The sequence below is a fragment of the Notechis scutatus genome, chromosome 3 (assembly GCF_049901735.1).
Source record: "Notechis scutatus isolate UNSWTSFEM ecotype Mainland chromosome 3, rNotScu1.2, whole genome shotgun sequence".
In the NCBI taxonomy this organism is placed as follows: domain Eukaryota; kingdom Metazoa; phylum Chordata; class Lepidosauria; order Squamata; family Elapidae; genus Notechis; species Notechis scutatus.
The window spans coordinates 13,085,461-14,238,893 of NC_142011.1; the positions used below are offsets into that span (position 1 = coordinate 13,085,461).

At 39.8% G+C, this 1,153,433-nt stretch overlaps 1 long non-coding RNA gene across 1 annotated transcript; it reads right to left on the bottom strand.

Moving 5' to 3' along the window:
- Positions 1 to 19,708: 19,708 nt before the first annotated feature.
- On the bottom strand, positions 19,709 to 598,276 carry LOC148131083 (uncharacterized). Its single transcript, XR_015748425.1, has 3 exons — positions 598,233 to 598,276; positions 276,983 to 277,053; positions 19,709 to 19,751 (listed from the first exon to the last, which is right to left on the bottom strand). It is a non-coding gene; the product is annotated as an uncharacterized LOC148131083 (long non-coding RNA).
- Between the last annotated feature and the right edge of the window lie 555,157 nt (positions 598,277 to 1,153,433).

The window sequence follows — 1,153,433 nt, forward strand, 5'->3', positions numbered from 1 at the left end:
CTCTCCCTCTCCCCCTCTCTCTCTCCCTCCTCTCTCCTCTCTCCCTCCCTCTCCTCTCCTCCCTCCCTCTCTCCTCTCTCCTCTCTCTCTCTCTCTCCCCATCTCCCCCTCTCTGTGTCCCTCCCTTCCTCTTCCTCCCTTTCTCTCTCCCTCCCCCCTCTCTCTCTCACACACACACACAAACGCTGAGTTGTTCTGCTTCTGTACATGTGAATTCGGTCTTGCAGAGAGAGCATATAAATGGAAGATGGGCTACTTGTACACATTGCTGAGAGCTGATGGGTTTTTCCCACTGTTTTTCTCCGGAAGGAGGCCCTTGGACCGTTATTTGCTTCCAAGTAAACACGCATCTGAAGTGGGGCAGTGTGACTGTGTAGAATACCCTGGTAGCCTGGGATGTACAGAGCTAGAAAGGGGGGAAAAAACCATTCCTTTAGATGGCAATAGCAAACCCACTTGTGTACTGTTGGCAAGAAGACTGTAGGATTAGTAGAGTGGTGTAGGGGTGAAAGCGCCAGGAGAAGGTGAGTTCCAGTCCTGCCTTAGACATGACAGCCAGCTGATGATTTTGGCCCATCACCAGGAGACTGTGAGTTCCAATCCCACCTTAGGCATGAAAACCAACAGACGATGGTGAGTTCTAGAGATCATAGGCATGCAAAGAGGCTGGTTGACTTTGATCCAGTCACAATTCTCTCAGCCCAACCCACCTCACAGGGTTGTTGTTGGACAAATAGGAGGGGGAGGAAGTATTGTGTGTGTGTTTACTGCCTTGGGTTATTTATAAAAACTATAAAACCGAGTTTTTTAAAAAAAAATCTGTATTGTTATAGATAGTATTGTTGGCAAGATGACTCTAGGTGTGGACTATGGAAGTCAGCGAGAGTCAGCTCCTCTTATGATGGTGAACCTATGGCATGCATGCCGGAAGTGACACGTAGAGCCACTTCTGCCAACATGCGAGAGGTCACCTGGAAGACCCCCACTGCGCATGCCTGCATCCTCCCCGCCAGCCAGCTGATTGTCAGGTATCTGCCACGCATGCACATGGGAGACACGCGCAGAGGCCTGCAGCGTGTATGGGGGTCACACATTCATGCATAGAGGTACACGCAGGGAATCATGCGCACATGCACAGAGGGTGGGGGAGTTGCGTGCACATTGCATCATGGATGCAGGCATGCGAGTGCATGCGAGCGCACTTTTGACATGCAACGTGTTAAAGGTTAGCCATCACTGACTTAGTAGATCTTTGTAGACTTAGCTTATCTTGGAGCTCATCTACACTAACTTCTTTCCCATGAAGGGATCCTCCACTAATTGTGCTTCAACATAGGGCCTTCTGCCCCTGCTGAAACATCTCCAGCCAGTGATGTCATCCATTAAGAAAGCTCTATAAAATCACAGCTACCGTGTTGCAGTTGAGGCCTCAGGCTTTTATAGGTAAGGTGGTTATGATGATGATGATCATCATCATCATCGTGGGACTTTTACCCATCCAAATTCCCACTGAGAAGGTCCTCTACAAAGGAGGATCTACTGCTCCACTGTTCATCATGTCTTACCATCAGGAGATGTTTCTTCATGTCCGGTTTAAGTTTATACAACCAAGGTTTGTTGCCCTGACTTCTGGAACAATTTTGAACAATTCTGCATTTTCTTCAGAAACTTGATGTCAACTATCATGTCTTCAGAACTATAATTCTTCAGAAACTTGAGATAGTCGATCTTCTTCAGATAGTTGATGTCAACTATCAGGTCTAAAGAACTATAATTCTTCAGAAACTTGAGATAGTCGATCTTCTTCAGATAGTTGATGTCAACTATCAGGTCTAAAGAACTGTAATTCTTCAGAAACTTGAGATAGTCGATCTTCTTCAGATAGTTGATGTCAACTATCAGGTCTAAAGAACTGTAATTCTTCAGAAACTTGAGATAGTTGATCTTCAGATAGTTGATGTCAACTATCAGGTCTAAAGAACTGTAATTCTTCAGAAACTTGAGATAGTTGATCTTCTTCAGATAGTTGATGTCAACTATCAGGTCTAAAGAACTATAATTCTTCAGAAACTTGAGATAGTCGATCTTCTTCAGATAGTTGATGTCAACTATCAGGTCTAAAGAACTATAATTCTTCAGAAACTTGAGATAGTTGATCTTCTTCAGATAGTTGATGTCAACTATCAGGTCTAAAGAACTGTAATTCTTCAGAAACTTGATGTCAACTATCAGGTCTCCCACAGTATTCTCCAGGCTAAAAAAAAGTAGTGGAAGTTCTCTCTTCCAAACTCCTTATTCTTGGATTGCTGTCTTCTAGCCATGGCGTGGTTGATTAATATCCATCCTAAAATATGCCCAGATCAGGTTCAACAACCTCAGTGTCAATCTGACAGAATAAATATAATGGTGCTTTCAGGTGAGTCTTAATTTCGAGCCACTGCCTGGACAGCTCCCTGTAGTTTTCTTGACATATAAATGTAATTTTATTTTTTAAAAAATCAGAAGTGGTTTTTCCATTGCCTTCTTCCTAGGGCTGGGAAAGAATGGCTGGCTCAAGATCACCCAGCTGCCTTTGTGCCTAAGGCGGGACTAGAACTCTCAGTCTCCCAGTGCCTCACCTTTAACCCCTGCATCAAAGTGGATATGCAGGATACTAAGCCATAATAATCTCTCACTCCTGCACCCCACTGTTATCTCATTTCAAACTGCAGTTCACCCGGAATTCTAGATGGTGCTTTGCCAAGTCAACTGTCTTGTATGCTGCCTCCATTCACTCTTCTTGGGGTTTCTGTGGCATATTTATTTCTTCCTTTCCATCCATGCATTCCATTCATAAGGAACCTGGGTTTTTCAGCAATGCCATCAAAATCAAAGCCCTTCTACATTCAGACTTTTCTTCCCCCTATTTATCACCTGTTATGCAGCCCTCCCACCTTAAAACCTCTAGCTTTTCCTATATATTATCCACTAGGTGTTTGTATAGAGGTCCTAGAATCCTTGAATTACATTATATCAGGCGCGAAAAGAACCACCCAAAGGTCCAGTTAAACTGATTTATTGCTACTCATTCCTCTGCACAGGAATAGTTTCTGCTAACAGCCCCTGCTTGGTATTAGATAAGGGTCAAGGTCCCAAAGGTGCTTTTAAAAAAGACAACTGAAGAAGCTGCTCGAATGAGAAGGGAAACATCTTCAAGGAAGTCCAGCTGCCTTTTGAGAAAGCACCTTTGGGACAACCATGACCTGGATGACTGAGAAACTCCATAGACATAAGGACCAATGAAAGTCAAGGGAGGTTGGGCTTAGTTCACTCATGGCTATGTAGTGATTCTAGGCCCATGATGGCAAACCTTTGGCATACATGCCGGAAGTAGCGCGCAGGACCATTTCTGCAGGCACACACAAATGCATGCATGCTGTTCCCCAGCCAGCTGATTGTTGGGGATCTGCTGTGCATGTGCAGTGCAGTGGGGGGGGTTGCACGCACAGGGGATGGAGGGATGAGTGGGGGTCGCATGCACATTGCATTATGGGTACAGGCACATGCGCATGCAACAGCAAAAAGGTTAGCCATCACGGCTCTAGGCTGATCCCTCTTCTAATGCCACCCCCAGGTTTTGTCATTCCTTCCTCTAGACATCACTAGATAGTATTCCTTTCTGCATTCCCATGATCATTGAGTGCTTCTCCATCCTGGTAATATCACTTCTGCAAACTAAGTATGCATCCACAGACCCATTTTCTGGACTCTGTTTTTTTCTCACCCATGATTCACCTTAAAAAAAAAACACCACATCAGGTTTGTTTGTTCCAGATTCATTCTTCTCACTTATGAAGTGCTGCCCCTTTTTTGCCAAAAGACCTTCATCTTGGAAATGTGTCCTATTATCAAAGAACCCAAACCATTCCTGTTGATTATCTTTGCATAGCCAGTTCAATTCCAGTATTTCCCCACCACCACCACTTCCTAGGTCACATCCTTCAGCAGGAAGGAATGAAGAAGACTTCATCTGTGTCCCTAGGTCCTTCAAACTGCCCAATTCTTCCTAGGTTCTTCCATTTTCTTCCAAAGCCTGAGGCATTTGCTTCCATGTGAGTTAGTTCAGTGCAGCAGCTTAACGTGGGAGGTCATCATTAAATCCAAGGCTGTGGATAACGGGGGAAATGAAAGCATGACCAGAGCATTGCCAAGAAAAACTACACAGAAATATCTGTTGTGTTTTAAAATGTCAACTTTCAACCATAGGAAGACATTATTTTTGTGACTACAGTACAAACTTTCTTAGAAAGAAAATTATTGCCCTTGTGTAACCTAAGAATTAACAGACCCGTCAGCAACGAACTTGGTTGATGAATAAGTGAACTGGGCACGTATTACTGAAATGAGCTTGAGCAATGATGATGAAGTTTCCTTTTTAGAGATCCACAGCCACTCCTCTGTATTTCAGATCCTCCATCATCCCTTAACTCCTGGGATACGAGGTAGCAGTAAATATTAGGAAAAACTTGGCTGCTGTGGCTGGAGTGATAGAAATGAATGTATGAGAAATTGGACAGAATTTGGATATCCCTTGTCCACCAGCTCCTCTGCTATCCAGCAGGATCCCTTCCTCAGTTCCCCAATCTTGCTTATGGGTTGAAATAGAATTAGAAATCAAGTTTATTACAGTCAAAGACCAGGGACCAGAAGCCTATGGGTTGATTTGGCGTTCCACCAGCTATTGAGGACCTCAATCTCCATGTTCTTCGGGCCAAGTTTGGGGAAGACTCCAGAATCAGTAGCCTCCATTTCAACTATGGGCTGGTCTTAGATAATGTCACTGTTATGGTTCCACGTAATGCAGAGGTGGTATTCAGCAGGTTCTGACCAGTTCTGGGGAACCGGTTGAGTAGTTCAGAGAACCGGCAAATACCACCTCTGACTGGACCCACGCCCATCTCTTCTCTGCCTCCTGAGTCCCAGCTGATTGGCTGGGTCATCTTTTGTTGCCCTGCAAGGAGAATGGAGCTGGAAAGCAGGTTAGTGGGGTGGTGCATGAATCAGCTGTGCTCTCACCAAAGGGAATAAAGGACAGGAAAGAGCAGGCTCGTCGTAGCGAACCAGTTTGCTGCCAGCTGATCTTTGGAGAAAGAGGTTCACCCTAACCGGTCCAAACTGCTAGAATCCCACCCCTGGACCCCACTCTCCTTAATGAGTGATGCTCCTGAGGCCTTGAAGCTTCCAGAAATGAAGAGTCCTTGGTGCTCTCTGAGCTTGTTTGTTTTCTTGCAGACGTTTCATTACCCAAACTAGGTAACCTCATCGGTGCTAGTAAGGAGTGCAACTACATCTGCAGGAAAACAAGCAAGCTCAGAGAGCACCAAGGACCCCTCATGTCAACCCTGAGCTACAGATATTCTCCTTTCTTAGCTTCCTGAAATGCAAGAAAAAGCCAAAAAAAAGCCCTTACACCAGGGGTGTCAAACTCAATTTCATTGAGGGCCGCATCAGGGCTGTGGTTGACCTCAGGGGACTGGGTGGGGCGTGGCTGACTTGGTGGGCATGGCCAGTTTGATGCCACTCCCCAAATATGCTGGCATATTTCCTCTTTTCATTGGGTAGACTGGGCCAAAGCCACGCTGGCCCAGTGTTTCTTCTTCGCATTGGGTAGACTGGGCCGAAGCGATGCAGGTTGACAGGCTGAAGTGATGCAGGCTGATCCCTTACATTTTCCAGGATGGCCCCAAGGGCTGAATCCGTTCACATCGCTGGCCAGATACGGCCTGTGGGCCTTGAGTTTGACACCCCTGTCTCGCACTGTAAGCCGCTCAGAGTACTTGGATACAAGATTGGATGACAAATAAAACAAACAAACAAACAAACAAACAAAGGCAGAGAAGCAAAGGGAGCCAGTCGACTGTTGTGCCTGGAAAAGCCCTAAGAGTTTGTGGTTGCTTGCAAACCTGGGCTTGCCTTGACCCTATTCTGCATTTATACAGTGGCAACATCTAGCAATCCATCAGCTCTCATTTCCCCATCAAAGAGGAAAACATCGGGGAGGAAGAAATATGTATGTAGGTATGTATGTATGTACATATGTACATATGTTTATGTGTGTGTGTGTGTGTGTGTGTATGTATGTATGTATGTATGTATGTATGTATGTATGGTATTCAGCTTTGCTCTCTTTGCCCCAGACAAACACAATACAGAAGCCTGATGATGGCAGATGAGATTCTGCCGAAACGTTGCTACAACTTTAAAAGCACAACTATAATGACATGGGAAAATACCAGAACAAAGCTGAATACCATACATGTAAGTACCCGCGAAAACTTAAGAAAACATATATGTATGTATGTATGTATGTATATGCATATGTATATGTATATGTATATATGTATGTATGTATATATATATGGAACTTTGGTTATTCGGGTTTTCTCCCATGTAAAATTGGAAGTATTTTGGCGACATTTCGACGAAATCTCATTCGTCATCTTCAGGCTTGTGTCTTCGGCTTTGTGCTTCTTGGAGTAATGTGAGCTTGCAGCTGTTTTTTCTTTTAACTGCCAGTGGGAGTGCGGCTTGACTGGGTGGGGGCTGGGCTGTGTTCTGATTGGGTGGGAGTGTGTTCTCATTGGTTGGGGGCCTGGCTGTGATCTGATTGGTTGGGGGCTTGGCTGTGTTCAGGTTAGTCTTAGTTGTCGGGGGATTTGAGCTGGTGAGCTGTGATCCTGTTGTTTGGCTTCGTGGTCGTGCCACATCTTCATGTTGGGCGTCAGTTCGCTTCATGTATGGGTCGGAGGAGTTTGAAGTGGGTAGTGATGCAGCTGCGGTACGGCTTCTGGTCCGTGGTCGTGTCTCATCATCTGTGTGGGTGTGAATCTGCTTTCTACGTGGAAGTGTGGTACTAGCATCTTATGAGACACATCTTGTGAGATATATATATATATATATATATATATATATATATATATATATATATATATATATATATATATATATATATATACACACACACACACACACACACACATACATATACATATACACATACACATACATACATACATACATACATACATACATACATATATATATATATATATATATATATATATATATATATATATATATATATATATATATGGTATTCAGCTTTGTTCGGGTATTTTCCCCAAACAAAGCTGAATACCATACATGTAAGTACCCGCGAAAACTTAAGAAAACATGTGTGTGTGTGTGTGTATAAACAGATCTCTGTCCTTCTTTAAAAATGCAGCAGCTGCAGCTTCTGTGTGTATTTCTAGTTGGGCTTAGAAGAGCAATACTTATCAGAATCTGTGTTAGCATCTTTCCTCCCCCATCCTCTCTCTCTCTCTCTCAGTTCAAAACATTTCAAATTCAGCAAAAACGATTGACTTCCCTGCCTTGCCATCAGCAAGTAGCTTTTCTTTAAGGAAGCTGTTCCAAGCTTGGGCTCACACTGTGCTTTCTCCTAGCGATCTTGGGGTTTGTTTCCTCTAAGACCAGCCCCCTCCCGACACCCCTTATTCCTTGTAAAGAACATTACCCCACGGTGCATAAATAAGAACTAAAATGGGCTAACCTAATCATTTCTGAGATGAAAACCTCGCTTCCCCAAGCACAACAGTGTTTGGCTTTGCTTTGCACAGTTAGATGTCGCTAAATTGTCTTTCTCCGTGACACGCAGGGCTACTCCGGAAATCTGGACTAACTTAATTTGAGCCTTTTAAAATGCTCGTAATGTGAAGGTATTATAAAAACCCCAACGTACAATGAAGTCAAGAACAAAACGGACAATAAGAAAAGACCCCCGTGTATCCCACCCTCATTAGGAGACATTTAATGTTCTTGGGCCCATTCATTTTAAGCTTCAGTTCCCATGAATGGAAAAAGCAGAAACAAAGACACTTGAAATATTGGGTGTTGAGTTTGACGCTCCTGTTCTAAGTGGCAACAAACCTTTCGATCAAGAAGCAGTCTGGATGTAATCAAGGATTCAACTGATTTCCTTCAAATGTAGACCACGCAGCCATGCTCCAAAGGACAAGACCGGTCATGATTAGGTCTGCAGAAGATGAATTGTCGACACTCAAAACGACTTTAGCTCTGAAGCCATATTCTTTTTACTCCGTTTCTTAATTGCCATACATATGGAGGGGAAGGGGAACTACGGGTGTGAGATAATTTCCTTCCAGGGCCCAGACATAACAGCAGTAAGGGCCATGAGAATGAAGGTCATGTCCTCCTTAATTAGTTTTTCATCAGAATTCAACAGTATCTTATCAAAAGGCGTTTGTCCCTTATAAAAACCACTTTTTCGTATCTACATTATATCTAGGTTATATCTGCAATTGAGGCCACCATGATAGCATAATGTCCTGCTCTTCAAGCTCTTGCTTTGTTTTTAATTTCCCTTCAGTGAATTTCCCTACCAGTGTCAAAGGTATCTTTATATGTCCCATTTTTTTTCAAACTACACCAGATTTGGAGTATGTGAAGGCTTCCATCGTTGAGTGAAGGTCATCTCAATAAGAGCTTGTAATGGCCAGAGGGAGTAACTGAGTAGCCTGCCATCTACCTGGTTGGTCAACATGATCAGTGACGCTGGGGGGGAGGGTTTGATATCTATTTCTTTTATTATACTGAAAACGTGGAAAATATTTAGAGTTGGATTCAGTATGAATATGCCGATATGATGTACTCAATAAAATGGATTTTTGAAAAAAGCTACAGCCTCAGAATCCTGAATTGCTTAGGACCATTATGCCAGTGGTGGGATTCAATTTTTTTTACTACCGGTTCTATGGGTGCGGTGTGGCTTGGTGGATGTGGCAGCGGAAGGATACTGTAAAATCTCCATTCCCACCCCACTCCAGGGAAAGGATACTACAAAATCTCCATTCTCACCCCACTCCTGGGGCAAGATCCCATTCCCTCCCCAGCCCACTAACCTGCTTTCCAGCTCCGTTCTCCTGTGCAGGGCAACAAAAGAAGAACCAGCCGAACAGCTGGGATTCAGGAGGCAGAGAATAGATGGGGATGGGGCCAGTCAGAGGTGGTATTTGCCGGTTCTCTGAACTATGCAGAATTTCTGCTACCGGTTCTCCAGAACTGGTCAGAACCTGCTGAAGGCCACCTCTGCCAGACTTGTGTTGCTATTTTGTCCTATTGCTTAGCTTGTTGTGTGATCCCAACCAGTTGTAGCTTATCCAATAAACCAGGGCTTAGCATTAGGATTCACAACTTGGTGTTCTGAATGCTCCATACTACTACCTTAGCCCTTGTTATTTTCTTTTCCCTTGGGCAGGAGAAGATCCATCTGAATAAGACCCTGGTCTATAGTTATTGATCAGTTTTTATTTTCTAAGCATGCTTGAGGATCTTCAAAACATTCCCTTCTTGATTTTAAAGATTGTGCGTAGTTCTTTCCTCCTTTTTATTAATAAAAAAATCATTAAAAAATTAGGGTCGAGAAGAACAAGGGCCCTGGGAAAGTGACCATCTGCCCAGAAAACAAGATGAAAGTTTATAATGTGAGGAAGTCTAAGTTTTATACGAGTCCCTGTAACTCAAACATTTCAGCAGAGTGGTTTGCCGTGCCTCAGCTGTTTTCTTCACAGGGACTACAGAAGAAGATAAATATAGAACCTTTTTGAAATGCAGAGCAGCGTGCACGCGATCACCAAACTGGTTGTTACACCAGTTGAATCCCGCCCCTGGGTGGGTCTGGTTCATATGACTGCTCAGTGAAAGGGTTTCAGGAGGATGGTACTGCAGCTGCCCTCTGGAGGTAGTGCCAAGAAACAGCCAGATCTGGAGTAAGCCAAAAAGGCCAAAACACCTCCCTGCCAGCAGTCAGTACCCAGATGAGCGTAGACCCAAGATCAAACTCCACCAACTATCAACAGACTACCACAATCACGTGGAATCAGCGTTCCAGCCAAACTTTCATCTCAAATTCAGCAGTCAGAGACAAAATCCATCCAAGTAAGACTTTATTAGAGAAGTCATATTGGCACATCTGGGGAAAATCCGAATCTGAATTCCCATGTTTTCCCCCCTCTACACTAGAACTCACCCCTTTATTTCCCCTTACTGAAGACTCTTCAATCCACCTGCGTTCTGAATTCCCAACAAGTCCGGTCGCTCCTCTCCAAACTTCAGCGAGTCGACTTGGAGCTCTGGCGAAAGGATGTTGTGGCTATCCTCCCTTCTCACTACTCTCCCGTTCTCACAGCATGCCCATTCCCTGCTGTGGCAGCCTTAAATCTGAATCAAGATGGATCCGGGGCTCACATCTAGCACACAAGCCGATTCAAGCCCCACAAAGCATCCTAAGTAAACCAAAAGACCTAGCAGCCCCAGAAGAAGAAGAAAAAAACAGGAATCATCTACAATAGGGGTGTCAAACTCACAATGACACATCATCATATGACTTATTGCAACTTCCCCCCTCTTTGCTAAGCGCGTGATACATCCAGCCCACAGGCCATGAGTTTGACACCCCTGATCTACAACATACAGTGTAACGCAGGGGTCTCCAACCTTGGCAACTTTAAGACTTGTGGACTTCAACTCCCAGAGTTCCTCAGCCAGCAAAGCTGGCTGAGGAACTCTGGGAGTTGAAGTCCACAAGTCTTAAAGTTGCCAAGGTTGGAGACCCCTGGTGTAATGCCTGTAACAACCACTACATAGGACAAATAGGCCAAAGATTGGCAGAATGCATCCATGAACACCAACTCTCAGTCGGAAGACATGATGAAAATGCTTTAAGTTCACAAACTCCAAGATTAACATCAATCAAGAAGTAAATAATAACCCAATCTAGAAACTGCCAAAGGAGCCAGCAGTAAACACTCCAACCAAAGAATCTCTTAAGACCAACCTCATCAACACTGACGGGAAGCCACTAGATAGAATATAAATTGAGAGTGAACACTGATGATGTTACCTAGTTTGGGTAATGAAATGTCTGCAAAAAAACAAAGCAAGCTCAGAGAGCACCAAGATCCCTCAGATCTGGAGTAGCTTTGGCAATCTTTCCACTTTGCCTATGCAAAGCTGGTTTGTTTTAAGCAGATGTCATTCTTGTCATTCCATAAGTTACTGGTGAATCTCCTGGGGTGTCCTGATTCACAGTGTAAGTCCTCCTGCACCAAGTAATAAAATGGCTACTTGTTTGTGGCTCAGCGTATTAAGGGAACCTCTTTGGGGGTTGGTAAACCATGATCTGCAGAATCCACATTATTTTTACCCCCAGAATCATTCCAGAGCATCATGCCTAAATGAATCACAATCATTTATCTCCAGCCATATGGTGGTTCCTTTTTTTTTTCCCCTGCCTCTTAAAATCTTCCCATTCCTCTACCAAGGAAACTTCATCAGAACATTGTCCAATCTGGAGGTGTCATTACTATTTCTTGCTGCTGTCTTCAGATTCAGCGCAATATGCCTCCTCCTGGTTTGTGATTTAGTGCCTTGTATAAACTCGGCCAACCATGGCTTAGCTCTTTGCATGAAGTCCTCTGAGCTTCTTCAGGAGGAAAAACTATTTGCAAATCATTGAATATCCATACAACCTGGTAGAAAACCATGATATCCACTACCAATCTATGTGAACCCAGCCAGTTGTGGCTTAGCCCACAAACTAACACTAAGCAACTCAAGGCATAAAATAATGTCGGTACCATGGGAGGAGCTTCTGTAAACCCACTAAAACCATGTGGTGAAATGGTAGAAGGGAGAGATTTAAGAACCATGGTGGTGCAATGGTTAGAATGTAGTCATCATCTCATTTCAATTACCCCTTGTGGGGTGGTGTCTGGGCAACTGAATGAAGCTAGCAGAGTGTTGTCTAGAACAGTGATCCCCAACCTTTTTTACGCTGCGGCCCGGTACCGGCATCAGCTGGGCGCCGCGGCCCGGTACCAGCATCAGCTGGGCGCCGCGGCCCGGTACCAGCATCAGCTGGGCGCCGCCATCTTTTTGATGAAAAGTGCTTCCGGTGACCTCACCGAAGCACTTTTCATCAAAAAGATGGCGGCGCTATGCTCGTGAGCTTTTCCGGGTAGAAATGGCTTTCTACCCGAAAAGCTCACGAGCGCTAAGCGCCGCCATCTTTTGATGAAAACGTGCTTCCAGTGAGCTTTCTACCCGGAAAAGCTCACCGGAAGCACTTTTTCATCAAAAAGATGGCGGCGCCAGCAAGCCAGCGGCCCGGTAGGACTTGTTCCGCGGACCGGTGCACCGGTCCGCGGACCGGTGGTTGGGGACCCCTGGTCTAGAATACTCTACCTGACTCTGTGGTTTCTTCCCCAAACCCCAAAAACTTTAACCTTAGGCTGTCTTCTATTGACCTCACTTCTTTCCTAAGAGGTCTGTAGGGGGCGTGCATAAGCGCAACAATGTGCCTGCCATCCCTGTCCTATTGTTTCTTTTATTTTTCTTATATGTACCCATTTCATGTATTCATAACTATGTTTTTACTTATACCTATTATCTTGTAAGCGATTGACAAATCCAAATAAATAAATAAATAAAATAAATAAATAATAAATAAATAATAAATAAATAATAAAATAAATAAGCAAATAAACAAATAAGTAAATAAATAAATAAATAAATAAATAAAACCAGCGTAGAACTAAGGAGAAATTTCCTAACAGTGAGAACAATTAATCAATGGAATAGCTTGCCTACAGAAGTTGTGGGTGCTCCAACACTGGAAATTTTAAAGAAGAGATTGGATAACCATTCATCTGAAGTGGTGTAGGGTTTCCTGCCTGAGTAGCGGGGTTGGACTAGAAGACTTCCAAGGTCCCTTTCCAACACTATTCTGTGTTCTAACTCACAAAGTTTGCTAAACCATCAAATAGAGTTTATCTGTCTGGATTGTCTGGATTAAAAACAACAACACTTGAATTCAGAATTGGAACAAACCCCACTGTGGCTGAAAATAACATGGGAATGCTCCAACCAATTGCTCCTTATTCAGAAAACCACGATTAAACCAATGGATGAACTAAGTTATTGGGGGATGGAGTTTAGGGTTATTGAGTTGAAGAAGCAGATGTACTATTAGTCTGAGTCTTCTTGCATCCACGGATTTCTAATCTGGCATCAGAGTTGTAGTTAGAAAGGTAAAATCTCTTCCAAGTTGAGCTTTGCTCATGCTAATGACCTCCAGGAAGATATGTGGACAGTGTTACAGAAGTGGCTTGCCCTTCTAAAAGCTTACCAATCCTTTATCACAGGGGTGTCAAACTCGCAGCCTGTGGGCTGGATGCGTCACACGCTGCCCAGACCTACCCTGGTTTAGTGAGGTAGTCGCAATATGTCATGCGACAACAACATGACGCAGTCTGCTTTATCATATGAAGATGTCTTCCATAGAACTGCCATACTTTAGAGATGCAAAGCCAGGGGTGGGATTCAACCAGTGTTACTACCAGTTCAGTGACTACGTTTTGTGTAGTAAAATGGGGAATGACTCACTTAACAACCATCTTGCTTAGCAATGGAAATTCTGATCGCAATGGTGGTTCTTAGAATTCTTAAAATTTTGTACAGGTAGTCCTCGACTTACAACAGTTCATTTAGTGACTGTTCAGAGTTACAGCACTGAAAAAGTCAGTTGTGACCATTTTTCACGCTTATGGCCATTGCAGCACCCCCATGGTCAACGTGATTGACATTTGGGTGCTTGACAACTGATTCATATTTATGACAGTTGCAATGTCCCCGGGGGACAATATGACCAGTTTTGGCAATCTTCTGACAAGCAAAGTCAATGGGGGAAGCCTGGTTCACTTAACAGCGTGTTACTAACTGCAGCGATTCATCTAACAGAGCGGTGCAGTGGCCTGGAGGTGCAGCTCTCGCCTCACAATCAGGAGGATGTGAATTCGATCCTAGATATTTCTCTCTCTGGGTGCATTGAGATTATATCTGCTAAATCAGGGGTCCCCAACCACCGGGCCCCAGACTGGTACCGGTCCGTGGATCATTTTCTACTGGGCCGCCGTTTTGCTGGGCGCCGCCATCTTGTTTCGACGAGAAACTGCTTCTGGGTGAGCTTTTCCTGTTGGAAAGCGGCATTTGGGTCCTGAAGGAATCCTCGCGCCTTAGTTTCATTGAAGGGGGGGGCGGCTTCTAACGAAGAGCAGTCCCGATGGCAGAGGAGATTAAGAAAACACAAAAAAACATAAAAAAGGTACAAAGGAGGAGTTGAAGGTGGCGGGGAGAAGCGGGGGACGGCTGGCTGGCCGGTCGCTCGGCTCGCCTTGCCTTGCTGATGCCGGTACCGTGCTGATGCCGGTACCGGGCCGCGGATCATTTTGTGATGCCGGTACCGGGCCGTGGCACAAAAAAGGTTGGGGGCCACTGTGCTAAATACTGTATAACTCCGCATTGGCAACAGGAAGGGCATCCGGCCAGTAAACACTCATCTCCATTCAGTTGCCCAGACTCCACCCCATAAGGGATTATGGGGGTCATTAAAAGACAATGATGAGTGATTCGCCTGAGAAATGTGGCAAGAAAAGTGGTCAAATGGGACAAAACTCACTTAACACACTTCTCGCTTCGCAACATCAATTCTGGCCTCGATTGTGGTCTTACGTTGAAGTCTACCTATAATCCCCTCCTTAAAGACCCACGTGTTGTGGATGATCTCCATCCACTTTGCTACAACTGCGAAAGGTGTTCCGTATCCAGTAAATTGCTCCTAGGGTGACGCTGTTTCAGAATTGTTATTTGCTTTTCAAGGCATGCTGATTCGTGTGAGCAGAGCGCGAGTCTTTTCCCATGAACTCTTATGAATTGTTGACTCTGGCTGGACTGCAGCTGTCGCTTTCTGTGAATTTGTTCTCAAATGACTATTAGCATGACAAGTTTCACTGGTATTGTCAAAATAAGACTGGCACCACAAACTACCATTAAAGAAAGAGGCAGAGCTGGGAAGAGGAATACGTTTTTTGTTGTTTTTTTTACTCAGCAGAGTTAAAAGTTGCTTTCTGATCTGACAGCAGCACTGAAATTCCAAAGCTGGTTGTCAGTGTGTTTCTTTTGAATGTTTATCACTCTATGTAGCCAAGGTTTTTGTTTTGTTTTTTAAAGCTTTTTCCAGCTTCTGTTTTCACACATTCCTTTCCACCTTCCTTAACTTGGAAAGCTCTTCCTTTCCAAATCTTTCTGTTATGGTCAACCTCTCTTTGCCCTTCTTTGGAGCATCCCTTGACTTATATCCTTGACTTATGTCCAGTTGCTTAGCAACTGTTCAAAATTAACAATGCCTCCCCCCCCAAAGTAGTTATGACCTGGTCCCAAATTTCTGATGGCTGCCCCCACCCGGTCCCATGATAGAATAGAATAGAATAGAATAGAATAGAATAGAATAGAATAGAATAGAATAGAATAGAATAGAATAGAATAGAATAGAATTCTTTATTGGTCAAGTGTGATTGGACACACAAGGAATTTGTCTTCGTGCAAATGCTCTCAGTGTACATAAAAGAAAAGATACATTCGTCAAGAGTCAAGAGTCAAGAATCATAAGGTACAACACTTAATGATAGTCATCGGGTACAGTAAGCAATCAAATCATACTAGGAAACAATCAATAAAAATAGCTAGGATACAAGCAACAAGGTTACAGTCATACAGTCACAAGTGGGAGGGGATGGGTGATAGGAGTGATGAGAAGATTAATAGTAATAGTAGTGCAGACTGTAAATAGTTGGATGATGTTGAGGGAATTATTTGTTTAGCAGAGTGATGGCATTTGGGAAAAAACTGTCCTTGTGTCTAGTTGTTCTCATGTGCAATGCTCTATTGCATCGTTTTGCGGGAAGAAGTTGAAACAGTTTATGTCCGGGGTGTGAGGGGCCTGTAAATATTTTCACAGCCCTCTTTGTGACTCCTGCAGTATACAGGTCCTCGATGGAAGGCAGGTTGGCAGTATTTTTTTTTTTCTACATGATTGAAATAATCACTTTTCAGTCATGTGATTTATGACAATTTTGCAGAAAACTGGTATTTATTTCTGGTTTTTTTTTTTTTTTAGGAAAATGCCCCATAGCAAACAATGGGTTTGTTTAACAATTGCAGTCCTGCTTTTGGAGTCTTTTAATGAGCCCAAAGTTTTCTCTGCATTAAGGAAATTGCAAAATTTCATCAGATGCCTTCTGAAGCCATAGCGAGATGCTTTGCTGGCTAGCTGACAACTTTTTAAAGGCATGTACATGTGAGCATTAAATTAATTTGCTTAAACATTTGAAGAACAAGGTTGCTTCTCCAGACAGCCAACTTGACACCGCACTCAAGAGGATAGATCGCTGGGAAAAGATGAGAAATTCAGGGAAGAGACGGTGCCAAGATAATGGATGGAAAGTGGCAGGATGGAAGGAACTTTCTCCCCTTGCTGAGCACAGGCATTTCTCGCTGACAGCAGCGGCAGCTCTGTGTGTGCGTGTCGAGGGGATAATAGAACCATTAAACACCAAGAAGTGTAGCGTCAGACTTCAGGTTTCAGGCGCTCAAAACAGAAAAGGTGTGTAAAGGTGGAAGCCAGCTGCACCAGGCTGAGAACTGTGAAGGGTAAAGGAACAGGAGGTTATATCCAGAGGAAATGAGACCTTTGAAATTCTTTTCAAGCATCCTTCTTTAAAGCCACATAGTAAGATTTCATCCTACCCTAGGTGTAACTACAGAACCATAGCTAAGTGTCTGAGCATATGCTTGGTAGGCAAAGAGAAAGGGGAGAAGGAAGGAACATTTTCCGAGTCAGACATGGGAGCCCTTATTTCAAGATATGATTTCTCAGACAGATGCTTGGTTGTTTCCCTTTGAAAAATTCCCCTTCTGCTTTTGTTTGCTTGTTTATTCAGGAGCTTGAAATAATAGTGAGTGTAACACTGCTGTGCCCACAGATGAAGGCAAATGTTCGTGTTCCAGGATAATGATGCAGGATCCAATCTGGGTCGGTCTACACATCCTGACGAAGAGAACCCAAAGGTGCTTTTTCAACAGGCAACGGGGCTTTTCTTTGTTTTCCTCGAAGATGTTTTGCTTCTGTTCCAAGAAACTTCTTCAGTTCTGAGAAGAACTAAAGAAGTTTCTTGGATGTGAAGTGACATGTCTTCAAGCAAAACAAAGAAAGTCCAGGTGCCTTTTGAAAAAGCACCTTTGGAACAACCGTGACCTAAATGAACATTTTGTTATTATTATTATTAGTAGTAGTATTAGTATTATTAGCATTATTTTAATCTTTAGTGAGATTCACAGCCTTTGGGGCTGGTTGGTTTCTCAACAGCTTGAGTCCTAACCAAGGACGTAGGAACTGTTCAGGTAGCATCGGAGGATATAAGCTGTTCCAAGTAGGGTGATTTTTTTTGTAGAATCAGGTTATTCAAGTCTAATAAATTCAGAATTTCCAAATAGCGAGGCAGCCCTTTAGGTATTGCTCCAAGGGCTCCAATTACAATTGGGATAACACACGATTTCTTTTTCCAAAGCCGCACAAATTATTATTATTATTATTATTATTATTATTATTATTATTATTATTATTATTAGTAGTAGTAGTAGTAGTAGTAGTAGTAGTAGTAGTAGTAGTAGTAGTGGTAGTAATAGATAGTATACTCAATTTTGGATGGGAAGTTAAACAATTTACTTTTTTTTTTTAACATTCTGCTTGCAATAGTGACATCCTAGCAGGCAATTAATATCGATCAAATGTTTACTTTTGTCTTCTTATTTACAGTAGTTAAGCTTTCTAAATAATAGAATGTTTGCCATTTTCAATCCCAGGACTTAAATATTACTGCATTCAAATTGACAATGAAATGATGCAACATATCCAGAATTATAATATTATAATATACAGGGTGGGGGGAGACTGTGAAGCAAAATTTATGAAGCACCCTAGTTTCAAGAAAGTCATGAAATAACAATAAACTGTGCAAACTTGTTACAGGTCTTAAGAAATTATTATGACCACATGGCAGAAACTGATGAGGACAGTTGTATAGCAATATGACTAGAATTATGCCAAACAATAATGTGAATTATATATGGGTCTCATTGGAGTAAATCATAGAAGTGAAATAGAAATATGAATTGTATTTTTTAAAGTTTTGCCTTTTACACCAATTTGTTGATCATAAAGTATCAAGGTCTGAATACTGGAGTTGAAAAATTATGGTTTAAATTGGCTGTGGTGATTGTTGAGATAATTCCCCGTTAGGAGAATGAATGCATACAGGGAGACGTATAGAGAGTAGTGTTGGAATAATACACACAGAGCACCCAGATACACTGTACAGTAAATGTAAGTTTTTACTTCCAGAAAGGTTTAAGCAAAGTCCAAAATAAGCAATACAAAGTCATTCACAAGTTAAATCAGTCAGTTTCCAATCCCAGGGATAATCCAAATATCAAAATCCAATGTCAAAAAACAGTTCAGTAAGACTTACATTAAATCCAGTAATACCAGTCAATTAGAAGAAATGGAGGAACAGCAATACTTTCCAACAGAAGGAAACAGAGATACCCTCAAATTCTCTTCTGAGATTCAGACTAAGACAACCCAGGTTTCTGGCTCCATCTTATGGCCGTTTGAGAAACCACACCCAACTACAGTTTTGCATTTTCTTAAAGATACAGTTTTAAAATGTTTATCCTGGTTTATATATTTCTAACCCAAATAGCTGTTAGGTGACTCATATTCCTAACAGTGATCCCATTGGTTATTAGCCACATGGGTGCCATATCAAAAAGCCTTGGATGACATTTAGAAAATCTTCACAGTAACAAAATTTCCACCTGTCAATTACAAAATACAACACTGCTTCGGTCCGCACATACAGTACACTGAAGCGTTACACAATTCTAGATTTGAGGGGAAAGCTCAGTGCAAATGAAAGCCAACACCAGCTAAAGAACAACATCTACCTATCACAGGTCCTTGGGAACCACTTTAGAGGTGGACCAAAATGCCAGATCCAGTCTGAACATCTGACTGACTGTGTGACCAATATAATTTAATATTTTAAAAGGGCAAGATGGCTGCTACAACCTTGTGATCGAAGCCCCATCTTTTTTTATATGTGCTGTGACATGATGTACATAAAAAGGGTGGAGCTTTGATTTTTATGGTTGTGGTTTCTCTCTTGACTTTTTTTGACCCTCTTCCCGTGGACCCCCTTATCCATCACATAGGTTGGCTAAGAAACAATACTGATCCAACGTCCCCCCACTTGTGATTGTTCATGCCATAGACATACTGAACATTGGTATTCCCAGTCCTAGGCCACTTGCTAATGGGACAGAAAAGAGAAGTTATTGAAAACATAGTGTTAGGAATATGAGTCACCTAACAGCTATTTGGGTTAGAAATATATAAACCAGGATAAAAATTTTAAAACTGTATCTTTAAGAAAATGCAAAACTGTAGTTGGGTGTGGTTTCTCAAACGGCCATAAGATGGAGCCAGAAACCTGGGTTGTCTTAGTCTTAGTCTCAGAAGAGAGTGTGTCTGAGTGAGTATCTCTGTTTCCTTCTGTTGGAAAGTATTGCCGTTGCTCCATTTCTTCTAATTGACTGATATTACTGGATTTAATGTAATGTCTATTACTGAACTGTTTTTGACACTGGACTTTGTTACTGGATTATCCCTGGATTGAAAAACTGACTGATTAACCTGTGAATGACTTTGGACTGCTTATTTTGGACTTTGCTTAAACCTTTCTGGAAGTAAAAACCTACATTTACTGTACAATGTTTCTGTGTACTCTGTGTGTATTATTCAAACACTACTCTCTATACGTCTCCCTGTATGCACTCATTCTCCTAACGGGGAATTACCTCAACACATAGGGAATACCATATTCAAGTGTTGCGGTGGCCTAGAGGTGGTGCTCTCACCTCACAATCAGGAGGCTGTGAGTTCGATCCTAGATAGAGGCAGATATTTCTTTCTCTGGCCACCCTGGAAATATATCTGCTGAACAAAACTCTGCATTGGCAACAGGAAGGGCATCCAGCCAGTTGAACACTTGGCTCTATTCAGTTGCCCAGACTCCACCCTGCAAGGGATTATGGGGTCGTTAAAAGAGGGTGATGATAGGAAATACCATATTCATTATGTGTAATTTATTTGCCATTCGATTTGATGTAACTGTTAAACTTAACTTTTTAATGGACCCATCCATTTCTTGGTACTGGTCAACTCACTTGATGGAATAGCCATGATGCAAAGCCCAGGTGTGCTCCTTGAAAAAGGTTCTGTGTCCTTGTGTTTGAGATGGATCACACATTTTGCCAAAGCTGCCTCCTCACATTTTAGTACCAACAGAAAAGAATATATGTGGCTTAGAGGTGAACTATAAGGTCCTTGGTGATCTTTGAGCTTGGTGCTTTTACTTCAGGGGTGTCAAACTCGATCCCATTGTTCTGACCAAGCCTTACTGAGACACTAACAAACACACATTAGTCCCCAAATCCTTTTTTCTTTATTTCAACAGCTGTGAATTTTAGCCATTCACAGTCGGTAATGAGTCTCCAACAGTTTGTAAATAGTCCCACAGAAGTCTGCCAAAATCCTTCAGGATAAGTCTGATAAGCACGCACCTTTATCTTCCTTGAAATACTGCCAACGACTAAATTTCCAATTAGTTATACAAGGCCAAATGGAGCACAAATTCAACACAGAGCTTCAGGTTTCCAACCAACCAGTATGAACAAAGTTGCTTCCTGCAAAGGTTCCTGTCCCTTTGCTCCTCCTTTATGTCTTATGTCTTACTCCCGAGTTGTCCCTTTTGTCTTAACTGTTCTTGCCTTCTAGCAGCTCTGCGCATGCATGCACTGGGAACAGACTCTCCTTGTTCCTCTGTCTCACTGCTGTCAGATTCTGGAAGCTCCGGAGTCAACACATAACTCCCAGATGGTCCTAGCTCCATCTCTGTACACAGGGTCCTCATCTGAGTCCTCCTCATCTGAGTCCTCCTCAGGCTTTTGGACTGGCCCATGTTCTTCCCCACTGTCCGACTCTGCTGCCATCTCTGCAGGTTGCCGGCAAACCACAACACCCATTGTGGGCCGTATCAGGATTTTATTTGCCTTTGGGGGGGCGGGGTGAGCATGGCTGGTCATCACAGCTGACTGGGTAAGTGTGGCCAGAGTGGATCGGGGCAGGGGTGGCATGGTCTGGTCCTTGCCATTTCCATGATGGCCCGTGGGACAACTCTGGGCCTATTGCAGGCTGGATCTGGCCTGCAGGCTGCATGTTTGACACATCTGTTTTACTTGCAGATGTTTCCTTACTCAACTAGGTAACATCATCACTGATGGTTCTAGTGTTCTATTTCACTTTGAAAAACGTCATGGAAATTTAGAGACAACCCAAATCATGAGCCTGGGGTATGCACTTTCCAGTTTGGATGAATTAAACCATATTACAGTGCCTACCCTCTGGAGCAGCATTTGCTTCAAGGTATGCATTCAGCTGTCCATCAAGAAAGTCTTGAAGAATTGTTTTTCCCCCCTCAGGTTTTGAGCTAGGATGGTGTGCCCTTGCTATGAAGGAGATGCTCAGTTATTTCAATTTTTGTTCACACTGATATGTCTGTCTTTTATTTGTGTTTTTTTAATATACTGTATTGATTCTCTGTTGTAATCCTTATACACAGCCCTGAGTCATGGACAACTGGGCAGCCTTGCGAATTAACATTATAAATAAATTAGAATAAATAAATAAACTGGAGCTCTCTAATCTTTTATTAGTCCTTTTGCCCCTTGCAATGCTGCCCTGCAGTTTTATTACAGTTTGCAGGTCAGCTTAATATTGGCTGTTTTGAGATGCCAAATGAAGAGCTGAGATTTTTATCGAATCTCATTTGTTATTCAAATTATGGTACATTGAAGAAAGAGGAGTAGCCTCTAAAATCCTCCAACTGGTTCACAATGGGCTGAGTGTTTATCCCCCCCTTAAAAATGAGACCACTTGGTAGTTCGTATTCATGTGCTTGCAAATGTGCCTGGCCTAAGTCAGCCAATATAATTCACAGCCCTCGTTTACACACATCCCATGAAGACAAAACATAGTTTGTTTATACTGCTGAGTTTTAGAATGCATGGTGGTGTGCAAAAAATAATTCAGAAACTAAGTCTAATTAAACCATAAGGGAAAAAATAACCCTACAAAGTAATTATACATAAAATAATAGACACTGTAATAACCACAGGTACCCATCCAGTTATGTCTGACCTCAGCCCTCAAAACCCAGGGAAAATAATTCAGTCTTTATTGCTTTATGTAAAAGGTTGGTAAATCATCTATGGAGATTCTCAATCATCTAGGTCAGAGGTCTCCAAACTTGGCAACTTTAAGACTTGTGGACTTCAACTCCCAGAATTCCTGAGCTAACATGACTGGAAGAGGAATTCTGGGAGTTGAAGTCCACAAGTCTTAAAGTTGCCAAGTTTGGGGACCCCTGATCTAGGTTATGGTTATCCCCCCTGCAGTATTTTCCAAAAGGCATCTGGACTTACTTTGGGTTTTTTTCTTTGAAAAATTTTCACTTCTCATCCAGAACTGAAGAATCTCCTTGGATGAGGAGCAAAATGTTTTCAAAGAAAACAACAACAAGAAGAAAAGTCCCATGCTTTTTGGATAAAAGCGCCTTTTGGTAAAAGGTTGGCAAATCTAATTTCTAGGGAAAGGGTGTCAAACTCAAGTTAAGGCCTGTGGGCCAGATCCAGCTATAGGGTGCTTAAATCTGGCCCACGGGGCCAGCCTGGAAATAGCAAAGGACCAGGCTGTGGTGCTTCTGGCAGCCAAATCGAGGCACAGCCTCCTGCAACATTCTGCTGGCCAAAATGGGGCATGTGGTCGCCGTGCCCCATTTTGGCCAGCAGAGTGTTGTAGGAAGCCATCCAGGTCAAAAATGGGGGGCATGGGGGTCACGCACAGCTCTCCATGCTCCATTTTGGCCAGCAGGGTGCTGCAGGAGGTGTCCGTACCATCCCCCTCCCCCCACTTGGCTGGCCCACAGAGGAGAACTACAATGCTGACCCGACCCTCGAATAAATCCACTTCTAGGGGGAGGCTAATCCAAAAGGTGGGAGTCAAAGAAGCAATCCCTCCAATCTGCCACCAATCTCATTTTTCATGTCTGGAGACACTTAACGTCAGGAGTGGGATTCTACCAGTTCGCACCTATTCACTAGAACCGGTTGTTAACATTCTAAGCACTTTGGAGAACCGGTTGTTAGAAGAAATTACTGGCCTAATCCTGTAAGGAAGGCAGGAAGGAAACATTCTGGTGTTGCTTACAGAAACTGCCTCTCCATTAACCCTTATTACATTCTTGACAGGACTAGACTTCCTGTCTCAGGAACTTCTCTGGAGGTTTTTTCCCCTCCTTTGCTGGTACTTTGCTTATGTGGAATGACCATTCAAAGTTACAATGGCACTGAAAAAAAGTGACTTATGACCATTTTTCACACTTACGACTATTGCAGCATCCCCATCGTCATGAGAGGCCAGATGAGGAGATGCATGCCTCGATGTGAGTGATATTGAGTTGGCCACACCCAGACAATAACATGACCACCAAGCCATGTCCACCCAGTCACATGACCACCAAGCCACACTTACCACCTAAGCCACGCCCACAGAACCGGTTGTTAAAAATTTGAATCCTACCCCTGCTTAACCTCATCACTTAGAGTCAGTCTACTGCGTGGGTTAGTTCTTGGTTCTACCTCAAGAAGGCAGTCCTTGTGATTAAGAGTCAACCACAGAAGACATTAAAAATGAATACCAACCCTTTGTGTTCAGGAACGAATTGGAAGTGAAGCTAATTGGAAATGAAGGCAGCCTGTTGTGCTAAACCAAGAAAGTATAGCTTAATTAACAAATTATGGTTAAATACATCATGGATTAGTGCAGCATGAACCCTGATGAATCCATACAAATGTACAACAAGTAGAGCTGGAATTAAAAGAGGTTAAGTTTAAGGTTTGCAAAGTTATCTTTTCTTGCTTGCTTTTTATGTTGTACATAAAGCCCTGTATTACTAGTGGTTTGGATTTGTTGGACTGACTTTTCTTAGGAACTCCAGAAATTCAGCAGTCAAACAAGAACATGGATGAAATGTTTCATGATAGCCCATACTAAATAAGGGTCGAGATAAATTTGGCATCCTGTGAAAAGGATTTCCTTTTGGATTCTCTGCCGAGGAACTGGAGATGGCATAGCTGGTGATATTGTGATATCATCAGAATGGGCACCCATTCATGATCACTCCCTCCTCTTTGGTAGGGAGGCTGTGGGATTTAAAAGGCAATTTATTTATTTTTGCCTTAAGTATTTGCAAGTCCTTTACAGTTCTACAAGTACAAACATTTCTTGCATTTTCTTCCATTCTATCAGAATGGAGACAATAGAAGTGAACTGTGTACTTTGTACAACTTTCCTTTCTTCTCTTGCTTGGAGACACCTTCAGGAATCTGATAATTTGATTCTTTATTGAAGAGCCTAAATCTCCTATACTGAGACACAATTGTTCAGCAACCAACTTTGACTTTTGAATCTCTTCCTAGCAGTCCTATTGTGATTTGTTACGAAGGTTTATATACTGTAGCTCCTAGATATAATGGACTAGGTGAACCCACTTTCAGTATGAAAGTGAAGAAGATAAGTTTCACCTATCTACCATAGTCTATAAAAATGAATTTAGATGAGGGAGGGAAGGAGGGAGGGAGGGAGGAAGGAAGGAAGGAAAAATCTTCACACAATTTTTATGGAGTCATATACTGATGATACATCATTTTATAAAAAAATATACTTTATAGCATAATGTAAATTTCAATCCTTTTAACCACATTTTCCCAGTATTCTATCAGTATATTACATCCAAAGTTCTTAGCCCACTTTATCATACATTCTTTCACTTGTTTTTCTATTTCAAGTTTAAAGAAAAGTTTATACATTATAGCAATTACATGTTCATCATTTGTACATAGTTCAAATTCTGTCTTCTACTTCTGAATGCCAAATGTCCTATTATTTATTTTAAATCTTTCTCTTAACTATGCATACAGAACCCATTGAAAATGAAATTCCTTCATTTCTTCTTTGTCCTATCACATAAAGTTTTTCAAGGCTTTTAAAAGCCTCTTTTGTAAATCCAATAGAGGAAAAAATCCAGATTATTCTTTTGGTTCATCATTTGTATTTCCCTCTTAAATTTTAAAGCCTTGGACAGATTTTTTTGTAAATTCAGTTAAACAAGTCATTCTCTTCACTGGTCAGTTGTAAATCACTTTCAGTGCCATTTCTATCTTGTCAGGTGAAATTTGTTCTACGTGTTACTTCTTCAACAACGTATTTTGGACACAGTCTAATCCATTACTGACATTATTGATATTATAGCTATTATGTTCTGATTCCACTCTTCAAAAGTCTCCTACAATATTTTTATTGTCGTGTTATTTTGCATAATCTTAAAGACCATTTTTTTTTCTATCTAAAGTTCTTAGTTCCCGCTAGTGTCCATTTTTTAAATGATGAAATTTCTTATCTATGTTGTGCCTTGTAAAAACCAAAACAGGATCTGTTTCCTACAAGAAGTTGTTAATCTTTATAATACATTCCAAAATTGTGTTGTAAAAGTTTTGACATTGCAATTTTACCTAGAATGCTAATCCATGTATAATTTTATTCCAAAGGCCTCTAATAGTTTAGAATTAGTTAAGAAGTAGCCATTTCTGAAGGTGAATAGAGAGGTTTGCAAATTTAGGGTCTTTTAAAAGTCTGCATTATAATTGCAAGCTAATTCCATCATCTTCCATCAAACTCATGGAAAATTCCATCATCTTCCATCAAACATCAAAATTCTTGTCCTGCAGTCTCCTGCTGAGGAACAGTTTTCCAGAGCACATGTGAGTGATTGTCTCTCACCAATTCTTTGGTCTTTGCTGTAAATGTTGGCTCCACTTTTGCAAAACCATCTTTAGTTTGCCCATACTTCCCCCAGAAATAAAATCCTAGGACAATATTTAAATGAACTAAAGATTAAGACTGTTATTAATTAAAGGGAAGAAACATAATGTTGGCTTACCTGATCAAGGTTGAAAGAATAAGTTGATGTTTTTATGGGTCTATTTATAGATAAGAGATAGGATTTTGGATGAAGAGACAAGTGTTTGTAACTTTAGAGAGGGTCAAGAGTTACTATATTTCTTTATATTTGTTGTGATGAAGGTTGGAAGTCATTTCTTTATATATAGTATTTTCTCTTTATTATATTCTTTTTGTCTTCCTTTTCTCTCTTTTTCCTTGCACTTTTTTACACTCCTCTATTCTTTTTCTTTCTTTAAGTTTTGTTCATAATAGATTTTACTATTATAATAAAGTTATTAATTAAAATTATATAAAGACTAAATCCCTCTGCAGCCAATTTGTCTTTTTATTTCATCTTATATTCTCTATGTGCCTGTGCTAAAAATTTTTTATAAGTTAACCATTTTTCTTTACCTACTTTTTCTTTCTTGTAAAATGCTTCTTCCGCTGAGACCAATAAAGGCATTTTTGGGCACAGGGTTTATATCTGTTCTATAATCCCAACACAGCACTTCTAATATAATGATTCCTAAAATCTGCATTAATCTTTATTGTACAATAAAAATTCATGCCATCCAAACTTCAGATTATGCCCTTCAGATAAATTCCCCTCCCAAGTTTTAACAAATAACTTAAATGTTATGGCAACAAACTGATATTTGCATGCAGTATGGAAACTTTTGGGAAGTGTAAATGTATATATTTACATTGCCCAAAATCCAATACATTTAATCATCAGGAAAGATGAAAACCTATAATTAGCTGGATCTTGACATACCTAAATAAATATTTTTAACACTTTTCATTCCTATGCTTATCACCATTGGAGCCAGGGAAAATTCTTTGTTCCAAAGCTGGAACTTACTTTAAGGCAGAAGTACACAGGGTTTTATGGCATTCTAGGGGACAAAGCTATTCTGAAAGGTAAAAACTGCCAGGTGCAAAGAATCAGGATCATACTCTAAGTTCCAGTTAAGCTAAGTTATTGCACATGCCTATTCACAGATATCTTAGTTAACTAACAGCCAGTATTTAATAAGAATTAATGGAAATCAAGAGAGGTTGAGCTTAGATTGCTTGTGGGAATGTAACGATTCCAGGCTGATTCCACACTTGACTCTACCCCCAGGCTCTGCCTGTCCTCTTACAAAAACTGAACAAAAAAAATGTTTGGACTAAGGCAAATTCAATTGCGATGAAATCAATTACATATTGTGGTTGTTCTCACTGGATTTGATGTCTCCTTCTTGTTAATTTGCTTACTACTATACAACTATGAGTTTGTAGTAGGAAAGAATTTATCTCCCCTTCTTTGCTCTGTGTGAGATAACCAATGTCTTACTGAAGTTGGACCATCACAGAAAAGTATTACATGGGATAACAATCTAAATTTATTTCCATGGTACTCTCTACCACCTCCCCCACCCACAAATATTTTTTTTCTTCCTACCAGTGACCAAATCTTTTTTTAAAAAAAATTTTTTTTATTGGTTTTTAAAAACAAACATAAACAAACAAAACATAAAAACATCAAGCTGTCTTCCAAAAGTGTACATGCAGTGTGCCGGTTGGTTTACAAATTGTTTTGTGCTTCCATTTCGTAGTCTTCAATTACATTACATATAATCTCATATTTTCAATCAAAAACTAAATACCTTAGTATCATTATTAATCAATCAGTACCAGTGACCAAATCTTTCATGCAGGATCTTTAACCAAATTGATTTCTCTTCTCTTCCAGAAAAACAAGTTGTAAATTTATCCATGTTTTATGACTGGGTTTTCCTTTAGCTTTACCAAAATGGGAACCTCTCGGCATGGCAGCCACTTGGCTCACCTCAGGACACTTCTTGTACTGTATATTTTAATGAAACATGCAGAGACTATGTATATGAGAAGATGGTTCATCTTGACAACCCCCCCATTTGTAGATTCTGAGGAAAAACAGATTCTGTGTAATGGAAAGAAAAAATTATGAATTCTGTATACAGACATTAAGCTAATTAATTCTGTATTATGGCTGAATAAAGTGTGTTAGTTTAAACTATGTTTAACTTCCCCAAAGGTGAAAAATGAGTTTGAAAGAGGGTTTTTTAATTAACTGTAATGTGGCTATTATTGGATATGTTCCAGGCAGTGCTTGAAACAGTTCGTTGAAGGTATCATAATGTCTTTTCTTACTCATGTGAGGTCATGCATAAGGAATGAGTTGAGCTTTCTTGATTTAAAACATTTAAAGAAAAAAAGGTTTTGGCATAAGATTGTTTCTATCTACTTCTCAAAACCTGTTCAAATTTTTCTTCTGCAGTCAGGCGCAGCATTGGAAGGGACTGTACATATAATTTATGTTTATCTGTTAATAAACTTCTTGAAGCAACTTATTATTCATTTTAAAACAGTTCAGAACAGACTAGAGTTATAAAAGAAGGAGAAAGGCATGTACAGATGTCCCCCAGGTCTTCAGAAGTTCTGTTTGATATTCTTCTAAATCTCTTGAGTTATGATTGACTTCTGAAGAAATGAAACCATAGTGCTTTTTTTTTTTAACCATCTGTATTCCTATAAGCTGAAAAAAAGAATTTATCACCACCAGTATTATCATTACCAGCCACAGTAACAACAATATTTTTTAGTGTGCTTAGAAACTACAAATCAAGTTTAAATGCATCCTTCACCAATCTTCCAAGACTACTGTGGATAGAAAATAAACAATTGTCTAAGCTAAATTTAGCTCAGAAGATTAGAATGAAGAGGAAACAAACGGTAATGAAACTGTGGATTATTCAAAGCAAAATGGGTAAGGATCAGCATTCTGTTGGTTTAATTTGAATCTCTTTCCTTCCTTTGTTGATAGAAATAATTCTTTGAAAGTGACATTCTGCCACTAAGTGGTGCTATTTACAGCAGAGCGTCTTTACAATGTTTATAATTCAGAAGAGAAGAAGAGATAGACAGGACGATTGGACTAATACAGCTTCTCAGGTACAGTCTAGTTCAGGAGTGTCAAACTTGCGGCCGGCGGACCGGATGCATCATGTGCTGGCCACTCCCACCCCTAGTTTAGTGAAGGGGGGAAAGTCACAATAGGTCATGTGGCGACAATGTGACGCCACGAGTTTGACACCCCTGGTCTCGTTGAATGTTAGTCAACTTTTGCCCAATGAGATCCATCAGGAAGAGTAATCAAATGGGGGAAAAATAGAAACCATTCCGAGAAGGAAACTTCAAGTTCCAGTTCCCACTTGGATTAATCTCCCCAAACCAGGAGCCATCCTAATATTCATGTCTTTCAGAATACCCAGTTAGCATCGGAGCTATAGTTCAATATATCTGGTTAGCTAAGATAGATTTCTTTTTTTAAAAAAAATGCTGCATGGCTAATTGTAAAATAGTTTTCCAAGAATACTGAAAGATTATTTCAGATTTTAGTGATGAAATAGTCTACTTGGCTTCATTTTTAAAGATAGGATTATATGATTTTAGGGATATGATATATATGTGTGCGTGTGTGTGTGTAGTCATATCATTAACACACACACACACACTTTTTGTTATATATAACAAAAAGTAGAGGATCTGGAATTTGAATGTCTGTGAAAAGGCTCTTTGGAATTGGCATTTGACACTGCATTCTTATCAGCACTGCATTATCAACAATAATATGAACATTTGATGCAGAACTGAATGTGAAATCCCATTCACAAGTAGCATAGCTACATGTACCAGCCTTCACTATAAAACATAATAATGTATTTGAAAAACTGCTCCTAGCTACTTGCATGGCTTTCTCTAAGAATTAGAATCAGCTGAATTAAGATAATATCTTACATCTGCACATTCCAGCCTGAAGGTGGTTGTCATTGTTGCCATCATCATCATCATGATGTCTCCATAGCTTCCCTTGCCATTTTGGAATAAAACAATTTGGTTCTAAGTCTTTAAGAGATGCAGGACAGATCGAAAGACATGGATTTATTGTTTTTATCTGACCTCACTCCTTTCCCCAATTACCTTCTTGGAATTTGGCTCACCACAGAGCTTGTTAGGAGTTATCCTTGGTGCTGATTCATCTTCTGCTGCTCCTTCTGTGACTTTTTTTTATCATAATTTATTTCAGCCTAACTCTGCCTTGGTAGATTTGATTGCAGTTGACTGATTTCAACCTCTACCCATCTGACATGGGCTTCCCTTTTTTTCCTTTAATTAAAGCTCTTCATTAAATTGATATTTTTTTGCGAGATGAGTGTAAGGTGAACAATCTTATTTGTTTATTTATTTATGCAATTAGGAGAGCTTGAGGTTTTTTGCAATAATAACACAAGAAGAGACAAAAGTTCATTCTAAGCTAACTAATTAGGCAATCCAGGTGCAACATCAATCCAGCTCTGAGAGAACAAAACTATTTTTATGGCCTCCTTGCCAGCCAAGAGGTTGGAGGTATTTCTTATCTTAGGAACTGAATGACAGGGACAGTTACTGTTGAGGTGCATAATATTGCCCCAGCCTCCTTTCATTTGGTAGGGTGGAGACCCTCATAATATCTTCTCTTAAACATTGAATAGGGTGGTTTTTACCATCAATGCCTGCAGATATCTAGGGTGCTCACCTATCCTGGAATATATCCTTTGGAAACACTTGGTTGAAATCATTTTGAACACCAGATAACAGGGTTAACAGGATGATCAACTACCACAAGATCCACATACATCACATTATTTGTTATGGCTTAGATCAGGGGTGTCAAACTCAATTTCATCAGGGCTGCATCAGGGTTGTCTTTGACCTTGGGTGTTGGGGGGAAACCGGTGTGGCGTGGCCAGGGTGAGCGTAGCTAGCTCGACATTGCTTGTGTCGGGGTGCCTGTGGTGGCCTGGGCAGGGCTGGGGGGAATCCATTATCTCCAGTGGAGGAAGGTGAGACCAGGGAGAGCACCAAACCCTCACCCTCCAGAGGAGCCTCACTGGTCCTCTCAGGCTCCGTTTGTGGCTGTGACGGCCTGCTCCAGCACTCTCCCAATGAAAATGGAGCTCGGAAGGACAGCACGCGGCCCTCCTGAGTTCCATTTGCAGCTGTGACGGCCTCCTGCAGCATTATGTCAGTGAAAATGGAGCTCAGGAGGACCGTGCAAGGCACTGCAGGCTGGTCCTTTGCTCTTTTCAGGATGGCCCCATAGGTCACATCTAAGCATCCCATGGGCTGCATTCTAGCCTGTGGGCCTTGAGTTTGACACCCCTGGCTTAGATTATTTTGTGAATATTGCATGAAATCCACTCATTATGGAGATCTTTTTTTTCCTCCACCAGAAAACATGGGAGGACAACATGTTAATACTTCTGAATGGTTTATTCCTGAGATTTGATGGCAGGATTCGTCTAGATATTTTTTTTTTTAGAGAGAAGCCTTCTAAAGTAGCATGATCCAACAGCCTATTTGGGCACCTATTTAGACATAGCCCTGGTGAGAAATATGCTTCTTTTTCAGCATAGGAAGAAAAGAATGCTGATATTTTTTCATATTGTGATGGAATTCACTCACTGAAATACCAGCAGAGGTAGCTTGGTTACTACCGGTTCTGTGGGCATGGCTTGGTGGGCATAGCATGGCTTGGTGTGCATGGCTTGGTGGGCATGGCAGGGGAAGATTACTGCAAAATCCCCATTCCCTCCCCACCCCACTAACCTGCTTTCCAGCTCCATCCTCCTGTGTAGGACAACAAAAGAAGACCCAGCTGATCAGCTGGGCCTTGGAAGGCAAAGAATAGATGGGGGCAGGGCCAGTCAGCGGTGGGATTTTCCGGTTTTCCAAACTACTCAAAATTTTTGCTACTGGAATACCACCTCTATATGGGAGGTAAACAACCATCTGCCTTGTTGCACTGTATGGCACTGAATGCTGGGCAGCAACAACAGGGACCGAAAGCTATCTCCATGCCTTGAAAATGCAAATGCTCCGTTGTATATCGGGCATCTCCCTTCTTGACCACATCACAAATGACACCATTTGACAGCATTTTGGTGTGGCACCAATTACAGACGAGATGAGAGAAGGCCGACTCCACTGCTTTGGACATGTCCGGAGAGCAGCACCTTCCAGCATGACCAAGACTACCTACAAACTAGAAGTCAATGACTGGTGACCTCGCAGGCATCCAAAACAGAGATGGCAAGACACCATCAACAAAGACATGCAAGCTGTGGGCCTGTGCCCTAGACATGCAGCTGACTATGCAAAGTCGCATTCAATGATCCAAAAGGTGGGCTCTGCACTGGGTAAGCTAGGAAGAAGAATAATCTATGGGAGGTAAATCAATTTGGTTTAGTGATTAAGGCACCAGGCTAGAGAGGAGAAGACCATGAGTTCAGGTCCCCCCCTTAGGCATGAAATCCAGCTGGGAAACATTGGATCAGTCACTGTCTCAGACCAACCCACCTCGCAGGGTTATTGCTGTGGGGAAAATAGGAGGAAGAAAGTGTGTTAGATATGTCCACCCCCTTGAATTATTTCTAAAAATAATAAAGGTGGGATATAAGCAAACAAACAGGGACCAATGACAATTTTCAATGCTTGCAGCTCACCAAATTAATACCTTGAACATCTGCTGGCATCAAATATTTAATGTACCTAATCTATCTAAAGCTCCCAGATGTGGGCGGCCCGCAATTAAAATATTTTTATTGATAAAATAAAACAAATAAAAGGGATAACATCAGTTGAGATAGCAAGTACAAATATTTCCAGGTCTGATTTTAAGAAAAGCTTTCATCTATAATTAGGGCCCAGGTGTGTCAGAAGCATTCCACAGTTAATAACCTGAGGCAGAAGTGTGAATCTTCGAAATAGGAGGGAATACATATAAATTCAGAGGTGTAGCTCAGTATTTTCCTGTAATTTAAAGCCATATTAGAGATAATTTCCACAGTAAATTCTACCAAAATGACTCTTGCCCAATTGTTTGGCCGTTGTTCATCAAGGCTTTAGGGAACAAGTTGCCAAGTCACTAAATTAACTTGTCTCTATTTTGCATTTCTAACCCCCTGAGTCCTGTGAATTATTTTTTTAGCCCGAGTAGTTTAGTTCGTTTTTGAAATTATATTGATAGAGGTTCAGCTTTTCCTGGCAAATAAAGAATGATTTATTAACCAAAATAGGCTGGTTTAAAAGGGGAAAAAATCCCCTCTACAGAATTAATGTTTCCTTCAGTATTTGCAAACAAAAATAGGGACAGAAGCCAGAAACTGGCATGAATTTCCCAAGGGAAAAAGAGATATCAGAGTTAAATCAGGTTTATGCCAGAGATGCTTATTTTAAAAACGTACGTGAGAGAGAATCTGAAAAAGAAATAAGATATTCTATCCACAAATAAAAAATTCAAAACATTTCATAGGACTGATAATGTAATGTCACAATATGAGTAGGATTTGATTTATTCATGAGTGAGGATCCAATCTTGGCATGGTTGGCTAGGGAATTCTGGGAGTTGAAGTTCATAAGTCCTAAAGTTGCCAAAATTGGACAGCATGCTTTACGTGAACATGTCTGGAGAACACTGCTATGCTTGAGAAGGGATTAATAAAGTTTAACAACTCTTTTCCATCTTGTTTAAGTTTATTCTTCTAATGATTGGTCAGCCATGTGTTTAGATTGGCTTTATTTATTTATTTGATGTTATCCCAGATTTATTATTTTGTAAGTAATCCAAGATGGTGAACAAACCTAATATTCCTTCCTCCTCTTATTTTCCCCACAACAACAATCCTATGAGGTAAGTTAGGCTGAGACAGAGTGATTGGCTTAAAGTGGGAGGACTAGAACCCATTGTCTCCTGATTCCTAGGCCGGCATCTTCACCACTACACCAAACTGGCTTGCCATGTTTGTCTATCCATTGAGTCTAAGGACCTGAGATAGTCAGATGTTATTGTTTAATTATATCAGGAGTTTGTTTCAGGATGTAAGTTGTCCCAAGGAAAGCTGCCTTTGGCAATTGACCAATGGTGATTTTGTCAGTGCCGATGGTGTTTTAAAATGATGCTACCTATGCTTTGGAATTGCATTCAAGGCACCTATTTTTATTGGCACTATCTTTGCCACAGTCATTCTACTTCTAGTTGCAGGTCTTGATATTTTGCAATTTTCTCCAGTTTTTTCTCTTCTCTTTTGCTGTCTCCAGGTACTGCAATGTTCATCATCTTAGCTGTTTTGTCTTTTTTTTAAATCAACAATTGTTAAGTATGGAATGTTGTCTGTTGGATGCTTATCTGTCTGAATTCTGAAGTCCCAGATCAATTTAGCTTCTTCATGTATTATCTAAGAGATAGTTCTGTCTGGGTATGATACTTTTGACTGTTAGAGCCTTTCCAAGGATAGCTAAAAAAATACCATCACAATATGCATGCTATTTCAAATAGTGTGGCTTTTTTGTAACCAATATGTTTTGTCCATTCCTACTGGGTCCAAACAGTTTTCCAAATCTTTGGATAGGGCACCCAACCTGTGCAGTCATTGCCATGACTTTCCTCTTCCATATTTGTTTGATCTCTGTTTGCAAATATAAATATAAATAACTTTGCAAAGATATTTATATTTTCCTATTGTTTCCAGTTCTTTTTCCTTATTGCTCCTTTGATATCTAGTTACAATCATTTACGTTATCCATTCTTGTTCTCACTTAAAGTGAAGCTAGCCAGAACCAGTGCTGTCATATTGTGCATTGGAAGTAAGGGAACCTCTTTTTTATATACAAACTAAGCAATATTAGTTTGAGCGTGAACGGAAACGTCCAAACGCCATCTTATTTGGTCTAGAGGACATCAATGACAATGATGACATCACAACTGTCCGAAACATCATCAGTGATTATCAAGCATCAACCATCTCCGCTGATGAAATACTTGACATTTCCGCATTGGCCGAGAGCTCAAAAACAGAGCGGCTCTGTGGCCCCACGCTTGTGCAGGGTCATTTGCAAAAATGAATCAAGCAAACGTAAATTCATTCCTGGATGCCGTAAAAGAAAGAATATCCAACCTTGAAAAAAAGACACAACGCAAAAACCTGAACATCCAATAGCTACAAACCACATCTCTACCAAACAACCACAATCCAATCCAAACCCAATCCACAAATAAACACAACCCAGACAAATATTGATATCCCAATCCTCATCAGAGAAGCCGTTGAGCGTGAACGGAAACGTCCAAACGCCATCTTATTTGGTCTAGAAGACATCAATGTCAATGATGACATCACAACTGTCCGAAACATCATCAGAAATTATCAAGCATCAACCATCTCCGCTGATGAAATACTTGACATTTCCCGCATCGACCGAGAGCTCAAAAATAGAGCGGCTCTGTGGCCCCACGCTTGTGCAGGGTCATTTGCAAAAATGAATCAAGCAAACGTAAATTCATTTATACTATAAACTCACTCGCCAAAACCAACACCAACCATAAGAATCTCCGTTGCCGCCCTGACCTAACCATACAGCAACGTGCCCGCTCCCGTACTCCGCACCGAACTCAAAAAACATCTAGACAATGGAGAGAAGGACCTGTACATTGACTACCATGCTGACTGTATCAAAAGTAAGCCACAAAACCCACAACTCAGCTTTAACCCTCAACCACAACCCTACCTCAACCGATCCACCATCACCCAAGACTAGGCATGCACGCCCCTAACTACCTCAATTCCAACTACTGCTGGCCTTAAATGCAAACTACTCAATGCAAGAAGCCTCGTGAATAAAATACCTGAATTTTTCCTCCTACTAAATATGGCTAAATTCGACATTATATTTGTCTGTGAAACATGGCTCAATGCATCTCTCCCTGACTCTATTACCACAGTAAGAGACTATCATGTTTACCGATCAGATCGTGAAATTCGTAGAGGAGGTGGTGTTGCTATCTTCTATAAAAAGTCCTTACATCTAAAAAATATCCAAGTTACCCAGGAGCTTGCTCTTCCTGAGACCATCATCTGTGAACTATCCTTAAATATCACAATTCGATTCTTACTATGTTACAGAGCACCTGATTATGACATCGAACATGTAAACAAGCTAAATACATTACTAACATGGGCTGCATCCTGCCCATACCCTTTTATCTTTCTTGGCGATTTCAATCTACCTCATATTGACTGGACCCTAAATGATTGTACAACTGAAATCATACACACAACCTTCTACAATGCTATTACAAATCTGGGACTGGAACAACTAGTAACCAACAACACTAGACTAAACAACTGCCTCGATCTCATCTTCTGCAATAGTTTGAATTTAATTTACGGAATACAAACTAAAGAACCCTTTCCAGCAGTGACCACAATATGATTGACTTTTGTCTCAACATACGCCCACACAAAAATCACCACAATGATGTAATCCCCAATTGTAACTTCAAAAAGGCAACTATGATCTTATAGACAACGATCTCTCATCCCTTGATTGGCAATCTCTATTCACTGGATGCAATACTGTTGAAGACCATTACAACATATTTTTACTTGAAGTCAAAAGAGTCATCAAACTATATGTACCAACAACAACTCCCAAAACAAAACAAAAAGCAGATTACCCATAACAATAAGGAAACTTCAATCCAAAAGAGATCACTCTGGCGGAAAAACAAATCTGGTCACGTTGCCAATTTCAAAAGCCGATACAAAAACTTATGCCACCAGATAAAGACCGAATGCATCAATTATCACATTAAACAAGAGGAAAACCTTCTAAGCACCAATTCCACCTGTCGTTTTATAAAATAAATAAATATTAAGATAATTCCTTAATACAAACAAAAGTATTAAAACAACTGTCTCTTAGGACAGTCATGGCCTTCTGACTTAAACAAGTATCAGCTTTCAATGCTGAAAATCCCATATTTGGGTTCCAGGAAAAACTACCATATTTTTCGGAGTATAAGACACTCCGAAGTATAAGACGTACCTAGCTTTTGAAGAGAAAAACAAGGGGGGGGGGGAGTCTGCCTTTACCTCCCAGCAATTTGTCTCCTTGCATCCATCAGCAAACAGCTGGTCAGCTTCAGCACAGCCTGATTAGCACAAGCAGCTGGTTGTCGGTTGGATTGGCCTCCCGCTGATCAGCTGTTTCAGGCTGCAGGGATTTCTATTGCCTATTGCGCGCCCTATTTTCAGCCTCTGCATCCCGTTTTCAGCTTCTGTGTGCCCTGTGGAGACACAATGCTAAAGACTTCCCCAAGTTGAACTTACCTCCCACATGGTATTACCTCTGTAGTACTGAGTACCTGAATGGGTGCAAGAGATATCTGACTCTTCAGGATATCTAAGATGAGTTCCACAAGACTTTTTTTTTTTGCAGCCTCAGGATAGCAATAGCAATAGCAGCTAAACTTATATACCACTTCACAGTGCTTTCCGGACCTCTCTAAGCGGTTTCCAGAATCAGCCTATTTCCCCCAACAATCATTTTACTCACCTCAGAAGGATGGAAGGCTGAGTCGACCTTAAGCCTGGTGAGATTCGAACTGCCAAATTACAGGCAGCCAACAGTCAAAAGAATTAGCCTGCAATACTGCGTTCTAACCACTGTGCCACCACGGCTCAGGATCAGTATCCAGAGCTTAAACATGCTTCTTCTTCTTCTTCTTTTTTAATTTTTATTGGTTTTTAAAACAAACAAAACATAAAAACATCAAATCATCTTCCATATATGTACCTAGAGTGTGCCGGTTGGTTTACAAATTGTTTTGTGCTTCCATTTCATAGTCTTCAATTATAATTACATTGTATATAATCTCGTATTTTCGATCAATATATTAAATACATTAATATCATTATTAATCAATCATTTGACTATACTTTTATTCATTCATGTTTTCCAAAATGATCATATTTTACTTAATTTGTTTTATGACAATTTGTATTATCATCCTAGATCTATCCTAGAATCATTTTGTAGATATAATAAGAAAAGAATACATCTTTATATATTTATTATTTTCTAAAAGTCTACATATTTCATTACTATATTTTATTGTCTAACCATTGATAGAATAGATCCCAAATTTTATAAAATTATTTATCATTTTGTTCTCTAATTTCAAATGTCAATCTACTCATTTCAGCACATTCCAATATTTTCTTAATGATTTCCTCCTGTGATGGTATTTTCTCATTTTTCCAGTTTTTAGCAAATACAATCCTAGCCGCTGTTGATACATTTACAATCAGGTATTTCAAGTCTTCAGGTAAAATTCCCAATAAAAATATTTCTGGTTTCAAATCTATATGCTTTTTTTGTCATTTTTTCCAACCACGTGTGGATTTTAATCCAGTATTTTTTAGCATCCGCACAAGTCCATCACATATGATAATATGAGCCAGGTATCTGATGACATTTCCAACATTTTTCAGATTTATTCTTGAACATTCTTGCTATTCTTGTCTGGGGAAAGTGCCACCTTAAACATGCTTCTTATCCACTGGAGCAGCTGGTTTAGACTTGACTCTTTTTCCTGTGTGATTGTGTATTTTAATTGCAGTCAGATAAAGCAATCCATAAAATCTTCAAAAGTTTAATCATTGGGCTGCAAGATAATTTAAACTCTGGATTTATTGGTCTTATAGCTCTCTCCTTCCCATCCCATGCATACTTATCAAGGACTTATATATTGCATTTTGTTACAGGGGAGAATAATATATTTGTAATGAGAAAATAATAAAACAAGCAACTGTGATTATCTCCGTGTCTATCCAGACCTTCAAGATAGGAAGGAAGGAAGGAAGGGAGATATGCTTCATTAAGCAAAATCAGCTCTGTTGGTCCCCAGCATATATTGATGTTAACTATTTTTTTCTGTGTCTCATATAGTATAGCCCACTTTTTTTGATAGTTACCTAGAAATGTCCTGGATTTGAAGGCTTACAACTTGACATCATTATATTATTGTACCTATTTTGGCGTGGGGGAAAATGACATTCACAAAGATCAATTACAATGGTTCTGAAAATCAGTGAAATTGATTTTTTTCTTTAATAAGTATTAACCTATGTATGATAGCAATATTTTCTCAGTCACATCCAAACAGTTTTGTTTAGATTTCATCATTCTCCAAATTGTAGAGTATCTACTAAAAAAAATCCATGAACAATTTACTACTTTTTAGGAAAAATCAACGTTACTCCAAATTTGTATTCTGAAATGGGGAATTGGATACCTCCAAGCATATAATAAATGTGAGGAACATATATATTACCCTTCCCACCTTAAACATATGGTTCATTTATAGATGGTAAGAAAAAAATATCAAAAACTCAGCAAGTATTTTGCTGCAGATATTTCTTCTTAAATACCAACTCTGTTCCATATGTGTTTTTCACTCTTTTTTCAGTTCAGGCAATGGGTAAGTACAGGTGTCAAGAAGCAGGTATTTATATATTTTTCAGCTATAACTTACAATATCACAAAAGTAAAATAAAAACAATTATATTATGGAAGAACCAAGGCACCAGATTGTTACTGTTTATTGGTAGACATCTTTGTTTAGAATTTAATAGATAACCTGCCAGTATGATAGAAAAACACCTGTCAAGTCACTTCAGAGGCTGTGAAAAATCAGTTGAAGTTAACCCTGATGTTGTTTCTGATCTCCGCAACCTTTTGCTTTAACAATTGCAACAGCAGGCTGTGTGATAATCCCCACAGGTGTATCTCCAGGAGAAAAAACAATTCTGCAAAGGAGCTTCCTTCTCTTTCTCTTTTCCTTCAGTTGAGAAAGATCCTTGTATTCTTCTGAATGTGAGAGGGAATGGTTGCATCTCCTGAAAATTCTCTTTTATATGAATTAATTAACAAGATTGATACCTGAAAACTTTTACATGAGTCAGTGAACACTTAGCTGACCTTGGTTCATCCAACCAAGGTCAGTTCTGATTAGTATTTGCCTTAGTATAGCTCTAAACTAGACTAGGAAGTTAAAAAAAAAAAAAAAAGAACCCATCCCAAAGTGAATGGCAAACCATTTCTGTATTATTGCCAAGAAAGTACCATGGACTACTCCATAAATTCAACAAGAATTTCATTCGACTTGAGGGAGACGTTATATTTTTACTGGAATCAATAGACACCATTCTATTAAGTTGTGCTTTTCTGAAGTTACATGTGGCCACCAAAGAATGGGGACACCACTTTCATATTTCATCAACAAAGCAAATGAATTGGAACACTGGGGCTTGATAAAACAGAATGCAGTACCAATTATTTCCTATTGGTACCAAGAACTGAACTCTGTCTCTTTGGCCAGATCTAAAGTTAGAAAAATAGTGATTTCAGGTGTTGCAAATGAATGAATGAATGAATTGGGATAGAGCTGGAAGGGACCTTGGAGGTCTTCTAGCCCAACCCCCTGCTCAGGCAGGAGACCCCATGCCATTTCAGACAAGTGACTATCCAGACTGTTCTTAAAAGCCTCTAGTGATGAAGCACCCCCACCTTCAAAAAACTCTGTTCGCTGGTTTTTTTTTCCCCCCCTTATAAAATTTCCCCCCCCCCCCCCCCCCCCCCCCCCCCCCCCCCCCCCCCCCCCCCCCCCCCCCCCCCCCCCCCCCCCCCCCCCACCAAAACCCCCCCCCCCTCCCCCCCCCCCCCCCCCCCCCCCCCCCCCCCCCCCCCCCCCCCCCCCCCCCCCCCCCCCCCCCCCCCCCCCCCCCCCCCCCCCCCCCCCCCCCCCCCCCCCCCCCCCCCCCCTTATTGATGAAGCCCTAAGTCATCATGTCCCCCCATCCTTCTTTTTCTAGAAGCCAAAGCTGTTCCGATGTTTGGTCCCCTTTTTTTTTTTTTTTTTTTTTTTTTTTTTTTTTTTTTTTTTTTTTTTTTTTTTTTTTTTTTTTATTTATTCAAGTGATTATTAGAAAGGATAGATAAACGTTAGATACTAAGGAAAAGAATTTATTTTTATTTTATTTATTTGATTTGCCAATTGTTTACAAGATAATAAGTATAAGTGTATACATAGTTGTGAATACATGAAATGGGTACATATAAGAAAAATAAAAGAAATAAGAGAAACAATAGGACAGGGACGGTAGGCACGTTGGTGCGCTTATGCACGCCCCCTACAGACCTCTTAGGAAAGGGGTGAGGTCAATAGTAGACAGTCTAAGGTTAAAGTTTTTGGGGTTTGGGGAAGAGACTACAGAGTCGAGTAGAGTATTCCAGACATTGACCACTCTATTGCTGAAGTCGTATTTCCTGCAATCAAGTTTGGTGCGGTTAACTTTGAGTTTGTATCTATTGTGTGCTCTTGTGTTGTTATGGTTGAAGCTGAAGTATTCATTGACAGGTAGGACATTGCAATGTATGATTTTATATACCATGCTTAAGTCAGACCGAAGACGGCGTAATTCAAGGTTTTCTAGTTCTAGAATTTCAAGTCTGGTGGCATAAGGTATTCTACAACGAGTAGAGGAGTGGAGAACTCTTCTTGTGAAATATTTCTGGACTTTCTCAATTATGCTAATATCAGATACGTAATGTGGGTTCCAGACTGATGAACTGTATTCGAGTATTGGTCTAGCAAATGTTTTGTATGCTCTGGTTAGTAGTGTGATATTACCAGAGAAAAAGCTACGTAGGATTAGGTTAACAACTCTTAATGCCTTTTTGGCTATGTAGTTGCAGTGGGCTCTAGCACTTAGATCATTAGAGGTGAGTATTCCAAGGTCCTTTACAGAGCTTGGGTCATCAACAAGTTCTTGACTATTCAGCTTGTATTTTATTTTCTGATTTTTTTGCCAATATGTAAGACAGAGCATTTATTTGTTGAGATTTGAAGTTGCCATTTGTTTGACCATTCAGATACATAGTCGAGATCTTTTTGTAGGGTAGCAGTATTGTCTGTGGCATTGAACAGCTTTACATCATCAGCGAAAAGAACGCAATTGCTCTTAATATGATCACAGAGGTCATTTATGTAGAGTATGAAGAGAGTTGGTCCTAGAACACTGCCTTGGGGGACACCACTATTGACAGGTACTGGATTTGATAGGACGCTCCCGATTTTGACCATTTGTTGTCTGTTTGACAGGAATGCTTCTATCCAGTTATTCAGTTGTCCAGAGATACCATAGGATTTTATTTTTAGGAGTAGTTTGTCGTGTACCACTGAATCAAAGGCTTTACAGAAGTCTATGTAGATTGCGTCTATTGCTTTGCCCTGGTCGAGTTGTGTCGTCCATATGTTTTTGCAGTGTAAGAGTTGCAGATTACAGGATAGTTTTTTCTGAAACCAAATTGTTTATTGGAGAGTAGGTTGTTTGTCTCTAAGTGGAGGATAATGGATTGGTTAATAATTGATTCCATGACTTTACAGGTGACGCAGCATAAGGAGATTGGCCTGTAATTTTCAACTAGGCTTAGGTCTCCCTTTTTGAAAATGGGGGTGACTGTGGCTTGTGACCATAGGTTAGGCAAGGAGCTGGTTCTGAAAGATTTTTCAAAGATTATGCTTAGAGGTTTGGCTATGGCAGTGGATAGCTTTCTTAAGAAGTAGGCACATATTCCATCCGGTCCAATAGGTAGAGATGGTTTTAGATTGCGTAGTGATTTTTCAACATTGTCTTCTGTAAAATCGATATGTATTAGATCATTGTTGTTATCTGTGGTACGGCTAGGAAATACTGGGCATGATCCATTGCTGTTTACAAATACTGAGCCGAAGAATGTGTTAAAGAGGTTGGCTTTAATGGTGTCGTCGTTGCAGTCTTTACCATCAGGTCCTATCAAGGGTGGGATGGAGCTTGAGTCTTTTAGTTTGTTGTTTACAAAATTGTAAAAAGCACGGGTGGAATTGGTGCTTAGAAGGTTTTCCTCATGTTTAATGTGATAATTGGTGCATTCGGTCTTTATCTGGTGGCATAAATTTTTGTATCGGCTTTTGAAATTGGCAACGTGACCAGATTTGTTTTTCCGCCAGAGTGATCTCTTTTGGATTGAAGTTTCCTTATTGTTATGGGTAATCTGCTTTTTGTTTTGTTTTGGGAGTTGTTGTTGGTACATATAGTTTGATGACTCTTTTGACTTCAAGTAAAAATATGTTGTAATGGTCTTCAACAGTATTGCATCCAGTTAATAGAGATTGCCAATCAAGGGATGAGAGATCGTTGTCTATAAGATCATTGTTGCCTTTTTGAAGTTACAATTGGGGATTACATCATTGTGGTGATTTTTTGTGGACGTATGTTGAGACAAAAGTCAATCATATTGTGGTCACTACTGGAAAAGGGTTCTTTAGTTTGTATTCCGTAAATTAAATTCAAACTATTGCAGAAGATGAGATCGAGGCAGTTGTTTAGTCTAGTGTTGTTGGTTACTAGTTGTTCCAGTCCCAGATTTGTAATAGCATTATAGAAGGTTGTGTGTATGATTTCAGTTGTACAGTCATTTAGGGTCCAATAGGACAGGGACGGGGACAATAGGACAATAGGACAATAGGACAGGGACGGTAGGCACGTTGGTGTGCTTATGCACTACCCCTACAGACCTCTTAGGAAAGGGGTGAAATCAATAGTAGACAGTCTAAGGTTAAAGTTTTTGGGGTTTGGGGAAGAAACCACAGAGTCAGGTAGAGTATTCCAGACATTGACCACTCTGTTGCTGAAGTTGTATTTCCTGCAATCAAGTTTGGTGCAGTTTACCTTGTGTTTGTATCTATTGTGTGCTCTTGTATTGTTTTGGTTGAAGCTGCAGTATTCATTGACAGGTAGGACATTGCAATATATAATTTTATGTACTATACTTAGATCGGACCGAAGGCGGCGTAGTTCTAGGTTGTCTAGGTCTAAAATTTCAAGTCTGGTGGCATAAGGTATTCTGCTAAGAATGGAGGAGTGGAGGACTCTTCTCGTAAAATACTTCTGGACTTTCTCAATTGTATTAATATCAGATATGTAATGCGGGTTCCAGACTGGTGAGCTGTATTCAAGTATTGGTCTAGCAAATGTTTGTATGCTCTAGTTAGTAGAGTGATATTACTGGAGAAAAAGCTACGCAGGATTAGGTTAACAACTCTTAATGCCTTTTTGGCTATGTAGTTACAGTGAGCTCTAGCACTTAGATCATTTGAGATGAGTACTCCAAGATCCTTGACAGAGTTTGGATCATCAACAAGGTCTTGACTATTCAGCTTGTATTTTATTTTCTGATTTTTTTTTGCCAATATGTAAGACAGAACATTTATTTGTTGAGATTTGAGGTTGCCATTTGTTTGACCATTCTGACGCATAGTTGAGGTCTTTTTGAAGGGTAGAAGTATCATCAGTGGTGTTGAATAGCTTTACATCATCAGCGAAAAGAACACAGTTGCTCTTAATATGTTCACAGAGGTCATTTATGTAGAGTATGAAGAGAATTGGTCCTAGAATGCTGCCTTGGGGGACACCACTGTTGACAGGTACAGGATTTGATAGGACACTCCCAATTTTGACCATTTGTTGCCTATTTGACAGGAATGCTTCTATCCTGTTATGCAGGTGTTGATTCAGAACCTGTATTCAGCAGGTTCTGACCAGGTTCTGGAGAACCGGTAGTGGAAATTTTGAGTAGTTTGGAGAACCGGCAAATACCACCTCTGACTGGCCTTGCCCCCATCTATTCTCTGCCTCCTGAGTCCCAGCTGATCAACTGGGTCTTCTTTTGTTGCCCTGCACAGGAGAATGGAGCTGGAAAGCAGGTTAGTGGGATGGGGAGGGAATGGGGATTTTGCAGTATCCTTCCCCTGCCATGCCTGCCAAGCCATGCCCACAGAACTGGTAGTAATTTTTTTTGAATTCCACCACTGCTCCAGCCCTTTAATCATCTTAGTTGCTCTTCTGTGCACTTTTTCCAGAGTCTCAACATCTTTTTTTGCAATGTGGTGACCAAAACTGGATGCAGTATTCCTGAACAACAACTTCCAACCAAACTCAGTCAGTAACGACAAGAGCTCCTTGAAGTTGTATCTGAGCAATAAATGAGAGTTACAAACACCCATTCCCTGATTAAATTAGACTTACATGTGTTAAGTCACTTTTGCTGCTTTGAAACCACACTATGTTTAGATTGATAGCTATGCTAAAACTTTACATTATCTTTTATTTTTTGTTCTGAGATATTTTTCATGCTTTGGAAGAAAAATAATGCAGCAGACTTTTTTTATACTTATAGGTATAGGGCTGGATCCTGGCTGTGTGTACACAACCAAGCATCTAGTGATATGTTTGAGCAAGAAGTAATTATTTCCCATTTCTAGCTCCAAATAAAGATGATGTTAAACATTTGTATCAATTATGAGGAGAGAAGACAACTTTTCTCACCAGAAACACCTGGAAATTAGGCCTGTGCACATTTTGGAAATCATTTTGAGGTGTTTGAAAATTTGCATGCACTTGTTCAGCATTTCTCTACTATGATTAATATGCACACATATTTTTGTTTAGGTTTTTTCCCCATGAGCCTGAAAAAAAAAGATGAAGCTGCTTTAATGAGCCTAATTATCAAAGCAAGACATCTTGGATGGGACTCTTAACCAGCTGATGGTCAGCATGTGGGGCTTCTCATCTGGGGTATCAGCAGCAAAACAATACTTCAAACACAACCTAAATTCATGAAATAAATATTTCAAAAGATCATATTCTGATCTATGAACATAATGAAGATTGATTGGAATGAATAGCTCAACATTATTCTTGTGCCTGTGAAGTCCTGTGAGAATTTAGTGCTGTGGATGTCGAGATCTCACACCAGAATGCTCTAAGCTTATGAAGTCCTACAATTGTATTTATGACTTGTTGTATTGCAATGCTTTTTTTTTTGTTTCTTTTTTTGTTAATTGTTGATTTTTTTGGCAAATGATTCTATTTAAAAAAAAAACATTGTTCAAATGGTGTGTAAATTGTAGAAAATAAAAAGTCTCTTTCAACTCAGAATCAGTGGCAAGTGGCTTTATGGACAAAATTTCAATTCTCTTTGTAACTACTGTATATACTCGAGTATAAGCCGAGTTTTTCAGCCCATTTTTTGTGCTGAAAAAACCCCCCTCGGCTTATACTCGAGTCAATTCCCTCTGAAAAAAAATGGTGTGGAGCTCCGGAGCTGGGCAGCCGCTTCCCTGCTTCCGTGTTTCCTTTGCAACTTTTAAGCATGGGGGTAATCGGAAGCAGAAAAGTTCTTGCATGAGGATATGTTTTTCTTTTTTTTAACTGTTTTTAGGGGAGAAAGACCCACCGCCATGTGAGAATGCTCAGACATGAAATCTATCCGCCCGAAAATAAGTGTGTGTGTGTGTGGGGGGGATTTTTAACAGAGGGAAGATGTAGGGAGAAGGCAAAAGCTACGGAAGATCCTTCAGGGAAACTGAGGGGAGACTCACCCTTGGTCCAGATGAGCCCCTTCCCGCCCTAAGGAAGCAGAGGCAGCCAGCAAGGGCAGGCAAGCCCCACTTCACAGACTCCGTCCGTCCTCGCTCCCACCCACCCACCCACCCAAAGCCACGAAGTCCCCCAATCTCGCAGCCCAATGAATCGCCCTCCTCGGGGCAGCAACGCGCCCGGTGTTTCCCGAGACAAGAAGCTTCGCCGTGCAATGAAAGCGCCCTGGCTCTAGGCTCATAAAACAATGCGAGCCGAGGTCGCTCGGCTCCGCTCAGCTTCGTTTCCTCAGCCCCAGCTGCTTTCAGTCCGCTCGGGAGGAGGGGAGGAGGTGGTGGCGGCTGCTCGCGTTGTTTTCTGAGCTCTAGGCTCATAAAACAATGCGAGCCGAGGTCGCTCGGCTCCGCTCAGCTTCGTTTCCTCAGCCCCAGCTGCTTTCAGTCCGCTCGGGAGGAGGGGAGGAGGTGGTGGCGGCTGCTCGCGTTGTTTTCTGAGCTCTAGGCTCATAAAACAATGCGAGCCGAGGTCGCCGGCTCCGCTCAGCTTCGTTTCCTCAGCCCCAGCTGCTTTCAGTCCGCTCGGGAGGAGGGGAGGAGGTGGTGGTGGCTGCTCGCGTTGTTTTCTGAGCTCTAGGCTCAGAAAACAACGCGAGCGAGGTCGCTCGGCTCCGCTCAGCTTCGTTTCCTCAGTCCCAGCTGCTTCCAGTCCGCTCGGGAGGAGGGGAGGAGGTGGTGGCGGCTGCTCGCGTTGTTTTCTGAGCTCTAGGCTCATAAAACAACGCGAGCCAGTCGGCTCCGCTCAGCTTCATTTCCTCAGCCCCAGCTGCTTTCAGTCCGCTCGGGAGGAGGGGAGGAGGTGGTGGCGGCTGCTCGCATTGTTTTCTGAGCTCTAGGTTCATAAAACAACGCGAGCCGAATCGCTCGGCTCCGCTCAGCTTCGTTTCCTCCTCCTCCTCCCGAGCGGACTGAAAGCAGCTGGGGCTGAGGAAGCGAAGTTGAGCAGAGCCGAGTGACCTCGGCTCGCGTTGTTTCTGAGCCTAGAGCCTAAACAGGGGTGGGCAAACTTTTTGGCTCGGGGCCTCATTGACTTTTAAAATTTGACAGACGGGCCGGGTCAGCACAAGATACGATACATATAAAAAACTGCAAAATCTCCACAAAATCAAGTCACTGCGCCTAATGCGCTACCTGGTGTCAAAATGCCTGTCATTACAAGTCAAAATCAAATGAATGCAATCATTCAATCATTCACATCAAACCTTAATTCTGTACCAATCTTGGCGGGCGATTAAAAAGACCAACGGGCCGGATGTGGCCAGCGGGCCGTGGTTGCCCACCCCTGGCCTAGAGCCAGGGCGCTTTCATTGCACAGCGGAGCTTCTTGTCTCGGGAAACACCGGACGTCATTGCTGCCCGAGGGAAGGCGATTCTGGGCTGCGCAATTGGGGGACTTCGTGGCTTTGGGTGGGTGGGTGGGTGGGAGCCAGGACATTGACTTTAAGTGCTGCCGACCAAGTGTTTCACAAATACCAGTGGGACCTCCGTCCACCACCACCCCTCCCTCTTTTGCCTCCTTCCTTCTGATCAATCAGGTTTTCCCAGTATTTGCTCACAGCTGCGTGCTAGGCGTTGAATGCGGGGATTTCTGATTCCCCTTACACGCGCGTGGATATGCTGCGGGCGTTTTCTTCAAATGCCCCACGGGCAGAGAACACTGACTTTCATGATAGTGAGATCATTTCCCAAATTAATTGATTCACTAACCCAAAGAAGAAGATGTTGATGACAGTGGGAGGCAGGGGTCACTCTCCCTTGCACGAAAAAAGCAAGAGCCGTTCTTGCTCTCTCTCCGACGTCGCCCTTTCCAGCCGCGAGCCGCGCCCTTCAATGCCCCAGGTTCTTGCGGGGCGCTGAAGCGAGAGGGAGAGGAGAGAGAGACGAGGCTGCTGGGGCCCTGCCTCCCCGCCCCTTGGTTAGTGTCACCTTCATGAAGGAACGTTTCCCATTTCCCTTAACGGAGAAATCCAAAACCTTTGGACTGAAAAAGGCTGTTCCTACGGCCTTTTTGTTCCTGCTGTGTGAAGTGTGAAACACCTTTTTCTTCACTTCTTGTTCCCTTTCTGGTCTCTTTCAAGGAATTGAACACAACTTATTCTCAACTGTCCTAGTGAGTTTTTGGTACTTTTTTTTTGAAATTTCTACTCTTTCCTCGTCAAGTTTTCCCAGTTTTGTGGTATGGTGCCTGGCTTTTGGTCCGTATTTGGAAAAAAATGTTTGGAAATTGTTCATCACTGTCTTTTTTCTCCTGCATACTCTAGTTTACATCTCTCAGATTTCCTGGGGATTTTCCATCCAAGGGCTAACTAGATTTGATCCTGATTAGCTTTCCTGAGATCAGGTAAGTTCTATCCTCTGAGCTAAATGCAATTTCTATACCTTCTACTAATTCCATCAGAACAGCAACATTTCTTTCATATTGCATGAATAAGGTCTTAGTTCTAAGAAAGGTAGTCCTCAAATTACAACTGCCATTGGGCCCAAAACTTCTGTTACTAAGTGAGACAGTGGTGAAGTGGCTTTCCCCCCTCCCCCATTTTACAACCTTTCTTGCCATAGCTGCTAAGTGAATCACTGCAGATATTAAGTTAGCAACATGGCTGTTGAGTGAATCTGGCTTCCCTATTGACTTTGCTTGCCATGAGGTCACCAAAAGGGTGTCCCTGGGGCACTGCAATCATCATAAATATGACTCAGTTGCTGTGATAATAATCACAAAATACAGCCAGAGACACGTGAACAATAAGGAAGAGCTTTATTATTAAGCTTTGGCAAAAGGGAATTCTGCTCAAGGCAGAAGACATTTTCCCCAGGAGGGCTGGGGTTTATACACAGGTTCAAATATACAGCCTCTGCCCCTTTCCTGGGTTCACAATCTATCCAGCTACGTATCTCCCTACGCCACACCCAGAGTGTAACACCTGTTTCCTTATCTTTGGAAACTACCCTTGTTCTTATGGCATCTTCCTGTTATGTTGTTCTCATGGCTTCTAAGCACAATGGATCATTAACCAGTTCCGTTCAGGTAAGAATGACCCTAGCATCTCTTACATTAATCTTTAAGCCAAGATATACAACCCCCGTGTTCCAGCCAAAAACATGATATTTACTTTCACATCTCGAACAAAGATGGAATCCCTTCTGTTCTTCATTTTTTCAGGTGTAACTCACAATATATAATTTCCACACATAACAGTTGCCAAGCCTCTGAATTTTGATCATGTTACCATGAGGATGCCACAACAGTGATAACTGTGAAAAAGTCATGTGTTGCTTTTTTTCAGGGTTGTTGTAACTTCAAACAGTCACTAAACTATTGGTTGTAAGTTGAGGACTGCTTGTAATGGGAATGAATAGAACAGAGTTCCCCAACCTTTCCAGGTTGGTGGCCCAGAGTGGGGGGAGGAGAGAAAAAGAAGATGGTTTGTGGGAGGGGCAGTCACATGCGTGCAAATGCCCATTGGTTACATGAGTGGGACTTTGACAAGGCTCACATGAGTGAGGCCAAGAGCACCCTAAACAACGGTTGCGTGAGTGGGGCTGCAAGCACCCATGACGCTTGTGCAAGTGGGGCTGTGTTGTGGCCCACCAGCGGCCAGCGAGGAGGTTGGGGAAGAGCATGGGCAGTCCTGGAGTCTAGGGAAGGCTCTGACAAGTGCTCTGCATCAGAGGCAGAGAGAAGGCCAGGGCCATCTGACAGTTATCAACTGCCTTTGGAGTCAGACAACAGTGAGGAAGAAGAACAGCCGGAGCCTGTTCCCAGTGTGCACATGTGCAGAGCTGCCAAAAGAAGGGAACAGCTAAGGAACAAGGGTCAACTTGGGAGTAAAGCCACAGGTGGACGGTGAATGGTCCCTTCCAGAGGGAATAAAAGAGGAGGGAAAGGGGAGGGATGTTTGCAAGAGACAATTAGTTCATTCCTGTATTCTTGTCAAGTATTGCGGCATCTGAAAGATATCGGCCTGGCCACTCTCCAAGCCTGATAAAGATCTGCAACTGGGAACTGTCTTGAAAAACTGTTGGCTGGAATTTTGCTGGAGAGGAATTCATTGTAAATTAAATAAAAGGGGTTTATTGGGATGAGGGCTTCATGCTATTGGGGAACCCTAGATCAGAACAGGTTGTGCAACACGCACACACATAAACACCAGCCAACTACTCATGTGGTACGGTGGCCAATAGATTGTGGCCCAGTAGGTTGGCGAGCCCTGGAATACAAGATATGCACCCAGAATAATTTTATTGCAGAATAATGACAATTAACCATGTCCCTCAAAGAAATAGTTCTTCAGTGTCAATCACCTTCCGACTACACAACCATGGAAGATGAGCTGACAGTTTTTATTGTTTTTATTCTTCACTTCATCTCGGATGCCAAACTGAACAAGTTAAAGCATTTCTGAATGTGCAGGCATCCGAGTGCACACAATTCCCACCCAGCCCCCATGTTTGTAAAGAATACATTAGCTTCTGTTTAGAAATAGCTGAAGCAGAACCTGCCACCCTCACCAAAAATTACTATGTTTATCTTGAAAATAATGCCTTCTATATAAATTCCGCAGAACTAGAAATGAAAGCTGCAGTAAAACGAAGCGTACAAATATGCATAGCACCGTCCAAAGAGCAGCTTCAAAAGTCCGTAGACTACGGAGCAGAGAAGGAGTGAGTTCATCATGGAGAAGCAGCCAGGAGAAGAATGGGTTGGCTTGGGAACCCAATACAGATAAAAGCTTGGTCTGAGAGGATATTGGCCCTACCAGATGATCCCAAGAGAGTCTCTTACACAAGCATATGGTTATTCACTCACCTACTCACAGCAGGGGTGGGATGCAAATATTTTTACTACCAGTTCTGTGGGCTCCATTTTTTTGGTCTCCTGGGCCTCAGGGAACCCTCCTGGGAGGCATTTTTGCTCCCAGGAGGCTTCCCTGAGGCCTAGGGAGGAACAAAACAGAGCATGGGGGGGTGGGCGCAGCTCCCCCCCCCCACGCTCCATTTTTTGGCCTCCGGGAAGCCTCCTGGGTGAAGCAGTAAGACCGCAAGGGGGATCACACCATAGCTGATCATTGGAACAGCTCATCATCAGGAGGGAAAAAAAAAAAAAGAAATATCGGTTCAGCCGAACTGGGCTGAACTGGTAGAATCCCACCACTGACTCACAGCCCTGGAAAATTGCTACACTCACATCATTTTCAACTGAACCCTGAGGCACAAAAGGGATCTTTAAAATACACTGAGACCCAGTGAATTTAAAGTAACAGCAAATGTTTACTGATTTTAAAGTTGCTATTTGCTCTACACATACACTTTGTCTCTCATCCACACTTACCCAATGTCCACACTAGGCTGGCACTAGCCAGAGGAAGAGAAGCTGTAGGTATAGGGTTTCCTATCTGAGCAGGGGTTTGAACTAGATGCTCACCTAGAATTCTGGAAAACGAAGTCAACAAGTCAACAAGTTAAAATTGCCAAGGATGGACATCCCTACTTTAACACCTGTACACTCACAAGATATATGGGTCACTGATAGACTTCTGGAAGCAGCCTTGATTCAATGTATATTGGCAATTAGAAGAGGGCATGAACTGAAAGGTGTTTACAGGCAAGCCAATTTCAGCCAGCTCAAGATCTGGAAACTACATGTTTGTGCACAAACTGGGATGAGGAGGCATCAAGATGCCTGCAGTTCTTTTTCAGCCATCTGGGATGAATATATCAGAGATGGAAGATCATTTAGAAAACAATTAACCAGTGGAATGGCTTGCCTCCAGAAGTTGTGAATGCTCCAACACTGGAAGTTTTTAAGAATAGATTGGACAACCATTTGTCCAGAATTGGTATATGGTCTTGGAGGTTGACCTAGAAGACTTCCAAGGTCCCTTCCTATTCTTTTATTCTGTTAAGCCTCCAAGTCTGGGATCCCAAAACAACTATAACAGTGGGTAGGCTTTAGGACCTCTTTTATCCTCAAAGTACTTGCTTTTTTGGTGTAGAGTGGCTTACCATGTGCACAGGCCCAACTCCTTTGTTAGTTAGCTCTTGGTGAGGCTTGGGTAGCAGCTTGCCATAAGCTCAGGCCCAACTTTTGTCCTTTTGTTTCCTTAATGACTTTTCCTGGCTTTTGTGTACTCTGCTTAACTGCCTTCACTACTTTTAGGTGTTGAGAGGGTGGGATGGCTGTCAACCCTGAAGCTGACCTGACTGAAAACACCTTGACAGCTTCAGTGTTGCCACACTGGAGCTGAGGGATAGGGAGGAGAGATTTCAGATAGCTGTAGCCAAAACAAAATACTTTCTCTTGGGAACCAAGGACATTCTCACATGTGGGAAGAGGAAGGCAGAGTGATGTCATTAGGCAACCAGACAGCACTGTGATTGGACCATGTGACTGATTGTTTTGAGAAAGTGATGAACATTTACTTTTAATTAAGTGAAAACTGCAGGAATCTTCAGAGTCGGTTTTCACCACATCTGGGCCAATATGATATGTCCAATAAAGCTATTCTTTGAGGAATTCATCTGCCTCGGAGTTTTAATTGCTATGGGTCTATTACTTGGAACCTTGACATTAGATATGGTGACTTTGACCCAGTCTCACACCTCCCTGATGTTTATACCCCTAGGTAAAGATTTCTCTCTCTCATACGTGCTAATCGTTTCCGGCTCTAGGTGGCGGTGCTCATCTCCATTACAAAGCCAAAGAGCCAGCGCTGTCTGAAGACATCTCTATGGTCATGTGGCCAACATGATTAAATGCCGAAGGTGCCTGGAACGCTTTATCTTTATATCTCTAGGGCTTAGCAATTTAGCACTTACAGTAGCAGTGTTTGGTAACGTTACTCCTTCATACTAGTTACCATTTGTTCTCCATAATTACTCTTAAGACATTAAGTGGGGGAGGGGTGTGTGTGCTAGATGCCGTACAAATTGCAATGTCAATATTGTTGCTCAGAAAAATGCATACTCTTATGAAAGGGCTTGTCAGCTGGGTTTGTCTGAAATGAATTGTGACTAGAAAAGAAAGTTTCTTGCCATTTCCTTGCCACTTTATCCCACTTAAGACTGTATAGATCTGTACTTTGGATAGCTAATACTAACACTAACCTTAGCATGCAATGAGGCACCTAAAGTACTTTTTAAAGCTGATGGATATGGGAAGAGTATCCTGCTAAGCTTGATTTATCCTTATAATACAGGCATATAGGTCCATCTCTCTTTGTCACCAATGTGTCTACAATGCTGGTTCTCAATATGGCCCAAGCCCAAGCCCCTTTCAGGTGATCCATAAAGTCAAATAAATATTTTTTTAAATATTTCTCAGTTTTAATTTCTAATACATATCTTTAACAGTAATAGCAATAGCAATTAGGCTTACATATCACCCCATAACATTTTACAGGGCTCTCTGAATGGTTTATATAGTAGAAACATTATTTGCATATTTCCCCCAACAATCTGGGTTCTCATTTTACTGACCTTGGAAGGATGGAAGGCTGAGTCAAACTTGAGTTGGCCAAGATCGAACTCTAGTCTGTGGGCAGAGTTCTCCTGCAATACTGCAATCTATACACTGGGCACCAGGGTTCTTAACCCACATATACCAAATTTTATGAGATCATTTTCTAAGAGTGTAAAGGCATCCTGAGATCAAAATGTTGGAGAAACTCTGGTCTATAGCATCTCCATGTTGGGCATGTTCCAGATAAATCTCTTGCACAGCACAGCACAAGGTACATCTTCCCATGATTGACTGGTAGATCTACAAACCAATATAAACCAATTGGCTGAAACTCCTGTATCAGGATGGAAAACAGATTTTCATTGTGCTAAAGTTCCAGAAGCTATTTTGGTCAATTCAAAAAGTATAGAGACCTTTGGGTGTGGTAAAAGTTGATGTTCAAATATAGAACATATGTAACTCAGGGCTGAACAGTTGGGTTCTAGTTGTTTTCTGAGGTTGATGTTTTCCTGAAGATGTTTCATTACCAGGCTAGGTAACACTATCAGTTCAAAGGGGAGTAGAGTTCACAAGTGGTTATATACTGTATATTTAACAGTCTTGGTTGGGATGTGGTTTTCTTATTATTGACTCTCAAGCAAGCAACTAAGCTTATCAAACACCAAGAACCCAAAAACTGAGGTTCACTTGAGAGCAGTTATTTCTTCTCTACTCAGGTTTCCTTTATTCTTTTAAAACTTTTTTTCCCAGCTATTTTTTTTAACATGTAGCAATATTACCTTTGAGGGTTCTCATCTAAAGCCTAGTCTATAAACAAAGCTGAAAAACAAATTGCACCAGTTCAAATTTGGAGATGCCAATTTTTGAAAAATCCCCCTTGTGTTGTTTGGTTGATTAAAAGTTCTTGCAATAAAATGGCAGCTATCACAAGTGGTGGGGGGGGGGATGTGCTTGGTTCCAGCCAAGTCCTTGCTCTGATAATTTTCTCACTGTGCCCCAAGGCTGTTTGCTGTTTTGACTATATAATGTGCTTGTTTTTTGCAGGAGTACATTCAGAGATGTGATTCCCCACCAGCAGTCCTAGTTAATGAGGTACAAGCTATTCTTTTAGCTCATTTCCCCATCACTCTCCTATGTGTGTTGATCACTGACTAATGTCTCAGTGAAATTCAAGATATTTTTTTTTCAAGGCCAACTAAAGCATCTATAGCAACTTAAGAGTTATCGAAATATTTGTCAGATAAATCCTGAGCATTTTGGTTTTAGGGCTATCATCATTGCTGCCTGTTCTTTGGGTGCATAATAGGTACTTCAGCAATATAATTACATCATTGCTTGAGTTTCATTTTTTTTTAAAAGAATCCTCAGCTTTTTTTAGTAGAGTAGATAAAAACATCCATTAGGGCAGGAAGACTTTGAAGTTTAAATTACGGAGGCTGATTGTGGGGAACTTTCCTTTGGAGTGTTTTGAGAAAAACAAACTGGGATGGGGTTAATCTATTCTGCCCTGGTGGCGCAATGTTTAGAATGAAATTTTGCAGGCTAACTCTGCCCACAGTCTGGAGTTCAGTCTTGACTGGCTTAAAGTTGACTCAGCCTTCTCTCCTTCCGAGGTTGGTAAAATAAGGGCCAGATGGTTGTGGACAATATGCGGACTCTGTAAACTGCTTAGAGAGTGCTGTAAAATACTATGAAGTGGTACATAAGTCTAAATGATATTGCTGTTGCCATGCTCAGCCAGGGTTTATCTGAACATGGTGCATGAATAAACCATATTTGGCTGGGTTCATGCAGTATTCTACAATGGCCAGTATAGCAGGATATTTTAGAGGTACATTTGAACTGGGGAGTAAGACATATTACACTGAAGCACAAATTGGTTTATTGACATCATTGGGAGCAAAATAGAGAAGTTACTGTCTCACTTATAGACTTATGCAAATTAGAATATGCAGATGAATGGACATAGCAACTGATATTTCATTGAATATAATGCATCATCTCGTTAGTGAGACCATTAGGGTGTATCTATGAGAGATGGGGCAGACACACACACACACACACACCCAAAATACAGGTATACTTCAAATTACAGATAGCTAGAGAACATGATTCTCTTGAGAAATCTAAAATGCTGGAAAAGGTGGAAGGTAAGAAGAAGAGGATGACCAAGAGTACAGTGGATGAACTCAATTACAGCCACAATGAGTAAATCATTAGGAGACTTGAAAGACCAGGTTATGGATAGATCATCCTGGATAGATTCTGTCTACTGGATGGCACATAATCAATCAAACTGCACATCCTGGCTGTAATCGTCTACTCAGAGTACTGCTGAGTTAGATATATGTACAGAATTGAATTGATCCAAAGGCTTGTAGATCATATTAGCTAGGATCCAGGAACTACTGATAAATATGAACCAAAACTTTATACTAATACTATTAATAACTACGAAACAATAATAAAAATAAAGTTCACACCTTATGTTTATACACACATTTTTATCCATAGTGTTTATATGCATACTGGATTTATATACACATTTCCTAATCTGGTCTTTGTTCAGGGCAGGAGAGCATACATATAAGCCAGGCATGGCATTGCAGTCACCTAGCTTAAGCTCAAAGACTTTTTGTTACAAATAAAAGTGAGGTCAGAAGCTGAACTACTCAAATTTTCTGCTGGTGGTTCTCCAGAACTGGTCAGAACTTCTTGAATACCACCTCTGGAATGTATGTACAAGTTCTGTGTGACAAAAAATAGCACTATAACAGGAAAAGGCAATCCATTTTGTAGCCCAACACCATACTTTTTCCTTTAATTATTTTTAGCATCCATATGGGCTGAATATCATGCACTACAATAAGGAAACACAGAGATCTAATTGATTTTCTACTTCTCTCTCTCTCTCTCCTCTCTATTTTCATTTTGAGTGCCTTGGGTTCCTTGTTTAAAGCCATTTGCTTTCTTGCAATTTCTGTTGTTGTAGAAGAACAATTGGTTAACGCATAGATCCTACAATGGTTAAAACAGGCCATACTCATGCAAAGTATATGCACGACTGAAGCAGTTCATTTACTGCTTACGCCAGTGAGGCGCAGTGGCTCAGTGGCTCAATGACGCTGGAGATGGTCTTGACCTGGATTTGAATTCTAGCATTGTGTGGCACAGTGGGCTTTGGTCAGTTGCCTCAGGTTCTTGTCTACCTAGCACAGGGGCGTCAAACTCGATTTCACTGAGGGATGCACCAGGGTTGTGTTTGACCTTGGGGGCCCAATGGGGCCAAGGTTGGGCATGACCAGCTTGATGTCACTCATGTCAGGGCGCCTGTAGTGGCCTGAACGCTCTGCCAGTGAAAACAGGCTCCCAAGCCCTGTTTTTGGCTGCCGTGGCCTCCTGCAACCCTCTGCCAGCAAAAATGGAGCTCTGGAGGGCTGTGTGCGACCCTCCCAAGCTCTGTTTTCACTGGCAGAAACACTGTGGGCTGGTGCTTTGCTGTTTCAAGGGCGGCCCCATGGGCTAGATCTAAGCACCCCGTGAGCACCCCATCTGGGCCTTGGGCCTTGAGTTTGACACCCCTGACCTAACAGTTCAAAAGCATGTTCCATGCATGCCAGTAGATAGATAGGTTTCATGTCAGACGGGAGAAGGACTGGTGCTCTAAGAAGGCAGTCAGATTCCTGATGGCTCTGAACTTTCCTGATTGCATTCTTTTTTTATTTTTAAGAATATAAAGAACCAGCTGTCTGCAAGGAATATAAATCCTTCCATTCCCTGCTGTCCAGTCAGAGCTGAAGAAACTTCTTGGATGAGAAGTGAAACGTCTTGAAAGAAAAACAGTTTGAAATGTTTTCAGATAACAGATAATCAGAGTTGGAAGGGACCTTATAGGTCATCTAGTCCAGCCCCCCTGCCCAAGTGGGAGACCCTACACTATTTCTGACAAATGGGAGTCCAATCTCTTCTTGAACGTCTCAAGTGATGGCGCTCCCACAACTTCTGAGGGCAGCTGTTCCACTGGTTGATTATTCTCACTGTCAGAAAGTTTCTCCTTATTTCCAGGTTAAATCTCTCCTTGTTCAGTTTCCATCCATTATTCCTTGTCTGGCCTTTGGGTGCCTTGAATAACAGCTTGACCCCTTCCTCTCTGTGGCAGCCCCTCAAATATTGGGTCACTGCTATCCTGTCTACCCTGGTCCTTCTCTTCACTAGACTAGCCATGCCCAGTTCCTGCAACCGTTCTTCATATGCCTTAGTCTCCAGTCCCCTAATCATCCTGGTTGCTCTTCTCTGCACTTTTTCTAAAGTCTCAACATCTTTATTGTAGTGTGGTGATCAAAACTGGATGCAGTACTCTAGGTGTGGTCTTACTAAGGATTTATAAAGTGGTATTAGTACCTCACTTTTCAAAGAAAGTCCAGTTGCGTCTTGAAAAAGCACCTTTAGCATAAACTGAATAAGCAATAGAAGAGACCATTTGTAGCTCAGAGTTGAATTGTGGGGTCCTTGATGCTCTCTGAGCTTGGTTGTTTTGTTGCAAACATTTCATTAACATCATGAGTGTTAGAAACCCCACTCCCTTCTAGCACTGATAAGGTTACCTAGCTGGGTAACGAAATGTCTGCCAGAAAACAATCAAACTCAGACAGCACCAAGGATCCCACACTGTAGAACCAATCAAACCAACCTCAGATAGCGACAACTTTTCAAATGGGCGATGATATAATTTCAGTCTCCCTGACAAACATGCAAAGACCGATTTTGTGTGTCTGAAAAACACAGGTTTGTCTAACCTCTTCTTCTTGCATGGGTTAGGTAATTTCACTGTACTTATTGGATGCTTTTGCTTAAACTGGCTTGAAACTGGTTGCATGGCAATTTTGCCTTTCAAATTCTTTACTCAGTAAGAGATTTCTGACTCCTGCCAGGTGCAGTGATATAATTCGGCTGCACAATTTTGTAGGAAGGCTGTAAATGTGACAGAAGTCAGAGATCATAGTGGAAACAATAAGCACATAATTTAATTAGGCTGAGTTTCTTTCCTTCCTGACAATCTCAGCACCACCCACAGATAGCATATTTGTTCTTTTGCTTTCAGGCTTTTAAAATTATTGGTTATTTCTCTGTCATTTTTTCTAATAAAGAAAAATTGTTAAAGAAAATAAGAGGTTTCAATAAGGAGCTGGTTTAAGACAAAACCTGAAGGTACAGTGCCACTCAGGGCTAACACAAATAATTCATCATCAAATTTTATCAAACCCTAGAAAAGATAAGGGGGTTGAAAAATGATGTGTACTGTGTATTTCTGTTCCTCCCATTTTTTTATTTTTAAAAAATCCCTTCTTCCCATTGTCAGAAACGTTGTGGGTAGTAAAAAAAAAAAATGCTCATTCGTTTTTGGAACAATGCCAGTTCTGCTCCCCTTTTCTGAAGTGTAAAGCTGCAAAGCTCAAGCATTTTCTAAGCAGGAATTTGTAAGTCCTCAATATATGTCTTGATTTTAAAAATACATAGTGAAAAAAAAAAATCCCACCAACCAAATGGGTAGATGAGAATTACACAAACACATGAATTATCCCAAAATGTTTTCTGAGCTTTCTCTACTTTTAATGAACCAGATAATTTTATGGTCTGTTTGCAGACTAGCTTCTTTCCATGTCCAGGTTATTGCAGAATATATTCAAGATGGAAAAAAAACAACCTGCTGTTCAAGAAACTACGTGACTTAATGAAAGCTAGAAGAACTTTCTTCCCTCCCTCCCTCCCTCTCTCCCACCTGTCATGCCCCTTTTGGAATCTGATTCTGAGGGGGAGGTTGAGCAGCTGACGGGGAGTAGGAGTGTGGCTCTGGTGGCTGTGGAAGAAACTGGCGAAGGGCACAGTCCGGTTGGGCATTCAGAGGAAGACCAGGGCCATCCCCTCTCCATCCTAGGGCACTCAGGGAGGAATGGAGAAGGGAACAACATGAGTTACATGGCTTATGGGGGAGGAAAGGGCCCTGATACCCTTCATCAGCTGCAGCTGGGAAAACTGTTTAAAAAGGCAAACTATGCACAGCAAAGTTGCTGGAAGCAAAGCCTGCATTATCTCTGTTTGTCAAGGCTTATCTGGGTTCTGTGTGTGTTTTGTTATCATTTGGAAGTCTGCAACTCCTTCTCCTGCCCTGTCTTGTTAATTGCTGCAGTGTGGTTTATGTTGGTTTTTATTTATAATTTTACCATTTTTTCTGTTTTATTCCATAAAATACAACAAAGAAAAGACAATAGGAAATTAAGGGAGAGAAAGGGAATGGGGGAAAGGGGGTGTGACATACAAGGGGGAAGACAAAAGAAAAGAAAAGAAAAGAAAAGAAAATAAAATGGGGCATTGACTTCCATCTTTTCCTAGCACAGTATAAGATTAAACACATTCCAACCTCAACTTTTTGCTTTTTACACATTAATATATAACTAGCCATTCATATAACATCAATTTTTTCTAATCAGCAAAACGAAGATCAAAATTTCAATTTTTTTTCTTCCCAAGCACAAATTCCAGAAGTGATATCCAAATAAGAGCATATTTTCCTCTTTAAATAAAGTAATCAATGTAACCATTCCTGCTTTATCTTCCTTGCTATGGAAATAATGTGTATTTTTATTTGCACCCGATGCCCTGTCACTTTATGTGTGTCTCACAAATGCCTATTAAAAAGGGGGGCAGAGCTTTGGTTGCGCAGTCACGCCCACTGTCTTGACTTTTTTGACCTTGTGCCTGCTCCTTCTTAACCTCTTTCTGAGGGATGCTGCTGTTCTGACTACAATTCTTACTGAACACTTGGAAAAGGAAAGATGGATGAGACTCTCTGCCAAGTCTGTTCCAACAACAAACTTGAATGCTGCATTAGAAAACCACCAGCTGGAAAGACCAGGTGAAGACCCTCTAGGGAGAGTAAAGAGACATTCCAGTTTAGACTCCATTCGGGAAGGAAACATCTCAGGCCTTGATCTTCTTCTTTCCCAAGGGAAGGCAGACAGTCTGGTGAGATTCTTGTAACAAAGGCAATCAGCAATAAAATATCTATTTGAGTTTACCCTCCGGTGATCCTGCTTGCACCTGACAAGATCACATATAATTAACAGGGCCGACAATGCAAATATCATACATGGCACCAACTTCTTTGAAACCTCTTTCTAGACATACAAATTGATTGGAAAGAAAAGGAAAGGAAGGGAAGGAAAGTGAAGGAAAAGGAAAAGGAAAGGTAAGGAAAATAAAGAAACGAAAAGAGAAACAAAAGAAAAGAAAGGAAAGGAAAAGAAAAGGCTTATTTGCTCTACAAAGACTTGGCACATTTAAATAACTATTATCCATTAAATAAATTTTCATGGTGCTGGAGTCATTAATTCTAGCAGATAGAATGGGCATTAAATCCACAGGGGAGTCGTTAGAAGATGGCTATTTTTCTCTGTTTGACCAAAGCAGCAGTTATAATGTATTTATTCAGGATTTAGTAAATGGATTCATTTAGAACTGAAATGATGTTAAATTGAGTAATTCTTATTGTGTTTGCATGACAGGCAGGCGTGGCACGACCTGGAAACTTATATGGAGTCAGATTCAGGGGATTGCTGACACTAAATGCTTCTCTATCCTGCTTAACTCCTTAATCACCCACTTAATTCCCCTGGTAAAACTAAAGGCCACCACAGCATATTGATATTAGGTGATCTATTCATGCCTTTGTACAATTAATCCCCTTTATTTGCGATGGCTTGAAATCAGCTTAGCCACTTCCATCTTAATGTCATGTCAGACTCAGGTGCACTGTTCACTATTATATTTTTTGCATAAGAAAAATGAATGAAAATGAAAACGGTGATGGCTGTGAGAATTGTACTTGCCAAACACTGGAAAGAAAAAAGGATGTCGACTGTTGAAGAATGGATTTGGAAATTGACTGAATTAGCAGAGATGGCAACATTAACTGCTTTGATTAGAGATAATGGACTAGAATACAATAACAGATGGCTAACAGGGAGATTTGAAGATTAGTGTAATAATTAGTTCAGCCTGTTGACTGCTTTTCTTCTTTCATCTATCTATCTATCTATCTATCTATCTATCTATCTATCTATCTATCTATCTATCTATCTATCTATCTCTCATCTCTCATCTATCTTTTATCTATCTTTGTAAAAGGGGAGGAAAATTTACTGCTTTTTCTTTTCTTTCAGCATCCAGGCAGGATGGATCTTACATGTAAAATTTAATTGATCACTTTTTTCTCTTTTTTTGCACAGTATTTTTTTTCTTTTTTGTTGTTGTTAGGTTGAATGTATGCTTTTGTCTTGTTTTACTTTGTCGTTTTGTTTTACTGTTTTGTACTTTATTTTTATGATAAAATAATAAACAATGTTTTTTTTAAAAGGTGGGGAGTAGCCCCATGTAGAGTGAATTGCAATAATCCAAACACAAGATGACCAGGATATGAGTGACTGGGCCCAGGACCTCATGATCAAGAAACGGGCGCAATTGGTGCATATCACGAAGTTGTGCAAAGGCTCTTCTAAGCATGACTGCCACCTATTCCTTGAGTAGGAATCAATCAAGGCCAAAGTCTCAATCTTAAATTATTGCTGAACTCCAACAGATAGTAGCCAATTCCCATTACCAAAACAGAGGGACCAAGGGAGCTGTAGTCCTATACTCTTCTAAAGATCTCACACTATCTAGCCCTGGTTTAACTGGTAGATTACAGCTAGTAAATGATTCACAAGTGACAGAAACAGTTTTAATTCCCAAGCTTATGAGTAAGACTTTGGATGTTGATGAGCAGATGAATGGATTTTAAGAACAATTTAATACAGCATGTGTTGGAATTCATTGTTGGAATGTATTTTCATGCAACAACTGCAGTATTCAGCCAGTGGATGGCAATGTTTACAAGTTTGGATCTATGGTATATACTCTATGGTCTTTTGTTCTAAGTAGTGTTTTCTGTTTCCTGTTACAGTTAAATAGTTAAGCAGCAAAGCACATGGTGACTGTACTTGTTGTTTGCTCTGCAGTGCTATAGATAAACATAATTTCTAACAGAATAGAATTAAGAAAAAAACCCTTCTCTTCGTTCTTTGCTATCTCAAAAGAGGTGGCAACCACCTTGTCTTGCAGTTTAGTATGCATGTATTAAAAATAATTGTACCCTTAATAATTTTGCTAGCTAAAGGTAGTGGGATCATTGAATTGCTCACTGGGCTTTTAGGAGGCTAAGCTTTCTACTCATAAGACATAGGAAATAGAACCTAGAATAATGGAGTTGTAAGGGACCTTAGAGGTGTCTTCTTGTTCCCCTGCTCAACAAATGGTTGTCCAGTCTCTTTTTGAAAGCCTCTGGTGATGGAGCACCCACAACTTCTAAAGGTAAGCCATTGGTAGATTGCTCTAACCATTAGTCATTTTCTCCTTAGTTCCAGGTTGCTTCTCTCCTTGGTTAGTTTCATTGGTGGCATTCAATTTTTTTTTACTACCAGTTCTGTGGGTGTGGCTTGGTGGGCAGGGGAAGGATACTATAAAATCTTCAATCAGAGGTGGTATTTGCTGGTTCTCCAAACTACTCAAATTTTTTGCTACCGGTTCTCCAGAACCGGTCAGAACCTGCTGAATACCATTTCTGGTTAGTTTCCATCCATTCTTTTTTGTCTTGCTTTTTTATGCTTTGCAAAATAGTTTGACCCCTTGTGTTTGTGGCAGCCCCTCAAATATTGGAACACTGTTATCATGTCCTTTTTTTTCACTAAAGATACCCCATTCCTGCAACTGTTTTTCCTGTGTGTTAGCCTCCAGCCCCCTTATCATTCTTGTTGCTCTTCTCTGCACTCTTCCCAGAGGATCAACATCTTTTTTATATTGTGGGGATTAATATGGTTTACATTAAGCAAGTGTATTTTTCTCTATCACAACTATTGTTTTTTTAAAAAAAAAAAAAAATAGGAAAAGGCCACACAGTTCTTTAACTCTCTGATTGGGAACTGCCCAGAATTGGTTAGATGATAGGCAGCTATATAAACATTTTAAATACATAAATATTTGTTCAGGTAGTAAAAGATGTAGTTACATCAATAGGGTGCTCTTCCCTTTAAATATATTGTTGTCTCATTTTTCAAGGAGATCTATTTTCAGGGAGTCTTTTTATCCCATTCCTCCTTTTGCAAAACAGGGAGGTTAACCCATGGCTGTCAAACTCACTGCATCACATTGCCGTCACATGATGTATCACAACCAGAGGTGGTATTCAGCAGGTTCTCACCAGTTGTGGAGAACCGGTAGCAGAAATTTTGAGTAGTTTGGAGAACCGGCAAATACCACCTCTGACTGGCCCCACCCCCATCTATTCTCTGCCTCCCAAGTCCCAGCGGATCAGCTGGGTTTTCTTTTGTTGCCCTGCACAAGAGAACAGAGCTGGAAAGCAGGTTAGTGGGGTGGGGAGGGGAGGGAATGGGGATTTTGCTTCCCCTGCCACACCCACAAAGGGGGAGGGAATGGGGATTTTTCCTTCCCTTGCCGCGCCCACAAAGCCACACCCAGAAAGCCACACCACGCCTACCAAGCCACGCCAACAGAGCCAGTAGTAAAAAATTTTGAATCCCACCACTGATCACAACATTCTTTCCTTCCGCGGACCTGGGGTGATTGTGGTCTACGTGGGCTGCCAGTTTGACACCCCTGAGTTAACCTGTTGGAGGTTTAACACCCATATTTTACTGCTTTCTTTAAAGTGAAAAATTGAAGTGTCATAAATTGGCAGTCTGCTGCTATATTTTTGTAGAAGGATCTTAGGCTGCGGGGGGAGGATTTTGGATCTCCACAGCCTGGGGGGGGGGGGGGGAAACAGTGTCTGCTGCTGGTTCACACACAGTCAGATTTCACACTCTGATTCTGCCTGAACGGAACCTGATACAATCAACTGTGTGCTCCTCCCTGTGTTGCAACAGCTACTTAAGTGCCAGTGTGCATGGATGCTTTTCTTTAATAACTTGTGAAAATATCCACCCACTCCTCAGACGCAAGATGTCACTATTAATTTGCCAGATTGCCTCCAGAAGGGCATTTACCTTGCTGTGGACAGAATGTTTAATTTACAATCAAATTTAGAGATGATGACTTGGCTTGATGGCAAAAATGTGGAAAAGCAAAATAAGAATTCTGGGCCATCAGAGAAAATAAATGTTCGGGTAGATTTATGAGCGCTATTAACACTACAACCAGCTACACTCTCCGATACCTTATAATCATTGCTGTAGTAGTTCTGCAATAAAATAATGCATTAAGGAAATAATTATAGCTGCAGACTACATACAATGGGGATATAAATAGCATTTTAAAACAGCAGCAAGTCAGAGTCCTTATTTAATGCCTCTGGAGCATAGTCATACAATTTACTCTAGGCAGCCTTGGTTAAATTGAAAGAATATGTTTTCAATTTCCTTACAAGCAATTCAGCTGCTCTCTATGGTCCTTATCCTGCAATTAGTTAAACACATACATAACTCTGCCCATGTTAAGGTTTCCATTCATCTCCATACACTATTCAGCTAAGCAGGCATGACTTTTAATAGGAATACAAGCCAGGATGAAGCATTACAGGTGAGCTGTGAGCATTTTTATTCCATTTTGTACTGAAACAGAGAAAAATTGATGGTGTGTGCTGAATTCAGTTGTAAAAATGGGGCGGTTTGGGGCAGATGGAGAGAATGCCCATAGTTATTGTCAGTGGGGTGCTGCCAGATTGGACTGGTGCTAGTGAACCTGTAGTTCCGATGATCAGCTGTCTCTGTCCACCTACCCCCGCCACATCCTGTCCTATATTTCCACATATTTCAGCTCAGCTGCTTTGCACAGCACAGTAGATTTCCACACCTTAGCTGTTTTACTTACCACGGCTTCCCTAGAAGGTAAGCTGTAGACTTTGAAATGGGTGTATTTTGAATGCTGTGCGCACACTCACAAAACCAGTTGTTAAACCAGTTGCAGCCCACCACTGACAACAACTGTGGGCGTTCTCACCCCAAACCACGCCATTTTTAGAACTGAATTCAACGCACACCATCCATTCTTCTCCCTTTCAGTACAAAGAGTTGCTGAATGATTGGTCATTTAGTGAAGATTTTCTGTAGCTATGGAGTCACCAGGACTTGAACTTGACTCAGGAGTACAAGTATTTTTATGCTCCAATAGCACGAAAATTAATGTGTTTGAACAATTTGCAGCAACCACATCTTAATTCCTCAATGCAGTAAGGAGATCCCGTGTGAAAGGTCTTTCTATAGAGACCCTCCTTAAAAAAGATGGGCAGTCTAGAAATAATATGTATGTATGTATGTATGTATGTATGTATGTATGTATGTATGTATGTATGTAAATCAATAATGCTCCAGCAATGCTTATGAAACAAATTGTAATCTTCGAAAGATTTTGAAAATCCAGTTGCAAAAAAAATGTTGAGGTTGCAATTAGTTCACTCATTCCTCTCCCCAATCCATAAAACCAGGGGTCCCCAACCGCCAGTCCGGACCGATACTGGTCCCGGAACAACTCTTACCGGGCCGCTGGTTGCTGGGCGCCATCATCTTTTTGGTAAAAGTGCTTCCGGTGAGCTTTTCCGGGTAGAAAGCTCACCGGAAGCACTTTTCATCAAAAAGATGGCGACCTCGCTTCCTGTGAGCTTTTCCGGGTAGAAAGCCATTTCTACCCAAAAGCCATCGACGGCGCTGGCGCCACTTTTGATGAAAAAGTGCTTCCAGTGAGGTCACGGAAGCACTTTTTCGTCAAAAAGATGGCGGCGTCAGCTGATGCCACCGGGCAGGCCGAAAAGGTTGGGGATCCCTGCATAAAACACACCCCAGAATTAAGAGGTGTTTTGCCTATCTCAGGGGTGGCTTAGTAGAAATAAAGACAGATTCCAGGTATATGCCTCGATAAGCTATATGCATTTATTCAGCTGCCTAAAGATATTGAAGTTTTTGACTCAAAGGAAGAAGAAACCCTGAACATACTCATATTTATATGCTTGCTAAGTCATTTACTTCAATATACAGAGAAGGACAGCAGGGGGTACCTCAGGGACATTGGGTGTTTCCAATGTCCCTGACAACTTTCCAAGGCTGTCATTAGAATTGTTGGGTTCCTGATCAGCAGAGGTTCAGTGGTTTAACAATGCTGGATATGGTCTCAGCTCCAGCGGTTCGAGCCCATGCACTGTGTGACAGGGTGAGTTCCCATCACTTGCCACAGCTTCTGTCCACTTAACAGTTTGAAAACATGTTCTATGCCAGTAGATAGATTAAGTACCGCTTCAGTGGAGATACAAGCTGGTTGCCCTGTGCAGGCAGTCAGATTACTAATGGCTCCAAACTTTCCTGGTTGTGGCACCCACTTGTGAGGCAGCTCCAGGAAGAGAGGGGGGCTTGTGTGATGCAGCAGGAAGAGTCACTTATCCTTCTCTCTGGTGCAAAGCCAGCTCACCCCTGGAAAGCATGCAAGCATATCCTATAACAGAGTGGGTAGCTTGGCAAGCCAAACTATTAATCTGCAATAGCATTGTTGTCTCCTGGCTAGTGTAACAACCCCATATGTTAATATTAACAACCCCATAACTTTCAGGAAACCACGTAACTTTTTATTCATCTTTGGGATGCATCTTTCTATCTCAACCCTTTGACATAAAACATGAATAACAGTATACCAAGCAGCTTTGGACAAATGCCAGATAGATTGCAAAGCATGCAATACGGCTTTTTAAAAAAATATTTCGCACAGGAGAGATGTCAGCGGAGTGGATGCTATTAAACATGTTAAAAAGAAGGAAGCCAAAAACAAAACCAGTCCAAAGTCATTGTTAGAATTGACTGGGAACATCTACAATCACTGCTGACATGAAATAATGCCATGGGAAAACATAACATCTCTTGAAAGGTTCCCACTTAATTCCACAGTGCTTACAGTGGCAGCTTCCTGATAGATTGTGTTCCATATTAAAATAGACATGTTTCTGGACCAATACTGGCAGGTTTGGCTCCTCCCTAAACCCTTCGATTTTGTTAAAGGAGGTAAACATATGACAAAAATTGTACTGGATTTAGGAAATTTCTATTGTAGTGTAGGGAACCAGATAGTTTTCTTCTGTAATAATTAACATGCAAAAATTGCTTTCTGCCCCCTTCCACATGAGATCTGTTGTTGTTGTTCAGCTGCTAAATAGTGCCTGAGTCTTTGTGACCTCATGGACCATAGCACGCCAGGTTCTCCTGTCCTCCACTGTCTTCCGGGAGTTTGTCCAAATTCATGTTCTTTGCATCGATGACACTATATAACTATCTCATCCTCTACCGTCCCTTTCTCCTTTTTCCTTCCATCTTTCCCAACATCAGGGTCTTCTCCAACGAGTCTTCTCTTCTCATTAGATGGCCAAAGTATTTGAGCTTCAGCTTCAGTATCTGCCTGTCCAACAACAGTCAGGGTTGATTTCCTTTAGGATCCACTGATTGGATCTCCTTGCAGTCCAGGGGACTCTCAACAGTCTTTTCCAGCAGCACAATTCGAAAGCATCCATTTTTCAGTGCTCAGCCTTCCTCAAGGTCCAACTCTCACAGCCATCTATGTGGCTTATCCCCCCCCAAAAAAAAAAAATATGTGTAACCAGCAAGTTCAGACAATACAGGATTGTATTTGGAAAGAAATATTGAGCATTGGGCAGGGTTAACTTCTTCGAAAGAACATCTGGGAGAGAAATAATGTTGACCTTCAATTGAAATAAGGAAACAATTTGCCTTCAGAAGTAACAATTTACCTCCAGAAGTTGCAAATCCTCCAAGTTTTGATGCTCTAAGTTTTAAAGAAGAGATTGGACAAGAAGCAATGGTTTGAAGCTAATGCAGGAGAGAAGCAACCTAGAACTAACGAGAAATTTCCTGACAGTTAGAACAATTAATTAGTGGAATGACTTGCCTTCAAAAGTTGTGAGTGCTCCAACACTGGAAGTTTTTAAGAAGAGATTGGACAATCATTCATCTGAAATGGTAGAGGGCTTCCTGACTGAGCAGCGGGTTGGATTAGAAGACCTCCAAGGTCCCTTCCAACTGTGTTGTTCTATTCTGTTCTGTTCTGTATCTTTTCCCATCCAACCTAAGTCCTGATAATGAAGGGTATGACTGGTGGATGGGCAGGGAAAATACTAACCTTATTTGTATGAGTATAAAGGGATGAAAAATACCATGCAAGACAAATAATGTTGAAGCATTAAGAGAGTGAGGCTCAGTAGATCTGAAGGACGTTAATTGGCATTTCTTCCTTGTCAAGCAGGTTAATTGCACTCTGGAAATGCAACAAAAAACTGCTGAACACTTCTGATTACCATCCTGAGCTTTGTTCCAGAAAAAAATGGGTCACGCACCATTTAGAGTTAGAAAAGTAAGAGAATTAGCACTGCACTTGACATATAGAAGGGGTCAAAATGGTGCATCCTGAATCTCCATTGTTTCATTTCAGAGTAAGTTTGGTGCATAGTCTCTTTCCAAATGGGCATTTTGTCCTGGAGGACTCACAATTGTGAGGCTTCGGAGAGTCAAACGATATAACTTGAATTTAAAAGAGGAGTAACTAAAAAAGGAATCAGACAACATTTTTACTGCATTTATTAGAAAATGCACTGCTAAGGGAACAGTTGGATTTTACGATTCTAGACCAGCAATTTGCTGATGTCTTCATTTCAGCACATGGACAGACCACACGCAAACAAAGGAAGAGCAGGAACAATTGTTTTGTTTGGACATTGCTCTGATCCTTACATCCCTCTTCTGCTATTTCTTAATAACGCACAACCTCTGATATTCATGCATTCTTTTTATGGAAGCTAAAAAAAATTATGCGCTGCCTCTGCGAGCAATTATGGCTACTTTAGAATGATAATTATAAGAGCCGTGGAGGTGCAGTGGTTAGAATGCAATTTTGTAGGCTAACTCTGCCAACTGGCAGCAATTCGATCCTGACCGGCCCAAGGTTGACTCAGCCTTCCATCCCTCTGTCGGTAAAATGAGGACCCAGATTGTTGGGGGCAAGAGGCTGACTCTGTAAAACTGCTTAGAGAGGACTGTAAAACACTATGAAGTGGCATATAAGTCTAAATGCTATTGCTATTGTTGCTGCTGAAATGACTCACCTATAGAAACTAAAATCCACCCACCTATAGGAACTAAAGTTAATAATAAGAGACCCATGAGACCCAGTAAAAAGACTATTTGGTTCAGTTGTATATTACCATAAGTGTGTAAGAATCAAGACCCTTTTGTCCATGTTCACAAGCAATTGCTATTGAGGGCTGTTATTGTTATTTATTTGATTTGTATGGCCACCAATCTTATCTTCAACTTACAGCCACAGTTGGAACCAAAACTGATGTTGCTAAGTGATGCAGTTGTTAAGTGAGACACCAGTCACAATCATTAAATGAATCCAGGTTCCCCCATTGACTTTGCTTGTCAGCTGCTGTCTTAGAAAATGGCAATCACTTGTCTCTGGGATGGACAACCATCATAAATAACATGCTGATTGCCAGATGCCTGAACTGGTATCACATAACCATAGAGACAGGGGTGCGCTTCAAATTTTTTAGCAAGGGGCTCTCTGCCCTATGGGTGTGGCTGGGTGGGCATGACCCGAACACACCAAGACCTGCATACCTGTACCCGTGAAAATCTGTGTGTGCTTTCTGAGGTTTTCGCAGGTATTTGTATGTGGATCTTTGGTTATTCGGGTTTTCTCCCGCATAAAATTGGAAGTCTCATTCATCATCTTCAGGCTTGTGTCTCCGGCTTTGTGCAGATGAGATTCTGCTGAAACGTTGCTACAACTTTAAAAGCACAACTATAATGACATGGGAAAATACCCGAACAAAACTGAATAACATACATACATACATACATACATACATATATACATATATGTATATATACATACATATATACACACATATATACATACACATACATACACACACACACACACACACACACACACATATATATATATATATATATACACACACACACACACATACATACATACACATACACATACACATACACATACACATACATACATACATATATATATACACACATACATACATACATACATACATATACATACATACATACATACATACGTACGTATGTATGTATGTATGGCATTCAGCTTTGTTCGGGTATTTTCCCACGTCATTATAGTTGTGCTTTTAAAGTTGTAGCAACGTTTCGGCAGAATCTCATCTGCCATCATCAGGCTTCTGTATTGTGTTCCTCTCTGGGTCAGACTTTTACATTTGTTTCAGTTTTAAATTTGGGTCAGCCTATTGCTGTGCCAGAATGGTTTTTTCTTCATCCTGATTGGTTGGGAGTCTTGGTCCGTGTTTATTGGTCTTGGAATTTGCTGTGTTCTGCTTAATTGGTGTTTCTAATATCTTCTGTCTGTTTTGTGGCTCTTTTTGTGTCTTGATTGGCTGGCAACATTGTGTTCCTGTATTGGAGGCCTTTAGTGCAGCTTGGCTCCGAGTAAATGGACAGCTATCATTTATTAGGAAGCTAGGTTTCATCTGGGTGCCTGGTTGGGGTGTGTTTGAGCTGGAGGTATCAGGGGGGATCTGTTTGTGCCCAGGTGTTTGCCTGGCTAGTGGTGTGGAGATTTTTTTGTTGGTGAGTGCAGGCTTCCAAATAATTGACAGTCTGGTGGAATCATCTCTTCTATTCATTCTTTCAGGTCTTTTTTCAATCTCTATGGCTTCTCTGATGATTCTGTGGCTGGGTTTTTCTATAGTGGCTAGGGTTTTGGTGCCATTGAAGTTGATGCTATGACCTGTGGCTTTCATGTGTTGGACTAGTGAGGAAGTGTGTTCCAGCTTTTTTACTGCATTTTTGTGTTCATCCAAGCGGGTACAAATTCTTCTATTGGTCTGTCCAATGTATGTGGCCGGGCATGATGCACAGGGGACTTCGTATATGCCTTGGTTTTCCAGGTCAATTTTATCTTTGGAGTTTCTAAGGATGGCTGCTATTTTTCTGTCTGTTTTGAAGGCAGTCTTGATGTGATGCCTGTGTAGTATCTTACTGATTTTGTCTGTAGTACCTCTTATGTAGGGCAGGACAGCTGTTCCAAAGGTCTGTTCATCTTCTAGGTTTCCATTATGTCTCAGTGTGTTTTTGTGGATCAAGCCGGTGATTTTGCTTTTGTGGAAGCTGTTGGCTGTCAGTACTTTAGTCAGGGTGCATAGTTCAGTCTTTATATGTGTGTGTGTGTGTGTGTGTGTGTGTGTGTGTGTGTGTGTGTGTATGTGTGTGTAGTGGGCATTCAGCTTTGTTCGGGTATTTTCCCACGTCATAGTAGTTGTGCTTTTAAAGTTGTAGCGACGTTTCGTATTCAGCTTTGCTCTCTTTGCCCCAGACAAACACAATACAGAAGCCTGATGATGGCAGATGAGATTCTGCCAAATCGTCGCTACAACTTTAAAAGCACAACTACTATGACGTGGGAAAATACCTGAACAAAGCTGAATGCCATATATATAAGTACCTATGAAAACTTAAGAATATATATATATATGTATGTATGTATGTATGTATGTATGTATGTATGTATGTATATGTATATGTATATGTATATGTATATGTATATGTATATATATATATATATATATATATATATATATATATATATATATATATATATATATATATATATATGTGGATCTTTGGTTATTCGGGTTTTCTCCCGCGTATAATTGGAAGTATCTAGGCAACGTTTCGATGAAGTCTCATTCATCATCTTCAGGCTTCTGTCTTCAGCTCTGTGCTTCTCAGAGTGAGAATATATGGATATGAATATATGGATCTTTGGTTATTCGGGTTTTCTCCCACGTAAAATTGGAAGTATTTTGGCAACGTTTCGATGAAATCTCATTTGTCATCTTCAGGCTTGTGTCTTCGGCTTTGTGCTTCTTGGAGTAATGTGAGCTTGCAGCTGTTTTTTCTTTTAACTGCCAGTGGGAGTGCGACTTGACTGGGTGGGGGCTTGGCTGTGTTCTTATTGGGTGGGGGTGTGTTCTCATTGGTTGGGGGAGAAAACCCGAATAACCAACGATCCACATACAAATACCCGCGAAAACCTCAGAAAACAAATATATATATATATGTAGTTCTTTAAAAGAACTACAATGACGTGGGAAAATACCCGAACCAAGCCGAACACCATACATGTAAGTACCGGAAAACTTAAGAAAACATATATATATATATATATATATATATATATATATATATATATATATATATATATATATATATATATATATACACACACACACACACACACACACACACACATACATATATACATACATACACATACAAACCGCTATCTACATGCACTCTCACACCACCACCCAGCACAGATCAATTCCGTAGCTGAGACACTCATCTCCAGAACAAAATGCTTAGCTGATGAACAACACCTAAAAACCTAACTAAACACTCTCACCAACGTACTAACAGCCAATGGATTCCAAAGAAAGAAGATTACCCACCTAATCCAAAAAGAAACCCCAACCAAAATCCAAGACAGAGAACAAGAGAACGGCAAAGCCCTCCTCCCATATATAAAAGGCACTACAGACAAAATCAGCAAGATCCTCCAAAAACACAACATTAAAACAGCATTCTGCACAAACAGAAAAATATCCACCATCCTAAGAAACCCTAAAGACAACATCGAGTTAGAAAACCAAGGAGTATACGAAATCCCTTGCACCGCCTGTTCCACCACATACATTGGACAAACTAACAGAAGAATAAGTGCACGCGTTGAAGAACATAAGAACTCAATCAAAAAAGAAGAACCGACCTCTTCCCTGGTCCAACACCTCAAAGCCACAGGACATGAGATTGACTTTAAAAATACCAGAACTATCACCAAAACCGAACACTTCAACAACAGAATAATCAGAGAAGCCATAGAGATAGAAAAACGCCCACACAGCATGAATAAAAGAGATGACACCTCCCGCTTACCAGCCATTTGGAAACCCGCCCTCATGAACAGACGAGTACCTAACATGATGAATGACACCAGACCCACACCCACGAGGGCCACACAAGATGCCACCACCACACTTCCACGTAAAAAGCAGAACCCCACCCACACAGAAGATGAGACACGACCACAGACCAGAAGCCGCACTGCAGCTGCATCACTACCCACTTCAAACCCCTCTGAGCCATACATGAAGCGAACTGACCCCCACCATGAAGATGCAGCACGACCACGAACTCGAAGCCAAACAGCAAGATCACAGCTCACCAGCTCAAATCCCCCAGTAACTAAGACCAACCTGAGCACAACCAAACCCCCACCTGAACAGAACACACCTCCAGCCAATCAGAACATGGCCAACCCCCCAACCAATCAGAACACAGCCAAGCCCCCACCCAATCAATTCACACCCCACTAGCAGTTAAAAGGAAGAAGCAGCTGCAAGCTCACATCACTCTGAGAAGCACAGAGCTGAAGACAGAAGCCTGAAGATGATGAATGAGACTTCATCGAAACGTTGCCTAAATACTTCCATTCTTACACGGGAGAAAACCCGAATAACCAAAGATCCATATATATATATATACCAAAAAGTTGTTTATTATTTCGTGCATTTAATACTTAAATAGAAGACTGGGTGAAACCAAGCTTAATAGCAGTGACTGGGAGAGGGATCTTGGAGTCTTAATGGAGTTTCTGGTGAGTTATATGATTCTTATTATTTGGGAATTAATCCACTCGGAGGCTATGTTATCTGATTTTCTCAATGGCTCTCCCTTGCAAGTGCTGAGTGGATTGTTTATCTAGCTTGCAACACTTTTATGAGGTGTGAAATGCTCTTGGCTGAATGCCTAGAAGTTCAATTAAGCCTATTAAGAGCTTTCCCTTGTTACTTGTCTTTCTGAGGTAACTGGGGGCTCTCCGAGTCCCACAGAATCTTCGCTTGCGGTCTCCCATAAAATTGTAAGTTACATTTATCAGTACAGTCATAACTTGAAAGGTTGCTAAAGAAATGGTCCTAATTGAGGATTACCTGTACATGACTCAGGGAGGATTACAACAATACAATGAAAAAAGTTTTTAAATATGATATACAAATACATTTAAAAACTCCATAACCAATTTAAAACAGGAAATTTGTGTTCAGCTGCAGAATTCATTCTACATCGGCCCAACACAGCCATTGTAAGTGCTCCCTACCATTGGGGAATTCTTATGTTATTCATGTTATATTGAAAGTAACATACAATAGTGTTGCTCAATTTTTTTTCATCTCCAGGGAAAAAAAATTGTTTGCTAAAAAAAAAATAATCACAATGACTTATGTCTATTTTATTTTATTTAAATAGGGGAACAAAAGGAGTATTGGAATAAACAATGTTTTGTTTAAATTTGTTTCCCCATACATTTCATCCATCAAGTATAAATCTGCATTCATGAGCTCAAATATGTAAACAGGCTTTTTTTCCTCCAATTTTGGATTTGTTAAAGGAGGTTTTTCAGCTTCTTTCATTATTTGGTATGAATTGTAGCGAGAACCTTTTACAATGATAAAATGAAAGAAATTGTGGTTAGGTTTTCTCTGCCATTCTCATTGAAACCTTTCAAATTGTTTGAAGGACCCTGGCATCCCATGAAATATAATTTAATATATGTTGCAATATTGCTCTACTGGTTCAATTTCCTTTTAAAAGCAACACAGCTAATGCTTATTGCTTCAAGTTTATTCTTACTGATTGCATATCCTAAATTGTATTAACAGAGGGATATAATCAAGATCAAGGGGGATACTAATACCACTCTATAAATCCTTAGTAAGACCACACCTAGAGTACTGCATCCAGTTTTGGTCACCACATTATAAAAAAGATGTTGAGACTCTAGAAAAAGTGCAGAGAAGAGCAACCAGGATGACTAGGGGACTGGAGACTAAGGCATATGAAGAACGGTTACAGGAACTGGGAATGGCTAGTCTAGTAAAGGGAAGGACCAGGGGAGACATGATAGCGGTCTTCCAATATTTGAGGGACTGCCACAGGGATGAAGGGGCCAAGCTATTTTCTAAAGCACCTGAAGGCCAGACAAGGAATAATGGATGGAAACTGAGCAAGGAGAGATTCAACCTGGAAATAAGGAGAAATTTTCTGACAGTGAGAACAATCAACCCATGGAACAGAAGTTGCCCTCAGAAATTGTGGGAGCGCCATCACTTGAGACTTTCAAGAAGAGTTTGGACTGCCATTTGTCAGAAATGGTGTAGGGTCTCCCGCTTGGGTGGGGGGTTGGACTAGATAACCTACAAGATCCCTGATTATCTGTTATCTGTTATCTGCATATGTGTGTGGAGATTCTCAGTCAACCAGGTCATGGTTGTCCCAAAGGTACTTTTAAAAGGGCAACTGGATTTGTTTTTTTTTCTCTTGAAGACATTTCATTTCCCATCTAAGAAGTTTCTTCAGTTCTGACTGAATGGTGGATGATGGAAGGATTTATATTCCATGCAATCATCTGGTCACTAGCAATCTTTCTGAGAGTCATTGAGGCCACTTGGAGGTTTTGCCTTCTGAAAAAGCATCTTAGGGAATACTGATTTCATAGTTTAGCTATGCCCTGTGTGATGGATGAAGTTTTGACTTCTATCCATCCTAAGTATTCGACCAATATTGGATGACCTCAAGTCAGCATGTCACGTTGAGTTTAAGTTCTGCTAATTCTATCCATGCAGTTTTCTTGGCAGTAATTATGGAAGTTGCTTGCTAGTTCTTTATTCTTAGATATTTTTTTTTCAAATTCCCTCTCCTAGATGCTTGTCCATCCAGTATAAACCTCTGCTTAGCTTTAGATTGTTTACAGGTAAATATAGTCAGGAGCCCCCAAAAAGAAAACCAGGTATGTTCTGCACATCATACATAACTTTATACAGTTTCTTGGGTCTTATATTTTTTTAAGCCAAAGGGTCCCCAACATCTTGAATATCATTGCTGCCAATGCATAAACTCCAAGTGGCAAATATATACTCTAGGTAGCCTTCGACTTATGACCACAACTGAGCCCAAAATTTCTGTTGCTAAGCGAGACCTTTGTCAAGTGAGTTTTATTAAGTGGATCACTGCAGTTGTTAAGTAAGTAACATGGTTGTTAAGTGAATCTGGATTCCTCATTGACTTTGCTCGTCAGAAGGTCACAAAAAGTGATCACATGACCCAGGGACACCAAAACGATCATAAATATGAACCAGTTGCCAAGCTTCTGAATTTTGATCATGTGACCCTGGGGATGCTGTAACAATCATGAATGTGAAAAATGGTCATAAGCAGGGGTGGGATGCTGGGGTTTTGCAGGGGTTCGGGAGAGCCCCTGGCTAAGATTCTGTGCAATTTGGAGAACCCCTAAATCCCACTCCTGGCTGGCCCCACCCACTCCGCCCCATCCCTCCCAAAAGTCCCCATGTGGCCCATTTTGGATGCAGGTAAGCGCAGGGCGCTTGTGGAGGCTCATGGAGGGTGAAAAATGAGCGTCCCAGAAGTTCGGGAAGGCCAGAAATGGGACTGTTTGTGGCGTCCAGAGAGCCTCCGGAGCTTGAGGAGGCTGTTTTCACCCTCCCGGAGGCTCAACAAAAACCGCTGGAGCTCAGGGAGGGCAAAAACGCCCCCCCCCTGACATGCTGCAGGAGGCCAACCAGTGGTGGGATTCATTTTTTTTTTTTACTAACGGTTCTATGGCCGTGACTTGGTGGGCATGACAGGGGAAGGATACTGTAAAATCTCCATTCCCCCCCCCCTTGCCGGAGAAGGTTACTGCAAAATCCCACTCCCTCCCCACCCGACTAACCTGCTTTCCAGCTCTGTTCTCCTGTGCAGGGCAACAAAAGAAAACCCAGCCAATCAGCTGGGACTCGGGAGGCAGAGAATAGATGGGGGCGGGGCCAGTCAGAGGTGGTATTTGCCGATTTTCTGAACTACTCAAAATTTCCACTACTGGTTCTGCAGAACTGGTCAGAACCTGTTGAATTACCACCTCTGAGGCCGACTAGGCCATGCCCACCATGGCCACACCCATCCAGCAACCGGGCAGAGAACCCCTTGCTAAAATTTTTGAAGCCCACCCCTGGTCATAAATCACCTTTTTCAATGCCATTGAAATTTTGAACCTGTTGCTAAATGAACTGCATTGTAAGTTGAGGACTCCCTGTACCACATACGAATCTACACCTAGCTGAAGCTTTGGATTAGCAAGGGACAGTATAACATCAGGTAAAAAAATCATTGAAATGCTTTGTGCATCTGTAACTTTATTAATTTTGGAAGCAGACAAGATTCAGCAAAAAGGGGGGGAAAAGTAGTTTCAAGTGTCAGCTTTTCTGCAACAGAATTTAAACCATCTGTGCTTGGTTTAGCTTCCTGTTATCCCCTTTTGAAAGTTCAGTATCCTTTCAAAGTTGAAGAATAAGAAAGTAGATGGCTCTTTTCTACTGCTTTTCTTTCCTTATACACACTCAAACTTAAAGATAATTTTGTTTACGAGGTACCTGTAATATTCCCTCATTCCACAGGAATGAAAAATTGATTTCTCCTCTTAGATGCCATTGTTAACATCAATTCCTATAATCTTCATACAATTACCATGATATTAGAAGGGTCACTGTATTATATAAAATTGTTAAAACCATAATGTTTCTTTTGGAAGGACTTTCAGTGATGCTGCCCCGGAGAATTGACAGTGCTATCTGGCAGCTTCACTAATATATAGGTGGAAAAACCAGCCTATTTTATGCATTTCTATTTTTTTACTTGCCTTTGTGACAACCTAAAATGATTATATTTGCTCTCCTGTACTATCTCAAAAGCAGCATTTCCCAAATTGCTGATAGCTGGCACTTTTTATATATCAGAAACCAAGCCCGGTACCTGCATTATATTGAAAACTGGGGCACCAATTCTTTTCTCTCATTCCAATTTTAATCCAAGAATAATAATAATAATTCTGGATCTGTAAAACTGCCCTTGCTTTCAGGGAAGATTTTAAAGAAATTTTTACACACACACACACACACACACACACAATTTTTTTAAAAAAATTCTTATTTCCCCCCTGTTTTATTTATTTGTTGTTGTTTAGAATGAGGTGCTATTTGGAAAAAAATAGATTGCTTAGTTCTGAGGGTTTTGCTACTGTGGCTTTCAAGTTCTTTGGCCGGGTGATTTTTTGAATGTCTAACAAACATAAATAGTACTTGGAAGTCCTTTGTTCATCCTGTTTGAATTAGATTCTGCAGTTTATTAATTGTCTGTATAAAACAGAGAAGGGTCACTCTATAAGGGAGATAGCCATAGTACTTAGACTTATATATTGCTTCACAATGCTTTACAGCTCTCTCTAAGCGGTTTACAGAGTTTTTCCCCTAACAATCTGGGTCCTCATTTTCACCCACCATGGAAGAATGGAAGGCTGAGTCAACCTTGAACCCGGTGAGATTTGAACTGCTAAACTGCAGCAGTAAGCAGAAGTAGCCTGCAGTACCGCATTCTAACCACTGCACCATGAAAGGAAGGGAAGGAAGAAAGGAATAGCAATAGCATTTAGACTTATATATTGCTTCACAGTGCTTTACAGTCCTCTATAAGCAGTTTACAGAGTCAGCATATTGTCCCCAACAATCTGGATCTTCATTTTACAGACCTCGGAAGGATGGTGGGATGACTTAATCTTGAGCCTGATGAGATTTGAACTGTCAAATTACAGGCAGCCAGTAGTCAACAGAAGTAACTTGCAGTACTCCATTCTAACCACTGCACCACCACAGCTCTGATGGGTGGTCTCTACATTTGATCAATCAATACATTGATTAAAAACATCTCCTGTGTGACCATTGAGACCTATGGATCAGCTTCCTCCTCTTCTGGTCTTCAACTCTGCATATTGATAAACAAGAAGTAAGTCCATTTGAACTCACTTACTTTCCTTTTTTTTTTTTAAAAAAAGGTATCATTTTTGTTCATTTGGGTTTTTTTGACAAAGATTGTCAATTTGCTGCTAATAGGGCTTGATGCCTCTTTTAATTGATCATTTGGAGGAACAATTGTTGCTTTCAAATGCTACCGTAAATGCCATTTGTTTTCTTTTAACAGTTCCCAGTTTATTAATGATAACAACCCAACAAGATAATGTTTCATTTTTGTAGAAGCTGATCAGAAAAAGATAAAGATGCCTTTGAGCCAAGCTTGACTACTCACAACTGCGTGGGCATTTCTATGTGTTTCTTCTGGCAATAGTATTAAACTATTTTGCCGTGGTAAATACATTGGTAAGTTAGAACAATTGCTCAGTAGAATGGCTTACCTTCAGATGTTGTGGGTGCTCCTTCACTGGAGGTTCTTAAGCAGAGATTGGACAATCATTTGTCTGAAATAGTATATCCTGTTTGAGCATGGGGTTGGACTAGAAGGTCCAGTTTTGGTCACCACACTATAAAAAAGATGTTGAGACTTTAGAAAGAGTGCAGAGAAGAGTAACCAAGATGATTAGGGGACTGGAGGCTAAAACATACAATGAACAGTTGCAGGAACTGGGCATGGCTAGTCTAGTGAAGAGAAGGACCAGTGGAGACATGATAACAGTTTTCCAATATTTACGGGCTACCACAGAGAGAAGAGGGTCAAGCTATTTTCCAAGGCACCCAAAGGCCAGACAAGGAATAATGGATGGAGACTAAACAATGAGAGATTCAACCTAGAAATAAGGTGAACAATCAATCAATAGAACAACTTGCCTTCAGAAGCTGTGGGAGCTTCATCACTGGAGGATTTCAAGAAGAGATTGGACTGCCATCTGGTCAGAAATGGTGTAGGGACTCCTGCTTGGGTGGGGGGTTGGATTAGATGATCTACAAGGTAACTCTGTTTGAACCTGAAACTCCAAGTACCTTCCAATTCTGCTATTAAGTGGATGTGGATGAGAGCCAGTTTGATGTAGTGATTAAGGCAACAGGATAGAATTTAGGAAAATGTGCATTCTAGTTCTGGTTTAGGCTTAAAGCCAGCTGGGTAAACTGAGGCCAGTTTTTCTCTCTCTCAATGCTAGAAAGAAAGCAGTAGCAAACCATTTCCAGAATCTCACCAAGAAAACCACAGGGATTTGTCCAGCTGGTTGCCATGAGTCAACACCGATTTGAAGACACATGTGGCATGAGTTATAAAATATAAATCGAATTCATTCATACTGCTGAAGAACTGTGAATCATAAAAGGCTAATTAGTTCAACTACTTGCTTCTGGTGGAAATATTCTAATAACAGATAGCTAGGGCTTGAATACATCCTGTAAAAATGAGTTCAATTACCCTTCTGGGTAATTGGTTCCCTTATTGAACTGTTTGTATCGTTAGCCTGTTTTTCTTAAGATTGAATTAGAATTTACTTTCCTTTATGAAGACCATCTGTGGAATGTAGATGTCTCATCTAGGTTTTCCAAGAAGAAATCTGATGGGTGTAGCTAGAAGACCCATTGTAGGGTGGTGGCTAAATAAAATCCTGCAATGCCAGGTTTGAGCATCAAACATGTCCTCTGTTATTTTAAGGTTAAAAAGAGAATCAGTCTTATGATCCCATAACCAGCATGCTAAGAATTATGGTGTCAGCTTTGGAAGCCATCTTTTACTTGGAAGCTTCGAGGCTGCTATATTCAGTGCCTGGGAATTTGGGAGGGGGGGATTTCATAGTGAGATAGAAGATTAGACATAACAACATTCTTTTTCAGAGAATCAAGGATGTCAGAGTTTATTGCAGAAATCAAATCCAGAAAGCACACACAGAGATGACCGATTCAGTAGGATTCATTAACTTCTTTATATACATAATAATATATAAGTAAATGTACAATACCAATAGTAGATTCTTCCAGTGTAACACAAGCAGAGAAGAGAACAGTTTCAGTTTCAACAGACAAGCCCAGAAGAGACTTGTTTTCAGCTTCAGAGCTCAGAGCAGACTAGTTTCAATTCTCAGCACAGCACTCAGAGCTGCAGGGCCATGCCCAGGCTCCTTCAGTTTCAATTTAGCTCTCATTGGCTGACCTTGTTATCATGTCTTTGCCAGTTCATGAATATTCTGGCAAAGGACAACTTGCCCTGCACCTGGGGGTGGGTGGGGGGAAGTGACAGGAGGGATGTCTCCAGATGGAATGAAGATTTGATTGGGCCATGCGATGGACTGATGGGAGCAGGGGATGGATCTTTGATTTTCTTTTGGGAAGGGAAAACCCGGAACTCTCAGATTTGGGTTCTCCCAGATGTACCAATATGTCAACTCTAATAAAATGGAACTTTGAGGAAATGTTTGTCTTGGAGTTTATTGGTTTGGAGTTGGTTAGTTGGAATGCTGACATATGGCCTAAGACCGTGAATTATTCTACACTGAAGGGCTCTATTCTGCCTGTTTTGTTCAGTTATAATAGGTTTTTTAATTGATTGAAAAGCCAAAAGTGTGAGGTTTCTTCCTGCTAAATAGATGCCAGAAAAGAGAAGTGCAAAACTCTTATACATCAGTAGTCCTTTTGTTTCTTGACATCTACAGAATGGATGGAAGGCTCTAGTCTGTACCCTTTGTGGTGCACCAGAACTGAGACATAGGCCCTTTCATGCATGGGCAGCAGAGGGGAGATGTGTTTACCACTGGCAACTTCTCTTAGCCAGGTGTTAACAATGCATTTCAAAAAATGGAAAAAATAAAGACCTATTAAGTCCAATTATTTATGGAAGAGGAACCAGAACATAGTGGCAATTAGAAAACAAAGGGATGAAGACAAGGGTCATTTTCAGATGGTCCTTTTTTTAAGCTTAAAGAATATCTTCATATTCTCTTCCCTCCCCACCCTTCCCTTCCCCTCCCCTCCTTCTCTCTCCTCTCCCCCTTTCCCTCCCCTCCCTTCCCTTTTCCTTCTCTCCTTTTCTCTCCTCTCCTCTCTCTCCTCTCCCCCTTTCCCTCCCCTCCCTTCCCTTTCCCTTCTCTCCTTTTTCCTTTCCTTCCCCAAATAAACTTAGTTTCTGGCACTTGGGGCCATACAACATACCATTTCCCCATCTTAATTAAATATTTCAGTGGAGGGAAATATAACAGCCCCTCTACAAATTCAACAAGATGAGCAAGAACTGTTTTAATGCTGTTCCTGGCAGTGCAACGTAACACAGCGAAATCTCATCTATTCTGGGCCTGCAAAGTAGAATATTCACCCATCCTTAGATATGAACTCGTAACCTTCCTTATATATTACTTATTAGCAATTCTGGAGAAATATTGTTTGTTTTTTCCAACTACAATAACACAACCGTTTTCTCTATAAAGTAGTCAACTATTTGGGAGAAGCAGTTGGTGCTCTTATCAAGTTTATTGTCTGAACCACAGAGAGAGAGAGAGAGAGGGGGGGGGGGGAGATAGATGTCCATATATATGGATGTCCATGGAGGTCAACAGAGGAGTAAATGAAACCAGAGTGTGATAACAATCATGTGATTGTGTACTTGTATCAGATATCAGGATGCAAGTGGGAGTCAGGATCCAAAAATGTGCCAGCATTTTTGCATCGTCTTGGCCGGCTGGTGATGCTGGTAAATACATATCTAGAATGATCCCATCTAGTGGGCTGAATCAATTTTAAATAGCAAGCAATTCCAAATTATGCAACAGGAAGAATTTTAGCTCTGGGAACAAAAAGTTCCCACTGCTATTGATATGTTGTAAATGAAAAGTAAACTACTACGCTTGGCAAATGTTTCATCCTCAACTAATTTTATGACAGTGGTTGCATAACACAATTAATCTGCGAAGTCTTTCTTTTTTCTCTTCTAAATAGGTGAGTGGAGTCCTCTGTGGGCCATTCAGTTCATCATGTCACATGCTTAGGTTATGTTTTAACGATGCATCATTGATTTTTTTGGTTAATATTTAATTTTTGTTGTACATCACCCAGAGTCACATTGATCAAACTGGGCATCCATGTACAGTAAATGCTTGAAATAAATGTATGCATGTACATATTAGTATGGGTTTTTCTAAAGTTTCACTTCAGAAAACTGTCATTTTGGCCTAGAATTTTCTATGGCATGATCTTGGGAGTTAGAGAGGTGCCAGTCTCTGGTTACATGATTCATGTCACAAACTGAATTTATCCTACAGTCATACAGCCATTGATCTGGAAGAGGCTGTGTTGATGCAGTTGAACCCATTTATTCAGTGCAAGAATCCAAAGTCACTGCTACTAATGACATCCAAGGTGTATTTTCTAACATAATTGAGAGTCATCATTCCACTCCTGTTTCCTTTTTGTCTTTTGCTGGAACATTTTTGACAACCCAATCTAGCCTGCAGCTCTGGCAATTCCTGGTAGTTAGATTTTTTTTTTAAAAAAAAATGTAATATTTAGCCAGTTTTCCCTACTCTGAACCTTCCATCTGGTATCCTGCATTTTGCAATGATGGATAATAGGTCTTTCCTTCCCTTGTGCATTTGGAGAGCATTTGGGATTTAAGAGTGGGGCAAGATAGTAATTGCAAGAATATGATCAAGGTCCTGACGTTTGTATATACAGCTGTCATTGTCCTGTCCCAAAGATGATTTTTCAAAAGGCAGCTGAACTTTTTTTTTGTTTCTTTCTGGAAGACATTTTGCTTCTCATCCAAGAAGCTTCAAGTCAGAACTAAATGACCAAAAGAATGCAAATGACCATTTTCCTCCAAGGAATATAAATCCTTCCATTCCCCATCGTCCAGTCAGAGCTGAAGAAACTTCTTGGATGAGAAGTAAAATGTCTTCAAAGAAAAACCAGGAAGTCCAGTTGCCACTTGAAAAAGCACCTTTGGGAGAACCATGACCTGGATGACCGAGAATCTCCATAAACAGTCAGAAGAAAAGAAACTTCTTGGATGAGAAGCAAAACATCTTCAAGGAAAAGCAAAGAAAGTCCAGTTGCCTCTTGAAAAAACACCTTTGGGACAACCATGAAAATTTCCATAGACAATCATTGACGTGTGTAGAAAAGGGTGGACCTTTGTGTTGTTGGACTACCATCTTGAATGTTACACACACACACACACACACTGAATGCCACTGAGACACTGAGACACTTCAGTCTTCTCTTCTTATGACTAACTTTCCCAATGCATTTGTTTTCTCTTTGTAGTGGTAGAATCCTTGGGGCAGGCAGAGGAGAGAAAAGGAAATCAGATTGACAAAAATGGCATTGGGGTGTGTACTGCAAGCCCTGTCATTTTTGCTGCACACTCCTAGCCTACAGCTTTGAGATTTTCAGGTTCTTCCATTCAAATATATCCAGGTCTGTTCCTGCTTAGATTTGCAAGATCAGCCAAATCAGCTAGGTATAATTATCTAACTAAACAATGGCCTTCCCTTCTCTTCCCTCCTTCTCCTTCTCGTCTTCCTTCTGTAAGAAAAATAAGGACTCTTCACTGAGCAACAAATGCAGCCAAGAAGGAGCTACAATGCCATGAGGATGAACAAGTAGTATCCAGGGCAACTGTTTTCTTAGCCAGACAGAAGATGAGAAGCCATCTCAACATGCTGTTTTGGAGACAAATCACTACTGCAGGCAATTGGAGTCTGTCTGCCCATTATACTGCTTTAAGTGGTTAATGTATGGTTTCGGGCTGGATCATTCAGCTTTTAAAAAACAAAATCATCATGATAGAGATTGATTTATGAAGACAAGGAGCCAGCACATGACAATTTCATGGAGAGGATCCTGGATTTTGCCACAATGTATGAGGCAATTAGTATGTGTTCCTGGATAGAAGATAACAAAGGCATTTCCTCCAGAATCTTAGACAGATTATAAGCTTTTGCAGTGTATATGGGTGTGCAACAGTGTGTGTGTGTGTGTCTGCATGTCTTATTAGCTGAGGTTCAAGCCTACTGCCTGCCCTGCTTTAATGACCCATGTCATTAATCTGCACAGCTGACTTCCAACTCTGCACTCGCTTCTCTGACAGCCTCCCCACACATAAATATCTCCACTTGCGCTGCCACTGAACAGAAGTGTGTAAATCATTTGCTTCTTCTGCCCACCCTGAAATCCAGCACTAAGGATCCGAAGGACAAACAAGAGATGCACAGAAGTGGAATAACTGAGAAATGGTGGCATCTGGAAGAGGACTCTCCCTTTCCAAACCCCGAGCCACCTCCCCCCATGGCCCACCCTAAGTAGCAAAGTGGTATGCTGGGAGAGGGGGGAGAAGAGGCATTCAGCTTTGAAGTGTCACCACCAACAAATCACCTTTAGATGCTCTTTCCTAGCTTCAGCTCCTTGCTGGGAGCCAAAGAAATCACACTTGGAAAAGCTGGCATTGATATAGCTTCATTTATTCACTATCATGCTCGGTTTTATAAGGGGAGGGATCAGAACTTAGTAGCAAAACATCTGATTCTCATGCTGAAGAACCTGACAAGAAATGTATTTAAACATCTGATTCTCATCCCAAAGGTGCTTTTTTCAGGAGGCAACTGGACTTTTGTGTTTTTTTCTTTGAAGATGCTTCACTTCTCATCCGAGTAACACAGGTTGAATCCCACCCGTGTGTGTGAACTCAGACAAACTATGAATGTGGGGTAAACACCATTTTGTAATCAAACCTGCTTCATGGAACTCTGTGAAGATAAAATGAGCTTCAATGGGAGAAATGCAAGCTACCTTGAGCTCCTGGAATGAAGGTGAAATATAAATACAATACATAAATAATTTTCATCACCGCTATTATCAGTCTAAAGCAAGGGTCTTCAAACTTGGCAAGTTTATGACTTGTGGACTTCAACTCCCAGAATTCCTGAGCTAACATGACTGGAGGAGGAATTCTGGGAGTTGAAGTCCACAAGTCGTAAAGCTGTCAAGTTTGAAGACCCCTGCTTTAAAACATTCAGATGCTCCAGGTAATTCCAATAATCTAATCTTCCACCAGCTATCTCATTCAAACCTCGTGAACCTGTTGCCTTCTTCCAGCTTGGTTGTGGGAACGGTGATTATGATTACCCTCATAATGAATTTGATGGCTGCCCTCCAACTCAGCTGGAACCACAGCTTCCAAAATCCCCAGCCCAACAGCTCACTGGAAATTGTGGAATTTGTGATTGCAACAAACATGGAAAGCATTAGCTGCTTAAAGCTGTACCTTTATATATCCATATATATTTAAGTAGCATGCTGAGAGCAACATATGATGAATACTGTTGCACTTTCTTGACAATTTGAATTGAAACCCATTTCTGCATTTCTGCTGTCACCAACAGTGAAGGCTGACTCATTGTTTATGAAATATCTCCTGTCAAAGAAGTTGGTTGGTTTTGAAGGGCTGGTTTGAATATGAGGGAGACAAGAAAAACAGGGGTGGGGGTGTCCTCACTTGTCAGTTAAGATACACACCTACAGATTTCAGGTGAACAGCAAGATTGGCTGCTGAAAAACCAGAAGAGTCAGCAGTTGCAGTTTCTCTATTACCCACTGGGATTACTCTGGAACAATGGCTGGCCTACGTAGGCGGCAGAGTGTAGTGACGGATTTGAAGAGTGACAAAGAATGAAACACCTCCTTTGAAACTAAAGATGCTCTCTCTCTTCTTCTTCTTCCCTCCTTCTCTCTCTCTCTCTCTCTCCCTCTCTCTCTCCCTCCCTCCCTTCACCTGTCAGGCTCCTCATATCTCAAACCTTCTCCTGGTGAAGTGATAGCTGATGAAGAATTAAGCTTCTCATTTCTAATATCTATATGTTCAGACAAGAGGGTTAAATTTAACAAGCAGATATGGGCTATAAGTGACGGAATCTATGGAATTTCCCCCACCCCAAATGTTATTTATTTTTAATAGAAATTGAATAAATAAACAATAAATAAATAAATACAGAAAGGCATGTGTGCGTGTGTAAAAATCAAGATGGCAGCCGTGACAGCAGAGTTTAAACCCTTTTTTTACATGCACTGGTTTATTAAATATAAATTTAATAATTTGATATTGAATTGAATTATTTAAATTATTTCATTATTTCATTTAATAAAAATAAATACATTATTATTATTTTTATAAATTTTTATTGGTTTTTAAAACAAACATAAACAAACAAAACATAAAAACATCAAATCATCTTCCATATATGTACATACAGTATGCCGGTTAGTTTACAAATTGTTTTGTGCTTCCATTTCATAGTCTTCAATTATAATTACATAATCTCGTATTTTCAATCAATATATTAAAATACATTAATATCATTATTAATCAATCATTTGACTATACTTTTATTCATTCATGTTTTCCAAAATGATCATATTTTACTTAATTTGTTTTATGACAATTCATATTATCATCCCAGATCTATCCTAGAATCATTTTGTAGATTTTTTAAGAAAAGAATACATCTTTATATATTTATTATTTTCTAAAAGTCTACATATTTCATTACCATGTTTTATTGTCTAACCATTGATAGAATAGATCCCAAATTTTATAAAATTGTTTACCGTCTTGTCTAATTTCAAATGTCAATCTACTCATTTCAGCACATTCCAATATTTTCTTAATGATTTCCTCCTGTGATGGTATTTTCTCATTTTTCCAGTTTTTAGCAAATACAATCCTAGCCGCTGTTAATACATTTACAATCAGGTATTTCAAGTCTTTACTATATATTTCAGGTAAAATTCCCAATAAAAATATTTCTGGTTTCAAGTCTATATGCTTTTTTGTCATTTTTTTCCAACCACGTGTGGATTTTAGTCCAGTATTTTTTAGCATCCGCACAAGTCCACCACATATGGTAATATGAGCCAGGTATCTGATGACATTTCCAACATTTTTCGGGTTTATTCTTGAACATTCTTGCTATTCTTGTCGGGGGAAAGTGCCACCTGTAAAACTTCTTATACAAATTTTCTTTATATGCTGTTGACATTGTCATTTTATAATTTTGAGACCACAATTTTTGCCATTTCTCTAGAACAGGGGTCCCCAACCACCGGGCCGCGGACCGGTACCGGGCCGTGGAGCACTCTCTACCGGGCCGCAAATAATTTTTTTAAAAAATGGCGGCTTTCTTCACCTTCGGTGAATGCTGCTGGGACGGGGATCAAGGACACAAATGAAAGAAGGGGAGGGAGGAAGCAACCGAAGCCTGTCCTTCTCTCTGGGTCAGCTCTCTCAGTCGCTTTCGCTCCTCCACCAGCCCAGGAAGAAACTGCTTCAAAGAAGCCGGGGTGGGGGTGGGGGCTTTCCTGTCGCCACAGCTTCCCCGAAGCGCCCGTTTCTCCCCACCTCCACCCCGTCCGCCCGCCCGCCCGCCCGCAGTGCTCCGTTCTGCCTGCCTGCCTGCCTTCGTTAATGGTTGAATCGGAACAGCTTCGGCTGAGTAAAAGAGGCGAATAGTTATTATTCTCAGCCGAAGCTGCTCCCAAACAACCAGAAACTAAGGCAGGCAGGCAGGCAGGCAGAACGGGACACTGTGGATTGAAGCGCTGCGGCGGGCGGGCGGGGTGGGGGGTGAAACGGGCACTCGGAATAGCTGCGACGACAGGAAAAGCCCCCTCCTTCTCTTCTCTCCCCCGGTCCTTGGAAAAATTTTCTGCTTGAAACCGGTCCCTGGTACAAAAAGGTTGGGGACCACTGCTCTAGATCAATCCCATATCCAAAATTCTTTCCCCAAGCAATCATAGTTTCTTTAACTTGTTCTTCTTCTAGTTTAATTTCTAATAAATATCCATACAATTTTTTAATCACCTTTTCATCAGTACCTGTAAAAATCTTATCTAAGTCAGTCAATTTATCATAGAAACCTTCTGTTTTAGAATCTTTATCATACCTTGAATGTATTTGTGCATATGAAAACCAATTCATCTTTATACCTTGTTCCTCTAGTTTTTGTATAGATTGAAGTTCACCCTTTTCATTCAATATTTCACCATATCTAACTGTTTGTTCCTTTTTGTATATTATAGGATAAGAAAATGCTTCAATAGTCAATAGCCAGACTGGAATTTTCAAATAACATTGTTTTTTAATCTTCTCCCAATTTAACCACAGAGACTCCCATATATAATGTCTTCTAAAGTACCCCTGTGTTTTAGTTCCTTTATACCATTAAAAAGCATGCCACCCCAACAACAGATCTTGTCCTTCTAATGGCAACAATCTAGTATTTGTTAATGTTATCCATTCCTTAACCCACATCAAATTTGTAGCTTGGTAATACAACTCCCAAATAGGCAAACCAAATCCTCCTCTTATTCTAGCATCTTGCAAAAGTTTTAACTTTATTCTCGCTTTCTTACCTTGCCATATATATTTCAACACAATTTTATTTAAATCTTCAAAGTAGTCTTTTCCAAGCCTAATTGGAATTATTTGAAACAAATATAAAATTCTGGGTAATATATTTATCTTGATTGTTGATATTCTCCCTATTAATGACAGTTGTAAATTTTCCCATTTCGCCAGATCTAGTGCTATCTGCTGTTTAAGTTTGATATAATTATTCTCTTTTAGTGTACTGCATCTTGCTGTCAAGTATAACCCCAAGTACTTGATCTTATTCGTGACCTGAATTTTCAATAGGTCTGCCAATTCTCCCTTTTGTCTTGATAGCATATTCTTTGTCAAGATCTTTGTCTTATCTTTATTTATTTTCAAACCAGCCACCTTTCCATATGTCTCTATCTTTTCTATCAATTTTGGTGCTGTTTCTAGAGGGTCTTCTAAGATGAAAACCAGATCATCTGCCAATGCTTGCAACTTAAATTCTTCCTTTTTGATTTTCATTCTTTTTATATTCTTTTCATCTCTAAAATTTCTGTTTAGCACTTCCAAAGTTAACACAAACAACAGAGGTGATAGTGGACACCCTTGTCTTGTTCCTTTTCTTATATCGATAGATTCTGTCAGTTCCCCCTCTATCATTACCTTTGCTGCCTGCTTATGATATATAGCTTCTATTGCTTGAATAAATTTTCTAGCAAAGCTCATCTGTTCCAGCAATAATAACATGAATCACCAATTCACATTATCAAATGCCTTTGTTTTTCGGGATGTGCCTCGTAGTATTTCAAAGTGTCCAAGATTACTCTCGTATTGTCTTTGATTTGTCTCTTTGGCAGAAATCCATTTTGGTCAGGATGGATAAAATTATTTAAATATTTTTTTAAGTCTTTTTGCCAATATTGAAGAAAAGATTTTATAATCTACGTTTAGTAGGGAGATAGGTCTATAGTTCTTGATTTGTAATGGATCGGTCTCCTCTTTTGGAACAAGTGTGATATAAGCTTCTGACCATGATTTAGGTATCCTCTTCTTTAACATAACTTCATTCATAACTTCTAGCAGTGGAAAATTCAATGATTCTTGTAATGTTTTGTAAAATTCTGCCGGAAGTCCATCTGGGCCTGGTGCCTTTCCATTATTTTGTTTCTTAAGTGCTTCAGTTAACTCCACCATTGTTATATTGCTTTCTAACATTGTTTCAATCTCTTTAGGTATCTGGGGTAAATTAGCATTCTGTAAATACAGTTTAACTCTTTCCTCATCAATATTCTCTTGTGTGTATAGTTTCCTGTAATAATCTCATATAATTTCCTTCTTCTCTTTACTACCATAGCAAACTTGGCCTTGGTCATTTATTAATTGCGATATTTTCCTTGATTCTTTCTCCTTTCTCAATTTATATGCTAACCATCTACCTGGTTTATTTGCATCTTCAAAATAGTTCTGTTTGGCACCTCTAATTTTTTGTGCTAATTCTTCTTTTTCTATTAGACCCATTTTATGTTTGGTTATATCCATTTTTAACTTAATGTCCTTTCTCTGTGGCATTTTCTGTAGCTCTTTTTCGAGTCCTTTATACTCATCTTCTAATGCCTTGGAGGCTAATCTTTTCATGGTATTTCTTTTCCTTGTATAGTCTATTACCAAGCCTCTGGCATATGCCTTCATAAAAATAAATACATTATTAAATAAATACAGTTCCCCTCCTGATGCTTTCATGATCACTCCCATCTCCCTAACCAAATCCCCATCATTTTCAACAGAAGTGGCCCTTGCCACATTTTTGGGAGGTGCCTCCTTTTTCTCCATGAAACTAAATAAGATCTTATCATACTATTTAATTAAATAAGACAATGTAAACCAGGGTGTTTTGGCACTTGTTCAATATCACCCTGGTCCATTTGCTGCTTTTCTTATAGAAAACACACACACACACACACACACACACACACACACACAGGAGATTGCCCATCTCCTTCACAGAGGAAGCAAGGCAGAGGTAGTATCCAGCAGGTTCTGACCAGTTTTGGAGAACCGGTAGTGGAAATTTTGAATAGTTCAGAGAACCGGCAAATACCTCCTCTGACTGAGCCCGCCCCCATCTAATCTCTGCCTCCCAAGTCCCAGCTGATTGGCTGGATCTTCTTTTGTTGCCCTGCACAGGAGAACAGAGCTGGAAAGCAGGTTAATGGGGTGGAAATGGAGATTTTGCAGTCTCCTTCCCCTGCCACGCTCACCAAGCCACACCCACAGAACCGATAGTAAAAAAATTTGAATCCCACCACTAGAGTAAGGGCTACACTTAAATATTAAGTAGAATGGTAGGAGATCACATTTCAAGAAGAGTCAGGACTAATCCCTCCCCCTGCACCAGATTTGATTTAATCTAGTTTACATTCCCATGTAATTAAAACATAATTAACTGCAATTAATGTGATGGCCAGGGCTGTTTGAAGATCAAGTCATCTTCTCTTCGAAAATGAATTGAGTGGAACAAAACCTTTGAACTGAATCTTTAAATCAAATTGACAGATCAAATCGGAGGCCTTGAAGTGAATTTGATGTTTGATGAAGTTACGTGAAGTAGGTATGTACACTCAACATAAAAGTATCTGAAGATGGGATAAAATAGGTCAAGATGTAGGCAATTACTTTTTATTTATTTATGGTTTGTTCATTCATTCATTCATTCATTCATTCATTCATTCATTCATTCATTCATTCCTTTGAATTTTTCCCCTCTTTTAAAGGTAAAGGTAAAGGATTTCCCTGTCCAGTTGTGTCTGTCTCTAGCGGGTAGTGTTAATCTCTGTTACTTAGCTGAGGAAGTCAGTGTTGTCCGAAGATGCTTCCATGGTCATGTGGCCAGCATGGCTATACACTGAAAGCACCCAGAACATTGTTACCTTCTCACTGAAGTGGTACCTATTTATCTATTCATATTTGCATGCTTTTGAACTGCTACTTGGGGAGGAACTGGGGCAAGTAATGGGAGCTCACCCTAGTATGCAGCGTTCAGGTCTTGAACCCCTATTATTTTACAAAGAACTCAAGGCAGTGAACATATCCAACTCAAGGTAGTGAATACATCTTCCTCTTCCTCTTTTGCCCACAACAACAACCCTGTGAGGTCAATTGGGCAGAGAGAGAGAGAATGATAGGCCCAGAGTCATTCCTTGGCTTTCATGACTAAGGCAGGACATGGGACTGGGCGTGGCTAGTCTAGTAAAGAGAAGGACCAGGGGAGACATGAGAGCAGTCTTCCAATATTTGAGGGGCTGCCACAGAGAGGAGGAAGGGGTCAAGCTATTCTCCAAAGCACCCAAAGGCCAGACAAGGAACAATGGATGGAAAATGAACAAGGAGAAGTTCAATAAGGAGAAACTTTCTGACAATGAGAACAATCAGCCAAAGGAACAGCTTGCCTTCAGAAGTTGTGGGAGCTTCATCACTGGATGCTTTCAAGAAGAGACTGGACTGCCATCTGTCAGAAATGGTGTAGGGTCTGCTTGGGCAAGGGGTTGGCCTAGATGACTTACAAGGTCCCTTCCAACTCTATTTATCTGTATCATGGTCCCCTGTTTTCTAGCCTGGTGCCTTAACCAATAAGACCAAACTTCTCTTTTTATTGTGCATTGTGCAATACATGCAATACAACACTCATCATGACTGCTTGGGATTATCTGAGCAGATGATTCAATACCTAAAACTAGAAAACCTCGAATTACGCCGTCTTCGGTCCGACTTAAGCATGGTATATAAAATCATACATTGCAATGTCCTACCTGTCAATGAATACTTCAGCTTTAACCATAACAACACAAGAGCACACAACAGATACAAACTCAGAGTAAACCGCACCAAACTTGATTGCAGGAAATACGACTTCAGCAATAGAGTGGTCAATGTCTGGAATACTCTACCCGACTCTGTAGTCTCTTCCCCAAACCCCAAAAACTTTAACCTTAGACTGTCTACTATTGACCTCACCCCTTTCCTAAGAGGTCTGTAGGGGCGTGCATAAGCGCACCAACGTGCCTACCGTCCCTGTCCTATTGTTTCTCTTATTCTTTTATTTTTCTTATATGTACCCATTTCATATATTCACAACTATGTATACACTTGTACTTATTATCTTGTAAACAATTGACAAATCAAATAAATATAAATATAAATATAAAATCATCCAATGAGTTTCCATATTTCTGCAAATCATGCAGACCCAAACTGGATCTGTCTGAAAGAGTTGATACCATCGAAACCATTGAAACATCCCCTACCATCGAAACCATTAAAACATCCCTCAACATCATAGTAGCATCCCTGGATGCCGTAAAAGAAAGAATATCCAACCTTGAAAAAAAGACACAACGCAAAAACCTGAACATCCAATAGCTACAAACCACATCTCTACCAAACAACCACAATCCAATCCAAACCCAATCCACAAATAAACACAACCCAGACAAATATTGATATCCCAATCCTCATCAGAGAAGCCGTTGAGCGTGAACGGAAACGTCCAAACGCCATCTTATTTGGTCTAGAAGACATCAATGTCAATGATGACATCACAACTGTCCGAAACATCATCAGAAATTATCAAGCATCAACCATCTCCGCTGATGAAATACTTGACATTTCCTGCATCGACCGAGAGCTCAAAAATAGAGACGGCTCTGTGGCCCCATCGCTTGTGCAGGGTCATTTGCAAAAATGAATCAAGCAAACGTAAATTCATTTATACTATAAACTCACTCGCCAAAACCAACACCAACCATAGAATCTCCGTTGCCGCCCTGACCTAACCATACAGCAACGTGCCCGCTCCGTGTACTCTGCATCGAACTCAAAAACCGTCTAGACAATGGAGAGAAGGACCTGTACATTGACTACCATGCTGACTGTATCAAAAGTAAGCCACGCAACCCAATACTCAGCTTTTACCCTCAACCACAACCCTACCTCAACCCATCCACCATCACCCAAGACTAGGCACGCACGCCCCCAACTACCTCAATTCCAACTACTGCTGGCCTTAAATGCAAACTACTCAATGCAAGAAGCCTCGTGAATAAAATACCTGAATTTCTCTTCCTCCTAAATATGGCTAACTTCGATATTATATTTGTCTGTGAAACATGGCTCAATGCATCTCTCCCGACTCCATTACCACAGTAAGAGACTATCATGTTTACAGATCAGATCGTGAAAATCGTCGAGGAGGTGGTGTTGCTATATTCTATAAAAATCCTTACATCTAAAAAATATCCAAGTTACCCAGGAGCTTGCCCTTCCTGAAACCATCATCTGTGAACTATCCTCAAATATCACAATTCGATTCTTACTATGTTACAGAGCACCTGATTATGACATCGAACATGTAAACAAGCTAAATACATTACTAACATGGGCTGCATCCTGCCCATACCCTTTTATCCTTCTTGGTGATTTCAATCTACCTCATATTGACTGGACCCTAAATGATTGTACAACTGAAATCATACACACAACCTTCTACAATGCTATTACAAATCTGGGACTGGAACAACTAGTAATCAACAACACTAGACTAAACAACTGCCTCGATCTCATCTTCTGCAACAGTTTGAACCTAATTTACGGAATACAAACTAAAGAACCCTTTTCAGTAGTGACCACAATATGATTGACTTTTGTCTCAACATACATCCACACAAAAATCACCACAATGATGTAATCCCTATTGTAACTTCAAAAAGGCAACTATGATCTTATAGACAGCGATCTCTCATCCCTTGATTGGCAATCTCTATTCACTGGATGCAATACCGTTGAAGACCATTATAACATATTTTTACTTGAAGTCAAAAGAGTCATCAAACTATATGTTCCAACAACAACTCCCAAAACAAAACAAAAAAGCAGATTACCCATATCAATAAGGAAACTTCAATCCAAAAGAGATCACTCTGGCGGAAAAACAAATCTGGTCACGTTGCCAATTTCAAAACCGATACAAAAATTTATGCCACCAGATAAAGACTGAATGCACCAATTATCACATTAAACAAGAGGAAAACCTTCTAAGCACCAATTCCACCCAAGCTTTTTACAATTTTGTAAACAACAAACTAAAAGACTCAAGGTCCATCCCTCCCTTGATAGGACCTGATGGTAAAGACTGCAACGACGACACCATTAAAGCCAACATCTTTAACACATTCTTCGGCTCAGTATTTGTAAACAGCAATGGATCATGCCCAGTATTTCCTAGCCGTACCACAGATAACAACAATGATCTAATACATATCGATTTCACAGAAGACAATGTCGAAAAATCACTACGCAATCTAAAACCATCTCTATCTATTGGACCGGATGGAATATGTGCCTACTTCTTAAGAAAGCTATCCACTGCCATAGCCAAACCTCTAAGCATAATCTTTGAAAAATCTTTCAGGACCAGCTCCTTGCCTAACCTATGGTCACAAGCCACAGTCATCCCCATCTTCAAAAAGGGAGACCCAAGCCTAGTTGAAAATTACAGGCCAATCTCCTTATGCTGCGTCACCTGTAAAGTCATGGAATCAATTATTAACCAATCCATCATCCTCCACTTAGAGACAAACAACCTACTCTCCAATAAACAATTTGGTTTCAGAAAAAACTATCCTGTAATCTGCAACTCTTACACTGCAAAAACATATGGACGACACAACTCGACCAGGGCAAAGCAATTGACGCAATCTACATAGACTTCTGTAAAGCCTTTGATTCAGTGGTACACGACAAACTACTCCTAAAAATAAAATCCTATGGTATCTCTGGACAACTGAATAACTGGATAGAAGCATTCCTGTCAAACAGACAACAAATGGTCAAAATCGGGAGCGTTCTATCAAATCCAGTACCTGTCAATAGTGGTGTCCCCAGGGCAGTGTTCTAGGACCAACTCTCTTCATACTCTACATAAACGACCTCTGTGATCATATTAAGAGCAATTGCGTTCTCTTCGCTGATGATGTAAAGCTGTCCAATACCACAGACAATACTGCTACCCTACAAAAAGATCTTGACTATGTATCTGAATGGTCAAACAAATGGCAACTTCAAATCTCAACAAATAAATGCTCTGTCTTACATATTGGCAAAAAAATCAGAAAATAAAATACAAGCTGAATAGTCAAGATCTTGTTGATGACCCAAGCTCTGTAAAGGACCTTGGAATACTCACCTCTAATGATCTAAGTGCTAGAGCCCACTGCAACTACATAGCCAAAAAGGCATTAAGAGTTGTTAACCTAATCCTACGTAGTTTTTTCTCTGGTAATATCACACTACTAACCAGAGCATACAAAACATTTGCTAGACCAATACTCGAATACAGTTCATCAGTCTGGAACCCTCATTACGTATCTGATATTAGCACAATTGAGAAAGTCCAGAAATATTTCACAAGAAGAGTTCTCCACTCTTCTACTCGTTGTAGAATACCTTATGCCACCAGACTTGAAATTCTAAAACTAGAAAACCTTGAATTACGCGTCTTCGGTCTGACTTAAGCATGGTATATAAAATCATACATTGCAATGTCCTACCTGTCAATGAATACTTCAGCTTCAACCATAACAACACAAGAGCACACAATAGATACAAACTCAAAGTAAACCGCACCAAACTTGATTGCAGGAAATACGACTTCAGCAATAGAGTGGTCAATGTCTGGAATACTCTACCCGACTCTATAGTCTCTTCCCCAAACCCCAAAAACTTTAACCTTAGACTCTCTACTATTGACCTCACCCTTTCCTAAGAGGTCTGTAGGGGCGTGCATAAGCGCACCATCGTGCCTACCGTCCCTGTCCTATTGTTTCTCTTATTCTTTTATTTTTCTTATATGTACCCATTTCATGTATTCACAACTATGTATACACTTATACTTATTATCTTGTAAACAATTGGCAAATCAAATAAATAAATAAAATAAATAAATAAATAAAACATGTAGAAAATGGCGGGGGGGCAGAGGTTCAGTTGCACAGCTATAATAACTATCTTGACTTTTTTGGAAACTCTCTAAAAAGAATCAATGTAATCTCAGCTCACTGAATGCCTAATCTTCAAGCATATCCTACATGATTTGTTTTCAATGCATTGAATTGTCAGCTGGTGCTCCATTCAAAATCCAAGAAAGAAATACTTAGACTCTTTTAATTAGAGAAAAGATATCTTTTACTGGAAATCAAGTGGTAGCAACAAAAGAATTCTGAATCTGAGAAAATAGGCGCGTAAATCACATATACAAAGTAATGGCAACGTTCCCACCCCCAATAGTTCAATTGGTTCCTCCAATTAAAAGTTGTGTATACCATCATGTGGGCATCTCCAGGTGGTGATGAAGCTTCTGTCCGTTGACCTTGGCATAGTTTGATAAAGAGTTGCAGCTGCACATAGCATAGAATAGAAACCTAAGCATAGAATAGAAACCTAAGCAAGAATGTACTCCCCCCAGTTTATACAGTTCTGGTTTGTAACACCTCCAGCTCACTTCCCATAATTATTCTCCCCCTCCTCCCCCCGTTACTTATGACAGCCGAAAGATGCAAAGCAAAGAGAGAAAATCTTGAAGGCTGACATGAATGTTTTTAGACTCCTGTCATATTAAAGTATACAATATTTTGAAGGGGCTCTAGAAGCCAAGTCAAATCCTGTTGTGGATTATATGTGGCCATGGGGCACTCAGGTTGTGCTATCTTAGTTTCATCCTTATTATAATTCCTGAATATGTTTTTTTTTTCCTGCGCTAATCTAAACTTGTAGAGGTAGTTTTGAAGACATAATTAAATTGCTGATGTTGGATGTGGTTCTAGGGCATGAGTTAAAATTGCATTGTAAATATATCCATCAATGCAATCTTGAAAACTCAGGGATCAGCTGCATCATTTTGTTAGATATTAAAAAACTAGAATAATTGGAAGATATTATTTATCATCCTTGGAAATCTCCTTGAGTCATAAAATAGAGTTGCAAAGGTCTGTGAATGACATTGAATTCAAGCCCTATTCAGTGCAGATATCCATATTAAAGCATTTCCATAAGATGTCTGACTGGTCTCCATTTTAGCTCATCTTATTAAAGAAAATATGCTGAGTTTCACTCAACTCCTTAAACCAATCTGATGAACCTGAATCTATGGTGAGATATTACATTTTACTCAATTTGAAATTGAAAGAAGAATTGGAGTTAAAAGGATGTATTTGTCATTGGTTCATATATTTACAGTTAAAAGGATGATTTAACCTAGATAAGAAAAGCCATGATTTTGAATTCTCAAAAACTGAGTTTGAAATTGCATTGTGTGTCAGTGATCAACATGCTATTGCTAAGTTTTAGAAATTGATATTGAAACTGAATTTGGAAAATGAATATGTTAGATTGTATGACCCGAGGGGCAAAGCTTTTTGGAGATACTATAATAATTAATGGGAAATATGTAGACTAAAGAATTGAAATTTTCATTAATATCTTGTAAGGATATTAAATTTAGTAGCTGGAACAGTAAAGTATACACTAAACCAGAACCCACAGTTGTAGTTGACTAGTTAGAGAGTGCTGACTCACACATGAGGAAATCTATGCTATGATTGGTTGCTGTGAGTATAAAGGGGGAGTTTTCCTTTTTGCCCCGCCTTTTTCTTCAGTGTATTCTGTATACTATTTTAGATTTACCTCATGAGATTTACCTCATGAGCCATGGTGGAGCAGTGGTTAGAATGCAGTACTGCAGGTTACTTCTGCCGACTGCCGACTGCCTGCAATTTGGCAGTTCAAATCCCACCAGGCTCAAGGTTGACTCAGCCTTCCATCCTTCCAAGGTGGGTAAAATGAGGACCCAGATTGTTGGGGGCAATATGCTCACTCTGTAAACTACTTAGAGAGGGCTGTAAAGCACTGTAAAGTGGTATATAAGTCTAAGTGCTATTGCTATTGCTATGATGTTGCTGTATTCCTGGCTATCTTATGCTCTTCTTTTTTTCTGGTTGAGTGTCAACTATATTTAAACAGATAGACCTTGACAACAGTTCATTTAGTGACCATTCAAAGTTACATCACTGAAAAAAGTGACTTATGACCACTTTTCACACTTACGACCATTGCAGCATCCCCATGGTCATGTCATCAAAATTCAGACAATTGGCAACTGACTCACATTTATGAAGGTTGCAGTGTCCTGGATTCATGTGATCTCCTTTTGTGACCTTCTGACAAGCAAAGTCAAAGGGTAAACCAAATTCACTTCCAACTGCAATGATTGCTGTGGTTTGCCGGCAGCCGGTGCAGACGGCAATGGAATCCGACAGTGAGAAAGAAAGGGAACCAGTCAGGGAGTCTGGAGAGGACTTGGACGAGGGTCCTGCATCCGATGCAGGGATGGGGCCAGGACCATCTGGAAGTGGGGTGCTGCTTTTGGAGCCTTGGGAGTCTGGCAGCAGCGAAGCAGAGGACCCAGGGGAGCCTGTTCCCAGTGCGTGTGTGCGCAGAGGTGCTAAATGGCAAGAGCAGCTGAAGCAGAAGGGGTGACTCGGGAGTAAGGCTGGGAGGTGACTGCCCCTCCTATAAGGGATAAAAGTCAGACTTCAATGACAAAAGCTCTGCAGGAAGCAAAGTAGTTCAATTAGATTCCGAGTCTTTCTTGAAGCTCTGCGTACTCTAGTCAGTTTTTTCTGATACTTTGGGCGGGGTGTGTGTGTGTTCTGTTATCATTACTTGGAGACTTCTGTTTTTGGCAGCATTCCCCAGCACTGACAAGCATGGGCTTATCTTGGGGAACTGTGTATAATTAGTTCTGGCTGGAAATGAAAGTAATTCCCAGTGTTGCATTAAAATAGGTTTTGCTTTTCAAATAAGTTTGTGTTTCAGTACGTTTGATGAAGCCTGGGTCAGAACAATGATTCACATAACAGCTGTGGCAAGAAAGGTCGTAAAATGGGGCAAAACTCACTTAATAAATGTCTCATTTAGTGGCATAAATTTTGGGCTCAATTGTGGTCATAAGTCAAGAACACCTGTATTTATATAAAAACTACAAGCTTGTGTCAGTATCTCCTACTTCATCTGGACAGCCACTGTGCAATTCCACAACATCTCTAAATCTGACTTTTAACTTACCTCTGAGTTGTGGAGTCTTGCCTCTGAGTTTTATTAATATGGACAGGAGAAGGCAGGTCATGAGTTCAAATACTGCAATAAAATTCCAAACAAAGATGTAAGTTTGCCTGCATGACTTCCAGAAGCCAAGGTTCAAAGCAATGAGTAAGAGCATTTGGTCAAAGCCCGAGGTCAAAGCCCGAGATCTAAGAATCCAAAAATGAATCATTAGGTTTCAAAAAGCAGAGATTTCTCAGGCAACAGGTTCAAAAGGCAAATGCACAACCTTCTGAAAAATAGAGCATTTGTTTTCAGGGATGATTTGCTGTGCAGTAATGGCTCTTAAACGGAGTCCATATTGAATACATACTGAGCCAGTTTGGTCTAGTGCGGGACAGGGGTGGGATGCTACCGGTTCTGCTTGGCTCTATAGAACCAGTAGCTCTGGAGAGCAGCAGACACAGAACTAGTTCTGTGTCTGCTGCTGTTTGGCCCACCTGCCTGCTTGGGCTCTTACCTGACCTTTATTTCCTGCTTTTTCAACCTCAGCTGCTTTGCGTGGCACAGCTGAGGTTGAAAAAAGTGGTTTTTCAAATGCTGCGTACCTGTGCGCAGTGCTTATCAGTTGTCCGGGAGGCACAGCTTTCAATGTATTATATGCGTGCACAAAACGTAAGTACTGAACCGGTAGTAACACCGGTTGAATCCTACCCTTGATGCAAGGGTGTCAAACTCGATTTCATTGAGGGCCACATTGATCTTGGGGGGCTCGGGTGGGCATGGCCAACTCAACATCATTCATGTCGGGGGTGGCCTGAGTGGTGGCCTGAGTGCTCTGCCAGTGAAAACAGGCTCACGAGCTCCGTTTCAGCTGTGACAACCTCCTGCAGTCCTCTGTCAGCCAAAATGGAGTTTGGGAGTGCCACCCGTGGCCATGAGCTTCGTTTTGGCTGTGATGGCCTCCTGCAACCCTCTGCCAGCAAAAATGGAGCTCAGGAGGGCCACACGCAGCCCTCCCCAGCTCCGTTTTTACTGGCAGAAGCACTGTGGTCCAGTCCTTCCCTGTTTTCAGGGCAGCCCTGTGGGCCAGGGCTAAGTGCCCCATGGGCCAGATCCCCCGGGCCTTGAGTTTGACATGCCTGGTCTAGTGATTAAGGCACCAGGCTAGAAACCGGGAGACAGTGAGTTCTAGTCCCACTTCAGCCATGAAAGCAAGCTGAGTGACCTTAGATCTGTCACCGTCTCTCAGTCCAACTCATCTCACAGGATTGTTATTGTGGGGAAAATTGAGAAGGATATGACAGGTTTGTTGGATAGGGTCACTGTCTTAAGTTATTTGTAAAATAAGAAAGGCAAGAAATAAACAAACAAACTAGAAATAAATGAGAAAGTAGAATTCCGGCAATCAATGGTAGAAACTCTCTTGCCATGCGTGGAGCCATGAAGAATTCCTCTGTTCTGCTCTGTGTGTCAACTGGTAAAGCATTCCCTGTTCTACAGTTGCCATAAACAAGGGTGGGGGGAAGAAATCTGAAAGAGCAGGGCAGCAGTTTAAAACCAGAAGCACATTCCACACTTATCTTACAAAGTGTCAGGATTCCTAATTAAATCATGAGCCTCAAGCCAAGCTTCAAAAGAATCCAGAAGATTTATTAGAAGCAACATGTCCCATTAGCCTGTATATACGTAATTTACAGTCACCTGTGACCCTGTTTCCCCCCTCCCTCCTGGGTGTATCATAAATCAGATTCTCCAATGAAGCACATTCAGGGAGGGGGTGGGTGTCATCAATCACGTTCTCCAATTAGGACAAAAGATCCAGTAGCTTAATTACAATCTTTGTAAGATAAGTGTGGAATGTACTTCTGGTTTTAAACTGCCACCCTGCTCCTTCAGATTTCCTCCTCGCCTATTTATGGCAACTCTAAAAGAGGCATAGGAATGCTTTACGAGTTGACACTGTGTTTGGCTCTGTGTCTTCTAGGGCTGATAGGAAGGTCCCAAACTGAACATGACTTCATCTTCTGACCCCCATCTTCTGCTGTCTATAGCTATACTGAAAGTCCACTGGTCATTTCAGCCTCAGGTGCTACTAGACTCTTCCTAAGGCTGGTATTCATCTTTGATCAGCTTCCTTCATATCAAATTCTCTCTGTCTAAACTGGCCTTCACAGCATTCCCTGTTTTTTAGCCATAGATTTTCTAAAGTTTAATTGGAATTTGCCTCTCTGTAACTTTGTTCCATAGTTTTGAGTCCTGTATTCTGTACTTTGGGGAACGGTTATTGGTTTTCTTTTACTTGACATTATTTCCTACAGGAAAAAAATCCAGAAGAATACTACTGTAGTCCTTTCCAATCTTACTTCTCAAGATTCCTAGTTCCTTCTATCTATGTTTATAGGACTTAATTGTGAATCCCTCAAATCAACCTTGTTTTATTTCTCTGAATGTGTTCCAGTTTCTCCAAATCCTTCTTACAACCTTGCATCAATACTTAAAATGTGACATACTGTTTGGAGAATAATGCTGAATGATTACTTCTCATGAATTGGAAATTAAACTTCTGTTGATGCACCCTGAATTGGATTTATCTGGTTTGCAGCCACATCATATTGCTGACTCATTTCACTTTACAGTCAACTATTGCTTCAAGATTTCTCCTGATAGAAGTCTGTAGAAATTCTCAGTCATCCAGGCCATGGTTGTCCCAAAGGTGCTTTTTCAAGAGGCAAATGGACTTTCTTATTTTTTCTTTTGAACACATTTCACTTCTCATCCAAGAAGCTTCTTCAGCTCTGACTGGATGATGGGGAATGGAAGAATTTATATTTCTTGCAGACAGCTGGTAATTTGCATCCTTTTAGAGGGTTGTTGAGGCCACTTGGAGGTTTATCTGATTTCCTCAGGGTCACCTGAGTTGGTGCTCCTGGTTCCCGTAGTCTGCAATTTTTGCTCTGGAAATCCATTCCTACTCTCCTACACCATTCAAAGGGTGTTCATCCCAAATTGTATAGCTAAAACTCTGTAGAGATTCTCAGTTTCCAGGTCATGGTTGTCCCGAAAGTGCTTTTTCAGGAGGCAACTGGACTTTCTTGTTTTTGATTTTGAAAACATTTCACTTCTCATCCAAGAAGCTTCCTCAGCTCAGTCAGGATAGTGGGGAATGGAACTGCTCCAAGAGCTTCAATGATTTTCTAAAACAAGGCTGTCAAACTTACAACCTGTGGGCTGGATGTGTCACAGGCTGGCCATGCCCAGTTTAGGGATGGGGAAAAAGTCCCAATACATCATGTGACACTGCTGTGACAACACGAGTTTGACAATCCTGCTCTAAACTCTAATTTCTATTCACTGGATGCAATACTGTTGAAGACCATTACAACATATTCTTACTAGAAATCAAAAGAGCCATCAAACTATATGTACAAATAACAACTCCCAAAACAAAACAAAAAACAGATTACCCATAACAATAAGGAAGCTTCAATCCAACAAGAGATTACTTTGGCAAAAAAACAAATCTGGTCACGTTGCCAACTTCAAAAGCCAATACAAAAAACTATGCCACCAGATAAAAACTGAATGCACTAATTATCACATTAAACAAGAGGAAAATCTTCTACGCACAAATTCCATCTGTGCTTTCTACAATTTTGTAAACAACAAACTAAAAGACTCAAGGTCCATCCCACCCCTGAAAGGACCTAATAACAAAGACTGCAACGACGACACCATCAAAGCAAACCTCTTTAACACATTCTTTGTATTTGTAAACAGCAATGGATCAAGCCCAGTACTTCCTAGTCGAACCACAGACAACTACAATGATCTAATACAATTCAATTTTACAGAAGACATTGTTGAAAAAGCACTGCGCAATCTAAAACCATCTAAAACCATTGGACCGGATAGAATATGTGCCTACTTCTTAAAAAAGCTGTCCACCGCCATAGCTGAACCTCTAAGCATAATCTTTGAAAAATCTTTCAGGACCGGTTCCTTGTCAAAACTATGGTCACAAGTCATCCCCATTTCAAAAAGGGAGACCCCAGCCTATTGAAAATTACAGACCAATCTCCTTATGCTGCGTCACCTGTAAAGTCATGGAATCAATTATTAACCAATCCATTATCCTCCACTTAGAGACAAACAACCTACTCTCTAATAAACAATTTGATTTCAGAAAAAAACTATCCTGTAATCTGCAACTCTTACACTGCAAAAACATATGGATGACACAACTCGATCAGGGAAAAGCAATAGACGCAATCTACATAGACTTCTGTAAAGCCTTTGATTCAGTGGTACACGACAAACTACTCCTAAAAATAAAATCTTATGGTATCTCTGGACACCTACATAACTGGATAGAAGCATTCCTGTCAAACAGACAACAAATGATGATTAGGGGACTGGAGGCTAAAACATACAATGAATGATTGCAGGAACTGGGCTTGGCTAGTCTAGTAAAGAGAAGGACCAGGGGAGACATGATAGCAGTCTTCCAATATTTGAGGGGCTGCCACAGGGAGGAAGGGGTCAAGCTATTTTCTAAAGCTCCTGTCGGCCCGACAAGGAATAATGGATGGAAACTGAACAAGGAGAGATTTAACCTGGAAACAAGGAGAAACTTTCCGACAGTGAGAACAATCAACCAATGGAACAGCTTGCCCTCGGAAGTTGTGGGAGCGCCATCACTTGAGACTTTCAAGAAGAGATTGGACTGCCATTTGTCAGAAATGGTGTAGGGTCTCCCGCTTGGGCAGGGGGTTGGACTAGATGACCTCCAAGGTCCCTTCCAACTCTGATTATCTGTATCTGTAAATGGTCAAAATTGGGAGCGTCCTGTCAAATTCTGTACCTGTCAACAGTGGTGTCCCCCAAGGCAGTGTTTTAGGACCAACTTTCTTCATACTCTACATAAATGACCTCTGTGATCATAATAAGAGCAACTGTGTCCTCTTTGCTGATGATGTAAAGCTATTCAACACCACAGACAATACTACTACCCTCCAAAAAGACCCTGACTATGTATCAGAATGGTCAATCAAATGGCAACTTCAAATCTCAACAAATAAATGCTCTGTCTTACATATTGTCAGAAAAAATCAGAAAATAAAATACAGGCTGAATAGTCAAGACCTTGTTGAGGATCCAAACTTTGTCAAGGACCTTGGAATACTCACCTCTAATGATCTAAGTGCTAGAGCCCACTGCAACTACATAGCCAAAAAGGCATTAATTGGTAATATCACACTACTAACTAGAGCATACAAAACATTTGCTAGACCTATACTTGAATACAACTCATCAGTCTGGAACCCGTATCATGTATCCGATATTAACACAATTGAAAAAGTCCAGAAATATTTCACAAGAAGAATTTCTCCACTCCTCTGCTCATTGAAGAATACCTTATGCCTCCAGACTTGAAACTCTAGACCTAGAAAACCTAGAACTATGCTGCCTCTGGTCCAATCTAAATATAGTATATTAAATCATACATTGCAATGTCCTACCTGCAAATGAATACTTCAGCTTCAATCTTAACAATACAAGAGCACACAATAGATACAAACTCAAGGTTAACTGCACCAAACTTGACTAGAGAAAATACGACTTCAGCAACAGAGTGGTCTATGTTTGGAATACTCTACCTGACTCTGTGGTTTCTTCCCTAAACCTCAAAAACTTTAACCTTAGACTGTCTACTATTGACCTCACCCCCTTTCTAAGAGGCCTGTAGGGGGTGTGCATAAGCCCACCAATCGTGCCTACTGTCCCTGTCCTATTGTTTTTTTTTTTTTTCTTATAAGTATCTATCTCATGTATTCAAAACTATATTTATTCTTATACCTGTATCTTGTAAGCGATTGACAAATCAAATAAATACTAAATACTAAAAGGATGTAGATTTCCATCTGTATGCAAGGAATATAAATCCTTCCATTCCCCACTATCCTGTCAGAGCTGAAGAAGCTTCTTAGATGAGAAGTTAAATATCTTCAAAAGAAAAAAAACAAGTAAGTCCAGTTGCCTCCAGAAAAAGCACCTTTGGGATTTCTCTTGATTTCTCCTGATAAACCATAGCAATGAACAGGAGGAAAAATTAGATGGGCTTTTGGTCAAACCTAACATTATCCCCTTAGGTTCTACTTTCTGATTGGGCATGTGAACTCTCTGCATGAAAGAGTGAAGAACAGCATATGTAGAACAGCATAAGAAATTCTGAACCATATGCAAAGCAGCTCACGAAATTGCAAGAGTGAATGTGTTAATTGAGCTCCTGCCAGAGGAAACTATTTTTTGGTGGGAACCACACCTCCTACCTAACATATGATATGCATACTAGTTACTGGTTTTAACTTCTAATGGGGAAGGGAAATGCTTGAAGGGCTCCATAGTTTAATCATTAGAGTGAACAACAAAAGCTTTGCTTGATGAACCAAGGGGAATTAAATTTAAAATGAGGAATCTTTTCTTGATCTTTGATGCTTCTTAGTGTAAGTGAGAATAAAATATTAATTTCTTCCCTTCTAATGAAGAACACTCATTTTAATTTATTAAATGATGTACACACACATTAAGTATTTGTTTATTTGCATTTTTTTGATAGATATAGGAAGTTTTCTTTAGAAATGGAAATTCTTTTAAGATCAAATCAATGATTATAAGTTGACTGAAGGACAGCAAAAACATCTTTAAGTGGGTAATTATGATAAATGAATCTAATTTTTAATTTTTTCAGGAAGTTGTTTGGCAAAATGCTGGGTACAAGAGGTGCAAATGTAGAAGAGGTAACCATAAAATGTGATTTATCAGCAGCCCATTTGGGAGTGTATGAATGTGAGAAACATTATTATAAGTTTGTTGATTTAGAGAAAGCATATGATGAAATGAATCCACTTATATTATCGAACATGCTATGTGAATCTGGAGTTGATATTTCATTATTGAATGTAATAAGAATGGTATATGATGAAAATAAAATATGAGAGTGAATGTGATGCTTTGTGCATGATTTAGTACCAGGGAGTTAGATAAGGAGTTATAATGTTTTCTTGATTAAGTATTGATGGAAAAATATTTAAAGAATGCATATCCTATTGGCTGAAATTGTGAATATCTCTGCAATTTTGAATGCACACATTGACTGATAATCCAAATAATTTTCAGTCAACATTAATATAGTGTATGATGCAATAAGAACATGATTCTGAAATTGAATATATTAAAGGCCAACATATTTGTCAGGAAAAATGCAGTGAATAATTGCAAATAATATTAAACATGTTGAAAAATTAAAGCAAATAGATTATTCTGGGAATTTTTGCCAATGTCTGCAACTGGCAGCAAAGTTTATGAAAGAAGAAGAATGGATGGATAATTATTAAGATGTGCACAATCTGCAGAAAATGAGTGAGGAATATTTGGCCTATTGTGAATAGTGAATGTTAAAAGTAACAAAAAGCCATGTAAAACTGTGTAAAAGTGAATATCTGAAGCTCAGGTTTGAAGTGTGGAATCCTTGGTGGTTGTTAGGAATTGCTAGTCACCTAACAGTTGGGTTGGAAATATATAAACCAGGATAGATATGTAATACTGTCTCTTTAAGGGAATGCTAAAATTGTAATTGGGTGTGGTTCCTCAAATAGCCATAAGATGGAGCCAGAAACCTGGGTTGTTCTGTTCTGTTGTTGCTAGATGTTCTGATGTTAGCTGTTTTTGGTTCCTGCATTTTTCCCTATTGACTGTTGCTGATTGTCGTTCTTCTTGGATTGCTGTGAGTCTATTTACTGAACTGTTTATGATTCTGGACTTTGTTATTTGGATTATCCCTGGACTGAAAACTGACTGCTTTAACTGTGAATGACTTGGACTGTTTGTTGGACTTTGCTTAACCGTTTACTGGAAGTAAAACCTACATTTTACTATTCAGTGTATCTGTGTGCTGGTCCTGTGTTATTCAACACCACTCTCACTACGTCTCCCTGTGTGCACTCATTCTCCTAATGGGGAATTACCTCAACAGTGGTCTCTGAGCTTGGTTGTTGCTTGCAGATGTTTCATTACCCAGCTAGGTAACATCATCAGTAAAAGTGTATTTCCATTTAATTATTACATGAAAGTGAGATTCAGCAATTTGGAAATAACTTCAAAGCAAGTTAAAAGCAATGGGAAGGAGATGTTAAGAAATCTGTGATAAAGTGAAAAGAGACAAGGTCAAGAATGAATGATGAAGGAATGTGGATTGAATGCAAAAATAAATGATCAGTATTAAAGAAGGAACTTGAAATAGTCTGGTTATATAAAGAGGATTTGGTCAATAAAAAGACTGATTGATTGATTATGTGCCATAAAGCCAATGTCAACTCTTAACAATTTAGAGAAAGATATTTAGAGATAGATGTTTACAGAGTAACAGAACTTAAGGTATTATGCCCTCAGTTACCAGAAATTAAAAAAAATGTCTTTAAAAAAAACTATTTCTTCTCACCTTTCTCATATCTTGACTGTATTTGATTGGATATTATTAGCGTCAGATGAAAAATTAATAAAGAAAATATATAGTTTACTAAGCCTTAAAATGGAAGATGAACAAGTGAAAGATACAATGATAGTATGGGCAATTTTTTTTGGAGAAAACATTGGACAACTCCTTGTCTGAAATGGTTTAGGGTTTCCAGCTTAGGCAAGGGGTTGGACTGGAACACCTCTAAGGTCCCTTTCAACTCTGTTATTATCCTATCATACCCTTTCTTCTCTGCATGCTTTTCATTTCATGGATACACTACTTACTCTTTATCTGTGTTTTGTATAATACTGCGGACTAGAAAGGGAATACAGTGTAACAGATGCCTCTGTATGTAACTGAGTAGGAATTTGAAAACAGAAGCACAATTTATCTTACTCTTTACTACATTTTAGAATAGAGGGGGGGGGAGAGAAAAAAAATCAAAATCATGTTGCTATGATGATCATGATCCATTTTTTGGTACTGATCATTTCGTAGAAGTTCAGGAAGAGAAGTGAATAGTACTAAGAATTTTTCATGAGGATTTTCAAACTATGGAAAGAACTGGTTCAGACTGTCAGTAATATTACAAAATGTGAATAAAAGAGAACATGAAATATAGGTACTTGGTTTGCTTTCCAGGTCTTATCCATTTTTATTTTTATTTTGCAAGGGGAAGGAAACCTATCTATGTATCTCTGGGAACTTTTCAGAAATCTAATCATGGAAGACAAGTTATTTCTTTTACTGGCAGCTTCCTAATAATGAACTGGAGGTTATGGGGGAAAAAGTCATTCTGCTGAATATGTTCTTGCATGCAATAAAGAATCAAGATTGGATTGGATTCCTAAACATTTACTGGAATGTATCTCTATCCACTTGAACACAATTGCAATTTTCTTTTAAATATTCCAACTCAACGTGGGAATATTATAGCTGGCACTAGTTGACATTCTGAGTGCTCAGGCTGAACATATAAGGAGTAATGAAAATTTGTTTTGTTTGACAAGGATTAAGATTCTCCTGATCAAACAGGATTGTCATTTGTTGTCTTCTTAAATTGGGTGAGACCAAGAAAGGATCGAAAGGAGAAATAAGGAATGGAGAGGGAGGGACCCATTCTGAAATATGGTTAAACTTCACTTTCCAAGCTTCCTTTTTCTAGATACCTACAGTATTTGTACCGTAATTCTTTCAAATTGGATATATCCATATAGGGACCTTTGTGGAATGGAGGATGAGTTAAAAAAATATGGAAGAGGGGTTTCCTTGTGGTTCAGACTTCACTGTTGCATCAGATAAATATTCCTCTTAGTTTTATGAACATGTCACTTACTTATTTTGGACATTGTCTCAGTTTCAGCCAGGGCTGCCAAGACTCCCTGATCAAAACTTACAATGTCCATCCTAGATAGGTTAAGAAAAAAAAGTAAGGCTGCTTTTGCACTACTTTCATTCCATGTAATTCATACATCTGCCACATATAGGTAATCCTCAACTTATGACCACAACTGAGCCCAACATTTCTGTTGCCAGTGAAACATTTGTTAAGTGAGTTTTGACCCATTTTATGACTTGTCTTGTTAAGTGCAATTGTTAAGTTAGTAACATGGTTGTTAATTGAATCTAGTTTCCCCATTGACTTTGCTTGGCAGAAGGTCACAAGAGTTGACCACATGACCTTGAGACATGTTGTGGTTAGCTGGCAGCAGGTGCGGATGGCTGAGGAGACCGAGGGCTCAGATGAGGGGTCAGGACCATTAGGGAGTGGACTGCTGCCTTCAGAGATTGTGGTGGCTAGCAGTAGTGATGAGGAGGTTCCCAAGGAGCCTGTGCCAAGTGCCTGTGCTCGTAGGATTGCTCATAGGAAAGAGCAGTTACAACAGCACGGGCAACTCAGGAGTAAGGTTGCAAGGTAATGGCCCCTCCTTCAAGAAGATAAAAGCTAGCTGTGAAACTATCTTTCTTTGCAGAAGGCAAAGATGTTTTGAAACTCCAGCCTCGTGGACATTCCAGTATCCTGAGTTTGTATTTGAAGATTCTTTTTTAAAAATTTTTATTGTTTTTTTTAAGACAAACATAAACAAACACAACATAAAAACATCAAACCATCTTTCATATATATACATACAGTGTGTCGGTTGGTTTACAAATTGTTTTGTGCTTCCACTTCGTAATCTTCAATTAAAATTACATTGTATATGTTCTCATATTGTCAATCAAATATTCCTAAATACATTAATATCATTGTTAATCAATCATTTGACTATACTATTATTCATTCATGTTTTACAAAATAATCCATATTTTACTTAATTTATTTTATGACAGTTCATATTTCCATCTCAAATCTATCCTATAATCATTTTGAAGATATAATAAAAAAAATACATCTTTATATATTCATTATGTTATAAAAATCTACATATTTCATTACCATGTTTTATTGTCTAACCATTGATAGAATAGATCCCAAATTTTATAAAATTGTTTATCTTCTTGTTCTCTGATTTCAAATGTCAATCTACTCATTTCAGCACATTCCAATATTTTCTTAATAACTTCCTCCTGTGTTGGTATTTTCTCATTTTTCCAGTTTTTAGCAAATATAATCCTAGCCACTGTTAATACATTTACAATCAAATATTTCAATTCCTTACTATATATTTCAGGTAAAATTCTCAATAAAAATATCTCTGGTTTCAAGTCTATATGCTTTTTTGTCATTTTTTCCAACCATGTGTGGATTTTAGTCCAATATTTTTTGGCATCCGGGCACGTCCACGACATGTGGTAATATGAGCCAGGTATCTGATGACATTTCCAACATTTTTCAGATTTGTTCTTGAACATTCTTGCTATTCTTGTTGGGGGAAAATGCCACCTGTAAAACATCTTATACAAATTTTCTTTATATGCTGTTGACATTGTTATTTTATAATTTTGAGACCACAATTTTTGCCATTTCTCTAGATCAATCCCATATCCAAAATTCTTCCCCCAAGCAATCATAGTTTCTTTAACTTGTTCTTCTTCTAGTTTAGTTTCTAATAAATATCCATACAGTTTTTAAATCACCTTTTCATCAGTACCTGTCAAAATCTTATCTAAATCAGTCAATTTATCATAGAAACCTTCTGTTTTAGAATCTTTATCATACCTTGAATGTATTTGCGCATATGAAAACCAATTCATCTTTATACCTTGTTCCTCTAGTTTTTGCATAGATTTAAGTTCACCCTTTTCATTCAATATTTCACCATATCTAACTGTTTGTTCCTTTTTGTATATTATAGGATAAGAAAATGCTTCATATTTGAAGATTCTTATTTTGCAAATTATTTTTTGTCTGTTATCTTTTGGCAAGTCCCGCACAGTTTGGCAAGGCTTGTGCTTACCACTGCTAATTATTTTGTAAAACCATTACAAGGTTTCTGTTCTTTTTGAATTGTGTTTGATTTGTCGGAAAAGGGCGTGGGTCAGAACAAGACATTGTGTCTGTCATAAATATGAGTCATTTGCCGAATGTCTGAATTTTGATCATGTGACCATGGGCATGCTGCAACGGTCGTGAAGTGTGAAAAATGGTCCTAAGTCACTTCTTTTCAGTGCCATCGTCACTTTGAACGGTCACTAAATGAACTCTTTTAAGTGTAGGACTCCCTGTATTTTCCCAGCATGGGGGGTGCACACTGCTTGTGTTATTTGTTTTCAGAGGGATGTCATATAGCTAGTACTAGGGAGTAGTGATCATTTTTTAATCATGTATCTATCTCTATCCACCGTAAGGCCTATAGGAGATTACATGATGCAGTCTAAGTAATCAGCTCAACTGTGGATCTTTTCCCCTGATGTAAGGATGTTTTGCTGGATGAACCTCACCTAGGGAGCCAGTGAGAGCTAAATGTGTGGATTCCATTCCTGTTCATGTTGGAAGCACAGTGTTGTGGTTCGCAGGCAGCCTGTGCAGACAGCAGCAGAATCAGACAGTGGGGAAGAACATGGACCAGTCCGGGAGTCTGGGGAGGACTCGGATGAGGGTCCTGTGTCAATACAGAGATGGGGCCAGGACCATCTGGGAGTTATGTGGTGACTCTGGAGCCTCCTGAATCTGGCAGCAGTGAGGCAGAGGAACAAGGGGAGCCTGTTCCCAGTACATGTGTGTGCAGAGCTGCTAGAAGCCAAGAGAAGCTGAGACGAAAGGGGCAACTCAGGAGTAAGGCTCGGAGATGATTGCCCCTCTCATAAGGTATAAAGGAAGTGCAAAGGTAGGAAAACCTTTGCAGGAAGCAACATTGTTCGTTTTATTTATAACTGATTGAAACTCATTCCAGGCTGTGAATGACAATAATTCACAGCCATTGAACTAAAATAAAAGAGGTTTGGATTTTACGTGTGTTTGTTGGTGTCTTAGGAAACCTTGGTCAGAACACACCATGCCTCCAGATTGAAAGGATTAGCTGGTGACATCACCATTGCCCAGGGGATGCAAGTGGGGGTTCCTTTCATGTCCCTGCAAGGAGTTGGAGCAAGTACTGGGAGCTCACTCTGACACATAGCAGCTCTCAGGTTTCAAACGTGGGCTTGCTAACCTCCAATCTAACCAGGGGTGGGATTCAAATTTTTTAACAACCGGTTCTGTAGGCGTGGCTTAGTTGGTGGGCATGGCTTAGGTGGTGGGTGTGGCTTGGTGGTCATGTGACTGTCTGGGTGTGGTCAACTCAACATCACTCACATCGAGGCATGCATCTCCTCGCCTGGCCTCTCATGACTGTGGGGATGGTGCAACAGTCGTAAGTGTGAAAAACGGTCCTAAGTCACTTTTTTCAGTGCCATTGTAACTTTGAATGGTCACTCCACACAAGCAAAGTACTAGCAAAGGAAGTGAAAAAAACCAGAGACGTTCCTGAGACAGGAAGTCTAGTCCTGCCAAGAATGTAATAAGGGTTAACGGAGAGGCAGTTTCTGTAAGCAACACCAGAATGTTTCCTTCCTGCCTTCCTTACAGGATTAGGCCAGTAATTTCTTCTAATAACTGGTTCTTGAACTGCTTAGAATGTTAACAACTGGTTCTAACGAATAGTTGCGAACCTGTAGAATCCCACCCCTGAACCTAACCCAGTGACCCACCGTGCTCCATTGTAACTCCATCGTGCACATAATCCTGTAAGAGGTAGAGACTTATGAAGCTAGTACATTCCCTAGTTCCTCTACATCTGATTGCAGAATAGCAGCTCTTAAGACTGGACTGTTAATTTGCTTTTGCTACATCTACATTTGGAACTCTGAATCTTGATGATTAAAACATAAAGCAATGTATAGGTTTCATTTGCACAGGATGTGGCAGGGGAAAAAAAGTGCTGAGATGCATTCCTTCCCTGAAAGTTTCATTAGAATAAATATACTGCAAGATCTTTCTTTATTTTTAGTAATAGTTAATTTCTGTTTCAATTGTAATACCTGGTTCTCTCTCTTTTCCTACAGAAATAATTATTTCTCACATGGTACATTGTTTATAGGTATGTAACTCTATTTGTGTTCATATGCTCCTAATTACTTTTCCCATGGCTCCATGTTGATTTTAATAAGTTCTTTGGGTCTCTAAAGCTCTTATTTGCTTACACTTTATAAACTCATGGCTTAAATTTCAGAGATTTGGGTGGATGCAAAACTAGGAACGTCAGCTATTGATCAATCAACCAGACATCACGGTAAAAGTCAAGGACTAAAAGACATTGGTGATAGATGTAGCAGAGCCAAATGACCCCAATATCAAGAAGAAAAAAGTATGAGAATCTGGACAAGTACCAGGGCCTGAAACAGGAACTGAAAAGGATGTGGAAAGTCAAAACCAAATGGCCCCAGTAATGCTAGGAGCACAGAAACAGCAATAGAGTTCTCTGTCCAGACCCAGTGCAGAGGCAGTATTCAGCAGGTTCTGACCAGTTCTGGAGAACTGGTAGTGGAAATTTTGAGTAGTTCAGAGAACCGACCACTGCCCCCACCCCCATCTATTCTCTGCCTCCTGAGTCCCAGCTGATCGTCTGAGTCTTCTTTTGTTGCCCTGCACAGGAGAACAGTGCTGGAAAGCAGATACAGATAATCAGAGTTGGAAGGGACCTTGTAGGTCATCTAGTCCAACCCCCTGCCCAAGCGAGAGACCCTACACCATTTCTGACAAATCTCTTCTTGAAAGTCTCAACTGATGGTGCTCCCACAACTTCCGAGGGCAAGCTGTTCCATTGGTTGATTGTTCTCACTGTCAGAAAGTTTCTCCTTATTTCCAGGTTAAATCTCTCCTCTCTTTCCATCCATTATTCCTTGTCTGGCCTACAGGTGTTTTAGAAAATTTCAAATATTGGAAGACCACTATCATGTCTCCCCTGGTCCTTCTCTTCACTAGACTAGCCAAGCCCATTTTCTGCAACCGTTCGTTGTATGTTTTAGCCTCCAGTCCCCTAATCATCCTGGTTGCTCTTCTCTGTACTTTTTCTAGAGCCTCAACATCTTTTTTATTATGTGGTGACCAAAACTGGATGCAGTACTCTAGGTGTGGTCTTACTAAGGCTTTATAGGTGGCAGTGGGGCCTATTGACTTTAAAATTTGACAGCGGCCACCTTGAAATGCTGTATCCAAAATCTGTTAACCTCACAATTTAGGATTGCATTAGCTTTTTGGCTGCTGCTGCTGACTGTTCCCTCTGTTAATACAACTTAGGATTGCATTAGGCTCTATTTATTTGGTTGTCCACTAAGACTCCAAGATCCCTCTCACAGTCACTGCTATTGAGCCTGGTTTCACCCAGTCTATATGTGTACTTTTGGTTTTTCTTTCCTAAGTGTAGGACTTTACTTTTCTCTATATTGAATTTCATTTTATTAGATATGGCCCAGTGTTCTCTAGTCTGTCAAGATCCATCTGGATCTTGAGCCTATCTTCTTGGGTGTTAGCTATTCCTGCCAGCTTAGTATCATCTGCAAATTTGGTAAGTTCCCCTTCTATTCCCTCATCTATGTCATTAATGAAGATATTGAAGAGTACTGGGCCTAAGACGGAACCTTGTGGCACCCCACTGCTTACTTACCTCCATGTAGACTTAGACCCATTAAGGACTACTCGTTGAGTATGGTTTGCCAGCCAGTTGCGTGTCCATCTAGGGGTGGTGCTATCTATTCCACTTTTTTCTAGCTTACTAAGAAGTAGGTTGTGGTCTACTTTATCGAATGCCTTGCTGAAATCTAAATATGTTATGTCCACGGTATTTTGCTGGTCTACTAATTTAGTCACTGTGTTGAAGAATAAAATAAGATTGGTTTGGCATGATCTGTTTTTAACAAACCCGTGCTGACTGCTAGTTATCACTTTACTTGTTTCTAGATGTTGGCAGATCTGTTTTTTTTTAATTATCTTTTCCAGTATCTTCCCGGGTATTGATGTTAGGCTGATTGGTCTATAGTTTCCTGGGTCTGGTTTTTTTTTTTCCTTTTTTGAAGATGGGAACCACATCAGCTCTTTTCCAGTCCTCTGGTAGTTCTCCAGTGTTCCAGGATTTTTGAAACATATGGTGCAGTGGTTCTGAGATGACCTCTGCCAGCTCCTTTAAAACTCTGGCATGTAATCCAGGTTAGTGGGGTGGGGAGGGAATGGGATTTTGCAGTAACCTTCCCCCAGGAGTGGGGTGGGAATGGAGATTCTGCAGTATCCCGCCCCTGAATGGGGTGGGAATGGAGATTTTACACTATCCTTCCCCTGCCACGCCCACCAAGCCACGCCCACCAAGCCATGCCACGACCACCAAGCCACGCCCACAGAACTGGTAGTAAAACATTTTGAATCCCACCACTGGTCCAGTGGTAGGAACAGCTAAAATATGTGCAGAATTCTCAAACTCCCTGGCCTCTGGTAGAGGACTTGAGATTGAGGAAGACACATGCCATGCATAGGTATGAGAAGGGTATGTATGTATGTATGTATGTATGTATGTATGTATGTATGCATGTATGCCTGTATGTAGTTTAGGTCCTTATTCATGAATCACAAAGTTATCTTCCAAAGATGCAATACTCCCCTCCCCCATTTTTTTAAGTAGAAATGTACACGTTAGCAGCAATTTAATCAAGGTTGCAGAGCTTTTAATTTGCTAATAAAATAAGATTATCGTAAATGCATGATTTATTCAGTGACCTATATCACTGATTGCAATGTTTCAACTGAGTTCCCAAATTGTATTTATTCATCATAACATGATAAGCATCAAGGAAAATAACTTTCTTTTTTTCCTTTTTCTATTTAATAATTCACATTTTCAGCTGGAGTTAGAAAATTCCAGTTAGCTCCCTGGAGGAGGAGGGAGGAGGAGGAGGAGGAGGAGGAGGAGGAGGAGTTGTGTTCCACTCGCTATCTCAAAGATAATAATAGGGACATTGTAGCAGTAATATAAAATGAGATCTTAAAATATATGAGTGTGTGCTTTGGAGAAAGAGTATCAAATATAGGAACTTATTTCTGAGGAGTAGGTTTCGTAAATGAGGTGCTATTAAAAAAACTTTTACACATGAGAGATGACTGGTCTAGTGTAAGGGACAGAAGGATAAACATTAACTGGAGAAGCATCCTGGGAAATGTTTCTTCTCCTGGACTTCCAGTGGGAGTGGAACACTGAAATTTACTCCCAAGAGATCCATAGCAGAATAGCACAGTTTGTGAACATGTTTTGTGGTATTCTGAATACACTGGCAAACCTTTTAATTCGAGGATGGACAACTTATGAACCTCTGGAGGTTTTAATAATTCAATCCTCAGCTTCTCTGGTAAACATAACTGTTTGATAATGGATGCAGGATGCCTTTCTTGGGTGGCATCAAATAACTGCTTTAATGTGCACAAGCCTTATAGGAACCAAAGATAAGCTTTCGGAAACAGTAGATGCTTTTAGGAAGCCTACAAGGAGAACATTATGGAAATGATGCTGCAAGACTGCAACTTCACCCTACCTTTGAGGCTTGAGAGCTGGGTCCCTGTACTGTGTACTGTACTGTATTGTTGGAAAACAACAGTATTATAGGCTGCATTCATGTTGTGTTAGTAGATGAAATGAGAAGTCCTGCTGTGCAGCATCTGGTCAATGGCCTGGAAGTTCTCCACTATTTAATAGCTTCCACAGAGCACCCCGGTTAAAAGTAAGTGAATTATTCTACTTATTGTAAGAGTAAGTGTACACTGCTTTGTTAGTGTGTTAGAACAGTTCATAATGATCCTACTCAAACTCATTTGTTTCTGGGTGCAGGAAAACCAACCAGAAATGGTTTGGGCATGGGTCCAGGCTACTTAAAGAACCATCTCATTCTGATGGGACTGGCCCACCCTATCCCATGCCAACAGAGGGGGTACACTGCAGAGGTAGTAATTCAGCAGGTTCTGACCAGTTCTGGAGAACCGGTAACAGAAATTTTGAGTAGTTCAGAGAACTGGCAAATACTACCTCTGCCCCCATTTATTCTCTGCCTCCTGAGTCCCAGCTGATTGGCTGGGTCTTCTTTTCTTGGCTTGCACAGGAGAACGGATTTGGAAAGCAGGTTAGTGGGGTGGGGAGGGAATGGGGATTTTCCAGTAACCTTCCCTCAGGAGTGGGGTGGGAATGGAGATTTTGCAGAATCCTTCCCCTGCCACCCCCACCAAGCCACCCCCACCAAGCCACGCCCACAGAACCAGTGTTTTAAAAAAAATGAATTCCCCCACTGGCACACTGCAGATCCCATCAACTAAGGAATTTTTCTGGCGATATCCAGAAGAACTATAGATCCTGCCCTCAGTCTAGAACATCTTACCTCCTGAGGTGGGATTGGCTCCTACCTTTCTGGGGTTTCATAAGAGCCTTAAGAGCTGCCTCTATTGGATGGCTTGGGGACCCAATGGGGGAGCTTCATACTGGAAGTGGTTGACTAATTAAAACTTAACCCCACCTCCTCCCCCGTCCCCATGTGTCTAGTTCATCCTTTGCCATCTGGTGTTAATGATTTTATCTGCTAATGATTTTACCTGGGGAACCTTGAAGCTCTCTGAGCTTGCTCATTTTCTTGTAGAAATTTCATTACCCAAATTGGGTAACATCATCAGAGCTATTGATGATTTTTTTTTTATCTACGGTGTTTTTATCATTGATGATTTTAATGGTTTCTTAGTACTTTTATGTTGTAAGCCACCCAGAGTCATTGGATATGAGACGGGCGCCAAATACATTTCATAAAAAAAGACAGAAACTTGGGCAGAAGCAAATGGGCTAGCCACCATCTCCCTCCAAAAAGACACAAGAAAGGAGAAGGGAGTCAAGGAATCCAAGTAGGATACCCCCCCTCATCATATATTTTAAATGTCTGAAGTCTAAACATGCAGACAAAATATACTCAAAAAAAGGAGATGCAGATAGCTAGAGCCATGATGACACAGTGGTTAGAATGCAGTATTGCAGGCTAATTCTGCCAACTGCCGGCAGTTCAATTCTCACCGGCTCAAGGTTGACTCAGCCTTCCATCCTTCCAAGGTCAGTAAAATGTGGACCCAGATTCTTGGGGACAATGTGCTGACTCTATAAACTGTGTAGAGAAGGCTGTGAAGCACCATGAAGCGGTATATAAGTCTAAAGTGCTATTGTTATTGCTAGTTTTGCAATGCTTCAGGAAACTGTATAATCCATGAGTATGGTCTCCACTAGGATCAAAGACCCCACCATACAGGTCTTAATTGATCCAGGGAGCCACATGTCCCTGAGAAGAGAGTCCTTAGGGGAATGTTTGTCCTTTAGGAAAAACAACAACAACCGTTAGAAACATCTTTGGGATCAGAAGGAACATTCCTGTAGTAGAACCTGTGAATGGAGGGCAAGAAAACCATTGTTATGCTTGGGAGGGTCAAGGGATTCCTACATGGTTCGGTGAGTTCTGGATGACATACAAGCTGCCTCTCGGGGTGGCTCAGGCAAGCCCCCACCCCAATCCTAATGTTATTGTCGGGGTTCCAAGTAATACACACAAACAGATTCCTCAAATAACAAGTTTAGTGGATATTTCATATTGGCACAGACTGCTGAAAACTGACTCTAAAGGTTCCCATGGTTTTCACCTAATTAAAAGTAAACATTTCCCCCCCTTTCCCAAATAATCAGTCACATGGTCCAATCAAGGTGATGTCCAGTTGCTTGGAAACTTCACTCCTCCTCTTTTCAGCCACCTGGGAATGTCCTTGGTTCTCATGGGAAATTATTTTGTTGTGGCTACAAAACCCCAGCTATCACTATTCTCCCCCTCCCTATCCCTCAGCATCATTGTGGCAACACTGAAGCCTCCAAGATGGCCTCCCTCAGGCCAGCTTCAGAGTTACTTTAGCTGGTCACAAGGAGAAAAAAAGGCAGTGGAGGAAGACTCACAAACCTGAGGGTGAATGGACTCTTGAGTGGTTTTTTTTTAATTAATATTTTTATTTTAAATACAAATAATACAAACATAGTACATATACATCTAAATAGAAAAAAGAAAAAGAAAAATACAAATATTATGGTGTACCCTACTCCCAGAAACCAATTTTTTCTTATAATTCTTCTTCTATAACAATTAAAAGATTTACTATATATTTCAATTGTGCCCTTATCCCTTCCAGAATGACATATATTCTTGAATCAGTTTATTCCCTTTGCCTTCCACCAACACTGTTTTTATAAAAAATACCCTCATATTTTATTAAAATTATTTGCTTCAATCACCCCTTTTTTAAAATTTAATTTCTGTTGTTAATTTATCATTTGTTGCCATACTCTAAATTTCATTACACCACTCATTTCTTTGAATATCCCAATTTTGTCCCCAATATTTAGCCATCACTAATCTAGCAGCCATTATCAAATTTACAATCAATTCCTTTTTTGTTTCATTTATATCCTGTTTTTCCACCAGTAACAGTAATGCAATTCTTGGTGACATATCTAAATTTACATTCAAAGGGACTCTTGAGTGTTGAGGATAGGATAGGATAGGATAGGATAGGATAGGATAGGATAGAATAGAATAGAATAGAATAGAATAGAATAGAATAGAATAGAATAACAGAGTAGGAAGGGACCTTGGAGGTCTTCTAATCCAACCCCCTGCTTAGGCAGGAAACCCTACACCACTTCAGACAAATGGTTATCCAATCTCTTCTTTAAAACTTCCAGTGTTGGAGCATTCACAACTTTTGGAGGCAAGTTGTTCCACTGATTAATTATTCTAACTGTCAGGAAATTTCTCCTTAGTTCTAAGTTGCTTCTCTCCTTGATTAGCTTCTACCCATTGCTTCTTGTCCTACCTCAGGTGCTTTGAAGAATAGCTTGACTCCCTCTTCTTTGTGGCAGCCCCTGAGATATTGGAAAACATATCTGCTCAAGGAGCTGATCAGAAAGACTTGGATTGTTCCTCCCTTATTAATGCAGTTCACAGAAAAAAATATATATCTGTGATTTTATTTTTCAAAAAATTAACTCAACAAGGTGATTTCAAGGGATGTAATTAGCATCACATGTGATTAACACTTTCCTGATGTCTACTTCCCACTCTGCATATTGCAGCTCTCCAAAATGACCAATTAATTCCATCATCACAGTGACCAAATTACAAATCCTTTGCAAATCTGATTTGACGTGTATTTTATTTTCATATGATTATCAATAATTGCAATTTTCCAAAAAAGCCCTTGAAAAATGTTTCTCCCATGTAATGCAATAAGCCCTTTGTGTGAGTAAAAGTGGTAGAGTAGAACCCAGAGACCAGTTGACCAAATGCCTTTGGTATATTTTCTCTGCTATAAATTTCTAAACGATTTCCAGTTATGATTTTTTTTATTGCCAAGGGATACATATAACTTTCAGATTTGATTTTACTGCAGTAACAGATGCAAAAAAAAATAAATGGGAAATTGCTGCAGGATCATGGCTCAAAACCATTTGGATTTGCGATACAATCTTTGGTAAAATAATCTAAATTTATTAAAACTATCGTGGGGCAAATACAGACCAGACAAAGTGGTGGTTTTATGGCCATTTCTCTTTATTCAGTACTTTTACTCAGTATACTTGGCCAGTAAATGGACCACTAGCAGCAGTCTTTCCAGTAAATCAGAAACCAAAATTAGATGCCACCATGATGTACCTGCATCTTAGTATCTAATGCAAATATGCAACTCGTGGCATTGCATTTGAATGATGAAGTGATTGTGTTTCGTCATTCCACACACATACACATACACATCCCAGCTGTCAGCCAGTCTCCAGCATGGGATTCTACTTTGATGCATGCTTGCTATCGGCTGCCATAGTAATGGGGAGGGTAGGGACATGGCATTTGGGTTGGGGAAGTGGGCTGGTGAGGTGAAGTCCCATGTGAACTAAAAGGGAGGTTTGCTCTCAAGAATTACTGCACCGCTGAGTGGAGTTGTTTATACCATGTCAAGGCCAACCATCCTAGGACTCCAAATGGGCGAAATACCTGAATGTTGGTTGGACACTCAGCAAGGGACCCTGGGGGGAGGGGTTTGGGGAGACTTTCAATCTGTAACTTTTGTGCGGTTTGACTCAGATCTTGCCTTGCTTTTGCTGCTATCATTTCAAACTCAGTAAAAGTATCTCGCCTCTACCTCAATGGAGTTGAGGGTTTTCTTTCTTGGGTTTTGAATGGAGGCAGGCCTGACACCAGCACTGCCATTGGATGCCAATATCTGACATGGTTATTATATAGGGTATTTGCATTGTTTCTTAAACAGATGTGCCTGAGGCTGAGGGATTCAGACTAAATGGACAATCTGTTTTTTTTGCTAAGGATCTTGAATATCTGCAAGAAAAGGAATTTGTATCATCTGAGAATCAACATAATTTGAGAAATGGATTGGTATGAAACAGTTTGGTGTTATTCGATTGCAAAGAAGGACCTCTGAGGGTCAAGTATATGTACCAGCTATACCAGATGAATCCTTCCTCTTCTATCCTCTCCCCTTCCCCTTCCCCTATAGACATCCATATAGGCACCTTTTTGAGTGCATGTGAAGATCCAAGGAAAGACTCTGGGTAAAAGTGGTCTCACATAGGAGAAGGAGAGGCACAGCCTGAAGGTGGAGTCAAGAGTGGAATCAGCCTGGAATTGTTACTTTTCCACAAATGATCCAAGTCTAATCTCCCTTGAATTCTGTTCATTCTTATCTAACCTCACTCTAGTGCTGACCCTTAGTTGACTAGATTTTGGTCTATAGGCATGAGCAATAAATCAGCTTAAGTAGAATTTAACATGTAGTCCTGACTCTTCATGCCTGACAATTCATCACAGTGACTGATTATCTTTCATTGGTAAACTATGTGTCTGACTTTGCAGATGGTCTTTTCCCTCTCCATCTCATCTACCTCTTTTGACCCGTGAATCACTATTTTCTTCCTATTTTAGTGTCATCTGTACATGAAGGCTGGCAGCTATCAATGCTTTTGTTCTTTAGATATTCCTGCATGAAACTAGATTGCAGTGTTTTTTGTGACACTGTGCATGCAGAGGTTTTTCAGCCAGGGTGTGCCTTATCTGCCAGCATTAGCTATTACTATGCTCTGATGAAATTTCATTGTACAGGAATAACCTAACTGTCTGGATGGGACCAAATCATGTTAGGCTGTTGTTGCTTGACCGTAATGCAACATGCTAAATTAATTGACTCCTGCTTCAAGCAAATATATCTAATTTGCTAATTGCATTAATTATATCAATGGTAGGTTGTTTTAATTAATAGGAGAAAACTTGGGGTATCCTGGGAATAGCTAGGAAGCTTTGGAATGGGTGGATCTGAGGCCACTGCTTCTCATCCTTGGAATAATAAATTTGGGGGCTGGCTGCTATCTATGATGGTTTCCATGGTGGACTAGATGAAGGAGTAGAATAGAATAGAATAGAATAGAATAGAATAGAATAGAATAGAATAGAATAGAATAGAATAGAATAGAATAGAATAGAATAGAATAGAATAGAATACTTTATTGGCCAAGTGTGATTGGACACAAAAGGAATTTGTCTTGGTGTAAATACTCTCAGTATACACAAAAGAAAAGATAAAAGTCAATATGAATCGTAAGTATACAAGCAACAAAGTTACAGTCATACAGTCACAAGTGGGAGGGGATGGGTGATAAGGAGTGATGACAAGATTAACAGTAGTGCAGACTTTGTAATAGTTGAACAGGGTTGCAGGGAATTATTTGTTTAGCAGAGGGATGGCTTTTGGGAAAAAACTGTTCTTGTGTCTAGTTGTTCTAAAATAGCAGGTGAGACATGTGTCAAGAAAAAAACATTGCCGTGCTATTATAACAATCTACCATTAGGATTGCTCTACAAGTGTCAAGTGCAAAAGACCAGGTCCACATGTGAAAGTTCAATTAAATCACTTTATTTCTAAAAGTCTATGCATGGGAATGTTCTCAACTAATGGGAATGTTTTCAACTAAGTAGTTGGTACCTACTTAGAGTAAGACAAGGGTCAATGGCACTCATGGTGGGGTTGGATTTAGTTCTATGTAACTATTTAGGGATTCTAAGTTGATCTCCCTTTTCACTCCACTCCCAGGTTCTGCCATCCCTTCTCCTCAGTAAGTCACTTACATTTTGTTTTCTTGTTCAGCAGGGGCTCCTGTCAATATTTAACATTTCATGTGTTACTTCATATAACATTTCGTTCCTCTGGCTTTGTTTTCTTTCTTGTCCAGAGGCTACAAGTTTCACCAAGGAGCTACAGGACTCAATTTTATTAACTCCCGATTGATATACATACAAGATGACATTATAAATGCCACTGCTATGCAGTCATTGTGGAAATACTGTTGCTATGAACAGTTGAAAAAATAAAAGCAACTAATAAGTGAAGAACAGTAAAAGGTCTTGGCTAAACTCATCTCAAAGGTGGATAAAGGAGGAAAAAATAGGAAACAAAAAGAACCCAACAATTCTGCTTTTAATAAAGAAGATGCAAATCAGGACTCAACTCATTTTCCCCACAAAGGTGTGATTTTTAAAGAATCTATTACAATAATTCCTAAATTTCTGCTAGCTAAGTCTCAGTTCCCCCACTGTTCTTTCTTCTCAAAGAAATTCCCAAAATATCTTAAATAACTACTCCAAAAATACACAGATAAGCCACAGGAATAAATGTACGCCTAGATACTTAAGATGTGCAGTACAAATTGTCTGGTTTCACACCTGGGCTAGGCAGTAAATCATCAGTCTCCTGATACTTAACCCTTAATTCAGTTCCTCTCTAAGAGTTGGCAAAAGGTTTCCAAGACATAATTTGTCTAGATTAGAATCTTTATTGCCAACAAAAAGGAAGCCTTAAACATCACAGTTGATTGACCGAAGAAGTCAAAGTTTAAACTCTAGTTTTGTTTTTGTTTTTCCCTCTCTTCTACCTTTTCAAATTAAGGAACAGTTGGCAAATCACTGGTGGTCAAGATATATTTACATAAAGACCTTCTCAAGCCTGAGAAATCAGCTCCTTCCTTGCCAGTCTCAATTCCCATACCTACAACAAAGCAGAGTTGTTGTGATACTACTATGTACTTTGTAAGACTTCAGTGATGCCAACATGAATTCTGGCGAAATTGCATTGAACATTAAATTGTGTGATTCTTTACTGGAGAGAATGTCAAAACTCATGAGATTTGGCTATCTTGTGAGAACTGGCCATTTTGTTTCATGGAATGTAATAGTTGACTGTCTCCCAGGATAATCTATTTCATTGTGGAATAGTTTTTACTATTAGGCTTTCTTTCCCCCAAGATTATAGAATTATCAAATGGAAGAACTGGAGAGACCGCTGAGACTCTCTAGTCAAAACCTCTTGCCTTGTCCAGGAACTCTCTACTATAATATTCCTGACAAATGGCTATCTGTCAGGGATATCAGATGGCTGATTAGGTGCCTGGAGTGTAAAACATATGATGAATGGTTGCCAGAATTGGGTATGGATAGTCTAGTGAAAAGAAGGACCAGGGGTGACATGATAGCAGTTTTCCAATATTTGAAGGGCTGCTACTGCTACAAAGAAGAGGGAGTCAACCTATTTTCCAAAGCACCAGAGAGTAAGGCAATGAATGAATGAATGAATGAATGAATGAATGAATGAATGAATGAATGAATGAATGAATGAATTCTTTATTGGCAAAGTGTGATTAGACACACAGGGAATTTGTCGTGGTGCATATGCTCTCAGTATACATAAAAGAAAAGATACATTCATCAAGAATCAAGAATCGTAAGGTACAGCACTTAATAAGAGTCATAAGCAATCAAATCATACTAGGAAACAATAAAAATCGTTAGGATACAAGCAACAAGGTTACAGTCATACAGTCATGAGTGGGAGGAGATGGGTGGAAAGGATGGGAGGATTAATAGTAATAGTAGTGCAGACTTTGTAAATAGTTGGACAGTGTTGAGGGAATTATTTGTTTAGCAGAGTGATGGCGTTTGGGAAAAACTGTTCTTGTGTCTAGTTGTTCTGGTGTGCAGTGCTCTTTAGTGTTGTTTTGAGGGTAGGAGTTGAAATAGTTTATGTCCAGCATGTGAGGGATCTGTAAATATTTTCACAGCCCTCTTTTTGACTCGTGCAGTGTACAGGTCCTTGATTGAAGGCAGGTTGGTAGTAATTGTTTTTTTCTGCAGTCCTAATTATCCTCTGAAGTCTGTGTCTGTCCTGTTGGGTTGCAGAACCAAACCAGACAGTTATAAAGGTGCAGATAATAAATAATGGATGAAAGCTAAGCAAAGAGAGATCCAAGAATTAAAGAGAAATTACCTGATAGTGAGAACAATAAACAAGTGGAATGATTTGCCTTCAGAAGTTGTGGATGCTCTACCACTGCAGTCTTTTAAGAAGAGACTGGACCTGGTATTTCTTCCTGCTTGAGCAGGAGGTTGGATTAGAAGACCTCCAAGGTCCCTTCCAACCCTGATATTCTATATCCACCCACCTCAAGGCAGTCTCTGCTAACTGGTCTTTCTGTTAGGTTTTTTTCTTTTTTTTCCCCTTGAAAACATTACTTCCTTGTAATTTAAATCCACGGTAATTTTTTCAATCTTCTGGACAAACTGCCTCATCTTCTAAATTGAATTTTTTATTACTATTTTTGATACCTGAGCCAGACAAATCTTTTTCATTTTTCTTTTTAAAAAGTTCATAAGAAATTCTGCTCTTAAAAAATTCCACTTTAGTGTAACCCTGTTCTAAAAGCAGATCATTCTGGCTTGGCTGGTTACTTATAGGAACTTGTAGACATTGGTTTTATTTGGGGTCTGTTACATGTTGCGAGTGGTTGAATCTCATCTCAATGCCCTTTATATTCATCCATTCAACTGGTTTCTTTGTTGTTAATCACTGAACAATGCAATAAGAATCACCGAGGCTATTGCTAACCAGACCCAGATATTTATTGCTATCCCCAGCACGCTTCATTGATTCTAGTGGTTTAGTTGATATGATCATTTCCTCCTTTTGTGCAGCTTTCATCCCAGTATGAATAGCCACACTTGCTTTTTTCATTGTTTAGTACAATAGCCATTCATATAACAAAAGTAGGTAGGTCATTGGAATTTGCCCAAAACTTTTGATTGAAGAGGTTGAGTTATGGTAGTGGTAGAAAAATGTACTCCAGATTCCATCTAATTTATCTTCAAAAGGTCACCTGTAGCCTTTGGAAGACATGTGCTAAACTCCATTATGGGCTTTCTTTGCATGACTCCTTTACTTCATAAGTTAAGCACTGACCAACTTGGTAGGTTGTCCATGGGCACACTGGCTCCTGTACACTTTGAACCAAGATCTGTGCAGGAAAGAACGCAACAGGAGTAGGCCTATAAATTGAGTAAGAAAAGGGCAATGGATGATGGATGATGGTACAAATTGCCATTTAGGTTATTCCTCCTGAACTCCCCTAATAATCTTCTCCACTGGAAAGAGAATAATCAACGCATAGCGGTCTATTTTAAACCCCACCCTATCAACCATCAGTCTCATCATAACACCTTTGGCCTCAGGTAGCCCAGCATCTTAGAGGAAGTACCTGTAATGCAAAGAATTATAGAAGGCTCCAACACTGGATGTTCTCCTCAAAATGGTTTCACTTTGCTCCCATTATGCACCAAGTTGAGACTAGTATTGGAAGAAATATCCATCCAGTTCAGTTCCAAGCTGGGAGGAAGACACTAGAAACATGGAGGCTGATTGGAAAAATGGTTTCATGATAAAACAGAACCACATGGGTGATTCTGGGCACCTGACCACATGGAGTTGAGAGTGAGGGGTTTTTGTACCTTCTCTTGGGCTTTGGACTTGAGCTTCCTGTTCCTGTGCAAGGAACATGTATTCTATTGGTTGCTGTCAGACTCCCATAGTGCCATGTACAAATCTTAGGAGTTTGTCTGAGCTCCCAGTTTTGGTTGAAGCTTGACTGATGCAATGTCCTTAGGAGATTGTGCAATGTAGTGAGTTCTGCTGCTAGTGGGTTAATCCTATTATGTCCTGGAGGGTCATGTCTTAATTCCATCATCCTCGAGCTGAAGGCCTTTTGTTTTGTAGATAGGATGGCTTAGTCTTTCTTAATGGGCAAAAATATCTGCTGGGACTATTAAGGAAGGTGGGGGCTGCTTTCCAAGATCATGTTTCTCCATTTCTCATTCAGGGAAATATAATATTCAGCGTTTTAAACATTCATTCTTCTAGGAGAGGGGGCATTCATTGGCAATGTTCTGATGAACCAAGGTCATCCTTGACATGCTGGGGTTGCCCATTGGAAGCAGTGTTGGGGAAAGAGGTGACATAAGATTCTACAGAGCCAGGATTTTCTAATATTTTTTCCCCCATGAGATTTGGGTGGTATTGGGAGAGCATGCCTTGGAAGTTATACTAGGACCTATTTCCAGGTTTATACTCAGGCAAAACAAGTCTGGCAATTTGTGGCAGTTGTGTAGCCAATATAGGGTTGAGGGATTCCGTTTCAGCCACTAAGTGTTAGATGTCCAGAAGGTTGCTTTGTTTCTCAAGTTCTTTTGAACTAGATCCAGATGACGATCATTAAAATATCCATAGTAAAAGTCAAATTAATGTCTGTAAATGCAGGTAAGAATGCCAAATCTTATCTTCTGATGAATACCTCTTTGGTTAACTGTCTTTTCAACCCTCACAGGATAAGTAAGACTCACTATGCCCTGGAACATCCATGAAGCCAAATATAGACCTAACAACATGTGTTGTAAGTGTTGTATTTGTGTGTCTGTCTTTTACACACAGATGTACAGGGACACAAGTTCCCATTTCCAGAAAGGGGTCATTATTTTAAAATAGATAATTTCCACCCCCCAGTCTTTCTAGTCCAACAGAGCCACAGATTGTCCCAATACAGGGAAAGTTGTGCAGCTTAGTACTTCTTAAGTGCAAGGATAATTGCCTGAAAATATAATATGCTACAGGGAGAAAAAGAAAAACACTAAAAGAAAAAACCACATATGCTGCAGAAAAAGGGACTGTCAGTATATTGTCTCTATAGAAACAGGTCTTGAGGTCTTTTGAATTCCAGCTACAAAGATTGTTAAGCCAGATTTCTTTTCAATGTCCGCACAAGAAACACTTCTGTTTGAAGTAGAACCCAGAGATCCTTGCACTGTACCAAGGTTGGCACATGGAAACCTTTTGCTGGACCTTAAATTCTTTTAGGGCAAGCAAATAGCTTAGTTTTACCGCACAGCAACCTTGCCTTGCCACATTTTTGCATGCACAGGCTTCACACACTGGACATGGCACGACCTCACGGGATTAAAATCAGTTTAACTCAGATCTTTCTTCTTTTCATAGCGCAGTGATAAGCTTCTGGAGCAACTCCATTTATTCCAGCTTTATTTCTTTCCATGCTTTGAAAAGCAGCAAGCATGGTGATTATGCAGGATCAGCAATATGCCTGATGAAGTGCTAAGAAAATAATGTCACAAGCACACTCTGGGTACCAGAATTTCAAACCTTTCTTTTATTCCTTAATTAAAAAGGAAGCCATCATTTTCAATATCCAAGGCAGTTTACAAAATCGCCAAACTGTCAATTGGAGAAGAAGCATGAGGATCTACTGAAGTTCATCCCGGGTTCATGTACCCTATGCTGAACTTTACTTCTCATCCCAAGCAGTCAGTTTTGTATCTCACCTAAATGACATCATTTTGTTCAGGAACTTTAGTGAGAACAAATAGGACTCAGGACCAGTGATGGGATTCAAATAAGTTAACAACCGGTTCGCCAGGGCCAGGATGGCTGTTATGGGAGGTGTGGCCCATTCCCACCTTCCAGCTTTGCTACATGGCCAACCTGACCCTGGGTGAACCGGTTGTTAAATTACACCTCCCCCCCCTTGCTATCAAAGTGGATCCTGGGTGCTGTACTGCAATGGAGAAATGGGCCATGGAGTGGCCAGCGCAAGGGAAGGATGAGGCCGCTTTCCCTCTTTCTTCTCCCTGCTCCTCCTCCTTCCCTTGTGCCGGCCACTCTGTTTCCTTGGATTCAGGGTGCTGCGCTATGCTGCAGTGGAGAAATGGGCAATGGAGTGGCCAGCACAAAAGAAGGAGGAGGAGCAGGGAGAAGAAAGAGGGAAGCAGCCTCCTCCTTCCCTCGCACCAGCCACTCCATTGCCCATTCCTCCATTGCAGCACAGTGCAGCACCCAGGATCCACTTTTATAGTAGGGGGAGGTAATTTAACAACCAGTTCCCATAAACCGGTGTGAACTAGGTGAACCCTACTGCTGTTTATGACCATAATTGAGCCCAAAATTTCTGTCACTAAGTGAGACATTTGTTAAGTGAGTTTTGCCCCATTTTACGACCTTTCTGACTTCAGTTACTAAGTGAATTACTGCAGTTGTTAAGTTAGCAACACAGTTGTTAAGGGAATCTAGCTTCCCCATTGACTTTGCTGGTCAAAAGGTCGCAAAAGGGGGATCACATAACTCTGGGATGCTGCAACCATCATAAATAGGAATCAGTTGCCAAGCAACTGAATTTTGATCACATGACCATGGGGATGCTGCATGGATCATACGTCACTTTTTTTCAGTGCCATTGTAACTTCAAATGGTCACTAAATGAACTGTTGTAAGTTCAGGACTACCTGGAAAGTGACATTTTACTGTGCTTACCTGTAATATTCTCTCTTCAGACAATGTTTGAAATTTGGAAGAGGAGTCGTGTTGCTAATCAGAGATACCAATGGAAAACCCAATGAAGCTATCAATTGGAAGAATTAAGCCAAGCCAAAGGAGAGAGATTGTATTAAATAGATGGTTGCATGGAAGTGAAGAGTTGTAGCTCAGGGTTGAACTGCGGGATCCTTGGTTGCTCTTTGAGCTTGGTTCCTTTCTTGCAGATGTTTCATTAACCAAACTAGATGTTTGGAAATGGTAGATTTGGAACATTGGTCCTCTCTTCTTTCTACCCCATTAACCACTAAAAGCATTAGCAACAGAGATAGTTCCTTTAGTTCAGGGGTGTTAAATTTTATTTCATTGAGGGCTGCATCGGGGATGTGTTTGACCTCAGGTGGCTGGGTGGGCGTGGCCAGGGTGGGCGTGGCCAGCTCGATGTCCCTCACGTTGGGGGCACCTGTGGATGCCGGAGCACTCTGCCAATGAAAATGGAGCTCGGGAGGGCAGCCCTCCCAATTTCTGTTTTTGCTGGCAGAGGCCTGAAGGAGGCTATTGTAGCCAAAAACAGAGCTCAGGAGGGGTGTGTGGTCCTCCTGAGCTCCATTTTTGCTGGCAGGGGCATCATGGGCCAGTTCTTCACTGTTTCCAGGGCAGCCCTGCAGGCCAGATCTAAGCCCATCATGGGCCGGACATTCCTGCTTTAGTTCTTCTTCTTGATTAAGCTGTGCTTTGTCCTTACTGGAAAACCAACAATTACAGACTTTCCCCTTCCTTCTGTTTTCAGGAGGAAGAAGAGAATGTCACAACAAGGGCGAAGAGCTCAGAGATGCAAGCTTTCTCTAGATGCGTGTTGCTCCATAAAAACTTTACTTGTCCTTCTGGATGTTAAGCACAGGTACCGTTACTGGCTTGATACGATTCACAAAAACAAAGAGTGTGGATGTGTTTCAAGACATTGCAGGAAATACGACTTCAGCAACAGAGTGGTCAATGTCTAGAATACTCTACCTGACTCTGTGGTTTCTTCCCCAAACCCCAAAAACTTTAACCTTACTATTGTCTACTATTGACCTCACCCCTTTCCTAAGAGGTCTGTAGGGGGCGTGCATAAGCGCACCAACATGCCTACCGCCCCTGTCCTATTGTTTCTTTTATCTTTCTTATATGTACCCATTTTATGTATTCATAACTATGTATATACTTATACCTATTATCTTTTAAGCGATTGACAAATCAAAATAAATCAAAATAAAATAAAAATATATATAAATCAATCAATCAATCAATTAAAACAAACAAACAGTCATGAGTCCATTGACTAGTTGGAGATGTCTCTGAAGTTTTCTTGACATTTTTTAGGTGGTTTAACTTCTTTTAGGGCTGGGAGCAAAAAGAACTGACCCAAATCACCCAGTTGCTTTTGTGCCTAAAGCAAGACTGGAACTCATCATCTCCCAGGATGGGCAAAAGGTGAGGTTTTCACAACCTTTTGAAAGGTCAACAAGATAAAGTCTGTCTCATGGACAGAAATGTTCATGCTCATCTTTTTTTCTTATATTTCTACTTTGCCCTTCCACCAGGAAATCCTACCTCTATTTTTTTTTTTATCATCACAACAACAACTGCAGCACCAGTTTGGTGTAGTGGTTGAGATCTCAGGCTAAAATCTAGGAGTTTATGAATTCTAGTTCTGCTTTAGTTATGAAAGCTGGCTGGGTGACTTTTGGCCAGTCACCAGAAAATTGTGAATGCTAGCCCTGCCTTAGGCATGAAAAACAGCTGGATGACTTGGGCCAATCACCAGGAGGTTGTGAGTTTTAGTCCTGCTTTAGACATTAAAAACCAGCAGGCAATTTTGGGCTACTTCACTCTCTCAGTTCAACCCATTCCACAGGGTTGTTGTTATGGGTGGGGGAAATAGGAAGAGGAAAGAGAGGGGCATTAGGCATGTTTGGCTCCTTGAATTGTTTATAAAAAGAATAAAGACAGTATTTAAACAAACAAACAAACAAACAAACTCTGTGAGGTAGTCTGAACTCAAAGCATCTTTGTGATGATAGGGTTCGTCATGCCTCATTCCAACTCCTTAGCCATTACTCTGTGCCCAGTTATGGAAGGAAGAAAAAAAAACCCAAGATTAATTTTATCACCTGGACCTTTGATAGACGAGATAGAGAAAATGGGGTTTCTGAGAACGTTTGTCTATGTTGTTCTCTCTACTTATTAACACCTTCCTGTTTGCCTTTCCTTTGGGGAGCAAGCTTTGCATTAAATGCAGGGCAATTGTCGTTTTGGACAAATAACACTTTTTTTTTTTTAACAAATGCCTTAACTTTATTTCTCCTTCCTTGCTTTCTCTCTTCCCCAGCATTTTAATTTGTTTCCTTGGACCTTCCGTTCCAGTTTGTTTTGTGAGAAAAACAACTACTACCGTGTCCTAATTTATCATTATCGAAAACAGTTCTTTCTCTCTCTCTCTCTCTCTCTGTCTGTCTCCAAACACACACACACACACACACACACACACACACACACACACACACACACACATATTTAAAGCTGTAATGGGGTAATTAAACATTCTCTTCAGGAGACGTATTCAGCACACCGGACTAAATTAAGCTGCTCTAGCGCTTACTAAACAGGTGGCTGATTTTTATTTCACCCTCTATTACCTGTTGCTTCAGTGAGAAAAAGTTATAGCAAAGGAACCGTTGTAACAGGCAAAGGGATATCATTCTACATCTTGGCGTAATAAGCCATCTTGGCACTCATGCTGGGTATTCAGCTTTCATTACAGCAATTCAGTAAACATTAATTATGCAACCACCAAAATGTTTCCTCTGCATGATGCTGACCTCATTCACTAGAGGGCAACCAAACCTTAGCTTTAAAAGCCTCCCAATTCTCCTTTGGACTTCTCCATATAGTGACAAAGCACATTTAATCAGACTCTGCCCGAAAGTTATAATGAATAATGCCCTATTAATTTCGCATCAGCGCAAAGTTACTTCTCCAAAAGCCAGTTAGGCTGTTGAATATACATGATCTTGGCTCCAACAGGTACCAAGGAGACAATTATTCCAGTCTGATCCCCCTCTGTGCCCTAGGCAAATGGTGAACGCATTTGTGTGTCTGAAGCTGCACAGGCTGAATGGAAGCTCACTTTTCAATGCTTTGTTCCAAATGTTAAACTGTTCTCCTAGCTCAAGGGGTGGATTCATCTGCTAGGATGCAAAGCAGGAATTTTTGTTGTTATTGTCGTTAAGCTTTTTCAGTTACCCTGGAAGAGAAAAACAGATTTTTAGGAAGAGAAATGATATTAATTTATTTTCATTTTTTATTGATTTATTTTATTTTGTCAAACAATTATAAGATAACAGGTATAAGTATAAACATAGTTATGAATACATGAAATGGATACATATAAGAAAAATAAAAGAAATAATAGGACAGGGGTGGTAGGCACATTGGTGCGCTTATGCATGCCCCCTACAGACCTCTTAGGAAAGGGGTGAGGTCAATAGTAGACAGTCTAAGGTTAAAGTTTTGGGGGTTTGGAGAAGAAACCACAGAGCCAGGTAGAGTATTCCAGACATTTACCACTCTGTTGCTGAAGTTGCATTTCCTGCAACTCAAATTTGGTGTGGTTTACCTTGAGTTTGTATCTATAGTGTGGTCTTGTGTTGTTATGGTTGAAGCTGAAGTATTCATTGACAGGTAGGCCATTGCAATATATAATTAGACATGATGAACTGGATATGTCTGATGCAGGGGTCTGCAACCTTAAACACTCAAAGAGCCATTTGGACCCATTTCCCACAGAAAAGAAAACCCCGGGAGCCAATAATTTAACAACCGGTGTGACTGGGTGGGCGTGGCCAACTCAACATCACTCACTCCCACCCAGACACCTCCTGCTTTGGAATATGAAGTGAGTCTCCATCCCCCGCCATCCCCCTTACCTTCGCAGGCCAGGTGAGGAGTGACAAGGAGGAGAGGAGCGGGGCCAGCCAGTGGTGGGATCAGCCGACAGAGTCACAGCAGAGGGCCAAAAGAACCGCATATGGCTCCAGAGTCACAGGTTGCAGACTCCAGGTGTGGTATAATGAAGAGAAAGTCTAGGGCTGACACGATAGCAGTCTTCCAATATTTGAGGGGCTTTTATGGAGAAGAGAGAGACAACCTATTCTCCAAAGCAGCTGAAGGCAGGATAAGAAGCAATGGATGGAAACTAATCTAGAAATCCAATCTAGGAGAAATTTCCTGAAAGTGAGAACAATTAATCAGTGGAACAACTTGTCTTCAGAAGTCATGGGTGCTCCAACACTGGAGGTTTTCAAGAAGAGATTGGTCAGCCATTTGTCCAAAATGATATCCTTCTTGTGTAGGGGGTTGGACTAGAAGACCTTCAAGATCCCTTCCAACCATATTATTCTGTATTCTAACTCTTGATTCTACTAGTACTTCATTACATTGGGTGAAAACCATACTATAAAAAAGATGTTGAGACTCTAGAAAAAGTGGAGAGAAGAGCAACCAGGATGATTAGGGGACTGGAGACTAAAGCATATGAAGAACGGTTACAGGAACTGGGCTTGGCTAGTCTAGTGAAGAGAAGGACCAGGGGAGACATGACAGCAGTGCTCCAATATTTGAGGGACTGCCACAGAGAGGAAGGGGTCAAGCTATTTTCTAAAGCACCCGAAGGCCAGACAAGGAACAATGGATGGAAACTGAACAAAGAGAGATTCAACCAAGAAGTAAAGAGAAATTTTCTGACAGTGAGAGCAATCAACCCATGGAACAGAAGTTGCCTTTGGAAGTTGTGGGAGCTTCATCACTGGAGGCTTTCAAGAAGAGATTGAACTGCCATTTGTCAGAGATGATATAGGGTCTCCTTCTTGGGTGGGGGGTTGGACTAGATGGCCTACAAGGTCCCTTCCAACTCTGTTAATCTGTTAAAAATAAAAAAAGGAACTTTTGATCGCTTAGATAACATTTTTCCCCTTCTAAACATCTCTTAACTATCTCTCTGTTTTCTTATCTGTTTTTTCCAGGGCTAGTGAATGGGTTGCATGGAGTGACACTTTATCTTTCCCCCAAATTCTCACAATCACTTTTCTCCAAAATTCCTTTCACTTTTCTCCAAAATTCTCTACCTTACAACAAGACAAGACAGGCTCTTGCCAACAGCTTGACAAGAGTAATTAGTTTACATCCAACCACTGTGATCAGTGCTGTTCGATTTTTTTTTAAAGTTTATCGTGTAACATAAAAATATTTTAAAAAACCTAAACCAAAAGATTGCTGGAACTTCACTGAGCAGTAAATATGAAGGCGCTATTAACTGCAATGTTATATTGAAAAAGGACTCTCTGTGATGTGACAGGGAAGAAATGATTACACAGGCATAAGCCAAACCAACTGGAAAATAATTACAGGAATTTATCTTTTGGTCTTAGATGCAATAATGGCCAATACAAATATACGGTGAATTAGTTTACCTTGCTAGTCATCGCCTAGTTCTATATTTTTCTTGCCTTTTTAAAGAAAATCAAGATACCATCTCTCCCTTTTTTGCCAACCTTTATTTCTTCAGAAAGGGAAATCATTAAGAACTGTTGAAAAATGCTACGGGGTGAAGGAATTCTGTTGGTGCAAATTGTTGGCACTTTTCAAAAGTTTCCTTCCTAAGAGTCAACTTCACTTTTTTATTTCCTTAACTTACCCCCATAATTGAGCCCCAAATTTTCATTGCTAAGCAAGACAGTTTTACCCCCATTTTATGACCTTTCTTTGCCACAGTGGTTAAATGAATCACTGCAGTTATTAAATTAGTGACTCAGTTAAGCGAATCTGGCTTCCCCATTGACTTTGCTTGTCAGAAGGTCGCAAAAGGGGATCACTTGACCCTGGGACACTGAAACCATCATAAATATGAGCTAGTTGTTAATTATTGTTGTGGCCCGCTAGTGGCCAGTGCAGCTCATGGCAGATTCAGACAGTGAGGAGGTTGGGGAGGAACATGCGCTAGTCCTGAAGTCTGGGGAAGGCTCTGATGAGTGCTCTGCATCAGAGGCAGAGATGGGGCCAGGGCCGTTTGACAGTTATCAGCTGCCTTCAGAGTCAGAGATCAGTGGGGCAGAAGAACAGCTGGAGCCTGTTCCCAGTGTGCACATGCGCAGAGCTGCCAGGAGAAGGGAACAGTTAAGGATGCTGTCTGGATGCTTGACACAAGGGTTGACTCGGGATGGTGAATGGCCCCTCCCAAAGGGAATAAACAGGAGCAAAAGGGGAGTGGTGTTTGCAGGAGACAATTCATTAGGCTGAAGATCTGTTCCTGACTTCTTGCCAAGTAATTGCTGCTACAGCATGGCATTTGGAGGATATTGGTCTGGCAACTCTCCAAGCCTGATAAAGGTCTGTAGTTGTGAAATCTCATGAAAGACTGTTTGCCAGGACTTTGCTGGAGATGAATTCACTTTAACCTAAATAAAAGGGGTTTTATTGGGACGAGGAGTCTGCTTCCTGATCTTGGGAAGCCTAGGTCAGAACAATCATCCAAATTTTGATCACATGATCATGCAATTGCTGCAACAGTTGTAAGTGTGAAAAATAGTCATAAGTCACTTTTTTCAGTGCCCTTATAACTTAGAATGGTCACTAAGTAAATGGTTGCAAGTTTAAGAAAGAATGAAACTCTGTAACAGGGGAATGTGGAATACGAGAGGTCTGGAAGAAGGGGATGTGCAAATAAATTGATGAGATGAGTGGCACATATATTTAATAAATATTAAATTTTCCTGTAGGCAGTTGATCATGCCTCGGGAAAAGCAGCCTAAGGAAGCTGCAACTTTGAAAGTTATATATGTGCTGCCACGAATATGGATGCCTGCACTTTTAGATTCAATATTCTAAATTTTCCAAGTTTCTTCTAGTGTTTTTTTAACAAGCGGTGAACATCTGACAGCATCTTATGAGGCAGTGTTCAGTAATTTCATAGTAGCCAATAGCAGTTAGCAATTGACCATATCTGTCTTGAAAGAGCATTTCATAAAAGATGATTCAGCCTCTTTGATTATTTTAATAATATTCCTCTCTTATCAAATAGCATTCACGGCATTCCAATATTATTTCAAGTAAATGTCTAATCTCTATCTTGTATTTCTGAAATGCACCATGTGCTGGAGTACCAGGGACACGTTGCCACTAATCATTTGTATTGAAGATTTTGGAATTCAAGAGTATTGTTATTGAGTGATCATAAATATATTAACCACAACAAAAAAAGCAGACTTCCAAAAATCTCAGCCAGAGGTTTTCTTTCTATTCATGCATTACACTATTCTGTTGTAACATCTACCATTCTGATTGTAGGTCAGTACACAGCATGTTGAGAACCAATGCGTTTCCCTGTGGTAGTCTATAGTAGTGAAAGCAGGACAGAAAGAGTATCGATATTTTTTTTTGGAAATCTGGTGTTGGAGAAAACTCTTGGGATTATCGTGGACAGCTAAGAAAAGAAATACATAGATCACTGAATAAATCAAGCCAGACTTTTTATTCAAGCCACACAGGATCAAATAATCATAGAACATAGAATAACAGAGTTGGAAGGGACCTTACAGGTTTTCTAGTCCAACACCCTGCTGAAGCAAGAAGCACTATACCATTTCAGACAAATGGTTGTCCAATCTCTTCTTAAAAACTCTAGTGTTGGGAGTATCCACAACTTCTGAAGGAAAGTTGTTTTCACTAATTTGTTTTAATTGTCAGGAAATTTCTTCTTAATTCTAGATTGGTTTTCTCCTTGATTAGTTTCCATCTTCCTTCCTTCTGAGTAGCCACCTCACAACCTGAGATTCAAAAGTAAAGAAACTCCTGGTAAACATGATGCCAACCCTGAAGCTGACCTGGCAGAAGCCATTTTGAGGCTTCAGTGTTGCCACACTGGAGCTGAGGGATAGGGAGGGGGGGGGGATTGAGATAGCTGGGGTTTTGTAGCCAAACCAAAATACTTTCTCCTGAGAACCAAGGCCATATCTACAGGTGGCCGGATGGAGGAGGAGTGAAGTTACCAGCAGGCAACCAGATGAGACCATGTGACTGTTTGGGAAAGCGGGGAAAACATTTGCTATTAATTAGGTAAAAACTGCAGGAACATTCAGAGTTGGTTTTCACCAGATCATGCCAATATGATATGTCCAATAAAACTATTCTTTGATGAACTCAGAGTTCTGTTTGCTATGGGCATATTACTTGGAACCCTGACACATAAGCTTGCCAGGAACAACTATAATGGAAGAGGAGTTGCAGTAAATGTTGGTTGAGCTCACGGCATGAAAACAACAAATCATAAATCTAGTTCCTGCCCTTGTGTTAGCTTGATTCCTTTGGCTCTTTGAATTTTTGACTGTTTTGCAATGCTCCATTATTGTTTTGCCCCTTCAAGCTTGAACAGCTGCCTTGATTTATGTCTTTGGCTCTTGAGTTTCACCTGCCTTGTTCATAAGACCTTTTCATCAGTGAGGGATCATAGGTCACCATGTGTGCTCTGCAAACTTCAGCAGTCACTCTGGGCCTCCAAGAGGCAAAACCCCACCTCTGCTTCATTCTCTTCAGATTTAGTCTAATGCTTCACTTTCTGCCACAGCACAAGAGTGACTGAATCTTGTTAATATTGCCTTCTGTCTCTTTATATTTTGTCTCTTCTCTGGTAAACAGAAGATCATCTGCAGTTATCTTCACAGGGAATAATATCTAACCACTTGTCTTCATTTGCTCTAAAATACGGGTGTCAAACTTGCGTCATCATGGCAATGTCACGTGATGTAAAGTGACTTTTCCCCCCTTTGCTAAACTGGGTGTGGGGGCATGGCCAGTGCATGATACATCTGGCCCGGGGCCAGCAAATTTGACAGCCCTGCTCTAAAACATTTCAGAAGCCATCACCACGTCAGTAGGGATATGAAGCTACAGGAGCTACTTTCCTATACAATGCTGTGTGGGAAGAATTTATAATTTTATATAACTGTTAGATATATTATATAGAGAATTCCATGTTCGCTAATCCAGTTATTGATCGACGTCCCTTCTGAAATCCTGTAGAGTTACACAAACATCAGTATTAATTAAATGCTTGTTTCAAATTGTCAACACACAAAAGCAAACCCAAAACTCAATTAACACAATATAAACATGATTATAATGCTGAAAATTCAAACAAAGAGACTCAATCCACATAACTTGATTTAATCAACTCCTTCTCTCTGGGGTCAATGTACAGCCCACGACATCCCTCAAGTGTCACCCTAGAATCAGTACATACAATTCCACATTCAGGACAAGCTCCCCTATAAAACAATCTCTTTGTACCCCATTTCTCTGTGGCTGGTCCACCTAGGTAAGCCTCTTTGTTTTTGGGAATAAATAACTCTCCTTTCCCCACACCTGTCTGGATTTCATTTTTATTTATTCTTGTGCAAATCTCAGCACAGGTTAGAACCCCAAATTATTATTCTGACAACTGTCTATCATGTGTTTGTATCCAAATCTTGTAGCCTTCCTTTAGATTCCACAAACTGTACTAAATGGGATTGATTAGCTTGATTCTTTGTTGAGTTTTGCATGTTAGAAGGCATGCTGATATCGCTCCCCCCCCACACACAAAGTGGTCTCCAGAAATATCAAGCAGGATAAAATGGCAACAGCACTTAGACTTACATACCGTTTTACAGTTCTTTACAGCTCTGTCTAAGCAGTTTACAGAGTCAGCATATTGCACCCAACAATTTTGGGTCCTCATTTTACCCACCTCCGAAGGATGGAAGGCTGAGTCAACCTTGAGCCTGGTGAGATTCAAACTGCCAAATTGCAGAAGCTGGCAGTCAGCAGAAGTAGCCTGCAGTACTGCACTCTAACCACTGTGCCACCAGAGCTCATACAAAGGAAATATACAAATACAAAGGAACGTTGATGGAATTAGGATCTTTGCAGATTTTTAATTGACTTGGTGATTTCTTTTCAGTAGACCTGTGAAATTGTTTGTCAGTATATAAGTAATTATGAACTGGAATAGACATGGCAACAGGTCAGCCAATGGGGACTGTTGAATAGACATGGCAACAGGTTGAGAAGCAATAATGGTTGCAACAGCATAAACACACTTCAAACTTGACACAGATAGTGTAATGCTAAATCTTTGCAATAGTGGCAAATATCTGTTCAGTCAATACTCAGTCTGGCAAGATTGCATCTAACAATAAAGAACTCAGGAGTCTTGGGTGCTCTCTGAGTTTGATTGTGGTCTTAAAGCTGTTTCATTACCCAAATTAGGGTAATAAATCATCGTAATAACTGTTCTGACCCAAACCATTTTCCAATAAGACAAACAATAATCAAAGGGAACAGAAACCTTTTAATGAGTCTTACAAATCCCCAGTTAAAAGGCTGCTGCAAACAAATTAACTTTGATAAGCACAAACCTTGCCAAAACTGTACGAGACTGCCAAGAATCACCGATAAGAAATATTTCACAACACAAGAGTCCAACTTAAGATACTGTAATATCCACAAGGCTGAGTTTCAAAACGTCTTTGCTTCCTGCAAAGAACATTCACTTCACAGCTGGTTTTTATCTTCTTGAAGGAGGGGCCATTACCTTGCAGCCTTACTCCCCAGTCACCTGTGCTGTTGTAGCTGCTCTTTCCTGCGAGCAATCCTGTACGCACATACATTTGGCACAGGCTCCTTGGTAACCTCCTCATTACTGCTGCCAACCCCTACAATCTCTGAAGGCAGCAGTCCACTCCCTAATGATCCTGGCCCCTCATCTGAGTCCTCACTTTCTTCAGCTGTCTGCACCTGCTGCCGGCTAACCACAACAATAACTCAGCTTGAAAGAATCACCACAATAATATCATTCTTGGTTCTGTGGGCTTGATAGAAATCTGAATATTCTTACTTATAGTATTGGTTAGAATCAGTTGCATTTCTCCATTGCGTGCACCATATTCTTAGTGCCATATTCTTATTAGAAGGAAGCTACACTGCTTAATAATCCTAGTGCAATCTAATTCATGCTGAATCAGAAACCCCATAAAATGCTAATGCAATAATGCGCTTGTAAAGAATACTGATGCATGTGATATGTCCAGATACAGACCATTGTAGCTTCCTTGGCAAATTCCTGGGCATGCATTTTCATTTTTCTCCAATGCACACCATAGAAGTGGTTTAATTCATTATTGCATGCCAATGCAGCAACTTTGCCCATCTTTATCGATGCATCAATATGCAGCTCATAGGGGAGGCAGGACTCTGAACCATTTTTACTTAGTTCCCTGGAATAATCTTTCATATCTATCTGTTCATGAAGGAATGCTTCACTGCTGCTTTCACTTTGATTTTTGAAACCTTGATTATCAGAAATACCACCAAGCACTTGTCTAATTGCATTCTTGCACTTGAAGATCCAAAATTTCACCAACACTTTGAACCTTCTCAGGGAATCTTCAGACTCCCCAAACTTTATGTGCTAAAGTTTGCATTGCTGTGATGCAGTAATCTAATATTTTTCCTTCCTGCAGATTTCTTTTAAAGAATTTATATCACGATACTGTCTGATTGCACTGTGGGGAACACTAGACTGCTAACGTTGCTGGTACATCTGACAGCCTTGAAGAACTGTTAAGCTTTAGGCTAGTGCATGTCTTTCTACACTATTTCCCAATAAGGTCAAATGAAAGTTATATATTATTCTGGATTTTTTTCCTCTCTTCCTCCACCTCTTCTTCCTCCTCCTCCCCCTGGCTCCACTCACACAGGTTTCCCTTCTGCTTCTAATAGGCCTATTCCCAAGTCCGTCTTGTAAAATTCTATTATTATGGCCAATCTCAATAATAGAAGTGCAAAGCTTCCTTTGGAGTTTATTTTCTTCTCTGGTCTGGTCTACATGATGGGGCTGATATTGATCTTCCAAGCTTGATTGTGTTGTATATCCTCCTGCTTCTTACACTGCTGTGAACTAAAGAGGTGTATGCCTGAGCTGTATTATCTCACTCTTCTGAACTTAAATGTTTCAGCCCCTTTTGTTATAAGGTGGTTCCTGCATATTTCCATCAAGATCATCTTCCTTAATCCCTACATTTTATTTTTATTTATTTATTTATTTTTGTCAATTGCTTACAAGATAATAGGTAGAAGTAAAAACATAGTTATGACTACATGGATACATATAAGAAAAATAAAAGAAACAATAGGACAGGGACGGTAGGCACGTTGCTGCGCTTATGCACGCCCCCTACAGACCTCTTAGGACAGGGGTGAGGTCAATAGTAGAAAGTCTAAGGTTAAAGTTTTTTGGGGTTTGGGGAAGAAACCACAGAGTCAGGTAGAGTATTCCAGACATTGACCACTCTGTTGCTGAAGTCGTATTTCCTGCAATCAAGTTTGGTGCGGTTAACCTTGAGTTTGTATCTATTGTGTGCTCTTGTGTTCTTATGGTTGAAGCTGAAGTATTCATTGACAGGTAGGTCATTGCAATGTATGATTTTATATACTATATTTAGATCGGACCGAAGTCAGCGTAGTTCTAGGTTTTCTAGGTCTAGAATTTCGAGTCTGATGGCATAAGGTATTCTGCAATGAGGAGTGGAGAACTCTTCTTCTGAAATATTCTTGTGAAAAACATGGCCCACCTTGCCCATCGATGGATTACAGAAAATGTCTCTTTTTTCCCATCGAGTTCCTTTATTTATTTATTAGCACCTTCCTTTATTACTTTGTAAATAATTCAAGATGGCAAAAATACCTAATATTTCTTCCTTCTCCCATTTTCCCCACAACAAAAACCATGGGAGGTATGTTGAGCTGAGATTGGCCCAAAGACACCCAGACAGATTTCATGCCAAGGCAGGACTAGAACTCCCAGTCTCCTGTTGATTGGTGCAAAGTCACCCAGCTGGCTCTCATGCCTAAAGCAGAACTCACTAGTTCCAGCTCCTCCTAGGCTAGCACTTCACCAGTACAAATGTATCACTATAATATTATTCTCCATGCTAGCATTGTATTATTCTTTTATTTTTTTGATTATGACCTGTGGTGTATTCCTCCTTTCACCCAAGTAGTTACAATTTCCTTTGCAACGCAAGTCTATATACTCAGAACCAGTTTTAAAAAAAATACTCAGAGAGGGGGCCGATTGTTAGATATAGATTAGATGTTCAGTTCAATCCTTCATAAGCATTAAATATTTAAAGTGATCACCACACAGATGACAATAAGATGTTGGCATTTTTTAATTAGACTTAATTAAAAATAAACAAGTAATATTTATTCAGGTCTAGTTTCTGATTTTATTTTGTTTTTTTGTTTTTTTTTGTAAAGGAGAAAATCTCTTCCCCCATACCTTTATTGAGAACTATATGAAATACGTACCTTCAGCTCCTGTCGAAAAGCTTTGCATTCAAGATCATACAAAGAAGAGAGTCTTTCATATTAAAATGAAGCAAAATAAGAATTCTGCACATGAAGTTAAGTATCTTAACAATGAAGTTCGGTGTCATTACTTCAAGTATGTTTATTGTACACTGACCAGCGTCCCTTTGTTTCTACATGTGATAAATAAAATGAAAAATGAATGTCCACTCCTATACTTTTGATGGCATAATTTCCAATTTCACTGTGTTTGGCACCTGTCTTCTACATATTTCTTTTTGGACAATTCATAGCGTTTCACTAATACCAGGTAGAATTTAATTTTATGATAGATAAAAATGACATTCACAACTTTTTTTCTTTGGTCAGATGAGAACACATACAGGGGTGGGCTGCTGGGGGTTCGCAGGGGTTCAGGAGAGACCCTAGCTAAGATTCTGTGCAGTTTGGAGAAACCCCAAATCCCACTCCTGGCTGGCCCCGCCCAGGTGCAGGCAGAATGTTTTCGTAAATGTCAGTCCCAAGCACAGGATGGTATGCAGCTGGTATGTTGACTGACATTGAAGCAGTGTCTGAAAGAGATACAGCACTTACTTTCATTTCCCCCTCTTGCCTTCCCCTCCTCCCCACCATCCAACACCGCAAAACAGTTGAAGCACAAGAAAGCATAACATGGTAGCTGACATTCTGCCTGTTATGAACTAACAAAAACCATTTTAATAAACTTATTAACAATATGTTAAGCAGGCTTGAAATCCTGCACTTTGGATTGGCCCTTGGATAGCGAACTGGGATTGGTCCTCATGGAGCAACCTGATTGGCTATTAGTTTAACATCTTTCATTGGCCAAAAGTTAAGCATGTGGACACAGGTCATTGGTTAACAGGTCAGCAGCTAGCTCTATAAAAGGGCTACTGCTGCCCAAGGGTTTTTCTCTCTCTTGTTCTGATTCTTAATAAAGAGTTGAAGTTCACTAAGTCACTGACTCGTCTCAATTACTTTCACCCATGCCCAGAATATAACACTGGCGACGAGGATGGGATTCAAGAGACGATAGAGCTGACTGAACACTAAAGAGCGCCAAGCAGAGCACGTGGCTGAACACGCACCAACGACAGCAACATGGCCAGCGGTGCTATACCACCCGCTCCATTCGACCCGGCAAATGAAGACTGGGACTCATATATGGATCGGTTCCAAATGTTTTTGGAGACCAATAACTTAAAGGACGCGACAACCGGCAAGAAACGAGCAATATTCCTGACCCATTGCGGGCCGGCCGTATTTAAAATGGCAAAATCACTCGCAAAACCGGCTGAAGTGAAATCAATGGACTGGGACGCCCTCGCTCCCCTCCTAAAGGCCCACTATGCACCCGCGGTGCCCACACTTGTTCGAAGACATGAATTTTACCAGAGGGACCAACGGAAAAGCAAAAGTCTCGCAGACTACATCGCTGACCTCCGGAATTTGGGAGGCCTCTGTGGGTTTTCCAACCTCAAAGAAGCTTTGCGAGACCGCATAGTTCTGGGATTAGATGACCAGATGGTGCAAAGTAAGATCATGGCAAAAGGGGACATCGATCTTGCCGATGCCATTGCAGACGCTACTGCAGCAGAAGCAACCAGGAAGTCGGCTGGTCGAATGCGCCGCAACAACGCACCGCTCCGTCAACTCGCGAATGACACCTCGCCTCGCCCCGAGAGGCACTCAACAACGGCGCATCATGAAGACCTGGAATCCCCATCAGAAAGTGATGAGGAAGAGGTCAACCGACTCCGGTCCGAACGAGACCAACAAACCCAACGATTCCCGCGACAATGCACGGGTTGTGGGGCAAACCACCCACGATCCAATTGCAAATTCCTCGACGCACTCTGCCGTTCCTGTGGAAAAAGAGGCCACATTGCAAAGGTCTGCAGAAGCAAGCGAGGGTCCAGTCCCAAGCGCAGGAAGAATAACTGCATCCAGTCTTCAGGATTCAAACCCACGAATCAGAACCACCTGAACCACCAATGGAACAACCACTCCTACAGAAATAAAGCACCTGCCTCTTCCACGAGACGGGAAGAAGCACACCAAACCATTACCATCGGCCACGCTACATCCTTAGACGCAAGGAAGATCCAAGTGAAGGTCGCCATTGAGAACCAACCTTGCGTGATGGAAGTCGACTCGGGGTCGTCCCTCTCAATGGTTTCCTGGAAAACTTTCAAGCAACTAATCCCGGCCATCCATCGACAGGATTTCAGCTCCCAGAGGATCATACTCAAGGATTACCAGGGCAACAGAATTCCGGTCGTCGGTTCCAGCCAAGTCCAAGTCTCCTTCAAGAACCGTATCGCATCACTACCACTGACTGTCGTCGATCATGATCGGCCTAGCTTATTAGGCCTACAATGGTTCGCCCTGCTCGGGATCGTGGTAGCCGGCGTCCACCGAGCTGAGAGCAACGACTGGGAGGAGTCTCTCGTCCAAGAATTCCAGGACGTTTTTTCAGACGGACTAGGCAAGTACAAGGGGACCCCAATATCGTTTAACCTCAACCCTGAGATAGCTCCCATCCGCCTTAAGCCGCATCGGGTGCCTTTTGCACTAAAACCAAAGATCGATGAGCAACTCGATAAATTAATAGCCCAGGGCGTTTTAAAACCAACCGACCACGCCCGTTGGGAAACCCCAATTGTAACACCCATTAAACCAGATGGATCGTTAAGAATTTGTGGGGATTATCGGGCCACTTTGAACCACGCACTTCAGCAAAGTGCTTACCCGGTACCGATGGTTCAACACCTTCTCCACTCCCTGGGTGGTGGGAAGATATTTGCTAAATTGGATTTGGCACAAGCGTACCAACAGTTGCCCATTGATGCGGAAACTGCGGAAGCACAAACTATCATTACGCGTAGAGGCGCTTTTAAGTGCAATAGACTCCAATTCGGAGTGAGCGTAGCTCCGGGAATTTTTCAAAGTTTAATGGAGAGACTCTTACAAGGCATAAAAGGGGTCGTACCATACTTTGATGATGTATTAATCGCTGCCCCTAATAGAGACATCTTAGAAAAGCGTCTCAGAATGCTTCTAAGAAAATTTAAAGACGCCGGCCTGAAGGTTAAAAAAAATAAATGTCAACTGTGTACCGAGAGGGTGGAGTTCCTAGGATACCTTCTCGATAGTCAAGGAATCCACCCCACTGATAACAAGCTAAAAGCGATTAAAAATGCCCCAACGCCCAAGAATAGAACAGACCTCCAAGCCTTTCTGGGGCTCATTAACTTCTACAACATTTTCTTGCCCCAGAAGGCGACTGTAGCGGAGCCCTTACACAGACTTCTTGATAAAAGAGCTACCTGGGTTTGGGGACGTCGAGAGGAACGCTCCTTCCAACAAGTGAAAGACTTGCTAACCTCCGACGCTGTTTTGATGCAGTACAACGAAACTTTACCTTTAACTATTACTTGCGACGCTTCACCGTTTGGAGTGGGAGCGATCTTAAGCCATGTAGGAAACGAAGCACCTATTGCATTTTTCTCACGAACATTATCAAAGGCCGAAAGGAACTATAGCCAACTCGATAAGGAGACCCTTGCTGTTGTGTCTGCTGTGAAGCATTTTCACGAGTACGTATATGGGCGAGCATTTACGATAGTTACAGATCACAAACCATTGCTTGGTATTATAGCGGGAGACAAGCCAACCCCCTACATATTATCGCCAAGAATGACTCGATGGTCTGAGTTCCTAGCTGCCTACAATTACGTGTTGCAACATCGCCCAGGGAAAGCCATTCCCCACGCTGATGCATTGAGTCATTCTCCACTTCCGGAAGCCATCAACGACCCAGCTCCAACCCTCACGACGCTCCAAATCGAAACGCTGCACTTGCCACCACTAACAGCAAGAGACATCGTGATCGAGACAAAAAGGGACCCTATCCTGGCACGAGTCCTCAGCTGGGTCGAAAGAGGATGGCCAGTCGACCAGATCCACGACGATTTCGCACCATTCAAGAATCGGCAGACAGAGCTTTTCTCCCAGAGAGGTTGCGTTCTCTGGGGGGATAGAGTAGTCGTTCCAGAGAGGCTACAACAGACTGTTTTAAAAGTATTACACGAGGGACATCTGGGCATCGTGCGCATGAAAGCACTCGCACGAAGCTACGCATGGTGGCCGGGTATTGATAAACAAATTGCAGCCTGGGTAACCACGTGCCAGAAGTGCCAAGACGTAAGCAACGCTCCACCTAGAGCGATGCCAACCAAGTGGGAAACCCCTCGGGGTCCGTGGTCCCGTATCCACGTTGATTTTGCGGGACCCACCAAAAGACACACGTTTTTATTAACAGTTGATGCCTATTCAAACTGGCTAGAAATCCAAAAGATGAAGACAACCACAACAGAGTCAGTCATTAATAAACTGAATAAATTATTCGCAACGCATGGGTTACCGGACGTTTTAGTTTCTGATAACGGGCCCCAGTTTACGGCCCTAGCTTTTGAACAGTATCTAGCGGACCGGGGCATCCACCACGCGCTCACCTCGCCAGCGCACCCTGCGGCCAACGGAAGGGCGGAGCGAATGGTTCAGTTCGTCAAGAAAACCCTACATAAAATGGACTATGGGGACATCGAAGACAAGCTCAACCGAATACTCCTGCTCCAACACATCACCCCACACAGCATCACGAATAAGACGCCTGCCGAACTACTAATGGGGCGGAGACTTCGCTCTCACCTCGACCGCCTCCATCCCTCGTATTCACCAGAAAAACCCTGTGGATCTAGCGGGAAGTGCCGCGAATTCAAGGTAGGCGACTTGGTGTTTGCTAAAAACTTTTCAGGCGACCCATTATGGGTCCCTGCAACTATTACCCAACCCACCGCCCCAGATCCTACCACCTACAGACTAATGACGGGAGACTTTGGAAACGCCATATAGATCAACTTCGATCCAGAATGGCACCCACCTCCCGTGACTTCCATAATTCACAAACTAAGGGGGAGGAGATATCGAGGAGGCCAAAACGGGCTAGATGATGACATAATCATGGGGACCCAGCAACCTAACCGAAGAAACGCGCAACCTGAAGAAGAATCTGGGAGCGGGGTGATATCTCCGCCCAGAAATAGCACAAGGGAGGCAAGCCCACAGGACCCGGAAGCAAGCCTAGGAGACTGGGATAACAACAACGAGAGCCGCACCGAGTCCTCCCGCGCGGAAACGGAACTAGCCGCACCAGAACCCCTTGATAGCGTTCCACCGGAATCGGACTGCAGACAAAAACCGGTGGAACTGCGAAAATCAAACAGGCAGGTGAAACGACCTGCATATCTACGCGAATATGTTACCGCACCCCCCAAACGGAACCTAGGGGGGAGGGGTGTTATGAACTAACAAAAACCATTTTAATAAACTTATTAACAATATGTTAAGCAGGCTTGAAATCCTGCACTTTGGATTGGCCCTTGGATAGCGAACTGGGATTGGTCCTCATGGAGCAACCTGATTGGCTATTAGTTTAACATCTTTCATTGGCCAAAAGTTAAGCATGTGGACACAGGTCATTGGTTAACAGGTCAGCAGCTAGCTCTATAAAAGGGCTACTGCTGCCCAAGGGTTTTGCTCTCTCATGTTCTGATTCTTAATAAAGAGTTGAAGTTCACTAAGTCACTGACTCGTCTCAATTACTTGCACCCATGCCCAGAATATAACACTGCCCTTCCTGGGAAAAAGGCTTTAGCCCTGGAAATGAAAAGAGAAAAAGAAAGGTTAATGCATCAGTGCGGTTTATCAGGATATCTATCATGGAATGTATGTAAAAGTCTCAAAGGATCAAAATGATGGGAAGATTGTAGTAGAACTATCAGGAAAGAACTAAAAACTTCTAAGAGCTGTCAATCAATGGAGCAGATCATTGCATGAAGTGGTTTCTTCCTTTCACTGGAGGTTTTCAAAGAGAGGCTGGATATTATTCTATCAGAGATGATGTAGTGCAGTGTTTTTCAACCTTGGTCACTTTAACATGGGTGGACTTCAACTCCCAGAATTCCTATTCTGAGAGTTGAAGTCCATCCATCTTAAAGTTGAGAAACAGTAGCATAGTAAATCCTGTAATGTGCAGGATGTTGGGCCTGATGACTGTTTAGATCCCTTCCAACTCTATGATATTGGGAATCTTTACCACTTCTAATAAGAAACACCAACAAGCGAAATAGGAGGAAGGGAATTCTCTAAACCCTTGTGAGTATTGTACTAAATGGAAGCCTCTTTGGGGGAATAAATCTTATGAGACAGATTTCAACATGCATTAATGTCAGTGTTGTGAATGGTATCCTAGAAGCATGAGTAATGTCTTTGAAGAGTTCCCTGAGTCTGCTGGGGTTATGATCAACAGTATAATACCCACATGCCCATAACCGTAAATATTTTTACTTAATATTTTGGGAATTCTCACTTCTTGCAAACTTAGAGCAGGAAATGTCTATGGAGATTCTCAATCACGGTTGTCCCAAAGGTGTTTTTTTCAAGAGGCAACTGGACGGTCTGGGTTGTTGTTTTTTTTAAAGACATTTCGCTTCTCACCCAAGAAATATATCATTATATATATTTATTTAATAATGTATATTAATTTTATTAATATATTTTATTAATATATTATTATTTTTCTTAATGTACAGTAAAATACAAATAGAAATACAGGCAATCCTCAACTGACAACCACAACTGAGCCAAAATTTCTGTTGCTAAGCAAGACATTTGGTAAGTGAGTTTTGCTCCATTTTATGAACTTTCTTGCCACAGTTGTTAAGTGAATTGGTGCAGTGGTTAAGTTAGATGACTGAATAGATGACTGAAGCTTCTGCCGTGCAGAAATCTAATTGGAGAGCATGATTGATGACTCTTGGCTATGGATGTGTTTCGTTGGATGATACACCCAGAGGGGGGGGGGGAGAAGGATCAAGGGTGACAGTGAATTATGTATCTCAGAGTAGTCTACACCCAGGCAAATACCGGTATGTTAACTTCTAATAAATCCAAAGAAGTTTTGGTAGTGTGGCTCGAGGCTCATGATTTAATAGGAGTAACTGCTGGAATCCTGACACTATCTATGTGGTTTGCTAGGAGCTGAAAACAACTTGATGGCATATAATCAATCATCAATCAATCAATCAACCAACCAATCAACTTCTTTAGTACATGGTATCAATGCAGACATAATAATATAATTTGAATTCTTCATAGCATTTGATACTGTGCTCCGTGGCATTTTGATTAGCAATCTAGTTAAGTAGTTTCTAAATGGGTATGGCAACAAAACGCATACCTAGCTGGATTGAAAAACACGTTCAAGAATTCCTCATTAAAATAGATGCATTCATTAAACGAGCTGCTACAAGGAGGAGACCATTGTTCTGTACTCTTCAACATTTTATTAATACTCACATACAGGAGTGAATGCTTATCGTACTTGCAGATGACATACATCAGAGTGGGATAGCTAGCACTTTAGAAGGCAGTCATAAAATTAAAAATTACCTTGAGCGATTAAAGAGATGGATAAAAATCACATAGTGAAATTTAGCATGAACAAATGGAAAGTTCTTCATTCAGGAAACAGAAATCAAACACAATGTAAAGGTTGAAAGGTGCTTGGCTTGGCAATAATAGCTATGTAAAAGAAACCCGGGATAACAATAGCACTTAGACTTATATACCTCTTCATACAGTGGTGGGATTCATTTTTTTTTACTACCGGTTCTGTGGGTGTGGCTTGGTGGGCATGACAGGGGAAGGATACTGTAAAATCTCCAGTGGTATTTGCCGGTTCTCTGAACTACTCAAAATTTCCACTACCGGTTCTCCAGAACTGGTCAGAACCTGCTGAATAACACCTTTGGCTTCATAGTGCTTTACAGCCTTCTCAAAATTATTTACAGAACCAGCATATCACCCTCAACCATCTCAGCCCTCATTTTACTGGCCTCAGAAGGTTGGAAAGCTGAGTTAACCTTAAGCTGGAATCAAACTCCAGCTTTGGGCAGAGTTAGCCTGCAATGCTGCACTTTAACCACTGGGCCACCACAGCTCCTAATATATATGGGTGAGTAATATGATGCGGTTGCAAAAAAGGCAAATGGGATTTTAAGTTGCAGAAACAGGAATATAATTTTCAATACCCAGAAACGGTTTACAAACTCTAGTTTATTTTGCAATGGTCTGGTCACAAGAGCTCTGTTTAATTTGGGACACTATGCATTAAGAGACACCTTGTGGGTGAATTGCATTTTGCAGGATCCATTTTGGGTCGGTCACCAGAAACAAGTTCCAAGCTTTTGGAATCCTGCTGAAGCCCATCTTTAGGGAAGTTCTCTCTGTTAGAAGATGGGCTCTAGCATTAGTTTGAAAGCTTGGAAGACAAAATATCTGCTCCTGGTGACTGACCCAGATTGGATCCTGCAATGTTATCCCGGGAAATGTATACTTGCTTTCATTTGTGAATTGCATTTTGTAACATTTTTCATACTTGTTCCCTTCTCCTACTTTTTTAAAAAAATAAAGTTGATTCTTTTGATAATTATCCTATCACTTCAGATATATTTGCACAGGAAAGCTATAATTTCCCCGTATGGTATTTTATATTTGCAGTGTTTACAAGAAAATGAAACATTCAGTAATGAAATAGATCTAATCTCCTATAAGAATCAATTGCAATTAAGCCATTGACACTAGAATTCTGTCCACAGTTCATGCTAATACTGCAAGTTGGAGTAAAAAAGAATCAATGTTAAAAAGCTGGTATCCAGAGTTATGAGTCATTTACTGATAGCATTCTGACATCTCTCTCTGAAAAGTTATATATTAGGACTTGATCAAAGTGCAGATAGCATATTTTCCAGTGTTGAGTTTTACAGAAACTTTCAGCAGTTAATGCTTATCCTGTAATAATTCTCATATTTAAGGTCAGTAATTGGAAAAGCTAGCATTATCTAATGAATTAACTGATAGCTTGGAAAGAAAAGCTTCTTTAGACCAGGGAGCTATTTAGACACAACACAGTCGGGCAGTATCTCAGTTAGCAAACAAGGGTATAGAACCACCATTATTTTATAGGTAGTCTTTGACTTGACTTGGGACCAGCATTTCTGTTGCTAAGGTTGTTAAAGTGAGTTGCACCTGATTTTACAACTTTTTTGCAATTCACTGTAATTGCTAAGTGAATCACACAATTGTTAAGTAAATCCAATTCCCCCCATTGTCAGAAGCCAACTGGGAAAGTCACAAATGGCAATCACATGACCCCAGGATGCTGCAGCCATTTGTAAATATGTGCCGGGTTGCTAAGCAACTGAATTTTGATCATGTGACTAATGGGATGCTGTGACGGTCCGGATATAAGTCACATTTTTTCCCAGTGCTGTTGTAACTTCAAACAGTCATTAATGGAATGATGGTAAGTCTACCTGTATCCCTACCACCAATGTCCTTTAATTGAAATTGCAAGCCTGCAACATCACTCAAATTCAAATTTTACCATTCTAGTTAAAATGATTTAAAATATTAAGTATTTGGGATTTAAACAACACAATAAACTTGAAATCTGAAGAACAGAAGATTAGAATAAGATGGTGCAGATTGGGAGTGCTCTGCAGACAAAGACCTGATGCTCATCCTCAAGCTAGCTTTTGAGATGGAGGAGTGTTTCTTAACTCAGCACTAGTAAGTTATATGGACTTCAACTCTCGGAATCCCCAGTCAACACAGTAAGCAACATGTAATTTATTACAAGGTGCAAAATAACCAGGAGCATTTTTTGAGTTCAAAACACAGAGCAGTTTATGATTGCTATCTATTCACAAGAATCTAGTCAACTAGTGGTCGCAGCTAAATTGGTGCTAGATAAGGGTCAATGGGATTCACAGAGAGGTCTCTTGTGGAAATGCAATGACTCCAAACTGATGACACATTTAACTCCACCTTCCAGCTCAGCCTGCTGTTCTCCGACATCTGTTAGAGATTTCCTGACCATGAGAGCTATTATGCAATAGAACAGCTTGCTTTCTGGAGCCGTGGATGGTCTATCTCTGACAGTTTTCAAGCCAACATTGGGCAGCTATTTGATTTTAGAATGGTTTCTGTATTCCTGCTCTTAAGAGGGGGTTGGACTGGAGGACCTCAAGAATTCTCTGATTCTATTTCAGTGCGCCCATATCCAACATCTATAGTTGCCAGGAACACATCTACACATCTATCAAAATCTACTGGTGAACTCTTGATGTATGGTGGTATAATCTTTTTCGTCTTTCTTCTTTTTGATGAATTAAGCTGTCAGTTAAATGTGTTAACTTCTGGAAAACCTGACACACTTATTTTATATAAACCTCTTCAACCTCCCACCTCAGATGGGGGGGAGGGAGGACAAAATCCAGGCCTGTCCAGATCAGTGATATTAATACATCACCATCATTCTTCCAGCAACTTTCAATGGCTGAAAATGATAGATAACAGCCATACATAAATGCTTATCATGGCATTTCCTTTGAGAATTAAACAACATTAGGAAAGCACAGATAAAGAGTAAGAAGTAGTAAAGCAAGGAAAGGCAAGAATGAAGGAAAAGAAAAGCAACTACAAACTAATCTAATTCATAGCAGCCCCAATTTGTAGATTGTCTATGCTTTTTAATCTTTTCAAACCATTTTTGCTTTTATTATGTCCAGTTATATTATAATTTCTGTTCATTAAGAGAAGCTGTTACATCTCTTGAGTAGTTTCTTTAGCAACATTAGCTCTTATTACCACTAGCAGGAGCTCCTTAAAAAACAACTGGAAAATTTTTCCTTCCCCTGGAAAAAGTGACTCAAGTTGGCCATCTAATTTTTTACTGCCCTGGAAATTCACTGAATTTTTTTCAGGAGGAATCTTCTCTTTGCCTTTAATCCCATATCAGGCTTATACATGTTGCAAAAACAGCAAAATAACTTTTTATTGGGAGGTGGGGTGGGAAATGAACAAAAAGAGCAAAAAATGAACAAAAGGTTAAAACATGTAAAGAAATAATACAGGAATTGGGTATGTCTAGTGTAATGGGGGGGGGGGAAAGGACTAGAAATGACGTGACAGCAGTATTCCAATATTTGAAGGGCTACCACAAAGAAGTGGGGGACTATCCAAATCCCCCTGAAGGGAGGGCAACAAGCAATGGATGGAAACTAATGAAGGAGAGAAGCAACCTAGAACTAAGGATAAATTTCCTGACAGTGTAGAACAATTAATTAGTGGAATGATTTGCCTTCACAAGTTGTGGGTGCTTCAACATTGGAAGTTTTTAAGAAGACATTGGGTAACCATTTGTCTGAAATGGTATAGGGCAGGGGTTGGCAACCCACAGCTCTGGAGCTGCATGTACTCTTTCATCAAGGAAAAAGGATATTGCGCTAGGAGGAAACTCTATGGTGGGGGAACTGGGCTTCCAATCAGCAGAGGAAAAAAGGATGCTGTGCTAGGAGGAAACTCTATGGTAGGTGTTAGATCTGGGAGAGTGGGTGCAAGGAATGGAGACGAGGCATCGAATAGTGACTCCAAACTCTTTATTAGTGACTTCAGAACAGAGCGAAAATACTCGGGCAGCAGCAGCTCCTTTTATAGAGCTGGCTGCTGTATCAACCAATGATTTGAGTTTGCCGCACTTTGGAGTGTCCAATCACGGCGGCCCGCTATTAGCCAATCGGATTAGCCCAAAATGACCAATCACGATCCGCTATTCACGGACCAATCAAAAGTGCAGGATTACGATCCTGCCGTGGAAAGAAAACTATTAGAGTTGCAGGCTTACGAGTCTGCTTAGTTCGGAACAGTGGGGGAACCGGACTTCTGGTCAGCTCCAGAATTGAACCGGTGGCTTCTGGTTAGGACTTTTGTGGCTCTCTGAGTGTTTAAGGTTGCCGACCACTGATAGAGTTTCCTGCTTAAGCAGGAGGTTGGTCCAAGGTCCCTTCCAGCTCTGTTATTGTGTTATTCTCAGCCAAGTTTAGTATAATGAAGAGGGAGCATTTAATAGAGTGTTCTCCTAGAACAGTGTTTCTGAAACTTGGCAATTTTAAAATGGGTGGACTTCAACTCCCAATATTCTACATAACTTTTCCCTGAGTCACTCCAGAAAGGGAGAATGGTGGCATATAAATTTAGATGGATGGATGGGTGGGTGGGTGGATGGGTGGATGGGTGGGGATGGATGGGGATGGATGGATGGATAGATGATAGATAGATAGATAGATAGATTAGATAGATAGATAGATAGATAGATAGATAGATAGATAGATAGATTAGATAGATAGATAGATAGATAGATAGATAGATAGATAGATAGATAGATAGATAGATAGATGTATTCCCCTCCTGTTCCCCTTTAGGTACTGGGTAGAATTTAAAATGTTCCAGCCTTAAAGCCATTTGGGTCAGGGGACAGGGGTCTGCACTATGGTTTCTGTAGATGACCAACTTAAATACAAATTCTATTTATTTCTATCTGGAGCCAGATAGAAAGGAAATCAGGCAAAGCTTTGAAAAGAAGCCTCAAAATAATGGGACTAGACAATCATTGATTTATTGATATTCAGCACAATATTCCTGACTGTCAATGCAAAATAAGGAGCTGGAATGGCATTTCTTCCTAATTGGGCACCAGATTGTGGCTTAGAACTTGTGAACCTGCCCAATGGAGCAATCCTATCATTTCTCCCAGAGCTAAAGCTGAGGCAGAAAATCATTATTTCTGAAACCCAGTCTGGAAAGGAGTGAGGGAAGAGTGGTCTTATTTCCATGGATTGATTGTTTTTCTCCCTTAACACCTTCCTATTGAAACCAACTAGGGAGAATCGATCAATGCAACTGGCAGAGAACGTCTGCAACTGTCTGGTGGACGTGTCTTCTTTTCTCGTCTCTTTGATGTCAAAGCTAGGCCACCCAGAAAGACAGATGAGATCTGACACCCTCCATGACACCAAGTAATTTTTAAAAAAAATATGCAATAAACTTACTAATTTTGGAAAGCAAGTAGACCATAAGAGCCAAGTATTCTTAGTTTATTTGAAGTTCTAAATCCAGATACAGGAGTTCCAGATCCAGATCCAGACACACAAACACAGATATACACACAGACACCAGAGGTGGTATTCAGCAGGTTCTTACCAGCAAATACCACCTCCGACTGGAGATTTTACAGTATCCTTCCCCTGCCATGCCCACCAAGCCATGCCCACAGAACTGGTAGTAAAAAGTTTTGAATCCCACTAACTGACAGACACACATATGCACAGAGAGAGAGAGAGGGAGGGAGGGAGTGAGGGAGAGAGAGGAGAGAAGTGACAAAGTTCATTGGAGGCCTGAAGGCTGAAACATGAAGAACAGTTATTGGAATTGAGCATGACTACTCTAGTGAAAAGAAAAACTAGTGATCACATTGTTCCAATATCTAAGAGGCTGACCTAAAGAAGAGGGGGGTCAACTTATTTTCCAAAGCACCAGAACGCAAGGCAAGAAATAACAGATGGAAACTAATCAAGGAGAGAAGCAGCCTAGAACTAAGGAGAAATTTCTTGACAGTAAGAACAGTCAGCCAGTGGAACAGTTTTGCCTTCAGAAATTGTGGGTGCTCCACCAGCTAGATTTTTTTAAGCAGGGACTGGACAATCGTTTATCTGGAATGGTATAAGGTCTCCTACTTGAGCAGGGGTTGGACTAGAAGACCTCCAAGGTCCCTTACAACTCTGTTATTCTGTGATTCTGCAACACACACATACAGATACACACATGCACACACACAGAGAGAAACACACAAGCCACACATTCACACACACTTATACATGCATATCTATATATCTTATCTATATCTACAATATATCTATATGTGTATCTATAACTAGAGCTGTAGATGTAGTTATAGCTATATCTTATTTACATCTATATCTTATCTATAGCTGGAGCTGTAGATATAGACATATAGAAATAATCTTTTATCTTGTACATGCATGATACGTTGCTGAAGCCCATCATCTCCAGATAGACAGGTAGGAACAGCTAGACATCATGGTAGAAGACAAAGACCAGAAGTCAGCAGTGGTGACAGAAGTACCACTTCCAGGAGTCAGCAACAGAAGTACCATGGCCTGAAGATGTAGATGATAAGGATGTGGAAAGTCAAAGTGGTCCCAGCAGCAGTTGAAGTACTTGGCGTTGGACTTCCAGTGGCGTTCTTGTCGACAATGGACCAGAGACCGTAATTGTGCGTGCTTACCCTGTTGGAGTGGTCCTTAAAGGACCGGATTCATCTGACCCACCTCGTAGGGGGAGACCACCAGCTGGGTCAAGGGGAACCGCATTTCCCCTCCATGACTTGGTAAACTCCCCTAGAAGATAGGGAGAAGCGGCAGTCTTTAATGGCTGCCCTGAAGACGGGAAGCTGCTGGGACACAAGTTTGTCCTGGAGAGTGAAAGTGGTGAGCATCATATAACTGGATAAAAGACGTTGAACATTCTTTTTGATAACCCCAAAAAGCGGAAAGAAAGAACCCTCGTTTGAAAGATTGGTAGCGGCGAAAGAAAAATAAGAGGAAAATATAAGGTAAAGAAAAAAACAGAAATTAAAGAATTATATGTAATTAGAGACTAAATCTGGAATAACATACAGAATTGGACATTAATCAACCATTAGATAAAATGCTGGACTTATTTGGAATTGATAAAATTTAATATTAATACTACAGAAAAGTAATTAAAAATAAAAGAATACTAAGAAGAAAGTGATATGAGCACCATCTAAGGGTCAAAGATTTCCTTCTTTTATGTTTCTATGGAAAATTACTGGTCGTATAAATATTTGAAAGAGTGAAGAAATGGAATAAAATATTACTAATATAACAAGACCCCCAGAAGCTTTATAAAAAAAAGAGGGGGGGATTGCAGTAAAATATAAAGGAATGCAATACTTTGGGACTGTTGGAGGTTGACCGTGACAAGAAAACAGAAGAAAGAGAAAGTGAGATAAATGGAGACTTTTGACGAGGACTATAACAGAAAAACCTGACCTTTAATAAAATAAAGAATAACTTAATAGACCAAAGAAATGGAAGAAATAAGCAAAGAATTTAAGTTGGAGCTCCAAACGGTGAGAGAGATGTTTAAAGAAAGAATGAGACTGGTGGAGATAATGCTGAGTAAAGTAATGGCGTCACAGCTCACAGAAGAACAAAGGAAGTTCAGAAAGGACAAATTAAAAGAGGAAAATAACAGCCTTGATGAGTATGAAGAACAAGGACCATTGCCAAAGGACATAAAAAGACTTAAAACAGAGACATCGACAACAGAGACAACAAATAAAAGAGATAAGACACAGAAGAAGAAGAAGAAGAAGAAGAAGAAGAAGAAGAAGAAGAAGAAGAAGAAGAAGAAGAAGAAGAAGAAGAAGAAGAAGAAGAAGAAGAAGAAGAAGAAGAAGAAGAAGAAGAAGAAGAAGAAGAAGAAGAAGAAGAAATCCCCAAAAAGAGAACTGAAAAGGGGGGAATATGGCTGACAGGCAGAGGAAAATAAAAATAAAACTAGAAGGAAAAAAGAAGGAAGACTGGGAAAACTTAGAAAAGGGAAACCTAGCCAAAATTAAAAGAAATGATAAAATTACGAGATTTAGAGATAAGGGTTAGGGATTGTATAAGGGGGATACCACATAGGAATGTATATTGGTATTTAGTTTAAAATTTGCTGGAAATTATTTTATGATTATATAATTATATAATTATATAATCATATATAATCATATATATATATATATATATATATATATATATATATATATATATATATATATATATATATATATATATATATATATATATATATATATATGTTTTCTGAGGTTCTCTGGGTATTTGTATGTGGATCTTTGGTTATTCGGGTTTTCTCCCGCGTAAGATTCAAAGTGTCTAGGCAACGTTTGGCGAGGTCCCACTCGCCATCTTCAGGCTGGTGCTTTCGGCTTAGTGCCAGTGCAAGCAGTGTGTGACCGGAGCTGCCATCACAAGGTCATCACACAACCCATTACCCAAGCTGTTACTACACAGGAGGCTAATGGAAAAGAGATCAAAACACAAACGACCCAGGAGATTACAACGCAAGACCCAGGATACCACAACAAAAGAACTCACAAGCCCATCACACAACCCATTACCCAAGCCGTTAAAACACAAGAGGCTAACGACCCAGGAGATGACAGCACAAGATCCAGGATATCTCTACAACAAAAGGCCATTACACAGCCCATTATACCAACATCAACTCCATCAACCAATCAAGAGGCTGCAGCACAGCCAACCAGCCCAGCACACCATCCCCCACCACTTGTATATATAGAGAGATGGCAGCTCCGGTCACACACTGCTTGCACTGGCACTAAGCCGAAAGCACCAGCCTGAAGATGGCGAGTGGGACCTCGCAACGTTGCCTAGACACTTTGAATCTTACGCGGGAGAAACCCGAATAACCAAAGATCCATATATATATATATATATATATATATATATATATATATATATATATATATATATATATATATATATATATATATATATATATATATATATATATATATATGTTTTCTGAGGTTCTCAGGGTATTTGTATGTGGATCTTTGGTTATTCGGGTTTTCTCCGCGTAAGATTCAAAGTATCTAGGCAACGTTTCGATGAAGTCTCATTCATCATCTTCAGGCTTGCTTCTTCGGCTTTGTGCTTCTCAGAGAATATATATTCTGAGGTTCTCGGGTATTTGTATGTGGATCTTTGGTTATTCGGGTTTTCTCCCGAATATATGGCATTCGGCTTTGTTCGGGTATTTTCCCACGTCATTGTAGTTGTTCTTTTAAAGTTGTAGCAACGTTTCGGCAGAATCTCATCTGCCATCATCAGGCTTCTGTATTGTGTTCGTCTGTGAGTCAGACTTTTACAGTTGTTTCAGTTTTAAATTTGGGGCTAGCCTACTGCTGTGCCAGAATGGTTTTTTCTTCATCCTGATTGGTTGGGAGTCTTGGTCCGTGTTTATTGGTCTTGGAGTTTGCTGTGTTCTGCTTGATTGGTGTTTCTAATATCTTCTGTCTGTTTTGTGGCTTTTTTTGTCTTGATTGGCTGGCAACATTGTTTTCCTGTATTGGAGGCTTTTAGTGCAGCTTGGCTCTGAGTAAATGGACGGCCATCATTTATTAGGAAGCTAGGTTTCATCTGGGTGCCTGGTTGGGGTGTGTTTGAGCTGGAGGTATCAGGGGGGATCTGTTTGTGCCCAGGTGTTTGCCTGGCTTGTGGTGTGGAGATTTTTTTTGTTTGACTCACAGACGAACACAATACAGAAGCCTGATGATGGCAGATGAGATTTAAAGTTGCTACAACTTTAAAAGCACAACCATAATGATGTGGGAAAATACCCGAACATACATACATACACACATACATACATACATACATACATACATACATACATACATACATATATTCGTAGATTTTCACGGGTACAGGCATGTAGGTCTAGGTGTGTTCGGGTCTTTTCCCATGTAAGATTATGAGTATCTTGGTGACGTTTCGGCAAGGTCCCACTCGCCATCCTCAGGCTGATGCTTTTGGCTTCATGCTAGTGTAAGCAGTGTGTGATCGGAGCTGCCATCTCTCTATAATACTGGTGGGGGGGACTGGTGTGCTGGGCTGGTTGGCTGCGCTTCTGCCTCTTGATTGGTTGATGGAGTTGATGTTGGTATAATGGGCCTTGTGAGTTTTGTTGTGGAGATATCCTGGATCTTGTGCTGTAATCTCCTTGGTCGTTTGCTTTGTAGTGATCTTTTTTCCATTAGCCTCTCATGTTTTAATGGCTTGGGTAATGGGTTGTGTGATGGGCTTGCGAGTTCTTTTGTTGTGGTATCCTGGGTACTGCATTGTAATCTCCTGGGTCGTTTGTGTTTTGATCTCTTTTCCATTAGCCTCCTGTGCAGTAACGGCTTGGGTAATGGGTTGTGTGATGACCTTGTGAGACTTATTGCTGTGGTATCTTTGGTCTTGTGCTGTGATATCCTGGGTCATTTGCTGTGTTGCAACTTATTGAGTTCTTGTGGTGTAATTTCCTGAGTTTTCTGATGTGATATCCTGAGCGGGTGGCTGTGATGTAGCATTCTGGGTTTTAGTCTGGCTTCGAGTTTGGGGTCTGGCTCTATGTGTGTCAGCTTGTTTGGTTTTGGGGTCCTGGGTGCGACAGCTGGCGAGGCAGCTGTGGTCTGTTTTCTGGATGGTGGTTGTCCTTCCTTTATAGGATGGGCTTGGGCCTGGGTCTGATGAGGGGGATTGGCGGTGGTGTCCTGTGTTGTTTCGGGTCTGGTGTTGGTTTTCGTGGCTGGGACTCGTTTGTTGGTGAGGGCTAGCTTCCAGATGTCTGGTAGGCGGGAGGTATCGTCCTGTCTATTCATGTTATGGGGGTGTTTTTCTATCTTGATGGCTTCCCTGATTATTCTCTTGCTGGAGTGTTCAGTGTTGGATATTAATTTGGTTCCTTCAAGATTAATTTCATGTCTTGTGGCTTTAAGGTGCTGGAAGAATAAAAAATTCTCCACAAACACAATATCAGGACAGCCTTCGGCACTGATCAAAAAATAGCCAACATCCTAAGAAACCCCAAAGACAAGATCCAGCTAGAAAACCAAGGAGTTTATGAAATACCATGCAACAATTGCCCAGCCAAATACATTGGAGAGAACAACAGGAGAATAAATGCACGCATCGCAGAACACAAAAATGCAGTCAGAAGAGAAGAAAATACTTCCTCCCTCTTCCAGCACTTTAAAGCCACAGGACATGAAATACAAAAGTAAATATTAGGGAAGGAAAAAGGGAAGTGGATAGTGGGGGAAAGCAAGGCAAAAAGAAAAAAAAGGCACTGACTTCCGACTTCTTTGGTGCAGCAAAATAAGGCATTAACATCTATCCTCAACTTTTTACTTTTTGATAATGATAGAAACGAGCCATTTCTCTAACAACAAATCTATCTACTCGGTAAAACCTAAAATCAAAGTTTCATTTTTCCCCCACCTCAAGTCCAGAAGTGGCTTCCAGGTAGAAATGAAAGTATTTATATATTTTTTCTTTGATCAGAGCAGTCAATTTAGCCATCTCTACTAACTCCATCAGGTTTTGCAGCCATTCATCCATTGTGGGGATTGAGGTGACCTTCCATTACTGTGTGTACAGTAGTCTTGCTGCCATCAACATATATAACATCAAAGTTCCACATTTTTTCCCAAGTCTTGTGCCATTAAACCCAAAAGAAAAGTCTTTGGTTTTCTTTCTACAGTATATTCACTTTAAGCATTTTCTGTATTAAGATATGAATCCTACTCCAATATTTCTTTGCTTTATCTCACGTCCACCATAGATGATAAAAAGTGCCTTCTTTACATTTACATTTCCAACATTCATTTGAGGTAGCTTTATTCTTGATAATTTATCTGGAGTTAAATACTAACAATACATGATCTGATAGAAAAATTCTTTTAAATTATAGTTTAGTCATCTTGATCTCCAATCTTCAGGTGCTTTTAGAACAGGGGTGTCAAACTCAATTTTATTGAGGGCCGCATCTGGGCTGTGGTTGACCTTGGGGGCGGGGTGGGTGTGGCCAACTGGGTGGGCGTGGCCAGCTCTCCAAACTGCTGGCATGTTTCCTCTTTGCATTCGGTAGACCAGGATGGCCTCGTGGGCTGGATCTGACCATATTGCGGGCCAGATTCGAGCCTTGAGTTTGACACCCCTGTTTTAGAGGGATTTGAACTGCCACACAGAGACACCATTTGCAAATTTTGTTTGTTTCAGCAGGGCTTTTCCTCTTGGCAGAATCTGCTTAAGCTCCTTTTGCATGGAGAAAAAGTGTGTTGACATCAGCATTTCTTTTTATTGTCTAACGTAGGATATTGATTTAGTGCACAGTCAATTCCTTCTGTAAGATGCAGTGGTGGATGTGTGTGCGTGCATGTGTGTGTGTATCGGTGGGTGGGGGGGAAATGAAATTCACTCCTATGCACAAGAGTCATTTCCTTCCCAAAAGGGAAAAAAAAGCATAAAAGTGAGGCTGGCAACTATATAGAATGGAGTGACTTTTCTGACCCAGTTTTCTACAGCAAACTTTAAGGGCAGAATGAACTTGTAATACGAAGTGCTGGAAAGCACAGAGTGTTCTTAAACACATTCACACTACGAACAAAGATCTTTCCTTTCCAGACATCAAGATTACACATTTCAAGAACACTGAAGCTGGTACACATAACAACCGTTTGCCAAAAGAAAGAAAGAAAGAAAGAAAGAAAGAAAGAAAGGAAGGAAGGAAGGAAGGAAGGAAGGAAGGAAGGAAGGAAGGAAGGAAGGAAGGAAGAAAGAAAGAAAGAAAGAAAGAAAGAAAGAAAGAAAGAAAGAAAGAAAGAAAGAAAGAAAGAAAGAAAGAAAGAAAGAAAGAAAGAAAGAAAAGGCTACACACGATTGTTTTCCAGACATTTAGGGTTATTTTTTTCTTTTCTCTGCTGTCTCCTTTGTTTGTTTTGAGTATGAAATCTGGATGAAACCTGACATCTTTCTCTGGCAGAAGAAGAAATTTATTCTGGTTGACAATAGATTTTGGCTGAGATAGCAATACCAATAGCACTTAGACTTATATACTGCTTCACAGTGCTTTACAGTCCTCTCTAAGCAGTTTACAGAGTCACCATCTTGCACCCAACAATTTGGGTTCTCATTTTACCCACCTTGAAAGGATGGAAGGCTGAGTCAACCTTTAGCCTGGTGAGATTTGAACTGCCAAATTGCAGGCAACTAGCAGGCAGCAGAAGTAGCCTGAAGTACTACATTCTAACCACTGCTCCACCGATTCTGCTCCATGCCATGTCTAAAAACATCTCTGAAATGGTGGCACATTCTTGAAAGATGTCACTGATAGATAAGAATATTTGTAGCTCTAAGTTAAATTGTGGTGTCCTTGTCTGTGCTTGGCAGTTTTCTTGTAGATGTTTCATTAACAAACTAGGCACCTAGATCATCATCATGATCACCATCATCATTGTCATCATCATCATCATTATCTCCTCTTCTCTCCCTTCTTCTACTTTCCTTCTTTTCTCTTCTCTCCCTCTCCTTTCTCCTCCCAGGTGCATGTTTGGTTACCAAATTAGGTAACATCAGCAATACCACTGAGGATGTTACCTAGTTTGGTGTGCAAGAAAAGCGCCAAGCTCAGAGAGTACCAAGAACTCCATAGCTGAAAAGTTATTGGAGTTACTTTGAGGTAGCATTTCATGTTTTCCATCCCTGATCTCTACATGGGGCTGCCCCTGAAAGGTTCCTGAAGCTTCAGCTGGTTCAGAATGCAGCAGCCCAAACACTTTTGTGCAAGCCTAGACGTAATCCATCCTATTCTTGCAGGAGCTACCAATACTGGCTACCAGTCTGCTTCTAGATACAATTCAAAGTGCTGTCTATTTGAAGCACTGCTTCTCCCCTATTAGTTCTGTTAGGAATGTAAGTCACCTAACAGTTATTTGGGTTGGAAATATATAAACCAGGATATACATTTTAATACTATATCTTTAAGAGCATACTAAATCTGTAATTGGGTGTGGTTCTGCAAATGGTCATAAGATGGAGCCAGAAACCTGGGTTGTTAGTCTCAGAAGAGAATGTGAGTGAGTCTCTGTTTCCTTCTGTTGGAGAGTATTGCCGTTTCTCCTAATTGACTGTTATTCTTGGATTTGATGTAAGTCTGTTACTGAACTGTTTTTGATACTGGACTTTTTTATTGGATTGTCCCTGGACTGAAAACTGACTAATTTAACTGTGAATGACTTGGACTGTGTTTGAACTTTGCTTAAACGTTTATTGGAAGTAAAAACCTACATTTACTGTACAGTGTATCTGTGTGCTGCGTGTGTATTATTCAACATTACTCTCACTACGTCTCCCTGTATGCGCTCATTCTCCTAACGGGGAATTACCTCAACAAGTTCTACAGAGGAATTATTGAGTCTGTCATCTGCACCTCTATAATTGTCTGGTTTGGTTCTGCAACCCAACAGAACAGACACAGACTTCAGAACTGCAGAAAAAACAATTACTACCAGCCTGCCTTCCATCGAGGACCTTTATACTGCATGAGTCAAAAAGAAGGCTGTGAAAATATCTACAGACCCTTCACATAAATGGTTTCAACTTCTACCCTCAATACGATGCTATAGGGCACTGCACACCAGAACAACTAGACACAAGGACTGTTTCTTCCTGAACACCATCACTCTGATAAACAAATTATTCCCTCAACACTGTCCAACTATTTACAAAGTCTGCACTACTATTACTATTAATCTTCTCATCGCTCCTATCACCCATCCCCTCCCATTTGTGACTGTAGGACTGTAACTTTGTCACTTGTATCATTGCGATTTATATTGACTGTTTCCTAGTATAATTTGATTGCTTATTGTACCGTATGACTTATTATTAAGTGTTGTACCTTATGATTCTTGACTCTTGATGAATGTATTTATTTTATGTATACTGAGAGCATTTGCACCAAGACAAATTCCTTGTGTGTCTAATCACACTTGGCCAATAATTAATTAATTAATTAATTAATTCCATCCATCTGGCCCCACAGGGCTGTTGAGGGTCCCATTATCAATGATGTACATTTGGTGGAACCACAAAAAAGGGGCCCTTCTTTATGAACCATAATTCCTCCTTTAAAATGTATTACTCTGGTTCTCTCAGGGCAGATCTCATTCAAGGCATTCAGCTTACATTGCATGGAAAAATTAGGACAGTCTGCCTATATGGAAAAGGTCTGCCCTGTATAAATTAATTGTATGTCACACATTCATATTGTACCAAGTCCATGCAGGGCTTCAAGGATTCCTTTTTAAAACTATTTTCATGCCAACTATTAATCTGAGTAGTGATCACTAACATTCAGCCATCACTTTCTCTCAACCCTATGAAGGAAGCAATCAATGGCACACCATTTCTGAAAAACCTTGCCTAGAAAATTACAGGAATTCACCCAGGCAGCCTCCAGGAATTGGACACAATTAAATGAAAGAGAGAGAGAGAAAGAGAGATGACAAGGGCACAATCACTTCAGTATTTTGTGGTCTAGGAAGAGGTGAATCGATCAGGATTTGGAAGACCAACATTGAAATAGCAGATTGAATAAAGACATAATTTATCCCTTCTTGAACTAGGAGGTATTGTAGATACTTATGCCTTTGTCATTTGTTATTTAAGTTCACTGCTTGCACCTAGTTCAGGAACAGAGAATCCTTTAAACCCCTTTATTGTAGTTTCTAGACCTCAATGTTGGAATTCATTGTTGAGTGTATTTTATGCAACAACTACAGTAGTATGAAGTCAGTAGAGGGCAGTGTTTGCAAGTTTGGATCTATAGTATATATTCTATGCTCTTTTGTTCTAAGCAGAGCTTCCTATTTCTGGTTACAGTTAATATAGTTGATCAGTAAAGTACATGGTGACTGTACTCTTTGCTCTGTGTGGTGCTATATATCAACAGAATTTCTAAACTCAGCATAAAGACAATTGCAAAACCCCCACAACATATTTTCTCATCATTTTGAGCTAAAAATCCACAAAATAAGCCTTAAAATAGACTCTGCATAACAGAATAACAGGCTTGAAGGGACTTTGGAGGTTTTCCAGTCCAAGTCCCTCTCTGAGAAGGAAACCCTGTTCCATTCTAGACAAATGGTTGTTCAATCACTTCTTAAAAACCTCCAGTTTGTAACTGGAGCACCCACAACTTCTGAAGGCAAGTCATTCCACTGATTGTTATGTCCTTGATCCATTTCTTCTTGCCCTGTCTTCAGGTGCTTTGGAGAATGGGTTGACCCTCTCTTCTTTGCGGCAGCCCCTTAGATATTGGAACACTACTATTATGTCACACCTAGTCCTTCTTTTTGTTGGAGTAAACAAACCCAATTCCTGCAACAATTCTTCATATGTTTTAGCCTCCAGTCCCCTTATTAATCTTTTCAGAGGAAAAAGAAATTACTCTGGTAACTATGTGATGGGCCTCATTAACACCACTCTATTGCCTTACCCTATGTCATTTGCTTTTCCACAACATATGAACATGACCCACAGCCATTGATCCTATTCTAATACTCTGACCTTTGGCATCCCTATCTGAACTTGTTGTTGGTTTTATTGTTTACAGGGCTAATTTCCTTCTGACATTTATTTTTCTCAGATGCATACTAGTTCTAATTATAAATGCAGAGACAAACGACTAAGTTGAACATCTCGCATTTTGAGATTGAATGTCAGGTTGTCACGTTGTGGTAGTGACAATGGTGGAGGGAATGACCTCAATTACTAATCCAGAAAAAAGAAATAGATGGAAGCTTTCATCTGCTTTCAGGTTAAACCCCTAGATCTTCAAATTTAACCCAGTAACATTTATTTCCATGGCTTAATCAATGTGAAGGATTTTTGTATTTCTCTCTCTCTCTCTGTATATATGTGTGCATGAGTGGGTATGCCTACCAGAATATAAATAGAAAGCAGCTGAAATATCCATGGTAGATTTTTTTAAATAAAAGCCTTGATGTTTTTCCAAGTAATTAATGAACCTGGTTACTCAAGAAAAGAAAACAGAATAATGACTGTAATTAGAAGTATTCAGTGACTTTGCTTCTCACTATTTAGATGTAGTTACAGTAGGGTATCTAATTAAAACCCTTTTGATATTTAGGTACGTCTCTGTTCGGTTCTCATTAAAACAGAGGAATTTCCCCCTAGCATTGATAGAATTGCTCAATACTAGAAGTGATTTATCATTAAACTATTTATGCCACTTGCAGTGAAAAGGAATAGGCAACAGGTGAGAAGATGTGCTACAGCATCTAATACCCAATTTGTTGGTTTTAATGATGTTTTTTTCCTTGGCAAAAAGCTGTGATCTTAGGATGTTTGAATAACACAGCAGCAATTCCAAGATGAGGATTAGTATCTCAAAGGTTCAAAATTAGGTTTCAATAAGTAAAGATTTTATTTTTTCCCCAAACCACTTACTTCTTTTTAGGAAGTTAAAAAATAATAATTGGGGTGTAGGAAGGAAGAGAAATATGTGTTCTAGATGAAATAAATTTAAACACAGACAAAAGCAATGAAGAACTATCTTGTATTGTTATATTTAGTGGCTCCCTACAATTCAATATATTCATAGGATGGTTCCCTGCTGTAGGCTCAAACACTCCAAATTTGAAAGAAAGAAATCTAACTTTAATTTCCCCTATTCCCTGATTGCTATCCTCCATGCATGTTGTGGCTTTCCAAGTTTGGACATGATGGCAGAGTTGAAAGTTGGAATTTTGATAATCCTTAATTTCTCCATTGTGTGTAAACAGGGGGGAATAATACAGGCACCCATAAGAATGTTGATCATCTTCTTGTAATGACCCCATAATCCCTCGTGGGGTGGAGTCTGGGCAACTGAATGGAACTAGCAAAGTGTTTTAATGGCTGGATGCCCTTCCTGTTGCCAAAGCAGAGTTTTGTTCAGCAGATATATTCTCAGTGTGCTCAGAGAGAGAAATATCTGCCTCCATCTAGGATCGAACTCACAGCCTCCAGATTGTGAGGTGAGAGCTCCACCTCTAAGTCACAGCACCACTCCTACCCATAAGAATGTTGATCAGGATGAAAAATTACAACTTGTGGGAAAAGAAACCAAGCACAGGGTTTTGCCAGTTCAGATCCTGAATCACATTGAAATAAATGAAGTTTGGAAGAGCTGTATGCATTTATGGAAAAATGGATTATATTTTTATACTTCTGTAACCCATTATGTTCTTGCCACCTTTCTTTTCCTAGCCATCTCACCATCTCTCACATGTTTAAGTGATCAGAAAGTGTATTCTCTGCATTTGCCTGCTGTGAGCAGTGGGCGGTCTACAAAATGGCCAGCACCTGTTGTGTTGTTGTCCTGTCTCTTTAAGTCCTCTCAATTGTAGAGAGGAAGGTGGTGGTGGGGGTGTTGGTAGATAGACCTGTGTGCATTTGTGTGTCTCTGTGTTTGGGAAACAGCCTAAAGCAGGGGTGTCCAACCTTGACAACTTTAAGACTTGTAGACTTCAACTCCGTCCACAAGTCTTAAAGTTGCCAAGGTTGGACACCTCTGGCCTAAAGCAAGGAGAAAGAGAAACTGTTCTCCACTGGTAGGACTCATAAGAAGTAGTAATTGGAGAAGAAGAAGGAGGAAGTATAGTAGAAGTGGGAAAGAGTGGGGTGGTGAGCAGTGACCATTAGCCTTTGAATACTTGTGTACCTGTTTTGTAGGGACCTGTGTGGTTGTGTTGGTTGGCTGTCTTGAGTTTTGGAGGCCATTGACTTTGGTATATATAACAGAACCTGTAACACCTGCCATACACCTAGCGGAAATACAGATAAATTGGTTTATCCAAAGGCTCAAGATACAGATAATCTTCAACTTACTACCAGTCACCAATTGAAAATATTATGGACTCAGAAAAGTTACTTATGACCTGTCCTCAAAGTTCCAACTTCTACACCACTGTCAGTTTTGCAAGCCATATTAGCACCAGATTCTTCCACACTGCCACATTCTTGAGCCTGGGAAAACGGGAGGGGGGAATTTCTTGAAGCGTATGTGGTTAGACATAATAGCATTCTTCTAAGTCAAGGTCATGTAATTTCTGCACCTGGCTGAGGAGTGGTTGAGGGGATGTCTCAAGGTGGGATGGATGGTGATTGGGGCATGTGATGCAATGAGGGGTGCAGGGGGTGGATTTTTAATTTTTTACTTATTGGAGGGAAAAAAAATACAGCACTGATAAGCGACTACCTATCAGCTCAAAATCAAATCCCAACCCAACAACCACTACCACAACTACTACCTCAACTACAATCATAACTACAACCAAAAATAACTACCAAACCACAACCACAAATGATTACTATCCCATCCAATAATTCCACAAATGATATCTCCTTACTCATCAGAGACACCATGGAATGTGATCAGAAACGTCCAATTGCCATCTTATTTGGTCTTGAAGACACCAACAAATCAGATGACATCACCAAAGTTTGTAATATCATAAGCAAATACAAATACAACAAACATCTCTCCTGAAGATATCATTGAAATAACCAGAGATGGCCTTGGGTACAAATAAAATGGGGGCCCTGTGGCCCCAAAATTTTGTAGAGTTGTTTGCAAAAATGAGACCAGCAAATGCATATTCATTCATACAATAAACACCATTGCAAAAACCAATCCCAACCACAAAAAACTTCGCTCAAGACCAGACTTATTCATACTGCAAAGAATCCGCTCCCGTGAACTCTGCAATGAACTCAAAAGACGTCTAGACTCTAGACAATGGAGAGAAGGATCTCTACATTGACTACCGTGCAGATTGTATCAAAAGTAAGTCACACAACCCACAACTCCACATCCATCCCTACTTCATCCAACCCACCATCACTCAAAACTAGGCACGCACACCCCTAATTACCTCAATTCTAACTACAACTGTCCTTAAATGCAAGCTACTCAATGCAAGAAGCCTTGTGAATAAAAAACTTGAATTTCTCCTCTTACTAAATATGACTAAATTCGACATCATATTTGTCTGTGCAACATGGCTCAATGCATCTCTCCCTGACTCCATTACCACAGTAAGAGACTATCATGTTTACCAATTAGATTGTGAAATCCGTAGAGGAGGTGGTGTTGCTATCTTCTATAAAAAGTCCTTACATCTAAAAACATCCAAGTTACTCAAGAGCTTGTTCTTCCTGAGACCATCATCTGTGAACTGTCCTTAAATATCACATTTCGATTCTTACTACGTTACAGAGCCCCTGATTATGACATCGAACATGTAAACAAGCTAATACACTACTAACTTGGGCAACATCCTGCCCAAACACTTTTATCGTTCTTGGTGACTTCAATCTTCCTCACATTAACTGGACCCTAAATAAATGTAAAACTGAATCCATACATGGGACCTTCTACAATGGTGCAACAAACCTGGGACTGGAACAACTAGTAACCAACAATACTAGACTTAACAACTGCCTCAATTTCATCTTCTGCATAGTTTGAATTCAATTTATGGAATACAAATTAAAGAACCCTTTTCCAACAGCGACCACAGCATGATTGACTTTTGTCTCAACATACGTCCACACAATAATCAACACAACGATGTGATCCCCAATTATAACTTCAAAAAAGGCAACTATGATCTTATAAACAATGATCTCTCATCCCTTGATTGGCAATTTCTATTCACTGGATGCAATACCGTTGAAGACCATTACAACATATTTTTACTTGAAGTGAAAAGAGTCATCAAACTGTATGTACCAATAATAACTCCAAATACCAGAAAAAAACAGATTACCCATAACAATAAGGAAGCTTCCATCCAAAAAGAAATCACTTTGGTGGTAAAACAAATCTGGTCACGTTGCCAACTTCAAAAGCCGATACAAAAATTTATGCCACCAGATAAAGACTGAGTGCACCAATTATCACATTAAACAAGAGGAAAACCTTCTATGCACCAATTCCATCCGCGCTTTCTACAATTTTGTAAACAACAAACTAAAAGACTCAAGGTCCATCCCACCCCTGAAAGGACCTAATCGTAAAGACTGCAACGATGACACTATTAAAGTTAACCTCTTTAACACATTCTCTGGCTCAGTATTTTTAAACAGCAATAGATCATGCCCAGTATTTCCTAGTAAAACCACAGACAACTACAATGATCTAATACATATCGATTTTACAGTAGACAATGTTGAAAAAGCACTATGCAATCTAAAACCATCTCTATCTATTGGACCAGACGGAATATGTGCCTACTTCTTAAAAAAGTTATCCACTGCCATAACCGAACCTCTAAGCATAATCTTTGAACAATCTTTCAGGACCAGCTCCTTGCCAAAACTATGGTCACAAGCCACAGTCATCCCCATCTTCAAAAAGGGAGAACCCAGCCTAGTTGGAAATTACAGACCAATCTCTTTATGCTGCATCACCTGTAAAGTCATGGAATCAATTATTAACCAATCCATTATCCTCCACTTAGAGACAAATAACCTACTCTCTAATAAACAATTTGGTTTCAGAAAAAAACTATCCTGCAATCTGCAATTCTTACATTGCAAAAACATATGGACTACACAACTCGATCAGGGCAAAGCAATAGACGCAATCTACATAGACTTCTGTAAAACCTTTGAGTCAGTGGTACATGACAAACTACTCCTAAAACTAAAATCTTATGGTTCCTTTGGACACCTGCATAACTGGATAGAAGCATTCCTGTCAAACAGACAACAAATGGTCAAAATTGGAAGTGTCCTATCAAATTCTATACCTGTCAACAGTGGTGTCCCCCAAGGCAGTGTTCTAGGACCAGCTCTCTTCATACTCTACATAAATGACCTCTGTGATCATATTAAGAGCAACTGCGTTCTCTTTGCTGACGATGTAAAGCTATTCAACACTACAGACAATACTGCTACCCTTCAAAAAGACCTCGACTATGTATCAGAATGGTCAAACAAATGGCAACTTCAAATCTCAACAAATAAATGCTCTGTCTTACATATTGGCAAAAAAAAAAGTCAGAAAATAAAATACAGGCTGAATAGTCAAAACCTTGTTGATGATCCAAACTCTGTCAAGGATCTTGGAGTACTTATCTCTAATGATCTAAGTGTTAGAGCTACAAAGCCAAAAAGGCATTAAGAGTTGTTAACCTAATCCTACGTAGCTTTTTCTTTGGTAATATTACACTAATAACTAGAGCATACAAAACATTTGCTGGACCAATACTCGAATACAGCTCATCACTCTGGAACACACATTACATATCTGATATTAGCACAGTTGAGAAAGTGCAGAAATATTTCACAAGAAGAGTTCTCCACTCCTCTACTTGTTGTAGAATACCTTATGCCACCAGACTTGAAATTCTAGTCCTAGAAAACCTAGAACTACGCTGCCTTTGGTCCGATCTAAGTATAGTATATAAAATCATACATTGCAATGTCCTACCTGTCAATGTATACTTCAGCTTCAACCATAACAATACAAGAGCAAACAATAGATACAAACTCAAGGTTAATCGCACCAAACTTGATTGCAGGAAATAAAACTTCAGCAACAGAGTGGTCAATGTCTGGAATACTCTACCTGACTCTGTGGTTTCTTCCCGAAACCCCAAAAACTTTAACCTTAGACTGTCTACTATTGACCTCACCCCTTTCTTAAGAGGTCTGTAGGGGGCGTGCATAAGGGCACCAACGTGCCTACCGTCCCTGTCCTCTTGTTTCTTTTATTTTTCTTATATGTATCCATGTATTCATAACTATGTTTTTACTTATACCTATTATCTTGTAAGCAATTGACAAATCAAATTTAAAAAAAAACTTTGAGATTCAGGATTTCCCAGATGTGCCAGTTTACTACTCTAATAAAAGATGTCCATCTCGGAGTTATTGATTGGAGTTGAGGTTTTCTGGAACACTGACACCACGACCCACAGTTATACGATTGTTCTTAAAGGTCCAAGCTTCGGACCTAAAGAAAAGCAGAAGCTACTCACTCTGGAAACAAAAAACAATTTATTTAGGCTGGATTCTTGTCACACAATGAGTCCTTTGGCGAAAGTCTCTGGTTAAATCAGTGCTGGGAGCATCTGCCTCCCAGCGCTCTTGGTAGGCTGAGATCTGTGCCCTTCCACACGCTGGAGCAAGCCTCCATCCAGCTGTCACCATAGGCCGCCTTCAGCCAATCGCTGGGACATCAGGGCACCCAGTTGGCTCAGCTGCTTGGCTCTCGATGAGCAGTCCTTGATCAGCTATGCAGTGGCTTCAATCAGCCGTGCAGAGATTCTCAGCTCGGCTTCCGGCATGCAAGCCCCAATCAGCTGTGCGGTGTCCCCATTGCCTCTTTTAGCAATCAGCTAGTCATCGGACTCTCCTCTCACCACCATGGCTGCAACCGTCAGTGATCAGGGGTGGGATTCAACCGGTGTTACTACTGATTCAGTGACTACGGTTTGCATACACGCACAATGACTACATTTTCTACACACGCACGTGTAGAAAAACCTTAAGCTGTGCTGCCTGGAGAGCTGAAAAGCACTGAATGCAGGTGCACAGCATTTGAAAAGCCTCTTTTCCCTGCTTTTTCAACCACAGCTGTGCCGCGCAAAGCAGCTGATGTTGAAAAAGCAGGAAATAAAGGACAGGTAAGAGCCCGGGTGGGCGGGTGGGCCAAACAGCATCAGACACTGAACTGGTTCGGTGTCTGCTGCTCTTCAGAGCTACTGGTTTTATAGAGCTGGGCAGAACCGGTAGCATCCCACTCCTGTCAGTGATGCTCCCCACCACCCATCTCCCCCCCAGGTATGCCAAACACCTGTATTATGGGTGCTTTGGCAACCTGCACACATAAATGATTGGCAAAAAAAATATCCATTAGATAAGCTGGAGTTGGACTGATAATAATACACTGTGATTTGCTTAACAGCCATGATGGTTTGCTTATACATAAAAATAATTGTGAAATAGAGTGGTCACATGATGATTCAACTTATGACTGCAATGATTAATGACCAAAATTTTGAGCTCAGCAGTATTATAATAGATGCTTCGTGATCATTTGAAGTTACAGTGAACCCCTGGGGGTACATAGGAGCCAGGGGATAGATGGGGAACTCATTAAATTTGCAGGTGACATCAAGCTGTCAGGATGTTGAACTCTAGAAAGAGGGCAAAGAAGAGCAACATTTTACCAACCTCAGAAGGATGGAAGGCTGAGTCAACCTAGAGCTGGTCAGGATTGAACTCATGGCAGTGAGCAGATTCAGCCTGCAATACTGCATTCTAACAACTGTGACACCATGGCTCTTTAAATAATTTAAGTTCAAATGTGAGTCCAATTATTTTGATGTGTGTCTTCCTTTGTTCTCATCTAATAATTGTGAACAAAGGCAGTGCCTTTTGCTTAGAATGCTTCAGAATATGGGGACTTTGATTTTATAAACACTTCAATGTTTTTCTAGTAGTGACAACTGAAAACATATGATCTTCAAGCTGACAAGCTGTAAAGACAAGTGTGGTTGATGTCTCTAGGCTGTCCCCATGCCAGCAACAAATGGGATCTAATGATTAGTATAGACATGAATCTATCTTGGCTATTGTTGGCTATTAAGAACATTTCAGCATGCTTAAGAAATCTATATGATTCATACAATGTAATCCTCCCTCAGAAGAAAAATGATTTCAAAGGAAAGTCTTTGATTTAAATGGGTTTATAAAGTATCTGAATTCTCAAATCAAACCAGTTTTGAAGAATAGTGGATTAATGAACAGGAAGTGAGGGATGGAGGGAGGGAGGGAGGGAGGAAAGAAAGAAAGAAAGAAAGAAAGAAAGAAAGAAAGAAAGAAAGAAAGAAAGAAAGAAAGAAAGAAAGAAAGAAAGAAAGAAAGAAAGAAAGAAAGAAAGAAAGAAAGAAATGCTTTTTTTCAAATCTCTTAACCGGTAAAACTGGCTTGAAAATGTTATGTGCCATTTTTGGTTTTGGGATGCTGGATTGGAGACAGGGCTAAATGTTTCTGAGTTTAATTAACTCCTTCTTCCATTACAGATTAGCTTACATCTCAATTATTAGTGTAGACATGAATCTACCTTGTTGGCTGTTAAGAACATTTCAGCATGCTTAAGAAATCTATATGATTTACACAATTTAATCCTTCCTCAGATGAAAAATGGTTTCAAAGGAAAGTCTCTGATTTAAATGGTTTATAAAGTATCTGTATTCCCAAATCAAACCAGTTCTGAAGAATAATAGATTAATAAACAGAAAGAAAGAAAGAAAGAAAGAAAGAAAGAAAGAAAGAAAGAAAGAAAGAAAGAAAGAAAGAAAGAAAGAAAGAAAGAAAGAAAGAAAGAAAGAAAGAAAATGCTTTTTTTCAAATCTCTTAACCAGTAAAACTGGCTTGAAAATGTTATGTGCCATTTTTGGTTTTGGGATGCTGGGTTGGAGGCAGGGCTAAATGTTTCTGAGTTTAATGAGCTCCTTCTTCTATTACAGATTAATCTACATCTCAATATACTGTTTAATCCTTCATCATTCCTTTAAATACTACAGGTTCTCTTTCTTTTTGGTGAGTCTAAGCAGCTCTCCATATGTCCAGTCAATGATGCCCAATGTTCCTGCACTTCTTATTCTGTAAAACCGAATTGTGAAGGTTCTTGTGGGACAATTAAACTTTTTATGAGCTGCGTGCCTTGGTTCCTGTAATGCTCAGTTTTGATTAATAGAATATAAAAACAGAGTTGGAAAGGACCTTCTAGTGCAACCTTCTGCCTAGGCTGGAAATACTATACCATTTCAGACAAGTGGTTATCCAAACTTCCAGTTCACAACTTCTGGTGGTAATTCGTTCCACTGATTAATTGTTCTCACTGTCAGGAAATTTCTGCTTTGTTCTAGGCTGCTTTGTTTATTTTCCATCCATTGCTTCTTGTCCTGCCCTCATTATCATATTTGAGATTTCTCTTCCTTGTAGCAACCCCTGAGATATTGGAACACTGCTTTCATTTCACCCCTGGTCCTTTTTTCATCAAACTAGACATACTCAATTCCAGCAACCATTCTCTATATCCTTTTTTATCCTGTCTTAGTTACATAAAAATATATTCAGATCTCTCTGTACAGTATATGTTGTGACTGGGAGGTTTGAGCCTGCTGTGCGCTTTGAGTCTGATGTGTCAGAAGACACAGGTTCGAGTGATGAGGAGGGTTTGGTATTGGAATTTGAACCTGCTTTAATGAGAGATGCAGACGTGAGCCAGGAGGATGAGGAAGTGTCAGAATCACCTTCCTCTCCAGAACCTTCCACATCCATTATGCCTCAGGTGTCAGCAGCTGATCCACAGAACGTGCCAGAGTCTTTGAGTGATGATCAAAATGACGAATGTTGGGTTGATGCAAGAACTAGACGTAGGCTGAGGCGTCAAGCACAATTTGAAAGGAAACGTCAAATCAGAGACTAATTAGAGAGACTGACACGCCCCTTCAAGGAATATAAGGAGGCATGTTAGCTAACGATCCTTGTTCGGGTCAAACTTCGTTAATTACGTTCGTAGTCTGGGAGAAGCCTTCTGTTTGCCTTTCGGCTCTGAATTATCGTGTGGCTCCTTATCTGGGTTTGAAGACAGCTTCTGGGAAAGCTGCCAACAACAACTACAGAGAAAAGTTAACTCTGTTGTTCCTGATTTTGTTTGTTCGTGTTTATTCCTTTGGGACATTTGGACTCTCATCTTGTGGCTACAGGTGAGACAGAACAAGTATATATACACATCTCTCTGTATCTAGACAGCAATGTGTCTATCAAGCACATTTATCTAATCAATCAATCAATCAATCTAGCCCTTCTGGTAGTCTCTTTTCCTTTGTCTTTGTGCAGCCAAATGAGAAGTAACTCCACTGCCTTCTAGTACTGAGAGTGTTACCTAGTTTGGTAATGAAACATCTGCAAGAAAACGATCATGGTCAGAAACCACTAAGGACCTCGAAGGGCCTCCTTCTGCTCCTTGCAAGCCCCACACCCTTCTATCACTGATGATGTTACCTAGCTTGATAATGAAACATCTGCAAAAAAACAACCAAGGTCAGACAGCATCGGTGCAACCAATTCAAAGGTCTTCAGCCTCTGTTGGATTATGTGTTTTTATTGCTCTTTCTTCCCTTTCTGTTTTTTTTTTAATTTAAAGGAGAGGGTTTTTAAAATATGATTTCAATTGTACAACCATTGCTGTATTTTTCTTTTTCTGATCGAATAAAAGATATTAGAATTAGGAGCACTTTTCTCACGGGTTCCTTGCTTTGCTGAAACCTTCAGAATTAACTCCAGAAAGCCTGCTAGAATTTACTGTACCTATCGACAGCTCAAGATAACCGAGTAACAATATAAGGCTGAAACCATATATAATTGAGCAATAATGGAAATAATCCAATATGCCACAGTTTATAAAAAGGAAAACATACACACACACATACCAAAAAAAAAAAAAAAACCCCACACATTTTTTTTTAAATAACAACCTTGCCATTGTATTTTTTCCCTTGCCATTGTATTTTTTTTTTTAATTGTCTAATATGGCTTCCATATTAAAAACTGCTTTGCGGGCTATTAAGCCAATATTTTTAACCATGCAATGAATCACAATAGAATCCCTTATGCCACCAGGCTTGAAATTTGGGGCTTGGACAATCTGGAACTGCGCCTCCTGTGGTCCGATCTAAGCATAGTACACAAAATTGTCTGCTACAACATCTTACCTGTCAATTACTTCTTTAGCTTAAACCACAATAATACACAGGCAAACAATTGATACAAACTCAAGGTAAACTGCTTCAAACTTGATTGCAGAAAATATGACTTCAGCAGCAGAGTGGTCAACACCTGGAATGCTCTACCTGACTCCGTTGTTACAGCCTCAACCCCTCACAGCTTCAACCTCAAACTGTCTACTGTGGACCTCACCCCCATTCTTAAGAGGTCCTTAAAGGGGGCATGAATAAGTGCACCAGCATGCCTATCATCCCTGTCTTACTATCCCCATTAATCTGCGTTTACTTCCTTGTTCATGTTTATGTTCATACTTATACTTGTTATCTTGTACATGTTTGATAAACAAGCATAACCAATTTTCTCAGGAAATGCACAAATAAGGCCTGACATATCCATTATTATCTTATTTCTGTCAAAGGGAAACTAGAAAGCCAGTCAAAAATATTAAAAAGGCTTCAACCATCCCATTTGGATGTGCCACATGCAGATAGCCTCAACTTACAACCATGTGTTTAGCAGCTGTTATAGCTGGTCCTCACACTTATGACTACTGTAACATTCCTTCAGTCACATGGTTGTGATCTGGGCACTTGGCAACCAGCCTGTATTTATGAAGTTTGTATTATCCTAGGGTCATGTGATCTCCATTTATCATGGTTAGGAACTGTGCTGGCACAGTGATTACTATGCAGTATTCAGAGGTGGTATTCAGAAGGTTCTGACCAGTTCTAGAGAAGCGGTAGCGAAAATTTTGAGTAGTTCAGAGAACTAGCAAATCCAACCTCTGACTGGAGATTTTTTAGTATCCTTCTCCTGCCATGCCCACCAAGCCATGCCCACAGAACCGGTAGTAAAAAAATTTGAATCCCACCACTGGCAGTATTGCAGGCTAACTCACTGCCCACAGCCAGGAGTTTGATTCTGACCAGCTCAAGGTTGACTCAGCCTCCCATCCTTCCAAGGTCAGTAAAATGAGGACCCAGATTGTTGGGGGGCAACAAACTGACTCTGTAAACTATTTAGAGTCACTGTAAAAGTACTATGAAGTGGTCTAAGTGCTATGGCTATTGCTATTGGTGACATTCCCAGTGGGTTTCCAACAAGCAAAGACAAGGAAGGAAGCCATATTAATTTAAAAACCACATGATTTGCTTAACAATCAGGACAAAAAGATTGTGAAATCAGGACTCATTTAATAATTGCATCACTTAGTGATGGAAGTGCCAGTCCCAACTGTGATCATAAGTCAAGGACTTCCTCTAATTCTCTAGCTACAATTATGAATGGGTAAAATGCCTGTCGTGACTACAACCCAAACACATTTTAAGCTAGAGATCAGTATCGCTCAGTGCTTCAGTGAGTCTGAAAATTAATGAGGTGCCTTGTAAAAATAAAAGTATTTTCTCCAATGCCCAATTTTACTGTTTGACTCTGACCTACAGTATTACAAAAGTGGAGAAAAATGATTTGAATAGCTCTCTCCATTATTTACAATTTATTTCATAGGAAGTAAAACCTGTGCATTAAAAGAGAGAGAGTGTGGCCTGCCCACCCTCACCTGGTCATTGTTGAGGTTCTAATTTTGGATTTTTGGAGAACCAGGATTTTGATCCAGGAAAGCAGGATTTTTCAAACTGCTGCCTTGAAACCTGGAGCAGATTTCCACAGACATTCCATGGTAAATCACTGTGGACTTTGATAAGCAATTGACCATAAATTAAACAACCCATTTTTAATCAGCACTCCTGTTCTTTTCAGTGATTGGGAGAAAATGCTGCACTAACACATCAAGGCTGGATCAACTACACGAATTGCTTTGCTCTTCAATCAGCTGCTCTGTAATTTATTACATGACCTTATAAGTAAATATACCTTTTATCTTATAATTATATTGTTAGCAATCCAATTTGGGGAGATGAAGATGAAAGGTTGCTCTCAGCTCATTTTAAAAATCTCAGGAAGTTTGTCTATATATTTTTTACAATCTGCAGAAGTGTAACTTGATCTAACTTCAAAAAAACTCTGTGTAAAATGTTAAGCATATTTAACATGGAATTTTTCATGATCTCTACAATCAGTTGTTTTCTTGTAGACATTACATTACCCTACTCAGTAGCATCATCAGTTTGAGACACTGGAGAGTTTGCTCCGGGGTGGGATTCAAATTTTTTAACAACTGGTTCTGTGGGTGTGGCTTAGTTGGTGGGCGTGGCTTGGTGGTCATGTTATTGGCTGGGCATGGCCAACTCAATATTACTCACATCGAGGCACGCATCTCCTCGCTTGGCCTCTCATGATTGTGGGGATGCTGAAACAGTTGTAAGTGTGAAAAATGGTCATAAGTCACTTTTTTCAGTGCCGTTGTAACTTTGAATGGTCACTCCACACAAGCAAAGTACCAGCAAAGGAAGGGGAAAAAAACTCCAGAGAAGTTCTTGAGACAGGAAGTCTAGTCATGCCAAGAATGTAATAAGGGTTAATGGAGAGGCAGTTTCTGTAAGCAACACCAGAATGTTTCCTTCCTGCCTTCCTTACAGGATTAGGCCAGTAATTTCTTCTAACAACCGGTTCTCCAAACTGCTTAGAATGTTAACAACCGGTTCTAGTGAATAGGTGCAAACTGGTAGAATCCCACCCCTGCTCCCTGTTTATATAGTGTCTTATTCTGACAGTGTTTGTGGGCATGTGGAGTTTTTTTCTTGCTTTTCCTTGATTAGGGTATTGTTTTCTGCTTACTTGTTTTTCTGGTGTTAATCTCTGCTTATCTAAGTGTTGGTTTCTGGAGAGAATCTGTTCTGCTCTTTTTGTTTCCTTCTTAGTTTTTTTCCCTGGTGGATAGAATGGCCCTAAAATGGGGCAAAATTCACTTAACAAATGTTTCACTTAGCAACAGAACTTTTGGGCCCAGCTGTGGTTCTAAGTTGAGAATGATCTGTATCCATTTAGTTGGAAGATGTTGTACAGATGTTTTTTCTCTCCTTTTTCTGGTGTTCCAGGTTGCTTCAGTGCATATTTGGTATATAATAACAGAGTCGGAAGGGACCTTGGAGGTCTTCTAGTCCAACCCCTTGCTTAGGCAGGAAACCCTATACCATTTCAGACAAATGATTATCTAATCTCTTCTTAAAAACTTCCAGTGTTGGAGCATTCAGACCTTCTAGAGGCAAGTCAATCCACTAGTTGATTGTTCTTACTGTTAGGAAATTCCTCCTTAGTTCTAAGTTGCTTCTCTCCTTGATTAATTTCCACCCATTGCTTCTTGTCCTACCCTCAGGTGTTTGGAGAATAGCTGGACTCCCTCTTTTTGTGGCAGCCCCTGAATAAATTGTCTGAATAAGGTTCTTACACAGGTTGTCTGAGGGGAGGATGAGTTATTGTTACTTTGTCAATGAAGCACATGGTTAGCCTGGGTTCCTGATAGACCGCCATGTTTAATTTGTTGTTGTTCGTGCTGCCTTTCCTTGATTTCATGTTGATTCCACCAAGGTCATCATCTTCCAATAAATTTCCTTTAAAAAAAAAACTTTCCTCCTAGTTAGGAAATATCCTCCTAACCAAATTTTCTAGTCCTACAAGGTATATCCAGTAGCGGTATGCCCAGTTTCAAAGACAAAGCTTCTCTCCTTTCATACTGTGATCATCTCTTCCATAAGCTATTAAACTCCAGGAGGCTTACAAACACCTGCTCCCGAGATTTTGTATGGTGCATTCAAAGGCATACCACTTATTTGGAGTGCCTTTTAAGTATCTCTCATGATAATATCAAATCTCTCTCCCTCTCTCTCTCTCTGTCTCTAGTTCATAAATTATTAACATTAAGCAACACGTCCGAAAACACTTCTCTGTAAGTAGATTTAAAAATAAAAATTCTACAAACAGAGAAGGCAGCAGAGTTTGTCTGGGGAAGGCATGTTCTTGATTGTGTTTCATAGAAGGAAGGGCAGAACAATTGATTTTTTACCTGGGATACCTTCTGTCTTTTCTTCCTTCCTCCTCCTTCCATGTATGCTCCTTAAACATTACTGGTACAGGTAGGCCTCAACTTACAAACTGTCAACTTCTAAACAGATTGGAAGCCATTGCCTCTGTTTCTCAACTTTTGGGAGGGGGAGCTCTGGAATGTCAGATCAGACATTAACAACTTACCATCTCGTGGGAACCAAGGTCATCCCAACAGGGTGCTAGCCAGGGACTTGAAGAGGTTACTAAGGAGATGCCAAAACACCTAATTGGACAATATGATGTGTGACATGGAGGGAAGAAACTGTCCGCTTTGTTGGAAGAAATATCCATCTGGTTCACTTCCAAGTGGGAAGAAAGACACTGGAAACATGGCAGCTGATTGGAAAGATGGTTTATTGGTGGACAGGATTACATGGGTTTGAGATCCTGGGCAGCTGACCACATGGAGTTGAGAGAGGGAGGTATTTATATCCTCTCTTGGGCTTTGCACTTGAGCTTCCTGTTTCTGTGCAAGAATATGTATTCTATTGGTTTTTGTCGGGGCTTGGTTGAAGTTTGCTCAATGATGCAATGCCTCCAGTGAACTCTGCTGCTAGTGGGTTAATCCTATTATGTCTTGGAGGACCATGTCTTAATCCCATCACCCTGGAGCTGGAGGTCCTTTGTCTTGTAGATAGGCTGGCCCAGTCCTTCTTAATGGGCACCAAATATCTGCTGAGGGCAGGGAGCTGGTTTTTGTCTTTAGAAACATGTTTCTCCTTTAGGGGAAATATTTTATCCTGCCTTTTTAAAATATTTCTCAATGTTAAGGAGAGGGATGTGTGCTAACTTTGTACAGTTCTTTAATTATACTGAAAGCACAGGAAATAGCCAGAGCTGGTTTTGCATTTCAAACGTGCCAAAATGATGTACTCAATAAAGCAATTCTTTGAGAAAGCTGAAAGTCTCAGAGTTGCTGAATTGGTTGGGTTCACTACTCGGAACCTTGACACAATCATTTGTTTTAATGTCCGTTCAAAGTTGCAATGGCACGAAGTGACTTACAATCAGTCCTCACACTAACAACCTCTGCAGCAACTTCAGAGTCACACGATCAAAATTGAGGCACGTGGCAACTTTCATGTGTTTACAGTGTTCTAGGGTTGCGTGATTGCCATTGGTGATCTTCCTAGCAACCTTCCAATCAGCAAAGCCAATGTGGGTTAATTGCTTAATGACCACACAATTCCCTTAAACTACTGCAATGGTTTGCCTGACAACCATGGTGAGAAGTTACCAAAATTGGCCGCCACTCACTTAACTGCTTTGCTTAGCAACAGAAATTCTGGTCCCAGTTATGGTCATAACCTAAGGACTAACCTGTAGACCTTTGAATTTTTTCTCTCCTCCTCCCTCCCTACCTAAGTCAGACAATTATCTACTTATCCTTTAATCCTTCTTGAAGCATTGGAAACTTTCTTGGGGACCTTCAACAAAATAATCAAAGCATCATTGTACCACAATTCCACTTTCCATTTTCTCTTTTTGTCTCTTTCTCAGACATCATAATGCAGGCACAAAATATGTTACAACAATGTGATATTTTTTGTCCTTTGCTCCTCCACCAGCTGCCTCTCCTGTCAATCTCTTCACAGTTACCATGACACAAAAAAGATGTTGAGCCTCTAGAAAGAGTGCAGAGAAGAGCAACAAAGATGATTTAAGGAACTGAAAGCTAAAGTGTAGGATGAACGATTGCAGGAACAGGTTATGTCTAATCTAACAAAGAGAAGAACTAGGGCTCACATGATAGCATGTCATAGAGAAGAGAGGATTGACCTATTTTCCATGGCTTGTGGGCAACACAAGAAGTAACAGGTGGAAGTTTATCAAAGAGAGATCAAAACTAGAATTAAGGAGAAATTTCCTGTCAATGATAATGATCAGTGGAACAACCTACCTCCAGAAGCTGTGGGTGCACCATCACTGGAAGCTTTTAAGAAGAGATTGACCAGGCATTTACCCTTTATGACAGGGGTCCCCAAACGTGGCAACTTTAAGACTTGGGGACTTCAACTTTCAGAATTAGACTAGGTGAAACCAGGCTCAATAGCAGTAACTGTGAGAGGGATCTTGGAGTCATAGTGGATAACCAGCTAAATATGAGCCAGCAGTGTGCAGTGACAGTCAAAAAAGCTAATGCATTAACAGAGGGATATAATCGAGATCAAGGAGGGTACTAATACCACTCTATAAAGCCTTAGTAAGACCACACTTAGAGTACTGTGTTCAGTTTTGGTCACACTATAAAAAAGATGTTGAGACTCTAGAAAAAGTACAGAGAAGAGCAACCAGGATGATTAGGGGCAGGGGTGGGATTCTACCAGTTCACACCTATTCGCTAGAACTGGTTGTTAACATTCTAAGCAGTTTGGAGAACCGGTTGCTAGAAGAAATTACTGGCCTAATCCTGTAAGGAAGGCAGGAAGGAAACATTCTGGTGTTGCTTACAGAAACTGCCTCTCCGTTAACCCTTATTACATTCTTGACAGGACTAGACTTCTTGTCCCAGGAACTTCTCTGGAGTTTTTTCTCCCTCCTTTGCTAGTACTTTGCTTGTGTGGAGTGACAATTCAAAGTTACAATGGCACTGAAAAAAGTGACTTATGATCATTTTTCACACTTATGACTGTTGCAGCATCCCCACAGTCATGAGAGGCCAGGCGAGGAGATGCGTGCCTTGATGATATTGAGTTGGCCATGCACAGCCAATAACATGACCAGCAAGCCACATCCACCCAGTCACATGACCACCAAGCCATGCCCACCAACTAAGCCATGCCCACAGAACTGGTTGTTAAAAAAATTGAATCCCACCCCTGATTAGGGGACTGGAGACTAAATCATATGAAGAATGGTTACAGGAACTACATGGCTAGTCTAGTGAAGAGAAGGACCATGGGGGAGACAGGATAGCAGTCTTCCAATATTTGAGGGGCTGCCACAGAGAGGAAGGGGTCAATCTATTTTCTGAAGCACCTGTAGGCCAGACAAGGAATAAGGGATGGAAACTGAACAAGGAGAGATTCAACCTGGAAATAAGGAGAAACTTTCTGACAGTGAGAACAATCAACCAATGGAACAGCTTGCCGTTGGAAGTTGTGGAAGCTTCATCACTTGAGACTTTCAAGAAGAGATTGGACTGGCATTTGTCAGAAATGGTGTAGGGCCTCCTGCTTGGGTGGGGGGTTGGAATAGATGACCTACAAGGTCCCTTCCAACTCTGATTATGTGTTGTCTGTTATCTGTTAATTTCTGACCTAATATGGCTAGAGGAGGAATCCTGGGAATTGAAATCCACAAGTCTTAAAGTTGCCAAGTTTGGAGACCTCTGGTATAGAGTCTCTTGACTGGATTGGACAAGAAGACCTCCAAGATTCCTTCCCACTCTATTATTCTGTATTCAGTTCTCCCTTTTCACTAACTCACACTAAGTTAAATCTTACTGATTTCAACTAGCCTAATCTAACACAAGTGGTTCTCAATCTAGCACAAGAAAATTTACTTCCAAACAACCATGAGTAGAGAGGTAGGCTGAGATTATAGAGAATGGGAAATGTAAATGTTAAATGGATATGAGGTTAAAATCTTTTAGAATTATAATTCTAAAAGCATGAAACCAGAGGCCAATTAGAAGCTGGAAGAGAATGAAATAAGGAGGTTTGGGGATTGGAACCTAGAGAAAAAGTAATATTTGAATAATGAAATCGCACCTTTCAAAAGGAAATATGCATATTGGAGTTTATATATCTTTTCACAGAAGTGGTTAAGCAATTTATAATTTGGACATTAAACATGCTGAAAATTAGCAGCGAAATTAGTAAAAGTTGTCTTCTTTACTGGCCCAATTGGTATCTTTAACAGCAGCCCCTAAACCATAAAAGTTCAACAAGTAAACCTCTCAGTGAAATGGGGATAAAGAACAAAGGACAGTTTTGTTTCTTAGCTCCTATTGATGCTGCAAAGAATCATAATGCATTTGGTCTGTTTTTAGCATTGCTTTTAATGTACAGGATGAGCCAACTCTGGTTGCAAAAGTATGAATGATCACTAGATATTACCAAAGAGTGACATCTGAATTAGGAGTCTATGGAGATTCTCAGTCCTCCAGGTCATAGTTGTCCCAAAGTTGATTTTTCAAAAGGCAACTGGACTTTCTATTTTTTCTTTGAAGATGTTTTGCTTCTCATCCAAGAAGCTTCTTCAGCTTCCTTCACTCTTCAGCAAAACCCCACCTTCCAGTCTCCCTTTCCCGAAGGCGGTTGCAGCGGTGGTCAGAAATGGCCACCTCAAAGAAGAACTCAACTGGAAAAGAATGTGCAGGAGGAAGATAAGAAGAGAAAGTTTTTGGCTGACCGGGTCGAACTAGAAAAACAACAATACAAGGTACCTTGGAATTTGAATTATAAAGAACAACATTGTTCTCAAAGAAGACTTTGAAGCTGCGAATGAGAGAGGGGAGGGAAAGGATTTGGGTTTTTTTCTTTTCTTCCCTCCTATATTGACAACTAAGAGATTTAAGCAAGAAATCGGCAAAAATCCACTTTGACATTAACAGGTATTTAAGCTGAAAATAAAATGTCAAAGGGATAATAAAGATTTCTGGATTCTCAAAAACTTTTAAAAGAAGGAAAAAAACAAAAGGGTGGGATCTGGAAAAAGGGAGGAGACCACCTGGAAGTGAAAGGAATTAACAGTGAAACTTTAGCAAGATTCCTAAAAGATACATTTTAACTGAAACTTTGTAACAAGATAAGAGAACCCCAGGAAGAGAAAGTGGAAAAAAGAAGCAAGAAGAAACAGCTTTGGATTATTTGGATTACTTGGTGATTTTTGGATTTTTGGGTATTGGATCTAAAGGACTAAAATTAATTGGGTGGTTGTTTAAAAGTTTTTAAAATGGTATCACTCTTGGAAGAATTGAGAATGGAACTTAAAAATCAGAAAGAAGATGCACAAGAAGGAAGAGGTTCTTTTGGCTTCGTATTTCAATTTTTAGAAATGGAAATTCTGAATTATAAGAAACAACAAGAAATACCTGTAGAACAAGAAGGGCAGGACAAAGAAGAAGCCATTTTCAATGACCAAGTATTTCTGTGTGGGGAAAAGAAATTCAGTGCAGACTCACGGCAAGCAAATTTGAGAGACTGAGCTAGCCGATGGCAGATAGATAGATCACTGAATGATTCTGTGAGCAACTCAATCTGCCTGCCTGCTTTGCCTGATTTTGGGTAAAAGTTGCTCTTTTTATATAAAAAAATTCAATATTTATATAAATATTTATAATATTTACATACAAGCCATGCCCAGTCAGTCACATGACCACCAAGCCACACCCACAAATTAGGCCATGCCCACAGAACCGGTTAGTGGTCCCTGGGATCTAAAATTATGAGTTTGGTGGTCCCTGAGGTCCAAAAGGTTGGCGACCCCTGATCTAGAAACTACCAACTATTAATAAGTCATATGTTCAGCAAATAGCTGTGCCAACTGATATTCTTTGAAAACTAGCAAAAAGTTTTTTTTTTTTAAAAATGAGATGATGGAGATGGGTTAACCACATTTATATGTAAGTCCCTAAAGAAGACATCTGTTCAATGAAGAGGAGAAGGAGGAGGGGGAAACCTTCTCAAAGTAGTTCATCTCAAATTTATGAGCTGTTAAATTGCATCTGTACAATGTGGAGAAAAAATGAAACAAAACAACAGAATAGAAATCACAGGGGAGGTGGTTATGGGAAGGATGCTGTGTTACTAGAGAGCAAACAGCTGTTGTACAAGCTTTCTGTGACAGTGTCTTCTGGCAGGGAAGATGCAAAATAGGTGGCTTCATATTTTTCTGGCATCAGTGAAGAACCTGTGCAAATCAATTCCACAAATACAGATTAAAAGTTGGAAGATAATCTAGTCCAACCCACCACCCCCAAGCAGGAGACCCTACATCATTTCTGACAGATGGCAGTCCAGTCTCTTCTTGAAAGCCTCCAGTGATGAAGCTCCCACATCTGAAGACAAGCTGTTCCACTGGTTGATTGTTCTTACTGTCAAAAAATTTCTCCTTATTTCTAGGTTGAATCTCTCCTTGTTCAGTTTCCATTCATTATTCCTTGTCTGGCCTTCAGGTGCTTTGGAAAAGAGCTTGACCCCTTCCTCTCTCTGGCAGCCCCTCAAATATTGGAAAATGGAGAAGACTGAGATGGCATGCAAGTCCTTTTAGCATAGGATTCATCCTATTGGCAGGTACAAATTATATAGACAAGCTTAAAAGAAATACAAAAACTACATATGGGTAATAATATTTACTGAAGGAATTAGAAAGCTGTTAGAATCTCTGCTGTGATTCAGGAATGAAGCTTATTTTATAGAAACAACATTAAAACTTTGTCATCTGCAAAGGATCAGGACCACATGTTAAATTGCATCGCACATTTATTGAAGCGTATACACAAGAATCTAGTCAGCCAAAGTTCAATATTAAAATGGTGCCAGAGAAGGCTCAATGGAATTCAAGAGGTGTTGGACGTGGCAATGTACAAACTCTATACTGATGCTGCATTTAACTCCACCCCCAACTCAGCTTGCTCTTCTCCTACAAACTTTTTTTTGCTTGTCTCCTCTTTTGAAGAGTGGGATGGCCTTCACAGGGGCAGATGTACAGCTGTAGAATTAATCCTTTTGTTTAGCCCAGCAGTCGCCAACTGGTGAGCCATGGCCCACTGGTGGGCCGTAAGAAAATTTTGGTGAGCCGCAGAGAAATCTCACCCCCAGAACACCCCCCGCCAAAGCAATTAATCCAGGCTGCGCAGAAACACAAGGCTGCGCAGCCCACATGGCCCGCGGGAACCCTCCCTGCCCACTCACTCCTTACCTGGTAGACTTGCCTGCTAAATTGCTATTTTTCCTTTTTCCGACCATCATCTGTTCTGCTGTGCCTGGAGATTTAGATTAGCTAGGAAGCAGGGAATGGTTGGATTTCTTGCTTTCTAGCTAATCTTTAGATCTTCGGCTCAGCACAGCCGAACCTCCCTTAGGACTGAAGGTTTGCTTGCAAGCAAATTCAGTGCAGACTCACAGCAAGCAAATTTGAGAGACTGAGCTAGCCGATGGCAGATAGATAGATCACTGAATGATTCTGTGAGCAACTCAATCTGCCTGCTTTGTCTGATTTTGGGTAAAAGTTGCTCTTTTTTAAAATAAAAAATTCAATATCTACATGCATGGTGTGTTGTGAGTTAATTTTATGAGTTTGCTTGTAAGCAAATTGTATGTAACAGACTGAGCTAGCCAATGGCAGATAGATAGATCTCTGAATGAATCTGTGATTCTGTGAGCAACTTAATCCACCTGCTTTGCCTGATTTTGGGTAAAAGTTGCTCTTTTTTATATAAAAAATTCAATATTTATATAAATATTTATAATATTTACATACAAGCCATGCCCAGTCAGTCACATGACCACCAAGCCACACCCACAAATTAGGCCATGCCCACAGAACTGGTTAGTGGTCCCTGGGATCTAAAATTATGGTCCCTGAGGTCCAAAAGGTTGGCGACCCCTGGTTTAACCTATCAATGGAGTTTTTGGGAGATCTTTTTCTATGGATTATAAATGACCAATGACATGTCTTTGAAATGCTGTTGTGTAGTTTCTTCCAAACAAATATAACTAAGATGCATTTTTCTTTCTAGACATCTTCCTGATGGCATTATGTCATGCAGTTTTCCTCAGAAGTAATAAGGGAGTGTTTTGCCCTTGCCTTTATTTCAGGATTCTATTTTTCTATTCTATATTTCAGGATTTCTATTTTCTGCTCAGTTCATTCTGCAACTCTAAGATTTGGTAGTTTATCTGGTGTCCTTAGCTTCTGAGCTTTGTGTGCTGTGGAAACCACCTGCTGTATCTGGTATATGTGAGAGATCCTTCTTCTGTATGACTTTGGACTAGGGGTGACATGAAAGCCGTGTTCCAATAGATCATAAAGGGCTGCCACAAAGAAGAGCGGGTCAACCTATTCTCCAAAGCATTTGAAGGAAGAACAAGAAGCAATGGATGGAAACTAATCAAGGAGAGAGCCAACCTAGAAATAAGGAGAAATTTCCAGACGGTTGAACCATTAACCAGTGGAATGGCTTGCTTTCAGAAGTTGTGGGTGCTCCAATACTGGAGGTTTTTAAGAAGAAATTGGACAATCATTTGTGTGAAATGGTATAGGTTTCCTGCTTAAGTAAGGGGTTGGACGAGAAGGCTTCCAAGGTCCCTTCAAATTCTGTTATTCTGAGATGTTTGTGGCCTCCATATTCAGGATAATCACAACAAATAAATAAGTTAAAAATGCTCTACCAACTTTTTTCCACTATTAAACACATTTCTTTTATCGATAGCAATTTTCATGGCATTGTTTTTAATATGCTCTGTAATTTTTAAAAAGTGTAAGGTGCCTTGAGTGCCACTTAGGTAGAAGGTATGACATACATGTATTTACATTAAATACAAAGAGGAATACATTAAGAGGAAAAAAGGTAAGAGTCTTACTGAGCTGCAATTTATTCCTCGTGACTGACAGGATTGCAGGCAGAGAAAAAAAAAATCTGAATTTTCATAGGTTATGCAATTTGTATCTCATGAATACTATTTGGAACTGCACTGGTTTTTCGCGTTCAAATGTGGAGTTGCTATCTGTTGTAATGTGGTTTCAAATTCAAAAAGGGCATGCTTTATATGTTAAGGAAAAATGAATGAAATGAAAACGCACTTATGAGAGACAAATTCTTCGCCCAAAAGTGTGCTACTCTCAGGAAAATACAGGAACATTTGCATACGATAAGAACATTTTGTGCAGACTTTCCTGTGCTGAAATTTTAAACAGATGGGCAAGCAGATATGAAGGAGACATCCACTTGGGAAAAAGAAAAATGGAAACAGAAGTCGATCCAGCCATCTTTGTAAAAGATTCATGATTTTCTTTTTCCATAGGGGATTTCTCCTAACCTTTTGGGATGTTTTTTCTTAAAAAAAAAAAACCTCTGATAACTAGAGATACCAACAACCATCAATATTGATATGTGTGTTGTTGAGATTAAATAAATAGCTATACTTTTATATTCATTTACCCATGTTTTGCAGATTGATCTTTTCCCCAACAGGAAGAAAAATCCATTTTACCCCCTATTAAAAAAGGTGAAAATTTCCCCTGCCAGTCATGTCCGACTCTAGGGGGCAGTGTTCATTTATGTTTCCTAGATGAGAGAGCCAGCATTGTCAAAAGACAATGTTTATGTGACCAGATAACAGATAATCAGAGTTGGAAGGGACCTTGTAGGTCATCTAGTCCAATATCCCTGCCCAAGCAGGAGGCCCTACATCATTTCTGACAGATGGCAGTCCAATCTTTTCTTGAAGGTCTCAAGTGTTGGCGCTCCCACAACTTCCGAGGGCAAAGCTGTTCCATGGGTTGATTGTTCTCACTGTCAGAAAGTTTCTCCTTATTTCCAGGTTGAATCTCTCCTTGTTCAGTTTCCATCCATTATTCCTTGTCTCGCCTACAGGCACTTTAGAAAATAGATTGACCCCTTCCTCCCTGTGGCAGCCCCTCAAATATTGGAAGACCGCTATCATGTCTCCCCTGGTCCTTCTGTTCTCGAACTGCCATTTTGTTGTCAATAAGCTCAGCTTGGTTACCACACCCTCTATTATCCTATTAAGCAGTTGAAATAACAGAGGAAAAAAGCTTTCTCTTATTTATTTATTTATTTATTTATTTATTTATTTATTTATTTATTTATTTATTTATTTATTTATTTATTTATTTATTTATTTATTTATTTAGCATATGGCAAATACATGGACTTATAGTGTTCAAATGTTGTTTTTTTTAAATAAACTTTATTAATTTTACAATTAAAACAGACAAACAACACATACATAAATGTGAAAGAGAAAAAAGAAATAAAGAAGAAAAAGTGAAAAAGAAAATTCAGGAGACAATTAAAAACTGTTTCGTCCTCGACAGTTAATGTCCAGTCCACCCAGCCATTCAAAGACAGGGTGGCCTATGTTGAAAAAAAATCAGACATTGGGATGGTGTAAACTCTTGATGGACATTCGGACACAATGTGGTGGATATTTTGTCAAGGAGCACCACAGTCACACTGAGGGGGTAGAGACAAGACTCCACTTAAACAATGAGTCCTGGCAGACTCCAAGTTGGGTATGGATCCTGTTCAGAGTTGACCAATGCTGGTGAGGAAGGCAGCAAACCCCACTCTCACTTGCACTGATGGTGTTACCTAGTTGGGTAATGAAACATCTGCAAGCAAACAACGAAGGTCGAAAAGCAGCAAGGATTCCATACTTCAACATTATGCTATGCATATTCTCTTCTGTTGAAAAGAGTTATCCTCCCTTTTCCTTTTTCTGCACTTTTGATTGGTTTATCTCATGGAGGATGTGTGTGTGGGAGTCATATTTGACATCATGTAGCAGTCTCTTTCTATAACATCAAATAAGATAATATTGCTGTTTTTCCTCTTAACACAACTGAACTCCTCCCAAAGTCCAGGATGTATTGCGATTTAGCATAGTTGTGATGAGTGCAGAAGTTCCAGAGGGCCAGAGTATTCTGCATAATAAAGGCCTCTGCCCATCTCACCACCTGGCCTGGGAAGATTGCATCAGCCAGCACTCAGTGAAGCCATGTGGTCCAGACCAGTGATCCCCAACCTTTTTTACGCCGCGGCCCGGTACCGGCATCAGCTGGGCGCCGCGGCCCGGTACCGGCATCAGCTGGGCGCCGCCATCTTTTTATGAAAAAGTGCTTCCGGTGACCTCACGGAAGCACTTTTCATCAAAGATGGCGGCGCCAGCGCTTCCAGTGAGCTTTTCCGGGTAGAAATGGCTTTCTACCGGAAAAGCTCACGGCGCTGGCGCCGCCATCTTTTGATGAAAATGTGCTTCGGTGAGCTTTCTACCCGGAAAAGCTCACCGGAAGCGCTGGCGCCACCATCTTTTTTGATGAAAACGTGCTTCGGTGAGCTTTCTACCTGGAAAAGCTCACGAGCTTTCTTTTTGATGAAACGTGCTTCGGTGAGCTTTCTCAGAAAGCTCACCGGAAGCACTTTTCATCAAAAAGATGGCGGCGCCAACAAGCTCAGCGGCCCGGTAGGACCTGTTCCGCGGACCGGTACCGGTCCACGGACCGGTGGTTGGGGGCCCCTGGTCCAGACAAAGCCTACAAAATTAGCTAAGACCCCCACCCCTGGGAGTCTGGCAGCCAATGGGATACCTTTTGTTGGAAGAAAAATCCTTCTGGCTTCGGTTCCAAGTGGGGAAAAAGACACTGGAAACATGGAGGCTGTTTGGAAGGTCTAATGGTGGACAGGACCACGTGGCCTGGAGCCCCAGAGTGAAAGGGAAGGATGATCACATGCTTCAAGGTGAAGGAAGAGATCAAGAAAAAAGGGCTGAGGTGCTGAGAATGCCTGGGTTTTATAACCTTTGTTGGGATTTGAATTGGAGCTTGTATTCTGATTGGTTGTCAGACTCCCATGGGGCCATGCAGGGGCAACTCTGTAGGCTGTCCTGAGTTCCAGGCTTGGTTGAGCCTTGCTGGATGATGATGCACTGAAAAGGGTTTTTGGCAATTGCTATAGCTTTGCCTGGAGATCTTTGTTATGTAAAGTATTCTGGCCCAGGCCTTAATGGCCCACCCATTAACAAAGGTAGGGGTGAGCTTCTGCTTCTGAGTTTCTACTCTTTTTAGGGGAACTATTCTGCCTTTTTAATATTTTCCAGGATATTTCATTTTTCTAGGAGGGTGGGTGGGTGCTAACTTCCTACACTTTATTGCACAGAAAGAGGAAACACTAAGATGGGGCCCAAGAGAGGTTATATAACTAAGGGACTCTCAGCATCTCTTCCTTTTTCCCTTCTTTCTTCACCCAGTGGTGATCCTGTCCATCATTAAACCATCTTTCCAAGCAGTCACCATGTTTCCAGTGTCTTTCTTCCCCACTTGGAACTGAACCCAGAAGGATATTTCTTCTAACAAGACTAATTGAATGTCATCTGCTGCTTTTCTGAAGACCAGAGCAGATCACAAAAGTTGTGTGCCACTTGATTTATTTTCTAAATGATTCACATGTAAATATATGTGGCTGTACTTTGAAGAAGATCTCCTACTCCCACTTCATAAAAGAGTTTACTTTTGAAACAAATGCAGGGACTAGAAACAAAAACCCCATCTAGGTAATTACTTCGAATGGCAGCCCATTATGTCCTGTTTTAGTTCATTAATTGGATGTCTTCTCAGTGATGGATGAAATTCAAATAAATGGGCATGTAAGGAAAACTTCCACAAAGGTGCATTTGGGGAAATAAATAAATAAATCCAAGAACTGGGAGGTAATTTTCAGCTAAAGCTACTGTTTATAACAACAACACACCTAACTGCATTTTTTGCTATATAAATCATTCCTCTCCTGTTATGGAGAGGTGAGGCAGATAGCTTGGAGAGCCTCATGATAATCAGGATAGGAAGAAGATGCTTTCAAATGAAAGTAAATACATATGTCCTTAGGTTAATGTTGCAGGATCAAATCTGAGTTGGTCACAGGGACCAAAGGTTTATTCTTCCAAGCCCATTAACTTCTCTCTGTCCAAAATATGTGCACTGGGCTGTTATACACTTACAGTTTCTGGTTGTGTGTGCAGCTTTTAGATGTTAATTAGGGTGTCAATGGCTGGCTATTAAGCCCTTACTTGTTGCTTAAGTCTTTATTTGTTGCTTCCTGGGCCCTCGGCTCCTAAGTATCTGATGCTGTTCCAGAATACCTCTTGCCATTTCTTTCCAAGGTTCGTCCTGCAGAAAATTCTTGGTTCCTTTCCCGCTTTAGGATGCTTCAGACTTTCGTTCAAATTTGATGTTTTTTGAGAATATTTAATTGGTTGAGATGCTAGAAGGTGCCCTTGACAGTTAAGAGGGTATAAAGAATAGGTGAATCTGTGCAGTCCTTGGTGCTTTCTGAGCTTGGTTGTTTTCTTACAGCTGTTTCATTTTGATCTAGTGGTTAAGACACTGGGCTAGAGAGCAAGAGACACGAATTCAAGTCCCACATTGGCTATGAATGCCAGCTGGGTGATCTTGAGCTAATCATTCTCTCTCAGTCCAACGCATCTCACAGGGTTCTTGTTGGGTGATCTTGAGCTAATCATTCTCTCTCAGTCCAACGCATCTCACAGGGTTCTTGTTGGATGGAAAATAGAAGGAAGGTGTGTGGAGATATGCACAAGAATAATAAAGGTGCAATAAATAATAATAAAATAAATAAACTAACAATAATTAACAAGCTATGTAACATCAACAGAGCGAGCAGCCAAGCTCAGAGAATATCAAGGACCCCACAGAAATGTTCCTGAATGCCTTAATGCATTAATTACTATACCAAACCAGCTCTACATAATATCTGTTTACCAGAACTAACAACATTGTTTTACACAGTGATCTACAGTCTTCTAAGATGCTTTCCTCTGATTTTTTTTTTCCTGAGAAAGCTAGGACTTTTTCTAAACAAAGCAATGGGTTGCAACATCTTTCTTTTTTTTTTTTTATCTTCTAAGAATACCATATGTTATTTGTGGAACCTAAACCTATACATAATTTTTGGAAATTTTTTCTAAACAAAGCAATGGGTTGCAACATTTTTCTTTTTTTTTATCTTCTAAGAATACCATGTGTTATTTGTGGAACCTAAACCTATACATCATTTTTGGAAATTTTTTCTAAACAAAGCAATGGGTTGCAACATCTTTCTTTTTTTTATCTTCTAAGAATACCATGTGTTATTTGTGGAACCTAAACCTATACATCATTTTTGGAAACTAATTTTATATCTGTGAATAGCACTTCCATTTTGTGGCATGACAAAATGATCCTTTGTTTTTAAATTTAAAGCTTAATAAAATTGGATGGATCATGGAAGTTTCAAATACTCCACTGGTCACAAAGAGCTCTATCAACAGACAGCCCTGACATCAGAAATAGTGAATAGCTTTCTTTGGTATGGAAAAGGCACAGCACATAAATACTTTCAGAAACACTATATAAGACAGGCACTATTAACGGTATGGAATAAAATTAAACACTAAAACTATATGGAAACCCCCTATTTGGCTCTCTATGTTAGAAGCATTAATATACCCAAATTTGATAAATAAGGAGAAAATTGTTGTATATAAAGATATATTAAATGAGAAAGGAGAATTGAAAACCAGACTAGAACCGATAGCACAAGGGATAAAACTGGAGCAGTGGTTCTATTTACAAATTCAGATGAAATATACACAGGATGTGAAAACATGGGGCATTAATAAAGAACTAACAACATTAGATAAATTGTTGATAGGGACTGGTGACAAATTGATTAAGGTGCTATATAGATTAGAATATAAACTATTAGAATATTCTAATATAATTCTAATATTCTAATATAATCTATTAGAATATAAACTGGAGGAAGAGTATGTCAAAGAGACAACGGTGGTATGGGCCAAAGATTTTGGAGATAATATTGAATTGGCTAAATGGCAGAATCTTTGGGAGAATAATAGGAAATTAACAATGGCCACAGCACACAAGGAAAATCTGTACAAAATGTTTTACAGGTGGCATCTTTCCCCAGCAAGGCTTGCCAAAATGTTCAAAAACTTATCGTCAAAATGCTGGAAGTGTAAGGATTTGCCAGGTACATTCTACCACATGTGGTGGACATGTAACCACACAAGGAAATATTGATGACTGATACAGACATGGGTTGAGCAAATGGTGGGAGACCATATTCAATTTAAGCCAGAACTATTTTTCTTAGGAATAATGACAGAAAGCTACAGCAAAGGTATAGCATATCTAATAATACATGTATTGCCAGCAATACATGTATTATAGCAGAGAATGGTCTATGCACAATACTGGAAAAATGAAAATATGCCACCAGAAAGAGAAATAATAAGAAAAATAATGGCTTGTGCAGAATCTGATAGATTAACTTTAGAATTGAAAAATAAGGGGGAATCAGAATATTATGATACTTGGAGTAAGTTTTATCAATGGTTGCAAAAAAGAGGGGACGGCAGGGGTGGGATTCAATTTTTTTAACAACCGGTTCTGTGGGCATGGCTTAATTTGTGGGTGTGGCTTGGTGGTCATGCGACTGGGTAGGTGTGGCTTGCTGGCTGGGCGTGGTCTGGTGGTCATGTGACCAGGTGGGCATAGTTTAGTGGTCACGTGACCGGGTGGGCAGCCCACATTCAGCCAAAGCGTGCAGGCCAGTGGGCAGCAGGAGGAAGGGGCCTCAGGCAAAGGGGCGATGCAGGCAGCATAGCATTATGCTCCCTGTTCACCTCACCCCACCCCTGCCCCAGTAGGCAAGGCCCAGCAGTTGCGGAGAATCCAGTCAGGGGGTGAGATGCAGGCTGATGGGGACCTGAGCGGTGATGGGTCAGCCCTGGCTCACCTTCCTCTCTGCCGGGGACAGTGAGGGGAGAAGCTTGCTAGGCCATGAGTGCCATATGGGATGGAGCTGCTGCCCTGGTGGCTAAACAAGCCAGACAGGGACGGTTGGGGGGGAAGCTTGCTAGGCCACAAGTGCCACATGGGATGGAACTGCAGCACTGGTGGCTAAACAAGCACTGAGGGCGGCAGTGGCATGGCGGTGGCAGCCTAGGCTGGCCCAGGAGTCAGAACTCAACCAGGGATTGTGGCAGCGGTGATGGTAAGAGCGAGGGTGACAGCAGTAGCATGGTGGTGGCAGCCTAGGCTGACCCAGGAGTCAGGACTCAACTGGAGCTAGTGGCAGCAGAGGCATGTAGGTGACCAGGACTTGCAGAGCCTCACTCACCTAGGGGGATCATGGTGGAAGGCAGGCAGCGATGGCAGGCGGGTGGACGGAGGCAGACTGCAGGCAATGATGGTGCATAGCCGAGATAAAGAGGGATGGGAAGGGTGGGCACGGAAAGTATGCAGTCAGCGATTGTCACTCATGCATGCAATGTCATGCATGCATGATAAGCACTGACTGGGCAGGGAGCAGAGAAGTGGGCGGAGAGGAGCGGGGCCACCCAGGGGCCCAATTTACTGGTTCTCCAAACTACCAAGAATCATAACAACCAGTTCTACAAAACCAGTAGAATCCTACCCCTGGTGGAAGGTCGGAACAAAAATAGCTAGTATGAATAGACCTAGAATGAAAATACTGTATCAATAATATGAATGTTTGAATGTTATTGGTTTAGTAATATTTTTGTATACATGGCAGAGTAATGCCAAAATGATTGAACTGTGTTTGATACTTATGGTTGAAAACAAAACAAAAAAAATATTTTAAAAAAGAAATAGTGAATAGCGAGCCCACATGATGAAACAGTTAGCAGTTTGATTATTCTGCATTGAAAGTGAGGGAAAAACATTCAAACAATTCTTTTTTCAATAATAGTCCAGCAGTAAAGATTTATATATAAACTGTTTGATCAAAAGGTAAGCACAGGTTCAGTGCAAGAGCTGCAATTATAGTTCTGTCAGCTAATTTATATGTAATAATAATATTAGTTAGTTATTTTTATTAGCTTTGGGAATATTTTTGCTGGTCAGATTCCAATGTATTGCATTTATTTCTGGACACCACAATCAGGAACCTGTAGATGACTAGGCTGAACATGAGGGAGGGGTCAAACATGTCATCAGTCAAGAGTCTCTTCACACCACAAGAGATCTAAGTCCAGCCCACCTTGAATTCTGTTGACTCTTATCTATTGCTAATTCTTTTTTAAAAAAACAATTTTATTGATTTTCAAAGACAATACACAAACAAACAAAACATAAAATATAAAAACATAGAACATCTTTTCTGAAAGCTGCTTGATCCCGGGTTACAACTCTTCGTACAGACACAAATTCAAATTCATATTCATTTTATATACCATTCCATATCTTATTACCATTTTCAATTTTTTATATAACTTCTCACCTCTTTTAACTTTCTTAGTTTTATTTTATTTATCTCATCTCAGTTCAAATCATAATATTTATTATTCTTTGTCTGTTCTGTTTCCAGCTATCCATTTATCTTTTCTCTTTAAACAAAACTTCTCCTGTACACTGATTGGAGTATGACGCCTTTAGCTCTTTCCCCTAAATTTATAATACTTAATATAATACATAACTTGCATTGGGATTCTGTTTAGTACATTCTAAAATTACACAATGTTTTTTATAGAAAAAAATTATAGGTATATGATGTAATTAAAACAACTATCAATGCCAATACAAATCTAATCATGAATATTAATATTCATTTATATCTTAAACACTTTACACGTTACTTTTCAATTAAATATCATACTTTTATGGGAACACTTATACTTTCCATAGTTATTTCCCCCCCACATCACATATTTTAAATCATTATTTCATTAAAATGTTCCCATTTCTCCTACTTCAATTCTCTCATTTATTTCATTGCCTTCTTTTTCTTCACAAAAATTTCACTAAATTACACTAAATATTTTATCCCATTTTTGATTACATGTTGTTTCCAATTTTCTAACATTATTTCTGAATACAAATATAAGAATACAATCTTATATCCTTACAATCCTTTGCAGAATCCCTTTTTCAATTAAGTTTACCCATTGTCTCTAAAAGAATTTTGTTTCTTTACATCTTGCTCCCCACCATTGAGGCTTCTCAAACCTTCCTTTCTCCCTTGCTTATTCTTCTCCTTGCCCTTTTTACCCCCTTGTCTCTCCACCTCCCTTTTCTTCTTCTGCTTTCCCCCTTTCTGTTGTTTTCTAACATTGTATCCACTTTTCACCTTATTTTTCTCTTTTTTGGTTGTTTTTTCAAATCTTAAAGTCCCCTTTTTCTTTTTCTTTTCCTCTTTCTCCTTTCCTTCCCCAAATAGAGTCACTTGTTTATCAAAGATGGCTTCTTCTTTATCCCAGTCATCCTGTTGCGCAGTCAGTTTTTCATAAGTGCAAACCGCCATTTCTAAAAATTGAAAAAGAGTGCCAAGAGAATCTTTCCCTTCTTGTTCTTCTTTTTTGTATTTTTTGTATTCAATTTTCAATTCATCCACAAGTGATGCCATTGTAGAGAGAAAAAGGTTTTCCAAAACAACCACCCAAGTGCTTTTAATCAAAGAATGTTCCCAAAAGTTCCAAAATCACCAAACAATCCAAATAAGCTGTTTCTTTTAGTACTTTCTTCTTTCTTCCCTTTCTCTTTCTGGGGTTACTGTTTAGTCACAAAGTTCCAGTTAAAATGTATCTTTTAGAAGTCTTGTTAATATTTAATAGCTCTTTAAAATTCTAAGCAATCTCCTCCTTACTTTCAAATTCTGCTCCAATTTTTCCCCCTCTCCCTTCCCACTTACAGCAAAAAAGGTTTTTTTTTTTTTAAATGTTCAGAAATCCTTATCCCTTTAGCATTTAATTACCTCCAATGTGGGTTTTCCTATTTCTCTTGCGGTTCTATTCGCTGTCACGTTAGGAAGGAGAGTGAAAAGAAAGAAAAACTTTCCCTTTTAAACTTCCATTCGCCGCTTGTAAATCTCTGGAAATGATGTATCTTTGGCAAATTTTAAGTTTCAGGGTACTTTCGCTGTTGCTTTATCCCGGTCAGCAAAAAACACTTTCACTTCTCCTGCACTTTCTTTTTCCGGCTGAGCGCTTCTATGTGGCGGCCATTTCTGATCGCCGCTCAGCTGCCTTCGGAAAAGGGGATTTAGCCGGCTAGGGAAGAGAGGTGCGATATCTCTCGACCCTGCCAGATCCCCCCTGTCTTCACCACCTTCTACGGAGGTGGCTAGCCCTGAAGCCGAGTGGCTCAGGGCACTTGGGCAGCGAGCACAGGCAGAAACCGCGCACAGTCGCGGATTCCTGCCTGCCCCGAAGTGCTGCAGACTGGATGTCCCCCTATCTATTGCTAATTCTTGTGGAGAGCTTTAGGATACACTAAACCTACATATTAATCTGAACCGCCTGAGCTCTTGATTTCCTGAGCTTCATAGTTTCTATATGTGAACAAAACATTAAAATGAAATGGGTGGTGTAAGTCTTACCTGAATTTGGCTAATAACTCGCATAAAAATATTAGGAATACACTTGGAGGGATCAACATCATGTCTGTAACATTTGGATATTAAAGTACAAGTGCAACATTCTTTTTAGTATCTCAGGTAGTAAAAGTGTGATGAGTAATTTTAGAAAATGCATTGCTTGCTGAAGTTCAAAACTGATGCTGCAAACATTTTCATTTCTTTTGGTGAAAGCTCAAAGCTTCATGACTTGGTGAAAGCTCAAAGCATTCAAATGATTCCCTAGCCTGCTTCACATAATTATGTCTAACACAGTACACAAACATCTTTTACTAAGTAGAAAGTTACCAGGATCCCCGCACATAGAACAGTTAGTAACAATGCAGGTATCTATAGTAACAGCATGCACTATTCTAATGTCAGTGTGTTTTCTGATAATGGGCTTGATAATGAAATAGTGTTTGAAGCTCAGTCACACATAATGATAGCTTTTTCCTCAATAAATGACCCAGCCTTACAGCTGGGTGCAGACAACCTATTCCTCCCAAAATATGACAAACTACAGATGCTATGATTATAGATCAGAAATTATTATCCTTTGCAATATTTGGCGTATAATTAAAATATTTTGAAGATATATCCCTGGTCTACAGATGAGTGGTGAGATTCAATTTTTTTTAACTACCAGTTCTGTGGGCGTGGCTTGGTGGGCATGGCAGGGGAAGGATACTGCAAAATCTCCATTCTCACGCCACTCCAGGGGAAGGTTACTGCAAAATCCCATTCCCTCCCTGCCCCACTAACCTGCTTTCCAGGTCCGTTCTCCTGTGCAGGGCAACAGAAGAAGACCCAGCCGATCAGCTGGGAATCAGGAGGCACAGAATAGATGGGGGTGTGGCCAGTCAGAGGTGGTATTCTGAACTACTCAAAATTTCCACTGCCAGTTCTCCAGAACTGGTCAGAACCTGCTGAATACCACCTCTGCTATAGGTGATATCCTGTAGAAGGTCAGTGGATCTGTTAAGGGTTGACATTGACTTGATGGTATATAATCAACCAATGGTCTAGAAGATGATTGATGAAGTTGGTGGTAGTGATGGTCATGATGGTTTGAAATCAATTATGTAGTGTTTTGATGTCTTCATACATAGGAATAGTCATTGCTTGATGATGTATATGTGGGGAAATGCTTATCCAGTATATTTTGTGTTGGTCAGATTTCAACACAAGTATTGTGTCTGTTTCTCAGCACTCCAGTTAAGGAAGCTTACATTATTCAGGAAAATAAACAGGTTTAGAAAACAGCAGTGATGAAGTACACCTAAAAGGAGAAACTAATGGAACAAAGCAAGTGTATACCCCTGAGAAAACATGGCTGAGAAAAGAGATGATAACTTTGGGTTGTTGTTTTTCTCCAGATACTTGAAAGGATGGTCACAGAAAACAGTCAGGAGCTGCTCAGTTTTATTCCAGAGTGCAAAATACATAAAATAATGATCTCAAGACACTGAATATCCCCAAAATAAAACTTGTTTGACAATGGAATCAGGGAAATATAGAAAATCATTTTCTGGTTGTTGTGAAATTTTACCTAGATCAATACTAGCATTTGCACTCCTCTGAACAGAGAGCTCTGATGTCATTCCTAGGATTGTTCGAGTCAGTCTCCCAGCTTAGGTATTACCGCCCCAAGTGCTCCTACCATCATTAGGAATACTTTACTTTCCACATTTTCCTCTAGTTTAGATTAGATTAGATTAACAGAGTTGGAAGGGACCTTGTAGGTCTTCTAGTCCAACTCCCTGTCCTAGCTGGAGACTCTACACCATTTCTGACAAATGGCAGTTCAATCTCTTCTTGAAAGTCTCAAGTGATGAAGCTTCCACAACTTCCAACGGCAAGCTATTCCATTGGTTGATTGTTCTCACTGTCAGAAAGTTTCTCCTTATTTCCAGGTTGAATCTCTCTCTGATCAGTTTCCATCCATTGTTCCATGTCTAGTCTTCAGGTGCTTTGGAAAATAGCTTGACCCCCTCCTCTCTGTGGCAGCCCCTCAAATATTAGAAGACTGCTATCCTATTTCCACTGGTCCTTCTCTTCACTAGACTAGCCATGCCCAGTTCCTGCAACTGTTCATCGTTTGTTTTAGACGCCAGTCCCCTAACCATCCTGGTTGCTCTACTCTACACTCTTTCTAGAATCTCAACATCTTTTTTATAGTGTGGCGATTAGATGCAGGTGTGGTCTTAGTAAGGCTTTATAGAGTGGTATTAGTACCCCACTTGATCTTGATTGTATACCTCTGTTAATGCAACTTAGAATTGCATTGGCTTTTTTGGCTGCCGTTGCACACTGCTGGCTCATATTTATCTGGTTGTTCACTAAGACTCCAAGATCTCTCTCACAGTTACTGCCTGGTTTCATCCAGTCTATATGTGTACTTTTGTTTTTTCTTGCCTAAGTGTAGGACTTTACTTTTCTCTAGTTCTTCCTTTAGGCCCTAGCATTTCTCCAGTTTTCATACTCCTGTGAGTGTAAGTGTGTGTGTGTGTCTGTATCTGTGTATTTATTTATTTATATTCCTGTTATCTCAGCAAACTGTAAGACCATATCTATCTAGCCGCAGTGGCACAGTGGTTAGGATGCAGTACTGCAGGCTACTTCTGCTGATCACTGGCTACCAGCAGTTTGGCAGTTCGGGCCTCACTGGTTCAAGGTTGACTCAGCCTTCCAGCCTTCCAAGGTCGGTAAAATGAGGACCCAGATTGTTGGAGGCAATAGGCTGACTCTGTAAACCGCTTAGAGAGGGCTGTAAAACACTGTGAAGCAGTATATAAGTCTAAGTGTAATTGCTATTGCTATCTCTACCTGTCTGTATATCTAATGTAATCTATCTATCTATCTATCTATCTATCTATCTATCTATCTATCTATCTATCTATCTATCTATCTATCTTCTATCTAATCTATTCTCTCTCACACACACGCACATGTATATGTCTGTCTGTCTGTCTGTCTGTCTGTCTGTCTGTCTGCCTTCATCTGTCTATGTCACAGGGGTGTACAATCAATTTCCCCAAAGGGTCACATGAGAAACTGGACTGTTGTGGAGGTCCAAACCAACAGGGCTGTGAAAGTGGGTAGGCACGCACACACGTAAATACATAAAATGAAAAAAAAAAAGCAGTCACTTCCGAAATAAAGCAATCCATGCAGACTGGACAGGGACAACCAAATGACCAGATGTGGCCTGAGGCCAGAAAATGCCCAGGTCTGATCTTTCAACTATTTCTCTGTTTTTCATCTTCCTCTCCTTTTTTTTCTCTTTTCTCTCAGCATAACACATTAGGAGGTATTCATTTTTGGCTGCGAGTAGCAATTGACATCCATGACTTATTACTGTAATGAATCGGCGTGGTTTTAGGCCCTTTGCTCCTGACCTTTCTAGACACCACAGATGTGTTCAATCAGACAGCCATCTGTTGGGGATATTCTAATCTTGATTCCTGTACTGAGCAGAAGGTTAGACTCAATGATCTAAATATTCCCTGACAGCTTTTTATTCAATGATTCAATCAATATATAGAAGAGAAGAGAATATACACATTTCAAGGTTGAACTGGGGAGTCCTTGGTGTTCTCTGCACTTGATTATTTATTTGAAGATGTTTCATTACCCAACTAGGTAACATTATCAGTGCTAGTGAATGTGGGGTTTGCTACAGGGGTGGGATTCAAATTTTTTAACAACCAGTTCTGTGGGCATGGCTTAGTTGGTGGACGTGGCTTGGTGGTCATGTTATTGGCTGGGTGTGGCCAATTCAATATCACTCACATCGAGGCACGCATCTCCTCTCCTGGCCTCTCATGACTGTGGGGATGCTGCAACAGTAATAAGTCTGAAAAGGGGTCATAAATCACTTTTTTCAGTGCCATTGTAACTTTGAATGGTCACTCCACATAAGCAAAGTACCAGCAAAGGAGGGGGAAAAAAACTCCAGAGTAGTTCATGAGACAGGAAGTCTAATCCTGCCAAGAATGTAATAAGGGTTAACGGAGAGGCAATTTCTGTAAGCAACACCAGAATGTTTCCTTCCTGCCTTTCTTACAGGATTAGGCCAGTAATTTCTTCTAACAACCGGTTCTCTGAACTGCTTAGAATGTTAACAACTGGTTCTGGTGAATAGGTGCAAACTGGTAGACTCCCACCCCTGGTTTGCTGCCTGTTTATATATAGTATATTGCCCCACCAGTGTTAGTGGAAGTATGGTCATCTCCTTGGTAGTTTCTTGATTAGAGTATTGCTTTCTGCTTGTTTGTTTGGTTTTAATCCATGCTTATTTAGGTGTTTGTTGCTGGAGAGGATGTTTTTGTTTTTGAGCTTCTGAGGTTTCTTTAGTCTCTCTTTAGAATTATTTTGTCAGTGTAGTTTATCTCTATCTGTCTATTAATGGCTGATTTGTTTGAAGGACAAGTTTCTGAGAAATTTTCGGATTTAGCTTGGTCTAGGATGCTCACAGTTTCCCAGTTGGAAACTATAGATGAATCTTTCCATATGTTGTGACCAGTGGTGGGATTCAATTTTTTTTACTACCGGTTCTGTGGGCATGGTTTGGTGGGTATGGTGTGGCTTGGTGCGTGTGGCAGGGGAAGGATACTGTAAAAATCTCCATTCCCTCTCCACTCCTGGGGGAAGGTTACTGCAAAATCCCACTCCCTCCCCATCTTACTAACCTGCTTTCCAGCTCCGTTCTTCTGTGCAGGGCAACAAAAGAAGACCCAGCCGATCAGCTGGGACTCAGGAGGCAGAGAATAGATGGGGGTGGGGCCAGTCAGAGGTGGTTTTTGCCGATTCTCCAAACTACTCAAAATTTCCATTACTGGTTCTCCAGAACTGGTCAGAATCTGCTGATTATCACCTCTGATTGTGACATTAAGGAATTTTCATTGTGTCTTCTGACTGCTAGTAGGTGTTCACAGATATGCTCTGCTAGTCTTCAATCAATATATAGATACTCTGCAAAACACAAAGAATATTCAGGTAATTAGAAAACAAGAAAGTTGTGCACAGATTCAAAACAACAGATCTGTGAATGAATTAAATAAACATGAGCCATGCAAAGATAAATAAAATAAAATATTTATTACAGCCATAGACAAGCTTAGATAAAATCAAATTTACTCACACTTATGATATCTTGTCTCTGCCCCACAGATACCACATATTCCTCCAAACAATCCCTAATAATCTTACTAAACAGCAAATAAAAATGCTTTTTCAATGTATATATATATATAAAAAAATCATTCAAGGGACAAAACATTAGCCGTTCAATCGGCTTTCCTATTTTTGTGTTGAAAGTTAGCACCCACCCCTCTCCTAGAAGAATTAAATATTTTGGGAAATGTTGTAAAAAGGCAGAATATTATATTTCCCTAAAGGAGAAACATGCTCTTGGAAAGCAGCCCCCACCTTTCTTAATAACCCCAGCAGGACTGGGCCAGCCAATCTACAAGACAAAAGACCTTCAGCTCCAGGGTATTGGGATTAAGACCTGGCACTCCAGGACATAATAGGATTAGCCCTCTACCATCTAGAAGCAGAGCTCACTACATGGCACAACAAGCCCCTTCATTGCATCACCCAGCAAGCTTCAACCAAGCCTGAGACTCAGACAGCCCACAAAGTTAGCAGTGACCTCCTACAGCAACCAATAGAATTACATGCTCTTGCCACAGCAACAGGAGGCTAAAGGGCAAGGCCCAAGAGAGAGTATAAATAACCCTCATTCTCCACTCCGTATCTTCAGCTGCCCAGGACTTCAAACCCATGTGGTCCTGTCCATCAATAAACTATCTTTCCAAACAGCCTCCATGTTTCCAGTGTCTTTCTCCAGACTTGGAACTGAACCAGATGGATATTTCTTCCAACAATTACAATATAGTTTATATGTTTTTCTCTATTGTAAAGTGGATGTCATTAAAAAAAATAGCATTATGTCTTTTCCAGTGTTTGAGCCACAAAGCCCCAAATGCTCAAAAGAAGGCTTCCTATAGTACTTTACCTTCCAACAGCACCAATGGCATTAGTTTTGAGAATGAAATGACATGGGACACTGGATAATTGCATGAAGAAGCCTGCAGGATCTTTGGTTAGGAATCCTGTTCTCGTTAGGGTATGATTTGGATCAAGATGGTGATGTTGAGGGAGGGCTGTCTTGCCCCTCACCAGTTTTATCAGCTTACTTGCTTCCTTAAGCTATGAGTCACACAGAGAGAAAAACCAATGCAATAATGTAAGGCACAGTGGACAAACATTATTTTTTACAGCTGAGATGCAGTTCAATTATTTTTAGATAGATGAGAGACAGGGAGCGTTGAAGGGAGATGATGATAATAAAAGAACGTTGGAATGTTTAGCTCTTTTTTTTTCTTCTCTTTCCCTCCTTCCTTCCTTCCTTCCTTCCTTCCTTCCTTCCTTCCTTCCTTCCTTCCTTCCTTCCTTCCTTCCTTCCTTCCTTTCTCTCTCTCTCTCTCTCTCTCTCTCTCTCTTTCTTTCTTCTTTCTTTCTTTCTTTCTTTCTTTCTTTCTTTCTACTTCCCCCCTCCTTCTTTCTTTCTTTCTTTCTTTCTTTCTTTCTTTCTTTCTTTCTTTCTTTCTTTCTTTCTTTCTTTCTTTCTTTCTTTCTTTCTACTTCCCTCCCCTCCTTCTTCCTTTCTTCCTCCCTTCTTCCTCCCTCCCTCCCTCCCTCCCTCCCTCCCTCCTCCCTCCCTCCCTCCCTCCCTCCCTTCTTTCTTTCTTTCTTTCTTTCTTTCTTTCTTTCTTTCTTTCTTTCTTTCTTTCTTTCTTTCTTTCTTTCTTTTCCAATTGAGAATGTGTGTGTGTGTGTGTGTGTGTGTGTGTGTGTGTGTGTGTGACTTCACAGAGAACATTAACAGTGATGTTTAAAAGTGGGGGGGGAAGGGTCAATTACATTTCTCTTCTTTCATACGTAATATTTTTTCTTGTTGATGGAATGTAATATGACATGCTTTCTTGTCTTATGAGATGGTACAAATTAAACAAAGGTTATAAACTGTTCTCTCTTTGGATCACCAAAAATGCTTTACTAAAGAGTGAAAGAATAGAAAAAAAAGAATACCTACCTGAATTTTGTCTATGTTAATTTGGTACATACACATTTGGAAAAAAATGTTATCACTAGGAATTACAGCACCTACCTCACCATATGGGAGAGACTGATGATTAAATGATGTATGGATCTGCTAAACTTGCTAACTACAGATGTTTGTCTCAGAAGAATGACTTCATTTCCTCCTCTCAGGTCTCTGTTTTTCTTAATTTTTTTAACATGGGCTGGCTAGAACAGCATTCTAAATTAGACCATAAATTAGGACACAGGATCATTCTATTTTGGTATTATGGATTAAAAAACGTGTCCAATAACATTTTTGCTGTTTTATCATTTTTTTCCCAGTGTCAATTAACTGTATCTACATTAATTTGATATTTTTAAGTGCAGTTTTCTATGTTTATCTCCTAAGGTTTAAATGTAAAGCATGATTCTTTTTCTATTTTTAGGAGCGGGGGAAAAGTGTACATGTCTTGATGATATAGAAATTTCCATAGAAAATTGTAATCTTGAGGGTATATTTTGTTGAAGTGTGTGGGTATATGTGTGTGTGTGTGTGTGTGATTGCAGAACTGCATCACAGAGTTCTGAAAAATAGGATAGTCATATGTTGATTTGTGCCGATTTTGAAAAGTCATAGTCACAATGTGAGTGGAATAAAAGTGTCACTTTCTGTACTATGAACACAGATATTTTTACTGTCAATCTCATGAGTCAACAAACACATCAGCATTGTTATGAAATGGCTTTATTTCTGTTTCTCTATTCTGTTCCAAGAAGCTGTTTAATTCTTCAAAAAGTGTTCAACCTCTCTAGAATGGTCCCTAAGCCTTTGAGGTGGCTCCTGGTTTTCGCCAAAAGTTGTTACTAAATTATAAGTGCAAGTGGGCAAAATAGAAAATGATTAGATAATGACAAGGGTGTAATTGCATCGGCTGGACTTTTTAAGATTATATTTGCATAAGATGAAAAAAAAACATGCAGCTTTGTCACCCACTAATTTTTGAAGTATGACTTCTGATCATCTCTAAGGTAAGGACTTGGAGGCAGAATTAAAAGAGGAATCAGCCTAGAATCTCTACATAGCCACAACCAAGCGGAGTCCAACTTTCCTTGAATTCCATTGATCCTTATCTAGCTTTTAGCAAGTGTTAATCATTATTTGAGAATATTCCTGTGTTTAGGTGAGAGTAGCAATAGAAGTAGCGCATTCTTCATATGTTTTAGCCTCCAGTCCCCTAATCATCTTGGTTGCTATTCTCTGCACTTTTTCTAGAGTCTCAACATCTTTTTTATAGTGCGGTGACCAAAACTGGATGCAGTACTCTAGGTATACTCTTAGAGGCTGGGCTCATTTGTACATCCTTACTTTGACACTTATTCAATGCTTGCATCCCCCTCCCCAATTGTGGACTATTTTCGTAAGACTAAAGACCAAGAAACAAACAAACAAACAAACAATGTATATACCCACATGTCCACATATATATCACATGCCACAAGGACAAGGAATCATTATGGGAAGTTTTATATCAAAATATATTTTATGCCTTATACTGTATCTATCTATCAAATGAGAAGGTCTGTAAACACAAACAGACTTAATTAAACTGGTCTCCCAGTGGACCTGCATGTTCGGTAGAATAAACATCACACACCCACATCTCTCAAGGGTCCGCCTAGAATTAGCACGTCCACACTTCCACACCCAGGACAAGCTCCCCTATAATCAATGCCTCTGTAACCTATTTCTCTGCAATTTCTCTCCAAAGCAGGGGTGGGCTTCAAAAAATTTAGCAACCGTTTCTCTGCCTGGCTGCTGGGTGGCTGTGGCCATGGTGAGCATGGCCTAGCCGGCCTCCTGCACCACCCTGGCCTGTGTTTTTGCCCTCCCCATGCTCCAGAGGTTTTCCCCCAGCCTCTCAAAGGGCAAAAACAGCCTGCCTGGGCTTTGGAGGGTCTCTGGAGACCAGAAACAGGCCAATTCTGGAACTTCCAGGAGACCCATTTTTCGCCCTCTCCGACCCTCCAAACGGGCCCTGCACTTACCTGTGATCCAAAATGTGTGGGGACTCCTGGGATGGGGCTGGGAGGGGTATGAGGGGCCAGCCAGAGGTGGGATTTGCCGGTTTGCCAAACTGGCCATAAAATTAACAACCAGTTCGCCTGAACCTGTGCGAACCGGTAGCAGCCCACACCTGCCCCAAAGCAAATCTCTTTGCTTTTAGGAATAAATATTTCTCCTTTTCTCACAGCTCTCTGGATTTCATTTTTATTTATGATTGCATAAATCCAGATCAAGTTGGAACCCCAAATTATTCTTTTGATATCATTCTAATTCCTCTGGGCTATTCTAATTTTTCCCCGAGAGTTTGCTTTGGGGGCAATGCTCAAGTCTAAATTAGGGCATATATCCCAAAGCCCATCGAGAAATGCACAAGGAAGAGGCCAAACTTGTGCAGTAAACCAAGCTTTGCCAGCACACATGCTTTCATACATTAATTTTTCAAGATGAGTCTGGGAGTATATCTGAACCTCAAAGATTTTTTAAGGCCTATTTCATGCATTTTAAAAGAGGAGAAGAGGGGGAGAGAGAACATATAGGATGGGAAATAATGTGTGCCTGCAACACAGAAGCACTAAAGGGAGCCAAATGTTCTGAAATGTGAAGGATTTGTTTGGAAACAAAATAAAGTGGTTATTTTGCGGCAACACAAAAAAAGATTAGATTGGATCTAAGTTTAACTCAGCCTATTCAAAATAGAAAGGGACCTTGGAGGTTTTCTAGTCTAGCCCCTGATCAAGCTATACCATTTCACATAGGTAGCTGTCCAGACTTTTCTTAAAAACCTCCAGTGATGGAGAGCCCACAATTTCTGGAGGCAAGCTATTCCACTGGTTAATGGTCCTCATTGTTAGGAAGTTTCTTCTTAATTCCAGGTTGCTTCTTTGATGAATTTCCATCCATTGTTTCTTGTCCTGTCATCTGCTGCTTTGGAAAATGAGTTGACCCCCTCTTCTTTGTGGCAGCCTCTCAAATACTGGAATGTTGCAATTAATAATAATAATAATAATAATAATAATAATAATAATAATAATAATAATAATAATAATAATAATAATAATAATAATAATAATAATACTTTATTGTCATTCTACGTATATACACAGTATACACATACAGTGAAATTAACTTAACACCCAGAGACCAGACTCAACATGCACACACACATGACAATCCCCAAACACACCCCAACCCGCCAAACTTCCCCACAGCCTATCTTCCTGGGAATTGAGCCCTGGAGCCATCTGGTTTGCCTCATCTCTGGAAAACTTCACCGGCTACCAAGGTCGAGGCATCTGAGAAATATTTGTTTTCACCTTCTCAGCTTGGAGTTCTCACAACACCTTTGCACCACTGGATTGGCTTCTGATGGACCGGGCATTTGGGAGGGGTCTAGGCAATGAGATTTAGCTTAACATTTTCACAAGGGAACTTTACATCCTGCCTGTTTTCTCTGCAATCACTTTCTCTCAATAAAATATCCTTTTGAAATGATGCCTGTTTCAAGGGTCGTGCATTCTTGAGGGAATAGCTGAGGCAAGACCTTACAATATTCATCTACCACCTCTCTCTCTCTCTTTCCCTCTCTCTTCCCCGCTCTCTCATCCCCCCTCTCTTCCCCACTCTCTCTCATTCTCTCTGTCTGTCTCTCTGTCTCTGTCTCTGTCTCTGTCTCTGTCTCTGTCTCTGTCTCTGTCTCTCTCTCTCTCTCTCTCTCTCTCTCAACAACCTATGTTTTATCTCTCTGAAACTATGAGAAAGAGGATACAGTGGAATGCTTCTGACCATAACCAAATCGGATGACAACCAAAAATTTCACAATCTTTTTGCATCTGATCATGAACAAATACTCAGGTGGCGAGGAAACACAGCCACACCAATTTCCCCTTCTGTGCTTGTGCAGAATTGTAGGCACAATCGCAGTCAGTTTTGTTTCCGATCATGACCAAATTGGGTTGTGACTGAAGTTACAGAACAGATAACAGATAATCAGAGTTGGAAGGTACCTTGTAGGTCATCTAGTCCACCACCACCACCCCGCTCAAGCAGGAGTGGCAGTCCAATCTCTTCTTGAAAGTCTCAAGTGATGGCGCTCCCATAACTTCCGAGGGCAACTTCTGTTCCATTGGTTGATTGTTCTCAGTGTCGGAAAGTTTCTTCTTATTTTCCAGGTTAAATATCTCCTTGTTCAGTTTCCATCCATTATTCCTTGTCTGGCCTACAGGTGCTTTAGAAAATAGCTTGACCCCTTCCTCTCTGTGACAGCCCCACAAATATTGGAAGACTGCTATCATGTCTCCCCTGGTCCTTCTCTTCCCTAGACTCGCCAAGCCCAGTTCCTGTAACCGTTCATTGTATGTTTTAGCCTCCAGTCCCCTAATCATCCTGGTTGCTCTTCTCTGTACTTTTTCTAGAGTTTCAACATCTTTTTTATAATGTGCTGACCAAAACTGGATGCAGTACTCTAGGTGTGGTCTTACTAAGGCTTTATAGAGTGGTATTAGTACTTCCCTTGATCTTGATTGTATCCCTTTGTTAATACAATTTAAGATCGTGTTAGCTTTTTTGCCTGCTGCTGCACACTGTGGGCTCATATTTAGCTGGTTGTCCACTAAGACTCCAAGATCCCTCTCACAACAGATTAACAGATTACGGTTGAGACTGGAGGTTCCACTGTATAGAGCAAATTGGTCTAGTCATTGGTCCAGGCTGGAAACTGTGAGTTCAAATCCCATTTTAGGCATGAAACCCTGCTGGGTAACTTTGGGCCAATCACTCTCCCTTATTTCAATCCACCTCACAGGGCTTGTCGTGGGGAAAATAGGAGGAGGAGTAAGGAATATTAGGTATATTTGCTGCCTTGAGTTACTTATCAAGTAATAAATGCAGATTTTAAAAATCTGATAAATAAATAATGAAATGTATCATACATCTGAACAATGTTGGATCTAATCTCGAACTTGCAGGGAATTAAAGGTGTAGATTGAAAGATGGACACAGTGAGAGCAGCAATGACTACCCCACTGGAAGACCTGAAAAACCGGGTTAAGAGACAGATTATCATGCAGGAAAATCCATCTATGTTGTCATTAAGAGTAGACAGAAACTTCATTGCCTATAATGAAAGGTTTGTCAGGAAGGAGGCACATCAGTGAAAACCTTTAAGGCAAGTGTCACCTCCTTGAAATGGATTAAACTGCTGAAGAGTCTTTACAGCTATCAGTTTACCCCAGTCAATCCTACTCATAACTCATTATTGCTGGGGAATGTAAAAGAGGAGAGAGAGAGACAAGGAAGCCTGCTCTAGGCGGAAAAACAGATGGGATTGTTTTCTTGAATGGCTACTGATTCTATCTCCTCAGCATTGTTTTCTCCTTCTCAGGCTGTGTTGTAGCAAGATGTCAGGGAATAAAATGGTCTATTTATTCATAATTACTCCTATTGCTATAGAAACTGAACCAAAACAAATATAAATTATCTATAATTTCCCATTGCTGAATTTCACAAACATGATTACACTGTTGAAGTAAATTTCCAGGACTACTTGAGAAATTATATAATTGCCTCCAAACTGCGCTAATGCACTGATGCAAATCTCTTCTTAGCCCCGTGGCTTCCACGGTGACCTCCTCAGCTCAATAGCTCTGGGGGGGAGATGATTGGACCCAATTTAAGAGATAATGGATTAGAGTAAACTTCCCTTTGATTTGTGGTCAGGGATAGCCCACCTAGACCATTCATCCTTCAGTGCAGAAACCAAGAACAAACCTTGGGAATTGTTGGCCTCTCAAAATGCACGGGAAAGCAAGTACAAATATTCTAAGGAGTTCACAGTAGGTTTTCAAATAGAGGTATCCATGGGGAGGAAGGGCCTCATTCTTAAACTCAAGACATTGGCCAAGACTGGGCCATTGATCTCCTGCCCACTTATGAAGTGCATCCACAGGCACCCCATGTAGAGGGAACATTGTTCCCCCTACAGATACCCATTTGAAGAGATGGGTAGAAAATTAATGTGAGCTGAAATGAGCCCTGAGAGAAAACTTGGTTAAGGCATCAGCAGGGGTGGGATTCAGCCAATTCGAGCTGGTTTGAGTGAACCGGAAGTTAAATTTACATCTAGTTTGCTGAACCGGTAGTTGAACCAACTGGCTGTCCCTGCCCACCCCATCCCTCCCAGGAGTCTCCATGTGGCCCATTTTGGATGCAGGTAAGTGCCAGAGGCTCTGGGGAAGGCAAAACATGGCCCTTCCAGAAATGGGCCTGTTTCCAGCTTCTGGAGGGTCTCCGGAGCCCAGGGACACCATTTTTGCTCTCCCAGAGGCCCAAAGGAAGCCTCTGGACTCTGGGGAAGGTGAAAAATGGCCCTCCCGGAAGTTATGGTAGGCCATGCCCACCCTGGCCACACCCACCTAGCAACCAGGCAGAGAACCGATTTCTGGGATTTTTGAATCCCACCCCTGGGCATAGAAACTGGGCTTAGAAACTGGGAGACTGTGAGTTCTAGTTCTGCCTTAGGTAAAAGCCAGCTGGGTGACCTTGGGCCAGTCACTCTCTCAGCCTTAGGAAGGAGGGAATGGCAATCTACTTATAAATTTTTGCCAAGAATATTGCAGTGACTTATCCACGCAGTCACCAGAAATGAACACTGACTCAAAAAGAAAGAAAGAAAGAGAGAGGGGGGGGGAGGGAGGGAGGAAAGAAGGAAGGAAGGAAGGAAGGAAGGAAGGAAGGAAGGAAGGAAGGAAGGAAGGAAGGAAGGAAGGAAGGAAGGAAGGAAGGAAAGGAAAGGAAAGGAAGGAAAGGAAGGGAGGAATGAAGGGAAGGAGGGAGGGAGCAAAGAAATTAGCTGGATGTGACACGAGACAATTTGAATGTATTTTTTCCCATTAAAAGTTGCATCTCACCAAAAATGGCTGCAATTTTCTTCCTTATGCTTCCTTCTTCTCTGTTGAATAAGAGTGGGGTCATGTCCATTAACACATGTGATGAGCTATGGCAATACACCCTTGGACTAAAGGATCATTATTTTCAGTTTACTGACCTTTGAGCAAATAAAAGTCAGAACACCGGGCATCTTATTTTCAAGAGGTGATAGAGGGTCAAAGACTACAACTAAGGATCCAGTTCAGAAAACTGTTGCTTGTTTTGTACAACCTGACACTGAATGTGAACCTGAGGCTTAAGAAATGGTAAGAGAGGGGAACAGAAGAAGGAGAGAATTGAAGGCAAAGTCTAAATGGTGTGGAAGCAGTGGTAGGATTCAACTGGTGTAACAAACAGTTCGGTGAGCACGTGCTTTGTGTGCTGCGTGCTCGCGTTGCATTTGGAAATAGCAAGAAAATGTACCTACCACTTTTGCTGCAGCCCCGGTGAGTAAAAACAGCGGAGGCGTGGCAATCCGTGCTGCCGCGCCAATCAGCTGGGCTTCAAACAAAGGAAATATAGCACCTGGGCGGGTGGGCGGGGCCAAACAATCGCCGGAACCACCAGTTCATCTGAGCCGGTTCATACCAGCTGAATCTCACCCCTGTGTGGAACCTAATATGAATTGCTTTCATTTCCCATTATACTACCACTTTCACTTACAAACATCTCCACCAAGGCTACACTTCTGAGGTTTCTATCTTTAATAAAAGAGAAACAAGCAGGCAGAAAAAAGGGACTATTATGCTTGATTCTTCCTGTATGTCAGTGCCTCTCAACACTGGCATCTTTAAGATATGTAGATTTCAATACCCAGAATCCCCCAGCCTGCTGGCTATGGAATTCTGGGAGTTGAAGTCCATATATCTTAGAGTTGCCAAGATTGAGAAACACTACTGTAGGGTGTAGAAGACCAGTGGTGGGCTGCTGGTGCGAATGACAATCAGTTGGCCCCACCCGTGCTCTATCCTGTCTTACATTTCCTTCTTTTGCAGCTAAGCTGATTTGTGTGGCAAAATGGTTTACCGTGCCTCAGCTGTTCTACTTACTGGGGGAGGATATAAGGTGAGCTGAAGAGGTTCAAATCTCCTGGGTCATTTGTATTTTGATCTCTTTTCCATTAGCCTCCTGTGTTGTAATGGCTTGGGTAACTCATCACAGCCCATTATACCAACATCAACTCCATCAACCAATCAAGAGGCAACAGCACAGCCAACCAGCCGAGCACACCAGCCCCCACTCCCACCAGTATTTATAGAGGGACGGCAGCTCCGATCACACACTGCTTGCACTGGCACAAATCAGAAAGCACCAGCCTGAGGATGGCGAGTGGGACCTCACTGAAACATCGCCAAGATACTCTTAATCTTACACAGGAAAAGACCGGAACGCACCTAGACCTACATATAATCATTTGGCTAGAAGGAGAGAGTGGCAGAATACTTTCATCTAATTTAAAGAAGAAAGCAAAGAGAGGTCATAGATCCATCGTTCCCTTTTTAATTATTCTTTCTTTCCCCGCCAGTTCCATCCACCATACTGCTGGTTATCCTTTTTTCTTTCCTTCCACTTTATTCAGGATCAATAGACTTTTCTAAAGAGCTGATATCACCAAAATATGGTAATCTGAGCCTGGTCACTTGATTTGCTCTTTCACCTGTTGGAAGAAATATCCATCTGGTTCAGTTCCAAGCTTGGAGAAAGATACTGGAAACATGGGGGCTGGTTGGAAAGATAGTTCATTGATGAAGCAGAACCATCAAGCATATGGTCATGGTACAGCTGACCACATGGAGTGGAGAGTGATGGTTATATATACTCTCTCTTAGGCCTTGCTCTTGAGTTTCCTGTTCCTCTGGCAAGGGGATGTATTCTATTGGTTGCTGTCAGACTCCCATGGGACTATGCAGGGGTCATAGCTGATTTTGTAGGTTATCCGAGTCAAGCTTGGTTGAAGCTTGCTGGGTGAGGCAATGAAGGGGCTTTATTGTGCAGTTTCTATTGTGTCCGAATGGCTTTACCCTGAAGGATAATCCCATCATCCTGGAGCTGAAGCTCTTTTGTTTTGTAGATTGGCTGGCCCAGTCCTTCTCAATAGGCACCAAATATCTGCTGGGGACAGAGAGCTGAACTTTTGAGCTTCTGTCTTTAGAAACATGTTTCTCCTTTAGGGAAAATATAATATTCTGCCTTTTTAATATTTCCTAAAATATTTCATTCTCCTAAGAGTGGTGGGTGCTAACTTTCTACAGTGCACATCCTCACCCACTGCTTGTGTGGCCAAATGGGCCATAGCCCAGTAGTTGGCTGCAGCCTGAGGGTTGTGCAGTGGTTGGGTTCATTTTTTTTTTTACTACCGGTTCTGTGGGCGTGGCTTGATGGGCATGGCTTGGTGGGCGTGGCAGGGGAAGGATACTGTAAAATCTCCATTCCCTCCTCACCTCACTAACCTGCTTTCCAGCTCTGTTCTCCTGTGTAGGGCAACAAAAGAAGACCCAGCCGATCAGCTGGGACTCAATGGGAGGCAGAGAATAGATGGGAGCGGGGCCAGTCAGAGGTGGTATTTGCTGGTTCTCCGAACTACTCAAAATTTCCACTATCGGTTCTCCGGAACTGTCAGAACCTGCTGAATACCACCTCTGCAGTTGTGGACCCTTGCTGATACCAACTTTGCAAAGGTTTTTCCTTTTATTCCAATTACAATTTTTAAAACTCATCCTACACATATTAGCTTTTTGTTCTGTTTACCAGGCTATTGCTATTTTAGTTCTTGCATCAATTTTCATATTTTATAGCTGAGAATGCCTATCTGGGTTTTAATTATTTGACCCTGTTACTATTGATTAATTAACAGTACTAGCAACTCCATAGCAGATATACATTTCGTGTAACTAAATAGGAAAGGAAGAGAGAAGTGCAGTTAAAACATCAGATCAGGACTATGAAAACTTAAAAGTCGAATCTTCACTCTCCCAGGAAGCTCAGTGAGGGATTAAAATACAAAGAAATGATGAAGAAAAGGAAGAAGAAAGGTAGATCACACTGTTGTATTATTTAATCATGAGATAACATTGCACTTAATTGTACTTAAGACCACTATGATTTCCTATGATCATCAGCAAAAATATTTTGTCCATTTAATTACAGATCATTCTCAACTTATCACAATTTATTTAGTGCCCGTTTGAAGCCATAATGGCATTGAAAAAAGTGACTTTTTCCCACTTTTGCAGCATTCCGGGAGTAATGTGATCAAAATTCAGATGCTTGGCAACTGACTCGTACTTATGACATTTGCAGTATCCCTGAGTCATGTAATCCCTTTTTGCAACCTTCTGACAAGCAAAGGCAATGGGGAAGCTGGATTTACATAACAACTGTGTTACTCTCTTAACAACTGCAGTGGTTCACTTAACAACTGTGGCAAGAAAGGTTGTAAAATGGGGCAAAATTCACTTGTCTCACTTAGGAACAGAAATTTTGGACTCAACTGTGGTCATAAGTGGAGGACTACCCCAATAAGTTTTCTAAGTCTTCAGTGATGTCTGTTTTGAACTATTTCTATCCAACCCGACCACTTAATACATATCTAACCTTACTCCTCCCCACCCAATATGGTTACTTATTCAGAGTAAGCCTTGGAAGGTATGAGAACCAAACAAACAGAAATTATCTTTATTTTTTTTCAGCTCTTTCTCCTTGTCTTTTCTTACAAACAAGCTGTGAGATAAGAGAAAGGGGCATTTTGCTGTTATTGTAAACTGAGATAAACACAGAATTACCCTCCATTTTAAAAATCTGCTCCTTCAAATCTAGGCGGAAGAATGCAGAGAACAAGGGGAGAGAGAAGAAAACAATTTAAATTGTAATGAAATGGTAACCAACCAGAAAGATTCATTTGTATATTGGTTTCTCTGACTCAGTACATTGCCTTGGCTGTAATGGGTGTAAGCTTTTAAAGCTGCCACCAGTAAGATTTGAAGTGCTCAGAACTGCATTAACCTAATTATATTACACTAGATTCTTTAGGTACATCCATGAATTAATGGGATTATGTTTGAAGAAAAGAAATGACAATAAAAGAAAAGAAAAAAGAGAAAAAAGGAAAGAAGAAAAAAGAAAAAAGAAAAAAGAAAAGAAAAGAAGGAAGGGGAAGGGGAAGGAGGAAGGAAGGAAGAAGAAAAGAAAGAGTGGGAGGGAAGGAAGGAAGGAAGGAAGGAAGGAAGGAAGGAAGGAAGGAAAGAAAGAAAGAAAGAAAGAAAGAAAGAAAGAAAGAAAGAAAGAAAGAAAGAAAGAAAGAAAGAAAGAAAGAAAGAAAGAAAGAAAGAAAGAAAGAAAGAAAGAAAGAAAGAGGAAGAGAGGATGGGACAAGAAGGAAAGGGAAAGGAATAGAGAAAAAGGGAACGTGAAGAGGGATGGATGGTTCTAACTGGCCCTGTTCCTAATTTTGTAAAGTTCTGCTTTTGATGTGAAATCCAGAAATTTTGCTGGATTCCAAAAAAGCAAAAACAATAACAACACCAGAAACACAAAACCAAGCGAACATCTCTTGACTTTTTTTTTTGTTACTTGCTCTCATAAAATGGAGAACATTCCTCCATTGTATTTTTAGTCCATCAATAAAATAAGCAAATCATGAGCACTTTTGATAAGTACAGTGAGGATTTAAAGGAGTATAGGAAGTTATCACCCACCCCTCTCCTAGAAAAATGAAATATCCTAGGAAATATTAATTCTTCCAACAGGAGCATACTTTGAAGCAGGGGTGGGATTCTACCTGGTTGGTCTGGTTCTATAGAACCGGTTGTTATGATTCTGCCCAGTTCAGAGAACTGGCAAATCATGCCACTGTGATTCTGCCTACCTGCTTTGCCTGATTTTGGGAAAAAAGTTGCTCTTTTTTTAATAAAAAAATCAATATGTACAAACATGGTATTTTGTGAGTTAATTTTGTGAGTTTGCTTGCTAGCAAATTTTATTAGTTTTCTTGCAAGCAAATTTTATGTGACAGACTCAGGTAACAGATTGCAGAATCATAGATCTCTAAATGAATCTGTGATTCTGTGAGCAACTCAATCTGCCTGCCTGCTTTGCCTGATTTTGGGTAAAAGTTGCTCTTTCTTAATAAAAATTCAATATTTATATAAATATTTATAATATTTACATACAAGCTATGCCCAGTCAGTCACATCACCACCAAGCCATGCCCAGTCAGCCAGCCATGCCCACCCAGTCACATGACCACCAAACCACACCCACAAATTAGGCCACATCCACAAAATTGGTTGTTAAGAAATTTGAATCCCACCCCTGCTTTAAGCTCCTTGAATTGATTTCTAGGAAAATTAGCACATTTCCTTTTTTTTTTTTTTTTACAGCAGTCTTCCCTTCTTGTAGTTTTTGTCAGGTTCTGGTGAAAAAGGAGAGAAAAGATATAGCACTTTAAAGTGCAGATTTTAAAGGCATATCATTCAAAGATCTTTGTAATAATTGCTATGAAAGTTCTATGCTTCATCCAGTTTAATCTTTTAACTTTACTGGAAATTTCATCCCATTGGCTCTAACAAGGAAGTTATAGATGTTGGGTGGCTATGTTTTTTTTCTGTGCCAGATGTCACGAATCTGTTTTTTTCCCTCTCAGATAATGTTCCTGAATCAGGAGAAGCTACTTCTCAAATTCACACAAAGTTACTTCTAGCATTAACGAGCTGGCTGCAAAGTGGATTTTACAGTTCCTGCACAGTCCAAGTAGATATTAATAGCACCGCCTTCTATTAATTTATCTAATCCTCTTTAAAATAATCCAGGGTGTTAGCCCTCCACATATCATTGTTCATACACCTTTTGAGGGAAAGTCTTTTCTGACTTTTGACTACCCCCAGTCTTTGGATTAATTTAATAACTTTTGCATCAAACAACTCTCACTCCAGTCTGTTTCCTTGATGCAATTCCTCTTTTGCTTAGCTTACCTATCTGAATTTTTTAAAAAACCACTCTGGATTTGATAGTTCTTAGCTTCCTTTGGTGCCCTTGAGTGAAATGATGAATTACAAAATGTTACAAGTTGCAAGCAATCAAATGCCAAGGAAATAATTTCTCCCCTGATACCCTCTTCAGGATGCCTGGAGTCCATGCTCTTGAGAACAGGTGAAGAAGAAAATGTTTCATTTCTGCCTGAATGGGGAAGCAATTTGAACTCATCATCCCCAGCAGAAAGTTTTATCTTATTGTAAGAACAGCACACATTGTATGCATGAATGGGTTTTGGAACAACAACAATTAGAACACTGAACATGTTAAAATGGAGAATCCATATTTCTGTGCAGTCAACCTTGAGAGAGACTTACAAAAAGTACTGTTGGATCTAAAATACCAAGGTTATATTCCTAAAATCAGTCTCCACTCGAAGAGATTGGGCTGTAACACCATGGAGTGAACATGACATTCTTGTTAAACATGAATAAAGTGATGTTCTTGGAGTAATGTTCATAAAATGAACATCCTCTGCATCCAGCATACAAGCTCAGAACAAATGGAAAATTCAGCCACAGTCAGATTGTTAATTTTTTTGCCAACAAGAAATATTGTGGACCAACTATGATGCTTGGAATTAATAATAGCTGAAAGAATGTTTGTTGCTTAAATTCAGCCTGGAATTATTTCTAATACAGTGGTACCTTGCTATCATCATTAATTGGTTCTGAGATGTGTGATGAGTACAAAAAATGATGAGACCTAAACATTTTTTTCCCATAAGGAATAATGTATTGAGGTTTCCTTGGTGCTATCTGAGCTTTCTTTCTTTCTCCCAGATGTTTCAATACCCAAACTAGGTAATGTCATCAATGCTAGTCCTAGCCAATAACCAGGCATTGCCCAGGTATTTATTCATCCCAATCCTGTATTAGGCAGGGAAATCCTGTAGTCGGGACTCATACTGTTGTATTGTCTCTCACGCAGCATCGCAAGTCTTCTATTCTTCTCCTCGGGAGTTTCTTGTCTACACTGGTGTTTCATTTTTTTGCACTTGGCCAATCGCCTGAGGTTTCCTTGGAGGGCCGAGAGAGAACTCCCTTGTGAAGTACTGGAGTACTCTGAAGCCATTACCATGGCAAATCCACTGTGCAGTAGAAGCCATTTTAAGGCACACACACACCTCAAGGGGTGTTAGGGATGTCTTACCCCCACAGTATTTTTTTCCAGAGAGTAAGTCATTTGTGTACCAGGTTTGGTTGAAATTGCTCAAGGCGTTCCGGAGTTATGCTGGAACACACACACACATACACACACACACACACACACACACACACACACACTTTTATATAGAGAGATCTAGTGACTCACAAGGCAACCAACACCAAGAAGTTCTAGCTTGTGTGTTGAGTACCAAACAAATGACCAATACTGGACCAACTATTTCGTGTCAAAATGCATTGACTACCAAATTCAATGAGTTTCAAAGCAGTTGAGTATCAAAGTATAACACTGCAATCAGAACTAGTTTCTAACTGGGATACAAGCTTCATTTGCTAAAAAAAAGTTCACACATTCCAGTAGAGAGAAGTTTCCTGAAGATGACCTTCAGCGTGAATTCCAAATCTCACAAGAATGAACCTTTGGTCCTAATGACTGACCCAGACTGGACAACATTATTTATTTTTATTTATTTTTATTTTATTTATTTATTTATTTATTTGATTTGCCAATTGTTTACAAGATAATAAGTATAAGTGTATACATAGTTGTGAATACATGAAATGGGTACATATAAGAAAAATAAAAGAATAAGAGAAACAATAGGACAGGGACGGTAGGCACGATGGTGCGCTTATGCACGCCCCCTACAGACCTCTTAGGAAAGGGGTGAGGTCAATAGTAGACAGTCTAAGGTTAAAGTTTTTGGGGTTTGGGAAGAAACTACAGAGTCGGGTAGAGTATTCCAGACATTGACCACTCTATTGCTGAAGTCGTATTTCCTGCAATCAAGATCTTGGGAAATGTATATTTGCCTTCATTCATCAGAGTTCCTGTAATACCTATTGAATGACACTTTATATTGTTGACATACCATTAGCACTTAGCTATTTTAAGCCATCACATCATGCCATGTAATGTCAGAAAGAGTCAAGGTGATACACACACACACACACACAAACATACACGCACAAACACACAAACTTCTGTACAAATTCAAAAGGCTTCATTTTCTCCACCCTCAATTCTTCTATTTTTACAAATTCCAGTCAGGATCAACTCAAGTCATCCCCATTATTGAGATAAATTATATGACAAGACCAACAATTCAGAGAAGGCGCTTTATGAAAACTTGTCAAGTATTTAAATTATGCCTCAATTGAGCAGCTTCTAAGAATTTTGGAAGGAGGAGGGTAAGAAAGGAAATCTCGTATTTATCACGTGCTGAAGAAATCTTTCACAATTTTCTATTCTTATTCATTAGGATGAAAAAGAAATTGTGGTGGGTTTTTTTTCTAAACTAAATAATTGTAATGGCCCGCAGAGTACAAGATTGTTACAAGTTCCTTAGTTATGGCATAGCTGAGAACAGTGTGTAAAGGTAAAATTCCCCTCGCACATATGTGCTGGTCATTTCCAGCTCTAGGGGGCGGTGCTCATCTCTGTTACAAAGCTGAAGAGCCAGCACTGTCCGAAGACGTCTCCGTGGTAATGTGGTTGGCATGACTCAACGCTGAAGGTGCACAGAATGCTGTTACCTTCCCACCAAAATGGTCCCTATTTTTCTACTTGCATTTTTTACGTGCTTTTGAACTTCTAGGTTGGCAGAAGCTGGGACAAGTAATGGGAGCTCACTCTGTTACACAGCGCTAGGGATTCAAACCACCAAACTGCCAACCTTTCTGATCGACAAGCTCAGCGTCTTAGCCACTGAGCCACCACGTCACCTCGAACAGTGTGTAATTAATGCTAAAGGTAAAGTTTTCCCCTGGTCCTATTGTATCTGACTCTAGGTGTGTGGTGCTAATCTCCGTTTCTTAGCTGAGTGAGCCAGCGTGGTCCAAAGACATTTCTGCGGCCATGTCTCTTTGCTGAGAAAACACAGAATGCAGTTATCTTCCCACCAAACTGGTATCCATTTATCTAGTGCATTCTTTCAGACTGCTAGGTGGACTGGAGTTGAGGCAAGTAACAGGAACTCACCCCATCATGCAGGGCTTGGGTGTTGAACCTGAGTTGACAGCTTTCCCATTGACAAGCTCAGCATCTTTGACTATTGAGCAATCATATTCCTGTAAGTGTTTGATTATTCTGCTTTATTCTCTCATCCAAGTGCTGGTTTCTAATCCTGCTCAGTTTACAAGTAGATCTTATATACTGGATTCATCCATGCAGTTTCTTAGCACTAAGCATTGATTTTGCTGATGTCTTCATTTATGATTTTTTTTTTCAATTTCTAGCCTAGTCTACGGTCCTGGAATTCCATGATAGACTCTCATTTAAGAACCAAATGGGACTGGCCCTGCTTAGCTTCCAAGTAGGAATAGAATAAATAGGATAGGATAGGATAGGATAGGATAGGATAGGACAGGACAGGACAGGACAGGACAGGACAGGACAGGACAGGATAGGATAGGATAGGATAGGATAGAATCTGGATAGGGATAGGGATAGGGATTGGGATAGGGGTAGGGATAGGGATAGGGATAGGGATAAGGATAAGGATAAAGATAAGGAATAGGATAAGGAATAGGAATAGGAATAGGAATAGGAATAGAGTAGTGTAGAATAGAATAGAATAGAATAGAATAGAATAGAATAGAATAGAATAGAATAGAATAGAATAGAATAGAATAGAATAGAATAGAATTATTTAAGTGTGATTAGACAAGAAATTTGTCTCTGGTGCATAAGCTTTCAGTGTACATACAAACAACAAAGTGACAAATCATAGATCATAAATCATAAGGTGCAATAATAAATCATAAGATACAACACCAATTGATAAATCATAATCTACCAATAGCTGAAGGTAGTAGGAAAGATGAGAGGTGAGAAAGATGAGAAGGCTGAGAAGATGACAAGGATAATAGCAATACATGGGTAAATACATTTAGGCATAAGGCAATGCTGTGGCAGTTTGGTGTTTAGCAGAGTGGTGGCATGGAGGAAACAACTATCTTTGTGTCTAGTTAGAGTAGAATAATAACTGTATTGTCACTTTGAATGTACACTAATTGGCATACGTGAAAATGAAATTTCATTGCATACAGCCCTCAAAGGGTCACCACCTCCATTATACCTGACATGAACATGACAAAATAAATAAATACAAAATTATGCATATACCCACATATATGACTCAGAGAAACAACACAGTCTAGTTTGGATGTATACATGTACATGGCGAGAAAAATGAATCAGACGGATGGCATAGGGAACAAAGCTGGTACAGAATCTGGTAGTCCTGCTAGGAATACTTCGAAACCTTCTCCCAGAAGGAAGCAACAGAAACAGACTGTGAAGTGGGTGTGTGGGGTCTCTAACAATGCTTCAGGCTCTAAGCACATAGCGCTAATAAGCAGTATTCTCCATAACAGGAAGCAAGTTTCCTCTAATCTTCTCTGCTGTTGTTAGTGGTTTGTACTGGCATGCAATGGTCTATAGTGGTGTCTTGAGGAGAGAAGTTGAAACAGCTTATGTCCAGGATATGAGGGGGTTTGCAGATATTTTTTCAACCCTCTTTCTGGTTCATGCAGTATACATGAAGGAAGGAAGGCTGGTTGCAATTATTTTTTTTCTGCATTCCTAACTCTCTGTTGAAGTCTGTACCGCTCCTGCTTGATTGCTGTGCCAAACCAGATAATTCTAGAAGTACAAATGACAAGACTCAATAATTCCTGTGTATCAGTGGATAGTTGGGCAATCTGAGCTTTCTGAGTTGACATAGAAAGAACATTCTTAGTTGTGGCTTTTTAATGAAGGTTCTGATATTAGGTTTACATTTCAAGTATAATGCCACCCAACCCATCTACAAGAGTAAGCAATGTAGCACACAGAATTAAAAACAAACATATAGAGCAACAAGCACAAATAAAAAAGAAAATCATCGTGGTGGAAAAACATCTTCTAAAATCCTATAAAACGTTTCACTTAAATCTCATATCTCACCCTAGCCCAGAGTCTGGGAAATCTCTCTCTTTCCCTCTCTCATTTGCCAGCCTGCTATGCATAACTAAATAAAGTCCAGACATAGAAATATTAATAATAAAATGTGTGAATTTCCATTCTATTACTGGATCTTATACAACACCTGTCTGGGATGCTTGTAAAACAGCACTAAATAAATGCTACACCTCTCAAGTGAGATGACTAAGTTAAAACAAAAAAGAAAACTGCAAGGAAGTTGGCTGTTTAACATTGGTGCTCTCTGCGTTTGGTTGTTTGCTTGCAATCATTTGATTACCCATCATTACCAAAGGAAATAATAAAAAGCTAAGAAGGAAACAAACAAACAAACAAAAAGAGAACACATCCTCTCCAGCAACCAACACCCAGATAAGCAAGGATGAATACCGGACAAACAATAAAATAGAAACTAATCCCTTAATCAAGGAACTACTGCATTCTCTCCCACTCTCATATCGGCAAAGCAAGATACTGTATAAATAGGGAGTAAACCCACATTCACTAGTGTTGATGATGTTACCTAGTTGAGTAATGAAATGTCTGCAAGCAAATAATAAACAAAAGTTGTGAATGCTCCAACACTGGAAGTTTTAAAGAAGAGATTGGACAACCATTTGTCTGAAATGGTATAGAGTTTCCTGCCTAAGCAGGGGGTTGGACTAGAAGACCTCCAAGGTCCCTTACAACTCTTCTCTTCTCTTCTCTTCTCTTCTCTTCTCTTCTCTTCTCTTCTCTTCTCTTCTCTTCTCTTCTCTTTCTACTCTACTCTACTCTACTCTACTCTACTCTACTCTACTCTACTCTACTCTACCCTATTCTTTATACTCTTTTACTGGAGCTCTTTAACATACCACAAAAAGTAGCATTATCTAAGCTCAAGCAAGGTCCAGTACCATATTATCACCAGCTCTTGCATAGACTCCCATCTAAATACCAACTAGTGAAATCCTCCTAAACATTTGAGAATGAACAAGCACAGCAACATGCTGCCACTTTGGGAAAAGTTATTTATTTATTTATTTTATTTATTTGATTTGTCAATTGTTTACAGGATAATAAGTATAAGTGTATACATAGTTGTGAATACATGAGATGGGTACATATAAGAAAAATAAAAGAATAGAGAAACAATAGGACAGGGACGGTAGGCACGTTGGTGCGCTTATGCACGCCCCTACAGACCTCTTAGGAAGGGGTGAGGTCAATGGTAGACAGTCTAAGGTTAAAGTTTTTGGGGTTTGGGGAAGAGACTACAGAGTCGGGTAGAGTATTCCAGACATTGACTACTCTATTGCTGAAGTCGTATTTCCTGCAATCAAGTTTGGTGCGGTTTACTTTGAGTTTGTATCTATAGTGTGCTCTTGTGTTGTTATGGTTGAAGCTGAAGTATTCATTGACAGGTAGGACATTGCAATGTATGATTTTATATACCATGCTTAAGTCAGACCGAAGGCGGCGTAATTCAAGGTTTTCTAGTTCTAGAATTTCAAGTCTGGTGGCATAAGGTATTCTACAACGAGTAGAAGAGTGGAGAACTCTTCTTGTGAAATATTTCTGGACTTTCTCAATTGTGCTAATATCAGATACGTAATGAGGGTTCCAGACTGATGAACTGTATTCGAGTATTGGTCTAGCAAATGTTTTGTATGCTCTGGTTAGTAGTGTGATATTGCCAGAGAAAAAGCTACGTAGGATTAGGTTAACAACTCTTAATGCCTTTTTGGCTATGTAGTTGCAGTGGGCTCTAGCACTCAGATCATTAGAGGTGAGTATTCCAAGGTCCTTTACAGAGCTTGGGTCATCAACAAGGTCTTGACTATTCAGCTTGTATTTTATTTTCTGATTTTTTTGCCAATATGTAAGACAGAGCATTTATTTGTTGAGATTTGAAGTTGCCATTTGTTTGACCATTCGGATACATAGTCAAGATCTTTTTGTAGGGTAGCAGTATTGTCTGTAGTATTGAACAGCTTTACATCATCAGCGAAGAGAACGCAATTGCTCTTAATATGATCACAGAGGTCGTTTATGTAGAGTATGAAGAGAGTTGGTCCTAGAACACTGCCCTGAGGGACACCACTATTGACAGGTACTGGATTTGATAGGACTCTCCCGATTTTGACCATTTGTTGTCTGTTTGATAGGAATGCTTCTATCCAGTTATTCAGTTGTCCAGATATACCATAGGATTTTATTTTTAGGAGTAGTTTGTCGTGTACCACTGAATCACAGGCTTTACAGAAGTCTATGTAGATTACGTCTATTGCTTTGCCCTGGTCGAGTTGTGTCGTCCATATGTTTTTGCAGTGTAAGAGTTGCAGATTACAGGATAGTTTTTTTCTGAAACCAAATTGTTTATTGGAGAGTAGGTTGTTTGTCTCTAAGTGGAGGATGATGGATTGGTTAATAATTGATTCCATGACTTTGCAGGTGACGCAGCATAAGGAGATTGGTCTGTAATTTTCAACTAGGCTTGGGTCTCCCTTTTTGAAGATGGGGATGACTGTGGCTTGTGACCATAGGTTAGGCAAGGAGCTGGTCCTGAAAGATTTTTCAAAGATTATGCTTAGAGGTTTGGCTATGGCAGTGGATAGCTTTCTTAAGAAATAGGCACATATTCCATCCGGTCCAATAGATAGGGATGGTTTTAGATTGCGTAGTGATTTTTCAACATTGTCTTCTGTGAAATCGATATGTATTAGGTCATTGTTGTTATCTGTGGTATGGTTAGGAAATACTGGGCAAGATCCATTGCTGTTTACAAATACTGAGCGAAGAATGTGTTAAAGATGTTGGCTTTAATGGTGTCGTCGTTGCAGTCTTTACCATCAGGTCCTATCAAGGGAGGGATGGACCTTGAGTCTTTTAGTTTGTTGTTTACAAAATTGTAAAAAGCACGGGTGGAATTGGTGCTTAGAAGGTTTTCTTCTTGTTTAATGTGATAATTGGTGCATTCGGTCTTTATCTGGTGGCATAAGTTTTTGTATCGGTTTTTGAAATTGGCAACGTGACCAGATTTGTTTTTCCGCCAGAGTGATCTCTTTTTGGATTGAAGTTTCTTTATTGATATGGGTAATCTTCTTTTTGTTTTGTTTTGGGAGTTGTTGTTGGAACATATAGTATGATGACTCTTTTGATTTCAAGTAAGAATATGTTGTAATGGTCTTCAATGGTATTGCATCCAGAGAATAGAGATTGCCAATCAAGGGATGAGAGGTCGTTGTCTATAAGATCATAGTTGCCTTTTTGAAGTTATAATTGGGGATTACATCATTGAGGTGATTTTTGTGTGGGCGTATGTTGAGACAAAAGTCAATCATATTGTGGTCACTGCTGGAAAAGGGTTCTTTAGTTTGTATTCCGTAAATTAAATTCAAACTATTGCAGAAGATGAGATCGAGGCAGTTGTTTAGTCTAGTGTTGTTGGTTACTAGTTGTTCCAGTCCCAGATTTGTAATAGCATTGTAGAAGGTTGTGTGTATGATTTCAGTTGTACAATTATTTAGGGTCCAGTCGATGTGAGGTAGATTGAAATCTCCAAGAAAGATAAAAGGGTATGGGCAGGATGTAGCCCATGTTAGTAATGTATTTAGCTTGTTTACATGTTCGATGTCATAATCAGGTGCTCTGTAACATAGTAAGAATCGGTGTGATATTTAAGGATAGTTCACAGATGATGGTTTCAGGAAGGGCAAGCTCCTGGGTAACTTGGATATTTTTAGATGTAAGGATTTTTATAGAATATAGCAACACCACCTCCTCGACGATTTTCACGATCTGATCAGTAAACATGATAGTCTCTTACTGTGGTAATGGAGTCGGGAGAGATGCATTGAGCCATGTTTCACAGACAAATATAATGTCGAAGTTAGCCGTATTAAGGAAGATGAGAAATTCAGGTATTTTATTCACGAGGCTTCTTGTATTGAGTAGTTTGCATTTAAGTCCGGCAGTAGTTAGAATTGAGGTAGTTGGGGCGTGCGTGCCTAGTCTTGGGTGATTGTGGATGGGTTGAGGTAGGGTTGTGATTGAGGGTAAAAGTTGAGAATTGGGTTGCGTGGCTTACTTTTGATACAGTCAGCATGGTACAGGTCCTTCTCTCCATTGTCTAGGCGGTTTTTGAGTTCGATGCAGAGTACGGGAGTGGGCACGTTGCTGTATGGTTAGGTCAGGCGGCAACGGAGGTTCTTGTGGTTGGTGTTGGTTTTGGCGAGTGAGTTTATAGTATAAATGAATTTACGTTTGCTTGATTCGTTTTTGCAAATGACCCTGCACAAGCGTGGGGCCACAGAGCCGTCTCTATTTTTGAGCTCTCGGTCGATCAGGAAATGTCAAGTATTTCATCAGCGGAGATGGTTGATGCTTGATAATCTCTGATGATGTTTCGGACAGTTGTGATGTCATCATTGACATTGATGTCTTCTAGTCCAAATAAGATGGCATTTGGACGTTTCCGTTCACGCTCAACAGCTTCTCTGATGAGGATTGGGATATCAATATTTGTCTGGGTTGTGTTTATTTGTGGATTGGGTTTTGGATTGGATTGTGGTTGATGGGTGGAGATGTGGTTTGTAGCTATTTTATGTTCAGGTTTTTGCGTTGTGTCTTTTTTTCAAGGTTGGTTATTCTTTCTTTTACGGCGTCCAGGGATGCTACTATGGTGTTGAGGATGTTTTAATGGTTTCGATGATTGGGGATGTTTCAATGGTTTCGATGGTATCATCTCTTTCAGACAGATCCAGTTTGGGTATGCATGATTTGCAGAAATATGGATACTCATTGGATGATTCTAGGTATTTAATCATTTGCTCAGGTAATCCCAAGCAGTCATGATGAGTGTATTTTTACACAGAGAACATATGATGGAGTATTTATTATCCTTTAGATTTTTGTAGCATTTAAGGCATGTGCAGGAGTCTTGTGGTTCATTGGTGGGGATTATCTTCTCTTTAGGTTGTGGTTTGGCGTAGGATTTACTTTTTGGCATGGTAGGATTGGTAAAATAGTACGTTGATTGAATTAATTAAAGGAACAATTTTGGGTAATCTATATAGCCAATATTACATCAAACAATATCAAACAATCAATTGTAGTAATCTCTCAAGTCAGATAATATTCCTGAGCAACAATCAGCCTGATCAATTAATTACTCTAATCACTAATCAATTAATTACACTAATTATTAATCACACTGTTCATTTAAATTCACTAAATCAATGATTTTGCTATTCAATTAAATTACATGAATTTTGATATTTTAATCTAGTCAGTAATCACACTGTTTGCACTAAACACTCTAATCACACTAATCAATTAAAAACAATAAATTAATAAAACCATTAATAAAATATTTTATAGAAATTGATTATCTAATCGTTGATATAGGTGATGAGGTAGAAAAGTTGTAAGTTTTGAGGTAATGAGGTAGTATTAGGAGTCTGCAAGGAACGGGTTGATTGTTTTACTAGCAGCTGATGAGAGGAATTTATCGCTTTTTGAATAGCAGATCGCTATTACTCTGTAAACAGGAAGTTGTAACACAGTGTTCTCACTCAGCAGTTGAGGGAAACTCTCAAAGTTGGGGAAAAGCCACGTTTGGAGCGTTCTCGCTCAGGAGCGATTCACCCGGCCGGCGCTCCTCGGGCTTTCCTCCTTCTGGCACTCCTCGGGCTTTCCTCCTTCTCTCTCCGGGCGAAGCGGTAGCAGTGGTAGCGGCAGCGGTGTCTCCTCAATTTTTCCCTCCCTCACTGCCCGTCGTCTCCCCAACCAACTTCGGGACAGAAAATTCTAACTTGGATTTACAGCGGATCCCTTGCAAGAACGAGGCCTTGCTTTTACGCGGATCCGCCGCTTGGATTCTTCTTTGTCTGCGAGGCTCGTCCCGGTTAAAATGCTCATGTGTGTAGACTTCTCAGTAAAATGTATTTCACCCAGACAACTTTGCACTCATCAGCTAAGAACCGCTCGACTGTAGTCTGACCTTGTGAAATGTGAATAGTCACGACAGATTCATCCAAGCTTGACACTTTGCACTTACCCAGATCTGTTGTATCAAGAACTTTCTAGCTCCAGCACAACTGGAGCTAGATTTAAAATGGATTTAAAAACTCAAAGGTGCTATTTTTAAGAAAGCAGGTAGGGATGGGGGATAAACAATTATACAAGCAGAAACAAGAAGTAACGCTTTGATTGACTGATCAGGCATATTTCAAATGCTTGCTTTCCGTCACATTGACATATGGCTCTCCTTTATGTGTGTAAATATTTCAATACATTAACTTGCTTGTATAAAAGGAGAACAGGTTTCAATAAAACTCATTTAATTCTAGATAATGTAGTTTTCCAGAATTCTGGAGCCTTCATAGGTTTCCATATAACTCATACATGGTAGCAATTGTGAAAATGCTGTGGCTTACATACTTTCTACAGATGTTGCAATGGGATTAAGTAATTAGTAGTATCTGTATGATGATATCACCACAGGAAAGTTATTAATTTTGGGGATCATTTTGGGTTATTATTTTGAACATTAGTTGGCACAGGTACCATTGCCTCTCGTATGAAGTTTCTCTGCAACTCGTGGTCAAGCCCAGATACATACATGGAGCAAGAATTTGTACATGTAGTGCTCAATTTATGACTGAAATTGGGACCAACACGTCCATTACTAAACAAAGTGGTTCTTAAGTGAGTCATACTTAAATTTGTGATCTTTTTGCCATGGTTGTTAAGCAAATCACTGCACTTGTTAAGTAAATCAGTTCTGCAATGTCTAAGGAGAGATTAGAACTCACAGTCTCCCGGTGAATGGTCCAAAGTCACCCAGTTGGCTTTCAGGTCTAAGATGGGATTAGAACTCACAGTCAATCAATCTGTCAATGTTCCAAGTAACACACCCATAGCAAACAGAACTCCAAGGCGGGTAGATTCCTCAAAGAACAGTTTTATTTGGAGATATCATATCAGCACAGACTGAGAGTTCCTGCAGTTTTCACCTAATTAAAAAATGAAAGTTTCCCTTTCCCCCAAACAATAAGTCACATTGTCCAATCTAGGTGCTAGCTGGTTGCCTGATTACTTCCCTCCTCTTCCTTTTTTCAGCCAGCTGTTAGAATGTCCTTGGTTCACAGGAGAAACTATTTTGTTTTGGCTACAAAAGCCCAGCTATCTCCATTCCCCCCTCACTATCCCTCAGGTCCAGTGTGGCAACACTGAAGCTTGAAAAATGGCCTCAATGAGACCAACTTCAGGGTTGACACAACCAACCAACCAACCAATCAGAATAGAGGTGGAAGGGACCTTGGAGGTCTTCTAATCCAACCTCCTATACCAGGGGTAGGGAAACTTGGCTCTTTTATCACTTATGGATTTCAACTCCCAGAATTCTTGAGTGAGCCATAAAAGGTTCCCCATCCCTGGCCTACTGGTTTTTCAGTTGTGGGGGAAATCAAGTTTTGACTTGAATGGGACTGTTTAATATACAAATGTAGGAATTAACAAATGTGGTATTCTTTGTCCTCTTTTATAACGTCCCATTCTCAACTTTTTCCCACAGAGGCCAGCTCACTCGGGTCTGGATCCATAGTAAGCTTTCCCCCTAAGGGGTGTCTCAACGATTTCATTGGGGCTGCATCAGGGTTGTTTTGACCTTGGGGGGCTGGGGTGGGCAGGTCGCTTATGTACTTGTGTTGGGGTGCGATGGTGGCCTGACTAGTGAAACAGCTCTGGCTCCATTTTCGGCTGTGGGTGTCCTGCAACTTGCCCAAAACATCGGGGGCCGTGGCCCTGAGCTCCAATTTCACTGGCAGAGGCACCACAGGCCAGTCCTTTACTGTTTCCAGGGTGGCCCAGCGGGCCAGCTCTAAGCACCCTGCGGGGCCGCATCCAGCCCCCGGGCTTTGAGTTTGACACTCCTGCCCTATACCATTCCAGACAATTGGTTGTCCAGTCTCTTCTTAAAAACCTCCAGTGATGGAGCCCCCACATCTTCTGCAGGCAACGAGCAAGTTAACACTGGAAATTAGAGAACAAGAAGAAAAGGAGTATTACAAGATTCGGGATTTATTTTATAGATGGTTGGAAAATAAAGTGAGACATTAAATGACACTGTCACAATATCATATTATGATATATAAGGCTGGATAGGTTATAATATGAATGTAAACTTAGCAAGAAATGTATACAAATATTAATATATGCACAAGTTATATGTACCCAGATGACACACTGTATAACTGAAAGATGGTTTTATTTGTAGTTTTTGTTATAAAAATAAAATATTCACACACACACACAAAAAAAAAAACTTCTGAAGGCAAGTTGGTTAATTGTTCTCACTGTTAGGAAATTTCTCCCTAGTTCTAGGTTACTTCTCTCCTTGGTTAGTTCCCATCCATTGGAAACTAATGGCCCAGTGCCTGAATCACTAGATCATAAAGCCCCATGGATTAAACAGTAGCATTAGGGGTGCATGAAAGTCTGTAATATATGAAAGGCATAATGTGGGGGAGGCTGGCAGTAGACATTTGCAGGATGTGGTGTCAGTGATGCTCAGTGAGCATCGGGCACCAGGGATGCTAGATGTGCAGCACTGTGATTAATGCATTTGATATAAGTGGATGGGGAAAATGAAGAGACTTCTTCAGAAAGGAAGGAAATGTTACTATTAAAGTCAGAAAGGTGGAATTGGGGAGTGGTGGGGGGGAACAGACCTCATCAGAATGCAGTAAAGAAAAGACGGCATAAGCGAGCAAAATAAAATGCAATGAAACAAGATGAAACCCATATAAATTATAGCTAGGAAACATTATAAATGGATTTTAATAAAGAGCTTTACTTGACCTGTAAAGCAGGAAATGGGGAAAGTGTTATTTATTTATGAAAAGGGGAAAAAAGATGAACCTTTTCTTTCCACTTCTGTTAATAAGTCTAAAATTGAACATTGTTATTTATCTCCCCCACCCCCAAAAAAAGTCTGCAGTAAAAGCTCTACAAAATTTCTCTCTTGAAGAATGATACTAATAAACCCAAGAGAGTGAAAAGATCTCACCTTGTATTATTAGAACTGTATTATTGAAAGGCCATAGGGGATAATTCTATGATAATTCTAAACTAGATACCTTACTAAAGATAATTCTTCAATTTGAGCTTGTTTGTTATGTACATAGTTTTCTTGCTGATGATATGGAATTAATTTCCCTCGTGTCTTTTTTCTAGAATTTTTCAGAAAACCTTCCTAATTCTATCTGTACTCCTGGGGAATCACTTGGTGGTCTCCCTTCCAATCTAATCATGAGTGGTTTCCAAACCCCTGGAACGTCAACTAAAATCCGTTACCTTCTGAGATTTGCTTGCTTGCTAATGAGCACTATTTACCTGTCAATCCATAAAAGGCAATAAATACCGGTTGTGTCTCATTTTCTGCACCTTCCTTGTTCCAATTTCCAGTTTCTGAATTTGAAGACTGGAAGTAGGGCTTAATAAGTCCGCCTGGGAATAAAATATTGCGGGAAAATAGAAACGTTTTCATCATGCCATCCTGCCATTTTCTCTTCCAGATATTTCCTTTCATTAATCTGTTTGGGGGAATGGTGTGATGCCCTACATTCAGCCATGACTGTCTGCTGACTGTTCATTCACGCAGAAACCCAAAGTTAAGCTTTGTGCTATTTTTTTTTGGTAATCAAGAAAAACTGGAATTAGAACATAATTTATTATTTCTCATAGGATGTGTTTCTATAAAAGGGAGAAGGAGGGTTAACGTATGCTGGACTGGATTTGGAGTTGGACTCTTAAAACAGGGCAAGTGAAGAAGTAAAACAGAAGTAAGTGGCGGACAACTAAGGTAGACCTCAATTCTTGCAGTTGAAGGTTTTAATGAACAACGTATAGAGTCTTGGAAAATTTCATTAGTTTGGGCAGTTTCAGGATGCTGAAGCCTTTCAGTTGGAGAATGGTCCACAGAATGGAAAAGGGCACAGTCCTGATGGAGGAGGGGGGGGAGGAGGAGGAGGAGGAGGAAGTGGTGATGGTGATGGAGGAGGAGGAGGAGGAGGAGGAGGAGGAGGAGGAGGAGGAAGTGGTGGTAGTGATGGAGGAGGAGAAGGAGAAGGAGGAGGAAGTGGTGGTGGTGATGGTGATGGAGGAGGAGGAAGTGGTGGTTGTGGTGGTGATGGAGGAGGAGGAGGAAGTGGTGGTGGTGATGGTGATGGAGGAGGAGGAAGTGGTGGTTGTGGTGGTGATGGAGGAGGAGGAGGAAGAGGAGGAGGAGGAGAGGGAGGAGGAGGAGGTGGTTGTGGTGGTGATGGAGGAGGAGGAGGAAGAGGAGGAGGAGGAGAGGGGAGGAGGAGGAGGAAGTGGTGGTTGTGGTGGTGATGGAGGAGGAGGAGGAAGAGGAGGAGGAGGGAGAGGGAGGAGGAGGAAGTGATGGTTGTGGTGGTGATGGAGGAGGAGGAGGAAGAGGAGGAAGTGGTGATAGTGATGGAGGAGGAGAAGGAGGGGGAGAGGGAAGAGGAGAGGGAGGAGGAGGAGGAGGAAGTGGTGGTGGTGATGGTGATGGAGGAGGAGGAAGTGGTGGTTGTGGTGGTGATGAAGGAGGAGGAAGAGGAGGAAGTGGTGGTGGTGATGGTGATGGAGGAGGAGGAAGTGGTGGTTGTGGTGGTGATGGAGGAGGAGGAAGAGGAAGAGGAGGAAGTGGTGTGGTGATGATGATGGAGGAGGAGGAGGAAGAAGAGAGGAGGAGGAAGTGGTGGTTGTGGTGGTGATGGAGGAGGAGGAGTGTAAGCCCTTCTTTAACTCTATATTAGAAGGTGCATATCATTTAGAAACAGACCTATGCACGTATTTATTAAATCACCATTACAGCTATTTAATAAAGAGGAAAATTATGAAATTATGAATTGGTGCTTTTCACTGAGTCTCTATTAAATCCTGAAAATTCACAGAAAACTTCTAACTGCAGGTCGAGTTGCCCTTTCTCCCTATTTCACAAAACTTGTTACTATGCCAACCTCTGTTAGTCTGTTACATAGAGACATGCCTCCCTTTTTTCTCTCTGTTTCAGGCACAATATTAGTGATCCTTCGCTGAATTCAGTATCAGAAACCACAACTTATTTATATTCCATGAATTTGTTTTTAATTTACCTCCAGTAACTAAGAGGCTGTCATTATCACTCTATACATAAACGAAACATACACACAATGGGTTTCTTTTGGCAAAAAACTTTCAGCTTGAAACTCAGATTAACCAATACATTTTACTTAGTGATCCTGAGTTTTACTATCATAAAGAGAAGGAAAAACAATATTTCTAATATGAACAGGGATAAATGAGGAAAGCAATGTTGTGGTATCACCACAGAAACCCTGCCCTTTTTGCATGTACATCATGCAGCCCCATGCCCCAAAAGGACAGATGTCCAGCTGCATGGCTGCATTGTTGTGCTGCTGTGTTCAATATTTTGGTGGAAGAGTCAACTTCTGCAAATGCCTTTGGGAAGACTTGACATTATGTGATTTTTATGACAGCTCCACAGCAGTTGGAAACTGCTAATTGGAGGGGTTAAGGTTAGGACTTGGGTGACTTATTACAACTACTAGATTCCACCAGCATTTCTTTTGTTCTATTCTACAGATGGACAGAGGCATGCCCAATTATTCTGTGTTACAACAACACACATTTGTTCATAAGTTTTTTTTCCTGCTTACTTATCGGTAAATTATTCAGTACTCACTGATACATTTTTAGGTGTGCTTCCACCTTGGAAAAAGAAGAAAAAGCGGAGGTGGGTGTGTGCTGAAGCCAAAATAAAATTATTTTCTATTGTTGGCCTATATCACGTTATACTCACACTTTTCTTCTTTGAGCGAGATCTGGAGTCATTCTCCTGGTGATTCAGATGACACACATCCATGGAGTTTTCTTGGTTATAATGTCAAAGTGATTTGCTCAACTGTTGACTTTGTGATGGGTCCTCCTCTCCACCCAACTTGTCAGTCTCACTTATTGTCTTGGGATTTTTGGTAGAGTCCCATCCAAGGACAAAACAGGCCTGGCCCTGCTTAGCTTCTGAACCCAACAAGATCAGCCACCATCTGAGGAGACATTAAACCATTAATTACTGGTAGTCAATGTTATATATATATATAAAACTGGACATTTCTTTGGAGTTGTAAAATAGTTTTGTCTTTGTACAATCAGAGTTTTGAGTGACTGACTTGGCTCTGCTGTTTAGAGAACATGACATGCTGATTACTTGGTCATTCAGCCTAGATTCTATTTTACTTATTTGTCAATCAAATGAATAAAGCCACCCATCTCATTAAAAGCAACTCTGGGCAGGGCACATGATTAGATTAAACAACAAATGTAAAAAATATAAAACTCCCTATTAAAAATATCATAAAAAAAACCAAAAATAGAAACCATATCCGGAAAGAGGATAAGAATGGCCATCTCAACAACCTAATCAAGCCAGTCTCCAGTTCCAGACCTGATAAGATAACTAGGTCTTGTAAACTTTTGGGAGTATCAACAGACATGGAGCTAGTCTAATTTCAGGGGGAAAGGAAAGGATGTTCCATAAGGCAGGCACCATGTCAGAGAAAACTTATTTCCTGAGACCCACCAAATAATGTCCCTAGCAATGATACTCACAACTTGCTTTCTCTGCCATGTCTAACTAGGGAGAGTCTGCCTTTCAGGCATGACACAAAGGGCTTTAAAGATTAAAAGCAGCACCTTGAACTGGATCTCTATCAATCATACTTGAAATACAGTTTGGGTTCTCCAAATATGTTTTCAGCATGGGCATGATCAAAAGGACAGGAGAAGAATGTAATTAGGCATAGAAAGAACACAGTGCTGTGGTTTTTTAAAGAATTATTCTTCTCCAAGTATAGCTGTTCTGGCTCAGAGCGTACTAATGAGAAAAGCTGCACTCTTCATCAAATAAAAAATGATGAATGGAAGGTGCTGGGGATATTTACCAAAGTGATCCATATTTCTGAGTATTACAGAATGTAGGACAGAGTTGGAAGGAACCTTGGAGATCTTCTAGTCCAAACTGCCTGTTCAAGGAGACTTTATACAATTCCAGGGAAATGGCTGTCCAATCTCTTCTTGAAAACCTCCAGTGATGGAGCACCCACAACTTCTGGAGGTAAGCCGTTCCACTGATTAATTGTTCTCACCATCAGGAAATTTCTCCTTAGTTCTAGATTGGATCTCTCCTTGATAAGCTTCCATCTGTTCCTTCTTAACCTGCCTTTGGAGAATAAGTTGACCCCCTCTTCTCTGCGACAGCCCCTCAAATATTGGAAGACTGATATCATCCTGTGATGACCCAGGGTGTGGCACAAAGGTAACACAGTCAGATAATCAGTAGGAGTCCCTTTATTAGCTCCAACTTTGTCCCCAATGTCCTGGTTACCTTCCGGCTGGAGAAAAAGTCTCCCAGGAACAGTCTTTGGCTGCAGAGAATCAAGTCCAAAACGTGGTCAACAAAAACTGTAACTATAAGTCCAATCAAGGCAAAATGAGGTAATTAGTCCGGCAGGGCAGGAGCAAGAATTCCAGACGTAAAGGCACGGCAATAACTCAACATGGTTGGGAGGATGCCAAAAACACAGATAACCAAAGTCAACACAAGATAAACTCATGTTTGCTCCCAGCAGCTGCCTCACTCAGCATGCATCTCTTTTAAACTCTCTTCCCAGCTGTGGCTAATGAAGGGAATTAGGGCCCTTTCCTCCCCTTTAAGCCATACAACCCATGTTGCTCTCTTCTCCATTTCTCTCTGCATGCCCTCGGATGAAGAGGGGTGTGTGTCTGGGTCTTCCACTGAACTTCCTCTCCCTTGTTATACATCTTCCCTGCTCTGCTCAGCTGGACTTTGCCCTTCCCCGGTTTCATCCACAGCCAATGGAGCCACACTCCCACTCCCTGTCAGCTGTTCATCTTCCTCCTTGGCTTCAGACTCCGACAGGGGCATGACACATCTCTTGTCCTTGTCTTCATTAGACAAAGATTGGGAGGTGGGAAGGTCTGTTAAACACTGCTGTAGGAGAAAGATGTGAAAATATCGTATTTCCTCATTTTGATAGCTACTTAATATACATTGATTGGTCATGACTCCCCCCATATACGTGGCTTCTCAGTTTATCAGCAGCCTGAGCAATCCTACGTGCTGTTCAGACAGACTCCCAATATGGATAATATCAGGCGAGAACAAAAAAAAGAAAAAAAGAAAAACACCAGCTCCATCTTTCAATGCTGACTGCCATCTTAGGAAATCAATACCTGTCATAATATCCTTATCATTCTGGGAGCTAAAAATCCTACTTGGGCAATAAAGCTTTCCTAGTTTACTTGTTGATTTAGATCAGCTCTGACAGGCCACTGAAAGGCAGGGAGGGGTTGTGCAATGTGTACTGAATGCCCATTATACACGAAGGTGCAGTTATATTTTTTGTTATGCTAACAACTCCTCATAATGAATTGCAGATTGGACAGGCATCAACTTCGAATGTGTTGACAGGGGTCAATCAATTTGGAGAGAAAGCAAATCTTGCCGGGCTGATGAACACTAAGGAGATTATCATAGTAATCTGTCGACAGAACTAAGGTTTACCTGGAGCCCTGTGTGTTGCTGGACCAAGGTACAAAATCTTCAGTAGTACAGAAGCACACAGAGGTGTGTGTGTGTGTGTGTGTGTGTGTGTGTGTGTAGAACAGCACCAATTTCCTTCAGATTGTAAATGGAATTCTGATCATCAAATGAATTCTGGTTGAATCATTGATTTTAAGTTGGAAAATGGAGTCCACTAAATGTGATGTTTGATGCCCCCTTCCCCCCAAAAAGCCAACACAATCCTAGGTTGCATTAACAGAGGGATAGAATCAAGGCTTTATAAAGCCTTAGTTAAGACCACACTTAGATACTGCATCCAGTTTTGGTCACCACGTTACAAAAAAGATGTTGAGACTTTGAAAAAAAATGCCAAAAAGAGCTACTAAGACGATTAAAGGCCTGGAGGCTAAAACATATGAAGAACGGCCACAGCATTTGGGTTTGGCTAGTCTAGAGAAAAGAAAGACTATGGAGGACATGAGAGCAGCATTCCAGTATTTGAGAGGCTACCACAAAGAGGAGGGGATCAATTTATTTTCCAAAGCATCAGAGGGCAGGACAAGAAACAGTGGATAAAAACTAATCAAAGAGAGAAGCAACCTTGAATTAAGGAGAAACTTCCTCAGTGAGGACAATTAACCAGCTTGCTTTCAGAAGTTGTGAGTGCTTCATCACTGGGATTTTTTAAGAAGACCCTGGGCAGTCTGTATAGGGTCTCCTGCTTGAGCAGGGGGCTGGACTAGAAAACCTCCAAGGTCCCTTTCAGCTCTATTCTGATTCCTGTAGCCATACGATTGCAATTGGCAACTGGCTCCCCTTTAAGATGCCTCTTAAGGTCACGTGATTGCAATTTGCAAGCTTCCCAGCCTGCTTCCAACAAACAAAATAAATTGGGGAAGTTGGATTCATTTAACAACCATGTGATTTACCTAACGACCATGTGATTTGCTTCACAACTATGTGAGTCATTTAAAGACAGTGGCACAAAAGATTGTAAAATAGGGTGTGGTCATGTGATGATGAGCTTGTTGATGTGGAAATTCTGGTCCCAAATTTCATTAATTAAGGTCATAATTGTAATAATAAATGAAGGACTACCTATAGAGTAGGGTTGTCAAACTCCCAGCCTGTGGACTGGATGCATCACACACTGGCCACGCCCATGCCCCGTTTAGTGAGGGGGGCGGGAAATCCCGGTATGTCACATGACACCAACATGATGCCATGAGTTTGACAGCTCTGCTATAGAGCCTAACAGGGCACTATATCTCATTTAATGCTCTGACATTCCTCTGAAGTAAATGTTATAACAGTTGAAAAGTTTATTGTGGCTCTCAAAAATCAACTGATCACAGCTATAGATCAACTGATCTATTGTAGGGAGGGGTTAAAATTCAAGATGGCAGTCACAGCTGCACAAATCTGACATCTTTTAATTTTGTTTTAATCTCCTACTGCAGACAGCCTGAATCACAGTTTCCTTCACCTGGTTGAAATGTGTCCTTTTCCTTTCTAAAATGCAGGAGGGGTAGAGATGAACTGGGGTCCAGCTAAAATGTGTGGGGCTCCAATGCAATCTTCTCACCAAGAGTGGAAAACTTATTGTGAGCCACAAAACATATTTCTTGTACTTGAACAATGAAGAATTATTAATATTTCCCCACAAAGACACTTTTGTCCTGCATGTATGCTGTGATCCACCTACTGAGTGCCATGGTGGCTCTGATGCTGAAGATACTCTCAGCCCTGGAGGTTTGAGTCCATGCATGGCATGCCAGGGTGAGCTCCTGTCACTTGCCTCAGCTTCTCATCCACCTAACAGTTCGAAAACAAGTAAATACCACTTCGATGGGGAGACGATCTGATGCTCTGTGCAGGCAGTCAGATTCCCAATAGTTCTGAACCTTCCTGGTTGCACAGCTTGTTGGTGAGGCAGCTCTGGGAAGGGAGTGGGCCTTCGGTGACACTGCAGGAAGAGCCAGTTGACTTTATTTCTGGTGTGAAGCAATGGTGGGATTCATTTTTATTTTTTTTACTACTGGTTCTGTGGGTGTGGCATGATGGGCGTGGCAGGGGAAGGATACTGTAAAATCTCCAGTCAGAGGTGGGATTTGCTGGTTCTCCAAACTACTCAAAATTTCTGCTACTGGTTCTCCAGAACTGGTCAGAACCTGCTGAATCCCACCTTTGGTGTGAATCCAGATTTCCCTCCTTTGGCATACTTTGGGAAGTGCACAAGCATGTCCTATAACAGGACTGGCACTTTGACAAGCCAAACTACTACTCTGCAATAACATGTCAGTCTCCTGGCTACTGTAACAACATCATACGCTAATCATCATCATCATAATAACTCATCCAGAAGTTGTGATCTTCAACTTCTCTCTAAAAGGTTAAATGGTCACCCAAATTGCCCTCCTGTGGTCTAAAGGAAATTATACTATTTTTGAAATGTACAACTCTCTGTAAAGAACCGTATGTACTCCCCCCCCACCCGCCTTTTGGAGTGATTTACTTCCTCTTTGATGGTAATACACAATGGACATCCAGGGCTGTATTTCTCACCTCTTTTCATCCCTTCCACATCTTGGCTTTTGTTCTCCGTTCCGCTGAACTACTCAGAGGAAAAAAGTGGATTTTCAGTAATGCTGCAGAGGTCCATAACTGCAGCGAGAAGGACATCGTTTGTTATTTTTCCTGACACTTTTTCTAATTGACAAAAGGGAGACGGTGTATCTGCTTTGGTACTCATTATGGTTATAACTCTTCTCCATTTGCTGCAGATAATGAAAGAACCTTAATAAACCATTGAAATGAAATTGATAACAAGAAATAACAACAAGCAATTTTAACTTATATGGACAGAAGTCCAGTTTCCAAACGGCAGGAATTAATCGTTCTACTTTTGTTTGTTTGTTTTATTTTTATTTTTGTTTTGTTTTGCATTGATCCTACCCACTCTCAGGTAGCATCTCCAATTTGGGACATCACATTGCAAAAAGAATTCAAATTAATAGCACCACAGATGGGCTGGGAAGGTGATCAAAGACAGGAAACTAAATATTTTGAAGAGGAACTGAATTATCCTTGAAAATAAGAGAAGGAATACAACAATATGCTTATTCTCTATCAAGCTGGATTCAGACACCCATCACTATTTTCTAGACTATTTTATTTCTTCTAAATAAAAGATCTCCCTTAGATTACCTAGGTTATGTGTATAACTATTTTTTCTATGATTTAGTCTTATGCTAAACAGATACTGTAGGAATCACCTGGAACAGAAGTGGTATTCAGCAGGTTCTGACCAGTTCTGGAGAACCAGTAACAAAACTTTTGAGTAGTTCAGAGAACCAGCAAATACCATCTCTGACTGGCCCCACTCCCATCTATTCTCTGCCTCCTGAGTCCCAGTTGATTGGCTGGGTCTTCTTTGGTTGCCCTGTGCAGGAGAAGGGAGCTGGAAAGCAGGTTAGTGGGTTGGGGAGGGAATGGGAATTTTGCAGTAACCTTCCTCCAGGAGTGGGGAGGAATTGAGATTTTTCTTCCCCTGCCACACCCACCAAGCAACACCATGCCCACCAAGCCACGCCTACAGAACCGGTAGTAAAAAAAATTTGAATCCCACCACTGACCTGGAGGATAGCTGAACAAGTAATCGAATTTTCCCTTCTTGTAAGTTATTCACCTCTAGAAAAAGCAACTGGATGGAAGTACTTTAGATACAAACTAAACTCTACTGTAGAATCCCTGAGAATTGATTAGGGATAAGCCCAGATTAAAATTTGTAATACATTTAGGTAACTAAGCCTGATAGGTTTTACATAGCAAAGTCCACGCTTTATAATATTACCAATTCAGACTGTCATTTCTTTAAGCTTGGAATCACATATAATTGCATTGAATTGGGAACTGGAATTAATTTAGGTTATTTTGCCTATCCCAGGGTGCATTTTTTTACTTTTGCTGTGTATAGACATTTAGCTGGTTCTTAAGGAAAGAAAGTGGGCATCCATGTAAATTAGATAGATTAGATAGATTATGATAGATAGATAGATAGATAGATAGATAGATAGATAGATAGATAGAAGAGAGAAATGATAGATAGGAGATATGAGATATGATAGATATATGATAGATAGATAGATAGATAGATAGATAGATAGATAGATAGATAGATAGATAGATAGATAGATAGATAGATATGGTAGAAAAACTTTGGAAAAGGGGGCACTTTTTCTCTAAAGACACAAGGATCCTTAGGTGTTCAAGTTGTGGTTTGTTAATGTTGCAATGGCACAAGTGATGGCCTCAGAAAGATTATACAGCCTGCTATTCTGCTGTAGTCTTTGTCCCATATTGTCTCAAAAGTAATAAAGTTATAGGAGTTAGTTAGATACTTCTGAGTCAGGGGAGGGTATGAACAAATTTGCTTTGTCTTCTGTCTTCAATGATGTAATTTTTCCAATGACTTCCCAGTGATCCACCCTCCTTATCAATTGTCTTTCTTTTCTTCTATTTTTTGCAAGAACAACCATTTTTAAAGTGTATATTCTGCTTGCAGCATATGACCAACTTAAATAAGTTTCTGTTCACTGATGGTTGTCTCACATCAATGTAGTCCAGGACTTGTTGGTTGTTCTTTTTGTTCATGGTAGTCTTAATAACTATAGTTTGAAGGCTATATCTTCAAACTATATAACTTGATAACGGTGTTGAGAAAAGTCCCAAAATGAGGCAAAATTCGCTTAACAACTGTCTCACTGAGCAATATAAATTTTGGGCTCAATTGTGGTCACAAGTCAAGGATACTTATAGAACAATCTTCCAATTTGACCATTCTTACAATATATTCATTGTAAAAGTTAAACAAGCATAGGAACATTGTAGATTTTAGTTGAACATTAGGAAAAAAAATCCTATCAATAATCTACCAGTTGTCCAGATACATAGTAGGATCCTTTTAAACAGATGTGATGAGTTAGTGCTGGAAGTTTGTAAACTTACCACCAACTGAAATTATCAGGTGAGGAGTTCTGTTCCATGGAAATGAGAATGCTCCATTGGATATTGGGCATCTCCCTTCTTGACCACATCACAAATGACACCATTCGACAAAATTTTGGTGTGGCACCATTTATAGAGAAGATGAGAAAAGGCCGACTGCACTGGTATGGACATGTCCAGAGAGCAGCACCTTCCACTGTGGCCAAGATTGCCTATCAACTATGCAGTTGATTGTGCAAAGTGGTGTTCAATGATCCAAAAAGCAGATCCTGCACCTGTGGTAATACGCTAGGAAGAAGAAGTAGAAGAAGGAGGAGGGGGAGGAGGAGGAGGAGGAGGAGGAGGAGGAGGAGGAGGAGGAGGAGGAGGAGGAGGAGGAGGAGGAGGAGGCGAAGAAGAAGGCGAAGGAGAAGGAGGAGAAGGAGAGTTCTGTCCCATGGATCTTATATAATTTGCCCAATTGTGGCTCTACTAACTTATAAAAAGGACAACAATTAGAGAAGTGTATGAGTTAGTCTAAATTGGGATTGCTTTCCCCAAGCTGGTATTTTCTAGTTTCTGGGATGTGACTTGTGTCAAAGAATCAGAAGGAATTCTGGTCTCTACCTGAAAAGTTCCTGTCCACGTTTGAAAGTGACAAGAAGATGAGAAATCAAAGACATATTTCTATTCTTCTGAATGCCCATCCTTGTGAAACAAGAGCAGCATATGTCTATGGAGATTCTCAGTCATCCAGGTCATGGTTGTCCCAAAGGTGCTTTTTCAAAAGGCAACTGGACTTTCTTGGTTTTTTTGCCTTGAAAACATTTCGCTTCTTATCCAAGAGGACTGAAGAAGCTTCTTGAATGAGAAGCGAAATGTTTTCTAGGAAAGCCAAAGAAAGTCCCGTTGCCTTTTGAAAAAAAGCACCTTTGGGAACAGCACATATTTTTCTTGCATACAAAATTTTCCAATAACAATGGCTGAAAAAAAAAGGAATGCAAAGATACTGATATGATTTCAGCTGGGGGTGGGGAAATGTCTTCCTTTTCTGTTTGTTCGTTTCTCCTTTGCTTTTTTGTTTAGACTTTTTGATGATCTGGAAACAGAGACCTTAGATTGCATTAGTACCCAGCATGAACCAAAGCGAAGAAACATGTCTTTAAAAGATATTCTTATTTTAGTATAACGGTTTGCTTTAGTTCTGAACTTAAACCCACCCACTGCTGTTTGCGTTCAAAGACAATACGAGCCTGCTTGGTAAGCTCCTCTAACTCAGCCTGCACAGAGAAAAATCAGTGAAAGGGAAATAAGAAGTTGTTTCAATTGACAAGTTATCTGACATAAAATAGCGGATTACGAAAGAGAGGGCAATGCCGACAAATGTCTAAAAAAGATATCTTCTAATGGGGTAAGGGGGAGACATCCTTTTACAGTATCCCTGGAGAATCAGACAAAGAAATGGATTTACATACGGATCAGCACTTACTGCTTTGGGAGATCGTGGTCTGCATTGTTGATTCAGATATTTATTCCTTTTGAGAACTGAGCACGGAGAAAATGTTCTCACTGGATGTTTTATTGGATGACTGGATTTCTAATATTATGGAAAAAAGCCAGAAAGAAACAACTCTTTTTCTGTGGGTTTTTCCCCCCCCCCTCCTAGTTGTGCGTAACAATTTTAGACTCATTTTTAACATACTCTTGCTTATATTTGTCTTCTGGTGAAGCTACACTCCCAGGCACTAAAAGCATTTCTTTGCCAGAAGCCAGCTGTTCTTCTTGATAATTTACGTTCCCTTTCCTGCTTTAGCTTCAGCATTGTAGAGGTAGTCCTCGACTTATAGCGGAGCCCAAAATGTCCGTTGCTAAGCGAGATAGTTGTTAAGTGAGTTACACCCCATTTTACGACCTTTCTTGACACAGTTGTTAACTGTATTTGGAGGAGAGGATCAGGATGAGCCCGAGGGGAGGGGTCAAATGCATCATAAGTCACGAGTCCCTGCGTGCCCACAAGAGATCTCAGTCCAGCCCACCTTGAACGTCTTTCTTATTTCCCACTAATTTTCCTTTGACCATTAGTAGCTCAGATTCTTGAGTGGCCTAGAGGTGGAGCTCTCCCTTCACAATCAGGTGGCTGTGAATTCAATCCTAGGCAGAGGCAGATATTTCTCTCTCTGGGCACACTGAGAATATATCTGCTGAAAAAACTCCGCATTGGTGACAGGAAAGGCATCCGGCCAGTAAACACTCTGGTCTATTTAGTTGCCCAGATTCCACCCCAAAAGGGATTATGGAGTTGTTAAAAGAGGATGATCAGTAGCTCAGATTCTTGTGGAGAGCTCATGCTTGCAGTAAACCTTTATACTCATTTGAACTGCCTGGATCTCCTGATTTCCCGGGCGCTTGACAGAATCACTGCAGTGGTTAACTTAGTAACATGGCTGTAAAATGAATCTGGCTTCCGCACTGACTTCACCGGTCAGAAGGTCACAAAATGGGACCACCTGATCCCAGGATGCTGCAACCATCATAAACATGAGTTAGTTGCCACACATCTGAATTTTGATCATGTGACAATGGGGATGATGCAAAGGTTGCAAGTGTCACTTTTCTCTGTACCATTGTAATTTTAAATGGTCACTAAATGAATAGTTGTAAGTTGAGAACTAACTATACTATTCTTTTGGAAGAGTAGAGAATTGCAGCACTCAGCCCAAATCCTTCAGTTCGAGGTCTGCTACGTTCAGTGGCTGGAGCCGTTATCAGTAGAAGGAACTGAGCAAGAAGTGAAGGAAGCAAAGGCTTTGGGCAATTGAACAGACCACAAAGGAAGTCAAGGAAAGCTCAGAAGCTAATGCTTACTATCATTTGGGACATTCCATGGGCCTACAGCTCATTTTGATGGATGAGCTCAGCTACCTTCTATTGCCCCTTTGGTCCAGTTTTATTTGATGATGTGTGATAGGGATTTTAAACCTGAGATGGCTACATGATTTCTTCAGTACTGTAAAAACTCAACAGACCATGGCTTTTTAAAGCTTAACAGCAGTGCTAGATAACAACGGGCAGATGTTTCTTCTTTGACGTTTCTGGGCTTGACAATAGCTAGTATGGAAAGGATCTTGAAATTGTAGTGCATAATAAGTTCATTCAGTCTGAAGGACAGAGCTGTTGAAAAGTCAAAGGCAATTTTAACTACCTGGATAAAAAACATGCTTTCCAAATAATAGAAAGTGATATTTCTGCATTATTCTGCTTTGTTCGAGCATCACCTTAATTACAATCTCCAGAAGAATTCAGACAAATTGAATTAGGTAGCCAAAATGATGAGGACCCTCAAAACCTAATCCTGTATCTTGTGTAAGTCAGTGTGTGTTTGTGGGGGAACTTCCCAAGCACTCAATTTAGTTAGGCTCCTTGATTCAAACTTGACTGAAGTCAACTTACAATACATAGATAAGAACCTTTACTGCATGCTAGGATTACAACAATGCTTGCTAGGATTACAACATTACAACAGTGGATTGTCCTGTGCCAAAACAGCTCATCTTATACCCACTGAAGTTCAATTCTGAGACTTTATTTATTTTTTCCTAGCATCTCCTTGAGTTGATGGACTTGGTTTTTTCCCACCTTTGCCTTGAGTTTTGTGTTTGCAGGCTTGAATCCGAGCAACTGTTGGTTATTAGTGTGATAGCTCAGTCCTTAAGCTTGCAATTAAAACTTTCTTTCATTAAGGCTTGAAGAAAAACTTGCCTGATGTTTCCAAACTTGCCAACCCATAGGTTTTTAATGGCTGAAAAAGTAATTAACAAGCTCTTTCCAAAAGTGATTAGAAACGGAGGTAGATGAACTTTCAAAGGTGCTGACCATGCTTTGAGAAGGATGGTTATTCCTTCATCCCCTGGTGCCCAAAATCCATCAGAAACTGCTGTCTTGCAGTCTCCTCAAGAGGAGTGATTGTCTGGAGAACTTGTGAGTGATCTCTAAATCCTCTCCTTTGTCTGGAGAGGTTCAAGGAGTTGGTTTATTTGCCGGCTCTTTGTTGTTCACCATAGTCATCTTCAATCCACCATTTTTTTCCTCCAGAAATGAAAGTAATCACCTGTAAGAATGGTTTGGGAAACCAGCAAAACTTTCATGAGAAGTTACTTTATACAACATTAGAGTGAACTCAAAAAAAAAAAGGGGGGGGTGGGTGGCCAAGAGAAAATGCCAGCTATTTTGAATTAAGATAAAACAAAAGAGGGATTAAAGAAGTTTTCAGAGAAGGTAAATATTTCTCAACAAATTAAGTTTCTACAGCAGCAATTATTTATGTTAACACTAAGAGAAATTGAAATAAAAAAAAATGAATTATGCAAAGCAACATTTTAGTTTTGATTTGCAAATAAACTAGGGAAGTGGTTGGCATAGAAATTGCAAAAAGAAAAAAAATGATATTGAAATTACAAGCAGGAGATAGTATAATAACTTTTACAAGCTATACAAAATATGATGAATTATATTTTGAAGAGGGGAAAGATATCAGAGGTTTATGAAAAGAGGTTAATGTAGCATTAATGCGTAAGAAGAGACAAGGTTTGACTTTAGCAAGAAACTATTAGCCAATATTATTACTGAATGATTATTAAGTTGTTTACAGTGATTTTGGCTGAAAGACTGAACATAAATTTGCAAGACATTATTCATGAGGATCAATGTGGGTTTTCTTTAATCTAAAAGACAGTCATAGGAAAAAAATATAAGAAATGTTTTAATATTTTGGAATATTTGGGGTTCTGAAAAATTCTTACTCTCAAATTCTCTCCAATGGTATGTTGAGCAGAGAAGACTAAGGTGGAAAATAATGGCACTTTTTTCCTGGACTCCATCCTCTTCTACTGTTATCTTGGTAGTGGCTCTTCCTCTTGGCCATTCCCTCCAGATTCCACTCGCTTTTAATTTTATTTTAGAACTTTTCAAGATTGTTTTAATGATAAATGGCCCAAACCCATTGATCTTTACAGTAGCAATAGCAATAGCACTTAGACTTATATACCGCTTTACAGTGCTTTACAGTCAGAGGTGGGCTGTACTTTTGTTGAGAAGGGGCTTGTTGGTCACGCATGCACACTCGCTTCGCTTGCTCGTGCCACTTTGGGGCTGAAACATAGCTTCAAACAGGCAGCTAATTGACTCAGGCAGTTCCGGTGAGTCACAGAAGGGTGATGCAGAACTCATCCGGGCAGCCTAGGTGGGGGGAAAGTTAGTTATTTAGGGAAAGCATAGAACAAGAGGCGGGTGGGCGGGCCCAGCCAGAGATCACAGCTAGGGGCTTGCCGTATCTCGTCAACCATTGGGCAGCCCACCACTGTTTACAGTCCTCTCTAAGTAGTTTTAGAGTCAGCCTTTTGCCCCCAACAATCTAGGTCCTCATTTTACCAGCCTCGGAAGTATGGAAGGCTGAGTCAATTTTGAGCTTGGTGGGAATTGAACTGCCAAATTCCAGGCAGCTGGCAGTCAGCAGAAGTAGCCTGCAGTACTGCATTCTAACCACTACTCCACTGAGGCTAAATATTAGTAAATATTAAAAGTAAATATTAAAAGACATTCCACTTTCCTTTGAGGATGAATAGGCAATGGTAGAAGTAAGATTCAGGGGAAAATATGAAACACCACTAGACCCAATTTAGCCTGTGGTTTATTTTTAATCTCTTAAATGTTTAATCGGGGTCCTTGTGTTCTCTGACCTTGATTGTTTTCTTGAAGATGTTTCATTACCCAAACTAGTAAATCATCAGTGCTGGTAGTACTGATCACTAGCACTGATGATGTTATCTAGTTTGGGTATCGAAACATCTGCAAGAAAACAACTGAGGTCAGAGAACACCAAGAACCCCTCACATAAGCTGTGGTTCTCCTTTCTCTCAAGGCTGATCAGTAACTTGCCAAGGTTTGCTGGGAGCCCACCATACACTTTCTGTGTTTGCATGCTTACTAAATTTTTGTTGTATTTTGAAAGTGAGTTAGTTGCTTTAGGTGAGCCAAGTTTTGGGCACAATTTCTGGCAGTATTAGAAAACAAAAGCATAAGAGGTTCCTTTCTGGATGGAAACTCTTGCCCTTCTAGTCCAATAGTCTGTTCTCCCTGTGGCCAACCAATGCTGTCTTTCAGAAGATGGCCTTCAAATGTAGTCCTACTGCATTAAGGCTAACTTCCATTGATCCCTGTTGACCCCATTAGTCATTCTTTCCTCTCAAACATCTTGGTTCCAGAAAGACAACAGGAAGGAGAACTCAAGAGTTTTCAAAGAACATGAACAATGGTGGGAAAGGATCTTGGAGTCCCTTGCATTAGAGCAAAAGATTGAACGTCTTGGTTTTATTTTTGGTTCAACCCCCTGTTCAAACAGGAGACCCTATACCATTCCATTAAACGGTTTCAGTCTCTTTTTGAAGGCCTCCAGTGATGAAACATCAACAGCTTCTGAAGACAAGCTGTCCCATTGGTTGATTGCTCTCACCATTAGAACATTTCTCCTTTATTCTAGATTGCTTCTCTTCTTGTTTAGTTTTCACTCATTGTTTCTTGTCTTGCCTCTTGGTGCTTTAGAAAATAGTTTGATTTGGTGCTTTAGAAAATAGCTACATCTTTGTAGGAGCCCGTTAAATATTGGAACATGCTATCATGTCTCCCCTAGTCCTTATATTAGATTAGACATACCCAATTCCTATAACCGTTCTTTGCATGTATTGGCCTCCAGCCCCTAATCATTCTTGTTCTTCTCTGCACTCTTTTCAGCGTCACAACATCTTTTGAATATTGTGCTGACCAGAACTGGATGCAGTATTCCAAGCGTGGTCTTACTAAGGCTTTGTAAAACAGAACTAGTACTTCATGTGATTCTATCCCTCTATTAATGCAGCCTAGGATTGTGTTGGCCTTTTTTGGCAGCTGCTGCACACTGTTACTCATATTTAAGTGATTGTCCACTAGGACTCCAAGATCCCTCCCACAGTTACTGGATTTAAGCCAAGTTTCACCTAGTCTGTACCTATACAGTTGTTTTTTCTCCACAATATATTATCTGTCTCTGGGGAACCATAACCTACTGGCAGCACAGCGTTGCTTCTTTTCATCTTCTAGCCATGTCTGAACTAAAAGCTGATTATAAAAAGAATGACAGGAAAGTACTCCCCCTTTTAGTCATATTTTTATGAACTTCAGGAATTGTATGAAATACTCATCTATTCATGGGGCTGCCTTACCTTCTTAGATGCATTAGAGCAAAAGATTGAACGTCTTGGTTTTATTTTTAATTGCTGCTATTTCTAGTTGGGGGTAAAAAGCTAAGAATCAGTAGCAATCTGTCTAATTAAGCTACATCATGATATAACATCATCCGCATTTCTTTGGTTGAATTATTGCCTTGTCTTCTCTTTCAGAGAAATTCTCTTTCTTAACTGAATTAATCTTTTTCCCAACTCTGGTGCTAAAAACGTGGCAAAGAAAAAAAAAAGGAAGGAAATTGTTCAGCATGTTGGGTTTGTACCTTACTGAGCATGCACATATATTTTCTATGCATTTCCCCCCCTCAGACTGTGTCTACTGGCAGGTCATTTCAGCAAGTTTTTTTTCTTTTGCTGTAATTGAAAGCTTATTTCTTTTGCTGTAATTGAAAGCTTATTTCCCATATTTAAGGTGAAAATTGCCCCCAACATTCTGAATATTGGGTTTATCAATGGGCACATGCATTTTCTTTTGTTCTTGCATATTTGAGGAACTCAGAATCAATGTATTCACACCAAATAAAATGTATTTCTCATTCTATTGCTACAGCTTTTTTTTTCTTTCCAGTTTCAGCTTTCACGGCAAACTGTTGGAACTTATGTGTGAATTTTTATTTTAATCCGTCTTTCAAGAAACATTTTCCCAACTTTCCCAGAATTGTGTGAACTGTCTTGGGGAGAAAATGTACATATATTTCTCAGTGCAGCATGACTTCAGATAGTGTTGGAGAAGGAATGGCAGAAGACTGGTTTCAAGGTTTCATCCTAGAATCCTTATGTAGCCACAAGCGAACTAAGTGCAACCCCCCTTTGAGTGTCATTGACCTTTATCTAACTCTCAGCAGATCCTAAATGTTCGTTAAGAAGATCCATATGCATAGATTTTTAGCAATAAATCAGTTTCATGTGTTGACCTGGTCTTTTGCCCCGGACAGAACAAACTGTTCCAATTTGTTTTCTCAGATTGTCTGCAAATTTCCAAGATCATCAAATCTCACAAGAATTTAGTATTCTTGGGCAAAATGCCATGAATTTTCACTGCTTTATTATATTATCTCAAAATGGTGGGGGAGTTTATCTAAATTTTCAAGAACAGATGACCTCCTAAGACTTTAATGATTTTATTAGCAAAACATTATTATTTCAAATGTTAACTTAATCTAAGAAATGATCATGTATTGTCATAGAGTACTGGAGACATCCTGGCGTCAGCTCTACAGTCCTTGTGCTGGAGTTGTGTCTTTAGATGTTGCTGGTTGGGAAACTGTTTGTGTGTCTCCTTTTCCCCCAATACACAATTAGTACTTGTCTGGATCAAGAGGCATTTTACAATAACTCTGCTTTATGCTGCTGGCTGTGGTACCTTTACATGATTTGAAAGGACATGAATACTTTTAGGTCTGCTTGAAAGAAGTGAGATGAGAAGATTAACCAATACATTCCAATGCTAATACTGTATATCAGGGTTCTTTAAAAGCACCCTCATAATGAAAACCACTGTGTATTATTATTATATATTTTTTTACTAGATGGAGCTGTTAAAGTTCAGCAGACTCCCACATCTTGAGGGCTTTCTGAAATTGCTGCAGGGGAGACCCTCACATATTTTTTATTATTATTAAATCTGTTATTAAATCACCTTTCTGCTATTTGGTTTCCTATTGCATAGGCGAAGAGAACTGCAACCGACACACATTTCCAATTTCCTACTCTTTTTGTTGATGCTTCAATGCATGAAGTTAAATTTATCACTTCCTTTTAGCAACAATTAACTCTTACAGCCAGAGTAAGTTTAGGAGAACTGTTTATGTAGTAATAGTAGTGTCAGAGTTCAATGTCTTCAACCAATGAATTTTCTTTTATTTTCTCCCTTTTTAGATAAAATATAGGCTTAATATCTTAAATGTCTTATATTCCCCCAAAGCTGAATCTCAGTTTTGTCTGTGGTTATAATCCACCTTGAGAACACAGTTTGTCTTGGTTGCCCAGTGGTACAGAAAGTTCTTTACCAGCTTTGTTGGTTCATTACAATATGTTCTAGACCATGACTACAGGTAGTGTTCAACTTACAACTGTTAGTAACTGTTAAAAGTTACAACTGCACTGAAAAAAGTGATTTATGACCTTGTCACAATGATATATTGCGACATCCCCATGATAATGTGATCAAAATTCAGACCAGTGGTGGGATTCAAATTTTTTTACTACCAATTCTGTGGGTGTGGCTTGGTGGATGTGGCTTGGTGGATGTGGCTTGGTGGGTGTGGCTTGTTGGGTGTGGCAGGAGAAGGTTACTGCAAAATCCCATTCCCTCCCCACCCCACTAACCTGCTTTCCAGCTCCATTCGCCTGTGCAGGGCATCAAAAGAAGACCCAGCCAATCAGCTGGGACTCGGGAGGCAGAGAATAGAGGAGGACAGGGCCAGTCAGAGGTGAAATTTGCTGGTTCTCCGAACTACTCAAAATTTCCGCTACCAGTTCTCCAGAACTGGTCAGAACCTGCTGAATACCACCTCGGATTCAGATGTTTGGCAACTGACTCATATTTATGATACTTGCAGTATCTTGGGCTCCTGTGATCACCTTCTGCCAATTTCTGACCAGCAAAGTCAAAGGGAAAGCTAAATTCACTTAACAACCGTGTTACTAACTGCAGTGAGTCACTCAACAATTTGGCAAGAAATGTCATAAACTGGGACAAACTTTGCTTAACAAATGTCTCACTTAGCAATAGAAATTTGGGCTCAATTGTGGTCATAAGTTGAGCACTACCTGTAATGTAAGTTTGGCTTTTGCATCAGTTCAATGATGGTGTTACCTAGTTTGGTTAATAGCAACAGCAATAGTAAAAGCACTTAGACTTATATACAGCTTCACATCCCACTCTAGCCCCCAACAATTCTTATTTTACCAACCTTGGAAGGATGGAAGTCTGAGTCAACCTTGAGCCAGTGAGAATCGAACTACCAAACTACTGGCAGCTGGCAGTCAGCATAAGTAGCCTGCAGTACTCCATTCTAACCACTGCACCATTAATGAATGAAATGTCTGCAAGAAAACAACCAAGCTCAGAGAGTGTAGGGACTCCTCATTTCAACCTTGAGCTACAAATATTCTCCTTTGTTGAAACCTATATTAGACTCATGTTATGATTTTATATAATTGCTTACTCAAGATACGAAAAACCAAAATTCATGGCTTGTGCTGACCCAGAGTGTAACACAAACGTAACAAAATCCAAAACATAAATAAACGTCCTTTAATGCCTCCAACTTGACCCCACTGTTCAATAATTCTCAGTTGGAGATAAACTTATTCAAAAATAGTCTTCAAAAGAAAGCAATACAGTCCCAACTTAATGAGCAGATAGAAGTGAAATAAAAAACCAAAACAAACTACAATGAAGGAATTTCTACAACTGACCAGGATAAGTAATTACCAACTTCAAGGAGATAACAAGGCACAGTCTGTTAGAAGGATGCCAATCAAGATAACTTCAGCCCAAAATAACACATGCTTTGCTTCTGGCAATGCTGTGTTTTAACCGTCTCTCTTATATACTATTCTCCCCAGCTGCAACCAGAGGGGGATCATGGCCGCTTCCTCTCTCATAAGCCAAGTTGTTTCCTTCTCCGTTCCTCCCTGCATGTCCTAGGATGAAGAGGGGATGGGCCTGGTTCTTCCTCTGACTCCCCAGTTGGCCTCTGCCCTTCCCCAGCTTCCTCCACAGCCTCCGGAGCCACACCTCCACTCCCTGTCAGCTGTTCCTCCTCTCCTTCAGAGTCCGACTCTAACAAGGGCATGATATGGCTACATGTAGAAGGCACTTGGAGTCCTAGATTTGTAGCAGTTATAGTTTGTCCTTAAAATGATTGTTTAGGAATGATGATCTACCTCAGGTCCATGTTACCTTTTTACAGTCCATTCCACCCTGTTTCAGTGTTTAAAAAAGATCTGCTGTATTAAAAACCATATTTAAATATGCTTTTGAAATGCATTTTTATTCTGAACCAAATGAAAAGTAAGTTGGTAAGATTTACGTGAGCCAGAGACTGTCAGAATCTTGAAGAAGGATGAACACTGGCAGATCAGTAAATTTAGATCAGGTCTTCTTAGAATATGAATAATTAATTTCTTGAGAATCTCTATTTTCAGGGAGGGGAAAATCTGCTACAGTTGCTTCCTTTCCACATGACATGTCCCTCTCTTCTTCGCTGTCACCATCACTCTTTTTCTCCTCTGACACAATAAAAGGAACAACTCTTCCTCCTTCTCCTATTTATATGAACAGTATATGAGTAATTAATGCAGCAGTTTTACATGAATAAAAAGATTTTCATGACAAATCTGTCCAAGCAAGAGGCCTCCTCAGAAAGCAGATGCAGGGGGAAGAACAAAGTGTTGTGATGAGTAAAATGAGAACCGGTTTGGTCTAATGGTTAAAATGGTGACCTAGAAACCAGGATACAGTAAGTTCTAGTTCCACCTTAGTCATGAAATAAATACATCTGGCTGGCTTTGGGCCAATCATCAGGAGACACTGAGTTCTAATCCCACCATAAGCATGAAAAGCAGCTTGGTGACTTTGGGCCAGTCACCCTCTCTCTCAGCCCAACTTACCTCACAGGTTGTTGTTGTGGGAGGAAATAGGAGGAGAAAGATGCATAAGGTAGGGTCACTCGCTTGAGTTATTAAAAAAAATAAAGATGGGATAAAAATGTAATAAATAGGCAAACAAAAAATTCTGAGGGATTCACAATTTACTTTATGGAAAGACCAAACAAAAGGGCAGATGAAAAAACACAATGATCCTCGGGAATTCTGAGAAAATACTTAAATCTGCTTGAATCTGCTTACAGCTTACAGGTAAGACCAGCCAAGTCCTGCTATGTGCCACTGCTTAACAACCTTGATTTATTATTAAATTGTTTAAAAGAAATAGGAAAGGAGAAAAACATTACAAAAAACATAAGAAAGAACAAGAGATGTATGGACTTTCTTCTTCCTGGACATACATACATAACCTACATTTATTTATTTAGAAAATTCAACTCAATCATGGTTACTCTGGGAGACTTACAAAAATAAAATCCCAATAGAAAACTCAATATACTCCCATCTCCAACAATAAGCAAACCAAGAATTGATGGGTTCCCCAAGTCCACTGACAAAACCATGTCTTCAGGGCCTTTTGAAAGAGTATCAAAGTGGACTGAAATCTTATTTCTGCATTGATGATGCTCACAGGAAAAGAGTCACAATGGAGAAGGCCTTTCTTCTCGGTCCTACCAGATGGGCTTCCAGACCTGTGACATACCCTGCCTCCCCATTCTGATGGGTTGAGTAGATAGATATGGTAGTAGAATCTCCTTGGAGTTGCAGCCAGTGATGGGATTCTACTGATTTAACGACTGTTTCAGTGAGCACACGCTTTGCATGCAGCGCTTGAAAACCACCAATTTACAGCTCTAAAACTTACCTTCTACTGCAGCAATGCCAGTGAGTAAAACAGTTGAGGTGTGGCAATCCTCTGTGCCACACCTCAGCTGAGCTGCAAAAAGCGGAACTATAGGACAGACTAGAGCAGGGGTGGGTGGGTGAGGCCAACTAATCATCATTCGTACTGGTTTGCTTGAACCAGTGCGAACCGGTAGCAGCCCACCTCTGGTTGCAGCTCTTACTTGAAAAGTAGATGAAGTAGAAAAGTAGGTGAACTAAGACCAGCAAGGTATTTTCACAACTGCAACTGATGCAGCAGTTGTCTCCATTCCTAGATTGAGGAACACTTTAAACAGTCACTCATACCATGGTCACATCAGCTGAGCAACATGCTGTACTTGGGGCTGTCCTTAGAAGACCACTTGGATGCCTCAACTGGTCCACAGTGTGCAAGCAGTGATGGACATACTTTGATATGCTCATGTAACGCCTCTATTTTGCTAGCTGCACTAGTTGTCAATTTCTTTCCAGGGCCGATTCGACCGTTTTTGAAAGCCTCCTTTCCAACGCATCAATGTGAATGCTTTGTGCCTGTTTGGCAATTAGAGGATGTGGCATTCCTGGATGCTGCAAGAACAGAGTATTAGAAGGGCCCCTTATCCTGTATTCTCCCTTCTCCAGGGATAAGAACAGGCAAAGCAGCTGCTGCCACTGAGATTCCATTTTATCTCTGACCATCCTTGAAGAGCTGTTCTCATCTTTTATTTCGGCAGCCATGCTCTGCCTATTCGAGTGAAATTAGCTTTGCTGTTAGAGAAGGTGATGACAATGTCCCTTTAAGAAAGAATAGGAAGGCTCTGCTATTTTCAGTCTCTCAATGAGATTCGGTTCTTTCAGATTGAGACAAAACACACATGGGCATACTGACAACATACACTAGAACCTCTGCCCTGCTTTGGCAGGTGTATTGTGGTAACAGTGGCAGAGGAGATGGTTGAATCTGCTTTTCATCATTTATGCTGTTTCTAAAGGGAAATCTCCCATTCTCTCTCTGCTATGCAAAAAAAAAAAAAATTCCTGGAGGTTTTTTTCCCCCCTGTGGTAGAATACCCAGGGGGACAGACAGGCCAAATATGAATTGGTGACTGTAATAATAAGCATAATGGCTATTTTAATTTTTTACTCAATGAAACAATTTGCTTTAGACATGTATTTCCCTTTAAAGGAGAAGAACTGTCAGGCATGAAAGACCAGGTCCACACGTGAAGGTCCAATTAAACTGATGTATTGCAAGAGCCATGGTGGCAAAGTGGGTCTTTGGAGGCTTTTAAGTAGAGATTGGATAACCATTTGTCTGAAGTGGTATAGGGTCACCTGCCTGAGTAGAGAGTTGGACTGGAAGACCTCTAAGATCCCTTCCAATGCTCTTATTCTGTTAAATTCTATTTATTCTATTTCCAATGATAAAAGGAACATGCTTAGAATTCCAGAGCATGGGTGTATAATACACTTGGAGGAAGATTGCAGTATGAGAAAGAATTAAGGAAGAATTAGCAGCTGGGGGAATGGAGCAACTGTCAATTCAAGAACAGCTGATGGGAAAGGAAGAACAGACTTGGACTTCAGTGGACCACAAGGAGGCAAGCTGAAAGGTCAAGGAGAGACCAGAAGTCTCACCAGCCCAACAGATGCTGAGAATCTATAGCCAGCCAGCAGCTGATTAAAGTACCATTCTTTTTCCACTGTAACACAGCCTGAAAAAGCTAATGCTTCAGCAGCAGTTCAGAACAGCAAGTGACAGCAGTAAAAGCCAACTAACTTGAAAGTGGCTCAGTACTGTTTTATAAACTCAGGCAACAAACAGAATTATACATAGGACAAACACACAGACATTACATATAATCAGGGGTGGGGTTCAACCGGTGTAACCGCTTCGCCCGAACCAGTAGAATCCCACCCCTGTGTATAATATAATATAGCATTGGCTTAATTATAAGCCTAGAGGTTAGCTAGAAGTGTTAAGCTAGATGTTAGGAAATTGTTCGTTGAACTTTATAAATTAAAAGTCTGAAATGAACAAGGAAGATAAGTCCCCTGGCAGTCTGTTCCATTTCTCAGAAGAACCCCTCACGACACCTGACTTTAAAGGGATGCAAACATATTTTCCCCTTAAACAACATCCATAATGGGAACTTCTTGAAACATGAAAATACAGGTGAAACTCGAAAAATTAGAATATCGTGCAAAAGTTCATTTATTTCAGTAATGCAACTTAAAAGGTGAAACTAATATATGAGATTACATGCAAAGCAAGATAGGTCAAGCCGTGATTTGTCATAATTGTGATGATTATGGCTTACAACTCATCAAAACCCCAAATCCACAATCTCAGAAAATTAGAATGTTGTGAAAAGGTTTGATAGTCTAGGTTCAAAGTGTCCCACTCTAATCAGCTAATTAAGCCATAACACCTGCAAAGGGTTCCTGAGTCTTTAAATGGTCTCTCAGTCTGGTTCAGTAGGAAGCACAATTATGGGAAAGACTGCTGTCCTGACAGTTGTGCAGAAAATCATCATTGACACCCTCCATAAGGAGGGAAAGCCTCAAAAGGTAATTGCAAAAGAAGTTGGATGTTCCCAAAGTGCTGCATCAAAGCACATTAATAGAAAGTTATGTGGAAGAGAACAGTGTGGAAGAAAATGGTGCACAATCAGCAGGGATGACCGCAGCCTGGAGAGGATTGTCAGGAAATGGCCATTCAAAAGCATTGGGGACTTTCACAGGGAGTGGACTGAGGCTGGAGTCAGTGCATCAGGAGCCACCACACACAGACAGATCCTGGACTTGGGCTTCAAATGTCATATTCCTCTTGTCAAGCCGCTCCTGAACAACAAACAGAAGACGTCAGAAGCGTCTTACCTGGGCTAAAGAAAAACAGAACTGGTCTGTTGCTCAGTGGTCCAAAGTCCTCTTTTCTGATGAGAGCAACTTTGGCATCTCATTTGGAAACCAAGGACCCAGAGTCTGGAGGAAGAATGGAGAGGCACACACTGCAAGATGCTTGAAGTCCAGTGTGAAGTTTCCACAGTCTGTGTTGATTTGGGGAGCCATGTCATCTGCTGATGTTGGTCCACTGTGCTTCATTAAATCCAGGGTCAACGCAGCCATCTACCAGGAGATTTTGGAGCACTTCATGCTTCCTTCCACAGACGAGCTTTATGGGGATGCTGACTTCATTTTCCAGCAGGACTTGGCACCTGCCCACACTGCCAAAAGCACCAAAGCCTGGTTCAATGCCTGTGGGATTATTATGCTTCATTGGCCAGCAAACGTGCCTGACCTGAACCCCATAGAGAATCTATGGGGCATTGCCAAGAGAAAGATGAGAGACATGAGACCGAACAATGCAGAAGAGCTGAAGGCCGCTATTGAAGCATCCTGGTCTTCCATACCACCTCAGCAATGCCACAAGCTGATAGCTTCCATGCCACGCCACATTGAGGCATTAATTGCTGCAAAAGGGGCCCAAACCAAGTACTGAGTACATATGCATGCTTATACTTTTCAGTGGTCCGATAGTGTTCTATGTACAATCCTTGTTTTATTGATTGCATGTAATATTCTAATTTTCTGAGGTTGTGGATTTGGGGTTTTCATGAGCTGTAAGCCATAATCATCTCAATTATGACAAATCACGGCTTGACCTATCTTGCTTTGCATGTAATGAGTCTATCTCATATATTAGTTTCACCTTTTAAGTTGCATTACTGAAATAAATGAACTTTTGCACGATATCCTAATTTTTTGAGTTTCACCTGTATGCAACATTTTTTTAATTAACTCAGTTGGTGTAGAGAGTATTGAACATGATCTTAAAAGGGAGGGCTTGGATCGGTCACCAAAATGACATGAGGAAAATATGACTTATGTCCCAAAACAAGGAGAAAGCATTCATGAAAAGTTCAAGCAGACACCTCCCTAATTCATATGGGTATACACCACAGTCAGACCTGCATGATTTGGTTACTACAGTATAGTCAATGTTAGTAAAAGTAGTTTTAGGTTTCATATCAAGTGGATTGATCGATTGATTGATTGATTTGTTAAGCATGTACAAGACAAAAAGTATAAGTATGAACATAAACAAGGGAGTAAATACAGATAAATGGGGACAGTAAGACAGGGACAGTAGGCACGCTGGTGTGCCTATGCACACCCCTTTAAGGACCTCTTAGGAATGGGGTGAGCTCCATAGTAGACAGTTTGAGGTTGAAGCTGTGAGGGGTTGAGGCTGTAACAATGGAGTTGGGTAGGGCATTCCAGGCATTGACCACTCTGTTGCTGAAGTCTTATTTCCTGCAATCGAGTTTGGAGCAATTTACCTTGAGTTTGTATCGATTCTTTGCCCATGTATTATTGTTATTGAGACTGATGAAAGCATTGACAGGCAAGATGTTATAGCAGACAATTTTGTGAACTATAGTTAGATCAGACCATAGGTGGTGTAGTTCTAGATTGTCCAAGCCCAAAATTTCAAGCCTGGAGGCATAGGGAATTCTATTGTGAGTGGAGTACTTTTCTCAAGAAATACCTCTGTACTCACTCAATTGTGTTAATGTCCGATATACAGTGCGGGTTCCAGGTGGATGAGCTGTATTCAAGAATTGGTCTGGCAAAGGTTTTCTATGCCCTAGTTAACAATTCAATGTTGCCAGAGAAGAAGCTGCTCAAAATAAGGTTAACAACTCTTAAAGCCTTTTTGGCAATGCTATTACAGTGAGCTCTGGGACTTAGATTATTTGAGATAAGTACTCCTAGGTCCTTGACAGAGTGAGGGTCGTCTATGAGATTTCCTGGCTTGATTTGTATAGTTGGGTTGGCACACTGTGTCAACAAAAAACAATATCTAAAGAAAAACTTTCTCCAAATACCTGATGGCATATCATGCAGAAATATGTGTGAAGTGGTTTTCTATAACCCTAGAAGTCTAACCAATACATTAAAAATGCACAGAAGTAGGTTCAGATTTGACAGCAGGAGTAACTTCTGGATTTTATGAGCTGTTAATCAATGGAACTGCTTCCTAAATGAGGTGGTGAGTTCCCTTTCACTAGAAATCTTCAACCCGAGGTTGGATGGTTTTTGTCAGAAATGCTCCATGGATCCCGCATGGAGCAAGATATTGGGATAGATCAGTATTTTTTTTTAAACTTGGCAACTTTAATTTGCTTGCTGGGGAATTCTGGATGTTGAAGACCACATATCTTAAAGTTGCAATTTGAAAAAAAAAAACAATTGGAACAAATAAATTCTAAAGTCTTGTCCCAGCTCTTATGAGTCAATACATTGGATTTTAAAAAAATAAGATACAGGTCTGCTTATTTTTAGGAGGTAAGTATTGACATTCTTGCCTTTTCTTTCAATTTTTCATACATTCAAGTGAGGGGAGAGTCCTGTTGGTGTTTTCATATTTATTTATTTTTAAATGACTAAATAAAATGCTAATCCGTTATCAACCATACAATATATTTGAAGCATTAAAATATGGTCTGGGACAGAGATATTCCACATGGCTTTTTTCATGCTCACCCAGTCAATGGCATTTTAAGCGAAAAAGAAGAGTGCAAGCAATAACCACATTGCTGATTAAAGAAAGGGAGAAAAATACAGTGCTGTTATCCACAACTAAGCTGTTCAATTGAACTGATTCCCTTGGGATATCAGTCAGTGGAGTCCAGAATGCTATTAGCTTTAATTTTGCACAAGAAGTGCAAAAACACAAAAAACAACAGCAACAATAACAAAACAAAAAAACCTTTGCCTCTTTAAATTACCAAATATCTCTTGGGATTGAAAGGCATAAAGCTAGATATTTTTTTTGGAAAAAAAGAAAGAAAGAATACAAGTCTATCATGTCTATTACCCATAATAGAGGCAGGTTCAGTTTCTTTTTCAGATGAAATGGCATTTTGAAGACATATTGAAGAAAACTCTAGGGGAATAGTGATGATGATAAGTTATTGTTGAAGAAGAGGGCCATGTTGAGCAGAGGTTTGACCTAATATACTAGATAGTTGCTATCCAGATATACTCGGACTTGAACATGCATATTAGAGAGGATGGCTTTACTGGTCACAATCCAAAATTCACCTATCCTGATCTATGGGCTTCCCAAACCATTCTTTTCTGGTGAAGGGATTAGATGAAACACCAGGCCCCATGGTGCTAGTTTATTACAAGTTATGCATAGAAGAGACATGGTGGCTCAGTGGCTAAGATGCTGAGCTTGTTGATCAGAAAGGTCAGCAGTTCAGCAGTTTGAATCCCTAGCACCGCATAACAGAGTGAGCTCCCATTACTTGTCCCAGCTTCTGCCAACCTAGCAGCTTGAAAGCATGTAAAAATGCAAGTAGAAAAATAGGAACCACTTTGGTGGGAAGGTAACAGCATTCAGTGTGCCTTCAGCATTTAGTCATGCTGGCCACATGATCACAGAGACGTCTTCGGACAGTGCTGGCTCTTCGGTTTTGTAACAGAGTTGAGCAGTAGAGTCAGAAACGACTAGCACGTATGTGGAAGGGAAACCTTTACCTTTTCCTTATGCACAGATACCTTGGAGACAGAACATTCCAGGAATGCATGGGAAGTATCTGACTTGATGGTAATATGTGTGGGAAGGATTTAGACATTCTGGTAGACCACACATGAAGCATTTGAACAACCCAGGAGAGAGTAAAAATGACACTTCTTTACAAATTTTTGGAAGGAGAGATTTGTTTGTCTATGGTGGCAAAAAAACAAACAAAAAAAACAGGAGTTATGAAGGGAAGTGTAATTCATGACACCTAATGCCTTTTATCCCAAAGGTGCTTTTTCAAGAGGCAACTAGGCTTGTTTTTCTTTGAAGATGTTTTGCTTTTCATCCAAGAAGCTTCTTCAGCTCTGATTGGATGGTGAGGAATGGAAGGATTTATACTCCTTGAAGACAGCTAGTCTTTTTGCATTCTTTTTTAGAGCATGGGTATCAAACTTCTGGTGTCACATTGCCATCATGTGACATTTCACCATGTTTTCCCTATTCGTGGAGCTGGGGTGGGCATGGCCTACATGTGGTGCATCTGGCACATGGCCTGCCAGTTTGACACCCTTGTTTTAGACAGTCTTGGCCTCCACACCCATTTGCACTACCCAGGTGACCCTGAAAACACAGATAAACTGCCATGTGGACTCAATGACTCTATAAAAGAATGCAAATGACTGTCTGCAAGGAGTATAAATCCTTCCATTCCCCACCAACCTGTCAGAGCTGAAGAAGCTTCTTGGATGAGAAGGGAAATATCTTCAAAGAAAAACAAGAAAGTCCTGTTTCCTCTTGAAAATGCACCTTTGGGACAACCCTGACCTGGATGAGTGAGAATCTCCACAGACAAATGTTTTTTTTAAAAAATAAACTTTGTTAGTTGTAAAAGATGCTAGCCAACTCCTGGTATTTTCCCCCTATGATCCTGTTACTATATATTTGTCATTGCAGTGTAATCTTGGGTTGTATCAACAGAGGTACAGTTATGAGATGATAGAGAGACAGTTCTGCTCCATGCTGTACTGGTCAAGCCAACCTAAATAATGTCTTCACTTCTGGTCACCACAAATACAAAAAGACATCAAGAAACTAGAATGAGTGCAGAAAAGATCAGTAAAGATGGTGAAGGCCTCGGAGGCTAAATCCTATTAAGAACCATTAAAAGAATTTAGAAATGTTTTAGCCTAAGGAAAAAGCTAAGGAGAGACATATGGCCATCTGGCAATGCTTGAAGGACTATCACAGGGAAGAAGTCAGTTTTGTTCTGGATAGTTTCTGAGACTAGGATAAGAACCAATGGGTGAAGGGAGAGCGGGGAGGGAGGGAGGGAGAGAGAGAAGGAGAGGGAGAGAAAGAGAGAGATCCAAATTTGAGATAAGGAGGAATTTCCTGTCTGGGACAGTTATTAAATAATGGAACAGCTTGCCTGTTGGAATTACGGATGCTCTATTAATGGAGGTTCAAAAGCAAAGGTTGAATAATCATTTGTTTTAGATAATCTGAGGATCCGTGCCTGGGCAAGGGGTTGGATTAAGAGAGTTCCAATGTTCCTTCTACCCCTATGAGCCTATGAAGTTCTGGTGGTCTTCACAAGTTTGTTATTTCTCCCAGGACTTATCAATTCATCCTTTCCAGGGGTCATTTGTAATTTTCTGAAAATTAATCTTCCAGAACAGATTGCTTTGTTTGAGACATGAGACTTACACAGCTGTAAGTGGTCCCAATGGGCATAGCGAGTTGCCTTTTGAGAGAAGCATTCATTTCACTATTGTAATTTTTTAAAGACGTTGTTTTCCCTTCCACGGCCTGTGTTACAATATTATTAGATTTTTTAAAAATATTTATTTTCTGTTTCTCTCTGTGTGTCTGTCTGTCTCTCTCTCTGTCTGCCTCTGCCTCTGCCTCTCTCTTAAAATCTGTTGTTAATGCTGTAAGTTGCACTGATTGGTGCAAAGGCATGAGATCAGCAAGATGTGTCTAGTGGTGGGATTCAATTTTTTTTACTACAGGTTCTGTGGGTGTGGCTTCGTGGGCGTGGCAGGGGGAGGATACTGTAATATCTCCAGTCAGAGGTGGTATTTGCCGGTTCTCCAGACTACTCAAAATTTCCACTGCTGGTTCTCCAGAATTGGTCAGAACCTGCTGAATTACCACCTTTGGATGTTTCCCTATGGAATATCACCCTACTGAAATTTGGGAGGTATTGCTTATTGTACCCTATGACTATTATTAAGTGTTGTACCTTAATTCAATTCTTAACAAATGTATCTTTTCTTTTATGTACACTGAGAGCATACGCACCAAGACAAATTCCTTGTGTGTCCAATCACACTTGGCCAATAAAGAATTCTATTCTATTCTATTCTATTCTATTCTATTCTATTCTATTCTATTCTATTCTACATTCTATAGGTGAAACTAATAAAAATAGAATATCATGCAAAAGTTCATTTATTTCAGTAATGCAACTTAAAAGGTGAAACTAATATACGAGATAGACTCATTACATTGAAAGCAAGATAGGTCAAGCCATGATTTGTCATAATTGAGATGATTATGGCTTACAGCTCATAAAACCCCCAAATCCACAATCTCAGAAAATTAGAATATTGTGAAAAGGTTCAAAGTTCTAGGTTCAAAGTGTCCCACTCTAATCAGCTAATGAAGCCATAACACTTGCAAAGGGTTCCCGAGCCTTTAAATGGTCTCTCAGTCTGGTTCAGTAGGAATCACAATCATGGAAAAGACTGCTGACCTGACAATTGTGCAGAAAACCATCATTGACATCCTCCATAAGGAGGGAAAGCCTCAAAAGGTAATTGCAAATGAAGTTGAATGTTCCCAAAGTGCTGCATCAAAGCACATTAATAGAAGGTTATGTGGAAGGGAAAAGTGTGGAAGGAAATGGTGCACAAGCAGCAGGGATGATCGGAGCCTGGAGAGGATTGTCAGGAAAAGGCCATTCAAAAGTGTTGGGAACTTTCACAAGGAGTGGACTGAGGCTGGAGTCAGTGCATCAGGAGCCACCACACACAGACGGATCCTGGACATGGGCTTCAAATATCATATTCCTCTTGTCAAGCCGCTCCTGAACAACAAACAACGTCAGAAGCGTCTTACCTGGGCTAAAGAAAAACAGAACTGGTCTGTTGCTCAGTGGTCCAAAGTCCTCTTTTCTGATGAGAGCAACTTTGGCATCTCATTTGGAAACCAAGGACCCAGAGTCTGGAGGAAGAATGGAGAGGCACACGCTGCAAGATGCTTGAAGTCCAGTGTGAAGTTTCCACAGTCTGTGTTGATTTGGGGAGCCATGTCATCTGCTGATGTTGGTCCACTGTGCTTCATTAAATCCAGGGTCAATGCAGCCATCTACCAGGAGATTTTGGAGCACTTCATGCTTCCTTCCACAGACGAGCTTTATGGGGATGCTGACTTCATTTTCCAGCAGGACTTGGCACCTGCCCACACGGCCAAAAGCACCAAAACCTGGTTCAATGCCCGTGGGATTATTATGCTTCATTGGCCAGCAAACGTGCCTGACCTGAACCCCATAGAGAATCTATGGGGCATTGCCAAGAGAAAGATGAGAGACATGAGACCGAACAATGCAGAAGAGCTGAAGGCCGCTATTGAAGCATCCTGGTCTTCCATACCACCTCAGCAATGCCACAAGCTGATAGCTTCCATGCCACGCCACATTGAGGCATTAATTGCTGCAAAAGGGGCCCAAACCAAGTACTGAGTACATATGCATGCTTATACTTTTCAGTGGTCCGATAGTGTTCTATGTACAATCCTTGTTTTATTGATTGCATGTAATATTCTAATTTTCTGAGGTTGTGGATTTGGGGTTTTCATGAGCTGTAAGCCATAATCATCTCAATTATGACAAATCACGGCTTGACCTATCTTGCTTTGCATGTAATGAGTCTATCTCATATATTAGTTTCACCTTTTAAGTTGCATTACTGAAATAAATGAACTTTTGCACGATATTCTAATTTTTCAAGTTTCACCTGTATGATGCCATATTTTCAAAATAACAGTCTCCTGCAATAAGTTGAACTTTAATCAGTTCCTCCACTTCTACTGGATTGCATTCATTCCTCACAAAAATGATTCTAAAATGAAATGGCCTTAGTAAATAGTTTGTGAATACTAGAGCTTAACATATTGAAATGGTATAGGGTCTCCTGCTTAATCAATGGAACAGGTTGCCTTCAGAATTATGGGTGACACATCACTGGAGACTTTTAAAAAGAGAATGGACAACCATTTGTCTCGAATGGTATAGGATCTCCTGCTTAAGCAAGGGGTTGGACTAGAAGATCTCCAAGGTCCCTTTTAATTCTGTTATACTGTTAAGCCTAGACTCTGTGATGGGTGGGATAACATATTGAGATCATCTACGAGTTAGTTACCTCTTGAATGGCTTCTGAAGTATAAAGGCTAACATTGACATGCTGCAGCAAAATTTTCTTCCTTGCTTTCAAACTCTACTTAAACATTATTTATTTAGTATAAGGCATGAAATGCATGGATAGCAGCAGTAAAATGTATGAAAAGAACACATACTAATATGATACACGTAAGATGAAAATGTGCGGTCAATTTTCTAAGATATAAAAAATTCAAGAAGTTATATATTAAGTTACAAGTTACATTTTAAAATACATTTGTTCATAAAATAAGTGTTCTATATATTAATATATATTAAATATTGTTCTAAGGCCTTGAGAGTTGCCTTATATATAATATAATAATCTGAGTTATAGAGGAAATGTGAATTGCCCTGCCTGAATTGGGGTTTGGATTTTTCTCCACTGCAGATGAAGCTTTATGATGAAATTCTATGGACTGAGCTGGGTCATAAAGATAAGCACATGTTTTGCTGGCTGTCACAGAACAGAATAACAGAGTTGGAAGGGACTTTAGAGGTCTTCTAGTCCAAACCCCTGCTCAAGCAAGAGACTCTATAACATTCTGGACAATTGGCTGTCCAGTTTCTTCTTAAAAGCCTCCCATGATAGATCACCTACAACTTCTGAAGGTAACCCATTCCATTGTTCTCACTATTAGAAAAAATCTATTTCTAGGTTGCTTCTCTACTTGATTAGTTTCCATCCATTGCTTCTTGTCCTGCCTCCTGGTGTTTTGGAGAATAGTTTGACTCCCTCTTCTTTGTAGCAGCCCTTGAAATATTGGAACACTGCTATCATGTCTTCCCTAGTCCTTCTTTTCAGTAAACAAGACATACCCAATTCCTGTGACCGTTCTTCATATGTTTTAATGTCTGGCCCTCTAACCTTCACTCTTTCCAGTCTCGGAGTTTCAACATCTGTTTTATAATATGGTGACCAAAACTGGATGCAATATTCAAACTGTGTTCTTACTACAACATGGTGAGAGAATTATTCACCTTCATTCTCATAACTTGACAACAATTGTTGACCAATTCCAACTTTTAAAGCTTTTATCTCTGCTCTGCTCTTAACATTTGAGAAAACAATCTTGCATTTTCCAATACTTCCAATACTAAAGAACAGTAATGGAATCATATCTTCCTGTGAAATCCCAAATATGACAACAATTTCCCTTTGAGCAATCTGTCAATTGCCATTAATTAGTTCATTGATCTTACACTTTGTTCTAATATAAATCAATTATTCCAGTTTACTTTTTCACATTTTTGGCCTAGTGATAAACAATACTCACATCAGCATAGTCATTGTCTTAAACAGGCTGAATTTCAGGGTAAATTTCAATCAGAGGAACTAAAAATTCAATTGTGGCACATCACTTAAATCATAGTAAACATGAATAAAGTATGCAATAAACATGAGTTCCCCCTAAAGTTGAAATGAATGCTTTTTAATTGAGAAGACCTTGATTGAACATAGGGGTTGAATTCATAAATGTATCAATGCAACCACAGTATTATATCTCATTTCCTTTTGCTTAAACAAGAGTTGATAAACAAGTCTACTCACCTTCCCATATGTAAGCTGGGTTCAACAATATCATAGACTAGGCTAAAATGGGGCCAGGTATGTTATGATTTGACCGGAGGGGTCTTTGGTGCTTTCTGAGTTTGGTTGTTTTGTTGCAGATGTTTCAATAACAAATTAGATAACATCCTAAGTGCTAGGATGATGATGAAGAAGAAGGAGGAGGAGGAGGAGGAGGAGGAGGAGGGAGGAGGGAGGAGGAGGAGGAGGAGGAGGAGGAGGGAGGAGGAGGAGAAGAGAAGGAGAAGGGAGAAGGGAGAAGGAGGAGGAGGAGGAGGAGAGGAGAAGGAGAAGGAGAAGGAGAAGGAGAAGGAGAAGGAGAAGGAGAAGGAGAAGGAGAAGGAGAAGGAGAAGAAGAAGAAGAAGAAGAAGAAGAAGAAGAAGAAGAAGAAGAAGAAGAAGAAGAAGAAGAAGAAGAAGAAGAAGAAGAAGAAGAAAGCACTGATAGTACTAACACTGATGATGTTGTCTAGTTTGCTACTGAAACACCTGCAAGAAAACAACGAAGCTCAGAAAGCATCAAGGACCTCTCATTTCAACCCTACAAATATTCTCCTTTATTGGGTATTATTTTGTCTATTCTTTTAGCATGCTGAATGAACCAGTCATCACATTAAGGCATGAAATGGTTTATCTGAACACAACATATTCACAACAATTGTGTTTGATTAACCTAAATGTAGAATTAGCATATTATGTGAACATATCCACATTGTAGTTATGTTTTTCCCCCAAAAACCACATAGGTTTAACTTGGAAGGCCACCAATTCTTGGACAGAATTAATCTTTTGTGACACTAAACATTTAAATTCCAGTGACCATACAATGGAGGTGGGAGTTCAAACTTTTATGTGATGTTTATAAAAGGATAAAAACTAGACCACACTAAGCAGTATTTAATGCAACATACACAAGAAGAAACGGGAATAAGATTAGAAGCTGTATGTATTCCAATAAGCCATCTCAGGGCATGGCAGATGCATGAGTATAAGATTAATAGATTTGATATTTCTTTCTCTGCCTCAAGAACTAAAAGGAGTCCTCATCCTAGCAAGGTTAACTCTAATCTCATTTTAATATTTTCTGCCTGCGCATTTGTTCCTATTTTTCTTCTCTCTCCTTTTTTAAAAGAAAAAGAGAAAAAGGTTTTGCCAAATTATGTAGCTTCTTTGTCCCCAGCAACCTTGTAGGTTGTAGAACTTTGAGAAAGTATTTGGGAATAATGAGGAGTTAGCCACCCCCGTTGATGTTAGAGTGAGATGGATTTTTTTAAATTGGACTATGAAGAGTTTTCTTTTTAATTTTGTAATTGCTTGATGTAAGTGGCTCACAATTTTGGAATTGAGTGACAAAGAAGCTAGAGTGAATAACTGAATAAATAGTCAGGAAAAGAAAACTATATTCTTTTTTTATACCCCCACCAATGAATCTTTGCAAAAACTTGCCCTAAGTCAATCTTTTCAACAGCTCTTGAAATTGTTTAAAGCTTACAAAATATAATGCAATCATATTGCATTGAGTCGGTTCTTGACCAATATGCTACAAAGGTATTGCTATCATTTCCCTTGGCATTTTCAATGAGTGCTTTAAATATTGTTTTGTTTAGTCTATTTACTAAGCTGTTTCTTGGTTGGTTGGTTGAAGCAGACAAAGACATACTGGTGTTTACTATTCACATTATCCCGGTCTTGTGCTCTTGCTGACTTAACTCTAAAATGACTTAAGACTTGAAGAAAGTTAGCACCCACCCCTCCTAGAAGAATGACATATTTTAAGGAAATGTTAAAAAGAAAGAATCTCAGCCAGTCTTCTGAAAGCTTGCAGATTTGCACACAAACCACTTAACAACAGCAGAAAGCAGATGTTTCAAGGTGTTTAATGTCAAACAACAAACTTCCCATCTGGCAAGAACGGCATACAATCCGGTCTAGGTTAGCACTGGAAACTTCTGCCTTCCAATGCTATTTAAAGGTATAAACACACCCACCTAAATGCTCCTATCTCCTGTACTCATCCCTAATTAGACCCTTAATTACCCTCTAGGTCACCTGTTAGGAATATAAGTCACCTAACAGGTATTTGGGTTAGAAATATATAAACCAGGATAAACATTTTAGTACTATGTCTTTAAGAGATTGCAAAAAATGCAGGTGGGTGTGGTTTCTCAAACGGCCATAAGATGGAGCCAGAAACCTGGTTTGTTTAGTCTGAGTCTCAGAAGAGAGTGTAAGTGTATCTCTGTTTCCTTCTGTTGGAAAGTATTGCCGTTGCTCCATTTCTTCTAATTGACTGATATTACTGGATTTTATGTAAGTCTGATACTGAACTGTTTTTGACACTGGAATTTGATATTTGGATTATCCCTGGATTGAAAAACTGACTGATTTTACCTGTGAATGACTTTTGGACTGCTTATTTTGGACTTTGCTTAAACTTTCTGGAAGTAAAAACCTACATTTAATGTACAGTGTATCTGTGTACTGTGTGTGTATTATTCAAACACTTCTCTCAAATACGTCTCCCTGTATGCACGCATTCTCCTAATGGGGAATTACCTCAACATCACCATCCGGTTATACCTAATATGTCCATTGTTTCCTATCACTGCAATCTATCTTTTGCCTATGAACCCTATCTACTCGTGAGTAAACTATATACCCAGATTTCCCCCCCATCATCCATTGCAAAATTGATTCCAAAATCCACAAAAGACAGGGGGTTTCCTGGATTCCGCCTCTCATCACCGTCGACCATCCCGCTCCGCCGATGATGCATCTGATGCAGCTAAACAATCCCGGAAGTATATAGTTTCAGGCTTCAGCGGCTCTTGCAAACGTGCCGATGGGCTCCATTTATCTATCAGCACTAACAGAGCCCGACAATTTCCCCTAAAAGAGAAATGGAAACCTTAAGGGAGACAGAAACTCAGCTCCCTGCAGCTCCCTGCCCCCAGCAGGTATTTGGTGCCAATTGAGAAAGATTGGGCCAGCCTATCTATAAGACAAAAGACCTCCAGCTCCAGCGTGATGGGATTAAGACATGGTCCTCCAAGACATAATAGGTTTATCTATCAGCAGAGCTCACCCCATGGCACAACCAAGCCCCTTCATTGCATCAGCCCAGGTTCAACCAACCTTAATTCAGACAACCTCAGCTGTGACTCCTGCATAGCCCCCTGTGAGTCTGACAGCCAATAGAATACATACCCTTGCCACAGGAACAGGAAGCCTAAATTCAAAGCAGTGGTGGGATTCAATTTTTTTGCTATTGGTTCTGTGGGCATGGCTTGGTGGGCGTGGCTTGGTGGGCATGGCAGGGGAAGGATACTGTAAAAAATCTCCATTCCCACTCCACTCCTGGGGGAAGGGTAGTGCAAAATCCCATTCCCTCCCCACCCCACTAATCTGCTTTCCAGCTCCATTGTCCTGTGCAGGGCAACCAAAGAAGACCCAGCCGATCAGCTGGGACTCAGGGGGCAGAGAATAGATGGGGGCGGGGCCAGTCAGAGGGGGCATTTGCTGGTTCTCCAAACTACTCAAAATTTCCACTACCAGTTCTCCAGAACTGGTCGGAACCTGCTGAATACCACCTCTGATTTCATCCCTTCCTTGGGCCACCACCCAGAAAGCTAATAAATTTCAGCAGAAGCCATTTTCAGTACGGAAGTAAGGACAAGCTATTTGGAACTCTTGAATTTCTGGAACGGTTTGGCGGAGGAGAATTTTCATAGCGTTGCTCCTTATGGCTAGAAAAAATAATTTATTTTTGGTTCACGTTTCCTCTCATTCCCGCTGCCTTTCCATTTTGTATTTCCATCTGACACTTTGCATTTTAAAATTTATCCTGCGGCAGATTATTAGGGTTGAATTCAGTCTAAATCCTAGAAAAAAGAGATGGGGGTACAGCGGAGAGGGAGATTAATATGTGAAGTGAGAAAAGGGAAGGGAAGGAAAAAAAAAATCCCGACTGATCCATGACTACATCTGATGCAAATAAGAGCTACATTCTATCAAAATGTAGAAATTATAATGCAATTCAATGGCTTAAAGACTTTTTAAAAGGGTGAAAATGTGTGCTGTATTTTGACAGAGCCAAGATGTCTGTGCTGAGTGCTGGGGCTGGAGCTCAGTCTAGCTCAATATGTCTTGGAGATGATTTGACAAGAACAATTTCAATGCTCAGTTTAATGCACTTATGACAAATTTAAGTGATGAATTGAGGCCCAGGAGGCCATGTGACTAGAATTAGAAGGCACAGATTTCCTTTTTATATATATATAGGAGCAGCTACAGGGCAGTTCAGTGCTGACAAGCATACTCAAAGTCAGGTAAAGGAAATGTACAAAGAACATTATGTCAATGGCAGAGACAATGGAAAGCTATATATTTATCAAACCGTAATTTCACCAGGTGAAACTTTGCAGCCCCGGAAAGACAGAGATGTCAGTGGCTCCCTTGATACACAAGAAGAACAGAATTAACTTGGCAGAAAGTTAGCTCCCTGAGAAGAGCAGACAATAGAGCACAGTTTTAAAAGTCACTTTCCCAGCTTCTCATTTGCAATTTACTTGGCTTCTTCTGCCACTGATGATATGATCTGCCTGGATTCTGACTGCAGTTTCTGAAGCCATAAGACAAGCACAGAAGAACCTACACTTCCAACCAAATTACACCCTGTTTCCCATAGAGGCTTGTTTGATGATGATGATGATGATGATGATGATGATGATGATGATAATCATAGAATCATAGGACTGGAAGAGACTTTGGAGGTCTTCTAGGCCAACCCTCTGCCCAAAGCAGGAATCCTTACACCATCTCAAACAGATGTTTGTCCAATATTTTCTGTTGTGTTGATTAATCAGTGTCACTGTCAGAAAATTCCTCCTTATTTTGAGTTGGATCTCTCTCTGATGAGCTTCTATTCCAGTGTTGGGATTAATTTTTATTTTACTACCGGTTCTGTGGGCGTGGCTTGGTGGGCGTGGCAGGGGAAGGATACTGTGAAATCTCCATTCCCTCCCCTCCCCACTAACCTGCTTTCCAGCTCAATTCTCCTGTGCAGGGCAACAAAAGAAGACCCAGCCGATCAGCTGGGACTCGGGAGGCAGAGAATAGATGGGGGCGGGGCCAGTCAGAGGTGGTATTTGCCGGTTCTCCGAACTACTCAAAATGTCCGCTACTGGTTCTCCACAACTGGTCAGAACTTGCTGATTACCACCTCTGTTCTATTCATTGCTCCTTGTCTTGCCCTCAGTGCTATGGACATCCTCTTCTCCATGGCAGCACTTCAAGCATTGGAAGACAGCTACCACACCTTTCCTGAGCCTTCTCTTCATTAGGTTAAACGTGCCTAGTTCCCTTAGCCATGCATGGTATTAAGGTTTACCTTCCAGACCCCTCATCATCTTTGTTGCTTTGTCTGCACACTTTCTAGGGTCTTAGCTACTATTTTGTATTGTGGTGATCAAAACTGGATGCAGAAGTCCAAGTGTGGTCTTACCAAGCAGTTGTGGGAAGCCCACCTCCACCCCCTGGTACAATGAAAAGTTTTGTGGAATATTAAAAGAAGGCAAAATATTATATTTCCCTAAAGGAAGAAATGGAGAAACTTGCTTCTGGAGACAGAAAGCAGCCCCCACTTTCCTTAATAGCCCACAGAAGATGTCAGCACTTAAGAGATAAAGAGCTTATTGTAAGAAACCAAGTATCTAGGTAGCCCTATTCATAGGCAGAGCAAATACTGCAGGCAGAAATCCATACAAGGCAGGATATTTTGAAATTCCCTGCAGCAATGTCTGAACAAAGGTAGGATTAGCCCTCAACCACAACAGGAATTGTCCAGCACCCTTTCAGTTGTACCACTGCCAGCAAACTTCAACCAAACCCGGGAGCTCAGACAACCTATAGAGCCAGCTATGACCCCTACATAACCCATACATAGCCCCATGGGAGTCTGATAACAGCCAATAAAAACATGCTCTTGCACAGGAACAGGAAGTTCAAGTGTAAAGCCCAAATAAGGTATAAAACCCCTCACTCTCAACTCCATTTTGTCAGCTGCACCAAACCTATATTACTATATAAACCTATATATTATATATATAGTATATTACTAGCATTATTGTCATTTCTAGTACGATGGATTCAGCATTATTCAGATATTATAGTAGACCTGGACACTTTTTGGAATTAACTCCAGACTATTTGCCTCTGGTTGATTTACATGATTGTATGTTCTAGGGTGCAGTTAAATTGAGACATAGAACTCTTTTCTCAATAATTGATTTTACACATTACTGTATTTTTGTTTTTTGGGATAATTTCATGCTTGGTGTCAAAGGTAACTCAAAAATCAGTATTGCACTGGGAAATAGAATAACGTTTGTTGAAATATTACATTCTTCTATTCTGACATAACTAAGAAAGGTAAAGGAGTCCCTGCAAATTTTATTCTGCTACTCATTGCCGATTATAGAGGATGGTGCTCATCTCTGTTTCAAGGCCATTGAGCCAGCACTGTCCAAAGATATTTCTGTGGTCATATGGCCAGCATGACATCATGGAGCACTCTTACTTTCTCACCGAAGTGGTACCTATTTATCTACTTGCATTTGCATGCTTTTGACCTGCTAGGTTGGCAGGAGCTGGGGCAAGGACAGGAACTCACCCTGTTCCATAGAGCTCAGGTCTTGAACCTGGGCTTCTGGCTTTCCAGACAGCATCTTAACCACTGAGCCACCGCACCACCCTAATCTGACATAAATATAAATAATAAATACTATGATTGCTAAATTAACCATGTACATAATCATATATCTAAACTTCATCATACAAGCCTCAAACTTTCCCTAAAATTGGCAAGGCTATTCAGTTTCTGTGCTCCCAAACTCCTGAAACAACCTCTGTTTTGTGTCATGGAATTAAGGGACCACATAATAATGAGGTTAATAAAAGAACTTGTAAACAATGTGACACATTTTTGAAAGGACACTCAATATCACATTTAATTTTGAAGGCTGCTTCTGATAGCATAGCAATAAAATTGAAAAAAAAAAATGTTTTGAACCAGCTATTCCCAGAATGGGCATTTCTCAGGACACGACTTTGAATCTAAATATTATGTTGCTACTTTCTCCATTTCACAATGTGCTTCATAGGTCATCCAAATTCAGCAGGACTGGAGGCTGCTTTCCGAATGATAAAGATCAAGTAGAACAAATGCAGACTTATTTTTCTTCCTGTTACAGAAACTGCAAACTGCCCGATTAATAGCCTAATTTGGGGTGATTTAAGGCAGGGTGGAAAAAGTGTACACACGGTGATGGATCAGATTGAACTGCCACTGCTCTAAACTTGTCCCCTGTGAAATTAAAATAGATGGCTCCGTAAAGAATATTGCAATTATATAAAGATGGGGATCTCTGCTGCCAATCAGCTCAGGAACTGGGCTCGCTTGCAGTCACCTCGGGTTTAATGACCAATATTTCGCTGTCTGGGTCACGGAACAGAGTCACGTACATTTCAAGGCTGCTAAGATCGCCAATGTTGAATTTTGCTTGTATGGCCTTTGTCAGGAGCTGGTTAGCCACGAGTCTTGCTATTAGGATAATCTGTAAACCCATAGTGAACTGAGAGAGCAAATTGTCTGACTCAGCTGATATTTTAATGGGATGGAGGGTTTCAGAGCTGTCCCTCTATCGGGTTTTAAATACTGAGCTGCTACAGCCATTTTGTCAGAGACAAAGGAAATCAGTTCTCAAGGATGCTAACATTGAGAAGAGCAATAGGAATAACACTTAGACTTATATACCGCTTCACAGTGCTTTACAGCCGTTTCTAAGTGGTTTACAGAGTCAGCATATTCCCCCCCATCAATCTGGGTCCTCATTTTATCAACCTCAGAAGGATGGAAGGCTGAGTCAACCTTGGGCATGGTGAGATTTGAACTGCCAGATTGCAGGCAGCTGGCAGGCAACAGAAGTAGCTTGCAGTACTGCATTCTAACCACTGTGCCACCGTGGCTCTTAAGGCATAATGTTCTGGACTGGGAAAAGGACAATATGTCATGCCCCTGGTGGAGACTGACTCTGAGGGAGAGGAGGAACAGCCGACAGGGAGTGGAAGTGTGGCTCCGGAGGTTGTGGAGGAGGCTGGGGAAGGGCAGAGGCCGGCTGAGCAGTCAGAGGAGGATCCAGGCCCATCCCCTCCTCCATCCTAGGGCATGCAGGGAGGAGAGGATAAGGGAGAGACATGGTCTACTCAGGAGGAGAGGGCCTTGATCCTCTTCATGGGCTGCAGGTGCGAGAACTGCATAAGAGTTTGAACCTGTGTTCTGGCAAACGCTGGAGACAAAGCGTATTTTATTTTGGTTTGAGGTTATCTTGGTTGGCATCCTTCCAACAGACTGTGCCTTGTTATCTCCTTGAATTTGGTAAATGCTTCTCCTGTTCCATTGTGGAAATTTCATCATTGTAGTTTGTTTGGTTTTTTATTTTTCACCTCGATCTGCTCATTAAATTTGGACTGTATTGCTTTCTTTTGAAGACTATTTTTGAGTACGTTTTATCTCCAACTGAGAATTATTGAACAGTGGGGCCAAGTTGGAGGCATTAAAGGACGTTTATTTAAGTTTTGAATTTTGTTACATTTGTGTTACACTCTGGGTCATCACACAATATCAAATATCTAGAAAGCAGATATTTATTTATTTGTTTGTTTGTTTGTTTGTTTATTTAAAACATTTATACAGCCACTTAACTTCTTACCATCTCTGGGTCGCTCCCAATCAAAAGTTAAAGCAGCATTTAAAATCGTATTAAAATTACAAAACAGCAAAGACTGGCACTAAGTCAAACTTCTAATGTGTAATCCAATTATCCAATATTATCCCAGTGCTTAGGGGAAGTCCAGGTTTTCAATGCTTAACAAAAGTCTAGGAGGGTGGAGCCCTGCCAAACTTCAGGAGGCAGACAGTACATAGGGCAAGGGCTATCACAGAAAAGACACTTCTTCCTAGCTCCCATCAGATGGCAATATTTAAGGGAAGGGACTCGGAATGTCTGTGAGGCATTCAGTGGCTTAAAAGATACTGGAGAAGGTTTATACTCTGGCCATCCAAGTCCTACCACTATGTGATGGGGTGAGATCCCATCATTTGCCTCAGCTTCTGCCAACCTAGCAGTTAAAACCTTTGCCAGACCAATTCTTGAATACAGCTCATCTGCCTGGAGCCTACACTGTATATCGGACATTAACACGATTGAGCAGATTCAGAGGTATCTCTTGAGAAGAGTACTCCACTCCTCTACTCACAATAGAATTTCCTATGCCTCCAGCCTCAAAATTTTGGGCTTGGACAATCTGGAACTGTGCCTCCTGCAGTCCGATCTAAGCATAGTACACAAAATTGTCTGCTACGATGTCTTGCCTGTCAATGACTTCTTCAGCTTCAACCACAATAATACACAGGCAAACAATCGATACAAACTCAAGGTAAACCGCTCCAAACTTGATTGCAGAATACAACTTCAGCAACAAAGTGGTGAATGCCTGGAATGCTCTACCTGACTCAGTTGTTACAGCCTACAAACCCTCTCAGCTTCAACCTCAAACTGTCTACCGTGGACCTCACCCCATTCCTAAGAGGTCCGTAAAGGGGGTGTGCACAAGTGTACCAGTGTGCCTATTCTCCCTGTCTTATTGTCCCCATTTATCTGTATTTACTTCCTTTGTTTATGTTTATACCTAGACTTATTATCTTGTACATGTTTGACAAACAAAATAAATAAAATAAAAAAGCATGCAAGTGTGAGTAGATAAATAGGTACCATTTCGCTGGGAAGATAACAGTGTTCCATGATTCATCATATGTTTTGCACTGTGGCATGATGTCATACTGGCCTTCAGACAGTGCAGGCACAATGGCTTAAAGAAACAAAAATAAGCACTTTCTCCTAAAGTCGGCTAAAATTAGCAGAGTAAAATCCACAGGGACTCCTTTACTTACCTTACTAAGAAGGTCCATACTTGTTTCAGGTGTTATGACAACACTCTACCTGACCTGGTACAATGGGCAGATTCATTCATCCATTCATTCAATTTCTGTAGCCACTCAACTCAACCAGGTGATAATGGGTGGCTATAGAAATAGAGGTCCTTTCGCGAAGAAATATTGGACCAAAATCCACACATGGTTGGAAAAAATGATAAAACATATAGACTTTAAACCAGAGATCTTTTTATTGGGAGTCATACTGGACATATACAATAAAGAACTGAAATATTTGATTGTGAATGTTTTAACAGCGGCTAGAATTGTATTTGTGAAAAACTGGAAAAATGACAAAATACCTATGCAGGAGGAAGTTATCAAAAAAATTATGGACTGTGCTGAAATGAGTAAACTGACATTTGAAATTAGAGAACAAGAAGACAAACAATTTTATATGATATGGGATTTGTTTTATCAATGGTTGGATAAGAAGGCATGGTAATATAATAGACTAGATAATTTTGTGATAGAAATTTAATAGACTGATATAAAACATAATATAGATATATATAACCACTGGTTGAAAGTATAACACAAATTTTAAGATAAAACTTGGAACACCTCGTATAAAATGATGGAATAAATAGTTTAGTCATGGATGATTAATAACTGATAAATATATGAGCATATGTTAGTTCGACAATGTGAAGACTGATATAAATTGTGAGTAAATGACTACAAAAGGATAGCACAAAAGATATGTAACCAACTGACACACTGTATGTATATAAAATGGAAGATGGTTTTATGTTTTTACGTTTTGTATGTGTATGTTTGTTTTTAAAAATAAAAAATTTAAAAGAGAAAAAAAAAGAAATAGAGGTCCTTAGACTTTGCAGGTTTCACAGATAACCTGGACCTGGATCATATAGAGCTTTGAAGGTGATGACCAGCACCTTGAATTGCACCTGGAAAAAAAAACTGGAAGCCAATGTAATTTGTGCAACAGAGGTGTCACATAGGGAAAGCTAGGGTTACCCATTGCTGCTTTCTGGACCAGTTGAAGTTTCTGGTGATCTTTATTGCAGTAATCAAAATGTGAGTTGATCAAGGCATGAGTGACTGTTAGGGATATACACCCTAGCAGAACCTGCACAGCAGTCAGGCAGGCAGGCAAATATGTGAGATAAACGTTTTTGTAGCTTACACTCAGTAAAACAGATACACAGTGCTAGTTAAATAGTTTATTCCAGTAAGATTTATAGCATATGTCAAACAGTCCATATATCATTCACTATTTCAGTCCGTCCGGGGATTAATCAGTTGCAAAGTCCAGTGTCGAAAAAGAGGTCATTAAACTTACAAATATCAGTCCTGTAATATATCTCTTTGCAGTTAGAGATATGAAGAAGTCAAACCTCTTTTCTTACTTCAGCAACAGCAGGGAAACATGCAGTTATCAAACCATCAATCTATCATCGTCTGCAAGCAATCCAGTAAGCCAGCAATCAATCAAGTTCTCTTGCTCCCTCTTATGGCGATTTACAGCCGCACCCAAAATTACATGCTTTGCAGTCTAAAGTGACACACACTTAAATTCACTATCATAGTCTATATATATTATTTTACCCAAACTACATTAGGTAACCTATGTTATTCCTAACAGTGACCATGAGCAAGGCCTCCCAATCCAGGAAAGGGTGTTGTTGTTGAATCACAATGCCCAGCATGGGGATGGGTGGAATTTGAAACGGTAATTTAACCCAGTGCAGAAGCTTGCAGAGAGTTCAACTTCCTATAGATACTGCTTCAATTTCAGAAGAGCCAGCTCATTTAGTAAAGTCCTGGCTATAAGAACAGAATGGTGTAACAAAAAAGGAAAATAAAAGTTATGAACTAGCCTCTGACATAGAATTTGTTGATAATTTCCAAACAAAACAAAACTGTTATTGGAAAGAGGAGAAAAAAATATACATCCCTTTCAATGTATTTGTCTGAAAAGATATCACTACTAGTCAAATCTGATTTTTATATATAGCACCATGACATCATCCCACTTTTTATAATACTTCATTGGCTAGATAGTTTCCATGGCAATCTAATACAGAAGGAAAAATGTGGCTGCAAGTAAAAAAGATGGTAGATAGGAAGGCTAATTGGCCAAGCTACCAAGGCTTTTAAAAATATAGCTAAAGGAGAAAAAAAAACTTTTAATCACCATATAGCAAAAATAAGGTAAGGATAAACAAACTGCCACTAGATTTTTTTTTAAATGTTCCCACTCATTCAGTGGACAGAAACTCTTTTCATTTCAAGAAGGGAAAAACAGTGGAGACAGAACTTCAAATCTAGTGCTTCATAAAAGAAATGTTTCCATCCACCACCCACTCCAAGGCTTTGTTCACTTGCAAAAGAGAAATAGGGAAAGTATTTTGCAGAGAACTATAATTTTATTTCTTTAATCACGGTCTTCTTTGCAGTGGCCAAGATTAGGGATGTGCAGAAGCTTGGGCTGAATCTCAAAGTTGGAATTAGATAGATGACTTTCAATTGGCATTATAGGGACACAAGTGGGTCACTTTTTGTTCCTTCATGTCAGAGTTGAGTTCTGGTGGCTACTTGGGCTAATCCCTGAAGTTTTCTTGGCAAGTGGTTTGCCACTGCTTTCTTCTAGTTCTGAGAAAAGGTGACTGGCACAAGGACACTAAGCTGGCTTTATGCCTGAGGTGGAACTAGAACTCGCTAGCCTGATGCCTTTAACCACAACACCAACTGGGTCTCTGTCATGCCCCCATCGGAGCCTGAATTGGTGGAGGAAGATGAGCTGGAACTGGAGTAGATGGAGATCTAGGGGGTGGCTTCATTTGGCTTGGGAGGAAAATGGGGAGAAGCAGGCCCAGTCAGGCCAGGGCCTTTTAGGATTGGGGCAGCTTGTAGGCAGGGAGGAAGTGGGGCAGGATGACCAGGAGAGGCTAAGCAGTGAACATGAGATACAGAGCTCAGGTGATGAGCAAGGACCACCCTCTTCTGATCCTTGAGCACGGAGAGTGGAGAGAAGGCGAGAACAGTGCAGACTGACTTGACTACTCTGGAGGAGAGCACCACACCCCTCTTCACAAGGCACACCTGTGGGGAGGGGCATTGGTTGGGAACAAATGCTGGATTCCTGGAGTGTTGAGTGCCGACATTTGAACTTTCCTGGATTCCTTTCATTCTTTTGCTTTGCAGCCATGGTGCTCACAGTATGGGGCTGGACTATTTGCAGCCAGAGGCTGTTTGAGGTGTGTGTGTGTGTGTGTGTGTGTGAGAGAGAGAGAGAGAGAGAGAGAGAGAGAGAGAGAGACAGAGACAGAGACAGAGACAGAGACAGAGACACAGAGAGACACACACACACAGAGAGATCCACTTTGCTCTGGGACTTGCCAGAAATGTGGGAGCGTTTATCTCTGTGCTGTGCCAAGATCATCACAGTCTCTCACAAGTAGATCTAGGAGGATCCCTTCAAAATGAAGTTAGAAATTGTTCCCTGTGTTTGTGGGCAAAGAAATGGAAACAACCTCTCTTTCTGCTCTCCACTGTCTTCCAGGGAAGGATAAAGATTTCTCAAGGAGAAGACTTCTTCTTGGGAAGGAAATTGCACAAGGATGGGAAAACCATCAAAATAGGACTTTGGTCCTGTGGTCCATCCTTGGGATTTGATGAAAATGTCGGAAGCTAGGGAGACTGCAGCCTGTTGCAGAGACGATTGCAGAATCCCACTTACTTTTGCAATGGAATTTGAGAATGGCCTTGAAAGACGAGGGAAAGAGATGCAGATTGGTAGAATAGACTTGCAAGATTATTTAAAAGTAGCCTTACAATAAATAAAGTAGAATTAGTTCATCATTTTGCTTTTCCTGTCTAGTCCACTAGGGATGCTGACAACAATCTTGCAAGTCTGAAACTACAAATCTACTACCATCATTTTTTATCATCTGATAAGGTAATCTTCTTTCTCTGACCATTACTCAGTTCTGGGCTCCTACCCCTTTTATTTGATTGTTCCTTAAGCCAGAATCTTTTCCTGCCCTCCTTCCTTCTTCCAAGGCCATTCTCACATTGCATTACACCTTCAACCATCTTGTAGTAAAATATGTCTTTTTCTTCACCTTTGAAATATTTCCTTGAACATTTTTTGGGGTTCATCTGAGCAAATAAGAAGAGTTAAAGGAATAATACCGAACAATTTCTCTGCCTGAGATACCTTCAGTTGGTCTGCAAATAGATTAAGAGAATCATGAGAAGGTTTGAGTGATTTGGTCCTTCTGAATGCTGCATAAAACAGGAACTCTAGAGAGGGAGAAAGAGAAAAACAAACCACTCTTTTAAAATTCAATTTCTCCAGGTCAGGGAGAGAGAGAAAAAGTAAAACCAAATGACTCCTTCTAAGAAATGGGTCACCAGAGAGGCTTTAAATACGGTATCTAGCAGGAAGAATGTTGATTCATGGAATTAAGTTAAATGTAAAATGCTGATATATGTTGTGTGTCTTTGTGTTGAATAGAGTTTGGTCCTGCATTTTAGCACTAGGCAGAGCTTCAAAAAATGCTTTGCTTTAATGAAGGTACATATTATCCTCGACTTACAACAGTTCATTTAGTGACCAATTTTTACAATGGCACTGAAAATGGTCATGTAATCCAAATTAAGATGTTTGGGAACTGGTTTATATTTATGATGGCTGCAGTCGTCCTGGGGTTATGTGATCCTCTTTTGTGACCTTCTGATAAGCAAAAAGTCAATGGGAAGGACAGATTCATTTTAACAACTGTGTTAATAACTTAATAACTGCAAGTCATTTACTTAACAATTGTTGTTTCACTTCGCAACATCAATTTTGGGCTCAATTGTGGTCATAAGTTGAGGACTACCTGTACAACAACAAAAATTTATGATGAAGTGTCTGGATGAAGAGGGGTCTCCTCTCTCACCTCCAAGTAGTAGTATAGAGTCTCTCTACACTATATCAGTCAAGCTACCACCTGCCATGCTTGTGAGTTCATTGAACTCCACAAGCAATTCCAACAAAAGACACATGGACCTACAACCAGCTTATGAACCCCTCAGAATCCAAACCAACCCATACAGCTAACCAGAGCTCAACCAACCCATGCAAGCCACCCACCCAGCACTTCACCTCCCAATGACCCTCACCTGATGTAACCTCCTTACTAGAAGCAAGGAGAAATTTTCTGGCAGTGAGAACAATCAACCAAAGGAACAGCTTGCATTTGAAAGTTGTGGGAGCTTCATTACTGGAGACTTTCAAGAAGAGATTGGACTGCCGTTTGTCAGAAATGGTGTGGGGTTTGCTGCTTGGGCAGGGGGGGTTGGTTTAGATGACCTACAAGGTCTTTTCCAATTATGTTAATCTGTTAAACCTACCCATCACAAGACCCATCACAAGACTCCCATTGATGGCTCCCACCAGACCCATTTGTTCTTACCCGGGCCTTTGTAGAAGCAAGAAACAGTTTATTTGCAAAGAAAAACCCCTGTTTATTTACACATTGGAAATTAACTGCATTCACCAACAGAAAGTCCAGGCAAGAGTCCTGCAAGAAGTTAACTGAAACAGTAGTCATTATCAGCTTGTTATGATAAATGCAAAGCTGTGAGCTCCCAGCCAGGAGGCTGAAAATTTATTTTATTTATTTATTTATTTATTTATTTGATTTGCCAATTGTTTACAAGATAGTAAGTATAAGTGTATACATAGTTGTGGATACATGAAATGGGTACATATAAGAAAAATAAAAGAATAAGTCAGTTCAAACAGAGAAATAGACAAACCTCAGTTCTGGCAAGACAGTTTTTATCGCACGAAACACACAAGGAGCAAACTTTCCAGAAATGCAGAATGGTTGTCTGAGGCAACCAAACCACTCCCCTTTCCTCCTATTTATTCCCAGCCAGGGAAGGGCCGGTCAGCCTCCACATTTGTTTTACTTCCCGAGCCAGCTCATTGTCCTCCATTGTTCACCTCTCCTATCTGCTCTGTGCATACGTGCATCTGGAACAGGCCCCAGATGCTCCTCCTCCTCACTCATCTCTTACTTCAAAGGTAGCTGCCTCTCTGGTGACTGGGAAATGCCAGACGGCCTTGGCTCTATCTCTGTGTCCAATGCTGAGCATCCATCAAAGCCTTCCCCAGGCTCCAGAACGGGCCCAAATTCTTCCCCAATCTCTTCATTGTCCGAATCTGCCGCCAGTTCCACTAGAAGCTGGTGGGCCATAACACCATCACAATACCTATCACAATACCTATACCCTCACTTGACACACCCACATCTGAAGCCCTTATAAATAGAAGAACACTGAGATCCCCTAAACTCTGAAGATGTTACCTAGCATGGTAATGAAACATTTGGAAAACAACTCATTAAGCTCAAAGAACGAAACTTCACCCACTGTATCTACTCTTTTCTCAGTAAAGACCATCATGGATAGAGCCACATTTTTGCAAGCAGACTTTTGCAAAAGCTGCAGAGCTATTTGTCTGGAGCCTGGCTGGTGTCTGCCGTTTTTATAGACATTATCCATTTAAAAACAGCAACCCTTTTATTTCCTCCCCAAGTCTCTAATGGCTCCTTTAGCACAAAACAATTGCATGTATCAGTTGGAAAATGAGTAGGTTTAAACCCCCAGAGGAGGGGCAGCTCTGTCTGAAAAGCTCCTCTACTTTTGTCCCAAATAAAAAAAAAAATCTATATTCTTTTAAGAAACAAAGACAGAATTTAAAGAAGCAGAGTTCCTAAATTTCGACACCAATTTCTCTCTGCTTTAGCTGCTCAAGCTTGCTAACAGAATAACGGAAGAGTTGGAAGGGACCTTGGAGGTCTTCCAGTCCAACCCCCTACTCAAGCAGGAAACCCTATATACCATTTCAGACAAATGGTTGTCCAATCTCTTCTTTAAAACTTCCAGTGTTGGAGCATTCACAACCTCTGGAGGCAAGTTGTTTCACTGATCGATTGTTTTAACTGTCAGGAAATTTATCCTCAGTTCTAGGCTGCTTCTCTCCTTGATTAGTTTCCACCCATTGCTTCTTGTTCTACCCTCAGGTGCTTTGGAGAATAGCTTAACTCCCTCTTCTTTGTGGCAGCCCCTGAGATATTGGAAGACTGCTATCATGTCTCCCCTAGTCCTTTTTTCATTAAACTAGACATACCACCACATTTTTAAAGGTTTTAAGGAAATTTTTAAGTTGCTAGATAGTTACATCTGCCCAACCTCTGCTGATCTCCCAAAACGAAGCCAATGTTGTCCTGTTTAGTACTGGGGGTGGGTGGTGGGTGGGAGATCTCTAGGATATCCCAGGAGGCAAAATACACTGCAAACTAAATAATATTTAACAACAACATATTGGAAAAAGACAGTGAGGAACCCTTTCATTATTGGTGCCAAGAAGATGACAAGAGAGCATTTATAAACGTTATCAGGAATTAAACTCAAATTTGGAGACTTTATAGGTAATCCTTGAATTACACAATATTTTTAATGCAGCGGTGTCAAACTCGATTGTGTTGTGGGCCAGATTGTGACATTTTGTAATGGTTTTGCCTTTGCAGAGCTGGGGTAGGTATAGCCTGCTGTGTGTGCCATATCCAGCCCATAGGCCGCCAGTTTGACAGGCCTGGTTTAATTACTGTTCAAAGTTACAATGGCACTGAAAAAGTGACTTATGACCGTTTTTCACACTTCGGACCATTGCAGCATCCCCAAGGTCATGCGATCAAAATTCAGATGCATGGCAACTGACTCACATTTATGGCAAATTGCAATATCCCAGGGTCATGTGATACCCTTTTGCGATCTTCTGACAAGCAAAGGCAATGGGAAAGCCACAACCGCGCTCATTCCTTAACAATTGCGGTGATTCACTTATAAAATGGGACAAAATTCACTTAATGACTGTCTCACTTAACAACAGAAATTTTGGTATCAATTGTGGTCGTAAGTAGAGGACTACCTGTATTTTATCCACTCAGGAACATTGGTGACGTTGACAAATAGCTCCCTTTTTATAGGAGTTACAGTCATCTCCTGGTTTCCAATGTTGGTCAATGAGAGACAGACCACATCAGTTTTCTGCTTCTGTTTTTGGGTTGGGTGCAAAGCAAAGTGGTCCATCTTGGATTTGGTCCATCTTTTCTGGACACTTTCCAGGTGCCAAACTGCGCTTGAACTGAATGTTGCTCTGGTTTGTATTACTGGTTATAATCCATGTACTGAATGCAGTGGTGGGATTCAATTTTTTTTTTACTACCGGTTCTGTGGGCATGGCTTGGTGGACATAGCAGGGGAAGGATACTGAATCCAACTACAGACGTCTCAAAGGTTAGATGATAGATGATCATTCTGAAATGTAATCTCCATTCCCTCCCCACCCCACTAACCTGCTTTCCAGCTCCGTTCTTCTGTGCAGGGCAACAAAAGGAGACCCATCAGATCAGCTGGGACTCGGGAGGCAGAGAATAGATGGGCCAGTCAGAGGTGGGATTTGCCAGTTCTCTGATCTACTCAAAATGTCCGCTACCGGTTCTCCAGAACTGGTCAGAACCTGCTGAATTACCACCTCTGACTGAATGCATTATTAGAACCTAATGTAGTTTAATGCCAATGGTGCCGGAGCAACATTGAAGCAAAAGTTCTCAAATCTAGAAAAGAAGGAATGCTTCGTTCACTTGTTCATCAAGTTCTCAAAGGTTGGCCAAGATGTAATGTACTGTACAGTGTTTAGCTCTCTCGTTTCATCAGATCCACACCCGCTTCTTCCAGGATGACACGTCAGCTGAAAAAGCTTAACTTCAGCAAGGAGAAAGCCTCCCTGTAACTCTCCCTGTCTCCCCGTCCTCCACTTGAACCTGCAGAAGAAGAGAAAGAAAAGAGGAGATGAAGCTTTGCTGTCTCTGAACAGTCTGCCTTGTAAGGACAACCTTGTTTCAAAGACAACCACAGTCTCCTAATTTGAAGGCAAGGGAACTCTTTCAGAACACATTTTTGGAGATTGCAGTTGAAGAGATTGAAATGGAAGAAATGGCTTTTCTGCCATCTGCTCTTCAAGCAGGAGTTTTGACTCCAAGAAGACCCCCAAACTCTTCCCCAATCCAAAGAGGTGAAGTACAACCAGTAGCATATCTAATGGATTTGACACTTAGTTTCCTCCTCCTGTGCTACTCTGCCCATAACCTGACTGGTGCAATGCCAGCAGAGACTTGGCTCCATCCCCACCACCAACCCACTGCATTGCCTTCTTATCATCCCCAAGTTACAGAGGCAGGGTGGCTCAGTGGCTTAATGACTCTGGAGATTGTCTTTGCTCCAGAGGTTTTGAGTTCTAGCATTGTGTGGGCAGGACGAACTCCTGTCACCCACCTCTGTTTCCGCTCACCTAGCAGTTCAAAGGCATGTTGTGAGTAGATAAATAGGTACCATTTTGATGAGGAGATGCGTCAGTGTTTCATGCTGGCATTGGATCTTCCCAGTTGTGGCCCCCATTTGAGAGGTGGCTTCATTGGAAGGAGAGGGCCCCTGATGCTGCTGCAGAATGCTGCTCTTTTTTCTTTCTGGTGTGGTGCTAACTCGCCCCTTAATGTAACCTGACTGAGGACCAAAGGTAGAACATCTCCAGACCTGAGTGGTTACTCAGTGTCATCAAGACTGAGCTTGAACCTGTCCCTATCCAGACCCCAACAGCCTGTAGACTTTAGGACAAGATTTTGACAGCATCGGACATTTGTTTTCAGACTGTTTGGTAATTGGATGGAAATACAACTTATTTTTTTCCCAGCTGACATTTTAAATAAGATCTATTCTGTGCATAGTTTTCTTTGATTTGCTCAAAACACAGAATGTTTTAAAATGTAAGGCAGCTGGAAGATGTCTAAAGATATTAAGGATATATTGTAAAAAAAGATGACCAAGGTATTAAATCCAGCTCTAAACTGAAGCTTGGATGTCAACTCTCACATATGCAAACAGAAGCCAGACCTTTAAAAATATCGCTATTTTTAACACCAAGAGGTCATTAATGACACCCACCAGGTATTGTTAGAAATAGATCATATACTGAATCCAACTACAGACGTCTCAAAGGTTAGATGATAGATGATCATTCTGAAATGTAAACTTTCAGAAATACAGAATATCAGAAAACAATATAGAATACAGAATAACAAAGTTGGAAAGAACTTTGGAGATCTTGATTTTATTTATTTATTTATTTGTTTGTCAGACATGTACAAGATAACAAATATAAATATGAATATAAATATAATATAAATTTATGAATATAAAAAGGAAATAAATACAGATAAACGGGGACAGTAAGACAGGGACAGTAGGCATGCTGGTGCACTTATGCACGCCCCCTTTAAGAACCTCTTAGGAATGGGGAGAGGTCCACGGTAGACAGTTTGAGGTTGAAGCTGCAAGGGTTTGAGGCTGTCACAACAGAGTCGGGTAGGGCATTCCAGGCGTTGACCACTCTGTTGCTGAAGTCGTATTTTCTGCAATCGAATTTGGAGCGGTTTACCTTGAGTTTGTATCAGTTGTCTGCCCATGTATTATTGTGGTTGAAGCTGAAGAAGTAATTGACAGATAAGATGTTGTAGCAGACAATTTTGTGAACTCTGTTTAGATGGTACCGTAGGAGGCGCAGTTCCAGATTGTCCAGGCCCAAATTTATGTAGTGAAAAGACAAAAGAACAATAATAGAAAGTACAGCCCAGTAAGGGATCCATAATGCTCACTGTCAACCCTGAAGCGAATCTGGCTGAGGCCATGTTTGAGGCTTCCTGGTTGCAACAAAGTGGAGGGGGAGAAAGGGAAGGGGAAAATTTAGAGAGCTCAGCTTTGCATCAAAATAAAAAGTTTTCTTGAGGGAACCAAGGTCATTCCAACAGGTGGCTGAGAAGAGGAAGAGTGAAGTAACCAGGCAACCTTCCATCACCACTATTGGACAATGCGACCGATGACCTGGGGGGAAGAGGGAACAATCACTTTTTAATTAGGTGAAAACCATGGGAACTTTCAGAGTCAGTTTTCACCAGTTGTGCCAATTGTTCTTTGAGGAATCTACCTGCCTTGGAGTTCTGCTTTCAATGGGTTCATTACTTGGAATGCTGACACCCTCTGAATTTGCTTGTTTTATTTATTTTATTTTATTTTATTTTTATTTATTTGATTTGCCAATTGTTTACAAGATAATAAGTATAAGTGTATACATAGTTGTGAATACATGAAATGGGTACATATAAGAAAAATAAAAGAAGAATAAGAGAAACAATAGGACAGGGACGGTAGGCACGTTGGTGCGCTTATGCACGCCCCCTACAGACCTCTTAGGAAAGGGGTGAGGTCAATAGTAGACAGTCTAAGGTTAAAGTTTTTGGGGTTTGGGGAAGAAACTACAGAGTCGGGTAGAGTATTCCAGACATTGACCACTCTATTGCTGAAGTCGTATTTCCTGCAATCAAGTTTGGTGCGGTTAACTTTGAGTTTGTATCTACTGTGTGCTCTTGTGTTGTTATGGTTGAAGCTGAAGTATTCATTGACAGGTAGGACATTGCAATGTATGATTTTATATACCATGCTTAAATCAGACCAAAGACGGCGTAATTCAAGGTTTTCTAGTTCTAGAATTTCAAGTCTGGTGGCATAAGGTATTCTACAACGAGTAGAGGAGTGGAGAACTCTTCTTGTGAAATATTTCTGGACTTTCTCAATTGTGCTAATATCAGATACGTAATGTGGGTTCCAGACTGATGAACTGTATTCGAGTATTGGTCTAGCAAATTTATTTGTTGAGATTTGAAGTTGCCATTTGTTTGACCATTCTGATACATAGTCAAGATCTTTTTGTAGGGTAGTAGTATTGTCTGTGGTATTGAACAGCTTTACATCATCAGCGAAAAGAATGCAGGTCATTTATGTAGAGTATGAAGAGAGTTGGTACTAGAACACTGCCTTGGGGGACACCACTATTGACAGGTACAGAATTTGATAGGACGCTCATTATACTATTATTATTATTATTATTATTATTATTATTATTATTATTATTATTATTATTATTATTATTATTATTATTATTCATTTGCAGACGTTTCATTACCCTAACTAGGTAACATTATCAGTGTTAGGGAATATCATCACTAGCACTGTTTATGTTACCTAGTTAAAGAAAATGAAACATCTGTAAGAAAACAAGCACACTCAGAGAGTACCAAGGGCCTCTCACTTCAACCCAGAGCTACAAATATTCTCCTTTATTGCTAGAACCCAATTTTAGAGCAGATGCAAAGAAAGGAATGCATTCTAGATTTTCCACATGCTGGAAGACAGAGTAGTGGGAAATGGAACATTTGGCTTTCAGGGAGAAAATAATAGAAAGGAGGTGACCAGCCAGAAATACTGTATGTTCAAGGAAAAGATGCAGCCACTTTCTATCAAAATGGTCATTTACTCCAGTATTAGTTGACATGTGACTGGAGAACATAATCTGGACACCAAGGGCCTCAGGAAGTTCTTGCCAGGTGGGAAAAAGAATTATTAACAAAGAAAAGATCATCATTAAAAAAAAGAAGGGGAAAACCAACAAAAAACATTTTTTTTTGCAGGTAGAAAGCCACAGATTTGATGTAAATGCTCATAAGGACATCAACTGAAGAAACTTCCTTTTCTTTTCAGAATTGTCCACATGTCAGCTAGGGAGTGTCAGTGATTTCCCAATTGCCCCCAATAAAAGTGGATTCAATATTCCAGGTGTATAGCAGACAGAGGAATTACCACTCCTGGGATGTTAGCATTACACTTTATTTTATTTATTTATTTATTTTTGTCAATTGCTTACAAGATAATAGGCATAAGTAAAAACATAGTTATGAATACATGGATACCTATAAGAAAAAAAAAAAGAAACAGTAGGACAGGGACGATAGGCACGTTGGTGCGCTTATGCATGCCCCTTACAGACCTCTTAGGAAAGGGGTGAGGTCAATAGTAGACAGTCTAAGGTTAAAGTTTTTGGGGTTTGGGGAAGAAACCACAGAGTCAGGTAGAGTATTCCAGACATTGATCTCTCTGTTGCTGAAGTCGTATTTCCTGCAAACAAGTTTGGTGCGATTAACCTTGAGTTTGTATCCATTGTTTGCTCTTGTGTTGTTATGGTTGAAGCTGAAGTATTCATTGACAGGTAGGACATTGCAATGTATGATTTTATATACTATACTTCTGTCAAAGCAGGCCAATCACAGGAATTTATAGACCAACGATTAAATAGGGCCCAGCAGTATGCAGAAGCTGTGAAAATAGTGCAATCCTAGATTGCATTAATAAGAAATATAGCATTGAGAAGACAGAAAGTGATAGGTTCAATCTAGGCTGCATTGGTCAGGCCCCACCTGAATAATGTGTCCAGTTCTGGTTACCCCAAATACAAAATAGCAATAGCAATACCACTTGGACTTATATAGGATTCAAACTGCCGAACTGACGACCTTTCTGATGGACAAGCTCAGCGTCTTAGCCACTGAGCCACCATATCCCTTTAGGCTTATATACCGCTTCATAATGCTTTACCTCTCTAAGCAGTTTAGAGTCAGCATATTGCCCCCAACAATCTGGGTACCCATTTTACTGACTTCAGAAAGATGAAAGGCTGAGTCAATCTTGAGCTGGTCAGAATCGAACTCCTGGCGGTGGGCAAAATCAGCCTGTAATATTGCATTTTAACCACCATGCCACCATGGCTCCCTGGGGGAGGGGGGGTAGAGACACTGAGGAACTGGAATGAGTTAGAGAAGAGTAACAAAGAGTAACAAAGATGGTGAGCAGCTTCAAGATTAAATCCTATGAAGAACATTAAAATAGTTAGACATTTTAGCCTAAAGGAGAAGTGGCTAAGAAGAGACTTGATAGACGTTTTCCAATACTTGTACAGGAAAGTGGGTAGATTTGTTTTTCATAGCTCCTGAGAGCAAGACACAAACCAATGGCTATAGTTTACACAGAGAGACCCAAAGTCAAAATGAGGAGGAATTTTCTGCCCGTGAGAGCTGTTATATGAACTCATCCGACTCCTAGATAACATTGGAGGTTTGTCTAAGATATACGGTGACACATTGGTTAGAATGCAGTATTGCAGCCTGACTCTGCCCACTGCCGGCAGTTCGATTCAGACCAGCTCAAGGTTGATTCAGCCTTCCATCCTTCCGAGGTTGTTAAAATGAGGAGCCAGATTGTTGGGGGCGATATGCTGACTCTGTAAACCACTTAGAGGGGGCTGTAAAGCACTATGAAGCAGTACATAAGTCTAAGTGCTATTGCTATTTCAAGCAAAGGATGACAGCTCTTTATCTGAGATGGTCTGAAGATTTCTAACCTTATGATTCAAGATACTTCTCTCTGAAGTTGGCTTGTTTTATTTACCATAGCATCTACCAGTAATTCTGGATGGCTGGGGGAAGAGGAATCCATGTGTTGCATTAAAATTTTAAAAGGCTAAAAGGAAGGAAATTGAAAACCCTTTCCCGTCTTCTCCCCTGGGTGGCACAAAGTGGCATAACTTAGGACAGAAGTAGCAACATTTTCATGACCTTGGCAGATAGGGCAATGGTGCAAAGAGATGTATCACACATGTAGAGGGAACATGATCCTCTGGGGTTCCTAGGTATCAAACACTTTTTTATTTCTGGATAGATGGGAAGTTGCAGTGAAGAGAACAAAAAGAGACACAAACTTTGTTAGAAGAAATACAAGGAGGCTTTAAGGCAGCAGGGAAAAACCACAAAGAGCAAAATTCTTACAACGTGCTAAAATCCACTAAAAACCCTGATCAACAAAGACCTCACTTTTAAAGGGATCCAGGAAAGTATAGCTCATCATGTTAATGTCTATTTGATTGGTAAAAACGGGAGGGGGGTATAAGTTTGAAAATAAGAATATCCCTTTTTATAAAGAAGGATGAACTTATTTTGCGAAGCTTCTTCTCCGGCAACATTTAATTGTTAACTAGGGCATACAAAACCTTTGCCAGACCAATTCTTGAATACAGCTCGTCCATCTGGAATCCACACTGTATATTGGACATTAACACAATTGAGCATGTTTAGAGGTATTTTTCCAGAAAAGCACTCCACTCCTCCACTCCCAATAGAATTCCCTATGCCTCCAGGCTCGAAATTTTGGGCCTGGACAATCTTGAACTGCGCCACCTGCAGTCCAATCTAAGCATAGTTCACAAAATTGTCTGTTGCAAGGTCTTACCTGTCAATGACTTCTTCAGCCTCAATCACAGGCAAACAACCCATACAAACTTAAGGTAAATCGCTCCAAACTCGATTGCAGAAAATACGACTTTAGCAACAGAGTGGTCAGTGCCTGGAATGCCCTACCAGACTCTGTTGTTACAGCCACAAACCCTGACAGCTTCAACCTCAAACTGTCTACTGTGGACCCCATTCCCAAGAGGTCCATAAAGGGGGCGTGCATAAGTGTACCAGCGTGCCTAGTGTCCCTGTCTTACTGTCCTCATTTATCTGTATTTACTTCCTTTGTTCCTGTTTATGTTCATACTTATACTTGTTATCCTGTACATGTTTGGCAAACAAACAAACAAATAAATAAAATAAAGATCTCCAAGCTCCCTTCCAACTGTTATTCTGTATTCTGTATTGTTTTCTTATATTCTGTATTCCTGAAAGTTTACATTTCAGAACAATAGTCTATCATCTAACCTTTAATAAAGTCACTTTTAATCTACGTTATGCTCATCATCATCATCATCATCGCCATCATGTATAAAGGATAGGGCTTCAATTGCATGGCTGTATTGCCATTTTGAGTCTTTTGACCCAACTCTCCAAAATGGTCTTCATTCTATGTATTTTGGCTTTTCCAAAAATGTTTTTAAAAAATGTCCCTCTTGAAAATAATGCTAAGAGAAAAAGGAGAAGGGACTGATTTCCTGATGAGAAACAAAAAGCAGAGAATGGGATTAATTTGGTAGTTTTCCAATGAAGAGAGGAAAGATCTGCAGATTTCCAAAAATTTTCACCTTGAGGTTTCTGACCTCTTCCTTAATGATCTGGAATTAGAAGTCAGCAGGACATGGAGGTTTTTTAATTTGAGTGCAATTGACATGAATAATTGCATACTGTTTTTATAAGCATGGCAGTTGAAAAAAAAAGGTATTTCTAAAGTGCTTCTAAATGAATTAGAATTTTCTTCTCTCTCTCTCTCTCCTTATTTATTCATTGGCAGGAGGACCTCATGGTATGGTCCACAAAGTCAGGGTGGTAATCATGATCAAAGCTCCCATTTTTTGTGCCCCATTGCAGATGTGATACACAAAAACATCAGGACTAGTTTCAATTGCAGCATTGCTGCTGCCACCTAGGTTTTATTCAGTCCCCACACAGCCCATTTTGGATGCAGATAAATGCAGGGTGCACATGGAGGCTCAGAGAGGGCAAAAAACAGGCCTCCCAGGAGTTCGGGAATGTCAGAAATGGGCCCATTTCTGGCTTCCAGAGAGCCTCTGGAGCCCAAGGAGGCCATTTTCACCCACCTGGAGGCCTGAGGAAAACCTCCAGAGTCCCAGTAGGGCAAAAATGCCCCTCCCCCAATGTGGTGCAGGAGGCTGACTAGGCCACACCCACCCAGCAACCAGGCAGATAACCCATTGCTAAAATTTTTGAAGCCCACCCCTGGTTTTATTGGCCACATCCTGTAGACCACATCCTGTCTTCATCTTCTGCTTCATCTCCTGCTTACCTGATCTCTGAAACAAACAAAAAAAAGGGAACACGATCTAAAATAAGGCAGGAATGTCAAACTCGCATCATCATGGCAGCAGTGATGTATTATGACTTTCCCCCACTTTGTTATACCGGGTGTGGGTGTGGCCAGCTTATGATGCATCTGGCTCATGGCCCATGAATTTGACACCCCTGATCTAAGGACTTAAATTCCTAAGGGCAAAAAGTAATTACACACTTAATTCTAACATTAAAAAAACCAGGAGGGCTTAGGGGAGCTCAATGAACTGAATTGTACCCATAGTCTTGTTACTCTTATTATAGTTATCCTAATTTTTTTTTAAAAGCCAGTTGTATCACTGCTTTACAAGTCTCTTTTTCTTTCAAATGAGTGTTATTACTTTCAGTATCTAATACTTTTTTGGGTTGTATTCATATTTAAATTAGGTTCCCTTGAGATGGGAGAAAAGCAAAGACATTTTCATCATAAGAGACTAATAATACGCCCTGCAAAGCTGCAGAGACTGTTGGTATTGAATCTATAAATCATATAAACAGTAACCAAGAATGCTTAAATAATAGAGTCAAGCAATAATATTCTTATTAGTTTAAGTAATTTGGATGCTCTTGTTCACGTGTCAAATCAGTCATAGAAAAAATTCCCAGCTAATCATTAGATAACTGAAGCCAAGTGATATTCATATTACTAAGTCCCTAATTTTCTAGCATTAAAGAACTATTATGGGTCTTTGCATTATGTGCTGGTCAGTAAACACTTATTTAGGATATATGGTTCCTATTTTATCCATGCTTATATCTATAATTTATGAAAGTACTACTTATAAGAATTCAACAGAGAAAAGGGCAAAAATAATAATTAATGGCTTCAAGTATAATGCTAATGATACTCATAATAAATCTTAATTATAGAAATATTAGAAAACCAATGCTATTTTTGCATTAGCTATTTTGTACCACCATGTCAAATTTGCATGGCAATTGGACTTACTTTTTTTAAAAAAAATATATGCCTGAATCAAGCAGACTTCTACTATTCAAGAACCAAAAAAAGGATGACAGGAGGCTAAAACATAAGAAGAACGATTGCAGAAATTGCTAAGTCTAGTTAATGAAAAAAAGATCTAGGGTGACATGATAGCAATCTTTCAGTATTTGAGGGGCTGCCACAAAGAAGAGGGAGTCAATCTGTTCTCCAAAACATCTGAAGATTGACAAGAAGCAATGGATGGAAATTAATCCAGGAGAGAACCAACCTAGAAATAAGGGTAAAATTCCTGACAGTTGGAACAATTACTCAATGGAAAACCTTCCTGCAGAGATTATGGGTGCTCCATCACTGGAGATTGAACAACCACTTGTCTGAAATGGTATAGGATCTCCATGAGAAAAGGGTTGGATTAGAAGACCTCCAATGTTCCTTCCAAATCTATTATTCTGTTCTGCTTTCTATATTGTTGTCAAGAAACTAACATGAATTTGAGCTGGACTCAAAGGAGACTATCTTTATCTCCCTATTCAAGGCACATTGAAGAAGCTAATGGAAATGTCTTCACAGGTTCTGCTGGTGAGCTGTAGAGAAGACAGCATGAGAGAAGCTTATAACTTTTCTGGCATGTTCTACTGAGAAAATCAAGTTACACTGTTCATGAAACAATCGTGTTGGCAGGCTGGAAAAAGGAAAACCATTGCTCCTTCCAGAAAAAAAAGTGTTTTATTGTAAACTGCTTGCTAATTAGCAAGAAGGCTTCATGTATAATACTAATGATACTACTAATACATCTTAATTATTTAGATTTTTAGGAAGAGATTGGAGAACCATTTGTCTGAAATGGTATTGGGTTTCCTGCAGGGGTGGGATTCTACCAGTTCATACCTATTCACTAGAACTGGTTGTTAACATTCTAAGCAGTTGGGAGAACTGGTTGTTAGAAGAAATGACTGGCCTAATCCTGTAAGGAAGGCAGGAAGGAAACATTCTGGTGTTGCTTACAGAAACTGCTTCTCTGTTAACCCTTATTATATTCTTGGCAGGACTAGACTTCCTGTCTCAGGAACTTCTCTGGAGTTTTTTTCCCCTCCTTTGCTGGTACTTTGATTGTGTGGAGTGACCATTCAAAGTTACAATGGCACTGAAAAAAATGACTTATGATCCTTTTTCACACTTACAACTGTTGTCATGAGAGGCCAGGCAAGGAGATGCGTGCCTTGATGTGAGTGATATTGAGTTGGCCACACCCAGCCAATAACATGACCACCAAGCCATGTCCATCCAGTCACATGACCGCCACGCCTACCACCTAAGCCACACCCACAGAACCGGTTGTTAAAAATTTGAATCCCACCCCCGGTTTCCTGCCTGAGTAGGGGGTTGGACTAGAAGACCTCCAAGGTCCCTTCCAACTCTGTTATTCTATTATTCTGAAGAATAAAACACCAACAATCTGGTGAAATGTATGCAGAAATGGTAGCTCCAGAATACCCAGACAATGAGGGGAAATAAATTGCTACTTGGTGAAAGGGTGAAACCTGTATTGTTCTATTCCTTTGCAATTTGTTCCCTACCCCCTTTCTCCTTGGCTGAGCTAGCAGCAAATAAATACCTCTTACACAGCAATTGATCTAAGGCACTTAAGGCTGGATGAAGACATGAAATACTGGTGTAAAGCTTTTGTTGTGGAAGGCAACCGAAGGATAAGGAAGGGAAAGTTAAGGAGAAAAATGCCAGAGAAGAAAAGATGTCGAAAAGAACCTGCAATAAATACTGCCAAGATGGCCAGAAGTAAGCAAGGTAGAATTATTCCAGGCTTGTCACAGAGATTTTTTTTTATCCTTCTGGGCAGAACTGAAAGGTTGACACATAGCATCAAGAATCTACGAAGAAGCAGTGTTGAAGCTTGCATTATCTTCATGCACAGATATGTGTAGCCATTGGAGTATGCTCTTGCTCAGAGGTTTTTCCATAAGTACAGTAGTTGCTTGTTCTGTTACTCAGAACAAAGGCATTGTCAGAGGGATTATAGAATATAGAATAACACAATTGGAAGGTCTTGGAGGTCATCTAGTCCAATCCCCTGCTTGAGCAAGAGACCTCATTATACCCTTCTGGGCAAATGGTTATCCAAGCTTCTATTGAAAGCCTTCAGTGACCCACAATTTCTGAAGGCAAGCTGTTCCACTAATTAATTGTTCTCACTGATAAGACATTTCTCCTTATTTCTAGGTTGGATCTCTCTTTGATAAGCTTCCATCTCTTACTTCTTGTCATCGTCACAGATGCTTTGGAGAATAGGTCAACACTTTCTTGTTACCATTGTTTGTTAGACAGGACTGTTGGGTTTAACAGGATTATTAACTAGGAGAAGAACTCTTTAGAAGACTTCTGCCGTGTATGCCTTGAAGTTTCCAGTTTTCTGCCATCGCTGGAAGGACAAGAGGCAAGTGACTATTAATCCCAAATGAGCAATGTGCCCAACCTTATATGCTAGCAGGGAGACTGAAAGTCATTATATTTCAATATATTTGTTAGGAAAGAACATGGATTCATTGCATTCAGTTTCTTGAATCAAAGGACTCAAGGAACCACACACAGAATTCTGAAATAATTTTCTATCAATAATTTATAACTAATTTCTTTCTCTTCTGCCACCACCTCCTCTTCATCTTCTTATTTTATTTTTAATTTTACTCCAATAATATTACAGGTTAATAACTTTTGAAGTATTTATTACCACAACATTTTTGCACATTATTAATGTATAGTATATACTCATGTATTTTTCCCAACTATAGCTATAGATAATACTTTTGAACATCTCAACTGATAAATTGTTTGTAAGTTGCATTGTTGATGTATAGATTTGAGAGCTATTTTTGTCTAGTGATTAAGGCACCTGACTAGAAACTGTTAGCCGACCATGAGTTCTAGTCCTGACTCTTATCCTTACGCCTCAGTCCTGCAAGACTGAGTGACTTTGGGCCAATCCCCCACTGTCAGCCAAACCCACCCCATTAAGTTGTTGTGAGGAAAATAGGAAGAGAAATGAGTATTAGATTTCTTTGCCTCCTTGAAATATTTATAGAATTAATAAAGGTGGAAATGAATGAACGAATGAATGAATGAATGAATGAATGAATGAATAAGGCAGCTAAGAGAAAGAGTGTAATAGGTTACTTATTAATGACCTTTAAATTCTCTCCCCTCAATATATATAATAATCCAAACTGATTTTACACATTATTCTGTTGTTTGTTGCAGTATAGATCTTAGTTCCTATAAGATTCTCTGCCTTAATGATGGAACATTGACATCTCTGTCAACATTTTATGGAGTAATTGCTAGATATTTGCATTGTTTGTATCATGGATAAATGCCATCTATACATTACCTTCAGCTGAAATTTTTAATCAAAGGCTGATCGTTATCCTACAATTTCCATAGGTTCTGCCAGTCCCCATCTTCCATTTACCCCCACATCCTACAATGCAATGGCAGCATGATCTATCTCTATCTCCATTTTGTTTTCTCTGTTCAGTTGCTCCAGTTCTTGGAGGCTACCTTAGGCAAGTCCCTGCAGTTTTCTTAACAATTTTGTTTTCCTTAGAAGTGGTTGGCTATTGCCTCCTTCCTAGGGATGAGGAAAGTGACTGGCCCTAGGTCAGCTAACTGGCTCTGTATGTAAGGGAGGACCAGAAGTCATAATCTTCCCATTTGTAGCCTGATGCCTTAACCCAGGCCTGTCAAACTTGCAGCCTGTGGACCAGATGCATCACATGCTGGCCACGCCCCCACCCGGTTTAGCAAAGGGGGAAAATGTCCCAATCCATCACGTGAGGTGCCAGTTTGACACCTTGCCTTAACCACTTCCTCAAACTGAATCTCCTTTCTCCAACAGCATCTTGAATTTCTAGAAACTGTTCCTTTTTATGTGTGTGGTATTTAATTATTTATTTTTTAAGGTTGGTCAAAGGATGAATTACTATTTTCCTGACCATTTTATCCTTCAAAAAAAGATTTAAATTCATTGTAACCAAGATATTTGGTGGTCTTCTTCTTCTTCTTCTTCTTCTTCTTCTTCTTCTTCTTCTTCTTCTTCTTCTTCTTCTTCTTCTTCTTCTTCTTCTTCTTCTTCTTCTTCTTCTTCTTCTTCTTCTTCTTCTTCTTGGATAACAAATTGTTGTTATAAGAAATTTCTTATTCTGGATGAATTGTATTATCTCTATAGCTAGAATGGAATTGTTCTAAATGTATTATATAAATCAAAGTCCCAATCTTCCTCAAACAGAGTTGGTCTTCCATGCAACCAGCCTTGAAAAATAGGTTTTTTTTTTTTAAATGATTCAGAGAAATGAAATTGTTCAGACACCTGGGATGTCTCTCAGAAATAAATATAGGGAATTATTGGCAAAAAAGTAGTATTTCTTATAAACAGTGCCCTTTAAGAGAATATTCTGAAATAACCTGTAAACTACCGGGCTCCTTTGCTTTACAGAACTGTTGATTTTAATACAATGGATAATTTATTAGACTTAACAGGTAGTCCTAAAAACATTCAGTAGGACCGATTTCTGAGTACATATTAAATAAAAGTTTGTTAATAAAATAGAAGTTGAAAACAGGCTGTTTCTCTTTTCCCCTTATGTTTCTAATTGAGTACTTTAATTACTGAAATTCACATGTTATTCACAAGTATGTAATGACTAGGAAGTCTTGCTGTCAGGGTTCCGACCAATGCCCTAATAAAAGCAGGTGCCTCAAACAAAGTTTCAAGAAAAATCTAGTTGTTTATTAGGAGCATCATGTCGGCACAGATCAAGTGAAGCCAGCTCTGACCCCACTCAGTTGACCCCACTTGCCACTGACCCTGTTTCCCTCTCCCCCCAAGGTGTGTCATCAGTCACATTCCCCATCGAAGCAATTTTGTGCGTTGTAGAAGTCACTCCCTCCAGCCATTGCTGCTTTCTGTGGAGATGGCCTTGACTTTGGCCAGCTAGGATGTGCGTTGTTTTGACTGAGGTGCAAATTCTTTGATGCAGCTGTGAGGCTCGGTTCCCACATCCCCCTGCCTATCACAACTTGGGAGCAAGTTAGAGAAGCTTCACGAGTTGATATTTACATTAGTCCGCTTTTGAAAATGCATATAATTTTTAAAATGTACAATGTATAATTTTGATGAAAGCAGACGTACAATGCAATATAGTAGTAATTATCAGAAGTATATCAGAAAAAAATAATAATTAGATTTATAATAGAAGGTGATTGTAATTTGGTATTGGATATATCTACATGGGATATATCCATTTACTTTGAGATAATTGATAGGTATAGTATATAGAGAGGGCTGTAAAGCACTATAAAGTGGTATATAAGTCTAAGTGCTATTGTTATTGCTATTTTAATGATAATATTAGAGAGATAACATTAGTGATAAGTAAATTTTAATGACGACATTAGTAGAGCTTTCCTCCCTCCTTTCTTCCTTTCCTTCCTCTCTCCCTCCATTCCTCCATCCCACCCTTCGCCCTCCCTTCCTTCTTTCCTTCTTTCCTTTCTTCCTATTTAGATAGTTAGAATAGATAGAATTATTTATTGGCCAATTGTGGTTAGACACACAAGGAATTTGTCTTGGTGCAAATACTCTCAGTATACATAAAAGGAAAGATACATTCATCAAGAATCATAAGGTACAACACTTAATGATAGTCATAGGATACAATAAGCAATCAAATCATACTACGAAACAATCAATATAAATCATAAGGATACAAGCGACAAAGTTACAGTCATACAGTCACAAGTGAGAGGCAATGGGTGATAAGGAGTGATGAGAAGATTAACAATAATAGTAGAGCAGACTTTGTAAATAGCTGTTGAGGGAATTATTTGTTTAGCAGAGTGATGGCTTTCAGGAAAAAAACTGTTCTTGTGTCTAGTTGTTCTGGTGTGCAATGCTCCATAGCGTCATTTTGAGGGAATTTATATTTATGTTTAATTGGTTCTAAGATTTGCTTTTGTTGTTTTGTCTTACTTTATGCTATCCAGACTCAACCTTTTAAAATTGGCAGCTTATATAATTTCTATAAATAAATTTCTAAAAAATCAGTCTGACAATATGTCTCTCTCTCTCTCTCTCTCTCTCTCTCTCTCTGTGTGTGTGTGTGTGTGTGTGTATGTATGTATGTGTACATAGTATATGTGTGGGTGCATATAGTATATATACTGTATGTATATATCTCTGAGTATGTTTATAGACTCAGATTATATAGAATAAATGACCTGGACAAGATGGTTTGCTGCAAAGAAGATAATTTATTTAGAAGTGTTTACCATATGTATATATATTTTTATTTACATGAAATGGATGATATATAGGTTACAGGTACAAAAATAATTATATCAGAACAACCCTATCAGTTCTAAAAACTGTATGGCTATTTCTTTGTTAGTTTGAAAATACCAGCTCCCATGAACTGTAAGTCAATCAGCCAACTTATTTTAAACAAAGTTTGAGCATAGACTTTTAATGATAATTGTGGCTGACAGTTCTATTATGGATTGTTATCAGTCTATTCTGTACACTTTGCTCTTTATCTACATTTGTTTTTTTAAAAAGAAAGAAAAACTCCCTTTGGGACATGGGCAGCGTGATGGGCATACAACAATCTTTCATATAGTCTATAGAACAGAATCTCACCATTCTGTTCCATCTTTGCGGGAACATAAAATTCTAGAAACAAAAATGTTATGTACTTGCTTACACCTTCCACATATCTTTCTTTCTAGTACCTCTAATGCCCTTCTCTGCTTTCAGGGCTCCTGATGAACCTGAAATGTCAGTTTGATCTTCAGGATAAGATGTTGGACAAGGAGCAGATTATTTTCCAGGGGTCTTTTTAAGCCTGTCACTCTACTCAACTTGACCCATATATATATAAAGGTTCTATTATCTTCATTATGTTTTCACTTCAGACATAATAATATTTTGTGTATATCATTAGTATAATTACTTTGACATTATGACATTAGCTGCTCCTTGCTGAAGGAGTGATTTGAGTATGAGCTTGAAATATGCTTCTTTTAGAAGTACACAAGAGTTCTTTTCTTAATTAGTTATCCTTTCCAATTAAACCTGAAAATAAAGGAGGTACCTGACTCAGCAAAACAAAAAACAAAAAACAAAAACAACTACAAGAAATATTGAATTATTAAATTAACGTTCAGGTGACAATTTTAACTGTTCCAATTAAGTAATGTGGAAGGCTCCCAGACTAAACAAGGAATCACAAATAAAGCAAGACAAGGCTTTACCATCCCTGCCATTTTAGCAGTATTTAACGACAACAGAACATTAATTGTTGAGTTGGCCTTCTTATTGCCCCCCCCCCCCAAATGAGTATCACTTTATGTTTGCGTGTGTTTTTGTTTAGTCAATATTTGCAACTGTCACTTCTTATTTGTGCCACCTACTTGATAATAAGAAAAAGAGTCCTTATAATGCTTTGCCGGTGACTTTATTTTTCGTTTAATATTTTAGATTTTAATCTAGATGGACAGCTGCAAAACACCTGTGAATGAAGGCAACAGGAAATGTGAAAAACAACAGGAAACTGTTGTGAAGATCTGAACAGGTAGGGGACTTAATAGATAACAGATAATCAGAGTTGGAAGGGACCTTGTAGTTCATCTAGTCCAACCCCCTGCCAAGTCTCAGGCTCCAGGACTATGGAGGTTTTCAGTCACCCAGGTCAGAGGTGTTTTTGTTTCTTCAAAAGTCAACAGGACTGTTTTTTCCTTGAGGAGGAATAAGAAAATGTTTCATTTCTCATCCAAGATGCTTCATCAGTTGTAACTGGGAAGACCGCGTGGGGATGGTGGTGGTGGAAATTGAAGGATTGTATTTCTTTGCAGTCATCCGGTCGTTTGCACTCTCTCTGAGAGCTGTTGAGGCCACTTGGGGGTTTATGTGTGCCCTCAGGGTCACCTAAATCAGGTGTTGAGGTGGGTTGTGGAATCTTCTTGGAATTGATTGAAAGGGCTGTGTTGTACACCTACCCTTCCATCCCCCCACCATCCAGTCTCAAGCATCAGTACCTATCCTTCCTCCCACCCACTTACCCACCCTGCCATCAGAACTGATGAAGCTTCTTGGATGAGAAGCGAAATGTCTTCTTCTTCCTCCTCAGGAAAAAAAAACAAAACACAGTCCAGTTGCCTTTTGAAAAAAACATCTTTGAAACAAGTGGTAGTTGCCTAAAACTGAAAGTGATTCTTTCAACATCTAAGGAGATTCTTATTCCTCCAGGTCATGGTTGTCCCAAAGGTGCTTTTTCAAGAGGCAACTAGACTTTCTGGTTTTTCTTTGAAGACGTTTCGCTTCTCATCCAAGAAGCTTCTTCAGCTCTGATGGCAGGGTGGGTGGGTGGAAGGGCAGGCACTGACGGTTGAGACTGGATGGTGAGGGGCTGGAAGGATAAGTTTCAGCTCAGAGCTGAAGAAGCTTCTTGGTTGAGAAGTAAAATGTCTTCAAAGAAAACCAAAAAGTCTAGTTGCCTCTTGAAAAAGCAATTTTGGGATGGTTCTTTCAATGCACAGATTTTTCTTCAGCAAGATTTATTGATGAGAACAGGGTAGGTTTGCAAGAATTTTAGCAACATAATTATTTTCCATTTGGAACTAATTGTCCTTTGCACCTTATGGTGTAGACCATATGATTTCCTTTTTAATAATCTTCTAACAAACTAGTGGGAAAGTGGATATCTTCAGTGATAATTGGGACACTTGCTGCTGGCACTTTTCATAATGGTTTCTTGAAACTTTATTCGGCTGCCTAACAAGTATTGAATGAGCCTTCCAATAAACAGGTTTTCTAGCCTCCAACCTGGACTGTAGGATATTAATACATCACATTTAAGGTATAACAATTTAATATTTCTGAATTTTCCCCCCTGTACAACTTAAGTTGTGGCAAAGCAGAGATGATGACCATGGAAACTGTTCAAATTAAAATGCTATTAATGTGGAGCATTGGGCATCTGGATTAAAAGTGTTCCCTTTGGATTTCTGTGGTCTTGGTTGTTTACTTGCAGACGTTTCATTACCCACCTAAGGTAATATTATCAATGCAAACTCATCACACTGATGATGTTACCTAGTTGTGTAATGAAATGTCTGCAAGCAAACAACCAAGATCAGAGAGTACCAAGGAGTCTCATAGTTCAACTTTGAGCTACATCTATTCTTTTGTATTTTCTCGTGTTCGCTATTTTAAGATAATTAAAAAGTTAAAGAATTATGATTTTTATCAATTCAGATTGTCCATAAACTCTTCCTATTTATTACAAGCACCTCTTTTGTGCATATAGAACATAAGATGGTTTCAGAAACTATTTCATCTCTTTCTTATTGTCTTCAAAGATTTTATATGGGCCTTAGTGATTCAAATGTTAGACTAAGATCTGAATACTCCCTTGACCATTATGTGAAGCCACTTACTATCACTATACTTAAACAATACCTAATTTGTTCCTAAGCAGCCACCCTAATCCTCAAATTTCTCCCCCACCCTCCCCAATTTCTACATGAAAATAATAATACACTGAAGATGGTATTTAATTTTGTTGTATGAGGTGGAATGACAATAAAGTAAAGTAAACTAAAACTAATAGCAATTGCACATAGACTTATATCCTGCTTCACAGTGCTTTTACAGCCCTCTCTAACGATTTACAGAGCCAGCAATTTGTCCCCAACAACCTGGGTCCTCATTTTACCCACCTCGGAAGGATGGGAAGCTGATCAACCTTGAGCCGGTGAGAATCGAACTGCTACATTGCAGGCAAGCTGGCAGTCAGCAGAAGTATCATGCAGTACTGCATTCTAACCACTGTGCCACTGCGTCACTTAACTTAAAATAACAAACTTTCAATGGTTTTTCTATTCCAGAATAATGGTAAAAATGGGAAGGACTTTGTCCAGGTTTTGAAAATAGCTTTCCATGGTTTATGGATTTTTTCTAAAGAGACCCATTTTCCAACTTTACTTGGAAACTGTATCCAAGGAGAATTACTGATTGACTATGGATAAAATATTTTATAGTTCTGGAGTGCAAGGCTCCAGCAGTAGGACCTGTCTGCTTGACTTAGCACTTGCATTAACAGGAGCTTCAGGTGAAGTTTATCAAATCAGTTTGAAATTTAGCCATGAGTTGCTTTCTGCTGGCTTCTTCATAATCAACAACACACTCTTGAAGATTTCTGGCAGCCTCACCAGGTTGCACCAATAAATCTAAAGTGAATAGCTGGCTTGATTTGTTATTGATTTTCCAGAGGATATATTTGAAGCTGCAACTTATTGATGGGGCTTCAGTGAGGCAATACAGGGCAAAGGAGAACACACTAACCGTAAAGAATGACTTTGGCGGTCCAGTTCTAATACTGTTAGAAGATTCATGGCCAATAATGTACTCAGTTTAGCCAGCCTTTCTTAAAAGTGAAGCAAGGGGCGGAAGACAGAGTCTAAGATGACATCCAAAGGTAGACTCACGGTTACAGACAATTGTTCAAGATTATCAACAGCTGCATCTTCAGAACAGGTTGCTTGAATGACTACAGACTTCAACCGCAAGGCCTGTAATTCCCAAATTGTACGCTGTCAATTTTGTTCTTTCTGCCAAATGAGTACATTTCAAAGAACACAGAGCAGCCTGACTAAAGAGTAATGTAGGACTAAAGGCACATGTTAGAATATGCAGTTGTAGAAGACTCCTTCTGTCAACTGATCCCTCCTGGACTCGTAGCTTCTACAGCTGTCAGCCCCCAAACCAAGAATGACACATGGTAATTGTTCCAAGCTGAGTTCTTTATTGTTTCACACTGATAGACAAAATGCTGCCAGACTGAAGACTCTGCTATTTTCATCTACCATATACTCTAGTGATTAAGGCACTAGGCCAGAAAGCAGGAGCGTGTGAGTTCATGTCCTGCCTTAGCCATGACAGCTGGCTGAACCAGTCACTAATTCAGTCCAGGGTTGTTGTTGTAGGGAAAATAGGAGGGGGAAGGTCAGACGTGGCATTCAGCAGGTTCTGACCAGTTCTGGAGAACCAGTAGTGGAAATTTTAAGTAGTTCAGAGAACCGGCAAACACCACCTCTGACTGCCCCTGCCCCCATCTATTCTCTGCCTCCCAAGTCCTAGCTGATCGGCTGGGTCTTCTTTTGTTGCCCTGCACAGGAGAACGGATCTGGAAAGCAGGTTAGTGAGGTGGGGAGGGAATGGGGATTTTGCAGTATCCTTCCCCTGCCACGCCCACCAAGCCATGCACACAGAACCAGTAGTAAAAGTGTTTGAATCCCACCACTGAGGAAGGTGTGTTGAATATGTTTGCTGTCTTGAATTATTTGTAAAATTGATAAAGGCAGGATTAAACAAAGAAACAAATAAATAAATGTGGCGGCAAACAGAGTGTATGTAATAAGTTCTTTTATTCATGATTTTATTAATGATATCTGAATTATCTCCCTCCAATATAAGTAATAATCCCAACTCATTTTATATATTGTATTTTTTTTTTTTTTTGCATTGTAGATCTTACTTCCTGTAAGATTGTCTGCCTTAATGAGGGAACATGTCAATCACATACCTACAAACACACATATAAAACATGTATAGCACCCCTCTAACACTGCCTGTGCAGAATAGCCATTAAGCAATGTTTAAGTAACCATAGGAGACAGAGGGGTTGCAAAATGTTCTACTGGAAGTAGCTCCTCCTCTTCCTCTTTTTCTTCTTCTTTCTCTTCTTCCTCCTCCCCTCTCTTTCTTTTTCTCTTTCTCTCTCTTTCTCTTTCCTTTCTTCTCATATTGCTATGCAATGCACATGTTCAAACAACTTTCTGAATATGGAATTTAGGTCAGTAAGAGATAACCCTGTACACATCATATAATGGCATAAAGTATGGTCTGAATTTGCACACCGTGCTAAAACAAGTTTTCATAGCAAACTTAATCCCAAACTATACACCCCATTTCAGCCTCATCCAATTTGTTGTATACATACAGTTAGTGAATGTGATTTATTTTTAGAGTTCCAAGCGGAAATTTCTAGCTTCTTATACATCTTAATGCAGGGGTGGGCAAACTACGGCCCGCGGGCCACATCCGGCCCGTTGGTCTGTCCAACTGGCCCGCCCCTGAAAAAATATAGCTGGGCGTGGCGTATTGCCCTGTGTCGCGTGGCCAAAGCTGCAAAACAGTGTGGAGTGCTCTCGGGTAGGAAAGAAAAGAACTTTGCAAAGGCCTCGGCTGGGAGTTTGAAATCACCTTCGAGTGCGACCTCTCCGAAGGTGAGTCCCCGCCGATCCCCCTTTTTCCGGGGCTTCCAGGCTTAAACTTTGCAAAGGCAAAGTTTGCAGGCTGGAGCGTCTTCCCGCCGAGGAGTGGAAGGGTTCCGCCCGGTGGGCGGGCGGGCTGCTTAAACTTTGCTCGGGTGGCACTTTAAAAGCCTGCTCCCAGCACCCGAGCAACTTCCCAGCAACTTTCGGCTTCCTTTAACTCGCGGGCGCCGCGCTTGCCCGAGCCGCACAGCGGAGAGGAAGCCTGGCGGGCGGGCGGGCTGCTTGGAGGAGGCGACCCGGCGGTGCTCCGGCAGCAGCAACAGGCAGTTCCGCCCGGGCTCCGCTCAGGTGTCGGCTGGGGCTGTCAGGAGTTGCTACCGCCGGCGCAGCTCCGCGCGGCTCCAGTCCTGCGTTGCCTTGGGAAGGAAAAGGCAAAACCAGGAGCCGCTGAGCCTGAGCCTCCGGTGCCGCTGCTCCCGTTGCAAAGCACCGCGCGGCTCTTCCTTTTTGCCTTTCCCTTCCCGAGGCAGCGGACTGGAGCCGCGCAGAGCCACGCTAGCGGTAGCAACTCCTGACTCGGGCCTCCGAGGGAGGGGAAGGAGAAGGGTGGGGGGAGATTCCCAAAAATCTTGTGCTGACCCGGCCCGTATGTCAAATTTTAAAAGTCAATGGGGCCCCCAAGCCAAAAGTTTGCCCACCCCTGTCTTAATGGGTAGTAAGAAAGAAATTGTAGGAAAAGAGCAAGCAGAGCTGGAAGGTGGAGTTAAATGTATCATAGGTTTAGAGTCCTTACATTGCCACACAATTTCCAAATCCAGCCCACCTTGAATTCTGTGGACCCTTATCTAGTGCCAATTTAGTGCTGATTGTTAGTTGACTAGATTCTTATGGATAGGCTTGAGTAACACATCCTTGTGAACTGCAACTTAACCTATGGTCCTGATTCAGAAATTCATGAATTGCTGTGTAAGACTAAGAACCCAGTGAAACATATAAAGTAATTTTAGTGTATATTAAGTATCTGTAAAAACAAAGTCTTCTTCAGGAGCAGTGGCTTAAATCACATGTATTAAAAGAGGGAGAACTTTCATTGTATGACTGCATCTTGATCACTTTTGATATTCCCCAACCTACCTATAGATTAACAGAGTTGGAAGGGACCTTGTAGGTCTTCTAGTCCAACCCCCTGCCCAAGACCCTACACCATTTCTGACAAATGACAGTCCAATCTCTTCTTGAAAGTCTCCGATGATGAAGCTCCCACAACTTCTGAAGGCAAGCTGTTCTACCTCAGCCCCTGCATGTAAATTTTAGTTTAGTGGCCATTCTTACCATTTATTTAAGGACCGCAACAGCATTTTTCATGGAAAGATCCAAAATATTAAAAGAACATTTTGTGCTGAGCAAGACCTGCGGCTGTTATAATAACGATGATAATTCCTCGTGTAAATTCCCAACCATAAAATTTGCAAGTTCCTGCCAATACATTTTTTAAATTGCATTTTTCTTTCCAGGTCAAAACCACATTCTCAATGCGAGAGAAGAAATAAACATTGGAAGAAGTCCCTTGGGCAAGGATGATGGGATTTGGCAAAATGCTCTGATGACGCATCAGGCTTTGGGCTGCAGGTCAGCAGCAACCAACTGTCATAAATGTGGGTGTTTTTGCACTAAAAAGAAACTATGAAAAAGAAAAAAAGGAAAAGACTCGCTAGTCAAGCATATTGGCAATACTCAAAGGGGATTTGACCCTTTTAAATCCTTCTCCCAATTACAATAAAGGCAATGAAATTATACCAATCTATTCTGCACAGCAGCTGCCGATGAATTGAGCTACTTCATATAAAGAATTCCCCTATGTATGTACCGTACAGTGAAAAAAAATATCATAAAAGGATTTTATTATATAAAGCACAGAATGTATTGGGATTGGGTTAGAGGCCTACTTTCTTGGTAACCTTCTAATAACATAATTTGATCATTCTGCTTCCAGAGAAACACAATTTCCCACAACTGGATTGGAGCTGAGTATCCTCTGACCAGGTTCCATTTATTCAATGCAATGAAAGAGAATGGATATTTGGATATTTCATTTAAAGGGAGGCAAGCTTGGATGGAATTCTTGTGCATGAAATGCTTATGTGCTCATGATCGGCATTTCTATACTGCTGGACTTCAAAATGGCTCAGAGTCTCTTGTCCTTGATACCTGATAAAATAGCCGAGGTAAAGGTATGTCACAGGGAGGAGTGGGTTCACCTTATTTTCCAAAGCACCAGAAAGCAAGACAATAAACAATGAAAGGAAACTAATCAAGGAGAGAAGCAACCTAGAACTAAAGAGTTCCTGACAGAACAATTAATCAGTGGAATGACTTGCCTTAAGAGGTTGCAGGCGCTCCATCACTGGAGGCTTTTACGAAGAGACTGTACAGCCACTTGTCTGGAATGGTATAGGGCCTCCTGCTTGATCAGGGGTTGAACTAGAAGACCTCCAAGGTCCCTTCAAACTGTGTTATTCTGAATATTCTAATTTTTATTTTATAATCTACTTCCAAGTAATCTACTGCTATCTTTCTTTCCATCTTTTCAATTTCATTCAAAGAAAATCACTGTTGGGGAAACTTCTATGATATTTTTTTTTAAGATTGAGAAGTTTGGGCTTTCAGGAAATCTTCAAAGTGAAGGAAGGTAGAACCCTGAGATTTCTATGACTGAAATGCTGTTATTTTTTTGACATTAAGAGGAATTAACGCTACATCTCATCAAGCAATAAGTACAGGTGAAACTCGAAAAATTAGAATATCGTGCAAAAGTTCATTTATTTCAGTAATGCAACTTAAAAGGTGAAACTAATATATGAGATAGACTCATTACATGCAAAGCAAGATAGGTCAAGCCGTGATTTGTCATAATTGTGATGATTATGGCTTACAGCTCATGAAAACCCCAAATCCACAATCTCAGAAAATTAGAATATTGTGAAAAGGTTCAATATTCTAGGCTCAAAGTGTCCCACTCTAATCAGCTAATGAAGCCATAACACCTGTAAAGGGTTCCTGGGCTTTTAAATGGTCTCTCAGTCTGGTTCAGTAGGAATCACAATCATGGGAAAGACTGCTGACCTGACAGTTGTGCAGAAAACCATCATCGACACCCTCCATTAGGAGGGAAAGCCTCAAAAGGCAAAAGAAGTTGGATGTTCCCAAAGAGCTGTATCAAAGAAAGTTATGTGGAAGGGAAAAGTGTGGAAGAAAAAGGTGCACAAGCAGCAGGGATGACCGCAGCCTGGAGAGGATTGTCAGGAAAAGGCCATTCAAAAGTGTTGGGAACTTTCACAAGGAGGGGACTGAGGCTGGAGTCAGTGCATCAGGAGCCACCACACACAGACGGATCCTGGACATGGGCTTCAAATATCATATTCCTCTTGTAAAGCCGCTCCTGAACAACAAACAACATCAGAAGCGTCTTACCTGAGCTAAAGAAAAACAGAACTGGTCTTTTGCTCAGTGGTCCAAAGTCCTCTTTTCTGATGAGAGCAACTTTGGCATCGCATTTGGAAACCAAGGACCCAGAGTCTGGAGGAAGAATGGAGAGACACACACTGCAAGATGCTTGAAGTCCAGTGTGAAGTTTCCACAGTCTGTGTTGATTTGGGGAGCCATGTCATCTGCTGGTGTTGGTCCACTGTGCTTCATTAAGTCAGGGGTCAACGCAGCTGTCTACCAGGAGATTTTGGAGCACTTCATGCTTCCTTCCGCAGACGAGCTTTATGGAGATGCTGACTTCATTTTCCAGCAGGACTTGGCACCTGCCCACACTGCCAAAAGCACCAAAACCTGGTTCAATGCCCGTGGGATTACTGTGCTTGAATGGCCAGCAAACTCACCTGACCTGAACCCCATAGAGAAACTATGGGGCATTGCCAAGAGAAAGATGAGAGACATAAGACCGAACAATGCAGAAGAGCTGAAGGCTGCTATTGAAGCATCCTGGTCTTCCATAAAACCTCAGCAGTGCCACAGGCTGATAGCTTCCATGCCATGCCACATTGAGGCATTAATTGCAGCAAAAGGGGTCCAAACCAAGTACTGAGTACATATGCATGCTTATACTTTTCAGAGGTCTGATATTGTACAATCCTTGTTTTATTGATTGCATGTAATATTCCAATTTTCTGAGATTGTGGATTTCATGAGCTGTAAGCCATAATCATCACAATTATGACAAATCATGGCTTGAACTATCTTGCTTTGCATGTAATGAGTCTATCTCATATATTAGTTTCACCTTTTAAGTTGCATTACTGAAATAAATGAACTTTTGCACGATATTCTAATTTTTCGAGTTTCTCCTGTAAACTCTAATTTTTCAATCTGTATGGCTTCTCTGATAATTCTGTGGCTGGGGTTTTCTGTAGTGGCTAGGGTTTTGGTGCCATTGAAATTGATGCTATGACCTGTGGCTTTCATGTGTTGGACTAGTGAGGAAGTGTGTTCCAGCTTTTTTACTGCATTTTTGTGTTCATCTAGGTGGGTACTTATTGATTGAAAAAAGACCAGAAAGCATGAACAGAAGAGATGACTCCACCAGACTGCCAATTATTTGGAAGCCTGCACTTACAAACAAAAAAATCTCCACACCACTAGCCAGGCAAACACCTGGGCACAAACAGATCCCCCCTGATACCTCCAGCTCAAACACACCCAACCAGGCACCCAGATGAAACCTAGCTTCCGAATAAATGATAGCCGTCCGTTTACCCGGAGCCAAGCCGCACTAAAAGCCTCCAATACAGGAAACACAATGGTTGCCAGCCAATCAAGACAAAATAAAAAAACATTACAATACAGACAGAAGATATTAGAAACACCAATCAAGCAGAACACAGCAAACTCCAAGACCAATAAACACAGTCCAAGACTCCCAACCAATCAGGATGAAGAAAAAACCATTCTGGCACAGCAATAGGCTAGCACCAAATTTAAAATGGCTGTGAAAGCCTGACTCACAGACGAACACTATACAGAAGCCTGATGATGGCAGATGAGATTCTGCCGAAACGTTGCTACAACTTTAAAAGCACAACTATAACGACGTGGGAAAATACCCGAACAAAGCTGAATACCATACATATAAACACACACACACACACACACACACACACAGAGAGAGAGAGAGAGAGAGAGAGAGAGAGCCAAATTTCATCACAAGTATAAATAAATTTAGTGAGTCTTTGCCCCTATAAGGTTACAAACAGATATTTCTTCATCCCATCCCATCCTTTATCTAAAAGTAAATCCATGAAACATAAAATTTTCAATCCTGGTGTCAGCAAAATGTTCATAAGGGTTGTCAGAATTTTGCCAAAAAAAAAAAAAAAAGTATTCTTTAAATCTTGATCAAATAAACTATTTATATAAATTCCTCTTCTAACAGATTTAACCTTTAATTTCATATCTGATTTATAGTATTGTCATAGGATTTGGTTTCTCATCTATTCTTCCTTAGCCCATTGCACAGTTTCCTCAAAACTTTAACAAGCCTGTTTTATAGATCCAATAAGAAAACATTTCCCAGGTTATTCTCTTGGTGTATCATTTGTATTTCCCTTTTAATTTTTTAAGTTTGGTCAGTTTCTCTTGTACATTCAGTAAAACCATTTTCCAAATAATTTTTGGCCTCTCATTTGTAGTTTTAATTTCAGTACTTTCTCTGCCTTATCAGATAAAATTTGCTCCACTTCTATCATTCCTTCATTGATATCTTTTGGGCATCACATATATCGTTAGTGACGGTTTTGATAGTGTACTTACTAATTTCTTCCTCCATTCCTCCAAGATCTCCTTTAATGTTTCTGATATTGTAACATTTTGTGTTATTCTATAAGTCCCAGCATTAATGCACATCAGGGATTAGTTTATATTCTTTTCTCTTCTGTTTAGAATCCTTATTCCCGCTAATGTCTCTAAAACCATAAAGCAACTTTGTTATGACTACAATAGCCAGGAATGCCAAAATAAGTTTGGTTCCCATAAGAAGCTATTTATTTCTATAGATAATTTGTAGATAATTCCAAAATCTTATAAATCAGTATTCCTAATTTATCTGGACACTTAGCCAGTCTACTGTATAACTTTCTAAAATCAAAATGTTAATTTGTTGCTGTTTATTTTAAAACTTTTAAATTCTTAAGTTTGTAATTATTTTTTGTGGTTTTTCAGAGCTGAAGAGTCATGTGATGACTTTTCAAACTTATCATTCTGAGGGTCTTCAATAGCTTTAAGACAGTTAATAGGCAACTTCTGAAAGTCATTAAAAAGTGTCAAGCCTTTTGGATGTCAAAAAAAAAAAAAAATACACACAACAGATTTCATGACAGGAGATGTACTTATTCATGGGTCTTCCACCCTCTAATGAGTTATATAAGCTTCAGTCCTAAGCCCTCTACTCTTTTATTAATGACAATGAAGTTTTAGATCAAATGTTTACCAAACTGCAACACAACACAAAACAGATCAGAATGGTGCAAGCTATGTTATTCCTTCAGTGGAAGTGGACTTTGAAGAAGCAGCATAGGAAGTGTATTGACACCATTGAACTTTGATGTTGGAGAAGATTTCAGAGAGCATCATAGATAGCCAAAAGTACCAAACAATGGATCAGTGAACAAATTAATCCCGAGTTGATACACAAATAACCAGGCTCAAGTTATCCACTTTGTACACCTAAATCTAGCTCTCTGGTGAAGACTGTAATATAGGGAAAGATGGAAAAAAAGAGAGCAAGAGAGCAACCAGCAGCAAGTTGGCAAAATGGGACAACTCATTGTGTCTGTCATTTCCTCAAAGTTCCATTTTATTAGAGTTGTCATATTGACGCATCTGGGAAACCCAAATCTGAGAATTCCAGGTTTTTCCTCTGCAAAACAAAATAAAAGATTCATCCCCTGCACTCACCAGTCCATAACATGGTCCAATCAAATCGTCGTCCCAATGGGAAACATTCCTCCAGACACTCCTTTCCAGGTGCAGGACAACATGTCCTTCACTCTCTGGGAAAGAATGTTGTTGAGTCTCATCTTCCACGTCTCTATGAAATCCCCCCTCCCAAATTCCCAGGCACTAAATGTGGCAGCCTCGAAGCTTCCAAGTAAAGCATGGCTTCCAAGGCTGTCTTGTTGAGGCTGTCTCTCTGCAGCCAGCTCACTGTGGCCAACTCACCATGGCCAACTCAACAAGGGATAATATCAAATAAATGGTGGAATTGAATCATTAAAGAAAGGATGCTAAAGAAGGGACAAAATGAAATCTCAATGACAAAATTTAAAATAATGTCAAAGAAACAGTGGCAGATAATAGTACAATTATCTCACATTGAGTTATCCAACATTGAATTGTCCCTCTGTGATGTGTCCTATGACAAGTTGTCCTGCATTGAGTTGGCTGGAGTGAGCCAGCCGTTGCAAGAAAGCAATGGTAAGATGACCATGGCGAGTTGTCATAGACTTGCAAATTGGATAGACTCAATTATTATCAGGCTCCAAGATCCCAAGAATGACACATGGTGATTCTTCCAAGCTGAGTTCTCTTATTGTTTCCATTCCTATAGACTAGGGATCACCAATACCCATGCTATAGATTGGCACCAGTCTGCAATGTGCCAGAAACTGGTCCGCGCAAACCAACAAAACTTGGGATGCAGGCAGCCCCCCAAATCATGCCCCCTCCAGTCCATGGAAAAACCTCTCTCCATGGAACCAGTCCCTGGTCCCCCAACAGTTGGGGGCCACTGCTATAGACAGAATCTTACTAAACTAAGCATTATACTTTCTGCATCTATCTCTCTTTAAATATCTTCCACCTGTTACTTCTTTTCCCTCTCATCCTTTGGAGGTCAACCTCTTGTTCAAATTGGCTTTGACCACAAAGCTGGAACTTCCAGACTAATTTTTGAATTTCTGTTTCCCCTATCGTCAGCGTGCAATCCAGCCCTGTAATGATTTCTATTCATTCCCTGCACTATTTTGTTACATTCTAATAAAAGTACTGCTAATGGTTTGGTTGTCCCTGTTCCCACTGCTCCCATACTAACAACCAGAGCAATCTATTTCTTTTTTTAAAAAAAATATTTAATCAGGTATTGATCTGCTCTTTGCAGTTGGCCATGGAAGATGCTGAGCAAGAAACCGACGCTGTGTTATTTATAGTATCCCTGAGAGTTGGTGCTGATGGCATTTCGCATAAAACAATGGATTTGAAATGCACGGAGGTAATGCAATCCACTTTTATATCTAGGTTATTTCTAGAGAAGAAGTAGGCAAACTTTATCTGGAAGGCCAATAGAAATATGCTGTAAGAATAGCTTCATTGTACTTGAAGGCTAGACAAATATGGCTAGACAAATATTATCTTGGCAGGTGTGTATAGGTAGTCCTTGACTTATGACCACAATTGACCCCAAAATTTATGTAGCTAAGCGAGACTGTTATTGAGTTTTGCCCCATTTTATGACCTTTCTTGCTGTTGTTGTTAAGTGAATCACCGCAATTGTTAAGTTAGTAACACGGCTGTTAAGTGAATCTTGTGTCAGCTTTGGAAGCCATATTAGCACCAGACACTTCCACACTGCTACATTCTTGAACCTGGGAAAATGAGAGGGGGGAATTTCTTGGAGTGTATGTGGTTAGATATGATAGCATTCTTCTTCTAAACCAAGGTCATGTTATTTTTTCCACCAGGTTGAGAGGACGTCTCAAGTTGGGATGGATGGTGATTGGGGCAAGTGATGCAATGATGGGTGCAGGACAGAGGTGGTATTCAGCAGGTTCTGACCAGTTCTGGAGAACCAGTAGCGGAAATTTTGAGTAGTTTGGAGAACTGGCTAATCCCACCTTTGACTGGAGATTTTACAGTATCCTTCCCCTGCCACGCCTACCAAGCCATACCCACAGAACCGCTAGTAAAAATTTTTGAATCCCATCACCGGTGCAGGGGGTAGAATTGTATTTTTTTATTTATTGCAAGGAAACCCGGAACTTTCAGATTCGGGATTTCCCAGATGTGCTAGTTTACTACTCTAATAAAAAGGACTTTGGTGAGGATGTCTGTCTTGGAATTATTTGTTGGAGTGGAGGTTTTCTGGAACACTGACATTTGGCTTCCCCATTGACTTTGCTTGTCAGAAAATCACAAAAAGTGGTCAAATGACCCCGGGACACTGCAACAGTCACAAATATGAGTCAGGTGCCAAGTGTCTGAATTTTGATTCTTTGACCACGGGGATGCTGTAACGATTGTAAGTGTGAAAAATGGTCATAAGTCCTTTTTTTTTCAGTGCTGTTGTAACTTTGAACGGTCCCAAAACAGATGGATGTAAAGACCTGGATGAGGAAATGGTGAGAAAGTCACTGGTAAAGCTATTATTAAATTTTTATTTTGAGACGGTGTGAAATTCCATAACTCCTTCCTTCCTTCCTTCAGGAGCCTGACATTTTTATATGGTAAAATAAAGTCAAATTAATTACTTCTTTCTCCACTGATAATAAGATATCGTACAAAACAAAAAGCTTATTTATGTAATAAAGCCTCATTAAAGTCACGAGAATTTGCTTCTCTGAAGATCTATTTATTTATGCATTATTTACTCTCTCACTGCAAGAGGGTCAACTCTTTGAAAGAGCGATCTTTCAGAATTGGTCCAGACCTAGCTTGCTTTTTCAAAATGAACTTGATTTCAATTGCTTTATTATTATTTTAAGTGTTTGTTTTTATCAATTGGGTTGTATTATATTATATAACATGTAAAGTATCCATAATGAAGTCTGCTTTAAAAATGATGCCTTCTTCTGCCTTTTCTAAGTACTTTGTGATTACGATACGTGGTTTAAAACAACTGGTTATTTTTTTGGGGGGGAAGGGTGACTCCTTTGAAAAGAAGAACAAAATAAAATAATGCAACTAACAGAGAACTAACAGTGGAACAGTATGCTGCATCCAGGGATGGGCTGCTGGGGGTTAGGGTCCGCAGGGGTTCGGGACCCCCCAAATCTCACTCCTGGCTGGCCCCATCCACCCCACCCCGCCTCTCCTAGGAGTCTTCACACAGCCGGTTTTGGATGCAGGTAAGTGCAGGGCACGCGCAGAGGCTCATGGAAGATGAAAAACGGGCCTCCTGGAAGTTCAGGAAGGCCATAAATAGGCCCATTTCCAGCTTCCAGAGAGCCTCCATAGGCCGGGGAGGCCATTTTCGCCCTCCCAGAGGCTTGAGGAAAGCCTCTGGAACCCGGGGAGGGCAAAAACACCCCCCCTTGCTGTGGTGCAGGAGGCTGACTAGGCCACACCCTCCATGGCCACACCCACCCAGCAACCAGGCAGACAACCCGTTGCTAAAAATTTTTGAAGCCCACCCTTGGCTCCATCTCATAATTGGGTAGACCAGGTTGCCCTGATAAAAAGAACAATCATTCCCCTGGTATAAGCCCCCAAAGTGAGGGGAGCCCGTAGCTTAGAAGTTAATATAGCTACCTAATATACAAGTAGCCTGGGTATGGCTAGCTGATGAGAGCTAAATAGTCTAGTCTCCCTTTATTTATTTGTCAGTAAAACATAAATTCAACACAACTAATACTGCTACTGCTAATTTAGTTGGGTTCATTTTATTTACAAAGGTACTGAAAATTAGTCAAGAATATGGTAATCCCCATAATTTTATTCTTCTATCAGGGAAACACTCGTGTCGGGGTGTCTGTGGTGGCCTGAGCTCTCTGCCAGCGAAAACGGGATTCTGATCTCCATTCTCGGATACAGTGGCCACCTGCCCCCCATCTGCAGTGCCCCCCCCCAAGCTCCATTTTTGCTGGCAGAGAATTGCAGGAGGCCGTTGCAACTGAAAATGGAGCTCCTACACTCTCCCGAGCTCTGTTTTCACTGTCAGAGGCACCACAGGCCGGTCCTTTGCTGTTTCCAGGGCAACCCTGCAGGCCAGATCTGAGCATCCCCTGGGCCGGGTCCAGGCTGAGGACCTTGAGTTTGACACCCCTGCTCTAGTCAGAGTAGAACAAAGGAGAAATTGATATTTATAATATCCGTAGTTTTTCATAATATGTCAAAACATGTTTTGACAATCAGGCTAGAGATTCAAATCCTTTCTGATACGGTTAATGTGCTTTGTTTTTATGGTTAATTTCCCCTGAAATACTGAGCACTAATGGTATTATTCTGGTCATTCCTTTGTCCACTTACTGATATTATATTTCTGTATTATTATTATTGTTTCTCCTTTCACTTATTCATTCACTTTTTCTTTTAAAATTATTGGTGATTTAAAAACAGATTTCCAGCATTCTAAAATCAAAAAAATCTGATAATAATGAAAGAATATAGTAAAAAACTATTTACTTTCAAAACAATGAAATAATTAAATAAATTAAAAAATAGTTTCTGAATAGCTACATTTTTTAACACATTGATTTAACTGATTAAATTAATTGAGCGATTACGTTATTAAAATGCTTGGGAAACTAAAACTATAGCAGAATAACAGAGTTGGAAGGGACCGTGGAGGTCTTCTAGTCCAACCCCCTGTGCAAGCAGGATATCCTATACCATTTCAGACAAGTGGCTGTCTAATCTCTTCTTAAAAACCTCCAGTGTTGGAGACACACAACTTCTGGAGGCAAGCCATTCCATTGATTAATTGTTGTAACTGACAAGAAATTTCTGCTTAGTTCTAGGTTGCTTTTCTTCTTGGTTAGTTTGCATCTAAAACATTGTACAAGAAAACATTGTGGGAATCAGGCCATTTCTTTGGATGGAGAATGGGAATAATGAAGTAAGTTGTAAGTTTGACCAAAGTCAGAACATTTTGTAGATCTGCTATTAGGTTGTAATGGGATATTTTAGGTTGGAAGTTGTGATCTGAAAAACATTTTACATTCTTCAGAGACAAATTTCTGATCTTTGGGGGGTTTAGGTTTTTTTTTTTTTTGTAGAGGTTTCATTATCCAACAAGGTAATATTGTAAATGCTAAAAGCAAGTGAGGTTTCCTACACCTACCACCCTTCCTCCTTCTAGCACTGATGATGTTACTTAGTTTGGTAATGAAATGGCTGCAAGAAAAGAACCAAGCTCAGAGAGCACCAAGGACTCCACAGTTCAACCCTGAGTTACAAATACTCTTTTCTGTTGAGATCCCAAATCAATTACCTCCATCTTCCTTAGGAACAAGGTTTCTGTTGTATTGGTCTGGACGGACACACCAGGCAGACACAGGAGCTGAAGAATAACGTTTCTTTATTTGAAGCAGTAACAGATTAACGTGGCTGCCCAGCTGGGCTGGCAGCCGGCTGGCTGGAGCCGGAGCCCCAAAAAGCCCCCAGCTGATGCCGTTTGACAGCTCCTTATATAGTCTGCTGTCAAACGGCACCAACCAATGGGAACAGTAAGATGGTCCCGCTCAAAATGCGGACCAGGTTGAAGACTTAGCTAGTCAGGGACACAACACCCCTTTCCCCTAGCTAAGGACATGCGCTGCCCAGCCTTTTGGGAATACAATGGTATAACCAGGAAATTGAACTAGTGAGGAAATTGAACTAGTGGCCAGGGAAGAGCACTTGGCCTGGGAAGGAGACCCTGACAAACGTGGCAAGCAACCCTGCCCAGGTGACCTCCGCCTGTGGCGGAGTAGGGCCCCACATCCCAAGGGTTGTGGGTCAAATACTGACAGCTGCCTGCCTTGGAACCAACGCTGTAGAGATGGCAGGTCTAGCTGTGGCTTGCACAAAAATGGCACCCCACCTGTCACAAGGCAGGAGCCTGAGAAGGGGAACCAGGTAAGATGGTGAATAAACCTGTCTGGTGACTGCCTGCATGGGGTAGGGCAGAGGTGCCTGAACCCTAAGGCTGGAGGCTCGTTGTGCTCTCCTGGCCCCCTTGGGACATGAACCCTAAGGCTGGAGGCTCGTTGTGCTCTCCTGGCCCCCTTGGGACAAGAACATCCAACCTCCCACCTACCTAGCTTTCGCCCCCTGGGGGTGTAGTGCTAATGACAAGGAGACAAGCCAAGGTGGGAGAGACCCTGGAGGTGGGTGCATGGAACTTCCTTGTTCAACGCCTGACACCCCCTCCCCTAAATACCGGATCCATCCCCCAGAGCCATTGGAAGGGGGGGCAGAGAGAATTTTATTATCTGCATCTCTGCAGAGCCAATGGCTGCACCCATGTCCACAATGGTGAAAAGCCTGAAATGGAGAAAGGCCTGGAGCTGAGCAGCAGGCCCACGAAGAGCTGCACCCGCAGTAGGGCCCATCGCTCGGCAGCCGGTGGAAGTCGAGGAGCGCTCGGGCTGTCGGCGGCCACGGCGGAGGCGGCAGCGCCGCGATGGCGGGACGGGAGGCGACTGCAGCGGAGGAGTCGCGCGGCGGCTGCGGAGAGAGACGACGCTCGCGGATGCTGCGCGGCGGGCGGCGGCAGAACGGAGGCACGCGGCGGCGGCAGGAGAGGGCGGCGGGCGGCGCGGCGGAGCGAGCGGCAGCTGTGGAGGCCCCGCGGACGGGCGGCGGCAGAAGAAACGGAGGCCGCGGCGGCGGCAGCGAAGGCCGCAGCGGCGGCAGAAACGGAGGCCACGGCGGCGGCTGAAGAAGCGGAGGCATGTGAGCGCTGAAGAGCGGAGGCGCGGCGGCGGCTGAAGAACGGCGCGCAGGCGCGGCAGCGGCGGGCGGCGGCGAGCGGAGGCGCAGCGGCGGCTGAAGCGGATGAGCCGCGGCGGCGGCGTAGCGGAGGCAGCAGCGGCGCTGAGCGCGGATGAGCGCATGCGGCTGAAGAGCGGAGGCGCGCGGCGGCGCAGCGGCGGCGCAGCGGCGGCGGAAGAGCGGAAGCGCGCGCGGGCAGAAGAGCGGAGGCGCGCGGGGCGGCGGCAGCGGAGGCGCAGCGCGGCTGAAGAGCGGATAGCGCGCGGCGGGCGGCAGCGGAGGCGCGGCGGCGTAGCAGCGGCGTGGCCAGAGGGCGCGGGCGGAAGAGCCGGATGGCGCGGCGGCGGCTGAAGAGCGGAGGCCGTGGCAGCGGCGGCAGCAGCGGATGGCCGCGGCGGCGGCTGGAGCGGAGGCCGCGCGGCGCTGAAGAGCGGAGGCCGCAGTGGCGGCTGAAGAGCGGAGGCCGCAGCGGCGGCAGCGGAAGCAGCGGAAGGCGGATGAAGCGGGCGGCGGCGGCTGAAGAGCCCAGGCCGCGGCGGCTGAAGCGGAGGCGCGCGGCGGCCGGAGCTGGGCGGCTGAAGAGCGGATGGCGCAGCGGAGGCGCAGCGGAAGATAGCGGAGGCGCCGCAGCGGAGGCGAGCGGCTGAAGCGGAGAGGCGCAGCGGCGGCTGAAAGCGGATGGCAGCGGCGGCAGCGAGCCGCGGCGCGGCGGCTGAAGAGCGGATAGCGCCGGCGGCGGAGGCGGCTGAAGAGCGGAGGCCGTGGCGGCCGGCGAAGCCGCGAGCGGCAGCGGCGGCAGCGCGGCGGAAGCGGAAGGCCGCAGGCGGCTGAGCGGATGCCGCGGCGGCTGAAGAGCCCGGAGGCATGCGCGGCGGCGCGGCGAAGAGCGGAGGCAGCGCGGCTGAAGCGGCGCTGAAGGCTGAAGCGAGAGGCGGCGGGGCGAGCGTCCTCGCGGGACGGCGGCTGGAGCGGAGGCGCTGCGGCGTCCCATGGGAGCGGGCTGGCAACAGAGGCGCTCGGCGGGCGGAGCTGCTGTCGGCGGCCAGGCGGCGGCCGAGTAACAGCGGCGGATCGGTGGGGGTGGAAGTGTAGTCTCGCCGGCCTTCACGGCCTTGAGGCGAAATCTGGACCTCTGCTAGAGGCTGTAGGCTTTGCGCTCTTGTAGCGCCCACGGGTGGGGTTTTTCGCCAGCCTTCACGGGCCTTGAGGCGACGTCTGTTCCTCGACTGGGAGGCTTTTCAGACTTCTGCGCTTTTGGTAGCGCCAACGGGGTGCCTTTCGCACGGAGGCTAGAGTGCCTGTCAGGCAGTAACTTTCTCCTCAGCTCAGGGAGACTTCTTTTCCTCAGCTCAGGAGACTTTCTTCTCAGCTCAGGGAGACTTCTTTTCCTCAGCTGAGGAGGCTCTTTAAATTTGGCGCACGCAGAGACTGTCTGCGGCTCCAGACATTCTGTGGCTTCAGCTCTTTCTTCAGTGACTTAGCTTCTTGCCTGGGTGTCTCTTCTGACATCCCATCCTCGTCGCCAGTGTTGTATTGGTCTGGACGGACACCAGGCAGACACAGGAGCTGAAGAATAACGTTTCTTTATTTGAAGCAGTAACAGATTAACGTGGCTGCCCAGCTGGGCTGGCAGCCGGCTGGCTGGAGCCGGAGCCCCAAAAAGCCCCAGCTGATGCCGTTTGACAGCTCCTTATATAGTCTGCTGTCAAACGGCACCAACCAATGGGAACAATAAGATGGTCCCGCTCAAAATGCGGACCAGGTTGAAGACTTAGCTAGTCAGGGACACAACAGTTTCATTATTGAATTCAGAAAGGATGCAATAAAAGGGGACATTAAAAACCCATTTTGCCCATTCTCTTTGCATCTCCCCACCCTTTTCACCCTGTTATTCTCACATGTATTAAACCATGACTACTTTTTGATTTGTTTGGGCTGGAATGAACCACAGTCTATATTTCCAGTTACAAGTGAATAAAAAAAAATCTGTTGGGAATTCCCTGTAGAAATGATCAAAGCAGTTTTTTTATGGTATTCTGGCTTTCTGCAATATTATAAAAGAAAAGACACACACACAGAGGCCATTTCTAAAACTTTTCTTTCTTTAAAATGAAACCGTAGATTTATTTGTTTTATATTTTTACTGTTCAGTGTTTCTAAGATTGCAGAAAGATAGCCATGTAAATTGCTAACAAAAAGCATGCTTTCCTCCACTGTAATCAATAACTTTCTCTGGTTTTAATCTCTCTCTCTCTCATCTGTCTGTCATCTATCTATCTATCTATCTATCTATCTATCTATCTATCTATCTATCTATCTATCATCTATCTATCTATCTATAATATTCTGAGCATGGGTGCAAGGAACGGAGATGAGGCAGTGAACGGTGAACTTCAACTCTTTATTATTATCAGGAACAGAGCAAAAGCCTTGGACAGCAGCAGCTCTTTTATAGAGCTGGCTGCTGTCCCATTAACCAATGAATTGTGTTGGAGCGTTTAAACTGTGCCCAATGGGAGACGACCCGCTATTAGCCAATCAGATTGCCCAGAAGAGACCAATCATGATTCGCTATTTGTGGGCCAATCAGAAGTGCAGGATTACGAGCCTGCTTTTCTAGTAAGGTTGTCAAGCTTTATTAAATGCATTTACTTAGTTCATAACACCCCTCCCACCTAGGTTTCGTTTGAGGGGTGTGGTGATGTAATCACGTAGATACGCAGGTCGTTTCACCTGCCTGTTCGATTTGCGCTGTTCCACCGGTTTCTGTCTGCAGTCCGGTTCCGGTGGAACGTTTTCTGAGTTGTCTGGCACAAATGGCTCCGTTTCTCCGAGGAAAGACTCGGCGCGGTTATTCCTGTTTTCGCTACTGTTGTCATCCGGGTCTCTTGGGATTGTTTCCGGGTTCCGTGGGCTTGCCTCCATCGTGGTATTTCTCCGTGGTGAGGCAAACCCCCTTCCTGATTCTTCTTCAGTCGGCGCGTTTGGCGGTTGTTTTTCCCTGATTATGTCATCAGCTATTTCGTTTTCGGCTCCCTCGATATCCCCTCCCCCCCAGTTTGAGAATCAGGGGAGTCGCGGGAAATGGGTTGCAATCTGGATCGAAGCTGATCTATATGGCGTTTCCATACTTTGCCGTCCGTGGTTTGTAGGCGGTGGGATCTAGGGCCAGTGAGTTGGGTTATGGTTGCTGGGACCCACAATGGTTCACCGGAAAAGTTTTTAGCAAACACCAAGTCGCCTACCTTGAACTCGCGACACTTTCCACTAGATCCGAAAGGTTTCTCTGGCGAGTAGGAAGGGTGTAAGCGGTCGAGGTGGGAGCGAAGTCTCCGTCCCATCAACAGTTCGGCTGGAGTCTTATTCGTGATGCTGTGTGGGGTGATGTGTTGGAGAAGAAGTATTCTGTTTAGCTTGTCATCAATGTCCCCCTGCTCCATCTTGTGTAGAGTCTTTTTGATGAATTGGACCATCCGCTCAGCCCTTCCGTTGGCCGCAGGGTGCGCCAGCGAAGTAAGCGCATGGCAGATGCCCCAGTCCGCTAGGTACTGTTCAAATGCCAGGGCAGTGAACTGGGGACCGTTATCAGAAACTAAAACGTCTGGTAACCCATGCGTTGTGAATAGTTTATTTAGTTTGTTAATGACTGAGTCGGTTGTAGTAGTCTTCATTTTTTGGATTTCGAGCCAGTTGGAATAGGCATCCACTGTAAGGAGAAAAGTGTGTCCTTTGGTGGGTCCCGCAAAATCAATGTGGATGCGGGACCACGGACCCCGAGGGGTTTCCCACTCGGTTGGCGTTGCTCTTGGTGGGGCACTGCTGACTTCTTGGCACTTTCGACAAGTAGTTACCCAGGCTTCAATCTGCTTATCGATGCCCGGCCACCACACGTAGCTTCGTGCGAGCGCCTTCATGCGCACAATGCCTGGATGTCCCTCGTGCAATACTTTTAATACTGCCTGTTGTAGCCTCTCTGGGACGACGACTCTGTCTCCCCATAGAATGCAGCCCTTCTGAGAAAAAAGTTCAGTCTGCCGGCTTTTGAACGGCGCGAAGTTGTCATGGGGTTCGTCGACTGGCCACCCTCGTTCGACCCAGCTGAGAACTCGTGCCAGGACAGGATCTCGTTTCGTTTCGATGGCGATGTCTCTCGCCATTAGCGGCGGCGAGTGCAGCGTTTCAATTTGGAGTGTCTTGATGGTTGGAGCTGGGTCGTCGACGGCTTCCGGAAGTGGGGAACGGCTTAAAGCGTCAGCGTGGGGAATGGCTTTCCCCGGGCGATGTTGCAGTAGATAATTGTAGGCAGCTAGGAACTCTGACCAGCGAGTCATTCTTGGTGACAATATATAGGGGGTTGGCTTGTCTCCCACTATAATACCGAGCAACGGCTTGTGATCCATAATTATAGTAAATGCTCGTCCATACATGTATTCATGAAAACGCTTTACAGCCGATACAACAGCAAGAGCCTCTTTATCGAGTTGGCTATAGTTCCTTTCAGCCCTTGATAATGTTCTTGAAAAAAACGCAATAGGTGCCTCATTTCCGTTTGGTAACACATGACTTAAAATGGCTCCTACTCCAAACGGTGATGCGTCGCATGTAATGGTTAAAGGCAATGTCTCATTATACTGCATTAATACAGCGTCGGAGGTCAATAAATCTTTCACTTGTCAGAATGCGTGTTCTTCTCGGTGTCCCCAGACCCAGGTAGCTCTTTTGTCGAGAAGTCTATGTAGGGGCTCAGCTACGGTCGCCTTCTGGGGTAAGAAGATGTTGTAAAAGTTAATGAGTCCCAGGAAGGCTTGGAGGTCCATCTTATTCTTAGGTCTTGGGGCGTTTTTGATTGCTTTTAGCTTGTTATCCGTGGGGTGGATTCCTTGTCTATCGAGAAGGTATCCAAGGAATTCTACTCTCTCAGTACACAGTTGACATTTTTTTTTTTTTTAACCTTCAGGCTGGCGTCTTTGAATTTTTGGAGAGCCATTCTGAGACGCCTTTCTAATACTTCTTTGTTAGGGGCAGCAATTAAAACGTCATCTTAAAAATGGCAGGCCCACAATGGGTTAGAAATACTGCTCGCTTCTTGCCGGTCGTAGCGTCCTTTAAGTTGTTGGTCTCCAGAAACATCTGGAACCGATCCATATATGAGTCCCAGTCTTCGTGTGCCGGGTCAAATGGAGCGGGTGGTATGGCGCCGCTGGCCATGTTGCCGTTGTAGATGCGCCTTCAGCCACGTGCTCTGTTTGGTGCTCCTTAAATGTTCAGTCAGCTCTGATGTTTCCGCATCCCACCCTCGTCGCCAGTATTATATTCTGAGCATGGATGCAAGGAACGGAGACGAGGCAGTGAACGGTGAACTTCAACTCTTTATTATTATCAGGAACAGAGCAAAAGCCTTGGACAGCAGCAGCTCTTTTATAGAGCTGGCTGCTGTCCCATTAACCAATGAATTGTGTTGGAGTGTTTAAACTGTGCCCAATGGGAGACAACCCGCTATTAGCCAATCAGATTGCCCAGGAGAGACCAATCATGATTCGCTATTTGTGGGCCAATCAGAAGTGCAGGATTACGAGCCTGCTTTTCTAGTAAGGTTGTCAAGCTTTATTAAATGCATTTACTTAGTTCATAACACTATCTATCATATATCTATATCTATCATATATCTAACTATCTAAATACATCTAACTATCATCTATCCATTCTCCACATGAATAAGATACTTCAAGAATTCCTCAAACAATTCAGCAAGTAAGCTGATATAAAAGATAATGAATGTAAATGACTTTTTTGTGAGATGTGACATGAGCCAACTGAAATCATTCAGATACTGACTTTATACACCATTCTGCATGGCAAAGTACCTGGGAGATTTATTGAATATACATCCTCCTACATTTGTCATGTTTTTGGATGCTATTGCTTCCAAGCTGTGGCAAAAATGACAGAAATAGTATTCAAACCCCAGTGGCATTTCTCCTGTTCAAATACTAACTCCAAATGTTGCCTAACCAGATAGATGTAGACTTTTGTAATCAATTGCATTTGTTGCCAATTGCTGAACTGTGTTCTTCTTTTAAAAATAAAGTAAAATAAAATCCTGCAGTGGGAATGTTCTGAAAACTAATAAACCTGTGGCTCCAGGGTCTAACCAGTCTGCATGTTCCCAGATGAATAAATGTTTTATTTTAAATAATAAGCCTGCAAAAGTTGAGCTACAAAGGTGGAAAAATATAACTCCAAGAATGTCATTATTCTTTGGAAAGGTTTGTAGACGACTCCTAAAATCACATTCTCCAAAGTGGTAAAAAGCTGAGGAATAACTACTCCTTAAAATAGTAGATCCCCTTATCATGATACTAGAAACACATGAAAAAGATCAAGATCACAAGATTCCCTGAGGAATTTTCACATATCCAAAAGCTCAGCTATCAAAACCTCTGGTCCCAGTGACCAACCCAAATTGGATCTTGCAACATTATCCAGGGACACATTATATTCACTTTCTGTTGTGGCCATAGCTGGTGGCAGACTCAGACAGTGAGGAGGTTGGAGAGGAACATGGGCCAGTCCTGGAGTCTGGGGAAGGCTCTGATGTATGCTCTGTGTCAGAGGCAGAGATGGGGCCAGGGCCATCTGATAGTTATCAGCTGCTTTTGGAGTCAGAAATCAGTGGGAAGAACAGCTGGAGCCTGTTTCCAATGTGCACATGTGCAGAGTTGCCAGGAGAAGGGAACAGTTAAGGAGCAAGGGTCAACTCGGGAGTAAAGGCACAGGTGGATGGTGAATGGCCCTTCCCATAGGGAATAAAGAGGAGCAAAAAGGGGAATGGTGTTTGCAGGAGACAATTAGTTCATTTAATTAGGGTGAAGATTTGTTCCTGACTCCTTGCCAAGTATTTTCTGCTACAGTGTTGCTCTTGGAAGCTATAGGCCTGGCAACTCTCCAAGCCTGATAAGGTCTGTGATTGTAAATCACTCTTGAAAGACTGTTTTCCAGGACTTTGCTGGATGTGAATGAGAGGAATTCACATTAGCCTAAATAAAAGGAATTTTGACAGGACGAGGAGTCTGCTTCGGGATTTTGTGAAGCCTAGGTCAGAACACTTTCATTCATGAGTATATGTCATGTTCAATGTATTTGTGGTATGGAAGAGTCATGAACAGAATCACAAGTTATAACCAGATACTACAAAGTTCATCTTCAAAGTTCTATTTTGATTCTTATGTTAAAAAAAAAAAAAAGTCCTGTTATATGTATGCAGTGCCCCGGCTTACACATCCCTTTTGTCTGTCTTTTATATCTATAACTTGTCATCCTTCCCTGTGGCATTCCAAAGACTGCTATCAGATTTTCTTCAATTTTCTGGTCTCAATGAAAGAGCAATGGTCAAGTCTTTATCCACCACAAGACTCATTGGCTCACTTTGAACCAGTCATATTTTGTTTCAACCCAACCTACTTCAACAGCTTGTTATCATGAATGAAGGATATATTAGTCCCCATATGTGTGACTTCTTTGCCAAAAGGTCACATATAAACACAATCAATCATAAATAAATAAATAAATAAATAAATAAAGCTAGATAACTCTTTCAAAATGAAAGCCAGGTAAGCCATTAGAAAAGGACAGGGGGAGGGAGGGAGAGAAGAGGAAACGAAGGAATAAGTTATGTTTCTTCCTCACTTTCCTTGTAACTGAAGAATTAGAGGCACACTGGGATGTTTCTCTCTTTTTTTTCCAGATAAATTTCAAAGTTTTAACAATGACATTCAAGGCCCCTTGAACACAGCATCTTTCTTGTTCTGTCCCTGCCAGATTTTGCTTGCACTAACCAGGTTTGGAAATGGTGAATCCCAAGGAAGTCTTTCAGAGCTGAAATGAGTATGATTTATTAGGAAGAAGGCTAAAGTTAAAGGAAGAAGGTTAAACACTTGTTCTTGGAGGGTCTTGTAGCCTACCAGGAAATATGAGAAAAGGTAGTCTGAAAATGGATATTCTATGTAGCAACCCTCACCTTATGACATAGCTTATCTTTTAAAGTATGGTTCTCTTTGCTTTTATGGATTCACTCAGAATTATCGGGACTTTGTTGTAGGGAATAATAACAGATTGTTGAAAACCTAACAGTTTCTTCTGGTTTTTGTATACCAAGGAGAATTAAGGAAAAGTTATCATGAGTTTCTTTCTCACCCCTTCTGCTTTTCCAGGCCTATGATGATGTTTGTTTGTTTGTTTATTTATTTATTTATTTATTTGATTTGTCAATCGCTTACAAGATAATAGGTATAAGTATATACATAGTTATGAATACATGAAATGGGTACATGTAAGAAAAATAAAAGAAACAATAGGACAGGGACGGTAGGCACGTTGGTGCGCTTATGCACGCCCCCTTCAGACCTCTTAGGAAAAGGGTGAGGTCAATAGTAGACAGTCTAAGGTTAAAGTTTTTGGGGTTTGGGGAAGAAACTACAGAGTCGGGTAGAGTATTCCAGACATTGACCACACTGTTGCTGAAATCGTATTTCCAGCAATCAAGTTTGCTGCAGTTAACCTTGAGTTAGTATCTATTGTGTGCTCTTGTGTTGTTATGGTTGAAGCTGAAGTATTCATTGACAGGTAAGTCATTGCAATGTATGATTTTATATACCATACTTAGATCAGACCGAAGACGGCATAATTCAAGGTTTTCTAGGTCTAGAATTTCAAGTCTGGTGGCATAAGGTATTCTACAATGAGTAGAGGAGTGGAGAACTCTTCTTGTGAAATATTTCTGAACTTTCTCAACTATGCTAATATCAGATACGTAATGTGGGTTCCAGACTGATGAGCTGTATTCGAGTATTGGTCTAGCAAATGTTTTGTATGCTCTAGTTAGTAGTGTGATATTACCAGAGAAAAAGCTACGTAAGATTAGGTTAACAACTCTTAATGCCTTTTTGGCTATGTAGTTACAGTGGGCTCTAGCATTTAGATTATTAGAGATGAGTATTCGAAGGTCCTTTACAGAGCTTGGATCATCAACAATCATGTTCACTTAATTATTATTTCATTCTGTATTCTAATCCCCCGCCCCCATTCTCCTCTACAAGACCTGAACATGATGGTGAAAAGGACATCATTCAAGAAAAATACATGATCTTCTAGTCTTTTTGCTCTGGGCCATCAAACTAAAGAAATACACTGGCCAGTATCTCCACATGGTGATGAAAAATGACAGGGTATGACTCTGATCCCATATTTCCTAGTTTGTTATCTAATAGTGCAATGTCCTACCTGTCAATGAATACTTCAGCTTCAACCATAACAACACAAGAGCACACAATAGATACAAACTCAAAGTTAACCGCACCAAACTTGATTGCAGGAAATACGACTTCAGCAATAGAGTGGTCAATGTCTGGAATACTCTACCCGACTCTGTAGTTTCTTCCCCAAACCCCAAAAACTTTAACTTTAGACTGTCTACTATGGACCTCACCCCTTTCCTAAGAGGTCTGTAGGGGCGTGCATAAGCGCACCAACGTGCCTACCGTCCCTGTCCTATTGTTTCTCTTATTCTTCTTTTATTTTTCTTATATGTATCCATTTCATGTATTCACAACTATGTATACATTTATACTTATTATCTTGTAAACAATTGGCAAATCAAATAAATAAAAATAAATAAAAAAAATAGATCTAGACTGTATTCCTGGGTACTTTGGACTAGGAAGCGCTTAGTTTCTTAGCTGCAAAATTATATTTGTTATTTTTAAATAGGGAAGAATAAGAGTGCTGATGTGGCATATGTTTTTGAAAGCTCACAATTTTCCTCTCTAATAATATTCATGAAATAATTTGTGCATTTCAGGACAACTTGGCTTGACATGAAATCCTGTTTTGCTCCATCATAGCAATTTTAATAGCATTACGCAGGCTAGATATTTTATCAAGCTGTCTACTGTCTCTGATTTTCATATTAAAGCCTATTTTGTAGAACAAAGAAATATTAGTGCGTGTCTATTTTAGCACAACTGGATGAGTTGTTTGAGATTCGTTTGCTGAGGGAAATGTTTGAAACTCTATGTAAAATGGAAGTATGTTCAGACTTGATTTCTTTCTGCCTCCCCCACACTTCCTATTTACTTATTTATAAATAAATCTTATAAATAAATAACTTTTATAAATAAATAGGAAGAGAAAGGTAAGCAGAAATAAATAAATACATACATGCTAAAATGATGCTGTCCTGATTCTTATTTGTGCCATAATTAAAGTCATATGTATTCTAACCATAATGGGGCATAGAGCCTTGTTTTGGGAGGCTCCAGTTAGAATTTATTACAATTTTGACTTCAGGACTATAAGGCACCCCATTGCAATAATTCAAAGTTATAAAGTAATAATAATTATAATAAGCTGAAGAAACAATGGACCACCTGGTTACCTGCTGCAAGAAGACCATTCAGATTGACTACAAACAATTGCATGACAAAAGAGCAGCAATGGTGCATCAGAGGATCTGCAAGAAAAACCATTTGCTTGCAAGCAAGAACTAGTTAGACCATAAAATGGAGAAAGTCATAGACAATGAAGAAGCTAAAATGCTCTGGGACTTCAAAATTCATACAGACCTGGCACTTGCTACATAACACCCCAGAGCCAGAGTGAATAATTATTGATAGGAAAGACAAAAATGATTGGATAGTGGACATGACAGTACCTTGCAACAGCAGAATAGAAGAGAGATACCTGGAGAAGATAACAAAATACAAAATCATGCAAATAGAAATAAAATGACTGTGACAAAAGAAAGCAAAGGTAGTAGAAATAGGTCCATTGGGTACAATCGTAAAACAACTGGAGCACCATTTAAATACCATCAACATTGACAAATTTACCATCAATCAATTGCAAAAGGCAGTTTTACTTAAACAGCTTGCATCCTGTGATGATATCTTTAACATCATCAAACTTCAACATCTTCCTATCCCAGGTTCTTGGGAAGGACTTGATAGGTAGATAAAAATGCCAAATCCAGTAGGAACATCTAGCTGATTATTATCATGAAATAATGACAGTGATGAATCAATTGTAGAATGCTGGTAAAGAAAAGCATTATATGGTCAATTCCTACAAAAGATCAAGGGGTAAGTGGATAAAGATAAAACCAGGCAATGGCTCACAACTGGAACATTGAAAAAAAGAAAATAATGGCTTGATTTTGGCTTCTTAAGAGCAAACTATTTGAAGTAATGCAATTAATCCCAGAACTGAAAAAAAAACTATATCAAATAATTCAAACTGCTGATTGTGCAAAGAGGCATAGGATTGTACAAACTTATTATAAAAAATAAAACTGTTTCCAAAATGATCCACTGGAACATCTGGATAAATATATTTGTGTCAGCAATAAAAAAAATTGTTCAAAAATAGTTGAAATGAGCAAATTAAAATATTGTGGGATTTCTGAGCACAGTCTGATAAAGTATTGGGTCATAACACACCAGATATAAATGTGGCTGAAAAGAAGAAAAAGTAAATAATTGATGTGACAATACCAGACAATAGTAGTATAGAAGACAAGGAATTGGAGAAGGCCACAAAGATCAAAATCTGAAAATCAAAGTTGAAAGATTACAACACAGAATGGTAGTTCCTGCAGTTATTAGCATACGAGTTGCCATAACAAAAAAAAAATCTGGCATGGCACTTAGAAAATCTACACATTGCCTAAATTTCCATCTGTCAATTACAAAAGGCCTCACTGCTTGGATCTAGATATATACTACACAGATACATTATGACATCCTAGGTTCTTGGGAAGAACTTGATATGTATAAAGACCAACACTAGCTGAAGAATTGGCAGTTATGACTGACCAAATAATACTATTATACTAACAATGATGAAACCGTGGATCATTTAATTAGTGGCTGCAGCACAATTTCTCAAACTGACAAGCAACATCATGCCCAAGCTGCCAGAATTATCCATTGGCAACTTTGCCAGAGGTTTGGATTTGAATATAAATAAAAACTATTGGAACCATCAAGTTGAAAAGGTTCTGGAAAATGAGCAGATTAAAATCTTAAAATCCTAATTGCAGGCTACTTCTGCTTATTGCCAGCTTTTAGCAGTTTGATTCTCACCAGCTCAAGGTTGACTCATCCTTCCATCCTTCTGAGATCTGTAAAATGAGAACACAGATTGTTGGGGGCAATATGCTGACTCTGTAAAACATTTAGAGAGGGCTGTAAAGCACTGTGAAGCCGTATATAAGTCTAAGTGCTATTGCTATAGTCAGATCACTTCTGAGGCCAAGTCATTCAACAGAGTTTAGGTTCCAGGAATCTTAAACAACATTGTGGGAAGAGAACAAAGGATTTTGGAGTTTCTTGTTTCATGGATCAAAAAGTGTCAGAGATTTTAAAAGAAAAAAAGTGTATGTCATGTAAACTAGAATTCAGCTCATTTAATCAGGATATACATATTTAATGATGATCGGTCAAGGATCAGCCACTTCCACAAATAACCATTTTAGCTCATATATTTTTGAGAAAGCAAATTAACCTTTTTCTTTAGCTGACAAATCCTAGGCTAGCAGATGATGTCAGCCTGTATCAGTTATGCTATGCTACAGGACACAGTTGAGGCAGTGTGACACAATCTGAAGTGACATTCCTCAACATGGAATGTCAGTGCAGAGAAGAAAGGAAAGAAAGAAATAGAAAAACCCACTGACTCTAAAACATGTCTATCTCAATGCCCCAGCTCAGTCAAAATAGCTATAACTGTGATAATTCTTTTTTTTTAAAAAAATCAAAAGATGAAAAACATTTGTAAGTATCCATATGCTTTCAATGTGAATGGCTCTCAAGTTAATGCAGAATTATGAAAATTGTGCAAAGTAATGCAAAATATTCAGAAATTGGCCAGGAAGGCCATTTGTACAATGGCCTTTGTGTTGTGTGACAGTAGTGCTTGTTCCTTGCTTATGAAGCTCTGCTCACAGTTACTGACATTCTGTATGGATTATTGTAAGGCACTCTGCATGGGGCTGCCTTTGAAGAGTATTTTTACAGTGAAAATGAAGTGGTATATGTAAGAGTGTACCATTTCAGACAACCATTTGCCTGAAATTGTATAGGGTCTCCTGCTTGAGCAAGGGGTTGGACTAGAAGACCTCCAAGTCCCTTGCAACTCTATTATTCTATGTTCTAGCATCCAGAAATGAAAGACAGTAGCATGGGCAGTTATGTATGCCCCTAAGAGAAAACTCCATTTCACAGAACAGGCATCTAGCAGTCACAACAATGCCAGTTGAGCTTGGCATAGGGTTGCCTTGTAAATTTTGTTTTCAACCCATAGCAGTTCCACAATATTAGATTTGCATGCAGATCACACTTTCCCTTTCAGTAGATAATGTCAAGGCACAGGAAAGGCATTAAGAGTTGTTAACCTAATCCTACGTAGCTTTTTCTCTGGTAATATCACACTACTAACTAGAGCATACAAAACATTTGCTAGACCAATACTCGAATACAGTTCATCAGTCTGGAACCCACATTACGTATCTGATATTAGCACAATTGAGAAAGTCCAGAAATATTTCACAAGAAGAGTTCTCCACTCCTCTACTCGTTGTAGAATACCTTATGCCACCAGACTTGAAATTCTAGAACTAGAAAACCTTGAATTACGCCGTCTTCAGTCTGATTTAAGCATGGTATATAAAATCATACATTGCAATGTCCTACCTGTCAATGAATACTGCAGCTTCAACCATAACAACACAAGAGCACACAATAGATACAAACTCAAAGTTAATCGCACCAAACTTGATTGCAGGAAATACGACTTCAGCAATAGAATGGTCAATGTCTGGAATACTCTACCCGACTCTGTAGTTTCTTCCCCAAACCCCAAAAACTTTAACCTTAGACTGTCTACTATTGACCTCACCCCTTTCCTAAGAGGTCTGTAGGGGCGTGCATAAGCGCACCAACGTGCCTACCGTCCCTGTCCTATTGTTTCTCTTATTCTTGTTTTATTTTTCTTATATGTACCCATTTCATGTATTCACAACTATGTATACACTTATACTTATTATCTTGTAAACAATTGGCAAATCAAACAAATAAAAAAAATAAATAAATAAATCAAGAGCCAGGATAGAGTTTAAAAATAGTATGTTACATGCAATCTATTCACAAGAATCTGTTCTACTAAGGGTCAAGGCAAATTGATGCCAGATAAAACTCAATGGTCTTCAAGGGAGGCTGGACCTAGATCTCTTACAGGGGCGTAGTGACTCCAAACTGATGATGCGTTTAACCCCACCCTCAGGCTCAGCCTGGGTCAACTTTTGAGAAGGATGGCTATCAGAAGCACATATACATAAATATCAGAGCAAATTGTTAGAACTAACAAAATTGGGAGATTTATATGTATCTTTAGCTCAAAAGGGGGAGGGGAATAGCAATATATATTAGAAAACACAAGCAAAACAAGTTTATGCAGACGACGAGGATATAATTTTAATGTTAGAAGTATATGTAAATTTTAAAAAATGTTAATTGTCATATATGCACCAAATGAGAAACAGGAAAAATTCTATAACAAATTATATTAAAAAATTAATAGAACTGGTATATGAGAATATATGTTTGGTAGGTGACTTTAATGTGATAGTGAATCAAGAAAAAGACTATAAGAGTATGGATAATAATAATAATAATAAAAAGGAAAACATTACCAAAAATATTCTATCAAATGACAAATGAATTAGGATTACAATTAGGTAAAGAATAAAAAATTATATAAATACTTATATCTATATTCATATCTATCTATATTTTTTAAAAAAGAAATTACATGCATGCATGCATGCATTTACATACATGCATGCATGCATACATACATACATACATACCGTGTTTTCCGGAAAATAAGACCCAGTCTTATTTTCTTTTGGGCTCCAAAATAAGCACTAGGGGATGTCTTATCCACCCCCATGTACTTTAAGAGTACATGGGAGGCCCACTTGCTCACAGTGGGACAGGAGGCCCTGGCACAAGCAACCGGATGGAATAGTCAGCTGGCCAGCTGAACAGGCATTTAAGTAGGGCTTATTTTGGGGGGTAGGGCTTATGTTGGGCACATGCAAAAAACATTTTTCACATTTAGGTGTCATACCCACATTTAGGTGTCCTGCATCCACCCCCATTCAAATCATGAGTCTCTAGCCGCATCTCTACCCAGTATGTTCACTCCTAATAAATCTTGCTTGTTTTTTTTAAAAAACTCTGAGAGATGCGGCTAGAGACTCATTATTTGAATGGGGGTGGACGCTGGAGCCCTGACAGCCAGATGGCTCTGAGACACATCATTCATTTCATACTTGACCCTGGTCTTCCCGCCATCCCCTGGATGTATATTCTCCAATGGGACACATCCATAGCCAAGAGTCATCAATCATGCGCTCCAGTAATAATCTTGTGCACCAGAAGCTTTGACCTTCTAGTCATTATCTATGAAAGCATTTAAGGAATGCACTACTTCCCCCACTCCCTTTCTGCTGTCAACTCTAAAAGACCAGAAAAATATTTTGAGTAGACATTAGGATTGTTTCATGGTGAAATGATCAAAATTCAGATGCTCAGCAACTGGCCTGTATTTATGATGATTGCCATGTCCTGGGATCATGTGATCTGATCCCCTTTTGCGACATTCTGGCAAGCAAAGTCAATAGCCACTTAACAACTGCGTTATTAACTTAACAACTGCAGTGATTCATTTAATGACCGTGGCAAGAAAATGGGGCAAAACTCATTTAACAAATGTCTTACTTAGCAACAGAAATGTTGGCCTCAATTGTGTTTGTAAGTCGAGGACTATCTGTACATCTCCCAAAAAGATTTCAGAAATTTTCCTTGGGCTGGTTTGCTTCTTAATGTTACAATAGTTGCACTAGTAGGGGAAAAAAATCTTAATATCTTTTTTTTTAACTTAACAGAAGTGCAAGAAGTTTAAGATTTACTGATGAAGTAGACAAGAAGTATGTGTGTGTATTGCATTTTACCATCCAATACTATTCTCTCTCCAGCAGTGGTGGGATTCAATTTTTTTTACTACCAGTTCTGTGGGCGTGGCTTGGTGGGCGTGGCAAGGGAAGGATACTGTCAAATCTCCAGTCAGAGATGGTATTTGCTGGTTCTCTGAATTTCCACTACTCAAAATCTCCAGAACTGGTCAGAACCTGCTGAATACCACCTCTGTTCTCCAGGTATGTGGACATAATTCTTGGCTTCCTCATTACTAAGTGTAGACACATATATACACTTAGTAATGATTCACCCTTGAGGATTTCATTGAAATTTTCTTGTTCTCCAAAATAAACTTCTATGCCAATTTTTCAGAAAGTTGGTAAAACAAACTGAAGAAGAATTTCCCTGCTCTGTGGCCAAGGCTGTTCTCTGGCCCAGTTAATTTCAAGAGATTTTGTAAAAAGTAAAAAATAAATTAAAAAAATAACAATATGGAAGACAAATAGAAGCTTCTGTAAGAATTTTGTCTTGTTATTTTCTAATCAGCGAGGCCTCAGCTTATCAAAACATTTCTCTTAAACAGACAGTTTTTAAGGTCTTTGAGTGCTCAAGGTTGAATATATATGATTTTCATTGTATTAAGCATTTTAAAAAGAAGTAACTGGCAAAGATGGGAAGTCTAAGGCTTACAAATCATGATTAAACTAAAAAAATCTACGATATGTTTTTCCTTTCCTTTCCTTTCCTTTCCTTTCCTTTCCTTTCCTTTCCTTTCCTTTCCTTTCCTTCCTCCTTTCCTTTCCTTTCCTTCCTTCCTTCCTTCCTTCCTTCCTTCCTTCCTTCCTTCCTTCCTTCCTTCCTTCCTTCCTTCCTTCCTTCCTTCCTTCCTCAAATTACCTGATTTGATTCCAGCAATGGTGAGGTTTTTTCCACAGGTGTTAAAAAGCAATAACAACAATTTTCTCAGATGCCATAGCAACTAAATGTTCTGATAGGAATCTAATTCCCCCCACCCTGAATGAGACATGAAATGTATGTTTTTCCACCAAAGTTGTTTTAAGGTGTAAGTTGGAAACAAGCTGAAGATAAACCTTTTCCAACTATGTGATATATTTTGTTCTCTCTAGATGTGAATAATCCATAGGTTTTTTGTTTTTTTTTAACAGAACGACTCACAAACTTCCTCTGGAGTTCCATAGAATGTAAGAAGCTCAGGAGGGCATAGATAGCTGGAAAGAGATGATGGTTACAGAAAAAAATAGACTTTCATACATAGTCTTTGGCTTGTCAACATAAACAGAAGGTGGTTGTTACTCAGATCTCAGCAAGATGCAGCCCTTGGCTGATCTTGTCTGGGCTAGGAAGGTAAGCAAGGATGGCCTGGTTAGTAGTTGAAATGAGAAACTTATAGGTAAAGCAGAAATGTGGGCTAGACTGGGAATTTAGCAGCTGTCTTGAAAGAAAGCAATGACAAACCACTTCTGCGTTGTTGCCCAGAAAACGATATGGCTGCCTCTTTGTAATCACCAGGAGTTGAGTTCAAGATAAAAGAAACTACCTTTATCTCCGGGATTCAGAAATGAAAGTCAGAAGCGTTGCAATAGTGGTCATTTTATCTTACAGATAAGTCTAGCAAAATACATTCACTTCCTGCAGGTTCTGTCAGATTTGTTTTTACTTAGCAAGAAGTCCTACGTTGTACAACATTTGGAAACTGTTGTCTTTTTTAGAAGAACCTTTTCAAAATCCCCCACAAAGCTTTATCACAAGTGAAATAGGAATTTGCTATACTATCTTTTGAAGGCTGTAAGGCTTTTATAAACAGCTTTAAGATAAATAAGGTTTTAAGACCTAATTGGACTTTCATTTATGGCAATTAGATGGTCCAATCCTCCCTCCCACCCCAGTATAATCTTATAGATCTTGTGTTGGACAGGGCACTTGAAGTCAAGGAGATAAGACTGTAAAAAGACCATTATTGCCTTTTGAAATGGATTGATTTATTAGTGTAGACTCCTGTTGCAGCATGTGTGTCAGGGAATAGCTTGTCATTATTGGCATACCTCTTTCTTCAAGAATTAAATAAGTGTGTGCATTCTGTGAGTCAGTCTCGATTCAGTTTCCTTGGTGAGATTTTCATAAGTGCTTTACCATGTATTTTTTCCTAGGGTTGAGCAAGAGTATTTGACCTAAAGTTATCCAGCCAGCTCTGCAGATAAGACGGGACTAGAATTTATAGGCTCCTGACTTCTAGGCTGGTGCCTGCACCATTATATTAAACTTCTTCTCAATGCAAGTACAATCAACAGAGGGATAATCAAGATTACATTAAATGTTAGTAACACTTTATAATGTTTTGATAAGACCACGCTTGGAATATTGCATCCACTTTTGGTTGCCATGCTATAAAAAAATATTTTGAGACTCTAGAAAGAGTGCAGGGAAGAGCAACAAAGATGATTAGGGGGCTGGAGGATAAAACATATGAAGAATGGTGCAATAGCAGTCTTCCAATATTTGAGGGGTTTCCAAAAAGAAGAGAGGTCAAAGTATTCTCCAAAGCACCTGAAAGCATGACAAGAAGCAATGGGTGGAAACTAATCAAGGAGAAAACCAACCTAGGACTAACTAAGGAGGAATTTCCTGTCAATTAGAACAATTAATCAGTGGAACAACTTGCCTCCAGAAGTTGTGGGTGCCTCTTTACTGCATGTTTTAAAGAAAAGATTGGACAGTCATTTGTCTGAAATGATACAGGGTCTCCTGCTTGAGCAAGGAGCTGGACTACAAGACTTTCAAGATCCTTCCAAATCTGTTATTCTATTTTAAAAATGCACATATTCCAAAAAGTTGCAGCCAAAACTCCATTTATTAGGTAAAGACACATGTAACAACATATTACTATTGGCCAAATGTTTGTTTTGTATGTAAAGAATATATATTCCTTGCTATTGTTTGAAGAAAGTTTGTTAGAATGGGATATTAAGTGTAAATATTCAGTTAATTCTTATAACCCCAAAGTAGGGAAGGAACTTATGTGGTTTCATTGCTTGTTGCCATTTTGTTGTTGTTGTTATTGTTTTGCTGTTATGTAGCAATAACTTTGTCACTTAGATTCTTTGTGGACTGAGTTTCCCATAATCAGCTTATTGTTTATTAGAAGATATGGAATTACATTCCTAAAATTGCTGAAGTTCAGGAAACAAACAACAATTGGCAAGACAACGTTTTAGAGTCAGAGGAAAAAATCAGGACAAGTTATTTAAGCATTCTCTCTCTATGCGTGAATATCTATGTGCCAAGATTTAGGTCAAAAAGCAAGTGCAAATTAGCTTAAATAAATGTGAAGCAGAGAAATGCTTTTGCTTCTGCAAATTCACTGTTTAGCAATGATAGAACAAGGAATAGCAGATAAAGTAAGAATGGCTCTGAAGACAGGAAATACATCATGAAAAAGAGGAGAGGAAAAAAAGATGCAGTTTGATCTACTGTAAAATGTGTCTGAATTTATTTACATGTCCAAGTTCAATCTAAGAAGTAATTTTTAGAATTCAAAACTGAAGGTAGTCTGCAATGGATCCTGTCATTACGATCTTATGTCCTGATGGTTGTAAAATGAGTCGGTCATGAGGCCGACCCAATTTTACACCCTTTTTTGTGGTGGTCGTTAATCAAGCACAGTGGTTGTAAAACCCATTGCTTGCTATGTTTGGCAAAACTATTGTAAAATAGGACAAGATGAGCAGTGCGGTGGCCTAGAAAGTGAAAAATCTCGCCTCCCACTTGGAAGGTTGAGTGCTCAATCCTAGGCAGTGACAGATATTTCTCCATTGGGGTGGAAAGAGAAAATATCTGCTGTGAACTTTGCATAGGCGTCAGGAAGGGCATCAGGCCAGTAAATGCTTAGCTCCATTCAGTTGCCCCCCAACTCCACCCCGAGGAAGGGTCATTAAAAAAAAAAAAGTAAAATAGGACAACACATACACCTGATAGATCAATACAGAAAATGTGTCAACATGATTGTAGTATGCTGTAAATGGCCATAAGTGCACCCAATTTTCCAAGCACTCAAAATGTGACCATGTGACTGCAGAGGGGCTTCACTGTCAGAACTTCAGAAACAGTTCTTAACTCCCCTTTTAAAAATGGGTGTAACTTCAAACTGTTATGAAGTGACTGGTTGTAAGTTGAGAACTACCTGTGGTACACCTTGTGTCACAGTGGCAAAAATGGAGCTCAGGTAATCTGCTATCTTCAGGTTCTCCTCTTCCTCCTCCATTTTGCATTTACAGCCCTTCAAACCAGAGACCACTTTAACCCATAATGCTATTTTCAGCAATCTTTGTAGGTCAAATCAGCTCAGCAATAACAAGGATCTTCTGGCTTAGCATCATTCTGTAGTGGTCATTATAGTTGAAATAGCCCTCAATTCATTTCAAATGATTCATTTATTGACCATTTATTGACCAAGTTACAACAGCACTGAAAAAAGTGCCTTATGACTATTTCTCATACTTAGTATCATTGCAACATCCCCGTGATCACGTGGTCAAAATTCAGATGCTTGACAAAGGTTTCACATTTATGATGGTTGCAGTGTCCTGGGGTTATCTGATCACCTTTGGTGAACTTCTGACAAGCAAAGTCAGACTAGATTAACAGATCAACAGAGTTGGAATGGACCTTTTAGGTCATCTAGTCCAACCCCCTGCCCAAGCAGTAGACCCTACACCATTTCTGACAGATGGCAGTCCAGTCTCTTCTCGAAAGCCTCCAGTGATGAAGCTCCCACAACTTCTGAAAGCGAGCTTTTTCCGTTCGTTGAGTGTTCTTACTGTCAGAAAATTTCTCCTTATTTCTAGGTTGAATCCCTCCTTGATCGGTTTCCATTATTCCTTGTCTGGCCTTCAAGTCAATGGGCCAGCCAGATTCATTTAACAACCGTGTTATTGATTTAAGAACTGCAATGATTCGCTTAACAAATATGGCAAGAATGGTCATAAAACGGGGCAAAACTTGCTGAACAAGTGTCTTACTTAGCAACAGAATTTTGGGGCTCAGCTGTGGTCATAAGCCAAGGACTGCTTCTACCTGCAGCAAGGACCAACAGGCATACCAGAATGATTCTATATATTTTGGGGTTTGATATATAAACAATTGAGATTGGTTGATTGATTGATATAGTTGCCGATCTGATACAAGAGAGTCTCTGGGTGGGTTTACAAGATTAAAAATAAACAAGCCCCTGAACCTCCCTGGTGCCCAAGGACAAATGATGCAGTGCTAAACATCCATAGTAGCAAAGCTCCCCTCCTTCCTGACCCAATTCCCTGAGAGACTCAGCCAGTTCTGTAGATTCAGCAAAAGCTTTTAGGATTTTCTGACTGTAACTGGCTGGGAAGCAGACATTTCCTCCTCCAGGATGAGCTGACATTCCAAAGTGATCTTCTGTCCCAAATCAGAATGAGATGCCAGAACATCTCGTGTTTGCCTAGCATGACATATTTAAGAATAAAAATCAGTTAAGCCTTCTCAGGCACGTTACTCAAATGACCCCACTATCTTCTGAGCCACAGTAAAAGGCACTGCTGTTGCAACATCTGATGAACCCAATAACCTGGATGTATCATATTCTTTTATGATGGATGGATGGGTAGACAGAACCATAAAATTCTATCTCTTTCCTTCCTTCCTTCCTTCCTTCCTTCCTTCCTTCCTTCCTTCCTTCCTTCCTTCCTTCCTTCCTTTGTTCCTCCCTCCATTCTTCCTTCTCTGCCTCCCTTCTTCCCCCTCTCTCTCCCTTCTTCCTTCCTTCATTTCCTCCCTCCCTCCCTTCCCTCCTCCCTTCCCTCCCTTCCTCCCCCTCTCTCCCTCCCTTCTTTCTTCCTTCCTTCATTTCCTCCCTCCTTTCTTCCTTCCCTCCCTCTGTCCTTTCCTCCCTCCCTCCTTCCTTTCTTTCCTCCCTTCCTCCCCCTCCCCCTCCCTTCTTCCTTCCTTCCTTCCTTTGTTTCCTCCCTCCTCCCTTCCTCCCTTCCTCCCTCTCCCTCCCTCCTTCCTTCCCTCCCTCCATTCTTCCTTCTCCCCCTCCCTTCCTCCCACACTCTCCCTCCCTCCTTCCTTTGTTTCCTCCCTCCCTCTCCCTCCCTCCCTCCCTCCCTCCCTCCCTTCCTTCCTTCCTTCCTTCCTTCCTTCTTTCCCAAAACTGCATTTCTTTTTTTTTTCTTTACCATTTTGGGGGAAGAAACAATGAAGGTTGCGAATAAAATAAGAGTGTGGTAAGCTATGTACAGTATTTAAGACAGTGGTAATCAATCTTTTCTTCACCACAGACTCCCTTTAAATATCTTTTGTGATCAGAATGGAATAGAACAGAACAGAATAGAATAGAATTCCTGTTTAGAACTGGTTGCAATGGCATATTCAGCTGCACATTTAAATACACATTGGAAGAAGTGTAAGGCCACTCCTCGGTGGATAATATATCAGGACAGCCTCATTAACTGAGCGAGGGGATATATTCCCTCTTCCCAATTATACTGAGAGAGTTCCTTTTCTCTGCCCAATTGTCACATAATCAAATTTGATTGGATACATGACAGTAAATGATATCATTGCATTCACTGTGTGATCTCTGACTGTGATCATGCAGCGTTGGTATATTTCTGTAAAAAAAGGATTGTTTAAGTAACAGCAGATTGAGGAAATTAATGCTTGGGAGGAAATGTAAAAATGTAGGCAGTATTTTTGTAAATTTTCTCCCTTTCCCATATGGCAACATCTGCACTGAAATTTAAACCTCACAAACAGTTGGTGTGGTATTGCTATTGAAAATTCTTTTGTTGTGTCATGTGAGAAGAAGCTATATATTTCAAGCCTGCTATGAGAAAAAAACAACAACTCAAGAATGCTTCTAAATTCCATGCCCTAAACCAGGATTGTGTAACCTGGTGCCTCTTAGAAGTTTTGAATTTTCGTTCTATCAATCCATCCACCTTGGATAATCTAGCCTATTCTAAACTAAAATTGATTGATTACTTTTCCCACTGCTCTTTTCTTTTCTCCCATTTTATTTCAAGTAGCCACATCCTCATTTTTACTTGGCCAAAAGTTGGGAACTCACACCAATGCGGGGTCCCCCTCCTAAGGTGGTCTATCTGGTGCAGGGGTGTCAAACTCAAGGTGTGAGGATTGAATCTGGCCCACCGGGTGCTTAGATCTGGCCCACAGGGCCTCCCTGGAAACAGCAAAGAACCAGCCTGTGGTGCCTCTACCGGCAAAAATGGACTTTGGGAGGGCCATGCACAGCCTTTCTGAGCTCCGTTTTCTGCTGTGATGGCCTCCTGTAACTCTCTGGCAGTGAAAACAGAGTTCGGTTTTTGCTGGCAGAACAACTAGACATAGAGACAGGTTTTTTTCCTTGTGCCAATATACTCTGCTGAACACCTAATTCCCACTGAACTGTCTTATGTCTAAGGATATTTACCCATGCAGTATAGCTATATTACTATTCTCATCTTTTCTACTACCTTCTCTTATTCATATCATTATTATGATTATATTACTTTGTTGTTTGTATGTATACTGAGAGTTTGATAGAACAATGGATCAGCTTTGCACTCGGAAGTTGTGGGAGCGTCATCACTTGAGACGTTCAAGGAGAGAGTGGACTGCAAATGGTGTAGGGTCTCCCGCTTGGGAAGATGGACTAGATGACCTACAAAGTCCCTTCCAACTCTGATTATCTGTTATCTGTTAAACTTATGTACCAGAGACAAATTCCTTGTGGCTCCAGTTACACTTGACCAATAAAGCTATTCTATTCTATTCTATTCTATTCTATTCTATTCTATTCTATTCTATTCTATTCTATTCTATTCTATTCTATTCTATTCTATTCTATTCTATTCTATTCCATTCTATTCCAATTCCTTGTTCTATTCTATTCTATTCTATTCTATTCTATTCTATTCTATTCTATTCTATTCTATTCTATTCCATTCCATTCTATTCCAATTCCTTGTTCTATTCTATTCTACTCAATTCTATTCTATTCTATTCTATTCTATTCCATTCTATTCCAATTCCTTGTTCTATTCTATTCTACTCAATTCTACTCAATTCTACTCAATTCTATTCTATTCTATTCTATTCTATTCTATTCTATTCTATTCTATTCTATTCTATTCCATTCTATTCCAATTCCTTGTTCTATTCTATTCTATTCTATTCTATTCTATTCTATTCTATTCTATTCTATTCTATTCTATTCCATTCCATTCCATTCCATTCTATTCTATTCCATTCCATTCCATTCCAACCCCGAGCTACAAATATTCTCCTTTACTGGTACCACATATGGATCTCAAATGCTTCAGAAAGCATGCAAATGGGAAAAATTGATTGTAAGCACATTTCCACCCAGAAACCACTTTTCTTCCTGCATGAATATCTAAATGGCACGTGCAACCTACCTACCTACCTACCTACCAGTGTCAGATACAAAGTCATGTTTTAACCACTTTTGGGAAGGCCAGGAGAATGGGGCTTTCTTCGCCTTCTTTCATACAGCTACACAGGCTCAGTGGCTTAATGAGCTAGAGATGGTCTTGACTCTGGCGGTTAGTGTCTTAGCACTGTGTGGCAGGGTGAGCTCCTGTCATTTGCCTCAGCTTCTGTCCATATAACAGTTTGAAAGCATGTTCTATGCAAAAACCACTTTGCTGGGGTGACGCGTTGGTGCTCCACGCCTGCAGTCAGATTCCTGATGACTCCGAACCTTCCCAGTTGCAGTTACTGACTGTAAGGCACCTCTTCCAGTGGGGGGCTTGAGTGACATTGCAGGGAAAACCACGCATCTTTAGCTTTGGTGTGAAGCCAGCTCGCCCTCCTGTGGCACACCTTGGGAAGTGTGCAAGCATGTCCGACAACAGGGCTGGTACCTTGGCAAGCCAAACTGCTACTCTGGACTTGCATTGTGGGCTCCTGGCTACTGTAACAATCCCATATGCTAATAATAATAATTCATACAGCTGTAAAAATTCTGCCTTTTTCTCCTGGTGCTTGCTTATGAGCATGAGCTTCTGGAATTCCTACTTATTATTTTAGTCCCTGGTTTATTGCTTTCCGTTTTCACACATATATTGTATTGAATGGCTTTTTAATTGCATGTCACCCAGAGTAATTTTTAGTTGGGCGGCCTATAAATGTGAACTATAAATAAATGAAACAATTGCAAATCACATTGCTTCCTGTGGGAAGGTGTACACTGCACACACACACACACACACACACACACACACACACACACACATATATATTATTCAGCTTTGTTTGGGTATTTTCCCACGTCATTATAGTTGTGCTTTTAAAGTTGTAGCAACATTTTGGCAGAATCTCATCTGCCATCATCAGGCTTCTGTAGACCAACACTATACAGACGAACACAATACAGAAGCCTGATGATGGCAGATGAGATTCTGCTGAAACATTGCTACAACTTTAAAAGCACAACTATACATATGCTTTTGAATATGTATTTATAGTTTATATGCTTTTTCATGAGAAGATCTACCTATGTGGTTACTAAGAGTTGAAAATTCCTTGATGGCACCTAATAAATAAATCACAGTTTATATAAACATTAAGTTAAATTTATATATCCAGAGTCAGATCATCAAAATAAACTTAGATGCAGGCAAAACAACCACTTTCAAAATATGTGTGTGTGTGTGAGTGAGAGAGAGAGTGTGTGTGTCTCTCTGTGTGTGTGCGTGCGTGTGTATCTATCTATCTATCTATCTATCTATCTATCTATCTATCTATCTATCTATCTATCTATCTATCTATCTATCTGAAAAAGGAAGGAACAAAAAAGGAGAAAGAAACAAAGGAAGGAAAGAGAAGGAAAAAGAAGGAAAGAAGGAAGAAGTAAGTAAGTAAGTAAGTAAGTAAGTAAGTCACTATTTTTCTTTCTTCTAGCTGTCTAGTTTTCCTGAGTTTCTTTATAAAAAGTAAATCAAGGTGTGCACTGTTTCATATTTTTTTCTATTCACTTGAGGAAAAAAGTTTCTTTGTGAAACCTTTTTAACTCAAGTAATTAGAAAATGATGAAAAGTATACCACTGGGCTTAATTAAAGAAAGAAAATAGGCAGGTCAAGGAAATCACCATCATTTCAAACTGGGGATGTTTAAAAAATATTCACTGACATAACATTGCAGCAGAGGCAGCAAAAACCTTCCTGAAGAAACACTTGAAAATGAGATTATTTTCTGTGATCTAGTTATGAACGTAGGGTTTAGCTTTTAAGAAAGGATGTAGAAAGCCCCCAGGAATATGGACAAGCCTGCTCAAAGTGACAGGAGGAGGAAACAGTACTTTAAAACCTCAGCAGAAAAAATATGCTCAGGAAAAAAATGCTTAGAATGGTTATGTGGGAGGACCTTTATTCAATGAACCTAAGCAGACATGGGAGTCTGTATAGATATGTAGAATATACAGATTATATTCACTCTGGAGTTCACAAACAAGCCATGTAATGGGTACCTGGTTCCTAGGGCAGTTACAGGCTTCAGGTTAAGACCCTAACAGATCAATTACTTTGAGTGGATTCAACATGAGATAGAAAATAATGATTTGCTTGGCTATGGGTCATATAAAGAAATACATCTTGGATTCTTGGCTACCTGAAAGATGGTAAGAAAAAAATGTTCTCAGCCTGTGGTAATATAACCTATTGATCATTTTATCATTTTCTGTAAGGCCTTTGTATAACTAGCAGTAAGTCTATTCTGCCAGTTTAGAAGGAATAGGAAAATGGGTGAAAGTTCAAGGTACAAGATACACAGTTGTGCTTTCTCATGGGACTTTCCAAACTTTCCCATGAGACCTTCCGTGGCTGTATGATCTCATCCTAGCAAGGTAACATCTGGGACTTTCCAAGATTGTGTGTTCTCATGCTGGTGAAGTAATCTCCTGTTGAGGTCATTGTTTTCTGAATATGCATACTGTATTTTTGCTTGTGTTTTTTCTCAATAAATACTGCTACCTGAGTTCTCTCAGGGTTGGCATTTTTCTCAGAGACAGTTCCCTGTGTCTCATTTCAATGTCAAACCACCATACAGCCCAAAAGGATGTAAAGACATGGCTATGCCAACTAGCCTGCAGCCCCAATGGGGATGTAACATGATGGAGGTGGCTAATGGCTAGAGAACACCTGATCTACTTCCTGTGTGCACTTCGCTCCCTCCCTCTCCCTCTTGTTTGGTTTTATTTTAACTGAATTTTTAAATTTAAGATCTTTATTTATTGTTTTAATGTTTTACATTACATTTTATTCAAAATCTGTAAGCTGCCTAGAGTTACCTTTGGCAAGACAGGCAGCATACAAATTTGATGATAGATAGACAGATAGACAGATAGACAGATAGACAGATAGACAGATAGACAGATAGACAGACTTAGACTTATATACCACATCACAGTGCTTTACAACCCTCTCTAAGCAGTTTACAGAGTCAGCATATTTCCCCCCAGCAATCTGGGTTTTCATTTTACTGACCTTGGAAGGATGGAAGGCTGAGTCAACCTTGAGTCTGGTGAAATTTGAACTGCAAAAACTGCAAATAATCAGCAAAAATAGCCTTATACATTCTAACCACTGTTAGGTAAATTGTTCTATTGATTAATTGTTGTAATTGTCAGGAAATTTCCTCTTAGTTCTAGGTTGGTTCTCTCCTTGATTAGCTTCCATCCATTGCTTCTTGTTCTGCCTTCAGGTGGTTTGGAGAACAGATTGATTGCTTCTTCTTTGTGGCAGCCTCTGAGTTATTGGAACAGTGCTATAATTTGAGTTTCTTTTATGTTTCTCACTCCCAGACTTCCAACTCCAGATTTCCTATGTATGTGTGCATTTTAACAATGAGATTTGGGGAAATCATAGGCAGGGCTGCCACAAGTCATATGTCATGTATTTCTCCTCCTCCTTTAGATATATATTGTTCAGCTATAACAGCAGTTTATATTGTACTTCATCACTAGATGTACATCTCTACATTTACAAGCAATAATATTTGTTATAGAATTGTGCACAGTAAATCTGTACTCAAGTTCCAAATCTGGACAGACACTTGACTTCTGGCATGCTATGACTAAACAATATTGAATTGTTACTGACTTCCCAGATGGTCACTCTCTAAATGTTTGGAGAAGCACAATTAATCTGGCAATCAGTTTTCATTTCACTCGAGTCAGCAGAACATCTCTCTTTTTTTCTACCTTAAACTTATCCATGCAAAGTAGCTGCTGCTGTAATATTCTTTGGAGCATGGAACAAATAAAGATCGCTTGATTTCTCTTTTTAGTCTGCTTTTTCTACAAGAAGAGTTTCAATCTATCGAGGTTGGCTCGGATCTCGACTAATCAATGGTACATTGGTCTATAAAAGCATAAAAGATGGCTCTTTCCAACACTGCAACCTTTCTTATTTTCGTTAAATTACTATGGAGTTAACTGCTCTATTCTACTTTGGAGCACATACTTTGCAAAAAGTTCCTAATCATGAAGATTTCATTATGGGAGTTGAAGCCTAGCATATCCGGACGGCATCAGATTTCGGCAACATGATGCCCTCCAGATGTGTTGGCCTTTAGCTTCCATGGTTTTTGAGGTCTTTTGAGGTTTTTGTGGATCAAATGGTTCTTGCAGGCTTTGGAACTATTGTCAAAACCTTCAAAACTTGTATAATACAGATGGTCAGTTCCAGGGATGGTATTCAGCAGGTTCTGACCAGTTCTGGAGAACCAGTAGTGGAAATTTTGAGAACCGGCATGTTCTACCTCTGACTGGAGATTTTACAGTATCCTTCCCCAGCCATGACCACCAAGCCATGCCCACAGAACCGGTAGTAAAAAAATTGAATCCCATCAGTTCTCTAAGATAGAAAACTATGATCAGTTCTTGGTATCCTCCTGCCCCACCAAAATTCATAATAGAAAAAAGAAGGCTACTGTTAGATAATTGCATAAAAATATTACCATGATGTCCCAACTATTTTTCCTCATGAAACATGAAGGGTACATCCTACTCGATCCAATGTTCTCACAAGTTAGTCTGTGATTGCCTTCACTACATGGTCTTTAGCTTGATTACATTATTAAATTGGGCTGTATTTCTGTTTGGACGATTAAAAAATTGACAAATGGTTTTTTTCTTTTTCTAATATCCTTTCTGATTACAGAATGCTGACTCCATTACAAATTGATTGTAGAGTATCTTCTTCATTTCACTAAGCCAATTGGAACTGGGAGATGAGACAAATTAGTGAGAATATTTCTTCCTCTTGAACATCGTGTTTAATTAATTTGATCTGTAGCATACTTTCGGTGATCAAAGGAGTATTAAAAAGAGTATTTGTTGCTCCGTTTCCTCAGTGATCATCTGACACCTTGTGATAGGTAATAAGCAGTGGTGGGATTCAATTTTTTTTACTACCGGTTCTGTGGCTTGGTGGGCATGGCAGGGGAAGGATACTGTAAAATCTCCATTTCCACCCCACTCCTGGGGGAAGGTTACTGCAAAATCCCATTCCCTCCCCACCCCACTAACCTGCTTTCCAGCTCTGTCCTCCTGTGCAGGGCAACAAAAGAAGATCCAGCCGATCAGCTGGAACTTGAGAGGCAGAGAATAGATGGGGATGGGGCCAGTCAGAGGTGGTATTTGCTACTCAAAATTTCTGCTACTGGTTCTCCAGAACTGGTCAGAACCTGCTGAATACCACCTCTAGTAATAATCCAACCTGTGAGAGAAAGTGGCCCCAGTGCCTTCTTTTAAGATTCATACTTCTGCACCTTTAGAGGATTTAGCAAAATAATTCTCTCTTGCTATCTATATATTTTTTTTATGAAGGACAAAAAAAAAAATGCTTGTACCTTTGTATCACAAAATGTAGTCTCCTTAAACATTTAGGTTGTTTCATAAAATCTCCCACTAGATTTTATTGTTTTACCCATTCCTTATAGCAAAAGAATTTATTTGACATACAATATATTGTCATAATATCTTTTCACTTTCAAACATGTTACACATTCATCACTATTCAGCAATGCAGGAAGTACTGTCCTTTTTAAGGAACAGCATGTACATTTTACCCATGTGGTAATTTTTTTTAAGTCTCATATATTGTGATATGCATGACATTTCATTTCCCCCCAACTTTCAGGGCTTAGATAATGGTATTTCTCCTCAGCTATAAAACATTACTTTTTGCATCTTAAGGAATGGAGATGCTATTAAAAATTATAATGGGATTAATGACAGAAAAAAGGAACTAAAAATTCATTTTTGGAAGCCCCATATTCTGACAGATATTCTGTCTGTAAGGCACTCTGTGCTTTGTATAGAGAAAACCCAAAAATTTATTTTGGCTTACAGTTTTATAATATGAAATGTGCATAAATGCCATTTCATTTACACAAAGCAAAGAATCTAAATTCCATGCATCTGCTTTTCCATGATTTTCTGATTTGTCCCTTCATGGTTGCCCATAATTTTAATAGACAAGTACAAAAATGATGATTGATGGAACTTATCCAGAATCTCAAAACTACGTGCTGGTCATTTGGAAAGCGAGTTATAATTATTATTACACACTGATTAACACCCCCTCTCTGCTTAAAAATTATGTATCTCAATCACTAAAATTAATTAATCCTACTAAGTACCTATCATTAAATTCAACTATTCAATGCCCTTTGTATTGCAATTCCAAAGAGATCTGTTCAGAAGAATGTACTAATTAATATTCATTGTACTTATTCAAGATAACTTGGAATAAAACGGAATAGAACTTTGCTATTCCAATAATGCTTTGCTGATTATAGAGAATAATTAGACTATTCATAATCTGCTAGTTTTTTTAAAAAAACAATCTTTGATTTATGAACATTTTGTATAAGGGGCGGGGGGGGATTCTAGGCAGTTGCAATTTACTTCTGTCCATTCTCAATCTATTTTTGCTAAATACCAAAGACTCTTTAATAATCCTTGAAACAAATTTCACAATTGCCACATGAGACTTCAGGAATTGCGTACTGAATCTATCCCAGTCCATTTCTCTGGTTCTGAATTAGCTAAATGCTGAAAGGAAACTCACAAACAAGATACACATATATGAGTCTTAGCAGCTGATTACAAGGACAGCAAATGCATTGTCACTGTGACCTTTAGATATTCAAAGCTTCATCTTCTATGACTTTATCTAATTCTCTTTTATGGCCCTATAAATTGGTAGATCTCAGTAAATAAGCCTATTTTAGTTTTAATCTGTTCTATATCTTTTCCACTTCTGGGCCACTTCATCTCAGTTAAATTGTCAAATTGTTTCCTCCCCACTTACAGAATGATATATGAATTTGAGTTGTTCAGTCATGGTCATCCTTTCTCCTTTATTTGTCTTTAATGATATGATTGTTTAGCCTTGTCTATGGATATTCTCAATCATCCAGGTCATGGTTATCCCAAAGATGCTTTTTCAAAAGGCAACTGGACTTTGTTTTTCCTAGAAGATGTTTAGCTTCTCATCCAAGAAGCTTCTTCAGTTCTGTTCAGTTCAATTCAGTTCCATTCCATTCTCCAATCAGAATTGAAGAAGCTTCTTGGATGAGAAATGAAATGTCTTCAAGGAAAAACAAAGTCGAGTTGCCTTTTGAAAAAGCACTTTGAGGATTGTTTAGCACTGTTGTCATGCTCTTGTTAGAGTCGGACTCTGACGGAGGGGAGGAACAGCTGACAGGGAGTGGAGGTGTGGCTCTGGAGGTTGTGGAGGAGGCTGGGGAAGGGCAGAGGCCTGCTGGGCAGTCAGAGGAAGAACCAGGCCCATCTCCTCTTCATCCTAGGACACGCAGGGAGGAACGGAGAAGGCAACAACTTTTTTTTTTTTTTAAAAAACAAGTTTTATTAAAAGTTTCAACAACAAACAAATCATTACATATTAAATCTTTCCCTGTCTTTCTACAATAATTTCCCCAATATTCTCATAAAACACAAACAAACACAAACAAACATAAAAAAATCTTTTAGTAAAGTACCTTGGCCCCAGTTACCTCTCTTTGCATGGGCTAAAATAATAGCACATATCACTCTTCACATTTCTATCTTATTTAATCCATCTTAATTAAATCATTAAATTTGTATCTTTTGCCCATTCATTATCCCTCTATCTCTTCTTATAATAAAAAGAATTTCTCCTGAAATCACTAATCAGAGTATGATGCCTTTCTATCCTCCCCTAAGTTAGTAAAATTAACATTCAGCATAACAAATACCCAATTTGGTTCTGCTTGGTACATTCTATCCACCAAAAATGTTTAAATACATTGTATCCTCCTTTCCTTCGATATTTTATTACATTTTAAAAATCAATCATTCTTAAAAACTTCAACATTTTAATTTCTTATTAAATCTTAAACCATTCTAATTTACTATTTCAAATATAAATGTTACAATACCATCTTCTGTACCTTAGCAGAATCTTTCTTACAGAAATTTATATTTCATCCTTTGTCTCTAAAAAAAAATCCCTCTTCTCCCATCCAATTTTAAAGCTTTGAGGCTTTTCTCCCGCCTTTCCCTTTCTTTTCTTCCCCCACCAAATCTTCCTACCCCCTTCTTCTTCTAACCTCTGCCTTGCTGGGATCCCTTCTCTGTTGTGTTCCCTTTTTCTCTTGTTTGTTATCATTATATTTACTTTGCATCATATTTTCTCTTTCTCAAATGTTTTTAAATCTTAAGTCCTTCATTTTCCTTGCTCTCTTCCTTCCTTCTTCCTTAGATAAGTTTTGGGATTCAATGAAGATGGCGTCTTCGTCTCTTCCTTGTTGTTCTTCTTCCGTTTCCATCTGTTCCATTGTCTGTTGGTAATTGACCAGCGCCATTTCTAGAAATAGAAAAGCTTTTTCCATGCCATCTTTGCAGGCTGCTTTTGTTTGCTCATATTCATCCCTCAGGTCTTCAAAAAGGAAAGCCATTGTAAATAAATCTTTTCTTTTCTTTATTCCTCTTTCTTCTTACACCAACCAAATATTCCGAGAGAAAGGCAAAACAATCCCAAAATCCACAATCCTCAATAAATCCAAGCAAGCCAAAATTCCCCCTTCCTCTTCCAGGGTGGTATCAAACAAATAAAAAAAAAGAATCCAAATCTATATTTTAAAGCCTTATTAAGATTATATTTCTGTCCTCAAGTCTTCAAGGCATCTCCTCCAACAAGATCCAAATTTATATATTTTCTTTATCCTCTCCCTTCCGGCTTAATTCCGTCGGGAGGGAGAGTAAACTTTCCCTTCAGCACCTCAAAATAGCCGCTTTTTTTTTCTCTTGTGGAAGAAATCATCAGAAAACCATCTTTTCCAGGAATTAAATTAGATAAATCTCAAAGCCCTGGGTCGACCAAGAAGAACTTTCACTTTCAATAACTTTCTCTTCTTCCTCCTGCGCATACTTGCCCGGCTGTCAACTTCTTTGTGGCAGCCATTGCGGTTCCGCCGCTGCACCGTCCTGGTAACAGGGGTTCTGCCGGCCAGGGAGGGGTCTGCAACACCCCAAACCCTTCCTCCGGATCCCCTTACCTTCAGCTACCCTGCAGGGCAGCCTTGCTCCGCACCCGTCCGGGTCGGAGCCCCAAAACGGCTAGCGCGGCGGGGATCGCGCAGCCGCGAATCCCTACCGCTCGCGAAGCCGACAAACCGGAAACTCCCAGAAGGCAACAACTTAGCTTATGAGAGAGGAAGTGGCCATGATCCTCCTCATTGGTTGCAGCTGGGGAGAATAGTATATAAGAGAGACGATTACAACACAGCATTGCCAGAAGCAAAGCGTGTTTTATTTTGGGCTGAAGTTATCTTGGTTGGCGTCCCTCCAACAGACTGTGCCTTTTTATCTCCTTGAATTGGTAATTACTTATCCTGGTCCATTGTGGAAATTTCATCATTGTAGTTTGTTTGGTTTTTTATTTCACCTCTATCTGCTCATTAAGTTGGGACTGTATTGCTTTCTTTTGAAGACTATTTTTGAGTACGTTTTATCTCCAATAGAATTATTGAACATTGGAGCCAAGTTGGAGGCATTAAAGGATATTTATTTATGTTTTGGATTTTGTTACGTTTGTGTTACACTTTGGTCATCACAACTGTTTTCTTTTTATTTCTTTTTTCTTCATATGCCACCCAGAATCACACTGTTTGATTTGAGCAACCAAGGAAATCCTTAAATTAACCAACAAACGTTTCGCACATTCTTTATATAGGATTATTTAATGTTGCCTTTTATGTGCATTTTCCAACCATTTTCTCTCATAGAAGAAACAGTGTGATCTCTGAAACATTGTACATTTCTTCTGCTTTAAAAATAAAATATCTGCCACTTTGAAGTTCAACAGTCAATTACTTTCCACTTTCTTGGCACAAAGTTGATAAAACTGTAGTGTATCCAACACCTTTGCAAAGCAGACTGCTGCATCCATTTATATACATGTGATGTTGCGAAGGAAGGAAATGTCATAATAGTATGTACAGGTAGTCCTCAACTTATAACAGTTCATTCAGTGACAGTTCAAAGTTACAACAGCACTGATGATTTTTCACACTTACGACTGCTTCAGCATCCCCATGATCACGTGATCAAAATTCAGCTTAGCAACTGGCTCATAGTTTGATGTGATCACTTTTTGTGACCTTCTAACAAGCAAAATCAACAGGGAGGTCATATTCATTTAACAACGGTGTTACTAACTTACTAACTTAACAACTGCAGTGATTCACTTGACAACCGTGGCAAGAAAGGTTGTAAAATGGGTCAAAACTCATTTAATAACTGTCTTGCTTAGCAAGAGAAATTTTGAACTCAATTGTGGTTGTAAGCCGAGGACTACCTCTACTGTTATTACTATTAATGTTATATTTATTTCTCTTGTGTCACATTCTCATCATATGAATAGATTAGACTAGACTAGACTAGACTAGAGTAGAATAAAATAGAATAGAAAATGTGGAGTGGAGTGGAATGGAATGAAATGAAATGGAACAGAACAGAACAAGAGAGGAGAGGAGAGGAGAGGAGAGGAGAGGAGAGGGGAGGGGAGAGGAGAGGAGAGATTTATTTGGCCAAGTGTGATTGGACATATAAAGAATTTGTTTCTGGTGCATAAGTTCTTAGTGCACATATAAACAGCAAAGTAATATAATTATAAGATATCAAAAGAAGAAGGTAGGAGAAAAGATGAGAAGTACAGTATAACAGTAATACAGTCATACAACATGTTGGCATGTAGGAAGAAACAGAATGTTGATGATGATGAAGAAGATGATGATTGGATTCAAAGTTCATTTCTGGGCCATCAGGCAGAAGTGTCCATATAGTTCAAGCCACAGACATAAAAATTGGCTTCATTTGCAGTTTCAGACACTGGCTTTCTTGACAATACCCCACTCCAACTCCACTCCCACTCCACTCCAACTCCACTCCAACCACTCCATCTCATCTCACCTCACTTCACTTCACTTTCAGATACTGGCTTTCTTGACAATACCCCACTCCAACTCCACTCCACCTCACTTCACTTCACTTCATCCCCACCTCCACTCCATCCCTGGTATCAGGTGCAGGAAGGACACATTTATGTAAAAGCATTTCATTAGTCAAGCCAATGAACCTGAAAAGCTCACTAGCAACAGTTAAGTTTAAATCCCACCCTCCCTGGCCAGGAGGATCAAAGCCAAAGAAGACTCAACAATCTGATTTAATTAACTAGTTAAAAAAGATAATGCTTTTTTTTTTCCTATGCAGATTCATTTTGAAATGAATCTGGGCTCCAATACTTCAAAGGAAGTTGAATGTGATGGAAGGGTAAAGGTTTAATTTGGAATGTAGCCATTGTCTACAGTGAAAAATGGATTATCCATCTTGCTTTTGTAAGGTTTTAAAATAGGTGAGAATAAATTTTCAGACATGTTGGAAAATAATAGTGAAGTTAATATATACAGACTCAGAAATCAATCCTATTAAGTGTAATAGGATCACATTCTAAGATGTTCATACTCAAAGAATATAGATCCATGGCTGTCTGTTTTCTCTGATTGCAAGGTGGTTTAGAAAAAAACTTCAGCAGTACATTCATATTTGATTGATAAAGTTGCTTCATTCTTTTAGACTTTTAATTAGATCTTTTCGACCTGATTTTTTTAAAAAAGACATCTACAACCTACAATAATTTTATACTTGCATGCATAGTTATTTGGTGTTGTGATTCTGTTTTTCTTATTAATTAGAATAGACCTGGAAGGGACTTGGAGGTCTTCTAGTCCAGCCCCCACTAAAGCAGGAGATTCTATACCATTTCAGTTTAAATTAAATTAAACTAAATTATCTTTAAATTAAAACTCCCAGTGATGAAGCAACCACAACCTATGATGAAGATATCATCTTTGTAACAGCAAATAGCTGCCCCTTCAATGCTAAGAACCTCTGGTGGTAAGCTTTCCAGAATGTCATCAGATATTTGATTAGAGATTTTTCTCTTGGCCTCTTCATGGTCTAGAGGATAGCTTCTAGGACAACACAAAGCGGTGTGGTAAAAGTTGCTGTTCCCCACAACCATTTGGAAGCAGCAATAGTTATCAAGGAGTGGCAGAGACTCACAATCTCGCCACTGTTATGTGTCTGCATCATAGAGAATAATGACAGACCTTAAGCCATCTTCATTATCTCCATCATCTGGTGTGCGAGCTGCCATGTAAACAAATCTGTTATCTATTGTAACCACTTTAACATCCCAGAGTATCTTTGGGGCAGACTCCAAGTTGTGCCACTTATCTTGATCAGGGTTGTAGACAGCCACTTCTGTAAACCAGGGATGAAATAACCCTGCCCACCAATGCTATACAGGTTTCCCTTTACCTCGGTAAGTCCAAAATAATGTTTCCTGGTTATCAGATTGGAAACCTACTCCCAAACATTTCTACCTGGGTTATACCTTTCCATGGTCTTGGCAAAGCCAGGCTCCATGGAACCTGCCACATAAAGATAAGACTCAGTTACTACCACAGCACGCCCAGCAAGATGATTGTGTGTGTGCGGTAAATTCACCCATCTTCTTCATCAATAAAGTACCCCACACACTCACTCAAGTAATCATCTCCCTCAGACACACCATTAATGACCATGATAACATCCATGTTTTGGCCAAAGTGAGGCTGAGATGAGATGGAGGAATTAACTTGTGTACCCAACTGAATATTCTCACCCGTGAGAGCATGGCTTTCCACTGCTTCCAACACAAGTTTGTGGCATGCTTCATTGCTTGACACCAGCTTTTCAGATTTAACATGCCGATTTAACAACTTGTGAAGGCAAGCTATCTTACTAGTTAATTGTCCTCACTGTTAGGAAGTTTCTCCTTAATTCCAGATTGCTTCTTTCCTTGATTCGTTTCCATCCATTGTTTCTTGTCCTGCCTTCAGGTGCTTTGGAAAATAAGTTAACCCCCCTCTTCTTTGTGGCAGCCCCTCAAATACTGCTATCATGCCACCCCAGTCCTTTTTTTTGTGTTTTTTTTTGTGTTAGTTTTTCATACTAAATTCATTTGCTAGGAAAGAATTAAAGTATGTTGCAGTGGTTGACCAGGTAAAATTACTTTGGGGCATTCAATTCTAACATTAAGTAATTAATGTAATTAAGTAATGTCAAAGTGAATCATTGAACAGCTGAAATGATCTATCGTAACGTTCTTCATCCCAAACAGAAATGAATGTTTCATCAGAAAAAACATATATGCTTGAAAACTAGTCAGTATTAATATGAAATTGAAATTAGCTCCCCACTGGGAAAGAAACTATTTTTAGAGGTTGTATGTCTATATGTGTTGTTTCTCTGTGTCATATATGTGGGTGTATGAATACTTTCGTACTTATTTATTTATTTAATCATGTTTATGTGGTGTATTTTGGAAGTGATGATCCTTTGAAAGCTGTATGCAATGAAATTTAATTTTAATGTATGCTGATTAGCGTACATTAAAAGTGACAATAAAGTTATTCTAAGTTCTATAGAAATATTATTTCAATTTTAGGAATTAAATTTAGTACATGAAATTCAGAAGATCTACAGTAGGTAGGTAAGCCATATGTCAAAAGGTTTGATGTATTTATCTTTCATAGAATGTGAAATTGCACACATAAACCACTTCTGCACATATCTTTTTCTTAGGTGAAAAAATATCCTGACAATCCAGTTCCAGATATCCAGTCAAAACAACAACAAAAACACAACAACAACAACAACAACAAAACAGTAGGTAATACTCTTCCAGACTTTAACAATAGCTTGTAATGTCCCAAAGGTGCTTTTTTTCAAAAGGCAGCAGGACTTTTGAAAGATGTTGAGACTTTGCAAAAAGTTCAGAGAAGCTCAACTAAGATGATCAAAAGCTTGGAGACTAAAACGTATGAAGAATGGCTGCAGGATTTGGGTTTGGCTAGTCTAAAGAAAAGAAGAATTAGAAGTGACATGATAGCAGTGTTTCAGTATTTGAGGGGCTGCCACAAAGAAGAGGGGGGCAACTTATTCCCCAAAGCACCAGAGGGCAGGACAAGAAACAATGGTTGGAAACTAATCAAGGAGAGAAGCAACCTGGAATTAAGGAGAAACTTCCTAATTGTGAGGACAATCAACCAATGGAACAGATCGCCTTCAGAAATCATGGGCATTTCATTACTGGAGGTTTTTAAGAAAAGACTAGACAGTCACTTATCTGAAATGGTAGAAGACCTCCATTGTTTCTTCCAGCTCATTCTATTCTTGAAATGGTATAGGTCTCCTGCTTGAGCAGGGGGCTAGGCTAGAAGACTTCCAAGGTCCTTTCCACCTCATTCTATTCTATTCTATATGGTTAAATTTATGTTTTACCAACAAATAAATAAAGGGAGACCAGTATAGATCTATTTCAAGCTATTTAGCTCTCATCAGCTAGCCATACCTTTCTGGGATTTGAACCTGGGCTGCTTACATATTACATAGATGTGTTAACTTCTAAGCCATGGGTTCTCCTCACTTTGTCAGCTATACCAGGGCAGAGATTAAATGGTTGTTGTTGGGTTCTTGTTTTTTGTGTTTTTTTGGTTATGGCTAGCTGATGAAAGCTAAATAGCTTGAAATAGACCTGTACTAGTCTCCCTTTATTTCTTTGTTGGTAAAAGATAAATTTAACCCAAAAATAGTTTGTTGCGAAAGCGACTGCCTGCAAAGGCTCCTGGATTGGGGCTGAAAGGTAAAAATTGAAGCAGCATGGTTTGTCCCATAGACAGACCAAGTTGCCCTGATAGACCGGTCCCACCTGTGATGACCTGGGAAGCAGCCAATAAGGGGGATCATGGCTGCTTCCTCTCCCATAAGCCACATGGTTCCCTTCTCCGTTCCTCCCTGCATGCCCTAGCATGCAGAGGGGATGGGCCTAGGTCTTCTTCTGACTTCCCAGCCAGCCTCTGCCCTTCTTCAGTTCCTCCACAACCTCCAGAGCCACACTTCCACTCCCTGTCGACTGTTCCTCCTCTTCCTCGGAGTCAGTCTCTATATTTTCTTTATTTTTCCTTGAAGATGTTTTGCTTCTCATCGAAGAAGCTTTTTCCAGCTTCTGCTTGGATGAGAAGTAGAATGTCTTCAAGAAAAATTATATCCAGTAGCCTTTTGGAAAATGCACTTTTGGGACAACCAGGACCTGGATGACTGAGAATTTCCAGAGAAAGTAATATGTAATGTGATTTGGCAAAGAACTTGTGCAAAAGTCAACATTTCTAGGATTGCAGGCAACCCCCCCACCCAAAGAGAGGGTCACAAAAACATACTTCCTGCTCTCTTTTTACCTGCATTCAGAAAAGGAATGGGGTTCAAACATAGAAATGTAGCTACTACAGTATTTTGACATGTTTTATATCTTCTTCAACTGGGAATTTCAATTTTGTAAGAAGCAATTACAAAATTGGGTCCAAAAAATCCTCATTAACTCAAACGTGCTCATCTAGTTTTATTTTGTTTTCTTTTTCTGAGATTTGGTGGCTTAAAAAAAGTAATAAAGCTAATTGTAGCACTGAGAAATGAGTGTGTGTGTGATTGGTGAAATATCATCTTCAATTTTCTGGACAGAATTAACTTGTATCAAATAGAATGAAGATCCTAATATTTTTTTAAAAAAATCTGTTTCAGTATTGGGGCTTTACCAATTTTCTGCATGGTTAATCTTGTCCCAATTTGTTGCTTTCTCATTAACTTCCATTTTCAGTTGTCAATTTATAACACAACTTGGCAGCAAGTGAAAGGATTGCAAAAAGGGTGGGTTTACTCAAATTTAGGAAACCCACTCTGTGCATTTCAGATTTCCAGCTGAAAATAATTTCCAAAGTGCCTTAAATAAAGGGCTTATTGACATTCATACTTTTTCTAGCCTAAGTCTGCAACAAGTACATTAGGCATTACAAATTTTACATCTTCCAGGCTTTGAAAAAATGTGACTAAGTGTCTTTCCAAATGATCAGAGTGCTTTGAAAAAAGCCAGTCCAAATGTTTTTTATATGAAGCTTTTTTTGTAATTTGAATAATATTCTTCTTATCTCAAGGACTTGACTATCTGAATAAATCTAATTCACAATTAGGAAAGACCAAAGAGAAGAAGACAAAAAAAAATCAGTTAATGAAAGAATCAGAATCAGAATAACCCTAGCAAGAGTGCAGAAAAGAACAACAAAGATGATGAAAAGAAAGACTAGGGGTGACATGATAATGGTGTTCCAACATCTCAGGGGCTGCCACAAAGAAGAGGGAGTCAACCTATTCTCCAAACCAGGGGTGTCAAACAATTTCATTGAGGGCCACATCAGGGCTGTGCTTGACCTCAGACATCAGGGGAGGGGGTGGCCATGGTGGGGGTGGCCAGCTCCACATCACTCATGTTGGGGACAATGGTGGGATTCATTTTCTTTTGTACTACCAGTTCTGTGAACATGGTTAGGCGGGCGTGGCTAGGTGATCATGGCCATGCGACTTGGTGGGCATGGCTCTTTTTTTTTTTGGCAGCAACTCCCCCATTTTTTGGGCCTTCTGGGCCTCAAGCAAGCCTGGGGGGGGGGGGCGTTTTTGCTCCCAGAAGGCTTCCCAGGTGCTCAGGAAGGAAAAAAAATTGAGCATGGGGGGAGGGCTTGCAGCACCCCACCCCGTGCTCCATTTTGGGGCCTTCTGGGCCTCAGGAAAGCACCCCACCCCATGCTCCATTTTGGGGCCTTCTGGGCCTCAGGAAAGCACCCCACCCGCTCCATTTTGGGGCCTTCTGGGCCTCAGGAAAGCCTTCTGAGGGGGTTGCTCCCAGAAGGCTTTGCTGTGGCTCAGGAGGAAGAAAAAAAAAACCTGAGCATAAGGGGGGCATGCAGCATCCCCCTGCACTCCATTTTTTGCCTTCCTGGGCCTCAGGGAAGCCTCCTGGGTGAAGCAGTAAGACAGCGAGGGGAATCTCAGCACAGCTGATCATAGGAACAGCTGATCGTCGGGAGGGGAAAAAAAAGAAATACCTTAAGGAGTGACTGGGCAGGGAAGAATGCAATCAGCAATGTCAGGCATGCACGTGATGTTGCGCATGTGCGATAAGGACTGACCTGGCAGGGAGGGGAGGGGCGACCGGGTCGGGGGCATGGCCAGCCAGAAGTCACTACCGGTTCAGCAATGCACATCAAATCCTTGCTACTGGTTCTGTCAGCCTTCAAGATCTTCTACCTTTGCTTTGCATCTTTCGGCTGCCATAAGTAACGGGGGGGAAATATGGGAAATGAGCTGGAGGTGGTACAAACTAGTATTGTATAAACTGAGGGGGGGGGGGAGAGTACATTCGTGCTTAGGTTTCTATTTCTTGCTTAGCTTTCTCTTCTCTGCGCAGCTGCAAACCTTTATCAAAGTATGTCAAGGTCAACGGACAGAAACTTCATCACCACCTGAAGATGTCCACATGATGATATTCACAACTTTTAAATTGGAAGAGCCATTTGAACTATTGGGGGAACATTTCCATCACTTTGTATATGTGATTTGCGCGCCTATTTCCTCAGATTCAGAATTCTCTTGTTGCTACTACTTCATTTCCAGTAAAAGATATCTTTTCTTGATTTGATGGCTAATACCACCACTGGTTGGGGGCCACCTGTGGCGGTCAAATGCTAACCCAGAGCTTCATTTTTGCTGGCAGAGGCACCATGGGCCAGTCTTTGCTATTTCCAGGCCGTTCCCAGGAGCGAGATCTAAGCACTAAGGGCCTTGAGTTTGACACCCCTGCTCCAAATCATCCAGCAATGGATGGAAACTAATCAGTCTAGAACTAAGGATAAATTTCCTGACAGGGAGAACAATTAATCAGTAGAACAACTTGCCTCCAGAAGTTGTAAATGCTCCAACATTGGAAGTTTTTAAGAAGAGATTGGACAACTATTTGTCTGAAATGGCATAGAGGTTCCTGCCTGAGCAGGGGTTGGTCTATAAGACCCCTAAGGTCTCTTCCAACTCTCATTAGTCTGTTATTCTGTTTATATTCCAAAACAGTTGTTGATAGACTAGAATCATAATGATCATTAGATTCCATAGTATGTAAATATTAATCTGAATTCACAGTGTCTTGATGAGTGCATTGCAACACTTTAGCCTTCAAATTTCCAATTCATGAGCTACCAAGCCAGTTGTTTTTCTTACAGAGAGGATGGGAATCATGTTATTTATCAGCTTCAGCTAATAAAAGGCCATCTTTTTTTATGGCTGTCTAAATATGATGGAGTTTCTTCAATTGCATTACCAGCATCCACAAAACATTTTTTCCCCTGTTTTAAAAATATTGCATTTTGATTGCTGTTGGGAATAGTTCAAGTCAGAGTCATCACTTTAAGAGAAAAGAAAACATTTTCACACAGTCCTTTCTCCACAGCTTGCTGCTGTAAATTTTTTGTCACAACTGCCAAAAAGAAAAAGAAAAGAAAAAGATTTCTGAACGTTTTCCTATTTTTGAATGGAAAAGAGAATAACATTTTTGCAGGACATTAACTTAATGTATGAGGTACAAAACAAAACAGATCTTTCTAAGGCCCAGAAAGAAGATTCAACAATTTTACATGGACAATGGAAAACACTTTCTTTGCTCATTCTATAGTTTAACTAAATATATTGTGATTTCAGCATCTTGAAATTAAACTCTTTATGGCTTTATTTATTTATTTATTATTTATTTATTTTTGTCAATTGCTTACAAGATAATAGGTAGAAGTAAAAACATAGTAATGAATACATGGATACATATAAGAAAAATAAAAAAAGAAAAGAAACAATAGGACAGGGACGTTAGACACGTTGGTGCGCTTATGCATGCCCCCTACAGACCTCTTAGGAAAGGGGTGAGGTCAATAGTAGACAGACTAAGGTTAAAGTTTTTGGGGTTTGGGGAAGAAACCACAGAGTCAGGTAGAGTAATCCAGACATTGACCACTCTGTTGCTGAAGTTGTATTTCCTGCAATCAAGTTTGGTGCAATTAACCTTGAGTTTGTATTTATTGTTTGCTCTTGTGTTGTTATGGTTGAAGTTGAAGTATTCATTGACGGGTAGCACATTGCAATGTATGATTTTATATACTATACTTAGATCGGACTGAAAGCGGCATAGTTCTAGATTTTCTAGGTCTAGAATGTCAAGTCTGGTGGCATAAGGTATTTTGCAACGAGTAGAGGAGTGGAGAACTCTTCTTGTGAAAAATGTCTGGACTTTCTCAACTGTGTTAATATAAGATACGTAATGTGGGTTACAGACTGATGAGCTGTATTCGAGTATTGGTCTAGCAAATGTTTTGTATGTTCTAGTTAGTAGTGTAATATTATCAGAGAAAAAGCTACGTAAGATTAGGTTAACAACTTTCAACGCCTTTTTGGCTATGTAGTTACAGTGGGCTCTAGCACTTAGATCATTAGAGACGAGTACTCCAAGATCCTTGACAGAGTTTGGATCATGAACAAGGTCTTGACTATTCAGCCTGTATTTTATTTTCTGATTTTTTTTGCCACTATGTCGGACAGAGCATTTATTTGTTGAGATTTGAAGTTGCCATTTGTTTGACCATTCTGATACATAGTCACCTTACCCCACAGAAAACATTTATTCTGATTCCTGGTCATATAGCAGCATTTAGCATTTAGACTTATATACTGCCCCAAAGTGCTTTATAGCATTCTTTGGGTTGTATATAATGTCAGCCTATTGCCCCCAGCAATCTGGGTCCTCATTTTACCAATCTCGGAAGGATGGTAGGTTGATTCAAAATCTTCCGTGGGACATAAAATTCTTGTTTTTATGCTACATTTACTCCATCCTGTACTTCAGTGTGTGGCTTGTAGCATCATTACTTGGACAGAATTATTAGAAAAAGTAGAAATATAGAATAATGTTCTGTCTTACCTGTGACCACGAGGTGAGAGTCCAAGTTTTCAAAGGAATACAAACAAACAGACAGGACCAGGAACGACAGAGTTAAATTCCTTTGACTGGAGGAATCCTTGGCAGTCTTCCAGAAGCTGCCTGCCAAGTCCGATAACAAACAAGACCATAAATCAAAAAGCAAATGCCGCACGGAGAGAGTTTGTCCAAGCTGCTATCACGAATAAACAAATTGTCCCGAACAGAGATTCAGAGCTAACACACCCTCTTTTATGTCCTGAGGGGTGTGTCCGTCTCTCAAATCAGTTCCTGATTTGACATTTCCTTTTAAGTTGAATTTCACGCTTCTGTCTGCGTCTTTGCCTTGCATCCAACCAGCATTCCTTGGCTTGATCCTCAGCCAAGGACTCCTGCACGCTCTCCTGATTATCTGCCGACACCTGAGGCACAACCAGGGAGGAAGGTCCCCGGGGAGGGAGATGATGATTCCGAAACTTCCAGCAAGGCAGGTTCAAAACTCAAGGCCAAATCCTCCTCTTCCTCATTACTCGAATCTGTGTCTTCTAACAAAGCAGGCTCAACCCTCCGAGTCACAACAGAATAATATCAGGAGTATGCATAGCATGGTTATATTTATAAGGTGTGTGAATGTGGTACTTGTTTTAATTTGGCACTGCTTTCCATTTAAAAGGCTTAGACCTCCTACTACTATAAAGAATGATTGCTGGAACTGGTATGTCTAGTTTAATGAAAAGAAAGACTAGGGGTGATATGATAGCAGTGTTCCAAAATGTAAGGAACTGCCACAAAGAGGAGGGGGGGACAACCTATTCTCAAAGCACCTGAAGGGAGGGCAAGAAGCAATGGGTGGAAACTAATCAAGGACAGAACCAATGTAGAACTAAGGAGGAATTTCTGACAGAACACTTAATCAGTGGAATGACCTGCCTCCAGAAGTTGTGGGTGATCCATCGTGACAGGTTTCCAAGAAGAGACTGGACAACCATTTGTGTGAAATGCTATAGGGTTTCCTACCTGAGTAGGGGGTTGGACTGAACCTCCAAGATCCCTTCCAACTCTGTTATTTTGATATTCTTTCATATTGAGATGGTAGATCTGCTACACCCATTTGCTTGCCTCCAACAGTAACCAATGAGTAATCATCAAAATCAAGAAAGTAATGGTCATATGCTATTAGTCTTGCCTTAAATCCATGAGAGAGAAAAGAACTGACTTTAATAGGGCTGCTCTTAAGATTTCAGATTTTTGCAGAGGTCTAGGTAAAAAATACATATGCATAACTGTATATACATAGAGGTATGAAGTTCTTCATAAAAGGAATTTTTTAAAAAAACCATGTGATTTAACATTCAGATTCACTCTTCTCAATAAAAGCTTTCTGTAAGTCTTAAAAATGGTTTGATTTGCCCAGTCAACCCATGTTGTGAATGTTGGGTCAACCTGAACATTGTCAGTGCATCTCTTTCTCTGTGTATGTCTCTCTCTCCCCACCTCCCACTCTTTTAGAATAGCACATCACAGAGTAGAGAAACTATTATCTCCAATGTATCTAATTTGCTTCATTTTATCTCTCATATGAAAATATCCCCCGGTTTCTTCATAAATAGGATGGAAATACATTGTAAAAACCGGAGGGAAAAAAATCTTTACATTCATTCAATGCCAAGGTTGCTACTATAGCTTTCTGTTTCTTCAGCTATCTCTCATTTGAATGTGGATAGAGATGATGAATAGCTTGGGCTATTTTTAGGCTCTATCAGATTCAAATGTTATTTATATATCTTTTGCTCTTGCTTTCCATATTAATCTCATGTTTTAGGGGAAAATATCAGTCTAAAAGTCCTTAGGTAAATGAATGTAATAATAAAATAACTCTGAACATCTAGTAGCATCTAATTGATCAGTGGGTTAAATCTACTCCTGGTATCCTCATGGACAAGCCTTATATTATTTTGGCAACAATATAAAAGTTGCTTCTATTTCCGTGTGTGTGTGTGTGTGTGTGTGTGTGTGTGTGTGTGTGTGTGTGTTCGTGCACGTGTGCATTTATATATGTGTATATATACACATATATATTTTCCTAGCCTAGTGCATAGGTTTGGCATTCCCATTCAAATACTAATTGTGGCAGTGAACTAACCCTGATAAAAAAACTAGTTGCATAAGGCTCTTCTCTATCTGATCTGTATTCATGTAGTAATTGGACCTAAACCTGATTAGTTTTTTTTTTTTTCAAAATCAGATATGATCGAAAGATAAGATCACAATCTAGCTGTTGTGGTTAAGATGTTGAACAGATTTTCAAAATACCCAACTTGAAATCCATCCACGGGCAAAGAAACCTCTTTTACAAGGTTGTTGATGCAAAAAAATAATAATGAAGAGTGATCTCCAAGTAACAAAATAACAGTTGGAAGGGATCTTGGAGGTCTTCTAGTCCAACCCACTGTTTAAGCAGGAGACTCTATACCATTCTGGATAGATAAAAGAGACTGGCTTTCCAATCTCTTTTTGGAAGCCTCCAGTGTTTGAGCATCCACAATTTCCAAAGGCAAGCCGTTCCACAGACAAATTGTTCTAACAGTCAGGAAATTCCTCCTTAGTTCTAAGTTGCTTTTCTCCTTGATTAGTTTCCACCCGTTTCTTCTTGTCCTGCCCTCAGGTGCTTTGGAGAATAGCTTGACCCTCTTGTCTTTGTGTCAGCCCCTTTGAAAATGGGACACTGCTATCATGTCACCCCTAGTCCTTCTTTTCATTATACTTTCATTAAAAAGGTAAGCCATCATAAACTGTTGGAGAAAAGGCAGGAAATAATAATAATAATAATAATAATAATAATAATAATAATAATAATAATAATAATAATAATAATAATAATAATAATCTGGAGAAGATAACAAAATACAAAGACATAGAAATAGAATGACTATGGCAAAGGCAAGCAAGGGTAGTACCAATAGTAATAGGCATCTTGGGTGCAGTCCCAAAACAACTGGAGCACCACTTGAACACCATAGGCATTGACAAATTCTCCATCAGTCCATTGCACAAGGTGGCTTTACTTGGTACAGTTTCCTTCCTGAGGCGATTTCTGTAACACCATCAAACATCCAGATTTGCCTATCCCAGGTCCTTGGTAAGGACTCGATGGGTAGACAAAATGCCAAATCCAGTCTGAACATCTGGCTGACTGTGCGAATAATAATAATAATAATAATAATAATAATAATAATAATAATAATAATAATAATAATAATAATAATAATAATAATAATAATAATAATAATAATGTCACTCTCCTTCAGCCAGGAAAGAGGCAATGGTGAAACCACTTCTGAAAAACCTAGCCAAGAAAACAGCAGAAATTTATCTAGGCAGTCTCTGAGAATCAAAAAAGATTGATTGGGAAAAAATGAAATAGAATAAGCTTTTCCCCAGAACCAAAAGAACAATTCTATTTCTGCAAACCATGAGAATTTCAACATCCAAAGGCACTGTTATATTTAATGCCCCTGAAGAAATTGTGATGTACGTTACAGTCTGGAGCATATTAAGCTGCCATATGTATCCAAGCCTGTTTACAGAAAGTGGGCTGTAATTAAGCAGGCTGAAATTAGTCGTGATTAAATTAAATTCCAGCAATTTCAAAAAGTCTACTTTAATTATGGCTAAGTCTGCATCCAACCCATGATGATCATGGAAAAAGGTGATTAATATTCAAGTGCAGGGACTGAAGGAATCTACCCAGTGGTGCAATTCAACCGGTGTAACATTCACACATGTGCTCCGCAATTTTAAAAGCCCATTTTCAGCTCTAATACTTACATTCTACTACAGCCCCTGTGAAGAAAACAGCTAACCACTCTGCTGCACAAATCAGCTGTGCTCTAAAACAATGAAACAGAGTACAGGAAAGAACAGGGGCGGCTAGGCGAGGCCAAATTCTCAACAAACTACCGGTTCACCCAAACCAGTCCAATTCAGTAGAATCCCACCCCTGAATCTACCATGGCTGTACATGGCTGTTGAAGGTTTCATTCCTAACACATTATTGAATTGACAATTGTTAGAGCACAATTTTTCACCAATTTTTTTTAACAAACATAAACAAACATAAACACAAAACATAAAACCATCTTTCCATTGTACAGTGTGTAGGTTGGTACATATCTTCTTGTGCACAATATCAACAGTCTTTCCCTTCTAGATACATTATTAAAATTCATATTATATATATATATATATATATATATATATATATATATATATATATATATATATATATATATATATATATATATATATATATTTTATTTGTATTATTGTCGTTGTGTTTTCGCATATTATATGAGATCTGCTGACGTAAGACTACAATGAGATAAATATATATATATATATATATATATATATATATATATATATATATATATATATATATATATATATATATGATACTATTATTAACTCCTTATTAGACTTTAATTATAAATTACATCATCTTTTTTGAGCAAATCTCATTTTTTTACATATCCCAGTTCATAATATCATTCATTTCATTGTAATCAATTATAACATATTACATTGTCTTATCTTTACTCTATCATTATATTTATATTATATTATATTTTATTTCCCTATTTTCTTATTTAACCATTGTTAAAATAAATCCCAAATTTTATAGCATTCTTTATCTTCTTGCTCTCGAATTGCTAATGTCAATTTACTCATTTCTGCACATTCCATTATTTTCTTAATCACCTCCTCTTCTATTGGAATTTTTTTCACTTTTCCAATTTTTGGCAAATACAATTCTAGCTGCTGTCAAAACATTTATAATCAAGTATGTCAATTCTTTACTGTATCCTTCAGGTAAGATACCCAATAAGAATATCTCTGGTTACAAGTCTATATGCTGCTTCGTCATTTTTTCAGCCATGTATGAATTTTAGTCCAGTATCTCTTGGCTTCCACACACGTCCACCACATGTAATAGTATGATCCAGGTATCTGATGACACTTCCAACATTTCTTCTATTTATTCTTAAACACTTAAACCACATTTTTTTTGAGTAAGTCATTCTCGGTTTTATTTGGCCAGTATACTAAGCCATCAAGCATGGAATAAAACCCACAATCTTTGGGTCAGGGTTAAGAAATCAGGAACCAGGGTTGTTCAAATGAGTACAATGTCTATGGAGATTCCCAGTCATCCAGGTCACGGTTGTCCCAAAGGTGCTTTTTTAAGAGGCAACTAGACTTTATGGTTTTTCTTTGAAGGTGTTTCACTTCTCATCCAAGAAGCTTCTTCAGCTCTGAAGCACCTTTGGGACAAGTGAGTACAAGTTTATTCCATGGTACCTGTAAACAAGAATCTGAAGTTCAGGTAGTCCTTGAATTATAACAGTTTGTTTGGTGACTGTTTGAAGTTACAACAGCACTGAAAAAACTGACATGACCATTTTTCACACTTATGACCATTGCGGCATACTCATGGTCACGTGATGGTCATTCGGATGCTTGACCACTGGTTCGTATTTATGACAGTTGCAGTGTCCCAAGTCCTGTGACCATCTTTTGCAACCTTCTGACCAGCAAATTCAAGGGGGAAGCCAGAATCACTTAACAATTATGTTACTAATTTAACAACCGTGGTGATTCACTTAACAACTATGACAAGAAAAGTCATAAAAGCCCCCACACACTTAACAAATTTATCACTTAGCAACATAAATCCTGGACTGAATTGTGGTCATAAGTCAAGGGCTACCTGCACCAATGATGAAGGCAAATTGGTGGTAGGTAAGAGAAGAAAATTCAAGAAAGATTGGACTTCGATCTCTTGTGGATGCAAAGGGACTCCAAACTGATGACACGCTTCATCCCCCACTCCCTCGGGCTCAGCCTAGTCATTTTGCATAACTATTGTGGCTGACATTTAAACAAATTTCAGTATGTGAAACCTCACTAGTGATGACAACGCTGGGGAAAAACAATAACTTGAGGTGAAGTGAAGCCCTTTTGCTAGTATCAACATTTTTTAATAAAAGTCCACAACTGACTTGTCCCTGTTGGAGTCTGAATCTGAGGAGGAAGCTGGACATCTGACAGGGAATGGCTCTGTTGGCTGTAGAGGAGGCTGGGGAAGGGCAAAGTCCGGCTGGGCAGAGCAGGGAAGAGGTAGGACAAGGGAGAGGGAATTCAGAGGAAGAATCAGGCCCATCCCCTTTTCATCCTAGGGCACACAGGGAGGAATGGAGAAGGGAGCAAAGTGGGTTGCGTGGCTTACAGGGGAGGAAAGGGCCCTGATTCCCTTCATTAGCCACATCTGGGAAGACAGTTGATAAGAAAGGCAGGCTGCGTGTGGCAGACTGATGGGAGCAAATGTGACTTTATCCTGTGTTGTCGTGGCTTATCTGTGTTCCTGGCATGTTCCCAACTGTGTGAGTTTTGCCATGCCTTCAAGTCTGAAATTCTTGCTCCTGCCCTGCCAAACTAGTTACTTTAGTTTGGCTTGTTTGGACTTTAAGTTACAGTTTGTGTTGCTCACGTTTTGGACTTAATTTTCTGCAATCAAAGGCTGTTCCTAGGTAACCTGGACATTGGGGGCAAAGTTGGAGATAATAAAGGGACTCTTATTGCTTATAAAGACTGTGTTGCCTTTGTGCCATGCCCCGGGTCATCACAACAACTTTGTTCCTGAAAAAACACACACAAGTAGTCCTTGACTTACAACAGACCATTTGAAGTTATTATGGTACTGAAAAATGTGACTTATGACTATTTTTCACACTTAAGACCTTTGCGACATCTCCATAATCACGTGATCAAAATTCAGATGCTTGGCAACTGGTTCATATTTATGACCGCTGCTGTGTCCCAGGGTCACGCGATCCCCTCTTTGTTGACATGCAAAGTCAATGGGGAAGCCAGAACAATGGGGAAGCCAGACCCGGGGCATGGCACAAAGGCTGGGTTACTCACTTATCAACTGCAGTGATTCACTTAACAAAAATGGCCAGGAAGGTCATCAAATGGGGCCAAAACTCACTTAACAAATGGCTCACTTAACAACAGAGAAAATTTGTGCTCAATGGTGGTCGTAAGTCAAGGACTATCTGTATACAACATTATTAACACTGAGTGTCACTCTTAAAATCTGTCAGGATCTAAAAGCAGTTCTTCCTACAGGCAATCCTTGACTTATAACCATCCCTTTAGCTACCATTTGAAGTGTCAAGAACACTGAAGAAAGGAACTTACAACTGTTCCTTGCACTTATGAGTATGGTAGCATCCCCACACTCACGTGATCAAAATTCAGGCACTTGGCAACTGGCATATGTTTACGATGGTTGCAAAGTTTCATGTCCCTTGTGATTTTGTCATTTGTGACCTTCTCAGTTGGTTTTCAACAGTCAAAATCAATGGGGCGAAACTGGATTTGCTTAATAACCATGTGATTCACTTAACAACTGCAGTGAGATTCACTTAACAATCTTGGCAAAAAGGTCATAAAATTGGGTGTGGCTCACTTAACAACTGTCTTGCTCAGCGATAGAAATTCTGATCCCAATTGTTGTCATAAGTCAAGGATTACCTGTATGTTGGACGATATCTCCCTGTTTTAGCTTATAGCTAGCTTCATGTATTTATTTATAAAGAGGGAAGTCTTGGTTGCTGGAAAATCAAGTGCCTCATTTTCCCCCAATAAATCACAAGCACGCTGACATTCAGACAAGCTTGGATTAAAAACAAATGCAACCCAATGACAAGAGTATTGCACAGAGCTATAAACTATGGTAGAGGTCTCAATTATATAGCAGTTCTGGGGTAATAACCATCAAATAATCAATACTTAGTGAAATCACTGAGCATTAAATATTCTGCAGAGGCTACAAAAATCCTGAAATTTATCTAAACATTGTTTCTTGAGTTTAAACAACTGAGGCATTAGCATAAAGAATGTTAGTCATGGCTTCCAGCTAATAGATGTGTGTGTTTATGTTTGTGCCTGTGTATATATATCTGTCTGTGTATATATTGTGTGCACGTATGCATTCTCTCACACTATCATCTATCTACCATCTCTATCAATAATCTCTTTTATCATCTCTCTCTCTCCTCTCTCTCTCTCTTTCTGTCTCATCTGTCTCTCTCTCTCTCTCTTTCTGTCTCATCTGTCTCTCTCTGTCTCTCTCTCTCTGTCTCTCTCTGTCTCTCTCTCCATCCAATAATCAATCTATCTATCTATCTATCTATCTATCTATCTATCTATCTATCTATCTATCTATCTATCTATCTATCATCTACTTATCTATCCACATACATATTGACATATAAAATATACAAGGTATACCCTATTCAGGCCCTATTTGTTACATAACTTACATTAAATATAATTAATGTAGAAAGCATATTATACATTGCCTTTGGGGCCTGATTTTAGCTATGCCATACAATCTATGTTGTTAAATACCAGGACAAGTGTGACAAACAATGACTCTTTGAAATTATTTGCTAGAGTTCCTATTCTGGTTGAAGGGAAGCTCAACAGGCAGATTTTAGGATTCCATCTTCCTCCAGCCCGGCAGCCGAATGTGCTACTATTTCCTGGATAAGTAGATCTTTGATCTTTAAGATAAAACTATATGTATCAACTTGTTTGATTCCTACATAACATACATCTGGATGAAAGGAGTCTGGCATTTCCCCCCTTTCATTATGTATCTTTTGAGATCTTAAAAGTATTAAATTTATAATAACAGCAACGTCTTAAAATGGATGGAATAAAATTTCACATTGTACTGATCTTTTTCTCAATGATTAGCACTGATTTTAACAGAAAAAAAATATGGGCTGGATATATTTTATATGTTAACTGAACTAAAGTAGTTCGGGGTTCAGTTCATAAGAAACAAACTTAAGTTTGGCTGTCCACCTATTCATTTATTTCATAATAGCTTTATTATATATTTTAAACAAGAAAGAAAGAAAGTAATACTGAGGATGAAAAAAATATATAGAAAGAGAGAACATAGTCAAAACTCCATGGAATAAATAAATAAATAAAAATGATTTTGAGCTTTTTTTTTTTTAACCACAGTGATAAGTATAAATTTAAATTGACCTCTTCCTCTAAAATGCAGTATAATTTCATTTTTTAAAATTAGCTACATTTTTCCTGGTCATCAAATTCATATATCATAATTTCATTTTTCTGTTTCATGCAAAAAGTCCAAAAGATATTAAAATTAATCATCTTGCCTATTTATGAAGGCTATCATAACTGGACTACAAACATCCAGACAAAGAGTTATTTTTCTGAATTAACACTTATGAGCAGATGTTTGTGCTGTAGGTAATATGAACTTTTTATGCATGAAAAGTTCCTCTGGAACAATGGAAAATGAAATCCTTCAGTAACGGAACATTCTTTCAAAAGTGTGGAGACATAGAAATTGCTTTTCAGTTTGAGATTGGAATCTGGAAAACTGCCTGATGGGTGTTTGGTCCCACAGAAAACAGAAAATTCCAGAATTTTCTGGAATCTTCTATTTGTTGAATATATGGTTTTGCTCATTCCTGTTTTCTGCCTTAAAATGATATAGCACTGTCAAACAGTTCAATGCCCAAAATGTATGGAATTGTGATGGAAGACTGATATTGATATCTTATTATTTCTTCCATATTGTCATAATTTAATGGCAAGGCTATGCTCTGGACATTTTTATCATGAAATTAGATATATCTAAGACTACATCTGTTGTTAGAAGCTATTAACCCAGTATTTCCATTTGATCTCAATCTTGGGTATGATATAGCAAGATTACGAGAAGCAATTTTCTTTTACAGCTTCCCAATTCCAGAATATTCTCACCATGTTTTCCCTCTAAGATATCTACTAGGTTACAACTTCTAATATTTATAGCCAGAAAGGACTACGTTGAGGAACATTGCTCCAGAGGGAATCTGGTCAATATTAAATACAAACTTATTTCACTCATCCAGGTTTTTTTTTTTTTAGTGGCTAGTTCAACCACTTTTTCTCTTCTCAGTTTTGAAGATGTTTCTATTCTACTTATTTATCTATTCTGATGGTTTTGTTTTTCAGTTTCTATGGTGCCTTAGGCAGAGTTTCTATTAAAGAAAAAACATTCAAGAAGTGCATAAAATCGATATGTAAGGATTTAGAACAAAAGAAATATGTCAGAATACTGTGTATTCAATGTTGGCAAAAGCAAGATTGAGTAATGCACTGGAGCTCTGAGGTAAAAGCAGATTTAAAACATCAGAAATACCTGTTCATTGTATAGTAAAAGGTGAGAAAATGAAAGTACAAAGATAATATCCTTTAAGCACCTCATCTGCTCTTGTTGCATTCACTTATGCCTCCAATTTAGATTCTTTTGGAGCCCTCATAGTCTCTTTGTTAATTATCCACCCCAACACAGCTTTGCCTTTTCATTTAATTTGAGAGAAAGCAATGTTTTTAAAGATCTCTTATGCCCACAAGGCAGCCATTTTTCTATTTCTGTAATAACACTTTAACTCTTCTCGAGTCACAGATTGTTTCTTGCATATTTTTTCTTCTCAAATATGTATTTTGTCACCGAAGATCCGTACTTTTCATTGGTTCCTTTACAATGATTAATCTAGTGCATGAGGTAAAAGAAAAATATAATTTGTCCATAGTAAAGCTAGATATTTTCACACAAATTAAGATGTTTTGAAAACAAGATTTGTGATTAAGTATTCAGTTAGGTTACTATAAGAGTTTCAATAAGCACAATTAAAATAATAAGTCATGACCTACTGTAATGTCTGAACCCAATTATTCAAAGATTGAGTGAGGAGCCCTTAGTGCTACCTGAGCTTGCCTATTTTCTTGTAGTCTAGCATTGATGATGCTATCTAGTGAGGGTAATGAAACATCTGCAAGAAAACAAGCAAGCTCAGAGAGCACCAAGGACCCCCCATTTCAACCCTGAGCTACAAATATTCTGTTTTATTGGTATTAAAGACCAAGATCAACAAACCTCAACCTAGGATCCAGATATTGGTGAACAGGAAAAATAGGTTGAGAACTTTTGTTTTAGATGTGGAACTGATTTGAATGCAAATTTGGCATGAACAATGAACAGGCAAGACATTTAGAGTAGAATTGAAGGTAGTTGGTGCTCTTTGAACCTGGCTGTTTTCTTACAGATATTTCATTACAAAACTAGGTAACCTCATCAGTGCAATATAGTTTGGTAATGAAACATCTCCAAGAAAACAGTCAAGCTCAGAGAGCACCAAGTTCACCACAGTTCAAGCCTGAGTTACCAATATTTTCTTCAATTGGTACTATAGAATTTATTTTGTATTTCTTTTCCTGTGGTATATCATTATATATTTGTGATAAAGATATAGACTGTAGAATTGCACTATGCTGAAAATTCTTCTGCATTATTTTTTACTATTCTTAAATTTGATGGAAAAGATAACATTTCTTCCTCCTAAACCAATGATGAAAAATTCACTGCATTTTATGGATGAACTGTGGAAACATTATTGATGAAGTGTACAGTGATATACAGTGTCTTTCTTTTTACAATCATTTCTTCCAGAGAATTCAGAAGTCAAGATAGGAACTGTGCAAGACATGACTTTTTTTTTAAAGGAGGGCTTTGATTGTGTGATCAAGGCTGCCTTCTTGGTTATGATTTGTCCTGTGGTTTACAGCCTCTTTGGCTTCCAGAGGTTTTAGAAAACTTCAAGAAAAAAATCAACTGCATTTTTTTTCCACCAGAGTTCTTTCAAATTGGAAATTGTGAGCATCTAAGGAGGTTCCAGAGTGATTGAGAGAGGCATAAAAGAAAATAGAATAACAATGGCAGTCTATATCTTTATCACAAATACAAAGAGTTACATCACAAGAAAAGAAATATAAAATAAATTATCTATTACTGATAGAAGATAATATTTATAGCTCAGGGTTGAACTATTGCATCCTTGATGCTCTCTGAATTTGGTTGTTTTCTTGGAGACATTTCATTACCAAACTATACCCTGCTGATGGTGTTGCCTAAGTTTGGTAATGAAACATCTGCAAGAAAACAACCAAGCTCAAAGCACACCAAGGACCTTAAATTCTGTAGTGCTATAGGAATGAGGTAGATGACCTCATGATTTCCATTTACCTTCCATGCATTATAACAATCCAATCCATTCCACTAAAAAAAGCTTGAAAATGAATACATATATTTAGGACAATAACAGACAATGTCAGGAAGTTTTTAAACTTTGCATGTGGGGGAGGGGAATGGTTGAGAACATGTGCCAAGGAAGGAGAGCTCATATAAAATAAATTGATGTGATGTATTTAAATGATGGAAAATGCAAGTTTTATATCAAGCCCTATTAACACAATCTAGAATCATGAGAACAGATTCATTATTTATATTGCACACTAAAAGTTGTCTGTAAAAGTAATTGTGCAAGATGTAGTAAATTAGACCCAAACTGAATTACAAATTGGGATTAAGCTATATACTGGCATGAATACTTAATAAGCCATCACAATTTATAATTTTACTTTCGATTCTTCAAAGTTCACAAGGAAGTTCAGAAGCCTCCCAGAAAGATTGAGCCCCACTTGTAGAATTGTCCTTTCATGGATTTGTGTGGGGATGTTCTTGGGATCAAAAAGAAAAGAAAGAAAAAATTGTTCTAAACATGGCAGATAAAAAACAGGTGGACATTTCAGCCTTACCATTCTCAGAAAGTCTTGAGGAAGAGGAGGAGGAGGAAAAGGAGGAGGAAAAGGAGAAGGAGGAGGAACTAGGTTCCTCTTTTTGGAGGAAACAGACTGAAAGGGAGACACCTAAGACCAACAGTCTTCAAGACAAAAGGAATTAGAACTAAAAGACTCCCTTCCTTGCTATTTCTACTAGGTCATTAAGATAAAAGACAAAATTTAGAGTGAATGCTTCTGGTAGAATGACTTACAATGGACTTGATGCCATATCTCTTGCTAAGGAAGTGGTCTAGATCAGGGGTCCCCAACCACCGGTCCGTGGACCAGTAGCGGTCCATGGAACAAATCCTACCGGGCCGCTGGTTTGCTGGGCACCGCCATCTTGTTTTGATGAAAAAGTGCTTCCGGTGAGCTTTTTTTTTTTAGTAGAAAGCTCACCGGAAGCACTTTTTCATCAAAACAAGATGGCGGCGCCCAGCTGATGCCGTTACCGGGCTGCGGCATAAAAAAGGTTGGGGACCACTGGTCTAGATGATACTTCTTGCCAAATGGCCTTTTTTTTACCACTGAATCCTCAGGCTGTTCTCCATTACTGAACTAGTTCTGCGTTCTCCTTGGATTCAGTATTCTAATAAATTGGCTTCTATTGAAGCCCATTTCCTTGATTGGTTGCTACCTGGAGATAAGACAATTACTGCCCCCACTGCTGTTGTTTTTAATAATCATTCATCAAGCTGTAACACAGTACTAAGAACAAGCAAAAAGAATCAAATCTTGTTTGCTCTTTGTACTGTGTCATTCTTTGATGAAGCAATAACGGTAACAATAGCAATGAAATAAGATCATCTTATCTGAAGACTTCAAAAAGTCAAGGTCAAGCAGGACGATGAGGATTGTGATTGTTGTTGCATTTCTCTTTCCACGGACATATAGACTCATCCTAAGATTTAATAAGTTTATCTGAAAACACAATTCTGAGATTACTTGTTATTGTTTCTGTTTCAAGGGTCGTGTGGTATTGTTTGAATAAAACTGCTTCTGATTAAATGAAGAATACACTTCCTTGGTGGCCAGAAGCCACAATGCATTTGAACATCTGATAATGTGGGAATAGAACTTCCAGTTTAGTAGAAACAGTGTTAAGTATGGTCGGTGGGTCCCATTGAAAGACGAGGCTCAAGTAGTGAACAACAGCTCTTTATTTAGTAAGCAGATTCTGAGACAACAACCGTAGCCGCGGCAGCTCTTTTTATAGAGCTGGCCGCGGCTAGGCAGCCTATGACAGATGTTTGAGCTTGCCGCGCTTGGTTTTACCCAATCGCGGCAAACCCCATACGAACCAATCACGAGTGCTTTATAACGTCCAATCACGGCCCGGCTCTTCCGGACCAATAGGAATGCAGGTCTACAAGCCTGCTAGTATGGAACAAACAGTTTCCAGTTCGGGCACTGAATAATGATCTACAAATAGAAATACATCTTCAGCAGGGGTGTCAAACCCAATTTCATTGAGGGCCACTTCAGGGTTGTGTTTGACTTTGGCGGGGCTGGAGGGGAGTGGCTACGGTGGGCATGGCCAGCTCAATGTCACTCATGATGGGGGTGCCTGTGGTGGCCCAAGCACTTTTGCAGAGAAAATGGAGCTCAGGAGGGCCGCATGTGGCCCTCCCGAGCTCTGTTTTCACTGGCAGGGGGTTGTAGGAGGCCATCACAGCCAAGAGCAGAGCTTGGGAGGGCCATGCACAGCCCTCCAGAGCTCTGTTTTTGCTGGCAGAGGCACCGCAGACCGGTCCTTCACTGTTTCCAGGGTGGCTCCGTGGCCGGATCTAAGCACCCCATGGGCAAGTTCCAGTCCCTGGCCTTTGAGTTTGACTGCCCCTGGTCTTCAGGGTCCATCTACCAACATATTATAGTGCTGTTCATTTCCTACAGGAATATTTCTACAGGAACTTTTTTTACAGAGATATCTTCCCATTCCTACAGGAATACAAGAATATCCCCACAGAAATAGTGTGTGCTGCAGCTGCCAAAAAAGCCAACACAGTCCTAGGCTGCATTAACAGAGGGATACCGTAGAATCAAGATCACGTGAAGTGTTAATACCACTTTATATTGATAAGACCACACTTGGAACATGGCATCCAGTTTTGGTCACCATGATATAAAAAAAAGATGTTGACACTCTAGAAAGAGTGCAGAGAAGAGCAACAAAGATGATTAGGGGACTGAAGCAAAGGTGGTATTCAGCAGGTTCCGACCAATTCTGGAGAACCAGTAGCGGAAATTTTGAGTAGTTTGGGGAAGCAATAGCGGAAATTTTGAGTAATTTGGAATACCACCTCTGACTGGCCCCGCCCCCATCTATTCCCTGCCTCCCAAATCCCACCTGATCGAATGGGTCTTCTTTTGTTGCCCTATACAGGAGAACAGAGCTGGAAAGCAGATTAGTGGGGTGAGAGAGAATGGAGATTTTACAGTATCCTTCCCCTGCTACACCCACCAAGCCACACTATGCCCACAGAACTGGTGGTAAAATTTTTTGAATCCCACCACTGGACTGAAGGCTAAAATATATGAAGTACAGTTGTAGGAATTGGGTATGTTTAGTTTAATGAAAACAAGGAGTATGGGTGATATGGCAGCAGTGTTCCATTATCTAAGGGGCTACAACAACAAAAAAAGGGGGGGTCAGTCTTTTCTCTAAAGCACCTGAAGGCAGGACAACAAAAAAAGGATGGAAACTAATCAAGGAAAGAAGCAACCTAGAACTAAGGAAAAAAATCCTAACAGTTAGGACAATTAACCTATCAACCCTGAAGCTGACCTGACCGAAGCCACTTTGAGCTGAGGGATAGGGAGGGGGGATTTGATATAGAGGGGATTCTGTAGCCAAAACAAAATACTTTCTCTTGGGAACCAAGGACATTCTCACACCTGGTCAGAGGACAATGGAGTGATGCTGACCACAAGGTGATTGGACCATGTGACTGATCGTTTTGAGAAAGTATAAAATCTTTAACTTCTAATTAGGTGAAAACTGTGGGAGTCTTTGGAGTTGGTTTTCACCAGATATGTGCCAATATGATATTTCCAATAAAAGTATTCTTTGAGGAATTTAATTGCCTCAGAGTCTTGCTTGCCATGGATTTATTACTTGGAACCTTGACATAATCAGTGGAACAACTTGCCTCCAGAAGATGTGGATGCTCCAACACTGGAGGTTTTTGGACAACAATTTCTCTGAAATGATATAGGGTTTCCTGCTTGAGCAAGGGGTTGGACTAGAAGACCTCCAAAGTCCCTTCCAACTCCGTTGTTCTATTATTTATAGAAACAACTCACCTCAGTATTGTGGATATGAGGAACACAAACATAAAAAAAATCTGGGAAGAGAACCTGGTCAGCATTCAGATGCTTCAGAATATTTCTCTGAATTCTGAAAGCTTGCATAATTTTTTCCCTTGCATGGAATTACCTCCATACATTATACATCCACCCTATCTAACTAATTTGACACTTACTTCTTTATCTGTAATTGCTGATGGTGTTAGACATCAGGAAAAGGTCTTTTTCCTTCAATGTGAACTTTCAAAGTGCTGAGCTCAGCAAAGGAGCTCAAATTCTCTTTCAAGTGCAAAGCAAAATTGGCCTGAATATCAGTATTCTATCTCTCTGCCTCTGTGGATCACCTGACTCCAGCAGAGGGAGAGACCAAGAGGTTCTGCTGAATATTAGTTTTGTTCTTTCTTTTTTTGCACAGGGCAACTGCCCCCTTCAACCACCTTAAGAGGCAAAAAATTGGCTTTGGTGGAAACGATAAATTCCAATGCTTTTCCAAGCCATATTTAGGAACTTAATTCAAAAAAAAATTCCAAGAATGGTATAGAATTGCTGCATGCATAATTATCATTATTTATCTGCCATTTGCAGTGACTGATCAAATCAAAGAGTTTATATTCAAACAGTGGGGAAATGTAAGCTGTGAGTAAAATCAACAAGATGTATTTGGAACAGGCAGAGAAATTAAGTAGTAATTTTAGTGGTGATATTTCCACACCTCTCTAAAAAACAGAACAAGGGCTTCCATAATTGGGCTGTAAACAGCCAGGCAATCATCAAATAGCAGCAAAGAGTTAGGAATTATTTTACACACTTCTTACACGTAAGCCTTACAAAATTATAAGAGGATTGAAAAATAAAAATCATGGCCAGCCTTGAACAAAACCTCTATAACACATTTGTTCATTTGAAAATGGTATTTCCAACCAATTCATGAAATTATTTTTGTTTTTGTTTTATAGTAAATAAATAGACTAATGTAATAGTATTTTAGAGTGTTGGAAGAAATATCTATCTGCTTCAGTTCCAAGTGGGGAGAAAGACACTGGAAACAAGGAGGCTAATTGGAAAGGTGGTTTATTGATGAACCACATGGGTTTGAGGTCTGAGCAGCTGAGCACATGGAGTGGAGAGTGTGGGTTACTTATACTCTCCCTGGGCTTTGAACTTGAGCTTCCTGTTCCTGTGGTAAGGGCATGTATTCTATTGGTTACTGTCAGATTCTCATGAGGCTATGCAGGGGTCATAGCTGATTTTGTAGGTTATCTGTCAAGCTTGGTTGAAGCTTCGGCTGATGCAATGAAGGGGCTTTATTGTGCAGTTTCTATTGTGGGTCTTTGCCCTGAAGGATAATCCCATCATCCTGGAGCTGAAGGTCTTTTGTTTTGTGGATAGGCTGGCCTAGTCTTGCTAGGGCTATTAACAAATGTGGGAGCTGCTTTCCAAGAGCATGTTTCTCCTTTAGGGAAAATATAATATTCTGCTCTAGATTGGGAAGTTGAAAACAAAATCTAGAAACAGGAAGAAGCTATCCAGTTCTGTATTGTTGCTAAGAAAAATTACACACACATGTCCATCACCTCACTAGAAGCTGAACTCAGAGGAGATTTTACTAAAGACAGGTGTACGTTTCTGCGATGTTCAGCTTTGAGATGTCATTACTGTAACTGTCTGGAGTTAGTAGAATCTTGAATATGACAAGATCAGCTTCTTGGTTTACGTTGACCTTTGAAAGTGTCAGTCGTTTCACAAAAAGTGTTGCTTTCATAGTGGAGGCAGGTGATTGAGTGGCATTCAGGTATACTGTTTTATGACATACTACTTGTAGGTTTCTGCCTTCTAAGGCAACAAAATCAACATTTTGAAATATCTTTTAAGTCTGTCACATAAGCCAGGTTCTTGTTACTTCTGACACCATTTAAAGCAGGTTAGTTGAAAAAAATAAAAGCTTTTTAGGTGAAATTTAGTGAAGATACTGACTGTATAAGAGTGGACTCATGTCCATTTTAAATTTAATAATAACTTTCAAGATGTTGAGATGTTAAAACCAAAGAAAAGCAAAAGGGTTTCCATGTCTGATGGCTTCCAATTACTAACGTCAGATAACCATGACCGAAACAGTTTGTTGAACATTATTTGAAGGAGAGATGGATTTTTCTTTCCAGCTTTCAATTAAAGCATTTCTCAGTTTAATAAAATTATATATTATAGCATTTTTATCCTACTCTTCAGCCAAAAATGCTCTCAGATTAGCAAGTTAAAAGCCATAACATGGAAAGAAAATGAGATAGAGAGAAAAAGAGATAAAAGCAAATGTCAGTCTCTGCTCTTAAAGCTAAATACAGTTTTTTAATTACAGTGAATGATGAGTAATGATAATGATCAATTTGATACAGATCAGAGATAACCCAAAGGAACTGATTTTCAGCAGGGCTAATGCAATGAACTCATTCATATTTAATGGGTGAGTGCAAGATGATGCCATGCTATGTATTAAATGAAGATGTCCAGAAGACAGTGGCAACAATGTTGGTACCACTGTCAAAAGAACCTACATGGACCTGTCCATGTAGCTGACAGAGTCTAACTCAAAATGAGCTTCACCATTTAATGTATCGATGTAGTTGCTCTTGTATCATGTAGACTTTGGAAAAAGTGCAGAGAAGAGCAACTAAGATGATTAAAGACCTGAAGACAAAAACATATGAAGAATGGTTGCAGGAACTGGGTGTGGCTAGTCTAGAGAAAAGAAGGACTAGGAGTGACATCAGTGGTGAGATTCAAATTTTTTTATTACCGGTTCTGTGGGCGTGACTTGGTGGGCATGACATGGCTTGGTGGGCGTGGCTTGGTGGGCGTGGCTTGGTGGGCATGGCAGCGGAAGGATACTGCAAAATCTCCATTCCCTCCCCACTCCTGGGGGAAGGTTACTGCAAAATCCCATTCCTTCCCCACCAGGGATGGGATGCTACCAGTTCTGCCCGGCTCTATAGAACTGGTAGCTCTGAAGAGCAGCAGACACCAAACCGGTTCTGTGTTTGCTGCTGTTTGGCCCACCCGCCGGCCCAGGCTCTTACCTGTCCTTTATTTTCTGCTTTTTCAACCTCAGCTGCTTTGAGCAAAACATAGTCACCAAACTGGTAGTAACACCAGTTGAATCCTACCCCTGTTCCCCACCCCACTAACCTGCTTTCCAGCTCCATTCTCCTGTGCAGGGCAACAAAAGAAGACCCAGCCAATCAGCTGGGACTCAGGAGGCAGAGAATATATGTTCAGCGGGGCCAGTCAGAGGTGGTATTTGCTGGCTCTCTGAACTACTCAAAATTTCTGCTACCGGTTCTCCAGAACTGGTCAGAACCTGCTGAATACCACCTCTGGGTGACATGATAGCGATATTCCAGTATTTGAAGGGTTGCTGCAAACAAGAGGGAATGAAGCTTTTCTCCAAAACACCCGAGGGCAGGACAAGAAGCAATGGATGGAAACTAATCAGCCTAGAACTAAGAAGAAACAGCTCAATTAGCCTCAACGTAGTGATTGGGGTGATCTTTCATTCCTTCGTGGCCTTTTCCTAGTATCCTGAACAAATGATGGTTTGTCTAACTTCTTAACATCTTCAGTGAAGGAAAGGCTAGCATTTTGGGGGCGGGGGAATGTAACTGATTTCTCTTTTGAATTGGAATCCATTCTTTCATGACCTGTACTCTAGATAGGCCATGTCTATGTCATACCCTTTCATGTATTTAAAGAGGGACCATATCACTCCTCAATCTTATCAAGGCTAAACCTGCCAGCAACATCCATGTCTCTTCATAGAACTAGGTTTCTTATTCTCAGAATTGCAAAATGTTCGCACTTCTCCCCAAAACCTTTCCCCTCTTTTAATACAGCTTATTTGAGCAATTTCATTTCTTCATTTAACAATTACCAGGTGGGCCAAATGTACCAACAGAAAGTCTTCTAAAGTAAGTGCAACATCTAACAGGGGAACAAAAGAAATAAGAAGGAGAATTCAACAGTACAATCATCTGCTTGTCGTTGCTATGGACCTCAATTTATAATGCACCATAATTCAATGCTTGGAAATCTATACGATCTGACATCATAGAAATCCAATAAATAAATAAGGAAACATTCTAATAAACTCCATATAAATTACAAGCCAATGAACAGACTTCAGACAATAAATAATTTGACCCAATAGAGAAAGTGTCCTTTTGAATATCTTATCAATTTCACTGCTGCTGTTTTGTGACTTATCTGATACAGCACCTAGGAAACTAAGATTTATTGTGTTTCCCTGTGTTTCTTAATGAGTTATTGTCTTTTTTGCTTATTAAAGTCATGGGGATCTGAAAGTGACAGCAAATTTTAATGAGGAGGTCAAACATTTGCTCATAATTTCACTTTTAATAGGCTCATTCTAGCTGCTACATCAAAGCATAACTGTACTTCTGGGAAGAATTGTGCTGTTTGGAAAGTGCTCTTAGTTTCAAAACTGATTTTCAATTTTAATCTGAAATAAAGAGGACTCTTTGGATGCTGTAGGTTCTACAGCCATAGCTGTAAAGCCATTTATGGATCAGTACCTATGATCTAAGTGCTAGAGCCCACTGTAACTACATAGCCAAAAAGCATTAAGAGTTGTTAACCTAATCCTACATAGCTTTTTCTCTGGTAATATCACACTACTAACTAGAGCATACAAAACATTTGCTAGACCAATACTCGAATACAGCTCATCAGTCTGGAACCCACATTACGTATCTGATATTAGCATAGTTGAGAAAGTCCAGAAATATTTCACAAGAAGAGTTCTCCACTCTTCTACTCGTTGCAGAATACCTTATGCCACCAGACTTGAAATTCTAGACCTAGAAAACCTAGAACTATGTCTCCTTCGGTCCGATTTAAGTATAGTATATAAAATCATACATTGCAATGTCCTGCCTGTCAATGAATACTTCAGCTTCAACCATAACAATACAAGAGAAAACAATAGATACAAACTCAAGGTTGACCACACCAAACTCGATTGCAGGAAATACGACTTCAGCAACAGAGTGGTCAATGTCTGGAATACTCTACCTGACTCTGTGGTTTCTTCCCCAAACCCCAAAAACTTTATCCTTAGACTTTCTACTATTGACCTCACCCCTTTCCTAAGAGGTCTGTAGGGGGCATGCATAAGCGCACCAACGTGCCTACCATCCCTGTCCTATTGTTTCTTTTATTTTTTTTTATTTTTCTTATATGTATCCATGTATTCATAACTATGTTTTTACTTATACCTATTATCTCGTAAGCAATTGACAAACCAAATAAAATAAAAAATAAATAAAATGTTAATAGTTTCAACGTAATACTGGGACCCTTCTGAGAAGGGTCTCTCACATGTGGCAAGATATGATTTGTGAAGATTGGGATCCAGTTTGGAAAAGTTGGTGGTGAGAAATGCATTCTGGGAGTTGGTCCACTAATCTTAAAGTTGCCAAGGTTGGACACCTCTGCTTTAAACAAAAACATCCGTTCATCTCCATGGCCTGAAATGCTTCATCAGAGCAAACCTAGATTAGATCTCCCACAACTGGTAACAAATGATCTCTATGAGTCATGAAATAGTATTTGCCTTTTCCCTTCAGCATACCCAGTTTTGACTATTTAGCATTTGCAAATCTATCCACATAGCAAGCCCAAGCAATTCCAATTTGGTTCAGTCACTGGTTTTTTCCTATATCAAAAAGACAAAAAACCATGACTTTGCAATGAGTTGATTGTATCTTGCCTGAGTCAAATAGTCATTCCAATCAAGAAAGTCCTGATCAGGTTTGATAGGAATTTCAGGGCTGAGTTCAAATAGCATCTGTTCACACCTTAAATACAGATATTTCAGTCCATTCATCCTAATGCAATGATTTTCAAATGAGAAATTCATGCCATATGAATTTTCCTCAAAAAGAACTAGTCCACATTAGCTTCAGGGTCTCTCAGCATTTCTAAAAATAAAAAAAGGGACCAGGGGTAAAATTAAATTCATTTGAGACAATATTCGTGAGTACTATTTCTTCTAACCCCAGAGAACCTCACTTTAAGGACAACCAAATCTGTTCATTTGAAATGCTTCCAATGAACACATTTCTCTAATCATATATGGCTCTGTTTGCAATTTTGCCTAATATTAGATTTCTTGCAATCAAAAATAATATTAATATTAATGTAATACAATACAATACAATACAATACAATACAATATATGGCAATAGCACTTAGACTTATATACCACTTTTCAGTGCTTTACAGCCTTCCCAAACAGTTTATAGAGCCAGCGTATTTCCCCCAACAATCTGGGTCCTCATTTTACCCACCTCAGAAGGATGGAAGGCTGAGTCAACCTTGAGCCTGGTGAGATTCGAACTGCCAAATTGCAGGTCAGCAAAGTAGTCTGCTTCTAACCACTGCACCACCAGAGCTCAATATGGTATGGTATGGTATGGTATGGTATGGTATGGTATGGTATGGTATGGTATGGTATGGTATGGTATGGTATGGTATAGTATAGTATAGTATAGTATAGTATAGTATAGTATAGTATAGTATAGTATAGTATAGTATAGTATAGTATAGTATAGTACAGTATAATTAATATAATATATAATAATTCATTGCAACACAGTACTGTACTATACTATACTATACTAATACAACACAACACAATACAATACATGTTTTGGGACATTGCTATTAATAAACTTGGCCAGTTCCTTAATATATATATATATATATTCTCATGGGTATTGGTTATTCGGGTTTTCTCCGCGTAAGATAAGTATCTAGGCAACGTTTCCATTCATCATCTTCAGGCTTCTGTCTTCAGCTCTGTGCTTCTCAGAGTGATGTGAGCTTAGCTGCTTCTTCCTTTTAACTGAGTGGGGGTGTGACTTATTGGGTGAAAATTGGTTGGGGGTTGGCCATATATGTGTTCTGTTCAGGTGGGGGCTATATATAGTTACTGGGGGATTTGAGTTGGTGAGCTGTGATATTGCTGTTTGGCTTCGAGTATATATATATTGGTGGGGGCAGTTCGCTTCATGTATGGCTCAGAGGGGTTTGAAGTGGGTAGTGATGCAGCTGCAGTGCGGCTTCTGGTCTGTGGTTGTGTCTCATCTTCTGTGTGGGTGTGAGTCTGCTTTTTACGTGGAAGTGTGGTGGTGGCATCTCGTGGCTCTCGTGGGTGTGGGTCTGGTGTCATTCATCATGTTAGGTACTGCCTGTTCATGAGGGCGGTTTTCCAAATGGCTGGTAAGCGGGAAGTGTCATCTCTTTTATTCATGCTGTGTGGGCGTTTTTCTATCTCTATGGCTTCTCTGATTATTCTGTTGTTGAAGTGTTCGGTTTTGGCGATAGTTCTGGTATTTTTAAAGTCAATCTCGTGTCCTGTGGCTTTGAGGTGTGGGACCAGGGAAGAGGTCAGTTCTTCTTTTTTGATTGAGTTCTTATGTTCTTCAACGCGTGCACTTATTCTTCTGTTAGTTTGTCCAATGTATGTGGTGGGGCAGGCAGTGCAAGGGATTTCGTATACTCCTTGGCTTTCTAACTCGATTTTGTCTTTAGGGTTTCTTAGGATGGTGGATATTTTTCTGTTTGTGCAGAATGCTGTTTTAATGTTGTGTTTTTGGAGGATCTTGCTGATTTTGTCTGTAGTGCCTTTTATATATGGGAGGAGGGCTTTGCCGTTCTCTTGTTCTCTGTCTTGGATTTTGGTTGGGGTTTCTTTTTGGATTAGGTGGGTAATCTTCTTTCTTTGGAATCCATTGGCTGTTAGTACGTTGGTGAGAGTGTTTAGTTCGGTTTTTAGGTGTTGTTCATCAGCTAAGCATTTTGTTCTGGAGATGGGTGTCTCAGCTACGGAATTGATCTGTGCTGGGTGGTGGTGTGAGAGTGCATGTAGATAGCGGTTTGTATGTGTTTTCTTCTGGTAGATGGTGTGTCCTAGGAGCCATTGGGTTTTTGTATACCAAGACATCTAGGAAGGAAGTTGATTGTTAGCTTCTGTTTCCATGGTGAATTGTATTTTGGGGTGTAGGCTGTTGAGGTGTGTGAGGAAGTTGTTCAGTTTTTCTTTCCCGTGTGGCCAGATTATGAAGGTGTCATCTACGTATCTGAGCCAGAGTTTGGGTTTGTGATCATATTTTTCTAGAGCTTGTGTTTCAAAGTGTTCCATGTAGAGGTTTGCGATGACAGGTGAGAGGGGTGATCCCATGGGTGCTCCTTCTATTTGTTTGTATTTTTGTCCGTTGTAGGTGAAGTATGTATTGATAGACAGTGGTTGGTCAGATCTCGGATGTGCTGGGGGGTTGTATTTGTTTTCGATGGCTGTCAAGGCTTCTTTTATTGGCACTTGGGTGAAGAGGGATATGACATAGAAGCTCACTAGTAGGTCGCTGGGTTGTAAGTTTTGTTTCTTTATAATCTCGATGAACTGGAATGAGTTTCTTACATGTGAGTTGATGGATTCTGCATAGGGCTGTAGTTGTTGTGGCGAGAAATTTGGCTAGGTTTTGTAGAGGTGAGCCTATGGAGCTGACTATTGGTCTAAGTGGAGTTCCTTCTTTGTGTATCTTGGGGAGACCATAAAGCTTGGGGCATCTGGATGATTTCTCTCTGGGTATGATTCTTTGCTGGATTTCTTCACTGATGGGGGAGGCTTTTATTTTGGATCTGGTGGTTTTTTCTAGGTAGGTGGTGGGATCTGTCTTTAGGGGTTTGTATGTGGGGTCTAGGAGTAGGTTGGTTAACTTGGTTTGGTAGTCAGATGTGTTCATAACCACTGTCGCGTTGCCCTTGTCTGCTGGTAGGATTATTATGCTGGTGTCTTCTTTCAGGTTACGTAGTGCAGTTTGTTCTTCTTTGGATAAGTTGTTTTGGGTGGTTTGCTAGTGCAGAGGATGTTGGTGATTTCAAGTCTGATTCTATTAGCATCATCAGGGTTGGTTTTGGTCAGGCTGGTTTCAACTCCGCATATGATGGTTTCTGTGGGGATGTGTTTGGGAGCGACAGCAAAGTTGAATCCTTTTGAAAGGACCTTGGTTTCGGCTCGTGAGGATCTTGTCTGAGATGTTGTGCACTGTTTGTTTCATGTGTGGCTGTGAGGGGGAGGAGTTGGTTTCTGGCGTTGTTGTAGTTTTCTGAGTTTGTTGGTGTGTGTGTCTGTCTTGAGGGTGGTCTGTGTTTCGGCTCTCCAGACAGCGAGTTGTTTGGATTTGTCCCAAAGTAAGGGGTGAATCTTGTTGCTGAGTCTGAGGTGAAGTGTGAGGAGATCTTTATTGATTTGGTCTAGGAGAAATCTTTTTGTGTGAAGTTCATTTCTAATTAGGGCCAATTCTGTTCTTTTTAGGATGCGTTTGGTGGCTGCTGTGTTGGTGTGGAATTTCAATTGGAAGCTTGTGGAATTAAATTTTGATCTCGGCAGTTGCATAGGAATGCGAGGTCACATAAAATGGAAGCTCTTTGGACTTCAAGTTTTTCATAAGTCCTGGTCAGATGGTGGGTTTCCTCCCCGTAGAGGTGCAATATTTGTTTTCTGAGGTTCTCGCGGATATTTGTATGTGGATCTTTGGTTATTCGGGTTTATATATATATTTGTTTTCTTAAGTTTTCGCGGGTACTTACATGTATGGCCTTCGGCTTTGTTCGGGTATTTTCCCACGTCATTGTAGTTGTTCTTTTAAAGTTGTAGCAACGTTTCAGCAGAATCTCATCTGCCATCATCAGGCTTCTGTATTGTGTCCGTCTGTGGGTCAGACTTTTACAGTGGTTTCAGATTTAAATTTGGGGCAGCCTATTGCTGTGCCAGAATGGTTTTTTCTTCATCCTGATTGGTTGGGAGTCTTGGTCTGTGTTTATTGGTCTCGGAGTTTGCTGTGTTCTGCTTGATTGGTGTCTCTAATATCTTCTGTCTGTTTTTTGGCTCTTTTTGTATCTTGATTGGCTGGCAGCATTGTGTTACTTTATTGGAGGCCTTTAGTGACACAATACAGAAGCCTGATGATGGCAGATGAGATTCTGCTGAAACGTTGCTACAACTTTAAAAGAACAACTACAATGACGTGGGAAAATACCCGAACAAAGCCAAGGCCATACATACATACATACATACATACATACATACATACATACATACATACATACATATATATATATATATATATATATATATATATATATATATATATATATATATATGTATGGTGTTAGCTTGTTCGGAGTATTTTCCACGTCATTGTAGTTGTTCTTTTAAAGTTGACCCACAGACGGACACAATACAGAAGCCTGATGATGGCAGATGAGATTCTGCTGAAACGTTGCTACAACTTTAAAAGAACTACAATGACGTGGGAAAATACCCGAACCAAGCCGAACACCATACATGTAAGTACCGCGAAAACTTAAGAAATATAATATATATATATATATATATATATATATATATATATATATATATATATATATATATATTGGTGAACTGCATTGCAAATTTAGAAAAAAAATGTAAACATGGAACAATGACTTAAGTTTTTATTGGAACATTGATTCGAAAATTCAAAGGATAAGAGTTTACATTCAAACACTACTGAAATCAATTCCTTCCCTGTGCCTACTTTACATCCCCCTTGGCAATGCAATGCAAAAAAGATCATCAGTGCCAACCATTAAGGCAAACTGGCAAGCATCTGGGTGAAGATTTCTTAGCTCCATTTTCTTCTCAGCATGATTAGCCTGGTACATTTGTTATTTATGTTTCTCTTTCAATTGTTCTCCCTACACTGCCATCAGATTTCCACCCCCAAATGTAGTTTTGAATTTACATTCAACACTGAATATCTGATTTTCCCCTTTGTAAAAGGAATCAAAGAGAAATATGCTCTCATCAAAAAAGAATAACTGGATTTTGGATGATGAATAGCAGATGTCTGAGATGTTATTCTTCACCATAACCCTTGCTTCTAGATTTAACCTGTTTCTCTGTCCACTGATGATCTGGAAAAGCTAATCTCACAAATTTAACTCGTAAACTTTTCGAACATATCTTCTTCCCACAATTGAAAGTAAATAAAGGAAAATTGGGAATGCAAAGTGTGAAAAAGGTAAAATATTTAGGCATTTGGTTAACAGCAAGATCCTCTTCAATCAAAAAAGATAACTATGACAAATTAATAATGCAAATCAAAAAAGAATTGGAAACGTGGGGGAAATTACAGCTATCACTACTGGGGAAAATTGCGGCAATTAAAATGTCTACCCTACCAAAAATACTATATCTTTTTCAAACTGTACCAATAAGATTGGATAAAACCTTTTTTAGAGAATTAGATCTAATAATAAGTAAATTTGTTTGGGATGGGAAAAAAAGCTAGGATAAAAAATGAAATTGTTACAGGACAAAAGAGAAAGGGGTGGCTTTGGACTCCCTGACTGGGAAATGTATTATCAGGCTGCAGCTATGGTATGGATTAAAGATTGGATCAACCTGGAAAATAGAAGAGTATTGTTGATAGAGGGTCACGACTTGCAGAGAGGGTGGCATAGTTTCCTATGGGATGGGAAATGTAAACAGCATGCATATTTTCAGAGACACATGATTAGATATTCATTAATTTGGACATGGAAAAAGATAAAAAAGAACCATTATACTAAAATACCGAACTGGTTGTCAACTATGGAAGCACAAATATACCCAAATGCAATGGATCTGGGGAAAAAGAGGAGTTACAAAGACCTATTGGACACACAAGGAAGATTAAAAATGAGACAAGAATTATAGCAACAAAATATAAAGATAGATTTGTGGCCATACATGCAAATCCAGGCGAGATATCAGAAGGACAAAGAGCAATTTGGTTTCTGCATGGAAAAGCATCAATTAGATAAAATTCTACAAGAAATGGAAAAGAAAATGATTTCAAGAATATATAACTTTCTATTAGATTTTAAAATGGAAGAGGAGGTGGTCAAAGAGACAATGGTGGTATGTGCAAAAAATATTGGCCATAATATAGACCTGGAAAATTGGGAGACAATGTGGGGATCAAATTATATACTAATTACATCCACAGCATACAAGGAAAATCAATACAAAATGTTCTACAGATGGCACCTTCCTTCCGCTAGATTGGCAAAAATGTTTAACTCAGACCCAAATTGTTGGAAATGTGGAAAAGAAAAAGGCACTTATTTTCATACTTGATAGACATGCCAGGAAGTGAAAAAATATTGGAATACAATTCGACAATGGATAGAAGAAATCACGAATCAGAAAATTGAATTTAATCCGGAAACTTCTTTATTAGGTATAATAACACAAAAATGCAATAAAATCCTTGCAGCTGTTAATATATGTAACATAATATATCTATCTGATATATTATGTTACATATATTAACAGCTGCAAGGATTTCGTACGCACAACTCTGGAAGGAAAAAAGGGTTCCACCGGAAGGCATGGTTGTTAAAAAAAATAATAGATTGTATAGAGATGGACAGGCTAACAATGAAAATAAAAGACAGAGAAGATTCAATTTATTATAGGGTCTGGGTTGCCTGGTATGAGTGGTTTAGAAATAAAAATAAAATAAAATGGCAATTAGGAAAAGAATGAGGGAATATGTAAATATGCAAATATACCATGGAGAAGATTGAGATGTAAGGATAAAAGATATTGATTTATAGTAAGAGCAAGATGCAATGGTAAAGGAATAAATAAATACATATACTGAAAAATGTGAGGAAATGCAAAAGATGTCTTGATGTTGATAATAATGTATAAAGTTTAGTTTATGTTTTTTTATGTTTAGTTTATGTTTTTTTAAATTTGGAAACTTAATAAAATTTATTTTTAAAAAAAGAAAGGAAATAAACTTCAATTTCACAAGAAGAAGAACAAGCAGAGAAAAATCTTACGGAAGGAAATAATCATGTTATCAAAGCCAAGGATAAATAGTTATCAAAACTGGATGAAGGCAATGGCACATCAGTTCTATATTGCTGTCATCGAATCTCTGTGATCTCTATGAAGTCACCAGTCTTGCTTGAGGATATTAAGTTAGCCTACCCTGACCCCAAAAAACTGTTTTGGTGAGTTATCACAAAGGTGCTTTTTGAAGAAGCAACTGGAGTTTTTATTTTTCACTGAAGACATTTCACTTCTCATCCAAGAAGCTTCTTCTGCGCTGTCTAAATGGTGGAGGATGGATGTCAGCTTGGATATACTGTATTAGCTCCCTTTCTGAGAGGCCACTTGGAGGCTGATATGTGTTCTCTGTCAGGTTTCCAAGTGATGAAATCCATTTAAAAAGAAAAGAACCAAGTCCATCTCCCAAAACAAATTCTTTTATTTAGGAAAGCATCAAATTGGCAAAGTCCATGGTAATTCCGGATCTAACACAACCTGGAATTACCCCACAATATTACACGTTAGAAACAGCCCCCAAAAGACACATTCTCCAATAGAAGTAATTCAACGTTGTTTGATGTCATAAATCTCCACCTCAAGGGGCCCAAGCACAGACAGGTCATTTCCCTCTGGAAGAAAGATCACCTAGGCAAAACACTCTCTTTATCTCCACTCCTAACCCCTTAGGAACGTGGCGAGCCCGAAACCCTTCCCCCTATGACTGCCACAGAGAAAGCAAGAAAAAGAATATATACTAAGTCTAACTAAAATGGCTACACATATGTCAATTTCGGGCTTGACATTCTCAAAATCACCTGAATAATGCAACTGGGTATGGTTGAGTGGCTTCGATAATTCTCAGAGAGAGAGAGAGAGTGCTAATGATGAGATGACCGCAAGGAATATCATCCTCAAGGAAGCATAACCCAGTGAGTTCCCTGGAGTTGGGCAGCCAATAAATGTAAATAACTATTTGGCAAGAAATTTGCTGTCCCTATAGCTGATCACTATCCAATCTATCTATCAAAGGCTTTACGGAAGTCTATGTAGATTGCGTCTATTGCTTTGCCCTGATTGAGTTGTGTAGTCCATATGTTTTTGCAGTCTAAGAGTTGCAGATTACATGATAGTTTTTTCCTAAAACCGAATTGTTTATTAGAGAGTAGGTTGTTCGTTTCTAAGTGGAGGATGATGGATTGGTTAATAATTGATTCCATGACTTTACAGGTGATGCAGCATAAAGAGATTGGTCTGTAATTTTCAACTAGGCTGGGGTCTCCCTTTTTGAAGATGGGGATGACCGTGGCTTGTGATCATAGTTGGCAAGGAGCTGGTCCTGAAAGATTTTTCAAAGATTATGCTTAGAGGTTCGGCTATGGCAGTGGATAGCTTTTTAAAGAACTATATATATAAATATAAATATATATATTTCTATTTTCCCCAATGGCCTATTCTGATGCACATTATTTTCAGGGTTGGGGTCAGGGTTAGGTAACTGTGAGAGATTATATCCATTTATAGCAGCTCTCATCTCCTCTAAAATGCTCCTTTGAAAGAGACATTGTGGGAAATAAAAACACAAAACAAATGGCACCGTGATGAGCCCTTAAAGAGTTTTAGCAATCCTCATTTCATAAAATAATAATAATAACATTTCATTTTATATTGGCAAGAATCTTCCAGAAGGAAACACAAAGGCTACTAGGAAGAAAAAACTATAAGTACAGCCTATAGGAAAAAATAGTACAACTAGAACTATATTCAGTGTAAAAGAAGTTAAGTATTTTGACAAAGATTAGAAACAAAGGTAATTTTTCTCAGTGTTGGGCAGGAGGTTTTTCAAAGCTAATTTCTTTTAAGAATCTATGCTTTCTATTCACTCCAAAGGTAGCAACATTACAGGTAGTCCTTGACTTATAGACACAATTGAGCCCAAAATTTATGTCACTAAGTAAGACATTTGTTGTGTGAGTTTGGCCCCACTTGATGACCTTTCTTGCCACAGTTGTTAAGTGAATCACTGCCAGTTATTAAGTTAGAAACAAGATTGTTAAGTGAATCTGTCTTCCCCATTCACTTTGCTTGTCAGAAGGTCACAGAAGGTGATCATGTGAACCCGGGACACTACAATTACCATAATGAACCAGTTGTCAAGTATCCAAATTTTGATCTTGTAACCCTGAGTGGGAAAAATGGACATTGGTCATTTTTTTAGTTGCTATTGTAACTTGGAATACCACAAGATTTCAGCAAGACATTCGACAAAGTAGACCACAACCTACTTTTTGGTAAGCTAGAAAAAAGTGGAACAGATAGCAGCACCAGATGGATTCGTAACTGTCTGACATATTGTACTCAACGAGTAGTCCTTAATGGGTCTAAGTCTACATTGAGGGAAGTAAGCAATGGGGTGCCACAAGGTTCCATCCTAGGCCCAGTACTCTTCAATATCTTCATTAACAACTTAGATAAGGGAATAGAAGGGGAACTTACCAAATTTGCAGATGATACTAAGGTACTAAGATACAGAAATAGCTAACACCCAAGAAGATAGGCTCAAGATCCAGATGGATCTTGACAGACTAGAACACTGGGCCATATTTAACAAAATAAAATTCAATGTAAAGTCCTACACTTAGGCAAGAAAAACCAAAAGTACACATATAGACTGGGTGAAACCAGGCTCAATAGCAGTAACTGTGAGAGGGATCTTGGAGTCTTAGTGGACAACCAGCTAAATAGGAGCCAGCAGTGTGCAGCAGCAGCCAAAAAAGCTAATCAATCTTAAGTTGCATTAACAGAGGAATACAATCAAGATCAAGGGAAGTTCTAATACCACTCTATAAAGCCTTAGTAAGACCACACCTTGAGTACTGCATCCAGTTTTGGTCACCACAGTATAAAAAAGATGTTGAGACTCTAGAAAAAGTACCGAGAAGAACAACCAGGATGATTAGGGACTAAAACATATGAAGACCAGTTACAGGAACTGGGCGTGGCTAGTCTAGTGAAGAGAAGGACCAGGGGAGACATGATAGTGGTCTTCCAATATTTGAGGGGCTGCCACAGAAAGGTATTTTCTAAAGCTATTTTCTAAAGCTCCTGTAGGCCAGACAAAGAATAATGGATGGAAACTGAACAAGGAGAGATTCAGCCTGGAAATAAGGATAAACTTTCTGACAGTGAGAACAATCAACCAATGGAACAGCTTGCCCTTGGAAGTTGGGGGGGAGCATCAACACTTGAGACTTTCAACAAGAGATTGGACTGCCATTTGTCAGAAATGGTGTAGGGTCTCCCGCTTGGGAAGGAGATTGGACTAGATGACCTACAAGGTCGCTTCCGACTCTGATTATCTGTTATCTGTTATAAGATGATGGATGGATGGATAAATAGATAGATGATAGATAGATACTATAAAGGGTTGACAGATAGATAGATAGATAGATAGATAGATAGATAGATAGATAGATAGATAGATAGATAGATAGATAGATAGATAATAAGTAGATGATAGCTGACAGATGATGGATGGATGGCAGATGAATGATAGCTAGATAATAGATAGTTTAGATTGATAGACAGACAGATACCACATGTGTAAAAGGATGGAGAAATATGGATACTTAAACCCAAAGGATTTTTTTTTTAATCAGCTACTCTCAGACACTTTATAACCATTGATTTTAAAGGGTCAGCAAATTTAGAATTCTATTCTCACCAGAAACACTCCTGTCCTCATATCCATCCCAAGAAGCAGAGGTGGTATTCAGCAGGTTCTGACCAGTTCTAGAGAACCGGTAGTGGAAATTTTGAGTAGTTTGGAGAACTGGCAAATACTACCTCTGATTGGCCCTGCTATTCTCTGCCTCCCGAATCCCAGTTGATTGCCTGGGTCTTCTTTTGTTGCTCTCTGCACAGGAGAACGGAGCTGGAAAGCAGGTTAGTGTGGTGGGGAGGGAATGGGATTTTGCAGTAACCTTCCCTTACCACGCCCACCAAGCCACGCCCACAGAGCCAGTAGTCAAAAATATTGAATCTGACCACTGCCAAAAACCAGGAAGAACAGTTTGTATTTCTCAACAAACCTGTTACGGCTGTTAAAAATAAGGCTGAAATAACTCAGAAAATGGCAGCATCTGGCAGAACCTGGCCAGTTTTGGAGGATAAACAGATTCAGGTCTAAGGAAGACTACCATAAAATCCAAAGGTTGCAGGCCAGAATGGAAAGTCAAAAACGAAGAACAAATAAAAAATTAATGGCAAAAGAAATCCATATTGCTGCCAGAACAATTATATCGACTTAGCCTTCATTACTTAAAATGGAGACGCTGCAACGGTCATAAGTGTGAAAAACTGTCACAGAGCACTTTTTTCAGTGGCCATTGCAACTTTGAACTGTCACTAAATCAGGGGTGGAATGCTACCGGTTCTGCCCAGTTCTAAAGAACTGGTAGCTCTGAAGAGCAGCAGACACCAGTTCTGTGTTTGCTGCTGTTTGGCCCATCCACCCACCCAGGCTCTTACCTGTCCTTTATTTCCTGCTTTTTCAAACTCAGTTGCTTTGCGCGGCACAGCTGAGGTTGAAAAAGCAGGTCAAAAGAGGCTTTTCAAACGCTGCACACCTGCGTGCAGCGCTTTTCAGCTGTCCGGGCAGCACAGCTTAAGGTTTGTTACACACGCGCACGCAAAACGTAGTCACCGAACCAGTAGTAACACCGGTTGAATCCCACCCCTGCACTAAATGAACAGTTGTGAGTTACCTGTAGCTAAAGGGCTGCCACAAAGATGAAGGGGTCAACCTATTCTCCAAAGCACCTGAAGGCAGGATAAGAAGCAATGGATGGAAACTAATCAAGGAGAGAGTCAACCTAGAACTAAGGATAAATTTCCTGACAGTGAGAACAATTAATAATATAATCAATAGTACAGCTTGCTTTGTCTGAAATGGTACAGGGTTTCCTGTCTGAACACGGGGTTGGAGTAGAAGATCTCCCAGGTCCTTTCCAACTCTGTTATTCTATGATTCTGACTGCCCAGTCCACCTCAGATGAGCTATTTCTACCAGATGTTCACCATACATTACAATAAAGTTTCATGAAAAGTCTAAAGGACACACTCCTGTCTACATGTGTAAGTAGAACTAACCAAGAACTGCATTTGTCACCAGCGTCAGATGCCTTCACATTTCAAAGCTCTTTGGTAATTTCTTGTTATATGTGATTTGAAGTACTCTTGATGAGACTAACTGTATGCCAACTATGAGCCCGATTGCTCTGTTATGGAAATTGATGTAAAATGTGCAGAGACTATGGCTCTACTGAGGGTTAATTTAGAGGAAGAGGAAAATGATTGCTGTTGCAAAGCTCCAAGGATTTCTGTGTATAATGCAAATACAGCCGAATAGCTCGAGAAGACCAACAATTAGCTAGTGACCTAAGAAAGCCGATGAAGAAAACCATGAATACTTATTGAAGGAAGTGCCTTGCTCATTAGAGCTTTATCCGGAGTGTTTTGGTTGATCCTCCAGTCATTAAGCATACTGTAGAATAAAACATAGAATAGACCAGGGGTGTCAAACTCAAATTCATCGGGGGCCGCATCAGCAGTTTGGTCCCCATCAAAGGGCCGGTTGTATCTGTAGGTCTATGTGTCCACTCAGTAATAACTAGCTCTGAAAGCAGAAACATAGTTAGACAATCTATCAAGGCAAGATCTTCTTCACCTTTGCAACCAGGAATTGACAGCAGATTCTTGCCTGTTGTTTCTGCTGCTGAATCCAGCCTTGATCTGCTTCCCTCGAATCAATAGCTTCCTTTGTGCACAAGGCACCAATTTAGCTTCTATTGGTATAGTGGTTAAGGCATCAGGCTGGAGACCATGAGTCCTAGTTTCCACTTTAGGTATGAAGCCACATGGGTGACTTTGGGTCAGTCACTTTCTTTCAGTGTTAGGAAGGAACCTATTACAGAATAACAGAGGTGGAGGAGACCATTTCTGACAAATGGCAGTCCAATCTCATCTTGAAAGCTTCCAGTGATGAGGCTCCCACAACTTCCAAAGGCAACTTCTGTTCCATTGATTGATTGTTCTCACTGTCAAAAAGTTTCTCCTTATTTGTAGGTTGAATCTCTCCTTGATCAGTTTCCATCCATTGTTCCTTGTCTGGCCTTTGGATGCTTTAGAAAATAGCTTGACCCCTTCCTCCTCTCTGTGGCAGCCTCTCAAATATTGGAATACTGTTATCATGTCTCCCCTGGTCCTTCTTTTCACTAGACTAGCCATGCCCAGTTCCTGCAACCGTTCTTCTTATGTTTTAGCCTCCAGGCTAAATCATCCTGGTTGCTCTTCTCTGCACTTTTTCTAGAGTCTCAACCTCTTTTTTATAGTATGGTGACCAAAACTGGATGCAGTATTCTAAGTATGGTCTTACTAAGACTTTATAGAGTGATATTAGTACTTCACTTGGTCTTGATTGTATCCCTCTGTTAATGCAGTTTATGATTGCACACAGGTGTTCCAGTCCAACCAACTTCTCAGACAGGAAACCCTGTACCATTTCACACATATGATGGTCCACTCTCTTCCTAAAAACCTCCAGTGTTGGAGCATCCACAACTTTTGGAGGCCAGTCGTTCCACTGATTAATTGTTCCAAATGTAAGGAAATTTCTCCTTAGTTCTAGGTTGCTTCTCTCCTTGATTAGTTTCCATCTGTTGCTTCTTGTCTTCATGTGCTTTGGAAAATAGGTTGACCCCCCCCCGCTCTTCTTTGTGGCAGTACATGCTACCATGTCACCCCTAGTCTTTCTTTTCACTAAACTAGCAATGGGAAAGAACTTCTGAAAAATGTTGTCAAGAAAATAGCAGAATATTGTCCAGGCCATCTCTGAGAATCAAAAATAATTGAATGGATTGAAAACAAAATCCTTAGGAAGAATTGTTGTCATTCTCTTATCAACAGGACTTTATCAACCATTAAAAGAAGAATTGCACAAGAACTGTTTCAGAAAAGAAGGCTTCTCTTTTCACCCATGTTTCCTTACTTGTAATACATGACTTTTTATCTATCCTGCTTTTTACTTATATTGATTGACTAACTCTAAACCCATGCTTCACTACGAAACTATGTGATCAGGCTTAATTTTGGGGGAGGAAAATAAGGGGGAAAATGTGCCTCTGCCTACCAGCATCCATCGGTATTCATCTGGCTAGCGTCCTTTCAGTGTGTGAAAGAGTTGAGGGCTGTTTGGAAACTGAAACAGTATTTGCTGTGTGAGCAAAAGAAGGAGACAGCAAGGAGCCTGGGCATGGCTTAGCTCAACTGTTCTGTGCTAAAGCTGCTTGGTGCTGTGAAACTAAAACTGAAACTGAAACTCCTCTCCTCTGCTTGTGTTTTGCATTTGGAACAGATATCTTTTCAGGTGGGGAGGAGGAGTAGAACTCCTTAGCATCAGAGTGTGTTAATAATAATATAGGAAATACTAATGCTCTGGTGGTCATTTCAAAAAACCCTTTCTTAATTAGCACCTAGAAGCCAAGAGGAACACACATGCCAAATTTCAAATTTGTAGGCTTTATAGTTCTGGAGATTTTGTGATGATGCGTGACTGGTATTTTGCTTTTATATATATAGATTATTATCTGACATCAAGTCTTTGTTGACTCTTAGTGACCACAAAGATAGATTTTCTCCATAACTATTTAAAACCCGGTCAATAATACAGACTTTCTTGGGTAGGGAAATAGATAGGTGAAGTTCACATAATACATATAATGGTTAAAGAAAACAGTGGCTGTGTCCATACAATACATTGAGCTCAAATAAAGCCTTTTAGGCAGGCCAGTTCTTACAACTTGCTAAGACAATGATTTTCATGACATTCTGTACCACAATCTTATCCTATTTTATTCTAACGTGTGTGTTAATGTAATTAATCGTTCAGTCAGAATGTAATGATTAATTATGGCAGAAGAAAAACTGAATTGCAAGCTAAGCAGTGTGTGCAGTGTGTATGTGTGAGAAGGAAGGGAGGAAGGAGCCAATGCAACAATTCTATGCCTCCTAGAACATTTATTTTCCTTAACACACTGAAAGCTATTCTGTTTTCAAATGTATAAAATATATTTCCCAGTTCTGGGTAGTGTTCAGTGACCTTCCTCCCATTTATTTACATATGGGTTATATCCATACCAGAGGTGGTATTCAGCAGGTTCTGACCAATTCTGGAGAACCAGTAGTGGAAATTTTGCGTAGTTTAGAGAACCCCAAAACACCACCTCTGACTGGCCCCGTCCCTATCTATCCTCTGCCTCCCAAGTCCCAGCTGATTGGCTGGGTCTTCTTTTGTTGTCCTGCACAGGAGAATGGAGCTGAAAAGCAGGTTAGTGGGGTGGGGAGGGAATGGGATTTTTCAGTAACCTTCCCCCTGGAGTGGGGAGGTAATGGAAATTTTTCAATATCCTTCCTTTGCTACACCTACCAAGCCACGCCCACCAAGCCACACCCACAGAACCTGTAGTAAAAAAAATTAAATCCCACCACTGATCCATATATTGAAACAATATACACCAAAGACATCTATAGAATGCAATCGCGCTAACAAAACCATCATCACAATGCAAGTTCTGGCCCTTTCATGTGTTCATGTGACATAATAACTCATGTTCAAAATATTTGGTGTTTGGAAGGATGGAAGTTATGATGGTTGGAGATGAGTGGAATATTTGGGATATTTGGATAGAACATGAATATTAACAAAATAACAGAATTGGAAGGGAGATCTTCTAATTTAACCCCCTGCTCAATCTGTACAAATGGCTGTCCAACGTCTTCTTAAAAACCTCCAATGATGTAGCATTCTGAAGACAAACCATTCCACTTATTTATTTTTGCACTGTTGGGAAATTCTCCTTAATTCTAGGTTGCTTCTCTCTTTGATTAGTTTCCATCCATTGCTTCTTGTGTTTTGGAGAATAGGTTGATCCCTGCCTTCTTTGTGGCAGCCCCTTAGATAATGGAACACTGCTATCGTGTCACCCCAGCCCTTCTTTTCACTAGACATACCCAATTCCAGCAACTGTTCTTCATATGTTTTATCATCCAATCCCCTAATCATCTTTATTGCTTTTCTCTGCACTCTTTCTAGAGTCTCACCATCTTTTTTCATATCACGCTGAACAAAACAGGATGCGGTATTTCAAATAGAGTCTTACCAAGGCATCATAAGATGGTAAAGTTGTTGGCATAGAGGAGATAGTTGGAACGGAGTATTACTATGCCTTTGTCATTTGCACCCCCTTGATCCTTGGGGACACCTCTGCATCATACATGGGTTTTCCTAAAACAATAACATGAGATATGATGGAGAGAGTGAGAGAGTGTGTGGAGAGAGAGAGAGAGAGAGAGAGAGAGAGAGAGAGAGAGAGAGAGAGAGAGAGAGAGAGAGAGACTGGAAAAAGAGAGACAGGCTGGAGAGAGGGACTGGAGAAAGATAGAGAGAGACTTAAGAGAACGATTGGAGATAGAGAAATAGAGAGACTAGAGAGAGAGACTGGAGACAGGGACTGGAGAAAGAGAGAGAGTGTGTGGAGAGAGAGACTGGAGAAATAGAGAGAAACTTAAGAGAGTGACTGGAGAAAGAGAGAGAGAGACTAGAGAGAAACTGGAAAAAGAGAGACAGACTGGAGGGAGGGACTGGAGAAAGAGAGAGAGAGAGAGACTAGAGAGAGAGAGGCTGGAGAGAGAGGCTGGAGAAATAGAGAGAAACTTAAGAGAAAAAGAGAGAGACTGGATAGAGAGACTGGAGAAAGAGAGAGACACTAGAGAGAGAAAGAGAAAGAAAGCTTGGAGGTCAAGTGAGGGCTTCAAGCCGAGTCTCCTTAGTCCAAGTTCAATCTCAAACATTCCATTCCATTGCTTCTCATCTTTCTTGCATGACAACCCTTCTGAATGATTTCCATATAAACATGAGGACCAGACACTATTAATTTTTTTTAAAAAAATAAAATGGTTCTCATGATGCCACATTCTGCCTCAGACTGAGAAACCTGTCCTTGTGTGCGAGGGCTTCAAATCCTGGATGGAGACAGAGTTACTTCTGGGTTTCAGATGCATTTTTCCACGCAGTTCTGTCATTTGTTTCATGGGCAAATGAGTAGAAATGAAAGCAGTGTGTTTTCCCTTGAATTTCAAATGAGGTGAAAATGGTCTCTAGCTAGAGGACAGATCATTTTTATGCTTGATGTATCCTTACAATATTGAGAGCTCTGGAATTGTGAGCGCAAGTCCCAATCATTAGCTGCTGGCACTCTTCTCCAATAGAGAATAGAGCAATTCTAACAGCATCTAACGTTTATCAAGTATCACAGAAACCAGTTGATGTTTTAAGTGAATAATTACTCTCCTTGTGAACATTTCTGGTGTAATTGCAACAAATGAGCACCAGGCAGGGCAGAGCAAAAGAAAGCCTTCGTGTAGGTGGGGGAAAAGGGGAATATAAAAGTTAGATGATGAAGCTCTTTGAAAAATGAGAAGCCAATTTTACTTTCCGTATCAGTTCATTGTTATGTTCTTCACAGAAAGAGAGACAGACACACAGAGATAAATGCTTCTTGGAATCATTTCAGGACGGTGTTAGGAATATCAGGCATAAAGAGCTGTCTCTGAAAATGGCAATCCCGCTTTGATTTCCCTTGTTTTGTAGAACTGAAATTAAAATGTTCCTCATTTCATTAGGATGGTTTATCCCATCACTCCACCATGGGATAAGAAAGTACAATGTATAAACAGTTCATTTAGTGGCTGTTTGAAGTCACAACAGCATTGAAAAAAAAGTGACCTCGGACCATTTTTCACTCTTACAAACATTGCAGCATCCCTGTGGTCATGTGAACAAAATTTGGACGCTTGGCAATGGATTCATATTTAGGACGGTTGCAACTATCTGACAAGCAAAGTCAATCAACATCAGCCAAGTTGTTGTAACAGCCAAGTTACTAGCTGAACAACGGCAGTAATTCACTTAATAGCTGTGGCAAGAAAAGTCTTAAAATGAGGCAAAACTCACCTAAGAAATGTCTTTCACTTAGCAACAGAAATGTTGGGCTTAATTGTTTTCATAAGTCAAGGACTATCTGTATTATGGGAATAAATAAATACCTATTCTTCCTTGATGTTTTTGGTGTTCTTACAACCTTTTTCTTTACCCCAGACTTCCACTGATGTGAAATCTTTCCCTTGCTGGAATTTATTTATTGATAGATGAGATTTTTCTCCCACCTTTATTTCTTTATACTCAGGGAGGCAAGCATACATAATACTCCTTCCTCCTCCTTTTCTTCCCCTCAACAACAACCACTTTGTGAAGTGAGTTGGGCTCAGGGGTGGGATTCCACCAATATCCACCACCACATGCAAGTCGCAGTGAAGTGGTTTGGAGCCAGCTGATTGTTGGAACAAGGGGTTCACCTGTTCTGGTAGAATCCCACTCCTGGTTGGGCTGAGACAGAGACAGAGAGACCAGTCCAAAGTTACCCAGTTGACTTTCTTGGCTAAGGCAGGACTAGAATTCACAGTGTCCTGCTGATTGGCCAAAGTCACTCAGCTGGCTTTCATGCCTCAGGCAGGACTAGAATTTACAATATCCTGGTTTCTTTCTTATGATTATGACTATATTGAAAAGAAGGACCAGGGGTGACATGATAGCAATCTTCCAATATGTAAGGGGCTACCACAAAGAAGAGGGAGTCAACCTATTCTCCAAAGCACCTGAAGGCAAGACAAAAAGCAATGGATGGAAACTAATCAAGGAGAGAATCAACCTAGATCTAATGAGAAATTTCCTGACAGCAGAACGATTAATCAGTGGAATGACTTGCCTCTAGAAATGATGGGTGCTCCAACACTGGAGATTTTTTAAAAAAAGATTGGACAACCATTTTTCTGAAATGGTGTAGGGTTGCCTGCTTCAGCAGTGGGTTGAACTAGATATCCTCCAATGTCCCTTCCAATGGTGTTATACCTTGTTTTTTTGTTTTATCCATGTCCATATGAAATCTTCCATCTACTATGAATTTTTTTAAATCTGTTTCTTCTTTCTTTCTTTCTTTCTTTCTTTCTTTCTTTCTTTCTTTCTTTCTTTCCTTCTTTCTTTCTTTCTTTCTTTCTTCCTTCCTTCCTTCCTTCCTTCCTTCCTTCCTTCCTTCCTTCCTTCCTTCCTTCCTTCCTTCCTTCCTTCCTTCCTTGGAACTCAAGCTACAAATTCAACTATTCCAACATTGCACTTTCCTCCTGTATTTCTCTGCTACTTCTATGTCCTTGACTTTCCTCTTGCAACTTGTTGTGTTCTCTGAAGGAGAAAGTTGTAAACAAATCAAGAATTTCTTGGCAGAATCTTGTTTGATAGAGTTGGCCTCTTAAAAAAAACCTGGTTTCTTGCTTCCAGTTCTTTTTCATTGGAATTAGAGAGTCACTTAGTGAAATTACCAGGTAGAACAAAAGAGATTTAGAAGAAATTATATAAAAGTGCTTCCAAGGTTCATATTTTTAGCAATTCATTGGCATGAGAGGAGGGCTTTTTATATGTAACAAATGGTTGACTACACTGAGAAAGGAACTATGTTGCTCAAAGTGGAAACAAACAACAAAAAAAGAGTTCTTGGCTTCATAATTACAGTGTGGACTTCACAACATCATCTGCTTGACCATGACAATAAACACTACAATAAATAAATGAAGTTAGTGGTACCCCAACAATTTCTCAAAAATTCTCCACCAAAACTGTGAGCAGAAAAGACAAAGGCAACTGGACTTTGTTTTTCCTTGAAGATGTTTCACTTTTTCTCCAAGAAGCTTCTTCAGTTCTGACTTCAGAACTGAAAAACAAAGTCCAGTTGCCCTTTGAAAAAGCAGCTTTGGGACAAACATGACCTGGATGATGGAGAATCTCCGTAGGCACTGTGAGCAGAAAAATGCTTTGACTGTTTTCTTTCAATTTCTTCAAAGGAAGAAGAAATTATCAAGGGCAGGACTTTCACTTTGTGGTGACAATAGCATCTCTTCTTAAAGGGAGGCAGGGTGTTTCATGACTTAGCATCTTCTTTTAGGATTTTTGAAAACTAGGGACCTAGATGATAGACTGGATGATTAGGGGACTGGAGACTAAAACATATAAAGAACGGTTGCAGGAACTGGGCATGGCTAGTCTAGTGAAGAGAAGGACCAGGGGAGACAGGATAGAAGTGCCCCAATATTTGAAAGGCTGCCACAGAGAGGAAGGGGTCAAGCTATTTTCTAAAGCACCTGTAGGCCAGACAAGGAATAATAGATGGAAACTGAACAAGGAGAGATTTAACCTGAAAATAAGGAGAAACTTCCTGACAGTGAGAACAATCAACCAATGGAACAGAAATTGCCCTCGAAAGTTGTGGGAGCGCCATCACTTGAGACTTTCAAGAAGAAATTGGACTGCCATCTGTCAGAAATGGTGTAGGGTCTCCCGCTTGGGCGGGGGGTTGGACTAGATGACCTACAAGATTCCTTCCAACTCTGATTATCTGTTATCTGTTACCTCGGGTCATTTTCATATACATCTTTTGGTCATCTTATCACTGTATAATTACAACTGCAAAATCCATCCCTCTTTGCATTTATTTCTTAAGTTTAGGAAGTAGGGGTTTCAGGATTGGCCACCAGGAATATTTATATCACATTAATACACATATACAAATGCATGTATGGGCATACAGAGCTCTGTACCAAAAGATCCTGAGGGAAAATATTTTTCTGGGGGAGGCATAACCAACCAAAAATGTCTTTGTGAGAGTAGACAACTATGGCAAAGTCTGAAAAAACTGATAAGTAGAGCCATACTTTGGAACCTCTCTGGACAAGGAGAAGGCTGGAAATCACCCACAGGTGCCCCAGGCACCTGCTTTTCCAAAGGAGACCACAGAGCAGCAGTCGTCTGCAGGTTTGAATGCTGAGAGACAAAGGAATTAGTCATCTTGCTTGCCACTATAGTGAGGCCTTTTAAGACATTAAGTTCCCAGGTCTCTATTTCTAATCACTTTTTGAAATTGCCTATTAATCATCTTAAAGCTATTAGAGACTTTTGGGACAGCAAATGTGAAAACAGCAGGTGAGTTTAACTTTTAACTCTGAAAAAAAGAAAAAATAATTATGTTTAATTACTTTTTTTTTTAAAGAAACAGCAAAAAGCTGAATAACATTTTGAACTTAACTGAATTAAGGTCTAGTTAAATTTGGAATATTTACTTTTATTATAATATTTTAGAATTAACTATAAAAAATTAATAGCTAATTATGCAAACCAGATTTATTAATGCTTTAAATAAATAAAATTTGGCTATCTTAAGTTATTGTCACTCATAACAAAGACAAGCAACTTTATGATTTTACAAACTGAAGACTAAAGGGGATTGAAGATTTTAAGTAGAAGATAAAAAGACATGCCTGCTTTTGTTGTTGGTTAGCACTGGGATGTATAAAATGACACAAAGCATTATAACATTGGAAATATTAAAGGACATCTTTTAAGAATGGAGCCAAAAATTAGTAGCTACATATCAACAGGGTCAGTAATGATGTCTGATTGTATGGATAGACCATGACAAAATATGTTAATGAGAGAATGACAAATGTAGAATACATTTTGTCTAAGAAGACAGAGAAAGTATTGACAGTGGAATTACAGTGAAAAGTCAAGAGAATGATTTGTAAAAAGGATGCTTTATGATGGGACCTTGAAGGATAGAAGAGAAACCATATCCTACAACAATATTTGAATGAACTAAATATTATGAATGTTAGAAAGAAAAAGAGGAATATAAAATTGGTTATTTTATCAAGGTTGAAATAACCTCCTTCTCCAACTCCGCCTCTCTCCTCCTCTCTCCTCCTTTTCCTCCTTTTCCTCCTCCTCCTCCTCCTCCTCAATGTTTTATGGATTTGCTTACGGGATGGGATATGAGATATAAATATATTTATCTATAACCTTATGGGTGTGAAGAATTATTAACTTTGTTTATACTTGTGATGAAGATTGGAAGTAATCTCTTTATAAGTTTCTTTTCTTTTTCTTTATTATATTCTTTATTTTCTCTTTTCTTTTTTCTTGCACTTTTTATTCTTTCTATTCTCCGTTCTTTAAGTTTAGTTTTATGAGCTTTTATAGTACCAATCAAAATCCTTAATAAAAAACTTACATACAAGGATCTAAGAGAAAATATTTGCTCCAGAGGAATTTTAGAAAACCATGGTCCAAAACCTTATTAATATTAACCTTATTAATGTCCATATTACTTATTTGTTGTTTATACCAGTGGTATTGGTAATAATTATTTCAGTGCTTTTAATAACTGAATGTTTACTATGTAATTCTGTTTTATAAAGATAAAAGGGGCATTGTGCTCTAAGTTCAGGGGGTAAGGAGAACTGTGTAGAGATAACCATAAAGAGTTTGCATATATTGAACTGGTCAAAAATTGGACATTTTTATACTTGGAAATTACTTTTTGACTTCGCGTTCGTGACAGACAAAAAAAAAGGAAATCCTGACTTTGGGACCTACAGAGTGGATTAGATTTGTTCTTATAGTATAGTATATATTAAATATGTAACAGTAAAAAGGTGAGGCTGTACTTTATAACTTTTATTCAACTGTGCTGAAAAAAGTTGGAAGTTATACTGTCCTTCTCCCATTTCCCTCTAACCTTTGTTTATATTTGTATTTTATATTATGATAACATTTTTTTAAAAAAAATGGAGGCATTTTCTAATTGAAAATAGCTATAACAAAGTTCTACCTAAACAGAAATGAACAGGGAAAGGCAAAAAATAGTAACAGATAGGTGAATTAGAGTGATAAATATGCACATGCAAATATGTATTCTTCAAAACTAATACTAATGATCTTAATAAAATTCATTTTTAAATCCTAAAGGTGCTTTTTTCAAAAGGCAACTGGACTTTGTTTTTCCCTTGAAGATGTTTCACTTTTCATCCAAGAAAGCACCTTTGGTACAACCTGGATGACTGAGGGTCTTCGTAGACATTCATTTTTGAATGATTGTGGTATTTCATGGGGTTCTGCCATCCTTTCCAAAATATTGGGAAAGAACCCATCATTATTCCAGTTTACTGATTTGAGACTATGTCTAAACCATGTTGGCTTATGAAGTCCATCAGTAAGTATAGTCCATGTTGCATTGATTTTACATGGCTAGAATAGAGCAGAAAGACTGTAGTCACTTTCAGTCTTAAATAGCAATAGCACTTAGACTTATATACCATTTTATTGTGCTTTACAGTCCTCTCTAAGCAGTTTTACAGAGTCAGCCTATTGGCCCCAACAATATGGATCCTCATTTTACCCATCTTGGAAGGATGGAACCTTGAGCCTGATGGGATTTGAACTGCCAAATTGCAGGCTGCTGGTAGTCAGCAGAAATGGCCTGCGGTACTGCACTCTAACCACTGCACCACTGAGGCTCTTTAAAGGAAGGAGGGGCAGAAAGACTGTAGTATCTTTCAGTCTTGAAGGAAGAGAATATCTAATAATTCAATTTCAGGAAGAGAGATGAATCGCACAAAGATGCTCATGTCTCTACTCCTTGAGAATTAAAAATGTTCATGGGTACCAGTCATTTATGATCAGGCAAAGAAGTTCAGCCATGAACCATGCTTATCCTAAAGTGACCCTCAAGAAGAAGGTTTTGATGCTCTAACTAGATCTTGCCCACATCGTGAAAAGTATCACAGCCAAGGATGTTTCTCATTTTTGTGATCCTAGATTAAGCCTAGATGCTATTTTTAGTCAGTCTGTGCTTGAAACCTAGAAAGTTCTTTGCAATCTAAATTTTATCCTACAGCCTATTTGATATTCTTCTCAGCCACACAGGAAGGATCAAAAGAACTACAGTAACAACTCTTTTAAAAGATTGGGATAACTGTTGGAGTTAACTAAAAAGCTTCCTTATTCTAGGGAAGTGTGTAAAAGATTGGTTAGTGTGTTGCATCCAAGACCCATAGCAAATGGTGATTTCACTGTTATTGCACACATGCAGATATTACAATTTTTAGTGCTCTGTAGCAGTATATTAAGGCAATATGGAGAAAGAAGGTAATTCAGCTATTTTCTGTGGTGATCTAATCCAAACCAAGAAATTGTCATACATACATACTGTGGTGTATTCTGTTATATTCAACCTCGTATTTACTATATGCATGTGATGTCTCCCTTGGACAACTCCCCAGATTTGTCTTCAGATGTCAGTCGGGAGGATGAACCTATTCATGGCATGTCAGGAACTGAGCTGATTGATAGCTCTAAACGAACATCTGGAAGAGATTTGGAGGAGGCTTCAGCTGGGGAAAGCATGCAGTGGCAGACAGCCAGTGAAGAGAAGAAGGAACTGCCTTCTGTACCTGATCCAATAATACCTAGGGCAGAGAAAAGGCAGAGGAGTGGGGGTCTGCCAGATTACTCGAGAAGAGAAAGCCCCACCTGTCTTGATGAGCTACACCAGCAGGCAGATGGAACAATGTGTATTTTTTCTAGCTGTGTGTTTTTGGTCATCGTGTTTCCTGCTTCACTCTGGATTTACACCATGGTTGGAATAGATTTGTGCCTTGGAGACTCTGAACTTTTTTCTGCCTTGTGAGCTTTCTTGTGTGTGGATTTAAGTTTGTTTGGTGGAGTTATTTTGTTTGAGCAAGTTTCAATTGCTTTATGAACTATTGGGCCATTTCTCCGTGGACTAATTTTGGCCTGCTCATGGGACTCAGACTTAATTGGGACTGTTCTGAGTTTTGGTGAAGGGAATTGTTGGGGAATATTAATAAACTCACTAAACCACAGTTATGTGTGTGTGTGAGTGAGCAGGGCAGCACAATGTATAAGGTACTGCATATCTCCTTCCAACTGAGTCTCACTGCTGGTTAATTCATGGTCATGTAGTTTTCTCAGCAAAAATATAGATGTTATTTGCCATCTTTAAAAGATTATTTCAGCTTCCCAGTCTAAACCCCACCCTGGATATTACATGTGATGTCTCCTCTAAATCCTAACCATATCCAGCCCTGTTTCACTTATTTCAGGATCAGCCAAGGTTAGTTAGATGCTGCCACCTAGCTGGATATATACTGCATATTGTTAGGTATAACATTGATACCAAATATGGTTTGGGTGAATAAATATATAAAACTTAGATATCATGGTTTATGTGCTTATCACTTTAAGCACAATGCAGCAGGCAATTAGCCGATTAAGGGTGCGGTTAGAAGTTACAATATAAGGAAGCATTAGAAGCTGGAAACCCTCAGTGATATTCTTCTCAGCCACACAGGAAGGATCAAAAGAACTACAGTAACAACTCTATTAAAAGATTGGGATAACTGTTGGAGTTAACTAAAAAGCTTCCTTATTCTAGGGAAGTGTGTAAAAGATTGGGTAGTGTGTTGCATCCAAGACCCATAGCAAATGGTGATTTCACTGTTATTGCACACATGCAGATATTACAATTTTTAGTGCTCTGTAGCAGTATATTAAGGCAATATGGAGAAAGAAGGTAATTCAGCTATTTTCTGTGGTGATCTAATCCAAACCAAGAAATTGTCATACATACATACTGTGGTGTATTCTGTTATATTCAACCTCGTATTTACTATATGCATGTGATGTCTCCCTTGGACAACTCCCCAGATTTGTCTTCAGATGTCAGTCGGGAGGATGAACCTATTCATGGCATGTCAGGAACTGAGCTGATTGATAGCTCTAAACGAACATCTGGAAGAGATTTGGAGGAGGCTTCAGCTGGGGAAAGCATGCAGTGGCAGACAGCCAGTGAAGAGAAGAAGGAACTGCCTTCTGTACCTGATCCAATAATACCTAGGGCAGAGAAAAGGCAGAGGAGTGGGGGTCTGCCAGATTACTCGAGAAGAGAAAGCCCCACCTGTCTTGATGAGCTACACCAGCAGGCAGATGGAACAATGTGTATTTTTCTAGCTGTGTGTTTTTGGTCGTCGTGTTTCCTGCTTCACTCTGGATTTACACCATGGTTGGAATGGATTGTGCCTTGGAGACTCTGAACTTTTTCTGCCTTGTGAGCTTTCTTGTGTGTGGATTTAAGTTTGTTTGGTGGAGTTATTTTGTTTGAGCAAGTTTCAATTGCTTTATGAACTATTGGGCCATTTCTCTGTGGACTAATTTTGGCCTGCTCATGGGACTCAGACTTAATTGGGACTGTTCTGAGTTTTGGTGAAGGGAATTGTTGGGGAATATTAATAAACTCACTAAACCACAGTTATGTGTGTGTGTGAGTGAGCAGGGCAGCACAATGTATAAGGTACTGCATATCTCCTTCCAACTGAGTCTCACTGCTGGTTAATTCATGGTCATGTAGTTTTCTCAGCAAAAATATAGATGTTATTTGCCATCTTTAAAAGATTCTTTCAGCCTCCCAGTCTAAACCCCACCCTGGATATTACATGTGATGTCTCCTCTAAATCCTAACCATATCCAGCCCTGTTTCACTTATTTCAGGATCAGCCAAGGTTAGTTAGATGCTGCCACCTAGCTGGATATATACTGCATATTGTTAGGTATAACATTGATACCAAATATGGTTTGGGTGAATAAATATATAAAACTTAGATATCATGGTTTATGTGCTTATCACTTTAAGCACAATGCAGCAGGCAATTAGCCGATTAAGGGTGCGGTTAGAAGTTACAATATAAGGAAGCATTAGAAGCTGGAAAGCTTACTGTCTGTTACTGTCTGGCTGTAACTGTGTGCTACTGTAACTGTGTGCTGCTGCGACTAACCGAGATTACTGACTGTGAGTGCCTGTGACTGAACTGTTATTGTTTGCTACTGTTTGCTGATTTACTGCGTAATTCTACTGAATATCCAGCGTTTGTTTCTCTGGAGAGTGAAACCGGAGGAGGAGAAGATATCTTTATCGGCTGATAAAGATATTGCAAGGACTCTTAACTTGGACTATACTAGTGAGTCTTACTGGATGGAAATACTGTGAATGACTTAATGGACTGAATGACAATGCTTAAACTCTAACTGGATTAAAAACTATTTAAACTACAAACAGTGTTTGTGTTCAGTGTGTGTATACTCTGGGGCCCTTCCGCTCTCCTTTGGTTGCCTGGCTTGACTACTGCTGCAATACTCTGCTAGGGGTTAATCCTCAAACCCTAACATTGGTTATGGGCCCAGCAGCATAGTTTAACTAACCAGGATATAGCAGAGAGAGTTGGTGTGAGTTGCACATTACTGTAAAAACAAACTGTTTTAATTAGTTTAAAATAGTCAAAATATCTGAAGAGCAATGGCACAAGTAAATTTGTCACAACTGTCCATGATATCCAGGCTGGATGGAACAAACTATGTTTCATGGTCAATGAAATGTAGTTTACTTCTACGCAGAGAAGGTTTGTGGGACATTATAGCAAACCCACCAGATGTGAGTAGCTGGGATCCTGCTAATGATGATGATAAAGAAAAGTTACAAGACTTTAAACTGAAGAATGAGCAGGCTTTATGCATCATAGGACTGACTCTCTGTGATCAGCAGCTTGTCCATATTCGTGGAGAAGAAAATGCTGCAAACTGCTGGGAGAACCTCAGGAAGATTTATGTTCGGGACAGTGTAGGAGCACATATAAATCTTACACGGAAGCTTTTTCGAACGCATCTTCAGAGGAATGGAGATATGTTAGTTCATTTAAACTGTATGAAGAGCATTTTTCAAGAATTGCAAGAAAAAGAGCTTATATTTAATGAACTGCAACAAGTCTACATAATATTATCTTCATTAGATCAAAGCTATGATGACTATGTGACTTCGTTGGAAGTATTGCCAAAAGAAAGCCTCTCATTAACCGAGATTACAGGCAGGCTACTAGAAGAAGCCAGAAGAAGGCGTGAGCGTGACGAGCTGAGAGAAGATAAGAAAGAAGAGAAATTATCTTCAAAGCTTGAAAGAAACCAGCAAAGCAAAGTAAAGCACCTGGAAGAAGAGAATTTATCTTCAACGGCATACACAATTAAAAGTGTTTTAATTGTGGAGGTAGAGGACATTTGGCAAGGTTCTGCAAAAAGAGAAAAAGCCAGAAGATAAAAAAGCCAAAGAAAGCATTTGAACTAGCCACGTTTAGCAACTCTGATGTGAAGAATAATTTATGGGTGGTTGACAGTGGCGCATCCCACTGCATCACAAGAGATAAGACAAAATTTATAAAAATGTCTAAAAGCTCTCAACATATATCTCTTGCAAACGGCTGGAAACTGAAAGCTAAAGGTCAAGGTTTTGCACGTTGTCCGTACATAAACCAGGATATAAAAATGTTGTATGTACCGCAACTAAAGTTTAATTTGCTTTCAGTAAGGGTATTAGATAAATTAGGTTATGTAATTACTTTTAAGGATAATAATTGCATAATTGAAAAAAGATAACAAAAGGATAACTGCAGCTTTAAATGGAACATTATATGTCTTAGATAATAGTAAGAAAGGGGAGGCACAAACTGTATTTAATAATATAAAGCCTCATGATGAATGTATCCATTTATTGCATAGGCGTTTGGGGCATGTAAATTTTAAAATGCTAAAACGTTACAGTTGAGTTATCTGAAGGAATAAGGTTAAAATCTTGTGATAAATATTTGCGTTGTAATGTTTGCTGTGAAGATAAGAGCAAGGTATTGCCTGCAAATAGGCTAAATGGTTTCAAAACAAAAGAACCTTTAGAAGTAGTATTTGCAGACATAATAGGTCCAAAGAAACCCAGTATGGGAGGTGCTAAATATATACTGAGCATTATGGACCATTATTCTAGATATGGGTTTTGCTATTTAATGAAAAGCAAAACTGAAACATATCAACATTTTTTCAATTGGCTTAGGTTTGCTGAAAGAAAGTCTAAACGTCAACTGATAACCCTGGTGACAGATAATGGCACGAATTTGTTAATAACAAATTCCAGAACAGACTTAAGGTAGCTGGAATAGAGCATAAGAAGTCTGCTCCATACAGGCCAGAACATAACGCTTTTATTGAAAGAAGAGGCCAAACACTACAGGCAATGGTTAGAACAATGTTAAATGATTCTGGGTTACCTGATTCTTTGTGGGGGAGGCTACAATGTGTGCTAATAACATATTGAACAACGTTGTTAATACAACAACAGGTGAAATTCCATTCACCAGATGGCATGGCAGGAAACCTGATCTAAGTTACCTGCACACATTTGGTGCACCAGCATGGGTGCATATTCCTGCACAACTCAGAAAAAAGGGCAACATAGAGCTAAAGATTTTCTTCGTTGGTTATCAGGCAAACCATAGGGCATATAGATTTTGGGAGAAAGGCACATCTAAAGTGTTATGTAGTGCTAGTGCCCAATTTCTAGAACATGAAGGATGGGAGAAATTAGAACAGGATGCCAATAAAGATGTAGTTATTGAATCCTATAGAAATCCCATTAGTTATCCCTGTAACTTTAAAAATAAAGTAAAGAGACAAATACAGGATGAAATAGTGCCCATAAAGGAAGAAACAGATTCAATAGCTGAACAGGATGAGGAAGATGAACAGGTAGTAGTTCAACAAAGTCCTCCTGTAAGCCCTGTAATTCCCAGAAGAACTACACGAATATCTAGACCGCCTGATAGGTACCAGGCTAACACAGTGTGCCAGATTAATGAAGTTCCTAATTCTGTTGAAGAAATTAAAAAGTATCCTAATAAGGAAAAAGAAAAATGGTATGCAGCAATGAATAAGGAACTGAATTCATTAAGAGATATGAAGGTGTATGAAAATGCCAAATTACCTGTAGGAAAGAAATCCATTGGCTGCAAATGGATATTTAAGGTAAAAATAGATAAGGATGGTAATTTAATCCATAAGGCAAGGTTAGTAGCCCAAGGTTTTAGGCAGAATGCTAATGACTATGATGAGGTGTTTGCACCTAGTCTTAAGGCAGCAACCTTGAGGGCAGCTTTAGTGTGGGCAGCTAGTAAAAACTATATAGTTAACCATTTAGATGTGGAAACTGCTTACTTGCACGCCCCATTAAAACATATTATTTATATGAAAAAACCTGATGGTATTAAAAGTGAAAATAAGGATAATAATGATTGTTGGTTGTTAAAGAAAAGTCTCTATGGTCTTAAACAATCAGGCTATGAATGGAACCAGTATATTGTAAAGGTACTAGAAAATATAGGATTTAAAGCTGGTTTAGCCGATCCATGTCTGTTTAAGAGGGAGACAAATGGGAAAGTATCATTATTATTACTATTCACAGATGATATTGCTTTGATAACTGAAACTAATGATGAAGCAAATAAAATAATAGCATCATTAGGAAAGAGAATAAAGATCAAGCAATTAGGGAGATAAAGAAGTATCTCGGTTTGAATATAAAGAAAACACGGAAAGGTTTTAAGATATCTCAGGAAGATAAGATAAGCAAATTACTAAAAGATTACAAGATGGAGCTTTGTAAGCCAGCTAAGACTCCAATGAGTCAGGAGTTTAGCAACACTGATGTACAAAGTCCTGAGTTTGATAAGGTGATTTATCAATCTTTAATTGGTAGTTTGAGTTATATTAGTAATTGGTCTAGACCAGATATATCGTACTGCGTGAATCAGTTGGCTAGATTCAATTCTGCACCATGTGAAAGACACTGGAATGCAGCTAAGAGGATATTAAGATATCTTAAAAAGACAATGAATTATTCATTGTATTTAGAACCAAAGGGTGATTTAATTCTAAGTGCATATGCAGATGCTAGCTTTGCATCAGAAAGAGACACTAGAAAGTCGACTTCAGGAACAGCCATAATGCTGGGTAATACATTAATAGGCTGGAAGTCAATAAGACAACAGCATATAAGTTTGTCTACTATGGAGGCAGAATTCTCCTGTTTATCATTGTTATGTACAGAATTAATAATGTATAAACAAATGTTAATTGATATAGGTATAACTGTAGATTATCCTATAATTATTCATGAAGATAATCAGGCAGCAATTCAAATGGCCACAAATATTGGAGTAAAAACAAGGAGCAAGCATACAGATCTAAGATACCTAAACGTGAGACAATCTGTAAGAAGTAAGATGATTCAGCTAGAGTACTGTATGTCGGAGGACAATTTAGCTGATAATTTTACTAAAGCCCAAGGTGCCAGTAAGCACCAGGAGTGTTGTGAAAAATATGGGATAAGATTGTAAGGTATTATATATTTATTTCACCCAAAAGGGGAGTATGTTAGGTATAACATTGATACCAAATATGGTTTGGGTGAATAAATATATAAAACTTAGATATCATGGTTTATGTGCTTATCACTTTAAGCACAATGCAGCAGGCAATTAGCCGATTAAGGTGCGGTTAGAAGTTACAATATAAGGAAGCATTAGAAGCTGGAAAGCTTACTGTCTGTTACTGTCTGGCTGTAACTGTGTGCTACTGTAACTGTGTGCTGCTGCGACTAACCGAGATTACTGACTGTGAGTGCCTGTGACTGAACTGTTATTGTTTGCTACTGTTTGCTGATTTACTGCGTAATTCTACTGAATATCCAGCGTTTGTTTCTCTGGAGAGTGAAACCGGAGGAGGAGAAGATATCTTTATCGGCTGATAAAGATATTGCAAGACTCTTAACTTGGACTATACTAGTGAGTCTTACTGGATGGAAATACTGTGAATGACTTAATGGACTGAATGACAATGCTTAAACTCTAACTGGATTAAAAACTATTTAAACTACAAACAGTGTTTGTGTTCAGTGTGTGTATACTCTGGGGCCCTTCCGCTCTCCTTTGGTTGCCTGGCTTGACTACTGCTGCAATACTCTGCTAGGGGTTAATCCTCAAACCCTAACACATATATTTAAATAACCTTAGAGTACAGCAATGCCCTAGAGCAGGGGTGTCAAACTTTCATAGTCACAGCAGTGTCATGTGATGTATTGGAACTTTTTTTCCCTTTGCTAAATTGGGCGTGGCCATGACCTGCATGTGACACATCCAGCCTGTGGGCCACGAGTTTGACAACAAAGCCCTAGAGTACCCAATGACCTCTTTCAAAAGGATCCAAAATATTGTTAGCATGAATTCTCCTGAACCTTCTTATCACTCAGATGCGATACATGCCTGAAAAAATATTTTACTTCAACTTTGAATAATTACTATTATTGACAAGCAATGAGACCAATGACCTAACTCTTTATTTTGCACACTTAGTGGTGCTTGCTTCTGCCTCTTGCAATTATAATTATTTGTTTAATCAATTGAGAGGGCTGCTCATCCTGTAACAGTGATGTGGGTAAATAACATAGCATTAAAAATTCATCCAACCAAATTCAAATGCAGCTAAACAATAATAAGTATGCCTAATGGCAGCAGAAGGCAACAAGAATTGTCAGCAAATAGAACATCAATTTCATAGGCAGGTTAATCTCCTGACCACCAAGTCTGTGAAAGCAGCCATATTTTTAAGACATTTTGAAATGTCAGTAGGGTTGGGTCAATCAGACTTTGATGTACGAGGGTGGGACACACAGTATTCCAGAAAGTAGATCCTGAAACAAAACAAAAACACACACACACTTCCTAGGACTGATCAGATGATATCCTCTGACAGGCAGGATCCCAGGCATATCCTTTCTGTTGGACCTAATGAGAGGGTTAAGAACAGTTAAGAGCCAGTTTGGTGTAGTGATTAATGTATCAGGCTAGAAACTGGGGGAACTGTGAATTCTAGTCCCACCTTAGGCATGAAAGTCAGCTGGATGAGTTTGAGTCAATCGGCAGGAGACTGGGACTTCTAGTCCTGCCTTACTCATGAAAGCTGGCTGGTGACTTCGGGCCAATCACAAGGAAACTGGGAGTTCTGGTCCTGCCTTAGGCATGAAAGGCAGCTGGGTAACTTTGGGCCAATCACCAAGAGATTGGGAGTTCTGATACTGCCTTAGGCACAAAGAAATCTGGTTGAACTTGAGCCAGTCCCTTTTTCTAATCTGTGGGAAAAACATTTTGTCAAGAAAACTGCAGGGACTAACCCAAGCAGTTGCTCCAGAGTCAACCCTGACTCCAAGGCACTGTCTCAGGAAAAAGAAAAAAAAACTATTGGGTACTGTCACAAATAGCCTGATGCCATGAATTATCCAAAACCATCTCTCAATCAGTGGAACAACTTGTCTCCAGAAGTTGTGAATGCTCCAACACTGGAAGTTTTAAAAAGATATTGGATAACCATTTGTCTGAAGTGGTGTAGGGCTTCCTGCCTGAGCAGAGGGTTGGACTAGAAGACCTCCAAGGTCCCTTCCACCTCTGTTATTCTATTCTATTCTATTCTATTCTATTCTATTCTATTCTATTCTATTCTATTCTATTCTATTCTATTCTATTCTATTCCATTCCATTCTATTCTATTCTATTCTATTCCATTCCATTCCATTCTTCCTTTATCCTAATTTCTCTCTGAAAGAAAAGAGCTAAGAAAAACATCACCACCATCATATAAATAGTTTGCTACAAACTGAACTTCCTCTGGAAGTAGGAAAGCCAGTGAAAAATTATATTTGTCAATGTGCTTCTCTGTCTTTCCCCCGTTATGACTCTGGAGGGAACACTGAACAGCGGTAGTTGCTCTTACTACCTCAGCAAATGAGATGTTGGGAAATTAAATAGCAGATTCTATCCACATTCCACATCAGTTCCAGGACGAGATACTTGCTGTACTGAAGCAGTTTTTTGCAAACAGCTTGCCCTAACAGGCAGGAAATTTGATCAATTAGTCCCAGTTAATATTCCAATTAATGTTCCCCTAATTTATTTATTTTTACTTGCTTTGGCCTGGAAAGCAGCCTTGCTAGCAGTTTTATAAAAACAAAATATGCAAACAAACAAGTAAGGAAACCACAGAAACACATTTAAATGAATGAACACACACAGTAATAACCAGTGAAATCCAGCAGTGACCACCAAAGAGATAAACAGCAGGCACAAAACCAATATATGGTCACTGTGCAGCTAAAATGCAACCACAAGGAACAGGTGTGGAGGGATCAGGTTATAAAGTGAAAAGTAATTATAAAGGCAGGAGGTTGAAGAAAACCCAGTGGAAGTAAACAATACTTGGGATATAAGTACTTGCAGGTCCAAGTCAAGATGTTGGTTGTCACCTTTAAGAAACTACATGGTTTGAGGCCACATTAAATGAATATGGAGGATAGATAGATAGATAGATAGATAGATAGATAGATAGATAGATAGATAGATAGATAGATAGATAGATAGATAGATAGATAGATAGATAGATAGATAGATAGATAGATAGAATTAGATGGATGGATGGATGGATGGATGGATGGATGGATGGATGGATGGATGGATAGATAGATAGATAGATAGATAGATAGATAGATAGATAGATAGATAGATAGATTGATATTGATATTGATATTGATATATAGAGATATATAGAGATATATAGAGATAGTAATGGCTTTCCAGAGGAAAAATTGTAGACAACAGGAAGCAGGAGCACCACTCAGGTGACCCTGAGGACACAGATAAATCTCCCAAGTGCTTCGAGGACCCTCTCGAAGGATACAAATGACCAGCTGTCTGCAAGGAATATATTGTCCACCATCTAGTCAGAACTGAAGAAGTTTCATGGAGGAGAAGTGAAACATCTTCAAAGAAAAAACCAGAAAGTCCAATTGCCTCCTGAAAAATCACTTTTGGGACAACCATGACCTGGATGACTGAGAATCTCTGTAGACTTTTATTATTTGTTCAGCACTGTTGTAACATTGCATGCCCACTGAATGGTCGTTAAGTGAGCCGTACCTGTATCAGGTAGGTTAATTGATAGCTTCAAATTACCAAAAACTACCTGGAGTTTTGTAGGTGAGGGGTCCTTGGTGTTCTCTGGGTTTGCTTGTTTTCTTGCAGATGTTGCAGTGACTAGCACTGATGATACCTAGTTTGGGTAATGAAACAACTGCAAGAAAACAAGCAAACTCAGAGAACACCAAGGACTCCTCCTGTCAATCCTGAGCTACAAATATTCTCTTTTATAAGTTTTTTGGGTCTTTATTCTGTATTTGACTTTTGTTCAGCTAATAATTTATACTTCTGACAAAGAGAGAGAGAGAGAGAGGGAGGGAGGGAGGGAGGGAGGGAGGGAGGGAGGGAGGGAGGGAGAGAGAGAGAGAGAGAGAGAGAGAGAGAGAGAGAGAGAGAGAGTAAGGGAGAGTGAGCAAGCACCGAGATTTTAATATAATTGAGAATAAATTGAAGACTCAACACTGAATGGAATAGTAATTAAAATTCTGATCACACTATGCCTACAATCACAGCAATAACACTATACATGCACTCATTAAGGAGACATTCAGTTAGTCACTTTGCAATCAGGTTTAAAATTATTTTACTCTCTCTTTGTTGGATTCCCTATAAGCATCTATTAATGTAACAAATATTTGTGTGTGAGAGAGAGACAGACACAGAGAGAAGGAAGAAAGGAAGGAAAGAGAGAGAGAGAGAAAGAAAGAAAGAAAGAAAGAAAGAAAGAAAGAAAGAAAGAAAGAAAGAAAGAAAGAAAGAAAGAAAGAAAGAAAGAAAGAAAGAAAGAAAGAAAGAAAGAAAGAAAGAAGAGAAGAGAAGGAGGGAGAAAGAAAGAAAGAAAGAAAGAAAGAAAGAAAGAAAGAAAGAAAGAAAGAAAGAAAGAAAGAAAGAAGGAAAGAAGGAAAGTAAAAAAGAAAAAGAAAGAAGGAAGGAAAGGTTTTTGAAAATATTTGGCTTTTTTTAAAAAAAAAAACAAATTTTATTTTCAAGACAAACAATACATAAATGCACATAAACACAAAACATAAAAGCATAAAAAATCTCTTTTCTGAAAGTTGCTTAGTCCCGGGTTAAAACTCTTGGTACAGACACAAATTCAAATTCATATTCATTTTACATACCATTTCATATCTTATTAACATTTTCAATTTTCTATATGACTTCTCCTCTCCTTTAAATTTTCTCAATTTTATTTTATTTTATTTATCTCCTCTCAATTCGTATCATAATATTTATTATTCTTTGTCTGTTCTATTCCAGCCAACCATTTATTTTTCTTCTTTAAAAAAAGAAGAAAGACTTCTCCTGTACACTATATAAATATTCCCCTATATTTATAATACTTAATATAAAACACATGACATACATTGGGATTCTGTCTGGTACATTCTAAAATTATACTATATTATCAAAAATAATACAAATCTATTCATTAGTATTGATATCCATTCATATCTTAAACGTTTAACTCATTGCTTTTCAATTAAATCACATACTTTTATGGGAGCTATTTTCCATAATTATTCCCCCCCCCCACATCACATATTATAGCTCAATATTTCATTAAAATGTTCCTCCTTCTTCTACTTCAAATCTCATTTCACAAAAAATTTCACTAATATACCATATTCTAATCATTAATATTAACAATCATTTATATCTTAAACATTTTATCCATTTCAATTAAATATCATGCCTTTGTGGGAACACTTATGCTTTCCAAAGATTATTACCCCCCCACATCACAATCTTGAATCATATTTCATTACAGTACTCCCTTTTTCTTAACCAAAAATTTCACTAATTTATGTTAAATATTTTATCACATTTTAAGTTACATATTATTTCTAATTTTCTATGATTACTTCTAAATACAGGTATAAAAATGCAGTCTATGTACCTTTCTAGAATCCCTTTAACAATAAGATTTATCCATTATCTCTAAAAAAAATTTGCTTCTTAACATCTTGCTCCCCACCATTAGGGCTTCTCATCCCTTCCTTTCTCTCTTGCTTCTTCTTCTCCTTGTCCTCTTTAACCCCTTGTCTCTCCACCTCCCTTTTATTGCTTTCCCCCTTTCTGTTGTTTCTTAACATAATGTCCCCCTTTCACCTTATTCTTCTCTTTTTGGGCTGTTTTTCCAGATCTTAAAGACCTTTTTTTCCTTTTTCTCTTGCTTTTTCCCTTCTCCAATCAAAGTCATTTGTTCATCAAAGATGGCTTCTTCTTCTTCTTTGTCCCCATCATCCTCATTCTGCTTCACATAAGTATAAACCGCCATTTCTAAGTATTGAAAAATAGTGCCAAGACCATCTTTCCCTCCTTGTTTTTCTCTTTCATATTTTTGATATATAAGTTTCAATCCATCCACAGATGATGCCATTGTGTAGAGAAAAAGTTTTTCCAAACAACCACCCAGATGTTTTAATCAGAAGTAATTTCCAAAGGTTCCAAAATCACTAAACAATCCAAACAGACTATTTCTTTTAGATACCTTCTTCTTCTTCACTTTCTCTTTCTGGGGTTAAAGTCCTTTTCAAATATATTTTTTGGAAGTTTTTTAATGTTTAACAACTCTTTGCAATTCTAGGCAATCTTCTCCTTATTTTCAAATTTTGCTCTAATTTTTTTCACTCTCCCTTCCCACTCACAGCCAAAAAGATTTTTTTTTTTCCACTGTCACTTTAGGAAGGAGAGTAGAACAAAAAAAAAAGTTTCCCCTTTAGAGTATTTGCAGCTTGTAACTCTCACAAGGAACAATATATACTTAGCAGCCTTCAAGGTTCCAGGTCACTTTTTCCCGTCTTGTCCTGGTTAGAAGCAACTTTCACTTTTCTTCCAGCTTTCTCCCTCCTGCACCTGCTTGTCCGGCTGCAGCTTTCTTCGTGGCGGCCATTGCTGACCGCCGTTCCTTCGCCTCGGGAAAAGGGGGTTTAGCCGGCTGGGGAGGGGGTTTGCGGCACCCTCAAACCCCTTGCCGGATCCCCCCTGTCTTCAGCTGCCTCTACGGGGCAGCTATATCCCCCAGATCCAAATGGATCGGGGGAACCTTGGCGGCGAACGCAGCAGGGATCGCGCGGTCGCGAATCCCTGCCACCGCCGAAAGCTTGCAAACCGGAAGTCAAAAATATTTGGCTTTTAACTCAGTCCAATGTTTAATTATATATATTTCAGTATAACATTTTTTTTAAAAAAGAATGAGATAAATACATTGTTTTTCAAACAATCTCTTACCTGCAATTCTCACAACCCACTACCCCCACATTCCCAGCAGGTGAATTACACCTGCAGTATCTTCTGACACTGAAAATGAAATGAACTTATGATCCTAAGAACTGTTATTGAGAAATAAGTGCCAATGAAGCTAATGAGACCTACTATTAAGCAAAATATCGGAGGATTGTATTCTCACTGGAAATTTAAATGAGAAGCAAAAAAAAAATCACTACAGAGAGATTTGGCTTAGAGATCAAGCACATGCTTTGCATTAGGGAAAAATGTCAGATTCATTTCCCAATATTTTCAGTGACCAAGGATCTAAAGATTAGAGAAGCACAAGATGATGGATCTTAGTGAATTGATATACAGAAGAACTCCCTCCATATCACTGGGATTACTGTGCAAATCAGAATTTAGCTGCCTATCATATTTCTTACTACGTTGAATATTATAATGTTAAGTCTCAGTGGATATATATATGAAAAAATTGTATTTATCTGATTGAATAACTGTTAAATAATTAAAAAGAATGCATATTTAAATATGCATTTTGCAGCAATCCTCTCTTAAAATATTGGTAGCACTTAAAGCAAAGCTATACCTGTATTTTCAGAAGTTGTGATGGTCACTGCATTTGGAAATACTAGGCAATTGTGAAACTGTTGTACTTATGTGCATATCCATCACGCTATTTGCTTCTCATCCAAGCAATGATATGCAAAAGACATAATTCATGGAAGACAGGCAGACAGGCAGAAATATGAGAAAACAAAAGGAAACATAATTAAACCTCATTTACATCAACAACATTCACTACAACTCCAGATCTTTCTATACTTGCATACCATTCTTGCTCCCTTCATTTATTGATTTATTTCTATTTATTTAGATATTATATTTATATAGCTGCCCATCTCATAGATTCATGACTCTGGGTGGTGTACTTTAAAAAACAATCATTAAAGATATATTTTTTTAAAAAAATAAACAATTAAATCATCAGTCAAAATAACTAATAATGGAGTAGCAGAGAGAGTTATTGCTAAGAGCAATAAAACCATCTCACTAATTCACCTCTCTCTCTCCCCCCTCTCTTATATATAGATGAGAGAGAGACAGAGAGAGACAGAAACAGAAACAGATACAGACAGACAGTGGTGGCACAGTGGTTAGAATGCAGTATTGCAGGCTAACTCTATTCAATGCCAGAAGTTTCATCCTGACTGCCTCAGGGTTGACTCAGCCTTCCATCCTTCTGAGGTTAGTAAAATGATGACCCTGATTGGCAAGGATAATATGCTGACTCTGTAAATGCTTTGAGAGTGCAGTAAAGCACTATGAATCAGTATATAAATGTAAGTGCTCTCTCTCTCTCTCTCTCTCTCTCTCTCTCTCTCTTCATCTATCAAACTTCTAAACTGCCCATTTTCCTCACTTCCTTGAGATCCCCAATCTTCTTGGCACAACTCTATTTTTAGGACTTCCTGAAGGATAGCCTTAGTAGGGGGGGGGTTGATTATCCATGGGGGTGCGATGACAGAAAATGCACCTGAATCCCCCGAACAAGATCCCCGCTTTTTTGTAGCATTTTTTTTCCCCTCCCTCCCAACTTGGGATCCACAGAATGCTTTTTCTGCTGAATTTAATGGAATAGGCAAGTGTAATTGAGTAGAGACAGTCCTTAGATATCATGACTATATAGTCCTTTATCCATTATTTTCCTTACAGATCTCACTATTTTATTTTTGTAACTTTTAGCTGCTCCTTCTAATCACAATTTTTCTATCTTCCTTTTCCTCTTACCCAGAGATGGTATTCAGCAGGTTCTGACCAGTTCTGGAGAACCGGTAGTGGAAATTTTGAGTAGTTTGGAGAACCGGCAAATACCACCACTGACTGGAGATTTTACAGTATCCTTCCCCTGCCACGCTCGCCAAGCCATGCCCACAGAACCGATAGTAAAAAAATAATAGAATCCCACCTTACCTCACTCATGCCAAAACAGAATAGGGCAAATAATGGAAAGATCCTAAACATCTGAGGCCCTCTGTTTCTATTTCGTTGATGTGTCATATCTCTTATATCCCCAACTTCATTCTCTCGAGAATAGATACTGGCAACAGTTTGTGCTATGTATGTAAGAGAAGCAAATTTGAACTCATCTTTGTTTTGACATTTTTAGCAAATAAAGACTCCTGGGACATTTTTATTACCAAGAGTATAATTTACTGAGCCAACATGGATATGGAAGTAGCAAAGCCAATTCTAATGTTTACGTGCACAAGCAGCATAGTTAGATGTTCCTCTATTCCCCTGGCCCTCCCATTGTTACTTTGTTCCATCCAATCAGTATGGTCAGTTCAGATCAGTTTGGTTAACAGATTCTCAGCCTAGCAGGCTTTCTCAGCAGGTGAACTTGGTTCTCGGGCTCTGAGTTGGTGCTCTTTGCATTCCTCCCTCCACTTATGCCTCCCCTGAATTCCAATCTATTCTTTCCCCCCTGTTGCTTCTTGTCTGGCTGTGAGCGGTGTTCGCAAAGCAAGCCAAGCCTCAGCCATGACAGCTGCCTTCATAACTTAATGTAGATTTTCAATATGAACTAAAGGTTTTCCTCATTTTTTCACTGATGAACTTCAGTAGAGTACAGAAGCCCAAATGAGAAATGATGTAAATAAGTATTTTCTCCAGCATGTATTAAAATGTATATCGCCCTGTTGTAATGAATATTACCAGAAGATAGATATAATTTCAGTGATTAAAATCCAGGATAATAAAATAACTCTGAGGCCTAAGACAACATCAGTTGCCAAATAAAAAACTCACTTGAATGACTTTTGATGACTTCAGCAAAGTTTCTTGGGAGCAGTACGGAAGTGGGATTGTCTTACCTCTAGAAGTTGTCAGCCCTCCGTCGTTGGAGGTTTTTAAGAAGAGATTGGATAACCATTTTGTCTGAAATGGTATAAAGTGTCTTGCTTAAGCAAGGGGTTGGACTAGAAGACCTCCAAGGTTCCTTCTAGCTCTGTTATTCTGTTTCTGTTTCTTGCTTTCTGAACTGGTTTTTCAATTTCCCATCTAAGCTATGGTCTTGTGGCTTCCCTGTGTTGGCAGCCATTTCTTCCTGGAAGAATGAAATATCTTGAGGAATATTAAAAAGGCAGAATATTATATTTCCCTAAATGAGAAATGTAGAAACATTTTTTTAGGGGAAGGAAGCAGACTCACTCTTAATAGCCCTCCCCAGTAGATATTTTGTTAGAATGGGTCAGCCTATCTACAAAACAAAAGACCTTCGGCTCCAGGATGATGGAATTATCCTTCAGGACATAATAGGATTAACCCATTACCATTTAGCAGAAGACACAGAGCTCACTACATTGCACAATCTCCTAAGGGTACTTCAGACATTGCATCACCTTCAGAGCAGACCAAATTTCAACCGAACCTAGCTCAGACAAACACCTAGGATTGTACTTTGCCTATAGAGCCAGCTATGACCCAGGATAAAACAATTCTATAAAATTTGGGACCTATTCTATCAATGGTTGGATGATAAAATACAATAATAGAATATTTAGAATTTTAGATAATAATGAATATATAAAGAGATATTTTTTTCTTTTTTATTTGATATCACATCTATAAAATGTTTTCAGGATAGATTTGGTATGATTATATGATTTGTTATAAAATAAATTAAGTAAATTATAGTTATCTCAAAGTATGAATGAATAAAATCATAGTCAAATGATTGTTTAATAGTGATACTAGGGTATATAATTTCTGATTGATAATATGAGTTATTATGTAATGTAACTGTAATTGAGACTACGAAATGAATGCACAAAAACTGGTAAACCAACCGACACACTGTTTGTATATCTATGGAAGAAAGCTGGATGTTTTTATGTTTTGTTTGTCTTTAAAACTAATAAAATTGTTTTTTTTTTAAAAAAAAAAAAGAATACATGTTCTGCACAGGAACAGGAAGCTCAAGTGCAAAGCCCAAGAGAAGTATAAAAAAACCCTACTCTTAACTCTATGTGGTCAGCTGCACCAGAACTCATGCGGTTCTGCTTCATCATTAAACCATCTTTCCAATCAGCCTCCATGTTTCCAGTGTCTTTCTCCTCACTTGGAACTGAACCAGATGGATTTTTCTTCCAACACCTAGTAGTCTCTTAAATGGTCTAATATCTTTAGCCCTTTTATTGTTGTGAGCCACAATTGTCTATAACCTACTGTAGCTTTTTTTTTTTTACACCAATAACTGTATCCACAAAGAGCCTTGCTTAAATCATGTGGTTTGTACATAATCATGGTTTCCTCTTCCTCCCATTCACTTCTTAATAAGCAAATTATTCACCTATCTATGGCTCATTTAGATATCACTCCTGAGATTTTCCAGTTGACTTGAAGAATCTTTGAATCTATCAAGCATTACAAATTTCATCTTTCAAAACTCAAGTATGACCAGAACTATATATAGAAGATCTTCAGCAAGATCATGAAACAATCTGAAGGTAGCACTACTAATAATTTTTTGCATTGAAGGGTGAACTTCATGTGCCACATCAGCTGAAACAATCCAAAGCTTCATATGATGTTTATTTCCAATTTAGGAGCTGAAGAAAAAAATTGCTAGTTGCCTCAAATATAGGTTTCAAAATTTGGATTTAAATCAAGCCAAAATGTCTCAGATCCAGTTTGTGCACCTTTCCTGTACCTGACTTATAGTATGAGCATAGTAGACTGCATTAATTTTTTGATAAACCATTTATTCTTACTTAGTTTATGAACTCAATATCCTTCCTTCCTTCCTTCCTTCCTTCCTTCCTTCCTTCCTTCCTTCCTTCCTTCCTTCCTTCCTTCCTTCCTCCCTCCCTCCCTCCCTCCCTCCCTCCCTCCCTCCTTCCTTCCTTCCTTCCTTCCTTCCTTCCTTCCTTCCAAAATTATCAAGTTGCCCAATTAATTCACAGCAACTCCAAGTTGCTCGCAGAAGTAAAATCCCAAATACAAAACCCAATAAACCCCCTGTCAGCTTTGGAAGCCATATTCCACACTGCCACATAACTTGAGAGAGTGGGACGGGGTGATTTTAATTAAGTATCTCTAAGTAGACAGAATTCTTTTGTTAGTTCAAGGTCATTTAGTATGGCGCAGGATGAAATAAGGATCTTACTTTTGGACAGATCGTGATTGGGCCATGTGATGTGATGACGACCAAGCGGGGGGATGGATTTGTAGTTTGAGATATTGTGGAAAACCGAAAAAACTTTTAGATTCGGGTTTCCACAGATGTGCCAGGTGCTATTCTAATAAAAGGTACTTTGAGATATGTTTGTCTTGGAGTTACTGATTGGAATGCTGGAATGCTGACACCCCACCCTCCTAGCAACAACAGTCGAACAAACTATAGGTAGACCTCAACTTATGAACACAACTGAGCCCAACATTTACGTTGCTGAGTGAGAAATTTGTTCAGTGAGTTCTGCCCCATTTTACCACTTTTCTTGCCACATTTGTTAAATGAATCACCGCAGTTGTTAAATTAGTAACCCGGTTGTTAGGTGAATCCAGTTTCCCCATATCCCTTGCTTGTCAGAAGGTTGCAAAAGAGGATCATGTGACCCTGGGATTCGGCAAACATCAAAAATGTGACTCTAGTTGTCAAGCATCCGAATGTAAATCACCTGGCTATGGGGATGCTGCAATGGTCTTAAGTGTGAAAAATGGTGATAAGTCACTTTTTTCAGTGCCATTGTAGCTTCAAATGGTTACTAAGTGCATTGTTGTAAGTTGAGGACTACCTGTACTTCATGAGCTCCGTGTCACCCTGAGATCCCCAAACCTGCTGGCAAAACCATGTTTTGGAAAAGTATCAAGATGTTAGTTAATCTTACGTATCTCAATCAACTTAGCCAGAATAAAAACACTTCCCAGTGTTTGAGGACCGGTTGGTCCTCAGCTGAATACCCATAGCCCGTTGCAATAGTCAGTTCCTCATAGGCTTTCTAAACAGCAAAAGTTCTATTTATTTTTAGCTTGTAATTTCTCCCATTCAGATAGCCTTTCAGAATCCATTTCACTTTTTTATTTCTTTCTTTCTTTTCAGTAACAGATATTGCATATAATTGAGGTGGTCTGCAGAGGAGTTCTGTTTGCTTTACCTACATGGCCATACATCAATTTCTTTTTTAGTCTGCACTCAGATTTCCTTAAAAGTCTTTCCTTTATCCTCCTGCCTTTCACACTAAATATAATTTTATCGCTTGTCATAGTGCCAGTTACAGAATCAAATTTGCAGCTGCTGGCTTCAAGCTGGAGTTCTGTAACAAACTATACAATGATATCTCCCCGAGTGTGCCATCTTCTTCTTATTAAAAAAACTAACACTCAGATGCTGTTTTCCAACATGTGGCGCTGCATATATCAAACTTCAAAAGACACTTTTCAATATCATTTAGACCAAAAGTATTTGCAAAAAAAGGGGGAAAATCAAATATGTTATTAAGTACAACAGCTTCCTCCCTCCCTGTAGATACTTACCATTCTTACAAATGTCCTTCTACTAGTTGCAACCAAATACAGTACAAAAGAAAATCCTCTTCCCAACACTTCCAAGCCTGAGATAAATTTTCTCATAATGTAAGCAGAAGAAGAGGAAGCAAAATACTACTGTAGTGCTCCATCCCATCACAATAAGATGAAAGTAAAGGAATCCCTGTTGATCTTCCTCTGCTAGTTGTTGCTGACTATAGGGGGCAGTGCTCATCTCCGTTTCAAGGCCATTGAGCCAGTGATGTCCAATGTAATTTCTGCAGTCATGTGACCAACATAACATCATGGAACAGTCTTACCTTCCCACCAAAATGGTACCTACTTATCTACTCACATTTGCATGCTTTCAAACTGTTAGGTTGGCGAGAATGGGAGCTCACCCCATCATGTAGCATTTGGGTCTTGAACCCAGGCTGCCAATTTTCCAGTCAACAAACCCAGCATCTTAATCATTAAGCTACTGTGCCACCCCATCACAATAAAAGCCAAAACAAGCCGAAATAAAAGCACTACACAAAATGGTTAGTAATCAAGAAGGTCGCCTATCGGAAAGTCCACAAATTCAATTTCTGACAAATCAGGTTTTCACCTCTATAATTGTGGTGGTTCAGTGGTTAAAATGCAGTATTGCAGGCAAACTCTGCTCACAGCCAGGAGTTCAATCCTGAAAGGCTCAAGGTCGACTTCCATCCTTCTGAGATCAGTAAAATGAGGACCCTGATTCCTGGGGTAAGTACTGGGGTAAATAGTCTAAGTACTACTGCTATTGCTAAGAACCATGATGGCACGATGGTTATAATGTAGTATTGCAGGCTAATTCTGCTGACTGCCAACTGCCAGCAGTTTGGCAGTAGGCATCTCACCAGCCCAAGGTTGACTCAGCCTTCCATACTTCTGAGGTTGGTAAAATGAGGACCCAGATTGTTGGGGAAAATATGCTGACTCTGTAAACCGCTTAAAGAGGGCTGTAATGCACTGTGAAGCAGTATATATTGCTATAATTCTATGATCGATGGGGCTCATCTTTCATATTTAAATGATGGCTGTCTTGGGGTACAAGAGTCAGAGGTTGATAGAATGTAAGGTGATGGTTTCTTTGAGGAAAGAAACACAGAAACAGCAAGTATAACAATAACATCATACCCATATTTGATTGCTTAATCTGTCCTCAACTGTTCAAAAGCCCTGGTAAGCAATTTAATTTTCCTTTACTTCTGCATAAATTCTAGCTCTCATTGTTAGCTCCAGAGTGCAGTTGAGATAGTAAATCATTTATAACTAGAATACTTTTATCAAAACATCCTTTATTTGTCAGCGTGTGTAGAAACAATCTGCATAGAATGGCAGGATTTTACCATGGGAATTTTTTTTGTCTAGCAAGCCCTTTTGCCAGAATAGTGACTGATTACTATGTTGCCTTCTCAGGCTTAAATATTTTGGCTAATTAAATAAAATACAAAAATGCCTCTGAGCGTCCTGTCTAGATTTATAATTTATCATTGAAAAATAAATTTAACATGAAATGGAGGAAATGAAGAATACTTAGTTATATCCATAATACTGTGAAATATCTCGTGTGTCAACTCATAAAACATTCCTATGCTTGTTTTAGTAGTTGCCATAAGAAAAAGGAGGGGGGAGGAAGTAAATCTGGAAGAGCAGTGCAGCAAAGCAAAAGTACATCCCATCTCTTATCTTTAAAAGATTGTAACTAAAATACCAGAGTTTTTGCCCGTGAATATAAAGTATTTAATTGGAGAACATGAATGATGACACCCAGTCCATGAACTTGCTCAATTGGAGAATCTGGTTTATGAGACACCCAGATGGGAGGGGGGAAACAAGGTCACAGGTGACTGTAAATTACGTATGCCAGAGTTGGCTTTATACAGGGCAGTGCCAGTACCCTGTTTCTCCAACAATACGGCCTCCCCAATAGGGAAGTCCCAGCATGTTTTATAGGCATGAAATGAAATTAAGCCCCTCCCCAAATTAAGGCCTATATTAAAACATGCGAAATGGGGGAATGCCATTAGGAAGTACTTTTGTTGCACACCGGATATGGTGCTGCCTGCATTGACCCCGATACAAAGTGCCCCACCAACGCCGAGGTCAACATCCAAGCCGCTACACCCGCCACACAAAGATGCAAGGGGGGAATTAAGTCACCCCAAAAAGACAGCCTAGCCATTTTTTCGGGCTCAAAAAAATAAGACCCGGCCTTTATATGAGAAACATGGTATGTTGCCTCTAATGATTCCTTTGAAGTTTGGCTCAAGAATCATGATTTAATTTGAGTGATTGCTGGAATCCTGACATCATGCTTATTTAGGTACTATTTCTGGAAGAGAGTTAAACCAAAATCATTGAACAAGATTATTTTCATGTAAATTGCTAATGATAGGATCCATTCTTTCCATTGCATGCATGGTAATTTTGTCGGAGGTATGACTTCAATACCACTCACTCTTTAACATCTTGTGACCCACTAAACCAAAGGGATGAAGATATTTGTTTATTTACCGACCTTTGTTACTTTATTGGTAACTCAAGGTAGCGAACATCCTTAATACTCTTTCCTCCTCCTATTTTCTCCAGAACAACAAACCTGTGATGTGGATTGGACTGAAAGAGATGGAGTGATACAATGTTACCTACCTGGCTTTCATTCCTAAGGCTGGACTAGAACTCACAGTCTCCTGGTGATTGGCCCAATGTCATCCCATCATTTTTGGTGTCTAAAGTGGGAGTCACAGTCTAATTAATATGTTTATCCTTCTGCCTTCTCTTTGTATAAAAGGTTGTTAATCTGAGGTCATATCCTTTTGCTCTTCTTCTTAGGGACAAATGTGCAGTACTCTTCATTTCTTCTGATAGCAGTGTTCCAATATTTGAGGGGCTGCCACAAAGAAGAGAGGGTCAACCTATTCTCAAACTCATCTGAAGCCAGGACAAGAAACAATGGATGGAAACTAACCAAGGAACCAGCATCTTCAAAAGAAAAAAGAAAAAACTAGAAAGTCCAGTTGCCTCCTGAAAAAGCACCTTTGGGACAACCATAACCTGGACGACTGAGAATCTCTACAGACTTTAAGCTATACAATTTGGGATGAACACCCTTGGAATGGTGTGGGAGTAGGAATAGATTTCCAGAGGAACAATTGCAGACTACAGGAACCAGGAGCACCACTCAGGTGACCCTGAGAACACAGGTAAATCTCCCAAATGCTTCAAGGACCCTCTAGAAGGATGCAAATGACCAGTTGTCTGCAAGGAATATAAATCCTTCAATTCCCCACCATCCTGTCAGAGTTGAAGAAGCTTCTTGGATGAGAAACGAAACATCTTCAAAAGACAAAACAAGAAAATCCAGTTGCCTCTTGAAAAAGCACCTTTGGGACAACCATGACTTGGATGAACTGAGAATCTCTACAGAATTTTGACCACTGAGAGAAACAACCTAGAACTAAGGAGAAATTTCCTAACAGTAAAAACAATTGACCAGTGGAATGGTTTGCCTTCAGATGCTGTGGGCATCCCAAAGCTCTAACACTGGAGGTTTCTAAGAAGTGATTGTACAACCATTTGTCTGAAATGTCATAGGGTTTCTTGCTTGAGCAGGGGGGTGGAATAGAAGACCTCCAGGTCTCTTCCAACTCTGTTATTCTGTTAGATAAGTCCTAATGTTCATTCAATAAACTCCAAGCAGGTAGATCATTGGGCAGCATTTTCTAGAGAAAAAAATAATATTCTAAATAGCCTGTCACAAATAACCCAGCAAAACAAGATGAACAACTAAAGCTTGCTATATCTCAAACATGATTTAGAAATGCCATCGTGCCATGGATTCATTAGAGATGATGACACTTTCTAGAACTGTTCTCATTTCATTAGACCTGAAGGTATTTGGATGTTTCTACCATGCCTATTTCTTTTTTATACTTTGATGGTCTTCTATTATAAGTGTGTGTGTGTGTTAGGAATGCCCACATAGAGACAGATTTGGTACTTGCTAATCTGGTACTGAGTGATTTTCTCAGAAAAGTGTAAGGTTAACTTCAAACAAGTGTTGGGTTTTTGCCTTAAACAATCCGAAGTAGGGATAGACAGATATTTCAATTTCAGTTTTTCTTATGTTTCAATTTTGTGAGATGAAAAGAAATGGGAAGCAAGGAAAATAATAGATTTTATACTGGAGTACATTCTTTTCCTTTTAACTAAGCAGACAAATTTTTCTTCCTTCGCCATCAACCAAATATATTAGCTACAGCTTTTTCCGGAATGGACAGCATCATAATGTAATTACTTCCTTTCTAAGTCTTGAATACAAATGCTTAGAGTGCAAATAATGTAAAAAAAAAAAAAAGCCCTCCACTCTCCTTGGATATTATTTTTTCATTCACCAACATTAATTGAACCAACATTCTTTAAAAAGCAAGCCATCAAATCACAGATCCTTCCTCTCCTATTCTTGGAAGAAAAAGGCAGTTTTGGAAAATTCTTATTTATTGTTTAGAAAAACAGCATTTGAAATTTCCAACCAACAAAAAAACCTTTATAACATATAATATAACCTTCATAGCATATAATCCTGCAAGCCAATTCTTGTTTTGCTATGTCTATTTTTTTTCCATCATAGAACAAATCAATGCAGAATTCATTCTCATTTGAGGCACAAATGTAATGTATGTCTGTTTGTGTTTATTATAAATCATACAATAACCATAATATGTGATCTATTAATAGAACATAGAAACATTGGTATAATTGTTAATATGATAAAATATTTATTAATTATTATTATTCATTGTATTATTCATATGATTATTATTAAATAAATATTAACAGGATGGTCAGCCCCACAATTTCTTTTCAATTTGAATTTATTTTTATATCTCTATATAAAAATTAGAGTTGAAGTGAAATACTCAGAGATCCTCTAAAACCCACATAATCCAAACCCCACATAATAGTCACACAGAAGATTTTAGAATAGAATGGAATGGAATGGAATAGGATAGGATAGGATAGGATAGGATAGGATAGCATAGGATAGGATAGGATAGGATAACAGAGTTGGAAGGGACCTTGGAGATCTTCTAGTCCAGCCCCCTGTTTAGGCAGGAAACCCTACACCACTTCAGACAAATGGTTATCTAATCTGTTCTTAAAAACTTACAACTTCTGAAGGCAAGAAATAGTTCCACTGATTAATTGTTCTAACTGTCAGGAAATTTCTCCTTAGTTCTAAGTTGCTTCTCTCCTTGATTAGTTTCCACCCATTGCTTCTTGTTCTACCCTCAGGTGCTTTGGAGAATAAGTTGATTCCCTCTTCTTTGTGGCAGCCCCTAAGATATCACAACACTGCTATCATGTCACCCCTAGTCCTTCTTTTCATAAGACTAGACATTTTTTTGTTGACTAGACAATGATTAGACATTATTTTGTGGAGTTTTATTCTACATCTTTTTTTTTTGTCTGGGACATTTAAACTATCAAATCAAAAAGTATCAATAAGTACTGGTCCCACAGACTGGTCAGTATGAGACCACTACTTATTCTTTAAATCTTCAAATTGTAAGGTCTAAATGAAATAAAGCTGGCGCTTAACTGAATTTAACAATTACTGCTACATGTTCTATTTTCCATTAGGAGTTTTTCAACTTCATCTCAATTTTCTATAACTTTTAAGCCATGCTGGTGTTGAAGGAAGGAAGGAAGGATTAAATAGTCTCCTGTGAAACTATTTCTCCTGTACTTTGAATTAATATCAACATTTAAAAAGGGCATAGAGTGTTAATATGGCTAATGTGTTGATAGAGTAGGACTTGGGAAAACTAGGATGTAGGAACTATGAATTGCTTCTGAAGGAAGGCAAACTTATTTATTGTGCTTTGGTAAGGAGGCATCAACTTCCCTTTAGGAAATAATGCTTTTCATTCAATTTACAGCTGCAACTTGACTTATTAATGAAAGTTCATATCGTTTTGATTCTCTAGCTTAGTCCCGATGATGACCCTTTGAAACAATTGATTCTTGGCTCCTGTTTCAAATTAACCATGGTTTTGCAAATGCAAACCTCAGCACGTGACAGCACTAGTTAATTAATTGTCTGTGGAGATTCTCAGTCATCCAGGTCATAGTTGTTTCAATGGTTTTTTTTTTTTTTATCTAAAGGCAACTGGAACGTTTCTTTCTCCCTTTGGGAAGAAGAAAAAAATGTTTCACTTCTCAGCCAAGAAGCTTCATCAGTTCTGACAATGTTGGGGTGGGGAGGGGTGGAAGAATAAGTAGTGACGGTTGAGACTGGGGGATGGGGGGGATGGAAGGATAGGTTCTGCTAGGTTGGCAGGTGGGGAAATGGAAGGATTGTATTTCTTTGAGGTCATCTGGTCATTAACACTCTCTGAGAATGTTGAGTTAGGGCATAGTGAGCCCAAGTAGCCTCAACAGCTCTCAGAGAAGTTGTGGGTGCTCCATCACTGGAGGCTTTTAAGAAGAGACTGGAGAGCCACTTGTCTGAAATTGCATAGGGTCTCCTGCTTGATTGGGGGGGGGGTGGACTAGAAGATCTTCAAGGTCCCTTCCATCTGTGTTGTTCTATTATTCTGAATTTATGATGAATCGTCACATTTAAATTTGTTTATTTGTTTGTTTATTGCTTGTTTTGGATTCTGATCCATTAAATAAATGCTTCAGCACATCTTAAAGTTGCCAAGGTTGAGAAACACAGTTCTAGTTAAAGATGATGATTCCTTTAGTAAACAAACACTTATTTGAAGGCCCATTCCCAATGTAGACTGTTTGTGAAGACTTGATTTGCTCTTGCTTAGCTGAACAGAGAGTACAGCACAGAAAGTGGTAGCTTTGCTCTACTCCTCAGCTAATGGCTCATGCATGGAATTTCATAAAAAAGCTAATTTGCTGATAAGCTGCTGTTTCCAGCCCAAATGAACAGCAATCTTGAAAAATTTGAAATATGACTTTCCTTTTGCTACTTAACATTCATTTGACTGGAGAGAAGCTGTAACATAAAATATGTAACCAACAATAATCCGATCCCCAAATCAGTGGCTTTTATTTATTTAATGTAGAGTTGGAAATAGGATGGCATGTCCCACTGCAATTGTATAAAACATATCTGTATGGTAAATTTGCCCAAAGGAGAAGGTCACTTTAGAATCTTTCAGGCTGTCCATCTTGAAGAATTTTTGTCATAAGAAATCAATTTATAGGCATATGGACTTGGCTGAAATGATAGGTCCCGTAAGACTGTCTGGATAGTGAAAAATGAACTTTGTCAGCCTTCTGAGTGCGCCTGAGTGATTTACATTTTCCTGAATAATTGAGGGTAGTTGCTGTATTTTTACATTCAGTGGATGTGACTTCTTTTCATCTCTTGGAAGCAAGAAGTAAGATGGACCATGTATGGGTGCCACTGAAATGTGGAATCTATATGTCAAGTTTCCAAGTGATGAAATCCATTCAAAAAGAAAAGAGCAAAGTTCATCTTCTATAATAATTTCTTTTATTTAGAATAACATCAAATTGGCAAAGTCTGTTGTAATTCTGGATCTGACACAACCCAGAATTACACCACATAATATTGGAAGTTAGAAACAACCCCTAAAAGTCACATTCTCCAGTAAAAGTAAATCAACATTGCCTGGTGTCAACAATCTCCACCTCAGCAAGATCAGCTTTTGTTCCCACAGGAAGAAATACCACCTCGCCTAAACAACTCTCTCTATCTCGACTCCTCCCACTTTTGTAATGTGGCAAGCCCGAAACCCTTCCCCCCCATAACCAGCAAAGAGAAAGAAAGAAAGGGAATATATAAAAAAGCTAAATAAAAAAGCTACAAGTTTGTCAATTTAGGAGTTGATACTGTAATTTACAATAATAATAATTTCTCCCCAAAATCTTTCATTCATGACTCATCTTAAGGTGTGTTTGCCTGAAATAATGAAAAGTTATGGCTAATTGTATTAAAAAAGAATGACATTTGCATTTGTCGGTATTATAAAGAAGTAAGGGACTTGCTGGACTAGACCACTGAATTGAAGTGGATGGATTTTTTTCTATTATTGCTTTCTAGTTATGTTGTGTCACCACAAAGATCCCCAAAATATCATAACTTCATTCAAGAATTGACTAATTTGTTCCTTTGACCAACAGTACAAGAGTTTCTTTGGAGAACCATTTATCTGAAATGGCACAGTGTCTCCTGCTTGAGCAGGAGATTGGATTAGAAGATATCTGAAGTCTTTTTCAACTCTAGTATTCTATGTTCCAGTATCACTTTATGTATCAGTATAATGGGCAGTTGGAATAAACTTGAGGAACAAGAGAAAGATCCATAACCAAAGAAATGGTCAGATAAAAGACATTTGAATCCAGGGCAGATATGATATTTGAGTAAGCAACTCAGACATGACCTAACTTAGCTTTCATGAACACAGAGGGAGGGAAAAGAGAATATATTCAGACATGCAAGATTCTGTTACTCCAACCTTATAATGGGGACGCGGTGGCTCAGTGGCTAAGACACTGAGCTTGTCAATCAGAAAGGTTGGCATTTTTGTGGTTCAAATCCCTAGCAACACGTAATGGTGTGAGCTCCCGTTCCTTGTCCCAGCTTCTGCTAACCTACAAGTTCGAAAGCATGTAAAAATGCAAGTAGAAAAATAGGGACCCCTTTGGTGGGAAGGTAACAGTGTTCTGTGTGCCTTTGGCATTTAGTCATGCCAGCCACATGACCATGAAGACATCTTCGGACAGCACTGGCTGTTAGGAATATAAGTCACCTAACAGCTGTTTGGGTTGCAAATATATAAACCAGGAGAAACATTTTAATACTGTATCTTTAAGAAAATGCAAAAAAGTGTAATTGGGTGTGGTTTCTCAAACAGCCATAAGATGGAGCCAGAAACCTGGGTTGTCTTAGTCTTAGTCTCAGAAGAGAGTGTATCTTAGTGAGTCTCTGTTTCCTTCTGTTGGAGAGTTTTGCCGTTCCTTCTAATTGACTGATATTCCTGGATTTGATGTAAGTCTGATACTGAACAGCCTCTCCCAGCCCAACTGCACATCACAGGTGTGTTGTGGGGAAAGTAAGAGAAGGAAGGAATCTTAGATATGTTCTCCACCTTGAGTTGTTTATAAAGTAATAAAGGAGGAATATAAATAAATTAATTAATTATGGGGCTGTGTATTGCACAGGGTTCATGGGATACCCACTCCTGTCAAAACAAGATGTTATGAATCCCCATGACGTGGCCATGCTCCTACTCTTATTAAGTCCTATTTTTCTTCCATTGTATCAGGTTATGTTTTCACAACCCTGCACTCAGGCATCTCCTAATTCATCCAAACAATAGAGAGAGAGAGAGAGAGAGAGAGCACTTCATTTTAGTCTGTGAATCAGTGAAGCTTTGATGAATGAGATCAGGGGCCAGATAGGTAAATGGAGAAAAAGGTTGAATAAAATAAGTTCCCAATGGATAATTTATGACAAGCCCCACAAAATACCAATGTTGAAAGAAAACAAATTATTGGACTTTGCGTCAATGACCATAAGAACATGATAAATATTGCATTACTTGTGAGTCATCAGACATTTAAAGAGCTCATCTGTCCTATTTATGCCAGCCAGAATGAATTCAACCTATCAGCAGCAAATGCATTTTTAATGTTTCTGTTGACTTTCAGTGGCAATAGCTGCTCAGAAAAAAAAGTTTATCTTCCAGAGGGATTGCATTATTCATTCCACTACAAATTGTAAACTTGGTGTTCCTATAGGTGTCAACATCCCAAGTAATGCGCCCATTGAAAGCAGAACTCAGAGGCAGGTGGATTCCTCAAAGAACAATTTATTGGGTACATCATATTGGCACAACTGGTGGAAAACTGACTCTGAAAGTTCCTACGGTTTTCACCTAATTAAAAAAATAAAAGTTCCCCTTCCCCCCACCCAGTCATCAGTCACATTGTCCAATAGAGGTGCAGGCTGGTTGCCCGGTTACTCTACTCCGCCTCTTTATTTATTTATTTATTATTTATTTATTTATTTGATTTGCCAATTGTTTACAAGATAATAAGTATAAGTGTATACATAGTTGTGAATACATGAAATGGGTACATATAAGAAAAATAAAAGAATAAGAGAAACAATAGGACAGGGACGGTAGGCACGTTGGTGCGCTTATGCACGCCCCCTACAGACCTCTTAGGAAAGGGGTGAGGTCAATAGTAGACAGTCTAAGGTTAAAGTTTTTGGGGTTTGGGGAAGAGACTACAGAGTCGGGTAGAGTATTCCAGATGCTGACCACTCTGTTGCTGAAGTCGTATTTCCTGCAATCAAGTTTGGTGCGGTTTACTTTGAGTTTGTATCTATTGTGTGCTCTTGTGTTGTTATGGTTGAAGCTGAAGTATTCATTGACAGGTAGGACATTGCAATGTATGATTTTATATACCATGCTTAAGTCAGACCGAAGACGGCGTAATTCAAGGTTTTCTAGTTTTAGAATTTCGAGTCTGGTGGCATAAGGTATTCTACAACGAGTAGAAGAGTGGAGAACTCTTCTTGTGAAATTCTTCCCCACATTGGTTTCCTGTGGGGACCAAATGTCCTTAGTTCCCAAAGGAAAACTTTTTGTTTTGACTACAAGATTGCCAATAAGATTTCCTATTGAAATCAAGCTCTCTACATCTGACTTGGGAGTGAGAAGGAAAAGAAAAGTTATATCCACAGGAATAGCCTTCCTTTTCCTTGAAAACTGTATTCCTGCTTATTGCTTTTCTTTTTAAAGATCTCAAAGCTTGTATATTCTGGTACAAGAGGGAAGAAGTGATGTAAAAGACTTTTATTTTCAGGCAGAAAGAATCAGGACCATATGCTAAATTGTAGTTCAGAAGATTTATTGTTCAAGCCTATGCAAAGGAATCTAATCAGTTGAAGTTCAGCACTAAATTGGCATCAAATAAGGATCAATGGAATTCAAGAGGTGGTTGAACTTAGACCATTTGTGGAAATGCAATAACTTGAAGCTGATAATTGTTGTCCAGCTCTGCCTGCTCTTCTCCTACAATTTCGGAACTCAGATTCTAAACATTTCAAGGAAACTACAGAGCAGGATTTGACCAGAAAAGGGGAATTCAGAGGGTCATTGTCATTAGAATTAAACTTTAAAACAATACCTGTTAGGTGACTTATATTCCTAACAGTCATCCAGCTGGCTTTCATGCCTAAGGTAGGTCTAGAATTCACAGTTTCTGGTTTCTAGTTTGGTACTTAAACACTACACCAAATTGCTTTATTAATATTATTGTTCAATGTTCAGTAACTACTTCTTATGGTATGCCTACAACTGTTCATCTCTGTAAGTCTTTATTTTAATTTTAAGTGTCCCCCCCATTCTTAATTTAAAAATAAAAATCTCCTAAATTCTACTCATGTTTTAAACTTTTCCCCAATGTACTCAAATATAGATCAGTTCTGATTGGATTCAAATTGTTGCTTCAATTGTCATTTAATTCTCAATTTGATTATTCAAATTGATTCAGAAAATTGGGTTGAAATCAGTTCCATTTTTATAAATGACATTTGTATGCTTTCTTTCTGAATGATCAAACCCTCTGATCCAATGCAATGACCCAGTTCAACTTTATGATTCAATTTGGAAGATTAAATCTGTGATACATTTTTGTAAATCATTATCCTGAATTATGAATGTTTGAACTTCAGCTGTATTGAATTTTGTTAGATCAGTATGTTCTAATTTGGACAGGCTTTTTACAGCGAAGTAAATTGGATAAATTTACACTGAAATGCTATTTAATTTCTTACCCATCTCAATCCAAAATAATTTTGAGGACAGAAGCAAAAGGTATGGTCCAGAACGCAGACCTGTATTGGAAAGCTTTCCTTCCCTGAACTTTGCTTGATGGACAAAATGAGAACCAGCACTTTCTCTGGAATAAAAATGAAAAGTTCTTCAACTGAGTTCAATTTTTAATTTAAAGTACTTTGATATACAACAATATAGTTCAAGGTTAGGACAATATAGTTCAATGTTAGGATGTCAGGGTTCTAAAAGTTTGGTCTTTCATCTGCAGATGTTTCATTTCCTGACTAGGTCACATCTTTGGTGCTACAGTTTTGGAGAAATTGGGTTTTGTTGGTTAGTTGTAGAATAAACAGTTGCATGTCCTACCTACCTTGGAAACCCAGCCAACTTTTTTAAAGCTTTATGAAAAGCCAACAAAGTTGGGGCCATTCTAATGTGTGAAGGGAGGATATTCTACAGAGTTGGTGCCACTGCAGAAAAGGTCCATCTTCTAATTCCCATCATTTGAAGCTCTTTGGTTGACAGGGTCTGCAACATGCCCAATCTGCTGCATCACACTGAACAGGTAGAGACTCTTGGAAAAAGGTGATCCTTCAGGTAATCTAGTCCCAAGCCATGTAGGGCTTTAAAAGTGACAACCAGCATCTTGGATTGCACCTGGAAACATACCGGTAACCAGTGCAGCTCACACAGAAGTGGTGTTATGTTTGCTTTATATTTGGCACTTTTTACTATTTGCACAGCTGCATTCTGCACTAGTTGATGTTTCTGAATGCTCTTCCGGGCCAACCTCACATAGAGAGCATTGCAGCAGCTTATATGAGATATTATAAGGGCACATGTGACAGTGAGCAGGGCTTCCCAGTACAGGAATGGGCACAAATGGCACACCACCCAAAGGTGTGCAAAGGATCTCTTAGTCATGTCTGCCACCTGCTCTTTGATGCTGGCAATCATAAGTTCTTATCTTCAAAGAGAGTCAGAGGTTTCCAACCTTGGCAACTTTAAGACGTATGTCCCAAAGGTGCTTTTCCCAAAGGCAACTGGATTTTCTTTGTTTTTTCTTGAAGAAGTTTCACTCCTCATCCAAGAAACGTATTTTGTTCTGACTGAAGAAGTTTCTTGGATGAGGAGTAAAACATCTTCAAGGAAAAACACAGAAAGTCCAGTTGCCTTTGGAAAAAGCATTGGGACAACAAATGACCTGGATGACTGAAAATCTCCATAGACATTTAAGATTTGTGGGTTTCAACTCCCAGAATTCTGGCGGGGAGGAAAGCTTTTTTTTACTTGTTTTTCTGGCTTGATTTTAATTGTATGATGCCAGCACTGGCTTGAAGCTAAGTAGTTGTTAATTTTTTTTTATTTATTGAAAAGAAAATGCAGACTATTCATTACAGGTAAACAGCACATAATGTCTAACATTTTTTATAAAGTAAAATTTAAGGAACTGGAGGGCTCTTTTAAAACGTTTTATTTTAAACACCACATCTTTTCAGGCTGAGTTCCTATTGTTTTGCATTTATTGGCAAATGATTTATGGAAAAAAGCAGTTGAGTCTTACAACTTTTCTATTTTTATAGTACAGTTTTTCCCCCTGCAATTCTTTCTCCTCAGTTTTCTTTATTATAAATTCCAAGCCCTGCATTCAGTAATCATTCTTTATGACAACTTAAATATGTGCTGCATTATTTGCGAATTAGAGAGCAATTTATTTAGGGATCTCTGAAATTACTTTTCTTGTAGGTAGCCTTCTTCCTTCCTCCCTCCCTCCCCCCTTTCTTTTTTCTCTGCTTCCTTGCTTCCTGTACAATTAGGATACTATCCTGTGTCCTTCTTTCACTGTAGCTGTAAGAAGAAGAAAAATTAATGCAATATGAAAAGTATCAAAAACTTTAAGCAAAAATTGATTTTAAAAAAGGGAATAAGGCTTTATCATATCATTACATATCCTGAATTATCCAGGGTCAGTCATAATGGGGTCAAGTACGCTCCCCAGAAAATAAGGCTGATCTGATTAATTAATCATTCAAGATTCTCAGAATCAAAGTTTTCTGGGGTTTTCAAAAAAAAAAATTATGATATAATATTCATCACCATGTATGAACCGTTGCCATGTACCAACAATTAGAAATAATATTATGAATAATCCAGTATTTGAATATTGCATTTAAAAGGCAGTTTATTGGGGAAATGAGACTCATGGACTTATTTATTGCAGTGAGCAAAAGTATAATTCCATATAATTTCAAAAAGCTAAGCAGCCCTAATTAATGCCTGGAGATACCCAAGAAATCCCTGAGAAATTAAAAAAAAAAACATTTGAGAAGAATGTATGGGAAAACCATATCCATACAGCAGAAAAGCAACCACCCTTTCTGGAAATGTCCAGAAGATTATCAAACAGCCCTTGACGCTGTCTGAGGTTAGTTGGATGATTTTTTTTAGGGGGGGACAGGTGATGTTTCATTGCCCAATCAGGTAATGTCTTCATAAATACAGAGAGAGCAATTCCCATTCCCTTCCACCGTTGAAGATATTGTCTAGTTGGGAAATGAAACATCTGAAAGAAAACAGCCAAGCTCAGAAAGCACGGAGGACTCCACAGTTAAATTCTGAGCTGCACATATTCTCTTTAATTGGTCACCAAAATATCCAGCTCAATGCGGAAAGAGTTCTAACACTGAGATCAAGAAAGAAACAGAGTTGGTCAGAATGCAAAACACTTCTTGAGCAGTTGCAGAACGTCTTGTAGGAGAAGAGAAGGCAAAGCTGGTGGTGGAGTTAAACTTGTCATCAGTTTAGAGTTGTTGCCTTCCAACAAGGGGTCCAAGTCAAACTCCTCCTGAATTCCATTGATCTTTATCTGATGCCAGTTTAGTGTTGAACTTTTGTTGTCCAGATTGTTGTGTATAGACTTGAATAAATTTTCTATCATCATCATCATCATTTTTTAATGACCCCATAATCCCTTGTGGGGTGGAGTCTGGGCAACTGAATAGAGCTAGTAGACTGTTTTAATGACCAGATGCCCTTCCAGTTGCCAATGCGGAGTTTAACTAAATTTTCTACGCCACCACTTAAAAAAAACAGTCCTGATTCTTTGTGCTGACAATTCTTACCAAATTCACCTAGTTTTCTATATGCCTTTTGCTGAGACTGTTGTGGGGTCCTTGGTGCCTGCTGAGCTTGGACCAAGTTCCCTGAGCACCAAGGACCCCACAATTCAGCTCTGAGCAACAAATGTTCTCTTTTATCAGAGTTTTGTTTCATTTAATTTATTCGGTAGCTAAAGCTGTATTTTAAGCAGCCCCCAGGAAAGTTTAAAATGCCAAATGAAAATAGATAATTTAGTTCTTATACAGGTAAGAATTAGCTTGGAGAGAAATAAGAATATGGTGCCACAGAAAAAAATATATACAAGACTTAAAGAGATATTTAAAAGGGGAGGAAAGGTGATTTCAATAAAAGGAGAAGCATATGGTTCCATCCACGACTTGACTGAATCCTTTCTTCTATTGGCATGAACTCTCTACAAATATATAATTGGGGGAATGAACTTTGCAACAACAGCAGCAACAACAAAAAAGATTTCCCACATCTGATTTAGATCCTTCATTTGTGTGTGTATGTGTGTGTGTGCACGCGTGCAAAGCAAAACAAATAGTGCAGAAATATCAGAGTTACATTCCACAAGGGTCCAAACAATAAATAAAACAGTTCAAAATGGTCCCCAATTTATGACAGTAAATAAAGGCGGACCAATAAAACATTGCAAAAACATAAAATTGGCATTTAAATTCCAAAATACTACATCTGAGCAACTATTCCAATGATCTATCATGACAATAAATGGAGTACACTTCAGGCAACACCAACAACAAAGGACATTTTGCCATTGAGGTAGTGTGGAGGAATTGAGAAAGCGTGAGATTAAAATTTTAAACACCTCTCTTCCTTCCAGGTATTGTTCACATTGCACCTTTTTCAAACAGTCTGTATTTACTTATTTAGCAAGATTCTATAGCTGCCCATATCGCAAAAAGTAACTCTGGGCAACTTACAAATAAAATAGCAATCAAAACTGTATCAGAATATAAACATACATATACTGAATATAAACAGCATACATATATTGTACACACATATACACACATCTCAGACATAAATAACCACAAAAATAAAAGCATAAAAACATGAAGGAATAAAAGATTAAAAAAAACCCAAGATAATAGGAAGAAAACCATCCTTTAGTCTCATTCAGCTACTTTGCAGGTTTACCATGGGTTGATGGAAGAACCACAGAGAGAGTCAAACAGGGAATTATTCTGGAATCCTTACATAGACACAAGAGGACAATGTCTGATGCTCCCCTCCCCCCCATATGCCATTGTATCTAATCTACTTTGGTCCAGGTGAATACTGCCAGTCTGGCAAGATTGCTGTGAAATAAGCATTAAGTAATAAAATAACTAATTTGAACGCTTCATGTGTGGATCTAGTTGTTCATATCTGATAGCCAGATTTTTTTTCAAGGCTTTCTGGAAAGTGAACTTGTTTGATGTTGTTTACCTTCAGCTTTATTTCAGACATCTCTTCTTCCCATTTCTGCCTTAGCTCTTCTGTGAACCATGGGGAGTGACATAATACATGTCATCTCTCTGCCCCTTCTGGGTTATTGTAATATTTGGAAGAGATGAAGAAACAAAGAAAAAATTTGCTTTATGTAAAATATAAGGCCTGATATGAACAGACTTGAAAAGAATCCAGCAAGGATTCTTTTCTTGATGATGCAGGCAAAATGTCACAAAAAATCATTACATATGACAGTACCAAGATGTTTTAGTTCTAATGTTGTGTGGACCTAGACTACATTACAGAATCATAGATATGTCAAGCACATATAGCAATAGTCAAAGCAATAGCACTTAAGACTTACAGTATATACCGCTTCACAGTGCTTTATAGCCCTCTCCAAACAGTTTACAGAGTCAGCATATTGCACCCAATAATTTGGGTCGTTATTTTAATGACCTCGGAAGGATGGAAGGCTGAGTCAACCTTGAGCTGGTGAGAATCGAACTGCTGGCAGTTGGCAGAATTAGCCTGCAATACTGCATTCTAACCACTGTACCACTGTGGCTCATATACAGCTTAACAAAGATGCTTTGTCTGCTGTTTTACTAACCCATATTTCAATCCATTTTCTCATTTCTACTCTATCCTAGCAATGCCATAACACAGTCTCAATCTAATCTTATATATAATCACACACACACACACACACACACACACACACACACACACACACACATATATATATATATATATATATATATATATATATATATATATATATATATATATATATATATATAATATAGCTTTACTTCATTTTCCCAGTCATTGTTATTGGCTTTAAAGTTGTTGCAAGCGTTTGGCAGAGTCTCATCTGCCATCATCAGGCTTCTGTATTGTGTCCGTCTGTACGGACACAATACAGAAGCCTGATGAAGGCAAATGAGATTCTGCCAAACGCTGCTTAACTTTAAAAGCACAACTACAATGACGTGGGAAAATACTCAACAAAGCTGAATACCATACATGTAAGTACCCGAAAACTTAAGAAAACACACATACACACACACACATATATATACTGTCTACTATTGACCTCACCCCTTTCCTAAGAGGTCTGTAGGGGCGTGCATAAAGCGCACCAACGTGCCTACCGTCCCTGTCCTATTGTTTCTCTTATTCTTCTTTTTATTTTTCTTATATGTACCCATTTCATATATTCACAACTATGTATACACTTATACTTATTATCTTGTAAACAATTGGCAAATCAAATAAATAAATAAATAAATAAATAGATAGATATAGATATAGATATAGATATAGATATAGATATAGATATAGATATAGATATAGATATAGATATAGATATAGATATAGAGATATAGAGATATATAGATATATAACTATAATGTAAGCTTTAGTAACATTGTGTGAAGAAAATGTGAACTGAAGTTCCCAGTTAACCACAGGTTCCAAATGCAGAGTTGATTTTAATTATACTTTGAACTTGAAATCAGAAAGGATAGGCTATAAAGACTAAGGTCAAAACAGAAGAAATATATTTATTTTAGTAAGTTGTTTCACTGACAGCAATTGCAATTTTGGGGCAAGCCTGGGAGTGAGTGATATGACTACAATCTATTGCAATAGGTACATGGCATTTTATAGAACTGGGCAAGGATTTTAATCAAAGTATTTTCACATCAATAAAATAAACAGTTCATTTTGGGAGAAATTTACCTGAGAACCTTCAAGGATTCTCACATGAGACAAACAAGGAGGACAAGATTAATTAATGAATCAACCAGCAAGATTAAATTTAAGGTGAGCAGATAATATTCCCCAGACTGAATTGTTTAGGTATTGTGGGTACAGGTGGTATTCAGCAGGTCCTGACCAGTTCTGGAGAACCGGTAGCAGAAATTTTGAGTAGTTTGGAGAACCGGCAAATACCACCTCTGACTGGCCTCGCCCCCATCTATTCTCTGCCTCCCGAGTCCCAGCTGATTGGCTGGGTCTTCTTTTGTTGCTCTGCACAGGAGAACAGAGCTGGAAAGCAGGTTAGTGGGGTGGAGAGGGAATGGGGATTTGCAGTATCCTTCCCTTGCCACGCCCACCAAGCCATTCCCACAGAACCTGTAGTAAAAAAAATTGAATCCCACCACTGATCGTGGGGTCTGTTCCTATATTACTGCAAACTCTGAAGCTTTATTATTCTAGATGTGGCTATGTCATATTTGTATTTTAGTAATTACAACACATGTACATGCCAGCCTTTTAGAAAATTAGAAATTTTTCCAAACTGCTCTAAGAAGTTCTGGTTGTTTTACTTATGTGGAAGCCACTGATGTCAATTCTAAATTTGCTTCAGACAACACATAATGAGAAGGTGCAGATGTTCAAAAGATTTCTGATTAGCCTACTTTTTTAGTTTTTACCTCTGTTAAAACCAAAGCTGAAACTTAAAAGTCTTTTTGATTTTCCCAGCATGATGAGGTTCTTCTGCTAAAATAAACCCACTGGATCTTGTAAGCTAGCTGGATAACCTTGCCAACTAGTCATGATTTGATAGATTATACTAATTCCATAAGCTGGATCCTTAAGGAAGAGAATGAATCACAAAGTTTGCTCTTGTAATGTGTAAAAATTGGTAGGCAAGTGCACCAATCTCAAATATTCTGGGAAGACTTGTGACTTATTTGTTCAAAACAGCAAGTCTGTGTAGTGAGCTATCTGATAGAAGCTTAAATGGTCTTCTTAACCATAGTCTCATGTTCTTCTTTATTCAATCAACTGTTCAACCTGCCAGCATGGAACGTGGTTTTCTTTTAAGGTTCATCCTGATCTAAACCACAGATTGTTAGGTGAATCATGAGTGGAAAATCACCTTTGAATTGTTCTCCAGATAACTTTGTGAATGTAGGAGCTGAACCCAGCTCCAATGAGACATACTTAAAGCCACTTTGTTTTTCTAGATTTTATCTGAATTTAATTTCCCATTGAATCTTAAAATACTGGAATGTATTTCTTCAATGTTGTGAACCCCTGGCAACTTCTTAGTGAAGAGGCATCATGAAGTTATCTTGCCTTCACAGCCTAGCTTTCAGTAATCTTAACATGGGTTTTCAAATTCAAATACAGTTTTACTGAATCTACAGGTTCTTCATTAGACATGATGATGTTTCTCAACATGCAGAAAATTCTGATCAGAATGAAAGTCCATCTCTTTGTTTGCTTCAGGAAAGAGCAGTTCAGAACCCCTGATATAGAGCCACTACCAGTACCACCTCAAACTTGTTCATCTTAGAAAGTTTTCCTTGACATCCCTTCAAGTTCAGTGATTCTCAATAGGGCAGTCAGAATATTTGCACTCATCTCTAAGTTGCTCAATTTTGGAAGGGAGGAAGGGAGGAAGGAAGGAAGGAAGGGAGGGAGGGAGGGAGGGAGGGAGGAAGGAAGGAAGGAAGGAAGGAAGGAAGGAAGGAAGGAAGGAAGGAAGGAAGGAAGGAAATATATGCATAGCATTTTACATCCAATTCTGTTTTGGTAGCTTGCATTTAAAAAAAACCCACATACACATAAAATAAAATTAACTACAACACTGAATCACAAAAGCATAAAATCAAGACCCAGAAAAAAATACAAATTTATAACAATGGTTGTAGCCTCTAAACATAGATTTTATAAGTGGAGAGGTCCAGACTACATGAGTTATTAAAAAGTAAATTTTAAATAGCAAAGACCCTTACAGCACATTATTACCTCTGCTGCACATTCTATTCATTAGCAAAACAGTAGCAAGTGTTTTTTCATCTGTTTTTTTTTTCCCTTTCCCTTCTCTTTGCAATAAAGAGTGGCGTGTCTGGAGCGAGTCAGTGTGCATATTCTTAGATTTTCAATAATACCCATCAGTCCAGGCACATAATCCTCCTCAGCTTTATAAATGTAAAACATTTAGGAAACTATGTTATTATTATTCTAAACAATGATGTGCTTGGATTACCTTCTCGGCATGGCCGGAAAGATGTGAGGCTCTGAAATTGTTAATTGCAAGCATTCCTGCTCTTTTTTAAAAAAGTTTTTTTATTTATTTTAACAACAAACATTAACAAATACAAACATAAAACATCAAATAACATCTTTCCATTGTACAATGTGTCAGTTGGTACATATCTTTTGTGCACAATATCAACACTTTCCCTTCTAAATGCATTATTAAAATTCATATTATATAAATCAACTATGCATATTATATTATATTATTGTTAACTCCTTATTAGACTTTAATTATAAATTCATGTCATCCTTTTCAAGCAAATCTCAACTTTTACAAAACCTAGTTCATAATATCATTCATTTCATTGTAATCAGTTATAACATATCATTACATTGTCATATCTTTACTATAATATTATATTTATATTATATTTTATTTCCCTATTTTCTTATCTAGCCATTGATAAAATAAATCCCAAATTTTATAATATACTTTATCTTCTTGCTCTCTAATTGCTAATGTTAATTTACTCATTTCTGCACATTCCATTATTTTCTTAATCACCTCCTCTTCTATCAGAATTTTTTCACTTTTCCAAATTTTGGCAAATACAATTCTAGCTGCTGTTAATATATTTATAATCAGATATATCAATTCTTTACTATATTCTTCAGGTAAGATACCCAATAAAAATATATCTGGTTTCAAGTCTATATGCTGTTTTGTCATTTTTTCCAGCCATGTATGAATTTTAGTCCAGTATTTCTTGGCTTCCACACATGTCCACCACATGTGATAGTATGATCCAGGTATCTGATGACACTTCCAACATTTCTCCGATTTGTTCTTAAACATCCTTGCTATTCTTGCTGGGGGTAGATGCCACCTATAAAACATCTTATACAAGTTATCTTTATATGCTGTTGACATTGTTATTTTATAGTTTTGAGACCATAATTTCTGCCATCTTTCTAAATCTATCCCATATCCAAAAATTTTCCCCAAAACAATCATTGTTTCTTTTACTTGTTCTTCTAATTTTACTCCAAGTAAATATCCATATAATTTTTTAATCACCTTCTTATCAGTACCTGTCAAAATTCCATCTAATTCAGTAAGTTCCTTATAAAACCCTTCTGTCCTATGATCTTTATAATATCTAGAATGTATTTACACATATGAATACCAATTCATCTCTATTTGTTGTTCCTCTAGTTCTTGCATAGATTTGAGTTCACCCTCTTCATTTAATATTTCACCATATCTTACTGTTTGTTCCATTTTATAAACAATTGAATATGCAAATGCCTCTATAGTTGACAACTAAATTGGTATTTTCATGTAATGTTGTTTCCTTATTTTCTCCCATATTAATAATAAAGCATCACAAATATAGTGTCTCCTAAAATACCCATTACTTTCTTTATACTATAAAAAAGTGTACCATCCCAATAATAGGTCATGACCTTCTAATGTTAACAATCTAGTATTCCTTAAGACTATCCATTCTTTCACCCACATCAGTGTTGCCGCCTGGTAATATAATTCCCAATTGAGTAAACCAAAACCTCCTCTTATTCTGGCATCTTATAATAATTTTAGTTTAATTCTTGCCTTCTTTCCCTGCCATATATACTTCAGTATTATTTTATGTAAATCCTCAAAATATTCTTTCCCTAGTTTAATTGGAATTGTCTGAAACAAATATAAAGTCCTTGGTAATATATTCATCTTGATTGTAGATATCCTCCATATTAGAGATAGTTGTAGGTTTTCCCATTTTTTTCAAATCTGTTGCAGTCTGTTGTTTGAGTCTGTAATAATTATCTTCTTTGAGTGTTCTACATCTTGCTGTTAATTATATTCCTAAATATTTAACTTTATTGATCTGGATATTCAGTCTCTCTTTTAATTCTTCCCTTTGTTTTTTCACCATATTCTTGACCAAAAGCTTAATTTTGTCTTTATTTATTTTCAAACCTGCGACCTGTCCATATTCTTCAATCTTTTCTATCAATTTAGTCGCTGTTTTTAATGGTTCCTCTAATACAAAAAAACAGATCATCTGCAAATGCTTGTAACTTGTATTCTTTTTTTAATTTTCATTCCCTTTATTTCACTATCATCTCTAATATTTCTATTTAAGACCTTCAAAGTCAAAACAAACAGCAGAGGCGATAGCAGGCATCCTTGCCTAGTTCCTTTTTTAATATTAATATTATCTGTTAAGTCTCCATTTATCATTACTTTGGAAGATTGCTTATAGTACTGTATATTGCCTCTATAGCTTTAGTAAATTTTTCACCAAAGCCCATTTGTTCCATTTGTGATATCATAAACTGCCAATTTACATTATCAAAGGCTTTTTGCACATCTAAATATACCAAGGCCATTTGCTTCTCATGATGTGTTTCATAATATTCCAAAGTATTCAAAATTATTCTCATATTGTCTTTGATTTGCCTCTTTGGCAGAAATCCATTTTGATCAGTATGTATAAAGTTGTTCAAATATCTCTTAAGTCTTTCTGCAATTATTGAGGCAAATATTTTATAATCTGAGTTCAGCAGGGAGATAAGTCTATAGTTTTTAATTTGTTTTAGGTCAGTGTCCTCTTTTGGTATGAGAGTAATATAAGCCTCTGTCCATGAGTTGGGTATTTTAGTTTTTGACAAGACTTCATTCATCACTTCAAACATTAGGATACTTAGAGATTCCTGTAGAGTCTTGTAAAATTCCACTGGTAACCCATCTGGGCCCTGTGTCTTTCTGGTATTTTGTATCTTTAAAGCCTCAATTAATTCCATCATTGTTATTTTCCCTTCTAACATTATTTTAATGTCCTCGGGTATTTGGGGTAGCTCCGCTCTTTGCAAATATTGTTTAACTTTCTCTTTATCAATATTCTCTTGATTGTATAGTTTTTCATAATACTTCTGTACTATCTTTTTCTTTTCATCATTTCCATTACAGATCATTCCTTGATCATCTATTAATTGCATTATCTTTTTCATTTCTCTCTCTTTTTTCAATTTATACACCAACCATCTGCCTGGTTTATTTGCATTTTCAAGGGAGGGAGGAAAGAAGGGAGGGAGGGAGGGAGGGAGGGAGGGAGGGAGGGAGGGAGGGAGGGAGGAAGGAAGGAAGGAAGGAAGGAAGGAAGGAAGGAAGGAAGGAAGGAAGAAGGAAATATATTCATAGCATTTTACAACCAATTCTGTTTTGGTAGCTTGCATTTTAAAAAAACCCCACACATACATATAAAATAAAATTAACTACAACATAAAAGCATAAAATCAAGACCCAGAAAAAATACACATTTATAACAATAGTTATATCCTCTAAACATAGATTTTATAAGTGGAGAGGTCCAGACTACATGAGTTATTAAAAAGTAATTTTTAAATAACAAAGACCTTTACAGCACATTATTATCTCTGCTGCACATTCTATTCATTAGCAAAACAGTAGCAAGTGTTTTTTCATCTGTTTTTTTTTCCTTTCCCCTTTCCCTTCTCTTTGCAATAAAGAGTGGCGTGTCTGGAGCGAGTCGGTGTGCATATTCTTAGATTTTCAATAATACCTAGCAGTCCAGGCACATAATCCTCTTCAGCTTTATAAATGTAAAACATTTAGGAAACTATATTATTATTATTCTAAACGATGATGTGCTTGGATTACTTTCTCGCTATGGTCGGAAAGATGTGAGGCTCTGAAATTGTTAATCGCGAGCATTCCTGCTTATGAGATTAGATAAAATTTGGAACATAATTGTCCCCAGCAGAAAGATTTGTCATTTAAAACTTTGCTGGAGGGGCCACAATATTTGATGAGTTAGTCTACAGGCTACTAAACCAATAGATTAGGATGTCTGTGATCTCCTTAATTAAAGACATCTGTTAGCACTGGGAACATGATGTGTGGTATGGTATTTCGTAGGTTGAAACTGTAATGGAGAGTAATACTGTAGTAATAAGAGGGCTGGGGTTTTTCCTTCTCTCAGCTAATATTCTTTTCGCCTTAGCTTTCCAGACATTTCAATCCAGAATAGCTGACACAGATATAGAGGTGGGCTTCACATAATGTTGTGGTTTTCTGGCAGCCGGCAGTGGAATCGGACAGCGGAGAAGAATGGGGACCAGTCAGGGAGTCTCGGGAGGACTCGGACGAGGGTCCTGCGTCTGATGCTGAGATGGGGCCAGGACCATCTGGGAGTGGGGTGCTGCCTTTGGAGCCTTCGGAGTCTGGCAGCAGCAAGGCAGAAGAAAAAGGGGAGCCTGTTCCCAGTGCACATGCACGCAGAGCTGCTAGAAGGGTAGAGCAGTTGAAACAAAAGGGGCAACTCGGGAGAAAGGCTGAGAATGATTGCCCCTCCCATAAGGGATAAAAGTCAGGCCAAGATGATGAAACCTTTGCAGGAAGCAAAGTAGTTTGATCGGTTCTGAGTCATCCTTGAAACTCTTTGTACTTCAGTTGGTTTTTCTTGTGCTTTGGTTGGTTTCTTTCTAGTTAATTTGATACTTCTGTTTTGACAGCACTGAAAGGTGTGTGCTTATCTTGGGGGACTGTTTGAGCTTAATTCTGGCTGGGAATGAAAACAATACACAGTGTTGCAATAAAATAGGTTTTGTTTTTAAAACAAGTTTGTGAATAATTACGGTTTACAAAGCTTGGGTCAGAACACATAATTTAACAATTGGTTTGCCTAGTGCAGAACTGAAAATGTGAGCGTGCACACCTTCCGCACTTGCATGTGGCTTCAAACACATGGCCATTTTCAGCACACCGTCTCAGGCAGCCATGGTGAATAGAGCAGGAAAGGCATGGAAATCAGCTGGGCTGCATGAATGTGGCAATCGAGTCAGAGAGTGAGATATATAGGATAGGATAGCATCAGGGCAGATGGGTGGGCCCAGCCGGTGGTCAGAACTACTGGTACGGGTGAACCGGTCTGAACCGGCACCAGCCCACCAGTGCACAGATATTAACAGGTTTTGACACACAAATAGAAATATGTTCATCTTAGCATGAGGTTCCCTATCAAATGATGGCTGCTTCACAATTTCTGGAGTGCATTCTTCCCTTGCAACATTTTCTCTTTTTGTGCCTTACTCTCAGGCTGCCTGAATTTTTCTTCTCAAATTCTCTCTCTCTCTCTCTCTCTCTCTCTCTCTCTCTCTCTCTCTCTCTCCCTCCCTCCCTCCCTCCCTCCCTCCCTCCCCCTCCCCCTCCCTCTCCCTCTCTCTCTCCCTCTCCCTCTCTCTTTCTGTCTCTCTTTTTGAGCCAACCTTATTGTTTGAAGTTGTTAGGAATATAAGTCACCTAACAGGTATTTGGGTTAGAAATATAAAAACCAGGATAAACATTTTCGTACTATGTCTTTAAGAGATTACAAAAACTGCAATTGGGTGTGGTTTTTCAAAGGGCCATAAGATGGAGCCAGAAACCTGGATTGTTTTAGTCTTAGTCTCAGAAGAGTGTGTCTGAGTGAGTATCTCTGTTTCCTTCTGTTGGAAAGTGTTGCCTTTCCTCCATTTTTCCTAACTGACTGATATTTTCTGGTTTTAATGTAAGTCTTACTGAACTGTTTTTTGACACTGGACTTTGATATTTGGATTATCCCTGGATTGAAAACTGACTGATTTAACTTGTGAATGACTTTGGATTGCTTATTTTGGACTTTGCTTAAACCTTTCTGAAAGTAAAACCCTACATTTACTGTACAGTGTATCTATGTGCTGTGTGTGTATTATTCAAACACTACTCTCAAATACGTTTCCCTGTATGCGCTCATTCTCCTAACGGGAAATTACCTCAACAGAAGTAGCAGATGATACTGTTGTTAGTGCTGTTTTGTGTTGTAACTTTTCTCATGTTTCTCGAACCTTCCTGGATGCCTCAGCTGCCTCACCTGGAAAAACCCAGATGAGAGGGAATCTCTCATGAGATCTTCCCTTGGGGCTTATTGGAAGTATCAGGGGCCAGGAAAGCTAGTGCAAATTCCTGGAGAGGTGATTGTAAAACTAAAGGCAGGATATCACATATAGGTAGAGTTATGACCATAACTGAGCCCAAAATGTTCATTGTGAAATACAGAATACAGAATAGCAGAGTTAGAAGGGACCTTGGAAGTCTGTTACTCCAACAGTCTCAAGCAGGAAACCCTATATCATTTCAACAAGATAGCATGTTAAGTGAGTTTTGTCCAATTTTATGACCCTTCCTTCCTTTCTTCCTTCTTTCCTTCCTTCCTTCCTTTTTTTCCTTCCTCCTCTTTCTTTCTTTCTTTCTTTCTTTCTTTCTTTCTTTCTTTCTTTCTTTCTTTCTTTCTTTCTTTCTTTCTTTCTTTCTTTCTTTCTTTCTTTCTTTCTTTCTTTCTTTCTTTCCTTTCTACCTTCTTTCTTTCTTTCTTTCTTTCTTTTTTCTTTCTTTCTTTCTTAATATTGTTGTTAAGTAAATCTGGCTTCCCCGTTGACTTTGCTTGTCAGAAAGTTGCAAAAAGTGATCACATGACCTTCAGATACTGGAACCCTCATAAAGACATGCTAATTGCCAAAGCATCTGAATTTTGATCATGTGACTGCAGGGATATTGCGAAGGTTGTAACTATGAAAAATGATAATAGGTCATGTTTTCATGTTTTTCAGTGCCCTTGTAACTCTGAACAGTGACTAAATCCATGGTTGTAAGTCGAGGTTTATGTGTATCTGTGGATACCTCACTTAACTAAGCAAGTTTGGAATACTGTGAATTATCTGTGATTTCAGTATTTTGTTCTCCTTTGAAGGAAATGTTGAAGGCACATTCTGTTTTGTGAAATTGAATGAGAGCGATAGGAAAAAGAGTGACATCAGGGTTGCAACCGTCTTTTTCTTCTTTTTTAATTGCACTGTACTGAACGTTATTCAAGAAAGCCTCCCAAGTAGAATATAGAATACAGAATAATAGAGTTGGAAGGGACTTTGGAGGGCTTCTAACCCAACCCCCTGTTCAAACAGGAGACCCAATATCATTTCAGACAAATGGCTGCCTAGTTTCTTTTTGAAAGCATCCAGTGATGGAGCACCCACAACTTCTGAAGGCAAGCTATTCCATTAATTGATTGCTCTCACTGTTAGGAAATTTCTCCTTAGTTCTAGGTACTTAAGTAATAGGTTAAGGAAACTGTTGACCTAACCAAACAATTCCATCATGTTTCCTGGAAAATAAATCTTACTAAACAACACTGGTATATTTTGCATAGCATTGTATCCTCAGATTTGTTGAAATCTTCAAGTGTTTGACCCTTGAAATTTACCTAACTTTCTGTGATGGATATCTCATGGTCTATATGTTTATCATCCTGAACTTCAAAAACTTTCTCAGGACTATCCTTTTCAAGATTAGCTCAGTCTTGAAAACTTGCACCATTTTGTACTTTGTTCTGGGACTAAAATTCAGATTCCCGGACGTGTGCAGAAGCTAAAAGATATTGGACTAAAATCCACACATGGTTGGAAAAAATGACAAAAAAACACATAGACTTGAAATCAGAGATATTTTTATTGGGAATTCTACCTGAAATATACTGTAGGGAATTGAAATATTTGATTGTAAATGTATTAACAGCGGCTAGGATTGTATTTGCTAAAAATTGGAAAAATGAGAAAATACCAATGCAGGAGGAAGTTATTAAGAAAATAATGGAATGTGCTGAAATGAGCAAATTGACATTTGAAATTAGAGAACAAGAAGGTAAACAATTTTATAAGATTTGGGATCTATTTTAATCAATGGTTAGAAAATAAAATATGGTAATGAAATATGTAGAATTTTACAATATAAGGAGAATAGAATTATATAGAATATAATATAAAGATGTATTATTACTGGATGGATTTAGGATGATAATATGAATTGTTATAATATAAACCAATTTAAAAATATGGAACATCTCGCATAACATGAAGGAATAATAGTATAGTCAAATGAATGATTAACAATGATAATAATGTATTCAGAAATATTTGATTGATAATATGAGAATATATACAAACAATTGTAAGTGAGGACTATGGAGAAGATGCACAAAAATTTTGTAACCAACCGACACACTGAATGTATGTAATTGGAAGATGGTTTTATGTTTTTATGTTTTGTTTGTGTATGTTTGTCTAAAAAAAATTCTTTTTAAAAAAATCAGATTCCCTATATACCTTGCTACCTGCCCCATATATCTTGCTACATTCAGATTCAGATTCATTGAAGAAGCTTGTTTTGGTAAGGTTCAAGAAGATGGAAACCTCTGATAATGGAGTCCCTGATGGTTAATGAGCACCATTGTTTGCTTGCAGACATTTTATTACCCAGCTAAGTTACATCAGTGCATGTAGACATTAAGGAGAGAAATTCTACGATGATTAGTGCTGTCCAGTGAAAGCAGTGCCTTAATGACTTTATTCAAAATTTCCAGAATCATAATTATAATTATAACCTGCCTGCAATTGTAGCCGAATTCCAGATCAGAGTTTTAAACTGGAATACTTCCTACTTGGTGATAAAGTACAGCCCAGGTATTTCCCCAAAGACAGTGTATGGTACTGCCAGGGCTGGGTGGTATTCTTGTAAAGCAAAATCTGCAGTAAATAGATTTAAACAATAATTATGGAATATTACTATGGTTTACATTTGGAACATTTGGAATGTGTAAGAAATGGATATGTAAGAATGGAGAAGCATTTTAGAATAGCAATATATAGAAGGGGAGAGGAAGATAATATGACAAAGAAAGAGAAAATGATTTAATTCTTTAATATTCACTGAATAAAAGGTAAATATAAAGGTTCCCCCACACATGCGTGATAGTTGATTCCAGCTCCAGGGGACAGTGCTCATCTCCGTTTCTAAGTGGAAGAGCCAGCGCTGTCCGAAGACGTCTCCATGGTCACGTGGCCAGCATGACTAAACGCCGAAGTGCATGGAGCGCTGTTACCTTCCTACCAAAGTGGTCCCTAATTTTCTACTTGCATTTTTTACGTGCTGTACAGTCCTCAACTTACGAAAATTCATTGAATGACTGTTCAAAATTACAACAGCACTGAAAAAAAGTGACTTATAACTGTTTTTCACAGTGTGACCTACATCCTCCTGATCACGTAATCAACATCCAGATCCTTGACAACGGTTCGTACTTATGACCGTTGCAGTGTCCCAAGGTCATGTGATCACCTTTTACAACCTTTTGATAAGCAAAGTCAATGGGGAAGCCAGATTCACTTAGCAGCCATGTTACTAACTTAACAGCTGCAGTGATTCACTGAACAACTGTGTCAAGAAAGGTATTAAAAGGGGGCAAAATTTACTTAACAAATGCGTTAACAAGTAACAACATAAATTTTGGGCTCCACTGTGGTCGTAGATTGAGGACTACCTGTATAATACTGGTGGTGGTGCAGTGATTAGTATGTAGTATTGTGGGCTAACGGTGCCCACTGCCAGCAGTTCGATCCTGACTGGCACAAAGTTGACTCATTATTCCATCCTTCCGAGGTCGGTAAAACGAGAATCCAGATTACTGGGGACAATATGTTGATTCTGTAAACTGCTCAGAGAGTGTTGTAAAGCACTATGAAGTGGGTACGTAAGTGTTTTTGCTATTGCTACTCATCCAAAGGTGTGTTGAATTGTATTGTCATTAACTAATTCAGTGTATTTTATTCCCACTTTTTTTCAGAGAGCCAAAGTATTTATTTATTTATTTATTTATTTGATTTGTCAATCGCTTACAAGATAATAGGTATAAGTATAAACATAGTTATGAATACATGAAATGGATACATATAAAAATAAATAAAAAGAAACAATAGGAGGGATGGTAGGCATGTTGGTGCGCTTATGCACGCCCCCTTCAGACCTCTTAGGAAAAGGGTGAGGTCAATAGTAGACAGTCTAAGGTTAAAGTTTTTGGGGTTTGGGGAAGAAACCACAGAGTCAGGTAGAGTATTCCAGACATTGACCACTCTGTTGCTGAAGTTGTATTTCCTGCAATCAAGTTTGGTGCCATTTACCTTGAGTTTGTATCTATTCTGTGCTCTTGTATTGTTATGGTTGAAGCTGAAGTATTCATTGACAGGTAGGACATTGCAATGTATGATTTTATATACTATACTTAGATCAGACCGGAGGTGGCGTAGTTCTAGGTTTTCTAGGTCTAGAATTTCAACTCTGGTGGCATAAAGTATTCTGCAATGAGAAGTGGAAAACTCTTCTTGTGAAATATTTCTGGACTTTCTCAACTGTGTTAATATCAGATACGTAATGTGAGTTCCAGACTGATGAGCTGTATTCAAGTATTGGTCTAGCAAATGTTTTATATGCTCTCGTTAGTAGTGTGATGTTACTAGAGAAAAAACTACGTAGGGTTAGGTTAACAACTCTTAATGCCTTTTTGTCTATGTGGTTACAGTGGGCTCTAGCACTTAGATCATTAGAGATGAGTACTCCAAAGTCCTTGACAGAGTTTGGATCATCAACAAGGTCTTGACTATTCAGCTAGTATTTTATTTTCTGATTTTTTTTCCAATATGCAAGAGAGAGCATTTATTTGTTGAGATTTGAAGTTGCTATTTGTTTGACCATTCTGATACATAGTCGAGATCTTTTTGAAGGGTAGCAGTCTGTGGTGTTGAATAGCTTTACATCATCAGCGAAGAGAACACAGTTGCTCTTAATATGCTCTCTTGTCCAGTAAGTTGAGTTGAGAGAAAGTGATTGATTCAAAGCCTCCCTCTTAGCTCTGTGGTTGAACTTGGCTGCTCCTGAACTAAGTCAATATAGTTATAGTACCCAGTAAGATACAAGTCAACTTCTCTTCTGCCTGCAATCTTTCCAGACTTTCCATCACTCTACCTCTAGACTAGATAGGTGGACAGAGTTTTTCTTTGATTGTTATGACCATCCGTGAAATCCATGAGAGTCTCCTGGAGCAACTGAAGTGAAGATAAGGCCCACTGTGTTGTAGCAATTCTGCCCATACCTGGAAGGTTAGTTCTAAAAGGTGCTGTTGGCAACACACAATGAAAGCTTATCTGTGATGTTCCACAAGGCTCCCTTTTGTTCTCCATGCAATAGAACATCTACATGAGACTCTTCTAACCACTGCTTTATGAAAAGGATTAATTAGTATGGAATGCTGCTTAACATGAAAATGAGCAGGAAATAAGGACCTGCTCAAAGAGTTTGGCTTATATACAACAAAGCAGGGGCAAATCTATGCAGACAGATATCCACTCCTTTCAAACCAGAAGGACTGCAATAAAGATCAGAATCCTTTATACTGCTGAGTGTTGATTCAGGAGTTAAAAATAACTCCTATTCCACTATCTTTTTCAAAAACAATAATGGCAGGCTTCCTTCAACCCAGCCATCTCTAATGATTGCATTAATAAGTTGATCCACATGATAAATTATCTATATTCACATGAAGCGCTAACTCAGGGACTGAGTTAATTATGTAATGTCCAGATTTCACTAGAATCTCCTTGTTTTATTCCAACCAAGAATAATCAGGGTACAGGGGGGGAAAAGTTGGGATTTGTACCTCTTTCTTTGTACCCTTTACATATTTTTAAAGAATCATTTTGAAGGCATTCAATTAATTGCAAGAAAGAGTGAGCAGACCTGATCAATCTTAGATGAACTGCAAAGAATAAAAAGTTAATATTCTCTTAAAAATTGACATTTCTAAATTTGATTAATGTTTATTGCCAGTTTATAGAGAAGAGATTGGATAACTAACCTGGAATGGTATAGAAGATCTCCTGTTCAAGCAGGGGGTTGGACTAGAAGACCTCCAAGGTCCCTTCCAACTCATCTAAGTTCTATAAATGGGTGTTTGTAGGAGATGATCAGGGAGGAGTAAGATATGAGTCTGAGGGAGGAGTAAGATATGTCATAAGTCACAAGTCTCTCTACAATTGTTGGAAGAATTATCCTTCTGGGTTCAGTTCCAAGTGGGGGAAAAGACACTGGAAACATGGAGGCTGTTTGGAAAAGATGGTTTAACGGTGGCAGGACCACATGGCTTGAAGCTCCAAGGTGAAAAGGATGATCACATGCTTCAAAGTGAAGGAAAAGAGAGAAGAAGGGCTGACATGCTGAGAGTGCCTGGGTTTTATAACATTTGTTGGGATTTGAATTGGAGCTTGTATTCTGATTGGCTGTCAGACTCCCATGGGGCCATGCAAGGGCAGCTCTGTAGGCTGTCCTGAGTTCCTGGCTTGGTTGAGCCTTGCTGGATGATGATGCACTGAAAGGACTCTTGGGCAATTGCTCTACCTTTATACCGGGAGATCTTTGTTATGTAAAGTATTCTGGCCCAGGCCTTAACGGCCCACCCATTAACAAAGGGGGGGTTGAGCTCCTGCTTCTGAGGTGAGTTTCTGCTTCTGAGTTTCTACTCTTTTTAGGGGAAATATTCTGCCTTTTTAATATGTCCTAGGATATTTCATTTTTCTAGGAGAGGGGTGGGTTTTAACCTCCTACACGCCCATAAAAGATCTAAATCCAGTCCCCTTTGAATGCCTTCTTATTCTCATTCATTTCCCTTGACTGTTAGTAGGTCAGGCTCTTGTAGAGACCTTAAGCTTGCAATAAATCTTTATACTCATTTGAACTGCCTGAATCTCCTGATTTCCCTGGTGCTTGACAGTGTTCTGTCTGTTGAACACTGTGTAGTTGTTTACAGAAAAAATCCTCTTCTTCAAAAGTTAGAAACATAGTGAGCCATAAAGTTGCCACAAAAAAAAGAGGGAGTCAATCTATTCTCCAAAGCATCTGACAAGAAGCAACTGATGGAAACTAATCAAGGAGAGAAGCAACCTAGAACTAAGGAGAAATTTCCTGTCAATTAGAACAATTAATCAGTGGAACAACTTGCCTCCAGAAGCTGTAAATGCTCCAATGCTGGAGGTTTTTGAGAAGAGATTGGACATTATGGACAACCATTTGTTTGAAGTGGTATAGGGCAGTGTTGGCAAATCTTTTCAGCACCAAGTGCTGAAACAGGAGCACGTGCATGCGCATGAGAACACCAGAAACCAGAAAAGCAGCTCCCTGGCGTGGGAGTGCTGGAGTGCCGGAAACCGGAAGCTCAACTTCCCAGCGTGCACATGTGCACTGGGGAGCTGCTCTTCCAGTTTCTAGGCCTCATGCACAAAGACCAGCTGGCTGGCGCACATGTGCGCACCGGAATCCAGAAGAGCAATGGGTGAAAGCTGGCATGCCAGGAGCAATGGCTCAGCATGCCACTTCCAGCATGTGTGCCATAGGTTCACCATCACTGGTATAGGGCTTCTTGACTGAGCAGGGGTTCGACTAGAAGACCTCCAAGGTCCCTTCCAACTCTGTTATCCTGTTATAAACCAACCCAAAGGGTTGGAGTTGCAAACCAAATAAGCAACATAATAAACATAATAAACGGGTGCAAAGTGCAGCAGCTAAGTTTGAAATGACCGGTTTGGGTGAGTTGTGCAAACTCAGCTCTTTAGCGGAATCACCAAAAGGGTTTATTTCCTTCCCCAAAAGCCTTTTGTCCTTTGATTTATCTGCAAGTACAATTGGATTTAGAGTGTGCTGCCAGTAAGATAATAAAACATAAGAGGCAATTTAAATTTGATGCTATGGGACTTAAAAGAATGTGACTCTTTCGCTTTGGACCACTTTGGCTTCCTTTGAAACCGCAAAGTTAGAGGCCCATTTGAAGAATCCTGGGCAGGAAGAAGAGTTTATTATGCTTACGCATTTTATTTGCTTCATTTCCATTTTCCCATTTTCTCTGCCCAACCTGCTTTCCTTGCTTTGTTTGAAAACCTGTCCAATTTGCCTGTGAATGCACTGATGCTTCCCGACTCAAAAAAACCAGGCCTGACTGCTAAATTATTCCCAAGTAATTTTGTGTCTTCTTGCATGAAATAAGTCCCATTCGCAACTCTGAGGATTCCTGCTTTATCAATGTCTGCATATGTGTGGGTGGGTGTTCAAACACACGCACACAACACAACCCCCCCCACAAGACCATTAGGAGGCCTTACGATTCATACTGATAAAAAGTCCAATGCAGGATTCTCTGACCCTGGTTCCAGAAATTGGAATCCAACTCGAAGTTAAAGTTTCAGCCCAGAACTTTCCCATTTTCTTACAACTCTTAAATGGTTTGGGTCAACTTATTTTGCAAAGCACCAAAAGGCAAGGTGAGAAACAATGGATGGAACTTGATCAAGGAAAGTGTCTATGGAGATTCTCAGTCATCCAGGTCATGGTGGTCCCAAAGGTGCTTTTTCAAGAGGCAATTGGACTTTTGTTTTTTTTCCCTTGAAGACATTTTGCTTCTCCTCTAAGAAGCTTCTTGGATGAGAAGTGAAATGTCTCCAAAGGAAAAACCAGAAAGTCTAGCTGCCTCTTGAAAAAGCACCTTTGGGGGCAGTGGTGGGATTAAAAATAAATTACTACCGGTTCTGTGGGCGTGGCTTGGTGGGCGTAGCGTGGTATGGTGGGTGTGGCAGGGGAAGGATACTGTAAAATCCCCATTCTCCTCCCCACTCCTGGGGGGGAAGGTTACTGCAAAATCCCCATTCCCTCCCCACCCCACTAACCTGCTTTCCAGCTCCGTTCTCCTGTGCAGGGCAACAAAAGAAGAGCCAGCCAATCAGCTGGGACTCAGGAGGCAGAGAATATATGTGGCAGCAGGGCCAGTCAGAGGTGGTATTTGCTGGTTCTCCCAATTACTCAAAATTTCTGCTACCGGTTCTCCAGAACTGGTCCGAACCTGCTGAATGTCACCTCTGCTTTGGGACAATGATGACCAAGGAAAGAAGCAACCTAGAACTAAAGAGAAACTTCCTAACAGTGGGAACAATTAACTAGCGGAACAGTTTGCCTTCAGAAGTTGTGGGTGCTTCATCCCTGGAGGTTTTTAAGAAGAGACTGGACAGCCACCTGTCTGAAATGGTATAGGGATTCCTACTTGAGCAGAGGGTTGGACTAGAAGACCTCCAAGGTCCCTTCCAGCTCTATTCCAATTGAATGAATTTCAACAACTTACAACTGCCTCAAAAACTAGCAACTACTGTTTAAAGGATAAGCTCTCCACTTGTGGGTTTGGTATGCTGATTTATTTATTGACCTATAAAATTTATTGGCCACCCTTCTTACCATGGGGTCACTCTGGAAGGCTTACAATCATTAAAATAGGTCTACCCATATACATTAAGACATAAATTAAATTCAAGCATTACAATTTATGTATGTGGAGGGCATGGGCATATTCGGGTGGGAGGTACGATTTGTTGTTACTTGATCAACCACCTCCACTACACTGATCCAGGGGTGGGATTCTACCAGTTCTGTCCACCTCTGTAGAACCGGTAGTTCTGAAGAGCAGCAGACAGAGAGCTTCCATAGAACTGGTTCTATGTCTGCTGCTGTTTTGGACCCCCCTGCCCACCCGGGCTCTTACCTGACCTTTATTTCCTGCTTTTTCAACCGCAGCTGCTTTGCACGACACAGCTGCGGTTGAAAAAAGCAGGAAAAAAGGGCTTTTCCAACTGCTGCACACTTGCACGCAGCACTGTTCAGCTGTCTGGGAAGCTCAGCAGGTTGTAAATTACACTCACGCAACCCACGCGATGCAGAGTGACAGAACCGGTAGTTATACTGGTCGGATCCCATCCCTGCACTGATCCCCACTTGGGGCTCCAAGCCAACTGGAAGGGCCAGATCTTTAAGCCTTAAAAAAAAGGATAGGAGGGTTGGGGCCAACTTCACATTAGGTACAAGAAGTTCCAGAGGGCAGAAGCAACAGCAGAGAAGGCTGTTCTCCTGGATACTGCCACCCAGAATAATTGAGCTGACAGGACCTCTAGGATGCCTCCTCTGCCAGTAATGAGTAGGATGAGATGGTCCCTCAGGTAACCTGGGTCCCATGGTATGAAAGGCTTTAAAGTGATCACCAAGTCCTTGAATGAAAGAATGAATTGAATGAATTATTTATTGGCCAAGTGTGATTAGACACACAAGGAATTTTTTCTTGGTGCAAATGCTCTCGGTGTACCTGAAAAGATCCATTCATCAAGAATCATAAGCTACAACACTTAATATGGTCAAAGGGTACAAATAGGCAATCAAATCATACTAGGAAACAGTCAATATAGATCGTAAGGATACAAGCGACAAAGTTACAGTCATACAGTCACAAGTGGGAGGGGATGGGTGATAAGGAGTGATGAGAAGGTTAATAGTAATAGTAATGCAGACTTAGTAAATAGTTAGACAGTGTTGAGGGAATTACTTGTTTAGCAGAATGATGGCATTCAGGGAAAAAAAAAACCTGTCCTTGTGTCTAGTTGTTCTGGTGTGCAGTGCTCTATCTATAGCATCGTTTTGAGGGTAAGAGTTGAAACAGTTTATGTCCAAGATGTGAGGGGTCTATAAATATTTTCACAGCCCTCTTTTTGAATTGTGTAGTATACAGCTCCTTGATTGAAGGCAGGTTGGTAGCAATTGTTTTTTCTGCAGTCCTAATTATTCTTTGAAGACTATGTCTGTCTTGTTGGGTTGCAGAACCAAACCAGACAGTTATAGAGGTGCAGATAACAGACTCAATAATTCCTCTGTAGAACTGTATCAGCAGCTCCTTGGGCAGTTTGAGCTTTTTGAATTGACACAGAAAGAACATTCTTTGTTGTGCTTTTTTGATGACGTTTTTGATGTTAGTAAGGCAGACTGCAGCTGACCAATGGTGATTTTGTCAGCGCTAATTGTTTTTAAGTGCTTGCCTAGGTCTTTAGGCACAGTACCCAGTGTGCCGAGTACCACTGGAACCACCTGCACTGGTTTATGCCAGAGTCTCTGCAGTTCGATTCTCAAGTCCTGATATCTGGTGATTTTTTTCAAGTTGTTTCTTGTCGATTCTGCTGTCACCAGGAATGGCAATGTCAACGATCCACACTTTTTCCTTCTCCATAATCGTGATATCCGGGGTGTTGTGTTCCAAAACTTTATCAGTCTGTATTTGGAAGTCCCACAGTAGTTTTGCATGCTCATTTTCGACCATTTTTTCATGCTTATGATCCCACCAGTTCTTTGCTACAGGTAGATGGTAGTTGTGACACAAATTCCAGTGGACCATCTGGGCGACTGTGTTGTGACATTGTTTGTAGTCAGTCTGAGCAATTGTCTTACAACAGCTCAGTATGTGATTGATGGTTTCATCCGCTTCTTTGCAGAGTCTGCATTTGGGGTCATCAGCAGATTTTTCTATTCTGGCTTTGATTGCATTCGTTCTGATGGCTTGTTCTTGGGCTGCAAGAATCAGGCCTTCTGTCTCTTTCTTCAGTGTTCCGTTGGTCAGCCATAATCAGGTCTTTTCCTTATCTACTTTTCCTTGGATCTTTTCAAGGAACTGCCCATGCAGTGCTTTATTACACCAGCTGTCAGCCCCAGTTGTTGTTGTTGTTGTTGTTGTTGTTGTTGTTGTTGTTGTTGTTGTTGTTATTATTATTATTATTATTATTATTATTATTATTATTATTATTATTATCCTCTGCAAATCTACATTTTTCCTCCGGTTTAAATTAGTTTCATCTGTTCCTCCTCACTCTTTCTTGTAACACTGTGATCTTAGTCATTGCATATTTTACTTTCCCCAGGGCAGTGATAGGAAGAGAATTGGAAAGTTACCTAGACTGCAAGTAAGATTTCCAGCCAATGTTTTAGCTTTTTTTTTTTTAAGAAAAAAACAGCTTCCTCTATTTTGGTTTATATTTGTATGCAGTCAAAACAGCAGCAAATAAACAGCCAAGTGCTGCTCACAGAAAGAAAATGTCTTGGTTTAATAAACAAGGCTATCCTACATTGATAATGGAAGGCATCTTCAAGCATCAGTCAAGTCTTATAGGTAACATTGCAGAGCGATATTGTGTACAGGCAAAAGAAGAGAGAGATCCATAAACTAGGAGTTCCTGGCTCATAGTCTACATTTATTGCAAACATGTCCCCACTTTGCTATGTCCCAGCTTCTGTAACAAAAGAATAATAACTTTTATTGTAATACAAGCAATGACCCATTGCACAGAAAACATTTATTCCCCTCAACAAGAGGAAAATGCTTTCAATGAAAACTAGAAAAAGAAAGAGAACATAACATTATTCCACCTAAAGTAAAACAGAGTAGTATCGTAGTTCTTTGTGATGGAGAAAGACTTGGGAGATCCAAGTTTAAGTGAGACTGAAATCCTTGGTTTCTGAATGTATGCTTTATTTATTTATTTACTAATGTCCCGCCTTTATTATTTTTTATGAACGACTCAAGGTGATGAACATATCTAATATTCCTTTTCCTTCTCCTATGTCCCCCTCAAAAACAAACCTGTGAGGTGAATTGAGCCGAGGGAGAGGTCCAGGTTCATCCAGTAGAGATTAAAAACAAAGGCAAATCTATATATATATAAAAGCGAAATACCACTCAAGCATCATCACAAAATATTCAGAACCATAAAGCCTGTGAACTTGAAATTTGGCACATATGTTCCTCTTGGCTTCTAGGTGCTCTTTAAGAAAGGGTTTTTCGAAATGACCATCAGAGCATTAGTATTTCATACATTATTATTAATACACTCTGATGCTAAGGAGTTCTACTTCCCCTGAAGAAATCCCTCCTGAAAGAAATCTGTTCCAAATGCAAAACACAAGCAGAGGAGAGGAGTTTCAGATTCACTTTTAGTTTCACAGCAACAAGCAGCTTTAGTACAGAACAGTTGTGCTAAGCCACACCCAGACTCCTTGCTGTCTCACACAGCAAATACTGTTTCAGTTTCCAAACAGCCCTCAACTCTCTCACACATTGACAGGACACTAGCCAGATGAATGGTGGATGCTGGTATGGAGAGGCAGAATTCCTCCTCCCCTTATTTTCCTCCCAAAAACTAAGCTTGACCACATAGTTTCATAGCGAAGCACAGGTATCGAGCTAGTTTATCAATAAATAACATAGGTTAATGAACCGCAAAATAAACTCAAATACCTATTGGAAAGCGATCTTTAACCAATGAAGCTGGGCTTATTTAAAGAGTTTTGGCTTCTGTCAGAATTTAACAGAAACCATATCTAATTTAAGCTTGATCTAAAAAAGAATTTAGATAGACTTGGATTCCAGTCATTTTTAGTTCATCTATACCAATCACCGACTTGGGGTTAGGAAGTTACTACTGATGTAGTAAATGACTAATTTTTCCTTGTTATTGCTAATCTCATTTGTTATTCACAAAAATCTCAAGGAGACATTAAATTTTCTCATTATTTGGGTATATAGACGTGTGTGTGTGCGTGTTTGTGCATATCATTGTGACAAGGAGGGTGAGACCTTTCGTGGTTCATTGAGTTTTGCATCCACCTGGAGGCTTCCAAGGGGAATAAAAAAGGAAACCATTTTCAGCCAGCCGTAGGGCAATATCTAATTTCAACAATCTCATTTCTGCATGAATCGCTCTGTTCCTGTCAGAGAATGTTCACACTGTCACCTGTAAAAAGAGGGCAATATGAGATAGTTGTTTCTTAGAAGATTCAAATTGATGCTGAGCATTGGTGGAAATTTTTAAAGATATTAGAAACCCTTGGGATTTTTCTAAACTTTTCTATGTAAATTCAATCTCTTTGAACCAAAACCAGCTGATGACCAACCAGGAGGCGTAAATCTTTGAACCATTGCTTGACAACACTTCTACCTGCTGTTTTGGACTCTGTCAGCTTGAAATTCATTGCAGGCAAGCTCTCAGTTTAGGACTTGGGAATTTTCTAAACTAACCATGCATTTACACACACACACACTATGCCTGCTACTGCCTGTAATTGTTCAGTTCTAAGTAAAGCTTTCTGCAACCTAACTCTTTTTTGTACATGTTCATATCCAGCCTGGGATAGTGCGCTGCATTTTACACATATGGATATGTGTTCCACTGCATTGATAAAATGCCGCTTGAAAAAGAACTTAATACCACGGAAAGGCTATCACAGTGAAATGGAAGAATTGTTTTCCCTCCTCAGTTCTATCAATATGCACGTGGTTAAAGATGGTAAACTTGCCAGAAGCTGACAAACTGTACACCCCTAGCAAGCATTGACAAAATTGACCACCCCTAATAAATCTTGGGAATGAAAAAGGCATTATGAAAGCGAGCTTTTGTAAATCAGGCTACCCAAAACGGTCAAAGATGTTTGGATGGGAAAAAAGGTAGTAGGAAGGAAATTGTTTCTTCGTAATTCTGCTAATTTGGAGGTAAGCGTGTGAACTAGTTTCAGAACAGCATGCTTTATGGTAGTGTTTCTCAGCCTCCCTATCAGGTGTGAAAAACCAGATTCTCATGCAGAAGTGTCAGATCACTGATTTATTGTTAAAGTCTATGCATAGGAATCTTCTGACTAATGGTTAGAAACTGGGAAAACCTAGATAAAAGTCGATAACATTCAAGGAGGATTGGACTTAGTTCTCTTGTGGCTACTTAATGATTTTAAACTGATACCTCTTTTAATTCCCACCCTAGTTCTTCCAGTCCCTCTCCTGTGTTCATCAACTTTGTGTAGACTTCATCTCCAAGAATTTCCCAGTCAGCATCCTGGCTGGGGAATTTTGGGATTTGAAGACCATTCATCTTAAAGTTGCCATGGTTCAAAAACATTGAATTAGGGGAATGATAGTATTGGAGGGGGGGAAATCACACTTTTTTATACTTTTGTAAACTGTAGCAGATTGGTTCATTTGGGTCCAATATTTTAAAAATTAATTTCCTTCAAAGGTGACAGTCGTATAGAAATAAGGAAAAAATTTCTGACAGTGAGAACAATCAACCAAAGAAACAAGCTTTCTTTCAGAACTTGTGGGAGCTTCATCACTGGAAGCTTTCAAGAAGAGACTGTATTGCCATCTGTCAGAAATGGTCTCCTGCTTGGGTGGGGGGTTGGAATAGATGATCTTCAAGATTAAATCTATAGGGGGGAGGCTTTTGAAGAGGGCAGTGCTATGATAGAGAAGGGCAACCTTATGAATACTGCTAGGTTGATGGGACCAGAATAAAAAACGTCAGTGATAATGAAGTAAATGTTTACCTTAACCGGACTAGTCAAATCAGAATGCAACTCTGAGGAAACTTAAGCAACCTTTTCCACCGAGACTCTAGAACAAGCCTGTAAAATTGGCAGTCCGTGGGCCAGATGTGTCACCTGCAGGCCACACCCACTCTGGCTCCACAAAGGCAAAAAATGTCATGATACAGCACATGATCCAATTGACTTTGACACCTAGAATATTCTATGTCATATTCTTTGACGTCTAGAATATTCCTCACAGTGACTCAACAGATGGTCTTGGAGCTTGTTCTTTCCCAGCAAGGAACAAGTAACCCCCATATTGTATCATTACCTTATTACCACAATATCCATATTTTTAATATGGGCTCTTACATGTTGTCTTTGTCCTCTTCCAATGGTGCACTAGCCATCTCATCTGCTAATTAATTTCTTGGAGAAAACTAAGGCTCACTTTAGGAGCAACTAGAAATAAGAACAATAGGACCAATATGATTCAAGACCTCCATCATCTGCTCTTCCAGTTGACAAATAAGACTTCAGAAAATGCCTATCAGGTCCTCAGGAACTTCCCAACCACCCTTTGAAACTCATTTGGCTCATCAACAGATGAATCAATCTTAATAGGTTTATCTACCTTTGGAGAAAGTTGGCCCCAGCAAACCAGAAAGCTTTGGATGTTCTTGAGCTTGGTTGTTTTCTTGCACTGATGATGTTACCTAGTTTGGGTAATGAAACATCTTCAAGAAAATGTTTCCGGAGAGTACCAGGAATCCCTCATTTCAACCTACAAATATACTCCTTTGTTGGCAACCAGAAAACAATCAAGGAGCGAATTGACTATGACAAAAGACAGGTGTTTAACGTTTTATATCATGTTGCAATTGCTCTGAAATAAAAAAAAAACTCATCAAACATGCCTGCTCTGACATGCATTGGGCTCTTGGTTTAGGTTCAATGTTCAATGCCAGGAACTCCTGAACTGCTCCCAATTCAATGCTGTCCAAAGAGAGGTTGAAATCCTCAAACACTATCATCCTCACCAAATAAGCAAAGGGTTCCTGTTTTGGTACTTAATAATTATCTAGTTGATATTAGTTTATATTTTGTGACCTATATTTTAGCCCTTTCATTCATAATTATATCTACACATTCACTTCACTGCATGTATTCATTAGCTTCACTCTATAAGGTCATATTGTATTCATTAAGATCTATTACAACCTTCCCTTTCACTTAATTTCATGGATCCTTCCTCCCTACAATGCAAAACACTAGAAAACACCATCCTTTCTCCCTACAATGCAAAACACTACAATCCTGAAACATATTCACTGCACTTTTTCCTTCCTTCCTTCCTTCCTTCCTTCCTTCCTTCCTTCCTTCCTTCCTTCCTTCCTTCCTTCCTTCCTTCCTTCCTCCCTCCCTCCCTCCCTCCCTCCCTTCCTTCCTTCTTTCTTTTGCCATTCAATTCACATTTTTTTGGTAATTTATTCCTTGTTTTTCTCACATCATATTTTTTCACACCACATGGTCAACACCAAATTGGTTTGTAGGTTAGATTAGATTAATAGCCTCCATCATATACATGTCACATATTACATTCCCTAGTAAGGATAATAGCATTACATTCAATTCTGGTAGATCTTGACTAAAATGCTGCAATTGCAACAAACACTCAATTATACCCCAAGCATATTTGTGCTGTTCTTTGCAAGCTAGGATCTATAAACTAGAGATGTTCAATTTCTCTTGCCTGTACCCATTAACTAGGAGTTCTCTGTGGTTTATTGGCATTCTAATGATATTGAAACTGGATTAATTTTCTAATAGTTTCAAATCAATCAACTTGCTGATCAAGATAAAATCCATATCAGACTCAACTTGCTCCCAGTAATATAATGTGTACATGATAGTTATTTGCACACTATCATGTGTTTCTGAATTGTTCTCTGTATTAATTTAATGATATATGTATATAAGTCATGAATTCATTTAGTTTAATGGGGTAAGCATAAATATATCCCAGAAATGTAGAACCCAGCGGTGACATATTAAAGAGATTGAAATCTGATGGAAGGAAAGTTATTGATTGACCCAGTTGCTACATTCATTGCATCAAAAAGACAGAAATCAGGTGGTTGCTTAGGCAATTTTAAAAGAAAATTTGAAATAGTATTTTAAAGTAATTGAGTGGTATCGCAGTGTAAGCAGTGTTTTTTCTTTCTTCATCCACTCCAGAGTCATGCATAAGCATGATGCACTGACTATGTCTTAAAAGATTTTGCCACTAGCTATAACAAAGGAATCATCAATAGAGGTAGTTTATTAAAGGGTCAGTTAATGAATAGAAAGTGTGGCCAGATATGTGGGTCATACTATTAAAGAATTTGCTGAAGTGGCCGATCAGCTACCCAATGCATTAAATATTAACTCATTTTATAGGAAAATAATAGTTGGTTCATGAATAAAGGGAAATTCAGAATGCATCTGAACATCTTACAGAAAAGCTTGCATTCCTTCTCTTTCCACAGAAGGGTACCATCAGGCACAAAGACTCAGGATCGCATAAGTTCTAGTTCAGCTGATTTTATTGTTCATGCCTATATACAAGAATCTAGTCAACTTACAGTCAACACTAAATAGGAGCTAGATAAAAAGAGGGGTTAGTCTTAGATTGCTTGTGGGAACATAATGACTCCAGGATGATTCCTCTCTTGACTCCACCTTCAGGCTCTGCCTGTCCTTCTACAGGTACATGCTTTCTGTACTTCTGAACATCGAACAACTATCCAAAATAATTGAGCCACTTCAAATCAGCCTGAAAAGAGATCAATTTCAGAACCAGAGTTTGGCCCATTGATGGCATCATTTATACTTTCTTCTTGTATGGAATTCAGAAACTAATCAAGGTAGTTAATACCTAATCATGGTAGACTAAATTGCTTATCTCCCATGCTGCTTCCAGCTGTTTCTTAAGGTGTCTTTACAAAAATCAGCATATGTTGTAGTGTTTGATAATCAAGACCAGGATGGTATTGAGGCCAGATTATGGCCTTTCTAGAACCCGAGTGCCCATTCCCTTGATTGGATGCCTTCCCACATTATTTCCTTTGTCACTAAAGCAGTCCTTCCTTCCTTCCTTCCTTCCTTCCTTCCTTCCTTCCTTCCTTCCTTCCTTCCTTCCTTCCTCCCTCCCTCCCTCCCTCCCTCCCTCCCTTCCTTGTATCATTGTTGTTTTAATGTTCCTTGCAATGGAGCAAGCAGAAAATGCACATCTGACCTAAACTGCACTGGTATCTATTTGTCCATCTATCTCTCTCATCTGCTGTATCTATTTTCTTCAGAAGTACAATAAAAAACATACTTTTCCTTCCCTCTGGAGTGAGATTGAATTAAGAAGGACTAAATGCTTCAGAATGCTTCAGATTGATTAAGAGAAACAGAATGAAAGACACAGAGAAAAAATAGGGAGAAAAAGGTGGATCTTATTGATGAGATATACAACTTTTTTTCCTTCAGGCACTCATGATGTTACCTCAGGCATTTTCTTCACTTATCTCCACAACCCCAAGGAGCAGAGGTGGTATTCAGCAGGTTCTGATCAATTCTGGAGAACCGGTAGCGGAAATTTTGAGTAGTTCAGAGAACTGTCAAGCACAACCTCTGACTGGAGATTTTGCAAGCCATGCCCACCAAGCCACGCCCACAGAGCCGGTAGGAAAAAATTTGAAACCCACCACTGCCACAGAGGGTGGACAAGATCCAATCTCTCCTTAGTCCAAAGCTTTGATCTCTTAACCTCATAGTGGCTCTTTGTGTTTGAGAAACCTAATGTCAAAATTCCCTTGAAAATAGAAGAATATGTTGATTAAATTTTCAACTTCCTTCATAAAGGGCTAATCTACTTCCCCTCTGGATCATAACTACTGAGTCACAGATGAACACAATACAGAAGCCTGATGATGGCAGATGAGATTCTGCCAAAACGTTGCTACAACTTTAAAAGCACAACTGTAATTCTCCAACAAAGCTGAATACCATACGAAGCCTCCCCAACTAAGAAATAAAAAAAAAAAAAAAAAAAAATATAGCATCTTTTATAGGCGTAATTGGAAGTATGAAATGAAGCCCTCACCCTCTTCACTTTCCACCCCCCCCCCCCCAAACCCCCCCCCAACTGCTGAAATGAAATTAAGCCCCTCCTCCCAAATTAAGGCCTATATTAAAACATGCGAAATGGGGGGAATGGTGGGAATGGTGGGGGGGCTTGCCGTTAGGAAGTACTTTGGTTGCACACCCGGATATGGTGCTGCCTGCGTTGACCCCGATACGAAGTGCCCCACCAATGCCGAGGTCAACATCCAAGCTGTCGCCACCCGCCCGAAGATGCAAGGGGGGGGAATTAAGTCACCCCAAAAAAGACGGCCTAGCCATTTTTTCGGGGCTCAAAAAAAAAAAAAAAAAGACCCGGCCTTATTATATGAGAAATAGAGATAGAGAGATAGAGATATATTTGAGTCAGAAGCACTGACGTACTTCCAGGTTGATAGGATTAGCCCTGGGAATGCCCAGTTGTGGGCTCCTTTTATGTCCCTGGCAGGAGCTGGAGTAAAGGACAAGAGTTCAACCCCACCCCACAGCAGCTCTAGGGTTCGAACACGGGCTTGTTAACCTCCTGCCCAACATTCCAGCCATGCTCCTGTTAATATTAATCATGCATAGGAATTTCCTAAGTGCATACTGCACAAATCTCAAAATCATATTAACAACAGATATGCAAAACACAACTGGAAAGTCACCTGCTATATGGAAACGGAACTGAGAAGTCAGCCATCACCCACTGAGAAACTAACAGATTCAACAGCCGAATGTACACTGAATCAAGTTAATCAGTCAATCGTGCCACTCAATTTTCTTTTACACAGCAGACTTGTTTTTAGTTTAGTATGCAATTGTCCCATTTTCAACAATGTGACTGTAACATTTAATTTTCCATTTGCCTTTTCCCAAGATTTAGAAACAACACTATTTTATGTATTTTTTGTCTTCTCATATATTATGTCAATAATCCTCATAATTAATGCCAGAAAGTAACCTACTGTTATTATTTCCATATTGCCAGGGAAATAGATTGAGTCTATGACAATAACAAGGGAGAGGGGGTGAAGGGGTAAATTAGCCACTATTTTCTGCTCATAATTGGTGCAACGTGATATACTGCATATTATCTGCTTACCAATTCTTACCAATCAAGAATAAAGTTATACTTGGGCTGCATTATTTCAGACTGAGGAGGGGAGCTTACATGTTTTAATATAACTCTATCCCCCACAATGTTTATGATATAACTCTTTAATACAACTTTATCTCCTAATATGTTTTAATATATCTCCCAATATAAACATCCTCCCATTATGTTTATCATCCTAGTTTTCTAAGCAGACGATGCTTTTTCTTAACAGAGCATCCAAGTGTGAACATGTATAAAAAGCTGCAATCCCAAAACATATTCACTGCAGCTTTTTCCTTCCTTCCTTCCTTCCTTCCTTCTTCCCTCCCTCCTTCCCTTCTTCTTACTTTTCTTTTCTTTCTTCTTTCTTTCCTGTGAACTGATGAAAATTCAGGAAAATTGTTATGTATCGCAATCCTCCACCTTGTCAGGAACTGCTAATTCTGATGTTTTGTAGAGATTAACATAATTGCAGATTTTCTGAATTTGAACACTGGGCTGACATTCCCACCCAGTCTAGTTTTTCATGTTGAAATATTGCTGTCTCGTTATTTTACTTCTCTAACAATTTTCTGGCATGTCTTTGGTGCTATTTTAATTCTCCTTCATTGCTTTGAGTTCTGTGTTTGGTTTTCCTGGTTTCCAGATCCTTTTGGTCTTGACATTGATGCATGTATGCATCTAAGCATGTATTGTATTTATAAACTGCCTCAATCTGTTACAACCAGTTGTGGGATTCAAATAATTTAACAACTGGTTCTCTGCCCTAATGATTTCTTCCAACAACCAGTTCACCAAACTGCTCAGAAAGTTAACAACTGGTTCTCCTGAAGAAGCGCAAACTGGCTGAATCCCACCACTGGTTACAACCCTGAATAGCTTTGCAGAGCACATGAATAACCCATCATTACTATTCTTCCATCTACTCAAGAGCAAGTGAACATGCTTCAGATCCTGTCAGCCAAAGTTTGTTGATAGACTGAAAAGCAGATCTTCTCTGTAGTCCCCACTTTGTGGAATATTCTCTCTTTGGAGATTAGAATGGCCCCAATCCCTCTTGGCCTGTTTCAAGGCTTTACAAATTTGGGCTATGTATATGGGCCTGGGATCATAATGTGTTAAGGATCCTATTTCTTGGCTTTACTATTATCCAATTAACTATCTTGGGTGTATGTATTTTCTGGATGTTTTTACTATTTTATTCTTTATAATTATACCATGGACTTCACCCGATTCCTAAGAGGTCCTTAAAGGGGGCGTGCATAAGCGCACAGTGTGCCTACGGTCCCTGTCTTACTGTCCCCATTTATCTGTATTGACTTCCTTTGTTCTTGTTTATGTTCATACTTATACTTGTTATCTTGTACATGTTTGACAAACAAATAAATAAAATAATAAAAATAAAATTGTTTAAACTGCTGTGCAATTTTAAAATTGTAAGCTGCCCAGATTCATTTGATTGAGATGGGCAGTTACAGAAATTGAATACAAACATGCATGCATGCATGCATACATACATACATGCATACACTGCCTAGAGTTTCATGCAATGATATTTTTGCTTTATCTATTAAGAAATTGCCAGCCAGGCTGGAAGGAAGGGTCAAGTGAGGAATTAGCCTTGAGTCCATGTATAACCACAAAAGACACAAACCTGAATCTCCTTCCTCCTCACATGATCCATCAAATCTTATCGACTTGTTCCCAGGGATTGACAAATAGTTTGCGGAGATTCTTGTAATATAGGTAGACGTCAATAAAGATGCTCACTTAGGTTATTCATGAGTGGCTCTGTTTGCTTGAACCTGACATTCTATGGAGATTCCAGGAGATGAACTCTGCCACTGAATTACAGTTTATTGTTGATCAAAGTTTACAGTTTACTAATATACTGCACCATTAGTTAGAACTGTACTGTTTTATCCAGTGAAACCTGGTCTTTCATACAGACCAATTTTAATATATGCTGAAAAACCAGTCCATCCTTTCCAATGAATGGTAATGAAAGAAAAAAAGAAAAGAAAGTAAGGACAGATAATTTTGGAGATTTATGTTAAATTACTGCAACGACAATGTATCACAGCTCTATAATTGCCAGTAAAAGTTCAGCATGACATTTTGCTGATGTGCCAAAAATACACTGCCAGGGTTCCATTTGAACTTGATTTCAGAGTCGTTAAGGTATAAAGGACCAATGATCCAGACAAGTGCCTGTCTCAGATATTTTGATAAGTGAATTGCCCACACAGAAACTCCTTAATTGCTCTTGTCTCTCTCAATTGTTCCTGTTAGCAGGGTCTGTGCAAAGAAGGTCATTAATCAATCATAAACTATCTGAAGGTTTTATGTTTTGCTTGCTTAACAAAACACATCTTTAAGGAGATATGGCCTCCTTGATTTTTTTCTATTAACTAACTATGTTACTCCCTTCTTGCCCAACAAAATGTTCAATATGAATCATCAGATGTCTTTGCTAATGATGAGATACAGGGAGGTAATCCATTTGCCTAGAAAAAAAAAAAGCTCTTGAATGGCCAATCATCTACTTAACTGATATCCTTATTTAGATGGCTTAGAACAGGGGTCCCCAACCGCCGGTCCGCACCGGTCCGCGGAACAAGTCTTAACGGGCCGCTGGTTGCTGGGCGCCACCATCTTTTTTTGGTAAAAAAGTGCTTCCGGTGAGCTTTTCCAGGTAGAAAGCTCACCGGAAGCACTTTTTCATCAAAAAAAGATGGCGGCGCCAGCGCTTCCGGTGAGCTTTTCCGGGTAGAAAGCCATTTCTACTCGAAAAAGCTCACCGGAAGCGCTGGCGGCGCCATCTTTTTTGACGAAAAAGTGCTTCCGGTGAGGTCACCGGAAGCACTTTTTCGTCAAAAAGATGGCGGCGCCCAGTTGATGCCGGTACCGGGCCGCGGCGTCCAGCTGATGCCGGTACCGGGCCGCGTCGTCAAAAAGGTTGGGGATCACTGGCTTAGAATAGTGTTTCTCAACCTTGGCAACTTGAAGACATGCGGACTTCAACTCCCAGAATTCTTGATATGAAAGATAAGGGTGAAAATGTGTTGTGCTGAAAGTCTATGGACTCACAAATGCATGGTACAACACAACAATTTCATCAAGACAGGATTCAGCAGTCCATCTGTATTTGAAAGAAAAACTTACTCTTTTGAAGACAGCAAAGTCCACATTCTGGACAGAGATGACCACTGATTTGAAAAAAGGTCATCTATATACAATTGAACAGCCCTCTCTCAACAGATCTTCTTTGATCCATGACTACTATGTTAAAAAAATCTTTCCTCTCAGGAAAAGTCATAGGATCCTAGTGTATCTCAGAAGCAATCTCTCTTTTTTTTTTTTAATATCTCATGAATAAGAGTGAGAAACTCTTAAAGAGGAATGATAGAGGACAGAATTTAGGCTCTATGAAGGGGTGTCAAACTTGCAGCCTGTGGGCCAGATGCATCACACACTGCCCACACCCACCCATGATTTAGCAAAAGGAAAAAAAGTTGCAATACATCATGTGATGACAACATGACAATACAAGTTTCACACCCCAGCTCTAGTGGATCCTAGATCTTTCCTAGCTTTCAATCAGTTTGTCATATGGTGACAATTACATTGCAATGTCCTACCTGTCAATGAAAACTTCAGCTTCAATCATAACAACACAAGAGCACACAATAGATACAAACTCAAGGTTAACCGCACCAAACTTGATTGCAGGAAATACGACTTCAGCAACAGAGTGGTCAATGTCTGGAATACTCTACCTGACTCTGTAGTTTCTTCCCCAAACCCCAAAAACTTTAACCTTAGACTGTCTACTATTGACCTCACCCCTTTCCTAAGAGGTCTCTAGGGGGCGTGCATAAGTGCACAAACGTGCCTACCGTCCCTGTCCTATTGTTTCTTTTATTTCTCTTTTATTTTTCTTATATGTACCCATTCATGTATTCATAACTATGTATACACTTATACTTATTATCTTGTAAACAATCGACAAATCAAATCAAATAAATAAATAAATAAATAAATAAACAATTTCAAGGTAGTTGACATTTGTTCATCCTACAACATTCCCATTGATGTTAGGAAGGCGTTAAAAATGTCCTGGCCTAACCTATAGTTCATAATAGCTTGACTGACTTGGGGAGAAGATTCCCAAAGGATGATGTTGATTGGAGATCTGTAAGCTTTTGATCTGTATCTTCAGACATACAGAACTGTTCTTCCTAAACTGGTTGAGATGATGACTGAACACCTACGCTGGAAAAGAATCAGCAATGGAACACAGCTCCAGAAGAATGTGAATGTTTTACAATAGCCGAAGCAAACTGGTCACAGATTCCAAACTAGTACAGATGTAAGAAAACCTTTCCAACTGATAAAAGCTCTACTGGATGACCCATTAAGGATGCGAACAAGATTGAGAAGTTTGGTTATAATAATGCATTCTTATTGTTGTAATTGCTACAAGGATTCTGTGACTTCTATCTAATCGCTGCCTGCTTGTTTCAAATGCTTTGTTCCCTTATCTAATATCCAGAAATCCAAATGCTATGTAATGATCAACCACCTTGGGGAGCTCTCAAGCAAGCAAGAATCCAGCAGCCCCTTGCACTTTCTCCCTTGTCTGAATTCCTGTGTATCAGCTCTAACCACTGCTGGTTAGTTAATCTATGATTATTTATTTTTCTTTAACAAAATACTCCAAGGCATCTGTGCAGTTGGGCAGAAGGCCAGCAAATCAGTCATTCTAGCTGCTTCAGCTTTGTTTTATTTACTCCAGCAATTCTCTTTCATTCATCACACCAACTTTGACTCAATGTGCTGTGAAAACAAGTGAAATTAAAGCAGATGTTTTATTTTCAGTGTTTAGGCAAATGTGACATCTAATCAACCAGCAAAAGTTACACAACCGAGTTACATAGCATGAAATGAATAAATGGTACCTAATAGCAAATTAGTAATTTGCCAACAATGCAGCAACCTTCAACACTTAAAATTTGAATGCAAAGATCCTATGCAAATTTTAATTCCCACCACTTTCAATCTAGGAGAACTCATTCACAGATAAGTACTACATTAAGGGAGAGAAGGGGATGTCATAAGGTGTTCATGTATTCAAGAAAGAAATCCATGCTTTTTTAAATCTCATTTTAAAGAGAATTCACCATGGGTCTTGTTATAAACACAAGGATCAAATATTTTTGCCTGAACATAGAATAATGGAGATGGAAGGGATCTCAGAAGTCTTCTAGTCCAATCCTCTGCCAGAGCATGAGATCCTATACCATTTCAAAAAAATGTTTATCTGGTCTCTTTTTGAAAGCCTCTAGCAATGGAGCACTCACAACTTCCAAAGGCAAACTATTCCATTGGTTAATTGTTCTCACTGTTAGGAAACTTCTCCTTAGTTTCTGGTTGTTTCTCTCCTTGGTTAGTTTCCATCCATTGTTTCTTCTATGCCTTTTGGTGCTTTGGAAAATTGTTTGCCCCCCCCCCCTTATCTTCGTAGCTCCCACATTATTGGAATATATGGCAATTCCTGAACTATGGGCCATCAAGCCAGTGTCAATTCTTAGTGACCACAGAGACAGATTTTCTCCTTGATGGACTTTATTTGATCTGGTCCTGCATGTCTTCCAATAATGCATGCATTTCCACTGTAATTGAATGCATCCTGTTTGCTGCTGGTCACCTCTTCATTTCTTTCCTTCTATCTTTTCCAGCATTAGAGGCTTCTCCTGAGAGCTTCAAATACCATCTGAAATAGGATAACTAACCATGTAGTAGGGCTGTATTGCTATCATCCTTCTCATCTTCGCTATTACCTACTTGTCAGGCCTCCGACAAATCCACCCCCATTCAAATTATAAGTTTCTAGCCGCATTTCTCAGAGTAAAATATATATATATTAGGAGTGGCCATATCGGCATTACCTGGGTGCAGCCGACACTAAATTACATCATTCATTTCCCCCTTGATCCTGGTCTTCCCCACACTCCCTGGATGTATATTCTCCAATGGGACACATCCATAGCCAAGAGTCATCAATCATGCTCTCCAATAATCTTGTGTGCCAACCAACTTTGGCTGCCTAATGATTATCTGAAGCATTTCAGGAATGCACTATACCCTCCCACTCCCTTTCTGCAGGCAACTAAAAAGACCAAAAAAGATTCTTTTAGTTGACACTACTCTTATTTGGTATGATGTAACTGTCACTTGGTTAGTTGTACCTTATGATTTATGATTGTATCTGTTAGGAATCTGTACACCAATTAGTTGGGTTGGCAATATATAAACCAACAATGTATGTTTGTAGCTTTAAGACAAAATCATTGTATTGATTTATACTATATTCCAATTGGTTTATTATATTGCAAATTACCATAAGAGGGAGCTAGAGATCATAGCTTGCTCTCTCTGACATTCTGTCTCTCTGACATTCTGTTGCTATCTAAGGTTCTGTGTCTAATCATTCTTGGCTAATAAAGAATATTCTGTTCTGTTCTTTTGTATCTTAAGACAAGACTCAGTTGATTTGTTCAGTGACCCATGGTTTGTTTCTTGGCTGTCTATGGTAATATTAGGAGTCTTCTCCAACATCAAATGCTTCAGTAATCTTTTTATCCTGCTTCTTCAAAGCCCAAGGGAGATTTTTTTTTCCCTTCCATCCCATTTTTTTCGTGACAAGTTCCTTCAGCTTTCTTGGCAAGGTTTTTAGAAGTGTTTTGCCATTTTGTCCTTCTTAGGGTTGAGAGAAAGTGACTGGCTCAAGGTCACCCAGATGCCTTGGTGCCTAAAGCAGGCCTAGAGTTCATAGTCTCCTATTTTTTATCCTGATGCTTTTCTTTTCTCGTTGTTTTCAATTCTTTTGTAGAAAGTTCAGAGCAGGTGGGCAGAAGAAAAGTAATTTGATTTACCATTTCATAATAGACTATAATAATGAAAATTAAAATATGACAAGTTAGAAAAATTAAGTCTCAGTTGCTAAAGGCTAAGGGCTGAGAGGGGCAAGCCTGACTAATAGTTGGGTGATTGACAGGCAGGGCTGTAGGCTAGAAATGGAAGTTAAAAAAAAAATCTCACCAAAGAAGTCAATTTCAAATCACTTCTGCAGTGTTACCAAGAAAACAGCATGGATATATCTAGGGAGTTGCCAGAAGTTGAGTTCAAAATAAATAAAATGGAATGATGGATTCAAAGCAGAGAATAAAGAATGATAGGAAATAATGAGGGCAGAGGATTACCAGCATTTTAAAAAGGAAGTAAGTCACATATAAATATTGTATATTACTGATGTCTTGGTATGAATCTACTTTATGGCCTAAAGCAAGTAAGACATGGATAAAACATGGCTGAATCAGCTTAGCAGGGTCCACAGCAACCTAGAATTATGTTAAACCAATGCTACATCTGCAGTGATGCCAGAATATTAACATTGCCCTTATATACTTGTGTCCTAATGTTTGATGAATTTGAAATAAAGACATAGTTTTTCCCCATCAAAATTTAAATTGTACTGCAGTCTTTTCATCTACCATCAGTCAAGAGCAAAGCTATTGTTTTGTCAGTTTGGGGTAAGAATCAAGCTTTCTAAAGAGATCTTCAAGGGATGAACAGACAATGTGGTCAACGCTTGTACATGCCTTTTCTTACTTCAGACTCTAGACCTCATTTTGTGGGTTGGAATGGACAACAGAACATAGTCAACATCTTCAAGAGATGGAGAGAGTGGACCTTCTAAATCTTCTCTATTAAAGACTCATCTTCTTCCTCAGCTGAAAATGATAAATAGATCAGAACTTACTAAACTATGCTAAAAATATTTTGGAAATGCCCTTGACCTGATGTAACTTCCCCATCACAAGACTCTCACTGATGACTCACACTCATTAGAAGGCCCCAGGGGTGGGATTCTACCAGTTCTGTCTGGCTCTGTAGAACCGGTAGTTCTGAAGGGTTCTGTTTTGGCCCATTCATCCGCTCGGGCTCTTACGTGACCTTTATTTCCTGCTTTTTCAACCTCAGCTGCCGTGCGAGGCACACCTGCAGTTGAAAAAGCAGGAAAAAGGTGCTTTTTCAAACGCTGCTCCCCTGCACACAGTGCTGCTCAGCTGTCCAGGCAGCAAGCTGATGAAGATTTACACATGTGCAGCGTGCAGAGAAGCCCATCATGAATCACCAAACCGGTAGTTAACCCTGTCGGATCCCACCCCTGGAAGGCCCTCACTTGACACACCCACACCTGAAGCCCTTATAAACAGAAGAACACTGACATCTCCTAAACTCTGCTAAAGATCTAGCCTGGTAATGAAACTTTTGGAAACCAACACACAAGCTCAGAGAACGACCCTTCACCCCTTTTTTGGAAATCATCTACACTACATAGCAATAGCACTTAGACTTATATACCACTTCATGGTGCTTTACAGCCCTCTCTAAGTGGTTTACAGAGTCAGCCCTATTGCCCCCGACAATCTGGCTCCTAATTTTACTGACCTCGGAAGGATGGAAGGATAAGTCAACTTTGAGCCTGCTGAGATCTCAACTGCCAAACTGCTGGCAATCGGCAGTCAGCAGAAGTAGCCTGTAGTACTGCACTCTAACCACTGCACCACCATGGCCACATAGTTTAGAGCTCATATAACTTGTCCCCTAAAATTTTTAGAGATCTTGTTCTTACTTTATTTAGGGTAGGAAATCTTCCTAGATTTCTGTTGCACCCACTGTCTCTTGTCTTCACCTAGAGACATGTCTCCTTTTCTGAGATTTTAACTTTTTAAAATATATAATTAAAATAGATGGAGGAAGCAAAATACGGTAAAATTGAGAAGAAATGAAATTGGTGATTCAAAGGATAGCAGTGTCCCCAAGATATTTTAAAAATTCTTCCTACTTACTACTTAATCCCACTTTGTGACATTTTAAATTACGTTCATGTCAGCAAGCAGGTTACCATATCTAATGTTTATTTCCATTTTCTATCATTTTCCCCCCTCCCTGCACCTTCTCGAAGTCCTATAGTCCAATATTCTTCAATTTTGAACCAATCTTAACCCAATTCCAAGGCTTTGCGTTATGTTTTGATTGTCAGCCTGTTCCTTATGGTGGACTGACATTCGAAAATGAGACACAGGGAAATGTCTTGAGAAAATGCCAGCCCTGAGTGAACTCAGGTAGCAGTATTTATTGAGAAAAAACACAAGCAAATATACAGTATGCATATTCAGAAAACAATGACCTCAACAGGAGATTACTTCACCAGCATGAGAACACACAATCTTGGAAAGTCCCAGATGTTACCTTGCTAGGATGAGATCATACAGCCACGGAAAGTCTCATGGGAAAGTTTGGAAAGTCCCATGAGAAAGCACAACTGTGTACCTTGAACTTTCACCCATTTTCCTATTCCTTCTAAACTTGCAGAATCAAAACAGGATGAGACACTCATGAGCAAAGGTACTCCTACCCCCACCAAGAATGCCCACATCTCCCTAGACTTACTGCTAGTATTCAAAGGCCTTACAGAAAATGATAAAATGATTAATAAAATATATTACCACATTCCCTCCTTTTTTATTTATTCAAAGATAGGGGGTGTTTTAGTGGCATAGAACACAGTTCCCTCATGACCTGATCCCACACGCCGGAAAACTGAGGTACACATTTGTAATAGATTAGGAATACATTGAATAAAACAACATAATAAGATACATATAGCAATAATAATAACAACCCCTTGCAATAAGGAGCGAAACCATGACCCATCAGGAAGCCAGGACCACAGACTGTCCCAGAATGATGCATTAAACCCATCGGCTCCAGATTGATGCTGAGCAATACGATCTTCCATGTCCTGAACAGTTTTTGTAATGTTTGGCTCATAATTATGTATAAAAACACAGCAATGCGAATGAATTAAAGCACAAACTCCTCCTTGGGCAGCTAACATAATATCTAAAGCATATCGATTTTGCAAAGTAACTGTACGAATTTCAGACATTTCTACATTAATCATCTTAATATTCTTTATAGTATCATTAAACATAGCAACAGTAAAATTATTTAAAATATGAATATCCCTATAGTTCATAGCAATTCCCAAAGGCGGGATAAGACCTCGAGAAATTTGTGTCCATAGATTACCTCCCATGGTTAGACCCGAATCCAATTCCCGACGATTTCGGATCCGAACATCAGGAGGTAATGTATCTAACTTATAGATAACCGGAATGACAAACCCCAAAGTACATGTCCCTGACCAATTTGCAGGGATTTGTCGATATGCCCACAGTCCGCATAAAAACCAAAACCCTTCCAGCTGTACATAACCTTGTTGACTTGCCGCTTGCATCAGCTGTTTCATGTCTAGATATTGATACTGGCCAAATGCGTCAGACTCATTTTTCCCATTTATCCAAGTTATGTTGTTCTCTGAACCATTTGTCCACTTAATAGTGTAATTGCAGACACTATGATTCCCCAAGAATTGTGAGTTTGTAATGTGTTGGAAACATAAATGTGCTGGAGACTGCAGTGCAGTCTTCACCTTGACCGTGAAGTTCATGGCATATGAAATGTTATGCTTTCCGGTCTGCAAAGTAGACCGATTAAATGGAACTCCATGTAGAGTCAGTCCTTCTCCCACTTTCCCAGGAAGGTGCATACACAACCAACAATTGGTGATGTTCAAGTTTTTGGCAGTTGTGCGCAAATCTTTAATGTAATTATTATCTGTCCACAAATCATCGCCCAAATCTCCAGCACGCTGAACATGCTGTCGCTGCTCTCTCCGCACCCGAGCAGCCCAGGACAGATTAGGCAGAATCAGCAGGATCAGGAACCACAGATGCGCCATCCTGCTCCTCCGAAACTTCCTTCACAGGTGCCTGCGAATGATCAGGTCGAACACACCGACCAGGAACCCAACGAATTTGACCAAGATGTTCAACTGCTGCATAACCACGTCCCCACGTTATCAGCTCAGCAGGAACCCATGCCGGATCCGGAAGGAACCGCACCAACACCCGAGGTCTCACCGCATCTGTAGAAGGAGAAGAAAAATGCCTGCTGGCCGCGCTCGCAGGGGGGTTACCAGACAAATTTAAAAAATTTAAAGTATATAAAGCTAGATTTAATTGATCTTGAATCGCCGGAAGCCCCAGGAGCTTCCCTCCTTTTTATTTAATTTAGTCAACATGGTCTTGAGCGTGGCATTATGACGTTCTACAATAGCTTGCCCAGTAGAATTGTATGGAATCCCAAATTTATGTTCCACGGACCATTGTTTGCAAAACTGATCAAAAACGGTGCTCCGATAAGCCGCACCATTATCAGTTTTTAAAGTTTTAGGTGTACCAGCAACTGAAAAAGTCTTAATGCAATGATTAATGACATGTTTAACCATCTCACCTCTTTGAGGGGTAGCCATTAAAAATCCTGAGTAAGTATCCACAGTCACATGTATATATTTCCAGGGCGCAAATGGTGGATATTGAGTAACATCCATTTGCCAAATCATTGAAGGTTTCAACCCTCTGGGGTTAACTCCCATAGGGATATTCGTGCCCTGCTTTGAACAAGTTGGACATTGTTGAATTATGGCAGCAGCTTCTGCAGTAGTAAGTTTGAATTGCTGTGCCAATGCTTTAGCGTTTTGATGAAAATAACTATGACTGTCCCATGGCTGGACAGTGAGGACTGAAGTTACAGCACTGTCAGCTTTGGCATTACCTTGTGATAAAATTCCAGGCAAATTACTATGACTACGAATGTGAGCAACAAAACACACATTCACACGCTGCTCCAAACATCCTTGTAACAGCAAAAGCAATCTTAAAATATCAGGTGATATTCCAGGAGACAAATAAGAACCTGCTACAAAGGGTAACAAATTATACACATACAATGAATCCACTATTAAATTAAAATCCTGATTGTGAAAATTTTGAAAAGCCAAAACTACAGCAGCAAGTTCTGCCTGCTGGGCAGACTTCTGCTCTGAAGTCACTTTTGTATGCCAAATTCCAGATTTATCTTTCCAAACACAAGCACCAAAAACTTTCCCTCCATCAGTAAAAACTGTAGGAGCATCTGATATAGGCTGAGTTACAAAAAGACTTGCTAAATTAATTCTGACTGATTTATACAAAGATAGCCTAGGATCGGCTGGAGGATGACAAGAAAACTTCCCTGGCCAGGAATGTACCAAAACCTGCAAAAACTCACTATTGCAAATCATCTGTTCCCAGGTAGCTAAAGCAAAAGGAACATAACATGTTACTGGTTCCATACCAGCAATAGCCTTGCAGCGCTGACGAGCACGATTAAAAATATCAGCAAGCTGTTCTGTGATACAATTTATGGATTTCGATGGTGTATGAGACAAATGAATCCATTCCAGAATCCTTAAAGCAGTTTTTTTCTTTTACCTGAACTATCAATGCAGTAGCCCTACGTTCTGAGATTAAAATCACTGATAATGGACAATCTAGCAAGCATCTATCTGTCCATCTATGGCTTAAAACTTGTTCAATCAATGACAATATCCCTTTTTGTTCTTCATTTAAGGTTATTATGTCAGATGCTTGTTTAGCACTAGCCAAAGCTTGAAACAAAGGACTTAATTGAAGAGTAGTTAAACCCAAATACAGCCTGATCCAATTTATATGACCCAAAAATTGTTGTAAACCCACTAAGGTTAAAGGGTTATGAAGAACAAATTCCAATTTCAGGGGTGTAATGTGACTCAGGAATAATTTATGACCTAAATAGGCAAAAGGATATTCTTTTTGCAATTTTTCAGGACTAACTATTAGGCCTTTCTCCTTTAGTATAGCAGTTAAAAGAATGACAGCAGAATTCATGGCATCATCAGAAATATTAGCAGCTATCAAAATATCATCCATATAATGATAAACCTTCCAATCCGGGAATTTACTCCGAAAAGGTTGTAAAGCCCAATCCACAAACATTTGACACATTGTAGGACTATTTAACATTCCCTGCGGAAGGACAGTCCATGCGTATCGCTTAGCGGGCTGCCCCTGATTTATACTCAAAATAGTAAAAGCAAACAAATCTACATCTTCAGGGTGCAAAGGAATGGAGAAGAAAGCATCTTGCAAATCTAACACTCTTATATTCCATCCATCAGGTATTAAATTAGGATTAGGCGTTCCACACTGAAGTGGACCCATTGGCTTTAATATAGAATTTATGCTCCTCAGATCATGTAAAAATCTGTATTTTCCAGATTTCTTTTTGATAACAAAAACTGGAGAATTATAAGGACTAGTGGTAGGCACTATATGTCCTTTTTCTAATTGTTGTTGAACCAATTCATGTAAATGAACTAATTTCTCACTAGTCAAAGGCCATTGGTCTATCCACACTGGCTCCTGTTGGAGTAATTGTAATTTTAATAACTCCACAGGTGGGTGTTCAGTCATCATGAATGACAACCCTTGTATCAAACTGTTGCATCAAATCTCTGCCCCACAAGTTAACGTGAAGGCGCAAAACAATCGGTTGGACAAATGCAACAGCCCCTCCCTGCTGTGTTTTAACTCTAAGAATCTTCCTACTAACCCGTGCGTCTTGAAGTCCTCCGACTCCTCGAACAGACGGTGTAGGATCTGTCGGCCACTCCCTAGGCCACTCACTTTCACTGATCACAGAGACATCTGCTCCAGTGTCCAGCACTCCAGTAAACTTTCTGCCTTCAACCAAAAGAGTTAATTTTGGTTTGTCATTTTGCCTAATACCTTGCATAATAGAAAACACACTAGACTCCTTTACCCTATCCATAGATCCAAATCCACCCTGACGAATTCCATCTGACTCTCCCAAAGACATAGATGGCAAAACTATAAGCTGTGCAAAACAATCCCCTTTTTTCAAAAATTGAGGGACAGGTGAGTGAACCTGAATTTTGATCTGACCCTCATAATCCGAATCAATAACCCCAGGAACCACAAACAATTGACGCCTATGAGCCGATGATCTAGGAAGAAGAAGACCCACAGAAGCCGGAGGCAACGGTCCATAGAAATCCGTTGACCCCAAACAAACCACATGTGGAAACCCCAATTCCAAATCCTCGGCTAATGGAAGATCAATTCCTGCTGAACCTTTAGTAGCTGTACCTCTCTCTGGTGGCTCCAACCCTTCGGACATTACTTCACTCTTTAGAGTAGGGAGAATGCCCTGATCCCTGCTTCCTAGTTTTTTCCCTCAGAATGAAGTCTGCACTGATTTGCCCAATGGTAGCCTTTCTTACATTTCGGACATACTGATTTAGGACGAACACCCTGTCCCATTGATCTCTTATTCTGCTGACTTTGACCTCCTCCAGGAGCCCGACATTGCGCTTTAAAATGTCCAGACTTCCCACAATTGAAACAATTCCCCTTTTGAGCATGTCCTGTTTGTAAAGCCAGAGCTAAAGTCTCCATGTTAAAAGACTGACTCCCTACCTTCCTACATGCATTAATCAAATCCGCGATTTCTCGCTCTCCACTTGCTACAAGTGGATTTAAAATCTTTTTGCAATCTGTGTTAGCTTGTTCTACTGCTAACTTAAAAAGCAACTCTTTCTGGGCGAATTGATTATCAATTTGTCTTTCAATAGCCAATTTCAGTCTGCTAATGAAATTTTCATAGGGTTCATTGTTCCCTTGTTTGATGTTAGTAAAGGTCTTCTCACCACCTTCGCCGTCAGGGAGAGCCCCTACGGCTTGAAAAATTAATTGTGGGAGAAGAACGAACCCTTCCTCAGGCATACCATCTCTCTGTTGTTCTACTGTTGTAAAATTACCAGCTCCGTAAAGCTGATCTGGGGTAACATTTGCTGTTCCCCTCTGGACTGCCAGCTGTCTCCATTTCTGATCTAACACCAAATATTGAGCTGGAGTTAAAATCATATTCAACAGAGCTTTCCAGTCAGCCGGAATCATTTTATTTCCATAACCAACTGCTTCTAACAATGCCTGAGTATATGGCGATCTAACACCATATTCTTTTGCTGCTTGCTTAACTTCCCTCAAAATCCTGAGAGGTAAAGGCTTCCACTCCCGCTGCGGATTCAATGCAGCATCCATGACAATTTCTACTGGATTAAGTTGAACTTCTACTCCAAACTCCACCAAATCATCTCCTGATAATTCCCCTCTATTCTTTGCTTCTTGAATAGCTGCAGTAACTGCATCCACCTGAACCCTTAAAGGTAAACTCTTATCCTCTGACAGAGTATTTCTAGCGCCGGACAGTCCCCCAGATTTATCTGGAGGTGCCGTCGGCGGCAACAAACGTACCGCATGGTAAAGCGGCAAACCTTCTTCGGGGGGTGCTAGGAGCGGTTGTTCATAAGTAGCTAACGCATCCATAATCACCCTCCAGGTTAACAAAATTGAAGAAGGGGCACGAGGTTCCTCGTGCAAAAATTTCCCTATCTTTTTCCAGGACTCTACTTTAATACTACCTCCCTCTGGATATGACTTAATATTTTTCCAAACATACTGTAGTAAGTCCTCAATTTCTTTCTTTCCTACAGCACAACCCCTACTGCCAATTCCAGACCCAAAACTATTCCCAATGATCCCTCTCAATTCCCTGATGTGCTCTTTCTGAGCCTTCGAGAGATCTCCCCCCATACTCACGAAAAGAATCTATCTTCGTCCAGCGAAGAAGATGAGGGCCCAGTCGACGTCCGCGACGATGAGTATAGGATGCGGGAAACGTATAGCCTTCCAAGCTATCACGTCGGGGTCACCATTTATGGTGGACTGACATTCGAAAATGAGACACAGGGAAATGTCTTGAGAAAATGCCAGGCCTGAGTGAACTCAGGTAGCAGTATTTATTGAGAAAAAACACAAGCAAATATACAGTATGCATATTCAGAAAACAATGACCTCAACAGGAGATTACTTCACCAGCATGAGAACACACAATCTTGGAAAGTCCCAGATGTTACCTTGCTAGGATGAGATCATACAGCCACGGAAAGTCTCATGGGAAAGTTTGGAAAGTCCCATGAGAAAGCACAACTGTGTACCTTGAACTTTCACCCATTTTCCTATTCCTTCTAAACTTGCAGAATCAAAACAGGATGAGACACTCATGAGCAAAGGTACTCCTACCCCCACCAAGAATGCCCACATCTCCCTAGACTTACTGCTAGTATTCAAAGGCCTTACAGAAAATGATAAAATGATTAATAAAATATATTACCACAGTTCCTTCTTTGATACTCTCTAGGTCGGGTACTGATTATAGGTTCACTCTTCTTTTAATGCTGACATCCTCAACTTATAGTTATGATGTTATAAAAAATGGGAAGTCTTGATCAGAGCCAATAATTTGACATCCTTTTCCATTCTGAGTCTCCAGCATTCCTCTTATGTCAGTTATAAATATCAGGATGCTGAACATCGATTGTTGGGTGTCTCTTGGGATTTAAACAATAAACAAATATCTGAGTAATAATATAAAGTAGGTTCTTAATTTTTTCATGCCAAAGTGTTTTCTTTCTGTTTAACTCTCCCTTGCACTTACATAATGTCAGCCCTTTAAAGTAGATCACACCAGGAAACCAAGTTATGAATGCTAATACTACTTTTATTATAAAGTTATTATACTTTATACTATAAAATATTTTTATTGTAAAGCCCGAGTGTGTTTCTTCTTCTACACCCAGGGTGGGATTTAGCTGGTTTGGGCCAGTTTGGGTGAACTGGATGTTAATTTTACATCCAGCTTGACGAACTGGTAGTTCCAAAGACCAACTGACCCCGACCACAATCCCTGGCACTAGAAACAGCTTCAGATGATGTTTTGAAGCAGCACAGCAATCTAGGGCTGGACGGGACCATGGAGGTCATCTAGTCCCACCCCCTTCTCCAAGAGAATTGTTAAAGTGAGTTTTTCTCTTTTGACCCATCCAGTCACATGACCACATAGCCACACCCACCAAGCCATGCCCACAGAACCAGTAGTAAAAAAAAATTGAATCCCACCTCTGCCTACACCCCTTTATCTTTAGGAGGACTAAGGAAGATCTTGTTTGAGTTGATTTCTGAAATTACATTTCTATCCTGGACTCAGATTTCATTCATCAGATTGGTTGTCTTGGCTGTGGCTTTTGCTCCTGTTAATCAAGGTTATTATTCCTTCTTCCTGATACCCATGTAAACATAGCTGCCATTTGTCCATTGGGGAAAATTTTGTGGGAAGAGTATATTTTCTCACAAGGATACAAATGGAAGGCAAATTATTTCTGCCCAATAAAATAACAGAATAATTGAGTTGATGGGGACCTCAGAAATGTCTAGTCCAACCTCTATTCAAGCAGGAAACCTTATTCCATTCAGGACAAAGAGTTGCCCAACCTTAAAAGCCTCCAGTGATGGAGCATCCACAGCTTCTGAAGGCAAGCTGTTCCACTGGTTAATTGTTCTAACTCTCAGGAAATTCCAGGCGTTGTTTACAATAATTTGTAAAGTCTTATGGGGTTAGGGCAAACTTTGTTTCTGTTTCTTCATCCAATTTGAAGCTATTGTACATCCTTTAGTTTGGACCTGCCTGTCCAGTCTCTTCTTAAAAATCTCCAGTGATGAGTCACCCACAACTTCTGAAGGCAAGCTGTTCCACTGGTTAATTGTCCTCACTGTTTGGACGTTTCTCCTTAATTCTAGTTTGCTTCTCTCCTTGATTGGTTTCCATTTTTTTAAATCTGGCCTTTTTGAAGGTGTCTGTCTTTTTGCTGTTCCTCTTTCATAGTTCCAGGCTTCACCCTTATCATTACCATTGGAAAGAGCATTGCTTTAACTATTCTAATATTTGTTGTCATTGATACATTATTTTCCTTTATTAACTTATCCACCTTCAATGTTTACTTAAGACATTTCAAGCTGAAAAAATCTTGTTATGAATTACACTGTGTCCATATCCTTTGTGATTTGCCTTTTTATATTTTGTTAATTTCCAGGCATTGAATGCACCATAAGAGCAGGTTGTTTTTGATAACATTATATGTGTATCTGTCATAAAGTTGGCATTTCTTGGCCAGGAAATAAACATCTTTTAATAAGGAGGAAATATGAAATGCACAGAAGTTTTCTGTGTCCTCCAATTTATGGAAATGAGATTGGTTATATTTACTTATTTCATTTTCTTCCATGCCTATAGCAGTGACACAAAGTTGTTTAATTAGATGACACTCTTGATCAGCCAAGAGGCAAAGTGCTACACATTTGTACTGAGGATAACAGGTTTTTTAAAGGCTCTTGAAAATGTAATTCTTTATTTGCAGAAGTGAAAATAAATAAATAAGGCCCTCTGCAAACTGCAAACCCCAGGCTAAGAGTGAGCCATACAGAAAAAAAAATTATCAGACAAAAGAAGAAAATAACCTTTTAATGAAACCTTTCATGCAAATATCTTTCAATTTGTGAGACAGCTTTTCTTTTAATCCTCATTATTTAAAAAAAAAGCAAAAAGAAAAGAAATCAAGATTTCAGCGAGGATGTAGGGGAACCAACGTCCAGAGAAGTTTTAGATTTCCTTGAATTTCAATTTTTATATCATTAGCATTACAATCTAACTTGCACAAAATTGCTGCCTGATAAATGTTTATGGAGATTCTCAGTCATCCAGGTCATAGTTGTCTCAAATGTTGTTTTTTTCTTCTTCAAAAGGCAACTGGATGTCTTTTTTTTTTCTCCTTGAGGAAGAAGAAGAAAAGGTTTAGCTTCTCATCCAAAAAAGTTCATCAGTTCTTAAATATGTTCTTAAATACGAGCCAGCAGTGTGCTACAGCTGCCAAAAAAGCCAACACAGTTTCTAGGCTGCTTTAATAGAGGGTTAGAATCAAGATTGCATGACGTGTTCATACCACTTTATAATGCCTTGGTAAGGCTACACTTGGGATACTGCGTGTAGCTTTAGTCACCACAATCTAAAAAAGGGATTTTGAGACTCTAGAAAGTAGAGACAAGTATTTAAGATGATTAAAGGACTGGAGGCTAAAACATATAAAGAATGGTTGCTGGAATTGGGCATGTCTAGTTTAATAAAAAGAAGGACTAGGGGTGACATGATAGCAGTGTTCTGATATCTTAGGGGCTACCACAAAGAAGAGGAAGGGGTCAAGCTATTCTCCAAAGCACCTGAAGGCAGGACAAGAAGCAATGGGTGGAAACTAATCCAGGAGAGAAGCAACTTAGAACTAAGGAGAAATTTCCTGACAGTTAGAACAATTAATCAGTGGAACAACTTGCCTCCAGAAGTTGTAAATGCTCCAACACTGGAAGTTTTTAAAAAGATGTTGAATAACCATTTGTCTGAAGTCATGTAGGGTTTCCTGCCTAGGCAGGGGGTTGGACTAGAAGACCTCCAAGATCCCTTCCTCCTCTTCTCTTCTCTTCTCTTCTCTTCTCTTCTCTTCTCTTCTCTTCTCTTCTCTTCTCTTCTCTTCTCTTCTCTTGGCAAGGGGGATGAAAGGGGAGGTACTGAAGTTGAGACTAGATGACTGCAAAGAAATACTATTCTTCCATTCCCTGCCCCCTCTTCCACCATCTTATCAGAACCTATCCTTCCATTCCCTCACCATCCAGTCTCAACTGTCAATACCTATTGTTCTGTCCCCCGACCATCAGAACTGATGAAGCTTCTTGAATCAGAAGCAAAATGTTTTCTTCTTCTTCCTCAAGGAAAAAAAGAACACCTTTGAATGTCCTGATAAAAGCATTTCCATATTCAAGATCCACGGGGGAAGGGGAGAAGACCTGGCGTTTGGCATCTCCCTGGCTTTAGATTTAATTAATAATCACAGATGGATTCAAATAATATGGATTAAAATAGTCAACTGAAGCAAAAGAGATCCTTGGTGCTCTTTGAACTTGGTTGTTTTCTTGAGGACATTTCATTACTTAACAGGATCCGTGCAAAAGGTTGTAAGTGCAGGACCACCAGTATAGAGAGACAAAACCCTAGAATATAGAGAATTGTATTCTACCAATTCTTTAAAGAATTTCTGTACTTCTACCCTCATAACATAATATTGAAGGCTTTTTCATCAACTTTTTATTAACTGGAGTCATCAGAGGCTCAATCCTGGGATGCCACATGCAAAATGTATGCCATATCATTGCCTTTGCAATATGGGGTCCTTGGTGGTCTCTGATACCATAAATTTTAAATTCATTCTCTCCAACTTTTGAAATATTATTATCTGGTATTATGAATGCTTGAAATTGATTCTTTGATTATTCAACCTTCACGTGGCTAGAAATCTTATTTTGTAATTAGGAAACCTTGTTCTGCCTATTAATCTATCATACCTCTACCATTTATTAAACTCATTAGCTACATAGAAACTGGGTTTTTGCTAAATCTTAGCAGATTACTGAAGTTTTAGTTCCAGGGCTAAATAACATAGGTGTACTAAAAAAGAAAGCATGAAGAATCATAGCTCTTAAAAGATTAATTAATGGTCCATGAAGTACATGTGGTTCCTAATCTCGGTTTTTGTATCACAAAGCCATTTAATTTCATGGTAAAATAATGAGTAGGAATATAGTGGTTTCCTCCTACTTTTACAAGGAAATCAAATCAGCTGAAAACATTCAATTCTTGCTGCACTTAATAGACCAATGGAAATAAGAATATTCCTTAAGATCTTCCAACTTGAAGAATGAAAAGGAAAGCTTTTCTCTTATGCCTTGGTATTAAATTATATCTCTTTATAAATCCCTCTAGCCTTTGGTTACCAATAATATTTTATTTTAATGAAAGAATGGATTTTTATTGATTAAACATGAACCATTTCTTCCTTAAAAACATAACAGACATAGTTCAGTTTAAGCCGGTGGATTTCAGAGAAGTTTGTGGCTCAAATTTTTCTTTTGGGTTCAATGAAATCTAAAAATGGTGTTCTTTTGCCCAAAGTGTTAGTTCGGAAAGGGGAAATGATAAGTTAAAAGATTTTTTAAAATGCCAATTGTGCGTAACTTCTTCAATGAAAACAAATTCTTGAAATTATATAAAGAAATCTGACCTTTTCAATTTCTCTCATTTTTACATTTTTAAAAATGTATAAATAGATTCATTCCATTTATATATATCTTAACCAGTCCAATTTAAATCAGGTATCACTCATTGTCAGATTGATTTGTGCTTTCCTTACCACTTCCAAATCATATGGAGCTTTCCAGATATGATATTACTAGTTTCAAACTATATTTCATTGCTCTCAGCCACATCATAAATTTCACTGAAGTTCAACATGCACATCAGATTTATTTTTTTCATCTTTGATTTTTTTTTTATAAAAAAAGTTAAAAATAAATATAGAACTTGAGCTGAGCGGGCAGAAGACAGTATACTGGCTCAGCTAATGGATAATTAAGGCTGTGGAAATCTAATTATTATTTTAGCACACAGATAGTCCTCAACTTACGAACACAATTGAGCCCAAAATTTATATTGCCAAGGGAGAAATTTGTTAAGTGAGTTTTGCCCCATTTTACGACTTTTCTTGCCATGTTTGTTAAGGGAGTCATTGCAGTTGTTAAATTAGTAACATGGTTGTTAAGTGAATCTGGCTTCCCCACAGAAGGTCGCAAAAGGGGATCACGTGACACACCCCCCGCCCCCCCAGGATGCTGCAACCATCATAAATGTGAGTCAGTAAACCATGTGGCCATGGGGGATGCTGCAATGTTCGTAAGTGTGAAAAAATGCTCATAAGTCACTTCTTTCGGTGTTGTCGTAACTTCAAATGGTCACTAAGCAAACTATTATAAGTCAAGGACTACCTGTACAGGTTCTCCTTGACTTGCAACCATTCCTTTAGTGAACTTTCAAAGTTACAACGGCACTGAAAAAAGCAACTTACAAAGAGTCCTCTCACTTAGAGCCATCCCAGCATTTCCATGTGGTCACATGATCAAAATCCAGATGTTTGGGGACTTGCATGTACATATGACAAACTGCAACATCCTGGATCTTATGATTGCCATTGGTGGCCATCCCAGCTGTCTTCCGATAAGCAAAGTCAATGGGGCAAGAGCGCTCCACTTAATGAGTATCTGGTTCACTTAACAATTGCAGTGAGCCACTTAATAACCATGGCAAAAGGTCATAAAATCAGGCACGACTCACTCAATAACTATCTGGCTTAGCCAGAGGTGGTTGTTGTGGTCCTCCAGCAGCCTGCAGAGATGACAGCAGAGTTGGACAGTGGGGAGGAACATGAGCCTGTCCTGGAGTCTGGGGAGGACTCGGACAAAGGATCTGCATCCAACATAGTGATGGGGCCAGGGCCATCTGGGAGTTATGTGCTGACTCCAGAGCCTCCAGAATCTGGCAGCAGCGAGGCAGAGGAACAAGAGGAGCCTGTTCCCAGTGCTCACATGCGCAGAGCTGTCAGAGGGCAAGAACAGTTAAGACAATAGGGGCTACCTGGGAGTAAGACTTGGAGGTGATTGGCCCCTCCCATAAGACATAAAGGAGGAGCAAAGGGACAGGAACCTTTTCAGGAAGCAACTTTGTTCATACTGGTCAGTTTGAAACTTGAAACTCTGTGTTGAATTTGTGCTCCGTTTGACCTTGTATAATTAATTGGAAATTTAGTCCTTGACAGCATTTCAAGGGAGATAAAGGTGCATGCTTATCAGACTTATCCTGAAGGACTTTGGCAGACTTCCATGGGACTATTTACAAACTGTTGGAGACTCATTACGGACTGTGAATGACTAAAATTCACAGCCGTTTGAAATAAAGAAAAAAGGGTTTTGGGACTAATGTGTGTTTGTTAATGTCTCAATAAGCCTTGGTCAGAACAGTGGTATTCAGCAGGTTCTGACCAGTTCTGGAGAACTGGTAGTGGAAATTTTGAGTAATTCGGATAACCGGCAAATACCACCTCTGACTGGCCCTGCCCCCATCTATTCTCTGCCTCCCAAGTCCCAGCTGATCAGCTGGGTCTTCTTTTGTTGCCCTGCACAGGAGAACGGAGCTGAAAAGCAGATTAGTGGGGCGGAGAGGGAATGGGGATTTTGCAGTATCCTTCCACTGCCACGCCCACAAAGCCACGCCCACAGAACCGGTAGTAAAAACAAATTGAATCCCACCACTGGGCTTAGCCATGGAAGTTCTGAGCTCAATTGCGGTCATAACTCAAGGACTTGCCTGTATTGTCTGAATCAGGTCATCTTATTGGACCATAATATGGTTCTATGAGTTACTTGAGCACAAGAATGAATGATGTTTGTTTTTTAAAACTGAAGTCTATATATAGTATGCCATGTGGTCCTGTACAGTATGTAAATTTATTTTTCTGTCAATAGAGTGAACGATAGGGTTTGCCCCTTCTCACCCTTTTAAATATCCTCCTTGAATCTTCTATTCATCTCTCTCTCTCTCCCTTTTTAATCTTCTATTTCTCAAAATACGATATATCCAGTTTCTTGAATGTTCACTTGTAAGCCACTAAGAATCGATGGCTTTTTCATGATCAAGCAGGAATGTGAGCTAATCAAAACTAGATGGGTCTCTGGTGTTTTGAGTTATATGATCACTGCAGTTTTACACAACATATATTTTAAAAAAACTGAATTATTTAGCCACTGTCTTATATTTCTTTGTTATTTGGGTTGTTGTTTTTTAAAGCAGGAAACCAAAATAGAGCACACACCACACATGAAATTCACAGCTAGTAAATTTAGCATTAGGTTAGCATTGTAAATGGATCCAGCTTCTGCTTTACATGGAATTAACTTCCATTAATGCTAATTCATGCATACTCTGAAGATAATATAATCCATAATATATGCAAAAAATCTGCATTACTGTTGGTACAAACCCAGTTGTCCTTTGGCTTAAGATATAAGCAGTATTCCTTTTTTTTTTTTTTGTCATTCAAAAGAGAGGCTTCATTATTTTCCTATCTAGCTGCAAAGGAAATTAGGTAGTAATATTTTAGAAAGAACATTTATTAGCATTATGTTTCTCTATCGCCCAGCTGCCTGGTTTTGGTTTGGTTTTGTTTTAAACAGAGAACAAAACTTAATCTTATTTGGAGGGAAAAATAGATATGACACAGGAAGGAAATAGAAGTTGGCTCCAGAAGTCTAAAAGTTGGGTTGGTATTACTTCCTGAGCTTTTGTTCCAGAAAAAGAGTGGGGGAGGGAGAGGAGAGGAGAGAAGGGAAGGGAAGGGAAGGGAAGGGAAAAGAAAAGAAGAGAAGAGAAGAGAAGAGAAGAGAAGAGAAGAGAAGAGAAGAGAAGTGTTGATAATGCAATAGATCCTATCAGTCAAATAATTTCGAATGTTGGAATCTAGGAAGTGGACCCCACCAGTCTAAATTCTTCCTCCATTGACTTTACTAATTGGCAGACAGCTGGGAAGGTCACAACTGGCAGTCCTATGAGCCAGGATGCTGCAACTGTCATAAATACATGCATATGAATTTTGATCATGGGACCATGGGAATGCTGCATTGGTTGGAAGTGAGAGGACTCTCTGAAAGTCCCTTTTTTCAGTGCTGTTGTAACTTTGAAAGGTCACTAAATGAAGAGTTGCAAGTCAAGGGCCACCTGAACGCTAAAATGATAATTAGATTTTCCCAATCTTAATTGTCCATTAACTGAGCCTACTGCCTTCTGCCAATTCAGCTCAGATTCTATATTTATTGGTTGTTGTTGTTTTTAAGAGACCCTTCATCTTGAGCTGTGGTGGTGCTGTGCTTAAGGTGCAATATTGCAGGCAAACTCTGCCCACAACCTGGAGTTTTATTCCCATGGGGCTCAAGGTTGATGCAGCCTTCCATTGTTCCGAGATCGGTAAAATGACTGTTGGGTAAAAGGTAAATGTGAAGGTTCCCCTTGCACATACGTGCTAGTCATTCCCGACTCTAGGGGGCAATGGTCATCTCCGTTACAAAGTCGAAGAGTCAGTGCTGTCTGAAGACATCTCTGTGGTCATGTGGCCGGCATGACTAAATGCTGAAAGTGCATGGAACACTGTTACCTTCCCACCAAAGTGGTTCCTATTTTTCTACTTGCATTTTTACATGCTTTTGAACAAGCCTTATACGTTGCCGGAAGTTATTCACGTGAGATTGGCACCCATATAAGTTCCTGGCTTTATGATTAACCTCCCAAGTATCTGAGCTGCTGGGTCTATTTCTTTGGGACGGTTTTTTAATTGTTTTTATTGCTTTCAAATATATACATCATTTTAATTGTAGTATAATTTTGAATTGTAAACTGCCCAGAGTCATTGACTGAGATGGGCAGCTATAAAAATTGAGTAAATAAATAATAAACAAGCAAGAAAACGAGCAAAGAAACAAGCAAACATTTTTATTGTTTTTAATATTGCACTTTGCCCATCGTTGTGGAGTTACACCGCTTTAGAAATTTGATAAATAAATAAAACAAGGAAGACTTTGTTTTATTACCACTCCAGTGGACCAGTTTCATCTTCCCTGCTCCAAATGTTTATGAATAGAATTCCAGTGACTCCTTCAGTTTCTGATTTCTCTCCCTCCCTCCTCCTCTCCCTCTCCTTCTCCCTCTCTGTCTGTCTTTCTCCCACTGTCTCTGTCTCCAAATTTTCATGTAGAATTGTTGAAAAAGAAACCCTCCCTGATAGGAAAGTCTGATGCTTTTCCTAGTATAAATATTTGCAATCACTTTTAAGTTCTTTATGGCATCATCAAGTATAGCAAATGACTTGGAATATAACTGTGTTTGCATGCTATGATGTCGAGTGTTTCTTTCTTAATTCAGTTCAGTGTTACCATGACACTTGTTCTTCCTCGGTCATGCTGACATTAGAGAGGTTATGATAAAAATAACACTTCCGATCACTGTGTGTTTCTACTAAAGAAGCCACATGAAGACAATTATGAAGTACTTCAGGATGGCCTATCACTTCAATAAACTTTGAAGACCTTCAGTGGAACAAACTCTACCCGTCATCCTTTGTGTCACATCTGTGTGTTTTTGTAGCAATCAGGGGGAAAAAAATCTTTTGTACAATTCTTTCCAGCATGCATATCTATGCTAAATTCGGTCCTTGTGCGTAAGATAAAATATCCCTATGAAACATCTTGCCCCCTCTCCAAAAGAGAGGTTTGCACCCACCTTCCTAACCTGAAGATGTGACTCTGCTGGTTGGCCTGGGGTCCCAATAGGGAAGTACATAATCAACTGGCTAATCTCACCTCCCTCCTGTTCTTCCTGTTCTCCCTCTGTCCATCTTTTTAATTTCATATTACTGAAATTCCACTGTTTATTTTCATGATTTTATTCCTTTACTGCTGTTATTTTTACATCTTTTTATCATTCTTTTTACTGTTTTATTGTTGTAAGCTGCCAAGAAACAATCCAGAGCACCCTAACCCTATAAATGTTGGTTTGCATGGGAAGGAAGTTTGTTAAAATACATATTAAAAGACACTGGAAATCCTCAAAACATTTGCCACAGCCACAAATCTCTGTTTTTTGTTGGCTTTCTTCAAATTCTTAAGGCTGGCAATATTGTACATGGACTTCTATTTATCATCATGTCAGCACACTGTGATAAGAACCCAGGAACGATGACAGTAAGACTCCTCTTCCAGGACAGAGCAAGAAAATGATGCCACCCATGATCTAGTATTCTCTATCTTGAAATGTAAATTCTGAGTCCATGGATACAAGATCATGAGTATATGTTGAAATTGTACACTTTGCAAGCACCTGGCTATGAAAGTTATGAAGATCAATGTGATATTCATTCCCTCACTTTGTTGGTATGGAATCTTTGTCTGGAATATATTCCTCATTGGGGTAAGAATGCTTGAAACAGAATTCCCTTTATCTTCCCTCGGTCCTACCTCTAGGAATTTATTTTCTCAAGCGGGGAAGGAAAAAATTAAAAAAATTAATTCCCACCAAGCCAAGAGGGCAGATTCTTATAGCTTTTCATGAAATTTCAAGAACTGTTCCTTTTATGCTGGACTTGAGAAAACATTTGAGTGATAATAATGAATGCACATGAATAGCAAATGAAGACATGGATTTGCCAATATCTAACACAACTTTGAAGACCACCCATAACCTTCAACCGGTCAGGAATGCAACAGTGCAGACAACGACGGACATTGTCATGGCCCCATTGGAGCCTGGTTCAGAAGAGGAGAAGGAGGAGTAGTTGGAACTGGGACTGTCCGAAAGGGATGGCACATCTCCCTTTGCATGTTGGGAGAGGCCAGGGTTGAGGACGATGCTGTCTCAGGTCCCTCAGGCATTGGGGGAAGTGGTTGACTAGATAGAGAGTTGCCTGCCTTCACAGATACAAGGGAGGATCAGCTGCTGACAGGCAGTGGTACTGATAGGAAGCATGTTGAGGTAATTCCCCGTTAGGAGAATGAGCGCATACAGGGAGACGTATTTGAGAGTAGTGTTTGAATAATACACACACAGCACTCAGATACACTGTACAGTAAATGTAGGGTTTTACTTCCAGAAAGGTTTAAGCAAAGTTCAAAACAGGCAGTCCAAAGTCATTCACAGGTTAAATTAGTCAGTTTTCAATCCAGGGATAATCCAGTAACAAAGTCCAGTGTCAAAAACAGTTCAATATCAGACTTACATCAAATCCAGGAATATCAGTCAATTAGGAAAAATGGAGGAACAGCAATACTTTCCAACAGAAGGAAACAGAGATTTACTCACACTCTCTTCTGAGACTAAGACTAAACAACCCAGGTTTCTGGCTCCATCTTATGGCCATTTGAGAAACCACACCCAATTACAGTTTTGCATTTTCTTAAAGATACAGTTTTAAAATGTTTATCCTGGTTTATATATTTCTAACCCAAATAGCTGTTAGGTGACTCAAATTCCTAACACAGCAAATCTCCTCTGATGAGGAACAGCTGCCTCCTCCACTGTTCCAAGGGTAAGGAGAGTGTAGTGTAGGCAAGCCCAGAGAAGAGTTGCAAGGCTATTCAGGAGGAGGTTGCACCACCCCTCCTCATTGGGATGGAGTAACTTAAGGAGAAGCCATGGGGGGGACTTTGCCAGGAACAAATATTTTTTTTATTATTATTACACTCCCCCAGCTTTGACTCATGCCTTTTTGCCTTGCTTCAAGAACTGCTTTTTGCCTTGAGGACTGCAGTTTGTCTTTCCCCAGCTGTGTGGGCTGTGTGGGCTTGACTTGCAGAATTGCCTTTGCCTTGTACCCCGTCTTTGCTTTGAGGATTGACATTTGTCTTGCCCTAACCTTGTAGAATTTTTTTGCCCTTTGTTTTGCTTTACCTTCAGAACTGCCTTTGCCTTGGAACTTGTTGCCCTGAGGACTGTCATTTGTCTTATGCCTGCATTTTGCCTTGCAGACTTTGCTGGTAATATATGAGCTGTTGTTTGGGGGACTGGGGATGGCTGCCTTCAGGATAACATGGGAGTGGAGTCTTACTGGCCATTGGAGGGTCATTGGTTGAACACTTCTTGAGGACAATAAAGGACTCTCTAAAGCAGGGAGTCTCCAACCCTGGCAACTTTAAGACTTGTGGACTTCAACTCCCAGAATCAGGTCTGCAGCCTGATTTCATGAAGGATGAATATCAAACGGGCTGATTCAACCCAACAGGCAGTGGTGCCATTCAACCGGTGCAACAACTGGTTCGGTGACTGAGCGCTTTGCTCATGCTCTACATTTTAAAAAGCCCATTTTCAACTCAATTACTTACTTTTTGCTGCATCCCCGGTGAGTAAAACAGCTGATGCGTGGCAAATCGCTCTGCTGTGCGAATCAGCTGTGCTAAAAAATCAGGAAATAAAGCACAGGAAAGAGCAGGGGCAGATGGGTGGGACCAAATGCTCACCGGAACTACCTGTTCACCTGAACTGGTTTGAAGTGGTAGAATCCCACCCCTGCCAACAAGACTGATATACTCTTGGTCCCTTGAGAGTCATCTAAACAGGTCCAGAAAGCATGGTTTTTCCTGTCATTGTACCTGCTTTTTAGAATGAGGCTCCCCCTGATTTCCATGTGGCTCTCAGCCTGATATTTTGGAAAACCTTAAAGATTTTGTCACCATGCTCACCATCTTTTTTAAAAAAATCCTTGTCTTGTATTATATTGCATTTTCTATTATATTTCATTTTGATTATAAACCATCCAGTCGGTTTAGAGTCGGATACATAAATTTAATCCATTAAATTGCATTTTTTTTAGTTAGTTCTTCAATTTACAATGGCTGCCTTCTTGCCAACTCTGAATTACTCCATACCATAGTTCTCCCAAATTGTGCAACATTTAAAATATATCGGAAAATATTTTTCAAAGGAGACATCCAAAGGCTGAATGTCTGCCCTTCATGAAAGTGGGGAGGGAGACAAATGAAACAAAACAAATAACATTTTAGCTGGTTTCTCTTTCTCTAATCCCATTAAAAGCATTCTAAAGAAAAGTCTTTATCTGTTAATAGAGAGGACAGATAACCATCAGAGCTGAGAATAGTTTCATCCCTTAGTGTTTATCCACTTTCCAGTACGTAGTTTCTATAACAAGCTTCATTTTAAGCACTTTGTCCAAAATACCTGTACTGTTAACCACTTTCTCTTTGCCCTTATCTGAAATGGGTAGGAGACAATACATTTTTTTTTAAAAAAAATCCTTTTACATAGAAGGCCGTAATCTGTGCATCCTGTTCAATCCTCTTGAAACATCCCCTTTTCAGCCTCCCTATTTGTCTTGTTTTCTTTTTATCAGATCTAGCCAGATCTCAGCTATCAGTCCATGGGATACTATTAACCCGTCAATATCCAATATATACCCTTTATGGAGCCTAGTAATCTTGCTGAACTTGGTAAAAATCAAGAAGGCCAAAAACACCCCTGAAATTGTTATTAAGCAGGAGGACAGGTTAGATGGGAGAAGTCAATGGTCATTAGCTTCACACCTGGTGCAATACACCCGGTTACTTTGGATGTCTGTAGAGATTCTCAGTCATCCAGGTCAGGGTTGTCCCAAAGGTGCTTTTTCAGGAGTCAACTGGACTTTCTTGTTTTTTCTTTTGAAGACATTTCACTTCTCATCCAAGAAGCTTCTCCAGATCTGACAGGATAGTGGGGAATGGAAGGATTTTTATTCCTTGCGGACAGCTGGTCATTTGCATCTTTTTAGAGGGTCCTTGAAGCACTTAGAGGTTTATCTGTGTCCTCAGGGTCATCTGAGCCAGAGGTGATAGTCAGCCAGTTCTGAACAGTTCTGGAGAACCGGTAGCGGAAATTTGGAGTAGTTTGGAGAACTGGCAAACACCATCTCTGTCTGGCCCCACCCCCATCTATTCTCTGCCTCCTGAGTCCCACCTGATTGGCTGGGTCTTATTTTGTTGCCCTGCACAGGAGAGCAGAGCTGGAAAGCAGGTTAGAGGGGTGAGGAGGGAATGGGATTTTGCAGTAACCTTCTCCCAGGAGTGGGGAGGGAATGGAGATTTTGCACTATCCTTCCCCTGCCACACCCATCAAGCCACACCCACCAAGCCACACCCACAGAACCAGTAGTAAAAACATTGAATCACACCATTGATCTGAGTGGTGGTCCTGGTTCCTGTAATCTGAAATTTTCAGTCATCCAGGTCATGGTTCTCCCAAAGGTTGTTTTTCAGGAGGCAACTGGACTTCCTTGTTTTTCTTTTGAAGACATTTTGCTTCTCATCCAAGAAGCTTCTTCAGCTGATACCTTTGGGAGAGCTGGGCTACAGCCTACAAAAAAAAAAAGATGCTTGCTGTACCTCTCTCCTCTTTGCTGGAATCAACATCTGCCTGGTGCATGACTGCAGTGTGCAAATTCTACTCTCTTGGACCATAGATCTTTGGACTGGCTGGCAATCTTGTTGCAGCTCTTAAAACTTGGACTCATTTTAGACAACTCTTCTGCATGTTTCTCTTTAAGACGAAACTTTTGCTTTCTTTGACATTTCTTGCTACAGTGCTAACTCCATTGCCTGAAAGTGAAACTGATAGTCTCCCAGGAAACTGGGTATGTGTGGTTGAAACCTGAAGCAGGACAGGAATAAGATAGATCTGATTTCCCTACATACCTCCCAAAATTGGACAAGTCTCGGAAGAGGATATGATAGGGTGAGGGAGAGAGATGTAGGTTGAATTCTCATCTCCTCTGGCCCCCAGATGTAGCTCTCTGGTCTAAATGTTTTCCCTTCGTGTCAGACATCTCTCACCAAACAGGACTGGAATCAGATAAATAGAGATACAACTTCTGAAAAGAAGATTTATTGTAAGAAACTTTTATAAAAGAATTCCAGCAACTGCAAACCATATGTATAGTGAAATGAAGTTTAGATGTCTTTAGCCTACTACATGATTCAGACAGGAGAAAGAAATAAAACACCCTTTTATTTGAATTGGATGTCTTGTTTCCAGTCATCTCTTGTTTTGTTAACAGAATGGCAAGCTGTTTAATTTTCATAATGCAAGAACTGTTTCTCATCATCTCAGTGCTTATTTACCATTTATATAAATTTATACAGTTGGCCATCTAAGAATCAAGTGACTCCGGGCAGACAGCAAGCTAACACCAATAAAAAAAAATATCCAAAACAATTATCATAATTGGTTGCACAATCAGCCAGATGTTTAGAATGGATTTGACATTTTTATCCACCTATCAAGTCCTTCCCAATGACTATATCCCAATGGATGAAAATTAATCAAAGAGAGAAGCAACCTAGAATTAAGAAGAAACTTCCTAACCATGAGAACAATTAACCAGTGGAACAGTTTGCCTTCAGAATCGCTTTGTTATTACGTTAAAAAACTAATAGCTCTGTAACAAATCCATCAACGAATCATTTTTAAATTTTATTTTTTAGTAAGTAAGTGAATTATATGGCAGTATCTGAGTGTACAAATGATGGGTGTAAGAAAAAGATAAAATTACTGAGGGGGAAAAATCATATTGAAATCCAATAGTTTGCCAAAACAAAAGTACTGAAGTTTAGGTCCATGTAACCTTATGCTGTCCATAAATGTGTATATTTTTAAAAGTGTGCAAAAATTGTATTTAAAAAGCCCTGCTGGATGATAACTTCTCAAACCATCCTTGATGGGATGTGTCAAATGGGGGGTAAATCACCATCTCAATTCTTGAATCCACTTCATCCTTCCAATTGGATGCATTTCTTCTTGGATCTTTGCTTTTTTTTAATCAGCCAGAAATGCATTTTTACTAATGGTCATCTTTATGCATAAATATTTGATTTATATATTACACAAAATAAACGCAAACATAAATAATGCATGTTGAACTCAATTGAAAATAACTGACCTCTAAAGAAAACATGAGCATTTTCACCATCCAATCTATCTGGGCATGCGGCATTCAGCACAAATATCATCCAGTCTCAGGGAGAGCTAATTTAGCAGAAAAATAGGTGTTTGTGTGTATGAAAAGCAGAGTGTTTTTCTAAACCCAGTGGAATCTCTGGGTGTTGTTCAGGAAAGAGGAGAGAGGGTGATGGTTGAATGACATTGATGAGCAGTGAAAATCCCTGCACTGGTTTAAATTTTTTATCTTTGCCCATATAAAAAATTAAAATTCAACCAGAACTTATGTACCCCTTGCAGAACTTTTTTTTTCTCACCAGAATTGATAAAGGAGGATTGCTTCAAGAAATTCCAGAAAGAGAAAGGGATATAAGAACCTTGAGTGCATGTATGATTCATTTGTGGATTATTAAATGACAAGCATATTCTGCGTTTATAACAATGCTTTATTGAAAGGTTTTATAATCATAATTAACAGTGCATAATTTATTATCATAAGAATTAACTTTGTGTTTCAGGACAAACTTTTCTTAACACCTTTATAATTCTTTTTTTATGAATTGTCACAATAATTCAGTAATAATTGCTAAAAGAGTTGCATTATTAGTGTTAGCCTGAATTCTTTTGTCAATTCACAAAACATAATGCATTATGTACTTGAAAATATTACTGTTTTTTTTTTTAAAAAAAGTGGGATATTATCTACTTTCTGTTCTGGTGGTAAAAAATAAAAAATAAAAAAACCCAGAGAAATTTTAAAAAACCCTAAAATATGTTTGAATCATGAATGTATGTATGAACATGTCTATATATATTTATTAGATATAATGGCTGGCTGACTCCCAGACAATTCCAAGGATAGGAAAAAAATAAAACAGAAAGACAACAAAAATAAGTATCTAGAAATGGCACAATACATCCAAAAAAGAGAAAGAAAGAAAGAGAGAGAGAGAGAGAGAGAGGGGGAGGGAGGGAGGGAGGGAGGGAGGGAGGGAGGAAGGAAGGAAGGAAGGAAGGAAGGAAGGAAGGAAGGAAGGAAGGAAGAAAGAAAGAAAGAAAGAAAGAAAGAAAGAAAGAAAGAAAGAAAGAAAGAAAGAAAGAAAGAAAGAAAGAAAGAAAGAAGAAAAAACTCTGACAAAATAACTATCAGAGTTGGAAACCACAGAGGTGGTATTCAGGAGGTTCTGGAGAACTGGTAGCAGAAATTTTGAGTTGTTTGGAGAACTGGTAGGGGACATTTTGAGTAGTTCAGAGAACAAGCAAATATCACCTCTGACTGGAGATTTTACAGTATGCTTCCCCTGCCACGCCCACCAAGCCACAACCACAGAACTAGTAGTAAAAAAATTTGAATCCCACCTCTGCAGTTAACCCATACTTGTGAGCAAAAACCCTGGAAGCCAATTTATAACCCTTGCAGCCATGATGACATGGTCATAAGGTAATATACCCATCATTGTTTCTGCCATTGTATTGTGGATTCTATAGCTTCTCTGTGGTCTTCAAAGGTAATCCCATATACAGTGTATTGCAACAGTCTATCTGAGATATTACTATGATGTGAGGGGACTCCCACTGGGCACACTAAATCTACGTGTGGTGATACTTGCCACATGCTCTTTCAGTAGAACTTATGAATCCAGGACAACCCCGGTTTGCATACCAATTTTGAATGTAGTTATGCATGCCAGCCCAGGTCATTGGTGGAAAGGCCCAGATCCATGTGGCCAAACAAATCTGGATTTTGTCTTGGTAGGATTGAGCCTGAGTCTGTTCTTCCCCATCCAGTTCCACAAAGCCTTCAGATTCTAGGTCAGGCATTTGCCTGGGGTTGTTTTATAGTTGTGTATAATCTGCATATTGTTGATACTGGACCCCTCACTAGAAAATTATCTCACTTAAAGGTAGTTTAAGTGTTAGACAGGTGGGATGAGATCCCAAAGGTGCTTTTTCAAGAGGAAATTGCACTTTCTGGTTTTTCCTTGAAGGCATTTTATTTCTCATCCAAGCAGCTTCTTCAGCTCTGACTGGATGGTGGGGAATGGAAGAATTTATATTCTTTGTAGACGGTTGGTCATTTGCATTCTTTTAGAGAGTAGTTGAGACCACTTGGAGGTTTATCTTGGTCCTTAGGATCACCTGCATAGGGCAAATGGGCATGGAACCTTCTTGGAACTGCTGAAAAGGCTGTGTTGTAGACTGGAGATCGATGATGTCATATCCCTCCCCCTCTGTTGAGAGAGGGCTATTCAGTTTTGAGACAGATGGCCTCTTTGATCCCTCTTTCAAACCAATGGTCCTCTCTCTCCAAAATGTGGACTTTGCTGTCTTCAAAAGAGTGGCTTTTGTCTTTTAAATGCAGATGGATTGCTGAATCTTGTCCTGATGGGTTTGTTCTCCTATGTTGTGCCATGCGTTTATGAAGTGGTTGTTATGTTTCCCCAATGTACAGATCTGCACATGGTCTCTCCTTAGACAGGTGTGATGAGAGTGCTGAACCCACAGGTGCCTCACAAGCTAGAAGTCACAGACATGACTTCACCCTTTGTTTGTCCTGACCAAAACTGGATGCATAGGAATGGAGAGAATGTAACATAGTACCCCTCATTTTCAACTATTGCAGCCAATCCAGAAGGATATCATAGCTGAGGATACTGAAAGCCACTGTGATCAAAGAGCATAAGATAAATACACCAACCATATTTCAGGTCTCCCACAGGTCATTAAAAAGTCAACCAATGTTGTCTCTATAGTTTACCTAACACTAGCATGGATAGACAAGAAAGCAATGCACTATAGAACAAATCAATCTAAATTTCGCACTTGAAATGTAAATGGCCAGATTCAGATTATCATATGTTGGACATGCACCAAAGACAAATTCCTTGTCCAATCACACTTGGCCAATAAAGAATTCTATTCTATTCTATTCTATTCTATTCTATTCTATTCTATTCTATTCTATTCTATTCTATTCTATTCTATTCTATTCTATTCTATTCTATTCTGCAAAGATACAACACCTATGAAAAGTCCATCATGCTTGAAAATGTAGAAGGAAAGAGGAAAAGAGGACAACCAGCAACAATATAAACGGACTTGATTGCAGCAGTGATGGATACACTATTGAAAAATCTGAAGGATCAGGTTGAGGACAGATCATTCTAGAGAAGGGTTGTCTATGTGGTTACTAAGAGTTGACATTGACTTAAATGGAATTAAATGGAAAACTAGGTGACCTTATGATGTAGGTTACTAATCCTTGACATAATTCTTCTAAAAATGGTGTGTATGGGGTGAGGCTAAGATGGTTCTATACGGAGCTTACAAAAATTCCTAACAGACAATCATAATCAGATTAATATTTTGCATGCAACGGAGAGAAATAATCTTTCCTAATCACCTGGCCTCTCCAAAGCTGCCTTTGCTTCTTACTTCTTTTAAACTGTAAGCCTAAAACAATGGCCTTCAGTGAGGTTTCTCCTTTTTTGCCTTATTAAAAAAGGCCAGCAAAAACAGCAAGTTAGGGATGGAGCAAAAATTAAATTTGATTTAATCTCTCTTACCTTTTAATTTTTGTTTGATAATGGTCAACCCCCAGTCATAAATCACAAGTGTTGGGAGCACTGAGGCACTTCCAGGTTGAGAGAATTAGCCAGTGACCTCACTCACCATTATCCTGTGCTTCTTTCATGTCCCCTGGCAGGAACAGGAGCAAAGAACGGGAGCTCACTCCACCCCATGGAAGCACTTGGGTCTTGAACACAAGCTTGTCAACCCAGCATCTTAACCAAGCAAGTCACTGTGCTCCTTTTCAATCATAGATTTTTAAAAACAAATCCATTTCATTTTTGCACTGTAGTTATTACAACTGCACCTAGGACCTCGGGCAATCTTCTCCGGCTTTATAGGGCAAAGCCGTTGGGTGTGTGAGTGATGTGGTGGTGACAGCTGATACCACATTAATGGCCAAGATTGATTTGACGCATCTGGATGGCAAAAAGGAAGTGCCCTTCCTCCATTCACTGCTCCATGAACATCTATTCCAAAGCTGTGCACTCAATGGAAGAATTCCACCATTACAGATAGGAGTTTACAGAGAGGAGGATCTTCACTCAAAAGTATACAACAGCTTTGCTGCCCCGATAAAATCTGAAAGCAAGTTCAGTGTCCAAACTGAAATAGAATAAAATCAGAGATAAGGCAGACTCAGTTCTCCATATAGGTTACAGAGTAATCTCTGCTTACAGGAATTTGGCATCTTCAGAGCTTGTAATTGAAGCAGAACTAGCCTTATATAAACAGGATTTGGTTTTTTCTGTGTTGTTTTTCAGTTTCTTGCCAGAAAAGACTTAATCAATAACAAGACTCAAAGATTCAGATACATTTTCAGCAGTTGTAGAGTGGCTATGTTGACAACTTTTTCACGTGTCTGCACGTTTGTGTAGAAAAATAGAAAGATGCAAATAGGTGATTTTAAAAAACTTTTGATAACTAGTCAGTGATGGGTACACTATGAGTTTTAATTTTTTTAAACAAATGTTGTTGAGGGCTTTATTTATTTAGCTATTGCATAATTGCAGGTTTGGATACTGCTGAAATTCAACCAATTGCACAAATAATTTAAAAACAACATATATTTTCCATTATCTTGAACTTTCAAACAAGGGTGTTAAATGTAACCAGGCAATCATTAAAATCTTGCTTGTGTAGCCATTTCCTGCATTTTGACGGCAAGGTTAACATTTCTTAGCAGCAAATGAGACCTCTGGAGAGAAATGGTTAGGAAAAAAAAAGTTTTCATCAAGGCTGTTCTACATTTGTGCCTCCTTTTCTCATTTGCAGAATGAAAAGGGGGAGAAGCAGTAACAAAAATAATATTCAATTGGCCTATTTGGTATGGAGTCAAAGCCACATCCCAATATCCTCCTGAGATGGCAACTTTTCCAAGATGGTAGATCCATGGTCGCATACTACTTTTCTTTCAAAGTGTTTTGACATCATCAGTGCTCCCATGTGCAACAATTTCCGGCTAAAAATTGACAGCATGACCAAAAGGCAGCTTTGTCTAAATGTTTCACTATAGAGTCGGCTCTGACCTCATTATTACAAAGATTAATTCTGACCTGCGTGGCATGTTTGGAAATATGCCAGAAATAATGAAACTGACAGCCTAGTAAAGCATATTTCCCTGACATGCTGCTGAAAAGTCAAAAGGCATCATCTCAATTCTCTGAGATGAACAGTTTAAGCCTTTGAGATGGCCTGTCTGCAGAAATACTTCAGCTGACAATCAAAGTTGCAGAGGCTTGCCAAAACTCATGGTTTTCCTCTAAACAGAATTGATATCTCAGTACGTTCTGCATTCCCGTTGTTGCCAGAATGCTATTGTTTCTCTCGACTGTCCTTTCAAATGTAGGAAAGAAGGCCTTGGTTATTTATTCTCTGTGGTTAAGTTCTGAATTTGCAACATGTGTCTCATGCTTTGTTCTAGTCCTGAGAACATATGGCTTATTCCAGTAATAGGGAGAAAAAGATGTGAGTAAATTGAGGGAGAGATTGGGGCAGTTATCTCGAGGAGAAACTTTCACAGAAAGATCTAATTCCAACATTAATGTTTTGTAGCAAATAATAATAACAATCCTTTGTTTTGCGCTTTTCTTGTTTTACAAAACACAACTTTAAGAAGGCACAATCTCTTTGGTTTGTTATTTGTTTACTAATTGGTGTGTTCCTCTCATTCACCCCCAAAAATTTTTTTCATATGAACCATGAGGTCTTTGTTAATAAGATTCCTGGGAGAACTCACTTGGTCTAAGAAGGTGCCCTTGACTTATCTATCATAAGAATCAAATCTCCTTAAGACCTTGAACATCTTAAAGAACGTGAATGTGTTTGGGAGAGAGGCTCAACATTTGAACAGGTGTCCCTGACAAAGCATATCCAGCCCCGTATCCAGTATGAAAACTGGTTCATGCAGAAAAACCCTCCTGCATTTTGGTTATCATTCATATAGAGCTATCCTTGAAGAGTATTCAGAAGCTACAGCTGGCAGAGAATGCAACTTCATGGGAAGCCTAAGAAGATCCATGTAACACCCCTGTGAGCTGTAGTGGTTGCCAGTTTACCCCGGATCCAATTCTAGATGTTGGTTATTCTCTCTAAAGCACTTAATGGCATGGAACCAGGTTACCTGAAGAATCATCTCATCCCGATGAGATTGGCTCATCTAACTTGCTCTGGAAGGGTGGGGATGCCGCAGACCCCATCAGTCAAGGAACTTTGGTTGGAGGGCTCCAGGGAAAAGAGCCTTTTCTTCTGTAGCTCCTTCCCTTGTACTGAGATCCAGTTCTCATCCCCTTGGCCTTCCAAAAAGGGCCTGAAAATCCAACTGTGCTGATTGGCTTGTGGCCCGATGAGAGCATTCCATGCTTGAGGTGGCTAGTGGACCAAGAAGAAGATCTCACCTCCAACGAGTGCCCCTTAAATTCTTGAACAATGTTATGATGAATTCATTCACTATCCAGTGGGAGCGGGGGGAGGGAATCTGCCATGGTTTTCTGAAGTCAGTAAGGAGAAACTTTGTATAAAATATTCTTGAATCAGAAGCCAAACTTGCAATATTTCTCCGTGAGAAGAATTGAAGAACGGGGGTGGAATGAGGACATATTCCAATAAATAAATAAATGCATGCATGTGGTATTTGAGAAAGAGAGGCAATTAGTCCATAGGAAGAATGGTAGGCATAGAGAAAGGTTAGTAACATTTGATTTTCTGACAATTTGTTTTTTATCCAAAGGCTCCCAATATAGGCTCCCATTCTGACTGAAGAACCCATCAAACATCCTGTTTTTAGGTTTCATTTATCTCCATCTAGAAATGCTTTAGTGGTCCTTTTGAAGTAGAAAATGTGTAGCTGGTGCAGTTATCTTGATTCATCTATACATTATGTTGAACTCCATTGCAATAAAAGGTCATTGATAGCCTTCTTTATTCTTCTAAGATGATTGTTTAAAGTCCTCTTGTGCACATAATCATTTGCTGGGTTCATTGATTGCAGGAAGCCGTAATGTGGTAGATTTTGTTTTGCTTAAGCATAACAGTGCACAGCTGAAAACTTTGAGGGGTAACTGGCTGTTTTCCCACCAGTTACAAATTCTCTGCTACCTCCCCTACAGTATATGTGTGTTATAGGTGTGTGTGCTCTAGGTGCATATATCTAGGTGCGCACACATACACACATATATATATATGTTTTCTGAGGTTCTCGCGGGTATTTGTATGTGGATCTTTGGTTATTCGGGTTTTCTTCCGCGTAAGATTGGGTGGGGGCTTGGCTGTGTTCTGATTGGGTGGGGGTGTGTTCTCATTGGTTGGGGGTTTGGCTGTGGTTGTGCTCAGGTTGGTCCCCCAGTAACTAAGACCAACCTGAGCACAACCAAGCCCCCACCTGAACAGAACACACCTCCAGCCAATCAGAACATGGCCAACCCCCCAACCAATCAGAACTCAGCCAAACCCCCAACCAATGAGAACACACCCCCACCCAATCAGAACACAGCCAAGCCCCCACCCAATCAAGTCACACCCCCACTAGCAGTTAAAAGGAAGAAGCAGCTGCAAGCTCACATCACTCTGAGAAGCACAGAGCTGAAGACAGAAGCCTAAAGATGATGAATGAGACTTCATCGAAACGTTTCCTAGATACTTCCAATCTTACGCGGAAGAAAACCCGAATAACCAAAGATCCATATATATATATATATATATATATGGATCTTTGTTATTCGGTTATATATATATATATATAAACCCGAATAACCGAATAACGAAACGTTGCCTAGATACTTCCAATCTTACGCGGGAGAAAACCCGAATAACCAAAGATCCACATACAAATACCCGCGAAAACCTCAGAAAACATATATATATATATATGTATATATGTATGTATGTATGTATTTATATATGTATATATGTATATATCTATATATGTATATATGTATATATGTATATATGTATATATATATACACACACACACATACATACATACAATGGAATTTGCATCAAATTCCATGATTTGGACTTCCTTATTAGATGATAATATTGGATATGTACAGTATGTGTGTGTGTGTGTTGATGCAAAAACACAGGCAATGTGGTGCCTTTTGTTAGATGAAGCATCTCTCTCAATTCCAAAACTGGAGGGTGGGAAAGAAAATTACATGGCATATATAAGGTGATATGATTGTGAGAAAACTGGGAAAATATTAAAAATAACTGTTTGCTGTCAAAAGTATTAAACCATCTCAGGTTCCTATTAATCCCTTTGTTTCGTACATGGGAGGAATTAGATCATCCAAAGAAGGAGAAAACTGGTCAACAAAATTAATTTTGCTGCATAAATAGCTGGAGGACAAGCCTCAATAAACTTCAGTTGGCAGGCTTTCAGTGGGAGGGGGTCATTTTTAATTTAGAAATCAATGGACAGCGGAAACAGGGCCCCTCTTGTAGGAGATTAATTTACTCCTTATGAGAAGCATATGGACTTTTACTGCAGTTACGTATGAGCTGGCCATTTTTTCATTTATTTTGTTTTGAGGAAAAAAATGAACTAACAATCTCCTCTCCTCTCCTCCCTCCTACCCTCCCCTTCCCTGAAGCCCCTCCCTTCCCCTCTCTCCTTTTTAAAGTTCATATTCAAAGGTAGAAGATAGTAAGGGACTCAAATATTATCAGCTATGATTGCAATTAACCATTCTCCATCCATCCTTGAGCAAAGCTCCTTTTGAAAATTCAGTGGGAGAAAAATATTCTATAACAAAATTATCCTGCAATTCGCAACTTCTACGCTGCAAAAACATATGGACTATACTTCTTGACCAGGGTAAAGCAATAGATGTAATTTACATTGACTTTTGCAAAGCATTTGACTCAGTGGTACATGACAAACTACTATTAAAATTAAATTCTTATGGCATTTCTGGATTCCTTCACAAATGGATTACTGCCTTCCTGTCAAACAGGCAACAAATAGTAAAAATAGGAAACGCCCTATCAAACCCTGCACAAGTTATCAGCGGTGTCCCACAAGGAACCGTTCTAGGACCCACACTCTTTACACTCTATAAAATGACCTTTGTGATCACCTTATTAGCAACTGTGTCCCCTTCGCTGATGATGTAAAACTATTCAGCACCACCGTCAATGCTACCATCCTTCAAAAAGACCTTGATTATGTGTCTGAATGGTCTAACAATTGGCAACTCCAAATCTCTACCAATAAATGCTCTGTCCTACACATTGGTTAAAAAAAAAATCAATACATCAAATACAACCTAGGCGGATATGACTTTTTGATGACCCACACTTTGTCAAGGACCCTGGAGTTCTCATATCAAATGATCTAAGCGCCAAAGCTCACTGCAACAACACTGCAACAACACTGCCAAAAAGGCTTTAAGAGTTGTAAATTTAATTTTATGAAGCTTCTCCTCTGGTAATACTGTTTTGCAAACTAGGGCATTCAAAACCTTTGCTAGACCAATACTTGGATTTAGCTCTGCTGTCTGGAATCTGCACTGTATATCAGACATAAATACAATTGAGCGAGTCCAGAAGTATTTTACCAGAAGAGTACTACATTCCTCTGTTCGCAACAGAATATCTCACAGCTCCAGACTTGAGATTCTAGGCTTAGACAACCTTGTACTATACTGACTAGGATTGGACTTAAGCATAGTACATAAAATCATATGTTACAATGTCTTACCAGTTAATGAATATTTCAGCTTTAACAACAATAACACAAGAGCACACAGATATAAACTAAATGTAAACCACTCCAAACTCGATTGCAGGAAGTATGATTTCAGCAACAGAGTGGTCGATGTCTGGAACTCACTACCTGATTCTGTTGTCACCTGCTCAAACCCCCACTTCTTTACCCTCAAACTAACCTCTATTGACCTCACCCCATTCCTGAGGGGTCTGTAAGGGGCATGCCTAAACGCACAGTTGTGCCTACTGTCCCTGTCCAATTGTCCCCAATTATTAGTTCCTATTTCTTGTATTTAAATGTATGTTTATTCTTGTTTCTGTTGTATTGTAAGCTTTTGACAAATAACAATAACAACAACAATAAGAACAACAATAAGAATAACAACAACAATAGCAATAACAATGAGGAGGAGGAGGAGGAGAGGAAGAGGAAGAGGAAGAGGAAGAGGAGGAAGAGGAAGAGGAAGAGGAAGAGGAAGAGGAAGAGGAAGAAGAAGAAGAAGAAGAAGAAGAAGAAGAAGAAGAAGAAGAAGAAGAAGAAGAAGAAGAAGAAGAGGTGCTACTATGCACATTAAGCTGAACTACATATTAAATTGAAGCCTGCCCCACAGGAGTAGAATTCGTTACAGTTTTTTAAAGTATGAAGCTATATGTCTATTGTTCTGTCTCTTCATGGTACCAGAAACAAAATGGCTGCACTGCCCCACATGGAGAACCATTTTTCTGAGGTAAAATTGAATAAAGCAAAATAAAACAAACTGTTTTTTGTTATGTATCATACTGAACTTTGGAAGGTAACAGACATAATTACACAAAAGAGGCAGCTTCATAGTTTCTTCTCTGGGGATTGCATGGGAGTATGGAAAGCCAAGGATCACTGGAGATGTGATTGCACAACCAAAGACTCCCTCAACAGGGGGTGGGGGAGGAATAAAATGCCACCTATCTCCAACTTACAATGCAGTCCTTGCAGCAATTCCAAGAAGATTCCACAACCTATTGCACCCTCATTCAGGTGACCCTGAGAGCCCAGATAAACTCCCAAGTGGCTTCAGGTGCTCTCGGAGAGAGTGGTAATGACACAATTCTTCGATTTCCCTCATCACCATCATTACCAGCCTATCAGGACCTATCCTTCCATCTCCTCACCATCCAGTCTCAAATATCAGTATCTATCCTTCCAACTCTGTTATTCTATTCTATTCTATTCTATTCTATTCTATTCTATTCTATTCTATTCTCCTTCCACCACCCCGCCATCAGAACTGATAAAGCTTCTTAGGTGAAAAATTCTTTTTCTTCAAAGAAAAAGAAAACAGCCCAGCCCTTTGAGACAACTAAAGTCAGGGATACAAATGTCCCTAATGAAAGGCAAAACTACTACTCCCACAAATAAAAAATACCTGAAAAATGTTCTTTTCTCATTGTCAGGATTCTGGCAGTTACCCAAATTTAATCATGAGTCTTGAGCCAAACTTCCAAAATATTTCTATGGTCTTTTTAGAGCTGTCACTCATATTCACTTTCATCGGAATGAAAGAAATCTGAAACAAACCCAATTAATCACAAAGGTGCAATGAATTATAAATGGAGGCTTGAGGATTGACTATGTATTCTCTCTTTTGCTGTACCTCTATCTGTTCTAAGAGATTGCTAATTTTCAGTTACTTCCTTCAGCCATACTTCTCAAGCATACCTGTCTTGACCAAATGTTCTTGGACTCTTCTCCTGTAGGGTGTAGGTAAATGCTAGCTTTTCTTCATCCTTATGATATATTTTCATTAATAAATCATAAAAATTAATACATAATATTAAATGATTAATAAATCACATAAATATATAACAGCAGTGTGCGGCAGCAGCAAAAAAAAAGCTAATGCAATCCTTGGTTACATAAACAGAGGGATAGAATCAATATCACATGAAGTATTAGTACCACTTTACAAAACCTTAGTATAAGACCACATCTGGAATACTACAAGCAGTTTGGGTCACCACATTATAAAAAGATGATGAGCTTTTGGAAAAAGTGCAAAGAAGAGCAAGTAAGATGATTAAAGGCCTGGAGATTAAAACATGAAGAACGGTTGCAGGATTTGGGTTAGGCTGGTCTAGAGAAAAGAAGGACTCAGGGGGACATGATAACAGTATTTCAAGTATTTGAAAGGTTGCCACAAAGAAGAGGAGGTCAACCTATTTTACAAAGCACTGGAGAGCAGGACAAGAAACAACAGATGGAAACTAATCTAGGAGAGAAGCAACCTGGCATTAAGGAGAAACTTCCTAAGAGTGAGAACAATTAACTAGTGTAATGGTTTGCCTTCCAAAATTGTGGATGGTTCAACACTAAAGACTGAAATAACACACACATACACAGGGGGGGGGGGGGACAGACAGCATGTGTTTCCAGCTCTAGGGGGCAGTGTTCATCTCTGTTACAAAGCCAAAGAGCTAGTGCTGTCCGAAGACATCTCCATGGTCATATGGCTGGCATGACGAAACGCCGAAGGCGCACGGAATGCTGTTACCTTCCCACCAAAGGGGTCCCTATTTTTCTACTTGCATTTTTACATGCTTTCGAACTGCTAGGTTGGCAGAAGCTGGGACAAGTAATGGGAGCTCACTCTGTTACATGGTGCTAGGGATTCAAACTTCTGAACTGCCGACCTTTCTGATCAACAAACTCAGCATCTTAGCCACTGAGCCACTGCATCCCTGGGAGGGCTTTAGGACAGGCCAAAAGTGAAAGAAAAGAAACCTTTACAATTTGGAACCAGAAGATCATTCAAGAGAAGAAGGAAAGGAATGTGGCAGGGATTAATTTCATACAGAGACTGGAGCCAAATTGTAGACTGTAAACCTCCAGGGGGAAAAATGATAAGCTGGAATAAAGCAAACTATAGCAGCACTTGTAACAAAGTTTATGTAGGGCAAAAAAATAACTCAAGCCAGGGTTAATACAGTCTGGCCTTTTTTAAGGTATCACCATATGAAGATTGCCAAGCGATATTTTCCCTAACATGCTAATGCCTTGGATTTATCAAATATGCATCACAGAGTAAGCAAGAGGGTGGACAGAGGTCCTGAATTGACATGTTGCAAGATTAACCTGTTGCTCTTGAGTGGCAAAGCTAGGTCTGAACAAGGATTTCTGCAGTAATCTTCCTGGTCTTTGAATGGCTGTCTCTTCAAATATGGTGTCATTTATCTCTTAACATGACCTGGAGTCGACGAAAGCAATATCCTATGAAGATGGAATGGAGTACAATAATCTCTAAAGATAAAAAAAAAGAAGAAGAGGCTGCTGGTGAATGTTTGTGTGTGTGTATGTTTTTTTTTTTAATAGTTCTTGATGTTTCTAATGGAACTTAACTAGCTAGGCACAAGAATACTACCCAGATTAATTGGTAATAAAAAGTGCACAGGCAGATTCCAGTTAGGGCAAGCTAATTAGCATCATTTTAAGGATCCAGTACATATTCTTTTTCTTGAACCAAAATTATCTCCTTAGCACAACGTTCCTATTTTGTTTGGAATTTGATAGCTAATCGATCTAGCCTATTGAGTTAGGAATGGTTTTGTGGATCTCATCAGCATCTGCAACTGAAATAGAAAAGAGTTTCTTAGTGACCTGAGAACTTTTGAAGATGAGGGCATAATTCAGTTTGGCTTCTTAATTTGGTCAAGATAAGTTTCACTTATCATATGGCAGTTGTAGGGCATGTCAAATTTTCAACTTTCAATTTCCAAACATTAGAAGTGCTCAAAAGTTGTGACGTGCCTTGGGGATTGTAAAGATATTTTGGTTACTTTAATATAATTTAGATGTGTTTGGCAAGTAACTACATAAATACCATAACTTTTTAACATTTTGTTACAGTGCTTGGATGACTTTCTACTGAATATCTAACCATTTGTGTCAAATTAAGCATCTTACTTGTCCACAGGAAAAATAAATGAGTTATTAAGTATACTTTGCCCCAGACCTTAATGTACTTATTAGAGCAAAGCCTCTTCATACATTGATACAAAGATCTTTAGTAAGTCAAGGGATATGAAGAGTATTGTGACAAATTTATTAAATTAATAAAACATGTTCTGTACTCTGTACAGTGGTAAATTTTTTCTTCTGTACAGATGCAGATAGATAAACTCAACAAAACATCCATACAAAGTTTTTATTATTGGTTCATCAGGTATCCTCATAACTCACATTTGTGACAAAGTTCTTTTTTAATGACCAATCATTTGCATATCTGTCTTGTAGGTAAAAAGATGGTTATCTCATATCCTTTTTCTCTCATCTCATAGCAGTAGAAGTAGAACAGTTACCACAAGTCTGTGAGTTCAGGCAAGAGTGAGGAAACCTCCCCCAACCCATCGAGGGTCAATTTAGTGACCAATCAGGATTACAGATATGGTCACGTGACATGGACTACATTTCCCAGGATACCTTAACTACATTTACCATGATGCATTCCCTTAAGGGGACAGCTCATAATTGCTATCTAACTATCCAATTTCCATACACTGGCTGGACAGCACAAAACCACTGTACTGTGAAACAAAATTGCTTTTTTCACAACTTTTCTTTAGCAATGACTCCAGGACACTGCAACTGTTATAAATATGACTCAGCTGTCAAGCCTATAAGTGTAAATCATGTAACCATGGGTATGCTACAATAGTTTGCTACAATAGTCATAAGTGTGAAAAATGGTCCTAAGTCACTTTTTACAGTGCCATTGAAATTTTGAATGGTCACTAAATGAATTGTTGTAAATTGAGGACTACCTGTACTATCCACTTTAGTAATGGACAAGTGGCTTCCGGTTTTGGACTTCCCCGAAGATGAACTGCTGACCGCAATTGACCATGGCTTTGGTCCATGCTTCTTCGTCTGAGAGCCCCGATTGGCTAGATCTGGGGCAGAAGCCACCTCATAGATGCGGCGGAGGAAGGGGAGACCATCAGTTGGGTAGTGGGGGGTTGCAAACTCCCTCCCTGGCTTGCCAAAGCATCCTCCCGAAGACGTCTGAGGTGGTGGTCTAAATTGGTCACCCCGAAAGAGAAGAGTAAGCTGGAATAAGATTGTGCAGGAGAGAGAAAGAAGCAGACAGTGTGAGAAACAGGACACTATAACTAAATGAAAGGTACCCCAGGATTAATTTTTAAGAATTTTTTTAAACAAGGATTTAAAGCGATGAAGAGAAAGGAAAAAAAAGGTGTGAATTGCTTTTTGACAGCTGCAGGGCTTTGAACCAAAAAAGGTGGAAGCTGGAAGAAGACACCATTTAACTGATTTGGACAAATATATATTCTGATTTGGACAAATATAAGTACTAATAAGGCGAACTTGCGATTATCAAAGAGAAAACTCAATATCAATTGGACTTGGTTTTTTCTGGGTCATCTAGATAAAGATTACCATATGCTGTTCCCTTTGAACAGTCTTCTTCCCATGGTACACCCTCAGATTGTTGTGTGAGGTTTTCTTCTTTTCAGTCTTATCCAGCATCTCATATAACATAAATGGTGAAAAATTTGAGATTCACCGCTTGAACTTGCTCCTACCGTAAGCCACCCAGAGAGCTTCTGCTATTGGGTGGTTTAAAAATTTCAGCACATAAAGAGAAACCCACAGGCCCTATTTCATCTGAGATATCCATGAAACCTGTCTCATCAATTTTAGTGAACTTAGTATCTTAAGTTAACTAGCCAGAGCCTCTATGTACTCAGCTTCTTCTCTGCAGAATTGTTTCTGATCCTAACATGTCTTCGTGGACATTTTTGAGTCTTTGCTCTTCGTGCTGATTCTATATTTATTTATTTTATTTAGTTCAGTTTGTCAAGCATGTATGAGGAAACAATATAAGTATGAACATAAAATATAAACATAAGTATAAACGGGTATAGGGATATACATAATAAATGAGTACAAATAAATGGGAACTGTAGGACAGGGATGGTAGGCACGCTGATGCGCTTATGCATGCCCCTTTACAGATTTCTTAAGAATGGAGTGAGGTCCACAGTAGACAGTTTAAAGTTAAAGTTTTGGGGGTTTGAGGATGTAACAACAGAGTCAGGTAGTAACTTCCAGGCATTGACCACGCTGTTGCTGAAGTCATATTTTCTACAATTGAGTTTGGAGCGGTTTACTTTGGGTATGTATCTATTATTTGCCCGTGAGTTATTGTGGTTGAAGCTGAAGTAGTCATTGACAGGTAGGATGTTGTAGCAGACAATTTTGCCCCTCCTTCTTCTATGAGGAACTAAAATAAATCCCATTTTCCTGCTTTATCCGCAAAGCAAAGCAGAAATGAAAAACCCTCCTTCCAACCCCACTCCAAAGTTCATATAGATGTGATAAACTCAGCATTAGTCAGCATCAAAACTATACCTTATTCAAGCTTTTTACACTGCTTAACCAGGCAGTGGTTAATGGCAGTTCTCCATTAACCAGTTTATATATTTATTCACAACATTCCCTATTCAAACCATCACTACTTGGTGGCTTTCTAGTGGTTAAATCATAACAAACCCTTTGCAACTAATCATCTGAAACTTGGCAGACTTTATCCCCACAGAAAAGGCAAGGGTACCTATTTCTTTTTCCAATTTTGCCAAGAATTTTAAAATACCCAGATCTCAAGGGATTTTTGATAAACGTTTGGCCTTCAAATTTAGCATGTATCCCCCATAAAAAAGAGGGTCTAATTTCCACATATCTAGCTCAACTTAGATTACTTTTAATGGAAATCAGACTTAACACTGATTACATGTACACAACCTGGTGTGGTAGTTCAAAGCCTGGTATCTTCTAGGTAAGGTCATTTGCATGTCTTCCTATGACTGGGTGTGCAGCAACCCATTTGGCTTTCTGTTGGGAATTGATATCAGATAGCAGTTGTAAACTGAAAGCATTCAGCCCATTGGTCAGGTTGCAGTAATGGGATTTTTCTAATGGTCAGACAGAAGTGCAATCTTCATATACTTTCAATCAGAAGCACAGCCTCTTCATAATCAAACATGTGCAGTTACAGAATAAAAGAATAATAGAGTTGGAAGGGATGTAGAGATCTTCTAGTCTAACCTCCTGTTCACGTAAGAATCCCAACAGTCCCTAGACAAAAGGTTGTCCAATCTCTTCTCAAAAATCTCCAGTGTTGGAGAACCCACAACTGCTGGAGGTAACTTGTTCCACTGATTAATTGTTCTCACTCTCAGGAAATGTCTCCTTAGTTCTAGATTGCTTCTCTCCTTGATTAGTTTCTGTTCATTGCATCTTGTCCTGCCCTCATGTGCTTTGGAGAATAGCTTGACTCCCTCTTTTTTGTGGCAGCCCTCTAGATATTGGAAGATTGCTATCATGTCAACCCAAGTCCTTCTTTTCATTAAACTATTTCCCCACTCCACTGAAATTAACAGCATGTACTACTGCAATCTATTTTTTTTAAATATGCAACCAAGTATAGAACTGAAAATTAATGTATCAAAGACCAAAGTGATTTTATTTGACCAGAAAAATGCATCAAAAAATTGCAAGTGAAATGGAAACTTCACTCCAACCCAAAACAAATAGATCAATTGGATACCTTGTTAAATGATATGGAAATGGACCAAAAACTTTGAAAACTTATGAATCCTGGAACATAGATAAAGGGTAGTTATTATGTTATCTCACCATTGGAAGATATGAAGGATCAGGTTGGGACAGATAATCCTGGAGAAAATGTGTTCACTAAAAATTAATACTAGCTTGATAACATGAAATAAACAGGTAAGTTTCAATGAATGAAACTTCAAGGAATGAATGTTTGTGGAAAGAGGAAAAATAGCTGTATGTGGAAATACAAGTTGGATGCAGTAACTCAGAAGAAATGTAACATTGAATTGAATGAGGAGGAATGAATTACTTAAGCATGTAGGGTAAAGCATAAAAAGATGGGTCAAGAATGAATGGATGCTAAAAGAATATATATTAGTGAATAAAATGTGAAAGAAGTATATCTAGATTGTTTAGCTCTGTAGAGAAAATGGATGATGTTCAAATTACAAAACAAATATACAAAGGAAGAGTGAATGGGTCAAGAGGAAGGGAAAGTATAAGAAAACCAATGATGAATGGCAAATGAGATCCTGAAGAACAGAAGCAAGGAAAACTTAACAAAAAGGAATGTAGAATGTAGAATATGGATGAGAAACAAGGATAATTGTCAAGGATAGAAAGCTATGAAGAGATGTAGTAACTGATGTTAGCATAAACTAGGCTTAGCTGTATTTAATCCCTTTGTGTTGTATTTATTGCTTTAATTGGCAAAGTAAGAAGAAAACTAAAAGAAACCAACATTAATTCATTCAGCTTTATTCAATCAAGTTCTGAAGCTGAAATTCTATGAAACAAGTGCTTGTTATTCAGGGCTCTTAAACAAACTGTTGTGGTACACATAATCCTTGAAAGATGGAAAAAATGCCCCAGAACTAGATCTATAAGATAACTACTTGAAATTATTGTCCCATTTCCATAAGCTAAGCAGGGTAGTTCATGGCATATGTATGGCAGAAAATCTTTTATTTACCAAATGCTGAAGCATTAAGCTCCAAGTATCAAAAACAACAAAGCAGCTTCTTTCCCAGGATAATGGATTTAATTTACTGAAGATAAGAGCCTGTAAAAAAGATAGTGCAACATTTACTACATTATAGACTCTAAGTGAAACTGTATCTAAAAGAGACTTGAATTCTAGAAAACATTTTTACCAACTCAAAGAAAAGACATTTAACTCTCACTCACCTTCTCTATAGATAAAAGAAATAGAAGATAAAAGAAGTAATAAAGACATGTGCGGTTCTATGTCTCCTGCTCTTCAGAGCTACCGGTTCTACAGAGGTGGACAGAACCAGGAGAAACCCACCGCTGATCTTGTGGTATTAGCTGCATTGTTGCTTCCATTTGAGTCAGCTGTGTCTCCTTCCATTTCACCTTAAACCTCTCAAATATTAAGTCCAAATCTGAAGATCACTCCTTCCTGTTGATCTCACCTAAATGGAATATTAGATATTTAGGAAGGGGTGTTCTTTCCTTTTGTGCAATTGTTGAATGGATATTTCTTTAAGCGAATTATATTTGAGTTACCTCTTTTTTTAAAGTTGGTATTAAAAGGTTAGTATAAAATCGGATTTCTTGTTTTCTTCTGGACAAGTGCACTAATATATCCCTTGGGATATTGTTACTTTGACATATCCTGCATTAATTCTGTACATAATTGTCCACTTCTTCCTCCATATCTTCTTCTTCATCCCATTCCAGAAATTTTGCAACAATCCATGTAGATTATCTTCTCTTTTATATCCTCACCAGGTTCTTCCAGGTGGACAATAATATAAACACTAGTTTTAACTTATACTTCTGGCTAGATATTGCCACTGTTAGTGATTCCAGGAGGAATCCAGTTTTCCAATATTTTCTTGTGCATTAGATTTCCCTTCCTTTCACACATTTCCTCCCACTTATGACTGTATGACTGTAACCTTGTTGCTTGTGTCCTAACAATTTTTATTGACTGTTTTTAATATAATTTGATTGCTTATTATGACTATTATTAAGTGTTGTACCTTATGATTCTTGACTCTTGACAAATGTATCTTTTCTTTTTATATACACTGAGAGCATATGCACCAAGACAAATTCCTTGTGTGACCAATCACACCTGGCCGATAAATAATTCTATTCTATTCTATTCTATTCTATTCTATTCTATTCTATTCCATTCCATTCCATTCCATTCTATTCTATTCTATTCCATTCCATTCCATTCCATTCCATTCCATTCCATATTATTATTCTATTCTATTCTATTCTATTCTATTCTATTCTATTCTATTCTATTCTATTCTATTCTATTCTATTCTATTCTATTCCATTCCATTCCATTCCATTCCATTCCATTCCATATTATTATTCTATTCTATTCTATTCTATTCTATTCTATTCTATTCTATTCTATTCTATTCTATTCTATTCTATTCTATTCTATTCTATTCTATTCCATTCCATTCCATTCCATTCCATTCCATATTATTATTCTATTCTATTCTATTCTATTCTATTCTATTCTATTCTATTCTATTCTATTCTATTCTATTCTATTCTATTCTATTCTATACCCTCTGTGATATTAAGAGCAACAACTCCCTAGAATCTTCATTCTTGTCCTTTCTACATAGAATAGATCAATTGGATACCTTGTTAAATGATATGGAAATGGACCAAAAACTTTGAAAACTTATGAATCCTGGAACGTAGATAAAGGGTAGTTATGTTATCTCACCATTGGAAGATATGAAGGATCAGGTTGGGACAGATAATCCTGGAGAAAATGTGTTCACTAAAAATTAATACTAGCTTGATAACATGAAATAAACTGGTAAGTTTCAATGAATGAAACTTCAAGGAATGAATGTTTGTGGAAAGAGGGAAAATAGCTGTATGTGGAAATACAAGTTGGATGCAGTAACTCAGAAGAAATGTAACATTGAATTGAATGAGGAGGAATGAATTACTTAAGCATGTAGGGTAAAGCATAAAAAGATGGGTCAAGAATGAATGGATGCTAAAAGAATATATATTAGTGAATAAAATGTGAAAGAAGTATATCTAGATTGTTCAGCTCTGTAGAGAAAATGGATGATGTTCAAATTACAAAACATTTCCATCTAGAAATAACTGTATCCTGCTGATTATTTTCATGATTCTGGTATTGGTAGAAAAATGTGTACATGCTGTGTCCCTTTTCAAATGTTATTGGTTTTTTTACAGCTTTTTTTTAACCTTCTGTCCATTATGTCCATCCACTGTGTCACTTCCAATGATTGGCCCTTTCTGATGTCTGAACCAACACCTGTTTCAATGTTGGCTCAAATGGAATGCTTGGCTCTTGTGCAGGTTCACCTCCACAAACCTTGTGCTTTCCACCTGTAAACATAATTTCATCCCAAGACCAAGACTTCTGAATGCTGCTAAGGTTTTGGATGAAGCATGGAGAACCAGGAATTCACTGAACAGAACACAAACCTGCAACAGATTGCCAAGATACAAATAGCTCTACAACTAATACTTTAGGCAGTAAACTGGAAAACATATCAGCTACTGCTTTCCAACCTCTGCGGGGGTTGTTGTTGAGGTCCTAGTCAGGACTTGTCCAACTGATCTAAGTGCACAGATTGGATGATAATGGGGAGAAATAATGTTCTGACCCAGCTCCCCAAATATGACAAACCTTCTGACATGAATTCAAAAGATTCCTTTATTAGGAATGCTGTCAGCCCTGGCAGAAAGTTTATCTTGCAGGCTAACAAGTCCATCCAGCTGGAAGATGTGAAGGTGTGAAGCCACACCTATTCATTTCTGCCCCCCTGCCTTTTTATCCCCAGAGCTAGAGTGAAGCCTCGTTGGCAGCGGTGGCTCTTCTTTCCCCAGGATCGGCCCATAGATTTCCACTGCTCTCCTCTGCCTTCTGAGCAGCCGCACATCAGGCCCTGGACTGGACCCAGCTGTTCCTCTTCTTCTTCATCAACCAGCTCCAAACCTGGGGGATGTTGACTGTCCATCTGACGGACAGCCCAGGATCCACCTCTGTCTCTCTCTCTCTCTCTCTGGCAGCTCCATTCCCTCTTCCCTCTCAGAGCTCCCAAGTTGACCCTGACTCCCAAGCCACCTTCTCCCCCTTCTCACATTCGGTGTTTGGAGGGGCCAGCGGCCAACAGGCCATAACAGATGAAAGCAAGCAGTGGAAAAGACCCATTTTTCATATATTGATTGACTGATTTGCTAGATTCATATGCCGCTTCTCAGTTCAAAACCGAGACTTATTAAAACAAAGAAATATAGTGGAGGAAACAAGTCAGAATTTAATGTTCTGCTTATTCCCTGGAGGATCTGGAAAAGATGGATTTAAAAGGCTTCACAGTGAAATAACATCATCATCAAACTAGTTTAGCTGTACGCAAAATGTGCTCTGCGATAAACATCATAAGTTTTATTCTGGGGGTTAGAAATCAGGGAAATGCTAAATCAAGTCAGTATTTATATTCATATCCTATTCCCATTCTCCTTTAATGCTCTGGTTCTCAGGGTATTTAATGAGACAATCTTTTCTTCTTCTGTACATGACTGGATGTAATGAGAGTACATCACACACACACAAACACACACAAACACACAAATTGTATCCTGCCTTATAATATTACTGTAGTATCCTGCCTTATTATTTTTACAAACAACTTGAGGTGGTGAATGTATCCAACACCTCTTCCTATTTTCCCCCAAGCAACAACCTTGTGAGGTGAGTTGGGCTGAGAGGGAGCAATTCACTTAACGACTGTGGCAAGAAAGGTCATAAAATAGGGCAAAACTCACTTAGCAACAGAAATTTTGACCTCAATTATGGTTGTAAGCTGTGAACGACCTGTATGTCTGTAAACTGCCTGGGATCACCTCTGGAAAAATGGGCAGCATACAAGTTCAGTGAAATAATTAATTAATATTGGGCCATTATGTTTCAGGACAGCCATGTATAGCCCTGTTATTCACAGATGTTAAAGTATCTTTGGGGATTACAGAACAGAGATAATCAGAAAAACTATACCGCTTCATTTATACAATGGATAAATTATCTATATGTTGTGCTGACTGGAAGCCTCTAAATGGACTTTTTTTTAACATAAAAAATGAAAATAAAATGAACTTGTGATTTATGGTTTTGATGATTAGACAGGATAGATTAGAGAAAGAAGAGTAGCATGATACAGCTTTAGAGGAGAGATCAAAATATGTTTGTGCTTATAAGGGCTGCGAAGCATATCAAAAGCTACTTCTTTAGACTTTTTTCTTTCTATCTATCCTATTTGTCTTTAATTTTTTTTTCTTTTTTTGCACTTTTTCTTTGATTTACTTCTCTCCTTTTCCCCCCACCAGAGTAGTCTTTTCTTGTACTTTTTACTTTTCCTTTGATTTATTTTCCTTTTTTTGTTCTTACTTTCTACTTGTTTGTGTTAGCTTTTATCTTCTTGTTTAAATGTTTAAATAAAATTATATAGAGAAAAACAGTATACCCCGCCCCCCAAGAAGTTCCGAGGTATCTTAAATCAATATATCTCACTCTCTCTCTCTCACTCTCTCTGTCTCTCTCCCTTCCTCTTGGGGCTATACATGTCTGTAGAATAAAATGCCAGAATAGCAAGTCTTATACTGTAAAATATTTGATGCTAAGCCAAATTTCGTAGCTATGAGGTCCCTGTTTACAAGGAACAGATATGTCAGCAAACCTCCAGGTGAGCTTGTGAAGGATTTGCACTAAGGGGAAAAAACAAAAGAACGGAATGTTTGCTAGATATTGCTAACAATGAACAATTGTCCAAATGTTCACTGCAGTGCCTAGATAGGCATACATTCAAGTTTACAAAGTACTCTCACACAGGCAATGTCATTTGCATGTCTAGATAAAATTGTGTAGTTGGGAAACTTTATATCCTTCGGCATAAATTAGACATCAAATGTATTGCACGAAATGCACATTTGTTGGATTGTTCAATTTGTGAATTCCGACTTGAAGTTATCCTACAATTAGAATTATAAAAGAGAGAAGACAAACAACTGTAAGCTTGGATGAGTCAAAGAAACTGTTATTTTTTTTCTAACTGGCCTTCACTAGGCAACCAGCTGTCAGATATGCTATACTACAAAGCACCTACCTTGCACATCATAAATAACCTATAGAGTATTTAGGCTTGTTTGAATTTTGCCACAGCAAAGCATGGACAGCAGATTGTGGATTTGAAGGCAATGAAGAGACACATGAGGTAGAAGCTGAAAAGATTATTCAGCAATGCAAAAGAAAAAAAAATCATAATTATAAGTCAAATACGAGCTCCAGTTTGGTTTAGTGGTTAAGGCACCAGACTAGAAAGCAGGAAACAGTAAGTTCTAGTCCTGTCTTAGCCATGAAACACAGCTGAGTGATCTTGGGCCAGTCTCTCAGTCCAATTTACCTCACAGGTGTTCCTCATTGTTGTGAGGAAAATAAGAGGAGGAAAGCTTGTTGGATATATTTGTCATCTCATTTGTAAAAGTAATTAAGGATTAAGATTCATTCTGGCATAAACACAAGAGCTCAAACATTTTCCTGATCAATCTTCTGGGAGCTTCCAAGAAGTGTGCTACAGCAGGGGCCCTCAACCTTGAGCCATTTGGAACCAGGCCTCAGAAGTGGCAAGCAAGCAGGCAAATCCCCATCAGAGGTGGTATTCAGCAGGTTCTGACCAGTTCTGGAGAACCAGTAGTGGAAATTTTGAGTAGTTCGAAGATCGAGCAAATACCACCTCTGACTGGCCCTGCTCCCATCTATTCTCTGCCTCCCGAGTCCCAACTGATCGGCTGGGTCTTCTTTGGTTGCCCTGCACAGGAGGACAGAGCTGGAAAGCAGGTTAGTGGGGTGGGGAGGGAATGGGATTTTGCAGTATCCTTTCCCTGCCATGCCCACAAGCCATGTCCACCAAGCCACGCCACAGAACAGGTAGTAAAAAAAATTGAATCCCACCACTGGGAACGATGGCCTCTTTATGACTTGTGGACTTCAGTTCCCAGAATTCCTGAAACCAGCCATACTGAGCAGAGATGGTATTCAGTTGATTCTGACCAGTTCTGGAGAACCGGTAGTGGAAATTTTGAGTAGTTTGGAGAACCAGCAAATACCACCTCTGACTGGCCCCATCTATTCTCTGCCTCCCGAGTCCCAGCTGATCGCCTGGGTCTTCTTTGGTTTCCCTGCACAGGAGAACAGAACTGGAAAGCAGGTTAGTGGGGTGGGGAGGGAATGGGGATTTTGCAGTAATCTTCCCCTGCCACACCCACACAGCCATGCCAACCAAGCCACACTATGCCCACCAAGCCAGGCCCACAGAACTGGTAGTAAAAATATTTGAATCCCACTACTGATCCCCACTCATGTGAGCAGTGGATGAGCACATGCACGGACATCCCCATTTGCGTGAGCAACAGATGAATGCATGCACACACATGCCATTTGCATGACCGGTGTGCATGCGTACCCCGCATGGAGCTGCGTGAACATGCATGCCCACTGCTCACACAGACCCATCCTCTCCCCCACCTCTCCACTGGTCCACAAAGCCAGAAAAGCTGGAGAACTCTGTGCTATAGAGCAGACCACGTTCACCTCTGATGTCACCAGGCTCAATTTCTAGCAAAACAAATAGAATACCAAACGTAGGTAGCCCTGGACTTACAACCCATCTTTGAGCCCGACATTTTTGTTGCAAAAGCAAGACATGTGTTAATGGTTGTCCCAAAGGTACTTTTTCAGGAGGCAACTGGACATTCTTATTTTTTCTTTGAAGACGTTTCACTTCTGTCATCCAAGAAGCTTCTTCAGCTCTGACTAGGGTGCAGGGGAATGGAAGGATTTGTACTGTTACACCTTTCCAAAGTGAAGAAGCTTCTTGGAAGAGAAGCGAAAATAAGTCTTCAAAGAAAAAACAAGCTGCCTCCTGAAAAAGCACCTTTGGAACAACCATGACCTGGATGACTGAGAATCATAAGCGTTCCAGAGATTATCCATTCCAGCCAATAACTCCAAGACAACCATAACCTCAAAGTACTTTTATTAGAATAGAACTTGGTACTTCTGTGGAATTCCGAAACTAAAGTTTCCCCCCCAGACTTTCCACAAGGACCCAACTTACAAACCATCCTCTTTTCCCCACATCATACATCACGTGAACAAATCCCCCTTCAGCCCCAATTCTTGCTGCGCCATTCACAATGACTTTGAACACTACAGAATCTATTTTGTCTACTAAGAGCTACTCAAACAACATCAGCCCCCTCCAATCCTCCGCAGCTGTGTGGCAGCTTTTAATAATGATTCCAAAGCTGACACCACCGTTGTTAAGTGAATCACTGCAGTTGTCAAATTAGGAACATGATTGTTAAGGAAATGTGGCTTCCCCATTGACTTGGCCTGTCAGAAGGTTGCAAAAGGTGATCGGACGACCCTGGGACACTGCAACCATCATAAACATGAATTTTGATCACCATGGGGATGCTTCAACCGTTGTAAGTGTGAAAAAAAAGTCCTAAGTCACTCTTTTTCAATACCGTTGTCACTAAATGAAGTGTTGTAAGTCGACCACTTCCTATAATTAGACCATGGCCTATTTAGTTCAGAAGCTCAACACTGTTGCATTAATTCTGGCCTGGAATGCCTACACTGAAATATAGCATGTGTATATTTTTGTTCAGCCGTGTTTTTGATTCTTCAGGGACATGTATAGAAGAAATAAAACTCTTTGCAACTTCTTTGATAATCCTTTGCCCCTTTTTGGTTTAATAGAGCAAAACAGCTCTCTCAAGTTCAGGCAAACAAATGATAAAAAGTGAAGTTTCCTTTGAATAAAGCAAAACCCCTGAAGCTATGTTTCCAGAAAAAAAGACCATATTGTGCCACATTTCAAATCTTATCCTCTTGTGACAGACATCTAGGATCCGTACCTTTGCCGAAAACATTCAAAGCATATGAAAATAATTCCTCGGCTTATGACCACAATCGAGCCCAAAATTTCTGTTGTTAAGTAAAACATTGATTAAGTGAGTTTTGCCCCATTTTATGATCTTCCTTGCCACCATTGTTAAGTGAATCACTGCAGTTGAGAAGTTAATCACCTGGTTGTTAAGTGAATCTGGCTTCCCCATTGTCTTTGCTGCTCAGACGTGGGAAAATACCCAAACAAAGCTGAATACCATACATATATATACATTTCTTAAACATTCCCAGTTGGAATAATTTTGGGGTGAACAGAAACAATACAAGTATGACAGATAGATGATATGTAGGTAGAAATATAATTATGTTGTTATTTAGAATGTTAGCTACTTGTATGTGTAGTATTTAAATTGGTATAAGTCACAGAAATACAAGATTTACAGGCAGCCTACAAAGCTTGCAATACAAAATAATACAAAAAAAACCTGTAAAGAAACAGAAACAAAATATCCAGCTAAACCAAATGTAAAATTGAAGAGGTGGCTTTATACCCTCTTCAGAAAGAATCTGAAATCTCAGGAAAAATGTTATTTTATAGTCACGTCAAAACATATGCAAAGTTTTGCTTCCTGTTGAGATGGCTATTATTCACAGCTATGTCCCTTTTACTTAATAAGATAAGTGTTAAAACCCTATCAGTTTCTTACCACTAAGACAGCTATGTTCTCAATGAGGTCATTTACCGTTTAAGCTGCTTCTCTCTTATGCTCACGGATGTAAGTAAGTAAGTAAGTAAGTAAGTAAGTAAGTAAGTAAGTAAGTAAATGTATATAGCATGTGTATATGTGTCTTATGGATGGGTATGGAGATGGATGGATGGATCTGTGGATGGATGGATGGATGGATAGGTAGGTAGGTAAGTAGATAGAGATCGAGATGATAGAGATAGAAATGATAGAGATGGAGATGGATGGAGATGGAGATAGAGATAGAGATAGAGATAGAGAGATATTGTTTTGGAAGCAGGCAAAAGAATTTCATTTTTAATGTGTACCAGTTTGCTCACAGTAAACAAAATGGTAATAAAGGTTATCTTATGTATACTTTTATGGGCTACTCAGAAGATGACAGTGAAACCCTTCTCCTGCAGATAACTGGGAAAACAATGAAACAATGCAATAGTTGATTTTTTTTTTAAATTAACAGGGAATAGCAGGAAGCTAAGGGAAGGAAAAATAGTAGTTATAATCTTATTGTCTGGGTTTTTAACCAGCAGCTTTCTATTTGTAAGGCAAGAATTACAGCCATTGTGCCATTAAACCAGGGGTTATCAGGTAGCTTTAAAGAGCATAAGTGTTCATTCAATTGAAGAGACATTCCTGCTTCTGCAAGTAGCTAATGAATGGCTGAGGTTAACCTGCACCAAAATTTTAAAAAAAATGCTATTTGAAATGGCCAGGAGCGCTCAAGGAGATATAACATGCAAAACTATACTGTACAAATAAGACTTGATGATGATGATGCTACCCATTCAGTCATGTCCAACTCAGTAATTTTATGAGCCAGGTCTCTCTCGATCTTCCAATCTTGCACTATTTCTTTGAGTTGTTCTATGCTCCCATTGGTATCAGCTTTGATGGTGTCCAGCCACTGTGTTCTTTGATGACCTGGTTTCCTTCTACCATTAACTCATCCAAACATATAACTGCTTTCTCCAGAGAAGTCCCCTGCATGAGATGGCCAATGTAAATGAAATGCAGTTTCATGATTTGGTCTTCAAGTGACATGTCTGGGGTTACATGTTCCACAAATATGACATAGGATCACTTCAGGGGTGGGATTCAAAAATCCCAGCAACCGGTTCGCTGCCCAGTTGTTGGGTGGGCATGGCCATGGTGGGCATGGCCTACTGGTACTTTCGGTAGGGGAGGTTTTTTTGCCTTTCCAAGGGTCCAGAGGCTTCCCTCGGGCCTCTGGGAAGGCAAAAACAGTCTCCCAAGGACTCTGGAGGCCCTCTGGAAGCCGGAAACAGGACCGTTTTTGGACTTCCAGAAGGCCCATTTTTCCCCCTCCCAGAGCCTCTGCACAGACCCTACACTTACTTGCATTGAAATTGGGCCACGTGGAGATTCCTGGGAGGGGTGGGGCAGGGTGGGCGGGGCCAGCCGGTCAGTTCAAATACCAGTTCGGTGAACGAGATGCAAATTGAACATCCAGTTCACCCGAACCAGTCTGAACCAGTAGAATCCCACCCCTGGATCACTTTAATAGTTTGACTGTGTTGATATATTTGTTTAAATTGTTTTTAATTACTATGCACTGCCCAGATATATATATATTGAAAATGGGTGGCTATAGAAAGAAACATTACCTGTTTTTTCCATCTATAATTGATTGCCTGTCCATTTTGGCCAAGGGAACCAGGTGATGAAGTTTAATTATTCCAATATATTTCAAAGATTATATAAATAATTGCAAGGAAAAAATGGGGTCAGATTACAGATTATAAAGGGAGAAAGAAGTGTCTGAAATTGGCTATTTCATAGATAAAGTACAAAAGGAGTGGAAGACAAATTAAGAACAGTGTAAATCCTAAACCCTCTATCTGTGTTCCACTGTCCCCTTGTGGTTAGAGTTAGGGTTAGTGAAGTACTGAAAAGTCAGTGGCACTGAAGTCACACTTCCAAGATTGGATACCAGATTGGAGGAAACAAATAGATCTTTACCAATATATATAAAAAATAAACTCCAAGAACTTCTCTAGAATAATGGGCCAGTCAGAAATTCATTGTCCTCTGGTTTCTACACTTCTAACAAGAATTGACGCGGTTTTTGTGGTTCTCCTCACAAAATAAAAAAAAGGTTAAAATTGCACAATGAATAAAATGCTTCAATGATGCATTCAAATGAATCTTTAAATGCAGCATTTCTCATAAGAGTTCCCTTATCCGTGAGATGGGCAGCATATACATTTAATGAAAAAAATAAAGGAAGTAAATCTATTTACAGTATTTGTGGTTTGGAGAAATAAGGCAGATTTGATTTAGGACGCAAAGCAGATACCAAAATTAGATGATCGATTAGATAGATAGATAGATAGATAGATAGATAGATAGATAGATAGATAGATAGACAGACAGACAGACAGACAGACAGACAGACAGACAGAGAGACACTTTTCAACCTCTGCCTAAGCAGATGGGTAGGTTGACATAAGGAAAAGGACTTTGAGGCATGATTGTAAATATATTCCAAAAGATGAAGTCATTCTTATTTGCATACTGTATGCACACACGGTAAACATACTTTTATGCTCTGGAGACCAACATCTGGAGATCAACACAGTTGAAAAAGACTGCAGTAGATGATTCATATGTAGTTTCTCACATTTGCATTACAAGAAGGAATAAAAAATGGGGTCCATCCAATTATTTATTCCACGCCAGTTAAAATCATAGCCTATGCATTTACCAAAATAGAAACACATACTGTAGCTTGGGAAAGCCTTAAGGCACTTTTAAATCTGAACCAATATATCATAGCATAAGCTTTCTGGTCTCTCATCTTTTCTTTGCCTCTTTCCATCTCCACATCATAAACAGCTCTCTCTGTGTGTGCCTGTGTGTGTGCAAGTGTGTGTGTGTAATATTCTTCTTCTAGGGATGCATTCGATGCAGATGATAAACTGCACTGTGATCCATAAAACGTTATGCTTTAATAAACATGCTACTTACTTGCAGGGAAAGCAACATATAGTCTGCGGGCATTTAAAGAGGGCTACTCAGAAAACTCTTAAAATGAGGAACAATAATGTTTGTCCTCATCAATTTTTTATTTTTTATTTTGTCCCTGGCCTTCTACAAGAAATGTTATTATAATATATAGAAAAAGAGAACCTATTAAACCAGCCATAGGATTGAATGAGAATACTTGAGAAAACAAATATTTATTTGTCATGGCAACTGTTTCCTCAAAATAAATAAATAAATGGGACATCCACATTTTGTGTTGAATCTTGCTTTTAGTTACAAATGCATAATGCCACTCCTTCCTTCCTTTCCTCCTTCCTTCCTTCCTTCCTTCCTTCCCTCCCTCCCTCCCTCCCTCCCTCCCTCCCTCCCTCCCTCCTTTCTTTCTTTCTTTCTTTCTTTCTTTCTTTCTTTCTTTCTTTCTTTCTTTCTTTCTTTCTTTCTTTCTTTCTTTCTTTCTTTCTTTCTTCTTGCTTGAGTCTTGTGAACATAATAATTAGAATAACTCTTCCTTCCATTCTCCCTCCCTCTTTTTCCTTCCTTCCTTCCTTCCTTCCTTCCTTCCTTCCTTCCTTCCTTCCTTCCTTCCTTCCTTCCTTCCCTCCTTCCCTCCCTCCCTCCCTCCCTCCCTCTCCTCCCTTCTTTCTTTCTTTCTTTCTTTCTTTCTTTCTTTCTTTCTTTCTTTCTTTCTTTCTTTCTTTCTTTCTTTCTTTCTTTCTTCTTGCTTGAGTCTTGTGAAAATAATAATTAGAATAACTCTTCCTTCCATTCTCCCTCCCTCTTTTTCCTTCCTTCCTTCCTTCCTTCCTTCCTTCCTTCCTTCCTTCCTTCCTTCCTTCCCTTCCTTCCTCCCTTCCTCCCTTCCTCCCTCCCTCCCTTCATTTTCCTTCCTTCCTCCCAGCCTCCCTCCCCTCCTTTTTCCTTCCTTCCTCCTTCCTTCTTCCTCCCTCCCTCCCTCCCTCCCTTCCTCCTTCCCCTCCATTTTCCTTCCTTCCTTCCTTCCTTCCTTCCTTCCTTCCTTCCTTCCTTCCTTCCTTCCTTCCTTCCTTCCTTCCTTCCTTCCTTCCTTCCTTCCTTCCTTCCTTCCTGCTGGAGTCTTGTGAAAACAAAAAAGGCCCAACTGTGCTGTCATGGTCAGTAAGCACTCATATGATTTGCTGAATAAGCAGCAATAAAGGAAGTGAAAGATGCCAGGAGGCTGGATACATTATGTCATCATACCCTAAAGAAATTGTCTCTAGCATCCAGCTAGGCTTCTTCTACTAGACTGAGACATACTGAGATGTTTCAGCTCAGACAGGAACTTTGATCAAAATGTTTTAACAAGCTACATGCATGAAAAATAAAACAAAGAGGTATTTCCCCCCCCTCCCTCTGTCTCCTCATTTTTGCCTGTGGCCCCTTCTTCTTCTTTGCCTCCAGAAAAAAGAATCCACAGACACAAGGAAGCTGAGAAAAAGCAATAAAGAAAAGAAGAAGAAAAGCACCTGGAGAAGAAGGTTGGAGATAGAGCTTAAATGAAAATCCTTTAATTTAACAGAGATTGAAAGTGTCCCTGATGTGGAGGCAAACGAAAGAAATTTCCTCCATTGGAGAAGAATTTCACAAATCCTTTTTCTGGAGTCATTAAATGCTGTCATCCATTTCCATTCATGAATCCATGAACAACATTGGTCTGGTCATTGCCTCAATGATCACACTGACCACAACCTTTGACATCCCTATGTTAATATTAAAGTAAAGCAAATAGGTTGATTGAAAGATTCTTCCATATAGCCCAAGGCATTAACTGTTCCAAGGATCTAATTATGTGAAAGAGTCATGGGCAGATACAATTCTTTTAGAACAGTAAGAACACCAGGACGTAAAAATACTGCTTTCTGGAAGGTGGGTGGAAGTCATATTATGATGAACGGTGGCAGGAACTGGATAAGTCTAGTCTAGTGAAGAGAAGAGAAGAGAAGAGAAGAGAAGAGAAGAGAAGAGAAGAGAAGAGAAGAGAAGAGAAGAGAAGAGAAGAGAAGAGAAGAGAAGGACTAGGGATGACAAGATAGCAATCTTCCAATGTTTGGGGGCTGTCACAGAGAGGAAAGGGTCAACCTATTCTCCAAAGCACCAGGACAAGAAGTAATGGATGGAAACCTATCATGGACAGATCCAAACTAGAGCTAAGGAGAAATTTCCTGACAGTAGAGAACAATTAACCAGTGGAACAGCTTGCTTCCACTTGTGGGTGCTCCATCATTAGGGGTTTTTAAGAAGAGATTGGACAACCATTTGTCTGGAATGATATAGAGTCTTCTTGAGCAAGGCTTGGACTAGAAGACCTCCAAGGTCCCTTCCAACTCTGTTATTCTATATTCTGTATTCATGAGAAACATTATACAGGTGGGCATGACGTGACTGAACTCTGTATCTCTGCTCTGATAACTTAAGAGAAGGCAAACTGTGTATTGAGAGCCAGTTAAGTGATCAAGGCACTGGGAGACTGTGAATTCTAGTCCTGCCTTAGACACAAAACCAGTTGGTGGCCTTAAGCCAGTCCCACTTTCTCAGCCCTAGGAAGAAAGCAATGGCAAACCAGTTCCAAAGTCTCTCCAAGAAAAGTACAGGGACTTGTCCAGGCAATTGTCAGGCACTACCTGGGTAGAAAGTTAGCACCCACCCTCTCCTAGAAGAATGAAAATTTTTGAGAAATATTAAAAAGGCAGAATATTCTATTTCCCTGGAAACATGTTTCTTTTTACAGGCAGGAAGCAGACTCAGTCTTAATAGTCCCCACCTTTCTTAATAGCCCACAGCAGATGTCAGCACTTAAGAGAAGAGATAGATAGCTCTATTCATAAGCAAATTCCCTGCAGCCAAGGTCTGAACAAAGGTAGGATTAGCCCTCGGCCATAAGAGGAAATGCCCAACACCCTTTCAGAACCCAAGCTCCTTCATTGCATCATCTCAGTTGCACCACACCCTCCAAACTTCAAACAACCTACAGTGACATCCTACAGAGCCAGCTATGACCCCTACAACAGCCAATAGAATACATGTTCTTGCACAGGAACAGGAAGCTCAAGTTCAAAGCCAAAGAGAAGATATAAATACCCCTCACTCTCAACTCCAGGTGGTCAGCTGCACCAGGACCATGTGCTTGATGGTTCTGCTTCATTAAACCAACTTTCTAATCAGCCTCCATGTTTCCAGTGTCTTTCTCCTAGTTTGGAACTGAACCAGGTGGATATTTCTTCCAACACCTGTATATTTCATCCTCAGAATTTTCCACTTAATATATGGGCTAAATCCTCCCTAGCTGATTTTTAAGGGACATTTGAAAGCCCATTTTTATAAGCAATTATTCTTTTAACTGTCATTTTATTATTGATTACCTAGGTTTATATGATTGTTTTGTGTATTTATGAATGTACAGCATGTGCAAATGGATAATACACATATAAATATTATGTATTTTCATATTCCTTTATAAATCTGTTCTTACATTTGGAAATGTTTGATTTTATGTTGTAAACTGCCATATGCTTGTATGCCAGGAATGTGTGGCTATAAAGTTGGCAATAAATACATTTGACAGTAAAGAAATTCAGTGAATATTCTTGAATTTATTCAATTCCTGATCAGAGCACTACTATCTTGTCTCGATCCAAACCATTTTTTTTTTTTTTTAGTTCTCATCCAACAAATTTCTGTTGTCCAGCATTGATTTAAAAAAATCAGCAGCTTCCCTGGTGAAAAATTAACAAAATAAACAACTATGTTACCTTTATACTAATCATGGCAGAGCCCAAATCCTCTGATCTTACCTGGCAGTTTCATGCAGATGTTGAGTAGCATGGAGGATCAGACTGAATCCTGTGAGGTGGCAATAGTACTTAGACTTATATACCACTTCACGTTGCTTTACTGCCCTCTCTAAGCAGTTTACAGAGTCAGCCTATTACCCACCAACATGTATTCTATTGGCTGTTGTCAGACTCCCATGGGGCCATGTAGCTGGCTCTATAGGTTGCCTGAGCTAAGTTTGGTTGAAGTTTGGAGGGTGATGCAATTTCCTTAGGAGATTGTGCAAAGTAGTGTGCTCTGCTGCTACTGGGTTAATCCTATTATGTCTTTAAGGGTCATGTCTTAATCCCTTCATCCTGGAGCTGAAGATCTTTTGCTTTGTAAATAGGCTGGCCCAGTCTTTCTTAATGGGCACAAAATATCTGCTGGCAGCAGGGAGCTGGAGCTCTGAGTTTCTGTCTCCCTTAAGATTTGTTTATTTCTCTTTTAGGGGAAATATTTCATCCTGCCTTTTTTAATATTTCTCAAAATATTTCATTCTTCTAGGAGGGGGTGGCTTCCCACACCACTTACTAAAGTTAATTATACAGATAGTCCTTGCTTAATAACAAGTTGTTTAGTGATTCTTTGAAGTTATAACGCTCTCAACTCCATGGTCATATGATCGCATTTTAGGTGCTTGGCAACTGGCTTGTCTTTATGGCTGTTTGCAATATCCCGTAATCACATGACCATGATTTTCCAGTGTTTGCTTCCAATGTCCAGCAGAGAAAAAAAATGCCCATTTGGTGTAATGGATACATTTAATAACCACCACATTCACTTAATGATCATGACATTTCTTAAGGACCATAGTCTTTGCTTAATGATTATGGCATTCACCTAATGACTGCTGCAAAGAATATCATAAAATCAGACAAAGTCATGTGGTGACTTGCTTAATGATCACCATGACTTACGACCATAATTCCAAGCACAGTTATGGTTATAAGAAGAAGGAAAACCTGTATTTTTTTCTCCTGAAATCATTCATTCAGGAAATGCTTCTAAAGGCATCCATTTTAAGCTCTATAGATATTACTATCTCAGTAGCAATTCAGTAATAGCACTATAAACCAATTTGATGGCTGGAGTTCACACTCAGCTACAGATGTTCTGTCTCTACTGCTTTCCAAATCTCTTTTGGAGGTCTCTATTTGGATTTTGTTTTCAACCCATTGTATTAGACATATTGAAGAAAATGAAATATGAATGTGTTTCCATAGACATTAGGTTATTACTTGGCAGATGGGCTTTATACTTTACAAAAATACAAGCCAAAACATTTAATTAGATAGGGGCTGATAATTCCTTATATATAATTTACAATCTGTTTTTACATGTTTTATATACATATGTATTTACTTAGGTATGGTGTTTATTTGCAGAGCAAACAAATTTGACATTAGCGTACCTCCTAAATAATTTTGCGTTGAAGAACAGCGTACCTTCTAAATAATTTGGTGTGTAGGAAGAACTTTGAAAGAAATAAAGCATTATTAATGCTTTGATAATGTTCCCTTCATCATGTTGTTTTTTAAATACATAAAATACCTATACCAGTAAGAGAAAAGATAATTGGGGAATATTTGGTTATTCAAGTCTTGCTATAACATTATCACAATTCATTTTCTTAATTATCCTGGAAGTCATATGCCCTGAGTCTTAGCACATATATTAGGGAAGGGCATAGTAATATATGTAAAAATCCTTTGGGGGTTTAATGAATTATGTAACATGTATTTTCTTTCATCAGGTTTGCAGATCAGGAGCGGAAAAGTCATAAATATGGGGAATTATTATTATTAGGAACTGAGTGCTGAAAGAATATCTTTTGTAAAGTTCTTTAGAATCCAAAGAACTTGTGGATAAGATACACAGTTATAGATCAGTCTAGAAGAAGCCTTCTTGAATAAAAAAGATATGACTCTTTTTGCAAATAAGTATAAGACTCCCTTCTCAGATATTTTCTTCAATCTGAAAGATGGGTTTTCACCAGTTGTTATACCAAGCTAAAGCTAAAGTGGAGGAACATATTTCAGCATGTTGTGGGAATCCAACCATTGTCTTCATATACTATGTGAACGTCAGGCCCAGTGGTGGGATTCAAATTTTTTACTACCGGCTTTGTGGGCGTGACTTGGTGGGTGTGGCAGGGAAAGGATACTGTAAAATCTCCATTCCTACCCCACTCCTGAGGGAAGGTTACTGCAAAATTCCATTCCCTCCCCATCCCACTGACCTGCTTTCCAGCTCTGTTCTCCTATGCAGGGCAACAAAATAAGTCCCAGACGATCAGCTGGGACTCAGGAGACAGAATGGATGGGCCAGTCAGAGGTGGTATTTGCCGGTTCTCCGAACTACTCAAAATTTCCGCTACCGGTTCTCCAGAACTGGTCAGAACCTGCTGAATACCACCTCTGGTCAGGCCCAAAGAACTGAGAACAAGACAAGGAGTTACTTCTGAGTAGCTGCTTTGGTGTTTTGGAAAATAAGTTGACCCCCCTCTTCTTTATACAGCTTCTCAAATATTGGAATATTGGTATCATGTCATCCCAGTCCTTCTTTCCTCTAGACAAGACATACCCAATTCCCCCAATTGTTCTTCATATAGTCTCCAGGCCCTTAATCATCTTTGTTGCTCTTCTCTGCATTCTTTCCAAAATCTCAACGTCTTTTTTATAATGTGGTGACCAAAACTGGATGCAACATTCAAGATGTGGTCTTACTAAGGTTTTATAAAGTAGTACTAATACTTAATGTAATCTTAACTCTGTTCCTCTGTTTATACAACCAAGGATTGCATTAGCTTTTTTGGCTGCTGCTGAACACTGCTGGCTCATATTTAAATGATTGTATGGCTCATTTATGATCTTTTATTATTCCCTTTATATTTTCTACATATTTGTTATATATACTTTTTACTTTCTACTGCCATTTAGTTGGGTTAATATAACATACTTTTCATGGAGTGCTTGGCAGACATTACAGCTAGTACAAAGTGAAACAGCTACATTCCTAGTGGGACAATATTGCCGAGGTAGAATTATACCAATTTTGTAATCAGTGCATTGATTTTCTGTAAGTTCCTGGGTGGAAACAAAAGTCTTGATTGGCAACTTTAAAGCATTGCACTGAATAGCATCAGGATACATCAAGCCAGAACTGAATCTGTGTTATCTTGTCCTGGCATCTAGAAAGAACTTAAAAAAAATTGTGCTGGGACTGAGAAAGAAAGAAGAGTATCTTTAAGAGCAAACAGAAATACAAGCATGTGAGAGATTTTGTTTTCCAAAACAAATTTGGTCTTAGTCTATTAGAGAAAAAAAGATCTCAAAAGGTCAAAGTTTCATTAATAAAAGAGGTTTGCTTCTTCCTCTATTAAGATTCTGTACTTCTTTTTACATAGTAAAACAGTACAACAGTAAAAAAAATGCAAACAAAAAATTAAAGAAAAAATAGGTGCAGAAAAGCAAAAAAAAAAAAAAAAGAAAAATATAAAAGAAAGAAAAATAAGAATATGGTGAATAAAAGTAATATATAAAGATATGCCCTTCCCTTTCATCACAATTTAAAAACAGTTTTAGTAACTTATCACCTTCTCTCAAAATAAAACTCTTCTTTCCATATCTCATTTTTTTTATCTATAAAGCCTTAAAACCTCAATATGTCAGCAAGAGTCCTTTAAGGATTACCAGAGATGATGTACTGTAGAAGGAGTGGCAGAACCTGGGAACAGAGTTAAAAGAGGAATCAGCCTAGAATCTCTATGTAGCTGCAAGCAGACTAAATCCAACTGCTGTTTGTTTTAATTGTTTGATAATTTGCTCATTTCAATTTCAAGGCCACCCAACTCCTCAACAACTCTGGACTATATTTGGATTTTGTGGTTCTTAAGTCTGTGGTTTGCCATCCAAAGCAGTGGTGGGTTTCAAAACTTTTTCCTACCAGTTTGGTGTGAGTGTGTGCTTTGTACGTGTGCAGCGTTTGCAACTCACCTTCTGCTGCAAGCCTGTGTGTAAAACAGCTTATGTGCGGCAATCGGCTGTGCCGCGCAAAGCAGCTAAGGTTGAAAAGCAGGAAATAAAGATCAATATAGAGCCGCGGTGTGGGAGGACCCAGCAGCTGATCATCGGAGCAAACCAGTTCGCTCACAGATGATCCTTGGAGCTACCGGTTTAGCTGAACGGGGCCGAATCGGTAGAATACCACCACTGACCCAAAGGCAGTTGTTTTGTTGGTACATTTCCCAAAGTTTTTTTTTTTTTTTAGGGCTAACTTCTGAGCCTTGAGCATCATCTCATTGACTTTTACAAACCATGCAATGCAATGGCTTCGTCAAGCAGCCTTTTATTCAGAAAATTGCTTTTTGAAGTCAATCAATTACCTTGACAGCTTCTTGCAGACATTTTACACAGCAGTTATTTTGGCCCAGTTTTAACTCCCATGGTGGTGATAAATATTGTTTGGGAATTAAATTACCAAACAGTCTTCAACTGTAACTGGTGTGGAAAAGACACACATCATAAGGGAAACAGGACAGAACTTATGTCATGCAGTGACACCAGGAAGCAAAAGCATCAACACCATGGAGTCGAAGAAAAAAAAATGTTGAAAACATTGGTTGTCAAGTGTTTTGATTAAAAGGTATTCAAGATGAGAGTGCAATTGAATAGTGGCTTGTTGTTGTGTACCATGTAGTATGTAGCAGTGTCTCCTTTTAAGAAGACAGTACCTGCAAAAGAGCCAGCACCTGGGCTGCTGGTGCACTGTCCCTTTAAGAGTGCTCCTTAGCAATCCCAGCAACTGATGTCTATCAAAGTTGAGCAAAAAGGCATCTGAGTGTGTTGGTGTGGGGAGGGGAGGTAGTTTTTTTGGGGGGTGGGGCCAGCTAAAAGAGCCTGAAGCTGCCTAAGGCAAATTTACTGTTACTGTTCTCCAGAAGTTGGACTCACAAAGAGAAGTAGAGGAGAAACAGAAGTTGTACAAGACTAAGGGAAGAGTGGTATAGTAAACTTTCAGTTGTAGCCTTTGAGTATTTGTGGGTGTATTGTCTAGAGATGAGGAAGAGTTGGGTTGCTCATTTGGAGTTTTGGAACCCAGCATAGATATACATAAAAAACCTGTGATATTCCTGTTGCAGTCATAAAGTTTTGACCAATGAGAAAGATCTTTTTATAGGGTTCTTGGTGCTCTCTGAGCTTGGTTGTTTTCTTGCAGATGTTTCATGACCCAAACTAGGTAACATCATCAGTGCTAGCCTCATTTCTACCCTGAGCTACAAATATTCTCCTTTATTAAGACCTTCTTTTCAAGCGGGAACCCTCAGTGCACAACCAGAAATGATTTTGAAGTGACCTGGTCTAGGACAGGTGTGAGCTGCCCAACTATTGGAAGCACTATCCATCCAGCTTATTTACCAACTGCTGGGACACTGTCATGATAGAGAGGTCGCTCTCTGTCCTAAGAAAATCTAGCTACAGAACATTCATACCAGGGAGAATAAAACCTTCCGGTTCATTAAAGAAAAAAAAAAATAGGAGAAAATAAATTATGTCTGGCATGAATCCGAACTGTATAATGGACATTAATACAATTAAACAAGTCCAGAGGTATTTTACAAGAAGAGTACTCCACTCCTCAGCTTGCAATAGAATACCTTATGCCACCAGGCTTGAAATTTTGGACCTAAACAACTTAGAACTATGCTGCCTACGGTCTGACCTAAGCTTAGTACACAAAATTGTCTGCTACAACATCCTACCTGTCAATGACTACTTCACCATCAACCACAACAACACACAGGCAAACAATAGATACAAACTCAAAGTAAACTGCTCCAAACTCGATTGCAGAAAATATGACTTCAGCAACAGAGTGGTCAATGCCTGGAACTCACTACCTGACTCCGTTGTTACATCCTCAAACCCCCAAAACTTTACCCTTAAAGTGTCTACTGTGGACCTCACTCCATTCCTAAGAGATCTGTAAAGAGGCATGCATAAGCACATCAGCGTGCCTACCGTCCCTGTCCTACTGTTCCCATTTATTCGTACTCATTTATTATGTATATACTTATACCTGATTATACTTATATGTTTATATGTTATGTTCATACTTATACTTGTTTTCTCATACATGCTTGACAAAATAAATAAATAAATCTAATGGGGTGGAATTTGACACTGTTTTCTGATAGGCTGACCAACATGGATTAACTAAGATCTTTTCTGATATGTCTGTTTAGATTCTCTGTCAGCTCGTAAAGAAGAAAACATGTCTCTTCTTGTAATGTCCTGGTGATCTTAAAATAATCAGAACAGACCACGACTTGCTGTATTTCTGTTGGGCAAAGTAAAGATTTGAGAAATGTGAGAGGAAGAGGGAGGAGGTGAGAATTCTCTAGAGGGGCTACATCAAATAGTGTCTTGAGCCAAATCACCTAGGACCTTGAAACCTATTTTTTTCCCCATTCCACTTGAGCAAGGAAGTGCTACCACGAGAAATTCATGTACTCGGTTTTCCTCAAGTTGATTGTTCAAGTGCTAAAGACCTAAATCAAATAAACATAAAACATACAAAAAGGATCCATCAATCAATGAGTTGACCTTATCATGGCAACTTTAATAAATACCATAAAATAATTCAAAACTCAATGTTGTCAAGCTGAATGGATTGATTATTCTCTGAGGATGCTCAGAACTTCAGCCAAGTTATTAAATGTCTCAAAGCTAAACATGCCTATTATGGTAGCATTTTCCTAATTTGATGATGAATCACACATTTTGCACATAGAGAGTTCCAGTTTCAGTCTCTGATCGATTCTCAAAGTAGACACATCTGCCTTTTTCTTCTGCATACAGTAGTTCTAATTCCCGCACACCCAATCATACACACAGGAAGAAAAAATGTGCCAATTTCCTAAGGGCCAATACATAGAACATAGAACATAGAATAACAGAGTTGGAAGGTGTTGTGTTGGTAGATCGGTCCCAAGAAGAGACGCGAGGCGAGTGACTTTTAAAAGCTCTTTATTAGTTAGGTAGATCTGCTTGCTTGGCTTGGATCGGCAGCGGCTTATATTGGTCTTGCACAGGGTGCTGAGGCCAATGGCGGCCGTTTGAATCTCCCGCGATCGGCTTGGCCAATCGCGGTTGCTTCGTAACGGCCAATCAGTGCCGCACATTCGACCAATCAGGTTGCTGTGCGTCTCAGCCAATCCGAACGCAGGTTTACAAGAATGCAAATACAGAACACCCCTCCCCTCTTGGTTCAGTCCTACGTAACGTAGTCCCATAAGTAGGCGGGGCTCCGTACTTGTCTACTGGACCTGTGCAGGTTAGTTGTTCCTTGGTCTCCGGCCGGTTCGGTCGGGTTCTGTGTTGCTCTCCGCCTTATCGATGGAACCGCCTGGAAGGGTGAGTCGGGCCTTACGCTGCAACTCCCTCCCGGTCTACCTGGGCTGGTTGAGCTGCTGGCTTCGTTGTTCCTGCCTGGTCTTTCTGGGCTGGCTTGGCTGTACCTTCCAGGGGAGGCTTCGGGCTGGTCGTTTGTCTCTGGTGAGTATTGCTGGTTTCTTTCTTGTTGGTTTTGTGTTGCGGGGTTTTCTTCTCTTTCTTGGGTGCTGTTTGGGTTTCCCCTTCCCCCTCTGGTTTCCATGTCGGTTGTATTTCCCGTGTTGGTTCTCGATCTTAGCTGATCGATGTGTCTTTTCCATGCTCGTCCATCGGTTGTTTGTAGCCGGTACGAGGGGGGACCTGTTACCTGGGTTAAAGTTGCTGGTACCCAGAGTGGTTCCCCTGTGAGGTTCTTGGCATATACGGTGTCGCCCGGTGCGAATGTTCGGTGCTTGCTGGATGAGTCGGGGGGTTTCTTGGGGTTGTATGTGGGGTGCAGCCTGTCTAGTGGGGACCTTAATTTCTCTCCCATTAATAGTTCTGCCGGGCTTTTGTTGTTTGTCGTGTTTGGAGTTATATGTTGTATAAATAGCATTTTATTAATCTTTTCTTGTATTTCCCCGGTTTCAATTTTTTGGATTGTTTTTTTGGTAAATTGTACCATTCGTTCTGCCCTCCCATTCGCCGCCGGATGTGCTGACAGGCGCATGCCGTATTCCCCGTTCCGCTAGGAATTTTTCGAACGGTAGCGCAGTAAATTGGGGCCCGTTGTCAGATATAATTACATCTGGGAGGCCGTGGGTTGAGAATAGTATGTTGAGGTCTCTAATAACGGCCTCTGTGGTAGTTGTTTTCATGTTGCTTACCTCCAACCAATTGGAGTAAGCGTCTACCGTTATCAGGAACATGTGTCCCTTTGTGGGCCCGGTGAAGTCTATGTGAATCCTGGACCATGGCCCTCTGAGGGTTTCCCATTCCAGGATTGGGGCGGCGGGAGCGCTTGGCCTGGATTCTTGGCATTGCCTGCAAGATGCCACCCAGGCTTCGATTTCCTTGTCCATCCCTGGCCACCAAGCGTAACTTCTGGCCAGGGCTTTTGTTCTAACGATGCCCGGGTGCCCTTGGTGTAACATGTCCAAAACCCTTTTCCGTAGTTTTTCTGGGATAACCACCCTGTCCCCACAAAGCAAGCAACCTTTTTGTGTAAAGAGTTCTGTTTGCCGGCTTCGGAAAGTCCTGACTTGTTCATCGTCGTCTTTTTCCGGCCACCCTTTCTCCACCCAGTTTAAAACCCGCGCCAGACATTTGTCTTTATTAGTTTCCCGGGCAATGTCTGACGCGGTTAGGGGGAGATTGGGTAATGCCTCTATGCTCAGGGTGGACGTGGCAGGTGCTGGGTCAGCATCCATGTCGGGCAATGGAGTGCGGCTCAAGGCGTCTGCATGTGAGATTGTCTTACCGGACCGATGGGTGAGCCGGTAATTGTAGGCGGCAAGAAATTCGGACCACCTTGTCATTCTCGGGGATAGAATGTTCGGGATGGCCCTGTCCCCCGCCAGAATCCCGAGCAGCGGCTTGTGATCGGTGATGACGGTGAAGGTTCTGCCGTAAAGGTACTCGTGGAACTTCTTTACGGCTGCAACGATTGCCAGGGCCTCCTTATCCAGCTGGTTGTAATTCCTTTCTGGTTTTGAGAGGGTTCTTGAGAAGAAGGCGATGGGCGCCTCTTTTCCGTCAGGGAGCGTGTGGCTGAGGATGGCCCCGACGCCGAAGGGGGATGCGTCGCAAGTGACTGCTAGTGGTAGGGTCTCGCTGTATTGGATGAGAACAGCGTTCGAAGTGAGTAGGTCTTTAGTCTGGTTGAATGCATTTTCCTCTCGCCTTCCCCAGTTCCAGGTGGCTGTCTTGTCCAACAGCCTCAACGGTTCTGCTGCGGTCGCCTTTTGGGGCAGGAAAACATTATAGAAATTAATCAGTCCCAGAAACGCCTGTAGTTCGGTTTTATTTCTCGGTCTGGGGGCTTCCTTGATGGCCCTGATTTTTTTTTCCGTTGGGTGGATCCCGTGCTGGTCTAGGAGGTACCCAAGGAATTCGACTCTCTCGGTGTACAGTTGGCATTTCTCTTTCTTGACTTTTAACCCCAAGTCTTTGAATTTTTGAAGCACCTCCCTCAAACGGCTCTCCAATTGTTTTTGGTTGGCCGCTGACACCAGCACGTCGTCAAAATAGGGCACTACCCCCTTGATGCCTTGGAGCAGCCTCTCCATCAGGCTCTGAAGACCCCGGGGCTACGCTGACTCCAAATTGGAGCCTCTTGCAGTGGAAGGCTCCACGGTGGGTGACTATGGTTTGTGCCTCTGCGGTTTCCGCGTCAACCGGCAATTGTTGGTAGGCTTGCGCCAGGTTGAGTTTCGCGAAAACCTTGCCTCCCCAGTGAGTGCAGAAGGTGCTGTACTACTGGGACGGGATAGGCGCTCTGTTGCAGGGCGCGGTTGAGGGTGGCCTTGTAGTCACCACAAATTCTCACCGACCCATCTGGCTTTACCGGGTGACTATGGGGTCTCCCACCTGGCATGGTCTGTTGGCTCAGTACCCCTTGCTCGATGAGCTTGTTTAACTGCTCGTCGATCTTAGGTTTGAGCGCGAAGGGTACTCGACGGGGTTTAAGGTGGATTGGGGCAATGTTAGGGTCTAGGTTGAAGGATATCAGGGCCCCTCGGTACTTGCCTAGGCTGCCGTCGAAGACCTCTTGGAAATCTCTTGCAAGCTGCTCCTCCCAGTCCACCTCGGCGATGTGGTTGGTGCCCGTCACCTCTATGCCTAATGGTGCGAACCATTGTAGTCCCAAAAGGCTAGGGTGGTCCTTGTCCATGATGGTGAGGGGAAGTATTTCGTTGCGCCCTTTGAATGTAATTTTAAAGTGTCCAATTCCAACTACGGGGATGCGGTTCCCCTGGTAGTCCTTGAGGATGAGCTTCTGGCTTTCCAGTTCGCGTCTGTGGATGGTGGGCACCAGATGCTTGATTTCCCGCCAAGCGACCATGGAGAGGTAGGATCCAGAATCCACCTCCATTTTGCATGGTCGGTCTTCGATGCCCACCTCCATGTGTACCTTTCGGGCGTCCCAGTTTGAAGAGTGGGCGATAACAACCGTTTGGTGGGTCTCTTCTCGTTGTCGAGCCTCATTGAGACGCCTGTTTCTTCCTTCCCAGCTCCATCGGCTCTCGGCGTGCTGGTCTTTGTTTCTGGGGGGGGGTGCCGTCTCGTCTCTGGGGGCTGCTGTCTCAACGCCGGGGACTCTTGTTCCGCTTGAACCAGCATACTCTGGCGATGTGGCCCCGCTTGTTGCAGTGCCGGCAGATTGCGTCGAGGAACCGGCATTCCAACCGCAGATGGTCACCCCAGCACCCGGCGCACTGGTATCCCGACTTACGACCTCGTCGTTCGCGCTGGTCCCGTTCCGCCTGGAGCCGGTGGATGTCTTCCTCGTCGTCCTCAGTGTCGGTGAGGGAGTTGAGGTCGCCATGATGTGTGGTGGTGGTTGCTCGGCGACTGGCTTCGACGTGCTTCTCGGGGGCTGGGGCTGCTTTGGTTGTCGCGGGCCGGTCCGCTGTGCTTGCTTGCCGCATCCAGGCTGCCGATTTCCTGGTTGCCTCCCCTGCAGTTGCCTCGGCGAGGGCATCAGTGAGGGATATGTCACCCCTTGCCATTAGTCGGCTTTGCAGGATGGGGTCTTTGAGTCCTAGGATGACACGGTCTCGCAGGGCTTCATCCATGTCGGTGAACCCGCACATGCCCCGGAGGTCTCGTAGATCAGCCACGAAGTCGCTGATACTCTCACCCTCCTTCTGATCCCTCCAGTAGAAGTCGTGCCGGGCGGATGAGGGTGGGCAGCGGGCGCATAGTAGCTTCGCAACAGTGGCTCGAGGTCGGTCCAGTCCATCGCTTTCACGTTGAGGGGCTTGGCGAGGGCTTTCGCCATCTTAAACACTGCGGGCCCGCAGTGAGTCAGGAATACGGCTCTTTTTTTCTGGCCATTTTATCCTTTAGGTTGCTGCTTTCTAGGAACATGAGGAATCTATCGATGTAAGATTCCCAGTCCTCTGCAGCCTGGTTGAAAGGTGCGGGTGGCGTGGTGCTGCTGGCTATGATGCCGGTCGCTGGGCCGTGGTACTACGTGCAGGGTGGGTCTTTGTTCAGGATCCCACCTTCGTCACCAGTGTTGTGTTGGTAGATCGGTCCCAAGAAGAGACGCGAGGCGAGTGACTTTTAAAAGCTCTTTATTAGTTAGGTAGATCTGCTTGCTTGGCTCGGATCGGCAGCGGCTTATATTGGTCTCGCACAGGGTGCTGCAGCCAATCGCGGTTGCTTCGTAATGGCCAATCAGTGCCGCACACTCGACCAATCAGGTTGCTGTGCGTCTCAGCGAATCCGAACGCAGGTTTACAAGAATGCAAATACAGAACAGAAGGGATGTTGGAGGTCTTCTAGTCCAACCCCCTACTCAAGCATGAGACCCTATACCATTTCAGACAAATGACTGTCCAGTCTTTTTGAAAGCTTCCAGTGATGGAACACCTACAGCTTCTGAAGGCAAGCTATTCCATTGATTGATTGCTCTCCCTGTTAGGAAATTTCTCCTTAGTTCTAGATTGTTTCTCTCTTTTGTCAGTTTTCAACCATTGTTTCTTGCCTTGCCTTCTGGTGCTTTGAAAAATAGTTTGACCCCCTATTTTACCAAAGCAAAACTACTATTTGCTTTGGAAAATAGTTTGATACGGTACATATGTATTGTAAAGTGGCAGGCGGGGCAACTAAAATCTCATCCTTGGGCTTTTCTCCAAGTCTACTCAGCATGGAGTATGATCAGGCCAAGCACTTATTCAACATCATGTAGAAGACATGGAGTACCAATTGGACCTAATCAGGATCCCAAACATTATTGGCAGTGAATCCAACACTACTCTTCCTAATGCACATCTAACTAAAGTAGGTACTTCAAGGGCCTTCACTCTGGCATGACATCACTCCTTCTCTCAGCTACCCTTGAAGGCCAATACAGGAAGTTCTCTCAACTGGAGAGTAAATGTCCCTGTGATTCTGGACACACAGAAACAATAGAGCATGTACTATAGAGTAATGTATGATGGACACTTTCATTGTAGCTTCATCTCTCCATTACTGCATAAATACTCAGAATGCACAGGACAATTTTATGCCACTCAATTGTTTTTAGATACGAACCCTGTTATATCATAAGGTTCTGTGTAATCACACTCAAACAATCAGCCAATGTTCACTTGTGCTATAAATTAGATTTAATGAGCACCTAGTTCACCATTTTAGTGTGTTTTTCAATTTGATCGATATAGTCTTCCACATGCAATACAACTCTTTTATATTCCCTTATATTCATCTAGTGCTGCCATCAAACACACACACACACACACACACACACACACAGAGAGAGAGAGAGAGAGAGAGAGAGAGAAGAGAAGAGAAGAGAAGAGATAGAATTAGATGAATGTAAGGGAAAATATCAGAGTAGTATTGCATGTGGAAGACTGTATCGATGAATATATATATATATATATATATATATATATATATATATATATATATATATATATATATATATATATATATATATATATATATATATGGTGTTCGGCTTGGTTTGGGTATTTTCCCACGTCATTGTAGTTCTTTTAAAGTTGTAGCAACGTTTCAGCAGAATCTCATTGCCATCATCAGGCTTCTGTATTGTGTCCGTCTGTGGGTCAGACTTTTACAGTGGTCTGCAGATTTAAATTTGGGGCAGCCTGATTGCTGTGCCAGAATGGTTTTTTCTTCATCCTGATTGGTTGGGAGTCTTGGTCTGTGTTTATTGGTCTCGGAGTTTGCTGTGTTCTGCTTGATGGGTGTCTCTGATATCTTCTGTCTGTTTTTGGCTCTTTTGTATCTTGATTGGCTGGCAGCATTGTGTTACTTTAATGGAGGCCTTTAGTGCAGCTTGGCTTCGGGTAAATGGACGGCTATCATTAGTTAGGAAGCTGGGTTTCATCTGGGTGCCTGGTTGGGGTGTGTTTGAGCTGGAGGTATCAGGGGGGATCTGTTTGTGGCCAGGTGCTTGTCTGGTTTTGATCTCGGCAGTTGCATAGGAATGCGACCAAAGATCCATATATATATACAATACAGAAGCCTGATGATGGCAGATGAGATTCTGCTGAAACGTTGCTACAACTTTAAAAGAACTACAATGACGTGGGAAAATACCCCAACCAAGCCGAACACCATACATGTAGTACCATAAAACTTAAGAAAACAAATATATATATATATATATATATATATATATATATATATATATATATATATATATATATATATATATATATATATATATATATATATATATATATATGTTTTCTGAGGTTCTCGCAGGTATTTGTATGTGGATCTTTGGTTATTCGGTTTTCTCCCGCGTAAGATTGGAAGTATCTAGGCAACGCTTTCGATGAAGTCTCATTCATCATCTTCAGGCTTCTGTCTTCAGCTCTGTGCTTCTCAGAGTGATGTCGGAGCTTGCAGCTGCTTCAAAACCGAACACTTCAACAACAGAATAATCAGAGAAGCCATAGAGATAGAAAAACGCCCACACAGCATGAATAAAAGAGATGACACCTCCCGCTTACCAGCCATTTGGAAACCCGCCTCATGAACAGACGAGTGCCTAACATGATGAATGACACCAGACCCACACCCACAAGGGCCACACAAGATGCCACCACCACACTTCCACGTAAAAAGCAGACTCACACCCACACAGAAGATGAGACATGACCACAGACCAGAAGCTGCACTGCAGCTGCATCACTACCCACTTCAACCCCCTCTGAGCCATACATGAAGCGAACTGACCCCCACCATGAAGATGCAGCACGACCACAAACTCGAAGCCAAACAGCAAGATCACAGCTCACCAGCTCAAATCCCCCAGTAACTAAGACCAACCTGGAGCACAACCAAACCCCCACCTGAACAGAACACACCTCCAGCCAATCAGAACATGGCCAACCCCCCAACCAATCAGAACACAGCCAAACCCCAACCAATGAGAACACACCCCACCCAATCAGAACACAGCCAAGCCCCCCAACCAATCAAGTCACCCCCCACTAGCAGTTAAAAGGAAGAAGCAGCTGCAAGCTCACATCACTCTGAGAAGCACAGAGCTGAAGACAGAAGCCTGAAGATGATGAATGAGACTTCATCGAAACGTTGCTCAGATACTTCCAATCTTACGCGGGAGAAAACCCGAATAACTAAAGATCCATATATATATATATATATATATATATATATATATATATATATATATATATATATATATATATATATATATATGTATGGTGTTCGGCTTGTTCGGCATTTTCCCACGTCATTGTAGTTCTTTTAAAGTTGTAGCAACGTTTCAGCAGAATCTCATCTGCCATCATCAGGCTTCTGTGTTGTCTGATGATGGCAGATGAGATTCTGCTGAAACGCTGCTACAACTTTAAAAGAACTACAATGACGTGGAAAATACCCGAACCAAGCCGAACACCATACATAAGTACCACGAAATCTTAAGAAAACAAATATATATATATATATATATATATTTTTGTTTTCTGAGGTTCTCGCGTGGTATTTGTATGTGGATCTTTGGTTATTCGGGTTTTCTCCCGTAAGATTCAAAGTATCTAGGCAACGCTTTCGGCGAGGTCCCACTCGCCATCTTCAGGCTGGTGCTTGCACTGGCACTAAGCCGAAAGCACCAGCCTGAAGATGGCGAGTGGGACTCTGCTCAAACGTTGCCTAGATACTTTGAATCTTACGCTGGGAGAAAACCCGAATAACCAAAGATCCACATATATATATATATATATATATATATATATATATATATATATATATATATATATATATATATATATATCTGAGGTTTTCGGGTATTTGTATGTGGATCTTTGGTTATTCGGTTTTCTCCCACATAAGATTGGAAGTGTCTAGGCAACGTTTCGATGAAGTCTCATTCATCATCTTCAGGCTTGTGTCTTCAGCTCTGTGCTTCTCAGAGTGATGTGGGGGTGTGACTTGATTGGGTGGGGGCTTGGCTGTGTTCTGATTGGGTGGGGGTGTGTTCTCATTGGTTGGGGGTTTGGCTGTGTTCTGATTGGTTGGAGGTGTGTTCTGTTCAGGTGGGGGCTTGGTTGTGCTCATATATATATGGCATTCAGCTTTGTTCGGCTTGGTCTGTGTTTATTGGTCTTGGAGGATGAAGAAAAAACTATGCACCCTGACTAAAGTACTGACAGCCAACGGCTTCCACAAAAGCAAAATCACTGGCTTGATCCACAAAAACACACTGAGACATAATGGAGACCCAGAAGATGAACAGTCCTATGGAACAGCTGTCCTGCCCTACATAAGAGGTACTACAGACAAAATCAGTAAGATACTACACAGACATCACATCAAGACTGCCTTCAAAACAGGCAGAAAAATAGCAGCCATCCTTAGAAACCCCAAAGATAAAATTGACCTGGAAAACCAAGACATATACAAAGTCCCCTGTGCATCATGCCTGGCCACATACATTGGACAGACCAATAGAAGAATAAGTACCTGCCTGGATGAACACAAAAATGCAGTCAAAAAGCTGGAACACACTTCCTCACTAGTCCAACACATGGAAGCCACAGGTCATAGCATCAACTTCAATGACACCAAAACCCTAGCCACTATAGAAAACCCCAGCCACAGAATCATCAGAGAAGCCATAGAGGTTGAAAAAAGACCAGAAAGCATGAATAGAAGAGATGATTCCACCAGACTGTCAATTATTTGGAAGCCTGCACTCACAAACAAAAAAAATCTCCACACCACAAGCCAGACAAGCACCTGGCCACAAACAGATCCCCCCTGATACCTCCAGCTCAAACACATCCCAACCAGGCACCCAGATGAAATCTAGCTTCCTAACAATGATAGCCATCCATTTACCCAGAGCCAAGGTGCACTAAAGGCCTCCAATAAAGGAATACAATGTTACTAGCCAATCAAGATACAAAAAGAGCCACAAAACAGTCTGACTCACAGATGAACACTATACAGAAGACAGATGATGGCAGATGAGATTCTGCCGAAACGTTGCTACAACTTTAAAAGCACAACTACAATGACGTGGGAAAATACCTGAACAAAGCTGAATGCCATATATATATAGACTAAACAACTGCCTCGATCTCATCTTCTGCAATAGTTTGAATTTAATTTATGGAATACAAACTAAAGAACCCTTTTCCAGCAGTGACCACAATATGATTGACTTTTGTCTCAACATACGCCCACACAAAAACCACCACAATGACATAATCCCCAATTATAACTTCAAAAAAGGCAACTAAGATCTTATAGACAACGATCTCTCATCCCTTGATTGGCAATCTCTATTCACTGGATGCAATACTGTTGAAGACCATTACAACATATTTTTTACTTGAAGTCAAAAGAGTCATCAAACTATATGTACCAACAACAACTCCCAAAACAAAACAAAAAAACAGATTACCCATAACAATAAGGAAACTTCAATCCAAAAAGAGATCACTCTGGCGGAAAAACAAATCTGGTCACGTTGCCAATTTCAAAAGCCGATACAAAAATTTATGCCACCAGATAAAGACTGAATGCACCAATTATCACATTAAACAAGAGGAAAACCTTCTAAGCACCAATTCCACCCGTGCTTTTTACAATTTTGTAAACAACAAACTAAAAGACTCAAGGTCCATCCCACCCCTGATAGGACCTAATGGTAAAGACTGCAACGACGACACCATTAAAGCCAACATCTTTAACACATTCTTCGGCTCAGTATTTGTAAACAGCAATGGATCATGCCCAGTATTTCCTAGCCGAACTACAGACAACTACAATGATCTAATACATATCGATTTTACAGAAGACAATGTTGAAAAAGCACTACACAATCTAAAACCATCTCTATCTATTGGACCGGATGGAATATGTGCCTACTTCTTAAAAAAGCTATCCACTGCCATAGCAGAACCTTTAAGCATAATCTTTGAAAAATCTTTCAGGACCAGCTCCTTGCCTAACCTATGGTCACAAGCCCCATCTTCAAAAAGGGAGACCCCAGCCTAGTTGAAAATTACAGACCAATCTCCTTATGCTGCGTCACCTGTAAAATCATGGAATCAATTATTAACCAATCTATCATCCTCCACTTAGAGACAAACAACCTACTCTCCAATAAACAATTTGGTTTCAGAAAAAAAACTATCCTGTAATCTGCAACTCTTACACTGCAAAAACATATGGACGACACAACTCGATCAGGGCAAAGCAATAGACGCAATCTACATAGACTTCTGTAAAGCCTTTGATTCAGTGGTACACAACAAACTACTCCTAAAAATAAAATCCTATGGTATCTCTGGACAACTGCATAACTGGATAGAAGCATTCCTGTCAAACAGACAACAAATGGTCAAAATTGGGAGTGTCCTATCAAATTCTGTACCTGTCAATAGTGGTGTCCCCCAAGGCAGTGTTCTAGGACCAACTCTCTTCATACTCTACATAAATGACCTCTGTGATCATATTAAGAGAAACTGCATTCTTTTCGCTGATGATGTAAAGCTGTTCAATACCACAGACAATACTGCTACCCTTCAAAAAGATCTTGACTATGTATCAGAATGGTCAAACAAATGGCAACTTCAAATCTCAACAAATAAATGCTCTGTCTTACATATTGGCAAAAAAAAATCAGAAAATAAAATACGAGCTGAATAGTCAAGATCTTGTTGATGGTCCAAGCTCTGTAAAGGACCTTGGAATACTCACCTCTAATGATCTAAGTGCTAGATCCCACTGCAACTACATAGCCAAAAAGGCATTAAGAGTTGTTAACCTAATCGTACATAGCTTTTTCTCTGGTAATATCACATTACTAACTAGAGCATACAAAACATTTGCTAGACCAATACTCGAATACAGCTCATCAGTCTGGAACCCACATTACGTATCTGATATTAGCACAACTGAGAAAGTCCAGAAATATTTCACAAGAAGAGTTCTCCACTGCTCTACTCGTTGTAGAATACCTTATGCCACCAGACTTGAAATTCTAGAACTAGAAAACCTTGAATTACGCCGTCTTCGGTCTGATTTAAGCATGGTATATAAAATCATACATTGCAATGTCCTATCTGTCAATGAATACTTCAGCTTCAACCATAACAACACAAGAGCACAGAATAGATACAAACTCAAAGTTAACCGCACCAAACTTGATTGCAGGAAATACGACTTCAGCAACAGAGTGGTCAATGTCTGGAATACTCTACCCGACTCTGTAGTTTCTTCCCCAAACCCCAAAAACTTTAACCTTAGACTGTCTACTATTGACCTCACCCCTTTCCTAAGAGGTCTATAGGGGCGTGCATAAGCGCACCAACGTGCCTACCGTCCCTGTCCTATTGTTTCTTTTATTTTTCTTTTATTTTTCTTATATGTACCCATTTCATGTATTCATAACTATGTATACACTTATACTTATTATCTTGTAAACAATTGACAAATCAAATAAATAAAATTATATATATATATATATATATATATATATATATATATATATATATATATATATATATATATATATATAGGATCTTTGGTTATTCGGTTCTATCCCGCGTAAGATTCAAAGTATCTAGGCAACGTTCGCGAGGTCCCACTCGCCATCTTCAGGCTGGTGCTTTCGCTTAGTGCCAGTGCAAGCAGATATCTATATGGATCTTTGGTTATTCGGGTTTCTCCCGAAGTATCAGGCACGTTCAGGGGTCCACCGCCATCTTCAGGCTAGTGCTGGCTTAGTGTGGTGACGGAGCTGCCATCTCTCTATATATACAAGGGTGGGGATGGTTGTGGTTGGCTGTGCTGCAGCCATTGACTGCAGCCATTGACTGCAGCCTATTGACTGCAGCCCAGCACACCATCCCCCACCACTTGTATATATAGAGATGGCAGCCCGGTCACACACTGCTTGCACTGGCACTAAGCAAAGACTGCCTGAAGATGGCGAGGAGACTCCGCCAGCGTTGCCTAGATACTTGATCTTACGGGGAGAAAACCCATAACCAAAGATCCACATAAACTCTGCGAGAACCTCAGAAAACATATATATATATATATATATATATATATATTTTCTGAGGTTCTCCAAGTTGTATGTGGATCTTTGATTATTCATGTTTTCTCCCCGTAAGATTGAAGTATCTAGGCAGCGCTGATGAAGTCTCATTCATCACTTCAGGCTTCTGCTCTGCCTGAGCTTGCAGCTGCTTCTTCTTTTTAACTGCAGGGGGTGTGACTTGATTGACCCAAGGCCCCACCCAATCAAGTCACACCCCCACTAGCAGTTAAAAGGAAGAAGCAGCTGCAAGCTCACATCACTCTGAGAAGCACAGAGCCGAATACACAAGCCTGAAGATGATGAATGAGACTTCATCGAAACGTTCAGAGATACTTCCAATCTTACGAGGAGAAAACCTGAATAACCAAAGATCTATCTATCTATCTATCTATCTATCTATCTATCTATCTATCTATCTTCTTTGGTTATTCGGGTTTTCTCCCGCGTAAAATTGGAAGTATCTAGGCGACGTTTCGATCAGAACGTGTGTGTGTGTGTGTGTGTGTTAGAGTAATTACTCTGTGCCAATCTGGATGGAGAGCTTGTGGATGGGAGCTTAGTCTTCCCCGTCAGTTTCTTGTAATTTAGTTATATATTTGTATTCTACATTTATTTTTTACAAATAGCTCAAGGCAGCAAATATATCCAACACACCTCCTATTTTTCCCATAATCCCAACCCTGTGTTGGGCTGAGAGAAACTGATTAGCTCAAGGTCATCCAGCTGGTTTTCATGGCTAAAGCAGGACTTGAAACTCCTGCTTTCTAGTCTGGTGCCAGAACCTCTAGACCAAACTGGCTGTCAAAAATTTAAAATTTTGTCACCTTTCCATTGGTGTCAATGGATTTAAACACACACACACACACACACACATACACACACATACAGAGAGAGAGAGAGAGAGAGACTTCACAGGGAGACCTTTATTGTACACCTCCAGGAGTCATGTTTGTGAGACCAGGCAGATAGATAAATGTGAAGAATGAGTAAATTAAATAATTAAATATAAGATTGGGCAACCACATTTTTATTGCAAAAGAAACAAACCAAACATAATATACTATTTTGCTGTTAGTTGCGAAGTCATGTCTGACCCATCGCGACCCCATGGACACCATTCCTCCAAGACTTTCTGTCCTCTACCATCTTCTGGAGTCCATTTAAGCTCACACCAACTGCTTCAGGGACTCCATCCAGCCACTTCATTCTCTATCATCTCCTTCTTCTATTGCCTTCAATCGTTCCGAGCATTAGGTTCTTCTCCAGCAAGTCCTTCCTTCTCATGAGGTGGCCAAAGTCTTTGAGTTTCATCTTCAGGAACTTCATCTTCTAAAGAGCAGTCAGGGTTGATCTCCTCTAGGACTAATTGGTTTGATCACCTTGCAGTCCAAGGGACTCACAGGAGTCTTCTCCAGCACAGAGTTCAAAGGCCTCAATTCTTTGGCGCTCAGCTTTTCTTATGGTTCAACTTTCACAGCCATACATTGCAACTAGGAAAACTATAGCCTTGACTTTTGTTGGCAGGGTAATGTCTCTGTTTTTTAGTATGCGGTCTAGATTTGCCTTAGCTTTCCTCCCCAGGAGCATTATACACTACATAATGTTATTGTATAGTATATAATAACATTATAAACACAATATATAATACAACACAATACAGAAGCCTGATGATGGCAGATGAGATTCTGCCGAAATGTCGCTACAACTTTAAAAGCACAACTATAATGACATGGGAAAATACCCGAACAAAGCTGAATACCATACATATAGATACCCGCGAAAACTTAAGATAACATTATAAAGTATATACTCTACTATAATGTGCAATATACCTTTCCCCTCGTTTTCTCTTTCATTTAGAAAATATTCTAAAGCATCAAGAATCCACGGGATATGAAAGGAACTGACAACATGTGTAGAGCTGCAGAAAAGTGCCCTGACCTCTAAAATAAATGATTTATTCAAAGGAAGAAATAACTCTTTGGCAGTTTTCTCTACTCTGCCCACCTTCCCTCCCCACCATATTCCTTTGCTTTCTAGGGAAAACTCTTGGCAATATCCACAGCAAATATATAAAATCTCCATTTGGGTTTTAGCTTCCTGAGCATGAGATATGATTGATAGGCAACCTACAAAACCTGCCTCATTGATGCTGGTTTCTAATCTCTTACCTGGCTGAAAAATGCTAGTTTTAAACCCAATTAGGCAAAATATGTAAGAGTTGGAAGTATGCTAATGCATATATTATACCTATAGACGAAGAGACTATAATAGCAGTACCCTGTGAATTCTCATTACAAGAGGGAAGTGAGAAAATAATTACTTGGAAAATACAACAGCATAATAACACTGGCAAATGCTGGCATGCAAATATTCTTCACAGTAGATGCAAAAAAGGGGGGGAGGAATATTTCACCATGCATAGCCCTGCACCACACACACACACACACGCACACGCACACACACACACAGTATGAACTGATGTGTCCACTTTGCTGATTTCATTGATACAGACAACAATGGCTGCAATTCTACTAGTCCCCAGATATCCAGAGCAAAACTGGAGGGAGGTTAAGAGAATAGGTCATTATGGAAGGGCTGGGCTATAAAAACACAACAATACATACAAAATTCTGGCAGTCAGCCTATGCATTGGTCTTGTTGTCTGATTGAACCATAAGGTTGTGGTCTGGATTCAAGCTGGAACTCCTGCATATAAATTAGTAATAGCAATAGCACTTAAACTTATATAGCACTTCACAGTGCTTTATAGCCCTCTCTAAGCAGTTTACAGAGTCAGCATATTGCCCCCAACAATCTGGCTCCTCATTTTACTGACCTCAGAAGTCAACATACTACTATCTGTATCCTGCTAACTAGAATGTACATACAGTGTCCTGACATGCACTCAAGATGTGAATGAACAACATGGTGATTAAATTTTGATTACAAGTAACAAAAGATACTTAATTTTCAAAGGAGGAATGAATATATTGAAATGACAAGGACAAAGCTATGCAAATAAATACTATATGTAAATAACTCTATTTCATATGCAATAGGTATAGACCGTTTGGTGCCCATCATGGCATTAGGTTTTTATTCTCTTAACCCTTTGACACTAGCCATGCTAGTAAAGACTGATGGGAGATGAACTTTAAAACATATACAGAGCACCAGAATTGCTTAACCTTGAATTATATACTAATTGGGTATGTGTGTCTTTGCAGAAGTAGTAGCATCTCATCCATCTTTTCTCCTTGGTTTGTAAATGTTATTTTACATTCCCTTCTGTTAACTAGCATGAAGGGAAAAATAACTGGGTGAACAGAGGTTTAAGTAAAAAGAGAGAAAATAAAATCTGGCAAGGATTCAGGGATTTGGGCTTAGAGGGTCAGAAGAGAGAATAAGTTATTCATGTTTTTCCCCTCTGTAATTGAACAGAACTTTTAATCTATCTTTTCCTGCCCTCCCCACTCCAAAGCTGCTGATTTTACAGGTTTAGAAAAGTCCCTTGGAATCTCTTCTCCTTTTTGCCCTATGAAAGGGAAAGAACCAGCCAATAAACTCAGAATGTTTCAGATTCAACAACCAAATTTATATGACTCAGGAGAGGTAAGCAAAACGAGTATTGTATCTTCATTTTCTTCATGGCACTCTATCAGCTTTTTCTTCTGCTGATGCTGGAAGTCAATAAAAACCCATTAATGCCAAGATTCCATGTTAAGCTTGACAGTTTACAAATTGCAAAGGTTTTTATTTCAAACATGATCAAGTCTGGAGTGCCAGGGAATTTTGCCGAGGAAAGTAATGTGAAGAATTTGAATAAAAGTTAGCCAAGTAATTTGCTGGATGCAATGTAGGTGAAATAAGTAAATTTACCAAAATGGATTTTTTTTTTTTGGGGGGGGGAGATTTACATGAACATTTGCTGAAATTTAAAGCCAATAGGAATCCATGTATTTGTGGTTTTTCGTGGGATGAGCCACTTTCATGGATGCAGCAGCACGTGTCCAGGTTGTGTGTTCTCATGCACACAATAGCAATAGCACTTAGACTTATATACCACTTTACAGTGCTTCACATCTCTCTCTAAGTGGTTTACAGAGTCAGCATAATTGTCCCCAACAATTTGGCTCCTCATTTTATTGACCTCGGAAGGATGGAAGACTGAATCAACCTTGAGCCTGGCAAGATTCAAACTGCCAAATTGCAGGCAGCCGGCAGTTAGCAGAAGTAGCCTGCAGTACTGCATTCTAACCGCTGCGCCACTGTATATAAAGCCTGCAGCACAAAATGAAATATAACTCTCTCACTTTGAAATGGGAAGGAGCCAGGCTGTTCTAGGTCATTGCTCTTCTGCTCTCTCCTTCAGAACTTGTCATAGATGGAGTCCTTCTCCACCTCCTGTCCTTTCTTCAAGACTGTGGGATGACCAGAGTGATTCACCATGCCATCTTCCTGAAGAGGATTCATATAAAATAAAATCTTTATTACAGTTATAGATCAGCCTATGGTGTAAAGTTGATTAAAAAATCATCAGAGTATAAAGAAAAGAAAAGCTAGAAGATATAAAAGGTGTATGCATTAAAATGGAAAATGCGTCTGTCTCTGTCTCTCTGTGTCTGTCTGTCTGTCTGTCTATCTAGCATCTAACATCTATGTCTGTCTATCTATCTGTCACCTATCTCTCTCTCTCTCTCTCTCTCTCTCTCTCTCTCTCTCTCTCTCTCTCTCTCTATCTATCTATCATCTACCTAGCTATCTAGCTATCTATAGCAAGTGGTGGGATTCAAAAATTTTTACTACCAGTTCTGTGGGCGTGGCTTGGTGGGCGTGGCAGGGGAAGGATACTGTAAAATCTCCAGTCAGAGGTGGTGTTTGCTAGGTCTCCGAACAACTCAAAATTTCTGCTATTGGTTCCCCAGAACTGGTCAGAACCTGCTGAATACCACCTCTGAACAGTATACACAGAGAAAGTGTATATATGAATATGGAAGCCAACATCAGCTAAAGAACCAGCAGCTGTGATTTCACATTTTTGTGTATATAATAATAATTTATATTCCTCTGTCAACAATATTAAACAAGTCAGGCCTTGACTATCCAACATCAAAAACCTCTGCCAGGCCATATGGAAAAACACCATCTGAATCAGAATATCTGCTCAAAACTGTCCATATACACTGCCAAAATATTCAGTAAAGCTTGGACTGAACAAATTTGCTCACCTCTACGAACAACAGTGGAAAAATAGTGAAAACTGAAAGAATCAGATGCCCTATGGAAAGAGTCTGGATGGAAAAGATCATTACAAACACACATCTTCTGTTTCTTCTAAAGCAAAGTAAGGAAAAGAAAAGTTACTCTGGAAAGTGGTCAGAAAATCTCATAAAGGGCTTTCATCAAAACAATTTTCTGCAAAATAGCGCTTTAAACCTTTTCTACAAAATGTTGAAAGTTTCATTGATCTAAACCAACTCGTCTTCATGCAGATATAAATTTACTGGGTATATCAGCTACTTAATGAGGATCAACCAAGAGAGAAACTTGCACTCCAAGTATTGATTTATAAACAATTTAAAATTTAAACACTGCCAAGAAATCATGAAAGGCAACTCTTGTTCCAAAGGAGCATAGCTGCTTTAAACCTCTATTCCCACATGTTTACACTATCTATTCAAAAACCTGTTAGATCTAAACTCTTTGATGTATGACCAGCTACTTCTTCTGTGGCTTTTTGTTAACTCAAGTCTAAACCCAGTGGGGAAAAGGACAAATTGGTTCTTTCATCAAACACTTTCAGTATCTATTTCCACTAAAAGGGGAATCTCATATTCTTGGTTTATTTATGTAGGGCCGCATGAGCTATGTTATGAATCTATGAAAGACAGAGAAAAGGGAACATAGGGATGACTTAGGAGGGCACCCAAGAAGAGAGTGTCAACTTTGAAGCAAACCTGGCTGATGCCATCTTGTGCTGCCTCATAGTTGCCACAAAGCCAGAGAGGGGAAAGGGAGGTGGGAAGTAGATAGCCAGGCTCCAGTCAAAACAAAATGCTTTCTTGTGGGAACCAAGGTCATTGAAACAGGTGGCCGTTGAAGGAGGAGAAAAAGCCTGCCTTCCATCTTCATTGGACAATGTGACCAGTGACATCTGGGAGGGGGGAGTTTAATTATTTTAGGTGAAAACGCGGGAACTGTCAGAGTTGGTTTTCACTGGCTGCGCCGATATGATGTATCCAGGGATGGGCTTCAAAAATTTCAGCAACAGGTTCTCTGCCTGGTTGCTGGGTGGGCATGGCCATGTGGGCATGGCCTAGTCAGCCTCCTGTGCCACAGAAGGGGGAGCGTTTTCACCTTCCCCAGGCTTCAGAGTCTTTCCTCAAGCCTCTGGAAGGGCGAAAACTGCCTCCCCTGGGCTCTGGAGGCCCTCTGGAGGCTGAAAACAGGCCCATTTCAGGACTTCTGGAACTTCCGGGAGGTTGATTTTTCACCTTTCCCAGGCACTGGAGGCTTTCCTCGAGCTTCTGGGATGGCAAAAATAGCCTGAGGCCAGCCAGGGGTGGGATTTGGTGGTTCACCAAACCAGCCATAACATTAGCAACTAACCCATAGCAGCCCACCCTTGGATGTATCCAATAAACATATTCTTTGAGAATCTACTTGCCTCAGAGTTATGCTTTCAATGGGTGCATTACTTGGAATGCTGACAGAGGGACTCTGAAGAAAAAGATATGTGATTTAATGGGAAGAAGTCCCACTGTGCTTTTCGACATGGGTAGGACTTCAATGATCTATGTTGACATATAATTTGGTGATGGGCAAATTTTCTTCTTTCTGAATTAACAGTGGCGATAGTCCTTGACTTATGATTACAATTTCTGTTGTTAAGCGAGACAATTATTAAGTGAATTTTCCCCCATTTTACAACCTTTCTTGCCACAGTTGTTAAGTGAATCACTGCAGTTGTTCAGTTAGTAACATGGTTGTTAAGTGAACCTGGCTTCCCCATTGAGTTTGTCAGAAGGTTGCGAAAGGTGATGATGCTATGATCTCAAGATATTGCAATCATCATAGATATGAACCAATTGCCAAGCATCTGAATTTTGATCATGTGACCATGGGGATGCTGCAATGGTCATAAGTGTGAAAAATGGTCACTTTTTTTCAAACAATCACTAAACAATTTTTTGTAAGTCAAGGACTACCTGTAGCTATTTTACTAAAAGAGAATATTTGTAGTTTAGGGTTGAACTCAGGTATCCATGTTGCCCTCTGACCTTGGTTGTTTTCTTGCAGACATTTCATTACCTAACTAGGTAACGTCATCAGTTGTGGTGATGACTCATTTGTTTGGCTTCAGAAACCATTAACTGATGGAAAATAGCGCCTAGCACTTAGACTTATATATCACTTCACAGTACTTTACAGTGCTCTCTAAGCGGTTTACAGAGCCAACATATTGCCCTCAACAACTTTGGGTCCTCATCTTACTGATCTTAGAAGGATGGAAGGCTGAGTCAACTTTGAGCCTGGTGAGATTTGAACTGCCAAATTGCAGGCAGCCAGCAGGCAGCAGAAGTAGCCTGCAGTACTTCACTCCAACCACTGCACCAATGTGGCTCATGTAGAATGTAGGGAGCTGTGTCAAACTAACAGTCTTTCCAGCATAATGGTGTCAGTGCTGCTGGTAGCTTTCCAGTGATTCCATTATGAGCTTTACAAGCCTTATTTGCAAGTAGTATGGATTGAGCTAGAGACTTTTCTCTATGTGTGTGCAAATCATATGCTAATTTGTTGAGTTGTAACTCTTGTAAGATGGAGTGAAATCCCGTTCACAACTTCCCTAAGTCTCAGAGTTGGAGAGGGGCATTTCATTGGAAAGGACTATTCATATGCTAACAACTACTTTCTCAGCAAGGCAACATTTGTAAACATTAAATCAATAATCAGTCTGCTTTAATTAAACATTATTGGGAGGCACAGGGGCATTGGTCGATGCGTAACTTGGCCTGGAGAGCCATTTTAATTGGAATTCATCTTCATTGCAAAGTAAGTACTGCTGAGTTCATATGGGACCATCATTTTCAAACAGAAGATCCTTAAAATGTAATTTCTCTGTCTCTCTCAGAATGAAATGAAAAACACTGACATAAATAAGATTAATAAACATGCTAACAATTAAAAAAATAAGAATTTTAAAAAGACTAGGATGTGTAATATGTCTTTTGCAGAACACGAATCAGAAAAAAAGTCAGTATTAAGAAGTCAACATTGGGAAGGAAGTTCCCATTAATTTTAAAAGTGGTTTCTCCAATCACTATTTGTATGGTACAGAGTTGTGATATACTGTTAAATCCAATCAGGAGCCAGAGTTTTCCAGGTTAGGAGCACAGAGAAGATAAACAGGCAACTGTAACTTAAAATCTACTGTAAGAAATATAAGACCTATTTACCACTATGTTAGGGGAAAATTGAGATAAGAAGATTCTGATTCTGAATTTCTTCAATCATTGAATATGTGCCAGTTCATTTCCCAAAACTTGGTGTATTAGACAATAGGGTTAAAATCAGTGGTGCGATCCGACAGGGTTAACTACCAGTTCGATGATTTACGAGGTTCGGTGATTTACGATGTGCTGGCGCGCGCCTGTAAATCGTCATCAGCATGCTGCGTGCGGAGAAGCAGCCTTTCAAAAAACCCTTTTTTCCTGCTTTTCTAACTGCAGCTGTGCCTCGTTCGGCAGCTGAAGTTGAAAAATCAGGAAATAAAGATCAGGTAAGAGCCCAGGTGGGCGGAGGGCAAAAACATCAGCAGACATAGAACCGGTTCTATGTCTGCTGCTCTTCAAACTACCGGTTCTACTGAAGTGGACAGAACCGGTGAGAAACCGGTAGAAACCGGTAGAAAAGACTGCAACGACGACACCATTAAAGCCAACATCTTTAACACATTCTTCGGCTCAGTATTTGTAAACAGCAATGGATCATGCCCAATATTTCCTAGCCGTACCACAGATAACAACAATGATCTAATACATATCGATTTCACAGAAGACAATGTCGAAAAATCACTACGCAATCTAAAACCATCTCTATCTATTGGACCGGATGGAATATGTGCCTACTTCTTAAGAAAGCTATCCACTGCCATAGCCAAACCTCTAAGCATAATCTTTGAAAAATCTTTCAGGACCAGCTCCTTGCCTAACCTATGGTCACAAGCCACAGTCATCCCCATCTTCAAAAAGGGAGACCCAAGCCTAGTTGAAAATTACAGGCCAATCTCCTTATGCTGCGTCACCTGTAAAGTCATGGAATCAATTATTAACCAATCCATCATCCTCCACTTAGAGTCAAACAACCTACTCTCCAATAAACAATTTGGTTTCAGAAAAAACTATCCTGTAATCTGCAACTCTTACACTGCAAAAACATATGGACGACACAACTCGACCAGGGCAAAGCAATTGACGAATCTACATAGACTTCTGTAAAGCCTTTGATTCAGTGGTACACGACAAACTACTCCTAAAAATAAAATCCTATGGTATCTCTGGACAACTGAATAACTGGATAGAAGCATTCCTGTCAAACAGACAACAAATGGTCAAAATCGGGAACGTTCTATCAAATCCAGTACCTGTCAATAGTGGTGTCCCCCCAGGGCAGTGTTCTAGGACCAACTCTCTTCATACTCTACATAAACGACCTCTGTGATCATATTAAGAGCAATTGCGTTCTCTTCGCTGATGATGTAAAGCTGTTCAATACCACAGACAATACTGCTACCCTACAAAAAGATCTTGACTATGTATCAGAATGGTCAAACAAATGGCAACTTCAAATCTCAACAAATAAATGCTCTGTCTTACATATTGGCAAAAAAATCAGAAAATAAAATACAAGCTGAATAGTCAAGATCTTGTTGATGACCCAAGCTCTGTAAAGGACCTTGGAATACTCACCTCTAATGATCTAAGTGCTAGAGCCCACTGCAACTACATAGCCAAAAGGCATTAAGAGTTGTTAACCTAATCCTCGTAGCTTTTTCTCTGGTAATATCACACTACTAACCAGAGCATACAAAACATTTGCTAGACCAATACTCGAATACAGTTCATCAGTCTGGAACCCACATTACATATCTGATATTAGCACAATTGAGAAAGTCCAGAAATATTTCACAAGAAGAGTTCTCCACTCTTCTACTCGTTGTAGAATACCTTATGCCACCAGACTTGAAATTCTAAAACTAGAAAACCTTGAATTACGCCGTCCTTCGGTCGGACTTAAGCATGGTATATAAAATCATACATTGCAATGTCCTACCTGTCAATGAATACTTCAGCTTCAACCATAACAACACAAGAGCACACAATAGATACAAACTCAAAGTAAACCGCACCAAACTTGATTGCAGGAAATACGACTTCAGCAATAGAGTGGTCAATGTCTGGAATACTCTACCCGACTCTATAGTCTCTTCCCCAAACCCCAAAACTTTAACCTTAGACTGTCTACTATTGACCTCACCCCTTTCCTAAGAGGTCTGTAGGGGGCGTGCATAAGCGCACCATCGTGCCTACCGTCCCTGTCCTATTGTTTCTCTTATTCTTTTATTTTTCTTATATGTACCCATTTCATGTATTCACAACTATGTATACACTTATACTTATTATCTTGTAAACAATTGGCAAAATAAAATAAAAATAAAATAAAATAAATAAAAACCCACCCCTGGTTAAAAGCAGCAATAATAAATTACAAATCAATCTGCAGCACCACCATTTTGGGATATCAGCAAGATATAAGATGGGGATTGCAGAGACTCTGGAAAGAGTGCAGAAAAAGCAACAAAGATAATTAGGGGCTTGGAGACTAAAATATACAAAGGATGGTTGCAAGAATTGGGTTTGTCTAAAAAAGGACTGGGTGTGATATGATAGCATGTTCCAACATTTTCCAAAGCACCAGAAGGCAAAACAAGAAACAATGGATGGAAAATAATTAAGGAGAGAAGCAACCTAGAACTAAGGAGAAATTTCATAACAGTGAGAACAATTAACCAGTCTTGCCTTCCAGAAATTATGGGTGCTCCATCACTGGATATTTTAAAAAGAGACTAGACAGCCACTTGTCTGGAATGGTGTAGGGTTTCCTGCTTGGAGTAAAAGACCTCCTAAGTCCCTTCCAACTCTGTTATTCTGATTAGCTTTAATTGTCAGAGTTTATCAGCTGTTATATTCAGTAATGAGTTTCTACTCAATGGTGGTTGTGGTGCCATGATCCAAGAGTCACATTTTGGTATATGTGTGTGGCAACAGCACTTGTACTAAAGAGATTGAGCTTGAATCATAATGTGCTACCTAGTATCTTGCAGGTTTCCACACATAGTTGATTCACATGACTGACTCACACAGGCATAGGCTGAATTGGGTTTTCAGAAAGTTTTTGCCAAGCTTATCTAAGGCCGTCTATACAATGAAATATTGTAATGGAATATAGGGTTCCATCAAAGCACATGCACAATAGAATGGATGGATGGATGAATGGTTTTAAAGTCATTTTAAAAAAAAGGGTGCACTGGTGCCAGTAAATTCAAGGTACTATGGTCATAGTGATCATAACTCCCTTCAAAAGCAATAAGATTATTTTTTACTTTCAATAGCAATAAAAAAATTATGCAAAAATTGGGTTGGAAAGGACAAAAGATAATCTTGATAGTGGTGAATAACCATTTGTTGTTGCAGTTTTAACTTCAAAGAAATATTATGCAGCGTAGGAAATCTCCATCTGGGGTGTTCATGCACAATTTTCATCTGAGAAGGAAATACTATGTGACCATCCGACTATTGTGAGGTCAAGAACTACCCTTTCTGTATATCTACCCTATGTAATCTGCCCTGAAGAAGGAGAGACGTTGGGGCCCATTGTGATTCCAAAGTAAATTTGAAATCCAGAAACTAAATTAAAAGAAAGATAAACTAAAAAGTAAGATAGCATCCTCTTTTATCCTAATTTCTGCACACATGAACCCAGAGTGATAGAGAAGCAGAAATGTGGAGTTGAAAAGGATTACAAGAATCTACTTCCTAGCAATGCCCCCCCCACCCCCCACCCCACCCCAAACACAAAACCCTATATTTGATAGGTGGCCACTTGGCCTTTTGTTAAAAAGTACCAGAAATCAGGATGATTAGGGGACTGGAGGCTAAAACATATGAAGAATGGTTACAGGAACTGGGCTTGGCTAGTCTAATGAAGAGAAGGACTAGGGGAGATATGATAGCAGTGTTCCAATATATGAGGGGCTGCCACAGAGAGGAAGGGGTCAAGCTATTTTCCAAGGCATCCAAAGGCAATAATGGATGGAAGCTGATCAAGGAGAGATTCGACTTAGAAATAAGGAGAAATTTTCTGACAGTGAGAACAATCAACCAATAGAACAGCTTGCCTTCGGAAGTTGTGCGAGCTTCATCCCTGGAAGCTTTCAAGAAGAGATTGGACTGCCATTTGTCAGAAATGGTGTAGGGTCTCCTACTTGGGTGGTGGTGGGGTGGACTAGATGACCTACAAGGTCCCTTCCAATTCTGTTAAACTGTTATCAACCATCTCCAAACCTAGATTGCTCTACTGTTGCCTAGATTTTATCATCTGAAAATGTTCTTTATGTCTACATGAAAACTAGGTAGCTGCAATCTACATTCATTATTTCTGGACATAATTTTTATGATCAAGCAAAATAGTTAATGGCTATCTTCTCTTTATGTACTTGTCTAGGGTTATCATATCCCTACTAAGTCTTGTTTTTTCTTCAGACTGAACATCTAAAGTTCCTTCATCCTATGCTATAGGGCATGTTTAGGACATATATTTGAGTTCTAAGATCACCTTCATTCTCCTCCTTTGAATTTTCTCCAGCCTGTCAATATTTCTTTAGAAAGAGGGTGCTCAGAATCATCCACAGTACTCTCGTTCTACATCTTTATTCAATCCAGCTTCAAATTGACTCATCTGTTCCTGTTAGATTCAGCGTCCAATATAGAGGAGAAAACCTTAAGTAATGAAAAGAAAGCTTTACAAATGCAAAATGTCAAACAGGTATCAGCAACTTTATGCTGTCAATAGGACACCGCTAAGTATATCTTCTTAACAATAAGGCCTGCTAAGATTAATAGGACTTACTTCTAGGTAAGCAGAGTAAGAACATATAGGATTGCTCTCTACGTCTGTACAATTTGCTTTCCTTGACTAACTCCAATCAATGAGACAGCTACAGCAGGTCGAAAGCAACAGTGATAAAATGCCACCTTATGAAGTAATTGCATTCATAGATCTTGCCAAATGAGTCATAAAACCATCCATCAATATCTTTTGGCGGTGCAAAAAAGCACAGCTACAAAGCGAGATGGGAATTCTCTGATCAGAAAAGCTTACGCTGTGGTTCTTTTTTCTGGTCCATAAATCATAATTCCTTGAGTTTGGTACCAGAGTTTAGAAAGAATTCAAATCCCCCGTTGCCATTTGAAGATATCTAACAAGGTGCTAACATTTCCATTAAAGCTGCCAACAAGATCAAACCTTGCATTTATGTCTCTGCCTTAAATGGATGAAAAAGGTGCCAGAAAGTTTCTGTTAACTGTTTTTTCCCTGATCATGATTCATGTTTTCCAAAGATAGCTTTGATTTATGTTGTAAGATCACTGCTTTTAAATGGTCAGCCTCCTTTTATAAATCTTCTGTAATGCATATTCAATTGCTGCTTAGAAGCACTCATATATACCAGAAAAAAACAGTTTATATATTTGTTTGTTTTTCCTATTTCTTAACCATCCATCTCCCTTAGATGTATTTGGGTTCTTCACCACTGACATTTTTAAAGTAATGCTCTTAAAATATTGGATAAGTGTAAGCCATATCTATCATGCAAACTATAAATGTATTGGAAATCCTGGGTTAGCTATAGTTCCCAACTGAGAATATACTTAGAAATAAAACCCAGATAATGTGTAAAATAATCCTCGTTGTAATTTTTCAAAAGGACATTTGAAAATTATAAAGCATTAAAGTATTTCAGTACAAAATGCATTTCCATATATTCCTCTCCATCTCTCTCTCTCCTTCTCTCTCGGTATTAAAACATAGAAAAAGGGGGTTAGCAAAATCATAAATACCAAGTAATCATTGATTTACAGCCATTGTAATTTACAAATTACAAATATAATTTATTTTATTTACTCTATAAGTGGCAGTTGGAACTGTAAAGTACGAATAAATAAATGTTAAATCCCATGTATACAAATGTAAACAAGAAAGGCTGATATGTAGGACTGGATGAACAAAAATGTTCCCTTGGGTGAATATTTAAAATGCAAACAAACAAAGCAAAGCAAAAAAGGATCGATGAGAGATAGGGCTAAACAACTGCACAAAATATATATGTAATATTTGCATGGGAGCGACAAAGAGCGAGTGAGAGGGGAGGTGTACATGTGGTACCCAGGCCACTCCCAATTTGCTGCTAAATGTTGATTCCTATCCTGATTAAATTCATACCGATGAATTTCTAGAGCAGTGCAATTGGGATTCCCACCTCCCTCTCCACGGTTGCTTGATCCCCTAATATTTCCAGTTAAATTTTCCGAGTAAAGGAACCTTTATCCCTTCTTTTGCATCATTCCCTCTGTTTCACTTCCCTTTAGAATTCTGAAATCCTATAGCTTGCAGTATGTTGCTCTTGAAATTTGGGGGCACGATTTTTCCTGCTTCCTGCAAGATAAAACATCAAATCAAAATTTGGGACGAAAATCAAGAACATCAGAATAGAATAGAATAGAATAGAATAGAATAGAATAGAATAGAATAGAATAGAACAGAACAGAACAGAACAGAATAGAATAGAATAGAATAGAACAGAATAGAATAACAGAGTTGGAAGGGACTTTCAAGGTATTCTAGTCTAGCCTACTTAGGCAAAAAACCCTACAACATTTCAGACAAATGGTTAACCAATCCCTTCTTAAAAACTTCCACTGTTGGAGCATTTACCACTTCTGGAGGCAAGTTGTCCCACTGATTAATTGTTCTAACTCTCAGGAAATTCCTCCTTAGTTCTAGGCTGCTTCTCTCCTTGATTAGTTTCCACCAATTGCTTCTTGTCCTGCCTTCAGCTGCTTTGGAGAATAGCTTGACTCCCTCTTCTTTGTGGCAGCCCCTGAGATATTGGAACACTGCTATCATGTCATGCCTAGTCCTTCTTTTCATCAAACTAGACGTACCCAATTCCAGCAACTGTTCTTTATATGTTTTAGCCTCCAGTTCCCTAATCATCTTTGTTGCTCTTCTCTGTACTCTTTCTAGGGTCTCAACATCTTTTTTACATCATGGCAACCAAAACTAAAGAAGTTGTTTCTGAAATTGAGGAAACCAATGGGAAACCAGCAAAACTTCAGCTGTTGATGCAAGGCTTTTATTTCCTGGGCACCAAAACCAAAATACCTACAGTTATTTTCGATTCCTCAGTATTGTCCTTCCTAGTCACAACTCTTCAGAAACTAAGCTTCTGTTTTCAGGGTTCTTGCTTTCTTCAATTACACATTCCAGAGGAGAAGCACTGCAATAAAGAAGGGTTATTTTTTTAAGTTATCCCCCCCATATCTCACATGTGGCCCTCCTTGTTTTTAATGCCTTTCCTCTCTCCAATTGCAGTCAGTCTCCATGATAGTTTTTCCCTTTCTGCGTTAATCTTTCTTTCTTCCTTAGACAAGCCTTCCAAATTGTTCTGAGTCTGACTAAGAGTCACATCCTTATCCTTCTTTGAGAAAGGCCATTATGTCCTGATGCCTTTGATAATAATGTTCTCACACTCTGGGTTGCCATTTTTCCCCCCTCACACTCTCCCTTCCCTTTTTTTCCACAGCTACCTTTCTGCTCTTCATTGGCCCTTTTGCTAACATTATATCCTTTCCCTTCTTTTTGTTTTGCTCTTTTGCAAGGGGCACAAAATTCACATTTCTCCCCCCTCCCCCAATCCTCCGTCATTGAGAGAACCCCATTCAGGCACACTCTTCTCACCCTTGTTATCTTCTCAAGGTGAATCATGAAACAGGCAATTAGAACTCTCTAATATCAATAGAGCCAGCAGTTACTAGAGAGTGGCCATGCAGGTGGCAGGGGACAGACTTAGAACTGGTCTATATATACGCCATATGGATATATGAAGTATTGTTTAATTTGGAAAAATTGAACTTCATCGTGAAATATGCAAGGTGTTTCCCTCTGCCTTAATTCAGAAGATCCTTAGTAAGTAAATCCTTGGTAAGACCAAACCTAGAGTACTGCATCCAGTTTTGGTCACCACACTATAAAAAAGATGTTGAGGCTCTAGAAAAAGTGCAGAGAAGAGCAACCAGGATGATTAGGGGACTGGAGACTAAAACATATGATGAACGGTTGCAGGAACTGGGCAGGCTAGTCTGGTGAAGAGAAGGACCAGGGGAGACATGGTAGCAGTCTTTCAATATTTGAGGGGCTGCCACAGAAAGGAAGGGGTGAAGCTATTTTTTAAAGCACCTGTATGCCAGACAAGGAACAATGGATGGAAACTGAACAAGGGGAGATTTAACCTGGAAGTAAGGAGAAACTTTCTGACAGTGAGAACAATCAACCAACAGCTGGAACAGCCTTGCCTTCAGAGGTTGTGTGAGCACCATCACTTGAGACTTTCAAGAAGTGATTGGACTCCCATCTGTCAGAAATGGTGTAGGGTCTCCTGCTTGGGCAGGGGGTTGGACTCAATGACCTACAAGGTCCCTTCCAATTCTGATTATCTGTAAGAATTTTATTTTATTTTATTTTAATTATATCCTGCCTTTATTATTTTTATAAACAATTTAACAATTTAAGGTGAGTAACATACCTGATACTCCTTCCTTCTCCTATTTTCCCCATAACAATTACCCTATGAGGTGGGCTGGGCTGAAAGAGAGTGACCGGCCAAAAGTCACCCAGATAGCTTTCATGCCTAAAGTGAGATTAAATTCACAGGCTCCTGGTTTCTAGCCTTAACCATTAGACCAAATTGTATGAAATGCTATGAGGGAATGGCCTTGGTAGACTGGACCCAAAGAATTACTATTGTACAGGAATCACATGGAAAAATCTTAATCATAACTTTGTACAAACAAATGTAAGGCAACATGAAGCTGGGTCCACAGCCAACATCCCCTGATGTGAGTTGTTGCAGTGGCATGAAAACATCATCTATATCAGCCATGATGGTGCAGTGATAATGCAATATTGCAGGCATAGTCTGCTCATAGCCGGGAGTTTGATTCTGACCAGCTCAAGGTTTACTCAGCCTTCTATCCTTCCAAGATCAGTAAAATGTGGACCCAGATTGTTGGTGGCAATATGCTGACTCTTAAAACTGCTTTGAGAGAGCTGTAAACCACTTTGGGTAATATATAAGTCTAAGTGCTATTACTACTGGTATCCATGTTATAGGATAATGTTTCTGCCATAAGAACTGCCTATTTTGAGGGCATTTTTAAAATTATGAATCATACCACAAAATCCCAGAAAACACATATGCTTGCTCTACAAACTGCCAAAAAGGCATTAAGAGTTGTTAACCTAATCCTACGTAGCTTTTTCTCTGGTAATATCACACTACTAACCAGAGCATACAAAACATTTGCTAGACCAATACTCGAATACAGTTCATCAGTCTGGAACCCTCATTACGTATCTGATATTAGCACAATTGAAAAGTCCAGAAATATTTCACAAGAAGAGTTCTCCACTCTTCTACTCGTTGTAGAATACCTTATGCCACCAGACTTGAAATTCTAGAACTAGAAAACCTTGAATTACGCCGTCTTCGGTCTGACTTAAGCATGGTATATAAAATCATACATTGCAATGTCCTACCTGTCAATGAATACTTCAGCTTCAACCATAACAACACAAGAGCTCACAATAGATACAAACTCAAAGTAAACCGCACCAAACTTGATTGCAGGAAATACGACTTCAGCAATAGAGTGGTCAATGTCTGGAATACTCTACCCGACTCTGTAGTCTCTTCCCCAAACCCCAAAACTTTAACCTTAGACTGTCTACTATTGACCTCACCCCTTTCCTAAGAGGTCTGTAGGGGCGTGCATAAGCGCACCAACGTGCCTACCGTCCCTGTCCTATTGTTTCTCTTATTCTTTTATTTTTCTTATATGTACCCATTTCATGTATTCACAACTATGTATACACTTATACTTATTATCTTGTAAACAATTGGCAAATCAAATAAATAAATAAATAAATAGAATATATAATACACATATAAATTGTCTTATGATTTCTCATTTGGCTCCAGTAGAAATGAAATGTACAGCAGGTTGTTAAGGCAAGTTAATATTATGTCTTGGATATTAAAAGAATATCAGGGCCACCTTCCACCATTCTTAGTTGTTAATTACATAAACATTTTTGGCTTTTTATCAATTTTTCTTTCTTTTTGTTAAATGACTGTATATGGTCTCACCTCGAATTATCACGGGGCTTACTCCTATGCTGATGTCCCTAGGAAAAAAGTCACTGAACAGTTGAGGGAAAACTATATTCAATTCCATAACTCAATTCCATAAAATTATGCACAGTTTCTATCAGTCTTTTTTGTATGCCTGCAATTCTACAGTTCTGTTCCACATTTTCTTGCTAATGAAGAATTTATGGAGATCTTTCCATTTAATGCTTTGAAAATTGAAACTATCACATTATTATTCAAGCCATATTCTCAGGGTAGGCAAGAGAAATTAAATGGAATAACTGCATAGAAGATTCCTAAACTCACATGGACATTGTCAAGAAAAATGGGTATCAATAAGAAAGCAAGCAACAACCCACCAAAGATAATGTGGAATCATTTGTTTGTAATGAAGTAAGTGTGTATCAAAGATAATAATGTATTGGTAGACATTATTACATTCATTCATTTTCACTGACTACTTGGGTAGGCTAGCTTTCAGCTTAGAGGAGGGAAAATGGAGATCTATAAGAATAATTTCCATTTTTGAGACTATGAAATGGATGCACAAAAAATTTGTAAACCAACCGACACACTGCTTGTATATTTATGAAAGAAAGTTGGATGTTTTTATGTTTTGTTTGTTTTTGTTTGTCTTTAAAAACCAATAAAACTTGTTTAAAAAAAAAAAGAATAATTTCCATTTTTACTGGGCCAATCTTCAAGTCTACAGTTTTTTTAAAAAAAATATTTTAAAATATGTATGAAAGAAAACATCTGTTTCCTCCCTCAATTTTTTCTCAAGTATGGAAGTTTTGAAGAGATAGAGTAAAATATCATGAATCCAGTTGTTTGGGAGTGACTTAGAGGTCAAACAAACATAGTTTTGTGAGAAATTGTGGGCAGAGCTATACATAAGACACTCAAGAGATACTGGTTTTATCTCATGCATGGCAGCTCTGCGAAAATATGAGAGGAAGCATTTCAAACAGATATGCCTCAATTAACTCACTTTAAGGAAGCTGGGAAAATCCAATTACCATTTCCATTTTTTTAAAAAAATACCCCCAAGTAGCACTAAAAATCTCTTAATGAAGTTTGTGTAGGTCTTGCTTCCTTGATCTCATCCAGCTGCATGGAGCTTAACTGGTTTTGGCAAGCAGAGGAAAATGCTACTTGGTAATTGATAACAGGAACGAGAGGATGACTTTATAGAGACTGATAGTAGTTTTAAAGGAGAATATAAAGGAGAGTATTGCAAATTTGATACTGGAAAAAGGAGGGATGCAGCAGGACAATGCTGCCATCTGTGAAATAATAGATGAAATCACTGTTGATGCAATTTGCAAATTTGTTTCCACAGAGGCTTATTTATTTACGTACTTAATTATTTTACAGTACCCATTTGTGACTTGCCCCATTCCAAGGGACTCTGGGTGGCACACAAACACAAAGCAAAGCAAAACAAAAGCTACAATAATTGTAGTGTGGGGAAAACAATATGCCGCAGCAGTAGGCTACGAGTTTCTGCAGGCTCTGTACCTACTGAGCATAAAGGCTGTTCTTGTGAAGAAGCAGGAATGGGGGTTGGGGAGAAAGTTTGGAAGAGAGGGCAAGCGCCAGAGGACAATAATGAGACACCTTGAGAAAGAAAAGAAACACTCCAACAGATAGTTAAAGCTGCAGAAAAAGAACAACTGCAACCAGCCTGCCTGCCAAAGAAGTCCTATGTATTGCATGTGTCAGAAGGAGGGCTGAGAAGATATCTGCAAATCTCTCACATCCTGGACATAAACTATTTCACTCTTCCTCTTGGGACATTGCTATAGGGCATTGTATGCTAAAACAACTAGACACAGGGACAGGGTTTTTTTCCTTCATGCTATCATTCTGCTGAACACCTAATTCTCTCAGTGCCATCTAATGTCTATGTTTACCCAGGTGGTACGGTTTACCCAGGTGGTACGGTAATGTCTATGTTTACCCAGGTAGTATGTCTATGTTACCCAGGTGGTACGGTTGTAGCATTATTATTTATCCTTATTATCCTTCTAACTCCCCCTCTTATTAGTATTATTTATTTATTTTATTTATTTTATTTTTATTTATTTATTTGATTTGCCAATTGTTTACAAGATAATAAGTATAAGTGTATACATAGTTGTGAATACATGAAATGGGTACATATAAGAAAAATAAAAGAAGAATAAGAGAAACAATAGGACAGGGACGGTAGGCACGTTGGTGCGCTTATGATTATCATTATTATGATTATCATTATTCTGTTGCTTTGCATGTACACTGAGAGTTTCTGCACTAGAGACAAATTCCTTGGCCAAATAAAATATTCCATTCCATTCACTTGCTCAATTATCTTGTCAGGCCAATACAAACAAACTTCCCTGCCCTCCTTACACTACCTAATGTTGACTCAAGTCTGCCCAGGAAGAGAAGAGTGATCTGCCTCCATCCTACATATTTTGACTAGTCCTTGCCTATTGGTGTATGAGACAGGGAGGTTTGAAATAATGAATCCAGTTCTGAAAATTGCTCTTTGGTGATTATTTGGTTCAGACCTGAATGCTGGATTGTTATAACTGTCTGATAATTTAACTGCTCTGCAGCTTCTTTGCTTTTGTATCAGGAAGTATAAGTGATTGCAGGAAATATCTCCACAGGATCAGATTTTCTAAACAAACAAAATAATAATACATTAGTCCTGTAGTTAGTAAAAGTTAAATACATGATTTGCTTCAGATCTAAAACCATATATGAACTAAGGGTTAAGTCCCCACTACAAAGATGTGTCACTGTATCATATTATCTTCCATGGTGCCAAGTAGTTTCAGTAATACTTTTTCTTGTATTATTGAAATGGTTCCTACATTTGCTCTAATCCTATCTTTTGCCCAATAGGAAAAACCTAGAAATTAGAGTTGGAAGGATCTTAAAAATCACCTTGATGCTGCACATTGTCACGGTGATGGAATTCACTATTACAGCCTTGTGATGACCTGGGGCGTGGCACAAAGGCAACACAGTCAAATAAGCAATAAGAGTTCCTTTATTATCTCCAATTTGTCCAGGTTATCTTTGGCTGGAGAAAAACTCTCCCAGAAACAGCCTTTAACTGTAGAAAATTCAGTCTAAAACAAAGTACACACAAACTGTAACTTAAAATCCAAATAAACCAAACTGAAGTAATTAGTTTCACAGGGCAGAAGAAGGAATTTCAGACTTGAAAGCATGGCAAAACTCACACAGTTGGGAAGACACCAGGAACATAGATAAACCACCACGATACAAGATAAAGTCACATTTGTTCCCAACAGCTTGCTGCATGAAGTTTGCCTTTTTTATACACTGTTACCAGCTGCAGCTAATGAAGGGAATCAGGGCTCTTTCCTCCCCGTAAGCCATGCAACCCACATTGCTCTCTTCTCCATTCCTCCCTGCGGGCCCTAGGATGAAGAGGGGGTGGGCCTGGGTCTTCCTCTGAATTTCCTTTTCCTAATTCTACCTCTCCCCAGCTCTTCCCAGTCGGACTTTGCCTTCCCCAGTTTCTTCCACAGCCAACAGAGCCACACTCCCACTCCCTGTCATCTGTTCGGCTTCCTCCTCCAAGTCAGATTCCGACAGGGGCATGACCTGTCCCAGGTGTCTTGTGTCCCAGGTCCTTCTCCTAACCTCTACCATTTCTTAAGTTTCTGTACCAAGTTAGGATCATGGAAGCTTTTCCTTGGTTCCTCTATAAATCAGTACTGTTCTGTGTTCAGCTTTTGACTGAACGTGAAGAATGACCAGAGCTCATTGTTGCAAAATGCTAACAAGAACAAACGAGATAAAAATGGGTTTTGATTCTGGTGACACATTGGTCATCTTTGCCACTCTAAAAAGGATTATTGTTCTCCTCTGCATTCCATTTGCAGTTGTATTGCCATCATTATGCCCACAGACTATTTGCAAAACAGAAAATGCCTTGCCCAGCGACAGACTGTCAGCCCATCAAGCAGAATAATTTCCACATGGAAGGAGGCCAGTTCTCCAGCATTTCAGAGAGAAGGGGTTTTCCTGGACATGAAATGAACTTAGAATATTTTACACGCCAAGCATGAGCTCTCCTAGTCAGTCACAGCTCTCGAGTAATGATGTTGTGCATTACTAACCACTCCATGAAAAAAGAGTTTGAGAAGAGACAAACAGAACATAAGAGAGAGAAATAATCAAGCAAATAACTACGTTAGCAAATCACATATGTTCAACTGTCTAAACCAGGCTTGTCCAACCCGCGGCCCACGGGCCGCATGCGGCCCAGGTTGCCTCGTAATGCGGCCCAGTGCCCACCCCAACCTTCTGGCAAGAGCCAGCGAGGAGGAGGAGGAGAGGCAGGCGCGAGGCGGGGCGAGGCGAGCGCCATGCCAAGCAGCAACAGAAAAGGCGGGCGCCGCCTTTGCTGCTTCTGCCCCCGCCACCGCTGCCGCCGCTTCTGCCCCGCCGCCGCCCACGCCACCGCCGCCGCTTCTGCCCCCGCCACCGCCGCTTCTGCCCCCGCCGCCCCCCCCCACAAAATTTGGCCGGAAAATTAATAAAAAAATAAATAATTTTTAATAAATAATTAATAATAAATAATAAAATAATTTATAATTTATTATATACTTTTATAATATAATTATTTTATAATAATTTATTATATGTGCGGCCCAAACCAAATTTTCATCTTCTAATGTGGCCCAGGGAAGGTGAAAGGTTGGACACCCCTGGTCTAAACTCTGAATGTAATGGGCCTGTATTTATTTGGTACTATTTTTTGGAGGGAGTCGGTGTTTTTTCAGCATTTAGAACCATGATTTAGACAAGATTTCCTGATAATTTCCTGATGTTTCATTGGCAGCTATTTCTGGCATCTTTAGTGGCCTGATCGCAGACATCTGAATTGGACTGATTGGGCTCCTATCTTTATGCCAGCTTTCAGACTTCTGATTGGTCTTCAGCTGAGCTTCCTTTCTGATTGGTGTTAAATTGGTGAGGGCTGGTCTCTGGTTGGTTCTTTATTTGTACCTGATACTGATTAGTCATTTTGGTAAAGTTGGCTTCTTATTGGTTCTAACAAAAGAAGGTTAAAGAGGTTGTTTTTTGAGTCCTAATTCTTGATTTATTTTTAATTGTTCGCCTTTTGTTTAAACTACCCTTTCTTTTGCTCAGTAACAGCCATGAGGGTGAAATCTTATCCAGCTAGTTAGTTTTGTGCTACCATTTCCTTTACTGATCATGTTGTAGGATCACCGACATTTATGTTTTAAAAAGAAAAAAGAAGAAGATTGCCATGAACTAGTCTTTGGGGATGTGTCTCAAACCCTTTATTTCTGTATTTATTTGTTGATGGTTTTTTTATTTATTTCATTTTGAATGCTGCTTTTCCTCCTGAAGGAACCTATAAAGTTCTCTAGAGAATTAAATAAAATATTAAGCATAAATCTTGAAATCCCAATCCAATCAAAGCAGCTAGAATGTAAATGCAATTACCATCTGCCCCATGGAGATTTTTCATGATCCAGTACAAACTTTAGACAAATTTTTTTCCTTAGAATTCCTCTAAGCATGGATCTCCAGGGAACAACATAGTCAGACCTATTCTCAGCAGGAATTCTGGAAGATTTCTTTTTAATCATTACCATGTGGCACGGAGATAAACAGCAGGGATGTCTAAGACTCATAAAAGTGAATTTTGGGTGGAAAACATGCCACATTAAAATGGAAGGGAGGGAGGGAGGGTGAAGGTGTACTGTACAACAAGGGAGTAGGTAAGTAATAAAATATCTATATTCTACTAAAACTCTCATATCTTTATGAGAGATAGTATCTTTAATATTTTGTAAACTTCAGTTGGGCAAAATGGTGCCCCACAGAGCAGCAAATCTGAATAATGTACCTGAAATGGGCCAATTTACAGAATGAATCCAAAATCCAAGACAAAGGACACCTGTGAGATTGAAATTTGACAAAATAGTAGCTGCCTCAATTCTACCATATTTCTATATCTATACTTCCAAGAAACCAGTAGGTGCATGATTCAAGTAAAGATAGGAAAGACATACCCTCATCTCCTTTCCCATCTCCCTCTGGCCCTTGTATGCAACTGGCTGGCAACAAGGCCTAACAGGAACCAGATCTGAAACCTATTTAAGGTAGTAGCCAATGAGGGAAGAATGAGAGGGCAACTTAGATGCCAGCTGGCAAGGTAGAGACTGGGGTTACCAGCACTTGATGTGTGAGCCAACTTCTTCTCTGGAGTAAAGGGCCCTTGGGGACATGCTACATGTGAGGAGTGAGAAGGCAGTTTTACCTGTGATCTGTGGCTCCCTTTTTCTCCCTGTCCCCCAAAAATTTGTAGGTAGGTCTGCAGGTCAACTGAGGGGGAGGAGGCAGTGGTTGGGGTTCTCTTGAAAGAAGAAAGATGGAGGGCTGGTGGGATGGGTGTGACAGCAATGGATGAACCCTTTTCCTTCCTGGAAGGAATTGGGGCCTTGTGGACATGCCAGAATCAGAAATAGAGAGTGCAGTTTTCCTCATGGTCCATGGCTTTCTTGTTCCCTCTTTCTCCAGCAAAATAGCAGGGAATTCCATATGGGGGGTGAGGAGGAGGAGGAGGAGGAGGAGGAGGAGGAGGAGGAGGAGGAGGAGGAGGAGGAGGAGGAGGAGGAGGAAGAAGAAGAAGAAGAAGAAGAAGAAGAAGAAGAAGAAGAAGAAGAAGAAGAAGAAGAAGAAGAAGAAGAAGAAGAAGAAGAAGAAGAAGAAGAAGAAGAAGAAGAAGAAGAAGAAGAAGAAGAAGAAGAAGAAGAAGAATGACCCAATGGATCACAGGTTGTCTGGTATGTATTGTTAGGAATATAAGTCACCTAACAGGTATCTGGGTTAGAAATATATAAACCAGGATAAACATTTTAGTACTATATCTTTAAGGGAATGCAAGAGCATGCAATTGGGTGTGGTTTCTCAAACAGCCATAAGATGGAGCTAGAAACCTGGGTTGTTTAGTCTTAGTCTCAGAAGAGAGTGTGTCTGAGTGAGTATCTCTGTTTCCTTCTGTTGGAAAGTATTGCTGTTCCTCCATTTCTTCTAATTGACTGATATTCCTGGATTTAATGTAAGTCTGATACTGAACTGTTTTTGACACTGGACTTTGATATTTGGATTATCCCTGGATTGAAAACTGACTGATTTAACTTGTGAATGACTTTGGATTGCTTGTTTGGACTTTGCTTAACATTTCTGGAAGTAAAAACCTACACTTACTGTACAGTGTATCTGTGTGCTGTGTGTGTATTATTCCTACACTACTCTCTATACGTCTCCCTGTATGCGCTCATTCTCCTAACGGGGAATTGCCTCAACATGTATGCAAAAGAGGGAACTATACAAAAGAAACCAGAACATGTCTAAAAGAGAAGATGAGAATTTTTTTTAATCTTCTTCCAACGTACAATTTTTTGATAAAACAGTAAATGGAAGAAAAAATGTCCTCTCTTTTATATATTTCCTGAAGTAAATACTATAAAACATACACTGTTATCTTGTTTGATAAATGAGAACTAGCCTGCTGCTGATACTTCTCTGGAAACTCATCTCATAGAGTGCAGCAAAGGAAACCTTCTGAAGATCCATTCTGATCATTCTACCCAAAGGTCAAGTTTCACATTTTTATAGCCAATAGCAGCTGCTTCTTTTGGCTTCATCCCAACTGAATTCCCAGTCTTTCCTTCCTCCCCTTTCTAACTAAGGATAAGAATATAGTTCAAAACTCCCAGTTGTGGAGCGGGAAACAAAGAGATGGATCAAATTCATTACTTTCCTCTCTCAAGATGAAGTTCTGTTCATGGAAATTGATCCCTTTTTAGTGGACATCTCCCCCACATGGATGTTTCCTGGAAAAGCTCCTACACCAATCCATATCACCTCATTAAGTGAATCAAATAAGCCACTGAGGAAGGATAATTAATATATCTTAGTTCCACAGTGTCGTTCAGTCATACGTTTTTCCTTTCATACCTATAGCTCGAAGCCTCCATTTGAGACAATAAGATTATTGGCATCTGCTCCAGGAAAATAATGAAATTACGCATGTTCCTTCCACTTGAAAATTTAATAAGGAGCAACATCTGCCTGTCTGGCAGAGATGATGCCAAAATGACTCAAGAGGTTTGGATGGAGCAGGAGCACTTCACACAGTTTTCCTGAGGCTCAAATAAGGCTGTGACTGTCATGGACCAGCTTGCATCCTTTTTCCTTTTTTAAATTTTTGGTTAAGCACAAAGATCATCGTCAAATATAGAATAAATTGAGAACTCAGGAATTTTTAAAGATTACCTACCTTGGAAAGATGGAGTCTCAGAGGGTAGTAGAGTCAGATATTCTTTTTCAAAAGCAAAGTTTTTGGCTTCCTCCTCAGAGAGGAAATTGAACTACCTAAATGACCTACAAAATTCTGAGGAGTGTAAAGCTTGGTGGTTTTTCTGTCAGTAATTATCATATCTTTCACTCTGGGACATTCAAAATGGCTTCCAGGCCTTCAAGATTGTTTACTTGATCAAGCATTTTCTTCACTGCTCTGACTCCTTGGCCCTTCCTCTCCTCAGCATAAGACTACTTCATAGGATCACTTCAATATCCATGGGAGAGGCAATTGTGTCTGGGGAATCAGCAATCTCACTGAGTGAACAGAACGCACTTGCTGGATCACAATTTCATCAGGGGCTTATTAAAACATATCGACCATATTGATTTATCAAGTAAAAAATCTCAGTGTTCTTCAGAAAAAATGAGGTTCAGAGATAGGTTGTGCATTGCCTTGACTCCCTTTCTTATTCTTCCTACTCTCTGAAGAAAACCTCCACAAACTTGGGTTCAAAAAATAGGTTGATTAGAGCTTAGAATTTATCCAAATACTGAATTAATTTAGAGAAGTTCTCTGATTGATTCAAATACATTCTCTTCCTTGTTTACACTGATCAATTGCTGGCAAGATACTTAAAAACATTTGACAGAAGATAAGAACATCTTGGAACAAAGAATATGAGCCTCGGTGGCAGTGTTTAGAGTACAGTACTGCAAGCTACTTCTGCTGACAGCTGGCTGCCTGCAATTTGGCAGATCGAATCTCAAAGGCTCAAGGTTGACTCAGCTTTCCATCCTTCCAACATGGGTAGAATGAGGACTTAAATTGTAATATGCTGACTCTGTAAACTTCTTAGAGAGGGCTATAAAGAACTATAAAGTGGTATATAAGTCTAAGTGCTATTGCTATAAGCTTGGTTTGCATATTCATCATTGTAAAACGGATAAATCAAATTTTCCTAGAAGTCCATAGGCAGTACAGTATATGAAGGAAAAATTCTCATCTGCTATTTCTCCATATCATTTTATATCCCAAATTTTATTGTCACTGTCCATGGAGGCTCCCTTAAGTTAGTGTTGACAGATTTATCTTCTATAGTTTTCTCATTCTTTTTTTTTGAAAGGCCATTTAATGCTTTTAAAAGCTGTACAATATTTGTAACATCCCTACAATAAGATGAATTGTATCAAACAGTGTCCTTGTAGTGGATGTTATGTCCAAACTAATAATCAAAGCTTTATTCTGAAGGACATCATAGAATGATTGAATAGTAGAGTTGGAAGAGAACACAACATTCATCTAGCACAACTTCTGTAATGGGCTGGAAAACTAATTAAGCTATCATGAGAGGTGGATGTCCAATCTGTTTTTTAAAACCTCCAGAGATGAAGAACCCTCAACAGTGTTTCATTATTACGCAATATTTAATACCAGGGGATAGAAAAATATTTGATGCTAGAGCAGGTTTGGGAATACCACTTTTGAACTGAAGAGATAAATAAAATGTTCACTCCCTCAGATATATTACATGGAGATATAGGTCCGTGGAGTCCTTGGTACTCTCTGAATTTGGTTGTTTGATGATATTACCTAGTTGGGTAGTAGCAAGCACAAAAGGAACCAACTCATGCAAATGGGTTCATTATCAACTGATTGTCATAACATTAACATCATTGGGCATTGATGATATTACCTAGTTGGGTAATGATATGTATGCAAGCAAACAACAAAATGGAGAAAACACCAAAGACTACACCATTCAACTCCAAGCTACATATATTCTATTAACTCTAGGCCTTCTGGAAGTTTGATTCTGTTTTTGAAGTTGAGTGCAGGAACTGACTCCTATTTAAATTTAGCATACATTTAAAAATCTACATTAGGTATATTCTACAAATTATCACCCACACCTGCAAGTATGATACAATATAGCATGTAATCTCTTCTGTAAGAAATCACCCTCTATGATAAAAAAAAAAAACCTTCTATGATTCCGCTGAAGACCATGAAAGCCTGAAACCTTTTCAAGGACATTATAACTGGTGCGGAGTTGAAGCAACCAGTTCCCATAACAAAGTGAATTTTTTTACATGGTCTACGTGAAAAGTTGGGGTTTTGGCTGGGGAAATTATTGTTTAATTTTATGAAGTGGTGTTTGGGAATTTCAGAATTAGTTTTACTTCAACATTACCATGCAGTGTATTCAATAAACAGTAAGATTTTCCAAACCAGAATGAACCTTGAGTTTTATTTGGCTTCTTGAGCTGGATGTTAATAAGTCCATGGGGTTGCAAAGAGTTGGACATGACTTAGAAACTGAACAACAAAAAGAAATGGATGCCAAACAGGAAGCTTCAGAAAAGTTGGAGTTCCCAGGGGAGATCCCACCAGAATACATATATTTTCCTCTATATATTTGCTAAGTTCTTAATTATAGTTTTAGACATTTTAGAGTTGATATAAATCAACTTAGTTGCACAACCTTAACCACATGCAAAAGCAGGAGTGTCCTCAGAGTGCCATCAAAATGGCAGCTGTGATGATGCAGTCAAAGCTCCATTTGTTTTCATGTGCACTGCACAATCGCAGATGCCATCTCAATATTTTTGATAGTATCATGATGACATTTGTATAGGAAATCCTTCTAAGTGGTTTTTTTTAAAATCATCATGCTCTTTCATATATATCACTTCAAAAATATCCCCAGGAGCTTAAAAAAAAATTAGCATTTTAATTAAGTATGAGTAAGTGATACTGCACAGAGGCCAAATAAAATAGGGTACATTACTTTCTGGTCATGGACACAAAGTCCAGGCATCAAGTAGAGGCATTAACATCCTCTACTGTCAGTTTAAATATATTTGGATTTTTATTACTGCCCTGCAAAAGGTAAGATGGTTTTGGATTATTGCTGCAAGGTCAGCATCTACATACATCTGCTCTTCCCACATGGACAGAGTGTGAGACATCCACCTTCTCTGTACGAGATGTTTGTCAGCCCTGAATCTTCAGGGCTGCCACAGCGAGGCCTGTTGGAGCTGTGGGAACATAAGGGAGAGATATAGGTAGCTGGGGATGTGCAACATTCTTTCCCATGGGAGACAAGGACTCTCTGCCAGGTCTTGGAGAGGCATGGACCAAAACCAGCCAGGATGGTGTCTGTGATGTTGGACAACCATGTGACGGATGTGTGACCTGGGGAGAAAGAACTTTGGGGTTTGATTTGGGTGGGGAAAACCTCGGGACCTCCAGAGTCAGGTTTTTCCCAGATGTGCCAATATGACATGCCTAATAAATCTACACTTGGAAGAACATGCTTGCCTTGGAGTGTTGATTCTGTTGGGTGTGTTAACTGGAACCCTGACAATTCTCTAATGCTAAGGACTTGATCCAGGACACCCAGGAAAGTAGTAACAGACAAGAAAACAGAAATTCAATCCGTGTTAGGAACACAGAAGTGTTGCATCTCCTTTCCTATTCAGTAATATGCATCACAATATCCAACAGGTCACAAGGAGAATAGTTTAATTTTCATACTTGGAGGAGAGGCATGGAGTAAGAAGCTTCAGGATTCACAGCAAGACTCTTGGCCATGGACAAGATTGATATTCAAAGGAACAAAGGAATAAGTCTTCCTGGTTGAAAGGTGACTGAAGGTCACCGATCCACAGCATGGTGGTGACATGGATATTTCTGATGGTCCTAGAGGCAGAGCCAGGCCAAGTGCATCTGGCACTTCTGCTGGATATGAGAGGAGATCCTGACTATATCTCTGAAAGCCAGGTTCCAAATGTTGAGGTCCTTCTAAGAATTTTCCTTCATTGTTCCTTGCCTATAGACAGAAATCTAAAGCAGATTATTTGTACCATTAACCATATACACGGAGAATTACTAGGGAGCAGTGGTCTTCTTTCTTTTCCCCCCACACAAGCTATCTAAACTATACTATATTTCGATCCTCTGGAATGCAGCCACTCCCTCCTGGGAATTCAGACTACATTCCACCACACTGGACATATTAAGACAGGCATGGATTCACCAGACTGATAGGTCTTCCCTCTAGAGCAGGGGTGTCAAACTCGATTTCATCGAAGGCCGCATCAGGATTGTATTTTACCTCGAAGGGCCAGAGTGGGCGTGGCCAGAGTGGGTGTGGCCAGCTTGACATCACTCATGTCAGGGGTGTGGCCTGTGGTGGCCAAAACCCTCTGCCAGAGAAAACAGGCTCCTGAGCTCAGTTTTCGGCTGCAACGGCCTCCTGTAAGTAACCCTCTGCCAATGAAAACAGAGCTCAAGAGGGCTGTGTGCAGCCCACCCGAGTTCTGTTTTTGCTGGCAGAGGCACCACAGGCCAGTCTTTCGCCGTTTCCAGGGTGGCCCTGTGGGCCAGATCTAATCACCCCCGCGGGCTGGATCTGGCCCCCGGGCCTTGAGTTTGACACCCCTGCTCTAGAGGGTGCTTCAATATAGATTCTATGCTACGCTACTATGCCTGGAATACACACAGTTGAAAATTCATTTAACTGATTTTTGCTAAGGCAATGAGGGTCAGAAAAATCAGGGTGGCAGTCCTGCTTATGCAACCTCACCTTTTTGCATGCATGTAAAACAATGCAGGCTTTTAACTGAGTGTTTGTGGCCACGATCTTGGGTTGTTGGGTTGTTGTTTTTTTTTGAAACCCATTGCAGATATTCCTGGCTTTTGCTGCAGTGAAATGGCCAGTGGCCATAACAACATGTGATCTTGGCTCCTCTGCAGATTCTCATCCACCTTTATAACCTCCTCTGTCAAACATGTGACATTTATCTCACCTTGTTACAAATTATGTCAAGGTCAGAGCTGGAACATGCTTTTTTTTTTTTTTTTTTTTGAGGCAAAAATAAAAGTCGGAAGCCTAAACACAGTAAATGTTAAGACAAGATTTTCTTCACTGTGATTGCTGAATGCTTAGTTCTCACATCTCTCTAAACCAAAACCAAACAATTCCTTTTTGTGGTTTATGTGACTGTAAGCCAGTCCCTATAAGTGGAATTTAAATGTCAAACAGGGAGTATATTCAGTTAAGGCATCCATTGAGTTTGTAAGTGAGAACTGCAGTTGTGCAGTGATTAAATTGCTGGACTCAATAGGAGAAGTCTATCTCTTTTGTATGTGTGTCATGTGTTGGATGCCTGTTTGTAAGGGACAAAGCTGATTCTGATGAATTCCCCAGATTGGGCACCATTTGACATCATAACAATTCACAGCCACTTGCCACAACCAATCACAAAACATGAATATGGTCAAAGCAATATTTTTCTGGCTCTTATTCCACTTCTTTCCCTTTCTCTTATTTCTTCTCTCTCACACTTTCTGTTTCTTTCTTTATGTATAAAGAGACCCAAGTGGTCCTGCACAATCAGATCGTTGCATTTCCTTAATGAAACAAAGACAAAAATGTTTTATTATTTTTTTAAATTTTTATTCTAAGAGGAGCGGTGGTGCAGTGGTTAGAATGCAGTACTGCCTGCTGCTTGCAATTTGGCAGTTCGAATGTCACCAGGCTCAAGGTTGATTCAGCCTTCCATCCTTCTGAGGTGGGTAAAATGAGGATCCAGATTGTTGGGGGCAATAGGGCTGACTCTGTAAACCACTTATAGAGGGCTGTAAATCACTGCCTTTATTATTTTTGTAAATAGGTCAATGTAGACAGCTGTTAAGTTTGGAGAATAAGGAGACCAGACATCTGACCAGTGACTTCAACTCTTTAATAATAACAGGAATCAGAATGGAACAGAGCAGCTATGGGCAGCAGTAACCCTTTTATAGGGTTAGCTGCTGCCTTAATAACCAATGAAAATGTGCAACAGGTTCAAACTACTGACCAATAAGGACAGTCCCAAAATGGCCAATCAGGGACTGGTTCTGGCTCAATCCCAAGTTGTTGTATCAGGACCAATCAAGTGTGCAGGTTTTCAACCCCTAATTTGCATTTAGGTTATTCATTTTTATTGATTCACAACAACAGCCATGCACAATTCTCTTTCCTCTTTCTATTTCCTCCAACCCCGTGAGGTGAGTTGAGCTGAGAGAGAATGATTGATCCCAAATCACCCAACCAGCTTTAATGGCTAAGGCAGGACTAGAACTCACAGTCTCCTAGTGATTGGTCAACCAATCTTTTCTCAAAAGATTGTTCAGAATTGAAGAAGCCTCTTTGATGAGAAGCAAAATGTTTTCAAAGGAAAAAAAAGAACAAGAAAAGCTCAGTTGCCTTTTGAAAAAGCACCCTTGGGACAGCCATGACCCGGATGATTGAGGGTCTCCATAGACATCACAGCCTCATGGTTTCTAGCCTGCTGCCTTAGCCATTAAACCAATCTGGTCTATGTTACTTTGGATCTGGAGAACTAGCATATAACCACCATCATCACCTCCTTTCTGAATGGCAAAATTATTCTTTCCTGGGATCAAGTCAGTGGTGAGATTCCAAATTTTTTATTACCAGTTCTGTGGGCACGGCTTGGTGGGCGTGGCAGGGGAAGGATACTGTAAAATCTCCCTTCCCTTCCCACCCCACTAACCTGCTTTCCAGCTCTGTTCTCCTGTGCAGGGCAACAAAAGAAGACCTAGCTGATCAGCTGGGACTCGAGAGGCAGAGAATAGATAGGGGCAGGGCCAGTCAGAGGTGGTATTTGCCAGTTCTCTGAACTACTCAACATTTCCACTACCAGTTCTCCAGAACTGGTCAGAACCTGCTGAATACCACCTCTGGATCAAATCCTCCTGAATCTGAAAACATTTATTTCTCAGGGGGCTTGCAGAAGCTTGCACTGCATGTGGTTTAGCTCCAAAAACTACAATTATTAAAAAGTCCACCAAGGGCACTATTCTCATGAAACATTCCCCTTTTGCCCCAAATAAGACAGAATCAAAATTTCTTCTGATGGAAATACCTTTTTGAAATGATGAGCAACGTGGAAATCAGCTACATAACGTCGAAGGAATTCTTTTGTGGGAACACTCAAAAATAGTAAGTTGAAAAACTTGTCTGTATGGTAGGGAGAGAAATGGATAAAAAGAGTGAATCCTTTCTCTCCATGCATGGTCAATTTTTTTCAGTCTTTTTATGCCACTTGCATGGCTATCTCATAAGTTCACAGTGAATAATTTACAAATATAGTTTCTCTTCTCAAGCATAACATGAGCCCTGGCAACTTTGGAAAGCATTTTGAGAGAAAAGATGCCAAAGTAAAGTGTAGATTGCATTAAAAACTCATTTTCTGTGTCACCATGACATCGGTCAACCTGCCTTAATAGCTACTTTTCTTCGTTTCTCATCAATTATGATGAGAATAAAAAGATCAAGAGTTTGCATCTGCCATTAATTTGTGGAGTGAGTCATGCTGTCTTGAAAGATTTCCTTACTGTGCATCAGAAACGGCCCCAAACACCAACCATGCATAACATAAGAATTATCAAATCAATATGTCAGGTTCAACTTGCTTTCATTCTTTACCTACCTGAGCTTTGTGTTTCTTGCTCTACCAATCACTTCCCACACAAAATACCTTGTATTTGTTATTATCCCTAATAACTTTCATTTGATAGGACAAGAACTATAAATAGGTGAAGCTTTACCCAGGGAGAGCCTCATATGAAATAAGGAGGAATTTCCTTGCTAAGACAGCTCTTTAAACAGTGGAACAAACAGAGGTGGTATTCAGCAGGTTCTGACCAGTTCTGGAGAACCGGTAGCAGACATTTTGAGTTGTTTGGAGAACCAGCAAATGCCACCTTGGACTGGCCCCACCCCCATCTATTCTCTGCCTCCCGAGTCCCAGCTGATTGGCTGGGTCTCCTTTTGTTGCCCTGCACAGGAGGACAGAGTTGGAAAACAGGTTAGTGGGGTGGGGGAGGGAATGGGGATTTTGCAGTAACCTTCCTCCAGGAGTGGGGAGGGGATAGAGATTTAAAGTATCCTTCCCCTGCCACACCTATCAAGCCACGCCACACCCATCAAGCCACACCCACAGAACTGGTAGTAAAAAAAAAAAATTGAATCCCACCATTGGGAACAACCTACCTCTTGGTTTCATGGAAGCTCCATCACTGCAGCTTTGGTTATGCAAGAGTTCAGGTATGACTCGGTCAAAAAATAAAGGATGGAATCTGGATTTGTCTTCCTAAGCTAAACGTGTTTATTCAGATAAATCCTCCCTTAAAGCGGAAGAACCCCAAACACTGTGTAAGGCAGATATTTATACATTTTTTTGCTTTTACGTAGTTACATAAAAGGAAGCTGGCACACAACAGATAAGGTATAAAATATAGAAATTGTAAAAAATACTCAAGCATGCCTTATGTAGTTTTGGTCACATGCCTAAGCCACAGGCTAGTGATTTCCTAAGGAACTTGTCAAGTCCTGAACTTCAATTCTACTATCTCAACATATGTTCCCTTTAGCCAGCTATCAAATCAATCAGATTCCTGATCAACACTTTCTAACCAAAGAAATCCAGCTATGGGTAGAGATTGGACTAGAAGACTTCCAAGGTCTCTTCTAATCCTTTGATTTTACTACACTGTGACCAAGGACAACTTCTGCTATTTAGTGATTGCTCTACTATAAAGGTAAAGTTTAAGGACACCGTTGAGTTCAGTTGGACCTCTTTGAAGATCCTGTCTAGAGCTTCTATGATTGGACCACAAAAATCCAGATGGCACAAAAATACACCGTAGGGTAGAAAGAGTAGCTATATTCTTCCATCCAAGTAACATGACTTAACCAGTGGTGGGATTCAAATATTGTTGCCACTGGTTCGGTGGGCATGGCTTGGTGGGTGCACTTTGCACATGTGCACACACTTTGCGTGCACACGCATGCCAAACGCGTACTTTGTGCAGGCGCAAAGTCATTCTGACTCGCCTCCTGCAAGCCTGCATGATCCCGGTTGCTTCAACAACTGCTGCGTGGTGCTATTCTGTGCCGCGCAAAGCAGCTGAGCTTCAAATTCAGCGGATAAAGGTGAGTATGGGAGCCCGGGCAGGTGGGTGGGCCCAAGAGCAGAGCAGTGGAGAGAACCGGTGTAGTCTTTGCTACTCATCACTCCTACCGGCTCTCCAGAACTGGGCCGAACCAGTTGAATACCAACACTGGACTTAACGCTACTTAGCTTTTTCCACCTGCTGAGACCTGTCATAAAACATGTTCCTATGATGGGTGAACTGATCTTTTTCCTGAAAATATTCTCCCCCCCCCCCCAACACAGAAAAGCCTTGAGGGGATCTAAATTATATGAAGACTAGAAAGGTAGAAAAAGAAGCTGAGATCAGACAAAGACCATGATCAAAGTAGAGTGTAAGTTCCCTCAACATCCAAAAGAATGAAAAAAGAACAGTGAGTAGGCTATTATCCTGCAGGATAAAGAGGTAGAAGACTTGAATCCTGGGATCGATGTTGTCCAAACTGGGATTAGAAAATTCAGATGATGGTTGCAACTATGCAATCAAAATCCCTTCTCTTTTTTTATATGCTGCATGTGTGACCCAAGCAAAAAACATGGCAGGACTTTGATAGCCTTGTTGCAGTGGCCATTTTGATTTCCTCAAACTTTCCCTGGGGATGTCCAGCTTGTAACTGCTATAAACCAACATTTAAGGGCTTGATTCTTCAATAGCTGATCTGCATTTATCTGAGCTTTTTTGCATGAGTAATGGAGGTTAGTTATGTCACTGAACTTTGTCCTTGACTCTTCACTTCTAGCTACTGGGTGGGCATTTAAGATCCTAGAAAGAAATTGATTTTACTTCAGAGCATTCAGTGAAGCTCTGAGAGAAGATCTTATTTTCCCAGGAGGTTTGGCAATCATTTTAGAATTATTGAATATTGGGTTTTTTTGCTAGCATTTTGGTGATGTTATTATCTACGTTTATTATCTGTATATTACTATTGTTCCTTCATTGTTGATTTTATCTCTATAATATGCAGCTGCTTTTATCGATTGACATTGATTGGTTAAATATTATATCATTTTAAATTCATATTCCTACATAAGGAAATATGGTTGATAGGCAATCTAGAAATATATAATCAATAATGTTTCCCTCCTTTTCTCTTTTAACTTCCTCCCATCCCTAAAATATAACAACACCTAAGGCTTTCTCCATAACTTGATTCCTACTCCATTTGTTGGAAGTCCTTGGAAATCATGTGATATATTATCACTACATGGAATCTGGGGGGGAAAATGAGCATTGCATTTCACTTTATTGAAAGAACGAAAGAAGAATATGACACTTAGCAAGCGTAAGGGAATATAGAGTTAACTTTAGTCTGCCTCTGTGATGGGACGGCCACAAGGTAGAAGCCTGGAATAAGGACAAGGTCTTAGTGATCATTGCTTGTCCTCAATTCTATGTTTGGGAGAGGCAACAAACAAGCTTCAGGCTTCTGAAAAAGAAAGACTTCAGGGATGTGAGACAAGCAGATGTCTTGTCACTGTTTTGTTCTCTAAATTAGGAACATAAATTATGCATGGCTCGGTTTTGCATAAACTGATTCCTCCAACTCCATTTTTTTTTAAAAAAATTATTTAAAAAAGAGTCTATGATATCAGCCTTTTTTGGGGGGGGGGGGAAGAGTTGAAGGTAGATGAAGAAGAAAAGTAACTGCCCAAATTGCTGAGAAGCAAACGGTGCTGCTCTCAAATAAGGGGATTTGGAGGTCCAATCTATTCTGCCTCATTGCATTTTCCTATCCCTGCCCTCCTCCTCTTCCTCCCCCTTTTTTATGTTATTGTTGTGAAATTTTGCTGCACCTTTGAAACAGCATCTCTCCAGAGGTCCACACGTCCCTCTTCCTTATCTCCAAATGATGTTTCAAAGAATAAAGCTTGGTGGGTTAGGAAATTCCTCTTTTGATGGTTAGCGTAAGCTGGATATGTTTTATACTCTCTTGTGCATGATTTTATATTTTACTGTGTTTTTAATCTGTGAAACTGCCCAAGGTTGTTTAGGAATTAGGCATTTATCATAGCCTATAACTCATCCTGGGTTAGATAGCTGTAGTCTGTGATTTTGAGCTTTGGTTTTATATGCCACCCATAGAATTTATGGGTGGCATATAGATCACCTAAATAAATAAGAAAACATATTTTGTTCTGGGCAGTTATTGGGCTTCATTCATATATATATATATATTTGTTTTCACTCTGAGAAGCACAGAGCTGAAGACAGAAGCCTGAAGATGATGAATGAGACTTCATCGAAACGCTTGCCTAGATACTTCCAATCTTACGTGGGAGAAAACCCGAATAACCAAAGATCCATATATATAACCTCAGAAAACATACATACATACATACATACATACATACATACATACACACACACACACACACACACACACACACACACACACACACACACACACACATATATATATATATATATATATATATATATATATATATATATATATATATATATATATATATATATAACTCAGGCCGAGCTGCAGCTGTCCCTCTCTCGCCAGTGCCATCTCGGCGGAAACTGTGGAAGTTACGGAGGCGGCTCCCCCACCTGAGAAGCGGCTGAAATGCTTCCATGGTTCCCGCCACTGCTGCCGCTGTTATTGGAGACTGCGCTGGAGAGAGAGGGACAGCTGCAGCTCGGCCTGGGCACTTGGAATGCAGGAACGGGCTGCGCACCAGGACTTTTGCAAACTTGCAGAGCCCGAAGCTGGAGCACTAAGGGTAGCAGCAGCAGAGACGCTCGCTAAGCTCTTCTCACGCCCACCCAGCTGCTCGGGATTAAACCAAAATGCAGCGTGCAGCATTCCCAGGTACCCCAAAATCTTTTTTTCCCCTGTTGTTATGGGGATGGGGGAAAAGCGGGAGCGACTCAGACACTGTTGTTGGAGACGGCGCTGGTGAGAGGCGCCAGCACTGGTGGGAACCGTGGAAGCTACGGAGGCCTGAGAAGCAGCTGAAATGCTGCCAGACATCCACGCCGCCGCCGCCCACCTGCTCACCTGGGTAAGGGAGGGGTAAGGGAGCCCTCTGTGCTCCACCATGATTGGCTGTTAGGAGCAGCTGATGGTGAGGTGTAGCTGCCCACGGGGCACTCCTAATGGCAAGTTCCCCCCTGCCTCCCCCCCCCAATTTCGCATGTTTTAAACTAGGCCTAAATTTGGGGGGAGGGGTTTAATTTCATTTTATGCCTAGAAAACATTGGGGGGGCGTATTGTTGGAGAAACACGGTATATATATATATATATATATATATATATATATATATATATATATATATATGTATGTATGTATGTATGTATGTATGTATGTATGTATGTATATGTATATGTATATGTATATGTACCGTATTTGCCGGCGTATAAGACGACTGGGCGTATAAGACGAGCCCCCAACATTTCCACTCAAAATATAGTTTTTGTTATATACTCGCAGTATAAGACGACCCCCCACTTGGAGGCATGCTTTTCAAGGCAAAAAGTCTGTCTCATACGCCGGCAAATACGGTAAGTTGTAACACTTGGGGTATTCTGGATATAATTCTTGATTGACACCCCCAACCCCTTTCCCCCAAACTTACAAAGCCACCAAAATGCTTTAGAGAGGCAGCTTCGCCTTTCTCAGGCTGGCACTCAATTCCTCTCCCTTTCTTTGTGACAGCCCCCCGTGCGTGCCATCGGGACTCAAGGGTGGGGATGGACAGCTGCCAACTCTCTCTCTCTCTCTCTCTCTGTGTGTGTGTGTGTGTGTGGTGTGGAGGGTAATTCCGGCTATCTCTGGCCTCCGCTCGGTTTTAAAGTCGCTTGGCCGGTTCCCAAGTCGCAAGCGCGCGCTGGCTGGGAGATGCGGCGCCGGGTGGAAGCTCGGTGCAGGGAGGCAGATCTTTCTCTCTTAAGCGGGGAGGGAGGAGGGGACAAGAGGAGGGACGGGACGGGACAGGGGCGGGAGGAGGCGCTCGCCTTCTTCCACCGCCCACCGGACCCTTTTTCTTCCAAGGGGACCCTGGAAAGCAGCTCGGGAGCCGGGTGGCCCTGCCCAGCGGGGTCCCATCAGGAACTTCCTGAGGACACCCCCCCGCCCCAAGCACAGCCCTCCCGGTCTTTCAAAGAGGGAGGGAGAAGCGGGAGGAGCAAATTGCCGCCCCGCCCCGCTGCCCAGAAGGAGGGGCGCCACAGTCCACCCCCACCACCTTCTCCCCCCCACTCCCCCGGGCCATTACGCGGCTTGGGGCTGGCTGGGCGACGGCCCCGCCAGAGACCCTCCCGCTCCACCCCCACCCCACCTCCAGATTGGCCTCCGCAGCGCCCGAGCCGGGCGGAGGGTGGGTGGGTGGGTGGGAAGAGGAGGAAGAGAGACTTCGGCTGGGCTTGAAGGGGCTTCGCAAGTTGCGGAGCTCCGCCCGTCGCTCTTGCACCGAGTGACAATGTATTTACCGGCGCGTATAAGACGACCCCCACTTGGAGGCATGTTTTTAGGGCAAAAAGTCGTCTTATACGCCGGCAAATACGGTATATGTATATGTATATGTATATGTATATGTATATGTATATGTATATGTATATGTATATGTATATGTATATGTATATATATATATATATATATATATATATATATATATATAATTTTTCTGAGGGTTTCAGGGTATTTGTATGTGGATCTTTGGTTATTCTGGTTTTCTCAGGAGAAAACATACAAATACCCGAGAACCTCAGAAAACAAATATCTATCTATCTATCTATCTATCTATCTATCTATCTATCTTTGGTTATTCAGGTTTTCTCCCGAGAAAACCAATAACCAAGATCCACATACTAAATACCCAAACCCTCAGAAAACATATATATACATATACATATACATATACATATACGTATACGTATACGTATACATATACATATACATATACATATACATATACATATACATACATACATACATACATACATACATACATACATACATACATACATATATATATATATATATATATATATATATATATATATATATATATATATATATGGATCTTTGGTTATTTGAATTTTCTCCCCGTAAGATTGGAAGTATCTAGGCAACGTTCGATGAAGTCTCATTCATCATCTTCAGGCTTCTGTCTTCAGCTCTGTGCTTCTCAGAGTGAATAACCAAAGATCCACATACAAATATCCTCTTCTACTTTCTCTTTCTCTTTCTGTCCAGGAGGCTGAAGTACCCACCTGCCTTTTAAATTTTCTTATTAGCTGTATACCTCCAAGGTAGCAACTAGTTTGTTTCACTGCTGGGCTAGCAAAGGGTTATATAAGTGGCAACAAAATTCATTTTATATTGTGGCCACTGAACTGCTGTTATTGGCACGGTATGGCAAGGATATCTTTTGGATGTCTCCCCAGTCACAAAGCCTAAGATCTGCAACTCACTGTCAGCCCTAGATTATCAAAGAGAGTGCTTGTCCAAATTTGAGAGCCAGCTATGAAGGCATCAGGCTAGATATTGGGAAACCACAAGTGCTGGTCCCACCTTAACCATAAAGTCAGGAGGGTGGCCCAGTCACTTTCTCTCAGCACTTGGAAGAAGGCAACTGCAAACCTCTTCTGAAACACCTTGCCAAGAAAACTTCAGGGACTTGACCAAGTAATTTCTGAGAATCAGACTCAATATTATTGTTGTTATTGTTATTATTTGCATAGTCAACCAGATGTTTAGACTGGGTTTGGCATCTTTGTCTACCTTTTGAGTCCTTACCAAGGAAGTGGGATAGGCAAATCTGGATGTTTGACAGTGTTACAGATTTCGTCTCAGGATAGAAGCTGTTCCAAATAAAGCCACCTTCTGCAATTGACTGATGGCAAATTTGTCAATGCCAATGGTGCTCCTGTTGTTTTGGGATTGCACTGAAGGCACCTATTATTATTGATATACCCTTGCTTGCCTTTGCCAAAATCATTCTATTTCTATTTGTAGATCTTTGTATTTTGTTATCTTCTCCAATTCTTTCTCTTCTCTTTCTCATTCTCCAGACACTGCTACATCCACTATCCAGACTGTTTCTTATCGACAATTATTAAGTCTGGAATGTTACGTGGTAGGTGCCTATCTGTCTGAATTCTTAAGTCCCAGAGCAATTTTAACTTCTCCATTTTCTATGAGTTTCTCTATTTTATGGTCCCACCAGTTCTTGCTTGCAGGAAAATGATTTCTTGCAAATCTTCTAATGCAGGGGTCCCCAACCACCGGGCAGCGGACCGGTGCCGGCCGTGGAGCACTCTTTACCGGGCCGCAAAGAAAAAAATTAAAAAAAATGGCGGCTTTCTTCGCCTTCGGTGAATGCTGCTGGGATCGGGGATCAAGGACACAAATGAAAGAAGGGAGGGAGGAAGCAACCGAAGCCTGTCCTGCTCTCTGGCTCAGCTCTCTCAGTCGCTCTCTCGCTGCTCCACCAGCACAGGAAGAAACTGCTTCAAAGAAGCCGGGGGCTTTTCCTGTCGCCGCAGCTTCCCGAGCGCCCGTTTCACCCCGCCCGCCCGCCCGCTCGCGCAGTTCAATCCACAGTGCTCCGTTCTGCCTGCCTGCCTGTCTGGTTGTTTGGGAGCAGCTTCGCTGAGAATAATAACTATTCGCCTCTTTTTATCAGCCGAAGCTGCTCCGAACGAAGAAGGCAGGCAGGCAGGCAGGCAGGTAGAACGGAGCACTGTGGATTGAACCGCGAGCGGGCGGGCGGGCGGGTGGGGGTGAAACGGGCGCCGGGAAGCTGTGGCGACAGGAAAAGCCACCCCACCCCGGCTTCTTGGGCTGCTGGAGGAGCGATAGAGTGACTGAGAGAGGAACGAGGCAGACACCTGAGGGAGGGAGGGAGGGAGACACCTGAGGGATGGGGCTGAGGGAGGCAGGGCCGGGCGCTCCCTGAACTTGGTGGTTTGCTGGCAGGCGTTTTATTACCCGACTAGGTAACAACATCAGATGTTACCTAGTCAGGTAATGAAACGTCTGCAAGCAAACTACCAAACTCGATTCTCTCTCTCTCTCTCTCTCCCCGGTCCTTGAAAAAATGTTTCTGCTTGAAACCGGTCCCTGGTACAAAAAGGTTGGGGACCACTGTTCTAATGCACCATTGTTGCTACTTTGTCATTTCTTGCAGACCTTCCAATGCACCATTGTTGCTACTTTGTCATTTCTTGCAGATCTTCCAATGCACCATTGTTGCTATTTTGTCATTTCTTGCAGACCTTCCAATGCACCATTGTTGCTACTTTGTCATTTCTTGCAGATCTTCCAATGCACCATTGTTGCTACTTTGTCATTTCTTGCAGACCTTCCAATGCACCATTGTTGCTACTTTGTCATTTCTTGCAGATCTTCCAATGCACCATTGTTGCTATTTTGTCATTTCTTGCAGATCTTCCAATGCACCATTGTTGCTACTTTGTCATTTCTTGCAGATCTTCCAATGCACCATTGTTGCTACTTTGTCATTTCTTGCAGATCTTCCAATGCACCATTGTTGCTATTTTGTCATGCCGCTGCTTGTAGTCAGCTTGTGCAATCTTCTTGCAGCAGCTTACCAGGTGGCCTACTGTTTCTTCAGATTCTTTGCATAGGCGGCACTTTACTGTCTGTTGCTGTCTTTTCAATTCTGGCTTTGTATGTATTTGTTATTGTTGCTGCTGCTGTTGTTATTGTTATTTTTCCCAGACTGACACCAGTCTCCAGAAATTGGTAAATTCATCTCTTATTGCTACAAAAGATGGTAAATGCAGAATGTTTTTCACTGAAGCTCTATTCCCATCATTAGTATTTTATTTATTGAGTGTGCTGAGACCTGTTATTAAAAATACATGCACAAAACTCATTATGTTGAAGAGGTAAATTGTCAAACAGGTAGCAATGCCTTAACGATGCAGGATAAAGATGCTTCCCATATCTGGCAAGTATTTTTTTTTTTTAACTAACCGTTTAACATGCTGCTGTTTATTTTTATTTTATTATTATATAGGCTTTCCAGAACAAGGGAAACACTACCAAGAAGCTCTGTTTTCAGGCTTCCTCCCTTTTGACTTCCCGCAGCAATATTTTCAGCCTGGCCACTTAGCCAGCAGGCAGCAGCAGTAGCACTTAGACTTTAAAGCCCTCTCTAAGTGGTTTACAGAGTCAGCCTATTGCCCTCAACAGTCTGGGCCCTCAATTTACCCACCTCAGAAGGATTGAAGGCTGAGTCAACCTGGAGCCTGGTGGGATTTGATCTGCCAAATTTCAGGCAGCCGGTGATCAACAGAAGTAGCCTGTACTGCATTCTAACCTCTGCGTCACTGTGGTTCAGTAGGCAGAGAGAATCTACCCATTTTTTTAAAAAAAAATGTGAATTTCAAACTCAATTAAGTTTTATTTTCAAAAGCTAGTACTTGGGTGTTTTTGTTTTTTTTACATGACATCTTCTTTTCAAATATGGTCCCTTGTTTAAAAAAAAAGTTTGCTTGCCTGCCCTGCCTGATTGTCTGTTTAACTACGACTGACTGATTGACTGATCGACTGACTGATTGACTGACAGGTTGACTGACAGTGGGACAGAGAGTTCCGCAAGTATCAAAACAGCCATCACTGGGCATGTGGTACCCACAGACTCCACAATGGGAACCAGCATTTCCAATCATTCAGAAAAACATCCCGTCTAGCTGATTCCTGCACCGATGTCCTATCCTTAGGAAGACTTCCCTGATATTTCACTGATCTTCTTGCCCCTTGACCACAATGCTTACTGACCTCTGTGGGAAAATGATATGGCCTTAAGTATTTGTGCATGCAGAAGTGGTATTCAGCCAGTTCAGACCGGTTCTGAAGTGAACCGGTTGGTAGCGAACATTTTGACTGGTTCGCAGAACTGGCAAATAGCACTTCTGGCTGTCCCCGCCCACCCGCGCCTGCTCTTACCTCTCCTATATTCTGTTGTTTATTAGCTCAACTGATTTGCCCAGCAGAGTGGGTTGCCATGCCTCAGCTGAGCTAAAAAGCAGCACAGCTCACCAGCGTTGATACAGAGGGTGGTCTTTGAGCCCTGCATGCGAGTGCACGCAGCACACATTAGGCGAACCTGCACAGCTTACCAGCATTGATACAGAGGCCCGTGTTTGAACCCTGTTAGGAATGTAAGTCACCTAACAGTTGGGTTGGAAAATATATAAACCAGGATAGACATTTTAATACTGTCTCTTTAAGGGAATGCTAAAATTGCATTTGGGTGTGGTTCCCCAAACGGCCATAAGATGGAGCCAGAAACCTGGGTTGTTCTGTCCTGTTGTTGAGACTGTTGCTGTTCCTGCATTTCCCTATTGACTGTTGCTGATCATAGTTCTTCTTTGATTTGATCTAAGTCTTTTACTGAACTGTTTATGATACTGGACTTTGTTATTGGATTATCCCTGTACTGAAAACTGACTGCTTTAACCGTGCATGACTTGGACTGTTTGTTGAACTTTGCTTAACAGTTTTACTGGATGTAAAAACCTACATTTTTACTATACAGTGTATCTGTGTGCTGATTGTGTGTTATTCTTCACCACTCTCACTACGTCTCCCTGTGTGCGCTCATTCTCCTAATAGGGAACTACCTCAACAAACCCTGTGCAAAGCATACGAAGCAAGGTCTTTGAACTGGTAAGATTTTTTTTTTGAAACCTACCACTGTGTGTATGATGGCATTTTAATGCTTTGCATTAGAATTTTAGAAGATTTTTGGGGATCCCCAGAGGAAAAAAAAATATTCATAAGAGCTATGCTTCTTGATTTGCTTTGTGCCATCTGTTTTCTATAGGCACGGAGAGGTTTCTGTATCCAAACACTTTTTTTTTTAAGTGTCATAGTCTCTGAGTGCCAAAACAAAGCAAAACCTTGGCAGGCATTAAGAGAACCCCTGCTAATTGCTGGATTCCAATCACCTTTCCTTCCTTACACCTCTTAGTATTTTAGGCAGCTTTCCCAGGTTTTTTTGTTGCAGAAGCCCAAAACAACACTTGATTGCAAATCCTAGAGTCCTCCGTGAGGCCATGTTTGCTCTGGAATGATCCCAAAACTCTAGGAAGTGTTTGCAACATCAAGATGAGTAACTAAGTCTCTTCACAGTCCAGCAGGATCCCAGTGTGGGGCCATTCTGTTTTTTTTTAAAAGAAAAGAGCATCTGGACAACTGTAAATAAAACATCTTTACTCATCTGAATTATTATTTTTTTAATGAAGATGCTTTCAAGTCAAGGTTTACACCTGAAAATCTCATTGCTTGATGTTGTCTTGTAGTTAGTAGCTTCTGAGATCGGCCAAGCTTGATTTGAAGACTGCCTCTTGATGAAACTGGCCATGAATTGCATAAGTTCTTTTGGATGCATAAGAACTCATCTTGTTATAGTGTACTAAACCCCTTTAACTTTGCAAAAATGTTTTTTGCTATGCATAATCCATCTTTTTTATATTATTGTTTTTAAAATAGCTCCAGACTATTTTTACAAGTTTTCATATACTAATCAACTCTATCCTTTTAAAACAAAACCGGGGAATTTCTATTGGTCATCATTCACACACAGAGAGAAAGACAGAGAGAGACAGAAACAGAGATAGAAAAAGAGACACACCCGGAGAAAGAAAGAGACAGACAGACAAAGACAGAAAGAAACAGAGAGACAAAGAGATAGATAGCTCTGCATGCAACTTTCCTTAATACACCAATTTTCTCTACACCTTTCTTAAGTACTTTCACTCTATTTTGTCCTAATTAAAACCCTAGAGGTTTTTTGTTTTATGTCTTTAACTGCTACTATTTTTCTCTGTATTTTTTCTATTCTTTACAATGTCTAAATCGGTAGCAAATGGAAACTGATCTTATTTCCTCCAAGCTTTTTATTTTTTTATCTGCACAACAATCCAACACAGACAGTCATCTAAAATTTTAGAAAAGATGATACATTTGTCTCTATCTCATAAGATACTGGCTATTGATTTTAACATTTCAGTGTTATAGTCTGCTCCTTTACACAAATATGAAATTTAAATGTATTTTTAGTAATGCTGTGTGTATATCTTAGTGTTGTGTTTTATATTCATTTTTCTCTTTGCTATATATCAGGAACTGGCTTGTAACTTCCTTAAACTGCATTGTAAGATGTAAAAATATAAATATAACAAACAATAAGCAAAATTCATGTATTCTATGACTGATGAGGAAACAAGGCAGAATAAATATGCTGTTTCATAGCAATGGAAAATAAATATATAGTGATGGAATTACTGTCAGGATAAAGAATCAGGGATATATGTTAAGTTGCAGTTCAGAATATTTATTGCTCAAGGCTATGTACAAGAATCTGGTCAACTAAAATGCAACACTAAATTGGCTCCTGATAAGAGTCAATGGGATTCAAGAGGAGTTTGATTTAGACCATTTGTGGTAATGTAATGAGTCCAGGCTGATGACCTCTTTATCTCCACCTCTCAGCTCTGCCTGCTTTTCTCCTACAATTACTCTTTCATAGAATTCTATGTTGGAATGAATGCTGGCTATTAATTATTATTGTTTTTATTTCTCAATTATCATCTCACCTGTTTACATTGTATAGCCTTATTTAGTCCCTTTTGCCAAATGGAAGTAAAAGAACAAAAATTGCATGTCCCGGTCTTAATTGTTTTCAATGTACATATCCTGAATGGATAGCATGAGTGATGGCTACCTGTGTAAAGATGTTGTTTCAGGAATGGGAAAGTTTCTCATACATTTGCTTTGAGCTACACTATATGCTAATGTCTAGGATTTCATAATTGGATGAGATTCAATAAAAACAATTGAACCCGAGTTCTTTTGGATCTTTGAACACAGTATGATGTGTTTTCTTGTTTCATTTCTTTTCTATCTTGCCTTGTCTATCTTGTCACATCTTGTCTCATTTCTCATAGAAAAGGAGACCTGCTGGGTTTCCCCATGGAAGCTTTTGAGAACTGCAGGAGACAAAATGCCCTCCTTATCTATAGGAGGCAATTTGCAGCTTTCAGGACAAAAAGGACACTTGACTTTTCAAGGATATGGAAAAATAAAACAATAACTAATATTTAAAATGTTCCAGACATTTAGGAAAATAATAATAATAACCTGATGAATTTGATGGTGAATTGAAGGTCACAAAAATAGCAACAGGTGCTGATTTTTGCAGATCCAAACTACAGCTGTTGTAAAAGAAGTCGATCCCTAAATCCAAACAAATTGTTGGAGTCCACAATTGGCTTTTTAACAGTATGTGGTATAAATGTGGATGTCCACAATGGACTACAAATGTCAAACTGTATGTTGCAATGCAAATGCTGCCCTTTTAGTACTTATACTCTGCATCAGTGGAGTGGCAAAGTTTGTGTACCAATGTAAGTTTATTATTTGGATGAAATCTCAACATATTCCTGATGGAAATATTTGTGTGAGTGTGTTCATGCATGTGTGCAATTTTTATTCAAATTTGACTTCTGGCAAGTAGATGCATAAATCCATATAGTTGTCAGGAGTGGCTTGCCATTGCCTTCTTCCTAGGGCCCAAGTCACCCAACTGGCTTCTGTTACCATGATACAATCTCACATTGCCTGGGTACCTTTAACCACTACACAAAACTGGCCTTCTGTCTAGGAACTGAGTTAGATGATAGATAGATAGATAGATAGATAGATAGATAGATAGATAGATAGATAGATAGATAGATAGATAGATAGATAGATAGATAGATAGATAGGGTCAGTGGTGGGATTCAATTTTTTTTACTACCGGTTCTGTGGGTGTGGCTTGGTGGGCATGGCAGGGGAAAGATAGTGTAAAATCTCTAGTCAGAGGTGGCATTTGCTGGTTTTCTGAACTACTCAACATTTCTGCTATTGGTTCTCCAGAACTGGTCAGAACCTGCTGAATACCTCCTCTGGATAGGATGGACAGACAGACAGTCAGACCAAAATCTGATTATTTTCTTTCAAGATAAGCAACATTGTGCATTGCATTAGAAAAGAATTGTAAACCTTACAAATTGAAGACCTGAGATTAAAAAATAAAAATAAATGTTGCTAAATCTCATTTTGCCAATGCTAATCATAGTTTTCTCAGTTTTCAAATTGTCTTTGCTTCTCTCATGACAATTCACCATTTTATTCATTGTCATTTATTCTTGGATATGCATCCTTTTAATTAGATATGTGGTCACCTGCATCCTCCAGTGTTTGCTTCAATCTACATTTAGATGTGAATATATCTTCAGATCCGTGTTCGTATCAATATATTCACCAGAATGTTTGTAAAGATCTAATTTGTCTTTTAATAGCCATGTATCAGCTTTTTCCAACTTATGGCCCTCCAGATATGATAGACGAACTCTCACAATCCCCAGCTAGTATGCATATTCATTTCCAGCCTCACAATACATATATGTGAGCTCTCATTCTTCCTATTTACAGCAACAGTGACAAACAGCAGTGCCTTTCTGAGTTCATTAAGAGATAAGGCTGAAAGTCCTGAAGCCCTGCACAAAAGACAAAATTTCTCTATTGAAAGGTGGAGAACTGATCAATATCAGTGTTTTTGTTAATCAAGGCAAACTTTCATACCTGTGTTGGCCTGTCACTTACCAATAACTACTAAATGTTATTTAATCAGGTAATTCTAAGCTCTTCCACACCACAAGCACGACTCCTTAGATCTTCCAAAAATACCTAAAGTCTTCAACTGTTGTAAGTTATTGATCTTTCTTCCTTTAAAGAAATCAGTGGGAATATGCCCTGAGACTGTCAGAATGCTGCAAGGGATGATCTAATGTTTTGTCTTTCACTTGGCTGGCCTTTCCACCATGGAGAATTCTTATATTGTGGTTAAAAACTCCCAATAGTCATATACCTTGTTTACAACTGTGCCCATTACATTAGTGAGTTCCATTACAAATGGGGATCAAAACCTTGTCTCTGACAATATTTTCATCAGTCTAAACAGCTTTGGGAATCCTGAGGCAACTCTGCGGCAACTGCGGCAACTGAACACCAGAAAAAGGAAACTGATCATCTATACACCTTCCAACAAAAGATATACCCACACAACTTTATCAAAAAGTGCCTGACCATTCAACCTATTACAGCTCAACCAACACAAATGCTGTGAAAAATATAACACAATTGTTGGAAGAAATATACATCTGGTTCAGTTCCAAGTGTGGAGAAAGATTCTGGAAATGTGGAGGCTGATTGGAAATATGGTTTATTGATGAAGAGGACCACATGGGTTGAGGTCCTGGGCAGTTGACCATATGAAGTGAAAAGTGAGAGTTATTTATACTTTCTCTTGGGCCTTGCCCTTCAGCTTCCTGTTCCTGTGCAAGAAATGTATTCTATTGGCTGCTGTAGAGGTCATGTGCAAATCCTAAGAGTTTGTCTGAGATAAGTTTGGTTGAAGCCTGGACTGGTGTAATGTCCTTAGGAAATTTTGCAATGCAGAGAGACCTGCTGCTAGATAATAATCCTGGAGCTGAAGGTCTTTTGTCTTGTAGATAGGCTGTCCCAGTCCTTCTTAATGGGCACCAAATAATTGCTGGGGACAGGGAGCTGGGGCTGAGTTTTTGTCTCCCTTAAGATTTTCATTTCTCTTTTCGGAGAAATATAATATTCTGTCTTTTTAATATTTCCTAAAATATTTCATTCTTCTAGGAGGGGTGGGTGCTAATTTGCTACATTACCATATATCAAAAACACCAACAGACTATTGCAACCAGCTGGTTTCACTGTAGCACATAAACCAACTAAAGTCCTCCAGAACTGAAGTAAACCAAAAGACCCAGCAGTCCCAGAAGAAGAAAACAAGAATCATGTAGAACATACAGTGTAAGGACTGGAACAGCCACTATGTAGGACAAACAGGAAAAAGACTACCACAGCACACCCATGAACACCATCTAGCAGTCAGAAGACATGATGAGAATTTCGTAACTTCACAACACATGGAGAAGCTCAACCATAATTTCAACAGGATAACTGTGGGCATCCTAGATCAAGCCAAGGCCAAAAACACCAGAGAATTCCTGGAAGCCTGGCACTCAGACAAATGGGTCATCAATGGGGACATAGAGATATACACTATCTACATATCACTTCAAAGAGACATTCAGCAATCAACATATATGAGCACAACACCTAGATTAACACTAGATCAACAATTAAAAAGTAAGCAATACCCCAGTCAAGGAACTACTAATGCAGACAAACAATCTAACTATAAATAACAGGCTAATCAAAGAACCACCAAGATTACAATTACCAACATTGACAGAGCAAGTGACTAGTATATAAAAATAAGAGCAAAACCCACTCCCTTCTAGCATTGGTTATATTACCTAGTTTGGTAATGAAACATCTGCAATAAAACCACAATTCCATTCCCCACTATGCAGTCAGAGCTGAAGAAGCTTCTTGGATGAGAAGTGAAATGTCTTCAAAAGAAAAAGAAAAACTAGAAAGTCCAGTTGCCTCCTGAAAAAGCACCTTTGGGACAACCATGACCTGGATGACTGAGAATCTCTACAGACATCTGCAAGAAAACCACCAAGCTCAGAGAGCATCAAGTACCCCAGAATTCAACCCTGAGTTACATATATTCTCTTCTATCAGTGTTGGGAATTATAATTTCCCTGCATGGAGTTTTATCATGTAACTCAAGGAGTTTTGTTTTTTTTAAGTTGGTTGAGTTTAATGAGATTCTATCATTCAGGTATATCTCAATCTGCAATTCAGCAGCAAGATGATGCCAATTTAGTCTCTGGAAAGTATCCTAAATATCTTCCCTTCTCCCTTTTATTATATAGCAATTTCTTGTAATTTAAAAAGAAAAGGAAAAAAAATATCAACCAAGGTAATGGGATTATTTGTTTTTTTATATATAAAAATGTCCACTGGTGCAGCATCGTAAGAAAAATAAATCATGCACTATAATTGGTGAGAAATATCATATGGGTCGCTCTGTTTACCTAATCTTCATTAAAGTGAGGAAGGATCAAGTGGAAGGATCCTTAGATTCAGATCACACTAATAGGAAAGAGAGCAGAAAGTTTAGTTATTCAATTGACTTGATGGTTGAACTTGCTCTCAGAAATGGTAAGTCAAACATTGGGACAAATCAAATACTTCAAATACAATACCCTTTGATTGTTTTAAGGGATCGATATCGCTCTTTGCACAATCTCATGACCTCCAAACATAATGTAACTATGGCAACAGCAATAGCACTTATATACAGCCTCATAGTGCTTTACAGCCCTCTCTAAGTGGTTTACAGAGTCAGCCTATTGCCCCCCTCAACAATCTGGGTCCTCATTTTAGTGACCTTGGAAGGATGGAAGGCTGAGTCAGCCTTGAACTGGTCAGGATCGAACTCCTGGCAGTGAGCAGTGAGTTAACCTGCAATACTGCATTCTAACTGCTGTGCCACCACAGCACACTGTGATAAAGTCAATTTTAAATGCAATGTATTATTAACAATGCTAATAATATAAATGGTCTTTTTCCACATGTGGGTTTCATGCAACCTTGCATCAGGATGCAACCTTCAATTTTCACTCGCTTCGTTGTTCACCAAATTCAGCTGATGTGGAAGCAGTGGCATCAGCCCTTGCACCACCAGGAAATTTTAAATAATTTAATTTAGGCTGCATGGTTCTTAAGGAAATTCATCTATCTAAATTCTTTCAGGCAGCCAACAGCTCTTATACCACTTTGCCTTTCAATCAGTGGTGGGATTCAAATACTGTAATTTAACAACCGGTTCTCTGCCCAGTTCTCTCATTAGATTTCTTCCAACAACCAGTTACTACAAACAAACGGTTCTCCAGAACTGGTGCGAACTGGCTGAATCCCACCACTGCTTTCAATGGTACTAATGCTGAGCTGCCAGTTCTTCACTGGAGAAACTTTAAAAAGTTGTCACTTTAACTGGATAAAAAGTCTTTCTCTTTCTTTCTTTCTTTCTTTCTTTCTTTCTTTCTTTCTTTCTTTCTTTCTTTCTTTCTTTCTTTCTTTCTTTCTTTCTTTCTTTCTTTCTTTCTTTCTTCCTTCCTTCCTTCCTTCCTTCCTTCCTTCCTTCCTTCCTTCCTTCCTTCCTCCCTCCTCTCTCTCTCTCTCTCTCTCTCTCTCTCTCACACACACACACACACACACACACACACACACACACACACTGGACAGAAAGGGAGGAAGGAAGCCACAAGAAAATATAAGGTCGTTTCTTGGGACATGCATAGCTTCTTTAAGGGAGCTTTGTTTCAAAGATGCTTTGAAAACCCCTTGAAGCTGCTTCAGAGACAAAGCAGACCAGACCTTCTAGAAAAATAAAACAGAGTTGGTGTGTTGTTTCTGGTACAACACATCCAGTAGCATGAAAGTATGTGTGAAAACATCCTGCAGCTACTGGACATAGAAAAGGCCTCCTAAGTGGTATGGCTGCTTTGTTTCATTTTTAAAAAAAACACTGGAAAACCCTTGAAGCATAACTAAGGCATCTTAGCATCTCAGCTAGATGAGCTAGTTTCATTCTGCACTGACAAGGACCTTGTCAAGGGGAAGCACAGGGAAGTATCACCTGGCCTTTTCCCTCCCTTTACCACCAACGCATCGTGAATTCCTTCCCCAGTTCTGAATTTCCCTTCGGGCAAATTTTTTTTAACCCCATTTTCCATCCACAAATACCAGAATGTAATTACATGGGTCTTATTTAGCCTGAGGTTCTTTTTATTTATTGGAGATATTTTTATATCAATATTTAGCTGAAAGAAATTCCTCAGGATGTCTTGAAGACAAATAAAAAACAAGAAAGACCTTGCTTTGGGGATTACAACCCAACAGAAAGGGAAAAAACAGTATGTGGAGCCATCTGTAAATTGAGTATATTCTTTATACATATACATTACAGCCTCAGACTGCATGCCCATATTTAAAGTAATAGAATAACAGAATAATAGAGTTGGAAGGGAACTTTCCAACTTACTGAACCCCAGATATTTTTCCATATCCAAGTTTAATGATTGATTCTTACTACATATAATTAAGAGAGAACTCCGTTTTTACATACCTTATGTTTTGTAAATCCAGTTCTCCATTTGAAAAATGGACAGAATGCCTACTTTGAGTGAAAATATATAGAAAATTGTTTGTGTTGTGAGTAAAATTAGTGCAAAAAGAGTAAACATTTTAAAACTTCAAATTGATGCAGGACTGGGAAAATACAGTAGTCCTTGGCTTATGACCACAATTAAGCCCAACATTTCTGTTGGTAATTGAGACATTTGTTAAATGAATTGTGCCCCATTTTGAGACATTTCTTGCCACAGTTGTTAAGCGAATCACTGCAGTTAATAAGTGAATCACTGAAGTTGATAAGTTGGTAACATGGTTGTTAAGTGAATCAGAGGTGGTATTCAGCCGATTATGACCAGTTCTGGAGAACCAGTAGAGGAAATTTTGAGTAGTTCAGAGAACCAGCAAATATCACCTCTGACTGGCCCCGCCCCCATCTATTCACTGCCTCCCATTGAGTCCCAGCTGATTGGCTGGGTCTTCTTTGGTTGCCCTGCACAGGAGAATGGAGCTGTAAAGCAGGTTAGTGAGGTGGGGAGGGAATGGGGATTTTGCAGTAACCTTCCCCTGCACACCCACCAAGCCACGCCCACAGAACCAGTAGTAAAAAAAATTGAATCCCATCATTGAAATGAATCTGGCTTCCCTGTTGAAATTGCTTGTCAAAAGGTTGCCAAAGGTGATCACATGGGACACTGCAACCATCATAAATATATGTTTTTTATTTATTTATTGGTCAAGCAAATATTAGATAACAGGTATAAGTATAAACATGGTTATGAATACATGAAATGGATACGAATAAAAAGGAACAATAGGACAGGGACGGTAGGCACGTTGGTGAGCTAATGCACACCCCCTAAAGGCCTCTTAGGAAAGGGGTTAGGTCAATAGTAGACAGTCTAAGGTTAAAGTTTTTGGGGTTTGGGGAAGAAACCACAGAGCCAGGTAGAGTATTCCAGACATTGACCAATCTGTTGCTGAAGTCGTATTTCCTGCAATCAAGTTTGGTATGGTTTACCTTGAGTTTGTATCTATTGTTTGCTCTTGTATTGTTGTGGTTGAAGCTGCAGTATTCATTGACAGGTAGGACATTGCAATGTATGATTTTATATACTATACTTAGATCGGACCGAAGGTGGCATAGTTCTAGGTTGTCTAGGTCTAAAATTTCAAGTCTGATGGCATAAGGTATTCTGCTACGAGTAGAGGAGTGGAGAACTCTTCTCGGGAAATATTTCTGGACTTTCTCGACTGTATTAATATCCGATATGTAATGCGGGTTCCAGACTGATGAGCTGTATTCAGCGGTGGGATACGAAAGGGTTAACTACCGGTTTGGGATTTCCAAGCTTCCCTACCTGCTGTGAGCCGTGAGTCTGTAAATCGTCATAAATCATCATTACCATGTCATTAGCATGCTGCCTGCTGAGAAGCAGCCTTTAAAACAGCCCTCTTTTCCTGCTTTTTTAACTGCAGCTGTGCCTTGTTCGGCAGCTAAAGTTGAAAAATCAGGAAATAAAGATCAGGTAAGAGCCTGGGTGGGCGGTTGGGCCACAACAGCAGCAGACATAGAACCAGTTCTATGTCTGCTGCTCTTCAGAGCTACCGGTTCTACAGAGGTGGACAGAACCGGTTGAAACCCACCCCTGGCTATATTCAAGTATTGGTCTAGCAAAAGTTTTGTATGGTCTAGTTAGTAGTGTGATACTACCGGAGAAAAAGCTACGCAGGATTAGGTTAACCGCTCTTAATGCCTTTTTGACTATGTAGTTACAGTGGACTCTAGCACTTAGATAATTAGAGATGAGTACTCCAAGGTCTTTGACATAATTGGGGTCATCAACAAAATCTTGACTATTCAGCTTGTATTTTATTTTCTGATTTTGTTTTCCCAATATGTAAGACAGAGCATTTGTTTGTTGATATTTGAAATTACCCTATGAATAAGTTGCAATTTGAATTCTGATCACATGATCATGGAGATGCTATAAAGGTTGTAAATAGGAAAAATGCTCATGTCACTTTTTCAGTGCTGTTGTAACTTTGAAGGGTCACTAAATGAACTGATATAAGTCGAGGACAACCTGCAATTGTTTTCTTTTTTAAAAAAAAGTTAACCACCATAAACAACAAATGGATGGATTCATCACCTTTCAATCAATGTATATATTTACTGAAGCTTCTATGATGCTACATTTTCCTAGATTGTAAGGCAGTGTCTATGGAGATTCTCAGTCATCCTGGTCATGGTTGTCCCACACAGGTGCTTTTTCAAGAGGCAATTGGACTTTCTGGTTTTTTTCTTTGAAGACGTTCCACTTCTCATCCAAGAGAATGAGCTGAAGAAGCTTCATGGATGAGAAGTGAAACGTCTTCAAAGAAAAAACCAGAAAGTCAGTTGCCTTTTTTAAAAAAGCACCTTTGGGACATAGTAAGGCATTGCTTTTCAACTTTGGCAGCTTAAAGATGTGCTGATGTAAATCTTGCCTCCTTTACACAGATTCCTTCTGTATAACTCACACACTCCCAAAGCTGAAGTTACGTTTTTTGTTAGTTTCCTTTTTGACTGATTATATATGCCATAAAATCTTGTTACCTAGAAAGATTATGCCATGGTTGCACAGTACTTTGAATGTATTATTGCAGATTAATTCTGCCCACAGCCAGGAGTTTAATCCTGTCAGACTCAAAGTTGACTTAGCCTTCCGAGCAGTGGTGGGATTAATTTTTTTTTTTTTTTTACTATTAGTTCTGTGGGCGTGGCTTGGTGGGCATGGCAGGGGAAGGATACTGTAAAATCTCCAGTCAGAGGTGGTATTTGCTGGTTCTCCAAACTACTCAAAATGTCCACTACCGGTTCTCGAGAACTCGCCAGAACCTGCTGAATACCACCTCTGCTTCCGAGGTTGGTAAAATGAGGACCCAGATTGTTGGGGGCAACATGCTGACTCTGTAAACTCCTTGGAGAAGGCTATAAAAGCAATAAGTGCTATTGCTATGACAGATTGGTTGGGTAGAGGGATGGATGAGTGGATGCCATTCTTTTTTTCTTTTAACATTCTTAATCACTTTAATGTTTTCCTCTCTTGTTCCTCAATGAAAACAGAATCTGAAAATTTCTCAATAACTCAGTAGAAGCTCCAAGCTTTAACAACACGATCATAATTAAATTATTGGGAATGCTTTTCTTTTCAATAATTTAATATTACCTCCTGAGGAAAACATATATGTACTTCAGAAATATTTGCTGTAGCTATATTTATAATTTCTGATTATATTTACACTGCTTTTAATTCTGCTCTGAACATTTTCCAGTATTCTCAAATATAGATACAAAACATTGCCACTAATTATCAACATTTTGTCATCCTGATCCATAACTTATATCACCAGGAACAAAAACCCTATTACCTCAATATCTATTCTTATGCAGTAGATATATGTTTTTATGCCATTTGTACTTACTTCCAAACAAATTTATCAACTGACATATTTACCTACCTAATTTGTTTGGGGGGTTGTTTCTGTGTGTGTATGAATGTTTTGTGACAAACAAATCTTAAATTCTATCAACTATAGTTTACCAGTAGGCTTGTTTTGGTTTGCTTCTTTGTTCTAATATATAGCTTTAAAACAAACAAACAAACAAAAAAAAAAACCTTGAAGCAAGAGGTTTTTGTTCCCTTTTTCTGCTTTCCTCCCCCCCTTCAAATAATCCAGCAAGCAGATATTTTAGTTTTGAGAAGTGAATCGTTCATGGTGTTTCTTTAATAAGGGAGTTGGATCCACAGATCAGAAAGTGGAAAGAAAATAATTGCTGATATTGAACTATTCAGGACGGCTTTCACAAGAATTCTATGAGTGCTGAAATATCCAGATAGAAGCAGGAGTGTTTTTGCTGGTATTTCTGTAGCACATCTGTGTAAGCATTGCTGACACAACCCCTTCCCATATTTGCAAAAGGAAGCTTAAATCCCATTGCTTTGTTCGAGATTTGTTTTGAAAAGGAATCATCCTTAGAGAGCAATAGAGATAATGTTGGAGAAATGAAGAAACTATATTTTTACCAAAAAAAGCAATCTTTAAGCCCAGGAATCAGAGAAAGTATACAAAATAAACTCAGACTGTTTCTATCTTAAATTAATAGGGTGGAAAAGGGAGGCAAGGCAAAACGCAGGCGGACTCTGAAGATGTTGATCTTATATTTTATTGTGATATCTTTAGAGTCTGTTTCCAGACCTTCAACGGCAAATATCATGGGGAAAAAAGCCATGTTCATCTAGTAGCATCCATAATGGAGGGTCAAACCAGCAAGATGGCAGCCATGTTCAAAGCCCTTTTTCAAATGTCGATATCACATGTATTTACAACTTTGATAATGAACCATCATGGTGTTCATTCTGACCCACAAAATGAGACACCAGTGTACCCATCTTTCCATTTATATTTCTGTAATCAGTTTTGTCTCATCCTTTTTGGCAAGCAATGCCTCCATTTTTGTCAGGCAAGAAAGATTGGGTCCACACGGGAAGATCCAATTAAACTGACTGATTGCTACTCAATCAGGAATCTTCTCAACTAATAGCTAGCACCTTCTTTTGGTTAGATAGGGGTAAATGGAATTCCAGAGAGGTTGGAGTTAGTTCACTTGCATCCGCGTAGGAATTCTAACCTGATCCCTCTTTTAACTCCACCTCCAGGGTCTGCCACTCCTTCCCCTACAGTTTTATTGTAGGTTTATACTTTTTCTACTATGTTTTTTTATTATTATTACAGTAAATGTATTAGTGGTGGGAATCCCAATTGAATGATTGCTCAAAAAATTCATATCAATTCAATCAGGATTGTTGTTGTTGTTAGTTGCAAAGTCGTGTCTGACCCATCACAACCCCATGGACAATGTTCCTCCAGACCTTCCTATCATCTACCATCCTCTGGAGTCCACTTAAGCTTATGCCTACTGCTTCAGTGACTCCATCCTGCCACCTCATTCTCTGCCGTCCCCTTCTTCTTTTGCCCTCAATTGTTCCCAGCATTAGGCTCTTCTCCAGTGAGTCCTTCCTTCTCATTAGGTGGCCAAAGTATTTACAGTTTCATCTTCAGGATCTGTCCTTCTAAAGAGCTGTCAGGGTTGATCTCTTCTAGGACTGACTGGTTTGATTGCCTTGCAGTCCAAGGGATTCACAGGAGTCTTCTCCAGCACCATAGTTCAAAGGCCTCAAATCCTTGGTTCTCAGCCTTTCTTATGGTCCAACTTTCACAGCCATACATTGCAACTGGTAAAACCATAGCCTTGACCATAGCATTTTTGTTGGCAGGGTGGTTGCTCTGTTTTTAGTATGCTGTCTAGATTTGCCATAGCTTTCCTCCCCAGGAGCAGGGGTGGGATTCTAACAGTTCGCACCTATTCACTAGAAACGGTTGTTAACATTCTAAGCAGTTTGGAGAACCGGTTGTTAGAAGAAATTACTGGCCTAATCCTGTAAGGAAGGCAGGAAGGAAACATTCTGGTGTTGCTTACAGAAACTGCCTCTCCATTAATCCTTATTACATTCTTGGCAGGACTAGACTTCCTGTCTCTGAAACTTCTCTGGAGTTTTTTTTTCCCTTCCTTTGCTGGTACTTTGCTTGTGTGAGGTGACCATTCAAAGTTACAATGGCACTGAAAAAAAAAAAGACTTATGACCATTTTTCACACTTACAACTGTTGCAGCATCCTCACAGTCATGAGAGGCCAGGGGAGGAGATGCATGCCTCTGTGTGAGTGATATTGAGTTGGCCACACCCAGCCAATAACATGACCACCAAGCCATGCCCACCACCTTAGCCACGCCCACAGAACTGGTTGTTAAAAATTTGAATCCCACCCCTGCCCAGGAGCAAGCGTCTTTTAATTTCTTGGGTCTAGTCACCATCTGCAGAACCCAGGAAAATGAAATCTGTCACTACCTCTATTTCTTCCTCATCTATTTGCCAAGAATTGAGAGGGTTGGATGCCATGATCTTAGTTTCCTTAATGTTGAGTTTCAAGCCAACTTTTGCACTCTCTGGCATCACCTGCATCAAGAGGCTCTTTAGTTTCTCTTCACTTTCTGCCATTAGAGTGGCATCATCTGCATATCTGAAGGTTGTTGATGTTTCTCCCAGCAATCTTAATAACCAACTTTTGATTCATCTAGCCCTGCCTTTCTCATGATGCGCTCTGCTTATAAGTTAAATATGCAGGACGACAGTATACCGCCTTGCCAGACTCCTTTCCCAATTTTGAACCAATCAGTGGTTCTATGTCCAGTTCTCACTGTTGCTTCTAGACTCGCATATAGGTTTCTCAAGAGACAAATAAGATGGTCTGTTACTCCCATCTCTTGAAGGAGTCAATCAGGATAGGAATCAACACTTAGCAGCAAATTGGGAGTGCCCTGAGTACCACATGTGCACCCCGCCTCAGTCGCTCTGTCTCTCCCACGCAAATATTATATACATATTATGTGCAGTTTTTTAGCCCTATCTCGCAACAATCCTTCTTTGCTTTGCTTTGTTTGTTTGTGTTTTAAATATTCACCAAAGGGAACATTTTTGTTCATCCAGTCCTACATATCAGCCTTTCTTGTTTACATTAGTCATGGACTTGGCTTATGGGGAGAGACTGTCATAGTTAAAATTACCAAACCAGTCCATCATGGGGCTTTAATGGTTAATCTGTATTTCATCCTTCCATCCCTAGAGCACCTTTGATGCAAGAGTTACAGTCCAACCAAACATGCCTAAAAGCAACTAAAAGGGGGAATAGATCTGCTTGGCAGCCGGTAAGGCAGGTATTTGACTTTTTTTTTTAAAAAAAATTATTCTTGATGGCCCGACACTTAAGCTGAATTGTATGAAGAGACTGCACTGAAACACATTGCGTTAGGAAATGGTGCAACACAAAGAGGCATATGGATTGCTTTTGCATTGCAATATTTCAGCTGACCCATTCAGCTGCATGCAGAATGTCATTTGATGTTGCAGTTATCAAACTCGAGGCAGGTTTGAGATAGCCACAAGTGTTCGGAGAGATGTACAAAAACCAAGTGCTGTGTGCAAGCCATAATGTATCACCATGTACTATTCTGCTACCCACCCAACCTAATCCGAAGGCACAATTGTCTCCTCTATTTTTGCCAGTTTATACCCTGGGGCATCTGATTTGCAAAACTAGAGGAATAAAGAGATCAATCCAGTAATGGGCAATTTTATAGCTATAACTTTTGACTGTAACTGGTTTCCTATCAACTCACTACCATGTCCTAGAGCCTCATTAACTGCAGGGAGGTTTCTCAAATCAGTTGAAAAAAAAATACAATAGTGTGAAATTGTTCTCTCTCTCTCTCTCTCTTTCTTTCTCTCTCTCCCTCCCTCCCTCTTTCAGTCTCTGTCTCTGTCTGTCTCTCTCTCTCACACACACACACAAAAACACACAGAGAGAGAGACACAGGCAGGCAGGCAGGCAGCAGACAGCAGACACAAACACACACACACACACACACACACACAGAGAGAGAGAGAGAGAGAGAGAGCACTGCAGGCAGATACACATTAGATGCCAATGCACAGTTGGATAATTAAAAGAGCCATAAATGTTTTATTGTGAGCATTAAAATTTCTAATGCTTCTTAGATTCTTAAGTAGTTGGCAATCTTGTCTTCAGCCCCCCATGGACAGCCTGGCACAGTGGGGATTAAAAAGAAACCATGAATGTAGCTGCATCTTAAGGGACACACTACCTGAGCACTACAACATTAGAAGAGAGTTATAATACATTGCAAACTTAAATCAGAGATACCCTTTAAAAAAAAAAGCATGTGATTGGGATTAAGCAAAAGATCATCCCAGTGGATCTGCCTTCCAATTGCTTTAGATGCTTTATATAAGTCAAAAAAAGCTGGGTATCCAATTCAGAATAAATAAGTATACAAATAAATTGCACCGACTCCTTGTTTACTCTTAGGACATACCCAAGAGCTTGGATTTGCTTCATGGCCCAAGATGCTAGATCTAGTCAAGTGAGCAAGGCTTGCCTTATAAGCATTTATACATTTCTGCAGAGAAATAAGTTTTCCCTTGCGCTTAGCAGAAGAAAGAGCTATGCTAATTCAGCAGCTTTTCTTCAACTAGTTTCTACCATGTATGACAGGTGTTCAATTCTCAGACTCCCCCATCACTTCCATCATTGGCTACGTAACTAGAAACTCTGGCTTTTGTTAACCCATCATATCTGCGGGAGATCATGTTTAAGAGAGTGCTGCAGATACAGCTGTGCTAAATACTTCCTATTTTATTTATGTATTTCTGGTTTTCAAGATTTTTATTCTATCTTTTTTTACAGTTTACAGAGGGACCTTCCTTTCATCTTTACAAGGATGAAGTACTAAACTAATACCACTCTGTAAAGCCTTAGTAAGGCCACACCTAGAGTACTGCATCCAATTTTGGTCACCACATTATAAAAAAGATTTTGAGACTCTAGAAAAAGTTCAGAGAAGAACGAACAAGTTGATTAGGGGACTGGAGACTAAAACATATGAAGAACGGTTACAGGAACTGGGCAGGCTAGTCTAGTGAAGAGAAGGACCAGGGGAGACATGGTAGCAGTGTTCCAATATTTGAGGGGCTGCCACAGAAAGGAAGGGGTCAAGCTATTTTTTAAAGTATCTGTAGGCCAGACAAGGAACAGTGGATGAAAACTGAACAAGGAGAGATTTAATCTGGAAATAAGGAGAAACTTTCTGACAGTGAGAACAATCAACCAATGGAACAGCTTTTTCCTTGGAAATTGTGGGAGCTTCATCACTGGAAGCTTTCAAGAAGAGACTGGGCTGTCATCTGTCAGAAATGGTGTCGGGTCTCCTGCTTGTGTGGTGGGTTGGACTAGATACCTACAAGGTCCCTTCCAACTCTGTTGATCTGTTAAATCTGTTAAACCCACCTTAAAATAGGAACTTTCCATGGTTCAAGGATGGAGTTGAACCTAGGTCTTCGTAATCCAGTAGCTTAGCTATTACACTGCATGACTGTGCATCTGTTCAGCTTAAATCCATAAAGGAGAAATTTGGGAGGAGGAGGAGATGGAGATGATAAGGTTACATCTATATACGTTCCAATTCTGTCTCCTTTTCTGTTGCTCCATTTTATATGGATATTTATTTATAAAACTCTCTATGCCAAAAACCTATATCCAATTTGTGAAAATTCAACATATGGGTAGTCCTTGACTTACAACCATTTGTTTAGTGACCTTCAAAGTTACAATGGCACTGAAAAAGTGACTTATGATTTTTTTTTTACCCTTATGACCATTTAGGCATTCTCACGGTTACATGAACCAAATTCTGGTGCTTGGCAACTGGCGTGTATTTATGACAGTTTCACTGTCCCAGGGTCATGTGGTCATCATTTGTAACCTTCTCAGACAAGCAAAGTTAATGGGGGAAGCTAGACTTGTTTAATGACCACATTTTTTTTTTTAACAATCTCAGTGATTTGCTCAACAACTTTGGCAGAAGAGGTCATAAAATGGGGCAAAACTCACTTAATAACAGCCTGGCTTAGCAACAGATATTTTGGATTCAATTGTGTTCATAAGTCAAGTACTACCTGTATATTTGTAGACAGGAGGATATGAACACAGAATATCGGAATGTAGAAAAAGGCAACATAAGAAAAGCTACATTTCCTACCTCCTTTTTGTGACTAGTTTTCCACTGTTCCTCAAGTTTTTCTAGAAAACTGTTCCTAGGAGAAGAAACTGTTCCTAGGAGAAGGATGAAAAAAATGTCCTGGTGCATTGGTCCAATGACATAAGAATTAAATATAAAATAGATACTATTTATTTACTACAAGTATAATGACACAGCAGAGAAAATTGACAAAAGATGATGTTCGGGTATAAGAATGCTGGTTGGCCGGTTATTTTCTTCAGCATATTTTGCACGTAAATTCCCATTCTCCTGTTCCATAATCAAATCCTCTTCTGCATGGGATATTGTCTCAGCAAGAGAACAATGAGAATAAGCCATATTTTGCACAATTAAATCTCTGTGCTGCAGTGATTTATGCATCAATAAAACCAAACAAAAATGAATTGGGTAGAGGAGATTATCCAAAATTATCTTTGCAATAAAGAAAGGAGGGGAAGAGAAGTAGAACTAATTATGCTTAGTTCACTATTCCATTTGGCTATAATTCTACAGTCAGTTAGTATTTGGCTTAATTGTACAATTAATGAACATATAAATTAAATTCATAGTTTATTCCTACTAAATTACTTACTTGAAACGTATTTGTAAAAGATGCAAGCGTTAAAAGACATTAGATTCAGAGCTGACATTATTAAATGACTTCCGCAATCACACCCATTGACAATGCTTAATTGTGTGTGTGTTTTTTTTTAAATACTCTGTGATTATTGTTAGATCTGGAGTCATGTTACTGGAAAAATAATTCATTTTTTTTCTTTTTGCAAAGGGCCAATTTATCTGCTGTAACATCCTTATTTTCTATTCCTACAGCTTCTTAAGTTTAAACTCTTTTTTGGGGGGGCAAGGTTCCCTAAAAGTAAATTTTAAACTTTTCTTCCTTTGAAAAAACATTTCCTATTTTCATTTGCTACCTCAGAACAGGACATAAAAAGGAGGTAGACACTTTACATTAAGAAAGGGGAAAGAAAAGTCCTACTAGCAATGATTAAAAAATTTTTTTTAAAGGCCTGGTGCATTTTTTTTTTAAAAAATGGAAAAATTCATATTTAAAAATGTATTATTTGAATTGTTATCTGCTTAAATGTGCTTGGTTTTAAATTGATAGCAGCGTATCAGCTGTTTATGATACTGCTCTATAGTACTGTAATTTTTTGAAATGTACAAGGGAGTATTTTTTTTTCCCACCATGTGCTGGTTTTCTCTGGTGTTACAGAAATAAGACCGAGACCTAGAATACAATTACCACAGTGGTGAGCTGCAACCAGTTTAACAGCTGGTTCTATGAGCATGCGCAGCATTAAAAAAACACCTATTTGAACCTCTACAGGGCGACCCGGGTAAGCAGAACAGCTGAGGCATGGAAATCCACTGTGGATAACTGGGGATTTGTACTAGAAAAACCACTGTACTCACGATTGTTTGCAGTAACCAGGGTTTATTTTTTCAGTCAATTCACAATAATCTCCAAAAGGCAACACTGGATCAATTCCAAGTAAAGCTAGCGCTGAGAGCAACTGCCTCTCAGCGCTTATTATAGTTGCCTGTCAACCCCACCCAGGTAACCTACACCTTCCCGTCTTCATCCTCGCCTCCACCCGGCATCTACTTACGCCTACCTTTCCCTAAACCCATCACTTACAGCCTCCAACACGCCCACCCCAAAGCAAAGCCAATAAATCCCCTGCCCCAACATACAAACAAGTCCAATGCCACCAGTTGTTTTCTCACTGATCCTCTCCCTGCACCAAACAGCTGATGGTTATCAAAATGGGAACCGCCAAATAGCTGAGAGGTCGCATCGGTGTTACTGTGCAGCTGCAGCACAGTCCACCATCGTAGTTTGTTTCACTTCATATCAGGGAGGCAGGCGTCATTTCCAGTTGGTCCCCCAGCTGGCAGGCGAAGAGAAGACGCATCGACATCCCAATATAATACTGAGAATAGGTACGTGTCTGGTGAGCGTTGGGGTGGAAAAACAGGCACGAATAGAATGAATAGAATAGAATAGAAATAATAATGGAATGGAATGGAATGGAATGGAATGGAATAGAATAGAATAGAATAGAATAGAATAGAATAGAATAGAATAGAATAGAATAGAATAGAATAGAATAGAATAGAATAGAATAGAACAAGGAATTGGAATGGAATGGAATGGAATGGAATAGAATAAAATAGAATGGAATGGAATGGAATAGAACAAAGAATAGAATAGAATAGAATAGAATAGAATAGAATAGAATAGAATAGAATAGAATAGAATAGAATAGAACAAGGAATTGGAATGGAATGGAATAGAATAGAATAGAATAGAACAAGGAATTGGAATAGAATAGAATAGAATAGAATAGAATAATAGAATAGAATAGAATAGAACAAGGAATTGTAATAGAATAGAATAGAATAGAATAGAATAGAATAGAATAGAATAGAATAGAATAGAATAGAATAGAATAGAATAGAATAGAACAGAATAGAACAGAATAGAATAGAAAGATAATTGTTTAAAGAAATTTGGAATAAGAGAAGAAGGAATGTTCTTGTATTAAAGTTCATATATTATTGTTCTTTCAAAACTTTCAATTTGGATGCCTTTAGTATTTCAAACTGAGGAACTTGCACTTGAGAATGTTGGTGAGAACCTATGCAATGGCATTTGCTGACCTAATGCATCGCAATGACAGCCAAGTGCAAGTCATGGAAAACTGTATCCAGATGTTTTCAATCACAGTAGGCATATTGCGCCCAAAGCAATTTTGCTGAGATGCATTAATCAGTTCAAGGACTGGTGTGAGCATTATTGCAGTCTGCTAATCAAAAACAAAAGCAGCGAGGAAAACACCGATGAAGTATGAAAATAACCTTCTATTTCCCTGTTGAGGAAATAGCAACAATTATACACAAATGTCACATTAATTACGGGACCCTCCTATTTTCACAACAACCACCCTGTCAGATGAGTTGGGCTGAGAGAAAGTGACTGACCCAAAGTCACATTTTCCATGCCTAAGAGGGAACTAGCGTGTTTCTTAGAAAATAAGACAGGGCCTTTATTCTTTTTAGACCGCCCCAAAAAACGGCTAGGCTGTCTTTTCAAGGGGTGTCTTAATTTCCCCCCCATGCGCCTCACCCAGCAACTGGGCCGCTTCTATCCTAAGGAATGCCCCACGTGCCTTGCCTCTCCACTGGGCCACTTCTGTAGCAGTCAAAAGGAGCTATTCCACAAGCTTAGCACAGAGGGAAGAATGGCAGGCAGGAAAATTCCCCCTTCTCATTTTCCTCCCTGTTTGCCTAAAAGCCTCAATTCCAAAACTTCAGTGTTTGGAATGGAGGTTTTTTGGCAAACAGGAGGAAAATGGGGAGGGAGGATTTTCCTGCTCGTCATCTATTCCTCAAGCTCCCTCTCCCTCCCCATTTTCCTGCCTATCACCAAAATGGCTCCACTCCGAGCCTTCAGTGTATCCCAGGATTGCAACGCAGAAGGCTCCGTTCCGAATCTTCAGTGTTGCTACCTTGGAAACGCTGAAGGATCAGAATGCCTCTGCAGAATGACTTTCACTCCTCTTTGTAGCCGGACACTTGCCCCTCCCATGCCTGTGCTGCCACTCGTACCAGCCACGCCCATCCCTCGGGCTTATTTTGGGGGTAGGGGTAATATTAGGCCCACCCCCAAAAAATTAGGATTGGGCTTATTATTGGGGCGGGTCGTGTTTTCTGATAAACACGGTAGAACTCACAGTCTCCTGGTGAATGGCCCCAAGTCACCCAGCTGGTGTCAGGCCTGGCCCAAAACAATCATTTAGGAAATCAGATTCTTGACTCCAATTGATTGAGGTGATAATAACTTTCACTAAAGATGTTGGTTGCAGGAAGGTGAGACAGAATCTGGAGTTCCTGTTTACGGATACAAAGTGCCAAACACAACATTCCACATCACTCCTCCCAATGTCCAGTCTGTTGCCACCAATCTGGGATTGCCGCAATGTTGTGGGAAACTCTGGGTTGTTTAGGTAAAGGTAAAGGTTCCCCTCAGATATATGTGCTTGTTGTTTCAAAGCTGAAAAGCCATCACTGTCCAAAGACAGTGGTCATATGGCCGGCATGACTAAATGCTGAAGGTGCATGGAACGCTGTTACCTTCCCACCAAAGTGGTCCCTATTTTTCTACTTGTGTATTTACATGCTTTCAAACTGCTAGGTTGGCAGAAGCTGGGACAAGGGACGGGAGCTCACTCCATTACACAGCACTAGGGATTCGAACTGCTGACTTGCAGACCTTTCTGATTGACAAGCTCAGCATCTTAGCCACTGAGCTACCATGTCCCCCTGGGTTGTTTAGGCTGCTGGAATTTCACACCCAAGACAAGCAGCCTTGAAGATGCCCAGCGTAATTGGTACAAACATCTCTGGTCTTCTTCACATGTCAGCTCCCCTTCCCCTATTTCCCATCATTAGATACACAGATGTGGATTGCCCCAAATGCTTCCCCCCTCTTTCCCTTTGATGGCAGGACACCAGCAAGGTGCAGGCCAATGATGGAGATCCTGACAGCTGACTTCAATGCCTAGTACGGGACCAGAATTCAACTTAGGTTTCTAGGTCACCACTTTAGCCATTACACCAAACTGGCTGTCAATGACCATCAAATACCTGAAAGATTGAAGCTGGCAGCTGATGAGATCCAAAACATTTGGAGTGTCTTATGGTCTTATCCAGTGGTGGGATTAAAAAATGTTACTATTGATTCTGTGGGCATGGCTTGGTGGGTGTGGCAGGGGAAGGATACTGTAAAATTCCCATTCCCTCTCCACTCCCGGGGGAAGGTTACTGCAAAATCCCATTGCCTCCCCACCCCACTAACCTACTTTCCAGCTCTGTTCTCCTGTGCTTGGCAACAAAAGAAGACCCAGCCAATCAGCTGGGACCCAGGAGTCAGAAAATAGATGGGGGCAGGGCCAGTCAGAGGTGGGATTGGCTGGTTCTCCAAACCACTCAAAATTTCCGTTACTGGTTCTCCAGAACTGGTCAGAACCTACTGAATACCACCTCTGGTCTTATCCATGAAGAGCTCATAACTCAAACTTGATTTAGACTTGTCCACAACTTCATGTAGGCATTGATGCATACTTATGTTGTGAAGGGGTTGATGGGTAGGTGTAGGTTGAAACTGGTTGCAGACAAGCCGGTGCATATACCTCCCTAATCTCAACTACATGATGTGTGGAGACACCCATCCTCCATGCTGATTGGTTGTTCCAACTTCCTGTTGGTGCCTTGTTGTTTATGCACTCCCTGCCAGAACAATAACATTTGCAAAAATGTAAACGCAACAGCTATATAATCATCTCTGAATGACAGAAACATTTGTTCCCTGACATGCAGTGATGCAAAAGTCTAATGCAGCTTTTATATACAGGAGTCCCTGGCTTGAACCCAGAGCCTAGCCCTAGAACTCGACCAAACAGCAAGACCACTGCTTCAAATGTTTTTGCTTCTAAAGAGGCCATCAAACTCACCTGCATGTCAGCACAACGAAACCTTCAGCATTATTTCAAATGTTACCCATGGGACATTGACATTTAGGGGAATTCAGTACTAATATGTATGTAAATAAGTAAGTGTGTGAATAAGTATATCAGCTAATTACACATCGTGGCATTGCTCTGACTTAGCATGAAGCTGAAAACTTCCATGCAGTGATGCTGCCTGGGGTGATTTTTTAATTCGTAGGGATTTCTAACACCTCAAATCCTCTGTAGAGTTTTGCCTTTGCCTGTATAATTTGACAGTTCAGCAGGATGCTGGTGTTTAGCATTCTAGGGATCAAAGGGAATAATTTTCAAAAAATCAATCTTTGGTTGGGTAGAGATTAAAGTATTGGATTTGGACTAGAAAAGCCCAGATCTTCATTCAACCCAACAGTTCGAGTTATCAGTTTAGCCCGTCAACCTCACAGGGGGAATGGTACAATGACTTGACAGAATATATATTATGTAAATAATAATGTCTTGCAGGGCCATTGAAAAAGTCATTATGTATGGCAATTAGAAAATGAGGTGGTTTCATTACATGGTTGTGGTGGCCATTTTGAATTTTTGGACCATCAAAAATTCCCCACAAACCTGTTGTCAGGAGCTGTGATTGGATCATGGGACTTCTTTCCTATAAAACCATAGGAAGTTTGTGGGGGGTGGGTACTAGTAAAAAAACAACAGGAATATTGAGCTTAGGGCTGAGAGCTGCAATGGATTGTGTGAAGACACAAAATTTTTCCTGTTCATTGTCTATGGGGTTTTCCCCCCTTATATATTATGAAAGCTATTTCAGAGTGCATATTACCCTATTATCATTATCTCATCAATGAAGACTTGATTTCTGTGTTATTGTGTTTGTGTTTTTTCTCTCTTTTGTGTATTTTTCTGTATCCCTTAGATATTTGTGTGGATAAGAACTGTGATGGTGCAGTGGTTAGAATGCAGTGCTACAGGCTATTTCTGCTGACTGAAGGATGCCTGAAATTTGGCAATTCGAATCTCACCAGGCTCAAGGTTGACTCAGCCTTCCATCCTTCCAAGGTGAGTAAAATGAGGACCCAGATTGTTACGGGCAATATACTGGTTCTGTAAACCACTTAGAGAGGGCTGTAAAGCACTGTGAAGCGATATATAAGTGTAAGTGTTATTGCTATTCTGAACTTTCCCATTCTTCAGCTGTGCATGAGGGTATCATCTTTTAGGTGGGATCTAATAATTAATTGTAAATTTGCTCCAGTATCTTCCTTTATCTTTTGGAGGATTGTTATTTGTTTCTGGCCATACCATCATATGACCTGCCTGGATTGTTACATTTTCTTTTTTCAACCCAGCTGCGAGATTCCCACAGTCTGTTCAGTTCTGTAATTCATCTGTTCCACCATCAAAAGTTTGCATTCTGAGTATTTAAAATGGAAAAGGACTTATCTTTGTTCTTGTTTTACAAAAAAAAAAATTAAGGTTGATTTTGTTTAGCTCTTGTGAGATTGGGTCACATGGAGGAGGGGAAGAAGGAATGAATCTCTAGCCATATGTTTTAATAGGATACAACCAGGAGATGATAATGCTTCTCTCTTTACTTTTGCTTTTGTTTTTCCTTGTCCTCTCTGAAAGGCAGCAAGAGTGTAAAAGCAAAAGGTCTCTTTCACTCACTTTAAGAAAGATACTAAGAAAGTAACCTTAGGAAGATTAATGGTGATAGTAGAACTAACCAGCTGCTATCTCAAAGCAAGAGAATGAATGTGAAATCCTACTGGACTTTTGGGAGAGGATTTACAACTGTTCATCCTACAACTGCAGATGGGTCCACTACAGCACCTTGAGTTGAGCTTGATCCACATTGATTTACATGGACAAAAATCTTAAAATTATCTTGGTAAAAATCCAAAGGTAGCTTGGCATTCTCTTCTTCCAGAATGTCTTATAACTCTGATCCCTATAATTCTGTTATCTTCCCATCTTATTATTACCCATACTTAGCTCGCTTCTTTGAAACGGACAAGTGCTCTCTGAGCGTTCTTCAAATAGAAGAATGTTTTCTCTAGAGGACATAAGATTACTCTTGGAGCTGGACCAAATTGCAGGAGCCTTGAATGCAGCATTGCAGGCTAATTCTGCCCACAGTCTAGAGTTTGATCCTGATGGGTTTGAAGTTGGCTGAGCCTTTCATCCTTCTGAGGTCAGAAAAATGAGGACCCAGATTGTTAGAGGCAATATGCTGACATTGTAAACTGCTTAGAGAGGGCTTCTACTTCTATGGAGAAGTATATACAGTAAGTCTAAGTGCTATTGCTATTGCAATAATGGGTGACAAATTGCTTCCTCTTATATCAGACCCTTGGTCATTATCTAATGTTGGAAACTAAGATGTTTGAGAGCATTCCTTGTTAGAGTACAGGTAATCTTTGAGTTATAATAGTTCCTTTAGTAACCATTCAAAGTTACAACAGCCTGGAAAAAGTGACTTACAGCCCTTTTTCATACTTACAACTGTTGCAACATTCCTGCGGTGGGATTCAAATTTCTTAACAACTGGTTCTGTGGGCATGGCCTTATTTGTGAGTGTGGTTTGGTGGTCATGTGACTGAGTGGGCATGGCTTGCTGACTGGGCATGGCTTGGCGGTCACGTGACTGGTTGGGCATGGCTTGTATGTAAATATTGTAAATATTGATGTAAATATTGATATATTTTTTTATAAAAAAGAGCAACTTTTACCCAAAATCAGGCAAAGTACGTAGGCAGATTGAGTTGCTTGCAGAATCACAGATTCACTCACAGATCCACCTTTCTGATATCTGCTACCTGAGTCTGTCACATAAAATTTGCTTGCAAGCAAACTCACAAAATTAACTCACAACATACCATGTATGTAAATACTGAATTTTTTTTTTTATGAAAAAGAGCAACTTTTACCCAACCTTTCCCCTTTTGCAACCTTTTGACAAGCAAAGTCAATGGGGAAACCAGATTCACTTAACAACTGTGTTACTAATTTAACAACTGCAGTAATGCATTTAACATCTGTGGCAAGAAAAGTCTTAAAATGGGGCAAAACTCACTCAACAAATATCTCACTTAGCAGCAGAAATTTTGGACTCAATTGTAGTTGTATGTCGAGGATTACCTATAGTTAGGAGTGGTTCACTTCAGAATTATTATTTGGATCCACTGAGAAATTTCTTTTTTCTGCTTCCTTATCGACACATTCATAAATGCTGGTGTGTTGAAATGAAATCCTTGTTTCAGCAGGTAGCTATCAGATCTAATTTTGCATTCAGTTCCCAAGGATCCTGGTTTAGAGATCCAAGCCATTTTCAGTTATTGTTGGTGTTAATGATAAAACTTCCAGATAAAAATTAGGGGATAAAGACATTCCATTCATTTTTAATGCGAATTGACCCACTTCACATCTATCCAGTGCAAAGCAAAGCAGATTCATATTGTGTTGTTTATTTATTTTTTTCAACGTATTCAATGCAAAGGGGAATGGATACAAATTATCATGCAGAACTTTCCTTTTAAAAAAAAATGCAATAGGGACAAGGAAATCAGGTGGAATGAATTTAAGATTGGGCAAATGAGACCCTAAATGAAATTGACCTTGACAGATTCATAATGAAAAAACGTCTAAAAAAAGAATGTTATATGTCTGATCTGATTTACATTCACATGGATTCAGAGGGTTTTTTTGAACCTCAAGGAACCCCAGTGGTTCAACTTTAATCATTCAGTAGCCTGTAAAGAAAAAAGCAGAAAGAAAAGAGACTTGTGGGTGTTTTCAAATGATAACTGAACTATAGGCAATTCAATGAAGGAAAGTAAGAGAGATAAATGGATCAGCAGGGAAGATAGGTAGGTAGGTAGGTAGGTAGGTAGATATAGATATAGATATAGATATAGATAGAGATAGAGATAGAGATAGAGATAGAGATAGAGATACACACACATATTCATACATATATACATGCATACATATATCTATCTATCTATCTATATCTATATCTATATATCTATCTATCTATCTATCTATCTATATATATATATATATATATATATATATATATATATATATATAGTATCTATCTATCTATCTATCTATCTATCTATCTATCTATCTATCTATCTATCTATCTATCTAGTATTCAGTGTAAAATAATGCAACAGAGGATATAATATTGGAAGAGGAAATATCCCTCATTTCAGCTAATAAAACACTAAAGAAAGAGAATTATAATTAGAATTCGTTTTTATTGGCCAAGTGTGATTGGACACACAAGGAATTTGTCTTGGTGCAAATGCGCTAAGTATACATAAAAGAAAAGATACATCAACAGAATCATCAACAGTTGCCATTTTTGTCTCTTAGGTCCACCAAAGCTTAAAAATGGCCATGTGCCTTGGGTAATACAGTAGACACTGTGAAATTTGGAAATGGATGATGCCAGTCCCTCTTTCTCCAGCCTAGAAAGAAGAAGCAATGGCAAACCATTCCCACCCACCCCCCGGTTGCCATGGAAACTGCATGGACAACACAAAGACAAAAGTGGAAGGGAGAACTTAAGGTAGACATCCTTAGTAATTCAACTTTAAGTGAAATTGTAGAAAAAAAATCTGCAGTTCTTGGCATCAGAACAAACCAAGGGATATTACAAAGAAATTTCTAGTGATTCAATAGATTTTTTTTAATGAAGGTGAATATACATGTCCCAGAATAATGTGGCAGGTTCCAATCTGGGTTGGTCAAAGGGATCAGAGATGTAGTCTTCTGAGCTTTTGGAATCATTCTGGAGCCCATCTTCAGGGAACTCCTCTCTAGCTAGAGAAACACTCTTCTAGGGAGACGTTCCCTGAGGATGGGCTCAAGCACGAGTCCAAAAACTTGGAAGATTAAACCTCTGGTACTCGTGACCAACCCAGATTGGATCTTGCAGAATTCTTTCAAACTATACTGTAAGTGTAGAATGACAGATTAGAGAAGTGTCTGCTAAGCACACACACGCACACACACACACACACACATGGGTGGGCTGCTAGGGGTTCACAGGGGTTTGGGAGAGCCCCTAGCTAAAATTCTGTGCAGTTCAGAGAACACTTCCGGCTGGTCCTGTCCAGGGTTGCCATCTGGCCGTATTTCTATCTGCTTGGCCGTGAAAAAAATGATGTGAATTTGGCCGTACGAAAGTTGCTTGGCCATGAAATCGGCCAGATCTCTCCTTCCCTCACGCATGCGCGTCACCATGAGCAAAGGAGGACAAGCGCGTCCTCTCAGTTCTCCAACACGCCCGCTTCCTCTCAACTCCGTCACACACCCCTTCGGGTCCTTGGCACCAGCCACGCCCCCTTCCCGCCTGTGACCCGAGCAGGCGGCTCCTCCTCCATCAACACCACACCCATTCCTATTACGGCTCATTCCAACACCACGCCCTTGGCTTCCCCACCCATCCCGAGCTCTCCTTCCCTCGTGCATGCGCGTCACCATGAGCAAAAGGAGGACAAGCGTGTCCTCTGGCGCTCTCCTTCCCTCGCGCATGCGCAAAAAATAATTTGGCCGAATTTGGCCGTATTTTGACTTGAGTTTGGCCACAGAGCCAAACTGCGATCTGGCAACCCTGGTCCTGTCCCCCGCACCCTGCCCCTCCCTCCCAGTATGGACAGGGAGGCTCAGAGAGGGCAAAAAAATGGGCCTCCCAGTTCAGGAAGGCCGGAAATGGGGTCTGTTTCCAGCTTCCAGAGAGCCTCCAGAGCCCAGGGAAGTCATTTTCGTCCTCCCAGAGGCTTGAGGAAAGCCTTTGGAGCCCGAGGAGGCCAAAAACACCCACAACCCATTGCTGTGGTGCTGGAGACTGACTAGGCCAGGCCCACCATGGCCATGCCCATCCAGCAACCAGGCAGAGAACCCATTGCTAAAAATTTTGAAGCCCACCCCTGAGCTCTCTCGCACGCGCGTGCGTGCGCGCGCACACACACACACACACACACACACACAGGAACACACTGAAAGTTGAAAGCAATCATAACACTGAACAAAAAAATAACTTATAGGGATCTTTGCTGATATGCTACATTTCCACCGGCAGAGAACTGTGCATGGTTTTGAAATGACTAATTCTTAGGTGTCTATTCGTAAGCCCATTTTTATTTTCGCTTGTGACATTTAAAAAGTGTGAAACTTTTCTCTATTTTTACGTATGGCTTTCACAAAACACCCATTGTGTTGTAAAAGAAGCATTATTCTATGCATGTTTAGCACTTTAGGACCTCGATGTTTTTATATGCTTCTTGGTTCCTTTTTTGTTTGTGCATCAAGAATATGATTACAAAACTGTATTCCAACCTGCATATGAGTTCAAGGAATCTGGCCAGTAAAAATATGGACTGAAAAAAAAAAACAACCTTAAGCACAACATTTTAATATTGTTTGCTAGCTTGCTTTTTGCATTATATCAGAGATTTCCTTCTAAAAGCTCAGTAGCAATAGCAGCTGTACTAGCTGTACTTAGACTTACATGCTGCTTCACAGTGCTTTACAGCCCTCTCTAAGCGGTTTACAGAGTCAGCATTTTGCCTCCCAACAATCTGGGTCCTCATTTTACCCACCTCGGAAGGATGGAAAGCTGAGTCAACCTTGAGCCTGGTGAAATTCAAAGTGCCAAATTGTAGGCAGCCGGCAATCAGCAGAAGTGACCTGCAGTACTGCACTCCAACCACTTGATTAATGGAGTCTAAATGTTTCTTTCTTGGATTTTGAATGGAGCACCAGCTGACACATATCTTAATCTGATCACCCTGGACCTGAAGGATTTTTGTTTTGTAGATAGGCTGGCCCAGTCCTTCTCAATGGGCACCAAATATCTGCTCATGGCAGGGAACTGGGACTCTGAGTTTCTGTCTCCCTTAAGATTTCTATTTCTCCTTTAGGGAAAATATAATATTCTGTCTTTTTACTATTTCCTAAAATATTTCATTCTTCTAGGAGAAGGGTGGGCGTTCTACAGATGTGATCGGCATTTGCAACCTTCCCCGCCAGCTTCCAACAAGCAAAGTCAATGAAGGAAAGCCCGACTTGCTTAAAAGCCAAAGGATTCACTTAACAACCGCAGAGATACCCTAAAAATCGAGTGACTCATTTAACAACCACCTTGCTTAACAATAGAAATTCTGGACCCGAATATGGGCATAAGTCAAGGATTACCTGTAAGTAATTCAGATCTACATTTGGATGCTACTTCTGTGTATCGATCATCTCAGTCTATCCAGGGTGAAGCAGTACATAATTGCTTTTTTCTTCTTCTTGCCATCTAGACAACAATTTTGTGTCTACCACCAATTGATGGATCCTTTTCCATTCTGAAGTACTAATGGAGTTGACTGGCGGTTGTGCTTCTGCCTTTCCTATAGAAATATCATTTAAAAAAAAAACTAAGAACGAACATCGTCCTGTCTGTTAGATTAAATTGGCACGGCTTCATTGATTTTGCTTAATCCTTGTTTGTTGGCTTGTTTTGACATGAGTGCAGCTGTAGCCATTTACTTCATTAGAGAGTGTTTGCGGGTAAACATCTTCCCCTGTAAAAGACTGAATGTTGTAGGAAGGAGAAGAGATCTGATTAGCATTTTGTTATTCCTTTAACTTATTTTATATCCCCAGGAAGATCTGTGCTGCAGGTTCTGGAGTAATGTTGTTCCCAGTTTATTCCCTCTTACAATTACAGAAATGATAGAATTTTTGATTGCAAGGACCAGACTTACACATAGGGCTAATCAAAAGCCCCAATGTTAATTGAATCGAAGTGCATTTAGTTAATGCACCAAAATTAAGGGATGCATATTAAAAAGAAACGAAAGCCTTGCACGTTATCGCAAAGCGTAAGGACCTGCAAAAAATATGCGTCAATTTAGTGTCTGAAGTTTGGAATCCACATTGCGTTTAGTGGACCTACCTTCCACAAACAGATTTGCTTCTAATGGAAGAGAATATATGCAGCTCAGGAGTGGACTGTGTGGGTTCCTGGGTTTTGGTTTGCTTAAGGTGTTTTGGGGGGGCTTTCGTTGATTCGTGTGCTATGGTAATGTAAGAGAGGCCACAAACAGGATACATTTGCATGTAGGCAAACCTCCACCAAGAAATAACTATGCTTTCTGCATGAATGCCTATGATAGCATGCCCTGTCTGCTGATGTTGGATTCAAGACTTCAATAACCTGCACAGCTGGATGGAAAATAGCTCAATGAAGCAGTTGAAAAATGATATGGCTAATGATCATGGATGCTCACCTCAGACTAACAAATGCCAGCACACCAGAGGTGGTATTGAGCAGGTTCTGACCACTTCTGGAGAACCAGTAGCGGAAATTTTGAATTGTTCGGAGAACCAGCAAATCCCACCTCTGACTGGCCCCAGCCCATCTATGCTCTGCTTTCCGAGTCCCAGCTGATTGGCTGGGTCTTCTTTTGTTGCCCTGCACAGGACAACAGAGCTGGAAACCAGGTTTGTGGAGTGGAGAGGGAATGGGGATTTTGCAGTAACCTTCCCCCAGGAGTGGGGAGGAAATGGGGATTTTACAGTATCCTTCCCCTGCCATGCCCATCAAGCCACACCACACCCACCAAACCATGCCCACAGAAGCGGTAGTAAAATACTTTGAATCTCACCACTGCAGCATACTAAACTGCAACACTTAGGGGCAGCTAGAACAAACCGTGACCCCAGAATACACAAAAAATGCTGAAAACCATCATTAAGACTACATCTCTAAGACAAGCTGGGGGGAAAAAAGAAAACAAAATTCTAAAGTTCTCAACCTAAACTCAAGAAGTAGAAAAAGGGATTGTTGATGTAGGCCAGTGATTTTCAAATGAGGCAACTTTGAGATATGCTGACATGATGGCTATGGAATTCTGGGAGTTGAAGTTCGCACAACATAGAAAGTTGCCAAGTTTGACAAAACACTGATGCAGATTATGTTCAAACAATATACTACAGTGGCCTGCAAACCTATTTGAAGGATATATATAGTAAAAAAAAAATGTATGGTAGGTTACACACCAGGCTAAGCGATTTGTTTATATAGTGCTTTTATTCAAGAGTTCAAGGCTAGATAATGTGTGTTCTTTTAAAAAAAAAATCACCATAATAATCTTATCACTGTACAAAGTCAACCAAGAACTTCAGCAGCTGGAATGTTCAATGTCCGAAACCATAACCACTCCACCATTCTGATTCTTATCGACTTTAATACCAACTGAGCTCAGAATGGTCATCTGAATCCATCTGCCAAAACGATAGACCAATTGCTTAAGCGTGCAGTGTGAACATAGCCATGGAGGGGCTGAAAAAGCTTGGCTGACTATCACAAACTTTCTTCCATGGTTTGGCAGCACAGAACAATGTCCTTCCTTCCTCTGATGTACTGATAGCATCTGAACTTCGTTTGGCCAATGGGAAAAAGGCTAGTGAAGCATTGAGGTATTCTCATGCCAAAAGTTTGTGGGATATCAATTCTTTCCTAGAGAAAATAGACAAGATATCTGCATTTCCATATGGGGGTTCCTGACTCAGTTTTTCTGTTTGTATGGGGCCAGCCACCATGTTCTTTGGCTTCCTTTTACCATTAATTCTTCCAAACATAATTGCTTTCTGATATATGTCTGTGATATGTCTGATGTTATGCGCTCCAGGAGTTATTTGTTAGTCACCTTTACTGTCCAAGGATTATCAAGAGCCTTCTCCAGTCCCATAGCTCAGAAAAGTTTATTTTTCTTCCTGTTTTGCTTTTTTAAGGTCCAGCTTTCACAACCATAGATAGCTATGGGGAACACAATAGAAAATCTCCTAGAAATGATCCCTAAGTCATTTCTAGAACCATTTTGGCCAAGAACTGCTGAAAATTGAGGTAACACGCCCTACTTTAGGTCACATTCACTGACATGAAAAATGCTATAACAAGCCATTTTGCATCCTGCTGTGAATGAGGATCATCTTGATTTATACTTCCCTATCTTAATTATATGAATAAAATATAAATATCCTATCTGCCTTATGTCTGTTTGCCTATTAATCTATTAGATGCTCATGTGGGATTTTATGAGAGTCAAACAAGACATGATCCGAGAGATTTGTGATTCAATTTCAAGTCTTATTAAAGTTGTGTGCTGAAAGAAGGATTGAGTTTGATCTTGACCATGGCCTCCAGAAGGAGTCAATTCCTTCCTCCATACCATTTCTCTGATTTAACTCCCCACATTGTTCTGATATATGATGAGGAAGTGATGTATAGTATGACTAGCTTTCATTACCCCTCTGATGCCTAACATTTGTTTGGGAAATTGTTGATATCAGTTAAAAGAAAAGATGAGGAACCCTTATCCCCTCAACTCATCGGCATAATGCTAATTGACTAGAGAGGCAGATGGTTGCTTAAATCTAAGAAAAAGATTTTAGAATGCTATGATCATGGATCTCTCATATTGAATCCAGATTGGATTTTGTAGCTTGGTTGATTTGTTTTGACTTCTCTTATCAGTCTCCCCACCCCCCAAATACTCCAAACACAGAAACATGCTGAATAACGCCCATGGAACTTCAGATACCTAACTAATTACTTCAACTACTGTAGATCTATGGCAAAGATAAATAAATATTCTAGTAAATATTCTTAAATTTTAAGATGAGAGATGGAAGCGATAATGTGGAAATGCAGGGTCATATTACTAACACAGGGCATGACAGATTATTGCTGAGTATATCAAAAGCAAAGTCTTCTTAGGCTGAGTTGGACTCGAGGTGATTTTAGGGAAATGTGCTGTTTTGGCCCAAAACTGGTTGTCACTATTTTTTTTTCTACATCCCAATCTATGACTCTGAAGGTTAATGTCAGTGTGTGCTCCCTTCAAAATCCAAGAAAGAAATACTCAGACTCCATGGGTTAGAGCAAAGTTATCCTTTTACTGGAAATCAAAGTGGAAGCTACAGATTTAATTCCGAATCTGAGAAATTGGCACGCAGATCACATATACAAAGGAATGGAATTGTTCCCACCCTCCAAAGTCCAAATGATTCTTCCAATTAAAAGTTCTGAATATGATCATGTGGCCATCTTCAGGTGGTGATGAGGTCTCTGTCCATTGACCTTGACATATTTTGATAAAATTTCGCAGCTGCGCAAAAGGGGATAGAAGCTAGCCAAGAAATGGAAAGTTAAAGACAAGAATTCATATACCCCCCTCCCCTTGCTACCCACAGCAAAGGAATGCAAAACACCTCCAGTTCTCTTCCCCTCCAAGTTCCCCCTCCCCCCGTTGCTAATGACAGCCGAAAGAAATAGTATAGCATGGCAGCAGAGAAGATGCAATAGTTAGGATGCAAAAGGTATAAGTTATGGAAGATATCTTGAGGCTGATATTCGGACCCCCTAGAAAAAGGACATTAGTCCCTGTAAGAGAAAATAACATAAAAATATGTTAACAATTGCATACACTACTATGGTTTATCAGGGTATTTTGCATAAAAGTTCTGGAGCAGTTCAGGAGCCCTAATGTCTTTCTCATTTACCCACTCAGCATAGGATGGAGGAAACTGTTTCCAAGCTACAAGATATTGGAGGCGACTCCTCCATTTCCGAGAGTCTAAAATCTCTTTAATCTCGAAATGTTGTTCACCCTCAATCAACAATGGTACGGGGGGATCAGTTTGGGTCGGTCTCAATGTACAGGTATGTTCGGGTTTTAACAAGCTCACGTGGAAAACCGGATGAATACGACGAAGACTTTTTGGTAGAGTCAATTGAACAGTCACAGGATTTACAATCCACTCAATAGGGAAAGGACCCACATACTTAGGACCCAATTTCTTCGATTTCTGGGTGGTCTGCAAATATTTAGTTGAGAGGAACACTTTGTCGCCCACTTGGTAAGACTTCTGCGGGGCTCTCTTCCTGTCAGCAAATTTCTTATGAGACTGGTGTGCCTCGTCCAAAGCTTTACGAGCGACCGGCCAATTGAGTTTAAGTTGAGATATCCAGTCATCCAACGACTGGACATTGGGTCTTTCATGAGGAAGTTCAGGTATGGGCACAAAATCTTGCCCCGTTGCCACTTTGAAGGGGGTAAATCCAGTACTGCTGTGGACAGAGTTGTTATACACCACTTCCGCAAACGGCAGTAGATCCGCCCAGTTGTCCTGCTGATAGTTTATGTAACACCTGAGATATTGCTCCAGCACCCCGTTAGTCCTCTCACAGGCCCCATTAATTTGGGGATGGTGGGCGGAGCTTAGGCCCTGGGTGGAGCCTATTAACTTCAAAAATTCCCTCCAGAAGTTCAAGGTAAATTGGACCCCTCGGTCCGAAACTACACGCTCAGGGACACCATGCAGCCTATAGACATGTATAATGAACAATCTGGCCAGTGACTTCGCCGAGGGAATCTTGGAGCAAGGTATGAAGTGTGCTTGTTTGGAGAACAAATCGGTCACCACCCAGATGACTGTGTGCCCGGTGCTCTCAGGTAAGTCTACTATAAAGTCCATGGAAATTTCCCTCCAAGGAGCAGTTGGCCTAGCCACATCTTGCAACAGACCTGGTGGTTTACCAGGAGGTCGTTTTGCTGAGGCGCAAACTGGACAGCTCGCTACATAAGTTTCAATGTCCTTTTTCAACGAAGGCCACCAGAACTGCCGTTTCACCAGATGTAGGGTCTTCACAAACCCAAAATGACCAGCTGCCTTGGAATCATGAGTTTGTTGTAACACCTGCCTTCTTAGGGTTTGTGGTACGTACAATTTTGCACCTACCCAGGCTAAACCATCGCGGACGGTGCAGTTATTCGCATTTGCCAGGAACCACTCATCCGTTTTCAAGGCCTCCTTAAATTGTTCCATCAGGTCACTGGACAGATCCCTCTCTTGTTTCCTCTTTTGCGCTCTGGTAACCACTGGGGCAGCCAACTGTGTGGTTGACACGATCGGCCTTATCACTTCTTTACGAACACTGTTGTATTGAGGCAGTCTAGACAAGGCATCTGCCATAAAATTTTTTCCTCCTGGGATGTATTTCAGAGAGAAATTGAATCGCTTGAAATACTGAGCCCACCTAACTTGCTTAGGGGATAACTTGCGAGGTGTTTTTAAGGCCTCCAGATTCTTATGGTCAGTCCATACCTCAAATGGGTGCTTCGCTCCTTCCAAAAAATGTCTCCAAGTTAGTAAGGCCCAACGGACTGCAAAAGCTTCCTTCTCCCAAACAGCCCATCTCCTTTCAGTGTCAGTCAATTTACGAGAGGTGTTTAGCGAAGAGGCCTCGGATAAGCTCCCCCCTCATCGGTCAACCGATTGTAGTATTGAATTTCTACTGGGGTTGACGCTCCCGAAACCGAAGCTGTATTCAATGACACCACGGGACCTGGAGGAATTGAGATCGTTTATCGACAAGAACTTGAAATGTGGTTTCATCCAACCCGCTAGACCTCGAGTGGCGGCCCCTGTGATGTTCCGCGAGAAGGATGGCTCCAAACGCTTGGTGGTTGACTACCGAAACCTGAACGCAGTGTCCGTGGAGAACGTGTACCCCCTCCCTCTGATGAAGGACATGTTAGCCCACCTGGCCAAAGGGAAGATTTTCACGAAGTTGGACTTGAGAGAGGCGTACTACCAAATCCGAATTAAAGAGGGAGATGAGTGGAAAACTGCGTTCAACTGCCCGATGGGTTGTTTCCAGTTCAATGTTCTCCCTTTTGGCCTACAGGGGGCACCAGCCGTTTTCATGCAAATGATCAGTCAAGTGCTCCAAAAACATTTATACAAGGGGGTTCTCGTCTACCTTGATGATATCCTTATCTACACGGAGACTAGAGACGAACATGTGAAATTGGTATGCTCCGTGCTGCACAAACTGCGGGCTGCCAAATTGTACACCAAACTGTCCAAATGTGAGTTCCATCAAGAAACAATCGACTACCTGGGATATCGTATCTCACTCGAGAGCATTGAGATGGACCCAGAGAAGGTGCGAGTCGTATTGGACTGGGCCCCACCGAGAACCCGAAAACAGCTTCAAGGTTTCCTTGGATTTGCTAACTTTTACCGGCAATTCATCCCGTCTTTTGCTAAAGTAGCCATGCCCATCACCAACCTCCTAAAGACAAAGGGGGAAACGAAACCAAAGCCCAGCCAACCGTTAAATTGGTCCATGGAGTGCCAAGCCGCTTTTGAAAAGCTAAAAAGACTATTTGCTGCAGAACCAGTGCTGAAACACCCAGACATGGATGCCCCTTTAGTGATCCAAGCTGATGCAAGCGATGTGGCTGTGGGGCGGTCTTACTTCAACTAAATGAGAAGGGACACTACAACCGTGCGCTTACACCTCCCGTAAATTGACTCGGAATAATGTCAGTGTGTGCTCCCTTCAAAATCCAAGAAAGAAATACTCAGACTCCATGGGTTAGAGCAAAGTTATCTTTTACTGGAAATCAAAGTGGAAGCTACAGATTTAATTCGAATCTGAGAAATTGTACATGAGATCACATTTACAAAGGAATGGAATTGTTCCCACCCTCCAAAGTCCAAATGATTCTTCCAATTAAAAGTTCTGAATATGATCATGTGGCCATCTTCAGGTGGTGATGAGGTCTCTGTCCGTTGACCTTGACATATTTTGATAAAACTTCGCAGCTGCACAAAAGGGGATAGAAGCTAGCCAAGAAATGGAAAGTTAAAGACAAGAATTCATATACCCCCCTCCCCTTGCTACCCACAGCAAAGGAATGCAAAACACCTCCAGTTCTCTTCCCCTCCAAGTTCCCCCCTCCCCCCAGATTGTTGGGGGCAATATGCTACTCTGTAAACTGCTTAGAGAGGGCTGTAAAGCACTACAAAGTGGTATATCAGTCTTTTTATTGCTGTCTAGAATGGTGTACAAAATCTGAACAATTTCCACATAGTTTTGACTCATGGGGCCAAATTATTAAAAAATTAATGGTTATTAACTGAACATGATTAATTAATATATTTGTTTAAAGACAAATGTCAGTGAAAAAGACTTCACTGCTTATTCCTATTCTTAATAGTTGCAAATTGGCAGAAGAAGAAAAAATTTAGGGTAAAAATTTGGCCTGGAATTAAGATCATCCTTGAGTACATTGCATCTTTCACTGCAGTCATATGCACAAGTTATGTGGTGGCCTAGAGGTGGAGCGCTTGCCTCACAACCAGGAGGCTGTGAGTTCGATCCTAGGTAGAGGTAGATATTTCTCTCTCTGGGCACAATGAAAATACATCTGCTGAACAAAACTCCGCATTGGCGATAGGACGGGCATCCAGCCATTAAAAGACTCTGCTAGCTCCATTCAGTTGCCCAGATTCCACCCCGCGCAGGATTATGGGATCATTAAAAGAAGATGATGATTGCAGTCATACCCATCATCTTTTCAAAATTAATTTTTATTGTTAAAATGATGAAATACAAAACAATCAGTCTCCATTAAATGGTGATGGTAAGAGGAAAAAACAACTAAATATATTATTGTGAATAAATGAACTAAACTAATATAAGATAAAGCCAGTTAACAAAAAAGAAAAGATCCATACAAGTATAAATATGTCTATGGAATTCAATCACAGAACTTCAATTGCAAACGGCATCTTTACCTGGAACAGCTTACATCCTGTGTCGATATATGTAATCATCAAACATCTGCTTGTCCCAGGTCCTTTGAAAGGACTCAGTTGTTGAGTCTGTGTGTTGTGTTTGTTTGATATTTTGGTTTTGTAATCAATAAAGTTTGTTTAAAAAAAAGAAGAAAGGAAGGACTCAATAGATAGACAAAAATGCCAAATCTAGTCTGAATATCTGGCTGACCATAATTTATAATTAAAAGATGGGGAAGAAGAGGGCAGAAAGCACATGGGGAGAGGTGGGGCCTTTTGTAATCCAGTAGCCAATAGGAGTATAGTGGTGTACCCCTGCTCTGGGCCCAGGCCAACTGGCAGAGCTAGATTGTCAGATCCTTACAGATGGTCAGGAGAAGATATATGAATCTCACTGAGGGGCTACCATGTTCTGAAGTGGAGGAGTGTTGTATATTACCATAACAATCATCATCATCATCTCCTTTTAATGACCCCATAATCACTTGCGGGGTGGAGTCTGGGCAACTGAATGGAGCTGAGTATTTACTGGCTGGATGCCTTTCCTGTCACCAATACGGAATTTTATTCAGCAGATATATTCTCATTGTGCCCTGAGAGAAATATCTGCCTCCACCTAGGATAGAACTCACAGCCTTCTGATTGTGAGGCAAGAGCTCCACCTCTAGGTCACTTATAATTACCCTAACAATTGTAAGGTAAATATTGAAATGGAATTATTTCTTTTAAAAGTATCTGCCCCATAGGTTTCCCAAAAGCTTTTCAAAACTTTCCCCAAACCAAGGAAATTCTTCTAAAGCATAATTTTAACCATTGTGACTCGAGATTCATGTAAATTATTTTAAACCACTAAAATGTGGCTCAGATTGACAAAAACTTTGATTTAGAGCCTAGCCACACTGTTTAAAAAAAAAACAGTTCCATTTTGTCTGTCAGCTATCTTTTCTCTGAAAATCCCACAATATTTTAGTTCTCCCTGGAAGCTCATAAATACAACTCTGTCCCCGTCCCAAAAGAACACAGCTTCTGTATACTTATGATTTATTATTCTATACTTAGTAGTATTACTTTTCTTGCTTTTAATCTATTTTTTTTCCTTTCCTTGCTATTGTTGCTTCTTTCCATTTATTTAGATGTGGCCTAAGAGGATATAAATGAATTCTTCTCATTTAAAATGCAGTAAACAAGATAAGAAGAGAAGATCAACATTTCTTCAGCTTTCCTTACACATAATGAAAGACAAGTATGCCTCACAGAATGGTACAGTTTGTTATGTGGAAAAATAAATCTATATGAGCTCATATGAGATCACTTCGGTAAGATGACTTTCCAGAATTTTATTATTCTCATAATTCACCTGTCAATCTCTCTCTCTCTCTCTCTCTCTCTCTCTCTCTCTCTCACACACACACACACACACACACACACACACGTGAAGTAGTGTGGAAAAAAGTACTGGATGGAAAACAGAATTTGAAAATACTGTATATTACTCAGAATATAACTGATGTTTCTTAGTAATGCACTTAAACTGCAATGAAGCCAGTTTTGATTGGCCATCTGGAGTAGTTTCTCAATGGGAAAAAGCATTCTTTGGTGGAACAGGATACTGTGGGGAGTGGCCAACTTTCTTTTAATGGATATTTTTAAAGATGGGTGGCTAATTGGCAGGAATGGGATAGAGTTGGATTTTTACCTTGAATAGGATGTTGAAGTAAATGATCTCCAAGTTCTCTTTCCAGCTTTACATTCTAGGTTTTTAAATGGTTGTGTCGATTCCTTCCACTGTTCCTGACTTAGCCTCCAATGAATTGTGAGTATACTACTTGATTATGTAATTACATTATGGCAATTTAAATCAATTTTAACAAGACACATTTTGAAACCCAAGGCTGAAGCAGGTGACAAGGATGAGTTTTTCCTAGGAGGAGACAACTTTGTTATCCAGTTGTTCTGATACTCTGTTCAACCCAGAATCAGAGATGTTGAAGCACAAGCGGAAAGCATTGTTCAACATCATCCTAAGCTTAATATAATAGAAAAGCAAGTGGAGAATTAAGCCCTAGTTTTTGCTGTTGTTGTTCGGTCATTAGGTTGTTTATGATATTTTGTGACTCCATGAACTATAGCATGCCAGATCCCTGTGCTCCACTGTTTCCTGGAATCTGCCCAAATTCATGTTCACTGCATCGATGACATTATCTAACCATCTCATCCTCTGCTGTCCCCTTCTGCTTTTGCCTTTCATCTTTCCCAACATTGGGGTCTTTCCAAGGAGTCCTCTCTTCTCATTAGGGGGTCAAAATATCTGGGGTTCAGCTTCAGTATTGGACCTTCCAAAGAACAGTCAGGGTTGATTTCGACTGATTTGATAAAGAGCTTACTTTTCTAAAAAAAAATATATTTTATTTTATTATTTATCAAATGTTGAGTCCATCTTGACAACTCTAGACAGCTTACAAATCAAAAGAATACAAATACAAATAATACAACCACAAATACAGACAAATACAGAGAACACAATAGGTTGGAAGAGTTTAGCACTAACTATAAAGCCCAAGTTATGAGCATGCAGAAAATGTTCTAGTTCAACTTAAAAACACCAACTGTAAATTAACTAGAAGAGCCAGTTTGGTGTTGTGTTCAAAGGCCCCAGGCTAGAAATCAGGAGACTTGAGTTCTACTCCTGCCTTAGGAATGAAGCAGCTCAATGATCTTGAGCCAGTTATTCTCTCAGTCCTAGGAAGAAAATAAACCATTTCTGAAAATCTTGCCAAGAAGTCGACGTAGACTTGAAGGCACAAAACAGATAAACAAATGAATAAATGAATAAACCAACTGTAACTAAAGAGGTTCCAAGGACTAGGGGAGCAGCCAGATCTTTTAACAATTTCTTAAATGTCACAAATCTTCTTTTGCTATATTCATAGACATCTCTGGTTGCTTCCATTACCTGCTATCTAAGTAGCAAGGTGAACTTATAATCATGATGGAAAGTTTCTAAGAGCAGCCTTATCCGACAATATAAGTGGTCTGGAATTATGGTTCAGAGTTTGAGTACATGTGCCACAGTCTTTAGAAATATTTCCTTATAATGTCTATTTTGTGTGCCTCTATCATAGTGTGGCCTTGAAAAAAGGGGGGGGGGAGGTCCATAGGCATTCTACGGGAACTGTGTAGAATTCATATTCATTTTTCATGGACATGCCGAGATGAAAAAAAACCAAAACAGATTTATGGGAAACTCATTAGAAAAACAGGTTATAACTCTAGTGATTCATTCCAGCTCATAATTAACAGCCTTATCTGAAAAACTACAGTGTGCACAACAAAATAAACTAAGCTTTGTGGGGATGAGAGCATTGAGTGGAGCTTAGCACTAATCATGTTCATTATTAGGAGAGATGCTTGAGTTGTTAGTGTATTTTGAATGTTCTGGTGTCATTCTTCCCTTTCAGTTCTTCTCCATCTCAGAAACCTGTGGTTTTGTTCAATTTGATGATGAAGACAGAGGGATCCATGCAACCATCACAGCTTCAACTAGGCCAGGGTTGTCCAATTCAAGGTCCACGGGACAGATCCAGTCCGACGGGGTGTTTAAATAAGGCCTGCGGGAATGGCCTGAAAATATCAAAGGACCAGCCTGCGGTGCCTCGTTTTTGACCTGAATGGCCTCCTGCAGCACTGCTGGCCAAAAAGGGCCACGTGAAGGGATCCCGAGGCCCCAGCATGGCCCGTTTTTGGCCTCCCCAGCCTCTAGCAGCACTCTGCTGGGCAAAAACAGCCCATTTTTGGCCAGCAGAGTGCTGCTAGAGGCTGGGGAGGCCAAAAACGGGCCATGCTGGGGCCTCGGGATCCCTTCACGTGGCCCTTTTTGGCCAGCAGTGTGCAGGAGGCCATTCAGGTCAAAAATGGGGCATGCCCCATTTTGGCCAGCAGGGTGCTGCAGGAGGTGTCTGTCCCATCTCATCCCTGCTCCCCCTACTCTCTGAGGAGGAGAACTACAATGCTGATGCAGCCCTCGAAGGAATCCAGTTTGACTCCCCTGGCCTAGGTGATTAAAACTGCATGCTTCTTTCCTTCCAACAATCCTTCAAAACCTATTCAGAAGGACAGGGGTACACCTGACTCCACCCTCCATTTTGAAGAGAGGGACCATCCGTGCAGAAGAACTTGCAAGATAAATGAAGTAAGTGTAAAGTCTCTTCTGAGTCAAACTTAGCTGCTGGTGACATGTCGTTGCAGCTTTCTTGGCCACAGTTTGAAGTACAGAAGCCAGTCATTAGGAGAGATGAAGTTTCAGAATTTCATTTTATTGGTAAGATGTATGTTTGTTGTAATGACGAGGCAGTTGAGTTGTTTGATCATGAACAACTGAATCATGATGATCTTTATTGGAGTCTAGTCTTGCATTTATACACATTTTTAATTATCCTCCATCATTGGTTAACTTTGGTTACTGCTTAACTTTCGTTACTGTTTAGCACAGTAATTGATACAATAAATTATCTCTAGTTAAAGTCTAACATATGTTTACTTCCTCTCTCTAATCCTCCTTTAAATTAGTGACTTTGTTTGCCTGAGTTGTATTTGCTTGACTGGGAATCAAAAAGGAAAACCCAAGCAGGGACCTCCCTTGAGGTCCTTAACACAACCGGATTGCGAACCAGTCCCTGATTGGTCACTGGACGTCCTTATTGCAAGACCTCGAACCCTAAAAGGGGCATCTGTCCACGTTATTATAAAGTAGCACGGCAGAGCGGCCCTACACACACAAACATTCTTTATCTGAGGTTTGCCATCCGAGATTGGAACATTCCTGCAATTACAACTCTACGTATGTTGGCTTGAAAGTACAGGTAGTCTGTCAGGACTCAGTGGTGGGATTCAAACATTTTTTACTACCAGTTTCGGTGGGCATGGCTTGGGGAAAGATCCTGCAAAATCCCCATTCCCTCCCCACCCCACTAACCTGCTTTCCAGCTCCGTCCTCATGTGCAGGGCAACAAAAGAAGACCCAGCCGATCAGCTGGGACTCGGGAGGCAGAGAAGAGATGGGGGCGGGGCCAGTCAGAGGTGGTATTTGCCGGTTCTCTGAACTACTCAGAATTTCTGCTACCAATTCTCCAGAACTGGTCAGACCCTACTGAATACCACCTCTGTCAGGACTGCCATTCTTTTTGCTCCAGCTTTGTTTCATTAGATGTCAGTCTGCCATAAACTACGGGGGGAGGGAGCTGGGGGAAAGGGGGAAAGTCAATGTGATCTTCTTTTGAAACCTTCTGATAAGCAAAGCCAATGGGGAAGCCAGATTCACTCAACCAACGTATTACTAACTTAACAACTGCAATGAATCCCTTAACAACTGTGGCAAGGGAAAAAAATGGGGCAAAACTCAGTTAATCATTGTCTCACTTACCAAAAGAAATGATGGGCTCAATTGTGGTCATAAGTTGAGGACTACCTGTACTATCATTGATTCCAATGTGACTTTGACTTTCTTCTACTTTGGGGTTTTCTCCAGGGGTGGGATTCTACCAGTTCACACCTATTCATGAGAACCGGTTGTTAACATTCTAAGCAGTTCGGAGAACCGGTTGTTAGAAGAAATTACTGGCCTAATCCTGTAAGGAAGGCAGGAAGGAAACATTCTGGTGTTGCTTACAGAAACTGCCTCTCTGTTAACCCTTATTACATTCTTGGCAGGACTAGACTTCCTGTCTCAGGAATGTCTCTGGAGTATTTTTCCCTTCCTTTGCTATAACTTTGCTTGTGTGGAGTGACCATTCAAAGTTACAATGGCACTGAAAAAAGTAACTTATGACCATTTTTCACACTTACGACTGTTTCAGCATCCCCACAGTCATGAGAGGCCAGGGGAGGAGATGCGTGCCTCGATGTGAATTATATTGAGTTGGTTACACCCACCCAGTCACATGACCAAGCCACGCCCACCACCTAAGCCACACCACAGAAACGGATGTTAAAAAATTTGAACCCCACCCCTGGTTTTCTCCAGAGGATCCTGAATTGGTCATCTGCTCCACTTCTTCTGACTTCATCTAAGCCAGTAATTTTGCACTTGAATGTCCCGAATCTAAGACGGTTAAATAAATAAATAAAAACCATGTTGGATGTCGCCCCGGACAAAACTGAGGAAAATCATGGGGTATGTCAAGGAATATACTTGTGTTGGCGAACCTATGAAACGTATGCTGGATGTGGCACGCTGAGCCACTTCTGCCGGCACGTGAGAGCTTGCCTGGAAGAGCCCCCACTGCGCATGCACACACACCACCACCATCCGACAGCTTATTGTTGGGTATCTGGCGTGCATGTGCAGGGATGGGGGTGTGCAGGAGACACCTGTTCATGCGCAGATGCGCAGCATGCATGGAGGTTGTGCGCGTATGCACAGAGACGTGTGACACACAGGGAATCATGTGCGCATACGCAGATGCATGGCATGCGGCAGGGGTGATTGTGTGCGCATGCGCAGACACATGGTGTGCGGTGGGGGGATCACAGGCACATGTGCAGGGTGTATGTGTGGGACCAGCATGCATTGTCTTCTTGGTGCTGGAATGTGAGCATGCATGCAATTATTGGCATGGGAGCTGAAAAAGGTTAGCCACCACTGGAATATACAATATAATGATAAGCTTCAAGTCCCAGCATACTCAGAAGAAAATATATCAGGAAGTATTACATGCCCTGGTTATTTCAGAACACACAACAGCGTATGCATCTATTTAGAGCAAGTAAAATGCAGGCCCATTTCATGGTGAAATTAGAGCCATTTCTTCCTTCCAGGGAGAACAGCCTTATTATTGACAATGTGAAATTGGCTCTCATCTCATGTTTGCAAACAAACAAACAAACAAACAAACCATACATCATTGGAATTATGAACCTAGTGACAATTCCAGGGAGTGTGAAATTGCACCAAAGGAGAGATCCGGAATTCACCTTGCAACAAAATAAAATAATCAGGAAGGAAAAGAAAGGGAAGCTTTTGAACACATCTGGCTGAGAAAAGCTCGCAAAATAAAAAGGTCTTTAAAAAAATTAAAACACAAGCTTTTCTTTGAACAGAGCCAATAAGGAGTAGCCCAAAGCCACCAAATTCTATAGCAGTAGCAAATACTATAATATGTTTATTATTATTGTGCTTAGATCAGCTAGTAGCTTTCCCATTTCTCTCTGTCAAAATGCAGTCTATTTCACACAGGTGATGAAAAATAATCATGGTTATTCTTATCCAGTTCCACTCCGAAGCATTCAACAAACTTCATTGCTAATTCCATTTTTATATGATTTCATACGCATAAACTAGCTAATAGCATTTTTTAAAATGAAGATGTCATGTGAAAAACTTACAGCATCTATCTAAGAGTTTATTTATAAGTGGAGAGACATGAACTCTAATTAGGATTGAGGATTTGGGAAGGGGGAGCTTCCATTAGTGTTTTTTAATGTGCATTTCCAATTTGCTTACCTGGACTTCTCTCCTAAAAGCAAATTAAGTGAAATCTCTTTCTAGTCAAGCTTGGCTCTTGGTGATTACATGGCCATAACATTTTGGGCAATCAGAGGGAAATGAATTGCCACTGTCATTCTCTGGGGAGTTGTTCCAGATTTCTAATTTAGCCTACAACTCTGGGATCTCCTCATGGTCTCCCATCTAAGAAAATATGGCTCTGCCTATTTTATTTTATTTTCTAGATCAAAGTTATTAACTGATTACCAGGAGACCCTTTAATTGTAGCTGGGACTTGTCAAGCTGCCTCTTGGTCAGTTGGTGGCCTAACACCACAGAGGGCAAATTACTGTAATATTTATTATTAGTTATTGATTATGTCAATCAATTACTGTATTGTATCACAAGAGGACATCCATGTCTTTCAGTGTTCCCAAAATGCTACCGTGTTTCTCACAAAATAAGGCTGGGCCTTATTTTTTACCCGAAAAAGTGGCTAGGCCGTCTTTTCGGGGATGACTTAATTCCCCCCCCCCTTGCATCCTCGGGTGGGTGGGCAGCGACAGCTTGGATGTTGACCTCGACGTTGGTGGGGCATTTCGTATCGGGAGACCTTCCGCCACTGTTGCTCTCCCTTCTCTTGTTTAGAGCAATGCCGTGGCGTTTGGCGCAGCCATGTTCAGCCAGCCAGGGCTCCTCCCTGCAACCGGAGCCTGGCGGATACACTCGGCTTCAGGCACTCCTGTCACCGCCTTCCCTTTGCCTTCGAAGGTAAAACCAATTATTTTAAAAACGATGCCCTAGTACAACAAAGACTCCCCTGCCCGAGAGGGCAGCCCAACCCCATGTGGGGAGGCGAATCTCCCGGGGCCGCAGTGCAGGATCGGCCCACCTCGGGAGAAGTGCCCAGCCGCCATCCCTGCCTGGCGCCATGCAGGGTGCGAAGAGCTTCGCCTGCAGCGCCCAGTGCAGCTGACAGGTGGGTCCTCCTTCCCGGCAGCAGAGCTCTCATCAAGGCAGCGAGCGCCTCCCTGCCGGACCCTCCACTCATCCCGCCAGGGCCATGCCAGAGCTCGGCCGTGCGGGCTGGGGCAGAAGCCAGGAAAGCGAGCCATGGGTGCGCGCCCGCCTGCCAAGCAAAAGAGCAGGGCCGACCTGAGCTTGGCTTCCTTCCCACGTCCCTCCAGCGCAAACCTTTTCTACTACCTTCTCCTACTGGTATCTTATAATTATACTAGCTCGATACCTGTGCTTCACCACGAAACTATGTGGTCGGGCTTAGTTTTTTGGGGAGGAAAATAAGGAGGTGGGGAAATTCTGCCTCTGACTACCAGCATCCATTGGTATTCATCTGGCTGGCGTCCTGTCAGCGTGTGAGAGAGTTGGGGGCTGTTTGGAAACTGAAACAGTATTTGCTGTGTGAGCAAGAAGGAGACAGCAAGGAGCCTGGGCGTGGATTAGCTCAATTGTTCTGTACTAAAGCTGGTTGCTGCTGTGAAACTAAAACTGAAACTGAAACTCCTCTCCTCTGCTTGTGTTTTGCATTTGGAACAGATTTGTTTTCAGGTGAGGAGGGGGAGTAGAATTCCTTAGCATCAGAGCGTGTTAATAATAATAATAATATAGGAAATACTAATGCTCTGAGGTCATTTTGAAAAATCCTTTGAGCACCTAGAAGCCAAGAGGAACATACGTGCCAAATTTCAAGTTTGTATATATATATATATATATATATATATATATATATATATATATATATATATATATATATATATATATATATATATATATATATATATATATATATATATATATCTACCCTCTGTTTCTCAACAATAAGGCCTTCCCCAATAGGAAGTCCCAGCATGTTTTATAGGCATGAAATGAGAATTAAGCCCCTCTCCCCAAATTAAGGCCTATATTAAAACATGTGAAATGGGGGAATGGTGGGGGGGCTTGCCGTTAGGAAGCACTTTTTGTTGCACACCGGATATGGTGCTGCCTGCGTTGACACCGATATAAGAGTGCCCCACCAATGCCGAGGTCAACATCAAGCCATCGCTGCCCGCCCGCCCGAAGATGCAAGGGGGAATTAAGTCACCCGAAAAGAACGGCTCAAAAAAATAAGACCCGGCCTTATTATATGAGAAACACGTATATATATATATATATATATATATATATATATATATATATATATATATATATATATATATATATATATATATATATACATTACTTTGTTGTTTGTATGTAAATTGAGAGCTTATGCACCAGAGACAAATTTCTTATGTGTCTAATCACATTCAACCAATAAAATATTCTCTTCTCTTCTCTATTGGCAAAACTTGGTAAAATGAGGCCCAGATTATTGGGAGCAATATGCTGACTCTGTAAACCACTTAAAGAGGGCTGAAATGCACTATGAAGCAGTGTATAAGTCTTAGTGCTATTGTGTTGCATTGCGTTGCATTGCGTTGCATTGCGTTGCATTCCATTCCGTTGCATTCCATTCCGTTCCATTCCATTCCGTTCTATCCCATCCCATCCCATCCCATCCCATCCCATCCCATCCCATTCCATTCCATTCCATTCCATTCCATTCTATTCTATTCTATTCTATTCTATTCTATTCTATTCTATTCTATTCTATACCCTTCAATACAGAAGAGATGCTTCCTGGTTCCCACCAAATGGCAGTTTTGATAGATGGGGCCCAGAATATCTCCATCTGGTTGGATGTAATGATATAGGCAGAAACACTGAGGAGTGGTGATCCCTCAAATAACCTAGCCACTTTGATTGAAGAACTTTATAGGTGACAATCAGGACTTTGAGTTGCACCCTGAGCCCCACTGGGAGCCCATACAGTTCATAGAACAATACTGAGGTATAAGGGGACATGGTGGCTCAATGACTTAATGATGCTGCAACTTCACAACTGGTTGCACCATTTGGAATGCTAGGAAGGCTGTTTCCTTTTCCATACTTTATTTTACTTTATCTCTTACTAGAAATCCAGGAGACTTTTAAGCAAACCTTTTGCAAAACATTGAGAAATTGGAACGCTCGTACACCTCGCCTTGCATGTCAGCAGCTCTGCCAACACCAGGAAAGATCGATTTCAATTAACTAAATATAGAACTCTCACATATAACAGCTATAGAGATGTTGAGTAAGTGTGTGCATGTGGGTGGATGGGTGGGTGGATGAATGGGCGTGATTCTTCATGCACACCTACTTGTCAGAGCTTGGCGGGTAAGCAGGGGTGGGCCTCTTGGTTAAATATATACATAGAAAATTATAGGGAAAGCCAGGATACAGGTTAGATGGATATTGATGATGTGTCTTCACATTGAAAGAACTGTAGAAAGCAAGGGTTGAAGGGGACTTTGGAGATCACCCAAACCAACCCTTGACTGAGCTGAGGAATCTATGGCATTCTTGAGAGATTGTCATCCTGCCTCTGTTTCAACACCTCAAGCAAAAGAGAATTCGGCTAGCTAATCTAGCACTGACCATGTTACCCTAGTTTGGGTAATGAAACATCTGCAAGAAAACAAGCAAGCTCAGAGAACATCTAGTGTTCCTCATTTCAACCCTGAGCTATGCATATTCTCCTTTAAAAGAGAATTCATCACCAAAGAAAACCAACTGTGGTCAATACAACCACAAGATGTATGCTTGAGGCCACCCAAAATCAAGCTTGTCTGGAAGTTGGCTTGGCCTTGTATATTCTACATTTTGAGACACATCTCTGCAAGCCACACAAGGCTGTATCATTAGAATGGGAGACATGTTGGCTGTTTCATACATTTAGCTTTTTTCACCTGCACACAATAGGTCCAGTTATTCCATTTCTCTGCCAGGCATCAGATTCAACCCAGGACCATATCATTCGTTTTTGCTATTGTGTGGGCCTTGTTTGGCACAAGTATCTCTCTTGGAAGTAGTGATGTAATTGCCACTTTTGGCCAGGAGCCAGGAGTAGGAGTGGGAATGTGACAGTTACTTGAGGTAGTCTATCACAGCTGCCTGGAAAGTCGTGTTATTTTTAATGGGCTTTGCACGGCTTGAATCCTCAAGCTGATTTTATACTCTGTACTGTACGAGGGAGATAACTGGAACGGCTTCCAAAGTCTAACTGGGAAAAACTCAGCCTAACTTATATTCTTCCCAAGAATGCATAATTAGGACTCATTATTAGAGTCAAAAGGAATGCTTTAAAAATTATTGAATATGGGTTAATCTGGGTTACACTTTAAACTCCACCTGTTCATTTCTCACTCTCGCGCTCCCTTGTTCGAAGGAAGGAGCCCTGGTTATATTAGTTTTGGTTTCAATGCAGTAGCTAATCCTACGGTATTCAGTTTTGTCTTTTGAATATGCAATTGGCTTTGGAACGGCTCCCATTACTCAGACGATCAGTGCAAACTTTGGGGAAGCTGAATATTGTTTCTTGCAATGTCTTCATTGCTTGGCAAAGAAAGGAGGTGGGGGCAGCACGACAAATCGAAGAAGTGGACTCCCACTGGGAGAAAGCCAGGCACTGCCAACTAGCTCAGACGCACAGAGCAGGGCGTGGAAAGATTTAAAAGGCTGCAAGGCGAAAATGCTGATTCCGGGCACTGCTGAGAACCGATATGGCAATGCGCTGGATTCAAGATTTAATGACCCTGAAAAGAAAGCTACTTACTGCTACAGCTCACAGCAGTGGGGACAGCCAGCAGGGGTAGTCCTAGGCCAGGCTATTATGGAAATGATTCTTTTCCCTTACTAATTTCACCATTGTTGCAAATGCAAAAAAGATTTGCATGCCTATGAGATTTCAGGCCTGCGTTCAACTCCACAGTCCTAGGCTACTTACGATTTGAATACTCAGGAGGCAGAGGTGATATTCAGCAGGTTCTGACCAGTTCTGGAGAACCGGCAGTGGAAATTTTGAGTAGTTTGGAGAACCGGCAAATAATACCTCTGACTGGCCCCGCCCCCATCTCTTCTCTGCCTCCTGAGTCCCAGCTGATTGGCTGGGTCTTCTTTTGTTGCCCTGCACAGGAGAACGGAGCTGGAAAGCAGGTTGGTGGGGTGGGGAGGGAATGAGGATTTTACAGTATCCTTTTTCTGCCACACCTACCAAGCCAAGCCCACCAAGCCAAGCCACACCCACCAAGCCACGCCCACAGAACTGGTAGTAAAAAAAATCGAATCTCACCACTGCTCTTAGGAATGAAGTGAGGTCTTAGGAATGGAATGAGGTCATTCTATAGGGCTAGAAGGGATCTTGGAGGTGAACCCCTGGAAGGAAACCTTACACCAAGGATCTTCAAACTTGGCAAGTTTAAGACTTGTGGACTTCCACTCCCAGAATTCCTCAGCTAACATGACTGGAGGAGGAATTCTGGGAGTGGAAGTCCACAAGTCTTAGAGCTGTCAAGTTTAAAGACCCCTACCTTATACCATCTTGGACAAATGGTGCCCAACCTGTTCTTGTAAACCTCCAGTGATGGGGGCACCCACAACTCCAAGAGGCAAGCTGTTCCATTGATTAATTGTTCTCACTGTTAAGAAATTCCTCCTTATTTTGAGGTTGGATCTCCCTCTGATGAGCTTCCAACTACTGCTTCTTGTCCCACCCTCTGGTGATTTGGAGAATAAAGATGCTCCCTGCCTTGTGACAGCCTTCACATATTGGAAAACTACTATCCAGTCTCTCCCAAGCCTTCTCTTTGGTAGGCTAAAGATACTTATTTCCCTTAGCCATTCTTAATACGATTTAGCCTCCAGACTCCTTATCATCTTTTTAGTCTTCTCTGAACTTTTTCTAGGATCTCAGCATCAAAATCAAGTTTCACATCTTCAGTTCCCCTCTGGGCTAATCACAATATTTGTCCAGAGGAGACAACCTCATAGTAAATCTTCTATCCCTTTCATTATCTTCTCCTGAATATCCCTCTGCTGCTTTGAACTCCACTCACCCTGCAGGCATGTGATTCAGCAGTTGTCCCACACAAAGGATCTCTCGCAGCAGAATTTCTCTCTCTTTCTTCCTCTGATCAAAAAGAAAACCTCCTGAATGCCTCTTGAGACAGTTCTTTTGCCAAGACATTGGATTTGGAGTTGTAACCTTTTGTTCAAATGATCACGATAAGAAGAGAATGGCTTGTGGGCTAGGTGGGAGAGGATTTCTTCCAAGTGATGGAAATTTGAGAATTTTTGTGGAGTTAAAAAAAATACATCTTTCTCTTTTTAAGGAGGTATAATAGTAGGGGATCTAGAGGCTAAACCATCTAAAGAACAGTTGCTGGAACTGGGTATTTCTAGTTTAATGAAAAGAAAGACCAGGGGTGACATGACAGCAATGTTCCAAAATCTAAGGGGATGCCACCAAGAAGAGGGAGTCAACTTATTCTCTAAAGCAGTGGTCCCCAACCTTTTTTGTACCAGGGACCAGTTTCAAGCACAAACACTTTGTCAAGGACCGGGGGAGGGAAGAATCCGAGTTTGGTGGTTTGCTTGCAGGCGTTTCATTACCTGACTAGGTAACATCTGATGTTGTTACTGAGTCGGGTAATAAAGCGTCTGCCAGCAAACTCCTGGTTCAGGGAGCGCCTCGGCCCTGCCTCCCTCAGCCCCATCCCTCAGGTGTCTCCCTCCCTCCCTCAGGTGTCTGCCTCGTTCCTCTCTAAGTCGCTCTCTCGCTGTTCCACCAGCCCAGGAAGAAACTGCTTCAAAGAAGCCAGGGAGTGGCTTTTCCTGTCGCCACAGCTCCTCCGAAGCGCCCGTTACCCCACCCCACCCGCCCGCGCGCGTTCCAGCCCAGTGCTCCGTTCTGCCTGCCTGCCTGCCTGCCTTCGTTTCGGGCAGCTTGGCTGATAAAAGGCGAATAGTTTATTCACAGCGAAGCTGCTCCGAAGCGAAGGCAGGCAGGCAGAACAGAAGCACTGAATTGAAGTGCGGCGGGCGGGCGGGTGGCAGTGAACGGCGCGGGAGGCTGCGGCGAAGCCACCCGGCTTCTTTGAAGCAGTTTCTTCCTGGGCTGGTGGGCAGCGAGAGAGCGACTGAGAGCGAGGTGGGAGAGAAACAGAAGCTGCTGAGCCAGAGAGCAGGACAGGCTTGGTTGCTTCCTCCCTCCCTTCTTTCATTTGTGTCCTTGATCCCTGATCCCAGCAGCATTCACCGAAGGTGAAGAAAGCCGCCATTTTTAAATTTTTTTCTTTGTGGCCCAGTACAGAGTGCTCCACGGACCGGGACCGGTCCGCGGCCTGGTGGTTGAGGACCCCTGCTCTAAAGCACTTGAAGGCAGGACAAGAAGCAATGGGTGGAAACTAATCAAGGAGAGAAGCAACCTTATATAGTAATTTCTCCTAATAAGGAGAAATTTCCTGACAGTAAGAACAATTAACTAGTGGAATAATTCGCCTCCAGAAGTTGTGGATGCTTCAACACAGGAAGTTTTTTTTTTAAATTATTTTTATTGGATTTTTCCTTTTTACATATCTCTATCACATCATAAACAGGACTGTGACATTTTTTTATACATTTACATTTCCTAACCAATACAATCTGTACATTCTATTTCTATACCTTCTACATTATTGTATACACTTTCTTTTCTTATTTCTACTGTCTATCCAATCGTACCATTTCTCCCATATTGCAGAGCAGGGGTGGGATTCAAATTTTTTAACAACTGGTTCTGTGGGTGTGGTCAGGTGGGCGTGACTAGGTGGGTGTGGCCATGTGACTGGGTGGGTGTGGCTTCTTCTTTTTTGGCAGTACCCCTCTCCCCCATTATTTTTTTTGCCTCCTGGGCCCCAGGGAAGCCTCCTGGTGGGGCATTTTTGCTCCCAGAAGGCTTCCCTGGGGCCCAGGAAGGCAAAAATGGAGCCTGGTGCTGTGCCGCGCCCACGCTCTGTTTTTGAGCCTCCTGGGTCTCAGGGAAGCCTCCTCGGGGGGGGGCATTTTTGCTCCCAGGAAGCTTCCCTGGGGCCCAGGAAGGCAAAATGCAGCTCGGGTTGGCACAGCTCCCCCACACACTGCCTCCTCAAGCCCCTTTTTGCCTCCTGGGCCTCAGGGAAGCCTCCTGGGTGAAGCAATAAGACAGCAAGGGGATCCTGGAACAGCTGATCATCGGAACAGCTGACCGTCAGGAGAGGGGAAAAAAGAAATACCTTAAGGAGTGACTGGGCGAGGGACAATGCAGTCAGCGATGTCGGGCATGCACGCGATGTTGCACATGCGCAATAAGGACTGATTGGGAGAGGAGGGGCGGGTGGAGAGGGGCGGGGCCAGCCAGGGACATGATTTGCTGGTTCTCCGAACTGTACAGAATCATAACAACCGGTTCTGTAGAATTGGTCCGGAGAACTGGGAGAATCCCACTCCTGATTCAGAGTCTACTTTTCCTTTCAATTCTCTAGTCAATTTATCCATTTCCACACACCCATTTTTTTTTTAAATTACTAAGCCTTTGGATGGTATGCAATCTTTCTCCCAACACTGTGCAAAGGCCATCCTTGCTGCTGTTAATACATGTAACACTTTATCCTTCTATTGTATTTCCTTTTAATTATCCCTAGAAGAACACTGGAAGCTTTTAAGAAGAGATTGGATAACCATTTGTCTGAAGTGGTGTAGCGTTTCCTGCCTAAGAGGGGGGTTGGACTAGAAGACCTCCAAGGTCCCTTCCAACCCTGTTCTTCTATTCTATTCTATTTTGCCATTTCTCTAATTCTATATTACATCCAAAGTTTTTTGCCCTCTGTATAAGGTTTCCTGCTTGAACAGAGGGTTGTATTAGAAGACCTCCAAGCCCCTCCCAACTTTTTTTTATACTTTTATTCTTTTTAAAATAAAGTTTTATTAATTTTCTACTATTACATTTAATTAGTGCCTAATAAACATCATGTTGTCTGGGTTATTTTGTTTGCTTAACCATACAAATTATATGGCCATTGATAAAATTAATTTCATGTTTGGTAGCATTCTGTATCTTCTTTCTGTTTGATCTTCAGTGTAAGTCTGTCCATTTCTGCACAGTCCAATATCTTCTTAATCGCCTCTTCATCTAGTGGTATTTCTTCATTTTTCCAATGCTGAGCATATACAATCCTCGCTGCTGTTAATAACATGTAATATTAAATATACAAGAAATATCAATATATCAAATAGACAAGAAAGTTAAACATTTGGCAATATACTTAACCGCAAGATTTTTTAAAAGAATTTTTAAAAAAATTCTTTTGATTCTGTTAGTACATCCTTGGTAGAATTTAGTTTTGATGGGAGAAGTTGTATAGTTAGACAACATGTCGTAGAATGATCTGAGATGATGCAAGGATGGTCTGCTGGGGGGGTTGCAAGGGTTCAGGAGATCCTCTAGCTAAGATTCTGCACAGTTCAGAGAACCCCCAAATTCCACTCCTGGCTGGCCCCGCCCATCCCGCCCCTCCCCACCCAGGAGTCCCCACGTGGCCCGTTTTGGATGCAGGTAAGTGCAGGACGTGCACAGAGGCTCAGGAAGGGTGAAAAAGTTCAAGAAGGCCAGATACAGCCTCGTTTCCAGCTTCCAGAGAGCCTCTGGAGCCCAGGGAGGCTGTTTTCACCCTCCCGGAGGATCAAGGAAAACCTCCGGAGACTGAGGAAGGCAAAAATGTCCCACTGCCCCACCGTGGTGCAGGAGGCCGACTAGATCTTGCCCAGCATGGCCATGCCCTACCAGCAACCGGGCAGAGAACCCATTGCTAAATTTTTTGAAGCCCACCCCTGGGACAATATGACTATAAGTCCCCATTTCTTCTGAATTAAAAAAAAAAAAAGCAAGGCTTTCATGCTGCTATCAAAAATATTTATTTCAACAGCTCACCAACTGGGCTGTTACTGACGCATACAGCAAGATTTTAAAACACCAGCAGCAAAGCAGAAATAAAGACACTGCCTCTCCCCTTTTAAGCAGAGGAGTCTCTGGGGGATAGAAACCAAGCTTATTGATTAGTAAGAGAAAACTGGAAATGTTGTTCAAAACCTTCTTCGCTCTCTGTAATAATTTTGTTAAGAAATTCCTGTATGTGCACAGGCCAGTTTATCCACCAAAACCTCCTATGCATGCAAATATGAGTGTGAGAGAGTTTGCACTATGTCTATACACACAGAGAAATACACACGGGAGAATTGCTCACTAAGGGAACGTAGACATACTGTTTAAGCTGATATTTCAATATTAGTACTTTCAATTGATCTCAGACTCAGACTGACACGGAACGTCATTCCTTAGGTTTGAATTCTTCTGGTTTGGTGAGGGAAACAGAGGATTTAGCAGGCAATCCACTCAAAAATTTAAACAGGAAACACCGCCCTATGAGCTCTGAACTAAATTGGAATAAAAGGCAACATGAACATGGGTTTGAATAATGAAAACTAAGAGAATTGTCACTCTAAAAATCATATATATATATATAAGTTATGTTATGAACTAATAAAAACTATTCAATAAAAACTTGTCGACCTTACAAGAAAAGCAGGCTCGTAATCCTGCACCTTTGATTGGCCCATGGATAGCGAGCTGGGATTGGTCCTTACGGAGCAGCCTGATTGGCTATTAGCTGAACATCTCTCATTGGGTACAATTTAAATGTTTGAACGTAATTCATTGGTTAACGGGTCAGCAGCCAGCTCTATAAAAGAGCTACTGCTACCCAGGGTTTTTGCTCTGTTCTTAATCATTAATAAAGAGTTGAAGTTCACTAGTTCTCTGCCTCGTCTCCGTTCCTTGCGCCCATGCTCAGAACTTAACAAGTTATATATGTATGTGTATATTTATTTATTTATTCATTCCATTTATAGGTTGTTGTTGTTAGTTGTGAAGTCATGTCTGACCCATCGTGACCCCATGGACAATGTTGCTCCAGGCCTTCCTGTCCTCTACTATCCTCTGGAGTCCATTTAAGCTCACGCCTACTGCTTCAGTGACTCCATCCAGTCACCTCATTCTCTGTCGTCCCATTCTTCTTTTGCCCTCAATCATTCCCAGCATTAGGCTCTTCTCCAGTGAGTCCTTCCTTCCCATGAGGTGGTCAAAGTATTTGAGTTTCATCTTCAGGATCTGGCCTTCTAAAGATCAGTCAGGGTTGATCTCCTCTAGGACTGATTGGTTGGATCACCTTGCAGTCCAAGGGACTCGCAGGAGTCTTCTCCAGCATCATAATTCAAAGGCCTCAATTCTTTGGTGCTCAGCCTTCCTTATGGTCCAACTTTCACAGCCATACATTGCAACTGGTAAAACAATAGCCTTGACTATATGCACTTTTGTTGGCAGGGTGATGGCTCTATTTTTTAGTATGCTGTCTAGATTTGCTATAGCTTTCCTCCCCAGGAGCAAGCATTTCCAGGAGTGGACCATTCCTTTGCTGTTTCCAGGGTGGCCCCATGAGCCAGATCTAAGCACCCCACAAGCTGGATCTGGCCCATGGGCCTTGAGTTTGACACCCCTGGTGCAGCCATATGAACACTGTTTTATTTTTATTTATTTATTTTTGTCAATTGCTTACAAGATAATAGGTATAAGTAAAAACATAGTTATGAATACATGGATGCATATAAGAAAAATAAAAAATTAAATTAAAGAAACAATAGGACAGGGACGGTAGGCATGTTGGTGCACTTATGCGCTACCCCTACAGACCTCTTAGGAAAGGGGTGAGGTCAATAGTAGACAGTCTAAGGTTAAAGTTTTTGGGGTTTGGGGAAGAAACCACAGGGTCAGGTAGAGTATTCCAGACATTGACTACTCTGTTGCTGAAGTCGTATTTCCTGCAATCAAGTTTGGTGCGGTTAGCCTTGAGTTTGTATCTATTGTTTGCTCTTGTGTTGTTATGGTTGAAGCTGAAGTATTCATTGACAGGTAGGACATTGCAATGTATGATTTGATATACTATACTTAGATCGGACCAAAGGCAGTGTAGTTCTTGGTTTTCTAGGTCTAGAATTTCAAGTCTGGTGGCATAATGTATTCTGCAATGAGTAGAGGAGTGGAGAACTCTTCTTGTGAAATATTTCTGGACTTTCTCAGCTGTGTTAATATCAGATACGTAATGTGGTTTCCAGACTGATGAGCTGTATGCAAGTATTGGTCTAGCAAATGTTTTGTATGCTCTAGTTAGTAGTGTGATATTACCAGAGAAAAAGCTATGTAAGATTAGGTTAACAACTCTTAACGCCTTTTTGGCTGTGTAGTTACAGTGGGCTCTAGCACTTAGGTCATTAGAGATGAGTACTCCAAGATCCTTGACAGAGTTTGGATCACAAGGTCTTGACTATTCAGCTTGTATTTTATTTTCTGATTTATTTATTTTTTGCCAATATGTAGGATAGAGCATTTATTTGTTGAGATTTGAAGTTGCCATTTATTTGACCATTCTGATACATAGAAAGATCTTTTTGAAGGGTAGCAGTATTGTCTGTGGTGTTGAATAGCTTTACATCATCAGCAAAAAGAATGCAGTTGCTCTTGATATGATCACAGAGGTCATTTATGTAGAGTATGAAAAAGAGTTGGTCCTAGAACACTGCCTTGGGGGACACCACTGTTGACAGGTACAGAATTTGATAGGACGCTTCCAATTTTGACCATTTGTTGTCTGTTTGACAGGAATGCTTCTATCCAGTTATGCAGTTGTCCAGAGATACTGTAAGATTTTAGTTTTAGGAGTAGTTTGTCATGTACCACTGAATCAAAGGCTTTACACAAGTCTATGTAGATTGTGTTAAAGGGAATCATCTCTGAGAATCCTGTAATGCTGAGCTTTTAACAACAACAAGAACAACAGCAACAAATTATAATTTGGAAACTAAATGAACGTATATCCAAACCCATTCATGCTACCCTGTACAATGCTGTTACCACACTGGGATTGGATCAATTAGTATATAACAACACTAGACTAAACAACTGCCTCAACCTCATCTTCTGCAACAGCTCAAACTCAATTTATGACCTACAAATACAGGAACCATTTTCAAACAGTGACCATAGCATGATTGACCTTTGTCTAAATTTACACCATCTCAAAGAGGATCCCCAAAATACAATTTTTAAAAAGCCAATTATGAACTCATAGCTGCCGACTTATCATCTCTTGATTGGCACATTCTGTTCTCTAGCTGTAATACTACAGAAGAACATTATAACACTTTCTTGCTTGAACTTGAAAGAGTCATTAAACTGTATGTTCCATTAGTAACCCCCAAAAACAAAAATAAAAAAACAATTTACCCAAAATAATAAGAAAACTTCATATTTAAAAAAAATCCTTATGGTGTAAAAACAAAACGAAACACGTAGCTAAGTTTAAAAACACTTTATGCCGACAGATAAAGGCAGAATGCACCAATTACCATTGCAAGCAAGAGGAAAACCTTCCATGCACAAAAACCACCTGCGTTTTCTACAACTTTGTAAACACCAAACTTAAAGACTCAAAAACCATCCTACCCCTAAAAGGACCAAATGGGAAACATTATAGCGATGAAGCTGTTAAGGCAAACCTCTTCAACACGTTCTTCAGTTCAGTCTTTGTAAACAGTAATGGCTGATGCCCCACATTTCCTAATTGTACCACAACTTACTGCAATGATATTGACTTTACTGAGGATAATGTAGAAAATGCACTACGTTACCTAAAACCATCCTTATCTATTGGCCCTGATGGCTTATGTGCATACTTCTTAAAAAAAATATCCATGCCATGGCAGAACCCCTAAGCATAATATATGAGATATCATTCAGAATCAGCTCCTTACCAAACCTGTGGTCTTTAGCAACGGTCATTCCTATCTTCAAAAAAGGTGACCCCTGCCTGGTTGAAAACTACAGACCAATCTCATTGTGTCGTGTCACGTACAAAGTTATGGAATCAATTATTAATCAATACATCACCTTCCACCTAGAGTCAAACAACCTATTCTCCAACAAACAATTTGGTTTCAGAAAAAAATTATCCAGCAACTTGCAACTTCTACACTGCAAAAACTTATGGACTACATTACTTGACCATGGCAAAGCAATAGATGTAATTTACATAGACTTCTGCAAAGCCTTTGACTCAGTGGTACATGACAAACTACTATTAAAATTAAAATCTTATGGCATTTCCGGATCCCTTCATAAGTGGATTACTGCCTTCCTGTCAAACAGGCAACAAATAGTAAAAATAGGAAACACCCTATCAAACCCTACACCAGTTAACAGTGGTGTCCCCCAAGGGAGCGTACTAGAACCCACACTCTTTACACTCTATATAAATGACCTTTGTGATCACCTTATAAGTAACTGCATCCTCTTCGCTGATGATGTAAAACTATTCAACACCACAGACAATGCTACCGTCCTTCAAAGAGACCTTGATTATGTGTCTGAATGGTCAAATAGTTGGCAACTCCAAATCTCGACCAACAAATGCTCTGTCCTACACATTGGTAAAAAAAAAAAAATCAATACATCAAATACAAGCTAGGCAGATGACCTCGTTGGTGACTCTCACTCTGTCAAAGACCTTGGAGTTCTCATATCGAATGACCTAAGCACCAAAGTTCCCTACAACAATATTCCAAAAAAGGCTTTAAGAGTTGTAAATTTGATCTTATGAAGTTTCTCCTCTGGTAATACTGATTTGCAGACTAGGGCATACACAACTTTTGCTAGACCAATACTATCTATACAGCTCCGCTGTCTGGAATCCGCACTGTATATCAGACATTAATACAATTGAGCAAGTCCAGAAGTATTTTAAAAGAAGAGTACTACACTCCTCTGTTCGCAACAGAATACCCTACACCACCAGACTTGAGATTCTAGGCTTAGACAACCTTGAACTACAGCAGCTAAGATTGGACTTAAGCATAGTACATAAAATCATATGTTACAATGTCTTACCAGTTAATGAATATTTCAGCTTTTCACAACAACACAAGAGCACACAACAGATACAAACTAAATATAAACCATTCCAAAGTTGATTGCCATAAATATGATTTCAGCAACAGAGTGGTCAATGTCTGGAACTCACTACCTGATTCTGTTGTCACCTGCTCAAACCCCCACTTCTTTACCCTCAAACTAACCTCTGTTGACCTCACCCCATTCCTAAGAGGTCTGTAACGGGCATGCATAAGTGCACAATTGTTTGACAAAATAAATAAATAAATAAAATAAACAACAACAACAACCAAATTCTCAAGCACATGAAAAGGATGCAAAATGGTTTATGTCCTAATTTGATATATTTGTGCTCTGTTTAAAAATATAGTTGATCAATTCCTACAATACCCTTTCCTTGGAGTGTTTTATTACTGGATGTGAATTTATGCACAAAACCCAAAACATTTGGAAAGTTATGTTATCATGAAATTGTCTATTTGCCTTAGATCTCAAACAGTTTGCCAAAATCTTCAATAAGTGATTTGACTTCTAACCATTTTTTTACACATTTGCTCACAAGTGTGATGTGCCAAAATTTAGTTCAACATAGGAATATAATCCAGGAGGAAGAGAAAAAAACCTTCAGCGAGGAGTCAAGAGTTACTAATTCTGTAATATGAACAAGAAGCTAGCTGTGTCTGTCGTAGAGGCAGGCAAGACATCTAAGGAATACCATATGTCTTTGAGAAAATTATTAGATCCAGAATTTCTGAATATAATATCCACTTAGAGGTATTTAAGCAAAGGCCAGATAACCATCTGGTAGGTATAATATAACTGATTCATACCCTATAAATCCTGTCTGGAACAGAGTGTTGGTTTAGTAAACAGTGTATAATTAACTACATTTTTGTTGATCTCTGGTTTCTATCACAGTATTATTCAATGATGTGATTTACTGTATGCCATAGGACAGGGGTTGCCTACCTTTTGGACCTCAGGGACCACCAAACTCATAATTTTAGATCCCAGGGACCACTGACTGGTTCTGTGGGTGTGGCCTAATTTGTGGGTGTGGCTTGGTGGTCATGGGCCTGGCTGGGCATGGCTTGTATGTAAATATTATAAATATTTATATAAATATTTAATTTTTTATAAAAAAGAACAACTTTTACCCAAAATCAGGCAAAGCAGGCAGATTGAGTTCAAAATCAGATTGAGTTCAAAATCAGGCAAAGCAGGCAGACAGAATCACAGATTCATTCAGAGATCTATCTATCTGCCATCGGCTAGCTCAGTCTGTCACAAAAAATTTGCTTGCAAGCAAACTCACAAAATTAACTCACAACACACCATCTATGTAAATATTGATTTTTTTTATTTTAAAAAGAGCAACTTTTACCCAAAATCAGGCAAATCAGGCAGGCAGATTGAGTTGCTCACAGAATCACAGATACATTCAAAGATCTATCTATCTGCCATCTGCTAGCTCAGTCTCTCAAATTTGCTTGCCATGAGTCTGCACTGAATTTGCTTGCAAGCAAACCTTCAGTCCTAAGGGAGGTTCGGCTGTGCTGAGCTGAAGATCTAAAGACTAGCTAGAAAGCAAGAAATCCAACTATTTCCTGCTTCCTAGCTAATCTAAATCTCCCGGCACAGCAGAACAGATGATGGTCGGAAAAAGGAAAAATAGCAATTTAGCAGGCAAGTTTACCGGGTAAGGAGTGAGTGGGTGGGGAGGGTTCCCACAGGCCAAGTGGGCTGCGCAGCCTTGTGTTTCTGCGCAGCTTGGATTAATTGCTTTGTGGGGGTGCTCTGGGGGGTGAGATTTCTCTACGGCCCACCAAAATTTTTTCACGGCCCACCTGTGGGCCACGGCCCATCAGTTGGCGACCGCTGCCATAGGATATTATCAATAGCTTCCTGGTCTTTCAATGACTCCTTATGCACAGGGCACAATTCGGTCTTTCATATCAAAAGGCATTATGTTCATATTGGCATTATGCCAACAATAGTATTTCCATTTTAATATGGCTTTTCTGAGGATTTAGCTTGTGTTTCTCTGCTGTTTCAGGTCCTGTGGAAAAGTTTCAAGGACAGGGATTTTTTTTTTCCACAGAGATAGCAAGATTTCCAGAACTTTTAAGAACCAAGATTTGGTTCATAATATAATCACTTTGTTGGCAAAAGGCAGATCTTCTGACCTTTTGCTCCTAAACTTCTAACAATAATTTTATTTAGTTTGGAGAAAATATGAAGCTCTAGGGAGATTAATATTTCCATCTATTTTCTCTCTCTCTCCCTTCCTCCCTCTCTCATACCTAATCTGATCTAATCTGTCTTCTACCATCTACTTATTTTATGCCTTTGGGTCACTGTGGACTCCTGGTGATCAGCCTGGATGAGTCCCTGCAACTCTCTCGACAAGGTTTTTCTGAAGCGGTTTGCCATTGCCTTCTTCCTAGGGTGAAGACAGAGGGACTGGCCCAAGGTCACCTAGCTTGCTTCATGCTTAAGGTGAGACTAGAACTCACAGTCTCCCAGTTTCTAACCCAGTGCTTAACCATTGCATCAAACTGACTTCTCTACTTTCAAATTCATTATTTAATATTATTCCATAATTACAATAATATGCTGGTCAGGGAAGGGTAGGTTTGTTAAAAAAATATATAGGTTGCACTATATATCGCAAACCTGCTTATGATTTATATGGAAAAAGTTCACACTGCTTGAAACCTAGTTTTATATGACTTTACCAAGTCTCATATTTTTTTAAAACAAAATACTGCCTTTTAGTTCATTCATTTTAAATTTCATATCTAGAAAATGAAAATGAGAGAGAGAGAGAGAGAGAGAGAGAGAGAGAGAGAGAGAGAGAGAGAGAGAATGAATCACTGCAATAAGAAGTTATATTCAATTACCAGAAACTAAAAGAGAAAGGTGGAAGGTTTGTACTTATTTATTTAAAATAATTGGGGCTTTTTGTTTATGTACTTAAAACTTTTGTGTACTGCTTTCCATCAAAAATCTCAAAGTGATTTACAATAAAATTCACTGACACGATGAAAAGACTGAAGTTAAAAGTGTGTGTGTGATAAAGATAAAATAATAAATCCAGCAATAACATGGAGAGTAAAAGCAGCATCAGAGAAGATGAAACGATCACAGTAACATATGAATTTATACATCCTTAAAAGGTGTGCAATAATAAAGATGTATTTGGCTGGCTTATGTTTAAGACAATAGAGATGGGACCAAGGATACATTCCGAAGTCAGGGCCTGCCACTGAATAGTTCTGCTCCTGGGTAACGTCTGTGTCTTACACGGAAGGCCCATAATGGGACAACTCACTGTTGCCATGGAACAACTTCCCATGCTCAACTCACCACAAGAAAACTCACAGGACAATTCAATAATTCTATTCAATTATTTAAAATAATTTTTAAATAATTTTTGTCATTCATATTTCGTTGTCCCTCCTTCGGCATCTTTTTCTTTAATGATTTTATTTCACTATTTTTTGTTTTAATTTTTTATCCATCTATCTGTCTGTCTGTCTATCTATCTATCTATCTATCTATCTATCTATCTATCTATCTATCTATCTATCTAATCTATCAAGTCTCTAACTGTTATCCATCTATCTACATTTGTCTATCTCTGTCATCTATTTATCTATCTACCCACCTACCTACTTACCTACTTATCTGTCTATCTATCTATCTATCTATCTATCTATCTATCTATCTATCTATCTACCCACCTACCTACCTACCTACCTACTTATCTAACTACAGATCTATCTATCTATCTATCTATCTATCTATCTATCTATCTATCTATCTATCTATCTATCTATCTATCTATCTATCTATCCACCTACTTACCTACATATCTATCTATCTATCTATCTATCTATCTATCTATCTATCTATCTATCTATCTATCTATCTATCTCTATCATGTCTCTACCTGTCATCCATTTCTTCGATAATTCTTGTCCTGTGACAAATTGGCTATGGTGACTTGTTCCACAGTGAGTTGTCCATGTCAAATTGGCAGTGATGAGTTGGCTGCAGTGAGCAGATGAGAGATACAAGCAAAAGGAAAGGGAGGAGGAGGAGAAAATTGGGAGTAACCATTTGATGGAAAAAGAGAAAGGAAAGAAAAATAAAGATTGAAATGATGGAGGAATTGAAGGAAACAATAGCAGTGAAGAAGGAAGGAGTAGAAAAAGGAGGGAACAATAGTGAATGCAGGAGGAGGGAGATGGAAAACGAAGAAAGAAGTACAAAGAAGACTGAAGAAAAAGAACTTTTTGTGATACCACTACAAAGTCTTCAAAATAGTACACAATCAGTATTCCATCAAGCCACATACCCACAACCACAGCTATATCAAAATGAGAGAAATATGTATCCTATAATCTTTCTTTCTAACTTAAAATGGATTTTCAAACCAGATTTAGATACCTTTCAAGCCTCTCTTTCTAATTCCAGCAAAAAATAATCAACAGAATGACTCAAAGTCATTAAGCTGAATAATGGACAATAAATTCCGTTGCTATTCATTAGCTGATGTCTGCCATGGTGACATTCTAGGAATGTTGTTCTTCTCTTTAAGAAGGAAGAATCGTCTCCTTTACATACTGATTCTTCTGACATTGCCTCCTCTCTCATGCAGGACTGGGTACCGCTCTGAGGCCCATATTATTGTCTTAATAATGTTAGATCACACCACCTTTCTTCTAGATAACAGTGATCTTTTAAATTCAGAGCAGCAACAGAAGGAAATTGTATTTGACCTGCAGAAATGGCTGGGCTCCAAACAACATACCAATTAACTAGTCAGGAAATTAGATAAGACAAAGAAAGGTGAACAATGAGGCACTGTTTAGAATGCCTGCCATGTGACTGATGGAGACTGACAATTCTTCCTGTGGCCCAAATTGAATTTTAGATTTGTCACAATGGTCTCACTTATGTCAAGAGTAGACATGTTGCATTTCCCCTGTTGTATGTTTCATGTCGCTTTATGGGTTATCTGGCCACGGTAACTCATTGGAGCACTCTGTAGCTTGAATTCACACTGCTGAAATTTAACAACAAAACAACCCATTTGGGGTGACCTTTATTTATTTCTTATCACTCCTTATCACGCATCCCCTCCCACTTGTGACTGTATGACTGTAACTTTGTCACTTGTATCGTTACGATCTATATTGACTGTTTTCTAGTATGATTTGATTGCTTATTTGTACCCTATGACTATCATTAAGTGTTGTACCTTACGATTCTTGACTCTTGACGAATGTCTTTTCTTTTATGTATACTGAGAGTATTTGCACCAAGACAAATTCCCTGTGTGTCCAACCACACAGCCAATAAAGAATTCTATTATTTTCTTTTCCCATAACTGAGGATGGAATGGAAAACTGTGCATCAAGATAGAGAAAAGAAAGACTAGGGGTGATGTGTTAGCAGTATTCCAGTATTGGAGGGGCTGGCACAGAGGAAGAGAAGGTCAACTTATTTTCCAAAGCACCAGAAGGCAAGACAAGAAACAATGGATGGAGACTAATCAAGGAGAGAAGCAACCTGGAATTAAGGGGAAACTTCATAAGAGTGAGGACTATTAACCAGTGGAACAGCTTGTCTTCAGAAGTTGTAAGAGCTTCATCACTAGAGGTTTTTAAGAAAAGACTGGACAACCACCTTTCTGAAATGGCATAGGGTCTCCTGCTTGAGGAGGGGGCTGGACTAGAAGACCTCCAAGGTCCCTTCCTGCTCTATTCTGATTGATTGTTTGATTTTTGAAATTTGGCCAAGTTGAAGTATAGAACTGAGAGTGGTTGGACTTCCAGAACTTTTCTATTTTAATTCCTATCTTTTAACCCTTGTCTTAAGAAGACTCTTCCTTCCAGTGATCTCATCACCCATCTGGTGATGCCATATAGCTTTCCAGTTTGGTTAGGAAAACAAGTTGCCTCCCCTAATCACATTTATCTACCATCATCCATATACAGCAGGAGTCCCCAATCTTTTAATTCCATGGTAGCAGTGGACGATTCAGCAGTTTCAGCAGCAGGGTGGAATGGCTTTCATTCGCCCAATCTAAATCCAGTGCACACACATCAATAAAGCTTTGTGTGCTTACCTGCCACTTTGGTGGCCCGGTCCTCAATGGGTTTTGGTCAGAGGTGGTATTCAGGAGTTTCTGACCAGTTCTGGAGAACTGGTAGCGGGAATTTTGAGTAGTTCAGAGAACCAGCAAATGCCACCTCTCATTGGCCCCACCCCATCTATTTTCTGCCTCCCAAGTCCCAGCTGATCGGCTGGGTCTTCTTTGGTTGCCCTGTACAGGAGCACGGAGCTGGAAAGCAGGTTAGTGGGGTGGGGAGGGAATGGGGATTTTACAGTATCCTTCCCCTGCCATGCCCATCAAGCCACACCACACCCAACAAGCCACAGCCATAGAACCAGTAATAAAAAAAAATTGAATCCCATCACTAGTTTTGGCCCAGTAATGGTCTGCAGCCCAAGGGTTGGTGACCCCTGCTTTAGAGGACTCTTAGCAATCCTAAATCTCATCAGCTTTTGAGGTTTTCTTGGATGAACTGTTTGTTTCAGGTCCCGCCACAACATTTCTGTAAGTTTTAAGTTTAACTTTTCTATAGCAGGCCATTGAATTTATTCTCCTTTATCTTTTCCCTTGTAGATTTGGTTCTATGATTAGAATCAACGTCTTGTTCCCTGAACTATTTGCATTTCAGCTTTAGCTGGCAGACAGAATTTCTCCTGCAGAGTTCTCTGGCAAGAAGCAGGATTCATGCTTTCTCCAGGGGTGGCATCTCATCTAAGCCCTGAGGCAGCGAAGCCTCACCAGATCAGGATTAGGACACCTCCAGCTGGTATGAGGTTCTTATTGGGGAATGAAGCATTTGGTTTCTAGTGGCTATAGTCTGAACAATTCTGCTTTTCTTTCATCTGTTGGTGAAGCATTCCTCCAAAAGCCTGGGAGGTTATTTATTTATTTATATCCCACTTTTATTTTATTTTTATAAATAACTCAAGGTTGTAAGCTTATCTAATACTCCTTCCTTCTATTTTCCCCACAACAATACTATGGTGAATTAGGCTGAGAGAGCGTGATTGGCCCAAAGTGACTTTCATGCCTACAGCAGGACTAAAACTCACAGTCTGCTCCTTATTGGCCCAAATCACAATCTTCTGGTAATTGTCCCAAATACATCCATCTGGCTCACATGCCTAAAGCAGGACTAGAACTCACAGTCTCCTGGTGATTGGCCCAAAATCACCTAACCGGTTTTCATTGCCAAGGTGGGGCTAGAATTTCTTCTAGTGATTGTCCCAAAGACACCCATCTGCTTTTCATGCCTAAGATGGAACTAGAACTTGCTGTTTCCTGGTGATTGTCCCAAAGACACCCAGCCAGCTTTCTTGCCTAACGCAGGACTAGAACTCATGATCTCCTAATTTCTAGCTTGGTACCTTAACCACTAGACCAAAGTGTGCTCTTTAACAAACCTGAACTGAACTTGTTGATGACCCAAGCTCTGTAAAGGACCTTGGAATACTCACCTCTAATGATCTAAGTGCTAGAGCCCACTGCAACTACTTAGCCAAAAAGGCATTAAGAGTTGTTAACCTAATCCTACGTAGCTTTTTCTCTGGTAATATCATACTACTAACCAGAGCATACAAAACATTTGCTAGACCAATACTCGAATACAGTTCATCAGTCTGGAACCCTCATTACGTTTCTGATATTAGCACAATTGAGAAAGTCCAGAAATATTTCACAAGAAGAATTCTCCACTCCTCTACTCGTTGTAGAATACCTTATGCCACCAGACTTGAAATTCTAGAACTAGAAAACCTTGAATTACGCCTGTCTTTGGTCTGACTTAAGCATGGTATATAAAATCATACATTGCAATGTCCTACCTGTCAATGAATACTTCAGCTTCAACCATAACAACACAAGAGCACACAATAGATACAAACTCAAAGTAAACCGCACCAAACTTGATTGCAGGAAATACGACTTCAGCAATAGAGTGGTCAATGTCTGGAATCCTCTACCCAACTCTGTGGTTTCTTCCCCAAACCCCAAAAACTTTAACTTTAGACTGTCTACTATTGACCTCACCCCTTTCCTAAGAGGTCTGTAGGGGGCGTGCATAAGCGCACCAACGTGCCTACCGTCCCTGTCCTATTGTTTCTCTTATTCTTTTATTTTTCTTATATGTACCCTTTTCATGTATTCACAACTATGTATACACTTATACTTATTATCTTGTAAACAATTGGCAAATCAAAATAAATAAATAAATAAAATAAATAAAATGTTCTTACTAATCAGTGGCTTCCACCATGCTAGATCCCCATCAATCCCATTTTTACCTTCTGATTTTCTGACACAGTAGTAGAATTGTGAATACTGATTTTAGCCAAGGCAAGGTATAAATTAGTTTTGGAGTTCCTTGGATGTTGTTCTAAAGTTCTTCTGAGATTGTTTTATGCTCTGTCACTAGAGTGATTTTTACAACTTGGTCATTCTTGGACATATTATGATGGTCCGAAATATTTTCTATTTCAAGAGTATGTCTGACATCACCTTTTCCAAAAGAGTAAGTATCAGTTATTTTGTTTTTTTAATGGCGATCAAGGAATTTATTTTGGGTAAGGTAGGACTAGGTTCTAAAATATGTATAGCGAGAATTTTTCTATGATGAGGGTTGTAGATTTATGTGTTGTATAATAACTGTATAATAAAATATTATACTGATTGCATAATAAAATATTCACAGAGCTGGCTCAAGTTAGCTCTTTAATTGAATTGACTGAATGATGGAGGGTGATTATTTTGTCACACTGGCACATTGCATATTGAATGACTTCTCTTGTGACATAAATGGAACCAGCACTGAATCTTAGCATTCTTTGTTCACTCAAACTGTCTTCTTCTTGCCCCAAATATTATGGCTTTAAATTTAAAACAAAACATAAAATGAAATCATGTAATGTTTTGAACTGGAGACAATCAGACTAGGAAGTGATGTTGTAGCATCATCTAGTTCAGGGGTGTCAAATTCAAGGCCCGGGGCCCAGATCCGGCTTGCGGGGTACTTAGATCTGGGCCACGGGGTCGCACTGGAAACAGTGAAAAACTGCCTGGCAGTGCCTGTGCCGGAAAAAAATAGAACTCAGGAGGGTCGTAGGTGGTCCTCCCAAGCTCTGTTTTTGCTGGCAGAGGGTTGCAGGAAGCTGTTGCAGACAAAAAATGGAGCTCAGGAGCCCATTTTTGTGGGCAAAGCACTCAAGCCACCACAGGCTCCCTCAACACGGAGTGACATTGAGGTGGCCACCCTGGCCACACCCACCCTAGGCCCCCAAAGTCAAACACAACCTCAGTGAAATTGAATTTGACACTCCTGATCTAGTTTATCCATGGTATTTAATTTTGTTGTACAAGGTGCAATGACAATAAAATAAAATAAAATAAACCAAAATTTTCCTGAATATAGAGTTAATATTGGATTAACACCTGAAATCAGCAGCACATTGTCACCTTTAGTTATCTTATTCCTTTCCACAACCATCCTTTTTTTTTTTTTTTTTTTTGTTCTGGTTTGTCTATTATTTCAGCAAAACATAAACAGCTTCCATGTTGCAAGCCCCTTTCCGTGTTCACCATAATACATTATAAGCAAAAACACGGATAAATTTGCAATGTTTTTTTTTCCCATTCAGTAATAGAATGCACCAGTTATCTTGCTGAGTCACCTCAAATTCAATTTCCCATTCAGAATTTATCTAAATTACTAGTCCATGAATTAACAATGGCAAATGCTAACAGAGACCTTGAATTATATTATTTTCCAGCTGCTAGATTTGGCGAATGTAATTGCTGCTGACAAGATAATGTTTTCCATCTTCTTCTTTTAAATAAATGCATCTCACCTTTTAAAAATCAACAAAACAAAACAGGTTGGAAGGGAAAAATATTCATCTGCTCGTTATCTCGTTATTTAAAATATCTCGTTATTTAAAATAAGCAAGGTATGTCAGAGGGAACAAAGGCAACTGTGGTGTTATAAGCTAAGGTAGACTTTTAGGCATAAACCTGGAAAGTGAGTGTGTGAGGGCCTGCATGTGAAAAAAAAAGGCTAAACAAGTGATTAATTCTAGGAGAAAAGGAATTTGTAGAAGAGCTCCTAGAATGAGGGGTCTTTGGCCAGTGGGGGGATTCAATTTTTTTCTACTACCATTTCTATGGGCGTGGCTTGATGGGTGTGGCTGGGGAAGGATACTGTAAAATCTCCAGTCAGAGGTGGTATTTGCCGGTTCTCTGAACTACTCAAAATTTCCGCTACCGGTTCTCCAGAACTAGTCAGAACCTGCTGAATACCACCTCTGCCTTTGGCGCTCTTTGAGCTTGGTGGTTTTCTTGCAGATATTTCAAACTAGCACTGATGATGTTACTGTCAGCTTTGGAAGCCATATTCCATGCTGCCACATAGCCTGAGAAGTTGGGAGGGGGGTGATTTCAATTGAGTGGTTCTAAGTAGACAAAATAAAATTATTTTCTTAGTTCAAGGTTATTAAGTGTGGCACAGCAGAGAAAAAGGATCTTACACTGAGACAGGTCGTGATTGGTCCACGGGATGTGATGATGGGAGAAAAGGGGATGAAGTGTAGTTTGGGACATTGTGGGAAGTCCGGGAAACTTTAGTTTCAAGATTTCGCAGATGTGCCAGGTGCTATTCTAATAAAGGTACTTTTGAGATTATGCTTGTCTCGGAGTTACTGATTGGAATGGAGGTTTGCTGGAACACTGACATTATCTCGAAAGTACCTTTGCTGCAACACTGACAGTTGCTTAGTTTGAGTAATGAAATTTCTGCAAAAAAACAACCAAGCTTAGAGAGCACCAAAGACCCTTCATTTCAACCCTGAGCTACAAATATTCTCCTTTATTAATTCTTAGAACTGTCTGTATGAGAGGTAATTTCCTTGCTTTGCAGAAAATCAAGAGATGTTCCATTGTTATATCACCACAGATAATATTCTCCCTTCTAGTGCTAGTTCAATAACTAGTGAAGATTTGTTTGTTTGTTTGTTTATTAACCACCAAAACCCTCAGAGAAGGGCTATGTTCATTTGGTTCATTTTCTGATACAGAATCCACTACATTTGAAAATGTACTAATTGATGGGATGGGAAGAATTGGGGCTTTGACCTAGCATGAAATCTGAACTCAGTGTGAAATGGGACAACTTGAGGGGGAATGGACATCTAAACTGTATCTTTCCCTCATTCAAAATCCCTTCCAGTTTTACATTTGATGTAAATTCAAATGCAATTGAGATGCAATCCAAATGTTCACACACACTAATTTGCCAGGTTCTTACAGTCCTCCACACACTAATTTGGCAGGTTCTTACAGTGTTTGGTTTCCACCAAATGTAATAACATTCAGGTAGCCTTCAAAATTATTATTATTTTTAGTTGTCACTTCACTGAGAAGTTCTCTAGAACTTTGGTGGATCATCCCCGGTTCTTCTTTGTCAGGAAGGGCGTCCACTGTTCCTTCCTGTGATTTGGACAGGTCAACTATGGGTGGGAAATTGGCCATTCTTGTCATGTCCATATCAAGACCAAAGCTCCAAGTTTTGTAAGGTTTGTGGATTGCTTGATACCACGGTTGTCATTTTTATGGTGGTCTTCAGAATCTCCTTGTTGTGTGACTTGGCATTCATTTTAGAATCAATACATCAGTGGAGTATATCTTTCAGCAACCTAACCAATCAGAAAATTTCAAGAAGAGACTGGATTGCCATCTGTCAGAAAAGGTGCATTGTCTCCTTCTTGAGCAGGGGTTGGACTAGATGACCTGCAAGGTCCTTCCAACTCTGTTTATCCGTTAAAATTGGTATTCACTGGCATAACAAATAATAGTTTGATCAACAGGAAAGGGAGGGAGTTATTGAAAATGGGGATTAATCAGAGGGAACTTTGGGATCAATAGTCACAACATCAGACTTTGAATGGGCAGAGGATTAAGACATTCATTAAGATGTAGTTCAGAAGATTTATTGCTCAAGCTTATAAACAAGAACCTAGTCAACTAAAGTCAAATACTAAATTTGAGCCAGGAAAAAGTCAACAGAATTCCCAGGGGGTGGGGGTGGGGTTGAACTTGGACTGTTAGTGGCAATGTAATGATTCTAAGCTAATGACATATTTAATTCTGCCCCCCCAGCTCTGCTTACTCTTTACTCCTGAAATTACTAGATCATCAGGAATAGAAAGAACAAGAGGATAGTTGAAGAAGGAAAGCCCTTATTAGCTATCAGTGTCACATTTTGTTTACATCCAGGCTCTGTTTTTTGGTTATTTTATGAATTATGCTATTTTTTCTTCAAAAAACAACCATTTTTTTCACTTCAGTACCTTCATATCTATTCTCACTTACTGCATACCCCTCTTGAACCTCCTTCAGTATTTTTTTCAATAACCCTACTTTTTATTTGTTCCTCTTTCCTATCCTTTCTATTCCTCTCTTTTTACAACTTATCCAGGTTTCTATTTTGTTTCAAAGCAGTTATCTTGCAAGTGCCCTGCTTAGGTCATTGTTGCAGTAGTGATTTATAGGGTCTCCTAGAGTCGTCCAACCAATTTTGTTATGCCAAAATATAGTAATGTGGATAGATTTTACATCACTTCAACAATGACTGGGAGAAGCTAATGTGGAAATGACCTTAGTCTTCTTCCCTTGGTATCTATCCATCTTACATATCATTCTTTCATTAGTTTCCTTTTTGCTGTATAAAATTGAAAACAATCTAGTGTTATAGTTCAAGGAGAGAAGCAACCTAGAACTAAGGAGAAATTTCCTAACCATGAGAACAATTAAGCAATAGAGCGGGTTTCCTTCAAAGGTTATAGATGCTCCATGACAGCTTTTAAGAAGAGACTGGACAGCCTCATGTCTGGAATGGTATAAGGTCTCTTTGCTTGAGTAGAGGGTGGAACGAGAAGGTCTCCAGAGTTCCTTCTATATCTGTTATTCTCTTATTCTTCTTTCTGTCTTTTGTTCTTCTAAGCAGAATCCACTCTTCCTGGTTTGATTCATTTTAAATTGATTACAAATAACCCCAGACTTCCAACCATTCATTTGGTAACTATTTGAAGTTACCACAGGACTGAGAAAAATGATCTATGGGTTTTTCTACTTACAATGGTTGCAGCATCATCACACGATCAAAATTTGGGCACTTAGCAATTGACATGTATTTACAATGGTTGCTGCATCTCGGGATCATCTGATCTCCATTGGTGACTTTCCCAGATATCGTAGCTGTTGACAAGCAAAGGGGGAAGCTACATTTGCTTAGTGATTGCATGATTCACTTAACAATTACAGTGATTTGTTTAACAACCACGGCACAAAGAAGGTTGTAAAATCAGGTGCAATACATTTAACAACAGTTGCTTAGCAACAGTAATTCCAGTCCCAGTCATGGTTGAATGTCAAGGGCTGCTATTTGTGTCATCAACTTGGTGTTGACTCTTGGCAGCCATGTAAATAGATTTTCTCCTTGATTACCTGATCTACTTCCTCCCAAACTATCACTCATAAGAAATAAAATGGACTCAATATTCAAATAAGAGAAATGGATGGGAAGAATGCCTCAGTTTTCTTCCATGCAAATATTAGAAGCTGATGTAATGTTCAATGTGACATTCCTTTTAACATTCTGAGAGAGAGTTTGGAAGGAAAGGCTAACAACATTAATGGTGATAATGTCTTAAAGGTAAAGGTTCCCCTTGCATATACGTGCTAGTCGTTTAGGGTGCAGTGTTCATCTCTGTTACAAAGCCGAAGAGCCAGCACTGTCTGAAGATGTCTCCGTGGTCATGTGACCAGCATGACTAAATGCCGAAGGTGCACAGAACGGTGTTACCTTCCCACCAAAATGGTCCCTATTTTTCTACTTGCATTTTTACATGCTTTTGAACTGCTAGGTTGGCAGAAGCTGGGACAAGTAACAGGAGCTCACTCCGTTACATGGCACTAGGGATTCCAACCACTGAACTACCGACCTTTCTGATCGACCAGATCAGCGTCTTAGCCGTTGAGCCACCGCGTCCCTCATAATGTCTTGGGTATTACCTTTAGGACTGTGCAATGGATTCAATTCACAGAAAAATAGAGTTGGAAGGGACTTTGGAGGGCTTCTAACCCAACCCCCTGTTCAAGCAGGAGACCCAATATCATTTCAGACAAATGGCTGTCCAGTTTCTTTTTGAAAGCACCCAGTGATGGAACACCCACAACTTCTGAAGGCAAGCTATTCCATTAATTGATTGCTCTCACCATTAGGAATTTTCTCCTTAGTTCTAGATTGCTTCTCTCCTTCATTAGTTCCCACCCATTGTTTATTGTCTTGCCTTTTGGTGCTTTGGAAGATAGTTTGACCTCCTCGTCTTTGTAGGAGCCCCTCAAATATTGTAACCTCAAATATTGCACCATTCAAATGGGTTCTTATAATATACAGGAGTATAAATGCAGCATCTGTCTAGTGGCTTCATTGAAGGAAAAGGTCCACTGCAGTAATCAAATTTAACTTCCCAAGAAAATAAAAACAGGATCAAACTCACTTCACCCTGCTATAGCTAATACTGATCTATTTTCAGAGCTAGCAACACATCTGTATTTATGATTTAAGGCAACACATACTTTCAGCACATCTGTTACATCTTTTGGCATCTCGAAAGTTCTAGAGGGCCAGTAATGACTACCATGATTTCTCTGTTTGTTTCAAAATTGTTTTTTCATCAGCAAATGTTAATCCTGTTAACCTGCGCAACAGAGATGGGACCCAGTCCTGCAGGACTTTATGGAAAGTTCACAAGTGTGATTCAACATAAGTCAACTTCTCATAACCAGCCCTTGGCCAGACAGCAGCAGCAGAAACAAGCAGTTTAAAGCTGCATAAAGTGTCTCAAGCATATGGTATCTGAAATGCGAGCCAGTTGAAGATTCCTGCTCAAAATGAAAGTTTGGCAAAACTGTCCTGCTGGATGAACTTCAACACTTTTAGCCTTGTATGGAGAAGCTAATTATTCTCAAGTCCACTAAGCCAGCTCCAACATGCCTTCAGCAACAGCACACAAAATGATTTGCAAGCCAAAAACCAGACATATATACATGTCTTTGCACACAAATGTATAGTTTCAACAGGAAGAAGCAAAGGGTTTCTGCTACAGGTGGTGCTTGACTTACAAACACAATTGGGATAAGATTTCCAGTTGTAAATGTTCAGAGTATTGCAGCGTAAATTAAGCACCAGAAAAATAAACACAGATGGCTGAGACTTCATTTAACTTCTTTATAAACATATAAAGTAAAGTTTACAATACCAGTTGTAGATTTCTCCAACATGGAGCAAACTCAAGCAGAAGCAAGCATGTTACATGTTCAGAGCAGAACAACAACTCAGGAGCTCAGAAACAGACATCAGTTTCACTTTAGTTCAGTAGGCAAGCAAGACACACAGCAGAGGAGAGAAGCAGTTTCATTTTCAATAGACAGACTCAGAGCTTAAACATAGCTTCAGAGCTGCAGAGCTTAATTTATAGCCATGTGTAGGCTACTTCTAGTTTCAGTTTCCAAACAGTGTGCATTGGCTGACTTAGTTGCTTTGCCTATTCATTGGCTGACTTTGTTACCATGCTCTATTCCTGTTCATGAATATACTCTGACAGTAAAACATTACAATCATAAGTCGAGGCACCCACATGACTAGACCCAATTTTACAAACATTTTTTGAGGCAATTGTGAAGCGAATCTTGTACTCATGAAGTGGAAACTGTGGTTATAAGTGCAATTCTTCTGAATGGGGTGATTTTATTAGAGACTGCAAAAATAAAAAGTCAGAAACTGGCAAAAAAATGTTTCACTTGTCCCATGACCATGATTTGCAACATTTTGGTCCAGTTTCTGACATTTTTTTACAGTCTCTAACAAAATCACCCCATTCAGGAGAATAGATTTGCACTTATTATAAGCACAGTTTTCACTTCATGAGTCCTAAAGGCGAACCAGTTGACAAATGCCCAAAATGCAGTCATGTGACTACAGGGGAGTAAAGTAAGGGTAAAGGAGTCCTGTGGATTTTACTCCACTTGTCACTGCTGACTATAGGCAGTGGTGCTCATCTCTGTTTCAAGGCCATTGAGCCAACACTGCCTAAAAACATTTCCACAGTCATGTGGCTGGCATGACATCATGGAGCACTATTACCTTCCCACCGAAGTGGTATCTATTTATCTACTCAAATTTGCATGCTTTCGAACTGCTAGGTTAGCAAGCGCTGGGCTGAGACCCTGTCATGTGATGCTGAAGGTCTCGAACCTGGGCTGCCCAGCATCTTAACCGCTGAGCCACCACACCGCCCACAGGGGGAGTGTGTACTGGCCTAATGTTTTACAATGGCAGAAGTGCTTTAAGGGGCATAAAACACTTTTCCCAGGCCTATCATAATTTGAAACAGTCATTAAAGTGGCCGGTGTTAAGTCAAGGACTACCTGTACTTTCTTTGCTCTGAAGCTATCAACATTTTCCAAAATTGTTGAAAAAATTTGACAATACTCTGAAGTTTATAGGACATATGGATTGACATAGAATAGACAAGTGGCATAGAAGTTAGAAGTTAAAAATAGGACATTCATACACGGAAGAGAATTTTAGATGCAAGAAAATGGTTCCAACTAAATAGTTGGAAGTTTGCATCATCATGACATTAGCCTATGGTCAATTTGTCTTCAGGATGCACAGCTTTTTTCACTGGTAGAGAATAATACTTTGTATGTTTTTCTCTGTCTGTCTGTCTGTCTGTCTGTCTGTCTGTCTGTCTCTCTCTCTCTCTGTGTGTGTGTGTGTGTCTTTCTGTCACTATCTCTGTCCCTGTGTGTGTGTCTCTGTGTGTGTTTCTCTGTCTCTGTCTCTGTCTCTGTCTCTTCTCTTCTCTTCTCTTCTCTTCTCTTCTCTTCTCTTCTCTTCTCTTCTCTTCTCTTCAATCAACCCAAGGAAATGTGTGTAGAGATAACACACACTGGCTGGGGTTTTTTTAAAGCCCTCTTTCAAACAAAAACGCTAGAAAATCCCCAAATCATGTAATTATGTTTAAAGACACTTTTATTAGGACAACATGCTATTTTCATCAAAATGATGTGAGGATTGTTCTGATCCAGGATAGTGCATCCAGGATTGTGCAGTTGATCAAGCAGGCTATGAGGACTCTGTGACAAACAAGAGAAGACCGGATCTGCCTACTGAAGAAAGAAGTGAGAGATAGATACAGGCCAGACCTGGGAAAAGATGAGGATGGGGATTTTGTTATATCGGATGGGAAGAGAAAATAACTGCATGTGGATTTGAACAAGGACTCACTCTTGAAACCACATCAGTTGCTCACATTCTTTGGGGTATGTCCTCCTAACTTTCTCCTGCAAAATTTCTGATATTAAATTCTCGAATTTCTCATGGGCATGCCTAAATAGCTTCTGTTTGGCTTGTTTGGGTGAAATCTGATCTATGACTTGGCCACCTCTGATTCTGGTAGAAATGATAGTCAAATGAGCCAGAAAAGATAAGGATGTTAGGTAAAGCAATATTACCAACACTTGTCACTTTTCCTACTGTAATTATCTCAATTAATTAATTAGTCTTTTGCTTCATTAATCTTTAGTCTATTAACTGGTTCAGGCAATGTTGTAGAGATATGAGAGCTGTTAATCAATTTTCAATTTTCAAATAAGGGAAATGGATGGGAAGAATGCCTCAGTTTTCTTCCATGCAAATATTAGAAGCTGATGTAATTATGGAAGAGATCTATATCCTTCTCTAATTTCTACATTATTGGTCTGCATTGAGTGAGTTCACAAGAAATTTCTGTAGGTCTCATGGATTTGAGGTTATATATATTGGGGTTTTACATCAAAATTCAGTGTTAAGTTGCAACTGTACAGATACTTAATTCTTAGTTCAGCTTCTCAGTTTGACCTGCAAAAGGCTTCCAGATCTCACTTGACTAGATTACAGTATTACTGTATTACATAAAACATTGAACTCTCATACACAACTGCCATAGTCTGCTGCAGAAGAAATAAACCACAACATTTACATTTGTGTATATCTCTTCCATCTGTAGGAGCTGTGCGGTGGCTCAGTGGTTAAGATGCTGGATTTGTCAGTTGGAAAATCGGCAGCCAGGTTCGAGACCCGAGAGCCATATGATGGGGTGAGCTCCCATCCTCGCCCCAGCTCCTGTCAAGCTAGCAGTTAGAAAGCATCCAAATGCAAGTAGATAAATAGGTACCACTATGGTGGGAAGGTAACAACACTCCATGTCGTAATGCTGGTCACATGACTGCGGAAATACTCTTGAAACAGAGCTCAATGGCTTTGAAACAGAGATGAGCACTGCCCCCTATAGTCAGAAACAACTAGTGGAGTAAAATCTATAGGGACTCCTTCTATCTCTATCTCTCGCTATCTCTTTCCATTCATCATCCTGGCTCCATTATCTCTATCTCCATCTCTATTATTTCTCCCTCCTATCTCCATCTCCATCATCCCCATCTCTATCATCTCCATCTCTATCTCTCCATTCCAGAGCTAAAATTCAAAGCATTTACTTCCTATATGTAGAGGGAAGTGTAGTTACCAAAGGAATGCAGAAGTCATTAATGAAAACGAAACCCTCAGTAAACATAAGCAAGAGAGTAAAATAACTACACCATTATTCCGTATAGCATAACAAAGGATAGAAGGCAACCTGATTTTCTCACCTGGCCTATCTTTAATGGATACTTGTCTGGCGTCTTGTTAATGGATGCTTGGGTGGTGTCTAGATAGCCTTACAAGGCAGTTGAGATGCCTTGAGCCTAGGAACCAATGGTTTCTGCTTCACTAACCTCCAACTGATGCAGCTTAAAATGCAACATCCCATGTTCACGTCGATTCACAATGGCAGAGGTGGCAGCTGAACTTCTGATCACTAAGTCAGTCCCATGTGGTTGTAAAGTACAATGTCACCTGATTGCCATTTGAAACCATTTGCCAGTTTTCCTGTTGACTTTGCTTTGCTGGAAGCTAACAGTGAAGGTTGAAGCGGTGCAGTAATGGGTTCCTACCTTGGTCACTACCGGTTCAGTGGGTGATTGCACATGCGCCCCTAACACACATATGCTCGCATCTCTAACATGTGTGCATGCATGCCCCTAATGTGCCAATCAGCTGAGATGATGAAGGAACAAAAAGCTAGGAGTGACCCTTCCACCCATCCATGCACTTGTCTTTTATCCTCTCAGCTAATCATCTGAGGAACCAGTTTGGCCATATCAGTGCTGGGGTTCAAAAATTTTTACTACTGGTTCTGTGGGCATGGCTTGGTGGGCATGGCAGGGGAAGGTTACTGCAAAATACCCATTCCCTCCCCACTCCACTAACCTGCTTTCCAGCTCCATTCTTCTGTGCAGGGCAACAAAAGAAGACCCACCTGAACAGCTGGGACTCGGGAGGCAGGGAATAGATGGGGGCGGGGCCAGTCAGAGGTGGGATTTGCCGGTTCTCCGAACTACTCAAAATTTCCACTACCAGTTCTCCAGAACTGGTCAGAACCTGCTGAATACCACCTCTGGGCCATACCAATAGGTTTTTTTTTTACTACTTGTTCAGCCAAACCAGTCCAAACCAATAGCATACCACCACTGAAGTGGTCTCACATGGCTGTGGGACACTACTACCACGGTAATTGTACCAAATGCCCAAATTATCAAGTGCCCAAATTGCAATCTTGTGATTTCAAGGATGCTCTGACGGCTGCAACTTTGAATGTTGGTCATAAGTCTCCTTGTTCAGCACAGTCGTAACTTTGCATGATTGCTGAATGAGTGGTCATTAACCAAAGGAAGCCTGCAATTCAGGTCTATCTTAAGTAAAGAGATGACCCTGTAAGCATCTTTCCAACTAACATGGTTGTATCACTAAAGCATAATAAAGCAAACTTTATCCTTGTTTTTCCTGTCATATGTTGATTCTTTTGTTCTCTTGTTCTTTAAAAAAGAATTTATATTGTGATTGGAGATAAAGCCTCTAGGGAACCTGACATTCTCTATCTTATTAATTTTTGTCTTTTCCACTATGTTAATATTTGTTTCAATGTAACGCTTATGCATGGCACTGATTAATACATTTTACCCAATATATGTTGTGTTAAAACAGTTTTTTTTAAATGACCATGGAGATTTCACTTGATAGTGCACACAGCCTTGAAGGTGTTAAGACTACATAATGACTGAAAAATAAATATGTATATAGATAGATAGATATAGATATATATTGATATATATTCATATGTAAAGTAATATTGTGAAGTCAGCTGAAGTCATTCAAGAGTCCATTTACAGCAATTCTTTTAATCCAAATCCAACCCCTTTAATCGAAATGAAAGCATCCTTTAGCAGATGGCTGTCTAGCCTTTGCCTGAACATTTGCAATGAAAGGAATTCCCCCATTTTTCTGAGCAACTTACTTTATTTTTGAACAGTTTGGGGACTGGAGACTAAAACATATGAAGAATGGTTGCAGGAACTGGGCATGGCTAGTCTAGTGAAGAGAAAGACCAGGGGAGACATGCTAGCAGTCTTCCAATATCTAAGGGGCTGCCACAGAGAGGAAGGGGTCCAGTTATTTTCCAAGGCACCTGAAGGCCAGACAAGGAATGATGGATGGAAAGTGAACAAGGAGAGATTCAACCTAGAAATAAGAAGAAATTTTCTGACAATAAGAACAATCAACCAATGGAACAGAAGTTGCCTTCGGAAGTTGTGGGAGCTTCATCACTGGAGGCTTTCAAGAAGAGATTGGACTGCCATTTGTCAGAAATAGTGTAGGATCTCCTGCTTGGGTGGGGGGGTTGGACTAGATTACCTACAAGATCCCTACCAACTCTGTTGATCTGTAAAGCTGTAAATAAGTTCTTAGTGTTAGGAGTTTGTGTCCACAACTTTCAATTAAAGTCTACTGTATTGACAGTTCCATACCAGAAGCTAACGTAACAAGATTACATTTAGTTTAGCGATGAGCAGATACAATCACACAACATGCTACAATTAATTTATTAGCTATAAAAATATAGTTTGCATTTTAAAGTAATTGGGGTTGTTGATTGTTTTGTGTGAACCAAGTCTGTTCAGTTTATGTGGTAATGCATTATGAATATTCAGACAATTTGGTGAGAATTCAGACATTTAGCTGATCAAGCAGAACTAATGACAGAGAACCTAGAAAGAATTTCCATATTAGCATGGCGCAGAACAAGTAATTCTGTTTTACTGCTTATTTGGCCAATCCCATCCAGCTTACCATCCTATTGATCTCTTTCTTAAATACTTACCAATCCTGAAACAAGCACACACAAAGTAGTTTGATTCTAAAAATCAATTCAGTTTGGAGATTTGCTCAGATCAGCTTTAAATGTGAACTTCAAAACATAGAACATAGAACAATAGAATTGGGAGGGACCTTGGAGGTCTTCTAGTCTAACCCGCTGCTTGAGCAGGAGATCCTATATCATTTCAGAGAAATGGCTGTCTAGTCTCTTTTTGAAAATCTCCAATGATGGAGTATTCTCAGCTTCAGAAGGCAAGCTATTCCATTGGTTTATTGCCCTCAACATTAGGAAATTTCTTCTTAATTCTAGGGAGAAATTCTTCTTAGTTCTAAAGAGAAATTGACATTTTGAATTGCAGCCACATTGTATACACATAATTTTCCATTATGAAGAGATGTACATGACAAAAGACCCTATCAGTGGACATTCTATAGTGTCATTTCCCCTCCCCCCCCAAAAAATGCCAACCTTATTAATGAACCTTATCAGTTGAAGGGAATCAGGTGGAAAGTAAGATCTTATTTTTTTAAAAAACAGTTTTTGCAAGTTTTTATTTTGCATTGGTTTAATGCAGTTTCTCTGTAGACTCTTTGCTAAACCATTTGGAAGTTCTATAACTCTTCTTTCTTGCTCCATTCATCTGTCATACCAGATTTAGGGAAAATATTTTAAAAATACAATAAATGTCTTTAAACTATTTTAAGATCTAGCATATTTTCTGTTTAGTTCAGCCAAAATAATGAAGCAGCTGCAGACATTTTGATATTTCTCCATTATATTCTATGGTCAAAACATTTTCTAACCTAAATCGCAAATCTCCAAGTGGTTGATCGTATTATGTTGCCTCCAAAATTGAAAGCATGAAAAACAGACTGAATTATGGTTTTGAACAAATGGCAGTTGTTAAATCTGAAAGGATTCCAGCTGATTTACATACCACATTGTTTAATATTTCTGTATATGGCACACCCAGGAATTTGCAAAGCTGGTCTTTTAGAAATCTACAACGTATTTATTTTACAAAGCACATGTTGTTATTTGAAAGCAGAGCAGAAGGTTATAGAGTTCCTTCATTTTTCTTCTGTCTTCTTTACTACAACATATGGGTCATACAAAATCTGGTTTCTAATGTTCTTCCATTAAACAAAAAACATAAATTCCACAAACAGGTGACAGTAGGAAATCATGTTTGAGACCAGATAAGTATATCTCAGGATAATTGATTGAACGAGTAATAGCACCCAAAATGATTACACAGTCTGGTACTTACAAAAATAATTACACTTCTGAAAATCAAAATTAATTTGTACACTCCTGCCGCATTTTAAAAAAGTTGTTGACATTTCATTGTAGTGTTCCTAATGAAATGAAAATTATTAATAATTGTTTGTGCTTAAGTGTGACAAATGTCATTTAACTCAAAGCGAGGAAGTGTCACACAGGGCATTGCCAGACAGCTAAACTGGAGTCTTTTTTATTCAGACTTACATGCAAAATAGCAGCTGTCTTAAGGGTAAACTGAGGGGGGGGAAATATAACAATGAAGAACCAAACAATTTGGGAGAAATAAAGGCTTTTGAAAACCCAAGCATTTCCCCCCCAAAGTTAAACAGGCCCATAAGTAATACTTTGCCTTAGTCAGTCACACTATTACATTCAAGACAAATGTATTTTCTTCAGAGCGAGTAACCTATATTTTCTTGATTTTAGGGTCCTGTTTGATCATCTGTTTAACCAATTAAATGGAACTGTCAATGTTCAGGGAGTTGGAGCCAAGCCTATTGTCAGTCCCATAATTCTGGAAGCCGCTTAACTTTTCTCACTTCAAAGAAATCCCGTAATTCATAGGAAGTTGCTTCAGTGGTAGGTTGCATGAGTCCTGGTAATATTTACCAGGGATCTTTCAGGAAAAAAATAATCTATGATTAATAATGTTATGAATGAATCATGAGTGAATCTCAGCAAACCGAAGTTCCTTTATGCATAAATGCTTCCTTTGAAGATAGGACTATTTAATCCAACCCAAGATCACCATTTCTTCAGGGCTAGTTGTTCTGCCACATCAATCTATGGAAATGGGACCTAGAATACTATCTTCTCTTAACTGGGATATTTTCCCCAGCCAGAAAACAATGCTGGTTTGTTCTAAAAGACATTTTTCCCCTAAGAGAAAAGGTGCATCATACCTTGTAACATTTTTGGGATAATGGTTCCATTCATCTGCCAAATACTATTTGGCCCAATCGGGGATCTACTTCGAGTCAATGTATAAGTTATTTTGTGCATAATCCCTACTGGTGCTAAGTGTTCTGACCCAGGCTTCGTCAAACTTAATAAAACACAAACTGAATTTAAAAGTAAAACCTTTTTTAATGTGACACTGGGAATTACTTGAATTCCCAGCCAAAACTCATTATACACAGTTCCTCCAGATAAGAGCATGCTTTTCAGTGCTGTAGAATGCTTGCCAAGAAACAGAAGTCCAATTAAGACTTAACATAAACCAACCCAAAAACCTAGAAAAAAACCGACCAGAGTACAGAGATTCGTGAAGGACTTGGAGATTATTGAATTGCTTTGCTTCCTGCAAAGCTCTTCGTCATTGAGGTCTGACTTTTATCCCTTATGGGAGGGGCAATCACCTCCCAGCCTTACTCCTGAGTCACTTCTTCTGCTTCAGCTGCTCGCCTTCTAGCAGCTCTGCACACACACGCACTGGGAACAGGCTCCCCTGGGTCCTCTGCTTCACTGCTGCCAGACTCCGAAAGCTCCAAAGGCAGCACCCCACTCCCAGATCATTGTGGCCCTATCCCTGCATCAGATGCAAGACCCTCATCCAAGTCCTCACCAGACTCTCTGACTGGTTCCCTTTCTTCCTCACTATCTGATACCTCTGCCATCCGCACCAGATGCCAGCGAACCACAACACTAAGTGGTTAAGCAACTCTCCCAAGCTTGATGGAAAAAAGATGAATGTCTATGGCAGGATTGTCAAACCTGATTTCATTGAGGGCTGCATCAGGATTGTGTTTGATCTCGGGGGAGTGGGTGTGGCCAGCTCGACATCACTTGTGTCAGGGGCACCTGAGGTGGCCTAAGTGCTCTGCCAGAGAAAATGGGCTCCCGAGCTCCATTTTTGCTGGCAGAGGCACTGAGGGACAATCCTTCACTGTTTCCAGGGTGGCCCCATGGACCAGATCTAAGCATATTCTTTTTCTCTTGAAAACATTTCGCTTCTCTTCCAAGAACCATCTGAAGCCAAGACAAAAAGCAATGGATGGAAACCAATCAAAGAAACTAAGAAACTAGAACTAAGGAGAAATTTCCTAACAGTGAGAACAATTAACCAGTGAAACAATTTGCCTCCAGAAGTTGTGAGTGCTTCATCACTGGAGGCTTTTAAGAAGATTCTGGACAGCTACTTATCTGAAATGGTACAGGGTTTCCTGCCTGAGCAGGTGGTTGGACCAGGGGTGGGATTCTGCCAGTTTGCACCTATTCACTAGAACCGGTTGTTAACATTCTACGCAGTTCGGAGAACCGGTTGTTAGAAGAAATTACTGGCCTAATCCTGTAATGAAGGCAGGAAGGAAACATTCTGGTGTTGCTTACAGAAACTGCCTTTCTGTTAACCCTTATTACATTCTTGGCAGGACTAGACTTCCTGTCTCAGGAACATCTCTGGAGTTATTTTTCCCTCCTTTGCTGGTACTTTGCTGATGTGGAGTGACCATTTGAAGTTACAACGGCACTGAAAAAAGTGATTCATGACCATTTGTTGCAGCATCCCCACAGTCATGAGAGGCCTGGCAAGATGATGTGTGCCATGATGTGAGTGATATTGAGTTGGCCACGCCTAGCCAATAACATGACCACCAAGCCACATCCACCAACTAAGACACAGAACCGGTTGTTAAAAAATTTGAATCCCACCCCTGGGTTGGACTAGAAGACCTCCAAGGTCCCTTCTAACTCTGTTCTTCTGTTCTTGATTTTTGCACCCCACCATAACTGGATCAGTGCCCCCCACCCCCCAAATTCCTGAAATCCGATTTAATGAAACGTTTCTATTCAGATTGCCTTTCTTTATTTTCTTTATTTTCACACAGCTGCATTTCATCCAGATTTGTGGGCTCCCTCCCATCTGTCTATCTTCTTTCAGGTTTTTGTTGGGCAAAAGAACAAATTCCTTTGAAGAATTCCTTTCCCTTCATGTTGCCCTCCCATAATTAACTTCGGAGTATCTGAGCAGCAAGGATTCCATCAATTAATCAATATATTCTTGTTTTGCCTAAGTGCCAGTCGAATAATATTTGCAGTTGTACACAAACAGCAGTGCGCTGCGCTGCTGCACATCCGTGCCACTTTTTAAAGGCAGGTTTTGTACAAATCGAGGCTTTTATCAAGGAAGGTTTTATTAATATTTCAAAAGTTTTCCTCTTTAATTCCAAACTTATGCATAGAATCCTATCTGATGATTAAAAAAAAAAAAGGAGCTGGAGATGCCTCTAAGAAGAGAACGGCCTGATTGTGTTGTGCATAGGAAATGAATATGTCTCTTCTCCCAGGAGTTGCTGGAATTCTGAGAGGTGAATTGGCAGCCATGGCAGAATAGAATAGAATAGAATAGAATAGAATAGAATAGAATAGAATAGAATAGAATAGAATAGAATAGAATGAATAGAATAGAATAGAATAGAAGAGAAGAGAATAGAATAGAAGAGAAGAGAAGAGAAGAGAAGAGAAGAGAAGAGAAGAGAAGGAAGGGACCTTGAAGGTCTTCTAGTCCAACCCACTGCTCAGGCACTAAACCCTATACCCATGATGGAGAACCGAAAGTGGCACACAGAGCCATCTCTGCTGGCACGCAAGCTGTCACCCCAGATCAGGTCCACTGCACATGCATGTGTACCTCCCACAAGCCAGCTGATTGCTGGGTATCTGCTGTGGGTGCGCGGGGGTGGGGCACACACAGAAGGCAAGCGTGCATGCGCAGAGGTACACAGGGTGGGGGTGTGCATGCACAGGGGGCGGGGGGGTCACGCGCACATTGCATTATGGGTGCAGGCATGCATGCACACGCCCACTTTCAGCACGCAATGACAAAAAGGTTAGCCATCACTGCCCTATATGATTCCAGTGTTAGAACATTCACAAATTGTTCCACTGGTTAATTGTGCTGTCAGGAAATTTCTCCTTGTTCCAGATTTCTTCTCTTCTTGATTAGTTTCCATTCCTTGTTTCTTGTTCTGCCTTCAGGTGTTTTGGAAAATAGCTTGACTCCCTCTTCTTTGTGGCAGCCCCTGAGATATTGGAACACTGCTCCCCTAGTCCTTCTTTTCATTAAACTAGAGATACCCAATTCTAGCAACTGTTCTTTATATATATTTAGCCTCCAGTCCCCTTGAAGAGCTAGAATAAATTTACCCTTAAGGTAAATGTATCTTTGCTTGATAGTAAGGTTATATAGTGCAGCTAGATTTGGATCTTAGGGTGAAGTTAGACGCAGGGTCACTTCCAAGTTTTTTTGATGGAACTTCATCTCAGAGAGAATCAAACTGGATTGGCAACTAAACCTAGGCTGACATAGAAATTTTAGAACACATGCATACTGTGTGTGTGTGTGTGTGTGTGTGTGTGTGTGTGTGAGAGAGAGAGAGAGAGAGAGAGAGAGAGAGACAACAAGCTGTTTTTTTTATTGTATCTTCCTTAGATTTCTTCTTTTCTGCTGCAATGCTACACTTCACATTAAGTAAGACATGATTGCTTAAAGGGAGAAGTTCAATAGTTCAGTTAGCTCTACTTTTAAAAACAGGACAGGGGTGTTGCACCTTTTTAATTTGCTTTATTTGAATTAAAATATTTATTTGAATTAAAATCGACATATATGGGGGTTTTCTGAGTATTTTTGGGGTTTTCATGCATGTTGTTATTGGTAGGATGTGGGCAACAGCAAAAGCTGAGATGGAAGATCATTTTTAGATGTAAGATCCTAGTCTGCTTACATGAATATGTTGGGTTAAAACTAGGCATAGAGCATGCTTGTGAAACACCAACAAAACCGACTGGTATTTTTCTTACAATTAGCAGAAAGTGGTGCATGTGCCATGTGAAAAATCTGAATTCAAATAGTTTGATAGTTTGATCTTATAGAAAGATGTTGATAAATAGATGCAAGGAAGGGAATGCATGTTAATTTATGAATTTATTATTTGCTTTTATTTGCATAATTTATATCCTTTCTAAGGGTGATAATTGAATTGATGCTATCTGAAGTTCCTTTATGCATAAATGCTTCCTTTGAAGATAGGACTATTTAATCCAACCCAAGATCACCATTTCTTCTGGGCTAGTTGTTCTGCCACATCAATCTATGGAAATGGGACCTAGAACACTATCTTCTCTTAACCGGGATATTTTCCCCAGCCAGAAAACAATGCTGGTTTGTTCTAAAAGACATTTTTCCCCTAAGAGAAAAGGTGCATCATACCTTGTAACATTTTTGGGATAATGGTTCCATTCATCTGCCAAATACTATTTGGCCCAATCGGGGATCTACTTCAAGTCAATGTATAAGTTATTTTGTGCATAATCCCTACTGGTGCTAAGTGTTCTGACCCAGGCTTCGTCAAACTTAATAAAACACAAACTGAATTTAAAAGTAAAACCTTTTTTAATGTGGCACTGGGAATTACTTGCATTCCCAGCCAAAACTCATTATACACAGTTCCTCTAGATAAGAGCATGCTTTTCAGTGCTGTAGAATGCTTGCTAAGAAACAGAAGTCCAATTAAGACTTAACATAAACCAACCCAAAAACCTAGAAAAAAAACGACCAGAGTACAGAGATTCGTGAAGGACTCGGAGATTATTGAATTGCTTTGCTTCCTGCAAAGCTCTTTGTCATTGAGGTCTGACTTTTATCCCTTATGGGAGGGGCAATCACCTCCCAGCCTTACTCCTGAGTCACTTCTTCTGCTTCAGCTGCTCTCGCCTTCTAGCAGCTCTGCACATACACGCACTGGGAACAGGCTCCCCTGGGTCCTCTGCTTCACTGCTGCCAGACTCCGAAAGCTCCAAAGGCAGCACCCCACTCCCAGATCATCATGGCCCTATCCCTGCATCAGATGCAAGACCCTCATCCAAGTCCTCGCCAGACTCTCTGACTGGTTCCCTTTCTTCCTCACTATCTGATACCTCTGCCATCCGCACCAGATGCCAGCGAACCACAACACTAAGTGGTTAAGCAACTCTCCCAAGCTTGATGGAAAAAAGATGAATGTCTATGGCAGGATTGTCAAACCTGATTTCATTGAGGGCTGCATCAGGATTGTGTTTGATCTCGGGGGAGTGGGTGTGGCCAGCTCGACATCACTTGTGTCAGGGGCACCTGAGGTGGCCTAAGTGCTCTGCCAGAGAAAATGGGCTCCCGAGCTCCATTTTTGCTGGCAGAGGCACTGAGGGACAATCCTTCACTGTTTCCAGGGTGGCCCCATGGACCAGATCTAAGCATATTCTTTTTCTCTTGAAAATATTTCGCTTCTCTTCCAAGAACCATCTGAAGCCAAGACAAAAAAACAATGGATGGAAACCAATCAAAGAAACTAAGAAACTAGAACTAAGGAGAAATTTCCTAACAGTGAGAACAATTAACCAGTGGAACAATTTGCCTCCAGAAGTTGTGAGTGCTTCATCACTGGAGGCTTTTAAGAAGATTCTGGACAGCTACTTATCTGAAATGGTACAGGGTTTCCTGCCTGAGCAGGTGGTTGGACCAGGGGTGGGATTCTACCAGTTCGCACCTATTCGCTAGAACCGGTTGTTAACATTCTAAGCAGTTCGGAGAATCGGTTGTTAGAAGAAATTACTGGCCTAATCCTGTGAGGAAGGCAGGAAGGAAACATTCTGGTGTTGCTTACAGAAACTGCCTTTCTGTTAACCCTTATTACATTCTTGGCAGGACTAGACTTCCTGTCTCAGGAACATCTCTGGAGTTATTTTTCCCTCCTTTGCTGGTACTTTGCTTATGTGGAGTGACCATTTGAAGTTACAACGGCACTGAAAAAAGTGATTCATGACCATTTGTTGCAGCATCCTCACAGTCATGAGAGGCCTGGCAAGATGATGTGTGCCATGATGTGAGTGATATTGAGTTGGCCACGCCCAACCAATAACATGACCACCAAGCCACATCCACCCAGTCACATGACCACCAAGCCACACCTACCAACTAAGCCACAGAACCGGTTGTTAAAAAATTTGAATCCCACCCCTGGGTTGGACTAAAAGACCTCCAAGGTCCCTTCTAACTCTGTTCTTCTGTTCTTGATTTTTGCACCCCACCATAACTGGATCAGTGCCCCCCACCCCCCAAATTCCTGAAATCCGATTTAATGAAACATTTCTATTCAGATTGCCTTTCTTTATTTTCTTTATTTTCACACAGCTGCATTTCACCCAGATTTGTGGGCTCCCTCCCATCTGTCTATCTTCTTTCAGGTTTTTGTTGGGCAAAAGAACAAATTCCTTTGAAGAATTCCTTTCCCTTCATGTTGCCCTCCCATAATTAACTTCGGAGTATCTGAGCAGCAAGGATTCCATCAATTAATCAATATTTTCTTGTTTTGCCTAAGTGCCAGTTGAATAATATTTGCAGTTGTACACAAACAGCAGTGCGCTGCGCTGCTGCACATCCGTGCCACTTTTTAAAGGCAGGTTTTGTACAAATCAAGGCTTTTATCAAGGAAGGTTTTATTAATATTTCAAAAGTTTTCCTCTTTAATTCCAAACTTATGCATAGAATCCTATCTGATGATTTTAAAAAAGGAGCTGGAGATGCCTCTAAGAAGAGAACGGCCTGATTGTGTTGTGCATAGGAAATGAATATGTCTCTTCTCCCAGGAGTTGCTGGAATTCTGAGAGGTGAATTGGCAGCCATGGCAGAATAGAATAGAATAGAATAGAATAGAATAGAATAGAATAGAATAGAATAGAATAGAATAGAATAGAATAGAATAGAATAGAATAGAAGAGAAGAGAAGAGAAGAGAAAAGAAGAGAAGAGAAGAGAAGAGAAGAGAAGAGAAGAGAAGAGAAGAGAAGAGAAGAGAAGGGACCTTGAAGGTCTTCTAGTCCAACCCACTGCTCAGGCACTAAACCCTATACCCATGATGGAGAGCCGGAAGTGGCACACAGAGCCATCTCTGCTGGCACGCAAGCTGTCACCCCAGATCAGGTCCACTGCGCATGCATGTGTACCTCCCACAAGCCAGCTGATTGTTGGGTATCTGCTGTGGGTGCGTGGGGGTGGGGCAAGCGTGCATGCGCAGAGGCACACAGGGTGGGGGTGTGCATGCGCAGGGGGTGGGGTGTGTGTCATGCGCACATTGCATTATGGGTGCAGGCACGCATGCACACACATGCACACTTTTGGCATGCGATGACAAAAAAGTTAGCCATCACTGCCCTATATGATTCCAGTGTTAGAGCATTCACAAATTGTTCCACTGGTTAATTGTGCTGTCAGGAAATTTCTCCTTGTTCCAGATTTCTTCTCTTCTTGATTAGTTTCCATTCCTTGTTTCTTGTTCTGCCTTCAGGTGTTTTGGAGAATAGCTTGACTCCCTCTTCTTTGCGGCAGCCCCTGAGATATTGGAACAATGCTCCCCTAGTCCTTCTTTTCATTAAACTAGAGATACCCAATTCTAGCAACTGTTCTTTATATATTTTAGCTTTCAGTCCCCTTGAAGAGCTAGAATAAATTTACCCTTAAGGTAAATGTATCTTTGCTTGATAGTAGGGTTATATAGTGCAGCTAGATTTGGATCTTAGGGTGAAGTTAGACGCAGGGTCACTTCCAAGTTTTCTTGATGGAACTTCATCTCAGAGAGAATCAAACTGGATTGGCAACTAAACCTAGGCTGACATAGAAATTTTAGAACACATGCATACAGTGTGTGTGTGTGTGTGTGTGTGTGTGTGTGAGAGAGAGAGAGAGAGAGAGAGAGAGAGAGAGAGAGAGAGACGCAACAAGCTGTTTTTTTATTGTGTCTTCCTTAGATTTCTTCTTTTCTGCTGCAATGCTACACTTCGCATTAAGTAAGACATGATTGCTTAAAGGGAGAAGTTCAATAGTTCAGTTAGCTCTACTTTTAAAAACAGGACAGGGATGTTGCACCTTTTTAATTTGCTTTATTTGAATTAAAATATTTATTTGAATTAAAATCGACATATATGGGGGTTTTCTGAGTATTTGAGGGGTTTTCATGCATGTTGTTATTGGTAGGATGTGGGCAACAGCAAAAGCTGAGATGGAAGATCATTTTTAGATGTAAGATCCTAGTCTGCTTACATGAATATGTTGGGTTAAAACTAGGCATAGAGCATGCTTGTGAAACACCAACAAAACCGACTGGTATTTTTCTTACAATTATCAGAAAGTGGTGCATGTGCCATGTGAAAAATCTGAATTCAAATAGTTTGATAGTTTGATCTTATAGAAAGATGTTGATAAATAGATGCAAGGAAGGGAATGCATGTTAATTTATGAATTTATTATTTGCTTTTATTTGCATAATTTATATCCTTTCTAAGGGTGATAATTGAATTGATGCTATCTCTAAGGAATGAAGATGGCAAAACAGGAACCAGTGGTTCCCAGGCTAAACAGAATTGTTATATTAATACATTAGGTTGTTTTTCAAGGCCTCCTATATAATAGTCAAGTATCTATGGCCAGTGAGAAAAAAAAAAGTTGGGATTTTATTTCTTCAGTACAGATCTTGGAAAGGTTTTGACTCATGTGTACAAGATATATAGGTGTCTATGACTTCATTTTTGTCTGCAATCAAGAGATTAATCTTGTCAAACAAAGGGGTAAAAAGTATGGATTGCTGGACTTTACAGCCATGTCTGCTCTGGAGTCCAATACTGTTTTATTAAACCTTATATATAAAATTTTTGATTGACCCACGCAATAATGGATGGCAGAAATTGATATCTATGGGTCCATCAATTGGTGATCACAGGATATAGAGGATCTTTGCCTGGAATATAAGTACAATAAATGGTAAAGAGCATGAATTAATGAGTGAAAGGAATGAAAGAAAAATAAGCTTTATGAGAAGTAAAGGCAATGGGAAAGGATGTAATAGATCTGAATTCAAAGAGTTTCATCCTACAGAAAGAAGCTGATAAATGTATGCAAGGAAGGGAATGTATATGTTAATTTATGAATTCATTATTTGCTTTTATTTACATAATTTATATCCTGTCCAATTTCACAACTCCAGGCGGCTTGCATAAAAGCATCCTGAAAAGGTATGCACAAAAATAAGAATCCTTAGTGGTCGTTGCACATGGTATTCCACTTAACAGTACTAATGGAAGAATCCATTGAGCTGAAGAAGCCAAACTATAATCATATTTTTCTCCAATAACAGGGTGTTGCCAAAGACATCATCTATCTATCTAGCAACAGATAAGAAAAGAGCCCTGGTGGTGCAGTGGTTAAAGTGCATTATTGCAGGCAAACTGCCCACAGTCTGGAGTCTGGTCCTGATGGGTCTCAACTTTGATTCAGCTTTTAATCCTTCCAAGGTTGGAAAAATGAGGACCCAGATTGTTGGGAGCACAATGCAAATAATGTTCCTACATTGTAAATTGCCCAGAGTGTGCTCTAAAGCACTATGGGGCATATATAAGCCTAAATGCTATTGCTATTGCTGATGCTTCTGAAGATAGCAAGAAAGTTAATGCTAATATAGTTTCCCTGTAGAAAGGGAAAGATAACAAAGTTGACATAATAAAGATGTGAACTAGTTGCTCCTGCTTTCCCATTCCATATACAGAGCTGGTTGAACTCTATACAGTAAAACCTTTGATCACAACCATAATTCGTTCCATAACTTTGGCAATTTCTTCATCTTCTAATGTTTTGTCTTCAGGAATTTCTGAGTCGGGGTTGTGTTTGATTGCCACCCAAGTATGTGTTCATGACCAGATTCAAAAATTTTGTGAATTTTTTGGTCAGAGCCCAATTTGGTCGTTATCAGAAGCGTTCATGAACAGAGGTTCTACTGTGCATTGGCTTGATATTCCTTAAATATACTTATGTAAGTTACTGGTATTGATTCATTGGATCATGGCATAAGGACAGGAACACCTAATTGTTTGGTTAATCTGCTCATGCAGAGACCTAAATTCAACAAAATTATCTGGACAGGCTCAAAGGTACCTACTCCTACCAAGATAGCTGCATCACAGTTGTGAGTTTTTCTCCATTTTGAGTCAACTTTAATCAGAATTACACTTTCAGGCTGATTTATCAGAATTTTAAAAAGCATTTTTAAAATCTTCCTTTTCTGGAGGATTTTGTCAATTTTTAGTTTGTTTATATCCGGACTTTATTATTTTTATAAATAACTTAAGGCAGTAAACACACACAACATTCCTTCTTGTTGTTTTCCTCACAACAACAGCCCGGTGAGGTGGGTTAGGCTGAGAGAGAGAGTGACTAACCCCAAATCACCTGGTTGGCTTTCATGCTTAAGGAAGAACTAGAACTCCTGGTCTCCTGGTCATTGGGACAAAGCCATCAAGCTAGCATCCATGCCTAAGCCAGGACTAGAACTCACCATCTCCTGGTTTCTAACATGACACTTTAACCACTAGACCAAATGTTATGGCTCATTCAGATTATGGGAACTTTATATTTTAGTTGTGATTTTAAATGGGATTGTAGTGAAATATTTATTAATTTTTGAAATCAGAATGTCTTATTTTGTACTACGTCTAGTTATAGGCACATGAAAAATAATACTACTACCAAAAGTAATACTACTAATTATACTTCATTGGCATTACAATCATCTCCTTTTCTCATCAGCACAAAAGATCTTTGTGTAACATTTACAAAGCTCTAATTTGAGTCTCTCTCTTCAATCATTGACAAGCCACAATATGAATCAAAATATTTCCATTCAGTGGAATTTAAAAAAGAGGAAAAGTTTGAAAGATAATTTAAATATTCTTCAGAACTAGGACTATGTTGCCAAAATTCCACATTGAGAAGGAAAGATCAAAGTATTTGAGACTTCTAGTTTTGATTATGGTAATTAAGATGATGATGATGATTTAGTTTCTGCTGGAAAGTGCTCAGCAGATGTTGGTAATTTAGGGTCAATTCAAGTTTTATTCCAAAGCTTAAGATTTAAAGATACCTTCATATCAGAATGGAACAATTTGTCACAATCAGCTCACTGTGGCCAACTTGCCATGGCCAACTGTCCAGTGCCAACTCACCATGGCCAACTCAAGGCAAGACAACTAGTCAAGATCATCTCACTGTGGGAAAACTTGCTGCAGGACAATTTAACAATTCTATTTAATTATTTAAAATAAATAAAAAATATTTTTTTTCCATTTACATTTCATTTGGTCCCTCCTTTTGCATCCTTTCTTCAATGATTCTATTTCTTTGACATTAGTATAACTCTTGTCCTGCAGCAAGTTGCCCTGCAGCGAGTTGGCCACAGCGAGTTGGCCATGGCGAGTTGGCCATGGCAAATTGTCATACATCCCCTTCGTATATGTTTGAACATTTTCCAAGTTTACTTAAATTCTTTGTTATAGAAAATAAAGAATCTCCTTATTCCTTATAGTGAAATATATAGAAGCCACTTGATTGAGAAGCTAGTGCTTTTGTGTCTGTCTGGACCCTGGATCAATCAAATGGTTATAATATTTTAAGAAAAGAACCACGACAGTGAGAGAGAGGAAACCAGGGTCAAAATACCATTGAAAGATCCTAGATATTGCCATTGGCTCTAGTAAACTAAACTAATCCCATTGCATGCATTGCATAAACAAATAAACAAAAATACTAATTTAAGCTCCCAATTTCTTTCTCCAAAAAGACCAGATAGCAGTAGCCATCTTTCCATTTTTCCTGAAGGCTTCAACATAACATTTTAAGCACATCTCTGAATAAAAAAAGAAAAGAAAAAAGTGGGTGGAATGGATATACACAAAGCCTTTGTATAAATCATTGTTCAATTCTATGCAATTCCTTGTCATGCTTTCCTGGTAGAAAGAACTGAACCTTATAACATGCTTACCCCATCAACTGCAGTCATATTATTGACCTGCACAATGTCCAATCCCAGACATTTGTTTTTAACCGTTAAGAACAGATAACAGAGTTGTTTTTATTCAATCCTCCTGGTTAATTCTGGCTTGGGAGATCCTATTAGGATCTACAAGATCTACAGTATCACCAACATAACCCTCAACTTCATGGAGGATCATAAGGCCTTCCAACACAACCAGGTGTCATCCCATGTATAACAATAATGATTAAGGGTTTACTTCATATTTAGAAAGTTACTAAATACTTTTAATTTAGATTAAACTTAATGACTCTTTTAGTGTTATGGAGCAGAGCGATTTATGAAAGGATAGGAAGCATTCATCCATAATATCTAGAGAGATCTTTTTGAGCACACACACCCCTTGGGCAAATGGTGTAACTTTGATACATACTTACTCTGAATTTTAAATGCAGGCATAATAAATTAGGCTTAAAATGCACCTAAGGCTTTAAGGATATATGCTACTTTCTAAATGAATTACTGACATAGATGTAAGAAACCAGAATCATACTGAGTCACATTCACTGGGGAAATTCTGCCCTGTGATTTTTCATGCCAGACCAGTATATCAAAGATATCCATGGAGCCCTGTGTGACATAAAGAGCAGAAAGATTATTTATAGAACATTATGGAATAAAAGAGCATCTACAAAATCAATGAAAGACTCAGCTATGAGTGAGCAATTTTGAAAGCAACGCAGATTCGTCAGCACTATCTGACCAATATTTTGTGGTTACTTTCTTTCCACTGTGATTTATCTATTTATTTGTTTGATGAAGCAATTCCTAAACCTCTAGCCAAGTTACAAGGCTACCTCTGTATATGCTGTGATAAAGCTACATTAAAATTAAAAAAAAACCTGACATAACAGGAATTAAATGTTAAGGGGAAAAACCAGAAGCCAACCCACCTCTGGGTTCCTTCAATTAAAAAAAGAGTTTATTTATATATTTATGTATATTTTATATATATATATATATTACGCTATTCTGTTATCTATCAGGAGCTCAAAGCCCTTCTGAAGCCCTTCACAGAAACACATGACCCTGGGACACTGCAACTGTCGTAAATATGAGTCAGTTGCTAAGCATACCATTTTTGATCACGTGACTATGTGGATACTGCAACAGTCATAAGTGTGAAAAATGGTCATAAGTAATTTTTTTCAGTGCCATTGTAACTTTGAAGGGCCACTGAGTGAACTGTTGTAAGTCGAGAACTGTCTGTATTGTTGTGATATGGAAACAATTTGTCCATCTTGAAAGGAATTCTACTATTTACACCTCTTTTAGCTCTCATGTATGTTTCTGCCTAAAAATGATAAGAAATGTTGCCCATGGTGGAGTTGCAAAACAGCTTACTGGTTCTTGCAGTTATCGGCAGCTCATTTGTGACTCGACTGAATTGGGTTAAACTGATATGATTGCAGGAAAGAAAATGTAGTAGCTAAAATTAAGAAAAAGTTAACTAGATTTCCAAGAGACATCCACTTTTGGGAGCTAAACAAACCTGACTAGATATGAAATACATCAGAGGTGGTATTCAGCAGGTTCTAACCAATTCTGAAGAACCGGTAGTGGAAATTTTGAGTAGTTCGGAGAACCAGCGAATACCACCTCTGACTGGCCCCACCCCCATCTATTCTCTGCCTCCTGAGTCCCAGCTGATTGGCTGGATCTTCTTTGGTTGCCCTGCACAGGAGAACAGAGCTGGAAAGCAGGTTAGTGGGGTGGGGACGGAATGGGGATTTCACAATAACCTTCCCCTGCCACACCCACCAAGCCACACCCACCAAGCCACACCCACCAAGCCATGCCATGCCCACCAAGTCACGCCCACAGAACCAGTAGTAAAATTTTCTGAATCCCACCCCTGAAATATATCCTTTGAAAATGGACCCTCACCTTAAAGGAGTAGGTCTGACAGCTCTTGTCCGCTTTTTCTTTAGCCAGCAGCCAAACACTCAGCCAAGAGAGGGAATGCACTGAGAAAGTTGCTTTTATCAGAACACCGTTTAAAACCCATTCACTGTTTATGATCACCACTGTGCTGATTGTCTGATTTTTTTTTTAACAGATATCTGTAAATATTCAGGAACAGCAAGGCATCTTTTATTTCTGCAGGTAGAGTCTCAATGTGCAGCCTTTTCAGCATCTGTTGCACTGATGGTGTAAGAGAGAAATGTTATGAAAAGAAAACCTTGGTGAGCCAGTGGTGTCCTGTGAACAGACCAGTGGCTGGAGGCTGCATGCCAGCTTCTCCTTGAAACGGAACCGAGTCCAAGAAGTTGAAAACTATTGCTGCTCTTCTTCTTCTTCTTCTTCTTCTTCTTCTTCTTCTTCTTCTTCTTCTTCTTCTTCTTCTTCTTCTTCTTCTTCTTCTTCTTCTTCTTCTTCTTCTTCTTTCTTCTTCTTCTTCTCTCCTCCTTCCCCTTCCCCTTCCCCTCCTCCTCCTCCTCCTCCTCCTCCTCCTCCTCCCTCCTCCTCCTCCTCCTCCTCTTCTTCTTCTTCTTCTTCTTCTTCTTCTTCTTCTTCTTCTTCTTCTTCTTCTTCTTCTTCTTCTTCTTCTTCTTCTTCTTCTTCTTTCTTCTTCTTCTTCTTCTTCTTCTCCTCCTCTTCCCCTTCTCCTCCCTCCTCCTCCTCCTCCTCCTCTTCTTCTTCTTCTTTCTTCTTCTTCTTCTTCTTTCTTCTTCTTCTTCTTCTTCTTCTTCTTCTTCTTCTTCTTCTTCTTCTTCTTCTTCTTCTTCTTCTTCTTCTTCTTCTTCTTCTTCTTCTTCTTCTTCTTCTTCTTCTTCTTCTTCTTCTGTAATCTCTCCCCAAGGCAGGGGTGTCAAACTCAAGGCCTGAGGCCAGATCTGCCCCATGGGGTCAGGGATGGGATTCCCCTGGTATAACAACCAGTTCGGTTTGGTCCTTGTAATGCGCACTCCGCATTACAAACAGCTCTAATACTTATCTTCTACAACAGTGCCTGTGAAGAAAAAAGCTGATGTGCGGCAAACTGCTCTGCCACACGAATCAGCTGTGCTCTAAACAAAGGAAGTAAAGGACAGGAAAGAGCAGGGGCGGGAGGGAGGGCCCTCACATGCTCGTTGCAGCAAACCGGTTTAGAGACAGCTGATTATCGGAACAAGGGGTTCGCTTGAACCGACCCAAACCGGTAGAATCCCACCCCTGCATGTGGTGCTTAAACTGGCCCCCGGGGCCACTCTGGAAACAATAAAGAACCAGCCCTTGGTGCCTCTGCCAGTGAAAACAGAACTGATTAGGACCACACATGTCACTCCCAAGCTCTGTTTTGGCTGGCAGAGAGTTGCAGGAGGCCATCCCAGCCATAAACAGAGCTTGCAAGGGCCACACATGCCCCCCCCCCGAGCTTCATTTTCATTGGCAGAGGGTTGCAGGAGGCCATCCCTGCTGAAAATGGAGCTAGCGAGGGCTGCACTCCCACCCACCCCAGCTCCATTTTCACTGCCAGAGGGTTGCAGGAAGCTGTTGCAGCCGAAAATGGAAATATAAAATCATACATTGCAATGTCCTGTCAATGAATACTTCAGCTTCAACCATAACAACACAAGAGCACACAATAGATACAAACTCAAAGTTAACCGCACCAAACTTGATTGCAGGAAATACGACTTCAGCAATAGAGTGGTCAATGTCTGGAATACTCTACCCGACTCTACTATTGACCTCACCCCTTTCCTAAGAGGTCTGTAGGGGGCTTGCATAAGCGCACCAACGTGCCTACCGTCCCTGTCCTATTGTTTCTCTTATTCTTGTTTTATTTTTCTTATATGTACCCATTTCATGTATTCACAACTATGTATACACTTATACTTATTATCTTGTAAACAATTGGCAAATCAAATAAATAAATAAAATAAACAAATAAAATGGAAATCTGAAGCCCATTTTCACTGGCAAAGCACTTGGGACACTACAGGCACAAGTGATTTCATGCTGACCACACCTACGCTGGTCCCCCAAGGTCAAACACAACCCTGATGTGGCCCTCAGTGAAGTTGAGTTTGACACCCCTGCTCTAAGGTCACATCCATATACCTTTCATTACATGCCTGTCTCCACCATGTTAACAGTGTCCATTGAAAAATTCCCTCAACCAGCATTTATCCCTTTGATGAGCTGAAAGGACCATATCCAGGGGTGGGATTCTACCAGTTTGCATCTATTTGCTAGAACAGGTTGCTAACATTCTAAGCAGTTCGGAGAACTGGTTGTTAGAAGAAATTACTGGCCTAATCCTGTAAGGAAGGCAGGAAGGAAACATTTTGGTGTTGCTTACAGAAACTGCCTCTCCGTTAACCCTTATTACATTCTTGGCAGGACTAGACTTCCTGTCTCAGGAACTTCTCTGGAGCTTTTTTCCCCTCCTTTGCTGGTACTATGCTTGTGTGGAGTGACCATTCAAAGTTACAATGGCACTGAAAAAAGTGACTTATGACCATTTTTCACACTTACGACTCTTGCAGCATCCCCACAGTCATGAGAGGCCAGGCAAGGAGATGCGTGCCTCAATGTGAGTGATGTTGAGTTGGCCACACCCAGCCAATAACATGACCAGCAAGCCATGTCCACCACCTAAGCCACGCCCATAGAACCGGTTGTTAAAAATTTGAATCCCACCCCTGACTATATCCAACATCTCCCTGCACCTATAGACCTAGAACTAAGGAATAATTTCCTGACAGTGAGAACAATGAACCAGTGGGACATCTTGGCTTCAGAAGCGACGAGTGATCCATCATTGGAGGCTTTTAAGAAGAGCCTGGAAAGCCACCTGTCTGGAATGGTATGGGATCTCCTTGCTTGAGCAGGGGGTTGGATTAGAAGACCTCTGAGCACCCTTCCAGCTTTGATATACTATTCAATTCTAAATATGGAAATACATTAAATGATAAGCAAGTAAGAATAACTTTCCATCGAGCAATGGGAATCCTTTTTCAAAGAAAACCTTCCTTGTTTTTGAGTTGGATCATTTTTCACAGGCTACATTTCATGTCTCTGTGTGTAAACAAGACACTTGACCAGGTCAGGTAAAAATGTAACAGCTGCATGGACACTGAGTGCAAATACTTATTTTGTCTAATCTTGTACAAGGTTTTCTTTTAAAGCTTCTGATGTGGATACAGTTATTTTGGTTAATTTATGGTTTGGTGCATTTTGCAAATTGAGACCAAGGATTACTTCAAAATCCAAGTTTAATATGTTGTGTGAATAGCATGCACTGTTTGTCAACTTTGAAAACCTTTTGTGGTGGCTTGTAATGGATTATTCTGACCCCAGGAATGCTAACAATTATTTGCAGAATGTTACAGGGCAGAAGAGATGCATATTCCTTCCACATTCAGCAAGCACAGAGCAACGTCCCCACCACCACCCCTGGATTAAGAGGGACTGAGAAAGAGGATCAAGGAGATCAAACAAACCTGGGTTTAGCATACTCACTGGGATTGAATTACACATACTTACTTTCCAAAATTCTACAACCTAGCCCCCTTTTCCCCTTTCAATAAATCTGACTAATGAGATTCTGAAAACCTTGTTTTCTTGGTTGAGAATCGCTGCTAGGTGCTTGACGTGACTCCTGCCTGAATGCCTCATAAAACAAAAACACCACAAAAACTTTTATGGAGTCTGAATTTTCTTGGCTTTTGATTTTTCTGAAACAGGAATTGGCAATCCATGGGGTGCAAGCTACAAGAGGTTTCTTGGTTCTTCCCAGGTTTATACTTCTAAAAACAGGGCAGCCAACTACTAAATATCAGGGACACTTCCAAAGAAAGAAGCAAAATAATAGTGTTAAGCGTCTGATATAATTCTTCTTCTTCTTCTTCTTCTTCTTCTTCTTCTTCTTCTTCTTCTTCTTCTTCTTCTTCTTCTTCTTCTTCTTCTTCTTCTTCTTCTTCTTCTTCTTCTTCTTCTTCTTCTTCTTCTTCTTCTTCTTCTTCTTCTTCTTCTTCTTCTTCTTCTTCTTCTTCTTCTTCTTCTTCTTCCTCCTCTTCCCTTCCTTCCCTCCTCCTCCTCCTCCTTCCTCCTCCTCCTCCTCCTCCTCCTCCTCCTCCTCTCTCTTCTTCTTCTTCTTCTTCTTCTTCTTCTTCTTCTTCTTCTTCTTCTTCTTCTTCTTCTTCTTCTTCTTCTTCTTCTTCTTCTTCTTCTTCTTCTTCTTCTTCTTCTTCTTCTTCTCCTCCTCCCCCCTCCCTCCCTCCTCCTCCTCTCTCCTCCTCCTCCTCCTCCTCCTCCTCCCTCTCCTCTCCTCTCCTCTCTCTTCTTCTTCTTCTTCTTCTTCTTCTTCTTCTTCTTCTTCTTCTTCTTCTTCTTCTTCTTCTTCTTCTTCTTCTTCTTCTTCTTCTTCTTCTTCTTCTTCTTCTTCTTCTTCTCCTTTCTCCTCCTCCTCCTCCTCCTCCTCCACCTCCACCTCCTCGTCCTCCTCTTCTTCTTCTCCTCTCCTCCTCCTCCCTCCTCCTCCTCCTCCTCCTCCTCCTCCTCCTCCTCCTCCTCTTCTTCTTCTTCTTCTTCTTCTTCTCCTTCTTCTTCTTCTTCTTCTTCTTCTTCTTCTTCTTCTTCTTCTTCTTCTTCTTCTTCTTCTTTTTCCTCCTCCACTCCTCCTCCTCCTCCTCCTCTTCTTCCTCCTCCTCCTCCTCCTCCTCCTCCTCCTCTTCTTCTTCCTCCTCTTCCTCCTCTTCCTCCTCCTCCTCTTCTTCTTCTCCTCCTCCTCCTCCTCCTCCTCCTCCTCGTTCAGAGAGCACTGAAGACCCTCATGACAACTTTTCTTTAGCAATTGTTAGCCAAAATTTTAAAAAAATATGTCTAGTAAATGTTGGAAATGTAACCAAAAATCTGGCACATATTATCATCTATGGTGGACTTGTGCTAAAGCTAAAAAATTTGGGGCAAAAATACACATGTGGCTAGAAAAGATGTCAGGAAAGCATATAGATCTTAACTCTGATTTTTTTTTAATTAGGTATAGTACCAGAAAAAAATTGATAAATAAAGTGCATGTTTAATATTGCATGTATTAACAGCAGTGAGGGTTGTATTTGTGCAGCCTTGGAAAAATTAAGGAATACCATGAGATGAAGAGATAATTAAGAAGATATTGGACTGTGCAGAAATGGACAGCCTTTCATTGAAGATTAAACAGAAAGAAGATACAGAATACTACCAAACATGGGATTTATTTTATCAATGGCTGGAAAAAAGCGGTAAAGAAAAGATTAGGAATATAATTTGTATTGTTAAGCAAACAATATAACCTAGACAACATGATGTTTAGTAAGCACTAATTAAATGCAATAATAGAAAATTAATAAAATTTTATAACAGTATAAAAGAATTTCTGGTTGGTCTGTTCCTTCCCTAGTTCCACACTCTCTCAATTTCCTGCTTCCAACTTTCTTTCTCCTTCCTCATTAATTGCTCTCAATTCCTTCTTTTCTATTCTAACCTTGTATAGGACCCTAACAGTCAGGGTTTAATTCCTTGAGGAAATATTATCATTAATCCATTCAGAATCCTTCCCCTTTTCAGCTAACCTTGCATTGCTCAACTCTGTCTTCTCTCATTATAAACTCATGCTTGCTTTTGAGCCTTTCTTTCACCTTGGAGAAAATGAGGAGCTATAAAGTCACAATTAATGATCCCACTGACTGGTATAGTTTTAGATCAACCAATGCTTTGTTCCTATGGAATATATGTTTGATCTTCAGATATTCACTGATATTCAAATTCCACCAAGTCATCCCATTGATGCTCTGTCAATCTGTAAGCACCATCAACTATTAAACACAATGATTTAGCAAACTGAGAAATAGGCTGAGCATCGCCGGGCTTAGAAACTAAGCAGGTGCTGGTGGAAGCATCTGGACAGTTTTCTCTGTGGTTGGAATTTAAATAAGATTGATATAATATTTACATCGTCACTGGAAGTTGACTTGTCACCTAGGAGCCCTGGTGGTGCAGTGGTTAGAATGGCTAACTCTGCCCACAGCCTGGAGTTTGATTCTGACCAGTTCAAAGTTGATTCAGCCTTCCATCTTTTCAAAGTTGGTAAAATGAGGACCCATATTGTTAGAGAAATATGCTGACATTATAAACTGCTCAGAGAATGCTGTAAAGCACTGTGAAGCGGTATAGAAGTCTAAGTGTTATTGCTATTGACTTGATTTTATTAAACACAAGAGACACAATTTTTTTTTTGCTCATTGTTAGGTCTATATCCTCCTTTTCCTTCATGTGCTTGCATAATTGTACTTCCCCAAGTCTCCTCTGGTTGGCTGGTATGTATAGCTCAATACTAGCTCAAGTATTCACGATTCAGATTGCAGATTACAAGATATTCTGCTACCTACTGTTTGGTGATGTGCAGATTCTCCCAATTCATGGCTATCCTTTATCAAGCTTGCTGTACTACTCAGATCCAATTGTACCTTCAAATTTACTTCCCAACATAAAAGCAGGTCTAAGTCTTGATAGGATCACCAGGGACCAGTCATGTTAAGGAACAATAGGAGATATGGTTATTATGGCTTAGGATCTTTTGTTTCCAGGTTCTCTGGACTCCAAATAGATACAGAATGATCAGTTCTGTTGCAGCTATTATGGAGGAAGATGGGTGTCAGTGCAGTCAGAAAATCTCAAGTATTAAATGTTGCATCGTAAGCTTAGGATGCTGAAAAGGTTCTGCTTTATCCCTGTGTCATTTTGGTAAATAATTTTCTAAGATATTTTAGATGGTTTTCAGTCGAGATCAGCCAGGCTGGAAATAGATGTACAGATCTCAAAAGAAAAGAAAAACAATCTTATGCATTCTATTTTACCTTTTAACAGTGCAATGTTTAGATGCAGCCATTTCTACATTGGTTTCTTTCTTTCTTTCTTTTTTTTTGTGGTTCAAGATAATCATTCATCAGATCAGATGTGAAATTCACTTGGTTTTTACTGATGGAGACTGGAATCCAAGGAATCACTTGGAAAGTTGTTGCTTTAGAAAACCTGACAGTGGATTTGATGTGCTGAAACAAGTATCTTGTTTCTGTTCACCCCACTATGGAAAACATGGCATTCATATAAGTCACACGATCATTCCAGGAACTACCAGAGGACCAGAAGCAAACTTCCTCTTTACAACAACTTGTTAGAGCCTGATGGTCTTGCAATGAAAAATAAAAGGCTACAATAAAATAAAGTAAAACAAAATAGCAAGCAAGCTACAGGTAGTTTTCAACTTACAACAATTTTGGGACCAGAATTTCCATTGTTAAGCAAAGTGGTTAAATGTTAAGAGTCATCCAATTGTCCAACTGGAGGATTTAATAGCCCGTGCCTGGACAAAATACTTTTAATGCTCTTTGGTAAAGTCCAAAAGGATTTTTAAAAAGATGATTTAGAGCAGGGGTGTCAAACTCAAGGCCCACGGGCTGGATCCATGGGCCATCCTGGAAACAGCAAAGGACCAGCCCATGGTGCCTCTGTCAGTAAAAGCAGAGCTTGGGGGGAAGGTCCCAATAAATATAAGAGTTGCAGGAGGCCACCAGCCCATTTTTGCTGGCAGAGCACTCAGGCCACAGGCGCCATCCAAAATGAGAGACATCAAGCTGGCCACACCCACCCTGCCTATGCCTCCTTCCCTGATGCAGCCCTGATGCAACCCTCAATGAAATTGAGTTTGACACCCCTGATTTAGAGACTAGCCCAAGATAGGAGCAACTTAAACAGATGGTGCCAATATCCCCTTAGTTTAAGCATCTCACATCATCATTTTGGGAAAGAGTTAAGCTTTATTTTCTCCTCCTGTTATTTTATAGTAGGAAAAAGGTCCAAATACTGTTATCACCTCACGGTCTGTGTGTGTTTCCTTGGTGGTCCAATGCTGTTTTCCATGGTGGTCAAAGCAATAGTGCTGTTTCTATCCATCACGATGACAAAAACATTTAAAGAGAAGAGCAGAATCTCAAAAGTCTTCGCAAATGGCCTCCGTATATCTCTGGGCTTCACACAAAAGCTGTCAGGAGTTTGGCTGGAAGTGTGCACTTTCCAGTGAATACCTGCACAGAGACAAAAGACCCCATGCATTTGGAGCACCAAGTAAAAAAATAAAATAAAATAAAATAAAAGCAAAAATTTTGGGAAAGGTTGTTAAAAAAAAGTGATCCCTGGGGTTTTTTATACAGCTTGCTTGCATTTTAAAAATACTGAATGGATTATGCTTTTAAAGTATATTTTCCTTTCTTTCTGTAAATCAGACAATTTTTGCTTTATTAAAGAAATAATATCTCTACTGCGGGGTAGTCAAACTCGATTTTATTGGGGGCTGCATCAGGGTTGTGTTTGACCTCAGGGGGTTCAGGTGGGTGTGGCCAGCTCGACATCACTCATATTGGAGGCGCCTGTGGTGGCTCGAGCAGCCTGGGGCCCGCTTTTGGCTGCAACGGCCTCCTGCAATCCTCTGCCAGCAAAAATGGAGGTCGGGAGGGCTGCCCGTGGCCCTCCCAAGGTCTGTTTTCACTGGCAGAGTCACTGCAGGCTGGTCCTTCACTGTTTTCAGGGCAGCCCCGGGGCCAGATCTAAGCACCCTGCAGGCTGGATCCAGCCCCCGGGCCTTGAGTTTGAAACCCCTATTGTGTTGATATTATACTCCTCAAGCATTTGCCAATATATCCATCTACTCACCCTTCCTTCCTTCCTTCCTTCCTTCCTTCCTTCCTTCCTTCCTTCCTTCCTTCCTTCCTTCCTTCCTTCCTTCCTTCCTTCCCTCCTTCCTTCCTTCCTTCCTTCCTTCCTTCCCCCCAATGAACCTCAGTTAAGCTATCTTATGTAAAATTCAGAGAACTCAATTGTGATATTGCTCAAATAACATTATTCTTCTGCTGCACCGTTGGATGTATTAATAGCCATCCCATAAACAATAAAAACTACCCGAGCATGAAATGCGTTTATGCGAATGTGCTCATTACCTTAGCATTAGAGTGCTGTGGATTTTTGGTGCTTTAAAGCCATTCCTATTACAGCTGCCTTCCTTCTTCTTAAGCAAAAAAAAAAAAAAAAAACCATTGGAAAAATGCACTGGGAAGGAAGCTTTTGACTGGATAATTTAAATCTAAATTAGCCAGTATGGAGTGAATGTTTGTGATGCCTTTTAAACACATGTTTATGCCAAACCACCAAATTAGCTTACTTTTTTTCAAGAATCACAGTCATTGCTAGATTTCTTACAATGCAGACAGATATAGAACAGTGGTGGGATTCAAAAAATGTTACTACCGGTTCTGTGGGTGTGGCTTGGTGGGCAAGGCTTAGTGGCTGTGGCAGGGGAAGGCAAAATCCACATTCCCTCCCCGTCCCACTAACCTGCTTTCCAGCTCCATTCTCCTGTGCAGGGCAACCAAAGAAGACCCAGACAATCAACTGGGACTCAGGGGGCAGAGAATAGATGAGGGTGGGGCCAGTCAGAGGTGGTATTTGCCGGTTCTCCGGTGGTATTTGCCGGGGCGAGTCAGCAGTGGTATTTGTCGGTTCTCACAACCACCAAACCCCTTGCCAATGAAAGTGCAGTCCAACTCTGGAAACAAAGCTTCCTTTTGGTTCATATGAAAGCAACTTTAAGACATTTTTCAGTACTTGGATCTTACAAAATGTAGCCCACTGACTAGCTTCAAATGTTTGAGATTTCAAAGATACCACAGGCAGCCCACCTTCTTCCTTCCCGTTAACTAATAAGAGGGCGAGTTACTTTTTAGATTTGACCTGCAACTCCCAAAATATCCAGGCAAAGAATTCTTTATGTCACATTCTCGCTCTCTCCTTCCCACCCAACGCTTCGGTTTCATTTGTCTTGAAAATGAAAAAAAAGAACACATCGGAATAGCTCTTGAAAAAGGCTGTGCGTAGTTTGAAAGGTAATTCTCCTGACATTTTGTCAGGATATGAAAGGCAGGACTTTGATTAACTCCATTGCTCCTTCAGCTTAAAAAGTATGTATCAGAGTGCCCAGAGCTTACATCTTCAAGTGCTGCCATTTGCTGGTACTGTGGGAAATGAGTCCTGAGGAAAATAATAGTAATAATAATCTTGCAGTTCTCAACAAAAGTTTTCTTCTCTTGCAGAAGAAGCTTCTCTTTCTCGATCTCATCTTTGAGATACTTGGCATCTTGGTTGGAAAATGGTTGATGTTTTCTGTTTCCTTATTCTCCACTGCTCTACAGCAAGGGTCTTCAAACTTGGCAAGTTTCAGATCTGTGGACCTCAACTCCCAGAATTCCTGAGCTAACATGACTGGAGGAGGAATTCTGGGAGTTGAAGTCCACAAGTCTTAAAGCTGTCAAGTCGGAAGACCCCTGCGTCTACAGCATACTACGGAGGCCTCCAACTTTTCTGGATCAGCGGATTGGCAGAAGTGGTGGGGCAAAGGGAGGTGTGGGGGAAGAGGATGGTTTCACGCACATGTGTGTGCTATCATGTACCTCGGTTCTAATTTAGATGAAAGCTGGGACATGACCACTGAAGTAAAGACAAGGATAGAGAAAACTCAAACAGCATTCTTCAAAATGAAAAAAAGGTCTTCTGCAATCGTCACATAAGCCTAAGATTCAAAATCAGGTTTGTCAGATGCTACATCTTTCCTATCCTGCTCTACGGAGTGCAGAGTTGGTCTCTGACAGAAAGCTGCTTGAAGACACTAGAAGACCATTTGAAATGTGGATTTAGAGACAGCTGTTATGTATAAACTGGGCTGACAAAATCAGAAATGAAGGGGTGATCAGCTGCATGGAAAGCCAAGGGAAATCATCAAAACCATTAAAAAGCGAAAGTGAAAATATTTTGGACATGTGATGCGGCACTCAGAAAAATACGGCATACTTCCATCTCCAAGGAAAGACTGAAGGCAAATGAGGTCCAGGCAAAAGAAGAACATCATGGTTTCAAAATCTAAGGGACTGGTTTGGACAAAACTCAGCAGCATTTTTTTTGTGTGTGGTTGTTGATAAAAAATAGGATCGGCAACATGATCACCCATGTCCGATGACGGTTACAGCACAAGAAGGAGAATAAGTATTTGCCCACCATTTCTGCAGCTCAGTTTCAAATCAAATCAGTTCAAACCTTTACTGTCAACATACAACATGTGTACAATAAAATTGAATGACCTTCCCTTGGGGCAGCCCCCCTTCCCCCGAAACACAAAACACATCTCAAAATACGACAAAAGTGCCCTCAGGTGTGCTGCTGCCTCTTGATGGCATCATGTAACTTAGAGAGCGCTGTGCTAACATTTGCATCAGGTGGAATATAGGCAGTGGTGATAACTATAACAGAAATCTCTCTAGGTAAATAAAATAAAATAAATGAGCTGCAGCCCGACACTGGATCAGGAAACAGGGAATTGGGGACCCCTGGAATATCAGATGGGAGACCACCATACATATCAGGCTGTAAACTAAACTGGAAAACTAGCATTGGCAAACCAGTTCCATAATATTGGCAAGAAAACTGCATGGTCCGTGACATCAGCCGGAGTCAAATTTAACTTGAGATTTTTTTTATTTATCTTGGAGTGGAGGATAACCATCAATGGCAATGGCTTTTCCATCCGATGAATGGAGAATGAGGATTTTTAAAAGCATGTTTCTAATACTTTTTTTTTTTACAAATTCAGAAATGTGTATTTTTCTAAAGCATTTCCTTAGTTTCTCCTACCTATACCTCTGCTCTGTCCTTGAAGAAGCTTGATACAACCCGTCATTCCTAGAACTAAAACAGAGCAAAAGAATCTGAAAATAAACCTTTTTCAGAAGGGTAGTCTATGCAGGAGAACTGTGCTTTAAAAAAGAGATGTTTTACTACCCAATTAACTGTGAGTGAGTGTGGGCTTTAAAATTTGGACTTTAATTAACAGTGACAAAAAAAAAAAAAAACAGTCCTGGCCTCTTTCAGATGTGAAAACCTTAACTTCTAAAACCTTTATCATGCTGGCTGGGAAATTCAGAGAATACTAGTCCACAAAGAAAGTTTGGTCTAATCCTACAATCAATCAATCAGAATAGAGGTGGAAGGGACCTTGGAGGTCTTCTAGTCCAACCCCCTCCTCAAGCAGGAGACCCTATACCATTTCAGAAAGGTGGTTGTCCAATCTCTTCTTAAAAACATCCAGTGATGAAGCACTGACAACTTCTGAAGGCGAGCTGTTCCACAGGTTAATTGTCCTCACTCTTATGGAAGTTTCCCCTTAATTCCAGGTTGCTTCTCTCTTTGGTTAGTTTCCATCCATTGTTTCTTCTCCTGCCTTCAGGTGCTTTGGTAAATAAGTTGACCCCCACCTCTTTGTGGCAGCCTCTAAAATACCAGAATACTTCTATCATGTATTATATGTATTATACATGTATTAACAATAGCAATAGCACTTACCATTTCATAGTGCTTTACAGTCTTCTCTAAGTGGTTTACAGAGTCAGCCCTATTGCCCCAAACAATCTGGGTCCTTATTTTACCCACCTCAGAGGGTAAGACAACCGCTGAGACAACCTTTTGCTGGTGAGATTCAAATTACCAAATTGCAGGCAGCCGGCAGGCAGCAGAAGTAGCCTGCAGTACTGCAATCTAACCACTGTGCCACCACAACATAATATTCAAATGAAATACTATTATTCTTGGATTTGAATCTGTAGTATACTGCATGGGTCTTGATGCCTTATATCAAATAAAAGGACAGGAATATACTGTAATAGAAAACAACTATAGTAATTTTTAAGAAGAGATTGGATAACCATTTGTCTGAAATGGTATAGGGTTTCCTGCCTAAGCAGGGGGTTGGACTAGAAGACCACCAAGATCCCTTCCAACTGTTATTCTATTCTATTCTATTCTATTCTATTCTATTCTATTCTATTCTATTCTATTCTATTCTATTCTATTCTATTCTATTCCATTCCATTCTAGTAATAATAAGTAACACTGATGGTAACGATAATATTATTGTTGTTAAAATGAATGCAACAGAATTATATTGTAGATTAAAGGCTCTTCTAAAAAGAGATACATAGAGAAAGTGTCATGAAGAGCTTCTCCATGTTCAACACCATTGAAGATGATACTCTGGTAGAGACCAATATATGTCAGGGCTTGTCTTGGGTGGTTTCTCATCCCATCCAATGGAAGAACTGGAGGAAATAGGCTCTGATTTATCTTAGAGAGCCCAGTTGATACAAAATGTAACATGCTTGATGAAAAGGAAAAGAGCATTGGTCCTCTAACCTGTAATAGATCTCCTGCAATTCTTTCAGAGACCAGCCTAGAAAGCCTTTTCATTAGACCACAAATGTATCTGCAGGAGAAGACTGATTAATACATTTTAGCCCCCTGAATGACAAGAGATTCCAACCAGCCATGACTAAAGAGCAGCCATAACCCTTTTAATTGCATAAAATAACCATCTTCATTAGGCCAACTTATCCTCTTGAGTATATCCCTGGGAATCAGTTCAATGACTGCCGAGTACAATTCCTTTCTTCCGGCAGCTTCTTCAGGAGGCTTTATATGTGATGCCATTTCTATCCCCACTTGAAAAGGACAGCCTCCCAGGCATGCCCCTTTTCAATTTAATCTCCCTGAGAGAAAGGAATGAAAAACTAAATTTGGACAAATTCAGGCTATGTTGAAATGAACTGAAACAAAGCAAAGAGGAAAATGTTGAAAGAAATCAACAGGGTGCTAGGATGTTTCCAGGTGCAATTCAAGGTGCCGGTTGTCACCTTTACAGCTCCATGTGGCTTGGGACTGGGTTACCCGAGGGATTGTCTTTTTCTGAGGGTCTCCACCCATACAATTCAATCCAGCAGATTGAGCATGCTATAGAGCCCATCAGCCAAAGAGTGTTAGTGGGTGGGAACAAAATGAGAGGTCTTCTCTGTTGTAGCCCCTGCTTTGTGGAATAGTCTCCCCTTGGAAATTAGAATGGCTCCAACCCTGTTGGCTTTTCACAAGGCTCTTCAAACTTGTTTAGTACTCAGACTTGGGCAGTGGTGCAATTCAACTGGTGTAACAACTGGTTGGGTGAGCGTGCTCTTTGTGTGTGCATGTTCCAAATGCGTGCTTTGTGCCGCACACAGCATTTAGAAAAGAACATTTTTATCCATAATACTTACCTTCTGCTGCAGCCCCGGTGAGTAAAACAGCTGATGCGTGGCAAACCGCTCTGCCATGGGAATCAGCTGTGCTCAAAAACTAGGAAATAAAGCACAGGAAAAAGGCGGGGGTGGGTGGACAGGGCCAAATGATCACCAGAACTACTGGTTCACTCGAACCTGTCCGAACTAGTAGAATCTCGCCCCTTGGGGCTGGGAATGTGTTAAAATCAGAAAATAGAATAGAGCAGAAAATAGAGTAGAGTAGAGTAGAGTAGAGTAGAGTAGAGTAGAGTAGAGTAGAGTAGAGTAGAGTAGAGTAGAGTAGAGTAGAGTAGAGTAGAAAATAGAATAGAATAGAATAGAATAGAATAGAATAGAATAGAATAGAATAGAATAGAATAGAATAGAATAGAATAGAATAGAATAGAATAGAATAGAATAGAATAGAATAGAATAGAATATTGGCTAAGTGTGAAAGACACCCAAGGAATTTGTCACCAGTGCATAATCTCTCAATGTACATGTTAAACAACAACCTAATAATCATAATATTAAAGTAAAAATAATCATAATAACGATACCAATAATAGAAGGTAGTAAAACATATGAGAAAGATAAATGTAATACAGTCATATTATATGAGTAAATATACTGAGATCTGAGGCAGTACTATGGGAATTGGATGTTCAGCAGAATGATGACCCAAGGGGAAAAAAAACGTCTCTGTGTCTAGTTGTTTTGGCATACAATGCTCTGTAGCAGCATCCTGAGGGGATGAATTTATTGGCTTTACTGCTAGCTGATTAATTATCTTGGCTGCTGTATGCATTTATTTTCTAGATATTTTATTGTTTTAAATTGTTTTATAATTTTAGAGTTATAAGCTGCCCAGAGTCATTTGGTCGAGTTGGATGGCTATAGGAAATGAATGAATGAATGAATGAATGAATGAATGTCCTATACTTTACAGGTCATAAATCCCTATCAATCTTTAAAGTGGCACTATCTGTTTCTTTGTTGATTTGTAGCATGCTCACCTCCATTTCCCCCCCCCCCCATATTAACAACCCTGTGAGATGGATTGTCCTGTGAGATAGTGACAGGTTCAAAGTCACCTAAGGAACTTCCATAGTTGAGCATAAACTGGTCCCTCCTTCTTCCTGATTTTAGTTCATCATGTCAACCATACAGGTTCCCTCTCCCTTGAATGTCAGGAGTTATTCAAGGGAATCTTACTTAGGCAATCTGAAGAACCTTTTAGATCAGGGGTGTCAAACTCAATTTCATTGAGGGCTGCATCAGGGCTGTGGTTGACCTCGGGGGGCCGGGGTGTGTGGCTGACTGGGTGGGTGTGGCAGACTAGGTGGGCTGGCCAGTTTGACGCCACTCCCCAAACTGCTGGCATGTCTTCGCATTGGGTAGACCGGGCCGAAGCCATGCTGGCCTAATTGGGTAGACTGGGCTGAAGCTACACTGGCCTGATCTTTCCTCTCTGCATTGGGTAGACCGGGCCGAAGCAACATGAGTAGACTGGGCCAGAGCAAGATGGATATACCAGGATGGCCCTATGGGCCAGATCCAACCACATCACGGGCCAGATCCATCCCATGGGCATTGAGTTTGACATCCCTGTTTTAGATAGTTATAAAATGGCAAGACAGTGACTTTGTGAAAGGCAATTTTGAAAGAAGATTCATTTCCACTTAGGAATACCAAATCTCAAAAAAAAATCAGCTGATTTTTCTCCTATTAAAAGGGTTTTGAGGACAAACTTCAGGTTCTGAATTTTATTCCTTAAGCCCCTAAACTTCACCCTTACCATAGGTCAAAAATATTTGGCACTGCACATTCCAGTGATATCACAACATGCTTCAATGCTTTGTCCTTCCAGAGGACTCTTCCATTCTCTCCTTTTTTCAGTTGTTTTTCCAATTTCCATCCCCTACATCTACAGACCCCTCACATCCTGGACATAAACTGTTTCAACTTCTCCCCTCAGGACGCCGCTATAGAGCATTGCATGCCAAAAAATCTAGACACAAATATAGTTTCTTCCCCCATGCCATCACTCTGTTAAACATCTTACTCTCATAGCACTTGTCTTATGCCTAAAGATATTTACCCATGTAGTAGGACTGTATTACTTTTATCCTTCTCATCTGTTCCACTACCTTCTATCATCATCATCATCATCATCATCATCATCATCATCACATTAATATTATGATTATTATTACTTTGTTGTTTTGTATGGATATTGAGAGTTTATTCACCAGAGACAAATTCCTTGTATGTCTATCACATTTGACCAATATTCTATTCTATTCTATTCTATTCTATTCTATTCTATTCTATTCTATTCTATTCTATTCTATTCATTTATTTTATTTTTTATTTACTTATTTTATTTATTTGATTTGTCAATCGCTTACAGGATAATAGTTATAAGTATAAATATGAGTAAGAATACAGGAAATAGGTATGAATAAATGGGGACAATAGGACGGGGTGGGATGGGGTGAGGTCAATAGTGGATAGTTTGAGGTTAAAGGAGTGGGGGTTAGAGGATGTAACAACAGAGTCAGGTAGTGCATTCCCGGCATTGACCACTCTGTTGCTAAAGTTGTACTTTCTGCTATCAAATTTGGAGCGGTTTATATCGAGTTTGTATCTGTTGTGTGCTCTTGTATTGTTGAGGTTGAAGCTGAAGTAGTCATTGACTGGTAGGACATTGTATTAGATTCTGTTCTATTCTATCCTACCCTATCTTACCCATCCCATCCCATCCCATCCTCACTCTGCTATCTCCCACAGCTGTGTCTTTTGCCTAAAGGTATTTACCCATGGAGTGGGGCTATATTGCCATAATCCTTCTCATCTTCTCATTTTTCCCATCTTCTGATCTCCTCATCTTTCTCACCTCTCATCTTTCCTACTACCTTCCCGTATTGGTATATTTTGATTCATCAATTGTTGTTTGTATCTTATGATTTATGATTGTACCTTATGATTTATGACTTATCACTTTGTTGTTGTTGTATGTATGTATACTGAGAGCTTATGCACTGGAGACAAATTCCTTGTGGGTCCAATCATACGTGGCCAATAAAGAATCTTATTCTATTCTCCAAAATATTAGTCTGTGATGTTATCCTATAGAAATGCAGAAACTGTCCCCCCCTCCCACACACACACTTTCTGGGTGCTTCCATTTACTGCCATATGAATTTAGGGCATGGTTACCCACTCGACTAAGTAGAAGAAATTATATATACACAAAAGGTGCATACCTAGGCAGAACAACAATAATAAAGATATCCGCCTTCATTTGGCATATAATAAAACATAATAGTTTTGTCTTCCCGTTTAGCATGCAACCTTCCCAATTTCATTGAGAGTGGTGGAAAAATTGTTCTTCGGCTGCGCTACCTAAAATAAAGTCAAAGTGACATTTTTCAACAAGAACACATTGTTGACTCCTTTGTCTCACCTTTTCAATTCAGCTTTGTTACATCTTTTGTTTCTTTGATGCCTAGAATATTGCAGCATTTGGCTTTAAAACCCACATTAGAAGAGCATTAATTAAAGGCAAGCACAGCGCAATGGAGACACTGTTAAAATTATGCTTGAAGGTACAATGTAATTAATTTTGTACAAGCGAAACATAAAAGAGATCGGATGAGACCAGGGGAAACAGCGACATATCTTCACAAAATGATAATGAGAAATTGAGAAATTGCAGATTAAACACAATATGAAAGGACATATGGACTAATTAGACTTCAAGGGAAAGAGTCAAAACAAAAGGGGAACCTGCTAAGTGTTCATCAAAATCAGCATTCCAGAGGAATGTAACCATTTTAAAAATCACAAAGACAAAAAGTGCATACTTAGGAAGGAAAAAGAGAAACTGGGAGAAATAAAGAATGATATATTCGACTTTTCTTAGATTTAAGATCTCTTTAAGATGGAAAAGGAGATTTAGCATTTGGGGAGGGGAGCCGAGGAGAGGATAGTCTCTCAGAATTTGAACAAGTGGGGAGATTTTTATTCTACAAACCTCTGAAATATGTATATCCATGCCCCTTTTTTCTTGTAAAGGAGTACTTAAACTAAATAAAAAAATCTCAGAGTAGACAAATGCATTTTTCCTACTGTGATACATTACCATTTACAAAATCATACACATACTCCTGAAATAGATGCGCTACCCCCATAATTAGATTTTTTTTTCCCACTACTTTCCAGGGACCTGCATTCATAGTTCTATGTTGGAGCAGAAAGTAAACTACTGTTTTGAAATGGAGATGAATCCAGCTCCAAAAAGCACCAGAGATTGTCTTTAAGTAAAGGTGTCTGGAATTCATGTTCAAATCTCAACATTGTGGTGGTGCTACCTCTAGTTACAATGAGGGACCATTTGTCAGCCTAGAATGTTTTGTATGCAATGCAGATACTTGTCCAGTAAGCCAGGGATGTCAAACTTGATTTCATTGAGGGCCATAACATTCAGGGTTATGTTTGACCTTGGGGAAGTGGGCGTGACCAAGGTGGGCATGGCCAGCTTGTTTTCACTGGCAGCGGGTTGCAGGAAGCCGTGGCAGCCGAAAATGGAGATCGAGAGCCCATTTTCACTGGCAGAAGTATAGTCCTTTGCTTTTTCCAGGGCAGCCTCGCGGGCCAGATCTAAGCACCTGGTGGGCCAATACTGGCCCCTGAGCCTTGAGTTTGACACGCCTGCACCCCTATTGTCCAGTCTTGAGTGAAACCACAGAAGTTCTAATCTATGCCAGAGCCAGGATAAGCCATGCAAAATAAAATCCCAGCATGTCTAAAGTAATTGTACATTATATCCAAAACTAATCTTGGAGTTTACAACCCCTAATGAGAAATTTACTCTAGTGCAATTAATTCATTTTTTTGAGCCAGTGATATCACTTCCCAGGGTGCTCTGTCAACATGGATGGAGTGTATAGTTCAGTCTTAATTAGTGACAAACTTATCCCACAATAAAAACCCCTCTCATTAGAACAATGCAGCACTCTTCAGCGTAAAGTGTACTTCAACCTGTCTTCAGTCCCATGGGGCTAGGTATTCAAACATGTTATCCAGTCTTAATTATGCTGCACAATTACTGTCATTGTGCACGGCAATGTGCCTAATTACCCACTGCTATTCACAATTATCTAATCCATGCATCCTGTCATGATTGCAAAGGCGGTAAATTCTGTATTTCTAAGAACAGCGATAGGCTGGATGGGTTTAGAACATTCGGAGGAGAAAGGCTTGTCAACCGATAGTTGTCCTATTTCTGGATTCAGTCATACAACTTGACTCTTTAGTTCTATGTTCTTGCTGAAATAGCAAAAGTCCTAATCAATGATTTCATCCGACAGCAGATGTTTCTTGCATGCACTGGACACAGGGTTAAATATTGGGCCGTGCTCCTCCGATGCTGATTTTATAGCAATGTAACTTTTAATTATCGGTTGTCTTTCTTGTCATAAGAAGAACATGATGCTTTCCGGTGGTTACTTGTAATAGAAGACATGAAGAAAGAGTTGACAAGATATCTCCCTACTGCGGATAAAGGAAAAAATATATTGTTGGTTTTTAACATAGCTGAGCCTTGATGAATTCATGTCCATGTTGTTTTGTTGGCAACAATACATTGTGTGTTTTCCTGAAGTCTGAAACCCTAGAATTTTCAGAAGGACTCTCATCCAATCAGACTCAACCCTGCTTAACTTCTTAGGATGAGGGTAAGAGTGACCAATTACTGCTGTTAACCTTTGGATGGATGGATGAACAGCTAGATTTAACAGATTAACAGAGTTGGAAGGGATCTTGTAGGTCATCTAGTCCAACCCCTCGCCCAAGCAGGAGACCCTAAACCATTTATGACAAATGGCAGTCCAATCTCTTCTTGAACGCCTCCAATGATTTCTCACAATTTCTGAATGCAGGCTGTTCCATTAATTGATGGCTGTATCTCACTGTCAGAAAATTTCTCTTTATTTCTAAGTTGAATTTCTTCTGGATCAGTTTCCATCCATTATTCCTTGTCTGGCCTTTGGGTGCCTTGGAAAATAGCTTCACCCCTTCCTTTCTGTGGCAGCCCCTCAAATATTGGAACACTGCTATCCTGTCTCCCCTGGTCCTTCTCTTCACTAGACGAGCCAAGCCCAGTTCCTGCAACCATTCATTGTATCTATTAACCTCCAGTCCCCTAATCATCCTGGTTGCTCTTCTCTGCACTTTTTTTAGAGTCTTAACATCTTTTTAATAATGTGGTGCCCAAAACTGGATACAGTATGATGAATGGATGGATGGATTTATTTGATTCATATGGACACCCATCTCAAATACATGATTTCGGGTGGCTAACTAGAGGTAGTCCTCAACTTACAACCATTCATTTAATGACTATTCAATGGCACTAAAATGTGACTTATGGCCAGTCCTCCTACTTACGACCATTGTAACATCCCCATGGTCACATGATAAAAATTCAGGTGGTTGGCAACTGAACATGTATTTATGGGGATTGCAGCATCCAGAGTAACGTGATAGCCATTTGTGGCCTTCCCATCTGGCTTCTGACAAACAAAGTCAATGGGGAAAGCCAAATTTGAATTTAACCACTGTGTGATTAGCTTAACTGCAGTGATTCACTTAACTCTCATGGCAAAAATAGGTCATAAAATTGGACATGATTCAACCATCTTGCTTAGTAACATCTTGCTTGGTCCTGATTGTGATCGCAAGTCGAGGATTAACTATGTATTCAAATGCAGGTAGTCCTTATGACCACAATTGAGCCCAGAATTTTTATTACTAAGTAAGAGGATTGAATCGTGAAGCAGTGATGGAATGTGCACTTTGAGGCACAGTGGAGAAAACTTTTGGTAACACAGAGCTGTCATGGAGAGAGGCCTGGATTAAGAGATTACCCAGCCCCAAAATGGATGGAGGAGAGAGAAAGAAGTTCAGGATAGCCACACCCTAAGTTCTTTCAGGATATATCTAGTAGATTAGAAGTTTATAGCTTTAGATTGGATAGAGATAGCACAACTATCATGGTCAATGTACCGCTAATCTCATCTTTAGATAATTGCAATCTGGGACTTTTTTTATCCAGAAGTTACATCTGAAGCAGAATAATATGGCCAGGTAACTCAGCCAACCATGTACATATTTCATCTCAAGCTAAAACAATTATCATCTTCATTTAATGACCCCATAATCTCTTGTGGGAGTCTGGGCTGTGGATGGAGCTAGCACAGAGTTTTAATGGCCGGATGCTCTTCCTGTTACCAATGTGGAGTTTTGTTCAGTGGATATATTCTCATTGTGCACAGAGAGAGAAATATCTACCTCTACCTAGGATCAAACCCACAGCCTCCTGATTGTGAGGTGAGAGCTCTACCTCTAGGTCACCGCACCACTCCTAAAGCTAAAACAATTATCCTAGTAATTAATTAGCTGATCAATTGGGGACTGGAATTTGCAAACCAAGGGTTTTCATCCACTTCCAAAAAAGACCCCTAAAGCTACAAATGTAGGTGATTATTTGAGTTCTAATTGTCACCATAAACTCACATTCAAATTTTCAAACAAAGAATGCTATCACCAACTCACCCCAAAATATATAAAGCTTCATAGCTTATAAAAAGCACTAACATTTTTAAGAAAAACATCAGTTCTTCTCCCAAAAATTCTGCTATTTTTTCATATTATTACTTGGGGTGAAAGGATGTAATCAATTTACTTAAAATATAACATCAGTGATCTGTGACTGGCAATATTTGCAAATGATTCCCATAGGTAGCATTTATGCATCTTACCTGTTATTCATAACAACTCAACCTTTGAAATGTTGCTTTTCAAAGTGACACAAAACAAATGCTGCAGAGACATACCTGAACTGAACGATCTGTTGAAAACCTCTTTATGAAATTACTAATTACGGTAACTACAAGCTCACCAAGTAGTGAGAACCTGCAGTAGTATAACAACTGGTTTTGAGATGCAGGACCTTCTCACAGTGTAATCCATCTATCCATGGTTCCAGGATCTTCTGTGGGATGAAATGAAATCTGGCCAGGAGAGTCAAGACCCGAATTAAGGATCAGGATCAAAGGCAGCTGATTAGGGAGGACTAGAAACACGAAGATAATTGAAAAATCCCACTGCCTTGACTATGAAATATTCCCCTGACATTGTTAGAGTTGAAACCAAATTTAGGTGACTGTCATCCTCAACTAAACACTAATCTTCATGCTGGGCTTTGGGGTTAACTTCTGCTACTGCCTCATTGAATGTGTTTGTCATTGTAGCTATCATAGTCCTCTTTTATTATTTCAACATTTGTCATTTTGTGTGAGTGTTTTGGTTGCATTATATCTAGGAGGACATGACTCAAGAGTTCATAACTCCTGTGGATGATTGGGTAGATAACAGGGATGGGTTTCTACCGGTTCTGTCCACCTCTGTAGAACCGGTAGTTCTGAAGAACAGCAGACATAGAACCGGTTCTATGTCTGCTGATGTTTTTGCCCACCCGGGCTCTTACCTGATCTTTATTTCCTGATTTTTCAACTTCAGCTGCCAAACGAGGCACAGCTGCAGTTAAAAAAACAAGAAAAGAGGGTTGTTTCAAAGGCTGCTTCTCGGCACAGCAGCGTGCTAATGACGATTAACAGGCGCTTGGCTCACAGCGGGCAGGGAAGCTCGTAAATCCCGAACCGGTAGTTAACCCTGTCGTATCCCACCCCTGGTAGATACATACATTAAACAGAGGTCCACCTCAGTCTTCCTTAAGCTGAATTTAGACTCAGTGACTACAGAGATATTGGTGTGTTTTATGGACAAGACTATAGAAGTTTACTATTGTCATCTTCTAGGATGTTGCTTTGATTTTTCAATGTACTATATAGCCCTGAGATTCCTGATGTCTCCCATCCAAATATTAACCAACTTTGTCTCAGTTTAGCATGCAAGATCAGATAAGTCCTTATGGTTTGTTGACTGTCCATCTATAATCCCTTAGGACAATAATGCAGTGAAATATTTTTTATCGGTAATATAATTCCATTTCAAGAATGTGTCCCTTTGGTTATCTCCCTTGCTCACACAGTATTTTGTTTGCTAGTTTGTTAGTTGTATGAACTGCACTATGAACTTCGTTCTACATTTAATTAATTTTGGCTTGAAAGCTCCATATCAAAACTTTGGTATTTTTTTAGTGAAATTCTAATTCTGCTTTTAGCAACAAAGTACAAAGTGTGGTCTTGTTATGGAATTTTTGATCAGCTTCACAGCAACAACTAAAAATATGTAAGTCCCAGAGAGAGAACTGCGAGCTTGTTTTGAATGAGGCAATCAGTAACTGTAAAAACAGCAAACTCCTTGGAAACTGAGGTTATAATATGACAGAGAGCAAATGGAAATTTGTAAATGACATGTATGTATCTGTCCAGTGCAATATATAAACTTCTGGACATCTAAGTGACTTCCTAACATGCAAAGCAAACATGAAAACACCTTCTAAACAGAAACAGGAGTTTTATTTATTTATTTATTTGATTTGTCAATTGTTTACAAGATAATAAGTCTAAGTGTATACATAGTTATGAATACATGAAATGGGTACATATAAGAAAAATAAAAGAAAGATAAAAGAAACAATAGGATAGGGACGGTAGGCACGTTGGTGCGCTTATGCACACCCCCTACAGACCTCTTAGGAAAGGGGTGAGGTCAATAGTAGACAGTCTAAGGTTAAAGTTTTTGGGGTTTGGGGAAGAAACCACAGAGTCAGGGAGAGTATTCCAGACATTGACCACTCTGTTGCTGAAGTCGTATTTCCTGCAATCAAGTTTGGTGCGGTTAACCTTGAGTTTGTATCTATTGTGTGCTCTTGTGTTGTTATGGTTGAAGCTGAAGTATTCATTGACAGGTAGGACATTGCAATGTATGATTTTATATACCATGCTTAAACCAGACCGAAGACAGCGTAATTCAAGGTTTTCTAGTTCTAGAATTTCAAGTCTGGTGGCATAAGGTATTCTACAACGAGTAGAGGAGTGGAGAACTCTTCTTGTGAAATATTTCTGGACTTTCTCAATTGTGCTAATATCAGATTAGAGTTTTGTGATTATTACCTTGATAGTATTGTAAATATCCAAGTAATATATGGATTAATTCAAACCTTCAAGAAGCAAAGAAGGAGTGACTTTTATGTAGTGCCTGCTTTGCTTGCAATGTGATTATAGTATTGAGTCTGAACATGAAATCCAAATCCATTTTTTAAAGCATAGAATAATCACTATTACTAAAGGATGTAAACAAATTCAGGCAGAATAATGGCAGTTATATAACTTGCATCAAGTTACGTTGATTGTAGAATTCTTCAGAGCTACAGCCACAATTCAGCAGAGGGGTTTCAGTAGCTCTGAATGTTGATCAGGGTGATCTACTGGCAGCGTGATCCCACTGCTGGTTATGGGAATATCCAGATCTACAGCCGTAAGGTTGATTGGGATGAGTGATCCAGTGTTTTCCCTGGGGATTTTTAGAGCTACAGCCATTATTCACCAGGAGGTGTTGAATATAGCTCTGAAGGTTGATCAGGGAGATCTACTGGCAGGGTGATCCCCTGTTTGTTATGGGGATCTTTAGACCTACAGCCATAATTCAACAGGAATTGTTCAATAGAGCTGTGAAGGTTGATCAGAGTGATGTTAATGTTATTGTTTTATAATTATGTCTGTTTTAGTGTGTCTGTGTGTTTTACTTGTGTGTAGGCACAAGAACAGTTTTTTTCCCAAATGCCACCACTCTGCTAAACAAATAATTCCCTCAACACCATCAAATTATTTACTAAATTTGCATCACTATTACTATTAATCTTCTCATTGTTCCTATCACCCATCTCCTCCCACTTATGACAGTATGACTGTAATTTTGTTGCTTGTATCCTTATAATTTATATTGATTGCCTCCTGATATGATATGATCGTTTATTTGTACCCTATGACTATCATTAAGTGTTGTACCTTATGATTCTTGATGAATGTACCTTTTCTTTTTATGTACACTGAGAGCATATACACCAAAGACAAATTCCTTGTATGTCCAATAAAGAATTCTATTATTGTTTATTGTCGCTGACTGCAATAAAGTTACACAATACATTTGCTACCTCAATCAAGGACTGTGAGATTGCAACTAAGTGGACAGCCCAACAAAGATTCCTGGTTTGAGTTCCAGCCATCTCCTAGTATGCGTGCAACATAATTCAGCACAAGTCACTGAAAATCTAAAGGCGTCAATGTGCAAATTGTCTAGGGACCAGAAAATCCATTTCTGATCCCAGCAGAAAAAGACTGGCTGAAAAGTCACACGTAACATCAGCGAGACAGCAAAATACCATGCATCATTAGATGTGAGACTTTCAAATGGTAGGAGCATATTTAGTGTAAATTTAGTTTCAGGTGCAACCATGACCTTGGTTTGGAGGACTGAGATCAACAGATAGTTGTCTATATAGATCTGCCAAAGCAGCTGTTCAGTAATTACTATACATAGCCAAGTTTTAATGATTCTGGGCCACTGAAGGTTTCAGGGGAAATAGCAACAATTTCACAAATTGCCCTTGCATTACAAATGGAATCAGCCCCGCTTCTTTATAGGACATTGTTCCTCAACCCTGACAACTTTAAGATGTGTGGACTTCAAATTGCAGAATTCCTCAGCCAGCCTTGCAGTAGAGTTTTCTATGTTTTAGCAATAGCAGTAGACTTATATACAGTTTCATAGTGCATTAAAGCACTCTCATAGTGCGTTAAATAACAGTAGGCTTCATAGTGCGTTAAAGCACAGAGTTAGCACCTTGCCCCCAACAATCTGGCTCCTCACTTTACTGACCTCGGAAGGATGGAAAGCTGAGTCAACCTTGAGCCTGTCAGAGTCAAACTCTTGGCAGTAGGCAGAGTCAGACCTTCAATACTGCATTCTAACCATTTCTCCACCATGGCTCTTGGTTTATTCTATTCAGCAACAAGAAAAATGTGGTTTGTCCTTATCTTTTACTGGGATGTTTTTCAAATTCCCAATTTCTTCTCACATCCAAGTATTTATCAGATCTGGCCCTACAGTACTTAGCTTTGTTCTAGATCAGCCCAAGTCATTTCAATGTTGACCTAGCTGGTAAAATAAAATTGTGTCCAAGCTGAGTCAACTCCAGCTAAATCACTTGGACACATCCAGCTGGGCAACAATTTAAAAGTAGCTTGTTAAAGCCTTCCCTGAAGACTAGAGCTGAAGACTGAACACTTGCAAGAAAGTGTTTTTCCAGTGAAACCAGTCTGTCAGGGCAACCTGGTCTACCCAAATATGGGATGGAGCATACTGCTTCTGCTTTTGCCTTTCAGCCCCAATCCAGGAGCCTTTGCAGGCAGTCGCTTTCATGACTATTTTTTATGTTGAATTTATATTTTATCAACAAAAAAATTATTTGTTTCTTTGTCGGTAAAATATAAATTCAACACCTCTGCAAGAAGTATTATAGATATTCAGTAGTTAAAGTAATCAATGGAAAGTTGAGGTGCCAATGAGTCTCAATCAGAAGATGTCAGTTGAAAATAATATCTGTTCATGCCCTGCCCTATACAGATACCACTAAGGCTGAGCAAACAGCCATCCTGTGGTTGTTTTAACCATTTAGTCATGTCCAATTCTTGACAACTTTATAAGCAAGTGCTCTCCATGCTACCCTGTGAAGCACAGCTTCTTTCAGTTGGTGGATATTCAACTTTGGATCAGATTTGATGCTATTAAGCCAGTGTGTTCTTTGCTTGCCCCTTCTTCTTGTTCCACTAACCATTCCTAGCATCACTGCCTTCTCCAATGAATTTGAACACAAGACATGACCAAAGTAAATTGGACTTAGTCTTATGATTCTAGCGATGTGTCTGGTTTTATACGATTTAGTTCCTCTCTCTTGGTTACTCTGGCTGTCCATGGCTGTCCACAATAATTTACACAGCCCCACAGTTCAAAGGCATCAATTCTTATTCAATCAACCATTCTTAGTGGAAGCTTACAGAATCATAAAATTGTCGAGTCACAAGGGCCCTCAGAGGTCTTCTAATCTAACTCCCTGCTCAAGGCAGGGAGTTGATACCATCCCAGTCCAATGGCTGTCCAGTCTCTTTTTGAAAACCTCCAGTGATGGAGTACCCACAACCCTAGGAAGCAAGTTTATTGTTCTCACTGTCAGACAATTTCACCTCACTTCTAGATTGGCTCTCTCTCTGACAAGCTTCCATCCATTACTTCTTGTCCTGCTCTCAGAAATGGAAGTACCTAGTTCCCTCCCCAGTTCTTAAAATAAAATATGTTCAGATGAAAAAAAAAAAACACCTGAAGCAAAGGATAAAGGATGCAGAAAGGCAATCAAACCTAGGAAAGGCTCCAGCCTTCCAGTCACCAGGATACGACAGATATATTGTCACTACTACCTTGCACAAGTAGAAACATCCTGTCACCAGATCCTGCCCTTTTATTCTTTTTTTTTCTCCTTTCCTGCTTTTAAAAACTTTTAAATATCCAGAAATCTTTATTATCCCTTTGACTTTTATTTTCAGCTTAGATGCCTATTAATGTCAAAGTGGATTTTTTTTCAATTTCTTGCTTAAGTCTCTTGGCTGTCAGTATAAGGAAGGGAAGAAAAAAAAAAACCTAACCCTTTCTCTTCTCTTTCTCCTTCGCAGCTTCAAAATCTTCTTTGGGAACAATGTTATTTAATTTAAATTCCAGGGTACCTTACGTTGTTGCTTTTTCGGTTTAACCCAGTCAACAAAAACTTTCTCTTGTTATCTTCTTTCTGCACATTCTTTTCTGGTTCAGTTCTTCTCTGAGGTGGCCATTTCTGACCACCACTACAACCGCCTTCGGGAAAGGGAGTAAAGGCCATCTGGGGAAGAGAGATGCAGCTCTCCTCGACCCTGCTGGCAGTCTCCCCCTTCTTCACCACCTCTACAAGGTGGCTTAGCCCTGAAACTAGCTGGCTCGGGGCACTCTGGCGGTGAGCACAGATCGAAACTGCACACAATCACGGATTTCAGTCTATTGCCGAAGAGACTCAAACCGGAAGGCATGTTTTTTTATTCTTCATTGCTCCTTTTATGGAGACATCCAAACCAGATTCATACTGCATCTGAATAGTAGATATCCTGGTCACCCAAATTTGGATTTCACTTGAATACATTGCTTTACAGTTTTATTTTAATTCTGTCTTAAATTTTATTTTGGTGATTGTCTATACTGATCTATGGCTGCAATAAATTAAGCTGAATTGAAAAGGAGTAATCACATTCATTACAATATCTTTAGCATTACATCCATGCAACTTACTCACACTGACTTATTTCCTACACCTCCTTTACCTCCTACATGGAGCCAGAGTGCTCCATGAATTTATTTTATTCATATTTATGTATTTATTTAAGATTTATGTATTTATTTAGGATTTATTTATTTCCTGCCTTTATTACACATTCCTCCTATTTTCTCCACAACAAAACTGAGCTGTGTTGGGATGAGAGAGAGTGACTGACACCAGGTCACACAGCTGGCTTTCATGGCTAAGGCAGGACTAGAACTCACAGTCTCCCACCTTCTAGTCTGATGCCTTAACCACTTGACTAAACTGGTTATCATCATAACTGGATGATAGTTGTGGTGTCCTCTGACAGACACTTGTCCAAAGTGTCCTTCTTATGCTTGCCAGCAATTTCCATTGCACAATCTTTTCCAATCACCTTAATCTTTCATTGACTTGCTCGGATGTGACTTCTTTCAGGGAGGTTGATTATTCACTTTCTTATCTCTAGTTGCTGTCCCCTAGTCCTTGTTTGATCTTGAGGGATTGTTTTGTTTTTTTCCATCTGCATGGCAGCTCTTATCTCTGAAATCCAGATCAGATATTTTATTTCTTGTTAATACAGACACAGCCATTTAAAGATAGTCCGAACAGATAGTACTTGTGTTTGTTTGTTTTTAATCCCACCTTTATTGTTTTTATAAGTAATTCAAGGCATTGAACATACAGAATATTCCTTACTGTTCCTGTTTTCTCTACAACAACAACCCTGTGAGGAGACTTGGGCTGAAAGAAAGTGACTGGCCCAAGCCAACTAAACCAGATGGCTTTCATGCCTAAGTAGGGCTAGAAATAACAATCTCCTGGGCTAATAACCTCACTGGTGATTGTCCCAAAATGACCCAGCTGGCTTTCATGCCTAAAGTAGGACTAGAGCTCTCCCAATTTCTAGCCTAGTCCCTTAACCTGAGTTCACAGACACCCCTGTTTTATTCAAACAGTTAATTAAACATCCATTAAAAATTCAGTATCATCCCTCGCTGCCTTAATGAAATGATCAGTTTTCTTAGATTTTTTTTTTTAAAATACTGAATCCATGCTCACCATTCCAAAAAAAGGACTAAGGTTTGGAGGTGGGAGTTGGGGCAGGTGATAGAACAGGAAGTGAGAGCTTTGTAACTGATTATAACCCAAAAGAAGACACTTTGGGGGAAAAAAGCACTCTGCCTTAGCTGCCATTTTGTGCAAGCACTAACAATTTCTCCCAATTCCAAACAAGTCTGGTGTCTCCTATCCAAACATATGTTTTAAACAATGATGTTTTAATTGGGTATAAATTATACAATCCAGTGTTTCTCAGTCTCAGCCACTTTAAATTGTATACACTTCAAATCTCAGAATTCTTCATCCAGTCCATACACATTAACGTTGTTGAGATAGAGAAAAAAAACTGGTATAATCAAAACTGCGGCCACAGGACCAGCAGCTCAAAGTCAACTCCCAATTCATTCAAAGAAACAGTTACAAAGGTCTCTAAATATCTAGCCTTGTTGATTTTTGCTATGTCTGCCCTGGTTTCAAATTAAGATGGTAATTGGGGCCATCTGTCATTATGTAGCTGGCTCCCATTAAACCATCTTGAAAAAGAGATTAGGGTTCCTTTGATGTAAGTTGGAGTTGTATCTGCCAGAGAATGATGATTAGCTTAAACATTACAAATGTACCTCTAGGGAATCCAAAGCTGCTCTTTGGTCCTTCCTTCATCCAAATGTAATTTTAAATTGCATCTTTATCATCACTGAAATATAGCTATTGCATCTTTTTCATGGGGAAGTTATACATTTATACATGCAAGGCATAATGCATATGATTAATTGCATCATTTTGCTGCACCAGTTCCAAAAGCATTTTTTGGGCATGCCTATGTTTATAAGAGAGAAATTGATGCTTGATAGTGAAAGGAAGGCATTTTTAACGTGTTTAGCACTAAAGGAAAACAAGTTTTATTGAACAGAGTTTGATTCCTGGTGACTTCATAAACATATCCATTCAGTCTTCCTGGTACTGAAATGATACAGAAATGATTTCTCATTTCAAATAATTTCTCTGAAAGGTTTTGGTTTGTTTGTTTGTTTTATTTATTTATTAGATTTTATCCTAAGTACCTCAAGGCAGTGAATATACCTCATATTTCTTCTTCTTCCTCTTCCTCTCCTCCACCTCCTCCTCCTCCTCCTCCTCCACACAACAACAACCCTGTGAAATGGCTTGGGCTGGAAGAAAGTGATTGGCCCAAAGTCACCCAGCTGTCTTTAACAGAATAACAGAACTGGAAGGGACCTTGGAGGTCTTCTAGTCCAACTCCCTGCTCAGGCAGGAAACCCTATAGCATTTCAGACAAATTATTATCCAATCTCTTCTTAAAAACTTCCAGTGTTGGAGCATTTACAACTTCTGGACACAAGTTAATTGTTAATTGGTTAATTGTTTTAACTGTCAGGAAATTTCTCCTTAGTTCTAGGTTGCTTCTCTCCATAAGACCAAATATTGCAATCGGCCACGGTGTAATCTAGAATCGAGAATTTTTTGAATTTCATAATGTGTTTCCCCCTGTACCATTAGGGGGAGTGATTGGTGGTGGTCTTATCATTGATGTAGTAGCTGGTTTTAGTAAACTACAATGGAATACTGGATGAATTTTCCCCAATATTTGAGGAAGACTTAATTGGACAGTGACTGGATTGATTAACTATGAAATTGGGAACGGACCCAAGAATTTTGGACCCAGCTTCTTACTGGGCAGTTTCAATCTAAGATACTTGGTCGACAAATATACTTTGTCCCCTACTTTAAAAGGTGGTTGAAGGGATCTATGTTTATCCACCTGTTTTTTATAATTTTTTGCAGCTTTGGTCAAAGTTTTTTTGTATCATCCCATCCTTTCTTTAATGAGTTCATCCATTCTGTTAGGGACATGGATGAGGGAGGTTGTCTCGGTAACTCTGGCATCGGGACAAAATCCATTCCAGTGTTGATTTGGAATGGAGTCAATCCCGTGCGACTAGTACTGCATTATTGTAAGCAACCTCTGCAAAAGGTAATAACTCAGCCCAATGTTCTTGTTGATAATTAACATAGCATCTAATGTATTGTTCAATCATGGCATTAGCCCTCTCCACTGCTCCGTTACAAGCAGGATGGAAAGCTGAGGATAACCCTTGAGAGGAACCAATGGATTTCAGAAATTCCCTCCAAACTTTTGCGGTAAATTGTACCCCTCTGTCTGATATTATTCTACGAGGTACTCCATGTAGTCTATAGATATGTTTCACGAACAGCTTTGCAAGTTTTTTCACAGATGGAAGTCCTTTGCAGGCTATAAAATGGGCCTGTTTAGAGAATAAGTCAACTATAGTCCAAATGATCATATTCCCTTCACTCTTAGGTAATTCAACAATAAAGTCCATTGCGATCTCTTCCCAAGATTGGGTTGGTTCAGCAACTTGTTGCAGGAGGCCAGGGGTTTTTCCAGTTCGGTGTTTCATTGTGGCACAAATTGAGCAACTTTTTACAATTAGTTTCCATCCACTGCTTCTTGTCCTGCTTTCAGGTTCTTTGGAGAATAGCTTGACTTCCTCTTCTTTGTGGCAGCCCTTCAGATATTGGAACACTGCTGTCATGTCATTCCTAATCCTTCTTTTCACTAGAGAAGACATACCCAAGTCCAACAACTGTTCTTTATATGCTTTAGCCTCCTGTACCTAATAATCTTTGTTAAACTTCTCTGTATTTACTTAGGATTTCATGCCTAAGGCAAGACTAGAACTCACAGTGTTCTAGTAATTGGCTCCAAGTCTCCCATCTGGCTTTTATGCTGAAGGCAGGACTAGAATTGGAACTCATAATCTTCTGGATTCTAGGTTATTTTTTATTTTTTTCCACTCTTGTTCTCATTCCTGAATACAATAAGGCCAAATCCTATGCAACAAAGATCAACTAGTTAGCCATTTGTTGTAACTTCATTGTGTTCAGTGGTGGAATTCAATTTTTTTTTACTATTGGTTCTGGGGGCATGGCTTGGTGGGCGTGGTGTGGCTTGGTGGGCATGGCAGGGGAAGGATACTCTAAAATCTCCATTCCCACACCACTCCTGGGGGAAGGTTACCCATTCCCTCCCCACCCCACTAACCTGCCTTCCAGCTCTGTTCTTTTGTGCAGGGCAACAAAAGCCAACCAACTGGGACTCGGGTGGCAGAGAATAGATGGGCCAGTCAGAGGTGATATTTGCTGGTTCTCTGAACTGCTCAAAATTTCCATTACTGATTCTCCAGAACTAGTCAGAACCTGCTGAATACCACCTCTGATTGTGGTATTGGTGTCTAATATTCTTGTCTCTTAAGGAATATAAGTGACATTACATTGTTCAGCTTGTCCAACGATCAATTTCTCACAATCAATTTTCCATGAGAAGCTCTTAAGGGGATCCAGTGATGGTGCCTTTCAGTCCTAGAGAGGTTCTCCAATAACTAATGGGAGAGATTCTAATAACTAATATAGAGAATTTTTAAAACCCACAGCTTTGGAATCTATGATCAGCTTCTGAAATAGGTTTATTCATCCAGTCCCACAGTTATACTCTTTCTTTTCTTGTGAGACTATCTTTTTTTTTTAAGGTAAGTACTATGGAAATTTTACAGAACAACCAAGGAAGATTTTACTGTCAGAGCTTCCAGTAAGCATAGTTGGACTTTGACTTACGACCTTAATTGACCCCATTAAGTGGGTCACCATATAACCACACCCAATTTAATGACCTTGTTATGGTTGATAGGTGAACCATTGGGACTGTGAAACAAACTTTGTGGCCATTAAATAGATCCATTTTACCCATGGGGATTTTTTGGCTGAAATCACAAGTAATTGCCACTTTCTGGTAAACAACAGTTATAACTCATGGTTATGTTATCATGGGATACTGCAAACAACCATTAATGCAGTCTGGTTGCCAAATGGCCAAAATAAGATCACATGACTGCAGAGAGAGGCAGCTGTCAGAATTTCAAATCTGAATCAAAAGTAGCCTTGAGGAGGTCTATGGTAACTTCAAGTTGTTGCTAAGCAACTGGTTCTAAGTTGAGGACTACTTGTATGCATTTAAGGTATAAATAGAGAACAGAGAAAGAAAAAGAGAAAGAGATGGAGAAGGAGAAGGAGGCATTCTGCATTCTTGGATTGATCTAAAACAGGGCTGTCAAACTCACGGCCCACGGGCCAGATGCGTCACGCACTGGCCATGCCCTCACCTGGTTTAGCAAATGGGAAAAAAAGTCACGATATATCATGTGATAACACGAGACAATACGAGTTTCACACCCTTGATCTAAAAAAAAAAAATTGAGCCTTCTGAGCAATATCCATATTGTTATTTATTTAAAACGATATCACTTAGTGCTTTAAATGGTTGCCTTATTATATTATGTTTTTATTTTGTTTGCTGCCCAGAATTACTTTTGGTAGGTGGGTGGCTACATAAAAGTAATAAATAAATTCCTGAAAGTTTATGAGGGAAGTCCCTGGAGACCTCAACTGTTGTTACAAATTGTGACTTGTAATGATTGGATGGTAAATTCATGTGGAGAGTAACCCTGTCTTTTGATTTTAATTAAACTGAAATGTCACTGCACAAAACAAAATGTGTGGCTTGGACCTGTACCTACTATTCTGAAACTGCGTGCCCACATGACACTGTGGATGGCAGAGTTTCCATAGCCAATGGCATCTCTGCTCTAGGATAAATATGCTTACTCACGTTTTAGGTTATGCATCTGGATCATATCTATAGAAGCCAAGTTTATTAACCCATACTAGTGATCTGCATATATGCAGAGCTCCTATGCAATGCTGCTGTTAAAGGCTATTGTTCATTTTGATCAACTGATTGAGATGTAGAGGGGTGGAAAACAATCAACAAAAGAACAGTGGCTTATAAAAAGCTCCATTAACTTTTATGTGGGATGGCACATAGCATGGGCATTTATTGAGCTACACAAATTTGCAGTGTCAAATTTTTCTACCATGCATACTTCCTCACATCATGCTAGTTCTGCTTGCATCTCCAACAATGGGCAGAGCAATAATTGTTGGGGCCAATGAATTGTTGGCTAGGTAATTTGTTTTAATGAAGTGTTCCTGTATTTTATAAAAACAAAAAAGCTGGTCATCAATCATTCATTGTGATATTTCTTTCCATGTTCTTTCAGTGCATGCCTAATGGATGTTTATTTAATCTCAGCTTCTGTGTTTTAAAACATTTCAAACTGTAAACCAAGCACTCTATCCATAAGGTGAGAGTTGATGCCACTTTGCTCAAAGTATTGTCGCAATATTCTGGTTAGCATAGTCATATTAATAATCATCAACCAAGCATGTGTAAGGCCAAGAACAATTGGAACATTAATTTAATTTCCTTTAATTTAACTCGAACTTCAGACTTTTCATTTCTGGATGAAAATGAAAGATTAAAGCTATCACATCCTGCCTTTAGGAAAGGTCCAATAAAATATCACAGACTCTCTTGAGATGGTGGAGACTTCAAAAACCCATTGAGTCCAACTGTCTTTTGATGCAGCACCTTTGTTAAATTGGTACTTTGGCACTGCTTCAAACACTCTTATGAAAAACAGCCTAACAGCTTCTCAGGTAGTTTGTCTCAGGGCAACATCAATTTTCATAGTACTATATAAGACTTACTTTCTTTGTCAAATTTCCTTTTCTTCTTATAAAGCGTATTAGTATGAGTGTCATTCCCTTAATAGCCAGGTAGTAGCCATAAGATCATTTTAGGGCTACAAAATCATTCCAAAAACAGGAGGTAGGTGATAGATATAGACAGAGAGAGACAGAGAGAGACAGAGAGGGAGAGACAGGGAGACAGAGAGAGAGAGAGAGAGGAGAGAGAGGGAGAGAGAGAGAGAGAGAGAGAGAGAGAGAGAGAGAGAGAGAGAGAGAGATGATATCATCTATCTGTCTGTCTATCATCTATGAGATAGATAGATAGATAGATAGATAGATAGATAGATAGATAGATAGATAGATAGACAGACAGACAGACAGACAGACAGACAGACAGACAGACAGAGTAGTCGATAGACAATCTATTTGCTTATTGCAAAAATTTTTTTTCATTTCTTCAGTCTTTGCTACAGAATTATTTTTGCCAAACAAATTCACTCAATCAGATTGATATAATCACTTTTTTAAACAGAAAAATACCCAGTAGCTTGGCCTCCCCTCTTGTATCCTCCAGATCTGTTGGACATCAGTTCTCATGAACTGATGCCAGAATGAAGAAAATTGAAAATGCAACAAACCTGAGGACAACTAAGCTGCAGGAGCACAGTAATTTGCATATTAATCTTTACCTGTTTATAAAATTAGGAAGGAATGTTCTGTAGCAATGTACTATCATACCATGACATTGTGCAGAAGACAACAGATATTGAAGGATTCATTGGTTGCCTTGCCAGGGTTTCCGAGAGTTGAGTACTCATATGCCAGAATAATTATGTAATTTTGAATCAGTGTAAATCTGTGCTTTGTGAACAGTGCTAAGTGTTACTTAGCTTCTAGGTTCAATTCAGGGTGCCGGTCACTATCTATGACACAGTCCCTTAATGTTCAAAGGTCCACTTGTCTCCCATAATATCTGCCCAGCCAATCTGATCTGACAAGGTTGGCATGCTCTGGATTCCTTCAATTAAGCAAATATCAACATTTGGGACCCCTGAAGTTCACTTTTTCTCTGTCACAATGCATTTCCTCTGGAACAAGGGTCTTCAAACTTGGCAAGTTAAAGACTTGTTGACGTCAACTCCCAGAATTCCTGAGCTAACATGCCTGGAGGAGGAATTATGGGAGTTGAAGTCCACAAGTCTTAAAGCTGTCAAGTTTGAAGACCCCTGCCTTGGAATGAAAGGTTCACACTTGTGTTTTGAAGGATGCTAATGATCTAGCTCTTCACCCAGTCCTTTGCCAACCTTTTCCTCTTTTTCTCTGTTCTCCTTTGGTTTAATTATCCTTACCATTTTTGCTCTTTTGTGGGTATGTATGTATGCATGCATGCATGTGTTTGTTTGTTTATTTGATTTTTATCCCACCTTTATTATAGTAACTCAAGGCAGTGACTGTGTATAATATTGCTTTCTCCTCCTCTTTTCCCCATAACAACAACTCTGTGAGGTGAGTTGGCCTGCATAAGGCAGGACTAGAACTCACAGTCACCCAGTTTGTGTTATATGTACATTGTTTTCTTGTTTTAAATGTTACTCTTTTTAAACATTTTGTAAAGTTGTTGGCTAAGCTGTTGATTGGCCGAGCCAAAGGCTGGATTTCTCCTTCCCTGGTATGAATTATCACACAAGGAAAAGAACTGCAGACCTGTTTATTCTGTCCAGCACAAAAAGGTGTGCTCAGGGAACTAAGCCACAATCAAAGAGCACAAATTAGCATTATACGCTGTTGAAAAGCAAAGGCACATGATCATTTATAAGCAATTGGCCACAAGCAACAAAGTATTCACACCCCTGGTGGAGGATGGTCTTCCCAGAAGGTGGGTTCCTTATTAAAATATTACAGCCCTCACCCTTCTGCCTCTAACAGATAAGGCTGGTAATTAAATATGCAAAACTTTCTAGCTAATTTATCTGCAACAAGAAATGGGAAATAAGCATGTTCTTCTAACTAATTCTCCATTCAGGACAGAGCATGTTCTTTGATAAGGTTTTCACATGGCCTTCCAGGAAGTTTAGGGCAAGGATGAGAACCTCAAGGATGAGAGGTCCAAAAGGAAAACACCTAAAAACAGAAGTGAGCAAAATAAAGGCTTTTCAACAAAATGGGATTTCTCAGGATAAAGCTAGCTAGATTAGTCCTACACACTGAGAATTGCTGTTGCTCCTGCCCTCTGAAACTCCCCTCAATGTGAAGTTGGCCCCATCCTTCAGTTGATAAAGAAAGGATCAGATAATACATAGCATTCCTTCCTTAGCTGGTCATCCCAGGAAATACTACATAAATATTCTGATGAAAATTATAAAGGTGAACATGGATCATTGGAAGGTTAAACACTAGTCAGACTTCATTTGGAGGTAGCGTTAACTCTGGCATGATTTCTGCTGCAGCTAAAACCCAAAATCTACTTCCTATCAAATTCATGTGAAAATTCAGCTACCTCTCCACTCAAAAATCAGGTGCGAGAATTTAAAAAAGATATTTTGTATACTTGTATATTTGAGACCTCTGACATCAAAAATAGCTAGAGCTAGCTAAAACTGCCTTGCATCCAACTCCCAGTCATGAATGAGAATAACTGATTATATGTAATTGCCAGCAATTATATTTATAGTGATTGATAGGGTCTATTAGCAGCACATTATGGTTTGATAATGAAACACCTTTACTCCTTCCTTCCACATATCATTTTGCACCTTCTCACCACCAATGCAGGAAAGCATTGGGGGAATTATTATTAGCTTAGCTTAGGCTTCACAAGAGCTATATTTTACCTGTCAGTCATAATCTGTTAAAAGAAAAGCTGGCTGGAAAAGTTTGGAGGTCCCTCATCCATGTCAACCAAGTTTCATTAGGTGAAACAGAATAGATGTTAGGCTATGGGTAGACTTCCTGTTCCAGCAACAGTAACAGAATGAGGATGTGGAGAGAGTCAACTAACCTTTGGAGGTCCCTCATCCATGTCAACCTTTGGAGGTCCCTCATCCATGTCAACCAAGTTTCATTAGGTGAAACAGAATAGATGTTAGGCTATGGGTAGACTTCCTGTTCCAGCAACAGTAACAGAATGAGGATGTGGAGAGAAGAGAGTCAACTAAGGATGCTAATCCTTCAGCTTGACCCAGATGCCAATTTTTGGAATCAATGTATTCTGGAAAGACAGTTTGATGTAGTAGTAAAGGTGTTTGAAAACTCAAGATTGCTGGCTCTAAACATAAAGAATGGTTGTAAACATATAAAGAACAGTTGCTGGAATCGGATATGTCTAGTTGGGGTGAAAAGAAGGACTAGGGATGACATGATAGCAGTGTTCCAATATCTCAGGGGCTGCCACAGAGAAGAGGGAGTCAAGCTATTTTCCAAAGCACCTGAAGGCAGGACAAGAAGCAATGGATTGAAACTAATCAGGGAGAGAAGCAACCTGGAACTAAAGAAGAGATTTCCTGACAATTAGAACAATTAATCAGAGGAACAATTTGCCTCCAGAAGTTGTAAATGCTCCAACACTGGAAGTTTTTAAGAAGAGATTGGATAATCGTTTGTCTGAAATGATATAGGGTTTCCTGCCTAAGCAGGGGGTTGGACTAGAAAACCTCCAAGGTCCCTTCCAATTCTATTCTATTCTATTCTATTCTATTCTATTCTATTCTATTCTATTCTATTCTATTCTATTCTATTCTATTCTATTCTATTCTATTCTATTCTATTCTATTCCTATTCCTATTCCTATTCCTATTCTATTCCTATTCTAATATTCAAACTGAGTTTCAGCTCAAAATGCATATCCATCATGACAACAATGATCCTAATTTTTCTAATCTCTTGAGACTTCGTAAGTCATGCCTTGGACATGTTGATGTGTGTGTGTGTGTGCTTGCTTGTGTCTCTGTGTGTGAGAGACTGAGAAAAAAGAAGGGGGATTGAATTTTGAGAAGTTCTATTGTATGATCTTTTTGTTGTTTAGTATCCACATCCTCATGAAATTTAGACTAGAAATGGCAGGCCCATCCTATGGGGATAAAGGAGGTGATTCTTCCCTCCCTCCCTCCCTCCCAAGACTTCTATGGCTTTGAAAGATTTCCCAACCAACAGGAATGGTAAATCTATCTGTTAAAAAAAAAAAACTTGTCACATGATGGAATGAGAAGACAAAAATGATGTCTGACTCAATAGTCCCAAAAGGCCACTTTTAGCCTATGGAAACTGGGATGTCTTTTGGGTCTTCCTGAATCTTTGATTCATGAAATGGACTCTAAGAACACATACTGTGCAAAGTAGTGAATGTTCAAAGATGAATGTGTCTTCTGAGTTCTAAATTATGCTTATTGTGTAACAATGAGGCAGGCAAAAAAGGAAGTCTTTTTCTTTTAGTTTCTACCATCTATTGGCATTGTTTTAAGTGATGAAGAAGCTTTATGGCAGAGCCTTAATAATGACAATCCAGAATCCTGCATTATAATGTTAGACAGGGAAGAAAAAATATTTATTTCTATGTAGAACTGTATACCACAATAGCAACAACATGTGAAGAGATCTTTAAAGTATCAGCTTTAGATCATTTTTAAGATAAATTTCATTTTCTGAGGCTTAAGGATGTGGATGAGGCATTGCATCCATCCAGTCTACCATCTGTAGTCTTGATATTTACCTGATTTGACTATTAAGATTTAGCAGAGGAAAGTTGGTAGTGTGAATCTAAAGAATGATAAAGCCTTTATAACAGCAATAGCAATTAGACTTATATACCATTTCATACTGCTTTACAGCCTTCTCTAAGCAGTTTACAGAGTCAGCTTATTGCCCCCAACAATCTGGGTCCCCAGTTTACTGACTTCAGAAAGATGAAAGGCTGAGTCAACCTTGAGCCGGTCAGAATCGAACTCCTGGCAGTTGGCAGAGTCAGCCTTCAATACTGTATTCTAACTGCTGCACCACAGCGGCTCATTTTGAGAAGTTCAAGAGGATGTTGCATTTGCTATGAAAGAGAGAGGGCACAAGGAGCCTCTGAAAGAGAATATTCCTGAACTCTGACAGCCTACATACCAGGAAATTAAATCAGAATTATTTTTATCAGTCAGCATATTTCAAACTTGGTATGTAGTATTGCACTGGATGGAACAATAGCCTCATGGAAACCATAACTTATTTTATGAATTTTGATTTTTTTAAATCCCGCCTTTATTGTTTTTATAAATAACTAAAGACAGTGAACATAGCTAATACTCTATCTTCCTCCTGTTTTACCTGTTGGAAGAAATATCCATCTGGGTTCAGTTCCAAGTGGGGAGAAAGACACTCGAAACATGGAAGCTGATTGGAAAGATGGTTTAATAGTGAAGCAGAACCACCAAACACGTGTGATTCTGGGGAGCTGACCACATGGAGTGGAGTATGAGAGGCATTTATACCCTCTCTTGGGCTTTGAACTTGAGCTTCCTGTTCCTGTGCCAAGAGCATGTATTGGTTGCTGTCAGACTCCCATGGGGCATGTGGAGTCATGTTTGTCTTGAAGTCAAATTTGGTTGAACCTTGGGCTGATGCAATGAAGGGGCTTGGTTGTGCCATCTGGTGAGCTCTGCTGATAGATAATCCTATTATGTCCTGGAGTGTCATGTCTCAATCCCATCACCCTGGAGCTGGAGGTCTTTTGTCTTATAGATAGGCTGGCCCAATCTTTCTCAATTGGCACCAAATACCTGCTGGGGGCAGGGAGCTTCAGGGAGCTGGTTTTTGTCTTTAGAAACCTCTTTCTCCTTTTCTCATCTAGGAAAATGCAATATTCTGCTTTTTTTAAAATATTCCTCAAAATATTTTATTCCTCTAGGAGGGGGGTGGGTGCTAACTTTCTATACACCCACAATAACAACAATCCTGTGAGGTGGTATGAGCTGAGAGAGAGTGACTAGCCCAAAACCACCCAGCTGGCTTTCATGTCTAAGGACATAGGACTAGAACTTATGGTCTCCCAGTTTTTAGGCTGTGCCTTAACCACTAGACTCATCTGGCTCTAGTAGAATGTGGGGTCCAATTTGGGATAGTGGTTAAAGCCAATAAATCACAAGTTTTAGATAGACCTTCCTTAGGTGTGAAGCCAGCTGGGTAATTATGGCCCAGTCCCTCTTTTTCAGCCCTGGGAAGAAGGCATGGCAAATACTTCTGAAAATCTTGTTTAAAAAAATTGCAAGAACTTTTACCTCCTGCCAGGAGGCATGGCCACCTCAAAGGATCCAAAAAGTAATTTTTTTGAGGAAGGAATGACACAGAAGAAGAAGAAGAAGAAGAAGAAGAAGAAGAAGAAGAAGAAGAAGAAGAAGAAGAAGAAGAAGAAGAAGAAGAAGAAGAAGAAGAAGAAGAAGAAGAAGAAGAAGAAGAAGAAGAAGAAGAAGAAGAAGAAGAAGAAGAAGAAGAAGAAGAAGAAGACTAGTGAATCAGAACAGAATCTCTGTGAGTTCAGCTTCCCATGGTCACCAGTGGCCAATCATGAAAATTCAAGAACAGAGAAAGAATCCTCAGAACACTAAGCCTACTTTTAATTATCATGGCTATTGATCACCGGTAGATCCTCTGTGCATTTAGAAATTCTCCCTTTCCAGCCAAGTGGTATAATCATTTCCCCATGGCAATATTTTTACTTCACTAGAAATTTTCTGTAGGTTTGAAATCCAAATACACACAAACCTTAATGAGAGAAAGATTCAGTCGATAAAGAAAGAAAAGAAAAGCAATATGAACAAAGACTACAATTGCTTTTTATCTAGGCTATTTTCCTGCAGCTGAAGCCAGCAGAGGGCACACACACACACACACACACACACACACACATATATAATAATTATAAATATATAATAATATATAAACACACACAGAGAGAGAGAGAGAGAGAGAGAGAATACAATATATATATATTGGAACAGCTTGCCCTTGGAAGTTGTGGAAGCACCATCACTTGAGACTTTCAAGAAGAGATTGGACTGCCATTTGTCAGAAATGGTGTAGGGTCTCCCGCTTGGGGGTGGGGGTTGGACTAGATAACCTACAAAATCCCTTTCAACTCTGATTATCTGTTATCTGTTATGGACTGTGCAATCAAAAAGGCATTATAATAAAGCCAGATTTCCCTGCCTAATGATAGTTCTCTCTCCTTTCAAAGTGTCACTGCCATTTTTTAATACCAATCAAAGGATGGAGCTGAGTTAGAAAGTCTTCATTATCAGAATTCTTCATCATCGTCATCGTTGTTGTTGTTGTTGTTGTTATTATTATTATTATTATTATTATTATTATTATTATTATTATTATTATTATTATAGGAGGTTGTATCTATTTCCTTCCCAGGCGTGTATTTGTTTCGGTGCATTTTCCCTCTTCACATAATTATATATATATATAAAATGAATTGTCCTCTGAAAAAACCATAAAGTGAATTCTGATACTGCCATGTAGGATGTTTTTGTGGCTTAAAAGCTTTGAGTCTATGTTAGCTATCAAGGGCTGTTTGGTTCCATTAGCTTGGAATCGGGGCTAATACCCAAGAGTAACCTTCTGCTTGCAATTTTCCTTCTTAATGTATCCTCAGGAGAGAGAGAGAGAAAAAACAAAAAGTACTAAAAACTTAAGCCAGGTCTGACCTCACATGACCCCAGAGATAAATTTTAAATTGTATTTTTAGCTGCAGTTTCTTACCCCACTCAGGCACAGCCACTTTGATATCTCCCTCTGGGGTACTTATCAGTTCCTCTTAATTAATTATCTCATTTGCAATCATTTGTTATTTGAGGATCAGAAAGTGGTTACATTTTCAGATTCTTTTGAACACAACGGAAAAATGTTCTAGGGATTCCAGTAATCAGACCCTCAGTCTAACTGATCCTTTTGGGTGGGATGTTTATTTCAAATATTCAAAGGCCGATCCATTTTCCAAAGGGCCTTCTGGCTAGTTACAATCTATACAGGTAGTCCTCCACATGGAACAATTTGCTTAATGACCTTTTGAAGTTACAACGACATTGAAAAAAGTGACATGACCGTTTCTCACACTTATAACCTTGAAGCATCCCCATTGTCATGTGATCAAAAAAGGGACACTTGGCAACATGTATTTATGATGGTTGCACCATTGCAGTATTCCAGGATCATGTGATTATCTTTGGTGATCTACTTACAAGCAAAGACACTAGGAAAGCTAGATTCACTTAGCAATCATATTACTAACTGAACAACTGCAGTGATTCACTTAATAACGGTGGCAAGAAAGGCCACAAGATGGAGCAAAACTTACTTCACTGTCTTGCTATTATTATTATTATTATTATTATTATTATTATTATTATTATTATTATTATTATTATTATTATTATTATTTAGGTTAATATCCTATAGGGATGCGGTGGCTCAATGGCTAAGACGCTGAGCTTGTCGATCAGAAGGGTCAGAAGTTTGGCAGTTCAAATCCCTAGCATCGTGTAATGGAGTGAGCTCTCGTTACTTGTTCCAGCTTCTGCCAACCTAGCAGTTCAAAAACATGTAAAATGCAAGTAGAAAAATAGGTACCACTTTGGTGAGAAGGTAACATCGTTCTGTGCGCCTTCAGTGTTTAGTCATGCCGGCCACATGACCATGGAGACATCTTTGGACAGCGCTGGCTCTTCGGATTTGTAATAGAGATGAGCACTGCCCCCTAGAGCCGGAAATGACTAGCATGTATGTGTGAGGGGAACCTTTACCTTTACCTAGATTAATATCCTACCTTTTATTTAGCAACACAAGGTGACATTTACAAGATTCATTGCTCCCATTTTCCTTGCATTAGATACTCTGTGGCGTAGGTTGAGCTGAAGAGAGTGGTCCAAAGTCACATAATGAAGCTATCAGGGTTCCAAGTAATAGACCCATAGCAAGCAAAACTCCGAGGCAGGTGTAGCTTTATTGGAAATATCATATTGGCACAGTTCTGGTGAAAACCAGCTCTGAAGTCTCCCACGGTGTTCCTCTAATTAAAAGTAAAAGTTTTTCTACTTTCTCAAAACAATCAGTCACATGGTCCAATCACACTGTGGACTGGCAGCCGAGAAGCATCATTCCACCTTTCTCTGACCAGGTATGACAATGTCCTTGGTTCCCAAGAGAAAACATTTTGTTTTGGCTACAGAATCCCCTCTATCTCAAATCCCCCCTCTCTATCCCTCACCTCCAGTGTGGCAAAAGAGTCATCAAACTATATGTACCATTAACAACTCCCAAAACCAGAAAAAACAAATTACCCATAACAATAAGGAAGCTTCAATCCAAAAAGAAATCACTTTGGCGGAAAAGCAAATCTGGTCACATTGCCAACTTCAAAAGCTGATACAAAAACTTTATGCCACCAGATAAAAACTGAATGCACCAATTATCACATTAAACAAGAAGAAAACCTTCTACGCACCAATTCCACCCGCGCTTTCTGCAATTTTGTAAACAACAAAATAAAAGATTCAAGGTCCATCCCACCCCTGAAAGGACCTAATGGTAAAGACTGCAACAACGACACTATTAAAGCCAACCTCTTTAACACATTCTTTGGCTCAGTATTTGTAAACAGCAATAGATCATGCCCAGTATTTCCTAGTCGAACCACAGACAACTACAATGATCTAATACATACTGATTTTACAGAAGACAATGTTGAAAAAGCACTGCGCAATCTAAAACCATCTCTATCTATTGGACTGGACAGAATACGTGTCTACTTCTTAAAAAAGCTATCCACTGCCATAGCCAAACCTCTAAGCATAATATTTGAAAAATCTTTCAGGACCAGCTCCTTGCCTAACCTATGGTCACAAGCCACGGTCATCCCCATCTTCAAAAAGGGAGACCCCAACCTAGTTGAAAATTACAGACCAATCTCTTTATGTTGTGTCACCTGTAAAGTCATGGAATCAATTATTAACCAATCCATCATCCTCCACTTAGAAACAACCTACTCTCTAATAAACCATTTGGTTTTAGGAAAAACTATCCTGTAATCTGCAACTCTGCAAAAACATATGGACTACACAACTCGATCAGGGCAAAGCAATAGATGCAATCTACATAGACTTCTGTAAAGCCTTTGATTCAGTGGTACATGACAAACTACTCCTAAAACTAAAATCTTATGGTATCTCTGGACACCTGCATAACTGGATAGAAGCATTCCTGTCAAACAGACAACAAATGGTCAAAATTGGGAGCATCCTATCAAATTCTGCACCTGTCAACAGCGGTGTCCCCCAAGGCAGTGTTCTAGGACCAACTCTTTTCATACTCTACATAAATGACCTCTGTGATCATATCAAGAGCAACTGCGTTCTCTTCGCTGATGATGTAAAGCTATTCAACACCACAGACAATTCTGCCACCCTTCAAAAAGACCTTGACTATGTATCAGAATGGTCAAACAAATGGCAACTTCAAATCTCAACAAATAAATGCTCTGTCCTATATATTGGCAAAAAAAATCAGAAAATAAAATACAGGCTGAATAGTCAAGACCTTGTTGATGATCCCAACTCTGTCAAAGATCTTGAAGTACTCATCTCTAATGACCTAAGTAACAACATAGCCAAAAACACATTAAGAGTTGTTAACCTAATCTTATATAGCTTTTTCTCTGGTAATATTACACTAATAACTAGAGCATACAAAACATTTGCAAGATCAATACTCAAATACAGCTCATCAGTCTGGAACCCACATTACATATCAGATATTAACACAGCTGAGAAAGTCCAGAAATATTTCACAAGAAGAGTTCTCCACTCCTCTACTCATTGCAGAATACCTTATGCCACCAGACTCAAAATTCTAGACCTAGAAAATTAGAACTATGCTGCCTTCAGTCCGATCTAAGTATAGTATATAAAATGTCCTACCTATCAATGAATACTTCAGTTTCAACCATAACAACACAAGAGCAAACAATAGATACAAACTCAAGGTTAATCGCACCAAACTTGATTGCAGGAAATACGACTTCAGCAACAGAGTGATCAATGTCTGGAATACTCTACCTGACTCTGTGGTTTCTTCCCCAAACCCCCAAACCTTTAACCTGAGACTGTCTACTATTGACTTCACCCCTTTCCTAAGAGGTCTGTAGGGGGCGTGCATAAGTGCACCAACGTGCCTACTGTCCCTGTCCTATTGTTTCTTTTATTTTTATTTTTTATTTTTCTTATATGTATCCATGTATTTATAACTATGTTTTTACTTATACCTATTATCTTGTAAGCAATTGACAAATATCAACAAATAAAAAAAGAAAAAAGAAAACTTGAAGCAGTCAAAAATGGCTTTGGTCAGGTCAGCTTCAGGGTTGACAGAAACTCCTTGGCTGAAGGAATCCAGCCTCTCTGACTTGCATCAAAAGTCTTTCCAGTGCTAGCCCAGTCTTAATCGCTACACCACATAATCTCTCTAGAGTTGTGCTCCTCAGCCTCAGTAACTTTAAGATGAATTAGGCATGGATCAACTCTCAGAAGATACCATTAAAAAAAGTTCTTCTCCATGGTCCTGTATAATATATTTGTTCCAATTATGCAGGAAGATCTATATATTTTAACATTCAACCACACGCATAATGGGAATACCACTACATCAAGTACAGGAGTCTTAAATTTTATTATTAGAAGCTAAAAGTCTTTTGGTAACATAAAGACATTTGGATCTGGCCTTTTAAGGGTGTTGTTGTTTTTTAACATGGTTTCTAAAAGATGATCTGGAGATGTTGCTTTCTAACTCCAGCTGCTGGTTTTGACTTGAATATAGAATAGAATAGAACAGAACAGAATAGAATAGAATAGAATAGAATAGAATAGAATAGAATAGAATAGAATAGAATAGAATAGAATAGAATAGAATAGAATAGAATTCTTTATTGGCCAAGTGTGATTGGACACACAAGGAATTTATTTTGGTGCAAATGCTCTCAGTGCTCATAAAAAGAAAAAAAATACATTTGTCAAGAATCATAGGTATAACACTTAAGGGTACAAATAAGCAATCAAATCATACTAGGAAACATAATAATATGCAATCAAATCAAATTATACTAGTAAACAGTCAATTAAAAAAACACAAGGATACAAGCAACAAAATTACATTCATGCAGTCATAAATGGGAGGAGATGGGTGAAAGGAAGGATGAGAAGATGAATAGTAATAGTAATGCAGACTTAGTAAATAGTTTGACAATGTTAAGGGAATTATTTTTTTAGCAGAGTGATGGCATTCGGAAAAAAACGATTCTTGTGTCTAGTTGTTCTGCAGTGCAGTGCTCTATAGTGTCATTTTGAGCATAGGAGTTTTATATTTATATAATAAATTTATATTTTTATAGTTTATATTTTAATTTATAGGTTGCCTGTCTCATATATACTACTCTATATTGTTCATAACTAAAACAGTTAAAAACAATTAAAAACAGAGTTAGAATCAACAGAAATGACAAGTATAGCAGCCAAGAACATTAATTAAACCAGGGATATTCAACCTTGGCAACTTTAAGACTTGTGGACTTCAATTTCCTGAATTCCCTAGCTAGCTCACAAACAGAAGATGGAGGAAATATTCATTTGTTTCAATTTTTTAAACATGTTTGTCATCTATCTCGTACTGAAATAATTTGACAACTGCCCTACTCCTGATATTGTTCCCTTACAACTGATGTTTACAAAGATGCTTCCCTTCACCTGAAGGTAACACTGAGTCTTCAAGATTAATCACGCTGGATAGACATGTCCTCTATGGATTCATCAAGTCCTTCTTTATTGCCATTCAAGTTAGTGGCCATCACTGTATCTTGTGCTAATGAATTTGACAAGTTAATTATGCACTGTGTGAAGAAGGGCTTTCTTTCGTCTGTTCTAAATCTCCTTTCAATTAGCTTCACCGGATGGCCTCAGTCCTAATCTTTCCAGAAAAGGAGAGAAAAACATTTCCCTTTATCCATGCCACACAAGATTTTACACACTTCAGTCTTATCCTCCCTCAGTCCCCTTACAATCTCAAGTGGTCTACCTTTCTCTCGTTGAAGCTCCTAATTTTGATTGCCCTCTTCTCCCATTTTTACAGATGCCTTACAACCTTTCCAAATATGATGACCAGAACTGTATGTATATATGTATATACATACTGGTATGTTCACATACTGGTATGTTCACTGGTATGTTCACAACTGATGTTGTATATATCACACTATATATATAGTATGTGAACATACCAGCAATTTGTACATTGACAAGAGCTTTGGTGGTGCAGTGGTTGGAGTGTTGTACTGCAGGAGTGTACTTCAGAGAGTGTTACTCTCTGAAGCCCGTGTCTGTCTGGGTTGGGTTGCAGAACCAAACCAGACAGTTGTGGAGGTGCAGATGACAGACTTAATAATTCCTCTGTAGAACTGGATCAGCAGCTCCTTGGGCAGTTTGAGCTTTCTGAGTTGGCACAGAAAGAACATTCTTGTGCTTTTTTGATGACATTTTTGATGTTAGGTATCCATTTTAGGTCTTGAGATATGAGAGATTTTAAGGCACTTATGGAAAATTTCTAGTTTTCAAATAATTGTTTTAATTTCAATCTATACAAATTGGGACCCTAATCCAAAGAAATTGCAATGCTGAGATCTTGAGAAGTATCCCCATGGATACCCCCAAAAAATGAATCTCTGCAAACTACCTTCTTTCACCAAATTGATGGGCATTTATCTGATTTTTAATATACCTCAGAACACTATGCTTCAGATTGCCAGACCCTTTCAGCCTATTGTTTGTGTTCTTTGGAGAAAAGTCTGCATACAGTCTCTATCCAATATTCCTCTTTTACAATGGGGACAGCAAAGTAAATTTCAAGTGCAGCTTATATTCTGTAGATATTACTCGGGGTTACAAGAAATCTCTAAAGTGAAACTGTCTTTCACTCTTTGTGTAAGGGCTCAGACATCAATGTTGACTGATGCCAAATCTCTCTTCCTCATATCAGAAAAACCTCAGAATACAGGTGGTCCTCGACTTATGACCATAATTGAGCCCTATGGTCATTGCAGTCCTAAATCAAGGAATCACACGATCAGATTAGAAGTTACAATTGGTTTTTATGATGGTTGTTAAGCGAACATTGCCCTCATTAAGTAAATACCAATATCTTAGCGCCATACATACTAAGATTATTTCAGTATATGCTTGCTGAGTTGAAATTATTACTGCAAAGAGATTTGATGCTACTCAGTATGAAGGAATGGTTGGTGAAATTGACAGATTTTACTGAGGTGAATATTAGCTTCTTTGATTAGAGAAGAGATACTATCTACAATCATTGGTGACTGGAAAGTCCTTATAGACTTTTTGTGTAAAAAGGAAAAAAAAATGAACCTGTGATTTATGACTTTGATGATTAGACAGGATAGATTATAAAAAAAAGAGAGCATTATGACTTTAGAGGGAGAGGTAACAATAGAATTGTACATATAACTGCTGTGAAGAATACTGAAGCCCTTTCTTTATCTCTTTTTTTCCTTTCTTTTCTATTTTTCCTCAGATTTTGTTGTTGTCTTGCACTTTTTCTTTCTCTTTGATTTTTTTTGTATTCTTTATTTTCTAGTAGCATGTGTTAGCTTTTATCTTCTTGTTAAAAAGTTTTAATAAAACTACAGTATATATGTTTTTTAAAAAAAGAATGTACAACAAACTCTCATTTACTCAGGAGTTATGAATCTAGAACGTTCATCTGATGAATGCTTTGAATAACACACATGCACACAGCCAGCAGTGTTGTTCTAATTATGTGTGAATGAAAGGATGAGAGATGATTGAGAGAGAGGTAGGATTGTCCATAGTTTTCTTCCCACTGACAGTCATGATTGAACAACTCCTGCAGGAAGCTGCTGTCAGCTGAATGATCTCATGGATGGATGAATATTCCTATGGTGAAGGTTTTAAGTTTAGTACCAGGACAACTTTTTAATGTGTTTCAATTAAGCGTACCAATCTGCTGGTTTTTGTTGTGTGGTGGAATGGAGGCTGGATTCCCAGGAGGGAGGGGCTGCTTTTCAGAGGATCAAGAGACAGCAAAGATTGGACAGCTTGGTTGGAAGAGAGTTAAGAAGTCTCCTCCCTAGAAGTCCTCAGAGTATATCTTGCAAGCAATGATGCAAGCAGTTGCTTTAATTTGGCAAGATTTCTATCTATAGACGAGGAGCAACAAAGGAAACTGCTTAGAAGTAGCTCTGCATGTCTTTCTTGATTTTTGGGGGGTGGAGGCTGAAATCCTGTTTGTTTAAAGAAAAGCAATATCCCCCTGGTATCTGTTCAATTGGAAGTCAACTAGTCACAACATGTGTCACTTAATATGAGCACTGGTCATGAGGCTATTTGAGGAGGGGTAAACTTCAGTTCTGAGTATATCCCAACAACATAGAGCTGATTATGCATGGATGCTGATGGTTAAGTTGAAGTGGGCTTCTCCAATGTTTGGATCTAGCCCTAGAACCAAGTTTGCTTAGCAAAGAAGTGTGAGTTAAAACAGGATATTTTCCTAATTACTGAATTAGAAACTCAGTTTGTGTACTCCTTTACCTTTGAGGGCATTGGCAAAATAGTAGTGAGGTAAAGAGAAAGACAGGATTGTCACTGGAATATACTTACAAAAGATCCTAAAGTATATATTGTATCCATATCAACATCTACCCCAATAGTGGATATAAAAGTACTGGTATAGCTTTTTTTTTTTTTGGGGTGGTGGTGGCCTCAAGCCAGTTTTTGACTCTGAAAAACTGCCTGAATTTTTCTTGGCAAGTGGTTTGTCCTTGCCTTCTTCTTCCTAGAGCTGAAAAAAGAATGCCAAAACTTGAATACCATTGGCATTGACAAAATCACCATCAGTCAATCTTAAAACACTTTACTTGGAGCAAGCATACACCTCCAACAATACCTTTAACACCATCACACAGCCACATCTGTCTATCCCAGGTGCTTGAGAAAGACTCAACAGGTGGATAACAATGCCAAATTCATCTGGCTGACTATGTGATCAACCCTAATGTAAATAACAATCAACTAATGTCAGATGATAAGCAGACTCTCTTTGAAGAACCCAAGGAAAACATTGGCATGAAACCAAAGCAGGTTGTGACATATGGCCAAATCCTCTGGTGTAGTCACCCATCAAAATTCATATCCTGCCCTTATCCCATTCCCATCTCATGTTAAGGAAGATGATTGGTAGATGTTTTCCTTGTGACATGTTGTAGAAGCAGTAAAAAAAAGGAGCCATGGTAGCACAGTGATTAGAATGCAGTATTGCACGCTAACTCTGCTTATTGCCAGAAGTTCAGTTCTGGTTGGTTTAAGGCTGACTTGGCCTCCTTCTGAGGTTGGTAAAATGAGGACCCAGATTGTTGGGTGCAATATTCTGACTCTGTAAACTGCTTAAAGAGTTCTGTAAAGCACCGTGAAGAGGTATGTAAGTCTAAGTGCTGTTGCTAGTGCTAAAAAAACAGTCTTTGGCCTTAACATCTCCTTAACATGCACCAGAAATAAGGGCAGCAATACCAGCTGGCATTATGCCTGTAGCAAGATAGGAATTGCTAGGAAAACAGTGGATGTTATGCTGGTATTGATACTTTTTTAGCCAACAGAAGAACTAGTGGATAGCATTTTATATTTGGCTTTAAAGAAGAGTTATGTCGTGACCCTGTCAGAATCTGATTAGGAGGGGGAGGCCAAACAGATGACAGGGAGTGGGAGTCTGGCTCAGTTGGCTGTGGAAGAAATTGGGGAAGGGCAAAGTCCAGCTGGGCAGAGCAGGAGAGGTAGAGCAAGGGAGAGGGAATTCAGAAGAAGACCCAAGCCCACCCCCTCTTCATCCTAGGGCACGCAGGGAGGAATGGAGAAGGGAGAAATGTGAGTTGTGTGGCTTAAGGGGGAGGAAAGGGCCCTGATTCTCTTCATTAGCTGCAATTGGGAACACAGTGTTTAAAAAGGGAAGCTGCACACACAAAAAATGTTGGGAGCAAATTTGTCTGGTTTCAACGTGACTTATCTGTGTTCCTGTCATCTTCCCAACTGTGTGAGTTTTGTCGTGCTTTCAAGTCTGAAATTCCTTCTCCTGCCCTGTCACGTTAACTACTGAAGCTTGGTTTGTTTGGATTTTTAGTTACAGTCTGTATGTATTTTGTTTGGGACTGAATTTTCTCCAGCCGAAGGTAACCTGAACATTGGGGGCAAAGTTGGAGATAATAAAGGGACTCTTCTTGCTTATTTGACTGTGTTGCATTTGTGTCACACCCTGGGTCATCAAAAGCTATTTGTCCTAATGTGATGAAATTGTTTCATCTGCATAGATTCCCAAAGTTTGTATGAGTTGAAAAATAGTCCTTGACTTATGACTACAATTGAGCCCAACATCTCTGTTGCTAATGAGATAGTTGTTAAGTGAGTGTTGCCCCATTTTGTGACCTTTCTTGCCATAGTTTTAAGTGAATTGCTGCAGTTGTTAAGTTAGTAACACAGTTATAAAGTGAATCTGGCTTCCCCATTGGCTTTGCCTGTCAGAAGACCACAAAAGTTGATCACAAAACCCTGGGACCCTGCAACCATCATAAATATGAACCTGTTGCCAAGCATCCAAATTTTGATCACATGACCATGGGGATGCTGCAATGGTCGTAAGTGTGGAAAATGGACATAAGTCACTTTTTTGAGTGCCATTCTAACTTTGAACAATCACTAACCTAGTGGTTGTAAGTTGAGGACTGCCAATAATTTGTCTTTCAAAAAATTAGTCTTTTTAACAACGTAAGCTTATGTCCCAAAGGAGCTTTATCAAGTGGCAACTGGACTTTCTGGTTCTTCTTTGAAGGTGTTTCGCTTCTCACCCAAGAAGCTTCTTTAGCTCTGGCTGGATGGTGGGGGAATAGAAGGATTTTATATATTCCTTGAAGACAGCTGGACATTTGCATTCTTTTAGAGAGTCATTGAGGCCACCTGGAGGTTTATCTGTGTCCTCAGGGTCCCCTGAGTAGTGCAAATGGATATATAGCCTTCTTGGAACTGTTGAAAGGACTGTGATCCTTCCATTCCCCACCATCCAGCCAGAGCTGAAGAAGCTTCTTGGATGAGAAGTGTAACATCTTCAAAGAAAAACCAGAAAGTCCAGTTGCCTCTTGAAAAAGCACCTTTGGGTCAACCATGACCTGGATGACTGAGAATCTCCATAGACATAAGTGCTAATGGTTCTGTAAAAGGAAAGGTTAAGCATCCTTAAAGTGATGCAGATGTCGCACAATGAAACATGGATGGGAAAATATTTTTTTATATCACTAGGAATGTTCAAGTTGCAGCCTGTCACCTGGAGAGCACAACAAAAGCAAAAGTGACTGGCAAAATAACATTTTAGCAATTCCACATTGCTTCTCCATCAGTGACTTCAGTGTTGAATTGGTGGCATTTACAAGTCAAGAAAAGACAGCTATGCAAACCCAACCATATATTTGAAGATTACGTTTTCCATTGCAGGGGGCCTTCATCTATCCCTGTTAACAAGGAAGCATCTTGAATCTGAGAGTTGCTAGCAATTTTGATGATGAATATGAAAAGAATGCTAGTTCTGCTTTTAAAAAAAAATAAAAATAAAAAAATAACAGGGATTTCTTGTTTACTGAGGCTGATAAATCTTTAAAAGGCTGCTATTTAGCCCTGTGAAAGCATATACTTTTTGTGAAGGAATGCTGGAAATTGTAATTTCTCTACACAGAGGTTTCCTGGTAATTTGGATAAATCAGGATTCCTAGCATTCAGCATATATACTAGCAACTACTAACATCATTACCTTGATTCCCCTAAAATACGACCTACCTCAAAAGTAAATCCTAGCTTGATTTTTACACATGCACCCAATATAAGCCTTACCTCCCAAAATAAGCCCAAATTAAGACCCCACCCACACCAGAGTGCATGGGTAAAAATTAAGCTAGGGTGGGGATGGTAGGGGTTGGAGCTGTCCTACTACTTACCTTCGGACAGTTGTAGCCAGGCATCGCACACCCCGACACCAGTCTTGCCGGCCCATTTCTTCTGCAGCTGGCAAGGCTGGCAAGGCTTTCCTGAAGACCTCTGTAGCTGATAACAAAGCTCTGGGTCAGGAAAGGCCTTCAGGAAAGACTTTACGGCTGCAGAAGAAGTTCCTGAAGGCCTCTGACAGAGAAAAGGAGGCCGGGGGTGACACACGCAAGTGAGGTAAGTCAGTGGATGACATCCTCCCAAAATAAGACCTGGTGCCATTTTTGGTAGCAAAAAAAATATAAGATGGGGCCTTATTTTCGGGAAAACACAGTAGAAATTGCATAGTGTTCATCAGTTGGGGGAAAAAAAAACAGGCCTGAACCTTTCTCAATCTCCACTTGGTAACTGTGGCAGGAAATAAAATATAGAATGATAAGGTTGGAAGAGACCTTGGAGGTCTTGTAGTCTAATTCCTTGCTCAAGCAGATCTCCCTATACCATTCCAGACAAATGACTGATGAGTCTCTTCTTCAACACCTCCTCCAGTGCTAGAGCACCCACAACTTCTGGAGGTAAGCCGTTCCTCTGATTTAATGGTTCTCACAGTCAAGAAATTCGCATGAAGGAAGTCAAAGTACATGTGTCCCAGGATAATGTTGCAATATCCAATCTGGGTTGGTCACTGAGATCAAAGATTTGCTCTTCTGAGTTTCCAGATTCATGCTGGATCCCATCTTCAGGGAACTTCTCTCCATTGGAATACGTGTTTTGGGCTATTCTACGGGTCATATTTATGTGGTGCCTTCCTATTGGGTGATTGATCTGTTGATGGCCTATTATTGGCTGTTGTTTCCTTGTGCTGCCAAGCCCTTGGCTCTTAAGTACCTGATAAGCTGGTGGACTCCTGTTGATTGACAAGGGGCCCATATCCCTAATTTCAATCATTTCCCCGACTATCTTTGTAATTGTTAATTTCTCCTTAGTTCTCGGTTAGATCACTCTTTAATGATTTTCCACCTATTACATCTTGTACTTCCCCAGCTGCTTTGGTTGACCCCCTCTTCTCTATGTCATCCCCTCAAGCACTGGAGTTGTTTGTATCATGTTTCATCTATCATGGAAATATTAGTATCAACATCTCACTCCATTTCTACTCCAATGATAATATGCAAACAGCAGATATCACATTCAGTTCAGAGGTGGCATTCAGCAGGTTCTGACCAGTTCTGGAGAACTGGTAGTGGAAATTTTGAGTAGTTAGGAGAACCAACAAATACCACCCCTGACTGCCCCTGCCAACCCCATCTATTCTCTGCCTCCCGAGGCCCAGCAGATCAGCTGGGTCTTCTTTTGTTGCCCTGCACAGGAGAACGGAGCTGGAAAGCAGGTTAGTGGGGTGGGGATGGAATGGGGATTTTACAGTATCCTTCTCCTACCACGCCCACCAAGCCATGCCCACAGAACCAGTAGTAAAAAAAATTGAATCCCACCACTTATTCAGTTCTTTAATTTCTAAATCTAAGCAGGCAATAGAGCTGATCTGAGCATTTGCAGTATTTTTTCTGCACATGAATGACAATCATCTTTGACATCACATTTCTAATTTCAAAAATGATGGGAACAATACCTTTGTTTCATAGCCAGATGCACCAGGATGTTTGGCTTTTCTGGATGTACAGATGCCAGAGATCATATTGATGGAATTAGGGAATGACTCTGGAAAAACAATCAGATTTTCCTTGGTGCTACACAGCCAGCTTTGGTCACCATATTATAAAAAAAAATATTTTGAGACTCTGGAAAGAATGCAGAAATGAGCAACAAAGACAATTAGGGGGTTAGAGTATAAAACATATGAAGAACAGTTTCAGGAATTAGGTGTATCTAGTCTACTGAAAAAAAGGATTAGGGGGTCACATCAGAGGTGGTATTCAGCAGGTTCTGACCAGTTCTGGAGAACCAGTAGCAGAAATTTTGAGTTGTTCAGAGAACCGGCAAATACCACCTCTGACTGGCCCTTCCCCCATCTATTCTCTGCCTCCCGAGTCCCAGCTGATCGGCTGGCTCTTCTTTTGTTGTCCTGCACAGGAGAAGGGAGCTGGAAAGCAGGTCAGTGGGGTGGGCAGGGAACGGGAAATTTGCAGTAACCTTCCTCCAGGAGTGGGGAGGAATTGAGATTTTTCTTCCCCTGCCACATTCACCAAGCCACACCATGCCCACCAAGCCATGCCCACAGAACCAGAAGTAAAAAATAATTGAATCCCACCACTGGATGACATGATAGCAGGGTTCCAATATTTGAGGAGCTGCCACAAAGAAGAAGGGGTTAACTATTTTTAAAAGCACCAGAAGGCAAGACAAGAAGCAATGGATGGAAACTAATTAAGGAGAGAAGCAACTTAAAACTAACTAATTTATTGACAATGAGAACAATTACCAGTAAATGACTTGCCTTCAGAAGTTGTGGATGCTCCATCACTGGAAGCTTTTAAGAAAAGACTGGACAGCCATTTGTCCAGCGCTTGTGCAGTGGGTTGGACTAGAAGACCTCTAAGGTCCCTTCCTACTCTGTTTTTATGTTAGGTAAGTTATAGCCTTGGCTCACAATATTTTTTAAAAGGCAAATAAAGAGGAACTACTCAAGTCCAATGTTCTGTTTGCCGGGATAGAGCTCTCTAAGTGGGAATGTTATTTTTATTTATTTTAAATCAATCATGACAATCCCAAGCACTTTTACTGATTAAAATGGAACAGGGCAAACGTGGGTGAATCGCTTTACTTCTGTGAGCTAGATTTTAAATTGCAGAAAAAGTCAACACTGAACCTGCAGCTTCAAAAAAAAGTGCCTGTTCCTTTTTGTTATTTAACAGCAACAAAAATCGCAAAGGTTCCGCAGAGCATTTTTTAGCCTATCTGCTAAACCTTTTTTTAAAAACAAAAAAATAGAAAATGGGGAGGGAGAACTCTGTGGTTTTAATCACAGTTTCAAGAATAAAATGAAGGCAACATATCAAGTGCAGTGTTTCCCACCCTCCATCGGTACACATCTTAATTGCTTATGCTCACCGTGAAAATAATAGATCCACCGTACCCTGGATTTTGAAATCTTTATTATTACTGTTTGCCGAAAGACAAAAGAAATAATTGCATGTTGATTATAAGCTAACAGGTAACTAGCTTGAAGAAAGGGACTGTCATGTTACGTTGGTTAGTTGAAATAGAAACACACTTGCTTGAATGTCTTCTCTTTTGTATTTAGTTTGGCTTACTCCAAATTACTAGCTACAGTGTGATACCTCCCCCCAAAACATTAAAATGAATTGGAATAAATCTGTTAAGCAAAAAAAAAGTCTTTCCCATTGGAATAGCAATAGCACTTAGACTTATATACTACTTCATAGTGTTTTACAGCCCTCTCTAAGAGGTTTACAAAGTCAGCATATTGCCCCCAACAATCTGGGTCCTCATTTTACTGACCTTTGAAAGATGGAAGGCTGAGTCAACCTTGAGCCAGTAAGGGTCGAACTCCTGGCATTCAGCAGAATTAGCCTGCAATACTGCCGACTGCCAGGAGTTTGATCCTTACTGGCTCAAGGTTGACTCAGCCTTCCATCTTTCCAAGGTGGGTAAATATTCTAACCACTGTGCCACCATGGCTCCTAAATATAATAAGAACAATAAAATGGCTGTGATAACAGTGCAGCACATTGGGTTCACTCTCCAAAAGGTGTGCCAGTGAGCATGAGCATCTCTGCAACACTAAAGCAACATCTTCAAGAAGAAAATGAAGCTCGAAGAGCACCAAGAATTCAACAGCATCATCATATTCTATGGTTATGGTGGCAGCTGCAAGCTGCTGTTTTCATGTTTCTATTTGCCATGATATCTTTTATATGCTAGTGAGAGTAGTGAAGAATGGACTTTTTATAGCACCATGGACAAGATTTCAACCTGATCCACATTAACTGCAATTTTGGCACAAGGATGGGAGGATGACTCAGGAGATGTAATAAAATTGGTGCTTTCTGAGCTTGGTTGTTTTCTTGCAATATATCATTACCCAACTAGGCAACATCTTCAATGTTCGAAGATTTACTCTCTGTTTACTAGCACCTTGCCCTGTCAGTGTCAGTGTGACTGTTCATTGTGATTCCTTAATTAGGCTGTTGTCTACTCTCATATTGTTTGAAGTGGTATTTCCTTGATTGGGGTATTGTTTACTGCTTTATTGTTTGTCTGGTATTAATCCCTATTTATCTGGCTGTTGATTGCTGGGAAAGCATCTCTGGCCCATTCTTATCTTTCACTCATGTTGCAATTCTCACTGATTTGTGCAAATATGTATTCTGACCTACAATATGCAAAATAATAATGAAGTGTTGGGTGGCAAAGAGAAAGAAAAATTCAGTGAAGAGACTGGAAGAGAATTGCTTGTTGGAAACACAACAGAATAGGACATAAAAGATGTAGCAACCGAGTTCAAGCTAAGCTTGTGTTCCCACATTTTGTGAGCAGGTAGATCCCGTCTTAGTGGGTTCTGTGAACATTGCCAAATTGTTTTCTTTATCGTTCAGTCAGTTCTATTAGTTGGAACTTGGACTAGTTTAGGAACAAAGGTCAGCTGTAGTGAACCATGTCAAAGTGACCAATGGAAGCAATCTGGTTGAAGTAAAACTTAACTTGTCCTATTATTAAATGGACCATGGGAAACAATTAGTGGTGAAGGAGAGTAACATACAAAGCCATCACCCTCTTCCATTGTGGGGCAAGCAAATTTAGGCAAAGTGCAGAAAGGGAGAAGGAGACAATAAGTCAAAGAATGAAATGAGAAGAAAAGGAATTATAGCTAGTGCTAACTTAGACCACACCATTCATTATACTTTTCCATGGCTTTCTAGCTTCACAAACCATCTTGCTTCCACTGTGTATCCATTCTGCTGCCTTCATTGCTTTGTCATTCTCTACACTTCTCATCGCTATTTTCCCAGTATCCTAACAAGTCTCTCCAACCCTGATTTTATTGGCCTTTCCCCTCATGTCATCACATTCACTCTTCCTTCTCATTTATTTTGTGATTTGGTCCTTGTTCATTCTCTCTATATAACCAAACTTTCACCCTGTAGTTCCTCCAAAGTGGTCATCCGCTGAATGTGTGTCATCCTTAATTGTGTCAGTACACTGCATGAATCTCTGAGTTGGAATAATGTAGGCAACAGTATATTGATTTGCAAGATATTTTAGAATTTCTATCTGGTACAGAATTATGTGAGCAAGCTGCAGTGTCACCAGGCTTCAGTTGCATTTGTGGTGAATTGGCCAAAAAGTGAGGTACCTTTAGTAGGGTATGCTGCATATGATGTGGTACAGCTAAGACTGGTAACCCAATCACATTTTCTCCATTTGACTAAAAAAGCAAGTTAACGACCTCATAATCCTTTGCGGGGTGGAGTCTGGGCAACTGAATAGAGCTGAGTGTTTACTGGCCGGATGCCCTTCCTGTCACCAATGTGGAGCTTTGTTCAGCAGATACATTCTCATCGTGCCCAGAGAGAGAAATATCTGCCCCTACCTAGGATCAAACTCACGGCCTCCTGATTGTGAGGTGAGAGCTCCGCCTCTAGGCCACTGCACCACTAAAAAAGCAAAGTTGTATTTTGATTAAATAAACGTTTTGCAAATGGGTCAGTATGGCATAGCTTCTTGAGCTTCTGGATTTGGGTCCATCCAAGAAAGATGTGATAAAAAGATGTGATAAAAATGTGTAGATATTTTTAACATCTGGGGAGGGGGGGGACAATCAGCTCTGTTTTGATTCGCATGTTAGAATACTCTGCAGAAGTCATGAAGATGAGTGATGGTTTTAAAGTGAATCCAATTTAAACGGATTGTTCCAACAGCTGTGACAAAGGGGCATATCTACTCATCTTTCAGGGTTTTTTTTCCCTTCTGTTCAATCGTCCTTTGATTCTTGGAGACTGCTTAGAAAAGTCCCTGAGTTTTCTTGCCTGGAGAAGTCCCAGAGTTTTTTTGGCAAGTTTTTTTCAGAGGTGGTTTGCCATTACCTCCTTCCTTGGGTTGAGAAAAAGCAACTGGCAAAGTCACCCAACTGGCATCTGCCTAGTGTGGAGCTAGAATTCACAGTCTCCCAATTTCTACGCTGATGCCTTAACCAGTAGATCAAATTGCCTCTCCTGAACATGCCTCCAATACATATGCTAGTCTCTATCATGTTGATTCTAATCCTTAGTGACTACATGGACAAATCAACTAATAATATGAAAATATTCTGCTATTGTCATCTCCCAGGATATTTTCTGACTTCTTGATCTAATTTACAACCCTGGGAGTTCCAATTGACCAGGCACAATCCTGCTTAATTTCTGAGGCTAGCCAAAAGTAGCCAGCTACCGTCACCTGCTGATATACCTAACAGAGCTCAAAACTTCACAAAATTTACAGAAGTTTAATAACTATATTCCCACTGGTCAGTGTCCTAATATGACTTATATCCAGATAAAATTATTTATTTCTTCCAAAAAGAGAAGTGGCTACCATTGATCTCTGATAACTATGTTGCAGCAAATATTGATTTATATTCATCCTTAAGTTTGTGAGTAAGTATTTCCCATGCATTTCTTTCTATAGTTTTTCTAAGCACATTGTTCTAATATTTCCTTCTAACAAATAAGGATGAAGTGCAAATGTAAACAAACACTGATTTCTGATCCACATCTCTCCACTTATTTGATAGAGGCATTGCTTTCGCTGGGCAAAGCAATGTTCCTAACCAATTGCAAATATTCCTAAGATAGTTTAATGAAAAGAAGGTATGATGACCCGGAGTATAACACAAACGTAACAAAATCCAAAAGATAAATAAATGTCCTTTAATGCCTCCAACTTGGCCCCACTGTTCAATAATTCTTAGTTGGAGTTAAAACTTACTCAAAAATAGTCTTCAAAAGAAAGCAATACAGTCCAAACTTAATGAGCAGATAGAGGTGAAATAAAAAGCCAAACAAACTACAATGAAGAAATTTCCATAACGGACCAAGATAAGTAATTACCAAATTCAAGGAGATAACAAGGCAGTCTGTTGGAAGGACGCCAACCAAGATAACTTCAGCCCAAAATAAAACATGCTTTGCTTCTGGCAATGCTATGTTGTAACCATCTCTCTTATATACTATTCTCCCCAGCTGCAACCAATGGGTGGGATCATGGCCGTTTCCTCTCTCGTAAGCCAAGTTGTTTCCTTCTCTGTTCCTCCCTGTGTGTCCTAGGATGCAGAGGGGATGGGCCTGGTTCTTCCTCTGACTGCCCAGCCGGCCTCTGCCCTTCCCCAGCCTCCTCCACAACCTCCGGAACCACACCTCCACTCCCTGTCAGCTGTTCCTCCTCTCCCTCAGAGTCTGATTCCACCAAGAGCATGACAGAAGGACTGGGTGACATGATAGTAGTGTTCCAATATCTAAGAGGTTTCCACAAAGAAGAGGGGGGTCAACCTTTTCTCCAAACTACCAGAAGGCAGGACAAGAAGCAATGGATATAAACTAATCAAACAGAGAACCAACCTAGAACTACGGAGAAATTTCCTGAGAGTAAGGACAATTAATCAGTGGAGCAACTTTCCTTCAGAAGTTATGGTGCTCCAACACTGGAGATTTTTAACAAGAGATTGTCAGCCACTTGTCTGAAATGGTGTAGGGTTTCCTGCTTGAGCAGGGGGCTAGACTAGAAGATCTCCAAGGCCCCTTCCAAATCTGTTATTCTGTTATTGTAATATAAGTATGCCCAAGGAGAACTAAATGTTCAGTATGGACATGAAGACAGATGATAGAATTTTTTTCCTTGGGTCTTTCTTCCTTGTTTTACAATGTGTTGACATAATTCTGACAAAACCAAAACTAAACCTAAGAGACATTGGTTACTGGGTTAATAAGAGAATTGGATGGCGAATGGGGTGGGCTTGATCCTTTAATAGAAAGGCAACAATTTGTGTTTGTTTTATATGACTAAGTTGGTCCCTTCAAAATGTGACCTTTCCTACTGCTGTCTTTTTGAAACAGAAACAAACCAAGATATGTAGCAGATGCACTTAAGTGTGAAATAAGTTGTTCAGTCAGCTGTACATGAAAAGCTGAAGAAATGATGCAGACCAACAGCAATACCTCTGTTGTCGGTCTTGTCTATCTCATGAGCATCCAGATGTAGAAAAAAACTCAAATATGTAAGCTTGACGTGGGAAGCTGATACAAACTGTAATCTGAAATATAATGTAATATGAAGAACAATTGCAGGAATTGGATTTGTCTAGTCTAGTGAAAAGAAGGGTTAAGGATGAACTGATTGCAGCGTCCCAATATCTAAAGGGATGCCACAAAGCAGAGGGGATCAACCTATTCTCCAAGCCAACAGAAGGCAAGACAAGAAACAATGGATGGAAACTAATCCTAACAGTGAGAATAATTAAGTGATGGAATGGCTTGCCTTCAGAAGTTGTGGAGGCTCCATCACTGGAAGCTTTTAAGAAGAGATTGGACAGCCACTTGTCTGGAATGGTATAGGGCCTCCTGCTTGAGCAGGGGGCTGGACTAGATAACCTCCAAGATCCCTTCCAGTTCTGTTATTCTGTTATTTATTGAAAGACCTCCATTGATGAGAGTCATTTGTCAAAATGTGCTAATGGCATATCACAGAATACATAATTTCACAACTACTTCATCTTATAGTCTCCAGCTGTTACCACCACCCATCTTCACCTGTGTGATGGAGGGATCAACAGCAGCTAAAGTAAATGCAGTAGCATGCAAATAAGAGCATGGCATTGTAATTGTTCCTGAACTACATCATTTAAGATAAGGAGATGGGAATAGAGTATTCCCTTTATATAAAAATAATTTCTGGCAGAAAGGGAAGATGGTGTCAGAGAGAATTCTACATTCCAATCACATGCTAGTTTCCTATAGAGTTAGGAACCTTTTTTTATCTGGAAGTATGCACTACTTTATCTGATGTCGAGAATGATAAACTACTCAGTGGGCTGTGGTTTCTAGATGTCTTCTTCAAAATAAGTGATTCCTCACTCTAAACAGAGGTTTGAATTTTTCCAGGCATTAATGCAATTTGCAGGTTGCATAAACATTACTTGTAATATTGTGATTTGCATCTCAAACAAATACAAATGTTAAATACGTATGCACACACTTTTATCATATTTGTATGTCCAATACAAATTTCTTCAACAGAAAATTCACGTCCCCCCCAAAAGATGAATCCAATCTAAGAAAAAACCTGTACAAAAAAATGCACATTAATATTAAAAGAAACTCAAAGATGCATATATATTTTTGTGTGAAACTTTAAAAAAGAATAAACTGAGATGAAAAGGGAGCTGAAACAAATATAAAGTCAGGAAATTAAAATATGCAGCAAATTAAATCATTAAGGAAATCATTAATTGAAACACATTTATTTGTTGGAAACTTATGCAGACATTTGTCAAAGAACCCAAGATCTGAAGATTGCAAGATAGCCATGTAAAAAATGTCCACGTTCCTAGTGATCTGTTATGACATATCAATTATCTTGACACTGGCTAGAAATTGGGTACTACATAAGAACCACATCTTTAGAATATTCATAGTATCATCTCTTTCCTTTATCACATTCATCCTGACTGGGAATAGCATTTTTTATTATTTTGTGCTGTACCAGGACAGAATTATATCATTTGCTATCTAAATTGGCAACCTGCTATTCCACAGAACAAAATAATCTGATATATCATCATCACAGCTAGCTTGATCTCATCAATGATAAGAATTATGTTGAAAATAGAGAATAACCTTATACATTATCTTCCCCCCCTCTCATTTCAGCTATAACAAAAACAACAACATACACTGAGTGAATAATGAGTCCCTTAAAGTCCCTATCAATATAAGACAATGAAGCATGAAATGGTGTTCTTGAGATGATATCCATCTCAGGAGAAGTTAAAAGTAGTAGTGGATTAACAGTTGAGGTTCGAAATAAAATGCAGGTAAAACTTTCAAAGCTAGGTAAAGGATCTTTGTGTTTATATCCAAAAATTTATATACAGATGGTCATCATTACCACTTGATTTCAGACAATAGCGCAGACATGAAAAATAATCTTTTTTTAAAAAAATGCAACTGGTATCACGCAAGATATTTTAGCAATTTTAGAATTTCACATAAGCAGCCCAAACATTTGCACAAGTCAGCAATCATGTGATATTTCAATTGACCAATTTGTTTTTTAAATAAGTAACAAGGTCAACAATTTGGGGATGCAGCAGATCTTCATGCTTATCCTTAAAGTAGCCACTAGGACAAGATTAAAGTCATAAGACTGCAAATTTTAGGAAAAAAGGAAATAAAATGTTTAGAAAAGTCATGTGGCTCAAATCTTTTGGGATTCATAGTAAGTGAAGATGAATTTATGAACTTTTATGCAAAAAGTATAGCACCCATGAATATTAGGATGTTACAGAGAAGATACCAAGTTAGTTTCCTCCCTAGTTTTCCACAGGACAGAGAAAACCTGAACAGAGCTGCTGAATGATAACACTTTAATGATAACTCTTTAATTAAAACTGCAAGAAGAATGAAATAAAACATATCTCTCTCTTTTCATTCTCTCTTTCTCTCTCATTACATTGACCAATTGCATGTTCTAAGAATGAATAAAACCTACCTGAATTGTCTGTTATCATGTTTACATTTTTATTCCATTCATCTCCAAGAAGCTACTATACTTTATTGTTGTTATCATGATAAAAATAAATTACTACCAGTTCTGTGGCTAGGTGGGCGTGGCTAGGTGGGAATGGCCAGGTGGTCATGTGACTGGGTGGGAATGGCTAGGTTGTGCTTTTTCCTTTTGAAGCCCCCCCCCCCTGCACAGCACATCCCCCTGTGCCCCATTTTTTGCCTACTAGGCCACAGGGAAGCCTCTGGCAAAGTAAATAAAACAGTGAGCAGGGTGGAATCAGCTGTGCTGCGTGATTTAGATTAGCTAGAAAGCAAGAAATCTGATGATTCCATGATTTCTAGCTAATCTAAATCATGTAGCATAGCTGATTGTAGAAAATACCAGTTTAGCTAAACTGGTAGCATTTTTTTACTACTGGTTTGGCTGAACTGGTAGCATTTTTTACTACTGGTTCTCTTGAACTGGGCCAAACCGGTAGAACCGGGCACCACACTGAAATTATAAATGGCCCACTTAGCAACATGGCTCAAAACTCAAACTGAGACCCAGACTCTGAAGAAGCTACCTCAGCTGAATCTGTGGAGTGAAAGCCTCGGGAAACACAAGGCAGGAATCACTTGATGAAGCAGAGGGACCATCAGAACAGCTGGAGAAGTCAGATTATGACATATGGCCTCCAAGCTCTTGCACTCAGTGAGAATAGTGGAAAGCAGAACAAAGACATTCAATGAGGCTCTTTGCCCAGCAAAGGAGAAACTATCTTAATTGAAGATAGTTGGCTAAAGGCTGATTTAAGAGGCAATCCCAACCTGTCTTTCTCTAATGGAAACAGTATCTGATTTTCTGCTCTGTGGTGTCATTTCTGAAAAGCCTGCTTGTGAAAAGTCTTATGGAGATTCTCAGTCATCCAGGCCATGGTTTTTCCAGTTGCCTCTTGAAAAAGCACCTTTGGGACCTACTTGTGAAGCTGAACTTGGACTTGGCTCTCTGATCTTTGGACTGGTTTTTGACTACTCTTTTGCACGTTCCTGTTGAAAGTGAAAGCTTTCAATAACCTTAGTTTCCAAAAGACTTCCATTCCTTCCTTTGGTGTTGTTCAGGCTCAGTCTTGAATAAATTGCTATTCTCATCTAGCAACTCTGTGTGTGAGTTTGAAGCCTGAAACAGGGTACCTAGCAAACTGCATGATTAAGTGGTATTTTGAACCCAAGTCTCACTAATCTTAGTTCAGTACTGGACCATTTTATATTTTACTGAGCCACAACAATTTTTTTCTGTATTGAATGGTAATGCACTGAAGACAAATTCCTTGTGTGTCCACTTGGCCAATAAACCTATTCTATTCTGTTCCGTTCCGTTCCGTTCCGTTCCATTCCATTCCATTCCATTCCATTCCATTCCATTCCATTCCATTCCATTCCATTCTATTCTATTCTATTCTATTCTATTCTATTCTATTCTATTCTATTCTATTCTATTCTTCTAAATCAATCTATTTTGTCCTCTAAAAGAGATTCATGAAATACATAAAGCTAGTATTTGACCTTGTTTCTAAGACAGATGGTCTAGTGGCTCAAATGACCACATTTAATTTTTAAGGTTTTCTTTTTCAGGTAAACTTTAAATTTCCACCTTTGAGGGGGGGAAAAAGAAGGATAAGGAGCAGGGCTTTCTTAGAAAATCTTCTAGCTAGAGAATCTTCTCCAAAGAGTTAAGTTGAACATCTGTTCTTAGATGATTAAGCACCTTTACAAAGCTCATCTGCTCCTTGAAGACATTTGGAAGGAAGAATGGAAGCAAGGAAGAATTTTTTGGAGGTGGGGGGTGTTTACTGGCATTGTTTTTTTATGTTTTAAATGTTTTCAGATTTCCACTAACAGAACATTGCTTTTGTTCCATAAAATGGTTGAAAATAATGGCATGAGCCACCTTGGGCAATTATTGAATGACAAGACAAATATATTTTTAAAACAATGAAGAATATAGCTTTAAGAAAACAGGGGAAAAGAAAACTGGAAAAGAAAACCATGAAGAGAAAATATTCATTCTATTGCAAAAGCTTGGCCTTCTTCCAGAAAATGAACATTTCATACATAAATAGTGTATTTCTCTGTTGCATTTAGTGAAGGAAACACAGAAACAAAAGCACGCTCATTTAACAAGTCCTGATGGCATTTTGCTTCAGAACAGTGCAGGAAAATAAGAGAAATATTTAGCACTTGAAAATTCCCTCCATTTTTATCCATCTTAATAACGTTAGCCACAGAACATTATTATCTATTGTTATTGTACTGGTTGTTTTTTGGCACAGTATATATTCCCAAAGTACTTTGTTCCCATCTCACTATGCATTATTTTTTTTTCTCCAATGGAGCTTGCTCCATTGAAAAAGGCATTGTGCTTGTATTAATTTTTGCAATTCCCTCCAGGGAAATCATTGAGGAATTGGACTTTAGAACTGTAGCAGAGAAAGTCCACCAAGGGCCTAAAATTAGGAAAGAACCAATTATCATAGATGTTAATTTGCCAGAGCTAATAGATTTATATCCATGGAGATAGAGATGATAGATGATAGATGATGAAAGAAAGAAAGAAAGAAAGAAAGAAAGAAAGAAAGAAAGAAAGAAAGAAAGAAAGAAAGAAAGAAAGAAAGAAAGAAAGAAAGAAAGAAAGAAAGAAAGAAAGAAAGAAAGAAAGAAATAGGCTGGCAGATAAGCAGACGGAAAGACATACAGTATATTTAGCGTATGGTGATATTATCTTAGCCAGGAGACTACAGTATTAGCACAAAGTAGTTGTTTGGCTGCCAACAATTGCTAGACTGTTCAGTTCACTCTCACATGCTATCCAGAGTGTACCATAGGTGGTGGACTAGCTCCAAACTTGGAAAGGTTCAATAGTGTTCTGTAGCATTATCGGGGGCTTCTCTCTCCACCAATGTCACCTTGTGCTCAAGCTGTCAGCTTTGGAAGCCATATTCCACTCTGCCACATAGCCTGAGAAGTTGGGAGGGGGATGATTTCAATTGAGTAGTTCTAAGTAGACAAAATAAAATTCTTTTCTTAGTTCCACGCTGCCACAAGCATTGCATTGGGGAAGGTCCAGCACTGGCTGGATTCACAATACCATACAAAACACTGTTGTTTTCCCACCAAGCTGGTACCTATTTATCTACTTGCATGTAACATGCTTTTGAACTGCTAGGTGGGCAGAAACTGATGCAAGTGATGGAAACTCACTCTGCCATATGATGCTAGGACTCAAACAACTGGCACTAAGAAAATATCCAGACTCTTTAAGCCACTGAGCCACTGTGCTTTTTATAGTAGACAGAAAGATACTGTAGATAGGTAGGTAGGTAAATGGATGGATGGATGATAGATAGATAGATAGATAGATAGATAGATAGATAGATAGATTGATTGATTGATTGATTGATTGATGATAGTGATAAATAGGTAGGTAGGTAGATAGGTGGGTGGGTAGGTAGGTAGATGGAGGGATGGGTGGATGGATGATAGATAGATAGATAGAAAGATGTTAGTGATAGATAGGTAGGTAGGTAGATAGGTGGGTAGATAGGTAGGTATTTAGGTAGGTGGATGGATGGATGGATGGATGGATGGATGGATGGATGGATGGATGGATGGATGATAGATAGATGATAGTGATAGATAGGTAGGTAGGTAGATAGGTGGGTAGGTAGGTAGATGGATGGATGGATGATAGATAGATAGATGATAGTGATAGATAGAGGTAGTTAGGTGGATGGATTTAGGTAGGTGGATGGATGGATGGATGGATGGATGATAGATAGATGATAGTGATAGATAGGTAGGGAGGTAGATAGGTGGGTAGGTAGGTAGATGGATGGATGGATGATAGATAGATAGATAATAGTGATAGGTAGGTAGGTAGGTGGGTAGGTGGGTAGGTGGGTAGGTGGGTAGGTAGGTAGATAGGTAGGTAGGTGGGTAGGTAGGTAGGTAGGTAGGTAGGTAGAACCATGATATCCACCTAAGGCTGAGTTTCCCAATCTTGGTAATTTCCAAGTATATGGACTTCAACTCTCAGAATTGCACAGCAACCATAGCCATTGCTGAGAATTCTGGGAATTGAAGTCCATTCACCTTCAATTTGCCAGGATTGAGAAACTCAATTTTAAGAATAAATAAGAGGAGGAGATGCAACTGATATAAGAGGAGGCTGTGCATCATATGGGGCTGAGTGGGACTTCAAATCTGCATGATGGTCAGCATAGATTTGCAATCAACCCCCAACTCTTTTGTATTATGTCATCATATACTGTGTGGGGATTGGATTGCTATGCTTTACCCAATTTCTTGCAAACTTTGACCTTCCCACCCCTTTCCCCTGTAAACTATTGCTATACCATAGATGAATCTGAATGGTCAATAAAGTTATCATGCAAATACATGTGTCCTGGCATAGAATACAAATGAAACTGCTACCTGAACAAATTATTTGCAAGCCAAACTATGTGCCATTCTCTCTTCTTTCATCCAAGCTTGCCCTGGAGGGATATTACAAGGCAGCTCTTACTGATGAGTCTTCTGAATGCATCACCACTCTTCATTGAACTGAAATGCACCCCTGAGAGACCCATATTTTTCACAGCAAATTCAGTATCTGCTTCATTTCCCTTGTTAGAAGAAATTCAATATTAGAAGAAATAGATGGATGAAATTTGTACCTGAGGAAAAATGCAGATGTGTGTGTGGGGGGGAGAAAACAGGGAAACCACCAGATACCACCTGGATAACACCTATTGGAGATGACAATTGTCATGTAGCAGGTTGCCTGAAATATATTCAAATCAGACAAGATACAGGGTGTCATCTGCCAAAGATAAGAACTATGTAGCAGATAATGTAATATTCAATGACTGCTTGAGAACATGCTGGCAAAGGAGGGAATCTGTAAGTGGTCCCATTTCATGAGACTTCACTACCTCTGCATATTATCAGGGGTTTGGAGATGCTCTTGTTTCCCCCAGAATCCTATGTGAACTTCACAGAATAACAGAGATGGAAGAGACCTTAGACCAGGGGTGGGATTCTACCTGTTTGCACATATTCGCTAGAACCGGTTGTTAACATTCTAAGCAGTTTGAAGAACCGGTAGAAGAAATTACTGGCCTAATCCTGTAAGGAAGGCAGGAAGGAAACATTCTGGTATTGCTTACAGAAACTGCCTCTCCATTAACCCTTATTACATTCTTGGCGGGACTAGACTTCCTGTCTCAGGAATGTCTCTGGAGTTTTTTTTCCCCTCCTTTGCTGGTACTTTGCTTGTGTGGAGTGACCAAAGTTACAGTGGCACTCACAACTTGCTGCTGGGATGGCATGCCTTTCTCTGGTATAAGGGAACTAAAACACAGGGGTATTTTAGAAGACATTATATTTGTGAGGCATTGTTTTTGAGCTGGGAGAAGATTAAAAGACAATATTACTTAAAAATTCCAGCATGGATATCAACTATCGAAGCTTTTTCTTATCCAATAATATATAAAAAGGAGCAAACAGTTAGATATGGGGAGTTATTGAATGAAAAGGGTGAACTTAAATCTATGCAAACATTGCAAGAACAAGGTGTAAAAATGAATTGGTTTTCTTATTTGCAAATACAATCTAGGTTTGATAAAGACTCCAAGGCAGAAGGTATTTATGATAAGTTGACTGACTTAGATTAGTTGACTGACTTGGATACTGATGAAAAGGTAATTAAAAAACTTTATGGATATCTATTAGAATTTAAATTGGAGGAGGGGCAAGTTAAAGAAACGATGATTGCTTGGGGAAAAAATTTTGGATATGGGATTGATTTGGAAAAATGGCAAAAATTGTGGCCTCAAAATTATAAAATGACAATGTCAACTGCATATAAAGAAAATTTGTATAAGATGTTTTACAGGTGGCACCTACCCCCTACGAGACTTGCAAGAATGTTTAAGAATAAATCAGATAAATGCTGGAAATGTCATCAGATACCTGGTTCATATTACCATATGTGGTGGACATGTTCAGATGCAAAGAAATATTGGACTAAAATCCACACATGGTTGGAAAAAATGATAAAACAGTATATAGACTTTAAACCAGAGTCTTTTTATTGGGAGCCATACCAGACATATACAATAAAGAACTGAAATATTTGATTGTAAATGTCTTAACAGCAGCTAGAATTGTATTTGCGAAGAACTGGAAAAATGACAAAATACCTATTCAGGAGGAAGTTATCAAAAAAATTATGGACTGTGCTGAAATGAGTAAATTGACATTTGAAATTAGAGAACAAGAAGATAAGCAATTTTATGTGATATGTGATTTGTTTTATCAATGGTTGGATAAAAAGGCATGGTAATATAATAGACTAGATAATTTTGTGATAGAAATTTAATAGATTGATATAAAACGTGATACAGATATATATAACCACTGGTTGAAAGTATAACATAAATTTTAAGATAAAATGTGGAACATCTCGTATAAAATGATGGAATAAATAGTTTAATCATGGATGATTAATAACTGATAAATATATAAACATATGTTAGTTTGACAATGTGAAGATTGATATAAATTGTGAGTAAATGACTACAAAAGTATAGCACAAAAGATACGTAACCAACTGACACACTGTATGTATATAAAATGGAAGAGGATTTTATGTTTTTGTATGTGTATGTTTGTGTTTAAAAATAAAAAATACTTTATCTACAAAGTTTCAGTGGCACTGAAAAAAGTGACTTATGAACATTTTTCACACTTACAACTGTTGCAGCATCCCCACAGTCATGAGAGACCAGGAGAGGAGATGCGTGCCTCGATGTGAGTGATATTGAGTTGGCCACGCCCAGCCAATAACATGACCACCAAGCCATACCCACCAACTTAGCCATGCCCACAAAACCAGTTGTTAAAAAATTTGAATCCCACCCCTGCCTTAGATGTCTTCTAGTCCAACCCTGCTTGAGCAGAACATCCTATACCAGTAGTGACTAATCTTTTTGGGCTCCCATGCCGATAATTGCACATGCGCTTGCCTGCTTGTGCTCATGTGCCATCACCCAGAAGGCAATGCGTGTAGGGGGGGGCATGCCTCCTGCACATACATGCACACCCATGTGACTTGTGCAACCCGCACTTCTGTGCATGCATGTGTGACCTCACACACATGCCGTGTGCTTCTGCGCATGTGCGAGTGTCTCCTGTGTGCCACCACATCCCTGCACATGCACGCCAGATACCCAACAATCAGCTGTCGGGTGGGCTGCTTGCGCGCATGTGCAGTACACCTTTTCTGGGTGAGTGCTCGCGTGCCGGCAATAATGGCTCTGTGTGCCACTTCTGGCACATGTGCCATAGGTTCACCACCATACTCCTATATCATTCCAGACAAATGGCTGTTCAAACTCTTCTTAAAAACCTCCGTTGATAGAGCACCCACAACCTTGGGAAGCAAGCCATTCCACTGATTAATTGTTCTCATTGACAAAATTTATCCTAAGCTCTAAGTACGATCTCTCCTTCATAGGTTTCTACCTATTACTTGCCTTCAGGTGGTTTGGCTAATAGGTGGACCTCCTCTTCTCTATGACAGTCTCTCCAACATTGGAAGACTGCTGTGATATCACCCCTAGTCCTTTTCTTCATTGGACTAGACATGTCCAATTCCTGCAACCATTCAATATATCAGCAGTCCTCAACTTTTTGGGCGCCAGGGACTGGTTCTATAGAGATAGGTTTTTCTGTGGATTGGTGGGGGCATCATTTTGCATGCTACCTCCATCCCACAGATGGGGCTTCACTTGCTTGCATGACCCACTTTCTGGCATGCTGCGGCCTGATACTGGTCCACAGACCAGAGAGTGGGGCCTCCTGCAATATATGTTTGACCAGTTCTTAGAGGGAATGTGTGAATTTATGAGTTACATGCACATATGTAATATGATACTTAAGCAAACTGTATCTAATAAAGATTTTGCAATGTAGCAGGGTGTGCTTTATTTCTTGAGAATTTCATCTCCGCATAAGATAGCAATAGCACTTAGAATTATATGCTGCTTCACGGTGCTTTACAGCCCACTCTAAGTAGTTTACAGAGTCAGCATATTGCCCCCAACAATATGGGTCCTCATTTTGCTGACCTCAGAAGGATGGAAGACTGAATCAATCATGAGCCGGTCAGGATCGAACTCCTGGCAGTGAGCTGTATTAGCCTGTAGTACTGCATTATAGCCACTGCACGACCAAGGCTCAAGATGATCCTAAAGTTTATTTAAATGGATTCCAGGTGTTTAGATCTCACATAAGGGCTGATTTTGCTACTTGCTTATATCACTATTGGCCAGTGAATATTGTTGAAGGGCAATCGTATATATTTTATGCCTTTCACTTGAGTGAACCTAGCTAATGAGGATCCTAGTAAAAACCAACCTTTCAAAACAGGACCATCTTGAAATTGGCTGAAATTGGTCTATTTTCTGACAGTAGTTCATGACAAGCAATCCGGAAGGTTGAAAACAGAACAAGGATGATCAGTTTTGGCATGTTAATGGGATTAACAATTCCTTAACTGCACATGATTAAAATTCCCTTCCCAATCTTTTGGTTTTACAAGAATATACAGAGGTGGAAGTTCAAGGAAACATATTCACTCATATTGCCTCCATAAATAAATTTTTGAATACCTGAGGAAAGATGATAAGGTGATTAGATTTATTTTTCACAGGGTGAGAATCATGGAGCAATTGACTATCCTGTCAGGTCCATAACTAAATTTGTTTTTAAAAGTACAGAAGATCATGAGAAGGTGAGAAAAGATGGGGTCATTTAATGTCTGGTACGTGGTGATAATAGAATTTATGGGGCAGATGGCCAAATGGAGAAATTAGAATTTAAGAGAGAATGATTGGTGAAATTACAGCCACGTCTAAAAGAAGTGACTTGGAGAAAACCAAAGGAGAAGAACAGAATGGCATGGATAAAAAGGAAATCTGGTATTCTTGGCCCATTTTACTTTACTTCTTTAATAATAATTTTCCTTTCATCCATATTCAGGGACAAATTAAATGTGACATTAAATACTTCTTCGCATTTAATACCATATAATAAGGATAAGGAATGCAGCTGGCATGGAAATATAATTTAACTCTTACCATCCCCACTGTGGTTCATTGGAGAGAAAAATTAGACTAGTTTTATTTAGAATAAATACCCAGTTGGAGGAAATGCTAATTTTCTTTTTCTTTTCCTGTTTCACAAACAGCATCATCCACAGTTCCCTTTAGCACACCTTCTCAACTGGGACTTAGATCTCACATTTCATTAGAAACATTGAAGTGATTTACATTTAACCCATCCAAACTTATCGATCCTTCTTAGCTTCATCACTACCAAAGAATTCAGCAAAGGCCTCAACTTCTCAGAATTGCTCTCCAATGTCTCAGCATGCTGGATAGAAGACCTGAAGTCTTACCTGGTTCTTAAATAGTAAATTGTAGAGTTGTGCAAATCTTTGAAAGAGTATTTCATTCCCCATCATAAAAACAACAACTAAACTAAAACATTCAATTGAAAAAAGCTGTCCATCTTGGGGTAGAGATGGACAGCTTTTTTCAATTGAGTGTTTTAGTTTAGTTGTTTAATGAAGCAACAAAATCCATTTGTAAAAAATAAAGGTATCAAGTCACCTCCATTGGATCCACATTGGAGTCTATCTCTGGTAAACAATAAAGAGAAGTTATGTCAGCTTTACCTGGTAGATCAGACTGAAAACTGGACCAGAAAATAAGACCCTGTCTTATATATGTATATTTTGCCACCAAAAATGCTACCAGGTCTTATTTTCAGGGAATGTCATCCACTGACTAATCTCACTTGCATGTGTCGCCCCCAGCCTCCTTTTCGCTCTCAGAGGCCTCCAGGAATTTCTTTTTCTGTGATTGGCAAGGCTTTCCTGAAGGCCTCTGCAGCAGATAACAGAGCTCTGGATCGATCCAGAGCTTTGTTATCAGCTACAGAGCCTTCAGGAAAGCCTTGCCAGCTTTGCTGGCTGCAGAAGAAATGGGCTGGCAGGTAAGGTGTCAGAGTGTGTGAAGCCTGGCTACAACTGTCCAAAGGTAAGTAGTAGGGCAGCTCCACCACCACCCATCCCCATCCTAGCTTAATTTTTACCCGTCCACTCTGGAGTAGGTAGAATCTTAATTAGGGTTTATTTTGGGGGTAGGGCTTACATTGGGCACACAAGTGAAAATCAAGCTAGGACTTACTTTCAGGGTAGGTTGTATTTTCAGAGAAACAGGGTTTTATTAACAGAATTTTATAAGTTTGGAAGTAAAATTCTACCAGGATCATGCCTGAGAATGTAGGTAAATGTTATGGCATTTGACATACAATTTCAGGTCTGAAAATGATGTTTTTGGAAATACACTGGTACTCAATTATATAGAATGGACTGAAATTCTTTTGTTGTCATCAAGCCAATAAGCTTTGCAGATTGGAAGACTCCAGAGAAGAATCGTCCCTAAAAATTGACAATTCCGTGACTTTTGGACTAATTTGCTTATTATAATACAACTTTGGCTGCTGATGTTTCATGCTGTGCACCTAATTGCTTGGTGATGGACTTAAGATGCTGCCATCTCATGTAATCATTATAATTGTCCTCTTTAAAAAAAACACACACACAACAAGGGAAAGGTCAACTGGTTTATGGTCTCTTTTTCATAATGAGGGAGTGAAATTAAGAAGGTAGCAAGATATAGGAATGTGGGAAGATACATGGAATTATGATACTTAACCACTGCACTCTTCCAAATCTGCTGCCCAGCCCTTATCCCCAGGTAGCTGCAAATGAGCACTCATAATCATCAAGTAATTAAAACATTTTGTGTTTATAAAAACCACTCAGCAGCCAGATATTAGGACTGTAAATTGACTGCACTGAAATTATGACCACCTAGTACTATGGAATTCTTGTGATATATGTTAGCAGGGCTTCGTAAACCCAAAGTAATCAATCTGCATAGCACTTCTGTTAGGTAGGGAGACTTAATTATCACAATTTTTTACCTATGGGCAAATTGAATCACAAAGAGGTTAATTTTCTGCATTAAAACTTCCCAACACATTTACATGCATAATTTATCCACAGGTTCTTAAAGATACTCTTGCTGTTTTGTTTTTATTCTATGCTTCTTCAGCAAAAAGATGAAACCTAATACTGGAAATATTAAATTTGAAGGCAGGCTGTCAGAAGCATCAGTAATAATGTAACAGAGTTGGAAGGGTATTTGGAAGTCTTCTTGTCCAACCCAAGGAGGAGACCTTATATCATTCCAGATATAAATGGCTGACACATTTCTTCTTCAAAATCTCCAGTGATAGAACATCCACAACTTCTGGAGGTAAGTTGTTTCATTGATTAATTTTTCCACTGTCAGGAAATTTCTCCTTAGTTCTATACAGACTAATGAAAAGAAGGACAAGGGGTAACTTGACAGCAGCCTTCCAATATTTGAAGGGCTGTTATAAAGAAGAGGGGGGAATAACAGTTGGAAATTAATCAAACAGAAATCCAATCTAGAACTAAGGACTATGGACCAATGCAGCACAGGGAAATCCAAAGGTGAAATCCCTACTACTCCAATGAAGGCTGAGACCAGTCTGTGATTTGTTTCTTTTTATCATTCAGTCTCTATGTTGTGTCGACTCTTCACAAACCCATGGGCCATAGCACACAAGGTCCCCCTATCCTCCACGGTCTCCCTGAGTTTGTCTAAATTCATGTTCATTGCCACTATTGATGATATCACTATTGATGATAGATGACACTATCCAACCATCTCATCCTCTGCCGTCCCCTTTCCTTTTTTTCCAAAATCAGGATCTTTTCCAATGAGTTATCTTCTCATATGGTGGCCAGAGTATTTGAGCTTCAGCTTTTGGATTTGTTTCTTTATTAATCTAATATTTTTATTTATGCTTTGGTTGCTTCTAACTTTGTCCTTCCTGCCATATTAAAAACAATAAAGTAGATACCATTTTCCTATGCAAACAGGGAAAACTGTATAATCATTTAGAGATTATTATTATTTAGAGTTCTGCTGATTCAGTTCTACAGAGGAATTATTAAGTCTATCATCTGCCCCTCTATAACTGTCTGGTTTGGCTCTGCAACCAAACAAGACAGACATAGACTTCAACGGATAATTAGAACTGTAGAAAAAACAATTGCTACCAACCTGCCTTCCATTGAGGACCTATATACAGCAAAAAGGGGGCTGTGAAAATATCTACAGACCCCTCACATCCTGGACATAAATTGTTTCAGCTTCTACCCTCAAAATAAAGCTACAGGGCACTGCACATCAAAGCAACTAGACACAAGGACAGTTTTTCCCACATGCCATTACTCTGCTACACAATTAATTCCCACAACACTGTCAAACTACTTAATAAGACTGTATTACTATTCTTCTTCTCATCCTTCCTACTACCTAGCTCTTCCAACTTATGACTATAATCATGTTGCTTGCATCTTTACAATTTATATTGTTTTATTTGTTTCCTAGTATGATTTGATTGCTTATTAGTAACCTATGACTATCACTAAGTGTTGTATCTCATGATTCTTGATGACTGTATTTTATTTTTTTTCTTTATGTACACTGAGAGCATATGCACCAAAGACAAATTCCTTGTGTGTCCAATCACACTTGGCCAATAAAGAATAAAGAAAAAGAAAACAGATGTCCTCTTAGGAATGTGCCTTATGTAAGGTACATAGTCATGCAAATCTATGCTGGCTAGAAAGAAAGTCAGCAATTGGACTAATCTTAGTTATTACAAACATTACACACACATGCAGCCTCTCCCCTCACCCCAGCCATCAACCAACTCTCCCACTGGGGTTATGCATAACATTGTCCATTTGTTTTCACAATGTGGCTTGGTGGGCTTCCTTCAAAGAGACAAAATTCAATGGGGCAGACCCTTAAGCGATCATCTGGATTAACTGGCATACTGAAAACATTTGTTTGGTGTAAGAAGGTTTTTCTGTTCATCGTAAAATGCTCCAGCTTAAGTGCCTCTTCAAGTATTTTTTTTAAAAGATAGAGTGTGCTGTTTTGTTTGGTCTTTCTTGAGTCCTGGTAATTAACACATGTGGCGGAAGATTTGTCTTAATTGCACAATGAAAACCCTTTGCAACAGTAATTGCTCTATAAAAGACCAATAAAACAGTATGACTTAGCTTGTGAGAAAATACCCTGTGAAGTATTGATTGGGAGGGCAAGAGATCTAACTGGCGCCTTAATTTCCTACTGGAAACGTTACAAGACTGGATGGACAGTGTTCCTAAGACAGACCATACCAGACCAGTGTGAAAGGCAATAGTTACAACACTTGAGCTGATAAGACTAAATTTTATGGTATTAGAGTTTAGGTATACTTAAATATCTTCCTCTCAGAATAATGTTAAATTGGGAGAGTAAAAATTTCATTATTTTAAAGACTTTACCTTCAAAACACCCACTATATAAAACATGATTACATTTTGATTAATAACAGCTCTCTATCGCTCACCCGTGGCCAGTGGGCATAATGAAATCAAACTTAGTTAACATTTTCATATCTGGAAAATGAATGTCTCTCCTACCCAGAGTTGTAAGTCTCTGCTAGAGTTAGCAATATCTACGGAGAGAAATAACTCATACTTTGGATGATCAATTCAGAACTGAAGCCAGAAAGTGTCATGACTGAACAGGTGAAATGAAGTTTTTAAGGGAGAATTAATAAGGTTAGCCCAAGTTTAAAAAGTGGTGTCTAGGAAACAGGCTAAATAGCAGTCCTGAATTTCAAATGAAAGGTATCAACGTAGCTCAAACTTTCTGAGACAGTCTCCCAGGCAGTTCAAATACCCAGCTTGCCAGCCAGCCAGTACCTGAGGATGAATACACATTCACATGGGTAAGATCAAATTTTTGGCAGGTAAGCAGAGAAATACCCCCCTTATCCCTTCCTCTCTTGAGGAAATGAAAGCAGAAATCCAGGAGGAAATGCAGAAGTTGTGGAACTAAGGCAAACATGGATTGGATTTAACAACTCTCTGTTGACTCAGAAATAACCTGTTGATATTTCCAGGAAAATATGAAATCCAGACAAATTAAAGCAGAAAGGATAACTGTTTCAAGAATGGTAAGATAAACAGAAAGGTTAATCCTAAAGTAAAGATAAAGATTATCCCTGTCCAGTCATGCCCAACTCTAGGGAATTGTGCTCATCTATGCTTCTTAGCTGAGGGAGCCAGCATGGTCCAAAGACACTTCCATGGTCATGTGGCCAGCATGATTATATGCCAAGGCATACAGAACACTCTTATCTTCCTACTGAAGTGGTACCTCCGTGTTTCCCCCAAAATAAGACCCTCTCTCTTTTTTTTTTGCCACCAAAAAGGCACCAGATCTTAGGAGATGTCATCCACTAACTAATCTCAGTTGCGCGCATCGCCCCCGGTCTCCTTTTCATTGCCAGAGACCTTCAGGAACTTCTTCTTCTATGGCTGCCAAGGCTTTCCTGAAGGCCTCTGCAGCCAATAACAGAGCTTTGGCTTGATCTGGAGCTTTGTTATCAGCTACAGAGGCCTTCAGGAAAGTCTTGCCAGCCTTGCTGGCTGCAGAAGAAATGGGCTGACAAGGCAGGTGTCGGGGTGTGCATGGCACACAGCTGTCCAAAGGTAAGTAGTAGGGTGGCTCCACCACCACCCCATCCCCACCCTAGCTTAATTTTTACCCGTGCACTCTGGCATGGGTGAGGTCTTAATTATGGCTTATTTTGGAGGTAGGGCTTACATTGGACGCATGGGTTAAAATCAAGCTAGGACTTACTTTTGGGGTAGGTCACATTTTCGGGGAAACAGGGTATTTATCTACTTGCATTTGCATCCTTTTGAACTGCTAGGTAGGTAGGACCTGGAGCAAGTAATGGGAGCTCACCCATTGTGCGGTGCTCACCCCATTGTGTTGTAGTCACCCCATTTTGCTGTGTCCCATTGTAAGGTGTCAAGCTCAGCATTTTTAACAACTGAGCCATTGCTCAAGAATGGAAGACAAGAATGTCCTACTTTATGTAGAAATAGATAAAAGTCCAAGCAGGATCTTGATCTAGATTCTGGATTTTTATTTCCTGGTGCTTATTAAGATTTCTAGTCTCTTAATATTTATCAAGTTCAGAAATTCCTTTGTTTTTCAGGAATATCTTCAGGTTTTGTATCAGGATTTTTTTCTTCAAATCTTTTGTGCACTATAAATTCATTTTGATTCTCACTGCTTCTTTCATGGAACCTAGGGAAGTGAATGAGCTATTTTTAATGGTCCACCAGCATCTTGTTATCTTTTTGAAGCCTTTTATATGCATTTTTCATTTCAAAATTGTTGACATTTTAAAGAAGAGTTTGAACAACAAGAACTAGAACAATAGATTTGCTTTATCTTTTGTAAGATTGGAGTATCTCCCAAGAAAGGATTGAAACTCCTCTACACTATACCCCAGTAGGCTAAAAGATAGAAGTTATTTCTTTTCCCCTTTTTATCTTTTTAAAGATAAATGCAAAGATTTCCCCTGTCCAGTTGTGTCCAATCTCCATGAAACATTGTTGACTGAAGGTGGTCATGTAGCCAGCATGACTAAATACCGAGGCACACAGAACACTGTTACCTTCCCACCAAAGTGGTACCTATTTATCTACTCGCACTTGCTTGTTTTTGAACTGCTAGGTGGACAAGATACTCCATTACTGCTGGGGCAAGTAATGGAAGCTCACCCTGTCAAGCAGTGCTAGAGTCTAAAATATGGACTGCCAATTGACAAACGCAGAAGCCTTAACCATTGACTGCACTGCCATTTTATCTTTTTACTCATCTGTTAAAAAAAAAAGAAGAAGCATCACAGGTTGTCGCTACAGACAAATAGTTCCAGATTCTTTCTTTAGAGATGGCTGATGAGGAAGAGGAGGAGGAACAGCTGGGTCCAGTGCCTGATGCATAGATGCACAGAAGGCAGAGGAGAGGAGAGTAGTGGAAATCTATGAGTCGATCCTTGGGATGGAAGAGCCACTGCTGCTAGCGAAGCCCCACCCTAGCTCTGGGGATAAAAGGCAGGGGGGAGATGAATAGGTGCGACAGACAACTATTTATCTCCCTGCCGGACAGGCTTGTTAGCCTGCTGTGAGAGTTGGTGTTCCTTATAAAGGAATCATTGATTTAACTGCAGAGGATTCGTCGTGCTTGGGAGCCGGGCCAGAACACATTGTTCTGATTTTCTATTTGGAAGGAAAACTGAAGAGCATTTAGCTTTTCAGCAGTGGCTTCTAGCCTTTTGGGAACCAGGGACCAGTTCTGTGGAGAGAGGTTTTTCCGTGGACTGGAGGAGTGTTGTTTTGCATGCTGCCTGCATCCCACTGATGAGCCTTTGCTTGTCTCTGTGGCCTGGTTTCTGGCATGCTGCAAATCAGAGTCAGTCTACAGACAAGAGGTTCAGGACCCCTGCTTTACAACACTTTCTAAGCTGTTTACAGAATCAGCATATGGCCCTCAACAATCTGGGAGAAAAAAAAACTAAGTGCCAGATCTCTTGGTCTGAAGTTTTCCAGATGTTCAACATAGCATAGTTAGAGAAGAATCGCTATGTCATTAAAATGAAGAAGCTTAAAACTTAAACTGTGTCTAAATTGGATGGGAGACTTACAGGTCTGTATACTCAACTAGGAATTTGATAAAACAACTCAATAAAATAAGTTAGAAGTTAGAATTCTTTATTGACCAAGTGTGATTGGACACACAAGGAATTTGTCTTTGGTGCGTATGCTCTCAGTGTACATAAAAAGAAAAGATCCATTTGTCAAGAGTCATAAAGTACAACACTTAATAATATTCATAGGGTACAATAAGCAATCAAATCATACCAGGAAACAATCAATATAATTCATAAGGATACAAGCAACAAAGTTACAGTCATACAGTCACAGGTGGGAAGGGATGGGTGATAAGGAGTGATGAGGAGATTAATAGCAATAGTAGTGCAGACTTTGTAAATAGTTGGACAGTGTTGAGGGAATTATTTGTTTAGCAGAGTGATGGCTTTCAAGAAAAAAAACTCCTTGTGTCTAATTGTTTTGCTGTGCAGTGCTCTATAGCGTCGTTTTGTGGGAAGGAGTTGAAATTGTTGATGTCCAGGATGTGAGGGGTCTGTAAATATTTTCACAGCCCTCTTTTTGATTCGTGCAGTATACAGATCCTCAATGGAAGGCAGGTTGATAGTAATTGTAAAAGGAAACAGGAAACTCTTCTATATTTCTACTTAAAAAAGGAAAAGCTATGTAGACTTGCCCATAGAGTCACCAGCAACTGACTTTAAAAATATTTCAAGTGAAGAGAAGTAAGGGTTAACCCCATCCCAGCAAATTATGGCTTAAAAATATGTTTCACCCCTCTCATGTTTAGCAGTAGTCATAGATTGATATTAGTGGCTCTGTCCTTTCTAGAGCTAAAATCTGTTACATGTGTCAACATGTCTACATGTATCTATGTGTGTCTACATGTATTGATATGTCTTTATTGGCTTTTGTATTGGAGTTTTATTTTTGTAAGCCACCTGGAGTCACCGTGAGTTGGATGGTCTTATTAATTTTCTTAATGAATAAAAATGTAGTATTTTTGTTAAGATGGTGATAGTGGAAGAAAGGCATGGTGATTCTGACAGCCATCAGCAGTTCATATCATCAATTATGCAAGAATGAAGAGAACTGCATTGTGTTGGCTTGATGGATATAAATATTTTCATCAAGTAAATAATTAAGATAACTGCCATGACAGATTTGAAGGCTGAGGAACGACTATCCTGCTTGAACACAATCCATCTCTAAATGTCGTAGAAGTAATTTTAACAGAGATAAATAAAAAGTTCCTCACCCCAGAAAGAAATCCAATGCAGGTGTTTGGGGCAGAGAAAGTTTGCCTCGGCAGCAGAAAAGTTCAAAAAACAACAACAACAACAACAACAACCAAGCTATAGGCTTTTAGTCCATCACAAGCTGAATTTTAAATCAACCCTGTGAAGCGGCTTCAGAATGATTGAATGATATTTGCTTTGAACATTTAAAAGTGTTTTGAACTTGATGTGAGCTTAATACCTCTCTCTTGTTTGCTAAAGCAGAGCCTCTTTTTAGTTTTCCAGAAGAGATAACAGAATAACAAAGTTAGAAGGGAGCTTAATCTGACCCCCTGCTGAAGCAGGAGATCCTATACTATTCCCAACAAGTGACTGTCCAGTTTCTTTTTAAAATCCTCCAGGGATGTAGCACCAATAACCTCTGAAGGCAAGCTGTTTCACTGGTTAATTGTTCTCACTGTTAGGAAATTTCTCTTTAGTTCTAGATCAGGGGTGTCAAATTCGATTTCATTGAGGGCCGCATCAGGGTTGTGTTTGACCTCGGGGGCGACAGGGGTGCGTGGGTTGGGGGATATGGCCAGCATAACATCACTTGTGTCAGGAAGCACCTAGGGTGGTCCAAGCACTCTGCCAGCGAAAATGGGCTCCCAAGCTCTGTTTTTGGCTGTGATGACCTCCTCCAACCCTCTGCCAGTGAAAATGGAGCTTGGGGGAGCCATGCATAGCCCTCGCAAGCTCCATTTTCACTGGCAGAGGCATCGCAGGCTGGTCCTTTGCTGTTTCTAGGGCAGCCCCACAGGCCAGATCTAAGCATCCTGCGGGCCAGATTTGGCCCACAGGAGTTGAGTTTTACACCCCTGTTCTAGATTGCTTCTCTCCTTGATTAGTTTCCATCCATTGTTTCTTGTCTTGATGTTGCTGCGGTATGTGATATGGGAAGCTTAATCAATCAATCAAACCATCCACTCTTTACAGCATAAACATGTCTTGGCAACATCATTTTTCTGCTGTCTCCATAATATCGCTGTCATCTCACTCCCAACTTATGAAGAAGTCGAACGTTCATAAGTCTATCTGCTGATGCCTGCAGCTAGAATACACTAGAGGTCTATTGCAGTGGTGGGATTCAATTTTTTTTTACTACTGGTTCTGTGAGCTTGGTGGGCGTGGCAAGGGAAGGATACTGTAAAATCTCCAGTCAGAGGTGGTATTTGCTGGTTCTCCGAACTACTCAAAATTTCCACTACCAGTTCTCCAGAACTGGTCAGAACCTGCTGAATACCACCTCTGATCTATTGTTTAAAAAAGTCCCCTTTTACTATATCCATGGCCAGATTCAAATCTTTGCCATGTTGAACTGCTTTTTGCTTTCACTTTCTGTCTCCCTTTTCACTGTTTCTTGCTTCCTGGAAGGCTTTTGGGAAGCCTCCATGTATTCTACAGTACAGCCACCTGGAGTAGATTGCACTAGCTAAGCTACATATTGGAAACCTAATCATTTATGCAAAGTGATATGCAAAATCACAGCCAATTACGATCATGCCTAACTATAAGTTATCAAGCCCCATGATTCATAATTAAAGCATTTAACTTATACAGTTGTAGACAAATAGAGACCTCATTGGAGAATACAATCATTTAAGAGAGTGAAGTCAATTTCTAACCATTTATGAACCAATCTGTAGCCTGGGAGACTCTGGGGGACATGAGGCGCCTGACAAATGCAGAAGTGGTATGTTCAGAGTCAATTAAATTGACAGTAATTATTCACAAATGCTCCTAAAATTGTAGCCAGTTGGGAAGCTGTTGTTTGCCAAATCTTTTTTATTTCAATGATGGAGGAGATTGCTAATCTAAAGCAAAGAATGAGAAAACCATTTCTAAGGCAGGCTTCAGGTGCCCCTGACCACAACTCCCATAAGCCACAGACTTCAGTGCTACTGATCAGGATTATCAGAACGGATATCCACAATATCTGGAATCCATTAGGTGATTCATCGGAACGCTGCTTTAAGAAACAGGAAGGTCATGCCTAAGGAGAACGTTCTAATTAAAATTAGAGTGGCCATATGTTGATATAAAAAACTAACACACTGCCAATTGTTCCCTTGTCAAAATGTTGCTTTCAAGTGGTTTGAGTATTATGATCAGCAAGAAGTAGAAGAGGATACTGACAGAGAAAGCTCATGGCCTGGAATAATTCTAATAGAATGATTCCTGTGGACTCATAACCTCCTTTCCATTTTTCTCCATGGCTCACAAGATGCTGGCTAATCATTTGGCAAAATAAAGTACGGTGACTTCAATAAGTATTTTAAAGCAAACACAGTTTCCAGTTGTTCCAGCAATCTATCCAAATTAAAGCACAGAATGTTTTATATGCATGTGTTAGGGCAAAGTACTGTATATTTCAAGGATCAGAGGATACTTCTCTGAATTACTATTGTGATAATGAGGAGAAAGGAGGCAAGGCTGTTAATATGATTACGGTGCAGAGAAAAGCAACAAAGATGATTAGGGGACTGGAGGCTAAAACATATAAAGAACGGTTGCTGGAATTGGGTATGTCTAGTTCAATGAAAAGAAGGAGTAGTATTTTAGTATTTTTCAGTATTTATTTTTTTAGTATTTATTTGATTTGTCAATTGTTTACAAGATACAGGTATAAGAATAAATATAGTTTTGAATACATGAGATAGATACTTATAAGAAAAATAAAAAAACAATAGGACAGGGACGGTAGGCATGATTGGTGCGCTTATGTACGCCCCCTACAGGCCTCTTAGGAAGGGGGTGAGGTCAATAGTAGACAGTCTAAGGTTAAAGTTTTTGGGGTTTGGGGAAGAAACCACAGAGTCAGGTAGAGTATTCCAGACATTGACCTCTCTGAGTAGGAATGACATGACAGCTGTGTTCCAATATCTTAGGGGCTGCCACAAAGAAGAGAGAGTCAAGCTATTCTCCAGAGCACCTGAAGGCAGGACAAGAAGCAATGGATGGAAACTAATCAAAGAAAGAAGCAACCTCGAACTAAGGGGACATTTCCTGAGAGTTAGAACAATTAATTAGTGGAACAACTTGCCCCCAGAAGTTGTGAATGCCCCAACACTGGAAGTTTTTAAGAAATTGGATGACCATTTGTCCCAAATGGTATAAATCTTCCTGCCTGAGTAGGGGGTTGACTAGAAGACCTCCAAGATCCCTTCCAACTCTGTTATTCTATTATTGATTGGATAGATAGATAGATAGATAGATAGATAGATAGATAGATAGATAGATAGATAGATAGATAGATAGATAGATAGATAGATAGATAGATAGATAGATAATTATCTAGCATATAGCATAGACTTGCAACACATATTAACATTTCACCTAGATTAAAAACACAATAAAATATAAATGTTAAAAGGCTTGTATTCAAATACCAATGTCTAGGTCATCTAACCATTCAACTGCAGTATTGTTTATGTGGGGGGGGAAAAATCAGACACTGGATTGGTATATGCTCTCAGCTTACAGTCGGTCAAATGTGACCTACAGTTTGATGAAGGACTCTGCAGTCACACTGAGGGGAGGATGCTATATTTATACAATAATATAATTATTGTTATACTTCCTAATCAAAGGATTGCGGACAGTTTAGATCTTGCAAAATGAATTTGCATAAAAGCTGTATGTCATAGTGAGCTATACGCTATGTAAACTATACATAAAATAATAGACTATAATAATAGACTAATAAACATAATTATAGGTCCACAAAAGTCCAGTGGTTTCCCCCCCAGTCATTGCACACCAGGCAATCAGAAGGCTCTATGGCAAAGTCTAACAGTTCTGGTACATATTAACAATTTGTCAACCATTCTAAATTGGTGTATGTGTTTGCTTGTATGCACAATAATTCCAGTTGCAACGTATGGCTGTGAGAATTGGACCATAAGGAAGGCTGAGCACCAAAGAATTGAGGCCTTTGAACTCTAGTGCTGTAGAAGATTCCTACGAGTCCCTTGGACTGCAAGGCGATCCAACCGGTCAGTCCTAGAGGACATCAACCCTGACTGCTGTTTAGAAGGCCAGATCCTGAAGATGAAACTCAAATACTTTGGCCACCTCATGAGAAAGAAGGACTCACTGGAGAAGAGCTTAACACTGGGGAAGATTGAGGGCAATAGAAGAATGGGACGACAGACAATGAGGTGGCTGGATGGAGTCACTGAAGCAATAGGTGTGAGCTTAAATGGACTCCAGAAGATGGTAGAGGAGAGGAAGGCCTGGAGCAGGGATGGGATGCTACTGGTTCAGCCTGGTTCTATAGAACTGATAGCTCTGAAGAGCAGCAGACACCGAACCGGTTCACTGCTATGACCTTTTGGTTGTCTGTTCGGCCCACCTGCCCACCTGGGCTCTTGGCTGTCCTTTATTTCCTGCTTTTTCAACCTCAGCTGCTTTACATGGCACAGCTGAGGTTGAAAAAGCGGGAAAGAAGAGGATTTTCAAATGCTGCACCCCCGCATGCAGCACTTGTCAAACTGTCCAGGTGGCACAGCTGATGTTTGTTTTTTTTCCCAAATGCTCTACACGCACACATAGCAAAACACACTCTCACTGAACCAGTAGTAACACTGGTTGAATCTGACCCCTGGCCTGGAGGAAAATTGTCCATGTGGGTCGCAATTGGTTGGACACGACTTTGCAACTAACAACAGCAACAATAATCCAGAGCGATGGGATCTTGTTCAATAAAGGCTTGAGGTTACCACATTCTTAACACCTCAGGAAGTGACTTTCAGCAAGCTGTCTCAACTCACGTGTATGAGACAGGTCTGTTCTACTTGGAGAAGATCTCTTCCTTTGTTTCCAATCTGATCTGCTGATAGCTGTGTTGTCTTTTGTCTTGCCCCCTCTCCCATCCTTGGTATGTGCTCCCTTCTTCACACCACATGCATGTGCTCCCTTCCTCACACCACATGCCCCTTGGTAGATGCAATCCATCAGAGGTTTTCTCCTTACTGGTTTATTATTATTATTGTTGTTGTTCCTTTCTGCTTGATTCTTTGTTTGGTGGGAATCCCTGCTTATCTGAGTGTTCTCTGCAGTGTCTGGACTTTTTGTTTGTTTCTTTCTTAGCTTTTTTAGTTGTTGTTTTAATGGTGTGTAAACATGGTTTATATGATGGGACACGGTGGCTCAGTGGCTAAGATGCTGAGCTTGGAAAGGTTGGCAGTTCAGCACTTTGAATCCCTAAGCACCGTGTAACAGAGTGAGCTCCCGTTACTTGTCCCAGCTTCTGCCAGCCTAGCAGCTCGAAAGCATGTAAAAATGCAAGTAGAAAAATAGGGACCACTTTGGTGGGAAGGTAACAGCGTTCAGTGCGCCTTCAGCATTTAGTCATGCTGGCCACATGACCGTGGAGACATCTTCGGACAGCGCTGGCTCTTTGGCTTTGTAACAGAGATGAGCACCGGAGATGAGAGCCAGAAACGACTAGCACGTATATGCGAGGGGAACCTTTTAAATATAGTTTATTTCTATGTGTCTACTAATGATAAACATAGATAGGACTGTTCCTATCTGTCCACTCATCCTAGGTTTAACATCCTTCCAAAGTATACTCCATCCATTCCATCTTTGCCTTGAAAATGTCTCGGGTTTCAGCTAACCATTCCCATGACACTTTGCTACAATTAGCAAAAGCTTTTACACCAGTATGCCACAGGAGGGAAGTGTAGGAATTCCAGAGGGGTTCTTTTCCCCCCTCCCACATACACAGAAAAAATAAATAAATGTCTAACAGTTTCAATTTTATTTTTATCTAGTTAATGGATTATAAATGACACATAATTATTTTCTCTATGAAAACCATGTTAATTTTGGAAAGAAAATGTGTGGTGTTAGAATTAGCTAGTGAAATGTGATAATGTAATACTGTTTATTGGGGAAACAGCTTTTTTAATTCATCATAAGTAATTTCTATCAATCCATTCACAGGTGACAGAGCAGCATTAATAGGAATGCACTTTGCCCTCCGGGCAGAAAATACGTTGAGGAATAGCTCAGAAAATCATATGAGTATGATTATTTGCGATGGAGCTTCACTTAAGGAAAGTTTTCGGGTTTGCCAATTGAGGAAATGTGGTTGGCTTTTCAAAGGATTCCTGGTGAATTTTTGGGTACAGAAAAGGACTACATTTCAGAGTGCAGCTGGAACACATCATCTAATGTGCTTGTGATGGCCCTTGAATCAAAAATATTCACATTTGCACCGATTTAACTTCTGAGATTGGCCCCTTAGCAGAATATTTGTAATAACATTATACTTCCAGCATTCACCTGGAATGAAGACATGTGGGGCTACATATCCATGTGGGGATTTAGGGTTGTGTGAGATTTTTTTTTTTTTAAATGTGTTTTTATTGTTTGTAAGCTGCCTAGAGTCGCTCTGAGTGGGCAGCTATATACCGTAAATTTTCTAAATAAATAAATTCTTAATTGCTGAGACTGGCCCCTTAGTAGAATATTTGTAGTAACATCATTCTTCAGCATTCACCTAAAATGAAGACATGTGGGGTTGCAAATTCATGTTAGATTCTATATCCAGTTGGATAGTCATTCTTTTATAAAGCTAGTCTAATTCACCTGTGCATCATTTATTGGGGTACAAGTAACATTTGTTGTTATCTACATGGAAAAATGTTTTTGCTACTCCGTATTGTTTTCCTTTTTGGAATTTTTTTTAACCCTTTGAGCACTTAGTCTTGTTCAGCTGAGCCTCTCAAAATGTACTTTTAAGTGGAAGTGCTATTCTTATCAGAAGGGCAACCATGGCATTGGGACATTTGATCTAATTCACACATGCAAGGTCTAAACTTTACTTCAGAGCAGATGGATAGTAATGAGAGGAGAGAGAATATATCTGTTTGTCCTTTATCATGACTGACCCAAAGATGCTTTTTCAAAAGGTAACTGGACTTCGTTTTTCCTTGAAAACGTTTCATTTCTCTTCCAAGAAGCTTCTTCAGTTCTGACAGAATGGTGGAGGATGGAAGGATTTACAGTATATTCTTTGCATTCATATGATCATTTGCACTCTTTCCGTGAGCCATTCAGGCCACTTGGAGGTTTATCTGTGCTCTCGGGGTCACCTGCCTAGGGCAAATGGGTGTGGAACTTTCTTGGAATTGCTGTAAAGACTCTGTTGTAAACAGGAGATGGGTGGTGGCACATCCCTCCCCTTCTGTTGAGAGAGGGCTGTTCAATTCTAACATAGATGACGTCTGGTGTAGGGTTTCCTGCCTAGGTAGGAGCATGGACTAGAAGACCTCCAACGTCCCTTCCAACTCTGTTATTCTATTCTGTTCTGTTCTTTGACCCCTCTTTCAAACCAGTGGTCCTCTCTATCCAGAATGTGGACTTTGCTGAAGAACTGAATAAGCTTCTTGGGTGAAAAATGAAATGAAACAAAATTCCCTTTTGCCTTTTGAAAAAGCACCTTTGGGACAACCATGACATGGATGACTTGATCAGGTCATTTTGTGATCGGCCTATGGAAGGTCACTCCTCAACAGCCTCCTCAACAGAAAGGGACCTTTTAAAGTGATATGCTCCCACTAAAGACCAACCAGGAGTTAAGAGATCTGGGACTAAATATAGACTGGTGGCCGTACCTCCAATTAAAAAAAGACCAAGAGGAATTCGGAATTGAGGTAGAACCAAACCAACTAGATAAATTATTGGTGGGTACAGAGGAAAAACTGATATCAAGGATATATAACTATTTATTAGAATATGATTTGGCAGAAGAGATAGTGAAAGGACCAATGATAGTGTCGGCCAGGAATTTGGGACATAATATAGAGCTGGAGGACTGGGAAAAGATCTGGAAAAGAACCTATACGATAACAAAATCAGCGGCATATAAAGAAAATCAATATATAATGTGCTACTGGTGGTATCTAGCCCCCTCAAGATTGGCTAAAATGTATCCTAACCTAAGTCCAAATTGTTGGAAATATAAACAATCACAGGGTACCTTCTTTCATGTATGGTGGCTATGTCCGAAAATTAAGAAATATTGGACCAAAATATAAAAATGGTTAAAGGAAATTATGAAAGTCCAAATAGAATTTAAAGCAGAAATATTTCTTCTGGGAATTATCAAAGGGAATTATACGAAAGAGATAAAATATCTCATCCTGCATATAGTTACAACAGCGAGATTAGCACTTGCACAATGTTGGAAAGGAGATTCTATGCCGACAGATGGTTTAATAATCCAAAAGATTTTCGATTGCACGGAAATGGACAAACTTACATTAGAATTAAAAGAGAAGGAAGACTCAGATTATTTTACAGTTTGGGAAAAATGGTATCTTTGGATAAATAATAGAAACAAGCAATCAAATAAATAAGGAATGTATAGTTTAGAAAAATAGAGGTGTATACTGTATATAAGAACAATTAGGGGTATAAAATATGCACTGGAATAATACTTGAAATGTAAGTACTGTCAAAATAGATTGTAATATATACAACATTTTCATTTTAAATATCTGTATTGTATTTTAATGTTTTAAATTTTCAATAAAGTTAAATAAAATAAAATAAAATAAAACGATATGCTCCCAAACAGATTATACAATATCTAGTTGGACTCCAGCAGGAAATTTCATCTCTAGTTTCTGTGATGTCCAAAATAAAGTGGGCCCTTGACAGGGTTGCTATGAAGTGGAGAACTGATGCCTTGAGTGATGGGATTATAGAAAGAAGTTTTCTCATTGGTTGCCCCCATTCTTTTTAAAAACCTTGCTCTTGGAGACTAGATGCCTCTTCCATAGAGAGCTGTATAATCCAAATTCTTTCCATAGAATGAAGGCAAATATATGTGTTGCAGGATATTGTTGCAGGATCAAATCTGGGTTAGTCACTGGGACCAGAGGTTTAGTCTTCGGAGCTTTCAGGCTCATGCTGGAGCCCATCCTCGGGGAACTTCTTTCTAGCAGAGTGTGTGCTTTGGACTATTCTGTGTGTGATATTTATGTAGTGCCTGGTTGTAATCAGAGGTGGTATTCAGCGGGTTCTGACCAGTTCTGGAGAACTGGTAGTGGAAATTTTGAGTAGCTCAGAGAACCGGTAATGGAAATTTTGAGTAGTTCAGAGAACCGCTTCTGACTGGCCCTCCCTCCATCTATTCTCTGCCTCCCAAGTCCCAGCTGATCGGCTGGGTCTTCTTTTGTTGCCCTGCACAGGAGAACGGAGCTGGAAAGCAGGTTAGTGGGGTGGGGAGGGAATGGGGAATTTGCAGTAACCTTCTCCTGACATGCCTACCAAGTCATGCCCACCAAGCCATGCCACACCCACCAAACCATGCCACACCCTCCAAACCACGCCCACAGAACCGGTAGTAAAAAAAATTGAATCCCACCACTGGTTGTAATGTGGCTTTTTAGTTATTGATTGGGGTGTTGATGGCTTGCTATTAAGTTGTTGGCTGTTGTTTCCTTGTGTTGCCAAGCTCTCCTCTCCTAAGTTCTTGATAAGCTGGTGGTAAAACAGCACTCCTATTGATTGATGAGGGGCCTGTTTCCCAGGCTATCTTTCCATAGAGTTTGTTTAGAATAGACAGGATAAAAATGTTAAGCAAACAAACAAATTAAGTCAACCACTGGATTGCTCTTCCTGTCAATACAGTGAATTTCAAAGAGCCTGTTACAGCCAATTCTACTCTTAACATTTTCTACAGCTGATTGCCAAATGGTCTGTCAAGTAAAGGGAAAAGAAGTATTTTCATAAACTTCATAGGGATTTCTTTAACAAGGGTTTCATAACAAAATAAAAATGATTGAATTTGGCAAAATGAATTCTTTTTTAAAAAAAACTTTAGGGCAGCCACAGAAGCCCAGTCATTTGTCATATTGAATGTTCCTCCTTCCAACAATTGGCTGGTACAAAGATGTAGATGCTATTCCTTTTCACAAGCCTCCTTAATCACCATGCAACCATCACAATGCAATAATTAGCTTTGTACAACATCTCTTGAATGAGGAGTGCTGCTTTCATGTTGGAACAGCTTGTCAACCAGTTCTTTGTTTCCTAAAGTCTATGAATGAAATGTTGGGCCTTGAGCCATGATTGTAGAACCTTCATGTGGCTGGCTAGATTATAGTGTCGGCAAACGTGGGTGACAAATTCTATTTCAACATAGCCTTTCAATTCTGCAAGGTTATTCCACAAAAAAAAAAATGTTTCAAGAATGCCTGCTCTGTGATTATGCTTATCCAGTAACAGAGACTTGCTTGTTTTATTTAAATTACAGTTTTGTACTGATCTTATGTTCATATAACTGTCATAGTGCCCCCCAATAAGAACCCCAGGAATTATACTTTCATGAGGGTAGGCAGAACTTACTAGAAAGCCTGAATTTCTCCGTCAAACTCAGTGAAATATTTATTTATGAGATTTGCAACCCCTGACTGTCAATGTGTATAACTCAAAGCAGATAACCAACAACACCAACAATATAATTAAAACATAATTAAAATGCAATTAAAAACACATTAAAACACACTGTAACTATAGTGAAAATAGACAACTTCATTGGCCAAAGATCCTTCTATGCATCCAAATTCTACCAAATTAAAATGGCTTTTGCTCATCGGTAGAAGGAAAATAGAAAAAAAGTGAACTGAGCTGGTCTTCTATAGTGACAGCTATCCACAAGTTGGAAAAAGCTACAGAGAAGATTCTAATCTTAGGTGACAATCAGAAAATGAAAAAGAAGGACAACGAGGAAAATAACACCCCAAAGCAAAGCCAGTTTGGTCTAGAGGTTAAGACAACTAGCTAGAAACTAGGAGACTATGAGTTCCAGTCCCACTTAAGGCATGAAAGCCAGTTGGGTGACTTTGGGCCAATCACCAGGAGACTATGAGTTCTAGTTGTATCTTAGGCCAGTGATCCCCAACCTTTTTTACGCCGCGGCCCGGTATCCCCAACCTTTTTTATGGCGCGGCCCGGTACCGACATCAGCTGGGCGCCGCCATCTTGTTTTGATGAAAAAGTGCTTCCGGTGAGCTCACGGAAACACTTTCATCAAAACAAGATGGCGGCGCCAGCCTTCGATGAGCTTTTCCGGGTAGAAATGGCTTTCTACCGGAAAAGCTCGAACGCAGCGCCGCCATCTTGTTTTGATGAAAAAGTGCTTCCGGTGAGCTTTCTACCCGGAAAAGCTCACCGGAAGCACTTTTTCATCAAAACAAGATGGCGGCGCCATAACAAGCGGCCCGTAGGACTTGTTCCACGGACCGGTACCGGTCCGCGGACTGGTGGTTGGGGACCCCTGTCTTAGGCATAAAAGCTGATTGGATAATTTTAGATCAGTCACTCTATCTCAGCCCACCCATCACACAGGATTGTAGTGGGGGGAAAATAGGAAGAGGAAGGTGTATTAAAATAGGTTTGCTGCCTTGAGTTGTTTATAAAAAATAATACAAGTAGGATATAACAAATAAATAAACATTATGTGAGTGACAGGGCTTCTTATAAAAAAAAATTAATGGTCATCTCAAATAGGCTTATAGAGGAAAATACAGTTTTTCAGACAGTTGTCTCCTGGTCCCGCTAAACTTTTTTTCAAATATCAACCCAAAAGAGTTAAAGCATCTAATTAACTATGCCAGCAAGTCAGATATTCTAGAAGATTCTTTCTCTCCTCAGCACCGCACTTGTTTTCACCACTCATTTGTTTTGTTTTAACCTGATTAGCTTCAACAGAAGCTGGCATTATTTTGGGGTGCAATGGCAATGTAAATGCTTGTTGTGGTTGTTTTTCCTTTAAATGTGCTTCAGAAAAGTCAAAAGATTGAATAGAAATAAGAGGGAGGAAAAAGAAAGGAGAAGGAGAAAGAGGAGAATAACATCCCAAAGCAAGAAAATGTTAACCAAGATGCAAATGTTTGCATTTATTTATGGCCTGCACCATATATGTTAATTCCAAGGTGATTATTGGATATAACTGGGTATTCATTGTAAACTGTAGAAGATATTATTATTTGAGGATGAATGCATCCACATTTCTTGCTATGCTCACCTTTATCCCCAATGCAATGCACAGATAGAAAATATCCCCATTTGTTACCTGGATACTGGAGTGATGGTTTCTCCTAGGTTATGAATTACAGAGAGCCCATGGAGGGAAGGAAGGTAGAGAGAATAAACTTGATACATAGAGACTCTCATTGCAGATTCACCTGAAAAATTGGTTGCCTTTTATTAAATAAAACTTATTAACTTACCATACTCTTCCTGCAATAGGAAACACAGCCTGACCTTTTCAAACCCTTCTTTTCTGGCAGTTTAAAAGGAACATTACAAATATCAGGAGATATTGCGCAGAACAAGAAACACAACCATTCGAAACAAATTTAATTTTGACCCATAATGTAGAAGGACAGCCTCACCTGATGCGCACATACCTTGATCATGATTGTATTGCCTTCCTATATATATATAAAGTGACATTCAGACTCTTCAGGAAATATGTGTGCCCTTTCAGCTGTCAAATGTGGATTTATTTCCATTTTTGTGTTGTTTGTTTGCCCTAGTATAAATGTCAGGTCCTGGAATATGGTTGGGTTGGAATTGAAAACCCCCTGTTTGGCTATCAGGTTCAAAAATGCTGCCCTGATCTTATTAAAGAACTCAAATGATGGCAGAGCACGTTCCATGAGGGCAGAGCAGCCTACGGGTTACATTATGAGAGTCTGTGCTGGGCCAGCACATACAACTCAAATAATACCTTGCACAAATACCCAAATATAGTTTTTTATTTATAGCTCCTGTGGAGAACTCCTGGAAGGCAGTTTGCTGTCATTTGCTTTATGCAAAGAAAAGTCAAGATTAAAGTCTGTTTTCAATGCCTCCCTAACAGCTTCTCTCTGTCCCATTTACCTTTCTTTATGAGACAGGAACTTAAATTGCCCAATATCATATTGAGAAAGAAAGAAAGAAAGAAAGAAAGAAAGAAAGAAAGAAAGAAAGAAAGAAAGAAAGAAAGAAAGAAAGAAAGAAAGAAAGAAAGAAAGAAAGAAAGAAAGAAAGAAAGAGGGAGGGAGGGAGGGGGAAGGAAGGAAGGAAGGGAGGGAAGGAGGGAGGAAAAAGGGAGGGAGGAAAGGAAAGGAAAGGAAAGGAAAGAGGGAGGGATGGAGGGAGGAGAAAGACAGAAAGAAAGAAGGGAGGGAGGGAGGAAGAAAGGAAAGAGGAAGAAAGGAAGGAGAGAGAGAGAGAAAGAAAGAAAGAAAGAAAGAAAGAAAGAAAGAAAGAAAGAAAGAAAGAAAGAAAGAAAGAAAGAAAGAAAGAAAGAAGTTTTAGCAACCTTATATGCACTGAGGACCAAATTTCAATCAAAACTGGGGAATAAAGAAAGATAGGGCGTTTTCTTTTTGTCATTTCTTTTTGTCTTTTTAAACAAACCTCCCTCTTCTTGCTTAGTTAAAGGTGACCACCTTACCAAACATTCTTCTTGATTAGATGGTAATGCCTTATTTAGAGAGCAGAAATGGAGGCAGAGAGCAAATGCAGTGCTTGCAACCACATACAGCTTCTTTTAAAAGGAGGGAAAAAAATTGGAAATGTGATCTCTTCCTTTTCTTTTTAAAAGGACCCTAAACACATTTTGTCCCCTCTGGTAGAAAATAATGATCACCTAATAATTATTTAATATTAGGAAAGAATTTATGCTGTTGGTGAATTAGTGCATCAGTTCTTTTGAAGATTAGCAAAACAATTAGCAATGGCTTATAGACTTCCTCCATCTCTCCTTACAAATCCTCTGGGATTTGGCCATGTTTGGGAATTTTTAAAAAGGTGGAGTGGATAACAACTACTCCTGCAAGGAACACACATACAGAATCCTTTAAATAGTGTTGGAAGAAATATCCATCAGGTTCAGTTCCAAACAGGGAGAAAGACACTGGAAACATGGAGCTGATTGGAAAGATGCTTTAATGATAAGCAGAACCACCAAGCACATGTGATTCTGGCGCAGTTGATCACCTGGAATTGAGAGTTAGGGGTATTTATATCTTCTCTTGGGCTCTGCACTTGAACTTCCTGTTCCTGTTCCTAAACATATATTCTATTGGCTGCTTTCAGACTCTCATGGGGCCATGTACAAATCCTAGAAGTTTGTCTGAGCTAAGTTTAGTTAAAGTTTGGAGGGTGATGCAATGAAGGGGTATTGGGCAATTCCTATTGTGGCTGAGGGCTAATCTTATCTTTGCTGGATCTTGGGTGAGGGTATTTGCTTATGAATAGAGCTATCTATCTCTTTATCTCTTAAGTGCTGACATCTGCTGAGGGCTATTAAGAAAGTTGGGGGCTGCTTTCCAAGATCATGTTTCTCTATTTCTCATACAGGGAAATATAATATTCTTCCTTTTTAATACTTCTCAAAATATTTCATTCTTCAAGTAGAGGGGTAGATGCTAACTTTCTACAACAGGATTACCTCGGATTTGAAGAGGAAAACTTGACATGGACAATTAGAATGGACAAATTGGGAGAAAAAGAGGCTATTTAATTTTGCTGGTGTTTGCAATAAATGGAAACTAAACAAGGAAAGATCCAACCTAGAAATAAGGATAAATTTCCTAACAGAACAATTAATCAGTGGAACAGCTTGCCTATTTAAATCTAGAGTGGTTCAGATTTGTTTACAATATCTTGTTTTGATTTTGACAGATGTCAAAAACAGAAAGTCAGATAATATTGACTGTACAATACCAGTTGTGTTTCATTGATTAAAGGCAGTTAAATAGTATGCACAATTATTTGACAGCTATCATACTTTATCAAGTACCAACTGATGAATATAAAATACCATCAGTTGTCGAATCAAGATCTGTGGTGGTGTAGTTTTTATAATGCAGTATTGCAGGCTAATTCTGCTGACTGCCAGGAGTTCATTCCTGACCGGCTTAAGGTTGACTCAGCCTTCCATCCTTCCGAGGTTGATAAAATGAGGATCCAGACTGTTGGGGGCAACATGCTGACTCTGTAAACCATTTAGAGAGGGCTGTAAAGCACTATGAAGCAATAAACAAGTCGAAGTGCTATCGCTATTGCTATGACATCTTCTTGGAATTTGATGGCATTATTTATCAAAAATACATTTCGCATCAAAATCAAAGTTCCTAAATTTAGGGAGATAAATTCATTCTTCTCTCTGGGCAAATTATGGAATAAATTAACACACTAACATTTGGTTTAGCAAGTAGAGGGCTGTGTGTTCTATTCAGTATTTTTTAAATACATTCTCTGTGCATAAGCTGGATGCCATATAGCTATTTTACAGAGTTGAACTGATATTCCTGAAACATTCTGTCATTGTTTTGTTTCTATGGGTGTCATTGCCAGTTCTTTTAGGCAACAGAAACAGGTGTTTCATGAATGTATATTTGTTCATCTATTAATAAATGTTGCTATAGTAAAGTAAATAAACAAAGCCTCTGAACCAAAAACATACATTACTTTATTTCCCTCCCTCTGTAATATTATTGTCAACAAATAATAAAGCACTGTAGAACAGCAATGTTACTATTATTCTTGGCAGGCAGGCATTAAAGTTCTCCTTCCATAGAAATAAATTGATACCTGTGGCCACTGTTTGCATGGGTAAAGCACTGAAAAGTTGATTTGGTTGGCATTCTACAATTCTTTGAAAAGGTTGAATGGGTGGTGTTATGCAGAGTTACAAAATGTGATGGACTAAAGCAGCAATGCAGTTCACTCATACCCTACCCTTTGTGATCACAATTAAGAGTCATTTCTCTATGGTTTGTCTCATTGCTAGTGTAATATGGTTGGAAAGGAGCAGAAAACTGCCATGATTGTTCATTTAATTGCTAGAGCATTAGGGATGCATGAGTTCAAGCACGCTGTTTCCCATTGCCTTTCCATTGTCTTCCCGTGTTACATTTTAGGCCTGCCATGCATACGATAGCCTGGCCGTATACGTGCAACAACACTAAACATTGTTGGCATTCAACAAGAAAAAATGAGTAATAGCAAGATACTGCAGTTGTGAATTTTGGATTCACAACTATCCTGACAACCTACAGTTTGTTAATATCGTGGAAAATTGCCCAGAAGATCACTTTTCAGAACTTGCCTTCTGCCACATTTTAACTGATTAATTATTAATTAATAGTAATAGCACATAGACTTACATGCTGCTTCATAGAGCCCTTCATACAGCCGCTCTAAGAAGTTTACAGAGTCAGCATCTTGCCCACAACAATCTGGCTCCTCATGTTACCAATCTCAGAAGGATAGAAGGCCCAGTCAACCTTGAGCCGCTCAGAATCGAACTCCTGCAGTGAGCTGTGAGTTAGCCTGCAGTACTGCATTCTAACCACTGTGCCACCAAAGCTTAGTTAATTAATTTTTATAATTGCCCATCTCAGTCAATGACTCTGGGCAGCTTACAATTCAAAAAGCAAAAACGTATTACAATTAGAAATACAAAAAACATTTTAATGCAATAAAAATACTAAAAACATCCAGATTAAATGTGCAAAGAGTAAGATACTTGGCTAGAATAACCAAACTCCCCCCCTGGAGAATTTTTGTGTCCCCTCCAAATTTAAAAAAAAAAAAAAAAAAATACCCCCCCCCCCCCCCGCTGGCCCTCTTTGAATGGGTTATAAATAAAATCATCCGGGGCAAACAAAAACACAAGAAAAAAGTCGGGCAGAGGCGTGCTCATCCCTCTCCCCCCCCCCCCCCACCCAAATACCTCCCCTTCCCCCCCCCTCCCCCCCCAGTGGGTGAGGGGGAAGAGCCCCCCCCCCCCCCCCCCCCCCCCCCCCCCTTTTTTTTTTTTTTTTTTTTTTTTTTTTTTTTTTTTTCTATATCTTTTTTATTTAAAAAATAACAGAATAACAATGTGGGAAGAGGTCTTCTAGTTGTCAACTAGCTGTCAGGATTCCGGCAGTTACCCCCATTTAAATCATGAGTCTCAAGCCAAACTTCCAAAACTTAAAAAGGATTCATTGGGAGTTAAACTGTCCGGCACTGCCTGGGTGTAGCCGACTCTGAGACACATAATTCATTGTCACCTTTGACCCTGGTTTTCCCCTCACTCCCTAGGTGTATCATAATTCATATTCTCCAATGGGACACATCCATAGCAAAAAGTCATCAATCATGCTCTCCAGTTAGAATTTTGCAGAAACTTTGGTCACCTAGTTACTATCTTTGAAAACATTTATGGAATGCAGTTTTGGTTTTGCAAGATGCTACACTGCTCCCCCCTTCCTTTCTGTTGGCAACTCTAAAAAGATCAGAGAAGTATTTTATGAGTTGACACTAGTCCAATCCCCAGTCCCCAACCCTATACCATTTCAGACAAGTGGTTTCCCAAATTCTTCTTAAAAACCTCCAATGTTCGAGCACATAAGTGTCTGGAGGCAAGTCATTCCATTGATTAATTGTTCTCATTGTCAAGAAATTTCTCCTTAGTTCTAAGTTGCTTTTATCCTTTATTAGTTTTCATCCATTGCTTCTGTATTATCTGTATATTCTGTAACTGTGTTGCCAGTTAGCAATACAGCCAGGAGAAAGGGTTCTTGATACATTCAGCAACCTACGCATCCAGGGGTGGGCTTCAAAAATTTTAGCAACGGGTTCTCTGCCTGATTGCTGGGTGGGCGTGGCCTAGTCGGCCTCCTGCATCATGGTGAAGGGGGTTTGCCCTCCGCAGGCTCCAGAGGCTTTCCTTGAGCCACCGTGAGGGCAAAAATTGCCTCCCTGGGCTCCGGAGGCTCTCTGGAATCCGGAAACTGACCCGTTTCCTGCACTTCTGGGAGGCCCATTTTTCACCCTCCCTGAGCCTCTGCATGCATCCTGAGCTTACCTGCATCCAAAACCGGCCACTTAGGACTGCTGGGAGGGGTGGGCAGGGGTGGGCGGGGCCAGGCAGGAGTGGGATTTGGGGGGTTCTCCGAACTGTGCAGAATCTTAGCTAGAGGGTCTCCTGAACCCCTGCAAACCCCCAGCAGCCCACCCCTGTACACATCAGAACATAGTAAGGTTTTGGGGGCCTTACAAAAAGGCTAACAGGGTTATGGCCATTCTGATTTTTGAAGGAAGAGCAAGAGCCACTGAGGAAAAAGATTGTCTTCTAGTCTCCACCAGCTGATATTCTTCAAGCATGCCCCTTCTGCTCGACCTTATTGGATGCATAGAGACTCTTGGAAAAAGATGATCCTTTATATCTCCTTATATTTTAGATCTCGCTAGGTTCTTTTCTCTGGGCAAAATGCTGCTGTGTCATTTCATTTAGTCTTAGCAAATTGCTTATGCCTTCACTTCATCTTGGTCAAACCATAATACAATGTAGTCTTTTTTCCCCCCCTCATCATTATCCTTGAAGGCTTTCTTATCTTATAGAAAAGGAAGGGTCTAGTCTCTTCTATCTCATTCTATCTCTCTCCTTTTCTTGGTTTTTGATCTTGGATCCCATAGATACTATATCTTCAAGGGCAAACTCTACAGCATTGTTCTAATCTCGAGCTGTTTCAACAGCCTTTCATGAAAATCTGTGCTTGTTACAAAGGACATTATCTTTCTACATCCTTATTGAAAAGCCTACCAGTTTAATGTCCTGGAAATAGAAGATTGTGGGGGAGAAAGACAATCCTATAACTCCTCCTTAAAGGGCAGCATTGACTCCCTAATCCCCCCTGCTGTAAGGATAAATAGATGTCACGCAACTCTTTGCATATAATTCAAGGTTTTTGCAAATCAAATTTTACTCCCACCTCATATCCTCCCCAAAAAAAATCCTTTGCAGATCAGGACTATTTGGCTTATGCCTAAAGTTTATTAAAATTAGTTTGTACAAAATGGCTGGTAAGAGGAGGGAAAATAATCTTTTAAAAGATTATGAAGTTCCAAATGAAATCCTTAGTTTCAGTCATAACTGTATCTTCAACTATTGCTCTTATTAAAATTTTAGATGAAGTGGTACCAGCTCAGCTATATGTGCATAAAAACTGGGGCAATGCATATGTAATATTTTCAAGAATTTAGGAATACTTCTAGTTTAAGTGAAGCGCATAACAGGGAAAACCATCTTATTCATGAAGAGTTTGCTGAACAGAATTCAAGCATTTGACTGAGAAAACCCTATGAAGTCTACCTAAGAGGATGAAGATGAGAACCAACATTAAGGATGGACATTGTTAAGGTCCTTTAGCAACCCAAATCCAGAAAGACATCTATGGAAAACCTGCTAATTGGTCAAAATCCATCATTGACAGTGTTGACCATAGTTTCAACTGTGAAACTGTGGGTCTCCTAGACCAAGCCAAGCCCCAAAATGGTCAGAATTCCTGGAAGTTTTGCATTCAGACAAATCAGCCATCAACAGACACATAGACACCATTCAAAGGGACAATAAAAAAACTACGAAGGAAACCAAAAGTCCAGAAAACATCCTTTCCAGCAGCCTACACCCAGATAAGCATGGAATAACACCAGACAAACACCAGACAAATAAAGCAGAAAGTAATACTCTAGTCAAGGAACTACTAAGAAGAAAACCATACCACCCTTAACACTTGCAAAGCAAGCTAGGAGCAAACCCCACACAAAAGGAATAAACCCCACACTCACAAACACTAATGATGCTAATTAGTTGAGTAATTAAATTTTCTGAAAGTAAACAACCAACCACAAAGAGCTGCACCCTTGAATTTTCATTACTTTTTCTCCATTAATCCCTGCTTTCTTAAAGAAAGAAAGGAAGGAAGGAAGGAAGGAAGGAAGGAAGGAAGGAAGGAAGGAAGGAAGGAAGGAAGGAAGGAAGGAAGGAAGGAAGGAAGGAAGGAAACTTGTACCAGCCCTTTTTTTCCCAGTCTTTCTCCTTCTTAATGGATCCTGAAACTGAGATAAGATAAAGGAAAGTAGTAAGCAAATAAGGGATTAATCTGGACGTTTTGACTGTCTTGTCCCAAGGCAGGATCAGACACTAGGAGAAATAAAAATGTGATTAAACAGCCCAACTTCCAGTACAAAAAGTGATTCTTTATTGGGCAAAACAGAGAAGACTAATTGGAAGGAGTGTGAATTAGCTGTGATGTAATTTGAATAATTGATTCAATTTGGATGTTGATTTGATTTGATAATTTGATTCAAGTCTTGAGTTTGAAGGATCAAAGCAAGCCAATTCAGTATTCCAAATTGATTCAGGGGAAAAAAAAAAACCTTTCTAAATCATCTCATCAATTTGGAAGCATCCACTTTGATTTAATGTTCCAATTCCCTTCTGTGTTTCAAATGAATCAACTTCAAATCAAATCTCTGTGTCAAAGCTTGCATAGCCCCAATAACCATCACATTGATCCAGAAGTCAGGTAAATGATTCCAAATTCTAACATTTTCCAGACAGCAAAACCAAGAGAACAAAGTCAGTCTCTATGCAAGGAAGATTTGATTTACCAGAGATATCTATAATATAAAGAAGAAGAAAAGCAAGGATAGATGTGAATGGTGTGCAAAAAATCCTTGCCCAACATTGTTTGTTACAGAGATGTTCCTAGAAATTTTAATTCAGTTGGAAGGCTATCCAGAATTCCTCTCAAGTGTAGCTTGATTTTCAAGTTCTGTCTTTTTAAGCAAGTAGTTCAGTTCAGAGAAGAACTTCTGTGCTATTTCAATGGTGGCAAACCTTTTTGGCTTGGTGCGCCAGAAATCTGGAAAATAGCGACTTGACTCTGCTGGCATGTCACCTCAAAAATGATGGACAAAAACAATGGCATCATAGTGGAAGAAAAATAATGACACCAAAAAACTAAGGAAGATCCAGAAATATGATGTGACACCATCTTCTTTCTACCAAATTAACATCTAAAGCAGTTTAGAATTTTCATCACTTCTCTTTTGTGGCTTCCATTAGATACCACTTTAAGGGTTCTTCTAAAGTGGGCATGGGCCCTCCATCATAGCTCTCTTAAATTCTAATTCTGAGATTTTGCTGCTTTCACCTTTGTTGGGTAGATATAGTACCCTTTGTCATTCTGTGGGGCCAGTATAAAATCATATTTTCAGCAGTTCATGTGGAAATGACTCTTTGATATCTCTAAGCCATATGCTCCAAAGCACCTGAATGGAGGACAAGAAGCATTGGATGGAAACTAATCAAGGAGAGAACCGACCTAGAACTAAGGAGAAATTTCCTGACAGTTGGAACAATTAATCAGTGGCATGAAGTTGTGGGTGATCCAACACTGGAGGTTTTTTAAGAACAGATTGGATCATCTGAAATGGTGTAGGGTTTCCTGCCTGAACAGTGGGTTGGACTAGAAGACCTCCAAGGTTCCTTCCAACTCTGTTATTCTGTTATTCCTTTGTTGCTCCCGCTATAAGAAATCAAGAGAGACATACTGTAGATCAGGGGAGGGATTCTACCAGTTCGCACCTATTCGCTAGAACAGGTTATTAACATTCTAAGCAGTTTGGAGAACCCGTTGTTAGATGAAATTACTGGCCTAATCCTGTAAGGAAGGTAGGAAGGAAACATTCTGGTGTTGCTTAGAGAAACTGCCTCTCCATTGACCTTTATTACATTCTTGGCAGGACTAAACTTCCTGTCTCAGGAACTTCTCTGGAGGTTTTTTTTCCTCCTTTGCTGGTATTTTGCTTGTGTGGAGTGACCATTCAAAGTTACAATGGCAACAAAAAAAGTGATCTATGAACATTTTTCACACTTACGACTATTGCAGCATCCCCACAGTCATGAGAGGCCAGGCGAGGAGATGTGTGCCTCGATGTGAGTGATATTGAGTTGGCCACGCCCAGCCAGTCACATGACCAGCAAGCCACGTCCACCCGGTCACATCACCACCAAGCCATGCCCACCAACTAAGCCATGCCCACAGAACCGGTTGTTAAAAAAATTTGAATCCCACCCCTGCTGTAAATCTATTCCATTTTAAGAACTATACTGGTCAAGAACACAATGTCCATCTGTCTTTGCTTCTATCTGATCAGGACATATCTTTCCAGAATGCCTGATTTTGTGCTATTGTTTATTGTATCCATCCTACATTTAAGATTTAGCACAACGTTTGGTGATTGCCACTGCTATTTGTATCACAGTTACTAAAATATTACAAAAATAATGTATTTATTTTATTTTTTAAAATTTATTTATATCCTGCCTTTATTAGAGCCACGATGACCTAACGGTGGAGCTCTTGCCTCAATCAGGAGGCTGTGAGTTCAATAATAGACAGTGGCATATATTTATCTCTCTGGACGCACTGTGAGTTCAATACTAGGTAGTAGCAGATATTTCTCTCTCTGGGCACAATGAGTAATTGTCTGCTGTGAACTCCGTCTAGGCATCAGGAAGGTCAGTAAATACTCAAGCTCTGTTCAGTTACTCCAACTCCACCCCAATGCAAGGGATTACAGGGTCATTAAAAGAAAAAAAAATCCCGCCTTTATTATTTTTACAAATAACTCAAGGTGGCGAACATATCCAACATTCCTTACCCCTCCTATTTTCCTTACAGCAACAACCCTGTGAGGTGAGTTGGGCTGAGAGATAGTGACCGGCCCAAGATCATCCAGCTGGTTTTCATGGCTAAAGATCATCCAGCTGGTTTTCATGGCTAAGGCAGACTAGAACGCACAATCTCCAGGTTTCTGTGGTAATGTATTTATGTGATTTGATTACATGTTGTAAAGTTTTATTAATAATTATGGGTCTATGCATGTTGTTGTTGTGCTTTCTGGCTTTAGAAATATTCCACACAAGGTTTGATTTGATTTGATATTTTTAAATAATGCCAACCAGACATGGTGGCTCGGGAAAAAAAAGTCAGTTAGGGATACTGCAATAAATTGCCTCAATTAAGAAAGATGATATAGTCACTTCTATGTTGCTCTGTCTTAGCTGCTGATTTCTTTAATATTCTTTTCATGCAATCCATCCAGTGGGTCTCTTTTTAACCAAAATTTCCACTAGAGAACAAGTTTTAAACACCTTCCCCCCACTTCCTTCCTTTTTTCTTCTATTTTTATAACATCCCGAAAATAATAGAGAACATAAAACCTGAGGAAATTCTGAACAAATGCTTTCTGTTAAAACCACAAACTTTACCTTATGACAATTGGTTGGATTATATTAGCGTATATTATTTTACAAGAGAAAATAGACTCCCCTTAGGCTTTCTGTGGTAGGTAACAGAAGGAGAAAGCCAGTGTGAAAACTAGGCAGTATGATTTATGCCTTATTAATATACACACATGCACAAAATATTTTTAAAATATTCCTTTCTTATCGTAGTGTGCCAAGTCGTCTGCATACTCAAAGAATAATTAGCAGCACCTCACCTCAACATATAAAGAGATTTAATTGCAGTGTGTTAGATGTTCTCCAACTAGCTACCAATTAGTAAGCCTGATATGATTTATGATGAATTGATATGCAGTCATTGCACTTGATCAAAACATTACACAGTAATTTAGGACAGGTATCAATTTGAATAACCACAAAGAAAGCTGTATCTTAGCCCCTTCACTGCTTAACAAAACACATTTTTTGCAGTAGTTGGTGCCTCAACAACTACATATGATGTGCTCTTCAGTTCACCTGCTTCTCTCAATGACATCAAATGATCCTAGAAAAGAGTTAGGCTTTCTTCTATTGTTTGAGCTAATTATAAATTTAGAAAATATGAAGAACACAGCCTTTAAGAGTAGACGTTGTATAGATACCAGTGCATAGAAATACTTTTTAATGAATTAAGTTATTTAAAATCTTAACAATAGTTTTCCATTTTCACCTCTTACAAAGCACATGAAGACTGGAATCCAAGGACCAAGGAAGATTTCTGTGGTGCTTCACTTTTCCCACACTAGAGGAGGGAATTTTTATTCCTGTTACTTTGAAAGTCCGGGGGACAGATATCATTTCTCAATCCTTGTGTGAGTCTCAGAACCTACCTTATAAGGTCTGAGGCGTTTTTTTGTAGGTTGCTCCATTTAATGTTCCTTTCAAGTATTTTTCTGGAACAGTTCTCCATATCCAACACAACTACCAGACCTGAAGTACAAAACTCTGGATGGTTAATAAGTACCTGGCAGTATAATTTTTTTTTACTACCAGTTCTGTGGGCGTGGCTTGGTGGGCGTGGCAGGCGAAGGATACTGTAAAAATCTCCAGTCAGAGGTGATATTTGCCGGTTCTCCAAAGTACTCAAAATTTCTGTTACCGGTTCTCCAGAACTGGTCAGAACTTGCTGAATACCACTTCTGTATCCATGCAAAAAGAAAAAAGAAAAAAAGATCTAATTTCTGCATGAACAATATTATTTCAATGATTTGCTTAAATATGGCTTTTCTCCTTATTTCCGTGTGCCATTGGGATATAATAAGAAAATAAGAGGGAGTTTTATGCAGTATTCATAACATATGTGATCATAAGTAATGTGGGGGGGGGGGGAACAAGGAGGAGGAGGAGGAGGAGGAGGAGGAGGAGGAGGAGGAGGAGGAGGAGGAGGAGGAGGAGAACAATAAATAAATCATCCATCTGATGATCTGGTCCTTTGGATTTTCCAATAATTCATCCATCACCATTTAACTCAAGTCCATCCAGCTTGCTGATATTCCTGCCTTCCTGCCTTCCTTCCTCTGAGCACCCAGTATAATTGTATGTCTGTATGCCTCTTAGTCATCCAGGTCATGGTGCTTTTTTTAAAGCTGTTATTTTTTCCTTGTGGAAGAAGAAGAAAATATTTTGCTTCTTATACAAGAAGCTTTATTGGTTCGGGCAGAATGGGGGTGGGGGAGAATGGAAGGATTATTTCTGACAGAATGAAGGTGATAGTGGGAGGATCATATTTCTTTGCAGTCTTCTGGTCATTAGCACTCTGCCTGAGTGCAAAAGGGGAGGAATCTTCTTGAAACTGCTGGAAGGACTGCCAGAACCAATGAAGCTTCTTGGATACGAAATAAAACACCTTCTTCCTCAAGGAAAGAACAGTCCAGCTGCTTTTTGAAAAATGCACCTTTGAGATATTATGACTGTATCAATCCTAAGTACATAAGGTTAGTGAGGAGCGTCCCTTAGTACATACAGCCAAGTCCTTTTGTGAGAGGATCCTGAACAGTAACACAGCATTATATTATAGCCATCTCCATAAGGTGTCTGAGGTAGGATTGTTTGAGCCTGGTGACTTTTGTCTCAAAGGAGAACTCTGTTTGATGATTTATTTGCTTGTTCTCTGGTGAATTGTTAATTTTGGCAATCTTAATAGTTAGAGATATGTCAAACTTGAGGTCTGGGGGCCAGATCTGGCCCATGGGGTGCTTAGATCTGGCCCATGAGGCAGTGGTGGGATTCAAAAAAATTTACTACCAGTTCTGTGGGTATAGCTTGGTGGGCTTGGCTTGGTGGGCATGGCAGGGGAAGGTTATTGCAAAATCCCCATTCCCTCCCCACCCCACTAACCTGCTTTCCAGCTCCGTTCTCCTGTGCAGGGCAACAAAAGAAGACACAGCCAATCAGCTGGGACTCGGGAGGCAGAGAATAGATGGGGACGAGGCTAATCAGAGGTGGTATTTGCTGGTTCTCCAAACTACTCAAAATTTCCGCTATCATTTCTCCAGAACTGGTCAGAACCTGCTGAATACCACCTCAGCCACGGGGCCACCCTGGAAACATCAAAGGACTGCGGCCCTCCTACGCTCTGTTTTTGCTGGCAGAGAGTTATAGGAGGCCGTCACAGCTGAAAACGGAGCTTGGGAGCCTGTTTTCTCTGGCAGGGAGCTCGGGCCACCACAGGTGCCCCTAACATGAGTGATGTCAAACTGGCCATGCCCACCCTGGCATTGGCCACTCTACCCCCCCAAGGTCAAACACAACCCTGATGTGGCCGTCAATGAAATTGAGTTTGACACCCCTGAGTTAGAGGAATTAAACAATTCTAGTTACTGAAGGGCATTATCCCCTCTTTGTATATGTTCAGAGTTTAGACAGAGTTTTGGATTTATTTAATGTATGGTGTATGTAAGCAATGGACTTTTCTCCTCCAACCGAAAAGAATGAACTTCTGAAAACTAGGTATTTCAAAAGGAATCCTTTATTGAAAGGAAGTGAATCCAGTACTAGTGAAAGCAGAATCTAGGCATATAGTAATAGATAAAGGGAGTTGGGACTCCTCCCCTTATTTAGATGTGGATGTAGTCAAACATAGAACCAACATGTTAATTCCTCCCTCCCCTTTCCTGAGAACGTATCTTAGAGGATTTTGCAAGGGAGTATCTTCCACAGCTGGAATTTTTATGGTCCCTTCTCCTCTTGCTATCTCTCCAAGAAGTGACAAGTTTCTAGCCATCTGACTCCAGTCCTCCAGTTGTATATCATGTGCAGTTATACAAATTCAATATAAGATTTAATATATTCAGGTTACATCAAAAAGGATTACTTGTACCAACTCCCTCCCTTCTTCTTCCATTGAAAAATGGCAGATACATGGATCTGACAGTATATCGCACGTGGACTTGCATTATATATTAACATTTCATCTAGATTAATAAAACACAATAAAATGCAAATACTAAAAAAGATCTATATTCAAATACCAATGTTTCATCCATTTAACCACTGAAGCTAGTTCACTCCTTGAGATGTACTCTGGATAGTATGGCAGCATGAATTATACGAACTAGCAACTGTTGGCAGCCAGATTACTCTGTAGACTTTCCTGGCTCTCAAAATACATGGCAACGGAAACAAAAACACACAAAAAATGGACCTTTTCAGGCCCAAATGACAAGAGAGATTGGGAATATTATTATGTGTTTGGAAATTCAGCTTGATGACTTTAATTCTGTTTCTATTACTTTGAGATCATTTGATTCTATGACTAGCAGATAATCTGAGCTCAGAAAATTGAAAGTGAAAATGTGCATATTAAAATAATATTGATTGCACTTTTTTTTTTTCAAGCTCAGTGACATTTGCAGGAGGGGGCATCAGAACAGGCAAGATGAAAGACATGACACCTCAAAGCAAGGCTCATTTAATATGATGCACATACAAGGTGAGTGAGGCTTGAGTTGTATTACTGCATCCACTATATCAGGGGTCCCCAACCCCCAGGCCCTGGGCCACTACTGGGCCATAGCCTGTTCGAAACTGGGCTGTGCAAGTGGTGGGCTGGCACCAGAGGTGGTATTCAGCAGGTTCTGACCAGTTCTGGAGAACCAGTGGTGGAAATTTTAAGTACTTCGAAGAACCAGCAAATTCCACCTCTGACTGGCCCCGCCCCCATCTCTTCTCTGCCTCCCAAGTCCCAACTGATTGGCTGTGTCTTCTTTTGTTGCCCTGCACAGGAGAACGGAGCTGGAAAGCAGGTTAGTGGGGTGGGGAGGGAATGGAGATTTTACAGTATCCTTCGCCTGCCACACCCACCAAGCCACACCTCATGCACCAAGCCACGCTCACAGAACCGGTAGTAAAAAAAAAAAATTGAATCCCACCACTGGCCAGCACACATGCACTAGTGTGCACAACTCAACTTACTTGAGCAGCAGGCATTAGTTGAGCTGCCCACGTATGTGCATGAGTATGCATGCTGGCCTGTTGTTCAGTCAAGTTGACTTATATGTATACATGACAACCCACCACTCATGTGGCCCGGTTCCCCTCTCCCCCCCAGCCAGGCCACCAAGCCACAAAGATTGGGGACCGCTGCACTATTCTATTGTCTCCTTTAACCTCTTGATGACACTGTTGTCACCTCCCAACATAATCAGATGTTTTATTTGGTCACCGTAGCCATATGAGTCTGAAATATGCAGATCAAATCAATGCTGCCTGATTACTACTCAGGTTCCTCTCACAAAAGGGCTTGGTTTTGTCCATATTTCTATTCATCTTCCTTACCATTTTTATGTGCATATGATTCCTATAGTCATAGTAGTTCAGGGAAAGGAGGGAGGGAGGGAGGGGGGGAGGGAGGACAAAATAAATCTTTAAAAACCTGTTTGATCAGAAATGACTTCATTTTGACAAACCTCTCCATATATACACCTCTATGAAACATGCCACAATCTCTTAACTAATACAGAAAGTGTTAAACCTGGGGGGTAAAAACAATATGCCATGAAAGAATAGTAGCTTTTCATGATATAGTTGGTTGGATATATTAGATATTCAAAGTCGTATTCAAGTGGTTGCAAAGAATAGTAATTTATACAGCTGAATATGTCTGGATTGAATGTAGGAACAGATCAAACAAAAAGTTATAAAATAGGAATTATAGGTAATAAAGATCTTCTTGCTGCTCAGATGTTCTGTTGGCTCATATGTATAATTAAATGATATGAGGTCAGGAGAAAGCTAAAAAGGTGATTACACTGGTTATCATTGATGAGTCTTCTATCAAGTGATGTCCAACCCCTCTCTTTCTTTTTCTCCCTCCCTTTTAATCATCCATCTATTTATCTGCATAATATTATTCCAACAAATTGAATTTTCCCCAAATTGTTAGTTATGATTAAACATACATATAGGAGGGCTACTTAAACAAATGTCTACTCTTTCTGTCCCATGTCTATGTTCAGCTCTTAGATATCCTGCTGTTCTGCAATGGTTTTTGAGGGGGAGTGAGAAAATTCAGGAATAGTTTTAGGGATCTTGCTATGAAAACACAAACTGTCGGAGAAGGTGGCAGAACCTGGGGGTGGAGTCAAAAGAGGAATCAGCCTAGCATCTCTTTGTAATGACAAATAGACTAAGTCTAACCTCCCTTGAATGCCGTTGTTCTAGAATTGTTAGTTGAGTAGATTCCTGTACATAGGTAAAAGTAAAGGTTCCCTTCACACATATGTGCTAGTCATTTCTGGCTCTAGGGCAGGGGTGGGCAAACTACGGCCCGCGGGCCACATCCGGCCCGTTGGTCTGTCCAATGCGGCCCGCCCTGAAAAAAAATCGCTGCCATTGGTCTGTCCAATCCGGCCCGCCCCTGAAAAAAATTGCTGGGCGTGGCGTATTGCCCTGTGCCGCATGGCCCCCAAAGCTGCAAAACAGTGCGGAGCGATCTAGGGTAGGAAAGAAAAGAAATTTGCAAAGGCCTCGGCTGGGAGTTCGAAATCACCTTCAAGTGCGACCTCTCCGAAGGTGAGTCCCCGCCCGATCCCCTTTTTTTCCGGGGCTTCCAGGCTTAAACTTTGCAAAGGCAAAGCTTGCAGGCTGGAGCGTCTTCCTGCCGAGGAGCGGGAAGGGTTCCACCCGGCGGGGCGGGGCGGGCTGCTTGGAGCCACCTAAAGCTAGGCCGCTGCTGGTGGAGCCTTGCCCTGCCTTGGTGCCCGTTTCCCGGCTCGGCGGTCCTGCTCGGCGGCACTTTAAAAGCCTGCTCCCAGCACCCGAGCAACTTCCCAGCAACTTTAAACGCCCGTTTTAACTCATGGGGCGCTCGCGCCTGGCCCAGCCATGTGGCGGAAGGAAGCCCGGCAAGCGGGTGGGCAGGCTGCTTGGAGGAGGCTCCGGGCTTCCCCTCCGCCAGGCGCGCCCACGAGTTAAAGGAAGCCGAAAGTTGCTGGGAATGACCGAGTTTCGAGCTTCAGGGCTTTGCAAAGGCAAAGTTTGCAGGCTGGAGTGTCTTCCCGCCGAGGAGGCGGAAGCGTTCCGCCCGGTGGGCGGGCGGGCTGCTAAACTTTGCTCGGGCGGCACTTTAAAGCCTGCTCCCAGCACCGAGCAACTTCCCAGCAACTTTCGGCTTCCTTTTAACTCGCGGGTGCTTGCGCCTGGCCCGAGCAGCGCGGCAGAGGGAAGCCTGGCGAGTGGGCGGGCGGACTGCTTGGAGGAGGCTCCGGGCTTCCCCTCCGCCAGGCACGGCGCCTGCAAGTTAAAGGAAGCCAAAGTTGCTGGGAAGTTGCTTGGTTTCTGGGGCTTCAGGCTTAAACTTTGCAAAGGCAAAGTTTGCAGGCTGGAGCGTCTTCCGCCGAGGAGCAGGAAGGATTCCGCCCGGCGGGCGGCGGGCTTCTTAAACTTTGCTCGGGCGGCACTTTAAAGCCTGCTCCCAGCACCCGAGCAACTTCCCAGCAACTTTCGGCTTCCTTTTAACTCGCGGGCGCCTCGCGCCTGGCCCCGAGCCACGTGGCAGAGGGAAGCCCAGTGGGCGGGCAGGCTGCTTGGAGGAGCGACCGGCGGTGCTCTGGCAGCAGCAACAGGCAGTTTCGCCGGGCTCTGCTCAGGTGTCCGGCTGGGGCTGTCAGGAGTTGCTACCGCCGGCGCAGCTCCGTGCAGCTCAAGTCCCGCGTTGCCTTGGGAAGGAAAAGGCAAAACCAGGAGCCACTGAGCCTGAGCCTCCGGTGCCGCTGCTCCCGTTGCAAAGCACCGCCGCGGCTCTTCCTTTTTGCCTTTCCCTTCCCGAGGCAACGCGGGACTGGGCCGCGCGAGCCGCGCCAGCGGTAGCAACTCCTGACTCAGGGGCCTCCGAGGGGGGAAGGAGGAGAAAGAGGGGGGAAGGGGTGGGGTGGGGGCGATTCCCAAAATCTTGTGCTGACCCGGCCCGTCTGTCAAATTTTAAAAGTCAGTGCGGCCCCCGAGCCAAAAAGTTTGCCCACCCCTGCTCTAGGGGTGATGCTCATCTCTGTTACAAAGCCAAAGAGCCAGCGCTGTCCGAAGATGTCTCCATGGTCATGTGGCCAGCATGACTAAATGCCTTCAAAGGCGCACGGAATGCTGTTACCTTCCCACCAAAGTGGTCCCTATTTTTCTACTTGCATTTTTATATGCTTTCTGCTAGGTTGGCAGAAGCTGGGACAAGTAACAGGAGCTCACTCCATTACATGGTGCTAGAGTTGAACCACCAAACTGCTGACCTTTCTGATTGACAAGCTCAGCCTTTTTAGCCACTGAGCCACGGCGTCCCTTCCTGTATATAACATAGGCATGAGTAATAAGAAATTAATTGAAATGGAACTTCATCTGTAGTCCTGATCTTTGGTGCCTGACACAAATTTTGTTTTAAGTCTTTGCTTTTAGTTTTTTTCAAATTTGGGGTTAAAATTTATTTGTACTGATTTGTAACATGCATACCAGTAGTCCTCGAGATATGACTGGTCCCTTAATGACCTTTTGAAGTTCACCAGCAAAAGCTACCTATGACCCCATTTTGAAGTCACAGCACCCCTTATTCTTATGACCAACTACTAGGGATGCTGCAGAGTACCCTCACCAATCTCCCATTCCCAGTTACTGAGTTACTGAGTAACTGCAGGTCTTTGGCCTGGTCCCAACCTGGCCATCCAACTACCCAAAGCAACCTAGAGACTTGGGAGGCTGCTACAGAATGTAGGCCTTGACATACTGCCCATCAAAGGGACTTGCAGGATTTGTCCCACTCCTCATCCACCTCAGGGATCCTAAAGCACCCAACTTACCTTTCTATTTTTTGCAGAGGCAGCTGGGTGATGCAGCGTGAGGCTCTGATTCTTAGAGAGCCTGTCTACTATTCTGCAAGCAAGTACTATTCTGGAAAGCTTGTAGGGCAGGGGTGAAAAATTAATTTTAATCAAGGGGTCACATGAGAACCTGGGACTGTTGTGGAGGGTCATCAGTGCCACCACCATCACCCCAGCTCCCACCAAACCCCCTACCGATGTCCCTGTTGCCAATGCCCCATGACCAACACTGCAGGGCAGACAGGATGTAGGAGATGATCAGGTTGAGCCTGAGGGAGGGGCCAAGCACATCATCAGTCTAGAGTCTCTTTGTGCCCAAAAGAGATGTAAGTCCACCTTGAATTCCATTGACTTCCTCCCCTTTTTCTATATTCCCTATATTTTATCTCTTCTAATGTCAGCATAACACTTGTGTCAGGATCATGGCCTGCTAATTGTCTTTTAAGTACTGTTCATTTCTGATGCTTACAATCTTAATCCTTAAATATAGCAATAGCATCAGTGGTGGGATTCAAAAAAAGTTTTTACTACTGGTTCTGTGGGCGTGGTGTGGCTTGGTGAGCATGGCAGGGGAAGGATACTGTAAAATCCCCATTCTCCTCCCCACTCCTGGGGGAAGGTTACTGCAAAGTCCCCATTCCCTCCCCACCCCACTAACCTGCTTTCCAGCTCCGTTCTCTTGTGCAGGGCAACAAAAGAAAACCCAGCTGATCAGCTGGGACTCAATGGGAGGCGGAGAATAGACATGGGCGGGGCCAGTCAGAGGTGGTATTTGCTGGTTTTCCATATCTGGTCAGCAGAAAGGTATCAAAAACAAAGCCTTTCTTGCTATCTAGATAGCCACCATCTATAGTAATCCTAGGGAAAAAGAAGAGCAAAACCAGATAATTCTGCCTGATTGATTTTACCTGGTGAACCCGTAGTACCCGGAAGTTATTCTAGCAAATGATGACTTAAGCTCAAGGTTTGTACTGCAAGGCTTGAAATTGCAAGAGCTCACCAAAAGCTGTGTTGCCCCAATGACCTCTAGGCTGACAAGTATTCTTCTTGCCACTGGCTCTTGTCCAATGCAATTTGTTAGCGCCTTTTTGCCTCTCCTTGGCTCACTGTGTTCCCAAAGCCAGGAGGCACTTCAAAAAAAAAAATGGTATCATTGCCTGTCAACTTTTCATGCAGCTTGTTGCTCTTACCTCTGAAGGCACATTTTGAACTGATCAAGACATGCATCCATGTGCCCTATCTGAAAGAGACTATGCAAAGTGAATGTCTAATTTCTTCCTCATCCTCAATTTTATAATATATTGGTCTGGCATAGAACGTAAGCAGTAAATCTTTTTCTTTCTTTCTTTCTTTCTTTCTTTCTTTCTTTCTTTCTTTCTTTCTTTCTTTCTTTCTTTCTTTCTTTCTTTCTTTCTTTCTTTCTTTCCTCCCTTCCTCATTTCTTTCCTTCTTTCTTTCCTTCTTTTCTTTCTTCCTTGTTCCCCTTCCGTTCCCTTTCCTTCCTTTTCGTTCCTTCCCCTTCCCTACCCTCTTTCTCTTCTCTTCTCTTCTCTCTTCTTCTCTTCTCTTCTCTTCTCTTCTTCTCTTCTCTTCTCCTCCCCTCTCCTCCTCTCTTCTCCCCTCTCTTCCTCTCCTCCTTCCCTCCCCTTCTCTCTTGCTCCCATTCCATTTGCTCTACACTCAGAAAAAAAAATTACACACCAGTGTCTTTGTACTGGCCATGTAAAAATTCTTTAAAGCTTTAGGAATAAAGTGTTCTCTGGTCTTTTGTATAAACACCAATGCACACTTGAACTCAGGAACAGCGATATGTCAAAAGAAATACGATCTTCCTAGACTAGAGAGGTGAATTACAAGTTTCAAGCATGGACAGCGTAACAGCACCAGAGTTTCATCTCCCTCAGCAAATAGATTATTTCACAAACAGGTAAATTTCTAATACTTTTGGTTTAGGATAAGGGTCTCAGAGAAAATTGGTTCTGTAGCCTAGATGAGGATGAGGATGAAACAGAAACAAGTGCTACACTTTTGGAAGCCTTTAAATTATTTGGGAAGCTTTTGGTACACTTTTGACAAGAGGGTGAGCAGACAAGAACTGTCTACCAGAATCAGCTCAGAAACATGGAATTCAAATTGGGAAGGCAAAATTGCTTGCAAATGCTTCAGAGACAGTTAAAAAAGAGAGAGAAGAAGTTAGCTAACTAAAAACAGGCAGACAGGCAGGAAGGATAAATGAACATTTTATATTTATGTTGCAGGTATTTCAGCTCACATTTTCTATGAATATCTCTCTCTCTCTCTCTCTCTCTCTCTCTCTCTCTCTCTCTCTCCTCCCTCCTCCCTCTCTATCTATCTCCCTCTCTCTCTCTCTCTCTCTCTCTCTCTCTCTCTCTCTCTCTGAAAAACATCATCAAAAACTTCTTGCAACCTATACAGGAGCATTAATGAAAATGCTGTTTTTCCCCCACCCTGCTGTAAAAGTTTTAACAGTATTTGTCAGGTTTTCAATGGCCTCAGATTAGTATTCAGGAGGTGCCGGGAAATTCAGATGCACAGTATCTATCATGTTGAAAATGTGATTTAAAATCTTTAGATGAGGTAATTAGCTTGGGAGGAGAGTCAATTGACAGTTAAACAGCAGTTTATTCTTAATGGTTTTGAAGAAGGGGAAGAAAAAAAATCTACTTGTCCTGCTTAGAAGCAATCATGAAAAATATGCAAATTGCATGTTATGGTTCTGTCCCTCCCTTCCAGGGAATTTTTAAAACTGTATGTGGAGTAGAAAACAGGCAAGATCATCTACCATTATGAAGATCAGCTTAACGCAGTCTCTTCTGATAGGATCTTCTCACAGCAATGTTGTTGAAGAGCCAAACGTTTGAGCATTGATCTTTGTGAACTGTCAAGAGGAAACTCAACTAACCTGCACTTTTTTTCAGAATGACATGGGGATTGGTTCTTAATTATCCACTTATCCAGGGGTGTTTCTTTTTCTCTCATTGTTCCCAAGTAATTAGAAATAATTCATGTAAGCCAGCAAATGCACCCTCATAAATGCAGGAATCCAAATAAAACAATATCCTTGGTTGAAGCTGCTGATCCAACCTCTGTTGGAAGAGATTCAGTGAAGGAGAGATTTCTAAGTTCCCTGGGCAATTGGTTCTACTGTCAATCTGCTTCTACTGTCAGGTTGAACATTTCTACACTTTTACTCAGCTGGAAATTACCTTTCTGTACCTTAAGGACATTAATTTATGCCATTGAATTTATGTTTACCGATAAAGAAATAAAAGGAGCCTAGTATTCAAGCTATTTAGCTCTCATCAGCTAGCCATTACCCTTCTGGGATTCAAACCCCTGCTACTTGCATATTAGGTAGATGTATTCACCTCTAAGCCTACCGGGCTCGGCATTGTGGCTGTGCGAGCTGTTCAACAACATCGTCTCCATGGGAATAGTGCCACACGACTGGTACCGCAGCACCACTGTTCCGATCTGGAAGGAAAGGGCAGGCCAGCGGACTGCTCCAACTACAGACCGGTCAGGTTACTGTCACACACTATGAAGATCTTCGAACGCGTCCTCGATAGCGCATTCGGGACATCGTCGACATCAGCGTCAACCAGGCCGGATTCATCAAGAACTGCGGCACCACCGATGCCATCTTCGGTGTGCGGATGCTGATGGAGGCTCACAGAGAGAAGAAAATCCCGCTCCACACCGCCTTCTTGGACTTGGAAAAGGCCTTCGACCGAGTCCCGCACGATCTCATCTGGTACGCACTGCGAGATCACGGCGTGCCCGAGCTGCTCGTACAATGGGTCCAACTCCTATACAGATGTCACAAAAGCCGTGTAAAGCGGCAGCTGGGATATCAGAGGAGTTCAATATCACCGTCGGCGTACACCAGGGCTCTGCTCTCTCACCACTGCTGTTCATTCTGGTGATGGACACAATTACACACGACCTGTACACACCCGCCCCATGGATGCTGCTCTACGCCGATGATGTGTTCCTGGCCAACCTGCGCAAGGCTGAACTCGAGCACCTAGTCCAACAGTGGCATGACCGCCTCGAGCAGTTCGGGCTCCGGTTGAACCTAAAGAAGTCCGAATACCTGACCACTGACAACGAAACGACAGGCTCCATCCACGTGAACGGGCAGGAGCTACCGCGCGCCTCCACCTTCAAGTACCTGGGAACTACTCTTGGGGAAGAAGGCCTACTACAAACTGAGGTGGCAGCCAGGATCAACGCAGCGTGGGGCAAATGGAAGTCCGTCACGGGCGTCCTCTGTGACAAGAAGATGCCGATGCGCCTGAAGCGAAAATCTATAACTCTGTGGTGCGCCCGTGGCCATATACGGCGCAGAGTGCTGGCCGACGACCAAAGAAGTCGAAAGCAGACTCCAGACAATGGAGATGCGAATGCTCCGATGGTCGGTAGGCCTCACCCTACTCGATCACGTCAGGAACGAAGAAGTGCGTAGACGGTTCAGCGTCGTGCCCATCCCCACGGTCATGAGGCAGTCCCGGCTACGATGGATCGGCCATGTGAGTCGCGCCAAGGAAGAATCCATCATCAAATCTGCGATGAAGGTGATTGTCGGAGGAGCAAGACCGCGTGGTAGACCTAAGCAACGCTGGATGGACACGATCAAGGCCGATCTAGAGATCGCGAAGGCAGACCCGACATACGTGGCAGACAGAGAGGCGTGGAAGCAGTACTCAAGGACATTAGCGGACCTCGCCAGAGCGCGAGACAAACGCTGAAGAAAAAGAAGAAGAAGAAGAAGAAGTATTCACCTCTAAGCCACGGTTCTTCTTGTTTTGTCGGCTATCCTAGGGGAAAGATTAAATGTTTTTTTTCTGGCATGGGACTGGTCTATCAGGGCAACCTGGTCTACCCAAGTATGTTCCATCCCATAATTTATGCCCTATACAAGTTTCACACCCCTTTTGGTATACAAAAAAATTCTCTAGCCTTTTCTTGTAACATTCCCAGTTCCAATTTCTTGTAAGTTCTATTTCCAGCCCTCTGATTATATTTACTGTTATTTTCTGCATCTGTTGCAATTTCTCAATTTTTTTTAAACGTGTCACCCACAACTGGATGCCATACTTGCCAAAGTAGGGTCTCAAATAGAGTATAGAACTATGACTTTCCATTATTTGAAAACAATACTTCTCTTGAGACAGTATAACATTGTATTTTGACTTTTTAGACTCCATGCCACACTTTGACTCAAACACAGCTTAGTTTCAGATACAAGTCCAAGAAAGTTATACCCCCACATGATTAACAAATCTGGACTTTGAAGAAGTAGAATAGGAAGAGTATATTGATGCTTTTGAACTTTGGTATTGGAGAAGTTTCCTGAGAACACCATGGACAGCCAACAACTAAAACTAATACAAATACAAATAGATTATTCAACAAATCAATACAGAGTTCTCACTTGAGATACAAAAGGACAGGCTCAATTTATTGTACTTCAGACATGTTATGCAAAAAGCCAGCTCTCTGGAGAAGGCTCTAACGCTGAGAATGGTGGAGAGAAAAAGAGGATGACCAGCAGCAAAATGGATGAACTCAGTTATGTTGGTAATGAGTGCACCATTGGAAGACCTGAAAAACCTGGTTAGAGATAGATCATCATGGAGAAAATTTATCTACGTAGTTGTTAAGACTTGATGGCACATAATCAATCAATCAATTAACAAGCTAGCACTTTGGTATCTTAAACCTGTGCAGTTGATCCTGATTTTTTTTTTTAAATAACGAACTTTATGGGTCTTTTTATTCAGTTTTATTCTATTATTTTCACTTTTCTGTTCTATTAAGATCATTGTGAATGTATTTATTTATGATTCTATGTGTCTAATTTACACAACATAGAATAAAAGAGTAAGAAGGGACCTTGCCATGCAGGTTTCTAGTCCAACCACCTGCTCAAGCAGGAGAATCTATGTAAAATGGCTGTTCATTCTTTTCTTAAAAACCTCCAGTGAGGGAGTATCCACAACATCTGGAGACAAGCTTTGTCATTGATTAGTTAATCTCACTAACAGGAAATTTCTGCTTAGTTCTAGGTTGGATTTCTCTTTTATAAACTTCCATCTATTATTTCTATCTTGCCTTTAAGTGCTTTGGAGAATAGACTGACCCTTTCCTCTTTGTGTCAGCCCCTCGAATACTGGAAGACTGCTATCATGTTACTCCTAGTCCTTCTCTTCATTAGACTAGGCATTCACAGTTCCCACAATGGTTCCTAGTACCGTCGAACATCCACCCCCCTAATTATCTTTGTTGGTCTTCTCTGCACTCTTTTTGGAGTCTCAACATCTTTTTTTTTTTAAATCGCATATGATATTTTTATCCTGGTGCAATTGTATATGGATTCTCAATGGCTCGAAGCAGTAAGAACAATAAAAATCAACAAGCAAGATTGCTGTCTTTCAGAAAGCAGGCTATTGCATCACACTTTGCTCAAGGATACAAGCTATCCCACCTCTTCATGAAAGCCATTAAGATATATGTTGAAGACAGTGGTAGGATTCCAAAAAATTTACTACTGGTTCTGTGGGCATGGCATGGTGGGCGTGATTAGGTGGGCATGGCCATGTGACTGGGTGCACATGGCTTTTTTTTTTTTTTTGCAGCCACCCCGCACCCATTTTGGGGGCCTTCTGGGCCTCAGGCAAGCCTCCTGGTGGGGATTTTTGCTCCCAGAAGGTTCCCCTGGGGCTCAGAAAGGCAAAAAAATGAAGGGGGGTTGCGCCCTTCCCTCCACTTTTTGCCTTCCTGGGCCTCAGAAAGGGAAGTCCCGGCACAGCTGATCATATGTATAGCTGATTGTCGGGAGGGGAAAAAAAAAAACCTTAAGGGGCAAGCATCAGGCAGGCAGGGTGAGGGAGCATTGGGTGGGTGGGGCAAGTGAGCCAGGGGCAACCGGGCGACCGGGCTGGGGGCATGGCCAGCCAGAACTTACTACCGGTTCAATGACCCACACCAAATCCTTGCTACTGGTTCGCCCAAACCTGTGCGAACCAGATAATGCCACCACTGGTTGAAGAAGTCCAAGCCCATTCCGCCTGATGCCTCATCCCAGTTTGATGAGAAACCATTTTGAAGAGAAAACTCTTTGAGTCTGAATTCTGAGTCATCGTGGCTCCACTAATAGTGAATATGTTATGCCTGTACCTAACTAGCATACTAATCAGTCTGACAGCTCAAGTTGTCAACACACATTTTTGATAGAAAATGCCTTTTGAAATATTCTATTCATATTTCAAGAAACGCAGACTCTTTTCTTAGCTTGAATATAAGGCACAGCATTAGCACTCCAAAGTCCTTATCGGTTTTTCCCGGATGTCTGTCAGACAGCAAATTCAGTTTGTATGCTCTCCTTTTCTGTAGAGGAGAACAGCGATGGCCTTGAAGAAAATGTGCAGCAGCCATTGCAAAAACATTAACTTAGCTTGGAAAGATAGGGAGGGGTGAGGAAGAAAATCAAGACTGGCCTGCTTTGATTCTCTTGGGTATAAGAAGGAGGAAAAGAGAAACTCGGGCAGGCTTTCAAGATTCTGTTATTATAACCCATATCAATGAAGTAAAGTTCTGTATTTCTGGTCAAATCTGTTTCTTATCCTATCTACAAAGAACGGACATTGTCAGATCTTCCTCCAAGAAAGGCTGCCTTCCTGCTACATCACAGTTCACAAGCCCAAAGGGTTTTTGTTTTGTTTTTCCCGGAAAAGGCAACTGGTCTTTGTTTTTCCTTGAAGATGTTTTGCTTCTCATCCAAGAAGCTGAACTGAAGAAGCTTCTTGGATGAGAAACAGAATATCTTCAAGGAAAAATAAAGTCCAATTGCCTTCTGAGAAAAAAATCGTTGGGACAACCATGACCTGGATGATTAAGAATCTCCATAGATGTCGTTCATCGAGTCCAGGATGAGGGGCGGGGGGAGAGTGAGTCACTCTACCCATTGCTACCGTGTTTCTCATATAATAAGGCTGGGTCTTATTTTTTTTTGAGCCCTGAAAAAATGGCTAGGCCGTCTTTTCGGGGGTGACTTAATTCCCCCACCTTGCATCTTCAGGCGGGCGCCGACGGCTTGGATGTTGACCTCGGCGTTGGTGGGGCACTTCGTATCGGGGTCAACGCAGGCAGCACCATATCCGGGTGTGCAACAAAAGTACTTCCTAACAGCAAGCCCCCCCACCATTCCCCCCCATTTCGCATGTTTTAATATAGGCCTTAATTTGGGGGGAGGGGCTTAATTTCATTTCATGCCTATAAAACATGCTGGGACTTCCTATTGGGGGAGGCTGTATTGTTGGAGAAACAGGGTAATGCTATTAGGGGTCACTAAAAGATGATTACAATATTATATGGCCAGTCTAAAAAAAAACTAGCAGGCAAAACAGATAATAACAATACCTGGCAATAGCTAAGAACAGGAATGTTGAAGAAAGAGACAGAGGGGCTAATTCTGGCTCCACAAGAAATTCAGCTTTGAAATTCAGCTGCCACAAGCCTTAAGAAGAAATGCATATAAAGCCAGAATGGAGAAGATAGCAGAAAATAGCAAATGCCACCCCTGCAAAGAAGCTGAAGAAACAGTTGACCACCAAGTTAACTGCTGCAAGAAGTTCACACAGATTACAAAACAAAAAACCTACAGCATGACAATGTCACAAAAATGGTGTATTGGAAGATCTGCAAGAAATACCATTTGCTTGCAAGTAAGAACTAGTGAGACCACAAAATAGTAATAGAAAATAAAGAAGATAAAGTGCCCTGGAACTTTAAAATTCGAACTGACAGGCACCTATCACATAACACCCCAGACTTAACAATTGTCAATAAGAAAGACAAAAAAAGTCTGGGCAGTGTGGACGTATTTGCACCTGGAAATAGCAGAAAAGAAGAGAAAGACCTGCAAAAGATAACTGTGATGACCTGGGGCATGGCACAAAAGCAACAAAGTCACAAAAATAGGTAAAGTCACTTTAATACCTCCAACTTGGCCCACAAAGTCCAGCTATTCTCAGCTGGAGAAAAAACTCTCCCAAGAACAGTTTTTAAAGGGAAGAAATTCTGTCTGAACCCAAAGTCCATACAAATTATAAATAAAAACCAACACAAACCACACTGCAGCAATTAATGAGACAGGGCAGGATAAGGAATTGAAGACTTCAAAAGATAATGAAACACACACAGTTGGGAGGATGCCAGAACTCAAATTAGACTTGACAAACCAAAATAATTCATGCTTTGCTTCCAACAAGGAGCTGTGCGCAAACACCCTATTTATCCTTTTTCCCCAGCAGCAGCTAATGAAGGGAATCAGGGCCCTTTTCTCCCCCATAACCCACGTTGCTCCCTTATCCGTTCCTCCCTGCGTGGCCTAGGATGAAGAGTGGGTGGGCCTGGGTCTTCCTCTGAATGACCAGCCGGACTGTACCCTTTCTCAGTTTCCTCCACAGCCACCACTCCATGTCAGCCGTTCCACCTCTCCCTTGGAATCAGATTCCAACAGGTGCATGACAATAACAAAATACAAAGACCTACAAATAGAAATAGAATGACTGTGTCCGAAGAAAGCAAAGATAGTACCAATAGTCATAGATGCTATGGGTACAATCCCAAAACATCTGGTGCACCACTTAAATACTATCAGCATTGAAAAAAATCACAATCAGTCAATTACAAAAGGCAGCTTTACTCAGAATAGCCATTGTGGCACAGTGGTTAGAATGCAGTACTGCAGGCTACTTCTGCTGACTGCCAACTGCCAGGAGTTTGGCAGTTTGATTCTCACTGGTTCGAGGTTGACTCAGCCTTCCATCCTTCCAAGGTGGGTGAAAATGAGGACCCAGATTACTGGGGGGTAATATGCTGATTCTGTAAACTATTGAGAGAGGACTGTAAAATACTGTGAAGTGGTATATAAATCTAAGTGCTTATTCTATGCTATGCTATGCTATTCTGTTGCTATGGTGGCGCAGTGGTTAGAATGCGGTACTGCAGGCTAACTCAGCTCACTGCCAGCAGTTTGATCGTGATCAGTTCAAGGTTGACTCAGGCTTCCATCCTTCCAAGATGGGTAAAATGAGGACCCAGATTGTTGGGGGCAATATGCTGACTCTGTAAACTCCTGAGAGAAGGCTGTAAAATACCATGAAGCAGTATATAAGTCTAGGTGCTATTGCTATTGCTATATCCCATGACAATACCTTTATCACATCAACAACAACAAAAAATCTGCCTTCCCAGGCCCTTGCGGAAGACCCAATAGGTAAATAAAAATGCCAAATTCAGTCTGAACATCTGGGTCATTATGTAACAAAACACAATAATAATAATAGAGAGTTGAAAAGAACCCTGAGGAATCAGGGAACCGGAAAGCCAAACTTAGAGCAATAGCACTTAGGGAAAGTGGCAATCTGTCCTTGAATGTAGGAAGCATTTTAAACATTGAGAAAGGAGAGCTGGCATTAGGTCTTCTTACCCATTATAAATGTAATGGCTGGAAAACACAACATTAGCAAGTTATCAAGTATAAGAGGAAATATTTTCATTTTACATTTAAAAAAAACCCCATAGATTTTCAGAATGCCTCTGTTGCTTTTTAAAGGTCACAATATATTGGTACTATTTATTTTCTCATCCGTTTGGTTAATCAAGGAGTGATCGTTCTTTTAAGGTCATTGCCTGTTGATAATTGATGGATAAGAATGCTTTTAGACATAAGGTAAACATCTAAGCTCTGCTACTCCTCTAGTTAGAGTAACTAAAAATGACAAGCCTTTATTTTCCCTGTTATAAACGCAAGTCCACTCAAAAGTAGAACTGGGATTCATACAATCTACTTTCTAACGTGAGGTGGATCAACTGTGGTGTTCAATCTGATTTCAAAATTCCCCTGTGAAGGTTGAGTTCAGAATGTTGAGCAAGGCAGATATTCAAGCTTTGCCGCAGTGAATTTGATGGGGAAACTGAGGTAAGAAAGACGGCGAGGGAAGGGATGTTCCCAACACACAGGTAATAATCAGTCTGTAATGGCTTGCCCTGACACTAGCTCAGACAACGAGGAAGAGCTGACTCCAGGGGCTTTGGAGGAGGATGCGGGGAAGTGTCAGGAAAACACTGAAGTCTCCGATCAGGGACCGAATGGGCCAGAGGAAGAGGAGAGGTAGGAACCTTGGGGGCGGGGGGGGGGCATCAAGGGAACAACTAGATGAGTGCCTGACTGAAGAAGAAAGGTGTTAAGTTTGAAGAATAAGGAGACCAGACATCTGACCAGTGACTTCAACTCTTTAATAATAACAGGAATAGGAATAGAACAGAGCAACTCTATGGGCAGCAGTAACCCTTTTATAGGGTTGGCTGCTACCCTATTAACCAATAACCTTTGTGATAAGTTCAACTAATAACCAATAAGGAGTGGCCTCATCCTGACCAATCCCTGTTCATTGTTTGAGGACCAATCAGGTGTGCAGGCCTTCAAACCTTACTTTGCATTTTATGCTAGTTACTTTATTGATTCATAACAAAAGGGGAGAGATGTAGCTGCAGCTGGAGTGCTTGGAGACCCAGTTGCAAATGCAGAACCAAGAAGGAATGTAGCTGCAGCCAGTCAACATGAATGAGGACAAATTGCTTCCTCCACCAAAGGCAGACACAACAGGTTAGAGATGCTACTCACAAGCAGGCAGTCTTGCCCCTCCTAATGAGTTACACCAGCATGTGTCTACTGAGCCCAATCGGTGAAGCAGCCTGACACTGAAAACAATGGTTGGGTTTCCACCTGTGTTTGTATTCTAGCTTTGTGGATTCCTGTCTTTTTCTTGAGTGGCCTCTGGACTTGTACCTTGAATGTAGACATCGTGCCTTTGAACCTGTGCCTAGACTTTGGATTTGGCATTTTGGTTGGTTGACTTCATGCCAGACTTTGCCTTATTGGACCTTTGGGGGAGGGGCCACTTGCAGACAAGTTGAGACAAGTTCAGGGACCGTTTCCCCTAGTCCTTCTTTTCATTAAACTAGACATACCCAGTTCCTGCAACCGTTCTTCATATGTTTTAGGTAGATTATAAGCATTCCGAATAAACATCCCGACACTAATTTGGCCCTTTCTTTCAGTTAGAACTCATTTAATGTCAGTCAAATGCATATTAATTTGATTGCATATCCTTGTATACAGGCCTATTTTTTTTTCTTAAGAAATAGACGAGAGAAAGACATGCTAGAAAGCACCTGTATCAGTGGTGGGGTTCAAATATTGTTGCCACGGGTTCAGTGGGTGTGGCTTGGTGGGCGCACTTTATGTGCGTGCACACACTTCGCATGCACGTGCATGCTAAACACGCACTTTGCGCAGGTAGAGAGGCATTCTAACTCACCTCCTGCAAGCCTGCATGATCCCGGTCACTTCAGCAGCTGCCACACGGCACTATTCTGTGCCGCGTAAAGCAGCTGCGCTTCAAACTCAGCGGATAAAGGTGAGTATGGGAGCCCGGGCAGGTGGGTGGGCCCAACAGCAGAGCCAGCAGAGCAACGGAGAGAACCAGTTTAGTCTCTGCTGCTCATCCCTCCTACTGGCTCTCCAGAACCGGGCAGAACCGGTCGAATACCCCTGTTGATCTGTCTCTACATTCTTTTTTTTTTTTTTTTTGAAAAAAAGTTTTATTGGCTTTAACCACGAACAAAAACATATAAAACATATAACATAAAACATAAAAACATCATCCTCCTTCATAAATTTACAGACAGTGTATCGGTTGGTTTACCACTTTTTTTTGTGCATCCATTTCATAGTCTCCATTGTAGTTATATTAAATAATAACTCATATTATCAATCAACAATTATATAACCTAATATCATTATTAAACAATCATTTGACTATAATTTTATTAATTCATACTTTAACGAGATAACTATAATTTACTTAGTTTATTTTATAACAAATCGTAAAATCATACCAGTTCTATCTTAATAAAGTTTTATAAAAATAGTGTCAAAAAAAGAAAAGAAAAAAAGAAGTATATATTCATTATTTCCTAAGTTTCTAAATATTCTATTATATTTTATTATCTAGCCATTGATTGAAAAGGTCCCAAACTTCATAAAATTGTTTATCTTCTTGTTCTCTAATTTCAAATGTCAATCTACTCATTTCAGCACATTCCAATATTTTCTTAATAATTTCTTCCTCTGATGGCATTTTCTCACTCTTCCAATTTTTAGCAAATACAATCCTAGCCGCTGATAATACATTTACAATCAAATACTTCAAATTTTTATTATATGTATCAGGTAAGATTCCCAATAAAAAAATCTCTGGTTTCAAATCTATATGTTTCTTTGTTATTTTTTCCAGCCATATGCAAATTCTAGTCCAATATTTTCTAGCGTCCTCACAAGTCCACCACATATGGTAATATGAGCCAGTTATCTGATGACATTTCCAGCACTTTTCAGACTTATTCTTGAACATTCTTGCTATTCTTGTCGGGGGGAAATGCCACCTGTAAAACATCTTATACAAGTTTTCTTTATATGCTGTTGACATTGTCATTTTATAATTTTGAGACCATAATTTTTGCCATTTCTCTAAATCAATCCCATATCCAAAATTTTTCCCCCAAGCAATCATCGTTTCTTTAACTTGTTCTTCCTCTAATTTAATTTCCAACAAATAACTATATAATTTTTAATCACTTTTTCATCAGTACCTGTGTCTCTACATTCTTATGTAGAATTTCAACATTCCCTTTTTTGTACAATTGTACAGTTGCACACTGCAATTATATCACCAAGCAAGCACCAATTTAACCTTAAAGCCTGACATCCTCCTTTTCCTCCAGAGAACTTCAGGAGCAACGTTACATCAGTGACACATAGCTTGCTCAAAGCTTCAGAAGGACAATTAACTGAAGAAAAGGAACTTTAACTCCTGTCACTTGATAGTGACCATTACTTTCAGAAAAGAAGTTATTTCCCTCATTTAAAACTAGGAAAATACAAAGTGCAGAACATTTGTTTTATTGAAAGAGAAATAAATATATCTCCTCCTCAGAAATTTATGCTCCAGAGGTAAAATGTTTTATTTCCAGAGTAGCACTCAAAGTTGGACCTGTAGGATTCCCCCATTTGAAATTTAAGTTAGCAGTATTCTTCTTTTGAATGAAGTTCCCCTTTACAGGTAGTTTTTGTTTAGTGACTGGTTTGTTTAGTGAGCATTTGCAGTGAAATCATTTTGCATGCTAAACCTTACATGACCTCTGCTGATCTTTAAAGTGAAGGAAAACACAAGTAAGATGATTGGCACACTCTGGATTTCACTTAGCAACCTCTTTTCTTACTGATCAAGTGGCCAGTGTCAATTGTAGTTGCTAAATGAGGACTATCTGTAATATGCAGCTGCCTGTGAAATAGCAGACTTTGAAGCAATCAAATGTGCAAATCCTATTCTGTTTACTTATTTGTAGTTATGCACCAAGACAAATTCCTTGTGTGTCCAATCACCCTTGACCAATAAAAGTATTCTAATTATTCTTCTTCTACACCATGAAGTAACCAGAAAAGGGGCAAATAGGTGTGGGAAGTACACTCCAGAAGACAATGCCAGAAACCTCATAAAACAGTGCCAAGAGACTCAGGCCAGCCCTTCCCCTTTAAGAAAGCCTAAAACTAAAGTCCCAGCAGAGCTGATTAGAAGTCTGGGCATGCTGCCCAAAGCCATTAACGCTTGTTACTAGACATAACAAAGTAAACTGAAAGTCTGGGCTACTGCCAAAGGTTAGTACTAGGAATAACAAAAATTGGACTATGAGGACTTCCGGTTTGTCGGCTTGAGCGGCAGGGATTGCTAAGCTGCGCGATCCTGCCGCGCTAGCCGTTTTGGGCTCCCGACCCAGCCGGGTGAGCTAGGCTGCTGCAGGGGCAGCTGAAGGTAGGGGATCCGGAGAAGGGTTTGGGGGTGCTGCAGACCCCTCCCTGGCCGGCAGAACCCCTTTTCCCAGGACGGTGCAGCGGCGGTCCGTAATGGTCACGCCACAAAGAAGCTGGCAGCCGGGTAAGAATGCGCAGGAGGAAGTGGAGAAAGTGATTGAGAGGAGAAAGTTTTTCTTGGCTCCTAGGACTCTAAGACATATTTAATAAAATTCCTGAATAGTATGACTTTCTGAATAATACCTGCCAGAAGAGGAAAAAAGCGGCTGCTGGAAGGTGCTGAAAGGATAGCTTTCCCCTTTTCCTACGGAATAAATAACTGGATATTAAGAAACCTATTTTTAGGTGGAAATCGGATTTAAGCGATGAGTGGGAAGAGAGAGGATTAAAAAGAAAATATTTGTATGCTAAGATTTGTTGGAGCAGATGCCTTAAGGATTTGAAGACTAGAATATATTGTAACAAGACTTTAAACAGATTTGGACTTTCTTTCTCTTTGATTGATATCACCCCAGAAGGAGAAAGTGAGAACTCTGCCTTGGTTTGGACTGATTGATAACTTTGGGATTGTTTTATCTTTTTTTATTTTCTTTTGAATATTCTGGTTGTTGTAAGAAGAAAGAAGGAGAAAAGAAAGAAAAGATTTATAATGGCTCTTTCTGTTGAGGAACTGAGAAATGGTGTGGAAGAAGCTTTTCTTTTCTTAGAAATGGCGCTTACTAATTATCAACAAAAATTACAACAGATGAAGACAGCAGAGGAACAAGAAAGAAAGGAAGGAGCCATCTTTAATGAATCTCAGAATTTGATCCAGAAAAAGGAAGAGAGAAAGAAAAGAAAAGAAGAGAAAGAAGAAAACTAAAGGATTTAAGGACTTAAGATCTAAAAACATTTAAGAAAGGGAAAAATAAAGTGCAAAAACCAATATGATGAGTGTAAACAAAGGGGGAAAAGAAATACGACAGAGAAGGGAAGCCGGTAAGGCAGAGGCTAGAAGAAGGGGGGTAGAAAGGTTTGTTGGGAAAAGAAAGAAAGGAAAAGGTGGAGAAAAGCTACAACGTTTTGAAATTGAATGGAAAAAAGGAATTTTTATGGATAATGGATAAAGTATAATTTTTTAAAAAAAAAAGATTTTGCAAGGTACATAAGATGAGATGGTAGTATTGCAATGGTTTAAGAGTTGATAAGAGATTAAAATGTTAAAATGTTTAAAAATGATTGGTATTAAAACTTAATAATAGGAGAGGTTTAGAATATTGTTTTAATTAAAGAGTTTAATAAAATTATGGTATTGATGTTATTATAAAATTTTTATTATAGTATTTCTTTTTAATATTTGGATTTATTCTCTAATTATGCATTTAATTGTGTTGGATGTATTAGTTAGATAGAATGTACCAAGCAAAATCTGATTGGGTATTAGATATTATTTTAAAGATTAATTTGATTAACTTAGGGGAGATAGAAAGGCATCATACTCTGATTAATGATTTCAGGAGAAACTGATCTTCTTTTTTTTTTCATAAGGGATGAGACAAAGGGATGATAAAAATGGACAAAAGATACAAATATAATGATTTAAACTAAGATGATTAATTAAGGTAGAATTAAGAAGTGTGAAATATGTGGAGAAGTTAATATAGAAGGCTTAGAATGGTAAATAAAATAAGTAATGATATGTAAGATGAGCATGAATATAATTGAAGTCCATGAAGAGAGAGACACCTGGGTCAAGTTACTTTCCAAAAAGATATTTTTTTTATGTTTTGTGTGTTGTGTGTATATGTCTTTTTGGGGGAGAATTGGTAAAAACTTGTAGAAATATAGAATGAGAATAATGGTAACTAAGTCAGAAAGAAACAGATGAAATAATAATAATGATATTGAATAAGAGTAAAGAGAAGTAAAGAGAAATTGAATAAGAGGTTTTGGTATATTATATGGAAATGGTTTAAAACAGAATCATAATTTATCTGACTTGTTAAATTTATAAGGGAAAAAGGTTTAAACATGTAATGAATAATGATAATTTGTGTGTTTTAAAAATTAATAAAACTTGTTTAAAAAAAAAAAAAAAAAAAAAAAAATTGGACTATGAGGCAGATCCTGAAAGTACTCAAAACCAACTAAAAATAACTCACCTGGAACTCCCCTTTTCCTCTTTCCTGACAGAATTAATCCCAGGTTAGGAAAGACAAAGCTCCAGGACTAGGATTAAGTCATTAAGGCAGGAAGACAGGATCAAGGACAATCACTTTAACTCGAGGCACACAAATAACCCCATCAAACTGTATGAGCTTCAAAAGAAAATCAATCACAGATAACAGATAATCAGAGTTGGAAGGGATCTTGTAGGTCATCTAGTCCAACCCCCCACCCAAGTGGGAGACCCTACACCATTTCTGACAAATGGCAATCCAATCTCTTCTTGAAAGTCTCAAGTGATGATGCTCCCACAATTTCCGAGGGCAAGGTGTTCCATTGCTTGATTGTTCTCACTGTCAGAAAGTTTCTCCTTATTTTCAGGTTAAATTTCTCCTTGTTCAGTTTCCATCCATTGTTCCCTGTCTGGCCTTTGGGTGCTTTAGAAAATAGCTTGACCCCTTCCTCTCTGTTGCAGCCCTTCAAATATTGGAAGACTGCTATCATGTCTCCCCTGGTCCTTCTCTTCACTAGACTAGCCATGCCCAGTTCCTGTAACTGTTCTTTGTATGTTTTAGTCTCCAGTCCCCTAATCATCCTGGTTGCTCTTCTCTGTACTTTTTCTAGAGTCTCAACATCTTTTTTATAATGTTGTAAATAAAACTGGATGCAGTACTCTAGGTGTGGCCTTACTAAGGCTTTATAGAGTGGTATTAGTACCCCTCTTGATCTTGATTGTATCCCTCTGTTAATACAACTTAGGATTGCATTACCTTTTTTGGCTGCTGCTGCACACTGCTGGCTCATATTTAGCTGGTTGTCCACTAAGACTCCAAGATCCCTCTCAGGTATAAGAAGGCATGGGTTTGCCTCCCCCAATCAGCTTGCAAACCAGGAAGTCTCGAGCTGTGTCACTTTTTCCTTCTTGCCTTCCTACGTTAAAATAATTCCACTTTCTGGCAGCTGGCTTCTTCATCCATTTCTTCTCAGCATCTGTGGTGCGTCCCAACTGGGAACGAACTGAGGAATTTCTTCCAACATAAGAAGTCCGTGTTTTTTTAAAGTGTTAACATAGATTGCAAAAGATGGTGCTGTATCACTTTGCTCAATGTTTAAGGAGTAATAATTCATAGATTATTTTAAAAATGCATTGTTTTTCCACCATTCCATTTTTAACTATAAGCTAAAAATATGAATTTGACTGATGAGAGGTTACTTTAATTTTGGGAGATGTAATTTATTGGAGAGATGACATTCAAAAATATTCACATGGTTTGGGGAAATGGAGGAAAAAAGAAGGGAAAGGAGAGGTAGGGAATGGAAGATTTATTGTTCCCTCTTATTAAAATTTCTCCCACTTTTACATCTATATGATGTCAAAAAACCATAAACACAACTGTCCTAAATAAGCCTTCGCTTCAAAAACAGTCCCCTGTTTTTTAAAGCATCTTTAGTTCAATTTCCTTCATATTGGAAATAAAATTAGGCATATCTCTCCTCCGCCCCACCCCCCAAAAAATCCAACAACAACAGAAAAAACCCTCCAAATATTTAATCATCTATCTTGGAAGAATTGTTTTAACTTCTGGGATATTATTTGGGTTGTATACTGATGAATAGTACAAATACAAATGTATGCAAAACAAATACTGTACATCCTAATATCACTTAAAAATAGAATATATTTTTGGAGCAATTTGATTTTTTTTCAGAGTCTTTTTTTTAAATAAAGTTTTATTTGGGTTTTCACACATACAAAATACAAGTAAAACATCTTTTTTGAAAATAGCATGGTCCCGGGTTGAACTTCTTTATACAGACACAAAACTCAATTTCATGCTCCTTTTTGTGTTCTATTCCATATCTTATACTATTCTACATTTTCTAGATAGTTTTTCCCCTCTTTTAATTTTCTCAATTTTATTTTGATTATCTCAATTCAAATCATTATATTTATACTTTTGTCCGTTCTGTTTCAATTTCATATTATCTTTTCTCATTAAACAAATTTTCTCCTGTAGTTACTAATTGGAGTATGACACCTTTATATCTTTTAATTACATCCATTCAACTCTTATTTAAACTTCAATATATACCTTAAGGTTATGACCTTCAATATAATACATAATACATAACTTCCAATCGAATTCTGCTTGGTACATTCTTATAATACACACTATATTCTTTTTTTTAAAAAAAAAGATTATAAATATATGTTATAAACCCTCATTCCATTCCAATTCAGTTCTATCATTAATAATCATTAAAATCTTAACATCTTTAACACTTCTTTTCAATTAAATATCATACTTCCTTAAAGACACATATAATCTCCATTATTAATTTTTCCCTTATTTCTCTTCACATATGTTTTGTAAATCATTAAATATTCATTTTGTTACATTTGTTTATTGACAAGCATTCCACTGAATTACAATAGCTATTTTATCAAAGATTTTAACCATACATTGTTTCATATTTTCTAAAATTATTTCTGTTTCTAATATAACGATACTATCTTATGTACCTTTGCAGAATCCCTTTTTCCATTAAATTTTCACCCATTATCTCTAAATAGGCCCTGCTTCTCTATATTTTGTTCCGGTCCTTTATAACTTCTTTTCCTTTCTTTCTTCCCTCTCATCTTCTCCCTCCCCTTTTTACCCCCTTGTCTCTCTACTTCTACTTCTCTCTTCTGCATTTCCCTCTTCTGTTGCTTTCTGATTTTATACTTATTTTTCACTCTATTTTTTTTTTTTTTTTTTGGAGTTGTTTTTCCCAATCTTAAACTTTCCATTCTCTTTCCCCCCTTTCCTTTTTTTCCCCACCTAAGATTACTTGTTCATTAAAGATGGCTTCTTCTTTGTCCCAATCTTCTTGTTCTGCAGGCATTTCTTATTGTTTCTCATAATTCCAAATCTCCATTTCTAAAACCTGAAATACGAAGCCAAAAGAACCTCTCCCCTCTTGTGAATCTTCTTTGTACTTTTTAAGTTCCATTTTCAGTTCTTCTAAAAGTGGAGCCATTTTAAACAGTTTTAAACAACCACCCGATTGATTTTAGTCATTCAAATACAATAACCAAAAATCCAGAAATCATCAAGTAATCCAAATAGTCCCAAGTTATTTCTTCTTATTTCTTTTTCCACTTTCTCTTCCTGGGGTTTTTGTTGCGATATTTCAGTTAAAATGTATCTTTTGGAAGTCTTGTTGAGATTTTGCTGTAAGTTCTTTTTAATTCCAGGCAGTCTCCTCCCTTCCAGATCCTGCCCTTTTATTCTTTTTCTCTCCTTTCCTGTTTTCAAAAGCTTTTGATTATTCAGAAATTTTTATTATCCCTTTGACTTTTTATTTTCAGCATTAAATGCCTATTAATGTCAAAGTGGTTTTTTTTTCCAATTTCTTGCTTAAGTCTCTTAGCTATCAGTATAGGAAAAGGAGAAAAAAAAAACCAAATCTTTTCCCTTTTCTCTCTCCTTCGCAGCTTAAAAATCTTCTTAGGGAACAATGTTATTGTTTTTTTTAATAGTTTCAATTGCAGGGTACCTTATTTGTTGCTTTTGCTGTTTGACCCAGTCAACCAAAACTTTCTCTTCTTATCTTCCTCCTGCACATTCTTTTCCAGTTGAGTTCTTCTTTGTGGTGGCCATTTCTGACCACCGCTACAACCGCCTTCAGGAAAGGGAGTAATGGCCAGCTGGGGAGGAGAGATGCGGCTCTCCTCAACCCTGCAGGCAGTCTCCCCCTTCTTCACCACCTCTACGGGGTGGCTTAGCCCCAAAACCAGCTGGCTTGGGCCGCTCCAGCAGCGAGCACGGATTGAAGCCTCACAGAGACAAGGTTTCGGTCTGTCGCCGAAGAAGCTCAAACCGGAAGTCTTTTTTTTTTTCAGAGTCTTTACAATGCCCTAAAAATCCGGGAAGTCACTTCAGACATATTTCCATATTGCTGCAAGGTATCTTGATATACTTCTTTTGATCATATATCTCTTTGATCCACTGAAATCAATGACCCAGGAAATCACAAATGTTCAATATCTCAGGGGCTGCCACAAAGAAGAGGGAGTCAAGCTATTCTCCAAAGCACCAGAATGCAGGGCAAGAAGCAATGGATGGAAACTAATCAAGGAGAGAAGCAACCTAGAACTAAGGAGAAATTTCCTGACAGTGAGAACAATGAACCAGCCAATGAACTTGCCTCCAGAAGTTTGAAATGCTCCAACACTGGAAGTTTTTAAGGAGAGATAGGACAACCATTTGTGTGAAATTATATAGGGTTTCCTGCCTAAGCAGAGGATTGGACTAGAAGACCTCCAAACTCCCTTCCAAATTTGTTATTCTAGTCTAGTCTAGTCTATAAAATATCAATTCATCTCTCCATACATTTTTGGAGCTTAGGTAAATAAATAAAATAAAATAAAATAAAATAAATAAATAAATTTGGAGTCACCTTCTAAGAGAGTTAGGCAGCATAAACATTTAAAATAATAGATAAATAGATGATAGATAGAAGATAGATAGATAGATAGATAGATAGATAGATAGATAGATAGATGATAGATAGATGATAAATAAATAGGCAGACAACAAACAGACAGACCATCTCATTGCCTCTATCTCCCCAAGTCCCTAGATATTCTTACAATCTTGCTGACAGTTCTAGGAAGTTCTAGGACAGTTAGGAATAAATCACATCTCCACTGATTTATTAGAAGAGAAGATGAGGGCCAGTTGATCAGCACAGACTTTCAAGCAAGAAGGAGTTACCCTGTCTGGTCCTGGTACTTTTCCAATCTTATCCATGAAACGGACTTTGCACTTCATCCTGGATATTTTATGTTATTCCATAGTGACAGAAAATCGCTTGGATAAGGAAGCTACTTAGCTTTCTTTGAGAAAAGTGAAGACTTATAGGAATTGGTGATGTAACCTAAATAGATTGGTAATGAAACGTCTATGAGAAAACAACCACATTCAGAGAGTACCAAGGACCTCTTAGTTTCCACTATTGATAAACAAATTGTGGCTACAACCTGCTTTACAATTCTAGGAATTGCAGCCCACTGTGATCTGTGGCTATCCAGTTGGTGGGCAGGTGTTCTAGATTCCAGAATACATGGTCTAGGAACCAGGTAATCTGTTGGACATGAGAAACATGGATGCTATTGTGTTGTCCCTTCTTGCTCTTGACCAGTGGAATTAAAAATATGTTACTATCAGTTCTGTCAGGGAGGGAGCGCTTCTTGCACACTCAGAGCATTCTAAAATGGGCAATTTTAAGCATGAAAACTTACTGTCAGCACTGGTGAGTAAAACAGCTGAGGCGTGGCAATCCATTCTGCCGCACCTATCAGCTGAGCTACAAACAAAGGAAATAAAGGACAGGAAAGGGCAGGGTGGATGGGTGGGGCCAACTGCTGACCGTGCTACCAGATCATTAGAACCAGTGTGAACCAGCAGCATACCACCACTGTTCTTGACCTTGTTATAAAGGATTTTCTGGAATTCATCTGTTCCTGATTTAAGGATGTAAGAGTATAACATAAAGATGCTTGCAAAGGAATGGCGTATAAGTGCTTGGAGGCAAGATTCAAAAGCCATGATGATTGTTGATATAGCAGAGGAAGAAAAAGATAATCTTCATGCAGACTAGTAGTATCATTGCTCAAACATAAGCTCATCTAATGCTACCAGGCATATGCTGAGAAGTAAATACAAGGGAAAGTCAAATTAAATTTTACAACAGCTACTGTGCATCTGGTAATGCCAAGCAAGTGCTAGCAGAGATATACAGCTTAACTACCAAATATCATGTAATGTTATATACATGCTTCCATCTAATTTATTTTAGCAACATTTGGAGAGCCCCCGGGCAAGGGAAAGAAAAGCTTGTAAACAACAATGTAAACCTTCATAAGGTAGGGTTTTTATGTTGTCACCCTGGCTTAAGTGTCCTTCTCAGAAGGAAAGCTAGTCAGATACAACAAGACTCTGCACTGGCAGCAGTGGTGAAATGGCATCAGGCCTAATTTTCTAAGTCCAGGCATTTCAACCCAGAATTGGAGATTCATCACCCAGCCTAGTGTTGGAAGAAATATCTTTCTGGGTTCAGCTCCAAGTGGGGAAGAAAGACGCTGGAAACATGGAAGCCGCTTGGAAAGATGGTTTATTGACTAACTGAATGGGTTCCTGGGCAGAAAAGGGAAGAGATGCTGAGAGCCCCTGGGTTTTATACCCTCTCTGGCTTTGACCTTCCTGGGGCACAGGAAGAGTATCCTGATTGGTTGCTGTCAGAGATCTTAGCTAGCTTTGTAGGTTGTCTGTATGCTAAGTTTGGTTGAAACTTGCTGGGTGATGCAATGAAGGGCAATGATATGGCTCTGCCTGAAGGAGGTAGATCTGTGTTATGTAGAATAGACTGGCCCAGACCTTAATGGCCCATTAAAAAGGAGGGGGCTGAGTTTCTGCCTCTCTGAGTTTCTACTTCACTTTTAGGGGAAATATTCTGCCCTTTTTAATATATCCTAAAATATTTCATTTTTCTAAGAGAGGGGTGGGTTTTAACTTCCAACTCTAGGGAACACTGTCAGCTGAATTTGGAGAACCAGTAGTGGAAATTTTGAGTAGTTTGGAGAACTGGCAAATAACACCTCTGACTGTCCCCGCCCCCATCTATTCTCTGCCTCCCAAGTCCCAGCTGATTGGCTGAGTCTTCTTTGGTTGCCCTGAGCTGGAAAGCAGGTTAGTGGGAGTGGGGAGGGAATGGGATTTTGTAGTAACCTTCCCCCAGGAGTGGGGAGGGAATGGAGGTTTTGCAGTATTCTTCCCCTGCCACGCCCACCAAGCCATACCACACCCACCAAGCCACGCCCACAGAACCCGTAGTAAAAAAAAGTGAATCTCACCACTGGTCAGAGAGCCAGGAGGCAAAGGGCAGCTCAGTTGTACAAGAAAACCCCTGGCACACTGTTAGGGTTTTGGAATTAACCCCTAGAAGAGTATTGCAGCAGTAGTCAAACCAGGCAACCAAAGGAGAGCGGAAGGGCCCCAGAGTATACACACACTGAACACAAACACTGTTTGTAGTTTAAATAGTTTTTAATCCAGTTAGAGTTTAAGCATTGTCATTCAGTCCATTAAGTCATTCACAGTATTTCCATCCAGCAAGACTCACTAGTATAGTCCAAGTTAAGAGTCCTTGCAATATCTTTATCAGCCGATAAAGATATCTTCTCCTCCTCCGGTTTCACTCTCCAGAGAAACAAACGCTGGATATTCAGCAAACAGTAGCAAACAATAACAGTTCAGTCACAGGCACTCACAGTCAGTAATCACAGTTATGCAGCAACACACAGTTACTCGCAGCAGCACACAGTTACAGTAAGCACACAGTTACAGCCAGCTTTCCAGCTTCTAATGCTTCCTTATATTGTAACTTCTAACCGCACCCTTAATCGGCTAATTGCCTGCTGCATTGTGCTTAAAGTGATAAGCACTTAAACCATGATATCTAAGTTTTATATATTTATTCACCCAAACCATATTTGGTATCAATGTTATACCTAACATACTCCCTTTTGGGTGAAATAAATATATAATACCTTACAATCTAACCCCATATTTTTCACAACTCTCCTGGTGCTTACTGGCACCTTGGGCTTTAGTAAAATTATCAGCTAAATTGTCCTCCGACATACAGTACTCTAGCTGAATCATCTTACTTCTTACAGATTGTCTCACGTTTAGGTATCTTAGATCTGTATGCTTGCTCCTTGTTTTTACTCCAATATTTGTGGCCATTTGAATTGCTGCCTGATTATCTTCATGTATAATTATAGGATAATCTACTGTTATACCTATATCAATTAACATTTGTTTATACATTATTAATTCTGTACATAACAATGATAAACAGGAGAATTCTGCCTCCATAGTAGACAAACTTATATGCTGTTGTCTTATTGACTTCCAGCCTATTAATGTTTTACCCAGCATTATGGCTGTTCCTGAAGTCGACTTTCTAGTGTCTCTTTCTGATGCAAAGCTAGCATCTGCATAAGCACTCAAAATTAAATCACCCTTTGGTTCTAAATACAATGAATAATTCATTGTCTTTTTAAGATATCTTAATATCCTCTTAGCTGCTTTCCAGTGTCTTTCACATGGTGCAGAATTGAATCTAGCCAACTGATTCACGCAGTACGATATATCTGGTCTAGACCAATTACTAATATAACTCAAACTACCAATTAATGATTGATAAATCACCTTATCAAACTCAGGGCTTTGTACATCAGTGTTGCTAAACTCCTGACTCATTGGAGTCTTAGCTGGCTTACAAAGCTCCATCTTGTAATCTTTTAGCAATTTGCTTATCTTATCCTCCTGAGATATCTTAAAACCTTTCCGTGTTTTCTTTATATTCAAACCGAGATACTTCTTTATCTCCCCTAATTGCTTGATCTTTATTCTCTTTCCTAATGATGCTATTATTTTATTTGCTTCATCATTAGTTTCAGTTATCAATGCAATGTCATCTGTGAATAGTAATAATAATGATACTTTCCCAATTGTCTCCCTCTTAAACAGACATGGATCGGCTAAACCAGCTTTAAATCCTATATTGTCTAGTTCCTTTACAATATACTGGTTCCATTCATAGCCTGATTGTTTTAGACCATAGAGACTTTTCTTTAACAACCAACAATCATTATTATCCTTATTTTCACTTTTAATACCAACAGGTTTTTTCATATAAATAATATGTTTTAATGGGGCGTGCAAGTAAGCAGTTTCCACATCTAGATGGTTAACTATATAGTTTTTACTAGCTGCCCACACTAAAGCTGCCCTCAAGGTTGCTGCCTTAAGACTAGGTGCAAACACCTCATCATAGTCATTAGCATTCTGCCTAAAACCTTGGGCTACTAACCTTGCCTTATGGATTAAATTACCATCTTTATCTATTTTTACCTTAAATATCCATTTGCAGCCAATGGATTTCTTTCCTACAGGTAATTTGGCATTCTCATACACTTTCATATCACTTAATGAATTCAGTTCCTTATTCATTGCTGCATACCATTTTTCTTTTTCCTTATTAGGATACTTTTTAATTTCTTCAACAGAATTAGGAACTTGATTAATCTGGCACACTGTGTTAGCCTGGTACCTATCAGGCGGTCTAGATACACGTGTAGTTCTTCTGGGAATTACAGGGCTTACAGGAGGACTTTCTTGAACTACTACCTGTTCATCTTCCTCATCCTGTTCAGCTATTGAATCTGTTTCTTCCTTTATGGGCACTGTTTCATCCTGTATTTGTCTCTTTACTTTATTTTTAAAGTTACAGGGATAACTAATGGGATTTCTATAGGATTCAATAATTACATCTTTATTGGCATCCTGTTCTAATTTCTCCCATCCTTCATGTTCTAGAAATTGGGCACTAGCACTACATAACACTTTAGATGTGCCTTTTTCCCAAATCTATATGCCCTATGGTTTGCCTGATAACCAACAAAGAAAAAATCTTTTAGCTCTATGTTGCCCTTTTTTTCTGAGTTGTGCAGGAATATGCACCCATGCTGGTGCACCAAATGTGTGCAGATAACTTAGGTCAGGTTTCCTGCCATGCCACCTGGTGAATGGAATTTCACCTGTTGTTGTATTAACAACGTTGTTCAATATGTTATTAGCACACATTGTAGCCTCCCCCCACAAATAATCAGGTAACCCAGAATCATTTAACATTGTTCTAACCATTGCCTGTAGTGTTTGGCCTCTTCTTTCAATAAAAGCGTTATGTTCTGGCCTGTATGGAGCAGACTTCTTATGCTCTATTCCAGCTACTTTAAGTCTGTTCTGGAATTTGTTATTAATAAATTCCGTGCCATTATCTGTCACCAGGGTTATCAGTTGTCGTTTAGACTTTCTTTCAGCAAACCTAAGCCAATTGAAAAAATGTTGATATGTTTCAGTTTTGCTTTTCATTAAATAGCAAAACCCATATCTAGAATAATGGTCCATAATGCTCAGTATATATCTAGCACCCCCATACTGGGTTTCTTTGGACCTATTATGTCTGCAAATACTACTTCTAAAGATTCTTTTGTTTTGAAACCATTTAGCCTATTTGCAGGCAATACCTTGCTCTTATCTTCACAGCAAACATTACAACGCAAATATTTATCACAAGGTTTTAACCTTATTCCTTCAGATAACTCAACTGTACGTTTTAGCATTTTAAAATTTACATGCCCCAAACGCCTATGCAATAAATGGATACATTCATCATGAGGCTTTATATTATTAAATACAGTCTGAGCCTCCCCTTTCTTACTATTATCTAATACATATAATGTTCCATTTAAAGCTGCAGTTACCTTTTTGTTATCTTTTTCAATTATGCAATTATTATCCTTAAAAGTAATTACATAACCTAATTTATCTAATACCCTTACTGAAAGCAAATTAAACTTTAGTTGCGGTACATACAACATTTTTATATCCTGGTTTATGTACGGACAACGTGCAAAACCTTGACCTTTCGCTTTCAGGTTCCAGCCATTGGCAAGAGATATATGTTGAGAACTTGTAGACATTTTTATAAATTTTGTCTTATCTCTTGTGATGCAGTGGGATGCGCCACTGTCAACCACCCATAAATTATTCTTCACATCAGAGTTGCTAAACGTGGCTAGTTCAAATGCTTTCTTTGGCTTTTTTACATTCTGGCTTTTTCTCTTTTTGCAGAATCTTGCCAAATGTCCTCTGCCTCCACAATTAAAACATTTTTTAATTGTGTATGCCGTCGAAGATAAATTCTCTTCTTCCAGGTGCTTTACTTTGCTATGCTGGTTTCTTTCAAGCTTTGAAGATAATTTCTCTTCTTTCTTATCTTCTCTCAGCTCGTCACGCTCACGCCTTCTTCTGGCTTCTTCTAGTAGCCTGCCTGTAATCTCGGTTAATGAGAGGCTTTCTTTTGGCAATACCTCTAACGAAGTCACATAGTCATCATAGCTTTGATCTAATGAAGATAATATTATGTAGACTTGTTGCAGTTCATTAAATATAAGCTCTTTTTCTTGCAAATCTTGAAAAATGCTCTTCATACAGTTTAAATGAACTAACATATCTCCATTCCTCTGAAGATGCGTTCGAAAAAACTTCCGTGTAAGATTTATATGTGCTCCTACACTGTCCCGAACATAAATCTTCCTGAGGTTCTCCCAGCAGTTTGCAGCATTTTCTTCTCCACGAATATGGACAAGCTGCTGATCACAGAGAGTCAGTCCTATGATGCATAAAGCCTGCTCATTCTTCAGTTTAAAGTCTTGTAACTTTTCGTTATCATCATCATTAGCAGGATCCCAGCTACTCACATCTGGTGGGTTTGCTATAATGTCCCACAATCCTTCTCTGCGTAGAAGTAAACTACATTTCATTGACCATGAAACATAGTTTGTTCCATCCAGCCTGGATATCATGGACAGTTGTGACAAATTTACTTGTGCCATTACTCTTCAGATATTTTGACTATTTTAAACTAATTAAAACAGTTTGTTTTACAGTAATGTGCAACTCACACCAACTCTCTCTGCTATATCCTGGTTAGTTAGACTATGCTGCTGGGCCCATAACCAATGTTAGGGTTTTGGAATTAACCCCTAGAAGAGTATTGCAGCAGTAGTCAAACCAGGCAACCAAAGGAGAGCGGAAGGGCCCCAGAGTATACACACACTGAACACAAACACTGTTTGTAGTTTAAATAGTTTTTAATCCAGTTAGAGTTTAAGCATTGTCATTCAGTCCATTAAGTCATTCACAGTATTTCCATCCAGCAAGACTCACTAGTATAGTCCAAGTTAAGAGTCCTTGCAATATCTTTATCAGCCGATAAAGATATCTTCTCCTCCTCCGGTTTCACTCTCCAGAGAAACAAACGCTGGATATTCAGCAAACAGTAGCAAACAATAACAGTTCAGTCACAGGCACTCACAGTCAGTAATCACAGTTAGTCGCAGCAACACACAGTTACTCGCAGCAGCACACAGTTACAGTAAGCACACAGTTACAGCCAGCTTTCCAGCTTCTAATGCTTCCTTATATTGTAACTTCTAACCGCACCCTTAATCGGCTAATTGCCTGCTGCATTGTGCTTAAAGTGATAAGCACTTAAACCATGATATCTAAGTTTTATATATTTATTCACCCAAACCATATTTGGTATCAATGTTATACCTAACACACACAAAAGATCATTCAGCCTACAGGAGCAGAAATCAGCACCAATCATTCATTCAATCAAGTCTTCTCAGACGGAAGTTGAGAGTTTGCTACGTCTATGGTCCCAATCTGAATGCCCTTGAGCATTGGAACATCTCCCTAAGACAGCCCATCTTTCTGTATCTGAAAATCCTGCTTTAAACCATGTTCTAGCTAAACCTTGCTCTCTTTCGCTTGTTCAGCTCTCTTGACTCTAATTTGATCTAAGCAAAGAGTGCAGTAGGTAGGGGGTGGAGACAGAACAGAAAAGAACTTTGACTTAATTACATTTAATTAAAATTGAATATTAGTGTAATTATCCTGCAGTCAGAGATTTAATAATTTTCTCCTTCTAATCGTTAGAAAATTAAAAGAAATTTAAAAAGTTTGCAAGGATTCTTTTTAGAGGTCTTTGGGGACTACTCACGTTGCTTTCAGAGGAAATCAGAATCACGAGTGTATAAGGCTTATTATACTTCTTTTAATGGGTATACTAGCCTACCCATCTCTAATTCTGTCTGTCTACAATATCTATCTGTCTGTCTGTCTATCTATCTGTCATCCATTAACTCTACAATATAGATAATATATAGAGAGAATATATGTAGAATATCTATCTATCTCTATCCATCTATCATCTATCTATCTCAACATCTGTCAGTCTCATCTATCTATCTCTATTATATATATATATATATCTGTCTATCTATCTATCTATCTATCTATCTATCTATCTATCTATCTATCTATCTATCTATCATCTATCTATCTCATCCATCTATCTCTACAATATAGAGAATGTCTATAGACTTCTCTATCTGTCTATCATCTATCCAGGGGTGGGATCCTGGTTCTGTGGATGTGGCCTATTTTGTAGGTATGGCTTGGTAGTCAGGTGACTGGGTGGGTGTGGCTTGATGACTGGGCATGGCTTGGTGGTCATATGACTGGGTGGGCATGGCTTGTATGTAAATATTATAAATATTTATATAAATATTGATTTTTTTTATAAAAAAGACCAACTTTTACTCAAAAGCAGGCAAAGCAGGCAAGCAGATTGAGTTGCTCACAGAATCACAGATTCAGTTAGAGATCTATCTATCTCCCATCGGCTACCTGAGTCTGACTATGCACTGAAAAGTAGAAGCTGCAATCCTAAGGAAGGTTCGGCTCTGCTTTTAGATTAGCTAGAAAGCAATAAATCCAAGGATTTCCTGCTTTCTAGTTAATCTAAATCTCCCGGCCGAGCAGAACAGCTGATGGTCAGGAAAAAAAAAAAAGGAAAAATAGCAACTTACCAAACCAGGCAAGTTGGATGGTTCACATGCCAGGTAAGGAGTGAGTGGGCGGGGAAGGGAGGGGCCAGCCATTGGAGCAATTTGCTGGTTCTCCGAACTACGTGTGTGTGCAGCGTTTGCAAGAAATCAGCTGTGCCACCAGGACAGCTGACAAGCGTTGAGCACGAGTGCACAGTGTTTGAAAATCCTCTTGTTTCTTGCTTTTTTAACCTCAGCTGTGTCACACAAAGCAGCTGAGGAGGGAAAAGCAGGGAATAAAGGACAGCCTAGAGCCCGGGCAGGTGGGTGGGCCAAATACCAAACCAGTTTAGTGTCAGCTGCTCTTCGCAGCTACAGGTTCTATAGAACCGGGCCGAACCGGTAGCATCCCACCCCTGCATCTATCTATCTCTATAATATCTCTGTCTGTTTCATCTATCTATCTCTATTACATACATACATACATACATACATACATACATACATACGTTTCACATATTATCTATTTTTCATACATAAAGCGGGCTGGTTGGCTGTGTTGTTATTTCTTGATTGGTTGATGGAGTTGATGTTTGCAGATTGGTTGGCTTTTTCGTAAGAACCTGTGTGGCTGAGGTACTGGCTGTGTGTCCATCAGCCTCCTGTGTTGTAACGACCTGGGTAATGGGCTGTGTGATGACCTTCTGAGTTCTATTGTTGTGACATCCTGGGTCATGTGCTCTAATCTCTTGGGTCGTTGGCTGTCAACGTTGACAAACCAGCCAACCAGCCTGCTTACAACAGAGCCAGCACACCACACACCCCCACCAGTATTTATAGAGAGACGGCAGCTCCGATCATGCTTTGCTCACACAAGCACAAAGCTGAAAGCACCATCCTGAAGATGGCAAGTGGGATCTCATTGAAACATCACCAAGATACTCTCAATCTTACACAGGAAAAGACCCAAACACACCAAAACCTGCATACCTACACCCATGAAAATCTACAAAAACTATATAGTATTATATATTATATATAGTATTTAGGTTTCTTCGGGTATTTTCCCACGTCTTAATATTTGTGCTTTTATTATAGTGACGTTTTGGAAGAATCTCACCTGCCATCCTCAGGCTTGTGTATTGGTTTTTTTTTAATCTTGTGTGTCAGGCTTGGCAACTGTTTTTTGTTTGAATTTGGTGCTGGCTTTCTGCTTTATTTGAATGGTTTTTTCCTCATCCTGAATGGCTGGGAGTCTAGGTCTGTTTTTATTGGTCTTCGAGTTGCTGTGTTCTTGATCGGTTGGCAACATTGTGTTTTGTGCATTGGGGTTTCTTAGTGCAGCTTGGTTTCTTGTGAATGGCCAATAATTATTTATTAGGAAGCTAGGTTTTATTTGGATAGCTGGCTGGGGCGTGTTTGGGCTGGAGGTTTTGGGGGGTCTGTTTGTGTCCAGGTGCTTGCCTGGATTGTGGTATAGAGATACATATAAATACCCACAAAAACATAAGATATATATATATATATATCTTAATATAAATATGTGTGTGTGTGTGTGTGTGTGTGTGTGTGAAAAATAGAGAATATGTGAAACAGAGAAGGATTAATGTGCTTTTAGAAAAATGCTCCAAGTGTTTAATGTCAATCCCTTAATATTTTTTGAATGATAGCATCCAACTTCATAGCACACAGATCATCCAGTTTAGGAGGTACCACAAGGCACCAACATTCATTTTATTTTAAGTGTTATTACTTCCTGTCTTCAAATAACTGGAAGGTATTTTCATGCTAAATGATCTGGGATAATGCTATCATTGATGATGTATAAATCCATTTACAGCTGTAATCCGGGTAACAGAATGAACACTCCATCACTATACTATGAATAGTAAATTAGCCCAGATAAAAGTGGTGAACATCCAATCAAAATAATTAAGGAGAAGACTTAGAATGGTGGGGATTTTGAAGTGGCAATTATTACTAAAGAATGCATTAGCTTTAAGAGGTAGAAGCATGGTTAGTGTTTCACTGTGAGAAAATAAAAATGAGAAGGAAGTGGGGAGATTGTGCAGTACCATCTTCAAATAAATGATAAATCATAAATTAATATGATTTTTTTTTTGCAAAATTAGCTTTCGATGATATTAGATGAGGCATGAATATAGATGAAACTTGCTTTTTCAGATACAAGTACTACTAAATCAAGATTTGTTTAGCTTAACTATAGTTTTCCGATGCAAATTCACCCAGCCTATTGAATAGAATAGAATAGAATAGAATAGAATAGAATAGAATAGAATAGAATAGAATAGAATAGAATAGAATAGAATAGAATAGAATAGAACAGAACAGAATAGAACGAACACAAAGGAATTTGTCTAGAATGAAAGAAAACGTGTAAATACTCTCAGTATACATAAAGAAAAGGTACATTCGTTAAGAATCAAGAATCATAACATGCAACACTTAATGATAGTCATAGGGTACAATCAACAATCAAATCATACTAGGAAACAGTAAATATAAATCGTAAGGATACAAGCAACAAAGTTACATTCCTACAATCACAAGTGGGAGGGAGTGATGAAAGTGGGATAAGGAGTGATGAAAAGATTAACAGTAATAGTAGTGTACACTTTGTAAATAGTTGAACAGTGTTAAGGGAATTATTTGTTTAGCAGAGTGATGGCTTTTGGAAAAAAACTGTTTTTGTGTCTAGTTGTTCTGGTGTGCAGTGCTCTATAGCGTCGTTTTGAGGGAAGGAGTTGAAACAGTTTATGTCCGGGGTGTGAGGGGTCTGTAAATATTTTCACACCCCTTTTTTTGACTTGTGCAGTATACAGGTCCTCAACGGAAGGGAGGTTGGTAGCCATTGTTTTTTCTGCAGTCCTAATTATCCACTGAAATCTGTGTCTGTCCTGTTGGGTTGCAGAACCAAACCAGACAGTTATAGAGGTGCAGATGATAGACTCAATCATTCCTCTGTAGAACTGTATCAGCAGCTCCTTGGGCAGTTTGAGCTTTCTGAGTTGGCGTAGAAAGAACATTCTTTGTTGTGCTTTTTTGATGATGTTTTTGATGTTAGGTGTCCATTTTAGGTCATATGATATAGTAGAACCTAGAAATTTGAACATCTCTACTATTGATACTGTGTTGTCTAGTATTGTAAGAGATGGTAGTATGGGAGGGTTTCTTCTAAAGTCTACCACCATTTCTACAGTTTTGAGTGTGTTCAGTTCCAGATTGTTCTGGTTACACCACAAGGCAAGTTGTATAACCTCCTGTCTGTATGCAGATTCATTGTTGTCTTTAATGAGACCAATCACTGTTGTGTCATCAGCAAACGTCAGTATTTTAACAGATGGATCGTTTGAGATGCAGTCGTTGGTATACAGGGAGAAGAGAAGTAGAGATAGCACACAGCCTTGGGGGGGCCCTGTGCTGATTGTACGGGTATCGGATGTGATTCCGCCTAGCTTCACCTGCCGCTTCCTGTCTGTTAGGAAGCTTATGATCCACTTACAAGTGTGTTCAGGTACCGCTAGTTGGTTTAATTTACTTAGAAGAGTGTCTGGAATGATGGTATTGAATGCTGAACTGAAGTCTACAAAGAGGACCCTTGCGTAGGTATTTGGAGATTCAAGGTGTTGTAGGATGTAATGCAGAGCCATGTTAACAGCATCATCTGTCGATCTATTTGCTCAGTATGCAAACTGCATGGGATCTAACAGTGGATCTGTGATGGTTTTCAGATGGGACAGCACAAGCCTTTCAAAGATTTTCATAACTACAGATGTTAGAGCAACTGGTCTGTAGACATTCAGTTCCTTGATGGAGGGCTTCTTTGGCACTGGGATGATGGTAGAACGTTCGAAGCAGGAAGGAACATAGCACATCTCTAGCGATCTATTGAAGATTTGGGTGAAGATAGGGGCCAATTGGTCAGCACAGACTTTTAAGCAAGCAGGAGTTATCTTGTCTGGCCTTGGTGCTTTTCCTGGCTTCTGTCTGTGTAATAGATCTTTCACTTCTTTTTCTGTGATCACCAGAGGTTGTGAGCCCAATGGGCAAGTTGTAGGAGGTTTGGCTGTTGTTGGTGTGTTTGAGATGTGGGTTGTGGAGATAGGTGGCTGTAGTTTCTTTTCAAACCTGCAGTAAAACACATTCAGGTCATCTGCTAGTTGTTGATTTCCTTCTGCCTGGGAAGGAGGTTTTCTGAAGCCAGTGATGTTTTCAAGAGTTTTCCACATGTTTGCTGGTTCATTTGTTGAGAATTGATTCTTTAACTTTTCAAAGTAGCTTCTTTTTGCTGTTCTGATCTCTCTTGTTAATATGTTTCTGGCCTGGTTGTATAGCATTCTGTCACCTTTTCTGTAGGCTTCCTCTTTGGAACGACGTAGCTGCTTAAGTTTAGCTGTGAACCAAGGTTTATTGTTACTGTATATTTGCAGGTTCCTTGTTGGTACACATAAGTCTTTGCAGAAGCTAACATATGATGTTACAGTATCTTGAGCTCATCTAGGTCTGCAGAGGCATCTTCAAAAACATTCCAGTCAGTGCAATCAAGGCAGACCTGATTAGATTAAAATTAGGGTTTCTTTTGATCAATAATTCACAATCTGAAACCATATCAAAGTTCACGTATACATTGTATTCTTTGTGGCAACCTGAGATATCAGAACACTGCTATCACGTCACCTCTACTCCTTCTTTTCATTAAACTAAACTAAAATGAATGGAGGAGCTCGGTTTGCTTAGTGACCTCATGATTCACTTAAGAACTGCAGTCATTCACTTAAAAACCATGGCAAGAAAGGTCATAAAAATCATATGTCACTCACTTAACAATCTAAGCCAGGGGTGCAAAGCTGGCTGAGGAATTCTGGGAGTTGAAGTCCACAAGTCTTAATGTTGCCAAGGTTGGACACCCCTGATCTAAGCACTTGCTTAGCACTTGAAATTCTGGTCCCAAATGGGGTCGTAAGTCAAAGTTTGTATACCAAACTCCTCAGGAACTTTCTAATGTTTACAGTTTTTATTAGTTTATAATATAAAATACAAAAATACAAAAGCAAATACGGGAGAGAAAGGGGAAAGGAGAAGTGTGGAAAAAGAGAGAGAAAAGGAAAAAAGGCATTGACCTCCGACTTCCTCAGGTACTGTAGAATAAAACAGTCACATCAAAGCTCAACCTTTTACTTTTACATAATAGTATAAACTAGCTGGTTCTATATTTGGGGACGTGGTGGCTCAATGGCTAAGACGCTGAGCTTGTTGATCGGAAAGGTTGACAGTTCAGCGGTTTGAATCCCTAGCACCGTGTAACGGCATGAGCTCTCCTTACTTGCCCCAGCTTCTGCCAACCTAGCAGTTCGAAAGCATGTAAAAATGCAAGTAGAAAAATAGGGATCACTTTGGTGGGAAGGTAACAGTGTTCCGTGCTCCTTCAGCATTTAGTCATGCCAGCCACATGACCATGGAGACGTCTTCAGACAGTGCTGGATCTTCAGCTTTGTAACAGATTTGAGCACTGCCCCCTAGAGTTGGAATGACTAGCACATATGTGCTAGGAGCACCTTTACCTTTACCTTTAGCTGATTCTATAACAACAAATCTATCTAATCAGTAAAACCCACAAACAAAGTTTCACTTTTTTTCCACCTCAAGCACAAAGTCCAGAAGCTCCTTCATCAGGAATTTTCAAATGAAGGTAAATCTAAAATCCTATTCTCCATTTAGGTGAATTTCCCCATCTTTTTACTGTTCTCTGGGAGGAAAAAAAAAAACCCTAACAATTTATTTTCTGTCAGCCTGACTGAGAATGACAGAAAGAATGTAAAGGAATTTTCTGACAAAACAGACATAAAGATTGCTTCCTTGCCACTCAGATGCCTGGCACTTAAGATGTTATTCAGTCTTCTCTCCATCAGGCACTCTTTCCAACATTATTTTGGGTTCTGACTTTTGTGTTTTTGCTACTTTCTATGTGATGCTCATGCATATCATTTCACATCCTCTCAGAAAAGTAAACAACGAAGAAGCTTCAAACCCTCCATGATGCTCAGACTCAGAGATGTCGCAGCTGGTATTTTCTCTGCATCCCTAGTTCTGGGATCAATTTCCCAGAAAATAAACTAAGCTTTTGGACTGCTTGTTTGATGCACAGCTAGAAGTTCAGATGGACATTTCCCAGTTTGAATTAATGATTGGGGTCTGCAATGCTTTGATTCAATCACCAAAATAAGCTTTAGGTCATTTCCTCATTAGCGTTGGACTAGATCAGAGGTCTCCAAAGTTGGCAACTTTAAGACCTGTGGACTTTAACTGCCAAAATTCCCCAGCTAGTACAGCTAGCTGGGAAATACTAGGAACTGAAGTCCACAGGTTTTAAAATTGCCAACTTTAGAGACCCCTGGCCTAGATTAATACCAGACCAATAATAAAGCGGTAAATAATACCCCAATAATGGAACTATCAATTCAGATGAACATTGTCTCAAATATGCTTTTTCAAGAGTCAATTGGACTTTCTGGTGTTTTTTTTTTTGAAGACATTTCACTTCTCCTCCAAGAAGCTTCTTCAGCTCTGACTGGTTAGAAGGGAATGGAAGGATTTATATTCCTTGCAGACAGCTGGCCAATTGCATCCTTTTAGACAATTGTTGAGGCCACTTGGAGGCTTGTCTACATCCTCAGGGTCACCTGATATTCAGACAAACATTCTACATTTCTCCAGCTCAGGGATACATTCAGTGGATGACCATTTTGAAATAACTACAGGCCAATGGTCTTCAATTTGGGGTTGGAGGGCTGGCTAGAATCCTGGGGGAAAAAGAGATAAGAAATGTAGAGAATGAAAAAAACAACAGTGAAGATAGTAGAGAGGATACGCTGGGGGAGGCAAGGATGATTTCCAAGGCTAGAAAGGCATGGAAAAATATAATGAATGGTGTGGACTATCAATGGTTATCTACAATTCCTTTTCTTCTCATACCTTTTGTACTTTTACTTACTGATTCCTCCTCCCTCTCTCCACTATGCCTAATTTTGCTTACCCCACAATGGAAGAGAGTGATGGCTTTGTATGCTACCCTCCTTCACCACTCATTGTTTCCCATGGTCCATTTAGTAACAGGACAAAGGTTTTATAAACCACAAGTGCTTCTCTTAAATCTGACAGCTTCCACTGGTCACTTTGGCAGAGTTCAATACAGCTGAACTTTGTTCCTAAATTAGTGCAAGTTCCAGCTAACACAATCCACTGAATTATAAAGAAATCAATTTGGCTGGGCTCACAAAACCCACTAGGACTTGCCCTCCACCTACCCACAAAGTGTTGGAAAACAAGCTTTCCCAGAACTTTGTTGCTAGGTCTTTTACTGACCTAACTAAAAATCTTGTGAAAATCCATCTTCTCTCCCTATATCTACTGTGCTTCCAACAAGCAATTTTCCTCGTTTGTTCATTGAATTTTCCTTTCTCTTTGCCACTCAACACTTCATTATTTTTCTGCTTATTACATGTCAGTATAAACATTTTGGCAGATGAATGATAATTGCAACATGAGTGAAAGATCAGAATGGTCCAGAGATACCTTCCCAGCAATCAACACCTAGATAAGCAGGGATTAATACCAGTGGTGGGATTCAAATGTTTTTACTACTGGTTCTGTGGGCATGGCTTGGTGGGCATGGCAGGGGAAGGATACTGTAAAATCTCCAGTCAGAGATGGCATTTGCTGGTTCTCTGAACTACTCAAAATTTCCGCTACCGGTTCTCCAGAACTGGTCAGAACCTGCTGAATACCACCTCTGATTAATACCAAACCAACAATCAAGCAGTAAACAATACCCCAATCAAGGAACTACCAGTTCAAACAATCAAACAGTGAACAACAGCCTAATCAAAAAAATTACCAACAACAATCCCACCAACACTGAAAGGACAAACCACTTGCCAACACTGAAGGCAAACTCCATTTCCTTCTAGCAGTGAAGGTGTCACCTAGTTGGGTAATGAAATGTCTGCAAGAAGACAGTCAAGCTCAGAGAGCACCAAGGACCCACAGTTCAACCCTGAGTTACGAATATTCTCTTCTATTGATACATTCCCATCCTCTACTTTCCCATCCTCTACTTTCCCAGCCATTCATTCATATATCTCAACTACTCATCATTTTGTTTGTCTTTGCATTCTACCTAAAATATAAAAGAGCTGTCTCCACCATAACCATATTAATTAATATTAATATGTCTGAATAGACATGCAGCTCTCCATAAGACCTATAACCCTGCTAAAGCAGAATCCAAAATAATACAAAGACCTGGAGTCACATCTAAGCAAATCTCTTTAACTGCCATTCAGCTCTCCATAGCTCTTAAGGCCTTAAGAAAGCAGAATCCTAAACCACACAAAGATGTTCAAGGAAATGTCAATAAAACTCTCCTTCACCCTCCTGACTGAAAGTGTGAAGATTTCATCCTTCTCCTAATACAAAGTCTTCAAAATAAAAATTTAAAGAAAACAACCATAACAGAATCCTACTCCAATCCTACTCCAAACTATCTCCATTCTTAATCTCCACTGTATAGATTATTAGAAAGGTGAGTTTTTTTGATAATAGCTTCCTAGCGGTCCAGGACAGCCTTTTCCTCTTATCAGAAATGCACCAAATTTTATCTCACTGAATATATTCAGTGATCTCAGCAATTCATTAACAGTAATAGAAAAGAAAGTAACCTTGCCATATAGCAGCTCCAGCTTCTTCTGTTTTGATTCCTTTAATAGATCATGCTGTCAAGGGGTTACTTTTACTATTGTGTTACTGTAAAATAACAAATGATATTTTTGAGTAAAAACCTTAAAAAAAATCTGATTTCAGTTGCATAACCTGGGCTCTGCTAAATTTAATATTTCAACAATTCCAGCTTTAATTTACTCCTTGGAACAGATCATTAAGCACTTGGGACAGCTATGAATTTCCTCTTTGATCCATTGCAAATGCAAAATAAAATATTCTAAAAGCTCCCTGGGGAAAGAAATGTCACAGAGAAAATAGGAAGTTGGTACTGCTGGAAATTGGTGCTACCGGAAATTGAAAGTGGGGAGATTAAAAGTGGGGAAATTGAAAGTGGGGAAATTGTTTATTTATTCATCTAGAAAACATTTTGCTTTCTTTATGACTCAGTCATATCTTAATGCCTCAATTGATTAATGAGATACAACACTGAAACATTACTCCTATCATGTCCACTAGCATTGGAAAGAGCATCAGGTTTAACAAGAGATTATATAGCTATTTTAAAGCAGTCCGTAAAGGAAACTAAAAATCTCCACATTCTGATATAATTTGGGATATGTCAGATCCATTATCTATGGCTTGGTTCCTCGCTGGCATCCTGCCATCAGAGGACTGTGGGGGGGAGCAATGGAAGGAAAGTGACAAATAGGTAATAAACTTGTATGCATGTTGCGTGAGAATGGGGAATGATAGCTGAAGAAAAGCAGATCAATGTGGAACCACTTTGTCCCAGGCATCTTCAAGGCCATTTACCCTGAGTGTGGAAATTGACCAGCCCAATCACCTCTGAGTTCCTAAAACATGTCCACGGCATTGCATTGGTTGGATTTGAACTGGTCATGGGGGAAGGTGGAAATTTATTTATTTATTTATTTATTTATTTATTTATTTATTTATTTATTTATTTATTTGATTTCGTATTTCCTGCAATCAAGTTTGGTGCGGTTTACTTTGAGTTTGTATCTATTGTGTGCTCTTGTGTTGTTATGGTTGAAGCTGAAGTATTCATTGACAGGTAACAGTTTTGTATTGATGAGTGGGAAACTCAGATTCTGCCTAACTTTACTGCAACCGGCATCTTTTAGTAAAAAATACCTTTCACTTCAACCATTATGCTATTTTATGCTATTATGCGATTTTGTGCTTAAATAGTATAAAGGTGCTAGCATAAATAGTACCTTCATGCTATTTATTTTTTTAAAATATTTTTTAACTTCTTAAACTCGTATAAAAGTTTTTCACTGAAGGGAAATCACCCATGTAGCTAAACTTGCTGTTATGAAGATTCCTAATATTCAAGAAGCAGTTAACAAGAAATTTCCAAAGGTGATTAGGAAAGGAAATATGTGAACCTTTATTAAAGATGCTGAACCACAGTTTGAGCTACAATGGCTTTCCCTCCCCACTCTCCCCAATGATCTAAATCTGCTGGAGGCTGCTGTTTTGTGGTCTCCTCATGAAGAGCAGTTGTCTGGAGCTCTAATGGATAATCTCAATCCTCATCTTGTTGAGAGACGAATCACAACAAAGTCAACTTTTCACTTCACTCTTTATTCCATTGTAGTTGTTGGGCTCTGCTTTTAATGGAAACATCTTCAGTTCAACATTATTTCTACAGATGTCCTCAAATTCCCATTGATAGATCTTCATGTTCAATTCTGCTGGAGATACGAGAACTGATTTGCTCTGAGCAAAAGCGGTTGGTTTGGGTTATGTACACTCAAAAAAATGATCCAGGAAGGGTGTCATCTGTCTTCTAGTCTATTGGTCCAACTCAGAGGTCCAACATTTTCAGGCTTCTACTATATATACCTTCAGTCCAAAGTCCTTGGTCCACATCATTTTCCAATGATGTACAACCTTAATTAGGGATGTCTGCAGGATGTGTTCAAAAAAGTTCAGATGGCAGTCACCATAATGTCTACAAAGCTCTGTCTGTTTTTTTTTTTTTAATGTGTAATATATAAAAATGCCATGGTCCGGAGCCTAAGGGAAAAGCCAGGTCCTCCGTGCCTTCAGATGCCATAACTAAAGACCTAGAAGGCAATAAGTAGAAAGGACAAAAATGCCAGGAATCTTTCTAAAAGATCCCCTCAGGGAGGTAATTAAAAAGGAAACAAGTTATTAGGGAAACAAAGGGGGAAATTATCAATTGAACCAGACAAAGAAAGTTGGGCCTGAGCTAAGGAAAAATGCACCAATTCTAGCTGTCAACAAAGCAAGGATAAAAATGAATTTTGAAACTCGCTCACGTTTTTAGACCCAGTCTGGGCAGCTTCCTTAGAACTAGTTAGTACATGGCAGCCTACTTGAGAATGATATAGGTAAATGTGTGTGTGTGTGAGAGAGAGAGAGAGAGACAGAGACAGAGACAGAGACAGAGACTGAGATAGACAGACACAGAGAAAGAGACAGACAGAGACAGAGATACAGAGACAGAGATACAGAGACAGAGAGAAAGAAAAAAGAGTGAGAGAGAGATGGAAGGAGGGAGATTGGAAGGGACAGAGAGAGATCAAGAGAGTGCAAATGTACATATGTACATTGGAATCAGTGAAGTTTTGCTGTTACTTTCAATTCACTAGGTTTCCATCTACTTCAAAGAACCGGTTGTACCTTGCTGTTCAGTTGAAAATGATTTGTGCCTGTCCCTAATTATTTCCTGGCTGTTGACCAGGGTTGTATGCCTTGTCTTTTCTAGCCACCCCTATTTGGAAAATCCAAGTAGATAGCAAGAGGGGCTTACAGGATTTATATGCCTCAACAGGCTCTGAATATGTAAGTGACTGGCCATCAACTGAATCTAAAAGTATGTGTAACACTTTCCAAAATTGAAATATAGCCTATGATTCAGGAAGCCAATAAGTGACAGCACCAAGTTCAGTATAATGTGATCATTTATACTTTCAGCTCATTCACCTGGATTGAAATTACTTTACTCCCAAGGGGCAACACTCCATTTTAAGTGCCCATTAACTGATCTTAAATAGCAGCAGGAAAAAAATCAAGGGAAGCGTATATGTCATCTCCATGAAAACCATGAAAACCCATGGCAATGACTGCTGAATGCCAATTGAACACCATGATAAAAAAAGATATGGGGTGGGGGAGGGTAGGCAGGATGGCAGGGAGAGAATTGTTGGAATAAGTAACTATTCATAAAGAATCGGTATTCTCTGGTGAAGAAAGTTTTTGATGTCGAATCAAAAATTGCTCTATTTAAAGACCAGGCCTGCATTGCCATTTGAGCCACTGTTCCCTATCCTCTTTTTTGCATCATTTTGTACAAATAATTCCTGGCTGCCTGCCCAGAGAGGAAGATTGGAGTCAGGGGTGGGATTCAAATTTCTTAACAACCAGTTCTGTGGGTGTGGCTTAATTTGTGGATGTGGCTAGGTGGTCATGTGACTGGGTGGGTATGGCTTTCTGACTGGGCATGGCTTGGTGTCATGTGACTGGCTGGGCATGGCTTGTATGTAAATATTATAAATATTGATGTAAATATTGATTTTTTTTTTATAAAAAAGAGCAACTTTTACCCAAAATCAGGCAAAGCAGGCAGGCAGATTGAGTTGCTCACAGAATCACAGATTCACTCAGAGATCTACCACTCTGCCATCTGCTACCTGAGTCTGCACTGAAAAATAGAAGCTAGGAATCCAACGATTTCCTGCTTTCTAGCTAATCTAAATCTCCCAACACAGCAGAACAGCTGATGGTTGGAGAAAAAAAAAGGAAAAACAGCAACTTACCAAATGCAGGCAAGTTTGATGGTGTGCATATGCCAGGTAAGGAGTGAGTGGGTGGGGAGAGGAGGGGCAGGGCCAGCCAGTGACGCAATTTGCCGGTTCTCTGAACACGCAGAATCATAACAACCGGTTCCATAGAACCAGTCCGACTAGGTAGAATCCCACCCCTGATTGGAGTGCTTCATCAGATAGCTACTTTACTTAGAAGACCAACTGGGGCCTACATGTCTTCCCTGCCATGGCGCCAATACTATTAGTCTCCCTCATGGAGGGCTTCAAACTTGCCGATCTTCTAGAAAACTGAAAAAGACTTGACTTTTCTCTCAGATATTAGGGAAAGGCTGCTTCCAGAGCCTGCTAGATATGTTTCTTTTTTTAAATATTTTATGAATTTTCCAACGTTTAAAAGCATAAAATAAAACTATATGCATTGTTATCAACATCAAGACATATTTTACCTTTCCTTACGTTTTTCGATATATGGTTACTTATTCCATTACCATTACATCTTACTCTTGTTACAAATCAATATATTTCATCTTACACTTCAATCTTTTCTATAACATATATACACATTTACATACTTCCTCGTTCTTTTCCTAATTGCCATTTTATTTTCTTTTTATTTCTAAACCACTCATCCCAAGCATCCCAGGCTCTATAATATATTGAATCTTCTTTGTCTTTTAATTTCAATGTTAGCCTGTCCATCTCTATACAGTCTATTATTTTCTTTATAACCATGCCCTCTGATGGTACCCTTTTCTCCTTCCAAAGTTGCGCAAATGAAATCCTTGCGGCTGTTAGTATACGTAATATAATGTACCTATCTTTTTTACTGCATTTTTGTGTTATTATACCTAATTAAAAAATTCTAGATTAAATTCAGTTTTCTGATTTATAATTTCCTCTAGCCATTGTCTGATTGTATTCCAGTATTTCTTCACTTCCGGGCATGTCCACCAAATATGAAAATAAGTGCCTTTTTCTTTCCCGCACTTCCAACAGTTTGGGTTTAAATTAAACATTTTTGCCAATCTAGCGGGGGTGTAGGTGCCACCTGTAGAACATTTTATACAGGTTTTCCCTGTATGCTGTGGATATGGTTAAGTTGTAGTTTCTGGGGAGGGAAGTTGCTTGTGAGATTAAATTATATGGGGAGGGAAGCAGGAACATTCCCTCTGGCTATGTCGCTATTGAAAACAATCAGAAGCTAGAACGAGATCAGCTATTAAAAAAAAGTTGTCAATGTGATCAGCACACAAAGCCTGATGTTTGCTTGAAACTTTGGGAGCTGAAATGAAGAACTTAGAATAAAGAAAAGATGTTTAATTTTTCATTTCAAATCACATGTTGCACCTCCAGACACAAACACAAGCTTTTTTTTTTTTTTTGCATCTCCTGGAGCTGCAACGAGGGTTGGAAGGAAATTTTGCAAAAGTTCAAACTTTGGTGAGAATATCCATACTTCCTGAATCAATATACGAACCAGATTGAATCGATTTTTTATTATTTGACTTTTTAAAAAAAACAAAAGTTGCAGCTCAGTTTTATGAAGAAATAAAGTAAGCGTGCAAAGAGATGTGGAAGGGATTTTTTCACCATACTTTGTTGAGAACATACATACTTTCTGAATCAATACATGAACCAGAGGGTATCTGTTTTTTTATTAGTTGACTTTCTAAAAATAATTAAAAGTTGCAGTTCAATTTTCTGAAGAAAGCAGACAATGTCCTTATATACTGCAAAACACAGAGAGATATACCCATGGCTCTTCCTTCCTTCCCTTCTTTCCTTCCTTCCTTCCTTCTTTCGCTTTCTTTCTTTCTTTCTTTCTTTCTAATTTTTATCTCACTATTATTACTTTATAAGTAACTTGAGTGGTGAACATACATAATACTCCTTTCATTTCTTTATTTTCCCATTTCCCTATTTTCCCCACAACAATAATCCTGTGAGGTAGATTGTAGAGAGAGAGAGAGAGAGAGAGAGAGAGAGAGAGAGAGAGAGAGAGAGAGAGAGAGAGAGAGAGAGAGAGAGAGAGAGAGAGAGAGAGAGAGAGAAGAAGAGAAGGTGCTTTTTTTTCAAGAGGCAACTGGACTTTCTGTTTTGCTTCTCATCCAAGAAGATTCCTCAGCTCTGACTGGATGGTGGGAAGCTGAAGAAGCTTCTTGGATGAGAAGTGAAACATCTTCAAGGAAAAAAACAGAAAGTCCAGTTGCCTCTTGATTAAAAAAAAGCAGCTTTGGGACAACCATGACCTGGATGACTGAGAATCTCCATAGACACTAAGGTGGTAATATAACTTACAGCCTCTTCAGGATTGGCCCAAATTCACCCAGATCGCTTTCATGTCTAAGGTGGGATTAGAACTCACAATCTCCTGATGATTAGTCCAAAGTCACCCAGTTGACTTTCACACCTAAGGCAGGACTGGAATTCACAGTCTCCTGGTTTCTAGACCAGCACCTTAGCCACAATGTTAAACTCACTCTCCCACCCTTCTGGAAAAAGACTGTTCATCCTTGCTTTATACAAGGTGTTAAGTTTGAGGCATGGGTTTAATGAACGGAGACCAGACTGTAAACCGTGAACTTCAGCTCTTTATTCACGAGCATAACAGAGACGAAACCCCCGGCTAGCAGTCACTCTTTATAGAGTAAGCTGCTATCCGGATAACCAATGGATAGTGTTACAGCGTTTGAATCTTGGCGCGCCGCGTAACAGCCAGTCAGATTGCTCAGAATGAACCAATCATAACTTGCCATTATATGGGTCAATAGGACGTGCAGGATTACGATCCTGCTAGGCAAATGAATCTTTATTAATTACATTTCTTTCGCTCACAACACCCCTCCCCTGGGTTTCGCTTTGACGGCCGTGGTGACGTAATCACGCAGGTATGCAGGTCGCTTTACCTGTCTATTCGATTTTCGCTGTTCCACCGGTTTTTGTTTAAAGTTCGGTTCCGGTGGGAACGCAAGGCTCGCTTCGCCCGGGGTTAATTCCGACACTATCAGAGTCCCTTAAGTCCATTCCTGGATCGGGCGGGCATGTTTCCGCTATGGTGTTCCTCTGCGGGAGGATGCCCCCGATCCCGGACCTTCTTCAGGTGGCGCGAGCACTCGGTTTAGTGGCCGTCTGTCCCGATTACATCGTCGCTATGCGGTCTTCATCCCCTCGGTATTCCCTCCCCCTGAGTTTGGAAGTCCGGAGGGTCGCGAATATTTGATTGTAAACGAGATCGGAGTTGGTCTATGTGGCGTTTCCATATCTTGCCGTCTGTCGCCTTAAGGCAGTAAGATCTAGGGCCAGTGAGGTAGACTACGGTGGCTGGGACCCACAGCGGTTCGCCGGAAAGGTTTTTTGCGTAGACCAAGTCGCCTACCTTGAATTGGCGATACGTTCCGCTGGATCCACAGGGTTTCTCTGGTGAGTAAGACGGGTGTAGTCGGTCGAGGTGGGAGCGAAGCTTCCGCCCCATTAAAAGTTCGGCTGGGTCTTGTTGGTGACACTGTGGGGGTAATGTGTTGTAGTAAGAGTATTTTGTTCAATCTAGCGTCGATGTTCCCGGATCCATTTTTTTGGAGTGTCTTTTAAGGAATTGGACCATCCGTTCAGCCCTACCGCTTGCCGCAGGGTGAGCCGCGAGTTAAGGCATGGCGGATGCCCCGGTCCGCCAAGTATTGTTCGGGGTGAGGGCCGTAACTGGGATCCGTTGTCGGAAACTAGAACGTCCGGGAAGCCGTGTGTTGAAAGTAATCTATCTAGTTTTTTAATGACCGAGTCAGTAGTTGTGCTTTTCATCTTGTGGATTTCGAGCCAGTTGGAGTAGGCATCCACGGTTAGGAGAAAAGTGTGTCCTTTTGTGGGTCCCGCGAAATCAATGTGGATGCGGGACCACGGGCCTCGAGGAGTTTCCCATTCGGTGGAATTGCTCTCGGTGGGGCGTTGCTGACTTCTTGGCAGTTTCTACACGTGGTAACCCAGGCTTCAATTTGTTTATCGATGCCTGGCCACCACGCGTAGCTTCGAGCGAGCCTTCATGCGGACGATGCCCGGATGTCCTTCGTGTAGGGTTTTCAACACAAGTCGCTGTAGTTTCTCTGGCACGAAGACTCTATCTCCCCATAGGATGCAGCCCTTCTGGGAGAATAGTTCCGTTTGCCGGTGTTTGAACGGCGTGAAAATGGCGGGGGTTTCTTCGACTGGCCACCCGTTCGACCCAACTGAGAACTTTTGCGAGGATAGAGTCTTGTTTTGTGCCGGCAGCGATATCTCTTGCCGTTAGTGGCGGCGAGTTGAGGGTTTCAATTTGCAGTGTGGTGAGGGTTGGAGCTGGGTCGCTGATGGTTTCCGGAAGTGGGGAACGGCTCAAAGCGTCAGCGTGGGGAATGGCTTTCCCGGGCGATGCTGCAGTACGTAGCTTTAGGCTGCTAGGAATTCTGACCAGCGAGTCATTCTAGGCGATAATATGTATGGGGTTGGTTTATCACCTGCTAAAATGCCAAGTAAAGGCTTGTGGTCTGTAATTAGAGTAAAGGGCCGCCCGTAAACATATTCGTGGAATCGCTTCACGGCCGATACAATAGCAAGAGCCTCTTTGTCAAGTTGGCTATAGTTTCGCTCAGCCTTCGCTAATGTCCGTGAAAAGTACGCAAGGGGAGCTTCATGCCCGTTTGGTAACACGTGACTCAAAATGGCTCCAACCCCAAATGGTGATGCGTCACACGTAATATTTAGTGGCAAAGTCTCATTGTACTGCATTAGAACAGTATCGGATGTTAATAAATCTTTCACTTTTTGAAAAGAGCGTTCTTCTCGATGTCCCCAGACCCAGGTGGCTTTCTTGTCGAGAAGTCTATGTAGGGGCTCAGCTACAGTCGCCTTCTGGGACAAGAAGATGTTGTAAAAGTTAATAAGTCCCAGGAAAGCCTGGAGATCAGTCTTATTTTTTAGGTCTTGGGGCGTTCTTGATTGCCCTGAGTTTGTTTTCGGTAGGGTGAATACCGTGTTTATCGAGGAGGTATCCGAGAAACTCTACCCTTTCAGTGCATAGTTGACATTTATTTTTTTAACCTTGAGGCCGGCGTCCTTAAATTTATGTAAAACCAATCTGAGACGCCTTTCAAGCTCTACTCTATTTGGGGCAGCAATTAACACGTCATCGAAATATGGTACAACCCCTTTTATTCCCTGTAAAAGTCTCTCCATTAGACTCTGAAATATCCCTGGGGCTACACTCACTCCGAACTGGAGTCTGTTGCATTTGAAGGCACCTCGGTGTGTAATGATAGTCTGTGCCTCTGCGGTTTCCGCATCAATGGTAGTTGTTGATACGCTTGCGCTAAGTCTAACTTTGCGAAGATCTTCCCGCCGCCCAGGGAGTGGAGAAGATGTTGAACCACCGGCACCGGATAAGCGCTCTGTTGGAGTGCGTGGTTCAGAGTGGCACGGTAGTCTCCACAAATTCTGATCGACCCATCCGGTTTGATGGGGGTTACGATTGGGGTTTCCCAACGGGCGTGGTCAATAGGCTCCAACACCCCTTGGGCTATTAACTTATCAAGTTGCTCGTCAATCTTGGGTTTAAGGCGAACGGCACCCGACGAGGTTTAAGGCGGATAGGGGCTACTTCTGGATTGAGGCTAAATGATATAGGGGTCCCCTTGTACTTGCCTAAGTTGTCCGAAAAACACGTCGTGAATTCTCTTCCCAATCGCCGCTTCCGCCTGGTGAATGCCGCCACCTCGATCCCGAGTGGGACGAACCATTGTAGGCCTAGTAAGCTGGGCCGGTCACCATCGACGACAGTTAATGGGAGAGACACGGCACGATCTTTAAAAGATACATGGACTTGACTCACTCCGACGACTGGGATCGAGTTCCCCTGATAATCTCTGAGGATGATTTTCTGTGTCCTGAGGTCTTGCCGACGGATGGTAGGGATCAGCTGTTTAAGGGTCTTCCAGGAAACCATTGAGAGGGACGATCCGGAGTCGACTTCCATCTGGCAAGGTTTGTTCTCAATGGCCACTTCCACTCGGATCTTTTGTTTGTCTAATGACGAAGCGTGGCTGATAATAATAGTCTGGTGTGCCTCTTCTCGTCTTGCTGGAAGAGCAGATGTTTTGCTGCTGTAGGCATGGTTGTTCCATTGGTTATTCAAACGATCCCGATTTGCAGGAGAGGTTCCTGTGGTTTGGCGGAGGTTGTTCTTCTTTCTGTTTGTGTTGAATTCCTCTTACTTCTGCAGACCCGTGCGATGTGGCCTCTCTTCCCACAGGAACGGCAGATTGCGTCGAGGAATTTGCAACCGGATCGCGGGTGGTTTCCCCCAACCCGCACATGGGCGCTGAAGTTTTAGAGTTTGTTGATCTCGTTTGGCCGAAGTCTGTTAACCTCTTCTTCATCACTCTCGGATTGGGACCAGAGGTCCTCATGGTGCGCTGTCGCTGAGTGTCTTTCTAGTTGAGGCGAGGCTTCACGGGCGAACTGACGGAGGCGGTGCATTGGTGCGGCGCATTCGAGCGGCCGACTTCATGGTTGCCTCTGCTGCAGTAGCGTCAGCAATGGCATCTGCAAGATCGATGTCCCCCTTTGCCATGATCTTGCTCTGTACTGCGTGGTCATCTAACCCCAGAACTATGTGGTCTCGCCATAGCTTCTTCTAGGTCTGAAAACCCACAGAGGCCTCCCAGGTTTCTTAGGTCAGCGATGAAGTCTGCAATACTTTCACCCTTCCGCTGATCCCGTTGATAAAATTCGTGTCTCCGAACCAACGTTGGTATGGCGGGGGCATAGTGAGCCCGTAGGATAGGCTCGAGGTTGTCCCAATCCATTGCTGTCACTTCAGCCAGTTTCGTGAGCACCTTCGCCATTCTAAAAATGGCTGGTCCACAATGGGTCAAGAACACCGCCCGCTTCTTTCTGGCTGTTGCGTCTTTCAAATTGTTGGTTTCTAGAAACATTGGAACCGATCCACATATCGACTCCCAGTCTTCCTTTTCGGGTCAAAGGAGCGGGTGGTATAGCACCACCACCTGACATCCTGCCGATGTAGATGCGCTCTCAGCCACGTGCTTCGGTTGGTGCTCTGTAGGGTTTATTCAGCTCTATTGTCTCCGTATCCCATCCTCATCGCCAGTGTTAAGTTTGAGGCATGGGTTTAATGAACGGAGACCAGACTGTAAACCGTGAACTTCAGCTCTTTATTCACGAGCATAACAGAGACGAAAACCCCGGCTAGCAGTCACTCTTTTATAGAGTAAGCTGCTATCCGGATAACCAATGGATAGTGTTACAGCGTTTGAATCTTGGCGCCCGCCAACAGCCAGTCAGATTGCTCGGAATGAACCAATCATAACTTGCCATTATATGGGCCAATAGGGCGTGCAGGATTACGATCCTGCTAGGCAAATGAATCTTTATTAATTACATTTCTTTCATTCACAACACAAGGCATTGGCCTTTCAGCAAATAGTGTGCCTTGCACAAAGCTTGTAAAGAAAGTCCCTCTTATGTTGCAAATCTTGAGCTAATACTTGCTGACAAATTTAACAAGATTTTCTTTAAACCACCCAGTGTTCTCATATCCAGTGTAGGTAAAATCCATAAAGTAATCTTCCTTTTCTTTTTCTTTTTTTGTGTCCCCAGAATATTTTCCAATGTAATGCAATATTTTATCAAAAAAAAAAAAAAAAAAAGCACATGTCACAGCATGTTCAAATGGCCTTTCTTCAACCCTGGGGTATGAACAACCACTTTTGTTAACTTCAGATTAGGTTAAGGTGGTACATATAGATAGGATAGGATAATGGGGGATTTAGTGTGTGGGGTAATGAAATATCTCTGATTGTAGCAAAACGGAACAGTGATAAGTGCAAGGGGGAAATAATTAGAATTATGACAGCATTAGAGCAGAAGCTTAAATGAGATTCACTAAGACTCTAACATTTAAAAGCAAAATAACCAAGGGCCTTGGTGATCTCGGAGGTATTAAGAATGTTTTGCTCTTTTTAATTATTTCCAAGTATCTTTGGGCTCTGATCCCAGTTTTGCAGCTCTTCACTTTAAATGCTTGGCATCTGATAATAATCCCCTTGTTCACATGACATCATTGGAATTGTCCTCCAAGGCACAAAGAAGGGTCCTGGATAGGCTTTCTGACAATATTCATCGTCTTGGCCAACAAGAAATCCTCTAGAATCACAGCTGGCTCCATTTCTTTAGATGCAGAGACGGAAGGGTTATCTTGAACCAAGTAATATTCCACTAGCTAAAGAATATTATCAATTCATTTGTTGCTTTCTCATACTTTCATCTCGATCGACCATTGTCTATCCAATTGGTCCGTTTGTTAAAATATATATTTAAAAGCCATAATTAAACCATGCACTAAGGCTCGGTTCAATGCCTCCCAATGAAAACTGAAGCTATAGTTTCCCATTACAATCAGAGCCAATTAAACTAAATGTGTGCAACTTGCTTAAGTTGACCCTCATGTCCATTTTGATAAAATGGAACAATGTGATTTGGATAATTTAACTGCCAACTGGATTCCCAGTTGGTTGAACATAGAACATAGACTAATAGACTTGGAAGGAACTGCAGAAGTCTTTTAGTTCAACTCCCTGCTTGAGCTGGAGATCATATACTGTTTCAAATGGTTGTCCAATCTCTTTTTGAAAGCCTCCAGTGATGGAGCACCCACAACTTCTGAAGGCAAGCTATGCCATTGGTTGATTGCAGTTGTAGTCAATAGCATGGTCCTAAATGGATTTAGGTCTATATGGATTTAGGTCTATATATGTCTATATATAGAGATACTAATACAGTCTAGTGCCCAGTATTCCTCAGCATTGTATATAGCTGTATTACTTAAATCAGGGGATAGAAAAATATCTCAGCAAATGTGCAGAAGACACAAGTTGCGGAGAATTGCTATCACCTCTGAAGACAAGCTCAAGGGTTAATAGGATCTTGATTGACTTGAACATGGAGCTTTCCTTACAAAATGCAGTTCAATGTCAGATGTACAAATGCAAAATAGGTGGCCCTTTGGTTCAGCAGTAGTACTTGTGAGAGGAATCTAAGCATCCTGGTAGACCACAGATTAAGAATGAGGCAGCAGTATGCTGCAGCTCTTAAAAGGGCCAATGCAAACTTGGGCAACATCAACAAAAGTATGATGTGAAATTAAAGGAACTGAAAGGGCCAACCCAAAGTTGCATTGGTAAGATCATACCTAGAATACTGTGTCCTGTTGAATCACACACAGTATAAGAAGAACAAAGGTTACAATTTTCAGAGAATAATTCTCTTTTGAACTAGATACTATCTGGAATCTGACAATTGAACAATGTAAATGCCCTTAGTATGGCAAAAAGACTGATATTGCACCATTTGAAAGATAAAATATATCGATCTTTTCACTCAGTGGATTGAAGACTGCACTTTCCACGTGGACTGTTATAGAAATAGACTTTGTATGGACAAATACAATGAAATACGTGACTAGTTTATCCCAAATGCAATAGGTTAAAAATATGATGGTTATACGTGTGCTTTAGAAATATATATGGTATGTACTTGAATAATAGTTGTAATAGATAAGTATATGTAGAATTGTACTTCCTACTGTTGAATGGTTTATCATAGCATGCTTTGTTGTATTTCAGTTTTTTTCTAAAGTATTTTTTTTATTATTAATGAAAAAAATACAGTACCAAAAGGATGCTGAAGAACAGAAAAGAGTGCAAAAAGCACTAAAGATGGTGAAAGACTTGGAGGCTATAATCCTTAGAAAAACTGGAAATGTTTAGCCTAAAAGGGGGAAATGAAGGGGAATCCTAACATTGTAGTAGCTTCTCAAATACATGAAGTCCTGTCACAGGGGAAATGCTGTTGATTTATTTTCCATAGTGCACAAAGGTAAGAGACAAGCCAACGGAAAACTTGACAATGAGTTCCAAACTCAAAATTTCCTTACTGTGAATGCTATTAAGCAGTAGAATTCTCCCTCCTGGAATGAGGGATGCTACAGAATGAGTTAATGGGCAAATATCAAGGGTTAAAAAGTTGACTTTCACTGGAATCTGGAGTGTGAAAATAATGATTGTACAAAGGTGTAACCAGAACAAAACGTTCAAAGCCAAGACATGAAGGATAGTGAATATTTCAATATTCGTTAATACAATGTGTGTACCATATAATGTGATACTATATATTAATAGGATTAATGTATAATGTATATTATATCACTGTTATACAATAATGTAGTATTGTAATTGAAGGATCACAGTGACTCAAATGGTTGGAACACTGGGCAGGAGATTGCAAGTCCGGGTTTGAGACCCAGGAGCTGCTGTGGGGCAGGGTTGAGTTCTCGTGCTTCACTCCAGCTCCTGCCAGGGATGTGACAGGTGCTCCCAACTGAGCATCCCTAGTGCAATAGAGATGTCACTGGCTAACCCTTACAACCCAGAAGAAAAAGAAAGTATATATTGCAATTATATATTATAATATTATTGTCTTCTTCCTGAAAAATATTGTGAATACTGAGCATAAATAAACAACACTTTCCTTTCTGTGGATAAGTTTTTTTGACATTTTTCTTAGCTTATCAGTATGCTTCCCCTAAGGAATTGCATTTGATCTCTATTCCATCAGTATTATTATTTTGTTATACAAATGGTTTTCTAACATACAATAAATCCATTCCATTTCAATCATGTGTCGATTAGGTACATATTTCATGTGCTTACAATTAATAATAATAATACTCTTCTTATTAATACAACAATAATCACATTCCCATATAAGTAATATCCAATATATCTATTTCACGAGCTTCTCATTGCTTTATGGATACATCTAGTCCATTTTAATTTGTTTTATTCTTTAACCAATGGTAAAACAAATCCCATACTATGTAATATTCAGATTCTTCTTTTTCTTTAATTTCTAATGTTAATCTATTCATTTCTGCACATTCAAATATTTTTTAAATTACTTTTCCCTCTATCGGTATCTTATCACTTTTCAATTCTGAGCAAATACAATTCTAGCTGCTGTTAATACATGTATGATTAAATATGTTTTTCTTTACTGTAACCTTCAGATCCCATTCCTAATAAAAATATCTCAGGTTTCAAATCTATATGTTGTTTAATCATTTTTCAAACCATGTGTGTATTTTAGTCCAATATCTTTTAGCTTACTATTCCATCACTATCGAAAAGACAACCAAGATGCACCTTATTCCACAAGCCTTTCATAGTAAATCACTTTAATATTGGTTTTAATCACTGGTTTCTTTAAAAGAGAGAGAGAGAGAAAACCAATCTGCATTTTATGTTGGCTGCCTTGAGGATTGTTCCATGTGAGTAGAAAGAAAGGATACAAATTGAATGGATAAATAAATATATAAATGTTACTTGTGAGTTAAAAAGAATAATGTTATTCTTACTTTAAGAATTCTCAAAGCATTCTGACAGAACAGTTATTAATTCCCTGTTCTTGTTCTGAAGGGGAGGAGCTGGTTTCCTAACAGGAATCAGAACCAACAATTTAAACCAATTCTGAAGGAGTTTTTAGAAGTTTGTAAAAACATAAGTAAAATAAGTGTTTTAAATCTGCGGGAGCCTTCATATTTTGTTTCTGCAAATTTATAGCCAGGTACACATTTTTGACTTGGAATGTGCTAGACCAGTGGTTCTCAAATTATGGTCCAGGGACCCCTGGTGGGGGCATGATGTTGTCATACGGGGTCCACAAAAGCTTGAATAAATGTTATGATTTAAATCTTGAATTAAGTCTTGGGGTTCTTTGCCATGGTATGTGGCCACAAAAGGTATTTAAAGGTATTTAAAGGTGAAGAAAAGATCAAGAAACACTGAAATATTTTTGGGCATCCTCCTCCTCCTCCTCCTCCTCCTCCTCCTCCTCCTCCTCCTCCTCCTCCTCCTCCTCCTCCTCCTCCTCCTCCTCTTCTTCTTCTTCTTCTTCTTCTTCTTCTTCTTCTTCTTCGTCGTCTTCGTCTTCGTCTTCGTCTTCGTCTTCTTTGTCTTCTTCATCTTCGTCTTCGTCTTCATCTTCTTTTTCTTCTTCTTCCTAGCATATTCCCATGGGTTCAGAGTCTGCCTTTTGGATCATTGAGCACCATTTTGCATGGTCAGCTTCATCTCCAGGGCACAGGCCCGTGGCTTGCATATATTTGTTGATGGTGTCTTGCCATCTCTGTTTTGGGCACCCACAAGATCGCTGGCCATTGACTTCTAGTTGGTAGGCAGTCTTGGCCACAGTGGAAGGTGCTGCTTTCTGGACAGGTCCATACCAGTGGAGCCAGCCTTCTCTCATCTTCTCTATAATTGGTGCCACACCAAAATGTTGTTGAATGGTATAATTTGTGATGTGGTCAAGAAGGGGGATGCCCATTATCCAATGGAGCATTCACATTTCCAAGGCATGGAGATAGCTTTAGTCCCTATTGTTGCTGCTCAGCATTCAGTGGCAGATGGTTGTCTTGTGTGTGTGTGTGTGTGTGTGTGTGTGTGTGTGTGCATATGTATGTATGTATGTTTGTATGCCTATATGTATATATGCATATGTATATATGTATATGAATATACTGATCTTACTATACACAAACATCTATTTCTACTGTAATTAACTTATGGAAAGGATCAAACTATGGTTTGAATACCTGAGCCTCCAACACCATTTTGTGCTTTATTCTTTCTGTGGAGAATTCAATGTCTGCCCAATCACTAATCTTTCCTCTCTTTTTCCTTTTTGTCCTTTAAGATCCATGTAATCCTATTTTCTGCATCTTGCTTACTCTGCACGATTGCCCTCCAACAATTTTATTATCATCTCTACCCAGCTGATAAGAATAGGTAAGTATACTGTTTTGCCAGGTTCACAGTCTCAAAACATTCAACTATTGATAATAATCTAAAGTAGAAAGAGAGATCTCAGAGCATAAGTTAAGCAAGGCTACACGTTAGGAGCTCGATGCCTGAAGGGGTCTCTCAAAATTTGAGCTTGGTTTTTTTCAGCTGTTACAGAAAAAAAAATATTTGTTTGCTTGCTTGTTCAATTTATGTAACCTATTCCTCCCACCATCTCACATATGTGACTCTGGCTGACTCAGGAATTTAAAACACAAAAGAAAATGAAAAATATCCAAAATCATACATCAAAAGCCATTAAAAACAATAAAAGAAGCAATGAGACTCTTAAAATATTTTGCAAGAGTGCAAGAAGAAATCCTTGGAGAAGCTATTCAGATGCATTTTGTGTCTATACCTACGAAGATAAACAATAGCAAGAAATGTGACATTCTTTGGAAGTGAAAGCTGAGCTTTGAAGAAGCAGGAGAGAAAGAATATGAATTCTTTTGAATTTTGGAGTTGGGAAAAAGTCCTAAAATGACATAAATAGTCAAGAAAACAAATTAATTGATCATCAAACAAATAAAACCACATTCTCATTTGAGGTTCTCCAAAAATAGGCTCAGATTGCCATATTTTGGACAAATTATGCAAAGACTGAGCTCTGTTGAGAAGTCTACCATTTTGGGAAAGATGAAAGGAAAAATAATGACTAGCACCAAGCTGAGTGGACTGACTACAACAGTGGTGGGTTCACCATTGGAGACTGCAGGACAGGTCTGGGATAGTTGATCCTAAGGAAGGGGTATTCATGTGGTTACTAAGTACCAGCATCATTATATTAAAAAGCAGTTTTTAAACGATTTTATAATAGAAGGAGACAACAGAGAATGAGGCGGCTGGATGGAGTCACTGAAGCAATAGGCATGAGCTTAAATGGAAATTCTGAACTTCTAAACTTCCCGGACAAGTATGCAGATCACAATCTAATTTCATACTTCACATGTTGGTTTGCAATGCAAACATTGCAATGGATTTCAATGATTTGGAAATAAATTCAGATTCTTCGGGAAATAAACATTTCAATCAATATTAAAAATGTGTTTAATCACACCTCTTGAAACCATTTTATTTTTCTTAGTTCAAAATTTAATGAGGAAATGACATTTTGGCTAAAATTCATAAACCTATACTGTATTTCATCAAGCCCTTGATTCAGCAAAAGTTTTGCAATCATTTGTGTTTTTATATTTTTCAGAAACTATCTTATGGGGTTGGAGATGGGGAGAAAGGGAGGGGAGAGGAGAAGAGAGGAAAAGGGGAGGGAGAAAAGAGGAGGAGAGGGGAGGAGAGGGAAGAGAAGAGAAGAGAAGAGAAGAGAAGAGAAGAGAAGAGAAGAGAAGAGAAGAGAAGAGAAGAGAAGAGAAGAGAAGAGAATTGGCTCAGGTATCAACTAGGTCATCATTGAGCAATTATTGTTTGAAAGCCATCTTGCAAAGTTGTAGACAACTAGCTGTGCTAACCTATAACTGGATACTCTTATCTAAGAGTTATAGATCTATAGCTGAAAACAAGTGTATATAATTCCTAGTAATATATGATTTTGGGAACAAACAGAGTTAAATGCTGCATTATAAAAGTAAAATGGGCTTATGGTAGATAAAAAAGACATAAGATGACTGAGCAGGACTACACTAAAGTCTTCTCATACAAAAATCTCTAAAGAATTAAAAAAATAAAGAAAAAAAGTACGCCTTTTTTCTTTTCTTTTTTCTTTTCCACAAAAAAAGCTTTTTTTACTAGGACAAGTTAGCTGGCAGCATTTTAATTAACTGAAACATGAACTTTTAGTTTATATTATTGGATGCAAATGCCAGGTTTTTCCTATACTTTTCATGTCATATAAATTGAGAAAACTCCTCCAATTAAGAGGTGCCCAAAGCCTGCCTTTCCTTAATTTTCCATCTTCTGGTTGAGCAAATAAACCTTTCTTTCTGTTTTAGCTTTCTGCTTTTCCTTCCTTTCTCTCTTCCTGCCTGCTTTTCCTCATCTAATAGGACTACTGTTCTTGCATCTTGCTCCCCTTTCCACTCCCATTTCTGGAGGAGCGATCTTTCCGATGGGACAGGCAGGCAGGGCTGTGTCTGAAGACATCTCCATTGTAGAGCACAAGACCAAAAGATGTTCCAGAAGTTCAGCGCTTCTGTACATGAGAAAGGAGGGGAAATGGAGGTCCCCGTGAACTCAAAGAGGAAAATGGATGTTGCCAAAGAATTTGCAGTGCGTAAGTATGATTAAGAGGACACTGGCTTTTTGAGTAGCCCTTTTCTACCTTTCCAGGGAAAATAGATGGGGAAATCCCATTGGAGGAAAATCCCACTTAGGGTTAGGTCTCCACGAACTTTAACAATGAAATGAATGTCGCTGATGAATTTGCATCAAATTGCATCAAAGGGTTAGGTCCCCACAGACTCATATAGCAAACTAGATGCCGTCACTGAATTTGCAGTGCATAGGCATGGTTAGTGTTCCATATTAGCAAGCTCGAAACCCTGCATTCCTATTGGTCCAGAGAAGCCGGATCGTGATTGGATAACTTGAACCTTCCTGATTGGCTCCTACAGGGTTTGCCGCGATTGGCTGAAACCAAGCGCGGCAAACTCAAATAGTTGTCATTGGCTGCCTAGCCGCGGCCAGCTCTATAAAAAGAGCTGCCGCGCGCTAGGGTTTTGTCTCAGAATCTGTCTGCTTAATAAAGAGCTGTTGTTCACTACTCAAGTCTCGTCTCTCCTTGGGACCCACCGACTGAACGTAACAGTTAGGAGGACGCTGACTTTTTGAGTCCAGCTTTTCTACGTTTCCATGTAAAATACATGGGAAAACCCCATTGAAGGGTAAACCCACTTAGGGTTAAAGTTACTTCCTCTTGAACTTGGAGAGAAAAATGAATGTCATGAATGAATTCACAGCACATTGCTTTGGTGAGACGGGCACTGAATTTTTTGTTCCATCTTTTCTACCTGACCAGGTAAAATACCTGGAGAAATCAAATTGGAGTGTGAACCCACTATGGGTTACTTTTGGGTCCCCTTGAACTCATTGAGCAATATGGACATTGCCAATGAATTCAGAGTGTCGGTTTGGTTAGTTGCTTACTTTTTCACTCCAGCTTTTTTTTACCTTTCCAGGTTAAAATACATGGAAAAATCCCATTGGAGGTGCGGACTAAAATAATCCAACTTTTATTATTTTGTGGGTGACTTATAGGATTTTTCCAAAGTGTTGAACAACTGATTTAAGATTTATATAGCCCAAATGCATGCATTTTGCATATTTTAAAGAAACAGGAGGAAGAGGAGTAGGGGAAGGAAGAATATGAAATCACTGCTGAAAACATGCATTTTTGTTGCCAAAAAACATTATGCAGTCTTAATATCAAATTTCTGCTGTGAGGTCCAGGACATTCTTGGTGATTTGTAATTATTTATTTGACAAATTTAAATAGCTGCCCATTTATTAAGGAAATTCTGAAATTCTTTTGGATTTTCCCATTAGAATCCTATTGGAAGCATATGATTTGTAGTTTCCAAAATTTGGGTTCCTTTGTGAATTGAATCTGGTGGCTCCTGCTTGATTGTCAAATAGGCAATCTTTTCACTCTTTTACCTGGAATGGATCTTTTCCATCCAATTCTGAGTGGAATATTTTTGAAGAAAATGACATAAAGGAAGATCTTTGAATGGTCTTTGAAAAAGAGGCAACTGTTTCAATCCAACTCAATCCATACCTCTAGATCAGGGGTGTCTCATTGGATGTCTTCGAGGACTGGATCAGCATTGTAATTCTTCTCTGTGGAATGGTGGTGAGGAGGGGAAGGGCGGTGGGCGGTGCAGGAGGGCAGGATGGATGCCTCCTGCAGCATCCTGCCAGCCAAAAACCGACCACGTGGCCCATTTTAGAGCCGTTTTCCAGCCATTTTTGGCCCAGTTTTGGCCCTGTTTTAGGCCCATTTTCCGGCCCTTTTTGGCCCTGTTTTGGCCTGTTTTCAGCCCAGTTTTCTGCCTGGTTTTGGTCAGCAAAGTGCTGCAGAATGCCATGGAGGGTGAAAATGAGGCACGTGGGGGTACACATGGCCCGTTTCAGTAAGGTGACCAACTTTTTACAATGAAAAGGAGGACACAAATAAATTGAAGAAAAAAACAAAGCCAGGTGTGCATGGCGCACTCTTGCATGTGGTGCACTCTTGTGTGCTGCGCACTCTCTCAAAACAATACTCCTGTGTGGAGCACAGGCGTCTCATGATCGCATCTCACCACACCTCACTGAGCCTTGACGAATCATCATGTCAAATACAAATACGTCACATCACACACAACGGATCGGTTTGGCATCGATCAAATACGGAGATTGACAGATTAATCTTCAAATATCAAAAAGGAGGACATGTAGGAGGACACTTTTTTGAGGGAGGACAGAACTTACAAAAGGAGGACTGTCCTCCCTAAAGGAGGATGGTTGGTCACCTTAATTTTAGTAGCAGAGGCACTGCAGGCCATTCTCTTGATATTTCCAGGCTGGCCCCGTGGCCCAGATTTAAGTACCCTGCAGGCCTGATCCAGCCCATGGGCTTGAGTTTGACACCTCTGCTCTAGATCCTTTTATCTGGATTATATGCAAATGAGAGCAGAATATATACCATTAATTCTCCAGCATGGTTTATTAACCCAATACATAAAGTCAAAATTCTGTGGATCAGTTGTCCTGAAAGGGGTGGATTGACTTGACCCATGTCTCCTTTTTGTTGAATTGTCATTATCTTTTATTGGCTTCCATACAGATAGTAACACAGAGCTAGTGAATTCATAACATACAGAAAGTCAAAATAATTCAGCGGCAATTAGCATGAGCATGCTATAAGATAACACCCACCACAATTCCCTAACTGCAAAGCTCTTGAAGCTAATGGAATATCATTTCCATTGACAGTTAACTCTTGTATGCTGTTTTTAACCTTCTTCTATAGCTGAGAAGAAAAATAACATTACTAACTGTACATTATGACACTTCAATATATCACAGCTCAGTGCATTGCAACACCAGAATTGAAGGTTAACAGTTGGTTAAGAATTCTGAATGTAAGTTTGATAGTGGATTGCACAGAAGCCTTTCTATATGAACTGGTTGATAAGATCCATCTCTAAGTACAATGAGTCTTAGCTTGGATAGCTTCAACATACAACCTAAAGGGGTGAGATTATAGGATAGAATAAAATACTTTATTGGACAAATGTGATTGGACACACAAGGAATTTGTCTTGGTGTAAATACTCTCAGCACACTTAAAAGAAAAGATACATTCGTCAAGATTCGAGAATGATAAGGTATATGACACTCAAATGATGGCGGTCCCACAACTTCCGAGGGCAAGCTGTTCCATTGGTTGATTGTTCTCACTGTCAGAAAGTTTCTTCTTATTTCCAGGTTAAATCTCTCCTTGTTCAGTTTCCATTCATTATTCCTTGTCTGACCTACAGGCGCTTTAGAAAATAGCTTGACCGCTTCTTCCCTGTGGCAGCCCCTCAAATATTGGAAGACTGCTATCATGTCTCCCCTGGTCCTTTTCTCTACTAGACTAGCCAAGCCCAGTTCCTGCAACCGTTCGTTGTATGTTTTAGCCTCCAGTCCTCTAATCATCCTGGTTGCTCTTCTCTGTACTTTTTCTAGAGTCTCAACATCTTTTTTATAATGTGGTGAACAAAACTGGATGCAGTACTCTAGGTGTGGTCTTACTAAGGCTTTATAGAGTGGTATGAGTACATCACTTGATCTTGATTGTATCCCTCTGTTAATGCAACTTAAGATTGATTAGCTTTTTTGGGTGCTGCTGCACACTGCTGGCTCATATTTAGCTGGTTGTCCACTAAGACTCCAAGATCCCTCTCACAGTTACTGCTATTGAGCCTGGTTTCATCCAGTCTATATGTGTACTTTTGGTTTTTCTTGCCTAAGTGTAGGACTTCACTTTTCTCTACACTGAATTTCATTTTGTTAGATACCGCCCAGTCTTCTAGTCTGTCAAGATCCATCTGGATCTTGAGCCTATCTTCTTGGGTGTTAGCTATTCCTGTCAGCTTAGTATCATCTGCAAATTTGATAAGTTCTGCTTCTATTCCCTCATTTAAGTCATTAATGAAGATATTGAAGAGTACTGGGCCTAAGACAGAACCCTGTGGCACCCCACTGCTTACTTCCCTCCATGTAGATTTAGACCCATTAAGGACTACCTGTTGAGTATGGTTTGCCAGCCAGTTGCGTGTCCATCTAGGGGTGGTGCTATCTATTCCACTTTTTTCTAGCTTACTAAGAAGTAGGTCGTGGTCTAATTGTCGAATGCCTTGCTGAAATCTAAATATATTATGTCCACACTTAATGATAGTCATAGGGTACAGTAAACAGTCAAATTATACTAGGAAACAGTCAATATAAATCGTAAGGATACAAGTGACTTTTGAAATTCTAGACCTAGAAAACATAGAACTACGCCGCCTTCGGTCCAATCTAAGTATAATATATAAAATCATACATTGCAATGTCCTACCTGTCAATGAATACTTCAGCTTCAACCATAACAATACAAGAGCACACCATAGATACAAACGCAAGGTAAACCACACCAAACTTGATTGCAGGAAATACGACTTCAGCAACAGAGTGGTCAATGTCTGGAATACTCTACCTGACTCTGTGGTTTCTTCCCCAAACCCCAAAAACTTTAACCTTAGACTGTACTATTGACCTCACCCCTTTCCTAAGAGGTCTGTAGGGGGTGTGCATAAGTGCACCAATGTGCCTACCGTCCCTGTCCTATTGTTTCTTTAATTTTATTTTTTTATTTTTCTTATATATATCCATGTATTCATAACTATCTTTTTACTTAGACCTATTATCTTGTAAGCAATTGACAAACCAAATAAATAAATAAATAAACAATCATACAGTCACAAGTAGGAGGGGATGGGTGATAAGGAGTGATGAGAAGATTAACAGTAATAGTAGTGCAGACTTTGTAATAATTGAACAGTGTTGGGGAAATTATAGGATAACTGGTTCGAATATGGTATTCAGCAGGTTCTGACCAGTTCTGGAGAACCTGTAGTGGAAATTTTGAGTAGTTCAGAGAACCAGCAAATACTACCTCTGACTGGAGATTTTACAGTATCCTTCCTCTGCCACGCCCATCAAGCCACACCCACAGAACTGGTAGTAAAAACATTTGAATCCCACCACTGAACTGGTTGTAATAAAGTTGTAGCACCAAACTTTTTAAAGAGCACTACATTGCTCATCTTTGTTCTATAGATTCACAGCAGAAAAGAAAGATAGTGGGGTCCTTGGTGCTCTCTGGAGTTTGGTTGTTTTCTTGCAAACATTTCTTTAGGAAAGGAAAGAATTTGAAGTTCGTTCTCGCTTCTTAGAATACATGAGGAGTACTCAAGAAGTCCTTTCCACTCAAGAGATCTCTCTTTTTTTCTTTCAGTTTTGATTTACTATTGTCCTACTTCATGAAAGCATATTCTCACACAGTGCATAAATAACCTGGTTGAAGAGTAGCGATGGTCAGTAGTCTGGATGGCTTTCAAAACTATGTAGATAAATTATTGAAGAATATGTCAATAAAGGAATATTAATCTTAATTTTGGAGGCAGTATGTCTCCTTGTATCAGTTGCACAAAAACAGTGGAAAAGGAATAAGTTTCCATCTCTTGCTTCTGAGCATCCCAGAGGCATCTGGATGGCCACTTTGAGAAATAAAATAAAACTGGATTAAGATGGGCCTTGGCCTGACTCAGTAGAACTATCCAAAGGGGATCTAGGACAACTCGCCATGGCCAACTCACAGCAAGACAATTAGTTGTTTCATTCAGTTACTTTTATTATAGATGACCATGTTTTCATCAAAATTATTGTCACTCTTGTAATTCCAGATTGACTTTATTTTATTATTATTGGCCATGGTTCTGTTGAAATTAATTTAACTTTTGTACAAGTTGAATTGTCCTGAGACATGTTGACTCTTGGCGAGTTGGCTGTGGTGAGTTGGCCATGGCAAGTTGTCCCATTCTGGTCCAAAGATAACCAGTTAGGAGTCCACACTGGAATCAAAGTCATTTGGTTTATTTATTTTTTATTCTTAGTTATGTGATTTATCCCTGCTTCAATCTGGAGGGGCTCTAAATAGTTTACAGGTAATAAAAATATAATACAATGATTATGAACATTACTGTTACAGTTTAACAGTTATAACATATTGATACATTAATTAACATGGACAGTAGTAGCTCAACAACCAATTCCCATGGGCCCTTTGCTAGCCTTCCTCTTTTGATGTTTTTGAAAAATAACATTAAAGGTCATTGGAGATAGAATTGCTGTGGGAAAAGTTGTATATAAATCCCTGAACCAAAAATAGTTCTTAGGTTGTCAGTGTGAACTCATTTGACATTATTCAATATTCTTAACACAGTAGTTAGGGTTAATTAGATTTTTGACCCCTGAAATATGTAAGTGCCTTTGAGGATGTACTAGCTAGCAGCTGATATATTTTACATCTGAGTAATCGCATAACAAACAGATCATGAATGAATGAAATCTTTATCTTTGTTCCTACAGCAAATATGTACTTGGCATTTAATTAAATATCCAAATGTCCACCAGATCTGTAATAAACTGCTTTTCAAGACCTCTGAATGTCAAGGGGAAAACTTGTTTTATATTAAATGTGTTGGTTTTCTTCCCTGCTACTCCTTTCTTTATTCTTTTTCCCTGCAACTACTCAAGCTGTGAAAAAAGAGAAATCTTTTTTTTAAAAAAAAAAAAGGTTTGAGGAGAATAAACACAACTCTTATGTTTTCAGTTCAGAAAGTCTATTTGTGAAGGATAAGGGCAAATGTAATGGTTGGCAATATAAAGGATAAAATTTCTTTTCATTTGTCTTCAGGGAGTTAAAAGCATTTTTCTTTTAGTCTTTCCTAATTAGATAATTCATGCATTGCAAGGTAGAATGAGCTATACAAACTGCAAGTATGATTGCTTTTCATTAAATGGTTGAAATGTAATTTATATTTCTTTGTTCTAAAACTAATGAGATTGAATCATATGAATCTTGTGATGGTATTATTGTCAAATTAATTAATAACGTAAAAGTCCTGCTCTTCAGGTTGGTCCCTGGTAATTTCTGTTATGCAGGATTTATTCCTAGATGTGACTGCTGATATTCAGGTATAATGAAAACCTAGATCAGAGAAATGAGATTAGTCCATCTCTTCCCGAAATAGCCACACCACCTGCTTAGGTTAAGATGAGAGAACAGGAAGGTGGAAAGGCTGCATGCAGTCTATAGGAATTTCATCTTGTTGTAGAGATGCTGCATTTGGCCATACTTTGCCAATAATCTCAGTATGCTTGAAAATTTACACCAGATTGCTTTGGGTGGGGTTATTGTTGGAGATTGCTAAGAATTGTTACTCCCACTCTTTCAATCAATCATTCAATCACTTGGAATTTTCCTCAGTAGCCACATTTCCTGATCTGAAGAATGGGATGGACAGCCAGGGAAGCTACAGAGCAGTGAAGTGATTATTGTACAGTCAAAGAAAAAACTGAGGATTCTCTATCTGAACTTACTGGTTTTTCTTTAAAGATATTTTGCTTCTCCTCCAAGAAGTTTCTTCAGCACTGAGCTGAAGAAGCTTCCGGGATGAGAAGTGAAGCATCTTCACCTCTGTTTATGAGGTGGAGAAGCTTCTTGCATGAGAAGTGAAACAAGTCTGGAATGCACTACCTGATTCAATTGTTTCAGTCACACATTTTCACACTTTCAGTCACAAATTGACTTCTGTGGACCTTACATCATGCTTAAGTGGTTCGTAGAGGCGGCGTGCATAAATGCACTGGCGTGCCTATCGTCCCTGTCATTGTATTTTTGTTATTTTATTCTTGTTCTCATTTTTGCTTGACAAATTCTAATAAATAAATAAATAAATCTTCAAAGAAAAACCATAAAGTCCAGTTGCCTGTTGAAAAAAAAAGGCCCTTTGGGATGTACAGACATTTTGTAATTAAAAAAGGTAAAGGTTTACCCTCTCTAGTCATATCCAAACAGCCATAAAATGGAGCCAGAAACTTGGGTTGTTTAATCTTAGTCTTAGTCTCAGAAGAGAGTGTAAGTGTATCTCTGTTTCCTTCTGTTGGAAAGTATTGCCGTTGCTCCATTTCTTCTAATTGACTGATATTACTGGATTTAATGTAAGTCTGATACTGAACTGTTTTTGACACTGGAATTTGATATTTGGATTATCCCTGGATGAAAACTGACTGATTTTACCTGTGAATGACTTTGGACTGCCTATTTTGGACTTTGCTTAAACCTTTCTGGAAGTAAAAAACCTACATTTACTGTACAGTGTATCTGTGTGCTCTGTGTGTATTATTCCAACACTACTCTCTATACGTCTCCCTGTATGCACTCATTCTCCTAACGGGGAATTACCTCAACATTATCCAACAATCTTCATCCATATCTTCTCTCCATTCATGCAATTAAACCTGACTCCTGGTAAATTTTATGGCTGTAGGTATCCATGCAGTTTTCTTGAAAGCAGTATGAAACCTATTTCTCATTACTCTCTTTGAGGATTTTTTTTTAACTTCCCGAATTAATTTATAGTCCTAGGATTCCCCAAAGGAAGTTATAACCAAGATCAGGCTAACAGGCTCCAAGTCCAGATAGGTGCTGCCACCTTCTGAGACAATAGCTTCAAAGTCAAAACAGAAGACTGTAATTTTAAATTAGAAATTGCAATATTTTTTTAAAAAAACAAATCTGTGCAATTCATGGATCTCCAGTGAAGCTGTATGAATTACAACATTATGCAAACTGACATGATGAGTTATCTATGACATTGTATCTCCTTGGTTGGAGTCAAATTTCCCACAAGAATGGTTCTGCAAATGCCTTTCAAACATCACACTGCAATAAATATCTGAATGCATTCATGTTTCCACTGTGTACTAGCTGCTACTTGCGAGGGGAATGTAAAAATAATAATACTTGAAAAAGAACTTTTGCAAAACTTCTGAAGAAGACATTACAGAGAGTGAAATAATCAGCTTTAACATTAATCAGGATTTTCCACTTGGTCTTTTAAACAGATAGAATTCAGTCCTTGACATGATTCCTCAGAAGTTTCAATAAACTTAACTCTCCTCCCCCCATCTCTTTCTCGATATATTATTGTGAAATAATATTTAAATTATTTTAACATTATATTGATTAATCCACAGATGCTGTGGTATGCCAGTAGAGTTAAAAAAAAAAAAAAACCAGAGGGGAAGTTAGAATAAAGTTAGAATAAATCATAAAATAGACAAATGTGATAAATCTAGGAAATGTCAGAGAATAAATTGTGATTTTGCAACTATTTAATTTTGGAAATCAAAGTAGAAATTGTCAAAATATATAAAAACATTTTAATCAGAATAACAGTATTGGAAGGGACCTTGGAGGTCTTTTAATCTGACCCTTTGCTCAAGCAGGAAACCCTATACTGTTTCAGACAAATGGTTGTCCGATCTCTTCTTAAAAACTTCCATTGTTAGAGTATTCACAATATTGACATTTGGTGTTATTAATGTAAATGCTGACAGTCAATATTAATAGTAATAAGAGAATGGTGTTTTTCAGTTCATGTGTAGGAGAAGGAGCAGCAGAATGGGGAGGTAGAGTCAAAAGAGGAATCAGCCTAGAATCTCTACCTGGCCAAAAATGGATTAAATCCAACCCCTATTGAATTCCATGAGTCTTATCTAGAGCCAAAATAGTGGCAACCGGTTCATTGAATAGATTCCTGTGCAGAGGCATGAGTGGTAATAAATCAGTTTAATTGGAACTTTCATACTTGTTACCATGTTATAGTATCCACCAAGCAAATAAACATTGTACTGCACAGTACATTTTACCACAAAACCAAAATTTGTTGTTTTTCATCCTCTCTTCTTCCTCCTTATTTTATATACCTCTATAATTTTACTCAGGGATGTGGTGACTCAGTGATTAAGATGCTAAGCTTGTCGATCAGAAAAGTCGGCAGTTCGGCAGTTCGAATCCCTAGCACCGCGTAAAGGAATGAGCTCCCGTTACTTGTCCCAGCTTCTGCCAACCTAGCAGTTTGAAAGCATGTAAAAATGTAAGTAGAAAAATAAGGACCACATTCGGTGGAAAGGTAACAGTGTTCCATGCACCTTTCGGCCTTTAGTCATGCCAGCCACATGACCAAGGAGGTGCTGGCTCTTCAGCTTTGTAACAGAGATGAGCACTGCCCCTTAGAACCGGAAACGACTAGCACGTTTAATCTATAATTTTATTAATACTCTGTATGAAGAAACCATTGGTCATTTTCCCTTGAAAAAATATTCAGCAATGGCTTTCAAGATTTGCTTCCAATATGATTAAGGCTCTCAAAATGAATAAGGTTAATTAGAGTTTTTTGACCTGAACAATCTTTTTTAAAAATAATGTCTCTGGTGACTCGCTAATTGCTGTTTCATATCAACAAATGTCTGGGAAGGTAATTGTTGGATGCAAGCAACTTTGGGGAAAAAAAACAAAGCAAATTATAGGGAGGGGGATTGGTCTGTTCTGTTTCAACCTTGGTGTGTGTGTGTGTGTGTGTGTGTGTGTGTGCTTGTATGAGTGTGTAAGAGAGAGAGAGAATGAGAGAGTATGAGAGAGATAGAGAAAAGAAGAGAGAGAGAATGACAGAGAGAGAATAAGAGAGAAAGAATAAGAGAGAGAATGTACGTGAGACGGGGGAAGGGAGAAAGAGAGAGTGAGGTTGTTCTTATTAGTAAATTATAATGCATGGATGTGGAAGGTTGAACTGCCCACAGAAAACTATGTGCCATTGTCAAGGTCAAAGTTTTCCTACTGTAGTCTGTCTGGAGCAGGTCTTAGGTACTGTTGTGGTCTGCCGGCAGCCTGCAGAGACAGCAGCAGAGTTGGACAGTAGGGAGGAACATGGGCCAGTCCGGGAGTCTGGGGAAGATTCAGACAAGGATCATGAATCCAATACAGAGATGGGGTCAGGGCCAACTGGGAGTTATATGCTGACTCCGGAGCCTCCATAATCTGACAGCAGCAAGGCAGAGGAATAAGGGGAGCCTGTTCCCAGTGAACGCATGTGCAGAGCTGCCAGAAGGCAAGAACAGTTAAGACAAAAGGGGCAACTTGGGAGTAAGGCTTGGAGGTGATTTGCCCTCCCATAAGACATAAAGGAGGAGCAAAGGGACAGGAACCTTTGCAGGAAGTGACTTTCTTCATACTGGTCAGTTTGAAACCTGAAGCTCTGTGTTGAATTTGTGTTCTGTTTGGTCTTGTACAACTAATTGGCAATTTAGTCGTTGGCAGCATTTCAAGGAAGATAAAAGTGCGTGCTTATCAGACTTACCCTGAAGGGCTTTGGCAGACTTCCATAGGACTATTTACAAACTGTTTGAGACTCATTACGGGCTGTGAATGACTAAAATTCACAGCCGTTGAAATAAAGAAAAAAGGGGTTTGGGACTAACGTGTGTTTGTTAGTGTCCCAATAAGCCTTGTTCAGAACAGGTGCTGTGGGAAGCACCTCCCTCCTAGAAGAATGAAATAGATTGAGGAATATTTAAAAAGGCAGAATATTATATTTCCCTAAATGAGAAGTGCAGCAACATGTATTTTTAGAGGCAGGAAGTCTTTCTTCCATAAGTGTAAACATATGTAAACATTAACAGAGTTGGAAGGGACCTTGTAGGTCATCTAGTCCAACCCTCCACCCAAGCAGGAGACCATACACCATTCCTGACAAATGGCAGTCCAATCTCTTCTTGAAAGCCTTCAGTGATGAAGCTCCCACAACGTCCAAAGGCAAGCTATTCCATTGGTTCTTTTCATCTATTTGTTATTAAAACTGTGTATTCTTAAAACACGTAGAACCTCTGTTACTTCAAGAGTTTTATAAATTACACTGTTTCCTCAAAACAATCATGCTTTTTTATCAGATTCTTGTCAATGTCTTTCAAAAGATGTTTGATTGAAGGCAGAGAAGTATTGTCTTAATTATTTTCAGAACATGCAACATCTAAATCTAGTGCATTAAAAGCATATGTTTATTTAGCTCTACGTCTGTACCTTTTCTTCTGTAGCCCACCTAGTGCCAAGTCTTTGGCATAAAGAGGTTACACTATTTTTGATTAGAACTTTAAGTGGGAAATATTTTTTTTAATCTCTCTCCGTCTCTCTCCTTTTACAATGTCTTCTGCATTCCAAAAATATTGCAGAATGCTGGGAAGTCTTCCGGAATAGAACCAAAAGCTTGGAAGTGAGGGTGAGAGTGAGGGGAGGAGAGCAGAGGAGAGGAAGAAAGGAAAGGAAAGGAAAAGAGGAAAGGAAAGGAAAAACAAAATTGAACTTTGCTTCCTTTATTTCTCCACCTGAATCATGTGCTGCATCTTAATGTCATCTGCGAATAAGACAAAGCTCTCTATTCAAGCAAAAGAAAGCCTAGGTCTATTACTAAACAACAATACGGTATGTAGAAAACTATTGTAGAAGGTATTGTAGGAAATATGAGGGTTCCCTTATTATTATGTCCCCTTATATAGTCCCCTTATCTCCTTCTCCTTATGTCAAGCCCGAAATTGACATATGTGTAGCCATTTTAGTTAGGCTTAGTATATATTCTTTTTCTTACTTTGTCTGTGGCAGTCATGGGGAGAAGGGTTTCGGGCTCACCACATTCCTAAGAGGGGAGGAGTGGAGATAAAGAGAGTTGTTTTGGCTAGGTGATCTTTCTTCCCATGGGAAACGAGCTGTCCATGCTTGGGCCCCTTGAGGTGGAGATTTATGACATCAAGCAACGTTGAATTACTTCTATTGGAGAATGTGACTTTGCGGGGTTCTTTCTAACTTTTAATATTTTGGGGTAATTCCAGATTGTGTCAGATCTGGAATCACCACAGACTTTGCCAATTTGATGCTTTCCGAAATAAAAGAATTTGTTTTAGAAGATGGACTTTGTTCTTTTTTTTTTTTTAATGGATTTCATCACTTGGAAACCTGACACCTTATATATAGTCCTCTTATCTCCTTCTCCTTTGTGTTTTTATGTGTTGGATATGGTAAGAACTTAACACTTATAGCAGGGGTCCCCAATCCCCAGGCTGTTTGCCTGACATCGGTCCATGACCCTCCAGGAACTGAGATATGCAAGGAGTGAAGCCCCACCTGAGCATGCACAGGATCCAACCAGCATGTGAAGTCATGCCCTCCTTCCCCAGGTCCACGGAAAAACCGCCCTCCACGGAACGGTCCCTGGCACCTGAAAAGTTAAGGTCAGAGATGGTATTCAGCCAGTTCTGACGGGTTCTGAAGAACTGGTAGTGGAGATTTTGAGTAGTTCAGAGATCCAGTAAATACCACCCCTGGCTTGCCCTGCCCCCAACTATTCTCTGTCTCCCGAGTCCCAGCTGATCGTCTGGGTCTTCTTTTGTTGCCCTGCACAGGAGAACGGAGCTGGAAAGCAGGTTAGTGGGGTGGGGAGGGAATGGAGATTTTACTGTATCCTTCCCCTGCCATGCCCACCAAGTCACACCCACCAAGCCATGCCATGTCCACCAAGTCACACCCACCAAGCCACGCCACGTCCACCAAGCCATGCCCACAGAACCGGTAGCAAAATATGAATACCACCACTGGTTAAGGACCACTAACTTGTAGAATTTAAGTCTAGCAGAATTCATAACTGGGAAATTCAATCAATTGCTGAAATTCATTAACTGATTTGAGGGATGATAATGGTATAAAATTTCCACATTTTCATTGTCCTCAAAAGTTGGCTATACACAATATATTGAAATCTGAAAATTATGGTATTTTCCATGAGGGGATGCAGTCTACCCCTGTGCTGAAATTATGAAAATAATAACAAGCGTAAGCAAGATTGTTCCAAGCAGACTCTAATATATGATGAAGTATCTCTTAAGCAATGTGTTTTATTTATAGAGATACAAGGATAAATCTCAAGTGTAAATACAATGATGCCTTCTGACTTTTATTTATGAGAAGAAGCTCAACTTTTGTCATTAAAGTATCTCTATGATGCATTCACTCTCTTATCATATAAAATTCAGTACATCTATGAAGTGCTTGGATTCCATCCTCATTTCATGACATTATTTTTCAATTTGCCCTCACATTTCTTTAAACCGGTGGACTTTATTTCAGAAACATTTTCCTCATTCAGGTTTTAAGCACCTTCTTCAAATATTAAGTTCTATAAAAAATACATTATGTATGCTCGTCATATTATATTAATAATATTGTATAATTAATAGATTCCAAACTGTTGTATATATTGGTAAAGTGTATGACTATTTAGAAGAAAGTTTCTATGCAACTTTTCAATGTTCTGGCTCTCTATTTTATACCCACCAAATCTTGGCAGCCAGAGTGATGATGATTGATGTTGATTGATGTTCTTCATGGTACTCCAGATCTTTGGAGTTGTGTGATCATTGTGATATATCAATATGACATTAGTCTGTCCTTTTCCCAAGAAACTCAAAACATTTCATAGCATATATTCTTTACGATTTAAGGTGACTATTGGGATATGTTACAGATTTGAGCTGTCCCCTTAAAAAGTCTGTCCTCCATCATTTCTCAACCCACAAGATTCAAGACAATATTGAGCACTCCTGACCTAACACTAGAAATTTGCAGTTTAGATACTTTAAGAAGTTTTAAATTGATGTGTTCAAATAATATGTATATACACAAGAGGTCTACAGGACCCTACTGTTCCATCCCCAATATTCCAATCCTTCAAGACTACTCCAACTTTCCCAAGATGAAAGGTGGAAGAACAATCCTGTCTGTATTCACTTTTCCAAGCATAAAATCCTCTGTGATTGAAATCCTAGTTTATCAAGAAGTCAGGAACTCTGAGCAACAAGAAAAGATTAGAGTGAAAAAGGCATAGGATGAGATGGTAGCAATGTGCTTAATCTCAACAGGCTTGGCCTTCAAAGACGGAGACTGTGTCCTATCCAACAAGATGCAGTTCAGTGGTGAAAAAAGTAAGGACCTGCATTTAGGCAAGAAAGACCAAATACATAAATACAAAATAGGGGCTACCTGAATCAACAGTACTAACTATGTGTGAGAAAGAGAGCTGGGTGTTCTAATGCAGGGGTCCCCAACCACCAGGTCGCGGACCGGTACCGGTCCATGGAACATTTCCTACCGGGCCGCCGGTTTGCTGGGCACCGCCATCTTGTTTGACGAGAAAGTGCTTCCGGGTGAGCTTTTCCAGTTGGAAAGCGGCGTTTGGGTCCTGAAGGAATCCTCACGCCTTAGTTTCATCGAAGGGGGGGGGGCTTCGAACGAAACTAAGGCGCGAGGATTCTTTCAGCACCCAAGGCAAGGCGAGCCGAGCGACCGACCCAAAGCCGTCCCGAAGCAAAGCCCATCGACAAAGGTACAAAGGAGGAGTTGAAGGTGGCGGGGAGAAGCGGGGGACGGCTGGCTGGCCGGTCGCTCGGCTCGCCTTGCCTTGTCATGCGTGCTGATGCCGGTACCGGGCCGCGGATCATTTTGTGATGCTGGTACCGGGCTGCGGCACAAAACAGGTTGGGGGCCACTGTTCTAATGTACTACAACTTAAGGATGAGCCATCAATGTGCTGCAACTACCAAAAAAGTCAACACAGTCCTAGGCTGCATCAACAGAGGGCTAGCACCAATATCACAAAAAGTGATAGTACCATTTTATATTATGCTAGTGAGGCCACACATGGAATGCTGCATCCAGGTCTGGTCATCACAATACAAAAAAGATGCTGAAACCCTAGAAAGAGTGCAGAGAAGAGCAACAAAGTTGATGAAGGGTCTGGAGGCTAAAACTTATGATGAATGAGAGCACTAGGTAAGTCTAGCCCAAGGGTCTTCAAACTTGGCAAGTTTAAGACTTGTGGACTTCAACTCCCAGAATTCCTGTGCTAACATGACTGGAGGAGGAATTCTGGGAGTTGAAGTCCACAAGTCTTAAGTTTGAAAACCCCTGGTCTAGCCTATCAAAGAGAAGGATTCAGGGGCATGATAATTATCTTATAGTACTTGAGGGGCTGTCACAGAGTAGTGCATAGATGGCATGACAAGACATAACTGGTGCAAGCTTGTTAAAGTGAGATCCAACCTAGAAGTAAGGAGAACATTTCTAACAGTGAGCACAATTAATCAATGGAATAGTTTGCTTCCTGGAGTTGAGGTGCTCCTTCACTGGAGGTTTCCAAAAATAGACTGGACAGCCATTTGACCAGTCGTCTACCTTGAGCAGGGGGTTGTACTAGAAGACCTATGAAGTCCTTTCCAACTCTATGATTCTATGTTCTATGGAACTCATACCTCCCACAACTGCCCTCTAAGGACTTCATATTCATACGTTTTTGTACATAATGATGGTTGCATCCTTTTAAGTTGTGTTTAAGATACACCTATGTGTTAACTTTTTCAGGTTACATTGCATGTGGGATAGCCTAAACCAGGGGTAAAAAAACTCAAGGCCCGCAGCCCAGATCCGGCCCATGGGGTGCTTAGATCTGGCCTGTGGGGTGTCCTGGAAATAGAGAACAGTGGTGCCTCTGCCAGTGAAAATGGAGCTTGTGAGGGCCACGTGTGGTCCTCCTGGGCTCCGTTTTCAGCTGCAACAGCCTCCTGCAGCCCTCTGCCAGCGAAAACAGAGCCCTGGCAGAGGGCTTCAGGATGTCGAGTTGGCCCTGCTCACCCTGGCCATGCCCACTTGGCCCCCTAGGTCAAACATAACTCTGATGTGGCCCTCAATGAAATCGAGTTTGACACCCCTGACCTAAACAAAGGCACTGCCAACACTCCAAAGAAACGTATCACCCAGAAAGATTGATCACAAGTATGTTCTTCCTTACCTTTGTCTATTGCCTGGATTTGAGCTTTTGCGTTTACCCCTAAGTGGTATCTCTAAGACACAGCTATGACTGACCCAAGTAGAGGAGCTTGTATCTGTTGGCTGGCAGTATAAGGATGCTGAAATGCAGGTCAGTAGAGCATGAGAGAAATGGATAATTACTAAATCAGTAATACGTAAGCCATTTTGAATATTCATCACCTTCTCAGCAAAAATCCAGTATCTTCCCAAATGTAAAAAAGAGAAGCTCCATCTCCTCTCACATTTTCTGACACAGCCTATTAAACTACAGCCTGTTGCACAGCATCTTTCAGAAGCTGCAAAGTAATGTGACTTGACAATTTATGTTACCCTTGTGTTTAAAGCCATTACACATGCAAAGAAAGGAGCCATTGCTCCTATTAATTAAACATTTGTTTAAGGCAAATGGAGGACTCGAGAGTTTATTCTACGCCTACTGATTTCCCTGATCTGAACGGAAATTGGCTTAGCATGGTAAGAATTATATCAGGCGAGACGTTTTGTGGTGAACTGACAAGAACCAAAGGCAGAAGTGGTAAAAAACAATGGGATGTGCCAAGGGAAATGGTGACAGAAGAGAACATTGTAGTATGGAAAATATTACTTTCCTGGAGATAATTTGTCTCCAGAGAACTGTTTATGGAAAATTGAGGTAGAAAGAGTGAAGCAAATTTTTAGAAGGAGAATATCACAATTTGGGTTCAGATTCCATGGTGACTTTTCTCTCAAAAGTTTTAAACTGTTTTTATCATAATAGTTATATATGGTTTTATGTCTACAGTGATACCTCGGTATTTGACTGCTTCAAAACTCATTGAATTAGGTACTTTGTTCAGAGTTTTTGCAGCGTTAATTCAGCTCCAGAAAAATAAACACAGATGGCTGATGCTTCATTTAACAACTTCGTAAACATAATAAGTAGATTTTACAAACCAGTTGTAGATTTCTCCAACATGGAGCAAACTCAGACAGCAGCAAACATGTTACAAGTTCAGAGCTTCAGCGGCAACTCTGCAGCTCAGAAACAGACATCAGTTTCACTTTAGTTCAGCAGGCAAGTATTGTACACAGCAGAGGAGAGAAGCAGTTTCATTTCAATAGACAGACTCAGAGCTTAAACATAGCTTCAGAGATTAATAATGAGCCAGGCCTAGGCTAATTCTAGTTTCAGTTTCCAGCCTAGGCTAATTCTAGTTTCAGTTTCCAGCCTAGGCTAATTCTAGTTTCAGTTTCCAAAACAGTCCTCATTGGCTGACTTAGTTGCTATGCCTATTCATTGGCTGACCTTGTTACCAAGCTCTATTCCAGTTCATGAATATACTGACATACTTGACACATTTTGATGTAAAAATGTTATCCCGGTACTCATCTTTTGTTCAATACTCGATGTGATGCAATAACAAAAGGGGGACTCTGCAGAGTGGTCAGGAAGTCGTCCAGGCTGAGAAAGTTGCTGATATAGAAAAGAGAGAGAGACAGGAAGTCGTTCCTGGATGAAACAAACAGTCACGTGGTAAGTCAGGTGGTTTGTTTGGCACTCATCATTTTTAGCACTCTTCATGCCTCCTGGAACCAATTAAAAATGAGTACTTAGATACCACTGTATTCGTACACTCTATGAAGGAAATAGATGGCCTCTGAATATGATAAATAAAACAAAAAAATAAAATAAGAGGGGTTATCCTACCCAATGAGCTTTGACCTATTCTGCTAAACAGTGCCTGCTCAAGAGAGCAACACATATAAAATAGAAATGGTCCTTCAGTTGAGGTTACCATCTGTTGTTGTTGTTTTAGCCACTTACACCATTCTCCAGATTCCCTGTTACTCGATGCAATAGATACCCTGTTACCCGGTGTTGTTGTGGAAGGAAATACAGGTAGTCCTCGACTTGCAACAGTTTATTTAGTGACCATTCAAAGTTACAATGGCACTTTAAAAAGTCACTTGTGACCATTTTTCACACTTATGACCATTTTTCACACTTATGATTGTTGCAGCATCCCCACGGCCCTGTGATTTACATTTGGATGCTTGCCAACTGTCTCACATTTATGACGGTTGCAGTTTTCTGGAATCATGTGAACCTCTTTTGCGACCTTCTGGAAAGGAAAGGCAACAGGGAAGCCCGGTTCACTTAAATGACCATGTCGCTAATTTAAGAATGGCATTGATGCACTAAACAAATGAGGTGAGAAAAGTCGTAAAATGGAACAGACTTACTTCATGAATTTCTCACTTAATGTTCTGACCCAAACCTTGTTCCAAGGAAACAAACACCGAACAGAGGTAAAAGCAAAATCTTTTAATGCTTCTCTGTGAATTCCTTTCATTCACAGTTAAAAGGCTATGAAAATGAATTGTCTCTGATAAGAACGAGTCTTGCCAAGGTTGCGCAAGGCTGCCAAGAACACTAGATTAAGTTGCCAAGAAATGTTCAAAACAACAGGTCTCCAAACACAAACCAGGATCGTCTGAACGTCCACAAGGCTTGAAGTACAAGAACTTCTTTGCTTCCTGTAAAGAATCCCGGTCTCTCAGGCTGGCTTTTATCTCTTAAGGGAGGGGCCATTACCTTGCAGCCTTACTCCCGAGTTGCCTGTGCTGCTGCAGCTGCTCTTTCCTTTGAGCAGCCCTGCGTGCACGTGCACTGGGCACAGGCTCCTCGGGGTCCTCTTCATCACTGCTGCCAGCCTCCACAATCTCCGAAGGCAGCATTCCACTCTCAGATAGTCCTGGCCCCATCCCTGCATCACACGCAGGCCCCTCATCTGAGGCCTCGCTTTCCGAGGCCTCAGCCATCCGCACCTGCTGCCAGTGAACCACAACACTTAACTACATAAATTTGGGGCTCAATTGTGGCCATAAGTTGAGGACTAACTGCACGCTGCCACAAATGTTTCCAAATGGAAAGGGCCTGTACAGATTTAAATATAAGGGACTGGCAGTTATTGATTGTATTATGTGTCTGTGTTTTGAAAGAGGCAACAATTGGTCCTTTTGCCAAAGGAAATGGTCCCCAAAGGCTCCTTTCCCTCCCAGACATCCTTTGTTGTAATGTTGTAGCCAGCAGCCAAAATAATCCTATTTTGAAAATAAAAAGGAACTCTAAAGAAATGTCTGTATTCATCTAATCCTGAACTAACCCTTAACTCGAACCAACGGATTTCTATGTAGACATTATCCCAAAGGCCTGCAAATCTCTTTATAGAATTCTTTAAACTACAAAGGTGTTTCTCTTGTGTGTACATCTTCTCTTTAACTTATATTTTATGTCCTGTTCAGAAGAGACATTTATAATTCTGTTCCTTTTCAACTGGAATAGAATTTGTAGTAACAATAGATAAATGCATATAAAAGAGTTCTTCTTTTTCTTCCTGAAGTGCCTTACAAGATAGTGTAGGAAGTTAGCACCCACCCCTCTCCTAGAAAAATGAAATATCCTGGGAAATATTAAAAAGGCAGAATATTTCCTCTAAAAAGAAAAGAAACTCAGAAGCAGAAGCTCACCTCAGAAGCAGAAGCTCACCCCCACCTAATGGCCCCCTAATCGGTGGGCCATTAAGGCCTCGGCCAGAATACTTTACATAACAAAGATCTCCAGGTAAAGCTATAGCAATTGTTCAAAAGCCCTTTCAGTGCATCATCATCCAGCAAGGCTCAACCAAGCCTGGAACTCAGGACAGCCTACAGAGTTGCCCCTGCATGGCCTCATGGGAGTCTGACAACCAATCAGAATACAAGTTCCAATTCAAATCCCAACAAAGGTTGTAAAACCCAGGCACTCTCAGAACCTCAGCCCTTTCTTGATCTCTTCCTTCACCTTGAAGCATGTGATCATCCTTCCTTTTCACTCTGGAGCTCCAGGCCATGTGGTCCTCCTGTCCACCATTAATTAATCTCAACAAATAAATGCTCTGTCTTACATATTGGTAAAAAAAATCAGAAAATAAAATACAAACTGAATAGTCAAGATCTTGTTGATGACCCAAGCTCTGTAAAGGACCTGGGAATACTCACCTCTAATGATCTAAGTGCTAGAGCTCACTGCAACTACATAGCCAAAAAGGCATTAAGAGTTGTTAACCTAATCCTACGTTGCTTTTTCTCTGGTAATATCTCACTACTAACCAGAGCATACAAAACATTTGCTAGACCAATACTCGAATACAGTTCATCAGTCTGGAATCCTTATCACGTATGTGATATTAACACAATTGAGAAAGTCCAGAAGTATTTCACAAGAAGAGTTCTCCACTCTTCTACCCGTTATAGAATACCTTACGCCACCAGACTCGAAATTCTAAAACTAGAAAACCTCGAATTACGCCGTCTTCGGTCCGACTTAAGCATGGTATATAAAATCATACATTGCAATGTCCTACCTGTCAATGAATACTTCAGCTTTAACCATAACAACACAAGAGCACACAACAGATACAAACTCAAAGTAAACCGCACCAAACTTGATTGCAGGAAATACGACTTCAGCAATAGAGTGGTCAATGTCTGGAATACTCTACCCGACTCTGTAGTCTCTTCCCCAAACCCCAAAAACTTTAACCTTAGACTGTCTACTATTGACCTCACCCCTTTCCTAAGAGGTCTGTAGGGGCGTGCATAAAGCGCACCAACGTGCCTACCGTCCCTGTCCTATTGTTTCTCTTATTCTTTTATTTTTCTTATATGTACCCATTTCATATATTCACAACTATGTATACACTTGTACTTATTATCTTGTAAACAATTGACAAATCAAATAAATAAATAAATAAATAACATAAAAACCTTCCAAACAGCCTCCATGTTTCCAGTGTCTTTTTCCCCACTTGGAACTGAAGCCAAAAGGATAACTTCCAACAATAGCATGTGTCTGTTTCAGTTTTATGAGGCCAGGTTCTCTGCTGTTAACCATCTGGAAGAAATGTATATTTGTCAGAGTTTTCCTGATCCTCAATTATTAGAACGAATCTGTATATTAAGGCTATATATTGACTTATGTGGGGCTACCCTATCTGGAGTTTGTTAGCCGAGATCTAGCAGTATTATATACTACATTACCTTCAAGAATCATGGAACCCATATAACAGTCATAAGCAGAGGTGGTATTCAGCAGGTTCTGACCAGTTCTGGAGAACCGGTAGCAGAAATGTTGAGTAGTTCAGAGAACCGGCAAATACCACCTCTTGTCAGCTTCTGTGGGAGTTTGCTGAAACTTGTTCAATAAAACACTTTACTCACAGTCCTGGTGTGGCAATGCGTGTTTATTATAGCTCGTTTCCTCCAACAGCAGCAACAAATGGTAAGTCTGAGCAAAGCCAGCGCTGAGAGCGTCTGCCCCTCAGTGCTTTTTATAATCCCTTTCCACCCCCGATCATTAGCTAACACCTGCCCCTAACAATTACCCAACATCCGTCTTCAGAACTCATCCGTGTCGCTACCCACCCAGATTCTAACTATGGTGCAAACCCCCAGACAACACATCCCCTTAACCCGGGTGTCCATGCCGCCACCCACCCGGATTCTAACCATGGTGCAAACCCCCAGACAACACCTCCCCTTTACCCCGGGTGTCTTTCTACCCCAATCCCCCATATGAAACGCCAAACAGCCGATACTATATTCTGAAATGTTTTCTGGCTGGTCGCGCTGAGAAGAGGGAGAGGTGTTTTGCCTAGAGAGTGAACAGCTGACAAGGCAATCTCTCAGCCTGTCATGCCAAACAGCTGACAAAGCAGTCTCTCAGCTTCAACCATGATGACGTGTAGGGCTTCGTTTTGTCTCACAGCGTTGGTGAAACCCAATATGGGGAGAGGAGGTTGCACTTGGCATCGTCAGCTGTCATCAACCCGGGATCATCAGGAAGGATAACTCGCCCCAATCTTGAGGACGTGATTATGTGTCAGGCTTCATTTCGTCAGCAGTGTTGTTGAAGCCTGACACCTCTGACTGACCCCTCCCCCATCTATTCTCTGCCTCCCAAGTCCCAGCTGATTGGCTGGGTCTTCTTTTGTTGCCCTACACAGGAGAACAGAGCTGGAAAGCAGGTTAGTGGGGTGGGGAGGGAATGGAGATTTTACACTGTCCTTCCCCTGCCATGCCCACCAAGCCACGCCAACCAAGACACACCACACCCACCAAGCAACACCCACAGAACCAGTAGTACAAAATTTTGAATCCCACCCCTGGTCATAAGGATAGGTTTTCTACTTCCTTTGCAGTGCCTGAGCAATCCAGAAGATACTTTAAGTCATTTCTGGGGAAATGGTTACAATTCAAAATATTTAACACAGTGTGGAATGATTCATTTTGTTGTTGGTTGTGTCAGGGTTTCTAGTAATACACCGATAGCAAACATAACTCAGAGGCAGGTCTCAACGAATAGTTTTATTTGGGTATATCATATTGCCACAGGCTGGTGAAAATTGACTGAATGTTCCCGTGGTTTTCACCTAATTAAAAGTAAAAGTTTTCATGTCTAATCATCCCTATTGCTTTCTTAACTTCCATATTCTTTGGGTCTTTTTGGAGCTCATATTCAATTTTTTTAATCCTTTCTTGTAATTTGTTCTGTTTCTTCCATTTTTCTTTATTTTTTCTTAGCTATATAGGCTATTGATATGCCTCTCACGAAGGCCTTTGTAGTGCCCCATAAATTTTGTAAACTAGTATGTTGCTCTAGATTAACCTTAAAGAATGTTTCTAACTCATTTTTCATTCTTGAGATATATTCTTTTTCCTTTGTTATTTGTGAATTTAATATCCATCTCCTTTTCCTTTTCATGTCCTTTCCATGTAATTTTAACCGGGCTATGGTCAGCCCATATATTAGGCATTATCTCTACTTCACTAGTGTCTTTCTCGATTGCCCCATTAACCCATACCATATCGATTCCGGACCATGATTTTTGTGGACTAGAATAAAATGTATATTTCTTCTCATTTGGATTCCTCTTCCTCCATATATCTTCCAAATTGGTCTCATGTATTAAATCAAAAAAATTTTTTGGTAAACTTCTTTTTTTTCTTCCTAGTCCCTTCCATACTAATATAGTCTTTTTTAACATCAACAATGGCATTAAAGTCCCCTATCAAGCAAATATTTTCTTCACTTACACTAATTATTTTATCATACAATCCCTTATAAAACTTCTGGTTATCATGAAGGACATATATCCCCGTTAATAGTAATTGTTTTTGATATAAATTAATTTGTATCATTAAAATTCTGCCTTGTTCATCTGCATAGATTTTTTTTGCATTTATCCCCTTTTTTACGTAAATTGCTACTCCCCTTTTCTTTTGATCTGCCAATGCTGTAAATAATACACCCAACTTGGGATATTCTAGATATTTTTTATGCTGTTTTTGGATATGTACCTCCTGTAGGCATATAATATCAATGTTTTGTTTAGTTAGTTTGGTTAATATTTGTTTCCTCTTGATCTGGCAGTTTAATCCATTGATGTTTATTGAGAGTAATTTAATCTCTTCTTCCATTGTTAATTCTGAGTCTACCTAAATCTTCTGTTTGTTCTTGCTTCTCTTTGGGGTCTTGTTCTTAGTCCTTTTCTCCTTGGGTATTCTCTCTTTTCTTTGCCTCTCTCTTCTTGGCCCGTTTCCTGTATTCCCTGTTGCTGATCTTCTTGTTGGTCCTCCTGACTCTTGCTTTCTGACTCTTCTTTACTGCTCCCCTCTTCCTCTGTTTCCATCAACTGATCATAAAGTTCTTGCACCTTTTCAATACTATCAATTTTTACTCTTCTTTCTTGCCACGTCACCAGCATTCCTTCAGGGACCAGCCATCGGAACCAGATGTTTTGTTTATTCAGTAGTATCGCCAGAGATCTGTAATCCTTCCTCAACTCTCTTACCCACCTCGGAATTTGTTTCAAGGTCGTGATCTCTTTTTCTTTATACACGATCGGCTCATCCTTTGTGATTCTATATACAATGTCTCTTACATTTTTTCTGGCAAACCTAATGTGGACCTCTCTAGGCAGCTTGTTTCATCTGGCGTAGTTTGTATGGATTCGGTAGACCTCATCTAAAGCTTTTACTATTTCCTGCTGGTCCCTTTGCAATGCCTCTGCTATTAAGTGGTACATTATGTCTCCCAGGTCTTCATCTTTGGATTCCATTACATTTTGGAACCTCAAATAGAATGCTGCATGTTCCATTTTGAGATGGATAATTGAATCTGCTAAGTCTCTGTTCATCTCTATTACTTTCCTGTCCATCCCTTCCAATCTCTTATCTGTTTGTTCAGCTTTAGTTTCTATATTCTTTATTCTTTGTTCATTCTTCTCCAATGTCTGTTAGATCGTTCCCACTTCTCCTCCAAATTTTGAATCTTATTCTTCATTTCTCCCATTTCCATCTTCATATCTGTATGGTTATTAACCATTGTCTCCTGCATTTTAAGCATCATTTCCTGAATAGCTGTTAATGTTGCTTGCATCATCTGCATGTTGGCCGCGTTGCTCTTCTTTTCCATATTCAACATTCCTTCTATTGTTTTCTGGCCTGCTGGAGATGCAATAGACATTGATGAACCAGATATCATTTTTTTCCCTTTCAGGTTCACTGTTGTAGTACTGGTCATATTCCTAACTTTATTGTAAATATCTTCCCACTTTACCATTCACTGTTTAATTTTTCTTTTGTTATTAGTTCTATTCAGTAATTTCCCTTAGTATATAAATATCTTTTCCCACTTATGATATTCTAAATCATTCAGATTTGATTCAATCTTTTATAGAATCTGAAACTATCTGAATCACCAAAATTAAAGAAGATAGAGAAGGGAGAGAACTAAAGGGATGACAGGAAGGATAATATCAAAATGAGAGAAAGAAGAGAGAAAGAGTGTAATATAATATCCTAAAATATACTTGTAAATTGTTCTTATACAACTATTTTATATTACTATATTATGGTATATCAACTGTATTCTTTATCTTTAACTGTAAAGTTCGGTTTCCTTTAAACAATTCTATATTCCACTTCTTATATATATGACCTTACTTATTTCATTAGTTGTTAGTAATCAATCAATCAATAATCATCAAAATAATATTTCACTAGTTTTCACAGTTTCATATCATTTAAACTTTTAAATTCTTAATATATTCAATCAAACCTTAATCAAAATGTTATTTGATTAATTATATTCTATGAAAAGAAGTTCATCATTAAAAGAGGACAATTATGTCAAACTGATTAAGCAAATCAGAAAAGAATTGGAATTATGGGCCAAATTGAAACTGTCTATATTAGGAAGAATAGCAACGTTGAAAATGAATACCTTACCAAAATTAATGTATCTATTCCAAATGATTCCAATTAAATTAGGGAAATCTTTTTTTATAGAACTAAATAAAATGACATCCAAGTTTGTCTGGTTGGGCAAGCGGCCATGTATTAAAATGAAACTATTACAAGATAATAGGAGCAGAGGCAGTCTAGGACTACCAGAATGGGAGCTTTATTATCAGGCAGTGGTGTTGAGTTGGATTAAAGATTGGATTAAATTAAGAGACAAGAGAATCTTAACATTAGAAGGACATGATCTCTTGATAGGTTGGCATGCATTTTTGTGGGAAAATAAAAGTAATATTTCAATCAACACCTAATAAGAGATTCATTGATTACAATTTGGAAAAAAATCAAAGGTAAACACTATACAGAAATCCCACGATGGCTGTCAACCATGGAAGCCATAATACATCCAAATAGATTAGGCCTACAGAAAATGGTAAGCTATGAAGGACTATTAGATAGCCAAGGGAAATTAAAATCAAACCAAGAACTGAAAGAAAATGGAATTATAATCGATTGGTGGCCATATTTGCAAATTCAAAATAGATATAAAAAAGACTCAAAAGATTTTGGATTTGACAAAGGGCAGAACCAACTAGATAAAATATTAATGGGACCGGAACAAAAACTTATAACTAAAATATATAAATATTTATTAGATTTTAAAATGGAAGAGGAAATAGTCAAAAGTACAATGATTGCATGGGCACAGAATTTTTGATACACTTTAGAATTAGAAGAATGGGAAAAAATGTGGAATATAAATTATAAATTAACGGTATCTGCCGCATACAAAGAAAACATATATAAAATGTTTTATAGATGGTATTTAGCCCCAACAAGATTGGCAAAAATCTCTTCCAATATGAGTCCTAAATGTTGGAAGTGCAAAAACGTTGATGGTACATTTTATCACATGTGGTGGATGTGCCCCGAGGCCAGGACATACTGGATCCAAATTAAAAATTGGTTAAAAGAGATTACTGGTTATCAGATTGAGCTCAGACCTTCCTATTAGGAATTATTAAAGAAAGACTACTGAAAGAAGTAAAATACTTAGTGTTACAAATTATTACAGCCTCCAGAATAGCCTTTGCACAGGTATGGAAAAACCAAATACCCCTAATGAAGAACTAATAATACACAAAGTAAGAGAAAGTGCTGAGATGAATATTCAAACAATGAAATTAAAAGAAAAAGACGACTCTGAATTCTTTACAATTTGGAACAATTGGTATAAATGGCTAAAAAAACAGAACCAAGAAGGGAGACAAAAATGTTAATTGAAACAACTCTTAATAAAGTAAAATAAAATTTTGTAAACTATATAAAGATATAAGAATAGTAATTATAGTTAAAGATATTTAGTAGTAGATAAACGCAATATAATGTATTATGATATTTAAATAGATATCTGGTTCATCTATCTTGTATAGATGCCAAGAACGTTGTTGATACCATGATGTTTTATGATGTAAAAAAAAAGAAAATTAATAAAAATTATTTAATAAAAAAAGTAAAAGTTTTTTTCCCTCCCCCAAGCAATCAGTCACATGGTCCAATCAAGGTGTCGTCTGGTTTCCTGGTAACTTCACTCCTCCCCTCTCTGACCACCTGTGGGAATGTCCTTGCTTCCTGGGAGAAAGTATTTAACTACTACAAACCCCAACTATCTCTATTCCCCCCTCCCTATCCCCAAGTTCCAGTCTGGTAACACTGAAGCATCAAAATGGCCTCAGTCAGGTCAGCTTCAGGGTTGTTGACAGGTTGGTTGGTTGGTTGGTTTTAATTCTAAATTATAACTTGAGGAAATCCACTTTGAAAGTGGAGTTCGGCACAAAACACAAAGGCCATTAGCCATCATTTTTTTTCTAAAGAGAAGAAATTTAGTGCAACTGTCAGGCTCTAAACACCAAGAAAGATACTTCAAAGCAGTTTCCTCAATTGTTCTTCACCCACAATATAGACAAAAGTTTTTTTTTCCAAACTAAAGCAAATCACTTGCATCATAGTTCTCATACACTCTGAGAACTTCTAGAGGAGAGCTGTCTTGATTCGGTCTATCTGACCAAACTATCTGAACTTTGCTGTCTCTTGGTCCTCTGGAATGCAACGTCCCCCTCCTAGGAATCCAGACTACATTCCACCACAACAACCCAGAATTTCAAAACTAATCCTGTACATTTGAAAACACTTCCACTGAGAAGTAGTACCAGGGTTATCAGTTTTAGGAGCATATTATATACTACACACGTCAAAGCATTCCAACATCAAGAAAAAGCTATTGTAGATTTCCCATGCAGGAAAAGACTGTTTGGAAGCCCTGTAGATGTTATCCCAAATTTCAGAGAACAGCAGGATACAAAGGCAAGAAATACAGGTTTGTTTTCCCATTGCTTTAAGGCCTCCGTCCTATATCTGGGCTCTCTGCCATTTTTATGCTATGGTCATGAACCGCCAAATTTCTCTGAAGCTCGGCAGTTCTGCCTTCTCTTGGCTAGCTACCAAGAAAGGTTTGAAAAGTAAACAAACATATATTCCCAAGCTGAGATGTTCAGAGTATTTTATTGTTTGGCTTTACAGCCATTTCCTTTGCTTTCTTTTTCTTCCATCATGTTTTTCCCCCCACCACTTCACTTGTAATTTTCCTGACACTTGTACTGCTTTGATATCTCTTTTTGCAGCCTTTTAAAGATTTTAATCTGAGTTCCTGATAGCTCTTTTTAGTTCTGGATAAATTAGCATTTTACCACCAGAATGGGGAAAAAAGTACTGATCAGAAGAGTCTTTGAACATTAGAAGATCCTATTCAATGTTATTCATGCCTTAATCATGATAGTTGGCCTAGGGAGGAGGGACAATGAGAGCAAACCAGGGGTGGCCTTCAAAAATTTTAGCAAAGGGTTCTTTGCCCGTTTGCTGGATGGGCGTGGCCATGGTGGGTGTGGCCTAGTTGGCCTCCTGCATCATGGTGGGGGGTGTGTGTTTTTGCCCTCCCTGGGCTCCAGAGGCTTTCTTCGAGCCTTCGGGAGGGTGTAAACAGCCTCCACGGGCTCCAGAGGCTCTCTGGAAACCAGAAACAGGCCCATTTCTGGCCTTCCCAAACTTCAGAAAGGCCCGTTTTTCACCCTCCCTGAGCCTCCACACATGCCCTGCATCCAAAATGGGTCCTGTGCGGACTCCTGGGAGGGGCGGGGTGGGGTGGATAGGGCCAGCCAGGAGTGGGATTTGGGGGTTCTCTGAATTGCACAGAATCTTGGCCAGGGGCTCTCCCGAACCCCTGCGAACCCCCAGCAGCCAACCCCTGGAGCAAACTATAAACATAGGGTAAATTTTTCAATTATATAACCAATTTGGTGTTTGTTCCTTAAAAAAATATCAGATATTTTTTACATTTCTCACAAAGTAATTGGGAAAATGCCATGTTTAAATAGTAAGAAAAGCCATGATCACATTTAGTTTGATTCTCAGGTGCACCTTTAATGAATATAGAGTTTGTGCTTATAGGATGCCATTTTACAGCTGATCCGAAAAGTTCTCCAGGGAATCAGTTAATTGAGATCTCAGCTTACACTTATTAAAGAAGGGAAAATATTAGCTCAGAAATTTGATATGCTGTCAAAGAGACATGTTAATTTAACTGAATGTTACATCAACTTAATGCAGTTTTCAAGTTTGGGTAATTATAATTTCAATTTTCAAGGCCTGAAGCTGTAAAGTTTGAAATGCTAGGAAATCCACAGGCCTCTTTTAACTTATGTAAAAAAACATAAAGAAACGATCCATTTGCCTCTTGTATTTTCTGCTCTTTTTAAGTGGTGGCTCAAAACTTTGTCTAGGTTGGTTTTGATTTACTCAGGTTAAATATAAGAGGCAAGACATAAAACATGAGGGTCTTTAATACCTTTGTCAAAAATCAGACACGATAGAGAAAGGGGTAATCTAATCAAATATAGGTAGTCCTCAACTTACAACATTTCATTTAGTGACTCTCTAAAGTTACAACAGCACTGAAAAAGTGACTTATGACTGTTTTTCACACTTACGACTATTGAATCATCCTTGTGGTCATGTGATCAAAATGCGCCAACTCAGAAAGCTCAAACTGCCCAAGGAGCTGCTGATACAGTTCTACAGAGGAATTATTGAGTCTGTAATTTGCACCTCTATAACTGTCTGGTTTGGTTCTGCAGCCCAACAGGACAGACACAGACTCCAGAGGATAATTAGGACTGCAGAAAAAACAATTACTAGCAACCTGCCTTCCATTGAGGCCCTGTATACTGCACGAGTCAAAAAGAGGGCTGTGGAAATATTTACAGACCCCTCACATCCCAGACATAAACTGTTTCAACTCCCTCCCTCAAAATGATGCTATAGAGCACTGCACACCAGAACAACTAGACACAAGGATAGTTTTTTCCCGAAAGCCATCACTCTGCTAAACAAATAATTCCCTCAACACTGTCCAGCTATTTACAAAGTCTGCACTACTATTACCATTAATCTTCTCATCACTCCTTATCACCCATCCCCTCCCACTTGTGACTGTATGACTGTAACTTTGTCACTTGTATCCTTACGATTTATATTGACTGTTTCCTAGTATGATTTGATTGCTTATTGTACCCTATGACTATCATTAAGTGTTGTACCTTATGATTCTTAACTCTCGATGAATGTATCTTTTCTTTTATATACACTGAGAGCATTTGCACCAAGACAAATTCCTTGTGTGTCCAGTCACACTTGGCCAATAAAAGAATTCTAATTCTAAGAATTCTAAATTCAGGTGCTTGGTAAATGACTCATATTTATGATGGTTGCAGTGTCCGGGACTCATGTGATCCTCTTTTAGTACCTTCTGACGAAGCAAAGTCCATGGGGAAGCCAGATGCACTTAACAAGTGTGTTGCTAACTGAACTGCTATGATTCACTTAACAACTATGACAAGGAAGGTCATAAAATGAGCCAAAACTCACGTAACACGTTAGAAACAGAAATTTTGGGCTAAATTGTGGTCGTAAGTATATTGACCCCATCTTCTCTTCTGGGCACCATAACAGAGCATTGGTATAAGTTGAAATGATCTTCTATCTCCAATTCTTTAACATACATAGAAATAGGTCAGAGCTTGTATGAATGCCTACAAGAATACAAGGATATGTGAAATTCAAGTGAGACCTTATTGTGGAGAAACACCACGTGACAAATCAGTCTTGATACGACTGTCTTAACTCGGTGGCTTTCAAAGCATGTTTTGAAAAATCCTGAAGTCTCTTGGAAGCTTATCAGAAGTTTTCACGAAATTATCAGTGAAAATGTGTAGGCTGGCTTGAAAGGAAACATGATCACTCCCATTAATCTTCCTCTGCAACTTGAAGTCTAATCTCCCAAACTGTAACTCTGTCAGAAAGGAACATCAGGGTAAGGGATGGTGACAAGTCATATTCTGTAATAAGAAATGTTCTGCAGTCTGTAATGGCCTGATATGAAGCCAAACCATTCAGAATAAGAAATGCTGCAACACCTGGCAACACAGAACCAAAGAAATAAAATAAAAATCATTTGGGGGCTGCTTAGTGCCTTTAAGAGGTTCATAAGGTCATAGAATTCGGCATTAAAATAACGCAAACATAGTTGGCTTAGTAGGGTTATACGTATGTGGCTTACCTAACATTGTGTTTTTTTTTTCCCCAGTGAACAGTCACTATATGCTGGGAATTGAATAGAAGTATTTTATCTGCAGGCCTACAATCAGGGGTGGGCTTTAAAACAATCCAGCAATGAGTTCTCTGCCCAGTTGCTGAGTGGGTGAGCCCATGGGTGTGGCCTAGTTGGCCTTCTGCACCATGGTGGGGGAGCGTTTTCACCTTCCCCAGGCTTCGGAGGCCTTTGGGATAGTGAAAACTGCCTCCCCAGGCTCCGGAGGCCTTGTGGAGATAGTGAAAACTGCCTCCCCGGGTTCCGGAGGCCTTGTGGAGCCTCCAGGAAGCCCGTTTTCCCCCCTCCCCAAGCCTCTGCGCAGTCCCTGTACTTACCTCCCATCCAAAATGCGTTGCGTGGAGACTCCTGGGAAGGGCGGGGTAGGCTGGCAGGGACGGGGTGGGCGGGGTTGGACCAGCCAGGGGTGGGATTTGGCGGTTCGTCCGAACCCAGTGAACCCATAGCAGCCCACCCCTGCCTACAATGCACAATGGGCATTGAACATATTTAACTTCCCCCCCTAAGCCATCAGATCTTGGTAACCAACCGTTGCTTCTGCTAACCAATAGGAACATCGTCCTAGGAGCCTTTATTTAAATACATTACATTGGTAACTTGCTTAATGAACATTAGGTGTAAGCTTCCATTGAGAGCTGTCAGATTACCACCAGTCAATGGCTGGATCCAATTCATTGAAGAAGAAACTGTTGATCACAAAGTGCACGACATTAAACTGGGTTATAGTGTGTATACCTGTGTGGGAAGCCACCTCACCTCCTAAAAGAATGAAATATTTTGAGGAATATTTTTAAAAAGCAGATTATTATATTTTCCAAAGGGACAAACGGAGAAACATGTTTTTTTAACAGGCAAAAAGCAATCCTCACTTTCCTTAATAGCCCACAGCAGATGTAAACACTTGAGAGATAAAAAATTTATTGGAAGAAGACAAGTATCTAGAAAGCTCTATTCATAAGCAAATACCCTCACCCAAAAGCCAAAACAGAACGAAAGTCATTAAGCCACAATAGGAATTATCCAACACCCTTTCAGAACACAAGCCCCTTCATTGCATCACCCTCAGCGAAGTCCAAACTTCAACAAACCTGGGAGCTCAGACAAACACCTAGGATTTGTACTTTGCCTACAGAGCCAGCTATGACCCCTACATAACCCCTACATGGCCCCATGGGAGTCTGACAACAGCCAATAGAATACATGTTCTTGCACAGGAACAGGAGGCTCACGTGCAAAGCCCAAAGAATGTATAAAACCCCCTCACTCTCGACTTCATTTTGGCAGCTGCACCAGAACCATGTGCTGTTCATCATTAAACCTTCTTTCCAATCAGCCTCCATGTTTCCAATGTCTTTCTCCAAGTTTGGAACTGAACCAGATCAATATTTCTTCCCACACCTTTTTGTGTGTAACTGCATTTTATTGATTATATAGAACAGGTCCACATGTAAACCTAGAATTTTGGTCGTAAGACATTCTGGTCATTAAGCAAAACACCTATACGGCTGCCTAGCTAAATGCCAACAATCCCACCTCTCTCCATTGTAGTCATTAAGAGGTTGCATTTACATTCAATTAAATCAAATCCTATTTCATTTATAGCTTCGCACTTTCCCCTGTTTTGGAGGTTGTCCCCTGGGATTTTCCTTAGTAGCCTCAGATCTTCAATCTTGATTACTCCTGCAGTGCTTATCATTTTTGCTGAAACATAGAACATGAATTCAATGGCTGGAAGAGATTCAGAGGTCTTCTAGTCCAATATGATGACCCGGAGTGCACCACAAATGTAACAAAAACCAAAACATAAATAAATGTTATTTAATCACTAATGCCTTCAACTTGGCTTCACTGTTCAATTGTTCACAGTTGGAGATTTCCAAAACAACATTCCAAATGAAAGAAATACAGTCCAAACTCAAAGAGCAGATAACGAAGCAATAAAAAACCAAAAAAAAAAAAAAAAAAAACACACTGAAGAAAGTTCCACAACAGACCAGGATAATGAATTACAAACTTCAAGGAGATAACCAGGTGTAGTCTGTTGGAAGAATGCCAAACAAGATAAACCTCATCCAGGAATGAAACACTCTTTGTTTCCAGCATTTGCTAGCATGCAGGTCCAAACTCTTATGCAGTTCTCACATCTGCATCCCATGAAGAGGATCAAGGCCCTCTTCTCCCGAGTAGACCATGTCTTTCCCTTATCCTCTCCTCCCTGCGTGCCCTAGGATGGATAGGTGATGGGCCTGGGTCCTCCTCTGCCTGCTCAGCTGGCCTCTTCCCTTCCCCAACCTCCTTCACAACCTCTGGAGCCACCCTTCCATTCCCTGTTGGCTGTTCCTCCTCTCCCTCCCACCAGGGGAATGACATCCAGCCTCCTGATTAAAAGCAGGAGACCTTATACCAACCTTGGCAACTTTAAGACTTGTGGACTTACTGGCTGGGGAATTCTGGGAGTTGAAGTCCACAAGTCTTAAAGTTGCCAAGCTTGTACACCCTCTACTTTATTCCATCCCATTCCAATGGTTGTCTAGTCTGGATTTTATGGTGGAAGACTTATTATCTTAAGGCTCAGCTTGCTAGAGACCTTTGGGTCATAGGCCACAGTTCTATACTATTATTATTATTATTTTGACAAACTGCACTGAGTTATGCTTAGCTAACTTGAGGATTGCAGCCACCCTGTCAAAATGAAGTCAGCCACTCAAAAGATTGAGAGGGGAAAAATTATCTCCCACATTTTCTCTCTGTTTCTCTTCCAGCTCAGGCTGCATTTTAGACCATCCCTCTCCCTCTTTGAATTTTAGTTCTTCCAACTATCATACAGAAAATAGGCAGGAAATAGATTCTTCATTAGTGACATTTCATAATCAGAGCATTTGTGAAGGGTTGTTGTCTTAGCATATCAACTTCCTAGCTCCTGTAGAAGAACCGTGGTGGCGCGGTGGTTAGAATGCAGTATTGCAGAGTGACTGCCCACTGCCAGGAGTTCAATCCTGACTGGCTCAAGGTTGAGTCAGCCTTCCATCCTTCCGAGGTGGGTCAAATGAGAACCCAGATTGTTGGGGGCAATATGCTGACTCTGTAAACTGCTTAGAAAGGGCTGTAAAAGCACTGTGAAGTGGTATATAAGTCTAAGTGCTATTGCTATCTGACCTACACAGTTAGTGCCTGACTTACAACCATACATTTAGTGATTGTTTGAAATTACAACAGCACTGAAAAAGGTTATTTGCCACCGGTTCTCACACTTATGACTGTTGTAACCATCCTGTGATCAAAATCCAGGTGCTTGGCAACTGACATGTACCTGTGATGGTTGCAGCATCTCAAAGTCATGGGATTGGCATTTGTGACCTTCCCAGATGGTGTCTGACAAGCAACGTCAATGAGGAAGCTGGATTAGCTTAACAAACATATGATTCACTTAACATCTGCAGTGATTCACTTAACAATCATGGCAGAAAAAAGTCATAAATAGGGTGCAGTCTACTGAATAACTGCCTTGCTCAGAACAGAAATTCTGGTTGCCAACTGTAGTTGTGTGGAAAGAAATATCCATCTGGTTCAGTTCCAAGCCGAGAGAAAGACACTGGTAACATGGAGGCTGATTGGAAAGATGGTTTAATGATGAAGCAGAACCATCAGGCACATGGTCCTGGTGCAGCTGACCATATGGAGTTGAGAGTGGCGGTATTTATACCTTCTCTTGGGCTTTGCACTACAGCTTCCTGTTCCTGTGCAAGAACATGTATTCTATTGGCTGTTGGGGTCATGTAGGGGTTATGTAGGGATCATAGCTGGCTCTATAGGCAAACTCTATAGGCAAATCCTAGGTGTTTGTCTGAGCTAAGTTTGGTTGAAGTTTGGACTACTCTGAGGGGGATGCAATAATTCCTATTGTGGCTTAATGGCTTTTCCCTGTGTTGGATCTTGGGTGATGGCTGCTTCTAATCCTACCATTCTGCCTTTGTTTCAAAATATCCTGTCTTGAATGGAATACCAAATCTCTATTTCTAAAAACTGATCTTAGCATCAGCTGAATCGAAGACCATCTGTACTTTAAACAGATTTCCAGACATAACCCTGTTGAACCAGTAATTGTCACCCACCAACAAAATATAATAGATACTAAACATTTAGGGGATTTTTTTCAACATGTTTTTTTATTATTAAAAGTTGTGGAAGCAAACATTCACTGCATTTCTCCAACAGGAAGTTAAAATTACCCGTGCGTATATTAGCACCCACGTAAGCAGAATTCTACTTTTAAATATAAGAAAAGGTTAAAGGGTCCTTTCAGAATATTTAAATGCTATCGATATTTAAATTGTGTGTATGCATTAGGGGTAAAAATGCAAAGCACACATACACATCTCTCTATATTGCCAGCCAAATCAAAAGCTGTCAAAACACTGTGTTACTTCACACAAGTATTATTCAGAGTTGCTAAAACTTAAATTTTAGGTAGTTATCTTCTACCTAACTGTCTCCATTCAACTTCAAAAAAACAAACAATAAACCTCATATAGTGTGGTATAGTAGTTAAGCTTTTTGACCAAGGCTGCAAGATCCATGGTCAAGTTAAGTCCCAGCCATGGTAACCCCAGTCTCTTTCTCTCTATGAACATCTTTCAGGTTTGTTGGAATAACCTTGCAGGGGCAGGGAACTATGGCCCCTTTATGACCTGTGGACTTCAACTCCCAGAATTCCAGTTGGCTACTGATGATTGGCCCAAACTAACAAAGGTGGCTTTCATGCTTAAGATGGGACTAGAACTCACAGCCTTTTGGTTTCTAGTCTGGTGCCTTAACCACTAAACCAAACTGGCTCCCTAGAGAGGTGCTGTATCAGAGGTGGCATTCAGCTGGTTCTGACTAATTCTGGAGAATTGGTAGCGGAAATTTTGACTAATTCAGAGAACCGGCAAATACCACCTCTGACTAGAGATTTTACAGTATCTTTCCCCTACCATGCCCACAGAATCGGTAGTAAAAAAAAAAATTTGAATCCCACCACTGTGCTGTACTCATGCTCCTGCATGCTCAGAAGCACCCAAAGGTTTCTGTACTGTAGAACAAGGGGTAGGGGACAATGGTGAGAGGTGGGTGATGACATCCTTACCAGTGGTGGGATTCACTACTGGTCCTGTGGGATTTTACTACTGGTCCTGTGGGCATGCGTGGTGGGTGTGGCTTGGTGGGCGTGGCAGAGAAAGGATACTGTAAAATCTCCATTCCCGCCCCACTCCTGAGGAAAGTTTACTGCAAAATCTCCATTCCCTCTCCACCCCACTAACCTGATTTCCAGCTCCATTCTCCTGTGCAGGGCAACAAAAGAAGACCCAGCCAATCAGCTGGGACTCGGGAGGCAGAGAATAGATGGGTGCGGGACCAGTCAGAGGAGGTGTTCTCCGAACTACTTAAAATTTCCACTACTGGTTCTCCAGAACTGGTCAGAACCTGCTGAATGCCACCTCTGATCCTTACGCAAAATGTATGATTTATTTATTTATGTATGATCCAATTTATATAGCTTCCCAGTTTACCTAAAGCAGGGGTTCCCAACCTGGGGTGCTCGCACCCCCTAGGGGTGCAAGACGATATTCCAGGGGATGCGAGAAAAGTCCAGGTAAATAATAGGATATTGGCTATATGTTGGCATTTTTATTTATTATTTATTTCAGGGGGTGCGAGGTTCGAGTGAAATTTCTTTAGGGGTGCAGGGCGAAAAAAAAGTTGGGAACCACTGACCTAAAGCAATCCTGGGTTGCACCCAACGATCAGATAAAAACAAAAATACAATATACAATATAAAAACCCATATTGATAAATATCATAAAAAAAAGAAGAGGGAGGACAATTGAACCATCTGAGTCAGTCTCTGGTTGCCTGTTAGCTCCAGGACTGACCAAATAGCCAGGCCTTGAGTATTTTTTGAAATATCAAAAGGTTATTTAAATAGGCGACTGGAGACTAAAAGATATGAAGAACAGTTACAGGAACTGGGCATGGCTAGTCTAATGAAGAGAAGGGCCAGGGGAGACATGATAGCCGTGTTCCAATATTTGAGGGGCTGCCACAGAGAGGAGGGGGTCAAGCTGTTTTCTAAAGCACCTGAAGGCCAGACAAGGAACAATGGATAGAAACTGAACAAGGAGAGATTTAACCTGGAAACAAGGAGAAACTTTCTGACAGTGAGAACAATCAACCAATGGAATACCTTGCCCTCGGAAGTTGTGGGAGCTTCATCACTAAGACTTTCAAGAAGAGATTGGACTGCCATTTGTCAGAAATGGTGTAGGGTCTACAAGATCCCCTCCAACTCTGTTAATCTGTTATCTGTAAAAAAAACAAAAAACACCTATGAAGATATCAGGATGCAAGAACACAAGGTGAGAATTTGGGGGTCGTTGCAGTTTGCTGTGGATGTTGCAGGAAGACACTTGTGGTGATTAAATCACAGCACTAATAGCAATGGTATTGATTGTACTTTGATAATTTAATGTGGATTTCAATTAGATTTTTTTTTTGTCCCAGCCTTGCCTCCTTTTTGGAGTACAGTTCTCCTTGTGTTAAATATGTCCTACTTTGCTGTGATTTAAAAAAAAAAGACTTCTGTTCTCGAAGAGCAGTATTGAAAGATCTGAATGTATTTGCCACAAAAGCCTCAAAAATCATTAAATAGAACTTGAAAGGAAATTGATAGTTTCAGTTCAGCCGGTAACGACGGATGTCAAAAAACTTGCACAGTTCCAATTTACATAATTGTATGGATAATCTGTACCAATGTGCAAAGTGGGAGCGCTCTCCCCAGAAAGGATCAAGGAAGACTAGGGCTCTTGACATCCATCCTGAAAGTTTAACCTGATTTTAATGGATATTCTACGTCACGTTCTTCCTCTCCAGCGCGTGGCAGAATGGAAGGGGACATTAAGGCATTTATCTACCAAAGTAAGTGCCTTGATCTGCCACTCCAATCCAGCCTAATGGAAGGCCTCTTTCATTTAATTGGCAGGTGGCTGCTTTTTCCTGCAATCTAAACAAGCCTTATTTTTAGAATCCAAAACTTGGCAGCTCACTCCGCCTTCTGCTCGCCTGCTTGCCCAACCCTTAGCAAGGTTAGATGTTGAATCAACAGTATCGAATTATGATGTTATTTCAAAATGGTTTGGACAGCTAGTCTTAACTTCATTTTAATTGAGTCCTGCAGCATTACGTAAACCTCGAAATCAGAGGGGGTGAACTCACAGAAAGAATTATTTTTTCTCTCCCAAAAGATAAAGACATTTATTTATTTATTTATTTATTTATTTGATTTGTCAATTGTTTACAAGATAATAAGTACAAGTGTATACATGGTTGTGAATATATGAAATAGGTACATATAAGAAAAATAAAAGAATAAGAGAAACAATAGGACAGGGACGGTAGGCACGTTGGTGCGCTTTATGCCGCCCCTACAGACCTCTTAGGAAAGGGGTGAGGTCAATAGTAGACAGTCTCAGGTTAAAGTTTTTGGGGTTTGGGGAAGAGACTACAGAGTCGGGTAGAGTATTCCAGACATTGACCACTCTATTGCTGAAGTCGTATTTCCTGCAATCAAGTTTGGTGCGGTTTACTTTGAGTTTGTATCTGTTGTGTGCTCTTGTGTTGTTATGGTTAAAGCTGAAGTATTCATTGACAGGTAGGACATTGCAATGTATGATTTTATATACCATGCTTAAGTCGGATCGAAGACGGCGTAATTCGAGGTTTTCTAGTTTTAGAATTTCGAGTCTGGTGGCATAAGGTATTCTACAACGGGTAGAAGAGTGGAGAACTCTTCTTGTGAAATACTTCTGGACTTTCTCAATTGTATTAATATCACATACGTGATAAGGATTCCAGACTGATGAACTGTATTCGAGTATTGGTCTAGCAAATGTTTTGTATGCTCTGGTTAGTAGTGAGACATTACCAGAGAAAAAGCAACGTAGGATTATGTTAACAACTCTTAATGCCTTTTTGGCTATGTAGTTGCAGTGGGCTCTAGCACTTAGATCATTAGAGGTGAGTATTCCCAGGTCCTTTACAGAGCTTGGGTCATCAACAAGATCTTGACTATTCAGCTTGTATTTTATTTTCTGATTTTTTTTACCAATATGTAAGATAGCGCATTTATTTGTTGAGATTTGAAGTTGCCATATGTTAGACCATTCAGATACATAGTCTAGATCTTTTTGTAGGGTAGTAGTATTGTCTGTGGTATTGAACAGCTTTACATCATCAGCGAAGAGAACGCAATTGCTCTTGATATGATCGCAAAGGTCGTTTATGTAGATTATGAAGAGAGTTGGTCCTAGAACACTGCCTTGGGGAACACCACTATTGACAGGTACTGGATTTGATAGGGCGTTCCCAATTTTGACCATTTGTTGTCTGTTTGACAGGAATGCTTCTATCCAGTTATTCAGTTGTCCAGAGATACCATAAGATTTTATTTTTAGGAGTAGTTTGTCGTGTACCACTGAATCAAAGGCTTTGCAGAAGTCTATGTAGATTGCGTCTATTGCTTTGCCCTGGTCGAGTTGTGTAGTCCATATGTTTTTGCAGTGTAAGAGTTGCAGATTACAGGATAGCTTTTTTCTGAAACCAAATTGTTTATTGGAGAGTAGGTTGTTTGTCTCTAAATGGAGGATGATGGATTGATTAATAATTGATTCCATGACTTTACAGGTGACGCAGCATAAGGAGATTGGTCTGTAATTTTCAACTAGGCTTGGGTCTCCCTTTTTGAAGATAGGGATGACTGTGGCTTGTAACCATAGGTTGGGCAAGGAGCTGGTCCTGAAAGATTTTTCAAAGATTATGCTTAGAGGTTTGGCTATGGCAGTGGATAGCTTTCTTAAGAAGTAGGCACATATTCCATCCGGTCCAATAGATAGAGATGGTTTTAGGTTGCGTAGTGCTTTTTCAACGTTGTCTACTGTAAAATTGATATGTATTAGATCATTGTTGTTGTCTGTGGTACGGCTAGGAAACATTGGGCATGATCCATTACTGTTTACAAACACTGAGCCGAAGAATGTGTTAAAGATGTTGGCTTTAATGGTGTCGTCGCTGCAGTCTTTACCATCGGGTCCTATCAAGGGAGGATGGACCTTGAGTCTTTTAGTTTGTTGTTTACAAAATTGTAAAAGCACGGGTGGAATTGGTGCTTAGAAGGTTTTCCTCTTGTTTAATGTGGTAATTGGTGCATTCGGTCTTTATCTGGTGGCATAAATTTTTGTATCGGTTTTGAAATTGGCAACGTGACCAGATTTGTTTTTCCGCCAGAGTGATCTCTTTTTGGATTGAAGTTTCCTTATTGATATGGGTAATCTGCTTTTTGTTTTGTTTTGGGAGTTGTTGTTGGAACATGTAGTTTGATGACTCTTTTGACTTCAAGTAAAAATATGTTGTAATGGTCTTCAACAGTATTGCATCCAGTGAATAGAGATTGCCAATCGAGGGATGAGAGATCATTATCTATAAGATCATAGTTGCCTTTTTGAAATTACAATTAGGGATGACATCATTGTGGTGATTTTTGTGTGGACGTATGTTGAGGCAAAAGTCAATCATATTGTGGTCACTACTGGAAAAGGGTTCTTTGGTTTGTATTCCGTAAATTAAATTCAAACTATTGCAGAAGATGAGATCGAGGCAGTTGTTCAGTCTAGTGTTGTTGGTTACTAGTTGTTCAAGACCTAGATTTGTAATAGCATTGTAGAAGGTTGTGTGTATGATTTCAGTTGTACAATTATTTAGGGTCCAGTCGATATGAGGTAGATTGAAATCTCCAAGAAAGATAAAAGGGTATGGGCAGGATGCAGCCCATGTTAGTAGTGTATTTAGCTTGTTTACATGTTCGATGTCATAATCAGGTGCTCTGTAACATAGTAAGAATCGAATTGTGATATTTAAGGAAAGTTCACAGATGATGGTTTCAGGAAGGGCAAGCTCCTGGGTAACTTGGATATTTTTAGATGTAAGGACTTTTTATAGAAGATAGCAACATCACCTCCTCGACGATTTTCACGATCTGATCGGTAAACATGATAGTCTCTTACTGTGGTAATGGAGTCGGGGAGAGATGCATTGAGCCATGTTTCACAGACAAATATAATGTCGAAGTTAGCCATATTTAAGAGGATGAGAAATTCAGGTATTTTATTCACGAGGCTTCTTGCATTGAGTAGTTTGCATTTAAGTCCGGCAGCAGTTGGGATTGAGGTAGTTGGGGGCGTGCGTGCCTAGTCTTGGGTGATGGTGGGTGGTGGGTAGTTTTGGGTGATGGTGGGTGGTGGTAGGTGGTTGAGGTAGGGTGGTGGTTGAGGGTAAAAGTTGGGTATTGGGTTACGTGTCTTACTTTTGATACAGTCAGCATGGTAGTCAATGTACAGGTCCTTCTCTCCATTGTCTAGACGGGTTTTGAGTTCGATGCGGAGTGCACGGGCGGGCACGTTGCTGTATGGTTAAGTCAGGCGGCAACGGAGGTTTTTGTGGTTGGTGTTGGTTTTGGCGAGTGAGTTTATAGTGTAAATGAGTTTACGTTTGCTTGATTCATTTTTGCAAATGATCCTGCACAAGCGTGGGGCCACAGAGCCGTCTCTATTTTTGAGCTCTCGGTCAATGCGGGAAATGTCAAGTATTTCATCACCGGAGATGGTTGATGCTTGGTAATCTCTGATGATGTTTCGGACAGTTGTGATGTCATCATTGACAATGCTGTCTTCTAGTCCAAATAAGATGGCGTTTGGGCGTTTCCGTTCACGCTCAACAGCTTCTCTGATGAGGATTGGGATATCAATATTTGTCTGGGTTGCGTTTATTTGTGGATTGGGTTTTGGATTGGATTGTGGTTGTTGGGTGGAGATGTGGTTTGTGGCTATTTGATGTTCAGGTTTTTGTGTTGTGTCTTTTTTTCAAGGTTGGTTATTCTTTCTTTTACGGCGTCCAGGGATGCTAATATGGTGTTGAGGATGTTTTAATGGTTTCGATGGTTGAGGATGTTTCAATGGTTTCAATGTTTGGGGATGTTTTGATGGTTTCGCGGTATCATCTCTTTTAGACAGATCTAGTTTGGATATGCATAATTTGCAGAAATATGGAAACTCATTGGATGATTCTAGGTATCGAATCATTTGCTCAGGTAATCTCAAGCAGTCATGGTGAGTGTATTTTTTACACAGAGAACATTTGATGGAGTATTTATTATCTTTTAGATTTATTATCTATTTATTATCTTTTTATTATTTATTTATTATTTTATTTTATTATTTTATTATTTATTTATTATCTTATTTATTATCTTTTAGATCCTCTAGCTTAACTGAATTCCTGTGGATTTGTGGTCACATGGACATCCGTGCAATTTTGTAAGCAACCACACAATGTTTTGATATTGCTTCTTCTAAGATATGTTTCTCTTTCACAGTCTAGCCTCAAACCTGCAGGTTCCTTAGGGGCTTTCTAGCCAAGCATTAACCAGGACCAAACAGGCTTAGCTTCCAAAGCTAAGCAAAGCTAGCCAGGGGCTATCAAGTGGTAAGGTACCATGCCTCAAATTATAGTTACACTCAGGGGTGGGCTGCAAAAATTTTAGCAACTGGTTCTCTGCCTGGTTGCTGGGTAGGCTTGGCCATGGTGGGCGTGGCCTAGTCAGTGTCCTGCACCATGGTGGGGAGAGGGCTTTTTGCTCTACCTGGCCTTCGGAGGCTTTTCTTGTTTTTTTCTTTTTTAAAAAAATTCTTATTTGTTTTTAAAAACAAACATAAACAAACAAAACATAAAAACATCAAGCCATCTTCCATATGTGTACATACAATGTGCCGGTTGGTTTACAAATTGTTTTGTGCTTCCATTTCGTAGTCTTCAATTACAATTACATTGCATATACTCTCGTATTTTCAATCAAAAATTAAATACCTTGGTATCATTATTAATCAATCATTTGACTATACGTTTACTCATTCATGTTTTACAAGATAATCATAATTTACTTAGTTTGTTTTATAACAGTTCATATTATCATCCCAAATCTATCCTAAAATCATTTTGTAGATATAATAAGAAAGAAGTACATCTTTATATATTTATTATTTTCTAAAAGTCTACATATTTCATTACTGTATTTTATTGTCTAACCATTGATAGAATAGATCCCAAATTTTATAAAATTGTTTATCCTCTTGTTCCCTAATTTCAAATGTCAATCTACTCATTTCAGCACATTCCAATATTTTCTTAATGATTTCCTCCTGTGATGGTATTTTCTCATTTTTCCAGTTTTTAGCAAATACAATCCTAGCCACTGTTAATACATTTACAATCAGATATTTTGAATCTTTACCATATATTTCAGGTAAAATTCCCAATAAAAATATCTCTGGTTTCAAGTCTATATGTTTTTTTGTCATTTTTTCCAACCACATGTGGATTTTAATCCAGTATTTTTTAGCATCCGCACAAGTCCACCACATATGGTAATATGAGCCAGGTGTTTGATAACATTTCCAACATTTTTTGGATTTATTCTTGAACATTCTTGCTATTCTTGTTGGGGGAAAATACCACCTGTAAAACATCTTATACAAATTTTCTTTATATGCTATTGACATTGTCATTTTATAATTTTGAGACCACAATTTTTGCCATTTCTCAAGATCAATCCCATATCCAAAATTCTTCCCCCAAGCAATCATAGTTTCGTTAACTTGTTCTTCTAGTTTAATTTCTAATAAATATCTATATAATTTTTTAATCACCTTTTCATCAGTACCTGTCAAAATCTTATCTAAGTCAGTCAGTTTATCATAGAAACCTTCTGTTTTAGAATCTTTATCATACCTTGAATGTATTTGCACATATGAAAACCAATTCATCTTTATACCTTGTTCCTCTAGTTTTTGTATAGATTTAAGTTCACCCTTTTCATTCAATATTTCACCATATCTAACTGTTTGTTCCTTTTTGTATATTATAGGATAAGAAAATGCTTCAATAGTCGATAGCCAAACTGGAATTTTCAAATAACATTGTCTTTTAATCTTCTCCCAGTTTAACCACAGAGACTCCCGTATATAATGTCTTTTAAAATACCCCTGTGTTTTAGTTCCTTTATACCATAAAAAAGCATGCCACCCCAACAACAAATCATGTCCTTCTAATGTCAACAATCTAGTATTTCTTAGTGTTATCCATTCCTTAACCCACATCAGATTTATAGCTTGATAGTACAACTCCCAATTAGGCAAACCAAATCCTCCTCTAATTCTAGCATCTTGCAAAAGTTTTAACTTTATTCTCACTTTCTTACCTTGCCATATATATTTCAACACAATTTTATTTAAATCTTCAAAGTAATCTTTTCCAAGCCTAATTGGAATTCTTTGAAACGAATATAAAATTCTGGGTAATATATTCATCTTGATTGTTGAAATTCTCCCTATTAGTGACAGTTGTAAATTTTCCCATTTCGCCAGATCTAGCGCTATCTGCTGTTTAAGTTTGATATAATTATTCTCTTTTAGTGTACTACATCTTGCTGTCAAATATATCCCCAAGTACTTGATCTTATTTGTGACCTGAGTTTTCAATAGGTCTGCCAGTTCTTCCTTTTGTCTTAATAGCATATTCTTTGTCAAGATCTTTGTCTTATCTTTATTTATTTTCAAACCAGCCACCTTTCCATATGTCTCTATCTTTTCTACCAATTTTGGTGCTGTTTCTAGAGGGTCTTCTAAGATGAAAACCAGATCATCTGCAAATGCTTGCAGCTTAAATTCTTCCTTTTTGATTTTCACTCCTTTTATATTCTTTTCATCTCTAATATTTCTATTTAGCACTTCCAAAGTTAACACAAACAACAAAGGTGATAGTGGGCACCCTTGTCTTGTTCCTTTTCTTTTCTTTTTCTTTTTTAAAACAAGTTTTATTAATTTTTCAAAAACAAACAAATCATCATTAACCATTACATACTTGAACCTTTTTTTTTTATCCCCTTTTTTCCCCTTTTAAGTGTTTTTAAAATCTTAAGTCCTTCATTTCTCTTCCTTTCCCTCTTCCTTCTTTCTTGGTTAAATTCTGAAATTCATTAAAAATGGCTTCTTCCTCTCCTTCTTCTTCTTCTGTTGTCTTCATCTGTTGTAATGTTTGTTGATAGTTAGCAAAGCGCCATTTCTAAGAAAAGGAAGGCTTCTTTCAAACCATCTTTACCATCTTTTTTTTTTGTTTGCTCATATTCTTTTCTCAGTTCCTCAACAGAAAAAGCCATTATAAATCTTTTCTTTTCTCTTCCCCTTCTTTCTTCTTGCAGCAACCAAGATATTTCAAAAAAAAAAAAAAATAAAACAGTCCCAAAGTTATCAATCAGGTCAAGTCAAGGCAAAGTTCTCACTTTCTCTTCCTGGGGTAGTACCAATCAGAAAAAAAAGAAAGTCCAAATCTGTTTCTTAAAGTCTTATTGCAATATATTTCAGTCTTCAAATCCTTAAGGCATCTCCTCCAACAAAATCTTAGCATACAAATATTTTTTTAGTCCTCTCCCTTCTCACTTTTCGCTTCAAAGCCAGTTTTTGCCTAAAAAATAAGTTTCTTAATATCCACTTATTAATTCCGAGAAGGAGAGTAAACTTTCCTTTCAGCACCACCAAATTGCCGCTTATTTTCTCTTCTAGAAGGTATCATTCAGAAAGCCATAATTTCCAGGAATTTTTGTTAAATATATCTCAGAGTCCGGAACCAAAAAAACTTTCTCTTTTCAAAAGCTTTCTCCACTTCCTCCTGCGCATTCTTACCCGGCTGCCAGCTTCTTTGTGGCGGCCATTACGGACCGCCCGCCGCACTGTCTTGGGAAAAGGGGGTTCTGCTGGCTGGGAAGGGGTCTGCAACACCCGCAAACCTCACTCCGGATCCCCCCTTGTCTTCAGCCACCCCTGCAGGGCAACCTTAGCTCCAGACCCGTCCGGGTTGGAGCACCACGCTAGCGCAGCAGGGATCGCGCTGTATTGCGAATCCCTGCCGCTCGCGAAGCCGACAAACGACGGAAGTCCGTCTTGTTCCTTTTCTTATATCAATAGAGTCTGTCAGTTCTCCCTCTATCATTACCTTTGCTGTTTGCTTATAGTATGTAGCTTCTATTGCTTGAATAAATTTTCTAGAAAAACCCATCTGTTCCAACAGTAATAACATGAATCGCCAATTCACATTATCAAATGCCTTCTGTGCATCTAGAAATATCAGAACCATTTGTTTTTCAGGATGTGCCTCGTAGTATTCCAAGGTGTCCAAGATTACTCTCATATTATCTTTGATTTGTCTCTTTGGCAGAAATCCATTTTGGTCAGGATGAATAAAATTATTTAGATATTTTTAAGACTTTCTGCCAATATTGAAGCAAAGATTTTATAATCTGCATTTAGTAGAGAAATAGGTCTATAGTTCTTAATTTGTAATGGATCGGACTCCTCTTTTGGGATAAGTGTAACATAGGCTTCTGACCATGATTTAGGTATCTTCTTCTTTAACATAACTTCATTCATAACTTCTATCAATGGAAGATTCAACGATTCTTGTAATGTTTTGTAAAATTCTGCCGGAAGTCCATCTGGGCCTGGTGCCTTTCCATTATTTTGCTTCTTGAGTGCTTCAGTTAACTCCATCATCATTATATTGCTTTCTAACATTGTTTCAATCTCTTTAGGTATCTGAGGTAAATTAGCATTCTGTAAGTACTGTTTAACTCTTTCCTCATCAATATTCTCTTGCATATATAATTTCCCAGAGAAGTCTCGAATGATTTCCTTCTTCTCTTTGCTACCATGGCAAACTTGGCCTTGGTCATCTATTAATTGCAATATTTTCCTTGATTCTTTCTCCTTTCTCAATTTGTATGCTAACCATCTACCTGGTTTGTTTGCATCTTCAAAGTAGTTCTGCTTAGCACCTCTAATTTTCTGTGCTAATTCTTCTTTTTCTATTTGACCCATTTTATGTTTAACTATATCCATTTTTAGCTTGATGTCCTTTTTCTGTGGCATTTTCTGTAGCTCTTTTTCAAGTCTTTTATGCTCATCCTCTAAGGCCTTAGAGGCTAATCTTTTCATAGTATTTCTTTTCCTTGTATAGTCTATTATCAAGCCTCTAACATATGCCTTCATTGTATCCCATACATTCTGAATTGATGTATCTTCTTTTTTGTTTTCTCTAAAGAAAAAAGCCAATTCTTTCTCCATCCACTGTGTGAAGTCTTTTTCCTTTTAAAAAAAGTATTATTTAACGTCCATCTAGATCTTCTTTTTTGTCCTTTCCATTTAATTGTCATTGGATTGTGATCTGCCCAAGTACTTGTTTCAATATTTATTTCTTGAATATTAGTTAACAATTCGGTTGACATCCATATCATATCTATTCTGGACCATAATAAGTGTCTATTTGAGTAGAAGGTATATTGTTTAGTTTTAGCATTTCTTTCTCTCCATGTATCTTTTAAGTTTATTTCATCTACCATTTTAAAAAAAGATTTAGGGAGAGTCTTTCTATTTTGCTTTATTGTTTTCTGTGCTGTATAGTCCAATTTATTGTCTACAATTCCATTAAAATCTCCCATCATAACTATATTCGCATAGTCCAGTTCAATTATTTTCATATGTCATTTTTTGCAGAATTCTTCTTGTTTGTCATTCGGAGCATAGATTGCAATCAGGAGTGTTTTCTTATTATTGACCATTATTTCCACCATTAGTATTCTTCCATCATCATCGGTATAAATCAATTTTGCTGGGATAGTCTCTTTAATATATAAAACCACTCCTCTTTTCTTACATTGTGTCAAGGAAGTAAATATTTTCCCTAGTTTTGGCTGTATCAACAATTGTTCATATTGTTTTTTAATATGTACTTCTTGTAGACAAATTATATCAAATTTTAATTTCTCTAATTTATGAAAGGTTTTCCTTCTTTTAATGGCTGAGTTAAGTCCATTTATATTAATTGTAATCAGTTTTTTCTCTTCCATGGTTATATTTTGTAGTTAGGTTTAGCAGCTCTCGTAGATCTTAATTCATGTTGTTCTTTGGCTTCCACCTTTCCCCCTACTGCACCTTCTTCTTTTTCAATCGCCATTTGGCAATCCTCTTGGAATTCAGTTAGTGAGATCTCTTTTTCTGCCTCTTCTTCTTTCCCTCCAAAAAATTCTGTATAAAATAATTCCGCTTTCTCAATTGAGTCAAATCTATATCTCTGTTCTTGCCATGTGAACATTAAACCTTCTAGAATCAGCCATCTATAATTCACCTCTTTTTTAAGTAGCATTTTAGTCAGGAATCGGTATTCTCTTCTCTTCTCATCTCTCTCACTCTTCTGGGTATTTGTTTCAAGACCACAATCTCCTTGTCTTTATATTTCAATGTTTTCTCTTTTGCCACTTGCAATATTTGCGTTTTAATGGCTTTCTTTGTAAATCTAATGTGAACTTCTCTTGGTAAGCTATTTCTCATCGCATATCTTGTGAAAACTCGATAAACCTCATTTATTCCATCCATCATCTTCTCTTGAGTTATTTCCAAAGCTTCAGCCAGTATTTCTATCATTATCTCAGCTAAGTTTTGTCCTTTTTCTTCCTCTACATTTTGGAATCTAAGATAGAATTCTGATCTATCCATCTCCCATCTCAACATACCACTTTTATCTTGTTCAACCACCGTTACTCTATTATCAATATCTCCAATCTTCTTGTCTCTTTGTTTATTTTCTTCAATTTTTTGGAATCTCTCATCATACTTCAACATCATTTGTTGGATGTTCTCCACTTTTTCATCGGTTTTCCCTGTTCTTTGTTCAATGTTCTCTGTTCTTTGTTCAATGTTCTCTATTCTCTTTTCAATATTCTCTGATCTTGCTTGAATATTTTTGAATTCCTTGCATAATCATCTGCAGAGTCACTCTTTCTTTTTCTTTTTCTTGCTTTAACATTGTCTGTATTGAACGTTGTCCTCCAGATGATGGAGAGGAAGAAGTAGAAGTTGAAGAACCAGGAGCTGTAAATTTCCTACTCATTTTAAGCAATTCAAAATCTTCAGGTTCTTCTAAACCTTAATCCAATTGTGAAATAACCAATTATAGTTCGAAATAAAAATAGTAGAAAAAAGAAGCCAAATAATAATGATTAAAAAAAGAAAAAAAAAGGGAGGACAAAATTTCTTCAGGTTCTTGTATACCTTAATCCAATCAGTAATTAGATGAAGAAAAAGGCTTGAAAAAGAAAAAGAAAAAGGAAAAGGGAAAATTCTTCAGGTTCTTCAACACCTTAATCCAATTGAGAGGTCTCAAAGAGAAAAGAGTGCATAAAAATAAACCAGAAAGATAGATGAAAAAACAAAAATACCAGGAAAGGAGAAAAAAAGGCTATTCCCTTTAAAAAAAAAAGAAAAGAAACATTAATACTGAGGAGGGATAGCACAACTTAGAAAAAGTAAAAAGAGCACACTGCACTTTGTTTAATTATCCAAAGCTCTTATTATAGCTCTCTTCTCCAAAAACTTATCATCTTTTTTCCCCCTAGGTTTCAACACCAGACTCCAGATGTTGATAGAAACCCAGAAGAGCACCTGCAATAATACTCTCCCATGCTCTTCCCTCTATCTTATCAAATAGCAATGTCCTTGAAAAAAAGTCTCAGTTCTTTCTTTCTCAGCTTTGTCTGGTCACAGGGAAATAGAATATTTTCAAGCCTCTAGTTGGCAGTGTTACAAAGTTTCTTTGCTCTCACTTTCCCCCTCCTTTTCCAAGCAAGATATAATAAGAATTAATAAAAAAAGAAAAGAAAAAGATATTTAAAAAAAAGAAATAACTAAAAGGGAGCCTCTAGCCTAAAATATTACAAAATCAAAATGGAGGAAAAAAATAGATATAAAAGAAAAAACCAGTCCAGTTTCAAAATATAAGATCATGTATAGAAAATCTAGCAATGAGAAAAAAACATTACTTTGACATTCCTGTTTAAAATCGCCGCTTAATCACTTCTGTCAAAACTTTTACAGATTCTTTCTTTTCCTTAGGGTGTCCTTTCAGATCTTAGAATAAAGAAAAAGTTCTCACCAAACTGGCACACTCTTTCTGTTCTCTTCCGTTTCGGAGCTGTCCCAACTTCAGTAGCTTAATGGCTGCCTCTTTGCCGCTGGCAAGAAGAGCTTCTCCTGGATCTACCAGGGACTTTGCGGTATCCCTGGGATCGACAGGATGCGCTCTTCACTTTCACCGTCTCTTTGGAACGGTTTAGATCCGATGGGACCGTCCAGGAGCAAAGATATTGGCAGCGATCTAAGACCTCCAAGATTGCATGCCGTATCGTCGCGACACCAGCTCCCCCGGAGGCTTTTCTTGAGTCTCCAGGAGGGTGAAAATGGCCTCCCTGGGCTCTGGAAGCCAGAAACGGGCCCATTTCCAGCCTTCCCAAACTTCCGGGAGGCCCGTTTTTTGCTCTCCCCAAGTCTCTGTGTGTGCCCTGCACTTACCTGCATCCAAAATATCCTACCTGGGGATTCCTGGGAGGGATGGGGCAGGGTGGGCAGGGCCAGACAGGAGTGGAATTTGGTGATTCTCCAAAATGCACAGTATCTTATCTAGGGGCTCTCCTGAACCCCTGCGAACCCCCAGCAGCAGGGGTGGGATTCTACCAGTTTGCACCTATTCGCTAGAACCAGTTGTTAACATTCTAAGCAGTTCAGAGAACTGGTTGTTAGAAGAAATTACTGGCCTAATCCTGTAAGGAAGACAGGAAGGGAACATTCTGGTGTTGCTTACAGAAACTGCCTCTCCATTAACCCTTATTACATTCTTGGCAGGACTAGACTTCCTGTCTCAGGAACGTCTCTGGGTTTTTTTTCCCCTCCTTTGCTGGTATTTTGCTTGTGTGGAGTGCCCATTCAAAGCTACAGTGGCACTGAAAAAAGTGACTTATGACTCTTTTTCACACTTATGACTGTTGCAGCATCCCCACAGTCACGAGAAGCCATGCGAGGAGATGCGCACCTCGATGTGAGTGATGTTGAGTTGGCCATGCCCAGCCAGTCACATGACCACCATTTAAGCCACCAACTAAGCCACGCCCACAGAACCGGTTGTTAAAAAATTTGAATCCCACCCCTGCCCAGCAGCCCACTCCTGATTACACTACAAAAAGTTCTGATATTTAAGTTATTGTGAAAACTACATGCTTATCACTATTCAGTGATTTGAAAGATCAAGTACAAAGTATTTATATCCTCTTTGTGTGTGTGTGTGTGTGTGTGTGTGTGTGTGTGTGTGTGCACAAGGAATATAAATCCTTCCATTCTCCATCATTTTGTCAGAACTGAAAAAGCTTCTTGGATGAGAAGCTAAATATCAAGGAAAAACAAAGAAAGTCCAGTTGCCTTTTGAAAAATGGACTTTTGACTTTTTCCATGATGATCTTTCTTAACCTGGTCTTCCAGCTCATCCAAAGGTGCACTTATTAACATTATGACTGAATCTTTCCACCTTGGTTGTCATCTTCCCCTTTTCAAATAACAGATAACAGATAACAGAGTTGGAAGGGATCTTAGATCTTTCTATCTAGTCCAACCCCCCACCCAAGCAGGAGACCCTACACCATTACTGACAAAAGCTGTCCAATCTCTTCTTGAAGGTGTCCAGTGATGAAGCTCCCACAACTTCCAAGGGCAAGCTGTTCCATTGGTTGATTGTTCTCACTGTCAGAAAATTTCTCCTTATTTCCAGGTTGAATCTCTCCTTGATCAATTTCCATCCATTATTCCTTGTCTGGCCTTCAGGTGCCTAGAAAAACAGCTTGACCCCTTCCTCCTCTCTGTGGCAGCCCCTCAAGTATTGGAACATTGCTATCATGTCTCCCCTGGTCCTTCACTTCACTAGACGAGCCAGGCCCAGTTCCTGTAACCGTTCTTTATATGTTTTAGTCTCCAGTCCCCTAAGTTTCCTTCCTTCCACTAGCACTAAGTTTTTTTCCAGAGAGCTTGATCTTTGCTTTATGTAACTGAAGTAAGATAGTTTGAGTCTTGGTCATTTGTGTCTCTAGTTGGTAAAATTACAGCCAAAGTGATAAAGCAAAGAGAAAGGGTCAGAAGGGACAATACAAGCTGCGGCTACAAAAGCAAGGTTACCCAGTTATCAAAAGCATTGACTGCAAGTTTTTCCATCCTGAACTGAATAGATCATTCACGGGAAATGGCAGGCTTTAAATTGCACACCTTCATCTGTTCTTTTTCTGGACATTAAAACTCAGCATCTTGCTTAGAAATGGGCCTTTTTTAAAACAAAAAACAAAAACCCCACTCATCTCAATGCTGTAATTCCTCTCTTTTTTTTTTTTTTGGTGTTCTTATCATGAAAGTTCCAAAAGTTTGAATGCAGGGGCCATGTTTCACTTCTCAAAAGCGTTCCAGGTTCCTGCTGATTTGGAATCTGAAGCTGACACACGATTGTTCTTGTGATCAGGGCAGTCAAAGGCTTTCAGAAACGCTCTTTGGTAATGGAGGCAGCGGGGGAGGCTCTAGCCTAACTGATCTAAATTGATCCAAAATCGTCTTAACAAAAGCACCAACCTGACATGAGAATTAAGGAATGAATGACAGAAAGCTTGTGCCAAGCCTGCGTTTCCATCATTATCGTCTCTAATTATGCTCTCCGCTTTTAAATAAGCCTCAGGGGTCAGGCCACAGCACATTCACAACTTCCTTTTTAAGTCCCCCCCCCCTTTTTTTTTCTTTTGGCAGCAGTGTTTCCAATCAAGAAGCCTATTCAGCCAGACAAAACTTCACATTCTTGAAGTCATTTTGACTGCAGAGGCTGTCAAAGAGTGGGGAAAAAGGATGGAAAATGTTTGTGAAGGTCAGCTGTGCTAATTTTTTGGCCTGCCCATGTCACCACCTCACCACGGAAAGCCTGAAAGGATTCTTGGACTCAGGACTAGGAGATCAGACGGAAGGTGGAATGTACTATGGAACATTGCTGGCCTCACTATTTACTCCATGCACTTTGGGAACATCCTATCCTCAGAAGTGAGGCCAACACCCCCACCCACCCCCAGTCTTCTGGTTTTCCAGAAAAAGTATATTAAGTTCTGGAGTCTCAGCAAAATGATAGACAGCTAGTGACTGGAAGTCCATGAAGCAGACACCTAAAAGCAAAAGTCAAAGGCCTTGTATAGGAAACTACTCAACAAAATACACAAAGCACTTTGCTGCCACAAAGAAGAGGGGTTCAACTTACTTTACAAAGCACCAGAAGGCAAGACAAGGAACAATGGATGGAAATTTATCAAGGAGAGAAGCAACCTGGAATTAAGGAGAAACTTCCTAATAGTGAGGACAATTAACCATTAATGGATTGCCTTCAGACGTTGTGGGTGCTTTATCACTGGAGGTTTTTAAGAAGAGACTTGTCTGAAATTGTATAGGATCTCCTGCTTGAGCAAGGGGCTGGACTAGAAAACCTCCAAGGACCCTTCCAACTCTGATGTTCTATATCCACCAGTGGTGGGATTCAATTTTTTTTTTAACTACCGGTTCTGTGGGCGTGGCTTGGTGAGCGTGGCAGGGGAAGGGTACTGTAAAATCTCCAGTCAGAGGTGGTATCGGCCGGTTCTCCGAACTACTCAAAATTTCCGTTACCGGTTCTCTAGAACTGGTCAGAACCTGCTGAATATCATCTCTGATATCCACCCATCTCAAGGCAGTCTCTACTAACTGTTCAACAGCTCTTTCTGTTCAGAAATTTTTCATATTGAAAACCTCCAAGATCCCTTCCAACTCTTTTCTGATTGAAACATATTCCTTGATGATGTTGATGATGATGATGATGCCTGACTCCCAACTACTCATCTATCATCATCATCATCATCTGGAAGAGATTTTGGAGGTTTTCTGGTCCAACCTCCAAGCTCTCTTCCAGATGATGATGATGGAGACCCTATACCATTTCAGACAAGTGGCTGTCCAGTCTCTTTTTAAAGCTTCCGGTGATGGAGCATCCACAACTTCTGGAGGCAAGCCATTCCCCTGGTTGATAGTTCTCACTGTCTAGCAATAGCATTTAGACTTATATACTGCTTCATAGTACTTTACAGCCCTTGTAAGTGGTTTACTGAGGCAGCATTCTACCTCCAACAATCTGGGTCCTCATTTCACCGATTTCGGAAGGATGGAAAGCTGAGTCAACCTTAAGCCAGTCAGAATTGAACTCCTGGCTGGGGGCAGAGTTAGCCTGCAATACTTCAATTTTAACCACTGCGCCACCATGGCTCCTGTTCAATCTAAATCTAAAAGTTATGAGTGGAGTCACACAAAACATTAAACCAAAACTGAGTAAACAACATTACCGCTTAGTAGAATGCATGAATTCAACTGTTATGGTTACTGAAGCATAATGGCATAATATGTTGGATGACCCAGACAATTCTAGTTCGTGCAACTTAAGTTTCATGCAACTTTTATTATGCTGACTGACCACAGCTTTGAAATGACCAGATAAGAAAATCCCAGGACAATATTCCAGAATCCCAGGACAATATTCCAGAATCCAGCTAGTAATATGCAGCAGACCTCTCTGTGCTGTTAATATAATCCAGATAGCTTTAAGCAAACAAGAAAGCCTTGACAAACAACAAAGCAAGTGAATACATTCATAAAAGAGAGAGAGAAAAAACTTTAACAGCTCCTCCAGCTAAGCTATACAGTTCACTACAAGTCCATTCTACTGGGCTCAGAAACAAATGAGAATCCAGAATTGGTATTTTACCTAATGGGTTACATGTCCCCAGTAAAGAGAACCTGTTAAAATCTTAATTATCAACTGAAGTTTCTAAGTTTTTTATTAAAAGCAACCTCAGAGAGAATTCATTGCAGTCATCCAAATACAATGCAATTAAAGTAGGAACAGACAATGTGGGTCCCATAGCTACCAATGTGCTTGCCAATTCTGACTTTGCCATCTGCTCTTTGAATTCGATTTTTTATGACCTTTTTTTTAAAAAAAAAGAGCACTGGCACGTTGGAACCCAAAATGTCATTTCCGATATCTCCTTCTTTCCTACGCTTATTTACAGTATTTAAATATTTGGACAATATTTTAAAATGAAATAACAGATGAGTGCAGGCCAATGATATTTGTGAAGATCCTCACCTGTCTCTCTCCCACCTCCCCACATATACTCCTAAAGATAAAACTGAGCTTTCTACAACATTTTTGGGAGTATTGGACAAAATATCCATCTGGTAGAGTTCCAAGCTGGGAGAAAGACACTGGAAACATGGAGGGTGATTAGAAAGATGGTTTTATGATGGACAGAACCACATGAGTTCTGATGCAGCTGACCACATGGAGTTAAGAGTGGGGATTATTTATACCTTCTCTTGGGCTTTGAACTTGAGCTTCCTGTTCCTGTGCAAGAACATGTATCCTATTAGTTGTTGTCAGACTCCCATGGTGCCATGTACAAATCCTAGGAGTTTGTCTGAGCTAAGTTTGGTTGAAATTTGGTCTACTGATGCAATGAAGGGGCTTGTTGGGCAATTCCTATTGTGGCTGAGGGCTAATCCTACCTTTGTTCAGACCTTGTTGCAGGGAATTTGCTTATGAATAGAGCTAGCTATCTCTTTATCTCTTAAGTGCTAACATCTGCTGTGGGATATTAAGGAAGACGGGGGCTGCTTTCCAAGAGCATGTTTCTCCATTTCTCCTTTAGGGAAATATAATATTCTGCCTTTTAATATTTCCTAAAATATTTCATTCTTCTAGGAGAGGAATGGGTGCTAATTTTCTACAGGAGGCTACAGAAAGTACTGTGGAGAAACTTCACCAGTTTACCTTCTGAGAAATTGGTGTTCAGTGAATTGGCTAAAGCTACCATGATATCTATTCAGGAACACACAATGTCATATGGCTACTATTTTGTGAGAATACTCTTTCTTTATATTTTTAAATTTATGCTACAATTTTGTAAGCTACCCTAGGAAAAATTGGTTTTGATGGGTGGCATGTAAGTTAAAAAAGAGAGAGAGAGAAAGACATGCTCTCAAAAGTCCAAATGCATTTATTTATTTAACTTTTAATCCCACCTCTATTACTTTATACATAACTCAAGGTGGCAAACATACATAGGAAGAACATATCCTTTCTTCTATTTTCCCCACAACAACAGTGAGGTGGGTTGGGCTGAGAGAAGGTAACTGGCCCAAAGTCACCCAGCAGGCTTTCAAACCTAAGGCAAGACTAAAATTCACAGTCCCCTGGTTTCTGGGCCTTAACCACTAGGCCAAATTGGCTCTGTATGTATAAAACATTTGTATAATATAAATATGTCTATCAGCCTAGAAAAAGTTGCCCATCAAAATTGAAGCATACGTTACTATCAGCAAATTTATAATGTCCATGAAAGGGATGAATTTGTAAGCTATCATCTCTTGCAATTATCCATATTTAGGGCAGAAGTCAGCAACATCCAGTGGAATGTAATTCTGCCAACCAATCACTGTTCAACCTAGGGTGGATTAAATTTAAAAAGTTTTGTTCACCTACTATTTTTTACTATCAGTCACAGATCAAATGTTATCCATTTTGTCAAGATAAAGACTACATAAATTTATCTTGTTTTCATTGGAAAGGGAATTTATGCATCTGTTTTTAGCAGATAGGATTTATGTTTTCAGAAATGCTGAATTTTCAAACATTTGTCCCAAATGTGTTTTTTTAGGAGGCAACTGGACTTTCTTGTTTTTTCTTTCAAAATTTTCAAGAAAAATTGCAGACTACAGGAACCAGAAGCACTACTCAGGTGACCCTGAGGACACAGATAAACCTCCAAATGCTTCAATGACCCTCTAAAAAGATGCAGATTACCAGCTGTCTGCAAGGAGTATAAACCCTTCCATTCCCTACTATCCTGTCAGAGCTGAAGAAGCCTCTTGGATGAGAAGCAAAATGTCTTCAAAAGAAAAAACAAGAAAGTTCAGCTGCCTCCTGAAAAAGTACCTTTGGGACAACCATGACCTGGATGACTGAGAATCTCTACAGACTTTCAAACATTTGCTTCCTTTATCTTCCCAGCAAAGCACTGGAACAGACTACAATCTGGCTTGCAGTGGTCTTCGTTCCGTGGTCAATTCTGAATAATGTCCATTGTACCTCTGAACCCCATGGAACTGTGCAAGATGGTGGGCATGGTGTAACAAGACAAGTCACACCCTTTTTATATATGCATCAATACAAGTTATGGGTATCAGTGCAAAAGCTTGCATCACGATGTTCCATCTGCCATTTTGAAGATTTTGGAGATCCAGCTCCCACGAATGTTATGGACTCAATGGGTAGAGAAATGGCTATAAAATCAATGTGTTGGTCTCTCATCCCATTATTTTCCCTCAGCTAATTCCCTACATGAAAAGTCCTCAACCTTCCAAAGCTTGCAGTGATTCTTAATAAAGGAATTTTTTTCTCGGAATCAATACAGCTACTGCAATGCTGCAGTTTCTTTGACATAATAGTACAGTTACAGCAGCATGGCTTTCTTTTGTCTCAATGGAGCAAATACATAATCCTTGACACCCTGAAAATTGTTTGAAATTTCCAAACAGAATTCAGGTAGTGGAACTTATTGGAAAAGATCCTGATGTGGGGAAAGACAGAAGGCAAAAGGAAAAGACAATGATAGAGGGAGAGATGATTAGATATTGTCATTGATACAATAAACATGAGTTTGGACAAAATTTGGGAAATGGGGGAGGACAGGGGAGCCTGGTGTGGTATGACCAAAGAGTCAGGCACAACTTTGTGACTGAACAACGACAATAAATTGGAAGAAATTTGGGTATAGGCAGTGGTGGGATTCAAATAATTGAACAATTGGTTTGCCTAGGGTCAGGTGGGCTGTTGTGGGAGGCATGGCCCATCCCTATCTTCCAGCTCTACCACACATATGGGATGAACCTCTCACAATGGCCAACCTGAAATCCTCCCTCCCCCCCGCTATCAAAGTAGATCCTGGGCACTGCACTGCAATGAAGAAACAGGAAATAGAGCAGCTGGCACAAGGGGAAGAGGAGGAGCAGGAAGTAGAAAGAAGGAAGGCGACCTTCTCCTTCCCTCATGCTGGCCACTCCATTGCCCGTTTCTCCATTGCAGTTCAGCGCAGCACCCAGGGCCCATTTTGATAGTGGGGGGTAATTTAACAACCAGTTTGCCTGAACTGGTGCATACCAGCTGAATCCCACCACTGGATATAGGTTTCTAACAATCCGCAATGAAGGCTACGATGAAGAAGACTTTTGCCCTTAAAGTGTTAACATTCCACAGCTTGAAAAGAATATGAAAAAGAGTTTCAATTAAATATGCCTTTCTGAAACCCAAAGAATGCTCACATATATTCAGCAACTTCCTCAAATTTCTCTATTTTTTAATGCCCAGTAATAAAAGTGGATTTTGGATTTATTTCCAGAGTTATTTTGTGCTTTCTGGCACTATTCCAAACCAGGTTGGCTCAGAATGGTGCCAGAAAGCACTAAATAAAACATTTGTTACTTGGAATGACTCAGTAGCTACAGCAGGATTGAAATATGATGGCACAGTAGGGTGGGGTCAAGATCAAGATATGCATTCTGTGAGAAAATATTCTGACAGATCTTTGTATCTGTTTAACCTGTAAAAGAACTTAGATGAAGAAAAAGGGAAGAAATAAGTCAGCTTATATCTCGGCTTAGAGTCATTATAGAGGTATGTAATTATTGTCCTTCACAGTTAAAGCTCTGGTACTTGTCAACATTTTGTAAACTGGGAATAAAGAATGTGCATGATGGAATTTGTGTTATACCACTGATGGAAATTACATAGATTGTCATAATTAGTTCTCTCTTGTTCTGCCCTGCAGAAATCCATGTCATTTTATAGGATTATCTCTGTCCTTCTTCAGAGCTATTGAATTCAGGCTCCCATGTTTGAATGTCATGCCTGTTCTATTGAAACTGACACCTCAATATATTCATTTCTTTATCTGTTAACATCCTACAATTTTTCTATGAGCAGGCTGGACAAGTGAAATTACAAGAAAAGTTACCAAGGGTTGCTTAACCAGAATACTTGTGGGTATAGCCCAAAAACAGAATTATGAAAATCTTTAGCAAAGTTTGGTTATCACACGGCTATACCAGAGGTGGTATTCAGCAGGTTCTGACCAGTTCTGGAGAACCGGAAGCAGAAATTTTGAGTAGTTTGGAGAACCAGCAAATATCACCTCTGACTGGCCCCTCACCCATCTAGTCTCTGCCTCTTGAGTCCCAGCTGACTGGCTGGGTCTTCTTTTGTTGCCCTGCACAGGAGAACGGAGCTGGAAAGCAGGTTAGTGGGGTGGGGAGGGAATTGAGATTTTACAATATCCTTCCCCTGCCATGCCCACCAAACCACGCCCACCAAGCCACGCCCACCAAGCCATGCCCACAGAACCGGTAGTAAAATTTGTTGAATCCCACCACTGGTATAGCCGTGTGGTAACCCAGCTTTGCTAAAGATTTTCAAAATTCTGTTTTTATAACCTGCAATAGCAGCACGTTATTTTGAATCCTTGTGGCAATTGTTTCCTGACCTGGTCTCCCTCAAAGAGCTGACATCAATTTTGAAAACCACTTAGATTTTCTCTTGGCCCCATCTTATATCACACCGAATTAAGACAGGCTCTTTTGAGCTCAAAGAACCAAAGTACTTTGGTCCCAAACTAGCAGAAGTTTTTGAAGGTCACAATCAGCACTTTGAATTTCAGAAACGGACTTCATATCCTGGCTATAAATGAAGGCTTTCCAGATTGAACTCTTTATGAAGGAGTTGGCTGCTTCTGCAGAAGGTTCATGGGCCCAAACTTTTTTTTTTTTTTTGTAAATTTTATTTGAGTTTTCACAAAAAAATACAAATAAAACATCTTTTTTGAAAGTAGCGTAATCCCGGGTTACATTTCTTCGTACAGACACAAATTCAATTTCATGCTCATTTTTATGTTCTATTCCATATGTTATTACTGTTTTACATTATCTGCATAGCTTCTCCCCTCCTTTAATTTTCTCAATTTTATTTTAATTAACTCGTCTCAATTCAAATCATTATATTTATATTTTTTGTCTGTCCTGTTTCAATTATCTATTATCTTTTCTCATTAAACAAAGTTTCTCCTGTAGTTACTGATTGGAGTATGACCCCTTTATATCTTTTAAGTTTATCCATTTAACTCTTATTTAGGCTTCAATATATACCCTAAAGTTATAACATTCAATATAATACATAACTTCCATTCGGATTCTGCTTGGTACATTCTTAAAATACACACTATATTCTTTCTTTTTTTAAATTTTTATTGGTTTTTAAAACAAACATAAACAAACAAAACATAAAAACATCAAATCATCTTCCATATATGTACATACAGTGTGCCGGCTGGTTTACAAATTGTTTTGTGCTTCCATTTCATACCCCGTTTCTCCAACAATACGGCCACCCCCAATAGGAAGTATTAGGAAGTAATAGGAAGTAATAGGAAGTATAGGAATATAAAAAATCCTTACATCTAAAAAATATCCAAGTTACCCAGGAGCTTGCTCTTCCTGAGACCATCATCTGTGAACTATCCTTAAATATCACAATTCGATTCTTACTATGTTACAGAGCACCTGATTATGACATCGAACATGTAAACAAGCTAAATACATTACTAACATGGGCTGCATCCTGCCCATACCCTTTTATCTTTTTTGGTGATTTCAATCTACCTCATATTGACTGGACCCTAAATGATTGTACAACTGAAATCTTACACACAACCTTCTACAATGCTATTACAAATCTGGGACTGGAACAACTAGTAACCAACAACACTAGACTAAACAACTGCCTCGATCTCATCTTCTGCAATAGTTTGAATTTAATTTACGGAATACAAACTAAAGAACCCTTTTCCAGTAGTGACCACAATATGATTGACTTTTGTCTCAACATACGTCCACACAAAAATCACCACAATGATGTAATCCCCAATTATAACTTCAAAAAAGGCAACTATGATCTTATAGACAACAATCTCTCATCCCTTGATTGGCAATCTCTATTCACTGGATGCAATACTGTTGAAGACCATTACAACATATTTTTACTTGAAGTCAAAAGAGTCATCAAACTATATGTTCCAACAACAACTCCCAAAACAAAACAAAAAAGCAGATTACCCATAACAATAAGGAAACTTCAATCCAAAAAGAGATCATTCTGGCGGAAAAACAAATCTGGTCACGTCGCCAATTTCAAAAACCGATACAAAAATTTATGCCACCAGATAAAGACTGAATGCACCAATTATCACATTATACAAGAGGAAAACCTTCTAAGCACCAATTCCACCCGTGCTTTTTACAATTTTGTAAACAACAAACTAAAAGATTCAAGGTCCATCCCACCCATGATAGGACCTGATGGTAAAGACTGCAACGACGACACCATTAAAGCCAACATCTTTAACACATTCTTCGGCTCAGTATTTCTAAACAGCAATGGATCATGCCCAGTATTTCCTAGCCGTACCACAGATAACAACAATGATCTAATACATATCGATTTCACAGAAGACAATGTTGAAAAAGCACTACGCAATCTAAAACCATCTCTATCTATTGGACCGGATGGAATATGTGCCTACTTCTTAAAAAAGCTATCCACTGCCATAGCCAAACCTCTAAGCATAATCTTTGAAAAATCTTTCAGGACCAGCTCCTTGCCTAACCTATGGTCACAAGCCACAGTCATCCCCATCTTCAAAAAGGGAGACCCAAGCCTAGTTGAAAATTACAGGCCAATCTCCTTATGCTGCGTCACCTGTAAAGTCATGGAATCAATTATTAACCAATCCATCATCCTCCACTTAGAGACAAATAACCTACTCTCCAATAAACAATTTGGTTTCAGAAAAAAACTATCCTGTAATCTGCAACTCTTACACTGCAAAAACATATGGACGACACAACTCGACCAGGGCAAAGCAATAGACGCGATCTACATAGACTTCTGTAAAGCGTTTGATTCAGTGGTACACGACAAACTACTCCTAAAAATAAAATCCTATGGTATCTCTGGACAACTGAATAACTGGATAGAAGCATTCCTGTCAAACAGACACCAAATGGTCAAAATTGGGAGCGTCCTATCAAATCCAGTACCTGTCAATAGTGGTGTCCCCCAAGGCAGTGTTCTAGGACTAACTCTCTTCATACTCTACATAAATGACCTCTGTGATCATATTAAGAGCAATTGCGTTCTCTTCGCTGATGATGTAAAGCTGTTCAATACCACAGACAATACTGCTACCCTACAAAAAGATCTTGACTATGTATCAGAATGGTCAAACAAATGGCAACTTCAAATCTCAACAAATAAATGCTCTGTCTTACATATTGGCAAAAAAAATCAGAAAATAAAATACAAGCTGAATAGTCAAGATCTTGTTGATGACCCAAGCTCTGTAAAGGATCTTGGAATACTCACCTCTAATGATCTAAGTGCTAGAGCCCACTGCAACTACATAGCCAAAAAGGCATTAAGAGTTGTTAACCTAATCCTACGTAGCTTTTTCTCTGGTAATATCACACTACTAACCAGAGCATACAAAACATTTGCTAGACCAATACTCGAATACAGTTCATCAGTCTGGAACCCACATTACGTAACTGATATTAGCACAATTGAGAAAGTCCAGAAATATTTCACAAGAAGAGTTCTCCACTCCTCTACTCGTTGTAGAATACCTTATGCCACTAGACTTGAAATTCTAGAACTAGAAAACCTTGAATTACGCCATCTTCGGTCTGATTTAAGCATGGTATATAAAATCATACATTGCAATGTCCTACCTGTCAATGAATACTTCAGCTTCAACCATAACAACACAAGAGCACACAATAGATACAAACTCAAAGTTAACTGCACCAAACTTGATTGCAGGAAATACGACTTCAGCAATAGAATGGTCAATGTCTGGAATACTCTACCCAACTCTGTAGTTTCTTCCCCAAACCCCAAAAACTTTAACCTTAGACTGTCTACTATTGACCTCACCCCTTTCCTAAGAGGTCTGTAGGGGGCGTGCATAAGCGCACCAACGTGCCTACCGTCCCTGTCCTATTGTTTCTCTTATTCTTTTATTTTTCTTATATGCACCCATTTCATGTATTCACAACTATGTATACACTTATTATCTTGTAAACAATTGGCAAATCAAATAAATAAATAAATAAATAAATAAAATAAAGTCCCAGCATGTTTTATAGGCATGAAATGAAATTAAGCCCCTCCCCCAAAATTAAGGCCTATATTAAAACATGCAAAATGGGGGGGGAATGGTGGGGGAGCTTGCCGTTAGGAAGTACTTTTGTTGCACACCTGGATATGGTGCTGCCTGCATTGACCCCGATACGAAGTGCCCCACCAACGCCGAGGTCAACATCCAAGCCGTCGCCGCCCGCCCACCCAAAGATGCAAGGGGGGAATTAAGTCACCCCCGAAAAGACGGCCTAGCCATTTTTTCAGGGCTCAAAAAAAAAATAAGACGTGGCCTTATTATATGAGAAACACAGTAGTCTTCAATTATAATTACATTGTATATAATCTCGTATTTTCAATCAATATATTAAATACATTAATCAATCATTATTAATCAATCATTTGACTATACTTTTATTCATTCATGTTTTCCAAAATGATCATATTTTACTTAATTTGTTTTATAACAATTCGTATCATCGTCCCAGATCTATCCTAGAATCATTTTGTAGATATAATTAGAAAAGAATACATCTTTATATATTTATTATTTTCTAAAAGTCTACATATTTCATTACTATATTTTATTGTCTAACCATTGATAGAATAGATCCCAAATTTTATAAAATTGTTTATCATCTTGTTCTCTAATTTCAAATGTCAATCTACTCATTTCAGCACATTCCAATATTTTCTTAATGATTTTCTCCTGTGATGGTATTTTCCCATTTTTCCAGTTTTTAGCAAATACAATCCTAGCCACTGTTAATACATTTACAATCAGGTATTTCAAGTCTTTACTATATATTTCAGGTAAAATTCCCAATAAAAATATTTCTGGTTTCAAATCTATATGCTTTTTTGTCATTTTTTCCAACCACGTGTGGAGTCCAGTATTTTTTAGTATCCGCACAAGTCCACCACATATGGTAATATGAGCCAGGTATCTGATGACATTTCCAACATTTTTCGGATTTATTCTTGAAGATTCTTGCTATTCTTGTCGCGGAAAAGTGCCTCCTGTAAAACTTCTTATACAAATTTTCTTTATATGCTGTTGACATTGTCATTTTATAATTTTGAGACCACAATTTTTGCCATTTCTCAAGATCAATCCCATATCCAAAATTCTTTCCCCAAGCAATCATAGTTTCTTTAATTTGTTCTTCTTCTAATTTAATTTCTAATAAATATCCATATAATGTTTTAATCACCTTTTCATCAGTACCTCTCAAAATCTTATCTAAGTCAGTCAGTTTATCATAGAAACCTTCTGTTTTAGAATCTTTATCATACCTTGAATGTATTTGCACATATGAAAACCAATTCATCTTTATACCTTGTTCCTCTAGTTTTTGTATAGATTTAAGTTCACCCTTTTCATTCAATATTTCACCATATCTAACTGTTTGTTCCTTTTTATATATTATAGGATAAGAAAATGCTTCAATAGTCGATAGCCAAACTGGAATTTTCAAATAACATTGTCTTTTAATTGTCTCCCAATTTAACCAGAGACTCCCGTATATAATGTCTTCTAAAGTACCCCTGTGTTTTAGTTCCTTTATACCATAAAAAAGCATGCCACCCCAACAACAGATCATGTCCTTCTAATGTCAACAATCTAGTATTTCTTAGTGTTATCCATTCCTTAACCCACATCAGATTTATAGCTTGATAGTACAACTCCCAATTAGGCAAACCAAATCCTCCTCTAATTCTAGCATCTTGCAAAAGTTTTAACTTTATTCTTGCTTTCTTACCTTGCCATATATATTTCAACACAATTTTATTTAAATCTTCAAAGTAGTCTTTTCCAAGCCTAATTGGAATTGTTTGAAACAAATATAAAATTCTGGGTAATATATTCATCTTGATTGTTGATATTCTCCCTATTAATGACAGGGAGATGAATGAAACTTTTTTGTAAGTTTAAATTCCAGGGTACCTTATTTGTTGCTTTTGCTGTTTGACCTGGTCAGCCAAAACTTTCACTTCTTATCTTCCTCCTGCACATTCTTTTCCGGTCGAGTTCATCTTTGGGGTGGCCATTTCTGACCACCGCTGCAACCGCCTTCAGGAAAGGGAGTAATGGCCAGCTGAGGAGGAGAGATGCGGCTCTCCTCAACCCTGCTGGCAGTCTCCCCCCTCTTCACCACCTCTACGGGGTGGCTTAGTCCCCAAACCAGCCAGCTCGGGGTACTCCGGCGGCGAGCCCAGACCGAAACCACGCACAATCGTGGATTTCTGTCTGTCACCAAAGGAACTCAAACCAGAAGCCTCACAGGCCCAAACTTGACAGGCTGAATTATTTGACTGCCTCCTACCGTGAAGTCATATTAACAGATCTGCCTACCACAGTTCATAGCAATTAAAGCTTATAAATGTGTCTACATTCCAAGGTTTAAATCCTAGACCTTTTCTTTTTGAGTCAGCCATGATATTTTATCTATCTTTTGAAGCCATTGCAGACAGCTGCAGCTGATGTATATAGACATAATAGTTGCTTTCAGCCTAGGAATTGTGGGTTTCCAGCTTGCCAATTTCTTTCACCCTTGATGACCAAGAAGTCTTTTCCCTGACCAATGGCAGTAACACTTTCTTTCTTGGCCATAAGTCCTGGATAACTGGAATTTGGACTTGTATTATTTTTACAAAAATCCCACATATAAACTTCCTGTCCAGTTGGTAGATCTGGCCACTCTCTTGCTGTGCAATCTTCTTCATAGGTAGAATATACAGAATAACAGAGTTGGAAGGGACCTTGGAGGTCTTCTAATCCAAACTTCTAATACTATTTTAGACAAATGGTTGTCCAGTCTCTTCTCAAAAGCCTCTATTGTTGGAGCACCCACAACTTCTAAAGGTAAGCTATTCTACTGATTGTTCTCACTGTCAGGAAAATTCTCCTTAGTTCTAGGTTGCTTCTCTGTTTGTTCCATCTATTGCTTCTTGTCTTGCCTTCTGGTGGTTTAGAAAAGTGGTTGACCCCCCTCTTCTTTGTGGCAGGCCCTCAAATATTGAAACACTGCTATCATGTTACCCCACTTCTTCTTTTCAGTAGACAAGACCTACTCAATTCCTGCAATGGTTTTTCATATGTTTTAGCCTTCAGCCTCAATCATTTTTATTGCTTTTCTCTGCAGTTTTTCCAAAGTCTGAACGTATATATATATATATATATATATATATATATATATATATATATATATATATATATATATATATATATATATATATTATAAAACAACTTTAATTGGTTTTAAAGACAAACAAAACATAAGACATCAAAGTACAAAACCTCCTTTCTCAAAAATTACTTATAAGTTTTAACAAGGCAAATAAAGCATTATTTTTAAGGCATAGTTCCACATTATCACATTTCCATTTAAACACGTATATATCTTTTCCAAATTTCTCATTGTTTCTCCCTTCACTTTTATTCAATTATATTTCTTTCTATCAAGGTTTTGTTAATTCTCAATCAAACATAAACACACAAAATACAAAACATAAAACAAGACATAAAAAGATAAAACCTCCTTAATTATCATTTATACATGTCTTTTCCAAATTTCTCTCCCTTTAGTTTTATTCTTCCAAGGTTTTATTAATTCACAATCAAGACATAGTTAACCAAAACACAAAACATAAAACATAAAACTTCTTTTAAAAAGTGGCTTAGCCCCGGGTTACATCGTTTTTTACAGACCTAAATCAAGTTCATGCTCACCATATATACCATTCATATCTTATTAACCATTCTATATTTTCTATATAACTTCTCCCTTCTTTTCACTCTCTTAGTTATATTTTATTTATTTCATCTTATTTCAAAATCATTATGTTTGTATCTTTTGTCTGTTCTTTTCCAATCATCTATTTATCTCTTCTCTTTAGCAAAGAATTTCCCCTGTAATCACTTTTAAGGTATGACGCCTTTCCCTAAAGTAACACTTAAAATAATACATAATTTCTATCCTGATTCTGCTTAGTACATTCTACATATTGCATTTTGAAAAAAAAGAATAATAAACTTATAATATAGTTAAGTATATAATTTCCATTCTAATTCTAATTAATAGTATAACTAAGCATTAATCATTTTACACATTCTCTTTGATATTTTATTAAATATTGAAATCTATCATTATAAAACATTTTAATATTTTAATATTTTGTTAAATCTTATAATATTCCAATAGACTATTTCAAATGCAAATACTACAATACTATCTTATGTACTCTTGCAGAATCTTTCTTAAATTATACACTGTCCTTTATCTCTAAAAAAGATATCTTGTTTCAGACCGTGGCTTTTTTTCCCTTTTTCCCTCCCTTTCTTCTCCAGTCTGATCTTTTTGCCCCCCACTCTCCTAACCTCCACCTTTTTAGCTTCCCCTCTCTGTTGTAATTCTCTTTTCAATTGCTTTCTAACATTATACCTTTTTTTCACCTTATTTTTCTTTTTCTTGGTTGTTTTATTGAATCTTAAATTCTCATTTTTCCTTCCTCTTTTCCTCTTTTCTTTCTTAATCGAACTTTTTTGTCCATTAAAAATGGCTTCCTTTTCTTCTTCTTCTTCTCGTTCTCCTTCTTCCTCAAGTATTTGCTGGTATGTAGAAACTGCCATTTCTAAAAAGTGGAAGACAGCTCCCAATGAATTCTTGCCATTTTGTTCTCTTTCTTTTAATTTTTCATATTCCATTTTTAGTTGATCCACAGATGGTGCCATTGTAAATTTTTAAGAACAACCCAGATGTTTTTAATGTTAAAGTAATTTGCAAATGTCAAAGTTATCAAACAATCCAAACAGACAGAAATTATTTCCTCTTCTTCTCTTTGCAACTTTCCTCCTGGGGCAAAATCCCAAATATATTTTAAAGCCGTATTACAATTAGTTGTTGGTCTTATAATCTTCAAAGCGTCTCCTCCAACAAGTTTTTAAAGATTTTTTTTTAGTCCTCTCCTTCCCACTTATAACAAAGAGCTTGTTTTTACCTCAAAGCAGCAGGTTTTTCTGTGCTCATTTGCTTTCTCCGTAAGGGAGGGGAGTGAACTTTCCTTCAGCACTTTCGCCGCCCGTAACAAACTTCTTTTGGAAACAAATGTATCAATCCGAAAGTCAGGCTTCCAGGGTGTTTTAAAAGTAACTTAATGTCCCGGTTCAGCCAAGAAATCTTCTCCTTCTGTCTTCCTCCTGCACAGTCTTATCCGGTTGAAGATTCCTTTGTGGCTGCCATTTCTGACAGCCGCTCCACCGCCTCAGGAAAAAGGAGTCTAGCCGGCTGGGGAAAGGGGGTACGATATCCCCAGACCCCTGCCCGGATCTCCTCTGTCTTCCGCTGCCTCTTCGGGCGAGCGCAGCAGGGACCCGCAGAGAAGCGGATTCCTGCCGCCGCTGAAGCCTTGCAACCGGAAGTTTTTCGAACTTTTTTTTTATATTGTGGTCAGGGGTGGGATGCTACCGGTTCTGCCCAGCTCTATAGAACCGGTAGCTCTGAAGAGCAGCAGACACTGAACTGGTTCTGTGTCTGCTGCTGTTTGGCCCCTTACCTGTCCTTTATTTCCTGCTTTTTCAACCTCAACTGCTTTGCACGGCACAGCTGAGGTTGAAAAAGCAGTAAAAAGGTGGCTTTTCAAACACTGCACACCTGCGTGCAGTGCTTTTCAGCTGTCCAGGCGGCACAGCTTAAGATTTATTACATGCGCGCGCAGCGCAAAACATAGTCACCAAACTGGTAGTAACACCGGTTGAATCCCACCCCTGATTGTGGTGACTGAAATTGGGTGCAGGATTCTAGGTGTGGTCTTTCCAATTTATTATAAAGTATCACTTCTCGTGATTTTGATTCTATCCCTCTGTTAATGCAGCCTAGGATTGCATTAACATAAATATATTTATATCTCCAAGTGACAACCTTCCTTTAGATTTTATCTATAGTGTCAAAATATTCCCGTTTCCTTAATTCAGTTCCAGAGCATATAAACAATCAAGTTAATTTATTATTTCCTTCATCATTATGTGCAGATGGCATTTGGTCAATGATTAGCAATACTGCCTACAGCAGGGCTGTCAAGCTCCCGGCCTGTGGGCCAGATGCGTCTTGCACTGCCCACGCCTGGTTTAGCAAAGGGGGGGAAAGTCCCGATACATCATGTGATGCCGCCATGATGACATGAGTTTGACACCCTTGGTCTACAGAAAATGGAAGTAAGCCTCACCACAGACTGAGCATGTAGTGAAGATAAGTGCTTTCTTAATCTTACCCCAATCTTCTTTTACAGGTAGACATAGCTACAGTACTGTATTTGTTGTGGCATCAGTGGCAGAATTTACACCAGTAAAGCTAAACAAAACTGTAATCTGTTTAGTTTTGGCTTAGCATGGTCTGTGAGCCCAGACACACTGATTTGTAAACCACCTTGTGTGGCTTATCACGGGTGAGCCGAGTCTAATATGGCTTATTCAACAAATCATGATTAAAACAAACCATGGCTAAAGCAGCAAGGAATGCATTTTTAAAATGCTTTCTCTCACATTTTTTATTAAGGTACAGCTTCACCCTGGGCTAAGAGGATTTCACCTCAAGGGATTGCTTAGATTTGCAGAACAGTTTCCCCAAATCAATACATTTTTAAATTGGAGCCAATGACCAAAGGAAAGTTGTAATCAAATTAACAAGTGAAAATAATTAAACTGGAAGGGAGAGGTAGAAATCAACAAGTTCTAGAACATGAAAGGAGAACTGAGAAAAAGACTGATGTGTGTTTGTATGAATTTTCAAGTCAGTTTTGGCTGCAAATACCTGCCTAGAGTAATCTTTGTAGTTTGAGGGGTGGGGGCAAGATTTTTAAAAATGGCTTGTTATTGTCTTCTTCTTAGGGCTAAGAGAGAGTGACTGGTCCAAGGTCACCCAGCCAGTTTTATGCCTAAGACAAAACTAGAACTCATAGTCTCCTAGTTTCTTTGATGCCTTAAATATATGTATCAAACTGGCTCTCTTGATTCACTTATATAATGATGCATTATATATTTATGAAACAAAGAGAAAACCCATTTCTCTTCAATGCAAGATTCTACTTTTTATATGTTCAGCCTTTTCAATAAAAAATTAATTCCTGCAGGAAGTGAGACTACTTATGTTTACTTCTCTCTGGGTGGCCTTAGCTACTGATCAAAGAATTAAAACTTAATTAGGCTTCAGATGACCCATAAGAGCAGAGGCAGAAAAAAATAAATATATTGTTCAAACTTAAACTAATCTTCCCAGTTTTACTAATATCAAATTCCTGTGGCATGGAGCAAAAAGAGGAAAATGATAAACATTTACCCCTGATATAAAACCTTATTCAAACTAATCAAAGATTACAATAGAAGCAATTTTACAAACAAGTTCTTTAAGATTTCAGTAGCTTGTTATTTGCAAATAGCAACAAAATATTTCACCTGAAAGGCCTACATAGTCATTGGCTTGAAAATGGCAACTCACCCACCTGGGAGATCAAAGCCCCTTTGTATTTGCATACAATGCATGTGAAACATATTTAAAAGGGGTGGGGCTTCAAAATCCCTTGATTTTGGCGTGGGTGAAATATTTCTGCTCCCAATAGCAGTGCCTTTCCTTAATAATGTCATTTCAGTTTGATTCCTGATTGGATGGGGTCCCATTTTTAACTAATTTAGAGAGCATTGCCTTCTGTCTCAATTGACTTCATTGATAGTTAGTGCATCTTACACAACTATCCTTAGCTGGCTAGGGAATTCTGGGCATTGAAGTCCACACACGTTAAAAGTCATTGAGGTGGAGATGAACGCTGGTTCATCATCTTCGGTACTGGCTACAGCAGGGATCTCCAACCTTGGCAACTTTTAAGACTTGTGGACTTCAACTCCCAGAATTCCTCAGCCAGCATGTTGCCAAGGTTGGAGGCTCCTGGGGTTATAGTCAAACCAAGGATAAATATAAAGTTATCAACAAGACAGATTAGAATTTAATGAAAGCATGGTGCTTAGCCAGATTTATGCCCTAAAGTAATTAAAATTCCTTACTGCTATTATTTTAACTTTTAAAAAATGTATTTGTGATTTACTTTTGGTAAGTATCATTCATTTTCTATTCTTCATTGGGTAGCTCAAAACTGATGTCAATGAAGTTCCTGCATTTATTTTTCCTTTTACTTATTTTAACTTAAACATTTTTATCAATTTCACTATCTCTTGGATGTCTGTTCGGAGATGAATATTTTAAGCATATAATGGAAATCCTCGTCCATTTCTCTTTTTTCCTGTTCAACAAATTGCAACCTGCAATCACTATATTCTGATCCTGAGAATCAGCCCACCAAGCCTCAGTCAAGCTTATTAAAGCACCTGTTGTTAAACAACAACAGCAATAGCACTTTGACTTATATACAGCTTCATAGTGCTTTACAGAGTCAGTATTTTGCCCCTCAACAATCTGGGTCCTCATTTTACCAACCTCAGAAGGATGAAAGGCTGAGGCAACCTTGAGCCAGTCAGAATCAAACTCCTAGCAGTAAGCAGTGAGTCAGCCTACAATACTGCCTTCCGACCACTGCACCACCACAGCTCTTAAATGCTATTTGTTTTAATGTTCATGTTTTAATATTAGTAACTTTTCACATTTTATATATTGTTTTTATGACACTGTAAACAATGAAAAGTATAAAAGTAATGTTTCTTGTTGTGGTAAGAGATAAGCACATCCTGTTTAATTCCTTTTAATTAATCTTATTAGAAGTGTTAGAGACAACATAAAAACCAACACAAGCCAATACAAAATAGCAATAGCACTTAGGTTTATATACCACCCTATAGCGATTTACAGCACTCTCTAAGTAGTTTACAATATCAGCAACAATCTAGGTACTCATTTTACCAACCTTGGAAGGATGGAAGGCTGAGTCAACCTTGAGCCTGTCAGGATCGAACTCCAGACAGCAGGCAAAGTTAGCCTGCAATACTTCATTCTAACCACTGTGCCATCAAAGCTGTAAAATAATAATAATAAAAAAGACAGAAGGACAAAAGAAAAACAAAAGAACAAAAGTGAAGTGAGAAGGAATAAAAAGAAATAGAAAGTGGAAACTTCTGGTATCCTCTGCAGCAAATATAAGTATGATTACAAAATTATCTATTCCTCTATGGTTGCAAAAAAATCTATTTTTTCTAATCGTCAAAACCACCAATCATAAATGCTTTTTTTTTTCCCCATTTCATGCAAAAAGTCTTCAAGGGATTTCTAGTCAGTCATAAATGTAGGTATTATATTTTCTCTAAACGAAGAGGTTAAATTAGCCATTTCCATAAGTTTCGTCTTCACCATCCATTCCTCCATTTTGGGCAGTGTCGATTCTTTCCAATTTTGAGCATATAGTAATCTTGGTTCAGTTGTCACTTATGAAAACAAAGCTCCATGGTTTTTTTTCCTAGTTTCCTGCCTATTAGTCCTGAAAGAAAAGTCTCTTGTTTCAGTTGTACTATAATCTTCAAATTCATCTAAATTAATAGACTTATTTGTATCCATTTTTTTTCTTTTTTTACACAGCCACCAAACATAATAAAATGCCATTTTGTCCATATTTTCAGCAAAGATTCAAAGCATCTTTATACATTCTAGACAATTTCTCTGGTGACAAATGCCAACAATACATCATTTTACATAAATCCTCTTTAAAGTTAGAACATCTTTCACCCACATATTTTCTCATTGTTCATTTGTATATTATAACAAAAGCGTCTGGCCCATTTTATCATACATTCTTTTACCTGAACTTGTATCTCATAATTTAACAAAGGTTTATATATTTTAGCAGTGACATGTTTATCATTAGCACATAACTCAGACTTACATTGTTCAAAACCATAAAATCTTTTATCCATTTCAAATCTTTCTCGTAACTATATCTAAGAAAACCAAGGATAAGCATATCATTCTATTGTCAAATCTTCTCTTGAATTTTATTTGCAGTCCACTTGAGAAAATCCTAGTACATCATGGTAAGTTAACCATTTATGTTTACTTATCATTTTTCATCTATAAAATGCTTCCTGTGCTGAAAGACACAAAGATATTTTCAGGCAAAACTAAATTTATATTTATTCTATAGTTTTAAGAATAGATCACCTGACATAAAAATTTCTGAAATCTACATTAAACTTAACTTTATTGGACATAGATATCTATCCCACCCAATTCTCGGATTATGTTCTTCTAACTCCAATAACCTTGTCAGACTTGCCTCAACTTGAATCTCTAAGTAACAATGATCCTTGACTCCATTGGTTGAGAAAGGTATAGTTTAGTAGAAGTCAAGTGAAATACAGTAATGCAAAGCCAGAATTGAAAAATTGCCGCTCCCCCAATGTCCAATCAAATTCAAAGAAGATGTTTTCAGACTGGTCACTTCAAGTGAACAGAATACAGCCCATAGACCTTGAAGCCACATCTCAGGGAGATAAAGTGAAGTCTTCATTACCTGGGAAATCTCTCCCTTCCCATACAGTCCTCCTCCCTAGCGTGTTCATGGCAGACTGGCACCAAGCGATAGTGCAGCACAGGCGTCAGGTGGCAGCTGACAAACCTATTCTTACCCCCGCTCTTTCATCCAAATTAAATAGTAGGCTGCAAAATATAATTTTAAGTCTGATAAATCCTCTTTCCTTTGCATCTTGTAATATCTTGTAGGATTTCCCCCTGATGTACAAATTTAGTTACATCCTTCTGCCATTGTTTAAATTATATATCAGTTGCCAAAAGAAGTATTATTTGAAACAAAAATAACATTCTAGGAAAAACATTCATCTTAATCACAGAAATTCCACCCAACAATGACAATTGTAGCTTGTGGAGACATCTTTATTAACTTCATTCCACATCTTAACATATTTATTTTGAAATAACATACCACTCCTATTTGTCTTAATTTTGTTCAAGTATTTTACCTTTTCAGTCTTAAAAGCCACTTATTCATCCATTCTGTTTGATCTTGTACTTTTGTATTTTTGTGAAAATCTTTGTCTTCTGTTTATTAACCTTGAAAACTGCCAATGCCTCAAATAGTTTTAATTTATTCATTAAAAGTGTAATACTCTTTAAAGAACCAGAACTAAGTCATCCACAAAAGTTCTTAACAAGCTCATCCTGTTTATTGTCTATTTTAATATATAGACTATAGTGAGCCTGGTTTAGTTCCTCGTTCTTACAGTGGGTATATATCTTCAACTGAAATTCTTATTTCTGCATTACAACTGCAAGTTCACAGGTTCACTTTAAATCCTCCAAACGAAAATTCAACAATTTTAGTCATACACATTCTTCTCAATTCTGTGGAGGTGCAATTATCTCATGCTAACAAATAATCCCTCATTTAGACATCACACACCAATAGTCTCAGAAATCAAATCACACCATTTCCTGCACAAAGAAGTATGCTCCTTTGTTCCTTCCTTCATTCCTCCATCCCTTCTTTCATTTCTTCCTTCTTTTGTTTGTTCCTGCCTGCCTGCCTTCTTCTCTCCCTCCCTCCCTCATTCTTTCTTTCTTTCTGTCTGTCTTTCTTTCTTTTTCTTTCTTTCTTTCTTTCTTTCTTTTTCTTTCTCATTTCATCTTCCATGAATTACTAAAAGAATGAAAACACTTCATGAACCAACCATCATGCTCTTCAACTTTCTCAAAATCTTCTATATCTCTTATTTCTGGTAGTCTTTCTTGTCTGCTAAACTTGTTTCTTTTCTTTTCTTTTCTTTTTCTTTTTTTTTTGGAATCTCTCTCTTATGAACAGCTGCTTCATCTGTCAATTCCTTTTACAGTGTCTCCCTTGTCTGGTCCAATAAATCATCTTCTGTTATGAGTTGAACTATGCCCAATTGCCTTCTCTAATCCTCTGATTTTTTTCCCCCAAGCATCACTAAAAGGATGCACTCACTGCAAATATGTTTGAGGTTGTTTGGGATAGGAACATAAACATGGCATAAAAATTGCAGAATATCATTGCAGAGTTAGCTTTTTTTCATCTTCACTTCTATTCCTTAAGGCATCACCAAAAGATAAGCATTGATTTTGTCTTGTTCCTGCCTCAGGGTAAACCATCTTCATTCTTTCAATTTAAGGAAAGCAGGGATGTACAAATTATGGTGGATTCAGGAATATTCTATTCCTCCTCTATATCATGCCATTCCAGGGGCATTAGAATGTTTTTTTTTTAATAAATTAATTTCCAAACAGAGAATTCAAGGCAACCCACACATAGCATTCATATGCCCAAACACCATCTCAAACTTTTTCCAATGTAGAAATTTATTTCTGGATACACCTAGATTGCTTTCAGACTATCATGATGTGGAAGAGACTTAGCATGTTTGGTGGGGAAACAAATGCTTCAGTTCCTGAATTGTGGATTTTTCCCCACATCTTTACAGTGAAGATTAATCAGATAACATTCCCCTAAGAGAATGTTCAAAGTCCTTTTAGCTCTCTCTACTCAAAATCATCTTAGCTGTCCCTACCCATTAACTATCTGGAAATAGGAACTCTGCTATATTAAGGCTGCCTCGAATGAATACAGAAAGAAACCTTTTTTCTTTCTGTATTCTCATTATGGCTGACAGACTCTTTGGAATACAGGACCAATACACGCAATCCAGTGGTGGGATTCAATTTTTTTTACTAATGGTTCAGTGGGCGTGGCTTGGTGGGCATGGCAGGGGAAGGTTACTGCAAAATGCCATTCCCTCCCCACCCCACTAACCTGCTTTCCAGCTCCCTTCTCCTGTACAAGGCAGCAAAAGAAGACCCAGCTGGGTCTCGGGAGGCAGAGAATAAAATGGCAGCCAGTCAGAGGAAGGTATTTGCCGGTTTTCCAAACTGCTCAAAATTTCTGCTACCGGTTCTCCAGAACTGGCCAGAACCTGCTGAATACCACCTGTGATGCAATCCCAAAGCCAGGATATTCATGCCTTTTGTATGCTCCCCTGTATCTTGTTTATTTGTTGATTAAATTTATATGCTGTCCATCTCATTCTGAAAAGCAATTTCAGATAGCTTACAATAAGAACCATAAATATTAAAAAATATTAAATACCATGGTAAGAAGTGAAAATGGCCAGATCAATACAGGGACAGCCTCTTCGGCATTAAGTCATCAACCACTTCCAATGCTGAGTGCCACCATCAAGACACAGAATACAGAATAACAGAGTTGAAGGGACCTTGTTGTCCAATCCCCTGCTCACCCAGGAGACTCTATACCATTTCTGACAAATGGCAGTCCAATCTCTTCTTGAAAGTCTCCAGCAATGAAGCTCCCACAACTTCTGAAGGCAAGCTGTTCCATGGGTTGATTGCTCTCATTGTCAGAAAAGTTCTCCTTATTTCCAACTTGAATTTCCTCTTGATCAGTTTCCATTCATGGTTCCTTGTCTGGCCTTTGGATGCTTTGCAAAATAGATTGTCCCCCCTATTTTCCGTGACAGCCCCTTAAATATTGGAACACTGTTATCATGTCATCCCTGGTCTTTCTCTTCACTAAACTACCCATGCCCAGTTCCTATAACCATTCTTCATATGTTTCAGCCTCTAGTTCCCTAATCATGTTTGTTGCTTTTATCTGCACTCTTTCTCAACATCTTTTTTTATAGCGTGGTGACCAAAACTGGAGGTAGTATTCTAGGTGTGGTCTTACTAAGGGTTTATAGGGTGGTATTAGTACTTTATGTGGTCTTGATTCAATCCCTCTGTTAATGCAATTTAGGATTGCATTGGCTATTAGACCCCAGACTAACTGACTGAGCTGGGTTTTGATGCTCTTCTTGAAGGCCAAAAGGGTGAGAGAGGATCTCGCCTCAAGGGAGCGATATTCCATAGACTGGAAGTCAGAACAGAAAAAGCTCTCCACCTAGATCCTTTGACCAGTTGAGTCTTCAGCTTGCCCTTTCTGCTGGGCCAAGTGGGATGGGCCATTGGGGTGAGGCATAAGCTCTGAAAAAACGCTCAGATTTCAGGCGAAGAAAGATATGACCAAAAGTTCTTCACGAATATTGCCTTTGTTAGTTATTTTCCTGTATTCCTTTCCTCTCCCTCTCCCCAACCCCCAACCCCATTATTCTAACCGTTGCTATTTAGTATTTTCATGCATATCTCTTAATGATCTTTTATGAAGTCACTACATCTAGCTTAAACCTTTTAGGCTTAATTAACCTTTGCCTGGCATGCATTTCTAAGTGGAATGAGGGGCTCTTAAAAGGTGAGTCACACCATGAAAATATGTTCAGCAACAAAGCCTACCCTTTGCTGAGAGATACACAATTCTGGAGTTGATGCTAATTATCTGTCTGGATTCCGAACCCATTTCAAATGGCTTATGAAAAGTTTCCCATCTCCAAAAGCACAATGGGGCAGGTTATTGTCAAGATTGATGTCACTGGGAAATGGGAAACAAAAGCCCCCCATTGAACAAGATGATATTACTACATCTGGCTCTAGATCAGGGGTCCCCAACCGCCGGTCCGCGGACTGATACCGGTCCGCGGAACAACTCTTACTGGGCCGCTGGTTGCTGGGCGCCACCATCTTTTTTTGGTAAAAAAGTGCTTCCGGTGAGCTTTTCCGGGTAGAAAGCTCACCGGAAGCACTTTTTCATCAAAAAAAGATGGCGGCGCCAGCGCTTCCGGTGAGCTTTTCCGGGTAGAAAGCCATTTCTACCCGAAAAAGCTCACCGGAAGCGCTGGCGCCGCCATCTTTTTCGTCAAAAAAAGATGGCGGCGCCCAGTTGATGCCGGTACCGGGCCGCGGCGCCCAGCTGATGCCGGTACCGGGCCGCGGCGTCAAAAAGGTTGGGGATCCCTGCTCTAGATTGTATGTCAGATGAGGGTGCTTTGCACCCATCACCTGGAACAAAGAGAAGGATGGGGTCAGGCTCCAAGATTTGAGACCACATCTTTATTTAGTTTTATCCACCACCACCACCACCCAAAAAGTCTGTAGCAAAATGAGCTGAAGAAGCTTCACATTATATATTTAAGGGTGTTCCAACCCCTACCTCAGATGCTAAACTATTATAGCTTCTGCTAAGAGATCTTCTCCAGGATCAGGAATAGTGGGATGCCTTAACTTCTGCCTCAACATCAGGATTTTGGTGTCTCCTAGATGAGCATCCAAAGAGAAGTGTGAAAACTATGACTACTTAATAACACAGCCTGCATGGACAACAGGGAAGTTATGTGCAGTAGTTCAACAATGCATAAGATTGACCTCTCTCCCTCCCTCTCTCACTCTCTCTCTCTCTCTCTCTCTCTCTCTCTCTCTCTCTCTCTCTCTCTCTCCTCTCCCTCCCTCCCTCCCTCCCTCCCTCCCTCCCTCCTATCTGAATAGAGCTTAGAGGTCTTTTAGTTCAACCCCCTGCTTAAATAGGAGACCCTATACCATTTCAGACAGGTGGCTGTCCAGTCTCTTCTTAAAAGCCTCCAGTGATGAAGTGCCCACAACTTCTAAAGAACAAGCTGCTCCACTGGTTAATTGTCCTCACTGTAGTATACAAATGTAATCTCCCCCTTATGTATTGGAAAGGAACATTTGGGGAAAGTACTTTTGTTCTAAATATGATATCATGATTTTAACCACCCTTTTCCTCCAGTGCCACCATCTCTTCCTCTTCTTCCTTCATTTTATTCCATCTCTAAATACACACAGAAACATACACACTTAATTTTTCAGCTGTAAAAACACCCTCGTTCTGATTTTGCCTTTCTGCTTTTTTTTTTCCCCTAGTGCTATAGTTAGAAGGTTGCCCTCGCTTATGAAACTGATCAAGGGAGAGCTGGATGTGTTTGCGTCCATAAGGAATCGGAAAAACGATTTACAAATGACACACCAATGAACTTGATGTCAAGTTATCTTAACCCTGGCCTGGATCTTTATTATTTAAACAGTGCATTTCTATTTTCACTCTAGCAACAGAAAGGACTAAGGTCATTTTTTGCAACCAATTAACTTTTTTTCCCATTCTTACTTCAGTACCGCTGCTTAAAATCTGCACACTGAGGTTAAACTAAAGGTTTCTGTTGGATTTTTTTTTTTTTACACAACCATTTTCATTTGGAATGCATTCCTATCACTCGTGGATTCTGAAGATTTTGCACTAAATATGCACCTCTAAAGAAAATGTTAGAGATAGTTTTAAAGTTATCAAGATATCAAGTAACCAATACTTTAACAGTAAAAATCTGAATTCACTAACTAGAGATACTTCTGTGGCACATGTTTCATATAAGGGCCACTCACTCAGAAGCTGAATTAACAACTTAAACTTGGTTATTTATTTGTCTCTATGGTTGCTTTGTGTCCCATACAAATACACTGAAATATCAATTAGCCAAACAGGCTGGATTGGCACAAAGAATAAACTATAATTTATTAGCCACATATCCATAATTTTTCATATTTTTTGCTTTTTAGACCTAGTTTGATGTACTGGTTAAGCTGCTGGCCTAGAAACCAGGAGACTGTGAGTTCTAGACCTGCCTTAGGCATGAAAGCTGGTTAGGTCATTGTTCTGTCCTCACTACATGTTAGTCTGTGTGCAGCTCGACATGCAACTAAACTTATCTATCCTCCAATAAAACAGACCATGTGCATAGATCTAACTGCTTTATTGAAAAAACAGGATATGGTGAAACTGGGGAAAACAGGGATACATAAAATGAGAACCAAATACAAGATAGGCAGTATTGAGTTACTGCTGAACATAACAATTAATAAATACAAGTAATTTAAATCTCACCAGTGATGCTCTGTGTGTGGGATGTGGGTTTTTCCTTGAATGACCATGTGCCACAGATTAAGATGGATTCTTCTTTGTGCTTCTGCCTTCTCCAAATGCTAAGGAAATGGAGTCTAGCCTGCCAGCATGCACTTGATTGGAAAGTATGAGCTGATGGGTAAATGGGTTGGGTCAGCTTCAAACAACATACTTGGTATTTTGTCTCTCCAGCCCCTAGATGGGGCTAGAGCATAACAACAGTATATAAAGGTTATATGCTGGGGCATGGCAGTCATTTTTGGGCAATCACCAGGAGACTGTGAATTCCAGTCATGCCTTAAGCATGAAACTGGTTGGGTGACCTTGGGCCAATCACTTTCCCTAAGCCCAACAGAGTTGTGGTTATAGGAAACACTGGAGAAGAAAAGAGTATCACGTACATTCACTGCCCTCAGTTGAATATGAAAAAAGACAGGATAAAAACCAATCAATCAAGAAAGGAAGAAAGCATAAAAGCAAGAAATAAGTGCAACCATGCCAATGTGCCTAAGTCTAATTTATGCCAACATCATTCATGACACTTTTCACTTTTCAGGCTCTCTCAAACACAGCTTTCATAGTCTTTATCTTCTCAGTCCATTCACTGTTCCTTCTTATACAGGTAGTCCTCGATTTACAACTACAATTGAGCCCAAGATTTATGTTGCTAAGTGAGGAGGCATTTGTTAAGTGAGTTTTGTCCCATTTTATGTATGACCTTTCTTGTCAGAGTTGTTAAGTGAATCACTCCAGTTGTTACGTCAGCAAGACGGTTGTTGTGTGAATCTGGCTCCCCCACTGATTTTGCTTATCAGAAATTTACAAAAGCTGGTCACCTGATCCTGGGACACTGCAATCGTCATAAGTATGAACCAGTTGCCGAGCATCCAAATTTTGATCCCGTGATGGTGGCTGCAATGATTGTAAATATGAAAAATAGTTGTAAGTCCCTTTTTTTTCAGTGCTGTTGCAACTTTGAATGGTTGCTAAACAAATTACAAATGTAAACAAATGACAATCATATTTTATTTTATTTTTTTCAATGCCTTGATCTGAACCCACAGCTTTACCATTTTACAACATTCTGATTGCATGGGAGATTTTATTTTTGTCATATTTTTTGTCACCACTAATATTTATTGCATTAATTCACTCTTAAGCATGTCAGTCCTTCGCAAATCTTTAACATACGTCTTCTAGAAGTTCATCACTTCAAAATAATGATGCAAAGTTATGTCATCGCATTTATTTTTAATTCCATCCACTGTCTCACTTTCAAAAAATTGTTTTTTATTTCCCTCGACATCACTCTGCATTTTTTGCAGGTTTTAGTCTTAAACCCTTCTGTATTATCTATATTTTTGCAACTACCTTTTAAATTGGTATACTTGGTATAATAGTAATAGCAACCAGGGGCGACTTTTTACCAATTCAAATATCCCGAAGTGGGCTGAAGGGGTTGAATTTCACCCCGGTTACCAGGTATAACCATTAATTTCTTTTAATCTTAATCCAATAAACCAACTTTTTCTTTCCTTTTACATTTATGTTTACATTACATTGATGGCGACCAAGGCAGCTGCATAGTCACGCCGCTGTGAGCCCGTAGGAGAGAAAAGCACCAGTATCAACAGGAATATAAGTTACAAAAGTAACAAAATACATAGATACAGGAATAGAAGTAACAAAGTAACAAAATTCACAGATTAGGTCCTCGAGATCCACAAGTAGCAGCGTAAGGACTCGGACAAAGGCAGCCAGCCGATCTGGAATAAGAAGATCCTGCCAGGGTCAAGGAATCCCGTTCTGAGCAACCTTCCTTTGTCGGGTAAGGAGATCGAGAGATCTACTGGAAAACGACGGGCAGGAAAAAGACGGAGGAGACCCCGATACCGCTGCCGCCGCCGCCGCTTCGCTCCGGTCCCCGCTTAAGCTGCCGTCTTCGACTCTTGTGACCGCCGCTTTCCTTTGTCGGGTAAGGAGATCGAGCGATCTGCTGAAAAACTTGAGGGAGACGACGGGCAGCGAGGGAAGGAAAAAGATGGAGGAGACGCCGCTGACGCTGCTGCCGCTGACGCCGCTGCCGCTGCTGCCGCTTCGCTCCGGCCCTCACTAAAGCTGCCGTCTCCGACTCTTGTGTCCGCCGCTGCAACTCGCCGTGAGCTCCCGGGGACTGGTGAGAGAAGGAAGAAAACCCAAGAAGCGCCGGCCGGGAAGATCGCTGGGTGAGAGCGCTCCAACTTTCTCTCCCAATTCGGTCTCCTGTTGTGGGTCGCTCCGGAGAGGTTTCCTTCTGGTTCTAAGTCCCCGTGTGAATCTAGAGAAAGGGCGATTCGGTAGCCACGTTCTCCATCCCTTGAAGAAATTGAAGAGCTCCGAGGACAGTAATCCCTTCCTCACGATCTAAAAGCCCTTAAATAAGAGTGGAGGGGGTACGCCATTTTAACTAGGACGAGCCCCTCAGACAAAGAAAACTCCTAATACTACCTCATCACCTCAAAACTTACAACTTTTCTACCTCATCACATATACCTACGATTAGATTATCAATTTCTATAAAATATTTTATTAATGGTTTAATTGATTTATTGTTTTTAACTGATTAGTGTGATTAGAGTGTTTAGTACAAATAGTATGATTACAGACTAGTTTAAAAGACCAAAATCCATGCAATTTAATTGAATAGCAAAATCTTTGATTTAGTGGATTTAAATGAACAGTGTGAGTAATGATTAATGTAAATAATTGACTAGTGATTAGAGTAATTAATTGACCAGGCTGATTTTTGCCTAGAAATACTATCTGATTTGAGAGATTACTACAATAGATTGTTTGATATTGTTTGATGTAATATTGACTATATAGATTACCCTAAATTGTTCATTTAATTAATTCAATCAACGTACTATTTTACCAATATTACCATGCCAAAAAGAAAATCCTACCTCAAACCACAACTCAATGAGAAGACAATCCCCACCAATGAACTACAAGACTCCTGCACCAATGAACCTCAAGACTCCTGCACATGCCTTAAATGCTGCAAAAATCTAATAGATAATAAATACTCCATCAAATGTTCTCTGTGTAAAAAATACACCCACCATGACTGCTTGGGATTACCTGAGCAAATGATTCGATACCTAGAATCATCCAATGAGTTTCCATATTTATGCAAATTATGCATATCCAAACTAGATCTGTCTAAAAGAGATGATACCGCCGAAACCATCAAAACATCCCCAAACATTGAAACCATTGAAACATCCTCAACCATCGAAACCATTAAAACATCCCTCAACACCATATTAGCATCCCTGGACGCCGTAAAAGAAAGAATAACCAACCTTGAAAAAAAAGACACAACACAAAAACCTGAACATCAAATAGCCACAAACCACATCTCCACCCAACAACCACAATCCAATCCAAAACCCAATCCACAAATAAACGCAACCCAGACAAATATTGATATCCAAATCCTCATCAGAGAAGCTGTTGAGCGTGAACGGAAACGTCCAAACGCCATCTTATTTGGACTAGAAGACAGCATTGTCAATGATGACATCACAACTGTCCGAAACATCATCAGAGATTACCAAGCATCAACCATCTCCGGCGATGAAATACTTGACATTTCCCGCATTGACCGAGAGCTTAAAAATAGAGACGGCTCTGTGGCCCCACGCTTGTGCAGGATCATTTGCAAAAATGAATCAAGCAAACGTAAACTCATTTACACTATAAACTCACTCGCCAAAACCAACACCAACCACAAAAACCTCCGTTGCCGCCCTGACTTAACCATACAGCAACGTGCCCGCTCCCGTGCACTCCGCATCGAACTCAAAACCCGTCTAGACAATGGAGAGAAGGACCTGTACATTGACTACCATGCTGACTGCATCAAAAGTAAGACACGCAACCCAATACCCAACTTTTACCCTCAACCACTACCCTACCTCAACCACCTACCACCACCCACCATCACCCAAAACCACCCACCACCCACCATCACCCAAGACTAGGCACGCACGCCCCAACTACCTCAATCCCAACTGCTGCCGGACTTAAATGCAAACTACTCAATGCAAGAAGCCTCGTGAATAAAATACCTGAATTTCTCATCCTCTTAAATATGGCTAACTTCGACATTATATTTGTCTGTGAAACATGGCTCAATGCATCTCTCCCCGACTCCATTACCACAGTAAGAGACTATCATGTTTACCGATCAGATCGTGAAAATCGTCGAGGAGGTGGTGTTGCTATATTCTATAAAAATCCTTACATCTAAAAAATATCCAAGTTACCCAGGAGCTTGCCCTTCCTGAAACCATCATCTGTGAACTATCCTTAAATATCACAATTCGATTCTTACTATGTTACAGAGCACCTGATTATGACATTGAACATATAAACAAGCTAAATACACTACTAACATGGGCTACATCCTGCCCATACCCTTTTATCTTTCTTGGAGATTTCAATCTACCTCATATTGACTGGACCCTAAATAATTGTACAACTGAAATCATACACACAACCTTCTTCAATGCTATTACAAATCTAGGTCTTGAACAACTAGTAACCAACAACACTAGACTGAACAACTGCCTCGATCTCATCTTCTGCAATAGTTTGAATTTAATTTACCGAATACAAACCAAAGAACCCTTTTCCAGTAGTGATCACAATATGATTGACTTTTGCCTCAACATACGTCCACGCAAAAATCACCACAACGATGTCATCCCTAGTTGTAACTTCAAAAAGGCAATTATGATCTTATAGATAACGATCTCTCATCCCTCGATTGGCAATCTCTATTCACTGGATGCAATACTGTTGAAGATCATTACAACATATTTTTACTTGAAGTCAAAAGAGTCATCAAACTATATGTTCCAACAACAACTCCAATAAAAAAACAAAAAAAGCAGATTACCCATATCAATAAGGAAACTTCAATCCAAAAAGAGATCACTCTGGCGGAAAAACAAATCTGGTCACGTTGCTAATTTCAAAAACCGATATAAAAATTTATGCCACCAGATAAAGACCGAATGCACCAATTACCACATTAAACAAGAGGAAAACCTTCTAAGCACCAATTCCACCCGTGCTTTTTACAATTTTGTAAACAACAAACTAAAAGACTCAAGGTCCATCCCTCCCTTGATAGGACCTGATGGTAAAGACTGCAGCGACGACACCATTAAAGCCAACATCTTTAACACATTCTTCGGCTCAGTGTTTGTAAACAGTAATGGATCATGCCCAATGTTTCCTAGCCGTACCACAGACAACAATAATGATCTAATACATATCGATTTTACAGTAGACAACGTTGAAAAGCACTACGCAACCTAAAACCATCTCTATCTATTGGACCGGATGGAATATGTGCCTACTTCTTAAGAAAACTATCCGCTGCCATAGCCAAACCTCTAAGCATAATCTTTGAAAGATCTTTCAGAACCAGCTCCTTGCCCAACCTATGGTTACAAGCCACAGTCATTCCCATCTTCAAAAAGGGAGACCCAAGCCTAGTTGAAAATTACAGACCAATCTCCTTATGCTGCGTCACCTGTAAAGTCATGGAATCAATTATTAACCAATCCATCATCCTCCATTTAGAGACAAACAACCTACTCTCCAATAAACAATTTGGTTTCAGAAAAACTATCCTGTAATCTGCAACTCTTACACTGCAAAAACATATGGACTACTCAACTCGACCAGGGCAAAGCAATAGACGCAATCTACATAGACTTCTGCAAAGCCTTTGATTCAGTGGTACACGACAAACTACTCCTAAAAATAAAATCTTATGGTATCTCTGGACAACTGAATAACTGGATAGAAGCATTCCTGTCAAACAGACAACAAATGGTCAAAATTGGGAACGCCCTATCAAATCCAGTACCTGTCAATAGTGGTGTTCCCCAAGGCAGTGTTCTAGGACCAACTCTCTTCATAATCTACATAAACGACCTTTGTGATCATATCAAGAGCAATTGCGTTCTCTTCGCTGATGATGTAAAGCTGTTCAATACCACAGACAATACTACTACCCTTCAAAAAGATCTAGACTATGTATCTGAATGGTCTAACATATGGCAACTCCAAATCTCAACAAATAAATGCTCTGTCTTACATATTGGTAAAAAAATCAGAAAATAAAATACAAACTGAATAGTCAAGATCTTGTTGATGACCCAAGCTCTGTAAAGGACCTGGGAATACTCACCTCTAATGATCTAAGTGCTAGAGCTCACTGCAACTACATAGCCAAAAAGGCATTAAGAGTTGTTAACCTAATCCTACGTTGCTTTTTCTCTGGTAATATCTCACTACTAACCAGAGCATACAAAACATTTGCTAGACCAATACTCGAATACAGTTCATCAGTCTGGAATCCTTATCACGTATGTGATATTAACACAATTGAGAAAGTCCAGAAGTATTTCACAAGAAGAGTTCTCCACTCTTCTACCCGTTATAGAATACCTTACGCCACCAGACTCGAAATTCTAAAACTAGAAAACCTCGAATACGCCGTCTTCGGTCCGACTTAAGCATGGTATATAAAATCATACATTGCAATGTCCTACCTGTCAATGAATACTTCAGCTTTAACCATAACAACACAAGAGCACACAACAGATACAAACTCAAAGTAAACCGCACCAAACTTGATTGCAGGAAATACGACTTCAGCAATAGAGTGGTCAATGTCTGGAATACTCTACCCGACTCTTTAGTCTCTTCCCCAAACCCCAAAAACTTTAACCTTAGACTGTCTACTATTGACCTCACCCCTTTCCTAAGAGGTCTGTAGGGGGCGTGCATAAGCGCACCAACGTGCCTACCGTCCCTGTCCTATTGTTTCTCTTATTCTTTTATTTTTCTTATATGTACCCATTTCATATATTCACAACTATGTATACACTTGTACTTATTATCTTGTAAACAATTGACAAATCAAATAAATAAAAATAAAAATAAATAAATAAATAAAATAAATAAATAAATAAATGTTTGCACCTTTCATACTCATTTTTTTTGCAGTTATCATTGTCTTCAATGTATTTTCTCCACCCTCCACAAACCCTGCTATGCGGCCTCATCAAGTTAGCAATATTAAAGGATGTTCCTTAGAGTGATAAAACAAAGAACGCCAGGAGGTTTGCCAAGAATATATTGTATAGTCCCAGTCAGTGGTAGTATTTAAATATTTTTGCTATCGGTTCTGTAGGCGTGGCAAGGGAAGGACACTGTAAAATCTCCAGTCAGAGGTGGTATTTGCTGGTTTTCCAAACAACTCAAATTTTTCGCTACCGGTTCTCCAGAACTGGTCAGAACCTGCTGAATACCACCTCTGCTCCCAGCCAGTGGTGGGATTCAATTTTTTTAATACTGGTTCTGTGGGCATGGCTTGATCGGGTGTGGCTTGGTGGGCATGGCAGGGGAAGGATACTGTAAAATATCCACTCCCACCCCACTCCAGGGGAAGGTTACTGCAAAATCCCATTCCCTCCCCATTAACCTGCTTTCCAGCTCCGTTCTCCTGTGCAGGGTAACAAAAGAAGACCCAGACAATCAGCTGGGACTCAGGAGACAGGGACTAGATGGGGTTGGCGGGGCCAGTCAGAGGTGGGATTTGCCAGTTCTCCGAACTGCTCCCAGCAGTGTCATCTATGGCATGAAGGTCATTTATTTATGATGGTTGCTGTGTCTTGGACAGGGGAAATTTTCCTGTGATCATCTTTTGCAAACTTCCAACAACAATGGGGAGGGAGAAAGAAATGGGGTTGCGACTTTGGGGTTGCTTTGTCCCACACTACCATGTCGACAAGGCCTTGGGGACTGCCCAGGTCTCTCCCATGGCTTCAATGGGACAAAAACCCAGCCATTTTCCTCTGTCCTGGCTCCCTTACTTCTTGTCGGGAATGATCCATTCTCCATCACTGATGTGGAAATTCTTAGTCAACATTTTGGTCGACGTTCACTTAACAACCGTGTTACTAACTTAACAACTGCAGTGATTCACTTAACAACTGTGGCAAGAAAGATCATAAAATAGCCATAGCCATAGCACTTAGATTATATACTGCTTCACGGTGTTTTACAGGCCTCTCTAAATGGGTTTTCAGAGTCAGCCTATTGCCCCCAATAACCTGGGTCCTCATTTTACCGATCACAGAAGGATGAATGACTGAGTCAACCTTGAGCTTGGTGGGATTTGAACTGCCAAATTGCAGGCAGCTGGCAGTCAGCAGAAGTAGCCTGCAGTACAGCACTCTAACCACTGCGCCACTGAGCAATTGTCCATTTTACTTATCATTGTCACTTCAACTGTCTTGCTTAGCAACAGAAATGTTGAGTTCAATTGTGGTTGTATGTCAAGGACTACCGGTATAGGAAGAGGCTGGAAATGGATGATTGCTTTTATGACAATAGGCAAAGGGATCATTGTATATTATGTAGGAGAAGACAGTGGAAAAATCCACTCCTGTATAGACCAGATAAAGTGATTGATGGTGTACTGTCAAGTTGGCAAGATGGGCCCCTCAGGTCAGATGGCACATTGAGAAAAAAAAAATCAAAATCTTTGACATTGCTAATGGTATTTATGATCCAACTAGATTAAAGTCTTTGAGTTGCTGAAGCTGCCATGCGGGAAAAGCAATCTGATGCAGCAAAGATTGGATTATAATTGGAATATGGGATATAAGAAACTTGATCATAAGAAAGCTCAACCTGGTAAAAAAATGAACTGCATCAACTGTACATTGACACCTAAGGCATCAGTAAATTGAAACAGACTGGCTTTAGACATGTCATACTGTTTATTCCTTGGCACATGAGAAACGCAGAGGGAACAGTACTGCTTTCATAGTCAGCAAAGGTTATAGCAAAGATAGTACTCGGATAGAAGGCAGTCAGTTCAATTTCTTGGACAACCCTGTAATATGACAGCTTTCCAAGTTTATGCTCCAAACACGGATACAAAAAAACGGAGACAGATTAGCTTTGTGGTTATGTTCAATCTAAATTTGACATGGAAGCAATGTGTGTTCCTTATGGTTGGAGACTGAATGCCAAAAATTGGAAATAGTAAACATAGTTGGACTAGATCAGGGGTATCAAACTCAAGGCCCTTAGGATGAATCTGGCCCACAGGGTGTTTAGATCTAGCCCCTGGGGCTGTCCTGGAAACAGCGAAGGACCGGCCCGCAGTGCCTCTGCAGTAAAAATGGAACTTAGGAGGGCTGCTCCATTTTAGCTGGCAGAGCATTCCAGGACGCCCTCACAGCCAAAAACGGGGTTCACACTGGCCGCCCGTGGTCCTCCCAAGCTCTGTTTTCACTGGCAGAGGGTTGCAGGAGGCTGTCACAACTGAAAACAGAGCTTGGGAGCCTATTTTTGCTGACAGAGTGATTGGGTCACCACAGGCATCCCGGACATATGTGACGTTGAGCTGGCCATGCCCCCCCTGCCACGATCCCCTGAGGTCAAACATAATCCTGGTGTGGCCCTCAATGAAATTGAGATTGACATCCTTGGTTGATGATCCAGGGAACAGAAATGAGTCAGGAGAATAATCCCAAATATTTTGTTTCGTGGTTGCTTTTTTATTACTAGCAAAATCTTCCAAAATGGCACATGTATAGTGTGTGCATGGACATCACATGATAGAATACATAGAAATCATTGTATTATTAATACAAGGAAGTGAAAAACCTCAATTACAACAACAAAGATTAACTACAGAACAGGTTATGAATCACTCACGGGCAAATTCCAAGTGGAAAAACAAAGCCAACTAGTTTCCATGAGATGAATGTGAGCATTAATACAGGTAGTCTTCAAGTTACAATGGTAATGGGGCCTGCCCATCATGGTGGCAGCTCATGACAGTCATAAAGCAGGTCAATCACACAACTGGTCAGTGTGTTGCCTATTCAAACTGTAGAATATGCTTAGGAAAATGGAAATTTCTGAATATCTCAATAGGTTCATGTGAAACCTGTGCCATTAGACAGAACCTGGTGAAACAAACTGATTCCAGGTTTTCAAAGAAGTTATATTCAACCCATTATTTATTCAACCTATATGCTGAATATATAATGAGGGTAACTGGATTGGATGAAGGTGGCCAATGGTTTCTAAAAGCCAGAGTTAACCGTAATGGATTTGTGTATCTAATGAGTCCCAGAAAGAGCAAAACTATACACTGCCTTCAGTTGGTCAAGTAATATTTTAAACCCCTTAGTTTCACAGACCACAGCATATTTATTTTGATGTTCATTCATTCATTCATTCATTCATTCATTCATTCATTCTTGTTTTCATTATTTTCTTCTTCTAAGCTAACCATCTTCTATATACCATGTTTTTTATCAGATGGATACTCAGATACTGACCTCTTACCATCATAGCTTTGGTTAATAAGGGCTTTCCCATAATTCCTTCAGAAATATAGAAAAAGTACAGGTTAAATTAATATCTCTGTCAGATTTGGAAGCCATATTGAGATCCAATGCTCCCACGCTGCCACAATTGAAACTGGGAAAGTGGGAGGGGAGAAATTCATTTGAGTATATCTAGTTAGACAAAATAAAAATTCTTTTGCTGGTTCAAGGTCACGTAGTGTTGCACATAGTGAAAAGGAAGTCTTACTTTGGGACGGGTGGTGATTGGGCCATGTGATGTGGTGATGGGTATGGGGGATGGATTTGTAGTTTTTACTTTTGCAAGGAAGCCCGAAACGTTCAGATTCGGGATTCCACAGATATGCCAGTTACTATCCAAATAAAAGGAACTTTGGAGAGATGTCTGTCTCAGAGTTATTGGTTGGAATGGAGGGTCGCTGGAATGCTGACAGTCTTAGCCATTCCTAAGCCATATGTATTGTACCATTATTACAGGGAGAAAATATCAGTACAAATTAGTTTTATCATAATATGGGCAGTATGCCAGAAACTAAAGCCCAATTTTACCCAAGTAATGTATATTCATGCTAAACCTTAACCTCCATTCATGTTCTACAATATATTACATATATATTTGTTGTGGCTCAGAGGTTTGAGCCTGCTTTGTCAGAGGTCGAGGACTTGGTAAATGAGGAAGAGGAGGATTTGGCTCTGAGGTTTGAGCCTGCTTTGCTAGAGGACACAGACTTGGACGGTGAGGAAGGGGAGGATTTGGCTCTGAGGTTTGAGCCTGCTTTGCTAGAGGACACAGACTTGGACGGTGAGGAAGGGGAAGACTTGGCTCTGAGGTTTGAGCCTGCTTTGTTGGAGGATTTGGAATTGCCTTCCTCCCCAGGACTGTCCTCCTCGGCAGGATCTTCCCCCCTGATTGTGCCTCAGGTGTCGGCAGATAATCAGGAGAACGTATCAGAGCCTCTGACTGAGGATCAAGCCGAGGAATGCTGGTTTGATGCAAGGCAAAGACGCAGGCAAAAGCGTGAAATGCAACGTAAAAAGAAAGAACAAATCAGAGACTGAGATGAGAGACTGACACGCCCCACAGGGAATAAAAGTGGGTGTGTTAGCTCTGGTTTCTTGTTCGGGACAACGTGTTGTTTTATGAGAGAAGCTTCTGCATTTTTCCTGTGTGTGTGGCGTCAGCTTGTGATTTATGCTTCCTTATCGGACTTGACAGACAGCTGGCAGTGAGACTGCCAAGAATGTTATCGGATTAAGGAAGTTAACCCTGTAGTTACCGGACTTGCCTGCTTATTTGTGTTTCAGTTGGAAATTTGGACTTATTACTTTGTTTGTCCAGGTGAGACATAACATATATTAATATCAACTACCATGATGGGCAGGGTCCATTGCTGTTGTGACTTCAGGACTACCTGTTATATGCTCACATTCATGTCATGGAAACTAATTGGCTTTGTTTTTCCACTTGGAACTTGCCCATGAGAGACTAGAGGCTAAAACATATAAAGAATGGTTGCAGGAATTGGGTATGTCTAGCTTGGTGAAAAGAAGGACTAGGGGTGACATGATAGCAGTGTTCCAATATCTCAGGGGCTGCCACAAAGAAGAGGGAGTCAAGCTATTCTCCAAAGCACCTGAGGGCAGGACAAGAAGCAATGGGTGGAAACTGATCAAGGAGAGAAGCAACTAAGAACTAAGGAGAAATTTCCTGACAGAACAATTAAGAAGTGGAATAATTTGCCTTAGGAAGTTATGAGTGCTCCAATATTGGAAGTTTTTAAGAAGGGATTGGAAAACCATTCTTCTGAAATGCTACAGGGTTTCCTGCCTGAGCAGGGGGTTGGACTAGAAGACCTCCAAGGTCCTTTCCAACTCTTTTATTTTGTTAGGTGTCTCTGAGTGAACAGGCTGCTATATGTTTGTTCTAGAAAGTAGCTGAAGTGTTAGGAAAAAAAACACATTGAATGCATCAAAGTGGCACTGTATATTATAGACATGAGCTTCTCAGTGAATGCTAATGACTATGTCACTCAAACAAGTTCTAGCTGATGACTCAGAATCAAGATTCAGATGTCACATGCCATAATTCTTGAACTTCCAGGGAGAGTGAATATTACTCTTACTTATTCTTGTTATAATGGGATAAAATTGGAGTTGAAAGTTCATTACAAAAGCAGGTATACATGTCCATTGGTAGTAGCTAGGAAAGAGTGACAGCAAATTTCCTCATCTCTCCAAATGGATAGCAATTTCAGCCTACCTTTTTATATTAAAAATGTGAATACAGAGTTGATATTCAGTTTCATTACTTTCTGTCCTTTAACTAGAATATATCAAAGACCAAAAGTGAAAGGGGGGGGACATACAAGCACATATAGCATGCAGATTTATTTTTCACTGTGGTTTTCCTGCTTCAGTTTTAAAGCTAAGAAGAAGAATTTCACTATGTTGTATACATTGCATAGTGGATACAGTAGATAAGTTTTGTCTACGAGAAAAACAACAACATGGAATTCATTTAAATGGTCAGAAATTGCTGCTAGAAGAGGCAAAGTAAAATTTTGGTCCATTTTCCAATAAAATGCACACTATAAAAGAATCTGTGATTGATTCAACTTCTTCTATGCAATTCAGATAAAGAGTGTGTGCTATAGGACCATTACAATGCGATATCTGTGTCAGCCCTGAAGCCATATTGGAGCATCTTCAGGGCTGCCACAGTGCGGCCATTTTGGAGCTGTGGGAGAGGGAAGGTGGGCATAGATAGCTGGGGGAGTTGTAGCCAAAATAAAATTATTTCTCTTGTGAACCAAGGACGTTCGCACCAGGTGCTGAGGAGGCTTGGACTGAAGCCAGCTGGAGTTGGGGCTGTGACCTAATTGGACCATGTGACAGGTATGTGGAGGAGGGGTTTTCACTAGTTGTGCCAATAAATTCATGCCTTGAGGAAACCCCAAGCCTCAGAGGTTTGATTGAGTTGTGTCTCCTACTTGGAACCCTGACAATCTCTCTAAAACAATGCAGAGGGGATGTGCATTTAATTTGTTTTCTTGTTCTTCATTATTCACAGATAAAGGTCTTATCACATCCAGGCCTCTGAGCATCTGAGTGAAGTTCTGAGTTGCTTTCTTTGGTTTCCTCACCCACACAAACTGTGAAACTAGCATTCCAGTATTGTAAGAGATACACACTAAAAGGTTTAATGCTTATTTTGAGCCATCTGATTCATACCATACCCAATTCTTATGGAACTACTTATGTATGCATATAAAGGTTCCCTTAAGTATCATGTTAGTTATAACTAATTATGAGCTGGGATAGTGATGGTTCTTTTTTTTTTAAGTAAACTAAATTCCAGGTTCCATCCAGTATGTTGGATAAAAGCTCCTATCAGCTCCCATCAGCATCAGCCACCATAACTAGCGATTGGGGAAATTGTAGTCAACAATAGTCAGAGGTGATCATGTTGGCCACCCCAGAACACATATTCAAATACTCCTTTTATGTTTGTTTAAATTTATCTGTATGTGTATGTGTGTGGGAAGGGTTAAAATTATTAATTATTAGTATTTCATCCTTCTTATGCTGTCTATGACTATATTAAAGAATTGATTTGCTCATCAAATTCAAGTAACAAGTTCATCCCATTTGGTATCAGCCTGCATTTGTAATACTATGTTCAATTGTAGACAAGATATTTAAGAATCATAAGCAATTCTCCTATCCACTACTTGTACCTCTTCAACCACAAGGGTAACTCAAGTAACCAGAACATTTGCCATCTAAACTTTTATAGATCCAGGGTAGACATCATGATTCTAAGCAGCTAATCAAATCTGGTTACACCATAATAGTCTAAAGGGCAGTTATGAGACAAGAGAACATAAAATAAATAAGCCAAAGATTTGTGGAAGAGTTGAGCTGAAAATCACTTAGAAAATTGTGTGCCTTTATATTTCAGAGAGAAATGTTTCCCTGTTCGGGATGTGAGTACAGTATATTGCTTCATTATAAGCAGAAGTTACAATTCTACCCTGTTTCCCCAAAAGTAAGACTCAACCAGAAAATAAGACCTAGCAAGATTTTTCAGGATGCTTGTAATATAAGTCCTACCCCCCAAAATAAGCCCCAGTTAAGATTGTCAGCCGGATGGATGCATTTTAGTAACGTGTATCCTCCAAAATAAGACCTAACTGGAAAATAAGCCCTGATGCATCCCAAATGGCAGCTTTCTACTGGGAAATTCCAGATAAGACTCAAAAGCATTTGGGGGTGGTGTCAGACCTTGTTTTCTTGTATTTGCATAGTGAGTCCAGGCTAATTTCCCTCTTGAGTCCCCCTCCCAATTATTGGTTGCTCTCCAATAATTCTGGCACAATTCTGTCACCATGTTTCATGAAAGTGCTTGGACACTGAAGATAATAAATAGCAGTTAACTGAAAATTATTGTCAGGGCAAGATTAACTGCTAAAAATCTTTTCCTCATCGCCAGCATTCTCTTTACAACCTATTTGCATTTTAATAGCTACACTCATTCTGCAGTAAAAATTGCAGATTTTTTCTCCCCAGTTGTTCTTTGAATGCTGCATTATAATTTTGAGGGAGCATCTTCCATAATTATATTTAATAGACATGGAATTGATTGAAACACTTGGGGGAGGGGAGGGACAGTGAGAGAGAAAAGCCAGGCTAATTTTGTAAACAAGCCATTGTACAGTGACATCCCCCCCAACACGAGTTTGTTCTTTAAAATCTTCCAATTAATTTTTAATTAAAATGCTCAAAGATGCTATTATACTTCTTGTCATAAACTGCAGTCTTATGCAAGGGTAAATGGCTTTGCTGTTTAGACAGATTATCTCTTATTAAAACTGCAGTTAGTGGGGACATGACATTATGAGGATCCCTGTCCAGAATAATCACCACATGGAGAATGTGATTGTGTTTAATGGGTGTCCCAGATATAGTCTGGGTGAAGACCTCATATCAGGTCATTCAAATGATTTTGTTTTCTCTGCTACATTTAAATCCCAAATGGTATCTCAAGGCAAAGCTTTTCAAATCAAGCTGAATCCCTGGTGATTTTGTAGATGTGTCTATGTTGTTTCCTTAATAAAAATATAAAACTGGTTGTCCATTGTCCTCTTCAGGGTCATTTCTTTGGATTTTTTTTAGTCTAATGCAATGTTTCTCAGCCTTGGCAATTTAAAGATATGTAGACTTCAACTTCCAAAATTACTCGGCCAGCTTTGTCTGGGGAAAATTCAAGTTGCCAAGGTTAATAGACTTTGGTCTGGTGCAAGGGTCTTCAAACTGGGCAAGTTTAAGGCTTGTGGACTTCAACTCCCAGAATTCCTGAGCTAACATAACTGGAGGAGGAATTCTGGGAGTTGAAGTCCACAAGGCTTAAACTTGCCCAATTTGAAGACTCAGTTTGGTCTGGTGTATAGTCCTCACAACTTCCTGCATCTTATTCAAGTACAGATCAGAGAATCATAGGTTTGGGAAGAACTTTGGAGATACTCTGTCAGGAATCCCCCGATCATTCCAGATAAATGGCTATCCAAGTTCTGCTTGAAAACTACCCATTCAGCACTATAATTCTCATAGTCAGGAAATTCTTATGCCAAGTTTGTCTCTGAAAAACTTCCCTCTATTGGTTCTTGTCCATGTTTTGTCTGTGTCTGTTCTCCTTTCTTTTTAAATCAGCCAAGTTCTGCTAAGTTCTGCCACTCATTGTCTAGGTCAGGGGTGCCCAAACTTGGCAACTTTTAAGACTTATGGACTTCAACTCCCAGAATTCTCCAGCCAGCATAGCTGGCTGAAGGATTCTGGGAGCTGAAGTCCAAAAATCTTAAAGTTGCCAAGTCTAGAGACCTCTGGCCTAGGTATATATTCCTGACTACTGAATCATGAATTCCTAATTTTCTTTCCATAAAGGTATCACTAAATATACATTGACAATGTTGACATGAAAGTTGCATTGTTTTCAGATTGAAGCAGTTTACCAAACAGTTTGCCAATTTTGAAGGCCAAGGAGGCCAGGTTGTCCAGAAATTATATACTGAGTTATTTCTTTATTGGCTTTATAGATCACTTCACTTCAGACAATACTACCAAAAAAGGAAAATGGATGTTGCTTTTACCAAAAGTAGGAAGTGACAGACTCATAACAAATAATTAGCATAAACAACAATAAAATAATATTTTATCTCAATGAAGATTAGAGAACATATGTTCCTGCTTGGTCTACTGTTGTGATGGCTCCCTTGGATTACTCCCCAGATTTCTCCTCATATGTCATCTCAGGAACTAAGTTGGTTGATGGCTCTGAAGCCTCCAGAAGAGATTTAAAGGAGGCTTCAGCTGGGAAAAGCTTGCAGTGGCAGACTGCCAGTGAAGAGGAGGAGGAACTGCCTTCTGCAGCTGATCCGAGAACACGCAGGGCAGAGAAAAGGCAAATGCAGCAGAAGTCAGCCAGACTACTTGGAGAAAGTCCCACCTGTCTTGATGGGCTGCATTAGAAAGCTGGCTATTTATCACAATGGACAGACGCTGCTGTGCAGGAGTGGGATTATACCAGTTCGTCCTGGTTCAGGCAAACCCCTTGTTCCAATGTTCAGCTCACTCCAAACTAGTTCCCGGTGATGAGGAACTGCCGTCCCCCTGCCCCTGCTCTTTCCTGTGCTTTATGTCTTTGTTGCATGGCAGAGTGATTTGTTGTGCCTCAGCTGTTTTCTTCACAGAGGCTGTAGTTGAATATAAGCATGGGCTTGCCTTTTTAAAATGTGGAGCATGCGCGCAGAGCAAAGCACATGATCACCGAACCAGTTGTTATACCGGTGGAATCCAACCCCTGCTGCTGTGGGAACAGTGTTGATTTTCTAGCTGTATGTTTTTGGTCGTCATGTTTCCTGCTTCACTCTGGATTGACACCATGTTTGGAACTGATTCATGCCTTGTAGACTCTGGACTTTTCTTTGCCTCATGAGCTCTCTCTTGTGTTTGTCTGGTGGAGTCATTTTGTTTGCACAACTTTCAATTGCTTTGTGGACTAATCTTGGTCTGCTCGTGGCTGGGCTTAATTGGGACAGTTCTGAGTCTTGGTGAAGGGAATTGCTGGGGAATATTAATAAACTCACTAAACCATGGTTATTTGTGTGTGTGAGAGAGGGGGGGGCAACACAGCTGTCCAGATGGTTATGGGCGTGTTCTCCTTTCTTGTGGCTTGGGTCTTCAAAGTAGACTTTAACTGGATAGCCAACTTTCAAATAAAAGAGTGCCTTTTGATAGTTATTCAAATTATCTAGCTATCATTTAACATCTTCAAACAGAGGAGTGTAAATGAAAGTTTGCACTTCGGTCAGACAGCTCTTCAAAGAAAGAAATTCTTCAAAGAGATTCCTGTCTTTTTTGCATCTTTTCAGTTGAAGAATTGCCCTATACAATGGCTATTGGAGATAGAATAGAAATTAAGCTGACTAAAACTTCCATCTCCAAAAAGGAGAATCATCCTTGGCCTTTGCCCATTGCTTAATGATGGCTTTGTCTCTCTTTTTGTCAATTTTAATATATATATTTCCATCCGGTGAACCACAACAATCCAGTGTGATAATTGAAAGTGCAGTGCGTTATCCTGAGAAGAAGGATGAAGTCACAGATGATTGTTAATGGCACATTTTGCAAGCATGTGCATTAATGCAAGAACATTTTCTGCCAATAGCAGCATGTTAATAGCAAAAGGAGAAAGAAAAACACCTGAGGACAAAAATATAATGATCTGCTGGAGTTTATTTTTTCTCCTTTTAATGAGAAGCAAAAGCATCGAGTTGAATTTCAGCTTCTGCAATGCCCACAAAAATTATATTCCCTTGGTAGAACATTCAAAACTGAATGTATTTTTATGGAAAAGTGCAATTCTGTTGTTAGCATTTGAGATAGCCAAAAATAAAGGTAACTAATCTGTAAGGGGAACAAAATACTCATGTTTCCAATTTATTTCTCTTAATAGCAAGTATGTTCCTTTGCAGACAGTCAAAATTATGCTCACTGACATATCGCAAACATGTTCTGCTAACTTAGCTACAGTTTGTATGAACATAGCTAACACTTAGTGAAAATAGATCAGTCTGTTTTGCTTCTAAAACTTTTCTGTTTGTAAAGTCATCAAAAGTGGAGTTGACTTAGAAGTTTCACTTAGTTTCTAATTAAACCTAGGTTTAACGCAGGTTTAATGTTTTTTTAAAAAAAAACAGGAGAAAAAAATTAGCTGAAGTATCTTATTTTCTCTAGTGATATGATCTGCCTCCCACTCCTCAAAATATTTCCTGGTCTTTGCCATCCCAATATCAGGTGAAGGGAAGAGAAGAGAAGAGGAGAAGGGAAGGGAAGGGAAGGGAAGATAACAGAACAGAACAGACTTTATTGTCACTTTAAATGTTCACTAATCAGCATACATTAAAATGAAATGTCATTGCATACAGCTCTCAAAAGCTAACCATTATACATATACCTACACAAACACATACACACATGATACAAAGGAACATCACAGTCTAGTTTGAGGGTATACATATACATGGCAAAAAGAAAGAATCCTGTGGATTTACAAAATGGATGGCATATGGAACAAAGCTGTTAGAATATTATCTACTGTGTCAAGCTTGGACAATGTCAGAAAGATGTTGACTTCCGGTGGCACTTCTGTTGAGGATGGATGGAGACTGCGATCGTGTGCAGCTTAGATCCGTGTTTACCCTGTTGGAGGGGTCGCTATGGGACCAAAACCATCAGACCCATCTCGGAGGGGTGGAGGAAGAGGGGGAGACTGCCAGCCAGGTTGAGGGGAGCTGCATCTCCCCTCCCTGGCTTGGTATACTCCCCTGGAAGACAGGGAGAAGTAGTAGTTTTAATGGCTGCTCTGAAGACAGGAAACTACCAGGACCTAAGTGTGTGCTGGAGAGGTGAAGTGGTGAGCGGCATGTACCCAGACAAGAGAAGCTGAAACGTTTGTTTTAATAATCCGAAAAGTAGAAAGATTCCTCATTTGAGAGTAAAACAGTGGCGAATAGAAAACAAGAGGACTATATAAGATAAATAAAAAACAGGACTACAAAAGAGCTATAACGAAATTAAGGATGGAATTGGGAATAATATACAGAACCTGGCATTGGATAAAATGCTGAACTTGCTTGGAATTGATTATACTTAAAAAGAAAATTAACATTAATATAATTGAAAAAAAGGAAAAAAAGAACTTTGAAAAGTAGAAGTGATATAGAGCACCACCTAATGGTACAAGGCATTTTTTCCTGGATGACTGTGGAAAATTACTGGTCTGTTAAATGTGTGAATGAGAAAAGAAATAAAAGACTTTAACATAACAAGAACCCCAGAAGCTTAAAAGAAAAAGGGGGAGATTGCAGCAAGAAGACAAAGGAAGGCAATATCTTGGGACTATTGGGGGTTGACTGAGCAAAGGAAAGAGAAGGACCAACAAGGAAAAGAGATATGAACAGAGTCTCTTGGCAAGGATTACAATTAACTTTAATAAAATAAAGAATAACACAATTGATTAAACAATGGAAGAAGCAAGCAAAGAATTTAAGTTGGAACTGCAAACTGAAAGAAATGATAAAAGAAAGAAGGGGTTTATTGGTCACAGTGTCAGAAAAAGTAATGCAATTTATAGCAGAACAAAGGAATTCTAGGGAAGAGGAGCCAAAGGAAGAGGAAAACAACCAAGATGAACATGACGATTCAGAGACAATGCCAAAAGACACAAAAGGAACTAAAACTAAGACATTGATGATAGAGATAATAAATAAAAGAGAAAAAAGCTCAGAAGAAGAAGAAGAAGAAGAAGAAGAAGAAGAAGAAGAAGAAGAAGAAGAAGAAGAAGAAGAAGAAGAAGAAGAAGAAGAAGAAGAAGAAGAAGAAGAAGAAGAAGAAGAAGAAGAAGAAGAAGAAGAAGAAGAAATTTCAAAAATGAGAAAAGGAAAGGGGGAGAGGAAAATGGGGGGGGCTGGCAGGTGGAAATAAATGTAATATTAGAGGAAAAAAGAAGGATAAAGAGGAAAGGCCAGGAAAACTTAGTAAAGGGAAAGCCGGCTAAAACTAAGAGAAATGACAAGGCCAAGAGATTTAGAGATAAGGGTTAGATATGGCATAAAAGGGGGATACCACATGGGAATGTATATTTGTATTTTTTATTAGAAATGTAGACTGGGGAGATTTGAAGTTTATAACTTACTGGGAACTACCTTAAGATTATTAGATAATTATAGATGAGAAAAAATAAAGATGGAGTGAGTGATATTAAGAGGGTTCTATTGTTATTAATCCTTTCTTGTGTGTGTGTGTGTGTGTGTGTGTGTGTGTGTGTGTGTGTGTGGACATATTCTAAAATATGCGAATGACTATTTAAATGATATTAGGAAAACAGAGTATGATTACTTGGGTGAAAATCTGGTATTAATTATGTTCAAAAAATGTGAATTAGGGTTGTATAAATGCTATAGTTGAAATTGGTCATAGAGAAGTAAAAGGGGAAATTAACTCTGTTTTTATTTTTCTTTCTTTGTGGTATACATGAAATAGAAAATATAATTGATTATACAAAGGAAATGAGAAAATAGAAAATATAACTAGAAGGGATTATGTGGGAATGTAAAATATTTATAATGAATGAATTATACTATAATCAAAAGCAGGGGAATGAAAATGTATTAAAATTATATGGCTACATTTTGGAAACAAAGAAAAAATATGAAATGATTATATGAATATCTCTAGAATATATATAAGATATATAGTAGATGGGGGGATATACCATGTGGATCCCAAATGTATTAATCTTACTTTACTTTTACTCATTTTTTCTTTCATTGACTGTCTAATTACATATTGGTCTTGAGAAAGTTATAGATTATAATAATACATAAGGTAACATAAAATAGGTGGTAAACTGAAAATGGAAATAATAGGGGATAAAGAATTGAAAATATATGTGAGGATGGAATGATTTTGATATTGAATTAATGAATTGAAATATAAAATGGAAATTTATCTAAAGATTAGTTGAATGGATAATAATTTGAAGTGATATTAATTAAGAAAGTTGAACATGTAACTATGGCTATTGTAATCTGGAATCACATTGCTCACGTGAAGAGAGGTGTAAAAAATAAAAATAAAAAAACTTTGGGGAAAAAAGAAAGGTGTTAAATACATAAAGGTAATCAGGATCTGTTTGCTCCTTTGTTTTTGGACACTGGAATGATCATTCAGGTTGGGCTAAAAAGCAGAGTATATTTTGGAAAGAAGAGAATATTTGTAGCTCAGGATTGAACTGTGGCTCCTTGGTGCTCTCTGAGCTTGGTTGTTTGCTTGCAGACAATTTTGTAGAATACATTATCTAATACTACTATGCTACTAATATACTAGCTTGCAGAATATACTATCGAATCTTAACAAAATGGAAAATTCCTATTACACCCATATATATAAATGAAGCCTCTTCACACTGTATAGCCATTTCATAGCATCATGTCTATCATGCTTAACTTTATTCTGTGATCCTCAATATTCTGAATAAATGGACTGAATGAGTCTGTACTTGGAGACAACCATGGGAAATGAACAAAAACTGCATCCAAAAGCCATGTGTATTGTGTAATGTTGGAAGAAATATCCATCTGGTTCAGTTCCAAGCTGGGAGAAAGGCACTGGAGACAAAATGGAGGCTGGAGACTGATTGGAAAGAGGGTCCATTTATTAATGAAGCAGAACCAACAAGCATGTGTGGTTCTGGGCAGCTGACCACATGGAGTTGAGAGTTATACCTTCTCTTGGGCTTTGCACTTGAACTTCCTGTTCCTGTGCAAGAACATGTATTCTATTGGCTGTTGTAGGGGTCATAGCTGACTCTATAGGTTGTCTGAGCTTCCAGGTTTGGTTGAAGTTTGAACTGCTGAGATGATGCAATGAAGAGGCTTGTGTTCTGAAAAGGAGTTGGGCAATTCCTATTATGGCTTAACGGCTTTTTCCTGAGTTGGGTCTTGGGTGAGGGTAGCATCCCAGACAATACTGCAGACCCTGGTCAAGCATCACTTATGTGTCATGTCCTGGATAAAAGGAAGTGAACTACCAATTATCTTTTCTGCTAACCTCATCACTCTGCATTGTCTTCACTGTCTGAAGCAGTAATGCTTCCAAACAGTGGTGGGATTCAAATTTTTTTTACTACCGGTTCTGTGGGCGTGGCTTGGTGGGCGTGGCAGGGGAAGGATACTGTAAAATATTCAGTCAGGGGTGATATTTGCTGGTTCTCTGAACTACTCAAAATTTCCAGAACTGGTCAGAACCTGCTGAATTCCACCTTTGCTTCCAAACCAGTAATTCAACATGACAAGATGCTCTTGATCATCCCTCTATAGAAAGTGGTAAGGACAGGAGAAGAAAGACGAACTTTTCTCATGCGACACAGAAAATTCAGGTGCTGCTGTGTCTGCTTCATCGGTGTCTCATTGTTGAGCAACCAAGCCAGCCTACTCATCAGCTGCACACCCAGAAACTTATATATTTATGGTGTCCCAGGGTCATATGATCCTCATTTGTGATCTTTGCAGTTGCTTCCAACAAGCAAAGACAATGGCGGAAGCCAGACTTACTTAATAACTACATGATTTACTTAACAACCACACTGACTTGCTTAACAACAATGGAAAAAAGTGATAATATCAGGTGCCCCTCATTTAACAACCATTTTGCTAAGCAACAGAAATGCTGGTTACAATTGTGGTCATAAGCTAAGGACTATCTGTACTGCTGAGCCATGTCTCCCTATCCTATATCTGCTCTTTTTCATTTTTCCTCCTCCAGTGGAGGACTTCACATTTTCTCCCAATTGCTTCTCCTTTTGATCCACTGTTCTGTCCTACCTAGTTCTTCTTTTTCTTTTCGAGTGTTAGACAGCCTTCTAGTTTTGTGTTGTCCACAGAGTTAATTATCATCACTTCAAGCTTTCATCCAGGTCATTAATAAAATTGTTGAATAGCATAAAGTGAAGACAGAGCCCTGAGGCACTGCATTCAGCAGGACTTTCCAAGCTCTTGCAGAACCATTTATAAGTATTCCCTAGATGTGGTCATTGAACCAATTATTCCTCCATCTGACAGAAGCATCATCTAGCCCCAATTTTACATTTTATTAATAAAGACATAATGAGAGACTTTACTGAATGATTTCTGACACACCCCATTAATCTGACAAGGCAAAATTTGCAGGAGAACATGTCCAAAGAAACAAAGGCTCAAATACAGGGATTTTATACTTGCATCATCACGGCGGTGTCACATGACGTTTTGTGACTTTCCCCCCCTTCGCTATACCAGGTGTGGGCATGGCCAGTGCATGATGCATCCGCCTGCAGACCGTGAGTTTGACAGCCCTGCTCAAATCCATATATTTCACAAACTATAGGTAAAGGTAAAGGTTCCCTTCACACATATGTGCTAGTTGTTTCTATCTTTAGGGGGCAATGCTCATCTCCATTTCAAAGCCGAAGAGCCAGCGCTGTCCAAAGACATCTCCATGGTCATGTCTCTGGCATGACTAATTGCCGAAGGCACTCAGAACACTGTTACCTTCCCACCAAAGTGGTCCTTATTTTTCTACTTACATTTTTACATGCTTTCGAACTGCTAGGTTGGCAGAAGCTGGGACAAGTAACGGAAGCTCACCCTGTTACGGGATTCAAACTGCCAGACTGCCAACCTTTCTGATCGACAAGCTCAGCATCTTAGCCACTGAGCCACCATGTCCCTCTTACAAACTATAAAGCCATACAAATAAATTCTAGCAATTGTTGGGTATGAAATATGAGTTCCATTTATAATAGTCTTCCTTTTGTTCTACCTGTTCTACATAAAGGGCTAGAAATGGATCTATTTTGGATGCAAGATACGGTATTCATCTCATTCTTGTTATGGTAACAAACTAATCCAAGTTGTTTATTTTGGCTGTGTAAGAACAAACTTTCACGCTTGGCTATAGTAAAGACATTTTCTCACTTTATCAAGGAAGTAACTACAACAACAAAAAAGAGCTAATATTAGACTGACATGGCTTGCTTGTGAGAAGACCGTGATGGATTAGCACAACTGCTTCTTTCTGTCCAATGCTACATGTTGTGCTTTTTTGTTATCTAATGTTATATATTATATATATGCAATATACTGTATTATAATGTAATGTTATGCACCTATATGTATAGAGGATTGTGTGTGGTTAATATGATTTATTGGGTTAGGGATTTTCTTTCTTTCACTGTGAATCATTGATAAGTATTTATCTTGGGAGGGTGCACTAAGGGAGGCTCAGCCAATCTCACTGAACACATGTTGTGCATTGACAATAAAGGTTGAATTGAATAAAGGTTGAATTGAATATATTCAAAAATCCTCTTTGTAAAATTAAGAATAAGCCATTGGCATACGACTTATGGACAAACTTAGACTTTTTAATTATTTTTTTAAAAAATAATTAAAGCTTTAGAAGTAGCTTATGTAGAAGATAACTTTAGAAGTTATCTTTAGAAGCTTTAGAAATAGTAGCTACTAAAGCTTTAGTAGCTTATGGCTAAAACTGTGAGGGTCACACCACTGCTAATAGGGCAAGCTTCTGGTGCATAAAGAGATCAAAATCTGCTCTCTTGTTGTACTGATGGTGTTACTTAGTTGAGTAATGAAACATTGGCAAGAAAGCAACCAAGCTTGGAAAGCATCAAGGACTCCACAATTAGAGCTTTATTTAGCAATCATATAGCACACACACACACACACACACACACACACATACAAACACAGGGAGGGAGGGAGGGAGGGAGGACAGAAGAGAAAGAGAGAGAGGTGTTCATTTCCCTCTTTTAAAAGGTACATCAATAGAACTCTGTGCTTGTTGCAATCTTCAAATTTTGAAGAACATCATCAAACTTCCCTGGAAATATAGATTTCCTAAGGTTTTGAATTTGCAATATTTCATCTTTCAATCAATCCCTAAGACCACAAATGTCATTTGTTTTATTAAAACACAAATATTTGCAGGTTCAAAGTGATATATTATTCATGCCTAGAAATTACACAGCTTAGCATGGTACAGCATTCATACAATCAAGTAGTATTGTTTTTAATTTGGCTTAATCTACTTGGTAGGATGTCTTCCTTTTGGATTTGTTTCTGTTTTGATTGTCTTTATCGGGGATGTCCAACCTTGGCACCTTTAAAACTTGTGCATTTCAACTCCCAGAATCCCCAGAACCCAATATGGCCACGTAGGGAGTTCTGGGAATTGAAGTGCACAAGTCTTAAAGGTGCCAAGGTTAGACACCCCGATCTATACTTGAACTCAAATTGTATTTTTAGTGTGGTTTATTATAAGCTACCTGAGAACTTTGATTATTGGAGGTTGTGAAAAACAAATAAATAATTCAGCTTGTTCAAAATGTGTGTTTTGACCTTTAAAGCCCTTGCTATGGTAAGTACCATCTTTTCCAGACAGAATCAGCTCCAGAGAATATTCTGATTGGCACTAACCTTGAAATCTTTGGCCAAAAAGTTAAAACTGAGTATTTCTGCAGTTTTTGAGAACAGATACTACACAACAAAGGAGAATATTTGTAGCTCAGGGTTGAAATGAAGGGTCCTTGGTGCTCTCTGAGCTTGCTTGTTGTCTTGCAGACATTTCATTACCAACACTAAGATCATCAGTGCTAGCAAGTAGTTCTGTTCCCTGTCAGTTTATATTCTGGTGTCTTGCCTGTCTGTGTGGGTGATCTTAGAGATTCTTTGCTGGGACTGTTTGCTGTTGGTTTCTTTGGCAGTTTCTTGTTTGGGATATTGCTTACTTGATTGTTGGTCTAAAGCAGCAGTGGGATGCTACCTGTTCCACTACTGATTCGGTGATCATGTGCGTGCGCACCGCAGCTTTCCCCACACCAGCTGAGGCCTGTAGCACCAATCAGTTGAGAGGATAAAGAAGAGAAAAGAAGATCATTGGAGGCTTTTTTTACTACCAGTTCGGCCAAACCGGTCACCACTGGTCTGAAGTTGACCTTGAATTTAATTTATGCCGATATGAGTGCTGATTACTTTTGGAGAGGTGCTGGAGTCTTTTTCTCTATACAATTTTGATGCCTACCTGTGAGAATAGAATTACTATTTCTTCTATGTTAATGGATAAAACCAGAGCATAAAATAACTGAATAACTGCATTCCCTTATTCATTGAGATTACAATAGGTATTCAACTGCTCTGAAACTCATCGAGTTTGGTACTCAATGCATTTTGACATGAAAATTTTGTCCTGGTACTCATCATTTGTTTGGTACTCAACGCACAACTTGTTGGTGTCAGCTGCCTTGTGACTCTATTATTCTGCCTTGTGACTCTATTATTCCTTATGGAAAAAATGTGTTTGGTATTCATCATTTTTTGTATTCATCATGCCTCCCAGAACTAATTAACAATGGTACCAAGGTACCACTGTATCTATGTCAACTATATCATTCAACATATTATTTGCTTATTTTTCAGATAAATACAAGTAGTACCCCAAGCAATATTTGTGAATTAGACTTTCATAAAGTAAAACTCCCAGCACTTGATATATCTTTATGGTATCTTCTTTTAACAACTTTTGTATCACTTTCAAGAGGTCTGATTGTTTGAGAGTCATGCAAGGATATTATGACTCTAACATTTCACATTTTCCATGTTTCTTCTGTAAATTCCACTTGCATTGCCTTCAAGTTGAGGTCAAAGTTTGGATAGCAAAAAAATAATGCTTTGCTCAATTAAATTTCCATTTCTTCCCAGCATCATTATTGCTTCATTGGCCTTTTTTTTCCTAGGAGATTGTTTGCATTTGATTCAGTAATATTCTCAGCCAAATAAAATTATGTGGATGGTTTTTCCTTCTGTTACAAAGTGCCTGCAGTAATTTACAGCTGAAATGATTTGCATAAAACCATTTTTAAAGAATGGAAGCCATCTCTCTCCATTTTTGCTAACTTTGCAAATGTTAGCATATTTTGTATCGAAATTAGAATTTTATTTTTCATAAAGCAAACTTTAAAACCCTTGTCATAGTTTCTATAAAGTTTAGCACAATTCCTATCACAAAGATTTAATTGGCAACAAAGTAAGTTTTTAATTAAAAAAACAAAAAATAAGCAAGTGTCATTTTTAATTCTCTTCTGCTACATCAAGATTCAGAGAAAGAAATTATTGAGTTTGTCTGAAGAACATCAAGCCCTTTTTATATTTCTAGATTCAGCCCTTGAATAGAAATGTGTGGTTGATATTGAAACCTGAGTTATTAGAAACATTGCCAGTCACTTATCTCCAGAATATTTATTCATTTGTATTCCTACTTTGCTGTTTTTAACAAACAACTCAAGGTGGTGAACATACCTAATTCTCTTTCCTCCTTCTATTTCCTCACAACAACCCTGTAAGGTCAAGTGAATAGAGGGAGGGAGGGAGGGGGGAGAGGGAGAGAGAGAGAGAGAGAGACTAGCACAAAATCACCCAACCAGCTTGCATGTCAAAGGCAGGAATAGAGCGCACAGTCAACTGGTGGTTGGCCCGAAGTCACCCAGATGGCTTTTATGTCTAAGGTGGACTAAAACTCACAGTCTTCCAGTTTCTAACCTTGTATCTTAACCTCTAGGCTCTAGCCCAAACTGGGTCTATATATTATTGTATGGCATGGCATAGCAACAGTATTATAATTGTATTGTATTGTATTGTACTGTACTGTACTGTACTGTATTGTATTGTATTGTATTGTATTGTATTGTATTGTATTGTAATACTATACTGTACTATACTATACTATACTATACTATACTATACTATACTATACTATACTATACTATACTATACTATACTATACTATATTATTATAGATTGCAACTGCTGTTTCCCTAGTACTTTATTCTTTACTCCTTTAAAAAAGTGAAAAATAATGATTAAAGTTGAGGATTAGTCAATTTCTGCAGAGCTTCTTGGTAGGTAGATAAAAATAGTAAAAGCTGAAAGCAATGTCTTCTCCTGCTCAACCACCATAGAAAAGTGCCAACAATATGAAAGCACTAGAGTCAGGGTGTTAATGAATCAGTGCTGAGAAGCCACATTTACCACCTAATGGGTGCTTTAAACTTAAAATGACCTTTATAATGAGATTTGCATCAGGAGATATCACCCTGATTGCCTACTCCAAGAGGTGTTGATCTAGAGATAAAGGTTCCCACCCATCGTCCTCAAAGAGGGATATAGAAAAATTTCATTCTTCTATTTTATGGGTTATATGGCAAAATGTTTCTTCAACCAACCAACCTACATCTTTATTATATTCCAAGAAGCCATGGGAATGCTGCTTTTTTGTTCAGATATTCTCTTAAGCATTAAAAAATGTTGGTGGAAGGGAATTAAAAGATCAAGATGGTAGGGGTGACTGATTATCAAAGCTCCATCATCTTTTTGTGTGTCTCATGAGCATCATACGCAGGTAAAAAAGGGATGGGCTTTGCGAAATTATGCTCACCTTGTTGACATTGTGACCTTGCTAATTTTCACAATAAACTTTTAAGACATAATTATTAAAAATGCCAGTATATAATGGTTGAACATGTCTCAAAAATTCTACCCAATAATTGAGTCCTGAGTTATCACAACACCTGAAACAAATGCTTTACTGTGTATTTAGATTCTAAAAAACTTGATTTTTCATGCAAAATGCTTCATGGTCAATGCACAGGAAATCAACTAGCTGATGAATTGCCAAAATCTGTCCTACAGTTTTCTGAGTTTTATTTCTTTTTTTCTGTGAAAGACACTTCTAAATTGTTTTTTATTCATTTTGCTCTTAAAATAGTGAAATACCAAAAAAGAAAAATACAGAAGATTGAGCAAAAGAGTAAGTACTGAATGTAGATTAAAGACAGTAAGGAAGAACGTTCTAGTAAGACATGATGTCATGAAAGTATTAGTTTCCTACTTTACTTTTCAAAGTTTCTCTTGCTAATGTTTAGAAATTTACTTTCTTGTGGAAGATGGCAGGGGATGGTCTGAAGATGGCAGAGCATTGCATGCTCTGTTTTCAGTTATATATCTGAAGCCTCCCTAGTTATCCATATTCTCCAATCTGAGAGGAACAAAATGAGAAGTAGATCCTCAACGTATCTTAATATATAGAGCACCAAGTGGCTACAATATAACATGTGAATACAAAGGATACAGCTCTGATCATGGTGCTACAACTACTATCATGCCTTTTTTGACTATCCATATCCAGGAGATGCTCAAAATATAACTACATTAAAAATTCTAAGCCTTTTGCTGGATAGAACACTCTCAGAATAAGGAGAGTTTCTCTGTACAAAAAGCAAAGGTAAGAAAAATACCTCCTTGCTTTCATTTTAAAGAAAACTATTTTAATTTGCATTTGCAGTGAAAACAGAATCAGAACATAGTTCCCTTTCGCCCGACATTGTCCTCCAAACTTGAGATTGCAATTCTTGGTTCAAAATTTATGCATTTATATATTTAAATATGTATGTCATGAGAAGTTGCCTACAAAAATCTGTGTATCTGGAGAATATACACAGCAATTTTTGCAAAAGTTATGGGATGTTTGGAAGATGAATACATTATGGCATATAATTTTGTGGCAGCATGACTGCTGTTTTGTTGGCATGAGCTAGCCATTTGTCAGGCAGCACAATGAAATCCAATTGCGTTCAATACTTTATTTGCATAGACCTAGTGGACGGAATCTTGCCAAATTAAAGCTATAACCTTCTAAGTTACTAGCTATAGCCTGAGAGATTCTACAATGTGGCTATCCTGAACTTCTTCCCCTCCTCCTGCATCCAGTTTGGGACCGTGCAGTCTCTTAATCCAAGCCTTTCGCTGAAAAAGCTTGGGGTTGCCCAAATTGTCCTGCAATGCTTCTCCAGATGCACATTAAAGAGTAAAGAAAAGAAGAAGAAAAAACTCAATTCTGGTCTTGAAGGATAGTTGTGCTGTCATGAGGCTTGATGGGTTGACCTGGCTGCTATTCAGCAGTTCTATGGGAAGATTTTCCAGAAAGCAGACTCATTGATGCAACAAAGTGTACATATCAGGGACTTGAGTCCCAGGAGAAGATCCACCTCCTCAGTGATTAAAGGGCATGCTGCTAGTCCAACCCAAAATTTGAGAGATGGGAAATTCCTGGGGGTGGGTTTGGGGTGGGTGAAAACTGGACAGAAGACCCTAAGAGAGATATTTCCCCAGTACAGAAGGAGAAGGTGCTCCAGTTGAGCTGGAGAAAGTCAGATGACACAACTTACTCCCTGTAACCCTGGTCTATCCTTTCTTTTCCACAAAATAATAATAATAATAATAATCCACAATTGTGTATGCCATCTTTGCAAATCAATAGACCTCCAGATCAAAAGTCAACCTCATCACATCCATAATGAAACAGAATGAAATAAATGTAACATTGAAAAAAATGAAAAACAGAAACAAAATTATGCTTCACTTCTTAGGCTTAATCAAGTGAGCTTGAAAACTGTGGTGAGAAAAAGCCCAATGACACCCCCCATATGCTTTCTGGGACAGAAAATAAAATGTGTTATGGAAAAAAAAACATTTTTACTTATTTCTAGCCTTTGGTTTATGAGTAACTGCAAAACAGCTATTACTCTAGACTGATTCATATTTCTGAAAAGACCCAACTTCCTAAATTAATGCATTTCTCTGACATCACACTCAGTAATATACCATAGTGCTGACTCTTTTTCAAGTGCTTATTCTATAAAGAAGTCAGCATTTGGAAAGATGAAACCATGGGTAGTGTGTCAAAAAAAAGCAGTAAAGGAATTTCTAATTTACTGTACCAATCGCAAAATGAAATTTACAGAGAGAACTTGATCATCGAGATGATATTCTCTCCCTTTACAATAAGAGCTGAAAAGTTATCTTCTTTTGCAAGAAAGATGGAGACTGAAGAAAAATGAAGATAACTTGTATTTATTTATCATTAGATGTATTTACTTTGTTCCCTATAAATAGATAGAACACAATAATACATCTAATAATAAATAAATGACATTTCCATGGCTTTAGAGGTGGGGTTGAGGTTGGTGTCAAAGTAAGAAGTAAAATAGTTACATTAAGCCAGAGGTCTCCAAATTTGGCAACTTTAAGACTTGTGAACAAATTCTGGGAGTTGAAGTTCACAAGTCTTAAAGTTGTCAAGTTTGGGGACCAGTGGTAGCATTCAAAATTTTTTACTACCAGTTCTGTGGGCATGGCTTGGTGGGTGTAACGTGGCTTGGTGGGTGTGACAGGGGAAGGATATTGCAAAATCTCCATTCCCACCCCACTCCAGGGGAAGGATACTGTAACATTCCCATTCTCTCCCCACCCCACTAATCTGCTTTCCAGCTCCATTCTCCTATGCAGGGTAACAAAAGAAGACCCAGCCGATCAGCTGGAACTCGGGAGGCAGAGAATAGATGGCGGTGGGGCCAGTCAGAAGTGGAATTCCGAAGTACTCAAAATTTCCGCTACCGGTTCTCTGAACTACTCAAAAAGTCTGCTACCAATTCTCCAGAACTGGTCAGAACCTGCTGAACACCACCCCTGTTGGGGACCCCTGCAATAAGCTATTGATGATCTGGACCAGAGATGGCCCCTTTTATGACTTGTGGATTTCAACTACCAGAAATCCAGAGCAACCATGGCTGGCTCAGGAATTCTGGAAATTGAAGTCCACAAGTCATAAAAAGGCCCTCGTTCCCCACCCCTGATCTAGACTAAATACCATAAAGCTATGCAGACTCAAAGCTGGATAATATTCACAGGAGAGACTATCAGGGAATACAATCAGGCTATAAACTAGACTGGCTAGTTGGGAAAATATCCCAGGAGACAGCCATGGCAAACTACATCGAAACTGTTGCCAAGGAAATGGCATGGATATGTTGCAGCAGATCCTGTTTCCAAATCAGGACACAAGACCACGAAAGGTTGGAGAATACAGGTTTTTTTTGTGCACAAGGTTCAGAGCATTAGAATGGCAAATTCTGAACCCCTGGCTCTTCCTGAGGCATCACTTTTACACATTTTGTGACCTCAGCTTAGCCCGGGGCGTTTCTCTTATTAAACTATACCAAAAAAGGAGAAGTACATTTAATTATTCATTTTATCTTACACCATGTTATTTTCCATATCCACCCTTGCTTACTGGAACATGGCTAGTTCCTTGGTTCAGTAACTTTGTGGTTTTGCACAATATTGTATTAAGCAAAGCTTTGGAGAATTGGGGGACTTCTGCTAAATATAAAAGTGCTTTATGTGTAATTTTTCCACTGCTACAGATATGTCTCTCAGTCACTAAAGGTGAGATTGACTTGAAAGCTTCACCTTCTGGATCAGGTGGTTCAATTCACTTTCCTTTCCTGTTTCGTTTTGTCTTGCTTTTCAAAGCAAGTGTGTAAAAACAGTGATACAATCCTGTGTTTGCCGTGCCTCCATCAGGCATTGAAGAAAAGGAGGGAAAGAGCAGAGAAGGTCTCTCTTGAAAAATATTGTTTGTGCCAGCTATAGAATGTCTCCAGAATCTTGGTATTGAGATTGTCTTTCATGGAAAAGTTTTATTTCATGAATTCTTCGTCACTATACTAACTCTTGAATTTATTACCAAATTTGGAGGCTGGAAATCTATCTATGTGATAACTATAGCTGACAAGTGCCATATACATAACATTTATGCTAGTAAATACTATATTATTACTAAATATAGAACTTTAAAAAGACACCTAGAACAAAATGTATGAACAACTTTAAAAATTAAAGAAATGAAGTCAATAAAGAAGTTTGTTGCAATCATTACTATTCCAATGTATTTTTAAATTACTGTCTTTTGAGCAAAATGTTAATATAGTGGAAGAAATAACTCTATCTTAGGAGGAAAATTATACCCCAAAGCATGTGTAACAACAGAGAAGCACTACCTGCCAGTCTTTATCCCAGGAATATCCAACCTTGGCAACTTTAAGACCTATGGACTTCAACTCCCAGAATTCCCCAGCCAGCATGGGGAATATTTGGGAGTTGAAGTCCACAAATCGTAAAGTTGTCTTAAAGGTTGGACAACTCTGCTAAATGGATGTCCTAGAACATCCACTTAAGTGACTGGAGAAGATGGTCCTGGATATGTCAACCCTGAAGCTGACATGACCGAGGCCATTTTGACGCTTCAGTGTTACCACATTGGAACTGGGGGATAGGGAGGGGGGAATAGAGATAGTTGGGGTTTGTAGGTAGCCAAAACAAAATACTTTGTCCTGGAAACCAAGGACATTCCCACAGGTGGCCAGAGAGAGGAGGAGTAAAGTTACTAGGCAACCAGATGATACCTTGATTGGACCATGTAACTGGTTGTTTGGGGAAAGGAGAAAGCTTTTACTTTTAATAAGGTGAAAACCGGAGGAACATTCAGAGTTGGTTTTCACCAGCCAGTGCCAATATGATATGACAAATAAAACTATTCTTTGAGAAATCTACCTGCCTCGGAGTTCTGTTAGCTATGGACGCATTACTTGGAACTCTGACAATATATATCTCAGAGCAGAGGTGGTATTCAACAGGTTCTGATCAGTTCTGGAGAACCGGTAGCAGAAATTTAGAGTAGTTAGGAGAACCGGCAATTATCACCTCTGACTGGCCCCGCCCCCATCTATTCTCTGCCTCCTGAGTCCCAGCTGATTGGCTGGGTCTTCTTTTGTTACCCTGCAAAGGAGAACAGAGCTGGAAAGCAGGTTAGTGGGGTGGAGAGGGAATGGGGATTTTACAATATCCTTCCTCTGCCATGCCCACCAAGCCACATCCACCAAGCCACACCATGCCCACTGAACTGGTAGTAAAAAAAAATTGAATCCCACCACTGTCTCAGAGCTAAGCCATGCAGAGTTATAAAGGTTAAAATCTTTTCTGTGAAAGATATTGACTCCCTGCCATCTTCTGCTCTTAAAAGCCACAGGCTCTTTGCTTGCTGATTAAACGTGAGAACAGCGGGAACCAGGCCCTTGCCAGGCTAGTCTATCTAAATGACACAGGGCTCATTTAGAAAGACAGTTCGATCTTTGACAAAAGTCCCACCCTCCTTCCCCTAATGTTTCAAAGCTGCTCTTTAGTAATTGCAAAACTGTCATCGGGAAAGCTAGAGATGATCCCTCTGTTTTGTGTGTTCAAGGCAAAAGACTCCCCCCCCCACCATGGAATAGAGTATTTATACTTGCCATCTGAAATAGACATTTTTCAACAAGATAATCCAGGTGCTCTGCACCATGATGCTTTGAGGCCTATTTCTACTCCCACGTGCACTTATCTGCAGCTTCAGTTTTTCTCTGAGTGCTCTTGCCAGCAAGGTTTGGTAGACAGATATAAAGAAGAAGAATTTCTTATTTTTACATCCATCTAAAGAATAATTGTCATGATTATAACTATTCACTAATGACTCTTCGCAGTGATGCATTTCAAATATTTTTACCACCAGTTCAGTGGGCGTGGCTTGGTGGGCGTGCTTTGCATGCATGCGCACACTTTGCACGTGCACGCACCCCAAATGCATGCTTTGCGCAGGCACAGAGGCTTTCTGACTCACCTCCTGCAAGTCTGCAATCTCCCTGTCACTTCAGCAGCTGCCGTGCGACAATCTGCTTGCCACGCAAAGCAGCTGCACTTCAAAAACAGGACACAAAGGTTTATTTATTTATTCATTCATTTATTTTTATTTGTCAATTGCTTACAAGATAATAGGCATAAATAAAAACATAGTTATGAATACATGGATACATATAACAAAAATTAAAAAAATATAAAAGAAACAATAGGACAGGGACCATAGGCACGTTGGTGCGCTTATGCACGCCCCCTACAGACCTCTTAGGAAAGGGGTGAGGTCAATGGTAGACAGTCTAAGGTTCAAGTTTTTGGGGTTTGGGGAAAAACCACAGAGTCAGGTAGAGTATTCCAGACATTGACCACTCTGTTGCTGAAGTCATATTTCCTGCAATCAAGTTTGGTGCGATTAACCTTGAGTTTGTATCTACTGTTTGCTCTAGTGTTGTTATGGTTGAAGCTAAAGTATTCATTGACAGGTAGGACATTGCAATGTATGATTTTATATACTATACTTAGATCGGACTGAAGGCGGCATAGTTCTAGTTTTCTAGGTCTAGAATTTCGAGTCTGGTGGCATAAGGAATTCTGCAACGAGTAGAGGAGTGGAGAACTCTTCTTGTGAAATATTTCTGGACTTTCTCAACTGTGTTAATATCAGATATGTAATGTGGGTTCCAGACTGAGTATTCGAGTATTGGTCTAGCAAATGTTTTGTATGCTCTAGTTATTATTGTAATATTACCAGAGAAAAAGCTATGTAGGATTAGGTTAACAACTCTTAACACCTTTTTGGCTATGTAGTTACAGTGGACTCTAGCACTTAGGTCATTTGAGATGAGTACTCCAAGATCCTTGACAGAGTTTGGATCATCAACAAGGTCTTGACTATTCAGCCTTTATTTTATTTTCTGATTTTTTTTGCCAATATGTAGGACAGAGCATTTATTTGTTGAGATTTGAAGTTGCCATTTGTTTGACCATTCTGATACATAGTCAAGGTCTTTTTGAAGGGTAGCAGTATTGTCTGTGGTGTTGAATAGCTTTACATCATCAGCAAAGAGAACGCAGAGGTCATTTATGTAGAGTATGAAAAGAGTTGGTCCTAGAACACTGCCTTGGGGGACACCACTGTTGACAGGTACAGCATTCCTGTTTGACAGGAATGCTTCTATCCAGTTATGCAGGTGTCCAGAGATACCCTAAGATTTTAGTTTTAGGAGTAGTTTGTCATGTACCACTGAATCAAAGGCTTTACAGAAGTCTATGTAGATTGCGTCTATTGCTTTGCCCTGATTGAGTTGTGTAGTCCATATGTTTTTGCAGTGTAAGAGTTGCAGATTACATGATAGTTTTTTCCTAAAACCAAATTGTTTATTAGAGAGTAGGTTGTTTTTAAGTGGAGGATGATGGATTGGTTAATAATTGATTCCATGACTTTACAGGTGACGCAGCATAAAGAGATTGGTCTGTAATTTTCAACTAGGCTGGAGTCTCCCTTTTTGAAGATGGGGATGACTGTGGCTTGTGACCATAGTTTTGGCAAAGAGCTGGTCCTGAAAGTTTTTCAAAGATTATGCTTAGAGGTTCAGCTATGGCAGTGGGTAGCTTTTTAAAGAAGTAGGCACACATTCTATCCGGTCCAATAGATAGAGATAGTTTTAGATTGCACAGTGCTTTTTCAACAATGTCTTCTGTAAAATTGATCATTGTAGTTGTCTGTGGTTCAACTAGGAAATACTGGGCATGATCCATTGCTGTTTACAAATACTGAGCCATAGAATGTGTTAAAGGGGTTGGCTTTAATAGTATCGTCATTGCAGTCTTTACCATTAGGTCCTTTCAGGGGTGGGATGGACATTGAGTCTTTTAGTTTGTTGTTTATAAAATTGTAGAAAGCGCAGGTGGAATTGGTGCATAGGTTTTCTTCTTGTTTAATGTGATAATTGGTGCATTCAGTTTTTATCTGGTGGCATAAATTTTTGTATCGGCTTTTGAAGTTGGCAACGTGACCAGATTTGTTTTTCCGCCAAAGTGATTTCTTTTTGGATTGAAGCTTCCATATTGTTTTGGGTAATTTGTTTTTTCTGGTTTGGGGAGTTGTTAATGGTACATATAGTTTGATGACTCTTTTGACTTCAAGTAAAAATATGTTGTAATGGTCTTCTACAGTATTGCATCCAGAGAATAGAAATTGCCAATCAAGGGATGAGAGGTCATTGTTTATAAGACCATAGTTGCCTTTTTTGAAGTTATAATTGGAGATTCCATCATTGTGATGATTTTTGTGTGGACATATGTTGAGACAAAAGTTAATCATGTTGTGGTCACTGTTGGAAAAGGGTTCTTTAATTTGTATTCCATAAATTGAATTCAAACTATTGCAGAATATGAGATCAAGGCAGTTGTTAAGTCTAGTGTTGTTGGTTACTAGTTGTTCAGATTTGTTACTGCATTGTAGAAGGTTGCATGTGTGGGTTCAGTTGTACATTCGTTAAGGGTCCAGTTAATATGAAGTAGATTGAAGTCACCAAGAAAGATAAAAGTGTGTGGGTAGGATGCTGCCCATGTTAGTAGTGTATTTAGCTTGTTTGCATGTTCGATGTCATAATCAGGGGCTCTGTAACATAGTAAGAACCGAAATGTGATATTTAAGGACAGTTCACAGATTATGGTGTCAGGAAGAGCAAGCTCCTGGGTAACTTGGATGTTTTTTAGATGTAGGGACTTTTTATAGAAGATAGCAACATCACCTCCTCTACGGATTCCACGATCTGATCAGTAAACATGATAGTCTCTTAATTTGGTAAGTTTCCCTCTTCTGTTCCTGGAGGTTTTAAAGAAGTGATTATCAACCATTTGTCTGAAAGGGTATAGGGTTTCCTGTTTGAGCAGGGTGTTGGACTAGAAGACCTCCAAAGTCCCTTCCAACTCTGTTATTCTATCTTTTCAAGAACTATAGGCTTCTCAAAAGCCTCAAAATCTATTGATTATATTCTCTTAAAAAGCATGTTATGTTATGTTATGTTATGTTATGTTACACATTGTTCTATTCTGTTGTTCTGTTCTGTATGTTATGTTATATTATGTTGTGTTGTGTTATGTTATGTTATCGTAATAGCACTAGCACTTAGACTTATATACTACTTTATAGTGTTTTACAGACCTTTCTAAGCAGTTTACAGAGTCAGCATATTGCCCCCAACAATCTGGGTCCTCATTTTACCCACCTCGGAAGGAGGGAAGGCTGAGTCAACCTTGAGCCTGGTGGGATTTGAACTGCCAAACTGTAGGCAGCTGGCTGCAAAAGTAGCTTGCAGTACTGCACTCTAACCACTGTGCCACAGAGGCTCTTCTAATGTTATGTTATGTTTGTTATGTTGTGTTGTGTTGTGTTATGTTATGTTGTCATGTTATGTTATGTTATGTTATGTTATGTTATGTTATGTTATGTTATGTTATGTTATGTTATGTTATGTTATGTTATGTTATGTTATGTTAAAAAGCTTATGCTGAGAAATTCAGACAGCTTGTCTCTTCTGAAATCTCTTTCCCATCTTCAGCTTGTCCCATTAAGTGACTTTACTTGTACTTTACATCTTAAAAACCTTCCCTTTCCACAACAAAACTGGCCTGTAAATATGCCAAAGATTGACACTAGTTCAGACCACACGCAAATCCTCTTTTGCCACCAACAATCCAGGGAACTATCAAAGCCAAATTTCAGGGTCTCAATAATTAAAGGGCCAAGCAACACACTGTTAAACAATTAAAGTGCACAGAGGATGTTCCATCACAGAAATGTTTGTCAAAGATCTCCCAAAAGAATGAGGAAAACCACGGGCAAAATATAAGTCAATGATATCATCGCCACTGAAACATTTATGGATGTTTTGCAGGAGGAAAAAAAATGGATGTATGGTTTCTGTAGACATTAATCAGCCCAGCTGTCATTAAGTAGGAATAGGGTCAGTGAGGGAACTGCCTGCCAGCTTTTCCACATTACATTCAGCTACTTCGGCACATCCCTAATTAAGAGACTCCAACTTGAGTTCAAATTGACAAACCACTATATCTATATGACAGGCGCTCAAGGGCGCTTGAGAATCTAATACACTGAAATGGGGTAATAGTCAGGTAATTCTGGGGAAAATTTCTAATTACTTTCTACTTCAGAGGTTAAAAGCAAAATTGAATTGGCCACTTCAGATTTTCTCTATTTGATCCAGGGAGTTGTGCTATAAAAGCAAATATCCAAAGCTAAACGATACTCTTTGAAACTATGTCAAAGCATCTCTTCCTGTGCTCAGTTTGCAGAGCTGGGTCCTTACTTTTTTGTCCATTAATTTGTTTCTCGTTTAGAACTACAATCTTGCCTGACCAACTCTGGGCTCAGAAGCTAAGCAGACTTGAGCCTAGTTACTTCTTGGACAAGACTCTTCCAGGAAATTCCAGGCCTGAGGGATCCTTGGTGCTCTCTGGGTTTGGTTGTTTTTCTTGCAGATGTTTGATTACTCAAACTAAGTAACATCATCACATCTTAAAAGAAAGCAGTAGCTAGCTTTCTGTATTGCTACCAAGGTAACTTCAGGTAAAGCTAAAAGAAGGAAAGCTCACCTTCAAAGTGGAATAATTTAATCTATACCTACATCTCAGTGGACTTAGAATAACTTTATTGTCACTGACTGTATGCTAATTTGCATACATTAAAATGAAATTTCATTGCATACAGCTCTCAAAGGGTTTCCACCTCCAATATACACTACATAAACATAACTAAATAAATAAATAAATATGCATTTTCCCACTTATATGACACAGAGAAACAACATAATCTAGTTTGGATATACACATGTACATGGCGAAAAAAAAATGAATCTTGAGAGTTTACCAGATAGGGAACAAAGCTGTTATAGTATCTGGTAGTCCTGTTAGAAATACTTCAAAACCCCCTCCCAGAGAGGAGCAACAGAAACAGACCATAAAGTGGGGTATGTAGGGTCTCTAACAATGCTTTGAGCTTTAAGCCCATAGCACTTATAAGCAGTATCCTGAATAACAGGAAACAAGCTTCCTGTAATCTTGGCTGTCCTCACCACTCTCTGTAGGGACTTTCTATCTGAGGCACTGCTGCCACCAAACCAAACAGTGATGCAGTTTGTTGAAACGCTCTCAATTATGCTTCTATAAAAAGTGGCCAGGACAGAAGGAGAAAGATGTGCTCTCCTCATCCGACACAGGAAATACTGACACTGATTTGCTTGCTTCACTAAGGATATCTTGTGGAAAGACCAATTCAGATTGTTAGTTATCTGCACCTTCAGATACTTAACACTGTTGACCACCTCTACAGCTGCTTCCTTGATACTGAGTGGAGTATGATCATGCCGGCTCTTTCTAAAAAATAAATTGGATAAAAGAGTTAAACTAGTGACTTATCCATAAAGGGTGGGGGGACAGGAAAAAAAGGCCAGATCAGCAAATAGCAAATTGATCACAAATCATACCAATAAACACGCAATAGGCATTGTTTTGTATTTTGAGAAGTATATTACAAACACAAAAAAGTTACAAAATCTTCAGAGACTAGTGAGTAATTACACTTTTCTTTGAAAAGTCATTTGCATGCCAATCAAAAGTCATAGTGCTTAGTGAATAGAATTACAGCAGGAGAAAGCAAGGCTTAGATGTTAAGTAATTAAGGCCACACTTTTAATTCACTCTACATACACTTATTAATTTTGTGCAGGATCTGGGAATGGCTGGAATCTGTTCTTATGCCTCTTGCTTTTCCTTCTTTGCAATTCACTGCATCTCCAGTGTGTCTTCTACACGTCTCAATAATCTAGTTATAGAGGTTGCTGGTTTGTGCAGTAGTTTATTTGAACCCAGAGTGAAACGGGTGATTATCTCTTTGCAATTTACAAATTTGTACAGAACAGTAATCTGTTCTCCAATTGAGGAAATTTAGGGTAACTGGATTGCAGTATTTGACTTGAAAGAAGGATCACCACCCCATAAAAATGTTGAAGCATATAGGGGTAATGGAAATAGCAATAGCACTTAGACTTATATACTGCCCCACAATGTTTTACAGTGCTCTCTAAATAGAGTGAACATATTGCCTCCAACAATGTGGAACCTCATGTTACTGACTTTGGAAGGATGGAAGGCTGAATCAACCTCGAGCCGGTCAGGATCGAACTGCTGGCTGTGGGCAGAGTTAGCCAGAAATACTTCATTCTAACCACTGTGCAACCAGGGCTCCTCAAGATATTAAAAATACTCAGGATATTACAAATAATCAATGAGAAACAACTTTATCATCTTGTCCTTTGATAAACAGTCTTTTATGAGTGGTTATATCTGCCACTTTCTGAAAGCATCCATAACATGTTCTCAAAATTTCAGATCTCCCTACCCATTTTGGGTTTCTTGGCTTGAAATAATCCAAAGAACTAACTCCTTCTCTTCCAAACATGGATTGTGTTGAAATCCAGAGTGGTAGATTAAATCCCTATTATAGAGTGGCTGGAGATGATAAAGTTAAATTTTAAACGGTTATAGAACTTTATTGGATTCTACTTAAAATATTTCAATAAATAACAATGAGATATTCAGCTGTTTTATAGATTTCCAAGCTTTCCTCAAGAGCATTAACAAGATATGATGATTTGCTAAAGGAGACAAACAGATCTATATGTCCTATTTTAATTTGTCCAAAATTAATGATCCAAAGAAATCCAGTTTAATGCTGGATTTCTTTTAGTTTAGTGGATAAGGCATTGAGCTAGAAACTGGGAGACTATGAGTTCTAAAATATCAGATCCAGGTTAATGTCAACCATCTTGCTCAGTTAGAAAAGAAAGAAAGACTTCTGGTCCATGATTTGCCAAAAGTATATTTTTCTAAAGCTGAAGTGGTTAAAGAAGAGGCAATGCTGGATCTGAGATTTTCATGTGCAAAAGATACAATTAACTTTCCCTTGTTCCTGGCCAGCCCCCTGGTTATCAGTCAATGTCCAATCAGGTGGTAACAAATTGTTTGGGAAACAGTCCCTATCTTTGCATGCTCTCCAGCTCCTAATTCTTTTGGTGTGACCTTGAGACGGGGTGGTGCTTCTTACAGGTTGGTACTGCTTGGTTTCGATTCTTCTGAGTTCCCTCATTGCATCCCTACCTCTACTGTTCCCTCCCCTCATTAGTGATATCAGGGTGTCAGCTTGCGATGCGTGACTTAACAGAATGGCAACCATGACACACACTATGGGCATGAAGCCAATTGGGTGAGCTTGGGCCAGTCACTTTCTCTCAACCTTAGGAAGGAGACAATGGCAAACCACCTCTGGAAAACCTTGCCAAGAAAATCGCAGGGACTTCTCCTGGCAGTTCCCAAAAATCAGACACAGTTGAAGAGGGGGAGAAATGATAAGGACGTACGAATAATATACATAAAAAATAGAAGGTGAAAGAGCATGAGGTAGAACCAAAACTTTGTATCTCCCTTGACACAAAAGTTGTGGAGGAGGTGGAGGAGGAGGAGGAGGAGGAGGAGGAGGAGGAGGAGGAGGAGGAGGAGGAGGAGGAGGAGGAGGAGGAGGAGGAGGGATGGAAATCAACCAGTGTTTCACTAATCAACATACATTTCAAAAATCATCTGTTTTGTAGCACACAGTGACAGATGCACTATAGGTACAATGGCCAAGATGGAATATGAGAACCTGTATAAATTGTAAGGGAAAGTTTGCACACATTAATTTTATTGTCACCAGGGTATAGAGGAGTTTTATTATGAAAGATTAAAACTGTAATAAAGCTGAAATGCAAGGGAGAAATTAAAGTCTTGATACAATTCATCTAAAGATCCTGATCCTTCCTCTCTTCCTGTCAAGAACCTGGATAGAGAGTTGATTCTTTCCTCCTCCTCCTCCTCCTCCTCCTCCTCCTCCTCCTCCTCCTCCTCCTCCTCTCTCTCTCTCTCTCTCTCTCTCTCTCTCTCACACACACACACACACACACACACACACACCTCTCCTCTCTTCCTGTTTTAAAAACACACACAAAACACATGCTTAAGCACATGAGAGAGGGAGAGAGGGGGGGAGAAAGAGAGAGGGAGGGAGGGAGGGAGGGAGACATTATAATTTGTGTTAACAAGGTAAAGAAATCTATGCATGAAGGTTCAGGATATAGACAAAAGAAATGAATGAGAATCTTGACAGCAGGAGATTAATGGGAGATTGAAAAGGAATAAAAAAATTCAATAGAGGAACACCAAATATATTGAAGCTTATTGGTTTTCTACTGTGAACATCAGCCATGTTGAAGTTTCCAACAGGGAGGAAGACGGACTGGAAATTGAATGAAATATGACCATCTCCTCCTTTACCCCCTCACTATTACATATTTCTCCCAGCAGGGATTGTGGAATCATGCATGATCAATCAGTCAAGATCAAGACCTGATAATATTAATCTTTTAAAAAAATAACAAATGTAATATGTATATTTGTAGGATATCTGAGAATTAATGGAATGGTTAGCAAATGGTTTGACACTGAACAGGTTTTCCTTGATAGATTGCCTCTCCGCTTCAAATCTCATTTTGGACAAACATATTAAATGTTGATGATATGTTTTTTTCTGTTCTCCTCATTTATAGGTGCATTAGCAAACAATTCTGTACTCTCAAAATATAAGCTTCATTTTTCCCCACACCATTTTGGGTTTAGTTTTATAACATGAATGTATTTTGTCTCTATTTTATTTCTTCAATTTTAAAAAAGGTATTTTTTAAAAAAATCAACATTCAATAATAGCATTATAGCAATAGCCCTTAAATTTACATATCCATAGTGCTTTACAGCCCTCTCTAAGCAGTTTACAGAGTCAGCATATTGTCCCCAACAATCAAGGTCCTCATTTTACTGACTTTGGAAGGATGGAAGGCTGAGTCAACCGGAGCCAGTCAGGATCAAACTCCTGGCAGTTGGCAGAGTCAGCCTGCAATACTGCATTTTAACCACTGGGCCACCAAGGCTACTAAAACAAGACAGTTTAACAATTTGTTGTTCAATAAATGCATCGATAATAGTATACGGGTTATTTTTTTGTGGTAACATTCAAGGTGTGCTGTTGGGATCATGAATGTGTGTGTTCTGAAAAGACCACATGTTTTGGACTGAGGGTCCATAGGATGTGCAGCAAATCTGAGAAATATGTTATGATGTAATAAGGAATATCAGCCTGAAAATTAATAAGTCCAAGAGAGACAATTAAGTTTGACAGGGAAAGTGGAGTGAATGACTACAAGCACCCTGAGATTATTTGATCATCCACAGAGAATGACACAGGATTGAATTGCAAAACAAATAATATGGAAGAAGAGTAAAAGGATTAAGAATAACAGATTTGGAAGGCACCTTAGAGGTCTTCTAATCCAACCCACTGCTTAGGCAGGAAACCCTATACCACTTCAGACAAATGGTTGTCCAATCTTTTCTTAAAAACTTCCAGTGCTGAAGCATTCACAAGCAGTTCCACTGATTAATTATTCTAACTGTCAGGAAATTTCTCCTTAGTTCTAGGTTGGTTCTCTTCTTGTTTAGTTTCCATCCATTGCTGCCTCTGAAAGTCATTTTTGGATGGATTTCAAATCCTCGGGAGACAGAGGGGAAAACAATTAACAATATATGATGAGTATTTATTTATTTATTTCCCACTTTAATTTTTGGGTATGCATGTAAAAAAGTGTAAGCAGTCACTTCACATAATCACTGCAGTCACTTGCAATAAAAAACATATTCACACGTGACAATGTTGTTTTCTTTTCGCACAACTAATACTTCAGAGGACTTCACCCTATTTGTCAAGGAATTGGAGCCAGTTTGGTCTAGTGCAGAGGTGGTATTCAGCCAGTTCTGACAGGTTCTGGAGAACCAGTAGCGGAAATTTTGAGTAGTTCAAAGAACCAGCAAATACCACCTCTGACTGGCCCTGCCCCCATCTATTCTCTGCCTCCCAAGTCCCAGCTGATTGGCTGGGTCTACTTTTGTTGCCCTGCACAGGAGAACAGAGCTGGAAAGCAGGTTAGTGGAGTGGGGAGGGGAGGGGAGGGGGATTTTACGGTATCCTTCCCCTGGAGTGGGGTGGGAGTGGAAATTTTGCAGTGTCCTTTCCCTGCCATGCCCACCAAGTCATGCCCACCAAGCCATGTCATGCCCACCAAGCCACACCACGTCATACACTCTTTCTCAGTCCAACCCACGTAGGGAAGATAGGAGGAAGGAAGGAGTGTTAGATACCTTTGCCACTTTGAGTTATTTTTGTAAAATAATAAAGGTGGGATTAAAAAAAAATCTAAAATAAAAAATAAAAGCAGACAACGCCTTTGTTGGCCCAAATCAGGCCAAGTTTTTCATGCCATGTGATTAGTTAATGGCAGAAGCAGAGATGCTGTTTCCAAAGTTGGCAACTTGCTCAATTGGAACTAGCCCATGGTCTAATCAATATATAATTCTCAGAATAGCCCCCTCTGCTCTCCCCAAAACAAGCTAAGGACATTTCAATTATTTTGGTTAGGCCATATTCCAGGTAATAAAAATCGATTGGTTTCTTCTACTGCTAGCAAATTCTCATTTGGTCACTGGCAGCAGAGAGATATTTACAACTCTCCTAAGAAAGCATTATCCTATTGCAAAGTAAAGTACAATTATTTGTCAGAATGTTAAAAATGAGGCTGTACAGAAACTCGTGGATTAAAATCGTGGACAAATGTTGAGCAGGGTTAATGTTCTGAAGCATGTGATCTCGAGCAGCTAGAAACCCAGAGTTAAATGCTATGAGAAGATTGGTGCCTCTGGGCAACTTTTAGAGACTACAGCTCCCAGAATTCTCAGCCAAGGCAGACAAAGGGAATGCTGAGTGAGAATGCTGGGAGCTGTAGTCCCAACATATTGTATGTGTGCCAAGCTGAGGATGGATGGATGGCTGAGAGAATTCTAGAATAGTGGATGATGCCTGTGGTGAGAAGAAAATGGATCTTGCACAGCTTGTGCCAAACCATATGGATAACCTATAAGATGGCCATTAATTAACTGCTTATTTAATTCACTAAACTTAATACAGGAACTTAATACAGTTCCACCAAGAAATGCTGTCAAATCACTAATTTCAATGATACCCTTGTTTATAGATGTGGGAGATTCTTCCTTCCTTCCTTCCTTCCTTCCTTCCTTCCTTCCTTCCTTCCTTCCTTCCTTCCTTCCTTTCCTCACTCCTTTCTTTTTTATTTATTTATTTGTCTTATTCCTTCCTTCCTTTCTTTTCTTCCTTCCTTCCTTTTTTCTTCCTTTCTTTCCTATCTCCTTCCCTCCACCTTCCTTTCTTTCTTTCTTCCTTCCTTCCTTCTTCTTCCTTCCTTCCTTCCTTCCTTCCTTCCTTTCTTTCTTTCTTTCTTTCTTTCTTTCTTTCTTCTTCCTTTCTTTTCTTTCTTTCTTCTTTCTTTTTCTTTTTCTTTCCTTCTTTATTCTTTTTCCCTCTCTCCTTTCTTTTTTTGTCTTTTCTCCTTCCTTCCTCCCCCTCCCTTCTCTTTCTTTCTTTCTTTCTTTCTTTCTTTCTTTCTTTCTTTCTTTCTTTCTTTCTTTCTTTCTTCCTTCCTTCCTTCCTTCCTTCTCTTTTTCTTTCCTTCCTTTTTCTTCTCTTTTTCCTCCTTTCTATTTTCTTTTGTTCTGTCTTCTCCTCCCTCCTTTCTTTTTCTTTCCTTCCTTCCTTCCTTCCTTCCTTCCTTCCTTCCTTCCTTCCTTCCTTCCTTCCTTCCTTCCTTCCTTCCTTCCTAAAGCTAAAGAATATACAGTATCTGAATTGTTGAGATTACAAATTTAATATATCAGCAACAATCTATGCCGCCCAGGGAGGACTTGTCTCCTTGGACTAAACCTCTGGTTCAAAAAAAAAAGATGAAATGGGGGGCCTTGGGTCAGAACAAAGCAGAAGAAATGTTCCACCAAGGAGCTGTTGAACAATGGAAGCAGCTTAGGAATGTAGAATTTCCAATTAAAAATTAAACAATTCAAATAAATAAAAGATAAAGCTGTATCAAAAGATGAAGGGAACAAGTGAATTTTGGCATATCCAGATGAAAAATCTTTGTAAAGGAATTTGGGATGCTTAAGTGAAGAGGGAAAATGGATAAGAGAAATGGGTTTTCTGACCTAACCAAGCAATTTTTCATCTTAGACACAAGTAAAGCTTTCTAGAGATTCCCTTCTAAGAAACTGTTTCTCTAAAAAAAATCTTATCAGTATTATATAAATCATAAAATCACTATTTATCTGTTAGAATTGTATTTAGGCCCTTAGAAACCATCTTACATAAGTGGGAGGTGCCAGAGCAAAGGCAAAAATTGATTGCATTTTAAATGAAGAGGTAATTAAAACAAGAACATTCTATTATTGCAATACTATGCATATATGACCCCCTGAATTTATTAATTTTTCCTGACTACCACCCAAAAAAATTCAATTTGAGAGCTACTTTTGCAGCCTGGGACAAGAGTTATTGGGCAAGGATGCATAATCTCTCTCTGCTCGAGGGCCACATATTGTAAAGTAGGAAGCCTTAAAACCAAGGACCACTGGGTGGTCCAAAAAGTCTAAATGACAGGCTGCATAATGAAACTGAAACTGAAGTAATCATATAGAATGTTACTTCCTTTTGAGAAGGAAGGGTGTTACCTACTTACCCACTCACCTCTGCTGTCATGGGTAAGAGCCACATTTTAAAAAATCTATATCTCATTGCCTTCCTCTTCCTCCTCCTCCTCCTCCTCCTCTTTCTTTCTCCTTCTCCTTGTCGTCCTCTTCTGACAGTTTAAACCAGGGGTCGCCAACCTTTTGGACCTCAGGGACCACCAAAGTCATAATTTTAAATCCCGTGGACCACTAATATGAATTTTGACTGACGGTGGCTCGCTGACATTGGTGGGAAAGTTGGTCCCATATTCCAGAGCTGCAGTAGTCACAGCACTGGCCCTTTGATGATCCCAGAGCAGCTGCTCCTCCACCCGGGTGCACTGGCCTGCCATGGACTGGAGGAGTTGCTCCGGGATGACCAAAGGGCCAGTCCTGTGACTACTGCAGCTCTGTAATATGGGACTGAGTTTACCACCAACATCAGCAAGCCACCCCAGGGCGGATTTCCCTCCCCCGCCATTGGTCTTGCCTTCCAGTTCCAGCTTGTGTGACTCTACTCAAGGTAAGGTTTGCGCTTGGCCAAAGGGTGGGGGCCAGAGGGTGGGTGGGCCATGTGGGCAGCACAGCCTTGTGTTCCTGCGCAGCCTGGATTAATTGCTTTGGGGGGACATTTCTCTGAGGACCACCAACATTTTCTCGAAGACCACCAGTGGTCCCTGGCCCACCAGTGGTCCCTGGACCACCAGTTGGCGGCCACTGGTTTAAACCACTGTCAATTGGTAGTTATAGTGTGTCTTTGATGTTCTCTCTCCATCTTTTTCTGGATCTTCCTCATTTTCTTTGACCTTCTCTTCTTTTTGTGTATGTCTTGTATAATACGGAATCCCACAATATCCACGTATTTCATTGCGCTACACTTAAAAGTTCATATATTCAAGTACTCATACAGTAATAAAACCTTCTGTTTAGCAACCCTCTGAAGTTACAGCAGCACTGAGAAAAATGACTTTCCTTTCACTTATGACCTCTGCAGTATCCCCACAGTAACGTGATCAATATCTTGGCAACTAGCAGGTATTGATGACTGTGCAATGTCCCAAGGTCACGTGATCACCATTTGTGACTTTCCCAGTTTTCGACAAGTAAAAATAATGGAGGAAGCTGGATTTGCATAACAGCCATGGATTCACTTATCAGCTGTCATGATTGACTTAATAATCATGGCAAAAAGGTAATAGAATTGAGTCACTTGGCAATTGCCATGCTTGGCATCAAAAACCCTGCTCCCAATTTATTTTATTTTTATTTATTTATTTAATTTACATTGCCGCCTAAGTGTATCTCCCTCAGGGATGGGATCCGCAATATTCCCTGCCTCCTCACTCTAATGAGTTGGGTAGATGTGACTGGCAAGAGATGTTTCCTCAGATAACCCGGACCCAAGCCCTTCAAGCCATGAAGGGCTTTAAAGGTGACAACCAGCAATTGTTGTAAGTCAAGGACTATCTGTATGTATTGTTAATATGATTGCTGTTTTGTTATATATTTAATTATTCCCCTCTTTTATTAGACCAACCCATCACAATTTAATAACAACCTTTGAAGGTCTCTGGATCCACATCCCACATTTGTAAGTTTGTGAAGTATGATCTTGAGCTCTTTGGTTTAATTCCTCTTCCTTGAGACAAGTCTATTATAACATGTTTTCTTTAAGAGGCTACTTCAAGCTGATTTTCTCACTGGAAAAGACTAAATGCCAAAGAGAGTTCTCCTTCAAATAATCAAGAAAATTGATTATTTTTGAAGTTAGACCTCCTTAATTTATTGCATCCACAAACAAGATTTTTGGGGGAAATGAAAAGAATCTAAATATTAAGTGGTTTGGGGGCAAATTTTCTATCTTTTAGGTTTCATAGATTCAGGTTAGAGAAAGGAACTCAGCACACTATTTATTGCCCACAGTGAACTTCTGAAAATGTGATTTGTCTTCCCCATCACCTCCTGGAACTTGAAATGTAATACAGTAAAGGAGAATATGGGTAGTCTTTCAAAGCTTAATACATCTAGTTTTACCTCAGAAAACCTGACCCCCCCTTAAAACCAGGTCCTCAATCACTAATAGAGTCGCCTGTAAGATCGAGCAGTACACATATACAATACAACAGGGTTGGCTTGTATTGAATTATTCAACAGTGTTCTTGTCATTTGTTCCTTCTAGATATCTTTGGTCCCTTTAAAAAAAATAACATTTTTTTTTTAGAAAGGTTTAGGCAAATATCCCAAATGCACTTTTTCAAGAGGCAACTAGACTTTCTTTGATTTTCCTTGAAGATGTTTCGCTTCTCATCCAGGAGGCTTCTTCAATTCTGAATGAATGTTGGGGATTGGAAGGATTTATATTCCTTGCAGTCATCTGGTGGCTAGTACTCTTTCTGCTAAGAAAGTGCCTTCAAGGAAAAACAAAGAAAGTCCAGTTGTGTCTTGAAAAAGCACCTTTGGGACAACCATGACTTGGATGACTGAGAAGCTCCATAGATGTTTGGACAAATGACTTGGCACAACATCAGGCACGACCAAACTATAGTTCCCTTCCCAAGCCCCCCCTCCCCAAAAGGTTGTATTCCTCTACTAATGATAACTAAAATTGCTATTTTCTCACTAGTGCTGAATTATCTTCACTAGGGTTCAACAAGCTCCCACCCAAATCTACGTTTTGTTGCAATCATAATAGTGAGACATGCTAAGCTTGGAGAAGAGAAACCATATGAAAATAAAATGATATATACAGTCCTTGATTTATAACCATTCCTTTAGTGACTGTTCAAAGTTACAATGGCACTGAAAAAAGTGACATATGACTGGTTGTTTTTTTCACACTTATGACCATAACAGCATCCCCAGAGTCATGTGATCAAAATCCAGATGCTTGGCAACAGGCATGTATTTATGACAGTTGCATTGTCTGTAACATTCCCAACCAACTTCCGACAAGCAAGGGGAAACCAGATTCACTTAACAAGCACATGATTCATCTAACAACTTGTGGTTTGCCAGCTGCAGGTGCAGATGGCTGAGGTCTCGGAGAGTGAGGACTCAGATGAGGGGCCTGCATGTGATGCAGGAATGGGGCCAGGACTATCAGGGAGTGGAATGCTGCGTTTGGAGATTGTGGAGGCTGCCAGCAGTGATGAAGAGGTCCTCGAGGAGCCTGTGCCAAGTACGTATTCACACAGGGTTGCTCGAAGGAAAGAGCAGCTGCAGCAGCAGGGGCAACTTGGGAGTAAGGCTGCAAGGTAATGGGTCCTCCCTCAAAAGATAAAAGCCAGCTGAGAAACTGGAGTTCTTTGCAGGAAGCAAAGAAGTTTTTGCACTCAAGCCTTGTGGATATTTGGACTCTCTTAGTTTGTGTTTGGAGACTCTTTGTGTTTGAAATATTCCTTGGCAACTTTATCTAGTGTTCTTGGCAGCCTTGCACAATCTTGGCAAGGCTCGTTCTTATCAGAGACAATTAGTTTGAAACAGCCTTTTAACCAGGGAAGGAACAGAATTTGTAAAGAATCATTAAAAGGTTTTGCTGTTACCTCCATTTCATGTTTGTTTCCTTGGAATAAGATTTGGGTCAGAACACAACTGCAGTGCTTTGCTTAACAACTATGGTGGAAAACATTGTAAAATGGGGGTATAACTCACTTAACAATTAGCAATGGAAATTTGGGGCTCAATTGTGATCTTAAGTTGTGGTCTACTAGTATCCATATAGATAGACAACGTGCATCTATATATACACAATATACATATACATATACATAGGTCTTCACTAGAGAATTTGGCAGAAAAATGCAAGGAACAGAGTTTCTCTATTCCAACTTTCATTCTTCATTTCTTTCAGAGTTGGTACATTTTCAAGCATGTTGGCAATAAAATTTAAGGGTAAAAAATTAATTTGCTTAACATTCATGCCATCTTAAATATTGTGATCAAAATGTGTTTAAATTTGCAATAAGCTAAAAGAGTTCATCTTTATTAAAAAGTGAGCTGAGGAGAGTCTTTTTTCCCTTCAGTACAGAGCTGTTTGGATTAAAAATAAAAATTAAAACATAATATTGAGTTGTATGTCATTTTAATTCCATGCAATATCCAGCAGCAATGGAATTGCTATAAAGAAGAACAATAATAAAATGATATTCCTTAGTGATGAAAGATCTTTCAAATAAAAACAAAATCTGAACAAAATGTATTTACAGAAGCATCTCATATTAAGGTATTTATCTAAGAATTTGAGTTCAACCCTTTGTCCCCATGGGGAAAAAATTTAAATACCTGTTTTAATTGTAGGACAACTCTCTCACTTCTCCTTAAACAAGTAGTCCATTTCTAAAATATAAGGCAGATTCTAAAGTTATATTTGGAAACTTTATACCAGCAAAGCCAAATGGATCATATAAAATACAGGAAGTTCCATTTTGTAAAATAAGGAATGTGTGAGTTTTTTAAAAAAAAATCAAACTCTTTGGGTTAGGAAGGCCTAAGCTTCATCCTCATCCATCTAACCACAGCACAAACATGTCAAACAATTCTTTTTATATCTCATGTGTTCATGGAGTTACTTTTATTCAGTCCACAGCTAAGGCAGTGACTCACTTGTCTGCTCCCCTCAAGATATGTTTATTTATTAGGTTTTTTTTAAATCCTGCTTTTATAGCTTTATAAGTAACTCAAAGAACAAACATACCTCTTCCTCCTAATACTTCTTCCTCCTAGTTTCCACACAACAATTAAGTGAGGTGGGTTGGACTAAGAGAAAGTGATTAGCCCAAAGTCACTCAGTTGGGTTTTCATATCTAAGACAGAACTAGAACTCACAGTCTCCTGGGTGATTAGCCCAAAATCATCCAACTGATTTTCACGACTACAGCAGGACTAAAATTCACAATCTCCCGGTGATTGGCCCAAAGTCACTCAGACAGGTTTCCATTCCTTAAACGCGACTAGAATCATCTTAGGGTTAATTACCTGCACAGCTTTTTCTCAGAACTTTACCTGTTTAGAAAAGTTAAACTTCAGCAGCAGCTATTTTCACTCCTTACACCTAGCTCTTCACACCTTAAGGTGTCACCCTGGCATATTTTACTATACAAATGCCAAGCTTGGTAGATATCACTAAATATCAAATATCCAATTTAGCACATGACACTGTTACTTCCCACACTTTGTGCAAATGAAGGGGAAGTATGCAGGTAGGTAAATTGGAAGTGCAAATATATGGGCAGTGGAATTTAATCTTGGCAAAATGCCTATAGTTCATTAAAATCAATTGAAGTGAACTGGCCTAGATTCCCTTTTTTTGAAAAATAAAGACAAAGTTGAGACTATTTTTAAAAGTCTTGTTTTTTTAGTAGTTTCTAAATGATCATTTGAAATTATGCTTTTTTATAGATACAACCAATAGGTTACATTTTAAGATGCATTTTTATCAGTAAAGCAGGTAGCTGAAAGTTGAACAAGCTGTTTTTTTAAATTAATTTTGAAAGAATTATCCTTTTTAGAGTTCTCCATAAAGTGGGAAGGTACAATGGCTCAATGGAAAACTGACAGCCTGGGTTCGAGACCCAGGTGTCACAGAATGGGGTGAGCTCCTGTTATTTGCTCCAGTTCAAAAACATGCAAATGTGAGTAGATTAATAGGTATCACATTGGTGGAAAAGTAATAGCACCTGGTATACCTTGGCATATAGTCATGCTGGCCACATGATCATGTCTCCCTCAGCCAAGAAATAGAGATTAGTATCACCCCCTAGAGTAGAATACAACTGGACAGGGGAAACCTTTAACTTTTCTCCATAAAAGTATCCACACTTGTATTAATGGCTACTTTTGTTCTTAGACCATTAAATAGAGAAATGTTCTATCTCCTGCAGGTACATTGTTATCCTTTAAATCATGATTGTCTAACCTTTTGGCTTGCCTGGGCCTCATTGAGTGAAGAGGAATTGTATTGAGCTACATATAAAATATATAATATAGTTAATGTATATAAATCCTACCGCAATGTTAAAAGTTTATGATGTGTTTTTTTAATTTTAATTTTTTTATATACAATAAATCCATTCCATTTCAACCATGTGTCAATTAGGTACATACTTCATATGCTTACAGTTTATAATTAATATTCTTCTTATCAATATCACAAAATAACAATAATCACATTTCCATATAAGTATTGCTTTATATATACATATAGTCCATTTTAATTTGTTTTATTTTCTAACCACTGGTAAAATAAATGCCATACCATGTAATATTCAACTTTTCTTTAATTTCCAATGTCAATCTATTAAAAGTTTATGATCTTGTGGGGCCACATTACTAGCTGTTCCACGCCACATACAGCCCATGGGCAGTGGGTTGGACATGCCAGCTTTAAACAAAAGCTAAACATTTAATCAATTTAAGTATGAAACCATCATGGACCAATTTTTCTAAGATATATCATCTGAAAATATTATGAAAGTACCAGTTTAACTCATACAGCTTTCTCAGTTGTTCTGAGCAAACCTTAAAAGTGTACAAAGAACTGTATTAAACACTGATGGTGTTACCTAGTTTGGTAATGAAATGTCTGCAAGAAAATAACCAAGTTCAGAAAACACAAAGGACCTCCTCAAAGTCTGCTAAGTTACAATGGTACATTCAATCCAACCTCTAGTTTTTGACAAGGTATCAGTTGTGATAACTGTCTTTGTTTGCTTTCACACCATTGTGCATTTTGTCTGGTGAGAAATGGAGAAGCACCTCAAGATCAAATAAGACCCAATGCTTGACAAGATAATATAATATAGAAGATGGAATAATAGACAGTTCTTTTTGGTGGAAGCTGAGTTGTTAGCGTAATATATATTCTAACTTTTTACTGCATAGATCTATCTCAGTTGATTTAACATGCTAAAATGGAACCAGAAATAGAAAGGGAATAGAATTCTTTTCTGCTCAAATCTATATCAGAACGATGATTTCTATTAAAGCAAAAGTATTCCCGAAATAAGGAATCACATTTTTGGGGGTCTATGTGAAGAAAACTTCCATCATTCCCTTTGTGAAGGACTAAAGTAGCCTTCTCAAATTTAGGAGTCTTCTAATTGTTAACTCCTTGAATTTCTTACTGGGAAATTTATTGAAGGACACCCAACTTGGAGAAAAACTATCATACCACAGAGACCTGATACTCCTTAAAGCAGTTTGCTCCTTATATAAGTAGCTCTTCAATATCTTCATAAATGATTTAGGTGAGGGAATAGAAGGGGAACTCATCAAATTTGCAGATGACATTAAGCTGGCAGGAATAACCAATACCCTTGAAGATAAGCTCAGGATCCGGAAAGATCTTGACAGACTTGGACAATGGGTCCTATCCAACAAAATGAAATTTAATGTGGAGAAAACCAAGGCTTTACATGTAGGCAGGAAAAATCAAAGGTATGGGTACAGATTAGGTGAAAACTGGCTCAAAAACAGTAACTGTGGGAGGGAATCCTAGTGGACAATCACTTAAAGATGAGCCAGTAAGGTGCAGCAACAGTCAAAAACGTTATTGGTGGTATAAACAGAGGCATAGAATCAAAATCGCGTGAAGAACTGCTCTATAAAGCCTTAGTAAGGCTATACCTGGAATATAGCATCCAGTTTTGGTCACCACGTTACAAAAAAGATGCTGAAACTTTGAAAAAAAAGTGCAAAGGAGAACAACTAAGATGTTTAAAGGCCTGGAGACTAAAGCATATGAAGAACAGTTGCAGGATTTGGGTTTGCCTAGTCAAGAGAAAAGAAAGACTAGAGTGGACATGATAGCAGTATTCCAGTATTTGAGAGCTTGCTACGAAGAAGAGGGGGTCAACTTATTTTTGCAAAGCACCAGAGGCAATGCATAAGAAACAATGGATGGAAACTAATCTAGGAGAGAAGCAACCTAGAATTAAGGAGAAACTTCCTAACAGTGAGAACAATTAACTAGTGGAACGGCTTGCCTTCAGAAGTTGTGGATGCTCCAACATTGGAGGTTTTCAAGAAGAGACTGGACAGTCACGTGTCTGAAATGGTATAGGGTCTCCTGCTTGAGCTAGACTAGAAGATCTTGAAGGTCCCTTCTAGCTCTATTCTGATTCTAGCTCTTCATATGAGCATAGGTAACATTCTTTCATAGAAGGAGATACATCCTAATTCTCAGGGCAATATAGCAATAGCAATAACACTTTACAGCCCTCTCAAAGCAGTTTACAGAGTCAGCCTACAATTTGGGTCCTCATTTTACCCACCTCAGAAGGATGGAAGACTGAGTCAACCTTAAGCCTGGTGGGATTCGATCTGCCAAATTGCAGTAGGAGCAGCTTGCAGTACTGCACTCTCACCACTGCGCCACCGAGGCTCCTTATATGCAGATAACAGCCTTTCAAAAGTTGCCGCTGGATTACAGCTTAAAATACTGTACTATGATAAAATCTAGCTTACCATTTTGCACATGTTCTTCATCGGGGAAAGAAGCTTCTGTTTTTGTACTTTATTTTTAGGGAGCTTGAGAATTTATTTTGAAGTTTACTTGAGTAAAAGCTCCTAGAGGTACTAATGTAGAATTTCGCTCCCTGCCACAAATGTTTAATGAACCAGGAGAAGGAAATTATGCCATACATGGGGAGTGACCATTAGAAATTCAGTGCTTTGAGCAGTGCGTCATGTCCCTCCTACACTTCATGTCTTGAAACAGGGATCTTTCTAACAAGGACATGTAACAGACCAGAAATATTTTCAAACAGAGACCAGATCTGCTGAAGTGGATACTGCAGCAAGCAAAGGATTAGAAGTAATCAGTGCTTTTCAACTTTGGCAGTTGTTTTATGCATTGTGCAAAAACAAAAAATCCTTTAAAAGTCTAGAGCAGCTACATCACATGGCCCAGGCAAGGAGATTAGTGGAAAGAAAGTTATGGAGAGCTATGTGGTGTTGAATATCTTTTAAGATGGCGGAGCAGCAGGCACAAGGAAAGATAATGTGTCTTGCAGCAATCTGAGATTTCTATCATTAAAGAATATTTGTAACTCAGGGTTGAAATGAGGGGGGCCTTGGTGCTCTCTGAACTTTTTTTTTTTTCTTGCAGATGTTTCATTACCAAACTAGGTAATATCATCAGTTTGGGTAATGGAATATCTGCAAAAAAAGAACCAAGTTCAGAGAGCACCAAGGACCCCTCACTGGAAATTTTACACATCACAGCCTGGGCTGATAGAAAGAAAGACCTATACTAGGAAGACATGAACCAGAAAACAAGAAGACTCAGATATTCACATCACAATTCATCTACTCAAGATGGACATCTTTATAATAAAGATCTTGAACTGCATGAAAAACAAAATTGCTAAAGGTGGAAAGAGGACAAAGAAGATGAAAGCATATTGTACTATAGCCTACCAGAGCAAGTTGCTTCTCCTAATATACTATAGGTAAAACACAACACTAAACTGAATGTCACCAGGGAATGGTCAGTAACGGTCATCAATGTATTGAATTCAACCATAAAAGAGTATGCAAGATAAAAGACTCTGTCCAACTGTCAAAGCAAACAATTTTCCCTTGGATTTAGGCAACTAAGTAATTTACTGGGTAGGATATCAATTTGGAGGCCAAATATGCTGAGAATTGGGAAGCAGATGTACAAAAGGCACATGCACAAAGCCAGGGGAGTTATTAAAAAATATGGCCTGGTCCCAGCCATAAAAGAGTCTCATTATTAATGAGGTTCAAATGAAATTTAGAAGAGATGGCTTTTGATTCCTGGGTGCGTTGGAATTCTGATCCTTCAGTATCATTTATTTCTCTAGGGATTGTAGGAAAACATGAATGGTACCTTCACAGCACATACCTCCAACCCTCAAAAAAGCAGATTTCAATGACATTTATAACCAAAGACTGGAAATGTTTGCAAAGGGTTTGTCATGATTTGAAGGAAGTGAGGCTTTAATTATATTATCTGCATACCTGTTCAGAAGTGAAATCCCATTGAACTCAGTGGGAAGGACTTGGGAATAAATCGACATTGAATCCAGCCGTAAATCTTTTTAAAGCAAAATTGTAATTTTTCTGTGTAATTCTGGGTTATCCTAGCAAATGGGTTTTCGGAAACTGTCCCTTCCATAAAGTAGATTACGGCTCCTAAAAAATTGAGCAGCCCATCCTGAATGATACATTCCTGGGCCACCATCGCCAGGAATTTGAAACAAAGTCTTTTATAAGACCTGCTACTTTGGATTGTCAGCATTAATTGGGCTGATAAACTAACCAGATCACTATTTCTCAACCTTGTCAACATTAAGATCTATGGATTTCAACTCGCAGAATTCCCCAGATCAGTCGCTGGGCCTTTTCTTTACTTTCCCAAATATTTGCACAGATATATGACTATAGTCCTGTAGATCCATCTTTCCTTCCTTTGTTCCTTCCTTTCTTCCTTCTTTCCTCCCTCCCTCCCTTCTCCCCTCCACCCTTTCTCCCTCCCTCCCTCCCTTCCTCCTGCCTGCCTTTCTTCTTTCCTTCACTCCCTCCCCTTCCCCTCCCTCCCTCCCTTCCTTCTCCCCATCTTCCTTCCTTTCACCCTCTCTTCCTTAGTTTCTTTCTTCCTTCCTTCCCTCCCTCTCTCCCTCGCTGTCTCCATTCCTTCCACCCTCCCTTCCTTCTCCCCTCCTGCCTTTCTCCCTTCCTGCCTACCTGCCTCTCTTTTTTTCTTCGCTCCCTTTCCATCCCTTCCCCTCCCTCCTTTCTCTTTTAAAACTATCCTTTCTGTGATGCTACAGCCATCAAAACAGTAAGGAACAGCTTGTCCACTTGTTCCTAAGTTGCTCTGTAGATCTCTGCAAACTATGCCGTAATATTGATCTGATTGTTTGGCTTCCCTGGAAACAAGGAAGCAATGTTCCTATTGCAACTTAAAGTGATCTTTAAAAAGAATAATAAAAGGAAAGGGAGATAAAGTTTTGTGGTATGGGAAGCAAGAGATGCATACTTTATCCAGCCTTGGCAGAAACCAAAAGGGTACTGTTAGATCGGGTACAAAAGAGACGCGAGACCAGTGTACTTCAAGCTCTTTATTTCATGTTAAGATCTGTACAAAATCTTGGAGCCGTGGTAGCCCTTTATATAGGGATTGCTCGCAGCTTGCCGGCCAATGACGGGTCCTTGAGTTTCCCGCGATCGGCTCGACCAATCGCGGTTGATTCGTAGCGGACCAATCACTGCCGCTCAGTGGACCAATCACAATACAGTTTGTGTGGACCAATCAGAAGTTAGTATTTGAAGTATGTTAATACAGAACAGGTACCCTCTGGGATACATCACTCTTGAATGGACTAAAATGGAGGATTGTTGCATCCATCACAAAATTATTTTAAAAAGCAGCAACTGCCAACCAGCAGGATGCTGAAATACGTTCTTGTCTCTTAACAAAGGCAAGGATGTATACCAAAGGTGCTATTTCAAGAGGCAACTGGACTTTTTTTGTTTTTCTTTGAAGACATTTCGCTTACCATCCAAGAAGCTTCTTCAGTTTTTAGAAGAAGTTCAGTTCTTCTCCAGTACTGAACATCTTCCAGAACTGAAGAAGCTTCTTGGAAGAAAAGTGAAACATCTTCAAGGAAAAACAGAAAGAGTCCAGTTGCCTCTTGAAAAAACGTCTTTGGGACAACCATGACCTGGATGACTGAGAATCTCCATTGCAGAAATGTTCCTGATCCACGAGAATTTCACCCCACTTTTCTTTTCCTTTGAAAGGCATTTCTAAACCAAATTTCCATTCTTCTAAGTAAGAACTGGAAGAAAACAACAACACAAGTTTCCTCCAACCAGACCTGCTTCTTAGATTACAGAGGTTGGCCTGTACATTAATATTACCTTGCCTCCTCTCCAGTTAAAAAAAATGGAATATAACAAATAACAGATAACAGATAATCAGAGTTGGAAGGGACCTTATAGGTCATCTAGTCCAATCCCCCGCCCAAGTGGGGGACCCTACACCATTTCTGACAAATGGCAGTCCAATCTCTTCTTGAAAGTCTCAAGTAATGGCGCTCCTACAACTTCCGAGGGCAAGCTGTTCCATGGTTGATTGTTCTCACTGTCAGAAAGTTTCTCCTTATTTCCAGGTTAAATCTCTCCACGTTCAGTTTCCATCCATTATTCCTTGTCTGGCCTACAGGCGCTTTAGAAAATAGCTTGACTCCTTCCTCTCTGTGGCAGCCCCTCAAATATTGGAAGACTGCTATCCTGTCTCCCCTGGTCCTTCTCTTTACTAGACTAGCCAAGCCCAGTTCCTGCAACCGTTCATTGTATGTTTTAGCCCCCAGTCCCCTAATCATCCTGGTTGTTCTTCTCTGTACTTTTTCTACATATAAAACGGGGAGAAAGATGAATCGATAGGCCTGCACACTTGAGTCATGATCCTCCCATGCTTGTTTTCTGTTTATTTCCTGAACATGTAAACCATGGGCTATAATTACAGAAAGTCAACAGGGAACACCTGAGCTGAGAGATTGCTTTAGAAACATAGGCTGGCATGGGAACTGTTTTTCCATTAATAAAAAGATTTTTCCCCTCTCTCATCAGGGCTACAGATTCTTCCATTGGTTGCCACGCAGTTACAGTTTATTGAGACAGTAGCATTCTATGATTAAATCATCTGCCTTCTCTTTACCTGCATGCCGTTATATTAGCCTCCCTTTGAGCAAAATGCAAATCTGTGTCACGTTTCTTAATGGAAGCATTCATTATCAAGCATGTCCCTCTCACAGTGCATTAATAGAGGTTTTCGAACATTCTCCACTTTTTAATTGTTAAACATTAAAAAGCCAGCCCAGGCTTTCTTGTATAGAATCTGCTTTCGCTTTGAGACATCTCAAAACAGCAGCAATGGCAGTAGATATCCACAAACTTAGAAAAGGAGAAATAATATGTAAGTCACTGAGCACATAAGACCTTTGCACTGGAGCTTACTGGGAGGAAGAGTAGAGTAGAGTAGAGTAGAGTAGAGTAGAGTAGAGTAGAGTAGAGTAGAGTAGAATAGAATAGAATAGAATAGAATAGAATAGAATAGAATAGAATAGAATAGAATAGAATAGAATACAGAAAAGAACATAGAATAGAATAGAGTAGAATAGAGTAGAGTAGAGTAGAATAGAGTAGAGTAGAGTAGAGTAGAATAGAATAGAAAATAGAATAGAAAATAGAATAGAATAGAGAATAGAAAAGAACATAGAATAGTATGGAATAGAATAGAGTAGAATAGAATAGAAAATAGAATAGAATAGAATAGAATAGAATAGAATAGAATAGAATAGAATAGAATAGAATAGAATAGAATAGAATAGAATAGAATAGAGAATAGAATAGAATAAAAAATAGAATAGAGAATAGAAAACAATAGAAAATAGAATAGAAAAGAAAAGAAAAAAGTAGAATAAAGAATAGAATAGAATAAAAAATAGAATAGAGAATAGAGAATAGAGAATAGAATAGAATAGAATAGAATAGAATAGAATAGAATAGAATAGAATAGAATTGAATTGAATTGAATTGAATTGAATTGAATAACAGAGTTGGAAAGAACTTTGGAGGTCTTCTAATCCAACCCCTGCTCAGGCAGGAAACTCTATACCATTTCAGATAAAAGGTTATCCAATCTCTTCTTAAAAATAGATTTTGCTCTCCAGCTCTACTAGCACTCTCAGCTCCATGCTGTAAATTATGAAATACACTACAAATAATCCATGACAATTCATTTAGTGACCATTCCAATTTACAACGGCACTGAAAAAAAGTGACTTATGACCATTTTCCGTACGTACAACCACTGCAGCATCCCCATGTGATCAAAATTCAGGCACTTGGCAACTGACTCGTATTTATGACAGTTGTGGTGTCCCAGGGTCATGTGGTTCCCCCTTTTGCGACCTTCTGACAAGCAAAGTCAAGCCAGAAGAAGTCGATTTAACACAATTGAAATGACAATCAGAAAGCAAAATATTCTCAAAACCTTGACAAGAAAAGGGAATTTTAGTCTAGCAGGATTTGCTTGTGGCCAATCCTTGCTGCTGTTGCATTCATATTAACAGAATAACAGAGTTGGAAGGGACTTTGGAGGTCTTCTAGTCCAACCCCCCTCCCCCAGTTAGGCAGAAGACCATTTCAGACAAATATTTTCTTGAAAATCTCCAGTGTTGGACAGTGGTGGTGTCAAGGTTTGGCAGGTTAGGTCCCACTGTCGGGGTTGTCCCGGCCGAGGTTTTGTTTCTGTCTTCCCTGTCTTTAGGAGCTCCATCATGGGTTTGGCAATCCTTGCGAAGGAGGGGATGAATTGCTGGTAGAAGCCGGTTCCAGAGGTAGTATGCTACCGGTTTGGCTGAACCGGTAGTAAAAATCACAATCAGTTCAGCCAAACTGATAGTTTTAAAAAAAAAACTCTGATCAGCTAAGAGGAGGAAAACAAAACTTCCGACAATTAGCTGAGAGGATAAAAGACTGAAAAGCACATGGGAGGGTGAGAAGGTGGCTCCTAGCTTTTCGTTTCTTCATCCTCTCAGCTGATTGGCTTGTTTGGTGTGCATGCATATGCGTATGCATGTGCAATCATCCAGCAAACTGGTAGCGACTAAGGTAGGATCCCACTACTGATGTTGGAGCACCCACAACTTCTGGAGGCAAGTTGTTCCACCGATTAATTGTTCTAACTGTCAGGAAAATTCTCCTTAGTTCTAGGTTGGTTCCAGAGGTGGTATTCAGCAGGTTCTGAACAGTTCTGGAGAACCAGAAGCAGAAATTTTGAGTAGTTCAGAGAACCGGCAAATACCACCTCTGACTGGCCCCGCCCCCATCTATTCTCCGCCTCCTGAGTCCCAGCTGATTGGCTGGGCCTTCTTTTGTTGCCCTGCACAGGAGTACGGAGCTGAAAGCAGGTTAGTGAGGTGGAGAGGGAATGGAGATTTTGCAGTAACCTTACCCTGCCACGCCCACCAAGCTACACCCACAGAACTGGGAGTAAAAAAATTGAATTATTTATTTATGTATTTATTTATGTATGTATTTATTTATTTATTTATTTATTTATTTATTTATTTATTTATTTATTTATTTATTTATTTATTTATTTATTTATTTCAATTGCTTACAGGATAATAGGTATAAGTAAAAACATAGTTATGAATACATGGATACATATAAGAAAAATAAAAATATAAAAGAAACAATAGGACAGGGATGGTAGGCACGTTGGTGCGCTTATGCACGCCCCCTACATACCTCTTAGGAAAGAGGTGAGGTCAATAGTAGACAGTCTAAGGTTAAAGTTTTTGGGGTTTGGGGAAGAAACCACAGAGTCAGGTAGAGTACTCCAGACATTGACCACTCTCTTGCTGAAGTCGTATTTCCTGCAATCAAGTTTGGTGCGGTTAACCTTCAGTTTGTATCTATTGTTTGCTCTTGTGTTGTTATGGTTGAAGCTGAAGTATTCATTGACAGGCAGGACATTGCAATGTATGATTTTATATACTGTACCTAGATCGGTCTGAAGATGGCGTAGTTCTAGCTTTTCTAGGTCTAGAATTTCAAGTCTGGTGGCATAAGGTATTCTACAATGTGTAGAGGAGTGGAGAGCTCTTCTTGTGAAATATTTCTGGACTTTCTCAACTGTGCTAATATCAGATACGTAATGTGGGTTCCAGACTGATGAGCTGTATTCGAGTATTGGTCAAACAAATGTTTTGTATGCTCTAGTTATTAGTGTGATATTACCAGTGAAAAAGCTACGTAAGATTAGGTTAGCAACTCTTAATGCCTTTTTGGCTATGTAGTTACAGTGGGCTCTAGCACTTAGATCATTAGAGGTGAGTACTCCAAGATCCTTGACAGAATTTGGATCATCAACAAGGTCTTGACTATTCAGCCTGTATTTTATTTTCTGATTTCTTTTTGCCAATATGTAGAACAGAGCATTTATTTGTTGAGATTTGTTTGCTGAATCCCACCATTGGTTGGTTCTCTCCTTGATTAATATTTTTTAATATTAATATTTTCAATATTAAGCAAAAATGAAGAGCAGAGAGGGCATAACTTTGAACTGACAGGAGGGAAGTTTAAAAGTAATGTTAAAAAGTATGACTTCATAGAAAAAGTAGCAGAAGCTTCCAGCTGAGCTAGTGGGTCAGTCTTCAGTAATTGAGCTTAAACATGCTTGGGATAATAAAGACATGTCCATCATCTGACAAAAAATTAAAAAATTAAATAAAAAACTCAAAAGGGAGTGAACCGCTAGGTCTTTTTCTGCCCTCAGTTTTATATGTTTTTATATTTCTATGTCCAAGTGCTCACAAACTTGCTCTAAAACTTGGCCCAATATAGATGCGAAGCTGTGAAGTCTGTAATTTCCTGAGTTTTCCTTTTTCTGATGATAAGGTCAATAATCTCCCATCAATTCTCCTGGGATTTTGCAAACTTCTCCAGGAGTTATCAAAGATAATGAAAGGTAAATCAAAACTGAAGTCATAAAATAAAATAATAAAATAGGGGAAAAAATAAAAAATAAAGTTAATGCAACTCCCTTTGCTAGGATGTAGCTCATCTGGCTCTGGAGACTAGCATTTGTTTAAATTAATTAAGTTTTAATGGAGGAGAATATATGTAGCTCAGGGTTGAAGTGTAAAGCTCTCCAAATTTGGTGGTTTGCTTGCAGACAGGTAATGAAATGTCAGGTAATGAAACACCAAGTAATGAAACATCTACACGCAAACCGCCAAGCTTGGAGAGCACCAAGGACACCATAATTAAATTTTATTTTATCCTCTCCAGCTCCCTACTTCTGCCAGGGGCACAACATTGGCTTAGCTGGGGCTTCATTTGTCTTCTGAATACAGACATAAAAAGCAAGTTAAGTTATTCTGCCTTCTTGCCAACATCTGTTACTCCTGTGCCTTCACAACACCCCTAATAATGTCTTTCTTTTCATTATTGGTCTACCTAAAACCTTTTTTGCTATTATTTTGGGCATTTCTTGCAAACCTCAGTTCATCCTGAGCTTTAGCATATCTTGCACAATCTCTACAGTTTCGAGTGATTGTTATGTTCTTCTTATATTTTATTTATTTATTTATTATTTTTATTGGCATCCACCCTTTATTTTTTTATAACTCAAAGCAGTGAACACACACACAATACTCCTTTCTATTTCCCCACAACAACACTGTGAGTTGTGTTGGGTTGAGGGAGAGTGACTGGCCCAGAGTCACCCAGCTGGCTTTCTTGCCTAAGGCTGGACTAGAACTCCCAGTCTCCTGGCTTCTACCTGATGCCATAATCACTTATATTCTTCTATTATTTACTTCTTTGGTTATGTTCTCCTCCTTCTGTTTCCTATATATGCATCCTTTCCTTCTCAATATTTTAGAAATCTCTAAATACAACCATTCTGATCTGTTTAGATGTCACCCATGTCCTTCCAGCATGAATTGTTTGCAATTTTGCATTTAATATCTCATTTCCTAGGTTTCCTTATCCTTTCCTAACACTTTTCTCCTTCAAACTTCTGAGCTTTTCCTTTCAACTGATGTTATATGACTCCATGGTTGGATTGCAGAAGCTGGCAGAGAGTCAGGAATTTATTTGACTTTGGCTGCCTAACTTCCTCTCCGAGATTCCTTTCAAGAGGGCTTTTGTGGTTAAGCAAAGGATGTCTAAGCTGTTGGAAAGGACATCCAAGCAAGTATGTTTTCACTTCCTTTTCATCCTTATCTCTTATGGGAGACACTATTTGCCTTAAAATAAATACAATACTTTGTATTGAACTAGATTAGATTTGTTTAGCTTTCTGATCTCTGCCTTTGATTGCTGTGCATTGATTTCCCAGCCAGAATCCTCCAGTTACATAGATAGCAGCTCTCTGATGCAGAGGTTGGCTCTGATCCTAGTTTCAAAGCATTGGGAATGACCTTAAAGTCATTTAATGATATGGTCCTTCTAGGTCTGGGAAAGGATTCTGTTGCATAAATGGGTTACATTCACAATTAGTCTATGTAGAAGTATGCAAATAAGCCAATCAAAATATAAAGCTGACAAGATTCAAGATGAACCTGAGTTTCAAGATTTGCAAACCAAGTGTCATGTGCCAGGGAAATCAGAAGATCCAATGGTTATAAAGATTTATTGCAAGCTTAAGCTCTCTACAAGAATCTGAACTACTAATGGTACAAGCAAATTAGCGGTATATAAGAGTCGACGGAATTCAAGGTAGGCTGAACTTAGATCCTTTCAAAAGGATTAACACTGCAGACTTTTAGCCAGATACTTTCAAGATTTCAGACCACAGAATAACAGAGTTGGAAGGGACCTTGGAGGTCTTCTAGTCCAGCGGTCATCAACTGGTGGGCTGTGGCCCACTGGTGGTCCATGAGAATATGTTGGTGGGCCACAGAGAAATGTCACCCCCAGAGCAGCCCCTCAAAGCAATTAATCCAGGCTGCCCAGAAACACAAGGCTGCTCAGTCCACATGGCCCGTGGGAACCCTCCCCGCCCACTCACTCCTTACCTGGCAAACTTGCCTGCTATGTTGCTATTTTTCCTCTCCCCCCACCCCCCCGACCATCAGCTATTCTGCTATGCTGGGAGATTTAGATTAACTAAAAAGCAGGAAATTGTTGGATTTCTTGCTTTCTAGCTAATCTTTAGATCTTTGGCTCTGCTTTTAAGCAGAGCTGAACCTCCCTTAGGATTGAAGGTTCTATTATTCAGTTGCAGACTCAGATAGCCGATTGCAGAAACACAGATCTCTAAGTGAATCTGTGATTCTGTGAGCAACTCAATCTGCCTGCCTGCTTTGCCTGATTTTGGGTAAAAGTTGCTCTTTTAATAAAAAAATTCAATATTTACAACAAGGTACCTTCCAACTCTGATTATCTGTTATCTGTTAAGAACAGATTAATCATAGCGAAGGAAAGCAAAACTTAGACTTTGAAGAAGCAGGATAGAAAAAGTATTGACACTTTGGAACATTTGTGTTGGAGAAGATTCCTGAGAATACCAGGATCTCAATGTCTTTTCCAAGGCTTTCATTATTTCTGTACCAAATGCTATTCTACAGCATATTTCTTGATTGACAGTTCTTCTATGTTGAAAAGCAGTCTTAAAAAGCAGAAGCTATACACCACTTCAATATTTTGATGGTCAGTTTTAAGCAGTATTTTGCTAGCCTAATATTGTACAATAGTTCATCAATTCTGTTAAATTTCCTTTTCTTTTTTTGGTATGAGTATGTAGACTGACCTCTTCTGGTCTGTTGGTTATTGGTCTTTTGCCATATTTGCCAATGTGGTTTGGTTAGATTCTTCTTCTGTTGCTTGTCATATTTCTGTAGCTATTCCATGAATTTCTGTTGTCTTTTGACTTGCATGGATCTAACATCTTCTAATATTGCAGGTTCTTCTAAGTAGGAGATATCTTCTAGGTTAACTTAGATGTTGGCATCTCTACTGTATTGAATTACAGAATCAATTATTGTTGGTCCATTGGCACTCAACCATCTCAGCCTATTAATTTGAGGCTGGAACTTCTTCTGTCCAAAGATTTTTTGGAAGACTTCCTTTTACTGCATCTGTTTCCATCATTGATGCCTGTGTAGACATTATTGTAATACTTCTTGTCTCTTCTAACATCTTTATAAGATTCTTTGTGAATTTTCTCCCTGAGTTCTTCGTCCTTCTTGACTTTGGTTTCTCTCCTTGATAACATCCATCATTTGTTCTGTCACCCAGTTTCTTCTGTTCCTTGGGTCTTTGGCAGTCTGTTTTCACATTTATCTTGATAATTTCTTTTACTTCATTCTACTGTTCCCTAGCAATAAGGTTCAAGATTTCAAAGCAGTTCTTGGTGTTTTCTTTGTAAATGGAGGGCATAGACCCAAGATCATATTGGCTTTGTTCTGCTTTAGTTTAGAACTTGCACATGAGCAGTTATTATCTCTTCCATATTTAGCTCTTGGTTACCTCTTTGCTTTATAACTGAGCTCTTCATGAACCACTGATATTGATTGATTTACAATACAACAGTTCATTTAGTGATCATTCAAAGTTACAATGGCACTGAAAAAAGTGATTTATGGCCATTTTACACCCTTACAACTGTTGCAGCATCCTCATGATCACGTGATCAAAATTCAGATGCTTGATAACTGACTCACTGTCAGCCTTGGAAGCCACGTTGAGACCAGATGCTCCCATGCTGCCTGAGAAAGTGGGAGGGGGAATTTCTTGGAGTGTATGTAGTTAGAGATAATAACATTCTTTTTCTAATTCAAGGTCATGTTATTTTGTGCATAAGTGAGGGGAAGTCTCAAGTTGGGACAGATGGTGATTGGACCATGTGATGTGCAGGGGATGGATTTGTAGTTTTTACTTATTGCAAGGAAGCCCAGAACTTTCAGATTGGGGATTTCCCAGTTGTGCCAGGTTACTATCCAAAATAATAAGAACTTTTAAGAAGATGTCTGTCTCGGAGTTATTGTTTGGAGTGGAGTTTGCTGGAACGCTGATGTCAGGGTTCCAACAATCCATCCCCATTCAAATCATGAGTCTCTAGCTGCACCTCTCAGAGTTAAAAATAATCATTTATTAAGAGTGAACATGTTGGCGTTACCTAGGTGTAGCTAACTCTGAGACACCTCATTCATCTAACGGTTGACCCTGGTCTTCCCCCACCCCCTGGATGCATATTCTCCAATGGGACACATCCATAGCCAAGAGTAATCAATCATGCTCTCCAGTAATAATCTTGCTCACCAGAAGCTTCGGCCATCTAGAAATTATCTATGAAAATATTTGAGGTATGCATTACTTCCCCTACTCCTTTCTGCTGACAACTCTAAAAGACCAGAGAAATATTTTTGAGTTGACAGCTGACACTCACATTTATGATGGTTGTTATATCCCAGGTCATGTGATCACCTTTTTCAATCTTCTCACAAGCAAAGTCAATAGGGAAGCCAGATTCAATTAACAACTGAGTTACTAACTTAACAACTGCAGTGATTCACTTAACAACTGTGGCAAGAAAGGTCATAAAATGGGGCCAAACTCACTTAACAAATGTCTCATTTATCAACAAAAATTTTGGTCATAGTCTATCAGATGATGTCCATGTTTTAAGTTTTATTTGGCTTGTTCTGAAGCCTTAGCAATGACGAAATTATTAGATTGACAAACCAAATAAGTTATTCTCCTGCTTCATTTTGGAAATATGGCACTTTCTTATGTGGATCCTTGCTTTGCCCATCCAGGTCATTTTCTGTCTTTCTCTGTCTGAAGGTGCAAGGATTTGCACCATCAAAGAATAATCTGACACTAGGATGAACAGATATCTTCTTACTTCACCGTATCATTTACCTTGAGATAGACATTTTGGGGAGAATAGATTTTAAGGTAAGGGACTTGGATCATTTCTGTTCTAACTTCCATGAAATGTTCTTGGACCACAAAATTGCCCATTATAATTTAGGCATCCCAAAAGTCCTGAGTCCTTCCCATCCCTGTCACCTATAAAGAAAGAGCAATGCTATAGACTTACAGAAAATTGATGAAGATCTTGAATCTTGAAACTTCATGGGATGGATGGATAGATGGATGGATGGATGGATGGATGGATGGATGGATGGATGGATGAACAGAGAGAAAGTGTGAGACAGAGATTCAGTACTTATAGAATATAAATATAAATAAAATGTAAATGAATTGTAATGAAACCAGCAGCACTCCCAATTTCATTGAATGAGCTTTGGTTAGAACTTTAGAGCAACAGAAATAAATTCACATCATCATCATTTACAGTTATCTTTACTGCATCTCAGATGGAGATTCCAAGTAACAGACCTTCTTCTGAATCAAGTGACTCAAGTTGTTTGCAAAGCTCTTTGTGTTACTCGGGTTTGGAGAATGACAGCTTGTTGCATAGCAGCTAACAGGAAAGTTGGCACATTCTTCTTTTAACCATTTAGCTTCAGGATATTTGGAACAATGCCCAATATAGTTGCTGCAGTTGCTGTTACTTTTTCCTCTTTCTAGACACTTTGAATGGGAAGATTTTGGACAGAATTAGAGCTACCCTCCTGGTAGCGTTGATGACAAGAGTGTGATGGAGTTGGAAGGAACTTTAGTGGACATCTAATCCAACCTTTATTCAGGGCAAGATGCACTACAGCATATCTTGAATATCCAGCTTTGTTTGAAGAGCTCTAGAACAGGGGTGTCAAACTCAAGGCCCATGGGCCAGATCCAGCCCATAATGTGGTTGGATCCAGCCTGTAGGGCTGTCCCAGTCTACCTGCATTGATTTGGCCTGGTCCACTCACGTCGCTTCGGCCCAGTCTACCCAATGCAAAGAGGAAAGATCAGGCAAATGTAGCTTCGGCCTGGTCTACCCAATTAGGCCAGCGTGGCTTCGTCCTGGTCTACTCGATGTGAAGAGGAAACATGCCAGCAGTTTGGGGAAGTGGCGTCAAGCTGGCCAAGCCCACCTAGTCAACCACAACCACCCAGTCAGCCATGCTCCTCTCCCCAGCCCCCTCAAGGTCAACCACAGCCCTGATGCGGCCCTCAATGAAATTGAGTTTGACACCCCTGCTCTAGAATATTTTTTTAAAAAGCTTTGTTTAAAGACTTCTAGAATATATTTAAAAAAAAGCTTATTTCATGAGATGGCCTGTTCCATTGGCCAAAAGCTCACCTTGTCAAACAGTTCCTCCTGACATATCCTCCTGACAAAAAAAGATGTTGAGTAACCATTTGTCTGAAGTGGTGTAGGATTTCCTGCCTAAGCAGGGGGTTGGACTAGAAGACTTCCAAGGTCCCTTCCAACTCTGTTATTCTATTCTATTCTATTCTATTCTATTCTATTCTATTCTATTCTGTTCTGTTCTGTTCTGTTCTGTTCTGTTCTGCTCTGCTCTGCTCTCCTCTACTCTACTCTACTCTATTCTATTCTATTCTATTCTATTCTATTCTATTCTATTCTATATAGCCTGAATCTCTTTCCTTGTAGCTTTAATCATGGGTTCTGGACCTGCCCTTTGGTAGGCAATAAAGCCCACTGCCTCTAATCTTTGACCCTTTAAGCCCTCTTTTTGATACAGGTTGTCCTCAATTTACAACCAGTCATTTAGTGACCATTCTAAGTTTTAATAGCAATGGAAAAAAGTGGCTTACAACCAGTCGTTGCATTTGTGACCATCATAGCATCATGTGATCAAAATTCAGGCGCATGGCAACTTGCATCTATTTGCCACAGTTGCAGTATCCCAGGGACACATGACACCATTTGTGATTTTCCTAGCCATTTCCAACAAGCAAAGTCAAGGGGAGGAGCCAGATTCACTTAACGATCCTTTGAATCACTTAACTAGTACAATGATTCACTTAACAATCTTGGCCAAACAGGAAATAAAATCAAGTAAGATTTTATTTAACAACTGTCTTGCTTAGCAATGGAAATTCTGGTTCTAATTAGAGCCATCGGTTGAGGACTACCTCAACCTACTTCAATTGGAAGTAGATCCACTGGAGCTATTTTGGGGTGTTATCAATTTTGAGGCTATTTCACAGATCATATTACTTACCACTTTATTAAAAATAAAAATAATGTATGGGAACCTTCCAGCTAGAAGTACCTGAGTTAAACCATTCTTGCAAAGTCATGAAAGTATCAATAACATATTGATTACTTTCTTGTTTCTTCTTCTTCTTCTTCTTCTTCTTCTTCTTCTTCTTCTTCTTCTTCTTCTTCTTCTTCTTCTTCTTCTTCTTCTTCTTCTTCTTCTTCTTCTTCTTCTTCTTCTTCTTCTTCTTCTTCTTCTTCTTCTTCTTCTTCTTCTTCTTCTTCTTCTTCTTCTTCTCCTCCTCCTCCTCCTCCTCCTCCTCCTCCTCCTCCTTCTTCTCCTTCTCCTTCTTCCTCTTCCTCTTCCTCTTCCTCCTCCTCCTCCTCTTCATCCATTTTTGCAAAGCAAATCATCAAAACTCTTTTTCCCTCAATATCCTCAAAAAAGCCAAGGATTTCCTTATGAATGAAGTAATGCTCTTGATGTGTTACTTTGAAATTCAAAACTGCAATGCTAGGCACATTTGCAAAGAAGTGCAAATCCCATCATGTGCAAGCACTTATTTGTGAAAAAAGCAGGTGTGCAATTGATCAGCAATGATCATGATCTCTACAATCCCTCAAAGCCTGAGAGGAAGTTATTTGTCAGATTTGAGGATAAGCAGCCAGAGGTGAGTGAGTTCACTTGCAACCCACCTTCCTCTGTTAGAAAAAAAAGGGCAGTTCCAAAATGTGATAGGTAAATAAATAAAATCCCATAAAAATGCATGTCCTTGATGCGTTTTTATGCCACTGTTGTTTTTTTTCCTTTGCTGGTTTGTGGATCAAGTTTTTATCTTTGTTTGTTGCCCAGAGGACCTTTGATAGATGGGTAGCCATTTAGATTGGATTAATAAATATATAAATCAGCACGGAGGCTCTATGGCTCTCTAGGGGAATATCATTCCAGAAGGTAGACACTGTGACAGAGAAGACAGACTTCCTGGGTCGTGATAGATAGTCTTGTTTAATCAAGGTGACCTGAAGATCATCTACAGCAGAGTTCTCCAACCTTATCAACTTTAAGACTTGTGGACTTCAACTCCCAGAATTCCTCAGCCAGCAAAGCTACAGTGCTGAGGAATCTACAGTGTCTGATCTTACTGGATGGGCAGAAACCATGGTAGAAGTTCTAACGTATTTGACAGTAAGATTTAGGGTAAAAAGGAGAATGAATAATTGCATACTCAGACTCATCCATCCATATATCCTTTGAGGTAAGGCCTACCTGAGTTAAACCATTCTTGCCTCTGAAAGTCAAAAGTGGCCCATGGAGTATCAATAACATATTGATTACTTTCTTGTTTCTTCTTCTTCTTCTTCTTCTTCTTCTTCTTCTTCTTCTTCTTCTTCTTCTTCTTCTTCTTCTTCTTCTTCTTCTTCTTCTTCTTCTTCTTCTTCTTCTTCTTCTTCTTCTTCTTCTTCTTCTTCTTCTTCTATTTATTTTATTTATTTATTTATTTGATTTGCCAATTGTTTACAAGATAATAAGTATAAGAGTATACATAGTTGTGAATACATGGAATGGGTACATATATGAAAAATAAAAGAATAGGAGAAACAATAGGACAGGGACGGTAGGCACGTTGGTGCGCTTATGCACGCCCCTACAGACCTCTTAGGAAAGGGGTGAGGTCAATAGTAGACAGTCTAAGGTTAAAGTTTTTGGGGTTTGGGGAAGAAACTACAGAGTCAGGTAGAGTATTCCAGACATTGACCACTCTATTGCTGAAGTCGTATTTCCTGCAATCAAGTTTGGTGCGGTTTACTTTGAGTTTGTATCTATTGTGTGCTCTTGTGTTGTTATGGTTGAAGCTGAAGTATTCACTGACAGGTAGGACATTGCAATGTATGATTTTATATACCATGCTTAAGTCAGACCGAAGACGGCGTAATTCAAGGTTTTCTAGTTCTAGAATTTCAAGTCTGGTGGCATAAGGTATTCTACAACGAGTAGAGGAGTGGAGAACTCTTCTTGTGAAATATTTCTGGACTTTCTCAATTGTGCTAATATCAGATACGTAATGTGGATTCCAGACTGATGAACTGTATTCAAGTATTGGTCTAGCAAATGTTTTGTATGCTCTGGTTAGTAGTGTGATATTACCAGAGAAAAGCTACGTAGGATTAGGTTAACAACTCTTAATGCCTTTTTGGCTATGTAGTTGCAGTGGGCTCTAGCACTTAGATCATTAGAGGTGAGTATTCCAAGGTCCTTTACAGAGCTTGGGTCATCAACAAGTTCTTGATTATTCAGCTTGTATTTTATTTTCTGATTTTTTTTGCCAATATGTAAGACAGAGCATTTATTTGTTGAGATTTGAAGTTGCCATTTGTTTGACCATTCTGATACATAGGCAAGATCTTTTTGTAGGGTAGCAGTATTGTCTGTGGTATTGAACAGCTTTACGTCATCAGCGAAGAGAACGCAATTGCTCTTAATATGATCACAGAGGTCGTTTATGTAGAGTATGAAGAGAGTTGGTCCCAGAACACTGCCTTGGGGACACCACTATTGACAGGTACTGGATTTGATAGGACGCTCCCGATTTTGACCATTTGTTGTCTGTTTGACAGGAATGCTTCTATCCAGTTATTCAGTTGTCCAGAGATACCATAGGATTTTATTTTTAGGAGTAGTTTATCGTGTACCACTGAATCAAAGGCTTTACAGAAGTCTATGTAGATTGCGTCTATTGCTTTGCCCTGGTCGAGTTGTGTTGTCCATATGTTTTTGCAGTGTAAGAGTTGTAGATTACAGGATAGTTTTTTCTGAAACCAAATTGTTTATTGGAGAGTAGGTTATTTGTCTCTAAGTGGAGGATGATGGATTGGTTAATAATTGATTCCATGACTTTACAGGTGACGCAGCATAAGGAGATTGGCCTGTAATTTTCAACTAGGCTTGGGTCTCCTTTTTGAAGATGGGGATGACTGTGGCTTGTGACCATAGGTTAGGCAAGGAACTGGTCCTGAAAGATTTTTCAAAGATTATGCTCTCCTCCTCCTCCTCCTCCTCCTCCACCTCCTCCTCCTCCTCCTCCTCCTCCTCCTCCTCCTCCTCCTTCTTCTCCTTCTCCTTCTTCCTCTTCTTCTTCCTCTTCCTCTTCCTCCTCCTCCTCCTCCTCTTCATCCATTTTTGCAAAGCAAATCATCAAAACTCTTTTTCCCTCAATATCCTCAAAAAAGCCAAGGATTTCCTTATGAATGAAGTAATGCTCTTGATGTGTTACTTTGAAATTCAAAACTGCAATGCTAGGCACATTTGCAAAGAAGTGCAAATCCCATCATGTGCAAGCACTTATTTGTGAAAAAAGCAGGTGTGCAATTGATCAGCAATTATCATGATCTCTACAATCCCTCAAAACCTGAGAGGAAGTTATTTGTCAGATTTGAGGATAAGCAGCCAGAGGTGAGTGAGTTCACTTGCAACCCACCTTCCTCTGTTAGAAAAAAAACGGCAGTTCCAAAATGTGATAGGTAAATAAATAAAATCCCATAAAAATGCATGTCCTTGATGTGTTTTTATGCCACTGTTTTTTTTTCCTTTGCTGTTTTGTGGATCAAGTTTTTATCTTTGTTTGTTGCCCAGAGGACCTTTGATAGATGGGTAGCCATTTAGATTGGATTAATAAATATATAAATCAGCACGGAGGCTCTATGGCTCTCTAGGGGAATATCATTCCAGAAGGCAGACACTGTGACAGAGAAGACAGACTTCCTGGGTCCTGATAGATAGTCTTGTTTAATCAAGGTGACCTGAAGATCATCTACAGCAGAGTTCTCCAACCTTATCAACTTTAAGACTTGTGGACTTCAACTCCCAGAATTCCTCAGCCAGCAAAGCTACAGTGCTGAGGAATCTACAGTGTCTGATCTTACTGGATGGGCAGAAACCATGGTAGAAGTTCTAACATATTTGACAGTAAGATTTAGGGTAAAAAGGAGAATGAATAATTGCATACTCAGACTCATCCATCCATATATCCTTTGAGGTAAGGCCTGCCTGTTTTCCAGGAGCTATGTTTGCCTCTGAAGAGTCAAAAGTGGCCCATGGACCTATAAAAAACAGGCAGACAAACACTGAGTGCCTGCAACGACCATTCCAGGTTGGGGAGAAGGTCTACCTCTCCACAGAATATCTAGGCTAAAACTCCCTAGCAAGAAACTGGGGCTGAAACTTATGGGGCCATTCCCCATAGTAAAGATTATCAACCCAGTCACGGTGCAATTGAATTTGCCCTGATTGCTAGGGAAGATACACCCGGTATTCCATAGTAACCTCTTAAAACCCATGGTCATGACCCTTGAATAGATTGGAACAGGATAGGGCAGCAATGGGTCCTTGGTGCTCTCTGAACTTGATTGTTTTCTTGCAGATATTTCATTACCCAAACTAGGTAACATCTTCAGTGCTAGTCTTTCATATCAGTTATCCATTTAGCCTGCATACATGCATTACCCATTCATTCTCCAACCCTTTTCTTGTTTTATCATGCACCTTTCTAAGTGCCATATTCCATGCTATTCACCAAAGTTTGATGCATCTCCTGTGGGTTGTGGGTGTTCCATCATTGGGGATTTTCCTGAGTTACTGATTTCTCATTTCCATCTAAGAAAACGGGCAGAAGTATGCACCAACACATTGACATTTTTGCTTCTTGTAACAGACATTCATTGCTAGCAGCCGACATCTCTTACTACAGTATGTTTGATTGCAGGTGACTGACTTTAACCTCCATCTGTCTGATGGTTTTCCTTTTCCTTTATGAACTTCATACTAACTGAAAGAATATTTCATGGCCCATTCCCTAAAATGAAACAATATACATGATTATAATGAAGATGATGAAGAAGAAGAAGAAAATAGATAGATAGATAGATAGATAGATAGATAGATAGATAGATAGATAGATAGATAGATAGATAGATAGATAGATATGTAGAGAGAGAGAGAAAGGAGACAGGTAGGCAGATAGACTGACAGGCAGACAGACAGACAGGCAGACAGATGAATAGGATTCAGAGGGACTCAAGGCATTTCACAATAACAATAATAAAAGAGAACAATCCAGTCTAAACTAACTGTTATCTAAGTATCTCCATCAATGAAACTCTTGATGGAACAAAAATATTTGCATGACTTAAATTCCTTTCCTCATATTTAGTAAACATTCTAGGAAGTTATTCATTTATTGTCATTTTTCATTTTTAATGTATTTTTATATATCTGCAAGTGTTCACTCCACTTTCCTCTTCAGATACAGTTGCCTTAATATTTGAGACACTATTTTTAAAATCCATGAACCTTGTTGTATCAACATTTGCCTCAACTCTTTTGTGTCTGCATCCAGCAACTTGGCATCATCTGCATAAATTCTATGTACTTTCACATTTCCAAACAGCAAACCTTGAACCTCACCACAATCACTCCATATCTTTTGACTCCTAAATATGTAAAGCCATCACATGACATCACCCATCTTTGTCTTACTTCCATTCAACTATTTGCTAAGTGTTCCATTTATTCTCCCACTTGCTTTACTTTCATCATATATTGTGAGAGAGTGTAGATTTGGCCTTGGGAAAAGGAAACAAGAAAGTGCCATTTAAAGGAAGAGGAAAGTGGAAGAAAATAGAGAAAGAAAGTGAAAATAGCCTTGATAGGCTTTCAGAATTATTCTATCTTGCCAACTATGAAGAACATTCCTTTTGCGCCTCTTTCTTGACCCTGGTGACATTCAATAACTAGTTCAAGATGATAGATAGATAGATAGATAGATAGATAGATAGATAGATAGATAGATAGATAGATAGATAGATAGATAGATAGATAGATAGAAGGATAGAAAGATAGAAGGATAGAAGGATAGATAGGATAGACAGACAGATTACAGACAAATAGGCAGATAATATATATTATAGTTTTACTTATACATCTAAGTTTTAAGACAGTGGGCACAGGGTAAAGTTAGACAAGTCCAGTAGGGTCAAGGTTTGTGGAAGGTAACAAACAACAAATACTTAATGTCTCATTATCTCTCTGGCCTGCTAGATCCAAAGAAACCATTCCCGGCCCTGCAAAAAAACCCTCATATTAAGAGGAGCTGTTACTACTGATCATGTTGACTTGCTGCAATGGAGAAGTGCAGAAACTAGTTTGAAAATTTGACATTGTTCATTCTCCCTTTGTGCTGATTGCACATTAATGCCATATATACCACTAGGCGAGTTGCTCTCTGAAATGCCCGTTAAATCATGTCCTTTTGGAGAGAACCGTCAGAGTGAAGAATGGGAAAATAAAAATATGTGCCTTAATGTTATTTTTCATTGCTATTGCTTCTGCACGACCTAGTCTAGTTCTAAATTAAAATGGCTGTTTCCCCTTTTGATTCTGGGCTCGGATTTTTTGAAAAGGCTACCAGGTCTTTGCAAGAATTAGATTTGTCTATATAATTAGACTTCCTGTTATCAAATATTAAAAATAACGCATGACATAACAGACTAATTCGTTGACTGATATAATTGACATTGTACTTATCTGCTCAAAAAGCATTTTAATGTATATTAATGTTATATTTAATTATTATACACTTATTAAATGCCATTTTATACAAATTTGATTGCTAAAATTGATTCATATACCTGCACGATCGATAGATTCTCCTTCCCTGGATATCTTCAAGCAGAAATTGAAGGAGAATATGTTGGAGGGAAGAGATTTTACTTTTCTGGAAAAAAATTATTCATTCCATATTTCAAACTAAATCAGCTTGGTCTTGGTCTTCAGCTGAAAAGCAGGATGGAAATATTATTTGGATTTTGAGTTTTTTTAAAAATATGTTATAATGTACGAATTGTGTGTGAAGAAAAGCATACTTTACAATGCACATAGAAATGCATAGTTTGAAAGACAAAGGCAGAGAGAGGTGCATTAAAATCATTATTGAAATACATATTTAAATACGAATTTATATATAAATACTTTAAAAGCACAACTATAATGACGTGGGAAAATACCCGAACAAAGCTGAATACCATATGGTATTCAGCTTTGTTCGGGTATTTTCCCACATCATTATAGTTGTGCTTTTAAAGTTGTAGCAACGTTTTGGCAGAATCTCATCTGCCATCATCAGGCTTCTGTATTGTGTTCGTTTGTATATATATAAAAGAACAGCAGAATAATGAAAGTGAAGATTGTAGATTTGTCTTTTATAAGTGGATTTGGGGGTGGGGGGGAATCCAACACCCCAGAAAATGAAAAAAAATAAAGAAACCTAGAAGAAATATACTTCCACATTGTTGCCAAGAAAAGTACAGTATATAAATGTGTTATAGCCCTAGGAATCAAGTTTCATGAGAAGGACAGTTAAAGAAAACAAGAAAAGATGACATCAAAAATACATTATTGATTTATTGATCAATGATTTATTTTGAAATGATTCCTCTAATTGAGGATTTGCTGCACCAGCAAATAAATGATTGGAGTAAATGGCCTTCCAGGAAGTAGACTAATTCAGTGTGTCCTAACCTTGAGAACTTTGAGATGCAGAGACTTCAACTCCCAGAATTCCTCAGCCAGCAGGGCTGGCTGAGGAATTCTGGGAATTGAAGCCCCTATATCTTAATGTTGCCAAGTCAACAAACACTGATCTAGTTGTATAACCTTATATGCCTTTAAATCAGTCCTAAAAATACTGCCCACACATTGAGAAATAAACTGTAGAGTAGAGTAGAGTAGAGTAGAGTAGAGTAGAGTAGAATAGAATAGAATAGAATAGAATAGAATAGAATAGAATAGAATAGAATAGAATAGAATAGAATAGAATAGAATAGAATAGAATAGAATAGAATAGAATAGAATAGAATAGAATAGAATAGCAGAGTTGGAACGGACATTATACCATTTCACAGAAATGGTTGTCCAGTCTTTTCTTGAAAACCTCCAGTGTTGGAGCACCCGCAACTTCTGGAGGCAAGTTGTTCCACTGATTAATTGTTCTATCTTTCAGGAAATTTTTCCTCAGTTCTAGGTTTCTTCTCTCCTTGATTAGTTTCCACCCATTGCTTCTTGTCCTGCCTTCAGGTGCTTTGGAGAATAGCTTGACTCCCTCTTCTTTGTGACAGCCCCTGAGATATTAGAACACCGCTGTCACTTTCTCCTAGCCTTGTTGATTCTATCCCGTCTTTACACACTCATTTACTTGTGTATCTTTCTTCCTATGCTGGCCTGATGGATAAACTATTTCACTTGATGCCTTTTAGACAATCCCAGGTTTAACTATTTTCCCCTCCTTTGATGAAATCTAAGTAAGTAGGAAAATCTCAGAGTTAAAATCCATCTTTCAGGCAGAATTTAAACTTTCTTGAGCCCAGTTGCTCCTAAGCCGTATCACAGTACATCCAAAGGAAAACACCTCTCTCCTATTTTCTCCACTACAAATAAATAAACAAACAAACACTCCAAAAGTTCTTCATTACAATCAAACATTTGCTTCTTATCCTTCTGTGCTGATTTAAAGCAGATCATATAGTCATCTAGATTCCACGTGAAAAGGGATAGAGGGGAGTTATTCTGCATTGTTCCATCTTTTCTCAGCAAAAATCTCTTGCATTGTCATCCTAGCAGTGACCAGGGAAAAACAACAGCACCATCTAGAGGTTATATGACAAACTCTTTCCAAACAAAGGACTTTTGCAAAAGAGAGCATCCAAAAATTGTCTTCTGCTGGATCATTCATTCCTTTACACACAAAAGCAGGGGGGGAAATGCATGACACTGTTTTCTCTTATACTATATTCATACTCTGTACTATTTCTCTCTGGAAAGTGGGGAGAGAAGAACAACAAAGATAAAGGATCTGGAAGCTTAAATCGTACAACAAACGGTTGAGGGAGCTAGGTATGTCTAGAATGTTTAGAATAGAATAGAGCTGGGAGGGATCTTGGAGGTCGTCTAGTCCAGCCCCCCCTGCTCAAGCAGGAGAACCTATACCATCTCAGACAAGTGACTATCCAGTCTCTTCCCAAAGGTGCTTTTTTTTTCAAGCAGCAACTGGATTTTCTGTTTTTTTCTTTGAAGACAGTTCGCTTCTCATCCAAGAAGCTCTGGCTGGATGGTGGGAAATGGAAGGATTTAAACTCCTTGCAGATAGCTGGTCATTTGCATTCTTTTAGTGGGTCATTAAGGTCACCTGGAGGTTTATCTATGTCATCAGGGTCACCTGAGTGGTGCAAATGGGTGTGGAGCCTTCTTGGAACTATGGAAAGGACTGTGTTGTAGATTGGAGGAAGATAATGTTGTATCCCTCCCCTTTTGTTGAGAGAGGGCTGTTCAATTTTGACATAGATTGACTTCTTTAACCCCTCTTTCAAACCAGCAATCCTCTCTGTCTAAAATATGGACTTGGTTGTCTTCAGAAGAGTGGCCTCTGTCTTTTAAATGCCGATGGACTGCTGAACCTAGTCCTGATGGGTTTGTTCTCCTATATTGTGCCATGCATTTATGAAGCGGGTTGCTTTGTTTCCCCCATATACAGATCTGCACACGGTTCACTGCATTGTACTGCATATAGCACATTGTTCAGTTTCTTTCTGGGTGTTTTATCCTTGGGATGGACAAACTTCTGCTTTAGTGCATTGTTGGGTTTGAAGTGGGCACATATATTATGTTGGCTGAAGATCCTCCTGAGCTTTTCTGATATGCCTGCAACATATAGAATGACAATGTTGCTTCGTTTATGGTCATTGTCTGTTACAGAGGAGCTCCTGTAGGTTCTTTTTTTGAGATTTGATGAAGGCCAGGCTTGAAATTTTGGGCTTGGACAATCTGGAACTGCGCCGCCTGTGGTCCAACCCAAGCATAGTACACAAAATTATCTGCTACAATCTCTTGCCTGTCAATGACTTCTTCAGTTCAACCACAACAATACATGTGCAAACAACCAATGCAAACTCAAGGCAAACTGCTTCAAACTCAATTGCAGAAAATACAACTTCAGCAACAGAGTGGTCAATGCCTGGAACACCCAACCAACTCCGTTGTTACAGCCTCAACCGTTCACAGCTTCAACCTGTCTACCGTGGACCTCACCCCTTTCCCAAGAGGTCCTTAAAGGGGGCGTGCATAAGGGCACCAGCGTGCCTACCGTCCCTGTCTTACTGTCCCCATTTACTTCCTTTGTTCATGTTTATGTTCATACCTATACTTGTTATCTTGCACATGTTCGACAAACAAACCAATAAATAAATAGCCACACGTTCTGAGGGTTTGATTGATTCTTTTTCTTTCCCATTTTTGCTGGTAGCAGGCCTTCAGCTCGGTTAAGAGGTCCAGTGGCCTAGAGGTGGAGCTCTCGCCTCACAATCAGGAGGCTGTAAGTTCATAGGTAATATTTGGAATAGGACTCTCCTGCTTGTGCAGGGGGTTGGACTAGGTGACCTCCAAGGTCCCTTTCAACTCTGTTATTCTATGAGGTCATATCCAGCTTATTCTATGTAAGGTTCTGATGACTCCCATTTTGTGCTCCAGTGGGTGGTGGGAATGAAAATGTAAATATTTATCTGTGTGAGTGGGTTTTCTGTAAACTTCAAGGCTAAGGCTTCTGTCTTTCTTAACGTGTCCTGCACAGTCCAGGAAGGCTACACTATTTTCCTTAACATCTTCCCTTGTGAATTTGACATATCTGTCCACAGGGTTGATATGTTTGGTGAATGCTTCTAATTCCTGTGTTTTAATCTTGACCTAAGTATCATCCATATAACTATACCAGTGAGTGGGTGGAACTCCTGTGAAGAAGTCTCGAACTTTGATTTCTACCTCTTTCATGTACAGATTGGCTACAATGGGGGACACCAGTGAACCCATGGTACAGCCATGTTTTTGTCTGTAGAAACCTTCATTGTATTTAAAATAGGTAGTGGTCAAGCCGAGGTCCAGCATGGCACATTTGTGTTCTGGGCTGAGGTTGATTCTATCATCTAAGGTTCTATCTTGTAGCAGTTGTTTTTTTCCCCACTACCATGACAACTTCAGTAGCTGGAATGCAGGGGAAGAGAGAATTCACATCATAGGAAACCATGGTCTCATCTGGGTCCAGTTTTAATTTCCAAACTTTGCTGGTGAAGTCCTTTGAATTGTTGATGTGATGGGTGGTATTGCCAACTAGAGGAGTTAATAAGATGGTGAGATGTTTTGCAATGTTGCACATGACAGAGTTGATGCTGTTGACAATTGGTCTTTGTGAAGTTCCCTCTTTGTGGATTTGGGGGAGTCCATATATGCATGGGGTAGCTTCCCCAGAGTAAAGACAGTAATACTGATGGCATTGCCCTTCAGTAGGTGTTGCAAGAAATCAGAGAACTTTTTCTTGTAACTGTTGGTAAGGTCTCTCTTCAGAGTCTCATAGGTAGCAGTGTTCTTCAGAAGATTGTTCACCTTGGCCTTGTAGTTATCTGTATTTAGGATGATTGTGCACCTTTCTTTATCAGCTGGTTAGGATGGTGATGTTTGAGTCTCTTCCCAGAGATGTCATTGCTCTCCTTTCTTGAATTGTGAGATTAGAAGATGGTGTTTTGGCACAGGTGAGGGCTGCAGATACCTTCCTCCTTAATTGTTCTGGTTCTGGTTCTGGTAGTTTATTGTTCCTGGATGGATTAGGTCCATAAATTAATTGATGTAATCTCAATATGCTCTTCTTCGTTGGCTTCAATGCATTCTTTTCCCACAAATTAACAAGTGGTCAGATCAACTCATTTATTGCTACCGTAAAAGTACACTAACTCTGTTGCCTTAACAGTCTTTATTTTTTTTGTTTCTTTGGCAAGTAAAGGTGGCATCAATTGTACCACCAGTGTCCAAAGATCAGCTGCTGAACATTGGCGATATGATCCCAGGGCCACTCTGTGTTGCAAAATAGCTTGTTGGGAAGCTGTGTGTGACCATGCCTGTGTTACAGAGTACGTGTTTTACATATTTTAATTTTTTATATGGAAAACAAAGGATATGTAAGATGCATCACCATCATTCATAGTTTGGTCATAGAAAAATTACTGTATTCCCATCTTCTTTCCCATTCTTGTAATATTGTCTCATAATATTCTTATAATATTGTCATCATTTCTAATATCATCTTACCCACTGAAGTGTTTTCAAGATATATATTACAAAAATCTCATCCTGGGAAGAAATGAGATGAAAGCATCAATATTTTTAGTCATCTCAAAGGTGCTTTTTCAAAAGGCTACTGGACTATTTTTTTTTACCTTGAGGAAGAAGAAGATAAGATGTTTCACTTCTCATTCAAGAAGCTTCATTGGTTCTGGCTAGATTATTGGAAGGGGGTAGAAGGATTAGTTATGACAGGATGTTTGGGATGGTGGTGGAAGGATTATTTCTTTTCAATCATCTGGTTATCCCACAGATGCTTTTTCTGGAAGCAACTGGACTTGCTTGTTTCTTCTTTTGAGGATGTTTCGCTTCTCATCCAAGAAGCTTCTCCAGATCTGATAGGATAGTGGGGAATGGAAGTTACATTCCTTCCATTCCCCACTATCCTGTCAGAGCTGTAGAAGCTTCTTGGATGAGAAGCGAAATGTCTTCAAAAGAAAAAAAAACCAGAAAGTCCAGTTGACTCCAGAAAAAGAACCTTTGGGATAACCATGACCTGGATGACTGAGAATCTCTACAGACTTTCAGTCATCTGGTTGTTAGCATTCTCTCTGAGAGCCATTGAGGCCACTTGGGAGTTTATCTGTACCCTCAGGGTCACCTGAATCAGAGTGTAAATGGGTGTGGAATCTTTTTGGGACTGCTGAAAGTGCTATGTTGTAGACAGGAGGTAGATGGTGTCGTATTCCCCCCCCCTTCTGTTGAGGGAGGGCTGCTCTACCCCTCTTTCAAACCAATGGTCCTCTCTACCTCCAGATAGAGGTTCAGGTGACCCTAAGAGCAGAGATAAACCCCCATGCGACCTCAATGGCTCTCAGAGATAGTACTAATAACCAGATGACTGCAAAGAAATGTAATCCTTCCACCCATACCCACATCCTGTTAGAACTAATCCTTCCATTCCTACACACACACACACACACACACACACACCATCCAATGATGAGCTTCTTGAATGAGAAGTGAAGAGTCTTCTTCTTCCTCAAGGAAAAAAAAAAAATCAAAGCCCAGTTGTCTTTTCGAAAAGCACCTTTGAGACAACCGTGACCTGGATGACTGAGAATTTTTACAGACATTTTTTTAGTCCTATGATCTAAAACAGATCCTGTTTCTGACTTCACACTAACAGAAATCTACTTTTAATATCCAGTTATTTATTCCGTAGGAAAAGAGGGAAAGCTATCCTTTCAGCACCTTCAAACAGCCGCTTTTTTCCTCTTCTGGCAGGTATTATTCAGAAAGTCATACTTTTCAGGAATTTTATTAAATATGTCTTAGAGTCCTAGGAGCCAAGAAAAACTTTCTCCTCTCAAGCACTTTCTCCACTTCCTCCTGCGCATTCTTACCCGGCTGCCAGCTTCTTTGTGGCGGCCATTACAGACCGCCGCTGCACGTCCTGGGAAAAGGGGGTTCTGCCGGCCGGGGAGGGGGTCTGCAACACCCCAAACCCCTCTCCGGATCCCCCTACCTTCAGCTGCCCCTGCAGGTGGCCTAGCTCCGTACCCGTCTGGGTCAGAGCCCCAGAAGCGGCTAGCGCGGCAGGGATCGCGCAGCTTCGCAAATCCCTGCCGCTCGCGAAGCCGACAAACCGGAAGCACTAACAGAAATCTACTTTTAATCTCTCCAGTGTGTAATCAATTTATGATTCTTTCCTCTATCAGCATCCTCCTCTTCTCTGCATGTCTTCTGGTTAGATGTCTTTCATTAGCAAGAGCAGAGTTCAAGCCAAATCTTTACAAGATGCAACCATGAAGGAGGAAAAGAAATCTGGGAATATACAGTTGATGTGTGCAGACTGTTAAATCATCCCAACTGTTTTGTGAGTGGCAGGTTTATGCATTCAGTTCAGCAGTAAAAGCTACACACACACTTTGTTTTCTTTAAATCTATATGCAGAATGACGTCGATGGTAAATAATGCATGGCAGTCAAAGTTGCTTAAACACACACAAAGATAAATGGGCATTTGAAACAAACATTTTGGTCTACGGAGTTCCTGAAGTACATAATGGCTTGGTTTGAATGGCAATGGCTGCTAAGCCCAAACATGTAAATATATGGACCTTTCCTTAAATCATACTGTAAAATAAATGTGTTGAATATCATAATTTTAAGAGCATCCCGTAGTTTGGTGCAAAATGCAGCAGCCCGCATGGTTTTGTGCAGGCCTCAGCGTGCGCATGTATCACCTCTCCTGCGGGAGCTGCACTGGTTGCTGATTTGCTTCCCAGTGCCATTCAAGGTGCTGGTTGTCACTTTTAAAGCCCTTCATGGCTTGGGGCCAGATTATCTGAGGGACCATCTCTTGCTGGTCATATCTACCTGAGCCACCAGAGCGGGGAAGCAAGGAACATTGTGGGTCCCATCCCCTAGGGAGATAAACCTGGTTTGACCCAGAAGAAGGTCCTTCTCCATGATGGTTCCTTCTCTCTGGAACATCATTCCCCCAGAGATTAGAATGGCTCCCACTCTAACACTCTTCCAGAAGGGGCTGAAAACCTGGTTCTGCCAGTGGGCCTGGGGAACCCAGACCAAGATGGAGCCCATTCAATGGCTCATTATTATGTGTTGTCGCCAGGGCAGGGAGGGTTATTTTATTATATATGATTCTCTCTTTTATTATTTTTATTGTTTTTATATGATGTTTTAATATTCTTGTAAACCACCTTGAGTCGCCATGTGCAAATGGCAATATAAATCTAATAAATAAATGAATGAATGAATGAATGAATGAATGAATGAATAATTTGACATATAGAATACCATGCTAGGCTAATGTAGGGTTGGTTTCTTGGAAGTTCAGCATGGTTTAGAGAACCTAGCCATCCTCTTCTGTAAGCCAAGCTGTCATGTTAAAGCATAAGTTGGCTTGTTTATTTTTGCACTGCATGTCATGTGAGCATATATATTGTATTCTTTGCTCTTAGAACATGGAGCTTTATTCTTGCAGATGTGTATCCTACACGCGTACACACAAAGAATTTAAGGGCTTTTTTTAAACACCACCCGTCCCTAGTGTCATTTCCCCAAGTCCTTTTTTTTTTTTTTTTTTTTTTTTCCCAATTTTTTAAAAAAAAAAAAAAAAAAAAAAAAAATAAAAAAAGGAAAAAAAAAAAAAAAAAAAAAAAAAAAAAAAAAAAAAAAAAAAAGACCAGACGGCGGGGGGGGGGGGGGTGCACGCCCCCTTTGCACTCAACCTGCCTGCAAACAGCCCCCAGCACAAAGTCAGTCAACCAAAATATCAAATCCAAAGTCTAGGCACAAGTCCAAGACATGATATCTAAATCCAAGGTACCAGTCCTTGAGCACAGATTCAAGAAGCAAGACAGGAATCTAAGAAGCCAGGCCAGAGACACAGAAGGAAACTGAACTGTTGTTTCCCAGTATCAGGCTGCTTAACTGACCAGGATAAACAGGCCTGGGCTGGTGTAACTCATTAGAAGGGGTGAGGCTGCATCCTTGTGAGTAGCCTGGCTGTTCTCCATTCTGCCTGCCTCCTTTCAGCCCTGCGGAGGAGGCAATTCTTCCTCATCCTGCTGAGCAGCTGCAGTTGTGTTCCTTCTCATCCTGTACTTCTGATTCAATCCTCTAGTCCTCCAGCGGCAGCAGCATCTCTCCATTTTCTTCTTCAGACAGATGCTCATCTCATTGATTCCATGATGGCCACGCTGAGGTTCCTGGCCTCTCCTCTTCTTCCCAATGACTCCCTGCTCAGAGACCTCCTTCCTGGCACTCCCCATTCTCTCATCCAAAGCCGCTGGTGTTGGCTCTTCATCATCTGAGCCAACATTAGGGGAAGCCATCATAGTATGCAATTTAGCATATAGAAGCATTATTTTACAATGCTTCAAAGTTTTCTTTTCCCATTTTTCTTGATTAAAATCTTAATAAAGTTACATGAAAAAAGAAGGAAACTGAACCTGAGTGCCAGAAACTCTTTTCTTTTTATCTTTATCAGTTGCCCTACATGTGTTTAGATGATGGCTACCACAACAGAAGTTTTGAAAATGGAGTAATCCCATCTCTAGCCTAAAACCTGCCCCCATTCTTTCCTTTTAATGAAATGCCTGCTTTAAAATTAAGCCTTTAAAATGGGCACAATTCCTTTAGCTTAAAACGAAGCATGTGAATTATGTGTTTCTTATTTCTTTCAGTACAGCAAGGTTTGTGAGTATGGCTTGTAGAACTATACTTCTATTGCATTATGCATGCTGATTGTTAGAAGTGGCCATTGTGTTAGAGTGTAGAATCGTGATAAACACCCTTTTCTCCTTTGTCATTAGAGATTAAGCTTTCTAATGTCATGAAATTCTTTCCTGAAATAGCATATCAATGCTTTCCATCAAAGGTTCCTCAACAGGTATTAATTGAAAACTTAGAGAAAGTGTATTTGAATCAAAGCACTCTGATGCCACAAATTAAGTCCTCGGTGATTAATACAATTTTGGTTTTTCAGTTGTGAGTGGAACATTTCTGTGAGATTTCGGTAAACTACAATAAAAATCTAATTGTTTAGATGAAGGCTGAAAGACTTGAGGGGAGCTTTCTTCACTCTCTTCTGGGGGCATTGTTTCTACCAATTCCCTTGCTTTCCTGGTCATTAAATGTCATGTGTCTTTTGAAGGAATAGAGAGCAGACAAAGCCAGATGATGAAATACTGGGATTTTTTAAAAGGGAAAATAAAACTTTCAAAGTTTTGGAATTAGCTCTTTTAAACCCCACAGTTCTCAAAGTTCTTCAGAGAGAACTTCCATAACTTTAGATTAAAGTCAAATTAAAAGTTAATGTCAATGCTTAGTTAGAAGTCAGGCCCAAGATTCTTGCCTCTAGATAAAAATTAACAGCCCATTAAATAAGTCCAACACCTGAAATCATAGTCCAGAAATGAGCCAATCTGGAGTACTACCAGATTATCATAGAACCATGTTTCCTAAGCTTTCTGGTTTTACATCTCAAACTGAGTCATGCTTGAGTATTAAAATCAATAAGATTGTATGGGCACCTCTATACTGCAGGTCTGGTTAATGAGTGAACAGAAATGTTTCAGTCAATCGACTTCACTATCAACCAATAACTGAGATCAAACTCAGTCAATTCTGAAGATACATGTTTTGCATCCTGCATGCTCCCAATAATGGCAACCTTTTGAATTGTGGGTGTGATTGGGTATATCAAATCAAATCAAATTATTATGCAAACAGATCTAAGACCTTATCTGGAGATCTTAGAAACCGGATTGTAGATAAGGAATGGAAGAATCTTGGAGTGGAGTGGAAAGAGGGATCAGCCTAGAATCCCTATATAATCATAAGTGAATTAAGTCCAATCCTTCTTTGAGTGCTGTTGACCCTTACCTAATTCTAACCAGATGCTAACCATTAGTTGAGAACATTCCCACGCATAGGCTTTTAGCAATAAATCACATTAAAGGAACCCTCAAGTGTGAACCTGGTCTTTCATGCATAGATTCTTCCCATCTGATAATACATCTTTCATTTTTCCTTCAGTAACTAAAGAACCCTGGTGTCAAGGCCCAAAGAAGCAAGGAAGAAAAAACTGCACCAATATCAGTAAGGATTTTTGAATGCTAGTCAAAATGTAAATACAGTAACTTGGAAATTATAAGAATTTCCCAATTTTCTTTATCGTGAGTTCATTAAGGTAGAATCTTAATGACATTGAGATGCTTCTTCCCAGTTTCTCTCCATTGAGGCTGAGTTGCTGGTTAGGGCATAAGTCCATGTAGTGTCTGGGGGAATTTTGGGAATTGAAGTCTACACATCTTGAAGTTGCTCAAGTTGAGAAACACTGGTATAAGCTATCAGATGTCTCGCCCACCATCTCTTTCCTCTTACACATGTTTGTCCCTGGAAAGTATGTAATTGCAATTTGAATTAATTCTTGTCCTATCCTTGGGTGATTTGGAGCATAGCTTGATCTCCTCATCTCTATGAGTGCTCCTCAAGTGCTGGAAGACTGCTATCATATCACCCCCTTGTTCTTCTCTTCATTAGATTAGACATACATGGTTTCCTCAATGGTTCATCATATGGTTTAGTTTCTGGACCCCTTATCATTTTGTTGCTAATAGTGTAGGATATCATGTGTTTACACTTTCCCCTTTCCCTCAGACCCCCTTGATCTGGGATGACCTAGCAGATCTCCCTCAGCTAAGTCTGATTTTGATTACAACTCTTATAACTGGAGGTGTATTTGATCATGGGCAAGCATGTAGACTTGGCATATATTGCTAAGACTCAACTGAGGGAGATCTGATCTATTTATAACATCAAAGCATGTCTCAAATATGGTTTTCCAAAGGCAACTGGACTTTTTCAAGAAATGGATGATTGAATGAATAGATGACCTGGATGACTGGGAATCTCCATAGACATTCACCATAGCATATCAAATATTATGACCTGGAATGCAAGTGGAATAAATTGAATGTAAGTAGCATAAATGGTAAAGAGCAAAAGAGGGAGGGAGGGAAGGAAGGAAGGAAGGAAGGAAGGAAGGAAGGAAGGAAGGAAGGAAGGAAGGAAGGAAGGAAGGAAGGAAGGAAGGAAGGAAGGAAGGAAGGAAGGAAGTTTTTGAGAATATGTTTTTGAAAGAGGACTGTTGTAGAGACCTAACTGAAGGTGGCCTGATCATATGGAATGGAGTTGAGCAATGCATGCAAGAAAACGAATATATTGGTTTAATTATGAATGAAGGGGCCAACGTACAGGTGAGACTCGAAAAATTAGAATATCGTGCAAAAGTTCATTTATTTCAGTAAAGCAACTTAAAAAGTGAACCTAATATACGAGATAGACTCATTACATGCAAAGCAAGATAATTCAAGCCGTGATGTGTCATAATTGAGTTGATAATTGAGTTGATTATGGCTTACAGTTCATGAAAACCCCAAATCCACAATCTCCAGAAAATTCGAATATTGTGAAAAGGTTCAATATTCTAGGTTCAAAGTGTCCTGCTCTAATCAGCTAACTAAGCCATAACACCTGCAAAGGCTTCCTGAGCCTTTAAATGGTCTCCCAGTCAGGTTCAGTAGGAAGCACAATCATGGGAAAGACTGCTGACCTGAAAACCATCATTGACACCCTCCATAAGGAGGGAAAGCCTCAAAAGGTAATTGCAAACAAAGTTGGATGTTCCCAATGTGTTGTATCAAAGCACATTAATAGAAAGTTATGTGGAAGGGAAAAGTGTGGAAGAAAAAGGTGCACAAGCAGCAGGGATGACCGCAGCCTGGAGAGGATTGTCAGGAAATGGCCATTCAAAAGTGTTGGGAACTTTCACAAGGAGTGGACTGAGGCTGGAGTCAGTGCATCAAGAGCCACCACACACAGACGGATCCTGGACATGGGCTTCAAATGTCGTATTCCTCTTGTCAAGCTGCTCCTGAACAACAAACAACATCATTTACCTGGGCTAAAGAAAAACAGAACTGGTCTGTTGCCCAGTGGTCCAAAGTCCTCTTTTCTGATGAGAGCAACTTTGGCATCTCATTTGGAAACCAAGGACCCAGAGTCAGGAGAAAGAATGGAGAGGCACACAGTGCAAGATGCTTGAAGTGCAGTGTGACGTTTCCACAGTCTGTGTTGATTTGGGGAGCCATGTCATCTGCTGGTGTTGGTCCACTGTGCTTCATTAAATCCAGGGTCAACGCAGCCATCTACCAGGAGATTTTGGAGCACTTCATGCTTCCTTCTACAGACGAGCTTTATGGGGATCCTGACTTCATTTTCCAGCAGCCCACACAGCCAAAAGCACCACAACCTGGTTCAATGACCATGGGATTACTGTGCTTGATTGGCCAGCAAACTCGCTTGACCTGAACCCCAAAGAGAATCTATGGGGCATTGCCAAGAGAAAGATGAAAGAAATGAGACCGAATAATGCAGAAGAGCTGAAGGCCACTATTGAAGCATCCTGGTCTTCCATAACACCTCAGCAGTGCCCCAGGCTGATAGCTTCCATGCCATGCCGCATTGAGGCAGTAATTTCTGCAAAAGGGGCCCAAACCAAGTACATATAAACATATGCATGCTTATACTTTTCAGAGGTCTGATATTGTTCTATGTACAATCCTTATTTTATTGATTGCATGTAATATTCTAATTTTCTGAGATTGTGGATTTGGGGTTTTCATGAGCTGTAAGCCATAATCATCACAATTATGACACATCACGGCTTGACCTATCTTGCTTTGCATGTAATGAGTCTATCTCATATATTAGTTTCGCCTTTTAAGTTGCATTACTGAAATAAATGAACTTTTGCACAATATTCTAATTTTTTGAGTTTCACCTGTATGTCAGAAAGTATGAATTGGCATTATGCAGATAGTTAAGGGTGTGTATGAAAGTAGTAAACAATAGGTTGCTGATATTTGCATGTTATGCTCCAATGAATTCTGATAATGGAAGAAAGAGAGATGAGTTTAAAGGAAAAATGTCCTAACATTCTGAATAAATACTATCCAGAGTGGGGTGGGGTGGGGGGGAGAATTCTGCTAGATGATGTGAAAGGGTAAAAGTAAGAGAGCAAACAAAAAAGTGACTGGGCTTTTCAGAGATCTAAGTATGAAAGAGAATAATTACTGTTTTGTGGGCATCTGCTTTGAAAAAGTTTTGTTTGTTCTGAACACTTGGTTAAGCATGAGTCCATTCATATATACACATGGCAAAAGAATAAAGCTAAAGCTAAAAGCTTGATTGACTGTTAGGGATAAAAGACTGAGAGTATTCATACAGAGCACAATGGTGATGGGAGATTCTGAATGTTTGACAGATCACACTTGATAGCGGCAAAACTGAATCTGGGGGAAAAAATGTACACAGAAGAAAAATAAAGGATAAAAAAATCCTATCCCTTCTTGCCTGCTCTACTGGTTCTCCTCAACGTATGACCAGGAGTGCGATTCTACCGGTTCAGACCGGTTCAAGTGAACTGGTAGTTCCGGTGAGCATTTGGCCCCCCACCTGCCTCTGCTCTTTCCTGTGCTTTATTTCCTGGTTGTTGTTTTTTAGCACAGCTGATTCACACAGCAGAGTGGTTTGCTGCGCATCAGCTGTTTTACTCACCGGGGATGCAGCAGAAGGTAAGTAATTGAATTGAAAATGGTCTTTTTCTTAATGTAGAGCATGCACGCGGTTCAATCGCACCACTGCATACAACCATAATGGAGCCTTGCATTATGTTCATAAATCATTTATGATCATAAAGTAGGTCATCACATAACCAGACTTGATTTTACTCGTTGTAAAGTGAATGTGGCATTCTTAAAATGAACACTGCAGTTCCTAAGCAAACTGCAGTTGTTAAGCAACACATTGTTCATTATGGGCATTTTTCCGAAACCAGTAGTTAACATTGGTTTCGGGGGGGGGAGTAAATTGTGGGACACTGCAAAAGGCCATAAGTGTAGCTGGTTGGTGAAAGCCCCAAATTCACTATTCCTTGCTGAATTTAGTAGTTGTCCAGTTTTTGTGTGTGTTTTGCAGCCCATATTCTTATTAGAATCCACAACCTCTTTAAGATCCTTAATGGCCCAGGAAGAGCAGCTAAAGCAGATGTCTGGAGCTTGAAATCCAACATTACTGATTTTCCCATTCATGAAATTAATAATGTTTCTGTGTCATTAACAATTAGCCTAATGATGTCGCCTGAGGCTCTTCTCATCAGGATACATTTAACTTCTGAAGAAATGTATTTATTGTTTGGGATTGATTGAAACTACGGCTGTGCTTTTCCTTGTGCATAATCCCCTTTTAAGTTTTGCTTCCTATGATGATGATGTTTGCTTACGACTTCTGTATAAGAGCTGGTCTGTGCTTGGCCCTAAATCACACAGCAAACAGTCAACTTTGGAGCAATTAGAACTTCAAATCAAAGTTATGAAGCCTTCCATGAGGTAAAATGATAGAAGGTAATAATAAACGTTGAAATTAAGGAACACCATGACAATATGAGAGGCAAGAACTACATCAATAGGATATGAGAGTCAGTTCCCGCACAGTCAGTGAAAAACAATACAACAATAAAGCTGACCATTATAAAAACAGAAGACAGGTGGAGCCAGAATAAGAGACCCAGGTAATTCATTATGTAATCTTCTCCCCATCTCCCTCATACTCAAGAATGTGGATTTCTTTTCTCTTTTTTATTGCCCTGTTTTTGTTCTTGTTCTTTAAGGACAAGGGGAGACATGATAGCAGTGTTTCAATATTTGAGGGGCTGCCACAAAGAAGAGGGAGGGTCAACCTATTTTTCAAAACTCCAAAAGGCAAGATAAGAAAGAATGGACGGAAACTAAACAAGAAGAGAAGCAACCTAGAACAAAGGAGAAATTTCCTGAACAGTGAGAACAATTAATCAGTGGAACAGCTTGCCTTCAAACGTTGTGGGTGCTCCATCACTGGTTTTAAGAAGAGACTGGACAGCCATTTGCCTAAAATGGTATAGGGTTTCCTGCTTGGATTAGAAGACCTCCAAGGTCCCTTCCAACTCTGTTATTTTATGTTCTATATTCTAGATCTTGTCTGCAAATATTGGACAACTACTACGTTCAGCAAGGAGTAAGAAATTTTCATATCTCGATTGCTGTCTTGAAGGAGCCATTAGCCTTGTGTAGAGCTAGTATAGATGAAAAAGGCAGACTGAATAGGAGTCCAACACAGGATTGAGGTGAGTGGAACTCAAAACTTCTAAAGTTTTAAGAATGTAGACCAAGGCTCTTCAAATTTGGCAAGTTTAAGACTTGTGGACTTCAGCTCCCAGAATTCCTGAGCTAACATGACTGGAGGAGGAATTCTGGGAGTTGAAGTACACAAGTCTTAAAGCTGTCAAGTTGGAAGACCCCCCCCCCCCCACAATGTAGACTATCCAACATAACTGATAGAAGAGAATACTCGTAGCTCAGAGTTAAACTGTGGGAGTCCTTTGTGCTCATTGAACTTGTTTGTTTTCTTGCAGACATTTCATTACCCAACTAAGTAACGTCATCAATGCTAGAAGGAGGAGTGATTTTTTTCTCATTGTATATGCTATAGGTAGTCCTCAATGTACAACGGTTAATTTAATGACCATTCAAAGTTACAATGGCACTGAAAAAAGTGAATTATGACCATTTTTCACACTTACAATTGCTATAGCATCCCCATGGTCACATGATCATAACTCAAACACTTGGCAACTAACTCATACTTATGACAATTGCAGTGTCCCGGGGTCAAGTGATCACCTTTTGTGACCTTCTGACAAGCAAAGTCAACGGAAGACAGATTCACTCAACAACTGTTGTTACTAATGTAACAACTGCAGTGATTCACTTAATTGCTGTGTCAAGGAAGGTCGTAAAATTTACTTAACAACTGTCTCATTTAGCAACTGGAATTTTGGGCTCAATTGTGGCTATAAGTCAAGAACTAAACTACCTATACTGGATTGCCCTGTCAGTGTTGGTGGGAATAGATTTGGTGGTTCCTGATTAGGCTGTTGTTTAGTGTTAGATTGTTTGTCTGACAAACTCAGTCTTGCTGGCTTGGTATATATTGATACAGCTTTCTTCTTTTTCACAAATTGTAGGTACGGCTGCAGTTCTCCAAAAGGTAATTGCTCCTCACTAAACTAGATCCATGCTGGCTGTATTGACAGAACTGTTACAGAAATTAATATGCTTGCTGTTTCTGTTTTATATGTATGTGTCAGTTCAGTATTGAACAGAAAGACTACTGGTGGTTTTAATCCTTAAGAGGCCGCCTGAATTCTGTTTAAAAAAAAAAACAGTTACATTTAAAAAAGATTGGCTAAGAGTTACAAAGAAAATGTCTCCTGCAATGAGATTAAAAGCGCAAAACCACTCAGGCAGCAAAACTCAAATTAAGCAGACTTGTGTATGAGGTGTCACACTTTCCAAAATTACATCTGGTTTTCCCATGTAGTAAAATAGAATAGAATAACAGAGTTGGAAGGGACATTGAAGGTTTTCTAATCTCTTCTTCAAAAACCCCAGTGCTGGAGCATTTACAACTTCTGGAGGCAAAATTTTCCACTGGTTAATTGTTCTCACTGTTAGGAAATTTCTTCTTATTTCTAAGTTGCTTCTCTCCTTGATTAGTTTCCACCCATTGCTTCTTGTCCTGCCCTCAGGTGCTTTGGAGAATAGCTTGACTCCGTCTTCTTTGTGGCAGCCCCTGAGATATTGGAACACTGCTATCATGTCTCTCCTCGTCCTTCTTTTCATTAGACTAGACATACCCAGTTCCTGCAACTGTTCTTCATACTTTTTAGCCTCCAGTCTCCTAATCATCTTTGTTGCTCTTCTCTATACTCTTTCTAGAGTCTCAACATCTTTTTTACATCGTGGCGACCAAAACTGGATGCAGTTTTCCAAGTGTGGCCTTACCGAGGCTTTCCTAAATGTAACTATTCAGGAATGTAAAGACAAACTAAAATGTCTTCTTTTATTAGTAGTAACATTTCTGTGTTTACATATCCTAAAAATTTTCTGTGTGTGTGTATATATATATATATATATATATATATATATATATATATATATATATATATATATATATATATATATGTATATGTGTGTGTGTATATGTATGTGTGTGTGTGTGTGTGTGTATATGTATATGTATATGTATATGTATATGTATATTATATGTATATGTATATGTATGTATATATTATATTGTGTGTGTGTGTGTGTGTGTGTGTGTATAAAGTTAGCCTCACTCTATTTTTGCCGTACCAGCATTCAACTGGCACTTTGTGAGTAATCCCTTGGTTCCTATTAAAGTCACATCATCTCATAAAAATGAGAAAATATGGAGCATTGAAAAAAGAGAGTGACAACAGACACTCAATGGAAGAGTGATCATCAGAAAAGGCAATTTCTCTTTCTTAGTTTTGCTTTAAAAAAAATGCAGAACGAATACAACATATCTTGTGTCACTGCAATATTTTATACTGTCAGGCATTCCTCCTGCAATCTATAGATATGCCAGGGTATAAATTCTTTTTAGTGCATTTACATTTCATGTAGGAAAAAAATTCTGTTTTCTTTTCCTTATACTTATATTCTTGATTTTACATTTTAATTTTGTTCTCGAATACAAAGGGTCAGAAATGACTCAAGTATGGAAAAATTATAATGGCTTTAATTGAGAGTGAAAGAAATGCAATCATTCTCCAAGGGTGATTTTTTTCTTCTTCACACACCTTGATCCTAGGCTATGCCCAGTTTAACTCTCAAGAACTATTTTAAGAATAAATTCACCAAGTGTTACTGAAAGCAAATTTGGATTTATCTGAGGAGATCCTCCTGCTCAAGCAAATAACCTATAAATACACTGGGGGAAATGAAAGCATTTCAACAGAATAAGAGTTTTTACACTATCTGAAACCTAACAATACATAACCTCTAAACTTTTCCTTCTTGGTGGTCACATGATCAATATATATATAAAGTGGAGCTACCCAATAACTTAAAGGCTGAATTGATGTGATTGCCTACACATGTCCAGATATACTTAATAGGTCTTCTTCATCAATAACTATCTGGAGGTTGAAACTGGGTCATCAAGTTAAGCCTTATTGAATTAAATAAGATTAAGAAATTAAAATAATAATGTGCTTGCATTCATGAAATTAGTGTTGGATACTGGATAAATTTCATTGTAGAATGTAATTAATGGTGATAAAGTCCATATGAACATACTACCAGATGTATTACCAAAGAAATATTGGATTCTCCATGTCTTTGATGTCAACACTGACTGAGGCCATTTTGAGACTTCAGTGCTGACACACTGGAGCTGAGGAATAGAGAGGGTAGGAAAAAAATAAATTTTTTCATTGGAATAGAGATAAAAAAAAAACAAACCAACACCCCCCCCAAAAAAACACCAACCCAAAAACCCCCCCCCCCCCCCCCCCCCCCCCCCCCCCCCCCAAAAATACAAAAAAAAAACAAAAAAAAAAAAAAAAAAATAAAAAAAAAATCCTCCCCATCACCCCCCCCCAAACCCCCTAGTTGGGGGTATTATAGTCAAAACAAAATACTTTCTCTTGGGAACCAAGGACATTCCTGCAGCTGTTCGAAAGGAGGGGACTGATGTCACCTAGCAATTAGACTGTATCCTGATTGGGCCATGTGACTGGTTGTTTTGGGAAAGTGACAAACTTTTACTTTTAATTAGGTGAGAACTACGGGAATATTCAGAGTTGGTTTTCACCAGCCTGTGCCAATATGACATATCAAATAAACTTATTCTTTGAGGAATCTACCTGCCTCAGAGTTTTGTTTGCTATGGGTTAGAGGTGGTATTCAGCAGGTTCTGACCAGTTCAGGAGAACCAGTAGAGGAGATTTTGAGTAGTTCGGAGAACTGGCAAATACCAGCACTGGCTGGTATACATCTATACTATGCCTCCTGTGACTCAGCTGATCAGCTGGGTCTTCTTTTGTTGCCCTGCACAGAAGAATGGTGCTGGAAAGCAGGTTAGTGGGGAGGGGAGGGGTGGGGAGGGAATGGAGATTTTGCAGTATCTTTCCCCTGGAGTGGGGTGGGAATGGAGATTTTGAAGTATCCTTCTCTAGCCATGCCCACCAAGCCACACCCACAGTACCAGTAGTAAAAAAAAAAATTGAATCCCACCACTGCTATGGGTATGTTACTTGGAACCCTGACATTCAGCTCTCTGATCTTGTATTGGAGATCCAATCTCAAATTTGCCCATATCTTGTCAGAACATTTTACGCTTTTTATTTATCATGCAAGCTCTGACGTTTGAAGAGGTGAAAAGGAGATAACTACCAACACTGTAAATCATTGTTGCATGTTAGTGTATGTTGACCAGACCTACACCTCAAATATTGTATCCTGTTTTAGGTACCACACAAAAGAGGAATTGAACAAGCTGGTTAAGAGAAGAACAACCAGATCAGGAAGTGGAGACTAAACCTTTTATGAAACGGAATTCAGATGGCTAGCCATGAAAAGAAGAGATATATGATTGCTCTTTTTGAGTTCCTGAAAGTTCATCATGTACATGAAGGCCTCTTTTCTAATCTATTGTTCTAGAGTGCTGGTCACTGAGACATGGAGATGATTTACAGAAATATATATTCCAAGTGAATGTTATAAAGTATTTCCTAACAGTAAGAACAGTTCACATTTAGAACCAATTATCTGGAGGGGGGGAAAAGAGATATCCTTTGCTGGGTGTATTTAAGAAGTCAGATTGTTATAAATCTTGGGTTTAATTTGAATTCTTTACTGAGCAGGAATTGGATTCAATGTTTTCAATAGCCCCTTCCAATTCCTTTTGGTCCTATTCTAGTTTCTTATATTTAATGCCTTTTGGATGTGTTATGATTTATTCTCTCAGAATTCTCCAACAATACTTGTTCTGCTAGGGAATCTAGAAACTGTACTTCCATTACATAATTATGGATTAAAACTGAACAAGGAGAGATTTAACCTGGAAACTTTCTGACAGTGAGAACAATCAACCAATCAACAAGCTTACCTTTGGAAGTTGTGGGAGCTTCATCACTGGAAGCTTTCAAGAAGAGATTGGACTGCCATTTGTTAGAAATGGTATAGAGTCTGCTGCTTGGGCAGGGGGTTGGACTAGATGACCTACAAGGTCCCTTCCAACTCTGATTATCTGTTATCTGTTACATCTTAGAGAAATTCAGGTATGGGAAGATTTGACCAAAGAATTTCAGATCTACCACTAAGCTACAGTTCTCTCTGACTACAAGTTGGCAGTCTGTAGTAGAAATAATCTAATTCCTTCAAAGGTAAATTATGTAGTTTCAAGTTAATATAACATACATCTTTAAATTAGTTCTTTGCTCTTCAACCAACTATTTTTGGGGGTAGGGAAATACAATTGTACGTGATTTGCAACACATTTACATTTTAGCCCATTTAAAGAAGAAGAATCTTTATAATTATATATGCTTGTTGTTGTTTAAATATTTACCAACTTTAAACACCAAAGGGGCCGTGAAGTTGATCCCAGAGTCTCACATTGTTTCAAGCTAATATTCTTTGCAAATTATTATGCAAATCTCATAAAGTTGTATTTTGTTGTAGCTTGGAACACCTCATCCCGAGGCGATGATTCTCCACATTGAAACAGATAAGATTTTAATAATAAATACTGATGATGAATAAGTCAGAAAGTTTGTGCCAAGCTAATGTTCTTGTTATTCCCAGGATACTTTATTCGATAAATAAGGAAGTTTTTTTTTTCCCTGTTGCTTTATTTGTCTGGCTTCTTGTTTTTATTGATTTATTGATTTATCAAGTTTGTAGACCAACCCCTCTTACCAAAAGTGACTCTGGGTAGCAAACAATAATTGGTTTTCCAGGAATTACTTCTGCTATAAATTATTTCAAGCTATTAGAGTCAATCAACAAATGGCATTCTCTTTCAGTGTCCCATTACTTTCCCAGAGAGTTAAGATGTAGTATGAAAATTATGTATTGGCTCAGATCTGTGTGAGAAATTAAACTTTGTCAGGGGATGAAGATAACACCGGGATGATGGATGTTAAATGTTTAAAAGATAAACAGGATAAGGATACACATTTGTGTTCAGCTGATACCTGAAAGCATTTTTGACAAAATGAATTAAAATAACTAGGCAAATTAAAATTGACATCCAATCCTGATACTCTTAGATTGTCCATCTGATTATCTGCAGACATGCCTAATCAAGAACCTGCTGATTTATCACACATTTGGGTTTCAGCCTCTTCTGCTTTTTAAAGAACTTTTTTTTTTAAGAGCATGTGTAAAAGCTCTAAATCAGGGGTATCCAATCCTGTCCACTTTAAGACTTGTGGACTTCAACTCCCAGATTTCTCCAGCCAGTCATGAATTCTCCAGAATTCTGTAAGTTGAAGTCCACAAGCCTTAAAGTTGTCAAGGTTGGACACTTTGCTCTACTCAGAGGTCTCCAACCTTGGTAACTTTAAGACTTGTGGACTTCAACTCCCAGAATTCTCCAGCCAGCAGAGCTGGCTGGAGAATCTGGGAGTTGAAGTCCACAAGTCTTAAAGTTGCCAAGGTTGGAGACCTCTGCATGAAGGATAATAAAAAATTATAGAGAATGGGGCTAGCAGCCACACCAGAGATCATATTCAGCAGGTTCTGATCACTTCTGGTGAACCAGCAGTGATGAGATTCAATTTTTTTTTACTACTGGTTCTGTGGGCGTGGCTTGGTGGGCATGACAGGGGGAGGATACTGTAAAATCTCCAGTCAGAAGTAGTATTGTCCTGTTCTCCTAACTACTCAAAATTTCCGCTACCGGTTCTCCAGAACTGGTCAGAACCTGCTGAAATACCATCTCTGAGAACCAGTAGCAGAAATTTTGAGTGGTTCAGAGAACCGGCCAATACCACCTCTGACTGGCCCTGCCCCCATTGATTCTCTACCTCCTGAGTCCCAGCTGATCGGCTGGGTCTTCTTTTGTTGCCCTGCACAAGAGAACGGAGCTGGAAAGCAGGTTAGTGGAGTGGGGAGGGAATGGGATTTTGCAATATCCTTTCCCTGCCATGACAACCAAGCCACACAATTGTTGGAAGAAATATCCTTCTGGGTTCAGTTCCAAATGGGGAAAAAGACACTGGAAACATGAAGGCTATTTGGAAAGATGGTTTAATGGTAGACAGGACCACATGGCTCGAAGCTCCAAAGAAGGATGATCACATGCTCCAAGGTGAAGGAAAAGAGAAAAAAAGAGCTGGGCAAGATGTTGAGAGACCCTTATATACCCTCTGTTGGGCCCTACCTTAGTGTTTCCTGTTCCTGGGCAAGAAATGTATCCCATTGGCTGTCAGACTCCCAGGGGCAGGGGTCTTAACTAACTCTGTAGGCTTTCCTGAGTTCCAGGCTTGGTTGAGCCTTGCTGGATGATGATGCACTGAAAGGGCTCTTGGGTAATTGCTATACCTTTACCTGGAGATCTTTGTTATGTAAAGTATTCTGGCCCAGGCCTTAATGGCCCATGCATTAACAAAGGTGGGGTGAGTTTCTGCTTCTGTGGTGAGCTTCTGCTCTTGAGTTTCTATTCTTTTTAGTGAAAATATTCTGCCTTTTTAATATTTCCTAGGATATTTCAATTTTCTAGGACAGGTGTGGGTGCTAACTTCCTACACCATACCCACAAAGCCACACCCACAGAACTGGTAGTAAAAAAAAATTGAATCCCACCACTGAGCCACACAGTTTAGGTTTAGGTTTAAGTTTTGATCTAGATTGGCTTAGTCTTAGTCTTAGGTCTAGGTCTAGGTTTAGGATTAGATTTAACTTTAATTTTAAGTTTAGGCGTTGATTTACTCTGCAACTTCCAAGTGCAATAGAAGGCATAAACTAATAAATGCAGTGGTATCATTAGTAGCTGCTTTTTCTCAGTATGATGGGGCTAAATAGGTATATTAAGCCTTATGCAATTTTAATAAACCTATTTTACATTGGGGGATTGAAGTTGCTGAAAATTGGCAGTCTAGCTGTCACATTTTGGCAACGCAATTTGAAAACTGGGGCTGTAGATGCAAAATTGTCAGCAAAAACAAAAGACAACTGCATGTCTTCTGTTGCCATAATATCTGGCAAAACGCATTTCTAATGTGTGTTATCATCTTTCTGTATTTTTAATAAAGTACTTCAAAATCAACTCAAACTCTGAAGATTTAAAACATATAAAAACAGCTCCTAATAAAAGCCATGAATAAGAAGGCAAAATGAGCACATTAATAGGCAAGAGTAATCCAAGACATTACTAAAGATCTAAACTGTAGTTAAGGTTACATGCAAATTGTACTGAAATATCTTAACATTCAAAAATTATGGTTGGGGCAACTTGGTTTTCTTCTTAGATCTGTGTTTTAAAACAGAGAAGAGACACTGAGAGAAGTGAATACTTATTGCTTGGGGTTGAACTGTGGGGTCCTTGGTGCTCTCTGAGCTTGATGGTTTTTTTTGTTGAAGTTTGATTACCACAATAGGTAACATCCGCAGTGCTAGAAGGGTGTGGGGTTTGCTCCTCTTTTCATATACTAATGGTTAGCCTCAGGAGTGAGCTTCAAAAATTTTAGCAAAGGGTTCCCTGCCAGGTTGCTGGGTAGATGTGGCCATGGTGTGCGTGGCCTAGTTGGCCTCCTGCACCATGGCGGGGGAGGACATTTTTGCTCTCACTGGGGTCTGGAGGCTTTCTTCAAGCCTCCGGGAGAGCAAAAATGGGACTGGAGCTCTCTGGGAGCTGGAAACAAGCCCATTTCTGGCCTTCCCGTACTTCCGGGAGGCCCTCCTCAAGCCTCCATGCGCACCCTGCACTTACCTGCATCCAAAACAGGCCACATGGTGACTCCTGGAGGGGGCTGGGTGAGGTGGGCAGGGCCAGCCAGGAGTGGGATTTGGGGGTTCTCTGAACTGCACAGAATCTTAGCTAGGGGCTCTCTTGAACCCCTGCAAACCCCCAGCAGCTCACCCCTGGTTAGCCCTTTCAATGTTGGTGGATAGGGTTTTTGTGGGTTCCTTAATTAGGCTGTTGTTTACTACTAGTTCTTTGTCTGAGTTGGTAATTCCGTGGTTGGAGTATTGTTTACTTCTTGATTGTCAATCTAGTGTTAATCTTGATATTAATATCTCCTAATATGTTGATTGCTATTGTTTTGATCTTTTTGTTTCCTTTGGGCTTTTTTGATTGTCTCTTTTGAGCGGAGTGTAGATGCTGTTTATCTTTATGTGCTTGCTGATGGCCAATTTGTCTGAGTGCCAGACCTCCAAAGACACCTGCCCTCCACACAGGTTCCTGCCCATTCCTACCCCTGAATCTCTAGTACCACTCTTCCCTGAAGGGTCAAGAAGGCAAGCTCTTCCTGTCTTTCTTGGTTCCTCCTTTCCCTCCACTAATGCAGGAAACACCGGTGGAGCATTTTTCTGCACTCCTCAGCCTGCCTGCAATCAGATTCAGAAGCCCCTCCAGCAGAAGGCAGACTTTCATAGTCCCTCCAGGATCCTCCATGAAGAGGATCACCTCCCTCTCCCACCAAAGTAGGAGCAGCCCTTGGGTCTTGAGAGTCTAAGAAGCCAGCCCAACCTGGCTTGGCCTCCTCCATTGACTCAGCAGAACCAGATATCCAAGGGAATAGTCCAGATGGAACAAGGGCCTAAACTCAGCCAAAGAAGCTCATAAGAAACCTCCCCACATGCACCAAGAGGTGCCCTGACCTTCCCACTTCTGGAGCCACCCAAAAAACCTCCCAGCTAGGTTACTTACTTCCCAAAAACTTAATCTTACCACCCAAAGAGCTCTCACCCAATGAGCCCTTCCTTTTATAGTTAGGGTTGGGATTGGAGAAAGATGGAAACTGTGATATCAGAAAATCAGTTGTTTTAGAAAGTAAGAGGGAGGAATGAACGCAGCCCAGCAATTTTGTTGTTGTTGAGAGGCTCACATTGAGCAAATGCATCTCAAGGCAAGTTAAGTGGAGAACTCCTTTGCTTGCAATGTCAACAAACCCTGCTCGGAATACACTAAATACAATTAGGATAAAATTTGTCACAAACTCAAAACAGAAACTCATCTGAAATGTTGGCATTTCCCCCAGGATTTGGGCAGTGCATTTCTGACAAGAACATTAAGCTTCTGAAGCACTGGATTTCAAGTGAGTCTGATAATAGCTGAAAGGACAAACTTAATAAACTTTGTGGGTGGTAGGTGGACTTCAAGAAGAAGAAATGCTTTCTAGAAGGATACATTTCTTAAAAAAAAATAGATATGCTAAACTTAATCTAGACAATAAGCCTACAGAACATAAATGAACTTTCTTCTTCTTCTTCTTCTTCTTCTTCTTCTTCTTCTTCTTCTTCTTCTTCTTCTTCTTCTTCTTCTTCTTCTTCTTCTTCTTCTTCTTCTTCTTCTTCTTCTTCTTCTTCTTCTTCTTCTTCCTCCTCCTCTCCTCCTCCTCCTCCTTTTTCTTCTCCACCTCCTCCACCTCCTCCACCTGCTTATTCTGCTTTTTGCTTTCCAGAAGAATGTGAAGAGCTGGCTCTGCCAACTGGTGAAGACTGAAAAGTGGCACACAACTCTAGTGTTAGGCTGATAGCTTGAGGGCATTCTCCTCGTCTTTTTAACTTGTCTTTTAACTTTGTTCTTCTTTTATTCTTCACCCTATTTTAATTCTATGTCTTTTATGTGGTTTTATCATTTGTATCTGTAAACTGCCTAGCATCACTTGGATGGTGAAATGAGTGGTGTTTAAATGTGATAAGTAAATAAATAACATGTTAAGGGGAAATGTGCACAGAAGCAAGCTTTATTAGAAAGGCATTGTTTACCTCAGGAGTGTCAAACTCACAGTGTCACGGCGTCATCACGTGATGTATTGTGACTTTTTCCCCGTACGCTAAACAGGGCATGGGTGTGACCAGTGCGTTATGCACCCAGCCTGCAGACCGTGAGTTTGAACCCTAACCCTGACCTACATCAATCATGTATATTTATTTTTATCTGCCCTTTATTATTTTTATAAATAACGCAGAGCAGTCAGTGTACCTAATAGTCCATGGATGTCAAACTTGATCACATCATGTGACATCTTGTGACATATCATGAAGTTTTTTTGCTTTGTGGCATGGCATGATGCATCTGACCCATAGGCCACCAGTTTGACATCCTGATAATAGTCCTTCTTTCTTCTATTTTCCCTGTGAGGTGAGGTTGGGCTGATTTCCATCCAGCCAGATTTCATGCCTAATGTAAGACTAGAATTCACAGTCTCCTGATAGCACTTTAACCATTACACCAAGCTGGTTCTGCATCTTCTTCAAGAAAACATGTACAGAATATGTGTATCTAGAGAAATATTATGTAGAAATAGTTCATTACATGTCTAGATTTTTATACTGACTTTAAAAACACATATAAACTGGTGCAGGAAATTGAAATAATGACCTGAAAAAAATGAGAATCTGAGTCAAATTAAACAAATACGCAGTTGCATTTATTTTTTAAATAATTTTTCTTAGAGTTTCATAAGCTGCTTTGAATGTTGGACCTTATGGAAAGGCTGCATTTACGCTGTATTATTTAATTGATTGAACAATTAATTGAGGTCAATTTGTTGCATGCCTCTTGATGGTTCATTGCCTTTTTGTTCCTGGGCTAAACTTTATTTATCTTCATTTACAATAAAGCAAAAAATTGTTGTCTGTTTGCTTTAAAGAAAATCTCTTTTTTGACTGGGTCCAGTTCTCCTGTAGACTTGAGCTCCCCAATATCATTGAGGCGTGATTTTCTTCATCTTTTCAGTCAAATGATTTTGAATTGTGTTAATTAAAGCATCCCAGTGGGATAACAATAACTGTATAGGGAAATTGATTCGTTTCAGCATCTTATGAGCATTTAAAGTGGGCTACACTTAATTATTCTATGCAGTCTTAGCATTTGTCAAGGAAACTCTAAGATAAACAAACAGCCCCAAGGCTAATTAATCAAATAAATTAATTTCACCCAAGCAACAACCAATTTATTTCAAGATGTCACAGAATGTCTTGCTGATTCAACTCCCTTAAAAATGTTCTCCGAAGTCTAAAAAGTACACTCATTTATTTTGTGCTTAAGAGAGGGGAGAGAGAGAGAGAGAGAGAGAGAGAGAGAGAGAGAATTCAACATATTTGCTTCCACAGTAAATAATTCAATTTGTACATGAAAAGTGTAATACAAGATTCAGAGGAGAAGATTTTCTTGTCCTTTATTTGAAAAAGGGGAACTATTTACTGCCTCTTTCCCATAATCCTTTCACATTATATCTGACTATGCATTGTATGTAATGAACAAGAGTACAGATAGTCCTCGATTTACAACTATTTATTTAATGACCGTTTGGAGTTACAACACCATTGAAAAAGTGCCTTATGATTATCCCAAAGGTACCTTTCCCAAAGGGATCTGCACACCATAGTATCAATATTGATAGATAATGTGACATCAAAGCAATGTTGGGACTCTTAATGATTACAGTGGATGAACTTTATCCAAGATAATCTGTCCTTAAATCTAGTCCTTCAGGATTTATGATGTCCATCCCTCTTACTGCTAGTTAGCTTCTCTTATCTTCTCCCTTCTCCAGCAGACATATTTTTTTAATTTTATTTATTTTCAAAATACATATAAAATTTACATTTTAACAGTTCTATGTCAAGCATTACTTATATACTTAAATACAATATTTACAATTCTTCTCCATATCAAACCTTATTTTTCTTATCTAACTATATATATAACATTTCCCAAACCTCATAGAACTCAGACTCTTCTTTACCTTTTAGTTTTCTTGTCAGTCTATCCATCTCAGTACAATCAAGTGTTTTATTTATTATCATATTTTCTGAAGGGACATCATCTATTTTCCAGCTTTGGGCATGAAATTCTTGCTGCTGTTAATATATGTTGTACCATGTATTAGATATGTTTCTTTGGGTTTCCTTTAATCATCCCCAGCAAAAAAGCTTCTGGCTTAAATTCCATATCGTACCCTGTAATTTCTCTTTGTCCATTTTTTTTCCATTTTTTCCCAGTATTTTTTTAACTTTGGGGCATTGCCACCACATATGATATCTTATGATATCTTAAAATAGTTCTGTTCCCAAATAATGCATCCAGATTTTGATCATTTAAACCTGGTCACTGTGAAAATTCTGTATGGATTCACAAATTGTTCTGATGCGCTTGAAAAATCAATTCAGAGTAATCCAAACTATTAATATGTGTTATGCATCCTCCACAGCCACCTTGTACCATTATGGAAGTTAGTGCCATTCATGCAATCTCTCAGAAGGGTATGAGTTTCCAAACTGCAAAATTTCCAAATTTGGGAAATCATGTTTTCTGAGAGATCACACAAAGGTGATCACAACTGCAGTAAAGCTGCACATCTCATCAGTTGAGCACTTTTTTTGGAAAGGGGATTCTCAGAATAGATAAGAGGAACAAGATGTGGCAGGGTGGGGAGAAGGACCAAGGCTGTGGGACCCAGCAGGACAGGAAACAGGCCCAAATCCTGCAGGGAACCAGCCAGGCAGGAAGTAAGCCCAGTGGGGCACTATGGTAGGGAAATATAGGCAAGTGAGAGCAGTTGCACCATCTCTGTGGTCAGTTGTAAGGGTGGGCAACCAAACTGCCATCATGTGACCATGGAGGGGGCTTTGCAGCAGCCATAATTTTGGTTAGAGATTGTAAAACCTTTCGACACCATCACAATTTTGAACGCTTGCTAAATGAATAGTCATAACTTGAGGATTACCCGTATTTAAATTGTATTTATTTCAATTATTTCACAGTGTTTATATGTCTGCCCATCTCAGACATATACAGGGAGATTCCGACTGATGAATCCAAGCAAAGAAAGCACATTGGAGACCTTCAGATATCTGAATTGAAAACTTTATTGAGTACATCATTGGCTTTGATGAAGGCAAAACCAGCTCTACCTAATCCCGATCCAAATCTGCATAGTTACAATATGGAATTCCCCTTCCCCCTATTAGTGCAGGTCACATTGCCCAATTGAATATCATTGCATTGTTATGAGAAAAAGTTTCTGGTCTTGGAAAACACCTGCCTAAGTGTCCTTGGTTCTCATGACTCTTCTTGAAGTTTGAAGCCTACATTCCATCTCACTCTCGCCACTAGTTCTTTGGCAAGTTGAGAAGTGATAATGGTTGCAACAACATAAGCTTGACAGAGATGAACAAAAAAAGGGAGTTTTTTTCCAGTCACAATGAAGTTTTGGTTGTTAGACCACAAGTCATTAACTGTGAGTATTATGCAAGCTTATAGAAAATTCATAAAATCAGGGTTCATGTACAGAAGTCCAATAAATATCATCTAACTTTCTTTAGGAAAGCCTCTCCATTTTATGATTTTAAATTTGGTTATTATTTTCTTCCAAAACTTATTTACTATAATGCAAAAGTTTGCCTGTCTGCAGTACCAACAAGCGTAGCAAGATTGTATTTGTTTTATTTATACAATTACTAACACTCTTCCCAAAATGTGCTGTGAATACAGATGGACACCAAAAGTTTATCAGCTTGCAGCTCAGAACGTATTAAACAATTTAGATGGCATAATGGTGTAGATATTCTCCTTGATTTAATTATAGAAAGGCAAAACTAGATCTAAAGGAGTGATTAAAAGTTGCTACAAATGATAGCACAGCAAGGGTTGGCGGTTCTATATTATCTGTAGACATCTAGCAGAACAAATATAATCTCTGGTCTAGACAGAGGTGTGAGCCAAAAATAGGACTGTTTTTTTCCCCAGCTACAATCAAGTTTTGTTTGCTAGACCACACATCATTAACAATGAATATTGTAGAAGCTTAGAGCAATCTGTAAAATCAGGGTTTGTGTGCAGATGCCCAATAAACAGATTCAATCACCTATCTTTAGAATAGGCTTCTGTTTATGAGGACACAAGGCAGGTCCAGGTGAGTTTTGAACTGATGCCTGATTTAGATGTATTCCTGACTGGGGAGCATAACTTTGTAAAAATGCCATGTGGTGCCTTTTCAGTTTGATCTTCATAGCGTCTGGACTGGCTCATGCTTAGCAGGTCAGCCGTGTGTCTATCCAGCTACAGATAGCTGGCACCGCCATGGCTAATTCTGTTTGTATGGAAGCCAAAATACAGGCATTGCATTCAAATTAGGCAATAAAACTCTCTTAACATGGAGGCATTCTTTGCTTACGCCCAGCATGACAGTTTCAAAATAGGATAAAAGCATGAGCTGAGAGTAAACACCTCTCCTCTTTCAAGTTTCACTAAAGTGAAATTCACAGCTCAGTACAACCTCAGGTCCATCTCTCTGACTTGCTCAGCCTTGCCTAACAGGTGTGAAAAACCCAGCAGCAAAATACACATCGTTGGCGCCGTGAAATTTGCACTTCCCTTTGGGCGTACAAATTTAGCCCACTAACAAAACTGTTCACCTCTAAGAGGGACAAGGCACCTATCTGGAGGAACTCCCAACTCTCCCCCCCATTCAATAAAGGAACAAACAGTGATATCACCATGTCACCCTCCCTCTCCGTTTTCTCCTTTTAAAGACTCACACAGCAACCCTAGAACTTTACCTCACTCGCATCTAATGACAGCCCAGACATGCCCCTGCGGTCTGTTTTTAATGCCAACTCCTCATGATGTTGCTTTCATCTCATTCCCCCACCGATGAGAAAGAGAAGCCCAGGTCTGTCTTATTCCAGCTGTGTCAAGGTGAATAAAATCAGTTAGCTCCTGTCATCTGTTGCCTTGAAGAAAAGTTGAGTGTCTGGCTGTGACTGGAAACAGAGGCTAGAGAGAAAGGATAGGGATTGACAATGGAGATAATCAATTTCATGTTGGCGTAGTTTTCTGCTAACTCAGAAAATCCTCTGCTCCATAGCAGGTGAAGGCTCCTAGATGAGTCACATCATTACAGCCAGTCTGGCACCATCTGATATCTCTGGAAAAGAAGATGGAAAGATACACACTGTGGTCCCTCCATCTCCATGGTCCTTGTGTTGGTTGCGAAGAATGTTACGGAGTTATACATTTTGACTTGAATTGTCTTAGATCCCTCCATTGGGGTGGGCAGACTTCAGCATTTGATCCATGATGGAATGAAGTGGCTGCTTTGGGCAGAGATCAGGATGGAGCCAAGCCTTCCCTGATGCCATTTTCATGTCTCAGTGAAGAAGAATATTTGTATGTCAGGGATAGAATAGAATAGAATAGAATAGAATAGAATAGAATAGAATAGAATAGAATAGAATAGAATAGAATAGAATAGAATAGAATAACAGAGTTGGAAGGGACTTTGGAGGTCTTCTAGTCCAACCCCCTGCCTAGGCAGGAAACCCTACACCACTTCAGATAAATGGTTATCCAACATCTTTTTAAAAACTTCCAGTGTTGGTGCATTCACAACTTCTGGAGGCAAGTTGTTCCACGGATTAATTGTTCTAACTGTCAGGAAAATTCTCCTTCATTCTAAGTTGTTTCTCTCCTTGATTAGTTTCCACCCATTGCTTCTTGTCCTGCCCTCAGGTGAATAGCTTGACTCCCTCTTCTTTGTGGCAGCCCCTGAGATATTGGAAAACTGCTAACATGTCACCCCTAGTCCTTCTTTTCATTAGACTAGACATACCCAATCCTGCAACCGTTCTTCATATGTTTTATCCTCCAGTCTCCTAATCGTCTTTGTTGCTCTTCTCTGCACTCTTTATAGAGTCTCAACATCTTTTTTACATTGTGGCAACCAAAACTGAATGCAGCATTCCAAGGCATTATAAAGTGGAATTAACACTTCATGTGATCTTGATTCTCTCCTTCTGTTTATGCAGCCTAGAACTGTTGGCTGTGTTGGGGTTGAAATGAGGGGTCCTTGGAAATCTCTGAGCTTGGTTGTTTTCTTGCAGATGTTTCATTACCCAAACTAGGTAACATCATCAGTGCTACTCCTAGCACGACAATTGTCAAAATCAATATTATTTCCCACCATTTTGAGCAGAATTGTAGGATTAACACAGCCGTGAAAGCAGTATAGGGGAAATACAAAGAGTCAGGCTTCTAGAACTATTCCTTGATATCTCTTCTCCGGATGTTGTATCCAAGAAAGAGGAGCAAGGAGATTAGACCCTCTCAAGCTGCTACCTAGGTGCTTCTCCCACACAAGTGCACTTGGAGGAGGGGGGGAGGTTATCTAGATTATTTCCTCTGTAGCCCTTGGCCATATTGGACCATTTTCAAAGCCCATCATTGTTCTGCTGACTTTTACCAAATTTGGAGCCATTCCATTCAATTTTTAGAAAGGTTGGACAGACTGACATATGGCCCAAGACACTTTCCATCATTTATTTCTAACATTCTGTTGGGTTAGAAAAAAATAATAAACCAAGCAAAGTACAACTTACAGAATTATTTCCAATGCATTCCCAGCAATGGTCTTAGGAGGCAACAATATTTTTTTCTGTGTAATAAAACAACATATCTTTGAATGTCTGGTATGTGTTTGGTATGCATGTGTGTTTCTACTCTCCCCTCTTGTTGTATGAGCCATGATGGCAGTGTGGTGAAAATGCAGCATTGCATGCAAACTCTGCTCACAGCCTGGAGTTCAGAGGTGGTATTCAGCAGATTCTGACTAGTTCTGAAGAACCGGTAGCAGAAATTTTGAGTAGTTCAGAGAACCGGAAAATGCCACCTCTGACAGACCCCACCTCCATCTCTTCTCTGCCGCCCGAGTCCCAGCTGATCAGCTGGGTTTTCTTTGGTTGCCCTGCATAGGAGAATGGAGCTGGAAAGCAGGTTACTAGGTCAGGGAGAGAATGGGATTTTGCAGTATCCTTCCCCCAGGAGTGGGGAGGGAATAGCGATTTTGCAGTATCCTTCCCCTGCCATGCCCACCAAGCCACGCCCACCAAGCCATGCCCACAGAGCCGGTAGTAAAATAAAAATTGAATCCCACCACTGCTGCAGTTCAATCATAACAGGGCTCAAGGTTGACTCAGCCTTCCATCCTTCTATTGTGGGTAAAATAAAGTATATAAGTCTAAATGCTATTGCTATTGTATCTGTATGCTCTTGCTATATGAATTGTGACTCCTGGGGTTTCCTGCATAGATTCCACTATAAGCTAAATGAGTTATTCTTCTGATAGACAGACTCCTGATCTACTGTATAGCTTCTTTCCCACAGTCTCATAGAGAACACTGGAATCAATAAATTAGACCTAATTCTGCCAAACAACCTCATCTACTCATTGCAGATCTTATCCTCCTCAAAAGATATTCCCAGGCTTTGAACTTCTGAATCATTTTCTTATCTACCTAAACCATGCAGAACTCCAAAGTATCATGCCATCCCTAGACTTTGTACAAGTCCTGAATAAGAAGTTCTTGGGAGGAAGCATTGTGAGGTGACCATAGAATCTGCCTGCATAGGCATCTGCCCCAGGTACCTCACAATGGCTCGTGATGAAGACCTCTCCAGCAGCATATCAGGCAGGCAGCTGGATGGCCTATCAGACAAAGTGGCTTGGTGGCAGGGGTCTTCAAACTTGACAGCTTTAAGACTTGTGGACTTCAACTCCCAGAATTCCTCCCCCAGTCATGTTAGCTCAGGAATTCTGGGAGTTGAAATCCACAAGTTTTAAAGTTGCCAAGTTTGAGGACCCTTGCTTTGGTGCAACAAGGGAAGAATTGCATAGGATAGCCCAATATTTCTCAACCTGGGCATCTTTAAGAGGTGTGGATTTCAACTCCCAGAATTCTGGCTGAAAAATCCTGGGAGTTGAAGTTCAAGTCTCTTAAAGTTACCATGGTTGAGAAATACTGGGACAGAAAAGCTAAAGTAGCAGGGGTTCCACCTTCCAAAGAAGACAACGGATGTTCATTGAACAATCCAAACTTCTGTTATTTCCTTCTTTCCAACAAGCACTGCCCATTGAGATGGGGAGATCACAAAGGAAGAGGTGGGGCTAAATATATATCCTCATCATTTTCACAATTTGTTTTAATGTGCCAAAGAAGGACATGCTCCCACTTCAGTGCTGAAAATCTCTAGCTCAGGGATTGAGATTGTTTCGTGAGAATTCTGGAAAACCGTGACAATATTTGTCAAATGTCTTCTCTCTTCCTACCCCTTCCCCCTTCTTGGTGTTTTCTACCCTAGTGGCTGTTGCTATGAGACAGACAGCCACTCATATCAGCATACAGCGTGACTCATTTCATGGCCAGGAGATGGCATGACAAGGACTTACCAGTGTGGGAAATTAGAAAGATGCTGTTCCCAGAAACCTATTAACATAAGGCACCAAAATATAATTTTAAGTGGTTTATGCTTTGAGAAAACAACATTCATTTACGAGAAACACAGCATAAGAAAATATGGTTTTGCGCATCTTTCAGCACAGATGTTCACTTGCTGAACATTGGCAAACCAGTCAGTTGGCCTCAGCATTTGATCTTTTGCTTCCACCCTCCCATTGATGCAAATTGCGAGCCAATGAGCATATAAGGGACTGGGACAGATGGCTTCCCTCCTTCAGTGAGCTGGCCTCTTTAGTAGAGTTTCCACCTTTCTGGAGATAAGTTCCTTTGCGCAGAAGACCTACCGTACATTATGACAAAGCATGCAAAATTGCAGTTCAGTATTGGCAATAAATGGTGCTCTAACATTTCTCACTGTGGGCATTTGGTAATGAGACATCAAAGAGGTAGAAAGCCTCTCCTGTGACCATGTTTCTACAAATGCATGGACATTTCTTATGCAGTAATGAGCATGAAAACAAGGGAGCATCACATAAATATCTGTAGTGCCATAGTTACAGAGAGAGAGAAAGATGATTGATGGTGCTTAGGATAAGGCCATTGAAATCATCATAACTAATTTACAGGTCCTTGATTTCAAACAGGCTCCTCTAATTAGAATCAGCTCACTGATATACCTGTGATAAATCAATATCTTTACCCTGGGCCACAACTGCCTAACATTCAGCCTTTTACTTTCTTCATCCTCAGTTCTTTTTAATGGATTTAGAAGACTAAAGCCCAAAGGAAAAAAGTACATAGTTTTCTGCCATGGGTCATATTTGGTTTTAAAAATGGTGGCTTGCTATTATGAGTTATAACAGAATAAAAGAATTAAAAGGAACCTTGGAGGTCTTCTAGTCTAACCCCCTGCTTGAGCAGGAAACCCTAGACCATTTCAGACAAATGGTTGTCCAATCTCTTCTTAAAAACCTCCAGTGATGGAGCACCCACAACTTCTGAAGGCAAGGCATTAAGAAATCACCGTAATGATAATCTGGCTGATTGAGCGATGAACCATATAATAGTAATAATTAAATAATAGCAATAACACTTAGACTTATATACCTCTTCATAGTACTTTACAGCCCTCTCTAAGCAGTTTACAAAGTCAGCATACTGCCCCCAACCACATGAGTTCTCATCCAACCTCAGAAGGATGAAAGGCTGAGTCAACTTTGAAATCCATCAGGATCAAACTCCAGGCTGTGGGCAGAGTTTACTTGCAGTACTGCATTCTAACCACTATGCCACTGGGGCTCCTTGGTGTAATAAAATAAAATAATAGTAATAGTACATATGTGAACACCCTAATTATAAACACTTAGCTTGAAACTGGCTACATTCTTTTTTTTTTTTTTTTTTGCTTTTTTTTAAAGAAAAACCTTTATTAAACATTAAAAAAAGAGTAAATACAAAATACAATATAACTCATTAAAACGAAAAACACTATAAACTTTACAAATAATTACAAATCATTTTGATGGTGCTTGTATACCAGTTATTAATCCAATACATATTTCAAATTCCTGGTTATTTCCAGGGGTAGGATTCAACCGGTGTTACTACCGGTTTGGTGATTACGTTTTGATTATGTTTTGCTACACGCACATGTAATACACCTTAAGCTGTGCCTCTCAGACAGCTGAAAAGTGCTGTGTGGGGGTGCACAGCATTTGAAAAACCACTTTTTTGCTGCTTTTTTAACCTCAGTTATGCTGCGCAAAGCAGCTGAGATTGAAAAAGCAGGAAATAAAGGACAGGTAAGAGCCTGGGTGGGCGGGTGGGCCAAACAGCAGCAGACACATAACCGGTTCAGTGTCTGCTGCTCTTCAGAGCTACCGGTTCTATAGAGCTGGTAGCATTCCACCTCTGGTTATTTTTCATACATTAACCTTTTTAAACTATTCCTTCCTTTTTTTTTATTTATTCACTTATTTCTATCAATTATCCATTTGTACCAGTTTTCCCAGACTGTATAATACTTTGAGTCTTCTTTTTCTTTTAATTTTAGAGTACGTTTATCCATTTCAGAGCAATTGTAGATTTTTTTTTTGAATTATTAAACTCTCTGTTGGCATGAGGTCTCTTTTCCAACATTGTGCAAGCGCTAGTCTCACTGCAGTGATTATATGCAAAATTAAATATTTTATCTCTTTTGTGTAGTCTCCTTTTATTATCCCCAATAAAAAAATAATTCTGGTTTGAGTTCTATTTGAAAGGTCGTAATTTCTTTCATCCATGTTTGTATTTTTGTCCAATATTTCTTAACTTTTGGGCAAAGCCACCAGACGTGGCCTTGTGTCTGCTACCATTTCCAGCAGATTGGGCTTAAGTTGGGGTACATTTTGGCTAATCTCGAAGGGGCAAATATCACCGATAATACATTTTGTATGATTCTCTTTATATACCGCCGATTTTGTTATCATATAATTCTTTCTCCAAATTCTTTCCCACATTTCTTGCCCATGCTATCATCGGGCCTGTCACTAATTCCTCTGCCATATCGAACTCAAATAAACAGGCTACATTCTTAAATGCTACCTTAATAATTGTTAGATCCTTAGTTAGGACTATAATCATTGCATAATGAAATGTCTGCAAGAGAATAACTAAGCTCAGAGAGTACCAAAAACACCACAGCTCCACCCCAAACTGGATAGATTCTTTTCTATTGAAATCCAACTCAGCTGCATCATGGACTAAGCCAGGGGTGTCAAACTCAATGCCTGCAGGCCAAATCTAGCCCACGGGGTGCATTCTAACCACTGCACCACCACGGCTCAAGGAGGTTGTTAAGTGAGTCGCATCCAGTTTCACAAACATTTTTGTCCCAGTTCTTAAGCAAAATCAGCTCAGCTGTTAAGTGACTCATACAGTTATTAAGTGAATCCAAGTTTTCTTATTGATTTTGCTTGCCGGAAGCCAGCTGAGAAGGTCACCAATGGCAATCAGATGACATGAGGATGCTGCAACTTCAAACCATTGCTAAACAAATGTCTGTAAATCAAGGACTACCTATAGGAGAAGGGATTGCAGTCTCATGCTTGGGAAGGACAAACAGATTAAGACTCGGGCATGCAAGTATAAAGACAGGGTAATTTCTGTGAAATTCAAGCTGAGCACTCCGACACATGTAATGTCCATTTTTGGAAATTAAAGTATGGCATCAACCTTTCATTAAAACATTTCCTGCTTTGGAAAATGACATCGAACAATATCAGGAATCTACAAATGCTGCAGACCGGGAGCAGCTAGGCATCCTACTGTCAAAATCTGGAATATATATTTAGCTCAAATCTTCATTACCTGCCTTCAAATGCCAGAATTTCTCTAACAACAACAACACCCAAAATTGAAATATATTAATGGGGTGTCATGCTGCCTTAAGAGTCAGTGCAATTACATTCCATCGAAGTCTGACATAGTCCAGAGTTAATAAACTACAACTCTCATTATTATAAAGTACATGATTACAGACATTTTCATTAAATCATGAAATTAGCCCAAGTAAATTGAAAAGATGTGTAGATGAATTTAGGCACCGAGGCGCTGATGAGTACTTTATGAGCTTCACTAATGGCCAGCCTGAAAGTCACTGAAAGTACTGCAATCAACATTGCTCTATTATTTTCATTAACTTCATGACACCTTTAATTGGTACCTCTTTCTTCCTGCAAACATCTCCCCTTTTAAGTACGTGGCGTTTCAGATATGGTTTCAGTCCTCACGCACTACAGGCGGGTTAGGTAAATCAATGGAAGACAACTTTTTTCCCCCCCAAAAAAGACCATGTGATTCCTGAAAGACAAAACAGCCTCTTGCAATCTTCTTCAAAGGCTTAATTCAACACTCAAGGGGTAGCGACTGAAATTCAAGGCAAGAAAAAGCTTCTGCATTTATACCGGTGAGGCATTCTCTTGAAAGGCGGGGATTTAAAAAAAAAAAAACACAACCACTTTTGTTCCATTATATTTAGCATGGAAAAGAAATTGAGTCAATCACCTCCTTAATTGCTTTCTCATCTTGGAAGCCAACTAAAGTGTTGCTTAACCCTCCATATCCTGATGTGTGTTTGAGCTTCCATTAGGAAACCTTAGAGTACAATTTGCATTGAGACATCTACAGAAAACATTTCTGTCTGCAGAGCCTAAGTAGGATAAAGAGATTTATGAAAATTGAACAGAAAATTGAAGACAATTTCCTCCTGTGCTGCAATAAAAAGTGTTTTCTAGTACCTGCCACTAAACTTCATCTATTACAATATATTGCCAGACTATGTTATTCCTGTTTCTCCCAAAGTCCTTCTGATTATCTTCATCCTCCATATCTTTGTCCTGCCTGATAAAGTTTAGAATAACAGTAGCAGAATTGGAAGGGACCTTGGAAGTCTTCTAGTCCAACCCCTGGCTCAAGCAAGAAACCCTATACCATTTCAGACAAATGGTTATCCAATATCTTCTTGAAAATTTCCAGTGTGGAACACTTACAACTTCTGGAAGTGAGCCATTCCACTGATTAATTCTTCTAACTGTTGGGAAATTTCTCCTTAGTTCTAGGTTGGTTCTTTCCTTAATTAGTTCCCTTTCAGGTGCTTTGGAGAATGGGTTGACTCCCTCTTCTTTGGAGCAGCCCCACAATACTGCTATTGTGTGTCCACTAGTGTTTCTTTTCATCAGTCTAAACCAGGGGTCGGCAACCCATGGCTCTGGAGCCACATGTGGCTCTTTCTTCCCTCTGCTGCGGCTCCTGTCACCAGTCAGTGCCACAATTTTGAGAGGAGCTTCCGGTTGGGGAGAGGAAAGTACAATGCACCAGGAGGAGATTCTATGGCAAGGGGCGGGTTTTCCGATCAGTTCCACAATTGATAGGGCTTTTGGTTGGGATAGGTAGAGGAAAAAGGACACCACGCTAGAAGGAGACTCTATGGTGGGGGAACCAGACTTCCAGTTGGCAGGAGGGAAAAGTATGCCACACTAGGAGGAGACTCTATGGTGGGGGAACCGGACTTCCGGTTGGCTCCAAAATTGAATGGGGGGGCTTCTGGTTAGGACCTTTGTGGGTCTTTGAGTGTTTAAGGTTGCCGACCCCTGGTCTAGACATTCCTAGTCTTACAAATTTTCTTTAAATGTTTTAGCCTCTGATTCTCTAATCTTTCTTGTACTTCTTTGCACTCTTTTTACAGTCTCAACATCTTTTTGGAATTGGGGCGACCAAACTGGATGCAGCATTCCTAGTGTGGTCTCACCAAGGCATTATAAGTGGTACTAACACTTCACATGATCTTGATATCATCCCTTTGTTAAGGCAAGCCTAGCACTGGCTTTTTTGGCAGCTGCAGCACACTGCTGGCTCATATTTAAGTGATTGTCTTCTAGGACTCCAATATTCTTCTCATGGTTACTACTATTGTGCCAGGTATCACCTTGTCTTCTTTTTGATTGTTTATTCTGCAACTTAGATCTAATTTCTGGTCCGATCTGCCTGGCATTAATTCTACTTACTTTATCTGGATGTATCCATAAGCCTAACTGGGATGTCTAGCAACAGGATTCTAGCTGCATGTCAAATAAACTTGTTTTTAACCAATCCTTCCTAAGGATGGGCATTTAGGAGATGAAATACTTCATTCTAGCCATTGAAAGCCATATGAAATTCTCTTTCCCCATTGCAGATCACTGCCCCAACTCCATTGTTTCAAAACACTCTGTTATTCCAAATTTCACCTGGCTGGCTAGAATTTTAGGAAGAGCAATGCATACCTTGTGTGGGCTCTCTGCCCCACTTGATTTTATTTTGTTGTCATTTTGAGTTTTTAATTTTTTAAAAAAGGAAAAGCCAGGATGTAACAAAGCAGCTGACTTCAAAATATTTTTTTTATTGAAAAGATTATCTGTAGGCCCTCCTACAATTTTGTTTCCATGGGCCATTGATTTATTTGGAAGAATCTGCACCCACCTAAAACCAAATAAAAATAAGCTGGAAGCATCTTCTGGGCTAGAAAGGTTGACTTGGAACAATCATGACATTTTGCTTTAGGTGAAATGGATTTGTTCTGAGTGGCCACATACTCCAACTTCTGTTTCCTTGAAAGAGCCTACAGCAGTGTTTCTCAACCTTGGCAACTTTATGTGTGGACTTCAATTCCCAGAATTCCTCAGCCAGCAAGCTTGAGGAACACTGGCCTACAGATACAATACATTTTCAAAATCCCCAAGGTGACCAGTAACCAAAAGGTTTATGTCTCCTTGTTCATATTTTTCAGTGCTTAAATAAGACTATCAGAACTGAGCTGTCAATATCCAGATGATCACTTGATGGGCACCAAAGTGATGCAGAAGACATGGAGACAATGGGGGCATCCATAGGAGTCTAAATTTGGGCACCTTGGATCTTGTAGCTTTTATTCACACTCTTCCTTGTGCTTGGCTAATCAAAAATAATAGGAACAGTTAGAATATTTAATATCAGGTTGTTTCACATCCACACACCTTCATAAGCCATTACATGCACATCAGTAAAAATCATTATAGGATGACTATTCAAACTGTAGGCTTGTGCGGCTGACATAATTTGTTAAAGTCAATTTTATTTCATCTCTGAAATCCATTTCTGAATGGGTTGTTTGTTCGTTTTAATGATGAACAGGTGAGCAAGTTAATGGGAGAGAGAAAATTATGCACCGTTCCTGAGGTCCATTTTTGCCTTGAGTCAAATATTTAAGGTCTGGTGGCAGTTTTAGCTCTTTTGCTCATAATGTGCAACAGGTTGGCCTTAAGTTATCTTTATTTTTAATCCTATGTGGTGGGGAGTGGGAAATGAATTACCGATCGCTCTCTCCAAGTCTTAAAAAAATATCCCAAACTGCAAATGTGCCTCTAATATATCTTCCCGTGAGCCAGAAAGGAATGATCCTCATAAGCATTTCATTACCAAATAACATTGTCTCGGTGTATATTGCACAGCTTTTGACACAATGAACATTCTTCCATATGTCTAATGTGGTTGCAAAATGCAGCCGGCTGACAATCACTTGTCAAAATCTGGATTGCATACAAAATACCTAAGAAATGGCTTCTCCTGAGCAGAGTGCATGTAAATAAATGATCACAAGAATCAGGCTTCAAACAACCTGCTTCTGAGGAAACTGAAGCTACTGGGGGCATAATACTGATCCAAAAATCTTACAAAATGCCTCTTCAGACTTTATTTGTGGAAGGTTTTCCAACAGATGATTTCTTATTAATTAGGACAATGCCACAATAGGAGACTACCAAAAATAGATCCATGCTACCTGACTCAGTTGTTACATCCTCAAACCCCCACTTTTTTACCCTTAAACTATCCACTCACCGCATTCCTAAGAGGTCTATAAGGGGTGTGCATAAGCGCACGATCGTGCCTTCCGTCCCTGTCCTATTGTCCCCATTTTTTCGTACCTATTTCCTGTATTCATACTCATGTTTACTCTTATACCTATTATCTTGTAAGCGATTGACAAATCAAATAAATAAATAAATAATAAAATAAATAATGCTGGTTTTCTTTTCTTCTTCATCTTTTTGTGTTATCCAACTACTTTATTATTTACTGAGGTCATGTTTGGATCCATCAAGACCACTGGTCACCACTATCTAGTTAAGATAGCCAAGCACAAGATCCATTGGAAACAGCACCTAAATTAATAGAAAAAATAGAAGAATATGGAAAAGTAGCAGGTTTGAAAATAAACAAAGATACTAACAAAGAATATACTAGTAAGATGAAAGAAAGAGTTGGAAGAAGTTTTAGAAATACAGGTCACAAACAAGGTTAAGTATTTAGGGATATACATCACACCAAGATGTAGCACACTGAAGGAGGATAATTATCTTAAACTCAAACAGCAGATTGCGACAGATTTGACAAAATGGGGAAACTTACAAATATCATTGGGAGAATATCTACAATTAAGATGAATGTATTGCCTAGAATTTTATATTTATTACAGACAATTCCAATCCGACTAGGGAAGGAGTTTTTTTAAGATTTAAATAGAATTGTGTTGAAATATATTTGGCAGGGCAAAAAAGCAAGAATAAAATTAAAATTGTTACAAGATGCAAGAATAAGAGGAGGGTTTGCCTTGCCTAACTGGGAGTTGTATTTCCAAACAACGAATTTGATGTGGGTAAAGGAATAGATAACATTAAGGAACAATAGACTATTGACTTAGAAGAGCATGATTTGCTGTTCGGATGGCATGCCTTCCTTTTACAAGGGAACTAAAACACAGGGGTATTTTAGAAGACATTATATTTGAGAGGCATTGTTTTTGAATTGGGAGAAGATAAAAAGATAATATTATTTAAAAATTCCACTATGGATATCTACCATTGAAGCTTTTTCTTATCCAATAATATATAAAAAGGAACAAACAGTTAGATATGGTGAGATATTGAATGAAAAGGGTGAACTTAAATCTATGCAAGCATTGGAAGAACAAGGTGTAAAAATGAATTGGTTTTCATATTTGCAAATACAATCTAGATTTGACAAAGATGTTAAAGCAGAAGGTATTTATGATAAGTTGACTGACTTAGATAAGATTTTGATGGGTACTGATGAAAAGGTAATCAAAAAACTTTATGGACACTTATTAGAAGTTAAATTGGAGGAGGAACAAGTTAAAGAAATGATGATTGCTTGGGGGGGGAATTTTGGATATGGGATTGATTTAGAAAAATGGAAAAAATTGTGGTCTCAAAGTTATAAAATGACAATGACAACTGCATATAAAGAAAATTTGTATAAGATGTTTTATAGGTGGCATCTACCCCCAACGAGACTTGCGAGAATGTTTAAGAATAAATCAGATAAATGTTGGAAGTGTCATCAGATACCTGGTTCATATTACCATATGTGGTGGACATGCTCGGATGCAAAGAAATATTGGACTAAAATCCACACATGGTTGGAAAAAATGATAAAACAACATATATGCTTTAAACCAGAGATCTTTTTATTGGGAATTATACCAGAAATATACAACAAAGAGTTGAAATATTTGATTGTAAATGTACTAACAGCGGCTAGGATTGTATTTGCTAAGAATTGGAAAAATGATAAAATATCTATGCAGGAGGAAGTTATTAAGAAAATTATGGACTGTGCTGAAATGAGTAAATGGACATTTGAAATTAGAAAACAAGAAGATAAACAATTTTATATGATATGGGATTTATTTTATCAATGGTTGGACAAAAAGACATGGTAATGTAATAGACTAGATAATTTTGTGATAGAAATTTAATAGATTGATATAAGACATAATATAGACATATATAACCATTGGTTGAAAGTATAACATAAATTTTAAGATAAAACTTGGAATATATATAAAATGATGGAATAAATAGTTTAGTCATGGATGATTAATAACTGATAAATATACAAGCATATGTTAGTTCGACCATGTGAAAATTGATATAAATTGTGAGCAAATGACTACAAAAGAATAGCACAAAAGATTTGTAACCAACTGACACACTGTATGTATGTATATAAAATGGAAGATGGTTTTATGTTTTTATGTTTTTGTATGTGTATGTCTGTTTTTAAAAATAAAAATTCTTTAAAAAAAAAAAAAGATAGCCAAGCTGGTCATCTTAATGTGTGATTATTGCTGTCTGTCCGTAGGAAGTGAAGTAAGAGGCCAGACTCATGGTGGTGCAGTGGTTATAATACAATATTGCAGGCTAATTCTGCTGACTGCCAGGAGTTTGATCCTGACTGTCTCAAGGCTGACTCAGCCGTCCATCCTTCCCAGGTCAGTAAAATGAGGACCCAGATTGGGAACAATATGCTGACTCCGTAAACCATTTAGAAAGGGTTGTAATGAAATGGTATATAAGTCTAAGTGCTATTGCTTTTGCTAGTAGAGCTCCCTTAAGTAAGGGAAGCGAATCTTACTGTCAACTTCTAATCGAACCTGGCAGCAGCCATTTTCCTGCTCCTCAGTTGCCGCACAGAGGGGGAAGGGGGGAAGGAGTTTGGAATGCCTTACAAGACAAAACAGAGAGCTTTCTCATGAGAACCAAGGTCATCTCTACTGAAAACAGATAAGGTTGGGGAAGGAGTGATTGGAGAGCCTGCCAATTGACCTAATTGGCCAATGTGACCTGTGGACACTTGGGGATGAGGTTATTTCCTATTTCAATTATACTGAAACCACAGGAAATATTTAGAGTTGTTTTCCTTTAAAGCATGCCGATGTGATAGAATAAAATAGAATAGAATTTTTTATTGGACAAGTGTGATTGGACACACAAGGAATTTGTCTTGGTGCAAATACTCTCAGTGTACATAAAAGAAAAGATACATCCATCAAGAGTCAAGAATCATAAGGTACAACACTTAATAATAGTCATAGGGTACAATAAGCAATCAAATCATACTAGGAAACAGTCAATATAAATAGAATAGAATAGAATAGAATAGAATAGAATAGAATAGAATAGAATAGAATAGAATAGAATAGAATAGAATAGAATAGAATAGAATAGAATAGAATTCTTTATTAGCCAAGTGTGATTGGACACACAAGGAATTTGCCTTGGTGCAAATCATAAGGATACAAGCAACAAAGTTACAGTCATACAGTCACAAGTGGAAGGGGATGATATAGTCAATAAAGAAGTACTTTGAGGAGGATTCCAGTCTCAGAGTTTGGGTACATTAGTTGGAACCTTGACACTTACCCTCTTACTGTAATGATATATGGGAAAGATCTTGGGAGATGGGGTGCTGACTAGAGATACTGCCTAGGAAATTGTCAGATAAGAGACAGCTTAGTCTGCAGCCGGATAGTGAGTCTAGAAGCTGAGAAGAGACTCTCTCTAGTTTCTCAATTAAACAAACTTTATTGATTATACAACTAAAATGTCAAACAAACACATACACAACACACAGAAAAAAAGGAAAGAGGAAAAAACGATTAAAAACTAGTAATTCTATTATCGACAGTCTATGGTTCCTTGTTTGTTATCAATATTGGTGATATATTTACAAATACATCTTATTGCAAGTATAAAATTACTACCTCTTTTACATTTTATGTTGTTTACTAATATATTTTCTATTTTTGTTCTATCTAGTCATACCAGCATTCCCAGCTTCTATAATATTCTGATGTTTCTTTTTCCTTAAGTGCTAAGGTTAACTTATCCATCTCTGCACAGGCTGTTATTTTCTGAATGACCATTTCCTCTGTTGGAATATCTGCTTGTTTCCAACACTGTGCAAAGGTTATTCTAGCTGCAGTAAGAATGTGCAGTATTATATATTTGACTTTTTTAGAAATTTGTCTATTAAATATCCCCAATAAGAAGAATTCTGGTTTTAATTCAATTTGCTCCACCGTTATTTCCTCTAACTATTTTTTTTATTCTATGCCAGTATCTTTGGGCTTCAGTGCAGGACCACCACATGTGAAAGAATGTTCCATGTTTCTTTTTACATTTCCAGAAATTCGGATTCATGTTAGGAGACATTTTCGCTATTCTTGAGGGTGAGAGATGCCATCTATAAAACATTTTATAGGCATTTTCTTCATATGTTGCTAGTTTTGTAATTTTATTATTCCTTGTCCAGACCTTTTCCCATTCTAATAATGTAATGCTACGTCCTTTGTTTCTACTCCAAGCTATCATGTTGTCTTTGACTACTTCCTCTTCTAATTCAATCTCTAATAAATAATTATAAAATTTAGTTATATTTTTTTATCTGGGCCTGATAGGATTTTATCTAATTGTTGTAGCTTAGCATAAATTCCAAAAATTTTCTTGTCCTGGCTATATCTATTTTGAATTTGCAGATAAGCCCACCAGTCGACTTGTAGCCCTTGTTCTTGGAGATCTTGCCATGATTTTAAAGTTCCTTGCGCATCAAGAAGGTCTTTGTATTTTATCATTTTATTAAGATCTAGATTATTTGGATGTATCATCGCCTCCATCGTTGAGATCCAGATTGGGATTTTTAAATAATGTTTTTTTTTTATTTTGTTCCAATTAGCCAATAAGGAATCTCTAATTATATGTCTGTGGAAATACTTCTGTTTAATTTTTCCAGTGTCCCATAAAAATGTGTGCCATCCCCTCTGTAAGTCATGGCCTTCTAGAAATAAGATTCTTTTATTCGACAGATTTACCCACTCTTTCAACCAAAGTAAGGAGGCTGCACTATAGTATAATTCCCAATTTGGGAGTGCCATACCTCCCCTGCTCTTCATAGCTTGCATTGCCTTTAGGTTTATCCTCGATTTTTTCCCTTGCCAAATAAATTTGGCGATTATCTTATTAAGTTCCACAAAGTAATTTTTATGTATTTTTATTGGTATTGTTTGGAATAAGTAAATAAATTTGGGCAGAATGTTCATTTTTATAGTGGCAATTCTCCCTAATAAGGAGATTTGCAATTTAACCCATATCTCTAAAGACTCTCTCTAGTTTCTCAAGCTGTAAAGAAGACATCAGGAGAATGGTACTTTCAGACTTGCAATATTTTGTTAATAAGCTTTAGAATAAAGTAGAATTAGTTTATCTGGTTGTAATCTGTTCTGACCTAGGCTTCACAAAATCATGAAGCAGACTCTGCGTCCCAACAAAACCCCTTTTATTTAGGCTAATGTGAATTCCTCTCATTCACATCCAGCAAAGTCCTGGTAAACAGTCTTTCAAGAGTGATTTACAATCACAGACCTTATCAGGCTTGGAGAGTTGCCCAGCCAATAGCAATACTGTAGCAGAAAATACTTGGCAATGAGTCGGGAACAAATCTTCACCCTAATTAAATGAACTAATTGTCTCCTGCAAACACCACTCCCCTTTTGCTCCTCTTTATTCCCTATGGGAGGGTCCATTCACCATCCACCTGTGCCTTTACTCCTGAGTCAACCCTTGTTCCTTAACTGTTCCCTTCTCCTGGCAGCTCTGCGCATGTGCACATTGGGAACAGGCTCCAACTGTTCTTCTGCCCGCTGATCTCCAACTCTGAAGGCAGCTGATAACTGTCAGACATCCTTGGCCCCATCTCTGCCTCCAATGCAGAGCACTCATCAGAGCCTTCCCCAGACTTCAGGACTGGCCCATGTTCCTCCCCAACCTCCTCACTGTCCGAGCCTGCTGCCAGCTCCACTGGCTACTGGTGGGCAACAACATAATCCTTCTCTGGTCTATCTGGTAAGGCTGACACTTATTGAATGATTATGGAGGTAGCAAGTTATTTTATGAATGGGTCTGGTTGTGAGATAAGTACTGAGGTGATACTGCTTGGGTAGTTGACAGGTTAATAGGAATTGGTTAATAGGACTTGAATGTAGTACGGTAAGGATAAAGGAGAGGGTAAATTATCTGCTATGTTAGGAAAGGTCTGGAGGTAGGTCTAGGATGCCACAGGAAATTTGGAAGTTGGATGGTAAATAATATCTATTAGGTTAGAAGGTTTTAGTTTTAGTCTGTCAAGAATCTGTCCAGTAGGGATAAGCAAATAAAGAACTGGGCTCAACTGGATTTCTTTTGTATATCCAGTAAAGCATTTTTTTTCCAAATCATTGTCTTGGCCTATCATCTACTTTCAATACTCTGTACTCTATCTTATTAGCCAAAATTTGTTCCACATCTGTTATTCTTTCCTTAACATCTTTTTGATATAGTCTACCCATAGAAACAAACATTACTGACATTGTTGATATTGCAAGTTATGAATTTCTGACTCCATTCTTCAAAGATCTCTTTTAATGTTTTCAATGTTGTAATGTTTTGTGTCGTTTTGTAAGTCCCAGTATTAATTAATCATGATACACAGGCTTGCTTTTTCTTTCCCTGCTCAGAATTTAGTCCTCTCTAGTACCTAGTTTTTAAAATTATAAAGTAATTTACCCTTGTTATGGCTTATAATTAGTTTAACTTAATTAAAGCTGTTTTCCATGAGAAGCTATTTATTTTTATAGTTAATTCCAAAATCTTATCTTACTCCACATTTTATCTAGACCTTAATCAATTTATAACTTTCTTATATCAAAATCTTACTTACCTTTTTGTTCTTTACTTCAAATTCTTTAAGTTCCTAAGCTTGCAATTAATTTTTCTTTTGTTCAAAGTTGAAGAATAAAATTCACCCACTAATTTTTCAAATGTGTCTTTCTAAAGGTCCCTTATAGTTTTAAGACAGTCTCTTATAGTTTTAAATTTTCCTAAAGCAATTATAAAGTGAGGATTGTAAATTTAGTGTCCTTTAAAAGGATCTTCCTTGGTTGTAACCCCTTCGTCTCCCAGCATTGAGATCCACGGAAAACCACTATCTTTTTTCTTCCGAGACCATAATTAGGGCACGCTTATTTTAAAAACAAGTCTTGTTTTATTGCAATGCTGGGAATTATTTTCATTCCCAGCCAGTAATGAATCTCAAACAGTCCCTCGAGGTAAGCACCCACCTTTCTTTCTTGTGAAGTGCTGCCAATAACAGAAGTGTCAAATGAACTAAAAAAGAAACCAACCGAAGTACAAAGAATTTCAAGAATGAATCTGAACCTAACAAACTACTTTGCTTCCTGCAAAGGTTTTGTCATCTTTGTCTGTCCTTTATACCTTATGGGAGGGGCAATCACCTCCCAGCCTTACTCCCGAGTTGCCGCTTTTGTTTCAGCTGCTCTCACCTTCTAGCAGCTCTGTGCACACACGCACTGGGAACATGTTTCCCTGGGTCCTCTGCCTCACTGCTGCCAGACTCCAGAGGGTCCAGAGGCAGCACCCCACTCCCAGATGGCCCCATCTCTGCATCAGATGCAGGACCATCGTCCGAGTCCTCTCCAGACTCCCTGACTGGTCCCCATTCTTCCCCACTGTCCAATTCCACTGCTCTTTGCACCGGCTTCCGGCAAACCACAATAATCTACGGGTGAGAAGCAGCTGTCAAGGGGAAATCTCTTGTCCCATCCTTATCTGGAGAGATTGCAAGGAACTGATCTACCCACCAGTTCCTTGGTCTTTGCCCCAGTTATTGGTCCTGCTTTTGCATTCTTCATACCTCCCTGGAAGTCCATTTCAAAACATGATGTTTGGTAAGTCATCCTCAACATTTGAGCTGATGCTACTGAGAGAAGATTGTGGCCATCGATGCATATCAATTTCCAGTGAAAACGGCAAAAATGATACGAGAACACATTTTAACAACCAGTTGAAAATGGATGACATAACCGTATGAACAAAATCCTGCCCTTTTTAATACGTGTATTGCAAAGATGTAAAAAGAACTTCAGTTATCCAGAAGCACCTGCCATTTTAACATTGCTGATATTGCATGTCCATGTGCAAATGTTGGGAAGGGAAGGGAGACAGGAGAGAGGAAGAGGGGAAAATTAATAAATCATCTAGGGCAGGGGTCCCCAACCACCGGGCCGCGGACCGGTGCCGGGCCGTGGAGCACTCTCTACCGGGCGCAAAGAATTTTTAAAAAATGGCGGCTTTCTTCACCTTCGGTGAATGCTGCTGGGATCGGGGATCAAGGACACAAATGAAAGAAGGGGAGGGAGGAAGCAACAGAAGCCTGTCCTTCTCTCTGGGTCAGCTGTCTCAGTCGCTCTCTCGCTCCTCCACCAGCCCAGGAAGAAACTGCTTCAAAGAAGCGGGGAGGGGCTTTCCTGTCGCCTGCGCCTCCGAAGTGCCCGTTTCTCCCCCACCCCCACCCGCCCGCCTGCCACGCCAGCGCGCTGGCAGTTCAACCCAGTGTCCCGTTCTGCTTGCCTGCCTGCCTGCCTTCGTTAATGGTTGAATCGGAACAGCTTTGGCTGAGTAAAAGAGCGAATAGTTATTATTCTCAGCCGAAGCTGCTTCCAAACAACCAGAAACTAAGGCAGGCAGGCAAAGCAGACACTGTGGATAAGAGCGCGCGTGCAGGCGGGCGGGTGAGGTGGGGTGAAGCAGTGCTGAATAGCTGCGGCGACAGGAAAAGCCCTCCTTCTCTTCTCTCCCCCGGTCCTTGCAAAAATTTTCTGCTTGAAACCGGTCCCTGGTACAAAAAAGGTTGGGGACCACTGATCTAGGGCACCAGTTTAAAGTGCATTGTTATGTTAGCAAATAAAGTAAAAATGATGTATATTTTTTTAAAAAATATCTTGAAGGATTAAGTCTAAATTTCCATTAAAGGTGACTATGAAATCTACCAGATATAAAGGGGAAGTCACGAGATATAATGGAATAACGTGCCTTCAGAAGTTGTGGGTGCATCTCTGAAGACTTTCAAAAACAGATTGACAACCATTTCTGGTAAATGATATAGGACAAACCTGTTCGAGCAGGGGGTTGGACTAGAAGACCTCCAGGGTCCCTTCCAACTCTATTATTTTATGTTCTGTGAATCAGCCCAACTCCAACTATCTCAGGGGTCCATTATCAGACTTTGAAATGTAATACAGCCAGACAAGCTGTGTTATTTTCAATAAAGCTATAACACAGTGGCTCAATTAACTCTAATTTTATGTTTGCAAATATAAATATGTTGTCTATAAAACCACCTGCTCGGTGCAGGCCCACCTACATTCCTTGCTTTTGATGTGAACTCAATCTGTAGAAAGTTTTTGCACTTTGCCCTTTCTGCATCATAAATACTAAATGTGAATGTGAAACCTCTAGCTGGAAGCCCCTTCGTTTTCAAATTCTCCCTCTCATAATAACCAATAAGAGAGAAATCATTAAAGGGAAGCAATTTTATTTCAGCACACTGAAAAGTGTTACCTGTAGTATGAAAAATATTAAGCAGGAACATTCTATCAGTCGGTTTTTCTTGATCGCTGCACATTTGCAAATAATGGGAAGGATATAAAATACACGGAGTAGTAAAAACAAAACAAGCACCAGGCCTAATTTACTGCTGCAGTAAAATATTACCTTGTTCATTTTTTTCCCCTGATGTAGATTAAGCTGAATATTTTCTCCTTTTTATTTAACCCCCCTGGCATCCAAACTCAATACAAAAAATGTTTTAAACCACTGACAGTCAAATGATGGGTACATCGCTCCAATGTATACACTGAATGTCCCAGCGTATAAGTCTGTGACCATTCATTTTCATAGTATTGTTCTGTGGAAAGTTATCACCCACCCCTCTCCTAAAAGAATGAAATATTTTGAGAAATATTAAAAAGGCAGAATATTATATTTCCTTGGATGAGAAATGGAGAAACATGCTCTTGGAAAGCAACCCCTACCTTCCTTAATAGCCCTCAGCAGATGTCAGCACTTAAAAGATAAAGAGCTTATTGAAAAAAGTTAAGTATCTAGGTAGCTCTATTCATAAGCAAATAGCCTTCACTCAAGATCTAAACCAGGACAATGCCATTAAGCCATAATAGGAACTGCCCAACACCCTTTCAGAACACAAGTCTCTTCATCGCATCATCTCAGCAGTTCAAACTTCAACCAAACATGGGAGCTCAGACAACCTACAGAGCCAGCTATGACCCCTACATAACCCCTACAACAGCCAACAGAATACATGTTCTTACACAGGAACAGGAAGTTCAAGTGCAAAGCCCAAAAGAAGGTATAAAAACCGCTCACTCTCAACTCCATGTGGTCAGTTGCACCAGAACCACCCATCTGCTTCTGCTTCATCATTCAACCATCTTTCCAATCAGCTGCCAGCCTCCATTTTGTTTCCAGTGCCTTTCTCCTGGCTTGGAACTGAACCAGATGGATATTTCTTCCAATAATTCTCATATATAAAAGGTTTCAACACCTGATTGCATCTGTCCAGTGAAATGAAATACAGATTTTCCTTCTTAAAAAAAATCCACGGTCCTTTATGACTTCATGTGGATTTTTTAACTGGGATAGGAAAAAAGGGGGGAGAGGGTTTTCCTAATTGCAAGACTAAGCTCCCTCCCTAGGAACCCAACATAAGAATTGAAGGAGAATTTGATGAGTTTGCACTACACCTGTAGCCATTAATAAGTACTCTTTTGGATAGAATAAACCGATACTCTAAAGGCAAATATTTTCAATGAATCAATAAATCCTAAATCTCTTCCTCCCATAAAGCATAAAGATGCTGACTTTGGGGGATATGTTCACAAAATATTCCAGGTCACGTAAAGATCTGGTAGATACAACTATGTTTGGATAAAGATTAGGCTACTAGGTTGGTTTAACATGTTGTGTACATTCAATCTGCTTGGTCAGTTGATTGAATGTAATGTGTAAATTTTAAAAAATGGATTAACAGCAAATTGTTTAGCAATAGCAATAGCACTTAGACTTATATACCACTTCACAATGCTTTTACAGCCCTCTCTAAGCAGTTTACAGAGTCAGCATATTGCCCCCAACAATTTTGTTTCCTCATTCTATCCACCTTGGAAGGATGGAAGGATGGGTCAACCTTGAGCCTGGTTATATTTGAACTGCCAAATTGCAGGCAGCCGGCAGTCAGCAGAAGTAGCCTGCAGTATTGCACTCTAAACCACTGCACCACCGTGGCTCAAACGTGGTTTAAATGTATCATTGGCTGTACAGACTACATGTACCACACTCTATGAACTTCTTGCAATAGCCTGAAGATCTGACTCTGCTGGTTGGCCTGGGGATCAAATGCGGGAGTTCCACACTACTAGATCAATGGTGCAGTGGCTCAGCGGCTAAGACACTGAGCTTGTTGATCAGAAAGGTCAGCAGTTCGGTGGTTCGAATCCCTAGTGCTGCGTAATAGAGTGAGTTCCCATGACTTGTCCCAGCTTCTGCCAACCTAGCAGTTCAAAAGCATGTAAAAATGCAAGTGGAAAAATAGGGACCACTTTGGTGGAAAGGTAACAGCGTTCAGTGCGCTTTGGCATTTAATCATGCCGGCCACATGACCACAGAGACGTCTTCAGACAGTGCTGGCTCTTCAGCTTTGTAACAGAGATGAGTACCGCCCCCTAGAGCCAGAAACGACTAGCACGTATGTGCGAGGGCAACCTTTACCTTTAGATCAATGGCAGACTCCCCTCGCTCTCTACTCTCTACTCATCCATCCTTTTGGTTATCCTATCTGTTCTCATTGTGTTCCTTGTAATTGTTTATTTCATTATTCTATTATTTTACTTCTGTTCTGTTTTCACCCCTGTCGATTTTCTTCATTATATTCTTGTAAGCCACCTAAAGTAGCCTCACAGTGAGATAGGCTACTCATAAACTTAACAAACATACAAATAAAATAAATAAATTTCTTGTTTTCCCCGGCTAATCTCATGTTTTACTAAAGATTGCCACATGTCTTCAAGGCCATCTCCATATGCATCAGGACAAGAGATCCTTTCTTGGATATTTATTGAAAGGGCGAATGCATTTCATTGAAGATGATAGTATTCAATCAGGCTTTTCTATTAAACATGGTCTGTCCATCATACATCTTGAACTAAAGCAGGGGTCCCCAAACTTGGCAACTTTAAGACTTCTGTACTTGTGGACCCTAACCCTAACCCTAACCCTAACCAGTATCCATCGGTAGTCATCTAGCTAGTGTCCTGTCATTGTGTGAGAGAGTTGAGGGCTATTTGGAAACTGAAGCTGTGTGAGCAAGAAGAAGACAGCAAGGAGCCTGGGCATGGCTTAGCTCAACTGTTCTGTATTAAAGTTGCTTGCTGCTGTGAAACTGAAACTGAAACTCCTCTGCTTGTGTTTTGCATTTGCAATAGATTTGTTTTCAGGTGAGGAGGAGGAGGAGTAGAACTCCTTAGCATCAGAACATGTTAATCAGTGGTGGGATTCAAAAAATTTAACTACCGGTTCTGTGGGTGTGGCTTGGTGGGCGTGGCAGGGGAAGGATACTGTAAAATCTCCAGTCAGAGGTGGTATTTGCTGGTTTTCTGAACTACTCAAAATTTCCACTACCGGTTCTCCAGAGCTGGTCAGAACCTGCTGAATCCCACCTCTGATGTTAATAATAATATAGGAAATACTAATGCTCTGATGGTCATTTCAAGAAATCCTTTCTTAATGAGCACCTAGAAGCCAAGAGGATCATACATGCCAAATTTCAAGTTTATAGGCTTTAAGGTTCTGGAGATTTTGTGATGATGCATGAGTGGTATTTTGCTTTTATCTTTTATATACTGTATAGATAGATAGATAGATAGATAGATAGATAGATAGATAGATAGATAGATAGATAGATAGATAGATAGATAGATAGATAGATAGATAGATAGATAGATAGATAGATAGATAGATAGATAGATAGATAGATAGATAGATAGATAATCTGAGCTGAGATAAACACTATTTGACAAGTACAAAAAGTGGGTGTGCGTGTTGAATGTATATCTGCATTTTCAGTCATTCATTCCTTTTCATGGAGCTTGTGATATCCTGGTCACTCACATGTACACGTAACAGTGGTTTACTGCGTTTATTAATATTCCCCAGCAATTCTCTTCACCCAAAAGCAAGAATTGTTCCAACTGAGTCCAGCCAAAAGCAAACCAATACTAGTCCACAGAGCAATGACCAATGAGTCCAAGAGGCACTTGAAAGTTTCCCAAACAAAACAAATCCACCAGGCAAAATTAAATCCACAACACAAGAGGATTGGCAAGAAAAGGCCAGGGTTCGCAAAGCACGATCCAAAGTCAAGGCACGGTGTCAATCCAAAGCAAGGCAGGGATCACAATGCAACTAGTAACTGAACACATCATTCCCAGCATCGTCTCCATCTGTCTGCTGGCATCCAGAGAGGCATCTAGGGCAGCATCTCTGGAAGTGATCACAGAGGTATGCAAAAAAAAATCCCCCACTAAAGCAGCCAAAAAGCTCTTCCAAAAGCAGCATGTCCAGGGACATTTTCAGTGCAAACTGTTTCTACCCTGAAGAAAGGTTTATTGTTTTTCTATTATTTTGCTTTCCTTTTCTAGCACATAATATATTTGTCCTACTTCTAATGTGACATGTGGACATTTTGAGGCCTAGGAAGAGAGAGAGAGAGAGAGAGAGAGAGAGAGAGAGAGGACTGCTCTTTTGGGTTTTGAGGGGTAGTTTGCTGTGTTTGGCTTCAAAGTGTATTTATTTTCATCCGTTATATGCTTCCTTTCACCTCCGAGGGCACTGAAGGTTAACTGTGAAAAGGAAAATATAACCATTCAGAATAGCATGAAAGAGTTATATTCATCACTGATATAACTCGAGCTGAAAAGATCTGGCTAAAGAGGAAGGTCAGATTCCTGTCCTGAAACGGAAAGAGAAGGCCAAGGACGACCGCTGAGTAAAGGCACTTGGTAGCCTGGGAGAGATAAGAGGGTATAGAAAATCTAGTCACAGTGTATAGCAGTGGTGAGATTCAATTTTTTTTTACTACGTTCTGTGGGTGTGGCTTGGTGGGCGTAGCAGGGGAAGGACACTGTAAAATCTCCAGTCAGAGGTGGTATTTGCCGATTCTCCAAACTACTCAAAATTTCCGCTATTGGTTCTCCAGAACTGATCAGAACCTGCTGAATAACACCTCTGATGTATAGAAAATGAAGATGGCAACCACAATACTGCAAATAATGCTGCACCCATTTTTATGTCCAATACAATTTTTTTTTTTTAAGATGGAGTTTTGGTCATCAGCTTCATATTTGGGGTCATTCCTTCAGAGGTTTTCTCTCTTGTGTTCCATCAACAGAACCTACAAAGTGAGAATACTTTGCAAAGGCCTTTTTGCTGACCTGAATATTAGGATAGGTCATCTGGAGTTACCGTACAATGAAATAGTGTAAGTTTATTTATTTCCCTAAAGGAAAACAACACTGATTGTTCTTTGGAAGAACAGGTCCTGCAGCTGGAGCTCAAATACATCAGCCACTTAATGGGAAGAGAGGTCTCCTTGGAAAAGACCCTGATGTTGGGAAAAATTGAAAGCAAAAGGAGAAGGCCATGGTAGAGGATGAGATGGTTATATAGTGTCATTGAAACAACAAACATGAATTTGGGCAAACTCTGAGAGACAGTGGAAGACAAGGAAGCCCAAACCGTGAGGACAAGTTGATACCCCCAGAAAGAGACAGTCCTGCTAGCCTAGAGAATAAAAGGACTAGGGGTGACATGATAGTGTTGCAGCAGATCCTGTTTCCAAATCAGGACACAAGACCACAAAAGGTTGGAGAATACAGGTTTTTATTTGTGCACAAGGTTCAGAGCATTAGAATGGCAAATTCTGAACCCCTGGCTCTTCCTGAGGCATCACTTTTATACATTTTGTGACCTCAGCTTAGCCCGGGGCATTTCTCTTATTAAACTATACCAAAAAAGGAGAAGTACATTTAATTATTCATTTTATCTTACACCATCTGTTATTTTCCATATCCACCCTTGCTTACTGGAACATGGCTAGTTCCTTGGTTCAGTAACTTTGTGGTGTTGCACAATATTGTATTAAGCAAAGCTTTGGTGAATTGGGGGACTTCTGCTAAATATAAAAGTGCTTTATGTGTAATTTTTCTACTGCTACAATAGCAGTATTTTAGTATTTGAGGGGCTGCCACAAAGAGGAGGGGGTCAACTTATTTTCTAAAGCACAAGGGTAAGACTAGAAACAATGGATAGAAATCGATCAAGGAGAGACGCAACCTGGAATTAAGGAGAAACTTCCTAACAGTCCCTAACAGGGACTCCAAACATGGCAACTTTAATATTTGTGGACTTCAATTCCCAGAATTCTTCAGCCAGCCATGTTGACTGCAGATTTCTGGAAGTTCAATTCTACAAGTCTTAAAATTGCCATGTTCGAAGACCTCTGCCCTAAGAGGTTTCGTGGTTGTGAGAAAAATATCCACAAAGACCATACCAGGCTCAGAGTTTGATCACAAGCTTTCTCCTCAGGAGATCAGTTTCATGAAGAGGGGAAACAGATCTCTGCCCGAACCTGTGGGGAGTCATGACCAATCATTACTAATAAAACTAAGCTAGAAGGATCAATGGTTGAGCTCCACCTCAGTCAACATCCCAGGAAGTGCAGATGACTGTTCATTACACATGATTATTGTCTATTTAAGTACCCAGTTCAGCCATTAGGTCTAATGTAAATCAAGCTTCCCTGAAAATATGACATACTTCTGCCATTCAAGCAGTGGTGGGATTCAAATTTTTTTACTCCCGGTTCTGTAGGTGTGGCTTGGTGGGTGTGGCAGGGGAAGGATACTGTAAAATCTCCAGTCAGAGGTGGTATATGCCAGTTCTCCAAACTACTCAAAATTTCTGCTACCGGTTCTCCAGAACTGGTCAGAACCTGCTGAGCACCACCTCTGTATTCAAGCTAATGTTTACCTGACGGCCTTTGAAAGGATTTTGCTGAAACCCAGAGTAATTACTGTATCCTACAAAAGCTGAGCTCCTGTTATCTGCCTTCTTCTCTTTGCTGAATGCTGTAAATATTGCATGAGGATGAAACAGAGAAAGGCCATTTATATCCATTGCTTTTGACAATTCACTTATCTTTTCAAGGAATGCACTGTATAATGTGATCTGATAAGTGTGTGAGCATGTCTATGCATACATGTGCATTCCAAATTTTTAAATAAAATTATAACAGACTATAACAGTTTAGAATAAATGCTTTGTCATCTGTAGAATATAAGCAGCAAAATCCTCAAGCAGTTCTCAGCTGCAACCAGAGCTTATGATACCCATTTTTTCAGATATGTTTATTTTCATCATTTAAATCACTTCTCTACAAAAGGACCTTTCTCGGTTAAAAATAATACTGTAATACATATTGAAAATAATTATTACTTTTTAAAAAGCCTCACCAGCATGATGTCAAGTCAGTCAGGAGTATGAAATGCATCTTTCTCCTTTTTCTTATTATTTGCTCTCTTAATGGAAACTGAATTTTTGCAGCTATAGCAGAATATTCCCAGGTGAACATTAAAATTCTCTCTGCAAACTTAAACAGTCCCAATTCATATTGGATATGCATATATCCATAATGGATGCACATATTTGAGTCAATGGGAGTCCCAAATTTTAGATCCAGTATTTTCCTAAAAATCAATTAGCTGAAATAATGGAAACAAAATAATTCAAACAGAAGATGCATTCAAAAAAAACCATGCACTACAAAGATCATTTGGTGGGAGAAACTTGGAGTGTAATTTACCAGATTCCCCGCATGGATTGCACTGCGACTATGCAGGATTATGGGCAGGGGTGGGATTCAATTTTTTTTAACAACCGGTTCTGTGGCGTGGCTTAGTTGGTGGGCGTGGCTTGGTGGTCATGTGACTGGGTGGGCATGGCCAACTCAACATCACTCACATCGAGGCACGCATCTCCTCACCTGGCCTCTCGTGACTGTGGGGATGTTGCAATAGTCGTAAGTGTGAGAAATGGTCATAAGTCACTTTTTTCAGTGCCATTGTAACCTTGAATGGTCACAACACACAAGCAAAGTACCAGCAAAGGAGGGGAAAAAAACTCCAGAGAAGTTCCTGAGACAGGAAGTCTAGTCCTTCCAAGAATGTAATAAGGGTTAACAGAGAGGCAGTTTCTGTAAGCAACACCAGAATGTTTCCTTCCAGCCTTCCTTACAGGATTAGGCCAGTAATTTCCTTTAACAACCGGTTCTCCGAACTGCTTAGAATGTTAACAACTGGTTCTAGCGAATAGGTGCAAACTGGTAGAATCCCACCCCTGATTATGGGGAAGAAGCTAACCACCAGATTACATGAACATGAGTGAGTGAACATGAGTGAGTGGTTACATGAGGAGACCCACACTCTTTGGAAGCCTGACATTGCAATAACAATAACATGCATTCAATTTTGCAGCTACTATGATTGTTGGATGATCTGGGACAAAAATAGCCAGAGAAATTATTGAAGCCTGGGAAACAGGCCCTTTATCAATCAATAGGAGAGCTGATTTACCACCAGTTTGCCAGGTACTTAGGAGCTGAGGGTGTGGCAGCACAAGGAAGCAACAATTAATGACTTAGTAGCTGGCCATCAACACCCTAATTAACAACTAAAAGCTACACACAACCAGGCACCATATAAACACAGTGCACACATTCTGGAGAGAAAGAAGTTCCCCAAGGATGGGCTCCAGTACAACTTCAAAAGCTTGGAAGAAAAAAAACTTTGGTCCCAATGAAGAATTCATATTGGATCCTGCAACATTATCCTAGGACACACATATTTGCTTTCATTTGCAAGAAGGTGGAATAGTAAAGACAGTGAACTAGCAGAGAAGTCTGGTTCATGCTCAGCCATAGAAGGTCACCAGGTGGGTCATTCTTTCCCAGCCTAAAATATCTCACAAGGTTCTTGGTATGGGGTGGGGGAAACAGGCGGAAAGAGCACTGTGCTTTGTGTTCCTGGATATAAGGCAAAATATCAAAAGACATAAATAAATAAAGTCAGAAATTAAGATATTGAACTCTCAAATGCAAGAATTCAAGGATAGGAGGTATGATGAATGCTGCTGCACTTTTTGAAGTCATTTTACCTGCAAAGGAAGGTCTGAATTGGTTTACTGGGCACTCTCTAACAGACTCTGTTGCTTTGCTAGCTCTAAGGTCATCCACGATGAGAAACGATGGCAACCATGATTCTATGGTTCAACAAATGTAAAAAGGGATGGAGCACTGATGACATGGCCAATGGCTGCCATCTTGACTTTTTTACCACCCTCACCAGTGGTGGGATTCAATTTTTTTTTTTACTACCGGTTCTGTGGGCATGGCTTGTTGGGCGTGGCAGGGGAAGGAGACTGTAAAATCTCCAGTCAGAGGTGGTATTTGCTGGTTCTCCAAACTACTCAAAATTTCCACTACCAGTTCTCTAGAACTGGTCAGAACCTGTTGAATACCACCTCTGCCCTCACCCAAATGCCCCTAGCTATGCTAAAAACCAAGAGCATATAACACTGGCATATTTTATGGTTATTTTGCCTCCAAGGCTATTGATGCTTTAAAGAATAATAATGAGGTTTTGGAAATGTTATTGACCTCAATTTATCTGGCTTTGGAGTTGAAGAATGCTGAATGTTTGAATGTCTCTTAAGATGATTCTTTAAAGTGCATTTTGCTCCTTCCTTTTATTAAAAAAAAAAAAAAAGGAAGAGCCAGAGCCTCTTTTGAAGATGAACTCTTCTCTGGAATATCACTATTTAGGAAAGCAAAATATTTCATTTGCCTAAGCTTTGGCTTCTCTCCATCCCTGTCTGACAACTTCTTTGGAATTTTCTCCTTCTTCTGTTCAAAGATGCATAAATAAAATGTTTAGCTTTCAGCTGGCCCTTCAAAATGAAAGGGAATAATCTTGCACCTTTGTTTTTCCTCCTGCTTTAGAGCAGAAAGCGGAAAGAGGGGGGAAATGTGAAATAATATGAAATCGCAATAGCTCTTAGACTTATATACCGCTTTACAGTGCTTTATAGCCCTCTCAAAGTGGTTTACAGAGTCTGCATATTGCCCCCAACAATCTGCATCCTCATTTTACCCACCTTGAAAGGATGGAAGTGTCAAGTTCCAAGTAATGCAATCATCATAAAACGAACTCAGAGGCATTGTAATTCCTCAAAGAACTATTTTATTTAATTACACATCTTGGCACTAACTGGTGGAAGCCAGTACTGAAAGTTTCCCGGGCTTCCACATCACTATGACTAAAAGGTTCTCATTTTTCAAAAACAATAAGTCACATTATCCAACCAGGATAGTTTCCTGGCAACTTTGCTCTTCCTTTCTCTGGCTGAGCAGCAGTTGGAATGCAGCTGACTCATCACCCAGCTATGTTGTTTTGGCTGGAGCTTCATCCAACCCCAGGTCTCCCCCCTTCCAGTCCTCAAGTGTGTCAAACTGAATTCATATGATTCCTCCAGCAAATTAAATTCAGGCTTGACAGGAAGGCTGAGTCAACCTTGAGCCTGGTGAGATTTGAACTGCCAAATTGCAGACAGCCAGCAGTCAACAGAAGTAGCCTGCAGTACTGCACTCTAACCACTGCGCCATCACAGCTCATCCTACAGCTCTGCTTAATGCCTACATATTAACCAGGCAGTCTTCCTACTTACTTGCTTGCCTGCCTGTGTCTTCACCTCTTAAGGCTGGAGCACAAAGATTTCTCTTCTGGGGTCCCACCATGAAGTCTTCTGAAAATAACATTCAGAACTTCTTCTTGGGACATAAACTCCAGGCTAAAATGTCACTGCATTTTATTATACAATCTAAACTTAATTGCACATAAGTTGGCATGCCCATAAAAGATGATGCAAGACCTCTATTAAGATGTACTTCTGCTAATTGTCCACAGGAGAACAGAAATAGTTAAAGATTTCTTGTCTAAAAATGAAAAAAATAAAAATAAAGATCTTTCTGTGATCATCTGGAGCTGGTATAACACCTGGCATGGGGTCAGTTGTTTGAACTCCTTCTATTTAAATTATTCTGTTTTAATTATTGCATGTTATCGTCTGTTTTAGAGGTTTTTATATATGTGAATAGCTTTGAGGGAGAGGAAGGGGATTAACATTTTTAAAAATAAAACAGAATCAGAGATCCACAATCAATGGATTCAAGCTACGTGAGGCTACTCAAAATCCTGAATCCCAAATACAGGCTGCAGATCTTTTCCGCAGAAAATTGAATTTTTTTAATGCAACAGAAAGGGAAGTTATTATACAAAAAGAGAGTAGGGAGGCTTTTCTTATCAATTCTAGAAAGTTGATGGTATTTTGATCATATTTAATAAAATCAAACTTGGTTTTCCTGTCAATCTTATCTTTCTGGAGCATAGCCTTTGGAATTCTGACTAGATTTAAAGGCAGCAATCCACCCTAAAATTTATGTAGCTTAAATCCAGTTAAGAAAGAAATATTTACCATAGGATGATAGAAATAGGATTAATAAAGGAGAATATTTGTAGCGCAGGGTTGACATGAGGGGGCCTTGGTGTTTTGAGATGTTGCCTTACCCTAACTAGGTAACATCTTCAGTGCTGATGATGTTACCAAGTTTGGGTAATGAAATGTCTGCAAGAAAACAAGCAAGCTCAGAGACCCCAAGGACCCCTCAGAAATAGGATTAGTAGTTCATTCATGAGCAAATGGAAGTAATTGTTTTAGCATAATTTTATACCATGCCATTGTAGTTTTATATCATGCCATTTTAGAATAACCAACTGAATGGTGTGGTGGCTTAGAGAGTGAAGCTCTTGCCTCACAATCAGGAGGCTGTGAGTTTGATCCTAGGTAGAGGTAGATATTTCTCTCTCTGAGCACGATGAAAATTTTATCTGCTGAATATAATTCCACATTGGTGACAGGAAGGGCATCCAGCCAGTAAACACTCAGCTCCATTCGGTTGCCAGACTCCAACCTCAAGGGATTATGGCGTCATTAAAAGATGGTGATTGTAGAATAACCAATTGTATGTATTTTGTCATAGGACCCAAGCAAGAAGTTCTAAGAAACATTTTCAGAGAAGGCCTCAGGTCTATGAAAATCATTACCACTAACCTCTTTCCTCCCTAGATTTTTTGGGGAAAAAACATGCAATTGAACTATAGGCATTCAACAACGCAATGAGGACCAGAATTTCTGTTGTTAAGTGAGACATGCCAGATTTTACAACCTTTTTGCTATGGTTGTTAAGCAAATCATTGCAGTTGTTAAGTGACTCATGAAGTTGTTAAGTGAACCTGGCTTCTCCCATGGACTTTGCTTGTTGGAAGGTTATAAATGGTGGATCAAGTGACCCTGGGACCCTGCAACCACCATAAATACATGCCAGTTGCCAAGCACCCAAATTTTGATCATGTGATTGTGGGGATGCTGCAGCAGTCATAAGTACAAGAATAATTGCAAGTCACTTTTTTCAGGGCTGTTGAAACTTTGAATGGCCACTAGATGAATGGTTGTAAATTGAGGATTACCTTAAAAGGTAGATTAGGGTTGAGCATAAAATATACAGTATTCAAGCCAGCCGATGTCACTTGACAGTAAAATGGGTAGCATACAAATTTAATAAACAATAATACTCATATATCATCCCTCACATTATAGTTTCTACGATTGGACAGTGTTGGACCCCAAATACTTGAATTCCTAATCTGGATGGTCAACAATGCTTTATACCCAGAGACATAAACACACAACTAAGCCCAGTAAATGCTGTAGGATGAGAAAAACAGACCTAAAAATAAAATAAACAGGATGAAAGTCAACTCTCTTTGGGGGGAGAAGTTTTTTGAAGGCTGTGAAAACTTCTTTTTGCAAATGTTTGCTAAAATAAAATGCTAATTAAAACAGCAATATGACGCCAGCAGAGTTGATAGAACTGCATCTGATACTTATTTACCTAATACCTTCATTAAAAAGCTGCTCCAACATCAACCCGCAGTGACTTTCAAAATTTATTCTGGTATGTTTAAGCTCTTTTTGCTTGCTGAATAAATCATCCCCCAATATGATTTACCAGGCTGGGTTTTTCACAAAGAAGTTATTGCATGGGAATTAATAAGAGGTCTATAATCTGTATGAGAGTGAGCATGACTGTTAATAAACCTTCACAAAGAATGCTCGTCTAGTTTTCTAATACCAGAAAGATGGATAAATTTGAAGTCGGTTAGATGAGGAGGTTTAATCTGGAGGCCTAGTGAAGTCATTCAGAAAGGAATTTAATTTACTCCCCAAATTTGAAACTCCAACTGCAGAGAGTGTACAGATGAGTCTGTTGCCTCCAGAAATCAGGAGAATGAATTCAACCGGCAAAGTGGATAAAATGTTGGATTGAGACAGTTACTGGATAACTTGAGTCAGTCCCACTCATTCCAACCTATTGTTCTGACCTAGGCTTTCCAAGATCATGAAGCAGACTCATCACCCCAATAAAAGTTTAAGTTATTAAGTTATTTAAGTTAAAGTGAATTCCTCCCCAGCAAAGTCCTGGCAAACAGTCTTTCATGAGATTTCACAACTACAGACCTTTATCAGGCTTGGAAAGTTGCCAGGCCGATAGCTGCCAAATGCCACGCTGTAGCAGAAATTACATGGCAAGAAGTCAGGAGCAGATCTTCACCCTCATTAAAGGAAATAATTGTCTCCTGCAAACACCACTCCCCTTTCGCTCCACTTTATTCCCTATGTGAGGTACCATTCACCATCCACCTGTGCCTTTATTCCTGAGTCGACCCTTGTTCCTTAACTGTTCCCCTTCTCCTGCCAGCTCTGCATATGCACAGATTGGGAACAGGCTCCAGCTGTTCTTCTGCCCCACTCCTGGCTCCATCTCTGTCTCTAACATAGAGCCCTCATCAGAGCCTTCCCCAGACTCCAGGACAATCCAAGATTCACAAGATAGTATTCACAAAAGTGGGGAAGATGTGCATCAAAGCAAACAGATGTACCCAACAAAAACACGTTCCCCCAATGTTCAGTTAAATCCATTCCCCGGGTGTTCCTTGTGAGGAGGGATGGGGCTGTTTCCTTGCGAGAAACCTCACCAAACTCCTCTGTGCCTCCCTCTGCTCTGCTGCTCACAGATCTGGCAGGGGACACAGCTGTTCCTCATCGTAGATGGTCTGGAGCCTATCATCTCTGCTGTCCCTCTACAGCTTATCTGCTCCTGCAGCAGCTCTCCATCCATTCCTCTGCCTCTTGCAGTGCCAGATTGCCCTGGGACTGCCTCATTCTCAGCCCCTGGACTCTCCATTCAAGGTGTTATGGTTCGCCGCAGCAGAATCGGCAGCAGAATCGGACAGTGGGGAAGAACAGGGAACAGTCCAGGAGTCTAGAGAGGACTCGGATGAGGGTCCTGCATCCAATGCAGAGATGGGACCAGGACCATTGGGGAGTGGGGTGCTGCCTCCGGACCCTCCAGAGTCTGGCAGCAGCGAGGCAGAGGACCCAGGGGAGCCTGTTCCCAGTGCACGTGTGTGCAGAGCTGCTAGACGGCAAGAGCAGCTAAAACAAAAGAGGTGACTTGGGAGTAAGACTGGGAGGTGACTGCCCCTCCCATAAGTTATAAAGGACAGGTAAAGGTGATGAAACCTTTGCAGGAAGCAAAGTCATTCATTCTGTTCAGATTAATCCTTGAAGCTCTGTGTGGATTTTGTACTTCAGTTGGTTTTTTATAATTCATTTGGCACTCTAGCTGTTGGAAGTAATTCAAAGGACAGAAAGGTGGGTTCTTATCTCGAAGGGACTGTTTGGGACTCATTACCGGCTGGGAATGAAAATAATTCCCAGCGTTGAAATAAAACAAGATTTGTTTTAACTGTGTGCTTAATTACGGTCTCAGGAAGCCTTGGTCAGAACACAAGGAGACCATGCCATCCACATCAGGTGGTCCTTGTTCCAACTCCTCTTCCTCCTCTGAACTGGGATCTGATGGAGCCATGATATTGGGACTGCTTGAAATCATGTGTGCTTCTGCATATATGCCCTTCCTGTCACTTCAAAGCACATCAAGCTTTGAATCTGTATTTCTTGTGCATATGCATGTCAGACCTGGGACAGGTAGTGGCTTACCTATTTCTCTCAACAGGATCTTCCTTCCTTGAGACTGCTGCTAAATTTTCTAGAGTGCAGAAAAACCATTAAGACCTAGTTTTAGGGAGAAGGAGGATTAAGCCTCACTAGGGTATTCTTAGTTTGATACCAAGTATGCTTCTAAAGGAAACCATGTTACCTCCTCAACGGATTTGTGTCAGTGGAAAATTTTTCCTACCGGTGAGCACACACGCACCAAACCTGTGCTTTGCATGTGTGCAGCGTTTGCAACTCACCTTCTGCTGCAAGCCCTGTGTGTAAACAGCTGACCCGCAGCAATCAACTGTGCCACGCGAAGCAGCTGAAGTTGCAAAGCAGGAAATAAAGGTCAGTAGTGTTAGGAATGTGAGTCACCTAACAGCTATTTGGGATGGAAATATATAAACCAGGATAGACATTTTAATACTGTCTCTTTTAGAGCATGCTAAAATTGTAATTGGGTGTGATTACTCAAACGGCCATAAGATGGAGCCAGAAACCTGGGGTGTTTTAGTCCCAGAAGTCTCGGAAGAGAGTCTCAGTGAAGGGAGTGAGTCTCTGTTTCCTTCTGTTGGAAAGAGTTGCCGTTCCTCCATTTTTTTCCTTATTGACTGTTATTCTTGGATTGGATGTAAGTCTGTTACTAAACTGTTTTTGATACTGGACTTTGATATTTGGATTATCCCTGAAATGAACACTGACTCATTTAAATGTGAATTGACTTGGACTGCTTGTTTGGACTGTGCTTAAACGTTTATTGAAAGTAAAAACCTACATTAACAGTACAGTGTATCTGTGTGCTGTGTGTGTATTATTCAAACACTTCTCTCACTACGTCTCCCTGTATGCGCTCATTCTCCTAATGGGGAATTACCTCAACAAGTAGCTGATCCTCAGAGCTACCAGTTCGGCCAAACCGGACCAAACTGGTAGAATACCATCACTGATTTGTGTGCTGTTCATGGCTGCCTTCCAAATAAGGAGGGTTTTGTTGGAGCCTGCATCACTTCTTTGCATCTATAAGCCATTTTGAATCCAAGGGTAAATATAAGAGACAGGATCTTCACACACTGCCCCGTGTCGACTTGGCCTATTGTCAGTTCAACATTGTTCCAAGAAGCAAAGGTATTTACAAATTCTTTCTCATGGTTCCTTTTCCTTAAGACATAGCCTAGATAAGCTTTCCCATGTTATGTAGTTAAATCTAACTTTTACTTCCGTTATAATGAATATCTGCTGGCATTCATTGATAGCTCAGCTAAGCCACATTCCACACGCAAGGCAATTATATTAAGAGCACCACATTCTTTTTAACAAGTACTTTCTGCTACTTAATCACCCCGTATTTTTCATGAGCTCAGAAGCACATTCTCTAACCAAGTTCCTAGTGAACTCAAATCTTCAGACAGTTTCTATGGATTTCATTGCTGGAATATGAAACAAATCCATGTGACTGCCACCGTTTTTTGTTCGTAGGAAGGATTACCTTTCAACCTTTCAGATCTCCCAGTGATTTTTTTTTCCCCCAAGCCAAAGGAAGGCTTTTGAAATAAAAAGGAAAATAAAGAACTGGCCATTAATGTTCTTCACTTGTACAAAGGCAGATGGAGTTGAATCTTCCAAGGAACAAATCAGAGGATTTAATATGAAAGAATTTTTTTTAAAAAAACAATTGTCAATCCATCTTATAAACATTTGCACAACATGAACAGATTAAAGAAAAATCCATCAGAACAGACCAGGTAATTGTAGCTGCCATTCCATTCATCCTATTAATCTTTCAGTGATCAAGGATTTACATGCATTTCAAGTGGGCCGTAATGTAGGAGAAAAAGAGGCAGAGCTTGAGGGTGAAGTCAAGAGAGGAACAATGGGCCCTATCCAACAAAGTGAAATTTAATGTGGAGAAAAGCTGTTTTACACCTGAGCAGAAAAAAACCAAAGATATAAGTACAGATTAGGCAAAACCTGGCTCAAAAACAGTAACTGTGAGAGGGACCTTGGAGTCTTAATGGACAATCTCTTAAACATGAGCCGGCAGTGTGCAGCAGCAGCCAAAAAGCTAATACAATCCTTGGTTATATAAAAAGAAGCATAGAATCAAAATCACGTGAAGTATTAGTTGTTAGTTGTGAAGTCATGTCTGACCCATTGCGACCTCATGGACAATGTTCCTCCAGGCCTTCCTGTCCTCTACCATCCTCTGGTCCATTTAAACTCATGCCTACTACTTCAGTACCACTTTATAAAGCCTTGAAAAGACCACACGTGAAATACTACATCCAGTTTTGATCACCACATTACAAAAAGATGTTGGAAAAAGTGCAAAGAAGAGCAACTAAAATGATTAAAGGCCTGGAAACTAAAACATATGAAAAATGTTTGGAGGATTTGGGTTTGGCTAGTCTAGAAGGATAAGACTAGGTGACATGATAGCAGTATTCCAGTATTTGAAAGGCTGCCACAAAGAGGAGGGGGTCAATTTATTTTCCAAAGCACCAGAAGGCAGGACAAGAAACAATGGATGGAAACTGATCAAGGAGAGAAGCAACCTTGGAACTTCCTAACAGTGAGGACAATTAACCAATGGAACAGCTTGCCCTCAGAAGTTGTGGGTGCTTGAGCAGGGGGCTGGACTAGATGACCTCCAATGTCCTTTCCAGCTCTATTCTGATTTTGATTCTGATTCTGAGGAATCTGCCTAGAATAATTAAATTACCACAAATAGCCCAAATCCAGCTCTTCTATAATTCTGTTAACTTTTTTCCAGCACCAATTTAGTACTGATTGTTGGTTAATTAGATTCTTGTGTGTATAGATATGAGCAATAAATCAGCTTAACTGTAACTTAACATGTGGCCCTGACTTGTCTTCGTGCCTAACACATAATCTTTTGTCTGAGTTCAACTCTGGCCATCCAATGTTATTTCAGCTCTGTTGGAAAATGTTAAGGGCCAAAATGAAATAAGGGGGAATTGCTGTCCAAAGCAACTATAATGGCATTAAAAAGGTGGGTTTTATCAGAAACAGATTTATTCTAAAGAAATCTGTAGGATACACAAAGAGAAGAGTTAAACAATCTAAAGAGGGTCAGTGGAAGGACAACTGGGTTTACAAACCAAAGACTTTCAAGCTGTATTCTGCCCAATTTTGTAAATCTGGGAAAATTTATCAGGCAGAGGCTATGTTAATATGACATAATGAACCATGAATTAGTCAGTCGCGTTTTAGCCTAAGGTATCCAAAGATACCATATGGATATTTTATGGTTCAGTGTATTGTACAGTCCAGAAAATGAGGTTAACCATGTAAACTGTGATTAAAAGCCAGTATGCAGGAGTGATTAAGATGTTCCAGTTGGATCGGAGAAACTCCGCTTCAAGTCCCCTTTCAACCACAATCCTTCTCTGTCCGACAAGTACTTAAAAATTATTCTGAGTAATTTCCAATGTAGTTTGTACCTTACACACACCCAGTCTGTATCCCAGATTAGAGAAAGCACGAATAACTGCTTACTACTGCTAGCAAAAAATAAAGCTCGGTGTTTATTAAACATCAGCAAGCCACAAAAAAAAGTAATTGACAAATTGGGACAAAAAGCAGGCAAAAGCAAGAAACATGTTCTGTTTCAGTCAGACAGTTGACAACCTACATTTTCTATGTATTTCTATGCATCTATCTAGGTCAAAAATTATAGAACTTTCCAGAACATTCCAGTACTTTCCACCCAAATACTGTGGGTAATTAGCATGGAGCAGAGTTTCTCAATCTTGACGACTTTAAATTGTCAAGGCTGAGAAGCTTCCAGAATTGTAAGAGTTGAAGTCCACACAACGTAAAGTTGCAAAGGGTGAGAAACACTGACATGGACAGCCCCAAAAGCAGTGGTCTTCAGTTATTTCAACCTTAATCCTTTTATGTACAAAATGGCATCATAATAGGGAGGGACAGTAGGACACCAGGTGATTCGTTCTCTATTCTGAACCATTAAAGAAACAACTTGGTGGATAGAAATACTATATCGAACAGCAGGATTGTTGTTAGGAGAAATAACAAAAAGACACCAGATGCAATAAATCAATGATTGTCAAAAGAGCCTCAGCTTCCTCGGGTTCTGGTTGGACATCTGTTGCCTTTACCTGTTAATTGGGGCGAAGAAGACAAATCCGTCTAAATAATGAGCTCTTTGATACTTTTGATTGGAAGAAATTAAGTCAGAAAATTTTGCAGCTGTTTGCATCTTGTCAGAATGGACTCCGAACGCAGGGAACAGATTGTAAAACGTTTTAACTCACTCAAAGCTTTGATTTAGCATTCTTCAGTGTCACCTAACATCTGAACAAAGCAAGAGGAAGGTATGAGAGTAAATAGAAGTAAGTATAAGAGCAATATGAAGCAAAGCAACAATAATAAGCATTGCTAAAAATACTGCCTCAAGCATCATGAATAATAGAGCATAAATGTTCACTTCAAAGCCTCCTGAGAAGATTCTATCTTGTCTTCAAGAATCAGTAAGGCCGGTTTCATTCTTTCCAAACACATCAAACAAGGGCAGATTTATGGCAAATGTTGTTTGATGATGAGAACAACATTATCCCTTCAGCAGGGCGCCATCATACCTGGGACATTAAGTATGAGGTTGGAGGCCTAGTGAAGAGGCAAAGTTGGCTCATAATCACCTTGACCCAGGGCCAAAATTCTGGGGAAGCCGATCCTGCAAACATAGTCCATGGACCCCTGGTGCTAAGAACAGGAAGGCCAAGCCAGCTTCTCTTAAACTCAGTTGGTCTCAAACCTCAAGCCAAACACTCATCTTTTAAATAGTTGTATGAAGTTGATCTTCAATGACAAAAGTTTGAAAGCAGCTGCTATCTCTGCTGATTTTAATTACTTTGAGCTTCTTTAGGAGCTTCGGAGGTTATCTTACTCTGAAAGTCTTTCCTAATCACATACTTGCCACACTGACTTTTTTCTCTGCTGGACCCTCAGATGTGAATAACATACCTGAATTTTTCCTCTTACTAAATATGGCTAAATTCGACATCATATTTGTCTGTGAAACATGGCTCGACGCATCTCTCCCTGACTCCATTACCACAGTAAGAGACTATCATGTTTACCAATCAGATCATGAAATTCGTAGAGGAGGTGGTGTTGCTATCTTCTATAAAAAGTTCTTACATCTAAAAAACATCCAAGTTACCCAGGAGCTTGCTCTTCCTGAGACCATCATCTGTCAACTGTCCTTAAATATCACATTTTGGTTCTTACTATGTTACAGAGCCCCTGATTATGACATCGAACATGTAAACAAGCTAAATACACTACTAACATGGGCAGCATCCTGCCCACATGCTTTTATCTTTCTTGGTGATTTCAATCTACCTCATATTGACTGGACCCTAAATGAACGTACAACTGAACCCATACACGCAACCTTCTACAATGCTGTTACAAATCTGGGACTGGAACAACTGGTAACCAACAACACTAGACTAAACAACTGCCTCGATCTCATCTTCTGCAATAGTTTGAATTTAATTTATGGAATACAAACTAAAGAACCCTTTTCCAGCAGTGACCACAATATGATTGACTTTTGTCTCAACATACGCCCACACAAAAATCATCACAATGACATAATCCCCAATTATAACTTCAAAAAAGGCAACTATGATCTTATAGACAACGATCTCTCATCCCTTGATTGGCAATTTCTATTCACTGGATGCAATACTGTTGAAGACCATTACAACATATTTTTACTTGAAGTCAAAAGAGTCATCAAACTATATGTACCAACAACAACTCCCAAAACAAAACAAAAAAACAGATTACCCATAACAATAAGGAAACTTCAATCCAAAAAGAGATCACTCTGGCGGAAAAACAAATCTGGTCACGTTGCCAATTTCAAAAGCCGATAGAAAAATTTATGCCACCAGGGTTGACTTCCGGTTTGAAGGGCTTCAGTGACAGACAGAAATCCATGATCGTGCATGGTTTCTGTCTGGGCTCGCCGCTGGAGCGCCCCGAGCCGGCTGGTTTTGGTGCTAAGCCACCCCGTAGAGGTGGTGAAGAGGGGGGAGACCACCAGCAGGGTTGAGGAGAGCCACATCTCTCCTCCTCAGCTGGCCATTACTCCCTTTCCCGAAGGCGGTTGCAGCGGTGGTCAGAAATGGCCACCACAAAGAAGAACTTGACTGGAAAAGAATGTGCATGAGGAAGATAAGAAGTGAAAGTTTTGGCTGACCGGGTTCAATTGTAAAAGCAACAACTAAGGTACCCTGGAATTTAAACTTACAAAAAATAACATCGCTCCCAAAGAAGAGTCAGAAGCAGCGAAGGAAAGTGAAAAGGGAAAGGTTTGACTTTTTTTTTTTCTTCTCTCTCCTTCCCTATACTGACAACTAAGAGACTTAAATAAGAAATCGGAAAAATCCACTTTGACATCAATAGGCAATTAAGCTGAAAATAAAACAAAATGCCAAAGGGATAATAAAGATTTCTGGATATTAATTTTTTTCTTTTTCATAAGCAGGAAGGGAGAGAAAAAGAATAAGGGCAGGATCTGGAAGAGGGAGGAGACTGCCTGGAATTAAAAAGAATCTACAGTAAAACTTCAACAAGACTTCTAAAAGATACATTTTAACTGAAACTTTGCAACTAAATAGTAACCCCAGGAAGAGAAAGTGAAAAAAAATAGCAAAAAAGAAACAGCTTGTATGTATTTGGATTATTTGGTGATCTTTGGATTCTTGGTTATTATATTTGAATGACTAAAATCAATCGGGTGGTTGTTTAAAAATTTATACAATGGCACCACTTCTGGATGAATTGAAAATGGAACTTAAAAAGTACAAAGAAGATGCACAAGAAGGGAAGGGTTCTTTTGGCTTCGTTTTTCAATTCTTAGAAATGGAAATTTGGAACTATGAGAAACAACAAGAAACGACTGCAAAACAAGAAGACTGGGACAAAGAAGAAGCCATCTTTAATGAACAAGAAATTTTATGTGGGGAAGAAAAAGGAAAGGGGGGAAAGAGAATGGAGAATTTAAGACTTAAAAAAACAACCAAAGAAAAGAAAAATAATTTGAAAAATAAGTATAATACTGGAAAGCAACAGAAAAGGGGAATACAGAAGAGAGAAATAGAGGTAGAGAGACAAGGGGGTAAAAAGGGGAGAGAGAAGAAGAGAGGGAAGAAGGAAAGGAAAAGAAGTTACAAAGGATCGGAACAAGATATAGAGAAACAGGACCTATTTAGAGATAATGGGTGAAAATCTAACTGAAAAAGGGATTCTGTAAAGGTACATAAGATTGTATCGTTATATTAGTAATAGAAATAACTTTAGAAAATTGGAAACAACGTATGATTAAAATGAGGGATAAAATAGTTAGTGTAATTTAGTGAAATGTTTGTGAATAAAATAAGTGAAATAAAATAAATGAGAAAATTGAATTAGGAAGGGACGGGAACATTTTAATTGGTTAATGCTTTATAAAATATAAGTGAAGGGGGGGAATTAACTATTAAAAGCTTATAATTGTTCCCATAGAAGTATGATATTTAATTGAAAAGTAATGTTAAAGATGTTAAGACTTTAATGAATATTAATTGAATTGGAATGGAATGTTGTTTTAATTATATACATTTATAATGTTTTCTTTTTTTAAGAATACAGTGTGTATTTTAAGAATGTACCAAGCAGAATCCGAATGGAAGTTATGTATTATATTGAATGTTACAACTTTAGGGAAAAGATATAAAGGCGTCATACTCCAATCAGTAACTACAGGAGAAATTTTGTTTAATGAGAAAAGATAATAGATAATTGAAACAGGACAGACAAAAAATATAAATACAATTATTTGAATTGAGATGAGATAATTAAAATAAAACTGAGAAAATTAAAGAGGGGAGAAGCTATGTAGAACATGTAAAATAGTAAAAAGTTATGGAATAGAATATAAAAATGAGCATGAACCTGAATTTGTGTCTGTACGAAGAAATATAACCCGGGATTATGCTACTTTCAAAAAAGATGTTTTATTTGTATTTTTTTTCTCTTTGTGAAAACTCAAATAAAATTTACAAAAAAAAAAAAATTATGCCACCAGATAAAGACTGAATGCACCAATTATCACATTAAACAAGAGGAAAACCTTCTATGCACCAATTCCACCCACGCTTTTTACAGTTTTGTAAACAACAAACTAAAAGACTCAAGGTCCATCCCACCCTTGTTAGGACCTGATGGTAAAGACTGCAACGACGACACCATTAAAGCCAACATCTTTAACATATTCTTCAGTATTTGTAAACAGCAATGGATCATGCCCAGTATTTCCTAGCCAAACTACAGACAACTAGAATGATCTAATACATATCGATTTTACAGAAGACAATGTTGAAAAAGCACTACACAATCTAAAACCATCTCTATCTATTGGACCGGATGGAATATGTGCCTACTTCTTAAAAAAGCTATCCACTGCCATAGCAGAACCTTTAAGCATAATCTTTGAAAAATCTTTCAGGACCAGCTCCTTGCCTAACCTATGGTCATAAGCCACGGTCATCCCCATCTTCAAAAAGGGAGACCCCAGCCTAGTTGAAAATTACAGACCAATCTCCTTATGCTGCGTCACCTGTAAAGTCATGGAATCAATTATTAACCAATCCGTTATCCTCCACTTAGAGACAAACAACCTACTCTCTAATAAACAAGTTGGTTTCAGGAAAAAACTATCCTGTAATCTGCAACTCTTACACTGCAAAAACATATGGGCTACACAACTCGATCAGGGCAAAGCAATAGATGCAATCTACATAGACTTCTGTAAAGCCTTTGATTCAGTGGTACACGACAAACTACTCCTAAAACTAAAATCTTATGGTATCTCTGGACAACTGAATAACTGGATAGAAGCATTCCTGGCAAACAGACAACAAATGGTCAAAATTGGGAGCGTCCTATCAAATTCTGTACCTGTCAATAGTGGTGTCCCCCAAGGCAGTGTTCTAGGACCAACTCTCTTCATACTCTACATAAATGACCTCTGTGATCATATTAGGAGCAATTGCATTCTTTTAGCTGATGATGTAAAGCTGTTCAATACCACAGACAATACTGCTACCCTTCAAAAAGATCTTGACTATGTATCCGAATGGTCAAACAAATGGTAACTTCAAATCTCAACAAATAAATGCTCTGTCTTACATATTGGCAAAAAAAAAATCAGAAAATAAAATACAAGCTGAATAGTCAAGATCTTGTTGATGATCCAAGCTCTGTAAAGCAGTGGTCCCCAACCTTTTTTGTACCAGGGACCAGTTTCAAGCACAAACACTTTTTCAAGGACCGGGGGAGAAGAATCCGAGTTTGGTGGTTTGCTTGCAGACGTTTCATTACCTGACTAGGTAACATCTGATGTTGTTACCTAGTCGGGTAACAAAACATCTGCCAGCAAACCACCAAGTTCAGGGAGCACCTCGGCCCTGCCTCCCTCAGCCCCATCCCTCAGGTGTCTCCCTCCCTCCCTCAGGTGTCTGCCTCGTTCCTCTCTCAGTCGCTCTCTCGCTGCTCCAGGAAGAAACTGCTTCAAAGAAGCGGGGGGTGGCTTTTCCTGTCGCCGCAGCTCCTCCGAAGCGCCCGTTTACCCCCACCCCCACCCCGCCCGCCCGCGGTTCAATCCACAGTGCTCCGTTCTGCCTGCCTGCCTGCCTTCTTCGTTTCAGAGCAGCTTCGGCTGATAAAAAGAGGCGAATAGTTATTATTCTCAGCCGAAGCTGCTCCCAAACAACCAGACAGGCAGGCAGGCAGAACGGAGCACTGTGGATTGAAGCGCGCGCGGGCGGGCGGGCGGGCGGGCGGGATGGGGGTGGACGGGCGCTTCGGAGGAGCTGTGGCGACAGGAAAAGCCACCCCACCACCCCGGCTTCTTTGAAGCAGTTTCTTCCTGGGCTGGTGGAGCAGCGAGAGAGCGACTGAGAGAGGAACGAGGCGGGAGGAAACCGAAGCTGCTGAGCCAGAGAGCAGGACAGGCTTCGGTTGCTTCCTCCCTCCCCTTCTTTCATTTGTGTCCTTGATACCTGATCCCAGCAGCATTCACCGAAGGCGAAGAAAGCCACCATTTTTTTTTCTTTGCGGCCTGGTACAGAGTGCTCCACGGACCGGGACCGGTCCGCGGCCCGGTGGTTGAGGACCCCTGCTGTAAAGGACCTTGGAATACTCATCTCTAATGATATAAGTGCTAGAGCCCACTGTAACTACATAGCCAAAAAGGCATTAAGAGTTGTTAACCTAATCTTACGTAGCTTTTTCTCTGATAATATCACACTACTAACTAGAGCATACAAAACATTTGCTAGACCAATACTCGAATACAGCTCATCAGTCTGGAACCCACATTACCTATCTGATATTAGCACAGTTGAGAAAGTCCAGAAATATTTCACAAGAAGAGTTCTCCACTCCTCTACTCGTTGTAGAATACCTTATGCCACCAGACTTGAAATTCTAGACCTAGAAAACCTTGAATTATGTCGTCTTCGGTCTGATCTAAGTATGGTATATAAAATCATACATTGTAATGTCCTACCTGTCAATGAATACTTCAGCTTCAACCATAACAACACAAGAGCACACAATAGATACAAACTCAAGGTTAAATGCACCAAACTTGATTGCAGGAAATGCGACTTCAGCAACAGAATGGTCTATGTCTGGAATACTCTACCTGACTCTGGTTTCTTCCCCAACCCCAAAAACTTTAACCTTAGACTGTCTACTATTGACCTCACCCCTTTCCTAAGAGGTTTGTAGGGGGCGTGCATAAGCGCACCAACGTGCCTACCGTCCCTGTCCTATTGTTTCTTTTATTTTTCTTATATATACCCATTTCATGTATTCATAACTATATATATACTTATACTTATTATCTTGTAAGCAATTGACAAATCAAATAAATAGATAGATAGATAGATAGATAGATAGATAGATAGATAGACAGACAGACAGACAAATAAATAAATAAATAAATAAATAAATAAATAAATAAATAAATAAATAAATAAATAAATAAATAAATAAATAAATAAATAAATAAATGTTGCTTCTATCTCATTCCAACCTGCAAATGAAACAGGCTTAAGGCATCTTTAGCTGTACAATCCTGATGAAGGAAATTGTAAGGAAGCAGGGATTTCTGCAATCTGTATTTCCCACTCATGTAAATAGAGAATCACAGACAGACCATGTGACCTACTCATTTAATAAACAGAGAAGGACTTCTGGGGAATCTGGAAGAAGAGACAGTTGAACTTCACTTGTGCTTTTGAGTCTTACAAGATCTACAGATGTTGACGTACCATTTTTTTTCCTTGTTTGGATGTCACCAAGTGCAGCTTTATGATCTATATGACCCATGAGGCTTTGTCACTTATTTCTTTGGAAGGAAATTAGAGGATCGCAGTAACATGAAATGGAGGTAAGAAGTCAGGATATGGATTGGCAATGTCAACACCCTTCATACGAAAAGCTCCATCACTAGTTAGTGAGGAAAGGCCCCAACTCAAATTATTTTTCCATTTAGCCAGTGTTGATTTTCAAAGGAGACAATCTGGGGTTGTCCAAAAGGATGGCAGTTATTGCAGGAATGAGTGTATCTTGAGATTATGTTGTTTCTAGCATTCCAGGATTTTTATCTCACTGGCACATTTAAGATCATATCATTACTTGGGTAGTGGATTTCCCAATTCTAGGCAAAATTCTGTTCATTTAAACTTGTCCCTTTCTTACTGTATACCTGAGGCTTACCTCATCTTGATCTTCCTTGAGTGAACAACAGCCAGTATGGAACAAAGACCCTCTAAGTGCCTTTGCTTACAGAAGCTTTAAGCAAGAACCGGCAACTTGCCTGTTGGTCTTTTGGATGTGTGTCTTGGTGTGGGAGGCCATACTCTCAGAGAATGGATCAGGATAGGCACTGATAGAGACATAATCCTGTAAGGCACTTAAACAAATGAGGAACTTTACTCTAAAAACAAAGATATTTATACTCATGCAGTACAACAAGAGTCTTAAGACATTTACAGACTCCTCACATCCAGGACATAAACTGTTTCAACTCCTTCCCTCAAAAGGACGCTATAGAGCACTGCACACCAGAACAACTAGACACAAAAACAGTTTTTCCCCAAATGCTATCACTCTGCTAAACAAATAATTCCCTCAACACCGTCCAACTATTTACAAAGTCTGCATTACTATTACTATTAATCTTCTCATCACTCCTTATCACCCATCCCCTCCCACTTGTGATTGTAGGACTGTAACTTTGTCACTTGTATCCTTATGATTTATATTGACTGTTTCCTAGTATGATTTGATTGTTGATTGTACCCTATGACTATCATTAAGTGTTGTACCTTATGATTCTTGACTCTTGATGAATGTATCTTTTCTTTTATGTATACTGGGAGTATTTGCACCAAGACAAATCCCTTGTGTGTCCAACCACACTTGGCCAATAAAGAATTCTATCTATCTTATCTATCTATCTATCTATCTATCTATCTATCTATCTATCTATCTATTCATTTAACAATGGTTAAAAGTTATGATGGCACTGAAAAAAGTGACTTACAACATGTCCTCAAAGTTACTTCTGTTGCTCCTGTGGCTGAAGCATCTTGTGATTGGTTTTGAGTGGTAAGAAACTTTGCTGGGCAGTCTTTTTGAGTGGCCCTATATGTGGGGAAAAGGGGGCACCCCTTGGCGCAAGTGGGAGGGGAAGTGGGGGAATTCAACCAGTGTAACAACCGATTCAGTGAGCGCACGCTTCGCAGCATTTGAAAACCACCCATTTTCAGCTCTAAAACCTATATTCTGCTGCAGCCGCACGAATCAGCCGGGCTGCAAAACACAGAAATATAGGACAAACTAGGGCAGGGGCAGGTGGGCAGGGCCAACTAATCATCGGAACTACCAGTTCACCTGAACCGGTCCGAACCATCTAAATCCCACCCCTGGGGGGGCGGGTGTCCTATGAGCTTCTTTGTCTGATTTTGGGCTTTTGTTCCATTCTGGATCAGTCTTCTATTGCCTTGGCAGGAAAGGTAGCCATTTTTCCTGGTTCTGCTGAGTCATGGAGGAGGCCAAGCCAGCTTTGGCTGGCTTCTTGGACTTTCCAGGTCCAAAGGTTGCTCCTATCTTTTTTGGGAGATGGGGGCGAGGAGGATCTTTCCCTCTTCAAGGAAGATCCTGGAGTGTCTCTGGTGAATCTGCCTTCTGCTGGAGAGGCTTTTGAATCCGACTGCAGGCAGGCTAAGGAGCTTAGTAAAACACTCTATGGTTTTTGTTCCTCAGAGTGATCTTCCTGTGTCTCTTGCATCAGTGGAGGGAAAGAAGGAGAAGAGCTTGCCTTCTGGAAGGAGCCCTAGACGGGTGGCATAAAGTTGGAGATTCTGAAATGGCCAGCTTTGCAAAACTATTTCTGTGGGGTGTTATGAATTTTTTGTCAAAATATTGTGTGATTTTTTGGGGGCCTGAAGAAAGATCATTGTTTCAACTCAGGGGAAAAAAAGGGGGGTAAATAACAGATAACAGATAATCAGTAGGAAGGGACCTTGTAGGTCATCTAGTCCAACCTCCCACCCAAACGGGAGACCGTACACCATTTCTGACAAATGGCAGTCCAATCTCTTCTTGAAAGTCTCAAGTGATGACAAAGAAATAACAAAAATAACAAAGAACACATTCTCTCTCTTTTTTTTTTCAGGAAAATGTGTTTATACTCTGCTCTCAGAGATACCAGTTACTTACACATTGATAGTAAACTTTCCATCTTACTTGGTCCAAGCCACAGCAGGAGATTTACAGATAAAGGATGTTTCCTGAAGAAAGCTAGAAAATCTGTTCCTTTAATGTCTTCTTCTATTTTGATGTCCATTGTGCTTTTGTTTTATTTTGTTTTCTTTCTCACCTGTCTGGTGCAATGCACTTCCTAGGTACTCCTTAGAATCTAGTTACTGGGCATACCAAAGTTGAATATCAAACTATCTTGATTAAATTGGGTAAAATGCAGAAAAATCGCAGAAAAATTGGGACACTGCTGAACAAGTCAGAGTGGTCAGAAGAACAAAAAAAAAACATTTCTGGCAAATGTTTTACCAAAGAAGATGATATATGGAAATGGATTTTCCTGCTAGGAAAGCTCTAGGGCAGCGATCTCCAAACTTGACAACTTTGAGGCTTGTGGACTTCAACTCCCAGTATTCTTCAGCCATCATGACTGGCTGGGGAATTCTGGGAGTTGAAGTCCACACATTTTAAAGTTGCTAAGGTTGAGAAGCACTCTTCTAGGACATACCCGCATCATGCAAGCCAACATGGGACACTGTGATGAAGGCTACATAAAGTCCACTTTTGATTAAGATTTTTATTTCCACTTCAATACAGAACATTATTTTGCCACACCAAAAAGTATCTGGTCTCAAAAGTTCAGGGACACTCAAAACCATAAGACCAGGTGCTAGAAAAGCACCCTCTATACATGCTGGGATTACAGCTCTCAGACTCCTGAGCCAACATGTTCTTCTGCTCAATTGTCCACCCAAGGGGACTTTATATACACTTTATATAGGACCTGAAACCTAGGTGGGCAGATTTCTGATAGGGCTACTTCTTCACCGCTGTCCAGTCAAGCTTCAGTTATAATATCAGGTTTACCTGCTTATCTACCATCACACTGTGGATGGATAGCATCTTATTTTGTACAGATCTTGTGTTCACCAGCAGGAAAAGAATTGAGCTATCATAAACTAGGATAGTAGCAACAACCTTAGAAAAAGGAAAATGCACTAATCCACAACCCAGGTGTACTTTCTTCTCATATCCTAGTCTCAAAACAAACCATCACCGTAATGCCCCCAGCATTTTGCACTGACTTCTCCTTTTCTCCAGTCCTCATAAGGTTTTGACCAACAGACCTTAAACCAGCACCGACTATCATGTGTGAGGCACATCTGAACAGACCTAGTTTGATTCTTACACACACCATTTTACCACACCTCACTCATTCTACCCACAACCAATCTCACTGCCCAGAGTTACCTTGGGGTAAGATGGGTGGTCAATACATTTAATAATGAATAAATAATAAATAAATATCCATTCATAGCCACATGCCTTCCTATGCAAGCCTTCCTGAACATCTCCCTGAAAACTTAAAGTTTCTGCAAAACCTACCAAGTCCCCAACCCAGCAGCCTTACACAAACAGCACATGCTACATAGATACGAAACCTAATCTTCCTCTATTGTCTCACTGTCTCCCACGCCAGGAGTTATCTGAAGAATTTCTAGAAATCTGAATTCCATTCCAGGCATCTGTTTCCGTTCCTCCTCTACTGTTATGACACTTTTGGTGGAAATATCAACACCTCTCTCCTACTTTCAGTCTGTATAGCAGCTGGGTCTCAAATCTAGCCTTCACCATTCTGTAGCTGTCTGTCTCACTGGCCTAACTAGAAGTAGCATCTCTGCAGAGTTCTGACACTCAATCTATTCATCTATTACTCATAGAGGAAGTGAAGAAGAACAAGGCTATAGATGTTCTTACAAAATATCAGTCAAAATCAGGTTGCCTCTGCTCTGTGCATGAAATTTCTTATCTGTCCAGGCTGCATTGGAATTCAGAGAAAGAAGATTCATGTTCCAGCTAAGACGTTGTCCTCCTAAGCCTGGAACCTTAACCTTTATGGTACAGAACAGTGACAAGTAGATAAGAAAACCATCATTAAGTAAAACAGTCATGAGGTCAGTAAGCATGGGCCTGAAAAGCTATTAGGTTTACTTAAAAAGCAGATGAAGGAAATAAGGAATAGCTCTACAGTTCAATCTGACTGAACTCATACTCTGGAGATCATTATTCAATTAGCTGTACGATTTTTCTGTACAAGATGCATCAAGAAAAAACAAACATATTCACCGTGGCATTTATTTTGCTAAAAGAGATAAATTACCTTTATCCCAAATACCACAGTGAAATTATTATGTTCCCAAAGTCTGCACTTGCCTGGGAATCTATAAAAATAGTGCATTTTCCCATGCTGCAGAAATTCAACTCCCCAAATCTGGAAAATAGTAGAGGAGGAGGAGGAGGAGGAGGAGGAGGAGAGACTTACTTACTTCCAATGTGTCAGAAAAAGTATTATGTGACTTTACACTGCACTAAGGATGCTTGAGAAATTCAGTCTCTGCAAACTGTGATATAAACTATGCAAACCTAATATATACTCTCTTGAACTAACATGGAAATCAGAAATAATTTAGCCTACTGTAGTTTTCCTAAATGTGCTGACAGTGTATTCTGCCTAAGCGATGCAGGAGGTTATGTTTTCAAATGCCTATTTTAAAAACAACGATAGCTATAGATGTACTATTTTGATAGAAAATGTTTTTGATGTGTGTATTTCAGTGTGAATTCTCTATTATTATTTTTACTGCACTGTAAGGCAGAAAAAGAAAGGAATGGACTTCATAGATAAAAAATAGGTCTGGGCGAAGCAGAATATTTTGGACCCTTGTCAGCTTCACATACAGTGTTCTCGATCAAAAGTCTGTTCTGTCCAACCATTGCATCTGTCTGCAAATCCAAAGATATGCACAAAAAATTGCATTTATTTTCAGGAGAAAAGGATGAGTAGTTTCTGTGCTATTCCATATAAACAACTAAAAACATTTTTCCATCCAGACCTTTGTAGATTATCAATTGCTCCAAGCACAACCTGCTTTCAGACTGCATTGTAAATCATCTTCCTTTGGATATTTGTATGATTATTTTAATTGTATGATCAATTTAATTAATTACTTTAATTTAAAACATATGAAGAACGGCTGCAGGAACTGGGCCTGGCTAGTCTAGTGAAGAGAAGGACCAGGGGGACATGATAGCAGGGTTCCAATATCTGAGGAGCTGCCACAGAGAGGAGGGGGTCAAGCTATTTTCCAAAGCACCCAAAGGCCAGACAAGGAAAGATTCAACCTACAAATAAGGAGACATTTTCTGACAGTAAGAACAATCAACCAATGGAACAGCTTGCCTTCGGAAGGTGTGGGAGCTTCAACACTGGAAACTTCCAAGAAGAGATTGGACTGCCATTTGTTAGAAATGGTGTAGGGTCTCCTGCTTGGGTGGAGGGTTGGACTAGATGACCTACAAGGTCCCTTCCAACTAGGTTAATCTGTCATCTGTCATTGTTTTGATTTACAATAGATGCTTTTGCTGTCCATTGTTCTTTTTTTGGACACCATTTTCAGAGGAAGATAGTGTAACAAGCATAGTATTATCTAACGTTGTAATGCTAGATAATACCAAGAAACTGTGCTATGTTTATATATTCCCAGGCAATTTAGTTCCTTAGCATTTGTACTGTACACTAATTAACCTAATATATGCATTTGAGGACACACAATATTTTTTGTACACAACATTCTCTAATACCCAGCTCCTTCAATTCAGCTTTCTAATCAAGAGCTGCATTACAAACATTGATAGGCTTGTTGATTCTGATATAATTTACCTATTTGCATAGCAATCTAGGAGTCCTATTAAATATGTTCAATTAAAATTGAACAAGCAATAACAATCTCTCCAAGTCAAAAATGAAGCCGGCCCCAAATCAACTTCTTCCGATCTATCCTTTGCATTGAAATGCATTGGTGCATTTCAGGGGAATCCTAATTTATCGATGTTTATGTTTCACCCAAGGAAGATTTTCAAATGTGCTTCAATGTTAGCTTTGGGCATATTTCACTGACAGTCCAAGGATGGACTAAAGCAGGTGTGAGAAAAAAAGTTGATTTTAGCAAAAAAATTGAAAGTTCACAGGTGTTTTGCCCAAGGAGGCCTTTTCTGTTCACCTCCTCAAAATTGGATCCTATCAAATTTCACTTTGGGTGAATTTTTTTTACAGCAATGTTATTCAAAGCCAATGCATCATTCTAGGCAGGAGCTAATCCAATATACCTCCCCAAAAAAAATCCTCTTTTTTTGCCTGTTAAATGAAATGCTTCAAATTAGCAGCTGATCTCATATCAAACACAAAATCAAGCCTATTAGATCTGGCTATGACTTTCTTCCTTCTTTGGTAAAGATGATAACAGATAACAGATAATCAGAGTTGGAAGGGACCTTATAGGTCATCTAGTACAACTCCCCCACCCAAGCAGGAGACCCTACACCATTTCTGACAGATGGCAGTCCAATCTCTTCTTGAAATTCTCAAGTGATGAAGCTCTCACAGCTTCGGAGGGCAAGCTGTTCCATTGGTTGATTGTTCTCACTGTCAGAAAGTTTCTCCTTATTTCCAGGTTAAATCTCTCCTTGTTCAGTTTCCATCCATTATTCCTTGTCTGGCCTTCGGGTGCTTTGGAAAATAGCTTGACCCCTTCCTCTCTGTGGCAGCCCCTCTAATATTGGAACACTTCTATCTTGTCTCCCCAGGTCCTTCTCTTTACTAGACTAGCCAAGCCCAGTTCCTGTAACCGTTCTTTATATGTTTTAATCTCCAGTCCCCTAATCCTGGTTGCTCTATTCTGTACTTTTTCTAGAGTCTCAACATCTTTTTTATAATGTTGTAAACAAAACTGGATGCAGTACTCTAGGTGTGGCCTTACTAAGGCTTTATAGAGTGGTATTAGTACCCCTCTTGATTTTGATTGTATCCCTCTGTTAATGCAACTTGAATTAGGATAACTCAAAGGAAAGCAAATTGGGAAGAGAACCCCTTTTCTGGAAGGGTTTATGACAACTCGTCGTCACAGCCAACTCACCACAGCAAACTTTCCATGGCCAACGCACCACAGAACATCTCGCCATGAGACAACTCGTCATGAGACAACTCGCCACAGGACAAGAGTTACACTAATATTGAAGAAATAGTGGAATAGAATCATTACAGAAAGGATGCCAAAGGAGGGACAATGTGAAAAGGGAATGACAACAAATAAAATATATATTTTTAATTATTTTAAATAATTAAATTGAATTGTTGAATTGTTCCACAGCCAGTTGTACTGGAGCAAGTTGATTGTGACAAGTTGTCCCGCAGCAAATTGGCCATGGCAATTTGATTGTGGTGAATTGGCTGTAGTGAATTGGCCATAGTGAGTTGGCTGCAGTGAATTGGATGTGGCAAATTGACTGTGGTGAATTGACAATGGTGAATTGGCTGTGGTGAGTGAGTTAGACCATTCTGTTTCTGGAAGCCTCCAAGGGAAACAGGTCAAAAAAAAATATCAATATTGTGGCCACAATCTCATGATTGAAGTCCTTGCTTCTTATCTGTGTTGGGAGGAGGGGGAAACAAGGTCATTGGTGGGCAGTAAATTACGTGGGGCAGAGTTGACTGCACTTGGGAAAATGCCAACATGTTGCTCCTAATAAATAATTGGATTTCTTTTGAAACTTGGCTCGAGGCTCATGAATTAATTAGGGCATCCGTTTGTGTTGCACATAAAAAAGAACTCTGATTGTATGATTGCAGCTGCAATCTTGTAAAAAGGAGGCAGGAATAATCCTGAGGAATAGGAGGAAGAGCTGCAATCAAGGCATCAATCAGATAAAGGAATCTGAATCTGGGACAAAAAAAGTAACCTAAGAAAGAAAACAAGACCCTCCCTACAGTAGTCCTCATGGATAAAGTGAGAGAGGGGAGAAACAAATTCAGACTTGGAAGATTCCATTACTATACCCTTACAATAAAATAGCATTAGCATTAGAGTGATGTGGTGACCTAGTGGTGAAGATGCTCACTCCCACTCAAAAGGTTGAGAGTTCAGTCCTAGCTAGTGGCAGATATTTCTGTCTCATGAGGAGCAAAGAAAAAATACCTGCTGCAAACTTCCTGTAGGTGTCAGGAAGGGGCATCTGGCCAGCTCCATCCAGTCGCCCTGACTCTACCCCGAATTAAGAGATTACATGGTCATAAAAAAGGGAGTTTTTAGAGTAGTATTAGCATTGATACTAATTGTGATATTAACTCTGACATCCTAATGTGATCTTCCTCATGGATGTCCATTCTTGGCAACTTTAAGACTTGTGTATTTCGATTCCCAGAATTCCCCAGCCAGCATGTTGAGGCCCATGGGTCTTAAAGTTGCCAAGGTTGGACACCTTTGGTGTACTTTGAAGGTTGACATCAGTCTTATAAGTCTGAACATGTTTACACACACACACACACCTTCCTCTCTTTAATTTTCATGAGAAGTAAGGAGAAGTGTTAATCCTACTTCAATTATATGCATTTATATATATGTGTAGGCAGACACACATACAGACACAAGACAGACTTACTCTTGGGGGGAAATTACAAAGTAATTCCAAGAAGTCCTTTGCACTGACTGTGGCTGTTGCTTACTAATGCATCATCCAGTATCTCTGCTCATTTATATTATATATGCAGAGGCTGGAAAGTGGGGGTTGGGGGCACAGAGGGAGAGAGAGTGCAACAGAAATAGTTGTCAGAAATACTGTAGAAGCTGGTATCCCTGACACTTAAAGGGCACTTGTCCCCTTTGTAGTATTTAACTTCCTGGCTCAAGACCGAGTGGCGTGAGCTCAAGGCTACCATTTCTGAGAAAACAGTAGGAGTGGAAAAGTAGTTTCCATTCTTTGCAAACATGCACATATATACATATACAAACTGCAAGTGGGAATAATAAATTCACCAGTCCCATAAGTACTCAAATGTCTAATCCTGTGCTAAAGGCTAGTCTAAATGGATGCAGGTGCCTCTGAATATATTTGCGTCTGTGTGTATTTGTGCACATCCCTATTCTTATTCCTTCTAAGCAATGTAACCCTTCTGATCCTTTTCACAGCAACACCTACGAGGCCTGTTTATTTACAACCGCAGTGTCAGCCACCTCTTCTATTTCGGCACAAGGACGTATCATCTGCCAAGTGCACTCTCCCAGCCTGCCAAGGCTGAGTTCTTTATGCCTCAGCGAGCTGCATTACCCCTGCTTCTACCCAATGGTGCTCTACTTTCTTTTTTAAAGAAAGAAATACTTTTGTTTCCTCTGCAAAATGAAATTAAATAAATCTATTTTATTCCCAAGGAAAAGTTCAGGGTTTGGGATCCTTAAAGGCGTGAATGTTTATAAAGCGTAGGGATAAAAAAAAAATCTATTTATATTCAATATTTATGTCTGCTATTGTACATGTCCATCAGGGGCCCAAGCTTGCCTTCTCGTCAAAGAGTGTTTTCCATTCAGCCATGGAGACTTTGTGGCAGTCATTTTGTGAATGCACAAGCCTGTCATATTGTAATGTGCCAATGACAAGCTCTCAAAACTCCCACATATGTCTACTGGTGCAAAATGCTTCCCTGCCTTTAGAGTAGAATACCAAGCGATGCAAAACAGAGTGATAAAAAAATCCAGGCCTTAAACAAAACTATATTAGAGGGTAGGATAGGGTAGGGTAAGGTGGGATGGGATGGGACAGGATGGAACAGAATGGAATGAAACAGAACAAAACAGAACAGAACAGAGAGTTGGAAGGGACCTTGGAGGTCTTCTAGTCCAACCCCCTGCTCAAGCAGGAAACTCAGGCAGTTCAGGCAGTTTCCTCAGGCAAGAAACCATTTCAGACATGTGACTGTCCAATCTTTTCTTAAAAACTTCCAGTGTTGGAGCAGCCACAATTTCTGGAGGCAAGTCGTTCCACTGATTAATTGTTCTGTCGGGAATTTTTTTCCTTAATTCTAGGTTGCTTCTCTCCACCCATTGCTTCTTGTCCTGCCTTCAGGTGCTTTGGATGCCCTCTTCTTTGTGGCAGCCGCTGAGATATTGGAACACTGCTATCATGTGTCACACACACACACACACACACACACACACACACACATCCTTCTTTTCATTAAACTAGACATGCCCAATTCCAGCACCCATTCTTTTATATGTTTTAGCCTCCAGTCCAGTGGTGGGATTCAAATTTTTTTACTACCGGTTCTGTGGACATGGCTTGGTGGGCGTGGCAGAGGAAGGATATTGTAAAATCCCCAGTCGGAGGTGGTATTTGCTGGTTCTCTGAACTACTCAAAAGTTCCGCTACTGGTTCTCCAAAACTGGTCAGAATCTGCTGAATACCTCCTCTGCTCCAGTCCCAGTAAAGGAAGAGGGCTAACTTTTTTAGATGATTAGAGAGAAGTTGCCTGAAGATGGGTTCCAGCACGAGTCTGAAAGCTCAGAAGACAAAACCCTGGTCCCAGACTGGATCCTGTAGCATTATCCTGGGTCACATATGAATGGTTACAGGAACTGGGCACGGCTCGTCTAGTGACGAGAAGGACCAGGGGAGACATGATAGCAGTGCTCCAATAATTGAGGGGCTGCCACAGAGAGGAGGAAGGGGTCAAGCTGTTTTTCAAGGCACCTGAAGGCCAGACGAGGAATAATGGATGGAAACTGAACAAGGAGAGATTTAACCTGGAAATAAGGAGGGATTTTCTGATGGTTAGAGCAATCAACCAATGGAACAGCTAGCCCTCGGAAGTTGTGGGAGCTTCATCACTGGAAGCTTTCAAGAAGAGACTGGGCTGCCATCTGTCAGAAATGGTGTCGGGTCTCCTGCTTGGGTGGTGGGGTTGGACTGAATGACCTACAATGTCCCTTCCAACTGTTAATCTGTTAAGAAAAACCCATTCTTTTTCAGCTATGTTCTGTAAAGCACTTTAAAGCAGTATATAAGTCTAAATGCTAATGCTATGCTATTAACAACCACCAGAGATCATACAATTGGGTCCAGTCCAGTGGTGGGATTCAAAAATTTTACTACCAGTTCTGTGGGCATGGCTTGGTGGGCGTGGCAGGAGAAGGTTACTGCAAAATCCCATTCCCTCCCCACCCCACCAGCCTGCTTTCCAGCTCCATTCTCCTGTGCAGGGCAACCAAGGTAGACCCAGCCGATCAGCTGGGACTCAGGAGGCAGAGAAGAGATGGGAGTCAGAAGTGGTATTTGCCGGTTCTACGAACTACTCAAAATTTCTGCTACCGGTTCTCCAGAACTGGTCAGAACCTGCTGAATACCACCTCTGGTCCAGTCACATGGGTGCCTTGACATATCACCATCATGACTTACAGCTGAAATTCTGGTCCCAATTGCAGTTGAGGACTCCCTGTATGTTTTTATGTCCCAGGGACACCCAAAACTTGTTTTGCAGGTATTTATTATTCCAGATTGCATTATTTGGTGTTAGCTGCCTCATCCCCATCCATCAAATTATTCCATTCTCAAGTTCAGAAGAGAGAAGGGATCAGCTGGTGTCATTTCTATTGTCTGTTAAAGCTGGAGAATCCAAAGGGCCTTCCTTTTGGGCCTTGTCCTGTTAATTACCCTCAGTTTTGTTTTTAGCAGCTCTAGAAAGTTCTGTGTCTACCGATAGAGATATATTGAGGATGTGGATAGTTGTTAATTAAGCCTCATACCTTTTATCTCCTGCCTGTTGTTCCACTCTCCCCCTCCCCCCCCCTGCTTGCTTTCATTTGTTTTTTGTCCCATTTTCCCAATTAACTGTTTTTGATGTCTGTTCATGTTCAATAATAAACATCAAACTGTATGGTGTTTTGTTTTGGTTTTTTTGCTAGCTGCACTGAATGACGGGCGTGTTTGGTCTGGTCTGGATCTGAGGATTGACTGGGCGTGTGCCAGATGCAAACAAAGCTCAATTAGAAACCGTGGTTTTCTAACTTTTAGCAAAATTGGCTCCAATGGGTCTTCCGGGATACCAGTTTGATTTGACCCAGGGAGTTTGGGTGCAAAAGACAACCTAGGCTGCATTAGGTAAGGACGGCATAGCTTTTGAATGTATGTTAGAAATGGCAGGAACCACGTAAGATGTTTGAAGGTGGGAGGAGGTCAAATTCAACCAATCTTTTAAGCTATTGAATCATTTAATTCCAAACTTTGAAATTTTAAGACTTGTGGACTTCAACTCCCAGAACACAAGTCTTAAAGTTGGCTGGCTGGGGAATTCAGGAAGTTGAAGTCCACAAGTCTTTTTTTTTTTTACAAATAATTTTTTTATTTTTTATACATCTCTTCAAGTGAGCAAAGTGATTCCTGGTTACAACATACATACATAGTCATAGTTACATTTCCAGCTTTCTTATCTAGTTTTGTATCAAGTCATTATCTATTCCATTTTTCTTTTAATAAATTTTTGCTTCATATTTTTTCATTCATTAATCCAGTAACAAAAACATTTTCATCCTAAAACATATTTCCCACTATTTATCCCCTTTTATTTTCATTTCCATCTTACCACCTATTTTGTTTTACATATTTTCTTTTTTTACTTTCTCAAAGCCGATGTATAGAAAACAAAAAAACAAAAATAAAATACAACTAATATCAATATAGTCATTCTTAATTGTTAACTTCCAACTAACAACAATAAGTTCCTATTTACATGTGTTTCTTTTTCCCCCATTTAGGATCCACATGGTATTTTCCCCAGATCTACAATGAATCTTCCATTTATTCCAAATATATTCATATAACCAGAATATTCTAGTCCAATCTTCCACACAAGCAGGAGACTCTATACCATTCTGGACAAACGATTGTTCAATCTCTTCTTAAAAACTTTCAGTGATGGAAACCTCAGAGTGCTTATAACACAGCCAGGTTTCAAGAAGGGGTGGATGCTGCCCACCTCTGCAAAAGAGTACTGAAATATATTCCTTCCAAAGGGCAGCATTTGGAACCACAAAGAACTCTGAAAAATTGGAAGCAACCAAAGTGAAAAGGAAAAAAAAATCTCCTGTAGGGAATTTATGCCTTCTCAAAGGTTTGTTTTCCTGGCTGGTCCAGTAATGGCATCATTTTACATAGAACAGTTTGAACAGCCTCACATTCAGCCGTTCCAGATGATGTTGCAGCTCTTATTGATGTGATAAAGTACACAAGGCACAGGGGACATTCATAATGCACTGATTATTATGATATACCTGTCTGGCAAATAAAAAAAAACACCAAACCTCCCTTTCTCAGTTTCATTACTTTGACAGGCAGATTCCACACAAACTTTTATAACAACGGTGTGTTTGCCTTGACTGCTTTGTTTAGAAGGATGTGGGTTGTTTTTTTCAAAGAACAAAAGAGAAGAAAATGAGATAAAGTCAAGAGAATTGTCTCTTCCCCAATCATGCACTTTGTCTTCTCAGTAGCTTTTAGCCTGGAGGTATTAGATCTCCTCAAAACAGCCATGGAAGCTGCAAGAAGGATAGTTGTTTGTGGATTATGTTACTTTAGGCAGTGGTGGGATTCTACCGGTTCAGCCCAGTTCACTCAAATAGGTAGTAAAAAATACTACTGTTCGGCTGAACTGGTATTTTTTTTTCTCCTGACTATCAGCTGTTCCGATGATCAGCTGTGCCGTGATCCCCCTCACTGTCTTACTGCTTCACCCAGGAGGCTTCCCTGAGGCCCAGGAGGCAAAAAGGAGTGCAGGGGAGTACACTTCATTTTTTGCCTTCCTAGGCCTCAGGCCTCCTGGGAGCAAAAACAGCCCCCCAGGAGGCTTCCTTGAGGCCCAGGAGGCCAAAAAAGGAAACATGGGGGGGTGCTGCACACACAAAAAATAAGAAGCCACACCCACCCAGTCACATGGCCATGCCCATCTAGCCACTCTCACCTAGCCACGCCCACTGAACCAGTAGTAAAAATATTTTCATCCCACCCCTGACTTTAGGCCACCAAGGTACAGCCACATCTCAATTGAATGTCTCCTTTTGTCTAATCAGGGAAGGAGGAGGGAATCCCTGTGCCCAGAAATACATAATATTCAGTACATATTTGGGGTGTCGGAGAAATCCATCATAAATTTTTCCACAAGTAAAAGAGTGTAACATGCTAAAGCAAACTTTGTGAGAGTCTAAATATGAGAAAATGGTGTGCAAAAGCCCCATACACGTGAGAAAACTGGATTCACACAAGTATGCAAGATTTACTCAGCAGACATTTCTGTGAAGGATATCCCGGACTAATTTATTCCTTACAGAAATATACAGGCATTTGCTACATGCTGTAGAATTACTCCTCTTTGCTTTGAAGTGGTGCGCTCCAGAGACAGGCTCCCTGTTGTATCTCTAGCTTGTGGAACTTCGCTACAAAAGCAACAGAAGACAAAATTGGAGCCAGAAAATACACACAGCCTCTCAAAAATCAAAACTGACCTAGGTTGAATTATTGATGGTTGGCTTGAGCATTGAACACCAGCAGAGAAACTACGAAGATTCACTGTATTTTCCCCCTCTACTTGATACAAAATATATGATTGTGAGAAACTCAACTCTTGAAGGGGGAAAATAAAATAAAGTGATGGTATCCCACTGCTGTGCATATAGAAATTTGTAGTTCAGCAAGTTAATTAAGTTCATTGAGCAGTTATGTAGTTTCAGTAGAAGATCATATTTGTAACTCAGGTTTTGAACTGTGGGGTCCTTGTGAACAATAGACTAACCAAGCAACTGCCTGTGATGACCCAGGGCATGGCACAAAGGCAACACAGTCAGATAATCAATAAGAGTCCCTTTAATGGCTCCAACTTTGCCCCCAATGTCCAGGTTACCTTCTGGCTGGAGAAAAACTCTCCCAGGAACAGCCTTTTAACTGCAGGGAATCAAGTCCAAAATATGGTCAACAAAAACTGTAACTTTAAGTCCAATCAAGCCAAACTGAAGTATTTAGTTTGGCAGGGCAGGAGCAAGAATTCCAGACATGAAGGCATGGCAAAACTCAACACATTTGGAAAGACACCAGGAACACAGATAAGCAAAGACAATACAGAATAAAGTCACGTTTGCTCCTAACAGCTGCTACAGTCAGCATTCAGTTCTTTTAAACTTTCATTCGCAGGTGTGGCTAATGAAGGGAATCAGGGCCCTTTCCTCCCCAATAAGCCATGCAACCCACATTGCTCTCTTCTCCATTCCTCCCTGTGTGCCCTAGGATGAAGAGGGGGTGGGCCTGGGTCTTCCTCTGAACTCCCCCTCCTCCCCTGCTCTGCACATCCAGACTTTGCCCTTCCCCAGCCTCCTCCACAGCCAATGGAGCCACACTCCCACCCCTGTCAGCTGTTTGTCTTCCTCCTTGGATTCAGACTCTGACAGGGGTATGATACTGCCAAGAAGAAAACAACACTCACACAAACACTGACAGTGCAACTATATATAGAAAAGGGGAGCAAATTCCACTCCCTTCTAGCACTGATGATGTTATCTGCTTGGATAATGAAATGTCTGCAAGAAAACCAAGCTCAGAAAGCACCAAGGACTCTACAGTTATATGTCTGAACACAGTAAGACCACTCCTGTGAGTGGCAGAAATGGTATGGCTTTGCCTGAACTTGAAGACTAAACAGGGAAGGACTGATTAATATTTGGATGGGTGAATTTAAAACATAAATTCAATACAAAAATAGTTTGTTGCGAAAATGACTACCTGCGAAGGTTCCTGGACTGGGGCTGAAAGGTGAAAGCAGACCAGTATATTCAGTCCCATAACTGGGTAGACCAGTTTGCCCTTATTAAAAAAAAAAAACTTAATCTTTCTCCTGGTATAGCTGACAAAATGAAGAGAGCCCATGGCTTAGAGGTTAATACATTTACCTGATATGCAAAGTAGTCCAGGTTCAAATCCCAGAAGGGTATGACTAGATGATGAGAGGTAAATAGTTTGAAATAGATCAATTCTAGTTCTCCCTTAATTTCTTTGTCAGTAAAACACAAATTCAACACAAAAATAGTTTGTTGCAAAAGCTTGGGGCTGAAACACAAAAGCAGAGCAATATGCTCCATCCCATAATTGGGTAAACCAGGTTGTCTTGATTAAAAAAAAATGGATGGTGGAACCATGGATGGTGGAACCATGAAGGGTTGTAGGCCAGAGGGGGAAATCTGAAGTACATTCCAGAAGAAAGTAGTTTGTTGGACTAGATCAGAGGTCTTCAAATTTGGCAACTTTAAGACTTGTGGACTTCAACTCCCAGAATTCTCCAGCCAGCTATGCTTTAAGACTTGTGGACTTCAACTCCCAGGATACTCCAGCCAGCTATGCTGGATAATTCTGGGAGATGAAGTCCACAAGTCTTAAACCTGTCAAGTTTGGGGACCCCTAGACTAGATGGTCCTGGGAGATGGTCTTGTAAGAACCCAGGAGCTAAACTATAAAGAGCTTTGAGGGTTAAACTTAAAACCAACAACCTGAATTAGACTTGGAAGCCTGTATGAAGTAGTGGCATTCATGGGAATTCATGATGCAAGCTCCACCCATTTGGGATGTGCACATGACATTACAATGCATGCAAAAAAAGGGGTGGAACATTTAGAGCAGTGTTTCTCAATCTTGTAAGCTTTCAGGTGTGTACAAATAGTACTCAACTGGCTTTCATGCCTAAATCAGAACTAGAATTTCCAATGTATTGGTGATTGGCCCAAAGTCACCCAACTGGCTCTCATGCCTAAGGTGGGACTAACTACAGTTTCTTGGTTTCTAGCCTGGTCTCTTAACCATTAGACCAAATTAGTTCTATTTTACACAGTTGCAGCTTCAGACCATTACAATAGTGGCACAATACAATAGTTCCTTCTAGAGCCGATAAGGATGTACACCACCGTTACACCCTTTGGTATATCTGCACCAACTCAGAAAACTCAAACTGCCCAAGGAGCTGCTGATACAGTTCTACAGAGGGATTATTAAGTTTGTCATCTGCACCCCTATAACTGTCTGGTTTGGTTCTGCAACCCAACAAGAGTAATCAGGACTGCAGAAAAAACCATTACTACCAACCTGCCTTCCATTGAGGACCTGTGTACAACACGAGTCAAAAAGAGGGCTGTGAAAATATTTACAGACCCTTCACATCCCGGATATACACTATTTCAACTCCTTCCCTCAAAACGACGCTATAGAGCACTGCACACCAGAACAACTAGACACAAGAACAGTTTTTTCCCCGAATGCCATCACTCTGCTAAATAAATAATTCCCTCAATACTGTCCAACTATTTACAAAGTCTGCACTACTCTTACTATTAATCTTCTCATCACTCCTTATCACTCATCCCCTTCCACTTGTGACTGTATGACTGTAACTTTGTCACTTGTATCCTTATGATTTATATTGACTGTTTCTTAGTATGATCTGATTGCTTATTGTACCCTATGACTATTATTAAGTCTTGTACCTTATGATTCTTGACTCTCGACGAATGTATCTTTTCACTGAGAGCATTTGCACCAAGACAAATTCCTTGTGTGTCCATCCACACTTGGCCAATAAAGAATTATATTCTATCTATTCTATATTTGCAGCTAGACTTTGAATCATCTGCAGCAGGGAGAGAGCTCGAATACAGTCAGTTCCTCATGTTCCTGCAGAGACAGCAGAAGTTCACTCTCACACCTGATTTCAATCTTTTACACACTGCTAAAGCATGTCAGATCCCGGCATATGGACACTGGTCAGAAAGGGTACCTGCCTATGTTGACAGGACACTAATTAAATGCATCCACACTTTGAGATTACCTGTTTGGAATGGCTAATTTTGCAACAGTTGATATGATGCTTTTATTACACATACACACAAAAAACAAAACAGGGAAAGCCTTGTGAATCTGCAAGGAATGAGTGCCATCTACTGGGAAGCAAATGTGCCTCAATTTAGTAAACTAAATAAAATTTTGCAAAATGAGATGACTGCGCCATAGAACAGGTGACTGATTTTCTTGTACCACTGTTAATGTACCTAACATCCCATTTCCCATTGCAGTCAAACCAGCTGCCATTTTGAGTTGTTGTTGTTTTTGACATACATATAACTCACACAAACATGAGATTCATGTTTGGGGTAATAACAAATCTTTTCTCTCCCTCCTCAGAAAAACTAGAAACTTCCTATGCAAATTGAACAGTAACCTAATATAGAATAGAATAACAGAGTTGAAAGGGATCTTGGAGATGTTCTAGTCCAACCCCTTGCTTAGGCAGGAAACCCTACACCACTCCAGACAAATGTTATTCAATCTCTTTTTTAAAACTTCCAATGTTGGAGCACTCAACTTCTGGAGGCAAGTTGTTCCACTGATTAACTGTCAGGAAATTTCGTCTTAGTTCCAGGTTGCGTCTCTCCTTGATTAGTTTCCACCTGTTGCTTCTTGTTCTACCCTGAAGTGCTTTGGAGAATAGCTTGACTCCCTCAACTTCTTCTTAGTGTATTTATTTATTACCACTAAAGGAGAATATTTGCAGCTCAGGGTTTGAAATGAGGTATCCTTAGTGCTTTCTGAGTTTGCGAAATGAAACACCGGCAAGGAAACAACCAAGCTCAGACAACACTAAGGGCTCTGCATTTACTCATATATTAAATTGTAACATACCTCCCATCCCGCGCTCCCGCTCCTACCCAAATAGGGATTTTGGACTTTGCACACTAAGATTTAAGCAAATCAATTAAAAGCAGCAAATAGAGTCAATCAAACAAAAGCAAGGAGGTTACAGAAACTGTTTTGTTAACAGGCAAGAAAGCTGGATATTGAACTAAAAAGAACTTAAGAAAGATTGTGTGACAAATAAAGAAAAAAATTGCTGGGAAGATAAGGATACCTATGAATATGAATATCAAGCACCCATCATATCCAGCTTGATTAGTTATAATCTTGTTGCTTGTTTTACAGCTTACCTTGTTGTATGAGCCCAGATATCTGAATTGGTCCCTCCACACATCATCCTTAGTAATAGTGAAGCATGCAAACCAGTGTTTGCATTTCCTGCATCGGATGAGGAGAGCACATCTTTCTCCTTCTGTCCCGCCCACTTTTTACAGAGGCACGATTGAGAGCGTTTTAACAAACTGCATCACTGTTTGGTTTGCTGGCAGCAGTACATCAGATAGAAAGTCCCTACAGAAAGTGGTAAGGACAGCCAAGAAGATTATAGAAAGCTCGCTTCCCATTATTCATGTGCTTAGAGTGCAAAGCATTGTTAGAGACCCCAAAGACCAACTTCATGGTCTATTTCTGTTGCTTCCCTCTGGGAGGAAATTTCAAACTATTTCTAGCAGGACTACCAGATTGTGTAATAGCTTTGTTCCCTATGCCATCCGCCTGGCAAACCCTTTTCTTGCCATGTACATGTATGCATTCGAATTAGACTGTGTTGTTTCTCTGTGTCATATAACATAATATGACACAGGGTATATGCATATTTATTTATTTATTATCATGTTTATGTAGTGTATATTGGAGGTAGAAACCCTTTGAGAGTTATATGCAATGAAATTTTATTTTAAAGTATGTCAATTATTGTACATTTAAAGTGACAATAAAGTGTTCTAAGTCTAATCTTTGGAACATTTAAATAAGAAATAAGATTTTGTCCCAATAGAAATCTGAATTATCAGAAAAAGCAGGAAGACAAAGAATGTGATGCATTCCGTACATTATTTTCTTGAGTATACACACTTTCCTATGTGCTCTGACCAAGGCTTCCTAGACCGTAACTACGCACACGCTTATTTTAAAAACAAGAACTTATTTTATTGCAATGCTGGGAATTGTTTTCATTCCCAGCCAGAATTAATGTCAAACAGTCTCTTGAAATAAGCACCCACCTTTCTTTTCTGTGAAGTGCCGCCAATAACAGAAGTATCAAATGAACTAGAAAAAAAAAAACCAACCGAAGTGCAAAGAGCTTCAAGAATGAATCTGAACCGAACAAACTACTTTGCTTCCTGCAAAGGTTTCATCATCTTTTCCTGACCTTTATACCTTATGGGAGAGGCAATCACCTCCCAGCCTTACGCCCAAGTTGCCACTTTTGTTTCAGCTGTTCTCGCCTTCCAGCAGCTCTGCGCACACACGCACTGGGAACAGGCTTCCCTGGGTCCTCTGCCTCACTGCTGCCAGACTCCAAAGACAGCACCCCCCTCCCAGATGGTCCTGGCCCCATCTCTGCATCAGACGCAGGGCACTCATCCAAGTCCTCTCCAGACTCCCTGACTGGTCCCCGTTCTTTCCCACTGTCTGATTCCACTGCCATCTGCACAGGTGAACCACAACACTATGCCCCTTTTTCTTCTATTTCGTGAATTGTACAGTGAAAATCAGAGAAGGGAGAACTCTCTGAAGATGAATTGCATAGGTGGTCCTCAAGTTATAACACTAATTGAGCCTGACAATTATGATCGTAAGTTGTGACAGTCAGAAAACAGGTCATCACGTGACTAGATGTGTTTTTTGTGGCAGTCATTAGACCAACACAACAATCCTAAAGCAAATGCTGCAGTTGTTAAGTGAAAGGCACAATTGTTAAGTCATTAAGCAAACCCATTGTTGGCTGTAAGCCAGTTTTGGCCGGAAACTGGAATTAAATGCCTTTTTCTGGCAAAAATCAAATTTATATCACATTCACATGCCTGCAGAGTATTGTAAATGGCCATAAATTAGTGTGGGATTCAATATTTTTTTTACTCCCGGTTCTGTAGGTGTGGCTTGGTGGGTGTGGCAGGGGAAGGATACTGTAAAATCTCCAGTCAGAGGTGGTATTTGTCAGTTCTCCAAACTACTCAAAATTTCCGCTACCTTTTCTCCAGAACTGGTCAGAACCTGCTGAATACCACTCTACCATAAATGCTGGTAACTTGCAAATACCCAAAATGTGGTCCCAAGAGCATAAAGTTGGTGAGGGTCAACATCATAACTTTAAAACTGGGCCATAAATACCTTTGGAAGAATCCCTCATAAGAATCCCTCAACTTAAATTGAGCATTACCTGTAGTTCAAAATATCAAATGCAATAAGCTCATATTCAAATGTAAATTAGATACATTTCTCCCACGTTCCTAGTCAGCAGCTGAGTAAAAATCAGAGTTCCAGCTGGGCCCTCTCTTCTTCCTCTATTAATTCATAGATGATTGCACCAAATTGGAGAGGTCTGGAAATGAAAGTTAAGATACACACAGGAAGAATTTCTTCCAAGTAACAGTGCCTCAGTGATTAATGTCGCTATTCTGTGTAGGTTTCCCCACCTCATAATTAAACAGGAGGCATTTCATTACACAACAGTCCAGCATTGTAACTGATGAGACCTTCACTCTTTTTACCCTGCAATTTCCTATCCTGTTTGAACATGTTTGTTATGCTTGGGAAGCATCATGCATTTGCATATTCAATAGCAACGATTTGAATAATGACCTCCAGATGTTCCTGGAGGAAAGTAACTCGGTTCCAACTTATTGTTCCTTCGGTCTACCTGCTAAATTGAAATCACACTCTAGGAGTAAATTTTCAGTAGAGCATTATCTATGAAATTCCCATTAGCAATAGCAGAGAGCTGGAAATCGTGCACTTTTCATTCTCCTCCTGTCCTTTGGACACATGCAGTGGTGGGATTCAAATTTTTTTACTACCGGTTCTGTGGGCGTGGCTTGGTGGGTGTGGCAGGGGAAGGATACTGTAAAATCTCCAGTCAGAGTGATATTTGCTGGTTCTCCAAATTACTCAAAATTTCCGCTACCAGTTCTCCAGAATGGGTCAGAACCTGCTGAATACCACCTCTGGACACATGGTACCCAAAAGTGTTCAATGTTCCCACATGAGCCATGAAAAATACAATAACAGTAGACAGCTGATTCAAGGAGTGGGATACAGACAGTTCTCTGCCCTGCGTGCTCTGAGATCCACCATGGCAAGAAGCTCCTCCCCCTCCTCTTCAAGGTTCTAAGTTGAGGACACAGATAAACCTTCAGGTGACCTTAACGATTCGCTAAAAGAATACAAATGACCAGCTGTCTGCAAGGAGCATAAATCCTTCCATCCCCACCATCCATTCAGAGCTGAAGAAGCTTCTTGGATGAGAAGTGAAATGACTTCAAAGAAAACACCAGAAAATCCAGTTGCCTCTTGAAAAAAGCACCTTTGGGACAACCATGACCTGGATGACTGAGAATCTCCACAGACATTTTCTTGCAAATGCTTTGTTCTAAGTTATTCTAAGTCATGGTCTAGATGTAAGGTGCTAAAGTCATGATAATAGAATAATTCCAATGTCTATGGAGATTGTTGGTCACTCAGGTTATGGCTGTCCCAAAGGCACTGTTCAAAACAAACCCATCAAACAGCAAGTCCATCTGCATCTGAAAGACAAAGGTCACTATTTTGAAGACAGCAAAATCCACATTTGGGACAGAGAGGACATCTGGTTTGAAAGAGGGGGTTAAAGAGGCCATCTATATTAACATTGAAGTGGGATACGACACCACTTATCTCTTATTTACAACACAGGCCTTTCAACAGTACCAAGAAGGATCCACAGAAATACACAATCACCAGGACTTCAACGGGTTTGATTATGCTTTCTCCAACCTTCTTTCCCAGATATGTAGAGTTGCAAAACCCATAATTCCCAGTTACCATAGAAATTAGCTGGGGAGGGTGGAAAGAGGACACCAGAGTGTAGAAGGAAGATGGTATCATTTGGCTGTCACTAATAATTTTATTCTTAGAGGCTACAGAAATTCTGGCTGCTGCTTCTAAATGGATTTCAGGGGCTCATATAGCAGAAACACAAAATATTAGGAATAACAGAGATGTGTCTTTTCTTTGCATTTTAATGCAAACTTGCCAAATTGACGCTTTCGAAGTGGATATAGAGTGATGCTTCAATAGTTGCCATTTTCTAAATTGTGCAATTGTCATTCCACATTTGCGGTGTGGGGGGGGGAGAAAAATATGACAAATGCCTGCATTATAAGGCAAGGCTGACAAAAATGCCCGTGTTCCTGAAAACAAAATACAAAAATGTGTTTGCAAATTGGGCAATGCAATTGAAACATATAATACACCCCAAAAGGGATAATTAGGAAGGAACTCTAAAACATATAGGCCTTTTCATATCTAAGTTGTTTCTTGCTTTAAAAAAAATGCAAGCAATAATGGAAAATCTATTCACTTAGTGCTGGTTGTCACCTAAAAAACCCTTCATTGCTAGGGGAGAATTATTTATGGGACCACTTCTCCCCAGTTGTTTCGACCAATTTCACAAGGTCCAACTGAGTGGGCATGCTCCAGATCTCTTCAATTAAAGATTGTTGCTTTATGTGAATTTGGAAGCACACCTTTCTCTTATGGCATCTCCCCCATGGTACTTCATGCACCCCCCATTCCCCAAGATCAGGTTGCCCCTGACTCTGCTGACCTTTGGCAAAAAAAATTTGGACATGCAAGTTGCTCCAGAAGCTAAGGATCTATCCTTAGATAGATCTAATCTATCTATCCTCTTATTTATTTTATTTATTTATTTGATTTGTCAACCGCTTACAAGATAATAGGTATAAGTATAAACATGAGTTTATACTTATAAAGTATAAGTATAAACATACAGGAAATAGGTACGAATAAATCGGGACAATAGGACAGGGATGGGAGGTACGATTGTGCACTTATGCACGCCCCTTACAGACCTCTTAGGAATGGGGTGAGGTCAGTTGTGGATAGTTTGAGGTTAAAGGAGTGGGGGTTAGAGGATGTAACAACAGAGTCAGGTAGTGCATTCCAGGCATTGACCACTCTGTTGCTGAAGTCGTACTTTCTGCAATCAAGTTTGGAGCGGTTTACATTGAGTTTGTATCTGTTGTGTGCTCTTATATTGTTGCAGTTGAAGCTGAAGTAGTCATTGACTGGTAGGACATTGTAGCAGATAATTTTGTGTACTACGCTTGAGTCCAACCGTAGGCGGTGTAGTTCAAGATTGTCCAAGCCCAAAATTTCAAGCCTGGTGATATAGGGTATTCTGTTGCGAGCAGAGGAGTGTAGTACTCTTCTCGTGAAATACTTCTGGACTTGCTCAATTGTATTAATGTCCGATATACAGTGCTGACCTTTGGCAAAAACTTTGGACCTGCAAGGTGTTCCACAAGCTAAGGATAGACTCTTGAGTTTATCCTTCATGAACTTTGTTTGTTTGTTTTTAATTCTTGCTAATATTGGCTTTTTATTGTTTAAACATGTTGATGGCCTCCCAGAATCGCATTTTCAAAATGGGCAGCCAATTGAATTGAATTGAATAGAATAGAATCGGATATAACAAGTATTCACTGGCTTTTTTACACTAGTAACTCTGTCCTATGTAAATCAGAGTTTACTATAATGATTTGGATATTTTTATATGGAGAGACGCGGTGGCTCAGTGGCTAAGACACTGAGCTTGTCAATCAGAAAGGTCAGCAATTCAGCGGTTTGAATCCCTAGCACTATGTAACGGTGCGAGCTCCTGTTACTTGTCCCAACTTCTGCCAACCTAGCAGTTCGAAAGCATGTAAAAATGCAAGTAGAAAAATAGGGACCACTTTGGTGGATCCGTGTGCCTTCAGCATTTAGTCATGCCAGCCACATGACTACGTCTTCAGGCAGCGCTGGCTCTTCGACTATGTAATGGAGATGAGCACGTATGTGCGAGGGGAACCTTTACCTTTATATAGATATGAATTGAAGGTTGTCTGGCTGGCTGGATGAATGGATGGATGGATAAATAGAATTAAGATGGCATTGTGGGGCTAAGTTCAGATTCCTGGATCTAGAGATCTGTTGAGTACTTCTGCTGAAAGAGAAGTTCTCCATCAGTGATTTAGAGAATCTTAACAGAATATCAAGAGAATGTGGAACTAGTGTGAAAAGAAATGTCAGCCTTGGAAAAGTAGAAAGCATGAGAAACTGAAAGCAACTTCCTCTAGAAATAAGATGAAATAGAAAGGACTTTGACAGGCTTTCAAGATTCTGCTGCACTATCTTAACCATATTAAATTACTTTCCCAAACTTCTTGCAACTTATGTTGCCTGATCTTGTCTATCACAGAAGAACTGACATCAGCCAGCCATTACTGAAGTGCTATAAAACCTTTCTTCACAAAATTATTTTAGCACAATGGTGGCCAGATGATTCAA